The sequence below is a fragment of the Orcinus orca genome, chromosome 6 (assembly GCF_937001465.1).
Source record: "Orcinus orca chromosome 6, mOrcOrc1.1, whole genome shotgun sequence".
Lineage (NCBI taxonomy): Eukaryota > Metazoa > Chordata > Mammalia > Artiodactyla > Delphinidae > Orcinus > Orcinus orca.
In genome coordinates, this window is record NC_064564.1 from 107670009 (window position 1) to 108531238 (window position 861230).

The 861230-nt window shown below is 49.3% G+C and overlaps 10 protein-coding genes, 4 long non-coding RNA genes and 1 pseudogene across 57 annotated transcripts in view; 7 read left to right on the forward strand and 8 right to left on the reverse strand.

Annotated features, from left to right (window-relative positions):
• The window catches only part of GGTA1 (glycoprotein alpha-galactosyltransferase 1 (inactive)), a 65904-nt gene extending 36530 nt beyond the window's left edge, over positions 1 to 29374 (reverse strand). For 2 of the 5 annotated variants that reach the window (XR_004483017.2, XM_033427278.2), the window contains exon 1: positions 29031 to 29312. The gene's annotated coding sequence lies outside the window, so the exon portion shown is untranslated. Of the gene's footprint in view, positions 1 to 29030 lie in introns of all 5 variants that reach the window. The other 3 variants (XM_004269263.2, XM_004269264.3, XM_033427284.2) reach the window with 3 other exon arrangements.
• An 820-nt stretch (positions 29375 to 30194) lies between these two features.
• Positions 30195 to 54436, reverse strand: LOC125964597 (uncharacterized). 3 transcript variants are annotated; one of them, XR_007477749.1, is made up of 4 exons: positions 54086 to 54436; positions 53686 to 53861; positions 48122 to 48297; positions 46624 to 47101 (listed from the first exon to the last, which is right to left on the reverse strand). It is a non-coding gene; the product is annotated as an uncharacterized LOC125964597 (long non-coding RNA). The 3 variants fall into 3 exon arrangements; XR_007477750.1 differs by lacking the exon at positions 46624 to 47101 and adding an exon at positions 30195 to 30559 and having other exon boundaries at positions 53686 to 54436; XR_007477748.1 differs by having other exon boundaries at positions 53686 to 54435.
• Positions 54437 to 65813: 11377 nt separating this feature from the next.
• Positions 65814 to 66285, forward strand: LOC101287381 (60S ribosomal protein L30-like). Its single transcript, XM_033427524.2, has one exon. The coding sequence runs from the start codon at positions 65876 to 65878 to the stop codon at positions 66221 to 66223; it is 348 nt and encodes a 115-aa protein (XP_033283415.1). The 5' UTR covers positions 65814 to 65875; the 3' UTR covers positions 66224 to 66285.
• A 26350-nt stretch (positions 66286 to 92635) lies between these two features.
• Positions 92636 to 96025, reverse strand: LOC125964598 (uncharacterized). Its single transcript, XR_007477751.1, has 4 exons — positions 95888 to 96025; positions 95667 to 95800; positions 95313 to 95481; positions 92636 to 93748 (listed from the first exon to the last, which is right to left on the reverse strand). It is a non-coding gene; the product is annotated as an uncharacterized LOC125964598 (long non-coding RNA).
• On the forward strand, positions 95908 to 289635 carry DAB2IP (DAB2 interacting protein). Of its 19 annotated transcripts, XM_033427269.2 has the most exons (17): positions 162908 to 163338; positions 186504 to 186607; positions 206757 to 206911; positions 261259 to 261412; positions 263124 to 263222; positions 264109 to 264663; positions 267734 to 267875; positions 267965 to 268109; positions 270817 to 271053; positions 272732 to 272933; positions 274797 to 274975; positions 277032 to 277899; positions 278534 to 278686; positions 280859 to 281055; positions 285749 to 285836; positions 286682 to 286752; positions 287849 to 289635. In XM_033427269.2, exons 1-17 carry the CDS (start codon positions 163218 to 163220, stop codon positions 287856 to 287858), a joined length of 3480 nt encoding a protein of 1159 aa, XP_033283160.1. In that variant the 5' UTR covers positions 162908 to 163217; the 3' UTR covers positions 287859 to 289635. The 19 variants fall into 19 exon arrangements, with proteins under 19 accessions (XP_049566719.1, XP_033283157.1, XP_049566721.1 ...); XM_049710762.1 differs by lacking the exon at positions 162908 to 163338 and adding an exon at positions 95908 to 96044 and having other exon boundaries at positions 286682 to 289635; XM_033427266.2 differs by lacking the exon at positions 162908 to 163338 and adding an exon at positions 119950 to 120258 and having other exon boundaries at positions 286682 to 289635.
• On the reverse strand, positions 288377 to 566123 carry TTLL11 (tubulin tyrosine ligase like 11). Of its 9 annotated transcripts, none has more exons than XM_033427259.2 (10): positions 565514 to 566122; positions 515468 to 515564; positions 508731 to 508864; positions 468235 to 468810; positions 456607 to 456702; positions 455746 to 455861; positions 362151 to 362402; positions 354683 to 354789; positions 303317 to 303443; positions 288377 to 300501 (listed from the first exon to the last, which is right to left on the reverse strand). In XM_033427259.2, the coding sequence occupies exons 1-10, from the start codon at positions 565940 to 565942 to the stop codon at positions 300165 to 300167; spliced, it is 2271 nt and encodes a 756-aa protein (XP_033283150.1). In that variant the 5' UTR covers positions 565943 to 566122; the 3' UTR covers positions 288377 to 300164. The 9 variants fall into 9 exon arrangements, with proteins under 9 accessions (XP_033283150.1, XP_033283149.1, XP_033283155.1 ...); XM_033427258.2 differs by having other exon boundaries at positions 288377 to 300504; XM_033427264.2 differs by lacking the exon at positions 468235 to 468810 and having other exon boundaries at positions 288377 to 300504; positions 565514 to 566123.
• On the forward strand, positions 292996 to 293880 carry LOC101276588 (40S ribosomal protein S4, X isoform-like; annotated as a pseudogene).
• On the forward strand, positions 468821 to 470651 carry LOC125964599 (uncharacterized). The gene is made up of 3 exons (XR_007477752.1): positions 468821 to 469502; positions 469835 to 470064; positions 470402 to 470651. It is a non-coding gene; the product is annotated as an uncharacterized LOC125964599 (long non-coding RNA).
• A 40891-nt stretch (positions 566124 to 607014) lies between the features above and the next one.
• NDUFA8 (NADH:ubiquinone oxidoreductase subunit A8) lies at positions 607015 to 621687 on the reverse strand. Its single transcript, XM_004269259.3, has 4 exons — positions 621510 to 621687; positions 615473 to 615636; positions 611316 to 611481; positions 607015 to 607333 (listed from the first exon to the last, which is right to left on the reverse strand). Exons 1-4 carry the CDS (start codon positions 621660 to 621662, stop codon positions 607196 to 607198), a joined length of 621 nt encoding a protein of 206 aa, XP_004269307.1. The 5' UTR covers positions 621663 to 621687; the 3' UTR covers positions 607015 to 607195.
• A 116-nt stretch (positions 621688 to 621803) lies between these two features.
• Positions 621804 to 655260, forward strand: MORN5 (MORN repeat containing 5). 2 transcript variants are annotated; one of them, XM_004269258.2, is made up of 5 exons: positions 621804 to 621901; positions 625568 to 625715; positions 627340 to 627451; positions 631428 to 631559; positions 655059 to 655260. In XM_004269258.2, exons 1-5 carry the CDS (start codon positions 621855 to 621857, stop codon positions 655136 to 655138), a joined length of 519 nt encoding a protein of 172 aa, XP_004269306.1. In that variant the 5' UTR covers positions 621804 to 621854; the 3' UTR covers positions 655139 to 655260. The 2 variants fall into 2 exon arrangements, with proteins under 2 accessions (XP_004269306.1, XP_012388304.1); XM_012532850.3 differs by lacking the exon at positions 627340 to 627451.
• Positions 655261 to 657512: 2252 nt separating this feature from the next.
• On the reverse strand, positions 657513 to 682433 carry LHX6 (LIM homeobox 6). 2 transcript variants are annotated; one of them, XM_049711440.1, is made up of 10 exons: positions 682175 to 682433; positions 680954 to 681025; positions 680380 to 680562; positions 679903 to 680024; positions 670802 to 671022; positions 668542 to 668642; positions 668230 to 668325; positions 667838 to 668012; positions 663957 to 664052; positions 657513 to 659774 (listed from the first exon to the last, which is right to left on the reverse strand). In XM_049711440.1, the coding sequence occupies exons 1-10, from the start codon at positions 682256 to 682258 to the stop codon at positions 659695 to 659697; spliced, it is 1230 nt and encodes a 409-aa protein (XP_049567397.1). In that variant the 5' UTR covers positions 682259 to 682433; the 3' UTR covers positions 657513 to 659694. The 2 variants fall into 2 exon arrangements, with proteins under 2 accessions (XP_049567397.1, XP_004269303.1); XM_004269255.3 differs by having other exon boundaries at positions 663949 to 664052; positions 682175 to 682432.
• Positions 682434 to 692558: 10125 nt separating this feature from the next.
• Positions 692559 to 714051, reverse strand: RBM18 (RNA binding motif protein 18). Of its 2 annotated transcripts, none has more exons than XM_004269254.3 (6): positions 713911 to 714051; positions 711110 to 711238; positions 703937 to 704063; positions 700518 to 700604; positions 698744 to 698829; positions 692559 to 694604 (listed from the first exon to the last, which is right to left on the reverse strand). In XM_004269254.3, the coding sequence occupies exons 2-6, from the start codon at positions 711220 to 711222 to the stop codon at positions 694445 to 694447; spliced, it is 573 nt and encodes a 190-aa protein (XP_004269302.1). In that variant the 5' UTR covers positions 711223 to 711238; positions 713911 to 714051; the 3' UTR covers positions 692559 to 694444. The 2 variants fall into 2 exon arrangements, with proteins under 2 accessions (XP_004269302.1, XP_033283144.1); XM_033427253.2 differs by having other exon boundaries at positions 703937 to 704110.
• On the forward strand, positions 713998 to 769957 carry MRRF (mitochondrial ribosome recycling factor). Of its 5 annotated transcripts, none has more exons than XR_007478100.1 (7): positions 713998 to 714133; positions 718897 to 719108; positions 725963 to 726118; positions 730304 to 730422; positions 730907 to 731067; positions 737557 to 737648; positions 769381 to 769957. XR_007478100.1 is itself a non-coding variant. In XM_004269253.4 (7 exons), the coding sequence occupies exons 2-7, from the start codon at positions 718925 to 718927 to the stop codon at positions 769456 to 769458; spliced, it is 789 nt and encodes a 262-aa protein (XP_004269301.1). In that variant the 5' UTR covers positions 713998 to 714133; positions 718897 to 718924; the 3' UTR covers positions 769459 to 769957. The 5 variants fall into 5 exon arrangements, 3 of the variants coding, with proteins under 3 accessions (XP_004269301.1, XP_033283143.1, XP_033283142.1); XR_007478099.1 differs by lacking the exon at positions 769381 to 769957 and adding an exon at positions 759683 to 759823; XM_004269253.4 differs by lacking the exon at positions 730907 to 731067 and adding an exon at positions 759683 to 759842.
• Positions 769958 to 799146: 29189 nt separating this feature from the next.
• LOC117201074 (uncharacterized) lies at positions 799147 to 800278 on the reverse strand. The gene is made up of 2 exons (XR_004483013.2): positions 800088 to 800278; positions 799147 to 799524 (listed from the first exon to the last, which is right to left on the reverse strand). It is a non-coding gene; the product is annotated as an uncharacterized LOC117201074 (long non-coding RNA).
• A 4732-nt stretch (positions 800279 to 805010) lies between these two features.
• On the forward strand, positions 805011 to 828475 carry PTGS1 (prostaglandin-endoperoxide synthase 1). Of its 5 annotated transcripts, none has more exons than XM_049711436.1 (11): positions 805011 to 805112; positions 807324 to 807413; positions 807828 to 807885; positions 813879 to 813995; positions 814894 to 815037; positions 816400 to 816581; positions 816693 to 816776; positions 818525 to 818771; positions 820851 to 821137; positions 825728 to 825875; positions 827344 to 828475. In XM_049711436.1, exons 1-11 carry the CDS (start codon positions 805026 to 805028, stop codon positions 827697 to 827699), a joined length of 1800 nt encoding a protein of 599 aa, XP_049567393.1. In that variant the 5' UTR covers positions 805011 to 805025; the 3' UTR covers positions 827700 to 828475. The 5 variants fall into 5 exon arrangements, with proteins under 5 accessions (XP_049567393.1, XP_004269299.1, XP_012388315.1 ...); XM_004269251.3 differs by lacking the exons at positions 805011 to 805112; positions 807828 to 807885 and adding exons at positions 807137 to 807231; positions 814425 to 814565; XM_012532861.3 differs by lacking the exons at positions 805011 to 805112; positions 807828 to 807885 and adding an exon at positions 807210 to 807231.
• The last annotated feature ends 32755 nt before the right edge of the window (positions 828476 to 861230 follow it).

Sequence of the window (861230 nt, forward strand, 5' to 3'; positions counted from 1 at the left end):
CCTGAATCTGGGGGTACAGCTGTGGATCGGGCTCTTATAGAAATCTGACCAGGGGAATCTCAGAAGCCTTCATGGAGGAGGTGATGTGACTGGACCTTTTCAGGTGGGCTTCTCCTGCCTCCCAGCGACCTGGCATGTCTGTCTGCACAGGCCTTCACCCCTCTCTTCCTTCTCACTAAAGACAGGCTGGCAGGCAGCCCCGCCCTTCAGGATTTGTAAATCCTCTTCTGCTCAGGCCCGGTCCCCCCAGGAGGTCCTGTGGGGGTCATCTTATGAACCAACCAGCTTTGGCTTTTGGAGGCAGGGGCCAGGATGCCACAGAACCTCCAGGCCACTCAGGAGCCCTTCTGAACCCTCCCAAAGGAGGCCCCAAACACACCGGTGAAAGAAAAGAGGAAATGGGGCACAATTCTGGCCCCAAAACAGAGAAACTCAGCCAAGCAAAGAGAAGGGAAACCAGTTTTTTGAGAGAGGGGACTCCGAGGCTGGCAGAGCCACAGAGGACTTTCTCCCAACCTGGCTCACTGCAAGGCCGGGGTGAGGACTCACGCAACCGTGAAGATAAGGAGGCTAGGCAGGCCTGCCCCACTCAGCCCAGCCCAGCCCAGCCCCAGAAGCATTTCTTTCCAAAGAGCCTGCGGAAGGGGTTGGATTGCAGTGAAGAAAATGTTTTAAAAATTGAAGTCAAGACCAATAATACAACCAGATAAAAGAAAGCCCAAGAAAGTGTTTTCTAAATCCAGTGACCTGCTTCCACAGGCCATGTGGCTCCAGGCACATCCTTTTCCCCATCTGGGCCTCACACCCCATGTGGGCGCTAACCAAACCTGAAGCAGCACTTCCCCAGGATCCCTATGGCTCCTTGGAGGGGACCCACGTGGGCTCGGTGGCTGTGAAGATCCTGTTCTCACTTGCTCTGCAAATCTGGCTGATGAATATGCAGCCTTCAGGGCTCAACATCACCTCCTCTGCGATCTGCTTCCCGGCTGGAGCTGATTCTCTCTCCCAAATTCCCACTGCCCTTGTGCAGCCTACTTGGAGCACAGGTTGCTGTGCAAGTGTCCATCTCGCCCTCGGCGTGCAAGCTCTCAAGGGCAGCAGGGAGCTCTGCTTTAACTCAAGGTCCCTGGTGGTCCTCATACAGGGTCCAGTACAGATGCGGTCCTGAGGATCGGTGGATGGACGGACAGATGGATGGTATATTGGCTTGCTAGGGCTTCCGTAAGAAAGTACCACAAACTGGGTGGCTTAACACAACAGAAGTTTATTCTCTCACAATTCTGGAGGCCAGAAGTCCAAAGTCAAGGTGTTGGCAGAGCTGGTTCCCTCTGAAGGTCATGAGAGAGAACCCAACATGCCTCTCTCCTAGCTTCTGGTGGTTGCCAGCAACCCTTGGCGTGTTCCTTGTGACAGCATAACCCAACGCTCTACAGCGCCACACAGTGTTCTCCGTGTGTGTGTCTGTGTCGAAGTTTCCCTCTTCTTACAAGGACACCAGTCACTGGATTGGAGCCCACCCAAATCCAGTGTGACCTCATCTTAGCTTGAGTCATCTGCAAAGAATCTATTTCCAAAAAAACTCATATTCATAGGCACTGGGAGTTAGGACTTGAACATATCTTTTTGGTAGACACAATTCTACCCACTAGAGACAGTTATCCAAATAGCTATTGGTTGGGAGCCTGTAAACACTCGCAGAACCACCTGCATACAATTACAGAGCTGAAAGCCAAAGGGTGGAGGCAGGTGGGGACGTGGAGGTGGTCTTGAGAGAGAGGAAAGTGGATGGAATCCTTAGAGCATCTCTATTTGATCAGGATTGTAGGAAGAAGAGAAACGCCTCCCTGAGACAGGCTCTGTGGGATGCCCAGTAGAGATGCTGCAGGTCAGCCAACATTCAGTTCTGGGCAACACAGAGATGTGAGTGGATAAGATCACCCTAGGAGGGGAAAGATGTGAAAGAAGAGGGGGCCCCCGGGGGGCAGCTGGCATCAAAAACCCATGGAAGCTTGGAGTCGGGTACCAGATTGCAGTGCGTCGAGGAAAGCACCTCAGGCGAGGAAGTGACGTCAGTGAGTGCAAGGACCTCTTGCCAGCAACTTGCCTTGGGAGGGGTTGGAGAGAGGGTCCAGTTAGAGAAGCCATGGAGAAAAAGGGCAATACTCCTGAGTACACTGCTGACGACGGGAAACCCCTGATGAGACAGAGCCATGGAGAGGAGGGTTTGCAGGTTCAGAGGAGGGAAAGGACAGGTGCTGAAGAGCTGTGGAGGAAGAGCTGAAGGCTGTGGAGGAAGACTTCAGGGAGGAGGGAGGTGGGGATGCCACCAAGACAGGCAGAAGGCGCTTCCCCTTGTGCAAAAAGTGAGGAGACAGGGGCTTCCCTGGGGGCGCGATGCGGGGGACGCGGGTTCGAGCCCCGGTCCGGGAGGATCCCACGTGCCGCGGAGCGGCTGCGCCCGTGAGCCATGGCCGCTGAGCCTGCGCGTCCGGAGCCTGTGCTCCGCGGCGGGAGGGGCCACAGCAGCGAGAGGCCCGCGTACCGCGCGCGCACACACACAAAAAAGAATGCTGGGATTAGCCCCATCTGAATTCTCAGCTCAACTCCGCCCGATGACACTCCTCTGGCTGCCTCTGGCCTCACTTGCCCCCGGAAGAGGGAAGGCTGTGGAGGGAGGGTCGTGTTCCGGGGGCAAGGGTGCTGGGGCCTGAGAATCCCAAGGAGTGGGATTGCCAGGCAAACGAGGGGTGGCAACAGACAGAGGTCCTGTCCCCCGCTGTGCCTCCAACTCTGAGCAACTCCCTGTGTGTGCCTCGCTGTTTCCCACCCCCCCTCCCCAATCAGATGAAAAGGTGGGGCTGGTGTCTCGGACTCTGCATCGCATGCCAGCTCTGGGGGCTCACGGCACCCCTCATGCCCAGCCACACGCTCTCAGCGAATAACGCCCCCAGAGGAGCAGTTGGTGCGTTCAGAGCATGTGACGAGGCTCCAGAAACCAGAGTCAGAGGGGAGATGACAGCCTTTGGGTGGAGGGAGGGCACTCTGGGGAGGGAGCCGGTGGCCCGAGGCAACAGCCATGCTGAATCCAACGCTCTATCTGGTTCCCATCAGAACAGCTGAGCTCCTTCCCCCTCAGCCAAAATGCGAGGCCCTGGAACCAGCAAGGGGCCGTTTCATGTGGGAAGAAGTGGAAGTTTTCAGGGACCTCTGCCTGTTTCCTGTTCTCCCTCCTAGAAGGAGATCCCCCCCCCCTCAAGGGGCCAGCTCCCAGTCACAGCCTGTTGACCCCGTTTGCTCCCCTGGCTGGCCGACAGCACAGTCTTCCAGGTGACACGAACAGTGACATAAACAAGTCACTCTCATCCAAAGGCGTTCAAGTCCCTCAGGCTTTTACGCCAGTGGTAATCTGTCAGCTCTCCTCTCCGGGTGTCCTGCTGGCCCAGCCCCTCTCTCAAAGGTGGCCACACCATTTACAGCATCCATGCCTGAAGCCTTCCAGTGAGGGGGAGTTTACCACCCACCCGAGCAGTCTGGTTCATCTCTGGACTTTTCTGATTGTAAGACACATCTTTTCAGTGTGGAACTGAGCTCTGCTTCCCAGGATGTTATTATTAATAATAAGGACTGCCTTTCATTTACATACACCATCTCATTTAATCCTTTCTACAATCACTAATGAGCCCTCCATTCCCCAGGCAGGGAATCTGAGGCTCAGAGGTTGAGTAACACAGACCAGCAGATATAGCAGAACCCATAAGTTCTACCTGTCCGTGTAGCCTTGCCTTTCCCATTCACCCTAACGGCCCCTCAGAGATAGGACCCTTGACTCTTTCCTCTCCAAGCAAAACATCATCTTCCCTGGCACACTTCAGGAAAGCCGTACCCACAAGCATTTATTCCATCAGTAAACACTTGGAGGACATTTACTCAGTCCTGGGACTGCTGGGACTGGGGTGCGCACAGAATGAATCACATCCACTGCCTGCGCTTGTCAAGCCCAAGTCTGCTGAGAGGGACACGTGTGCCCACAAACGCCAAGTGCTCTCTGCGGACCTCAGCTACTGCCATTGTGTTAACCAGGCTGGTGCGGGCAGAGCCAGGGCTGCACGGGTGTCCCCTGGTGGGCGTCACTGCTCCTCTCTACCCCTCGTCTTGTTCTCCTGTTCTGTTTTGCCATCCTCCTGTTTTTGACATCTGGGCTTTGCCTTTTCACAGCAACCCTTCCTGGTGTGGGTAGTTTCTCAGGGCCTGTGAAACCAAGGCGCTTTCCCTGACACTTCTGATTCATGCTTGTCGTGGATCAGTTTGCAGGTCAATGTTTTAGGGCCCCCTTTCACTCTCAAAGGTGTGTAGGTCTGGGGGATAAATCATAGGGTCACTCTATGTAAAAACTGTTCAATAAAATAAAGAGGCTTCAGCGAAGTCCCCTCGGACCCTCTAGGATGCAGAGCTTGTGTTTACTACCAACCAGTGCCTCAGGATACCGGCTTCAGCCGCCAGACTCTTTTCTGAGGCCGCTTGTGGCACAAGAGGTGACACAAGCCCAGTCCCTCCAGACGCATCTCCGCCCCCACCCCCAACTTGTCCCCCTTAGCGCCTACGGCTGAGATCATCTCAGCTCACCCTGCTTCCCCTGTGTAGGCTAGGAGGTATTAAGAGCCTAAGAATTTACTGAAAAATCCTGAGGTTGTTTTTGTCTCGGGCTTCTTTTTTTTCCCCTCCACTAGATTTTTTTCTTGTAATAAGTTGAGCGTAAAAGGCCTTCCAAGAAATAATCTCTAATGATGACGTTCTAGGAACCTAGAGTGGGAAGCTAAAAAACAACAGCAACAGCTACAAAACCAAAAAACCACCTCTTAATGGAGCCCACAATGGAGATGACTTTTTCTCTGCCTGTTCTTGGGATGAGCCAGTCCTGAGTTCAAATTCCAGCCCCGCTCCCTACTTTCTTGCTGTGTGGCCCTGGAAATGTCACTTCACATTCTGAGCCTTGGTTTACTCATCTGTAAAACAGGGATAATAATTCCTTACTCCTTGAGTTGTTGAAAGGATGAACAATAACATCTGTAAAGTTCCTGGTACCTCATAGGCACTTAGGAAAAGGCAACTTGTATTATTATCACCGGTTCCTAAGAGACAAGCACTGTCCCTACCTCATCATAGCAGCAGGAGGCCGTACAGCATAGAGGTCAGAGCCTGCACTTGAGTGAGCCCGGCCTGGGCATTGACTAAGTGTGTGGCCTTGGGTAAGTCACTTGACCTCCTGGGACTTGATTTCTCTCCTCTGTAAAATGAGAATAACAATGTCTCTCTTAGACCATCTTAAATGAGATAGTGCACATCAAGTGCTTGGCATAAGGCCTTATGTTGGAGCAAGTGCCCAATAGACGGCAGCTACTCAATTCCTAATGATGATTATTCCAGAACTCTCCACCTCACAGGCTCCAGCACTGCCTGCTCTGTGTCAAACAACGACTTGTCCTCACGTCCTAAAAACAACCAGCTCTTCCTTTGCACGGGGTGTTCAGGAGGCCTCCTGCTTGCTGGAGCCTCTGATATAGCCTGTGAGGCAGGATGGGTCCCTGCATGCAGAGGGAGTCTGGTGACTTGCCCAAGGTGGGAAGCTGGGTTTGGGTAGAGCCCAGAATTTCTTCAACCTCCTCCTGTCCCAAAGGAAGTCTGCAAATCACTGATTCAGAGCTGAAGGGAATGATGTGTTCGTTTGTTCATTCATTCATTAAGCAAATATTTATTTAATGTCAACATTGGCACCTACCAAGTGCTAGGCACTGTCCGGGCTGCTAGGTCAACAAGGATTAGCCAATACGGCCTCCCTCTCACCGAGCTCAGTGTAGTGGGAAGTGGAGCCCAGAATCCAACTCTCATGCTACCACATACATCCTGCAACCGAGGTGAGTGTCCTGTGACAGCAATGAGTCACCCCCTTACTCTAGGCTCCACGGACTTCTGGCGGACTCAGAGAGCAATCTCACCTGCCTCTTCGCCCATGTGGCTACAGGAACACCCCCGCCACCCAGGGTCACTCTCCTTTCAGGCCTGGCCTCAGTCTTCTGAGCAGCTTCATTTTATAGATGAGAAAGCTGAGGCACCAAGGCAGGGAAATGACTTATCCAGGGCCACTCAGCAATGACGTGAGGAGGCTGGGGCTAGTAGCCAGGTGTCCGGCATCTCTCCAGGACGAGGACGAGAAGCCTCTTAACTACAGCACAGGAAATCAAGAACTCAGGGAAGGGGCTGAGGGCTGCAGTTGGTAGTCTTCTCCCAGAGTTTCCTTATTTATGCCCAAGAAAACCCCAAAAGCCTCTGCCAGGGAGGGCCATGTCTCTGTCCTTCCCTCCCCCTTCTACCCTCACTGCCCTTGAATGATTTTGGATGCCACGATGGGACACAGAAATGCAACTGGGAAAAGGTGAGCATCGTGTGTGGGCTGGAGACAAGTGAGGCATCCAATTCAGAAAGAACGTCCCTCTCATAAACATCAAATAGCTCAGAAATGGAGGGAGAACGCCTAAGTATGTGCCACGCTTACAAAACGTCATATGGGGCTGGGACGAAGAATGTGGCTTGCGAACCCCAGTTCAATACCATCGCCTCTGCCTTCCCTGTGCGTTTAGCACCTGGAGCTCCCAGCAGGTATCACCTGCCCTCGTCAGGGCTGCTGCCTTCTTCACTGAACTTCTGCTTTTCATTCCCCCAGAGAGGCCGGCAGCTGCATGTGCCTTTCTGTTCTGCTTAGCACTTGGGGCTAAGAGGTGCCTTTAGGGTTTTTTCTCTCTGGGTGTGGTTTCCTAGCACTCACCAAGGACAGCCTACAGCCCACTCTGTCTGTGCCACGTGCCTGGTTATCTCCGCTTGCAGAGTTGACCTAGCACACAAAAAAGGAGTGGCCCACCTGGGGTATTCGTTAATGCTGTTCTACTAAATAGTCCCTGCTCTCCACCTTCATGGTAGGCTTTCGTTTCCTGGTCCCCTTGTGGTTGAGTAGGGCCATGTGACTAGTCCGATCAATAAGATATGAGATGGCCCAAGCATTTAATTGCCAGGGGAAGACCCTCTAGGGCTCTCTTTCTCAGTGCCATGAAGTACATTCAAGGAGGTAACTGCTCCATCAGCCTGATTCCTTGAATGAGGAACACAGCCCCAGGCTGACCCAAGATGCCCATATTAACTAGAGTAAGAAATAATACACCTTTAGGGAATTCCCTGGCGGTCCTGTGGTTAGAACTCTGTGCTCTCACTGCTGAGGGCCCAGGTTCAATCTCTGGTTGGGGAACTAAGATCCCACAAGCTGAGAGGCACAGCAAAAAAAAAAAAAAAAAAAGACAAACCACCTTTATGGGTTTGACCCCTAAGATTCAAGGGTTGTTTGTTACTGCAGCATACCATACTCCATCCTGACTAATACACTGCCCATCTCACACAGAATACGATATTCTCTAGATATTAATCTGCCCTCTTCCCTATAAAAATCTTTACCCTCCTCTTCAATGAGAGCCTTGCATAAACAAAGGAAAATGAAGTGGAGGCAAGAGCATCTCTCCAGTGTCCTGCAGAAATTTTTTCCTCCTTAGGTTTCAAAGATGGCTGAAGATTCAGCTACATTTGAAAGGAATGAGAAGGAAGTTCAGCGTGTTATCTTCTGTGGCTTCCCTTTCCTATGAGATAGGAAGTTAGGTCACTCATGAGAACGTCTTGCAGGCTTGCAACGTGACAGCCACCCAGGTTAGGAGCAGATGCCTTGGGCACAGGGAGAGGACACTGACCAGGAATGAGGACACAGTGCCAAGCAGCTCTGCAACCCTGCTGGGGCTGTAACCGAGCCAGCCACGCCAGCCCAAGGACAGTGGTAGGGATGGCAACTGGCTGGATTCCTCCCCAGTTAGGGACTGTCTGGCCGGGGTAGGCGGCAGTGAGGGTGGCTAGAAAGACAAGGAGGGGGTGTGGTTTCAAGGCAATGAAGGATGTGTGCTTTAACTGGCTGATCATGGGAGGGAAGGAGGTGGCGCTCACAGCAACCCTGTAGATTCTACTGGTATTCCCATTTTACAGGGGGGGTAACCAAGGCTCAGAAAGATGATATCTCTTGCTCAAGCTAAGGATCAGAGCCATAACTAATCCAAGTCTGGCTGACACAAAAGCTTAGCCACCACCCAGTGCTCTTTCAGCCGGAAGACATTTCACTCCCTCTGAGCTCCCCTTAGCCCCTTATCAGGCTTCTTTTCTGCACCTTTACTTCTACCTTTAATTACTTACATATAATTACATATATCCCAGTCCAGACTGTGAGTTCCTGAAGAGCAGGAATCTGTACCTTATGTAATAATAATAATAACAACAGCAACAAAGCAGGAACAGCAGCATAATGCTACTACTTCTTGAATACTGAGCTGGGTTCTAAGCACTTTACACTCATTATTCAATTCTCACTGAGCTCTCTGAGAGGTAGGTACCGGAATCATCCTCATTTTACAGATGAGGAAGCATCTCAGTTCGGTTGAGCTGAAATTCAATCCCTAATATTAATATTGGGTTGGCCAAAAAGTTCGTATGGGTTTTCCGTAAGACGGTATGGAAAAACTTTTTGGCCAACCCAATATTTTAGTAACTATAATTCAATCTGAGTCATTCTCTCTATAATCCTATTCATTTTATTTTTCACATTTAAAACATTCCCAGAAGGAGTCTATAGGCTCCCCCAGATGCCAAAGGAGTCCATAAAGGAGCACAATAAAGGTTAAGGACCCCTGCAGAGGCAGATGCCAGGGTTCCAGAGGCTGGGTTCTGTCCCGCATTGTCCTATAAAACCCAGAGTTCCTGGCTGGGATGGGGTAAGGAACCCTATACCATCTTCATGCAACAGTGGGGAGTGAATAAGTGTTGCTTTATCCCATCCCCACAGCATAAATACATAAATAACATAACTACTTTGATTTCAGCAGTGTGAGCCCATGTACAACATTCATCATAATAAACAAGGCACCTGTTTCCCCAATTAAAAAAAACACTATTTTTAGCATCCCGCGTGCTAATTAGAAAAGCATCAGTTGTTGATCACAAATTAGGACAACAGGAGGGCTTTGTAGCAGCCACCTCTGGACAGAATGCTGGCTGGCCCTACCCCCAGACAGTCCCTATTAGATTTGCTTTCATAGCTTCTGAGCGCTGGCTTGGTCCAAGCAGCACTCACATAATATCCCATACAGTATATGTTGAAGTTTTATACTTTATAAAACTTTTTGAAACTAGAATTTACTTAATTCCAGGCATCCAAACATGTACACTTGAATCAGAAGCAAGGCAGAGAGCTCTCTGGATTTCCGAAAACCGGGGCTATTATAGGAGTCAGGGATAAGGTAGTGGGGCCAGTGCTGTCTGCCCAGAGCAGATGGCTAGTTGCCCTCCTGGCCAGCTGGCCAGGGCTGAGTGCTGGGCCTCAGGACACCCGGGCGGCAGTCTGGCACTGCCCCCATGGGCTGTATGACCTTCCATAAATTGCAGGCTGTATCTGGGCCTCGGTTTTCTTATCCTCCAAATATGGGGCTGTACTAGATCCAAGTCCAGCCAATAAACAATAACAAAGCACCCACTCTATGCCTGGTACTGTGGGGAACGCAGAGATTATACAGACTCCCTAAGGAGCTGACATTCTAGTCAGGGAGCCAGGCCTGGAAGCAATTAACTATTATGCACAAGAGAAAGATTTAAGTGTGAGTGGCTGAGAGGGGATGGAGGCCCCGTGTTGTGTTCTGGGGCCAAAGAGGAAGGACTAAGCCATGGTGCACGGGCTGTGTAGCAAGGCTTCAAAGAAGAAGAGGCTACATTTGAACTGGGCCTCAGAGGGTGAGTAGGAGTCTGGTGGGTGGGGAAGGGCACTTGGGTCGAAGAGCCAGCATCTGCAAACGCAGGGGCTGGAAGGGGAAGACCCCCAGTGGAGCCCAGTGTGGACTGTGGAGCTGGGTTTCCAGTCCTGGTCTCTCCATACATCTACTGCTTTGGAGTCTGGAAGGAACAGTCCTGGGAACCTGTTTTTTTTGGTTTGTTTTGTTTTGTTTTTTGCGGTACACAGGCCTCTCACGGCTGTGGCCTCTCCTGTTGCGGAGCACAGGCTCCGGACGCGCAGGTTCAGTGGCCATGGCTCACGGGCCCAGCCACTCCGCGGCACGTGGGATCTTCCCGGACCAGGGCACGAACCTGTGTCCCCTACATCGGCAGACGGACTCTCAACCACTGCACCACCAGGGAAGCCCCCAGAACCTGTATTTTTAACAAGCTCCCTAAGTGATACGGACATGCATGCAGCAGGTGTTAAGGGTTGAGAAAAAATATGAATGAATGAATGAAAAAATGAACTTGACCTCAGCCAAGTCCCTTCCTCTCTCAAGATGCCTACCCTTTGTTAAAATAAAGGTGCTGGATCAGCCTGGTGGTTTTCAAACTGTTCCAAAAAAACCCCAGAATCTCCCCAAGTCCCTCAGAGACACAGAGAGGAGCTGGAGAGGCTGAGAGAACAGACTCTGAGCCCCACCCACCCTTCTCTAGGCCATCTCTCCTTTTATCTCTTGGCTGTTTTGTTTGTAGTAAAGGTTCCTTGGCTTCAAAGAACTTTTAAAACCACTGAATTGGATGATCCCCAAGAATCCCCCAAGGAGAAATTAAAAAATTTCCTGAGGGCAGCAACTTCTCTTTGGTGAGTATTTCTTGAACAAGTACGAACAGAACATAAGGCTGTTTATCAGAAGCAAGTTATCTATTTTATCATTGTATTTTAAAATCTTTTGCTGTGGCCCAGAAATCAATGAGTGGAGAGAAAGGAAATGTGGTACGACAACACAGTGGAATATTATGCAACCTTTAAAAAACGTTGTTGAGGAATAGTTGATACAATGGAAAATGAAGTAAGAAAATCAGATACAAAATTGCACAGAGACTATGATTTACACTATGGATATTATACATCAGAATTACTGGACATGTAGGGCAGCTCCTCAAAAAATTAAACACAGAGTTACCATATGGCTCAGCAGTCCTACTTCTGGTTATATGCCCAAAAGAACTGCAAGCAGGGACTCAGAGAGACACCTGTATACCCCAATTTCAAGCAGCATTATTCACAATAGCCAAAAGGATGGAAACGACTCAAATGTCCATCCATGAGCGAATGGATAAACAAATGTGGTCTAGACACACAGTGGAATGTTATTTGGCCTTAAAAAGGGATGAAATTCTGACACATGCTTCAACACGGACAAAACTTGAAAACATTATGCTAAGTGAAGTAAGCCAGACACAAAAGGACAGATATTGTACGATTTTACTTAGATGAGGTACCTAGAGTAGTCGAATTCATAGAGACAGAAAGTAGAATAGCGGTTACCAGGGGCTGCAAGGAGTGGGAATTGGGAAATTATTTGCTTAATTGGTTTGAGATGATGGAAAAGTTCTGGAGATGGACACTGGTGATGGTTGTCCAACTTGTAAATGTACTTAGTGCTACTGAATTGTACCCTCAAAAAGTGTTCAAATGGTTTATGTTCTATTTTACCACGAAAACAAAACCCAGCTTCACGTGGTAAAAGCGGTGAATTCTGTGCAATGAGATTGTGGCAAAGTGATCACTTTATTCTTTCCACTTCTCTGCATTTTTCAAATGTTCTACAATGAGAATACGTTGTTTTTAAAACCAGACAAAAAGCGGGAGCTTCCCTGGCAGTCCAGTGGTTAAGACTCCACGCTTAAAAAAAAAAAAAAAAAGACGCTTCCACTGCAGGGGGGACGGGTTCGATCCCTGGCGGAACCCTGCCCGGGGTACTAAGATCCTGCATGCTGAGCGGTGTGGACCCCATAAAAAACCAAAAACAAAAAAAGCAAAGCCAGATGAAGAACGATTTAATTACATCAAACTAGTGGTTCTCTGGTACTTTCCCAAGATGCATTGTTGTCTTTTATGCAAATGTAAGCAATACTTTCTGTACTTAATAAAAGCAGCCAAGTTCAAGGATGCCATCTGAAGAATACACCAAGCTGCTCAGTCAAAATAAACTACAGGCAGAGCAGGCCCCCTTTCTAAGGCTAGTTGTTCTTGTCTATATTTAAATAAATTTCAAATAAAAAAGGAACCAAAACAAATCCTCTAACGAGCCTCCCAAGAAGCTGTCTAGCTTGGAAAAGCTCAAAGGCAAACTGAAGAGAGAAAGAAAAATGGGGAACAGCTGGTGTTTTTTTAGGACATTAACTCACTGCAGCTGGGAAAGTGACTTTGTCAGTGAATTTCTATCCCTTCTGCTTCTGGAAAACGTTCTCGCGTAGAATGAATTCAGAATCCAGGAGAGCCTCACCATCTGCATTCACTGCAAATCCACTTCCTCCAGCACCTCTCACCCCAGATAAACGTCGAACAAAGATAGAAAGATATTGGTTTGAAGGGCAGCCAATGTGTCTGCCGGCCAGGGTGCCCTCTGCCCTAGGTCACGCGGGTCCACCTTCCTGGGGCCTGGCCCTCTGCTCCCGGCTGGCTCAAGGGCAGACAGACCAGAAGGTAGCCTCCAAGATGAGCAGGCTGGGGCTACCCCTGGAGTGGCCCTTCCCTGGCTATGTGACCTTAGGCAGTGTCCTTTAGAGATTCCGTGTCCTTCCCTAGCCAGTGGGCAGAAGGGCACCCACCTTGCAGGGCTGCTGGGAGGGTTAAACAGTGCTGCTTGTGTGGAGTGTCTACTGAGATGCTGGATGCATAACAGGTGCTCCCAAGGTTCCTCCTTTATTTCCTATAAGTTCACTGTCCAAGACACATATGTGTCTTGGTGGGGCATTGGTCCCATGTGTGATTAATGCTGACTGGTGGATTATAGGATTACAGTCAAATGATGGGGTGGAGAGAGGCTCCTTCAGACCTGGGGCCCAGGGCCAGCCCTGGAGGAGACACGGGAGGGGAACCAGCAGTCCCGCTGTCCTGGGTCTCCCTCCCACACTGACTGGCCAGCACGGAGCCCTTTCACAAGAAGTCTGTGTGGGATCCATAGAGCAGGTAGGTGGGCTCCGTATTACAAATGGAGAAACAGGGGCTCAAAGAGGCTAACTGTCTTAGTCAAGGTCCCACAGTTCGTAAACAGCCAGTCTGAGGGTTTTCTAAAATTCCCTTGGCGTGAAGGCAGAGGGGGGTGGGTCCCAGTACTTTCAGCTCTGCCACTGACTCACTTGTTTAGTTAGTTGTTTATCTTCTCTTTCCTTTAAAAAAGTTTTAAGGAACTTGGGGGTGGGGGAAGAGAAAGATTCTCTGGGGCACTAAGCTAGATGGGTCTCCAATCTCTGGGCTTCGGTTTTTTCATTTATAAAATGAGGCACTTCCTGCCTCGGGACCTTTGCACGTGCTCTTCCCTCTGCCTGGGACACCTTTTCCCACCCCCCTCACACCCGTCTACCCCCTCCCTCCGTGTCCTTTAGGTCTCAGCTCCAACGTCACTTCCTAAGGGAAGAGTCTTATTCTCCTTGTAGCTTCCTGTTCTTTTCCTTGAGGGCAGTGATCAGTCTTTGGACATATATGCATGATTATTTGATTAATGTCCACCTCCCCACCAGATGGAAAGTTCCTTGCTAATCAGCATCAGGCTGAGAGGTGGCATTCAATGGTATTTGTTGTACATTGATTCAAGAAACGAGTTCTTCTCAGGGCTCTGCCAGCAGCCAGCTCTAGGATCTTAAGAAAGTGCTCTAAAAAGAGGGGACATATGTATTATATATGTATAGCTGAGTCACTTTGCTGTACAGCAGAAACACAACATCGTAAATCAACTATAATCCAATAAAAATTAATTTAAAAAATTATATTTGATTGCCCAAAAAGTTCATTCGTGTTTTTCTGTAAGATGTTATGGAAAAACCCAAACGAACCTTTTGGCCAACCCAATAGTTTCTTAAGTGGCCCAAATTTTCAACAATAAAGTAATTATTAAATATATTATGAAAACATTTGTACAATAAAGCATTACACAGTTAAAAAAAAAAAAAAAGAAAGTACTCTTCCATCCCCGCCCACCTCCACCCCAGTCTCAGGTTCTCACCTATGCAACCTGGAGAGGTGAACTGGGGCACCGACTAAATAGATCTCTGCCAGCTCAGCTCACACATTCTATGATTGCATTGTCTCCAAAAGAAAAAACAAACCAAACCCCAAAAAGCAAAAGCCAGGGTGATTCCAGCATCCTCTATGACCTAGGCCAGGTTCTTACATCTGGGGGGTCTCAGTGTCCCTATCTACAAAATGAAGCGTTTAGGCAAAATCTTCCAGCTCTTTCCACCTCCAACTATTCTAATTCCCGAAAGGAAGGCCCCGCCCTCCCCTTGCCCTTCACCATGGACTCTACCTCAATCCAGGCTCACAAACAGGAAATGTGACATCTAGGAGCGGATGGGCCGCTTGTTTCTCTACAGCATGGGGGGCTGGCGGGGGAGCAAAGAGTCTGAACTTTTCCAACTAATGCCGGGACTCCATGCCCAAGACCTTTCTCAAGCAGTGCAGGCAGAGGGCGCTGCTGGGGTCTGGCTGGGCCTCCCATGCCCTTCCCGCCCCCACGTAACCACAGGGGGCCCCCCGCAGCACAGAACCAGCAGATGAGCCGTCTTGGCGATGTTACCTTGTAACTGTTACTCTGATGCTTGACCCAAGGTGGTAAAACCTCAGGACAGAGCCGAAGGTGGCGTGTAGGACTCCTGGGCTCCAGCGCAGGCCCTGTGTGACCTTAGGGAAGCCCCCACCCCTCTCTGGGCCTGGGTTTCCCCATCCATTGGAGTGAGAGGGTTGGATTGAGGGCTACGCCAGCTCCCTGCTTGCTCTGACATCTTCTTTATGAAGGCAGTACGCGGCCCTGATGAAGGGTCCCATCATCTCACCCGTATCTGAGTCCCAGATCTCTCCCCTACCATGTGGCCCTGGGAAACAGCTAAACCTTTCTGTGCTTCCTTGCCTCATTTATAAAAAACAGGTTTCTGGGTGATGAAAAGGCAGGGCTCCTGTAAAGCTACTAGAACAGCGTCTGGAGTAAGTGCCCAGTAAGCGTGAGTTGTTCCTGTTTGATGATATCTCTGGTTTCTGAATCACTCCTCTTCCCAGTTTGCTGACTGTAGAAGGGCAGGCAGAACCCAGGCAGCCCTACTTGCCCGGCAGTGGCAGTCCACGCCCAAGCCCCATCCCTCAGGGAAAGCAAATCTGAATCTCAGTGTGGGCCAAACACCATAGGAAAAGGGACCTATGCAGGGAAAGGCGGAAAAACCTACGATGCTGCCCCAAAGCAGATGGACTGGGGGCATCGGCTGCTCCCTGGGGCTGCTGGGCACCAGAGAAGGCCTCCAGCTGCACTGAGTCAGTAGTAGAGGGAGGGTCCCGGACCATCTCCACCTTGCCCTGGAGGGGGACGACCTTGTGGAGGAGGGCAATGAGATGCAGAAGAAGATGCGGATTGGGTTTATCTGTTCCTACTTCTGCCTGGAACCTCCCAGGGAAGAGGAGGCTGGATTCAGTCATCTCAGCCTCGAGAAGGGATGAGGATGACTCCCTCGGACAGCGCTGGTGGCCTCTCCCCTGGGAGAGGTGTGGGCCTCACCATCTCCCTCCACTCCTCAGGGACCCGGGGAGGGTCCTGAGCCCCGCCTGGCTCAGTGTTCTCACCTGCAAAGGGAGGAGACTCCAACACCTGTTTCCACCAGCTGCTGTGAGTCTCAAAGCGGGGCTGCGGACAGATGCTGTTTGTTCCTCCACGAGGAGGGACAGAAATTGAGAGGAATTCGCGTTTACGGTATTTTACCAAAGGACCGGTCCACGGGAGACCAGAAAGAAAGGAAGAAGGAAAGGATCGGTCTTTTACCTCACTGTCCTAAGATGCAAAGCATGATGCAGGAGACACGTAGGGTCCCTGTCCTGCCTCCCTCCTAGGGCTGCCCCCACTTGGCTCCAGTGGGCTCTGTGTTCCAGGTGGAGCTGTGGGCGCCCATCCTGCTGGAACGACTCACCTAGGAAGACTTCCCTCCTTCACCCTAGAGCATTTCACCCAGCTGCAAATGCCACAGGCCTCAAAATATCTGCTGCCCCTGAACAGGCAGGGCCTGGCGCTCTCTCTGCACAGCTGGATGGGGCCAGTCACGGCAGCTCAAGGGAAGCCATGCTGCACTCAGTGTTGAAAGCTGTCCTCGGAGGAAAAGAATAAAACCGACGGTCCTAACAACCAGTGCACTGGCTTTTACCCCGGAGGATGCTCAGTTGAGAATCCCTGTTTGGCTGCACTGTGGGGAAGGGACGCCTTTGTCAGGTACAGAGACTTTTTATACCTGAAGGGAACCCTAGGGGTCTCTGCTCAAACTCTTTTCTTTTACAGATGAAGAGGCTCAAGGAAACATGCACCCTTTGGGGATTAACATATACACACTGCTGTATGTAAAACAGATAACTGACAAGGACCGCTGAATAGCACAGGGAACTATACGCAATATCTTTCAACAATTTATAAGGAAAAAAGAACATGTGTGTGTGTGTGTGTATATATATATATATATATATCTGAATCACTTTGCTGTACACCTGAAACTAACACAATTGTAAATCAACTATACTTCAATTAAAAAAAAAGAAAGATGCACTTCATAGCAGAGGTAGGATTTGAACCCTCGAAGGGTCCTAGCCCTGTCTCTGCTCGTGCAGTTGATCCATGGTTATTGAGGGTCAACTACATGCACGCAGTGTTCTAAGCACTGGGGATTTGGCAACAAACCACCCAGGAAAGTCTTCTGTTCTCACAGAGCTCACATTCTAGTTGGTAAACAAATATACAAAATCAATAATTATAATTAACAAGTCATTAAAGACATAATTTCAGGTGGGGAAAAGGGTAATAAAGCCAATAAAAAGGCTGGCATGTTAGAGACTGCCTGAGGGTAGGGGAAGCTGCTGTTTGGGGGGATGGCCTATTTTCACTGGGTCCTCTGGAGTCCCCAAGGACCTCCCAAGCCAGTAGCATCCTGGAGCTGGCTCATGCTGGCTTGCAAGAGCCAGTTGTTAAATTTTCAGGAACTTGGCGAGCAAGTTGTTAAACACAGCCATTATTAAAAATTAAATTCTATAAACTCACAACTAAGTGAATTACAATAAGATAAAAGGTAATCATCAGGGGCTTCCCTGGTGGCACAGTGGTTGAGAGTCCGCCTGCCAATGCAGGGGACGCAGGCTCGTGCCCTGGTCCGGGAGGATCCCACATGCCGTGGAGCGGCTGGGCCCGTGAGCCATGGCCGCTGAGCCTGCGTGTCTGGAGCCTGTGCTCCACAACGTGAGAGGCCACGACAGTGAGAGGCCCGCGTACCACAAAAAAAAAAAAAAAAAAAAAAAAAGGTAATCATCAAAATTCATCACTTCCTAAATCAGAAAGACAAATACCGTATGCTAACACATATATATGGAATCTAAGAAAAAAAAATGTCATGAAGAACCTAGGGGTAAGACAGGAATAAAGACACAGACCTACTAGGGAATGGACTTGAGGATATGGGGAGGGGGAAGGGTGAGCTGTGACAAAGCGAGAGAGTGGCATGGACATATATACACTACCAAAGGTAAAATAGATAGCTAGTGGGAAGCAGCCAGCATAGCACAGGGAGATCAGCTCGGTGCTTTGTGACCACCTAGAGGGATGGGATAGGGAGGGTGGGAGGGAGGGAGACGCAAGAGGGAAGAGATATGGGAACATATGTATATGTATAACTGATTCACTTTGTTATAAAGCAGAAACTAACACACCATTGTAAAGCAATTCTACTCCAATAAAGATGTAAAAAAAACAACAACAAAAAACCTTATCACGTCCTAATTGTTTTACTACATGCTATACCCTTGAGGTTATTTATGTCTGCTGTATCTAGACACAGTGGAAAATACTCTACAGCAGCATGCTCCCAGCTCCTCCAGTAGTCGCTAGAAACTGGTCACAGTGGAAATATCTATACTATGGGAATTGGCAAATACCATGTATCAGGGCTTTCTTTTTTTTTTTTTTTTGGCCTGGCCGTGTGGCTTGCAGGGATCAAACCTGTGCCCCCTGCAGTGGAAGCGTAGACTCCTAACCACTCCACCACCAGGGAAGTCCCTGGGCTTTCATTTTTCAACTGGTCATGAAACATTTACCAGCATACCATGGCCTCCAGCTCTAATCCAGGCCTTCTGTGTTTGTGGGAGTCTGTTTTTCTGGGGAGAGTGTATGGTGGTGCAGCCCAACCCTCCTGGGGCTGTGTGTGAGGGCGGTGGCTACAGTCCTGTGGCCATGAACTTCCCTCTTCCTTTTTTAAGGCTTCCACAGCGAGGAAGCGAGTCTGGGAGGTCTAAACAGATCTGTCAATTCCTGCAAAAGAACTGCTCTCTTCAACAGTATTTAACAAGGGTCTGTAAGATGGTGATGCATTCATTCCTCTGGTTTATTTTTGATAAGTTAAATCCTATCCTAAGTATACTGGGGAGGTAAAAATTTAAAGGAACACCCTGCAGAGAATCTGTTTGTGTAAAAGTGTGCGGTCACTTCTGAATTCCTCTAGATTTTCGTACGTTGGGTTTCTTCTTTCAAGAACATAACTCTTCTGATAACGGCGGAGTGACGTTACTATTACTTCTACCAATAATAATGATAACAAGCACCATGTCAGGCACTAGACACACAGGTTCTCTCTTAAATCCACGCCAACCCATTTACACATGAGAATGTTGAGGTTCAGGGGTTCGATAACTTGACTAAGGCCAGGCTGCCCCTCTGGAAGTTCCCCAGAACACTTTTCCCTCCCATAGCTGTGGTCCTGTGACTCTCCTTAGACCTGTAGGATTCTGTGACACTACTGGACCCCCTATCTCTGGTGACTTTGGAGGATTTTGTGACTTCTCAGCGTCAGGAACCCTCTTCCACCACCAGAGCAGAACGAACCGAACACTCCCCCTGGTCATTCATCTGTACCTGGAATGCAGGAGAGTGACCCAGGCCTGGTCAGCTTTGCATCATAAGGAAGTAGCGCTAAGGTTCCGATGCCAGTGAAATGTTACAGCAGCTCCAGTGGCAGCAAAAGCTACAATTAGCTCCTGTTGGGAGAGCCTAACTGTGTGGTCTGTTGTCCAACCTCTACTGGTTCTGCGCAACTTGCTTTTCCAGCTTCCCCAGGGATACTGTGAGCAACAACAAAAAATGCTTCCAATGCGTGCCTCCTCTGCCCCGGTGAGCCGTAAGCTCCCTCGGCTGCTTGCAGCCAGGACTCCTGCCCGGCACCTCTTCTCAGGTGCTTCTTAGTATACCAGCCGCAAACATTTACTAAGCCTTTTCATGCCAGGGAATGAATTCCTAAGCACTCAATTTGCACATGAGAATATTAATTCCCCCTTCCTCTGCACAGCTCTGGTTAACATATGAAAATAAGAGTTTGCAATAAAAATACCAATCTAGGGCTTCCCTGGTGGCGCAGTGGTTGAGAATCTGCCTGCCAATGCAGGGGACACGGGTTCGAGCCCTGGTCTGGGAAGATCCCACATGCCACGGAGCAACTAGTCCCGTGAGCCACAATTACTGAGCCTGCGCATCTGGAGCCTGTGCTCCGCAACAAGAGAGGCCGCGATAGTGAGAGGCCCGCGCACCGCGATGAGGAGTGGCCCCCACTTGCCGCAACTAGAGAAAGCCCTCGCACAGAAACGAAGAGCCAACACAGCCATAAATAAATAAATACAATTAAAAAAAAAAGGCAAAATTCCAAAAAATAAAACAATACCAATCTACAAACAACCATCGATCAACCGAGAGCAAATCCAGACCCAGTCCCTGCTCTCCGGGAGCCATATTCCCCTTAGAGAAAACCCCGCCCTTGATTTTGCAAAGTGTCTTGTCGTTCCCCACAGATGCCAGGCAAGTTCCTCTCGGAGACAGCTGGCCGGCCGCTTGAGGACTCGTGGTTTCCCTGACGGAGGAGAAAGGACAGCTGCGCTTCTGCCTGCAGATGCTACCAAACACAACCTCACCCCGCTGGGCAGCTGACCCATTGCCCCAGGCTCGCTCCCTCCTCGGTGTCGCTCCAGACACCAGGGCCATCTGGATTCTGGAACGGCCATGGGGAAGATCAGGATGATTGCTTCTCAGAGCCTCCTCCCTGTGCCTGAAATACTCTTCCCTCTTCAGCCTCTAACCCCTGCAGGCTGCAGTTTGAAGGTCACTTCCTCAGGGAAGCCCTTCCTGACTACTTGCCCCGACAGCTACAGGCCCCTGTGACCCTCCACCCCGTATTTCTCCTTCTTGGCTCTCTCTGTGCACTTGGCTGTTGAATGACTGTCTCCCAGGCTAAATTCTACCTCTGCACGGGCAGGGATGGTACCTCTCTATTCACTGCTAATCTCAGGTGTCTAGCAGGGCACGTAGCAGATGCTCAATAAATTCTGGATGCTTTAACAATGAGTCAGTGAAGTTCTGGCAGCTCAGTGAATGTTGAATGAATATGTGACTCAAAGCATGAGTCTTGGCAAGAGGTGTAACTTTTAGAACCAGTTCCTGGTACCCAAACTCACAAATGGGGGCTCAAAACTTGATCCCTCTGCCCAAAGCAGCTGCTTCTCCCTTGCACATTTTTAGTTTGAATGTTCACTTCCTGTTGGTGTGGACTTGCCTGCGTTTTGTTTAACAGCAGATATTGCTCAGAGAGAAGTCGGCCAGATCATAGCCTTGTATCGTTTTGTTGACAGAGAAGCTGAGGCTCCGACAGCTCCTGCTGCCGGCAGCACCAGCTTCAGTGGGGCGAGACGAGCTCACCTTCAGCCCAAAGCTCCTTTTAGTGTCCCTCCCACCCCCCATATGGGGCCAAGTCCAGGGCACGTGAAGCAAGTCTACAGAAGATAAGAACACCCAGACTGGGAAGGAGTTTGAAACTTTTATTAAGAACTTAATATAAGTCCCTTAATCATAAGGGACTTCCCTGGTGGTCCAGACTCCGCGCTCCCAATGGAGGGGGCCCGGGTTCGATCCCTGGTCGGGGAACTAGATCCCACACACATGCCGCAGCTAAGAGTTCGCACGCCGCAACTAAGAGTCTGCATGCCACAACTAAAACCCAGCACAGCCAAATAAATAAATAAATAAAACTAATTACAAGACCTTACCTCTGTCTCTCCAACCTCTTCCAGCTGCTACTTTTCACTCTCTCTGGCTAATTCTGGGCTGAGCCAGGCAGGAGCCCTCAGCTGGGCTGGGCATGGATCTGTGCCCCAGCACCCTGGCCCCCCTTCAGAATCACCTTCACTCCCCCTGCCCGCAGCCCACCAGAGTCTCCAAGCCAAATTAGGTGTGGAGTCAAGGCTGGGCTTTCATGCCTCAGTTCTGCCACTTCGTTCTTGAGAGACTTTGGCCAAAAGATCAAAACTCTAAGCCTCAGTTTCCCCACATGCAAAATGGGGGGAATAATTCCTGCTTTGCCGACATCACAGGGCTTCTGTGAGCCTCTAGCAAGGTGGATATACGATCTCACTTGTCTAACTGTCCACTAGTGTAGGGACCTCTGGTAAGAACAACTCTACAGTACTTTTCCGTTCCCTCCAGGCTCTTGCGATCAACCCATAGCCAGCCGACCTCTTCCAGGGCCCAATCCTCTATCCATCCTCTCAGCCATGCAACCCTCTTGACCACATCCTTCTAGAAATCCTTTCCCCCTCTGCCTTCCCGGATGTGCTCCTTCTGTCTCAGATCACTCACTCTCCAGTTAGGACCTGGCCCAAGCAGCAGCTCCACGCTTTCGCCTGCCCTTCACATCTGCCCACCACACACGGCCTGAGACAGGCACTGCAGGAAAGACAGGCCCTACACCAGCTCCCTGGAGAACGCCTGGGTGCGGTTTCCCCTGGGACACAAAACGTAAGCACACTGCCTCGGGTCTCCACCCTGCTGCCCTCGCCACCTCTCCTTTAGAGACTCTGTTTGGCAATAAGGGCAGAGCCCAAGTCCTGGCAAGAGCCACAGCCTGACCGTAGGCAGCTGAGGTCTGTGGCCTCCACGCCAGCGTTGAGACAAGGTGAGCAGATTAGTTCCTTGGCTGGAGATTTCGATGACATATTTTTACTTCCCCTTTTTAGAACTGCAAGGACTTTACTTATTTATTTAGATTTTTTTGATGTGGACCATTTTCAAAATCTTTATTGAATCTGTTACAATATTGCTTCTTTTTTTTTTTTTCTTCTTATTGCTTCTGTTTTATGTTTTGGTTTTTTGGCCGTGAGGCATGTGGAATCTTAGCTCCCCGACCAGGGATCGAACCCGCACCCCCTGCATTGGAAGGCAAAGTCTTAACTACTGGACTGCCAGGGAAGTTCCTGCAAGGACTTTTATAAATAATTGAGTTAAGTAGACTAAATGATGACCCCTTTGCCTTCAGTCCACAGTCCAAATGTACTTTTTTTTTTTTTTTTTTTTTTGCGGTACGCGGGCCTCTCACTGTTGTGGCCTCTCCTGTTGCGGAGCACAGGCTCCGGATGCGCAGGCTCAGCGGCCATGGCTCACGGGCCCAGCCGCTCCGCGGCATGTGGGTTCCTCCCGGACCGGGGCACGAACCCGTGTCCCCTGCATTGGCAGGCGGACTCTCAACCACTGCGCCACCAGGGAAGCCCTGTACATTACTTTTTGTTTTCCCAGACTGGACTACATGGCCTCCGTCTCGCAGGACTGAGGGTGAAGCTTTTATCAGCAGATCTTTCAGCCCAGGCTGAGAGGGGAGGTATTTCGCCCCAGGTCTGACAGGCATTAGGGTGCAAACTCAGGCAGTGGGCCTCCAGAGGCCACTCTTAGGCAGCAGCGTGGGTCAGGTAAAGAGCACTGTGGTCATGTGCACAGTGTGCTCCAGCAGCTTATAGTCGAGGAGGGGAGGAATGATGACATGCGACAGAATGTATCTGGGGTGTGTACTGCAGGATGCCCAGAGACCTGGCGGGAGGAAAGGGAATGCCTAGTTCATGGGGGGCAGGATGAAGAGACTGCCATCTCAGAGAGGGTGATGGTTAAGCTGGGTCTTGAAGGATGAGTGGGATTCTGTGAGTAGGTTTGTGGGGCTCTTGAAGGATGAGTAGGAGTCTGTGAGTGGGCTTGCAGGGGAGGCGGGGAGGGTGTTCTAAGCAGAGGGAGCAGCATGGGGAAAAGCCCAGAGCGGGTTTCAGGAATTGCAGTCATTCCCTCAGGTTGGAGCAGAAGTTCCAAGGGGTGGGGTGGTGAGGGATGAGAATTTCAAAGACCTTGGATGTCACCTAAAGGGACATGTGCTTTATCCTGAGAGCAGAGGGGAGCCTTGGAAAGATGGAAAATGCCAATCAATTTGGTGTCTAGAAAGAGGACTTGGGCTGCAGGGAGAGGGTGTGCGGGAGGGTGCGAGTCTGGAGCAGAGAACAGGGAGCACACAGCAGCAGGGTCCGGGTTGAAAGAGCTGCACACCAACTCAGCAGGGGCAGCTGGGTCAGGGGTGGGGGCGGGGGTGATGATGCCTAGATGGAGGGATATAGAGACTTGAAAGGCCATTGCCATGCTTCAGGAAAGGGGAACAATGGTACCAAAGAGCAGTGTGATGGGGATTAGTTTGGAGAGACAAAGATAGGTGGGGACCTGTGTGAAGGAGTTTCTAACAAATATATGTGGATTGCTGTTCCCAAGTATCCACTCCAGGCCAATAGGTAGAGGACATATATCTCTGTCCCACTGACTTTGGACTTGGTCATATGACTGGCTTTGACCAAAGGAATATGGGTAGAAGTGATCATGAGCCAGTTCAGAGACTTTAAGAAGCATCACATCATCTCTTTCTTCCTCCAGCTCTCACCATAAAATAACATGTAACAGGTAGAAGCAGCAGCTTCAGCCTGGGTCCTGGGAGGAGAAGATACAGGGAGCAGATATGCCGGCTGGCTGGCACCCAGAGCAGATCTACAAAACCATGCAGTTGCAACTGCCCTCCAGCTGACGTGTAGTGTGAGTAATAAATAAACCTTTGTGGTCATAAACTACGTGTTGCGGGGGGGGTGTTTGTTATGCAGCAAAAGCTAACTGATATACACTATATATATGAGATGAGACGGAAGCAGGTGGTGAAGAACCTCACACGTCATGATTAGGAGTTGTCCACATGGAGAGTCAACAGAGAATTTTGTAGTTGATGAAGCTTCTCCATCTTTTTTCAAAGCCAACCCTCCCCACTCCCTCCTACTCCTCCCAGCACCTTGCTGTATTGGCCATTCCTTCCCTCTCCTGGACTAAATCCTTCCCCTGAGCCTATATCTCACTTATCTTTTCCATCCTAAAGTCCTTTTCTTCACCCTGTCTTCCTCCAACTATAGCTCAATCCCTCCTCTGACTTTCTCAAACAAACTTCTTCAAAGAGTTGACTCTACTCACCATCTCCAGTTCTTTCTCTCTCACCTACCAGCAATCTAGCTTACCTGCCCTCCACTCCACCAAAACCACTCGCAGTATATTTCAGTAATCTCCTAATTGCCCAGTGCAACCCAGTCTTTCTCTTCCTTGACTGCTCCACACCATTTAGCTTGGAACTAAATTCAGTATCTCCCTGCCCAACCTCAGGCATTCCTCTTTCCATATTCTTTCAGCTAGTGGCACCATCCAATGACCCACGACAAAAAGCCAACAGGAGATAATGAATTCGGTTCTGGATTTGTCCAGTCTGCAGTGCCTTTGAGACATCCAAGAAGAGATACCCAAAGGGCAGTTAAACACGTGACTTGGGGGGCTTCCCTGGTGGCGCAGTGGTTGAGAGTCCGTCTGCCGATGCAGGGGACACAGGTTCGTGCCCCGGTCCGGGAGGATCCCACATGCCGCGGAGCGGCTGGGCCCGTGAGCCATGGCCGCTGGGCCTGCGCGTCCGGAGCCTGTGCTCCGCAACGGGAGAGACCACAACAGTGAGAGGCCCGCATACCGCAAAAAAAACCCCAAAAAAAAACAAGAAAAACATGTGACTTGGGAGCCTACAACAGAGATCTGAACTGGAGGTAAAGATGATTGCTATACAGGTAGCATTTAAAGCCATGAGCATGAGTCAGCTTGTGTATTTATAGAGCACAAGGACCAGATCTTTAAATCTCAGTTGATATATAGAGAGCTCTCCCGAGCTCGTAAATTCCTATTCCTAAGGTCACAATTCCAGCCACCATTTGGTTCCTTCCCTCTGGAGTCATGGCTCACAGTGGCCTCCACACCACCATCTTGTTTCATATTCTTTGCCCCGATCATGTTGTGTTCCTCAAGAACTCTTATAATTCCATCATAAATACAAAAGGTATAGGGGCTTCCCTGGTCGCGCAGCGGTTGAGAGTCCGCCTGCCGATGAAAGGGACACGGGTTCGTGCCCCAGTCTGGGAGAATCCCACATGCCGTGGAGCGGCTGGGCCCGTGAGCCATGGCCGCTGGGCCTGTGCGTCCGGAGCCTGTGCTCCACAACGGGAGAGACCACAACAGTGAGAGGCCAGTGTACTGCAAAAAAAAAACCCCAAAAAACAGAAGGTATAAGACACCATTATCCAGGCACTAAAATGGCTAAAATAAAAAAGACAGGGCTTCCCTGGTGGCGCAGTGGTTGAGAGTCCGCCTGCTGATGCAGGGAACATGGGTTCGTGCCCCGGTCTGGGAAGATCCCACATGCCGCGGAGCGGCTGGGCCTGTGAGCCATGGCCCCTGAGCCTGTGCGTCCGGAGCCTGTGCTCCGCAACGGGAGAGGCCACAACAGTGAGAGGCCCGTGTACTGCAAAAAAAAAAAAGTTTAAAAAAAATTTAAAAGACAGACAATACCAAATATTGTCAAGGATGTGGAATAATTATGTCGTATACATCGCTGTGGGGATGTAAAATGGTATACTCTATGACCCAACGATTTCACTTCTAAGTGATAACAAATGACCACAAAAGATTTCTACCAGAAATAATAGTCCAGGGACTTCCCTGGTGGCACAGTGGTTAAGAATCCATCTGCCAATGCAGGGGACACGGGTTCGATCCCTGGTCCGGGAAGATCCCACATGCTGCGGAGCAACTAAGCCTGTGCGCTACGACTACTGAGCCCGCGTGTCTAGAGCCCATGCTCCGCAACAAGAGAAGACACTGCAGTGAGAAGCCTGTGTACCTCAATGAAGAGTAGTCCCTGCTCGGCAAAACTAGAGAAAGCCTGCACGCAGCAACAAAGACCCAATGCAGCCAAAAATAAAAAAGAAAGAAAGACTAGCCCAGATTGGAAATAACCCAAATATTCATCAACAGGAGAATAAATACGCAAACGATGGTATATCCATAAAATGGAATACGACTCAGCACTGAAAAGGAACAAACTACTCATATACACAATAACACAGGTGAATTTAACAAACATCACCTTGAGTGAAATAAGCCAGATGTGAAAGAGACACACAGTACGATTCCATTTATGTGAGGTCCAGGAGCAGGCAAAATTATTCAATGGTGAGGAAGATCAGGAAATGGTTGCTTGGAAGGGCAGAAGGAAAATTCATTGGAAATGGGAACTTTCTAAGATGATGCAAACATTTCATATCTCATTTTGGGTGGTGGTTACATAGGTGCAAACAGCTTTCAAAACTTGTTGAACCCAATACTTAGCATCTGTGGATTTTATCATATGGAAATTATACTTCAGTTAAAAATTAGGAAAAGAAAATAATTCTAAAGTGTCTAGAAAATAAAAGCTAAAATAAAGACAATGTACAGGGCAGAAAACACATTCAGTTCAAATATATCAATAATTATATTTACGCTGTGAATGCACCTATATTAATGTCCAGCCTCCCCCTTAACCCAGCCCCCCTCTCGGCCATTCTCCCCTCACCCTTGCCCCCATCTCAATGACATCTGTCCATTAGCTGCTCTCTAGCCATCATGAGAGATGATGTAATGCAAAGGGCAGAAGCCTTAGAGCCAGACAGAGCTGCTTTCAAATCCCGGCTGCAATTTAGGAGTTGAGTGCCCACGAGCGAGTTACTTGACCTCTCTGCACCTTCATTTCCCCAACTATAAAGGAGGTCGATGATACCTGTTGGGCTGGGCTAAGAAAGGGGCAGTGTGCTGACTAGTTTCTGGGGAACCTAATTCTTTTGACCTCAGCCTGTGAAACCAACTTGCATGTGAAAGGCCCACTGAAGGCCTGGAAAAGCTCAGAGGATGAGACTCCTGGGCTTCTTCTCCCTCAAGGGTAGGGAGGCGGCCCTGGGGCCCTGGAGTTAGGGTCTAGGCTGGTTGGTGCTCAGAGGTGAGCCGGTGGCTCAGGGCCACCAGGGCCAGGAAAAGGCATTGCTGACCTAGGACTAAGGAGACAGGTTTCCTGGCTAGGCCTGGCGACTGGCGGATCTTGCCCAAATCACTGTGCGCACCTCTAGATTTAGTTTCTCCACCAAAGATGGCCAGATCAGACTGGATCTGAAGAATCTGATACCAAAAACAGCCTCTGGGGTTTCCTAATATATAGAAGAGGCAAAGGCAGAACTGAACCGGTTCTGCCTGAAAGAGGGAAGGTAAGGACCAGAGCCCTGCCGCCTAGGCTCCCCTCCCCCACCATGGTGCCCCTTGAGCGAGGACCCTAGGCTTCTCAGGGGCAGAGTTTGCAATCTCCCTGACCAGGTAAACCCTAGGGACTTTTTCAGCTCTGTCTTATTCAGTCATTGCGTACCTGTTACATGTAACAATAACTGGGAATCTGCACCTGCTCCCCAGCCTGGTAGGGGAGGCAAGGTACACCCAGAATTAACTCCGAGCAAGGTAAAAAGTGCTGAGTTTAGCCAAAGAAGCGCAGAAGTACAACAGACCATCCACATCCTTCCCCTACGTACACACGCACGCCCACACACACGCACATACACAGCCCCTTGGCACTTGGCATTTCTTTACTCACTGCAGTATCTCTATTTCGTAGTTACGGAAACTGAGGCTCTCCCTGGGAAAGGGTTTCCCAGCTAGCAGGCAGCGAGGCCAGGGCTCCCCCCACCCTCACCCCGTACTTCCTGCCCCCTGAGACCCACCTATTTCTAAGTAAATGAAGGAGGCAGCAAGGCCTGCTCAGCGGCCAGAAGGAGCGCAAACGACAAGCAGAGCTACAAACGCAGCCGCCGGGGTCTCGGGTCTCTCCTGGGGGAGGAGCGAGCTCGCCGACAGCCTCCGCGCCTCCCTCCCTCCCTCCCTGGCCCGCGGGAAGATTGGGGAATCTCAAGTCGCTCTGCTTTCTCTCTTCGCGCGCTGACATTTTTTTCCACTTTACTGTTTCTTGGACGCCTTTCAAGAGTTTGTGCAATCACTCTGTTTAGCTGTTTTTCTGCCATTTTCAAACGCGGAGTGGTGTCCCTTTGAGTGGGAACGTGGTGGTCTGAAGACCTGAAGGGCTTCGCCTCCCATCACCCCGATGCAGCAGGCCTGGTAGCTGCCAAAGTTACAACGTTTGAAACTTTCCCGGTGCTGGGTGTTGGGTTGCTCCTCGGCTCTCTGAGCTCCCCGACCTCTCCCGCTCCGTGCCCCGGCTCTCGGGGGTTCCTGCGCCCCTCACTTCACCCTCCCAGGCTCCCCCTTCCCGGAGGCATCCTCTTCCCATCTGGTCCTGGGCGATGGAGCCCTTCCCCCACCCTGCTCCATACACGGGGGCAGAACCCTCTCTCCTTTCGAGACTTCCTCGGTGGTCCAGCTCCGCGCCCCCTGAGCCTGCCCTCTCCCGCCTCCACCTCGCGAACCCCGTGGGAAGCCCACCCCGCGGCCCTTCTGGCCCGAGTCTGGAAGGCTGGGCAGAGGCGGGGACAGAAACGGGGTCGGAGTAGGGTGCAGTGGTAGCGACAAGAACAAAAGCGGGGACACAGGCAGGGCAGCAACAGGGCAGGGCCAGCGCGGTGGCCCGTCCTCTCCCCGCGCCGCCCTCACTCGGCGCCCGCCGCCCAGGGCCGGGCCGGGCTCGGCTCGCGGCCTCTGGGGGCTCGGGCGGCGCCCCGCGGGACCCACCTGATCCGCAGAAGCTGGGCGCGCTCGGGGCTGACCTGCGCCTCGGCTCCCGGCCCCGGCGTCGTCCTCGGCTGCCCGAACAGTCGGCGCGCTGCCTCTGCCCGAGCCCGGCGGGGCGTGCCGGGGCGGGGTGTGCCGCCTGCGCTCGGGCCGGCCGGCCGCCGGGCGCTCCTCCGGGGCGGCGGGCAGCGCGCGGCGGGCAGGGGCGCGAGGAAGCGGGCGGGCGCTGGGCAGCGGGCGGCGCGCTCCCCGCTCGGCCCGGCCCGCGGCTGTTTGTGCAGAGAGGGTCCCGCCCCGGACACGGCGGCTGGGAGGCCCGGCGCGCGAGTGCACGACTGCCGGTGTGCGTGTGTGTCTGGTGGCGGGGAGGCGCAGGGGGTGTTTGTTTCATTTTCACTCAGGCAGAAAAAAGCCTGAAACCAGCAAAAAAAGAAAAGAAAATCCCTGGTGACGGTGGCTGGGCCTCTTTGCCTTCCCGGGCCTGCACGTGGTGGGGGAGGGGTGGGGGAGGGGTGGCGGGGACCCGGAGCATCGGAGGGTGGGGTGGGGTCTGTCTCCCCTTACCGCAGGAAGGGGCCCCGGTGCCCTGGCGCCCCGCCAAACACGGGGGGAAGCGGAGAGCCTGGGAGGTCTGATCTACCATTTGTTTCCTGGGGAAGGAAGGGCGCAGAGGTAGACAGCGACAGGCCTGCGGGCTGGAGCTGCTCTCGCTGGAGCCCCCCCACCCCCTCGCCAAGTTCTGAGCTCCCCCCGACCCAAGTCCTCCAAGTCCTGAGCTCCCGACTGGAGGGGCTGGTCACTGGGCACCTAGCGCGGCCCCTGCCCGGGTTTGTTCGCAGACTTAGTGGTCTTTGGGCCCAGAGTTTCTCAAACAGAACTCTATACACGCCCTGGGGTTCTCTACTAGAATTACTTTAGAAGGGAACTAAAGAAAAAAAAAAATCTATTTCAGAGTTTGTGCTTCTGTGGCCTGTATGACAACCATTCACTTTGGTGGGTTGATGCAGGTACATCCGGCTCATTTAGTCCTACACTGGTAACCACGACGGTCACCTCACTTCTTGGGCTCCCAGACCATCTATTTTGCTGGTGCAAAACTCAACATTTTCTTTTGCCAGGATCATCTGCCATTGAACTTCAATTTCAGAGACTAAGAAATTAGCTTCTCAAGTATTTTAATGCATTGGAACTATAATTTGACACCATGAAAATGGCACAGAGCCTGGGTGTGGTGTATAATTTTAATTGTTTCGTGCTAATGAGAAAAGAACAGAGGCCTGATTGAATACTTGAAGGGTACACAGAGGCTGCAGGGGGCCAGGTGAGGTCTTGGAGCTTGGGAGAACAAAGTTTCCTGATGGGCGCAGTGGAGTAATCAGTGGGAGAATTGAATCATCAACCCCACACAGTGGGGTCGGAAGGAGGAGTTCCATGGCAATCAGTACAATAAATACTTTGCAAAAGCATAAAATGCTCCATGATTGTCTTTGGAGAAGTCACTTGTAATAGTTCATTCGTGGTGAGTATCACTGTAAATATACAATGAGTGATGTCATACCAAGTGTATTATTTCCCAATTTTCATTATTGCATTTGAGAATGCATTGTTTAAATTGCTCAACCCATCAAACTGGATAATAAATGAGTTTGTTTGTTTTTTTTTTAAAGGAAACTATGACAGTAATTCTAATCCTAAAGATGCTACCAGAAAACTACTAGAGCTAATCAATGAATTTGGTAAAGTAGCAGGATACAAAATTAATGCACAGAAATCTCTTGCATTCCTGTACACTAATGATGAAAAATCTGAAAGAGAAATTAAGGAAACACACCCATTTACCACTGCAACAAAAAGAATAAAATACCTAGGAATAAACCTACCTAAGGAGACAAAAGACCCGTATGCAGAAAACTATAAGATACTGATGAAAGAAATTAAAGATGATACAAACAGATGGAGAGATATACCATGTTCTTGGATTGGAAGAATCAACATTGTGAAAATGACTATACTACCCAAAGCAATCTACAGATTCAATGCAATCCCTATGAAACTACCACTGGCATTTTTCACAGAACTAGAACAAAAAATTTCACAATTCATATGGAAACACAAAAGACCCCGAATAGCCAAAGCAATCTTGAAAAAGAAAAACGGAGCTGTAGGAATCAGGCTCCCTGACTTCACACTATACTACAAAGCTACAGTAATCAAGAGAGTTCGGTACTGACACAAAAACAGAAATATAGATCAATGGAACAGGATAGAAAGCCCAGAGATAAAACTATGCACATATGGTCAACTTATCTTTGATAAAGGAGGCAAGAATATACAGTGGAGAAAAGACAGCCTCTTCAATAAGCAGTGCTGGGAAAACTGGACAGCTACGTGTAAAAGAATGAAATTAGAACACTCCCTAACACCATGCACAAAAATAAACTCAAAATGGATTAAAGACCTAAATATAAGGCCAGACACTATAAGACTCTTAGAGGAAAACTTAGGCAGAACACTCTATGACATAAATCACAGCACGATCCTTTTTGACCCACCTCCTAGAGGAATGGAAATAAAAACCAAAATAAACAAATGGGACCTAATGAAACTTAAAATCTTTTGCACAGCAGAGGAAACCATAAACAAGACAAAAAGACAACCCTCAGAATGGGAGAAAATATTTGCCAACGAAGCAACTGACGAAGGTTTAATCTCCAAAATATACAAGCAGCTCATGCAGCTCAGTATCAAAAAAACAAACAACCCAATCCAAAAATGGGCAGAAGACATAAATAGACATTTCTCCGAAGAAGATATACAGGTTGCCAACAAACACATGAAAGGATGCTCAACATCACTGATCATTAGAGAAATGCAAATCAAAACTAAAATGAGGTATCACCTCACACTGGTCAGAATGGCCATCATCAAAAAATCTGCAAACTATAAATGCTGGAGATGGTGTGGAGAAAAGGGAACCTTCTTGCACTGTTGTGGGAATGTATATTGATACAGCCACTATGGAGAACAGTTTGAGGTTCCTTAGAAAACTAACAATAGAACTACCATATGACCCAGCAATCCCACTATTGGGCATATACCCTGAGAAAAGCATAATTCAAAAAGAATCATGTACCTCAGTGTTCATTGGAGCTCTATTTACAATAGCCAGGACATGGAAGCAACCTAAGTGTCCATCGACAGACGAATGAATAAAGAAGATGTGGCACATATATACAATGGAATATTACTCAGCCATAAAAAGAATTGAAATTGAGATATTTGTAGTGAGGTGGATGGACCTAGAGACTGTCATACAGAGTGAAGTAAGTCAGAAAGAGAAAAACAAATACCATATGCTAACACATATATATGGAATCTAAAAAAAAAAAGGTTCTGAAGAACCTAGGACAGGAATAAAGATGCAGATGTAGAGAATGGACTTGAGGACACGGGGAGGGGGAAGGGTAAGCTGGGACGAAGTGAGAGAGTGGCATGGACATATATACACTACCAAATGTAAAATAGATAGCTAGTGGGAAGCAGCCGCATAGCACAGGGAGATCAGCTCCGTGCTTTGTGACCACCTAGAGGGGTGGGATAGGGAGGGTGGGAGGGAGATGCAAGAGGGAGGGGATATGGGGATATATGTATATGTATAGCTGATTCACTTTGTTATAGAGCAGAAGCTAACACACCATTGTAAAGCAATTATACTCCAATAAAGATGTTAAAAAAAAAAAAAGGCTGTAATTCCCCATGCTATACAATACATCCTTGTTCCTTAAAAAAAAAAACAAAAAAATTGTTCTGAAGAACCTAGGGGCAGGACAGGAATAAAGACACGGACATAGAGAATGGACTTGAGGACACGGGGAGGGGGAAGGGTAAGCTGGGAAGAGGTGAGAGAGTGGCATGGACATATATACACTACCAAGTGTAAAATAGATAGCTAGTGGGAAGCAGCCGCATAGCACAGGGAGATCAGCTCGGTGCTTCGTGACCACCTAGAGGGGTGGGATAGGGAGGGTGGGAGGGAGATGCAAGAGGGCGGGGATATGGGGATATATGTATACGTATAACTGATTCACTTTGTTATACAGCAGCAACTAACACAACAATGTAAAGCATTTATACTCCAATGAAGATGTTAAGAAAAAAAAAGATGACACAGGAGATGAGACATGTAAAAACATCACTCTGCTACCATTAAACTTGATGCAAGAGATTTGATTTCAGCAACACATCATCAGTCACATTAATTTAATGCTGTTAGTTTGGATTCTATTGGTTTTGAGGTTGTGTTTGTATCTACGTAGAAATTTTGTTTTGGTTTTATGGTTTGTTTATAGAGCTCTGAGCATGAGGACTTCCTGCTTAATTTCAGGTTTATACCTATTTCAGTAACAATAAAATAAAAATAATTTAAGTCAATACTATGGATCTGAAAGGGTTTTTTGTTGTTGCTGTTGTTGTTGTTTGGTCTTGTTTTGTTTTGGGAGGAGCTATATATAGTTCTCAAAATCTAACTGGCAATTCCAGTGACTGGATCGCTGAGCTGGCAAACAGCTTCAAGATTACATACGTTAGCTTTGGGATCAGGGCTTCTAGGTTTAAGGCCTTAGATGAGTCATTCTTCCCGCCTGAGACTCCTTTGCATCGTATACTGAACGGGAATAAGATGACTAGTTCATGGGAGGGGCAAAATCAAAATGGGACAACTGTTAGAGAAAAGGCTTTAGTGCCTACAGGATCATCACCGGAGTTCGAGGAGTTCACGGAGGCGAAGTGCGGGGCAGGTAAACACGGGTAGCTCTGATCACTTGCTAGGCTTTGCTCCAAGCGCCTCGAACACACCTGAGCTCACTTCATCCTCTGCACACCCTAATCACATCCCCATTTTCCAGGGAAGAAAGCCGAGGCAGAGGCAATTTAAGTAATTTCGTTCAACCTTCTCTCTAGGTATGACCAAAGTGCTCTGGGGCCAGAAGACCTTCCTCCCTTACCTCCTTCATTCTTTTAACAAATACTTATTGGGACCCTACTATCTGTCAGCCCCTGTTCTTCAAGCTGAGGACATCCAGGCAAACAAGCGAGACAGCATTATAGCCCTGGAGGAGTCTGCAGCCCAGACATTAAACCAAGGCCCACCCAATCAATGATTTCAGGACCATTGTGATCAGGGCTCTGAGGGATAAATACAGGGTGCACAGGACCCTGAGACCAGGAGAAGGAGGAGTTGGCTAGATGAAGACTTGAGGGAGAGTGACCCAAGCAGAGCCATGTGCAAAGGTCTCTAGGTGGGAGGAAAAAGAGCCATAAGTGTGTGCTGGAAAGCTTCAGCATCACTCTAACAGTGTAGGGTTGGTGCCAGGATGGATTATTGGACCACGGGGACAGAATAAGGAGCATAGAAAGAGACCCACACACATGTGGAAACTCAGTGTCGAGCAGAAGTGGGACGGCAGGTCAGCAGGGGAAGAACAGACTTCAGAAAGTGTTGCTGGACCCAAAAGAATTGGAAACAGGTGTGCAAACAAAAATTTGTACAGGAATGTTCATAGCATTGCTATTTACAGTAGCAGAAAAGTGGAAGCAACCCAAGTGTCCTTCAAGCAATGACTGGATAAATAAAACGTGGTACATCCATGCAATGGAGTATTATTCGGCATAAAAAGGAATGAAATACTGGTTCACACTACCACATGGATGAGCCTTGAAAACATTATGCTGAATGAAAGAAGCCAGACACAAAAGGCCTTGTATTGTAGGACTCAGTTTATAGGAGATACCCAAAAGAGGCAGACTCGCAGAGACAGAAGGCAAAGAAGAGGTTGCCGGGAGCTGGGGAGGGAGAGTGGGAGTGACCGCTGAATGGATACATGGTCTCCTCCTGGACTCTGGAACTAGATAGTAGTGAGGCTGGCACAACACGGTGAATGCATTCAATACCACTGACCTGTGCACGTAAGCATGGCTTACCCATTTAAATGTGAATTTTATGTTCTACAAATTTTATCACAATTTTAAAAAGTGTTTCTGAGCAACTGGCTATCCATACAAAAAGTAAAATAAAATCAGATTCCTAACACACACACACACACACACACACACACACACGTACACAGTGTGCTGACCTTAAAGAATAATATGGATACGTGACTATATTAAAATACAAAACATACAGGAAAGATACCACAATGAATGAATGGGCAAACCAGAGACTGGGAGAAGATGTTTGCAACGTAGAAAACAGAAAAGGATTGGTATCCAGAGTCTACAAGGAACCCCTGCAAATAAACAGGAAAAGACACATCTTCTTCTGCAATTTTCACACCTGGTTAAGGTCCTGAGTGAAATGCCACGGGGTCAGGGTTCCCAGGTGTCCCCTTCGTGTCACTTAACATCACTGTATGGACAGAACTTTCCATTTGGCTGCATCCGTCCCTGGCCACATCTATCCTGTGACATCGTACCCCCAGCACATACCTGGCACACAAGACACGTGTGATGGGCAGTGCTGACTGAGTGGAGAGATGGGTGCCCAGATAGACGAAGAACACTTCACTAGAGTCTTCGTACGCTGCCTCATCCACACGGTCAGCAAACCTCCCTGCTGTCACCCTGGCCTCCCCTCTTGCCAAGGTCCCTTTCTCCCTCAGATTCTCCGTGTCAGAAACACTGAGGTGAGGTGACCTCCGGCAGGCAGGGTTTGGAATGTGAATCCAGAAGGTTCTCGGTGGAAGGAAAATTGCCTCGTTGAGGTTTTTGTGGGGAAGAGCCTATCAGCGAGGGTGGTCTGGCGGGGAGGACCAGGGTCCGCAGAGTCTGGTGAGCCCTTCCCACAGGAATCCCGGCTCCAGGAAATGCGAAGCTTCCTCAGATCCAGAGACACCCAGGGCCCTGGCGCCCCAGGAGATGGCCAGTCCCAGCGCTCCGCTTACAGATGAGGAAATGAGATTCAGATGCGGGAGCGGCTGCCTCAAGATCACTAAGTAGAACTTTTCAGAGCTGGGTTTCATTCCTAATTCTCTCACGTGCTGCCCAGCCCCAGACAGGAGGGGAAACTCCCAGGGCTAGAGTGGGAAAACGTTTTAAAGCAGTTTCCAGAAGTGGTTGAGCTAGTCAGGAGAAGTAGGTGATTGAGCACAGAGGAGGAAGCGGGGATGCCGGACGGCAGCTGGGAGGAGAGCGGCTCGTGCAAAGGTCAGAGGACGGGACAGGCGAGGTCCACCCTGGGGGCCACGGGGCCACCAGCCTGGGGCTGAGGGCCTGAAGCAGAGGAGCTTGGAAGGGGAGGACCAGGGATTCGCCTTTACCCTTTCCTGAGAAGAGTGCCTCTGGAGTATCCCTGGGAAGGGAGGGTGGCATGATGGAGGTTGTCTCTGAAGGGATAGTCCCACCAGTGCTGTCACAGTCACTGAAAAATAAGGTCACAAGGGAAGGAAGGAGAAAGCAGGAGCCAGAAAGGAAAGAGGGAAGGAAAGAAGGAAGGAAGGAAGGGAGGAAGGAAGGGAGGAAGGAAGTTAGTTAAGGTAATCAGAATATGCCACCCTCAAGAATATGCCACTTCGGGGCTTCCCTGGTGGCGCAGTGGTTGAGAGTCCGCCTGCCGATGCAGGGGACACGGGTTCGTGCCCCAGTCCGGGAAGATCCCACATGCCGCGGAGCGGCTGGACCCGTGAGCCATGGCCGCTGAGCCTGCGCGTCCGGAGCCTGTGCTCCGCAAGGGAGAGGCCACAACAGTGAGAGGCCCGAGTACCGCCAAAAAAAAAAAAAAGAAAGAAAAAATAAATGCCACTTTGGCATAAAGATTATTTTGAGCTGAAGGCAAGTGAGAAGCAGCAGACACAGGAAAAACTCTCTGCCACCACCTCCCCCCTTATCTTTCTGTCTAAAAGCAGGGCATACATTTCCCTTCGTAAAGGTGACATGAATTCTCCTTGTGAGGTACCCCACCTCCCCACCTCCAACTCATACCAGGAGGAGGAGAACAACCTTTATCAGCAGAGATCAAGATGAGGCTGCATAAACAAACCTGATTTAAATTACCCTTATCTTCCATTAGCTTCCCCACCCTGGGTATATTTACCTTCCTGCAGTTTACCGCCCTTAGTAGCCCCAACTCCTTTCCCTTTTGTCTAGTCACTTCACCACCATTTATTGTCCTGTGTTAAAATGGTGGATAAGCCCCCCAAGTCTAACCACTTCTTTGGGTTTTCACTTTTTTTCCTGTGAAGCCCCCACACATGTAAAAATATTAGCATCAATGAAGGAACATATGCCTTTTTCTCCTGTTAATCTGTCTTTGTCAGTTTAATTTGCAGGCTGCACAAACAGCACATAAGAGGGTAAAGGAAAAGTGTTTTCCTCCCCTACTGAGGGAAGGAAGGGGGTGGGGGAGGAAGGAGGGAGGGAGCGAGGGAAGGAAAGAAAGGCTTTCTGACTTGGGACTGGCAACAGATAATTGCTTTCCTTCCAGTTTGACAATAAATAAGGTGGGAGGAATTGACAAGCCCAGGAGAGCAGAGGCTGACTTGGCTCCTTTCAGGCCCATCAGCTTCTCCATCCTTTATTGATCCAAGGAAATGCTATTAAAAATCATCATCTCCAGGAGAGGAAATATCCTTTTTACTTCGTTTTGTACTTGGAAGTCATTTGTTTTCTAATGATATTAAATTCCACCTCTGGCATTTATATACATCTAATTTCAAGAGGCAGAAACAGGGAGAAAGCCAAATACTTTAAGGCTCTTGGGTTCATTTTGGAAAACAGTTAGTGCTTCCAGGGCCAAAGAATTCTACCAGTTGAAATAAAATTTTACCTTTGCAACCAAAACTTATAAAGCTACATTCCACCAGTGTTAAAAGTGTGTTCCTCTCAACCTTCGAAAAAGATCAAAGAAATAATCCACTTGAGCGAAGGGCAGGGGGTGGGAGGACACTTTTACTGTAAACCCTTTTATACATCTGGATTGTTATTCCCTGAGAATGTCTTATCTATTTTTTAATTTTTTATTTTTTAATAGTTTTTTTATTAAGAAAAAAATTTTTTTATTTTTCTGGCACACCATGGCATGCAGGATCTTAGTTCCCCAACCAAAGATAGAACCCTTGCCCCCTGCAGTGGGAGCACAGATTCCTAACCGTTGGACTACCAGGGAATTCTCCTCTATTTTTAAAAATTAAGCACATAAATAAAATAAAAACACAACTTAAAGAAGCTAATGTCCTGGGTCTTCTCAACGGTTTGAATGTTATCTTCTGGGCATTAGAAATAAAATTTGTAGGGACATCCCTGATGGTCCAGTGGCTAAGACTCCGCATTCCCAATGCAGGGGGCCTGGGTTCGATCCCTGGTCGGGGAACTAGATCCCGCATGCTGCAACTAAGACCCAGGGCAGCCAAAATAAATTAAAAAATAAAATTTGTAGTAGAACAAGCCTGGGATCAGCTCAGGTTCAAGCTTTGTTCCTGCAATTCCACAAGCCTGGTGACCTTGAGGGGAAAAAAAAACCACTTAAACTTCCTGAGCCTCAGTTATCTTACCTATAAAATGGGGTAATTATCTCTACCTCCCAGGGGTATGTTAAGATAAAAAATGAGATAAAGTGTGCTCTTGCGAAAGAGGTTCGAAATATAATAAGGCATCAAAGAAATGTGAGCTCCTATCATCAATTATATAAAGTTTTTCTTTGAATTCTTGGATCACTAAACCCAGTGGGAATGAGGTCCCCCCACCCCACCCCCATCATGCTATTCCCTCTGCACCTTGTTAACCCCTCCTCACCCTGTAGATCTCAGCTCAGGCACAACCTGGCTACCTGGTCCCTCACCTCCCACCACGCTTCTTGGGCCCCCTAGGCTCCAGCCACATTCTCCCCTGTGCTGTCGCTCAAACAGGTCAAGTACAATCCAAACCAGGGCCTTTGCACCTGCTGTTCCCTCTGCCTGGGATGCTCCCCCGACCCATAGTCACTTCACTACTTATTGTAAGTGTGTATTTCTTAGATTTTTTTGTGTGTGTGGTACACGGGCCTCTCACTGTTGCAGCCTCTCCCGCAGCGGAGCACAGGCTCCGGATGCGCAGGCTCAGCGGCCATGGCCCACGGGCCCAGCCGCTCCGCGGCATGTGGGATCTTCCCGGACCGGGGCACGAACCCGCGTCCCCTGCATCGCAGGCGGACCCTCAACCACTGTGCCACCAGGGAAGCCCTTAGATTTTTTTTTAATTAAAAACCAAACACAAACCCTTCTTTAGCTAAAAAAGTTGATTAAAATCTGTGTCCATTTGTCTTTTGATCTATGGCTTGTCAAAGAAAGACGCACTGGGAACCTGGTTTGTTTTTCTGACTTGCAACCCTGTCAGGAGGTCGCTGCCCTGAGGCTCTGTGCCGGGTTCTGTGTGTCCCCATTAGGCAGCTTCCTAGTTCCTCCAGTGCTTCACCTTCTATATTACCATTCTTCATGCCCCCAGACTCACACACACCTGGAGGCATCCCACATGAATGTTCCACGCCACCCTACTTCTAGAGGCAGAAGTCATACCCAGGAGGACCCCAAGTTACCGGTGGCTGCCCCAGTAAAGAGAGAAACTCCTGAATTCTAACAAACCTGGGCCCCCATCTTGGCTTGACCATTACTAGCTGGGGTCTTTGATCAAGATGCAGCCCTTTTCAGGGCCTCGGTCTCTGTATTTGTGTAACGAGGAAGCCTCCCTCCCAGGATCCAATGAGATGAGGTATGTGAGGCACCTGGCAGTGTATGATGGCTGTGATGGTTATCAGGACACAGAGGAATGAACCTTAAATGGTGGAATGTCAGGAATTAGAAGGGGAAGATACAGGGGATGAGCATTCTTGGGTCATCTCAAATCATAACCGTAGGCAAAACCAAGGTACCCAAGAATCCAGTCCTGTGTCTCCTTTTGCACAGAAGGTGGGGGCATGACCTCCATTTTTTTTTCTGGCCGCGCTTTGCAGCACATGGGATCCTACCGGCGCCCCCTGCAGTGAAGCGCGGAGCCTTAACCCCTGGACCGCCAGGGAAGTCCCTCATTTTGAATGCTCACTATGGCAACTGGTCTCTCCCCACGCTGTACACTGCACTTGCTGGGGTCCTGGACAGAACTGAACGGCTGCCTTGACCGTGGATCAATTTTAGAGGACGTCAATGCTTTCGTCCAGACTGGAGTTGACTGTAACTGTGGCTTTCATCTTTCTGTAAAGTGGGACTCTCCATCTTGAAGAGTCCTGGCTTTGTTAAGTGTCAGCACTGGAACTCTCCCTGAAAGAGACTCTGCTGCTGCCTTACTGGGTGACCTGAGGAAGTCCCTTCCCCTGGACTCCAGATGCCCCGTCTGTACAGTGACCCCATGGGGTGGGGCGGTCTCCCCAGGCCCTCTCCGGTCTAGCGTCTGCCTACGGAGCATTTATGAGTCAAGGCAATACCTTCTCTGAATTTGCCAGCCATTATTACTAGTTAGGTGATCCTGAGCAAGTGATGTCACCTCTGTGCCTTAGCTGCCTCATCTGAAAATGTGGGTAATAATTTACTAAAGAGTGTAGAAGAGAGCCTGGCTTGAAGTAGATACTATATGTGAGTTGGTACCCTCATCACCACCACTAATACCATCATCATCATTATCACCAGCATCACTGCCATCACCATTATCACCATCACCAACATCATTATCACCATCACCGTTATCAACATCACCATCATCAACATCACCATTATCAACATCATCATCACCATCATCAGTGTCACCATTATCAACATCACCAACATCATTATCACCACCACCATCATCAACATCACCATCATCAACATCACCATTATCAACATCACCATCATCAACATCACCATCATCAGTGTCCCCATTATCAACATCACCATCATCACCACCATCATCTTCATCATCCAGCCTCATTAGACCGTTGGTTGGTATGCCTGGTGTGAGGAAAATTGCTCAGAACAGGATACAGAGACACCTGGGTACAAGCCCTTGCCTAAGCAAAGTTTCTGCGTCTTCCACAGCCTCAATCCTTTCTTCCTAAGGTGAGGGGATTGGGTCTGACAGTTGGGGCAAAAGGTGTACCCTGTGGCCAAAGATTAGATCCTTTTCTCGTCCTTCTAGTTTTCCAACCAAATTCTTCAAACTTTGGGTTCCAGGACAGATTTTACTTTTTTTTTTTTTTTTCCCCCAGGATGTCATCAGCATCTGGCCCTACCCTCAGCTAAAAGCAGTCAGGTTGATCTGAACAAAAAAGGGTTTGGCGAAGTGTCTACCAACAGACTAATGGATAAAGAAGATGTAGTGTGTGTGTGTGTGTGTGTGTGTGTGTGTGTGTGTGTGTGTGATGGAATATTACTCAGCCATAGAAAAGAATGAAATATTGTTATTTGTAGCAGCATAGATGGACCTAGAGATTGCCATACTGAGTGAAGTGGGCCAGATAGAGAAAGACAAGTATCATATGGTATCACTTATACATGGGCTCTAAAAAATGATACAAATGAATTTATTTACAGAACAGAAACAGACTCACAGACATAGAAAACAAACTTACAGTTACCAAAGGGGAGAGGGAGAGGGAGAGATAGATTAGGAGTTTAGGATTAACATATAAACACTACTATATATAAAATAGATAATCAACTAGGACCTGCTGTATAGCACAGGGAACTATATTCAATATCTTGTAATAACCTAAAATGCAAAAGAATCTGAAAAAAATGTATGTATAACTGAATCACTCTGCTGTACACCTGAAACTAACACAATATTGTAAATCAACTATACTTCAGTAAAAAAAAGAAAGAAAAAGTGTTGGAGCAACGCCAGAGAAGAAAGAAATCCAAGCCCACAGATTTTCAGATTGAATTTCTTATAACTGTAACAGGGTTGTAGCCACCCATCTCCTGAGTAAAACAGGAGACAAACTTTGGGAGAAGAAAGAAGGAGAGGAGGGATGAAAGGGGAAGGGAGAGCAGGAAAGGGAGAAAGGATGAGGGAGGGGGCGGCAGGAAGAGGCCACCAAGGCAAGACATCTCAAGAAACAACACCCCTTGTTATTTTCACTCACTGAGAAATCAAACTGTGTGTGGCCAATTATATCTCAATAAAGCTGGGGAAAAAAAAAAAAACCTGGCTGTGTGCCTGGAGAGCAGTTGTGTGTATTTGTTGTCTACGTGTGTGTGAGTGTGCATATATGTGTCTGCCTTTGAGACTGTGTGTATGCTTGAGTATGCATGCGTATGTGCACAGATACGTTTGAATGTGTGCCTGTGAGTCCATGTCTCCGCATGCCTAGACAGCGCCGGGCACACGTTAACTGCTCTCTGGTTCTGATCATTGAACAAATATGCACGAGAGTACATGTGTGACTCCTTGAGTGGCGCGCATGTGTGGCTGCGTGTGCGTTCCTGTATGTCCTTCTGAACGTGCCTGTTCGTGCCTGTGATGGAGGCGAGGCAGGGATGCATATTGGTGTCTGGATGTGTGTCTGCACGCATAAGTGTGTGGGTGCCTTTGAAGGGTGAGTGTGTGTTTCAGTGTGTGCGGCTGCAGGGCTGAGTGACAGGGAGTGTGTGCTTGTGTGCAGTCGTGAGCTTGCCTGCAAGGGTGGTGCCTGAGCAAGCGTCTTGGTGTACGGCTGTGCGTGCATGTGCACGCGTGTGTGCTGTGAGGGGGTGTGCACCTAGGCACCCACATGTACAGGGACCCCGGTAGCCCTGGGCTTGATTTCCCTCCCCCTCAGTCAGGAAATGCCTGTGGTTTGTACCATCAGTCGGTTCCCTTTTCATTTCAATGGGGGCTCAGGGTAGCCTCTTAGCAGCTCTCATTCACCTGCCTATTTGGACTCCTTTGTGGGAACCAGAAGGGCTGAGCTTGCAAGAGCTCCACTGAGACTGGTTGACACCCTGATGCTGAGAGTCTGGAGGAAACACCATGGCTCTTGCCCCAAGGAGGGAGCCCCTGTTGTGCCCCATCCCGTGGTGCTCCCAGATTCCCCTGCTGACCAGTCCCTCCCCCCGCCAGGGGAGCCTCAGCGTCCGGAGCAGGATTGAACAGGGCAAGAGGTTTGGAGGCAGACAACTGAGTTCAAGTTCAGCTTCCACCCATGGCTGAACTGGGAGGCTTTGGACAAGTCGCTGAAAGTCTCCAAGCTTCCACTTCCTTGGTGGCACAATGGGACACCTGACATCAAGGTTGACCCCTTCTGGTCCCAGTGACCATGAATATGTAGAGTGGAGGCTTCCGGAGCCCACCCAGATCTCCATCACACCCTCTGGTGCACCTGTCTCCAGCCTCCGTGAGTACTGGCTTCTAAAGTCTCAGCTGCCCTTTTCTTGTCCTCGGCCAAACGCAGGCTGCTTGCCTGGGAGGTCACATGCCCCTCAGAGCACCCAGCACCCAATGACTCCTGACTCCTATGAGCTACAGAAAGTTAGTCCTCTTGTCTCAAGATGCAACCAGCTCCACGATACAATTCACTCTCTAGAGGTCCCCAAAGGGAACAGGTTAAGATAATCACCAGTCAAGACCATACTCTTCCATCACTTTCTTTCTCTGCCCGACCTGTGTCCTTCAACCCCCTTTTCCTGAGAACACGCCCCTAACAAATCACTTTCACAAGAAGCCCTTCCCAGGCTCTGCGTCTAGGAAACCTAGCTGAGGACAGCATGAAAGCATTTTTACACACAATCACCCCAATGTTTGGGGCATGCTTGGTATCATCCTATTTTTAAGATGAGAAAATGAAAGTTGATGGAGGAAAAAATGAAATAATGGGGAAAAGCGCTTAGAGTGACATCCACAAATGTCTCTTGAGCCAGTTGTCAACGCGGGCCTCTCAGACAACAGCCAGCGTGCCGCTCCATCGCGGGTTCCCCAGCCCTCAAGTTTCTTGGGATCAAAGGGGACCTGAAAGCTCATCTGGGACATGCATATCATGCTTGACTCCTCTCTACACAAATGTTCTCTCTAGGCAAACGTCCAGTTGTATTTGAATGCTCCTGATGTTGGGGAGCTCACTCCCTCCAAAGCAGCATCTTCTGCTTTTAGAGGGTGCAACTATTCATCTCCTTTCCTTCATTCAGCAAACATTCTTTAAAAAAAAAAAAATTATTTATTTGGTTGTGCCGGGTCTTAGTTGCAGCAGGCTAGTTGTGGCACATGAGCTTCTTAGTTGTGAGAGGCAGGCTCCTTAGTTGCAGCTCACTGGCTCCTTAGTTGTGGCATGCATGTGGGATCTAGTTCCCTGACCAAGGGCCAAACCCGGGCCCCCTGCATTGGGAGCATGGAGTCTTAACCACTGCTACACCAGGGAAGTCTCTCAGCAAATATTCTTTAAGCACCTACTGTGTGCTGGGCACTATGCAAAGCACCGAGGATGCAGTGATGAGCTAAAGCCAGCTCCGTTCCCGTCCTCATGGAGCTTATGGACTGGCGGGAGAGAAAACCAAGGAGAAACAACTGCAGGGATAAACACTGCAACCCTACAAGGTGTGGGAACAGAGGTACAGGGTGTGAGAGAGGGTCCGGGGTGCCCTTGAGGGCTTCACAGTGGGGAAATCCAGATGTGCGTTGGGAGGACAGGGAATGCTTTCCTGAGGATGTGATGACCCAGCTGGTTTCTGAAGGATGAGTAGAAAGTAACAAGGGGATGAGAGAGGGAACAGTGTTAAAGAAGGAGGGAGCAGCATAGGCAGAGGCCAGTGGTGGGCAGGAAAGGAGAATGGCACACAAGTGGCCTGGAAGGGAGACAGTGAGGTGGGTCGGAAGGTGGGGGTGGTGTGTGGCCCTGAGAGCAGAGGAGGCCTGAGGGGTTTAGGCAGGGCCCTCCTCATTCAGATCATCAGTCTCATCTTCCAATTCTTCTCATGACAAAATGACTCCTTTCCACCTGGTTGAGACATCCCCTCTCCCACCGGGATTCCTCCACCTGCTCTGGCAGGCCCGTTGCAGGCTCTCCTCACTGCTGCTGCGTGACTCAGAGCACAGGCATCTCGAGATCTCAGAGAGACACACCTAGAAATGACTGTTGCCGCCATATGCTGCATCAAAAGCCAAGGTCTCTTCAACAGCCTGAAGGAGACCAGGGTGATGCGGGGCCTGGGAACGCAAAAGCAAGTTTCCGGGAGTCAGAAGAACCCGTCTGAGAAGCCGGGGGTTCTCCTCTTGGGCACCCTGTCTGTCTCTCCATGACCCACCTCCCATGTGAAAACATAGACACACAGAAGGCCTGGGTTTTCACTGACCCACCACGTGGCCTGCCCTGGCCGTCTCTGGGGGGAGGAGGACACGGCTGCTGAGGCCACGGGGGAAGGAGGCCCACTGGAGGCGAATGGAACCAGGAAGCCCCCCACATCAGCTCCACCTGGTCGGCTTTCTCCCACTGCCTGGGTGTTAAACACAGACTCCTGGGCTTCCCTGGTGGCGCAGTGGTTGAGAGTCCGCCTGCCGATGCAGGGGACGCGGGTTCGTGCCCCGGTCCAGGAAGATCCCACATGCCGCGGAGTGGCTGGGCCCGTGAGCCGTGGCCACTGAGCCTGCGCGTCCGGAGCCTGTGCTCCGCAACCGGAGAGGCCACAAGAGTGAGAGGCCTGCGTACCGCCAAAAAAAAAAGAAAAGACTTGGCAAAAATAATTTGAAAATCATAAACTCACTATAAAATGAAAACAGACCCCCCCCAAATGCATGCAATATACCTGACAAAGAAAGAAAGAACAAACAAAAACTCTAAGAGTAAAGGTAAAGGAAAGCCAATCTGCATGGTTTTATCATTTGAGATCTTTTACAACCTAGTTTTATAGAAAATTTTCATTTATTTTTACAGTCTCATTTGCAACTTTCACAGCAAATTCTCAACTCGCTTCTTGTGGCTTAACAACTTTTTTCCTTCTGATTTCTGGGAAATGTCACATAAGCGTTTACGTAAAGATTATATTTTCTTAGTAAGACAATGTAATAATTTTCATTGGGGAGATGGGCATTTTTTAAAGTGTAAATCTATCTATAATCTTTGACTCTCTCAAAGTTTATTTCTAATTAGGTTCCTAGCAGAGTAATTCCATTTGTCTCAAGCAAAATTTCGATAAAATTCTATCGTACCAAAAAAAAAAAAAGAAAAGAAAAGGGGGAACGGAGGTAGTGAATGGAATTAGAGTTGCTAATCAGCTGACCTTAAAAATAAAATGTAAAAATTCTGGACTGTCTGGGTGAGCCCAAGACAAGAATATTTAAAAGTGGAAGACAGCGGCAGAAGAGCAGCTGAGGAGGAAGCAGAGGTTGGGGTGATGAGATGCAAGGATTCAAACCCTCATCTCTGATCTGAGGGTGGAAAGAGGCCACAAGTCAAGGGATGCCGGCAACCTCTGGAACTGGAAAAGACAAGGAAACAGATTGTCCCCTAGCGCTTCTGGAAAGCAGCACAGTCTTGCCGACGCCTTGATCTTAACCCAGTGAGACCTGCATCACACATTGGCCATCAGGACCATAGGCTAATAGATGTGTGTGTTTTAAGCCAGTAAGTGTTTGGTAATTGTTTCAGCAGCAGTAGAAAACAAACCCACAAGAGCCCTGTGGAATACACCTCTCCAGCCCAGGCAGGGGAAGGATTGGTGAAAGAGGCCTCTGGTTTTGAAGAGTCACTGCTCTAGGGGCCCCGAATGGACATAGGCCTGTCCCAGGAGTACTTGCATCCTATAAGGGCAATGTCCACACCGGTGAATGCTGGTAGGTACCGTTCACGGCATTGCCCTGAAGATTTCAGAGACATGGTGGTGAAGAAACGAGGGCCCCAGCTTTTGAAGAGCTTCTAGGCAGGAGGAGAAAGAGATGTGAACAAGCCGGGAATCAAACCCCATTAAGACCCAGAACAATGAAGTCCTAACGGCAGAATATCAGGCAGTGGAGCTGAATGCGTGAGAGACCTCCCTGGTTTCGTCATCAACCACGTGGCCTCCTTGGGACAGGGCCATCCCTGGGCAGCTGGGCTTCCCTTCCCGGGGCTTGGATTCCCCACAGGTAGGGTGGGCTCCTCCCTCTTCCAGTCCTCTTCCTTCTGCCTGGAGACACAGGAGACAGATGTGACAGTCCCAACAGTTATTCATCCACAAATGTCTCCAAGCTCTTATAATGTGCTGACCCCCAGTCGGAGTTGTCACATACACATTTTCTTTTTTTTTTTTCTTTTTCTTGTAAAGCTAATTAGCCAGTTTTATTCTTTTTTCCCCCCTAAATATGTATGTATTTATTTATTTATCTGGTTGCACCGGGTCTTAGTTGTGGCACGCAAGCTCTTAGTCGCGGCATGCGACCTCTTAGTTGCGGCACGCGTGTGGGATCTAGTTCCCTGACCAAGGATCGAACCCAGGCCCCCTGCGTTGGGAGTGTGGCGTCTTAACCACTGTGCCACCAGTGAAGTCCCACACACATAGTTTTCAATGATCCCTCAAAACACCCTAAAGGAGTTCAGTGAAATGAGCTAGAGGCAGAGGACAAACATTGTATGATTCCACTTATATAAAGTACCCAGAGGAGTCAAATTCACAGAGGGGGAAAGTAGAATGGTGGTTACCAGGCGGTGACAGGAAGGGGGAATGAGAATTGTTATTTAATGGGTACAGAGTTTGGGATGATGAAAAAGTTCCAGAGATGGAGATGGTTGTACAACAGTGTGAATGTACTAATGTCAGTGAATTGTACACTTAAAAATGGCTAAAATGAAAAAAAAAAAGGCTAAAATGGTACATTAATGTTACATATATTTTACCACAATACAAAAATTTAAATACCCAAAGCAGAGACGATTCACCCCATTTTACAGATGAGGAAGCTGAGGCTCAAAGAGATTGATTGACTTGCCCAGTATCACACAGCTAGAGAATAGCAGAGTTGGGATTTGAACCCAGGTCTGACTCTAAATCCAGGGTCCTTTTCTCCTAATATCTTCCCTCTGTTCTTTCCAAAAGTCCTTCTGCTCTGAGGTAGACCCTGCACTAAGAACAGTGAAGAGGGTGGTAGAGAAATGAGGCGGAGGTGGTCTCAGAGGAGCATTTCTGAGGAAATGAGGAAAAGGCACTTACCTTTGCAGGTCAAAAAGAGGAGGCTGGCCTCTGGCCGTATCATCCCCACGCCCCACAACTTGGCTACTTCCCTGAGCTTCCCTTGATAATCCTTGCTTTCCGTGCCAACAGTGGAAGCAGGTGGCCCGGGAGACCAGTGAACCATAGAGAAGCTGTGGACACTCCTGTGCTCTCTGCTGCAATGGTAACGAGAGAGCGGTCAGGCAATCCTGCCACCCAGAGGGAGGGATCTGGATGGAGGGCACCCAGCATTACACAGCAAACCTGCAGAAGTTTTTAGAATTAGCACCCTCCCACCACGCAACTCTGGGCTGGGCTGTCACCCTCCATCAAAGTAGGATGTCCCAGAGTCAGAGGCTGGCACAGACAGACCATGTTGGATAGACAGGTTCTGACCCTGACCCAGAAGAGCCCAGAAAATAGAGGGACAGATGGCTGGAAAGCTGCTCTGATGACGGTAAGCAAAGTAGAAGACCAGGGGCCATCGGTGCTGGAAAGGGACAGAAAAAGCCATTGGATTGGTTATCTATTGTTGCTTAAAACTTATCCCAACATTTAGCAGCTTAAAATGACAAACATTAATTATCTCACAGTTTCTAGACTCAGAAAGCCAGGAGCAGCTTAACTGGTGCCTCTGGCTCAGATCTCTCTGGAGGCTGGAATCGAGGTGTTGGCTGGGGCTGCCATCCCTACTGGGAGAGTGATGGAAGCCACGGGTGTTTTGAGATCTAATCTCAGATGAACATCCATCACTTTTTCCATATTCTGGTCACTAGAAGAGAGTTCCTAGGTGCAGTTCACACTCAGAGGGAGGATTAATGAGGAAATGGATACTAGAAGTGGGAATTCTTGGGGGTCATCTTAGAGGCTGTCTGCTACAGCCATCTAATCGTTGCCGCTGAAATATTTCTTCGGGATGGTGCTGAGACGGGGTGTAAAGAGGGCAATGGGCTCAGCTTGCTGGGGGCAGCCATCTCGGAAAGGGGACAGGGCAGACCCGAGTGAGAGACGGGTGGCTGCAGAGGGGTGACGCTTGGGTGGACAGCAGTTCCCCCACTGAAACGCTTCCCTGGCACCCGCCGGGGCTCCTGCCATCTTACACCTTCACTGTATAGAGAAGGCAACTGACATGTCCAAGCTTGTTGGTGACAGAGTCAGGGAGAACCCAGAGCTCAGGGCCCTTGACCCACGTCTGGCTGGGACCTACAGAACAGCTCATACCTAAGTTGTCCTGTCCTGTGGACGAGAGCTAACACAGGCACCTGGAACATCCCCACCTCTGCCCCCTGAAGCTTCTGACAATGGGCATGTTGGCCTGAGCGATCTCTCAATCCAACCTCCTGCCTTCAGCTATTGGGACTGGCTCCCAGACATGGGGACAATATTAGAAATTGAGACAGTTTTGGACAAGCCCACTCCTAAGAGTTGTGGAGCTGGGCCAGAAATACCAGTGAAGGTCCCCAGCCCTCGCCCCTGCCCCTCTCCCTACCTATGACCCCATCCCTACCACGACAGGGGCCTTGCCTACCTGCACAGGCAACCTCAGTTGGTCTCAGCCGTGTCCACACCTGCTGCCTGCACAGCCACCACGGGCCGAGGCCTGTGCACGCTGGCACGTGGACTAGTGTCTTCTGCTCTCGGGGGACCACTGGGCAGAGAATTCCAGGGTTCCAGGTACCCAGGATATGGTTGCAAGAAAAGGACGATGCAAGCTCTGAGAGGGTGGGTCCCCTTGGCCTCAGAGACTCCTCACCCCACAGAGAGGGCACAGCTGGAGGAAGACCAGCACACAGTATGGACTCTGCCCAGGGTCTAAGAGCACCCCCCTGAAGGTCATTTAGCAATCCCCTCCCCTTGCCCCTTCCTCGCCGCTCTCTTCCTTTCCACCACCATGGTTTACAAGTTTCAAGCTGGGTTCACGTTTTCACCTTGCACAGCGTCCCCAGCCAGCCCTGTGGCCCCCTTCCTGCCAGCTCTGCCAGCCAGAGCTATGGTTCCTCAATTTCCTGCGTTTGCACAAGTGAGCAAAAGGGCATCCGCATACCCACGTGACACTGAATTGATGAAAAGGACTGGCAAAAGTAGAAGTTCTAGAACAAGTTGGACATTCAAGCTTTGTTTCTGTGCCACTGTCAATGTCAATGCCCAAGTGGAAAGAATTCTGTGTCTGAAACAATTCTTTAAAACCGTTACTACCAAAAAAACTACCAAACATGAAAGTACCAAAACAAAGTTTAATAATACATATACTAATTTTTGTGTAATTCTGCATATGTCCTTTGTTTTTGTTTTTTTTCTAATTTGTATTGCAAATGTTACACAGACGAAAACATACATCACATTATGAAGTCATGAAGCATTGCAAGGAAGCAAACGTCTGTCCTTCAACCACGTGCATTAGACCCTAGAAGCTGAAACAAAGTTTAATAATACATATACTAATTTTTGTGTAATTCTGCATATGTCCTTTGTTTTTGTTTTTTTTCTAATTTGTATTGCAAATGTTACACAGACGAAAACATACATCACATTATGAAGTCATGAAGCATTGCAAGGAAGCAAACGTCTGTCCTTCAACCACGTGCATTAGACCCTAGAAGCTGCTGATACTGTCAGTGCCACCTGTGTGCTCCCCCATCCCAGCCCCCGGCTTCCTCCCCACCCTCCGTAACCACTACCTAAAGTTGTGTTTCTGATACCTTTGCTTTTCAGAAATAGCTTTCCCACAGATGTGTCCATCCCTAAACAATATATCCTTTGGTTTTGCTTCATGTTGAAACTTTTATACACATGGTACCATGTTGTATATCTTCTGAGATTCTTCTTTCCCCTTTGATATTATGTTTCTAAGGCTTATCCATGCTGCTGTTTCCAGTTGTAATTCCTTCATATTCACTGCTTTATAATAGTCCATTGTGGGAACAGAAACTGGATACATAAATTACGTTTTCTTCTGTATCGTTTTTTTCCCTCCTTGGTATACGATTGATAAATCTTCTCTTGGGAAAACCTATGTGTATGTTCTTCCTCCCTTGTTCGGTGTTAAACTTATGTTGATACCGAGAATAATGTTTTAAATTTTATGAGACCCGGAGCTTGGGTCTGCGGGTCCTCAGCATTCCCATCATTCAGTCGTCCCACCTCTGCTAGAATCCTGTGGGGCCAGGTACCCACTGTAACCTGAAGGCATCTAGGCTCTCGAAACTTCTTCCTTGAGTTGAAGGAGAATCTGCCTCCCCATGGCTTTCTCTCATTGGTTCCAACTCCTCCCCATCCCCTGGGTGCTGTCGAATGACTGCACCTTCTATACCAAGAGAGCGATGGTTCTCCCCCACCCCTACCCCAACCTATGTATCTGCTTCCACTCCCCAGGCTCCACCAAATCCTGCCTCTTCCTCCCGCATCCAAGACGTCAGTTCCAGTTCTCTCCCCATCTGATTGCTATCCTTTCACCACCTCCGTCCTTATGTTAGTGTAACCCAATGTTCCCAGATCTGGCCAACTCTGGATATGAGCAATGTTCAACTAACAGTTAACCTTCAATTCTGCAAGTTGGAAACCTTCTACCTGCTCACACAGGAACTCCAGTCCCAAGGAGTGTGATACAGTCACTTAAGAGTTAGTCCTGGTAGGGCTTCCCTGGTGGTGCAGTGGTTAAGAATGTGCCTGCCAATGCAGGGAACATGGGTTCGAGCCCTGGTCCGAGAAGATCCCACATGCCGTGCAGCAACTAAGCCCGTGCACCACAACTACTGAGCCTGCGCTCTAGAGCCCACGTGCCACAACTACTGAGCCCATGTGCTGCAACTACTGAAGCCTGCACGCCTAGAGCCCGCACTCTGCAACAAGAGAAGCCACCGCAATGAGAAGCCCGCGCACTGCAACGAGGAGTAGCCCCCGCTCACCACAGCTAGAGAAAGCCCGCGTGCAGCAATGAAGACCCAATGCAGCTATAAATAAATAAATAATTTTTTTTTAAAAAAAGAGTTAGTCCTGGCTGCCACTCCACGTCACCGCCATGGCCAAGGCTCTCGGAAGTAGAAAGTGACTAATGCCGGTGGTGACACTGCCACTAACTGAGCAGAAGACATCATCTGACACAGCCACCCCTATCCTCTCCAGGGCTCCGCCACCACGATTCAGCCTGTAACACTGCCGCCCACACTCACAGACCTCAGAGTGCCACCACAGCTTGTCATGTGGCTGTAAAGGAGAAGGCTCTTTCCTCTCTGGGCTGCGCTCAGAGACCCACAGCAGGGCTGCTTGGGCCCTCGAGCGTTACAGAGTTTAGAGAGGCAGCTCCTACATTCCCCCCAGGACCACTAGGGTGAGGGCAGTTTCCAACAGCAGCCACTAATCCCCTGTGTCCCCCTCCCTGGCCTTGGGGCTGAGTCTGCTACACCACACCAGATCCCTTGCCCTTGCGCGCCTTGCCAGCCGGTCCCTCCCTCTTCCGCCCCGCTCTGCCACACATACCCGTACACGTCTGAACCTTGATTGTGAACACAGATATCCCTCCCAGGTTGCCCCTCTACCCCATGTAAATCAGTGGGTACAACAGCATGGCGCTGGGTGGAAGATGTTGCCTAAGTGGGCACACGTACTAAGGTGTCTGAATCCCAACTCTGATCAGTCAGGACCCCCAGGACACAGGGTTGATGGTCTCCCTGTCCCATCCCCTGTTAATAACCAGATTCACACACCCTTTTAGGTAAATGAAGACAAAGAAAAGAAAGACAATTTTTGAAACCTCTGTTTGTTAAGTATAAACCCCTAAGATTTTTTTTTGGTCTCCTTCTGATAAAGAAAGAACCAGCAGTTTTCAAGTTAATCCAAGAAGCAACTGCTCTTTACTCAACCCTGGAAGGGGAAGTACAGAAGAAATGCGGTCTAAGAAAGTCATACTCTAGCGGAGGAAATGCACTATCTTGCCAGCTCTCCTCCTGTTGTTCTGACCACTCTTTGCCTTGAAGTCCTTCTTCAAGTGAGAGAAATAACTCATATGTGCCTGTGAGCCCCTGGGGGGCAAGACCCATGTCTGACTCTCTCTGTTTCTCTCCCAGGACCCAGCCTGGGGCTTGGCTCATCATAAACATATAATCATAGGAACCAAGAATGTGAGGGAGGGGAAGAACATCTGGAATCCGGCCACATCACTTCCCTGCTCAAAACCCCCCCTCATGGCTCCTCATTAACGGCAGGAAAAATTGCAAGCCCCTTGCCCAGACATTCATGCCTTTCAGCTCCCGGGGCTCCAGCCCACCTCTCTATCCTCATTTCCCACCACTCCTGCTGCCCCCGTGTTGCCGGTTCTCCAGCTTCCAGTCACGCGGGACTCAGTGAATCAGTCTGGGTCCATTGGGTGAAGAACCACTAGGCGTGGGAGAGAATTGGGGTATCTTACAGGGAGCGATTGATGCGATTATGGGAGTGTAAGAGCGCATCAGTTGTTTACGCATAGCCGTGGTCACTGCACCTAGTGCAGCACCAGAGGCCAGCAGAGCAGGCACTAGAGAGGGAAAATCGTCAGGACCTGGGGAGAGCAAGGGCAAGCTGGTGCTTACGGGAAGGAACTGGAACCCACGCTGTCTCTCCTTGTGTCCGAACCTGTAGCTTCCGTCAAGGGGCTGACCGGCAGAAGTGGAGCCTTCATTGAAGAAATTGATCCAAGAGATGAAGAAGAAATGGAAGGGAAACAACAAGGTCCTACTGTAGAGCACAGACAACTGTATCCAATATCCTATGATAAACCGTGATGGAAAAGAATATATTAAAAAAGGATGTATATATATGTGTATAACTGAATCACTTTGCTGTATAGCAGTAATTAACACAACACTGTAAATCAACTATACTTCAATTTAAAAAAAAAAAAAAGAAGAAGAAAATTTTCACTCTATGTCCTGGTAGTAGTTTCTTAGCTAAATCACAAAAGTGACTCTGAGATAATCTGCTTTCAATTACCTCCTAAGAAAATAAATAAGAACCCTCCAAAAACCGAACCAAAAAACAAAAACAAAAAACAACAAGAAGAAGAAACTGAAGGAGAAAATCCAATGGGAGCTGAAGCAGGTGCGGACCTGGCTGCTACATCACACCAAAAAAAAAAAAGAGAGAGAAGGAGACCCTGTAGAGGCATGCCAGCATGCATGAGCTGCAACAGTGTCTGTCCTCATCATCTGACCATAAACACCACGGCCACTTCCAACATTCACTTCCACTTTCCAAACCTCATGCGGATTTTTCTTACGGCCAACCCCAACCCAGAGGTAATTCCAGAAACGTAGTTCCGGCTCAGCTGAATTTGACCAGACACACACTTCCCCAGCCTGTTTCCTCTGCTGAGAATGTTCTTCTGCATTCTCCTGCTGAGTAACTCCTACTTATCTATCAAGGCCCCACCCAAATGGCTCTCCATCCCTCAAGTGTCTCCTGTCACCCATGGGCCGACTTCATCCACCCCTCCTCGTGCCCCAGCGACACTGAGTACCAACCTCCATCAGACGCCTCACATCTATTCGATGCTCACGTGTGAGGCTGGATCTGTATGATCTCTGTGACCCAAGGGACTAGATGCTACTAAACATCATCTCGGTCAACCTTCACACCAACCCTTTGAAGCAAAATGCTTTTATTGTCTCTATTTTACAATAATGGAGGAAACTAAGACTCCAGGAAGAGCGGTCTCTTGCCCAGTGATGCACAGCTCATAAGGGGCAGAGGCAGGACTCAATCCTGGTCCATCTGACTCCAGAGACTGAAGTCTTAATCACTAAGCAATTCTTAAGGTAGAAAATATTAAAGGTGACCGTGGGGTGACCGACGTCCCGGTTTGCCTAGGACTGAGCGGGGGTTCTTGGAATGCTAGCTTTTCAGTTTGAAAACCGGGGTAAGTCCCAGGCAAACTGGGACGCCTTGGTTACCTTTGGCAAAGTGCTCTGTCTGTGTAAAGGTGGGAGAGGCACTGGGAAGCCAGGGAGGGGACATTCTGAAGCACTGAACCTATGCTACTCCCCAAGACCAGAAGAAGAAGAAAGTTTTTGGATTGGCTTTATTTGTCTAATTTCTTCCTTCCTCAGGAACTCAGCCCTCTGGGTTATTTGGAAAGCAATTTGGGGCCAGCAGAGCTCGGGGCTTGCTGGTTGCACATAGAATGGTGGTAGGAGGAAGTGTGAGGTCAGGGGTGGCAGGGAATCCTGTTTCCTTTCCTACAAAGTCCATCACAAGCCTGCAACCTGGGGTCGAAACTGGGAGCCACAGAGCCTGCAAAAGGCGGGGGAGTCTCTGGGCTAAAGAAGCATCAGCAGAGCCGATAGAGGTAGAATCCTGGCCTCCGAAACGTCAGTGCTGGGAGGAACGGCTCAGTCCAACCGGACTGGTTCAACTCTGGGAAGGGATGCAGCCAAGGTCACAGAGCAAACAGAAGAGCTGGAGCTGAGACCCAGGTTTCTAGGCTTCTGCCCCCAGGTGGGGACTTGGGCAGGAGAGAGCGGCCCAGCCCACCGCTGACTTCAGGCAAGCGGCTTCTCTGTGTCTGATGCTCACTTTCTTTATCTGTGAAATGGGGAGAACTTCCAGGTCAAATAAGAAACGTCAAGGCCTAGAACCGTGCAGAGCACCTAAGAAATGTCAGGGCCCTTCTTTAGCCACGCCTAGCCCGCAGCCTGCAGTCCTAGAGGCAAGTCTATTGGCCAAGTGGGGAGTCTATTACTTATCAGCTCTCTAATTAAGCAAGTTCTTTCCTTCTCTTGGTGTCAGACGTCAAGTTCATGAGGGGTTACTGGAAATGTGAACAAAGCTCTTATCTTAAGAGCTGGGAACTGTCTTTGGGGAAACTACCTTGATAAACATCTTGGAGAGATGCATGAGGCTGGGTGTGATAAGACACAACAGAAAGGCTTTGTTTGGGGTGGGAGTTCCTGAAAGGGAAAATAAAGGATGGGGTGGGGGAAGGGAGAGGAAGGGGCAAACAGAAGACCCAGCAAGATGGAGAAAGCCAGCCCCAAGGAGGGGGGACCAGCCAGACTTCCAGGTAAACAGGAGTGGCCGAAGGAGAGCTTTAGAATTGATGATGCTTCTCCACTCTTCCCCCGAAGTGGTTTGTAACACCATCCCCTCTCTACCTACAAATCATCAGTAACATCTGCCAGTCCCAGGAGTGCTTGATACAAAGAGTGTGTGTGTGTGTGTGTGTGTGTGTGTGTGTGTGTGTGTAACTCAGACAGAGCTAAGTTTCCTGTTTGAGGCAAGGCAGTACAAAACGGAGATCATATGCAAGGAAGAAAAAGCTAAGGGTCTGAGAAAGCTTGGCCTGGCAGAGACCGCTGGGTCCATGGACATCCACTCTCTCCTTTCCTGGGCTCACAGCTCGCTACATTCCCCAGCCTCCTCGAGGTTAGGTTTGGCCAAATGATGGCGTTGGAGCCGGTAGGATGTGATGAGTGCCACTTCCAGGCCTGGCCCCGAAAACCTCCCATCCCAGCCCCTCCCTGCTCATCCCCTTCCTGTGTGTGGGATGACCTTGGGGGCCCTGTGTTGACAGTGGCTGATCCATCATCAGCCTGGGCCCCATGTCCATCCCACCAACCTGGAACAAACCTCCTAGATCTTATCATGAGAGAAAAAAATAAACTTCCATTGTGTTAGGTCACTACATTCTGGGTCTAATGGCTAAAGAAGTTTAGCCTACTCAAAACAGTAAGCTTGCAGGAGGTGTAGAGCTCACCACAGTAGGGGTGAAGTTGCCGGCCCAGCACCCCAACTTTGGGAGGCTCACGGTGGCCTGAACCAGAGCCCGGGGAATATGGGGCAGCCCGAGTGGACAGACATGAGACCAGCACCCTAGCAGCGCCACGCAGCTGCGTTGGGAGCAGTGACAAGCCATCCAAAGCATCCCAGGACTTCCCCAGCAATTCCAGAGTGTGACACAGGGCTTCCTGTCAATGGAGGGTAAGAGGGGGTGCAGCTGGGTTTCACTAAATTTGAAGAAGGGAGATGGGATAGGATTTGCTGCCAGAGAGAGTGGAAGAGTCCATATTTGTTGTTGTTAGAAGGAGAGAGGGTACTGGTCCCCGGGGATGCCTGGGGGGATGGGGGCAGGCTGTCTCCACCGGCCCGAGCCAAGCACTTTCCTTTGTCCAGTTCTGCTCCAGGTGTGGCTCTCAGCATCCAGGGGCATCAGGAAACTCAGAGCCCTGACTCTCCCGTGAGCAAACCAGCTCCAGGCAAGCAGGAGGCCTTGGAGCAGGGCTCAGCTCCGACACCAGTGTCCTGGGGCTCCGGAGCAAGGACACAGAGGGGCGGGATGGCGAGGCAGAGCAAGAGTGGAAGGAAATGAGCTGCCTGCGTTCTGTGAAGGCTCAGGGTGACTTATTATGGGAAGATCTTGGCGGAGGTGGAGCCGGGGAGGTTGGGAACAGCATCGCCGAGACAACCAGAGGTTCAACTGTCCGCAAAGTCTATTCCTCTTGCAGATGGCCCATCTCTCCCACGTTGGAGCTTCAGAACGGCAAGAAAAGATATTAGAGGAGACAACCAGGGTTCTGTACGGAGAAGCTTAGAATGGAAAATCGTCATCTTTTCGGTGCCATAGTTCCTTGCCTTCCAGAGACCACAGACAGTATTCTCAGTGCCCTTCGCTCCCAGGCCCCATAGTTTTTCTGTCGCTGGAAGAACACAGACGCTGGAGTCAGGCCAGCCAGGGTTTGAGTCCCAGCTCTAGCACCTGCTAGCACTGCTTGAGCAAATCTCTTCAAGTCTCTGAGCCTCAGTTTCCCCATCTGTGAAATGGGGATTATAAAACTTGCCAGCTAGGGCTGCGGTGAGGAATCAACAGACATAAAATGTAAAGGAATTTGTCACAATCATCCTCACTGTGACTTAATGAGTTAGCATTTGCTCGATGCTGGGTCCTTTTCCTGACTTTTCGTATTCAGTCCTCACTATGACCCCTCTCGACAGATGAGAGAGGCAGAGCCCAGAGAGGCAGAGTGATTTTCCCAGGGTTGCTCAGCTTTAAGATGGCTGAGTCTGGCCTGGAACCCAGGTGGTCTGACCCCAGAGTCCAGGCTCTGGGCCCCTCCCTGCACTTGTGATTCAGAGCAGGCTGTGTATCAACGGTGCTCAAAGGGAGGCTGAGACATAAGTGGGAGCGTGGAGCAAGGAAGCATCATTCTGAGGAAGGTTCTTGGAGGCAGAGGGATTTGAGGGGAAATTTTCCCAAACAAAGCAGGATATCAGCAGGAGGGAAGGAGTGAAGGGGAGGCATGGCCAGGCAGCGGCTGCAGTGGAAGCAAAGTCGGGGAAGTGGAGACACACGAGGGGGGTCGGAGAACAAACCCATGTGGCTGCAGCTGAGGGCCCCAGGCAGAGAACTGAGCAGGGGCTTCGCCAGTGGAGCTGTTTCCTTACAGAAAGCAGTCATTTTTTCTCTCAGTCCCCTTCACAAACACATCAGACTATGAGCTCCGTGAGGGCGAGGACCAGGTGAGTCTCCTGCCCTGTTGCAGCCCCAGTGCCCAGACTGGCACCTGAACCATGCACCGTAGGCACTGGACAAACAGTTGCTGGATGAATGGAAAGGGGGAGGGTGTGTATTCTCATCCATCTCTCTCTCTTTCTCTCCTTTTTTTCTTTTTCCAGCAGCGCCATGTGTCTTGTGGAGATCTTAGTTCCCTGACCAGGGATTGAACCCGGGCCATGGCAGTGAAAGCGTTGAGTCCTAACCACTGGACCGCCAGGGAATTCCCGCATCCATCTCTTACTTTGTTAGAACCGCACCTGAATTATCATATAACCCCCTTTGCTCCTGCAAAGGAGGCATATTGTAACAGGGAGTGGGGGAGGGAGGTTAGGGAGCAAAATGGGTGGAACCAAGCCCCCCTGACAAGCATTTATCTCAGGATACTGACTCCAGGGAACAGAAACCACAGCCATGCCCTCTTCCCCACACCTGTTCACCCAGGATATTTTAGGAGATGAATCTCCATGGGTTTCTCAAATCTTGCAAGCAGAGACACTGACAACTGTTCTAGACTATCTTTTTTTTTTTTTTTTTTTTAAATTTATTTTTGGCTGTGTTGGGTCTTTGTTGCTGCGCACAGGCTTTCTCTAGTTGCGGTGAGCGGGGGCTACTCTTCATTGCGGTGCGCGGGCTTACTGCAGAGGCTTCTCTTGTTGCAGAGCACGGGCTCTAGGCACACGGGCTTCAGAAGTTGTGGCTCACGGGCTCCAGTAGTTGTGGCTCACGGGCTCTAGAGAGCAGGCTCAGTAGTTGCGGCGCTCGGGCTTAGTCACTCCGCAGCATGTGGGATCTTCCCGGACCAGGGCTCCAACCCATGTCCCCTGCATTGTCAGGCAGATTCTTAACCACTGCGCCACCAGGGAAGCCTTAGACTATCTTTTCAAGAATGTTTGTATAGCAAACAGCCTTGGAAGGTGGAGAGTCTTTCTCTCTGAATCGAAGGGCAGGCATGCTTACTGCCCACTATAAAAGCTTGGTGTTCATCTCTTGTATTACAACCCACTGCATATGAGGCATCCAGCTGGACCCATCTCTGTCATCCTCGTCTAGACTTGCCTAGTAAAATATAGGACACCCTTGTAAGTTTGAGTTTCAAATAAAAAATGACTACATTTTTTTTTTAATTAAAAAAAATTTTTTTTTTTCTTAGCCATGCTGTGAGGCTTGTGGGATCTTAGTTCCCTGACCAGGGATCAAACTCAGGCCCTCGGCAGTGAAAGCATGTAGTCCTAACCACTGGACCACCAGGGAATTCCCAATGAGCTACTTTTTTAGTATAGGTATGTCCCATGCAATATTTGAGACATACTAAAGAAAGGTATTGATCATTTATCTAAAATTCAAATTTAACCAGGTGCCCTCTGTTTATTTTTTAAATCAGGCAGCCTTTCCGCCGTGGGACCTGGGGGCCAGAGGAACTGGGGCAAATATCCTGATGTTTATGCCATCTGCCATGCCGTGAGTAATAAAGATCTTTGTCTCTGGCCCAAGGCTCTCGTGTTTTCTGCGGGCACCCTAGTTAGCTCACAAGTAGGGCAAAATCTCATACTTCTCCCAGTTCTTGATAGGTATCCCCAGCCTAAGCTTGAAATCTGGCCTAGAGTTGGCAGCTCACAGCATCTGTGGGATGAATAGTTGTCAATCCATAGGAATTAGTGCCAAGCACACAGAATTCCTCGGGGATTTAGAATGGGTTCCTGGTGGTGTAGCAACTTTACATTTCACTAATGCATTGTTGTTACCATGGTTACTATAACTCTACAGGACTGCATAGCTTCCAAAGAGCATTTGCACACATCATCTTGTTCGACTTCCCAATGACTTGCTGAAATATGCATGATCATTCTTACCTTAGGAATTAGAAAACTGAAGTTCAGGGTCAGGAAGTCCATTGCCCTGGCTTGCTGCCTGTTGTCCAGTGGTGATATGTTTCCCGAAGATGTCAATGCTGCCGTTACCACCATCAAGACCAAGCATACCATCCAGTTTGTGGACTGGTGCCCCACTGGCTTCAAAGTTGGCATTAATTACTAGCCTCTCACTGTGGTACCTGGTGGAGACCTGGCCAAAGTACAGCGAGCCGTGTGTGTGCCGAGCAACACCACAGCCATCGCTGAGGTCTGGGCTCACCTGGACCACAAGTTTGACCTGATGTATGCCAAGCGTGCTTTGTTCACTGGTACGTGGGTGGGGGCATGGAGGAAGGAGAGTGTTCTGAGGCCCGTGGGGATACGGCTGCCCTTGAGAAGGATTATGAGGGGGCTGGAGCCGATAGCGCTGAGGGAGAAGATGAGGGTGAAGGATATTAACCTGTCTGCTGCAATTTTACACTCTTGTCTTGGGACTGCTTATTTGTGTTCTGTGGAGCTGCCCATTGTGGCCCCATCTTGTCAATAAAAGTGAGATTTCTATTTTCAATGTCAAAAAAAAAAAGAAGTCCATTGCACAAGGACGCACAGCCAGTCATTAGCGTAGCTGGGATCACTCAACCAAAGAGGACTTATGAGACCTACTGTGTGCCTAGCACTGGCCTAAGCTCATCACACACTTTATCTAGGACTAGTCTGGTAATGTGGGCATAATTAAGACCCCAGAAGGGGTCTTCTAACACCCGAGTTCGCATGGCTGGGGAGTGGCAGAGTCAAAATGAGAACCCATTTCTGTTTAATGCCAAAGCTTGAGCAAAAAAGTACAGTAGATCATAGGGTATGGGGGGGGAGGGGCAGAGCCCCGCTTAGAACAGAAGTCTATGGAGTCATACCCTTTATAGCAGTTTCCTGATAGCCCCGTTCAGGCTGGGAGCTACAGCACTAAGCAGGGAACTGAGGCATCTCAGCCATACAGACTGGACAAGCTGAGCAACCATTCATACTGGAATTCAACAAATACTACAGTTTATTCCAGGACCCGTGGTCTGGTGGGCTGGGCCGTCTCAGGGACGGAATGGTGCTTCAAGCTGAGAGGGACACGAGGGGGACAATGATGTTTTCTGCACATCCTTGAGAAAAGTTGACTTTTGGGGGGAAAACACATTCCTACACCAGAGTTTCCCAATGTGTTTCCTGAAACGTTAGTTTCAAAAAAGAGGAAAAAGGAAATTCTATAGTGAAACAAGTTTGAGAAATGTCATAGCCCCTCTCTTTTTTTTAATAAATTTATTTATTTATTTATTTTATTTTTGGCTGCGTTGGGTCTTCGTTTCTGTGCGAGGGCTTTCCCCAGTTGCAGCGAGCGGGGGCCACTCTTCATCGCGGTGCGCGGGCCTCTCACTGTCACGGCCTCTTCCGTTGAGGAGCACAGGCTCCAGACGCGCACATAGCCCCTCTCTTCCTCTTGGATTTACAGTCTTCAGTATATGAAAGGCTCTGATAAGTCCTGTAGCAGAGGACTCTGTTCCATTTTATTTAATCTGGAATTTCCTGAAAAGACCTGATCGGGGCATTTCTCTCTTGTTTCTTTTCCAAATAATTTTTTCGGTACTAATTTTCATTAAGACCTTTTGAAAAATGCAGGAATTGCAAGAATTTGGAGGCCACAGCGTTTCTTAAAATTCTCCCTTTTCCTCATTTTCAGCAAAACTAAGCCTTCAGTTTTGGCTCAGGAAATGGAAGCAGGATTTCCGGGGCCTCTACCAGCATGGAGGCCAGCGGAGCAGCATTCTTAGTACTTCATGTACAATCTTTTTTTTTTTTTTTTAACAGATCTTTATTGGAGTCGAATTGCTTCCTTCTATATGAACAGAGCTGGGCAGCATTTATCATCAAAAAGAGGTGTGGGAAGCAGCCACATAGCACAGGGATATCAGCTCGGTGCTTTATGACCGCCTGGAGGGGTGGGATAGGGAGGGTGGGAGGGAGGGAGACGCAAGAGGGAAGAGATATGGGAACATATATATATGTATATATGTATAACTGATTCACTTTGTTATAAAGCACAAACTAACACACCATTGTAAAGCAATTATACCCCAATAAAGATGTTAAATAAAAAAAAAAAAGAGGTGTCCTGAGAGAGCCCCCTTAGCTCTGGGACCTTTGTGCATTTCCTGTACTGCCTTGCCAGGGGACATTGTCTAATAGTAGATACAAGTGAAACCCCATTTAGCACTTGCCTCTGAGCAGCTGCCTTGCAGCTGAGACCAAGCTCCCTCACCCCGTGCAGAAAGGGGATCGTCTGCCTCTTGAAGCAGCCACAGAAGCAACACTGACTGAGTGTTACACACAGGGCACCAGGCAGGTCCTGCTGCCCTCACCTACTCTCCTGACAGCTCTTCCAGGGCTGGAAGTCCTCACTGTCAGAGCCACATTTTGGTCCACGGATGCTTTCCAGGCTGCGAGCCTCTTTGTTCCTAAGAAGAAAGACGCTCTTGGGGCACATGGCCTCTGAAAACCCAGGGTGATGTTACTTAAGCTGTGACCCAAAGAATTAATACACGGGATGTGACGAATGTTGCAAGAACAAAACCAGTTGCGTGCTAACATAAGTCCAGGCAAGTCGACATCCCCTGTGGAAAATCACAGAGCCCAGTACAGACCTGAGTAGCCATGAAGGAGAAAGGCTTTGACTGGCCTGCGAGTAGAGCAGTCATTTATATTCACCAGGAATGGGAAATGCCCAGCATGGGAGATTTGGGCAACGATCTGTTAAGAACCAGGCTTACAGGAATGCACCACGGGGACAGGGAGAAAGGTGTGCCAAGTGCACGACCACGTGCACTCAGACGTCAGACAGCTAAGAGTTCAAGTCTTCCTCCCCAATTTAGAACGATGCAGCCTTAGGCAAGTTACTGAAACCTCCCTGGCTTCAAATTCCTCACCCCTAAAGTAGGAGTCATAACAGCTCCTCTCACAGGTGGTTTTTGTGAGGATTGAAGATGAGTGCACGAGGCAAGTGCTCAGTGAACAGCTGTAGCCGTCGTTACTGTGGTTGTTATTGTTTTTTTGTTATTGTTTATGGAGATGGAACAGAGGGGTAGCAAGAAGTGGGGGGGGGGGAATCATGAAAGGCGGGGAGGGAAAAGGCCAGAGACACAGGCAGACCTCGGAGATATTCGGGTTGGGTTCCAGATCATTGGAGCAAAGCCTGTATCGCGAAATAAAGTCAACGTTGCAATAAAGCGAGTCACACACATTTTTTGCTTTGCCAGCGCATATAAAAGTTATGTTTACACTATACCATATTCTATTACGTGTGCAATAGCATTATGTCTTTAAAAATGTGTACGTTAGTTAAAAAATAACTTATTGCTTAAAAATGCTAACCATCATCTGAGCCTTCAGAGAGTCATGGTAGTAACATCAGAGAACACTGATCACAGCTCGGTGCTTGGTGACCGCCTGGAGGGGTGGGATAGGGAGGGTGGGAGGGAGGGAGACGCAAGAGGGAAGAGATATGGGAACATATGTATATATATAACTGAGTCACTTTGTTATAAAGCAGAAACTAACACACCATTGTAAAGCAATTATACTCCAATAAAGATGTTAAAAAAAAAATCATGAAGAAGTTTGAAACTTTGGGAGAATCACCAAAATGTGACACAAAGACACGAAATGAGCAAGTGCTGTTAGAAAAATGGCACCGATAGACACACTTGATGCGGGGTTGCCACAAACCTTCAATTTGTTAAAAAAAAAAAAAAAGGAAAATCTGCGAAGCGCAATAAAACGAGATGTGCTTGTACATTTTGCTACCTTCATCACAGTGTGCTATAACATCAGAGCTGGAAGAGCCTTCCCTTGCCTACAAAGTTGTAATAACTGAAGTCCAGAAGCACGAAGAGACTTTCCCCAAATCATACAGTGTGTTAGTGTCAAGCCAAGAAATCATTCATTCCCCAAATATTCACTGAGCACCTACTCCACTATGCGGAGGCAATTGGCATAATTCAGGAAACATATGCAACACACACCAGAAATCTCAGGCTTGGAATTTACCTTATAGAAATATTTGCAAAATGTTTTCAAGATAAATGTTTTTTTTCTTTTTTTAACATCTTTATTGGAGTATAATTGCTTTACAATAGTGTGTTAGTTGCTGCTGTATAACAAAGTGAATCAGCTGTACGTATACATATATCCCCGACCTCTTGCGTCTCCCTCCCACCCTCCCTATACCACCCCTCTAGCTGGTCACAAAGCACCGAGCTGATCTCCCTGTGCTATGCGACTGCTTCCCACTAGCTATCTATTTTACATTTGGTAGTGTATATATGTCCATGCCACTCTCTTACTTCATCCCAGCTTACCCTTCCCCCTCCCCATGTCCTCAAGTCCATTCTCTATGTCTGTGTCTTTATTCCTGTCCTGCCCCTAGGTTCTTCAGAACCTTTTTTTTTTTTTGATTCCATATATATGTGTTAGCATATAGTATTTATTTTTCTCTTTCTGACTTACTTCACTCTGTATGACAGTCTCTAGGTCCATCCATCTCACAACAAATAACTCAATTTCGTTTCTCTTTATGGCTGAGTAATATTCCATTGTATATATGTGCCACATCTTCTTTATCCATTCATCTGTCAATGGACACTTAGGTTGCTTCCATGTCCTGGCTATTGTAAATAGTGCTGCAATGAACATTGTGGTACATGACTCTTTTTTTTTTTTTTAATGCGGTCCACGGGCCTCTCACTGTTGTGGCCTCTTCCGTTGCGGAGCACAGGCTCCGGACACACAGGCTCAGTGGCCATGGCTCACAGGTCCAGTCGCTCTGCGGCATGTGGGATCCTCCCAGACCGGGGCACAAACCCACGTCCCCTACATTGGCAGGCGGACTCTCAACCACTGCGCCACCAGGGAAGCCCCATGACTCTTTTTGAATTATGGTTTTCTCAGGGTATATGCCCAGTAGTGGGATTGCTGGGTCATATGGTAGTTCTATTTTCAGTATTTTGAGGAACCTCCATACTGTTCTCCATAGTGACTGTATCAATTTACATTCCCACCAGCAGTGCAAGAGGGTTCCCTTTTCTCCACACCCTCTCCAGCATTTATTGTTTGTAGATTTTTTGATGATGGCCATTCTGACTGGTGTGAGGTGATACCTCATTGTAGTTTTGATTTGCATTTCTCTAATGATTAGTGATGTTGAGCATCCTTTCATGTGTTTGTTGGCAATCTGTGTATCTTCTTGGGAGAAATGTCTATCAAGATAAATACGGCCTTTTCTTGCTCTCCGGCCATCTTGGCGGCTGCAGTGGGCTGGGGGTGTCCCGCACCTAAGGCAGGAAGATGGTGGCCGCAGAGAAGATGAAAGTGTCACTGGAGTCGATCAACTCTAGGCTTCAACTGGTTGTGAAAAGTGGAAAGTACGTGCTGGGGTACAAGCGGACTCTGAAAATAATCCGGCACGGCAAAGCGAAACTGGTCATCCTTGCCAACAACTGCCCAGCCTCGAGGAAATCTGAAATAGAGTATTATGCCATGTTGGTCAAAACTGGTGTCCATCACTACAGTGGCAATAATATTGAATTGGGCACAGCGTGTGGAAAATACTACAGAGTATGGACACTTGCTATCATTGATCCAGGTGATTCTGATATCATTAGAAGCATGCAGGAACAGGTTGGTGTAAAGTAACTCACGCACAATTTTTCTTTAATAAAACTGGCCGGAGCTTGTTTTAAAAAAAGAAAGATAAAGATGTTTTTCAAAGGGACATAATAAAATATGCATGTGTCTACTCATTTGAGCAGAAGGAATACAGTAAGAATAAACCAGAAGCTAATGGGTTTGGTTATCTGCAGGGGGTAGGTGTGAACAAGGCAGAAAGAAAGGGAAACGAAGACAGGGTGGAGAAGAGAAAGACCATTGGAATTTCTCTGACTTTTTGTGTAGCTCTGACTCATAGAGCTATGACAATATTTCACATACCCCAAAGCTGACTAAATAAATAGATGCAACCAGGATGCAGGGGGAACACCCAAAGTTATTCAAACAGTAACAGATGAACCCAACAGTACGACAAATGAATAACATCACCACACTGAAAGCAATAGGGAAGAAAACAACTAACTGAAGCAACTTTAGGGGACAATTGTTTTGACTGGCTCTAGACATTTACATTCCCACCAACAGTGCACAAGGGTTCCCTTTTCTCTACACCCTCACCAACACTTCTATTTTGTTGTTTTTTTGATAATAGCCATTCTGACAGATGTGAGGTGACATCTCATTGTGGTTTTGATTTTCACTTCCCGATGATTAGTGATCTCGAGCATCTTCTCATGTGCCTGTTGCCTATCTGTATGTCTTTTTTGGGAAAAATGTCTTTTCAGATCCTCTACCCATTATTTTATTTTATTTAGTATTTATTTATTTGGCTGCATTGGGTCTTAGTTGCAGCACATGGGATCTTTCGTTGCTATGCGCAGGCTTCTCTCTAGTTGTGGCACGTGGTCTCCAGGGCGCGTGGGCTCTGTAGGTTGCAGTACATGGGCTCTAGTTGAAGCGCGTGAGCTCAGTAGTTGTGACGCGCGGGCTTCCTTGCCCCGTGGCACATGGGATCTTAGTTCCCGGACCAGGGATCGAACCCACATCCCCTGCATTGGGATGCAGATTCTTAACCACTGGACCCCCAGGGAAGTCCCGGGTTGTTTGTTTTTTTTGATGTTGAGTTGTATGAGTTCTTTGTATATTTTAGATATTAAACCCTTATAAGATATATCATTTGCAAATATCTTCTCCCATTCAGTAGGCTGTGTTTTTGTTTTGTTGACAGTTTCCTTCAATGTACAAAAGCTTTTTAGTTTGATGTAGTATTTGTTCTTGTTCTGTGGAAGAATGCCTTTGGCATTTTGATAGGGATTGCATTGAATCTGTAGATTGCCTTCGGTAGTTTGGTCATGTAAACAATATTAATTCTTTCAATCCATGAGCACAATCTATCTTTCCATCTACTGTATTTGTGTCATCTTATAGTTTTCCAAGTACAAGTCCTTTATCTCCTTAGCTAGATTTATTCCTAGGTATTTTACTCTTTCTGATGCAATTATAAATGGGATTGTGTTCTTAATTTCTATTTCTGATAGTTTGTTATTAGTACATAGAAATGTAACAGATTTCTGTATATTAATTTTGTATCCTGCAACTTCATTGAATTCATTGTTGGTTCTAGTGGTCTTTTGGTGACATTTTAGGATTTTCTTTGTATAGTATCATGTCATCTGCAAATAGTGACAGTTTTATTTCTTTCTTTCCAATTTGAATTCCTTTTATTTCTCTTTCTTGTCTGATTGTGGTGGCTAGGACTTCCAACACTACGTTGAATAAAAGTGGCAAAGAGTTTTTTCTCTTTGCATTTCAATTTGGGATGTTTCTATTGACATATTTTCAAGCTCACTGCCTCTTTCTTTGGCCATGTCTAGTCTACTAATGAACCTATCAAAAACATTCTTCTTTTTTGTTAGTGGTTTTGATTTCTAGCACTTCCTTGTGATTCTTAGAGTTTCTACCTCTGCTTACATGATCTGTCTGTCCTTGCATGTTGTCTACTTTTTCCATTAACATTCCCTTAACATATTAATCATAGTTGTTTTAAATTCTTTATCTGACAATTCCAAGCTCTGTATCCTATCTGAGTCTTATTCTGATGCTTGCTTTGTCTCATCATACTATGTTTTTTCTTGTCTTTTAGCAGGGCTTGTAATGTTTTGTTGAAAGCTGGCCATGAGGTGTCTGGTACTAGGAACTGAGGTAATCAGGCTTAGGGTGAGGTTTTATGTTAACCTGGCTAAGAGCTGGGCTGTTAATGTTTGCTGCAGCTATAGGTGCCACAGGCTTCTGTTTCTTCTAGTTCCAGGCTGTTTTTTCTCCTATTGTCTTTGGGTTTCCCTAAGAATTCTTTCTTAAATAACTTCTTTGTCTTGCAGCTCTATAAACTCTAGTTATTATACCTGTTGACGTGTGTTATGGAGTTGGGGAGGGGAAGCATGCTATAGTCTTAAGATTAAATCCCAGCTGTTTCATTTTTGTAGTGGTTCTGAGTGCCTGTGCTGTGACCTTCTTAACTCCCCACCCACATGTGATACAGAAATCTGCCCTTTACCCAGATCAGATAAGACTATGGTTAAGCAGTTTTCCTTGGGGGCATACCTTTGTTAGAGACAAAGATCTGGGTGTGTTTGGAAACGGTTACCCTTCCTCTGCCCCCTCCGGAAGCAAGAGGAGATTTCTGTCCTGTCTTCAGGGTGAGAACCCGGTAGGCTCCTGGAGATAAAACCCACACACATTTTATCTAGGAGTTTTAAACTCTCAACCCAGTCCACACTGAGCCTCCAGCAATCCATCAATTACTGTCAGAAGCGTTTCTGCCCATCATGGCTCCAGAGGCTCCCCCAGGAGGCTAATCATGTTGTGGTTCTGTTTTGCCCTGTGAACTCAATTCTCTGATGGATCTAAGATTTGCAGTTTCTCCAGCTTGGTCTTCCTGTAAGGATGCAAATGATGCCTCTGAAGGTCTTTTTTCTTTTCTTTTCTTTTCTTTTAAAAACATTTATTTATTTGGCTGCACTAGTCTTCGTTGCAGCATGCGGTCTTCTATTTTTTGTTAATTAATTAATTTTATTTATTTTTGGCTGCGCTGGGTCTTCGTTGCTGTGCGCAGGCTTTCTCTAGTTGCAGTGATGCGATTGTGGTGCGCAGGCCTCTCATTGCGATGGCCTCTCCTGCTGCAGAGCACGGACTGTAGGGCGCATGGGCTTCAGCAGTTGTGGCACGCAGGCCCAGTAGCTGTGGCTCGCGGGCTCTAGAGCACAGGCTCAGTAGTTGTGGCACACGGGCTTAGTTGCTCCGCTGCATATGGGATCCTCCCGGACCAGGGCTTGAACCTGTGTCCCCTGCATTGGCAGGCGGATTCCCAACCACTGCGCCACCAGGGAAGCCCCATGCGGTCTTCTTAGTTGTGGCATGCAGACTCTTAGTTGTGGCATGCAGACTCTTAGTTGTGGCACGCGGGATCTAGTTTCCTGACTACAGGGATTGAACCTGGGCCCCCTGCACTGGGAGCGCGGAGTCTTAGCCGCACTGGACCACCAGGGAAGTCCTCTCCTGAGGTCTCCCCACATTGGAGTTGGAACTGAACGTCTGTGTGTATATATGTAATTTTTACAAAACACTTCATACATGTCATCCTGAACAGTTTTCGTTATTGTTATTTGCAAACTGACAGACTTCTGCCCTTGAGGCACTCACAGTTTGGAAGGGGGTGGCAGAGAGAGTCTGTCATTAATTTGGAAAATTCTCAGCCATTCTTACTTCCAAAATCTCTTCTCCTCCTTCAGGGATTTCCATTACACATGTGTTACACCTTTTGTAATTGTCCCACAGTTTTTGGATATTCTGTTCCCTTCTTTTTCCCATTCTTTTCTCTCTTTGCATGTTCAATTTGGGACATAAATAATGACATCAGTAAATAAATGATATAAATAGTGCGGAGCGCTGAGAAGTGCCCCAAGAATGTTTACAGGGGAAACTGCCCCATCGAGGCGGAGGCCGGCTCAGCATAGCCAGCACTGCAGCAACAACGGTTCAGCTGGGGTCTGAAGCATGCTCGGGAAGAGAAGAGGGACAGAGAGGAAGGACAGAGGGGGACAAACGTGAGGAGGGAGGAGGCCCCGGCTTTTCCAGCTCTCCCTCCCCAATGCCTTGTCCTCTGTCCTTTACTACCTCCTTATTATTATTATTTTAATAAATTTATGTATTTATTTATTTTCATTTATTTATTTTTGGCTGCACTGGGTCTTCGTTGCTGCACGCGGGCTTTCTCTAGTTGCGGCGAGCAGGGGTTACTCTTCGTTGTGGTGCGCGGGCTTCTCATTGTGGTGTCTTCTCTTGTGGAGCACAGGCTCTAGGCACGCGGGCTTCAGTAGTTGCAGCACGCAGGCTCAGTAGCTGTGGTGCACGGGCTTAGTTGTTCCGCGGCATGTGGGATCTTCCCGGACCAGGGCTCGAACCCGTGTCCCCTGCCTCGGCAGGCGGATTCTTAACCACTGCGCCACCAGGGAAGCCCTACTACCTCCTTGTTTAGTCATCCTCACCTTCAGCTTGCTTCCTCAGCTGTCCTGCGCTCACCTGGGCTGCTGATTCACAGTGGAGATGCTGTCTCCTCCGTGTGGAGCCAGTGCGGGGGTGGAGAGTGGGGTCTGACTACTCTCTTCCTCTCTTCTCTGACCAAAGCCCCTCGAGACCAATTAGTGATGCCCAGTCAGTGATGCTGGGAGTAGAAAGCTACCAGGAGAGCTCTGGTCCCCGGGGTTCTGCCACCACCAGCCTTGAGCAAGGCAGGTGAAGTTCAGAGCAGCACCCTGTTTGCTGCTGCGTGTTCTTGCGTGTGTTAAGCACTCTTCTTTGATAGCATATCTTGTGAGATAAGCATTTTTATCCCCACTTTACAGACAAGAAAATGAGGTGCGGGGAGGGGGTGTGTGTGTGTGCTCATTTGGCCCATCTCCAGGCAGCTAGAAAGATACAGGGCTGGGATTCAAACCCAATGTCCTAACTTTAAGTCTGAGCTCCCTCCCTTTTACCCCCATCAGGGCTGGGCATGCCCAGTGTGAGAGGAGCCGTGCTCTCTGTGGCCTCAGCTGCCAGCATCTGCCCCCAGATGCACAGGCAGATGCTGTGGGGATATCATGGCAGGCTCGTTGGAAACTTGGCTTGGAGCCTCCATTGTCTCAGCAGCTTGTAATCTGGCCCTGGGCAGGGGGCTACGGGTGGAGGCCACTTTTCATGGGAACTCAAGCAAGGAGACAGTGTGAACCATCAGACTGGGACCCAGGCCAAGAGACCAGAAAGAAAGCTGGGGTCTTGGCCAACACTCCAGGCCCACGGGAGCCTCCAGCTGGGCGGAGCCAAGCGGGCTGGGCCAGATGTGGGCGGGGAAATCGGCAGAGCTGCTGGCGGCTCTTTGTCTGCAGGGGAGAGAGAAAAAGAGCAAACTGATGGGACAAACCAGCTGACAAAGTGCTGCCATCCAGGGAAATAGGGGCCTCTGGTCACCCAGGGAAGGAACCCAGTCCATTAGGAGGGAGCACAGAGGCTTCTTGGGGGAGGGGACCCCAGTGATGAGCAGAGGTTGGTCAGGACAAGAAGGGAACATGGCCTTTCTGGTTGGGGGAGCAGCAGGTAAGAAGAGCCTCTTAATGAGGAAATGTCTGACCCAGCTGGGCAGTTCAAGGTCAAACAGTTCAGTCTGTCCCGAATGTCAGATGTGAAATACAGCGTAGCAAGAAATGAGGTTGAGGTTGGGGTGTGGAAAGGGTACAGATGCCAGGTGTTACATGGGATACACGTACACTTGAAAAAAAAAAAAAAAGATTGTTTATCTGAAATTCAAATGTAACTGGACATCCTGTATTTTTATACGCTGAATCTGGCAACTCCAGCCTTGGGGGCTGTTTGGACTTAATACCTAAGTCGTGGGGAGCCATTAGAGACTTTTCAGAAGGGGGATGATGTGGTGAACTTTGCATTTTAACAGGAGATGGTGGAATGCAGGGGGCAGGGAGATCAGTTAAGAGAAGCTTTAGGGATGAAGAGTGGGTGGGCAGAGAGGGGTTTATTAAAGAGGTAGAGTCAGTGGGCCTTGGTGAGCAATCGAGTGTGCAAATTGAGAAAACGGGAGAGGCAAGGACGACACCTTTAGTTCTGGGCAACTAAACAGATGATGGTGGCCTTTCCTAGGAAGTGAGGCATGTTTGGGAGGAGGGAGAAGCCAAGGCCAGCTTTCGACATGAGGACATCCAAGAAGAGAGGTCCAGGAGACGGCTGGTGATGGAGTCCAGGTGAGAGGCCAGGGCTGGAAGTCAGCACTTGGAAGAGAGCGGCTTTTGGAGCAAAACCACTGGGACCATGGGAATGGAAGAGGTGCTCGGGGAAAGCCTATGGGGTGAGAAGGAAAGGAGGCTGAGAAGAGAACCCTGAGACATAATAATTGTTTAGAGGAAGCAGAAGGAAGAGAAGCCAGCAAAGTAGATCTGCACAGAGGTTTGGAGAAACACAGGAAGGGTCTTCGTGACACCGTGTCCCCCCCCCCGCCCCCCCGCCGGAAGCTAAGGCAGGACAGAGATGAAAGAGAACAAATCTGAAAGTACCAAACATTACCAAGACATCAAGTCATGTGAGAACAGAAAGTGGTCCTATGGGTCTGGTCCTAGAGACCTGATGAGGGGTGTTTCAGGGGAGGGCTGGGGGCAGAACCAGGTGGGAAGGGATGAGGAGGGAGTGGGAGGTAGGACTTTGACTGAGAGCCACTTGGACATGGTATTGAGCCAAGCATCTGTCCCCTGTCCCTCCTCAGGCCCCACCAAACTGACAGTGAAGGGGAAAAGCAGGTATATACCAGCCCATGATGACAAAGAAGCTGGGAGAGGAGGCATGAGCAGAAAAGAAGATTTCAACAAACCTTTGGAAGATGGGATGCTAACAGAGAAGTAGCATGTAAATTCATGGCTACAACCTGACGTGCCCGCAGAGGAGAGGAGGGGGAACCAGCCAGTTGGTCCTGAACATCCCAGAGCCCCGGGTCATGGAGGGACCAGGTCTGGTGGGAAGCTTGGACATAGAACAGGTGTTCCTCAGGTCTTATAGGTATAGATGACTTCACCCACAGGCATAAGAATATTAGTTTCTTCGTGGAGGAACTGCAAAGGCTTGCAGATATCAGGCACAGCAGAGAATAAGACTGAGACAGGGATTAAGGGATATGCATCCTGAGTGATGGGACTTCTAGCCCTCTTCCCCTGTCCTGCTCCTAGAATGCCAACAGCCGGAAGTATTCCTTCATGCCCTACCCCCAAGCAAGCAACTGAAGGAATTTTCTCTGGAGCTATGAAGTCCCAAATGATGGGCCTCTGCTGCTGCTGATGAGGCCAGGACACCAGTAGGAGAAGGTTGATGCAACAGTCCGGGTAACAAGGGATGGGACCTGGGCCGGGGTATCCTCAGCGGGAAGAGGCGGGATGGATTCTGGAGGTATTTAGGAGGCAAACTTTGGGAGGGGAGGAGGTGGTGGGCTGACTTCTCGTGAGAGGGACTCGTGGGAATGGAGGGGCCATTTCCCAACACAGGAAGCATCTTCAGCAAGAAGGATCCTCAGGGGACAGCCCAAGGAAGGGAACTTCCGTCACAGGGGGCGTGTTGCAAGTTCTGCGGCAGAGAGGAGAACAGAGGAGGAAGCTAAGCTGCCACGAACTGAACTTGGTTGAGAAGCCTGACTCCCTGAGGCTGGCTGAGAGAGGCATCCTTCATCTTGGAGAGTGGGGAGTCAGAGTCAGCACTGTGGGTGTGGCAGTGGGCAACAGAAACCAAAGACTGATGCCCACCCAGGGTCAGCTGGGAGGACAGGGACTGTGCTGGAATCAGGTGGCCTCTTCTGTTGAAAATGACACAAAACCCAGACTACCTTAAACAAAAAAATGGCTTCCATCATGGATAGATCTGGCTTCAGGCATAAATGAATTCAGGACTCAAACGATGTCGCTGGCCCCTGCCTGCCTCACCTGGGTTGTCTCCGTTCTCCAGCTCCCTGGGCGTGACCCCCAGCAGCTCCCATCACCTCAACACCAAGTCCAATGGAAGGCACAGTGCTCTTCCTCTATATCTCAAATCAAAGCCCTGGGATTGAGATCTGTTGGTCCCGATGAGCCTGACATAGGGTCAATCCCTGAACTGATCGACATGGCGGGAATCATGGAAAGCACTGTTGGGCTTAGACTAGGTCACGGGTTTCACCCCCAAGACGGGAGATGGAGTTTGCTACTGTGAAACACGTGGGTAGGGGCACAGGGTCCCCCAAAGCCACATCAGGATACTATTGCCCCAAGCAAAGAGAGGATGCTGCACAGCAAAGGTAACTGATGTCTAGATCTGTCACCGGGTCCTGATGCTGGGCACCTCTGGACTCTGGGGACCCCTGATTTTAGACCCTCAATACATGTTGGTGGGCTGGCTGGCTGGCTGGAGAGATGGATGGATGAACAAGCCATCCTTCCAGCTTGCTGGGAGAATAAATTATTTCCTCCTCGGTGTCTCCCTCTTTATTTACCTTTACCACTCGCCTCGCGCAAAATCCTATCTTTGTTTCATTCATTGCAGTATCCCTAGTACCCAGCACAGGCCCTGGTACCCAGTAAGGGCTCAAAGAACATTTGAATGAATGAATGAATGAACTACAGGCAGAGCTCCCCCTTTGGCCACTTATCCTCTGAACCTCAGTTTCCCCATCTGCGGCCAGCGGGTGCTGCTCTGACCATGACAGAGTAGCCACGCCAGGCAGCCACATCATGTACAGTGGCTCGATGAACAGAACACCGAATGTGGACATCACCCATCCCAGCAGAAGCAGCCTCTCACGCTGATCACCAGCTTTGCATGACAGTCCTAGCCCTGGCATGGAAGCAGTTAACTGCCCTCCTAAAAGGCAGGAAAACTTCAGCTGCACCCCTCCCCCTCCCCTGCATTCCTGCCCTCCCCTGCTGGCCAGATGCAGAATCTAATTTTGCAGAGGCCAGAGGACTAATCCATTTAGCAGAAGTCATGGGGAAGGGAAGTGAGGAGTTAGTGACTGCCCCCAGGGTTAGTGATGGGAAATTAAGGTTTGGAACACGTTCAACTCTCGGCTGGAAAACTACTGAGAGATGAATCTTAGCCCTACATAAAGAAGGGTGTTGTCATAGCCAGAGCTGAACAGAGCAAGAAGGGGCACGCTCCTCAGGTGATGAGTCCCCCATCACTGGAAGCATTCAAGCAGACATAAGGCACCTAGGTAGAGGGGATGTTGTAAAGGGATTAAATAAGTGCTCCTTCCAGCCCCAGAGTCTTAGAATCCAATTCAGCACACAACGAGAGGGCATCATCTGGCTGCTGGTCACTGTCTAAGGGACTCTACCCTTGCTGACTCCCTTAATCCTCCCAACAACCCAGGGAGGAGGTTATCCATAGCCCTATTTTGTGAATAAGGAAACCAAGGCTCGGTGGGACCAAGTTGCTTGCCCCAGGTGACTTCACAAAAGGTAGCGATAGTGATGGGCAGCATTGGCTGGAACCAGATGTCAGGCTGAGCACCTTACATGCATTAATTCATTGGATTCTCGTAACTATTCTATGAGGTAGGTATTACCCTGCCCATTTTACAGATGAGGAAACTGAGGCTTGAAGAGGATAGGTGATTTGCTCAAGGTTAGAAAGTCTGTAAGCAGCAGTGTTTAGATGCCAGGTCTGAGGTCTGCCTGACATCAAAGTCCAGGCTCTTAACCAGAGCAGGAGCTGCCAACACAGATTTTCAGGCTCTGTCTGTTGTTCTTTCCACTGAAGATCGCTGCTGGGGCAGTGCAGGTTCCTGACAAAGTGCCCTTCCCGCTGGCTTCCCCTTCTGGGAGAAGAAGAGCCAGAGGACAAGGGGAAGTGGGAGAAGCTGCATCCATTCCTACCATCTCTTTCCACCCCTGGAATCTCATCACAGAAAGAGCAGCTACAACAGAAGGATCGACCCTGTCCGACAGAGGTCTGTCCTGCAGAGAGAGGGGCTCATGACATGGCGGGAGAAATGCAGTGGAGAGAGCATAGTCCTAGGTTGGGCCCCAGACCCTGGTCCGTGAAGGAGCAAAGCCACCCACTCCTCTAGGACAATAGGGGGAAGGAAGGTCCCAACATTTCCTGAGCACCTACTACGCACCAAGCACTGAGCACATTCAATCTAGTCTCTCCCCTACTCCTGACATTGACCTAGAATACTGACCTGACATTAATTAGCCCAGGAGGCCTGAGGATCATCCTAGCCTGGAGCTAATTAATGCATTAGATGTGGAAATTCCCTGGCGGTCCAGTGGTTAGGACGTCATGCTTCCACTGCAGGGGGCACGGGTTCGATCCCCGCTTGGGGAATTAAGATCCTGAAAGCCGTGCGGCACAGACAAACAAACAAAAAAGAGATAATGCAGTAGATGCTGTTGTTTCTCAGCTGCCTTCTACCCCAGCGCCTTCTCTCTACAGTCCCCAAGGTCTCCATCTGCGGCCACTGCCCACTTAATACCTGAGGATTCCCTCCCCAGCCCTGGTATGACGTTTGGGAGCACCTTACTGCCACCTGCTGGCTGATGCTGGAAGAACAAAGGGACAGGTTCAGGAGTCCCGCGGTCTGGTTGTAGGTGGGCTGGCTGGTTGATTTGCTCCCTGCCTTGCTGCAGAAAGGATTTCGGGGAGCTTCCAAGGGTGCGTAATATACAACCAGAGCAGAAAATTAGAGTGTGGAAAAAGAAGAAAGAAGCACAAGGATGGGAACACAAAAGAGGCAGAAATGAAGCTAAAATACTGACCATAAAGATTCACTATTGCGGAATAACACCAGAGACTCAGGAAATTTTGTAGATGGCTTTTATCATCTACTCAAGGCACAAAGAAGTGAGGGGAGCATCTTGCAGCCACGGCTGAGTGATCAATCATTTAGTTCTCACCCCATCAGCTTTACAGGTTCTTTACACATGGGTACAGTCCACGATTTCATGCACGGAACACACACACTCGTTGCATCTTTCCAGAAATCATGTTGGAATGCACAGGGCAGGGGGAGACCCTTATAATGTGGATTTGAGAAGTATTCAAGGTATATATTTTGAAAACAAGGAGAGTCACTGTAAACAGAGTAATTTATTCACATGAAAAAAGATTCAGATATACATTTTGAAAAGACAGTATTCTTTCAAAAAAAAACAAAAGGAGTGTAACTGAGAAGGTGTAAACATTAAGGGTATTTCTGTTAGGTGAGCTTTAACTTTTGGGATCCGAGGCACGGGGTTCTTTTGATGTGAGGGGCTGGGTTCCCTCATCACTATAGACTTGCTATGGAGGTCACAAAAAGGGAACTGTAGCCACTTGCACAATCCCCGGTCTGGGAATGAAGACGAACCAGTCTCTCAGGAGGAGAATGACTCTGGCACTATGATAGGAATAAGTTGCTCCCAGGTTGGGTGAGGGGTACCACGGGAAGAAGACAGAGCGAAGATGAGTGATGTCCTTGGTGGTGGCTTCCCCCATGAGCCACTTGACGGGGCATCACGCCGGATCAGAAGACAGGACAGATCTTCCGCTGGCGCCGAGACCACACTGACCTGCCCTGGCCCCTGGAGAGGTTTCGACTGTCAGGCAAGTTAGCTCCCCTCAGTAGGGTTTGATTACAGGCAGGCTGTGAGTACTTTGAGCTTGGGCTCCCTGTGGAAGCCTTGTTGCTGGTCTCTCCTCCAGGAGATTAAATCTCCCTCCTAAGCCCTTCAGCTTGTGAGAAAAACCGAGTCCCGCTCCCCTGCCTTTCAGCATCCCTGGCTCCAGGGCTCCTCCCTGGAGTGGATGCCTCTGGGGACCCTGCCTAGGTAGCCTTGCCCCCTGGATGCTGGGCCAGGCTCCACCGAGGGTCCCAGCCCTATAACCACTGAGTCACGTTCTTGGGTCCCGGGTCCCTTCCAGGCTGTGCGGAGGCCCCCTCTGTTTCCCTCTGGCTGAATTGGTTGAAACAAACAGATATTTCCTCAGACCAGCTCACAGAAAGGGAGGTTTATGACGCAAACACAGGAGGTGTGGCCAGGGAGTTGAGAATCTCTTGACACCCCAAGATCAACCAAATCAGGGCTCTTTGAGATGCAAATGACAAAAACCCCAAGCAAAAAAAAAAAAAAAAAGGAAGAGGAGGAGATAATTGGTTCAGAACTGACATCAGGTACATCTGGATCCAGAGACGCAAACACTGGCACTAAAACTCAGTCTTGTACCCCCATCTGCTTCCCTCCCGTCTGGCTCCGCTCTCAGGAAGGCGCCCCCTGATGGAATAAGGTGGTCGCAGCATGCCTGGCTCAAAGCCACCCTCTGGCATCCCAGGGAACAGAAAGTTTCTCTCTTCCCATCAGCTCTAACCATAGTTCTGAACAGCTTCAGGTCTCACTGGGCCAGTGTAAGTCACATGACCATCTCTGAACCAATCACCATGGCCAGTAGGAAAGGATTATACTGATTGGCTAGGTCTGGGCCTCCTGCCTACTTCTAACCAATCCAATCACTTCGACTGAAATTTTAGGAGCTCCTTAAGGAAAATGGGGGAGGTGGGGCTGTCTAATGGCCAAAAAAGAGAATGCTGGGCGAAGAGAGACATGTTCCATACAGGAAGCACAGTATCAGTGGCCTTCCAGGAGCTAGAGCCAGGGAGCTGGTGAGGGCTGAGGCAGGCCCTGCAGAGCTGTGGGCACCTTCCCTCCCCTTTCTGTGGCAGCCCCTCCGTCGATGATCTGGAGACCCAGGCCAACCCAGAGCTGGGCCACGTGGGCTCAGGGAGTCATTCAGGGTGGGTTTGAATCCCGGCTCTCTGCTTCTTAGCTGAGGGACATGGGACACTTTACTTCATCTGTCTGAATCTCAGTGTCCTGCCCTAGGAACCTGGGCCAATAGCAGGGCCAGCCTTTTGGATGGCACTGCCAGAGCTAAGGCACTAAGAATACTCAGCACAAGCTGCTGTGGAAAACCGGCTGGCGGCCCCTTAAAAAACATATAGAATCACCATATGACCCAGCAGTTACAGTCCTAGAGATATACCCCCAGCAATTGAAATCAGGGAGAGATATTTGTACACCAACGTTCATAGCAGCATCCTTCACAATAATCAAAAGGCGAAAACAACCCAAGTCCAACAAAAAATGGATGGACAAAACGTGCTATATCCAGACAATGGAATAGTATTCAGCCTCAATTAAAAAGGGCTGGAATTCTGACATATGACAACATGGATGAACCTTGGAAAAACTATGCTAAGTGAAATAGGCCAGACACAAGAGGACAAATATTGTATGATTCCACTTAAGTGAGGTACCTAGAATGGCGATAGAGACAGAAAGTAGAATAGAGGTCATCAGGGGTCAGGGGGCAGAAGAAATGAGGAGTTACTGTGGAATGGGAATAGAGCTTCTGCTTGGAATGATGAAAAAATTCTGGAAGTGGATAGTGGTTATAGTTGCACAACCCTGTGAATGTACTTAATGGCCCTGAATTTACACTTAAAAATGATTCAAATGGCCAATTAAAAATAAATTTTTAGAAAAGTTTTTTAAAAATCTTAAAAAGAAAAAATTCTTAGCACAGAACCTGATACACAGTAGACGCTCAAGAAGCAGTAGCTGCGATCAACATTCATAGCATTGTTCACGTTTCTTTAGCATCTGCTCCCACTGCAGTGTCTGTTTCCTGGGATGCAGAACTTTCGGTGCCCGAATCAGGAAAGTTCTTGGCAGCCAGAAGGGTTGGTCACCTCACCTTCTAACTCTCTCTTCCCTCTGTTGGTCAGTTCCAGAACTCAGGGGGACAGTCGGTTTGGTCCAAGCTCATCGTTTCAAGCCAGGTCACTAACAAACCCGCAGAGGATTTCCTTGGAGCCAGGGCTCACCCTTGATCACCTGGGGGGACCTCCCTTTGACGGCACCGTAGGTGAGGCAGACGTCAGAATGGTTCCCAGTTAAGACCCACCTGGGGAGGTTGACAGCCCCTGACCTGTGCCAACCTGACCATCAGACAACCAGTCTTGGAAGTTGGCACTGTTGAAAGCAGACCCCAGCCCAGGGCACCCTTTCTTAACCCAAGACCACGTTTCAGCCTGGTTACCGGTCTTTGCCCCCCACACTCCCTCATCCTGATACCACAGCCTTGCCCAGGAAGGACCCAGAGACCCTACCACCCTGTGCTCAGGGGTGGCAGCTGCTGTGGTGTGACTGGGTTCCTTCCCTTGGCCTCCCAGCTGCTCCGCATCAGTTTCAACAGCGACCCTGGGGCCTTCTGGGTGGGTGTTAACCATCTCCTGTAAACCTCACAACAGTCCTGGAAGGATGTTCCCAGGTGAGGAAACTGAGGCCCAGAGCTGCAAAGTCACTTTCTCAGGTTCATCCAGCTGGTCTGAGGCTGATCTGTCTGACTGCAGAGCATGTGTTTTTCCTGGCTTCCTGTCCCCCCAAAGTCACTCCCCCTCCAGAATTCAACCTTTCAGATTCCAGGCATCAGGGACAGGGCCTGGACCGCCTCTCCACCACAGCCCCTGCCCTGACCAGTGGGAATGGATATTTCTTTTTTGTTTGTTTGTTTTTATTTTACTTTTTAAAAAATTATTTTATATTGGAGTATAGTTGATTAAGAGTGTTGTGTTAGTTTCAGGTATACAGCAATGTGATTCAGTTATACATATCCATGTATCTCTTCTTTTTCAAGTTCTTTTCCCATTTACGTTCTTACACAATATTGAGCAGAGTTCCCTGCACTATACAGTGGGTCCTTGCTGGTTATCTATTTTAAATATAGTATGTATATGTCAATCCCAAACTCCCAGTTTATCCCTTCCCCCTCCCTTTCCCCTTTGGTAACCATAAGTTTGTTTTCCAAGTCTGCGAGCCTGTTTCTGTTTTGTAAATAAGTTCATTTGTATCATTTTTTAAAGATTCCGCATATAAGTGAAATCATATGTTATTGTCTTTCTCTGTCTGACTTACTTCACTTAGTATGATAAGCTCCAGGTCCATCTGGGAGTGGATATTTCTATAGCCTCCTTTTACTGGGCCTCCATCTCCCCCTGGGAAGGGAGGGGTAGCCTGGGTGGTCTCTAAGAGCCTCCTTGCAGGGGTGGGAGGGTGAGAGGGGCGAGGTGCAGGGCTTAGCTGGGCCCTGGGCAGGGAGAAAGGGAGGGGCTACATCAGGCAGGCTCTCCTGCCACCTTGGTCCCCTAACTCTGTTCTAAGAGCTTTCCCAACATCATTCCTTGGAATCCTCACAATGGCCCATGAGGTGGGCACCATTATTTACTCTCCCCATTTTGCAGATGAGAAAACGGAGGCTCAGAGAATATGATCAGATCGCCCCAGACTGCACACCTAGGATGTGCCGAAGCCAGCGTGAACTCAGCCTTCTCCAAAGCAAGTGTCTTAGCCCAGCCCTGCCCTCACACTCTTAGCCTCTGCCTCACGCTGCCCCCTCTCTGTGTCCCCCGCCCTCCAACCCCGCAACTCTAATCCTTAATGTTAAACCCAGAGACAAATGTCCAGGTCACTCAGACCAGCCCATCCCTTTCTCCTTCCACCAGGGGGAGTATGAGCTCCTTGCAAAGACCTCGAGGTGAAAAAGGAAGGGTCTAACATCTGAGGCCAAGTCAACCAGAAAGGTGGTGCATGCCAGGAGGGGTGGGATGAAGGTGGGGCGGGGGGTAGGAGCATGGCACTTGGGAGAAGGTCACCGGGCTTGAAGTCCCAACCCTGCCACTGCCTTGCAAGGCCCTCCCCTCTGCCAGCTGTTTCCCTGTCTATAAAATGGGAGGTGGAGTCCACAGAGCATGCTTCTCACCCTGTGATGTGCATGTGAATCACCTGGGCATCTTTTTTTTTTATATACATAAATTTATTTATTTATTTATTTTTGGCTGTGTTGGGTCTTCGTTGCTGTGCACAGGCTTTCTCTAGTTGCGGCAAGCGGGGGCTACTCTTCGTTGCAGTGCATGGGCTTCTCTTGTTGTGGAGCACGGGCTCTAGGCGCCCAGGCTTCAATAGTTGTGGCACATGGGCTCAGTAGTTGTGTCTCGTGGGCTCTAGAGCGCAGGCTCAGTAGTTGTGGCGCACGGGCTTAGTTGCGCTGTGGCATGTGGGATCTTCCCGGGCCAGGGCTTGAACCCGTGTCTCTTGCATTGCCAGGCAGATTCTTAACCACTGTGCCACCAGGGAAGCCCGTGGGCATCTTTTTACAAGGCAGATTCTGACTCAGTGGGTCTGGCGTGGGGCCTGGGAAGCTGCATGTCTAACAAACTCCCCCGGTCGGTGGTGCCCACGCTGCCGGTTCTTGGATGTACCTCTGAGAGACCTGCCAGCTCTGACAGCAGTTTGGTTTTGCGAGATGAGCAAGGAAGACTTGGCAGGGTTCCAAACCCTTCCGCAGAAGTGGCTGTTCTGTCCCTCATTCTTTTCATTCAACAAGCATTTTCTGGGCCTCTCTGTGTGCCAGGTCCCTGCCTGTGCTGGGGATGCGGAGATGGACAAGACTCAGTCCTGCACTTGAGGAACTCATGGACGCAAGACCCAGAGATTACAGCCCAGCAGGACCAGTGCAGGGGGAGAGGGAAGCCAGCGTGGGGCATTGTGGGACCAGAGGGGTCCCTGAGCAGACATGGGGGGCTGTTCAGGGAAGGCTTCCCAGGGGAGAAGACTCCTTTACCTACTCTTAATGAATCAGCAAGAGAGCGCCAGGCAAAAGTGAAGGTGGGGAAGGGAAAGGGTGTTCAGGCAGAGGAACTGGCCATGTGCAAAAGCCTGGAGAAGAGAGAGGCAGGCTTATTCACACACACACACACCCTTTGGAGGTGTAGATGTGGCTAAGAAACTGCATTCTAAAGAGATGAGAATCCTTATTCAGGGAACCTCCATGAGCTCCAACTGGAGTGGGTTGTTGTGAGATGGTTTCCATGGTAACTCTTTGCTTTCATCCCCCAAAGACGCAACAAGGATTGCTTCCAAGTCTCCTTCACATCCATGACAAAGGCTCCCCCAGCTGCCAGTCTCCAGTGTCCACTCTGCATCCCTTCCCCCACTCCTGGCTCTGAGCCCCCAGGTCTGGGAGAACGCAACCCCAGGGAGTGTCCTGTCGCACACAGGGCCCCCACCTACCCCCACCCTTGTCCGCTCCAGTGCCTGCGTGCTATTCCCCCTTGGCCCAGTGCTACCCCAGCAACTTTGGGAGGCAGTTCTGGTTGCCTTCTTTGGAGGTGACTGAAGCTCAGAGAGGAGCAGACTTTTACCAGGTTTGAATCTTTCCACCTGGGGCAGGGATGGGGAGGGAGGTACTGTCTACAAAAGGTCAAGGTACTCAGCCCCAGGTTGACTACCTTGAGTACCTTTGCCTGGCCTCTGCCCCGAGGCCAAAGCATCCGTTCGTCACTTCTGCGATGTTCCCGTAGATATTTGAAGTTTTAACTAATTTTTTATCTGCTTGTACCATCAATTACTGAAAGAGGGATTGTGAATTTGTCTGTTTCTCCTTTTAGTTCTTTTGGGTTTTGCTTTATACGTTTTGAGGTGACATGCAAATTTAGAATCGTTGTATCTGCCTGCTATAGTGAACATTTTTTTTCTGCTGTGAATAACTCTCTTTATCTTTAGCATTTTTTCCCCCTTGAACTATACTTTTGCTGATATTAATGTAGCTACGCAGGTTTACTTATGGTTACTATTTGCATGGCGTAACTATCCATCCTTTTACTCTTCTCGTTTCTGTATCTTTATATTGGACATCTTTCTCTTGTAAGCAGCATATGACTGGGGTTTTTTGTTTGTTTTTTTAATCCAATGTGTTAATGTTTGACTTTTAATGGGAGTATTTAATCTGCTTACATTTAATATAATTGCTGATCTATTCGGCTGTAGGTCTTCCATCTTACTCTTTGTTTTCTATTTGTCCCACTTTTTCTGTTACTTTTCTCTCTTGCCCTCTCTTGCCAACCTGAAGTTACATACACGGGGAAAAAATACCCTTTAAAAATGAAGGTGAGGGCTTCCCTGGTGGCACAGTGGTTGAGAGTCCGCCTGCCGATGCGGGGGACACGGGTTCATGCCCCGGTCCGGGAAGATCCCACATGCCGCGGAGCGGCTGGGCCCGTGAGCCATGGCCGCTGAGCCTGCGCGTCCGGAGCCTGTGCTCCGCAACGGGAGAGGCCACAACAGTGAGAGGCCCGCGTACCGCAAAAAAAAAAAAAAAAGAAACAGAAAATAGGTGAGACAAACAGAAATATATACATATATTTTTTCTGTAGGAAAAAAATCTAGAAGCTTATTTGCCAAAATGCAGTCAGTGGGTGTCTGCAAGCAAGGGGGTGCATGAATGCTGGGAGGAACTGTCAATTTCTGCCTTGTATGCAGTCTATGGAGTTTGCACATTTTTTTTCAGTAAGCATGTATTACTCAAATAATTACAATCACAAACAGGCCGCAAATATATTTCTATTCTGAAGAAATAAATTTTTTAAACGTAGTGAGAATGGGACCTGGTATGCCTTACAGCCTGGAAAGGCCGTTTAGGATGTGGGTTCCTTTCCTCTGCCCAGCGCTCCGCACCTGGAGCTGAGTGACCGACCTCCTGATGTCCTGACCCGCGTCGCCCACACGATGGCGCTGCGGGGCAGGTTCAGCTGCTCCCGGAAGGGGCGTGAGTAATGGTGGGAGGGAGTGGGCTGCCGTCGCGGTGGGGAAGGAGTGGCGCATCTTCGTGAACAGATTTATTTCTTCAGCATCCTGAGACAGGCTCACCACCTGGCGTCGGGAGCGCTCGCACGCCACGAACCAATCGCCCCGTAGGTGGCTCTGGAGCCTCTCAGCGCCAGCCGCCGGGCCATTATCCAAGCCGTGGTGCCGCCCAGCCAACCTCGCCGCGCTGAGTTCAATGCCCTCGGGTATCCCAGTGACCAGACCGGATTCCCAGGGCCTGTGGAGCTCTCAGAGGGCTCGGTAAATCATCGTTGGGACTTGTCTCCAGAGGTAGTGAGTCCTAGGTCCATGGAGGGGTGCAAGCGATGTTAACGCACCTCATCTATCAAGGGAGCTGCAAGAGGGTGGAGGAGGGTCTTGCCTTGGACGACTGATCCTGGGTCTCTCTGGGCTGAGGTTGGGTGTTTCTGGTCTCTGTCCCCAAATTCTCCCACATGTAAATCTGAGCAAGTCACCACCTGATTAAGACACGCGGTGGCTCCCCGTTGCCCTCAGGAGAAGGTCCACGCTCCTGAGCCTGCCTCCTGAGGTTCCTCACCACCACCACTACCTCTGTGCTCCATCACACTGAATCCTTTCTTTCTCTCCCACCCGCCGTGCACTCTCTCACCTCTGAGCCTTCTGCATGCTGTTCCCATTCACTCAAACACTTTTCCAAACCCTTTTTTCTTGGCTAACTCTGTCGCATCCTTCACACCTATAGTTTAAATGTTGCCTCCTCCTAGAAGCCCCTCTGACCCCTACGGGCCGCCAGGCCGCCCTCTCCCAATACCACACTTGACTCTAATCACATATTGATTGCTTGCGTCTCCCGCTGGATGGTGGGTCCCTGTGGCCTGTCTGCCTGGGTCATCCTTGCTTTCCCAGGGCCAGGATGTCACCTGCTCCGTAAATTATGGTTTCATGAAACAGTGTGAGCGTGCATCGAATGACGGGGGCCCCCTCTTTTTGAGGTCCCAAGGGGGCGTGGCAAAGGTGCTTTGTGGGCTGTGGATGGGATGGAGGTGGGAGGGACAAGGCAGTTACAACAGTCTGTCCAGAGGAACCACTGGGCTCCCCTTGGACTCCTGCTGCCCGGGGAAATAAGCCGCGATGGCTGGAGGCTGCCGGGTACCCTCCCCAGCACACAGAGGGCGCCGGGACACACGCTGACCTCAAGTAGCACCAGGAAAGGGGTGGATGTGTGGCTCAGCTCCACCCAGCTCTGCGCAGCATCCTTCCTCCACATGCGGTCACCTCCCAGACCCCAGTGTCCAGCCCACATGCCCCGCTGATGTTGGACATCTCGCTGAATGTCCTCAGCACCCTCAACTTCTCTGAATTCATCATCCTTCCCCAAGTTGCTTCTCCTCCTATTTCCCCATTCCCCAGGCTACCACCCACCGTCCTCCCTCTCCCACCCACTCTCTAATCACCAAAGCCTGGTCTCTAATCAAGACCCCACCATCTGCCTTGTCGACCTCTCTAGGGTCCTGTGAGGATAACACCCCCTCGCCATCTGCCCCCACCCCTCCCGCACCCCATATTACAGCCAGACTTATTTTCAGTTCCCCAAACAAGCTATGACTGTTCTCTCCTCCTGGCCTTGCTACCTGATGAACGAGTCATGTGTCCCTCAGGCTCCCGCTTAGACACTCCTTCCTCCAGGAAGCCTCCCTGGTCCAGTGCCCTTCCTTGGGGCTCCCATGGTAACCTGGGCTTCCCCCATTTCTTTTTTTAATTATTATTTATTTATTTATTTATTTTAACATCTTTATTGGGGTATAATTGCTTTACAATGGTGTGTTAGTTTCTGCTTTATAACAAAGTGAATCAGCTATACATATACATATGTTCCCATATCTCCTCCCTCTTGCGTCTCCCTCCCTCCCACCCTCCCTAACCCATTTCTGCCCAGGTCGCACCGTGTTGCCAAAGCCGGTAGTGCTGTGTCCCCAGCTCACTCGCTGTTCAGCATCACCTCAGGCCCTTGTGGCCCAAAGCCCTCCTTCCCTTGGCTCCCGGGTCCCCGCCCTCCTCCCCTCTCTGATCGCTGGCCGCTGCTTCTCAGTTCTCCTGACAGGTTCTTCCGCATCTCCCTGCCCTCTAATGCTGGGAGTGGGCCCCCAGACCTCTTTTCTAATCCATCTCCTCTCTCCCTTGGGGCTGGCATCAGGCTTTCAATCCCACTGCACGCTGCCAGCCCCGTGTTTCCGTCTCCAGCCTGGACCCGCCCCCGACTCCAGGCTCCGCCCCGTAAGCTGCCCCTCACCTCTCCACTGATGGCTAAGGCACGCCTCCAACTCACCTCGTTCAGATCAAGTTCTTGGTTCAGACTCCTTCCTCCACCTGCTCCTCTTCCATCGTACCCATTCTTCTGGTTCATGAGGCCAAAAATCTCGGTGTCGTCCTTCATTCCTTTTTATCAGTCCACATCCCATCCATGGGGCAAGCCCGTGGCTACCTTCAAGTACACCCCTCCCGAGCCCTGCCATCACCTCCACTCAACTGCCTTGTCCAAGACCTCTTGTGGGGTCAAGTTCGGTGGCCTCCTGACCCTGGTCCATGCTTTAGCCCTGGGCCTTTTCAGTCTATTCCCAACCCAGCAGCCAGCCCCGCTGCCCCAGACCTTCCACAGGCCCCTCCTCACTCAGAGTAACAGCCACGCCTTCCCCTGCCTACAAGACCTCCCAGAGCTGACCTGTTCTCCCACGACCCCAATGCTGGCCTCTCTGGCTATTCCCACCTCGGAGCCTTTGCACTGGCGGCTCCCTCTGCCTTTGACACTCCTACCCCCCATATCTGCACAGCTCCCTCCCTCATTGCTCTAGAGCCCCTCACTCTGCCTTATCTTCCTCAGTAGCCCTTATCATCACCCACCTATCCTGTCTGCTTCTGTGTTTATTATCTGTCTCCTCCACTAGAACGTAAATCCTGGAAAGCAGGGATTTTTTTCCTCTTGTGTTCCCTGCTGTATTCTCAGTATCTGGCATGGGTAGACCCTCTTTCACCAGACAGTGAAGACTAAGAAGGCAGGAATGTGATTGTATTCACCACCAATGCCAGAGCGCTCAAGCCATCATCAGTGTTCAACAAATACTGAAAGCATGGATGGATGGGTGGGTGGAAGCGTAGGTGGGTGGGTGGGTGGGTGGATGGAGGATGGGTAGGTGGGTGGATGGATGGGTGAATGATAGATGGGTGGATGGGTGGCTGAATGGGTGAGTGATGGATGGATGGATGGATGGATGGGTGATTAAGGGATGGATGGATGGATGGATGGATGGATGGATGGGTGGGTGGATGCATGAATGGGTAGATGGCTGTGTGGATAGGTGGATAGAGGGATGGACCAAGATGTTGATGTAGTATTGTCCTGGGTCTGACTCTGCAGGAAAAGGCAGGTCTGTCCACCTGGAGACATCTGAGCTCTAGAGTCATTCTGGAGCACCTGAGATGCTGAGGTCCCAGATCTTGACAGGCGCCTGTAGGACTTCCCCAAGCCCCAGAGAATGTGCAGTGCTTACTACCAGCAGTGAGGAGAAACTGCTCCAGTATGCCACACTAATCCAGATTTTAAGTTCTCATGCTCATAAAATAAAATAAAATTTTATTTTTTTTTAATTGAAGTATAGTTGATTTACCATGTTATGTTAGGTGTATGGCATAGTGATTCAGTTATACATATATATATGTATATTTTTCTTTTTCAGATTCTTTTCCGTTATAGGTTATTAAAAACTATTGAGTGTAGTTCCATGTGCTATACAGTAGGTCCTTGTTGTTTATCTATTTTATATATAGTAGTGTGTATATGTTAATCCAAAACTCCTAATTTATCCCCCCTCCCTTCCCGCTTTGGTAACCATAAGTTTGTTTTCTATGCCTGTGGGTCCATTTTGTATTTAAGTTCATTTGTATCATTTTTTTAGATTCCACATATAAGCGATATCATATGATATTTGTCTTTCTCTGTCTGTTCTCATGGCTTTTGACACAGCAATTCTGTTTCTGAAAGTGTCTCCAACAAAAATACTAGCATTGGTGCACAGAAATAGATGTGTGTGCTTGTAATCATGTAAAACAGGGGCCAGCCTGGATGTCCCTCAGCAGAGGCCCACTGGGTGATGGTAGCACAGCACACCACACAGGAATTGGTGGCCAGTACAAAAATCAAAGAGGATGGATGTGGTGAGATGGGAAGATTCAGGATTGAATTGCTAAGTGCCAAGAGCACGTCACAGAACATCATAGGATGAGCCATGTGTGGTGTGAATAAGCATATACTCTGTGTGTGTGTGTGTCCGTGTGTCCATGTGCGTAGGAAGGGGATTGGATTCACACTCCCCCACCTCCTCACCACGGTCATCCGTGGGGTACAGAGTGGGATTGGAGGGGAAGTTTCCTTATTAGTCTATATACGTCTGTATCGACTCTTAACAAGAAGCTTGTGTTCCTCTGTCACTGGACAGTTGACCCTATGAATGTTTTAGCGCTTGATCTAAACACACGTTTTTCTAGCTTCTCGATGGCAGGCGATGGTCTGATGGCAGCTGGGTTGGGTGGAGGGGGTGTTGACGGGTTAGTGGTGAGTTCATCAGCCAGGGTGGTGGGCGTGGGATCTATAATCAGGCTCTAATCAAAAAAAAAAAAAAAAAAAAGAGCCTCACCCTGGCATTCAAGGCCCTCTACCCGACTTTCAAGCCCAGTCTCCCAGCTTTCCCAAACCCGTACAGCAGGGGTTGACACACTACAGCCTGTGGGCCAAATCCAGCCCATCATCTGTTTTTGAACAGCCTGCGGGCTAAGAATGCTTTTTACATTTTTAAATGGCTGGGAAATAATCAAAAGCAGGGTACTATTTCACGACACAAGAAAATCCTATGAAATTCAAATTTCAGCGTCAACAAATAAAGTTGTGGTTGGAACATGGCCGCGCTCGTTCATTGATGTATTGTCCAGGGCTGAGCAGTTACGACGGAGGCTATGTGGCCCGCAAAGCCCAAAGTGTTGACCATCTGGTCCTTCACAGAAGTTTGCTAACTCCTGATACATGGCACCTTCTATCCCAAGCAAATCAGTCAGTTATGGGGTCCCACTACTTGGCCTTTGCTTCCTCAGGTCCCTCTACCCCACATGCTCTCTCTCTGTCCCTCCTCTTGTCTACCTGCTGGAAAACTAGCCATCCTAAAAGATGGTCTCCAACCCCCCCTGTGACCAGTGGGGCTGACCCATCCCCTCCTGGCTGGTGCCTTGGGCGTCCCTCCCTGCCCTCCCTCCCCCCATCCTAGTGGACCCTCCCGGGCAGGGACTCTGATTCATTTCTGTGTCTCCAGCGTTTGGCAGAGTCTCTGGCTGAAGTTTGCTGAATTGCATGACTACCATCACGCTGTGTTGGTAAAACACTTCCAGGCTTTTTGGGTTTTTTCCTGACTCACCACGAAACCTGAAAACTAGCCAGGAAGCATGAGGAGGGGTGCAGATCAGGTGTAGTGCAGAGGGCTGAGCTCATGTGAGGGGTCCTGATGGTCCCAGGGGCTTCCCCCAAGGCAGAGTCACTCTGTGACCACAGAGAAAAGAGCCAGGAGCAGCACAGGAAGACACAGCATGCCTCCATTGAGGAAGGACCTTGCTTGGAATCAGAGGCAACTGACTTCCTGGGAAGGAGGGAGTTCCCCGTTCTGAGAGGTAAGCAAGCAGAGTTTGGAGCAAGGATGTCATGGAGAAGATTCCTGCCCTGTTTGGGGCGGGCGGGGCGGGGGGCGATGAGCTGGATGAGCCTCCAACCTGGGGCTCTGGGAAGCCTGGGATTCTCTTGGGGCGATGACCAGGCACTTGGGCACCACCAAGGCCAAGGCCAATTTCTGGGGGCTAGGGGAGGAGGCAGATGGAGAGCATTATCCCTGCCAGCTGCTGAAGAGCCCCCTCACATCATGCCAGCCTGCCTCATCCCTGCTGCCGGAAGGCAGGGCGTGCCCATGTCTCCAGGGTCTCCCAGAACCCAAGGAAGGGCCCTGGGACCCAGCAGCCAGGATGTCCCACGTGGAGCCCCAGAGCTCATCACAAAATCGATGATGTCAGGAACTTTGAGGACCCCGGGCCACCAACCCTGCCATCCCCTTGGCCCTGGAAATGCCCTAACTGCCGGCATTTATTTAGAGCTTGCTTCCCTTCCTGGAAAGGTCTGAGGTTCTTTAATGATAATTCGGCTTCACATTTGCAGGATGAGAAGCCTACAGCGCATTGTGGTTGAGAGTCCGGGCCTTGGAATCCACTGTGTGACCACTGGGGGCAAGTGACTTAACCTTCCCAGCAGCGCCACGAAGGACTCAAATTTCGAATCCGGCCCAGCAGTGCGGTGCCAGGGCCACACAGTCTAGGCCTTGCTCCTGCCGCTTCCTGGCTGGGAGGTTATGAGCGTTTGCTTTCTCTGAGTCCTGCTGTCCCCAGGACGATGCAGTTAGGATCCCCTGGGAGGTAGGGCACGGGAACGCACGTGGAGGTGGGGCGTGGGGAGGGGGCTGCTGTCATCAGAAGGAGACCCTCCTTCCCCCGTGGGGCCAGTGACAGCGCCGGCCTGTAATGTGCCCTTGCCCCCTGCCGGCTAGCTCAGAACTTACTGAAAGGTATCAGCCCTCAGTTTCGCGGCCTTTGAGCCAAAAAAGCCAAGCGACCCTCACCTTAAACATAGGAGATGGTGAAGGACAGATGCTTGGAAGGGCCCAGGATGTAAGGTGGGACCACCGGGGAGCAGACCCAAGGCTGGTCTGTCAGTTCTCTCCCGCCTCCGAGCCTCCCTGTCACCTCTACCCAGCCATGCTCCTTTCCTCTTCGGCTGGGAGGCCCTGCTGGGTGCTACGGTGGCACCAGTAGGGCCTTCCCATCAGGCAGACAAGGTCTCAAACCCCAGCTCTGCCGCTTCTCACGGACTCAGTGTAGCCTCTCAGTTTTCCCATCTGTGAAATGGACTCAGAAAACTTCTGGGGAAAGTTGGTGCGAGAAGCAGACAGGGTACCAGGCTCACAGTACAGCCCAAGCCCACTCCCAAGTTGAAGACCCTCTGGTTTCCCTCCTGCCAGCTGGCCCTGGGGGTCCAGCCCTTAATGAGAAAGGAGAACCCAGTCCAAGCAGGTAAGCATGAAGACGCAGGACTGTCTGGACGTGAGAGGCCCTGGAACTCAGTGAGAGCTCCTGGGTGCTGTGCCAACGTATCAAGGCAGAGGCAGTAGGGGGAATAACAACTACGGCTAACACTCCTTCCACAGGTATTTCATTCCACATGCGTTTATTGGGGGTTTCATTCCACATGCGTTTATTGGGGGTCCGCTTCAGTTGGACCAGTTGGGGACCGTTCTGACGAGTGCTGGGGGTACAGCACTGAGCTTGCATGAAAGCAGGGGCTGGCAGATAACAGGCAAATAAATATATAATATCATGTCAGGTGATAGCTGTCCAAAGGGCCGGGAAGAAAACTAAAGCCAGGGGTGGGGTGAGGGGAGCAGCAGGGGGCATGATATCTCAGAGAGGTGGTCGGAGACCTGAACACAGAAGTGGGTGAAGATTTGGGGGACTCTCACTCCAAGCAGAGGAAATGGCCAGGCCCTGGGGTAAGAGTCTGAGAGGCAGTTCAAAGAAAAGGCCAATAGGTCTGGGGCGCGGGGGCGGGGTGGGGGGGGGTGGGGGGGGGAGGGAGATGAGATGAGGGGGCCCAGACCACGCAGGAGGGCCTGGAAGGCTGTGCTGAGGGCTGAGGGCTCTCGATTTTAGCTTTACGGCACGCTTCCTCTGGCCCTGTTCTAAGCTCTACCCATATTAGCTCACTAATTCTCCCAGCAGCCCTCCAGGGACTCTCCTTCTGATTACAGATGAGGAAACTGGGGCACTGAGAAGTAAAGTCACTTGCCAAGGGTCACCCAGCTGGTAAATGGGGAGCTGGGATTTGGACCCAGGCAGGCTTGTCTGTCCTCACCTGAGAAAGCAGCCAGGATGCTCCAAAGTGGACGCAAGCCCACGTTGGTCTGTGTTCTGGAGAGGAGCCCCATCACACTATAACTAGAAAAGGACCACAGTGCCTGTGTGCACATGGGCCCCCATAGCTCCTGGAATCCTGGAACTCCCAGAGCCCCTGGGGTCCCAGAGAGCTGGGGAAGTGGTGGTGGTGTAACTGGACCTGAACTCACCTGTTGACTGGTGGTCCAGGGGCCCGATCCACCACTCCCAGATGCCCCCCGCCCCGCTGCAGCCTGCCCTCCACACCCACTGAATCAGAGATCCAGGGAGCCTCGTGCCTGCAGCTGCCTGGGTAGGGCCTGACCTCCCTGTAATTAAGGCAGCGGGAGGCTGGGAGCTGGGATCTGTCATCCAAGGACGGGTGGTGAAGGGTGACAGAGGAGGGCCCACTCTGTCAGGCTGGGCCAACCACGTCAGCAGCCACTGGCTGCTCTGGGAGCAGCTGGGCAGCAGTGGGTCGCTGGGAAGGGGGCCAGGTGGGTATTTCCCTCCCTGCCACCCCTGGCCTGGGCCCTCCTGCCAGCCTCCTGGCTTATCTGTCTGTCTCCCATCTCCCTCCTCATTTTTTTTTTTTAAATTTATTTTTGGCCGTGTTGGGTCTTCGTTGCTGTGCACAGCCTTTCTCTAGTTGCGGCGAGCGGGGGCTACTCTTTCGTTGCGGTGCGCGGGCTTCTCACTGCGGTGGCTTTTCTTTGTTGCGGTGCATGGGCTCTAGCCGTGCGGGCTTCGGTAGTTGTGGCACATGGGCTCAGTAGTTGTGGCTTGCAGGCTCTAGAACGCAGGCTTAGTAGTTGTGGTGCACGGGCTTAGTTGCTCCGCAGCATGTGGGATCTTCCCGGACCAGGGCTCGAACCTGTGTCCCCTGCATTGGCAGGCGGATTCTTAACCACTGTGCCACCAGGGAAGTCCCCTCCTCATTTTTAAAAAATTTTTTTATTGAGAGATACTCGATTTTTTTTTTTTGGCTGCACCCCAAGGTATGCAGCATCTTAGTTTCCCCAACTGGTTATCGAACCTGTGCCCCTTACAGTGGAACCGCGTAATCCTAACCACTGGACCACCAGGGAATTCCCCCATCTCTGTCCTCTTGATGTCCCCTCTGCCTCAGCTGCAGATCCATGTCTTCAGAAATCTGGTCACGGAGGCTCAGCTTCTAATGTTCCAGTGATTTTGTGAGGAGCAGAAAGTTTTCTCCTGCTGTAAGTGCAGAGAGTTAAGGAGCATCCTGGGAAGGGGCCTTTGCAGGGATACCCAGGCATCCATTGGAATGCAGCCCATTCTCTGGAGTAGAGGGCTTCTGAGGCTGCCCGGAGCTCCCTGCACCAAAGCCACACTCCCAGGCCTTCACTCCAGGTGCTGTTGCCCCAGCCCCATCGGCTCATCTGCCCTGACCTCCTCCCAGCCGTCTGTCGTTCCCATTGCATGCTGCCTTCCTGCCTCCGTGCCTTTACCTGTGCCATTCCCTCTGCCTGGGATGCCTGCACCTACCCCTGCTCATCCATCCAGATCCTGCTCTTCTCTCTGTCCAGTTCAGTTGCCTCCTCCCCCAGGCAGCCTCCCCTGATTGGGCCCAAAAGATACACTCCCTCTCCTGCAAGCCCGGGGGCCCTGTTCTGTATTCTGGGTCTGATGTGGATTGAATTACTGCATCTTTGTCTTCCCCCAGCACTGCCCACCCCCCCATCCCCAGCACCAAGGGTGTGACCTCTGGGGTCCAGGCCTGGTCTGGAGGCCACTCACAAGCCTGGAACAAGTCACTTCCCCTCTCTAAGCAGTCTTGCCCTCATCTGCAAAACAGGACAGGCAGGGTTTCTGCCAGAGGGTCACTGAGGAGTGACTGAGACCATGTGGGAAATGCTCGGAATGGTGCCCGGCTCTGGTGGCCACTGAGTGAGCGGTACCCAGCGTTATCCTAGCTGTTCCTGCAGAGGCCACGTGTCCCTCTCCCCTGGGGACTTGACAGCCTCCCCAGTCCAGTCCTGCCCGAGCGTCCGCCCTCTTACACAGTAGCCAGAGAGGCCTTTCTAAAGAACAGCCGGGAATGTGTCACTCCCGTGGGTCAGCCCCTGGGTCAAACCTGAGAACCACACCCCCACGAGACCCTGCCTGACCCGCCACTGCTTCTCCCCACGGTTCTGTCTCTCTGCGCCACCTGTACCGTGACCGCAGCTCCAACCAGCCGGAACTTATTTGGGGGTCACTGAACACCCCAAGTACCCTCTCAATTCGAAGCTTCTGCGCAGGCCACTCCCTCCACCTGGCACACTCCCTCCTTTGTCACCTGGCTAGCTCCTACTCATCCATAAGGCCCCAGCTTAGGGGCCCATTCCTCCAGGAAGCCTTCCCTGACCACCTCCCCCATCCGGGTGAGCCAGCCCTTCTTTATGCTCCCACAGCACCTACCACACACACTGCGCTGCACTCACCTGTTTACCTGTGAGCTCCAAGATACCAGACACTGCCACTTGCTCCCCACTGCAAACCCAGCACCTGGCACGGTGTCTGGCGCCGAGTAGATGTTCCAGAAAAATTTTTAGTGTCTGACTGAATGGATGGATGAGTCAATTTCTGCATCCCCCACACCGCAGGAAATGTCTGTAGAACAGATTTGAGTGGGAGGTTCCAGCAAAGCCTGGGAGAAGCCCCTGGGGTTTGGGCGCTGGGCAGTGAACAGAGCGGACCCCGCATGCCCTCCCACGAGTGGGTCAGTCTCCCCACTTCCCACAGACGCCTGGGCCCCAGAGCCAGCTTCCAGATGCTCAGCCCAGGCTCAGCCTTACCTCTTAGCTTTTCCATCTGCACAGCGGGGCCAGATCCCCACAGCCAGCGTCGCAGGCAGCCAGGCCAATCGTCCCGGCGTCTTCCTATTTTAGACATCTCGCTGCCTCGGTCCCTTCTAATGTTTCCAGCCAGGCTGCGGGGGGAGGAAAAAGAGGTTACTGCTACTTTAAATGTACTGTATGAAGGCGAGGGCTGGAAAGGGGCCTGCTTGCAGGAATACCCAGTCATCTAGTTGGAAAAGCCGCCAGATGGAATACAAAAGGAGAAACCCAGACACTCATGGAGACAGCCTCGGTTCATAAATCAGGCGGGTCCAGGGGCTGGGGGCGCACACGCCATGGAGCCCGACTCCCTCCTGGACCAAGACGACTCCTTCGGTAAGACAAGCGCCGGCAAAGTGGCAGAGTTGGGGATTCAGCCGCTGCTCAGGCAGACTTTTCTCTGTTGGCTGCCGGAATCCGAGTTAAAGCGGGGAGGGAGATGGGCACTGCCTGGTCTCGGGACCTGGGGGTCATGGGTGCCGGGAATTATGGCACAGAGTTGAAGGGCTCCAGGAGCGGGGCCTGGGGCAGCCCCTTGGACCGGGCACTGGCAGGGTCGGGGGAGGGAGAGCGAGTTTCGGCGGCTTCTGTTTTGCTCCTGGACGAGAAGGAAAGGAAGTTTGCAGCCCCCCTGCCTGTCTGCCTCACTCGCTGTCCCCAGGCCTGCCGGGTGCCGTGGGGAGTTTGATTAGTTAGATCCTGCAGATAAATATAGATGGACCAGGCAACAGGAGCGCAGTCTGTAATTAAAGCCCAGCTGTAAGCACTCCCCGCCTTGCAGGGCCCCAGGGGCTGCCACCGGGGAGCTGCCCCTGACGCAGGCTCCCTGCGAAGCCCGGGCAGATTGTTAGGGAAAAGTTGCTTGGGACAGAGCAACTTGTCTGGAGCCCACAGCAGGGACGTGTAAGGCTCGGAATGGCTCAGCCGGGGCAGTTTCTGCAGGCTTGGGGCTCCAGGGGTGCAGGGAACTAAGACCCCATTGCTCAGCCCAGCCAGGCTGTGCACCTTTGGCTAGGACACCTGGGGCGCTCTGGCCATCTCTGTGTTGTGCAAAGGAGAGAGGCAGGAGGGCAGGAGGGACTGGGGGGGTGCCCTGGGGGACCAGCAGGTTTTAGGGCTCAGTAGGGAGAGGGCCCTTTTGGCCTCAGAGAGGAGGGCTAGTCAAGGGAGGCCTCACCCCAGCTTGGATCCGCCTTTTGGGGGCCCAGACCCTCCTGGGACCATGATCCCTGCTAAGAAAACTGTTTTCTTCTCCCTCTGGACCCCCAAGCCCCACCGCAGCCAGGCCTGGCCGCTGGGCACAGATTCAAGGCCAAATTACCTCCCTCCTGCCAGCTTCAGCTCTTTCCAGGGAGAGGGGCCCTTTGCCACGTTTGGAGCTGCACCCCTCGGGGGAGCTTGGCAGCCTGCTGGCCGGGCGTCTTTGGACGGTCGGGTGGCCAGTGGACGCACGCCGAGTGACCCCCACGTGCCAGGCTCTGTGTCAGGGTCAGGGATGCTGGAATAAAGAACTCAAGCCTAAGAAACAGTTTGTGTTTAGTGAATGTTGGGAGGAAGGAGAGAGAGGGAGGGGAGAAAAGGGAGACGGAGGCCCTGGCCCTGGAAGAGCTCCCAGCCTCCAATAGGAGACAGACAAATGATACTGGGTTCAGAGTGATGAGTTCCTGAGGGGGGGAGATGGGGGCAGACAGTCTGGGGTGTGCGACAGGCCTGCTGGTCTCCAGAGATGTTTACCTGAAGCTTGGCACGGGGACGCTACCCCACAGAGGGCACAGACCCTTGTCTGGGGGACCAACCCAGAGCCAAGCAAGGCTCCAGATCCCCTGGGGCTCCATCTCCCCACCTGGCACCCAGTGGTCTCTCGGGAACCCACAGTCCCAACCTGCTGTCCCCTGGGTTTGCTAGTGGCAGGCTTGGGGCACGGTAAGCCCAGGGGCCCCGGAAACGGAGGCTGCTTGCCCCCTAACTGAAGGGCCCATGCACCATCAGATCCTTGTCTTGCCCTGTGGCTGGCCTTCTGGAAGCTGGTCAGGCAGTGAGGAGCCTGGAAACTGAGAGGAAGAGGACAAGGGACAGGGGAGTGTTCCTTAGGAAAGGGGCAGGCAGGAATGGAGGAGAGCCCAGGAAGTCCTTGGGAATGTCCCCACGCTGAAGGGGCCATCCTGGAAAAGGGACAACTGTGGCCTCAGAGTCACTTCCTCTCTAAGCCCAGGTCCTGAATTTGTTCATCTAACAAATACTACTTTCAGGTCCTGGAATAAATTTTGTGGTTGGCGAGGTAAATCAAACCTTGTCTCTGCCTTTCTGACACTCCCAGGCTAGTCTGGGAGAGAGAGGTAAGTTCTCTCTGATGCGGAAGGCCAGGGCCCCGTGGAACCCCTAACCCCACATGTGGAGTCCAGGAAGGCTTCCCGGAGGAGGTGACTCCTCCACCGAAGAAGAGGATGACTCTCTCTTTTCTGAAACAATTTCTTCAGTTGGCTTCTGGGCTATAGGCCACTATCCTGATTTTCTCCCATCTATTCTCAGTCTCTTTTTCTGGTTCCTTCTCTTGGACCCCTCCCGCTACCTGTTAGTCACACGGTCCTATCACCAAGGTCAGCATCTTCCGCCTCCCTCCATGATCTTCTGTCTTCACCCCCTCACTCTATAGGCTCCAGCCACAGTGATCTGACCTTCCTCACACTCAGCAAGCTAGTTATCAGCCCAGGGCCTTCACACATGGGGTTTCCTTGCCTCTTCCTCTCAGTCTCCACTGAGCTAATTCCACCTCCTCCCAGTCTCCACTGAAAGCCACTCGCTCAGAGAAACTTTCCCTAGATCATGTTCCCCCAATGCATCAAATTAGATCCCACTCTTCGACTCTCTCTTCTCCTTTATAGGACCTGTTCCTAGTTGCACTACACATTATGGTATGTGTATGTGTTTAACCTCTGTATCCCCCACTAATCTCTAAGCTCCCTGACAGCCATTATCCCCAGAGCATAGCTCTCTGCCTGGCCTGTAGTAAGCGTCCAACAAATACTTGAGAATGAGTGAGTGGACGATTCGGTTGGCCTAGCCAAGGAGGTGAGGAAAGGCCTTCCAGGCAGAGAGAAGAGCAGGTGCAAAGGCACAGAGGCTGGAGAAACTTCCATTGAGGGTGAAGCTTCTGGTCAGGTGTTGGCAAGCTGAGCTCCTTAGGGGGCCCAGGGTTGGGAGAAGCACAGCTGGGCTTGGGGCTCTGGGCCCCCCTTCCCTGCTTCAAGCAGGGCAAGACTCCCTTCCGTCGGGTGGATATCCTGAGCTCTAATTCCGTTCATCAGGTGTTCAGGGGATGAAAGGAGTTTGGCTACGTCCCCAGCCACTGACACTGACGTTCTGGAGGCCTCCAGCACATTCAGGGCATCTTAGCAGACAGGGCTGAGTAGAGCCCCATAGGGGTCCTGAGATGAGGGACCCTTAGAGCAAGGCCAGCGAGGGCTCAGACCACAGCTGGGGGGAGTGGCAAACACAGGAGCAGGGCTTTCTTTTACACAACATTCACAGGCAGGAAGGCAAGGAGGAGGGAGCTTGGAGACTGTGCACTAACCCTAGCAGAGCCCTTCGTGGAGGGGCTTCAGTTTCCCCACGTGTAAGTAAATTGGGGCGAGGGCCAGACGAGATCTGACTGACCCCCTCTGGCATGGGCTCTTCAGAGCCGCACGGAAAGGCCAGCCCAGAGAATCACTTCCTTCCTGTGTGCCTGTGATTGCGAGGGAGGGGACAAGATGATCAACTGCTCGCTGACCTGACTCCCACTCGAGACCCTGAGATCCTTGTGAGTAGGGGCTGTGTCTTGTTTGCTGCTGTATCTCTAGGGTCCTGCACGGTGCCTGGCCCTGAGGAGATGCTCGATACACACTCATTGGATGAATGAATGAATGAGTGAATGGTGAGTGGCACCAGCTGGATCCCACCCTTAACTTACTCGTGCCCTTAGGCATCCTCCTCCTCCCTGGACTTCTGTTTCCTGAGCTGTCCGATGAGGGTACTGCACTCCACACCCCTGAATGCTCCAGCTCTGACCATCTAAGATTCTAAATCCGACTCAGCACTTGGCACCGTCTTCCCTCCCTGTGGCCTGAGGCTCAGCCCGGCTCCCTCAGCCATCGGGTGGCCTGTACCAAGTCCCTGCTCCTTGTTCAGACTCAGCTTCTTTGTCTGACAAATGGGCAGACTCAGTCCTGCCTGCCTGCTTCCCGGGTCGGCTGGGGTCTCCAGAGGAGTGATGAGATACAACTATGGCAGGCTGGACACCTGTTAGGGGGAGTTCATGATTCTTGGGTGAGGGAGTTGGGCCCAGACAGACGACCAGGATAAAAGCTCCGGAAGGGGCTGGTTGCTTTGCAAACCCTGGGGGCAGAACCGGCAGCTCAGAGCCTTCAGTTTCTTCCCATGATACCAGCACAGGACATGAGCTCCAGCTGGGGGCCCTGTAGGGAGGCAGATGAGGTGATTTTGTAAACTTCCAGGTGCTGCATGTAAAAGAACCAGTACTATTTACTGAGCACCTACTCCAGGCCAGGCCCCACACTCTGCCTACTTGAATCCTCAACAAACTTGCTAGGCTGCTGTTATAGCTCCATTTTCCAGATGAGGAAACTGAGGCTCAGGGAAAGTAAGTGACACCAAGACCTTACAGAGAGGTCAGTGATTTAACCCAGGTTGCGACAGAGCCCGGGGGCTTCATTTTGCTGCACTTTCCGAGAGCTGTCCCTGCACCAAAGCTGCCGCCTAAGATTCTGTCTTGCTAGGAGTGTCTGTTGGAGCAGTTCAGGAGACAAGCACGACAGGGCAGGAGCCACGACTGACAGTGATGTCATGTCAGCTGGGGACAGTGAGTGCAGAAGCCGCTGTAACGGGAGAGGGTCAGTCTAAAGAAAGGGCTATTTTGGGTTGGAAGCTGTCAGGGGGCCTGATGTCACCACTCCCTGGCCCTTCCCCCGTGAGAGGGGGAAGCTGAAGATGTCATAAGCGGCTTGCCTCAGCTGGTAACAAATAGAAAATAACCGTAGAAAAAATAACAAATAGAAAAAAACAGCAACTATTTGGCCGGCCATGTGCCTCACATTCATCATCTCGCTTCCCCTTTCCCCCACCCTGTAAGGCTGGTGTTGTCATTCTCATGTTCAAGATGAGGAAACAAGTTCAGAGAGGCTGGGTGACTCACCCAAAGTCACACAGGGAGCGAATGGCAGAGCTGAGGGTTATGTTGGTTTGTCCCATCTGGAGCCCAAGCTCTGAACCAGTGCCCACTAGGCCCTTCTCTGAGGCTGTGCTGTGTGGATGGATCAGGCCTCCGCTGCCTCCTCAGGGCCAAGAGCCTGGGGCCTCCTCTTCTCTCTGCTGCTGAGCTAACTCAACAGCAAATCTCAGTTTCCCCAGCTGTGAAATTGAGGTAATGGTGGACGCCCGGCCTACCTGGGGTGGGGAAGGGTTGCCAATTCCAGATTCCTTCCATCTTACTCTAGGACTTTGCTGTGGACCAGCTGGCTGGGCCTCTGGGGACGGAAGGAACAGGAAAGGCCACAGCCCCACTTTAGGTCAGTTCACAGGTGAAGGAATCAGGCCAGAGAGGCAGAGCAGGGACCCCACTTACTGAGCTCTTACTACGTGCCCAGCTGTGTGCTAAGTGTTCCACATGGAGTCGTGGGCTCTTCACAGAGGAAGGAATGGCCCCATTGCTCAGTTGAGACAGTTGAGGCTTAGAAGGGCCCAAGACCACAAGCTAGTGGGGCCACCCATGATTCAAACCCAGGACTCTCAGGCGCCTGCGCTTCTGCCCACCCTGGGCTGCCCCGTGGGTATCCTGACCCCCAGCCTTTCCCTGTGCCCAGGAGAGCCTCAGTCTTGCTGGCTGGCCTTGCCTGGGCCTCTGAACTTCCTCAGCTGGGCAGGTGGATGAGGGGTGGAGCCCCCAATTCTTGCCCCACGGGACTCTGGGATGAGGTGAAATCAGGGAGAAGAGTCAATAAAGAACAATGAGGCCGGACGGGGAGGGGCTTAAATCATGGATGTTCCCAAGCCAGAGCAGCTGGCTGCACAAGAAGGCCGGGGAGTGAGGCCTGGGGAAGATGGGAGGGTGGCCCCTGTGCTTGCAGTTGCCCCCAGCACAGCAGGAGGAAGCTCAAGGAGAGGGGCTCCTGGTGGGAGGAGGAGGGAGCAGCGAACTCAGGAAGAAAAGGCATTTCACCCTTGTCCTCCTGCACGGGCCTGGGCTTCCATCCTGCTGCATCTCCCCGGGGTCTGGGCCACATGTCTCTCTGCGCCTCTCATCGGAGGATTGGGGACAGCAGTAGCCACCTCCCAGATCATTTCTTCTTATATTGTCCTGGACGGTGGCTGCCTGGAGCCAGCCCCTCCCTCGAGGTTACCTCGTGGTACCTAGTTGCAGATCTTTGTTGAATCACTCAGCAGCAGGGACCGGTTCCCCTAAGCTTTCCTACCACCTGATGTATTTCCTGGCATGTTTAATCCCCATTTTATAGATGAAGAAACTGAGGCACAAGGAGGTGAGGTCACTAACCCAAATCTCAGTCCTGTGAGTGATGGGGCCTAACTCACACCCAGGCTCCTGGACCACTGCTCTGGTCCCCCTTATGCCAAGAAGGCTGGTGGGCCTTTTCCATGAGGCCCAGTGTGTCTCAGCACCTTCTCACTGGCTGGCCTCCCTGGGCAAACCACTGGGCACTCCGAGTCCAGCCCTTTGTTCCCGCTGCCCAGCTCGTTCCTTCTACTGGGTGGATGTGCCCTGGGCTGCTGACTACACCCCAGGCCTTTGGAAGCTAGAGCTATGTGCCTCCCAGAGGGGGTTCCTCCCAAGAGGTCACCTCAGAAGCCTGGGGAGACTGGAGCAAACAGAAAATGGCCCCAAGTGTGAGGAGATCCAAGGGAGAGGGTCTTTGGGGGTCCTCCTGCCCATCCCCCATTACACGATGAGAAGATGGGGACCTGAGAGAGGAGGAACCAGAACCACTCAAGGGCCATTCTAGTTCCTAACTGGTCCTGAGCTCTGCCCTGACTCTCCATCTCCCAGCCCCCACCTCAGGCCACGCCCCACCTTGGACCGCTAGACAGCTACCTTGCGCCTTCTTGGGGATCCCTGTCTTCGCCCATCCCCCAAACTCATCCTCTGTGTGCAGCTAAAGGGGCCACTCTCAGGCATCTTAAAGTCCCACAGGGCACCCCAATGCAGCAGGATAGAGTCTAAACTTGTTATCACGGTGTCAAGGCAGTCCACCATCTGACTCCTGGATGACACCTCTGCCCTTGTCTTCAGCACACCCCTTCTTTCTCTCTATCCCAGCACGACCAATTAATCTCTGTCTTGAATGTGCCATCCTCAACTTTGCACTTGGTAATCCCCCCTGCCTGGAATACTCTCCCATCTCAGCTCTCCCCACTACTCCTCCCCCACCCTGGCCACTCCTGCTCAGCCTGCAGTCTCAGCTTGGGTGTCACCTCCTCCAGGAAGCCTTCCCTAGCTACCTTTTTTGAGCTCCCAGGCACCCTGGGTTTCCAGCTAGCCTGCCACACGCCAATGAGTACAGTGCATTTGCTTCCCTGCCTGTCTTCACCTCTGGACTGTGAGCTGCTCCATGTGCCAGATTGAAAAGTTGGAGGCTGAGCGGGTGGGCTGAGGAAGAAGTCAGTGTGACCTGGTCTCTGGCCTGTGTGGCAGGACTGTTGGTGTCCACACTGAGAGGGGGACATGGGTGGAAGAGCATATTCTGGGTGAGAGGGGGAGTGATGTGCTGGGCTTGCTGTGTCTGAAGGGCCTGCAGGGCCATCGAGTGGTTTTCTGTAGAAGAGTCAGTGATGGTCATTCCAGATGTGACCTCCAGAGAGGCTCCAATTCCAGGGTGGAGGATGGAAGCATCTTAGACCTTCCCAGCTGCATCAGTACCATTCTCTTTCCTAGACTTTTTGAAACCTTTACTCACCTCCCCAGCCAAGGTCCTGCCACCTCCCCTAGGAAGCCAGCCCTGACCACTGGCTGAGGCCGCTCTATTCTCTCCTTGACTGTGCCCTCCTGGCCATTACCACCTCTAGCCCTAGGCCGTCTCACGGGCTATGCCTGGGAAGCCTTCGAGTTGGGGCCACACCCCTGTGTCTTCTGTAGACTCCACGAAGCCCCGCACAAGGATCCACATGCTGAGAAGATGCCCCTCCCCTGGATGGAGTCAGGTTCCACAGTCTCAGCCAGGGGATTCTGGGAAAACCAAGCAGAAGCCTAGAGAGGCTTCGGGTCAGATTGACACAGGCGAGCAGGGCGGGACGCAGACGCAGGGAGGGGTGCATTTCTGTCCAATCTGGAAGTGTCCGCCCGGATGGCTCGGTCCTCACAACCCCAGGCCTGAGGCACTCCAGCCGGTGACCTACATCGCAGCGCGCCTCTGTGCATGGGCATGTGTGTGTACGTGACACGAACTCGTGCTGAGGGCACGAGCGCCTCGCCAGTGGGATGGAGCGCCAGCAGGTGGGTCTCCATCCCGTCTGTGAGCGAGCTCGTGAGGGTGAGGGGTACCACAGACTCGGCACCAGAATGACGGAGGCTGTGCTCCGGAAGAGCCAGCTCAGGGGAACACAGGTCCTGAAATGGCTGGGGTGCCTGTCCCCTAGCCGCCAACCCGCCTCTGCCCAGGACTCTCTCTCCCTTGACCCAAATTTCAGATAAATGGCCTCCCCCGCCTTTACTAATGGTGGAATGTTCGGCATGGAGAACGAGGGCAGCGGAGGGAGGGGACCTGGAACACAGTGTGAGGTTGAACCGGGAGGTGGCCAGACAAGTCTGGAGGGAGGGTGGGCTCTGGCCTCCCGAAGCCCAGGCTGCCAAGTTCAGGGTCTGACTCGGGAGCCTCCTGGGGCTGTCCCAGGTCTGTCCCTGGTTTCCCTCCTGGTACCTGGTCTCCACACCCCTCCCCCACCGGCCTGCGAGGGACAGTAGAGACCCTTCTCTCCTGGTGAGACTGTCCTTGACCAAGCGTCTGTGCCAACTTCATGGCCTGGAAGCCAGGCGCCTAGGAGGGTTACGGCTCTGAGACCCTTCAGTCTTTCCTTTGGCCAGCTCTGTGGTGGGCCCAGTCGGGGTGTCTGTGCCCACCTTCTGGGGCTCCTCTCCCAGACTGGGCCGCCGACAGCTTGGGGGAATGGACGGTGCCCGCTGCTCGAGTATTGCTGAATCTCTGTCTCTGTCTCTCTGCCTCCCTCCCGCTGGGCCTGCCTGCTCCCGCCCTGCCCCCTCCCCTCCCGCAGAGCTCCCCCACACCCCATTCAGCTGCACAGACTTGGGGGCAGCGAGGGGAGTGAGGCTCCAGCTCCCGAAGGCTCTCCAGGCCCCTCCAGGTCCACTGGTGTTGGGGCTTCAGCTCTGCCTCCTTCCCTCAGCTCCCCGCTGAGGCCAGGTGGCTCTGGGGTCTGCATCCCCCGCCCTCCGCCTGCCTGGGGACCCCCCCCCCCGCCCCGCTCAGCCCCTCCACCGGCCGCTTCTCCTCCTTCAACGAGCCTGCCATTCCATCTCTTCCACATCTCACCCCCTCAGCGCACCCAGCCTCCCTGCTCCTTCACAGCCAAGCTCCCTCAGGGCAGCCCGGGTCCCTCACCGCCCACGTGCTCCTCGGCACCACCCCCTGCCCCAGACTGCTCTGGCCAAGGCCACCAGAGGAGCCCTGACTGCTGAATGCGGGAAGTCAGGCGCAGGCTCCCTGCTCTTCCAGGCTGAGAGGCCCTGGTGGGGTGGGCTGGGAGTGGGTGGCTCAGACCAGGGTCCCTGGACTGGCAGCCCACCTACATCAGATCCCTGCCACTTACCAGGGAGTATGTGGCTCTGGGAAAATTATGTAACTTCCCCCAGCCTCAGTTTTCCCGTCTGTGAGATGGGATGATTACGCTAGCCCTTGTCTCACAAGTTACTAGGAGGAGTAAACAGTTAATGCTTAAAAAACAGTCCTGAGACCCTTTCAGGCAGAGTTAACCCTCAGCTGACGTTGGTGGTTATTACTGTGATTATTATTATTGCATTTGTCATCGTTGGAATCTCTCACTACCGGCAAGCATATGACCCCCACGCCCCTCCCCCATCCTCGTCCCTTCTCACTCTTCCGGGCAGGCTGCTCTTCCTCCTCCTCTAGCCAAGCCACCCAGATGCCCAAGCACGACTCCCTCTCCTTCCACATCCCCCGCCCCTTCCTCACATCTGCGGTCTCCATCTCACTCCTGCCCACATGCGGCTTACTTCACACCCCACACCCCGGGCCGGCTGCCAGCCCCACCCTGGGCCTCCTGCCTCACCCTCTGCCTCCAGTCCCCACCCCAGACCAGGGGACTCTCTAACAAGTGCTCCCAGCACCCTCATCCTCCTGTGCTCCCCGTCACACCCGGGTGTCCCCCTGTCTTCGTGCCTCAGCACTTCTTGCTGATGCTTGTTGAATGGATGACCCGATGCGAGCAGTAAAGAGCTTCTCTGATCAATGCAACACACAGTGGGGATCAAAGAGCATTGGAAGCCTCCCCCAAGAGTCAGCTCGCTTGCCAGGGGTGTCCACTGCCCCCAGGAAGGGGGAGGGGACATGGTGTGATCTCAGTCATCCAGAGAGTTCTAACCCTCACCCCAGCCTCAGCCCTAGAGATTTGGATTCAGTTAGTCTAGAGGGGGACTGGGCATTGGAATATTAAATTCCTCCCCTCCCTTCCCCCCACCCCACCCCCACCAGGTGATTCTAAGGGACAGCCACTGGAATTGGGGGAGGAGGGTACTGGGGGGGTGGGGGGCCGGGGGGTCTTTTTTCCCTGCCTACGTTCACTTCTTTTAATTCATGTTGAGCACTTCCTCCAGGCTAGCTGTCTGCCAGGCACTGGAGGCCCAGGGAAGGACAAGGCTGGGTGTCTGTCCTCAGGGAAAAGCTCAGGACGGGGGCCCAAAGCTACAATGACAGCCCAGGGCAGGGAGGCCTGGGGGGTGGTGTGCAGGGGATGTGCTGAGCTTAAAGGTAACCAGGGCTTGGCCTGCAGAAGGAGGTAGTTAGCAGGCTGGGGATGGGTCTACTGGAAACTTGGAGTGATTCAGTGAGGCTGGACCCCAAAATCCAGATGGGAGGAGGTAGGGGAGGAGCCTGGAGAGCTTAGGGGTTCCAGGCTCAGGGGCTTGGTTTCCATCCTGCATCCAGGGAGCCATGAATAAGTCCAAGCAGGGGAGGGATGCAGTTGTGCTGTCTCCCCTGAATTCCTAAGACCCCAAACCACACCTCTACTCAACACAGTGCCCCTCCCCTGAGCCAGCTCAGCTAAGTCTGGGTGGCTGTCTACCTGGGGAGGTCACAGCCCCAGTAGGGGAAGCCTACAGGAGGGGGCTGGGAAGCTGGAAAGAGCGCATAGAGGGAGAGATGCCAAGAAGGCCGGAAGCCAAGAGGGCAGCAGCATTCCTGCGCCACTGCTCACCTGGGCCCGCCCAGCCTCTGGGTTTTTTGTTTGTTTGTTTGTTTGTTTTGCGGTACGCAGGCCTCTCACTGTCGTGGCCTCTCCTGTTGCGGAGCACAGGCTCCAGACGCACAGGCTCAGCAGCCATGGCTCACGGGCCCAGCCGCTCCGCGGCATGTGGGATCTTCCCGGACCGGGGCACGAACCCGTGTCCCCTGCATCGGCAGGCGGACTCCCAACCACTGCACCACCAGGGAAGCCCGCCTCTGGATTTTTGAACCTCCAGTTTCAGAGGTCTCCCTTCCCCAAGGTCCTCAGCAGCCCGAGCAGTGCAAGCTGAGCTTCTAGGGAGAAGTATGAGGGACACTCTGATCCTCTTCCTCTCGGCCCCAATAGTATATGGTTCTGAATCTGAGACTGGCCAGAGATGGGGGGCACCTTAATGAGGTAAACCAGCCAGACAGGGAACAAGGGGAGGGAAGGGAAAGTGCACAGCTCATAGAGCTTTCACTCATCTTACAGAGGGGGAAACTGAGGCAGAGCGACGTTTGGTAATTGGCCCCTGGTCACACTGCAAGGAAATGGTAGAGCAGGATTTGAACCCTGGTCTTGCTGGCTCCAAAGCCAGCGTGCATCCCACTCTGTGCCGCTGTCAGTCTGCACTGAGCATTCCAGGTTGCCTAGTCCTGCGCCAGGAAGAGGCGGGAAGGGCCTGGGTTCTCTGTTCACCTGGCCAGTTCATTGCATAGATGTGCGAACTGAGGGCCGAAGCTGGCAGTGGCTGAACAGGGAAGGGAGGAATTGGTATCAGGGAGTCAGAGATGGCTTCTGGGAGGGGGCAGCGGGGGCGGGTGCAGGCAGCAGGGGAGGGTCCCAACAGGTAGGAGCGGGTGGAGAGAAATGAGATTTAGATAAGTGGAGGGCAGCAGGGAGGGCGCCCCAGCAAGGGAAACAGCCTGAGCAAGGGTGCAGAGGTGGGAATGCGTGTCCCAAGTCTCCCAGCCTGAAACTTGGGGGTGACCGGCCTGAAGGAAGGCTGAGTCACGGCTGAGGACACAGAGTGAGGGGGCTGTTCCCTCAGGCGGGGTTTCTCAACCTTGGCACTACTGACATGTGGGGTGGATAACTCTGTCGTGGGGACCGACCGACCTGTGCGTCAGAGAGTGTTTAGCGGTATCCCTGCCTCTACCCACCAAATGCCAGTACCATATCCGCCCCCCACCCCCAGCCCAAGTCGTGACAACCAAAAACATCTCCAGACATTGCAAAATGTTCCCTGCGGGATAAAATTGCCCCCGATTAAGAACGACTGTCCCAGAGTAGGCAGGAGCCGAGAAACGGGAGGGACGGGGCCCAAAGCTGCAGTCAGAACTCGCCTGTCCTCCAGCCCCAGTTCCCAGCCTCTCACCGTCCGCGCCAAGCCTCATCCTTCAGCTGACCTGGGGCTCCCTGAGTGCCAGGAAAACCTCCACCAACGCGTTGCAGGGCTGAGAGCCGAGCGGAGTGGTGGAACAAAAGAGCTTGTGTTTCGGGATGAAACCTCCCCCTGCCCGCCCCGGTGTGGAGGAGGGGCCGTGATCCGGGCCAAGTGGGGCTGCTCGGCGGGGCAGGGGCTTGTCAGAGCCAGGATCTGGATAGAAGGTGCTGGGAGGGGAGGGGGTGGGGAAGCTACCCCACTTTAGCTCGGATTCACAAACAGGCCCTTTTCAGAGCCCCGCCCCCAAATCAAAGCCTCCCAGCTGGTGGGGATGGAGATCTGAACTCATCCCGACCCTTGGTCCTGGGGGTGAAGGGGTCAAGGGCTGCCCTCCTGGCTGGGGCCCAGGCCAGGGTCGGGACAGGCCAATGCCTCTCTTCCCTGCTGTCCACAGGCTGTGTCTCCGGGGGGGAGCCCGGCTGCGTGTTGAGGGAGGACAGGGGTGGGGAGGCGACAAGGGACAGGAAAGGAAGCCCCATTTCACCGTCTCCTTACCCCCAGCTGTGTGCAGCCAGAGGAGCTTCTAAAATGCATGTCCAGCCTCCCCATCTGGCCTGCTTAAACCTGCCACTGACTCCCCGTGACCCTCAGGATCAAGTCCACAGCCCTTGGACAGCGCTTCAAGGATACTATCTCACCCCACCTGCCACGGCTCCCAGCTCCACCTCTCTTCTGAGCCTGGAATGTCCGTCTTCTCCCCATCGGCAATGGCCCCCAAACTGGGCTAGCTCCTATTCATGCATTAGTGCCCCTTTGGTCACCACTGCCTCCAGGAAGCCTTCCTAGCTCCAGTGAGTGAGTGAGTGCCTGGGGCACTGGTGGCACCAATCCCTCCAGGATGCAGCTGTCTCTCTGTGTGTGAAGTCGGCCCATTCCCCCTGAAGCATCAGGCCTAGGACAGAAAACTGGTGACTAGTGAGCATTTGTTGAAAGAAGGAGGGAGTGGGGGAGGGATTAAAAAAAAAAACAAAAAAAACTATGCTTTTAGAAAAGGGAGAGGATGAGAGAGAAAACAAATGGGCAGAGCCTGGATGAGAGGAGTAGCCTGTCCTCTGGCCGATGTACCAGGACAGACTGACTCCACAGGCCTGTGGGGAGAAGCAGGGAACCTTTCTCTGCATTGAGACTCCTGGAAAACTTCCCCCAGGGCCAGGGGCTTGGGCACAGCCTGGCCTTGCTGACAGGCCCCTTTCAGATTTGTCCCCTGATGCCACCAACAAGGCAGGACAGGTGTTCAGGGGGTGGGGGGTCTGTCAGGAGGGCATTTTGCTGCCCACCCAGCATTTTGGGTATCACCCGCCATCAGGGGATCCCAGATTCCTTGGTTCTAAGAACCCCAAGAACCAAGACACTCTGTCCAGGCCAGTGGTTTTCCAGTTGGGTCAGAGGAGATGCCCAGAGGTTGACATATAGGAGAGACCGCCACATCCCCTAACACAGCTCTGCTTTCACTTGATGTAAACTCTGGGTTTACCTGAACTTTTTCATTTGAAATGACGGCTCTGTGGCTCAATCAGTTTACAAAGAACACTCCTCCTTCTTGAACAGATAAGAAGAGCAGGGCTTAGAGAGGAATGGGGTGGCAGAGCCATGTCAACCTCCTGGCCCTTCGCGCTGAACCGCAGGGCCCTCTCCTCAAAGCATAAACGTATGAATGAATGAGTAGGAATCTGGAAGTAGGCTTTGGTAACATGGGGTGACAGCAAAGGACACTTGATTTCTGGGGCGAGGAAGTGCCCCAAAGTGGGAAGGAAAGAGCAGAGCTGGGTGGCTGGTCGCTGTGCACTTACTGTAATTACATTATACCCAACCTGCTTTTGGAGCTGTTCAAAGACACCGTGACGTCCTGACTTTAGCCAGAGTAGCACCAGGTATAGAATCAGAATCTCAGGTTCAAGCCCCAGCTCTTGCCCTTACTGTGTTGACCTTGGCCAAATCAACCCCCTCTTGAGACTCAGTTTCTTCCTCAACAAAATGGGACTCACAACACCCCCATGCCAGAGTTGTTGTGAGGGGTAAAAAGGAGAGCACAGAGCAGGGGTTGAACAATTCCTGGCGGGCTCAGATTCTTCCTTGTACGTGAACTTGAGGAAGTTCACAGTCTAAGGTTCAAATCCCAGTTACGTCCCTTACTAGCGGGGGGACTTGAGGCAAGTTTCGTAACCTCTCTGCCTCAGCTTTCCCATCCATAGAATGGGAATAATAGTAGCACCTATCTGCCTCACGGGACGTAATGAGTTACTACGTGTAAAGCACCTAGAACAGGGCTGCCTAAGGGTTTGTTATCAATATTTGTACTCAAATAACAGCATAGGTCTTGCAGAGAGGTCCCAGAAATGGGATAAAAGAGCGAATGAGATAATGAATGCAAGGAAAATTCGGGTTCTCCCAGGGAATGCCTTGTGGTCCTAATTCAGACCTGTCCTCATCCATAAGTGATGTCTTCCAGTGGTTCCTCTTGGCTAGGAGCCACCCTCTCTCCCTGGCTCCCTATCTCTGGACCTCTCCCCGCATTTTTCTGCAAGCACGCAGAGGCAGGATTCCATTTCACCCCTAGATGACTTTGGGTGATAAAGAAGTACCTTCAGCCTCCTTGAATTGAATCTTCTCTCCAGAACGTAACAAACCTGGAAATTGGAATTGCCCTGGAGCGGATTATTCTGGGAGGGTACCTCCTGGCATTCAAATGAAATTAGATCAAGGGACCTCTGTTATTAGCAAAATAATTCCCTGCGATTACAGAATGCAGCCATGAATCCTGATGGCAGATGAACTTCAGGTGACTCACTTGAGGCAAATAACTGCAAAAATCACAGGCTCATCTAATCGCATCTCTGTAGCGTCACAGTCAGCTAATTATGCTAATGGCTATAGGAAATCACCTATTGTGGTCTGGGATTGGGAGGGCTTGAGACAGAAACATGTGTGGCGAATATTACCCGCTGTGAGCTGGGGAGGCTGGGCGCCATGCTTGGTTCCAAAACGGGTCCTTTCTTGGGGAGCTGGTTTGGTTCCTTGTCGACTGGGGGGGAAACCCATTATACAATCAGAATTGCAGTGGCTTCATTATTTATCTCTTTTCAGATCATCTTCATATGAGAAATTGACTTTGTCTAAGTTCCACTGGTGGGCATGATAATTCCAAGTTAAACAATGAAAGCTCAGGACCTTTGTGTCAATTCAATTCAGCAAATGTGCCTCTGGGCCCACGGGGTGCCTGGCACTGATCGAGACATGGGCAACATTCAAGAGTGTGTCTGGTGTCTTCTGAACATGGTCTCTTGTCCCGTCAGACACCTAAGAAAGGCAGTATTGTCCTCATTTCAGAGACAAGGAAACGGAAGCTCAGAGATGAGCAATGACTCACCCAAGGTGCTACTGCTACTGATCAAAGGAGATGACCACTTCCATTCACCCAGAGGGATCTGGGGGGCTTCCTGGAAGCATGGACATGGGGGAGGGAATTGTAGACAGAGGAAACAGCTGAGCAAAAATCCCAGCGGTGGGAGAGTAAAGGGCTGGGGGTGTTCAAGGATGGGAGATGAGGTTGGGAGAGTGGCTGAAGATCAGACAATAGAGGGCTTCAAATGACCAGTTGACCAGTTGACGGTTTGGACAATGGGGAACCACTGCAGGTGTTTGAGCAAGGGAGGGATAAGATGGAATCTGAGCAGTGCCTGGGCCACAGTATGGGGGACCCCTTAGTAGGCTGCTGGCAGGGAGGGGGCCAGAAGGGGATGAGGTAAATAACGTACAATTTTTTAGTATAAGTATGTCCCCGATATAGCATAGGACACAGACTAAAAAATTATTCATTGTTTATTTGAAAGTCACATTTAATTGGCTATCTTGTATTTCATCTGGCAATCCTACCCCAGCCTCCCACAGTATCCCCAGCTGGGTTCTGGGCACCAGCTGTTTCCTCTTCCTGGTATGACTTTCCCCACTGGGCACGCAGCCTGGCAAACTCCTATCCACCCTTTGAGGCCCTGCACTCCTGACTACTGCTGTGGCAACATTTATCTCACGCTACCATTGTTACTTTCTTAGGTAATTGTTCTACTACGTAGCTTTCCTCTCAGCAGCAAACCTTACTTCTGGCTGCATAAGTTAAGGCCAGGACTCTCTCTAGATCCTGACGCCCTCCCCACCCCAAATTGCCTCCAATTTCTGCTTCCGTCTCAGGAGGGGCCGGCCTCTCCGCTGCTCCTAAGACCTTGCCTGCTCCCTAGAGAGTGGCTTACCTCTCTCACTGACCGCTTCAAGGTCACACTCTCTCCTGGGTCATTCCCACCAGGCACAGGGTGGGTTCTCCAGGCAGCAGGAGAACGTATTGGGGTGCAAGAGGTCCACCAGGGCCTGCTGGACGGCTCGGCACCTATAGCAGGGCAGGGAAGGGCAGGGCAGGGAGCAGAAGAAGCTGAGCTGCACACAGTCTAAGTGCAGGTCTCAGCCCCCCTGTGTAGGGCCTGGGAAGGCGGAGCGCAGGTGTGGCCCTCTAGAGCTGTCCTGAGTGGTGTCAAGGGGCTGGGACTTTATGTCCTTGGGCCGACCGCCCACTAGGCAGGAGGAAAGGACACCCGGGAAGGGGGTGTCGCCTCCAGTATGGTGGCTTACTTCCGCAGAGGACACCCCCAAAGAGGGCTGACAGCTGGGGGCCATCTTGCAGCAGCCTTCCCACATCTGGGGAGTGAGTCCTCTATTCTGGAAGCGGGGATGTGGGCTGCAAATCACAGCGTCCAACCCCACCCCAACCCAAAGCATTCCCCTCAGGCGACCACCCAATCTCTCGTCTTCCTTCCAGCCAAGTCCCTCCGAAGAGCTGTCTGTCCCCCTTCCTCACTCACAGTCATCCCCCTCCTCTGACTGTGCGCTTCGTAGCCTCCAGTCTGTGCCCTTTAAACCCTGGAAAGGAAAGGAAAAAGAAAAAAAGGCATTTCCCCGGCGGTCCAGTGGTTAAGACTCCAAGCTTCCAACGTAGAGGGCGCGGGTTCGATCCCTGGTCGGGGAACTAAGATCCCACATGCCACATGGTGTGGCAAAAAGAAAAACAAACGAACCCATCTTCTTCTTCCAGATAAAGGGATTTTTGTAAAACTCAAGCTTTGGCTGTCCCTCCCTTACTTGAGACCTCCCAGGAGCTTGCCTGCAGTCCCCGCTCCTGGGCATGGCATTCGGGGCTCCTCCTGGCCCAGCTCCCTTTTCCTCCTGCCCCTGTCTCCCAGCTGCTTGATCGGAATCCCCGAGCACGCTGGGTTGGGCTGTTTCACGCTGTCACGCTTTGCAAGGGGCTGTTTCCTCCCCGCCTGGCTAACTTCTCTCTGCTCCTTCAAGACACACTCAGAAATCATCTCCTCGGATGACTTTCCTGGAGGTGCCCCTCTGGCCCACAAGGCTGGCATCAGGGACCCCAAAGCCACCCAGCAGCCTCCGTCAGGAGCGCACGGGGTTGGCGCCCAGGGGTGCTCCACGGGCCCCGGGCAGTGTCGTTCCTCATGTCTCCCTCTGCACACGTGAGCGGCCCACTGTTCTGTTTATCTGTGCCCCTAGCACCAAGTCCAGAGCCTGGCACAGAGGGAGTCCCAGTGACATGGACTCTGGCACTCAGGGAAGCCGAGGGCACCTGGCGGGGGGTAGGGGTGGTGGTAGTGTGAGAGAAACTATAAAGGCAGTATCGAAGCATCGGGGACTGATTAAAGTCAGGCTGGGCTGTGGCTCCTCAGAGAGGCCTGTCCTGGGAACCGGAGCATCGTCCTGCCCAGTGTAACTCACAGTGTCTGAGCGCAGCTGCATTCTCTCTGCGTAATTGATTCTCAGCCACCTCTGAGCTGGAAGTGAGGTTTACACGTTTTACTGTTTATCCTCCGTGACCCTCAGGGTCCTGCACACACTGGATCGGAGATTCACTCTGCTCCCTTCCCTCCCCCTCCTCTCATGTCACCCCTGCCCGGGGGGGCCTGTGGGCCTGGGTGTTCATTCTATGATACCTCAGTCGCTGTGGTTTTGAATCTCACTTCCATCATCGGGTGAGGGCCCGAAGAAGCGATTAAGTCATTGATTAGTTTGTACGACTATAAAACGGTGGTGTGGCCTTATAGGCTATAGAGCCCAGGATTTGCAGCCAAACAGACGCGGGTTTGAGGACAGGCTCTGTATTCGCATGCCCCGTGATGTTCTGCCAGTTGCTTAAACTCTCTGAGCATGCTCAGAGGTGGCTGTGAGTATTAAGCGAGAGAACACGCGAAGCACCTGGCAAAGCACCCCGCACTTGTGTACGTACCAATGTGCAGAGATGTAGAAACTTCTGGCAACGGACAGTGTCCAACAATGATGAACAGAGCCCAGCACTGGAGGTGTGCGAGCAGACTCGGCTTCGCTCATTCATTCGACAAACATACCTGGAGCACCTACTATGGGCTGAGGCCTTTGCTGGGGGTGGGGAGAGATACAACAATGAATGAAACTGGGCGTGATCCCTGTGCTCAGGGACGTCCAGACCTGGGAGGGCAACACGCTCATCCGGTGGTCACACAGTAAAGGTACAGTCGCCAACTTCAATAAACACCCTGGATGTGTAGCGTGCAAAACCCGAAAAGGCTTCCCTAAGGATGTGGCATTGAAGCTGCCAGGGGAAGAAGTAGCTGAGGCAAGGATGGGAGGGGACAGAGGAAAGTGGTCCAGAGAGGGGAGTCTCGTGTGGAAAGGCTGTGTAATGGGAAGGAGCGTTGCATATTTGGGGACCTGGAAGCTGGCTGGGGGGCTGAAGGCGGAGAGGGGAGAGGGGAGATGGCAAGGAAGGAGGCTGGAGGGGTGGGCAGGGGTCAGACCACCCAGGGTCTGGTAGGCCACATGAAGGTAACAAGAAACCACTGAAAGCTTTCCAGTAGGGGTAGACGGAATAGGATTCGATCTGAGCTTTGAAAACCCCACAAGGAGGAGACAGGGGGCAACGGGGAGAGGGCCAGGTGGATGCAGAGAGCCAGCTCAGTTCTTTATTGAAGTTCAGGCAAAAGATGACAGCCAGTGTCTGGACCAGCCTGGAAATAACCATTGGAGAATCACCAGCACAAGGACAGCAGTTGAAGCCATGGGTCTGGATGCAGTTGAAGTTGCCCACAGAGAGAGTCTGGAAGGATAAAAGGGATGCAGACAATCTCAAACTCCAGCTTTTGTAGCCCGATAGAGTAAAATGAGGTAGCCAAGGAGAGGGCAACGTGACCAAAGAACTAGGAGGAAAACTGGGAGAGGATGGTGAGATAGAAGGCACCAGAGATTTTCCAGGGGTGAAGTATGGCCAAGAAGCCAGGTGACATCAAGGTGCACGGGTGTCCTTTGGTGTTACCACCAAGGAGGTCATCAGTGACCTTCCTGAGAAGCACTGAGATGGCCGACCTTAAGCTGGATGGGATTCCTGCCTTGCATGCCCGTTTTCATGGGACAAAGCGCCAACAGTGGCTAACGTCCATGTCACCAGGATAACATTACATTGTCCAGTGCGATCTGGATCAAAGAGGATTGGCTCATTAGTTCAGAAAATCTCATCCGAACCCATGAAGCGCCCAGTATTGTTCTTTTCCGGTGACCACATAGCCCTGTCGACTTCGTATATCTGTTTGCTTGTACAACGTGTGACACCGGCCAACTCATCTTGCAGAGTCTGGACTATAAGCAATTTGCCAGCCTGTACTTTGCCTTGATGGAAGCTCCCGACAGTGGACATATGTGGGTTTTGCATACAGAGCGCAGACACATTTGGTAAATCACCTCGGACGCGTCCCTGGGGATGGTGCCACAGGGTCTGTCGCCCCTACAGATGGAAGTTGGCAAGGAAAAGACGGGTCCAGATTGGGATCCCTGGGCTACGTGTGAAAACAGATTGGAGGGGGCCAGAGTGAATGTGGGGGGACAGGGAGGAGGGTCTGTGGCCCTGAAGTGCTGTGCAGCCCCATACCCAGAGGTAGGACAAAGGACAGGAGGAAGGACCACGAGAAGCACCGACCCGGAGCACATTTCTGACTGTTCCAGAAGAGTCTGGGCTAGCCTCCAGGTGCATGCTTTTGTTCAGAACTGGACAACACCCCACCCTGGCATTTCTTTCACCAGCCGCACAACTTTCATAGTAACCCACTTGGGTTCCTTCCGCCCTCCCCTGAAATCATCTTCCTCTTGGTCAATATTCACATAATTGCTACCTGTTCCAAGAATGGGGCCATGCATTTTGCCTCTGTTATCTCACCGAATCCTTGCAAGACCCCCTGGCAATCAGCCCTGGTCACGTCCTGGTTGTGCAGACACAGAAACTGAGCTCAGAGGGATGTGACAGCACGCTCTAGGTCACACAGCTGGCCAGTGGCTCAGCCCAGATGTGAACCCAGGTCTCTCTGACCCAAAGGTCACATTACCTTGCAAGAACACTCCATGAAGACCAAGCAGCCAATCCATATAGCAGGATTGCTTTCCTTTTGAGAGTCTGACATGACCTCTTTTGTTTCTGAGTATCTGGATCCAGTTACCCGCTTTATTCATTCACCAAACCTTCCTGAGGCTGGGTGGTGGGGCTGCAGTGGTAGCTCAGACAAGGTTAGTGACCTGGAGGAGTTCACAGTCAGCTCGGGGAGGAGACGGATCGTACCCAGGTGCAACAATCCGCAATGTGATAAACAAGGATAGTGCGGTGGGCGGGTGCCGTGGGAACCCACTGCCTGGGAGAGTTGATGAAGACCTCACAGGGCCAGAGCTGGATCGTAATAGGAGAAACAGGTCTTGGTCCAGCAGAGCGGGTGAGGACTGGGCATTCCAGGAAGAGTGAACCGTTTATGAAGGCATGTCAGAGGTTGGGGGTTTGGGAGACCTGGTTGCATGACGGTGCTCTGGTGGGGGACTCTCACCTGGCTGGGACTAGGGTATGAAGGGCCCCAGTGGAGACTGGGGAGCAGGCTACTCGTGTTCTTAAGGTTTACTGAGAACCTCACCATGAGTCAGGCTTTGTGCTGAGCACTTCACAGATACGATGACTGCATCGTTCAAATAAGGACATTGACGTTCAGAGCAGGAGTGGATTTTATGGGACTTTATATTTTATACCATCATGCTTGCTCTGTACCCTTAAAAATGTTCTGAAAAGTCAAACACTTACGTACTTCCCACTCAGGTCAAGAAATAAAACCTTACCAATCTAAGGGAAACCCTTTCCCATCATCCTTCACATCTCCCTCTCCCCCCAGAAGTAAACAATTCCTGAATGGTGTATTTCTTTATCATTCCTCTAAGTTTCCTTACACTTTTACCACATATGTGCATTCCTAGCAATATAGGGTATCATTTTGTTTTGCATATTTTAGAAATCTACATGAATGATATCATACAATTTGATCTTCTGCAACTTACTCCCCATCCCCCCCACTAATGATTCATAAGGAATCTCTAGTCATTTTCACTGCAGTATAGATTTTCACTGCCCTATCCACAATTTGTTTATGCATTTCGTCCGCTGACAAACATTGAGGCTGTTTTAGATTCTTTACTAGGATAACGAGGTTGCAATGAGCAAGAAGTTCTCTAGACTTATCCCAGAAGCCAAGTCTCTGGGTCACTGGCGTGTGTGCGTCGTTTCTAGATGCTGTCAAATTGTCCTCCAGAGTGGCGGTACCATTTCTCCTCCACCAGCAGCGTATGAGCGTCCTCTGTGCTCTACACCTTCATCAGCACTTTCTGCCGTCCTCCCCTTTGCTTTTTGCCGATCTCACAGGTGTGAAATGCACTTTCCTCTGGCTTTATTTTGCATTTCCCTGAGTAAGAGTGAGGCTGAATCTCTTTTGATATGTTTATTGGACATTCATGTTTCCCCTTCTTGGAATTGACTGTTTATATTTTTTATTTCTTTTTTTAAATTTTTTTGCGGTACGCGGGCCTCTCACTGTCGTGGCCTCTCCCGTTGCAGAGCACAGGCTCCTGACGCGCAGGCTCAGCGGCCATGGCTCACGGGCCGGGCCCAGGCGCTCCGCGGCACATGGGATCTTCCCGGACCGGGGCACGAACCTGTGTCCCCTGCATCGGCAGGCGGACTCTCAACCACTGCGCCACCAGGGAAGCCCCCCTGTTCATATTTTTGATCCAGTTTTCTTTTGAAAATTGATTTGTAGATCTTTGTATGTTTGGGATATCATGTTCCAAATGTCTTCTTTTGATAAACAGGAGTTATGTTCTTTAATGAAATGTATCAGTCTTTTTCTTGATAGTTTGAGTCTTTAAGCTCAAAAGCCTTTTGTGTCTTTAAGAAACCTTTCCCTATTAAAAAGTTTTTGCATTTAAGTTTCTTTAATCCACCTGGAATTGATTTTGTTTTATGCGTGGTGTGAGGTAGAGATTCCATCTCATTTTTTTTCAACATGGACATCCAATTGCTCCATAAAAGAACATTTATAGAAAAGTCCACCCTTTCCCCAGTGGCCTGCAGCACCACCTCTGCCGCGTATGAAGTTTCCATATATGTGTGGGTCTATTTTTGCAGCCTCTGTTCTAGCCCATTGGCCTATTTATCTATCCTTGGGCTAATATACGGTCAAGTTGTACCTTTTTAGGCTCTTAGCACCTCCTTGAATTAGAAGAGCTAATGGCTTCCTGAGAGCATATCCGTGTCTTATTCATCCTTGTGTCCCTCTCATCACTCATTACATGAACATCCACGTCATGCTTTTGTTTGCAAAGACTTTCTCACACTCAGTCTCTTGGGCTCCCGAGACTCCCTTATGCAGAAGAGGAAATTGAGGCACAGAGGAGGTGAGATGATTTGCCAAGGTCACACAGACAGAAGGTGTTCTTGTAGCATTTCGAAGCCACCTTTCCGTCCATCCCATTTTGCCTAGGCTCTGAAGACCTCTACCTGATCCTCCAGCTTTTCTGGTGCAGAATTTTCACTTTTCCTTCCTTCTTTCAGCAAGTAGATCCTGAGTGAAGTGTGTGTGCCACATCCCACTTCTGGGGGCTCTTCCCAGTACTGGAGACCAGTAGGGAGAGTGGGACCTCGGGTGGGCATTTTGTGGGAAGTCTGAGGCCTGGGGTCAGGAGGAGGAAAACCCGCGGGTTTCAGAGTCCATCTAGAGAGCCCTGTCCTGGGCGTGCCCTTGGAACCCAGGAGCTGCCTTGAGAGGATGCCGGCTTCCCTCAGGAATTAGAGGCTTCCTCCCGCCCTCCCGCCTCCCGAGGCAGGAATGCGAAGGATCAGCTTTCAGCAGCGCTGCGGCTGCCGTTCCGGGGAGCTCCCAGTGCAGGCCTTTCATGAACTGTCGAATTAACTGGTTCTGTCCGTCCAACTGGGAGAGCAGCTCTTGCTAAAAATAGCGTCCTGCCCAGCACGACCTACGCTCGCCAGGAGCCGGCCGCGACAGTCCCACCCCACCGGGAGTCCCCACCCCGGGCCTGGCCCACGTCCCACCCCCGAAACCGAGACCGAGGCCGCGGGCACAGCGTGGTCCCCACAAGTGCCGCGGAGGGCGGAAGGCCCGCGGGCCGAGGAGCGGCCGAGGCCGTCCGGCATGGGAGCCCGCGGCGCGGCCTCCCGCGCGCTCGCTTGGGCCTCCCTGCCGCTGCTGGGGCTTCCCGCCGGCGCGCTCTGCGAGGACACGCTTTACTGCCGAGGTAAGGCCGCGCCGCAGCCGGCGCGCCTCTCGCTTTTCCCAGGCACTTGCTGGCGCCTCTTTCTCCTTCCCCACCCTGGGTCCGTGGCGGGGGGGCGGGGCCGAAGGAAGGTGAACGCAGGCGTCGGAACCCAAGCAGGGCTTGGGGAGAAGAGTCAGGCGCTCTCTGCAAGCTCATCTTTGGTTCGCAAGAAGTCGCAGTCTCGCCACCTCTTTTGAGAAGCCTTTGCCTGCCCTTGGCCTCAGTCTTCCTATCTGGATTATGGGACAGTAAAATCGTCCAGCTTTAATTTTGACTGTGACCCCAAGAGAAGTAGGGGAACCTGCTGAAACGGATCGCAAGCATTCTGGAGATGTTTGCCCGAACGCAGATGGGGTGGAGAATTTGTTGATGGAAGGGCTGGAGGTGCCCTCCCTGTGACGCCCCCCAGACCCCCCCCCCCCACCGCCGTCCTCTCCCGGAGCTCTGGACCTAGCATCAGCCCACGGCCCCCGCGGGTGGAGATCAAGGGGAGACGCACAGCAAAGTTTAAGAGGTCACCGGACGCGCGAAGATCCTTGCGGGAGAGGAGAGTGTGGAGTGGAAGAGGGGTGAGTCGCAGCCCACTCCTCAGTCTGGTATCTGCATAGTCCCTGGGCTAAAGCTGGGATTTTACCTTTGAAATCCCGGGAAAAGAGCGCAGTCCGGCCACACAGAGGGGCTCAGCAAGCTAGCTGAGCCGGGGAAGGGGAGTGGGCGTGTGGACCGGCCCAGATCCGGGGCAAAAGAGGGGACCAGGAGCCTGTGCCGTCAACCGAGGGGATCTGCGCTGCCCAGTCCGGCCGGCGCGGGTAGTAGTGGGGTCGACTGGCCAAACAGGTGCGCTCCCTCCCCTCCCCTCCCCGCCTCCTCTCTGTCCGGGCCCAGCGGGCGGAGCTGCGGGTGCCGGGGCCTGCGATTGGCGGGGCTGGGCTGGCAGAGTGGCCGGGGGAGCCCGGGAGCCCAAGCACCGCGGCGCAGGCGGAGGCGCGGAGCCGGCCAGAGCGCGCTACTGCGGGGTCCGCCGCCTGCCTGGCGGGGTCCAGCGCCTGCCTGGCCGGCTCCGCTCCGCTGCGCCTGGCTGGCGCTACTGAAACTTTCGTGCGCCCCGCGACCTCGCCGCCTCGTGACTCTGGCCCTGTGCTGCTCGGGCTCCGGTGCCTTTGGGATGGCAGAGCCCAGCGGCCAGGCTGGCGAGTAGAGGTAAGAGCTAGGCCCCCGCGAGTCCGTATGAGGGGGCCTCGGGGTCTTGCGGGGGTCCTAGAGGGATCCGGGGTTCGAGGGGACCTGGTGACCCTGATGGGTGGTATAGTGGTGCCTGACTGAGGAGTGGGCTGCGACTTTGCTTTACCCACCCCTCTTCTACCCTACAGCCCCCTATGCTGCGAGGATCTTTGCGTGGTGAGTTGACCCTTTAAACTTTCCTGGGCGCCTCTCTAGACAGCTGGGTCCTTGGGAGAGAACCGCGCGGTGTTACAAGGAAGGCAGCCCCAGCTGGGGCTCGCAGCCGGTGGGGGTTGGCTGGGGGCTTTCTGCAGCCTCCCAACCCTAACAATTCCAAGTTGTCTCCCCAAACCTCGGACCTTCCTCATCTACTCCTGGGGGTTGATGTTTGGGCAGCCACTCCTCTGTGGCCAGAGCCAGGCACCCCGGGGCACCCAAGTTTTGGGTGTTGTTTTGTTCGACCAGTAGCCACTCCTCAATTTTCAGGGGGGCGGGGTTATTGGAGTGAGATCTCTTTTCTGTTTCCTGGGCTGCCTGGAACCCTACCCTCCAGAAAACATCTTGAGCAAGCAGAGTGGGAACAGGGACCAAAGCCATCTAGGTGCCAGTCCCCAGCCTCGTAGGAACACCGTGGGCTTTTCTTGTTTCTGAACGGTCTATTCTCTTGAGCTGTCTGGCTTGAGTCATATGGAAACTGCGCCTCTCCTCTCCTGCCCTCTTTTGCTACTTAGGGGGGTAATTAATTTTGATTGAGGGTGGATAGGCAGGTAGCTTGTCACAGGTTTGTGGTATGAGGATCATCCTTTTTAATGATCATCTTTATTTCCCCTCAATGTCAAAGCCAAATGCCTTTCTGTTTTCTTGACCTAAGACGGTACACCTGAGAGTTAAAAGCATACCAAACACAGGCTTTGGAGCCCGGAAAAACCCAGCCCTGCTGTTCATTAGCTGTGTGTCCTTGGGCAGGTTTCCTAACCTCTCTGAGCTCAAAGTTCCCACCCCAGGGGGATGTGGTGAGGCTTTTGTGAGGTTAGGCATGGAAAGCATCTGGCTCATAGGACAACAGCCTTGGGCTGCCAGTCTGCATCCTGGAGCTTGGGCCTTTTTGCTGCCTGAGGGCCCCAGACCCTTTGTGACTCAGTTTCCTCTCCTCTCAAAAGTTGGTGTGGACCAGCCCCTCTTAACCAGCCTTTTTGAGAAAAGTAGACAGATGCACATACTCTCCAAGGCATGTGATTTCACTGGGTTTGTAAGCCTCCGATTTAAGACAGCCCCATCCATCCCCCTCCTTGTCATGAATTATTCGGAAGATATAAGGCCTTCTGTCTACCACTGATCTCTTCCCATCCCATTTGGATGCCTGGTGGTTACGGTTGCAAATATCAGGGGAGTGCAAGTGCGCTAATTAACCAGCATGATAGGGAGAGGGGCTGACCTGTAGAACCTGGCCAAAGTCACCTTCAAGATCATCGAGCTACCCCATCCCTATTCTTCCTTCCCCGAAGCTGCATCTCCACCTGGAGAGCATCTAATCTCTTTTGCTGGGATCCTTGAGTGGCAGCCCACTAGGCAGCTGGTTTCATGATTGGGCAACTCCAGTCTGTTAAAAAATTCTTCCTGTTTGGAGTAGAAATCTGTGTCCCTGTTACTTCTACCCACTGGTTCTAGTACAACCCTTCAGGCATCTCTCATTGGCTCAATTATTCACTGTGGTCCCCTGATGCCTGGCATTCTGTTCCTTCCCTGAGGCGTTCAACACACTGAACTGAGCCTGGCAATGATCACAGCACCATTTATTGAGTGTTTATTATATGCCAGGTCCTGTACTGAGAGCTTGTACAGATACTATTTCTGTGCAGCCTTAAGACAGCCCCATGAGGTGAAATCTTTTCTTATCCTCATTTTACATATGAAGAAACAGGTTTAGAGAGGTTAAGAGACCTACCCAAGGTCATACAACACATAAGGAGCTAGGCTGCATCCCAAAACTAGCATCTGCCTTTATCGTTACTTCTGTCCTGTGCTGGCATGCGTGTCCACTGTGCCCACACACTGTGTGTGTGTGTGTGTGTGTCTCAGTCTGTGGTGTTTGCTCGCAGTGCTTTTCTCACAATTACCTGGCGCCCCTATTAAAATGCAGATCTTTCGCCTCTACTCCAGACCTAGGAATCTGTACTTTTTAAAACTCCCCAGACCATTCTCACGCACAGCACAGTCTGAGAACCACAGCCCCAAGGCATGCTTAGGGAAAGAATGTGGCATGTGGGTTCCAGGAGATCTGAATTCAAGTCTTGTTTATTTATTGGCTGCTCTGGGTCTTTGTTGCTGTGCACAGACTTTCTCTAGTTGCGGTGAGCGGGAGCTACACTTCGTTGTGGTGCGTGGGCTTCTCATTGCGGTGGCTTCTCTTGTTGCAGAGCGTGGGCCCTAGAGCGCGTGGGCTTCAGTAGTTGTAGTACACTGGCTCAGTAGCTGTGGCTCACGGACTCTAGAACACAGGCTCAGTAGTTGTGGCACATGGGCTTAGTTGCTCGCGGCATGTGGGATCTTCCTAAACCAGACCTCGAACCCGTGTCCCCTGCATTGACAGGGGATTCTTAACCACTGTGCCACCAGGGAAGCCCTGCATTGGTGTTTTAAATCCAGTGGAAATGCATCCTCTCCCTGGAGGGCTGCTCTGCTGGTCTGTGGGCAGCTCTAGAGAAACAGCTGAGCTGCGGCTGGCTGGGTAGGGCTGGTGCCAGGAGGGGTGTGGGGTACGGGGATCGCCTGCACTGGCCTCGGCTGGGTCCCAGTCCCAACCTCCTAGCCCTGCTGTACACAGAGCACTTGTTTCACCTTTATCCTGTTTGATCTCCTGAAAGCACCGAGTTAGTAAACATCCATTCTACGGAAGAGGTCATTGGAGTCCAGGAAGCTACAGTGACACGTCCAAAGCTCTACCGTCTGGGTGCATGGGGGAGATGGTAAAGTCAGAACTTGAACCCAGGCCCCTTGACAATAAGCACAGGTCTTTTTCGCGCTGCCTCCCACACCTCATTGTTTTCTGCCCCACCTGGTCGTGGCTTTGGTGCCAGAGTCCTCGCCCGGATGCTGGAAGACCTGGGTTCTGACTGGGCCACCACTGGGCTGTGTGATCCTGGGCAGGGCTGGTCATCCCTTAAAACTAGTTTCCTTGTCTAGAAAGGGTGGGGGGTGTTTGGTTAGATCTCTGAGATTCCTTCCAACCTTGACGTACACAGGTTACCTTTTTCGTTTTTTTGCATTTCCGGGGGCAGGGCGTGGGGTTCCATGATGGACTCGGGGCATGGGTGAGTTGTTGGTGGGGTTGGAGAGCAGAGTGCTGCCCTGGGGCTGGTTAAGAAACCAGTTGGAAGGGCTTTTGTGAGCTCAGTGTCCGGGGCCCTTGGGGAGCTGGGGTGCAGTGGGGGGGCAGCAGGAGGGTGCCCGGGGCAGAGTGAGGTGGATTACTCTGAACACTGCAGGAGGGTGATGATGGGAATGACTGGGAGTGTGGATGGGAGCTGAGGGGGAGCTGGGGCCCCAGTAGAGCCCCTCTCTCAGCCCAGGACAACCCTGGCCGAGAGACCAAGAGAATGTCATAGTCTCTCATCTACCTCCTGAGCCACTGCATGTCTCTCCATGGGGCGTCCCCAGCCTTCCTTGAGTCCAACCCCTCCCAACTGGAGTCTGTGTCAGGACTGGGGGCTTCCAGTGGCCTGTTCTCCATGCCCAGGGCGGGCTCCCAGCAGCCTGGCTTCGTAAAGCAGGCCCTTGTCAACCGCGGCCTCTGCCAGCCACCTGCCCTCAGCTCCCCGTCCATCATGCCTCCTTTCCCCTCCCTGGGGGTGGGGCTCCCTGTCACCCTCCCACGGGATCAAACCCATGCTCTCTGGCCTGGCCATCAGGGCCCCAGGCCTCCTCCCACTTCCCTCCCTGCCTCTTCTCTCTCTGTTCTTCAAGCTCCAACTGTGACTCCTGTATGTTCTCTCTCAACCACTGCTTCATTGCCCAAATTCTAACTGCCCCTCCGGGACTGGCACAAATGTCACTTCTGCTAGTCTCATCGCTAAGGGGGAGACATCCCCCTGGGCGGTTCTGGTTTGTAGCTCTTACCAACTCCCTTGCTTCACACTTTGTCATCAGCTTGTCCATCTCCAGAGATGGATTCTGAACTTCTTGAGGGCAAGGCCTGGCTTTATCTCTCATCTCGGTGCCCACGGAGTGGGTGGGGCCTGGCGAGGGCCTTCCTTGGTCTAATAAACGCTCATAAAGCCTTGTAGAGTTGGACTGGCTTGTAATCGGGCTTGGTTTTTATGCTCCTGGCTCAGAGCTTTTTGCCTGCACCCCGCTTCCCCACGCAAACAGGTGGGGGTCCTGTCTGTCTGGGCTCTGGGTTAAGCTAGCTCCAGCCAAGGGATGCACGGAGGGATGGCTTTGGTTTTTGGAAAGACTTTCTGCCTCCTTTGGCTCATTCTTGCTATTTAAGAAAGTCTGTTCTGGCTTTGTGGCATCAAAGACAGAGAGGCCTGGAACCAGGTCTGAAAAGGGTACCTTGTCAGCTCCCCTGCCTGCAGGCTGTACTTCAGGTCTCAAAGCAGCGTAGCCAAGATTCATCTGATTCTCTAGAATTCAGAAGAGAGTTTGTAAAGTATTTACAAAGGGTCTGCAAGGTCATGCGGATTGTGTTGGGGGCCCAGAGACATGGCCCCAGAGGCACCCAGGGATTCCCTTGACTTTTCTAGGGATGCGCAGTTCTTTGCAGTCAGAATCTCCGGGGAAACTGTCTGTCCCTGCGTTCAGCGAGGGCTTTTGAACCAGGAAGAGGCTCTCCATCGTGATGGCTCCCCATTCAGAATGAGGCTCTTGTGTTGGGGTCATTTTCCCCGCTAGTATCATTTGCTGAGAGTGAACTCAGGCAGTAGCAGGTGGGCGAGGAGGGACCAAGGAGAACAGGCTTTAGTCAACACCCACACAGCTGGGCCAGGTGACCAGGGAGGAGCTCTCTATCCCCAAGGAGGGAGCTCCCATCTCCTTGTAGGTCACAGTGGCTGTTGAAGACCCATCTTGGAGTAAGGTTCAAGGAATGCTGGAGGGAGAGAAGTGAGATCGATGATAGTCTGGGTTTCGGTTCAGATGCTGCCCAAGTCCCTTGCCCGATTAGACGCTGGCAGGGGCCCTTGAAGTCCTGTCACCTCCCGTGCTGCCCTTGTTACTGAATGTCCTGCTCACTTTTGTTTTCTCAGTTTACCTGTCTCCGCCCCTGCCTCTGCCCCTGGACTGAGCATCTCAGCACAGGTGCCTCAGGGTTGGCTCCTCTGGGCCACCCTAGGTCGCACCTCCTCAGAGGGGGAGGGGAGGGAGCATGGAGGTAAATGAATAAGTAAAGGAGTGAATGGTCCTTCTCAGCATCTTTGATGACCCTGTCTGACTGTCACTGGCTGGAGAATATGTGACAGCTGAGTCCACCAGGAAATGGCTGTCTGACGGGAGCAGTGAGGACCCAGCCAGACATAATGGAAGCTGGCTCTGGATGGAGCCGCGGTCTCGGAGCCTTTCCCATCCATCAAAGCTGGCGCTGCTTCCGCGAGGAGAGAATTCCCAAAAGGCTCCGCTGGCCCCCTGATAGGGATCTGCAGGGTGTGTGAGGGATTTGCTTTTCAGCCAGGATGTGGGGAGTTAAAAATAGGCATCCTAATCCCTCGGGTCTGTGTCAGACTTGAGGCTGCTCAGGGCCCTTCGGCTCCATTATCTCACTCGAGTGGCTTGAGCCGCTGACGTGGGTGGAGGTCGGGCTGCCCATTTTATGAAGGAGCATGTGGCGGCATGCGCCCGATTTCTGCTGGAGGCTGTGCCTCTGTATTTGGTGGCAGAACCTAGGTCTGTTCCCTGGGCCCCTGCGAGGAGCCCAGTTAAAGTCTAAAGTCCACAGGCTACAGGAGGGAAGGGGGTTGATTGAAACAATAGCGGTAGATTACTAAGCGAAGCAGCAGCAAGGAAGACGCAGGCTGGATCAAGGCCCCAGGGCTTGGGGGGCTGTGGGAGGCTGTAAGTGCTGGAGCGGGAGTGTGTGGGGAGGTGGGGGTAGTGATGAGAGTGAAGCACAAAAGTACCATTGAGACCCCAAGTCGGACCCCTTGAATGTCATAATAAGGCGCGTGAACATGATACTATAGGCAACGGGGAGCCATTGAGGATTCCAGAGCACAGCAGTTAATGTTTTATCAAAAGTGCCGTGTGATGGCGTGCTCCCCCGGCTTTGCTATGGGTGTCTTTTTATGGTGTTTGGTAGAGCAGATTTTTTTTTGCCGGGGCGGGGTGGGGGGTGGGGCGGGGAAGGGCGGGGATTTTTTTTTTTTTTTTTTTGACTGTGCCACGCGGCATCTGGGATCTTAGTTCCCCAGACCGGGGATGGAATCCGTACCCCCTGCAATGGAAGCGTGGAGTCTTAACCACTGGACCACCAAGGAAGTCCCGGTAGGGCAGATTTTTATTTAAATCCTCAGAAGACACCCTGTCCCTCCCCACATCTCCTTCTGGAACCTGTACTGTAGAGGAGGGAGACTCTCATTTTCTGCTGCCTCTGGGTTCTGGAGCAAAGTCTATATCTGGGTTTCTCTGCTTCTTCCTGTTTCCAATCTAGGTTCTCCTGGTTGTCTGTCTATCTGTCCTTGCCGTGGTTGGAGGAATTAAAGGAGAGGGAGGAGGCGGTGGCTGAAGTTGAGGGAAGGCTCTTCTCTCCTGGCCTGATTCATTGAAACTTTTACAGGCTGCGCTAGTGCCTCCTTGCCCCTGGCAAGCTCCCAGACCACCAGGCTCTCCTTCCACACATTTTAGTGCCCTTTGTCCTCTAACCCATACCTTTATTAGCTCTTTGCTCTTTCCCCAGATAGGGGGAGACCCTGGTAGGCAGGATGGGAGATAAACCAGATCTCTCAGACCGTTGAAAATCTGTCGTCCGCCCATTTTAGAGTTGGGCAGACAGAGGCCTGGGTTTGCTGGGACTCAGACCCGATCTCCAGCCCTGTCTTGGGCTTTGGCTGCAACACTGTTGTGCTTTTCAGAGCCACTCTGCTTCTGAGCTCCAAGCGCAGGGATTCCCAGCTCTGTGTGAGTCCTGGTTCTGCAGCCTTGGCCCCTCCTGGGGCTGGGAGCCAGCAGCGCCAAGCCTGCGGGTTCCCGGCGAGGGCTCTTGGCGTTGGCGTAGTCACAGGGATGAGATCACTACTCACCTCGGGATGGGGGAGGATGCCAAGGTTTGGGAACTTTCACTCTGAGCCACTTGTCGATTGTGTGTGTGTGTGTGTGTGTGTGTGTGTGTGTGTGTCTGTATAAGGAAAACAAACCTGTGGGTTGGGACTTTGTACTTGGCCTGTGAACTGTGGACCTGGAAGCTGCTGGGCCATGACAAGCTCCTGGACTCTGCCGTCTCACCGATTCCAGGAGAGTGGCTCTGTGTCGAGACAGCTTGAACCTGGTTTTAGTGTTTGTTCCGTCTCATCCTGGCTCTGTGCAAGAGGCAGGACCTCCCTGGGCTGTAAAAATCATTCCTGGCAGCTCACACTTTCTGAGTACTTCCCATGAGCCAGGATCTGGGCTCAAGACTTTCCCAGGATCAGCCCCTTTGATTCTCACAACAGACCTGCGAGGTCCTGTTATCATCTCCATTTTGCAGATGAGGAAGCTGAGGCCCAGAGAGGAGGTCACCCAGCTTGGACAGGGCAGAGGTAGAGTTTGAATGAAAATCTTCCCCACTCCACAGCTCGAGGTGTCAGTCACTGTGCTTCTCTGCCTACCAGCTGCTGGGCTAATTCCTGTGGGATTGTGGAAGCATAAATACCAAGAAATTAGGTGTGATTAAGCAAGTAAGGAGCAGGAAAGGGGTGAATGAGGAATCCTAGATTGACATCATCCCCCATATTCCCCGTGCAGCACTGGCCACGAGCAGTCAGAGATGGGGAACAGAGGAGAGCAGGTACGGCTGTATCCAAGCTCCAGGAGGAAAGGGCACATTAAGCCATTCCTGGCCTGTCTCTTTCCAACCCCTGTAACTGTTGGCTTTTTTGATGTTAATTCCTTTCCTATCCTCCCCTGCCCACCCCCCCCCCCCCCCCCCCCCCCCCCCCCCCGCCTCCAGGAAGGTGCCTTTAAGGCAGGATGGTTGCTGGGGTCGTTTCCCTTTGAGTGGAGTGACGAATACTGTGTTGATTCAGATTTGGAACAGGGGTCTGTTGTTGGCTGCTGAATCCTGGGCTTGGGGTGGGAGGTGGGGAAAGAGGCAAGCAGCTTGTTCCCACCCCAGAGGGGCCTGGTATTTTGGAGAGGCTAAGGGTAGGGGCTAGTCTGGGGTCCATTAAACAGACCTGGATTGGAGTCCTAGCTGCTCCACCTACCAGCTCTGGGGCCTTGGACAAAGTTACCTCACTTCTCTGATCCTCAGTATTCTCATCTGTCAATTTGGAATAATAATAATCCTTATCTCCTAGGGTTGTTGTTAGGCTAAAACTAGACATGGAGCCAGAGAACACGGTACAATGTCTGTGCCTTGTAAACACGTAACAAATGCTAGTGATTTTGTTCTTACTTATCACTATTTGCATTATTGTTACTGAGGACCTTCTCAGTCAGCTTTACATTGGTCTTGGGATACTCTGGCCAATGCCCTTTCCAAACTTACTGCCTCTGGGAAGGCAGTTTTGGGTAGGAAAAGTCTGATATAAAGAGACTATATGAATTACTTATTTATTTTTTCTTGTAAAGATACAGGGTGACTCAAATCCACCAAACAAAAAGGTTTTTGAATGTGGGTTTTTCAGTGAGCTCCAGGGATGAATAGAGAAAAGGTATGATAGAGGAAGAGATTTCTTTAAGATGAGATTTCTTTAAGATGCTGGAAATGCACAGCATTCACATTACACTAGAGCTTGTTTTTGCTGGTTAAGTTGCTGAGGTGAGTGTATGTTGAAGCAGCCCTGCTGGGTGAAGGGGGTGGGTGGAGAGATTCAAACCAATGTGAGGTTCGGCTCCCCCCTCCCTCCTGTGAACCTCCGGGGTCCACTCCTAGGGAGAAAGCATGCCCAGTCTTGGAGAGGCCACAGGTTGGTGTGGGGAGGGTGACATATCAGGGGGGCTTCCTGGAGGAAGTGGTGCTGGAGGCAGCTGCCCTGGTTTCTGCAGACAGGATTGCAAAATCACTTCTCCCAAGCTTGCCTGGGTCTCTGTGGCAGCCCTGCAGCCCGGTCAGCTGGGAGGCCCCAAGCCTGGCAGTCAGGACACTTGGGGAGGAGGGGGGGTGATGTCCAATCCTAGCTCAGTTTCCCCCTTTAGACCTGTACATCCCTAGAGCCCCTTTATCTTGGGCACGCCATTAAAAAGGCAGGGGAAGGGTATGGATGAAGATTTGGGTTTGAAATCAGAGCTCAGTTTGTCACTTCCATCGTGTGCCCTCAGGCAAGTCATTTCACTGCCTGTGCCTCAGTTTTCCCATGTGTCATACGAGCATAATAGTGACCACGTCACCGAGTTGTTTTGAGGCGTCGGTGAGGTAATGCAGGTAAAGTGCTTATCACAGAGCTGGCTCCCGGTAAGCGCCTGTCATTAAAAACTGCTGCCTGCCTGCTGTTGTTTTTAGCTTGGGACACACCTCTTTGCCCTCGCCTCCCCTCCGCCAGAGATCCTGTTGTTGACATCCTCCTCACTAACTAGTGCAGGGATTTTAAGTATTTATATCCTTGCTGGAATTTCTCTTTGCATTGTCTAGTTAATTACCTAATTGAATGGAGGCAAACAATTTCACTTCCTTTCCTTTGCAAGCGCAGGAAATGGCCGGTGCCTTCTTTTCTGTGATTGAGATGATTATTGAAATATCTGATGATGAAGATGACCATGGCCTTTCTGCCTTGAGAGGTCTGCTCCCTCTTAGACTAGCTTAATGGGCCCCATAAATCAAGCTGCAGCCACGTGCTTGGGAAACATACATCTTGTTGAGGATGTTGATGGTTTGGCCGCTGTTTCTTTGGGTGCCAGCATGCTGTTTGGGCACCTTCTTGCCCGTTCCCGGAAGGATGGTTGATAAGACTTCTTTTTAAATATTCAGAACTAACGACCTGTGTACGTATTTGGGGAGGACTGGCCGATGGAGTATAAATCAAAACCAAGGCGTAGGGAGAAGGTGTCACATGGCAAGGAATCACTGACTCTAAACACGTTGCTGGTGTTGGTGGCGTTGCGTTCTGCCCTGCCCCTCGTGGCTCTGGGGCGGGGAAGTGCAGTGGTTAAGGGCATGGGTTCTTTTTCTTCTTTTGGCCGCACCTCGTGGCTTGCAGCATCTTAGTTCCCTCACCAGGGATTGAACCTGGGCCCCAGCAGGGAAAGCGCCGAGTCTTAACCACTGGACCGCCAGGGAATTCCCAAGGGCATGGGTTCTGAACTTGATGTCCTGGGGGCTTCCAGTCCTTGCCCTGCCACTCAGTAGCTGCATAAATTGGCATAGTCATTTAACTTGTCCTTGGCTCTGAAATGAGGGGGGTATAATAGATCCTGCTTCATAGGAATTGTGAGAATTGTTCTACACGTATGCCAGCACACGGTAAGTACTCATACAAGTAAGCCATTGTTTTTATTTAAGGATCTTAAAAAATCCCTTACTGTGTTCTTTACCCCAAGACCCTCCCCATTTGTTTTACCTCATTCTGTCCAGATAACAACCAGAACCAGCATGCCCAGGCTTCTCCCACCTCTGGGCTCCTGCTGGCCAGTCCCCTCTATTTGGAATGTCCCTGTCTTTGCCCTTCCTTGTTCCTTCAGAACTTATCTCAAGCACTGTGCCCTCCGTGAAATGTTCCTAGAGCTCCCACCCCACCAGCCAGTCCCCCTTAAATGCCTTATTATATCCTTGTTATGCCTTTTGTCTGCAACTATTGTTGGCCCAGGTATGTCCCATGGAATGGCAGTCTGGAGGATACTTTGTAAAAAAGGAGTTTTGGGAAAGGCTGCATACTTGATGCCCATTTGTACAGTACCAACCCACAGTGGCAATTTTAAAGGCTCTGAGAAGTTCTGCAATTCAGAAATCTGTCGAACTTTGTTTGCCCCAGAACTCTCCAAACCTCTGACCTTAGGACACTTTCTTCCTGGAATAACTATTGACAAAGCTTTGTGACCTTCTTGGGGGATGTGGTGTTGTAGACATCTATATAGTAGTTTGATGGTATCTCCCCATTTGACAGTCAAGGAAACCAAGTAACTGGCCCCAGGTAAACCTGTGTGTGTCTCCATCAACTCCTGGATCAAGTGGCAGGTCCTTTATGTGGGTGTTCAGGGCCAGGGGGCAAGGAAGGGCTGGCTGTGACCTGCTCTCAAAGAGCATTTGGCCTTGTTGAGGGAATGAGATGGACACATGAAACAGAGAGAGGTTAACTGCCAAATCATGCATCCCTGAGCCTGTGTGTAACAGGAGCCCTGGCGCAGTCTGCATCCCTGCCCAAGGAAGGACACGAGAGTCAAATGTCCTCTGTGAACCCAGCACTGTCCCCAGCGCCTGGGACCCCGGAACTCGGCCCCACCTGCCTCCCCCAGCGATCCCCATGGGTTCCGTGCCTCCACAGTGCTCTGGTCCCGCGGGGGCACAGCTGAGGGAGGGGAGAAGAGGCAGCAGAGAAGAGAAGAGCCTTCTGTTTATCAATGCACAGTCTCCCCTTCCTTTCTGGGGAAAAAATGCTCTCTTTCTGATTCCTCTTTTATTATGGGAAATTCTCAGGGGAGCAGTTACCTGACAGTGGGAATTATCTACTGTCTTTATTCTAGTGCCTGTCTGCCTAAATTCCTTCTTGGAGTAATTGCTTTTGGTGATTCAGAGCTGCTGAATATTGTTTTAGGAGAGGGTGCCGGTGCAGAGGCAGGGGGATGCCCACGAATGTGTTTTCAAGGGTGTTGTGGGCGGCCAGCGGCACTGCTGGTGGTGGTGAGGGTGGTGTGGTAGATGATACAGTTCTTGCCTTTGAATCGGTCCCCTCTCATACTGACAGTGCACGGGTGGCACGGGAGCTCACTTGACTGTGGAACTGGGACAGGTTTACTGTAGGAAAAAGAAGAGCTGAAAGGCAAGTGTCAGATCTGATGGGTTTGGTCAGCCCTCACCTTTGGCGTTTAGTCCTGGCCATTGGCCCCAGCCTGACCCTGACCCTGGCTGTTGTCATGTGGCCTCCCGGAGGGCCAGGGAGAAAGTGGCGACTCCTAGGAGAGCCTTGAAGGAGAGCAGCTGCTGTGAATCGGCCTGCCCGTCCCTCTGGGCAGCCTGAAGTGCTGGCCCTGGACCCTGCTGCCTGGGGCACTGCCGTCCCCTGGGAGGGGAGGGCAGGTCAGGGTGCCTGCTTAGTGGGATGCTGGGAAGGGCATGAAGGGAGGATCTCAGCGCGGGACTGGGAGGTTTACCTGCTCAGTGGATAAAAAGGCAAGTGTGGGCATTTCCTCCCAGAAACGGTCCCCAGCAAATGCCCGGAAAAGGCCCGATTTCAAATGAGTGAGTGTTCTAGACGCGGAAGGGAAAGCCTGGATTACAAGGTTCCTCAGGTTTCTCACCTGGAGCTTATATGGGCGGGGGCGGGGGGCAGCATGGTACAGGGGCTTCAGTGGAATCTCTCTACCCCCCCACCCCTCCCTCACCCAGGGAGAAGGAGGGTCCAGCCCCAGAGGTGGCCTGTCCTTTGTCTTAACCACTGCCCTCCCCCACTCCCTCCGTGAGACCTGGACACTGCAACTCCCTGCCTGGGGGTCACATGGCATTTTCCTCCCCATTTTACAGATGAGGAAGTCGAGGCCCAGGGTGATCTGTCCAAGTTCCCACCGGACTCCCAGTCTCCTGACTCCAGGTCCAGGACCCCTGGGGGCTGTAGTGGGGGGGTTGGGAGGCTTAGCGTCAGCCCATCGGAGGAGGGGATGAGCCCTTTAATGGGAGAGTGGTTTCTCTTGTTCCATCACCATCTTAGTTGGAGTTGGTTCTATGACTGGTTCCTTGAGTCTGTGTAACCATCTGTTAGACTGGGAAACTCCTGAAGGACAGGGACCCTTTGTCACCCTGGAATCACCCCTCAGTGCCCAGCTCGGTGTGTGTGTGTGTGTGGTCAGCTAGGGGTCTTTCAGGCATAAGAGGCAAAGATCCCATCAAACTGGCCAAAGTTAGAGGGGTGTTATGGGCTCACATATCCACAGAAGCCAAGGAAGTGCAATGGACCGTAACTGAATGAGCTAGGCCGTGATATCTGTTTCTCTCCTCTCACTCCACCCAGTTCTAAGCTCTGTTTCTTTACTGCAGTGAGAGTGGAGGAAGTGGGTCCCCAGGGAATATTGGGGCACTGGCCCCAGAAGAAGAGGGAGCAAACACAGGCAAAAACAACAGAAAGCCCAGAAACACGATGCACATGTCATGAATGGCTGGTAAATTCAATGGATTTTTGTAGACACTTTTTTTTTTTCCTCCAAAGAAGGAATTTACATTGGAGGCACATCATATCCTAGAACAAAACCAAGCAGACCCTGGGCCCTGAGAAGGATCCGAAGCCACAGCTTGGCTCAGCAGGAAAGAGCGGCATAATTGATTAGTGAAAGGGGTCTGCGCCTCGCTGGGAGAGGCAGGGTCTGCATGTGCTCTGAGGGCCCGGGTGCCATCCCTTGTTGGGTCTGGGTTTTGGTGTTATAGGTGCTTTTTTGTTTGTTTTTTTTTTTGGCGGTACGCGGGCCTCTCACTGTTGTGGCCTCTCCCGTTGCGGAGCACAGGCTCCGGACGCGCAGGCTCAGCGGCCATGGCTCACGGGCCCAGCCGTTCCGCGGCATGTGGAATCTTCCCAGACCGGGGCATGAACCCGCGTCCCCTGCATCGGCAGGCGGACTCTCAACCACTGCGCCACCAGGGAAGCCCTATAGGGGCTTTTAAGGTTTGAAAACAACTGGGTTGAAACTAAATAATGTCGAAAGACTCCTCCAAACTTCGAAAGACCAAATACATGTGCTTGGAAGCCATTTCTGGCCATACGTAATACTGTCCTACGGAACCGACAGGTAAATTGTAATGAGATAGGACATGATGAGGGGTGATGGTTGGAGGCTGTGCTTCCTGGCACTCTGAGGCTCCAGGGAGGCCTTCTTGTCCTCTGACTGTGGCATCAGTGAGCTGCACGGCTCCTGCCTGCAGGGGCACATACTTATTGAGCGCCTACCATCTGCCAGGCACTGTTTTAGTTTGAGTGCCTAGTGTTTGTCACTGTTTACCGGGTTGAGAACTGGTATGATTTTAGGAGCTCCTGTAAACCGCCTCTGGTGCCTGAAATTCCACCATTAGTGGTTGATTTCTTTGGGTTAAACATTGCCCTTACTAGCTTAGGTGCTAGGTACTAATGGGATACTGAATGTGTATCTCATTGATCTCTAAGCCCTATTTGGGTTGCAAGTTATTATTTGAAAGTGTGGAGACAGAGGAGTTAAACAGGGGACCCGGATAGGACATCGGGCTGGTGGTGGAAGTCAAGATTTGCACGTTGTACGTCACTGTGCCTACCCCACCCTGGGTGCTAAACTTAGCAACCGTCAAAGATTTTAGTCATCAAATCGTTTTTAGCGGTCATTGTTTTCCAAGTTTGGATCCTAGAGAACAAGAACTAAAGGTCCTTCCCACCTCTGGCCCCCCGCTGCAGCCTTCCAGGTCCTTCCGCTCAGATGGGCGGCTCCTACTGTGGCCGCCGCGGCTAGCTGCTAGAGGAAGTTGCCGGAGCCGCCCTCCCACTCTTCCCAGCTGGAAGAACCGTTGTCTGCCCCTACCTGGTCACCTTCTGGCCCCTAGGAACCCCTTCCTCAGTGACAATAGCCGCCACTGACCAGTCAGCAGACGCTGACCCTCCCCCCAACCCCGTACAGTGGTTACAAGTATGTGTGAGATCTGGAGTCCGACTGGGTTCAAGACCAGCTGGGTGACTATACCACTCTTTGCTGACTTTCCCATCTGTAAAATGGAATAACAGTACCATCCCCCAAAGGATTTATGCAGGTGTCATTGAGATAGATGATCACATCCCCAGTTCAAGACCTGGCACATGAAGGAAACTCTACATGGGATCTTTTTTTTTTTTTTTTCTCTTTGCCGCGCCATATGGCATGTGGGGTCTTAGTTCCCCGACCAGGGATCGAACCCGTCTTAACCACTGGACTGCCAGGGAAGTCCTGATACATGGGATCTTCGATGATTATAATATCATTACTGTTCGGGGCCTCAGCCAGCCTTCCCACGGTGGGTACCAGCCTCCAGCTGCCCGACTCTTGCCTTCCCAGACACTGCACCTCCTGGCCCTTTGCATGTAGATGCCTTCTGACCCTCGGAGGGTCCTACCCTGGCTACCCTCCTCTGACCTGGGAACCCCATTCACGCTCAGGGTGTCAGCTACCCCCGAACCTGGACTACTTCCAATCCCGACGGTAAGTCTCTCGCTCTAATCCTCCCTCCAGAGTTCCAGATGGAGAAGTGATTTTTACCAGATGTTCTGAAGGCACATCAACTGGTCTAACATGGAAATCCTGTTCCTTCCACTAAAACCACTTCCTCCCACCCCAACCACCCCTCCCCCAGCCCCGACTTCCTGCTTTCAGGTGAAGGCTGCGCTGGCCAGGCCACCCGGGCTGGGGAAGCCCTGCCTGGTGCCTCCCCTCCTTTCCCTCCTTCCTCCTTCGTGAAAGACCAGTAGTTCCCTTGGCCACTGGTTCCTACCTCCATCCCTGCCCCCACTGTCCACTAGGCGATGCCCCAGCCACTGCCTCCTGCTTCCCCCTGCACCCCACCTCCAGGGGACCTTTCTAAACCCAGGTCTGATGGACCAGAGTGCGAGGGGCCTCTGCTTCCCCGTCTCTCTGTTGGGAGGTAATATTTCCACTTCTCAGGGCCGGGGCTGCCAGTGGATTGAGCAGTGGTGTGAGTGAAAGCAAAACAGAGGTGGACGAACTAATAATTAACAGATGTCAATTGTTAATAGCTTCAAAGTACCACCAGGGCCCCAGCCCCACCCCCAGGCGGGAGGAAAGCTCACAGTCACTTGACCCCGTGGACGAGATTGATTCCCAGCCAGCTCGGGACAGGGTTGACTGAGAAAGTGACAGGTACCGTGGGGTGTGTGTGGGGAAGGGGGGCGGGGTAAGTCCCATTGCCAAGGCCCCTGGGCTTTGACTGACCGATTCCCAGGGGTCTTCTTGGGACGAAGCCAGTGGCTGCTGAACTAAAGAGGAAGATCAGATGGGTAATGGGGAAGAACCATGATCCGTCCGGAGTCCTGGTTCCCCAGTTTGATCCAGACCCAGGCTGCCGTCCTCTCTTCTGGGTGATTGCAGGATGCTTCTAATCGGACTCGCGCCTTTGTTTGCTCTCCTACAGTCTGTTCTTTACTTAGTCACTAGAGTGCGTGTGGTTTTTTTAAATTTAAGGTAGATTGGTTCAAGTCGCTGTCACTTCCCACCGCTCTGGGAGCCACGTGTAACCTGCCCTTGGCCCTGCCGTCTGGCTGGCCTGTCCCGGCTCACCTCCCCTTCCCCGTTCTCACCACTCTTCAGCCTCGCTGGTCTTTCCTTTGGTTTTGTCCACCTCTGGTCCCCTCTCCTCCTTGGAATGTCCCACTTCAGCTCTCACCTGAAATGACCTTCCTCCGGGACCATGTGTCTCATCGAGGGTGGCCCTTCCCGCGATCTGTTAGTCTCTGCCTCAATAGCGCGCATTACAGTCTTAACTTCCACGTGTGTATACGTGTGCGTGCGTGCGTGCGTGCGTATTGATAGTTTTTTTAATGCTTGTTTTCGTTTGTTTCACAGGACAGAAAGCCCAGGAGGACAGGCTCTCTGTCTGGCTTTTCGCCGTTAGCATTTGGCTGTTTCTGGTACATAGTAGGTCCTCAGTAAATATTTGTCAGATGAACGCATGGATGGGTAAATGGAGGCCTCAAGAGAGGCAGACCCTTGGCTAGGGTGACCAGCCGTCTCGATATGCCCAGGACTGGTGGCGGGGGGAGGGATTTCCCAGGACATGGGACTTTCAGTTTTAAAACCACTATAGTTGCAGGGAGACCAGGATGAACTGACACCCTGCCCCTGCCCAAGTGTCCATTCCTGGAGGACTGTGATTTTCGAGGTCCAGGTGCTTTTTAATGTTCACAGTCTTTAGAAGGAGTCCAGGCAGGTGCATTCCTAAGGACAGTGTGTGGGGGAGGGCACAGGGGCTGCCGGGCAGGTGGGATGCCACTCCCCACCTGGCTGCTCTCGGCCTCACCTGAGCTTCACGCTGTCCCTGTTAAGCTTGTGGCCACAGCTCCTCTCGCCCCGTCTTTGCAGAGGAGATTGACTTGACACGCCTGAGGTCAGCTCCAGATGGCCAGGCCAGGGGCCTTGTTCCAACAGCATGGCTGGACCCCACTAGGGCTGCCATAAAAAATACCACAGGGGGGGCTTCCCTGGTGGTGCAGTGGTTGAGAGTCTGCCTGCCAATGCAGGGGACACGGGTTCGTGCCCCGGTCCGGGAGGATCCCACATACTGCGGAGTGGCTGGGCCCGTGAGCCATGGCCACTGAGCCTGTGCGTCCGGAGCCTGTGCTCCACAACGGGAGAGGCCACAACAGTGAGAGGCCCGCGTACTGCAAAAAACAAAACACAGACGGGGTGGCTTAAACAATAGAAATTTATTTTCTCATCGTCTGGAAGCTAGAAGTCCGGGATCAAGGTGTCGGCAGGGATAGTTTCCTTTGAGGCCTGTTCTCCTTGGCTTGCAGGTCGCTACCCTCTTCCTGCCTGTTCACCTGGTTGTCCTCTGTACACGTGGGCCCCTGGAGTCCTTTTGTGTATCCAGTTTCTTCTTGTAAGGACACCAGTCAGATTGGACTATAGGCCCCACCTCGATGGCCTCGTTTTAACTTAATCACCTCTTTAAAGACTTTATTTCCAAACAGTTACATTCTGAGGTACTGGGGGTCGGGGCTTCAACGTGTGAATTTGAGGGGAACACATGTTGGCCCATAAGTCACCCTAGGCCTGAGTGACCACCTCCAAATATGACCTCGAGGGCGGTGGTGTCAGGCCAGTGGAGCTTCACCCAGGGCAAGAGGCCTCCTCTTCTTGGGGGCTGGAGGACCCCAAGGGTAGGTTGTCAGCCTTAAGGCTTGGAGTTTTCTTCACCTCCACACTGTTCGGCTTTTTCTATTCCTTCCACATTTGCAAATTCTCTCAAGAGAGAAACTGTTGGCGGTTCTCTCACCTGCCTGGGGCCAAACCAGGTTGGCTGGTTTTGTCTGAACTGTAGTCCCAGCCTGCAGCCTCAAAGCTTGGGGGTTCCCTCCTGGTGCAGCCAGCCCCCTGCTTACCTCAGAGCCCCATCCTCCCTGAAGCAGCTCTTCCAAGCCGAGTCCGTGGCTCCCTGCCCCTGTGCCCCAGCCCTAGCCAGCCTGCCTGGAGCCGGAGTCCTGTTCCTGGCGGCCCCAGGACTCGGTCAGCACCTGGCACACTGGAGGAATCACAGGGTTTGAGGAAAAGAGAAGGAAGGCACCTTAGGAGCGGTCTGGGGTGGCCGCTGAGAGCGCTGGAATAGACTGTCTACAGCCGAGTCCAGGCTGTACCGCTCACTAGGTGACCTTGGACAAGTCAGGTCACTTGTCTGAGCCCCGGTTTACTCCTCTGTAAAATGGGGAAGTGGTAATAACTACCTGCCGGGATTGCTGAGGAAGTGAAATGATAGGAGCTCATTTGAAGGATTTCACATGGTGCCAGCCATGTAGTAAGCGCCCCACGAATGTTAATTTCTGTCATTTGGGGACCTAGTGGGTTTGGAGAAGAGTGTGCCTCTGTAACAGGCCTTCCTGGGCGGCTCCGAGGCTTATCATTTCCTGCCCCACCAAGGGCATGGGTGGGGGCCGAGGGAGAGGGGGCCCCGGCTTTGCCACCCAGCCCCTCTGTGATGTGGCTGTGTCCCTCACCCCCTCTAGGCTTAACTGTCCCTGCTGGTCACGATAAGGATGAACCCTTGCAGGCTATGGCCCTTTCCCAGGTCCCTGGACAGCTCAGTAGCCATACAACACCCTGGGAGACGGGTACTGTTATATTTTCCCCCCTATTTTGCAGAGGAGGAAGCAGACGCTCAGAGAGGTGAAGTCGTTTGCTCTGGGTCACACAGCGGGTGGCTACAGAGGCAACTGGGCTGCCTCCAGAGTGGCTGGTCCCTGAGCCCCCTTGGTGCTGAGGTGTGGCTGTGGGCTCTGGGGCTGTTTGGGCTGACAGGATGGCAGGATCAAGGAGCGTTGGTTGTTTGGTTTTTTTGCCTTTTTTTCTTCTTTTTTCATTGTGGCTGCTCTGAATTCTGAGCTGTTGCTCCCTGAGGCTACTGGAGGCAGGCGGACTGGCCCAAATCCGGCATATGCAGCCCTATTTGATATGACCTGTGTGGTGTTTGTGTTAAAATGTGCACGAGTTGCTTACGTGTAATAGTCAGGAGGTTTTCAAAAATTAAAATCTGGTAGCTACTCTTGAATCAGATCATCCGGCCATTGTGGACCTGCTTTCCAGTAGCCTCGCTGTGGGCTGGGGCGTGAGTGCTCCTTTTTTTAAAATTAATTAATTAATTAATTAACTAATTAATTTTTGGCTGCGTTGGGTCTTTGTTGCTGCGTGCAGGCTTTCTCCAGTTGCGGCGAGCGGGGGCTACTCATTGCTATGCGCGGGCTTCTCATTGCGGTGGCTTCTCTTGTTGTGGAGCATGGGCTCTAGGCACGCGGGCTCAGTAGTTACAGCACATGGGCTCAGTAGCTGTGGCTCGCGGGCTCTAGAGCGCAGGCTCAGTTTAGTTGCTCCGTGGCATGTGGGATCTTTGCGGACCAGGGCTCGACCCCGTGTCCCCTGCACTGGCAGGCGGATTCTTAACCACTGTGCCAACGGGGAAGTCCCATGAGTACTTCTCTGAGTCTGGCTGGCCTGCTTCCCTCCTTCTCTTCCCTTCCTGGCTCCCACTGGCATTAGCCCTCGAGATGCCTGAGCTGGACAGGGCTGGGCAGGTATCGCGAGTGTGGCCCCGGGAGCCCCTCTGGGGAGCTCCCTGCTGCTAAGGGAAGGCAGAGTCATAATTCAAGGCAAAATGAGTGGCCCCGGAGAGATGTCCAGACAGTGGTTGGGGCTTTTGAGCTCCGTGCCAGGCACTGGCCAGCCCTGGAGGCTGCAAGGAGATATTGGGGACACAGACTGTCCTCAGAAAGTCTGCATCTCAGGGGGTGAAGGTGCCTGGAATGGGCTTTCAAGCAGGATGTTATTTGAACCTGCACAGTGAAAGCACAGGGGCGTTCTAGGCAGAGGGAGTAGTGTGAGCCGAAGTTCAGAGGTGGGACCTCAACAGGCCTCCCCAGTTTGAGCTTTAATTGGGCGGGTCCACCTTCCAGCCCCTCCCCACGTGGGAGCCAGGCCGGAGCTTAGGACTTGCTGGAGAGTGAGGAAGGGGTAGGGAGATTCAACTTGGAGCCGCCGTGACTTGGGAGGACAAAGTTCTGTGTGTTTTCAAATGTCTAAAGGCTTTTAATCTCTAATTCTCCTTTTAAAATGGACTTTATTTTTTAGAGCAGTTTGAGGTTCACAGCAAAATTGAGCGGGAAGTAGAGAGAGTTCCGTGTTCTCTGCTCCCCACACACACGACCTCCTCCGCTATCAACATCTCACACCAGGATCTGTTTTCTAATACATAAGAACAGCCTATTCCATGATTTAAAATAAAATCATTCCAGAAGGGTATAAAGTGTGAAAACTAAACCTCTCCCCTTGCTTGACCCCCCACTCAACACACACACACACACACACACACACACACACAAAAGCACGCTCCCCAGAGTAACCACTGTTTATTTTGGGAAGAGTACACAGGAACCTGTTTCCGTGCCTCCATGGATGTGTACATCCAGGGGCTTGTCCCACGTATCCTGCACCTTCACCCTGCAGCACCCCATGTCTGCACATGCATCTCTGCTTCCCGCTGCAAGAGGGCGGCACAGAATTCCATCTTCCGGAGGGGACCGTAATTGATTCCGCCAGGCCCCCCACGATGGACATGGATGTGGTTTTCAGGGTTTTTTTTCCTGCTGCAAACAGGGGTACGGAAACATCCTTGTACATCTGTTCTTGTGAGAGTTTATCTGAGGGATAGGATGGAGAAAGATTACATGAATTTAAAATGAATATTTTATGGATTTTAATTTTTGATACACTTTGCCAAGGCGCCCTCCGCAAAGGTTGGGGTCATTTATACTCCTGCCCATCATGGGTGAGAAGTGATGTGGTCACGAGCTTCTCCTGCATGAGCAGTGGGGCTGGGCTAGGGCTCCGGTAGAGTTTGGGTGGGCTTTATGGGGTGGGACCCAGCTGGAAGTGGGGGCCTTTGGAGTGCATTTTTCTCAGTGCTCTTTTGAGCTCTCATTTATGCATATGTATCCATGGAAGAAATCTATGATTCTGTTCAACAATTTAAAAAAAAAATCATCTATCATTCTGCAAATTGCTTTTTTCACTAAGATATTTTGGAGAGGTTTTCCTAGTTAGGACATGGACCTCTACCTCACTATTTCTATGTGCTGCATAGAACATTCTTCAGTCTAGGGTGAGATGGTTGATTTAGGCCCCCTCTGCAGGTGTCTGAGGACCCCTGGGGTGTTTCAGGGAGCATCCTTTGTGGACCGCATCAGGCTCAGGTGCCACTGTCGCTTCTGTCTAGAGAAAGTGGTTGTTGCTGGGAATGGCACAGATGTTTTTCCCGCTGTGAGCTCAGAGCAGAAGTCATGGTTCTTCCTTGGCCTTGAACTTGGGTCTGGCCCTTCTCTAGGTTCTTCTTGAGCAATGTGCGGGTCCAGGGCATCTGCTGACTTTGTTCCTTTGGCCCAGGGCTCCCCTCTGCTCAGGGAGTTGCTGCGAAGCCAATTCCTACTCCCCTTAGCCATCCTGGTTGACTGGTCATGTGGGCCCCCATTCCGGTGATCCTGGGGCAGCCACCCCCTGTCTGCGGATGAACAGACCTGCCTCTGGTGGGAGGTTGGCAGGAGCATAGAGCCAGGAGCTCACTCATTCATCTACCAGCATGACTTTCCTCATCCTTCCTCTTGGAAGAGCCCCTGTGGTGTGTCTGGGTCTGGCTGAGAGTATGGTGGTGCAAGTGATGAGGGAAAAGACTCATTTAGCCCCTACCCACAGGTGATACTAGTGGTCAATTCTGGTGGCTTCTGCTAAGGGCTGGGAGGACTGGAAGGCTTCTGGCTCTGCAATCAGGGGAGGCTTCCTGGAGGAGGTGGTATGGGGCCAGCAGGGCAGGGAGACAAGTGTCTGGTCTCTGAGGGAGCCCCTGGGCAGAGGCAGGAAAGGGAGGGAAGGGTGTGTGGAGGGGCCTGGCAAACCTCCTTAAGAGAGACTCTTTAGAGAGAATGGGGGGACCACTCGGAGGCTGGAGAGCTGATAAAGGGGTATTTGGAGCCAGACAGACTAGAGCTCAAACTCTGGCTCTGTCAGTTTCCAGTTGTGACTCCTTGTACCATCACTTAACCTCTCTGAGCCTTAGTTACCTTGCCTGTAAAATGGGATAATAATAGTGCCTCACTCAAGGGCTGGCAGTAGGGTCGTCTGAGCTCTTGCCTGGACAGTGGTTGGCACAGAGCTGCACAGGATAACTGGTATGGGGTAGCATGCAGGTGAATCAATCACCTGGGCATGGGATGATGACTAGAGCTGGCAGCGAGGTCTGGGTGAGGCCAGAGACTTCCCGAGTGGAGTCCCTAGGAATCGGTGATGGGCTCGTGCTAGTGAAGGCGACAGAGGTGACAGAGTTGACCCCCTTGCCTTCTCGGGTCCCACACCACCTTGGGGAGCATTGTTTGGGGGCCCTGTCTGCAAAAAGCAATCCATTCATGAGTCTTTGGTGGGTAGGTCAGGAGTCTTTGAGGGCAGGACCCAGGCTGAAAGATGGCCCTGGGAGATCCCAGGAGGAGAGGAGGTGACAGAGGGAGGGGAGGATTGACAGCAGCCCCCAGGCTTGGGGCTACACTCAGAAAATGTGGCCAGAGATGATCTCCGAGCAGCCATTGGGCGCGTTGTCATGGCGCCCTTTCTTCCCGGGTAATTAATGGTGCTTTCATCCCTATGGAGGTTGGTGGTGGGTACAGCAGTGTGGCTGGGCGGGCGCCAGGCAGATAGTCTGAGCCCACTCCAGCCTTCCTTGGCGATTTATCGCCTGTCAGCCCTGCTCTTTGGGGACATAAAACAAGTTCCCTGGGAGGCGGCCAGGGGCCCTGAGGCCCTGGGCTAGGCTGTCTGGGGCACAGCGGCTCCAAGAGGTCATTCTCCAGGAGCTCTGCCAAGCCTACCCCACTGAGGGGCTTCAGGATAAGCCAGAACAAGCAGACAGTGAGCACAGGGCTTGGTTCCTCCATGGTGATCTGACCATGCAGGTGGGTGGAGACGGAGCTCTGAAAACGTCAGGGACTCTCAGGACAGCGCACAGCCAGAATCGGGGCTCCAGGACGAACCTTGCTCTTTCCCCTTCAGCCCTTGCCTCTAAGCCATGGGTTCTTTTTTAACCAGGGACCCCAGGAGTCTCTGGGTGGAATCTGGAGTGTCCATGAACTTGGACAGGAAAAATAAAATCCCACCTTTTTTGCTAACCTCTAATTACAATTCCAAATTGTAATTCTTTCATTACAAATGTAGGTGGTGGACCACAGTGGCATTAACTGTTCTGTGATTTTGTAGAAATCATAGAAACACAGGAACTACCACGTCATAGTATAGTTTTGTGGGTATCTTGAATAATGCTTTTTTTCCTCCTACTTCAAAATTATAGTGGCTCTTAGAACGGTACCTTGTTATTTAAGGCATTAATAAAGAAGCAAACATACTGCTAATAATTTTAAATAATATTTTGATAATCATATTTCCATGTAATTGGTTTCCTTTGTAATCCTTGATATTTTATTTTATGCATTTAAAAACATTTTTCTGAGAAGGGGGTCTTAGGCCTTACCAGAGGCCATAGGAGTCCACGGCACCGGAAAAGGTGAAGGACTCGCAGGCTTGGGTACCCAGGCTGCTCTGACCTCCCCCCAACTCACTGGTCAAGGTGTCCTGTTGCCAAGGGGACTCGTCTGCACTGAACCAGCCTGCAACGTGTACCCAGCTCCTGTGCTGGGCCTTGCATGGGGGTGGGGTGGGGAAAGAGCCCCTGGTGAGGGAAGACCTTGCCCTCCAGGAGCTCCTGGGCTCCTTGGGGGTAGGGGGCGGGGAGCAAGACCTGCACCTAAACTGGCTGTACCAGGGGCCCAGGAGACCCTGTGCTGTCGGGGTTCAGAGGAGGGAGAAGTCACTTCTGCTGTGGGGCCTGATCCCGGGGTGGCTTTGTGGAGAAGGTGGTTTTGGACTTGAGCCTTGAGAATTTTGAAGTAAGAGACATGGGGAAAAGCCAGCAGGAGCCCAGGCATGGAGACCGCAAGCCTGGGTACGCGTGGCGAGCGTGGAGGAGGGAGATGGTGGGACAGAGAGCAGAGGGATGGTTTGGGGGCCCTGAATGCAAGGCAAGGAAGCTCGTGCCCATGCTGTCGGCCCAGGGAGCCTCGGTGAAGTTTTCAGTGGAGAGACATGGTCAGGTGTGCAGTCCAGGACAGTCCCTTTGGCTGCTGGTGGAGGGACGATGGGAGGGGATGGGGATGGGGGCCCATCTGTCAGTTTGGGGGCTGGGTGGCCAGTGAGGCGACTGGGCGGTCCTCTGATGGGGGATGTGGAGACCTGAACGGAGCCCAGACTGAGGGTCCTCATGGGGACAGAGCAGGGAGTCGTCCCCGCTGTGGGATGAGGGGAGTGGAAGGTCCCCGAGACCTCAGGCTCTAGAGTCTGAAGTCTAGAATCCTGGCTCTGTCGGTTATTAGCTGCGTGGCCTCGGCCACATCGATTACACCCTCTAAGGTTCATTTCCTCATCTGAGACTTGCGGTGATAATCCCACCGGCCTGGCAGGGTTGTTCTGAGCGTGAAATGTGTTTAAAACTCAGCACAGTGCCAGGCACAGAGGGAGTGGCGGGCATGCCGTCGCTATGACTTTTTATCAACCTCTTGGGGACCCGCTGGATGGGAGGGGCTGCAGGGAGAAATGAGGCAAAGTCTGAGGTTTCAGATCCTCACGGAGGCCGGGCCGGTGTGCCGGCATCTGAGAGACCAGGTCCATCCCCCAGCCTGGGCCTGGTGCCACCTTCCCTGTTGTTCCAAAGAGCTGGGGCAGCTGCCCCTTCTCCTGTCTTCACCTCCTCTGTCCAGCTGTCCCTCGGCAAGGCCTGCTCTGGCGCCTCAAGTGTAGTCTTTCAGGAAGGATCAAGCGCAAGTTGCGTTTATTTCTGACACCTCTGGTGGCATCTGACCAGAGTTCCTTCCGTCTGGGAGGTCCCAGTGTCGGGAAGATGTGGCAAAAGAGAGGGGTGCTCAGGGAGTGACGTTAGGAGCCCCTCTTTGTTTCCAAGTCCCGGAGCAGAAGTCTCTAGACCAGCATTCAGCTGGGAGCCCAGGGCCCCAGCCCTCCCACCCCCCACCCCAAGCAGGGATGCCCTGGGTAAAGCTGGCGAGGGAGGAAGACGGGGTCTTGGAACACGGGCCCTGCTCGCTCTGCGGCTGGGCCTTGGGGTCCTGGCATTCCATTCGCACCTTCCCACGCTCACCCTGGACCCTCACGGGGTCTCCCACTGCCCACATGGCTTCCCTCCCTCCCGGCTCGAGGGGGCCTAGCTTTCACCCCTCTGAGGGATTGCGCTGCTCCGGGCAGTGGGAGCCTGCTGATGCCGGAGAATAAGTTTGCCCCGTTTTGTAGAGCACGCGGAAGCATATTTGGGGGGAGGGGTTAATCTTCTTAATGAATCGTTCTCAGATTGTACGCTGTTAAAGCCCCGGAAAATTCATGAGCACGCTGGGAACAGAGACTTCATTGGGAAGGTTTGACATGAGCAACACAATAAACGCGGCTTCTAAATTGGGTCAGGGAAGCTTCCGAGGCCCAGGGAGAGGACGTTCCCACTCGCTTGGCCCTCCTCAGGCCTGTAGATTAATTATGCGCACAAACGGGGCCCTGTCCTCTCTTGTCAGAGCTGTGCCCACTGACCCACCCCCGCTCCCACCTTGGCCGCAGACGGAGTGGCTGGTGAGGCATTTCAGCCTCTGTGCTTTGTGAATCCTGTGTCTCCCCAGCAAGGTGGGTGTACATTTCAGCAAGAGAGATGTAGGTTAGATAGGGGAAGAACTTCCTGGCTGACCGCGGGGCGGTGTGAAATCCCGGAATGGGCTGCTCAGGGAACTCGAGGAGACTCTTTTCTTTAGGGCTTTTAAGACCCGGCAGGTTCTACGTCCCCGCCCCATTCTGCACTCTTGGGCCATTGCCCCATGACACCAGTGACCAGAACAGACATTGCTCTAGGCTCTGGTCTCAGGAACCAGCCTGGAAAGTGCCTCTTTCTGGGCCATCATGGGGGACTTACCGCCTGCCTGGCCTAAGAGGCCCAGTTAATTCCACACAGGGCCAGCATCCTCTTGGCCCGAGCCCTCGCCATGGTCAAACCACGTGGCATTTGGAAAAGGGAAGCCAAGTTAAGTCTCTCTGTGGTTCCCAGGCTGCCGCTAAACCTCAGTGGGTTCCCCCCCTTCCCCAACACAATCTACCTGTTGGAATCTTTCTCAAAGGCCTGGCCCAGATGCTACCTCCTCTGTGAAGCCTTCCTTGATTTCTCCCTGCCCTGTCAGTCAGAATTAGTTACTCCCTTCCTCATGCTTCCTCTGCCTTGGTTTCTTGTCGGTGGGTCCCTGTGGGAGGTCACGTGTCCCACCAGACTGTCGGCTCCCTGAGGACAGGGACTGTGTCGGAGCCCCCTTGGGCCCACACAGTGTCCCTCCCAGGACCGTGCCAGTACTTGCATGGGTTTTCGAATGCCAGCTCCTGGGATGTGTCCCCCATGCACCCCAGTGTGGGAGCTGAATGGCCTGGTTTCCCAATGTCAGTTGTGGGAATCTGGACTCTTGAACTGGGAGCAGATCGGAGACAGAAGGGGAAGCAGAAGAGAGTCCCTGGCTGGCCACAGCTGGGCCTGTCTTTACCCACTTGGTTCTGACATTTCACACTCTTTATTCCTTTTCCTCTGAGCCTGCTCAAATCCCTCTGATTCTGCAGGTCTTTGGAGGGAGGAGAAATGGCCTCAAGTGTACACACGAACCCCTCCCAGAGCCACCGTGGCCCCAGGCGTCCCCTTGCGCATGGAAACCAGCCCCATCCTAGCACAAGCCTGGGCAGGCGCAGCCTCTGTGAGCAGCTTGTAAGGGGTGACGTGTAGGTCTGAGGCTGGGCGGGCAGTGGGGGTGAAGTGCTCTGTCAGCACCAGGGAAAGGAGGGGGGCCCCGGGGGAAGGGGAGGAGGGGACCTTCCTCTGGGGAGAGCGCTTCTGGCGGGTATTACGGGGGAGCCTCCCAGCCCATGAGGGAAGGGTCCTGGTGGTCCAGCCTCAGGGGCGGGCGTGGAAAGGAAGCAGGTAGTGGAACAGGGGAAGGCGGTGGACAGCCTGCTCGGCTGGGGAGCCCCTTCGGGTGTTGCCTCCTGCCCAAGCCCTGCCCCCAGCACGTGGGCTCCCTGCTGACTGGGGCCTCAGAGGCCCCCTCAGCCAACCTGCCGCCGCTGCTGCTGCTGTGTGTGTGTGTGTGTGTGTGTGTGTGTGTCAGGGAAGCTGCTGGCCGTTGACTGTGGTGCGGACGCAGTACCTGCCTCAGGAGGTGGGCAGGTGAAGAGGGAGAGCCGCGAGAGCCGTGGGGTCAAGGAAGCCTCTGGGCTATTCATTGGACGGCACTAATTCAGTGTCTAAAAATAATCCTGGACTTGGTGCAACTCTTCAGAATTTTCCAAGCTCTTTCAGACCCACAAAACTCATTTCGGCCTCCAGCGGCCTGGGAGGAAGTGAATTCCATCCATGTTTGACCACAGGGAACATCAAGTTCTGGAGCAAACTTGTGAAGGGCCCGTAGCTAGCTGGGGGTGGACCCCAGCCTGAAGCCCCGGTCTCTCTGGCCGTAGGTTCAGCGCGGCCTCCTGTGGACCTGCTTGGAGATGGAGCCAGGGGGACATTGGCTTTGCTGTCCAGATGCCCTGCCTTGCAGGGCAGAAGGCTGCCTGGGAGAAGGGTTAGGATGGACACAGCGGAGGAGAGAAGCTCTGACTGACGGGCTGGGGGTGCTGGGAGGGCGGGGCCTTACTGGGGTGGGGGGTACTTTGGAGCCGGGCCCCGCGAAAGGAAGGGCGCGCCGAAGCAGCGTGGGGCCTGGGTGTGGAGGCCGTCCAAATGCGGGGCATCTGTGAGTGAAGACAAGACAGTGGGAAGCAGATTGAGGCCCAGCCAGCTTGCAGAGCCTCGACCGTGCGCCCTCAGCCTCCCCTGCAGAGCCGGGCTCGCCCTCTGAGCAGGAGAGCCACCTTTAAGGAAGCCCCCCGTGGAGGACCCTGTGGGCAGTCTCAGACCCCGAGGTCACGCGAGGGCAAACCGTGGCTGCACCAGCGCCCTGGCTGCACCCCAGGGGTCACCTCTCCCTTCCCAGCCCCGTCCCTCTCTGCTCTCTTTCTCCTGGCCAGACCTCCTGCCCCAACCCACTGTGATCCTCCCTTTAGCGGAAAGAAGAGAGGAACTTGCTTGTTAAGAGGGTGCAGTGACTGAGGAGAGGAAAACAATCAAAGGAAGAGAGGTGGTTGCCACAGAAACTCTCCAGTGGAAGCAGAAACTTCCAGGAGCAAGAGGGAGGAGGAAAGCAGACCTAGTAGCTGAGGGCTGGGGAAGGGGATGGCGGGGGCGGCCTGGCCCGGGCTAGCCTGGAGCGCCCCCCTGCCCAACACACCCCAGCCAGCCGGGCAGTGCCGCCCAGTTTCTCCCAAGTCTGGGTGGGAGGTGCCTGGTACCAGAGTGACGTAAGCATCTTGTGGCCTGAGAAGGAGCCTGTGTTGTGTGGCCACATCCCTGCATGGTTCAGAGCTGCCGGTTACACTTTGCCTAGAGGAGCCCAAGGGTTTTCTGCAGGTCTTTGCATGATGTCTCATGCCACTGTCCTAACATGCAAAAGTGACGTGGCCCAGGACCGGACAGTTTACAAGGCACCTTCCCACGTGTTGCCTCATGCAAGTCCCGTGACAGTCCTGGGAGGACGGTATTCCTATCCTACAGATGGGGGAGATGAGGCCCAGAGAGGTTAAGGGACTTTGTCCCAGTCACACAGCTGAGGACGCCCAGGGGTAGAATCACACCCCCTGAGCTGTTGGACCTTACGGCCCTGAGCTCTCCCTGCCTCTCTGCCGCTTTGTGTTTTTGGTGGGTAGCTCTGGCTGGAGCTGTGTGCTCCCTGGAGCCTCTAGACCCTTCTCATCCCTCACTCCAGGAGCAATTCCTCCGGGGCACTGCCATTTTCTTCCCGAATAATCCCAGGGAAGTTGCTTCTTTCTGAGGCTTGATTTCCCCATCCATAAGATAGGCATAATAGTACCTTCTGCTTCTAAAGTTTGTTGTGGGTGAGACAGTTCAAGTCAAGCCCTGGGTACAGCGCCAGCACAGAGGCTACCCTCAGAAATCTCCACTGGCCGCGTCTGAACCTGGCAAGCACGCAGTGGGGTAGGCAAGGCTGGGCTGCAGTCTCCCTGTATTTTAGAGAAGTTTCTTCATGTGTGAAGCGGGTCTGATGGGTTCCTGTCTTGCCTGGGGAGTCGGAGAGGGAGATTAAGATCATGGCTGTGGAGCTTCTGGAAACCACTGAGGCTGGTTGAGGGAAGCACCAGTCTCCTACTCAGCCCTAAAACTGGCCACTAGGGTCCCAGTGGGCCCCGGACATCTGAGCCTTCATTCTCGCTGCCAAGCTTCCCTGCCACAGGGGAGGAGGGAGGGGGGAGGAGTTGGGGCCCTGCCCAGTTAGCCCTGAGTGTGAGGCTCAGACCTGCTCAAGGTTTGGGTCTGAAAAGGAGCCCCTGGAATCCCTGGCGGCCTTGTGGGCCCGCTCCCGCATCGGAGCCAAGCCTTCGATTTCTCCAGGGAGAGGCCTGGCGAGCCAAATGCATTATTAAATGGCAGAAAGGCAGCGCGCTGCACGTGAAAGATAATGGGGGAAATTTATTGAATGGGCTATAAATCACAGAATGAAAACGCAAAACCTACTGGGGAGGAGAATTAAGTCCTGAGCTGTGACTTGTTTGGGGCGGGGCCGGAGGCCATGTGTCCCCATTTTGCTGTGAGCCCTGGAGCGTCATGGTATACTGAGGCCCAGAGGTCTGGGGGCTCCAACGCCGATGACGCCCTCCCCCTCCCCTTGATTGACAATGACCATGTGTCAGAGCCGGCCGGGGCACTGGGGTCATGACGGTGAGCCAGGCAGACGGGACCTGACCCTCGGGGGAGCAATGTGCCAGGAGAGACAGATGTGAGATGACTCATCAAAAAATAGATGTCATGGCACAATGCGATGGGCTCCCTGGAGGAAAGGTGCAGGGGCCCGGAGAAAATGACTCAGGAAGCAGCGAGTTTGGAGAGGGAAGGGGGATGCGTTCTCTGGAAGGGAAGAGTGAGTCCCGACTCTGAGTAGACCAGGTGGCTCAGGACAGCCAGGATGGGGGCAGGGGGGCAGGGGGAGCCATGGGAGGGGTGAATGAGCCAGACAGAGTGTCCAAAGGCCAGGAAGGCCAAGGTGGCTGGGAGAGAGGGCAGCTTTGAAAATGCTCACTCGGGCTGCTTTGTGGAAAATAGACTCAGGAGGGCCAGAGAGGATCTGGGGGGACCAGTTAGGGGCTGTGGGAGTCCCCAAAGCTAGAGGTGGCAGTGACCTGGATGCAGGTAGTGACGGTGAAGAGGAGAGAGGTGGACAGACTCAAGCTAGAATTTGGAGCTAGCAATAACCCACTTCACAGTGGGGCTGGGAGCTGGGGAAGCCTGCCCCCTGTCCTGTGTCCTGGGAGTGGGAACGGTAGGAGCAAAGCCACGAAGGAGAGAAGTGGTGGGAGGCCGGGACCCGTGCGGCTGAGGAGGGGTAGGTGTAGGGAGTGCTGAGAGGTGAGGTCGGGGAGGGGCCTGGGGCAGCACCCACTGACCATGCTGCCCCCCCACCCCCCGCCCGCTGGGACTGGAAGCCAAGGCCCTGGCCTTACTGCTACAGTCACCTTTTTTTACAAATGGCTCTGTCTTCTTGGTGTCTGAAAAGGGGCTAGCAGGTGAATTACCTGAGGACAGGTAAGGGGAGACCATTTGTGGCAGCACAGGGTCATCATCAAGGGCCAAGCTGCATGAGATCGAGTCCTGGCAGTTTTCTATGCCTGTAAAATGGGAGAGTAACAATGTCCACCTCTTAGGATTGGGATAAAGACTTGCTGAATTAATATGGCCCGGCAGAGAGTAAGTGACTATAATGGGGTTAATAACTGTGTCCTGTGTGACCTTAGGCAAGCCTCTCCCCTCTCTGGGCCTCGGTTTCTCCAGGCCGGTCTTTGCAGACACTTTGCGCGAAGGCTCTCTGATCTCATTATGCCGGCAGTATCCAGCTCCTGAAGACGGCCAAGCTGGCAGTGATGCCTCTGATGGGACTGCGTCCCTTCCAGCCTGTAAGAAGACACCAGGCCTATCGGGGCTGTAAGGGGATATTTTAATCAGCCCAGGACCCGGCAAGGTCAGAGGGCACAGAGACCAGGACAAAGGGGGCCAGTCAGGGCTGCTGCCTGGCCTGAACTGACCTTCTGGGCCCCAGAATCTAGACCGCGTTTGGGGGGCCCAGAGAGGGAGGTGGAAGCGGGGAGTTTCATCATGGGATGGGGCCAAACTAGCCTCTTTTCTGAACCTCAGTTTGCCCATCTGTACTGTGAGACTGGGAACCCCTGCCTGCTTGCCACACACAGGTGCTGAGAAAGGCAAGAGGCTGCAGTTGTAAAAGGCTGGTAACCCTGTCAGGGGCTAGACTCCCAGAAGCCTCCATGTAGAGCCGGGGGCCCTGAGAGAGAGCAGTATGTAGGCCAGTGTGGGCCCAACCACTGCTGGTTAAAATGCAGATTCCTGGGTTCTTCCCAGGCCAGCTAAACCAGACTCTCCCTGGTGGGCCTGGGCATCTGCATTTTAACATGCTCCTCAGGGGACTGAAGTGGCTTGAAGTCTGAGAACTGAGGTTCTGCTCCACCCGCTTTGCACCGCTGGGAACAGGGCAGAGAGGGGGTGGGCAAGACTTGTCTAAGTCACTCAGCAGACTGGGACCCTGTGCCAGGCCACTCTGGGGTCCTCGGGGGGGCGCATCCCCAGAGCCTTGGGAGTCCTAGGCTGGGCCTCCTCATGGTCGGTCCTGCCAGGGCCAAGAAGGCTTTTTCCCAGAGCTCTGCAGACCGGCAGGGGGCAGCACCGGCCAGCATCTCCCGAGGGCTCCAGGCTGCTCTGTGGGCCTGGCCCGGTAGGGCGTGGAAGGAGCCCACCAAAGGGCTTGAGTGGGAAGGCAGGTCTGTACATGCACAGGAGGCCGTGTAAGGGGGTAGGTACGAGAGACGGGGCGCCAGGAGGACACAAGAAACATGAAGTCAGAGAGAGCAGGCCCAGAAAATTCTGAAGCTGCCTTGCAGTTTCCTGGGGCAGGGGCTACAGGGCAAGAGAAGGCCGAGGTGTCAGAGGGGCTGTGTTAAGGACTCTGTAACCCAGGCTGCTTCCCTAGGGCCCTCAGTGGGACTGGGATCAACGCAGGGCCCCTTCCCATGTCCTCTGGGCTTTCTAATAAAGGCCAGCCAGAGGTCACCGCCCCCCGCCAAGCCCTGGCATTTTAGCCAGCAGGGATGTGGGGTGGGGCTGAAGCCCAGACTCTGGCGCCAGCTCTCCTGCTGGCTCCTCCTTACTTGTCCCTGTAACAGCTTCATTTGCTGCTGGAAACTGAGGGAGTAGCTGGGGGTGTCTGGGTTACCCTGGGCAAGTCATAAGCCCTCTGAGCCATGAGTAGACAGTAGGATGACCACTAGATTCCTAAAGGTCTCCTGCAAGTCCTAGTTGTGGGAAGGCATCTTCACTTTCAGACTTTCTGAGGACAGGGGGCCAGTTCAGTAGTGAGCTCCCTGTCACCCAGGGTATGCCAGATGAGGCTGGATGAATTTCGCCTTCTCTTAGGCCTTTGCCTGTGGTCCTGGACCATCCCCGCTCCACACTTTGCTAATCATTAATTACCAGGAGAGCCCCACCTGGGGAAAGGGGCAAGTCCCTAACCATAGGGGGAACAGGGGCTGATTTCCAGGATGACCTTGAACTTGTTTTCCTTGGCCCCAAACTTTCAGCTACTTCCTGTTTGAGCAGGCACAAAAATTCTAGGGCCCCAGCCCTTCCTCCTCCCCCGTGGTGGAATTTCCAGACAAAATGGTGTTCCTACGGTGGGGGCAGGGCTGGCATTGTTCTCACTCTCAAGGGGAGTTGAGGGGTGACAGGTTGCAGAAGCTACATTTAATTCTCACCTACAAGCCTCAGGATGCCAGCTATGGGCTGGGTGGGATCTCCAGGAAAAGCCAGTAAGTGCGAGAACCATGGCACTGGCATAGCCTGCCCCTCCTCTAACACCTGCTGTGGCTCCCATGTGTGTTTCAGACTGGGCATAGAAGCTCTGAGTGTCAGTGCCCAGGGGTCCTGAAAGACCACCCAGGCAACTCCATTTTCTAGGAGGGGAAGCTGGGCCTATGAACAGGAGGGGACTTGCTCAAAGGCACACAGCAAAGCAAAGGCATTTATTCATCCATTCATTTCTTCTGCGCCAGCTCTTGCATAGAGTCAGGACTTACATCCTGACCTCCCGACCAGCCCCAGGCTGCTGCTTGAAAGTAAACTGTAGCTCGTTGTCCACATGTCACATGGAGGAAACCCAGGCCCAGAGAGGTGAAGTCCCTTGCCCCTGGTTCCCTTCTTTAAAAAAGAAGGGGGGGGGCTTCCCTGGTGGCGCAGTGGTTGAGAGTCCGCCTACCGATGCAGGGTACATGGGTTCGTGCCCTGGTCCGGGAAGATCCCACATGCCACGGAGCGGCTGGGCCCGTGAGCCATGGCCGCTGAGCCTGCGCGTCCAGAGCCTGTGCTCCGCAACGGGAGGGGCCACAACAGTGAGAGGCCCGCGTACCGCAAAAAAAAAAAAAAAAAAAGAAGGGGGGCTTTGAGCCCAGCTCCCTTCATTCACCTCATTCATCAAATGTTTATTGAGTGCTGCTGTGCACACTAGGGACATGCCTGGGACAGGACTAACAAGGCCCCTGCCCTCATTAAAGTTTGGGGGAAGACAATTAGTGAACAGCAGAATGCACAGATAAGATAGTTTCAGGAAGCGATAAGTAGAAGAAAATAAAACAGGGCAGTGGGATAGGGTGTGGGGATTGGGGCAGAGGTACGTGAGATAAGGTGGCCAGGGAGGCCTCAGAGGATGTGATATTTGAGCTGAGGCCTGAATGGAAGGAAGGAGCTGACATCTGAAGGTCTGGGGTAAGTGTGTGAGGTAGAAGAACAGAATATGCAAAGGCCCTGAGGTGGGGCCATGTGTGTCACCTTCAAGGATTAGAAGGGTATCCAGTCTCATCTATAACCATCTTAGCCAGTGGTTCCTCAAGAAACCTGCGAGGAAACTCTGAATGCTCTCACTGTAGTTCATGGGCATCTAGCCTAGCCCCACCCCTGCAGGCCTGCCTCATGGAGCCAGCCTCTCCTTTCAGTTGCAGAGTGAGGATCAGAGAGGGCTGTGACTTATTCAAAGTCACGCAGCCACACAGCAGCAGAGCTAGGCCTGGAGCCCTGATCCTCTGCCTCCTTGGCCAGGGTTCCCTCATTACCACTTTACTTCTCCCCTTTGGAGGGGCTGTCTGGGCCTCACCCCTACTTGGATCTATCTCCCCATCTCTTCTCCCTGATCTCACCCTTACATACCCCATATAGCCTGCTCCCCAGTCCCTCTCCTCATCCTCTGTTCCAGCCTCACAGTTTTATATGCTGCCCCCAGTATATGCCTTGCTGGTTTCCATCTTTGGGTCTTTGCTCATGCTGCCTGTTCCTCCTCTGCTCTCTACTCAGTCAACTCCTACTTAGCCTTCTAGCTCAGTACCAATGACTCTTCCTCCAGGCAGTCTTCCAGGATTTCTCCCTCCTCCAAATTCCCTCAGTGCTGACTCCAGATCAGATGGACTCAGCCACTTTTCCCAAACACTGCCACTATCTCTCCCAGTCAGTCTTACTGAGAGCCTGCTCTGGGCCAGTAACTGTGCTGACCAGCTCTGGCTGTTCTGCTCTCAAGGAGCCCACAGATTCGTGAGGAAATAAATAGGCTGGAGGGGGCAGATGTGAGCCAGTTTGTCCACAAGGCTTTGACTCACTATGCTATCTGACCTTCCACAACCTTACAAAGTGTAAGTATCATCATGCCCACTCCATAGTTGAGGAAACAAGAGGCACAGAGAGGTAAAGGTAGTAAGCTGAGGTCACGCAGCCAAGAAGTGCTGATTCCTCATTCCAAATCCCATACTCTTTCAGCTCCCTGCCAAGATGGAAGCTTCCTAGGAGCTGGCTACTGGGCTGGTTCATCTGTCCTCTTCAGTGGAATCTGTAGGGGTGGAGCGAGACCCCTCCCCCCAGAACCCAGGCCAGTGCCAACCACGAAGTGGTTCACAGATGACCAGGAAGGTCTGCCTGGGAAGGGAGGGGGCTCTCTGACCTCACCCTGGGACCATATGCCACCCCCTCCTGTCGCCCAGTGGGTGTGGAGCTGTCTGGCCCCATCAGCTGGAAGGGGAGGAAGGAGGCTGGAGACCTGGAGCCTCGGCCCCAGGCTGGGCTGGGAGAAAGAGGAGCTGTGGGCCCACCTGGAGCTTGGCAGTGTTTCTGGGTCAGGGCAGGAGAGGAAGTACGCAGAGAGAGTCGCTCCAGGCCAGGCCATCTGGGCTGAAATGCCGGCTGCTAGGGTGGGGGTAAGAAGGGGGGTCTGGGGCTCAGCCTGGAGAGTGGATCCCTGCCTCTCCCAGCCACAGGATTGGAGCCCTGAGCTTTGGGGCAGTGGGAGTGGAAGGCAGGGCACCTGTGGCCAGAACGCATCAGGCATCTGGGAGGGGTGGTCCAGGTAACTGAGAGGGAAAGGGGGTCTTGGCATCTCTTTCAGTCCCGAGGTGGACTGACCCCCAACTCTCATGTGTGACCTCGGGGGAGTCCCTCCCTCCCGTGGCCTCACTGCCCCATCTGCGGGGAGTGTTGTTGCTCCACCCTGACTGCTGGGGTGGGAGGGGCAATCAGACCCCCCATGTTTGGAGAATTGATGCCAGACCCCGGCTTGCGATGAATTAGGCGGGCTCCTCTGGCCAAGTGGCTGTCCTATAGGGCCCCAGCTTCCATCACCTGCTCTGAAGTTTCCTTCTAAACCTGACCTTCCAGGATTTTAATGACGGGCTGTTGTCATGTATGAGGGAGATATATCTTCTTCTCTGGGCTTCTGGAGGGCAGGAGGTGGTGGTTTGGGACTGGAGGAAGTTTCTAGATCCTGATGGGATCCATGGAGGTGAGTTGGGCACAGATAACTCGTCTTTATTTAACATGTGAAACCTCAGGCCCAGAGATGGCAAGGGCTTTCTTTGAGTTACGCAGTGCCCAAAGAAACAATGACCCCACCCACTGGCCTTCCACCCTATTAGAGCCCTGCCTCTCCCGAGGGTTCACCCTTAGCCCAGTTTCGGGTGACTTGATTTCAAAAAAACACTCGCATTCCCCGAGGCTCTGTCTGTGTGTGTTCCAATGTCCACGCCTGATTGCTTCGCTAGTTCTGCCTGTGTTAAGAGGGGCAGGGCCCGCTAAGCCCGGGATCATCGCCGCCCTGAGTGGGCCATTTTCTGTGAAGGATGTCATTAAATTTGTTGATGGCTTTAGGAAGTCCAGGGGCTGGTGGGGGTGGTGGACACCTAGTTGGGCCTCGAGCACTCGAGCTTGACCTCTCGGGCTTGTCTCCACCTTCCGCCATGTCGGAGATCCCCCGCTCCAGCCCGCCCCATCTGAATGAAGGTCCTATACGTGGTCCAACCTCATTCCCGGACGAACAGTGGACACAGGAAGCCGTCATTGCCTGCCAGACAGGCCACCTCCCATGGCAGAGGCCCATGACCTTAACCGTGAATGTCCCGCAGCACTCCCACCCACACCCTGCCCAGGGCTCCAGCGACTCAAAGCTTGAGACCAGCCTGGGAGGCGGATGTGTGCAGGACTGCCTAGCTGGGGACTTCCCCTGGTCGCCACTGCCCAGCCTCGTCCCGACAGGAAACCTGACAGGTCTGAGCCCTCCAGACACCCATTGTGTGGAGCCTGGTGGGCTCCGGTGTTTCCCCTGTCAGGACTCCTTCCCTTCTCGCCTCCTCCTGTTCCTTGTCAAAACTGGCTTTTAAGGGAAGTTCCAGGCTGTTGCCCCTCCTCCATCTCTGCATTAAGTCCTGCTCAGTCTTAAGACCTTTGCTCTTTCCAGCCTGCCTGAGTTCAAATCCTGACTCCTAGTGCAAGCAGTGTGACCTTAGGGAAATTACTTACCCTCTCTGTGCCCCCAATATTTTCTGTAAAATGAAGGTGGTGACCATCTGCCTCATACGTTAAATGAGATAATGTGCATAGATAATGCAGACAGTAAATCCTGAACACAGTTTATTGCTATTAAATCCAAACTTCACCCTCTGACAGCCTTTTCGAGGCCAAACTTATAACCTTCCTATGTTAGAGGTCTTGGACTCTGTGGTCCCCTCCAGGCGTGAGCATCTCTCCTCCCTGAGTGGAGTCATGTGTTAGATAATGTTCATTATTGCTGTTGTTTTCCTCCTGCACAACAATGGCCCTTCTGGAAAGGTCAGGCCCTTCTGCTTCGCGCGAAGCTGAAGAAATGGGTGATCTGACTTTACACTGGAGGAAACACTGTCCTGGATGGGCAATTTACGGCTTTTCAAGGGTAATTCTGACTATATGCTTTTTTTGCTCCTTCCTCACTGACTGTAAACCTAACAGATGTGAGACTGCACCGGGCTGGTCCCCTCCCTGCATCTGACCCCTCCTGACCCAGCCCTGGCCTGGCCTCCGGTTTACCTGGACTTCCAGCCCAACAGGGTGTAATTCTCCTCCAGACCTCGAAGCCAATGGTCCTCTGCCTGCAGGGAAATTCTTTGGGTCCATCCCTCTCTGGTCTTCTCCTGTGTCCTCATCGTTCAAATCTAACTGGTCGTGTGTGGCAGGGATGGGGGGTGGCTCTGTTGGGGGCTAAGGCTTCTTTAAAGAGGTGATGTTTGAGCTGGGTCCTGAGGGGTAAGGGGTTCACCAGGTGGGTGCAGAGGAAAAGCGTCATGGCAGCCATCTGGCCATCAGGGCAGAGGCTGGAGGCTTAGGGGGCTGAGAGCAGATAGATCAGGGTGCATGGAGTGGGCTGGCTGCTTTGTGACAGAATTTGGTCCTTTTCGGTATTCTGGGAGTTCACCTTTGGGGGCTTTTGAGGGACACTGAAGGTGGTGGTGGGGTCGGGTGGGATCTGATTTAGCTAGTCCCCAGCCCCCTGCCTGGTACTTGCTAAACAGGCATATTTCCAGGCCCCATCCAGACCCACCGAATCAAGAGTCTTGGAGGAACCCCAGAAATAGGCACGTTTAATGAGCTGGGGCCATTTGAAGGCTGAGGGGCATGGAGGTAGGGGAGGTGGGAGCTGGGCCTATTCAGGAGACCCTCTGGAGGCAAAACTGAGGTGGGAGAACAAGACCACTGATGGGACTACCCTCCCTGCAGGGCCCGGGGTTCACAGGTCAGCAGCGCCTGGCCCTTGAAGGGGTCTGTTGCAGGAAGTGGTCGGGGTGGGGTGGGGGACATTTTCAGGTGCCCCTCCTCCAGCCGAGGCAGTCTCCAGAAGGGGGGCTGCTTCTGTTTGAAGGGAGGAGGCCACAGGGGCAGCGGGAGGAGGTGGGTGGCTTGCTCCACAGCGGGATTGATTCCAGATGCTCTGCTGGGTGTGCAGGGAGCAGCCTTTGTCTGCCTGCCCATCCCAGGGGTCCTGGACCTCCTCTCCTACCTCCCACCCTGTCCCTTTCCTACTCAGTCCTCCAGCTGGTACCGTGGAGATGTTCAGCTTGGGTGATTGGCAATGCCCACCCCATCCAAAGGCCAGAAATGCAAAAGCTTCTTCCTCTTCATTAGCTGACCCTCCCTCCACAAGGCAGATAGGTTAGGGAGTCTGTAACTTCTTGTAGGCGGGGAAACTGAGGCACAGAGAACGACTTGAGAATCCCAAGCATAAACAGAGTCTATGCCAGGCCTCTGGAAGCCAACTGTGTTTACAGGTGAGGTGCTGAGGTCCTGGCTGCTTTCCCTTCCCTCTACACACACTCACCTAAATCTGCTAGTTGGGGGCCTCAGGCCAAGACCACTTGTCCCAGCCTTAATCAGCTCGATCACTTGATCAGTGTCTCGTCTCCTTCATGGAAGGCTAGGACCTGGCCAATCAGGGAGTTCCTGCTTTGGGGAGGAAACTGGGCCACGTGAAGTCCAGGCCCTGGGAACAGGATTCGTGTCCCCACCCTGAGCTGGACTTCCTGGGAGTCCTCCTCCCCCCAAAACTGGTGGGCCTGGCTTCAGAGGTTATTCTTTCTGGAAGTGCCAAGGTGTGGGTAGGTGGCTGCGGGAGCCCCAGCTGAACGGGGAGGCTCTGAACTGGGTTCCTGTGTTCTGGAGGAGGCTCGCTAAGAGGGCCCACAGGTTGCCTCTGGATGGAGGAATTGGGTACTACTTTTCCCAGGGGCCTCTGCACTTGTAAAAGGGCCTCCTGGTGATGTCTGCTACTGAAAATGAGCTAGAGCAGTGCTTAACCCAAAGGAGGCTAATGGGGTCCTTGCAGGCCCTGTGGTTTTCCATCTTCCCCAGGGATTGGCCAGAGCTCTGGGGAGAGGGGCCAGGGGAGTTGATAGCTTCTGACAACCCAGACTGGGTTTGGAGGAGCAATACCCCTCCTGCCCCTCCTCCCTAGTCCTGGGAAGGCGCCTGGCTTCCAGCTGTGATCCAGGCTTCTGACCTGGGGGCCCTCCCCTCTGGCTGAGGGAGCAAGGGAGGGGGGTCCCCTTTGTGAGGTGCAAAACCTGGTCTGGATTCTTGCCGACTGCCCCGCCCCCTCCAGGGCAGCACCTTTTCAGCTGTGCTGGAGGAGGACATCCAGACTCCCTCAGGACCCACACGTGACTCTCCCACCAACACATCCTTAAGACTACTTGTCAGAGCCCTGGCTAAGACCCTTTGCCTCTGCCGCTGAGGCAAGTCAGACCTCCTGTCAGGGCCTCAGTTTCCCCTTCTGTACTTGAAGGGATGGAACTGAGGCAGGTGGTTGTCAGAATAATTTAAAAAATAAATGCCGCTGCAGAGGCTGGCGGGTAGAGAGAGATACCGCAGCCAATGGCCAGGGTGGTCAGGGAAGGCTGGAGGAGGTGGGCTCTAGAGCAACAGACTTTGGCCAGGCAGAGAACAGTCAGTAGGAGGCCAGTCCCTGCTGGGAGTAGAGTAAAGAGGAGTGAGAAGTAGGGGGGCGGGGGAGTGGAGGTGAGGCTGGGAGGTAGTTTGATTGAGGATACATCGCTGGAGTCTCAAATACCAAAGAAGATTCTCTGGACTTGGGGCTTTTGGACTCTGGGAGCCATGGATGGTTCTTGAGCTGGGGTGGGGGGGGTGCATGACTCGGAGAAAGCTTTCAGCAGGATGCAATAGAGGGAGCTGGCACCCTACCTTCTCTAGCCTCGGTTTCCTCTCCCTACAGTGGGGAGAGTACTGTCCTGCCCGCAGCCCTGCTAGAACTGCTGTAAATGCCCAGCGGGAGGGAGACCTCACAGCATCTGAGGTGTTTCATTTGGAGGAGGGTTTAGATCAAAAGGGCAGAAAGTTCTGATTTGGCGAAGACCTGAGGGATACATAGGTGTTCACTATGTTCTCTCTACTTTTTCTGGGCTTGAAATATACACCCTAATTGTAAATATATAAAAGTAACGTGCGTATCAAACGGGACGATTTTTAAAGCACAGGCGAGTATCCTGCGTGAAAGAGAAGTCTTTCTACCTGCCGGGGCGGGGGGCGTGCTGGACGGTGTGTTTGCGGATCCACACGCAGCCCAGTGAGCTTGGGGCGGAAACCGGCCTCATTCGGACCCTAATCGAGGGTTCCCGGTTCGGAAGCACGGTGCCCTCCTGGTCGCCTTGCCTGCGCCCTGCCCAGTGCCAGGGAGCGCCCACACGCGGGTGTGCACTGTCTAGACCCGCCGGCGGGGTGGGACGCCGCGTGCGCCCGGAGCTCGGGCTCTCAGGCGCGGGGCGGAGGGCGGTGGCCGTCCTGGGGACCTGCCTGGGGTCCCGGGCACTCCGGCCCGCCTGGCCTGGCCGACTCCAGGCCGGGATTTCTCCCGCACTGACTTTCCGGGCCCGTGCCAGTCCGGCCTCCCGGTCCCCGGCCCCCGCGGCGGGGCCGGCTGCTCCGGGGAGGGCGGGAGGAGGAGGAGGAGTTTGCGCGACTTTGTGGGGCAGCCTCGGCCTCGGCGGCGGCCGCAGCGGCACGCGGGAGAACGCGAGGACGCCCGCCGGGCCGGCCGGAGCGGGCGATGGGGCCCGTGTGAGCGCGCCCAGGCCCGGCCCGGTGCCCGGCGGGCGGCAGCATGTCCGCGGGCGGCGCCAGGAAGAGCACCGGGAGGCCCTCCTACTACTACCGGCTGCTGAGGCGGCCCCGGCTGCAGCGACAGAGGAGCCGCTCCCGCAGCCGGACCCGGCCCGCCAGGGGTAGGCGCCACCCCGACCCCTGAGCCCTGACCCCAGGCCCTCCCTAGCGCCGGATCACCGCCTGATGCCCCGGGATGCCCGCGACCCTGGGTCCTCCTGCCGTCTATTTACCCCGGACCCTCTCAGCCGCCCCCTCTGGTTGCCCGGAACTGTGTCTGCTTGTTTCCCACACTCCCCCAGCTTCTCCTCAGCCTCCACCCTGGTGGGGAAACTGAGGCTCCGGTGTCTCCTCTTGCCAAGGGCAGGCAAAGGGGAGATCGCAGTTCAGCTTCTTTCTTCCCCCTCTCACTTTTGACCACCGTGCCTCAGTTTACTCAGCAGCGGGGGCATCATCACCCTGAGCGACCTGGCTTTCCTCCCCTTGCCTGCACTGCCCTGGCCTCTCAGCTTACCTCCCCCCAACTCCCTCTTCGCTCCTCTGGGACTTAAGTGGACTCCCCCGCCTCTTGGGTGGAGGGGCACGTGGGTGGACCTCAGGGGGTCCTATCCCGGGGTCCTTGGCTCCACCGGAGTGGTGGCGGGTAACATCTGTCCAGGACGTCTCTGAGTGGGTGGGCGCCACCTCCTTTGAAATGAGTTTCTCTCTTTTCAAGGCCAGGAGGCAGGACCCGGAGGGGGAGGTGCGAGCAGCATTTTCTTTTTCCAGTAACAGGATCCACAGCTGGAAAGGCGTGTGATCCAGGGGGCTGGGTGGGGGCCGGGACTTCCTTCCATGGCTGGGTAGGAGGTGGGGGGAGGCCCCCTGGAAGGAGGAGGGCTTCGAAGGGGCCCTGGGGAGGCTGGAGTCCCTGGCAAAGGCTCAGGCCCACTGACGCGCCCGTGGGTGGGAGGGAGGAGGGGGCTTGGGAGTACCTAGTGGGCACCTGGGCTGAGTTTACACCATCAGGTTATCTTTGGAATCTGGAAGGCTGGCCCGGTGCCCAGCCTGACCCAGAGGGGTTTGAGCAAATCTGTGCTTGGAATCTGGTCAAATACCCCTCCGGGCACTGGTTGTGTGGCCTGGGGCCTGTAGTTGCCCCTGAACCTCAGTTTTCTCGTCAGTATGGGGATAAGTGAGGCAGGCAGGCAGTATACGTTCATTTGCTTCTCCCAGAATGGGGAAGACTTTTCCCACAGTCAGGGCTGAACAACAATGTACAGGGCTTCCTCAGGAAGTGGTGAGTTCCTGGAGTAGTGAGTTCCCTGTTCGTGGGAGGGTTCAAGCTGAGGTTGGGAATGCACACATGTGTGTGCTGGGAGTTCAGTCTTTAAGGGTCTCCCAAGGCCTATGATCTCCTCCCCCTTGCCTTCCTTGAAAAGGCCTCTGGCTACTGCCTCCCTCCAGGCTTGGCCTGGGCGATCAGAGATCTGGGCTCAAGCACTGTGACTTTGGGCAAGTCTTTTCCCTTTTCTGAGTCTCAGTTTCTTGAGCTGTAAAAGGGGGCTAGTAGTATTGATACATGGAAGATTCCGTGAGGAAATGGGTTCAGGCTGTGAGAAATGGGAGCTGTACAGATGGCCAGTTAAGCTCAGGTCACCATGAGTCCTCCGGTACTCACCCCACCCCTGCTCGATGCCCTGTGTGACCTTCCCTTCGCTCTTCACCTCAGCCCAGCTCCATCCCTGCGGGCACAGAGAGGACCCGAAGTCCCCCTCCTGCTCAGCTCACTGGGCCAGAGACAATCAATACACGTCTGGCCATTGCCTGAGCCCCAGCTCCCAGGCTCGCCTGTGCAGGAGTCACTGCTTTGTGTCCCAGCCTCAAAGGAGCACCCAGCCTGCAGGGAGGGGGGAGGAGACTGTCCCTGAACAGAAGTTACATCTGGGGAAATCAGGGAGAGCTTCACAGAGTAGGTGACATTTGGACTGGGCTCACCAGATGGGTAGAGTTTCCTTTGGCAGAGGGAGTGGTTGAATCAGATCTGAGTTCAAGCCCCCGCTCTGCACAAAGGCACCCTTTGGCCAGTTACCTCTCCAAGCCTCAGTGGCCTTGTCTGGTAAATGGGGGTGGTGATGGCAGGGTTGTTTAAAGACTGAGAGCAAAGGCATGGAAAGGTGCAAGCCCGCGCTGCCTGGGACTTGGGCCACAGTTAGGTGTGAGCTATGGATGTCCTTACTCTGGACAGAGCAGCAGCTGTGCAAAGACAGGGAGTTGGAAAACCTCTTGGGTGTGTGGGCAGAGTTCATCCCGGGGTGGCAGAGGGCCTGGATTGGTGGAAGGGAATAGCGAGGAGCAGTAGTTTGGGCCTGATAAAGGCCCTTGAGTGATGGGGAGTCATGGGTGGGGGCTGGGAGCTGCCTGGCAGGGTGAGAGGTGGAGGTACCCGGGTTGGGGGCAGCTAGAGCATCACTGACCTTCCTCCACTAAACTCCCAGATCCCTGACTCTGCCTCCAGGGCTGCCCCTCCTCCTGAGGGCAGCACACCCCCACCCCCCAGGTGGTAACTCATGCTGGGGGAGCCTTCTGACCTCACGCCTCAGTCTCCCCATCTGCAGTGGGGCTTGGTCCCATGAGGGTGACATCATCAGATCCCCGAGGAGGTGGTGGTACCCAGCATCCCAGCCCTGATTGGGCCCTTGCTCCACACCCATTCTGGCCTCTGCCACAAGCAGGGAAGGACAATGACCGAGAACGCAGGCGTGTGTTTGTTCAGAAACAGGAAAGTGCAAGGAAGAATTGGCTGGTGGTGGGGACGCGCAGCTGGCCCAGCCAGGGAGAGGGTTGTGACCAGACTGCCACCTCTCTGAGGAAGCTCCCTGCCCACCGCCCCTACTGTCCCTCTGGAGTGGTGGGAGGGGGCTCGCTGCAGACTCGAGACTAAGCCTGTCCCTGGTGGGGCCGCCAGTGAGGGACAGTGTCTGCAGTCCCCCAGGTGTGACCAAAGCAGGGCAGTAAGCAAGCCTCTTCCCTTCTCTGCGCCCTGCGTTCTCCATCTGAAGAACGGGCCGAGCGAATCTGTTGTTGGTAGAGGGGGGCACGAAGTTTGACGATGGCCAGAGGCAGGGTGGGAACAGTGACGTTTGCATGGCAAGCGTCATCTGGCCATTTTGCGTCGCGCCTTGTGCCCCTGGGTCCGCTTGAAGGCTGGGCGTGGCCCATGAATTCGAGGGGGTCCTCACCGGCCAGGGTACCTCCCCACCTGCCCCCACCAAGGTCAAGAAAAGCTTTGTCTGTCTGTCTGACCTACTTGTACCCCCAGGGCTGCTGGGGAAATAGAAGTTTTCTTCTTGCCCTGGATGAAGTCCACCCATTCATTCAACTAGCAAACACGTCTTGAGCACCTACTCTGTGCTGGGCATAGGGGCACCTGGGGATGAATTGCATAGGCTCCCAGCTCTTGGCAAGCCCCCAGTTGGTTGGGGAGGCTGGCTTGCTGAGCTGCCCTGGGGCACAGAGCCCTTTTGGGGGTACCGGGCAGTGGTTAGTGGGAAACGGACTCTAGTCCCAGCTCGATCATGAGCTGGTTATGCGATTCTGGCACATCCCAGGGCCTCAGTTTCCCCATCTGTCAATTGGGGCTAATCCTGTCCTGCTGCCTCCCATGTTGGGAGACCTCTTGGAATGCCCATCCCTGTACTCAGGGGAGGTTTTGATTCTTTTCTTCGTGTTTTCATCTGAGTTTTTCCTGGGGTCCAGGCACATGCCAGGCCCTGCCTGGGCGCTGCAGACTTGGCCTGTGTTTTCTCCTTAGATGGTCAGTTCCTTCTCCACGCCCACACATACCCCATTGCGTGGCCCTGTGTCGTGGCTGCTGTGTGGTCCCACTCCCCTCCACCTGGGTGTCTTTCCTTCCGAGGTATGCTGGAGTCTGTGTGAGGGGCCTCAGGAGGGGCTCCCAGGAGCGCTCCAGCATCCCCTGAGGAATGTCCTGGGCAGGAGGTGCCCAGGAGGACGAGGACTGACCTCCTGAGGTGGGGGTCACCTCCCAGGACTTTGAAGTTGGCAGCTAAGTGATCTAACCCCTGACGTCCAGGGGGGGGGGCACTGAGGCACAGAGGGGCCACCTTCACAGAGCGGGGTATGGAACCCAGGGCTTCTGGCCCCCAGGAAGAGAGCAACATGGTTGGGGAGGGTGCTGATTTGCCATGGCTGCTTCCTAACTGGGAGCGATGGCTAGGGAGGGGCCTGGGTGCCACCATAGGGAAGGGTGGGCGCTGGGACCTCTCCATGGGGACCCTGGCTTTAGGGAGACCCGCTGAGAGGCCCCTGGGCAGCATCTTGGGGCCCCAGGGGCTGGACAAGCCTGAGAACAGCCCTGAGGGTGGGGGCTGGTTGTACCTTGTGGGCCCCCCGGTCTTTAAATGTCCTTCCAAGAGCCCAAGGCTGAGACCTCTGAAATTGTACATATACTTTTTTCTGCCTTGTTTCCTCCTCTGTTCCTGCTGAGACACCATCTCTCCTTTGGGGATTGGCTCCAGCTTCTCCAGGCCTTTACATAACTCAGGTAGTGGACCTTCACTCCTTCGCACGACGTGTAATAAAGTTCAGATGACTTCTGTTTGCCGAATGCCTGCTCAGTGTTGGCAGTGAGCTTCACTCTGTATTTGCCTGATTTAATGCTCACAACAATGCTGGAGATGGATACTGGCATAATTCTCATTTTAGAGGTGAGGAAACTGTGTCCCAGAGAGTGGGAGCCTTGTCCAACGTCACGCAGCTAAGGAACGGTGGAGCCCAGCTCTGCCCTGCTCCACATCCTGGGCTTGTGAACGCACCACCTCGCTATTCCGCGGGCAGGCGGATCCTTCTGAGGTTAGGCCTTGCCTTTGATAAGGCCACCTCCTCCTTCTATCTGATTTGCACAGTCAGCAGCTCTACGAGTGTTCACAGCCATCCGCTTCCACAATCCTGAACGTAATTCAGGAGGGAGGCAGGGGAATGACCCCACTGGCATCTGAGGTGGGGAGGGTCCATCCTGCTTGTTGAGCCCTCTGTCTGCCTGGGATGACTCAGGCCATCCCTCAGGCCCGGGCTCTCCCCCGGCCCCCACCCTTGTATCCTGCTCCCATTCATGCCTACCAGCCATGTCCTCCTTTCCCTGGGCAGGTCACAGGTCTTACAGACTCAGCCCTGTTTTTCCACCAAGTTCCTTTGTGCTGAGGGTTCAGCATCCCGTGTTGTGAGGTCCCTGGAGACCAGCAGACAGCTTGAGGCCCACTTCCCAGAGCTGTGTAGGTCCTTGAGGGAGGCCGGAGGCCCAAGTTCACCGGCTGGAATGTCAGCTTCTTGGTCTTTGTGTTTCTGGCGCATCCTCGTCCCCTTTAATAACAAGGAAGGTAACCGCTTCCTTTTACCCAGCTGACTGTGTGCCAGGCCCTGTGTCAAGAGCTTCACCTGACTATCTCGTATCTCCTTTTACCTTTCCAACCCTCCTAGGAGGTAGGGGGCATTACCATCCCTTCCCTTTGCCAGGTGAGGAAACTGAGCTCAGGGTGTGGAGGAAGAGGCAAGGTTCAACCCGAGGCCACCGTACTCGCAAGCTCACGCTTAGAAGCGCGCTTCCAAGGGTCAGGTCTGGAGCTCTGATTCCTGGGCGCTCTTTCTCTGCCCTGTTGCGTTCTGTGCTTCCTGAAACCTGGTGGCACAGGGACAGGCCCGGAGCCTGCTTTGCTCAGCTGCTGATGGGGGGAGGTTGGAGGGATTGACCTGTGTGGCCCTGGGAGCTAACTGTTCCCCTTGACAATTGGAGAAACTGAAGCCCAGAGAACCAAGGCCACTTGCCCGAGGTATGTAAAGACGTTAAGGAGAGATCCAGGTCTGGAATCCACAGCCCTTTGCATCCTATTTTGGTGTTGATTTTGGTTGTTGCTTTTCCTAATGTTAGCCCCGATGGGGACACTGAGGCAGCTGGGCTCCTTGCAGGGTCTTCTTGGCGGGAGGGAATAGGGGTTGAATTCCTGTGTAACTTGATACAAATGTGGTCACATCCCCGACCGCTTACGTGTTTTGCTTCGAAATGACACGCAGCCTCTTGACTATTTTTAAAAGAAAAGCAATGGCTGTGATATTTCCCCTGCACCTTCCTCTCGAGGCCACTTGGTTAAATGTCAGGAAAGGGAGAGTATTTCCTGGTCAGGAATGTTAGGAGCTTGCTGGGAGCTGAAGTTTTGTTTTCTGTTAAGTAGGTGTTTGGGGAATCGGTTCCCAGCCCTCCTCCGCCCCCCACCTGCCGTTCACTGGGAAGGTTGTGTTTGACAGTTGCTGGGAGGAGGGATTTGAGAGGGAACAGCCGAGATGCCCGCGCGTGGAGTGGCAGGGTAGTTATTTTTAGCCATCCCGATCCTGTAGAGACATTTCAGCATTTGTTCAATATTTAATTATCCATCTGAAATTGGCCCATGTGGCCTTGAGTTTGGAAGTGGCTGTCTGTGCTGTGATTTCCTCTGATTGCATAAATAAGGAAGGGAGGGGAAGCGCAATAGCCCTCCAAATAATACTAATAAAAAAATGAAAAGAGTAGACTCAGTACTCAGAAAAGACAGGCTTGGTTTCACAGTCTAGACAGACCACCTGTACGTTAGTAGGAAAGATGAGCCCGTGAGGGTGCCTAGCACGCCCTTGGAAATGCAGCCCTGCTTGGTCTGTGACTCTCAGACTCCACAGCTGCCTGGGTTTTATCGGGGATGGGTTTCCCCCCCTCCACCAGGTTCCTGTGTTGACCTTGACAGCTGCCAGGTACCTGAGAGGAGGTTTGGGGATTTTGCTTTCGGAAGTCTTGTTAGCTTTTATTTCCCTCCTCTCTTCTCCCCGACAGACAGGATAGCACTGTCGGCATCTGGGCTGTGTTACTTCTTTTTTCTTGGCCCTTAGGGGTGATGTGTTGACATGGCTGTGAAATGGAAAAGGCAGAGCACAGGGAGGACGATGTGGCTGCTGTGAGGCTCAGCCCGCTCTCCTAAAGCCTCCGGTGGATGAGGGAGCAGAGGGGAGGGGAAGAGAGTGGGGCTAGAGGGAGCCAGGCAGCCAGGGATGGGGCTCCTTTTGGTGTCCTGCTTGGCTTGGGGACCGTAGAACTTGGGTTTAAAGGTTGGAAACCAATAAATTGGCCATCTGGGATAGTCTTCTGGAAAAGCGGTTTTCTATCCATTTATCCCTCTATCCTGGGGACTGAGTTTGGGTCAGGTGTGTGGCCAGGGCGGGAGTCCTTCTGACTGCACCATAAATGCTGGTGACCTCAGGCAAGTCACTAAACATCTCTGGGCTCAGAAGCACTTTGAACAAGTAGATGTGAAACAACATAGGGTATCATTATAGGCGGGGTGAGTTGTCATTATCTGTTCATCCAAAGCCTGAGGGGTTAATTGCAGCTCTATTAGGGCTGATCTAGAAATAAAATGTGATGCTTGTGGGGATCGGAGCCATCCAGATGGCTCCTTGGCATTCCCGTCCCCCAGAGGCTGCTACAAGTGTCACTTGTACTTGTTCAGAGCAGCAGAGCTTTAGTGAGCCACCTACTGTTTGCAAGCCCTGTGCCAGGGGCTGCCGTGGAGGATACAGTCAGCCCCCACCCGCAGGGAGCCGGGCTTATGGGGAAGGTAGTCCCGTAAGCGGGTTGGCAGATGGTGTGGCTGGAAGGGTTAGCAGGGCCTTGGATGGCGAGCGACGAGGTTGGAACTCCCCCTGGCAGGCCACACGGAACCAAAGGGAGGATTTTGAAAATAGCAGTCATTATAATAGCACCGACTTCCACTTTCTGAGCACTTAACACAGTGTAGGCGCCCTTCTAAGTCCTTTGCGTGCATCATTTCATTAAGTCCTCATTCTCGCAGATAATTGTATCAGCTCCATTTTGCAGATGAGAAAACTGAGGCTCAGACTGGTTAATTGACCTCCTCAACGTCACCCAGCTACTGAGGGGCAGAGTTCAGGATGTTTCATTCTCACTGTACTTACCAGAACTGCAATTTAGGAAAATGATTTTAAGCAACCAGAAAGCTAGACTGATGTGGTCCGGGGAGCAGAGAGAGTGGGTATCAGTGATCACAGGTGACTGTGTTGGCCATCCTGTTGCAAGAGGCAGTGGGTTTGAGCAGGGAGAGAGAGAGGTCAGGGGTCGTCCTCACAGCGAGAGGGGTGGGAGCTGGTGATGGGATAGGCCCAGGCAAGTGGGGAGGGTTTGGGGTGAGGGGGCAGCAGAGCTGTGGGCATGGCTGACAGGCCTGCTCTGACTCTTGATGCTGCAGGGGCGGGAGGGGGGCACCAGACTGGGCAGGGGGTGCCTTTGGGGAGTAGCTTCAGGAAAGTGGTAGAAAGGTACTAGAGGCTGCAGGAGGTCAAATGGTTGAGGGGTGAGGGTGGCGGGCAGAACTGGACATTGCTGGAGAAGCTGGGTGGCTATGGAGGTCTGAGGGAAGCCTGGGTTTCCCATGAACTGTCTGTGTGGTCACTGTTCCCCCTGGTGTCTAGGGAGCTGTTCAGAGCTACATGTTAGCAGCAAGCAGGTTGGGGCCCTGAGGGCCCTTCCGCGGCATCAGCGTCAGCCTCTGAGCCCTCCTGGGACAGGACCTTGGGCTTCAGAAAACCAGGGGTGCAGCCCTCCGGTCCCACCCGCAGAGGGAGAGCCATCTGCAGAGGGAGGGGCCAGTTTAAGGAGTGGGGAGCAGGGGTGCTGGGCGCTGGGGCAGCCCTTCATGGGGATGTTGTGGAAGAGGCTCCTGGGTCACTGGTGGTCCCCAGGGGAGACCACCCGCTATGGGCCAAATCACTCCATCTCCTCTTTTTTTTTAAAGAATATAATGTTTATGTTAGTGTTTTTCCCCTTCTCCCCCAACCCCTAGGATTACAAAAGTAATAAAGTAATAAATATCCATTATTGCAAGAGAAGAAAATACAAAATAACCTTTAATTCTAGCCCCCAGTGATAAGCTCTGGGAGCATCTGGAAGGTGATTTCCAGGCTTCTTCCCTTCTTGAAGTTTTTGAAAATTCTAAAATATTTGAAAGTATAAAAAGTGTAGAAAATGACATTACAGACACCCAGGTACTCACCTCTCAGATTTAGCAAACGTTAACATTGCCATGACTGCTTCTCTTTTCTTCATTTTTTCTTTTTCTTTTTCTTAGAAATAAAATGATTCAGGTACAGCAGGGGGTCGGCAAAGTACAGCTCACAGGCCAAATCCCACCTGTTTTCATATAGCCCACCGCCTGTTTTTGTATGACCTGCGAGCTAAGAATAGCATTTACATTTTTCAAGGGTTGAAACAAAAATCAAAAGAGGAATAATGTTTTATAACGTGAAAATGATGGGAAATTCAAATTTTCCGTGTCTATAAGTAAAGTTTTTGGAACACAGCCCCACTTATTCATATTGTCTGTGGCTGTTTACATGTTACCTTGACAGGGTTCAGTAGTTGAGACAAACCTAGAATATTTGCTCTCTGGCCCTTTATGAAAAAAATGTGCTGACCCCTGAGATATAGCTAAAGCCTCCTACGCTCTCCCTGGGGATAACCAGCCTCCTGAAGGCGGTGCATGTCCTGCCCACGTGTGCTCTTACTACATTTGCAAATGCTTCAAAATGTGTAGTATTGCATTGTGGGTTTCAAAAATGGGTACAGGGAAATGGCACACGGTGGAGAAGAGCAAACGCATGTCTCCACGCTAGGACCTCCTTATATCCTGAATTCCAGCAGCACAGATAAATGGCAGCTCTCTGCCGGGCCTGGAATAGGCCCTGGGGCTACAGAGTCACAGGAGAAAACTCAGGAGGAAAAATGGAGAAGGTCACACTTGAGGCTAAATTTCCTAGAAATCCTCAGAAAGCAAAGGAGCAAAAAGGGACTCAGGGACTAGAGAACGCTTCAGGCCAGGTAATTAATCCTTGGAGTGACCGGGAAACCCAGACTTTTGGGAAGGCTGGGGATTCTTTGAAAGTGAGGTGTATGTCAGGATGAGGAATAGGAAGTATGGATGGTCAAAGGCAATTGTTTGTTTTTTAAAGATTTTAAAAAATTTTTGGCTGCATTGGGTCTTCGTTGCTGCGCATGGGCTTTCTCTAGTTGCGGCGAGCGGGGGCTGCTCGTTGTTGCGGTGCGCGGGCTTCTCATTGCGGTGGCTTCTCTTCGCTGCGGAGCATGGGCTCTAGGCGTGCGGGCTCAGTAGTTGTGGCTCGCGGGGTCTAGAGCGCAGGCTCAGTAGCTGTGGTGCACGGGCTTAGTTGCTCCGCGGCATGTGGGATCTTACCAGACCAGGGCTCGAACCCGTGTCCCCTGCATCAGCAGGCGGATTCTTAACGACTGCGCCACCAGGAAAGTCCCAAAGGCAATTGTTAAGGGACTCAAGTAGAGGGGCTTAGAGAAGAGCTGGTGACAGTGTCTATAGATGCTGAAAGTTTGCAACACTTACACTGGACTGTTATTCATGAGGCCAACCAGGGACTAAGGGGTGAACACTAGTGCTGTCCTTTTGGGAGGCCCTACCCAGAATCCTGAGACATAGCTGGGAGGCATGTCTTCTCAGCGCTTCCCTCCCACCTTCTGAGAACCAGGAGCCTGACCCCTCCACGTCCCCTCTGAGGCGTTCTTGTGCCCCACCAAATGCTCTATGTTGAGGATTCCCAGGGTGGGGAGGTGCCCTGGACCCCAGCCCTCCACAGTCATTTCCATGCCTCTCTCCCAGCAGACCCCACCCCCGAAACAGTGGGCAACCTCCATTGACTCTGAACCATGTCCTGAACTTAAAGACAGCTTGAACTCTGATCCTGATTCCTTTTGAGAAATAGCAGGTTATCGCAGTTCCATAGGTTCAAAACTTCTCCCTTCCCCACACCCAACATCAGGGGACCAAAACATGCAGTCGAATGAGGCATCCCTTATCCCTTTCTGCCGTGTAGCGGGGCTGGGATGGCACCTGGAGATGTAGAGAGAGGCCAAGGGCAGGGAGGACACTCAGCCTTCCGGGGGACTTGGGACCTGTTGTCCTCTCACTTATCTCTCCATGGAGGTGCTTCCCATCCTGGGGCAGCCCTTCGATTCAGAGCTCGCCAGGCTCGAATCCTGCCTTCTGTGTTTCTTCGCCGAGTGGTTGTGGTCCTTTCAGTTGATGTTTCTGAACTTCAGTTTCTTCCTGTTAAAGTTGGAGCTGATGTTTCCTACTTTAGGAGTCAGCGTGAGGATATATATACACATACCGTGCCGTCCCTGTCTCTCTTAGATCTGTTTCTCCACATTTCCTGGTGGTCCATTTTATTACATACAAATATCCAGTTGTTCTGCTGCTAAATTTGTTGAAAAAATGATCTTTTCCACCACCAATTTATCTTCGTACTTTTTTCGAAAAATCGATCGACCACATATATGTGGGACTATTTCTGGACTCTTTATTCTGTTCCATTGATCTATATGTCTATCCTTTTGCTAATATCACGCAATCTTGATTACTTTAGTTGCATTTCAAGACTATAAAGTATGTCTTGAAACCAAGTAATATAAATCCCCCAACCTGTTTCTGCTTTCTCCAGATTGGTTGGCTCTTTTAGATCCTTTGCTTTGCCATCTAAATGTAAAATTGAGCCTGCCAGTGTCTTTCAAACACCTGTAGGATTTTGACTAGAATTGCATTGAATCTATAGATCAGTTTGGGGAGAAATGCCATCTTTACAAGACAGTCTTCCCAATCCTTCAAAGTGGTGTATCTTTCTGTTTATTTAGATTTTCTTTAATGTCTCTCAGCAATATTTTTAAAGTTATTAGCCTTGTACTTTTTGTTAAATTTATTCCTAAGTATTTTTGATACTCTTTGTTAATAACTATGAAGGGTGGAGATTTTAGCCTACTTGCTGACTAGCAACCTAGCCTGGTAGAGTTTCCCGGGTGCCGGCAGAAGACACGAGACTCGTGGGTCAGAGACAAAGGACACTATGACTCATGGCCGGTAGCATGAACTTCATGTTTGCATCAATTTTCTTTCCCTCCAAGTTCCTAGGGCAGTCACAGGTGTTTTTGTAGAACGTAAAACAATCTGCTCTTTTGTTTTGTCAAATTATAGCTTCATGTTCCTTATAGGACCTAATGTACAATCTATGCGTCCACTGTTCCTCAAGCTAAAAATTACACAAAGAGCTGAAATTCAGTTTGCTTTAGTATTAAATCATTAAATTAGAAACTTGGAGATTATTTATTTATTTATTGAAGTATAGTTGATTTACAATGTTCTGTTAGTTTCTGCTGTACAGCAAAGTGATTCAGTTATACATATATATTTATTTTTTTCATATTCTTTTCCATTATGGTTTATTGCAGGATATTGAACTTAGTTCCCTGTGCTGTACAGTAGGACCTTGTTATTTAGAGATAATTTAAAATTTGAATTCCAAGCTGTCAAATACAGAAAGGTAAAGAGAGTTTTAAAGTTATATATAAAAAATCAGTATGTACACACTTAAAACTTTATGCCTATTTTAAGTTGTTGGAAAACTATAAGACTGTTGTATAGCCACGTTGTTCTAATTGAATAGTATCCTTGTTTCTGAGGAAAACAGAGCAACTTCTACACAGTCTATTATGCTTTTATAAACTGTTTAAAGGTACTTTTCTATTGTCATTTTTAAAAATAAAGTGCTAATTCCAGCTCTCACACCAAAAAAAAAAATAATAATATACTTTTTGAACAAACACTAAGTCCTGAGGTGGAATTTTGGGGTAAAAAGAAATCATTTATATTTTCTGAATGAAATGAAAAATAGAGTGAATTAAGTTCTATACCTGAATATTTAGGGTTTGATAATCATGATTCTCTCTGGAGTGCTGTTGTTGGAGCTTATATACCCTAAAGAAGTTTTAATAATGTATTTAGTATCTGTACTGAGGATAAATGCACAGCTTGTGGAGTGACTATCCAAAGAGAAATATTCTCTATGTACAGATGTGAAAACATCTGTAAACTACATTATAAACTAACCAAGAAAGGTACCATATACTTTCGTGGTTTTCAAACCCTTTTACATATGTTGATTGATAACAAGTGCATTGTAGAGAAAGAAAGAAGTTTACATTAGGTAGGGTCATGAATATTATGTTTCCAAAAGGAAGCTTTTCTCCTTTTAAGGCAGCCATCGATTTGGAAAAGGGACCTTGGGAGTCCACAGTCCTGGGTCAGCCAATGGTGTGATGTCACTACCCCTCCATTTTTACTAGAATAAGTTGAACCTTGATCAGTGGGTGTATTGGCTTCCTATTGCTACTGGAACAAACTACTGCAAATTTCGTGTCTTAGAACACACAGACTTATCTTACAGTTCTCAGGGTCAGAAGTCTGAAATCAGTTTCTCTGGGTTACAGCCAAGGTGTCGGCAGGACTGCATTCTCCCTGGGGGCTCTAGGGGAGAATCGGTTTCCTTGGCTCCTGCAGCTTCTAGAAGCTGCCTTGACCCATGACCCCACCTCACTCCCACCTCTGCTTCCATCACCACATCGCCTTCCCTGTCTTCTCTCATGCTCCTGTCTCTCTCTTATAAGGACTCTTGTGATTACATTGGGCCCTTCCAGGTAATCTAAAATAATCTCCCCATCTCGAGATCATTAATCACGTCTTTGAAGTCCCTTTTGACATTGAAGTTAACATATTCATGGGTTCTAGGATCAGGATGGGCTCTTTGGGGGCCATTATTCCGCCTACCACAGGCAGGTAAGGTTTAATAACCTCTAAGAAACATGTCTCCTCCTTCTTCCAAAGATGGATGGGGGACTTCCCTGGTGGCGCAGTGGTAAAGAATCTGCCTGCCGACGCAGGGGACATGGGTTCGAGCCCTGGTCCGAGAAGATCCCACATGCCGTGGAGCAACTAAGTGCGTGCTCCACAACTACTGAGCCTGCACGCCACAACTACTGAGCCCACGTGCCACAACTACTGAAGCCCACCCGACTAGAGCCTGTGCTCTGCAACAAGAGAAGCCACGGCAATGAGAAGTCCGTGCACCGCAACGAAGAGTAGCCCCCGCCCGCCGCAACTAGAGAAAGCCCACGCGCAGCACCAAAGACCCAATGCAGCCAAAAATAAATAAATAAAATAAAAAATAAAGATGGATGGCCAAAGTCTGAACTGGAAAAAGTGTGTGTAGGAGACCTACCAACATATCAGTGCACTGTTTTGGCAAACTCACTCTTCATTTGGCTAACTGTTAAGAGCAGATAAGAACAGTACAGATGTGCTTCACACACACACACACGCACACACAGATACACAGTGGCATCAGCTGGACGGCCCTGTCTGAAAAGTTCTAACACTCTGAAGGTTCCTTGACCTGCTGCCATGTTGATCTTACCTTTGGCTCTTCCGGCAGTGCATCCGGCCACTCCTGCAGTAGGCGGGGAGGGGAAGTTGGGACATCAGTTCATTGGCAGCTTTACGCTTGGGGAATTTCGTTCCCTCACCCACGAGTTTGTTTCTAAATCTAATTTTTGGACTTTCCTGATCCACTTTCTCTAACTGGTCATTTGGGCCGCTGTTGATTTCAACGTCATTTGTTTTGTTTTCTGATTTTGTTTTTTCTCTTGCTTCTTTTCCTTTTTCCTATTCAGACGTATTCAGAGGGTACAATTTGGCACTGAATCATCATACCACCTACTTCTATTTTAATTTTACTATTAGTTTTTGGAAGGCTGAATTATTCTTCATTCAGCAAGTGGTACGGGTCCTACCCGTAGCCCATCCTATTCTCCAAAGAGTATCTCTGATACCAAGTTTTTGAGTACTGTTTATGATATTTTTCTATGTAAGTGCACACACATACAAACAGAAAGTAAAACATATTAGTTTAATCATGTAGACAGCAAATGCATTTCATTCTAAAGAGCCCATGGTAAGCCTTTGCAGCCTATTTCTGTGCCTCTTGCCTCTAGATTGCTGGCCATTCTCTCTACTCAGGGAACCCTGGATATGAATACATTTCTGCAGTTAGTTTCTCGGGATGGAAAATCTCAATTGTTTACACACAGATATGATTCCATGTATTTCAAATAGGCTATTTATTAACTTTTCATTCTGAAATGTTTACAGATATGTAGGCAGTTGCAAAACCAGTACAGAGAGGCTTCCGTGCATCCTTCACCCAGTTTCCCCTGATAGTTACATCTCATGTAACCAGTACAATGCCCTCCAGCCAAAGACCCACCAGGAACACACCTCCAGCTGAACAAGTTGGGTTTATTACTTATGGCAGTGATAGAGAACACACACTGTGGGGAGCCACGGGACATCTCAGAGTGTGGTAGAGAGAACCTACTCTAGGATTTGGGCTTTGGTTGGGTGATTTGGGGGACGTCTAAGGAAGTGGGGTTCACTCTTGGTTGGCTGCTCTCAGAAAGCAGGGGCAATTCTGTGATGGGGTGTCTCAAATCTTATCTCCAGGGAGAAGAGGCAGCACAAGGATAAAGCTGTCTTCGGTAAAGAAGCAGCAGACACTCATTTTCGCCAAGGTGGGGAGATTTGTGGTATTTTGTGGGTGGCGCAGTGACCTGGCTTTTGTCAGCGGCTTAGACAAAACGATAAAGTGGACTTGTTTTGCCTCATTTTATCATGGTAGCCTTGTCTGAGGTTGGTATCCTGTGAGGTTGTTTATGTCCAAAAGGAGAATAACATGGCAGAGCTGTGAATGCCAGGTCAGCTTCTGGATGTCAGTGTCTGCTTTCCTCCTTCCTCTCTCATCTTTTGTGCACATCGGTCCGATGCGTGTGTATAACTCTGTGCCATTTCAGCACATGTGTAAATTCGTGTAACCACCACTGCAATCAAGACACAAGACTATTCTGTCACCATAAAGATCTCCCTCTTGTGCTGCCCTTTTATGGTTACACCCACCTACCTGCCCCCCCACCATCCCTAACTCCTGGCAACCACCAATTGGTTTTGCATCTCTATGACTTTACCGCTTTGAGAATGCCATATAAATGGGGTCATGCACCATGTGACCTTGTGACCTTGCCTTTTGCACCAAGCGTGTTGCCCTGGAGATCATCCAAGTTGTTGTGTATTTCAATAGTGCATTCCTTTTTCTTTGCAGAGTAGTATTCCATGGCATGTGTATTAGTTTCCTATTGCTGCCATAGCAAGTTAAAACTTAGCAGCTTTGGACTTCCCTGGTGGCGCAGCGGTTAAAAATCCGCCTGTCAATGCAGGGGACATAGGTTCGATCCCTGGACCGGGAAGATCCCACACACCACGGAGCAACTAAGCCCGTGCACCACAACTACTGAGCCTGCCTGCCACAGTTACTGAAGCCTGCGTGCCTAGAGCCCATGCTCTGCAACAAGAGAAACCACCGCAGTGAGAAGCCAGTGCAGCACAACAAAGAGTAGACCCCGCTCGGCGCAACTAGAGAAAGCCTGCACGCAGCAACAAAGACTCAATGCAGCCAAAAATAAGTAAATTAAAACGAAAACAAAAGAAAAAAAACTTAGCTTTAACAACACAGATTTGTCATCTTACAGTTCTGTAGGTCAGAAGTCTGGTGTGGGTCTTGAGGGACTAAGATCAAAGTATTAGTAGGCTGCATTGCTTTCTGAAGGCTCTCGGGAAAACTCCATTTCATTGCCCATTCCTTGTTGGCAGAATTCAGCTCCCTGTGGTTGTAGGACTGAGGTTCCTATCTTCTTGCTGGCTGTCAGCTGAGGGATGTTCCCAGTTTCTAAATAGAGGTCACCCACGTTTCTTGGCTCGTGACCCCATTCTTCCATCATTCCTCTCATGCTTAGAATCTCTGTTGTCTCTTCTTGCATCATTGAATCCCTCAGAGCCATCCTTTTGCTTTCCTCTTGCACATTTAAGATTATCCCCACCTGGAAATCCAGGATACACTTGCATCTCAAAGTCCTTAACCTTAATCACATTTGCAGAGTTTCTTTTACCATATAAAATATCTTCGCAGGTTCTGGGAATTAGGGTAGACTTCTTTGGAGGGAACATTATTCTGCCTCACACACTGTGGATGTACCACGGTTTAACCATTCACCTACTGAAGGACGTTTTGGTTATTTCCAGTTTTTGGCTATTACAAATAAAGCTGTTGTGAACATTCTTGTTAAAAAAAAAAAAGTATAAGTGGATTGCACTCTGTTTCCTTTTGCAATGTACTTTTTTCACTCAACCTTTTATTTCTGAGTTTGATTCATGCTGATCTTATAGAACTGGGTCCTTTGTAGGGGTCCGTGGACATTGCCCCCTGGAGTCCTACCCTATTCCACCGAATGACTGCCCCAAGGAGTCATCCACTGGGGCATCCATTCCCCTGTTGGTGGACATTTAGGTTGCTTCCCACATTCTGCTACTACAAACAGTGCTGCAGTTGACGTCTCTGTGCAGATCTCCATGTGCAAGTCTGAAGCATTTTTCTAGACTGGACATGTAGGAGGGGAATTTCCTGTCTTAGAGTGTGTGTGTGTGTGTGTGTGTGTGTGTGTGTGTGTGTGTGTGTGTGTGTCAGTGTGTCAGTTTCAACTAGCTCTTTTCTAATTGTTCTCAAATTCTTTTCTTTCCACCAGCTTTCCCACATCCCTGTCAACATTTGGGGTCATTGTTCTTTTTCATTTTTGCCTCCCTGAAAGGTGTGAAATGACATCTGGTAGTCTTAATTTGCATCTTCCTGATCACTGTTGAGGTCCTGCACACACATCCACCCCTGCCTTGCACCTCCTCTTTCTATAGAACTGACTTCTTTTCTCCTGCTGCCAGTATCAGAGGTTGCCGCCTCGACCTGTTTTTAACCAGTAAGATCTGGGCGGTGCAACCCGACAACTGAAATTTGGTGTCTTGTCTGAAATTACAGGATGTTCCTCAGGCCTCCGTGTTTCCATGGGAACAAGTAACAGTCATCCTTCATGATTAGGAGGTATCCATGGCAACCAAGCCAGCAGCATTTGAATGAAACCAATTTTATTTATTTTTTTGCAAACACATGAAGGTTAAAATGCGTTTCTCTGACTATGGCTTCCAAGAATAGGAAGGCAGCCTGGTCTGCCTGGTGAAACAGAGACTCTTGACCTCCTGCTGGAAAGGGGATGCAGGATCAGCTGGTCCTATGACCTAATTTTGTAGACTGGCAGCCCGAGAGGTCATGTGGAGGTCACACAGTGAGTCTGAGCCGAGGGAAGACGCCTGAACCAGTGCTCCGAGGTCTGGAGGAGACTCGGAGGTCGGCCGGTTCGCCCTTCCTGGGGTCTGTCCCTGGGGATGCCACCTTCATCCTGCAAGATGTTAGCAAACTCACTCAACTTCTCTGGGGTCCTGCTAGTACCAGTTGTATTGCTTAGAGCTCGGTGCGGGGCATGAGCCCAAGCATCCCAGTGTCTGCTTCCTCAAATTAGAAAAGACTTGCTACTAAGTCAAAGGCCAAAGGCAGCTGTGTTTTTAGAGGCAGAGATAGAACTCAGGGGGTCAGCTTTCCGTCTTCTTTGCCTTTGTGAAATAAAGAGCGGTTTTCTTTTTCCATTTCCTTTATTTTAGGTGGTGGGGCATAGAGACAGTCACTGCTCTTACTTCCTGACTCACTGGATTGATGATAAGTCATGAGCTGGGGGATGGAAAGGGGCTGGCCTGGAGTCACACAGCAGAGTCAAGGTTAAGTCGAGTCTCTTGGTCCCAGCCTGGTGTTCCGCCCCCTACCCCATGCTCCAGGCATCCTCTGCCTTCTCTGAGCCCCTCTAAGTGTGGGTTTGTGGGGAACAGTTTCAGCATATACTCTTGCTTCTTACCTGGGGGAACTTTAGAGGAAGTCACTTTTCCCTCTTAGAACCTCAATTTACTCATCTGGAAAATGGAGCCTCCCCATAGCTGTCTAAGTTGTGAGGTGGGGATGATATTTGAATGTGTCTCAATGCGGGCAGTATTGCCCCTAAGTGGACAAAAAAAATTGATTCTAGGAAGGGGAGGTGAAAAAGTCTCACTCTTTTTCTGTGTAAAGCCTGATATACATATAGGACAAAAAGATACTTACTGTATATCTATGGTTTTAGAATTTTGTTGAGGGGAAACTAGGAAATGAAAAAGACTCCTTAGGGGGAATGAATAAAAGGTAGAGAAACACTGGTCCGTACCCCGGGGAACCATGTGGTTATTATTACTAACTTTGTGTTTGGAGCTTGTGTTGGCTGCTGGCTTCTAGGGGGAGCTGTTTGGCATGTAGGGTCAGAAGGGAGCCTGACCGAGCCCAGACTCTGCCCCTGTGGTTCAGTGTGATCCCCAGGCATGTCACAGCTTCCCATCCATATGTAAAGGGGGTCCCGCCAGCTCCGTGAGTGGGGCCTGGTTCTCAGGCAGCCAAGATCCCGCCTGGTGGATCCGTGGGGGTCCGGCAGGAAGCAGTTGGCACTTACACGAGGATGATTTGAGGTGTGGGCGGGTGTGGGGAGCCATGAAGAGGAGTGCAGGACCCCAGAGCTACTGGCAGCTGGGGCTGGTCCCCCGAGGCTGGTAGGAGGGGAGGGGAGCGTGGCTGCTGGGAGGCGAGAGCGCAGGAGACCTGATGGCAGTCCGTGGTAGTCGGGAGCTTTGGTGGAGAGAGGCAGCTGACCCAGGCGACTCTCCTCCCTCCCCTGATCTCCTGCCAGGGCTCCCCACTGGCCAAACCCCATGGAAGCCGGAGGACCCAGAAGCCGGGTTGGTGGTCTACACCCTGGGGCAGGAGGCGGGGTGGAGAAGGATGGAGAATGGAACTGGGGCTAAGCGGAAGCTGTCCGGAAAGGTGCCTAGATTCCTCTTCCTCTGGCGTGCAGGAGGAAGAGTGGACTCCTACCCCAGCCATCCTGCCCTGCAGCCCCCTTGCTGGGTTTCTGCCTTCTGATGCAGATAGTGTAGCCTGGGCTTTTTTTTTTTTTTTAATCTTGAGTTTATTTGAGCAAAAATCGATTTGAATTGTGCAGTGCTAAACTGGAAGTGGTTAGAGATGCTCCCCAGGGTGTCTGAATTGAAGTTTACGGCTACTTTGGGAGCACCCACGAGGGTCTTTGCTATTTATCTACTGGGTTAGGAGCTAGTGGATAAGTTCCTTTCCTCTAGTCTCAGCTTCCTCATCTATAAAATGGTGGTTGGACCACGCAGCCTCTGAGCGCCTCTTGCTCAGACCCAGCAGGCAATGGCTGTGATCTGTACAGGCTGAGGGAACATCAGTCTTTTTTATTTTTTAAAAATTATTTATTTATTATTTTTGGCTGTGTTGGGTCTTCGTTTCTGTGCGGGGCTTTCTCTAGTTGCGCGAGCGGGGGCCTCTCACTGTCGCGGCCTCTCTTGTTGCAGAGCACAGGCTCCAGACGCGCAGGCTCAGTAGTTGTGGTGCAAGGGCTTAGTTGCTCCGCGGCATGTGGGATCTTCCCAGACCAGGGCTCGAACCCATGTCCGCTGCACTGGCAGGCGGATTCTCAACCACTGCGCCACCAGGGAAGCCCTGGAACATCAGTCTTTTTTTTTTTTTTTGGGCGGTACGCGGGCCTCTCACTGTTGTGGCCTTTCCCGTTGCGGAGCACAGGCTCCGGACACGTAGGCTCCGGATGCGCAGGCTCCGGACGCGCAGGCTCAGCGGCCACGGCTCACGGGCCCAGCCGCTCCGCGGCACGTGGGATCTTCCCGGACCGGGGCACGAACCCGTGTCCCCTGCATCGGCAGGCGGACTCTCAACCACTGCGCCACCAGGGAAGCCCGGAACATCAGTCTTGATCTTAGAGAAGAAGCAGGCTCGCTGGGCTCCTTGTGTCCTGCCAGGTGCCTCCGTGTGTCTCTTGCCTAGAGGTGTGAGGGCACACCTGCCCAGGAGGGGGCAGTGAAGCTGTGGCCAGGTGTGTGTGTGTGTCAGGGAGACGGGGTAGTTCCTGAGAGGCCTCTGGAGGCTGAGGGCAGTGTCGCACACGTGGGTGGGACACAGTGGTTAGTTGGAGGACCCCCAGGTGGAGGTGACGGGGGGTACTGGGGGTGGGGGCGAGATGAAGGCAGACTGGGGGGTGCAGGAAGAGATTTCCTGGGGAAATCTCCAAAAAGAGTGGGTCTTCCCTATTGTGTGACTAGCAGACACCGTAGAGGGGGAGCGGAGTGAGGAAGGCTCTGAGTAGGAAGCGCCACGAGGGAAGCAGAGAGGCCCTAAGACAGGGCAGTCACTGGGCTGAAGAGGAAGCTTTTCTAGAAGAGGTGGCCCCAGGGCTGCCTGGTAGGCCTGAACCCATCCCCTCCGGTGGCCCACTTCCTCCAGTCCCAAAGTGGCTTTGCCTGCTTGCCCACCGGCCAGGGCTCAGCACTGGCCTGCCCTAGTGGGATGAGGGGCTCAGCTCTGTCCTTCCACACTTATGAGGACCCCTGTGCAAGCCGGCTGCACGGAGAGAATGGACCGGAAAGTGTAGCGCGGCCCCCCAGTAGCCCGATCTGCCTTCTGGGAAAACCTGCTCCTCGTCTGTCCTGTGTGTGTGCACGTGTCCACACATCCACTCGTGCACGTGTATCTGGGGATGGATCCGAGTCAGTACGCATTCGAGTGTCTACATGGAGGCAAGCGTGTGTGTGTTCTGGGTGTGCGCCTCTGACTCTGCACCCCGGTGTGTTCGCAGGTACCAGGGAAATCTCCACCCCGTCCTTTTTCCCGTCCTTTTTCTTCTTCTGAGTCAACAGGTCTTTCCCAAGCACCCGACACACACCAGCCTCCGTGCAGGGCGCTGGGGGTGTGGAGATGCAGCCGGCTTAGGCGTGGGCATTAGGAGTTCCACCGTCAAGCAGCGGACACACACACACACACACACACACACACACACACACACACACACACACACTGTGCAAAGTGAGAGCGTAGATAGGCTACTCCACCGTCAAGCAGAGGACACACACACACACGCGCGCGCACACACTGTGCAAAATGAGAGCGTAGGTAGGCTACCCTGGCCTGGCCTTTGCTACAGGAGCCCTGAGGGGCTGAGAGCTGGGGGCGGAGGAGGTTACCAAGGGTTTCCTGCAGGGCGTGCTGGATGGGTCAGGCTGGGACCAGCAGGAAGGGGGGCTTCTGTGGGAGCCACAGCCCAAGCACTAGAAAAGAGGCAGCCAGTGCCGAGCCCGGCGTCAGGGAACCGGGGGAAAGCGGCCAGTGGACTGACCGGGCTGTTTAAGTGGGCGTGCTCAGGCTGTGGCTAAGAGTTTAGAATGAGCGGTCGCCATTTAAAAATCAGAATGTTTCATATTAAACGCCCCCCCACCCCAGATTTCCAGGTCCTCCTGAACCGCGGGAAGCTTTGGCTGCACTGAGCCCCCCGTTGCTGTGCTGAAATAATCAGCTGGAGCCGAGCAGCTGGCCGCTGCTCCCCTTTCCTCCATTACCTGCCTGGCCCTGGCACTATTCTCAAGTTTAAAGCCTCAGGAAGAGACAGTTCCAACTGGAAGCTAGAAATCATAGAGTCTCGTGTTTGAAGGGACTGCTTGTATACCTCCAGTAACAGGGAGCTCATTGTCACACATCACAAGATGTACGCCTTGAAGTGCGGGTTTTAAGAGACCTTTTTTTTAAAAAAAGTTGTAAATATATACGAAATATATACATGAAATTTACCATTTTAATCATTTTTAAGTGTACAACTCAGTGGTATTATGTACATTTACAAAGTTGTGCGACTATCACCACTGTCCATTTCTAAATCTTTCCCATCAGTCCAAATAGAAACCCTGTACAATCAAGCAATAACTCCCCAAGCTCCCCTGTCCCCAGCCCCTGGTAACCTTTCTGTCTCTATGAATTTGCCTGTTCTGGGTATTTCGTACAAGTGGAATTATACAATATTTGTCCTTTTGTGTCTGGCTTTTGTCACTCAGCATGTTTTCAAGGTTCATCCAGATTGCAGCATGTATCAGAACTTTCATTCTTTTAATGATGGGATTACCTTCCATTGTATGCGGCTACCACACTGTGTTTATCCATTCCTCTTGTTGATGGACACTTGGGTTGCTTCTACCTTTTCGGCTATTTTGAATAATGTTGCCATGGACATTTGCATACAAGTATTTCTCTGTGTCCCTGTTTTCAGTTCTTTGGGGTATAGGAGTGGAATTGCTGGGTCATGTGGCCACTCTGTCTTTAACTTTTTGGGGAACCGCTATCTGTTTTCCACAATGGTTGGACCATTTTATGGGGACCAGTTGTGTGTCGTCCTGGCCTGGACGGGAATGACAGGAGGGCCTGACTGGGTGGCTTAGATTGTCCACGCTCACCCTCTCTCTCCCTCTGTTGACAGAGTCGCCCCAAGAAAGGCCGGGCTCCCGGCGCAGCCTGCCGGGCAGCCTCTCAGAGAAGAGCCCCAGCATGGAGGCTTCAGCTGCTACGCCGTTCCGGGTCACGGTAACTATCTCTGCGTCACCATCGCCACCTGGCCTGGGGTGCTGCTCTGCGACCCCGCGGCCCCCATTCCTGGAGCCTCACGGACCGGGAGAGCATCCAGCCTCCCTTGTTCTAGGTATCCGATCGCTCAGCTGCTCCCCTCTCTGTGGCTCAGCCCCATCCCAGGGGGCCACGTGGGGGCCCCTTCTTGCGAGGGAGGGGCCAGACAGAGGACAGACAGCTCTGCAGGCCATGGGGCCCAGAGCTGAGCTGGCCTGGGAAGAAAGAGGCTAGTGTTAGGTCGGATAAACGCACCCTCACGTGTGCGCACACATGCCACGCTTCCTTAGAATGCACCCTTTTTGTTTCCACATTTTAATGCCTCTCATATTACAGCCCGTGGTGTGTCATAATTTAATTGCTGTGTCTTCTTTCTTGGTGGCACATAAAATAATGCTGTATCTTACAACTGATGATGTCTTAGAATCAGCAAAGGACAGTATATATATCTTAGCTACTGATTATTACTAGTCCCACCAGCACACATTCTTTTATTTCAAACCTAAATGACTTAATGGAAACAGAATCCAGTGAGCCTTAATATCTGACTCTCTGTGTTCTCCTGTGTCCCCACCATCCTTCCACGCACCTGCAGTTCTACGTCCCTTTACTGCCCCCATGCGCATGTTACCAAGTGCCCCTCTGTCCATGCTCTGCCAGCTGCTGGAGAAGTGGACATGTTCCCTTCCCCTGGGAGCTCACAGTCTGTAGGGGAGGGGGCTATTTGATCATTCGTTCATCCATTCATTCATTCAACCATTTTTTATGGCGAGCCTGCTGTGTGCCAGGTACCATTCTTTGCACTGGGGCTAAGTGGGAGGAGCTGGCCAAGAGAGTACCAGGTGGATGAAGCCCTTGACACTATGGGCTGACATTCTTGTGTAGGAGCTATGTGCCGTGAAGGAGAAAAGTAGACTGATAGGGAAAACCAGGAGAGCTTCCTTGCGGTGGTGTGGTTGAGAAGTGATAGTTGAGCTGGAGTCCAAGGGATAAAGAGCTAGCCCTCTGGGGCTCCGGGGAAAGAAGGGTTTTTTTGGGTTTTTTTTTTTTGTGGTATGCAGGCCTCTCACTGCTGTGGCCTCTCCCGCTGCGGAGCACAGGCTCTGGACGCGCAGGCTCAGCGGCCATGACTCACGGGCCCAGCCGCTCCGCGGCATGTGGGATCTTCCCGGACCGGGGCACGAACCCGTGTCCCCTGCATCGGCAGGCGGACTCCCAACCACTGCGCCACCTGGGAAGCCCGGAAAGAAGGTTTTGATGGAGGGAACAGAGAGGGCACAGGCTTGGCTGTTGCCATACAGTGTGACATGGGGGTTCCAGGTGAGGTGAGAGTGGGCTGGGAAAAGTGCTCCCTGGGAACATCTTTGAGCTGGGTCTTGAAGGGTTCCTTAGGAATTGGGCAGGCAGCGACAGAGAGGGAGTTCCAGGTAAGGGGAACAGCAGCTGCAAAAACATGGAGGCTGGCATGGAAGCACACTAGAAATTGATGTGTGTGGAATGGTGAAACGCTTGGTGGGACTGGACGTGAGGGGTCTGGAGGTCAGGGTAGGAGGTGAGGCTGGGAAGATGGGCCAGGTCCGGGTCAGGTGGCGCCTCAAGTCCTCAGCTAAGGGGACAGGGCTTTCCCCAGGGCCACTGATTCTCCTGCTTTTTGTGTGTCATAAAAATGCTCTCAAAATAAGAACCTTGGGTCCCCTCAAGATTTCAGTGCAGTGGGCCAGGGGCAGAGCCTGGATATCTGCATTTTTAACAAGCTCGTGAAAGAGGTAGTCCTGAGCCCTAGGCTCTGGGTCAGATCAGCCTCCAGGCAGTGAGAAGGAGAAGGACACCTGTGCTGAGGAAGGATTCCTGATCACCTCCCTGGGTGAGACCAGGGCCCTTGGGAGATGGTCTCCAGCTGTGGGGAGGATCAGGAGGCTGGCACCTGAGAGACCCTGATCGAATTAGCTGGCGCAGAGGCCAAGTCCTGCCCTTCCTGGACCCCCAGGGCCACAGGCACCAGGGCTGAGCCTTCAGGATGCCTTAGGGAACGATGACTAATCATAAGGTAGCCCCCTGTACTATGTTCACGGTCTTACCTATTCGATCTCTTTTAAACCTTGAGACAACCCTGAAACTGATACTTTTATCACCCCATTTTACAGATGAGAAAACTGAGGCCCAGGGAGGTGAAGTCCCTCACCCGAGCTCCAAGTGCTCATAATGATGGAGCCAAGATTTGGACTCAGGTCTCCCTGACCTGAGCGTGTGGCACCCCTAGCGCAGGAGCATGCTGCACCCCTCTGGCTGGACTGGAACCAGAGGAGGGGGACCCTTCCCCCACACCCTCCCAGAACCCCCTCAGCATCACTTTTTACCCGCTTCCCTTTCTTTTGCTGCTCTAATAGGTGTACCATCACACCTTGAGGTTGCTATAATTTGCAGTTCTTTAATTGCCAGCTAGGCTTGGCTTTTTTTCTGTAGTGTCGTCTTCACTATGTTTCCTGGTATGGAAACCACCTGTGGCTCAGAGCCAGAGCCAGAGCCAGCCTTCTGAGCCACCAGGCCCCCGACTCACAGTCCCGTGAGATTAGGGTCTGCAGGATGGAAAGTGTGTTCAGCCGTCATTATATCCACTTCTCACAGCAACCCTGAGGGAGGTACCATTAGTGTCTACCAGTCACAGATGAGGGAACTGAGGCTCAGAGAGGTGAAGTTATTTGCCTGGTGTCACACAGCTCTTGAGTGACAGAGCCTGGCATGGATACTAGGATGGCCGGACATTTATTTTTTGTGTCCTTTTGCTCGGCACCTTGTCCTTTTCTGTGTGCGGCAGTTAAGGAAAGGGGCGTGAGTCGAATTTCTATCCTGGGCCGGTGCTCAGAGCTGGGGGGGACTAGGGAGCTCAGAGGTGGGGATCTGGGTTCAAATCCCGGCTCTTGCATGACCTGTGTGACCTCGTTAGTCGCTCAACCTGTCTGAGCCATGTGTGCTCATCAGTAAAGGGCACGGAATGACTGCCCTTCCTTGAAGGACTTGGTGGACCTCTGTGTGTACACGCCAGCCCAGGTCTGACCCATGGTAGATGCTTACCCCATGAAATCCACCATTATCACCTGAATTGCATTTCCTCTTTTGGCTCCAGGACAGTAAAGATCTGGGGAGGGTCGGGGTGGAGGGCGAGGACCAGGTGCTTGGGGGAAGGTCAGATGTGCGCCTGACCTGGGCCTTAGGGACAGGCTTGACACGGACCCTGTGCAGGACCAGGAGCACACCCTCTCCCCTGCAGCCTGAACTTGCACTTGCCCCCGTGTGCTCCTACGAGCCAGATCCTCACGCGCTCGCTGACTGCTGCTCTGTGTACCCCCTGAAGGAACGCAGGGAACATGGTTTTGCCTGGAGGAGGCAGGGGAGATGTCACAGGATGTACTTGAATAACTGTCGTCTTCGCCTCCATTTCAAACCAGGGTGATGAGATGTCACCACCTCTTACAGCGGTGCCCCTTGGCAGTGATGTAGTTTAATGGAGAATCCCCGTCGGGGTCTGTAGGACTCACTCTATCCACCTCCTTCATGCAGACTGAGGCCCAGGAGGGGCCAGACTTGACCAGGTCGCCACTCAGCTGGGAGGGCTTCTGAGTCTGGGCTGTTTGCACCCTCACATGCGGCCTTTACCCCTTTTGTGAGTCAGCCTGGGACCGCAGTCACCCCACAGGGCATCGGGCTCAGTGCTGCTCCCACCTCTGCCTCTTGGAGACCATGGGACCCTGGGAGAGCCTCAGTTTACCCTTCTGTAAAAGGGGGGCAGTGACTTCGAGTTTTGAGCATACAGTAGGTGCTTAAACACTTTGATGCGGTTTAAGGGAATGAGCCATAAAGTCCACAGACCTGGGGCTGAGCCTCATGCCAGCTTTGTGACCTGGACAAGATATGGAAACTTTTGCCTACCTGGCACAACTTCCTTCTACCTACAGGTGGAGTTGGGGGTGGGGGAGTGGTTCCTCGGGGCCACTGGGTGCTAGCAGGCCTAGTGGGTGCACCCTGAAAGCTGTGGGGGGCCCTGGATGAGGGCAGGATGGGGAAGGAGCTGGGAGCAGGCGACCAAAGGGACCTCCCGCCCATCTCCGGCCTTCAGCTCTTGGGCTCCAAAGAGATGGCGAGGCTGAGATTCGAGCCCATGTCTGTCTTCTCTGCAGCCAGCAGGGAATCCTGGAAGCGAGAGAGGGTCAGAGGTAGGGGAGGCAGGCAGGCAGCGAGCTGGGGGCCTGGATCTGCACAGACTGTCAGGCTGGGTCCAGGGGCTCTGCATGGACCCATCCCTCTTCTTGAAGCCCAGGGACCCTTAGCAGCAGCAGGCTGCCCCCTCTCACCTGCCACCCCGTGTTCGAGGAATTCACAGTCTGATTTGGGAGTTAAGGAGATGGTGACTGTTACAGGTCCCCTCAGCCCGCTGCCCTCCCCAGACCCAACCTCCCCTGGTGTGGGCTTCCTCCCTCCTTCCTCTGCTCCTGGCCCCTCCCATCGACCTTGAGGAGAGCTGTCAGGGTCTGGGTGTGGGAGGTGGCAGAGGCTCTGGGAAACTTGACAGCCAATTGATTCTTCCTCAGGAAGTTGAAAGTGAAGAGTTGTGTTTGAAGGTTTAGCTGAAATTAGGTCTCAGGGCTATTTTTTGCGAGTTGGAGAAGGAGAAGTGTCAGGGAGGGGAAGGCCCAGGGGGCTGGTGGATGCTGCAGATAAACTCAGTACCAGTTGATTGCAGATGCTTCTAGAAGCGGGTCTCAGTTCCTTTCAACCACCCACTTTTACTGGATGCTCAATTGTGTGCACCCTAGGTGGTCCTGAAGCTGTGACGGAGGTGTGCCTGGGGTGCTGTGAGAACCCAGAACAAGGGACAGTTACCTCTCACTGGCGAGGGTAGGGAAAAATTCCTAGAGGAGGATCTTTGGGGCTGGGCTTTGAGGGATGTGTAGGAGTTTGTCAGGAACAAAGGGAGAAGAGTATTCCAGTTAGAGTGGGATCTAACAAAATAGGAACAAGCCAATGGCCCTGTGTGATTAGATATGATGTTGAATGAGTTGAAGACATGATGGAGAGGAGCCTAGACAGAAAAGTGAGTGGGTGGGTGAGGCCTTTGGGCTTTCCGCTACAGGACATAGGAGTCAGAGGGGATGATGAGTGAGAGTGGAGTGGGCAGGAGATCTCTGGGATGTGGACCATAGGTTTCCCCAGCTGCTCACCCCTCTTCCTGCTCCTGTGGCTTCCCCAAACCCTCCCCACATTTCAGCTGTCTTTCTTTCTCTCTCACATACACAGAAACAGGTACATGACCACAACATGCAGGACTGTGGGTGACCGCCTCAACACCACTGTGGAAAGGCTGTTGGAAATTAACTGGTCTAAACCTTCCTTCTCCAGAGGAGGGACTGAGGCTCAGAGAGGGCAGGGTCCTTTCCCAAGGTCACACAGCATGTCCAGAGCAGGGCCTGGAATTGAGCCCAGGTCTCTCCATTGCTGTCCTGTGCTCCTTATGCCTTGCTCCCTCCTGCCCTCATTTCCCTGCAGCTGAGTCCTTCTCCCCACCCCCATCATGCTTCCTGGGAGGAGGGGACTGAAGGGAATGGACATGTGTGGGTCCAACTACCCACAGAGGCCCCTGATGTCTCATCAGCACACTGCCACCTCCTGGTCTGCCTCTCTGCCCCCATTAGTAGCCCTTGTCGGCTAAGGGGACTCCTGTTGGGCATGGGGATGGTGGACAGAAAAGCTGGTCAGACTTCCAGATCACATGAGCCTGCTCTGTCACTGCACAGATGGGGAAACTGAGGCCCAGAGAAGGTAGGTTTGCCTGGAATACCTGCTGGGCCTCCCTCTACCACTCCAGGCTTCTACGGCCCATCCCAAATGCACATTTACATGGGACACATCTATGTCTGTGGCCCACAGACTGGTGGAGAGATGTCAGTCGTGCAGTGTGGCAGACTGGCAGGCAGGAGTGCTGGACCTCAGATTGGGTGCCCTGCTGGACCCCAGATTGGATGCCCCAGTTTCCTCCTCGTAGTACCAGGAATTTGCCTGTGAGGCCGATGTCCCTTGCTCTGTTGAGCCTCCTGAGCCGGAGTCTCCTGGCCCAGTGTCTGGCCATTTTTCTGCAGATGAGAGGGTTGGTGGGGAGAGCTTGCCCCGGACCCTCAGCCCTCCTCCTCACCTGCCTTTCGTGGAGCCTAATTGTTATTAAACTGTTTAAACCCAAAAGGCAAATTACTATCATTTTGGTCTGTGTCCATTTGGTCTGTGTCTGCCTTCTGTGGGGAGAGGCCCCCTTTCCCGCAGCAGGAAAGTAGGAGATGGGAACATTGTCGCAGACAGCCCAGGGTGGTCAGGGCTGGCCAGAACGGTCTGCAGGGCGGGAGCATGGGGCCAGGGGCTATTTGGCGCCTCCTGAGTTGAGGCCAGGCCAGCCTCTGAGGCCTGGGACTGAGGGCAGGCTGTGGTATTTGGTAGGGTTGGGAGGCTGCCTGCCCCATTAATAAACATGAAGGTGGTTTCATCAGCTTAGTTTTACAGATTAGGAAAGCAAGGCTCAGGGAGAAGGAACTGGCCCGGGGTCCCCCAGCCGGTGAGCGGCAGAGGTGGAAGTCAAGCTCTGGTCTACGAGTCCTATTGTGGGTGTGAACTAACTTACTTTCCTCCCTCGCTTCTCTGCCTGCCTTTTTTCTTTCTTTTAGTACATTTTTAATCAGCACCAACTATGTTTCGGGGCCTATGTGGGGCACTGACACAAATAGCATTAAAACGTAGGTTCTACCTGCAAAAATACGGCGGGTTTAGCTGGGCCTTGACAAAGTCATTTCCAGGCAGGTAAGGGGAAAGAACAGGCAGCCAGGACAGCCCCTGTGAAGGCCAGGAGATGGGAAATGGCATGAGTGACAGGAGACCCATGGCAGCATGTAGAGCAAACGGGATCGGAGCCTGAATTAGCAGGGGTATGGAGTCCCCAGAGAGGGAGCTGAGGGTGGGCCAGAGCTGGCCGGAGCAGAACTGGAGTGCAGTGTGTCCTTCAGAGCAGCAGACCTGACCCGGCTGGGAGAGTCTGGAGCTCCTTAAGTGGGCAGAGACCAGGACCAGGGTGGGGGATGAGGGATGGAGAGCAAGCGAACTGCTTTTCTCAAGCAGGTTGTCGGGACCCTGTCCCCGCCCTCAACGTCTGAGCTTAGAATGTCTTTGTAGGTGTCCGTGAGGGCGGTGGTGGAGGGAGGAACCAATTCAAGGAGACCTGGAATCTCCTGCCTCGTTTCGGGAGATGCCAGCTTGGCTCGAGCAGCTTGGGTGGGAGGATGGAGGGGGGAGCAAGGACAGCCTCTGCACCCTCAACCACCCGTCTCTGCCCCCCGTGTCCTGCAGAGGTACCTCTAGGACACCCCTATAAGGCCCTGCACTCAAGCCTGTTGGGCGGCAAGGAGTTGGATAAACTAGTCCCCACTAAGGTGTCAGTGGCTGACTCCCTGATCCCTGTGTCATAGGTTCCTTGCACGAAAGGAACCTTATCCGTTGGAAGTTGGAGTCACGGTGGAATGTCGGGCTCTGTGACTGGCAGGTGGGATACTGTTTGGGGGTCTTTCTTCCTCTTTTCACACCTCCCTGGGTCCTGGGGATACAGTACTGGCTCTTCTCATAGGTCTGCCTGGGATGGGGCAGGATTTGAATCTTAGCCCCGTGGCTCCCCTCTGTGGGATCCCTCAGGCAAGGTCCTCAACTCTGAGCCTCTCTTTTTCCCATCTGTAAATGGGCACAGGAGTCCCTCGCTCACAGGGCGGCTGTGAGGGCTCAGTGCCTGGCATTCAGCCAGTGTTCACGCCCTGTCCCTCTTTCTGGTGGACAGGGCTCACCCTACCCCACCCTTTCCCCAGAGCCTCGGGTCCTCCCTACCGCACCCCTCCTCCTGCTGCCGCAAATGACATTGCCCCGGACAGAGCGTCTAGGGCTTGGCTCTGACACCGGGCTCTGATACCAGAAGGCCTAGATGGGGTGAAGGGATCCCTAAGAGACCAGAGACCAAGTTCCCAGGTGGTGAGTACAGATGGAGGTTGGAGGTGTCCGTGCAGGGTGGTTTCTGCCCAGGTGGGGGCAGCAGAGGGCAGCAAGTGACTGCCTGGGCGGCAGCTCCCAGAGGAGAGTGGAGATCCCAGGGGTTTGCGTGCCCCCCACCCCGACCTTGGGGCCATGGGGGTCCAGCTACACAGGCTGCAGAGCCCACTGCCGGGCAGAGGCAACAGCTCACATCAGGAGCGCCTGTAGGCCGCTGGGCTGAGCCGACTGGGCGGGGTTGACCAGGGAGCTGGGGGACCTCTGAAAGGGGACCCTCATCAGGGACATGGAGGGGGGCAAGATATGGAGCCGAGGCAGCCTTCCAGCAGGAGGAAGGGGGTTGAGGGGCCCCGTGTGTAGGCTGGCACTGTCTCTGCACCGCGGTCGCCAGGCTGGACCAATAGACCCTCCATCACGGTTGTCCTCTGACGAAGTCCGGCTGACCTGGGTTCGAATCCAGGCTCTGCCAGCTCCTTGCTGTCTGCATGAGGGCACAAGGAGGCAGGGGTGGGGCAGTCATAAAACCTGTTTTACACAGTCCGCTGGGTCAGGCCCTCTCCTGAGCCCTCACTGGGTAGCATCTCATGATACCATGAGGCAGATAACACAAATCCCACTTTGTTTAAAGTGAAGAAACCAAGGCAGACGGAGAGTGAAGAACTTGCTGCAGCTCACTCAGCTCGAGAGCCTAGATAGTGAACGTCTCACAGAGCCTGGCCCACGACACGCAGCTCAGTCTCTGCCGGCCAGTGTTGTTATTCTTTCCATTTTATAGATGAGAACACTGAGGCCCTGAGAGGGGAGGTTGTTCCAGGCCACACAGCCAATCGGGGACAGAGCTGGCACTCCGCCTCATCTTGTTCTGCCCCTGCCTTCAGCTGGCCTGGCCCTCACAGGTCAGAAGCTGCCTGTGCAGGGCAGACACCCTGCGTGGGAGGGACCTGCTCCCCTCTTCCCACCCCACCCTGTGTGGCCCCTGTAGGCCTTCCCCTCTCCTGGGGGCCCCAGGAAACTGGGTGTGAGGGGCAGGGCTCAGAGGCCTTTGTTCCCACCCCACCCCCATATGAAAATGCAGTGATTGCCTCTATCACATCCAGTGGCATTTGGGTTGGATCGCAGACATAATTATATCCGAATCTTCGGGTGGGAATTGTTTCCAAAGCCAGGAGGCCCTCTTTGGAGGCGGCAGCAATGGCATCTGTTTCCGACACAAGGCCCTGCATGGGGATGAGTAACTTTTCCCATGGAATTGCTTAAAGACCATCTAAAATGAGCCATGATTGTTACTGCCCCACTCCGGTGCCTTCAATGGCTGCCAGGGAGTGGAATCCAGCTCCCCTGCTGGCATCGAGGCCCCCAGGCCTGTCCTGGCATCCGTATAGGCTGGTCCTTCTGCCCACACTTCCTCCCCATTTCCGTTCCTCGAGAGCTCCTTCCCTCCCCTGTGCTCTGCCACAGACGCCTGCAGACTTCCCCTCCCCACAGGCTCCGGAACTTAGACGCTGTGACTTAACCGGACGTGGTGACTTTCTCAAGGTGACTGTTTCTGATTTCTCTGAGCCCCAGGCACTGGGGCAGGGCCTCACCTGTCGCAGGCACCCGAGGGGTTTGTGGGGTGAAGGTATGTGAGAGACGCAGGGAGTGAATACATCCAGTGAGTGAGGGCGGGGTGAGGAGAGGCGGTGTGTTTCCATCTCCTTCCTCTTGAGAGCCCACTGCATCTCTGAGGCGGAGTGGGCACCCCCGTGGGAGGAGGTCAGCACAAGTCACCCAGACCACCGCTGTCTTGCCTTGAAATTGACCTTGCCTCCACCCCATGATCCCTCAGGGGCAGGACGCCCAGGTGAGCCTGGCTTGCAGACGGTAAATCAACCCAGGAGGAGAAATAGCCTATAAAATCCTCTCGCCAAACGGTGCGTTTTGTATCCTGCAGTGAAAAGGGCTTTTAAGAGCACTGCTCACTCAGGTGGATTTATAGAGCTGCCGCCCACCTCTCCCCTCTCCCTGCCGCTAGCGTTCACTGGTCTCTGGGGCTGGAGCACCCTGGGGTCCTGGTGTTCCCTGGTGGCTCCTGGTCCAGGGAGAGATGGGATAGCACCTCTTCCCTGCCTTGATGCTCTGGGGCTATCCCCGCCCAGCTAAGTGCCTGGGAGGGCAGGGTGGCGCAGTCTGACCCAGCAGAAGCTCCCTGTGGCCCAGCACAGGGCCTGAAGTCCCACCGTTAGCACCCTTCCTTCAGGCAAGCTTTTGTCTCCAGAAGGTCCCCTTGTTGTCACCGGCAAATGGGTCACCAAGGAGGGGAAGGATGGCATGCCCAAGCTGGAAAGGGAGTTAGAGATCATCTAGACCAATCCTCTCATTGTACGGATGGGGAAACTGAGTCACAGAGAGGCTAAGGTGCTTGCTCACAGCCTCATAGTGCAGTAGTGGAATTATGGAAGGTCTTGGGCTCTGGTGCCGACCACCTGGGTTGAACCCAGCTCTGCCACTTCCTGGCTGTGTGGCCTTGTGCAAGTAGCTTAATGTCTCTGAACCTCCATTTTCTCCTCTGCACATTGGGTTCTGAGAATTAAACAAGGAAAGTCATGTAAAGCTCTAATCCAGTGCCTGAAGCTTAGACAGAGCTTAATAAATACATCTGGCCTGCTCTTATTAACGCGTTGGAATAGTTCTCATTATTGTTAATAGCAGAGCTAGGTTTTGAACCCAGATTTCTTGAGTCTACGCATGGTTTTCTTGCCACTCCTGCCAGGCAGCCTCTGGTGAGAGCGTTCACTCACGCAGAGTGCACAGAGCATAGGACAGGGTTGTTCTGATGGGGGATAAGCAGTGACTCACCCTGGGAAGACTGGCCTGGTGCCGGGGCCTCAGTGACAGGGCCTGGAGGGAGGCAGAAGGAGACAGTAAGAGCCTGCTGCAGGGGTGTGGCTCCCTGATGGAGTTGGTTTTCCCCCAGCCATGTGGCCCTCATGCTGGACTCCCTGCCCCGAGGTCAGGACTGGCTGAGGGCTTAAAGAGCTGATGAAGTGTGTGTGCCCATCCTGACCTCTGGGGTGGGCTTCCGAGGTAAGGCAAGCATTGGCCAGCCAGAGGATTGATGGGAGTGAGTCACTCCCTGGCTGCTCTGGGTTATCACATCCCTGCTCGAGACCTTAGGAATGAGTGTCTGATTTCTGTTAACTGATGCCACTCAGTCCTGGGCACTGGCAGGTACCAGGAGCGTCTCTCTGTTGTCCTCATTTCCCCCTCCCACCTTCACGCCCCCACCTGCTTCCCAACTGCGTGACCCCTCCTCCCTCCTCTAGACTCTCAGGGTTTCTAATGGGCCCCCTTGACCTGGGTGTCCTCTGCTTTGGGGAGGGGGTTGTATGTCCCGTGTCATGAGCCTGGGCTCGGGTGTGTAACTTGGAGGTCGGTGGGACCTGTGATCACTCCGGGGCCCTCCAGGTCAGCCAGACCCGCTGCTGTCCTACTCTTCAATCTTTGCCTGTGCTGTGATTCTGCCTGGAATATCCCTGTACGGCTGCCCTGCCCCACATGATCTCAGCAAGCCCACCTGCTGCCTCACCTTCAGTGTTTCTATTATGCCTTCAAAAGCTGCCTCCTCCAGCAAGTCCACCCAGATTGACCCCAAGTGGAATCCCTTAAAAGGCCTCCCAGAGCACATTCTCTGCCTTTCTCCTTTTTCTTTTTTCTTTGTTTATTCATTTAGGAAGTATTTACGGAATGCCTGCCAGGTGTCCAGCACTGGAGACCCAGGCCGCAATGGCCCCCACAGTCCTGTGGGGGAGGAAGGCATGAAACAAATGCATGTACAACTACAACTGTGATAGGTCTGCAGGGAGATATGGCCCAATCCGAGGGCATCTGGGAGGCCCCTGAGGAGAAGACTGAAGAGAGACTAAAGGGTGTGCAGGGCCGGCCGGGCAAAGGGGGACTCTGTTCTAGGCAGCGGCAGTAGCCTGGGCCAAGGCCCTGTGGCAGGAGGAGCTGGCAGTTCCAAAAGTGCCGCTGAAGCCACTGGGGCTGGAGCCCAGGAGGGAGATCATGAGGGGCCTTAGGCCTCGCCAAGGAGCTAGGCCTTCATCCCAGGAGCCCAGGGGTGGAGCTGGTCCACGGCAGGGTCTCGTCTGGTTTTCCAAGTGTCCCTCTGGATGCTCTCGGAGAACGAACAGGGAAGGGTGACAGGGTTGGGGACAGCCAAAGCAGCGAGGCGGCTCCCACAGGTGCCTCGGAACGGCCTGGGCCGCCTCTCCAGCTGGACCACGGGACCCCTGAAGGCAGAGAACTAGCGCTTCTTGGGGCTCAGCACATGGCGAGGCTCAGGAAACACGCCCTGCGTGAGCCACTGACCAGCCCCCTTCTCCATCACAGGAGCTTTGGGTCCTAGAAGTTGCTTCTGTAAGCTGCTGCCTTCTGTTTCCTCCTGGCTAATGGCTGGGCCGTCCCCTGGTGACCGAGCAAAGTCTGAGCAATAAAAACAATGACGATGACAGTGATGATGACAGTAGCTAATATTTTTACTGTGTGCCGGGAAATAGGCTCAGTTCTTTCCATGCATGATCTCACTGACTCGTTACAATAGTCTGTGAGGTAGCTACTGTAGTCCCCGTTCTATAGAAGAGGAAACAGGCTCGGACAGTTAGGGCACTGGCCTAAGGCCCACAGTCATTAAGTGGTGGAACCCTCTACTACCTTGCCTCTTGGGGGAGGGGGAAGAAAGGTATTTGCATCTTACCCAGGGATTCCTAGACGTCAAGGTAATCCTAGGACCTAAAGAGGTGTGTCAAATGGTGGTGTTTCAGGTGCGGTGATGGGCAGAAGGAGAGATGTTCGGGGCAGGGGTCTCCAGTTCTGGGTAGGGGTGAGGCCCTGCAGAGCAACCTGCCAGGCCTCAAGGCACCCAGAAACCACACATTTAGGGAGCTGTGAAGACAGTTTTCAGGGTGTGAGAGAAGCAAGTATGTCGTCCTCAGAGATTGGCACAAAGTGAGGCCCTGCCTGCGGAGCAGGTGAAATTGTGGCGGCAGCAACATGGAGCCGTTTTCTCCGCCGCGGCCCAAGATGTGGGCGTGTGGCTCTTTGAGCTTACCCGGCCACTCTCCCTTCCTGCCGTGGCTGTGAACGTGAGCGCATGTGGGCCGGTGTGTCTGGCCTGGGTGTCAGCGTAACTCTGTGAGTACCTGATGACCGTTGAATATATGTGTAAATCTGTGAGCCTGTCTCAGTATATTTGTATGTTTATCTGTGGGTTTCATGGTTGTGTATGTGTGTATTTGTGTGTACGCTGGTCAGTGTGCACCTGTGTGTTTAGGTGTGTGTATCTGGTGGTGCTAGGGAGACCTGTTATGTTTATACACGCATTTCTTTGTGGCCATGTCCCTCCCCGACATGTGCCCCATCCATGTCCTTGAACCTGGGTGTGTTTCTCTCCCTGGGTACTTCTCCATGTGAATATGTGTGGGTGTAGCTATCCGGGCAATATTTTAATGCAAGAGTGATCCTCGAGTGTCAGGCTCCAGCCCCCTCCCGGTCCTCACGGCCAGTGAATTGGTTCTCTTTGTGTGATCTGAGGAGTCCGGCTACCTTCTCTGGGTAAGGTGGAGTGTGGAGGTCTTATGTTCAAAGGAGCACCGTCATGGGCTTAGTGAGGGTTCTGTGCACTTAGGGTGGCCTGTGAGTAGGTGGCCACTGGGAAGGCACCAACTTGATCCTGGCTTAAAATTCCTCCCACCTTTCACCTGTCACAGTGTCTGACATTCCACCGTTACTGAGTTATTTCCCAACTGGGACCCGCTTTGGTGGTGCGTAGCTCCCAGGGGAGGAGGCCAGGGAGGCCTGGCAGCTTGCTGAGGGTAGAGCCCCAGGATAGGGGAAGAGGGCAGGAGGAGTTGTGCATCTGAAGGACTCGAGCAAAGCCACAGAAATTGCTGGTACTGTTAGTGCCATACGTGGGAGAGCCCAGCTGTGAAAGGCAGCTGCTCTAGCTTTAGAGAATCATCAAATACTAGCACTGGAAAGGAGCTTGGTGATCACCCAACCCAGGCCCTCAGAGTACAGATGGGAAGACTGAGGCCTGGAAAGAGGAAACATGGGGAGCCTGGGAGGTTCTGGAAGCATTCTGGCATTGCAAAGAGCACCGGGCAAGGAGAAAGGGGACCTAGGTTCTGCCATGGGTCTGCCCCTGCCCTGCTCAGTGACTCTGGGGAAGTCCCCCTGCCCTCTGGGCCTCGGGTGCCTTATCTGTATCATGTGGGCATTGGCCTGGCTGCCGGCTCTGGGCACTCCCAGCTCTCATGCTGCTATCTTAGAATAACATAGGACTCCTCACCATCTCCAGCCCCTTCCTGGAGCCTCTGCCAGGGTGGAGTGAGGTGTCCCTACCAGCCTGCCAAGGTGTCAGGTCTTCCTGCCAGCCTCTGAGCCCGGCAGATCTCCTCTCCTGGGGCTGAGAGAGGCGGTGATATCTGGATGGGATCTTCCCCTCCCTTTCCTGTTTATTTAGGTGTGCTTTTGGCATTTGCACAGAGCCTCAGAAAGAAATTGAGAGACATCCCTGTTAAAAGAGCCTCCTTCTTTGAAGGGGATCTGTTTGGGTGCAGGCCTTAGAAACGGCCACAGAGGAGAAGCTGGTCCGGGGCCGAGGGAGGGCCATGGGGTTCTGCCTTCACCCTGAGCACTGTCGCAGGTCAGGCCCACCCACCCGTCTGCAGTGACCCAGAGTTGGTTTGTTAAAAGGGAGAAGGTGATGAAAGCAGAATTGAGGGTGCAGAACCAAACAGATGATGGAGTCGGGGCTGGTAGAGCACCTACTATGTGCCATGCCTGGTGCCGAGTGCTTTACACTCAGGTGAGGAGGTGGTCTCACTCAGGTGAGACCAGTGGTGACACGTGACTCCCAGGTGCCCAAGTGGTGTTGCTGGAATACAAGCCCATGGCCCCCCAAATGCTGCCTCCTGGATGGGGAGTGATGCATACGTGAGGATGGGACTGGGCAAGTCTCCCCTCCCTGAGCCACCAGGTCCTCACCTGTGAGCCCCAGGTGACAGCCCTGCACTCAGGGAGAAGCCCACCTTCCCTTCTTTCTTCTCTCCCCCAGGCCCAGCATGGTACCTGGGGCATGGGGAGGAGGGGCTGAACAGTCACTTCCGTTCTGGCCTTTGACACGTGTGTGTGTGTGTGTGTGTGTGTGTGTGTGTGTGTGTGTGTGTGTGTGTGTGTGTGTGTGTGTGTGGCGTGTGTGCATGTGTAAGAGGATCCCTGCCCTGCCTGCTCAGGGGCTAGAACTCTCCTGGTTACAGTCCCAGCTCTACCACCTAACAGCTCTGCCACTCTCAGCAAGTAGCTTACATTCTCTGAGCCTCTGTCTCCCCACTTGAAAACCCCAAACATCTTTCTGAAGCACATGTCCTCACGAGGATTCCTGATAAGAGGCATCGGGTCCTCCTAGGCATCCCCTCTGCGCGGGCTCCGGATGTGTTCCGTGAGTGCCCCGGGCAGAGCGACCTGGCAGAGCAGGAGCCTGGAAATTGGTAATTTATCAGCATCGTCATCACATGGAATGGATTGAAATGGTGAATGGAGAAATCACGAGTCTGGAATTCTGAAAGGCCTTTGAGAAAGCTTCCCAGCACTTCCTGGAGAAGTAGCACTGAGGCCGGGGTCAGCGTGGGGGCAGAGAATAGGGATGGGGGAGCAGCCGACAACTCGGGTCCTGCAAGCCAGAGACCCCATGGGCCTCTGTCCTCCGCTCGGGACTTTTCTTGCACTTTGGTCATTGACATGGATGGAAGCCCAAGGGGCTTGGACCATTGACATGGATTAGCTGGGAGGGAGGACATCTGCACGGGCAGTGAGCTGTCACGGACGTGGGCAGAGGCTACAAGGGCTGTCCACACCCTGTCACCAAAGGGCTGGGGGTGGTGACACCAGGCAGCAGCCTCGTGCAAAAGTCCCTGGGGCCTTAGTTGACCTAAGCACAGTGGCACAGCTGCCTGAGAAGCGCAGGGGAATGGGGCTGTGTTAGCAGAGACACAGCGCGCCATCTGGGGAGGGGGCAGGCTTGTTCCCCGCGGACTGTGCAGGCGCCTTGCTGAGCTTTAGCCATCAGACCCGGCGCCAGTGAATGAAAGCGGAGGCCTCCACCTGTGCGGCTCCACCCGCCCGAGCACTTTGAACCTCCGGAGTCTCTGGGAGGTTGCTTTAGAAGAGAAGTGCTTGTTTAAAAGAGTTCAAAACTACCAAACCGAGTGATATTCTGTGGCTCCAGGATAATTTTTGCAAGCACATTCATTCATTCACTAGGCATGACACCAGCCCTGTCCCCACCGCCACTTTGCTTTCAAGCTCCTCCGAGAGCCCAGACAGACTCCCACCTGTGGTGGTCACATACCTCCTTGGGGCAAAAATTGGTGGCTATATCAGAGCCAACCTCGGTAATAATAATAATAAAGCTGGCAACTACTGTGTTTAGTTGCTTAGTATTTACCGTTTTACTGGGGATAGCCTACCTCATTTAATCCTTCCCACAACCCTATAGAGAAGGTATCATCCTTAACCCATTTTACAGATAGGGACACTGAGGCTCAGAGAGGTCCAGTAATTTTCCCACAGTTTATCTGAACTAAGATTTGAACACAAGCAGTGTGAGAGGACTTCAGCTGGCCTGAGGAGTGTGATCAGCTGGGCTGGAGTATGTAGTCAGGGCCTCCTGGAGAAGGTGGATAAAGTCAGGCCCTGGGGGTGTGGAAGGGGAGGGGATCCAGGGCTTTGTCTGTCCTACTTAATCCTCACTGCAGCCCCCACCCAGTTCACAGAGAGGTGAGGGACCTTGCCTACCGTCTCACCGCCAGGGGTCTATGGAGCTGGATTTGAGCCCCATTTGTTTGCCTCTGGCTCCCAGCTCTCAGCCACTGGGCTGTCAGTGGGGTCCATGGCAGTGAGCCTCGAGAGCCCTGTTTTACTGAAAGAAGGGACGTGATTTGCCCACTGCCCCTCACTAAAGGTCGACTTGGGTCTAGAACAAGATTTTCTGACTTGAAGGCCAGTCATTCCCTCTTCCTGAGTTCAGGGCTGCAGCTGCCTCCAGAAATCATGTCCTGGGACCTGCCTGTGAAGGGACAGGAGAAAAGGCTCGTCTCCCTTCATCCAGGGCTGGGCGAGGAGCCACCCTTGTCCCTTTACCCCAAGAAGGAGGTCAGTAAGCAAGCTGTGAGGCTAAGCAGGGCAGGGAACTGGAGTCTGGGGTCTTTGATTAACCTTGCCGTGTGACCTTGGGAAAGACCTTCCCCTGTCTGGGCATTATTCACCCTTGTAATACAGTCTTTTGGATCTGAGTCCCCTTCCAGCTGTGGCTTTCTGGGATAATGAGCGTTTGTTAAGCCTGCCATATGTAGAGCCCTGAGCTGGGTCCTCTGGGGGACATAAGGTCCTCCATGGTGGATATGTGTGGTGAGGTGGGGGACAGGTGAGCTCCCTGTCCTTTTGTTATTCTGTACACTGCTCACTTCATAGTGTTCATGTCAGTCTTGGTCACTATGCCTAGCACATGGTAGGCTCTTGACAAACGGTGAATGAATGATATTATAGAGAGTTTGAGTCCCCAAGGTCATGGTCAGTTTGGGGAGGTGCATTCAGAGTAGGCTTCAAGGATGCTTACAGGTAATGCTTATCAGAGGAGCATTAAGTGTAGCCTTGATGGTGGGGGTGGGGAAGACGAAGGGATACCGTCCCACTCAACCTCTTAGAAGGAAGAAAACTTTTTTTTTTAAACTCAGGATTAGGATAAAGCTGTCCATATTGCTACATAATGAGCTCCGTAAATTGTGAAACCTGCTTTGTGGTTCTTTGTACCACAAGAGTGTAAAAAATTGTGAAATTTTAATCAGTGTAGAAAATAAAAACCAATAAAAAGTACAAGCCCATTGGGGGAACTTGCTTGACAACCACACCTGCGAGAGAAGAACCCATCCAAGTTAGCCAGGCGCATCCCTCCTCCCCCAACAGCTGCCAAGAGGCCAAGGTTGGGAGAGCCCAGAGCTTATTCAGGGGTGCAGGTCCCTGCCTTCATGCTGTGTCTCCCAGAGAGCCTGCTGTCCCCCTGGCCCACCACCATTTGTGGTCCCTCTGCATTAGGCCTCGTCCTGTCTGTGGGTCACCACGCTGGAAGAGGGTCCCTCCTGTAGTCCCTAACCCCTAAGAGATAATTGTTAAACTGCAACTGATTAGAGTAATACCAAGCTGTAGAGGTGAGAGGCATTTGGATTCCACTGCCTGGGAAGGCCTGAAGAAGGGCCTTGAAGGATGTGCAGAATTCTGACAGGTGGCCACAGGGATAAGCCTTCTATGGATGGGAGAGATTGAGGGGGAGGAAAAAGTAGGGGCAGAAAGATGGGAAAAGGGAAAGCTTGAAGAGGGTGGGCAGAAGAGGGGGGTCCTATGGGAAAAGCTCTGACATTAGGCAGGTCTGAGAGCTGTGTGTCCTTGGGTGAGTCATTTCACCTCTCTGAGCAAGGTTTCTTCATTTGCAGAAAGGGATGTTTTTCTGTCATTTCTGTTTGTGTGGGTGACATGAGATGATGGGTACAACCAACATTTGCTCTCATCAGTCTTGGGTGCCAGGGCCATAGAGATGGACATGGACTACAGCAAATGTCCAACTCTCCCCCCAGAGCAGAGAGGGCCACCAAGCCTACCCTTTATTGTGTGACGGATGAAATGTGGTGTTCAGATTGTGAACGACATTAACTCTAAAATGAGTTAATATCTCATTCCCTTCTATCCTTATATCACCTGGAATTGAGGCTGGGGTGGGTGAGTCCCCAGAATCCCTCTCCGACAACTCCACCCACAGGGAATCACTCTTCCTGCAGTTTTCTTCTCCCTCCAACTGCCTGAGGGTACCAAGTCCAGAACACCCCAGGCTGTGGCCCCTTGAGCCCCCAAATCTACCCCAGGGTAGACTGGTTCAACCTGCTGTACTGAACGCTGTCTCCTCCCTGTCTCTTCCATTAGACCCGGAGCTCTGGGGGCTGGACTCAGCTTAGGTTCCGGTCTCAGAGCCCAGCGCAGTCTGATAGATGCATGAATGGCCTAATGGGGAGGCCCCGCTGAGGTCTGTCATACTCCTCCTGGGAGTGGACCCCTACCCGCCATGGGTCATGAATGGGCCAGCAGGCAGCAGTCTCTCTAGGGAAGATCCAGCCTTCCCTCAGACCTGGCTCCAAATCTTGAAGCACGCAGTGGGGGTACTCGGCAAACCCTTCAGCCCCTCGGCCTCTCCTTGAGCTAGATACTAGGTCACCCTGCCCCCAAGGTGGTTGCCCCTGCTGGGGTACAACGGTTCCAGGCAAAGGGCTCCACCCCGAGGGCCTGTGACAGTCACCTGCGAAAGGAAAGACGCACAGTTTAGGGGTCCAGGGTACTACCAGGAGCTGCGCTAGCCGGTCATTCCCCAGACGACCGGACGCCTGCTCGCAGAGCCTTAGTTTCCCCCATCTGTACTACCCGGGCTGAGAACATCGACCTCGCGGGTGGAGGAAGGCGCTTTGGCAATCCAGGACCGGGAGGGGGGCGTGGACTCCTCCAGGTGGGTGGCGGTGTGTGACCTTGTTACTGTAGGAGTTGAGGAGGCTGCTGCCGCGGAGGCCCCCCGAGGGTCCCCGCCCCTCTGCAGCCCCGCCCCTCAGCCCCCGGGGGCTTCCCCGCCCCCGCGCCCGGGGGGCTCGGGCGTCCTCGGTAGCGGCCGGCGCGCCTCGGCTCGGCGTCGCCATGGCAACAGCGGCTTAGGGGGCGGGGGCGACGTGGCTGGCTGGCTGGCTGGCTGGCGGCGCGGGGTGGGCTGGGCCGCGCTGCGCGGGCCGGGCCGTCGGCGCTCGGTCGGCGGGCGGGCGGCGCGGGCCGCGAGGTGCAGGGGCCAGCCCGAGCCCGCGCCCGCCCTCGGCCGCACGGCCGCCCGAGCCAGGGCGCGGGTTCCGCGCGGGTCCCGGGCCCGCCGCCGCCGCGCTAACCCCGCCTCCCTTCCCCCCTCTTGTCGCCCCGCGCGCAGGGCTTCCTCAGCCGCCGCCTCAAGGGCTCCATCAAGCGCACCAAGAGCCAGCCCAAGCTGGACCGCAACCACAGCTTCCGCCACATCCTGCCGGGGTTCCGGAGCGCCGCCGCCGCCGCCGCCGCCGCCTCCGCCTCCGCCGCGGACAATGAGAGGTGAGCCCGCCGCCGCCGCCGGCCCGGCCTCCGCGCGCCGCCGCCCCGGGATGCGCCCCGGAGGGCGCGGGGACAAAGCGAGAGCCGGGCTGGGGCGCGCCGAAAGCGCGAGGGCACCCCACGCCGCCCTCCGGCAACTTGTGGGGCCATCTCGGACGGGGGCGGGGCGCGACGGGAGGACCCTTCTCACTCCCCCAGGGGTGAGGACAGGGTGCCCGAGCCTCGGGGCGAGGCCGGGAGGGAAGTGCCCTCGCCGAGAAGTCCTGCCTCGCCTCGCCGAGGTGCGCATTGTTTCCCGGGCGGTGCAGTGCCCGGAGCTGGGGACAGAAGTGGCGCCTCCACCCCAGGATCCATCCCCTGCCTCTGGAGCCCTTGAGTGTCCGATACAAAAGGCATTTCGGCTGGGTTTTGCGGAAACCCAGCGGTGACGAAAAGGGTGAACATCTGGAGGGGAGGAACAGGGGGCTGGGCCGCTTAGGGGGCACATCTGCTGTAAGTAGGGCGCGTGCTCCGCTGGGGGCTGGGGTGAGCAGAGCGGGCAGTGCCTGAGGCCAAGGAATAAGGGCCTCATCCTTTCCAGCCCTGGGCAGCTGCTTCCCTCCCTCACCTCTCCACTCCCAGGGGTGTCTCCTATTCCCTGTTTCCTTTTCCTGGGCAAGCCAGGAGCAGGTGTGGAAATTCCAAGGGGAGGTGGCTTGTGGGGCAGAGGAGGAGAGAGAGGAGGTGGCTCAGCCCGCCAGGAGTCGCTGGCAAGGAGCCGGCTTCACCTCGCAAGGGCAAGCCCTCCTGTCCGCTTGCGGGGACACCTGGCAGACACAGCTTCTTGGGGCCCAGGTCCCCCCCTCCTTGAGCCGTGCCAGCCCCAGCACCTTTCTGCTTGGGCACAGCATGGTGGTGGATTCTGGTGCCAGTTAGAACGTGTTCCTGCTCAGCTAAGTGGGGGTGAAAGAAAGAACGGGCAGGCAGCAAGGAACCTTTTCGGCATTCAGCCCCAGCATCTCAGGCCCCTGGCATCTGCCTTCCTTCATAGGGCTGTGCCCCCGTGTATGATTGGTGAGTTGGCACTCCCTGTGAGGGAGGCACAGGTAGAATGAAAATCTCTCTCCCCTCCCCCTTGGTTCCAGCAGGCAGAGGAGTACAAGTTATAGCCCAACTCCTGCCCAAGGTTGAGTGACTGTTTAACTGACCCCTAGCATCTTCCCGAAGAGTACTCTTTCCACTCTCCAGGAGAATTACTAGACCTTTAATTTTCATCAGCCCGGAGCTGCTCTCTCTAATGCATCCTCCCCGCTGCCTGCAGCTGGTTTGCTGCCCCAGCTGCCAAGCCCAGCCCGAGGCAGGACCCTCAGCCTTTTTCTGATGGCCGTGGTGCCCCAGGGGACCAGGCGTGCCCTGGCAGGAAGATTTAGCCAGGCCAGAGCTCAGCGCTGGGTGCAGCCACTGCGTCTTTGAAAATCTCGGTTCCCATCTTTGTTATTGTCTGGGCGGCAGGCCACCCGGTTTGCTGCCTTCCTCCGTCCGCCCGGCCCCTTCCTCTGGCTTTCTTCCCCAGGAACATGCCCTTCTCTGCGCTTTCCTTGGTGGGGGTCAGGACCCTCTGCACCCGCATTCAGGGCCTCGTGTACGTACCCAGTTTTGTGTGCATGTGTGGGTGTCTGGGGAACAGGAGAGACGGCAGGCGGTCCGGCCTCTGAGTGTGCCTGCCCTCCTGGGAGCAGACAGCGTGCATGCCATGTTTACCTCCCTCCAGCCGGAAGCCTGCACGGAGATGCCGGCGAGCGCTCGGCTGGCAGCCCTGGCCGGAGGTCAGGGCCTGGCTGAGATGACCTGGAGCAGGTCCTGCCCAGCTTGGCCTCAGGTCAGCTTTGCCACATGCCGGAGGGGCACGGATGGGGTTGGGTAGGGAGTAAGACTACAAGTCTGTTTCTAGAAGCGGTGGTAAATGGTAGCGGTTGGAGCAGAACGTCACTGACAGTGGTGTGGAATTGTCTTATTAATTTTCGATAAACAAAATCTGGCTTGGTGGCTTCTCTGGCCCAGGAAGGGAGCCCAGACTTCCCACGGACAGGCAGAGAGACTGAGTTTGAAGCCCTCCTGTCCAGCCTTGGAGCGGCAGCGGGCTTGACTCGGACTGGGGTCTCCTGGTGTGCTGCTTCGCCGACAAGTAGATTTAGCGGCTGCTGGTGGGATGGCTGGGCAGGTGTTTCTCTGGGGCAGTCCCTGGATTCGCCCTGTTTGGAGTTGAGTGAGTCAAGCCAGCTCTGGCGACCCCCACCCCCACCCCCCAAGCTCACGGTCAACGCTGGGTGAGTGGAGAGGCGCCTCTCCCCGCTCTGCCGTGGGGTGGTGGTGCTGCTGAAGGCTGGGAAGACAGAACGGCTGCCTTTGGCTTGGCTCATGGGACCCCGCTGGGCTGCCGTGCCTCTCCCTGGGAAGGGGGCAAGTGCAGAGACAGCGGCCTCACTGAGGAGATGGGCACGGGAAGGGGGCTGGGGGCCTCTAGGGTGGCAGATGTGAGCCCCCGTGGCCGCCTCATGGGGAGAAGGAGCACAGGGAACTCGGGGGCGGCCACTTGGGTTCTGACTCTGGATGAATCTGTCTGCTTTATGGCTGCTGAAGCGGCTTTGTTGCGTGCTCTCTGTGCTGGGGACGTTATTTTCTTTTTGCGCTGGGATTCTCTCATCTGGGAGCTTTTTTTTGTGTGTGTGCCGGGACTCTCTCCTCTGGATTCTCTCATCCAGTTAGCTCCGTTCTGGGATCTTTCAGCTCCTTGGGAAAGGAGTCTGCCCCAGGTGTGGAGACGCTGAAGTTGGCTGATGCGGGGAGAGGGCTGATGCCTGGTGGTGAGGCTGGGGTCAAGCCAGCCAGGGCTTGGTGGGCACAACTGGGCTCTGGGGTCCCCGAGGGCCACAGGACAGGTTTGAGCCTTTGTACTTACTTCCCTGAAAACAGCCTGGGGGAGGTTCCCAGTCGGTCTCCAAGATCACTGGACCCCTCAACGCTCATTTCTCCTTTGGAGGTTTTGGAAATAAGCACCAAGGACAGGTAATCATTTCCCGTGGATAACAGAAATGAATGCCGCTCGGAGGCTTTCCAGGTGAAAGGTGTGCTGGCAAAAGCACTTTTGTTTTGCAGGCTGGAAATGTTCCTGCTTCATTTACAAGACGGTATTAATGTTGGTAAAAGCGATCTCGGATGTGGTGCTTCTGCCTTCCCAGAAGATAATTTCCAAGTCACTCATTTATTTATTAATGTCGCTGAGTATCTAGGAGGGTCAGCTGGCAATACTGTGCTTTCCTCATTTTTTTTCTCGCTCATACTGTATCTGGGTGACTCTGGCCCTCCACACAGGCGGGCAACCCAGGTGCAGTTACCCAAGGCTGATATGTGTGGAGTGAGAGATTGATTTCCCTTACAGGGAGTATGTGTGTTGCCTGGAGTTCCCACACCTGAAAGTTACTAATGGTAGGATTCCAGGCAGTGTAAGACTAGGGAGGGAGATAATTTCGAAGTGGAGGGAGGGGGCTTTCAGGGACCCTCACCTGGCCCTGAGTAGGCAGGAATCAATTCTCCCCCTTTGGGTGAGGCATTCCTTGGTGGGAGGAGAGGAAGCTTGATGAGGAACAGGAAAAAATGGAAGACAGAATCTGTTTTCTGTTGACAGTAGGTGCAGGAAGGGCTGGGCACTCAGGCCTGGGTTTTCTCCGCTCTCTCCCTCCCCTGCTGTAGACAGGGAGAGCCTGGTCCTTCTCTGCCTTCCCTTGGGTGATGTTGAGATGATTGGGCATCTTAGTCTCTGCGAATAATGGGAAGTATGTGATCTTTGGATCTGAAGCCAGGCATTCCTGGGGCAAGTCACTTAACCTTTCTGAGCCTCAGTTTGCACATTGGCAAAATGGGTCTGATGATAATAGTGTCGTTGGAAATGATATTAATATATTCAGCATGTGTTTAATAGAAAATGTCTGTCCTGTTCAGTACTGTTTCCTTCGCAACTCACACTGGGTCTTAAATGTTTCTTAAGTGTTTCTAAAATTTTATTAAATAAGTTATAACACGCGAGAGCGGTTAGACAGGTGTGTTTTAGGTTTTCAGTAAGTGGTAGTTAATATTGGGGGCGAACAGGCCCCTCATCTTGGTAAGCCCCAGTTTTCTCATCTGCAGTGTGGGAATAATAACACGCAATCATGCGGTGTTATTTTGAGTTCGAGAAATAATACTCGATGTTGCTGTCCCTCGTAAGGTGAAAGGGGCTGCACAGAGGATCATTACTACTTTGAACGCAAGAAATAGCCAAGTGGAATGACCCTGGTTCTTGTCTACACCTGGGAAAGCAAACCTCTACTATATGTGTTTTAAAAATTGACTTGTAAAGTTTACTGTTCCATCTGATGTTCAGGCCTTACTTGTTTTTAGTAATTTAGGCATTTAGGTTATGTCTAGTTTTTCTTTATTAAAAATGGTGCTGGTATTTAATCCTTGAGTATGCATCATTTATCTACATCTGTGATTGATTTCATGAGGTAAAGTCCTAGAATTACTAGGTCGAAGAATATGAAGTTTCAGGTTTTTGATAAAAATGCCTCCCATGGAGAGCCTGTAGTCATTTACACCCCCCAGTGATTTTTGAGGGTGCTCACCTGTTTCCTTAGACCTTTAACAACATTGGGTGTCGTCATTAACACAGTCTTCGTCATTTGTATAGGCAGAAAAATGGTATTTCTTTGTTGTTTGCATTTCTTGCTTGTTAGTGATTGAACGCTGTTTTCCTGAGTTTAAGGGCCAGTAGTGCTGCTGCTTTTGAGTCTTGTCTGTTCATGTCCTTTGCCTTCTGAACGTTCTGGCAAGTCCCTTGCAGGAGTCTTAGTTGCCCTGTTTGGCCTTCCTCAGCTCTGAGAGGCCTCATGTAGGTGGATCTTTGTTAAATGGGTCTCTGTCTTCCAAGCGATATGGCCGGGAATTCATTAATTACCTGCAAGGAATGCTTCCCAACTCCCCCCTCCCCTGCTCTCCTCTCCATAAGGGAATCAGATTTAATTCTTAATCCGATAATTAGCATAAGGAGGCCTGGCATTTACACAGCACCTTGAAAGGTCTTTCACCATGCAGAATAGGTAGGTGGTGAAGGGACTGTTAGACTCAGGGAAACTGAGGCACATGGTCAAAGGCGTGGTGGTGGGACCCTTACAGAAGCCAGGCCTCATGACCACGTCCCGACCCAGCTGCAGCATTGTACTTGGATCCCCATGGGCACCTTTGGGGCAGGGCTGACTGGAGCCCCACTAACGAGCACATGATTCTGAGCCTCATCTCCAGAGGGAGGGGAAAGCCACAGAACATGACCCAGACTTGGAGAAGAACCAATTTATTTTTGCTTTCTCATTTTTATCGCCCTCCTTTTAGATCTGCAGCTCCCTCGTGTATCTTCCAGAGATCTGAGCTGGGCAATATTTTTAGGAACGGTGGAAATTAGCTAGTGAGAATGTGATCAGCCCCAGCCTGGGGTTTTAAAAGCTAGAGAAGCCTTTCTTTGTACAAGTGTCTGTAGGCATGTGTACCTCCACGAGTGCGTGGTTTTGTGTGTCTTACAGGTACACACCTGCCCTCGTGAAGGTGTGTGCGCGTCGTATGTTAAGTGTCCTTGTGCATCTGAGGTGAATAATCGCACGTAAAGCGTTTGGAACAGGGCCTGGCGCTTCATGTAGGGCTGTACCACATGAAGTGGCTGTATTTGTAGGTCGAATATGGACATACGGTTCATTCTAAGCGCTCTATGAGTGCTGGCTACCGTTCTTACTGTGTCTGTTTTCTTATGTGTACGTGTCTACCGGCATGTGCGTGTGTGTTTACATACATCCTGTTTCGCCGTGTGCGTGGCATGTTCTGTGTGTGCGCTCTCACATGTGCGCATCTGTGTGCGTGTGTGCAGTTGCTGTCTGGGCGTGTGGCCACCGAGCTGGCCAGTTTTGTGAACAAACCGCCTGCCTTCTTGGGATGAGCCTCCCAGGGCTCAGCATATCCCCGGACCATCAGCACAGCCACCCTCTGAATGCCCTCGTGCCTGTAGGTGCCTGCAGAGCGCAGGCCTGGGTGCCAGGCCTGAGGGGTGCTGTGGGTGAGGCCTTTCGCATTCTCCCAGAGTAACCCTGCTTATTTCCAGGTCCCATGTCTGAGGATATGCAAATTGACTCTTTAATGGAATTCCTTTGCAAAATATTACTTGAACCAGAAAGTTAATTACCAGGCTCTAATTAATGGCTATTTGAGAGGGCCACAGAAGCGAGCTGGAGATCATAGGGAGACCGAAAAGGCAGGAAGGAAAACACCCAGCTCCCACGGCTGGCGTGTGACTCCTTCGCAGGTGGCAGGGCCCACTTAGCTCCTCCCCCACCCGCCCTCCTGGGTGCCTTGGTGCCGGTGAGTGGAAAAACGCCCCTTGCTAATGCTGGGTCTCCTGGCCGACAGTCCATCCGCCTGCGCCTGCCTGCAAGGGGTGGCTTGGGCCGCATTCCCAGCCTGGGTGGGGTATGCGAGTGGCCGCGGAGAGCACGCCCGGATTGGCGTGAGGCTGTACCACTCCTACCCCCACCCTCTGACGCCCCAGAGCAGCCGGGCGACATGCCTGAGGCCTGGGCTATGGACAGGACAGTCACCAGCCACTCTACAGTGAAACTAACCCCTTTGCTTCCCCTCTAGTGGCCCTTGGGCTGCTGCCTATGGGACCCCTCCTCCCAATTCCAGAGTTTGAGGCAGCTTCTCAGAGGACCCGCTCTCCACCAGGGGCGTGCTCTCCCTCATGATCACGGTGCTCAGTGTGGAGTCACCTGTGATCCTGCCCACCCCCCTCAGAGGACAGGCTGAAAGCCCAGAGGAGATGACTGTGATGGGAATGATGCGGAAGTTGCCCCTCCCAGCTGGGGGCACCAGGAAGGGTGGCCTGTGTTACCGTGTTACCGTCCCCTCCTGGGACAGAGGGAATCTCCGTGCTCTGTGGGTGGGCACACAGCATCTCACACATCCTGGGGGGCACAGCCTGGGCGGCCCCCCGGGTCCTGCGTACAGGCCACAGCACAGGCCCCAGCGCGTGCACATGTAAGAACCTTCCTTGGCAACTGGAAGCCAGGTCCCTGTGGAAGCCACCAGTTGTGCACCAGAGGTCCCCTCTGAGCCAGGCGGGTGGTGCGGTGAGGACCCAGGGGAAGGAGAGGGAGGCGGGATCCCGCCTGCAGGGTCCCTGGCAGCCTATCTGGGAATACTTTGTGCGTTCCTGGGGAAGGTAAGAGGTCACCCCAAGGTTGGAGGTCAAGCCTGATCCTGGGGGTGTGCCAAGAATAGGGCGTTCCCCAGATACCCCCACTTGCATCCGCTCAGGAAGCCTGCGTGCACCTGACCCCTGGGGTTGTCCCCTTGAAGGCCGCGGCTGATGGCGGCCTGGGGCGGGCTGCTGGGAGGCCCGAACGCAGCACTTTGTGCTTTGGGGAGGCACTGGGGGTCTGCCTGGTGATTAACTGCCAGGAGGGGAGGGGCCAGAGGGCAGCCTCCAGGACGTCTTTGCATTCTCCCAAAGGCGCCTGAGCAGGGCTTTGTCGCCCCACCTCCTGCCGCTCCTCCTGCTGCCACTTGTACCTGGACTGCCACAGGCCAGGCTGGAGCGCAGGAACCTGCCTCCTGGGCCTGCTGCACTGCTAACTCGGAAGAGCCACAAGTCTGTCTCCCCGTCTCTCCGGGGGGGTTGGCGGGCCAGGAATTGGCCCAGATAGAAGGTTGGGTTTGCACTTTTCCCCACAGCAGGCGCTCTGAGGGGTGAGTTACTGCTTGTCACGGTGATCTGCTGCCTCCCTTTTCTGGTGGGCAGCCCCCATAGGGGAGCTGAGGGTTCCCGGCTGGCTCTGGCCAGGGCCCAGTTAACCCCGGGACGGTCGCCTGCCTCGGCTAGCCCTGACCTTTCTTTCTCCCAGCCCTTGTTTGCAGGGCCTGGTTGTAAAAGAGCACTTCGGGTAGAAATACAGATGCCGCCGTGGTAGCACAGGCTCTAATTTGATGCGACATTGTCCTGGGGAGTTTTCGTACTGAGGGCAGTGAGTTAGTGCAGCATCTCCCTGTGCCCACTGACTAAGGGGAAGTTAATTTCATGCTGTCTTGTTGACATTCGCAGTGGAAGCTTCCTGTTGCAGCTGCAGACTGTTAGCCTGTGAAGGATGTGTGCGCCCAGCAATTACTGTTTCCTGGCTGGGGAGGAAATTGATTAATAGGTTGTTCACAGCCCCACCCCTCTACTCCTATTACCCTTCTTTCCCCCTTTCCATCTTCCCCAGATTTCATCAGGAAACTCAGTCCCAGAATTGGCTCTGATAAAACCCCACTCTTGTCTTGGAAGCTGAAGGCCTGGCCCCTGAGCAGGACTGACCAGCCCACCCCAGGCAGGACCCCTGATAAAATGTAGATTCTTGGGCCCCACCCTAGACCTTCAGAATTAGACTCTGGTGGAGTAATCATGTTTCCCCAAAGTGTGAGAACCACTGCCCAAAGTCTGTTCCTTTTGCAGAGGGCAGGACCGTGTCCCAGATGTATGCCCGCAGCTTGCCTAGGCACTGCTATGTTCTTATTGATTCCTCATAGTAAGAGGGTTTTTTGTTTCTCATTTCACAGATGTAGAAACTGAAACTCCAAGAGGGGAACATGACTGGCCCAAAGTCACACTGGGGGGAACCCCATGCCTAGGCGATCCATTCCCTGGTTGAGGCCTAGAATCTTCCCATTAGCATGCCGTGCCCTTTCTTACTAAGGTTGTGATGTCTTTTGAACTAACCTTCCCCCTCCTACAGGAGTGCCAGGAGCACCCCCCACCTGTGCTTGCCCAGGGCTCCCCGCTGTTAAAAGCACTTTCACACTGGTGCTCTAGATCTCCTAAGGGCGCCTGGAGCAATTAGGGCATTTATGACTATGGTCTGCGTTCTCCAGGCAAGATGGGGGAGGCTCAGAGAGGTGAAGGGGCAGAGTTGGAGTTGGGACTTGTCTCCTAGCTCCAGGTCCAGTGCTTGGCCCACCTGAGCCACTGAGGCCCGTTCCTCTTGCCGACTTCCCAGTTACAGGTGGTTCAGAGAGGTGTAGTCACTCCTCTCTGGGGTCACCAGGATCAAGTGAGTGGCAGTAATGTGATTCAAGCCCAGGTCCACTGAGTCAAAGCCCATAGGACAGGACTAGCCAATGTTTCAGGCCTGGACCAGGTGCCCTTGGCCCCCACCTGGGAGTGGAGCTCTTTAAGCACAGCCTGGAGAGTCTCGGCTCAGGGATGAGAGTGGCTGTCTGTGCAGAGGTCCCTGGGAGAGGCCAGGTGGCCTAGGCTGTACCCCCAACGGAGGAGGCCAGATGCCCGCTGAGATTGGGAGAGAAAGATGGGGGAGGGTGGGGCAGGGGAAATCTGGGCCTGTGGGCCATGGAGCTGGAATTTGAACCCATGACTGCCTTCCAGCCCCATCCCCTGCTCTGCCAGCTGCCGGGAGGTCAGCAGGTGTGCTGGAGTCAGCCACCCGGAGCTCGACTGACTGCTTCTCTTTGAGCCTCAGTTTCTCCATCTCAACAAAGCAAAACAAAGACTAATATCTCAGTGCCCAGAACTCTGGGATTCCTGGAGGGGAGGTACCTAGCACAGGGTAGCGTCCTGTCTTTCCCGGCCTTTGCTGCACCGCCTTCAGGTCGTGAAGTCCCTGGAGGTGACGTGGGATGGAGCCATGGTAGCAGGTGGGACAGGATGCCTTTCGTCTCTGCACTCTTCATGGCGAGCTTCTCTGAGTGCTGCGATATCACCACCACCCACCAGCCCCTACCCTGCGTGGCCACCTTTGATGGGCCGGGCTCCTTTCCTGCATTTTCTCACGTCGTCCTTACACCAGCACTCTGAACGATATTACTCTCCTCATTTTTACAGAGAGGAAAATTGAGGCCCAGAGAGACTGAGCCACTTGCCCAAGGCACACGGCTCGTAGGTAGGATCCAAACCCAGGTGGACTGGCTCTATTATCTAAGGCCCTGCCATCAACCCCTATTCTCGTGGTCTCTGTTTTCCAGATGACCTGCTCAGTCAGTAGTATCATCACTAACCTACCTGCCGTTTACGGAGCATCTGCTGTGTGCCAGGCACTGTGCACCGTCTGTACGTCATCGCTAATCCTCTTGACTGCCCTTGTTTTATCCTCCCTCCATTTTACAGGTGCTGAAACTGGCCTCAGGGGTAAAATCACTTATCGGGGATTACCCTTGTGATGGATTGAGAATCTAGGTCTCTTTGGACTCAAAGCCAAGGCCCTCTCCAGTATGATAGTTAACATGATGGACAGATCCTGTGGGCCAGGCCTGCTCTCAGCCCTTCACAGAGAGGAACTCACTCCATCCTCACAACAGCCCGCGTGCTGCACTCTGTTGTTATCCCTGGTTTTCAACCAGGAAATGTGAATTGCACAGCTGGAATGGCAGAGGTGGGATTCGAGCTCAAGGAGCCTGGCTCCCAAGTCTGTGCTGTTAACTACTGCTCAGTGCTGCCCTCTCCCTGTTTTACAGATGAGAAACGGAGGCTCCGACAGGTAAAAGCCACTTGTCCCTATCCGACAGTAGGTGGGTGGCATAGACGGGATTTGCACCTAGATGTTTCCAGAGTGTTTTACTGTCTCCCACATGAAAGAACATGACAGCCACCAGAGGGGGCTGGGGGAGCGTCCCGGGGCCACCCCGAGCTCTGAAGGAGGCTACTATGGGTGCTGAAGTCCTGAGGGGGTGTGGGGGTGTGTGGCAGTGGAGGCGGGCCTATCCTCCTGGTCTCAGTGGCTGGGGTCCCCAGGCTGTGAGGGTAGGGCCGGCTCGGGGCCTGCCCCCGCATTGGCAGTTACTCAGTGATTACAAGTGTCCTCCTCCTTGAGCCCCTACCTCTCTTGTCCTCCTGCCAGAGCTAATGAACCGTGGCTGCATTTGGATCTGTTGACTTATGATCTTGGGTGAGGTGGGGTCGGTGGCAGAGGTCACGGGTGGGCTCACCAGCCTTCCTCCCCAGGTCAGCACGTCGAGGTCACTCGCATCACTGCCCAGGTGGATGAAGGGAAAGCAGTGATGATGGCGGGCAGGGCACGTGTGGGTAGACAGGTGAGTCTGGCGCCGAGACCTCCGGCTAGACTGGCTGAGGGGGTTGCTGATCGTGCAGTCAGGCTCCCAGCCGACCCCGCCCTCTGTGGACCTGAGATGGTGCTGGGCACCTGCACAGTTGCCAGGCCTTGGGGAGGGGGTGGCGGCAGGGCCACGGGCGGGCCTTCTGACCGCCCTGCCAGCCTGCCCGAGGCGGTCGTGTCTAGCTGCCCTGCGCGCGTGAAGTTCACATTTTTGATGATGGCTGTTTATGAGGGTAGTGAAAACCTGCACCGCGGGATTTCAGAGTCAAGGGGTGATGGACCTGGCAGGGGATTTTGTGAGCAATCTGTCCAGAGTTTATCAAACTTGGTTCCTGGTTCCTGGAGGTGAGACTAGATGTTCTCCGCAGGTGGCATGGGCATCCTCACTCTAGGCCCTGAGAGGTCCTGCAGGAAAGAAACCAGTTTCACCTTGTTTAATCCAGGGTTTCCTGTCCCCCACCCCGAGAGCAGTAGTATTCCGCAGAGCATTCTTGGGTAAACGCTAATCTGAGTTGTTACCTCTCCTTAGAAGCGTACTTTTAAAGAGGGAACTTTGGAAGTATTCCATGCCTTTAGGGCCTACAGGAGCAAGCCTTGAATGATGGCATTGCTGGCCTAGCAGTAGCTTTGGGGGTATTTTCTTTTTTTGGAAAAGGCATCCCCAGGTTTTCAGAATCTTTCCTCAAAGCAGCTCCTAGCTCTTCTGTGTGTGGGATGGGGCCTTGCTCTGGTCAGAGCCCTCTGTGGGCCCAGAACGTGGGGGGTTTCTTCCGCCTTTCACGGACTGGGTGGCTCCCTTCTTGTACTCAGCCGCTTGGGCTCTGGGCACCCCCTCCCCCCAGACTCCTGCAGAAGACAGCAGTTGGGCAGAGGCTGCCCACTGATTTGCATAATTGCACTGTACCCTGAATAATTAATAGAGCTCTGTCCTTGCTGGGAGCAAAGTCTGCACCATCATGGATGGGTTTGCCGGAGCTCTTCCAGGGAGCCCGTGGTTCCGGGATTCGTCGGCCCTGCCTGGCGTGGAGCCCCCCAGAGAGAGGACGGGCACTGGGGTGGAGGGGGTATGTCCATGCAGCGCCACAGCGGCACTGTGGGCGGGGCCGGGCGTGCCTGCCGCCTTCTTCCAGGATCCACAGATGGGGTCTGGACACACAGGGGATCTGGGATTCTGCAGGCTCCCGCTTCCTGTGGCCCCGCAAACTCTTCCACTCTGAAATATGGTCAACGCTTGTGGAGTCTTAGCCCCGCTTTCAGGTAGCCGGGACGAGGCCCTGCTGACCCAGAGGGTAAGGGCAGTCATGGTGAATTTTCAGGCAAGAGCAGGGAAGGGGGAGGCATTTGTGCTTGAGGCCTTTCTTCTTCTTCAATTCCTCCAAGTTTCTTGGCTTGTTAAGGTCAGGGATAGCCTGGGAGTGACTCCTGTTTGAGGGTTCTAAGTCCCTTTTTACGTTGTTTCGTTGAAGTGAATTTTCTCTCTGGGCAAATGGATTTGTCTCCCTGTCATGCTAGAGAGGGAGGTTGAGGACTGGGTCTGCTCCTGACTTGTACTTGACATTGGGAAGGGTCCTATAGCCTTTCCAATGAGGGTTGTACTCGAAAGGCCTTGCTTTCTTTCCTATGTCCCCTGGTCATTGTCCAAAGCGCCCGTAGGAGAATTTCTCAGGCCCGGTTCCATGGAACACCACATCCTTGCAGATGTTAACGGGCATTTGTGATGAGGGGATTCCATAGTCCAACAAACAGGTCAGGGAAGCAAAGCAAGTAAATTTCTTCAGTGCTTGACTCCTGGGAGCCTTTGCTATGCTAATGTGCATCTGGGTATACAGGAGGTATATAGGATACTCTGCTTCCCATAACCATGGACAATCCAGGGTCTGCTTGCACATTGCCAGTAATGGGGAGATGCCATCCCGTTGCTGGGCAGTGCCAGCTCTTAGAAACCTTCCCTTTTGTTGAGCTTCGCTAGCCAACATTTATGTAGCGCTTTATTTATTTATTTTTTAATAAATCTGTTTATTTATTTTTGGCTGCGTTGGGTCTTCGTTGCTGCGAGCGGGGGCTACTCTTCATTGCAGTGCACGGGCTTCCCATTGTGGTGGCCTCTCTTGTTGCGGAGCACGGACTCTAGGCGCGCGGGCTTCAGTAGTTGCAGCACGTGGGCTCAGTAGTTGTGGCTCACGGGCTCTGGAGCACAGGCTCAGTAGTTGTGGTGCACAGGCTTAGTTGCTCTGTGGCATGTGGGATCTTCCCGGACCAGGGATTCAACCTGTTTCCCTGCATTGGCGGGCGGATTCTTAACCGCTGTGCCACCAGGTAAGTCCCTATGTAGCACTTTATCATTTACTGCTTGGCCCTCGTAACAGCTAAGGAGGTGTCAGAGCAGCCGTTATTCCTTTTACAGATAAGGCAACTGAGGCTCAGAGAAGGTCATTATTCCACCCAAAGCCACATAGATGGTGGCAGAGCTGGTATTTAAACCCATGTCTGATAGCTGGACCTTCAGCTCTTTCCCTTGGCCATCAAGAAGCTGGTTTGCTCCCTGGGTTAGGCTAGCGTTGGTCCCTAGGAACTTGGGCACCTGTTGCCCCTACAGCCCCCATCCCAGCTTGCCTCGAGTGAGTTTCTGGGAGCAGGAGGTAGGAGGAAAGCTAAGCTCTTGTTTGATAGGATCCTCTCAGCAGTGGGGCCTGGTTTGGGAGCCATTCGCAGATATCATAGATGCTCCGCTCATCAAACCATTCCTGACTCTCTTTTCTTCTGCCCTCTCTTTTTACAGGCAGGGGATGTTTGAAGTGCCCCACCAGCTGGGCAGGCACTTGCCTGGGCTGGTGGTGGTGGCCAGGGGGTGGAGGAGGAGGAGGGCAGGGGGTCCTGCCATTATGTCTTTCTCCGGGCCTTTCCAAGAGCCGATGGCCAGGGGCAGCCTGGGGTGGACCTGTTTACAGCGGGCAGGCTTGGAGGCTGCGCTGAGGCTGAGGTGTGCAACCTCAAGACCTAGGCCAACTGTTTCATGTCTCAGGAGTCTCCTTGGGTCACACTATGGCAAGGACTGCATTGCCCCCAATGTCACATCCCCCATGTCCCATGGAGAGCAAGCCACACAAGGGCGCCCTGATGAACAGAGTTGTGCCCTGCCGACACACAGACCTAGGTCTGGATCCGGCTCCCTAACTTCCTCTGTGATCTAGGACAAGTCACCTAATCTCTGAACCTCTGTTTCGTCATCTTTAAAATGGGTGTGATAATGGTGCCTGCCTCCTAGGGTTCTGAGGTCTCCATGGGGTCATGTATGTCACATGATAATTTCATCGTGTCATCTCATGTACACACACTCTCACACACATGCGCACACCATGCTTTTGAGCTTCTGTTGGGGACCCCAGAATCCTGCCAGCAGATTCGGCTCAGCCCCCCTCAGGTTTACCCCATCAGGTAGCGGGAGACAGCCTGAAGACAGGCATAGGGAGACATTTGTGCGGACACTTCTCCCACTTAGAAAATCAATATTCTGTGGTCTGCCTAATTGCTCTGTTGCTGCTAAATGAGTCATTATGGAGGGAAAATAGCAAATGCATTGTGAAATTAATGGGAGAAAATAGTTGGCAAATGACTTGGTTTGCTTTTGAAACTCCAAGAGGGCGTTACTACGAGAAATCTGAGAGCCACGTAGGGCCCAGTCCCAGGAAGCAGCTGGTGGTGGTGTGAGGCTCCAGAGGTGCCGGATGGTGTGAGAGGGCCCGTCCAGGGCAGGGCGCTGACGGGAGTATCGGAGGGGCTGGAAGTGGGCGTTTCTGAGTGGTCAAGGCTGGAGCCAGGGACGAGACAGGGAGCTCTGATGGCCTGGTGCTGGGGAGAGTGGATACCGTTCAGTTAGGGCCCGCCGTGTGCCAGGCTCGGGGGAGCAGGCAAAACCAGCCCCGGCCCCTCCTGCCGTGAAACTGCCCCACAGGTCAGTGTGTGATTGCAGTGGAAGCGTGTGTCCTGAAGGCACCGAGAGCCCGGAACTGGAGGGTTTGATCCGTCAGGGTGGTGGGGATGGCATCCCCGAGGAGGAGAGGGGTGGGCTGAGCTCGCAGGGAAGAGCCTTCTGGGCAGACGGAAGAGCTTGTGCAGATCCAGTGGGTCTGGGAGCGAGGGGGCTAAAAGAGGGCCTCCCAGCAGTCCTAGGAAACAGACATTTTCTCATTTGCAAGTGAGGAATCTGAAGCTGAAGATGGTTAAGAGACCAACACAAGGTCATAGAGCCGTTAAATGGCTGAGTCTGGACTTAGACCTGGGCCTCTGTAACTCCCCAGGGTTTTAGGAAGTGGCAGCAGCAGATAGGGAGAGACCACACATGCCTTGTGGGCTCTGGGAAGGGGGCTTTGGGAGGCATCAGCGGCCACCTTACCTTCTCTTGGCTCCTGGATACCGCTGAGCATCATGGTGCCAGGCAGAAAGATTCCAGAGCCCCACCTAGGAGAGTCCGAGTCACAGACCTAGGACTGGCCCCAGAATCTGTAGTCATGGTGGTGTTTCAGGGTCACCGTGGCAGCTCTGACCCTGGGTACCGAGGAGCCTTGACCTGGCTCCACCTGCTTCACGTCTGCCTGGGCCCAGGTTGGCCTGAGTCTGCCACCGTGGAGGGACACGGTGATTCTGAGACCCACTCAAGTATTGAGACGTCCAGCTAGCAGCTCTGGATTCTTCCCTCTCTGGAAGGGTCCCACGCCTCTGGGGGACGTTGGTGGCGAGGGTGCTGGGTTGTCACGCTGTAGGATAACCTTGGGGCTGGATGTACCACTGCCTGTTCCAGCTTGGGGAGCCGGTGGGCGGGAGACTCAGACGAAGCTCAGTCTGGGGTGCGTGCCTACTGCTGTTGGCTGAGAGCCAGTTCAGCCCAAACTCAGCTCGGATTGGCTCTTCCCTGCCCTCTCCAAATTTAAACTGCAGCCCCCCTGGCGAGAGGCTGAGTGTTTATTTGGTCTGGTTGAAGAGCCCCAGCCAGGGCTCTCTGTCCTGCTCAGATCCCACTTCCAAAAGAAGTCTGCTGAGTTCTTCAGCTAAACAGCAGGGCATCTACTGCGGGGTTCCGGCTAGGCCCGGGGCTGGCCCTGAAGGTATGGAGGGGATCCAGCAGCCCAGTGTGCTGCCAGGGGGAGACACCAGTGGCTTCCTGGGGTCGGTGCCTCGAGATCTCCTTTCTGATATTGCTCCTGCTTCTCAGGGAGCCAGTCCCTCCCGCAGAGAGAAAGCCAGGCAGACCAGACCCACTCCTGGTGGTGTTTCGGGGTCACCGTGATGGCCCTGACCCTGGGTACCAAATCTTGGATCTCCTTGTAGGCAGTCCCTGTCCCTCCACGGTGGCAGACTCAGGCCAACCCAGGCCCAGGCCGCTGTGAAGCAGAAGGAGCCAGGTCAAAGCTTGTCCCATCCTTTTCTCCTGCCTGGGCCATGGATGGATTCCAGACCTTAGCTCCCTCGACTTCTGCCCCACCTTGGGCACCATGGGCGCCTGTTTGTTTTCACGGTGCTCTGTTATTTGCAGGGAGCCAGCGGGCTGACCTCTGAGCTTGCTTCCGTGGCTCCCACCGTGGTCTTTGGCCCATGTGGGGAACCCAGGGGATCAACAGCCAGCCTGGTGTTTCATCAAGCACACATTTCCGATTGGCCATCCCTGCTGTCTCTCTCTCCTAAGTCCAGGTGGCCGCTTAGCCAGCGGTAAATCTCTGTAGCCTTTAATGGTTGGCAGTGGGTGGGACTCTGTCTCTTTTGCCCCCAGCGACTACCAGGAAGAGAGTTTCAGTGAAGGTGAGTCGCATACTGTGCCCCGCCCTAAGCACACACATTTCAGCCGGCTCTCATCTCAGAAGGACAGCCCCATGGCCTCTCGTGAGCCCCCCGCTTTGTCCTTCTGCCCTGGAGAAGCACCTTGCACCTGAGTTTCACTCCCCAGTGATGCCAGTGTTCCCGTGGCAGGAACTGCCAACTTTCTCATTGGCCTGGGGGCCAGGGTCTTCCACTGAGTGGTGGGACTCGGGGGCAAACAGGGTTCTGGACCGCAAGAGGCTGCCTGTGAAGGGCTGGTTTGCTGAGCTTGCCTGTATCTCAGAGCAGGTACAGACAGCATGGCCATGCCCTGTGGGCTTCTTAGAAGTGGTCACATTTGAAGCCACTCATCACACTAGGGGAAAAACACTTCTAAATGAGAGGAACACTGCATCCATCTGGTGCGGTTGTACAGAAAACCATTTAATGGGCTTGTTGTAGCTCCTCCTGGCACGTCGGAGTCCTGATTAGGGGCCCTGCGAGTCTGCCCTGGGGTAGATTCACTGAAGTTTCACTCGTGTGTTTGTCACACATCAGTCATCCCCCTGAATGTACTCTAGCATGGCCGACATCCTGCTTCGCAGCACGCTGGGCGCGCAGAACTGACCGGCACATTGCCTCTCCAGCGCGGTCCTCCTCCCCATGCAGAGTTATTCTGATCCCGCCAGTGGCAGCCATGCTAAATGCTGCGAGGAGGCCTGGTGAGCAGCCGGGCAGGGTCCCGCCTTCCCCGTACTGCTCCCGCTCAGCTCCACCCCCGCCATCACCTTCCTTCTCTACCCTTCCCCTCCAGGCCCGTGGGTCACCTGCTGCTGCAGGGTCCTCAGTGGAGGGGCAGGGACCACTTAGTGGTGAGCGTCCTACAAGATGGCCCCGGGTTGTTGAAACTCCTGGCCCAGAAGCCTCAAGCCCCCAGCCCTGGTCCTGTTTAGGACTGTTGTGACAAAGGGCTTGTCTCCATCATGTGAGGGCGTGCCCACGCCTTCTGTCTTGATGGCTTTCCATGCCGGTGGCCCTCCCTCCGGGGCCCCTGACATTTTGTGCTGAGGCTTTGGAAGGGCCAGGCACTGGATGGGGAGCCCCTGGCTGGCCGAGCTGGTGGCCCAGGAGAGAGCAGCTGGTTCTCAATCACTCTGCCTGTGAAGGCAGACTCTCCGGGCTGCCCTGGCAACAGCTCGGAGCCAGCCTGTCGGGGTGGCCGCTGACAGGCGCGGCTTCTGACTGGCTGCAGCTCCCAGCTCCTCCCCCGCTCCGCAGCTCGCTCACTCATTAGCAGCAGCTCCCTGCATCCTTGAGGCCGATGGTGCAAAGGAAGTGCATGGCTGGGGTCCTCGGACTCTGTGTGGCTCGCGCGCCTCCACGTGTGGGTGGGTCACCCTCAAGGGGCTTCACCAACAACCCTGGCCTGGGTTGGGTGCCATTCAGGAGCAGGCTGCAAGGAAGACAGAGCCCGACTTTGAGGTCTTAACAAGCCTTTCGGGAGTCCCCAGACCCTCATCCTCCCTGCATCCCCACTGGTCACCCCTGTTGACTCAGACGTGGCGGGCGGATGCCTGGGTTCGCATCCCAGCTCCACCACTCCACAGTACTGTGACTTTGGGGAACTTGCTTAACTCTGTGAAACAGAGATATTAGCAATTCCTATCTCGAAGGTGGTTGAGAGGAATAAATGAGACTTGTAGCTAAATGCTGAGCCAAGCGCCTTGAGACATGTGGAGTAGCAGTGAGATACATTCGCCATCACTGTGTCATGGTTTCCGTCTCATGTTCCCTTGGTCTGGAATCCTCCTCTACCCCCTGCTCTTTCTTACTTTGGTCCTGTCTTTCAAGCCTTAGCTGCTTCTGCCTGAAGCCTGCCCTGATCCCCTTCCCCCAGGCCCAGGTGGACCTCCCTTTGCTCCGCGTCCTCTGTGCTTCGTTATTGGGTCTGCTCCCCCCAGTTGCAAGCGAGGCCTCTTGAGGACGCTGCCTGGGGTCTCTTGAACTGTACTTGTCCTGTCCTCCCGCGGAGAACAAGGCTGAGTCTAGCTCCTTCCCAGCCTTCCACAACCTTGGGGTGAACCTGGAGATGCTCTCCCCACCCCCAGATAGAGCCTGTGAGCGAGCTCATTCTGGGGGCTTAGAATGAGACGTCTCAGAGATCCCTTCACAGGCAGGGAAGCTGACGCCAGGAGTGAGGAAGGAGTGCACCCAGGGGCAAGCACGGAGTTGGAGGCTTTGACCCCTTCTCTCTGCACTTCTCCGCCAGGGGCTGGACAGGAGTTGGGTCTGTTCTCAAGGAATCAGGGAGGGCTTCATTGAAGTGGCAGGAGCTGAGGCTTGAAAGAGGACGCGTTCATCAGATGTCAAAGAGGGGAGAAGGGCAGTTGGGCAGCCGCTTGAGTGAGCCCAGTGCTCAAGGCCTAGAACCTTCGTGTCCTCCTGGGACCTGGGGCTGCCCTGGGAGGTGGGAAGGGCTTGGAGCATTAGGGGAGTGGGAAGCAGTTCAGCAGAGCAGAAGCAGCAGGGAAGGAGAGGAGGAGACAGAGAGGTGAGCTGGGCGGGAGCTGGGTCCTGGCCGTGGGCGCGCGTGCGTGTGTTGTGGGGTGTGGATTAGGCGGAGGATGGGCGTGAGGATGAGCATTCCGTCTGCACCAGGTGCTTTGTCTCGTAATGCTCACAGGGACCTGAGAGATGGGGAGACTGTGCTGAGAGGTTTGGTGAACTTGACCCAGGTTTCACGGGCTGGTAAGGGGCACAGCCATAATGGGGACCTCAGGCGCTGCGACTCTCCAGGCTCTGATGAGCGCTGCCTTTTGGGGATGGGGCGGCATCACCTCTCTGGGGGTGGGGCCCATGAGTCGGTATTATTTTAACCACTCCCCTAGCAGGTGTTGGGGGCCACTGAGAGAGTGTACGTAAAAGGCATGGCACGGGGTCTGGCCCACGTAGGTACTGTGTCACCGTTAGTTCCCTGGCACACGTGTCCGGGTGCGCACGGCACTGATGTGTGCATGCACACGGGAGAATTGGGTTGCTCACCACACCTGGCAGCTCTGTTTAAGCTAGGCTGTTGGGAAGTGGGTAGAGTGCCAGGCAGCCTAGAGCTGGGCCGCCCTCAACTTTGGTCTGCGGCCTGGCAGCCACGAGGTGGCGCTCTTGTAAGACCTGGGTCTCTCACCCCACCTCAGGGAGACCGGGACCCCGCCCCCGTGGGTCTCCCGGCATCCCGATCCTTAGTTCCTGGCAGTTTTCATGGCATGACAGTTGTCTGCGGGCCCCATTGAAGGGTAGCCTTCCCATGCACAGGCAGGCCTTCGTCCTGGGCCCAGGTACCTTGCATGCACCCTGGAACGGTGCAGGGGCCCAATAAACGTCTGCACCACGAACGATGCCTTGAGCACCGACTTCGTGCTGGGTGCTGTGCCGGGCGCTGGGATAATGAACTTCGGCATGGCACCTTGTGATTCATAAGCTCCTCTGGGTCCCATCAGGAGGGCAGTTGTTTGGGATCAGGTATTTATTTCCCCGTTTTCCAAATGAGGAAACCAGAGCTCAGAGAGAGGAAGTAGGTAGCCTGAGGTCACAGCATCAGCCAGCGAGGGGCAGAGCTCGGACGAGCCCATCCTCCTGGTGGGTGCCCGCTCCCCAGGCTGGGAGCACACTCTGGGGGCCGTCAGCTGTTCCCCTCCCATCAGCCTCTATCGAGCATGGCACTGTGGATCAGAGAGGGTGCTCCCAAGCCGGCAGGGAAGCCAGGCCCACAGAGATGCCGTTTCCCGGGAAGCAGGGCCCCAGGGGACACGGCCAGTGCCTGGCTGGCTCTCACTGCTCCCCCCCGCCGCCGCCACCCCCAGCAGGAGCAAGACCGTCCTTTGCCACTGCTGAGGACCTGGTTGTTGGGGACAGTGACTGTGTTTGGGGTAAGTCAGAGGCAGGAGAACAAAGAGAGCACTTGCTGCCAATGTGACTCTGACCTTGAAAACCCAGAAAAAGGGAAGAGCTGGCTACCTGCTTCAAAGGGGGGCAGGCCTCCTGCAGGCGGGCATCGAGGACGCCTGGCTTTGTTAGTTCCTGCTGCCGAATTTCTCCTTTTCAGTTTAATAAAAGTCCTGGGGATCAGTGTCTGTGGGCCAGCTTGGAATCCTGCCACTTTGATTGAAGGCGGGGAGATGCTAGGAGCTCTACTCTTCCTTTGGCTGGGTTCTAGAAGACACGGCTTCTGAAGCAAAGATCAGATATTGATGTGAGGATCTTGTTGCAGCCCCAGTGTCCCACTGCAGGTGTGCCCAGCTGTGGGAGGGGGACCCAGGACCGAGGAGCACCGTTCTGTCCTAGCTTGGGTCTCGCAGGGAGGCCGACAGCAGTCAGGGGGTCCGGGCAGGGTGAGGCCGTTCATGATTCCATGCACAGTAAGCAAGCCCCTACTGTGTGCCTCCAGGTGCTGGGCACGTCCCTGGGAGATGTGTGGTGGGCCCTGCCCCTGTCCTGCAGGCTGCCGCGCAGGAACCCCCGGCTGAGGCTGGTGCAGATGTGGTGGATGCCAGCAGTCTGGAGCGGGTGTGTCCTGCTAAGGAGGCAGCAGCCCCTGCGCCATGGCACTGGGCCTTTGGACTTATAAGAAAAGCCAGAAGTCTAGAGGGTTTTGGGTAACATTTTGAAATTTCACATCTTTAAATGTTGGCAGTTGATTCAAAACTTAAAAATGTCAAACACTGTGTGGGCTAAACAAAACATGAGTGTCGACCAAGTATTCTTTAGTTAGAAATCTTTATCCTAAAGGTTGGATAAAATCCAGATGGGCAGTGGGGAGTAGGCATGGCCTCCTGGGGGGGAAGCCACCTGGGCAGAGGTGTGGCTGCAGGAATCTGCAGGACCATTTTTTAGGACCGTTGGGACTGGAGCAGAGGGGACTGGAGCGGCAGGACGGATGGGGCCACGCGCGGTTGTGGAAGCCCGGCATGCCTGGCTGAGGGCTGCCCTGGACGAGCAGATACATGGCGGGCCTGACCCGGGCTACCGTGAGCCTGCTCAGCTGTGTCGCCTGCCTCTGGCCCGGTGCTTCTGCCCGGCACTGTCACAGCGAATGAGAGGCTTTGGTCAGGGAAGAAAGGTCATAAGTATTTTAGAGAAAGCCCTGGGACACAGGGTATCCTGACCTTTAGCAAAGGTGTAACTACACAGCTTTTGGGGGGCTGCCCATCTGCCTGTGTGTCCGTGAGGCTGTGACCTCCCCCAGTCCTTTGCATTTGTTCTCCTGCTGGCTCTGCAGCTCCTTCGGGCACAGGAAGGTCTAAACGTCCCGAAGGGGGCTCACCCCCCCCCGCCCCCTGCAGGGGTCCTGCATTCTTCTGAGAGTTTGAACTGCTCTGGCCAAAGCCTATCTGGGTGTCTTCCTGTTCAAGCGTAACTTTTCTGTTTCTCCCCCCTGTCGGCCACTCCCCCCATATCCATTTTTGAGTTTCTTTCCAACTGCTCACCAGCCATTCGTCCAGCAAGCTCTCATCGAGCACCTGCTGTGTGCAGGGCCAGAGACACACGCATGATGGAAGCCCACCGTGGCCGGGGGCTGAGGGAGTAGCCGGACATGGACAGTGGCAGGGTCCACCCCCGGGGCCTGTGCTAAGGCGAGCAAGGCAGCAGAGGGGGTGGGGCGGTCAGGGACGAGGGGCGGTGACCCTGCGATCCCCACACGTGTGTGTCTGAAGCGGGGGGGGTTGGTGGCCAGTGTCCAGCCCTCCCACCTCCCAGCCTGGCTCTGTCCCCTCTGGGCGTGCAGGGCGGCTGCCGGCAGCTGGCTTGGGCGAGGCCCGCACGGAAGAAAAGAGGTGTGAGGCAGGCACGTGCCTTCCAGAGGAACAGGTGCCAGCGCGTGCCAGGTTCCTCGCCAAATGCCTTCTCATTCACTTCACTTTACTTTAAAGTCTTCTTTTTAACGTAAAGGTGGTTAAAAACACAGGCGCAGAGTACCAAATTCTAGCCATCATGGAGGAGTGTGAAGCAAAAGTGCCCTCTCTCCTTCCACACCACTGCCACCCCAGACCCCTCTCCCAAACCACTGCTGACCGTGGCTCGCGGGGCTTTTTCTGTGGCTTATAAAACGTTATCGATGTCTCTGTGCTTGAGAGCGTGCTGTAGAGCTTATCAGTCTTACCACCTTGGCCGGTAGAGAGGGGAGCGGAGGAAGACTGGCTGCTCCCCAGGTTCCCGCAGACCTCCTCCCTCCCAGCTCACTCCCTTCGTCCCATCCCTGTCCCCACAGCTCTGGGGGCAGCGTGGCTCTCCTGGTGGCTCCACGGTGGGGAGGGGAGAGGGATGGTCGTTTCCTAGCAGCTTTGCCCAAACTCAGAGGTGGTGGGTGAGAGACGGAAGGAGGCCTGCTGGCTGGCTGACTCCAGGCTTCTCTTGCAGACAGGACTCCCCAGGGGACCTTTGGGATTGAGTTTTCTGTTTTTGCTCACCTGTGCCCGGCCCTGGGGACAGGGACAGGAGTCAGCTGTGGTAACAGCCTGGGGTGGAGAGGTGCGTGCATGTCTCTTCCTGGGGCTCTCTTGGGCTGGGCAGGCCACCGTGCAGAGGCCCTGGAGCCCGGCCCTCAGGGAGTGTTTGCCTGGGCTCAGAAAGCTCCTAAGATTCCAGGGTGCTTTCTCAGCCCTAGAACCTCACGTGGAGGGGCCTGAAGTACCTCCCTCTCAGCAAGTGAGAACGTAGACAGGAAAGAACTCAGAAACCTGTGACATGCAAACATGGGCGCTGTTGTTGTGCGGAGTCTAGTGTTTTCCCCAGGGGAGGCCCGTGTGGATTGGGACGCAGCCTGTGAGGACGGGCCCTGGGTGGGGCGGGGGAGGGCAAGAGTGCTGGCCCCGCCTGTCATTGCTCTGGAGACCTCAAGCAAGGAGCTTGGTCACCCGTAAAACGGGGTGAGGAGCCCTGCCCGCCCCACAGGGCTCTGCTGGGGTCTGCCTGACAGCCCCTCAGCTTTGGGACCAGCGGAACCCTGGCCAGTGTGAGGGGTGACGAGGGTGTTGATGGTGACGAGGCCAGGGACAAGAGGAACGAACACTGAGGATTCACTTTGTGACAGGCACGTGCCGAGCGCCTCACATACCGCCACCAAGTCCAGGCCTCTGTCACCTCCCACCTGGACCTGAGGCCGACCCCTAGGCTGGTCTCCACCTCTGACCTCGCTCCCCTTCAGTCTGCCGTCCGCCAGCGCAGTCTTTAAACAGTACACCCCGCGGGCGCCTCGCCCTTCCCCTGGCCCCGCATGGGCAGCTCCTGCCTGCCTTGCTGATCTTACCTCCCGCCTCGTCCCCGCCCTGCACCCCTGCAGGCCCCCAGCCCTGGATCTTTGCTGTTGTTCCCTCTCCCTGGGTCACTCTTTGCCCAGATGTCTGTGACCTGCCCCACTTCATCCAGCCACACTGTCAAACCCAGCCGCCTCCTCCCCTCTAGCCTGGACCCTCCCCTCCTGTGAGTTCCCTCTTAGTACTTGAGTTCCCCTGATACGATCGTACACATTTGTGTGATTCTCCCACGCTAGGCTGTAGGCCCCAGGGGAGCAGGGCATTGCTGTCCTGTTCCCCAGTGTGTCTCCAGCCCTTAGAACAGGGCCTGACACAAGGTTGGTGAATGAACAAATCAACACGTTTCATTTAATCTTACTCCGTGACCTAGGTGCTTTGCTATTTGCCTTTTATAGATGAGGAAGATAAGCTCAGAGAGGTGGACTGACTAGCTCACGGTCACACAGCTGCAGCAAGAGACTTGGGCTTGTTGAAACTCCTGGCCCGGAAGCCTCAAGCCCCCAGCCCTGGCTCCTGTTTGGGACTGTTGCCCAGTGTCTGTAGCCCAGAGCCCTGTCTTAGCCAGTAGAAGCTCCCACCTCCTCAGAATCTAGTCAGGCGTGCCCGCAGGAGAGGACAGAATTGTGAGGGGCCAAAAAGGGGGCGTATGGGAAGACCCCCGGAAGAGATGAGGGGTGGAGCCGAGGAGGGAGTGAGAAAAGGAACTGGAGGGTCTGAGAGGGCCCGGGGGCAGGTTGGGGACTTCAGTGCAGGTCAGGACAGGGCGCCCCAGCCAGGGAGTCCCTGAGGAGAGCGCCGTGGGGCACCACAGCTCCCAGGACCAGTGTGTGGCCCAAGTCCAGGCTCCCTGTGCTGGCTCTGGTTCCTGGCATGATCTCTGCTTCCAAGAGGAGCTCAGGCCTGGCGCGGCTTCCCAGGGTAGAGAAACACACGGTGAGACAGAGACAGAGAGACAGAGAGAGAGAGAGAGAGAGAGAGGGTCTGTGTGTGTGTGTGTGTGTGTGTGTCCAGCCTTGCTGTTTGCGTTGTCGTCATGTCTTCTTAATCAGCCTGTTTCTGGGAGCAATGACTTCATCTCCTGTGATTCTCAACACAGCCATTGTGCAGCGTCCGTGGAAAGATTGGGCCTGGCACCGTCCATATTCCCCTAATGAATGGGGTTGGGAGAGCCGGCTGGTGGGCGCTGGCCTGACCTGATCGGGGGGCTTGTGGTCAGGTCTGCCTCCAAAAGACTCCCCTTTCAGTGGTCACCCTTCGATCTGGGCTCATGGACCCTGGCCCACCCAGTGCAGCAAATTCTAGGAGCCTGGGCACACACTGCGCTGCGGGCAGGGCAGTCACACCCAGTCTCTGCCCTCAGGGACGCCTGCTGGAGGAGGAGGTGAACAGACCCTACTGCAGAGGGACTGTGGGTGGACAGGGAAGGGAGTGAGAGCCCCCCTGGGGCTCAGGGACGCTCCTCAGAGCTGGTGGTTGGGCCACAGGGCGGAAGTGAAGGCTGGTGGCGGGCTTCCTTGGGGAGAGGAGGGAAGGGCTTGCTGGTGGGCCTGGCGGCATGTGTCGCTGGCCACGTGGGGTGTGCGTCGGCCTGGGGGGTGGCAGGGGATAGAGTGGAAGACGGCGGGAAGGCAGGACTCGATCCTGGAGGTGCCTGGGAGCAGGAAGGATTTGAAGAGGAGCCGGGGCCTGATTCCGAGGCAGCTCCCTGCTTGTGGGAGGGGGCCTGGAAGGAGGAGGAACAAGCTGGCGGTTGAGGGCCTGGCCCCCTTTTGCCTTTCTCTTCAAGGGGGAGGGGCTCCTTGCCCCCTCCCCCATACTGCCAGGAGCCCCAGCCCCTACCCCGCCAGGAGGCAGTGAGGGCGGGGCCTTAGGGGGGTCTCTGAAGAATGTTGTCTGGGCTTGGGCAGCTGAACCTCAGTCCCCGAAGCCCATCCCCACTGCAGGCTCATTTACAAGCTTGTCTGGAGGCAGGGCGAGGGGTTGAATGACCCCTGGCAGGATGTAGTGCTGTGAGTGGGAATACACTGTGTCACACTCCCAGCCAGGACATGGAGGTGGGGGGACCCCCGCCAGCTCCCCATCTGGGGGTTCCCCGGGCCCCACCATATGGAACAGGCCCCTGAGTGAGACTGCCTGCCTGAGTCCAGCTCCAGAGCCTTGAGCACGTTGCTTAACTTGTCCGAACTTCACTCTGCATCTCTGTTAATGGGACACTCGTTGTACCTGCTTCCCAGGGTATGTGTGAGGGTTATTGGTTTTTAAGGGGAAGGGCTTAGCAGAGTGTCCACACGTCGGAGGTGCCCAGTCTGCTTAGCTGTGGCAGAGGTGGCCGTGGGGTAGGGGCCGGGGGAGGGCGATTATGTTCACCGTCATTATCAAGGCTCCCTTAGGTTCCTAAGAGCCACAGGTGGGGAGTTGGGAGGGGTGATGGGAGAGCCAGCAGGTGGAGGTGGGAAGAGCCTGGTTGAAGGAGCAGAGAAGTGTGGGTCCTAGTCTTCACCGCTCCCAGACCTCAGGCAAGTCACTCATCTCTCCCAGCCTCAATTTCAGGGGCCAAGGAAGGAAGGAATGAGAAAAGGCATTATGGTGGCCTGAGCCGGCAGGGGCATGTGAGGGGCTAACACATCTGTTAAGACTTATATTTTCATTTCTTTCAATATTGAGGGTCAAGTAACTGCCTGCCTCTTGAGCGGACATCCAGCAGGGAAATGCTTTGAAAGGGGCCCTTCCCAAGCTGAGGATGGTCCGCTCTCTCCCTTGCCCTAAGCACCACCCATCTTCCTTCATACGCCTTCACTGTCCCAGCTGTTCGGCATTGTCTTTTGTGGTAAGAAAACAGTTCAGCTTAGCAAACATTTCCTGAGCATCTTTTGTCTTCTTGGGTCTGTGTTGGACCCAGGGGATACAGGCATGGTTAAGATACTGACGGAACTATTAAGAGGGAGGATGATTGTTGAATTGTCTTGTGTGTAAAGATCTCAATGTAAAAGCAGCCTTCCTGGGGCCAGAGGCTCTGGGTTCTAGGCTCTTCTCCTTTCTGCCTGTGGGACTGTGGGCAAATGACAGTAAGTCCCCTACATACGAAAGAGTGCCGTTCCGAGAGCGTGTTCGCAAGTCCAATTTGTTCGTAAGTCCAGCAGTTAGCCTAGGTACTCAACTAACACAATCGGCTATATAGTACTGTACTGTAATAGGTTTATAATACTTTTCACACAAGTAATACATAAAAAACAAACACAAAAAATGAAAACATATTTAGTCTTAACAGTACAGTAGCTTGAGAAGTACAGTAGTACCAGCTACATCACTGCTGCCTTTACACTTGCTTCCGGACATCCTGGGCTTGAAATAAAGATACTGTAGTACTATACGCTATACAGTACTGTACACAAAAGCACAACCACTTGTAGAGGATGCATGCACGTGACAGTGTACTCCAGACACATGCACTAACTTATGTGATTGGACATGCAAATGCATGTTCAAATCTTTGAAAGTTTGCACCTCGAAGGTTCGTATGTAGGGGACATACAGGACCTCTGAGCCTCCGGTTTTTCAATTCAGAACCTGGGTCAGTCTCTGATGGTCCCTCTCAGTAAGAAGGCTCTGCAATCACTTTTGGATTATTAACTTACTGTGTCCTCTCCAGGGAGATTCGAAGTACAGTTTCAAGGCAGAGCCAGAAGAACAGACTCCAGAGGTGGTAGACTGGCCTGACCCAAGTTTGAATCCAGTTCTGCAACTTAATATTTATGTAACATTGGGCAAATTACACTGTAAATCTCTTTGGGACTGGGTTTTCTCAGATGTAAAATGGGTATGATGATATGCCTGCTATGCTATGTCCCGGCTCTTAGGGAACTCAGCAGTCATATTAAAGCTGCTATGAATCTCTTCTCCCCCAATACAGTGCCTGCTCCATGCCAAACACACCCCCAAGCCCCCTCTCCCCAGCTCCGCATATCGGAGGGGAGCCAGTTAGTGGAGGTCTTCAGCTGACCGAGGAGCCTGAGGATGGGCCCCCAGAAACAATTCCAGGTGGGGCGCGGGCCTCCACAGAGAGCCCCCCCACCCCCCCACAGTGGGCAGCAGGGGTCAAATGGTTTTAAACCTCCTTGATTTGTATATATACTAGTTTGGCATTCTGTCTTGCTTTATTAAAAAGATGTTTGCTAATGAAATTAATAGTGTAAACAAGATTTGGGGAGGGCAGGCGGCCAGGGGAGGGGATTATTCAGCACACTTCAAAGGACACCCAGCTCCAGCATCTCAGCCACGCCATTTGCATATGTAATGATCGTGCTAATTAGAGGTGGCCTCATCTGTTAACAACAGGTTTGCCAAGCTGTGCTACATTATTGTAATCACCCAGTCAGAATTCTCTGGCATGCTTTTCACTAAAGATAACAAGAACGATAATAATAATGCCTCTCATTTTTTGCCCCCTTGCTACGTGCGGGGCATCCTACCAGGCACTTGACAGTCATCATCTCATTTAATCTTCACCACAGCTCTGTGTCCCAGAGATTCTTATCTCCTGTGTATAGAGGATGAAACTGAGGTACAGAGAGGTTAGGTAACTTCCCTGGGCGCACACAGCCACGAGCTGGCAGTGGGGGAAGAGACCCGAGGTCTCGCTAACTCTCGCGCTTCTTCCACCCCGCGGCACTCCTTCTCTGGGGAGACTTGACACACAGCCTCACTCTATCTCTTTCTCATTTGGTCCTCTCAGAAACGCCCCCGTTTCTGCTGAAGAGGAAGCTGAGACCCTAACAGGTTATTGAGGGCTGTTCAGGAGGCGAACCCAGGATCTCTAACTTCTAGGGTAAAGCCAGCCCCGCGTCCCCACCTACCTGCCCACAGTGTGTGTGTGTGGGGGGGCGGGGGACACGGGGAAGCGGCCCCTCAGCCTCCCCTGAGGTCTTGAGAGGATGGTGTCCCTCGCCTCTCCCACTCAAGCAGGGCTGGGCTTGGCCTCACTGCCAAAGAAAATTATGAGACAGTAAACAGATGGGAGGACACCAGCATGTCCTAACTGGCTTTACACATGTTGTCACTAAGTCAGAGGTTGCACATGGGTGGCTCGTGGCCATGTGTAGCCCACAGGCAGGTTTCATTTGGTCTGGGAGGGTGAAAGGTGTTTTTTGGTGCTTTTAAAAAAAAATCAGTTCCCCATATTTAAGCACTCCCAAAACATTCACCTTCAACATTCACCAGAAAATTCTGGATTTCTGGCTTTTCTTGAACAAACAGATGTGGCAGCGTTGTGACTGTATTCCTGCAGGGCAGAGAACCAGCCTCTGCAGTTCATCTCAGACTCCTTTTACTCCCCAGAAGGCCTTCGAGTTTGCTTAGCCTGCACTAGCTCTTCCCAGTGATCCTGGGAGGGCTGTGTGGGGGGATAGGGTTCGCATTCTAGAGATGACGAGCCTGGGATCCGAGTGGGCCACTCCACAAGGCTGTTGTCAGCTAGGCCTTAAACCTCCATCCTCACCGTCCACCTTGTGTGGTTTTCACTCTACCTCGCTGCCTCCCAGCCATGTCCAACTCCACTGTCTGCCAAGGCAAGAAGGAAACCTTTCACAGGCCTAATGACTCAAAAATAACCAACCGTGAGCCCAGGGAAGTGTTCCTGTCTCCCCCTCTCCTTTTCTACCCTCCCCGAGACCAGAGGGGACATGGGAAGCCTATTCATTTAAACTCAATTATTTTCTGGAAGACAGAATGGAACTGAATTGGGTCAGCGGCTATATTTGCTGTGCTCAGCTCTTTCCCCTGCGACAGCAGCACCCACTGGCTGTGTTGCTGGGCTCCGTGCCACCAGGCTCACCAGTTAGAACTCCGTTATTGGTGGCCGTTCCTTGACTCTGAAGGAGGGGAGCCCCCTCTGCTCGTTCACCCAACAGGCTGCAGGAGCGGGGTCTAGAATCACATGGCTACCACCTTCCAAACCTAGGCTGCCCAACTGCAGTCTGCAGTGGAGGCGATTCTGACAGTGGAGTGCCTTACAGATGAGCAAACAGACACCCAGAGAAATGAAGTGCTTGCTGGAAAGGCAGGCCTTGAGCCAGACACGACAGGGACCTTACGACACGACAGGGACCTTACGAGCCGACAGGGACCTTACTAGTCGTGTTACTGGGAGCAGAGTACTTGACTGCTCTGCACTTCTGTCTCCCTGTCTTGTAAATGAGGCAAAGAACTTGACACACCTCCTGGGGCCAGGCAGTCACGATGTAAACGTGACACAGTGTGCCAGGGTCCTGCCCCCAGTTAACCCATCTGTCCACACTCCTTCCCTTGCACGGTGTGCCAGGGACAGAGCTTGGTGGGGGTCCCAGATCTCAGGAGGAGGCTCTACTGGGATGCCCTCCTCTCCGTGAAGCCTTTCCCAATTCCTTACCCCCAAACCGGAACTGTTCCTGCCGTCATTTTAGGTCCTCTGTTGGGCCAGGCCCTGCTCTGGATACTTTCGCAGCTTCCTCGGGGCCCACGGCCTGGTAAGTGTGTTTTTGTTTGGCGCTAATGGCTGTACTCACCCCTCCCCCACCGGACTGCCAACTTCTTGAGGGCAGAGACCACGTGTCTTGTTGATCTGCCTGTGTCCTGGTGTCACTCCCTGTCTAGGTGTGTGGCCTTGGACTGGATGTTTAACCTTGGTGGCCTGTTTTCCCATCTGTAAAATGGGAATAGTGATGCCTCCCTCCGACGCACATCACGGAGCGGAGGCCAGTAGTGTCAGACACGGCAGTGCTGCAACAGATTCTCAGAAAACATGTGGAGAAAATCAAATCAGACGCTTGCGCTCCACTCCCTAGAAGCAGGGAACCTCTAAGAGCGGGGCTCTGGGGGATCGTGGGAAGGGTCGTAAGCGCCGTCTTGTTGCAGAATTGCTGTCTGCTTACATGGAGAAGTGCGGACAGGGCGGTGGCCTGTGGGCCTCGCCTCACTCCCTCCATCTTCTCTGCTGCTCCGGCCTCACGGTTATTCCAGTTCCCAGTGGTGGAGCTGGGATGAGTTAGGAACCCAAGGTCCCAGTGCCTGGCGTTGTACCTCCCCTTTTGGCAGCGATAGAGCCTGGAGGTGGGGCAGGGCCTCCCCCCTGCATCCCCATCGCCAGTTCCAGGGGTTGGGGCAGGGTTAAGGGGATGGTTCAGGGAGGTTTGTATTCCCTGACCTTTCAGAGTTGTGACTTCAGGGGTCGTGTGTGACCTTGGCCTGGTGTAGACCTGGTGGGGTGGTGGCTGTGGCGACAGGGCTTGGGGCCTGGGCAGTAGGTGGCCCAGCCAGAGACACAGAAGCCGGGCTCTGGTGGGAGCTCAGGGAGTAGCCCTGGAGTCTCTGGGGAGAGGCTTAGGGATGAGGGGGTCTTGATCACAAACTGACCCAGCGTCCTGTGCAGCCAGGGCAGCAGTCACAGGCTCGAGAACCGGAACTGTCCCCTCCCCTCGCCCCTTGATAGCGCTCACGTCCTGGAACACCACGCGGGTTGTTGCCCAGGACTTGGCACCGTGACAACCAAGAAAGAGAAGTGCTGACCGCGTCTCATTGCCTGTTGAGTAAATTTACTCTGTGTTTTTCCCAGGAGGCGTCACATGGGTAGGAATTTACTCCCCCTAAATGCTTTGATGGAAACATTACGGTTTTTGAGTGAACGTGTGTCAACGTCGCCGTGGGGGGGAAAGCTTCTAGGATTCTCTGCCAGCTGAAGTCATTACCACAAGACAGTGGTTGGGGGCCTGGCAGATGGGGTAGATGCAGCCAGGCTGGTGCGGGGAGGCAGCCAGAGGGCCAGAGCCCAGCCGGCCTACGGGGGGGGGGGGGGTCTGAGCAGGTGGAGAGGGGGAGGGAGTTGGGAGGCTGCAGGCTGACAATGTACATTAACACCCTCCCAACCCGCCCCCCACCCATGGCACAAAACAAAGGGAGTGGGGAACTTGAGGGGTGGGGACGGAGAACAGAGGCTCTGGAATGGTGAGCGCTGGCAGCTCAGGCCAGTAAGTCAGGCTGCGGCCAGATTCCTGAGGGGCCTGGAATTGCAGCTCCTACCGGAAACTAGCTGTTGTGACCTCGAGCAACTTTTCCAACCTCTCTGTGCTTCAGCTTCATTTTAGTAAAATATGCCTGTGGATACCCACAGCTTATGGCTCTTTGGAAGATTAAGAAGGTAATATATGTAAAATACCTAGCACTGGGCCTGGCACATAGCAGGTGCCAGGACACATTTGTTGCTTGTTGGTGATGATAAAACCACACAAGCATAGATGTGTTCACATAAATTAACAGCTGGGGCACATTGAAACCGCTACCCAGAGTTGGTCCTCCGTCTAATACCAAGTTTGTTTCTCAGCTTCAGCTGAGTACAGCAGTGGTCTCTTCAAAAGCCCTTGTCCACGAACAGCCAGGGCCTGGGGCTGACTGTCCTCTGCGGGGCATCCCTCTCCGGTCTTGTGCCTGCTTCTGGCCTGCAGACTCACCTGGATGGAGGCAGTGGGTTACAGCAGCGCCCTCCTCTGGCTGAGGCAGTTCTGGGAAGGCCACAAAGGGCCTCTGTCCTCTACACAGCCTCTGGAAAGGAGAGTGCTGTGGTCACAAGAAAGGTCCTCCCTCCCAGGATGCATCTCTCTCCCCGAGGGGATATACAAGCATTGCCTGGAAGTGCTCCTTGACAGTCTTGGGACTGGCTCCCTTGTACCCCAGGAAATGGGAAGCTCCTTGAGGAAGGTAGGTTCTAGAGTCTCCCACAGGGCCTGGCCCAGTTGGTGAGACACCTTCAGATCTGAAAGGTCATGAGACGTCTGGGCTCTGAGCTTTTGGGAGAAGAGGTCCATCACACATTTACTGAGTCCTAGGACTTGAAGAACCAGAGATGAATAGACCCCAAGGAGGGCCTGACAGGACAGGCAGCAGGACCCAGGAGAAAGGGAGGGAGGACTGGGAATTCAGGAAGAGAGGGAGAGATCACATACTTCCTGGGCCTGGGGACACTGGGAAAGGCTTCCCTGAGGTGGGGCAGTTAAGCTGGGCCTTGAAAGGTGAATGAGAATTGGAGATGGGTGCAGGAGGGGAGGTCAGTGGGAGCAGAGGCATAGCCATGAGAGGGGGCAGGGATGCCTGGGGAAGAGCTGAAGAGGGCCTGTGGCTGGCTGGTGGGGGTGTGTGTGAAGGTGAGGAGTGTGCAGTGGGTGGGTGGGGCCTAATGATTCGGGAGACCTGGTCACTGGGGGCACTGGAACCAGGAGTCACGGGGTCAGTTTCTGAAATTCCAAGGACGCTCACTGTGTTCTCACTCCCTTTCACATATTATTCAAGATGGCTCTGAAAGCAGCTTGCAAGAGGTTATGCAGTCCCCTGAGCTGAGGCTAGAAGGGTAAGGAGGAAGCACCTTATTCAAGGTCAAATAGCTGGTTAGTACATCTTCTGAACCCCAGATAACAGGCTCGTTTCTTTTTAGCTTGTGACCCCCCTCCTGTGACAGCTGTCATGCAGAGGGAGAGGTCCTGTCACAGGGGCCTATTTTGTTATAGAAAGATATTAGAACTGTGTGGATCAACCAGTGGGGGTGGCTTCCTGCCTGGGGGAAATCTGGGAAGGCTCCCTGGAGGAGGGGGTATTAGAATTAGAGGAAGATAAGAGGGGACCAGTAAATAGGTACAAACGGCTGTCTGGGGCGAGGCACATCTATTGTACTTTCAGATGTGGCTGGGCCAACTTGTGCAAGTGATTGAGCTTCTCTAGACTTGATTTCTTCATTTGTAAAGTGGTTACAGTATCTGCCTTACCTGTTTATTGCTATTATTGAGTTCAAGTGGGAGGCCTGCTTGGGGCCTGCGCCCTGGAGGAGTGCTCGGAGATGGGCTCTGTCCCCTCCATCTCAGGTGCCTTGGATGCTCTGGGAGCCAAAGGGGCTTCTGCCCTAGGGCCTCCCTTGGTGACTATGGCCTCACCTCTCCCCTGTTTTGAAATTTTATTAAGATATTGGATAGACCCAGATGAAGCTGCGAGGGGAAACCTCACCTCGGAAGGAAGGGAACCACCACCATAAGTGCACCTCTGGCTAAGAGTTCTCTGGGCTTTGGGGGTGTGAGCAGATGCAGATGGAGGGGGGGCAGGTTTTGTTGGATTACCTGTGGTCAGGTTCACCTGTGCTCAGAACAGAGCTGAGCCCAAGGAAGGACACAGCAGGGGATGGAGTGAGTTACTTCCCAGGTTGGGGGCTGCTGTGGGGTTACAGTCAGACCTCTTCCTCAGCCCTGCAGGTGCCCCAGCCAGAGTGCTGCCTACCTGCACACAGTAGGTGCCTCACAGTCTGGCACTTAATAGGAGCTCAGTTGTTGCTGAGGGTCTGGAGCAGGCTGAAATTACCATGGGCTGAACTGGGGCTTGTGAGCCTCTGGTGTAGAGGCTATGGGTAGGCAGGACCCCAGGCAGGGGCGCTGTTCTCCCACCGGCCTGTTTATCCATATTTACATGGAGGGATTGGATTCCATAATCCAGTTGCACCAGAAAGTTATGCAGCAGCCACTCTACTTTGATTAGCCCCTCCAGGTGGTGGCTGTTAAGGGAGGTGTGTGATTCCCTGTGTGTGGTAGAGGCTCAATACTTGGAAAACATTGCTGTGGCTTTTCAAGAAGGATGGCAAAGCGGGTAACCCCAAGCGAAAATGTCAGGGTGGCTGGGTGTGCCTTTCCCAGAGGGATTTTCAGTTCAGTAAGGGCCCTGTCAGGGTGACCCAAGGATGAACCCCCCAGGCCAGCGGGTGGGGCAGCATTTGGGCTCCTGGGTCTGACTGCCCCTGTCGTCCTGTAGCATTCACAAACCTGCGCAGCTCACCCCCTTGTCTCTTCCCTCCGGCACTTAACCCTCCCCCTCTGTCCTGCTGGCCCAGCCCCGGATACAAGAGAACAACCGCCCAGAGAGGGAGCTTGAACCCATTCCCAAAAGGTCTAGCTCCAAGGAGTCGGTGCAGAGAGTCGGGAGCCCCGTTTGAGTGGGTGACCGTAGTAGGCAAATCCCCGGCTTTGTCTACACCTCCGTTTCTGTTCGCATTTTTTAAATGTCCGAATGGAAGTGCGGGAGAGGGAGGGTACTGGCCCTCGGGGTGGGTGGGGGCGGTGGGAGCCTCGGGACTGCTGCTCTGAGCCCGACGAACTCCGGCGGGTCCTCCGCGGGCGGTGGGGAGTGGGCCGGGCCTCGTCCCCGCCCGCGTCCGGAGCACACCGGCGGGTTGGGGCGGAAAGCGGTTGCAGCTGGGGGCAGCTGGCCGCGGAATGTCCCCTGCCGCCGGGCCTGGGAAGGCAGAGCCAGCGGCTTGGGGTGGGGTGGGGGCGGGGCTTCGGGGGGCGGAGTCAGCCGCTTCCGGCCTGGAGCGTGAGGGGCGTGGCGCCGCGGGGTCGGAGCCTGGAACGCTCCAGGAGCCGGATGCGGGAGAGTTGGTTTTGGCGCGCCCCCGAGTCTTTCGGTCACCCCAGCTCGCACTTAGCTTTGGCCGGCCTGTCTCAGGCCAGCCATAAGGACACTAGTATTCGATCAGGACATCTGTTAGTGCCTACTTTGTGCCAGGCACTGGCCCGAGGTGTGCCGGGCCTACCAGGTGAACAGGCCCGGACGTTCTCCAGGTGGGAGGAGGAGGGGGCTGAAGCTTTCAGATCAGTACCATGAGGAAAGTGAAGTTGAGTGGTAACTTGGGGTGGCGGTGGAAGTTACTCCTTTGGTTAGAACGACCTCTACTAGGACGCGCGCGACAATTGATCTGAGAGCAGAATGAGAGAGAGGAGAAACCAGCCTGGCCTAGAGCCAGGGCCAAGCAGAGGGAACTGCAAGTGCAAAGGCCCGGAGGCGGGACTCGGGCGGCTTATGACCCTGGGCGGAGTCAGCGCTTTGGGGAGGAGCCTGAGATTCCTCTGCGAGCCTTGTTCCAGCCTTCCGGACCGGTAGCTCGGTCCCAGGGCCCGCACCCCGCCCAGGTGCCTTTGGCGGGCGACCTGCTCGTGGTTGGAAGTGCGTCTTTCTAGACTTCTTGGACCTGGAGTTTGTGCCATGTGATTACCTGTATGGAAGACTGTAATTTTCCGCTTGTTCCGTGGAGGACCCGGAAACCTCTAGAGTTGTCACCGATGTGTTTTTTTAAGTCGTTTCTGAAATTTCAACTTGGAAGACAGAGTCAGCACGTGCTTTGCGGGAAGGGGAAACCTGCCTGGTCACACCTCTTAGATGCTGGCCTGGACTGAGAGATCCCCCGATCTGGCCAGGAGAGGCACCTGGGTGCCCGCCATTCTCAGGAATGGGCCTCTGTGGCCTCGGACTCCTCGGTGATAACCTCGGCAAGATCCTGGGCCGGGCCGGAGGAGCTGCTCTGTGGAGACCCGGCCGTCCTCGAAAGCCAGATCTGGCTCCCAGGCCCCTGGTGCCCAGACCAGGGTCAGCCCAGAGGCCTATCCCACCGCCAAGGTCTGTGGGTGGCTCTGCCTGGGGAAGGGGGTGCAGGAAACTTCTTGCCCTGTGGGTGGGCACCTCGATGGCTGTGGGTGGAGGCTGGAGGGTGTGGAGCTGTTTCTCCAAGGGGGCCCAGCCCTGGGAGCCCACCCACTCTCCGGCCAGGGCCTTGTTGAGGCCCCACAGCCCCTCCTGAGCAGCCTGGTTTTCACGCTGGCCTCGGGGGAAGAATGGGAGACCCCCACCGGCTTGGAAGGAAGGGGGAAAGTGGGGGCCGGGTTGCTTAACTGGCTCCTCCCTCCTGGGAACCAGGCCCAGCCCTCCCGGGAGCTTCAAGTCTTCGGGATCCGGGTGGAGAGAAGCCCAGTGAGCGGAGGACCAAGGAGGTGGAAGCAGGCAGGCAAAGCTGTGGGGAAGGAGATCTAGGCCCAGGGAGGTGGTGGGGTTGGCAAGGTGGGCTGTGAGGAGGGGCCTTTGACCCCAAGCTGAGGAGCCAGCGAGGGCCCTCGGGCTACTGTCCGCTTAGCCTGGGCCTCCCAGCGCAGGTGAGGAGCAGGGTGAAGCCGCGGGGGCTCCTAGCCGCTGCCTCTTGGAGACAGATTTAATAATCCTAGGCTGTCTCTCTGACGGTTAGTATTGCAGGAGGGAAGCTTTAATCCCAAAACTTTTATTGATCCAGACACTAATAAAAAGTAAAGGGTTTTTTGGAGCCAGGTTTTTTTCTTGTTTTCTACTCGACCAAAGAACATCAGAGCTCTAAAACACAAATTTGTTTTCCTGCCTCTCCCTAGGTTTGGGAGGCGGGGTGGGGCTTGGCCGTGTTCAGATTCACCTCTCTAGGAGCCCTCCCTGACCGCGCATGCCTGCAGTCATGCCTCTTCTCCACGGTTAACCAGCTGCCACTGTGCATCTAGTCTGTCCCCTAGGAGGGTTGGGGTGTCACAGAAGCCTTCCTGCTCACCTGAGACCCCGGGGTAGTGAGAGGCGTCTGCCTTAAGGCAGCGAAGGCGTGGCTCGTGACTTCTTGTGTCTTTCTGGGTTTGGTTCTCTTGCTGACCTGTTCTTTGTTTCTTTGTTGTTACATGTTTATTTCATAAATACTTACTGAGTTGTTGCCAGACCCTCCCTTAGGATGCAGAAAGACAACAAAGCTTCCCTTCTGGCAGGAGAGACAGGCAATCAGAAGTGAGTGGAGAAACACATCAGTAATTCCAGATGGGGTGATATCAGTCAGGATTTTTGTCTGCTTTGTTCAGCACCTGGATTCCCAGTGCCTAAAATAGTGTCTGGCTCACTGTTTGCACTTAATAAATATTTGCTGGCTGAACGAACAAGATGATGTGAAGGAAACAGCCAAGTGTTTCAGTGGGGAGTAATGGGGGTGGGGCAGGACCTGTTGTAGCGGGGCGGGGGCGGTCTGGGGGAGGACTGAGCTCCACCGGCCTCCTGAAGCCACCCTTTACGAGAAGGGGGTGGAACTAGAGCTCCTGACTGAGGGAGCAGTGAGTGCAAAGTCCCCGAGGGCAGGAAAGCAGTGGCTTCCAGTTGGGGGATGGGGATTGCCAGATGAGATCAGAGGGTAGGCCAGTACTCTCCGGACCTCTTTCCCTGGGGAGGCGTTCGGATTTATTCAAATTGCTGTAGGGAGTCACTGGAGGGTTTTTAGCCCAGGAGTTAAATAATCTGATTTGCCTTTCTAAAGGGTCCCTGTGACTCCTGGGTGGGGAGGCGGGGTAAGGCCGGTGAAGAGGCGTGCACAGGTGTGAGAGATTTTAGAGGCGGTAGCGGTAGGATTTGCCGATGGATCGGGTTCTGGAGGCCAAGGAAAGGGAGGGTGGCTGGCTTCTGAGACTCCTGGCTTAAGCGGCTGAGACGAAGCTCCGCTTTGGACATTTCAGACTTGAGGTTCTGTGAGGCGTCAGCATTTAGATATGTGAGTCTGGAGCGCAGAGGAGGGGAGAGCTGGGATAGAAACTTTGGAGTCTTGAGCCCTGGAGGTGTTTAAAGCTAAGGCGTGGATGCGATCACCAAAGGAGAGTGTTTTACTGAAGGAGAGTGCACCCACGTCAGAGCCTGAGAAACTCCAGCACCTGGTGGAAAGGTGGTGCGGTACTGGGAAAGCAGGGCAGTGGTCTGGGAGGGAGGGGAGGCACCTCAGAGGAGGTGGTGTCCTGGGTTTCAGGGAGGGAACTAGCTGTCCTGTTGAGTACGGAGAGGACAGGAACTGTGGTTGGCTTTGGTCACACGAAGACCTTTGGGAGGAGCACTGGGGTCAGGCCAGGTGTGTTGAGTAGAAAGGAAGTGAGTAGAAGAGGAGGCGGCAGGGCCTGAGAAGCGCAGGGCGAGCGGCCCGTCCGGGAAGCCGAGGAGGGTCAGGTGAGGGCTCACACGTCCCGGGTCCTGGTCCCCGTGCACCAGCAGTGGGCCCCTGCCTTGGGCCTGCATCAGGAGCCTCTGAGCGGAATCCCTAGAGATGAGGGCTGGATTGGGCGCCCCCGCCCCCCGCAGTGGTCTTCAGTAGCTCTCTGAGCTCTGTCTCCCTCTCTCCTTGGAGGGCTCGCTTTCCGCTCTTGCAGTCACCCAGCCCTGTGCTCCCCACTCCCTGCCCCATCTCTCTGAGTCCGGGGCGCCTAAGGAAGAGCACTGTGCACCTGGCTTTCCTCAGAGGGCCCTTCCGCCCTTCCCAGAGCTGAGACCGGGACTTGGTCTGCACCGGTGGCTTTGCTCTGGAAGGTTCCTTGGTGTGTTTGGCCTCCAGAGAAGTCCGAGGTCTATTTCAGAATATTTGGGTAGCTGGGACCTTGACCTCCCCGCAGTGCTTGGCTGTGTGGTGGGGTTGGGGTGCGGGCTAGAATGTGTTTGGCTTATTGGGGAGACAGTGTAGGGTTGGGGACAGCCTAAGCTCTAATGCTCCTGTTGAATGAGTGACACCCAGATATTTGAGTCTTTGGGTTCCCCAGTGGTTTTGTTAAATGCTTTCTCTGCACCTGGTTAACCAGTGTTTTTACACCTGTTATCTTCCGAGGATAGTGTATTTCCTCATTTTGTACCTGAAGAAACTGAGCTTCAGGAAAGTGGAAGAACTTGCCCAAAATCCCACAGTTGCTAAGGAACACAACTAGAATTGCCACTCAGCCCCGCAGACCTCCCAATCACGCCACTCCTGACTGACTGATTAACCCTATAGATGAGGAGGTGATGGTGGGTGTAAGGGGCCTGGTCCCCCACTGCCCCTCAGGAATAGTGGCCATGTGCTCTGCTGGGGCTGCAAGGCATGCCTGCTGCCTCCTAGCCCCTGTTTCCTCTAGTGCTCGTCTCTCCCCTTCCCCCCTCCCCCTCCCCCAGCACACACACCAGTTGCTTTAGGCTCCAGGAAGATGGAAAGAGGCAGACCTTGAACTTGATCAAGCTCTGGGGACTCTTGGGGCCCAGGGAGCCCACAGCTTCTGGGAGGCTCTTTATGCCGCAGGGCTTGCACGGCTGCTAAACTTGCCAATATGGAAAGCCAGCTCAGCTGCAGCAAGTCCCCTGGGAGACACCTGAGGAGGCGGGGGCCCGCCCCTCACTAGGGAGTGGGGAGACTGAGGTCCAGAGCTGCCTGGGTGGGGCTGGGCTCTACCTAGAGACGTGATGCCTTATGCTGCCTCCTGACAGGCCATGTGGTTTTGCGCCCTTGCACCCTCTCCCTACCCAGCAGACCCCAGTTAGCCTGGGGGGTGGGGTGGGCCAGAGTCAGGCTGTTTTTATGTTGCAAAGAATTCAGGCTACAGCCCAGCCTTTCTCAGCCTTTATGGCCTTATGACCTGGATGCTTCTGGAGGACGGTGGGCATCTGGGACATGCTAGAGGGCGGTCTTGCCTGGTAGTCACTGAGGGTCCCAGTTGGACCCCCTCTTTACAGAAATAAACTGCGGCCCAGAGAAAGATGTGACTTTCCCAGGGTCACTACCCAGGAAGCTAGTTTCCCACTTTGTGTCTCCCAGCATATCCTGGGGCAGCGTCCTTCATCGTAGCTAAACCTGCCGGTCTTTATTAAGTGCTCACTGGAAGCCAGGCTTTGTTCTGTAACTCATTGACTCCTCACAGCAAGCCCGTGAGGCTGAGTACTATTATTATTGCAGAGGGCGAAACAGTCCCAGAGAGGTGACATGACTTGTCCAAGAACAAAAGGTCGCAAGTGGCACAGTCCAGATTTGAACAGTCTGGCTTCAGAGCTCATGTTCTTAACCACCAGGCTACACGGCTTCAGACTTACTTGACTGCCAGGCTCCAAAGAAGCGTACTGAGGGTGGTAAACCCTTGGATGACCTGGCCCCTGCAGAGTTAGGTCTGAGGACTCCGCCTGGCCTTGGCCTTTCTGATAGGATGGCTGTACAGCACCTATGGGCTGCCCAACCACTCCTGGTGCCCGGAAATGACCCATCTTTCTTGCAGGGCTTGCTAGCCCAGGTACTGAGGCCCAGGCCGTCACTCTCTCCTTTCCTCTCCCCTGCCCACCCTTGGAGCCTAGGGGCCCCAGGAGAGCCCCCATCCCTGCAGCCCTGCCTCTTCCCTTCCTTTGGACCTTGGTCTGCTTGCCCGAACCCTGAGGTTGGAAGGACGGCTCCCTTACCTGCCCCCTCTGACTGTAGAGCCTGTTTGGGAAGGGACGAGGGCCTGGCTGTTGGATGCCCCACCCCTGCAGGGGCTGCGGACCCCCTCTTTTCTCCTCCCTCTCCTTGACTTTCCTGTGCCTCATGATTTCCAATCTTCTCATCTGTGAGAAGGGGGAAAGAGTAGAACCCACCTCACAAGGTTTTGAGGCCTAGACTGAAAGCCCAGTGTTTGGGCACCTGCGACAAATGATTCCTCCTCCTCGCCTGCGTGTTTGAAGGCAAGATGCTAGTCGATATGGAACGGGAGGGGCCTCTGGAGGGAGCAGGTGGGAGAAGAATCCTGGCTTTGGCTGACCTCACGTGGCTGGGCCCTGGCTGGGCCGCTCTGTGCCATCCTGGGCGAGTCAGGAGCCTCTGCCCGCCGCATCTTCCTCCTCCGTAAGATGAGTCCAGCTGCTGCCTGTCTTGTGGTGTGGTTGTGAGGAGTAATGAGACGCTGCTGTGAAGTGCTGAGTGCTGTGCCGGCCCGTTGTGAGTGCTTAAAAACTCTGCCCTTCCCACTCTTATTCTTGAGATGTAGCCTCCTTGTTTTGGGGGTTCTTCAGATGAAATTCGGATTTTTACTGTCATGCATTTTGTCTAAAATCTTCCCAAGGCCTCTAATCTGATCATGACTTTTGAGGGATTTTTGGGTTTTTGCTGTCTTGTTTCCTGTACAGAAAAAGGGAGGTGTGTCTTTAAGTCCCCAGCAACCCAAGTGGGACACTGGCCCTTTAAAAGCACATTACGGAGAGTTGGAACTTAGCCTTTGTTTGACTAGCTATGATCAGTCCCAGCGGACAGGGCTGGAATGGTATGTCTAGGACCAGAGCAGGGCCGGACTGGCTGGGCCCGGTGGGGGACAGCGGGCAGCGGGGTGGCTGGCCTGGGCCTGGAGAGCCTGGTGGCCGCGCTGAGGGATGGTGAGTGACCTGATGGCCTGAGCGGAGGTTGGGGTGAGGGAGGCCAGGAAAGAAGGCAGGAGGGAGGCTGCCAGTCTCGGCCCCTGACCAGCCTCCTGGGCCCAGGGAGAACTGAGGCGGGTGGGAGCGGCCGGTCAGAGAGGATGCCCAGTTTCGGGAGGGACTCAGTCATTCCCCAGCTATGGTGCCTCTGCCTCTCTGTGGACGTCCACCACCGGCCCAGAATGTGGAAGCAATTAGAATGGCCCGACAAAAAGCGAGAAACCGAGGAGTGGTGTTGCTGTTTTTAGTGTTTGAAAGAGAGGAAACCCAGTATCGGTGGCTCCTTTCCACGAGCAGGCCTGGTGGTCTCTGTGGCTGCACCGAGAACCGAACGGGGAAATGAGCTTGGCCTTTGCTCCGAGTCGCCGAGCCCGGGGCTGCCCTGGGTGGGGCTGCGCTGGGGTTTGGGGGTCGTGTCATCCCTGCCCCAGCCCCGGGTCTCAGCTGGACTATTCTGTTTCCCTCCTTCTCCCTGCCTCTGTCTGTTCCCTGATCCGTTGGCCTGCAGGCCGGCGGTGTGTCTGAGCCTGGGGTATGTTTTGCTCCAGCTTAAATGTTTGAAACGGTTGTCCGGAGCCAGGCCCCTGTGATGCGGCAGTCTCTACTGGGGAAGTACCCCATCATAAGAGAAGTCGGGGGTTTGGCTTGTCACACACTGTCCTGTGGAGGGGTTGTGAGGGGAAAATGAGCCGCTGCTGTGAACTGCCAGCCCTGCGCCTGGCTTCTTACAAGTCTCCGTGTCCCTTAGTCCTGCCCACGTTCACTACCACTGCTGGGGTGCTGCCGGTGGATCAGACTCCTACAGCTATGTGTCCTCACCATTTTCCAGACAGGTGACACGGGAGGTGACAAAGGCAGGGCTCAGTGGAGTTCTGGTGACCCACGATTTTTTTACTTGAAAGTTGGTGCATTTAATCACACAATCTCTGTAGGTTTGGTGAAAGCCTGAGGCGTTGACAGGCAGTGAAAAGAATTTGGAGTTGGAGCCCAGATGCCAGGCCTCCAGCCCTGCCCCGGTGCCTGTGACCTGTGACCTTGGGCAAGCTGCTGGACCTCCCTCCCTGAGCCTCCACTTCGCAGGGGTGGAGTGCTTAGGGGAAACCCTGGAGGAAGGTGTCGGTTCTTCTGGGGTGGGGGGCAGCACGGAGGGGTGGTCTTTGAGCTGGGCATTGATGGATAAGGCACACTTGCTGCTGGGCACGTTCTGAGTGTATGTGCACAGCCCAGTGTGGCTGGGTTGGGACGCACCTTGGAGGCTGTATTTAAGGCGTTGCTGGTTGGAATCCTGTGGGCCGGTGGCAAATGACAGGCAGGGCTAGCTTATCCTAGAGTCAGTGGGGGAGGGGGTGGGAGGGAAGCGGGTGGGCTCTTGGAGTCGGTGGGGGGGGGGCGGGAAGAGGGTGGGCTCTTGGAGTCGGGCACACTCTCTGGCCTTGGGAAGCTCCTCACGGCTTCAGGGCATGTTTCCTTAACTGTAGTTGGGCGGCTGGGCCACATGAGCAATGGAGTCCGCTAAATGCGGAGCCAGGGCTTCCCTGGTGGCGCAGTGGTTGAGAGTCCGCCTGCCGATACAGGGGACACGGGTTCGTGTCCCGGTCCGGGAAGATCCCACATGCCGCGGAGCGGCTGGGCCCGTGAAGATCCCACATGCCGCGGAGCGGCTGGGCCCGTGAGCCATGGCCGCTGAGCCTGCGCGTCCGGAGCCTGTGCTCCGCAACAGGAGAGGCCACAACAGTGGGAGGCCCGCGTACGGCAAAAAAAAACAAGAAAAACCCGCGGAGCCAGGGCCTGCCTGGTGCACGTGCCAGGTGTGTGGGCTGTCGTGGGTGAGGCGGGAGCTGGAGAGCCATGGATGGGTCACTAGGAGCAGGAGGAACTCGGCAGCCACGCCCTGCTTTTGACAAGCGTTTTTGCCTCTGCTGGTGGCCTGGGAGCCTGTGGCTTATTGTCAGCACCGCCCCCGCTCCTGCTTTGTGCTGCTGTTGAGCACTCCTGGCTGTCTCCTGTGAGTTTCAGTCTGGGAAGCAGAGCTCTGATGCCCTGCTGGGACTCCCAGACACCAGGCTTTGAGAGGATGGGGAGCTGGGGTCCCAAGGCCCCCAGGCTTAGCGCTGGCATGCTGGAGGCACTCAGTAACTATATACTGGGGCGCTGGATTAACTCAAACCAGGCGGGGTGGGTGTTCGCATGTCAGACCTCCATCAGGCTCTGGGAGGAGGGCAGCGCAGCCCACTTGTAAGGTGAGAAAACTGAGGTGCAGGAGAGACCAACCTGAGGTCTGTGCTCCCTTGGCCCATGCTCCTTCCCCTTCGTGTCTTTGCCTTGTCTCCCTGAGGCCACAGAGCCCCCCTGTCCTAAGTGGTGGCGGGACAGGAGATGGGCATTGCTGCTAGAACCTAGGGTGCCCGTCTCTCCTTAAATGGGGACGTGGAGGTGCCTACTTAAAGGAGAAGTGCTGCAAGGTGGGAAGGGGCAGAATGCCCAGGGTAAGGCAGGGCTCCCTGCGTGTCAGGTTACACCTGTAGCACCAAAGGTGATGTCTTCCCCATTTTACAGATAAGGAAACTGAGACGTGCAGGTTATTTAATTTGACCAAAGTCACAGAACTTTATGTTCACGTGTGTTTGTTTTTAAGGAAGGAGGCCTCACCACATTAGACCAGTCATCAACCAGCATGGTGCCAGGGGCTGGGGCTGTGTTGACACGTGGCTAGTCCTTGGTTGAGGTAGGAAGCTTAATGCCCAGGGATGGGGGAAGGACAGTCCCCAGATCGCCTTGTCACCCTAACGTGAACGACTTGCACAGCACCAGAAGACCACCTGGCACGGCACCTGGGTCTGGGATGGAGGGGTAAGAGGGGAGAAGATGACATTCTTTGGAGGGGTCTGCTGAGCCTAGGAGGGCTTCCTGGAGGTGGAGAGCTGGGAGGAATTAGATAAGCAAGAGGGAAGTTGCTTCCTTGGGGAATGGAAGCCTTGGTTTTCAGTTTGTTCTTTGTTTTCATTTCATCATCCTTCCCCACTTGGGTCATGGGTCCCCAGGGCCTGAGGCAGCTGTTGGTATTTATGGTCCTGGGTGGAGGTGGGGGAGCGAGTCAGAAGCTAGTCCCACACTCGGCGGTGTGATCTGTGGGACCAAGGGGACGCACGGGCCGTGTTCACACATGTGAGGAGGAGACTGGCACAGACTGAGCTCGCAGGGAAGGGACAGCACGGCCGGGGCCTCGGTGGTTCTCCAGAGTCTTCCTAGTGGAGGAGCTGAGTGCCAGGCCGTGGGCCAGATGGAGCTGCTGCTGTGCTCCTGCCTGGGGGTGCTTTACTTGGGGGAGCTGAGGGGACCTTAGGGTTTGGGGTGTCATTCTCCTTCATCTTCCTGAGCGGCCGGGCTGGGCTCGGCGGTTTCTCCTGGCGACCAGGAAGGGACGGAGAGCTGTTCCCGCTCAGCAGCAGCAGGAGCACTTGGCCCTCAACTCGCTTTCGATTTGCCCAAATCTCATCCTATTCAATGAATGTTCCTCAAATTCTCTTCTTTTAAAATTCAGGGCACTTTGCTCTTCTGCTGAGGTTTATGAATGTTTAAAAACTCCTTTGTGGTCCCCAAAGTCATTTGACAAGTCTGACAGCTATTGATTAAAAACCGGAAATTATTCAGGCTGCGGGATAACTTGGGGGAATAGATGGAAAGTTTTTTGTTTCTTCTCTCTCTGTGTGCCCCTTGCCCTCCCCTCTCCCCCCAAAAAAGATGTAGGGATGTGGGGAGGTAAATGTGTCCCTGAATGTTCTTTGAAAACTCCCTTAGGCTGCAGAATTATACTGGAAAGGGGGGGATGGGGGACGGTCAGGATGCTGAGGGGCGCCTCTCCAGCTCAGGGGCCAGAAGCAGCCCCCTCATGTCCCTGGCCTCTCCCCACGTCAGCAACAGGCAGCAAGGAGGTTTTGCTGACGGGATTCTGGGTGTATGGTCCTTTATGTTAATGGGGAGTTGACATGTTGGGGGTTCCGTCACAGTCTCTGAAGTAGCTCAGCAGGTGAGAAAGCAGCAGCTGTCGCAGTGTCGATTGTTCAGCATATTCGGGGCACCCCTGGAGCCAGGCCTCGGGCTGTGCTGTAGCCGTGGCACGTGAGGAGACATCCCATCCTCCTGTCTTGGTTGCCGGCATGTGGACTCTCCTTTTCCAACTCAGCCCTGCGGTGTCGGGAAGGCACAGGCTCCCAGGGATAGGGTGAGGCAGGAGACCGGGCACCTCCCAGCCCAGGGCTCAGTGTGAGTGTGCGGATGGGCTCACACTGGTTCTAGTGACTGCTGGGATCTGCCCCTCTGCCTTGGACTGAGAGAGCCCTGGGCCGAGACGGACCAGGCCTCTAGGCCCTGTCATCCCAGGAAGCCTTCCCAGGCAGGGCGGCCAGCCTCCCTGCCTTTTAAGGACAGGCTCTGTCTCCCCAGGGTCCTGGGAGCCACCAGGCAGCTGCATTCTTCTCCCCTCCCCTGGGACCCCAGCGGGGCCAGGAGTGAGCGCTGGCCTCAGCAGCCGGTTCCCAGGCCAGCAGGGCAAGGCCGGGCCTGGGGAAGAGACGGCTCCGCTGGATGTTCTGGGGGAGCGGGGGGGGGCTCTCTGCCTTGTCTGTGTCGTGCTGCTTGATTCTCAGGAGCTCAGCGCCCTCCCCCTGACTGTGCCCCGGGACCTGGCTTCTTCTGCTGTGGGCACAGCTCCCTGGATCAGCCTGGCTGTGACAGGTGGAAACATGGTTGGCATGTTCTGACCGACTCCAGAGTCCACGGGTTCTGCCAGCCCTCAAGTGGGCACCTCCTCCGTGGAGAACAACCTTGTCCAGGATTTCTGCCCCGTCCAGGCCTGGTTGTGGCTGTAGGCAGTGGCGTGAGACCACACAGGCGTGCAGGTGAGAGGCCAGGTCTCGGGGTCACAGGCCGAAGGGCTGAAGTGGGCCCTCAGCAGGGTCTCCTGCCCACCCACAGAACCCTCTTTCTTCCTTTCACTTCAAGAAATTAGGGGCTTTTTATTGCGTTTTTGTTTTTAGGGGGGGCTTTTTGGAGGCATCCCAGAGCATTTGGCTAGATGTAGTTTGTTTGCAGATGGGGAAACTGAGGCCTGGAGAAGGTAAGAGATTTGAGTGGTCAGGGGAAAGGAACAGAGAATGGCCTGCAAAATCCCTGTCTCGTTACCCCAAACATCAGGAGTGTCATCTCCCCTACAAACGTCAGCCTTGATGCCGGTGTGTAATCCTTAATCGGCCTTGTTCACAGCTGTGTCCGCGCTCCTACAGTGGTGTCTGGCATGAGGCAGTGACTAGAGCAGACAAAAGAGGATGGGGACCGGCATGAGTGACTGGTGTGGTCGCTGGCGTTGACCCCTGTTCCCCCGAGCACCTCCTTGCCTTGTCTCAGTTGACACTCTCAGGAGCCCTGGGAGGAAGGCATGTCAGTTCTCCCTGCTTAGAGATGGGGAAACTGAGTCCTAGAGAATGGCACGAGTTAAAAGTACTCATGGTTGTGTGTTTTATAGGGAATGGAGACTAGATTTGCTCCTACAGCCGGGCACCCTTGGTGCTAGGGCCTGCTGCCCTCCCGCCTGTTCCCAGCGGCATGTGTGTGGGCTGCGTGTTTATCCCTGGGGCTTAACTCCGCTGCCTGCCTGCCTGTTATGCCAGCAGCCCCCAAGCAGCGCGGGCAACGCCTCCTCGACATGTCTAAAAGAGAGCTCCCAGCTCCTGCTTGCATGCCTCCAGAGACAGAGTGCCCGCTCCTCTAAAACCAAACCAGGCTGGCCCATTTGGGGACAGTGTGACTGAGCTGGAATTGGCCTCTCCTGGTCCCAGCCCTGCCCTCTGGGGGCGGGCACGGCAGCTCCCTCTGCCCCTTGAGGTTTGGAAGGAGATTCTGAGCCTCTTACCTTCCAGGCTATCCAATCCCACTCTCAACTCTCCCCACCCGTAGCTGGGAACATCCTCCCCGTGTCATATAGAGCTTTTTAATTATCACAAGTTTTATTTTCAGGTCTCCTCCCTCCTTGAAATAACAGGGAATTTGCTAAACTTTTGTGTCACTAACCTTTTAAGAGAAAAAAGGACGGAGTTGAAAAACAGCTCAGGGGTTGGCTGGAAGGCTATCAGATAAGGCTGTGGCCCAGGAGCCAGGACAATGTCCCGTTGTTCCTGCCCCCCGCCCTCACAGTGGGCTGCTCTTGGTGCCTGGCTATATCTCCAACAGCGGCTCCGCCCGTGCCTGTGGCGTGCCCACATTTCCCGGGCTCCTGGGCCCTGGGCACGGCTGCCCGACCCCAGCCAGCCCCGCGGCTCTTCCACCCGACCTGGAGCGAAGCGGGTCACGGCAAGCAGGTCAGCTGGCTGTGGCCTGCGTGGCCGCCTGTGGGCAGAGGGGAAGGCGAGGCTTGGGCGGACAGCGTTAGGCTTGGAGTCTGCTGAACGGGGTTCCAGTCCCCCTTGGCCACTTGCTGCCTGTGTGATCTTGGGCACGACACCTGGCCTTCTGAGGTGCGGTACCTCATTCCTGATGGGTTCTCATGAGAACTGGGTAAGGAGACAGGTGGGAAAGTGGTGTGGAGTGGGGCTCAGCCACCCGGCCCGGGTGTGAGCACTTGTCTGTCTGGAGAGACCAGGGACAGTGTGATGGTGGCAGCATTCGGACTGGGCTTTGAACGCTGACAGAAAAGGCTGTTGTCGGGCAGAGAGTGGAGGGAAGGGTGGGACGGGTTCAGGAAACAGCCTGGGCAGAGGTCCCCCCAGAGGGAGGGAGTTCCTGCTGGCCTGGGACCCGCTGGCGAGGAGAGTCTAGGTCCTTTGCCAGGGTGTGGTGTGGCAGGGTTGGAGTTTCGGGGAGGGCTCAACCCCAGGGTGAAGCACTGAGACTTGATTCTCCGTAGGCTGTGAGGGGAGCGCCGAGGGCAGGAGTGACATCATGTTGGGCAGAGGGGCCCATCTGGTGCGAGGGCACTGCCCCCCAGGCCCTGGCCAAGACCTCTCAGAGGCAGAGGAGGTCAGGGCAGGCCTCCCTCCCCTGTGGCCTTGGCTCTCCTGTCTGTGACCTGAGAATTGTGGCACCACCCCCCCTCCCAGGAAGTGTGAGGATTCCATGGCATGGAGGACGCAGATAAAGGCCACCTGGACAGCTGGTCCAGGTCAGGAAGGGGGACTGCAGGGGACATGGGGCCTCTAGTGACTGGGGGGCTGTTGAAGGTCTAGAGCATCAGCTGGGTCTGGGACGGTCTCGGGAGGATGCGGCTGTGGTGGAGGGTGCAGCCACAGAGGGTTGGATGAGCCCCTGACCTTGGGAGACATGGAGGGAGCGCCCCATACCTGGACAGATCAAGAGCAGGGGTGTTTCTTGGAGATTCTGGGCAAGCACCAGGGTGCTGCTCTTGGGAACTGGCCATGAGCAGGCGGCTGCCCCGAAGGCCGGCGCTTTCTCCCACTAACAGCGTCTGAGGGACCAGGGAGGATTGTCCTCATCCCAGCTGACCTCCTCCCCCTCCCCCAGGCTTAGCTGACCTCAGCTCCTGCGGTGTTGGGGCTTTGATCCAGGAACTCTGAATCTTAGCGCTGATCCAGACCCAGCCCTCCCCACGAGGAGCCCCCTTCCTGGTAAGGAGACAGCTCTGTGACAGGCCTTCCCAGCACAGCCTAATGAACGTTAGGGTTTGGGGTCGCTCTCTGCCCTGGGAGTCTGAGAAGGCTTCCTGGAAGAAGGGGCTCTGATGCTGGGTATTGAAGGTTGGATAGGACAAGGGGATTTCTAGGTGGAGGGAACTGCCTGTGCCTGGAGACCTGCCTGAGGGAATCATGACCCCTGGGGAAGAGGAGCCCAGGGTGAGGTGGGACAGGCAGATGCACCCTGGCCAGCAGGGCTGCAGCTGAGCCCATGTGGTCTTGATGGGAAACCCCCTCTTCATGACTCCATCGCCTGGGGGAATGCCTCTCCCCGCAGACCCTCTCTCCAGCACTTCCGTGTGTGCGTGTTACCATTTATTGCTATTTGAGACAGAGTCCTTCTTTCTCTTTCAGATGAGGAAAGGGCCCCTGGGGGGGTTGGGGCGCGAACAGGGGTCACTTCAGGAGGAAGCTGAGACCCTGAGCCGGTCACCTGCCTTCCCTGAAGCAGGCCTTGCAGGGGTCCGGGGGGCGTCCTCCTCTCAGCCTTGTGAGGATTCAGCCACGTGCTGTGTGTGCTCTTTCCTGCGGGCACAGCCCAGGGCGAGCCTGGCCCAGGTAAGGAGGGCCAGGCGCGTGGAGCCCACAGCACTGCCGTGAGACCTGGTTCTGTGGCCTCTCTGACCCAATGTGGTGTCCCTGGCAGGGTTGTGAGGAGGAGCTCAGACCTGGGCTGTGGGGATAACCTGCGCGAGCAGAGGTCCCCGCGACGGATTTTGTCTTCCTGGGTGCCATCTCGCCAAAGACCGAGGCTCTGGTCCCCAGATGCCGCAGGAGGTCCCCAGCGGGGCCGTCACAGACTGAGCTGAGCACTGGGCGAGGCCACACAGTGGGTGTGTTGGGCCAGCTTCTCTTCCCACCCCAGCCTCGGGGCAGCAGAGGCCCTGCATACGATGGCGATGGCGTCAGAGCACAGACCTCCACACCACAGAGGGCAGCCATGAGCGGGACTCCCAGACCAACCTGTGTCCTCCTTCCAGCAGGGGGCCTCGGGCAGATGCAGGGACTGCTGCTCCCTGAGCCCATCTTACCTTTCTGTGAAATGGGTAGATGAGTGTTCCTGGCAGAGTTGTGTGCAGTTGAAAGTGACCAGCTGGGTGCCCTGGCCAGGTGGAGGTGGGCGCCCACCAAGCTTCCTGGGTAGGGGCACCGTGCCTGCTCGCCGCCCTCTTGGAGCATGGCCTGGGACGGGCTTCTGGCCCAGCCTGGGAAGGCAGGAGCTGGAGGTGAGAAAGGAAGTGCCCAACAATGCTGGCTGCAGCAGAGGCGGGCCGGGTCGAGGCCTGCCGTGGGTGATTGATGGGGCAGGAGTCCCTGCGGTGGAGTTTTAGGGGGTGCTGTGCTGTGGGCCTGCGACAGGGCTGGCTGACTTCCTGGAGGAGGTGGATCTTAGGCTGTGAGGTGGGCCTGCTGGGTCCAGTGACCAAGTGACCATTTTCCCTCCCTGAGCCCGTCATCTATCTTATCAGTCACTGCCACAGGAGCAGTCCCCTCTGCCAGGAGGTCCCACCCTGCAGGGTCACAGCAGACCAGCTCCCCTCTGGGCCCAGAGCTGCACGTCAGGGCCTGATGAATAGGTGCCCCTTTCTCTCCCCCACGAGCCTTGTGGGGAGCTGGGGGCAGGTGGACTCCAGGCTGAGCGAGAAGGATATGCGTCTGCCTGTGAGTCAGAGAGCAGAGGCCCACTAGCCCTGCCCCATCATAGGGCAGTGGTCAGAGCCTGGCCCTCAACTCCACTCCCAGAAGCACCTGGGAGATCTAGGAGTAGCCACTGGGCCTCCCTGGACACCCACCCCCCCGCCCCCCCGCAGTGAGCTTGGGCTGCAGGGGTGGGTGCGGCCCCTGCTTCAGGTCCTCCCACTTAGAGAATCCCTGGGGAGGTGGGGAGGGTCAGGGCTGCCCAGCTGCGGCCAGAATGCCTTAGCCATGAGCTTCCCGTAGTCCTCCATTCTGTCAGGAACCTTCCCAGTGAGGCCTGGGCCAGTTGGGGCCTGCTTGTGGGCAGGATGGTGGGGAAGGAAGAGGAGGGTTCTGCAGCCACAGGTTCCGGGGTTTGGCTGCTTTGGGGTCTGGCCTGGGCCCGCTGGGCTCCTGGGCTGTGGAGCGAAGGCCCCTCTCCCTGGGCAGGCCCTGTCTGCTGAGTGTGCCTCTCTCTCCTCTCCCCAGCCGGCTCGTTCAGGTGCCCCAGGCAGGAGGCGGTGCCGCAGCCTGCCAGCTCCTCCCTATGTAGAATACTTCCTGGGTGCCCGCTCCACCCGCCCCAGCTCCCAGCATCTTACCTGGCAGGGCTTTCCGGGCTGGGCCAGAAAGCAGCCTGATCTTGATCAGTGGGCTGGGTTTTCAGCCCTGGACAGCGGGCCTGGGGGCTCTGGGTCTCAGCCCTTCCGAGGTGGGTGATTTCCCCGGCAACTGAGGCAGGGCATCCCTTGCACTGAGGTATGGAGGGAGGCCCAGGGTGGAATCTCAACAGAGTGGATGGCAGACCCAGCCACCACATTGGTCAGTGCCGTGATGGGAAGGAGGCTGGGCCGTGCGAGCAGGACGTGGAGGGTTAGTCACCGGGAGAAGCCTGTCAGCACCTGGCGTGGCAGCAGCAGTGCGTGTGTGCGGTGTGGTCTCCCAGAGAGGGTTCTGGAGGAGCAGAGGCACCACAGCTGTGCATGCCAGTGGCCTTGGGCCTCGAGTGCGTCCTGGGGAGGTTTGGCTGGGTTCTAACCTGACTTTAGCCTGCCTCACAGCTGCCCTCTGGTCCGCTCCCCTGGGAGCGTTCAGGAGTCCTGCCTGAGGGCATTGACTCGGCTCCAGGGATCTGAGCCCTGCTCTGCGCCAGCTTCATGCTGGGCATGGGGGAGCAGCTGGGGGAGCCCAACTGGGTCTCCTGGGTTGGGCTGTGAGGTCCCCAAGAGCTGGGGTCCCAGTTCCAGCCCTGATTCCCATGCAGTGCCTAGCACAGGACAGCGTGTCAGGGAGGGCTGTTGCCATGGAGAAGTATAAGGGCTAGAGGGTGGCCTCTGTCAGCCTGTGAAGCCCTCTGGGCAGGGTCTGTTCGGCTCATCTCTGGATTCCTGGGTCCACTCGTGGTGGACCTCAGGCCCTCTTACCACAGGTGGTTATGGAAATGGGTTACGGGGTGTATGTGCCCTACAGGGAGGTCAGTTGTGGTCCTGCCAGGCCTCACTGACCTGAGAGAGGGTCTTTGGCGAGACAGGGAGAGATGATGGCCTGAGCCTTGGACCTGGAGGCCAGGAGCTGAGAGGCAGAGGGTGTTGGGGGAAGGAGGTCTGGGTGAGCTAAGGCCAGGGTTTGGACTGTGGACGTGAGTAGGGGCGAGGCCTGCCCAGCCTCTCCCGGGGTGGTCTTTGCAAGCCTGGCTGGTCCTCTGGCTTTTCCCGTGCCCCGGCTGTGGGAGGGGGCCAAGTGGGGCACTGCTGTGTGTCCTGTTGACTCTGGAAAGGGACGTTTGCCTTTCTGAGGTGGACTCTACCGAGCACCGGAGCAGATGCCGTCTAAGGCGCCTTCCACGTGAAGTGCCGAGGAAACTGAGGCTCAGAGAGGGGAAGTGACTTGCCTAGGGCCACGTGGTAGGTGAGCAGCGGGCCCAGGTCCAAGACCAGGTCTGTCAGAGCCAGTCCTGGTCCAGGTTCCATTTGGGCATCAGGTGGAGTGAACTACCTGTGCTCTTTGTGCCTGTGCTGGACCCACTGACACTGGCCTGACCCCCGAACCCCAGCCTGTGGACCCTGTCTGAGTCTCAGCTCTTGGGCACCGTGCAGAGATGGCTGCATCCCTTCTGTTTTGAGCCTCACGGTCTGTAAGAAAGGAGCAGCAGAGTTCCCGGTGCTCCTGCATTGCCTGGGGCCAGTGGGCGGAGTGGGATGGTGTACGAGAAAGGGTTCTGTCGGCAGTGATGTCCTGGACAAATGTTGGAACAGGGCAACTGCTTCTGTTTTGGATGGGGACTGGAGCAGAGGGGAGGGGATGGGATGGGGAAGGCACCAGACCCCCAGAAGGCTGCCTGGGTCGGGTCCGCTCTTCTCTGTGGGTCTCGGGCTGCTGAGAAGCCAGGTCCAGCCCTACCCTGCACCCAGTGCTGACTTTCAACTCCTTACCTCCCCGCCGGCCACCCCCCCACCCCGCCACTTAGAGGCTGAGCCCTTTACCCAGAGTCCTGCCTTGGGGCAAAGGGACTGGCTGGTCTCTGTGACTCCAGCACCATGATGTCGCCTCCCCCCAACTCTGCCTTATGACAGAAAGGACCGTGGGAGTTGAGGGGAGTGATTGCCTCCAAATGGGGGGTTCTGGGCAGGCTTCCTGGAGGAGAAGGGAAGGGAGGGGACAGGGCAGGCCTGACCTGACGCACCCTGCTGCCCTCCCCCCAGGTCCCATCTGATGCCGAGGCTGAAGGAGTCTCGCTCGCACGAGTCCCTGCTCAGCCCCAGCAGCGCGGTGGAGGCGCTGGACCTCAGCATGGAGGAGGAGGTGGTCATCAAGCCAGTGCACAGCAGCATCCTGGGCCAGGACTACTGCTTCGAGGTGGGTCCTGCCGCAGGGGCGGGGCGGGTACTGGTGTCCTCTTCCCGCGAGGCCAGGTCTCCTCCAGACGCCCGCCTGGAGTGCTGCATGGCCTCTGCAGGGGCCAGGCTCTTTGGGACAGCGGCCAGGATCTGTCATAGCTCTTGCCTCCCAAGAGACCAAGTGGAGCTGGGAGACGGGGGCTTCATTCCTGCTCTGTGGCCTCCTTGGAGACAGACCAGCACTGTCCCCCATGCTGGGAAGTGCAAGAGGTCCAAGTGGGTGGAAGGGAGTTCAAGGCGTATGTGGAATGGCTCAAGCCCCAGAGCTGGTCTCGAGGCCTGCTCACCCCTCCTGCAAAACCACTCCAGTGCATTGTAGGGCAGTGGGGAGTGTCCCCTCTTCTGGCCCTGTCCCTGCCTCTGCGTGGTGAAAGCCAGAATCTTTCCTGCCCCGGCGTTCTGTGACCCAAGGTTTGAGAGCAGAGGGTCAGCCACCCGACCTGACAGGGCTGTTACCGAGGATCACCTGTCCAGTGCTTCCCTGTAGATGGGGAATCTGAGGCCCAGTGAGGGCAAGACGATGTCAAAGGTCAGCCTACAAGCCTGAGGCCAAGCCAGAGCCAGGGTAACTAATGTCGCAGGTGTTGCTGGGAGTTCCTAATTGCTTCTCTAATTATTCATGTTCTCTTCCCACCTCTGTTTCTGGGAAGCTTCCCACCCCCAACAGTCTTGCATAATTAGAGCTTTCTGACAGAGGCACGACCCTGGGACTAATAGGGCAACCTCCCGGCACCCCCAGCTCCAGGGGAAGAGGAGGGTGGTGCCTGGCATCTGTTCTAGCCCTGTGCCCACTGGGTGCCGTTTCTGGTTCAGGACTCCTGGCCCAGCTGGGCTCCTTCTGGCCTCCGACTTCTCTGCCTGGGGCGGGCTGAAGATGATGCCTGCCCACTGGTCCACAGCAGGGGGTGCTGTGGCTTCTGAGGCCCGTGAATGGCTAGATAAGGCGTCTGGTTCCCTGGTAGAGACCTCGGCGTGCTGGGGACAGCGGTAACAGGGCAGGAACAGCTAGGGCTGGGCTTGCTCACCCGGAGGAGACCAGAAGATGGGCGAGTCAGACAGGGAGGGGAGGGTAAGGGTTCCAGGCAGGACCCCAGGGCCCAGCACACCCAGACAGCCCAGTTCTCAGTGCTCTAGTCTGGCCCCAAGTAGGTTAGCCTTCTGTGACCGCCATTGCTGTCACTGTCACTTGGCAAGAGAAGCGTCATCAGCAGGTGTCCGCTGAGGACCAAGGTGACCCTCGTGCCAACCCGTGGTTGTCTGCTAGGTGCCTGTGGCTCCACCGCTAGAGGGAGACTTGGGTGAAGCCTTGCTCTCTGACTCATGCGGGGGCCCGTGCCCTCTGCCTCCCACCATCTCCAGGAGAACGAGGTTGGACTCAGAAAGATGCTTTCCTGTGGTCAGAGGGCACCGAGGCAGGGGTGAGGAGCCAGGACCAGGCACCAGCTGGCACGGGGCTGGGCCACCCTCCTGTCACTGTCTTGCTCTGGGACCACAGGTCTCGGTGCACCACCCGCAAATGAGAAATATGGGGGTCGTTGTTCTGCCTCCTGCCTGGGGCTGAGGTGCGGTCAGACCTGGCAGCCGAAACTCCCCCAAGTCCTGGAGGTCCTCCATCACGCCGCCTTGCTGCCTTCCGCTCCCCGTGACGCTGTCCTGCCCGTCCCCCACAGGTGACGACGTCGTCGGGAAGCAAGTGCTTCTCCTGCCGGTCAGCGGCCGAGCGGGATAAGTGGATGGAGAACCTGCGGCGAGCAGTGCATCCCAACAAGGTGGGCCTGTGTCCGCTGTCCCCAGAGCATGGGGGGTGGAGGCTAGACTCAGAGCAGAGCACAGACGCTGACGTGAGGGAGAAGGCGGAGGGGTCTCTGGTGTGGCCTGGGCTTGGGGGTGCAGGTAGCCTGCGTGTAGGCAGGGCCCAAGTGGGCCGTAGTGCTGGGCTCTGAAAGAGGCTGACCCGTGCTGGGGGCCTCAGCCTTCGAAGCTGCACACTGAAGACGCTGGGCCAGAGAACTGAGCACTGGGGTTTTGGGTGCTGGTGTCCATCTGCCTGGAGCTCTTGACCCTCTCCCCCGCCGGCCGAATCCTGCTCATCCCTTCGAGTCCAGCTTCGCTTTCTGTTCCCTCCTCCAGGCGAGCGCCGCCGGCCCAGGCTGGTGCCCTCCTGTGTTCCTACTGCCCCCAGGCTTCTCCCAGAAGGTTCCTGGGACCCTGACTGTCATCGCTTGCTTCTGTGTCTGCCTCCCTGGCCAGCTTGGCCTGGGCTGAGTCCTGGTCGCCATGACATTACTAAGGAAGGGCCTTAGTGATGGTCTTACCTCTAAGTGACTTTGCAGACCAGCAAACTACAGGGGAGCCAATAAGCGGCTGCCGTGTACCAGGCATTGTGCTAGCTTCTTGCTCTGTACTTGGTTTTAATTCCCAAGGGAATAAAAAAAGGGAGTTGAGGCTTAGATGGTCACTTGCCCATGGTCAGTGAGCTAGGGCGAGGTAGAGCAGAGATCCAGCCCCATAGCCCCACAGCCGTCAGACTCCAGAGCTGTCCCTCGCCCGGGGCCCGGTCCCTCCAGGCTCCAAGAGCTCTTCCCCGCTACGGGCTGGGCGATGGGCAGGCGGCTGGGCCCCCAGTCACCGCGGCCCCCCTGTGCGTGTGTGCAGGACAACAGCCGGCGCGTGGAGCACATCCTGAAGCTGTGGGTGATCGAGGCCAAGGACCTGCCTGCCAAGAAGAAGTACCTGTGCGAGCTGTGCCTGGACGACGTGCTGTACGCACGCACCACGGGCAAGCTCAAGACTGACAACGTCTTTTGGGGCGAGCACTTCGAGTTCCACAACCTGCCGCCCCTGCGCACCGTCACCGTCCACCTGTACCGCGAGACAGACAAGAAGAAGAAGAAGGAACGCAACAGCTACCTGGGCCTGGTGAGCCTGCCCGCCGCCTCCGTGGCCGGGCGGCAGTTCGTGGAGAAGTGGTACCCGGTGGTGACGCCCAACCCCAAGAGCGGCAAGGGCCCCGGGCCCATGATCCGCATCAAGGCGCGCTACCAGACCATCACCATCCTGCCCATGGAGATGTACAAGGAGTTTGCTGAGCACATCACCAACCACTACCTGGGGCTCTGCGCCGCCCTCGAGCCCATCCTCAGCGCCAAGACCAAGGAGGAGATGGCATCGGCCCTGGTGCACATCCTGCAGAGCACGGGCAAGGTGAAGGTAGGTGTGTGGGCCTCAGGCGGGACCCCACCTCATGTTGCCCCGTGGGAGGCTGGGTGACGTGCTGGATTACCTACCGGTCCCCATGTCCACGTCATGGATTTCAGCTCTGGTGGAGGCACTGGTCACAGCCAGGTGAGTTTCTGAAACCCAAGAGATGCATCGTGGAGGGTGGGGACTTCGTGCTCCTTCGCCGTGGTTGGAGCTGATCACAGAGGCGGGGATGGAGCCCCTGGACCGGAGCACACCTTGCAGTGAGGAAATGGGTTTAGGGACTTCACCCACTGCCCCAGAGGGCTGGCCCCTCCCTGAGGCTCGAGGCGAGCAGGCCACGAGGCCCACCTCTGCCGGCACACAGGTCCCAGCGACCCAGACACACACGTCCAGTGAGGTGTTGAGTTTGGGACACATCCCAACAGGTGACCGTCAGGGTGCAGGCCGCTGTCCGAGCCCCAGACTCCCCCGTCACTCCCAATTCACACACATGGGACACAGTCACTATTGCAGCTGTCTGTTTGACAGGCAGCCTGCCACAGCTACAGCCGTCCCCAGCTCCAGAGTCTCCAGGAGCAGAGCTCATCTAAAGCCCTCCAGCAGGCCCTACTTCAGGGCCGGGGCAGGGCCCCTCTCGAGGCCTTTCACCTGCCTCCCCCTGCCAGACCACACCTCAGCCCCACCCACCTGGCTTTGGAGACAGGTAGGCTCCTTCTGGAAGGCTCCACACGCCTACCTGCCCATCGCAGTGGAGTGTGGTTCTGTGGGCCTCGAGGGCACACCTCCCCCTCTCCACCCTGCCCCCTCCCTTGGATGCAGTGGAGAAGGGCTGGACGTGGGGTCCATCCACACTGCAGAGGCCATGTGTGCTGGCCCCGGGAGCTGGGCCTCTGCCCTCTGGATGTGGTGTGGTTTGTGGCCTGTGGTGGGGGTGAGGGACTGCCCTGGTCAAGGTCCTGAGCCCTCAGCCTGGGCTTGGGGAAGACACGGGCGGGGCCGGGCCTCAGGTCCGCAGGCAGAGCCCAGGGCACGTGCTCCATCGGGGCCCTTATCCTCTATCTGTTCCCGGAAGGCCCTGGCCTCCTTCGGGCCCTTCAGAGCCCCTGCCTGTTGGGCTCATGGTGTGGGACCAACGCAGGAACAGGGAGGGGCGCTTTCCCGGCATGGGCCCCTTGGGGTCCGGCACTCGGTTCCTCCGCCTTGTTGGACCACCTTCCCCTGCCCCCAGCCTCCGACCTGCCTGGGCAAGGCTGCATGTGGGACCGTCTCTTAATTTCTTGCTTAGCAGTGGGAAGGGGGCTAGAAACTAAGTGAATGGAAGCCGTGCCTCCAGGGGGAGTTCCGGGGAGGCAGCAGGGCTGCAGCAGCATCCTCTCTGTCTCTGTGTCTGTTCTTCCAGTACGTGGCCCCCGAGGGCTGGGCTGGCCTGGGAGTCTGACTCCGACCTGAAGGGACCTTTGCTCATACTCACAGCTGAGACAGAAGAATCAGGGTGCTTATTGTGGAAGGAGGTGGAAGCCAGGGCTGCAGCCTCCCAGTGGGCCCTTAGGTGGGGAGAGCAGTAGGTGGAAGGATAGGAAGTAACTCGGGCTGCTGGCGTGACGTTTGTCCGAACTCTGACCTCTTGGGCACTGATGGGTGCGATGCCTCTCGAGAGCACGTGACGAGGGCCCTGCAGTCCCGGGGGAGGGCTATGTGAGGGGGCACCTGGCACGTTCTCCTTGCCGTCCCCCCTCCCCTCAGTGCGAGGGGAGGAACGGGGCCTGGAAACAAGAGACTCGGGCCCAGTGTGGCCCAGGTAGCTGTGTGGCCTTGGACAGGTCCCTGTCCTGTTCTGTGCCTCTTCCCCCTCGTTGGGTCCTAGCTCTAAGCAGAGCCCCTCCTCTTCCCCACCTGGGCCTCGCGCCTGCTCTAGGAGTTCAGGAAGCCCTGTGGGCAAGAGCAGAGCAGTACACGCAGTACTTACCTCTGCTGTCGTGTGTTCAGAGAGGGGGCCCTGGAGGTCCCTGTGGTCAGGAAGGGGTCCTCAGGCTGTGTGGTCCCCGGAGAGGCCAACTGCCACTTCCCCCCAGCCCCTCCTGTCTCTCCATTGGCCGGCCAGCCAGGTCTCCGGGACCCAGAGTTCGGTTCTGTATTTCAAGGGCCACTTGTGATTCCAGAGGGGCCCAGAGTTGTGCCCGTCGGAGTGAGGAATTTCCAGAGCTCCAGAAGCCCTGGCCCGCACTGGCCAGTGCAGCCTCTGTGCAGGGCGGCCCCTGGCCCGACTGCCACCCTCCTCCGGGTCTCCGACTTCCTGCCTCCTGCCTGCCCTCCCCCCCATCCCCCAAGTCACAAGGCTGGCCGTGGGCGTGAGGAGGCGCAGGCTCCAGGGAGGAGTTTCCACCTGGGTGATGCAGCAGGTTCATCGTGCAGCCTCCCTGCAGTCAGGAGGGAAGGCGTGGGCTCAGGCTCCCTCCTGGGGTCTGCCCGTGAAGCCGCGCCTGGGGCTGAGAGGCTGGTGGGCCGCCTTCCCGCCCAGGCCGAGGTCGGTGCTCTCTCCATCTGAGCACTGGCTCGCTGCCTTCCAGGGCAGCCGGACTGCCTCTGCCTCTCTCTCGTCCTTGCCTGTGAGGCTGCACAGGACGAGCCCATGTCTGGTGTGGGAGACCCCGTCAGAGTAATGGGTGGACAGTGGCAGCTGCTTGTGCGAGGGGCAGAGGGCAGCCCATCTGTCCTCTTCGACACTGATGGCGCTGGGTGGGGGAGTTCTGCTCCCGTCACCCCACCAGGCCTGGGCAGGGCTGAGCAGGGATTTGAGTTCTGCGGGTCCGGCTGTGATACGGGGGCCCATGGCTCCATGCAGCATGCTCTTGCATCCCTGATCCGGTGCCCAGCTCTGATGTGGCCATGGCTAGACGTCCCCCCTCATCAGGCTGCCCTGCCCTCACTCCCAGGCAGCCCCCACCAGTGGGTACCAGTAGCTTGGCAATGGAGCAGCCTCGAGGAGCAGGGGCTCCTGGCCAGGGTGTGGGTCTGGAACCCTAGGGTCCTACCTGCCGAGTCTGCTCAGGTCCACTCTCCTCACCTGGCTCCACAGGACTTCCTGACAGACCTGATGATGTCGGAGGTGGACCGCTGTGGAGACGAGCACCTCATCTTCCGGGAGAACACGCTGGCCACCAAGGCCATCGAGGAGTACCTCAAGCTGGTGGGCCAGAAGTACCTGCAGGACGCACTGGGTAGGGTGTGTGGGCCGGCCGGGGGCGGAGGGCAGAGGCGGGGCAAGCTCGCCAGGTCCTCACTGCCCCCTCCTGCCCTCTGGCCGCAGGGGAGTTCATCAAAGCGCTGTATGAATCGGATGAGAACTGTGAAGTGGACCCGAGCAAGTGCTCAGCCGCTGACCTCCCCGAGCACCAGGGCAACCTCAAGATGTGCTGCGAGCTGGCCTTCTGCAAGATCATCAACTCCTACTGGTCAGTGCTGCCTCCGCGCCCTTCTCGGCCTCAGCTGCCCAGGGCCCCCCACCCCTGCGTCTCCCCTGTCCTTCTGCGTCCTTCTGTGCAGGTGCCTACGGAGTGCTGGGCTTTGTTCCCTCCGGACAGCTCTGTGAGGGGCTCTCGTCCATCTTCCCCGACTCACGAACGGGAGAGCTGAGGTTTAGTAAGGAGAGGAGAGGGGACACGCCCGCACCTCACACGGCTTCAGGGTGGGGCTCTGGGATTGGAAGCCACCCTCTGCCTGGCCCCGCTGAGTCTCGCTGGGCTGCCAGGCCCCCGTCCTGGTCCTTTCTGGGCTGTCAGACGTAAGCAGTGTTCCAGAGCGTACAGGCAGGACGTGGTTTGTGCAGTGGTGAGGACCGGACCTGGCAGCCCATCGCACATGCTTAACAGCGGGCACCAGCTGGTGCTGTTGTAGGTGCTGGGGCTGCCCAGGGAGCCAGACTGACAAGGCCCTGCTCGGGCACCCGCCTGGGGTGGGCGGATGGCTTCACCTGGGACTCCGCACCTGTCCGTAGGAGCTGGTGCTCACTTCACAGGCTGTGATCAGGCCCAGCAGGGGCCTGTGTGGGTGCCTGGACACCAGGTGTGGGCCTCCTGCTGGGGCTGTAGAGGACAAAGGAGGTGGATTGGGCCTTAACTGGGACAGAGGTCCGCGGGCTCCTGGCAGCCCCAGAAAGGAGCAGAGGTGTGCTGAGCCGGCCGCTCATACAGGACCGCGGTCAGGGCCAGAATCAGTCCCGGGGCCGCTGAGGAGTGCTAGCCTAGCTCCAAGGCTAGCGTCCCAGGCATGGATGTCTGGTGGCGGCTGACCTGGTGCCGAGTACAGCCTCGTCACTGTCCAGGGGACCGTGCCGCCAGCCCCAAGCAGTGGGTATGTTTTCACACTGGAGGAGCTGCCAAGGTTTCCTCCTCGGTCACTGCTGCAGCTCAGGACCTGCATCCCGTCCCCATCCAGGTCGCTCTCCTGACCCCGTTCCCACCCCCTGACCCCCAGCCATACCTCCCTCCTTTCTTTGATCATGTTCTTTCCCGGCCTGGCCTGTATCTGGCTCCCCTCTGCAGCCCTCCTTCAGGTCACCGCATATGGTCGGCTCCCCTCTCCTGGGCACCCTCGCTCACAGCCCCGCTCCCATCAGAGTGCCTGATTGTGCCTGTGTCCAAGTCCGTTTCCTGCACACACCCTGAAGCGCCCTGGGGGCAGGCAGATTCACCAGCTCGGGCTGGGCATACAGGAGGGCCCGGGAATGTTTTGCTGCTCCCGAAGGACAGGCAGAGGCGGGCCTGCTAGGTGAGCGACAGCTTTGGATCTGGGCAGAGGGAGTGGCCAGAGCCAGTGGGGTGGGCGCCTCCGGCCCAGGGCCCTCTGGCCCAGGGCTACACAGGGTGCTCACCTGGGGCCAGCCTGGCCTCTTGGGCTGAGCTGAAAATGAACCCTGGCACCAGGGGAAGAGGGGCAGCCAGAGAGCCTGAGCTCTGGAACACACTTCCCACCCTTGGGCTAGGCTGTGTTTTCACCCTCTGCCCGCCTGTTCCCAGGGCGGACCGGGTGTGGGACACAGGGAAACATAACCACAGACAATGATTTTCTGTTTCCTCTTTCTGGCGTTTGCAGAGGCCCAGAAGCACCTCTCCGTTCTGAACAAGGCTGTCGATAGATGTTATCACTCAGCGCCTGCCCCCTGCCCAGTCCTGTGCCTGGTACTTCAGAGGCCAGGACTAAAGGTCACCTGCCCTCACTTCCTCTCTAGCCACGTCCTTGTTGGTTTAGCCACATTCACTGCCAGAGTCTGCCGGGCTGGGTGCTGGGCTTGTTGGGCAGAAGCTTTTCAAGCTGATCGAAGCCTCTTAAAGTCTTGGGGGGGTCCCAGCCTTAAGATGGCTCTGTGAGCTCGGCAGGGCAGGCCTTGTTCTTAGTGTGAGAGTGAGGACACCGAAGCCCAGGGAGGGCCAGGCCCTGGGTCAGAGCACCCTGAGCTAGTGACAGAGCCAGGTGGACTCTGGCTTCAGGGAGCGCCCATCTTCTAGGGTGAAAAGATAGGAAGGCCACTTAAAGCTTGGCCTGGTGGGGCCTCCCTGTGGTGGGGGGGGGGACGCCCAGAGGAGATAGCCCCCAGCCAGGTGCCGGGAACGTAGCCTACACTCACTGGGTCCGCCTGGGGAGGCCACTGCCTCCATTTCCCTCCCCACTGAGAAAGTAGGGAGCCGTGTCCTCACCCTGTGGTTAGGATCCAGCCATCTTCTTGATCACCCCGAGCTCTGCTGAAAACCTCTAACTCTATAAAGTTATTTGCGTGAAGGGAGTAAGTCTCAAAAGGCAGGGATGGGAACCAAGGAGTGGTGGTCTGTTCCTCCTGTGTTTTCCTCACTCTCCCCTAGACCCTGATGCCTGCCGTGTGGGCAGGGGGGTGAAGCCCTCTGGGAGCTCGCCCTCACTGCCGGCTCCCCCGTGCCTGTGTCCCACCCCACTCAACCCCTCGGGGAGAGATCCACCTGACTGCGGCCCGGGCGGCCCTGCTCCTGTGCCTGCCCTGTGCTCTTCCTGTGCCGGCTCACACAGCCCTCATGGTGGAGCAGGGCTGGAACTCGGTTCCATTGGACCCAGAACCAGGTCCCTGCTCTGCCCCCTCCGGTCCTGGCGCCCTGCCTGACGGCCGGCCCCCCCTCGTGTGTCCCGGCACAGTGTCTTCCCGCGGGAGCTGAAGGAGGTGTTCGCCTCGTGGCGGCAAGAGTGCAGCAGCCGTGGCCGGCCGGACATCAGCGAGCGGCTCATCAGCGCCTCCCTGTTCCTGCGCTTCCTCTGCCCGGCCATCATGTCGCCCTCACTCTTCAACCTGCTGCAGGAGTACCCCGATGACCGCACCGCCCGCACACTCACCCTCATCGCCAAGGTCACCCAGAACCTGGCCAACTTCGCCAAGTGAGTGCCATGTCCCCCGACGGCAGGGTCCGCGCCAGAGCTGGGCCGTGCGGCAGGCCAGTCCCTGCTGTCCTGAGTCCTTCCCCGCACCCCAGCTCCCCTACTGAACGTACATGCCGCTGTGGTATGTTTCCGTGTAATTTTCAAAGGGGAGAAGACAAGGTATTTTTTCCTTCTGCTGCTTTTTTTTTTTTTGGCGGTACGCGGGCCTCTCACTGTCGTGGCCTCTCCCGTTGCGGAGCACAGGCTCCGAACGCGCAGGCTCAGCGGCCATGGCTCACGGGCCCAGCCGCTCCGCGGCATGTGGGATCTTCCCGGACCGGGGCACGAACCCGTGTCCCCTGCATCGGCAGGCGGACTCTCAACCACTGCGCCACCAGGGAAGCCCCCTTCTGCTTCTTTGAATGAACATTTTATCATAAGGATTCTCCCATGTACTTACCATTCATACGCTTGGTTTTGAAATGAGTGACTAATATGCCTTTGAGGGACAAGGGCCTGTGTCTCCTGAAGCCGACCCCTGTGGTTGGGCACCCGGCTTGCTTCAGATTGTCCTTATCTAAGGCTGCCAAGGACGTCTTTGCTAGTGAAGCACTTCAGTGTTCTTGCTGTACCTTAGAGGGAGTGGGTGGAAACGGAAGGGCTGGGTCATCAAGGCGCTCTCAGGAGGTGTGGATGGAGCCCCCCTCTGGGCCTCCTGTGGGCCCGGCCTGCCTTCCGGGAGACAGCCCTACAGCAGGGGAGAGAGCGGGTGGACGTGGGCACGCGGGCTCGCAGGAGGGCCCTGCGCTACTTGGGAGAGGAGAGAGGGAGGCTTCCTAGAAGACGTTCTCCCCCAACTGCGTGTCAGGACGAAGGGCAGCCGGGGCAGACAGGCCAGGGAGGGACCAGGCACTGTGCAGTCCCTGAGTCAGCAAGTACCAGGCTGGGGGAGGTGGGAGATGAGACCCAAGAGGAAAGCAGGGGATTTTGAAGGCCAGGCAGGTCCTTGGAGCGAGGGAGAGAGCGAGAGTCCTGCAGAGTTCAGCCTGACAGCACTGGGGCCAGGGGGTGGAGGGGGCGGGACTGGCAGGCGAGAGGCTGGGAGGAGAGCAAAATTACGCTTCTGGTAACAGCAAAGGGATGGAAGTATTGGGCCCGGGAGGTGACAATGCTGGAGGCACTGCTGCGAGGTCACGGGGTGATTAGAAGGTAAGGTCAGCAGCCTGGCCAGCGGTGGGGGAGGCACGGGGGGAGCTGACCACGGCCGGGCTCCTCGTGCAGCTCTCTGCTGGGTGGTGGCGTCTCCCCTTGGGGCAGGGAGCCCCGGAGGAGGGCACAGGTTCGGGGTGCCGGAGATGACCGCAGACCTGGCCAAGCTGAGGACGAAGGGGGAGGTGCCCGTGGCGGAATGTGTCTGAAAGCTCAGCAGAGAGACCTGGCCGGGCATGGATTGAGAGTCGCCTACGCACCAGGCCATTGCCGTTTGGGGGAAAAGAGGAAGCAGATTGTGACTGCCAGTGAATGGGGAGTGAGGGCCACGGAACCTTCCAGGTCCTGTGAGAAAAGGCCCAGAAAGCGTCTCTAGCCTTAGCCATGAGGGCCCTGAGCCAGAGTGGATTGGCTGGCTGGGGAGTAAGTGGCGAAGGGGGGCTCCTGGGCGGGGCCCAGGGCACTCACCCCGTCTGCTCGGCTCCAGGTTTGGCAGCAAGGAGGAGTACATGTCGTTCATGAACCAGTTCCTGGAGCACGAGTGGACCAACATGCAGCGCTTCCTGCTGGAGATCTCCAACCCCGAGACCATCTCCAACACGGCCGGCTTCGAGGGCTACATCGACCTGGGCCGCGAGCTCTCCAGCCTGCACTCGCTGCTCTGGGAGGCCGTCAGCCAGCTGGAGCAGGTGCCTGTGCACCGGGCCGCAATGGGCGGAGGGCGGGCCGAAGGCCACCAGAGCTGCTTCGGGCCGCTCCAGCTCCCAGAGTAGCCAGGGGCTCAGAGGGTTCGCCTGTGCGGTGCAGATCAGCGGCCCTGCCGGGCGCCGGAGCCCGAGGGTCCAGCCCAGGCCCTGTCAGCGCTGGGGATCTCGGGGCCCACTTCCTCGGTGGGGAGCACCGTGTTCCCGCGGCAGCCCCTGCCCGGGGAGCCCGCTCTGTGCTGGGGCTTCGGCTGTGGCTTTGAGTGGACGGAGTCCACTGCTGAGGGTGTGCTCCCTGCCTCCGACAAGTGTGATCAGGGTTAGCTGCTTCTCTGAAAATGTCCTTGCTGTGGGTTTTAAGGCCACCGATATGAAAAAGAAGACTGAAGATGCCACACCTCCACGTGTCAGGCAGGAAGTTGCAAACCTTTCCAGAATTGCCCTTGGCCATCAGTTGAAATGGTTATTCCCTAGACATCTCTGACATTGCTGCAGCCACCGTGGCCTGGGTTCCACTGTCCCAAGCAGCCCCAGCTCGCACAGTGATCGGGTTCTTGGCAGCAAGGGCTGGGCCTGCCAGGATCCACTTCCAGAACATCTGCTTTCCAGGGCTCTGTGGGACCATCTTACAAAAGTAGCTACTGCTGAACCGGGACTGGAAGGCCTTCTCACTCCTGTCCCGTCCCTCAGGGTGACCACCTAGGGCGCTCTGGTGTGTAGCCTTCTAGATACATCTGTGCATGTGTTAAGTACACACACAGGCAAAGTCCTTTCCCTTTTTGTTAAAGTGAGAACTTTGCGTGCAGTGCCGCATGCGTTTCTCACTCCTCCGTCATCGGCATCTTTTCACGACAGTACGTGCCACACCGCCACTGTGACCTTTCTAATGTCACAGACTGTCCTGTCATGTGACTGCACCATTTAGTTTACTGGACGCTCAGATTAGGCCCAGCTTTTAACTACAAACATGCTGTTGCAGTCATTTCTGCTCCTTTACGTCCGTTGCCCTTTGGCTCCGAGAGACCCAGGAGGGAGAAATGGAAATGAGGGCCAAGGGCTTCTCTCCCTCCACTGCTGCCAACACCATTCAGTCTACGGCCACCACCTAACTGAGCGCCTGTGCCCTGCCACCGTCTTCCATGTCGGCGCAGCCAGGCGGGAGCTACAGACGCTGCAGCAGGATTGAAAGCCGAGCTGTCTGCCGCTCCCGTCTCTTCTCTGTTGGCTACACGAGTTTCCACACTTTTTGCACAAAGCCCTAGATGGAAGCCGGGGCATGAGCCAGGGGAAGGCAGCGTCCCGTCCCCAGCCCGGAACGCTTAGCACCGTCGGGTAAACCAGGATAGCGAGGTTTAGCCAGCCCAGGTGCCACTGTCTGCCTGACAGGCGTGTGGTGGTGCCTGCCTGGTGCCTGGGCCGTTGCCCCTGGGGCTCAGGTGTCAGAGTGGGTCAGGGCCCAGCCCACCCGGTGGAGTAGATGACATGGGAGGGAGCCATCCCCGAGCCAAGCCTCGCAGGTGGGGAGGGTCCGGGATTCTGTGTGGCCTGTCCTCTCGGGGGGGGAACTGAGGTAGGACAGACTGGGGTGAAAGGCTTGGACTAGGTTAGCGTTTCTCCCTGTGGGCCTCGCACCCTGTCCCAGAAATATGTGGGGAGCTGGTAAAAACGTCATTTGCGATTTCTGGGCTCCCTACCGCGTCCCAGACCTGCCGGATCTGACCTGCATGGGAGGGCGGGCCTGCATTTCTGACTGGCTCCTTAGAAGTTTTGAACACAGTGGCTACAGCGCACTTGGCCTCCACAGGCAGCCCCAGTGGGTCACACCTGCCTCTTGCTGTGTTTTTGCAGAGCATCGTATCCAAACTGGGGCCTCTGCCTCGAATCCTGAGGGACGTGCACACGGCACTGAGTGCCCCAGGCAGTGGGCAGCTTGCGGGAACCAACGACTTGGCCTCTACGCCCGGCTCTGGCAGCAGCAGCATCTCAGCGGGGCTGCAGAAGATGGTGATCGAGAACGACGTCTCCGGGTAAGAGCCGCCGGGCATGCTGGGTGCTGCGGGGTGCCTGTTCAGACAAGGCGCAGCCACCTGCAGTCTCATGTGGGGTGGACGATACCTACGCTGGCGTTTATAAAACAAGCTGAATGAGACTCGGGTGTGTTTTTCAGGCCCTAAGTAGTGAAGTTCTGTTTGGGAAAAATCAGGAAAGGCTTCTTGGAGGAGGTAGTGCTATAGTTTGGAGCTTAGGAAAAAGTAATACCTCCCTTGGTGGAAAAGGCGTTCTAGGCAGAGGGACTAGCACAGACAAAGGCCTGGAGAAAGACAACCCATCTTTTGTTGAAGAACAATTACTGGTCCCAAACACTTCCACATCACTGGGTTGTATGTGTTACCTGGTATTTCCTGGACCTGAATCAGAATCTCCAGAAGTGACGCTCCAGGGTGTGTGTTTTCAGGAGGAGCTCAGGTGACTGTAAGGCTTAGAGACTGGGAGCCTGGGAAACTAGAGAGGTGCTGAGGCCCAGCTCTTGCTCTGAGCCCCCAGCCCTGGGACAAGTGCCCAGTAAATAAAACAACAGTGGAGGGGGAGGCAGAGTGTTCTCTGAGTGATGACATCAAAGTGAGGACCTTGGCGTTTACAGTGAACTATTTATGGCACGGTTGTACACTCGCCTCCTCCACCAGGGCCATCTTGGACCAGCTGGTGAGGATGAGGCTGGAGCAGCAGAGTTGGGAGCTCTCTGGTTCTGAAATGGTGGCAGCAGCAGGCTTTTAGCAGGCGAGGGTGTTGAGATCAAGGACCTGGGGATGTGGTGCGAGGGACTGGAGACCCAGGGGGAGGCGGGAGATGCAGAGACCTTGATGCCCCTTCTCAGGTCCCTCTAAGTCTTGAGGGGCCGTTCATACAATCTTCCAAGTGAGGCAAAGCAGAGATTCAGGTGGGGAACACACCTTAGCCGAGTGGTGGCTCGAGAGGTGTCCGGGCACATGGGTTCTCAGGAGACCTGACCTGGGCGTGTGGAAGGACGGCCCAGGCCCATGGCTGGTCTGGGTTTCTCCCGGCTCCACCTGCTGCCCTTGTCCACTTCCTCTCGGCCCACAAGTGCTGTGGCCCTGAGTGGCCGCTGCCTGCCCTGCCTAAGTCCCATCACCTGGGACTTGGCACTTGCTCAGCATCCCAGGCTAAGCCAACTCCTTTCTAAGCCCATGTTGAACCCCCAAGTTCTTGCTGCCTCTAGCCCACTCAGAGCCCTGTTCACCCCCGCATTCTTCCCTCCAAAGCCCACCTGGCTTTGTGCCTCCTTCCAAGGAGTCGGCTTCCAGGGAGGGGCCAGGGAGAGTCTGGGAGTCCGGGATGGGGGTGAGGGTATGGCCTGCCACGGCAGGTGCAGGCCCTCCCCGCCTGAGTCACGCCCGGAGGAGCCGCCTCTGATTCCTTGCTTCTGCCGGAAGCACCAGCCCCCGCCTGCCAGTCAGACGGGTGGCAGCAGGAGGCTGCAGGTGGAGGCTTCTCTCAGCACAGGCCCCCACCTGGTTACCAGTGTGACTAGGAGCAGAGGGAAGAGGCAGAGGGAGCCCCCGTGGCTTTGAAGCCCTAGTTCTCGGTGCAGGACCCTGGGATAGCAGAGAGCCACTGCGTCGTGGGCTTGGATTTAGTCAGAGGGCTTTTCCAGAACACTTCAGGCCCCAGAACCTACTGTCCCAAGATGCAGCTGAGCAGGGAAAGGGCCTGCCAGGCCGCCTGGCCTGACCCTGGGAGCGCGGGTCCCTAGTGCAGAGGTTCCGTGCTGGAGCAGCCGTCAGCCCCTCGCCCTCGTGCTGGCTTCTGCCAGGGTCAGCTGCCCGGGCTGTGGTTTGGTTTTGCAGCTGCGCCACTGGGCCCCGGGACTCTCCCACTCTCACTACCCCCACACCTCCTCCCCTCCCCTGCCTTCCCTCTTCTCCCCTCCCCTTCCCCCCACCCTGGCTCAGGCCGCCGGGTGGGCGGCAGGTTGGCGGGGGCTCTCGGTTGGGACCCGCCTTGGCCGCATTCACAGTTCTTCTCTTCCCCCTTCTTTCCCTGTGTGTGCTTGTCTCCCTGCAGTCTGATAGATTTCACCCGGTTACCGTCTCCAACCCCCGAAAACAAGGACTTGTTTTTTGTCACAAGGTCCTCCGGGGTCCAGCCCTCACCTGCCCGCAGCTCGAGTTACTCGGAAGCCAACGAGCCTGATCTTCAGATGGCCAACGGTGGCAAGAGCCTGTCCATGGTGGACCTCCAGGACGCCCGCACGCTGGACGGGGAGGCGGGCTCCCCGGCGGGCCCCGACGCCCTCGCCGTCGACGGGCAGGCACCTGCAGCTCAGCTGGTGGCCGGGTGGCCGGCCCGGGTGGCCCCAGTGAGCCTGGCAGGGCTGGCCACGGTGCGGCGGGCAGGCCAGACGCCGAGCACAGCGGGCACCTCGGAGGGCGCGCCGGGCCGGCCCCAGCTGTTGGCGCCGCTCTCCTTCCAGAACCCTGTGTACCAGATGGCGGCCGGCCTGCCGCTGTCTCCCCGTGGCCTTGGCGACTCTGGCTCCGAGGGCCACAGCTCCTTGAGCTCCCACAGCAACAGCGAGGAGCTGGCAGCTGCCGCCAAGCTGGGAAGCTTCAGCAGCACCGCCGGGGAGCTGGCGCGGCGCCAGGTGTCGCTGACTGAGAAGGGTGGGCAGCCCCTGGGGCCGCGGCAGAACAGCGCCGGCCCCCAGCGGAGGATCGACCAGCCGCCGCCCCCACCCCCGCCGCCGCCTCCCGCGCCCCGCGGCCGGACGCCACCCACCCTGCTGAGCACCCTGCAGTACCCGCGGCCCTCGAGCGGGACCCTGGCGTCGGCCTCGCCCGACTGGGCTGGCCCCGGAGCCCGGCTGCGGCAACAGTCCTCCTCCTCCAAGGGCGACAGCCCCGAGCTGAAGCCTCGTGCGGTGCACAAGCAGGTCAGTACTGCCGGCGCCGGGGGCGGCCTGAACCCGTGTTGCGCTGCTCCTCCTGGCCGTGTCATCGCCACCTGCACCCGCTGCCATCCCATGCTGAACGATGCCCCACTCGTCCCCATCCCCCCAGCCTGTGCACCCCCCGGCCCCTCCCCCGGCCCCACCGGCTCCTGCCTGCGTCCTGTGGACCAGGGACACTGCGGCCCGGGGGTCCCTCTGCCAGTTTCCTCAGAGACAGCTGGGGTCAAGGAGGAAGAGGGAGGGGTCCGTCCATGTCCAGCTCCAAGCCTGTTAAAGCCCAACCCAGGGTAGGGGTTGACGTGGCCCCCAGGCCCCCTCCTGCTCTGAGATGGCCTCCAGGGCTGTACACGCAGTAGGGTAACAGATGTGCTGTGGGCCGGACACTGACCTGCCGGGCCAGGTCCACTCGCTCTCGCTTGGGCGGCAGAGAGCCACGCTCAGGAGGCCACCCGGGCTCCCGACTCTGCTTCAGGCCACCTGGAGTTGCCTGGGCCGGGGGCTGCTTCAGACGTGCCCAGTCAGCTAAAGATTCCCTCTGAGCCACTTGTCCCTGGGGCTCACCCAAGGCCACCCCCCACCCCTCTCTCCAGCCCCTCACAGCTGTGTTTCATCGCAGGGCCCTTCACCCGTGAGCCCCAATGCCCTGGACCGCACGGCCGCCTGGCTCTTGACCATGAACGCGCAGTTGTTAGAAGACGAGGGCCTGGGCCCAGACCCCCCCCACAGGGATAGGCTCAGGAGTAAGGAAGAGCTCAGCCAAGCAGAAAAGGTAAAGCTGGACCCTGGCAGCTCGGGGCAGGGCGGGCTGCCTCCCCGAGGTGGCTGGCAGAATTCTCTCCCCTCGAGCCCTGAATTCCCACACATGGCCAGTCCCCTCTCAACCCCTGGTCCCACGTGAGGACAGCCGTCAGTGGAATTTGGAGGATTTAGCTTAAACCTGAGGTTTCCTACATGGGCTGCATGTGAGACCCACCCAGGAATCGTATTGAATCCAGACCCCAGGAGGCACCTTCCCTAAGTGACTGGGCAGCCGAGCTTCTGAGCATCTGGGACTTGAGAATCCAGGACCTGGGGGGTCAGGGGTGCCTGAGAGGTGCATGGAGACCCTTGGGGGGAGCCTCACGCATGAAGAGGCAGAGGCACGGGTCCTGGCGACAGCAGGGAGGCACCCCGGCCAGGCCCCTCCGCTCTGGGTTTGTGCCTGCCCACGGCCTGGCTTTCCCCCAGTCCCCGTCTCCACCAGGGTCTGGGAGAGAGAGCCAGGGAGGGGTGATGTCAGATTGCTACCGAAATGTTTTCTTCTTTCCAGGGGAAAAATATTGGTCCTAAAACATCCAAATCCCACCCCCAACGTACATCTAGTATTTGGGTGAGCAGTGGGGTGCTTCCGTTCTCCACGATTCTTTTAGTTATTGTGGCAGCTGCCCTGGATCCATGGCCGATTCCCATCTCCTCCTGGAGGCCAAAGCCCAGGTTGACACAGGACCAGTGCAAGGCCCCCCAGAACAGCAGCCACTTCCCCCACTCACCGTGGGTGCCCTCGCCCCTCTCGGCCCCAGGAAAGCCTGTAGCAGCCTCTCGGGCGAGGGCACGCAGGGCGGGGTGTCCGCTCTCCCTCCCGCTGGCCTGGGGTCAGATCCACGTCCATGCTGCATTCCGCCGCCTCCACCATCCCCTTGGTCCACTGCATCCACCTGCTTTCACCATTATTGCGTGAACGGGACCAGGGGACATGGGGCACAGTGCTCCAAGAGCCAGAGTTTGGCTGGGGAGCAAGGAGGGCCAGCTTCACCCCAGGCTCCTTGCGTGAGTCTGGGGCCAGGCTCTGCGCTTTTCTGAGACTACCTACCTTCCCATCTGTGAATTACAAGGAGTGCCTGAACGATTTCAAGGGTCAGGCTGCAGCTGGAGTGTTCTCTTTCCTCGTGCCTTGGCCCAGTGAGCTGCTGTTTCTCTCTTTCTTTGCCATTAACCCTCGCAGGCAAATCCTGGAGTTCCCTTGAGCTCCTTGAATACCTGGTCCTGCCTCTGTCAGGGAGGGCCCTCCCGACCCCACTCTGACCAGCCGTGCAGGAGACCTAGGATGGGGCTGTTTCTCCCAGAGCTGGGCTCTCCTCTGGGGCCAGCTTTGCTTCAGGAGTTACATTTGCTGCCTCCTGGCCTCTGGGCAGTCCTTTGCTGATGAGTGAATTGGCTCCCGATGCCCGAGACTCAAGGAGAGGCCCTTCCTGCCTTCCCCATTCCCTGTATTCTCACAGCACCCGGCGCCCAACCTCTCCAGCCCCTTGATTCGGGTGTTGACCCTGCCTCGCTCTCTGTTCAGCTCGCACAGCCTCCCAGCTCACTGCTTCTCTCGCCGCTTTATACATCCCTCCTCCTCCCTGAAGGCCGAGAGTGCTGGGCTGAGTCAGATCCAGAAAGCCCTAGACCACTGCCTTTAATCTCTTCCCCTGACTTCCTATGCGACTTGCCACGGCTTCAGGGTCAAATCGAGTCTGGGAGGCTAGGATCTCACCGCATCAGTCACTGTGCTCCCCATGTGATTGGGTCATTTGCCTTCTGGGTCTCAGCGTCCCCTCCTGTGGAGCCCCTGTCTCTCAGAGCACTGTCATCTCCTTAATGTACCCAAGAGGTTTATAACTTTTTTTTATTATGAAAAGCTCAAGACCTTTACTTCTGAGGTCTGGTTTGAGTCTTCATCTGCCTCCTAGCTGTAGGTTGGGCTGGCGGGTGGGAGAGCCCCGGACGGGGGCCAGGCATCGAGTGTCACTGGCCCCCTCTCCCTGGGCGTCTCCCCGCTGTGGGAAGAGGACTGAGATAGATGGTGATGGGCCCTGAGGCATTCCGAGCCGGGCTGCCTCCCATCCTGTGCCCCTGCCCGGGCTCACGAGGCTGTGCTCTCTGTCCTGGGTGCTGTGCCCGTGGCGCGCCGCCCTCCTAGCAGGACCTGGCAGTGCTGCAGGACAAGCTGCGAATGTCCACCAAGAAGCTGGAGGAGTATGAGACCCTGTTCAAGTGCCAGGAGGAGACCACCCAGAAGCTGGTGCTGGAGTATCAGGCGCGGCTGGAGGAGGGCGAGGAGCGGCTGCGGCGGCAGCAGGAGGACAAGGACATCCAGATGAAGGGCATCATCAGCAGGTGAGCGCGGCCGCCTGTTCCTGCTCTGCGCCCGCTTCTGGCCCCACGCGCACGGAGGAGCGGACCTGTCCGCTGCCGTCCAGGAGGCCCGGGATCCGAGGGCGGGGCTGCTCAGCCGCAGGGTGAGCCGAGTGTGGAGAGAGAAGAGTGTCCGAGGCGGTGGGGACAGTGGCACAGGCCCGGAGGCGGGAGGTAGCCCGGAGTGTGGGGGGCCCACACGGTGCAGTGTGTGTCGATGGCGGAAGGTGAGGTTGGCCAAGGCAGCCGCAGAGGGCCTGGGCTCCCTGTAGGGAGTCATGTTTCCTTGCTGCGCACTCACAGGGGAGTTCAGAAGCTGGATGCAGGTGCCAGGAAAGACAGTGAGGGTCCATTCCGGGGCAGGAAAAGGAATGAATGTCAGTTACATGCAGTGGGTGAGGGTGGGAGGGAAGAAGTAGCCAGAATGAGCCCCGGATTTTTACCAAGAGCATCCAGGTGTGTCATGGTGCCAGTTACCGAGATGGGGACCTTTGGAAGAAGAGCAGTTTGGATGGGGCGGGAGAGAGATGATGCCAGTTTTGGATATGTTGAGTTTAAGGTGCCTGTGGGTTATGCAGGAAGATTTCCAGGTGGACCATTGACTAATGCTGACTCTCATCCTTATTGGTGGCTTACCTTTATTTCTGTGTTGATTCCCTTCTCTCTCCCACTCTGCCCACGGATAAAGTGGATACACCCTCCTGCATGTCTGCAAGCGGGGAATATAGTCAAGGTGTAGCATTCAGACCAGCCCACAGGGTCCCAGTCATGGAGTTTACTTCCTTATGACAGTACTACCAAGTGCAAGAGGAGACCGTGTGGACTTACAGCTTGTTTGTTCACATGGTACAAGAGCCTGTCATCAGGATAGATTCAGCAGGTGTGCAGTAACCGGGATGTTCCCCCACCTGGCCTCATGCTCTGTCCACTGTAAAGATCCTTCCTTAATTCCTCCTGTTCAGACCACCTGTTTCTCTGCTTCTAATTATTGCCTGCTTGATTTACCTGTGGGTTTCTTCTTTATAAAATGGTTAGCATGAGCAGAGGGCCTATAACCAGGGTGACTGGAAACCCCCTGTTGACTGAACTTCCAGCTCTGCTCTTGGCTCACCTCATGTGTGTGGTTCCAAGAAAGGAAACACTTTTCATTTAACCACATTCTCATCTTATCTATTCTCTGAGAGGTGCACGCTCTCCTGAATTCAGTCACACATTTATTTCTACTAGCCAAGCCTGGTATTTCCTCCCTGCTGTACACATCAATTAAGTCAATTTGGTTGACAGTGTTGTTCACGTCTTCTATATTCTTACTGGTTTTTCTCTGTACTTGTTTTCTATCAATTATTGAGAAAAGGATAATGAAGTTTCTAATCCTAATTACAGATTTATCTGTTTCTCTTTTCATTTCTATTGGTTTTCACTTTATGTTCACTGAAGCTCTATTCTTAGACACATACACATTTAGGCTAGTTATGTGCTGTTGACGAAGTGATCTCTTTATCATTATAAAATCATCTTCTTTATCCCTTGTAATATTCCTTGCTCTGAAATCTACCTTGTTTGATATTAGGATAGCTGCCCTAACTTTCTTTTGATTGGTATTAGCCTGGTATATCCTTTTTCATCCTATTTATACTTTTAACCCAATTATGTCCCTCATTATAAAGTGAGTTTCCGTTACAGACACCTTATTGTTCTTGCTTTTTATCTAATCTGACAGTTTTCTGCCTTTTAATTGGAATGTTTAGACTATTTACATTTAATGTAATTGTCAATATAATTACATTTAAACTTATTATCTTGCTACTTGTTTTCTATTTGTACCATCTGTTTTGTTCCTTTTCCTGCCCCCTTTTAGATTGAGTATTTTTTACGGTTCCACTTTATCTCCTTTATTGGCATATTAGCTGTATCTTGTTGTCACTTCAGGGCAGGGGTTAGAAACCTTCTGTAAAGGGGCAGATAATAAGTGTTTAGACTTTGCAGGCCACATGGTGTCTATCGCAACTATGTAACTAATATGCTAAAACTCCGCTGTTGTAGCAGAAGCATGTGCGTGGTGTGGCTGTTCACGGAAACTAGCAGTGGACCCAGTTTTTCCCTTACCCAGGCTGTGATCACAGGGACTCTGATCGTACCTTTTTCTTCTGGCTGATTTACAGTTTTTTTCTTTCTCATCCATTGCCAGCAACGTGATTATGAAGTGCCTTGACATGTTTTCTGCATGGGTTTGTTGCGCTCTTGGATCTGTGGGTGTGGGGTTCTGCCTCCTTAGTCTGTTTTCTGGGACTTTAATTGCATATACATTAGGCTGCTTTACGTTGTCCCACATCTTACTGATGCTCTGCTGTTTCCCTTTTTTCATCTTTTTCCTGTGTTTTATTTTAGATTGTTGCAGTGTCTTCAAGTTCACGAATCGTTTCTTCTTAAGCGTCTAATCTGCCGTTAATCCTATCCAGTATTTTTTCATTTCGGGTGTCGTATTTTTGCCCCTAAGTTTTCAGTTTTCTTTAAATCCCATCCATTTCTTTTCTCATCATGCTTACGCGTTCCTCTGTTTTCTTGAACGTGTAGAATATATTTATAACAGCTGTATTAACGTCCTCGTCTACTAATTCTATCATCTGACATCTTCTGAGTCTGTTTTTATTGCTTTTCCTCCTGGTCACGTGTTGGTTTTGTTTTCCTGCTTCTCTGCGTGCTTGATGATTTGGGGTTGGATGCCAGACACTGTGATTTTCACGTAGCTGTTGGATGCGTTGTGTTCCTCTCAGTATCTGGGGGCTTTGCTCTGGGACACAGTGACGTTGGAAGGATCGGTTTGATTCTTTGGAGGCTCACTTTTCAACTTCGTTGGGGCGGGTCCTGGACAGGCTTTAGCCTAGGCCTGATCTGGCTTCACTGTCGAGGACTTTCCTGCTGGGGATTCTACGTGATGCCTCCTGTGTTAGTGTGCTTTTCCACACTGCCTAGAGGGATCATGAGCTATTCCTGGGGTGGTTTTGGGTATTCCTTTCCAATGGCTCTTGCCCCAGCCCGGCTATTTTCTCACAAGCGTGCAGAGCAGTCCTCAGCCAGAGCCCCACGGGGACCCCTCAGGAGATAGGTAGAGTCCTCTCTGCATTTTCTCCTCTCTGGCACTGCCCCCCAAAAGCTTGGCTCCCCCACCCTTCCATCCTCCCAGGGTCTCCTTGACTCCACGTGACCCCTTCCCTCCGTTGCTTGCCGGGACACTGCCAGCAGTGGGTGGGGCTCGCTTCGTGTGTTCCCTTCTCTTAGGGGTCACCGTACTGCACTGCACTGCCTGCTTTTCAGTGTCTGGAAACCTTTGTTTTCATATATTTTGTCCAGTTTTCTAGTTTGGTTTTTTCTTAGGGCAGGAGGTTAAATCCAGTGCCTGTTTGTTATTCCACCATAGCTGGGAGCAGAAGTCTCTCCCCCTTCCTCCATTCCTCCCACTCCTGCTTCTCACAGGCTTTGCTCAGTGACGTACCTACCTATGACAAGGAACTTCCCCTCTTGGCGTGAGCCCACACCCCTTCCTCCTCAACCCCTGATCCCATTGGCTTTTCACGACAGCCCTCTGTGGTACCTGCCCCAGCACATTGACCTCCCTGTGCATCTGCTGTGAAATGGACGAAGTGCTCGCCTGGGGGCTAGATGCTCTGCTGCTCTGGAGAAGTTGTGCGGGTAGAGACGGAAATAAAGCAGTAGGTGAACTCCTCTGAGAAGAGTGTAGAGCAGGAAGAGTGGCCGCGGAGGCAGAGCCCTGTGGAGCCCTGACAGCCTAGGGGCAGACAGGACAAGGCCTCTGCAGAGCAGTGGCCTGGGAGCTAGGATGCAAAGCCAGAGAGCATGGGGTCTGAAAGCTGAAGGAAGAGAGTAGGAAGGTGGGAGTGATCAGCAGTGACTGACAGGTACGTGGGAGACAAGCAGGCTGAGACCTGAAAGGGTCTCGGGGAAGGAGCAGCTGGCCACAGGCCCCCGCTGGCCCTAGTTCCGAGCTTCTGTGGATCGTGGTCCTCACGTCTTCCCTGCTCATTACCCAGGCGGCAGGCCTTGCTTGTCCTTCAGCTGTCCAGTTCAGTGCGTCCACCCCCACCCCCACCCCCAAGACAGCCAGCCGCTGCCTGTTCTCTGTCCCCATGGCCCACAAGCTGCCCACTGCAGAGCGTGGTTACCTTCTCCCTGCCTGTGTCCCTACTGCCTTGCGACCTCGAGTGCCCGGCACAGCCTCAGTGAATACGGGGCGGGTGGAGAAAGCTCTAGAGCCTCGCAGGGCCTGTGTTTCCCACTCAAACCACACGTCTCATGATGTTACACCACCTGCCTGGCTCTGGGGTGTGGTGAGGATCTAACACCCACTCCCACCCCTGTGGCTCCTGGAAGAACACCAGGAAAGGGCAGCCCCAGGGACTTCTGGGGATTTGGGAACAGAATCTGGGGCAGGTGAAGCATAAGGAAGGAGCAGGCTCAGCCTGTGTCAGTTGTCGGGGGCCAGCTGGAGGGTCTGTGTCCCAGGCAAGTGTGGGAGGTGAGTCTATGGCCCAAGGAGGGGCTCTCCTAGTATGCCCCCTCTGTGCAGGGGTGATGGTTTGTTCCCATCAGGCCCCACACTCACCTCCTCACTTGCACCCTCAAATGCCAGCCTGACTGTCCTTGTCTCTGGTAACAGGTTGATGTCAGTGGAGGAGGAGCTGAAGAAGGACCACGCGGAGATGCAAGCAGCTGTAGACTCCAAACAGAAGATCATTGATGCCCAGGTGTGGGGCTCTGGCCTTTTGGTCAGCCACGGGTGTTAAAGGACCTGGGATAAGGAGGGGGTGACTTTGGTTTCTTCACATCCTCAGTCATACCCCACTGCAGAAGCTAAGGAGGATAGGAGATCAGGATCTCTGCTCCAAGAAGTCAGACTTGAGGGTCTCGGTGGACCACAAGCTCACTAGGACAGGCTATGAAAAGGGCGGGGCAACTCCTCCCCTGCAGGGGCAGCTTGGTGGGTATTGCCTTTCACCAGGGTTCCTGACCAAAGAGTGGAAACTGTTGGGAGGGGCATGGGAAAGGCTGGGGGTGACAGCAGGCTTGGGAGAGAGGGAGCAAAGGAGCTCTTGTTCAGAGCTGTGGCTTCCCAACTGCATTGAGAGGGGAGACAGTTAAGAGACTGGCCTCCAGTGTCCTTCACCCGGGTCTGCGCCCTTTTCCTCTCCAGGTCCAGGGCTTGCTCAGTCTGGAAACTGCACAGGCTGACTGGTAGCTGTGGCCTCTGTGTTGTACACACCAGTGCACACACACGTGAACAAGCTTGTGCCCGACACTGCTGGGGCTGCTCCCTTTGGGTGAGAAGCAGGTGATGAGGTAGAGACATGAGGAAGGCGGGCGCAAGGAGGCGTTGGTCCATGATGGCAAGACCGCCTCCTCCCCAGCAGGACCACTGCCGCCTCGGTGCCTTTCCCATCCTTCACACGTGGTATCTCCAGGCCCCCTGCCTTCCCCCTCCCAGCGCTTCTTGTAGGTGGACACAGCTCCAGGGAGATCCCTTTCCGGCACGGACCCCCTTTGGCCCAGGAGGCCATTCCGCGACCCCAGCTGATGCCCTGTTTGCCCACAGGAGAAGCGCATCGCCTCACTGGATGCTGCCAACGCCCGCCTCATGAGCGCCCTGACACAGCTGAAAGAGAGGTACAGCATGCAAGCCCGTAACGGCATCTCCCCCACCAACCCCACCAAATTGCAGATTACTGAGAACGGCGAGTTCAGAAACAGCAGCAGTTGTTAACCTGCCCGAGGAGGGAGGACCATGGTGGCCCAGGGCAGGGTCTCGGCCTGGGGAGGAGCGGCCCCAGCGCAGGGGCAAGAGGCCGAGGCTTGGCGCCTCCCTCCAGCCGCGGTCCAGGAGGCGGCCGCAGAGGGAGCCGCGAGAGACTGACGCAGCGCGCCGGGGCACAGCGGCCCGCTCCCCGAGAAGCGCGTTCGGTGCAGGCCCGAGAGACTGCGGGCTGGGGAGCAGGCACAGGGGCTGCGCAATGTTTGTCGGGTGTTGAATCTGGTGTGCGTCACCTTTCCTCCTTGACCTGGCTGAGTGCATGTACCCCCAACCCCTCCCCAGGGAGGGAGCTGCCCGGAGAGCTGGAGGGTCGGAGAGCCAGGGGCCTACTCTCGTGGCTTCCCCTCCCCAGGACTGCCAGGCAGCCAGGCCCTGCCCTGTGGGACCTGCCCCTCAGTTCCAGGAGCCGACGGGGCGGTCAGCAGACGGGGGGGGGGGGGGGACGGGGGGGAGGATGGAGCTGCCGGAGCGCCGGGTCCCCCGCCTATCTCCACCCCGAGCACCTGTCCCTGCATGCGCGGGGACCCTTCCCGGCTGTGAGGAACCGAGGAGTCACCTGCCCCCAGACCCTCCGCCTTCCCGCTCCCGCCCTCCGTCCTCCCCTCCCTAACTTGTTCTGTCAGGTGGACCCAGCGAGGACCGCAGCTCTCTTCTGGGCCCTTGCGCCCGTGGGAAGATCCAGGACCTCCCTCACTTGCCACGTGGGCCCAGGCTGATGCTCTGGGGCTCCCCGAAGACAAAGACCTGGGCAGAGCTGGCCCAGGCGGCACTGCGCGGTGCCGGCCCCTCTCCCGGAGCTAGTGTACCCGGGCACGGTGGCCCTGCAGGGAGTGGCCGGCAGGTGCTCCCCCTGAGAGACAGGCTGAGCTTTCCTGATGGATGGTTAAAGAAAAGTCTAGCGCCCGCAGGCCCTGAGAAGGTGGATAACTGTGATTTTTTTTCCTTTCACAGTATGCATTAGAAACAAAAGCCCGCTTGCTCGCTTGCTGGAACACAGGGGCCTTTTAAATTGAGCGTGCGCACTGCATGGGAAATAGCGGCCCTGGAGGATGTTAGACTTGCTCCCTCTCCAAGACAGCAGCAGCCTGCACCCGCCCCGTGTGTGCGGCGGCCTCTGCCTCAGCCCTCCCAGGCCCAGCCGAGGACCAGGCGCTGCAGACAGGGAGGTGCTCACCCGCGGCTGGGGCCGGTTTTCCTCAGCTCTAGGCTGTTCTGTAGCTTATCGGCCCTCCCCGCCCCCCCTTGCGGGACATAGGTGGGCAGGAGCGTGGGTCTCTCTCGTCCCTCCCTGTTCCCACCCCTGGCCCTGGGGAATCTCAGGCAGGAGCTGGGGCGTTCACCCCGCAGCCAGGAGCCGCCCCGTCTGCCTCAGCCGTGCGAAGCTGGGGAGACCCCTTCCTGTTGCTGGGGCTGGAGACGCTCCACCAGGGCCCAGGTTGCCCCGGCGGGGGGCTCGGACCACACTGCGCCCCGTCCTGGGGTGAAACCAGTTAGCCCAGAGACCCGCTTGTGGGGAGAGGGCAGGACCCCCAAGGGTCACAGACCTCAGGAAGGCAGGTCATGGGGGCGGAGGCCTTGCCTCACTCCTCTGGCCACACAGGCAGGGCCTGGCCCCGTGAAGTCCTCCTCTGGTTCCCTCTCACCCCCCCGCCCCCGGCCCCGCCGATGCCTCATTGAGCAACCTCGGACTGAGCGCCTCTTAGCAATACAGGGGGGAGGTTCCCAGGGCCTGGACAGCCGGGCTCAGGAGGCCAGCGGTGGCCGGTGCTGGCGGCCCCTGGCCTGGGTTGGGAGCTCTCAGGCCGAGAGCCTTATTTACTTAGTGCAAAAACTGTAAAAGTGTACAGACTCTTCCCAGATTTTTATCTGAATTGCAAGTCTGACGATTTTTGTAAATGTTCTTGGTGTTTGACTGTAATGTAACTATTTCACCTAATGGTTGTACATAGTCCTTTAGTCCTGGTGCTGCCGAGGGCTGCCCGGGACCGCTGCTCTCCGACGGTTTTTATTTTATTTTTAATCTAGAGAACAGTGCTGGGCAGGAGGCAGAGGTTGTGGATTTGGGTGATGGGTTTTTCCCTGCCCGTGGCATTTTATCTGTCGGCTGTGCAGCGTGCTCTCTGGCTGGTGGGGACGTGTGACCTGCCTGGGTCACACTGAACCCGCGTCCCTGAGAGAGGAGGAAGGAAGGCATTCCCTGCTCGGGGAGACCCAGGCCCAGCCCTGCTGGGGAAGGCTCTCCCCTCCCCTCTCCTGCCAACACAGGGAGGCCTGACATTTTGCTTAACTTTTATGTTTAGGGTGAAGGAAACGGTCAAACTTCCTGTAAGTGGAGACTCTTTCCGCCCGCCCCGAATGGGGGTGGGGAACCAGGGCCAGAGCTCCAGGCACCCCCCCCCCTCCACACCCCGCAGAGCATCTGCCCCAGGGTACACCTCTCCCCCTCCCGCCCCGGCCGTCTGCGGAAGGCAGACCGTCCAGGGAAACGGCCCCTCTTTTCTACACATTCCCCCAAGCCGCCCCCAGCCCCCATTCCACCTCCCTGCCCCGCCTTTTGTAAGTATGTGAAAAGGAAAAAATGCAAATGTTGGCGTCTTGGCTGGAGCGCCTCCCTCCAGTTGTGACTCTAACTATGTAATAATGTACAGAGAAAGTTGTTGGTGTTCTAAGACTGTGTGGCTGTGCAATTTCTGTACATTTGCAATTAGAAATATTAAAGATTTATTTAGCTATTTTAAGCCTGACTCGCCTCTCCATTCAGCTGTGTCTCAGGAGCTTTTCCAGGAGTGACTCCTGCATCGTGGCCTGATACTGTTCGTTACCAGCACTCGGTTCACCCTGGTGGCAGTTGTGGTCGGGGAGACCCTGCATGATCTGGGATTGCCCGTCCTCTTCCGGGCTGGGGTCTCTCCCTCCCCCTCGCTCTGACAAGCGTGGACTTTCTAGGCTCCCAGAGCTTGGCCCCTGCATTTCCCTACAGCAGACACCAGCTCCTGCCAGACTCTGCTTCCCCAGCCCCTGAAATCCTACTCCAGGAGGGAAGGAGGTGGTCCAGGGCCACCAGCAGATCATGGCTGAGCTAGACTTAAACCCAAGCCTCTGATACCTGAGAAGCCCTAACTCATGGCCCAGACCCACCTGCAAGGCTGAACCCAGGGCCTCTGTTGGGAACAAGCCAGCGCCTGAGCCCCTTCAGTTGCACCCTGCACAGGGGACAGGTGAGCACTGCAGGAAAAAAAAAACAAACCCATTTCAGACCGTGCCCTTGTGGGTTCCCGTCTCCCCTCTCAGCAAGGACTCCCTGCCCTGTTCGCCACCGTGGTTCAGCCAAACCCGTACTCTTCTCGGACCTCCCAGCCAGACGCTCTCCCTGCTCCAAGAGCCAGCCCCCTAGCCCACTGCGGGAAGACGGCGGCGGTGACCCTCGACCCCACCCCGGCTCACCGCCAGCCAGGCGCCCCAGCTCTCACCTTGCTTCCTTCCCCAAAGCAGCCACAGGAGAGGAGAGGACCCCCATTCCTTCCCGAGGCAGCCCCTGGCCGCCCCTTGCTTTCATCACTCCTAACTCTTTAGGCCCTGCCCCTCCTTCTCACAGCATTTAAAATACCAGGTCTCCACCTGCTCTCCAGGCTGGGTTTTCTACACTTCAGACAACCTTTTTTAAAGCGTACTTACTGCCTGCAGGGACTTGCCATCTCCGCCTCCGGCCTCCCGCCCTTTCCCCAGCCCTCTGTAGCCTGGCTTGCCTTTCCCACCTCCACTGCCTCATTGCCAAACCCGTGGGCCACCTCAGTGCTTCCGCACCACTGACCCTGGTTCCCAAACTGGTCCCTCTGCTGAGGTGATGCCCTGTAAACATAGAATTCAAGGAAACAGCAATGACTGGAACAGAAAAATCATTTCATGTTGACAGGCATTTGTAATGAAGGTACAAAACCCATGAACTTCCATATGTGGATTAAGGAGCATCAAGTAGAAAGCAAAAACCGCTGGAAATGCAAAAGAAAAAAATCGACAAAAATACAGTTGCGTCTGAGACTAACACCTCACCGTTATTAGCTTATGATAGATCAAGGAGGCAATAAGAACCCAGAGGGTTTTAATAATTAATAAGGTTTAATAAGCAGGGATACATCAAGCTCTTACCCTAGAGAGAACACACCTTCTTTCACGTATACTTAGAACATCACCCAAAGCTGACTGCATGTGTCGAGAAATGAAAAGCTGAAAAAGCTGGCCAAAGAAACAGTTTGGGGGCTTCCCTGGTGGCACAGTGGTTGAGAGTCTGCCTGCCGATGCAGGGGACACGGGTTCGTGCCCCGGTCCAGGAAGATCCCACATGCCGCGGAGCGGCTGGGCCCGTGAGCCATGGCCGCTGAGCCTGCGCGTCCGGAGCCTGTGCTCTGCAACGGGAGAGGCCACAACAGTGAGAGGCCCGCGTACCGCAAAAAAAAAAAAAGTTTGGCCCACATTCTGTACTTTGAAGCAATAAAACTAGAGATCACTAGAAGACATTTACTTAGTTTTTCTTCTATCAGAAAGTTTAAAAAATAAATATTACATCAGTAGGATTAGGTTTTTAAAAGAAATAATCTTCCAGTTAAACAAGGTATACTGATGACATGCATTTATCTCGTTTCCTTTTCAAGCACCACCGTACTGACAGGACTGAAAAGATGATCACTCATAAGGGCAGAATTAATGTAGGAGGAGATATCAGCATGTAAGAGAATTCGAAAAGCTTTGGCAGATGGAGGTTGATGAAAGAGCATTGACTAAATTAGCAGAGGGCGCGATGAACCGGAAGTGAGCTGATCAAACTTAGACCTAGTCAAACTTACAAGCTTTTGTACAGCAAAGGAAACCATAAACAAAATGACAAGACAACCTATGGACTGGGAGAAAATATTTGCAAATGATGCAACTGGCAAGGGCTTAATTTCCAAAATATACAACCAGCCCATACAACTCAATACAATAAAACAAACAACCCAATCGAAAAATGGGCAAAAGACCCGAATAGATATTTCTCCAAAGAAGACATACAGACGGGCCAACAGGCACATGCAAAGATGCTCAACATCACTCATCATTAGAGAAATGAAAATCAAAACTACAGTGAGCGACCACCTAACACTGGTCAGAAGAGCCATCATGAATGGATAAAGATGTGGTACACGTATGATCCAGCAATCCCACTACTGGGCATATACCCAGAGAAAACCATAATTCAAAAAGACACATGCACCCCAATGTTCATTGCAGCACTATTTACAATAGCCAGGTCATGGAAGCAACCTAAATGCCCATCGACAGACGAATGGATAAAGAAGTTTTGGTACATATATACAATGGGATATTACTCAGCCATAAAAAGGAATGAAATTGGGTCATTTGTTGAGATGTGGGTGGATCTAGAGACTGTCATACAGAGTGAAGTAAGTCAGAAAGAGAAAAATATCGTTTATTAACGCATGTATGTGGAACCTAGAAAAATGGTACAGATGAACTGGTTTGCAGGGCAGAAGTTGAGACACAGATGTAGAGAACAAACATATGGACACCAAGGGGGGAAAGCCGCGGGGGTGTGGGGATGGTGGTGTGATGAATTGGGCGATTGGGATTGACATGTATACACTGATGTGTGTAAAATTGATGACTAATAAGAACCTGTTGTATAAAAAAATAAAATTAAAAAATTAAACTAAAAAAAAAGATGTGGTACGTATATACGATGGAATACTACTCAGCCATACAGAATGAAATAATGCCATTTGCAGCAACTGTATGGACCTAGAGATTATCATACTATGTGAAGTATGTCAGAGAGAGAAAGACAAATACCATATATCACTTTCATGTGGAATCTAAAATATGACACAGAATGAACTTATCTACAAAACAGAAACAGACTCACAGACATAGAGAACAGACTTGTGGTTGCCAAGGGGGAGGGTGGGGTGGGAGAGGGATAGATTGGGAGTTTGGGGTAGGGATGCAAACTATTTTATACAGAATGGATAAACAACAAGGTCCTACTGCATAGCACAGGGAACTCTATTCAATATCCTGTGATAAACCACAATGGAGCACTTTTCATGCCTAGCGCAGCCATGGCTTGTGGTCCCAAGAAGCACCTGGAGCGCGTAGCAGCTCCAAAGCATTGGACGCTGGATAAACCAACTGGTGGGTTTGCTCCTCGTCCATCTACCGGTCCCCACGAGCTGAGGGAATGTCTCCCACTAATTATTTTCCTAAGAAACAGACTTAAGTATGCCCTAACAGGAGATGAACTAAAGAAAATCTTCATGCAGCATTTCATTAAGATTGATGGGAAGGTCTGCACTGATATAACCTACCCTGCTGGTTTTATGGACGTCATCAGCATTGACAAGACGAGAGAATTTTTGTCTGATCTATGACACCAAGGATCGCTTTGCTGCTCATCATATTACACCTGAGGAGGCGAAGTATAAGTTGTGCAAAATGAGAAAGATCTTTGTGGGGACAAAAGGAATCCCTCATCTGGTGAACCATGATGCTCTCACCATTGGCTACACTGATCCCCTCATCAAGGTGAATGACACCATTCAGATTGATTTGGAGACTGGCAAGATTACTGATTTCATCAAATTTGACACTGGTAACCTGTGCATGGTGACTGGAGGTGCTAACTGGGAAGAATTGGTGTGATCACCAACAGGGAGAGACATCCTGGTTCTTTTGATGTAGTTCATGTGAAAGATGCCAATGGCAACAGCTTTGCCACTGGGCTCTCCAACATTTTCGTTATTGGCAAAGGCAACAAACCGTGGATCTCTCTTCCCCATGGAAAGGGTATCCACCTTACCAGTGCTGAGGAGAGAGACAAGAGACTGGCGGCCAAACAGAGCGGTGGATAAAATGATCTCTAGGCAACACGAACGGAAGTCTTTGTACTTAATTAAAGACAATACTGCATTAAAAAACCACAATGGAAAAGAATATGAAAAAGAATGTATATATATGTATATATACATGTTTGTATGTATAACTGAATCACTTTGCTGTACAGTAGAAATTAATACAAATTGTAAATCAAATGTAATTCAATAAAATAAATTTTAAAAAAAAGAAAATGGGAGAGGAAAGAAATCTAGAAGCTCAATCCAGGATATCTAACATCCAACTATTGGGAATTCCTAAAGGAGGGAAAAGAAAAGGAAAGGGGAAAGTGATCAAAGGAATCATAAAAGCATATTTTCCAGAGTTGAAGGAAGAACTCAAGTGTTCAGGATGAAAGAACCCAGCACAATGGATGGAAAAAGAGCCCCTCCAGGGCACAGTGTCATAATTCCCAAACATACCAGAGCTGTGTGGATCCGTGCTGGCGTTAGCCAGGAGCCCAGGGGAAGGAAGCAGTGGCTGAGTACATGGGCCTAAGTGAGGAGATAGGAACCATGGCTCTGGAGAGCAGAGAGTCTGGTGTTCCTGAAAGTTCCTGGTGGAGAGTCTCAGCGAGAGATCCCGGTAAGAAATGGTCAGGTTACATTGAGACTAATCAGGGCGATCATGTGCTGTTCTCTGGCTACAGTCAAGACTAGTTAATGCCCTACAGGGCTGTAAAACCACAAGCAATGGGGGCGCCCAAAATCCACAAGTGAACACGTAATACACACACTATGTACACACATACGTAGTGAATGGCAAGTCGAATAAAGATGTATTCCCCAGGTGATAGAACAATCCTGGGGTGGTCCTCTTAACAATATTCCAGTGGGACACTGGGATGACAAGTTGGGATGACAAGCTGGCCTCCTTCTGCCTTAATTCCAAGTTTGGGTGATTTTTCTGAACACCCCTTGACAATGCAAAGCACAAAGCTTCAATGACCTGGCAGCAATGTGAGTGACTGAAGCAGGCCCACATCAGGGGACACTCAGACCCAGTGTTGAGAGACAACAGGGAGAGGTGGGGACTGGGGAGAACAGGAGAGCACACACTCTTTCTCCAGGTGTGGCTCCTCCTTGGCATCAGGGACCATTGCCATGGATTTACATACCATCCATTCTCTGCTCACCGATTCCCACACTTTTATACCCAGCTCCACTGCTCCCTGAGCCCTTCACAGGGCATATGTCCACTTGGCATCAGGTTTGATATGACCCCAAAACCTGTTCCTCCCTTCGTTTTCTAACCCACCAAAATGGCTCTGCCATTCTCCCCGTTGCTCGAGCCAAGAGCCAAATGTGACTCCCTGATTCTTGTCCATTAAAAAGAATGGATAACAGCACAGGAAACTGTAAACAAAATGAAAAGACAACCTATGAAATGGGAGAAAATACTTACAAACGATGCAACTGACAAGGGATTAATTTCCAAAATATACATACAAACACCTCATACAACTCAATAATAAAAAAAAAAACCCAATCAAAAAATGGGCAAAAGACCTAAATAGGCATTTCTCCAAAGAAGACATACAGACGGCCAACAGACACATGAAAAGATGCTCAACATCACTAATTATTAGAGAAATGCAAATCAAAACTACGAGATATCACCTCATACTGGTCAGAATGGCTATCATCAAAAATGTCTACAGGGCTTCCCTGGTGGTGCAGTAGTTGAGAATCTGCCTGCCAGTGCAGGGGGCACGGGTTCGAGCCCTGGTTTGGGAAGATCCCACATGCCGCGGAGCAACTAGGCCCGTGAGCCACAACTACTGAGCCTGCGCATCTGGAGCCTGTGCTCCGTAACAAGAGAGGCCGCGATAGTGGGAGGCCCGCGCACCGCGATGAAGAGTGGCCCCCGCTTGCCGCAACTAGAGAAAGCCCTCGCACAGAAATGAAGACCCAACACAGCCAAAAATAAATTTTTTAAAAAAATGTCTACAAATAATAAATGCTGGAGAGGGTGTGGAGCAAAGGGAACCCTCCTACACTGTTGGTGGGAATGTAAATTGGTGCAGCCACTATGGAGAACAGTATGGAGGTTCCTTAAAGAACTAAAAATGGAACTACCATATGACCCAGCAATCCCACTACTGGGCATATATACAGAAAAGGCGAAAATTCTAATTTGACAAGATACATGCACCCAATGTTCATAGCAGCACTGTTTACAATAGCCAAGACATGGAAGCAACCTAAATGCCCATAAACATATGAATGGTTAAAGAAGATGTGGTATATATACACAATGTACTATCACTCAGCCGTGAAAAACAACGAAATAATGCTATTTGCAGCAACATGCATGGACCTAGAGATTATCATACTAAGTGAAGTAAGTCAGATAAAGACAAATATATGATATGATTTTTATGTGGAATCTAAGAAAATGATACAAATGAACTCATTTACAGAACAGAAATAGACTCACAGATACTGAAAACTAACTATGGTTACCAAAGGGGAAAGGGGAGTGGGGGAGGGATAAATGAGGAGTTTGGGATTAGCAGATACACACTACTATATATAAAATAGATAAGCAACAAGGACCTACTGTATAGCACAGGGAACTATATTCTATAACTTGTAATAATCTATGACGGAAAAGAATCTGAAAAAGAAATTATACAAATAAATGAATATTATATATATGTATATATATTTTATATGTATGACTGAATCACTTTGCTGTACACCTGAAACTAACACAACACTGTAAATCAGCTACAAAAATTTTTTAAAAAGAAAAGATACATGCACCCCAATGTTCATAGCAGCACTATTGACAAAAACCAAGACATGGGAGCCACCTAAGTGGACACCTAAGTGTCCATCAATGGATGAATGGATAAAGATGATACATATATATATATATATATATATATTTACTGAATAGCATAGGCAACTGTCTTGAATATCTTGTAATAACCAATGATGGAAAAGAATCTGAAAAAGAATGTATACATATTGTATATACACACACACATACATATAACTGAATCACTTTCTGTACACCTAAAATTAACAGTATTGTAAATCAATTATAGTTCAATTTTAAAAATCATATTAAAAAAGGATGAATAGATTTGGAATGATGGTCATCATATATTATGTATGAAAGGCAAGCAGTAGATTGGTATACCCATTCCTTTAAAGAAAATTAAATAAATTACATCACATATAATAAGTTACATAGAAGAACTATGTGGAAGCAAACATATACTATTAATAGTAACTTCCTCAAAGGAATGGTGCTCAGCAGGGTGGAAGGGAGGACTTGCATGTTCTACTTTATATTCCTGTTATTGTTTGAATATTTTACGACCAGCTTTTATTTTGATATGGAGCTGTTTAAGAATAAATAAAACATATCCATATAATAAAACACTACACAGCCATTACATCTGTAGAAGAAGAATAAGTGACATTGAAAGATGTTAATAATACATTAGGTATAAAAGCTGATAACAGAATCATATGTCCAGAAGGATTCTGGCTTAGTTTTTAAAAAATCTATTTGCAAAAAGAGGTCTGGATTAGGAGATAGTAGTGTATGTAAGAGCCAGAGCTTGGGCATAAGGGAGACCTGGGTTTCAGCCTTAAGGGCTGTTGATTTGCCTATGATCTTAGGTAAATTGGGAAAGTCCTCTCAGTCTCAATTTCCTTAACTGTAAAGTAGGGATAACAGTATCTACACTATAGAGAGGTATTCTGTAAGGATTTGCTGAAATAATGCTTGTCACCCCTAAACTTAGCACTTAGTTACTGACACATAATAGATAAATGCTACCTGCTCTGGGAGCAATAATGATTATTCTAATAAAATCTTCAAATAATAATTATTACGGATATATACCAAGGTGTTAACAAAACACTGACCTAGAGATAATAAATGGCTTTTTATTCCCCCCTCCCATCTCTGTGCTTAATCAGTATTTTCTAAGTTTCTTTTTTCTGACCATACTTTTGCTTTTGTAATAAAAACATATTTGAAAAATAGAATATTTCAAGTCAATAGCCAACATTATCCTTAAAACATAACAGACATTCCCAATGAGGTAAGAAATGACTTAGATGCAGGACTCTGCTGCGTTTCAAGGCAAAAAGGCAGGAAAGAAACTAACTAAACTATTGAGACAGAAAAGACAAAAGTTAGGGTCATCTTCTTAGAATTTCCCTGGGAATCAACCAAAAAACGCTCCTGGTTCAGTAAAGTGGCTGAATACACAATAAATATACAAAATTGAAACTGCTTTCCCAGACACCCATTGGTAGCTATTAACAGAGTGGGCCTGTGGGTAGCAGGAGAGGCAGGTGGACAGGGGACCTCAAATCTGGACAACCTGGTGAGGCTGTACACACAGTGTGGATGGTGACCAGCCCCCAAGCCAGGGAAAGAGCCAGTCTCCAGAACATACCCCACAGTGCACCCAAGCCCCGATCTTATTCTCGTGAACAGTACAATTATACTGCACTGTTACTGAATTTGTATTAAAACAGTCGTGTATTCAACATCAATGTTGAACATTTACTGCTATTTTTGTGACTTATGCCACAGCCCTTTACTCCTAAATACTGCAGTGAATATTTACTAAGATTAGAGATATTCTCTTACATAATCACAGTATAGTTACCCACCTCAATTTAACCCTATTACAGACTTTTCTCTCATCTAATATTCACATTCCAACATCCTCAGTAGAACCAGTAACATCCTTTTATACTATTTTTTCCCTCCAGCACAGGATCTAGTCTGGGGTCAGATTGCATTCGGCTGTCGTGTCTCTTTAGCCTCGTTTAATCTGGAACATTTCTATGACTGTTCTTTATCTTTTTTTTTTTTTTTTTTTTTTTTGTGTTACGCGGGCCTCTCACTGCTGTGGCCTCTCCCGTTGCGGAGCACAGGCTCCGGGCGCGCAGGCTCAGCGGCCATGGCTCACGGGCCCAGCCGCTCCGCGACATGTGGGATCTTCCCGGACCGGGGCACGAACCCGTGTCCCCTGCATCGGCAGGCGGACTCTCAACCACTGCGCCACCAGGGAAGCCCTGTTCTTTATCTTTTATGACATTGACATTGGACGAATACGACCAACCATTCCTCCCCCAACCCCCACCCACCCTTTTAAATAAAAATAGTTTTGCATTTGTCTGATGTTTCCTTGTGACTAGTTTCTAGTTATTCATTCTTGGCCAAAATACTGCAGAGAGCATATATTGAGTCCTTCTTAGAGTAATACATCCGGAGGCACATGACACCTGTCTATCCCTCCCTGGTGATGTTAATTTTGATCACCCGATCAGGGTGTGGTCCGATCTCTCCACTGTATAATTACTGGGGTTTGTTTTATGGTCTTGCTTGCAACTAATATGCAGTCTGTGGGGAGACAGTCTGACATCATACAAATATCCTGCTCATTGCCAAAACGTCCCCCTAGATTTAGCAACCCTTAATGATTCTTGAGTGATCCAGTCTTTACTAGGATGGTTGCAAAGGATGGCTTTCCAGTTCTAGCATTTCTTCCACTTCACTGGTTGACTCAGAATTTTACTGTAGCAAAGGTCCTCCATTCTTCCTATGTATTTGCTTATCTGTTATCAGTGTGGGCTCGTAAATGTCTGTTTTTATGGGCTTATAATTCATTACTCTACTTGATTGTTTTGGTGCTCAAACACTCCCAGATTTGGCCACTGGGAGCCCCTCCAAGCCAGTGCCTGTGTCCTGTGACACACCCTCGATGTGGTTTTTGAACATTCCCTTACTTTCTAGCCTCACGAGATGTCCCAGGCTCATCATGTACCTACCCTGCCCCAGCTCTGGGATTAGTCATTTCTCTGAGGAACTCTGGGGAATGGAATTACAGACCAAGAGCTGAGAGCTGCTAGAATATCCTTCCTTCTTGACCTTTTCAGCAGACAGAGCTAGGAAATAAATGTAGAGTGTGTGTGTGTGTATACAAATATACATTCAGGACTTCCCTGGTGGCACAATGGTTAAGAATCCACCTGCCAGTGCAGGGTTCGGTTCCTGATCGGGGAAGATCCCATATGCCGCAGAGCAACCAAGCCCACGCGCCACAACTACTGAGCCTGCGCTCTAGAGCCTGCCGGCCAGAACTACTAAGTGCGCATGCTGCAACTGCTGAGGCCAGCATGCCTAGAGCCCATGCTCTGCAACAAGAGAAGCCCGCACACCACAACGAAGAGTAACCCCCACTCGCCGCAACTAGAGAAAGCCCTCGCGCAGCAGCAAAGACCCAATGCAGCCAAACAACAACAACAACAAAAATACATTCAAACACATATACATGTGCACGTATATATACACATTTTAGAAATCATGAGTTTGCATCTATATCTCCAAATCCATGGAGTCTGAAGTTTAACAAGTGTTCTGAGTGACGCCTGCGATCAGAGGAGGGGGAGGGGGAGCTGCTCCCGGACCCCTGCCCCCAGTGGGAGGGGGTGCGGGCACAGCCTGTATGGAGGAACGGACAAGCATGCCAACCTGGACGGCAAATTCCTTCCTGGACTGTTGTCTCCACTGGCAGTGAGTCTTGCTTTGCTCTCCATGGTCCACCGAGCCTTAGCGTACCAGTCTGCAGAAGTCTCTCCGTAGGGCCTGAATGATGCTGAAGTAACTCAAATGATGCTTCTTCAACAAATGGGAGCGTGCTGCTAAGAAGAAGGAGGGACTTTGAAAAGAAAAACTTGGGATTAAAGCATATCACTGCTAAGAGCAAAAAACAGAACACGTGTGCTTAGAAGTCAAAGTCGTGGTCCATGCTAGAACTTCGGCTTGAAGAATTATCTAAGAGTATTGCAAAAGACAAATAATTGGAAATCTGGAGAAATAAACAATCATACTAGCAGAAAAGCAGGCAAAGGATATGAAATGGCAAGTCACAAAGAAGCAATACAAATGGACAGTAAATAGGGGAGAATATGCCCATTCGAACTAGTAATTCAAGAAAAGCAAATGAGGACAGCAATGAAAATATGCTTTTGGTCTAACAGTGTTTAGGTAATAGAAACAAAAAAGGAAACAACCTAAGTAGAGAAAAATATATAAAATATATTGAGAAAATGTAAGCGCTGTGATTCTGCTGCATCAGGTATCACATCAGATTGTCAAGGTGAATTTGTTTTGTTATTAGGCTGTAGGGTCCAAGTTTATTCAACTTTGTACACTTAGCACCTAACGATGCTCGGCACAAAGTAGGTTCATAAAGGGAAAGGTCATATTTCTTGACCACAGAGCAATAAAAGTAGGAATTAATCACAAAAGTTTATCTGCCTCTTGGAAATTCAAAATGCATGTAGAAGCATGTGTGCAAATGTATGTGTGTGTGTGTAGGTGTGAGAGCCAGGGACACTAGGTGTGATGGGTGTGGCGTGGGTCCGTGTGGGTAGATATCGCCTACACGTTGGGATGGGATGTGTGTGTTTGAGCGTGGTTCTGTCCAGGTGGTCTGTATATCGGTGTGCATACGTGCTGGGCTGCACCCCACGGGCCTGCAAGCCTTGCAGTTGTCCAGCCTCAAGACCAAAGAAAGAGCCTGGAAACAGCCACGGAGACATCAGTGGTTTATTGGACAGGTGATCTTACACGTCCAAAACAAAGGGTCCTGGAGCAACACTCCACGGTGTACAGCAGACGGCAGGTACGACACGGCAGCCATTTCGGCTACTCAGGGGAGAAGGAGGCTGCCATTTACAGGGGAATTGACGTCAGGTTGGCTCATCAGTCACCAGGGAAACCGCGGCTGGGGCCCATCCCTCACCGCCCCTCTGGTTAATAACCATCACCATCACGAGGGCAGTTGTTTCCCTTTAAGAAACTAGCAGGTGGAGCCGTTCTGGCCTAAGGACTAGAACAATTACTAGCTGGGGAAGGGGGTAAAGATGCTCAGGTGATAGCGTGTAGGAGAAGCAGGGCCTGGTCGAGCAGGGGACGTACAGAGAGCAAGAGGGCCGCCATCTTGAGTGGCCTGACCACACACTGCCCGCTACGTCCCCTGCGCGACCCTTAGCATCTGGCTCGCCCCTCTTCCGCAATATCCCTGGGGTCAGGTATGCAGAGGGGCACTGCAACCAGATACCACACGTGCGATACAGACACAGCACCTAACCAGTATCAAGGGTAAGGCACTTATCCGGTCAATTTTTCATGGGAGTCCAGAGCAGGACGACAACGGCATCTCGCTGGAGACCCAACAGTCAGACTCCTTTTGCAGTGAGGCAGCCGTTGTTGCCCAGTCCGTAACCGGATGCCTTCCGCCCAGACTAGGGACCTAAGATGCTTAACAGGCGCGGTACAAGGGATATCGCGACCACTGAGCAAAATACGAGCGGTGACAGCATGCTGGGCTAGCACCACCCCCGCCTGCGGTTATCACCCTGGCCTGCAGTGCCATGCCACGGAGCAGGCACATGGCAATCGACCGCAGGGCTAATGCAACGCTGCTTTCTCCAGCAGGCAAAATCTGTCCTATTCCCCACGGGGCAGGGAACCCAAATCACCAGGGACTACCTGCCAGCCCCAGGGCCATCTTATAACGCGCCCCCCGGGGCAGATCGCACGGCAAGGGCAGAAGTGAGTTATTGTCCTGGCCCATAGCTGTCGCCGGCCCTTTGGTGGTCGAGAGCCGTAGTTGGATGGGGACTAGTAGGCACTGGGACGACGGCTCCTGGGATGCTCAGTGATAGTTCCGGGCTTGCGTTAGCCTGCTGATCCACAGCTGAGGGCAGGTTCCCATCCCTATATGGTTAACTGGCCCAGCAGCCTTTCAGTTCGGCCGGCGGCTCTGGGGCTGGAGGGCGGGTGAAAACGGCAGCGTGTGGCATTCTTAGCGGCCCATTCCTCAACTTCAGGGCGGGTCCCTTGGTCACCAGTGATATTCATAGGGGTCCCATATGTCACACACAGCTGTTCTAGACCCCCCAGTGGTGGGTTTTGCATTGCTCAACAACGTGGGTAGGCCTTTTGTAATGGCTTCCACCTGTTACGACACACCGTAGGCTGCACGTAGCTCTGCCCCTCCCGCAGCTGGGACCAGGAGCACCAGGGTACCTAGTATTTTGCCATTGCCCCAGGCCTCAACCACTCCTTTCCAGGTAACTGGCCACAGGCCTGTCTCTGAGTTAATATCCCTAAAGGCCGTGTCTGTAGCTGTTTAGGGGTGGAGGGTGTGGGTATCTCGTCTTACCCAACCAGAGAACGCCTAAGTATTTGATAGCTAAGCCAGGTCTGTACATTTCGTCTGTACCCACCAGCCATCCCCGTGCAGTCAGATGAGCCGGGAGCACGGGGCTGCTACTCTTAAACTGGAGAGCGAGGTTAACAGAGCATCGTCAGTGTAGTGGAAGATAAGGGCATCTCTCACAGCGGTCAGCCGTCGCAGGGCCCCAAGTGCAGGGGACGGCCCCCGCACCCCGCCCCTCCCCGATCACCACACAGTTTGCGGTTCCCCCCCCACCCCGTCCTTACCTTCCAACATCTCGGCGTTCACAGGAGTTTCCTCGGCTTCCTCGGCTTCCTGGCCAACAGCAGTTGGGCTGCACCCCGCAGGCCTGCAAGTCTTGTAGTTGTCCAGCCATGAGACCGAAGAAAGAGCCTGGCAACAGCCAGAGACATCGATGGTTAATCGGATAAAGTGTCTTGCACGTTCGAACCAGAGGGAGCAACACCCCACCGTGGGCAGCAGACGGGACACGGCAGCCATCTTGGCTACTTGAGGGAGAAGGAGGCTGCCGTTTATAGCGCAATTGACGTCAGGTTGGCTCATCAGTCACCAGGGAAACCAGCAGCTGGGGCCCGGCCCGCACGCATTTCGAGTTAACGACCATCTAGCCTAAGGACTAGAACAATCTCTAGCTGGGGAAGGGGGTGATGATGCTCATGTGACAGGGTGTAGGAGAAGCAGGGCCTGGTCGAGCAGGGGATCTACAGAGCAAGAGAGCCGCCATCTTGAGTGTCCTCACCATATAGTGATGTGTCCCAGTTTAGTTTGTACAGGGCGGTGGTCAGGGTGCGTGACACGTGCCGAAGGCAGAAGCTCAGGCCCGTGGGGTCCCAGGAGGTAGGGCGGAGGCAGATGCCTCGTGCCGTGGCCAGGCTGTGGGCGTCAGCAGCCGAGTCCCTGGCTGGCCTGTCCATAGGTCCTGCTGCAGCTGTGGCCAAGGGCCAGGGCACACAGGGGCGGGGGTGGGGGAGCAGGGAGACACAGGATGAGGGCTGGGGGGGCTGCGGGGGTGGGCAGGAGGCCAGCGCAATGCCTCCAGACCATCTCTCTGCAAGCAGCACTCACAGTCAGCCCCCAGCACTGGTCCCTGCCCCGCTACCATCTCCCTTCCAGCTCATCCCCTCTTCCTTTCAAGCTATAGACAGGGAGTGAGTTCAAGGTCCTCCCACTCCCACTGGAGGTTTGGGGAAACAGTCCTGGCAAGAGGAGGGGGGCAACGTGTTCACTATAGGAAATGCGCAGGACGATTGCCTCCTAATAACTCAGCGCAGATTTCCGAGCAGCACGGCGTCTCACGGGCTCCGCGGGCCGTGGAATTCAATATGATATGCTTCAGCCTGTCAGCTAATGGGCTGCTGCTGGAGGCCACGTGATCCAACCTTCCCGGGGATGTTAAATGATGCTGAAAAGTGGCCCAGATTTATCTAGCGGCGCAGTGTGTGTCCCTGCCTGTGGGCGTGTAGGGAAATGACAAGTTATGAAAACAGGTCTTTGTGAGCAAGGTGGGCGGGGACAGGGTTTTCAGGGCTGCCCCGTGCCGGGGTCGTCGCCAGCTCACCCAGGTGACACACTGCTCCACGACATAGAGCATCAGTTTCCCCACCTGTTAAATCCATTATTTAATTACTATCCCCTCTCTAACCTGTCATTCATTCCCAGAACATTCCACCTACTATGTACTGAGTTGTGTGCTAGGTGCTGCCAGGGCTGCCAGTGGGATGGACAAGGCCCTGCCGTCCTGGAGGGAGGGGAGAGGGCATTAAATAACCGTCATGAGGAAAGCCATCAATTCTCACGGCCCTTTATCACCGGGGCCGCCGCCAGCTTCCTGTCGCCGGGATCCCTGCACACCGTCCCACTCCGTGATCCACCCTCCAATCCTAAGCTCAGTTATCTGTCAAACCACAGCCCCGACCACAGTGTCCTCTGAACACTCTCCAGTGGCAAGGAGGACATCTTCAGGGTGGCCTGCACTGCCTGCAGGGCTGGCCCTCTGCCAGCCTCCCCTGCCCCACGCCGTCCTCGTTCTCTGAGCCGGATCTGTGCGCAGGGCCTCCCTCCGTGCTGCCTCCTCTCTGCTCTTAGTTAACCCCCGTCCATCTCGCAGCATCAGGTGGGCAGGGCCATGTCTGGTTTTGCTCATATCCCCACCTCCCCAGGGCTGGCACGGTGCTGGCAGGAAAGGGAGAGGGGTGAGCCAGCTGAGCAGGCCTTAGCCAGGTCACAGGGTCCCCGGCAGAGGTACGGACCCCCCACAGGGCACAGGGCACGGGAATCCAGAGGGCCCACAGGAGCCAGGCAGGGAAGTGCAGCTGTGAGGATCGTTATCTGACTCACGTGTTTAAAGGTCCCCAGGATGCAGGCGAAGGACTGATGGCAGCTGAGCAGTGGAGGTGGGTGGCGCGGCAGGAAGTCCTGCAGGCGCCCCGGGGGGACGGCGCGGGGCTGGGGAGCCGTGGGTACCTTCCCCGCTGGGGGAGGGATGGAGGGCTGGCCCAGATGGGGGCTGCCAGCGAGGGTTTGGGGTTTAGGAGGAAGGCGCTGCTTTAGAGCCTACATCCCACTGGCCCCTACCGACCAGGAAGGGCCCCTGGGCCCCCGCTCCCCTGTGCAAGCCCCATGGCAACGGTGTTTGTGCCCACTGAGTCCTCTTGCAATGCCCCGCCCTGGGGAATTTAGGGGAGGGAGAATAACCTGCTCCCTGAAGGGCTTTCATTTATAATCTGGGAAGAGCCATAGACTTACTAAATAAAACGGCCTCAGTACAGACTTGTAGGGTCTACTATAATTACCTGGGAAGAGCCAGTCTGCTGAACTTTTTTTTAATTTGCATTTTTCAAAGTGTTTAATGGAGATTTATACAAAAAAAACAGCCTATCGGGTAAATGCATAACTTTACATTAGGCTGAGAAGGCTGAGGGGATACTGGGTCTTCACCCCTCACTCCTCACCTGCACTGGCTTCAGCAGTCAGGAGGCCACCTTCACAGACTAGCAGATACAGAGACCAAACTAGTGGTTACCAGTGGGTGGGTGATGGGGAGGGGAGGGGGCGGGGGCAATCCAGGGGGAGGGGATTAAGAGGTACAAACTATGATGTATAAAATAACCTCCAAGGATATATTGTACAACACAGGGAATACAGCTAACATCTTACAATAACTATAAATGAGTATAACCTTTAAAAATTGCGAATCACTATATCGTACACCTGTAACTTATATATCAGTAATATTGTACATCAACTATACTGCCTCAGTTTAAAAAGTTCTTTTAAAAATAAAAGAAGGCTGCCTTCGCTCATTCCCTCATTTATTCATTCCACACACATTTCCCGAGCACCTCCTCTGACCGGGGGTGGGATCCAGGAGTGAATGCACACAGCCCTCCCCTAGAGAGAGAATCACCTTGCAGTGGGTTAAAGGGACACACAAAGGCTGGGGTGGGGGGACCCAAGCCAGCCCGTGAAAGTGGGGTCAGCTTTGCAGAGGAGGAAGCTTACCAGGCCACAGGGGAGGGGTCGCATCTGGGGCGGAAGGAAGAGTCTGGATGTAGCCCGGGAGGAATGGAAGAGATGGGGCATTGAGGAATGGTCGAAAGTGTGCTGAGTCCTGAGCTAAGGTTCACCGGAGAAAGAGGCAGCCTCTCGGCGGGCTGCCCCGCTGTCCACCTCCAGGGGATGCCCCCAAGGTCCTTCCCTGGGTGTCACTGCCCCCTGCACAGTGCACAACCCTCACGGCTGCATGTGGTGGGCCTTTTGTTGGGGCTGGGAGAAAGCTGGGCCCCAAATGGGCAGGTCCCCCAAACCAAGTGGGGAGTCTGAGCTGGATCCAGGTGGCAGGAAGCCGTTTTGTGTCTTTCGGGAGGAGGGTGACATGATCAAGAGTGGCATTTCGGAAAGACCACTCTGGCAGCCTGTGGAGAATTTGTTGAGGTAGAGAGACAGTTGGCTGCCAAAAAATGGCCCGTATAGAACACATATTTTGCCAAAAGATATGACAAAAGCCTAATTCTTTTCATCTGCAAAGTGATGCTGCAAATCAACAAGAAAAAGACCAGTCGAAAAATGGGCAAAGAACACGAGCAGCCAGTTTGTAGGAAAGGAAATACTCATGACTTTGAAACACAGAAGAAAGCTTCTCAACCTCATTTGTAAGAGAAACAAATGAAATCTGTAATGAGATGCTGCCATGTTTTTTTCACCCACCGATGGCAAAGGTTAGCGTTTTGATAACGAGCCTCGTTGGGGAGGATGGGGGAGCTGGCCCTCTCACACAATGTTGGTGGGACTGAAAATCGGTGTGGCCTCTTGGGAGGGCAATTTGGCAATATTGACTGCAATTTAAAGTGCATATACCCTTTGACCTAGTAATTCGACCTGTAGGATGTACTCATACGTGTGCATAAAGATGTGTGTACAAGAACAATCCCTGCGGCACTTTATGTAGTAACAGAAAACCGGAAACAAACTAAATGCATCGATTGGGGGCCATTTAAGTAAACGAAAATATTCTAAGTCATTATAGTGTATCGCATAATGGCATGACAATGGTGCCATTAAAAATCTGAGGCCAGGGCTTCCCTGGTGGCGCAGTGGTTGAGAGTCTGCCTGCCGATGCAGGGGACGCGGGTTCGTGCCCCGGTCTGGGAGGATCCCACGTGCCACGGAGCGGCTGGGCCCGTGAGCCATGGCCGCTGAGCCTGCGCGTCCAGAGCCTGTGCTCCGCAACGGGAGAGGCCACAACAGTGAGAGGCCCGCGTACCGCAAAAAAAAAAAAAAAAATCTGAGGTCAGCTGACATGAACATATCACGCAACAACCTCCCAGAAACAGTGTTAAGTGAAAAGTAGAGTGCCGGTTGGTGGACACACACAGATGTAAGAATTCATGTATGTGTACAGACTGTCTTTGAAAGGAACACACAAAACCCAGAAACTATAGCTGCCTCTGGGGACAGACTGGAGAATTGAAGCACAGGGGTGAAAGGGAGATTTCTTGTCACTGTACATCTTTTTGAGCTGTTTTTATTTGTTTTAGTCATTATATATGTGCATTAATATCATATGGGCATTTATATATGTATCTCCACTGCATAATTTTAAAAAATTATTGCAGCCACTATAGAGAACATTATGGAGGTTCCTTAAGAAACTAAAATAGAGTTACCATATGATCCAACAATCCTAACTCTTGGGCATATATTGGGAGAAAACTCTAATTTGAAAAGTTGCATGCATCCCAATGTTCACAGCAGCACTATTTCCAAGAGCCAAGACAAAGGAGCAACGTAAATGCCCATCGACGGACGAATGGATAAAGAAGATGTGGTACCTGTATACAATGGAATATTACTCGGCCATAAAAAAGAATGGAATAATGCCATTTGCAGCAACATGGATGGACCTAGAGATTATCATACTAAGTGAAGTAAGTCAGACACAGAAAGACAAATATCACTTATATGTGGAATCTAAAAAAATGGTACAAATGAACTTATTTTCAAAACAGAAATAGACTCACAGACAGAAAACAAACTTATGGTTACCAAAGGGGAAAAGGTGGGGGGAAGGGATAAATTAGGAGTTTGGGATTAACAGATACACACGACAATCTATAAAATAAACAAGGACCTACTGTAGAGCACAGGGAACAATATTCTATATCTTATAATAACATGTAATGGAAAAGAATCTGAAAAAGAATAGATATATTTGTGTATATGTATGTGTGTGTGTGTGTGTGTGTGTGTGTATAACTGAATCACTTTGCTGTGCACCTGAAACTAACACAACATTAAAAAAAAGAAGAAGAAGAAAATTACAGCAACCACAAGAAGCCCAGGTGGCTGAGTGTCATTCCCATGCAGCGGAGGCTCATTTTTACCATGTCCTCGGGGAATGAATTTCCATGAACGTGAATTTTCCAGATACATTATAAGAATCAAAACTCTTTAAAAGCTTTTTTTTCAATAAAGGAAACCCCTGTAAAACGTATAATATCCTTCCATATTTTATCAAGAGTGTGGAATGTGTGCGAACGTTTCCTGACTAGGAAGCCAAGGGCGCTTTGCCCCTGCACTCAGGGCCCCCGTCGGCTGTAAGGAGGCTCCTGTCCCTCCCCAGTCCGTCAGGTGCCACTTGACACACAGCGTGTGAGCACAGAGAAAGGGCTGAAACAAGAGTGTCATTTCTGGACCGGGAGCCCGGGTCGGGGTTGACGTTCTGGATGTTGTGACGCTGGTGGCTCCCACAGGGGTGGCTGGAGTCCTGGGATGTTTTGACCTTGCAGTAACGGGGGCAGCTGCTTCCCTCTCCCTGCTGTCCACGGCAGAGTCTCTCTGGTGGCCTGTGGGCTGGCGGAGGGCAGGCTACTGCGGCCTTAGGCAAGGTGAGAATCTTCTCCAGACCTAAGTTTCCCCAGCTGTGAAAGGGTAGTGATATCACCCAATGGCTAGGGTGACTCTGGGGCCTGGGACAAAGCTGGTCCTCCACACATGGACACCGTTTTCACCACCGGCCACCCTTGCCCACACTGCCCGACACACTCCTGTCCCAGTTATGGGAACCTGGCCTCCTAGGTTCCCCACCACCGCCATCACTTTGCTGCCCAGCCGAGCAATTCCCAAGGCCTCCTGTTCTGTAAACCTGGCTGGGTTGGGGTGCCTTCCAGGAAGCAGAGAACGGCGAGGCCTTTTTTATTACATGCCAGGGCTTTTCAGAGAAGTGTTTGCCGATGTGGTGCTACTCAAGGTCTCCCCAGAGCCTCCCACTTCCACATGTTCTCAGCTGCCTCTGTTGGTGGGACTCACCCGCCCTTCCAAGAGGGGCCCATCGCGGCAGCACAGAGGAGAACCATCTGGAGTGAGATCCCGTCTCCACGAGGCCGGGATCCCAAATTGGCTTTGGCATTTCTAAGCCAAGTCACTTCATCTCAGTTTTGAACCTCAGTTTCCTCATCTGTAAAATGGGGAGATAGTAAGAGTGTCCATTTCCCGAGCACGCTTCTCAGACTAAATGAACACAGGCAATGTGCCTGGCACGGTGTGGCCGTTGTATGTGCTCAGGGAATGTGAATGAGGAATGTGGTTACATTCAGATCACCCTGCGCTGTGACACGGCTTCCACCAGCTACCGGAGGAGCCCTGATGCCATTCGATTCCCCGCACTGAGGCTGCTTTGTGCAGGGCCGACCTCCTCAGCAGACCTATAGCTAGAGCTGGCGTGGCCAGACCACCTGTCTCTAGGCCTGAAGACACCAGCGCCTTGGGCTGTGTGCTCTGCTCCCGCCTGGGAAGGGCACACACTCTGTCGGGGCTCCTCATCTATTCTCCACTCCTGGCCCCGATCCTCAAGGGGAAACTGCAGTGACCTGCTTTGGACTGGGCTTTCCAGGGGATGGGAAGGCTCCCGAAGGAGCTTGGAGCTGGGCTGCAGCCAAGCCACAGAGCCTAGGACTGGAGTTCTTAGTGGGAAGACACAAGATATTCCCAGAATCCCCTGACTCTGGAGTCTTAGGAAACCCATGTGGCCCCCATCACATTGTGCTTCTCAAGTGGAGAGTATGTGGTGGGGGTGAGATGCTCTGTGCAGCTGTAAGATAAACACAGTCACTTTCTTGGAGCAGAAATTTTATTTGAAGATTGAAGCATTTTTATAGTAAAACAAATATGAATTGAGGCAAAAAGGTAACATGTGTCCACCAAGTCCCATTTCATTGTTTCGACCTGGATGTACAGGAAGAACACATTTCCCAGTATCCCCTGCACTCAGGTTGGAGCCAGGTGACCAGATTCTGGCCAAGGGCATGTGGGTGGAGGTGAAGTCACCTCTCCCTGAACAACCCACTCCTGCAGTCCTCCAGTCTTCTCTTCCTTTTGGAGGCAACTGGGAAGCCGTTCTTGAGGAGAAAGAGGCCAGGCAGGAAGCAGCCGGGACCCTGCATGGAGGAGTGTCATCCTGGAGAGCCCCCTGACCCTGTCAGATTTGCACAGGCAAGAAGCAAACCACAGGGGTGTCCAGCTGCTGTGATTGGGGGGTTTAGCTCAGCATCACATAAGTCAGCATCCTGACTAAAATATGGCCATAATATGGAGCCCAAAGCAATATGTACAGGACCTTAAAGCTAAGACATGAGCCTTCAATAAGCGGCTGCTTGCAGCTGGCGTCAGGGCCATGCCCACAGACTTCTGACCTGCCAGTCTGGGCTGTATTTTTCTCCAGCACCGTCAGTGATAGACCCAGTGACCCACTGATGCCACGGCCACTGGCCCTGGAAATGGCTCGAAGCACAGCTATGTCAGCGCCTGGGGAGGAGCTATTGAGGTTGAGTGTCTGAGCAGATCACATGGCTCCTGCCTGATGACTGAGGCCAAGTGAGAAATGAGCCCAGCACCGGCCTCTGAGGTCCCCACAACCATTCTATGGGGGGTGCGAGAGGACGGTCCAGCTCCTGCCTCGGGCCCTGGGGTGAACCCGCCCTGACGGGTCACTGTTGCCAGCACGATGCACATCTTCCAGGAGCCATGGCTGGGCTCAGGCGGTGGTGGGAGGAGGCTGTTCTGGTCATGACTTCAAACAAGTTACTTCTCCCAGGGCCCCACTTTTGCCACAGGTAGAAAATTGGAAGTGATGATGATGATGATGGCGTTTGAAGCTATTTCCTTACATGCAACCGCAATATATAAGACAGAACAACAACCAAAACAACAGAAAAGGAAGAAAGAAACAAACAAAAACGGAACAGCCGAGCTGCTCTTGGGCACCATGGAATCTAGTTGAAAACCCTGAACTACAGGCTGGCCCTGGCTTCTGCTCTTCAGATTCCTTCGCTGAGGAGGTCTGAGCTCACATCCCTAACTTGCTGGGCATTTGGGCAGGGCCCTTGCCCTCTCTGGGCTTCCAGTGTCCCATGTGTGAGATTGACAGGTTGGAAATGCTCTGGCCGTGGATAGAATGTTATAACAAAGCGCATTACTTAGAGACAAAGCTGGAGCTGCTTGGGTTAAAAACAGAGTGCGGTCTGAGCCCTGAGGGGCACCACCAGATGCCCAGGGCTTCTGTGGGAGGCAGCTGCATGGAAAGACCCCTGGAAGGTATGCCTGGCCCGGTTGCCACGGGCCAAGGCAGTGCTAATGTCCCAGGCTGCTGGAGCAGCCTCCCCACCTGGTGGGGGGACCGTGGGTGACAAACCTGGGTTTCTTCAGCAGGGAGCAGGGTGGCAGCTCTTACTGCACGGCCAAGCCATGACCTGCGGGCACAGGAGTCTAAGACCAAGAGGCTGGCACAGAGTTGGAGCACAGAGAATGTGTAGGATCTGAATGTTTCACAAAATGGAGAATCCGAGGGGTCCAAAGAACAAAGGCGTTCCCAGGGGTGACAGAGCCTGCCTGAGTGGCCCCCCACTGTGGAGGGGCTGTGGGAAACGACGCCTCTCTGATGCCATTGGGTGGTGGTTTCCAAGGGGCAGGGATCCCATTTATTTATAACTCAAGGCCATCTGCCTTTCTCTTTCCACCGGCTGGTCCACAGGCTGAGAAATGTTCAGAGCAGACATAGGCTACCCCCAAAGGGTCAAGGGCAGGGCTGGCGCCAGGACAGGGCCACCAGGTGTGTCAGCAGCACCAGGTGGCCTCTTTGGAGCAGCTCGAACCACTAAGTTCTCCAGGGAGCTGCCCTGCCCTGAGCCTCCCCATGGGGGCCGAGCTTGCAACACACCCCTACCCAGCCTGGCGCTGTGGGCAGCGGCTGCCGCCCACACAAAGCTGGAAGGAGCCAGTTTCTCCTCGAGGGCAGGCGTGCCGCCAGACTCTCTACGACGTGGCCAGGCTCTAGGGGCACGTCACTCCCTCCCTCAGGGAGACTCTCCCCAGTGGATCAAGGGCTGGGGGCTTTTCCAAACTCCTTCCTCCATCTCCCCCAGGATCTCACAGGTTCCCTGAGGCAATATTTAGCTCCCCAGCCAGACATTAACCATTAGAGGAGAAAAAAATTGGAAGGATCCCCTTTCTCCCCAGCTGACCCCAAATGAACAAGCCCTGTCAACCCTGCTGGATTTGCTGTCGCTAATTATCACGCAGAAGAAATCGTCGGTACTTTGCAGTACTTTGCAGCCGTTTCTACGTGGGGCCTGCGTGCAGAGACACTCAGCTCTGTTTTATTATTGCATTTTACGAAGTTACCAAGACAACTGAGGCCAGGTAACAGAACCTTGACTTTATGCGCCATGAAAATTTAATAAAGAATTTTTAAAGGCTTTTAAGAAGCAGAAGCTGCAGTCCAGCAGCGGCAGGGAGGAGGGACAAGCACGTGGGGCCGCCCACCAGACCTGGAGGAGCCTGGCCTGTCAGGGCCATCCACGTGGGCGGGAGTGATCTGTGGCATCTGTCTAGTTCAAGCATATCGAGACCGGTCCTTTCCTCAAAGGACATCTATTAAGACGCTTCCTGGTGCCAGGCTCTTTACATTGGTTACGACCCATCTCCACTGTGCAGGAGAGGAAGAGGGAAGGGGGTGCAATCACCGGTCCATGGCCATGGTCACATAGCTGGAGAGCAACAGGCCCGGACTAAGACACTCGCTCTTCCCACAGCGCTCAGGGCCTCTGCTGGGATTCTCATTTTCCCCGTTCTGATGCAAGAAGTTCTGAAGGGAGATGCTCCTGCTGACTCTTTTCATCCCCCAGCTCCTTGCCTTGCTTCTGCAGCCTGGGAGGGGGCTGGAGGGACATGGTGAGGGGTGGGCAATGTCCCTGTGGCCCCAAACTACCGCCTTAGCAAATGCCTTCGTGTCGGAGGAAATGTTCTGCTTGTGAGCCTCCTGGTGAGCGTGTTATGTTACCCCAGGGCTGCAAAGACCCTCTCCTCTGCTCTCTAAATAAGGCTCAGAAGCAATTTTGCCATTTTATGCCAAAGCTCAATGGTGCTCAGTGTGTGTGTGTGTGTGTGTGTGTATGCACACATGCATGTATAAGCAGTATGCTGTGTGGTTTTCCTAGTTATAGAAAAATCAGGACTTCCGGTTACTAGAGATGGAGGTAATTGAATATGTTGCCTGTTCTGCAAAGCTCCTTTGCCCCGGAACAGGAAAAAAAAAAAAATTGAACATATTTCATGAGGGAGAAATTCATATACCGTATGGGAAAATCTCTCCCCTATCTGTCAAACTCAGTAGGAGATTGGCAAAAATACCAGTCAGGGTGAGTTTGCCTCGCTTGGAGAGAAGGACAGCTCTCAGCCACTGAGCGAGATCTCATCATTTCTGAGTTTTGAGGGAAGGGGCTCAAATGCCAGCCAGTTAAGCCAGTTCTCAAGGCTGGGACCGAAGAGTTTAGGGCATTCATCCAGAAATGAAAAAAAATTAAGCTATTTTGGAGTAATATTCTGCCAATCACAAGGCAAATTCCAGGTGTCAGAGGAGCAGCGGAAAGCATTTTTCACCCCGTGAATGTCTTCAACTACGTGAGGATGAAGCGGGGAGGAGAGGGAGGGGAGCTGACTGTTCTGGCTTCATTTGTCCTGATGGATTAGAACATTCCAGGAGGAACCTTTTCCCTTCATCCCTTTACACTTTGCAGGAAACCAGAAGCCAGTCTGAAGATAACTCGGCATCCCGGCAGCATTTGGGTTTACAAAATGCTTTCACGTGTATTATGCTTTCCATCTCTTGTCTTCTGTTCTCAGAGACAAAGTGAGAGAGGAGCTGTCACCCCCGGTGCAGCTCAGGAACCCGGAGCCCATAGAGCTCAGTGCGAAAGAGCAGGTGGGACTGCCCCAAGCTAAGCCCCAGAACCCCAGGACCCCCTGAGCCAGCACCCAGCCTCTCTCAGATGTGGGTTTCTGCGTCTGTGAAATGGGGCCAAAACCCTCTCCTTGGTGGGCTGTAGGAGCATTGAGGTGCCGTCACGAGAGCGGTTATCGGGCCGAGAAAGGAGCAAGGCGTTGGGGGCTGGGCTCTGCCTTTCACCAGCTGGGAGGCCTTGGGAAAGTCACCTGACCTCCTGGGCATCAGTGCCCCCAGCTATGAAAAGAGGGTGATGAGAATCCTCATCCTTTGTGGGGTCGCTGGGAGGATGGAGATAAAAGTACTTTGCAAACTGTGAAGCGTCCAACAGATGGTACGCTCACGTGGGAAGGGGAGTGGATTCTAGAAAGGGACGGAACACCATTCCAATGTCTAGGCTCGTCCCCAACCTGGTCCTGCTCACCCTGACTGACTACATTCACATCAGGATTATCTGCTCTGAACTAACCTACCCCCCACAGATGCTGCGGGGCTGGAGAGACAGGCTGGATGCCCGATGGAGGAGCCGTGGCGGGTGTGATCCAGCCCGGTGGCCCTTAGTCTCCCAGACGGGGTTGCCCATGGGGGACGCAGCCCAGAGCAGAGCCCGGGCACGAAGGAACACGGAGAGACTGCCCAGGGTCAGAGGAGCCACTGTCTGCTGGGGTCCCGGGACACCCACACATTCACAAACTAAACCGCCAGGGCATCCGCAGGGGGCTGGGGAGAAGCAGTGTTGCAGCTCAGGCTTCTCGCCCGGGCCCCCTGGACAGTCCCAGCACCTGCAGGGCCCCAGCTCGGTGGGTGCCCGAGGGGCCAGCGTGAATCCAGCACCTGCCTGACCGTGAGAGAACTCACTGCTTGGTGGGAACGAACGCCACGACACCACAGCACAAGTGTGATAACAAAGGACTTTCCAGGTTCTCACAAGTAGAAGGAGGGGGAGGCTCACTGTTGGGGGGATGGCAGTGGGGACACTTGAGCTGGGCCTTGAAAGATCAGTAAGCTTCCACTGGACAGAGGGAGGGACCAGCAGAGGGGACAGCAAAGGTGGGACAGCACCGAGCAGATCCGGGCCCCGTGGCCCTCCCAAGGGGGTGGGAACCGGCACATTCTCTCCCGAGTGGTAGCAACGGACACAAAGGGCCTGTTGGGAGCACAGAGGCTGCTCCTGAGCGCTGGGGGCTGAGCGTGGATTTCGGGTGGAAAGGCAGGAGGGGACTGGATCACGAGGGGACCTGAATGCCGGGTCGGGGGCTTGGGCTTTAACTGGGAGGAGAGAGGGTTGACTGGACTGGGGGATTGTGCAGTCACCTCTGTGCTTCTCAGAGTCCTCCCTGGGCTGAAAGGGACAGAAGATGGTTGAGGGGTTTAAGAGGCAGAAGACTGATGCAGTGCAGCTGAGAGATGATGGGGTCTGAGCTGGGAGAGTGGATGGAGGACATACAGGAGGGACCCAGGAGTTTGGGGACGGAGGCGCCTGTCTCCAGGGGGCCCTGCCCCGCACATGGGGAGGGGCCTGTTGGGACCAGCGGCGCCAACAGACTCACCGAATCCAAATCGCCTTTACAGGCCCCGTTCTGACCAGGCTGTGGGGACAGAACTCCTGACCGTAACAGCAGAGAAGCCAAGCACATCCCCTGGGAGGCAGGAAGGAGGGGAGCAGGTAAGGCCAGCACTGAAGGGGGAAGGATGCTTTCCGGGTACACCAGAAGGGGCACGGCAGGCACGGCGAGAAAGGATTGAGGCGGGCAGTGGCCCAGGGATGCACGCAGCCCAAGCTGGAACAGACAGAGCTGATCTCATCCGTTCACTGAAGCCACTCTGGGGGCCGGCCCTGCAGGGGCTCAGCCAGTGAATAGTGACAGCGTCGGTGTGGCTGGACTGTGTGGGAACACCAGAAGGAGGGGCAGGAAGGGCAGGAGAGGGTGGGGAGACGAGGCTGGGATGGAGCCCGAGGGCCCTTCTCAGGGCTGGGCTGACCCCATGGGCAGAGCTCAGGGACCCAGATCCCCACGGAGCACCTCTCTTCCAGGAGGAAGGAAACACCTGCTTTTGCAATCACTTCAATTACACCCTACAAAACGAGCAGCAATTACCAAAGGGGATAAACACAGTGGGACTTCCTATTAGGCACGAGGCGGTGGGGGAAGTCTCCTATCACTCACTCGAATAACGGAGCAGCCTCTTCATTCTTCCTGTTCAAAGACATTGAGCAAATAGGGCCCGCTCTGTCACTGACTGGCCTTCTATAAAACGGCAGCCTTGTCTCCCCAGTGCTCACCGAGGGCCGTGGGGCTTCTCAGGCCCTGTCTGCCCTGGAGGGACTCCTTCTAGACAGTGACCCTGGGGGGCCACCCAGCAACCTGCCTCCAGATGACACACAAGGGGTGGGGCGAGAACGGTCCTCATCCTGGGAGCTGATGTTCACATATCACCTCAAACAATGTGGCTGGAATTCAGCCTGTCGATACATTTTTTTTTTCTAAAATATTCAGTGTGCTTGGTTGGTCTGGGACCTGATGACTGCACCCCGTTTTGGCAAGTGAAGGCTTTCTGGAAATCAACTTCAAGAAATGGTATAGGGCTTCCCTGGTGGCGCACTGGTTGGGAGTCCGCCTGCCGATGCAGGGGACGCGGGTTCGTGCCCCGGTCCGGGAAGATCCCACATGCCACGGAGCGGCTGGGCCCGTGGGCCATGGCCGCTGAGCCTGCGCATCCGGAGCCTGTGCTCCGCAACGGGAGAGGCCACGACAGTGAGAGGCTCGTGTACCACACACACAAAAAATAAATAAATAAGAGAAAAGCGGGAGAAGGAAGATGTCTGTGCTGGTCTAGGACACACCTCTGCCACCAATGACTTTCTCCCTGGCCCTACATTTGTGAGCATTTTCTGAGCCCTACTGTGTGCCAGGCACCGTGCTAATCAATGCCTTCAAAGACCCTTCATCCTCCTCACTCAGAGCCTGATGGTCATCTAAATCCAGGGCCCCCAGGGTCCTATAACGAGGACCCTCTGGAAAGGGCCACATTAACCCGAAATCCAACAACACTCTGGATAGCTTGGCCGTTCGAGGGCAGTCTCTTGTCTGCCTGTGGTCAGCAGGCCCTGGACCCTGACTTGCCTGGGGCCATTTTCCAAAATGCTACCTTTGGCTGCCTCTGAAGCTTCCCCTCTGAGCGGGGGCCACCTGGGGACACGGATGCAGACAGGGAAAGGGTCTCATGGATGGGAGGGCACGGCTCCCCCTTGCCCGGCTTCTGACGTCAAGCTCCCGCTCGCTCTGGCCCTTACGCAGGTCTTACTTTCCTTCCCTCTGAAGCCCTCTCCTCCCCTCCAGGGCACCCTGCGCACTCTGGGCACACTTGATGACCACCCCACCCATGGAGAGCTTCAATCAGAGGCCACGGGACTGGGGGGACGCCTGCTTTGGGGTCAAGGTCAAACAAAATGATCTCAGAGGCTCCCGCCAGCTCTGAGACTTCAGCAGCCTTCCTCAGTTACCTCTCAGTTAATCATATCTTAATGAATAACACATGGGACACTGCAGCAACAGGCAAGCTCATGAAATCAACGAGGTCGGTCTGTTAACCGCACCCACATAGCACATGATTGCGGTGGGTGAGTCCCGCAGGCCTGCTGGGTATTTCCACTTCATTTTCACAGAATGGGTGGTAGGAAGTCCACATGATGTCCCTGGGCTCTAACCGTATTCTCTTCGGGGCCTCAGCAGACCCCAGTCCCGGCTGCCTCAAGTTCTTTCTTCTCTGCAGCTCTCCGTCTTGGGGTTGTTGGTGCCCCCTTCCCCAAACACAGCAGTTTTATCCCCGGCGGTGGCTTCCCATGAGCCCAGAATAGAAGAGGCCATCTGTCACGTTTTGGGTATCATATGTCCGCTGATGGCTCGCAAGCAGGTGGGCCACCAAGAGGTGCTGGGAGGAGGGCGGTTGAGAATCAGGCAGCCTCTGGAAGTGCAGAACATGGAGACGATTAGGGGGAATCTCAGGTGGGAATTCTCAGCATCCTGCCATCTCTCCCCCGGCAGGAAGCCTGGGGGTCTCTTGGGCTCGGAAGGGCTCAATCTTCTTCTGGGAGGACAGAGCGGCCCTCAGGACAGAGCGTGTCTGGAATGGGAGAGCTTGAGGGCACTGTTTGTGCAGGGCGGGGGATGGCCCTCAGCCAGCGGGGCTGCGGGGGTGGCCTCCTGCGAGGTGCCACTGTGAGGGGGTCGGCCCCCCGATGTGGCGCTCCGGCCACACACCAGGCGCTTCTCGTCCAGCAGGGACAGGTGGTATTCACACAGGTCAATCAGCGAGGCCACCTGCTCGTGCAGGGGCAGCATCTTGAACTTCCTCTGGGCCAGGTAAAAGAAAGCCTCCACGAAGGCCTGCAGACACATCCCTGTGGGTGAGAGACTGGGATTAGTGGTGTGTGTGTGTGTGTGTGTGCGCGCGCGCGCGTGCAGAGGTGACTGGGGTTAGTGGGGTGTGTGTGTGTGCGCGCGCGCAGAGGTGACTGGAGTTAGTGGTGTGTGTGTGTGTGTGCGCGCGCGCACGCGTGCAGAGGTGACTGGGGTTAGTGGTGTGTGTGTGTGTGTGCGCGCGCGCGCGTGCAGAGGTGACTGGGGTTAGTGGTGTGTGTGTGTGTGTGCGCGCGCGTGCAGAGGTGACTGGGGTTAGTGGTGTGTGTGTGTGTGTGTGTGTGTGCGCGCGCGTGCACACGCGTGCAGCGGTGGCTCGGCACGCTGCCCTGGGAAGACCCGACTCCAACCACCAGGCTCTCTCCCCGCCGCTGTCTCATTCTGGAAACGACACGGGGCTGACTCACAGTGCCTGCCATGCGAAAGTCTAGCTGGGTGTTTGCAACCACTTGCAGATTCAACCCTTAAGCCACCCTGTGAAGAAGGTTCGATGAACCCTGTTTTACAGATGGGGAAATTGAGTCTCAGAGAAGTGGAGAGACCTGGGCAAAGCCCAGTGGGTACACAGCGGTGGGGCTGGGACTTACACCTAGCCCAAAGCCTTATCCCTCTGCACCACCATCAGATGTTCCCATTAAAACCCATCGCACTGCTTTAATAATAAGGGAAAGGGGTATGAAGATGAGCCCAATCTGATGGCAATGTTCTATATCCTCATAGGGGTGTCAGTTACGTGAGTGTGTGCATTTGTCAGAATCCACAAATTATATTACCTTAAGATTGGTGCCTTTTGCTACATGCAAATTTGACCTCAAAAAGTAAAATATACCTGACCCCTTCTCTACCCAAAACTGTATTCCGGAAGGTATTAATAAGAGTCCCCATTATGCCCCTGGAATGTTCTTCTCCTGCTTTGCCTCATAAACTCCTACTCATCCTTGGGATCTCAGCTGAAAATCACTTACTCAGCTAAACCTCCCCTGAGCCCCAGATTACATCCAGCTCCCGGGAGAGGCTTCTGGCACTTTTCTCTGTCGCACCTTGGGTGGCTCGTTCAGGGCTTATTGTGTGGTGCTTTAACAATCTCTATCTTCCGTCTGGACTGCGGGTTCCAGCTCACCTCAGTCCCCCTGGTGCCAGGTCCCCAGCAGGCGCTCAGTACAGAGGGACAGACTACACGAGTGAATGAATGCATGAATGAGTCGGTGCTAGGTGCTTCACAGACACGCCTTTTCGAGGTCATTATTATGATGCCTCATTTTACAGATGAGGAAACTAACCATCAGAGATGTCGAGTAACTTCCCTAAGGTCACAGAGCCAGAGAATTGTGGCCTGGAAATTCAAACGCTGACTCCCAATGCTTTTAGCTATGTTGTGCTACATGAAAGGTTCTGAGTCTTCCCAATGTCGTCGTTAAAATGAACCCTGTGATCCACATTCATGGGATTCCATGGCCTTCTTGGGGAAGGCGGCTCTAAGGCATACCAAATGCCACACGGTATTCTGGATGAGGCCAGTCCCCACTCCACTAATCCACACCTTCCCAGGGGCCTTGTTTCCCAGCTCAGACGTGCTAGCTGGCTGCTCTGTCACTGCAGGCAGAAGCCTGGCCTGGAGTTTGTAAATACTGGACATGGACCTTGGGATCTGAGAGATCTTTTTGCGTCGGAAACTTGAGCTGAGCAAAGTTGTTTTTTCTTAATCTTCTTCTAAGTCCATCAAAGCTTTTTTGCTTGGCTTCTCTTGACTCCAGACGTTCTGCACGTCCCCTGCTTGGTCTTGACAGGCGTTGATAAAGAGGACAGTAACCCTTTTAATGTAAACAGAGGGCTGGTGCGGACAGAGACACAGGGGAATGGAGGCCTCAGTCTACAATCAGGAGACAGACGTTTCCTAACCACCGACTCTGGGCCAGGGCTCTCCTAGGCTGTGCGTCCACGTGTGTGTGTGTGTGTGTGTTACAGTCGGTGGGAGGATCTGGTACACACAGGGTGAAGAGGCCAGGATCTAAAGCCCGAGAAACCCAGTGCAGTCCCAGCCCCCAGCTTCCCAACCGCGTGATCTCAAGAGCACTGCTACTCCAAGTGTGCTCGACCGACGGGTGCCGAGTCCAGGAGCTGCGTGTCCCTGGGCCCTGACAAGCTAAGGAGCTCTGGCTAGAATGGAAATCGCCCTCCTCATCGATCACATTGCTTAGTTCAGCTGGCAGTTCTCTGTAGCAAGTCCTTCTCTTTGTAAAGGAAGCCACACGCATTTACATTCTGGCTCGAGTCTCTTATCCAGGACTGTGAAGAACAGTTCGTGACTGCAAGCATCAGGAGCTCTGCGGTCCACACCCCCTTCCCCAGCTTTAATGTCACCACGATCTTGTCAAAATGCAGATTCTGGGGTGGGGCCCGAGACCCTGCATTTCTGACAAGCTTCCCAGTGGTACCCAGGCTGCTGGTCTACACTCTGAATAGTGAGAATTGAGCACCTTTCTCAACGAACACTCGTTTCCTTCCCTTAATTGGAGGCAGGCTGTGATTAGAGTTATAACGCACCGAAAAAATACAATGAAGACCTTTTCTGGAGGAAAAAACATGGCTAAATATCACCTGGAAGAAGACATTCTAAAATGAGAAATGGGATTTAACGTGTTATACTTGGTTTTCTTTTTGCTTGTCTACATTTTCTGATTTTCTATAGTAAACGTGTGCAATTAAAAAATATGCAATGGGAAATTCTAGAGTAGAAAGAGGTGATGCGGGGCAGCTGCTTTGAATTATGAACCCTTTGCTACTATTTGAATTTGAAGTCATTACTTTGAAAAAATACAATGCAAGCTTTCTGCATATGTGTTCTACTTTAATAAAAGTTATATATCTGTATATTATATATATGTATGTTATATATATACGTATATATGTATATTATATATATTTATGTTACATATATACGTATATATATGTATATTATATATGTATGTTACATATATACGTATATATGTATATTATATATATGTATGTTACATATATACGTATATATATGTATATTATATATGTGTATGTTATATATATACGTATATATGTATATTATATATGTGTATGTTACATATATACGTATATATGTATATTATATATATGTATGTTACATATATACGTATATATGTATGTTATATATATATACGTATATATGTATATTATATATATGTATGTTATATATATGTATATATGTATATTATATATATGTATGTTATATATATGTATATATGTATATTATATATGTATGTTACATATATACGTATATATATGTATATTATATATATGTATGTTACATATATACGTATATATATGTATATTATATATATACGTATATATATTATATATATGTATGTTATATATATACGTGTATATATATATATATATATATATATATATATATGTGGGGATGAAGGGGAATGGACATTACTGACTCGTGTATGTGGGGATGAAGGGGAATGGACATTACTGACTCGTGCGTGGGTCCCGTACACTGCGCCTGGTGCTCTGATCCTCACTACAACTCCCATTGTGCAGATGAAACTGAGGCCCAGAGAGATGAAATAACTTGCCCTCAGGTCACACACTGGTAAGTGGCAGGGCTGGGGTTTGAACCCTGGCCTCAGGCACCGCTGATTCTGCTGAGAGTCCCCTGGAGGGCTTGTTGGAATACAGACTGCGGCCTCACCCCCAGAGTTCCTAGTTCTGAAGGTCTGAGGTGCGGCCTGAAAACCTGCACTTCGAACACGTCCCCAGGTGGTAACGAGGCTGCTGGTCAGGACCCCACTTGGAGAACCCGTCCCAGCCCCGCCTCCTCCCACTGCTGAGTTCAGTCTGTTCTTTCTCCACTGCCAAAGACCATCTGCAAAAAGGGGCCTGCTTGCAAAAGGGCCTGCCCCCGAACTGCGAGAAGCTTGACTTTGGGATAAAAATGCCTTTTAAGACACTCTGATTGAAAGCAGACTCAATCAGTTATTTTTAAAAGACTAATGATGGAGCTGGAAAAGCATGAACTTGTTGCAACTTTGCATTACGTCCTCTCTTGGTTTCTGAGGAACCGCACATCCCTGGTTTCTTCCAGCGTCATCACTTAACCGCTAAGGGGGGCAGAGCTCCGTTGCCCTCTGCGAGGCCCTGCCCTTCTCTGTCTGTACTGATGGAGTCTAGACCTGAAAGGTTCTAGCGGGCCAGGCCACCAGGGCCCTGCAGACCAAGGTGGGACTTTGAATTTCCTGCTGAGAAAGACGGGTGGCCACTGGGAAGTTTCGAAGTGACACGGTCAAGGTGGCTGCCGCATTGACGGTGGCAGGGGCACATGAGAAAGAAAGCGGGGAGACCCATTAGGGGGCTAACTGTGCTGGTCCAGGCGAGAGCTGACAGTGGCTCAGATCAGACGGCAGTGGTGGAGGTGGTGAGGGATGATGAGGTTCTGAATAGAGTCTGGGGGTCATGCCTGTGGCTCTGTGGGCTGCCGATGGGGTGGATGTGGGTGTGAGGGTGAGTCAGGAGCCCTCATGAAAAAGGGACTCTAACAGCAGGCTGAGGGACTGGCCTTCCTCTCAAGGCCCGTGGTTTTCAAACATTTTATGCACAAAATTGCCTGGGGACCTTGCCAGAAATGCAGGTTCCTGTTCCCGTCCCCTGGGGATTGTCTGTTGGTGATGAGGCCCTAGCTACTGCACTTGTAACTGCAGCTCTGGGGATTCGACCCACGAGGGTGCTCAGGAAGCTTGGGAATGAACACTCCCTCTTAGCCACCTCTCGAAGGGCTCTTGAGGAGACAGTGCAGTAAAGAAGTTAAGAGCATGGCCTTTGAGAAACATAGCACTGGGCAATCAAGAACCTTTGCGGGGGTTTCCCTGGTGGCGCAGTGGTTGAGAGTCCGCCTGCCGATGCAGGGGACACGGGTTCATGCTCCAGTCCGGGAAGATCCTACTTGCCGCGGAGCGGCTAGGCCCGTGAGCCGTGGCCGCTGAGCCTGCTCGTCCGGAGCCTGTGCTCCGCAACGGGAGAGGCCACAACAGTGAGAGGCCCGTGTACCGCAAAAAAAAAAGGACCTTTGGGGATGCACAGAACAAGCTTTCTCCTCTGCAATCCCACTGTCCACCTCTCTCCCCCATCTTCATCTGCTTGGGCTGCCAAGTACCATAACAAAACACCATAGCCAGGGTGGCTCAAACGACAGCTCTCACAGCTCTGGAGGCAGGAAGTCCAAGATCAGAGTGCCAGCGTGGTTCAGTTCTGGTGAGGGCTCTCTTCCTGGCTTGCAGACAGCTGCCTTCTTGCTGTGCCTTCATATGGCAGAGAGAGAGAGCCAGCTCTCTGGTGTTTCTTCTTATAAGGACACCAGTCCTATTGGATCAGGGCCCCACCCTTATGGCCTCATTTAACCTTAATTACTTCCTCAGAGGCCCCATCTCCAAATACAGTCAAACTGAGGGTTAGGGTTCCAACATATGAATTGGGATTTAGTCCACAGCACCCTGGTCCATAGCTTGGTTCTGCTGCAGTGCACCCAGTACTTGGGATGCTCACCTGCCATTTACCAAGTCTCTGAGATGACTTGAGCTATTTAGGAAAGGTGTAAGAGACCCTATCCCTCTTCCCTGCTCCTCCACCAGCCCTACCAGAACACCCCTCACAGCTCTGATGCAGAGTTGGAAGCGTCTCTTTGGTAACATTGCTTCAGTGACCCATTACAGTAAAAGGGATGAAAGGAAACAGTAGCACTTCATATTCATTGAGCCCTCATTACGTGCAAGCCCTGGGCTAAGGGATGCCTTTGTTATTTAACTGAATGAATCTCTCAGAAATCTCAGGAACCAAGTGTTACCATCAATCCCGTTTCATATTCAAGAGACTTGTCAAAGTCATATAGCTGGTAAGGTGGCTGACCTAGGACCATCCATAACTTCTTTACTCTGCTGCTGCTTCAAGAGCCTTCAAAGAGATGGCCAAGTCAGGGTGTTACTTCCAGTCACTTAGAAGGAAGAAACGATGCTGCCTTGCAGTGAATGAGGGAGGCCCCCCTCCCATCTCTGCTGGATGTCAACAAGAAGGTGCAGTCCCCTCTGCCAGGCTCTGCAAACAGGCTTTCCCCACCTGCCCCCTGTGCCTGAAGATAAGCGGCTGAGTGTTTTTTGAAACTTCATTTGAGCTGATGGATCTCACTTGAGAAAGCTGCCTTCGAAACATTCCAGTGTAGCCATCCACGTGGCTCTCACGGAGGCTGCCACCTGCATATTGGGAATGCAGCCCCTGACAGACCGTGGCCTCATTCTGTCAATCAGCCTGGTGAGGGTGGGCCCACGGGCTCCTGGCCACAAGCCCGCTCCCCTCCATGCCCGGGGAGGGGACCTTGCACGCAGGACTTAATGACAGTACTGGTGGCTGCTCTCCGGTAATCCCACCATCTACTCTGGGGCTTACGGGTGGAAACGAGAATAACACCTTCCGTGTGCAGAGAGAGCACTTGCCAATTTCCAAAGAATATCTGTTATCTCGTCTGGTTCTCGGAGTAACGTTCAGAAGAGGACGTTATTACAAGGATTCCCCACTTATAGTTGAGACCCAGAAAGGCGGAGTGGTTTGTCAAGGTCCCCCCAAGTGGACGAGGCAGCATTTAAACCCTACCTGACTCTCAAACCCACAGTTCTCTTTCCGACACTGCGTTCTTTCTTAACATCTGACATTTATGTATTATTTTATAGTTTATAGAGCACGTTTGCACATATGATATAATTAAATCCAAATCATTGTCGACAGCCAGGGATATTACCCCAGACTGAATATGAGATTTTTTTTTTTTCCTCTCAAAAATACCTGTGCTTCCTTGCTAGTAATTCTATTTCAAAAATTGGTGTGCCGGGCTAGGACAGCGACTCGCCGATTCCTTCTCTCGGCCTAACCTTTAATCTCTTTCTCATTACTCAGCTGGAATAGATGTTTCTTCCTCATAGGGAAATTTTAAGCACATAAGTGTACAAGATTCCTGTCTGGAATCGTTGATAGGAAATCAAGTTGAGTGACCTTGACCCGAATTAGTTTAGTGGCTCCTATCTGTGAAGTGGAATGTTCCCCACAAGCGCTATGTGACGGCTGCACCAACTCTGAGGTGCTTAATCACAAGGATCTGTTTTCTCTCCGTTTTGGGGATGCCTTGCAGCCTGTTACTGATCTGCGGCTGCACGGTCCCCGAAGGCATTACCACGGTCCCTCCAGGCCTGGGGCTGGGGTCTCAAAGGGCTCCACTGCGGGAGATGAAACCTGGGCAGTTCCTGTGAGATGGCTTTTGGCTCTGTAGAGTAGTGACTGATGGGCTGGTCTCAGTTCCAGCTCCGCCGCGTACTAGCTGTCGAGTCTTTCGGGAGCCGTTTCGCCTCTGGAGGGCTTGGTTTATTCATCTGTAAAGAGTGGCTTTTACAAGGCACCACCCAGAAAAAGCCCAATACAGTGCTTAAAAAATACCAGTCATCTCCCCACTTTGATGTCTGCCCTCTCACTTCCCGCTGCCTGGAGTGCTATCATAACTCTGGTTTCATTTTCTTCTTTTATTGCAATAGCTGACAGCGTGTCTCCACACTAGGCTGTTGTGAGGCTGGGGAGTCTTCGCCCCCATCTCCAGCCATCACAGAGCAGGCTTTCAAAAAGCGTTTGTGGAAATCAATGAACCGATTGACTGGGATTACAGGGGGGAAAATCCTGCAAAGGGGGGTTAGAGGACCTGGATTCTCACGTGGTCTGTGCCCTCCGCACAGCGTGGCTTTGAGCCAGTCACTCCCCCTCTCCGGGCCTCACTTTCCCCTTCTGTAAAATGGGCAGAGGACTGGACTGTTTCTCAGGATTCCAGAAGCATTAGGAGGGATGGTGGCTTCTGAATGTTTTAAAAATGATACTAATTAGAATCACAAACTACATTTATTGAGGATGCTCTGCCCGCCAGGACTCACACTGCATTTTCCCCAAACGCGCAACCCAGAGAGGCTGGTACTGCTAATGTTCACACTGTGCAGACAAGAGAAGTGACTTGCCACTTGTCCAAGGTCACACTTCCCATGCCCAAGGTTGCACCGTTGGGAGTGGTGGCGCTGGGCCCCCCACTGCTGCTCGACACCACCTCTCCCCAAACCAGATGGAAACCTTTCAAGGCCCACCCTTTAAGGGACAGAAGGGATGGCCTTTCTCCTGCCGCTCCCCATGGCTGGGGAACAGAAGTTGCACATGCACAGTCATTGTGTCTAAACATTACAGCAACAAGTCACCATCACCTTTGTCCTTGGCTAGATGGAAAAATGACTAAGTGTCAGGAATGAACCATAAATAGGCCTTAGAGAAAAACCATTGCCCCCAGATGCCCGCGGCACCCAAATAACAAACATAACCAAAGATGAAAGCAGCTATTCCATCGTTTCATTAATCACAGGTCATGCCACTGGCCGGTGCAGAGTGGCTGGCAGGTCCCGCTCCAGTCCCAGCCAGTGTCACCCCTGATTCCACCATGACAAGGATGCAAGCCCCCGAGTCACCGTCTGGGGAGACAGGCTACAGGGCTGGTGACCACTTCCTGCACCTCCTTGGTGCTATTCCGACATTTCTTGTGGGATTAATGGCTCCAACGGACCTCCTGAGGTTCAACACTCAACCCTCAGCAAGTGGTCACAATCTCTCGCTTGGAAAGGACTTCAGAGGTCACACAATCCAGGCCCTTACAGGATCATAACACCCCTCAGTAAGAAGAAGTAATAAGAGTAGTTGGCACACGGCACACACGCTGTATGTAGCAGGCACCGCAGTGAGCTCTTTCTAAGGTGCCTCTCACCTCATCCTCGAAACAGGTGCATTTCTGACCCCCATTTCACCCTTTGGTTTTTCACCTGTGTTTAGGGACGTAGCGAAGCTTTGCTTTTGTCTTGGGCTGTTTATTAGTTGGACACTACAGGCTTCTGGGGTGCAGGGAGGTAAAGACATTCACCCGGAGCCCCACAGACTGGAGGTGGCGGTGGGGATGCGAGCCCAGCTCTGTGAATCTGCCCTCCCGGCCCCAGGTTCACTCGGAGAGGCAGGGAAGGAGCCACAGGTCACAGGTCAGCAGAAACAGCATGGTTTCTGGCACTGTCTCTGGCTTCCGGTAGTTTCCCCATGAGGTGCTGAGCTAAGCGTGCCCGCCCTGACATTGCTGATGACGGTCATCTAGCCCCTCACGTGGCCACTTCCAGTGACGGGGGTCTCATCACCTCCCCAGGAGGCCCATTCTCACTGCGTGCTCTCTGCCTCTGAGCTGAAATATGCAAAACTTCCCCACTGACCCCACTTTTCCAGAGAGCAAACCTAACTCTTCTTCCCCACGAGGGCCTTGCTCTGAGAGGATCTGCAAGGCGGCAACCAGAGCAATTCACTTCCACAGACTTTTGCTGACCACCCAGCAGGTGGATACAGGGTCCAGCAAGCCCTCATCCCTCATCTGATGGTAGGGAGGGAGGAGTGGGGAGGAGAGAGAGGGGGTGGAACCGGGAGGAGGTAGGGTTAGAAGGCAAAGGAAGCAGCAGCTGATTGCCTGGGAGAGGCAGGACTGTGGCAGAGCCTAAGGGAAGAGCAGGAGGTGGGCTGGCATCAGTGTCCAGTGCCCCCAAGATCATCAGGGTCTCGCCTTCTCCTGAATCGCGCTCCCTGGCCAGCAAATGCACCCGGTCTTGCATTAAAAGGCTGCCTCGACATCGCGTACGTGAGTGACCTTTCTATCTCTGCTTCTTGCCAGCCAAACTGCCCAAAGGGATGGTGGCCCAGGCACTGTCTCCACGGCCTCCCGCCTGGCATCTCAGGGGGCTGTTCCCCTACCTCGCCACCAAGCTGCTCTCATCAAATGGCTGGCCGCCTCCCCTTCCCCTCTTCTTAGCTGGCTCTCTGCATTTGTCCACGTGGAAGCTCCCTCCTTGAATACTCTCTCCCCAGCTTTTCTCGATCTCTCTAGGAACTCCCGGCTCAGGCTCGCCAGTCCTCTGCTGGCTCTGCTCTGCTCTCCTGGGTCTTGCAGTCCTGCAGGGCTCTCCACCTGGGCTCAGCTTCCCCCTCTCCTTGTCATTCACTCCCTAGGCTTTAAATATTCTCTGTGAATCAATGCCTTCGAATCACTCTTTCCAGGCCCCACTGCTTTTTTGCCACTGGGGTGTCTCATTAGCATCTCAAAGAGCCTGTTAGAAATGGATCTCCGGGTCTTCCTTTCCTGATTCTGCTTCCCTGATGTCCTAACCATTTAAATAAATGACGTCTCCACCCTCCTAGTTGCTCCTGCCAGAAGTCTGAGAGCCACTGTTGAAACTCCTCTCCCACAGTCCCTGCCTCCCCACAACACCCCCAGAACTTTACACCCTGCACCCACCCCCACCATCCCCCCAACCCCCGAGCCTGCAAGGCCATAGCTCCCCTGGACCCCCATGCAGCCTCCCACTGGTCTCCCCACTTCCAACGCCGCATCCAGAATGACCTTTTAGAAACACGAGTCAAGCCGCGCACTCCCCTGCTTTAAGCTCTTCAGAACAAACCTACATCCTTGACGTGCTGTGAGCACGCAGTGAGATCCAGGTAAGATCCAGCCCCTGCCTGCCTCTGCGGCTGGGCTGCCCCTCGAGCCGGCGGACCCCCCGCTCTGCTGCAACACCCTTTCCCTCAGCCTCTCCCTGGTTGCCACTTAGATCTCGGCTCCAGTGTTACTTTTCCTGACAGACCTCCCTGACCCACCTCCTAATATATATTAGGTCTTCTCTGCTAACCTTCTTAAAACTTAGTCATCTTGGGGCTTCCCTGGTGGCACAGTGATTGAGAATCTGCCTGCTAATGCAGGGGACACGGGTTCAAGCCCTGGTCTGGGAAGATCCCACATGACGAGGAGCAACTAGGCCCGTGAGCCACAACTACTGAGCCTGCGCGTCTGGAGCCTGTGATCCGCAACAAGAGAGGCCGCGACAGTGAGAGGCACGCGCACCGCGATGAAGAGTGGCCCCCGCTCGCCGCAACTAGAGAAAGCCCTCGCACAGAAACGAAGACCCAACACAGCCAAAAAAAAAAAAAATTAATTAATTAATTAAAAAAAACAAAATCAAACAAAAAACTTAGTCATCTTATTTCCTAGAACTCATCACATTTAATTACGTGTTCATTTCTGTATTTCTGAGTTTAATGTCTGCCTGCTACCGTGCTGTCCGCGGCATGGGGCCTGGGGGGAGGTCTATCCTACTGGTCACTGCACCTGCTGTCACCACCCGGGCCTGGCAGGTGGCAGGTGCTCACAGGCCATTCGTTGACTAACTGAATGAAATCTATAGGCATAAGGGTACGGAAGCCACGGATGAATGGATAAAGAAGAGGTGGTGTATATATTTACAATGGAATATTACTCAGCCATGAAAAAGTGAAATTTTGCCTTTTGCAGCAACATGGATGGACTTGGAGGGCACTATGCTACGTGAAATAAGTCAGACCGAGGAAGACAAATACTTCATGACATCACTTATATGGGGAATCTAAACACTACATCAAATGAGTGAACACAGCACAACAAAAAAGGAGCAGGCTCACAGATACAGAGAACAAACTAGTGGTCACCAGTGGGGGCGGGGCGGGGAGGCAATACAGGGATGGGGGAGTAGAGGTACAAACCATTGGGTGTAAGATAGGCTCGAGGGTGGATTGTACAACATGGGGAACACACCCAGTTTTGAAATAACTGTAAATGAAAAGTAATCTTTAAAATTGTAAAAATTGTTTAATTTAAAATTTTTAATTAAAAAAGGAAAAGAAAAGAAATCTATAGGCGTAGCGCATGATACACAGTAGGTGTTTGGTAAATGTCAGTCTTCTCCTCCCTTCCCACTGTTTGGGTCATTGATGTTAAGAGCATGCTTTTAGCATCCACTTACGGCAGAAGGAACCCAGGCTTTACATCACACGTGTATAAGGTCAAATCCACGGGCTGCCTCTTACGTGGTGCTAGGTGACCTCGGCTCATTCACTTCACTTCCGGGAGCCTCACTTTCTACCTACCCTGTGTGGCTCTTAGATGGGTTCAGTGAGAGAATTTAGATGTAAGGGGCCTGGCCTGGCACACGGAAGAAACCCCATAAATCTGAATTTTTTTCTTTCCTTCTTCCTCCCTCCCTTCCTCCCTCCCTCCCTCCCTCCCTCCCTCCTTCCCTCCTTCCCTCCCTCCCTCCTTTCTCTCTCTCTCTCTCTCTCTCTCTTTCTTTCCTGTTTTTGGCCGCACCTTGCACCTTGTGGGATCTTAGTTCCCCCACCGGAGATTGAACCCGGGCCACAGCAGTGAAAGTGCTGAGTCCTAACCACTGGACCACCAGGCAATTCCCAAGAGCTTCTTTCTTTACTACCTTTAGGTAATCAGAGAGGCCATCCCTGGCAGATAAACAGTCTGCTGCCCTGGAGGGCAGAGGCTCAGAATCTTTATCCCATTGTAGTTGTTCTTTGTTTCCAGAAAATAGGCAATTTGGGGGAAGTTAGGCTGCCCTAACTCCCCCACCAAATGCAGCCCTCTTCCCTGCTCCCCATCCTTGCCCTCCAGTTAACTGGCTGTACCTTCTAGAAGTCCAGAGTCAGGAGCCTTGGGGGTGGGGGTGGGGTGCCTGTCCTCAAGAGGAGGCCCCTCTGAGGAGCTCTGAGAAGCCGGCCTGTCACTTGGAGAGGTGATGGGAGGCAGATGAGTGTCAAAAAAAAGACAGAGAAGTGGGTTTCAACTTGACTTATATTAAGAATGTCACTTTAGAGCACAAATGAGAGAGAAGAGAAATGCTCTTTTATGTGGGAGTTTATTTTTGTCACTTTGTCAGAGAGAAATTGCAGCCCTGAGGGCACTGGAGCTGCACAGAATTACCCAAAACATTAACATGCAAATTGCCTTCTTTAGAGAAGGTAATTTTATTAGTGCACGAAAATATTTCTGTCACTGTACTCACGCTTGGGAACGGTGCCGTTTGGGGGCCAGTTGGGGCCACCGCAAATGGAGAATTAGGGAGAGTCCTGAACTTGGTTAGGATTCTATCACCTCCTCTTCTTGAGACCATGCCTAGGACACGCTGCAGTGTTGCAGCTGGTTACCCTGGGTGTACCTAGTGTAGATGGCAAGTGACTTGTTCAAGATCATAAAGCATCCATGGCAGAAGAGGTAGGGCTGAGGTCGTGTGCCCTGTGTTTTAGGTAACCAGGTGGTCAACAGGGGATCATTAGGGGTCTTGGAAGTGGCCACTCTGAGAATAAGAAGCGGTGACATTCCATCCAAGCCCTCATTCATTCACTCACTCACTCATTCGTTCACCAAGGTTTCACTGTGCTAGGCCCTGGGCCCCAGATATGAATCAGGCACGGGCATCAGCATCCCCAGGGGCAGGTGGGAAGGGGACACAGACAGACACAAACACTTATAATCCAGTAAGGTAAGACCTGCTGGGGGGTGTGCCTAGAACCAACAACACAGAAGAGAGTGTGACTGGCAGGGCGAGGGGCCTGGAAGCTTCATGAGGGAGGGTCTTGCATGTGGGCATTGCCCAGGCAGTCAGGGAAGGGGGTTACAGGCAGGGAGGTAAGCACGGAAGGAAGCACGTTGGTCTGGTCCATGCGGAGTAGCGTGTGTCGCTGCTGCACAGGGTGTGTGGGAGGAGAGCGGGTCTGGCATGGGGGGCCGGGGTTGCAGAGGATGGAGAGGAGGTTGGCCGGGCCCATCTCACAGGCTAAAGAGCTCAGATTTTATCCTGCAGGTGGCAAGCATCCCTGCCAGGCCTGTTCAGAACAGAACCACGTTCCCTTGAGACTTCAGGAGGGAGGGGGTTCCCCAGGCCCTGGAGTGCCAAAATGACAGAAGGTTGCGTGAGGCTGAGCTTATATAAGGCTTGCTCCTCCTCCAGACGTGATCAGCGGGGAAGTGTGGGCGGAGACAACCACCTGCTACCAAGAAGAAAGCACCTCAGTCATGTAAGGTCTCAGCGAACACTTTGGGAGCGCACCTTTCCCAAGAGGCTGCTATCCCTCACCCTGAGTTGATTGGCAGCTACATCATATGACCGTGGTGGGGCTCGGGTAAGTGCTTCCACCGCCCCAGGAGCTGTCTTTTAGGAAAGCTGCAGGGAAAATTGGCCATTTCAAGCACACAGAGAGCTATTGTGGAGATTCTGAGCCGGCACACTCCACCTCAGGGTTTCTCAACCTTGACGCTCTTCAGATTTGGGGCCAGAAAATTCTATGTTGGCGGAGCGGGGAGTGTCCTATGCATTACAGGATGTTTAAAGCATCCCTGACCTCTACCCACTAGATGCCAATAGCAACAACCCTCTTTCCTTCCCCAGTTGTGACAACAAAAAACGTCTCCAGGCATGCCCAAATGTCCCCAGGGGAAAGTGGGGTGGGGGGTGGGGGATCACCTCCAGTTGAGAACCACTGGTCTATCCAGACCTCAGGGAAGACTGATGGCGGTCAAGGATGCCTGACCACTAGAAGTCTCCTAAGTCTGGCGGTGAGATGCAGAGCACCCCGAGGGCATGGCATCTGCCTTCTCCCCTCTCCCACGGGGCAAAGGATGGAGCAGAGTGCAGGTTTTATCATGTGACTGTGCACTGACTATTTCAAGAAGAAATGTGTCTAAATTACTCCTAGAAAGACCTAAGAAAGGGAGCAAAGTGAGGAGGTAGAAAGCCAATGGACAGCAGCAAGTTCAGGGTCTCAGTGTTCCTCATCTGTAAAGCAAGGGGGTTGAATAGATGATCTCTAAGCCCTCTCTAGTTTTAAAGGCTCTGATTCCACGCCAGTAAGATGAGCACACCTTAAAGGATGCTACCAGTGAATACTGAGCAGAGATGATAGGCTCTGGGCTGGATAAGGTTTCGTCTTGGGTTACTTTTCTTGCTTAGAGACAGAGAACTGATTAAGTGGCTCATGAGGCTGTCACCTCGCTCTCAGGTTACATGATTAAGCCCAGATTTCCCCAGGAATTCCACGGAAAATCTCTGAAAGGGCCTGTATGGTAAATACTTCTGGAATGCTTGTCATTGGTACAGTTTCTCAAAGACCGTTGGAGTCTGAAGACAGAATTTTGGCTCCACCACCCATCAGCTGGGTGACCCTGGGCACATTACTTAACTTCTCTGAGCTTCATCTCTCTTCTCTGTAACCAGGTGGGTGTGAAAAGTGCAAATGCGTAAAGAGGACTTCCAGTTTCAGCTCTGACACATAAAGAGCTTGGAAGTCATCACTCCCATCCTCACAATAAGAAAAAAAGATGAGCAAACTGGAAATCGATGTTTTTTCTGACATCCGTCAGAGAAATAAGGTCACAGGGCAAACTGTCACCCTAAAAACTGGACAGACAAGTGAATATGGAGAATCACAGCTGAGATCAGCTTACTGGGAGCAGAAGTTGCTAGAGCCAGTAACTGGTAGGAACACTTAATTGGCGATTCAAGAATTGCTGGAGGCTGACTATGGACTAGACTGAGAGTTAGAAATTCCTGGGGGCTCAGTTTTAGGGGGTCCCCCACACTTTACCTCCAGAACCCAACCAGGTTCTTAAGGTGACTATAGGAGAAAAATCCCTCTTGCTTCAGGCAGGGATGAGGGGAAGGTAATCATTTTGAAATATGCCCAGACTGTTCTCCATAACAAAGGCCTGCCCTCAAGGGGAACTGCTTTACCAGAGGCTTATCTGACCTGAGGGAAGGGCAATTAGACAACTCCAGCCTCTCTTTTCCTGGAAAGACAACTCCAGGCTCTCTCTTCCTTCTTTCTCACATAAGGAAAGAAAAAAAAAAGGCTAAGAAACACTTCTGAACATCACAGTCCAAGTACTCAAGCCCACTGAGAAACTGAAATTTAACCATAAGATTATCAAATGCTTTCTCTCCCCAGCAAATTACCACCACATCAACAGGGCTCCAATATTACAACAGTGGATACAACCGAGAGGTGCAAAACAATTTAAGAAGGATTGTTTAAGGAAACCCAAAGACAATTGGGGGTTGAAAATAAAACCAAGGAAACTGAAGCCTCTGGTACCTACAGCTGCAGCAAACATTAAATACAGCCCAGCTCCCAGCCAGGTTAACATAAAACCTCACGCTTAAAGCCTGATTGCCTCAGTTCTTAGTACCTGATATATCATGTCCAGCTTTCAACCCAAAATTACAACAGCTGCTAAAAGATGAGAAAAAACCATGGTCTGAAGAGACAAAGTAAGCATCAAAATCAGACTCAGATATGAAACAGATGTTGGAATTATCTGACAGAGAATTAAAAATAATGATGATTAATATATTAAGGGCTCTGACGGAAAAAGTAGGCAACATTCAAGAACAGATGGGCAATGTAAGGAGAGAGATGGATACTCTAAGAAAGAATCAAAAGGAAATGCTAGAAATTAAAAACACCAGCACCGAAATGAAGAAAGCTCTCAATGGGCTCAGAAATAGACTAGACATAGCTAAGGAAAGAATCAGTAAGCCTGAAGATACGTCAATAGAAATGTCACAAACTTGAAACTGAGCAGGACCCTGTGGGGCCCCTGGGCATGGAAGCATTTCTGTCCCCTGTTTCTTGTTTGTAGGGAATAGACTCCATGACCTTCCCTGAGTCCCAAAGGGCAGATTCAAACAGTTGTTAATCAGGGAAGGGAGGGGATGCAGAGACAAGGGAGGAGCAGGAGGAAACAATAGTGTAGCCTTGGGGCAGGGTCCTCATTCTGCCTCAAGGGATACACATAAAAATATATTTAAGCTCTTCTGCAGAACTAAAACCCCCACCAAATGGAAGATGCTAACTATTTGATGAAGTTTTCTTCAGAGAGGATCAGGAGACCACCTGAGGCCAGATTAAAGGAATACAGGCCCTGCACACACACACATCCTTATCAGCAATGCTGCCCTTGAACTATTGCTATAAAACTCCTCACCAAATTCCCCGGGGGTTGGGACACACAGTTTTTCAGGGCAAAAGCCCACTGTATCTCCCTTTGCCTGGCAAAACAATAAAGCTATTCTTTTCTACTTCATCCAAAACTCTGTCTCCAAGATTTGGTTCAGCACCAGTGCACAGAGGTCGAGCTTTCAGCACCAAACTGAAATGAGAAGAGAAAAACGAATGAAAAAAAAAACCAAAAAACCTGAGGGACTTCTCTTGTGGCACAGTGGTTAAGAATCTGCCTGCCAATGCAGGGCACACGGGTTCAAGCCCTGGTCTGGGAAGATCCCACATGCCACGGAGCAACAAAGCCTGTGCTCCACAACTACTGAGCCTGTGCTCTAAAGCCCACGAGCCACAACTAGAGCCCGTGTGCCACAACTACTGAAGCCCGCATGCCTAGAGCCTGTGCTCTGCAGCAAGAGAAGCCACCACAATGAGAAGCCCACGCACTGCAATGAAGAGTAGCCCCCACCCACCACAACTAGAGAAAGCCCGCGCACAGCAATGAGGACCCCATACAGCCAAAAATAAATAAATAACAAATAAATAAAATAAAATTAAAAAACAAAAAAAACCCTGAATGTCCAGGAACAGTGTCTTTGGACAACCTAGAAGAAATGGATAAATTCATAGAAACAAACAACCTACCAAGACTTAGTCAAGATGAAATAGATAATCTGAACAGACCAATTACTAGTAGGGAGACTGAATCAGTAATCAAAAACCTTCCAACAAACAAAAGTCCAGGACCAGATGGCTTCACAGGCAAATTCTATCAAACATTCAGGGAGAGCTAACACCTTCTCAAACCCTTCCAAAAAACAGGAGATGAGGGAACTCTTCCAAACTCATTTTATGAGGCCAGCATTATCCTGATACCAAAATCAGACAAGGATGCCACAAGAAAAAAAAAGTATAGGCCAATACCCCTGATGAACATAGATGCAAAAATCCTCAACAAAATATTAGCAAACTGAATTCAACAATACATTAAAAGGATCATACACTATGATCAAGTGAGATTTATTCCAGGAATACAAAGGATGGCTCACCATCTGCAAATCAGTCAATGTTGTATACCACATTAATAAAATGAAGGATAAAAATCATATGATTATCTCAATAGATGCAGAAAAAGCATTTGACAAAGTGCAACATCCATTTATGATAAAAGAAACTCTCAACAAATCAGGTATAGAGAGAAGATACCTCAACAGAATAAAGGTCATATATGACAAGCCCTCAGCTAACATCATACTCAATGGTGAGAAGCTGAAAGCTTTTTCTCTAAGGCCAGGACCAAGACAAAGATGTCCACTCTTACCAATTTAATTCAACATAGTATTGGAAGTCCTATCCAGAGCAATTAGGCAAGAAAAAGAAATAAAAGGAATCAAAATTGGAAAGGAAAAAGTAAGATTGTCACTATTTGCAGATGATATGAAATTATATATGGAAAACCCTAAAGACTCCATCAAAAAACTGCTAGAACTAATAAACGAATTCAGTTAAGTTACAGGATACAAAATCAATACACAACAATCTGTTGCTTTCTATACACTAATAACAAACTATCAGAAAGAGAAATTAAGAAAACAATCCCATTTACAATTGCATCAAAAAGAATAAAATACTCAGGAATAAATTTAACCAAGGAGTTGAAAGATCTGTATGTTGAAAACTGTAAGGTATCAGTGAAAGAAATTGAAGACAAATGAATGCAAAAATATTCTGTACTCATGGATTGGAATAATTAATATTGTTAAAATGTCCATACTATTCAAAGCAATATACAGATTCAATGCAATCTGTATCAAAATTCCGATGACATTTTCCACAGAAATAGAACAAACAATCCTAAAATTTGTATGGAACCAAAAAAGACTCTAAATAGCCAAAGCAATCTTGAGAAAGAAGAACAAAGCTGTGGGCATCACACTTCCTGATTTCAAACTATATTACAAAGCTATAGTAGTGAAAACTTTATGGTGTTGCGATAAAAACAGACACATAGATCAATGGAACAGAAGAGGGAGTCCAGAAATAAACCCATGCATATATGGTCAATTAATTTACAACAAAAGAGTAGAGAATATACAATGGGGAAAGGACAGTTTCTTCAAGAAATGGTGTTGGGAAAATTGGACAGCCACATGCAAAAGAATGAAACTGGACCACCATCTAACACCATACACAAAAATTAACTCAAAATGAACTAAAGACTCGAAACTAAGACCTGAAACCATTAAACTCCTAGAAGAAAACATAGGCAGTAAGCTCCTTGATATAGGTCTTGGCTATAGCTTTTTAATCTGACACCAAAAGCAGAAATGAACATCAAATTAAAAAGTTTCCTTTGCACAGCAAAGGAAACCACCAACAAAATGAAAAGGCAACCTACTGAATGGGAGAAGATAACTTCAAATTATATATCTGGTAAGGGGCTAATATTCAAAACATATAAAGAACTCATACAACTCAATGGCAAAAAATTCCAAACAATCTGATTTAAAAATGGGCAGAAGATCTGAATAGACATTTGTCCAAAGAAGCCAACAGGTATCCGAAAAGATGTGCAACATCATTAATCATCAGGGAAATGCAAATCAAAACCACAATGAGACAGCACCTCATGCCTATTAGAATGGCTATTGTCAAATATATAAGAAATAATGAGTGTTGGCAAGAATATGGAGAAAAGGGAATCCTTGTGCCCTGTTGGTGGGAATGTAAAATGGTGCAGCTATCGTGGAAAACAGTATGGAGGCTCCATAAAAGATTAAAAATAGAACTATAATATGATCCAGCAATTCCACTTCTGGGTGTTTATCTGAAGAAAATGAAAACATTAACTTGAAAAGATATATGCACTCCCATGTTCATTACAGCATTATTTACAATAGCCGAGATATGGACACAACCTAAGTGTCCTCTGATGGATGACTGGATAAAGACATTGTAATATGACTATTATTCAGCAATAAAAGAGAATGAAATTGTACCATTTGCAACAACATGGATGGAGCTCAAGGGCATTATGCTAAGTGAAATAAGACAGAACAGAGAAAGACAAATACTGTGCATCTCTCTTATAGATGGAATCTAAAACAAAAAACAAATTAAAAAAACCAACCCAAGTTCATAGATAACAGAGAACAAATTGGTGGTTGCCAAAGGTGGGGGGGTTGGTGCGGGAGAAATGGGTGAACTGTTTTTGTTTTTTAGTATAGATAAATTGAATTTTTAAAAAAAGAATAAAGTAAAGGAGAATGTCTTGGAACAGTGGGACAATACAAAAGGCTTGAAATACAATGGGAATACCAGAAGGAGAGAAAAGAAAGGAACAGAAGAGATACTTGAAGTAATAATGGCTGAGAATTTTCCAAAAGTAATGAGACATCCAAACCACAGATCCAAGAAGCTCAGAGAATGACAAGCAGGAGAAATACCAAAAAATTAACACCTATACATATCATATTCAAACTGCAGAAAACCAGAGACAGAGAAAACCTTGACAGATGCCAGAGGGGAAAAACACCTTACCTATAGAGGAATAAGAAAAAAATTACATCAGCATCTCATCAGAAACCATGCAAGAAGAGAGAGGAGTGAAATATCTTAAACGTTGAAAGAAAAATCCCGTAAACCTAGAATTCTGTATCCAGAGAAATTATCCTTCAAAGGTGAAGGAGAAATACTTTCTCAAACAAAAACTGAAGGAATTTGTTGTCCATAGACTTGCCTTGCAAGCAATGTTCAAAGAAGCTCTTCAGAGAGAAAGAAAATGATCTAGGTCAGAAACTCAGGTCTACATAAAGAAAAGAAGAGCATCAGAAAAGGAATAAATGAAGGTAAAATAAATCTTTTTTATTTTTCTTATTCTTAACTGATCTAACAGATAACTGTTCAAAGTAATAACAGCAACAATGTGTTGGGTGATTATAGCTTAGGAATAAGTAAAATGAGTAACAGCAAAGTTATTAGGGAAGGGGGGAGGAATTGGGAGTACTCTTTTACAAGGAACTTGCACTCTCTGGGAAGTTGTATAGCACTATTTGAAAAATGGGTTTATTAGCAGAAAAAGTACACTGCAAACTCTAGGACAACCACTGATTTTCTTTTTTGCGGTACGCGGGCCTCCCACTGTTGTGGCCTCTCCCGTTGCGGAGCACAGGCTCCGGACGCGCAGGCTCAGTGGCCATGGCTCACGGGCCTAGCTGCTCTGCGGCATGTGGGATTTTCCCGGACCGGGGCACGAACCCGTGTGCCCTGCATCGGCAGGCGGACTCAACCACTGCGCCACCAGGGAAGCCCTAACCACTGATTTTTAAAGAAGAAGTATAACTGATATATTAAGAGAGAAAATGAAATCTTATAAAATGCTCAATTAAAACCAGAGAAGGCAGAAAAAGAGGGGAAGATAAAAAAGAAACAAAGAACAAGGGAAATAAATGGAAAGCAGTTACTAACATGGTAAATAGTAATCCAGCTATAGCAATAATCACTTTAAATGTGAATGGTTTAAATATATTAATTAAAAGACAGAGATTGTTAGAGTGGATTTAAAAAAGCAAAATCCAACTATATGTTGTTTACAAGAAACCCTCTTTAAACGTAAAGGCATAGATAAAAAGTAAAGAGATGGAGAAAGATATATCATGCTAACACTAACTAAAAAAAAAAAAAGCTGGAGTAGCTATATTAATTTCAGACAACGCAGACTGCAGAACAAAGAAAACTATCAGGGATAAAGGTGGGCATTATTTAATGATAAAGGGGTCAATTCTCCAAGAAGACAACAATCCTTATCATGTATGTAGCTAAAAACAGAGTGTCAAAATATGTGAGGTAAAACAGATAGAACTGCAAGGGGAAATAGACAAATCCACTATTATAGTTGGAGATTTCAACACCCCTCTATCAGTAATTGACAGATCCAGCAGGCAGAAAATTGGTAAGGATATAGTTTAACTGAACAGCACCATCAATCAACTGGATCTAATTGACATGTATAAAATACCTTATTCAACAAGAGCAGAGTACACATTATTTTCAGTTCACACAGAACATTTACCAAGATAGACTATATTCTCAGCCATAAAACATAACCTAACAAATTTAAAAGAATAGAAACCATACAAAGTATGCTCTCATACCACAATGAAATTAAACTAAAGATCAATAACAGAAAGACAGCTGAAAATTCTCCACATATTTGGAGATTAAATAGCACATGTCTAAACAATACATGGGTCAAAAAATAAGTCTCAAGAGAAATTTAAAAATATTTTTAACTAAGTGAAAATGAAAATAGAACGTACTGAATTTTGCGGGAGGCAGTGAAAGTAGTGTTTAGAGGGACATTTAGAGCCTTGAATGCATATATTAAACAAAATGAAAGGTCTTAAATCAATTATCTAAACTCCCATCTTAGGAAACTAGAAAAAGAAGAGCAAATTAAATCCAGAGTAAGCAGAAGAAAAGAAATAACAAAAACTAGAGCACAAATCAATGAAATTAAAAACAGGAAAGCAATAAAGAAAATCAATTAAGCCAAAAGCTGGTTCTATAAAAAGATCAATGAAACTGATAAACCTCTAGCCAGGCTAAGCAAGAAAAAAAGAGAGAAGATTACTAGACTACTAATTAGTAATTAAAATTACTAATATCAGAAATGAAAGAGGGTTATCACTACTGATCCCATAGACATTAAAAGGATAATAAAGGAATATTATGAATAATTTTGTGTCCACAAATTTGATAACTTAGATGAAATGGACCAATTTCTCTTTTTTTATTTTTTAATTTTGTTTTCAATTTCTCTTTTTTAAAAATTAATTAATTAATTTACTTTTGGCTGTGTTGGGTCTTCATTGCTGCGTGTGGGCTTTCTCTAAGTTGTGGCGAGTGGGGGCTGCTCTTTGTTGCGGTGCATGGGCTTCTCATTGCAGTGGCTTCTCTCGTTGGGGAGCATGGGCTCTAGGCATGTGGGCTCAGTAGTTGTGGCTCGCAGGCTCTAGAGCACAGGCTCAGTAGTTGTGGCACACGGGCTTGGTTGCTCCGCGGCATGTGGGATCTTCCCAGACCAGGGCTCGAACCCATGTCCCCTGCATTGGCAGGTGGATTCTTAACCACTGTGCCACCAGGGAAATCCTGGACCAATTTCTTGAAAGACACAATTCAACAAAACTCACACAAAGAGAAACAGTTAATCTGAATAGGCTTATATCTATTAAAGAAATTAAATTAATAACCTTCTAAAAAAGTAAACACTAGGCCCTGATGGTTTCACTGATAAATTCTACTAAACATTTAAGAAAGAAATGATACCAATTCTCTACAATCTCTTACAGAATACAGAAGCAGAGGGAATATGTTCTAACTCATTTTATGAGGTCAACATTACCCCAATACTAGATAACGGCATTACTAGAAAGGTAAAACTATGGACCAATATCTCTCATAAACATAGATGCAAAAATCCTCAACAAAATATTAGCAAGTGGAATCCAATAATGTATAAGAAGAATTATTCACCACAACCAATGAGATTTATTCCAGATACACAAGGCTGCCTCAACATTCAAAAATCACTTAATGTAATCTATCACATCAACAGGCTAAAGAAGAAAAATCATATGATCATGTCAATAGGTGCAGGAAAGGCATTTGACAAAATCCAACACTCATTCATGATAAAAAAGAAAAAAAAAACACCCCCTAAAACTCTATGCAAGCTAGCAACAGAGGGGAACTTTGTCCATTTGATGAAGAATAGCCACAAAAACCCTACAGCTAACTTCATATTTAATGCTAAGAAAATAGGTGCTTTCCACCTAATATTGGAAACAGGACAAGGATGTCCCCTCTCACCACTCCTGTTCAACATTGCACTGGGAGTCTTAGTTAATTCAATAAGACAAGACAAAACAAGACAAGAAGAGAATAGAAAAGGTATACCAAAAGATTGGAAAGGTAGAAATAAAACTGCCTTTATTCTCAAATGACACGGCTGTCAATGTAGAAAATCCCAATAAATTGACAAACTTCTGGAACTAAGTGATTATAGTGACATTGTAGGGTACAAGGTTATTATATAATAGTCAACTGCTTTCCTATATTCCAGCAATGAACACTTGGAATTTTAAATTAAAAACACAACACCATTTATATTAGCACCCAAGTAAAATAAAATAAAATACTTAGGTATAGATATAGTGGAACATATGGAAGATACATATGAAGAAAACTAAGAAACCTGAATGACAAAAATAAAAGATCTAAATAAATGGAGAGATATTTCATGTTCATGGACAGGAAGACTCAATATTGTTTAGATGGTAGTTCTTCCCAACTCAATCTATAGATTCAACACAATCCAAATTAAAATCCCAGCAAGTTATTTGGTGAATATTTGACCAGCTGATTCTAAAATTTATATGGGAAAGGCAAAAGACCAGAATAGCCAACACAATCCTAAAGAAGAAGAACATAGAGGACTGACACTACCCAACTTCAAAACTTACTATAGTTACACTAATCAAAACAACACAGTATTAGTGAAAGAACAGACAACTAGATCAATGGAACAGAATACAGAGCCCAGAAATAGACTCACACAAATATAATCAACTGATCTTTGACAAAGGAACAAAGGAAATTCAATGGAGAAAGGACAGTCTTTTCAACAAATGGTGTTGGAACAAGTGGACATCCATATTTAAAAGAAAAAAAAAAAGAATCTAGACACAGACCTTGCACCTTTCACAAAAATTAACTCAAAATGGATCATGGACATAAATGTAAAATGTAAAACTATACAAGTTTTAGAAGATAACAGGAGAAAATCTAGGGGACCTTGGATTTGGCTATGAAGTTTTAGACACAACACCAAAAGCAAAATCCCTGAAAGAAAAAGTTGATGTTAGACCTTATTAAAATTAAAAATTTCTGCTCTGTACAGACACTGTTAAGAGAATGAAAAGATAAGCCACATAAACTGTGAGAAAATATTTGCAAAAGACATACTTGATAAAAGACTTGTATCCAAAATATACAAAGAACTCTTAAAACTCAACAATAAGAAAAAAAATTGGGCAAAGATCTGGACATCTCATCAAAGAAGATATACAAATGGCAAATAAGCATATGAAAAGATGCTCGACATCGTATGCCTTTAGGAAATTTCAAATTAAAACAATGTGGTATACCACTACACACCTATTACAATGGCTAAATTAAAAAAACTGACAATACTAAGTGTTGTCAAGGATGTGGAGCAACAGGAACTCTCATTCGTTGCTGGTGGGAATGTGAAATGGTACAGCCATTTTGAAAGACAGTTTGGCAGTTTCTTAAAAAGCTAAATGTAGTCTTACCATATGATCCAGCAATCACATCCCTAGGTATTTGCCCATTTTGAAAACGTATGTCCACAAAAAAAAAAACTGCACACAAATGTTTATAGCAGCTTTATTCATAACTGTCAAAAATTGTACGCAACAAAAATGTCCTTAAATAGGTGAATGGATTAACCAACCATGGCATATCTGTTCAATGGACTTTTACTCACAGATAAAAAGAAATGTGCTCTCAAGCCACAAAAAGCCATGGAGGACCTTTAAATGCACATTGCTAAGTGAAAGAAGCCAGTACTGAGAAGGCTACATACTGTACAATTCCAACGATATGACATTCAGAAAAAAGCAAAACTATGAAGAGAGTAAAAAGATCAGTGGATGCCAGGGATTCAGGGTGGGAGAGGATGAATAGGTGGGACACAGGGGATTTTTAGGGCAGTGAAAACATTCTGTATAGTATAGTACTGTACTGGATACATTACATTATGCAGTTGTCAAAACACATAGGATGTACGACACAGAGTGAACTTTAAACTATGGACTTTAATTAATAATAATATATTAATATTTGTTTATTAACTAACAAATGTATACTAATGCAACATACTATAGAGGAAAGAGTATGTGTTTGGGGAGTATATGGGAATTCTCTGTACTATCTGCTCAATTTTTCTGTAAATCTAAAACTGTTTCAAAGGGGTTTCCCTGGTGGCTCAGTGGTTAAGAATCCACTGCTAATGCAGGGGACATGGGTTCGAGCCCTGGTCCGGGAAGATCCCACATGCTGCAGAAGAAGTAAGCCCGTGAGCCACAACTACTGAGCCTGCGCTCTAGAGTCCGCGAGCCACAACTACTGAGCCCACGTGCCACAACTACTGAAGCCCGCACACCTAGAGCCTGTGCTCTGCAACAAGGCCCCGCTCACCACAACTAGAGAAAGCCCACATGCAACAGTGAAGACCCAACACAGCCCAAAATAAATAAATAAATAAATTTATTAAAAAAAAATTTTCCAAAAAAATTGTCTATTAATTTTTAAAAATCCATAAATGTAGCTCATATTTGTGTCAATCACCAGCAGTCACATTAAGGGGCAGCACGTTGGAGAAGATTTAGTTAGGAGACGTGGGTCCTCGTCCAAGCACTGCTGTTTACTAGCGAGGTGCCCCCAACCAGTCTAATTCTCATTTCCTCAACTCTAAATAGTGGTGCTGTGAGGAGTGTCAAATGCAGAGCTTTGTAGCAGTAAAGGCTGTGTGACCCTGTATCCTGCCTCCTTGGTAGTAGAGGAGCAGATGCGGGGAGGGGCTGCGGAGGATGCGTCTGTCATTGGTCACGTCTCCCCGATGGTCTTACCAAACACAGCTCCGCCCACCTTATGGATGCCTCAGCCTGGGGATATTTGGGGATTGGCAGTAGTCCTTCCATCTTTACTCATCAGTGTCGTCACTTCCTGAGGCTGCACAAGATGGAGGCTAGAGACCGGTTCCTGCTCTGTCCCTGACCCCTCTTTACCACTCTGAGCCTCGGTTTCCTCCTCCCTGAGTGGGGTCGTGGGAACAAGACCACGCTCAGGGCGAGTGTGAGCTTTCAGTGCACAAGTGGATTGGAAGACTTTTGTAATCTGAAAGCACGCACACATGTCAAGAATGACAATGGCGGTTAAAACAAAGCAAAAGGAGAGCCGGGGGTACACTTACTAACTAAAGCCTTACAACAACCCAAGGTGGATGGCACTGGCCTGTTTTAAAGGAAACTGTGGCTCTTGGAGCTGAAGCGCCCCCACCCCCGACTCTGGGCTCCAAGATGGGAGGTGCAAGGAACCAGACTCAGCCTGGCTGACTCGCTGGTTCATGGCTCATGCTTTTCCCACAACTTCCATCCTGCTGCCGCTGTCCCTGCAAGATCTGGGATGAAGAAAAGGAAATAGCTGCATAAAAAAATTCATCTCACTTTTTTCCTTTTGTCTCTTTTTTGGGGCATAGGACCAGACAACGGCGGAGATCCTGTTCCCATGCCCTGGAGGTGATGGACAGGAAGGTGACGATCAGGCGCTCCAATGAAGGGGCTGTGGCGGTGATCACACGTCTCCAGGCGACACTCCCCGAGGGGACATTCATTACAGAAGGTGCAGCCTGCACGGCAGCAGCCCCAGATAAGCGTCTGCGCGGGAAGGGCGAGCTGGCATTTCTGTTGGCTCGCTTGCTTTTATTAAAAATAATTCTGACACTGACTATTTTGTAAGCGTGTAGGCACACATCCAGGGAGGCCCATCTGACTTTGAGATAATTTCAAGGCTGAAGAACATCGCTCGTGCCAGACACGGTGCGAGGCACCGCGTGAAACCCGCCTCCTGTACCGAGGAGGGAGGGGGCCATCCATGTATATGTATAAGTGAGGCTTCGCTAAACCTTCCAAGTAAAAATACTTTTAAATATTTCAGTACGTTGTTAACCACATACATTTCAGTTGGGGCTCATTCCAGCTGAGGAAAGTAGAGGAGGCAGATGATTTGCATAAGTCGACTGAGGAAATTTGGTGAGAGACAGTAACGAGACTCAGACACCCACAGATGTCAGCCGATCGTCAGGGTCCCGTCCCTCGTCCATCCCGCACACGTTTGCTGAGCACCTACTATGTGCCAGGCACAGAGCTAGGCTTCGTTAAGGCAGGAACGGCTTGGCGTCATGGAGGTTAGTCTAGCTCAAGGGGCGGATGCCACACGCTCGTTCCACAGTGTTCACTTCGCACTGTGATCGGTGCTGCCGAGGAGCGGCGCTGGATGCTGCTGGAGCCTGTGGGAAGGGGGAGCTGGCCCAGCCTGAGGGCGGCGCCTTGCGAGGAGGGCCTGGGCAGGGGTGTGTGAGGGGTGAGGGCTTCGGACAGAGGCAAGTGGCCCCGATGGAGGTCCTCCGAAGTGGCCGGCCACCTTGGCTGGAACGAGTGAGCGTGGGGCTAGTGACCGGAGGGGTGGCTGCACAGGGGGAAGGGTTCTCACTCGCTCCCCTGGAGCTGTAGTCGTGAGACCAGTGACTGCAGGCGGCTGATGGTGGACCCCGGGTTGAGAGGTGATGCAGGAGGAGGGCTGGAGGCCACCGCAGCCAGCCAAAGGCAGGAGCACCCACAGTGTGAGAGCAGACGTGCAGAGGAGAGGGGACAGCTGGTCTTTGGAGACCGTGGCACACGTGGAGAGAAACTGGCCCTGACTCTCCAGGCCCGGCAGCCGTGAAGCTGGAGTGCTGCATTTCTTGCTAAAGGTCCCCAGCTTCACAGTATCCACCCCCCACCCCTACTTTCCTTGAGTTGGACACATGGGTTCCGCTTCCCAGCCAACCCTCCAACAGTGCTGTGTAGGACAAAGGGGCAGGGCAGTGAGGATGGGCAGCCAGGCCAAAGGTGGGTGAGGGCCATCTTGGAGGGAAAGGAGGGGAGGCCCTGGCACTCTGTCGGCTCCGAGGGAAGGCCCGCTGCCACCACATCCCATCCCTCCCACAGGCTGCGAGTGTCTCCAGGCAGGCGTTTCTTCCTGTCTGTTCCCAGCACCTGCAGAGCACCTGGCACGAGTAGGTGCCCAGAAAGCATGTCCCGGGAGAGGGGTGCAGTCAGAGCCAGGTGATATCAATAGAAGCAGCCCCTTCTTACTGAGCATTTCCTACTCAGACCCTGCTCTGAGCACTTTCTGCTTTGTCCCATTTCAGCCGTATCAATGTTCTTATGAAGTGGGCGCCGTTATTATCTCCCCTTTTCAGAAGATGAATGTGAGGCTCAGAGGAAGTTACATAACCTGCGGAGACGACACAGCTTGCAATTTACCGGTCTCAGATTTGAAGCCAGGTTTGTCTGATCCCAGAGCCCGTGGCTTTGGTTATACTGCCAGTCAAACCGAGGCAGCCCCACGAAGGCGGGCATGTAGCTCAGGAGCTCTTCAAGCAGTGGAAGAAATGTTTCTCATTTTGGTCAAAGAGCCTACAGCACATAGGAGACATTACACTATGCCACTCTGATTTTTCCTCTGCAAGCAAGGTGTGGGCCGAACACGCATACGTGGGTGTCGCGTGTGTGCTCACGTGGGTGGGAAAGACTCTCCGGTCCATTTTCTTTCTTGCTTTGCAATCACGTTTCCATTGCTTACTGGGAGGACCTCTAGTTTATATTTTAAAACAGCAAAAAATCTGGCTGCGAAGTGAGCAAAGCTGTCCTGAAGCCCCGAGCTGTCGGTTGTGGGTTAGACGGACCAGACACCAGATGCTGGGCTCAAGTGTTCCCTTTTCAAGTGAAATGTTTGTCTCTCACAGATGATGCCAGTGATACTGCCTTTTTTTTTTTTTTTTTTGCGGTACGCGGGCCTCTCACTGTTGTGGCCTCTCCCTCCCGTTGCGGAGCACAGGCTCCGGACGCGCAGGCTCAGCGGCCATGGCGGACCGGGGCACGAACCCGTGTCCCCTGCATCGGCAGGCAGACTCTCAACCACTGCGCCACCAGGGAAGCCCGATACTGCCTTTTATTGCCTAATCTTGATGCTGTCCTAGTCTCTCGCCACAGAGGAGTGAATTCCACTCTGGGAAGAGTAGAAAGCAAAGTCTCAATGATAAGGAGGTGTTCATGAGTGCAATTTACATAACTGCCTCTTCACTGACAACTGTGTTTCTTCGTTTGGTTCTGGGCAATGAGAGGGCTACTACACCCCAAGTTTGCTGATACCACAAACAGATTTCTGTGCTCTGCTAGAAATTCTTTTTTAGATTTTTTTTTTAGATTTCTGTGCTCTGCTAGAAATTCTAGAATTGGAAACTGAAATCTTTTTTTTTTTAAATGACAATTGACAATTAACACTGGCCTGCTGCAGAGTGTGAGACTGCGTATTACGAAATTCCACCACGCTCCTAAGTAGTCATTGGCATTTTAAGAGAGGAAGACAGTCTATTTAGAGAGCGATGGGCATGGGATGCAGCTGAGGACTCCTCAGGTGGCAAATGGGCTGGTTTGGGGGAGAGCCACGTGCTAAACGCGTGTGATCGCCGAGTCCCAGCTTTTGCTTTGGGTCACGAGAGTGTGGGGATGCTTATTCCATTATTAAAAGTAACGAATTCAAAAAGCTAACTGAGTAGAGCAGGCTATGCATGGACCAGGATGGAGTGTCTCCCGAGCCAGGATTATGATTAACCCAGTTCTGTGCACCTGAGGTCCAGTTTAAAAAAGCAATCAATAACGAGCCTATTTCAAAGGGTGGTCTGAGATTTAGATTTCATAATATGTATGCTTCTTCTTACTGTTTTTTTTTTCCTCTCTAGTCTTTTTAAACACCACTTTTTCTTCTCCATTTCAATAGCAGGGTCTCCTCGTGCAGGTCAAATGAAGGTTCATAAGGGCCTTGAGCATCGGGAATCTGGTTAACCCCCTTGGTGGGTACCGAAGTCTCATTAGGGCAGAAGGAAGGTCTGGGCTGGCTTCCAGAAAGGAAAGGTGCGTCAGCACTTGGACACACTGGGGTTTGGGTCAGGGTGATGGTCTTATTCAAATGGGCTGCCATTTTACACTGGACAACAGGAAAGCAGAGGGAGACCCCTATAGACCACCGCTCGTATAAGCCATGGTTCTCACACTCAGAAGGCCCTGCTTTGGGGATAGGGGACATTTTTTATATTGGCGTTCGTCTGCTCACCGAACATTCACTGGGCACCAGGTGAGAGGCTTTTGCGTGCTCTGGTCGATGTGCCGGGCCCTCAGGGATACAAAACGCGCAGCAAGCGCCTTTTCTGGGTCGCCCACCACGCTAAGTGCTTTGCTTGTGCTCTCTCCTCACCCGCACGGCTCCCTCCTTTGTTGCTTCCCCCATGGGAGCTCTGGCCACCCCGTTACAACTTTCAACTGCGCGTGCTTTTCATTTGTGTGGCTGGAGATGCTGGGTGTAACGGAAGGGCCAAGGATGAGCTCTGAAAGCAGGCCGTTCTTGGTTCAGATCCCGGGCTCCCCACTGTAAGACTTGACACGCTTGCTTAAGTTCACCCCTTTGAGCCTCAGCTTTCTCATCTGTCAAATGGGAATAGCCAGCCTTATCTCACAGGGCTGCATGAGACTTAAATGAAGCAATTCATAACAAGCATCTTTGATTTCTGTCCCATAGTCAATGTTCAGTACATAATCTCTATTATTTTTTTTTCCTTGAGAATAGGGTCTGTAAAATAATTTCTTTTCATTCCAGTAGGGCCCAATACCTGGTAACACATTCATTACCCGTCTGTTGAATGAATGAATGAGTGAATGCACGAGTGAGTGCGTGCCCTTTGAGACTGAGAGCGCATGTTCTGCCCCTCTTCTGACTTCTTTCTCGCCAGCCCCACAGCAGCTCTAGGGCAGGAAAAGCTGCCCCAGCTCACATGGATCCACACCTCCGACCAGGCCTTTACTTCTTCTGACATCCAGCAGCTTCCTGAATGGTCCTGAGCACGCGGCTGGCTTCAGAAACTCCTTCTCCTTGAGAATCAGAGGTGCTCGAGCAGGCTTCTCAGGAGGCATCTGGGCCCCGGCCTGCACCAGCTAAGACAGCAGTGGCCCCTGCGCCCACGGGCACAGACGGCCTTCTCATTCCTGGCTTTAATGCCCAGCCCTCACTGCCTGTACGACCCCCCACCCTGGACGCTATTATTTCCTTTCAGGAGTGATGGAAACAGGAGAACAGGAGTATAAGCTCCAAGGAGGAAGGGAGACAGGTGCGTGGACGAGGCACCAACTCCCACTGCAGTTCTGCCTTCCTTGTGCTCTGTGAATTGACCTTTCACCTCCCTGCCTCACAAGCCCCCATCCCCTCCGCATCACTCAGATGAACAAGCCCTGCTCGGTGTGGCCCTGGATTGGGGACAGCGTCCTGGGCCAGGAGGTAGGAGGCTTGAGTGCAAATCCAGCTTCTGCTACTCACTGGCTGTGGGATTTCAGACAAGTCACTTTTGCTCTTGGAAACCTCAGAATCTGCTCTGTAAAATGGGATCTGATCACCCACCTCGAAGGTCTGGTGTGAGAATTAGCAGTGATATTTGCACATCGGAGGTGATCTCAAAATTGCAGTTACTACTAAGGACTGTTATTTCACACACTCAGGGGCTGAGGCAGGGCGGAAAGGCCTGGAAGACCCCAGCCCCAGATTTGCGCATCTGTATGTTCTAAAAATAAGTATTTTTCTCATCTCCTTAGCTTGCTCAGCAGACAGAGAGACGCTGCAGACCCCAGAAAACCTCACCCGAGCCTGTACTGTGGGCAGCCCCTGTGGATTCCGCTGCTGGGGAGCAATTTAAGAGGCAAACAAAACATGAAAAGCTACTCAGAATTAACAATGGGGCCAGATGGTAATGCTAGTTTGAAGCAATAAAACATGATAAGTAGCTTCCTGCTGCTATTCCTGATCAACTTCAATATTTAATAATTCCACTGCCACCCCTGCCCCCTCATGGGGCCCCCTCCACAGGCTCCCGCAACGACGCCCCGCATTCGGCTCACAGAGCAAACACGTCTTCACTTTCTGAAGGCGTCAGCAGAAAGCAGGCGGCTCAACTGTCACATAAGCACCCTCCGTCCTGGAGATGATAATTCATCTGCCTACTTCTAAGAGGTTCCATCTCCAGCCTCTCCTGGTTGCCAGGGAAGGATGGAAGGCAGCTCCGACGGCGGAGATGTGATAGGAGCTCTCGCCTTGTCGAATCAGTGAGTATTAGCAGCCCCTGAGTTTTGCTTTTGAATTTAAGAAAGGGGAGCAGTAGGGAGCTGGGCGGTCACCTTGCTCTGGGACCAATAGCAGGAGGAAGCAACCGGAAGGGGAGGGTGGCAGCTTGGCGTTAAAGCCTTACCCACCAGCCGTGCCTCTGAGCCTCAATTTCCTTCTCCGTGTGAAAGAGATCATCGTGTCTACCTCTGGGAGGACTCTAGCCCATGCTGCACGTGTCAAGTGCCGGGCAGTGTGCTCAGCATGTAGGAAACACCCAAGACTGGCAGCTGGAAGCCTCATTATCAAACGTGAAACCACTTAGCAGACGATGCCCAAGTCCCGGCAGCCGCAGGAAGGGCTGCTGGTCCCTGTGGGCAGGGAGCTCTAGCCCAGGGCAGAGCCGGGGTGCGGGGCAGGATCTGGCGGGGAGCACCCTGCTCAGGATTCTCCCCAAGGGGAGCCCACTGATAAGATGAACTGTCCACGAGGGCCCCACAGGCTTTCAGACCCTCCGGCACAGGGCACCCCGGACAGCTGGTGCTGCTGGCGCCCTTTACGGAGGAGGAAACGGGCAGGACGAGGTGAAACGGCTTCTCGCGCTTACATCGTAGGAAGTGGCATTGTCAGTTCTAAGCTGGGTCTCCCAACCCCCCCGATTTCAGGTCCTCGCCACCCTATCGCAGGAGGAAACTGCTCCCTGAGGCGCCCCCTCTTTGTGTGTCCTTTTTGCAGGGAGGCAGCCGAGTGGAGGGTGGCCCCCTTGAGATGCAGTTTACTTGGCTGTGAAATGCGAACGTTCATACCTACTGCACTGGTTCACAGCAGAGACGTTTAATGAGGGAATATGCATGAGAGCCCGCTGTAATTTTGTGATGAGCTGAACAAATGTCAGGTATGGTTATTATTATGGCTTTTTAGAAAAACCCCCTCTGGGAGGAAAAGATCAGAAATTCATCCACCGAAGGCGGATTCTTCTTACCGAATCCTTCACCGGCCCCACGTGATCTAGGGGGTCAAGATCAAGCTCTTTCACGTGGCGTTCAAGGCCTCGACAGCTCCTGCAACCCCGTCCCTGCCTCTTCTCCTTTCCCTCCTTGCTGCAGACCCTCCAGGCTACTTGGGGTGACCTGAGCCTTTCACGTGTGTCTCTGCCTAGACCAGGGAAACAGCCCTGAAGGAGGGGGCGTGTGCCACCCTGTCCCTCAGCTGATCCCACTCAGCTTCTGCAGGAAGTCTTCCTTGGGCCCCCCTTGCTCAGGAACTCCTCTGCTGAGCCTCCTGACAGCCTCTCTGTGCTTCCCTCCATCCTAGCACGCATCACACTAGCTACTGCTATGTTCTCATCTGCCTCCCAACTCTAGAGCCAGTTCCTCCTGGGCCTGAACCAAGTGCTGTTCACTCCAGTCTATCCGGGGCCTGGCCCCGCTTATGCCCTGGAAATGTGTGGCGAGGGATGAACCTACCAATGAATAAGTGACTGTTTCCAACATAAATGGAATCAAAGCTTTAGGCAAAGGATTCCAGCAGTGGAATTAGGATTTGGGTGGGCACAGCCTTGGGAGCAGAAGTCAGGACGGTGCTCCTGAATTCAAACTCAGTTCCATCCCTCCAGTGAGGTCTAGAGCTGATAGTGTAAGGAAGCCTCCCAGGACAGACCCTACCCCTCCACCGCCCCCCCCCCCCCCCGCCCGCCCCCCGTCCTCCATCTGCTTTTTGTTTGTAGAAAAACTTTAGCTTCCTAGGCCTTCCCCAAGTTCCAAAGAAGAAATTTAATCAAAGAAGTGAGAAAATGCAGAAACAAAGGAAAACAGTCAAGCAAAACAAAATAATAATAGTTTAGTCATTAAACAAAGTCAAGGACCTTTGTTTCCTCCTCAAGGGCTATAGATAACATTCCGAGCCACATCCTTTGAGCTGTTTTGCAGATACTGAAACCCCCGCCAGGTGGAAGAAGTTAACTGCATGCTGCCCACAAGCACGTAGACCCCAGACGGGCTGGAACCAGAAGGTTGATGATGTTGACTCCCAATGACCTCACCACCAACCAATCAGAAGAATGTCCACGAGCTGATCACACACCCCGCGACACCTCTCCCTCACCTTGCTTTTAAAAACCTTTCCCTGAAAGCCACTGGGGAGCTCGGGCCTTCTGAGCTGCCTGGACTCCTTGCTTGGCCCTGCAATAAATGCTGCCCTTTCCTTCACCACAACTCCGAGTCAGCAGGTTGGCTTTACCACACGCAGGCGAACAGACCCAAGTTTGGTTTGGTAACAATAGGATGACCTTCCTCCTTCCCCCACCTTGACCCTTAACAAGAAGCAACAGATAATGTACCACCCATCCCTCTCTGTCCTCCCACAGGACACGGCAGAGGCCAGTCATCAGGTACCTGAATCCCGCTGGTCCACGGTCATGGAGTTCCATCTCCTCGTGATGTCAATGTAGAGGATGTCCACGGCAGCCATGGACAAGCTGCTGCTACTGAGCTTGCAGTTCCTGCAGAAGACAGGAAAGGACACGTCACTGCCAGATCCGACCCGTCCTGTCCTGTCTGGCTTCTGTGCCTTTGCCCGGGCTGTGCTCCCCGCCTGGAAGGCCCTCCCTCCCCACAGCTGGAACTAGTGAAGGGTGAATGGCAGGGAACCATGGGAGAGGAGGCTGAAAATGGAAGAGCTGAGGTCAGATCCTGTGGGTTCCTGTAATGTGCTTCATTAGGGCTCCAAAGGGCTGGGAGGAGGAGGGACTTTAGGATGGCAAGTCTTGAGTTGAACCTGGCTCTACCACTTAGAAGCAGATGGCTCTGATTAAACTATTTCCCCTTCTTGAGCCTCAGTTTCCTGACCTATAAAACAGGCAGTCTTGATTACAGTCACTGTGGTCTGCAAAGGTGGGCAGGCGCGCTGAAAAGAGCATGATTTGGGCCTCGGACAGACCAGGACTGAAATCCTGGCCCTGCTGCTTTTTCTAGCTAGTATGGCTGTGGACCATTTACTTAAATCTTCGGTGCCTCTATTTGCTGGTCTCTTAAATGAAGATAATAACACCCGCCCACACGGCTGTTGTGAAGAGGAGACGAGGCGGGGCATCCCAAGGCCCTGGCACCTGGTTGGGCCACGACAACTGTTGGTTCCCTTCCCGATCTCTCTCTACTTGCCCTCTTGCTCTCGGAGCTGCGACCACCTAGGCCCCTTCAGAGGCTGCCTGAGGCTGACCTTTCAGTGAAGGCCCTGTCCATTCTGGAGGACTGGGGCTTGCTAGTCAGAGCGTCTGGATGAAAGAATTTAGGCTCTCTGTTCAGAATGCAGGCAGCCCTCAGCTGGTCCAGAGGCACTTCCCTCCTGAACCAGATCATGCCGGGGAGGCGAGTCCCACGACAGGCTGGATTTGCCCTGGGAACCCCGAAAGCTAGACCTCGGGACCAGCTGTCTGGCTGAACTACACTGCATGCTGCTTTCAACTTTCCAAGTGTGTCCACATCTGTCGCCCCAGCCATGATAAAGTGGTTCTTTGGTTTCCCATTTGTCATCATCCCTTGCGTGAATAGCTCCCTTAGGAACCCGAGAAGTCGGGGGTTGATTGGCAAGCAGGATTTGGGCATCCCAGAGGCCCCTCTCCAAACCCATGCACACCCCTGACATGTGCCCACGTGTGCCCAGCACGGTGCCTGGACGAGGCTGGTGCTCCTTATATGACAGCATCCTCCCTCCCTCCCTCCCTTCTTTCCTTTCTTCCCAGCCTGTATTCCTCAGGCCATCAATTCACATCCTGCTTCCTCCTGGGCTCTGGCTCTGTATTTCAATCACAAGTCGCAGTGGCAGACTTCAAAGCACATCAGCACACAGTCACTGAGCCTCAGTGACAACATGTCAGCGGATGCAGAGCTTTTCATGTCACCCGTCACTGAGATGGCTATCTCCATTGGGTCCTGCTGGGGACCCGCTCCAGTCTCTCCCAAGGTATATTCTAACAGCCTGCACTGTTCATTTCCAAAGCTTCGTTAGGAGTGGCTACGGGTTTTCTCTCATTATCGTATCCATGTCCTCTGGACCACTTGCTCCCCACAGGACAGGAGCGCTACCTGGCTTGCTCTGTGGGTTAATGGAGTATAAAAAGGGAAACCAAACTGACCACTGGTATATAGTTATTTTTTTCCTGACAGGTAGAAATTAGAAGTGTCAAACCTTTAGTAGGAGTCATAATTTACCAAAGAGGATTCTCCATTTATCCCTTTTCCCAAAGTAACTTTCCCTCCCTAGTGATACCTGCAAACACAGTCGATGGTAACATTTGCTGCTGGGGCAGGGGAAGGAGGGGTCTGTGCTGGCTGCCGTAGACAGGAAATGCTTTAGAAGAAGTTTGATCCTGTGGGCACTTCCTGGGCACCATCTGTATGCCAGGCCCTTTCCTGCCCATGAGCTCTCTGGATCTTTATAACCACTTTATGAGGGAGGTGTTCTTAGGCCCACTTCAATGACGGGTAAGCTGAGACTCAAGAGAAGGGACAATGGCTTGCCCAAGATCACACGCTGGGATTCACATCCAGGCCTCCCCTGGAGGATAGAGTAGTGGACTTGGGAACTTTGGGGAGCAATGGGGAGGTGGCCCAGCCCAGAGCTTCAGGAAGAGCCCAAGATTCAAGAGACAAAGTCTCAGGTAACCCAGAAAGTCTGGAGAGAGGCCCTGTTGGGAAGCTTTGGGATATAAGGCTGGGGGGTAAGACAACCAGGGTCACTTGGAGACAGGTTTTCCTAGGTTTATCCCCGTGGTCACCAAACATTCTTAATGCGCTCAAACAGGGAATGTCTCCAAGGGTTAAGATTTTGGAATGAACTTTTCATCCATCCGCCCACTCAGTATAGAATTTGTTTTGTGTGCACTATGTGTAAGTGGTATTCTGGGCCCAGTGAGTGACGCTGGGATCCGGATCAGTCTTGCATACGGCTCTCCGAGGGTAGAAATGATCTCAGAATCTGGGGTAAAAACATGAGGCCTTGGTAGCTCTTAATCGTTTGAACAGTTTCCCCTTATGCTCTGGGATGCAGTTCTTCAAATGACTGACGAGTGATAGGATAAATTCTTCAGTGGAAGAGAAATCCAAGAAATATGGTAACATGAGAAGCCAGAAAGATTCCGCAGAAAGGACAGGCTAGAAACGTACATGGAAAAAATGAGCTTTGGAGTCAAAGGCACACGAGTTTGCATCTTGACTCTGCTATGTGACCTTGAGCAGGTCACTGACATTCTCTGCAATCTAAATTTCCTTATTTGTATGAGGATAAGGCGACTCGCCATATAAAGCTATTTTAAGGACTAGCTCGGTGCCTGGCACATATGACAGCTCCCAGCCTTCCTCCATGATGCAGAACCAGTTTAAAGAAAGGTTTTGTTTTGTTTTCAGAATCAAAAGAATATGGGCACAGAGGATGGAGAGAATCACAAATCATTCAAGTTCATTAGGAGCCTAAGATTAGAGAGATTTGAAATTATCATCCCCATTTCCTCTCAACAACTAGTGACATCTCATGGGAAATTTAGAAACCAACTTTTTCCACTCCATAAAATCCTATTTATAGAATTTCTTTTGTGTTCATCCTTCTCTGTGAAAGAAAAGAAGCTTATTTTTCCTGGAGAGGTTTCTGTAAGGTGAAAACTAACAAATAATCAATATTTGTTTAAAAAAGAAAAAAAAAAAACCCACTCTCTAAACATCTGCCGGGGGGAGGGAAAGACAACTTTGGTTTATAATGTTTCTATTTTTAAAGGCTATTGATATCCCAGGCATAAAAATCTCGTGATATTACTGGAAAGAGATCATCACAGAACAGGGGAATTTTCAAAGTCACTGAGGAGTTAATGACAGAGGAGGAGGCAGGGCCCCTGACACTTCCATTCCAGGACATTCTAACGCTCCATGCTGCCTCTCAGAGAATAACACCCCACAGCTACCCATTATGAAGCATATTAATATCTCCTTATGAGAAAAGGGAGTGGAAGGAGGAAAAAAAGGAAAAAGAGAAAACCGTTCTCTAATTTAGAAGGAGACCAGGATTAGAAACCACAAAGGACACGAGTGGGGATATCCAAGCGGAATGGCCCAGCGTGAAGCAAACACTCGAGGTGTGGAGAAGCTGCCTCCCATTTTCTAGAAATAAACCCCGGTTCTGGCAAACCGTTTAATCTTCAGGCTGTGGAAATGGAAAATGCAGCGTGTGCCAGTTGATGTCAAGTTCTGATGTAGGATATGTTCAGAAAACGGGTTCTTAGTGAATTACATAGAAATCCTCCCAAATTAGGGATCCGATGGAAGGAAAATAACAAAAATGCATTTCCCTCGAGAAAGCTGCCACACTGAAGAAGCAGATAATTTGTTTCTCAGAGAAAGAGATGTCTCCACACCTCAGCAATTATTATGAATTTAAAAAAAAGAGAAAAGAGGTGCTTAATTCATGGTAATACGTGCTACTGTTATATGCCTCCTGAGGAAATGACACGACAAGCTGGTTAGATAGAGTTAATTCTAGACGAGAGGATGACAGTTCATTATTTCTCATTTCTTGGTGGAAAAGAAAAATAGAATATGGCCAGACTGGCATTAGCATAATTCACTCCTAAAACTGCTGATCTATGCAGCACGTTATGAGAGATGGTCACTGAAAATCAATTCAATCGGAATGTTTATTATTTTGTTCCCTCCAGTTCTCTTCAAGGAACTTTGAGAGAAAGAGTGGGTAGGACAGTCGAAAGTCAAGTTCAACTTCTGCCGTTTGCGTGGGAGCTCAGAAGGGAGGGTCTCTAGCCAGCAAATATGTCTCTGGCACAGTGCCCCAGAGAAGGGCACTTGGTTTGATTTAACACATGGCATAAATATTATTAACTCATAATGAAGCGAAATTTAAACTGAAGTGGAAAGCAGAGAGAGAATAGTTGTTAGCAAGAGAAAACACGTGCTGTTAAATTTAGCTGGTGAGACGGAACACACTCAGATATAAATCTGAAAGCAGAGAAGATCATCTTTTACAACAAAGTTGCTGTTCGGATGTCTTGGTACATTTGAAAAGGAGAAATCTATTAACAGTTGTGCAATGTTTTCTCCATTTCTTCCTGCATCCTTCATTACTCAGGACACTTGCTGGGTGGGCACAGAGGGAGGGGTGAGGGGCTCACAGTCTGGGTCCTTCTGCTCCGGCTGCCTCTTCCCTACCTGAAGACATTGTCACTTGTCACGGTCACCATCGCTCCCACTAACAGTACTCGGCCACAGGTTGGGAATGACGGCTGCAGGACCTAATAGTCGCTAATGTCACAAAGGTGGGTTTTTCATGCAAACACTCTTAATTATAGAGAACAAAGGGGTGGAAAAATCATAAACCCTCTCACACAGAGACAGATTTGTAGCAATATTTTTCACATCATCCAGTTTCAGTCTGAGTGCATTTTAAGAATCTTCTTTGCTAGAACCACTCTCAATTCTTTTCAGGAATTTTCTTTTCAAGATTGTATATGAACATACCAGTCCTCTTAATATGTACCTCAGCCTCTCACACCAGAGGTAACACACCGGTGGACGCTATGGGCCGCCATGCTTTGATTGAACCCAGAATTATTTTCTGAATCGCCAACATTCAGTATATACATGCATTGATATTTTACATAAAAATCAATATTTCTAGCTTCTCTTGAAAAATCAAAAGCCTTGGTAATACTAGCCCGGCAACAACCTTTCTTTTTGCCACAGCCCCACCCCCCCTCATCCTTCTAGACCCCACCCACTGGTTTGCTTATCCTTCCTGCCTGCACCCTCCCCCCACCCCATCCTCAGGCAACTGAGATTGTGATTCTTGTGACATGTAACTTTTTTTCAAATCTCTCCCTCTCTCTTACATTTTAGTAGAATTGTATTAGGAGTTAAAAGGAAGCATCTGACCAATGTCTTTTGCTCTTCCTTCCTTCTTCCTTTTTCCTGCCTGGAACTTGACCATGATGGCTGGATTTTGAGCAGCCATCTTGTGACCATAAGGCAACCCTGAAGCTTGAAGCACATGCTCAGGGTGGGTAAGCACAAAGACAGAAACTGGGGAGTTGATCACCTTGTGGGGTCATTAACCAGCCCTCGAAGCCCCACTGCCAAATTTCCTGTTATATGAGAAAAAAATTAATTTTACTCTTTAAACCATTTATAGATGGGTATCTATTCCTACAAGTCAAATGCAATTCTTAAATGAGTCAGAGGGTATCACGTTAGGTAGTTTTCTCAGGGAAATAACATGTGCCTGTTGACTTTCTTGAAAATTCCCTCTGCCTCATGGAAATAATAACAAAAGACTCCCATTTCACAAACAGCTCCCGTAAACTAGGCAGTGGGCCAGATCCTTTATGATATATTACGTCCCAACCTCATAACACTCCTGCAAGGTGGGAGAGATTATTCCCATTTTACAGATGAGGGAACTGAGACTCAGAGAAGATAAGGAATTTGCCCAAAGCCACACAGCTGTTAAGTAATGTGCTTGGCTCTGAAGCCAAACCCCAAAGCTTGTGCTCTTTCCATGGGGTTTTCTTTTCCCCTGAAACTAACACAAAGCCCCTCTCAAAATCACTGTGTAAATATGACCTCAGGTTTGCTGAGATGGCAAAAATTCCTGCTGATACTTCTTCATGCCATTCTATCAGGAGTATCAGAGCGCTAGAGTTAGAATTTATAAAATTCATTTAGAGAAAAGCATATGACAAATGGTTTCCAATTCAAGACTTCTAATTATTTGCTTTCATGAAAAAAACTACGAACAGGGTGACTTTGTGTTGCCAGATAGAAATATTAAAACCAATGATGAGAAAAACAATAGCAACATGGGCTGCTGGCTGGTAGTTCCTCTGAGGTGTATAACATACAATCCTAGGGTATTGATAGTTTCATCTCCATTTTATAGGACCACTGAGGTTCAGAGACTGTCATTAACTTGCCCAAGGTCACACAGCTAGTAAGTGCTCCTGTACTGCCCCAAAGTATCCCAGAGGGTAGAGGCAAGTTAATGAATAATCTTGGGAGATTAAGTGGCAATGGTTTATTTCACAGGCTGTGGCAAAAACACAATTTCTTTGTCTCATGTTTTATCTTTAAAATTCATGCAAATTTTGTATTATACTCTATAATATAACCACATTATTTTTTTTATTTTTTTTTTTTTGGTACGCGGGCCTCTCACTGTTGTGGCCTCTCCCATTGCGGAGCACAGGCTCCAGATGTGCAGGCTCAGTGGCCATGGCTCACGGGCCCAGCCGCTCCGCGGCATGTGGGATCTTCCTTGACCGGGGCACGAACCCGCGTCCCCTGCATCGGCAGGCGGACTCGCAACCACTGCGCCACCAGGGAAGCCCAACACATTATTTTTATATTAGAACAAATGTATTAAATTATTTATCAACTGAATTATTCAACTTTTCTCTCCTGGAATTGACACTTTGGAAGATGTGGCTTGTGTCTCTGCTGTGGCTTCATAAAAGCTCAGCACTTAGCCACGTACCACTGGGAGAACGTCACCCCAGTTTTAGAAGCACGAGGTCTGAGTCCAAGGGGCAATTATTCATATATGAATAAGGACCCAGCTCAGGGTAGCGCAGAACTGTTTTCTAACCACAAACATAATGTTGTGAATACTGTCACATCCGTAACATTCATTAATTCATTCAACAAACAAGAGTCTACTATGTGCCAGGCCCAGTGCCAGCTGCTGGGCCAATCCAACCCCAAGTGGGGCCGTGATCTGGCATCACAGATTCTCCCAGGCGCAGTCAGAGAGACGGGACCAGCCAGATGTGGGGCTGGTCTCCACCCTGCCAGAGGAGCTGGTCTCACTGACCTTATGAAGGTACGAAAGCCTGTTGGTCCCAACTTCATTGTCCCCTTGATACCCAGGAACCGGATAAACAGGTTTGCCATCCTGTCCACCAGGCGCAGGTGGTTGAACTGCTTTGCATACTTGGGGAACACCTGCTTGAGGCAGATGGAGGGCAGGTGGGCTTCGGGATGGGCGCTGCCTGCCGAGGCACTGGCCAGATCGCTCTCAGAAGGCTCTTCCTTTGAGGCTAACGGCTTCCCAAGCTGCTGAGACCTGCAGCACACAAGGAGTTAATGATAGAACCAACATTTAGAGCGGGCTTTACAGCACGCAGATTGCTTTCCCTTGCAAACTCTCCTTTCCTTTAGATTTATAGCAACCTGCAGGGGGGGTGTATTATTACTATTCTTAATGTACAGACCAGAGAACTGACCTCAAAGAAGTGACCTGCCCAAGCTCACATGGCTAGGGCGTGGCAAAGCCAGAACTTGAACCCAGGACAGAGCCGGGACCAGAGACTTACACTTCCTCCGTTCTACCATCCTGGCTTCCCAATATGGACAATTTCCTTTTCCGTACTCATGACTGAAGAGAATACTCTATTATGAAGCAGTCTGGGTTTGATTTCAAACTCCTACTTATGGGTAGTAATTGAATAATTAAGAAATATAAAAATCTCATTGAGGGCTGGCAAGAAGCCACAGACAGTTCAGTGAACCATGTGCAAAGATACAGCAGTCACCCAATTCTAGGAACAGGCACAACAGGAGTTTGTAGCTTAACTATTTTCTTATTTGGAACTCGTACCAAAAAATGATCGTACTGTTGTCATTCCTGTCTGGATATTCTCTTCGGAAATTATCCTGATACTCGAGAAAGTTCACAGCCACTAACTCTCAGATATGCACCTCCAGCTGGAATGTTCTTCTCACCTCCAGACACACAGATCCAGCTATCACCTGTTCACCCTCCAGGGTGACCTGCGGGAACCTCACACCGACATGAGCATTTCCCCTCACCCCAAATCCACACTCCCTGTCTCCTCGAATGTCACCACCATCTGTCAGTGACCCAAGCAGGAAACATCTGCATGTTTCCAACCCCTCCTCTCCCTCTGTCTCCACAGCATCCTTAATGTTCCCTGGAACCCACTCCACTCTCCCCCTGCCCTGGCCTTGTCTGCTCTCTCCTGGACTCTAACAATGGGGTCTCCCGCCTCCGGCCTTTCCCATCCACAGATCCATCCTCCACATGGCACCTGAGGTGCCCTTTTAAAGCAGACCCGGCTGGGATGTGCACTTCCTACAGTTCTTTGTGGTTCCTGAGTGCCTACATGATCAAGTCCATACTCCTCCCTCTGGCACGCAAGGCCCTGCCTGATACCCTCTCTGCCCTCCTTATTTCTTGTCATTGCCTTAGACACACTGTACCCTTCAAGGCCTTGACCTCTGCTGCTGCCCCAGTCACGGCCTGGCCTGGACATAGAGACCCATGCTTGCTGGACGCCCAGCCCCCTTCCACACTCAGGCCTGTCTCTGCACCTGCAGCTCACCTTGCTTTCCCGTCTCTTGTCCTGCCCATAGCGGATGAGGGGCCAGGCGTAACCCTTTCCACCTGTGTGTCCATTCCAGAGACAGAACCCTTGTAATAGGGAACAACAAATCTGACTCCACATTGAATCTGTTACTTTTACTTTAACCTTTGTGTTCTCTTGCTTTTGCTACAAGTTAATCACTAAAGGGATGTTGCCTGTAAGCCTAAATGATACATAATGGCTGTCTCTGGGTACCCTGCCTCCCATGTGATGAGTGTTAAGGTAAAATACCTTTGTTTAGCTCACAGGAAACCTCCTGACTAGGCCCACCTGTGAATGGCTGCAGGAAGGAAGAAATTAACACATCCCCTCTGGAGTCTGACGTAACCAGGACTTTACCTCCTCCCCTTTTAGTATAAAAGCAGCCTGAATTCTAACTCCAGGAAGACGGTTCTTTGGGACGCTAGGCCACCATCTTCTCAGTCTGCTGATTTTCTGAATAAAGGCGCTATTCCTTGCCCCAACAACTTGTCTCTCTAGTTATTGTCCTGTCGTGCAGCGAGCAGTACGAGCTTGGACTTGGTAACACCCTGAGCGTGGTGTGAACGGCCAGTAAGTACTGCCCAGCTGGCTAAGAGATCCAGGAAGAGAAGAGCCACATCCCATGGTGCTGAGCTCAATACCAAGGCCGTTTTCTACTCTTTTCTTTTCTTTATTAAATGGTCTCGTCCCCAGAGCTCCCACTTCCAAGCACACCGTCAGTCACCAAGCTGGGCTGTCTTGGGACCTTCATACCTGCTTGCCTCAGCCCTTGAAGACTTTCCCAGCCCTGGCTGCCTGGCACATTTCTGTTCCACTTTCAGAACCAGCTCAGCTGTTCCCTTGACCGTGCTGAAGACTGTCTTTCATGTCCCACTCCTGCCCCTTGGATTTCTTCAATCGTCTCATCAACAGCGCTGCACTTGCTTACACGCCAATCCCTCTCACTGTTTTGTGAGCTCATTGAAGGCAAGGACCACATCTTATTCAACTCTATTTCCACAGGACCTGGCACGTATTAGGTTCTTCGGAAATGTTTCATTGAATTTGTTGAATTGGGAAAGTTTGCTTTTAATAGCAAGGTGAGCTTCAAATAAAACATCAAGGTTATGATGCTTTGTACCCACCCCATAAGCTCGTTTAAACGGGAAAGAGGTTCGAGAGAGAAACAGCATACTTGACGGCCCTACCAAAATGGTCTTTTCTTTATGCTGGTCCAAGGAGCCAGCCTCCAAGAAAGAGAACCCCCTTGTGTGAATAAAAGGTCCTGTAAGTTCTGTTCATGGTTCCTTCTAAGTGGGTCTCAAAGCGAGGACAGGCAGAACCAGAGAAGCGCAAAGGAAAACCTCTTCTAAAGTTCAACAATGTGGATGGTTCCGGGGAAACAAATGCTCCCTCCTACAAAGAGGAGGGACCTTATTCCTCCGGAGAAGCACTGCATTCCCAGGGGGAGTGGGATGGAGTGGGTGCAACTTCCCTTCAGCTAAACTGGTTTTATCATCACCTCCTTGAATTTAAGACTGTAAATAAAAGTCAGGTGGTTACACTTCAGATGAAATAAAATGTTTTCACATTAAGGTTATAGGAAGAAAGATGAGAAAAAAAGCAGCACGGTTACTGGAAATTAGCTCTTAAATTCCTGGATAAGTGGCAATCACTAACTTCAAAAGCGCTCATTAAGTTTTTGTTAAAGAAAAGATTTGGAAATACACAGTTTGAATACACTCCATGACAAAGAAAAGGGCTGAGAACTCTTCAATCAACAGAACAGTCCCACTTTCAGGATCTCATTTGCTCTTCACAAAACATGTGCAGTACACTGTTATTTTTATACCCCTCTTCCAGACAGAGAAACTGAGGCGCAACAAGGCGAAGCAGCTCTTTGCCCTGGCTGGACTGGAATTACACATCAGTTCTCCTAACCAGGGCTGTTTCCATCATGCTGCCCTATTATTCCGAAGCACATCATGGTTCACATTGGGGGCTACCAAATCCAAAGGACTGTTATTTATTTTTTGTTTTTAAATAGTTTTTTAAAAATTATAATAGTAATTCACGGTCTTTGTAAGTACTCTGAGAACTGTATAAAGGAATCAGAATCATTTGTAATCCCACAATTCAGGGATCAACACTACGAATGTTTTGATTTTTTTATCTATGTTTGTAAGTTAGGATCACATCATGGGTAGTTTAAATCCTTTTTTCTTACACTTTACATTATATCATAAGTGTCTTCCCGTTTTCATGAGCATACTCTCTCATGGACAGATAATATTCCATATTATGCCTAAACCATAATTTAATTGGCCGCTCCCTGTCAGTCAGATATTGTCTACATGGCTCGTCTTTGACTAAATAGAGTCTGGGAGCCAGTCCCCTAAGCCACGTGCTCCCTCCCAGAAATATAACATGTTAACAGCTAGCAGCAGCCTCGGAGATCATTCTGTCCAACGATGTCATCTATTTTCTTTTATTGTGGTCTACTGTACGTAACATAAAATTCACCATTTTAAAGCATGCAATGCACAATGTCGTGTAACCACCACCTCTATCTAGCTCCTAACCTTTCCACAATGATGTCATTTTAGAGAAGAAATGACTCCCAGGTAGATAGGACATGAGCACCAGTGGGTCATCTGACTGGCAGATAATCCAAGGGGGTGGCCGTAGCTTGGGTTACCTGATGAGGGGGACCTCACCACCTCCAGGGCACCTCTCAGGCTGGGAAGGTTTTCTGCATGGCACGTCAGAGGCTGGTCTCTCTCTGGTGTCCATAGCCCACATCCCAACCCACCCTCAGAGCCTCACAGGATGGGTTTGTCTTCTCTTCTCCGTGACAGCCTCTCACCTTTCTTACTGAATCCCAATTAATAACCTCAGGATGAAAAGGGCCCTCAAAGCCACAGATATTTTCATGGACTCAAAACCACAAATTCAGGCAGAAGTGGTTTTACTCAACTGGAAGAAGGCAGTAAAGATATGGCTGATATATAAGAGGAAATAAAACAAGGAGAAATGGTTATTCTGCTGGAGATAATTCCAATGATCACACTGAGATCCAAGTTATCACAAATACTGTAAAATCCTGTTTTTACCTAATAGCATTTTAATGGAAAAGTCAGACTTATGAAATAGAAGTGACTGGTAAAGAAAATATAAATCAAGCTTATTTGGGGTCCTTTGGGGTATTTTTTCTTAAACTGAATTTGGTGTGTCCTTGATTCATTAAAATAGGGGAAAGAATCCTGGAATGTTTCATCTATTCTTGTCTTTCAAATAAAATGGAATTTTGTCTTATTAAAACTCTTGTGAAAAACCACCTACCACTATTTTGCCTGGAAAGCCTACTGTTAAGAATCACTACTATTTATCAGGGACCCACTCTGTGTCAAGCAGCTTACTATCTATATATGATCTCACTGGTTTCTCAAAACAACACTACAAGGTAGGCAGAAACTAGTCCCATTTTAAAAATTAGGAACCTGAGGCCCAGAGAACCTTAATACTTGCCCAATGTCACAAATCAATGGTGGAATCAGAATTTGTACTCCAGACTGTCTCACTACACACCCAAGGCTTAGCTCACTATGTAGTTCTTGTGCCAATTTGATTTAAATCAAACCAAAGACTTTTCTTCTGATGTACAAACTGTATATGTATATATTCTTGGGAGTTAACAAAATAGGAAGGTAGATACAGCAAGTTCCAGTTTCAGAGAAGGTGCTTGAATTCTCTCAGAGAAATCATTCCCATTTTTAGTGAAGCATCCCTTCAATAATTTATTCGTTCATGAACCGTTTCTCAAGCACTTACCTGTCCCAGGGGCCTGGGCTACACAGGTGGGGTATACACAGTCCTAGCTACCCAGAAGCACATGACCCGGTGGGGGGAAGACTAGACCCATCCATAAACAATGACTGAGCCAGGTGGGAGTGGCCAGGTGAGCACCCAGAGATGGGACCTGGAGTACATGGAAGTAGGTCGGCTTGCTGGGTCTTAGTCGTGTACGTGAAGGGGAGCAGGTACGAATATGACCAGGAAGCCAGCTTGGGTCTGGGTCTTATAGGATCTTGAGTATCAGACAAGGGAGCTTGGACGTGGCAGTGTAGGAGATGACAAGGTTGTGGTCGATCTGGGGGAAAGGAGTGGCAAAATCAGACGTTCAGAGAAGATGGATGAATCTGTCAGCAGTGTGTATCCTGGATCGAGGGAGGAGTGGACGATGTTAGGAAGCTACTAGAACACTCAAGCTCAGGGCTTCTGAAAGCGTGGTCCCTGGTCCAGCAGCAGCAGCATCACCTGAGGCCTTGTTAGAGAAGCACACTCTTGGCCCGACCCCAGACCTACGGCCTCAGAAGCTCTGCCTTAGCGAGCCCTGTGGGGGATTCTGATGCGGGCTGAAGTCTAAGAATCACTGGTCTCGGTGAAAGGGAGCGAAGGCCCTGGATCATGTTCCCGGGCAATCCTGTGGCTTGACAGGAGAGCCTGGTGGGCAGCGGGAAGGCCCTGGCAAAGGGAGGGAGGTAGGCAGGCTCCTTTCCCCGCCGTTTGGCCAAGACATGTCCCCCCCCAGCCCCTTGGGGGTTTCAAAGGCACATTGGCATTCCGGAAGAAACGGCCAACAATGCCCCAAAGAAGTCCCTTAAGTCAGCCCAGCAGCTAATTTAAAGAGCTGGAGGATAAAGTCACTAAAAATAAACATAACTACCATGTAGCCCGGCTCTGTCATTTGATAAATCTCTTCCATCACAGGGGCCCCATTTGCTTGATGGCAATGCTATATTGTTTGAAGAGAAGGTGATAGACGGGTGAGGCATGTGTTTCCAAAGTGATGAAGAAAGGGATTTAGTGAGGCATCTGGCTGATGCTCTAGTCCCTGTAAGACCTAGATCCATGCTGGGTCTATTCCCACTGGCTCCCCTTCGTGCAATGTTCCTATGAACGCTCACCTGGCCGCTTCTACCTCCCTCAATCACTTTCTTCCATAGCACAGTGTCACATCAACAATAAAACACAATGGTGATGATATTGATTATGTGCCAGGAACTGCCATCTTAAAACATTTAGTCTTGATAAAATCCTACAAAGCAGGCATTATCATTATTCCCATTTTACAGATGTGGAAACCAAGGCACAAAGATACAAATTAATAGGTTGTAGACCCAGGACAGAGAGCCAGGCAGGCAGGTGCCAGTGTCCTTGTTTCTAACCACTGCACTACGGCTTCTTCTATACATGAGGAGTTATCATGTATAACTAAACAAGGCAGGTGCCTTGTTTCTAACCACTGCACTATGGCTTCTTCTATACATGAGGAGTTATCGGGCATTAAATATCTGAGAGTCAGGTCGGTTACTCGTAACATCTCATTTGACCCTGGCAATGATCCTTATGAGTTAGGTATAATAAGTGGCTCCATTCTGCTGCTGACAAATGAGCTTCAGAGAGGTTAGGCTACTTTCCAAAGGTCACTCAGCTATTAAATGGCTGAGTGAGGATTTGAACAAGGATCTGCTTGAGTTCAAAGCCCAGGCCCTTTCCACTCTATCATGTTACAACTCAGTGTAGTTACGAAACTTCTCTGAACTCATTTTCTCCTCCTTTTCAATGGGAGAGGAGTCTCCTCCTACTTACGAGGGAGAGCGGTTGGGAGGGCACTTAGTCTAAGCCCAGCACAAAACTGCTGCATTCTTTAGGATCAAAAACACAGCCTACGTGTAGAGCATCCAGACGATTCTGCTGGGTCGGGGGGGAGTTGTAACTGACCTCAGTGTGACGATATATCTGGATGGGGCTGTTCCATTTCCACTGCCCAACAAATCAATCTCTGTTTCACAGTTTCAGGCCCACACGATCACTGAGGCACTGCGTGTCGCATGTGTGGGAATTAATGGAGGCCCCCAATGGCGGCAGCAGCAGACTCGGTCTCTGCCCCCGCCTGGGATGAATTCCCGGAGCCACCAGGCTGGATATGCCGCACGAGCATCTACCCATCGGGCCGGGCAACGAATTAACAAAAGAACAAGCATACAGACCTAGTCTAAGGCCCCCTTTCCCGCAGACCCAGAACTCAGGCGATTTCCGAGCCGGAAGTGCCTTTAGGGGTCATGTGGCCCGGCCCTCTCCGAGCCGGAAGTGCCTTTAGGGGTCATGTGGCCCGGCCCTCTCATCTTCCAGATGAACGAACCGGCAGCTCGTTTAACCAAGACCTCCCAAAGGGATTCTTTTCCCACAGGGCTCTCTGCTCTGCCCCTCTGCCCGGAGTGAGTATCTTCGCCCTGGTCCCTCTTGCTTTCTTTGTCTCTGGGCACGGGCAGTAAGAGACAGTGAAATGTACTGTCACTCAGGCAGGGGAGGGTGGGAGGAGATGCTGCCAGACAGCTCCTCCCCACAGGCGCCGGCCTGGGGAACCCGGGCGTGGGCTCTGGGGTTAGTCCAGAGCCACCGCTGGAATCCCAGCTCTGTATTCTTCAGCTGAGTGACCTCAGGCAAGTCATATAACCTCAAAGCTTCAGTATCCTCTTATATAAAGTGGGAATAATAATGGTACCTAAACTATAGGACTGATGTAATTACAGAGAAAATGGATACGTGGTACTTAGCACGGTGCCCCAATTCCTGTTAGCCACTTTGGTTATAATCACCAGCATCTTCCTCTCCCATGTGTCATCATCTCGAGGGGCTCACTGTCTTGTCCCCAGCTTCAGTGGGAGAGATCGGCACACACCTCCGGGAACTCAGGAGAATACAGGCTTTCTTTAACCACTTTTTGGCATTCTGCCCCACCCCCAGCCCACGTGACTAGACACTGTATTGTTCTCTTGCTCCTTCCACTGCCTGTGGGCCATCTGGGGAATCTCACAGCAGGCCGCCCGGGGTCAAGACTGCACCTACCCTCTTGTCCGAACCTAAACAAATCCCCTAAATAAGTGAGTCTCATTATCTCGGGCCTCCCTGGATAACTGACCCTTATCTGAGACCCTGGTTCTCTACTGAGGATTACTGATGTCACAGAATCGTGCACAGAGAGGGATATCTGCTGCGCCCCACATAAAACAAAAGTTAAACTGAGGAGTAGAAAGGGCCTAGCGATCATCTCGTCTCATTTTCCTTCTGAAATAACACTGGGACGTCAAAGCAGAGCCACTTGCTTGAGGGGAGGCATCAAGGGAAAGATGGTGGTAGCAAGGGCAGGCCCAGTTCTGACTTCCTGTTCAGAACCTTGAAAACAGAAAGAAAAAAACAAAAAAACCCGACACCACTATTGAGCTAAAACACCAGAGTGGCCAAAATTCTGATTCTGAATGAGGAGCTTCAGACGCATCCGACCACGCTGGCCGGCATGGAGGAGGAATCTTTTTGCCCGAAGGGCTGCAGAGTCCCTGTTTAAACCCACCAAGTAGCTGGCCACTGTCCTTCTGTGGATGACTGGGCTCGTGCTTAGTTTTTCGCTGGATCCTGGAGGAACGGTTTTCAAATGACAAGCCTGGCCTGCACGGGCTGCCCGAGGCCCGCTGGACAGGGCCTCACCCTCGGCCAGAGAGCGCGGGGCCCGGCGGGTCTGGTCGCTGCCTGCTTTGCCTGCCTTGTGGTCTACGTTCCACATTCCTCCCTCTTTTTTATAAATGCTCTTTCCCAAAGTCTCCACTTGAAAAACACTCGTCCTTCAAATCTGAGATTCTGTATCACCTTTTCCAAAAAGCTTCCCATAGCTTCCCGAGTTCAATCAACCATGCTTTTCTATATAACATTCCAGGCTTTGTACGTCATCATCATTGCCGTCACCATTATTTTTTTCTTCAGAGTCGTTGTCACAATTATACCTATATGGTTATTTGTATTTGTGCAATTGTCTGTTTGATGCCTGTTTCTCTCACTGGACTGGAAGCCTGGAAGGGTGACACCTCTCTTGTTTGTTTATGACGATAACCCCTACACAGTTCCTGGCACTGTTCAGAATAATCGGTAGTGAAAATAGTCATTGTTTCAGTGAGTTCCCGTGTCCATTCTATCAATTAGACACAATGATTGACTCCAGTTGACATCTGAGGATGCTGAAGCTTTGAGAAGTTAAGTCAGCTGCGTCAGGGATAAGACTGGGCCTGGAATCCAGTGGCCTCACTCCAGAGGTCACATTTTTAACCCCTACGCTGCCACAGCCCTCCTTCTGGTTGCCAGAATGAATCTTTCTTCCACGTTTTTCTCTCCCAGTTACTGGGAATATACTGTCAACACTTGGGGAGAACAAAGACTTCCTAGGAGCGACAGCAAGACACTGTCTGTGTGACGGTTGTAATTAGTGGTTGGATTAGCCTCTGTTTCACCACCTCCAAAATTAGCAGAAAAGGCCAACTTGAGCTTGCGTTGTACAGTTCTGCTAATGAAGGGATCCTTTTAATTACATCCTCAGAGCCTATCCACAACAAAAAGCATTTTAATGCTTGAACACAGTTCTGCACCAAAGTATAGGGCTGCATGAATCCAGACAGTAAGTGGGGAAACCCATGCACAGAAGTCATCCTTCACCTAGACTGTAATTCTTTTTGGCATTCAATTTCATCCAAACCCCAGTTCCTCTTCTATGGTAATCCTAATTCCCTTCTGTATACTGTGCACCCAGTGAACCCTTAGTCAGGGATTCAGTAGGCATATCCTGGTCAAATATACTCCTTCCTCCAGACTTCAGATGAAATCTGCTCGCTTTGTGAATTTCACTTGTCACTGATTCGCAGGGCGGCAGCTGGCCAATCCCTGCCGCGTGGGTGTTGAATGCAAAACAATTCTCACTGGACTCTGTCCCAGGGGCTCGTGGCATTTGCACCCGACTTTGCAAGGTGATTCTGTGGGTGTCATTCTGCATGACATTTTCACTAATGTGAGTGAGGACTCATGAGGTTGATCCCCCAGGCCTCTCTCGGGCCAGGCTGCCTGACTTTGAATTTGCAGTGGGTCAGGGAAAGGGAGTAATTCTTATTGAGCCTCCTCTGGGCTAGGAGCTCTCCCGTGTACTGATTACCCTGCTTAAGCCACGCTGAGACCTTAAGGTGGAGATACTAACATATATCCCAGAGCCATGCTTGGGTTGGAATCCTTGCCCTGTCCATAACTAGCTGATGACCTTGGGAAAGTGTCTTAATCTGCTCGTGCCTTGGTGTCTTCATCTGTATCATGGGGACGATAATTCTACCTACATCGTAGCACTGTTGTGACGATCAAATGGGCTAATGTATGTAGAGCACTTAGAATCGTACCCAGCATGCCCTAAGCACTCAAGAAGCGATAGCTCTTGTCCCTCAGACGAAGCTGAGCTCAGGTAAAATAAAGTACGTACTCAAGGTCACGCACCCCCTACACGGCGACCTGGGTCTGTCTGACTCGCAAGAGTCTGTTCTCTCCAGGCTTCCTGCATGAGGCTGGGCAGTGCCCGGGGTGGGGGTGGGGGGTTCTCTGCTGGCCCTCCGCTAGGAGACTGTAATCACAGCCCTCCCCAGGTGGGGCACGACCTAGAGAAAGTCCCTCTGTGCTGATCCCCTCCTGGCCTCAGGATGAGTGGCTGGCTTCTGTTTTTACTGCTCCGAACACACCGCTCTCTCAAAGGTTACCACCGACCTCCTCGTTGCCACGGACCTCCTTGATCTTCCCCTAATTCGGCTTCTTCATAGCATCCGATGCAGTCAGCCACTCTTTTTCTGAAACTCTCCTTCTATGCCCCTGCATTCTCCTGGTGTCTTTCCATCCTCTGCTTTTCCTCCTCTGAGGACCCTTCGTGGTAGACGGTGTGCTGAGCCTCTGCCCTTGGCCCGCCTCCTGCCCTACACAGTCTCCCTGGGCGACCTCAGTTACACATGGAGATGCTTCAGGGGTGCATGCTGTGCCTGGGTGCTTGTGTTCCACTCACCCCTTCTCACCAATAGCCAGGCCCCAATCCTACTCATCCTGCAAAGCTCACTTCAAATGCCAGCTGGCCCTGAGCCTTCCCTGATCCCTCCTACCCAAAATACCCTCTTCTGGATTCCCCACAGCACTTCATTTGCACCTCTCTTGTGAAATGTGTCATCTTCTGAACTTATATTATGGCTATTTAAGTCTGCGGCTTCTTTCTCCCAGAGACTGTGAGTCTGCCAAAGATAGCATCCATGTTCGTTCCCCTCATAGTACTCTACATCTAATAGGTGATGCAAAAAGCAAACAGACAAAAGACACGCAGATAAATGACTGTGTAAGAACAGTATTCTTTAAGACAAATGACATGAAGAATTTGCTGTAATTTTGCCTGAAGAAAATGGGCAGGGTGACCTCTGGGTGTCATTTTCAGCTTGAGGTTCTATAAAGCCATTTTTAGGGTAATAATACAATAATAATTTATGGTAATAAGAATAATAGTCAGGACTTCCCTGGTGGCACAGTGGTTAAGAATCTGCCTGCCAATGCAGGGGACACGGGTTTGAGCCCTGGTCTGGGAAGATCCCACGTGCTGGGGAGCAACTAAGCCCGTGAGCCACAACTACTGAGCCCACGTGCCACAACTACAGAAAGGAAAGAAAGAAAGAAAGAAAGAAGGAAGGAAGGAAGGAAGGAAGGAAGGAAGAAAGGAAGGAAGAATAGTTGGCAAGTTTAAAAAAAAAAAGAATAATAGTCCTTCTGGTTCCACTCCTTACTAAGGGTATGGCTTTGGGAAAGTGGCTCTATCACTTAGCCTCCGTTTCTGTTCTGGAAAATGGAGATGGACAATAGAACCCCGATCGCAGAGGTATGGAGGGATTCAATGGGAGGACATAAAACAAGGGGCTAGCATCCTGGCCAGAGCTTAGTAAGTGAGAAAGCAATGGTAGCGGTTATCATTCATTCGATGTGTATTTATCGAACACCCCCCTCAAAAATCATGCACATGGGGTCAGAGCAAGCCCAGCCTCCTCCAGGAAGATTTAACTGCCCCCTCCAACCCACAACACTTTTTTCCTCCAAGAACTTTGGTCCTAACAAAATTAGATTTTAAAAAATGTGGCTAATAAATTAGGCATGCATATTAGAAATCAGGTCCAGAGAGAAAGTCTAACTTTTTTCTTTATGCAATTTGAATTCCCCCAGCATAGAGTTGTTGTCAAAATCCATTAAAGTATTTAATTTATCTTGTCATTGCCTAATTCCCCAAGCAGGCATCCAGACAGTTTACAGTGGCGTTTCTCACAGAAGTATTAAATGTTTAGTTATCGTGGTACGTTTTTTAGACGATGTCTCCCTGATGGCTCTAGAGACTCCGGAGAGCTCGTGTAAGTTCAAGTACAAGGTTAAGGCGGGGTGGCAGAATGGCAAGAGTTGTAGGGATTATGCAGCAAGCAGGTCTGGGTTTGAGCTCCGACACGGTCACTTGCCAGCTGAGTGACCTTGGGGAAGGTACTTAACCTCTCTGAGCATCAGTTTCCTCATTTGCAAAACGTGACAATAATACCAATGCACAGGGTTGCAGTGAGCACTAAGTGTAATACTGCATATAGAGAAGCTCGTATAATGCCAGACAAATTACTGGTCCTTGATAAAAGGCAGCTGAAAAATTCCAGCGATTTGGAGACACACAGCCTGGGGTCTAGAGGCCACGGTGCCCACCCACCACCCCTCCCCGAGGAGCAGGGTGCTTATCATGTCATAATGGCCAGAACCACCATGTCCTGATGCTTTCTCCTTTCACAGTGGTCTCTCCAGATGCCCATTCAAATAAATTAATCTCCCCATGTGACCACCTCACCTGGTGGGAGTGAAAGGTTTCCATGCCAACGGGAAGGTGGTGGGGCACCCCTTCCCCAAGAAAGAAAACAAAAGAGTCTGTCACTTAGTTTCCCTGAAACTAAGAGCTGAAGTCAGAGCTGGTCTCTTCCTTGGTCGTCATGGCAACGTTGAGTGACCTACCCCGTCGCAGCAGAAGCGCTCCACAAGGCTCGTGAGAGAAGTGCTCTGCTTGCTTTTCCAAAAAACAAAAACCGTGGCGAAAGCTTCCACCCCTCGCCAGGGAATGGAGAAATTCCAGTTTTTATTATATGGTTCATTTGGTGACGATGAATAGAGTCCACCATCAAGGCCACTTCAAACCTGGTGAACGAGCAGTTACTGCTTCCTCAGCCACAACACAGAGGTAGGAAGGGTGCCCTTGTGCCTCTCCTGTCGTGCTCAGGATCTGGGGAGACGTGGCTGAGGCCCATACCTGATGCCCCTTGCTACCGTTTGGTGCACAGTCTCTGCAGCAATTTCCCATCCATGATCTAATGCAACCTGAGCAACAGCTTGGGGAGAAAAAAGCGGCGCGCCCACTTTGCTGGCCGGAAAATGGGGTGCTGTGACCATGAACCAAAGCGTGTGAACACAACGTTCATTTTCCCTTTTCTAGTTCGCCCTCTGCCCTCCACCCCCTCCCCCGCACCGGCAAAAGGCTTAATCTCTGACAGCACTTGAACTTGCCAAACATGTTCAATTCTTTCCTTCACTCTTAAGCTCTGTGTAGCTTTTAAAAGTCACCTTCTAAGTCCAACGCCTGCCAGTTAGATCTACCCAGATATCCCCCTGGCCCCCAAGCTCAAGACAATTTATTCCCAGTCCATCTCCCACCTCCCCACCCCCAACCAGCTTCTTGCTGTTTCCATGTTGTTACTGGCAACTTCATCCTCCCAGTGAACCAAGCTCAAAACCCTAAAGTCAGCTGTGGCTTCCTCCTCTTCCTCACCCTGGTTTCTGGGGACCTGAACAGAAGCCCCCCCCCAACACACACTGTTCTTTTTCCATTCAGAGGCTCGGATTCAAATATTTGGAGGGGTCCTACAGGTGGAAGCATGGAGCACGGTGGTTACTGGCAGAGGCTATGGGATCAGGGTCCTGGGACCTTGCTGATCTCCTCCTCTCATTTGATCCTCTCATTGGATCCCCCCGCACCGCAGCAATCTTTTGAGGTCCTTGTTATTCTTAATATGATTCCCATTTTCCACACGTCACACTTTCCGTATGAGACACGAGAGTGGTCACATAATTTGCGCAAGGTCATCTGGATCAGCTAGACTCACTCGTAACCAACACGCAAAGCTCCTTCTCACCCAGATGTAGGTTTCTTAAGTGCAGGGGCCTGTCTCATAGCGTCTGGGTGGCGAAGACCTGACCGAGGGCCCCCTCAGAGCCAGCCAGCAGGGTCTACTCCCCAACGCGACCCTTTCTCGCTGTGTGGGCTTCAGGAAACAACCAGATAATAGCTAGAGGTCTATAGCGAGCTGAATGGTGGCCCTAAACCCCTCGAATCTGTCAATGTGACCTTATTTGGAAAAGGGTTTTTGCAGATGTAATCAAGTTAAGAATCTCAAGATTATCCTGGGGACTTCCCTGGAGGCGCAGTGGTTGAGAATCCGCCTGCCAATGCAGGGGACACGGGTTTGATCCCTGGTCAGGGAAGATCCCACATGCTGGGGAGCAACTAAGCCCGTGCGCCACAGCTACTGAGCCCCCGTGCCACAACTACTGAAGCCCGTGCGCCCTAGAGCCCGTGCTCCGCAACAAGAGAAGCCACCGCAATGAGAAGCCCGTGCACCACAACGAAGAGTAGCCCCCCGCTCGCCGCAACAAGATTATCCTGGATTTAGAGTAGGCCCTAAACCTAGTGGCAGGTATCCTCAGAAGAGAAAGTCAGAGGGAGACCTGACACAGACACACACACAGAAGACGCTACGTGAAGACAAAGGCAGAGGTTGGAGTGATGCTGCCACAAACCAAGAAACACCACCAGAACCTGGAAAGAGCAAGAAAAGATTCCTAAAGCCTTAGGAGGGAGCACAGCCGTGCTGGCACCTTGGGATTTTAGACTTCTGGCCTCCAGAACTGTGAGAGAGTACATTTCTGTTGTTTTAAGCCACTACGTGTGTGGTAACTTGTTACAGCAGCCCTAGGAAACCAAGACAAGCTCTCAGTTTCCTCATCTCTGAAATGGGTAACCTCAGAGAGTTACTGCAAAGTAATATACCTGAAAGCAATTAGAATAGTGGCTGGTTCATAGTAGGCCCTCGATAAATGTTAGTTGGACCAAATGACATATTCTGAGTCATTATGTTGGAAACTTCTCCCCAGGTCACACCTGGCTGGCTGCCTCTGTCTACAATAATATCAAGCTTGTAAAATGTTTAACTTTAGAACCCAAGAGCCAGAAAGAGGAGCCACGGGGAGCCTCTCCTCTGGCCCAGGTGCAGGGGATGGACAGGAAGCCGGCAGGGATGTCTGTGCCCTTGTGGGGCCAGTAACCCAGCGCTGGCCCATCTCCAGCTCTGATGAGCCTGTCATGGCAGGTTTTACAAAACATCTGTTTCAGGAACAAGCCTGTTGTTTCAGGTGAGCTCTAGAGATAATAGTATGTTTTTCCTATACACAGTCATGACGTGTTCACTGAAGCTGAATATTTCTAAATGTGACCAATTGCTTTTTTTTTTTTAACATCTTTGTTGGAGTGTAATTGCTTTACAATGGTGTGTTAGTTTCTGCTTTATAACAAACTGAATCAGCTATACGTATACATATATCCCCATATCCCCTCCCTCTTGCATCTCCCTCCCACCCTCCCTATCCCACCCCTCTAGGTGGTCACAAAGCACCGAGCTGATCTCCCTGTGCTATGTGGCTGCTTCCCACTAGCTATCTACTTTACGTTTGGTAGTGTATATATGTCCATGCCACTCTCTCACTTCGTAAATGTGACCAATTCCTTAAGTGGCAGAAGCCCATCAAACGCTTCAAGAACATAGATTGCACGTGGGCGGCCCGAGCGGTGTCCTCTGCTTCTCCAGACCTGAAGCCACATTTGCTCTGGCTTGTAGGGAAGTGGTCGGGGGTAGAGGGGGGTAGGAGGTAGCGAGTGCTCAGAAACTGGTCCCTCTAAAAGTTATGCTGAATTCTGCAAGGGATTCAGGTCCCTTGACTTCATGCGTATGGATGGCAGCCGTGGCTGAACGATAACCTGCCATCTATCTTCCCCCCACCCCGCCCGCCCCGTTAATCGACTTCGGTTTGCTACTGAGAATTTGACTAGGAAACGCTTTGCCGGTGCACATACCAATGATTCTCAGGCCCTGAACACGGCTTGGCCGGATTTGACTCCATTCTGGCCTGAGATAAGAACGCACGGGTGCAGCGTCCCATGTGAAATGAGCAGACCCTGCCGTGGCAGGAGATCGAGAGAGGACCAGAGGGCAGACCGGCAATTCGGAAAGTGCCGGGACGCAGCCCTACAGGTGAAGGGCAACGTGGGCCATGAAGCAGGCTCCCCAAGATGCTCCAGGCAGGAAGCTCCCCGACAGCAGACACACAAGTTGTCCACAAGCCATGCCCAGCTCCCAGTTAGCTCAGAGCCTCCCCGGCTGTGGAATCTCCTGTCCTAATCCTTGCAGCCTTAGCCTCCAGTTCCGGCTCCGGGTCTCTGCGTCCCAGGCTTCGCTTGGCCCCAGCATCCTCCCCTTCCTCGCCAACATGCCGCTGGGGTCCCGGCACCCATGAGCTCAAGCCCATCCTGGCTGACTGCTAAGCTCCCAAGGCCAGGTCTGTCTAGCACCGAAGGCAGTGACTCTGGTCCAACTTCCCCTGAATATCCTGCGGGCTGCTCCCAGAGAGAGCATTGGGGCAACGGAATCAACGCATTTAGAAAGGAAATAGCTTCAAGTCAGGGACTGGCAAGTTCGAGGTCCTCATTCTGTACAAAAGACTTAGTTCTGGATATGGGAAGTGATTTGTCCAAGTTTTCCTGGCACTTGGGTTTTGGGGGTCAGGAAGAACCCAGGTTTCCTAACTGCTGGTACAGTTTGCTGTGATAGTATCCCTTGGCTCTTCCTGTGGCCAGTGTTAGCTCTCTGCAGCCGGGCCCCCCATCTTTCTCACTGCTGGCTCTCCGGCAGCAGCTTGGGGCCAGGCCCACAGCAGGCGCCCAGTTACTTAGACTTGGCCGAATGGTTCTCCTTTGTAAGACAAATCAGACACTATGCGTTAGTGAAGCCAACACAAAGGTGTAATCTCAGGATTCTGCGAACACCTCAGCTACCAGAGGGGAGGTGCTGTTTCTACCTATAAAACGGTGCGGAAGTAGAGAAGAATGTTAAGTTTACTAGTCATGTCACTCTGTTAATTTTTTCCTTGCATAAACTGTGATCTCATGTCCGCACAGTAACAGCTGCTGTTTATCACAGGCTATGACATCCAGGTGTGATTTAGTGTCGCCCTCCTCCCGGCCAGGTAGGAACTATCAGCCCCTTTTTATAGGTGGAAACTGAGGCTCAGGCAGGTTAAGTCGTTTGCACAAGGTCACCCAGCTCACGGGACTTCCCCGGCAGGGCAGTGGTGAAGACTTCATGGTCCCACTGCAGGGGGCTCGGGTTCGATCCCTGGTCGGGGAACTAAGATCCCACATGCTGTGCGGCGTGGCCAAAATAGTAAGAAGTTAAAAAACAAAAGGTCATACAGCTCACAAGTGCCGAACCATGGATTCCAGTCTGTGCTGTTACCAGTCAGGGCGTTCTGACATAAGAACAGTAATAATATGTAATGAGATGTAATGAGAATTTTCTCTCTGCCAGGCCTGTGATGCGTATGAACTCATCTAGTCCTCACAACACTATGTTTTTCCTCTCCTGAGGACAAACAGGCTCAGAGATGCAAGGAACTTTCCCATGTGATCCCAGCCAGCCTAGAAGATGGGGAACAGCTACAGGCAGAGAGCTCAGGATAAGGGGCAAGGGTGTGAGAGGCAAAGGTGTGGGCTGGACTTCCTAGTTGTGTGATTTGGGGCAAAATGCTTAAAAAAAAATTTACAAACATTTTCATAAAATTTATGTAAACATAAAACGTACCATTTTAACCATTTTTATGGATACAGTGCCATTAAGTACATTCATACTGTTGTGTAAACATCACCACTGTCCATCTCCAGAAATGGGTAATAAAACTCTGTGCCCATTAAACACTGACGCCCCATTGCCCCCAGCCCCTGGCAACCACCATCCTACTTTCTGTCTCTATGAATCTGACTCCACTAGGGACCTCATATTAGTGGAATCGGACAGTATCTGCCCTTTTGTGTCTGCCTTATTTCACTTAGCGCCATGTCCTCAAGATCTCTCCGCGTCGTGGCTTGTGTCAGAATTTCCTTCCTTCTAAAGGCTGAATGATATTCCGCTGCGTGTATCGACCACATGCGGTTTACCCATTCATCAGTGGATGCCTGGGTGCTTCCACTTTCCGGCTGTTGTGAATTGTGCTGCTATGAACATGGGTGTGCGTGGTGTACGTGGGCAACTTACTTTGAAGCTCATCTTTTGGGGTCTCCTACCCCAACCCTGAGCCTCTAGCTTTGTCCCCGACTCAGAGGAGAGAATCACCACCCACTCGGTGCCTGGGACAGAAGCCAGAGAGAGGAGATCAGTTCTCCCTCACCTCCCCATTGAGTAGCCAAACCTTGTCCCTCTGCCACCTCGGTTCGCCCACTCTTTCCAACCCCACTGCTATGCCCTGCAAGCCAAGCTGCCATCACCTGTGACCCGTTGGTGGGTCCCCTGAATTCCATCAGCCCCTTCGCCGGTCTCCTTGCTTCCAACCTTCCCTTCCAACACATCCTCCGTGTCACAGCCAAACTGCAGATCCGAGCGTGTCCCCCTGAGACCCTGAGCCTGTCCCTGGCTCTCTCCTTCCTTTCCTTCAAGTGCTTGTGACAACGGCCCCTTCTCAGACAGGCCTTCCCTGACCACCCTGCTTAAAGCTGTAACCCACGCTTCCCCAGCGCCCCAAGTCCCTTCCTTGCTTCATTCTCCTCCATAGCGCTTATCACCATTTACCGGAATAGACACTTTACTCATTTATTTTGTTTACTGCCCACCTCCTCTCCTCTCGTCCCGCCCACCCCAATAAACTATGTCAGTTTCTCGAAGGCAGGGATTTTTCATGGTTTGCTCACTAGTGACTCCTCAGTCCTGGCACAGAGTAGGTGCTCAACGAATATGGGCCGAGCGCGTGAAGGAACTGGCCCCTCTCTGACCCCAATGGCTGGTCCCTCTCTGCTTACAGGATAGAGTTTACCACCACCACCCCACCCCTGCCCAGCCTGGTCAAGTCCTGTTGTGCTCTGGCTGTGTCCTGCTCCAGCCCACGCCCTACCATATTCCCATGTAAACTAAAGCCAGACTACACTGCTCACCATGTCCTCCTGCTGTCCACTAGCCCAGGGCCTTTTCACGTGCTGTTGCCTCTGCTGGGAATGCCATCCCCCCGCCCACCCTTCACCATGCTTCACGACACCCTACTTCTACCTCTGCTGAAGCCCTTTTCACACTCTACTATAATCGCCCATTTACCTGTCTGTGGCTGTTTCTAAACCGCCTGCCCCATCAGGGTAGGATCATCTTGTTCTCTCTCGACTCGAACTGCCGTGCCCTGAACACGCGGTAGGTGCACAGAAAACACCTAGCGAGGAAAGGGAGCCAACCTCTGGAGACTCAGCTGCTTCACCTGTGAAATTGGGCAAGGCCACCCACAGGTGCCCGAGGATTAGAGATAACGTCCGTTACCGTAACACCTGTCACAGTGCCTGGCACACAGTGGGCATTTAATCCCTGGCAGCTCCGTCTCAGCACAAGGGTGGTAAGGATTTGTGCAGGATCTGCTGTGGCCATTGTTCTCGGAGCCCCCAGCAGAAGTTCTGCCATCATTTGTCACCTCTGGGCGCCACACCCATAAATGTCAGCCCCAGAGAGAACTCCTGTCCTCTCCTGCCTCACCCATCACATTTTGGCAGCTGGTCCACTGAGCAGAGATGAGCTCCAAGTCCACTTTCTTGTGATTATAAAATGCATTTATAATCAGCATGTCATGGAACTGAGAACTTCCAGGAACCTCAGGAACCAACTGTGCCCATCTCTCATTTTATGCCTGAGGACACAGGTTCAGAGAGGTTGACCGATGTGCCCACAGTCACACAGCTAGTTAGGGATTTCGCTTTCTATTTCCTCAAGGCAGAATTTTATTTCTCTCTGGTTGAACCTAGTGGACCCTGAGGAATTTGACTGTTTAGTCCAACACTCTCGCTTGGGCTAAATCCTGATCATTTTCATCACTATACTAATAATTGAAGACAGAGGGACATGCTCTTAACTTTCATAATCTTCCAACTAGAAGCATCAAGTTAGTTTTAGATGCTGGGCAATCTTTTTCACCAAGGACCTTCTCTGCTATCCAAACAGAAGAAATAGATGTGACTCTTGACCCTCTCACTCTTGCTGTCCCCCTGGACAAATGACCTGCCATCAACAGAGGGATGGCAACGTCCTGCCACAGACACTGCTGCTCTCCTTTGACGAGCCCCTCCGTGGACAGTCCCGTGGAGACTCTGGGCTCCCCTTGGTCACGGGCACAGGGGCTCTGGGCCTGGGCTGTTTGGGTGGAGGGATGCAGCCGCGGCAAGAGCGTGGAGCCCAGAGCCCAGGGTGTCGGCAGAAGGATCGGGGAGACAAGCGAAGGGTGGCCCCAGCTGAAAGTGAACCCAGAACTTCCCTTCACTGTGAGGCATCAGCCGACACCAACAGACTAATTCACAACCTCTGGTCCCAGAGGAACTCATTATTCCTAATTATCATTATTAAGCATGATGACTAATTAGTAAAAAATAGCTAACATTTACCGGGTGCCAACTTATGCCTGGTACTTAAGGCACATTATTTCTTTTTTACTATTTTACACTTCCTAGTTTACTTTCTATTTTTCTAATTATAAAGTCACTATATGTTCATGGAAAAACTATTTAAAGATACGGAAAAGCAGAGAAAGGGAAAAAAAAAATCACCCTTTGTTTCACCACCCACATAGAGCCAGCCACTGCTAACATGTAGGTGTTTTCTTTCCAGGATTTCTCCTCTGTCTGTCTGTCTCTCTATCCATCTCCATGTGTACGCGCACTTGTGCGTGTGTGTGGTATATAAGGTTTAACATAGCTGTCATCATACTTTTACAAAAAATTAGTTTTAACTATCACAAGGATCCTATGAGTTGGGTACTCTTATCTCCTTTTGACAGACAAGGACCCCAAGACTTAGAGAGGATAAAGAATTTGTCCAAAGTCACACAGCAGATAAACGGCAAGAGAGGTGTTCAGATCAAGTCTCTCTCTGTCGTCAAAACCTGTCTTTTCCCCACTCTGCCCTGTTGCTTCCCACTCGTGAAGGGAGAAGCCGGGATAGTTTTGATTCCATCTCGACTCCTGCTACCCCACTCCTCTGCCGGTGCCCACTGGACCACACTCTACTGGTTGACGCAGGTCACTCCAGCTACGTCCTGACTACGGAAAGCTTCGAAAGCCGAAGCTTCAATGAAGACATTCTGTCAGAAACTGGAGGGAATCTGTGTTTTCTGTCCATCTAGATATCTGGAAAGCTGAAATCAGAAAGCATAATGAACTAGTTTTTGGAAGCTGTTTTGCATGAGACAAATACAGGTAACTTCTACAGAGCGGCTGCCAGCGGTCCCAGAAGGCCTCCCCTGGCCCGGCCTGCAAACACCCGTGGGCAGAGAACGGTGAGGACCTGGAGTCCACGTTTGCACAAATGGTTTGAACAAAACCGTACGTACTAAACGTCCTTAAGTTGGCACCAAGCAGGTCAGCACGTGGAACGTCCTATGTGCACCGGGCACAGGGGATCTAAGATCAACAAGGCAGGGTGTCTGCCTGCACGGAGCTCACATCTGGTGCAGGGGGAGAGTTCCCAAAGTGTGCAGTCAGTGCTGAGACACAGACACAGAAACCTTTTTTGCTCCCAGAACCTCAAGGGCAGATTCCTAAAGTCTTTAAGATGGGAGAATTCACGGTGGAGAAGAAAAGTCAGGGGGACCACAGGCGGGAACAAACTGATTAAAGGCCTTTACGAAAGTCCTCTGTTCATCAAAAGAAAACAATAAAGAGAGAGGACTAAATAATGTATCTTATGTTAAGTTTCTATGTCTTAAATTTAGGAACAAGAAGTTGTCACTCTTTGCTCCCTGGACAATTTTCGTGTGAGAGATCTTTCTCCCTCACATTTTGAACAAGATGCCTGGAATCTGTTAGGCTTTGCTGCAAAGCAGTGTATACAAGGAGCCTGATGTGTGTGTGTGTGTGTGTGTGTGTGTGTGTGTGTGTGTGTGTGTGTGTGTGCATGTGTGTGTGGGCGAGTGTGTTCCACCACCTAACGCTTCAGTCACCTCCAACTGAATAACCAGGAGTTGTTGAATTCTGCCTTCTGGATCCTACCAGAGTCACAGGAAGCTGTGAACGTGAAATGCCTGCAATGTTCCTGCCTTGGGTGAGGTGCTCAGATGCAGAGAAATTTTCCAACACGCCTCCCTCACACTCCTGCCTGTTACTAGCACTGGGGGCTTCAGTCCCACTTCCTAACTCCAGGCCGAGGAGCCCACCCCCTCGCCCCCTCACCCAGGCACCCTCTTGACATATGTGAGGGTGTCCACAGCCCCCGCACTGTCCCTCAGCACCCTTTTCTCCGTCACAGCCGTAGCAGCCACTGTCCCACATCACCTTCCTCCTTTTCCTTGTCCTTCTTTGCTTCCAGCCCTCATCCGGGAAGATCCCACATGCCGTGAAGCAACCAAGCCCGTGCGCCACAACTACTGAGCGTGCGTGCCACAACTACTGAGCCTGCGCTCCAGAGCCCACGAGCCACAACTACTGAGCCCAGCCCCCCCGCCCTCTTTTTCTAATGATTCCCGAAAGGAGTGACTCACACATCTCATCTGTGGGGAGGGAAATGGTTGCATAGAAGGGTATGTGGAGGGGAAAGACGCAGGTGCCTGGACTTCCGTGAGGAGGTCAGAAGGGCCTGCAAGGGTTACTGCGCAGACCACGGCACGGCAGGAGCACGAGGCCCCTCTTCTGCCCGTTGGGAGAGGGAGAAACACCTGAGTTGGGTTCAAATCCCAACTCTGCCACTTAGATGCTGTGTGACTTTGGGCAAGTCACTTAGCTCTTCTGATCCTCTGTTTTCTCACCCTTAAAATATAGATATCTTCCTTGGAAGGTTGCTGTAAAGATTAAGTGATATTATATATAAATGTATACGTATATATAAAATACGAGATTATGTATATATTTAATTTTTATAAAATGTTATAAAACACTCATTTTGTACACACACGTACACACACACACACAAACCAGGTATAAACAGTGGCTGGCTTAGGGCAATCCCCAACTTCTCTGGGCTGGCCGTGTCTAGACTTCCCAAATCTCTCACGAAGCACAGATGCCATGGTGTACTTGGAAGGATTAGGTAAATGTAAAGTATTTAAAGAAAATACTGAGGAGCATTTTCTCTTCTCTGCTTTGAATGAAATCACATCCATCCCGTCACTTAACAGTGAGGGGTCTGCAGGTTTCTCCAGCACGGCTCAGGGATACCAAATCCAACGGCGTAAAACACACAGCCCAACTTAGCTTCACACACGAAGTCTAAAAATGAAATACGAATTGCTTGAATTCCCACATGCATGGCGGAGCTCTCTTTGGAAACAACATTTTCTCTTTGGAGAAGATACTAACAACTAAGAATATTTCCACATTTCATAAAGATCATCAAAGGGACATCTACAACTGCTCGCCTCTTATATATTATTATGCGTTTGATAAACTGCTCAACTAGGCACACCAGCCAGCCCCTCACAGCTAGAGTCCCAGAGTCCTGAGGCTCCACCGGCCAGCTCAGCCCTGTCCAGCCTTGAGCCAGGCCTGGCCCAGCACTTGGACCCTCAGTCCCCTGGGCCCCAGTGTTTTTCTTTCTGCAGTAAGCCTGGACTTTTCATGCTTAAGCAGAACTTCAAACTCTAGCAGCTACTGGCCCCGTCCTCAGGGAGGAGGTCAGTTTCATTTGCTAGTTTCCCACTAGATGGATGCCCTGACCTTTATCCCTGCCCATTTGACAGGGCCCCCTGCCAAGCCCTTGCCTGCTTCCTCCACCAGGGCAGCAGGCGCCATTGTCCACACTCCTTCGTGCTATCTGGGTCCAGCTATGAATGACCTGAGCTCATGAAAGCAGGAGGTCGTTACGCTTGGTTGCCAGTGCCTGACCTTCCACGCTCCTCTGGCCATCATGGGCCTGTAGCCGTGGACCCAAACGAATCCAAGTTTGGTTGGTCATGCTCTTTCATTCGAAAAGCTCTGCTAACTCTCTGTATCATGGGCCCCCAACCTCAGAATATGCTGGCCTCTGATGTATGTTCCTACCCAGGGGTCCACCTTGTTGGGGTTCTCTCTAACCTTGCTGGTTTTAATGTTGTAATACCATATCTCTTTGTAAAAGACACGAAAAATGTAGAAATATGTGGGTAAGAGAACAAAACTCTCACACATAATCTCACTATCCAGAAATGATCACTTTTAATATTTTGGTAAACTCCCTTCCCGTCCTCTTCTATGAATATAATTTTTTCACATAGTTGAAATCCTACTATACATACAGCTTTGTAGCCTCCTTTTACATCTAACGTTTTATTGTAAGCATTTTGCTGTGTCATCAAAATTATTTATAGATGTCTTGAACCACTGCATGACTATCCCTCAAGCTAACAGATATTTAGATTGTTTCTCATTTTTTACTACTTGGAAGAACATAGTTACACAATGAATTTTTCTTATAATTTTGGATTATATCTTCAGTGTAAAGACCCAGAAGTGAAATTTGCGAGTCAACAGGTATTAACATTTTTAAGGCCCTTGATATATAATCTGGCTTTAGTCTATGACCTTGTAAGTTGCTGAAGAATAAATTCATAGTCACCAATGCAAAGTTTTTTATCTAATAATCTTTTGTTGGCCCTGAAATTAACTACTGAGATCACAATAAAATAGGGTGACACATTTTTCTATTAATTTCAACACAAATATGGGTTTACAAACATTTCACATAGGAGTATGTGAAACTAGAAGTGATGAGATGAAGCAATATTTTCAAGTGACCCACAGTCACTTTCCCAATAATAGGAAATAGTCATTGAGATTTGTATCTCTAATTATTTTTTAGACTCTTCTTCTCAAAGCTATGAACCTGGGTCTGAGTCAGCACCCTAAACAACCAAAATTGGAAAGAGTGAACTCTATTTTTGAGTTTCCTGTGTAGATTATGAACTTGGGATGTCAGCTGTTCAGAATCCATTTATGTAATAAATTTTTCTTAATATCTGTCTTCCCCATGAACCCTCCCCGGATTCCTCCAAGCAGAATTAATCACGCTTCCTACCCTAGCTCATCACCAGTGCCTCATTTAACACTTACTTGGGTCTTTTTGTGTTTGAGTCATTTGTCAAGTCTCCCACTAGGCTGGGAGCTCCTAGAAGGCAAAAGCTGGTGTGGTTCCCAAGACTTAGCATAGAAATCAACTCATAACAGGATAAGGATTGAGGTTCAACTTGCTAGTAAGCACGTGGGTTGGGCGTCGTTAGGAATCTGGTGTATAGGACAGATCCAAAAGGGAAAGTGGAAGGAGGTCGAGTGCCGGCCCACAGGCTGTCCTCAGAGCAATGGTCAGAAGAAGAGAGTACTTCTTCTAAAATGTCCATGGTTCCAAAATGAAAGAAAAATTCACTGGTTATTTTACAGATATTTATGGAGTACGTTCCAGATAGTAGGATTGTGCTAGGTGATGGGATCCAGAGAGAAATAAGAAGTTCTTTCTGTCTTCCCAGAGCTCACGGCGAAACAACAACAAATAGAGGTTTCAGTGGTCTTATTATACAGTTATCCACAGATGAGGGAAAGTACGCCTGCAAAACCAGGACAGGACAGGAGATAGTCTGGTCTTCCATTAACCAGAGACCACCACCTTTAGTCAGTTTTCTACAGATCATTCAAGATTCCCTCCAGCAATCACCACGAGTCAGCCCTGGCCACATCTAGATCATCTGCTCACTCATTTCCATTTGGAAGTAACCTTCCAAGGATTAAGTCAGACCTTTGAAACCTGCTAAATCTTACTGCAAATTTCTCTATGGACTCTCAGACATACCCTGGTTCGCCATGAAAAATTTATTAACTTCTAACCAAATGGATATTTGAAAATATGTTCTACCCAATTGGGATAAAATGTCAAAGGCCTAGGGATAAAGATCGATTAAGAAAAAGCAGGGAGTGGTGGAGAGTTTGGGAGTGAGACAGCCGGGGATAAAGTCCTCACTTTGCCGATTGTTAATCCTATGACACTGGTAAGTTACTTAACCTGCCTGAGGTTCCGTATTCTCATCTGTAGAACAAGGATACTGAGACCTACCTCCTAAGGGAGAAAGAAGGAGAAGAAGAGGGAGAACAAAGAAAAGGGCCGTCTGTGCAGACTAGACACGGATGCCTAGTACCCAAGCATAGGGCACGTGGGCTGCTTGAGAGAAGGCAGGAGAAGACGTCTTCTGGTGGGTGGAAGGGTGAGCAGGGGACCAGGCATCCGATGACTCAGATCCCCAGACTAGCATGAGTCCCAGGGAATTCCATTCCCCTGTAACGACCTCAGTTTTCCCATCCGTAAAATCCGCAGGCTGGAACAGATGACCTCATGGCCCCTCCGAGTTGTGACATTTTATCAGACCTTTTGTTTCTCTTTTCTAAAACGTGTGAGGCAGGGACAGTTACCCAGTTAAGAGTGGTACCAACGCAGACAGACATCATAACGGCACTCACTCGGGCTTTCACGGGTCCAGGTTAGAAACTGCCAGCCTAGCTCAATGAGCAGAATTTATACTTGTGAAAGACCCCGCCATGTGCTGGTGTTTCACGAGCAAAGAAGAGAGATCCATCTCCCACTTTGACGGTACCATGCTGGGAATTCACAAAATACTGACGTAACTAATAAAGTCATTTTTCATGTCAATGGTGGTTTTCCCTACTTTCTCTACATTTGTCTGTTCATCCAGTCACCAATTCCTTCAAGTAGTCACAACGCCTATCATGAGGACCCGACAAGCAGAGAAGTTGCTTGTCCCCTAGGAGCTGGGGTTCCAGGCTTTTCTCCTTGGCTTGTAGACAGCTGTCTACTCCCTGGGTCCTCACATCATTTTCTCTCTTTGTGTGTGCCTGTGTGCAAATTTCCTCTCCTTATAAGGAGGCCAGTCATACTGGATTAGGGCCACCTTAATGACCTCATTTTAACTTGATTATCTCTGTAATGTCCCTATGCCCTATTGTCCAAATAAGGTCGTATTTTGAGTTACTGGTGGTTAGGATTTCAACACACACATTTGGGGGGGGGGGGTGACAAAATTCAGCCCACGGCAGGCAAGCATCTTATTCATTCATTCATTCATTGGTTTTCTTGTTCATTCATTCTTCTAACCCTATTCAAGTACGTCACATGTGCCAGGCATTGATCCAGGTAGTAGATACAAAGCTGAACGAGGGAGTCTTAGCCACGGAGGACCTCGCGTTGCGTCCATGTGTCATAAGTGTGGATCGAGAGGTGCGCACAGGGACAAAGGGGCACTCCGATACCCTGGGAGCTCAGGGCAGGTTCCTGAGGCTCCCACAAGGTAGCTGAGAGGTGGAAGACTTGGGTAGAGCCTTCAAGGTGGCGGGTAGGAAGAGAGGAAAGCCTGGATTCCACCCAAAGGAAGCTGCATGTGTAAACAAACAGAGCCCAATCCTGGAACTTGAGTGATGGGGATGGAGCGGGGAAAGAGGGGAGATTCGGGGTAAGGGCTGATGCGGCCTAATTACCATGAGAACACCAGGCAGTAGAGAAATCTCCCCGTCAGAACTCAGGCACCCAAACCCCTTCTCTAGCTACTCTGAACACTACCAAGAACTAGAAGGCAGGTGAGAAGCCCTCTGAGGAGCCAGACTCAAGATCTCAAAGGTCATGCCCTGAAGTTTATGTCTGTAAGTGAAAGGAGGGCCTCTTGGCGCCTCGCTCCACACCTGTGTAGTCTTACTTGACCCATACTTCTACCAAAGTTGGCAATCTGATTTTCAGACCATCACACAGCACCTTTCAGCCAGCAAATTAGAAGGGATGAGATAGGGCCCACGACCATGCAATCTGCAGTACATGAAGTGACAGCTGCCAGCCTGAAGACAGAGGAGGAAGTAGAAAAACTCTCCAAAGCTGAGGCGAGAATCATAGGACTCTTCAGGGGAACCAGTGCATCACGGAACAATCTGAAACCAGTTTGCAGAATCATCATTCAGTAAAACGTCAAATTCACCGAAAGGTATTTAAGAAGCCAAGGTTCCCAATAAAACAGAAAGGGTTTGGTGCCTAAAGGATTAAACACAAGACCAATCAGAAAATAAAGGAATCAAAGCCTCATTTCCCCAAGGGTCTCCAACAGCCCAGGTTTCACTGTAGCGACAAGGGCCAGCTTCAGCTGAACTGTAAGTGCTCAGGGACTTTAAGAGTTTCTGACTTCAGAAGACACTTCAGCCAAATCTTCATTTTGGGTCCCAGAAAATGAGGCCCAGTGGGGGGAAGGGACTTGCCCAGAACCACCCAATAAGGAGCAGAGCCAGAGCTGGAACGCGATTCTCTTGACCTTGTCTCCTGGGGACTCAAGGAGGCCCCCCCTGGGATGAGACGGTTTGGGGCAGTTCTGCAGAAGCAGAACCAGTGATGTTTCCAAAGGACAAGAGATGTCTGGGAGCCGAGGAGAAGGGAAAGGGGCATGTTAGGCTCTGGAGTCAGGAGGACTGCTAAAGACACCCGAACAATCCCTTCTGGGACTCCACGCACTGGTTTCCACCCACTACCTCACTGGATCCTCAAAGCGAGGCTGGAAGGTAGGCAGGGCAGAAATCACTACTCAACTTACAGACAAGTAAACTGAGGCCCAGAGGGGATAACTAGTTGGTCCACACAATACAGTGTCAAGTGCAGGACCAGGACGTAGAACTGTGGTCTCCTACCCTCCGCAGACACTGAACGCTAGCAGTTTAAAGAAGTCCCAGAAATAGGTCTCTGGGAAAACAAGTCTGCTCTGTGCACATGACCTTGGGTAAGTCTCATACTCTGACACTCTCTCGGGAGGCACATCTGATACCATCTAGCTATCACTTGGGCCAAAGTATGTTACTTATCTGCTGTGAGCAGCGTGGCTTGATTTCACGTACTCTTCCACAAAACAGTCCTTTAACATTCTGCCGCTGCAATAACCGTCCCCGTATTTTGTGCAGTGCTTTAGAAACTTTGCAATTCCTTCACAGCTTCCTTGTCAGTTGAGTCTAACAGCTTGGAAAACAGTGCACCAGCATTACGGCTTCAAACCGAACACTGATTCTAGCCCAGGACAGCGGCGGTTTTCTTTAGAACACATTTATCATTAAAACAAAGGGCTGTGGGTTTGGAGAGAAAGTGATGTTTTGAGCTGTAGGGACAGTTGAAAATGCTTGGGGAAACTTTTTTTTTTTTAAGATAATGCTTGCTTCGTAAGTAGGTACAAGTTCAATGGGTTTTTTTCCCCCTGTAAATTAACATTTTTTAGATTACAGAGGAAAGAGCCCAGATATCTTTAATAGTCTCAAATATAATTACTGTTTTGACTAATAAGTCATTTTTGCAATACTCAAAAGGCAAATCACCAAAGGTAACTATGAGGTTTGCATTTCTTTGTATTTTTAAAGGGCATATGCTGGGTTGTTTTTTCTTTTCCTTTTTTTTTTTTTTTTAAGGAGAGTGCTCTGTTATTATTATTTTTTTCTAATTACCATTTCTTATTTATTTATTTATGGTTGCGTTGGGTCTTCGTTGCTGTGCATGGGCATTCTCTAGTTGCAGCGAGCGGGGGCTACTCTTCATTGCGGTGCGCAGGCTTCTCATTGTGGTGGCTTCTCTTGTTGTGGAGCACGGGCTCTAGGTGCGCAGGCTTCAGTAGTTGTGGTGCGCAGGCTCAGCAGTTGTGGTTAGCGGGCTCTAGAGCACAAGCTCAGTAGTTGTGGCGCACGGGCTTAGTTGTTCCGCGTCATGCGAGATCTTCCCGACCAGGGCTCAAACCCGTGTCCACTGTATTGACAGGCAGATTCTTAACCACTGCGCCACTAGGGAAGTCCTCATATGCTGGGTTTTGTTCAGTGAGAGTCAGTGGTAATCATACAGACATTTTTTAATGGATGGGGAGACTGGTTTTTCAACATTGGTGCAGGTTCTAATTGGTGTACAGCTCTTTTTAACAATAACGATGATGATCACACACCCATATGTGAATAAACTCTGAGACTTTGCCAAGTATGTTCAACCCCTGTTCTATCCCTGGTCCTCAGAGCAGCACTGCGAGAGAGGCAGGACAAAGATGGTCAGATGGGGCATCTGAGCATTTACTCAGCAAACGTCTGAAGAAAACATAGCGCCCCTCCTCCCAGGAGGCTCATGTGAGGTCGTAGGCAGGAAGGTAGCCCAGGGATTGGGGTCCCGCTGCCTGGGCCTCCTCTTGCAGTGCATTTTCGGCGCTACCACCTGCTTCCGCTCCAATCTGCAACTCCATTAAAATCAACAGTGGGACTTCCTTTTGGAAGAGACACTTTCTGGTCTGAATGTTTGACGACCCTCGGTGGGGTGGTGGCCACCACGTGGTCCCTGCTGGGCCTCCGTGGCCCAGCTGAGGAGTATCCAGGGCACTTCAAATCAAGGTCTTCAGAGGATGCCCCACATCAAGAAACACTCCATCCTCATGACTCGCCCTCCCCTCTCCTCCTCCCCTTCTAACAAAGCACTCTGTCTATAAGCCTCCAACCTCCTATGAAATGCCTCTGCGCGCCTCTCTGCCTTTGCATAAGCCATCCCTTCTGCTCAGAATGCCCCTCTCTGCACATATACCGTGCCAGGCTCTCTAGGTCATTAAAACTTAGCAGATGTCACTTTCTCCAGAGTATGCCACTCCCTTCTGTGTCACCTCTGTACCCTGTTGGACTTGTCACCCTAAGTTGTGACTCTCCTGTTTCTCTGTCTCGATCCCCTCTTGGGTCTGTGAGCATCCTAAGAGTGTTGGTTGTATTTCTACATCCTCAGCACTTTGTCTCGAATCTGGCCCACAGCAGATGTTCCACAACTATTTCTTAAACGTATGAATAATACGAAGCATTCGGCCGTACCCGGGATGTGATGAGTTCTATGCACTAAGGGTATCTCCAACCGTCACAATGATCCTAGGAAGCGGGCATTATTCACCTCATTTTACAGATTAGGAACCTGAGGCTCGGAGGAAATGTAAGACTTGCGCAAGATCAGAGTCAGAAAAAAAGAACCAGGATCTGAAGGCAGGTTTGTATGCCTCTGACGTTCGCTCTACAACACCACGCTGACCCTGCCGGGTTTCCCCCACAGGGGTCTCTCCTGCAAAGTCTGCTAGGGAAGGCAGTGACCCTGGCCACTGTCCCCATTCTCCACCCCAGACAAACAGAGGCCAAGCCAAGGAGGGTTCCCTTTCCGGTCTCCAGGTGACTCATTCTTTTTCTCTTTTTAAAAATAAATTTATTTATTTTATTTATTTATTTGTGGCTGCGTTGGGTCTTCGTTACTGAGAGCGGGCTTTCTCCAGTTGCAGCAAGCGGGGGCTGCTCTTCGTCGTGGTGCGTAGGCTTCTCATGGCTGTGGCTTCTCTTGTTGCGGAGCACGAGCTCTAGGCGTGCAGGCTTCAGTAGTTGTGGCGCATGGGCTCAGTAACTGTGGCTCATGGGCTCCAGAGAGCAGGCTCAGTAGTTGTGGTGCACGGGCTTAGTTGCTCCGCGGCATGCGGGATCTTCCCGGACTAGGGCTCAAACCCAGGTCGCCTGCGTTGGCAGGCGGATTCTTAACCACTGAGCCACCAGGGAAGCCCCTGGGTGACTCACTGTTGATGCCTCTCTTGCTGTTTGCTCTCTCCTAGGGGCACTTTCTACAGTCTGGATCTGAACAACAAGATGTGAAGCACCTTGCTCCTAGTCATCTCGACTCCGGGTTTCATTTTTTTGGGATCAGTCTGTCTGCTTCTGAAAATGGTCAAAGACCAGATCTTACTGAGCTTAATTATATCTTTAAAATGTACGGATCCAGCCGTTGGTGAAAAGAAGACGAGGAGGCAAAGTGAAATTACATAGTACATCACTGTCCCCAGCCCATTCATCTCTGCCACACTGTCAGTGTAAAAATGTACAGCAAAGATTATCTCTTTGAAGGGGTTCAGGTCCTAGAAAATACAAGCTAAATTTTAAATAGAATTTTAACTTTAATGAAAGCTGCAGGGAATGCTGTTTATGTTGCTTATCTTTCATACCTGGTGATTAAGTTAATTTATGCTTAATGGAAAAGGATATTTCTAATCCCCAGACAGGCTCAACATCTGTCTAGGACTGTGTTTTTGGAAACCTTCAGCTGCCTGTGATGGATGTAAAGAAACCAGGATGCTACTCAACTGACACCTGAAGGCCGTGGGTAGGGAGGACCAGGGACCTTATGTCTCTGCCCAGTGCTTGTGTTGAAATAAAATCAAAGTCCTAAGCATTTCACTCTGTCAGCCCTTAAAAATCCTGCCTCCTGCTCTTTGGTGTTATTCCCTGGACAGGCCTGGGGAAAGACAGCTGGGCTGTGCGGCTCCGGATGGCTTCGTGCTCTGTTAAAACGAGCAATGCTGGGTCATGGAAGCAACCTAAATGTCCATCCACAGACGAATGGATAAAGAAGATGTGGCACATATACACAATGGAATATCACTCAGCCATAAAAAGCAATGAAATTGTGTCATTTGTAGAGATGTGGATGGACCTAGAGACTGTCATACAGAAAGTTAAGTCAGAAAGAGAAAAACAAATATCGTATATTAACACATGTATGTGGAATCTAGAAAAATGGCACAGATGAACCTGTCTGCAAGGCAGAAATAGGGACACAGACATAGAGAACAAACATATGGACACCAATGGGGGAAAGGTGGGGTGGGATGAATTAGGAGATTGGGATTGACATATACACACTAATATGTATAAAATATTAGATAACTAATGAATACCTGCTGTATAGCACAGGGGACTCTACTCAGTGCTCTGTGGTGACCTAAATAGGAAGGAAATCCAAAAAAGAGGGGATACGTGTATACATATAACTGATTCACTTCGCTGTACAGCAGAAACTAACACAACACTGTAAAACAACTATACCCCAATTAAAAAAAACTAGCAGTGCTAGAGCCCCTCGTCCACCTCCATGCCCAGGCTTTGCATGCACTGTCTCACTTAAAACTCTACATCAGGGCTTCCCTGGTGGCGCAGTGGTTGAGAGTCCGCCTGCCGATGCAGGGGACACGGGTTCGTGTCCCGGTCTGGGAGGATCTCACATGCTGCAGAGCGGCTGGGCCCGTGAGCCATGGCCGCTGAGCCTGTGCGTCCGGAGCCTGTGCTCCGCAATGGGAGAGGCCACAACAGTGAGAGGCCCACGTACCACAAAAGAAAAAAAAACAAAAAAACTCTACATCAATCCTGAAGGTGGCAACTATTATCCCCACTTTGCATTTGAGGAAACTAAAGCTCAAAAAGGTGATGTACTCACCTGGGGGACACAGGTTGTAAGGGATGAAGGTAGCATTTGATCCTAAGACAGGCTGCTCTTGTTCTTTCCCTGACAGTACATATAGGGCAGGAGTTGGCAAACTATGGCCCTTGGGTCAAAAACCAACCTGCCATCTGTTTTTGTTGTTTTCTTTTATATTTGATTATTTATTTATTTGGTTGCACTGGGTCTTAGATGCGGCAGGCAGGCTCCTTAGTTGTGGCATGCATGTGGGATCTAGTTCCCTGACCAGGGATCAAACCCAGGCCCCCTGCACTGGGAGCATGGAGTCTTAGCCACTGCGCCACCAGGGAGGTCCTGCCATCTGTTTTTGTAAATAGTTTTATTGGAATACAGCCACATCTATTCATTAATGTATTATCTATGGCCAAATTACCTAGATGAGACAGAACCAGTATGGTCAGCAGAGCCTGAAATATTTTCTATCAGGCCCTTTACAGCACCAGTTTGCCAACCCCCAGAATAGGGCCTAGACCATCACAAGGAAATTCCCCGAGCACCTACTACCTGCAAGGCCTGGGGCAGGGCGTGGAATCAAAGTTGAAGAGGACACAGACTGTGGCTTCAGGGAGCTTAGCTTACAGGCAGGACCTTCAGATAAAATGGTAAGCCCATGTGTTTACTATCTCAGCAGCCCTCCACCTGCCCAGTAATAGAGCCAGAGTCCACCCTGCTCCGGCCCTCCCAGCACATCACTCAGGTATTCCAGAGAGCTTCCCATGAAGACCTCAGGAGCACCCGTGACCAGGGCCAAGCCCTCATCATCATGCACAGACTCCTGCACTTCCTCCCCGGCACAGGCTCCCAAGGGGCCATTTCCACTGCCCACAAGGCTGCTGGGAGGGACCTCGCTTCCAGGCTGGGCTGTCACGTGAGCGCTGAGCTGGAGGTCTGGTTCTTGATGCTCCCTAAGCTTCCAGGCCTCCTGTGGGGAGATGGGGAAGGGACTAGGGGAGATCCTGTAGTCCCCTTTGTGCCAAATGTCACACTGGTCCTCTCACCCAGATTCATCAGCTTCTGCCTCTCACTCCCTTCACCCCTCACCCTCACAGCTGCTTAAAACCAGTGCAAGGGACCCAGAACAGGAACAGACGCTGTTTCTTCTCCATTCCCACCCCACTATGCTGCTCTTCACGTGACCAAGACTTCTCTCCTGTGACAGACTGGATGGACACTGGTGGCCATTGGGAGAGGGAGCCGCTGGACAATGATTCTATGCAGGCAATTCCTGGACATGAGATTAAGTGTTCACCCATGTGATGGGTTAAATGAGAAAATAAATGAGGTGTGTGTGTATGTGTGAATGTGTGAGCGTGTGTGTCCATTCTTTTATGAAATCATGCCGATGGTATTAAGTTAAACCATATGAAATTGCAAATATTAGACTATTTTGACATACAGAAATGTCCATTTCCAGTCTCAGAGACCTCTGGGACAACATTAAAAGCACCAACATTCGAATTACAGGGGTCCCAGAAGAAGAAGAGAAAAAGAAAAGGGACTGAGAAAATATTTGAAGAGATTATAGTTGAAAACTTCCCTAATATGGGAAAGGAAATAGTCAATCAAGTCCAGGAAGCACAGAGAGTCCCATACAGGATAAATCCAAGGAGAAACACGCCAAGACACATATTAATCAAACTATCAAAAATTAAATACAAAGAAAAAATATTAAAAGCAGTAAGGGAAAAGCAACAAATAACATGCAAGGGAATCCCCATAAGGTTAACAGATGATCTTTCAGCAGAAACTCTGCAAGCCAGAAGGGAGTGGCAGGACATATGTAAAGTGATGAAAGGGAAAAACCTACAGCCAAGATTACTCTACCCAGCATGGATCTCATTCAGATTTGACGGACAGATTAAAACCTTTATAGACAAGCAAAAGTTAAGAGAATTCAGCACCACCAAACCAGCTTTATAACAAATGCTAAAGGAACTTCTCTAGGCAAGCAACACAAGAGAAGGAAAAGACCTACAATTACAAACCCAAAACAATTAAGAAAATGGTAATAGGAACATACATATTGATAATTACCTTAAATGTAAATGGGTTAAATGCTCCAACCAAAAGACATAGACTGGCTGAATGGATACAAAAACAAGACCCATATATATGCTGCCTACAAGAGACCCACTTCAGACCTAGGGACACATACAGACTGAAAGCGAGGGGATGGAAAAGATTTTCCATGCAAATGGAAATCAAAAGAAAGCTGGAGTGGCAATTCTCATACCAGACAGAATAGACTTTAATATAAAGACTATTACAAGAGACAAAGAAGGACGCTACATAATGATCAAGGGATCAATCCAAGAAGAAGATATAACAATTGTAAATATTTATGCACCCAACATAGGAGCACCTCAATACATAAGGCAAAAGCTAACAACCATAAAAGAGGAAATCAACAGTAACACAATCATAGTAGGGGACTTAAACACCCCACTTTCACCAATGGAGAGATCATCCAAAATGAAAATAAATAAGGAAACACAAGCTTTAAATGACACATTAAACAAGATGGACTTAATTGATATTTATAGGACATTCCATCCAAAAACAACAGAATACACTTTCTTCTCAAGTGCTCATGGAATATTCTCCAGGATAGATCATATATTGGGTCACAAATCAAGCCTTGGTAAGTATAAGAAAACTGAAATCATATCAAGTATCTTTTCTGACCACAACGCTATGAGACTAGATATCAATTACAGGAAAAAATCTGTAAAAAATACAAACATATGGAGGCTAAACAATATACTACTTAATAACCAAGAGATCACTGAAGAAATCAAAGAGGAAATCAAAAAATACCTAGAAACAAATGACAATGAAAACACGACGACCCAAAACCTATGGGATGCAGCAAAAGCAGTTCTAAGAGGGAAGTTTAGAGCAATACAATCCTACCGCAAGAAACCAGAAAAATCTCAAATAAACATCCTAACCTTAACCTAAAGCAATTAGACAATGAAGAACAAAGAAACCCCAAAGTTAGCAGAAGGAAAGAAATCATAAAGATCAGATCAGAAATAAATGAAAAAGAAATCAAGGAAATGATAGTAAAGATCAATAAAACTAAAAGCTGGTTCTTTGAGAAGATAAACAAAATTGATAAACCATTAGCCATTGACTCAAATCAACAGAATTAGAAATGAAATAGGAGAAGTAACAACTGACACTGCAGAAATACAAAGGATCATGAGAAATTACTAAAAACAACTATATGCCAATAAAATGGACAACCTGGAAGAAATGGACAAATTCTTAGAAGAGCACAACCTTCCGAGACTGAACCAGGAAGAAACAGAAAATATAAACAGACCAATCACAAGCACTGAACTTGAAACTGTGATTAAAAATCTTCCAACAAACAAAAGCCCAGGACAAGATGGCTTCACAGGCAAATTCTATCAAACATTTAGAGAAGAGCTAACACCCATCCTTCTCAAACTCTTCCAAAATATAGCAGAGGGAGGAACACTCCCAAACTCATTCTATGAGGCCACCATTACCTTGATACTAAAACCAGACAAAGATGTCACAAAGAAAGAAAACTCAGGCCAATATCACTGATGAACACAGATGAAAAAAACCTCAACAAAATACTAGCAAACAGAATCCAACAGCACATTAAAAGGATCATACATTATGATCAAGTGGGGTTTATCCCAGGAATACAAGGATTCTTCAATATACGCAAATCAATCAATGTGATACACCAAACTGAAGAATAAAAACCACATGATCATCTCAATAGATGCAGAAAAAGCTTTCGACAAAATTCAACACCCATTTATGATAAAAAACCCTCCAGAAAGTAGGTGTAGAGGGAACTTACCTCAACATGATAAAGGCCATATGTGACAAACCCACAGCAAACATCGTTCTCAATGGTGAAAAACTGTAACCATTTCCACTAAGATCAGGAACAAGACAAGGTTTCCCACTCTCACCACTATTATCCAACATAGTTTTGGAAGTTTCAGCCACAGCAATCAGAGAAGAAAAAGAAATAAAAGGAATCCAAATCAGAAAAGAAGAAGTAAAACTGTCACTCTTTGCAGATGACATGATAGTATACATAGACAATCCTAAAGATGCTACCAGAAAACTACTAGAGCTAATCAATGAATTTGGTAAAGTAGCAGGATACAAAATTAATGCACAGAAATCTCTTGCATTCCTATACATTAATGATGAAAAATCTGAAAGAGAAATTAAGGAAACACTCCCATTTACCACTGCAACAAAAAGAATAAAACACCTAGAAATAAACCTACCTAAGGAGACAAAAGACCTGTATGTAGAAAACTATAAGACACTGATGAAAGAAATTAAAGATGACACAAACAAATGGAGAGATATACCATGTTCCTGGAATGGAAAAATCAACATTGTGAAAATGACTATACTACCCAAAGCAATCTACAGATTCAATGCAATCCCTATCAAACTACCAATGGCATTTTTCACAGAACTAGAACAAAAAATCTCACAATTTGTGTGGAAACACAAAAGACCCCGAATAGCCAAAGCAATCTTGAGAAAGAAAAACGGAGCTGGAGGAATCAGGCTCCCTGACTTCAGACTATACTACAAAGTTACAGTCATCAAGACAGTATGGTACTGGCACAAAGACACAAATACTGATCAATGGAACAGGATAGAAAGCCCAGAGATAAACCCACACACATATGGTCACCTTATCTTTGATAAAGGAGGCAAGAATATACAATGGAGAAAAGACAGCCTCTTCAGTACGTGGTGCTGGGGAAACTGGACAGCTACATGTAAAAGAATGAAATTAGAACACTCCCTAACACCATACACAAAAATAAACTCAAAATGGATTAAAGACCGAAATGTAAGGCCGGACACCATCAAACTCTTAGAGGAAACATAGGCAGAACACTCTATGACATAAATCACAGCAAGATCCTTTTTGACCCACCTCCTAGAGAAAGCAAAATAAAAACAAAAATAAACAAATGGGACCTAATGAAACTTAAAAGCTTTTGTATAGCAAAAGATATCATAAACAAGACGAAAAGACAACCCTCAGAATGGGAGAAAATATTTGCAAACAAAGCAATTGACAAAGGATTACTCTCCAAAATATACAAGCAGCTCATGCAGCTCAATATCAAAAAAACAACAACCCAATCCAAAAATGGGCAAGAAGACCTAAATAGACATTTCTCCAAAGAAGATATGCAGATTGCCAACAAACACATGAAAGGATGCTCAACATCACTAATCATTAGAGAAATGCAAATCAAAACTACAATGAGGTATCACCTCACACCAGTCAGAATGGCCATCATCAAAAAATGTACGAACAGTAAATGCTGGAGAGGGTGTGGAGTAAAGGGAACCCTCTTGCACTGTTGGTGGGAATGTAAACTGATACAGCCACTATGGAGAACAGTATGGAGGTTCCTTAAAAAACTAAAAATAGAACTACCATATGACCTAGCAATTCCACTACTGGGCATATACCCTGAGAAAACTGTAATTCAAAAAGAGTCATGTACCACAATGTTCATTGCAGCATTATTTACAATAGTCAGGACATGGAAACAACCTAAGTGACCATAGACAGATGAATGGATAAAGAAGATGTGGCACATATATACAATGGAATATTACTCAGCCATAAAAAGAATGCAATTGATTTATTTGTAGTGAGGTGGATGGACCTAGAGTCATTCATACAGAGTGAAGTAAGTCAGAAAGAGAAAAACAAATACCGTATGCTAACACATATATATGGAATCTAAAAAAAAAAAAAAAAAATGGTTCTGAAGAACCTAGGGGCAGGATAGGAATAAAGACTCAGACATAGAGAATGGATCTGAGGACACGGGGAGGGGCAAGGGTTAGCTGGGACTGAGTGAGAGAGTGGCATGGACATATATACACTACAAAATGTAAAACAGATAGCTAGTGGGAAGCAGCCGCATAGCACAGGGAGATCAGCTCGGTGCTTTGTGACCACCTAGAAGGGTGGGATAGGGAGGGTGGGAGGGAGACGCAAGAGGGAGGAGATATAGGGATGTATGTATATGTATAACTTATTCACTTTGTTATACAGCGGCAACTAACACACCATTGTAAAGCAATTATACTCTAATAAAGGTGTTAAAAAAAATGTCCATTTCACATGGTTCAAGCTAAAGATTGGCACTTAATTTTCTTTTTAATGTCCTTACCTGGAAAAAGAAAATGTTGGCTATTTTCTTTACGTTGTCTCCACAATCTGTTTTTTTTTAAATTTTATTGGTTTATAAAGTCTGATAGCTTGGAAGTTACTAACCTTATACCAGCAGCAGCTGGTCCCAAAACACCCTCATAAAATTTGGCAGTAGCTATCAAAGTTTAAAAATTACATATTCTTTGACATAGAAATTTCAGTTCTAGCAATCTATCCTATAGAAATTTTGTTATTTGTAGACAAAGACATAAACACACACACACACACACAAGGGGGTTCCTGGCAGCACTGTTTGAAATGTGGAAAAGTGGAAATAATTTAAGTCCCCATAATCAGGGAATTGGTCATAAAAAGTATGTTAAGCCCCCAAACTGGAATATCACTCAGGCCATAGAAACGATATCTAGATGTGGATTTACTGATACTAAAGATGTTTTCACTATATTGACAGGTAAAAAGAACAAGTCATAGAATGACACGTGCATATTATAATACATAGCCTGATTCCACTTTTATAAAAATTGCAATAACAAAATGAATTTAAATGGAGGTTAAATACCACATTAAAAAGTTTGGAAGGATAAAAGCAAATTGATTCCAGTGGTCATCACTGGAAAGTAGGGTTGGGATTGAGGGAAAAGCTGAACGGGAAGATTTGCCTTTTCAAGTTATGCACTGCACATATTGTTTAAGTTATTTACAAGGAAAAATTATTACTTTTATAATTTTTAAAACACAGAAATAAAGAAAAATAAAAGCCTGGATAGACAGTGGTTATACAAAACAGAATGAAGAGGGAAATACAGAAAACAGAAAACTTCATTTTGATTCTGGGGGTCAGGGAAGGATTTTGGAGGAAATGCCTTCTGAGCTGAGTCTGAAAAGATGGCCAGAAATAAGAAGGGAAGAAATGGCATCCCAGCTGAAGGAATCATGAGCTCATGTGAGCCCAGAAGACGGCTAACTGTGTTAGAATTTGATTTGTAACTGATGACAGTCAGACAGTTGGAAAAATTGTTAGGAAACTTAATCACCAGTTAAGATTCTTATTACTTTATTTGGACAAACCTAATTTCTCACCAGGTAAATATCTCTTACTTGGAACCTAGGCAGATTTATTTTGGGGTTGGGAAGCTCTTGCAGACATGATTGATGGCCCATCCAAGATCCATTTCCTCCCTTCCCTTTTCCTAACAGAACTCACATTCTGTTTAGGTAGCCATGCTCTTCTTCAAGGCCATGTGCTTCAGAGGAGGCTGAGCCCAGGCGGGTCCATTCCCCTTGTCAATATTGGTTGAAGCTTGGGACAGTGACCCAATTCTGGCTAATAGGATGTGATGAGAAATCTACTGGGGGGGCTTCTGAGAAAGGTTTCTTCACTCTTTAAAGACACATGAATAGGCGTAGTCCCCTTTCCTGTCTTGAGATGCTGCTGTTTGGGGATATGATACCTGAGACAGCTGCGGCCATCCTGAGACTAGGAGGGGAACAAACCCGAGGACAAAGCCACCGGGCTGCAGATGGATGAACAAAAGGATGGAAAGCCCCTGGGTGTTCAGTACCCATGAAAGCCCCATGCTAACCAACTTCAGAGCGACTTTAGCTTTTGACATCTTTTCATGGAAAGTAGTACATTTCCTTGTTACTTCTGCCAAATGAAGCTGGGTTTTCAGTTGCCTGTAGCCAAAAGCATTCCAGCAAATTCTAAAAGGTTCTTTCCAGGGACAGGATTCAACCACACATTTATTCAAACAAATACTTTCTCTTGTGTGCCAGAAGTCAATTTTAACTGAAATAAATACACTCACCTTTAAAATCTCCTAGAAGTGAAGGTTGTACAACGGTGCGAATATACTTAACAACACTGAACTGTATACTTGAAAAATCGTTAAAATGGCAAATTTTGTGTTATGTATGTTTTACCACAATAAAAAAAGAAAGAAAGAAAAGCAATCCACAGAACCTGGTGAAGCAAGCCTGAGTCAGGGGCAAGAATGAGTATAATCTCTAAACCTTACATTTCTCATTGCTCTATGGGAGATAAATGGCACTTAAAAAATCCACTAAAATTAAGTTCTGCCCATGTAATGGAATAATATGAGGCCATTAAAAAGATACGCAAACACTTGTGTTTTGGGCCGTGACAGAGTGATAGCAAACTCACACTCCTGTCCTAGACAACTATGAAACGAGGCACATTTTTTGAGGAAGTGTTTTGAGACATGGGACAGCAGGCAGTACAGGCCTGTGGTCTTTGAACAAAGGGAAACATGAGGTGAGGCCCAGGTACCCAGTCTTCAGCCTGTAGGCACTTTATAAACCACGGGCCAGAGATGTAGAGAGCACCCCTCTGAGCTGCTGAAGCAGAGATCAGCATCCGGGGAGCTGAGGTGTCTGGGGAGGAACGAGTCTTTGTATGGGATGGGGGCAGGGGTGCTCCGAGCATCCTCGGTTGAGGGCTGAACGTGCAGGGTGCAACTCCGCGAGGCCTAACAGAGCGGTTGCTGCAGGGAAGGGCCCTGCACACGGGTCACAGAGTGATGGGAAATACCAGGGTGGAGGTGGGGAAAGTCTACGCCACTAGAAATATGCTCCGCGAGAGCAGCAATTATCCTCTGTTTTCATGCTTGATGTATCCCCAGATTCCAAAACGACGCATGCACGTGGGAGATGCTTAATATTTATTTGTTGAAAGAATGAATGACTGAACAAATGGTGCCACCCAAGCCGGGCCTGGGGCAGATGGCATTGAGGACAATATAGATGCTCTCAGGGAGCTCAGCTGGGGGAGGGACCTGGCCCTCAGGCTCCAGGGCCGAGCCACTTGGGAGTGGAGGGGCATCATTTGGCATAATTTAAAAAACACATTCATTCATTCACTCATTTAACTTGATTTCTTCTATTACCCATCTTGTTCCCAAAAAGGACACGAAATAATAGCCCAACACTGGAAATAACCTGTCGATGTAGAAACAGATTGTGGTACATTCACATAATATAATCCCTTACAATAATAAGAATGAATGAATTCCTGCTACATGCAACAACACAGATGAATATCACCAATGTAATGCTGAGAGAAGCCAGAGACCAAAGAATTTATATTGTCCCACTGTATTTATATGTAAAGTTCAAAGACAGGCAAAAAGGACATAGGGGGTGAGAAATCAGGATGGCCGTTACCTATGGGGAGGCGGCAGTGGGTAGTGACTGGGAGGGGCCTGTCCGGGAAGGCTCAGGTTCTGGCAATGCTCCATGTCTCATCCTGGATTTGGTTACCCCAATGTGTTTACTTTACGATAATTCATTGAGCAGTACGTTTATAAATGATGGACTTTTTCCTCTATAAATGGTATGTGTCAATAAAAATTGTGTCGATTAAACTGAAATATTTTACAAAGATCAGATGTTAGACCAAATGATGGAGAAAAAGGGGGGCTAATTTAATGCATTATAAATTTAAGAGTATCCATTTTTGTGTTTCTTAATAAAATCAATATTAGACAACGTTAAAGATGGCAATTCTAACTTCAGGAGTTTCATCTCTTTGAAATACTTTAAAACATTGTGGGTTTTTAAATTGTATGAAAATACACATAACATCTACCATCTTAACCGTTTTTAAGTGTACAGTCCAGTGGTACGAAGTACATTCACATTGTTGTGCGGCCAACACCACCATCCATCCCCATAACTCTTTTCCTTTTGTAAATCTGAAATTCTACACCCTATTCCTCCCAACCCCCTGGCAACCGCCATTCTACTTTCTGTCTGAGATTTGGACGACTCTAAGTACCTCCTATAAGTGGAATCAGACAGTGTTTGTCCTTTTGTGACTGGCTTATTTCACTCAGCATAATGTCCTCAAGTTGCATTCCTGTTGTAGCGTACTGCAGAATCTCCTTCCTTCTTAAGGTTGAATAATATTCCATTGTAGGAATATACCACATTTTGGTAATCTATTCATCGGTTGATGGACACGTGGGTTGCTTCATCCCTTTGAAATACTTTAAAATATTGGTTTTAGAAAAAAAGAAACACATACATGTTTTTTTTAAAAAAGACTATGGGGCTTCCCTGGTGGCGCAGTGGTTGAGAGTCCGCCTGCCGATACAGGGGACACGGGTTCGTGCCCCGGTCCGGGAAGATCCCACATGCCGCGGAGCGGCTGGGCCCGTGAGCCATGGCCGCTGAGCCTGCGCGTCTGGAGTCTGTGCTCTGCAACGGGAGAGGCCACAACAGTGAGAGGCCTGCGTACCGCAAAATAAATAAATAACAAAAAAGACTATGGAGTGACTTACAGGGATAGATGACAGACAGGTGGATAGATAGATAAAATGCTTTCTTTTTGTTTTTTTATAAATTTATTTATTTTAATTTTTGGCTGTGTTGGGTCTTCGCTGCTGTGCTCAGGCTTTCTCTAGTTGCAGCAAGCAGGGGCTACTCTTTGTTGCGGTGCGCGGGCTTCTCATTGCGGTGGCTTCTCTTGTTGCGGAGCACGGGCTCTAGGTGCACAGGCTTCAGTAGTTGTGGCACGTGGGCTCAGCAGTTGTGGTTCGTGGGCTCTAGAGCGTAGGCTCAGTAGCTGTGGCCCAAGGGCGTAGTTGCTCCACAGCATGTGGGATCTTCCCAGACCAGGGATCGAACCCATGTCCCCTGCATTGGCAGGCGGATTCTTAACCACTGCGCCACGAGGGAAGCCCTAAAATGCTTTCTTTAAATAGGGATCGACATGTAAATAGGGGTAGATGAAGAGCCTGGGTAGCATCAAAAGATAAGGTTAAGGATGAAGTAAGCACAGAGAGACACAGGCTTCCAGGGTCTGCACAGGTGCTGGCAGGAGTGGGGTAGTCACAAATTTGGCCCCAAGCTTCCTGATAGCCAAAGGAAAGAGGGACACAGAAAAGCTGAAACACGCACTTTGACAACAGATGTTACAATACAGAAGACATACCAGTTGCTCAAGGAAAAGCCCAGCTTTTCCTGGAACTGATGCTGGAGAGCAATTTCTCCCGTGGTGAGACAGCAAGTGATGTAGGGCGTGATGTCCTCAACAACATCCCAACAATAACACAAATGGTGATATCAACGATAACATTACCAGCTGACACCTCAATACTATTGAACTATGTGCCAAGCGCTGTTTTAGGTCCTTTACACATACAACGTAAATTTAAAATCAACGCTTCTTGGACTTCCCTGGCGGTCCAGTGGTAAAGAATCCGCCTTCCAATACAGGGGACGCAGGTTCGATCCCTGGTCGGGGAACTAAGATCCCACATGCTGAGGGGCAACTAAACCCGCGGTCCACAACTACTGAGCCCACGTATAAATATATAATAATAAACAAAGTAACAATAAATAAAATCAATGCTTCTTGTAAAGTCTCTCACCGCAGGTCAGGTACCAAAGCAGAGTCAAGAAAGGCAGGTGGAACGATGGTATACAAGAGTGAAGTCTTCTGATGGTTTGGCTTGGTCCACTGATCTAGACCCATGTCCTTCTAGTGAACTATTAGGGACGTCCCTAGGTAGCAAATCACTGGGATGTAGGCAGCCTATTTTGCAAATTTGGACCCAAGCTATTTTCTTCCGTAGTCAATCAAACCAAAGGGTAGGGTTGAAATCCTTTTCTTAAGTTGATGTATCTAAGAAGACTTGTACTTGAAGAGATGGCCACCCCATCTCAACAGGAGTGGGCCGAGGGAGGATCTGTGGCCAAGGCCAAGATTTCCCTCTGGAAACTGTTGTGGGTCTGCTGTGACACAAAGACCAGTAGCTAAGATTATAGCCCCCGTGTTTATGCCACCAAAACAGAACCATGGTCATTTCAGGCTCATGCATGATATGAATGTAAGCAGCCCCATCATAGGAGAGGAACTGTTCTCAAAGGAGGAAACCCTCACCCAATACAAAGGGCCCAGGACCCCTTTCCTGGGGAAGGTAAGGAGAACAGGACATCCAGTTAATATGTGAACTGCCTGTAAGGCATGCTCACGCTTTTGATTTACTTTGATTTCTGCCAACAAATTTCTCATAATCTTAAAATGTTATCTCTTTGTTGTTACACAAGGGATAAATTAAGAGAGGCTAATTTGTTTTCAGTTGTTTACTCATCCAAATATCTGCTGAGCAGGAAGAGGGAGCTCCTAGTGGAAGACCCTTGCTGGTTGTATGCAAAAAAAAAAAAAAAAAAGTTAAATCAGATATACTTCTTTCCTTCAGGGAATTGAGTCTAATTCACTGGTTCCTTCTTTCATTGACTCAACAAAACATTCAGTTCACACCTTTTTTTGTGCCAAGATCTATTTATATCACAAGGCACGTTGGATCACGCGCTGGGTTGAGGCATCACCGGTATCCTAAGGGCACTTGGGTATGAAGGAGTAATTAATCCAGGTAGGGAAGAGAGGGGATTATCAGAGAGAGCTTCAAGGAAGAGGTGACATCAGAGCCAGACCTTGAAGGATCAGTAAGATTTGTTTTACAAAAGAGCTCGCCATAGGATTCCTCTAAGTAACATTTTTTTTTCCTAGTGTCTTTCTATTACCCCTGGACTGACTTACACACCCTTTCAGAAGCACAGCTGTTGTGTAAATTAAACCTCAGTAATCCCTCCCCAGGTTTGAGTCCCCCTTAGGAGGAATTCCAGCACCTGCTGATTTATTTCTGTGTACTTTTTCAGCACCTTGAGAATTTCAGCTTTAGTCATCGAATTGGGAGGCACTCCGAGTGGGGATGGTGAGACAAAGAGGGAACAGGGGATCAAAAATAGAGAGTGGGAGCGAAGCAGATGGACGAGAAGGGTAGAGAGTCCTGCAGCAAAGCCTGGGGCCAGGTAAAGGGAGTAATCCTAAACTTTAGATGTTCAGGGCTGCCTCCTCAGCTGGAAGGAAGGAGAGCTGAGAAATGGATAAGAGGGGCTGATGGTCTGCCCTGGAGAGCCGTCTCTGAGCTCACGGAGGAACCCAGGGTAGCCGGACACCCTCACACACTAAGCCCTTTTTGTCTGTGTTTCCAGGATTCTGAGATAACACCTTTAAGGAGCTTAGCAAGCACCCTGGCAGACAGTCCGTGCTCTCTAGACTGCAGCTGCTGCTGAGGGTAACCGGCTGAGTGGAAACAGCTGTGTATTTATACTGACCGGGGTAATGCTAATCCTTAGGAAATATCCTTCAGACCAGCGTTTCTTGCAAGATCCCTGAGTACTCCTCAAGGATTTTACCCTTCTGTTTTCATTTTATTGAAACTCTTTTTAAAAAATGTAAAACGAGTATGTTGCTGTCCCCCAGTTTCCTTTGTGTGCACTTAACGCTAGTTATCTGTAGCCTTGGAGCCAAGTAATCACCTCAACTGTTGAGTTTTTCACGTGGCCTTTCTCACTGGAGTTCCTGAAAGTATTCTTGGGGCCTGGGAGTCCTCAAGTTTGCAAAATGCTACATTCGACCAGTAACCACCTTGGAAGCAAGCTAGCCTAGGGCCAGTGGACATTTCAGTTCCCCTGGAGTTAGCAGAAAGACCTTGTATGCTAACTGCAAGTTTGTGACTTTCCCTATCACTACCACAGGTGATGGCAGGGGCTGCCAGAGGGTTTCCAGAAATTAGTGCCCCAAACAGGTACCCATTGCTGTGTATTTGTCAAGTAGGGTCTGTAATCACCTCTGCCTGGTCACATCCAAATAAGGGTTTTCAGGATTCGGGGCAAAGGGTTAATATCTGTGCTGAGTGCGTATGTGTGTGTGTTTGTGTCAAACCTCAAAATCCCAATGGCTAAATGGACAAGAGATATAGGCAGATAATTTTCCAAGTACCATAAAATAAAATATAAACAGTAAACATAAAGTTACCTGGAAACACGTTCATACTCATTAACCGAAGACATGTATATTTAATGACCTTCTGCACCCTAAATCGGCAACTAGTTGTATAAAGGCAGCACCTAATGCTTTGCAGGGGAGGGGGCACACACAGGCATGAATGGTGGCAAAGATAGTGGTGACAGCCCTTCGGAAAAGCAAAATCTCGCACTTTGCAGCAAGATCTTTAAAGATAAGCATTCCCTTGGACCCAGTCATTCCAGAGCTGGGTTTTATTCAGAGCAGAATAAAGTTGACCACCACATAAGCGTCCAGTGATAGGGGAAATGGAGGTACAACTTCCCCCTGGAATAGAATCTAGTCACTAAGAATGATCAGGAGGATGGCATAGTGATGTGAAGGAAAGCTCAGGCCATACCGTCACTTAAAAATCGGCAGAGGGGGCTTCCCTGGTGGCACAGCGGTTAAGAATCCGCCTGCCAATGCAAGGGACACGGGTTCACGCCCGGAAAGATCCCACATGCCGCAGAGCAACTAAGCCCGTGCGCCACAACTACTGAGCCTGCGCTCTAGACCATGCACCTAGAGCCCTTGCTCCACAATGAGAAGCCACTGCAATGAGAAGCCCGCGCACTGCAATGAAGAGTAGCCCCCGCTCACCGCAACTAGAGAAAAGCCTGCGCACAGCAACGAAGACCCAAAGCGGCCAAAAATAAATAAATAAAATAACTTTTTTTTTTTTTAAAGGAAGAGTTCAGAGAGCTTGTACATGACAAGAAGATATTAAAGGCTTACCCGTGAGTCGACAGAGTCTAGAGAAGCAGTAACTTTGTTGGTAGAAGTTGGGGTTGGAGGTGGGGTTTTTTGTTTTTTCATTTTTTTCAAAATTTTGTTTTTAGCGTTACTTTAGCTACTCGGGGCTCAACCTGGTCTGTCTGGCTCCAGCTGGAGCTTTCTTTCCGGGGTCACACAGCCTCCCTTAGCTCTTGGGAAGTGACACTCTCGTTTTGGTCCTTAAGTGAGAGAATTCCTCCTTCAGTGGCATTTGCTTTCGTGCTAGAGTAGCGACTGGTTTTGCACAAAGTCTTCCCAGACAACTCTAACCCTAACCCTAACCCTAACCCAGCTGGGGTTGGCATCCACCTCTCCGGCTCCCAGTACTGGACACAGGGCCTGGCACGTAGCAGGTGCTCAGCACCTAGCGACGTCATTGGATTGGACCCTAGAATGTTTCCTCCCTTCCCAGCTCCATAATGGTGCTGATTTCCAAGGCGGGGCAGGGAGGGGGGCAGAGACCAAGCTGTGGTTTTTTTCTCCATTTCCTGAGTTCCCTGAGCGTTGTTTGCTGGCTTGTTTGTTTTCATCATAATGTAAATTCAGAGTTAGAAGATGCTGAGAAGCAGCCTTTCAGAGGAAAATGAAAAAGCCTTGGCAAATCAAGACACGGGGCTGGGGGGACAGGTGAGGGTTCTACAGAGGAGGACAAGAAGTTTGAAAATTAAACAGAAGACGGCAGGTGGAGGGAATAGCTTTGGGGAGAGCCCTGATGGGAAGGCAGGAGTCAGAGTGAAATTGGGCGCTTCCAGAAAGAGGAAACAACAGGCCTAGGCAATTTCCCGCCGAAATACCTGTGGGGATAACAGCCTTTTTTTTTTTTTTTTTCTTTTTTAACCTGGGCAAAATCATCAAGCCCAGCTACTTTTATCATCTAAAATTCGTTCTGGAGATTTCCTCCAACTCTCCCTGAGACTGTCATGTGTTACAAGGGGCGGAGCGCTCACCAAAGTGTCTGAAAGCAGGTGTGGAGGCTCAATATGGTGAAACAAATGGCAAAATATTGATTTTGTTTCTTTTCGACCTGTTTTAATCCAACTGTATTGGATCCTGTCTTATGATAAGAATTCTCTCTCATTATGATGAGAAGACCAGGCTCGGCTGCAGGAGAGGCGCAGCGAGACCTGGGTGGTTGGCTTATCTCTGAAAGCCTCTTTTTTCTGCATCTCTAATATATCCAGCAGAATTTCAGTTCCAATCTTCTACCGTGGCATTTCTGAAGGAAAGACCGAAGAATGTGACAAAAGAGGCTGCGTGGTTTTCCCCCAAGGCTGGAGCTTACAAAAAGCTATATTTTTAACCCAGAGAAAGTGACTCTGTCATTCCGTGCAGGTTGGCCGCTTGGAGCCCAGGGGCTCAGCCCCGGGGCCCGGGCTCCCAGGCCAGGTGGGCGGGCCTCCCACAGCCCACCTCTCTGCCAGCCTCACCGGCCTCCTGGCTGCCCTGTCTGCCTCATCCCGACAATCCTCACCGTGTTCTGGACACGCCAGGTGTGTTCGTGACTCAGAGCCTCTGCTCTGCCCTCCCCTCTGCCTGGGCCACCCTCTTCTCTTCCTCTCGTAAACACCTACTCATACTTCAAATTCAAGGGATGCCTCCTCTGGGAAGCCCTCCGGACACTCCCAGGCAGAGCAAGCTGCTTGCTCCCTAGGTGCCCAGAGCTTCCTGTACCAAGACTCTTCGGGGGCTCCCTGGCTGCCTCTGGGCCAGACCATGTGGGCCGCAGCCGCAGGCTCTGGTCTTCTGAATCTGTGCACAGAGCCGAGTCCAGGGCCTGGAGCAGCATCTGCTCAGGGCAGGGCGGGCTTGTGGAACGAATGAATTCCCCGCTCCCCTCCTCCAACCCCGTCCTTTGCTGAAGATCGTCACCCATTACGGGGAGGGAGCCTGGCATCCAGGGCCTCTAATCTCCGGATGAAAGGCACGGGCCGCTCTTCAGAAGATAAAGCATTCATCTTTCCTTCCCATTTTTCTTGTGCCACGGGAGCTCTGAGAATCCTGTCATATCAATCTCTCAGGTTCTGCGTTCCTCTCAAAAAGATACCAGTTTACCCATGTGAAGGCTCTGAGGTGATTTTGTCTCTTGAGGGTTTTTTTAATCTTTAGAACCATAAGGGGATCCTGACACACACTTTGAAGTTCCCCTTCACACACGCCTGCCAGGAAGTAGCCACGATTTTTTAGATGTGAAGCAGCTTCAGAGGGGCCCAGGTCTGGGGTCCACTGCCAGGAACGGCCCTGTGCTGCCCCCCGTCCCATTTCCAGCAGAAGGCGTGGGGCAGAGAGAGCCAGATGCTTCGAAACTCTCACTGCTGTCCACGTGCTCTCTCCACTGGGTCCCTCGGTCTCTGCTGGCCTACCTGTGGTTTAGAATCTGAAAACAACGCCTCCCTTCTCCTGTTCAGTGCCATCCAGTTTACTAAGGAAATACTATGTTTATTGATTCCTTTCATTCTCAGCATCACCCCACGGTGGGAACAATAGCCAGCATCTACTCTGTGTCAGCTGGGTACCAGGTGCCAGGCTAAGGATGTCACAGAAAGGAGTTTCCCCCCACCTCAAGCCCTCTGAGGGGGCATCCATCACCTGTCACACAGGCCAGGAATCTGATGCTCGGGGCCAGGGGAGAAGCAGCGTATGTCCCATCTCAGAGCTGGTCGGTGGACGGTGACCCCTGCCCAGTCACCCTGCGGCCTGGCATCTCCCCCCAGTGGCTCTTTCTCCTCCAGGCTGGAGTGCTAGCTCTGGGATCAGACAGACTAGGTTCTGGGTCCTACCAGTGTAGCTGGATTAAGGCACACCGCAGCATGTCCCAGAGCCTCAGTCGCCTCACCCATCGGATGGAGAAAACAGTAGTGCCTCGCCCTAGAGCACTGTGGTAGAAATTAACTGAACTAGTGCTTGGAGAGCTCGCAGCAGTGTCTGACACAGAGCATATGCTCTGTGTGTCTATTTATGCAGATAGATAGCCAGATAGACACTGGATAGATAGACAGATAGATAATAGGTAGGTAATAGGTAGATAAATAGATAATATATAGATGATAGATAATAAATAGATAGATGGTAGACAATAGATATTTTTATTGTCATTTTTATTGTCACTCTTTACACCTCCCCCTGGAATTTGACCTTCACAGGGACAATTTTTGCTCAGCAAATGTCAGCACCATGATCCTCTACAAACTGCCTCTCCCTGAACTCTGACGCAACCCTTTAGATCATTAGGTCTCAGAAAAGCATTGATGGAGCTCCTGCTAAGGGCCAGGCACAGCACTGGAGTCGTATGAGGTCCCTTCCTTGCCCCCAGGAAGTTCACTGTCTGCGGGTGAAAAGGATATGTAGACCAATAATTTGGGGGCAAAAATAGTGTTACAAGAGCACAGAAAATGGACAATTTTTGAAGCTAAGAGAAGGCAGGGAAGACTTCTGCGGGCTATGGTCGTGAATAGGACCTTGATGGAAGTTGAGGAGTCAGCTGGGCAGAGCTGACTCCAGTGTTGCAGGAGTGCTCTGAAGACGAGGAAGAGCAGCGGCAGCGCTGGGTCGCCATTTACCAGCATCTGGTACTACAGTCGGGGTGACTGGGAGGTGGTGGGAGGTCACGTGGAGAAGGTGGCAAGACCTGGTCACGGAGGCTCTTGTATATCCCGTGGAACTGGGTTTGGATCTCACTGTGGTGGCCGATAACCCTCAAGACTTTGGTGTGCTTAAGAAATCACCCAAGGAGCTTCTTAAAATGCATGTTTCTAGCCTCAAACCAAGAGACTTTGATATTATCGAATATGTAGCCAGGCGATTTCAGTGGGGATGCTCCAGGGGCCACAATCTTCAAGGATCACAGTAGATGATCAAGAACCACGGAAGGGGGGTGGGTAGAGAGGGGCACGGGATACATGGTGTCTGTGATTTAGAAAGATCGATAATTCTGTTCCAGAAACACTCTCAATCAACCGCTCCCTGGTAAGGACTATAACTTCCAGAAAATGCGATGCTACTTCTTTGCAGTCATGGTAGATGCTCTTTAAAACTTTTATTCCATTTTATATATACATACAACATACATTTGTCACACTAGTATAAAATGACTCATGTCTTTTCATTTGGACAAAAAAAAAAAAATCTTTAGCCTACTAGAGACAATCTCTGTGATTTCTTTTTTGCGGTACGCAGGCCTCTCACTGTTGTGGCCTCTCCCATTGCGGAGCACAGGCTCCGGACGCGCAGGCTCAGCGGCCATGGCTCACGGGCCCAGCTGCTCCGCGGCATGTGGGATCTTCCCGGACCGGGGCACGAGCCCGTGTCCCCTGCATCGGCAGGCGGACTCTCAACCACTGTGCCACCAGGGAAGCCCCAACCTCTGTGATTTTTCAGTAGAACATGCACTTTCAGACAATTTCAACTATCGAAACATAGCCTCCAAACATGAAGCGAGCCCCAGAGGGCCCAGAACTGCAGAGAGTTTCCATAAAATTCAATCATTTTGTTTTAGGAGAGCCAGGGGCATTCGTAGCTTCCCTCCTGGCCAAGGAGTGCGTGTGGAAGATGTGATGGGGGAGGACCGCACAGAAAGTTCAAATCAGACACTGGTGCTACCAAGCAGAGAGGTTTATGGTGCTACAAGCTCATTCACTCACTCCTTTAACAGTTGATTAGTGGGTTCTCTGAGCTCGTCCTGTGCAATACAGACAAGGTCTCAGGGCAACAATTCATTAGAATGAGACAGACAGGAAGAAGGTGCTCTGGACAGGAAGCACAAGGCAGGCTCTGAGCACCCACACTGTGCTCCTCTCCAGCTGTGTGACTGGGACTCTGCTCCTTAAGGCATTTGCTGAATAAGGGGGTGGGCTTGGGCAGTAAGGTCCTACGGTTTCAGTTCAAAATGATGAACCTAATTCATCAAGAAAATATTTAATATCTACTGTAGTTAAGAAAACAAATGTGTATAAGCCTTTGAAAAGATTTCAAATTTTCTGGGACTAAACCGTTGAATTTTGGAGATTAGTGACATGTGTACCTGTCCTTTGAAACAAATTCACTTACAAGGACTATTGCATTCCCCAGATGAGAGAAACGGGAAGGCAGGAAATAAGAAATCACAGAATTGGAGCTCTAGAAGAGTTCCTGATCTAATTCCATCAGCTGAGAAAACTGAGGTTCAGGGAAACCAACTCTGACCACACAGTAAGTTCAAGGCAAAAGAGAAGTGAGCAGAGGTCCCAGCTGGACCAGGATGAAACTCCACGGTGCACCATGTCACTGTGATTTCCAGATTGTGGGGTAAAACGTGCAGTAGCAGTACCTGGGCTCAAGGGGCGAGAGAAAAGCGTTCAGATCTTCAAGATCCTTCGCCCCTAGGAGCTCTTTTACTCAAATAGTTTGAGGACTTAAGAAAATAGCCCAAAGTGATAATCTGGGGGAAGTACAGACACAAATTGGTTCATTTTCTCAGTTACAGGATTATAAAACTATGTTCCACATCTCATCTCAAGACATGCCACTCAAAGATAAAGTTTACAGGTGGTGAGATTAAACTCAAGCCCACATCAATCAGCAGCAGAGAACACTTGTCCTCAAGGACCCCCTGCTGAAGAGAGAGGAAGTGGCCGACCAGGGCCAGCCAGCTGGCCGTCAGTGGCAGAATCTTGGGCCAAGGATCAGAAGGGCCAGGGCTCCTAACTTCCCGGGTCGCTGCTGTCACAACCCTGCTCATGGGTTAGAGGCATACTGAGATGTGGACGCCTCAGCCCGCAAGGCCCCAGGCCACTTACCCCAGCGTGGACATGGCCAAGACGTGCCAGGGAGTGGAAAGGACAACTATATGAGGCGGACAAGGGCTCAGCCTGTGCCCCCTCGAGTGGGCTCCGGCCAGCAACTCGCCTCTATCCCCTCATGGGTAAATTCAGAATGAATACCACCTCTGCACCCTGCAAGGTGGCGTGCGGATAAAAGGAGACGGGTGCGTATAAACAAGCAGCACGGCGTCCGGTGTACAGTGAACAGCAGGGAGCAAGTCAGAGCCTGACTGTGTTGTCGGCAAGCCTAGGTTCAAGTCCCAGGTCTGTCGTTCAGTCAGGTGGTCCTGGCAGTCACTACGTTTCTCTCTGCTTTGATCTTTTTTTTTTAAGTTATTTATTTGTTTGTTTATGGCTGCATTGGGTCTTCATTGCTGTGTGCAAGCTCTCCCTAGTTGTGGCGAGTGGGGGCTGTTCTTTGTTGCGGTATGCGGGCTTCTCATTGTGGTGGCTTCTCTTGTTGCGGAGCACAGGCTCTAGGCACGTGGGCTTCAGCAGTTGTGGTGCATGGGCTCAGTAGCTGTGGCTCGCGGGCTCCAGAACGCAGGCTCAGTAGTTGTGGTGTGTGGGCTTAGTTACTCCGCGGCACGTGGGATCTTCCCGGATCGGGGATTGAACCCGTGTCCCCTGCATTGGCAGGCGGATTCTTAACCACTAAGCCACCAGGGAAGTCCCTCTGCTTTGATCTTTGCATCTTTAAACTGGAGCTGTTACGCTATCCACACCTCACAGGGCAGTTGTGAGGATAAATTTATATATAAATGCCCATCTCCTAGCACAGACTCTAGCACATAGCAAGTGCTCATTTAATGTTTTCAGTGGATGACAGCCATCAACATTAAAAGTGTTATAATCCCTCGCTGCCTTTCTTCCAAGTAACTGAATTTGTACTCAGCTTTACACAGTCAGGAGACGGGAGGCACTCAAAGAGGGAAGCCCAGCCAGTGGGTTGGAATCCATCTAATTGCTGGTTTCACTTTATTCTACCATTAATTGGTAACACAGCAAGGTTCAAAGACCTAATGATTAGTCTTAGCTTTCCCTGTTGGGTGAGGCCGGCTATCTTCCCACTCCACCTGGCTCAGCCTTTCACGAAGAAACCGCCTGAGCAGCAGCTGTCCCATTTGTCAAACGCTGAGAGCACTCGGTAATGATCTAATGCGCTGGGGGCAGAGAGCACATGCTAATAGCACCAGGCCGCCAATGTCCTCGGAGACCCTCGCGGGCATGCAAACCTCTCCCAATAGACACGGAGGAAGCTAAGTGGCTGAAAGGTTAAAATTAGCTGCTCTCTTACTAGACTTCTTGTTGGAGGAGGAGTCATAGGTTCTCAAGTTTCACGCTCCCACACCATCCCACCCCTGCCTTTCCAGCCTATAATATTCAATCCGCCACTTCAGATAGAACTAAAACATCCGTGAACTGTAAACAATTTGGCAAACGTTGGAAATAGGCCTCGAAACACGGCAGAGGATCCTCTTAGAGGGCCTTGTCCCGTTGGACTAGGCCACCTCTCCCATGCCTCGGTCCAGCTGCCCGTTTTCCAGAGGGTTCCACTGGCGCCACCGCACTCTCAGCACAGAAATTCTGGGGCCAGTCCTGGCTCCTCTCTTGCCATCCCCCTGTGCAGCTTTTCTCAGTGATGTCTGCACACTCGGAGGGCCTCCCGTTCTCTCCTTTCTTACAGCCTGTGTCCTGCACGTTGAGTCGTAGGGTCTAGTGCGCTGGATATTCATTTGTCTCCACTACAACCCTGTGAGTTCCTGACCTTCATATTCTCCTCATCTGCCTCCACCCTGGCCCAGGAGGATGGTAGCAAAGGGCTTGGCCCAAGGTGTACGTATAAAAAATATATAGATACACATATGTAATGAGGTTGACCCTTGAACAACTTGGGGGCTAGGGGTGCCCACACTCCCAGCAGTGGAAAATCCACGTATGACTTATAGTTAGTCCTCCATACACTAGGTTCCTACACATCCCCAGATTCAACCACCATGGATCCTGTAGTACTGCAGAATTTACTATTGAAAAAAATCTACCTCTAAGTGGACCCTCGCAGTTCAAGCCCACGTGGTTCAGGGTCAGCTGAATGAATATCATTCTATATTGCACCTAGTGTTTTCAGAGATTTAAATATTTGGTTTCCAAAGACACTGTACTCTTCTTTGGAAACACGGGCTTGTTTTCTCCTGCACCTGTGTCCCTCCTCAGTTGCAAGCACAGCCGGGGAGGGCACCAGGTTCTCAGGATGCATTTGGATGACAGTCTTAGGGCAGGATGAGCTTTAGTGAACATCCAGCCCGTTCATTTCACAAATGGGAAAACCAGGTCCCGGGAGGAGAAGAGGCCCCGCATCATTAGCCTCCAGAAGCCTCATTCCCAGACCTTCCTCACCGACAGCACCGATAGCCTAGGCTGTTACAAAGGCTTCCTTAGCAGTTCAAAAAGAAAAGCTTGTCAAACCTTTCAGAGCAGGACGGCAGGCTGATAGATCTAGATAACCCACTTTTTTTTCCTTGCAAAGAAAAATCGAATAATAAGGCTAATTCCCTCTGATCCTGAAGATAGGTGAGGTCTGAGTTTACACTTCAAGGGGTTGGAGCTCAGAGAAAAGATGATGTACCATTAAAATGGGAACTTTGGCAGGTACAAAAAAATAAGCATATACTTCAGGGATTTGGAACTACAAGAGGCAGGAAAATCGGCCTCATTAATGACAAAATGCAGATGCTTTTCTTCCTGAGTTGAAAAAAACCACAGAGTAAATTACACCGGAGCGTGTAAAGAAGGATGTGAGAACCCTCTTAAAAATGTATGAAATCTCAGGGAAAAGATTGATCAGTTGGCTCCCTTAGCATTGAAATGTCAGTTAGTTTTTCCTCTCTTTTGTATCAGACAGGTGGTGATTACTGGAATACAACAGACAACTGAGGAGGTGGTACTTTTAAAATAGGTACAAAGGGGAAATGACAAAGGAGGGACATAACCAGAATTTAAGTCTGAAGGCAAGAGGAAAAGAACACAGACGAAATATATTAACATGGAGCCTATGGGAGGGAGGGAATCAGAATGGATACGATGGCTACAGGGAAAGAGAAGGCCTTCCTGAGCTGTGATGGTAAGAGTGAGTAGAGGTTAATAAGAGAATATTGGAGAATAGGGAACAGATACATTTTAGGCAAAAGGAAGTGAATGTGCAAAGGCCCCGGAGGCAGAAGGGAGTCAGGCTGGAGGAACTGATGAAATGATGGGAAGAAGATAGTTTGGAGAGAGCTCAGGGGATATTAGCAATGATGTAAGGAGAGGCTAGAGATCTGGATCTCTAGATCTAGGGTCTAGATCGGTGGGTCTCAAATTCTCGGATCTCAGGAGTCCTTTATCTATCAATTTACCATAATAGAAATTAAAACAGACAACTTTAAAACCTATTCATTTAAAAATAGCAATTAGTAAACTCACTACATGTTAATGCTAATAACATTTTTTTGTGAAAAATATTTTTTCCAAAACATCACCAAAAACATAGTGAAGGAGTAGCATTGCGTTAACGTTTTTTGCAAATCTCTTCAATGTCTGGCTTAATGAAAGATAGTTGGATTCTCCTATCTGTGTCTACAGCGTCTGCTGTGATATGTTTGGGGTTGAAGTATATGAAGGGAACCTGGCACACACCAAAATCTTGTCAAGTGGCGCTTTCTTAAAGGTCAGCCGCAATGTGGAAGGCAAAGCCAGATCAATGAATTTTTCATACCATGTCAGGAAAACCTATTGATCTATCCTACGCTGCCAGTGGATCTTCTGCTTATGCAGAGTTTTACACCACCATGCGTTGGACATTTGGAGAATACTGGTTTATACAGACCTTCCAAATATTGTGCACTCATTATATGAAACCAGAAAATTGCCTTCCTTAATAGTGCCACTGATCTCACCAGAAAAAAAAAATCTTTAAATACTGCAAAGCTGTTAAGCTCATGGTGGCAGATACAAGTTTTCTAAAATTCTAATTTTTTGCATAAACATTCTAATTTTATCATTGGCGGCCAATGCTGTTGGTTGTTTTCCTTGAAATGAGAAACTCACTTCTTTTAGTTTCAAGAACATGTCTGCCAAATGCCCAAATCTGAATAACTGTAGTTTGTCTGCCGATCGTTCCTTCAATGAAAAATGATCGTTCCTTCCAATCATTCCACGACACCAGGGGTTAGTTCAGCTTGTAACCCAAACAATCACACACAGCAGAATTGCTTTAAGCTGACTTGCCATCTTGCCACATGGAATATTAAAAAGAAGCATACTCAAGGGCTGAGATATAATTAAATTCATAATGTGTACTGTTTCATCAAGGACTTTCTTAAGTGATCCTGGTTTTTTTGTTCATTTGCTTTAAACTGTGAGCAAGTAGGAGGCAGTGGAGAACACACTGACAAATATAGTTCAGTGCCACTGTCTTCAGTAGTGCTAAGGAACCAGCAGTTTTACTCGCCACTGCTTTTACACCATCACTGCAAAAGTCAACACGATGAAAAGCAAAGAATATCTTGGTATTATGATGAAGATAATAGTTCTGACCCTGCGGGTATCCTGAAAAGACCCTGGAGAACCCTGAGGCTCCCAGGACCTTCTTTGAGAAGCACTAGTCTAGACTAGGTCACGCAGAGCCTTGGCAGGCATTTAAAATGGTTTTATCTGTAGCCCATGAGAAAATGAAAAGCCGTGGGAAGGGTTTTAAGCAGGAGCCTAAACCAGTTAGAGTTGAGTTTTGAAAGGATCACTTGGGCTGAATAACATGGATGGAGAAAAGATCGGGTGAGGGGAAAATAAGTTATGAGACTCTGAGAGTTAGCCAAACTAGAGAGAATGGTGACTTGGATGAGAATTAAGGGCTCTCTAGGAGGCGAACTCAAGAAGACTCATTGAGAGTTCATGGGAAACGCATGGTTTCTGGCTTAGGTACCTGGATGAACTGAGAGAAGCGCTCAAAGAAATCAAGGCTGTAATGCACAGAGTATGGTGCCTGGCTCCCAGGGAGAGCTGGGTGAGAACCAGCTGCCCACACCTGGACAGAGCACCAAGTCTCCAAAAGTCTCCAGGTACACTGACCCATACTGGCTATTCTGAGAAAAGCGGCCTCAGGTAGTAACTTGTATAATTGGTGACTGGCTGAGACTGAGTGAATTACCATACAAAAGTAGAGAACAAACGTATGGACACCAAGTGGCAAAAACAGGGGTGTGGTGGGGGGAGTGGGATGAAGTGGGAGATTGGGATTGACATATATACACTGTGATATGTAAAAAATAGATGGCTAATAACCTGCTGTATAAAAGATAAATTAAATTAAATTAAAAAAAGAACAATATGAAATAACTCTTAAAATTGAGGGGGAAAAAAGACGAGAGATATGATAGAGAAATGAAAAAAATTATGGAAAACAATATAAAATGATTTTAGAAAGGCCTTAAACATATGAGATAATGTTCAAGTTCACTCAGAATAGTTAAATACAAATGAAACTACACTGAGATCCATTTCTCAACTATTAGAGCATCAAAACTCAAGATCAGCTGGCAATACGCTATGTTCCCCAAAGCTTGGGATAATAGGTGCTCTCATACATTGTTAGTGGGACTGTAATCTGATGGAATCCTTGAGGAGGGCAATTTGGCATTATGTGGCAAAACTATCTGCAGATCTATCTCTGAGCAAGCAACTGCACTTTTAGAAGGTTAAATTTATCGTATTTAGGTTAATGGTGTATGGTAAACTTTGTACTATCCTTTGATATAAAAATAAACCTCAACAAGTCTAAAACAAGTTAACAAACAGAAAAATAAAATAAAATAAAATGCCAGTAGTTATTAGTTTGGATTAAGCTACAGAAATTTATTTACTTTTGTGAATAGGTAAAGTAAGCATAGAAAGATGTTTTTAAATGGTGATTCTAAAATTACTGGAGAAGATATATCCTCTAAATATTTTGATTAAAGCCTCTTTGAAGTCTTTAAAAAAAATAAATAAAAATAAATTTAAAAATTAAGAAAACCCAAAAAACAAAAGATACCTGCACAAAGGATGGTTTGGCCAACGCAGTTAGACCCTCCCTGCTTGAAGAACCAAAGGTAAGAGGCTGGAGAGCAGCCCAACCATCAAAGGCTCACAAGAGGATATATAATCCAGACCATTAGTATTAGTTGGGTTGTAGATAGAGAGACGACAAGATTCTACTTTTCTCCTGCCTTCCGAGGCCCAGGTGCTGCGTTTCTAAGGACCCCAGCTCCCGCACGTGCCAGTAAGTAAGGGGTCCCATCAGCCCCAAGTCCTCTGAGACTTGAAGCCAAGCCGCCCTCACACAGGTCTGACAGGCAGGCTCTGGCTCCCCCCTTTCCTTCCCAGAGCAGGCTCATTGTAGAAACGTGGAAAATACAAAAAAACTTAAAGAAAAAATTAAAATTATCTATAACCTTACATACAGATGACTTAAGGCTCATCACTCTTAGTGTGTTTCCTTCCCATACATTCTACGTATGTACACCATACATTTTAAAATGAATTGGCACGATATGCAAATACTTTTGAAATATTTACATCATCCTATAGGCTTTTTATAACACAGCAGTAACACCTAATATTATCATTAAGTGAAATTTGCAATCCTGTCTCTGCTCCCTCCTCTTCAGACACGCTAGGCTGTTCCTCTGGGTCTTCTGTATGATTTTAAATTCCTGTAACAACACCTCTATATGCCAATAAGAATTTGGGTTTAAACCATTCCAGAGAATGTCATTCCCTTCCATCTGCATGGTGTTTTACATTTATCAAAGCTCTTTTACATATATTAATAAAAAATCAACATTTTAATAATATTCTACTCAATATTTCCACATGCTCCTATAACATCTGTCAAATAGTAATAATAATCTATCTCATTAAGCAATTGTGCGGATCAAATGGGAAAGTGGACATGGATAATAAAACGATGACAGCTCTTTTTGGTTGGCTCTCACTATATGCCAGATGCTGTGCTCTGGGCTGTATAGCACACGCCTTCCGATGCGCTCTATGAAGTAGATGCTATTATTAGCTCACTTCAATAGAAGAAGTTAACTGGGTGCTTTAAAATGTTAAGCAACTTGCTAATAGTACACAGTTAGTACTTGATGGAGCCAGAATTTTAATCCAGATCCATCAGACTCCAAATCCTGGGCTCTTGGATCCCTGCTGGGCAAGGGATTTGCAAACAGTGAGCACGAATCATGTGACAAATTCCTGGAGTCCAGGGACTCAGCCTTTCCCCACCCTACTCTACTGGCATTTAGTAGTTGCTTAATAAATGGAAGCCAATGGAAGCAAAAGACAGACTCAGCGTGAAAAGCATGAAGAGATGGCCCTCCCTGAAAAAAAAGACAAGGCAAACCACAAGATCCTGAAACAAGTATGTTTCAAATAATTAAAATTTCAAACAAAGGAAACCAAACCAGAAGGGAAGAAAAATGATTAGGAAAGAAAAAAATAATAAATTTAATGAAAGAACCAAAGAGAGTATCTGGGAACAAATCCAGTAAAGATGAAAAAACAACATATCACTCATTACCAGTGATTACTGTCGGCTTGCAAGGATGGTGTAAAATAACCTGATAAAAGATGTCTACCAAAACCCACAGCTGACATCATATTCAGTGGTGAAATGTTAGAAGCATTCCTTTTAAAATCAGAAGCAAGACAAGCCTTCCATAATCGTTAGAGCAAAAAGACGTTTAAAGAGAAATAAAAAGTATTAGGACTAGAAAGGAATTAGAATAAAACCACCATTCTTAGCAAACAAATAATAAGACCAATAAATTCTTCTACATAAAATGAAAAACTTCTGTTTATGAAAAGGCAAAGTAAAATAACGTAAAAGACACATTACAGCTTGAGTGAGCATAAGTATAACCCATATAACCATCAAGGGGTTTTAATCCAAACTAAATAAAGCATTTCTACAAATCAGTAAGAAAACAGAAATGGCAAAGAATATGAATAGGTAATTCATAGAGGAAGCAATGCAAATGACCCCAAATCTATGCAAAGACCATCAATCTCATTAATGATCACAGGGATACAAATTGAAACAATATGACACCATTTAATATGTATTAGATCAGCAAACGTTAATAAGTTTAATAACCAAGTGTTGGCGAGAATGTTGGAAATGGGGCAGAAGATCTAAATAGACATTTCTCCAAAGAAGACATACAGATGGCCAAAAAGCACATGAAAAGATGCTCAACATCATTAATTAGCAGAGAAATGCAAATCAAAACTACAATGAGGTACCACCTCACACCGGTCAGAATGGCCATCATCAAAAAGTCTACAAACAGTAAATGCTGGAGAGGGTTCAGAGAAAAGGGAACCCTCTTGCACTGTTGGTGGGAATGTAAATTGGGGCAGCCACTATGGAGAACAGTATGGAGGTTCCTTAAGAAACTGAAAATAGAACTATCATATGACCCAGCAATCCCACTCCTGGGCAAATATACAGAGAAAACCATAATCCGAAAACATACATGCACCCCAGTGTTCATTGCAGCACTATTTACAATAGCCAACACGTGGAAGCAACCTAAATGTCCATCAACAGAGGAATGGATAAAGAAGATGTGGTACATATATACAGTGGAATATTACTCAGCCATAAAAAAGAACCAAATAATGCCAGTTGCCGCAACATGGATGATGATCATACTAAGTGAAGTCGGACAGAGAAAGACAAATACCGTATGATATCACTCGTATGTGGAATCTAATCTTAAAAAACGATACAAATGAACTTATTTATAAAACAGAAACAGACTTAACAGATAACAAAAACAAACCTATGGTTACCAAAGGGGAAACTTGGAGGGGAGGGATAAATCAGGAGCTTGGGATGAACATACACACACTACTATACATAAGATAAATAATCAACAAGGATCTACCACATAGCACAGGGAACTCTACTCAATATTCTGTGATAACCTGTATGAGAAAAGAATCTTGAAAAAAGAATGAATACATGTATATGTATAACTGAATCAATTTGCTGTACACCCGAAACTAACACAACATTGTAATCAGCTACACTCCGATAAAATGAAAATTTAAGAAAAAGAATGTTGGAAATGGAAATAGTCCTACAAACTGGGCGGGGGTGTAAGTTAGTGCCATCACTTTGGGGAGTAATTTGTCAATATTCATTCTTTTAATGAATGCTTATTGACCATTTACCAGGTACTGCTGTAGGTACTGATACAAGGGATATAGCAGCAAGCCGAACAGGTAAAGTCTGATGTTAGAAAATGACCAGCAACAAAGAAGGTGCCTTTTTCCACTTCTAGGCGCCAACCTCTGAGAAACTCTTGCACGTGTGCAGGGCTGTTCACTGCAGCACTGCTTGTAACAGCAAAGATGAGAAGCAACCTGTCTTCTCCTTAGTAAGAATAAAGTAACAAGAAAGTGACAGATAAGCTGTGGTTTATTAAATGAGATATCATGGAGCAGCTGAACCATATGGATCCAGCATAGATCCAAAGTCATCATATTGGACAAATATCAGAAACGTAATGTTGAACAAAGAGGCTAGTTGCTAAAGCATACAAGTAGAATATCATGTATATAAAAATTGATAGATAACATAACCATACTTATGTACTGTTTACAAATACATACATGCATTGTGAAAGTAAAAAAACACAGTGGTTCCTGGGGCCAGGGATGAAGGGGAGGAGAAGGGATGCCGTATCTGTAAATGATTTCTTTTTTTAAAAAAGAGAGATCCGAAGTAGATAAGACAGCATTGTTCACATCTGCAGAATCTTGGGAGTGCATAAATATCTACTGTTTTCTGAATGCTTAAAATATTTCATAATAAAAAAAAATTTTCTTAGTTTCGTAACAGAAAAGACAAGACCAATCTCCAGCCCTAGGCCCAGCCCCTGGGTGTCCCCCGCTTCTCTTCTCGGACCAGCCCAGCCTGTGCTGCTGGTCAGACCCCGCCGCAGACGTGGTGACAGCTCTGAAAAGCAGTTCATCAGAGCAGGCTCTACTTTCACTCAGCACAGGGGAGGATGAGGGAGCAGTGGGCAGAGGGAGGCAGGGGCGTGAGCTGGTGGGGACGAGAGGTGAGTGCATCTCTTTCACTACCTGAGAAGGTAATTCATCTAGAAGGGACACTGGCCTTCCCTCCTGTACCCTTCCAAGCAGGCTGGCTTGCCTCCCTTCCTTACTGGGACCTGACAACCCGGCTCATTCTCAGGTTTTCAATGATGACACAGGACAAGTACTTAATCCAGTCTCAAAGCCCAGATTACCAGCGAAGAGCTTGTAACAGCTATGTTAGATTTTCCGAATATGTGTTTGATTGATGGTCATAAATCCTATTTCTAAATTCCATGAAATTGTATGCTCAATCCCCCTCTGTTCCCCATCTCTCCCTCCTTTGGAGTTCTACCCATCTGTGATCCATGACCTCCTCTCTCTTGCCTGATTTATCCCTCTCCACGTGCCCACACCCCATCAGCCACGATAGGAGAGGTAAATGCTTTCTCCAAACAGTCCCCAGGGTCAGTGCCTGATTCAGATCTCCTTGGCTCTCCCTGGACCACTGCGACACTCTCCTAGCTGGCCTCTGCTTAGATTGGCATCCTCCCCTTTTCTCCCTGACATCCTTCGAGGCCCCGGTCAAATGTCAGCTTCTCTGGAGATGCTTCCCGACTCCCCTGGCACAGGGAGACACTTTCCCCTCTGAGCTCTGACAGCAGCTTGGACTATCATCCCTTATCACCTTGAGTTGATTTCATTGTTTCCAGGCTACCTCCACCTGCAGATCCCAAGCTGCCTGAGATCTTACTCCTCTCTGGATACCCTTTGTGTCACCACAAGGTATGAAACAGGCTCCAATAAAATATCAATATTTGATGATTCCTTCTTCTTCTATTTCATATAAACTGGAAATATAATTTTAATTAGATGACTAACTTCTTAAAACACGATTCACCATCGAACCCAGAAATGTTGGCGAAAGGTAACAGGAAAGCTGGAAGCTCCCCAGAAGCCCAATTATGGCAGGAGCAGGCTATATTTGGGAGCCAATTAATCTCACAATGTTGAAAATTAATGCATTTCAGATTCTGACATTCACACTCATTTTTCTGCATTAAAACATTTTTACTGTGCTGAGCCTGTCATTATCTTACTCGTGTGCTCAGAAGAGCTCTCGTGAAAGGGGGACCACAGGATTGCCAGATACAAACGGTGGCTTACTCCTTACCTTCTAAAATTGCAGTGGATTTTGAGAAACTTTCAAGTCACATCCATCACAAAAGTGAGCCCTGGATACCAGAACATGCCTTTGCACCGGCTTCTGCAAGAAATGGAGGTAGAGGCTGCTTTTTCCCCTCTCCTCTCCTCTCATGCTCACCACGCTCTGCCTGGCGGATCTCATCTTCCGCAATGGCCCCAACTACCCCCGATGCACTGATGGCCATGAAATCGGGAGTGACAATGACAAGGACGACAACAGCCAACATTTACTGAGCGCTGACAGCGTGCCAGGCGCCCTGCTAATTTCATATGTGTGTATCTCTCATACAATCCTCTCAATCTGTAGTGTAGGCGCTGCTAATGCCCCCATTTTAAACACAGAGGAAACTGAGGCTGAGTACCTCGTCCTGGCCACTCAGCTGACTGAGTGGAATTTGCACACCTGTGGTCTGGCTTCCCAGCCCGTGTTAAAATGCCTCTCGTCACGGGCTTCCCTGGTGGCGCAGTGGTTGGGGGTCTGCCTGCCGATGCAGGGGACACGGGTTCGTGCCCCGGTCCGGGAAGATCCCACATGCCGCGGAGCGGCTGGGCCCGTGAGCCATGGCCGCTGAGCCTGCGCGTCCGGAGCCTGTGCTCCGCAATGGGAGAGGCCACAACAGTGAAAGGCCCACGTACCGCAAAAAAAAAAAAAAAAAAAAAAAAGCCTCTCGTCACACCTCTCCAAAAGCCTCTAGACTTGTTCGAACTGCAAGTCCCCCAGGTAACTTAAAGTCAACCTGTCCCAACTAACACAACATTGCAAATCAACTATACTCCAATAAAAAGTTTTTGAAAAATAAAAATACAAATTGAACCAAAAACTAAACTAAAAGTCAACCTGTTCCAAACTGGACTTCTTTCCTTCCCCTGAAATCTATTCTCCCGGCTGCATTCCTGACCTCAATTAATCATTTCACTCTCAACCTCGGCAAGAGTGAGTCCTCCAACTTCATACTCAGATCCCAGTGACCCCGCCCCGGTCTGCTGAGTCGAGCCAGGCAGGGTCTCTGGTTGATTCCCCTCTCTCCAGCTCCACTGCCAAACGGCTTGGGTCAGGGCGCTCATTTCTCATCTGTCGACTGGCCCCACAGCCTTCTAGCCCTCACTGTCCAGTACATCATGAGGACTGTCCCCCAGGAGATATTTGTGCAATACAGGTCGGCGACCCCATCTTCCCAGGCTCCACCCCAGCGGCTCAGGCCAAAACCCGGAGCATCCTTGATTCCTCTCTCCCTCCCTCCTCCACCGTAGCCAGCAGGAATCCTGTCAGCCCTGCCTCCAAAAATGCTCCGGCCTGTCCTGGGCTGCTTCCAACCCTCCTTTCCAAATTCACCTCCTGCCAACTTCCCACCCCGCCCATGTTCCAGATCTCTGTTTTGCCCGAACACAGTTCGTGCTCTCATACTTCATGCCTTTGCACAGCGGCTCCCTCTGCCTGCTACCTCCTCTTTCTCTGCCTGACGAGCTCCTCTCCTTCTGCAAGACCCAGTCTAGTGCTCTCTCCTTCGAGAAGGTGCCTCCGAGGACCCCCAGCATCTGAACTGTTCGTGTTCCCACAGCCTTTCATGCCTGTGCTACAGAACACAGGATGGATCACGGTAGGCCCTTGGCATTGGCAGTCCTGAAGGCCTGGCAGGTAAGGTCGTGTGAGATCGGGAGATGAGAATCCCGATCACACGACTGTCACCAAGATGAAATGAGATGACGTAGGGAAAGCACCTTGCATAACCTTGAATCCCCCTTTCCCCGAGGCAGGTGTGAATCAGCAAGTCACAACTAGTGAATGGGTCCAGCTGACCAATTGGTTCATTTCTCTCTAAATGTAGTCAATTTAAGGATTCACAAATGTCTCTGGAAATGTTCCTCGTGACCATCAAGGGCCAAGTGTATTATAAGTATCTGTGCATCCTTCTCTCCTTTCTCAAAGACAGGGATGGAGCCGCCTAGCTTTCCTTCTTAGGTACACAGATGGTAACAGACACTAAGTTAAAGGTTTGCTGAATTCATAAATGAAATAAGACCTCTGTGCATTGATTCCATGAGCACAGGGAAGTCTCAGCACTCCCCTCAAACACACAACTCACCTACTTGTTGATGCCCAAATTATTTTACCAGGAGGCAAACACCTTTTCCTTTACAATAAAAGGTAACTTACGCCTCAGCAAAATGACAAATGGCTGCATTTCACAGATCTCCATATTGCCCAAGAATAGTCAAGACTGTAAATGTTAAACCCACAAATGCCCAGAAGCCAGAGTTTGAATCCATTTGTTGAAACATCTGTCTCCCCCCGTGCACAGAGAGCACCTCAGAGAAAGGACCACGTCTCTGCCCCCATCGCTATCCCATTACCATGCTCAGTGGCACGATAGCATTTTTTCCCTCCTTTTTCTTTGTGTGCTTATTGAATGTCTGCCCCTCCTTTGGAAAGCAAACTCCATGAGAGAGGACCCCGTGGGGCTGTTTCTCAGCTCTGGCCCCTCCCCTAGAAAAGCATCCGGCACACAGGAGGTTTCCAGAAAATGTTGGTTGAATAAATGAATGAATGACTCCATAATCCCGCCCATCTCTTTTTTCATGTCTGATCAAAGAATAAAAAATCTATCCTTAGACTATAAAAATGTAAACAGCTAACAGTGAGAGATTAAAAAAAAAACAAACAAGTTAATGGGATGCTTCGAAATTCTGAGTCAAAAGTGACTCTATGCAATTACCATTTTCCTGGAAGGAGGAACAAACTCTGACCAAATTAATGAAATGATAAATACAGCCTAGGAAGGCTGGTTACACCGTGAATAATCACTGAAGAACTAAACTCTTGCCCGTGGGGTAGTTTTAGAATTTGGAACTTCACTGCTATAGTAGGGAAATAATGAATTTGTTCCTTTAAATGAACCCAAATGGAATGACAAGAGTCCAGGGGAAGTATCAGTGGTATTTAATTTACATCTGTACTATATTTTTCAGCTACATTTAAAAAATTATTCTCATTATTTTCCAGATGCTATGGGACTAAAATATACATTCCTATGTCATAAAAGATGGTCAGTGAAACACAGGCAAGTGGATATCAACATCACAGAGAAGAGGTTATAGCAAAGAACATGGCCAAGGGCCAGCCTAGGGCTGAGGTTGACCCATTCTGGCTGTGTGACCTTGGGTAGTGACTCAGCTCTTGGAGACCAGAATTTCCTCTTCTGGGAAAACAGTGTCTGCAGAGATCCTGTGAGAATTCAACAAGACAATAATATTTGCAGAGCACCCAGCTCCGCCCCTGGTGCCACAAATAGTAATAGTTAACACGTAACAGTAACAACAACAATCTGACAACAATCTCAGAAAAATGTGGCAGCAAAGAACCAGATATGCTTGTGTTCAGGGTGAAAAAAAAATTACCATCAGGGTTTCCTCATTGAAAAACTAGTAATGTTAGCAGCCCGACCTGGAGACCTGTGGTTTAACAAGCAACTAATTAGAAACCGTTGCTCCCTAAACTCTGAGCGACACCTGCTTTTACTAGTGCGCACACTAGTAGATGGGAATCAGGTTCAAGGGCAGTCACTGGCCATGCTCTCTCTGGAAAATGCAGCTGAAAACAAACCCCAGATGATCTCTTTTAATAAACTCTTCTCTGAAAAATACTCAAGTTAATAAGAGGAACGAAGGAGGTCTTCTGAGGTCCCAGGAGTTAATTCCACCCTGCATCAGCCCATCCCTGCCCGTTTGGACTGTGAAAATCATGAAAGAAATAATTAAAGGTAAATTATGCAAGTGGAGAAAGGGCAGGAACACAAGATGGGGACGCAGCGGTGGCAGGGGGACCGCTCTGAAGGATGAGTGATTTTAGCTGATCTGTTCAATGGGCCAACCATGAATGCCTCTCATGACTGCCCCTCCCCTGATGTGTCTGCAGGGTCTTCCCCTCTGCCCACAGGGCAAATCAAAACCTCCTTGGCCTGGCATTCAAGGCCCTTTATAATCCAACCACTGCCAACCATTCTACCTCATCCCCTCTGCTTCCTATACATCCCGCCCCCTCCATCCCTATCAAACTATACTTACAATTTTCCCAAACTCACCCTGAGTATAATGTTTCCATTTAGGGTAAAATTGGAGAGGAAATTATTTTAAAAGTCAACGTCTAAGTCCTTTACAGAAAGTAGTCCACGATTAACACTGTGATGAGCAAGTCCTGTCATGGGAATTGATCTCCCTGTGGAATTTCTAGAAATTATAACAACATTCCACTTACTGGCTCCCCCAGACATTCTGGTTTAATTGGTCTGAGGTGGGGCCCAGGCACAGGTAAGTTCCCCAGCCAAGCTTGAGAACCACTGTTTCAGGTGTTTGCCCAAGTGCCCGCCAGCCTGCTGTGGTCACCACGTCACCGTCTTGGTCCCCAGAGCACTGGAGTTTGGGACCCGTGACCTATGCCACCTTGTCGAGTGCTCACCATTGCCCTGGGTTGGTCATTTTCACCTCAGTTCATATGAAGAAACTCGGGTTTGGCAGCCTGTCCCGGGTAACCCAGCTGTCAACTGGGAAAAATCAGGATGAAAGCCAGGTCCTCCCAGGTCTGAGGTCTGTGTCCTCACTCCCTGCCATGCGGCCCCCTGCAGTGGGGAGCTCAGATCTCAGGAATCTTCCAAGCTGGTTGTCACAAACCATCGTCAGCTTGAAACGAGTAATAGTAGGAATACTTATACCATGGAAATAGGCAAACGCCAACACTGGGAGTCTTGTTCCATTCTGGTTTTTGAGAGCCAGTTCACGGCACCCCTCAATTCCAAAGCACCAAGAAAAGAGGGGGAAAAAAATGTGAAATTATGTTCTTTTGATTTCAGGAAGCGAGCGTTTTGTAAGGATTTCAAATCCAAACAGTTAAAATTGAAAACGTTTTTGAGTTTGAAGAGACAAACCTCAAGTGTGTGGAAAACATCCATCTGGAATTTTTATTCAGACGCCACCTGGGTACTGATGCATTCTGCACGCTGCTATGCGCTGGGCGCCCTGGACTCAGGGGCAGTGGAAGGAAAATTTAAGCGGAACCAGGCATCTGAAGGTGCTCCCTGTCTCCGCCAGTGACGGCGCAACAGGAAACGTTCTCTGAAACGAGCCATCCATCCAGCAGCCCTGTTTCTGCCTCAGCTGCTGGGTGTGCGGACTTCCAATATTGGAACGCTGGATTGGAGGCTCCTACTAAGGAATAACGGGAGGGGTCAACAGAAGTTACCTGCCCCCGCGGGGTCTCCTGCCACCACGGCTGAGCTCAGCTGCACGTGCTCCCCACCGAACAAAGATGCGCGGCATTTTCCCCTCACAGCGTGTTCCTCTATCAGCACTGCTCAATAGCTATAAAGCCTCATTATGCTAATACGATGCTTGTAGAGGATGAAGGAGATTGTAAGTTGAAAAGGAATAAAGGAAGCTCCTGTTCGCTGAGTGCCTGCTTTTGCAGCCAGGCACTGAGCTAGTCCAGACATTTATGTCTGGACTAGAACAGACATTTATGGAACGACGATCATGTGTCAAGTCCTATCCCACGTAATTATTTAATCCTTAGGTAAAAGAAAAGTGTAGCGATAAAGTATTTTCTCCTTTTTTTTTTTTTTTTCCCCGCTGTACGCGGGCCTCTCACCGTTGTGGCCTCTCCCGTTGCGGAGCACAGGCTCCGGACGTGCAGGCTCAGCAGCCATGCCTCACGGGCCCAGCCGCTCCGCGGCATGTGGGATCTTCCCGGACCGGGGCACGAACCCGCGTCCCCTGCCTCGGCAAGCGGACTCTCAACCACTGCGCCACCAGGGAAGCCCAATAAAGTATTTTTAATTAAGGTATATGCATTGTTTTTAAAGACATAATGCTATTGCACACTTAACAGACTACAGTATAATGTAAAGGTAACTTTTATATGCACTGGGAAACCAAAACATTTGTGTGACTCACTTTATTGCGATATTCACTTTATTTTGGTGGTCTGGAACCAAACCTGCAATATCTCCAAGGTCTACCTGTGCTGAGAAAAGAAAATACTTCTGGCAAGAAGGGAACTGTCGCTGACTTAAATTCTGGTCTTTGTTTATTTAGTATCTGCCCCCAAACTGTGCACCTGAGTATTCCACTGATGGAGAAAATGGTTTTATGTCTGTTTCTATAATTCGGCAAGTTATAGTAATTATATACGGTAGCAACTGATCATCCAGGGATGTCTACCGTGTCTGAGAAATCGAACAGTCACTTGATGACAGTGATGCTATGCCACTCTCTGAGCCCTGCCATTGCCTGGCACTGGACTAAACAAGCATTTAACAATGATCCTGAACTGCATGAGGTAGGTATCCTCCTGGTTTACAGATACAGAAACTGAGGCTTGAAGGGCAACGTGCCCAAAGTCGTAGAGCCAGGAAGAGGCAGCACCACCACCGCCCCTCACAATCATGCTCAGCATTGCAGAATCCGCACCCCTGGGGCTGCCACATCCTTTGGAGTGGGTTCGACCATTCCCGAGTGGGTGACACGGCAGGACCACCCAGGAGTCAGTGGGGCACTGCTTTCTGAGTCCCCCACTGCCTGCAGGAAGTTAGTGCAGACAACATGGTACAGAAGCAAGAGTGGGACCTAATCATGCAAGCTGAGGGCTGTCTGGGGTCCAAATGGACACATGCCCAGCCCGGTCATAGGGCTAAACGTCTGTCACGGAGAGGGTAGCTGTCCCAGAAATGTGGAATCTCACAGGCGAGAATGACGCACAGGCCAGCTAGGCTAGCCTCCCATCCAATGCCACCATCACCATTACAGTCCTGAGTTGGATACTGTGCCTTCTGGGGCCATCTCACAAGACTGTGCTTAGGATTAAATGAGATTTATGTAGCGTGCGTAGCCCAACGATGACCACATAGGTAGCAGTAATTAACATATTTAATCTCTCCTTCATTCATTCACTCAACACATTTTAAGCTGGTGCCTACTATGTACTAGGCTTTAAGGACAAGATGCCGATTCAAGTTCCAGGGCCGCTTTTAGGGGGGAAATAATTTGTACATGAATGAATTCAATCAACACACATTTCACCATTAGGAGACGAGTAAGACATGTTCACCAGTAACTGCCGTGAAGCCACAGGAGCATAGCTAACACTTTGCACAGTGTTTCACAGCTCATCGGGCGCTTTCACACTTGTCATCGGATCACTGCACATAACGGAGATTCAGACGAGGCAAGGGACCTGCCTGGGGTCACACAGCAAGTGTACAGGTTTAGTTCCAATCTGGGTCTCTGCCACCAAAGCCTAGACCCTCTCCTCTACATCCTGTCTTACTTGGCTCTGCGTGGGCCCTTCCGCGACAGAGAGCAGGGTCCCGAGCAGCCCTGTTCCACTTTAGAAAACCCTGATTATTAGAAAGCTTTTGCTATGGTTTATCCAAGGTCTAGCCTCCTGGTACATTCTGTCAGTCTTAGCTCTTCCCTCCGGAGCCCTACTGAATAAATGCGCTCCCCCGCTGAAAGGACGTTCCCACGAGTCAGGATGGTCACCAGACTTCCCCAAGCCTCCTGTGCCCCAGGCTGCGTGGCTTCCCGAACTGACAAAGCTGTAGACCCTTCCCCGGCCTGATCTCCACCCTTTCCCATCCAGCCAACCTCTTCTCAGCCTATGCCCTGTGCTGTTGCTGTCACCAAACGGTGCTGGAATCATATGTGCAGGTGTCCTTCCTGGCCCCACCGCCCCGGGAGCTCCCAAGGCCCCGAGCTGGTCCGTACTGATAACCACACCGGCTGCTCTCCCTGAGGGTCCCCGGGCACCAGCCACTGTTGCCCACATCACTCAGCCACGTGAGATGGGAGCTATTGTTTCATTCCCACCCCTGGGCCTGGCAAAGGGTAGTGGCGCATAAATTCTTTTAGAATTGAATGAAACACAATGATTCATCCTCACACCTGGCGCCGGAGGGTTTGCTTTCTCCACCAGAGCAGAGGAAAGGACCTGCCCCGAGGACAGAGGGTGCGACATGGGCCTTCCAGACAGCACGCTCCCCACAACGGTCCTCACGCGCTCCCTGGTCCGGGGAGAAAAACAAATGCTATTTCAACAAAACCAGAAATGAGGCTGAGCTAGATCTTAGCAATAATAGTTGCCAGGAAAAGGAGGGCACCCTGCTGGCCCCTGCCCAGCGTCCGTGACGCGGAAGCGGCAAGGGCCTCTCCAAAGCCTCCTTCCAGGTTTCAGGTTGTCACCAAGGGATCCGAGGAAGAGACCATGGGCTCTGGAATGAGCCACACCTGCTCCAAATCCCGACTCTGCCCAAGTCGGTGGGCAAACGGAGTACCCGTAAAGCGCAGATAATAAAAACCTCCTAGAGTTATAGTCAAAAGTAAGCAAGAAAGTAGCTGGCCAGGTAACACTCAATAAATGTGATGCGGATGATGATGACAGAGGAGGACAGAGAAGGACAAAGAAGGAGGCAGGGTGAAACTACAACAGTCTCCCCGACTCTCCCTGGTTTTTTCCCGTGTGCACTTCAAGGGCTCGAAGCAAAAGGGAGCTGTCCCTCGAAGCCTGACGGCGGAATATGGGCTTGAGAGCACTCCAGGCCTGTGTCAAATTCCCACTAACGATTTTTCAGCATAAATTAAAAGGAGTGAATACTTTCTAATGGCTGCTACAGAATTACATGACGGCTTCCAGGAGGATCCACAGAAATAGCTGAAATCAGAGGGATGGTCATTCTGCTGCACGGAAGCTTCTCGTTAATTTAATTTCTCCTTTCTTTCTGGCTTGTGGGCCTGCTTTGTAAGAGCTGAGTGAAAAGAGATGCATAACAAGCCACCCGGTACCCCAGCCTATTTCAATCAGCCTAAATCGGGAGCACTAAGAGTGTTGCATAGCAAGTGGGATTCAGTGTTACACTAACACCACCACCATCAGCGATAATACTTTTTTATATCTATATATAATTGTATAATTTACACAGGACGGTTAAGCCTTCTCTTTTGACTTTCTATTTTTTCCTGAGCACTTATCATGTACCTGGCGTTCTAGTGCCTTGTCTGGCTTAACGTTCACAATGACCTGGCATCACTCCTATTTGACAGGTGAGGTTGAGCCAGGTGGAGGAATTCATCTAGGATCACACAGGCTGTCCGTGGAAACTAGGGTTGGAAACCTGGGTCTGTCAGACTCCAAAGTTTGTTCTTTTCACCCCTGCTCCTCTGCTTTCTGTGAGGTCAATGTGATTGTTTTTATTTGGGGGGGGGGGGGCTGGGGAGGCACTGTTTTCCCACACCTGGTGTTTCCTTCCATGTGACAGGAGTGACTTAGGGTAATACTTTCGGCCTCTCGCTGCCCCACCCTTGCTCTTCTCTCCTGAGGAAATTAAATGCCTCGTATTTGGAAGGAGAAACCGGGTGGAAGCAGCTCAGTCCTTCCTCCCTTCTTCTCGGGAGAGCGGTTCTGCTGCTCTCACCAGGGGCTGGGGCTGGCTCCCCAATCCTGTACGAGTCTCACTCTGGATTCAGCCATCAGGAGGCTCACTTGCCCACGGACATGAGACACATTCTCAGCATCACCTCTTCCATGATGAAGGTGATATTTCGGCCCTTACGCTCTTTACTCCTCTGTCTTATTCTCAATTAATTCAGAATTTAGGTAGAGAGGAGGCTGCTGATTGGGCCTCCTTCAAGGGTTCTCATGATTGTGATTCTCATTTTACAGATAAAGCCTGGAGAAACACTGAGCTCTTTCCTAAAGAAAAGACAGCATGAATGTCAGCACGTATGCGATAAACAGCCCAAAACATTATTTGCTGTATGAATGTAATTCCTTTGCTTCAGATTAGGACCCCATAGTTTAAGGAAGAGAAAAATGGGAGAATGGGGTGACACCACCAAAAATAACTCAAATGTGAAACAAACCGAAAGAGAAAACCCAACCTCAAATGACAACACCATAAATCAAGAAAATGCCGTGCCCCTACCAATTCTGAGATAATACATAAAGCAATTTGAATGTCACGAAGGGCCTGGAATAGAGAATTAACCAAAGCATTTCTCATGACCATCATCAAAAAGTCTACAAATAATAAATGCTGGAGAGGGTGTGGAGAAAAGGGAACCCTCCTACACTGTTGGTGGGGATGTAAACTGGTGCAGCCACTATGGAGAACAGTATGGAGATTCCTTAAAAAACTAAAAATAGAGTTACCATATGGTCCAGCAATCCCACTCCTGGGCATATACCCAGAAAAGACAAAAACTCGAATTTGAAAAGATACATGTACCCCAGTGTTCATAGCAGCACTGTTTACAATAGCCAAGACATGGAAGCAATCTAAATGCCCATTGACACATGGATGGATAAAGAAGTTGTGGTACATGTATACAATGGAATACTACTCAGCCATAAAAGAGAATGAAATAATGCCATTTGCAGCAACATGGATAGACCTGGAGATTATCACACTAAGGGAAGTAAGTCAGATAGAGAAGGAAAAATACCATATGGTATCACTTATATGTGGAATCTAAAAAAATGAATTTAAGTACAAAACAGAAATAGACTCACAGACTTTGAAAACAAACTTATGGTTACCAAAGGGGAAAGGGGCAGGGGAGGGATAAATTAGGAGTTTGGGATTAACAGATACACACTACTACATGTAAAACAGAAAACCAACAAGAACCTACTGTATAGAGCAGGGAACTATATTCAGGATCTTGTAATAACCTATAATGGAAAAGAATCTGATAAATAATAAGTATACGTATAGCTGAATCACTTTGCTGTACACTTGCAACCAACACAACATCGTAATTAAACCATACTTCAATACAAATAAAAATCCAAAGCATTTCTCAACTACTAAGGAGTCAAGAATCAGTTTATGGAGACCTGCCTCCAAAAAAAAAAAAAGAAAAAGAAAAAGCCAACAATAAACCTTATGTGGGGAATAACCAAGCTCAAAAACTGAGCACACTTTTTGGAGCCATCTATAATTTGGAACTCATCCAGAGATTTACCTGCTGCCAGAATTCTACCCAAATAACAAGCCTGGGACTTATTACTGTTATTGTCAATAACTGAGACAACAGAATGTTGGAACAGAAAGGGTCCTCAGCAGTCAAGCCCAAGACCCTCGGTGAAGGAACGAAGACAGGCCAGGTGACAGAGCTGTGTGGAGGAGCCACGCTGAATTACCTTGGCGTCCACAGGCTCCACGAGGAGAAGCGAGTCAACATCAGAGCCAAACTAGGACCCAGGTCTCCCACTCCAGCGTGCCTTCCCTTTCTCATGTTTTGTGGCCCGCAGTGATACTTGTATGTCCACCTTTCCGATGCCATGCATTCACACTGTTGTGCTATCACAGGCCACGTCAACAGGCTTCTGAGACCAGAGGAAAAGTTGCCCACAAACAACTGGCAGATTTAAGATTTAAACCATGGGAGACACTGGGCCACTTCTACAATAACTCAGCACAGAGATGAGCACCATTCTACCGCCTGATTATAAGCACTGGTTCCCCAATTTCAAAGATGCTAGAACTGAACTTGGGCAAAGAATAAATGCAGAGCCAGGTACTGTTACCCTCACGAAGCACCCAGATTATAACAGCAACAAAAAATGGCCTTCGGCATCAGAAGTACTTTTAGAAACACAATGCTGTTCCTCTTCTTCAAACTAATTAACGTTCGTAACCAGGACTAAAGTGTCTCTCTCTTTCTTTTTTTTTTTGTGGTACTTGGGCCTCTCACTGTTGTGGCCCCTCCTGTTGCGGAGAACAGGCTCTGGACATGCAGGCTCAGCAGCCACGGCTCACGGGCCCAGCCGCTCCACAGCACATGGGATCCTCCCGGACCGGGGCACGAACCCGCATCCCCCGCATCGGCAGGCGGACTCCCAACCACTGTGCCACCAAGGAAGCCCTAAAGTGTCTCTTCTGAATGCAGTGGAAAAGCAAATCATTCTGGTTGGAAGCAAGTAGCTGGATGGTGAGAGACTGTCAAAAAACACATTTAGTGTTTTCTGACAGTCCCCAGATAATAAACACAGCTTCCAGTTAAGCCACCCTCAGATATCTGGCACCTAATACCTAGTGGTTTAAAAGCAACTGGTAAGATGGGCAGAGTCTAAGGGTTTTTAAAGGATGAAATCTCCCTTTTTCTATATCCCTCTTTTTAAAGGGAATAAATCACATGCACTTAGAGAAGCGCAGCATTCTCACACCACAGAGATTCTAGAGATGAACCACGGCCCAGAGAAGTGTGGGGACTTGCCCAAGGTCAAGCTCAGAGTGAGGCCCAGGACCTTGACCACCAGCCCAGGTCATCTCCCACGGTCAGAGCTGCCCTTCCATGGGAAGACTGTTCTTATTTAAGGTTCCCAAACCCGTGCACAGCAAAGAGGAGAAGTTCCTGAAAATCTATGGAACCCACTTTCATTTTGAGGCACAAATTGAACAAATGTTTTGCATCAGGGATTATCTTGATTAAACTATTTATGTGAGCACCGTTGATCTACCTCAGTCTTGCTAAAGTTCATTAGGCTGTCCATTTACTTATATAAATTCCTGTTGGCTCAAATATCTTAAAAAGTAAAACACATGTAACTCGCATGGTGGAAAACTGTGTTTTTAATCTATATGCACCTGTAAGAATTATAATAATCATAATGTTAATACCATTTATTGAATGCCTACGTGCTCAGCACTGTGATAGGCACTTTATAGAATAACAACAATAAGGATAATTATAAAATAACTATCACTTATTGAATACCTAACATGTCCAGTCATTATGCTATGTGTTTAAGTACTTTAATTCATTTAATGATCACAGTCATCCTGTTAAGTAGTCATTGCTATTATTTCACATTTTATAGATGAAGAAATTGAGACTTTGAGAAGTGACTGCGCTACATTTCACAGAGCAAGAGAAGACTCAGGATTCAAACCCAGGCCCACTGGATTCCTGAATCCTTTGTCTTTTCCACTATACGACGCTGCATACGCTTTATAGAAAGTATTGCTTCAAGTGCTATTTCCAGCAAGGACATTTATAGATGCAAGGACATTTATAGATCCAAGGACAAACGAAATGATGCTAAGACAACCTGTTCCCTATAAAAGTCTCAGACTTCATGATTTGGAACAAAGTAACTCTGCTACCAAATTCCCTGAAGAAAAATCGAGCTCACGGCTTCGGGGCCATCGGATAAGGCTGAAAGGCTGGGATATGAAGTGGTTCCCAACTACAGCGAAATTTGGGAGCGAAACACAATTTGTCTGTTGCTCCATTTTAAGATATTCATGAGGCAAGGAAGCATTCCCATTTTTAATAATTAAATGGCTAAAATCTGCAACCTGATAAATTTACTGCTCATGAACGATGCATTCCTAGAAGGGCCTAAGTTCGAATTAGCAGCCCCACAAGCTGTCACGTTACAGTGCAAAACCAAACCAATGAGACAGAAATGTTGCTGTTGCCTAGAGAAGAAATTTTCCCCACCACTTGTTCTCTTGTAGAGAAAGGCTGAGTCAAAATTCAGAAATCATCTAGGACTTTGCCTGCAAACGAGCTGGAAGAGAATGAAGAGAAGAAAAGAATAATGCAACATTTTCCCTCAGGAGAAGCATTGTTTTAAAAGGGTGTGATTTTGCCTTAAAGCTTAGATTTTACAATCATTTAATATTTTACTTGTCTTGAGAAACCCGCACAGAAAGGCAGGGAAGGGAAACAGATTAATAAAAACATGCATTTATGAAGTGGCCCTGTTTGGCTTTCTCAGTCCTGTCATAGCATGCAATGTACGTGACACCTATGAGTAGAGTTATGTTAAGTTGGGGGCTCCTGTCTCTGTGTTATTGGCAAATTACCTCCAGTGGCTGCCTTCACCAGGGGCATGTCCATCTCTTTTGTATAAGGAAGAGTCCTACTGACTGCTCCACCCCCATGGTGCCAAACCCCAGCAGGGGCTGAGGGGCCACTGCACTGAGTCCTCAAGTGGTTCGGGACAGACCCAAGACCTGGGACTGGCAGGCAAGTGGTTCGTAAAGTGTCGTGTTGGGCCTGGACCAGCAGCGTTGATATTACCTGGCACCCTGCTAGAAATGCAAATGAATCAGAAACTCTGGGGCTGGGACTCAGCCATCTGGGCCTTAACAAACTCCCCAGGTGATTCAGATGCCCATGCCTTGCAGGGGTGGATGGAGTCAGGGATGGGAAGAGGAGGCGGGCTGGCAGGAAGTTGGGACCTCCATGTGTTCTCTTTCTCAAGCCCCACAAATGTTAGAGACAGGCCTGCACGCAAACTGGTGACGATTAAGCCAGACAACAGACGTCATGCACCTCTGGGACTCCAGAGGTACTTGTAGAATGAGTGTGCCCAGAGATCTGCTTTGGCCCCTATTGGATCCTCACAACGAACCTGCACCAGCATCCCTGTGCAGATGAGGGAACTGGGACTCAGGTGACCTGTCCAAGGTCACGCGACCAGGCACTGAACCCGGGTCTGTTTGATCCCAGAGCTGGTGCTCCTTCCCTACATGCAGCCATTTAGTCTTGGCTTGAATACTTCCAGCTACGTGGAACTCACTACTTACTACTACTACGAGTCAACCATTATCATTTCAGGCAAAGTAAGGTGGTGGTGATTTTCTTTTTCCTTCCTTTACTTGAGCTTAAATCTCTCTGCAAATTGCAGCCATGTTTCCTTGTTCTGCCCATTGGGGCCTGCAGAGAGTTTATCCCCTCTCCACATAACCACCTTTCAAGCCAAATGGTAATGCCATCCCCTGGGCTCTTTTATTCTCTTTCACTCTCTCCTCCCGGCAGAAGGTGTCCAGAACTACTTCCTAATCAGGCTTCTGAGGACAGATCCCAGTCTCGATCCCTTACGGCACCTAAAGAAGTCATGATGTGCAGAAATACGACCTATCTGAGGCCTTGGCTGGTAGATTTGCACAAACAGACAAACATTCCCATCACTGGCAACCTCTTGTCATGTGTAGAGTCCAAGAACCCCAAGCCTGTGGAATGTCCCATTGTTTCTGAGTCTTGGTTTCCTTGCCTGTAAAATGGGGTAATGACTCGTACCCTGCCTACTTTGCATGCACCACTGGCTCTGAAACGACTCTGTGAGCTGCAGAGCACTGAACAGGTGTGGAGGTGACAATGGCATTGATAACCAGTAGAAGGGGAGGCTGACTGGGGAAGCCCCGTGAAGCAGGTGCTGCAGAGAGGTCCTCCCTGCCTGCCCTCCCCCGAGCTTACTTCCTCCATCACCCTTCCCGCCAGGGCATGGGGCCAAGTGCTCGCGAAGGACACCAAGGCACATGCACGGCTCCAAAAGCCGGAAAGTAAATTAAGACGGCATGATGATTTCTAAAAGATGCCTTAAAGACAGGATGTTTCTGTGCCCAGCAACTGAGCCAGCAAGCAGGGCGGAGCTCTGTGAGCCGGATGCCGGGAACGGAGTTAAAGAAGGTCAGAAAGACCGGCAGAGTCAGGATCTGAACCCAGACCTCCTGCCCCGGCTCACCCCACTTCACCACAGCTGCCATTGAAATCACTTGACAGACAACTGTCGGGTGTGCCCATGTGGACATGCCAGTCTACTCTAGGGAACAGCTATCCCCATAACGGCCCCACCCCCTCGTAAGGCCCCAGTCCACTTACCCAGCTACCTAGCAGACAGTATACCTGGAGGTCTCATGACCCTGCATCACGTCCCCCCAAAGCTGCTACGTCCCCAGGGCTCCCTGGCACCCCCCAGTTGCTAAACCAGCCCCTTTCTTGACCCCTCCTTCACCCTCACCTCTCATATCCAACACATCCCCAAGTCCTATCCACCCATCCTCCTAAATGCCTTTTTTTTTTTTTTGGCTGCATTGGGTCTTCGTTGCTGCACGCGGGCTTTCTCTAGTTGTGGCGAGCGGGGCTACTCTTTATTGCGGTGCGCGGGCTTCTCATTGCAGTGGTTTCTCTTGTTGCAGAGCACAGGCTCTAGGTGTGCAGGCTCAGTAGTTGTGGCTCGCAGGATCTAGAGCGCAGGCTCAGTAGTTGTGGTGCACAGGTTTAGTTGCTCCGCGGCATGTGGGATCTTCCCGGACCAGGGCTCAAACCCGTGTCCCCTGCATTGGCAGGCGGATTCTTAACCACTGTGCCACCAGGGAAGTCCCTAAATGCCTCTTGAATACAACATTTCTCTCCACCTACCACTGCCACCTAATCCACACAGCCACCATCTCTCTCACACCTCTTAGCTGCCTCCGCATCGTCCCTGGCAGTTTGGTTTTCACGCTGCAGCCAAAGTGATCTTTTGAAAACATAAATCTCATCATGTCACCCTGCTATTTAAAACTTTTCCATGGTTGGGATTAACAGATGCACACTACCATATATAAAACAGATAACAACAAGGATTTACTGTATAGCACAGGGAACTATATTCAGTATCTTTGTAATAAACTATAATGGAAAAGAATCCAAAAAAAGGATATAGATATATACGTATACGTATGTATAACCGAATCACTTCGCTGTACCACTGAAACTAACACAATATTGTAAATCAACTACACTTCAATAAAAAAAAAAAGTTGTCCATTGCTTTTAGGATGAAAAGCAAAATGCCTGGACTAAGCCATTAGATCCTGCAGCCCCTGGCCCTGTCTCCTGACACCCTCCCTGCTTACGCACTATAATCTTGCCACCTGGGACTTCTTTGTTTTACCTGTAAATGTCTGGTACACCACGCATATAGAAGAGTGTATAAAACAGGTGCATACATTTAAAGAATAATTCTAATACTTATGCCTCCACCACCTGGGTTAACAGAACACAGCCAGGATCTCAACCGCCCACCTGTGCCCCTCGCCGCACCCTCTCTCCAGCCCCATCCGGAAGTAAACATCTTAAACTCTCTGATCATTCTTCCTTGCTTTTGTAGGGTTACGTCTCTATAAAACAAAGTTTAGTTTTGCCTGTCGTGAGTTGGAACCATACTGTAGATATTCTTTCATGATTTGCTTCTTTTCCTCAACTTGAATATCAATGCACAGAGGTACGTTATTCACGCATTTCCCATTGACACAGAGTCTTCCCGTGAGTGAATACCCAGGATTAGTGCATTTTTCTGTTGGTGGACAGTTAGATTGTCTCCAGCTTGTAGCTTGTATGAACAACCCGGCTGGAGTTCTTTCTGTGCTTTGAGAGCCCCGGGCTCCTCTGTCTTGCCTTCAGGCCCTCAAGGGACTCATTTTCTCTGCTGAGGCCTCTCTCACTGCCTCCGTCCTGCTCACCTTGCTGAGCTGGTGCTACCACGGCACCCTGCACCCCACAGAGATGTACGGTCATCCCTGACCCAGCCCAGGACCCACACATAAGCCCATCCACGCGTGTGTGCACGAGTTCATTCATGCATATGTTAGCAGCTTCTGGTGCTGCAGAGACCTGGACAGTCTGGAGGAAGAAAGAGAGCCTCTCCAATCAAACGAAGGCTCCACGGCGACAGGGAGTGCACACACTGAGCAGCCAGCTCCCCACTGATTCTCTCGCTGTGATGTGAGCACCTAGCGGAGGATGAGCTTGGGGGCGGATCCTACCACTCTGAACCTTCAAATTCCACCTTCTTCCCCCCCTCACATTAGCCTCTGTGATGAAAGCTGCAAAGGGCTCTTCTGCTGCTAAAAAGTAAATGGAAAAAATGGAAATTGAATAAAAAGGAAAGGAAAGAAAGCAGCTGGAGAATATTGCCCACCATTTGGTGTGATAACCAGGGGCTTTCAAGTGATTACTAAAACCAGCTTTGATTTTGAGCTTTCATTTCTTTTAATCTAGCAGATAATTAGAGGGAGATCAAATGCATCCTGACACTATGGAGAACAGTATGGAGGTTCCTTAAAAAACTAAAAATAGAACTACCATATGACCCAGCAATCCCGCTACTGGGCATATACCCTGAGAAAACCATAATTCAAAGAGAGTCATGTACCCCAATGTTCATTGCAGCTCTATTTACAATAGCCAGGACATGGAAGCAACCTAAGTGTCCATCGACAGATGAATGGATAAAGAAGATGTGGCACATATATACAATGGAATATTACTCAGCCATAAAAAGAAGCGAAATTGAGTTATTTGTAGTGAGGTGGATGGACCTAGAGTCTGTCATACAGAGTGAAGTAAGTCAGAAAGAGAATAACAAATACCGTATGCTAACACATACATATGGAATCCAAAAAAAAAAAAAGGTTCTGAAGAACCTAGGGGCAGGACAGGAATAGAGACGCAGACGTAGAGAATGGATCTGAGGACACAGGGAGGGGGAAGAGTAAGCTGGGACGAAGTGAGAGAGTGGCATGGACATATATACACTACCAAATGTAAAATAGATAGCTAGTGGGAAGCAGCCGCATAGCACAGGGAGATCAGCTCAGTGTTTTGTGTCCACCTAGAGGCGTGGGAGGGAGACACAAGAGGGTGGGGATGTGGGGATATATGTATACATATAGCTGATTCACTTTGCTGTACAGCAGAAACTAACACAACACTGTAAAGCAATTATACTCCAATAAAGATGTTAAAAAAAAAATCCATCCTGGCAGGCAAAGATCAACCTGTCGCTGTTGGAGATCAATTCCCACTTACTTTACCACCTCCTCCTTCACACATTTTTTTCCTTAAAACAAAACAAACAAACAAAAAAACCTCCCCAGGTTACATATATTGTTTGACTTGTTTAAATACTACATTCATATTGGACATTTCCCACAACAGATACTCCCTTAGGAATAAGCAGCATTTTCTCTCCTTCCAAATTAAGAACATCTCATTGCTTTGCAGATTTAAAAACATCCAACTGCAAACTCCCTTTTATGGATGAAGAAGCCAAAGTACAGAGAGGGGAGGAAACTCTGTACCACTTACAGCTGTAAGTGGCAGCACCAGGATTCACCCCAAAGCATTCGACTCCAGGGCCCCTACGCTCACCGTTCTGCTGTCCCTCCTGTGCATTAAAAACACATGTGCATCTCCAGTCCTGCTTCCTCATGGGCTCTCTCTAGCCTAAGACAGACTTCTAAATAGCACACAGAGCTTTAAGCACAAGATGCTGGAAATCAACTAAACATTCACCAATACGGAGGCAGAGTCCCAGCCACTGATGAAAATGATGTTTACAGAACTGTTAATAAGAAGGGAAATTACTGTCGCATAAAATGGAGAAAAATAAAAACAGCATACAAAAATTATACAGATCGTATGGCCTCAACTATAAAACAAGATAGACAGCAGAAAACGATACCATTTTTATGAACTAAAAAGTTAATAATGATTAGCTCTGGGGGCTTGAATTTGAGGGAGATTTTTATTTCATGCTACACAGTTTTCAGTATTTTCCATTTTTTTCTACAATGAGCACATATCACTTTTATAATAAGAAAAAATTTAATAAGAAGCATGTAGCAGAGAAGCAGGATCTGTCCTCTCCAGCCCCAAGTGCCATTTTGGAAGCATGATTGGCGGTCCTCCCCCACCCTGTCTAACCCCTTGGCCCGGCTTCCTGCCTCCATCCTTCCTCCCCCAAGCTTATTTCTATCTTCCTCACTGAACCAAGCCCAAGCAAGTGACGGCCCCACCTCCTTCAGGAAGGCTGCCTTGACCACTCCAGGCCAGCCACTAGTTGAATCATAGGAAACTGCCACTCTTGTAAGTCAAATTAAAAAAAAGATCGAATATCAGTAATTTCCTATGATTCCACCTCATCCTTGGCTCAGCCTGCCTTCTTCTGAACTTCTAGCATGTTCCCAGTCTGGGACTCACGATTGCATACAAATAATTTTCTGTCTGGTTCTGTTCTGTCTTGCGGCACGTATAGATCTTGCTTTAAGCTGGCGTTCTCTGCACACTGGCTTACATTTTATTCATTACAGTGTTGAAGATTACTGAATATGAATTGGCCACCTAGCTGGCCACAGAGCCCTCACAGGAGATGATCAATCACTCATAAGCACCCACTCGTGTTCAGTGATTGAAGCTAAAGGGATGAGTCCCTGCCTTAAAGTTTGGGCAAAGGCATGAACCCAACCCGATAAGGTAATGCCTTGTGTGCGCACGTCTCCTTAGTGCGCTAAATACCTTCTCATCCACTCTCTCAAGGCAAGAGCTAGACACACCTGGCTTTAAATCCCAGTCTGTTGCTTATAACTGGTGTGGTCTTGGGCCTGTCACTCAACCTCTCCAGGCCTCAGTATCCTCCTCTTAAAACAGAAGTAGTGATAGCACCTAGTGCATATGGCTGTTATGAGGACAAAATGGGGATAAAGGTAAACACCACCGTGCCATACACAGTAAGCACTCAACAAACAGTCCCTTGTGAAAGAGGCAGAGCAGCTACTATCATTCCCTTTTCTTCTCTTGTTTTGTTTGTTTGAGGTTGTTTGCTTTTGTTTTGTTTTTTTTTCCGATGAGGAAACTGGGCTCAGGGAAGTATACTGACTTATCTGAGGCCCAGTAGAACTGGTATCAAAACCTTGATCCTAAGCCCAGACCGCAATGCCTCCTTCCAAAAAGCTAACAACGCCTCATTTAAAAGCACATGAACAGTTAAGGCTCACTGGAGCAACTCATGAGGAAATTTCCAAACACATTTGCTCCCCCATCACTACCTGGAATAACTCTGGAAGGGCCCACGCAGAATTCCGCTCTGCCGTTTCCCCAAAATGCCGACTGACTGGCCATATGCTCACCTCAGTTCCCATCTGCTCTGCACCCTGGTGAGAGGGCGAACCGGCCTGCCTGCCGGCGGAGGGGCCCTGCTCCAGTGTAATGGTCCCTGAAACGACACTCTCACGTCAGCTCAGGATATCCGCCTTCCCCATAAGTCTAAGAAATGGTTCCTGCTCAACAAACTGCATGCAGAAGAGGCTTTTACTGGTTACTTCTGACTTAACGCTTAAACGTTTTCGAATGGAAGAGAGCTGTCTGGTTTTATTTCATGCACATAAAATAACGCGTGTACCTTTAGTCACTTCCTGTCTGTTCTTACGTGAAAATGCACACATTTTTCTAGTTTGCTGACTGGCATCTGAAATGTGAAGCCTTTCCGGGTACGGCGGGTATGATGTATCCCGAAGCCGCGACACCCCAACCCCAGGCAAATCGCTTTCGCTCCGTGGAGCCTCTAATGATAATAGGGCTGTTGGGTTCTTCACTTTTGGAAAATATGATGAAATTTCTGACCTTCTCTCCAGGAAAAATACACACAGACATAAGATTTTGTGTCATTTCAGGGATCACAGACAGCCCGAAGGCCTTCATGTTTTCAACTCAGGTTGAAGACAAGCTTTGATTTACTCTAGGCCACCCACCTCTGGCCTCTGGGTCTTCATCTACGTCCCCATTGGCACCTTCTCTCCAATAATCTACTTCATGCACCTGTCTCACCAGCTGACTCATCTCCTCACGTTTCCCCAACAGAGCCCCGTGCCTTTGTGTCCTCCACCAGGGGAATCCTTCCATCCATTTGCCTGTTCCGAATATTACTCATCCTTTAAACCTCAGGCCCAGTGCCACTCCTCCTTGTCAGTTTTTTGGGTTTTTTTTTTTTAACTCTTCTTATCAGGGAATAATCTTTCCCTTGTTACTTTGTCTTTACGTCCAGGGCATCTTGTACTTTCTACCCCGTAGATATTATGTGTGGGTCTTGCCTCCATTACTGGCCTGTGAGCTAATTCACTTCTGTAGTCTTCTCCCTGGCACACAGTAAGTGCTTAATAAATGCTCTAAATAATCAGTATCTGTAATGCTGGCATGGTGTAAAATGAAACCCAAATGAATATGCAAATATTCATCTCTCTGTGACCCAGACTCCTTCCTGATTTATGTGAAATCTTCAGAGGTGCCTGGGGTCAGGGTGTGCTCATCTGTAGCGTTTTGCCACAAAGAAATCATGAGGGGTCAACAAAGCCCCAGAATTTCAACAAAATGTCAGCTGTGCACACGTGGATGGGCCATTCCATCCACGGGGTCGGATGATTCTCCTGAAAGAATGCCTGTTTCCAGAAGAATACTCCAGAAAGTAAGAAAGATAATGTTCTACATTCACAGAGGCATGTTTAGTCTAGATAGTTTAGGAACCCCTCTTCTCTGTCGTTGAGGGTATTTCACTAGGACATAACTGCCAATTTAAGGGGCAGAGATCTGGGCTTGGAGACCTCTAATTAATGTGTTTTTGATATTCTTCCTCAGGACAGGACAGAGTTACATTCCTTGGTCAAACTATAAGCCCCCAGCGGTGAAACCCAACCACTGGGAGATTTCTTGATCTCTGTTCTCTTAGAATGTTTTGCCTTTATCCTAGATTCTATGTAGAATCAACCTAATTTGAGGATTCACCTAATGTACTGGTTCTGAACAGGGCACAAGATCCAAGGGATACACTTGGAGTCAAGGTCAGAGTGAAGCCTGAGCTCCCAGTGAAGCCTTCAGAGGACAAATGTCTCTGAATTAGGGCCAAAGCTGTCCCAGCAGGCTGACTCCATCCTTCACATAAACCTGGTTGTCATGGCGGTAGGAGGGAAGGGAAACTGGGAGAGGACCATGGACTGGTGCTGTGGGAAAAGGGGCTTCTGTGCTTTACATAAGTCATGTTCCAAGTGTACACTTTTGAATAAGAGGCAAGCAGTCTAGCCCCCAGCTCCCAGGCCCTGCGTGGCATCAAGAACATCCTCTCAGATTACTCCAAGCCTGTCCCTGGCTTTATTTATATTACTCCGGGTCCTAAAGGGTTATGATTCCTGAGAAAGGAAGGTGGTTACCAGAAACATCTACAGGAAGAGGAGCAAAATACTAGTAAAATGGCTCCCCCGGGGGTAAACCGACCTTCCAAAAACTAATCAATTGATGGAATAATCACCTCATTTTTAAAATAACTGAGGAATGCAATTTATTCACTTCTGCTTCTGATAGAAGTGTTTACAAGGAAAGGCTTGGGCTCCCCAAATACCTTGAGAATAGAGGAAATTTTCCGTTGATTTCCCTGATTTCCTCCTTCAGCAAATGACCCACCTTCTTCATTTTAGTTTTGTCTTGTACGATTCAGACGGACAGAATCATTACGTACACAACTCAGATAGGCTGCTTCAGGAGCTGGTGACTTATGTTTCACCATCAGCGTAACTTTAAAGCAGCCTGATGGACCACATGGTGACCCCAAGAACTAGCATTTGTCTAATCCTCTCAGATGTCCTGAGGGTCTCTCATATGTGTCATTTCACATGATGCCCGTGACAGTCCAGCCAAGGAGATCCCTTGATCCCCATTTCAAAGATGAGATCAGAGAATAAAGCGACTTGGCCAAGCTCATAGTGCAATGATCAGAGATGAAGGACTTCAACCCAGACCTGTCTGATGCCAAGTCCAGCGCCCTGTCAGGACACACGCTTCTCCTCTGCCCGGGATGCTTGGGAGGGACGTTCTTGAACCAGAGAGCTGACTGGCATGATGGTTTCTAAGGTCCCTTCCAATACTAACAGTCTGTGCTTCTATCAATAAAATGAGGGGGCTGGATTAAACCAGAGGTTTTAGAAACTTCTTGTAGCAGAAAAGATCCCTTCCTCTCAAAGGAAATCTCTAGAATGCCAAAACATAACATAGGTCATCCCAGCTCCCCTCTGGCTGAAAAGAAATGACTTCCACCCAAATGTCCATCAGGTGACAAATGGATAATAAAATGTGGTATGTCCATAGAATGGAATATTAGTTGGCCATCAAAAAGGAACAAAATATTGATACATGCTACCCCATGGGTGACCCTCAAAAACATGGTAAGTGAAAGAAGACAGACACAAAAAACTCCACTTACATGAAGAATCCAGGATATGGAGATCCAGAGACAGAAAGCAGGCTGGTGGAGGCGGGGATGGGGAATGATTGCTTAATGGATACAGGGCTTCCGTCTGGGGTAACAAAACGTTTTGGAGCTAGAAAGCGGTGATGGTTGCACAACATTATGAATGTACTAGATGCCACTTTTATATGGCTGATTTTATATTGTGTGAATTTCACCTCCATAGGTGTGTGTAGAGATAGATGATGGTTCTAGAATCCTCCCCTTTTAGCCTCCCCCTTCCCCTGTCCCTGCAGTGCCTCCAAAGAACCCTGGTATGTAAATCAATAGAGTCAGCAGATATTACAAAAAGTCATCAGAGTTCAAAACAGCTCTCATATGACAGCTATTTTATTCCTTCAGGGGCCAAGTGTATTTTCTCTTAACCCAACAAATAAATTTGCCTGGGCCGGTGACATCATGCTACTTGGAAACAAAACTTTCCACTGGCAGCCAGCTCCACTGTCAAGTCTAGTCCACAGTGATCTAACAGCTTTGGTTTTAGGATATGTCATTGGTTTTAAACTCGAAAGTCTGCTTTAAGTATACCAGAAAAGATCATGGCAACCAAGCGTTACCTTTTGTTTGTTCAGATTCTAGTAGATAATTTTATTGTTAGCAGTAAACCAAGCGTTATTAAGTCCCTACTATATAGTAAAAGTCTTTCACATTGTTTCATTTAAATGTCATTATTTCCATTTTATAGAAAAGGATACTGGGGCTCAGAATAGCTCTGTACGTCCGCAAGGTCAGGATTTGAATCTCAGTCTCTTCAGCTCAAGAGAAAGTTCTATCAACTACGGCAAGATGGGTCTCAGCAGGGTTGCGAGTTCCTCTCACCATGGAAGGCATGAGGACTGCTTTCAGTCCCACCAAAGAACTGACCCCAGCCTACCTGCCCTTCCGGGGTGTGTGAAGATGCATGACACACGGACACACGTGTCTGGTGCCCTTCCAAGGCCCCCCTCTGCACCTTCCCCGAGCAGTTTAGAGATATGAGGAGTTCAGGACATCTATCGACCTTTTTTCTTTAGTCTGTGCAGGAAAAGTGAAAGCCCACTTCAACAGTCTTGCTGACAAAGCGTACTCAGGAAAGAACTGATGAAGGACACATCAGACCCTCTTTTGCTAAGGAGTTGAAGGGGAAGGCTAGGATACCATTTGTTTATAACTGTTTACGTTGGATCCTATTCAAACACAAGAAACTCCAGCTTCTAAAGTTAACTGCCAGCCTAGAAGTCCATGTGACATCACTTCCTGCAGTTGGAGTGACCTGGACCCAGACTGGAACACACAATTCAGCACTACAACACTGTGCGTTATCTGTGGGCACAAATATGGTACTTTTCCAAGTTATACTGAAACATTTCTACATAAAAGAGTTGAGAATAATTTCAGCCTTTTTGTATGGTAAAGCTATTAAAATGATAATAATAATTCTTTACATAAAAATTCACTTTACAGATTACAAAATTCTTTCATGGACAATCATTGCTGGTTTTTTTTTTTAAAAAATGGTATAATTAAGGAAAAATATCAGTAAATGACATTTAGCTATTAACATACACCCTCCTATTGTAGGTAAGGAAAGGATGAGGTGGAAGCGTTTTTCTATTAAAATTGAAGTCAGGTTCTTGAAGCTCTAACTGTTCCTGATTACCAATAAAAAAACAAACAAAGTCGATGCTTTTTAAATTAAAAATGAGGTGCTGCTACTTATGACTTGATAAGTCGTACAATGCCTTTCCCATCCTTCCCAATGGTCCTGGGTCCATTTAAATTGCTTTTAAGTTTTAGATCTGCAGCTCATGTGGATCATACCGAATGCCAGGTGTTGGTGAAGAAAAACAACTAGAACCAGATAAAGAAAGTTAATCATGTGTTGAGGCCACCTAATGTGAAAAATACAGTAGTACCCTTACCTCTCTTCCTGGTTTTGGTGGCAGAGGTTAAGAAAGCTCAGGCCACATAATGGCCTTCGAACTTGTTCCCACCAAAGGAATCAGAAGGCTCATGTGTCAAGGTCATCTTTAAAAGTATGCCCCTGGGCCACACTGGCGTGGAAAGCCACCAGAATCTCCCCGCAGTGCAATACGGTCTCTCAAGACCTAACCTCTACTGGGGAGATCAATGACCATTAGAGAGTAGATTTTTGAGAAATGAGTTATATCACAATGAATCTGACCAAACTGCAATTAATCCACTGCTTTTCCTTAGGGATGGCTAAAAACAGCAGCTGCATGCGTGTATGCGTAGACCCATTACCCAGCTGCCACGGGCTGCTCTGAGGATTCTGCAGACCTGACATGCCACCACTTTGAAGCCCTAGTCGGTGGAGGCAGGATCGGCCCACGTGAATGACAGGTGAGCGTCCTCAGCGAGTCTTGCTGGCAATGGATCTGTGCCTCACACAGCAAAGAAGGCGCTGGAAGAGAACTGGGCCGAGCAGGCAGCATCCAGCCTGACTCAGAATATGCCAAATGCTCCTTCCGAGTGACGTTTCCCGTAGGGCAGTGGCTCTCAACCTTGGCCGCATGATAGAATCACCTAGGGAACCTCAACTATTTCTGTGGCCAGGCCTCCAGCCCAGGCTAATTAAAAGCATCTCTAGATGTGTGGGTGCTTGCACTGGTATTTATGAAAGCTCTCCAGATGGTTCTAATGTGCGGCCAAGGGGAGAAGCGCTACTGCAGGGTGATTCGAACAATGTGTGGGCTTGAGCCCAGCTGGTGAGGGGCTGCAGTAGAGGAACCTGCAAAACACCACTTGCTTAGGGAAGTCAGCGTTCCTCACGTTCGTGAACCATAGCTGACAAGTGCTTTACTTGTCTGGGAGCGTTTGAGTCAATCTGATATGTCGGGGGTACCAGGAGCGCTGTTGGGATCGCTTGTCTTTGATTTTTCTGCCTAAAAGAGGCACAATGATATTCACTCAACACTTACTTTGTGAAAGCCAGGAATTTGGTAACAAAACAAAGCAAACAAAATACCCAAGTGAAATGTCATTCATTTCAGGGGTGATTCCATGGAGGGAGGGGCAGGGCACATACTGCCATCAATATGCCAGTGTAACATCCACTGGGTGGGTAGGATGGAGAAGAATTATAACTGTTGTAAATATTACAGAACTGCCACAAGTTCAATAATTGGTTCTGCAGGTTTTGAAACAAAAAGCTTATACTGTAAGAATGCAAACATCATGAAGAAAATTAAAAGGAAGCGATCCTTACCACGTCCAAGTTACCTGTGGCCCTCTCCTCCGGCATTTTGTACTCTCTCCCTGTGCTTGAGGATTTCACAGAGAAGCACCAGGTGGGCAATGGTGAGTGAGGGGAAATGCTATCACTGGGGGAGAGTGGGTTTTTAGAGAAGACTTTCCAGACTCAGATAACCGTCGGCTAGAAATTCATCCACTGAACCCCAAGTGTTGGATTCATGTTGTAGGTCTCCATCACCTGACTTCGAGTCACTATATCTGGAGGCTGATACTCATAGATGAAACTACGATTTATTAGACTGCTTAAGGTATAAACCTCACTCCCAGTGTTAACATGTTTTAAGAACTTAACTTACCTGCTTAGGACACAGGAAGCAGAGTTGATAGAAATAAATGATATAAAAAATACTTACTGGCTCTCTCTTTTCTTCTTAAATGGGTCCATGAGACGCAGTGTGTCTCTGATGACGGCCACTTTCACTTCTTCGTCGACAAGGCTGGGGACATTCTCAAACACCCCTGGAGAGAGCTTGAAGGGTAAGGATTCCATGTTACAGTGGAGAGAGTGATTCAGCACCAACTGACCACCAGCACAAGCCCCAGTGGTTGTACTGTTAGAATTCTCTAAAGGCCCCCTTTAGTCTACCTGAAAAATGTCAGTTTCCTTTAACAAATCAACAAAATACATGAAGGGGAAAAACAGCGCTATGTGTTTCTCATTATCAAAATGATACGTGCTCGTTGTAGAAAAACTGGAAAGATGGCAGAGAGGAAGAAAATTAAAAGAATCCATATAGTCCCCACAAAACCCAGTATTAATCGTTGCTGTATTTCTTTCCAGTCTTTTTTATGCATTCTTAAGTGGCGGGGGGAGCGGGGGGGAGAAAAAGAAAACCACTGTTAAATGTACTATTTATCTTAGTGATTCAAGCATGTCGACATGGCTAAATCATATTCGTAGAATTTCAATTAGTTCATCTCCTGAGGCTAACTAATTAGTTCATGTCAAAACTGATGGAAAGGCTCAGCTGCTTCTACATTTGCAGATCGTAAGAAGTGGAGAATGGCATGCTGGGAAGTTACCACAGGTCGGGTGGAGCTTATATTAATAGATGATGTTCAGAGCTCAACAAAATTGAAATCATGTAGGCCTGAACAGAACTTTGCTGGGCAAATCTGAGAATGTCGAATCTCATTTAGCCAAGGGAGCAACAGGAGAGTGGGAACATTCGGTTGGATGGTAATATATTCAATGAGACACTCAAAATACTCACTTCTTGCTCGTGTTCGATTCTCATGCTGGGGTTTGCATTTACTTCAAGTAGTATAGGCTTCAGATTTTTCATGAGAAGAATGTCAAAGCCTAAAATCTGGGGCAGTATAAACATAATTCAGAATTACTCCCTTTAGCTGCAGTGTCTTTGCAGGAATCGAGTATGGTATTAGGGGAATCAAGGTGAAAATTAATTCCAACCCCACCCCCAGCCTGGGCCTTGACCCTGGCTTCTCTCGTCCACAGGCCCTCTTCCTCTGGATGTGCTTGTCAGGCCAAATGGACAGCAGAAAATTTTATAGGGGCCTTGGTAATGGGATGAGGTCCCATGGTTCACTTCAGCACCATCGGTGTCGTCTGAAGCGCGGTGGTAAGATGATGACCTCTTTCTTCTTTAACAGGTTTTTTATTATGTTAAGGATCAGTAGTAGTCCATCAGTTTCTCCCTCTCCTTCTGTTCTCCTCTATTAAGTTGCTTCTTAGCTATATCTCTACAAAACCCAAGGCTATCTTTCTTAACCTCGGGTATATATCAGCATCACTTAAGGACCCCTTTCAAAACCACTGCCCGCCCCCAGCCCACACCTATGAGTCAGAAACTTCCAGAGTGGAACGCAGGCAAATGTATTTTAAATAACAAATCCCCTGGGTAATTCTGATAGACCCTCCTAAGAGGAAGGGAATATTTATTAGGCGCCCACTAGGCACCAATTATGATAAAATGCACCAATTATTCAGAATCACGTTTAATCCTCATGCCTGCGTAGTTGAAGAAGGGATCGTGCTCTCCATTTCACAGAACCAGAAACTGAGTCTCGGAGAGGCCAGCGGATTTCCTGAGACTGCCTCTCTAGTAAATCACAGAGCTGGACTTCACACCCAAGCAGAACCGGCTACACAGTTTGTGGGACCCGGTGCAAGATGAAAATGCAGGGTCTGTTGTTCAAAAAGTATGAACCATTTCATGACGGTGAAACAGAACATGAAACCAAGCGTGGAGGCCTTTGGAGTGTGGGACGCTGAGTGCACAGCCCACACGCCCATGCGGCCAGCCTGCATCCAACGCTAAGTCCAGCATCACTGGCCAGCCGCCTGCTCTTGAATCTGGCCGGCTGCTGCCTCAGGGGAGGCTTTGTCTTCTGGCCCCTTTCAGCTCCTCACAGGCCCCACGATCAGGGTAACCCACCCTGGGCATCTCATGGCCGCTGCTTGAAACAACCCTTTATTGCGATAACATCTCCTCACCCTTGAGACTGCAGGTACTAATTGGATTCAGACGGACTCTAAGGACACCAGCTTCTTGGGAGGACTCTCATTATGTCTCTAGGAGGTGACAAGGTAGAAAGCTCCCAAAGTTCCCAAAACTAACGTGGAGAATAAAGGAAAGAAAAAAGATATAGCTGCATCTCCTCCTCTGTGGACTCAAGAAGAAAAGATGAGGGAAAATCCATTTACTTGTCTATACAGAATATGCACTAGTTAAATGATAATTATTAAACTGTAGCTTCATCCTTATTAACGAAATCAGAGCCCGGATGACCATTTCGGCGGCGGGGGGGGGGGGGGCGTAATTCAAGATGAGGTTAGTCTTCAGTAAAGGGCAATAAGGATGAAAAGTTGGGAAAAGTCATCCTCACTCTATTTTTCTTTCCCTGGTCATAAGAAGAAAGGAATGGAAATGCAGTAGAAAATGTTACATGTATTATAGATCCGCTTAATAATATATGACAAGTGGATATGAGTGATGAGGCCTTTAAGAGACTCTGGTGACATCAACAGTCTAACTTCAGACCTGGCCTGAGACACGTGATGCTGATGAGGCTACAGAGAACGGAGGGCTGCAGTTTATCATCCTGAGTCATAGACGCTTACTTTCCGCTACATTAGAAGTTTGGACTTGTACTTTCTCAGCCTGGGGGACTCTTCTCAGCTCAGTGCACAGTGGTTTTATGCATTCACAGCTATAGGGAAGCTAGAGAAGGGGAGTGGCAAAACCTTATCAGCCACAGGGACCTGCACACAGCAGTAGCATCGTATTTTCCAGAACCTAAACTTTGGTGCAGGTCGTTGAACGTGTTGGGTCTTGTACAGGAATGCTTTGGAGCCAGATTTGGGCTTCAATCCCAGCTTGGTCTCTCACACTAGCTGGACAGCTCTAAGCCCCAGTTTCCTCATCTATAAAATGGGAATAGGAATAGTACTTACCTTAGTTCATTCATTCGTAAAATACTGACTGCCTCCTATGTCCCAGAAACTATTCTAGCTTCTGGAAATAAAGGAGTGGACTGGACATAGTCCCTGCCCTTATGGAGCTTACACTCTAGTCGGGGAGACAGGAGCAAATAAATTTAATGTGATGTAAAATGTCTTGCACAGTACCTGACGCATAGTAAGTATTTAATGAAAGTCATCTTTATATTTTTTCACAAGTTCAAGGAAATGTGGAGCACCAATGGATCTCAAGAAGCAGAATCACAGAACCAGGAGGAGGGGTGCTATTATCATAAGATCCCAGAATATCAGAGCTGGTGGAATATCAGGAATTTATTTGGTTCAGAGTTTTTCAAAATGAGGTCCTTTTTTGGGAAGCACTGGGGAGGCCGGATCATACCAACTTTTACCTTTTTGTACATCCTGGGGTTCCCAGGGGAAAAACATATATATATATTTAAAAAACTACTAAGTTAGTCTAGCACCCAATTTGCAGACTAGAAACCTGCAGCTCAGAAATGGGAAAACCTCCCTCCAGTTTGGTGGCAGAGTAGGAAATGTCAAATGGAGAAAGAGGACTTTTCGATTATGTGATACTCTCCACCCCTCCAAGTAATTCAGTCAGCAATTATGTGTTGCTACTGGAGGGGTGCCCTGGGGATTTAACGATATCTGTCCTTCATCCCTTACCTCTAGAGGCTCCCAAAGCAAGTTGGGGAGAAAAGGCCCTGAGCCATGAATTGTAAACTCATGCAAAGGCTCCAAACTACATTTCAATGAGAGGGGATTCCCTCCTGAGCCCCAGAACTACATATCCATCTGCACCCAGAGTATTCCCAACTGGGAGGTCCCAGACTCCTCAAATTCAACATATCCAAACTCACTATCTGTGGTCAGCAGCTTCTAAGATGGTCCCAATGATACCATCTCCTGGTATTCATACCCTTGTGTAATCCCCTCTCTTTGAGTGTGGGCTGCACTTAGTGACTTGTTTCTAACAAACAAAATAGGGCAGAAATGATGGCATATCACTTCCAGTATTAGGTTATGAAAAGACTGTGGCTTGCATCTTGGGATGCATTCTCTTATTCTCTCATTTGCTCACTCTGAGGGAAGCCAGCTGCCATGTTGTAACCTGTCCTATGGAGAGGCTGAGATGGCAAGGAACTGATGTCCCAGCCAACAGCCACGTGAGTGAGCTGGGGAGGGGATCTTTCTCCAGTAGCCTTGACATGACTGCAGTCTGGACAACATCATAACGGTAGCCTGTGAGGGACTTTGTGCCAGCAGCAGTCAGCCAACATTTCTCCTTCCTCCTTTACACCTAGCTGCTCACCAACTCTGTACATTCTACCTTCTAAAGAGATTTCGAGATCTGGCCCATCCCTTGCTGCTCCTAGTCTAGATCAAGCCTGCACCATCTTTCACCTGGACTACTTTAATACCTTCCCCATTAGTTTCCCTGCTCTCAAACTCGCCCCTCTAACTGACCTGGCACAAGGGGATGCCAGAGTAATTTTTATAAAGGCAAATAAAATATTAGCACTCATCTGCCTAAAAATCCCTGCTTACAGAAGGAAGTCCAAGTTCCAGAACATGTCCTGCAAATTCCTCTATGACCAGAGTCTGTCTCAGACTCTAGCTTTATTTTCTTGCACTCACTGCTGCACATCTTGGGCTCTAATTGTGCTAAACTATTGGTAGCTCTAGGATGCTTTACTGCTCTCTTTGTGCTTTTCTACTTAAAAGACAACTTTATTTATCAAATATTTACTGAGCACCTACCAAACCCTAGGTACTATTCTAGGCACTGGGGATCAAACAGCAAATAAGACAAGGTATGTTTTAACTCCTGCCCTCTTAGAGCTTACATTCTAGGAGAGAGACCACAAGCAAGTGAATAATTAAAACAACGTAAGAACATAGAGTGTGATACAGTGGATGGAGGGGAGAGTCTGGTGGTCAGGGAAGGCCTTTCTAAGAAGGTGACATTTGTCATCCCATTTTCTTCCGGTTTGCACAGTTTCTGATGAGAACTTGTTGGTTATTCTTTGTTCCTCTAAACATAATTTGTCTCTCTAGCTGCTTTTAAGATTTTCTTATCATCACTGATTTGATTATGATAAGCCTTGGTGTGTGTGTGCACATGTTTGTGTGTGTGGCCATTTCTTCAAATAGTCTCCTGTATCTTCCTTGTCTCTTCTGCTCAGGGAACTCCAATTACACATATGTTAGACCATCGATATTGTACCATAGGTAACTCAGGGTCTGTTCATTTATTTTTCCTGTCACTTTGCTCTCTCTGTTTCATTTTGAATAAATTCTATTGCTATGTCTTCAAGTTCCCTGATCATTTCTTCTACAGAATCTAATCTGCTATTAATCCTGTCCAGTGAAATTTTCATTACAGATATTTTCTTCCATTTGGTTCCTAGAAGTTCCATTTTGTTCTTTTTTAATAGCTCCATTTCTCTCTACATTAAGCTCATATTTTCCTGTAAATTTTTGTACATAGTTGTAATAGCTGTTTTAACATCTTTTTCCTACTAGTTTCATTATTTCTAATATTTATGGGTCTGTTTCTATTGATTTTCTCTTTAGGTATGGGTTGCCTTTTCCTGCCTTGTGGAATATCTAGTGGGTTTTTATTGGAAGCTGGACATTTAATGCTCAGTGTCTGGATTTTGCCTTCTTTTAAAAAGTGCTAGGTTTTTAGACAGTCAATTATTTGCAGATTATTTTGATACCTTCAAGGCCTATTATTCAAGCTTTACTAGGTTGGGCCTAGAGTAACCTTCATTCCAGGGAAGCTTCAGTCCATTAAGGCAGAACTTCTCTGGAGTCTCCATTGAATGTGTCCAGTAACCACCAAGCACTCTCCACCCTGACTTTGGAGCTTGAACACCTCCCTGCTCTGTGTGAGCTCTGTAAGTAGTTCAGCTTCTCAGTTCCCTGGTCATTCTTTGCGCAGCTCTGTGGATTAACCTTCCACATATGAATGGCCCAGCACTTGGCAAAGATGCACAGGGATCCCACGCAGGTTCCTGGAGCTCTTTTCCTGGTTGGGTCCCTACCTTTCAGAATTCTGCCCACAGAATCCTAACCACGTCGGCATTCCTGAACTTTGATCTCCATTTCCTCAATTCACTGATATCACAAGGCTCTGTTTAGGTGCCCCCCCCCTTGCCCATCTTCTGGAGATTGCCTCCAGACAGAAAGCTGAGGCAACCGGAGACACATCTTGGCTTTTTCCCCCATTTCCTCGGGGATCACAATGCATAACTAAGTGTTGTCCAAAATCTGAAAACACTTATTTCATCCATTTTGTGTGTTATTCTAGTTGTTTTTCTAAAGAAGGCTAAGTCCAGTCTTTGTTACTCCATCATGACCAGAAGCAAAAGACTTGGCAGGTGACGTATGAACAGGGACTGAATGAAGTGAGCAAATGAGTTATTTGAAGAGCTGAGGAAGAGCCTTCCAGGCAGGAGGAATGGCAAGAACAAAGGCCACTTCTGATAAACAGCAAGGAGTGAGCAAGAGGGAGATAGGAGATGAGGTCAGATAGAATGACAGGGGACATATCATGCAGCATCTTGTAGGCCATGGTAAGGAGCCAGGATTTTAAGTGCAATGAGAAAGCCACTGGAGAGTTTACACAGGGAAGTAATTTGATCTGACATGTTTTAAAAGAATGACTTTGGCTACAGTGAGAATAATAGGCTACAAGCAGCAAGGGTGGGAAAAGGAACACCAATTAGGAGGCTACTGCAGTGATCCAAGTACAAGGTGATGGCTGTCTAGACTGGGATGGCAGCAGGGGAGCTGGTTAGAAGTGGTTACATTTAGGATGCATTTTAAAGTATATCTGCAAGAGTTGCTTATGGATTAAATGTGGGAAGGAGGAGAAAAGAAGAAATATTAAAACTGGGGGGCCGGGGGGGGCAGGGCTTAGTCTGAGTAACTGAATGCTATTCCTTTACTGAAATAGGAAAGACAGTGGGAGAGTAAGTTTGGAAGGGAAATCAAGAGTTTGATTTTGGACACGTCAAGTGTGAGATGCCCACCAGAAATCCAAGTAGAAAAGTAAAGTGGGCAGTTGGATAGACCAGTGTGGAACTCAAGCAGAAGTCAAGACAGGAGATACAAATACAGGAGTGACCAGCACATAGCTGGTACTTAAAGCCATGGGGCTAGAAGAGATCATTTAGAGAGCGACTGTAGACACGAGGAGAGGAGCTGGGATCGCATCACTGGCAGGCGCAGAAGAAGGGGCTGAGGAGGCGCACCCGAGAGAGGAGGGACACCAGGAGGGTGTGGTGTCACTCACTGTTCTCTGCTTGGCAAATTCTCTCCATGCCTTAAGCTCCAGCTGGAGCATCTCCTCTCCGGGAAGCCTTCCTTGACTGGGTTAACTGGCAAAGTTAACTGCTCCCTTTTCTGTGCTCTCCCTGCATCCTGTACCTGCCCCCTTACAGCATTTATTACTCCCATGTGGCAGTCTCCCCACTACACAGTGCACCTCTTAGGGACAGACTGCATCTTATCCAGAACCACATGGCCCACAGCTAGCTCAGGGCTTGTCTCAGTGGGTGACCAGCAAATGCGGCTAGAAGAAGAAAAAAGCTTAAATGTCAGAAGTGGTCAAGGAAGGCTTTACAGAGAAGGTGGGATTTGAGCACCATCTTGTCAGCACTGAATTTCAAAAAGGAGGGAGAAGAGGAGAGAGCGTGGCAGCCAAGACAGAACAAACAGGCAGAACTGGGGGAAACACCAATGACGTCCAGGAGACAGGAATCATTTTGTTCGGTGGGTTCGCGGGCCTCAGGGAGGACGGGGAAGCGAGGCTGGGGCCAGGCTGGGAGGCAACCAGTGCCAGGACTTGTTTCTCAAACTGTGGTCCTTGGAATACCGGCATTCCATTAAGTTGGAAATGTGAATATTTCATGGTTTCCCCGTAAGTTCAAGGCATTTCTTCACAGACCAGTTTGAGAACGATTGTTGTTACAGATAACAAGCAATGTAATAATAATATCATTCATTAAGGGATTCCTACCTGCTGGAATTCCACACAGCTTTCTCTCATCCAGTCTCACAACAACTGTGAGGCCGGTCCAAATACAATATTATCTCTCTTTGCAGATAAGGAAACTGAGGCAGAGAAAGGTTAACTTGCCAAGCTCTCCAGCTAGAGTTGCTGGAAGGAGGAGCTGGGGTTAGCTCAAGCCCGGGACATCCGAGAACGAAACCCGAGCCGGAGCGTGAGCCCCAGGCTGCTCCTTTGCCTCCTTCCCGTGGGGTGTCTGGGGCTGACGGGGAGGGAGGAGATCAAAAGCGCAAAGAAGGAAAAGGAGAAGCACCTCAGCCTTTAGGGAAGGTGCCTCCTCCCGACACTGAAGGGAAAGGATCGCGGCCAAGGAGAGAAGTGGACCCGGAGCTAGAGGAAGATAGTAACCAAGCGATGAAATTGGGAAAGAATGTCCATGAAAGCTGAGCTAGAAACCTTTCCTCTGTGCGTGCATTTCTGCCACATGAATCATCTACGCCCAGACGGACCTGGCTCTTTAAGCCAGGCTCACAGAGCTGTCCTCAAGAAGACTGACAGGGGGATATCTTGCTGGGGCTGCCTGGGCAATGACAGGGGGACGGGCCAGAATGACAGGGCAGCCACGTTCCTAGGCAACCGATTACAGGAAACCTGCCCACAGCCTGGCTGCGCCAGCCCCTGCTCTGGGCCATCACGATTTCCCAAGTAGTTATTGCGGCTGTGATTGGAAAGGGGTCACGGTCACATGTTTAAGATAAATGTAATTTTCTTGGCTTTGAGTGTATGTCCGGGAATGCTACGATACGGGCCAGGCCCAGGCTACAAGCAAAACGGGCGTCCATGACAAAGAAATAGTTCATTATGTATGCACAGAACATCAGAGTTCACAAAGCACTTCATCATCTTTATCTTGTGTGAGTCACACAACAACTCTGTGAGGCAGGTGAGGAAACTGAGGCACAGAGAAGTGACTAAAATAAATGAACACAGAAAGGCAATGGCAGACCATATGTTGTCCCTACATCTTTGGGTTCCAAGTCAGTTCAGGTGCTTGAGACCCAAACTACCAAGTGTTTTAACAAGTGATAAGACTAAAGAAAGCAAGAGAGGAATCCAAGGAGAAAAAGATACTACTTTCTCAATCACTATGAATCTGAAATATACGATAGAACAGATTTTAAACATCTAACGCTTTATACCTTCGCCTTCATTACTTCACACTCCTCCAAAGAAGGCAGGTAGGGAAGTGAGTGTAGGGGATTCACAGAGAAAGCAACAGGCTCAGGGTGGTGAAGAAACGTGCCCGAGGTCCCACCGCTGGGAAGAGGATGAGATCCTCCCGGAGGGTTACTTCCGGCCCTGTGCTCCTCTCCTGACCCCAGGCCTGGCAGCACGTAGTGTGGTCAGGCAGTGGAAAATGGCCACAGGGCCGTGGTTCCATTTGCTAGATGTGATCTGTCCAAACCACTGGCTCCCTCCCTGTCTGCCCTCCAGTTGGGCCCCTGGTTCCACCCCATGGCCGCCGCATGCCGCCTGTCCACAGCAAGACCAGCAGCAAAACCACCGCCCTGGCCCTCCACCCTGCACCCTCGCTGTGCCAGGGCTCTGTGGCTTGGCCACGCATGCCGGCCCACATGATACTCCTGGAATAGCTGTCACTGTCGAACAGATGTGACCACACAGTCCCCCGGGATGACCCCTGGGTGCCTCCAAGTTGCAACTCTCTCCTTCGCCCTAACCTTCTGATGGCTCAAGCCAGGACTTGTTTTCTCTGGTCCTGCCTCTAAGCTCTGCCCACTTCCCCTTTCTAAGGCCCTAAGCCTCTTACCTGATGGCTGAGCTAGACACCCTGCCTGGGAACAAGAACCTGGAGCCAAGTGCCTAAGGACAGACCTCTGGGTGACAATTAGCCCTTCCTGGAACTGATCACTGCCTCAATTCCCCCTGCAAAGGCTTCTGCCAGCCTGCCTGAAAATCCCGCTGACGGGTGTCCAGCCGCCCGGGTCACCTCTCTGGATCTGGGGCCGCACCTTGGGACCAGCCTCCTCTTCTCCTGCTGAAGGAACACCCCACCCATCAGAGACGCTGCCCCACTGCCTCCCCTCCCTTCCACGCTACCCGTTTCTCTCCTGCCACAGTCTTAGGTAAAGGACCAGAAACAACTCAAATGTTCATTGACGGAAGGACTGATGAACGCAGTGCGCGTATTTACAATGGAAGACCCAGCAGTGCAGATGAAAGAGCACCAACGACCCACCTCAACACAGAGCGGGAGAGAAGGTTGCAGAAGACTATGGACTTGACCGTAGTATTTTTATAAAGCTCAAAAACAAGCCAAGCAAAATAACATACTGCCTAGGGACACATTCACGTATAATAAAAGGATTTTTTGAAGCAAGGAAATGATAAACCTAAAATTCAGGACCATGATTACCTCGGGGTGAGAAATGGGATGGGGGAGAAGCACAGTAATTGGGGCTCTTGGGTTGGGGGATGGGCTGGGGATGATGATTGGTGGCTTTGCTTTGTAGCTTACATACGTGTTCCATGTATTCTTTCTTATACACTAACTGCTACAAAATAACTTTAAAGATTGGATGGAGAGGGTCCCAGAGGTGTTCCTTCGTACCGTCTGTTCCCTACTCCGATTTATCTGGTGGCAGGAAACTGTGTGCCTAGCAAGGGCCTGGACTCCGAGTCCCCCGCCACAACCTTCATGGCCAAAGGATCTGGAAGAATGCGCCACCTCCATTCCCATCTCCTCCCCGACCGCACACTGGCTTCGTCCTCTACCATCGCCCTGTCCCATCACCCCACGGGTCAGTAAGTGCAATGGACACTTTCCGTTCGGGTCTGACACGACATCTCAGCAGTGTTTGCCATGGCTGACCCCCGCGTGCTTCTTCTCCAAGCATTTAGGCTGCTTCCTCTCCTGACATCCCTTCTATGGCTCAAGCCACTTCTTCTTGGCCTCCTTTGCTGCCCCCCTTCCCCCTGCCTGTCCCTTACTTGAATGGCAGTGCTCATGGGGGTCTTCCTGGCCTCTTCTCACCCTGTAGCCGCTCAGGGCTCAGTGCCCATCCGAACGCTGATGTTCCCAATCTCTCTCCTGCCCAGATCTCTCTCTCCCGAACTCCAGGCCCAGATGCCCAATGTCCACCCAACCTCCCCACCTGGATGTCACGCAGGTCCTTCAAAGGCAAGTTCAAGTCCAACTCCTGCCCCCACTGCCACTACAAGCTGGTCCCCCATCGGTGGCTTCTCTCCATCCACCCAAGCGCCTAAGCCTGGGAGTTGGTCTGGGTTCTCCCCACGCCCCCCCTGCCACCATCTCTCCTCTGCCCCCCAGCCCCAGCCAATCACCAAGTCTGGCCATTCTACCTCTTCAAAGGCTCTCAAATCTATTCTCTCCAACTCCACCAAGCCCTTCCCAATCCAAGCCAGCATCCTCTCTTGCTCGTAGGAAAGCAGTCGGCTCACCAGTTCCCCCCTCCACCCCGCTCCCAGTCTCCCCACAATCCACTCTCCACCCTGCGGCCAGTTGGTTCTTTGCAACACACAAACCTGAGTGCATCGGTGCCGGGCTAGCACCCTCCTGTGGCCCCTACTGCCCGTAGCTTTCCAGGACATACCTCCTACCTATCTCTTCCACCTTATCTTCCTCATCTCCCTCCATATCTCTGCCTCAAACCCCACCCTCCAGCCATACTCACCTCTAGGGCTGCAAACATCTCTCCCCTAGGATGCTTCGTCTCCCCAGCCCTATCCAGCCTCACCTGCTCCATCTAACTCTTACTCCAGGTTCTTAACTGCTGCTACTTCTGGGAAGTCTTCCCAGCCACCCTCATTCCCACTCAGAAAACGTTAGACGGTCCCCCAATCTCACAGCGCCTGGTACACTTCCTACTCTATTCTAGCACTTGTGACACTTTATACGAATTGCTTTTTAACTTATTTGTCTCCCACGATAGCAGACTCTCTGCATCAGCCAGCAGGGACCTGACTTACTGCCTTGAACAGTGCCTGGCCCCTACTAAGCAGGTGGTAAAAACTGCTAGAAGAAAGAATGAACAAATGAACGGGAGGCACTGCGTTTTCCATACATCTCGTTTGACTCTTACAAGCGTCCTTTAAGGGAGGTACTCCTGGTTCCATTTTACAGGTAGGAAAATGGAAGTAACTTGCTCCAGATTACACAGCCAGCAAAGAGAAAGCAGGAAGTTGGACCCCGGTTTCACACCAAAGCCCGTGGCAGCAACAACCCCTCCATCCCTCTGGCCGTCCCACCCCATCCCTCATCCCACACGAGGCCAGGGAGCCCTCCGAAGGCCCCATCAAGGTCAAGAATTCAGGCTGGAAATTGGCGACGGTTACCTGGAAGCACGTGGGCCCCGGCCTCCCTGCGGGGATATCCGACTGGTAGAACACTCTGAGCTCTGGAGTCAGGGCAATGACAGTCTTAATCACCAAGGAGATGATATCAGACCAGACCTTCTTGATGTCAACACCCTTGGAAGACAACCTACAAAGAATGCTAGAGAAAGTCCTTTTGCTGCCTGTGCTGGTACTGTCCGAATGGACAAAATTACCGCTATGGATGTTCAATGAATAGTTGGTCAAATGCATAAAGATGTGGTGCAGGTTTCTGGGGTGAGGCTCCTGGTAGGGCTCTGTGCAAAACCGCGAGAGTCCGTCTTTGGCTATATAAATCTCTAAGGGCTCTAAGGACTTCAGTAGGACATACAGACGGATATCAAACTTGAGCTTGTCGATAAGGAGAGGTTTGCAGACGTACTCCTGGACCACCGCCGGCCTGCTCTGGAGGGTCCCTGCCAGGCGGATGTCACTGGGGTCTTTAATGAGGTAGATTCCGTCACCCTGACAACCACTATCAGGTTTCACAATAAAAGTGGGCTTCCAGGAGGGGTCCCCATCTTTCACCATTCGAACCTGGGGGGAGAAAAAGGATGGTTAGCACTGTATTCTTGTCCTCCCTGGTCCCTCGAGACACAGCAGGACCTCGTCAAATGTTCGGTGAATGAGTGAAAAAAACAGGCCCCACTTATGTGAGGACTCACTCAACACCTACCAGGGAGGTAAAAACTGTACTAGGCACTGAGACAGTGACCTAAAAACTGCCCCAGATCTTGTCCCCCACAGTCCAGCGGATTTTCAGTCACAGGACCTGGGTATGAATGCCAGGTCTTTGCCGGTTATTAGCTCTTACCCTGAGCGAGTCATCTAACCGATGACGGTATAGTGATGGTGATGATGATAGCCTAGCACTATCTATCATGCCGACCATGTGTGGCGACTACAAGAGGCACTTTACATAAGTTATTTCCTCTAACTCTCACAGAACATACGGCTGTTCCCTTTTCATGGCACAGGAAACCGAGACGGTACCGTACTTGTGAAGAGCACAGGCCTGGGAGTCAGACTGCCTGGGCTCATATCCTGGCCCTGCTACTTACTGTGTGACCTTGGGCAAGTTACTTATCTGTGCCTCCCTCATCTGTAAAATAGGAGAAAGATTGCTCTGAGGCTTAAATGAGACGATAAATGCAAAGGGCGAAGCCCACAGGACCTGACACATGAAAGGCGGCCATAAAGCCTGGCTGGTGCTATTTTTCAAAGATGAAGTAAGTTGCCGGTAGACTGAGGGGCAGAACTGGGACTGGAATCGAGATCGAGGGCTCTGAAGTGCTTGCGCCCCCCTCTGTACTTCCATGTCTCAGTTTCCTCGTTTTAAAAATGGGGATATAAAAATCTTTCCTCCCTGGGTCATCGTAAAGAGGAAATCGACTGAAATGTGCACAGGGCGGAACACAACACTACACAGAAGGGCGGCACGGGAGCTGTTAGTTTACCGTCTATATCTCTCATTAAGTTCATCATGACTCAGCCAGTCCTTTAATCTGTTGAGACCTTTTGAAACCGGATTCCGTCATCCTGAGATTTGCTCTCCTCCTAGCTCCAGGTCAGCAGGACACCCACCTTTAATCTGTTGAGACCTTTTGAAACCGGATTCTGTCATCCTAAGAGTTGCTCTCCTCCTAGCTCCAGGGCAGCAGGACACCCACAGAATTACCCTGGGCACTCGACCAGTGCAGCTAAGTCTGGATCTGCGGGTCTGCATCACTCAACACACACCCAGTTGCCCCAGACGCTTATCCTGGGGGACGAGCTGGAGGAAATTTAAAGGTGAAGTTGAAAGAGGGAGCGGCTCTCTCTGCTGCTTCTGGTATGAAAGAGCCCCTGAACAAGCTTTCCTTCCTTTCTGAACCCTAACTCAGAGCGGTGCCGGCTTGCCCCAGAGCTGGACTCGACCGGATACGCACCTTTGCTGCGTAAGCCCAACCCAGGACAACTGTGTTCTGGGTTTTCCTTATCTCTCTGGCCAGCCTATATTTCTAAGTGAAGCTTTTGCCAATTCCTTGGGCACTATCAGTTACTCCGGGCTTGTAAAAGATCTTTAACAATGGAGAAACACTTAAAGCTTTAATAATGGTCCACACCAACTGTTTCCCCTTGTCAGCAGGATTCGAGAATGGAACTTCACGGGAGATCAATGCCAGCCTCCCAGGGCCCTCCACGGAGCCTTCTTTGCGCCAGTGACCTTGATGCTTGTGTAGTTATTTAATATTCACCCGAAGCAGTCATACGTTTGGCCCTTTACAGTAAACAGAAACGTACTGGAGAAATGGTAGTTATGGATCAGGAAGTAAAAAACGTCAGGTTTGCACTAATGGGTAATTTTTCCCTCCGGAAAGCTTTTGCTATGCTGAAGATACTAACAGTTCAATATATTATTGGCTGCAGTATTTTCTCCTTTGAATTCAGTGCATATGCCTTAAATAAATTAAACTACATGGTCAATAGTCTCTGTCATTCGTTGCATTACTGAATATTTTTTCTGCTCTTTGCCAGAGGAGAGCCATACAAATCAAGGTTATTAATACTCATAGAATCACTGAATTTTTAGAACTGGAAGGATCCTCAGAGATCAATGGTATCTAATCCTTAATAATTCAAACAGGGAAGCTGAGGCTCAGAGAGGTGACATAACTTGCCTTGGGCTCCCTAGCTGGCTAGTGGGAAGGTTAGCATGAGAACTGGAGTCTTTTTGACCTCACGGCAGGTCCTCTGTGCCATCTTTACCTCTGCTGAGGTAAAATGAAAGGTTTCTTTTCCCTGAATACTAGAGGAAAGATTCTCTTAATATAGCAGACAGTATCTGAGCTCTGGCCTCACTCTGCACAGTTTGGTCCCGGAGCATGGCCTTCTTGGAACTGTAACTGTAGATCCTGAGTTGGCCAGGCCTGCCCCAACTCCAGATCCTCTGTCTGGGTTCCTGGCTTGGTCTACTACAGGCACCATTTATGGGAAAACTTCACAGCTGTTCTGCATGTGGTTCCCAAAGCCACCAGACCCTTCGGCAACTTCTATTTTCAAAAGAGAAAAAAAAAATTCCAGAATTCACATTCACTTTCCTCTGAGGTTTTACTCAAGGGTGACCCCTCCTCATGGGCCAGAATCTATATAACTAGGCCCCAGCCCCAGAAATTCGGATTTTCTAGATCTGGGATGAGACCTGGGCATGTGTATTTGGGAAAAAGCAGGACAGGTAATTCTGACGTTCACTCCGTTTGAGAATCGCTGGACGAGCGTGAATTAAATAGAAATACAATCTGGGCCCAACACACTGAATGAAGTTTTACGCCTTAATGTTAGCCTGAATGTGAGGAAGACTTGCAATTGGGTTACAGCTGATGGTACCGCCAGTTTCACCCAAACATACGCTTGGATGTGAAATTCATCATCTTGTAACTATATGCACAGATAGCTGAGAGAGAGGCAAAGAGGATGCAGTGACCTGATTGCCAGGCACTCATCGGCCCTGTTGAAAATTTTTATGTCTTTTACTGCCCTCTAGTGGATATTTAAGAAATGTGACTGGGAAAGACCCCCATTCAAAATTCGACTCTTCTTAGCAGTAAGATACTCTATTAAGATGTTAAAGTATGATATTTGTCTTTCTCTGTCTGACTTATACGTGGAATCTAAAAAAAAGCTACAAATGAACTTATCTACAAAATAGAGATAGAGTTACAGATGTAGAAAACAAACTTATGGTTACCAGGGGGTAAGGGGGTGGGGAGGGATAAATTGGGAGATTGGGATTGACATATACACACTACTATATATAAAACAGATAACTAATAAGGATCTACTGTGTAGCACAGGGAAATCTACTCAATACTCTGTAATGACCTATATGGGGAAAGAATCTAAAAAAAGAGTTGAGATATAGATAGATAGATAGATAGATAGATAGATAGATGTAACTGATTCACTTTGCTGTACACCTGAAACTAACACAACATTGTAAATCAGCTATACTCCAACAAAAATTTTTTTTAAAGAAGATGTTAAAATAGTCTTAAGGAAGCACCACCACAAAAAGTTCCCTCTGTATTACTGTTAAGGTAAGCTCATACTTTGAATAAACTCATCTCCAAAATGCCATGGTTGGCCAAGGTCACACTCAGTTCTTATGCTGTCTGTCCCTTAAATATATTTCAAGCGTTCTCCCTAATACACAGATTGGGCTACCTGTTAAAATTCTCTCTCAGTCTGTATAAAACTTTTATAATCATGGGCAACATGAGTATAAAATCCTGTAAGTATATACCACATAAAATTAGCAACTTTTATATTCTTCACTGTGTGTTTTTTAGTATTTTCCAAACTTACCATTAGGAAAAAAAAATACAAGTGGCAACAGTAGGTAGCAGCAAGTATCTCTAATTATATTTTCATAAGGAATAGCTTTTGGCGAACAAATATTTGAACGCCCATGTTCATTGCAGCATTGCTGACAACAGCCAAAAGGTGGGAGAAACCCAAATGTCAACTGACAGATGAATGGATAAACAAAATGTGGTACATACATACAATTGAGTATTATTCAGCTATAAACAGGAAGGAAATTCTGACATACGCTACCATGAAACTTGAAAACATTACGCTAAGTGAAAGAGCCATCACACAAAAGGACAGATACTATATGGTTCCACTTGTATGAGGTACCTACAGTAGTCAACTTCCTAGAGACAGAAAGTGGAATGGTGGTTACCAAAGACTGGGAGTAGGGAGGAATGGGGAGTGAGTGTGTGATGGGTAGAGCTTCAGTCTGGGAAGATGGAAGAAGTTCCGGAGACGGATGATGGCTATGGTTGTACAACAAAATGAATGTACTTAATACTACTGAACTGTACACTTAAAAATGGTAAAGATGGTAAATTTTACGTTATGCATATTTTACCACTGTAAGTTTTTTAAAAATTTAATTGAAAAAAAAAAGGAATAGCTTTAGGTGAGTTCGAAAGAATTCTGAAGTGAAAACCAGAAAAATCTGGATTCTAGTCCCAATTTAGTCAGGTAATTTCTGACTGTGCGACTGTGAGAAAGTCACCTAACCTCCTGGGCTTTGTTGGACTCACCTATACAATAAAGGGGGTCACACTGAGGTCCCTGGCTTCTGCCAGCGAACAGGTTCTGAACAATGATTTATCTTGACATCACCACAGTGGACGGCTGTGTTACAAACACGCAAGTGACACTGGTCAGCAGAGGGCTGATACTGGGCTGCTGGGATCAGTGCACTGGGATGCTGTACACGAATAGGAGCTCTGCATGGGAGATTCATGAGGCACTTGAGGAAGTCAGCTGGGCATCTGGGAGAAGCAAGCTAAAACATTTCAGGAGAGAAATTCAGCCACCGAATACCAAGCCACAAAACATTATTAGCAGCGAGGGGCGGGTAAGAGGACAATTGCTGAAGAAATACCATGTCTGCAATACCAGGGAAGTCAAAGCCAGTTAGAGCAGTCCTCTGTCACACAGGTGGATTTGCATCCAATCTTAGCAACTGAGACCCTTGGTGTCACGGGCACAGGGAGCAGATCTTCGGCAAAAACAAGCCTCTGGTAGACAAGCAGATGTCACAAAGTACATGCTGGACAGGGGGCAGGGGGCAGCCCCTTCCAGCCTCAGCCAAGGCAGCCTCGCACCTGGTGCAGGCAAATTCCTACTCCCCGTGTGCCAGGCGATTTCTGAGGCAGGCGAGAAGGAGGCGCTCTACAGTCAGGTTTCCGAGGGCCAGGCAGGAAGGGGCAGGGTGGGAGATGGACAGGTGAGGCGGGAAGGAAGAACAGGTAATGTGCTGCCGGGGTGCGGTTTTGCGAAGGCAGGAGAGAGCCACATACGTTCTGATGGCTGGAGAACAGCCAGAGAGTGGAGTGGGAAGCACCCTGGAAATCCCACTCGGGAGATTTACAGAGGCCAGATCACCACAGCAAAAACAACAACTTTAGTGCACACGAACGGGGACTTCCTATGGGTCAGGTGCTGTTCTAAGTATTATCTCATTTAACCCTCTACAACTCTATTTTACAGATAAGGAAACAGAGGCCCAGAGAGGTTAAGTAACTTGCCAAAGGTCACACAGCCTAAAGGATGTGGAACCAGGTTTTGAATGCAGGCACTCAGTTTCCTGAGCCCATGTCTAGAATGAATGCGGGATGTGTGTGAAGTAGGGCAATGGAAGAAGATCAAGCTTGGGGAGGAGGCAGGGCCTGATAGGAAGGGTCTTGAATATCATTTTAGGGGAGTTTGGACAATGTCTCGAAGTGATGGTGAGCCCCTGAAGGGTTCTGAGAACTTAATTACACAATTTGATGTGTTCCGGAGAAACATCCCTCTGGCTGGACTGGAGTGGGTAGACATGGTGGGCAGAGAGGACGAGCCTGAATGGACGCCGGCAGGGGGGGTAGGAGGAAGGAGAGAGGTCTGGTGTGGTCAGGCCCCCAGATGATGGAGGAAGCCTCCGTGATGGACCCGGTTACACAGGGAAAGTACGGAGAGGGAGAGATGAACCTGGGAACGAATGCAAGGCGGGAATGGGCAGAAAAGTTTCCCAGACACCTTGTGTTTGTACTTGATCTGTAGGCAACCAGTGGATTTTCAACCAGTGGGGGACACGGCACCCACATCACTCTGGCGTCCGAGAGGAGGACGGTTTGGCAGGGAGGAGACTAGTTGCAGGAAGATACAGGGCCATCCAAGGCCCGAGGGCCTGAGCTGGGCAGTGGCGCCAGGGCTGGGATGCAGAAATGGTAGAGGTGGATTCGGGGGCAGCTGGTGGCTGGATGGAGGTGAAGGGGAAAGAGAGGGTTGTCAGCAGGGTGGGGGGGATGGTACCGTTTACAGATTTAGGGGACACAGGAAGAGGAGCGGGTCTGGGGTTGGGGGGAGGGGGGAGATGAGCAGCTCACCTCATTGACTACTAATTGAGCACCTGTAGCCACTGAAATGTGCACCTCCTCCCTCAAGACGCTCACTGTTCATCGGAACAGGACTGTGTGGTCCAATCACTCATATAGATGGTTAATGTTGATAACGGCGACTCTCCCCGTGTTAGCAAAAATAACAACCGCTGTCTGGCAGGCCTGAGACGCCGAGATTCAACTCAGACGTGGATATGGTGAACTGAAGGAAGAGTAGCCAAAGAAAACCCTCAGGCCAGTGGTTAGCAGGGGAGCTATGGGCCCCTGGGAGTAACTATCACTGCACCTGTCAAACACTCCCCCACTCCCTGGCTTTCCAAGAGGTCCAATTAAGAAAACCTAAATGGTAAAACAAAACAAACAACCACCACCAAAAAAGCCTGTTTGTTTTATCACTGATGAGTGTCCTGGATTTACTTGAACAGTTTAAAAGAAATAACGTTAATGATGCCCAAGGAAGTACAGCTCATCACTCAGGGGCAACTCCTTGGCAGTGTGGCTTAAAAGGCCCTCCTTCCTTGTCCCGCCCCAGCTCAGGTGTATCTCAGCAGCCTCATTTCCTGCCCCTCCCGCCCACCCCTCTGCACAACTCAGCCCCAAAGGCCCAGCTCAAAGATTCCCACTGAGAACCCTTTCCTAGCCCATAACCCTCCAGAATGGCCCCTCGAGTCTGTCCTCTGTGCTCCTGTGGCTGTGACATCTTAACCCGTCCGTGGCAAACATCCCCATCACACTGTAATGTGACTGCGTGTGTGTCTTTAGGTCTACAGCTATGGTGTATTATAGTTGCACCTTTAAGTATATTGTGGGAGCTAAGACTCCGAAGCCCAGCGCTGCTGCCCTTTACTAGCTGTGGAACCCTCGACAGTTTTCTGACCTCTCTGTGCCTCGGTTTGCTCGGCTGGAAAATGGGAGTAAGAGCAGTGCCTCTGCCGTGGGGTTGCTGTGAGGATTACACGAGTTAAAGAATGTGACTTGCCAGGGCTAACATATGGTGGGGCTATTATTATTATTCATTGTTATTATCTCTCTCCCATTTGACTCTGAGCTCCTTGACGATAAAGACCAAGCCTTATTTTACTCACTATTCCCAGAAAAGCGGGTGCCCAATAAACATTTTCTGAAATGAAATTATTAGGAAGCTTGATTACTATGGCATTTATGAACCCCAGGGACATTAGTTAGTACATACCTAACTAATGATTGCCAGATAAACGAACCTCTCCTGTAGAAACAAAATTAATGAGAAAGAGGAAAGGGAAAAACGACCATTTGTAGAATCCATGTTCTGTGTTCTGTGCTTTACAGCCATGAGCTACCGAATCTTCACAACAACCCTGCAAGGAAATAGAGGCTCAGAGAGGTGGAGTCCCAGGGCCGACGTCACACAGCTAACAAGCATAAAGTTATCATTTGAAACCAAGTTGGTCAGAGTCTAAAGTCTGAGATCTTTCCATAACAACCATGTTCTTTGGGAAAACTCCAAGCAGTTGAACTTCTGTTTAATAGGTAGAATGAGGAAAGAGAGAGTCGTGGGAAAGCAAAGTGACAGGCCAGATGACAGGGCTCAACTCGCCTTTGCTGGGGCCCCCAGGGTTAGAAGAGGGCTTCTCTACAGCCCCAGAGCTGCCTTGTGCCTTCACACCCAGCCTGCACGCCAGGAACCATCACACACACACACACACACACACTTCACAAACAAACTGGAGACTTGCCCAGGGCCACACTGCTACTGGCAGAAGCAGTCCTAAAACATAAAATCTCTAGATTTCCAACCCCAAGTTCTTTCTACACTAATGGATTCGGGATTCGGCATCTGAAGAGGTCTTTCGGAGAGTCCTTGGGAGTAAGTCCTCTCTCGAAGTAACATCACCTTTGTTTGGTGTTATAATAAATTTCACTGCTTTCCAGAGAAATCACCTTACTTAATCCTCGAATCTCCATTCTGGGGTGAATGAGGAAACTGAGGCCCAGAGTGTAAAGTCAGAAGCCTGCAGTCACCCAGCTAGAAGGCAGAACCAAAGCAGCAGCCCTGGGCTCACCTGTCCTTTCTTTTGAAGGTGGTCTCCGATCTACCTGGAAGGCAGACACGGCATCGCTGGGCTGCTAGGGAGGCCGGCGCTTCTGATGATGAGAGAGGAGCCTCTCCACCAGCTTTGCCCCGAACCCAGCCTGTTGTCAACGTAAAGTAATGAATGGATCCCACTTTTAGTGAACAGCAACTTTATGTGGGCCATAGTCTATCCATCATTCGTGAGCAATCAGAAAGCCACTCTGGATAGAACACACCTGGGACTATAAACCCTGCTTCATAGGAAGGAGCCCGTCATTTCATGAAACTGCCCATTTTCCTCTCAGGTCTGCCCTCAACACCGACCCCTTATTGCTGGAGCTGAGTGAGGAGAGTGGGAACACGAGGAGAGCCGGCTCACTGCTGCCCCCCCCCCCCACTCCCCAACTCCCTCTCATCCCCGAACACGTGGGCTCCAACCAGGCCGGCTGAGGACGAGCCTGAAGCTGCAGCCTACAGGCCTTGGGGATCCCTGAGCACTCGGGGGCCCCCAGGCTGCAGCTGCCCTTCACCTCCACCAGGTCCCTGTGCTTGAGTGTCTGTGGGGGGCAGCAGAACCGGGGCAAGGGGTTCCAGTCTCCTAGACACGGCCTAGCTGGACGACCCTGGCCAAGCTACTTAACCTGTCTGCATTCAGTGTCCTTATCTGTGAAACTGGAAGAATAGGGCCTGCTTCCTATGGGTACCGTGAGGATTAACTAATGTCTTCCATTTGTACTTAACACGGTATCAGTCTTTATTATTTCACTTTACTTCATTTTTATTATTCTGCCTCGGTTCCCTGATCATCCTCCGGATTCCGCACTGAGGCTCATCCCGACCTGCTTGGCTGGAGTCTGAACGCCTGCCTGCACTGGCCACAGCGCTGCCCTTGGTCACCGGGCCTGTCTCTGGCCCTCAGCTGTCGGCTGGTCCCCTTGGATGGCAGCCTCACATTTCTGTGCTCCTGTGTGGGTCACCCCAGCAGAGTCCCTGGCATCACCAGCTTCACACCCCCACCCCCTTCCTCTCTTCCCCACAGTTTCCTACTGAGATTCCAGAGGGCATCCCAGCTGATCCCACCTGGAACACACAACACTCGACTGCTGAGTAAGCCTCCTTCCAGCTAAACACATTTCTCCAATACTGAGGGCTTCCTGCGAATGAACGGGCTAAATGCACACACCTCCAAATACATACGACCACGTTATAACCAAAAGCGCCTCAGACCACCAGCCCTAGCTTCATCCTGCTTCCCAACACCACAGTCCTTATGTCTGTCCCTGGCATTCTTGCCACACTTTACATTGAACTTTAAAAAAAGACAGGAAGATCAACGTCTTATTTTGCAACACTCAGACCAGGTGTCCTCCCCCACCCCCCTAGATGTTCTTTAGGCTAAAACAGCATCGCTGTTTGCAGTATTGATGAGCGCGAAGGGTCGGGCTAGGCGTGTCAGGATGTATCCACGAGACCCAGTCCTACAGGATGGGTAACAGCATTTTCACTTTTCTACTTTGTAACCAGAGGTTTCCCCCCACCCTCCGAGACCCTATAAAAAAGAAGCTGAGTTAACTGCTGACTCCTCAAGGACAGGGAAGATGACTTCCGCATGTCTAGACTTCCCTGCCCGGTCCTGTCCCCACCTAGCAGGGAACCCGGAGGGTGTGAGACTCAGCAAACGCTGGTTGGAACCCGACTCACCGTCTCACTTTGTTCAATTGTTGTTGTGTTTGGTCCGGGATCACAGGAAACATGACTTCAAATGCTAATCTTGGGTGATTTCATCTGAGCCTGGGGACCTCAGTCCCATACGCCCTGGATGTAGCTGACTCCCTGTTTTCTGTCTCTGGCACACACTTCTCTCTTGGGCTCCAGTCCCATGTAACTAGACATCTACAGAGGCACCACAAATTCCACGTGGCCAGTACTAATCCATTGTCTCTCTCCTCACATCTACTCCTCCTGCGCTCCCTGCATCAGTAAACAGTACCATGTCCCCAAGCCACAAATCTGGGAGTCACCCTAGTTTCTACCTTCCCCCACATCACCCACCCGCACCCAGTCCCCCAATTCTGACATTTCTCCTTCTTTACACATTGTACCGACCTCAACTCCTCTCGTGTTCCTCAACTATTAATACTGGAAGAGCTTCCTAGTCACCTGAAGCACTGCAATCCAGGCTCTGTGCTGGCCAGTCCCATGTATGCTTTCCAATCCTCACAAGCAACCCTATGAGGTAGGCATTAAAGGATGAGTCAGACGAAATTGCTATTTTTATAGGTCAAAAACAGCCATAGGGATATGAGCAATTTCATATGGTCCAACCTAATACTGTTATCGCCACCCTATCACAGGTGAGGAAACTGGGACTTAAAGGGTAAGTTACTTCCCCAAGGCCAGACAGGTTGTACCGTAGGGGGCCAGAATCTGAACCCAGGTGTGGGTTCAAAACCCCAAAGGCTATACTTTTTCTGCTAAACCATATCATCTCTCAGGGTTCATGTACCAGTTCTAAGAGGAAAGCTCACCACTTAACATTTTAAAATGTAACTAATAATAATATAGAATAACTACCATTAATGTGCACCTACTATATGCCTTACATTCATTACTTTACTTAATCCCCACAGCTATGCTCTGAGAAATCTACTGATATTGATTTTTCTTTCCTATTTTTTTTTTATTTTAAAAGATGTTTTTACTATGTGTTCTTGGGCAAAGCACCTAAGTTCTCTGCCTCAGTTTCCTCATGGATATGATGGGGATAATATACCTACCTCACAGGGGATATCTTGAGGACTGAATGAGTTCATGCAGCAGTTCCCAACCTTTTTGGTAATAGGGACCGTTTTCGTGGAAGACAATTTTTCCACGGACCAGGGTTCGGGGAGGTGCTTTCGGGATGATTCAAGCACATTACATTTATTGTGCACTTTATTTCTATTTTATTACATTGTAATGCATAATGAAATAATTATACAACTCACCATAATGCAGAATCAGTGGGAGCCCTGAGCTTGTTTTCACTTGCCACTCACTGATAGGGTTTTTTGTTTTTTTTTTTAACATCTTTATTGGAGTATAATTGCTTTACAATGGTGTGTTAGTTTCTGCTTTATAACAAAGTGAATCAGTTATACATATACATATGTTCCCATGTCTCCTCTCTCTTGCATCTCCTTCCCACCCTCCCTATCCCACCCCTCTAGGTGGTCACAAAGCACCGAGCTGATCTCCCTGTGCTATGCGGCTGCTTCCCACTAGCTATCTACCTTACATTTGGTAGTGTATATATGTCCATGCCACTCTCTCGCTTTGTCCCAGCTTACCCTTCCCCCTCCCCATATCCTCAAGTCCATTCTCTAGTAGGTCTGTGTCTTTATTCCCGTCTTATCCCTAGGTTCTTCATGACATTTTTTTTTTCTTAGATTCCATATATATGTGTTAGCATACGGTATTTGTCTTTCTCTTTCTGACTTACTTCACTCTGTATGACAGACTCTAGGTCCATCCACCTCACTGCAAATAACTCAATTTCGTTTCTTTTTATGGCTGAGTAATATTCCATTGTATATATGTGCCACATCTTCTTTACCCATTCATCCAATGATGGACACTTAGGTTGTTTCCATCTCCTGGCTACTGTAAATAGAGCTGCAATGAACATTTTGGTACATGACTCTTTTTGAATTATGGTTTTCTCAGGGTATATGCCCAGTAGTGGGATTGCTAGGTCCTATGGTAGTTCTATTTTTCATTTTTTAAGGAACCTCCATACTGTTCTCCATAGTGGCTGTATCAATTTACATTCCCACCAACAGTGCAAGAGGGTTTCCTTTTCTCCACACCCTCGCCAGCATTTGTTTGTAGTTTTGACGACGGCCATTCTGACTGGTGTGAGGTAGTAGTTTTGTACAACCTCATTGCAGTTTTGATTTGCATTTCTCTAATGATAGTGATGTTGAGCATTCTTTCCTGTGTTTGTTGGCAATCTGTATATCTTCTTTGGAGAAATGTCTATTTAGGTCTTCTGCCCATTTTTTGATTGGGTTGTTTTTTTGATATTGAGCTGCATGAGCCGCTTGTAAATTTTGGAGATTAGTCCTTTGTCAGTTGCTTCATTTGCAAATATTTTCTCCCATTCTGAGGGTTGTCTTTTCGTCTTATTTATGGTTTCCTTTGCTGTGCAAAAGTTTTTAAGTTTCATTAGGTCCCATTTGTTTATTTTTGTTTTTATTTCCATTTCTCTAGGAGGTGGGTCAAAAAGGATCTTGCTGTGATTTATGTCATAGAGTGTTCTGCTTATGTTTTCCTCTAAGAGTTTGAAGGTGTCTGGCCTTACATTTAGGTCTCTAACCCATTTTGAGTTTATTTTTGTGTATGGTGTTACGGAGTGTTCTAATTTCATTCTTTTACATGTAGCTGCCCAGTTTTCCCAGCACCACTTATTGAAGAGGCTGTCTTTCCTCCACGGTATATTCTTGCCTCCTTTATCAAAAATAAGGTGACCATATGTGCATGGGTTTATCTCTGGGCTTTCTATCCTGTTCCATTGATCTACATTTCTGTTTCTGTGCCAGTACCATACTGTCTTGATGACTGTAGCTTTGTAGTATAGTCTGAAGTCAGGGAGCCTGATTCCTCCAGCTCCATTTTTCTTCCTCAAGATTGCTTTGGCTATTCAGGGTCTTTCGTGTTTCCATGCAAATTGTGAAATTTTTTGTTCTAGTTCTGTGAAAAATGCCAGTGGTATTTTGATAGGGATTGCATTGAGTCTGTAGATTGCTTTGGGTAGTATAGTCATTTTCATAATGTTGATTCTTCCAATCCAAGAACATGGTATATCTCTCCATCTATTTGTATCATCTTTAAACTAATAGGGTTTTTTTGTTTTTTTGTTTTTTGTTTTTTGCGGTACGTGGGCCTCTCACTGTTGTGGCCTCTCCCGTTGCGGAGCACAGGCTCCGGACGTGCAGGCTCAGTGGCCATGGCTCACGGGCCTGGCCACTCCATGGCATATGGGATCTTCCCGGACCAGGACACAAACCCGTGTCCCCTGCATTGGCAGGCAGACTCTCAACCACTGCGCCACCAGGGAAGCCCTGATAGGGTGTTAATATGAGTCTTCAAGCAGTTGATTTATTATGGTCTCTGTGCAGTCAAACCTCTCTGCTAATGATAATCTGTATTTGCAGCCACTCCCCAGTGCTAGCATCACCACCTCAGCTCTTCCCTCGCATGTGCAGTTCACAGTAGGGTCCACGCTCCTATGAGAATCTAGTGCTGCCGCTGATCTGCCAGGAGGGGGAGCTCAGGCAGTAATGTGAGTGATGGGGAGTGGCTGTTAATACTGATGAAGCTTCGCTTGCTCGCCTGCCCCCCACTCACCTCCTGCTGTGTGGCCCAGTTCCTAACAGACCACAGACCGGTAACGGTCCTTGGCCTGGGGGTTGGGGACCCCTGACTTCATGTATGTAAAGGTCTCTTAAAATATGGTGCTGGGCATATATTAAGCGCTACATAAGTGTTCACTCTTATTATCTTTTTTGGGGGGTAGGGACTACCAGGTTTTCAGTTTATTAGCTATCACTTCTTAGTTAAACATAAGTTATATATTTATAAGCTTTTTAAAAATTAAAATATAATCACATATAACGTTATATTAGCTTCAGGTGTACAACATAATGATTTGATATTTGTATATATTGCAAGATGATCACTGCAATAAGTCTAGCTAACATCTTCCACCTTACATAGTTAATTTTTTTTTCCCCTTGGGATGAGAACTTTTAAGATCAACTCTCTCAGCAACTTCTAAATATACAATACGGTATTATTAACCGCAGTCACCATACTGTACCTTATATCCCCGAGACTTATTTATTTTATAAGTGGAAGCTTGTACCTTTTGACCATCTTCACCCATTTCGCCCCCAATATTTTTATTTTTTGCTTTATCCTTTAGTATCTTCTGTGTACGTGCACGCTATTGTTTTTAATACTGTTACAAATAAGAGGTTCCGAGAAGTCAGGTGACCTGTGAATCACACAGCTGGAAGTGATGAGTCAAAATGCCAGGAAGGCAGGAAGGGTCAACAGCAAGATAGGAGGAGGCAGGGAAGTCTGAGGTGACTCCGGGGACCAGGGGCATGAACCTGGGCACTCGCTGCCCTAAGTCCCAATGGCATGGAACGTCGCCGGGTCCGCCGGCTCAAGCTGGCCAGGCGGGCATGGACAGCACTGCGTTGCTGACGCTGCGGGGTGACAGTTCTGATCTCTGCCACAAGGGCACTGGGTGGAAACCGACAAACCAAGACACTAGTCTCCTCTGAGAATGTAGCCAGGCAGCCAAGTGTCTATCCAGGAAGCCCTGATCATTTACACCAGGAGAGTGAGAACGAGATCTCCTGCAAGCCCCAGGATTTCAACTGCTGGTTTAAATTTCAAGGAGAAGCAGGAAGGTGTTGACATGTAAGGAATTACTTTTACATGGCTTTGATCACCATGCAGCTCTGTGGCATTCTAAGTGGTTGGAAGGCAGCTGGGCTGAGTTTTACAAAGGAACTCCCACTGTGCCCTGAAGGCCAGCTCTGTAAGCCACTCTTCCTTAAATAAACAGTATGTTTCCCTCCCAGCTTTATTTCAATGGTAGCAGGTGGCCACTGGACAACAGGACTTTTGGCTAAGCTCGTGGAGGGCTCACAGGCAATGCTGGCCTAGTGTCCCCTTCCTGACCCCGGTGGTCACCTGTAAGGAAACGTCCCTGCTTCCTCAATAAACCAGAGAGGGGCGGTGAAGGCCGTCTCTCTGTGTGCGAACAGGCTGCCCGACTGTTCCCCCCAAATCCACCTTCCCTTTGGGGTTATCTCACGAGGCACTGTCCCCACCACAATAGACTTAGGACAGGAGGGGAGTTTGATTCCCTTTAATGCTCTGAACCAAGCATGGGCTCCAACTCTACTCAGTTCCCTGAAGCCCAGATGCGCCCAGGCTCTAAAAGACTTTATTAATGACTCAGAGAGGGCAGAAGGGAAATAAACAGAGAGATGAGCTACTAGCTCATTCTGTTTACAGACACTCTCATCCCAGCACGACAGGGCTCTTCCACGTGCCCTCAGATGGCAGAAGACAGTGTTTTCCCATGACCTAGGAGCACAGCCAGATTCCCCAGAGGCTTGGCCAACAGATCCCCTGATGTTGATGTTGGAAAGACCAGCCTCTCCAGGGGATGCCTCACCTATGACCCATAAAGTCATGATAGCTATGCTACAACCTCGACAGAACAGCATTTCAGGATCTCAGGATACAATCCCACAAACTAAACAGTCCACAGAGATATGTCTAAGAAATAGTAGGGTTTGTAACACTACAGCATAAATATCTTCATCCACCAAATGAAGATCAGAATAAACCTCTCTAGTCCAGCCTTTCCCAGATGTGCATGGCCAGGGAACACTTTAAAAATAATAACGCACTGAAGCAGCTCACATATACTCAGATTAATAATGTGGACTGACTGTAATTTCAATGTATAAGATACGGTGATATGGTGACATTAGTCAACGGTGATATGAGTCAATATACATATTATAACATTAAACATACAACAGTTAATCTGAGACCATTTACTTTTTTGCCTTCAACTTGAATCCAAATAGACATGATCTCTTTCTTAGTGTTTTGCCCGTATCGTTTTGAAAGCATCCCATGGTTATCTAACAAAGGTCAAGTGCAGCAGAGGTAAGTCTGAGTGTCTTTACTCTGATAAGTTATTTTATTCCGAGCTTTAAGCCCTGTCTAAATATCTAGAAGCTGCTTCAAACACGTCACACGCTGGGAAGGAAAAGAACAAGAGAAAGAAATGATCATTTCTTGAGCATCCGGTGCCAGGTGCTGTGCTGCGTCCTTATTTAATCCTCTATCTGTGTTCATCAGCCAACAGCCCTACGGGGCAGTCACTGTCTGAATTTTGTAGAGGCTGTACAAATAATTCAAGGCCACAGGTGTCGCTATGGATGGTATCACTGCAAGTGAGGCCAGCTTCAGAACCCAAGCTTCTCCACTAGATCACTTTGGAAAAAGAAACGGGATCATTTAGCCTCACCCCGTGTGTCACTACTTGTGTAGTATTTGCCTTCCTACCACACTAAAAGCTATGCAAGTACAAGAACTATGTCAGGTGTGTTTATCACAATAACCTCAGTGCCAAGTTCAATGCCACAGACTGAGAGCTCAGGAGACATGGATACAATTTTGAAATTTTGGAAAGGCTGTCCCAGGGTCTACAGGGAACACACATGTTCCACGGGACCAAGAGAGGCAAACTGCATCCAGCAGGGGCAAGGAAGGAAGGATGAGATACACGCAGAAAGGTCTCCGCTCAGGAATATTTTAAAATTTAGAGCAGTCTCAAGGTGGAATGAACCGCCTAGAAAAATATTAAATTGCCCATTTCTGAAGATGATCACGTGTCCAGGTGCAGAGGGGATTCACCCAGAGGGGTGTGGCCTGGATGCTCTCTCAGGTCCTTTCCAATCCCTATGGTTCTTTGGTACCAACTTCAACTCTAGGCCTAATCAGTGTCTCTGACTCACTCTGTGACTTGGCTAAGTCTCTTTCCCTCTCTGGGCCTCAGTTTCCTCATCTGTACAATGGAGGTGTCTGTCTGCTTAGGGCTACCAGCATTCTTTCTACACACTCTCTGATGAAGAGATGATGAAGTGATGAAGGGTTACGACGAGACTGCCAGAAGGATGCGGCTGTGCTCTCAGAGGGCACAGACCTTCCTCCCTCCTTCCGACACCCTCCCTGCGTGCTTGCTCTGACGGCCCAAGGCGGTGACTGAGGTTGCTTCCCCACCCAGGCAGGGGAACAGATGAGGGTCATCCTCATTCTGAAAGTAAGGTGGGAATCAGGGAAACTGTCATGTTAGACGTGATTCTGGAAAGTGTTAACTATTAAACACCTTCGAGCAATATAACAGGATTTGTGTTTGTTAAGTAAGAGAGAGGAAAATATGTCTGTTCCACACAGATGCACCCATGGTTCTCAGTGAGGCTGGTACTGCCATCTAGGGAGGGTTTGGGGAATTTCTGGGAGAGTGTTTGCTTATCACAGTGAATGGAGGGTACTGCTAGCATTTGGTGGGCAGGGGCAGCCCAACTGTAGTGCACTGGGCAGTCGTGAAGTGAAAGACCTATTTATAGCGAACATGAAGATAGCCCAGAACCCAACTCTATGTCACATGCAAACAAAAAGAATTTTCCACATGATTTAAATGGAACATCAGAATTTTCCAGGGATGCAACAATCATGTAAACGGAGGGAAAATTATACTTTGCCCTTTTTTTCCTGGAATTTTGTCAAGAGTTGTTCAATATTTCAGAAGCGTCATATGACTGATGACATGGTGGTTTATGGTACCTGAGTCACCCATACAACATGCAGTGATTCCATATGAAAAATATCTGGAAATGTCAGAAATAAAGAAATATATATACGTGTATATACACATTTATATATATATTTATATATATATATATATATAGAGAGAGAGAGAGAGAGAGAGAGAGAGAGAGAGAGAGAGGAGGGGGGAGAGAGAGAGAGACCCCATAATGTTTAATCAAATCATCTTACTTTTCTTATATCCAAATTTCTTCATTACAGGTAGGTGCAAGCATTCAACCACTGCGTTACATCTTTTAGTGTAACAGTACCAAAGTATTTACTTATTGAAACATATAACATACAGAACTTTTCTTTATTTTCTCCTTCAGAGAATTATTTGGGTGGATTTGTTTGTCTGTTTGTTTGCTATGTGTGTAGGTTGATTGTATTTCATTTCAGGATAGTAAAGATAATGTCACAAAATATTTTTTATAAAAGGAGAAGGACACTGGAATGCCAACCCTGTAGAATGAGCACACGTAGCGCCACCAAAAGAAACTAGGGCTTCCTGGAGATCTGGAGGATTCTGAGGCCACGGCAGGGAGAATTCAAGAAAAGCCTGGGCCCCTGGCTTTGCTTGTTTACAGACCCCGTTGGGGCGGGTGTCAGCGCTGGCTCAGGGGAGCTGGGCGAGGAAGAGGGGCACAGCTCACACTCTTCCTAGCCTTTCCAAACCAAAGTTCTTTGCCATTCCTACCAGCCCAGCCTTGCTGCTGATTTTTTTTCCTTTCTTGGGTATTTGCACTATTCGTGGAGCAGGTTTTTCTATGCGGGAGCCACTTTTTTTGGTACAGGGGTAAGCTGGGGTTTTTCAGGGAGCCCTACTTGGTGTCTCCTTCCTTATTTTCTTTTCTCAATCTATGCAAGCGGCTCTGGCCGCCATCATCTCCTGAGAGGCCAGAGGGCTGCCACCCCAGCTCCTGGGGCCGGGGGTAACGCCTCCTAGAGGGAGGGCACACTAGTTCTCTGGCGTGGCCTGAGGCATGGGTGCGTGTGGGCAGGGGTAGGTGCGGGGGAGAGATGGCGAGGACTATTATCCTTTGGAGCCTGTTAAGGAGGGTGGGCCTAGGGGTTGGCAAGTGCCACTTCTGGCAGGTTTGGAAATTTCCAAATAAATCTTTGTTTATTGGTGGAGCCCAGACAAAAAAAAAAAAAAAAAGAAAAGAAAAGCCTGGAACATCTTGCTGGGGCAGAAGTAAGAGAGTGTTCAAAAGAGTCCCAGGGACTGCTAACAGGACACGGGCCTCCACTGGCCAAATCTTGGGTACTTTGAACATTGAAATAAATAATGATAGTAAAGGATTGTAATCCATCGAATCAGATAAGAATCCCCCAGTCTACACTAACAGGCATGCATACAGAGATAAATAATGAGAAGGCAGAAGAAACTCAACTAACAAGGGCAGAAGGAACGATGGTATTAGATAATCACCATTTGGCAACCATCACAATAACTGATTCAAGCAGGAATCATTAACAGAGGTTAAAACTAGAGGGTGAAAGTCTGAGGAGTAACGGCATAGTAGGTAGTCTTCAAGCATCTTCCCACAAGATACTTATATTAATTAGAAAGGGGAAAATGGTAATTCTTCAGTGGAAATCTGGCAGACACCGCCTTAACCAAATAATTAAAGTGAACATCACCAGTAATAAGACACACTGACATCATGTGCCCCCAGAGACGATATCCCTGTGAAAAACAAAGCACTGCTTCTGCACTGTTCCTGCCAAACACGCATACCCCGAATCTAATCGTGACGAAGACCCAGACAAACCCAAATTGAGGGGCAGTCTACTCAGTAACTAGCCTGTACTCGTCAAAAATGCCTACGTCATGAAACACACACAGAGACAAAGAAGCTTTTCCAGCTTCCAGGGGACTAAACAGGCATGACAATTAGATGGAGTGTGTGATGTGGGACTTTCTGGTGCTATACGTTACTGGGACGATGGTCCAAATCTGCATAAATTCTGGACGCGACTAGACTAGACGATAGTGTCGGATTAACGTTAATTTCACAATGTTGATAATTACGCTGTGGTTATGAAAGGAAATGCTCTTTTCTTTAGGAAAGGCACACAGAAGCGTTTAGGGATAAAGGAGTATCATATATGCAACTTACTCTCAGAAAGGAGAGGGAGAGAGAGAGAGAGAAAGTAAAGGCGGAAAAATGTTGAGATTTGGGGTTGAGTGAAGGATGTATAGAAATTCTTTGTATTATTCTTATGAATTTTCAGTAAGTATGAAATTTTATCAAATTAAAACGTTAAAAGAAAATAGAAGGGGGACACTAGGTCCAAGAGGATGGAGAAACACTGCTGTTAGATCCACCCCAGCCAAAGAAATCCTTGTATCTTACTCTTCTAATGCTCCTAGGAAACATATGGGGTCAATTTCAGAAGGAGGGGAGAAGCAGGGCTGTATGTTTGGGTGACAGGAAAGGACAAGAGAATGATTTCATTAACAAGGCCGGAGAATTCAATTACGACCCCTTTCTAAATCCGAATCTCTACTTTGCTTCTCCTTTCATTAGGTCTCCTCCAAGGAGCGATTATACAGAAAGGAAGTTGAGCAAAAGAATAGGAGCGATCTTTTTTCATTTCTTTGGAGATGAGGAAAGAAGGTACAGACAGGCAAGAGCAATTTTCATAATTTCTCTTTGAAAAAGGCACCGAAGTCAAAATTGGCTCCACCATTTTCCTGTAGAAAATTAGACATCTCAACTCAAGTGACTGAGGCGACATCACCAAGAACTTTTGCAGAAGGAGATGAAAGGACAGAAATTGAAGGGTGAAAGATGACCTTTTACTCGCTTTGGGAAGCAGGGTTTTCTTGACCTTTAGAATAGCCTCCCAGAAAAATGTTTACCTCTTTCACTTTTTTTTTCTTTCTATAAAGCGTGCCATTAGAGGGAAAAAAGCGCATTAAAGCAATGGCCCTCTAATTATCACATTCATCTCAAAATTCCACATAATAGGAAATCAGTACTGCAAAGGAGCAAGATTAACACAGCTGTGATTCAAAACACTAAATGTATTTGGGGCCCAACTGAAGTTTAGAAAATTAAACAATAGAGCATCTACTCTTAAAAAGTATTAATGCATAGGGCTGTCTTGGGAGCGAGGAGGGGTGGTGGGGAATCGAAGGGGAAAAACAGGTTAAGTCAGGCTGAAATGCCATTCAGCCAAAGAGAAGTCTTAGCTTTTTTCCTCTCCTAAATGATCTATCATCAAATAATGAGACAATTAGTCTCAAGACTAGATTTTTATTAAAAATTAAAATAAGTCCATTTCCACATTTCCCATAAGCCAGAAACACCCAGAATGCTCTGTCTAAGCATTCTTAGCTCCAGCTTAAATTTCCATCTTAAGACGGCCAAACCTTTTTCATTGTTCATTCGTATCAGACAAAGGCCTGCAGGTCCTCTCTGTGCTGCACACCGGGCAGATGGAGATGAATGTGACCAGGTTCCAGCTTCCCGGGGCCCCCAGTCTAACAGGGACAGCAGTGTGCTTCTCATAGCATCACTATGGTGCTACCGATAAGGAAACCGAGGCTCAGAGTGACTGACTTGCCCAAGGTACATATTGAGAGATTGATGAAGGAAGGGTTTTAACCTAGTTCTATACTGACCCCAAACCTTTGCCTCACTCTCTCCCAGCCAGGAACACTGATAGAAAATGCTGTGTTTGGGGGTTCTATAATTGAGAGAGTATAGAATTGGGGTCCCTGGGTCAGGGCGGCAGGAGAGCGGGACAGGGAGGGGGAGAGGAGTTGTCAAAAAAGATCTTCACAGATTTGTTGACATCAGCTCTAACACAGGGACACTCAGTAAGCGTTTGTCAAGTGGGGCTTCCCTGGTGGCGCAGTGGTTGAGAGTCCGCCTGCCGATGCAGGGGACGTGGGTTCGTGCCCTGGTTCGGGAGGATCCCACATGCCACGGAGTGGCTGGGCCCGTGAGCCATGGCCACTGAGCCTGCGTGTCCGGGGCCTGTGCTCCGCTACGGGAGAGGCCACGACAGTGAGAGGCCCGCCTACCGCAAAAAAAATAATAAATTAAAAAAAAAAAAAACAGCAGTTTGTCAAGTGGACAAACTTAGGGAGGGAATCCTCGGCAAAAGAAACAGTCAAGAGGTGCAAGAGCCTGGGCAAACGTGGATCTTTCCGAATGCGCTCTGGAGGGAACCAACAGCAAGGATGTCTTGGCTTGGCCAACATTTGCCCACAGCACAGGACGACTCGGGAAGGAAGGTGCAGACACAGCTTCAGTCAGCCTCCTGGGACGGGGTGGGTGCAGGTGAGGAGACTGTCACTGCCCTGGGTGCCGGGCCTCAGGCAGCCTTGAAGGGCAGGTCCAGATGCAGCTGTAGGGCAGCCTTCATTACCAGCACTTCCCCACGCCCCAGGCTATGCTGACCCGGCATTAGCAACATGATTGATTACATAAGGCCCTTTGTGCTCCACCTGAAACCTTGGCAGCAAAAATTTGTGCAGAATGTTAACTCCCGCGGGGAGTTTATGGAAGTCCAGGAAAGCCAACTCACAGAATCACAAAAGATTAGAACTGGAAGGGACCTGGTGATGCTCTACAATCTTTTCCTCTTGCAGAGGAAGCACTGAAGCCTCGGGGCGAGGGGACAGATGACTTGGCCAGGTTCCCAGAGCCAGAGGCGGTACCAGGACATAACACCAAAAGCACAAGTAACAAAAGCAAAAATCAACAAGTGGAAATATACCAAACTAAAAAGCTTCTGCACAGCAAAAGAAATAATAAAATGAAGAGGCAGCCTATGAAATGGGAGAAGACATTTGCAAACCATATATCAGATAAGGGGTGAACATCCAAATTATATAAGGAACTCACAGAACTCAATAGCAAAAAAAAAAATTCCGATTTTAAAATGGGCAGAGGACTTGAAAAGACATTTTTCCGAACAAAGGACATACGAATGGCCAACAGGGATAGAAGAAGAGGCTCAATATCACTAATCATCAAGGAAACGCAAATCGAAACCACAATGAGATACCACCTCACAACCATTAGTGAGAATGTAAATTGATACAGTCACTATGGAAAATAGTACAGAGGTTCCTCAAAAAATTAAGAATAGAACTACCATATGATCCAGCTATTCCACTCCTGGGTATATATCTGAATAAATTAAAATCAGTATCTTGAAGGGTTATCTGCATCCCCATGTTCACTGCAGCATTATTCACAATAACCAACAGGTGGAAACCACCTTAGTGTCCATCAATGGATGAATGGATATAGAAAATGTGGCGTGTATATATCCAAGTGAGAGTTTTCTACACACACACACACACACACACACACAGAGAGGAATATTATTCAGACACAGGAAAGAAGGAAATCCTGCCATTTCCAACAACATGGATTGACCTCGAGGGCATTATGTTAAGTGAAATAAAACAAATACTGTATTCTCTCACTTGCTAGTGAGAGAGACAAGTATTGGATGATGTCGCATATATGTGGAACCTAAAAGAAAGTCGAACTTATAGAAACAGAGGGTAGAATGATGGTTGCCAGGGGCTGGGGGAAATGGGCAGATGTTGGTCAAAAGGTACAAACTTCCAGTTATAGGATGAGTAAGTTCTGGGGAGCTAATGTACAGAGTGGTGACTACGGTTAACAATACTGTATTATATACCTGCAAATTGCTGAGAGAGCAGATGTTAAATGTTCTCACTGCAAAAAAAAATTGTAACTATGTGAGGTGACAGATCTAATACCTAACCTTACTGTGGCTATCACTTCATAATACATACATGGATCAAATCATCGTGCTGTACAGTTAAACTGACCCAATGTCATAGTCAATTACATCCCAATAAAGCTGGAGGGGGGAAGAAAAATCAACAGGGGGAGCCAGGACTTGAACCCAGATGTCCTGACTCTGGCCCAGTCTCATTCCACATTAACTGATTGCATAGGAGCTTTTCCTGATGCTTTCCATCACCCATCTTCCCCATCGTGTATTACTCTGATTCCCACAGCACTTGTGCTTAATTCCATCGCAGCCTGTATCAGCTCATACCATCGATCTCCTTTGCTAAGCAGGGCCCTCCCTTTTAAGCAGAGACCCCCATCTTTCGTCTTTGACTCTCCAGTCCACCAGTGCTGGACACATAAAAAAGACTCAGTAAATGTCTGCTGGCATTAAAGGAAGTTATGGCAGAGTCAGAAGACATGGGTCTTAGTCCTGGCGACATGGACCTATAAGCCATGTAACTCTGGGCAAGTTACTTAACCCCCTGAATCTCAGCTCTCTCATCTGTAAGGTGATGAATAAGAACATGATGCAGTGGGAAGAAAATGGGATCTTGACCCAAAAAATGTCTGAATGAATGAATGAATCAGTGAGTGATCACCCTTCTATACCAGAAACTCCATGAGGGCAAGGATACATCTAACTTGCTTTGTATCCCAGCACACTTAGCAGGTCTCAGAAAATGTGTGAACGAAACCAAGTCAGAGATCTAAATGTGCTAGCAGTTGTAGAGTCATGTCATAATCATGGGCAAGTACCTTCAATTCGGGATCTCTATTGTCTCATCTGTAAATTGGAGGTAATGATACCTCCCCAAATTGAGTGAGAAGCAAAAAAAGGTCATGTCTATCAGAAGCACTTGGTAAACTGCAAAGCACTGCACAGATGCCAGTTGTCCCTTGGGCTATTTAAAAGGACTTCCTGATGAACAGGACCTAAGGATGCTTGTCCAGAGAGGAGCAGCATCTTGAGTTTCAGACGGTATCAGTTTTCCAATAAACAAACTGAGCTGTTAAGAGAGGGGCCCGAGAACAGCATGACATATCTAAGCAGGAGGTGAAGTTCTATTTGGGGCAACAAAGGAAGTAAAACTTGAAGCAGATGGGGAGGTGAAGCCATGGCTCCTACAGAGTCTTTGCCAGCGGCCCTGAATCATCTGCCTTCTTCTGACAGCTGGAGTCCCCTCGCTTCCGTCTTTTACTAGTTATTCACAGCCCTGGGCCAGTGCTTCAGCCTCTCAGGATGCCGTGCTGCACCGGCAGGAGGCGTTCTGGCTTCTGCATGGGCTCCTGAGCTTGCTGAGGAAGCCTGAGAGCTCTGGGTGGCGGTGGGGGTGGGGTTTGGGGCATCACAGGGAAAGGCTGGCGGCCGACCACCCGGCGCTGTCCCTGGCTGGCATTGCTTCGGTGAGTTCCTCACGGCTCAACTCTGGCCCGCACTCCTGTAAAGCGACAGGCTGGGTCCTGCTGATACCCTTGGCCGCAGAGAAGCTGACTTTTGATGACTAAACTCACAAGAGACGAAGTTTTTAAACCATAGCATCTGCGTACTAATCTGCAATTCAACTGAGCAAATATACTTGAGTTCCAGCTATGCACAGGCCCTGTGATAGGCACCAGCAATACAAAGGTAAATAAGATGAACCCAGTCACTCGCTGCCCTTGTGGTACTTAGAGCAGGAAAGAAAGATAATTAGACGTGTAGTCACTAAGCAGTGTGACAGGCGAAAGTACCATAAAGAGAGGAAAACGAGGTACCCCCTCAGGCACGGGGGGCAGAGGAGGCTTTATAAAGTAAAAGGTAAGCAGCATTCTGAAGCACTGGCAAAGTAGGTCAGGTGAAAGAAGGCAGCCTTGCAAGTGGGAGCAAGTGCCCCAGGCAAAGGGAGAGGCGTGTACAAAGCAGAGGTGGCAGAGGCTGGGGTGCCGCTGAGTGCCTACAAAAGTTGACTATGGAAGGAGACCAGAGCAAGAGGCCGGAAATGGTACGAGCTGAGGCCGCAGAGGTCAGAGGGGCTCTACAAGGGGCGTGCAGAGGTCCAAACCTCACACTCTGGATAAACCATCAGGTGGTCCGAAGCCAGCCATATCAGCATCTTGTGTATATGAAGGAAAGTGATTCAAATAATCTACTCACCAGAAGGTTCTTTGACAAGCGTGGAATCAGGACAAGGAATATAAGCTCCACGTTGCAGGTTTTCTTTCTGCCTTGACTCTGACCCACTTAGAACTCCACATTTTCCGAGTTCCTAAACCCAGTGGAGAACATTGTTCTCTGGGGTTTTTTGCAAATAACGCATTTCATTCAGCCTTGAGGAGCTGAATCAATAAAAGCTAACTGAAGATGAAGCCGGAGAGGAAAATGGAAGGACCCCATGCTTTCTGGTTCCCTCCAAGAAACTGCAAACCATTATGGACCAAGTTTTGGGCTTGATTTGCTGAAAAATTCTTCTGCTACAAAATGCAAACTCCTTCACCATAATAAATACTGTTGTGATAACAAGACTGTACTTTTCTCAAATACCCAGATGGAAGACCATATGCAAAATAAACTCTAAGGAATTTTTTTTATGGCCATCTGCGAAAATTGGAAAGAAAGCCAACAGCCTCCTCTAGACTTCACAAAAATTTCCACTGAGAATCCTGCTTGCTTCTGCCTAGCGCCACCTGCTGACTGTATTTGGGTACCAGTTTTGCAAATGGATGGGGGGTAGGGATGTGGATCTCCCCCTTTCTTGAACAAAGTAAATTTAATCCTAATTGATGGAAGAAATAAAATACCCACATATTGTCAGGTTTTAGAATGTTTTACAGCTACTCACACCTCTTCCTGTTGTTGGCCGGAATCCCAGAGCACCACCCCCCCAAAACACACACCTCTGAGCGCTCACTGCCAAGGCACTGGGAAGACATCGTTTAACCTCACTATTAAGTGTGCTGTTATTGAAGCCTCGTGTCTGGCTTTACACGTCACAAATGGAAATGCACATATCCTTTAATACAGCCATTCTATTTTGAGATTTCTATCTGAAGGAAATGCTGGCACAGGTGTATAAAGACACCTGTACGAGGGTGTTCCCTACGGCGTTATTTGTTGAACCAAAAAAATATGAGAATTACCTAAATGTTCATCAATAGGGGAATGCTTTTGAAAGTTATGGTGCATTCATACAGTGGAATACTATGCAGCAGTGACGTAAGTGAGGAATAAGTGACAGGGCCGGGGGTCTCCAGCAAACAGCTACGGTGGGGTCTCATAGTCTTATTCTGCCTATGCCAGACCCTGAATCAGCGGATTCCAAATTAGTGCTCTTTTAGAAACAGAGAAATCCCCCTTTATATTAGAGAACGCTCCAGTTCTAAGAACCTTCAGCTTCTCCCAAGCAAAACAACCAAAAAATGGACAAAATACAGTAAGTCCCCTACATACAAACCTTCAAGTTGCGAACTTTCTAAGATGAGAACATGCGTTCACATGTCCAATCACATAAGTTAGTTCACGTGTCTGGCGTACATTGTCACGTGCGTGCCTCCTCTACAAGTGGTTGTGCTTTTGTGTACTTTACTGTACAGTACGGTATAGGGTACAGTAGTACAGTATCTTTATTTCAAGCCCAGGATGTCCGAAAGCAAGGGTAAAAGCCGCGGTAACGTAGCTGGTACTGCTAAGAAGCGCCAAGCGATAACGATGGAAACAAAAGTGAAAATAATTGGGAGGGTGGAGCAAGGCGAAAAGACGGTAGACGTCGCTTGTTCTTACAACATGAATTGTTCAACCATCAGCATGAATCTAAAGAACGAGGACAAGATCATGGAACATGTGAAGTCTGCTGTGCTGATGATGTCAACAATAATATCAAAGAGGCAAGGAAAACGGATGGAGGAGATGGAGAAACTTCTCAGTGTGCAGATGCAGGACCAGCATCAGCGTCGAGTCTCACCCAGCTTAATGCTGATTCAAGGGAAAGCGAAAAGCCTTTATGAAGACCTGAAGAAGAAACATGGCAAAGAATCAGAGGGCGCATCTTTTAATGCCTTCCATGGCTGGTTTCATTGGTTCAAGGCTAGAGCCAACCTTCACAACGTAAAAGTAATGGAGAGGCAGCGAGTGCAGACATGGTAGCTGCCCAGGATGAGGAGTCCAAAGAGATTTTTAGCAACTTGGTGATCCTCAGCAAGAAGCTGGAGCCAGATCTGCAAGAGGACGACTTCACTGAACTTGCTGTGCAACACGAGGAGCTTACTAATGAAGACCTGATGGAATTGGAGGCCCAGAGAAAGGACGAAGAGAGACAAGAGGAAGAAGAAGTAACTGAAGAACTGAAGAGATTCACGACTCAGGAAATGGCAAGGGGGTTTTCTTTATGTGAGGAGGCACTGTTAGTTTTTGAGGCACAGGACCCCAACGTAGAACAGTACACAAAGGTTGCAGCGGCTGTTCAGAATGCAATCCAGTGCCACCGTGTCATCTATGACGAGAAAAAAAGAGCTACTACCCAGACATCACTGGATCTTTTTATCAAGAGGGTAGATAGATTTGAATCCAGCAAGGAACCAGAACCTGTGCCATCAGCGTCAGGCGTGAGTGAAACTGCAGCCTGCCCTCCATCTCCTATGGCTGATGGTCCTTCAGCTCTACCATCTCCCACCTCCTCTCCCTCCTCCAGTCAGTAACTCTTCTTGCCTGTTCACTCGATGCCAGCCCCTGTATGCCAGCTGTTGTACTGTACTACTGTACTTTTCAGGATACTATACTGTAAGATTAAAAATGTTTTTTGTGTGTTTTTTATGTATTATTTTGTGAAAAGTATTATAAACCTATTACAGTACAGTATTATATAGCCTATTGTGTTAGTTGGGTACCTAGGCTAACTTTGTTGGACTTAACAAACAAATTGGACTTACGAATGTGCTCTTGGAATGGAACTTGTTTGTATGTAGGGGACTTACTGTATATTAAACACTGGTTTTCAAGGCACTGGACATCGAGCAACAAAGAACAGTGATTCCTGAGAGATGGGAATCAAATGATGTGAGCTCTGTGATTGTCTCAGTTTACTGTCTTGTGGGAGAGTCCAGGCTGTAGCACAGAGAGGCAGAACTCCGGTGGAGCCCAGTAGACAATCTGAGTTGAGGAAATGAAACTATGAGTCAAGGGAGACTAAGATAGCCAGAGTTCTCAGGGAAGAGTCCTGGAGAGACTTTTGCACAAAGAGAGAACTCTGGAGATCCACAGAGAGTCTCCCTTGCATATTTAGCTGAGTACAGATCAGTGCATGCTCGTGAGGAAACCACCTGATGCCAAGGAAAGAGCCACCCAAAAGGACTGGAGGCAACAGTGCCTGGAGCCACACAGAACCTGGAATAGTGTCTGTTCTCACCAAGAGACGGGTAAACACCATTATGCACAGAGCATTAGGAAGAGTACATATACAATCCTTGACTCAGGAGTGATGAATAACTAGCCTTAGATGGAGCACTACTCCAGTCCTGCCTAGCAAACTTTGAAAACAAGACCCCAAACCTATTTCCATGGAACTTAACTGGATCCCACAGCAAAGTTCAAGGATATATATAGGAACACAAAAATACCCAACATCTAAATAAAGTAAGATTCACCAAGTCTGGCATCCAGCTAAAAATGACCAGGCATGAAAAGAGGCAAGGAAACGTGAGCCATAATGAAGAGAAAAACCAATCAATCAAAACCAACCCCGAATGGACACAAAATTAGAATTAGCAGACAATGACATTAAAACGGTTGTTATAATGCATTTCATACATTAAAAAAGCTAAGTAAAACTATGGAAGGTATTTTAAGAGACCCAGATCTAGCTTCTAGAAATAAAAACTACAATGTGTGAGATGAAAAGTAGACTAAATGGGATTAGACAGCAGATTAGACATTAAAGAAGAAAAAAAAGTGAACATGAAGACAAAAACAACAGAAACTTTAAAATGAAACAAAATTAAAAAAAAATGAACAGAGCATCAGTGAACTGTGAACTGTGGGACACTTTCAAGTGACCTAATATATGTGTCATTGGTGTCCCCCAAATGAGAGGAGGTGGGATGGACAGAAAAATACCTGAAGAAATCATGGACAAATATTTTTCAAATTTTATGAAAATTATAAGCCCACAAATCTAAAAGCTCAATGACCCCCAGACATGAAAAACATAGACAAAATTACGCCAAAACACATCACAATCAAATTATTCAAGAACAGTAATAAAGAGAAAATATTAAAAGCAGCCGGAGAGAAAGGACATGTTATATACAGAAGATCAAAGATAACGGCTACAACAGACTTGCTGTCAGAAACAATACAAGCAAGAAGACAGAGGAGTAACAGACTAAAAGATTTGAAAGAAAAAAAATATATCAACCTAGAATTGTATACCTAGATAAAATGTCTTTCAAAACCAAAGGCAAAATAAACTTTAATAAATACAAACATTGAAAGAATTCATCACCAAAAGACCCTTAACACAAGCTAAAGGAAACTCTTTAGGCTAAAGAAAAATTACACAAAACAGAAATGTGAATCTACACAAAGTAATAAAAACCACTGGAAACGGTAACCACATGAGTACATATATGATTTTTTTCTTCTTGTTATTTAAATCTCTTTAAAATACAATAGAGTGAGGAGATTGGTTCAAGATGGCAGAGTAGAAGGACGTGCTCTCACTTCCTCTTGCGAGAACAACAGAATCACAACTAACTGCTGAACAGTCATCGGCAGGAAGACACTGGAACTCACCAAAAAAGACACCCCACATCCAAAGACAAAGGAGAAACCACAGTGAGGCGGTAGGAGGGGCGCAATCACAATAAAATCAAATCCCATAACTGCTGGGTGGGTGACTCACGAACTGGAGAATACTTATACCACAGAAGTCCAACCACTGGAGTGAAGGTTCTGAGCCCCACGTCAGGCTTCCCAACCTGGGGGTCCAACAACGGGAGGAGGAATTCCAAGAGAATCAGACTTTGAAGGCTAGTGGGATTTGAATGCAGGACTTCGAAAGGACTGGGGGAAACAGAGACTCCACTCTTGGAGGGCACACACAAACAGTGTGCGCATCGGGACCCAGGGGAAGGAGCAGTGACCCCATAGGAGACTGAACCAGACCTAACTGCTAGTGTTGGAGGGTCTCCTGCAGAGGTGGGGGGTGGCTCTGCCTCACCATGAGGACAAGGACACTGGCAGCAGAAGTTCTGGGAAGTACTCCTTGGCGTGAGCCCTCCCAGAGTCAGTCATTAGCCCCATCAAAGAGCCCCGGTAGGGTTCAGTGTTGGGTCCCCTCAGGCCAAACAACCAACAGGGAGGGAACCCAGCCCCACCCATCAGCAGTCAAGTGGATTAAAGTTTTACTGAGCTCTGCCCACCAGAGCACAAGTCCCTCCCATCAGGAAACTTGCACAAGTTAGCCTCATAGCTAGATAGCTTCATCCACCAGAGGGCAGACAGCAGAAGCAAAAAGAACTACAATCCTGCAGCCTGTGGAACAAAAACCACATTCACAGAAAGACACACAAGATGAAAAGGCAGAGGGCTATGTACCAGATGAAGGACCAAGATAAAACCCCAGAAAAACAACTAAATGAAGTGGAAATAGGCAAGCTTCCAGAAAAAACATTCAGAATAATGATAGTGAAGATGATCCAGGACCTCGGAAAAATAATAAAGGCAAAGATGGAGAAGATGCAAGAAATGTTTAACAAAGACCTAGAAGAATTAAAGAACAAACAGAGATGAACAATACACTAACTGAAATGAAAAATACACTAGAAGGAATCAAGAGCAGAATAACTGAGGCAGAAGAATGGATAAGTGATCTGGAAGACAGAATGGTGGAATTCACTGCTGCGGAACACAATAGGGAAAAAAGAATGAAAAGAAATGAAGACAACCTAAGAGACCTCTGGGACAACATTAAACTCAACAACATTAGCATTATAGGGGTCCCAGAAGGAGATGAGAGAGAGAGAAAGGACCCGAGAATATATTTGAAGAGATTATAGTCGAAAACTTCCCTAACGTGGGAAAGGAAATAGCCACTGGAGTCCAGGAAGCGCAGCGAGTCCCATACAGGAAAAACCCAAGGAGAAACACCCTGAGACACATAGTAATCAAATTAGAAAAAATCAAAGACAAAGAAAAATTACTGAAAGCAGCAACAGAAAAATGACAAATAACATACAAGCGAACTCCCATAAGTTTAACAGCTGATTTCTCAGGAGAAACTCTACAGGCCAGAAGGGAGTGGTATGATATACTTAAAGTGATGAACGGGAAGAACCAACCAAGATTGGTTGGTAATCTACAAGATTGGTTGTAGAGTAATCTACAACCAAGATTACTCTACCCAGCAAGGATCTCGTTCAGATTCCATGGAGAAATCAAAAGCTTTGCAGACCAGCAAAAGCTAAGAGAATTCAGCACCACCAAACCAGCTCTACAACAAATGCTAAAGGAACTTCTCTAAGTGGGAAACACAAGACAAGAAAAGGACCTACAAAAACAAACCCAAAACAATTAAGAAAATGTCACAGGAACATACGTATCAATAATAACCTTAAACGTGAATGGATTAAATGCTCCAACCAAAAGACACAGGCTTGCTGAATGGATACAAAAACAAGACCCATCTATATGCTGTCTACAAGAGACCCAATTCAGACATAGGGACACATACAGACTGAAAGTGAGGGGATGGAAAAAGATATTCCATGCAAATGGAAATCAAAAGAAAGCTGGAGTGGCAATTCTCATACCAGACAGAATAGACTTTAAAATAAAGAGTAATACAAGAGACAAAGAAGGACGCTACATAATGATCAAGGGATCAATCCAAGAAGAAGATATAACAATTATAAATATATATGCAGGCAACAAGGAGCACCTCAATACATAAGGCAACTGCTAACAGCTATAAAAGAGGAAATCGACAATAACACAATAATAGTGGGGACTTTAACACCTCACTTACACCAATGGACAGATCATCCAAAATGAAAATAAATAAGGAAACAGAAGCTTTAAAGATAGATTTAATTGATATTTATAGGACATTCCATCCAAAAACAGCAGATTACATTTTCTTCTCAAGTGCGCACGGAACATTCTCCAGGGTAGATCACATCTTGGGTCATAAATCAAGCCTCAGTAAATTTAAGAAAATTGAAATCATATCAAGCATCTTTTCTAACCACAATGCTTTGAGATTAGAAATGAATTACAGGGGAAAAACGTAAAAAACACAAACACATGGAAGCTAAACAATACATTACTAAATAACCAAGAGATCACTGAAGAAATCAAAGAGGAAATCAAAAAACACCTAGAGACAAATGACAATGAAAACACGACAATCCAAAACCTATGGGATGCAGCAAAAGCAGTTCTAAGAGGGAAGTTTATAGCTATACAAGCCTACCTCAAGAAACAAGAAATATCTCAAACAGCCTAACCTTACACCTAAAGGAACTAGAGAAATAAGAACAAACAAAACCCAAAGTTAGCAGAAAGAAAGAAATCATAAAGATCAGAGCAGAAATAAATGAAATAGAAACAAAGAAAACAATAGGAAAGATCAATAAAACTAAAAGCTGGTTCTTTGAGAAGATAAACGAAATTGATAAACCACTAGCCACACTCATCAAGAAAAAGAGGGAGAGGACTCAAATCAATAAAATTAGAAATGAAAAAGGAAAAGTTACAACAGACACTGCAGAAACACAAAGCATCCTAAGAGATTACTGCAAGCAACTGTATGCCAATAAAATGGACAACCTGGAAGAAATGGACAAATTCTTAGAAAGGTATAACCTTCCAAGACTGATCCAGGAAGGAATAGAAAATATGAACAGACCAATCACAAGTAATGAAATTGAAACTGTGATTAAAAATCTTCCAACAAACAAAAGTCCAGGACCAGATGGCTTCACAGGCGAATTCTATCAAACATTTAGAGAAGAGCTAACACCCATCCTTCTCAAACTCTTCAAAAAAATTGCGGAGGAAGGAACACTCCCAAACTCATTCTATGAGGCCACCATCACCCTGATACCAAAACCAGACAAAGAAACTACAAAAAAAGAAAATTACAGACCAATATCGCTGACAAATAAAGATGCAAAAATTCTCAACAAAATACTAGCAAACAGAATCAAACAGCACATTAAAAGGATCATACACCATGATCAAGTGGGATTTATCCCAAGGATGGAATTTTTCAATATACGCAAATCAATCAATATGATACACCATATTAACAAACTGAAGAATAAAACCCATATGATCATCTCAACAGATGCAGAAAAAGCTTTTGACAAAATTCAACGCCCGTTTATGATAAAACTCTCCAGAAAGTGGGCATAGGGGGAACCTACCTAACATAATAAAGGCCATATATGACAAACCCACAGCAAACATCATTCTCAATGGTGAAAAACTGAAAGCATTTCCTCTAAGATCAGGAACAAGGCAAGGATGTCCACTCTCACCACTATCATTCAACATAGTTTTGGAAGTTTTAGCCACAGCACTCAGAGAAGAAAAAGAAAAAAAAGGAATACAAATTGGAAAAGAAGTAAAGCTGTCACTGTTTGCAGGTGACATGATACTATACATAGAGAATCCTAAAGATGCCACCAGAAAACTGCTAGAGCTAATCAATGAATCTGGTGAAGTTGCAGGATACAAAATTAATGCACAGAAATCTCTTGCATTCCTATACACTAATGATGAAAAATCTGAAAGAGAAATTAAGGAAACACTCACATTTACCACTGCAACAAGAAGAATAAAATACCTAGGAATAAACCTACCTAGGGAGACCAAAGACCTGTATGAAGAAAACTATAAGACACTGATGAAAGAAATCAAAGATGATACCAACAGATGGGGAGATATACCACGTTCTTGGATTGGAAGAATCAATATTGTGAAAATGACTATACTACCCAAAGCAATCTACAGATTCAATGCAATCCTTATCAAGTTACCAATGGCATTTTTTACAGAACTAGAACAAAAATCTTAAAATTTGTATGGAGACACAAAAGACCCTGAATAGACAAAGCAGTCTTGAGGGAAAAAAAAAACGGAGCTGGAGGAATCAGACTCCCTGACTTCAGACTATACTACAAAGCTACAGTAATCAAGACTATATGGTACTGGCACAAAAACAGAAACATAGATCCATGTAACAAGACAGAAAGCCCAGAGATAAACCCACGCACCTATGGTCAACTAATCTATGACAAAGGAGGCAAGGATATACAATGGAGAAAAGACAGCCTCTTCAATAAGTGGTGTTGGGAAAACTGAACAGCTATATGTAAAAGAATGAAATTAGAACACTCCCTAACACCATACACAAAAATAAACTCAAAATGGATTAGAGGCCTAAATGTAAGACCGGACACTATAAAACTCTTAGAGGAAAACATAGGAAGAACACTCCTTGACATAAATCACAGCAAGATCTTTTTTGATCCACCTCCTAGAGTAATGGAAATAAAAAGAAAAATAAACAAATGAGACCTAATGAAACTTCAAAGCTTTTGCACAGCAAAGGAAACCATAAACAAGACGAAAAGACAACCCTCAGAATGGGAGAAAATATTTGCAAATGAATCAACGGACAAAGGATTAATCTCCAAAATATATAAACAGCCCATGCAGCTCAATATTAAAAAACAAACAACCCAATGCAAAAATGGGCAGAAGACCTAAATAGACATTTCTCCAAAGAAGACATACAGATGGCCAAGAAGCACATGAAAAGCTGCTCAACATCACTAATTATTAGAGAAATGCAAATCAAAACTACAATGAGGTATCACCTCACACCAGTCAGAATGGGCATCATCAAAAAATCTACAAACAATAAATGCTGGAGAGGGTGTGGAGAAAAGGGAACCCTCTTGCACTGTTGGTGGGAATGTAAATTGATACAGCCACTACGGAGAACAGTATGGAGGTTTCTTAGAAAACTAAAAATAGAATTAGCATAAGATCCAGCAATCCCACTACTGGGCATATACCCAGAGAAAACCATAATTCAAAAAGACACATGCACCCCAATGTTCATTGCAGCACTATTTACAATAGCCAGGTCATGGAAAAAACCTAAATGCCCATTGACAGATGAATGGGTAAAGAAGATGTGGTACATATATACAATGGAATATTACTCAGCCATAAAAAGGAACGAAATTGGGTCATTTGTGGAGACATGGATGGATCTGGAGACTGTCATACAGAGTGAAGTTAGTCAGAAAGAGAAAAACAAACATTGTACATTAACGCATATACGTGGAACCTAGAAAAATAGTACAGATGAACCGGTTTGCCGGGCAGAAGTTGAGACACAGATGTAGAGAACAAACGTATGGACACCAAGGGGGGAAAGCGGTGGGGGCGCGGGGGTGGTGGTGTGATGAATTGGGCGATTGGGATTGACTTGTATACACTGATGTGTATAAAATGGATGACTAATAAGAACCTGCTGTATAAAAAAATAAATAAAATAAAATTCAAAAAACATAAAAATAAATAAATAAATAAAATTCACAAGGCAGATCAAAAGACTATAATGGCCAAGACAACTTGGAAAAAGGAGTACAAAGTTGGAGGACTTTCACTACATGATTTCAAGACTCCTTATAAAGCTGTAATAACAAAGACAGTGAGGTATTGGCATAAACATTGACAAATATACCAATAGAATAGAGTAGAGAATTCAGAAATACACCCAACACATGTTTGAGCAACTGTTTTCAACATAAGTGCAAAGGCAATGGGGGGAAAGGTTAGTATTCTCATCAAACATTTCTGAAGCTATTTGATATCTCATGTAAAACAAACAAACAAGAAAAAGTGAATCCATACCTCACATTATATTAAAAAACTAACTCAAAACAAATCATAGACCTAGACTTAAAACTATAAACTTGGAGACGAAAACATAAGAGAACATCTTTGTGAACTTGGGTTAGGTAAAGATTCCTGATATATGACACCAAAAGCACGATCCATATAAAAACAAATCAATTAACTGATCCATCAGAATTTAGAACTTGCTCTTCAAAAGATACTGTTGAAAGGATGAAAAGACAAGGCACAAACTGGGAGAAAATATTTGCAGTTGGTATATCTGATGAATACTTGTGTTCAAAATATATAAAGAACTCTCAAACTCAACAATAAAAATAACTCAATTTTTTAAATGAGTGAAAGATGTGAATAGACATTTCATCAAAGAATATATTTGGATGGCAAATAAGCACATAAACAGACGCTCAACACCATTTTTAAAAAATAAATTTATTTATTTATTTTTGGCTGCATTGGGTCTCCATTACTGTGTGTGGGCTTTCTCTAGTTGCAGTTCGTTGCGGTGCGCAGGCTTCTCATTGTGGTGGCTTCTCTTGTTGCGGAACACGGGCTCTAGGCATGCTGGCTTCAGTAGCTGTGGCACGCGGGCTTCAGTAGTTGTGGTGCACAGGCTTAGTTGCTCCGCGGCATGTGGGATCTTCCCGGCCCAGGGCTCGAACCCGTGTCCCCTGCACTGGCAGGCAGATTCTCAACCACTGCGCCACCAGGGAAGCCCAACATCATTAATAATTAGGAAAATACAAATTAAAACCAATGAGAAACCACCACACACCTGTCAGAATGGCTAAAATTAAAAAGACTGACTGTTACCAAGAGTCGGCAAGGATGTGGAAGAACCAGAATGGTCATAGTTGCTGATGGGAATACAAAATGGCACAACCCACTTTGGAAAACGATTGGTACTTTCTTTAAAATTAAATGGACACCTACTATATGATCCAGACATTCTATTCCTATGCATTTACTCAAGAGAAATGAAACCATATGTTCACACAAAGACTTATACATGAATGTTCATATTATCTTTATTTGTAACAGCTAAACACTGGAATCAATCCAAATGTCCAGCAGCAATTGACGGTATAAGCAAACTGTGGTAAATACATTTAATGGAACACTCCTTAGTAATAAGAAGGAATGAATTATTTATGAAACAATACGGATGAATCTCAAAACATGTTGAGTGGAAGAAGCCAGACCCCTCCCACCCCCAACACACGCAGAAAAGTATCTGCTATATGATTCCGTTTATATAAAATTCTAGAAAGTGCAAACTAATTTTGACTGAAAACACATCCACGGTTGCCTGGCAGTGGAAGGTAGAGGGCAGGGAGGAGAGGGACAAAAGGATTATAAATGGACGTGAGGAAACATTGCGGGTGATGGATATGTCCATTATCTTCATGGTGATGATGGTTTCATGGGTTTTTATATACATATCAAAACATAGCAAGCTGCAAAGTTTAAATATTTGCAGTTTAACTGTACCTTAGTTAAAACTGTTTTTTAAAAAATTATGAGACAAATAAGCTATCTGCATAGTCTCAAAGTATCTCCCCATAAGATACTTAATGATTACAAAGGGAAAAGTAGTAACTTTATAGTCGAGAAACCTAGCAGATACTACCTTCACTAAGGGATCAATCTTAACATCACCAGAATTAAGACATCTTGCCATCATGTATCTCTCCTGATATGCTGCACTGAGAAGGTCACAGCATCACTTTTGTGGTATTCTACCAAAAATGTGTAATCTGAATTTAATCATGAGAAAAATCAGACAGAACCAAGTTGAGTGACACTCTTAAGGAAATAACGGGTCAGTATTCTTCAAAAGAATCAAGGTCATGAAAGACAAAGGCAGACTGAGGAACTGTTACAGCTCAGAGGAGACCAAATAAGGAGAAATAAAAACGAAAGGCAATGAGGGAATATGGGGTGGATGCTGTACCAGAAAAAGGTCATAAGTAGGACAACAGGAAAAATGCAAACAAGGTGTGTAGATTATTTAGTAAGACTATATCAATGTTAATTTCCCAGTTTCAGTAATTATACAAGATGTTAATATTAAGAGAAGCTAGATGAAGGGTGTATGACCTGCATATGAATAGTCATGGCAGCTTTATTTATAATAACCTCAAACTGGAAATAACCCAGTTGCCCATCCTTTGGTGAATGGATAAATAAGTTAGGGTATATTCATAATGGAACACTATTCAGCAATAAAAATACAAACTACTGACACAACAAACATGGATGAAGCTCAAAAACATAATTCTCAAAAAAAAAAAAGACTCAAGAGAGTACATACTGTATGATTCCATTTATATGAATTTCTTCAACAGGCAGAACTAATCTATAATGAGAATGCAGATCAGCTGTTGCCTGGGCTGGGGGTTGTGAGGCATGATGGCAAAAAGGCACAGAGGAACTTCTGGGGATGATAGCAATGCTCTTCTAACTTATCTGATTTTGACGACACAGTCGGTATCTATCTCATTTAAACTCAGTCTTGCAGAATACTTAAATAAAGAGTTGTAGAAATGGGACAGAAAGTTATTCCACGTAGCGACAGTGGTGTGAGCAAAGCCACAGAAGTGGGAGATTGAGTATAGGGACCAGCCGATCGTTTATTTTTTTTTTAATTAACTGTGCACATAATTTGCATACAACAAAATGCACCCATTTCAAGTCGATAATTCGAAGAATTTTAAGAAATGTATACAGACCCATGTGACTACCATTCCATAGAGAGCTTCCTTTTCAAAATTACCACTTGAAGCTGTTTTTGCTTACTGTTTGGATATGGAATGGGTCATTTGAAAATTGATTCTGGAACAAATTTAAAGCAGGACACTTAGAAGGTTTCCCCCTCAGTTTGTCAGACCTACTCAGTGGTCTTGAATGAGAGCCCAACCTCCCACATTTCACGCCACGAGACGCCAGGGAGACCACACTTCTGGGATTCACCCTAACAGCCCCAGTCCGCGTGTGGACTCAACACTCTGCTCCAGGTCTGACTCCCTGGCTCTGCAGACGCCCTGACCCCATGATCTAGCTCCTGACACCATCCTCAGGCCTGTCTCCTGGTGTCAGGACCCACTTCTTCAGTTTACCTGCCTGTCATCCTACCCGTTCAACTCTGCAAGCTGCCTTGATCGCGGCAACACCTGCTGTGTCCTGTTAAGGCACCCCCTAAACCAGTCTCAGCTTCCTGGGGACCCCTTGCCCCAGCTCCCAGCACACAGGACCCAGGACCAAGTTGCAACCATCATAGAATTCAAGGGTCATGGGGACGGAGTGCCACCTACCTGAGCCACAAAGAGCTGGAACTCGTCAGGCAGAATCCATGAGCGAGGGTAGAAGTTGTACTCCTCAGGAAAGAGATTCTGCATGATTCTTACTGCTCTGCTCAGAGTAATTTTACGCACCATCTCCGTCATGCCTGGGGAGAAGAGAAGTTGTGAGGTTTTAACAACAGTGGGCCACTAGCTATAAAACAGCCATAAGTGGGGACTTTTAAAACCACCCACCCGACATATTCACTTTTTCAGACAGGATTTTAAAAAAAGGTCTGAGTGGTTCCCCACAGCAGTGATTCATGGTTTGGAAAGACCTAGCAAATTAATGAAAAACTTGAGGGAATAGATGGATATTTTTTCTCATAAAAATGAAGCATCAATTTAAAAGAATGAGTTTCCACCTAGTTTATTATTCCACTCTTTGTCAGCCCCCTAGATAACAAATAAAGAGAAGAATTTATATCTTGCACTTGAAACTTAATATCCACTCTAATTCTAGGCCACCACACATACCTCTGGGATTCCTTCCATTTTATACCCCAGAGAATATTAACTAGTGGACTCTGGTTACATTATGAGAAGCTTAATTAAGTTGCTTTGTTTTAATCTTTCATGAGTATTAAAGATATAAAACAGAAAAATACACACCTTTCAGCAGAACATCTGTCTCCTTGAAATAAGGACACGAAGTGGAGAGGTTAGCACAGCGTAATTTATAGTTTAAGGGGAAAAAATGGAATCTGTAGGAGTTCTTTAGTTATGAGTACTGAAACTGACATTGATCATATCTCATTAATTTGCCCAGAGGGGATGGAAATGTCTCACTTATGAAACATTTTAAAAGAATGGTAGTTTTTTTCCTTGTCACATCTTTAGAAATGCTGACAAGAAAAGAAACGGAGTATATATCTTAGCAAATTTTAGGCAAATAGGTAAAAATTATTTAAAATTTTAGTATGCTTATTTCTTAAGGCAAATATCACTGCTCAAAAAAATGGAGACTAAAAATGGCCTTCACCCTGAAAGGGGCCACACAGTTCCATCAATAACTAGAAATTTGCTAGCAAAGTCATTTTTAATAGAAAGTACAAAGTTCCAAGTCAGCCTGGCAGGTCCAAATTACTGCATTGCAAATGGGCAAAGTCAGAATGCATGAGGTTTCTCTAAACTACGTTCAGGAAGCAAAGGGTGAACACTGAGAATGAAGGCTTTAATAACCTACTTCTTGCTTCCCTCAGCATATTAAAAAGAGCAATAAAAATCTAAAAGATGGCAACTTCAAGATGTCAGTGCCTAGGTTGTTAGTTCTTGTTTAGAAGGAGATAGAGAAGATTAAAAAAGAAATAAAGGAGCTTTAAAGGCACTAATAAACTGTGCTCTAACACGGCTTCTCTGATATTAGAGGAAACTCACTGAGGACACTTTTCTGAACTTCCCAAGAAATCAGTATGAGTCCAAAAATTAGAGCTATTTCCTTTTATTCCCCCATGAGATTAGAATTTTTGAGTTACAAACACTGGAGCTGAACGCAAAGTACACGAAATTCCAACTTCTTTGGAAATGTTTTAGTTGTATTTCACATTTTAGTTATAGTATTAAACTAAAAACCTGCTTAACTGAGTGCAACACAGCACCTTACAGCAAATACGTGATGCTCCCTGGCCAAACAGTGCTGTGGTATTGTCCGAGTTTTAACGGCCATGTGACAGGAGAAGGTTTGCTTTCAGAAATCCCTCGGCGGGTCAGAAGGACTCACATAACACACACAGGAGTGCTGTGAGTACAGGAGTGTGGTTCGAATGCTCCAGAGAAGCTTTGTGAAAACCAATGTCCAGCAAATGGAGTAAGTATTCATTTTAAATCTGCAGTGGCTCCTTTTGTCATGCGGGTCACCAGCCCCCATGCCGGCTAACAGATCCGTTTCTGAGTTTACATCTGCGTCTGTCTCCAGATAGTTCTCTACAAAACCCAGCCAACTTAAGAAGCATCCCTTCAAGCCACTGGCTACCTTTCCCACGGGCTGTAGACGGCTCACCCCGAACCCTGCCTCAATGCCTGTCTCTGGAAGGCAGCAGTGTCAACCTCCCTCAATCCACTTTTACTGACACCTTTGTTCCTCCGCCATCTTTAAGCTGCAGGGGAAGCATCTCTGAGCCCTCACGAGCCCCCATGTGGTGGCTGCAAGCATCCCTGCCTCTGGCAGGGGCTCAGAGAGAGATGCGCGCTCTGTCATCTCTCAGTAAGATGCGGACAAGAGTAGCTGCTCCAGGGCATATGCTTCCAGAGCAAATCTGTAAAGAGGGAGGTCACTGTCAGGCCATGCTGGCTCCAGACTCTGTCTACCTTCTCCAAGCAGCTGCAGCACGTGACCCCTCCCTGCGACCCCTGCCCGAGGCTCTGGGACCCATTCTGACCTGAGGTAGAAGCTCTAGGTCCAACCATTAGCTCCCCTTTGGGGAGCCTGGACCCTTTCTTTGTAGTCCAGTTAGATAAGGAGGATTTTAATTACTTCTCTGAGGCTCTGTTGCCTGTCCCCAAAGTTTGGTCACCGGTCCTTAGCTCCTGGTGCCTGAGTGGCTGCCTCATCGACGCCTTTGCCCTGCAGTCTCCGATGTTCCTCCTCTGTTCCCCCTAAGCCTCCCCTGCAAGGGCTGGAGTCCTCGTGTGACTTGAGCCCACTGGCTGGGCTCCTGCTATACTAACAGGTTCTTTTGAGGCTGACTGTCTGCCTGCACTTCTCAAGAAGGTCTGTTCCTAGATGTCCCTGTTGTGGCCGTTCCCCTGTCGGTTGGGGAAAGCCCCTAACTCAGCCTGCAGCTTCTCACCCAAGAGCTTGCCTCCTGCCACTGCTTCTGGGCCTGGGTTCTTCTGTCTGCCTCGCTGGAGTCCCAGGGCCTCGGGTGGTCTCGGCCCATTGGTGTTACACAGGAGTCTGCTCCACAGGCTTGCCCACACAGGCCTACTTAGCCCAACTTAAGACAAAACAAAACAAATCAAACACACAATCTGAGCTATGTTGGGAGTGCTATTCAACCCAAGTATCATTTATAACAATAATTCTTGGCAAAAACACATTAAAACCACCAAACAACAAGCAAACATTGATACTTTCAGATCCTGGATACTGCAGTGGCCTCTTAGCTGTTTCCTCTCTCAGCCTTTCCACCCCAAACCCCCGACCTGCACCCCTGCCTCCAATGCATTCCCTCTGGCAGATCTTTCCAAACTGCAGGCTGGGCCACGTCACTCTCTAGCTTAGAAATTTCTCAGTGGCTCCCGGTGAAGTTTGGGCCCTGCCTTTCACCTCTCCACCGCCCTATCAAACTTGACCCTTTCTAACTAGCATGGGCCACGTGCCCTTTGCTGAACGAGCAACGTGCAAAGCTTTCCATGCCTTTGCACCCCATCTGCTCCCTTGATTTGCAAGGGGGACAGGCCCATCCATCCCTGGAGGCTCAGTTCACATTCAATCCTCTTTTCCAGGATCTCTTGCCCTGCCTGCCCCCCCAAGCAAATCTGGGTTAGGTCACGTGCCCTTGTTCCAAATTCGCACAGCATCCCTCTGGCATGGTGCTTATTTTGTATTTGACTTCTCTCTTTACGTGCTTTTCTCCTTGTTTTTGTATCCCTAGCCCAGACCAGTGCTTGGCAGATGGCTGTCCCCAGAGATCCCTCCCTGGAGCCCCCTCCTCCTCAGACAAAGTCCCCTCCTCAGGGTGGGCTCTCAGGCACCACCCGCCACGTGGTGCCGTACATCTCAGGCCCGGAAACTCAGCAAAAAAACTGTTGCTTGCAAAGCTGAGAATTGATGGTTCTAGGCTTTCTTAAGGCAAAGACATATCTAAATCAGATTATTTTTAGTGAAAGTCTTAATTCATCAGTTAAGATATAATAACATATCTTGAAGGAAATTGCCCATAGAAAAGTGGCTAAAATCTAACGTGCTGACACGAACAAAATAAATTACTTCCATATGCGTATCCAAAAGTTTTCAGTTTATTCAGCATGTGAAGTGTTTATCCTTGCCTGGCACGTCCACTAGAACTTGCTCTAAGTAATACACAGTGCATACAAAATGCATCTTCAGAACAATGGGATATATCACAGACAGAAGATAAGCGTGGACACCAACGGGAGCCAAAGGACAGACCATTCTGGAATCACCCCATCGCTAAGGATTGGTGTCTTTCACAGGGCAGAGTGTGGCGGCCCTGGCCCACTGCCTACAGGCCTGCTTTGTCATTGGAGCTAATTAATTGCTGTTAGTAAAGTGGAAAATTGTACGTACCTGTCACTGGCACATGGAACGTGAGATGGGGCAAATGTGCTTCTTTAGAATGAATATTCTTATATCACCTTTAACGAAACTAGCCCTTTGAGTGTATTTTTTTCTGTATTTCTATTTGCGTCCCAAATGTAGAGCTATAGCGACTCCTTCCTTCCTACTCTCGGCCACCAGATGAGGCGTGAGCAAATAGGGAACATGTCAGTGAAGCCTCATTTGATAATTCATGTCTTGGGAACTCTGTCCATATTCAAAGAGTTGTTCTCTTCCAAATTATGGTCTCCCAATATCCCAATAAGTTCTTTTAGTGGCATCAAACGTCATCTTTTATGAGCAGCAAGACAGAGAAAATAATAGCTATCCCATTAAACTGTGCAAGGACCCTGGCTGCCAAGAGTCCTCCTTATTCTCTGACAAAACACTTTCTCCTCTAAGAATCAATCTGACCTTGGGTTAATTTTCTAGCTCTGTTCCCCAGGAAACCAATAAAGGGAGAAAGTTAGCTGTGTGACTAGACAACAAAGCATATGGTTAAAATGATCCCTTATTGGCATCTTGCATAAATACCTGGTAGGGAGCCACAGCTCCGGGCTTTCCTGAGTGTAGTGAACCTTGTAACTGAGCATGACCCTGGTGGGGACCCTGGAAGCTGTGCTGTGGAGGAGCTATGTGAGCGATTGGCTCCTACAGGGTTTCTAAGTCAAGGGAGACCCACATCCACCAATGTGGATCTTGTCTCTTTGCACCTGAGCTTTCACTTACGGAGCCAAAGACTAGCTCTGGAACCCTTGCCATGACGCCACTGAGAAGAAATGTCTGACACTGACTGACTGGCAAGCTGTGTTTCCTGTCCTGTATCCTTGTAAGTAAAGCTGAGCCAGGTGGCCCGTGGTGGTCTGTTTGCTTAGTTGAAAAACCCGCTAGTGGACATGGCATAACTTGCCCATGTATAACGTATGGCTATTGGGTTTTGTGAGAGGTATTTTCTTAAAGATGTGGCATGGAATTCCAAAAAAAAAGAATAAGTTGATCCTCCTCTTAAAAATAAGCATAAATGAAACAACTAGAGAAAAGAACTACACTCTGGCTGCAACTACGTAAACATACATAAACATGGGTTAGGTTTGGGAGAAATTCTAGAAATATTCACCTTGTGGTTTTGTTCAATGAGGATGGGATTCATGGTGGTGTGCTTTTTAAAAATGATATATTATTGTATCCTATATGGTTTGTGCCCGTTATGTTAAAACTTCTGAAAATAAGTGGGACCCCTTTGGCTGGCATCATACCCAGATGAACCAAATGTCCCCTTCTCCCTACACATGCCCACTTAACTTAACCAGCCTCTTCACTTAGCCATTCAAAATAATGAATATAATCATGGCAGAAGAGGGCGGTAGAGATTAATAGTAAAACGGAAAGGTATACGATAGGGCGGAGGCTGGGAGTGGCGTGAAGGGGCATCTCGGAGTGTTGGCTGTGACACCTGTGTGGCACCGAGCCCCCCTTGCAGTCTCACTAGACAATAGTCTCACTAGACGATGCCTTCAGGTTAAAGGCAGAGGCTGTCCGCAGCTCCTGTTCCCAGTGTGGAGACTGGTGTATTTCGATTTTAAAATGGTACCTGCAAATACGATACTTAAAGAAAATGGAAGCTGCGAACCCCATTTCTGTGATACTGTCCCAGAATTTTAGTACTTCTGTTTTCCGTCTCCTGCATATTAAATAGAAATTGAAATGGTCTATTTTATTTTATTTATTTGTTTGTTTATTATTTTAGTGCAACATGCAGCTTTTATTAATGTTAGACTAACTCTGTAGGGGAAACGGTTCATTTTATTGCTTTAAGGTCCTGCTTTCTCCTTTCCCTCCAATGGGCATAAAACTAGGGCTGCCTCCGATTCGCCATCAGTAGGTGAGACAGCAGTTACGGAGGGCCTCGGTGTGCCTGGAAGGACTGCAGGAGCCGTGGGAACATCCAGAAGTGTAGGAGGCGCGGCCCCTCCCAGGACCTCACGGTCTACCTGGGCAAGCCGCACACGTAGACGTATTCAGAGTCCACGTTCACTGAGTCATTGAAATGTTCCAGAAGCTATGGTGAGTGCAAATGGACTATTTTTTTTTTTTTTTTTTTTTCCTTTTGAGAATATAGTCCCCTCATGACGCTCCCATATTATATCTGAAATCCGAAAAGTGAAAGTCATGTTCTTCCGCCGGTGGAATTAGACCGGAAGAGCCTGTCTTTTTACGTTTTGGAACCTCCAGTCTTAAAACCCTTGGTGAGTTAAGTCCTGATCACCTTGCCTCCCAAGGTCACGGCACTGAGGCAGCGTGTAGGCAGCCATTCCCAATTAAGAGCCCTCCAGTTTGATGTCTAAACACTGTTATGTTTTTGTCGAAGAGCGTACCCTGAGGCTCAGCCCTGGAAACGTTTTTAAATGTCAACAATAACAGTGGATACCTGGAAACTTGTTCACTAGACCGGAGAATATGTCACTGTCGTGAAATGAAACTCCATGCCAGTAGATGTCACAAGGCAAGCGTCGGCCAAATGGGAACTAGAAGAAAGAGGGGAAATGTGATGAATGACGGGAACAAGAAGCGCAGCTCCGGCACCGAGGGTCTCTTCTGTACAAACTCCCAGCGGCCTGGCACACATCACATGATTTAATGCTCATAATAAGCATGTGAAGTTGCTGACCTTCTTTCCCATGTTGCAAGGGAAGAAACAGATTAAGACAGGCTAAGTAACTGTCTCAGGGTCACAACCACTGAGAGGCAGAGTTCTGATTCTGCGTGGCGGGCACTGTACTAGTGACCTTACAGGCACCCTTTTGTTAGAATCCTCATAACCATCCTAGAAAGCATGATGCCCACTTCACTGATGAGAAAACTGGGGCTGAGAGGGGTAATGTAACATGCCCAAGGCTGCACAGAGCTGGAAATGGGAAAAGTCAGGAACTGAATGCAGGGCTGAATTCCAAACCATACTTCTCTTTATCTGAAGACCACAACATTCAAACCAGTCCCCCCAGAACGAGCTTTCACAATCTCTTTCTATCTCTTTCTCTCTCTTCCTCTGTCTCTTACACACACACACACACACACACACACACACACACACACACACACACACAGTCCACAAGGGCAGGATATATTCCCCAGTGCCTAAAATGGTTCCTGGCATTCAACAAAGACTTTTTGAATGAATGAATGAACAAACCAGGAATGGTCCTCTGACTCACGATGAGATAACCAGGTTCTCTCTTCCAGGAATATGGAAATCAGAGATGCCCGGCAGCCTCTGCTGGCCCTTGCACTGGAAGTGATCAAAAGCCAGAGCCCGGCAGCTGTGCTTGGCCGTGTGCACAGCCTGACAGAGAAGCAAAGGCAGCCAGTCTGCTGAGAGAGGAGAAAGGAGCAGGTGCAGAGAGAAAAGCAGAGATGAGGCCATGTGGCCCTGGCAACACAGACTGAGTGGCCTCAGTTCCCAGGGCTTCTAGGTCCTCGGCCCAGACCCTTCTGAGCCCGGCTGTCCCTTCTGTCCTTGGATCCTGTAAGGCAGCCTCATACCCATAGAATGCATCTCCTTTGCACAAACTATAGGGTTTCAATTACTTGCAACCAGAAAACCCCTCGCTGAGACCAAAGGGCCTGCTCTTTCTACTACATCTTGCTGCCTCTCAACAAGTTCTGCACTTACACAATGTATTTTTAAAATGCGTAACTCAGATGACCCTCCTTAAGGGAAAAGAGTGAGGACACGTTATTTCATGTTTAGAACCTGCTTGTTAAAAGTCCAAATGAAGAGAAATGTCAACACATTAAACAAAATCATCCAATTTTCCCGTCCTAAGACTACAGTTAATCAGAATTTTTATCTGCTCCAAGTTGAGAGGGCTAAGTTCCAGTGAGAGAACACAGCATTAGCAATGAAATGGTGGTGACTCAATGCTTTCCAACGATTCCAAATTAAAATGAAGGCAAACAGACTCAAGGCCTTTAAATCATTCACATTATCTCAAAACTGTGCCAAAGTGAGACATATAGTACACACTCTATTAGCATTAACAACTTCCATCTATTAAGTGCTAATATAGAGGAGGGAAAAATAACTTAACCAGGGAGGTTCCTCTAAAAAGCATACTATCCAAGCAAAGTTTACTAAGATCCAAGTGGCTTTGCTGTCCACACTGCAGGAGCAACACGTGCTCCAGGTCAGTGGATTACTGAGGACTCCTTATCACCCTTATGATCTCCTTTCAGTTCTTGGCACTTTAATGATTCCTAAATCAACCTTTCATTCAGAGCCCTTAGCTCATTCAGTTTTGAGAAACTATCTTTTTCTAAATCAATTTATTCGGTAATTTCTTTGTGCCAGGCACTGTGCTAGGTACCGAGAACACAGAGAAACACAATTTTAAGTAGGTCCCAGGACTTCATAATCCCACGTCTTTTTAAGATCTTTTTAAAAACTGCTTAAACAGCTAACATCATGCTCAATGGTGAAAAACTGAAAGCTTTTCCTCTAATATCAGGAATGAGACAGGGCTACTCACTTTTGCCACTTCTGTGCAACACAGTATTAGAAGTTCTAGCCAGAGCAATAGGCAAGAAAAAGAAGTAAGGAGCATCCAAATTGGAAAGGAGGAAGTAAAATGATGTTTGCAGATGACATGATCTTATATGTAGAAAATCCTAAAGATCACACACACACACACACAACCACACAAACTGTTAGAAATAATAAATGAATTCAGCAAAATTGCTGGATACAAAATCAATACAAAAAAATCAGTTATTTTTCTATATATTGACCATGAACAGTCCAAAAAGGAAATTAAGAAAACAATTCAATTTACAATAGCATCAAAAAGAATAAAATACTTAGGAATTAACCAAGGAGGCAAAGACCTGTACACTGAAAATTACAAAATGATGCCGAAAGAAATGAAAGACACACATAAATGGAAAGATATCTCATGTTCAAGGATTGGATTTCCTATTATTAAGATGTCAACACTACTCAAAGTGATATATAGAGTCAACGCAATCCCTACCAAAATTCCAGTGACCATTTTCTTTTTTCTTGCAGAAATAGAAAAATCCATCCTAAAATTCATATGGAATATCAAGGGATCCCAAATAGCCAAAACAATCTTGGAAATGTCACACTTCCTGATGCCAAAACGTATAACAAAGCTATAGTAATCAAAACAGTGCATAAGATAACAATGAGATACCACTACACACCTTAGAATGGCCAAAATCCAAAACACTAACAACACCAAGGGCTGAAGAGGATGTGGAGCAACAGGAACTCTTCGTCCGTTGCTGGTGGGATGCAAAATGGTGCAGCAACTTTGGAAGGCAGTTTGGCGGTTTCTTACAAAACTAAACACACTCTTACCATATGATCCAGCAATTGTGCTCCTTGGCATTTACTCAAATTAGTTAAAAACGTATGTCCACAAAAAATCCTCCACGCAAATGTTTATAGCAGCTTTATCCATAACTGCCAAGACTTGGAGGCAACCAAGATGTCCTTCAGTAAGTGAATGAATAAATAAACTGTGGAACAGCCAGACAATGCAATTTTATTCAGCACTAAAAAGAAATGATCAAGCCACGAAAAGACATGGAGAAATCTTAAATGCGTATTATTAAGTGAAAGAAGCCCATCTGAAAAGGCTACATACTGTATGATTCCAATTATATGACATTCTGGAAAAGGCAAAACTACAGAGACAGTACAAGGATCAGTGGTTGCCAGGGGTTAGGAGAGGGGGAGGAATAAATAGGTAAAGCACAGGCGATTTTTAGGGGAGTGAAACTACTCTACATGATACCATAATGGTGAATACATGTCATTATACATTTGTCTAAACCCATAGAATGTACACCACCAAAAGTGAACACTAATGAACTATGAACTTTGGGTGATAAGAATCTGCAATGTAGGTTCATTGATTTTAACAAATGTACCATTTTAGTGTACTGTTTTTTTGATAGTGCATATGTGAGGGTAGTGATTATAAAGGAAAAATATCTCTGTTCCTTCTGCTCTATTTTGCTGTGAACTTAAAGCATCTCTAAATCAAAAATGATAAAAATAACTTTTAAAAAACAGTATGGTACTGACGTAAAGACAGACATATAGACCAATGGAATAAGATAGAGAACCCAGAAATAAACTCTCACATATATGGTCAAATGATTTTTCAACAAGGATAACAAGACTATTCAATGGGGGAAAGACAGTCTTTTCAACAATTGGTGTTGGGAAAGTTGGACATCCACATACAAAAAGTTGAAGTTGGACCCTTACCTTACACCATATACAAAAATTAACTCAAAGTGGGTCAAAGACCTAATCATAAAAGCTAAAACTATGAAACCCTTAGAAGAAAATATAGGGGATAATTTTCATGACATTGGACTTGGCAATGATCTCTTGGATATGACAACAAAAGCACAGACAACAAAAGAAAAAAATAAATAAATTGAACTTCATCAGAATTAAAATTTTTGCATCAAAGGACACTGTCAACAGAATAAAAAGGCAACCCATGGAATGGGAGAAAACATTTGAAAATCATAAATCTGATAAGGGATTAATATTCTGAATATATTTTAAAAACTACAACTCAACAAAAACAACCCAGTTAAAAAATGGGCAAAAGGGGCTTCCCTGGTGGCGCAGTGGTTGAGAGTCCGCCTGCCGATGCAGGGAACACGGGTTCGCGCCCTGGTCCAGGAGGATCCCACGTGCCACGGAGCGGCTGGGCCTGTGAGCCATGGCCGCTGAGCCTGCGCGTCCGGAGCCTGTGCTCCGCAACGGGAGAGGCCACAGCAGTGAGAGGCCCGCGTACTGCAAAAAAAAAAAAAAAAAGGGCAAAGGACTTAAATAGACATTTCTGCAAAGAAGATATACAGATGGCTAATAACCACATGAAAAGATGCTCAACATCACTAATTATTAGGAAAATGCAAATCAAAACCACTTCACACCCATTAGGAAGACTATTATAAAAATAATAATAAAAAGGAAATAACAAGTGCTGATGAGGATGTAGAGAAATTGGAACCCTTGCCCATTGGTAATGTTAAAAACCACTGCGGAAAACAAAAATTATCACATGATCCAGCGATTCCTCTTCTGGATATATACCCCAAAGAACTGAAATCAGGGATTCAAACAGATGTTGGTACACAAATGTCCACGGCAGCATTGTTCACAAGAGCCAAAAAGTAGAAACAGCCCAAGTGTCCACTGATTATCCATCAATAGGTAAAGAAAACGTGGAGTATACACACACTGTACTATCACTCAGCCTTAAGACGGAATGAAGTTTTAACACCCACGACAACATAGATGAACCCTGAAGACATTATGCTAAGTCAAGTAAGCCAAACACAAAAGGACAAATGTTGTATGATTCCATTTCTGTGAGGTAACTGGAGTAGTCAAATTCACAAAGACAAAGTAGAAGGGTGGTTTCCAGCGGCTGCGGGGAGGGAAGATGGGGAGTTATTGTTTAACGTGTACAGGGTTTCAGTTTGAGAAGATGAAAATGTTCTGGAGATGGATGGTGGTGACGGTGGCACAGCAACGTGTATTTAACGCCACTGAACTGTACACTTAAAGACAGTTAAGATGGTGAATTTTATGTTATGTATATTTTACAGTAAAACAACAGCGACGACAAAACTCTCTGCTTACACCCCGCCCCCCAGGCTAAGGGGCCACTCACGGCTCTATTCTGAGCTCTCTGGAGCCTGGAATGCTGCGTGGATTTTCACGGGGCAATTGAAAATTGGCAAGTGCTTCTAAGATTCCCCAGTCCCCATTTTTCTCAAGTTCACCACCATCCTCCCAGTTACCTGGGTTCTAAGTCTTGGAATCATCTTTCCTTTTCTCTTCTTCAAACCCTTTTGGAAAAAGCACTGGATTTGGGGTCAGAAGACCTGAGAGTTCTAGACTTGTCTCTGTTCACTTACTATCTATGAGAGCTTAAGTAACCAGGACCTCTGTGTCCTTGGTACACGGAGATGAGGAAACCACCGGGTAGTAACAGTGACCAAACAAGATAATGGAAATGAAAGTGCTTTGTATGCGCCACAGAACAATACAAATCTGAGTTCAACATTAAGTGTGAGGAACCTACTTAGTGGCACAGTGTGTCTCAGGTGCCAAAGACACATGGGAACACGTCTGTCTTCATGGAGCACACAGTCCATGGGCAGAAAGGGTTGAGTCCAAGTCACACCAGTGTATCACTACAAAGCCCGGTGAGGGCTGTGAGATGAGGCCCAGAGAGCAAGGAGAGTCCAGGGGACTGAGCACATCCGGGAAGTCAGAGAAGGGCCCCCTGAGTCAGGAGACCACGTGTCCACCAGCCCCGGGCAGCTCCAGCCGATGCCTGTTGTGCCGGTGTCAACATTAATTGTGCCAATGTATCCCAGTTTGGGCAACAAATTAAACGGTCACTTCACTCCTGGGAAAGGGCTATTAGAGCCGAGGTTGGAAGGAAGATCAGGTACAGGGTGAGGAGGAAGAGTGTTCCAGGCAGAGAGAACAAGCGTGTGAAAGCCCAGACACAGCACTTAGCGGGGCCCACTGGAAACCCTGCAGGAAGGTCAAGGCGGCTGGAACACAGCAGATGAGAGGAAAGGAGTGTGAGACGGGACTGAAGACTGAGGCAGAGGCCGCCCACGCGGGCCTGTACCCCAGTGCCCCGTGGAACAGTAGGTCGGTCCTGGGGGAAGAGGATGACTCGCTGGGCAGACTGAGTAAGAGGGACCAGAGAGAGAGTGCGAGCACGAGCCCTAACAGGCAAGGGGAACAGTGTGAATGTGGCTGGGAGGTCAAGCAAGATGGGAACTTAGACGTGATGACATGGAGAGCTTCGGAGCCACTGCAGTCCTCAGTGATCACCTTGCTGATCCCTTCAGCACGTCGTACCATGCTTATACTTTGCCTGCACTGTTAAGTATTTCATGTGTAGCCCTTATGTCCCTCATAACACTACAAATTTCCAGGACCACAACAACTGGACATACTGTCTCAGGTCCCCAGTGATGTCTAACCAGGCATCCAGTGGGCTTCAGGCCCAAGGAAAATGAGAAGCAGAATCCTGAGAACCCTTCTGATGCCCTCTTCCTCCCCAGTATCCCACTGGTCAGCAAGTCCTCTGGGTTATCTCATTTATTTTTAAGTTTCCTCTCCTTCCTTAATCTCCAGTGCCTTAATTCGGGGCCTCCCTTCTCACTGGGATGAGGACCACACCAGCCTCCTGCTCAACCCTCCCCCTCCCCGCACCCGCAAAGTCTCCCCTTCCTGTCTACTCAACACCCAGAGGGATGTTTTTTTAAAGCTCTGACCATGTTACTCTTTCGCTTACAACTCTTCCCACATCAAAGCTCCAAGCCTGGTCTCAAAGACACTTCCCAAACTCCCCTCTGCCACCCCGTCTGCTTCAGGTTGGGCCATGGACACCTCGGGCACTTGCACTGTTACTGCCAGACTACTTTTGACATCAAGCGTACAGCACTTTTCTGTTTTGTGGCCTGGGTTTCTGCATGCCATTCCTTTCGCCTGGGATCTTCTGACTCAGCTGGACCATCCATGAAGCTGTCTCACCAGCTCTCCCTTCTCTGGGGCCTCCATCACTTACACCCTTCACAGGTCATTCAGCAGCAGCTCGTCTGTCAGTCTGTCTGCTTTCCCACTCGTGGACTCTTTGAAAATGAAGACACCTTCCTAAACTTGTGTATCTCTAACACCAAGCCAGAGACTTTATTTTTAACCTTTGTGAGGTCAAGAATCACTTTGAGATCCTCTCCAGGAAAACACACATACGCACAAAATTTTCCATGTGATTTTAGGAGAATTCAAAGACTCCCTGAAGCCCCTAGTTGTTCACAGACGCCATTGTTAGCAACACCTGCAGCATGTTTCATGAATGAACACTTGAATAAATGGACCTGTGAACAGCAGCTACTCAAATACACTTTCATCACCATCATCATCAAAGTTAGCATTTAGGCGATGCTTATTTCCATGTCTATGTTAAACTCTTTATATATATTACCTCATTTAATCCTCACAACAACCTCATGAGAAGGGGTTTCCTATTAACCTACTTACAGATGAAGAAACCAAAGTTTGGAGAGATTAAATAACTCTCCCAAGGACACAGAGCTGGTAGGGGCAGAGTCAGGAGCAAATCCATGTCTGTCTGTTCCCAAGGCCCAGGCTCTTAACCACTGCACACAACTGGTCTTGAACTGATCACTACGGTGGTCATTTGTCACTCATGGACTATAGTAACTAACCTACCCTGCACCCCACATGCCACCATCTGTGCCACAAAGGAAGTTCCTCCCCTAGTGCATATAGCTGTGTGGACCCAAAATCCTTTTCCCTCTGGCCCAGAAGGACTAAAAAAAAAGAAGAAAACCTTGCAAAATAGCCAAGTTCTAATGAGAACTTGAGCATACGTCCTTTGAGCACATTCGTGCTTGAGGAACCGATATGCTGGTCACTCTTCTAACGGCTCAAAGAGCAAGTTCAAACCCTCCCGAGGGACTTTTGTAAAATGCAATTTCACAGTGAATGCTGATGAAAGCACAATTCACGTTTCTATACTTTGGGAACGATTTTCTTCATAATGCTTCTTCGTGAACAGAAAACCTTTCAAGTGATTGGGCATAAAAGTGGCAAATAAGCTTTGATATGGGCAAACATATGTGTAAAGCTTCTTCGGGGGGAGATGACCCAAACTACTGCTTTAAAATGAGGGGCCCCAAACACTCAGGGGAGGGGGACACAAGGAAGGTGTAGCAGCCAGAGCAACACTCTTGGACTAGGAAGACCCTGGCTGAAGCCCCTCAGCCACCACACCCCTCGCAGAGACCCTGACACGCTGACCTTGCCCCGCTAAGCCTCAGCAGCTCATCTACGATGGAGGAAAATGGCCACAGTAAAACGTGTCTACCTCCCTGGGCCGTTATGTAGACTGAGGTAATGCCTGGGAAAGCACTTTGTCAACAGCCAGTTGCTGTTATATGGGATAGTTGTTATTTTTAATGTCCAAGGAAATCACCCCAATGAGTAACTTCAATAAAAAAAGATGCCAACCAAATATCAAGCATCAGTAGGACAGCTCCTGAATAAGAACACCAGCACCACGGTGGGCCTGTGCTTGGGAAACCTTCCACGATGCCCTTAAGCAGAGCTAATAGATTTCTCTGCACTTTGTGGATGCCTGTGGTCCAGCCGCTGCCTTGTAGGGTGTTTATGTTTACATGACTGCCTCCCCACCCAACAGAATGCTTCAGGGTAGAGATATTCTACTCTTCTTTCTACCCTCTCCCCAACCTACCCACTGGTGGGAAGCAGTCTCTAAGATGGTCTCCACTGATCCCTGCCTCCTGGAATTCATACCCTGTGTAGTCTCCTCCCGCACCGTCACAGGCTTGATCTATGTGACCAGTAGCAACAGCAGAAGTAAGGGAATGTCACTTCCGAAGCGCATCTTTATACAAAGACTGTGCCCTCCTCTCTCTCTCGATCTCTGTCTCTCTGTCTCTCTCTCCTATTCTTCTCTTTCTCATTATCACTCACTTTGAGGAAGTCCAGGGAGAGGTAAGAAATCAAAGCCTCCTGCCAGGGCTTCCCTGGTGGCGCAGTGGTTAAGAATCCGCCTGCCAGCGCAGAGGACAATGGTTCGAGCCCTGGTCTGGGAAGATCCCACATGCCTCAGAGCAACTAAGCCCGTGTGCCACAACTACTAAGCCTGCGCTCTAGAGCCCACTGGCCACAACTACTGGAGCCCGTGCTCCGCAACAAGAGAGGCCACTGCAGTGAGAAGCCCGCACTCCACAACGAAGAGTAGCCCCCACTGACTGCAACTAGAGAAAGCCCGCACGCAGCAACGAAAACCCAAAACGCAGCCCAAAAAAAGCCTCCTGCCAACAGCCATGTGAGCGAGCTAATTGGATCCTTCAGCCTCAGTCAAGTCTTCAGAGACTACGGTTCTGGCTGACAGCTTGATTACAGCTTCATGAGAGGCTCTGAGCCAGAACCCCTTTAAGCCACTCTCAGATTCCTAACCCTCAGAAACTGTGTGACATAGATGTGTGTTATTGTAAGATGCTGAATTGGGGGAACTTTGTTACGCAGCAATAGATAATGAATACAACATTCCAGTTTTAGAACAGGGTCCAAGAGAAAGGAAGCATTTGGAGAATGAAGTAATTTAAGACTCGTATAACCTTACAATGAATACTTACTGTTTATTGAGCACTTAATTATGTGCCAGGTATCTTACAGATATGCCTCCATTTTGACATGAAAAAATACAATCCCATTGCTACTAAGTGGCAAACCCAGAATCCGAAGCCATGTTGGTCTATTTCCAAAGATTGTGCTCTTTCAACTCCACTATGCTGGATGGATGGATAGATGGATTAATCTATGAAAAACAACTGAGCACATACATCTATTAAAAAATGAGTTGTGATTAACACTTCAAGGAAGAATGGAGCACAGAAGGGTCCAAAGAAGGCCAGTTAAGACAATGAAAGGACTGAGCAATTGCCCTTCAAGGATGGACTGAAAATTTAGCACTCTTTTCTTCAATCGAGAAAGCAAGCCGATGGTGAAAATTCTGGTGGAAACCCACCAAATCCTGAAGGGTGTGCCCAGATGGAACACGGTTCTATTTGCCAAGTATGAGCGTATCAAAAGAAGGGGAGCCCCTTTTGAGCCTGAGAGAGGGAGACCAGCTCAGTCCTCTTCTCTGCTGCTCACATCCCAGCTAACAGCATCGCTCTCCTCCCAGACAGACGACAAGAGACCCAACTGAGGGGCCACGGGGAGATTCCAGGCTCCCTCCTGCCAGTGGAAAATGTGGCTGATGAGAAAAGGCCTCCCCGTGCTGGTGAGGGACCTGCCAGCTTCCTGATGGCAGCATCTTTGGATGGGGCTGCAGGGAAAGCCCACACGTGGGGCAACTCCAAGCCTGTTTCCTCAGTGGGAACAATCATGGCAATGTGATTGGGTTATTAGATGGATTAATAATGTGTTTAGCACTGTGCCTGGCACACAATGCCTGGCACACAGTAGGTGTTTTTAAAAAGCTAGTTTCCTTCTTTTCTTCCATCCTTTCCCATCACCCTTTCCCATACCTATTGGCTGGGAAGATATTACCCAAAGGAGCTGGTGGACAGGGGTGTTCTCTAGGACTAGCCCAAGGTTAAACGTGCATACGTTAGCTCGGAGCATTTAGAGCCATGCAGGCCTTCCTGTGTGTGCATCTAACTCTAGCGAAAGCCTGTACATGCACAAAAGCTCCTTGACTCGAGTTCAGGAACCTGGATTCAAATCTCAGGCCTGGTAACTACCAAGGGCCTTAGGTTCATCACCTGGGAGAGGACTAGCAAACCCTCCCTCACAGGAGGTGTGGTAAAGACGAAAAACAACCCCGTAAGTGAAAGGATGCTTGTGAACAGCCTGGCACATAGTAGGAGCTAAATTAATCCAGTTTAGAATATTGAGAGCGGGCTGCTTAGATGGTTCGTCACCTAATTAAGTCCCCTGGTGAGAAGGGCAGAGAGGAAGAGTCCCCAGTCTTCCCCGATGGTAGAGAAAGCAGAGGCTGGCCCTGCACAAATCCGCTTCTTGAAAAACAACAGTGAATCAGACATAGCTCCAGGAATGCGGGAGCCAGCCTGCGGGTAGAGGCAGGTCGGTAACAGATAAACACGTTCTGTGTGACAAAGTGCTGTGTCAGAGCCCAGAAGGAGCAACTGCCCCTGCTCCAGGTGAGGGAAGTTTAACCAAGGAGGGTCCATTTGAGCTGGGTGTGAAGTTGTTGTTGTTGCCAGGCAGAGATGAAGAGAAAGAGAAGTGCGTGCCAGGGAGGGCGTCTGGGAGAGCGCAGAGTGCCCGCAGCCCAGGGTCAGTAGAGAGACAGAGCTGGAGAGGTCCACACGGCCCAACTGATCGTGAGGGGCTCACAGGGCAGGCTGAGGAGCTTGAACTCGATTCTACAGGTGGAAGAGAGCCCAGGAAGTGCTCAAGCAGGGCTGTGCAGACCCTGCTAGGAGGGAGAACGGAGGGGAGGTGGAGAGAGACTGAGGGCAGCCAGACCCGAGAGGGAGCCAAGGCTGGGAGAAAGGGGATGGGGTGGGGGGATGACCCAGCCGAGAGAAAAAGGATGCTCTGGAAGTAGGCGTGGGGGAAGGCACGGGGGAGTGAGAGCACGTCAGCGTTTCTAAGAGGGAGAACTGCTCTGACAGCCCCTGCACTTTGAAGGAGACCCGTGTCCTGTGCCCGCGTGGGCTGACATTCCTGTCTCACCCACTCCGCGCTCCTGGTTGTTGGAGACTCTGACTGGGGAGGATCCCGCAGGGATAACTAGCACTCTGGGGAGACTTCTACTTTAAAGAGGCGCCGTCTGGCTCCAGTGGGTTTCCGGGGAAGACGATAATTACTCATCCTCTAATAGAGCCAATAAATACAGCACGGGGATAAGTAATTAACAACCTTCTGCTGGGAAGCAGCAATTCTTGTGATCTATGAAGTTTCTTTTCCTGTTCACTTCTTTGTTACTGCAAATATGATACTCCCGGTAAGCGTGCCATGTGTTGTTCGCTGAGTTAATCACCAAAGCATGTTGTATTTTTTATTAAATCCATTCATTATAATTGACTCACATGAATTAAAGCTGGAGGAGCTGCAGTGAGGGCTGTCGTCCACCTTTGCTTCTGCTTCTGATCATAATACTTTTAATGAGATCAAAATGGTTACCATGGGGCTTCCCTGGTGGCGCAGTGGTTGAGAGTCCGCCTGCCGATGCAGGGGACACGGGTTCGTGCCCCGGTCTGAGAAGATCCCACATGGCGCGGAGCGGCTAGGCCCGTGAGCCATGGCCGCTGAGCCTGTGCGTCCGGAGCCTGTGCTCCGCAACGGGAGAGGCCACAACAGTGAGAGGCCCGCGTACCGCAAAAAAAAAAAAATGGTTACCAAACAACTTAACCACAGAAAAAAGGCCCATGTTAGCAGGAGGAGACGACAACCTTGCCCCTTTCATAACTTCCTTGCCCCATAGCAACCTCCTCCAGTTATTTATTCTGGTGTCTGATTTCCCACCCATAAAGAACCTTTATTAGTGGTAATTATATTAGGCAAAGGAAAAAGAAAAACTTCACAAATTTCTAAAGTGATTTACTTCTTGGCTTGCAGTTTTAATTAAAATTCCAGTTTATTTAGCAAATAGCTCTGAAAAGATCAGATACCAATTTAGCATGATTTTCTTTTTCCACTTTCCAATTCAAAAGGGTGACACAAACAACAAAATAACCACCTCCGTCCCATCATAATTCAGCCGATGGAAAAGAGCTCCCACAACAATTATAAATTAACTCCATTATGCTTTGCAAAATTCTCCATAGTACTCTCCCTGCTCGCTACTCCTTCACTGAGAGTAAATGGTATCAATTCACCACCAGGCCTCAGACTACCCAATCTCTTCCACGTCAAAACTTCAAATGTGTTTATTAACTGGAATGGAAACAAAGCAAATCAGGTCGGCTGATTCGAGCAGCACATTCCAGCAGCACTTCCTCCCACCCGGGATACCAAACTTTTCCCAAAGTTGCTTCTGACAGCTCTTAGGGCTGCTCATCCCCAGTTGACCAGCTACCCAGGCCAGTTCAATACTTTCCACAGTGGCAACTCCCACCAGAAAGCTGGTCTAAAGGCACCATGTCTAGCTGAAATATCAATTCATTCAACAAACAAGCAAGTCATGCCTTTGAGCCGGGTGACACACTCAGGGGATGCTGAGAGGTGCCACATTATGGGAGCAGAGGGTTAGTGGTAGGAGACCAAGTTGGAGAGTGAAAACAAGAAGACAAAGGATGCAGTCCTTACCTTCTGGGAGCTCGTAGTGCAGCGGCTGAGTCCGACCCATGAACAGATCATTGTAATGCCTACAGCCACATCTTACACAGCATCTACGATATGTGTCAGAGCTAAGCCCCTTCCTCACACTGTCACTTTTAATCTCCACACAACCTGGTGAATAGCAGTGTATCCCCATTTCACAGAGCAGGCAACTGAGGCTCAGAGAGCTGACTCTTGGTGAGAAAGAGAGCAGTTGCCAGACTAGACAGGGAAAGGACTTCCCACGGGAGGAAGCAACAGCATATGCAAAGACCTAGCAAAGAGCAGCCGGTAGCCTGGAGATCCAGTCCTCCTGTCTGTGGACACCAGCTTGCTGAGCTGCCTTGGGCATTACTGGATCTCTTGGGCCTGTTTCCCTGTTTGCCACATACAGGGTATTTCCTATTCTGTAAATCTACAAGGGCCTGCTCTTCTTTTCCAACAACTGACTATGACTTGGGCTAACCTTAAAGCACCCACTGCTGTCTTAATAATGTACCCAAGGGACAAAGAAGTGTCCCAGAGGACTTACTTGCCCCCTAAACTCATTTGTTCCTCCTGACCCACAAAACCAGCCTGTAAACTCCCAGAGACATGCCACTGCCCTGAGAGCCTTGAGTCGTACCATCACATGTTACTAAGAAGAATTAATATAATTGTACCGATAATTTCTATAATAATAAAAATTGTAACTACTGTTTACTGAATTTATATTATGTGCTGCATACTTTATGTGTGCTATCTCAATTCACCCTCACAACAGCACTCTCAAATAGGTAGACATACTGCCATTCCATTTTACAGAAGAGGAAACTGAGGCTCAGAGCAATTAGATAACTCAGTCTCTGGGAGTGCATCCAATAAGTGATAGAGCAAGGACAGAATCCAGCCCCGTTAAGTCTTCAGTCCCCAGAGAACTAAGCCTGGAAGAAATGAATAAGGTTCCTTTAACAAGCATAAGTTTCCAGTGACAAGGAGGTGTATATGAAGGCTGCTGTGTGCAGGGAAGGTGCAGGGGAGGGGCCGGAGTCAGAGAGTTGGCCCCGCTAGGAGCTCTCCATAGTGCTGAAATGCCTCTGCTAAAGTACTCTGACTCACAGCACCTTCCACCTGGGCACCCCTGCTTGTCCTAACCCTCACCTCCTGGTTTCAGTGCCCGGTAGGGCACTGATGGAATAGAGTGAATGAAAGTGGGAGCACACCTGGGAGAGAAACAGCTAACTTTTAGAAGTAGGGAGCTTGAACGGATGATGGTACATCTAATTGGAACTATCCTACAAGGGATTAGAAATACAGGAGTGGGAATGGAGAGAAGTCAAAGCAGGAGGTGCAAATTCGTGAGTCACAAAAGAGAGAACTGAAGAAAGACTGAGTGCGTTTTTGGAGTGGTTGCTGAGAAAGAAAAGCAAAGGTCCAGGAGCAGAGAGGGAAGAGGACTCTTCCTAGCAGTCCTGGACAGTGGGTACCAGGAACAAATAACTAAACTCTCCAACCCCGAAACTGCACTGAAATGTGTTCAGAGAGGGCAGAATTGTGTTGCCTGTAGGTTTGAATCTGTGAATAAATAATCACCACCACTCCTCACTCCTCCCCCATACGCCCTAAAAAAGAAAGAGGGAATGACAAAGTAGTAAAGGGAAAAAGAGAAAATAGCCTGCCATATGGTCACATGATTCAAGTTAATCAAGGTAATACCCACTTTTTTTTTTTAACAAGTTCCAATGAGTTTCACTGTAGGGTTTTTTTTTCCTTTTCTTTCTTTTTTTTTTTTTGGCTGCGTTGGGTCTTCGTTACTAGGCACGGGCTTTCTCTAGTTGCGGCGAGCGGGGGCCACTCTTCGTTGAGGTGCGCGGGCTTCTCATTGCGGTGGCTTCTCTTGTTGCAGAGCACGGGCTCTTGGCGTGCGGGCTTCAGTAGTTGCAGCACGCAGGCTCAGTAGTTGCGGCACGTGGGCCCTAGAGCGTGCAGGCTTCAGTAGTTATAGCTTGCGGGCTCTAGAGCGCAGGCTCAGAAGTTGTGGCACATGGGCTTAGTTGCTCCGCAGGCATGTGGGATCTTCCCGGACCAGGGATCAAACCCGTGTCCCCTGCATTGGCAGGCGGATTCTTAACCACTGTGTCACCACGGAAGTCCCATACCCACTCTTACCTGAAGTAAAATGGCTCCTTATAAATTTGAGAGGTCACACAGAAAGACCCTGAGCCTCTCTTTGGCCTTTCAGACCACTGATCCTAAAGGCTTGCACGATGGGATATTTATAAGCACATCTCTCCCCCTACTGGCAAAAGAGATACTAGAAAAGCACATTTGTCCTACGGCTCCATCCTCACTTCTACCCTCCTACACACCTTACATAAGAATAGTTATCCTCTTTTATTAACTTAGTCTTTCATTCAAGTATCAGTGCAACTTATGCATCAACTCGATGTCAGGCACTGGGAATTCAGATAAGAACAAGGCACAGCCTCTGTCCTTGGAAGTTATAAATAAATCACAGTGCAAAGTGGCAAATGCTCCAGCAGATGAGGGTCGAAGGGCTATGAGAGCATGAAGCAGGGTGTGAATTATCCTCCTGGGGAGAAAGCTGTGGTTTGGTAAAAACTTAAAAGATGAGCTGGAACTTGCCAAGCCCAGAAGCCAGGAAGGTAGTCTAGGCTGGAGGAGCCCTGTGTGCAAAGGCATGGGAGCATGAGGGAGCACGCTTAGAAGTCTCTCCAGGGCAAGAAAAACATCTTAATTATCTCTGAATTCCAGGTGCCTAGCCCAGTGCCTGGAAAGGAGTGGCACATAATAGATGCTGGAGGAACGGATGGCATGTAGTCCAGTGAGGAGGAATAAAGCATGACTGTGGGAAGGGGAATTGAATGGAACCAGAATCTATAAACCTCAAAATGAATCTTGATGTGAAACTGCTCAGCATACAGCAGGTGCGTGCAGACTTTGGTCATTCATTTCTCCAGCCCAAGGCTTGATAATAATCAACATGTCTGTCTCTCCATAGGTGTGGGAAAGGACCTGCAAGCCCTCAACATGGGCCAGTTCAAGAGTGATGGGCTAGTTCACAGCTAGAGGCCACCTTACTGCTTAGAATTTTAAAAGGAATTATCAGCAATAACAATCTAAATGTGATGGGAGATGGGGGGATATATGAGGATCCTTTATCAAATTTTGGAATCTCCTTCTGTCTCTTATGTTGAGCTGTATTGTCAAGCTACAAATCTCACTTTTCACAGCTCAACACAGCCAGTAGCTGTGGCAAAAAGTCCTGCTTTCACTAGCTCCTTGAGATGAGAGCTGTTATTCCTCTTCTTAAGTATTTAAGCCACACCTTTTAATTTACTTAATGAACTCAGAACAGATTGATGGCCCAGCTCAGTTGGCAATGACAGCTGGTATTTCCCTGATGACCAGATAATTAGGCAACTGCATTAAGTATATGTCACCCTGATCAAATGACAAGGTTTATTAAGACAAAGCCAGCCTACTCACAGCTTTCAGTCAGCTTCCACAGAGCACAGGTTTTTAAGCACTCTGGTATCAGTTTAAGCACCTCTCTATTTTCACAGTGTTATAAATCTGGTGCTTTCCCAGTGCACCCTGAAGAAATTGGGCCAGTAAAATTAGCTTTGGAAAAAATCTGTATCCTATTGCGAATAATGATTAGTAGAAATATTGTAGGATTAAGAATCAAGAGACCAAGATTCTAATTAGAATTCATTCATTCATCCACTCAACAAACATTAATTTAGTGCCTATTATATGCTAGCTACTGGGCTAAGTGCTTGGATATAACGAAACCGCCACCACCACATGCACTGAGCATTTTCTGTGTCCAGGCACAGTTCTACAGTTCACAAAGTTATTTAACACGCCTTACAACCCTGGAGCTTTGTACTGTTATCACACCCATTTTACAGATGAGGAGAATATGCAACAGAGAAGTAAAATAATTTGCCTCCATTTTCAACCTCATGAGTGGCAGGGCCAGGGACCAACCCAGCCAGTCCGACTCCACAGACGAGTAAGATATAGTTCCAGCCTTAGAGAAGTTCAGAGTTTCTTGGAGGGATACACAGACATGTGCACTCAATGGATCTATGAGCCAGGGGAAAACTTTTCACCTCCCTTACTAGTTTTTTATTGCTGCACAAAAAAATGAACACAAACCTAGTGACTTCAGACCACAGCCATTTATTAGCTCAGAGTTCTGTAGGTCAGAGGTCCACCGTGGCTTGGCTGGGTCCTCTGCTCAGGTCATCACAGGCTGAAATCAAGGTGTGGCCAGGGTTGTGGTTCTTGTCTTGGCTCAGGGCCTTCTTCCACGCTGACTGGAAGAGTTCATCTCCTTGCCACTGGAGGACTGAGGTCCTCATTCTCCTTCTAGCTGTCAGCCGGGAACCACACTCAGCATCTGGAAACGGCCACAGTCCTTTGCCATAGTGACCCCCATAGGCAGCTCAGAATGTGGTGTTCACTTTCTTCCAGACTAGCCGGATCGCATCTGTCGGACTTCTTCTGCCGCCAGCCGGAGAAAACTGTCTTGAAAGAGCTCGCCTAATTGGGTCAGGCCCACTGAGGGACATCTCCCTTTTGCAGCATAATGTCGCATAATCATGGGAGTGATATCTCATCATATACACAGGTCCCACCCACACTCAAAGGGCAGAGGATTATACACGTGGGAAGGGCCTTGGGGGTTATTTTAGGATTCTGTCTTTCACACTGTCTGAGTTTCACTTTCCTAGTCTGAGGCTAGAATAGATGATAACAGTACTAACTACTACTTGTATCAATAGTATAATGATTTACAGTTAATAAAGACGTCTTCACATATATTATCCTATTTGAGCCTTACAATCCAGAGGTTGTAACCTTGCTCGGGGAGCAAGGTTAGTCTCGCTGTCTGTTGGGAAGAGGGATCCGAAGGTTAGAGGAGTTAACCTTCTCCCTGCCGCGCTGTTAGGGCCTCGGAGAGCAAAGACTTAGCGCAGTCTTCCAATTCCAGCATCTGGGCTCGCTCCTCTAGCCCTTGCTGCCATGTGAGAGGACTGGATACAACTGAAGTGGAAAGAACACAAGCTTTGGAGTCAGACGGACCTGGGTTCAAATTCAAGTTCTGCCCCTTAGGAACTCTGGGGTCTTGGGCAAGTCTCTTCTTTTTTCTAGGCATCCTCATCTTTAAAGCGGGGGGAGTTGGTCTCCAAGGGCTCTTTCAGCCTCAAATCAGGACAAAACTGCTTCAACTGCACAGTGGAAGATTATTAGCTCCATGGTTCTGTTCTCTTGGTTGAGGGAGAACCTCTAACTCATCCAGGTATCCCTGTGGTTTGGGTGAAGATCTCCATTTTATTATTTTCCTAGGGCCACCATGGCTTAAAACAACAGAAATTTATACTCTTACAGTCCTGGTGGCCAGAAGTCCATAAACAAGGCACTGGCAGTGTTGGTCCCTGCGGAGGGCGCTGAGAGAGAAGCTGTACCATGCCTCTCTCCCTCTCCTGGTGGATGCAGGCAACGCTTGGTGTTCCTTGGCTTGCAGACGTGTCATTCCAATCCCTGCCTCTGTCTTCACGTGGGCTTCACTCTGTGTGTCTCTGTGTCTTTTCCTTTTCTGTTTCTTATAAGGATGCTCATCACTGAATTTAGGCCCCATTAATCCGAGATCATCTCATCTCAAGATACTTAATTTAATTAGATTTTCAAAGACTCTATTTCCAAATAAGTCATATTCACAGATACCAGTTTGGACCTGGACATATCTTTTGGGGAGTGGGGAGACACAGTTCAACCCACGTCATAAATTGCTTTATGCATCCCACCATTGATGGAACATAGGTGCTTTCCAATTTTTCCTTATTACAAAGAACACTGCAGTAAACATTCTCATTGCATCTCTTTGTGCACATGAACAAGAATTTCTCTAGAAGCGGAATTGTCTGGATCACAGAGTACACACATTTTCAACTCAGCTACCTGCTGCTAAATATGTTTGCCAGTCTAATCAATGGGAAATGGTATCTCATCATTGTGTTAATTTGCATCTTCATGATTATACTAGTGAAACTGAATTTTTTTTCAAATATTTATTGGACTTTGGGTTTCCTCTTTGACTACCTCTCTAAAAAAACTCTAAAGTGGTTCTCTATCAGGATTATCCAGGACCTTCTCAAAAGAGTTGTTGATTTAACAGAGGTGGGCTGGGACCTAGAAATCTGCATGCTGAAAAGCTTGCCAGGAAACTGAAGCCCAGCCCCAGGGAAGGACCACTGTATTAAATGTAGTAACCAGTCTTACTGGCACTTGGTTGTTATACCTTAAGAGTCCACTGGGGGGCGCTATCTCATAAAAACCTTGATACTGTATTGATTAAAGGGTGCTGTTGGAGGGATGCTAACCACATGGGGGCTCCTTTATGAAAGCCCTCTGGGGAAATTTCTCCCAGCTCTCAGTGTTAGGAAAAGCTGCACTTCTCTTCAACAACCTCTTTTATTTTATCTTACGGGCACCATGACTTAAAATTTCGGACATTTTTTCCCTTGGTAACCAGAAAGTTCTGTGAACTAAAACTTTGATGTTGTCCCATCATTAAAACTGCAAGATCTTTAGATCATGCATTTCTAGATGCTAACTATTCCCTGATTTCATCTTATTATACCACTTTTATTGTTTTATTGTTCCTTTGCCTTGATTTTCTTCACCTAAATTTTTTTTTAAATTTATAACAATGTATAAGTACTTCTATAACAATGTATAAGTACTTTTGAAAGCTACTTATATGCTTTTAGGGACTAAGATAGGCATAAACACATTAAAATAATTTTAAATTTTACCTTGTGAGAATTAAGTGAATTAAATAAAATTTAATAAATTTAATAAAATTAAATAAATTTAATAAGCATTAAATAAAACTCACATTTATGTGAGTTAAGGCCCTTCTTTCAAAACTGACCTGTTTTCAAGATTCATCAATGATAATATCAGTTCTACTGTTGATATTTAAGTAGAAAAAATACTTCAAAGATAAACTATTCACAAAATAAGTGAAAATGATTAACACTAGAAAATGGTAGCCATTCAAAGCTATAGCCATTCAGGTGCAGAAAAGACAAGATTGGGTTTTATAATACAATACCATTCATTTCTTTTCTTTTTTTTTTAATTTTTAAGAATGTTTTGGCCACGCCGTGCAGCATGTGGGATCTCAGTTCCCTGACCAGGGATCGAACCCGTGCCCCCTGCGTCGGGAGCGCTGAGTCTTAACCACTGGACCGCCAGGGAAGTCCTGTTTCTAAATGACTGTCACTGAGTTTTTAAATTATTATTAATATTAATACTTTATAATATTACTATTATTTAAGACCACCTATATCTAGTTTAGTGGCTTTAAAAGTTAAATTAATTTTCAAAAACTTTCATTTTTCACAGAACTAGAACAAAAAATTTCACAATTTGTATGGAAACACAAAAGACCCCGAATAGCCAAAGCAATCTTGAGAACGAAAAAAGGAGCTGGAGGAATCAGGCTCCCTGACTTCAGACTATACTACAAAGCTACAGTAATCAAGACAGTATGGTACTGGCACAAAAACAGAAAGATAGATCAATGGAACAGGATAGAAAGCCCAGAGATAAACCCACGCACATATGGACACCTTATCTTTGATAAAGGTGGCAGGAATGTACAGTGGAGAAAGGACAGCCTCTTCAATAAATGGTGCTGGGAAAACTGGACAGATACATGTAAAAGTATGAGATTAGATCACTCCCTAACACCACATACAAAAATAAGCTCAAAATGGATTAAAGAGCTAAATGTAAGGCCAGAAACTATCAAACTCTTAGAGGAAAACATAGGCAGAACACTCTATGACATAAATCACAGCAAGATCCTTTCTGACCACCTCCTAGAGTAATGGAAATAAAAACAAAAATAAACAAATGGGACCTAATGAAACTTAAAAGCTTTTGCACAGCAAAGGAAACCATAAACAAGACCAAAAGACAACCCTCAGAATGGGAGAAAATATTTGCAAATGAAACAACTGACAGAGGATTAATCTCCAAAATTTACAAGCAGCTCATGCAGCTCAATAACAAACAAACAACCCAATCCAAAAATGGGCAGAAGACCTAAATAGACATTTCTCCAAAGAAGATATACAGATTGCCAACAAACACATGAAAGAATGCTCAACATCATTAATCATTAGAGAAATGCAAATCAAAACTACAATGAGATATCATCTCACACCAGTCAGAATGGCCATCATCAAAAAATCTAGAAACAATAAATGCTGGAGAGGGTGTGGAGAAAAGGGAACACTCTTGCACTGCTGGTGGGAATGTGAATTGGTTCAGCCACTATGGAGAACAGTATGGAGGTTCCTTAAAAAACTACAAATAGAACTACCATATGACCCAGCAATCCCACTACTGGGCATATACCCTGAGAAAACCAAAATTCAAAAAGAGTCATGTATCAAAATGTTCATTGCACCTCTATTTACAATAGCCCAGAGATGGAAACAACCTAAGTGCCCATCATCGGATGAATGGATAAAGAAGGTGTGGGACATATATACAATGGAATATTACTCAGCCATAAAAAGAAAGAAAATTGAGCTATTTGTAATGAGGTGGATAGACCTAGAGTCTGTCATACACAGTGAAGTAAGTCAGAAAGAAAAAGACAAATACCGTATGCTAACACATATATATGGAATTTAAGAAGAAAAAAAAAATATCATGAAGAACCTACGGGTAAGACAGGAATAAAGACACAGGCCTACTGGAGAACGGACTTGAGGATATGGGGAGGGGGAAGGGTGAGCTGTGACAGGGCGAGAGAGAGTCATGGACATATACACACTAACAAACGTAAGGTAGATAGCTAGTGGGAAGCAGCCGCATGTCACAGGGATATCGGCTCGGTGCTTTGTGACCGCCCGGAGGGGTGGGATAGGGAGGATGGGAGGGAAGGAGACGCAAGAGGGAAGAGATATGGGAACATATGTATATGTATAACTGATTCACTTTGTTATAAAGCAGAAACTAACACGCCATTGTAAAGCAATTATACCCCAATAAAGATGTTAAAAAAAATTTTAAGACACTTTTAACTTCTTGTGGCTCTTCTATTTTTTTAAACAACAGGAAAGCATGCTAATGCTTACTTCCCTGTTACTCCAATTCCTCCAGCAAGCTCCTCTGCACTGAGTAGGATACCAACTAGTTCATCCCAGCTTTTCCAGGATTGTCCTGATTTTAAAACTCAAAGTCCAGCGCCCCTGGAACCCCCTTACTCCCAGGCAAACTGGAACAGTTGGTCATCCTAGCACTGGGGCAGCTTCCATTTGCCAATGTGTGGAAGAAGGCCTTAATAGCAAGCCCTTCTCCTGTACTTTATATCTGAAAGGCAGCCATACATCTGAAAATTATTCCTAACTGGGAGGGAAAAAAATAAAACTCTGAACGTGGTTCACCTAATAACATCAGCCTGGATTTCACAGCCAAAGGATTAGAAGAAATCTTCACAAGTCAGTGTTCTTATTCTCTTCTAAAGAATTCCAGGAAAAGAGATTCCATAAAGCTACCTTTGAAACCCATTCTACCACCCATGATCTTTTTAAAATATTCATTCAATCTACAATCATATTTTCATTCTCAGCACTGAACTGAATAAAGAAAGCTTAAAGATATGCTACCCACAGGAAATCAAGTAAAATTATTAGAGACCTCAAAACAGGTCACCAGAACAAAGTTAAAAGTCTGATGGAAGAGCCTTTGGACTTGGTGGGGAAAGAAGACTAAATGCTAAAACCTTAAGAATAAGAATACTAGAAACTTTTTAGAATAGAGTGTCAAGCAAACAGCTTTAAAGCCTTGGTTATAATCTATTCTATTCAGTACAGTAATCCTAAGTGGGTTCTCCAAAGGAAGGCAAAAACTAACATTTATGAGATGCCTACTGTATGCCAGTTGCTCTCATGCTCACTATTTCATTTTAATCTCCCAATACCCCGATGGATAGATCATATTCTTCCATTTTTACAGAAGAGGAAAGCAAAGCTCAGAGGTCATTCATACCACCCTATGCTAAGTGTTGGGTATGCAACAATAAACATGAGAGTCATAATAATAAAATGACAAATATTAAACATAATATTCACAAGTAATAAACATGAGAGTCACGGTTCTTGCTTTCATGAACCTTAGAGTCTAGTGGGGAATGCCAGACACCTAAAAATGATTACAAAGATAATTATGAGTGACCCAGTATGGGGGGAATCTGGGCATGTGCTGGAGAGCTGAAAAATAAGAGGACAAATGGGCATCACCAAAAAAATCTACAAACAACAAATGCTGGAGAGGGTGTGGAGAAAAGGGAACCCTCCTGCACTGTTGGTGGGAATGTAAATTGGTACAGCCACTATGGAGAACAGTATGGAGATTCCTCAAAAAATGAAAAACAGAACTATCATATGATCCTGCAATCCCACTCCTAGGCATATATCCAGAGAAAACCATAATTCAAACAGTTACATGCACCTCAATGTTCATGGCAGCACCATTTACAATAGCCAAGACATGGAAGCAACCTAAATGTCCATCAACAGAGGAATAGATAAAGAAGATGTGGTCCATATATACAATGGAATATTACTCAGCCATAAAAAAGAATGAAATAATGCCATTTTCAGAGACACAGATGGACCTAGATATTGTCATACTGAGTGAAGTAAGTCAAAGATAAATATATAATATCAGTTATGTGTGGAATCTAAAAAAATGGTACAAATGAACTTATTTACAAAACAGAAACAGAGTCATAGGTGCAGAAAACAAACTTATGGAAAGGGGGGGAGGGATAAAGTGGCACATTGGGATTGACATATACACACTACTATATATAAAACAGATAACTAATAAGGACCTACTCAATACTCTGTAATGACCTATATGGGAAAAGAACCTAAAAAAGGGTGGATATACGTATATGTATAACTGATTCACTTTGCTGTACAGCAGAAACTAACACAACATTGTAAATCAACTATACTCCAATAAAAATTAAATTATAAATAAATAAACAAAATGTGTAGATCAAAAAAAAAAAAAAAGAATAAGAGGACAAAGGAGTCGAGAAGAGGTGGGCAGAGAAAGGGAAACAATTTCCTGTTTCCAGGCAGAGGAAGTGGCAGCGGACATTTCGAGCTGGGAACATTCAGTTATGTGCCCGAGATAACACAATTTATCAGTGGTCAGATTGGGGTTTTGATTCCTGTGCTTTCTGACTCCAGAATTCCTGTTCCTTCTACTGTAATACAATGTGACCAGCTGTGCTTCAAATCTAAAGGGGACAGCCCACAGGGAGGACCTGATTCCCAGTGCTGGTATCAGTGCTTCCCAAGCTAGTCTGATCAGAAGAATCGGCCCAAGGGGGCTTGTTAAAAAAAATAAAGATTCCCTAGGTCCTACCCCTACCGGGAAATCAAAGTTTAACAAATGCCCCAGTGCTTCTTATGACCAGACAAGTTTGGGATATGCTGAGTTCAGACTTTGGAAAACCTAAAACCCTACACGCTGGGAGTTTACTTAACTGCAATCTCCTGGACATTTTCTTTTCTTTTCTTTATTTATTTATGGCTGCGTTGGGTCTTCGTTGCTGTGCGCAGGCTTCCTCTAGTTGCGGCGAGCGGGGACTACTCTTCGTTGCAGTGCACAGGCATCTCATTGCGGTGGCTTCTCTTGTTGCGGAGCACGGGCTCTAGGCACGCGGGCTTCAGTAGTTGCAGCACACAGGCTCAGTAGTTGTGGCTCTCAGGCTATAGAGCGCAGGCTCAGTAGTTGTGGCGCACAGGCTTAGTTGCTCCGCGGCATGGGGGATCTTCCCGGACCAGGGCTCGAACCTGTGCCCCCTGAATTGGCAGGCGGATTCTTAACCACTGCACCACCAGGGGAGTCCCTCCTGGACATTTTTAAGAACTGGGTGGAGCTCCTTGAAGTAATTTAGCCTTTCAAGAAGCAAAGGAATGGACAAAAAATAAATAAAAACCCTCTAGAGATCAATCAGTTAGCCAGTCACATAAAACTGGTCCCTCTCTCTTCCGGATTTTCTGTGGATTTTCACCGTCTCTCATTCTGGATTTAAGTAATGTCTTCTCAGTATAGATTTTGTGACTGCGGTCAAAACAAGACCCATTCCCACACCAGAAGCCTCAGTAACATTCTGCTAATTTGGAGTCATCATTAATTAAGGAGTTGAATAGAGTAACTGAAGCAACAAGATAATAAGAAACTACAAGCCTTGGCTTTCATTCGGGAGAGGTTATGGATTTAGAATCCAAACACTTGGGTTCAAGTCCCAGGCCTACCACTTACTAGATGAAACACGGACAAGTTAATGAAGCTCTCTGAGCTTCATTTTACCCAACTGCATGGGGCTAATAACACCCTCTCTGTGGAGTTATTCCGAGGAATGTGTGAGATAATGGAGGTGGTGGTCTGACTCGATCAGCCCCTTAAATGTTTGTTAATAAATAATAAAACAAGGGTGGATTTATAGCCCAACAAGAGAAGGACTGTACTAATATGGAAACAACAGGTAATAAAGATATACTAAATTAATAAAATAGAGATTCACAGGCACAAGGCACTAATTCTAAGCTATGTTGGAAAAACGGGGCGCCCCAGTATATGCAGATTGAATTCTAACGTGGTTCTCTGCATGTTCTAAAAAGTGGGGGTGGGAGGGAGCTTTGAGGTGCTAATTTTGTTTATAGGCAATAGATTTCCTGGGAGCTGGGAGAACTGAACCAAGGTTCCAAAAACAAGAGCAGACTTCAGGGTGAGGTGACACCAGCTCGAAGGCTGGAGAACGAAGGGAGCAAAGTGGTGGCGATGGGGGTTGTGGGTCATTAATAATAATAATGCCATGCAAATGCCATTTGCAGCAACATGGATGGATCTAGAGATTATCATACTAAGTGAAGTAAGTCAGACAGAGAAAGACAGGTATCACAGGATGTCACTTGTATGTGGAATCTAAAATACGATACAAATGAACTTATTCACAAATCAGAAACAGACTCACAGACATAGAAAACAAACTTATGGTTACCAAAGGGGAAAGGGGGTGGGAGAGGGATAAATTAGGAGTTTGGGATTAGCAGGTACAAAATACTAAATATAGATAAACAACAAGGTCCTACTGTATACCACAGGGAACTATATTCAATATCCTGTAATAAACCATAATGGAAAAGAATATGAAAAAGTATATATATAACTGAATCACTTTGCTGTATACCAAAAACACAATATTGTAAATCAACTATACTTCAGTAAAAATTAAAAATAAATAAATAATAATGCCATGCAGTTTAGAAAGTGCTTTAAATAACTTTCCTTTGCTAAGAGACAGAAAACACAGTAAGAAGACAAGCTGGATAAAGGGTGTGGGGAGGACACCAGGGAAGGACACAAATCACAGAGCCAGAGTCCAGGGTCATGCAGAGAGCAATCTTGCCTTAGAACTGAGGGTAGAAACAATTCAAAGGTGGAAACCAGCAGAGCCGACAGTGGACAATGGACCATCACCCGAGAGTTGCCTGATTAATGAGGTAAGTTCTAAGCATGTCAGATACCGAACTTGGGGCCATAACAGACCCTCTTTCTCTACTAAGCTCAGCAAGGCCACAGCATCTTTAAGAGGCACTGCTAATCAGCAGATGTTTATGCAACAGGTCAAACTTCTTTGCCATTCAGGAAAGTTCTGAATTTCCTAATTAGGAAGGAGAGGTCCACAGAGCGGTACAGTCATCAAGACTTGAGCTCACATCTTGGTTCTGCGTGACCTTGGGCGAGTTACCTAACATCTGTGAACCTATCCCTTTCTTTGTCTGGAAAACAGAGATAATATTTTTCACCTCAAAGCTCTGTAAGCATTAAATAAGGCCATCTATGAGAAAGTATCAAACACAGAGAAAGCACTCCACAGTGTTTGCTTCTCAGCCACAAAAACAAACAGACAAAACAAAGTGGACTTTGTTTCTACTGTGGTGAATCTAACTTCTCTAACAAGTGTGGGGTTCAGAAAGCTGGTTGACAATTCGTTTTTGTGGGAAAATACATTCTGAAGCTAAGAGCCGATTTGCACCGGTTTATAAATCGGCCAAATATTCCTGCTGCAAAATCTGGAATCCAAGGCGCCACGGGAAGAGGGACCAGAGGTCTGTATTAGTAAAGCTTTTAAAAATAAAGAAACAATGTATTTTATCTCACCTTCTCATGACAAGCGAGGTCTCTAATTCCTAATCTTTCTTTCCACAATAGTTACCCAAGTGAAAAACCTTCCAGATTTTAAATCCTATTTTTGAAGAGAATTAAATGCAACGTACGAATCCTAGACTTTCATCCTACAGCTGTTCTCACACAAGGGCACAAAGACATATTGACATATACCAGGATATGTATATATCAAAGACATACTGATATATACCAGGATATGGTGGCAACAGCCTCCTAAACAGCTAAATGAGTGTCAGTGTGGCACGAACTTAAGTAAATGATGGGTCACTCCTACTACAGAATGTTATGCAGCCATAAAAAAAAAAAAAAAAGATGCAGTAAATCAATATATACTGATATGAAGCAATAGCTAAGTTATTTTGTTAAATAAAAGGTGTAGAACAGAGTGTATCATATGAAAGCATTAGGTAAATAAAAAAGGCTGTTTGTACACATATGCTTGTGTTTGCAAATCTCTGGAAACATGTCAAGAAACTGCTAATGGTGGTTGTTTCTGAGGAAGGGAAATGAAGGTGCGATGAGTGAAAGACATATTTTTCTGTGTTTATACTTTCATACTATGCAGATTTTTTGCCATGTGCATATAATTAAATTTTTAGTCAATCAATAAAACTGAGATACATGGTAATAACGACCAGAGTTATACTAATCACAATGAATTGGACACATTTTATGTACCACTGGGGCTTTCCTTACATTCTCTCTCAATCATCCTCTAAGGTGGGGTTACTCTCCCCCATTACTCAGCTGAGGAGACTGAGGCTCAAAGTTTGGACGGGTTAAGTGACTCATCCAGACCCTCACAGCTAGCAAAGAGCGGACCTGGATTTGAACCAGGAGTTTTGACAAACTCCACATCCTTTTTCTACACAGCACTGTGGCAGAGACTGCGGGAAGTTCACCAAAATCCAGTTCCTCTCCTTCCTGGACACAACGCTAGTCTCCCTGGCAGCGACAAAGACTCTCTCCTTGACCGAACTTCCATCAGGCTCCTCTGAACCCTCTTCCCAACTAGGCCTCCACCTTTGGGCTTCCGTGTTCATCACTGTATCGCAGTTTTAGCAAGAATCCTGCTAAAGGGAGTTTAGCAAGAATGCGCCACCCCTGATATCTGATCTCCCTCAATATCTAATCAAATTCCTTGGCTACCAATCCCCACTTGTCCCGACTGTATTTGGAATGGAGCCCAGTTGCATACTGAAGACTCTTTTCCCTAATTGCAATAGTTCTCCAAGAAAATCTGTTTTTACCACGACTGTCCAGCTCTGGTTTCCTCTGACAGTTAAGTGTGACACGTGCCCCAGTTCCACCCACTGGGATGTGAGCAGAAGCGACATGTGTGCTCCCCCTCGCTCTTTCCTCTCCTGGGACCTGGCTGTTGATGCAGAGACCCCACGGGGTGGCAGGGCCACAGGCTGGAGAATCCTGAGTCTCCAAATGTCACCCCACCAAACTGAATAACCACCCAGGTGTTACAAGGGCGAGAAATAGGCTGCCATTCTGTCGAGCTCCTACGTATTTGGGTCTGCTTGTCACAACAGTTTAGCCTAGTCTAACAAAAACACACGGCGAATAAAGAAAACCAAGGCCAAGAACAAGCCAAGTGCTTTGGGCTTTGAGAGCACGGCGTGTCCACAGCCATCACTGAGCAGCTACAAGTGTCAGGCGCTGATCTAGGGGCTGGGGATCCAGAGATGACTAGGACAGTCCCTGTCTGTGCAGTGGGGAGACCCCCCGAGTATTTGAGTCAAAGCCAGAGACACTGCAAAGCAAAGGGCACATGCCAAGTGTTCACTGGTGTTGGGACAGAAGACAGGGGAGGCTGGCGATGGGAAGGGTGGGTAGAGGCAAGAGCCCCCTACAGGACAACCCCACAGAAGGCCTGGCAGCATGACCTCCAGATAAAAGCAGATTTTCCTGCCAAGAGACAGAAGGACAGAAACAAGACAGACATAGGAATGGACTCACGTACTCTGTCTCTCTGCCCCTCTGCAGCTGAGGCCAAGGCTGGCACACTCATGCTCTTCCAGGCTGGGCTCTAGAGAAACACACACACACACACACACACACACACACACACACACACACACACACCCCCACTATCTCTGTCCTCAAACTGCTCAGGGTTCAGCATCCATAAACAAATCGTTCCCCCCCATGAAAATCAATCTGTACAGAGGGACATACCAAGGGCTCTGAGGACACAGAAGAAGCAGCAGCTGCTTCTGCGGGGAGGGTGAGGCCTAACGGTGGAGCTCGGAATTGACTGGACATTGAAGTGGGGCTCCATGTCCAGCCAGCAGGGAGTGGGGGGGACAAAAGCTATTCCAGGCCGAGAGATCAGTGAGAGCAAAGGGTGGTGGCATCCAACTGACTGGGGCTGTTGGGATGGAGTAGTACTGGGCGTGGGATGCGGGGAGAAGGCCTGGCCAGGGCGAGGTCACGGGGTAGCAGAGGGAGAGAACAAGGGCCTTAAAGGCTCTGCCGGGGTGTGAGTGGGGATTATGAACGCGAGAACATCGACCCCGCGGCCCATCATCCCTCCAGAGGCACCTCAGCCCTTCGTCTCTTGCACAGGATGCCATCATCCATTTAAATGTGACACCCTGAGGAGGGATCACAAGGAAGTTTCCGTCAACTTGCTCATTACTAATCAGCAAAGATCTCGGGATGGATTCAAATCTATCTTCCAGGAGGGCCAGACAAGCAGAGGAGAGGGAAGGACGGACAAAAGGGAGAGCAGTGGGAGGGTGGTGCAAAGGCAGCAAGAACCCGCCAGCCTCCCCCGGCCGTGTCTGCCAGGGCCAGGGGCAAACAGACGAGCTCCCGACTTCGGGCAGCGCAGGTCTACACGGGCCCAGGCTGCCGACCTCCACACCATTCATCCTTTGCACAAAAGTGAATCACGGCTTGTCTGGTGGAGAGAAGCCTGCCCGGGGAGGCAGGTGCAATGGGAGGAGCGGGCATGGTGAGGTCAGACCAGGGCTGAGATTCCAGTGCCACCTACGAGTGGCCGACGTCCCCGGCACTCCAGGTCCTCCCCTACAAAAGGCACGGCACCGTCTCTACGTGGGGCTGCCACAGGCACTAAGCAAGAAAACCAATGCGGAAGCTTCTAACCGGTGCCTGGCCCCGGGCGGACCCTGGATGATGCTCGTCCCCTTCCCTTTGTCCTTAGGAGGAGAGCTGGGCATGTGAATTGCCTCTTTATTCTTTTATCTCAACGTGGTCTGAATTTGATTCTACTCTGCGTCTTCCTCCTCAATGAGGTTGAAATATATCATTGGTTACTTAATGGCCCATCAAGCAATGAGGCCTTTATTAAATAGCGTGGTACCCAGGCTCTGAAGATGTGAGCAGCCCACAGATCTCTCCCCACTGCTTTGGTGAAGACAGCCTTCGGCTTCCCCCTGGGCCTCCGTCTCTCTGCGCACACACGTGCGCGCGCGCGCGCGCGCGCGCGCACACACACACACACACACACACACACACACACACCTGTTTAAATCCCTCCCGTGGCTCCCCAGCTCCCAGTATGCAGTTAGGACCTTTACGACTGGGCTCTCAGGTCACAGCATCCCTCGCTCTCCTCTCTTCAAATCCTGTATTCCAGCCGGAGGGAATGTTTGCAGTCCCCAGTGTTGTAGCTCACCACCATGCTGCCGTGCCTGCTGGCCCTGTCTGAATACTTGTCCTGACGCCACACCCCGAAACCTTGCTCAACCCCCTCTGCCTTCCACACTTGGCTCAGAGGCCCCCACCAGCTCTGAATCGGAGCCGGCTGCGCCCACGCCCCCTTTAACACTGCCCTTCCTCCACTGGGCCATAGTGGCCAGAGAGACCCACGGGGTGTCATTTCTTTGCTCGCCCAGGGCGCAGCAGAGTCCATGGCACAAAATAAGCGTTCAGGAAATGTTCGAGGAATGAATGAAAAAATCATCTCAGCCAATATCTGTCAGAAGCTTATTATACAGTATTCCAGGCATTGTGCACTGGAGTGCGAGGGGCCAATAATAAACAAGACAGATATGGCCCTTGAGCTGAATCTGAAATCTGGTAGGAAAGAAAAGTTAACAAGCCATAAAATAAAGCTGATTCATGCTGTGAGAGCAGAGACCTGAAGACAGAAGACTTCGGCAGGAGGAGAGAGCAACACAGTCCATCTAAAAATAGAAACACCTCACCAATCTGGAACTCAGCTATCTCACTTCTCCAGGATGCAGCAGGAACCCAGAAAGAAGGCTTACAGGCTTCCAACAGCCGAAATATGTCCAAAAGACCATGCACCTTACTCACCTGAGTGCCTCTCACACGCACCGGCATTTGCCATACCTCCCGGTTGGCCTGCTTCCCTCTGGCCCCCAGCACACTTCATGCACACTTCTAATAGAACTCTTGGCATTGCGCGTTGGAATCATCAGCTATCTCTGCGCCCCCAAGACTGGGCCTCCCAAGGCCACCACGTGTCGCTTTTAAGTCATGCACAAGGATGCAGTGATGCCGTGCACATGCAGGCATCTTTAATACCTGGAATATTTTTCATATTTTATATTTTACTCTACAACAAATGTATTATTCATGATAACAAATATTAGTTGTAATATTTACATATTATTGTAATGAAAGTACTTGTTGATTTAAACCAGGAATTCAGAAATATCCTGGCTTGGTAAATAAACATCATCAGATGATTTTGTTTGGGCCATTTTATATTTATGATGAGAATTTTCTGGCATGTGGTAGTCAAGTGTCTCATTTTAACAGGACAATATATATTGTTCCCCTTTGACAAACCAGATTATCAAAAGACTTTGCTGATCTAATACAATCTAAAATAGACTGTATTTCTAAATAAGATCTACTTTTCCATCTGAAGTATAACTGGTGACTACTTTCAGCTGTTTAATTTTTTTTTTTGGCCACACTGCACCACATGCAGGATCTTAGTTCCCCGACCAGGGATGGAACCCAGGCCTCCTGCAGTGGAAGCATGGAGTCCTAATCACTGGACCACCAGGCAATGCCCTACTTCCCACTTTTAAAAAAATCCTTCATTGGTATTAGTGCACTAGTTAAATCTGAAGTTTCATATTGTAGTTCAATCATCTGATGTTTGTCTACTGTGCCAGAGTATTTCTGAATTCTAAGTTTAAGTCAGTAAGTACTTCATTAGGATACCACGTAAATATTATGTAACAACTAATATTCATTTGTCCTTAATAATCCATTTGCTGTAACAAATTTGTCGTTGAAATGGAAATAATGTATTGACTAATTTAATATCTTTTTCCTTAAGGAGGGGACACCTTTTTCTAACTCACACAAAAGGACAGTATGGGCCAGGAGTGATCCTGGTTCAAGCACAGGGACGGTGTCTGATTGTGTCTTTATTGCCAGTGCCTTGCATGGGGCTTGGGGCTCAGGAAACATTCAACATATATTTGTTTTGTTTGTTTGTTGTTGTTTTTTGCAGTACGCGGGCCTCTCACTGTTGTGGCCTCTCCCGCTGCGGAGCACAGCCTCCGGCCCAGCCGCTCCGAGGCATGTGGGATCCTCCCGGACCGGGGCACGAACCCGTGTCCCCTGCATCGGCAGGCGGACTCCCAACCACTGCGCCACCAGGGAAGCCCCAACATATATTTGTTTAAATGAAGATCTTCAAGGCCTCAGAATTTAAAATCATATATGTATGCTTTACTTCACTGTACTTTCTAGAAATACTTCTACACATTCTAATGGAACAGTAATGCATACGCTCTTAGAACAGTCCTAAGCGGCCAGCTGAAGCTTATTAAACTGTCACCCAGCAGGGACCATTTGCCTCTCCATTTGTTCCTTAGACACAGAACACTTTTTCCCAATAAGAATGTCTTAGGAGTCAGAAGGTTTCACAGTTATAACATACCATTAGAGGGACATCTTTGCAACCTGCCTAGAGAAAAAGCCCAGTAAGATGGTAAGGCTTTACGTAGGTAGTTTCAAATAGAATCTGAGATTCCGTAAGAAAGGAACAAGTGTAGAGGCTAAAGAAAGCTATGCTATCATGGAAAGTAAACCTGGCCGAAACCTAAGGCTTGCAGGGGCTGACAAACAGCTGGCTCTCTATTTCTGGCTTGAGCTTCGCAATGCCAGAGATAGGATGAGTTCACTGCCTGGAATGCCTTTATGTCATTTCCCTTTAAAGAAAACGGTCACAAAAAAACAGCGCTAGAACCATTACTGATTACACAGTTCAATTCAATTAACATTTGCTGAATGCCTTCTCTGTGCCAGGCATGAAGGACTCAAAGATGAATAAGACAAGCTCCTTGCCACTCTGAATACCTTATAGTTTAGGGGAAGAGACAGACCATCTCAATCAATAACCTTCTCCACCCAGCACCATGCTGTCCCAGGCAGCACCGTCTCTCCCCTGGGGTCTACAATAGCATCCAAACTTGCCTCTGCCTCCCTGCTGGAACTCTAATCTATTCTCTGTAGGGCAGCTGGGGTGAACTTTTTAAAAGGTAAGTGTAATTATCTTTTTCCGTGTACACAGGCAATGGTCTAACCTCTGCATGTGGTCTGGCCCCTGAATGTCTGCCGGCAAGGCAAGCATCACATTGGAAACTCCCATATCAAGCCAGACCATCTGCAAAGCCATATCCTCAGAGGGTGAACTAGAAGAAAATCTGCCTTGTCTTGGCCGTGGCTCAGGAAGGGGAAGGAGAAGGAGAGGAGTCTCCTCCCTCAGAGCACCGTCATAACACCTTCTTGACGCAAGCCTGGAGTCAGAATTCAGCTACGCCAATAACCTAAAAAGCCTAAGACCTAAACTTTAGTTTTAAGTGTTCTGGGGTAGTAGAGCCCTCTGAAGCATCTGCAAAAGATGAAAATCCTCCCTTTAAGCCCAAACCTCAAAGAATTATCAGAGATTAAAGTTGCAGGGAACACGAGCTCACTACCAAAAAAAGGTCCAACAAACACCTAACTCATTACTCCAGGAAGAGAGAAGAGAAAGACTGGGTGACCGATAATACTGAAAGAGAAAATAGATGAGAATTTTCCAGAATTAGTAAAAGATAAAAAACCTCAGAGACAAGAATCTCAGCAAATCCCAAGCAGAACAAATAAAAAGAAATCCTCACCTAGGGAGTCATAATGACTGAAGACATCTAAGACAAAGAAAGGATTTTAGAGGCGGCCAGAAAGAAGAACACACTTTACGAGCAAAAGAAAAAAGCAGACTGAGAGCTGACTTCTCAACAGCAAAAATGGAAGTGAGCCAACAGTGGCATATCTTCAAAGGGCTGAGATCATAAAACTACCAACTTAGCAATGTATGTGCAGCAACACTATCTCTCAAGAGTGAGGGAAAAACGAAGGTAATTTTGGACAAATAAAAACTGATAGCCTATTACAAATAGTCCCTTACTAAAGGAACTTCTAAAAGATTACTCCAGGAGAAAGAAAATGATCTCAGAAGGAAGGTCTGAGTCATAAAATAGAATAATGAACAAAGAAAATGGTAAACATGTGGGTAAACCTAAAATACACCGAGACTATGTAAAATAAAAATAAGGTCTAAGTTGTGAAGTTAAAAAAAACAGGATAAAGTAAGATAGAAGTAAAATATTGGACAACAAAAGCACATAAGTCAGGAGGGATGCAACCACAATGAAAGCATCCTAAGATCCTTGTCTTGTTAAGAGGAGAGTGAAGATACTAACTTTAGACTTTGCAAAATTATATACATATTACATTTTCTAAGATAACCAGTAGAAGAATAAAAACAAAATGTATAACTTCCAGACTAGTACAGGGTGAAATGGAAAAAGAAAAAACTCAATGTAAAATGATATGAAATCCATAATCATACAGGGAAATGTAAATATACCTCTTCAAGTAATGAATAGATCAGACAAAAATATTAGGACTACAAAATCTGTGGAGTGCAATCCACAAGTTAATCTAATGTACATATGTAAAATATTGCATTCAGTAACTAGAGAATACACACTTTTTTCAAGCACACATAGAACATGACCATGTATTAGGCTACAAAGCAAAAAAAAAAGGAAAACAAAATGAAGATGGAGGGCATGAGGAAGGGAGGAAAGAATTAAAAAAGGAAGAACATCCTTTAACCACACTGCAGTTAAGTTAGAAATTAATAATAAGTAGAAATAACCTCATATGTTTAGAAACTCTAAAAAGCCACAGTTCAAATAACCCATGGGTCAAAGAAAAAATTTTCATGAAAATTTAAAATACATAGAACTAAAAGGTGACTTTTTTAATGCTACATAGTAAAACTTGTGGGTGCAGCTAAAGCAGTATCTAGAGACAAGTTTGTAGTCTTGAATGCTTTTATTAGAAAAGATGATAGGCTAAGCATCCAACCTAATGTCAGAAAAAGAACAGAATAAACCTCAAAAAGTTGAAGAAAAGAAGAGCAGAAAGCCATGAAATAGAAAACAAAGATACAATGGAGATGGATCAATAAGCCAAAAGTTGCTTCTTTGGAAAAACTAATCAAATTGAGATCCTTGAAGAATGTGTAAGTTAGCCAAAGAAAGGAAGGGGACATTCTAAGTAAGGAGAAGGAAAAATATGAACAAAGGTAAAGAGGAATGGCACAGCACGAAGGTTCAAGATAACCACATGCAGTGCGATGTTGGCAGTAGATAAAGTTCAAGGCATGGAATATGTGAAGTGAGTCTAGAGAAGCTTAGGGCCAAATGTTAATTTAAAAATATTCAACCGTACCAGGTATTTATAGGCTAAGTACTTTACATGATTATACCTTTTTATTCTGGCAACAAACAACTCCATGAGGTATGACTGTATTATGCCTATTCTATAGATAAAGAAACTGAGGCTCAGAGTAAAATTTTCCCAGTGTTATACAATGTGTTGTTTCAAAACCATATCTGTGTGGCTCCAAAGCCCATACTTTCAACTGCCATATGCTGCACTGCATCACTGCAGGGCTTCATATGGAGCCTCCATAATAAGCCCTAACTTTATTCTTCAGGCAAATGTTTGAATTTCCACCCCCACCAAAAAAAGAACTCCCTCTTTATGATGAAAGTTTGGAGTGCTGTTACAGCTGCCACTACCTTATGCCACCAGGGAAAGATTCTGTTAGACACAGGTGTCCAAGGAGCCCATGTACCACTGACAGGCAATCTGGCAACACAGAATTAACATGCAGAATTAACAGGGGCCCTTGATTGATTTAAGTTCCTGAAACATATTTCCAGTTACTACCCAGGAGATAAGTACTGTTCAATGATGAGAACTGGATAAGCATATGGTATTTTTTCAACAGATTTATTGAAGTATAATTCACAGACCATACAATTCACCCATTTAAATTGTACAATTCCACATTCTTTAGTATAGTCACAGAGTTGGGCAACCATCAACACAATTGATTTAAGGACATTTTTATCACCCCAAAAAGAAATCCTAACTAACAGTCACTCCCCACTTCTCCCATCAAAAGCCTCCCTCACCCCCAGCTCTAGGCAGCCACTAATATACTTTGTGTCTTTATAGATTTTCCTATTCTCGACAGTTCATATAAATGGACTCACATAACACATGGTCCTTTGTGCCTGGCTTCTTTCACGTAACACGCTTCTAAGGCTCATCCATGTTGTAGCATGTACCAGCATTTCATTCCTTTTTATGGCCAAATACTATTCCACTGTATGGATAGTCCACATTTTATTTATCCTTCAGCTGATAGGCCTTTGGTTGTTCCCACTTTTTGTCTATTGTGAATAATGATGCTATAAACATTAGTGTACAAGTTTTTGTGTAGACCTATGTTTTCAGTTCTCTTGGGTGTATAACTAGGAGTGAATTGCTGGCATGGGGTAATTCTGCGTTTAGCATTTTGAGGAACTGCCAAACTGTTTTCCAAATGGCTGCACCATTTTACTTTCCCACCAGTACGAAGGTTCCAATTTCTCCACATTCTCACCAACACTTACATTATCTGTCTTTTTTATTATAGACATCCTAGTGGGTACAAAGTGGTATTTCAGTGTGGTTCTGATATTCACTTCCCTATTGGCTAATGATGGCATATGACATTTGAACACAGCTCTTAATGTATCCTTTTTTCATACGAGATATTTCTGACAAAAACCTAAGAAATAACCTATTGAGACTTCCAGCAGTTTCTTTGCTCAACTGTACATAAAATGTTTAAGTCTTAGCTCATCTATAGAAGAACAGGGATGGGGTAAGGAATCAGATGCAGGGAGAGGGTCGACGATGGGGAGAAACTCAAACATGTCCACTGAATACATTATTTGAAAATTCAAAAGTGGCTTACATTTTGATATGGCTATCAAATGTAATGTAGATGTAATGACTACACCAAAATAGCCATGTCAAAATGCCCTGCTCTGAGCTAGGCACTGATTATTAGAATTAGATTTGGTAAAGACAGAGAGAAGATTCATTTATTTCACTCTCTTCCCCAATATTTGTCATTATATTCTTCAAAAGCAAGCACTTACAGGAACCCTCATACACTGTTGCATATTAACTGCTACAACTTTTTTGGAAAGCAATTTGGCAATACATTCCAAAGCCCTAAAATGTATATGCCCTTTAACCTAATTATTTCATTTCTGGAAAGTTGTCTTAAATCAATGTGAAATATAGGGAAAAAAGTAAACCAAAAATTTTTTTCATAGATGAATCAATCTAAACATTCAATAATATGAAAATAAATAATGAAAAATATTTCACTGAGATATATTGCAGTAATTAAAATGACATTTATGAAAAATTTGTATAGTGTGAAAAATGTTTAAATTATAATGTGGGCATTAATGTTAATATAACAAAATTATATCAGCTTTGTAAAATATAAAAATGTATGCCTAGAAGAAATACTGAAATGAAATCCTTCAAAATAAAGTCATTGCAATACTGAATCATTATGATGTACACCTGAAATTAATATTGTAAATCAACTACACTTCAACTTAAAAATAAAATACACTGATTAAAAAAAAAAAGAGAATCCCACCACTGCAAAACAAGCACTATAAATATTTAGGAGTTTGAATTGTTTTTTAGTTACTAATAATAACGTTTCATTGTTTAATTGGGTTTTTAATTAAATATTAAAACCTTTAAAAAAACAGTCATTGCATCTCAGTGGTGGGATTAAAAATGGGTTTTTCTATTTTTTATAAAATTTTAATATTTTAAACAATGTACAATGATTATTATTTTTTTAATAGGTGTGTTTATTTATTTATTTATTTATTTATTTATTTATGGCTGCGTTGGGTCTTCGTTGCTGCACGCGGGGTTTCTGTGGTTGCGGTGAACGGGGACTACTCTTCTATGCGGTGCGCCGGCTTCTCATTGCGGTGGCTTCTCTTGTTGTGGAGCACGGGCTCTAGGCGCACGGGCTCAGTAGTTGTGGCACGTGGGCTCAGTAGTTGTGGCACGCAGGCCCAGTAGTTGTGGCTCACGGGCTTTAGAGCGCAGGCTCAGTAGTTGTGGCGCATGGACTTAGTTGCTCCATGGCGTGTGGGATCTTCCCGGACCAGGGATCGAACCTGTGTCCCCTGCATTGGCAGGCGGATTCTTAACCACTGCGCCACCAGGGAAGTCCCCAAGGATTATTTACATAAGTGATAAATGTGGTTTTAAATAAAACTAACGGCCAGGCTCAAAGCCCAGTCCTGCACTGAATGCCTTCAGTAAACACTAATTTTCAGTGGTCTTATTTCTAAGGGCCAGGAAATCATACTCTACTTAGAGAAAACAGTATGATCCACTGTAACAAGACCTGGCCTGAGAGCCAGGACACCACCCTCGAGTTCTGAGCTGTGTTTCACTTAACACCTTTGAATGGTGGGAAAGTTGAAACAGACCACATACTTAGTGCATTCTGACTTTGGAATACAGGTTACATATGTTATTAAAATGGGACACCAAGCGTACAAAACAAGTATCACGATGCCCCGTGTGACAGAACAAATAGTGGTGGGGATTCATACCCAAATCTAACTCCACACCACACTGACATCTGTAAAACAGAAATAACAAGGTCTACCATGCTTACTGCACAACGTAAAAGTCAACTTAGATAAATATATGTGACAGTTCCACATAAAATATCTAGTTCCTGGAAATGTAAGACTCTAAGGCCCTCCACACTGCCTCTTAATTCTCCAGGAGTTTAATATTACCTGAAGTCAGAATTGCATGTTTCTTCTGCCCTCTTAAGCTAAGTCAATAATAAATAAAGATTGCTTTTAGTAAGTAGCAAGAAAAAAAATGTTTTAAATTATAATAATGTAGATTATGCAAGGCAAATGATTATTAGATGTTTAAATATCAACAGGGGGAAAAGATTTACAACACAAATGAGACAAAAAGTAACTACTCATAATATTTACAAACCAATAAGAAAAACATAAACAAACAAAATGCAAACATAAACAACCCAAAAGATAAATGAACAAAAAGACATTTAGGCATCTCACAGATGAAACAGTACAAATGACTAAAAATCGTATACAAAAAGCCAAACCCGTAGGGGCTTCCCTGGTGGCGCAGGTGTTGAGAGTCCGCCTGCCGATGCAGGGGACACGGGTTCGAGCCCCGGTCCGGGAGGATCCCGCATACCGCGGAGCGGCTGGGCCCGTGAGCCATGGCCGCTGAGCCTGCGCGTCCGGAGCCTGTGCTCCGCAACGGGAGAGGCCACAACAGTGAGAAGCCTGCGTACCGCAAAAATAAAAGCCAAACCCTGATGACAATTACAAAAATGTAAATTAAAAGCACATATTTTTACCTATCAGTTTGGCAAAGATTTAGAAGATTAATAGTACACAGCATTGGAAAGGATATGCATGGATGAGCACTTTCAAACACTGCTGGCGCAAACTTGACAGTAGCTATCAAAATACAAAGTACACGTATCCTCTGACCCAACAATTCCTAGGAATTTATCCTACAGAAGCATTTGTACACAGTGATGTTTACTGCACCATTCTTTGTAACAGCAAACAAAAAATATGGAAACACATCCGTCAATACGTTTTATGGTGGTATATCCATCGAATGGACTCTTTGGTTGTTATTAAAATGAAATGAATCCGTATGTACTAACAGAGAAAGATGTCCATGAGGTATTGCTAAAGAAAAACTTGCCAAATACCATATATATTGTACAATGTCAGCATTTAAAATAAAATGAAAATTGTTTCTATTTCTATTTCTATACTATATATGTATCTCTTGCATCTCTACATATGATGTGTAGTTGGTGGTCATTAGTGGGATGTTTTGATTCTCCTCTTTACACTCCCATGGTAGGACTGCATGCCCCAGCCCCTCTGAAGTTCACCATGCTATGTATCTTGCTTCGACAAATGAAATGTGAGCAGAATCACCTCGGGGTAGAAGGCTTAAAAGCCATCGCAGAATGTTTCACGTTCCCTTCCTCTCCGTGACTCACTGAAGCAGGTGCTGCGCTGGAAGCCTGGGTCTCTGAATAACCAAGATGGCGGGAGCCCTTTCTCGCCCCACTCCCACGCCAAATATCATCTACCCCCTAGGTGGGAGCAAGAAAGAAACTTTTGTTGTAGCAAGCCACTGATAGTTTGTGGTTGTCTGATACTCCAGCACAATTTAGTGGTCCTGATACATAGAGGAATAAGAAGAAAAAAAAAATCTGGAAAGATACATACCAAACTGCAATCTTGGGGTTACCCTAAGAGAAGAATGAGAATGGGAGAGGGGAAGGGCAGGAAATGGGGGTCAGTGGGACTTTGGGGTTTTATTTTACATATTTGGGAATTGTATAAATTTTCATAAGCACATATTGTTTTTGGAATTTGAACAAAAGTTATTTGCAAATAATCTAAGATGTCCAGAAATTTTTACATTGTTGCTTTTTAAAATTCCAATAACCACAGTTCTGACACAAACAAAATCCCCCTGTGACCATAACGAACAAAATATGAAAACTGGCCTTTGTAAGAGTTGTAGGCAGAGAGACTGAAGGGCTTCTTTGAAAAGTAACACTATACTTAGGGATGACAGCACGCGAGACAAACCGCCCTATTCTTCCAGCTCCAATAAGGATGCGAAGGTTTTTCTCAGATGACATAGAAGCAGATGGGGGAACAGAAGGAGCTGTCAGCAATGCCTGCCAGGACTTAGGGAGCACTTATAAAAACTACTAAATAAGGGCTTCCCTGGTGGCGCAGTGGTTGAGAGTCCGCCTGCCGATGCAGGGGACACGGGTTCGTGCCCCGGTCCGGGAAGATCCCACATGCCGCGGAGCGGCTGGGCCCGTGAGCCATGGCCGCTGAGCCTGCAAGTCCGGAGGCTGTGCTCCGCAGCGGGAGAGGCCACAGCAGTGAGAAGCCCGCGTACCGCAAAAAACAAACAAACAAAAAAATTACTAGAAAACGGTTTCAAAACACCCAGAGAAACAAACATGTACACAAATGGCAGCCGAGGCAGCTGTTAAGGCAGGGCCCGATGTGAGGTGATGCGGAAGGAGAGATGTTAGTCCATCTGGAAGAGAGAAACAAGACCATCGTTCTCTCTGACAAAACCACAGCCTTCGTGGCGGGATCTCAGGGAGTGACTGCGCTGCGGAGGAGCAGCCATGTGGGAAGCGGGGGCTCCAAACTGATTAAAGCAACAGCAAGGTTATTTGCCTGTTCACACCAATCAATTTTCTATTATAAAACTGAATTAAGATGTCATAGAAATTCATCGGAGGGAAAGCCAAACCAACAGGTATTCGTACTTTAAAGCACCGGGCACTTCAAACGTTTTCAGAATTAATCCTCACAAGCCTACCATGTTTTTATGCTCATTCTTAGAGATGAGGCACCTTTGGCTCAGAGAGGTAAAGGAACTTGTCCAGGGTCACAGAGCCAAGATTCAAACCCATGCCTGGCGTGGACTTTGCAGGGTCAGTGGGGAGGGCTGCTTAGGGATGAAAGTAAGGAGTCAGCCCAGGGAATCTGCTTCTCGTCTATATAGCTAACGGATACATTCACATCAACAACCTCCTTATTTGTTTTATGAACACAAAAGTTAAGTACTGATGTCACCTGAAGAGCTAAAATAAGTTTCCCATGGTGACATATATAGTTAATATACCAGAGTATGATGAGACAGGCACCAGGTCCAGAATAGAGGCTTTAAAAAATTCAATTAAGGGGCTTCCCTGGTGGCACAGTGGTTAAGAATCCACCTGCCAATGCAGGGGACGCAGGTTGGATCCCTGGTCCAGGAAGATCCCACATGCTAGGGAGCAACTAAGCCCATGCGCCACAACTACTGAGCCTGCGCTCTACAGCCCGAGAGCCACAACTACTGAGCCCACGTGCCACAACTACTAAAGCTCGCGTGCCTACAGCCCATGCTCCGCAACAAGAGAAGCCACGGCAATAAGAAGCCCGCGCACCGCCACGAAGAGTAGCCCCTGCTGGCCACAACTAGATAAAGCCTGCGCACAGCAATGAAGGCCCGATGCAGCCAAAAATAAATTTAAAAATAAAATAAATTTAAAATAATTCAGTTAAACTCGTGAAACCTTGAAAGTATAATTGATTTTAAAAGAAAAGAACTTTAAATCAGTGTTATTTAAAAAATTTTAAACCTAAGCTACATCACGTTGACATTCATGCAAAAAATGTAACTGTAACTCTCCATTATCCTGCAGAGGTCTCTGGGTGCTTTTGTTATCTGCTGTATCCCAAGAACCCAAATATAGCCCGGCACAAAGCAGGCCTCAAAGTATTGGTTAAATGATTCAAATGAGCCGGTCATGTCTATTTAACCAGTAACCTATATATGCAGATGAAATTCTATACTAGTTGTTCTCTAGTTTAAAAAAATATATAGATCAAATAACCAATGTCTATAGTTATCCAACAGAAGGAAAAGTAACCTTAACTGAATACAGACCATGTGCAAAGCACTGGGTTAAGGCAATTTACATACATCCCCTCATTTAATCTCACAAGAATTCTGCAAGAGGCATCACTAGCCCACCGATACAGACGAAGAGTCGACGCTCAGAGTGGTTCTGTGTGCGGTACCCAACTGGCTTGGTCACACAAGTAATCAGTGGCAAGGATTTTTAACTCATCTGTCTGAATTCAAAGTCCACGCTGGCTCCGGAACACAATACTTTCACTCTAGAGAAGCCACTTAAAGGAGTAGCCAATTACCTTTACGCTATGTTCTTTTCAAGGAACAGATTTAAAAGAAAAAGAACATGTGTGACTGAATTTTTGCACTCAACTGCTGCCGACACAAAAGCAAACTGGAGAACGCTAAGAAAATCGAGGCTATTTACAGCAGACGGCCTGTTTGCATAACACAGAGAACTGCTCTAACAATGTTAACACCTTAAAAACCCATATTTTGATTTGTCGTAGTTATAGAACTCGAATATGAGCTCCTGGAATTTACTGTCTTTTAAAGGACTCTAAGGCATTAGTGTGGATTCTTGAAGCTATTACATATATCGTATAAGAGTGGCAGTGAATTGTGACTTTTATGGTGTGACAAGCTTAACTTGCAAAGGAAAAATTCTAGTGGACTAGGCGTTAAAATAACGTGTCTATTGAAGGCGAACATTTGATGGAGTAGGCTATAAACCGTCCCTAAAGGTAATGCTGTTTTCAAAAAATGGAAAGTAAATCTCGAGATGACTATCATTAAAATAAGAAAGGGAGGAATGTTAAACTACACAATTCTTCATTTTCTAATCTGCCTTCTTCCCCAAAGAGTCTGAGACACAGCAGTTCATGCAGCAGGCTCACATCCTGCAGAGGAGCAAGGCCACTCGGCAAGTCAAATGCACCAGAATCTCTTCTCCCTCGTGGGCAGCGATGAGATAGGATTTGCAAGGTGCAGACACCAAATGCTCCCTCTGCCAGGCAGGATATGTTTCAATGTGTTTTACTTTAAGTCCTGTTTGCAATGTCACCCTCCTGGTTCTAAGTGACACCACTGCCATTTCAGAGTTATGAGTCAGATGAGGAATTGGAGGGCTAAGAAGTGGAGGATGATAAAACATACTGAAAAGTGGGCTTGGGAACAAGACAGACTGTTTGAACCCTGACCCTCCCACTTACTTGCTGTGCCCAATTCAGTTTCTTCAATTGTTATCTGGGAATAATGAAAATAGAGTAACTCCTTGCAGGGTGGATTTTAGCAAAGGATTAGCAAAGAAGACAGTATAGGATTGCATACTGGCTACAAGCACAGGCCCTGGATGGCTCGGCCCCTTGTTACCTGTGTGAACTTGGGCTCACCCCTGAACTAACCTCCTCTCAATCTCAGTTTCCTCATCTGTAAATTGGAAATGATAAGGGGATCCACTTCAGAGGGTTGCTGCGAGGATTAAATAAAATAATCCATAATAAACATTTTACACAAGTTTTAATGAGTATAAAGCACGTAGAACGATGCCTAGCACATAATACGGTATTTCATAAACAGTAACTAACATAGTACAAGTTATAAATAGGATGACAGCATAAGTATATATATACGTTCTGAAGAAAGGCTGGATACATTTCAGAAAACAGCACTTGATTTGGACACTCTCAGACAAAGAGTTCACACTGTAATAGATCTTGGGATGGGGCTTATGCCAACTGTTATCAACAAAGGTCCCTCTATCAAATCTCTCAGTGCCCTCGTTCGCGTCAGCTGGTGTCCATGGTACCACTGCGCACAAATACACAACCGACATCTCCAAGGAGGGCAGCTCACAACAACAGCGGCATCTATCCTCCATGGTGTCTTTTCCCTAAGGTTTTCTCTAATGAGGGTGTCAGAACTGCAAAAAGAATATACAGGAGAGGGGGAGAGAGGCTCACACGATTGGAAGAGGACCATACAATTCCGTAAATATTTACTGAACATCTACTATGAGCCAGGAACCATCCCTCTTCACGTTGCAACTTCACGGTGACTCTGTAAACATGATTTTGCTCTTCTAGAATAAACTTTCGTCTTACCTACAAGTTTACAGAGCTAACATTTGTGAACTGTCCTTTGAGAAACAAATTTAGCATGGTGGGCACCATTGCATTAGACCTGACTGGAGTTACAACTGACAACTGAATCATTTCAGAGAGTTGGTGTGGGGCCCTTGAGACTGACAGAGTGGGCAAGGGAAGCTCGGTCTATATATGGCAAGAATCTGAGATTATATTCAGCCAGAAGTGCAAGCCTCTCAGCATGGCCTTCGACGTCCTCCAACCTGGCTCCTTCTTCATCTCTCTCTGCTCTCCACACACTCTCTAAGCCACCATCACCCCATCCTGCATATAAAACCGGGTCTCCCTGCCTTTGCTCCTATTCTGTATGGAATGCCATCTACCCACTCAACTCCCAGGCTGGACTGCAATCTTCTGTATGCATGTCTATCCCTGGAGGGCAAGGAGGGACTTGTCATGTCTATGCCACCCCTGACCCAGGGTCCGCCAGTATCAGCCAGTGGGGAGCAGTGGGAAGGGCACAGAATGGGAGGCTGGTTTCAAGTGGAAACCTGTTTCAAATGCTAGCTCTGCCCCTTACCAGCTGTCGGACCTTGAATACGTTAACTTCTGTGTACTTCGATTTCCTCCTGCGTAAAATGGAGACAAAAGGGCATTTACTTTATTGGTTGTTGGGAGAATCAACTCCTTGGCTATAATGTAAAGCACTTAGAAGAGTGCCTGGCACGGGGGAAGAGCTGTGGAAGGCTTCATCACAGTTGCTGTTCAGTATCATTGTTATCGTTACTGTCATTAAGTGTGTGCAGAAAAGAGAAAAGTGCAGAAAGAAGGGAGATTGTGCCCTGCAGCTGAGCAAACGTCTGAACTCCCACGCTGGCTCAGCGCTGTCCTGCTGAATAGCCCGATGGTGGAGCCCCTCACCACTCACTCGCAAAAGGAGACACAGAGCTTTCACACTGGTTGGTGCTCGTAACCTTATTTCTTGCCTGGGCTGCTGCCCAACCCCTGCCAAAGCCAGCCAGCTAGGGACTCCCAAATCCTGCAGTGACAGCACAGCATGACATACAAGGGACACTGCAGCTCAGTTCCTTGCAACCCAGCCCCCAGCAGACTTCCTGCTCCTAGAATATCAGTGCTGAGCGCTAGAGGTGACCTTTTCCAACAGCACCCCTGTAACAGATGGGGAAACTGAGGCCTGGGGAGGCTGTGCTTACATTTTGTTAGTACCCAGTTTACATATATGTTAATTGTCATGCAGCCAATTTTGTGGTAGGTACTAAGAATACCATGACCATTGTTTAAAGCTGGAAGGAACTTCAAAGTTTACCCAGTCTGGCACTTTTCAAACTCCACATTCTATGGTGTCAAGATGAGATGTGAGCTCTGTTGCAAGTCATTTATTCATTCATTTATGGATCACCCGCCATCTGCTGGGCATCAGGGACACAAGTCAGACAACACTCCTGTCCTCGGGACCTCACAGACGAATAGGGAAGCGGGACTATGTAAATAATTACATGTCTAATAGTAAAGTCTTGTTGTGAGTGAATTATGTTTTAAAATATACTAGAATGAGCATCTCCACTTACATGCCAACATGCTTTCTGAGCAGAACATGCAGGACTGGGGCTGGAGGAGGCAGTTACAGGTAGCGCCCTGTAAACTGCTCACCCCACCGGGTTCACCTGTGCAAGGGCCACACACAGACTCACATTACCATTATGTGGCTACAGCGGTAAGGAGACTGGGAACCACCGACCCAACCCCATTTGACAGACAGGCAAACTGAGGCCTAAAGAATTTAACTCACTTGCCAAAGTAGCACAGCAGATAAACAGAAGACGCTTAAGATTCTGTAGTGGCTCATGCAGGCTTCCAAAAAAATCCACATTCCACAGTGTAGCACATGATCTGACCCCTGCTCACCCCTCCTGCCCCCTCTCTCACCATTCTGCCCCCCACTCTATGACTCAGCCCTACTGAACTACCTGTGAAGCCCCAAATGCACCTCTGCTTGGTCCATCCCACTCCCTCGGCCAGGGAGCCAAAGTCGACGACCCCTAAATAATGCCAACTCATTCTCAGCACTCAGAACTCAGCTCAGGGCTCTCTCCTCCAGCACCTGGCCCTGACATGGCCCCCCTCTATCTCCTATAGCATGTATGCCTTTACAAAGAGAGAGAAACGCTCATTCCATAAGGTGTTCATCCAATCAACACCTCTATGTGCCGAGCACCTGAGGATATGGCAGTAAATAAAATAAAGGCCCCTGCCCTCATGGAGCTTACATTCTACTGAGGGAAACAGACAATAAACAATACAAAATATAATGTCACTAGAGTTCAGTGCTATGAAAAAAAAAATAAAGACGAGTGGAGGGATATTGGGGGAAGGCCTCTTCAAGGAAGTGGCATTTGATCAGCGATCTGAAGTAACAGAGTAAGCCATGCCAACAGCTGGGAAAAGAGCATTTCAAGAAGCAGTAGCAAAGGCCCTGTAACTACTGCAATGATTTCTTTACTTGTGTCTTACCTCCTACTGAACCTGGAGGTCCTTGAAGGCAAGGGTTACATCTTAAGCATCTTTGATTCGCAGGGCCCAGTATCCACAGTGGACACTATGGACACTTACGGAATGAGTGAATGAAGTTGGCCCAGCACGTGTGATTGCTGATTTCTGAGTCCGTGTGGCTCCATCACTTGAGATCTGGCCAGTTTTGCGTCTCTCTCCTCCCCAGGGCTAAGCTAAGCACAGGCTTGGGCCAATCAGCCTTCTTTAATTCTGTGGCCTGGTCTCAGTTCCTGGATCCTCCCTTCATTAGGACTATAGTACTCACAGGCTCTCCAGGTTTATATTGTTCTGGTGCTCATATCTCTGGTCTGGACCTGGGACCCTGTCCCGAAACCCAGACACCTAGTACTGGGAGCCTCCCTCACTTTCTCCAGGTTTCATAGGCATCAAAGTCCTCCCCTGAACCCCAAGCCCCAAGGCTGGGGGGCCCTGACCCCTGGAATCAGACTTCGCAATGGCTAACACCTCCCTACTTGGAAGTCTGCCCTGCCTGATTCTTGACTGCCCTCCAAACCACACGACCCCTTCTGTTGCGATATCAACCCTCTGACCTCATCAATCCTTTCTGTGGCCACCTCTCTGCATGTTCCAACTTCATTAAACCATTCCTGAACTTCTACTATAACTAAGACCCAGGGCTAAGGACCTGCGTCCTCATGTTGCCTGCTACAGATCCTATACCATCAGCAGACCATCTGGGTCCAAGCCTCCAGATTCGACTACCCCAAACCACAATCCTGACACTCCCAAAAGCACATTAAATAACCTTAGGTGCTGCAAATAAAGTCAAATGGCTTTATCCACTCCGCCAACTGCAACAGATATCTCTGGATGTCACTGGTGCTTCATCCCAGCCCCCACCGGGTCTAAAATGAGTTCAGGGACAAATAACCCACTCCTTCATTCACCCTTTCACCCACCACTTCCTGACACCTGCTATAAGCCAAGCCTTGAAACATAAAACACAGTGCCTACACTGATGACAATGATGCTAATGGTGATGTGATGGTGATAGTGATGGTGGAAGAGAGAAAGGAGTAGTGGTAAGGTTAGTTACCATTTATTGCACACTTGGGCTATACTACAATAAGCGGCGAGTCTTCTAATACTAAGAAAACTATGAGATAGGTTTTATTAGCCTCACTTTACAGAGAAGAAAATAGGCTGAAGAGGTGAAGCAACTTGCTCAAGGTCACAGAGCTAAGTGGCAGGGTGCTGAGACCCTAGTCTGCCTGCCTCCAAAGTACAAACGGTTCAACCGCCCCAAGGGTCACCCAGTAAATGCTAAACAAATATAACTTAAGGAAGAAGTGAAAGACAGAGAGAGGATCCAGGCCTCCGGGGACTCAAAAACTGGTGGAGGGAGCAGACATATAAACAAATATCTACCATGTGGGAAGGCCAGCGCTGATGGCTGGAGACCATGGAGCTGGAGCGGAGCTGCAGGGGCGCTAGAGGAGGGAGTGGCTAACTTGACCTGGAGGGGTCTAGAGCCGTCTTGAGGAAGTGACTTGGGGGCTAGGCTTTGAAGGATGAGCAGTTTGCGGCTGACAAGCGTGGCGCACAGCAGGAGCTCGGCCCTCAGACCTGGCCTGGGCCGTCCGTCTCCTCTGAGGTCGTCCAGTCCACCCCCCTGTGCCCACGCGGCCGGGCCGGGCCTCACCTCCTTCCACTTGAGCTGGCGAATGCTTATCTTCAGGGCGTCCAGGGAGGTCCTGGCCTTGGAGCTGTCCACGGTGACAGGCCGCGGAGAGCAGTACTCCTCGGACCGGTCCGAGCTCCGCTTGCAGCTACGGTTCTTGCTCCTGGACTTCCCGTGCGGGTAGAGGCCCTGCGCCGACACCGGCTTCGCCTGGTACATGGGCAGCGTGGACGGCGGCCGCGGTGGGGCGCGGGCGTCGCCCTCCTCGGCCGCGCGGGGCTGCGCCGGGGTCGGCTCCTTGGGCTGCTCCTCCCCCGCCTTGCCCTCCGGCTCCCCGGCTGCGCCCGGGTCCACGCGGACCTGTTCCTTCGCCGCATGCGCTTTGGCCGCGGCCACGGCCTCCGCCTCCCACCAGGCCGCCAGCTCTCTCTCGGGTCTGCCTCGCAGCATGGTGCTCAGGGCCGGTGCCAGCGCCAGTGCTGCCGCCGCCGCCGCCGCTCCGCCGCCCCGGCCCGCGACCAAACTGCCGCCGCTGCCGCAGCTGCCACTCGCTCCCAGCCCGAGCCAGTTGCCATGATTTCTCAGGCTCCGGTTGACAAGGGCAGTCGCCGACTCGGGACGGGGCGCGGGAAGGGACAATCGCCGACCCAGCCCCGGCTACCTCATAGGCGAGGGTGCTCACGTGACCGTGCCTGTCGCAGAGGAGGCGGCCATCTTGGAAGAGGGCGGAAGCGGCCTCTGCCCGCCCAGCCGGACAACCCGCTGGCGTTCTGAGCCCGCGGAACTTGGAGGGGAGAGGTTGGAGCTTGAGGGCAGAAAGCCGTTAGGCGCTTGCGGGGCTCGTGAGCCCAGGGGCTGGGCCGGAGAGGCAACAATTTCAAACACGAAGCCCACTTTCTCCCACCCCGTACACACTCACTGGGATAACTCCCGGTCTGTTGGAGGAGGCACAGCCTCACCCGTTCTAGGCAGCTCCACCATCAGGAAGCACCTCAGTCTGATGATGGACATGACAAGTCCAAACTCTCAAGGATTAGCTCCCCGTTTGAGGAAATCCCTTTCTGGTCCTGGGAGAGCCCCAGACTGAGAGGGGAGACACGTTTCCCTGTTCTCAGGGAGCTCCCAATGGCATAGGGAGGCCGTGGAGAAGCCTGCAGATTCGCGGTTGAGGACATTAACCAACGCTTTTCATATTGTCATTTTAAAAATTATGGTAAGATACACATAACATAAAATGTATCATTTTAACCATTTTTAGGTATAGCCTTCAATGGCGTTAATACATTCGCATTGTTGTGCAACCATCACCACCATTCATTCGTCTCCTGAACTTTTCCATCTTCTCAAACTGAAACTGTACCCATTAAACTCTTAACTCCCGTCCGCCCTCCCCCAGCCCGTGAACTACCCGTTCTCCTTTCTGTCTATATGAATTGGATTATTACCTCATAGAAGTGGAATCATACAATATTTGTCCCTTTGTGTCTAGCTTATTCACTCAGCCTAATGCCTTCATGGTTCATCCATGTTGTAGCATTATCAGAATTTCATTCCTTTGTAGGGCAGAATAGCGTTCCATGGTGTGAATGGACCACATTGTATCAGTTCATCTGACAATGGACATTTAGGTTGTTTCCACCTGTTGGCTATTGCGAATGATGGTGCTATGAACATGAGCACACAAATACCTATTTGAGTCCCCGCTCTCCATTCTTTTGGGTTGCCATGTATTTTTAAAGCCAACCCAAGGAGAGGGCTTTCCCTTATCACCTTAGGGAACCATATTTGTTCTTTCGGGGAATGGGGGTGGGAGGATAGAGCACCCCACACTGAGGACAGTAGCTGTGACAGCCCACAGTGGTGAACTTTGCCACACTCTGCAGATGAAATAATGATACAAGAGAGGAAAACGAGAGGAATCACAAGGCAGTATGCAGTTAAGTGTCAAATGAGGCAAAGAGTAAGAAGAAAAATTAGGAGTTCCACGAATGGAGGATTTACTGTAAATTATAAAGCTAGATAAAACTTCATATAAGAGATAGAATATAAACTGAGTCTTCAAGATGGAGTAAGAATCAGCTAGATAGAAAGTAGGTGGGGGAACTTCCCTGATGGCTCAGTGGTTAAGAATCTGCCTGCCAATGCAGGGGACATGGGTTTGAGCCCTGGTCCGGGAAGATCCCACATGCCGCGGAGCAACTAAGGCCATGCGCCACAGCTACTGAGCCTGCTCTTTAGAGCCTGCGAGCCACAACTGTGGAGCCTGTGCTCCACAGCTACTGAAGCCCGTGCGCCTAGAGCCAGTGCTCCGCAACAAGAGAAGCCACCGCAATGAGAAGCCCGCGCACCGCAACGAAGAGTAGCCCCCACTCGCCACAACTAGAGAAAGCCTGCGTGCAGCAACAAAAACCCGACGCAGCCAAAAATAAATAAATAAATTTATTTTTAAAAAAAAAAAAGAAAGAAAGTAGGTGGGGTGGTCATTCCAGAGGCTGTGGGCACGGCAGCGTGTACAGTCATGCAGTTGACCCATGGGGCCTGAAAGGGGCTGAAATCCAACTTGTACTCTGCCTGCCTAGCCTCACCCATTGAGGCTTTGTCCACCAGAAAGGAGCACCTTTGCTGATTGGTTCAAAGGCTCCCAGGGCTGAAGGAAGCCCTGTACTGAGAGGGAGGTGAGGAAAAGGTACAGTACAAGTAAATTTAAGAAGGGGATAAATTATGGTGATCAGCTTGAAATGTATAGAAATATCAAACCACTAAGTTGTGTACCAGGAACTAACATAGTGTTGTAATTCAATTATATTTCAAAAACAAACAAACAAATTCATAGAAAAAGAGGACAGATTCGTGGTTACCAGAGGTGGGACGAGGGGAAAGGTAAAGGGTTTGGCGGAGGGGAAATTGGATGAAGGCAGTCAAAAGATAACAAACTTCCAGTTATAAGATAAATAAGTACTACGGATGTAACGTTGAACGTGACACATATAATTAACACCGCTGTATGTTATATATGAAAGTTGTTAAGAGGGTAAATCCTGAGTTCTCATCACAAGAAAAAAATTTTTTTCTATTTCTTTAATTTTGTACCTATATAGGGTGATGGACGTTCAGTAAACTTACTGTGATCAACACTTTGTGGTGTATGTAAATCGGATCATTACGTTGTACACACCTTAAACTTATACACGGCTTATGTAAATTATATCTCAGTAAAACTGGAAGAAAAAAATAAAATTTATTAGTCCTGTAAAAAAGGGGGGATAATCATAGGCTTTTCTAGCAGACTAGACCGGTGGAAACACAAGCCTTAGAGGAAGGGTGAGCAGGAGGCGAGGCCCATTGGAGCTCCCTGTCAGGTCTTCGAATGCTGTGCTGACCTCTGACTTCTCAGGAAATTCTAACGTGTGCTGGTGGAAAATCCAACCCCACATGGGACTCCTCACAGGGGAGCTTAGTTACGGCTGTTGCGGAGCAAAGAGCAGGTGAGAATCAGGGACCAGGACCACCTCCCAAAATACACAAATGTATAAAGAAGTAGGTCTCTCCTTTTCCTTCACACACTCACCACAGCTTATAGTCAGAGTTTTACTTGTTTGTTTACTTATAACGGTCTGTCTCACCAGAGTCCAAGTGCCAAAAGTAAGGAGTGTCCTGTTCTAGTTGACCATATCCCAACACCCAGTCAGTGCCTGGTAGACAGTAGGCATTCAATAACCATTTCTTGAATGAATGAATTTGCTAATGATGAATAAACAAACGAATGAATAAATGAGCAAGCGAATGAATGAATGAATGAACGAATTAAAAATTAAACTCAGATATTCAATAATAAGAAAATACATATGCAAATTATAGCAAATGTCAATGACAGCTTTAGCCGCTTAGGATAAACAGTATCCTGGTGATATAACATTAGCGAACTGGTGCAAGCATCGTAATCACAACGCTTAAAGACTGTTCTGCATAAACAGGACCTGGAAGAAGATAGAGACAAATGAGAACAGCTGTGGTGCTGGAGACATGCGATCTTGGTTGAAATTTTCCCTCTTGGTTTTGGCAAACTGTATCGACCTGGAGGCTCTTCCTACCTTTGGACCCAGAAATTCATCCCATTTCTAGAGGTTTCTGCTACGATCAGAAAGGCAGACTAAGCTTTCCGTGGTAACCTAATATCAGTCAGAAACCTCTCTGTCCCAGGCACTGTACTAAGCATTTTGCATACGTTGTGTCATTTAAGCTTCTCAGCGGCCCTGGGATAAATCCCGTTATTCGCCACACTTTACAGATGGTGAAGGAAATCGCCGCTCAGAGAAGAGAAGTCACTTGCTGGAGTCGCACAGTTTGTAAAGGCAAAGACAGGATTCAGACTCAGGGTGATCTGACACTAGCACCCAGCTCCCAACACCCACACTACCCCTCACACCAAGCCCTTTGTTCACAGAAATAAGCCACGTATGTTTAAACATAACTGAGTCCATATATATGTATATGTATTTATACCTAAATATATGTACACACTAATTCTCAGCATATGTGGATTACATGAAAATTACATGCAGAGAAAATCTCTGGGTTCAAATATGCCAGTATATTAATAGTGGTTACTCTGGATGATGGAATTGAGAGAGACTATTTTCCTTTAAACTTTTCTGTATTTTCCCAAGTTTCTACAATGACCATGCATTGTTTTGATAACTGGAAAAATGTAATTTTTAAATAAAAAATGTTTCTTGATTGTTGTTTTGTCACTTTTATAGCAAGTCCATTTCCGGGGAAAGGGACAGGAAGGGACAGGGGACAGGGGTGTGGGCAGCTTTTACTCCCGTTGGTAGGTTCTGCCCTGTTAGCATCAGAGGCTGCCACCAGGTGGCGCATGAGGTCCGGTTTTTGAAGCGGCTGAAGGAGGATGAGGGGCAGGGGAGGTCCCATGGCAACAAGCATCTGAATAACACCCAGCAGCTCCCACCCCGCTCTACTTGCAACCACACACACTTTTGCACCTCGTACGCGTTTGCCAATGTTGCTCGCTCTGCCTGGTGCATCCTCTCACTGGCCCCGTCTGCTAAGTGAGCTGTTTATTCTTAAGGCTCAGATCCAAAATCTCCTCTCCTTAGACAAGGTGTGATAGAGCTCCTGGGAGCACTGGAGTCCCTGGAGTGAGCATTCTTAATGAGTGAGCAAAAGGCTTCATGTGCAGTTCTGGGCCAACTGTTTCTCAAATAGGTGGTATCTTTTTGAATGACAATAATAGCCATTCTTCACTGAGCACACCTGTATGTCAAGCCCTGTTGCTATTCTAGCATTTTAATTCTCCCAAGCAACTCTCCAGGGAGAAAAGTACAATCTTCCCCACATGGCTGGGTTGGAGTTTGTGTTCTTCTTTGTGACCTCAGGCACGTCTTATAATTCCTCTGGCCTCTAGTTTCCTCATCTGAAAAGTGGGGTGAAAATAGGGGCTTCCCTGGTGGGGCAGGTGTTGAGAGTCCGCCTGCCGATGCAGGGGACACGGGTTCGTGCCCCGGTCCGGGAAGATCCCACATGCCGTGGAGCGGCTGGGCCCGTGAGCCATGGCCGCTGAGCCTGCGCGTCCGGAGCCTGTGCTCCGCAACGGGAGAGGCCACAACAGTGAGAGGCCCGCATACCGCAAAAAAAAAAAAAAAAAAAGTGGGGTGAAAATAGGACCTATCTCAGAGTGCAGTTGTAAAAACTGAGTTGAAATAGAGTTCCTGCACGTAGTGGTCTATGAGTGTTGATGATCATTACGGTTCCCATTTTAGAGGTGAGGGAACTGAAGCTGAGACAACAGTCACATAGTGAGTAAGTGACAGAGCTGAAGTCCAAAGTTCAGCGCATCCAGCGCTAAGCCCGAGTTCTTTGCATTCCGCCATTCTATCATGCTGTCACCTCCTGGTAGGTCCTAACCCACTGAGAGGCCCTGGCCTGGCCTTGTGCCCTCTGGGCTTCCATTTGCCCCATGCCAAGTGAGGAGGTTGGCCAGGATGCTCATAAAAAGTATGACATTTTAATAAATTGGTGAAGAAGATGGTGTGGAAATGCTGAGTCTTGGGGTCCCGGCTCCATGCACCATGCATCTGTGCCATCAGCCTGAAACCTAGAGAATGGACTTCCTGCTTCCCTTGCTGGACTCTCATGTCAGCCCCCTGGAGAAGAGGAGATTCTATCTGCAGGTAATAGAATAACGGCCAGGTTTGTGCAGCTCTAAGCTGGAAATAACATAACTGACAACATGATGCCATCTTGCATTCTTCAAGTGCTCGGTGCAGGCAGAAAATAAACACCACATTTCAAATTACTTTTCCTTAAAGGTCAAGAGAAATTGAAAGCCATTGCACTCTTCTAACAACAGGCTTCTCTTTTGGAGAGCCGTCAGGGTTTTAAAATATTTTATAAAGCAATCATCTGTATGCAATCCAGATGCCTCACCCCAGTCAGGAAGCGGGGCCTGTTGAAGTGTATCACTGGAGTTCTACTAGGAAAAAAAAAAAACAACACTACCAAGAATTCCATCTTAACCCAACTTTGGAAAGCAATGTTTTAAAAAAGATGAAAGAAAAGAAAGAAAGAAAGTAAATAAGAAAGAATGGAGGGAGGGAGGGAAGGAGGGAAGGAAGGAAAGAAGGAAGGAAGGAAGGAAGGGAAGAAGGAAGGGAGTGATGGAGGGAGGGAAGAAGGAAGGAGTGTGGGAGGGAGGAAGGAAGGAGTGTGGGAGAGAGGAAGGGGAAAAATAAATCCCTGATGTTCCCAAATGGCCTAATGTGAGAAGAAATCCTTCTCCTGGCTGGTTTAGGGGTGAATTAAGGGAGGGGATTTCCTTCTGTTTTTGGAGCCTGGCTCCTCCATTTCCCCCACCCCTCCATAACCAATTAACCACCAAGACCCATATTGACTTCCATGGAATTTATCAAATGGATGTTGAAAGAGCTTGAAAGATGTTTTGCCGTTTTCCAAAAAGGCTGGTTATGAGAGCTAGACAAGTGATTGCAGCAGCCCTGTGGTCTCTTGTGTTGAACCTGAGTGTAGGTATCAGTCAGCATAGGCTATGTTATGCTGCAGTAACAAACATTCCCCAAATCTCAGTGACTTAACAGAAAAGTCTATTTCTCACTCACCACATATCCAGGGCAGGGGCTCTGGACATAGTAGTCACTCAAGGTCATAGTCTATCAGAAGCTCCATTCTACCATGTGCTTCTATGACCACGATGGGTGGGAAGAAAGGGGACATGGTGACGTACACACTGGCTTTTAAAGCTTCACTTGAAAGTGATGCATGACAGTTCTGCTCGTACACATTGACCAGAGTAAGCATAACATCAGAGTCAGAGAAGACAGGCGGCCCTCCCATGTGATAAGGGAGGACAGCTGGAAATGTTTAGTGAACTGTCTCATGAGAACCACCTCAGATAGGGACCAGGATGATGAGCCCCAGGTCCCAGAACCACACTTTAAAGGACAGTGTGTGAAACTCAGGTAGCTCAGTGGCCTCCAGGGACTTCAAGTGAGGGCAGATAAAGTGCCCAGGTACATGCTAGGCACTCAATAAATAAAGAATAACGGATGATGATGGAAGAATAAACATGGGATGCTGGAAGGGATCTTAAAGGTCATTTAGTCTAAGTCCCTGAATCAGAAATGGGGAAAGAGAAAGTGAAATGAGGAAGGGGCAGATGGGGAGTGGAGAGGCAGGGGGAAGATTCTTCTCACCTGCCCTCTCCAAGCAGCAAAGCCCTCCATTGAGGGGAACCCCCTTCTCTTCTCCATCCTGGTAGTAAACAAAGAGTATCATTCCATTTTCTACTGGCTTTAGTGACAGGTGTCCCACGGGAGGGGGCTGTTCTCAAAGACCCAGGCTCCCAAGGGTAAGGGAGATGCTCCACACGGAGGTTGGGCCTGGGTGTCTCCCTGACGGCCTCACCTGCAAACCAAGCCTAGGTGAATGGGACAGGCCCCAACTCTGGCCAAGCCTTAGATTCAAAGCAAGAGGATCAGAAGCCACTTCAAACTGTCTTCGACTAACTCAGCTTGCCTTGAACTGACAGGTAGAGAGCGTTCTCGGTTGTACTCAGGGCCATTTCTACAAAAGGAAGCATGACCGTGGTGGACAGTTACATGGATGACCCCAGTGAAGCAGCCCAAGTAATGGACATATGACCTGCTCTGGCCAATGAAATGTTAGAAAGGGTGATGTGACCCCTAAGAGCGTCTTACACACTAGGACTGGTCACCTGGAGTGGTCCTCGATGGAAGCCAGAGCCATGCTGTCAAGATGCCCTGTAGAGAGATGAGAGGCCACATGGAGAGGCCGCCAAGGATGAGAAGCCCCAGCGCCAGCTGCGCTCCCAGCTGAATGCAGCCACCGAGTGACCTCAGCTACACTGCACGGGGCAGAAGAACTTCTTTGCAGAGCCTGGTCAACCCTCAGATCAGGAAAAACAATAAATTGCCATTATTTTAAGCAATTTTGCTTTAGGGTCATTTATCATGTATCAGCGAATAGCTGGAAGAGTGACCTTCTCGTGGTCAAGTCAATGTACAGGATGCCTGCTCAGGTACCTGGACTTGGCTGCCTTTGTGCCTCAGGTTTCACTGACACTGAGAAACTTCCTTCACTCCTTCCTTCCACACACAGATGAATAAAACAAGGTCCTGGGGATGCAGCCCGTGCGTTGAAGGGCCAGGCGCATCCACATGTAACAGCAGAGTTTGAAGTGCTGTACAAGGGAGGCACGCAAGGTGGTCACGTTGAGCCTTTTCGCCAGGATGAACTTTATTTATTTAACATTTTTATTGTAGTATAATTGCTTTACAAGGGTGTGTTAGTTTCTGCTTTATAACAAAGTGGATCCGTTTTACATATACATGTATCCCCATATCTCTTCCCTTTTGTGTCTCCCTCCCTCCCACCCTTCTAGCTGTCACAAAGCACCGAGCTGATTTCCCTGTGCTATGCGACTGCTTCCCACTAGCTATCTATTTTACATTTGGTAGTATATATATGTCCATATATACACTACCACTCTCTCACTTTGTCCCAGCTTACCCATCCCCTTCCCCGTGTCCTCAAGTCCATTCTCTAGTAGGTCTGTGTCTTTATTCCCATCTTGCCCCTAGGTTCTTCATGACCTTTTTTTTTTTTAGATTCCATATATATGTGTTAGCATATGGTATTTGTTTTTCTCTTTCTGACTTACTTCACTCTGTATGACAGCCTCTAGGTCCATCCACCTCACTAAAAATAACTCAATTTCGTTTCCTTTTATGGCTGAGTAATATTCCATTGTATATATGTGCCACATCTTCTTTATCCATTCATCTGTCGATGGACACTTAGGTTGCCTCCATGTCCTGGCTATTGTCAATAGAGCTGCAATGAACATTGTGGTACATGACTCTTTTTGAGTTATGGTTTTCTCAGGGTATGTGTCCAGTAGTGGGATTGCTGGGTCCGGCTTCTGAAGCAGGTAGTTCACCAGGCAGATAGGGTGGAGTCTGGGACGACTTCCGGCCAGAGGGCTCGGCATGTGCAAGGATAAAAGCATGGAACAGCCTGGCGCTGTCGGCTGCCTACGCACACCATGTGACGGCTGGAACATCTCCATATACAGCACAGTGTGGGGAGAGGGCGCTGGGGAGGTGGACGTGGCCAGCTGTTCAGGGTCTCGTGAGCCAGGAGGCGGGAGTGAACACCATCCTGCACTCAGTGGCGGGTGGAAGACACTGAGGGTTTGGAACCAGAGCAGGATGGGGTTGGGCTGACGTGGCCCACGCGTCACTTTGGCTGCTGAGTGGAGAATGGATTCGAGGGAGAGAGTCTGTGGGCAGCTGGCAAGACCCCAACCTGTTCATTCATTCAGGGAATTTTCACTGAACACCTACTACATACCAGGCACTGTTCCGAGTGTTGGCATAGTTTGGAACTGTGGGGACAGAGAGAAGGGGGCGGACCTAGAGATGTCTGTAAGGAAACTGGGGAGGTGAGTGAGAAAGCAAATGGGGGTGATTCCCAGGCTGTCCCCAGGCTGCCCGACTCAGGGATGGAGGCGTCATTCACTAAGATGGGCCAGAAACGGAATCGGGCTTGGGGGACGACAGCGAGTCGGTCTGGGACGGGTTAAGTGTGGGCTGTCAGGGGGGCCAGCCGAGAAGTCTCCCAGACTAAATCTCCACTTACGTCACGACAACGTTAGGCCTGCACGTCGGGGTGGCCAAGTATTGTCCCTGCCTTCAACTTTTCCTGGTCTGTGTTTCTTCCCCCGGTGGAGCCCTTTGGTGGTGGGGGTGAGAGAGGGGACCCCAGGGGCCGCGGGGGTGTGCGCTGGTGGGCTGGGAAAGCCCGTGGGAGACGGGATGGGAGGAGAGGGGAAGGCAGGTGTGGCTGAGGAGTCTGGAGGAGGTGGGGGGACTTCAACACTGGCTGCCGGCCTCCAAAGGGACGCCGAGGGGCAGGGGACAGACGCATCTTCTAGCCTCAGTTTTCTGCCTGTAAAATGGGACTGAGAAAATTGTTGAGGATTAACCCAGATAATCCAGGTAGCATTCTTACCAAGAGGCCAGAACCAAGATAACCATTCACTGAGTGAGTAACCTATGTGCTTTCACTCACTTTTATTAGATCGTGAGACCCCAGAAGCAGAGTTAAGGCCCAAGAATAGAGACTTGCCGGAGCCCTCTTCAGCTCCAGGCCAGGGAGAATCTGAAAGAGCCAGGAGGGAGGGGAGGGGGGGCCAGGGCTGGGGGAAGGCTGAGGGCAGAGGGGAGAAGCCCCTCCCCACCGACTCCTACAGACAGGGTCAGCTCTGCACCACCCGCCCCCGTCTTGATGTCCACGGACACGGCGCACTGTGCCCCCCAAGCACCGCCCCACGCGGCCCCCTGTGCCTGGCAAGCCTTCTCTCTTCCTCCTGTTGGGGAGGGGTTGGCTCGGGAGGGGCAGAGGGGAGAGGGGCTTGGCTGGGGGCTCAGACAACTCCTCTCGCCCACACCGGCCCCCAGAGATCACAGTTCAGGTCTCATGGGATGCGTCCAGCAGTGTCTGCCTGTGGGAATCCCATCAGTCCTTCAAGGCTGAGCTTCAAGTCTGCCACCTCCAGAAAGCCCACCCTGCCTGCACGTCCTCTTTGTCTGCACCCACTAAGTCAGAAGGGTGCACCCTCATCTCCTCTTCTGCCCTGATCTCAGGCTTATTCCTGGCGGGGCAGCCTCCCCTGGAGAGGCTGTGAGCTCCTGAGAGCAGACCCGTGTCTGAGTCACAGCGACAGGTGACGTTTGTGAGCACCTCTCACATGCCAGGTGCTGCGCAAACTACGTGACTGACTTGCTCTACGTCACTGAATCTTCCCTCGAGCCCTGGGAGGTGGGCACTGAGACCATCCCCGTTTTGCCAATAGGAAAGCTAAGCTACTTACTTGACAAGTGTCTCAGAGCCAGTCACGGGAGCAGCTGGGACCTCCGTGCAGGCCCGTGTGACACGGCAGCAGGGACCTTACCCACCTCACCCTCCAAAAATAAAGAGTGGGCAGGGCCGGGGCAGCCGTTCCAGGCTCCGCCTAGTGCCATCTCCCTGCAGCCTGCTCTGCCGACGCCAGCTCTGCCCCACCTGCTATCCCGGGCTTCAGACTCATTTTCAGAAGGACCCTGGCCAACACTGCCCCTCCCTCCCAAGATCAGGGCGTGAACTGGGCTTCCTCTGAGCTGAGGCCCTCGATGGCCAGGGCTGGGGGTCTCATCCAGGACCCATCAGACCTGGATGGTGGTGGCCTCGGTGGCTGGCAAGGCTGCACCCCAGACCCACGTCCACGCCCAGCTGCCCCTGCCCTGGGGCTGCCGCCTGCTTCCAGTCCTCAGGTGGCTTCTGAGCAAGGACTGTTGAGGACCCCGAGCTCACGTGGCCACCCCCGCGTCCGCAGGAGCACCTCAGGGTGGCCACGCGCCCTGGGCCATCTGGCCCCATCCCCCGCCTCGTCATCCTCACTCTGCTCCAGCCCCCCGTGAAGGCCGCAGCCCCTCCCACGTGCCGAGCTCTTTCTCTCACCTCAAGGGCTTGACACACCTAGTTTCCTCCTCAGGCCAAATCCACTCGTCTCCAGGCCTCTTCACAGAAGCCCCCTCCTCGGGGCAGCCGCCCCTGAGCACCAGAGTGGCTCCCACCCTGGCCCTCTCGTCGTCCTAGTCACACTTGACGTTGCAGTTTTTTCCTCCCCCCTTTTTTTAAACTTACACATTTTATTTATTTAGTTTTGGCTGCACTGGGTCTCCGCCGCTGCGCGCGGGGGTCGCTCTTCGCCGAGGCGCGCAGGCCTCTCACCGCGGTGGCCTCTCCTGTCGCGGATCGTGGGCTCTAGGCGCACAGGCCCCAGCAGTTGTGGTGCGCGGGCTCAGCAGCTGCGGCTCGCGGGCTCTAGAGTGCAGGCTTAGTAGCCGTGGCGGACGGGCCCAGCCGCTCGGTGGCATGTGAGATCCTCCCGGAACAGGGCTCGAACCCCTATCCCCTGCATTGGCAGGCGGACTCCAAACTGCATCACCAGGGAAGCCCTTGACCTTGCATTTTAATGTCAGCCTCTCTCCGAGGTGTGTGAGCAGGCTCCTGGGAACAGGGCCCTGTGTCACACCCTCCGAGCCCAGCGCGGTGCCTGGTACACTGCAAACCCCACAGAGCTGAGGACAGGAAGGATTTCCAGGACACCGGGGAGGGAGGGTGGGGTCAGTCTGAAATGACGGCCAGGAAAAGCTGCCCGCAGGACTGGCATCTAAGCTCACACCCAGGTGGGCAAGGTGGGAAGGGTGTTCCTGGAGGAGGGAGCTGCCTGGGCAAAGGGCAGAGACCCCGTTCTCATCCCCAGCAGACAGATGGGGGGCCTGCAGCCGGCCTGGGTTGCACAACCTGCCCGGGCTCACGCAGTTAGCAGCGGAGCCTGAGTTCAAATTCAGTTGGTCTGATGCCACTGGCCACATCTGCCACCACTCCTGCCACCTGGCCCACCCCAAGCCCTCCTCTGGCTGGAGTCCACAGGAATAACTCAGCAGAAAGAGCCCCACCCAGAAAAACCCAATACCCCAGACTGAGCCCCGGACCACAGCTGCCACAGAAGCAGGGAGAAGGGAAGCCCCAGGCCTGGCAAGAGGATTGGGGCCCCCGGATTGGGGCCAAGTCTGTGCCACCACAGGCCTGGGCTACACCATCACAGCTGTTATCCCCAGAGCCTCAGTTCCTTCATCTGTTAAGTGGGAACAACCGTGCCTACCTTGACTAGTTCTTACCAAATGAGGAAATGTCAATAAAACACAAAGCGTCCTGCAAATGTGACTTAGTGGCATATTAATATTTGTATTATGCTGACCGTCGGGGATACCCTGGGTTCCTGACTCCCACTTCATGTGCTACTCGTATGGTCAGGGCCAGGTCAGATTTGGCAGGGAGGATGCAGTTCCTCTTGGCGGCAGCAGCCCTGGGCCAGGGGCCACCCTGGGGCCCACGTAGGAGCAGGGCTCAGACTCCACCACCCGACCTGTCCTTCCCACCCAGGGATGCTGGCCCATCACCGGCACTCAGCTTTCCAGGTGTCCGTCATTCTCGGCTTTTGTTTCCGTTCTTTCATTCAGTAAGCTGTGCTGACTCCCTACTGCATGCTGGGCTTGAAGCCGGGGTCGCAAGCTGAGCAGACTCTCTGGGCCCCACCCCCCACCCCGTGCTCTGGAGCTCACAGGCTAGTGGGGGAGAGAGAACACGGGAGACAGAGGGGCCGCACTGTGATGCCCTGGGTGGGGGGGGCACTAGCTGCGTTACCAGCGTGTACAGGCCACAGTCCAACCTTTCTGCTGATCTCGCGTGGCCCTCGTCCACCCTTCTCTTTCTCCACCGGCAGCTATGACTTGGGGCTCCGTCTGGAGTTTGGAGCTGTGAAGGGGAGAGCTGCCAGTCTGGCTCTTGGGCCTATACCTCCAGCCTGACTCTACCAATCTTCTGGCCCCTCTGCATCCCCAGCCCCGCCCCACTAGCACTCAGGCTGCTCCTACAAGACAGCCTCCAGGTGTTGGGCCTGCAGGAATCCCGTTAGAACAACCTCGGGGGAGCTGGGTTCCCTTCAGTCAACATTTACAGCCACAGGAGAGGTGAGTACTGAGAGCTGGTGAAAAGCAAACTTTGATTTTAGCCAATGGGAGGGCAGAATCACTACTATCCCCAGTTTACAGATGAGAAGCCTGAGGTTCTAGTCACTCATCCATTCATTCATTCATTCCATGATGAATGCATGAATGCATCGTGCACCAGGTATGGGGACGCACTGGTGCCCACGCAGTCAGGGCCACTGCCCTAGAGGAGCCCTGGGACACCGGATGAGTCACTCCTAGTGGGATGAGGAGGGTAGATGAGGGGAGGGGTCAGAGGAGTCTGAACAAGGAAGCAACAGAGAAGCTGAGACCTGGAGGAGGAGGACTGGGAGGTATACAGGCAGCTCAGGGCTTCCCGGTGGCGCAGTGGTTGAGAGTCCGCCTGCCGACGCAGGGGACGCGGGTTTGTGCCCCGGTCTGGGAAGATCCCACATGCCGCGGAGCGGCTGGGCCCGTGAGCCATGGCCACTGAGCCTGCGTGTCCGGAGCCTGTGCTCCACAATGGGAGAGGCCGCAACAGTGAGACGCCCACATACCGCAAAAAAAAAAAAAAAAAAAAAGGCAGGTCAGAGAAACAGCTCAAGTTAGTATTTGCCCCATTACGAGTCAGAGCCATGACTAGACCCACTGGACTCCACTTCCAGTGCTCTTCCCACACATCACGCTGCCGTACCGACTGCCCACATGGCCAGGTCCTGCCTTGGGCACTGGAGAGAAGGACTGTGCCATGAATATTACAGTGTGGGCTGCTATGGGAGCCCAGAGGAGGGAGTTTGTCTTGGAGGAGCGGGAAAGGCCCAGGAGGGCTTCCTAGAGGAGGTGACGTGTAAGCTGGATCTTAGAAGGTGGGTAGGAGTTTGCCAGCCAGAGGAGGGCTGTCCATGCAGAAGGTGGAGAGTGTGCAAAGGCTCAGAGATGAAAACGTAATGAGCATTATGAGGGCCTCACCGGGGAGAAGGTGAGTGAAGGAAGGGGGTATGTCAGGCAGGGGACATCTGTCAATCCCTGTGGCTTCATCATGTCAAGGAAGAACCCTGAAGAGACCTGAGAAAACCAGTCAGAAGGAGGCAAAGCTGGAATTGAGAAGGGGAGCGAGGCGCCAGCGCCAGGGCTGCCGTGCGGGGAGGCGGCCAGCTGCCAGCAATCCAGGCGCTCCTCCGTTTATCCCCCAGGCTCTCTCGGGAGCTGATTAGCAATTGTTCCTCCAGCTTCTTAAGAGGCCAGGGGACTGCGGGGAGGGAGGGAGGGGTGCCTGGGGAACTGCCAGGCTTCCACAGAAGGATCCAGATGAAACTTGGGAGGCAGAGGAGACCCCCTCTGAACCCATCTCTGCCCCCTCCATGCTCCCTTCCTTTTCCAACCAAACCTGGGAGAAGGAGGAGGAAGAAAATTTCTAAAAATACTGAGACAAACTGAAGCACATTCTGAGGCACAGGCGTTTTAAAACCACAGAGTTGGAGGATGAAGGGGGCAGTGGGAAAAAAATCCTTGGATCATTGCAGGTAGATCTGAATTTTATCTCAGGGCATACTTCCTGTGTGACCTCGAGCCAGCAGCCTAACCTCTCTGAGCCTCAGGTTCCTGGTAAAGTGGTTCAGAGGGCTTGGGGAGGCGATGCTGGCACAGTGGCCGGCAAACAGTAGGTGCTCAGTAAATGCACGATGGAGGAGATTTGGGGAACTCAATGGCTATCTCCATCTTCAAATCTCAGCGGGGCCATCCTGGAGCACAGAGAGCCCTGATGGGGAAGAGCTGTATAAAGAGGGAGGAGCTGGCTCAGCTCTACAGAGAGGAGAGGGCAGCCTCCACCACCCCGCAACACACTCACAGGCAAAGGCCCTGGCACGGTCTTGACCTGCGCATCCTGGGCGTGGTTCACATCTCAGCTGGGGTAGCGATGCAACAGCAGGCAATTCTCCTCTGCCTCTCTCTGCTGGGGTTCCCTTTCCATCCCCGTTTCCATCTCCCTGCCCACTCTTTTGCTGTGTCCCCATGCCCTGCCCCCTCCCACATCCCTCTGCATCCATGTGTACGTCTCTCTCTGTCTCTGCATGTTTTGCAATGGTCCTATCTACTTATCTCTCTCTTGCTCTGTGTCTCTCTGTGTGTCTGTATCTGTCTTTTTTCTGCCTCAGACTCTGTTTCTCTCTCATTCTTCCTCTTTCATTTTTTGTCACCTGTTCCACCAAAAACAGAGACTGCCTGAGCTAAAGGATTGAAAAATCACTACTTTCTCCGACATGTTCCACTCCCGTAGTCCTGGCCCTGGTGGCGTCTCTGGTGTTGGGTAGAGGGTGGACACCCACCCCTACCCCTCCGCTGTGGAGGCCTGGCCTGGGGAAGAACAGAGGCCACGCCCTCCTGGATAAGACTGTTTCCTGCGTGGCTACCATGTGCCTGATACCCTGTGAACTCCTAGTAGTGCAGTTGGGTTATGAAGTCCTATGAACTTGAACTCAGTTCCCCTCTTCCCACCCCTGCCCTGGGTCCCCCGCCTCCTTTCAGATAAGCCCACACCTGCTCCCTGGAACCGAGGGCCTTCTGCGGCTCTGGCCTCCCCAGCTGCCTGTCCTCCGAAGGGCTCCCAACAGTCCCCAGACCGGCTCTCCCCTCTCCTGACTCTCGCCTTGGCCTTTTCTCTCTTCCAATTGGCTTTCCTGCTTCCGGGCCACTTCTTGTCCCTCAAAGCCCAGCTCCAGTGGCCTCTCCTCAGCAAAACATGGGTCATCCTTGGCTCTGTGCTCCGCAAAGTCTGGCCATCCTTCTGCATGACCCTAGTCTCTCTGCCTTGTTTCCTGGTCTGTCTCCTGGGAGCTCCTCGTTTCTGGGGCTGCACAGAGAGGCTCAGTGCCAGGCAGATGAGCCCACCAGGTCCTGCAGGGGTCTGTCTGCAGCCCCCCACCCCCTGCCAGCCAGCCCAGGATGGAGGTTTCGTGCCAGTTCCCTGGGGCATCTCGCCCAGACTCCCTGAGGAGCGAAGTCATCTTCTCCCTGGCAGCTGCCCAGCTCTGGGACTCCAGAGCTGCTACTCGGCCAGCAGCAATCCCAGCCTCTTCAGAGCCACCCCCAGAGGCCCTACAGAGGCCTTGTACGGGTGGGTCTGCAGGCAAGATACCACTCTTGTTGTGCAAAGCATCGCCCTTCAAATGATCAGGTTGGAGGTGCAGGTTGGAGTGGCTGGGGTTTGCTGAGAGTGGGGTCCGCCCATGCATCACGTGAGCCTTGCTTCCTGGTGCAAGGGGCAGGGGCTGTCGGGGGAAGGCTGGGGCTGGGAGGCCTCAATCCTGGGACCCAGTCCTGCCTCTGCTCCTGACATTGGGCTGCGTGACCTTCTTCTTTTGGAGCCAACTTGTTGCTCAGGACTCACAGATGGGACACCCTGAGGGGCAGCAGAGCGCGGTAGTCATGGCTACCTTGCACCACCCCCTCCCCAGCCGGCTTGGGCTCAGACCCTGATTGTGTCACTTCTTAGTGGAGTTAGTCAGGCTAAGGCTTCTCAACCTCAGCACTCTTGACCTTCGCGGGGGGGGGGGGGGGGGGGCGGGTAGTTCTGTGTCGCGGGGACGGCATTTAGCAGCATCCCTGTAGCACCCTCTGAGACGTGACAACCACAAATGTCTCCAAATATTGACAAATGTCCCTCAAGGGTAAAAGGACCCCCGGTTGAGAACCACTGCCCTAGACAAGTCCCTTAGTTTTCTTTGTTCTCAGTTTCCCCATCGGAAAAATGGGAATGAATAGTGATCAGGAGAAAAGCTAACTTGCAGTAAGTGCTCGCTGAATATGTTCCAAGTTACTCTGTGTTTTAGGTTTTAATTAATTGAATCCTCACCGCAGCCTTAAGGGTGGGTGTTATTCTCCCCATCTTACAGGGAAGGAAATAAAGACATTCAGAAGTTGAGTAACACCCCAAGGTCCTACAGCTACGAAGTGGCAGATTCAAGGACGTCTGCTTGGCTTAAAACCCTAGGCTTGAGGGAGGGGATATATGTATACGTACAGCTGATTCACTTCATTGTACAGCAGACACTTAACACAACATTGTAAAGCAATTATACTCCGATTAAAAAAAAAACAATAAAACAAAACACCCTAGGCTTGTAACCAGCAGGGCGATTTAAGGGTGAATGAGGCAATGCCTGGAAAGTGCTTTGCACCGTGTCTGGAATTGTCTAAGGGCTCAGTTAACGCTATCATTGTCCCTGATGAGCCTCTCCAGCCCAAACGCTGGCCTGCAGTATCTCCAGCTGATTGTGAGGCAGCTAACAGTTACTGAGTCGCTACTCTATGCCGAGTTATCGCACTTCATCCTGTGAGACAGAACATTCTCTCTCCAGGTTGCAGAGGGGAAATGGGGACTCAGAGAGGGGCAGGGCCTGGCCTGGAGTCACGCTGCCAGGTGCAGGGTGGCCCGCCATAGCGTGGCCCTTGGCTGGACCCAGGATGCCCGGTGACAGGCTCTCCCTGCCTCGGCCAGAACTGTCGGGAGGAAGGAGGTGGGCAGGGTGGCACTGCTGTTGGGGAGGTAGCCAAAGGTGTGTGTCCACCCCTCCCTTTGTGTTAAACCAAACTTTCCAGTCTGTACAGTATTGAAAAACAGCTGTGACTAGTTAGCAACATTTAGAAACGTTAAAAGTGTTGAGATTTCACGTTAAAATCTGTATTTACTGCTTTCCTCTGAAAATTTGTAAGAGATAGTTCACCTGTACAGGTGATAAGAGCAGGATCTGTGAAGTCAGACTATGTGGAATCCAATCTCAGCTCTGCCACTAACTTGCTGTGTGTCCTTGGCTGAATTACTTAACCTCCCTGTGCTGTGGTTTCTTCATCTTTATAATGGGGATAATAATAGTGCTTGCCTCAGGATTGTCATGAAGACTACATGAGAAAATGCTTACAGATCACTTCTTTAGAACCACCCTAGGAATTCCCTGGTTCCTAAGACTTGGCGCTTTCACTGCTGGGGCCCAAGTTAGAGCCCTGGTGGGGGAACTAAGATGCCACAAGCCATGTGGTGTGGCAAAAAAAAAAAAAAAAAAAGAACAGCAGGACTCCCCTGGCAGCGCAGTGGTTAAGAATCCGCCTACCAATGCAGAGGACACGGGTTCGAGCCCTGGTCCAGGAAGATCCCACATGCCGCAGAGCAACTAAGCCCGTGTGTCAGAACTACTGAGCCTGCGCTCTAGAGCCTTTGAGCCACAACTACTGAGCCCACGTGCCACACGTACTGAAGCCCGTGCGTCTAGAGCCCGCGCTCCGCAGCAAAGAGAAGCCACCGCAATGAGAAGCCCGTGCACCACAACAGAGTAGCCCCCGCTAGCCGCAACTAGAGAAAGCCCACGCGCAGCAACGAAGACCCAACGCAGTGAAAAATAAATAAATAAAAGAACAGCCATAGACACAAAAGAAGCATTCAAAATGTTAGCTATTACTGTTTTTATCATTGTTTGCTAATGTTAGTATCAGGCAATACTGACCCCATATTCTCCCTCACACACGGTAGCAGAAACAGTCACAGCTGAGTTATGCCGCCCTTTAGATGGGGTGTGGGCTCTTCCGTTATCCACAGCTCCTGGCACCACAAACCCCAGGCTGAGGCCCTTAAAAGGGCAACACTGTATAGGGGCCTGACTCCTGGTTGCCAAGAGACTTTGGGTGGTCACTCTGTCTGTCTGGGCCACAGTTCCCTCTTTTATAAACAGAAGCACAGAACCTTGAAAACTGAAAGAAGCCAGACACAGAAGGCCACACGTCATATGGTCCCCTTGGAGTGAAATGTCCTGGGAAGGCAAATCCATAGAAGACAGTTAGATGAGTGACTGCCAAGGGCTGGGGGAAGGGGAGTGACTGTTATGGACAGAGGGTTTCTCACGGGGTGATGAAAATGTTCTGAAACTAGACAGTGATGGTTGCACAACTCTGTGGATACACTAAAAAGCACTGAACTGTGTACTTTAAAATGGTGAGTTTTATGGTAGGTGAATTCTATCTCAATTTTTAAAATTCCCAAATGGGAGTGCCAGTACTCACCTGGTACAAGGTTTGATGGGATCAAATGAGAAATGGGCTGCAAAGCGCCACCCCAAAGTGGGTTCCCAGAGAAGGGACATGCCAAGCACGCTGGCCACAGCTAGCTTGGCCCCCTTCTTGGAACTGGGGAAGCTTCTGGTCTTTTGCCTGGGTTTCTTCCCTCCTAGAACTCTCTGTGGCCAGGATCTGGCTGGACTCCTTGTACCTCTGGGGGCCAAGGCCAAGGCCAGGGCTGGCTCTGGTCAAGGACTATGTTTAGGGCAGGACTGGATGGCTTCCCTGCAGGTCACAGCTGCCCTAGTGTCCCGAGGAGGCCCCACTCCATGGTGAACTCAGGCACCCCCTAATGGCTCCTGCCCTCACTGCACTGGGGCTGGGGCTGTTCATTTCCTGCATGGGAGCCTGGGACCTCACAAGCTTACCCCAGGGCATGGCCTGGCCCTTCTCATATCCCCCATCTCTCTGCAGAGGCCAGAGTTGCCAAGGGATGAGGGCTCGGCCCTAATGCTGCATGACCCCATCCACAGGTCTGGAGGCCCCAGCTCAGCCTCAGCCCCTGGGTACCTGACCAGCTCAGGCCCAGCTCCCACCAGGCCTGGTGGCTGCCAGGTGTAGGTCACGCTTTGTACCTCCTCCGCCTCCTCCAGAATCTTCTACGTGTGCCATGACTCTCTGGACCTGAAGGCATTTGTCTACATCACCCAAGATGGCGTCCAAGACATCCTCCATCGCCATGTCTTCCAGCCCAAGAAAAAGGTGAAGCTCCCTCCCCCAGGTTTTTACAGACCTACCAATGTCCACACTTTCATGTTCACTGATCTAGGCCTGTGTGCGTGTCTGCACACGCACGCGTGTGGCCAAGCGATTTACACTTGCTTCCACCTGAGGGGCTGTGCTCATGCCTCCCCGCCCCCACGTCGGTACACATGGTCTGTTCTGTGTGTGCGGAGCCCACGGCACAGCAGTGAGGACCGGCACCCACCGCGCCTGGAGGACCAGGCAGTGACCCACCATGGATGGAACAGATGCCCAAAGACACAACTCCAGCACCACCATCACCAGCAAGGCCAGCGTTGCCCCCAGACTCCAGGGACCCCAGATCCTGGAGGGCCCAGATAAACTGTTGGCTTCAGCTCCCTCAAGGTACTCAAGGCTGCCCCCGCAGGTGTGCAGGGACAGGTGGGAGGCTGCGCACGGGCGGGTGATGTATCAGAATAGGGATAAGGAGGTACTTCTGGTCTGAATAGTCTCTAGCTCACACCCCTCCTACCTGAGCCTACCCCAGCACCTGCCTCTCTCCTCTCTTTGGGGCTCCCGCCGTGGCCCCAGCCCTGCAGGTCTGGTTCCAGCAGCAGCAGATGCAGAAGGCTGAGGTTTGGGTGAGAGTGGCTAGTGGGCACATGAGCTGGGTGGGTGCGTGCCATCCCGCTGGCTCAGGCCTGACTGGCCGCGGCCCCTGAGATGCAGTTCCTTGAGGCTCAGCTAGGCACCAAGACAGTGGCCTGCAGGGAGGCCCACGCTCGTGGGTCTTTGCTATGCCGACCTTGCACACACTCTCGTGGCTCGGTCAGGCCAGCACTCTGTGTCCCGCTCACATTCTGGTAATGCCCAACCGCCCCACTTTGCAGGGAAAGAAACTGAGACCCAGGGAGCCCAAGATCACCCCGCAGGATCTGGAAATGCTGTCCTTAGACGCAGAATGCTGGGCCAAGGCATGACCTGTTCTCATGCTGCCCCCTCGTGGTCATAGGAGGGACTGCCGCCAGGCGTTCAGCCACTCAGCTACCCCCTGCAACGGGTCCATAGATGTATTGGTCTACTCTTCTCCCTCCCAGGCCAGCTCCCCTCAACCCCTGCCCTGGGGTACCATCCACGCCCTACTTCTCAGTGTGGAGGAGCTTCAAGGTGAAAGGGCCCTCGAGTTTCCCCATCCCAGGCTGGCTCCCTTGGGCAGGGACCCCTGGAGGGGCGACCAGCTCTTTGTTGCTGAGTGAGCGTTGCACCTGTGCCCACGTGACGGCCCTGCTGCCATGTCCGGGGCACGTCCTCAGTCCTCACCCCCTTGCCTTCTCTGATCACACTCTTTCTTGAATTCTCTCTCCTTGGCCCTGATGAAGAGAGACCCTCCTGCTCTTTCCCCCACCTCCCAGACTCTTCCCTCTCAGATCTTGTGGGCCTCTTGCTCCCCTCTGTCCCTGATGTTCCCTGAGCCTCCGACCTCCCAGCTCTTGCCTGGACTTGGAGCTGGATCACTTAGCAGGCAGGCAGGTAGGCAGATGGCCTCAGGGTGCCGTCAGACCAGCAGCGCCATAAAAGGAAGACCAGGAGGAAAATGTCTGTTTCTATGAACCCATCCATCTGGTGATGATGACAATTTTATAATACATGTAAGTGTTATGTTGTACAATTTACCATCCTTCTTTTTGACTAACGAACGGAGGTAGGGTGATGGCCCCGTCTGGGTGACCTCATCTATTTGTTACTTTAAACCAGCTGTCAATAACCTTCCAATTCCTAGGATGTCACCAGACCTGATTCCAACTGCCTCCTGGATATCTTCCCCAAATGTCACCTGGGCTCTCGGGCTCCCCAGATCCCAATCGTTCTCATCACCTCTCCCCTAACCCACCGCCCAGCACTGATAACCACCAAGGTGACTCCACCATCACGCTCACCTCCTCCGGCTCTCTCCCACCATGGCCAATCCCTCACCAAAACCCATTGATTCAGTCTCCTTAACAGCTCTGGAATCGCATCCTTCTCACCACCCCACTGCCGCCCCTGCCCTGGCCCAGGCCATCGCTGCACCTCCCAGCTGGCTCTCCCACCCCCAGTCTCTTCTCGTTAGCTGGCTCTCACATGCCCATCTGATCGTGTCGCTTCCTTGTCTGAGCCTGTCCCCAGATCCCTGATACCCCCCAAATAAAGTCCATGCTCCTAAGACTGGCCTTGAAGGTCCCCAAGAGGTGGCCTTGCCACCCCCTGTGACTTCATGTCCCACCACCCGTGATCTCACATTGCTGCTCCGGGTGCTGAGAAGTTCTCAAAGTTTAATGGCTACTGAATAACTGAATGGGAGGGTGTTCAGACTGGGTGAGGGTGGGAAAAGGCTGGACATGTCATCCCAAGCTGGTGATGACTTCCAAAGTTGTCCACTCTGCCACTAGGGCCACCGTAAGGCCACCAATCTGCAGGTGGCTCCAGCTCAGCTTGTATACCTCCCACAATGGGGAACTCCCTCCCTCTTGCCATCACTGGACAGGCCCTATGTTAGCAAGTTCTGCTCCTGGATAGGGGTGGGGAACCAGACCTGAAAAAAACCCTCATCCTCAGGGACACTTAAGTGCTTTTTCCTCCCTGGGAGTCCCAGTACCTTGGGTCTGGGTGCCCCCGATTATGGCTCAGCTGTGGCTCTAGGAAGCCGATCTGGGCCTGACAGAGAGATTATCAGAATGGCCACCAGAGGGCGGTGCTACCCCATACACGGCCCCTGGGACTAGTCTATCTCCGTGTGTCAGATGGTGTGGGTTTTTCAGGGAGTGTGTGTGCGCGTGTGGGGTGTGTGTGTGTGTGTGTCTGTGTGTGAGTGAGTGTGTTACTTTGTGTGTCTCTGAGGGGGTTGTTTGTCTAGGCCAGTTTGTATGCGGTTGTCCATTTTTGCTCACATCTGGGTCCCCCAATTCCCACCCCAGAAAAGAGCATGTTTGTCACTCCAGGGGCCCCAGGAAAGGACAGCAAGGAGCACAGCCTCACCCTGTGCAGTCCTCACCCTCTGAAAAGCCCCCGCCACCATCACCATCATCATGAGACTCACTGGCCACACCTGGGCCTCAGGCACTTGTCAACAAGGGCAATGACACTAGTCAGTGAGAAGGGTAAACGTGCCTGTGGCTGGCTTGAGGCCCAGGGCTCTGAGACACAGCGGATCCTGGCCTGTGGGGCCCATGTGGGCCCAGAGCTCCCCAGGCCCTCCCTCCTAGCCTCACATCCACTCCTGCCCGCTAACACCCTACAAGGATGAGTGACTATATGTCCATATTACAGAGGAGGTATGTTAGTTTGGTCGGCCCTGAACTGGGCACTAGGGTACCAGGAAGACTCAGCCCCGGTCCCCAGGCCTCACAAGTCAGGCACCTGGAGAATGACATATGAGTACCCCTGCCCACTGCTATAACAGAGGGACATGCCTGGAAACGAGGGTACCCAGGGGAGGAAGCTGTCCCGTTGCCTAGGGTGGCGGGGAGAAGGAAGACTTCTTAGGACCATACTTGGGATGGGTCTTGGAGGACAAGACAGTGTGTCAGCAAGAGAACAGCATGTGCAAAGGCACTGAGGTGTGACAGCAGAGCCTGGCTGGGCTAGGTGCCTGGACTGCAGATTGCGTGCAGGTGATACTCTGGGGGAAGCACGCAGCACAGAGACGAACCTTCCTCCCAAGCAGGCCCGTTTTGGAGACTGACCAAGCCAGCCCATCCTCAAAGCCAAGGCCGAGTGGGCTCCACTTCATACCTCCAGGGCCTCCACAGAGCAGACAGGTCCCCCTAACTGCCCCCATTGTTCCCAAGGACCCAGGAACCCTGGGAATTTCTGCAGCTGAAGGGGGAAGAGTGACAGGGCTGAAAAAAGTCCATGGGATTCGCGCACACGGAGCTAGAGGCTTAGACAGAGTCCAAGAAAGTGTGTCGGGCGCACGGCGAAGGAAGAGAGAAGAGAGGCAGAGACTCAGGGAGAGAGAAATAGAGATGGGAAGAGAGAAGAGGAGAGACTGAGAGACGGGGAGACAGAGGAAGGCAGGGAGAGGACAGAGAGAGGGGTGCAAGGAGGAGGGGGCAGGGCGAACTTTCTGGGCCTCCCTCCTCGTGCCTCCGGGGCGGGCGCGCGTGGCCGGCAATCAGGCCGGCAGGAGGCAGGTGGTCGGGGCAGACAATGGCGCGGAGGAGTGCGGAACCTGGGACTAAATTTGGCGCCGCCTTTGCAGGGCGCGGGGCCGCCCGTTCATCTCGATGCAAAGGAGACACGAAATGAATATGCAGCGCGGGCTGTAATTGGGCCGCCGTGGCCGCCGCCGCCGCCGCCGCACTATAATTTTCCAAACAGGATCTTGCAATCAGGGCCTTATTCATTAGCGCATAAACAATTTTGTTTCTCGGCACTCGAGCCTGTCAATCACGCGGAGAGGGAACATCTTGGCCGGAGGCGCGGGCCCCCGCACGCACTCCCACGCGCGCCCCCTCGAGCGGCACCACGTGGCTTTGTGCCCGGAGGCCCTAGGGTGCTGGAGTTGGAGGGCACGGAGCCCAGTGCGGAGTCCCCGGCCCGGCAGATTGGGGAGTGGGCGGCCAGGGAGAGCATGGGTTTGGGGAGCCCATCGCCCCGGGTTCGAATCCTGTCCTCCCAGCCTCTGCTTGCTCCCCTGGGGAGGCGCTAACTGTACCCCGCACAACAAGATGGGGCGTCAGTTGAGAGAAAGGATGCCTAGTGCTTTGGATGCTGAGGCTGGAGGTGCTGGGGAGTGCCGAGGGAGGGGCCGCTGAGCTCCTTTTTTTAAAAAGGGGATCAGGGGCCCACAGAAGGCTCCTTATCGTCCCAGGCCCCACCCAGAGTGGGCTCCTGTGACACTGTGTGTCTGAGGATTCAAAGCGCTTCTCCAAAGAGCTGGCCACCGCCCTGGGCTCACCCACAACGGGGCCTGCGTGCCTGTATGAACTTGCATGCGCCTGCGTTTGCGGGCCCCAGGGCACGCGGGATTCTGCAAGTCAGCGTGTGACTGTACGGGCTTCGCGCCTGTGTGGTTGGGTCTGTGTGTGTGTGTATGAGCGTGTGTGTACAGGTCCATCCGCAGATACACCTGCATGAGTGCGACGGGCTGTGATCGTGTACGTGGTTGCTTGGCTCCCTGTGAGACCGTGGAGCTGAGTGTGTCTGCCCAGCGATGGCTAAGTGACAGGGACTGAGTGTGGCTGTGTGGCTGAGGGGAGGCTGTGTGTGTAGAGCTGTGTGACACTTGTGTGTGTGTGTGTGTCTGTCTGTGGATGGGCCCTTTGGGGCCGGGTGACCTGGCAGGATAGTGTGTGGGGGTGGCCCAAGCACAGGGTGGGGTCTCTTTCTTTCAGGACAGATGACAACTTCTGTCTGTCCCCTCCTCCCTGGCCACCCCTCCATCAGCTCCACTTCCCCTGCACAGTGGGCCAGGGTGCCCAGACCGGGGAGAAGGCAGCTTCTGCCTTCCTGGAAGCCCCTGTGGAACTGGGGGTTCACCTGCTCAGCCCCCAATGCCTCCCTCAGGCAGTTCTGAGACTCAGCCTCTGCTGCTCCCTCCACCGGGAGAACCCCAAGGCCTCCAGAATTTCAGGTCCAAAGCGCTAATCAGCTCAGCTTTACATAGGTAACGGCATGTCGGAGCTGGACAGACGCATCGCATTGATGGAGAAACAGAGACCCGGGACAGGAAATGGAAAAGAGACAGCAGGCCGCAGAGATGTCCCACCCGCCACTCGCCACTCCACCCCCACCCCCTCCTCTTCTGCACACAAAGAATCTGAGGATGTGCCGGCAGCCAACTGACAGGCCATCAGTCTGCGTAGACACCCTCTTCACAGCTCTAGACCCGGCACCCGGATACCACCCCACCCACTGGTCACCCCCGCGCCAGGCCAGGAAGGGAGGCGGCCGGGGAAGGGGCAGCGGGGAAGGCACGAAGTCAGGAAGCCCGGAGGAACAGTCTTCAACCTGCGGATCCGGCCGCACCCTCCCTGCAGCCTCCCTGCTCCTGTGTGTCTTGCTGCAGGGCTGACCCCAGTCCGCGGGGACCTGGGCTCTCCGTGAGGCAGCTGCCGTGAGCGGCTCCCGGGGACAGCCAATGGGCACCTCGGTGTGCTGGGCAGTGGCCAGAGGCAGTGGCTTTGAATGAGGAGGCCAAGGTTTAAAGTCCAGCCCTGCGGCTTCCTGGCTGGGAGACCTCGGGCAACGCGCCAAGCCTTCCTGTGCCTCGGTTTCCTCATCTCTAAAGAAGAGCTATTTAACCTCCTCGGCATCCACCTGGTACCTGGTGCTCAGTAAATGACAGGGTGAAGGAGCGCGCAGAGGAGAAGACCCCTTGGACCAGACTCATCCCCGGAGTCCCCATGCCGGACTCATTTCAGAGCTTTCACTTGTGGAACCCCTGCCAGGCCCCCAGCTGCTGGAGGCAACCCAGTCAGGGTGTCTAAGCGAAACTCAAACGCACTGGTCTTTCTTGAAAAACCATCCCTTTCAAAGCCCTGGTGACCATTATTTGGGACCATGTGTTTTCAGGGCCATTGTGTGGTCTCATCCTGGAGGACAGGCTACTCTGCTCGTGTATGGAGGCAGAACCCAAAGACACTTGAGGGTCAAAGTCTCTTCCCCAAGGTCACCAGCTGGTAAAGGAGGAGTCCAGCCTTGAACCCACTAAGAGCAATGCTTGTCCATCCCTGCTGCTGCCTGGGTACGAGATGGGCCTTCAGGCTGGGGACATCCAGGCTGGCCCCAGCCCAGCCTCTGGAGCCAGCAGGTCAGCAGTGGTCACCAGTCACTATCACTTTGGCCAGGTTGCTGGACAAAGTATGACCCAGAAAGAAGACGGCCTGAATGCAGGTTCATCAGGAAATTCTGGTTCCAAGGTCCAGGGCATCAGAGCTCAGGTGGTTGGGGGAGAGGGATCAAGGAGGAGGGAGAGGAAGCACATCTCCAGGGAGGTGTAGAGCCCAGAGGCCTGGGTTTCCTTGGGGAAGTCCCTCTGTAGACACCACCTATACCTCCACCTCCTCCCCGCTGGGTCTTGACTTGCATCTATGACTTGCATCAAGGTGACCCATGCAACACGGGTCCAGGGGAAAGGGCTCGGAGGGTTCCTAGCTTACTACTCCATGCCCGCCTCACTCATTCTAGCCTGGCACCTAGCCCAGTGCCTCACATATAGTAAGTGCTCAATAAAATTCTGTCACGTGAGCCAGTGAGTGAGAAGGGCTGAACCCAAAGAAAGCAACAGAAAAAGGCTGGGAAGGGCTTCCCTGGTGGCGCAGTGGTTGAGAGTCTGCCTGCCGATGCAGGGGACACGGGTTCGTGCCCCGGTCCAGGAAGATCCCACATGCCGCGGAGCAGCTAGGCCCGTGAGCCATGGCCGCTGAGCCTGCACGTCCGGAGCCTGTGCTCCGCAACGGGAGAGGCCACAACAGTGAGAGGCCCGTGTACCGCAAAAAAAAAAAAAAAGAAAAAGGCTGGGCATTGACCTCTGTGGTTCCCTCCTCCCCGCCCTAGCCCCAATCAGCTGGTGTCCCCTGAGGTGCCTCTACAGACTCAGCCCCACCCAGAACCTCACTTCCAGTGGGTGGGCTCCAGGACCCAGAGCTGTGCTGTCCAAGGCAGTCGCCACTGGCCACGTATGGCTACTGAGCTCTTGACAAGTGGCTAGTCCAAACTGCGGTGCGCTGTCAGTGTGGAACACACACCGGTTTTCAAAGACTTTATACCAGAAAAGAACATCAAATATCTCATGAATATTTTTTATATTGAAAACTTGTTGAAATGATAATATTGTGGAAATATTGAAACAACTTCACCTTTTCCTTTGGGAACGTGTTATTAGAACATTTAAAGTGACATACGTGGCCCACACATGTGGCCTGTGTTGTATTTCTGTTGCGAAGCAGTGGTCTGGAAGAGGCTGCAGGTCCCAGCCCCAGAGGAGTCAGGGGCAGACCCCAGACGTTCAGTTACTGTGACCCTAAGTCTCCCAGGGCTCTCGGGCCAGTGCATAGCATGTGGGATCTACCTCAGTTTCCCCATCTGGTGCTCCAGTTTTTTGTGGCCCCAGCATCCTGCATCCCATGTGGAATCATGCCACGGTCTCATTCCTGAGCTAGAACAGCACTTGCATGGGCCACACCCACCAACTCAGAAGGGGCCTCAGGTATACGGCTACCAACTGACCAACTCAACCTTAACCCAGCCAACCCTTTTAGCTTTTACATCTCTCTGAGTTCTTATACTTCTCTCCATCCCTCTGCCACTCCTCCTGTCCAGATCCCCATTCATGCATTCATTCATTCAGCCAGTGTTTACTGAGCATCTATGTACCAGGCGCTTTTCTTGGTGCTCGATATACATCAGTGAACAAAGTGGATAAACCCCTCTGCTCTTGGGAGCTGACACCCTAGTGGGAAGATGGACAGTAAAGAACAGACATTGTAAATAAGTAAATGGTATGTGTTAGAAAGTATAAATGCTAATTTAAAAAAGAGTCATGGAAGGAGGATCAGCCTCCACATTGCTCTCCCTGGCTTTCTTCTTGCCCCTTGACTCATCCTCCATGGGCTGCTGGAGGGATCTCAGGCCCAACCGTGCTACTTTCTGGCTGCCGAGCCCTCTCTGGCTCCCCAGTACCTCCAGGTGAAGGTCCAAGCTCCCTAACAGGCATGCAAAGCCCCACGTGGCCTGCCAACCTCATCCTCCCCCAGCCGCTCACTGGCGTGCTCTCTAGAGCCTCCCTGTCGTTCCCTCTGCCAAGAGATCCTTCCCAGATTTCTCTGTTCCTCTGCTCGTTCTCATCACTAGAGGCTCCACTCACTGCCAGGAAGGTTTGCAGTCAGCCACACGTGGGTCTCGGCATCCTAGGCCCGTGCGTGTGCTACGGCTACACGCCTGCTGCCATGGCTCACGTGCATGTGTGGAATCTATGTGAGCAGACATGCCACATGCTCATGTGTCCTCCCCCTCAGAGAGGCCCAGCGGGGTCAGGGGCTTCCCAGGTATGTCTCGACTTCCCAAAGCCTCAGCGCGAACAAGCCCTGCAATTCAGGAAGTCGCCATGGCAACCGACGGGCCCTCGTGCCATCTTCTGCAATCAGTGCTGGGACCTGGCCGCCCGCTGGGCTTCCTGGAGATTTGTTCCCTATGATGGGAGGCTGGGGAGGGGGCTCCTAACCTGCCTTCCTCTCTTCTCCTGTCCTCCCCTCCCCCACCCCCAGGGTGGCAGGGCTGCCAGGACGGGACAGAGAGGATTTGAGAAAGGGCTCCCCTGAACTGGAAGCAGGGACTGGAATTCTGGTCTCAAATAAGCCACTGGTCCCTTATGTGATCCTTCCTTTCTTTACACCTCTGTCACTTCATCCGTGAGATGCCTCCCTTACAGGGTCTCTGTGGGGTTTGGGGCAATAATATGGCACATGTTAGGTGCTCAACTAATGCTGTTATCAAAATTAAAGGTCTAAAACAACCCCTCGCCTTTCAAGGTGCTTCCTATCTGTTGGTTCACAGCAGCCCCTGAGGAGGGTTTTTAATGTCTGTTTCACAGAAGAGGAGCCTGAGGTCAGAGTGGTGGAGCGGAGGGCCAAAGTCACCAGGCTCAGCTGGATGGGGCAGGTCAGGAATGCTGGGGATTCCCAGCAGAAAGGCTCTCTGGGAGGGATGGGGCCCGGGACCATCCTTTCTCTGCCAGCACAAACAGGTGACCCTGCCTTACCTCTACTTCCTGACAAGAGCCCGGCTCTCATCTCCTGGGCTGCTGCCGGGGAGTAAAGCGAGGCCTCTCCGATCCCAGAACCCTGCTCAGTGGACAGAACCCTGAGGCAGGAGGCCTGGGTTCCAGTGCTGACTGGCCCTGTGACCTCAGAAGAGAGGGAGTCTCTTGTCATCTCTGGGCCTCATTTAACAGGTGCTCTAGATTGTAAGATGAACTAGATTACCCCAAGGGCACGTCCCACTCATACAGCCTGTGGTTTCCATTCTATAGCAAGACGAGCTCAAGGGACCTTGCAACCCTGGGCAACACTGACCAGTGAGTTTGCCAAATGCCAGGCACAGACCTCCCTGACCAACCGAGGGGCCTGGCTTCACACACCCTCCAGGAAAGTCAGGCAACAGAACAGCGTCTTTGTCCTCCCAGCTCCACCAGGGCCTCGAGTTTCTTAATTAGGAGGCTGCAGTGTCTGTTGCTCCATTTCACTCCAATTCCTGCCAGAGAAGTCACTGAAGTGAGGGAAAAGGCACCACGTGCTTGCCCCATGCCCCTTTTACGCCCATGACCCCGTTTTATTCCCACAACCACTCTGCAAAGTAGGTCTTACTGCGTGCATTTCACAGGTGAGGCGACAGAGGCTCAGAGAGGTGGAGTGACTTACTCAAGGTCACACAGCCAGGAAGTAGCAGAACTGGCATTTGAACCCAGGCCCGTCTGATTCCAGAGCCCAGTAGAAAGACCATCCTCGATGTCCACTCTACTCGGCTGCCTCGTCCCTCTCTCAGTGACAGCTCTGCTCCCTAGAACTCCTCTTCCTCCTCTTTCTGGGGCCCCTGGTGCTGCCCACAGCACCCCTTCCTCCTCATCCAGGCAGGAAAGATGCTTAGACTCAGAATTCCAGAGCATCAGGGATGAAAGAGCCCTTTGAGGTGAACCACACCCTACCTGACCAGTTCTGCCTCCATACGATGGGGAAACTGAGGCCCTGTGAGGCAGAGCCAGGCCTGGACCCAGAATTAAAGGCACAGACTCCTATCCCGCAGGGGGTGTGGTGGAAGATGTCCCGTCCAGCAGGACTCAGGGGCATTGGTGGAGCTCTGGGGATGCCGCCTAAGGCAGGCGGGTCTGCTGGTCGGGGCTTGAAGGGTTTGGATTTGGATTAGCAGAGAGCGGAGGGAGCCTGCCCGACACGAGGGTGGGGGCTGGGCGTCCTGGCTGAGCTGAGGGGTCAGGCAGCCTTGGCCAGGCTCCCACCTCCAGCCCCAGGGCCAGCGCACGAGGTGGAGCTGAAACATTCAAGCAGCTTCCTCTCCTTTGTTGGGAGTGATGTCGCCCATTTCCTGGATGTCCAAGAACCGGCTTCAAACAATAGCGCTGTCAGGAAGCCAGGAAGGGGCTGCTGCCCTGTGCCTGGTCCTGCCCCATCCCTCCCCACCTCCTGAGACCTGGCCGGGCCATCCTTTATGCTTATCTCTGGGAGTCTTATGCCTCACTCTGTCACCAGCCGGCTGTGTTTCTTGGGGCCAGTCACCTAACTTCTCTGGGCCTCAGCTCCCCATCTAAAACTTGGGGATCCGATGCTCACCCAGCAGAACTAGCACACAGATCAGACGAGGTAGTAACGATGGTAGTAGGAGCTGCAGTAGCAGCGAATACACTGTACCGAGACAGTACTGCAGGAGGTGCTCGGTACTTAGTAGGCATTTGAAAATGTGACTTTGGCTCTGAATCCCGGACACGGTCAACTCACATTCTTCAAGCCTACTGAGTGCCAAGCATTTCCGTGTGCCTTATCTGGGTACCACGTGTGAAGACCTACAGTTTTGGAGTCAGACAAAATTACGTTTAAATCCCAGTTCTGCCAATGATGGGCTGTGTGACCTGGGACAACATCGTGGCCTTTCTGAGCTCCAGTTTCTTCTGAAATAAAGGAAAATAGGAATAAACAAATAAAGTAAATAGCAATAACAAGAATCCCTATTTTGTGGCATCAAATGAGGAATAAATAGGCCAACAGATGTCAAGCATTGGGCACAGTGCCTGGCAGAGTAGACAGACACCCAGTAGACGTTAGCTCCTGTTCCCACTGTTGCCACCATGGGCCTCCCCATCTCTTCCTGTGTTCGCTCACATTGCTGCCCCTGCCTACGAGCCCTTCCTCTCTGCCGTCCACACCTCCGGCTCTGCACAACTCTTTAGCATCCAGTTGCCACCCCACAGGTAGTCCAGGGCGGGGACATCAGAAGTCTAGGCTCCAGCCTAACTTTGCCCTGAGCTCTTCCCTTCTGCAGGCCTCAGTTTCCCCATCTGTAAGGTAAAGGGAAATTGGTCTCTAAGCTCCTCCCGATTCTGATGCTCTGGGAGGTGGCCCAGCATCCCAGCTCCATTCCCGGCACTGGACCTGACACTGAGTTGGAGCCCAGACCTGGCGTCCCCCGTTCACCAGCAGGCTGGACTCCTCCGCAGGAGATGAAAGCCACACAACTGGTTCAAGCTGTCTGCAGGCCTGGGCGCTGGGTGGGTGCTTCTGTCCAGGAACATGGCTTTTTCATTAGCGTCATCGTCCGCCCATTAGCCCAAAGCTGACTCACAGGGAACGCGGCGCAGGGGGCTGGTTTCAGTGGGCGCTGTGTTCCCTCAGCCCTCCTCCTCCTGTTCTAGGAAACCTCAGCTCCACTGCCTGTCCAGCTTGCCCCACAGCCCACGGCCGGGTGCACCTGTCAACTTGAGAGGGTCACGTTCACTGCGCACCGACATGGCGCCAGGGGAAGCACAGTCATCTTGTCACCCAACCAACAAAACCACCCCAGAAGAGAAGCACTGTTGTCATCCGCAGTTCTCGGAGAAGTGATGTGTGCCTCTCTGTCCCACTAGGAGTGAACCATCTCGCTAGTCACCAGACTCTAGAGCAGCCTTTGGGATCCTGTTTGTCAAGTAAGCGTAGAGCAGTGTGGCCTTGGGCAAGTCACTTCCCTCTGCATTTTCTCTCCTGTCCCTAGTCAGACCTCCATTTCCCATCGTCCGATTCACCAAGCTGACAGCTCAGAGTGGAGGAGGGCAAAGACTCCGGGTTCTGGAGCCCATCAGGCCCAGGTTGTAATTCTGCTTCTGTCAGAGATAAAATAGCAATCTTCCTGGGCCAATGGAGAGCCTCTTCATCTTTTTACTGGCTGCCAGGACTGCAATGTGGGGGTCTACTGCATCTCATTCAACTGCTCTGCTACTACTGATGTAGGCCGTTCCTCTCTCTCTGTCCATTTCTACAAGCAATGCCATAGTGAACATCCTTGCATACATCTTACAATACTTGAATCAACACTTCTGTAGTATGAATGTTTACAGGTGTGGAATAGTACACACACTTTATATTTTGATCCTCCAAGCATAATATATCAATGTACCAGTTTATACTCCTACGGGATCAGTAGGACAGTACCCATCTCCTCACATCTGGATCAATTCTTTTTTTTTTTTTAATTCTTATTTTATTTTATTTTATTTATTTATTTATGGTGGAGTTGGGTCTTTGTTGCTGGGTGTGGGCTTTCTCTAGTTGCGGCGAGCGGGGGCTACTCTTTGTTGTGGTGTGCCGGCTTCTCATTGCGGTGGCTTCTCTTGTTGCCGAGCACGGGCTCTAGACATGCGGGCTTCAGTAGTTGTGGCTCACCGGCTCTAGAGCGCAGGCTCAGTAGTTGCGGCACACAGGCTTAGGTGCTCCGCAGCATATGGGATCTTCCCGGACCAGGGATCAAACCCATGTCCCCTGCAGTGGCAGGCGGATTCTTAACCACTGTGCCACCAGGGAAGCCCTGGGTCAATTCTTGACATCATCAACCTTTTACATTTTTGCTAATAAAATGGCATCTCACTGTGGCTTTAATGTGCATTGTTCTGCCTATTAGGGAGGTTAAACATCTTTTCACAGTTGATTGGCCATTCTGATGTTTTCTTCTGCAAACTGCCTGTTCACGAATTTTGCAGAGGTTTCTATTAGGGTGTCTGTCTCCCAACCACTCTTTGACTCCGTGCTCCCTGTTTATCCCAGTCCTGCCCTTTTGGCATCCGATGCTCAGGTCCCCTCTCGTACTCCAAGTGCTGCTGTCTATTTCCACAGGTGAGCTGTGCCCCCAGGCCCTCCACGCAGCCAGCCTCCGTGTCAGCCAGCCTGAACCCACGACGGCAGAGGGCTTCAGACTGGGCTTGGCCCAATCAGAAGGCGGTTCAAGTAGAAGATGATCTCCAAAGGTTTCCTCCTTTAACTTTTAAGACCAAAGCCTTCTTTTTTTTTTTTTTAATAAATTTATTTATTTATGGCTGCGTTGGGTCTTCGTTGCTGCGCGCAGCCTTTCTCTAGTTGTGGTGAGCGGGGGCTACTCTTCGTTGCGGTGCGCGGGCTTCTCTTGTTGCGAAGCATGGGCTCTACACACTTGGGCTTCAGTAGTTGTGGCTCACGGGCTTAGGTGCTCCGCAGCATGTGGGATCTTCCCAGACCAGGGATCGAAGCCGTGCCCCCTGCATTGGCAGGCGGATTCTTAACCACTGCGCCACCAGGGAAGTCCCAAGATCAAAGCCTTCTTAATCATCCTCTGAACAAACTCAGCCTCAATTAACAAGAAAGCTACATGAAACAATTTCGAAGTGGATGACAAAACCCCGGAATATCTTCTGTATTGTGTCCTTCAAAAGGCAGAGTGGGTGATCTATTTAAAACCAAGGCCTGAAATGCCCTTCTCATTTTAATGATATGTCCAGAATGAACTGCCCAGGGGATTACATCTACCTCAAGAAAATCACCAAAACGCCACCATCTCCCCCAACAAATTGGCTAGTGGAGAAACTGCGTTTTATGTAATTCTTGGTATGGAAAAGAGCCCAGATACCATCTTAGTCTGTGACTTCATTTTATATCTAAAGAAACTGGCTCAGAGGGGCAAGTGTTTTGCCAAGATCACACAGCAAGGTCAGAGGTAGCACGGGAGCGGCACCGCAGGCACCTCCTCCAACTAGCTTGCTGCCCATCACACTGAGAGGGAAGAAAAGAGGCCAAGGGATTTTCTTGAAAGTTCTTTGGTTTGAGGTCACCACTGGGAAGCTCAGCTTCTTGGAACCCAGCAACATAAAGGTACTGCATGTTCCACAGACAATAAAACACACATAAAGCCTGTACATCAGACTACTGTCACATCACGTAATACCCTAGTTTCAGACGGCAAGTGAAAGAAACATTATCATCATTTTCTTTTTAGCTTCAACTCTTCCACCAGAGCAGCAGAATTGATTAAAACACGGCTTCCAGAAAGGGCATCCTGCTTAATTTGCTTTCAACCCTCAAATTAAAGGAATACCGGCACGCAATTATCATTCTTCTTACCATAGCCTAACCTGACCTTTTATGGATCTTCCTCCCTTTAGTTCACAGACGGCACTTTTTACTGCCACTGTGACGGGGATTGCTGGGCTCTTTTTGAAAAATAAAAACAAAAAAACAGAGCATTCCCTTCTTTCTCCAGTGGCGCTAATCATCGTGGCAGAACCCTGAGCCTCTCTTGGAATACAGAATGCCCTCCTGTTTACTCTACATAGAGGGGTACACGGTTAAGGAGTAACTAGGCTACTCCCTTTCGGAGAGGCCAATAGCTGTGCACCATTCATTCAGCAATCAGGCACTGACGATCTGCCAGGAGATTTGCCTGAAGGGGTAGCTGCGGTGTTAAACAAGATGGACTTCTCGCTCCCAAAGAGCACAGCAGCTGAGGTGCAGGAGATGAGCCCGAACACAGAGGGAGATGTGAGTCACTCTGGAGGGACCTGAGGGATGCTTCCCCAAGGAGGCACGTTTGAGCTGTGTCTTGAGGGAAAGGTGCACCGAGGAGAGGTGGAGGAGGACCCTGGGGCAGAGCACACAGCAGGAGGAAAGGCGCAAGATGTCTGAGAAGGCGCGGATCCAGTGTGTGGCAGGGACGATGGTGGGAGACGAAGCTGGAGAGCTCTGAGTCAGACTCTGGAATGACCGGCTGTCACACTGAGGAGTGTGGACTTTCCGCAGCAGACTGTGGAGACACTGAGGACAGGGACTGTCCCCGGCATGTTAAAGGTTGAGGTAGGAAGCTGCAACTGCATTGCGCTGGTACCCACAAAACCACACTCCGGGCAGACTGTTCCTGAAGCACACAGAGCCCTGTCCTGCCTCAGGGGTTCGCTCCTGTGGTTCCCTGAGGCTGGGACACGCTTCCATCAGCCTCTAACTGGCTGTTCCTTGAGGGGGAAGCTCAAATGCCACTTCCTCTGAGAGACCCTCCTGGCCTCTCTTTCTAAGTATATCCTCACCCCCCAGCTATCCGTTTTCACACTGACCCTTCACACTGTTTACCTGTTTATTGCCTCCCCCCTGGAATGGAAGCCCCATGACAGCAGGGCCCGTCTGTCTTGCTCATCATTCCTGCCTAGAATGGTAAGTAGCACGAAGCAAGACGTCAAATATTTGCCAAATGAATTAAAGAATTAATGAATGTATTTCCAGGGTTCTAGCTGCAACTATACCCCTTCCCTCCCATTGAAGAAAGTATGGTTGAGCATAAGTGAGCAGGTGCGATATTATTGATTACAATATCTGTATGCCCATGCCACACCGCACACCAGTGAAACCGGAAGATCTGGGGGTGGGATCTGAACATCAGTATTTAAAGGTCTCCAGGTGATTCCAATGTACATCCAAGGGTAAGATTCAATGACTCTGAAGAATAAGCGTGTGGCCTTGGAACCAGACAACCCACATGTGTTTCTCAGATCTACCACCCAGATCTACTCCTCAGAAGAAGTCTGGGGTCCCCTCTCCCTCATCTCTTGACTCTGTTCTAATTTATTTTTGTTAAGCAAATACATTTATGAATTTTAGTATCTTAGTAAAATTACCCGTGACACATGTGACAAATGCTCAAGACACAAAGAGATGTCACAACCCCGAACAGAGACTTCCTATGTGGTAGAAGCAACTGGTATATTTAAAGCCAAAGTATGCCCTGATCCATTTCAGAGCGTAAGAGTACATCTTTGATTATTCCAAAAAGCATTTCAGCTAGGACCTGATACCTACAAAGGTGGCAGTTTAATCTCAAAGATTTACTCCTGGGCTTCCCTGGTGGCGCAGTGGTGGAGAGTCCACCTGCCCATGCAGGGGACACGGGTTCGTGACCCGGTCCGGGAAGATCCCACATGCCGCGGAGCGGCTGGGCCCGTGAGCCATGGCCGCTGAGCCTGTGCGTCCGGAGCCTGTGCTCCGCAACGGGAGAGGCCACAACAGTGAGAGGCCCGCGTACCGCAAAAAAAAAAGAAAAAGATTTACTCCTATCTCTACATAATTAATGTGTTGGTTTGTTGCTCTATAGCAAGGAGGGGGGTTGGAAGTTCTTCAGAAAGATAAACGTGGGGTATAGTTTAATCATTTTCTGATGTCTTCCATGTACTGGGCACTAGAATATAGACATATAAATAAGACAGAAGGCCAGATCTTACAGTACGAAGACCAGGGGAAACAAGATAACACCCAGTGCCATGACAGGCTTTACTCAAATAGAGTGCTGTGACAATTGCTACCATTTGCCAACACTGTACAAAGCATTTCATGTGTAAACCTCATTAAATCCTCAGAGCCATCCCAGGATGTAGGTACTATCATTGTTCCCCCCATTTTACAGATGAGGAAAAGAAAGTACAGAAAGGTTAAGTAACTCGCCTGGGGTCACACAGCTATGAAACAACAGAGCCTGGATTCAGATCCAGACAGCCCAACTCCAGAGTCCTTGTGCTTAACCCTCATGCCATACTGTGTCATGGGAACAAAGGGGCAGGAAAGAGCACTTGTGGCTGTAGGAAGGGACGTTTCCTGGGGAAGACAGCATTAGTGTTTGCCTTGAGAGATGGGTCGACTTTCAAGAGGCAGAGATGGGGGCAGGATTGTTTCCCAGCAAGTGGATGGTGGCGGCATTAGTGAAGATTTGGAAGTTGGAAAACACTCTTGAGGGATGGCATTTGGGCGACTGTAGGGTCTGTGACAAGGAGTCAGATAGTGGTACAGGAAATGGGCCAGGCTAAGGGCAGATTACAGCGTGTCAGGATGCCGGTAAGGATCTGGGCTTTAGTTAATAGCCATTCAGGAGCCACTGAAGGTTTTCGAGTGGCAGAGGCACGGCAGCAAGTTGGGGCGTGGTCTGGACGGCGAGATGGCGGTGGGAGACCAGTTAGGCAGTGGTGTTGATAATCCAAGCAAGGGGAACAAAACCAGGCCAGGACAGTGACAGTTGAGATAAAAGAGGAAGTAACAGACGTGAAAGGTTATAGAAGGAACTCAACAGGACTTGCTGTGGGACTGGAACACGGAGAGCAGTGCGCGGGAGTCATGGGAGCATCTCATGTTTTGACACTGGAAGGATGGAGACGCCATTCCCTCCGATAGGGAAGACAGGAACAGGCTTGGCAGAGGAAAGGGGGCAGATAACTTTCCTTTGGGAATGTGAGGAGTCAGCCTCATTATTCTTAAGCCAAACCAGCAGGAAGACTTTCTATTATTTGACGCCCTGCTCAGAGATTCTTCGCACCGACTGCTTTCAAATTGTGCTGTGACCTTTTTACCTACTGAAATTGTGAACCCGTCTGGGGTGAGAGATTTTAGGAATTCTGTCTTTACTTAAGACTCTTCAGTCCTAGAAGGCTATGATGTGGTGTGATTCCATCAAGAACACAGGAAAGCCAAAGTGAATTTCTTCGTTCAAGGAATTCAAAGCAAGGAGGAGGCAAGGCAAGAACTTCTGTCCAACTTGGGCAAAAGTTAAAACATCCTAGAGTCGAATTTGAAGCCATTAACAGTTCAAGACTTGTTGCTCTGATTCTAAAGAAGTGAATTAACTTCCAGGGAGGGCCTGGCGCTAGACACTGCAGCCAGATAGATTAATCATAGATCCTGCGCTCAGATACGGTGGTTTATTCCCTCATTACCCAAAGTGTGGTCCCTGGACCAGCAACATCAGCACCAACAACTTACTAGAAATCTCAGATGTCACTCCAGACCTATCGAATTAGAATCTTCATTTAATAAGACCTCAGGTGATGTATATGCGTCGGAACAGAGGAAGACTAAGGGCTTTGGAATCAGGCGTATCTGGGTTTAAATCTCAGCCACTTACCTACTAGCACTTAACCTCTTGGACCTGCTTCAATCAACCAGGGGCCCTAGACCTTGGTTTCCACCTTAGAGCTTTCAAAACCTCCACGGCCTGGCCATAGTGCAGACAAATTACATCAGAATCTCTCCGGGGTAGGATCCCAACATCAGTATTTCAGGGCCTCCCAGTAATTCCAACGTGCAGACAAGGCTGAGAACCACTGATGACTTTGAAGGACAAGGATGCGGCCATTGGAACCAGACGATTTTCATTTGTATCCCACATCCACTATTTCATATAGGAAGAAGGAATGGGGCTTCTTAACCTCTCCCTAGGCGTTAGCTCCTCCACCTGTGAAATGACATATCAGAAACTCTTTCAAAGGGCTCTGAGCATTGAAGGAGTTGACACATGTAAAGCACTGGGCACAAGGCACAGGGCTCAATGAATATTTGTTATTACTGATGCAAGTCCCAGCTTCCTTTGCAGAAAGAACCTAGGAAGCAACACATAGTCTGAGGTTATCATAAGAACAAATCTGCAGGCCTGCTTGTACTTTCCCCACCAGGGATGACTTCCAATGACTGGGCCCGCAAGGGGTTAACGGGTGTTGCCTTAGCTGTTTTAAAAATTTAAGAATCTGTTCTTTTTCTTCTGAAATTGGAGAATAAGGCAACGGTGGCTGGCAAGCTTTTGCAGACGAGTAAGGTTTAGCCAAAATGCTCCCAAATGAGGGGTCAGAACTGGGTGGGGGGCAAGGCGCATCTTCCAATGCTTTGTGTTCTGTCCTAACACTTTGGGCAACAGACTAATGCCTCACTGCAATCTCCCCACTTCGAGTATCTAGGAGTTGGAAAGGCCTTTATAAAGACTCCATACAACTCTGCTTTCCAGGGCTCTGCAAATGGGAAAGCAAGGCCCAGGGAGCTGAGACTTACGCAGGGTCATATGCAATATAAGGCCACGACCAGAAGGTGTAAAGTGACCCCCAGTCAGATGGAGAGGAAATAGCCTAGTAGTGAAAAAGGAATTGAATGAAAGGGAAAAGAAAGACATAACAGTGCTTTGAACCAAAGAGCTTTATAAATACTTGTGGCTTTAACCTGCCCAGGAGGTAGATAAGCACGTTCCCTTTAGTTTGTCCTCAAATTCAACCTCTCACAAGAGGTTAAGAAACACACCCAAGGCTGGAACTGACACTCAGACCTCCCGACTTCCTGGCTTTGGAGCTGGGAGCTCAGCCTCCAACTCCCTTGTCTATCAGGAAAAACATCTGGGTTATAATGCTTGAGGATGGGATATCAAGGGGAAGTGGTGGAAGTTTGGTTCTTTAAGGAACTTTGAGCGCGACTGCAGAAGACCACGCCAGGAGCCCCGCCCACGGCCTGAGTCACGAGGCTCGTGTTTCTGTACTTCTCCTATCCTGGATGCTTCCCTTGTGCGACCTTCAGGGAACTCTGTTTGTCAGAGAGGTTGGATGGGAAGAAAGAAAGTTGAGACTTCAAAATGTGTGAACCCACACTGGCCCCGAGGCGCCGTCGCAGGCAACAAAGGCTTTCCTTTACACAGCCATTTGTCTGTGATCCCACACGGCTCCCCTGCCACGCTGGCAAATGCCTACTTGAAGCAAAGAGAAAGGAACAGGCAGGACCACAAGCAGAAAAAGCAAGGGGAAGTCATCTTTAAAGGCCAAAAGGTTATATAAAACATAATAAAATACAACTGTTTCCTTTAAAATTTTTAATGGGCAGGAAACGGTATAGAATAACTGCCAAGTCACATAAATTAATGTTTTTGTGAATGTTTGTGATTCTGGAAAGAGCCCTCTATCGGTTGACGAAACTACAGGAGAGTTTTCATCACCGCTGCCTGGGTGCATGACTGGGTGTGGGCCACGGACCCATCTTCACATGGTCCAGAAAAAGAGGCGGCTGCCATGTCTGGCGGGCTTCAGATCTCCTTCCGTCTCAGGGCTGGGCTCTGGCCTTGCTCTTGAGTCATAGGGATTCTCTGGTAAAGGCCGATCTGTTTTCACTTTGGTGACCTGCAGCGGGTAAAAGAGGAGAAGCAGAGCTGAGGGGCAGGTGGAGAAGCTGTGAGCATGAACCCACCTCCTGGGGTCTCCTCTCCGCCCTGGCTGCCTCAGTCACTCCCCATCCATAGAGCCCTAGCAAATCACACTTACCCTGAATAAACATCGAAGAAGGCCTACTTTGTGTCATTCCACATGGAAGAAGTTAGGGGTACGGAAGAGAGCACGATTCACACTGTCCTCAGTGAAGGAGTCAGCCCGGAAAAGCACCCAGGCCTTCCTAAGCGGGTCACGGTGACCGAGAGACGAATGAGCGCTAGGACAGCAAGGCCTCCTCCACACGGCCACGGTCCTCGGCCTGGCTCTGAGGGGGCAACGTTTACTTTCCTCTTGAAGGGTGAGCAGGAGCCAACCAGGAAGATTGGAGAGGAAAAGACCTTCCAGGAAGCCCACAGTGCACACCGAGACAGGGGCGCGGCCTTGGGGCAGCCGAAGCACGGGCCGCGCGCAGAGCGCAGGGAGAGGCGGCCCCTCACCAAGCACGTCCTGTTGTTAGACGTGACGCCAAGCGCGTTACTCCAGTTCACTCTCACACTCCTCGGAGGTCAACCTGCAGGTTCACTGGGACCCCCCCAGCTAACGGTGGATGGACCTGAAGTGAGATCTGCCTGCTCCGAAGCCCGTGCTCTCAAAGAATGCTCGACACTGAGATATGGAAGCCAGGTGATGAACGACACACAAAGATGCTTGAATTTTAACCCAAGGGCAACAGGTGCCACTGGAGCAGGGAAGTAACTTACTCACATCTGCAGGCCAGGCCGGAAGGAGCAGAAGCTAGACGGGGGCGCTGAGCCAATGGGCCAGGCGAGAGAGGGAGCCAACTGGGGTCCCGGGGAGAGAGGAGGATGGCGTTTTACACCCACTGAAACCCACAGAAGTCTCCATCAGAAACCCAGCAGAAATTGTTCTCATTTTAAAGGTGAGGAAACAGGCCCAGAGAGGCAGAAAGACAGAAGGCCGTGGTTATCAGTAGTCTTGTTATCTGGTGGCCTCCTAAGCCACTCCACATACTGTGACCAGATCAGTCTTCCCAGATGTACAAATTCAAACACCATCTATTGTGAACAGAGCTTTCATGGACACAATCACATAATTCTTATTATAACCACCCTCTGAGGCATAATTGTCTCGAGTTCACGGAAGAGGAGCAGAGATGGCTGGCTTGTCTAAGATCAAGACACAGCAAATGTCAGGAGTTGGAGCTGGAACCCCAGTCTTCTGACTACAAGTCCAGAATAGTTTTTTATTTGCTTTTAAAACAGTTTTCTCATCTCTCTGCTATAATTAGAGATCACTAATGGTTCCTTACTGCTTGACAGAGTATTCCAAATGCCTCCAGCTGGCATCTGAAGCTCCTTTAAGGAATTCAAGATGTCTATGCAATAAATCTAGAAAAAATAAAAGGACCCCTTTAAAGGACAAATTACTGGGGAAAGGACAATAAAGCAACTTCCTCTTCTGCACCACACTCAAAACAGAAAAGGAGCAGAAGCATGTGGTCAAACTAATTACTAGGTGAATGACCTTGGGCACCTGACTTAACCTTCAATTTCCTATCTGTAAAACGGAGCTAGTAGTAGCTCCTAGGGTTATTAGAGTAATATACATGAAGCACCTGATGTATGGAACAGGTGCTCCATTAATTATTTTCAATATTAATATTATTAGGACAATGGAATTATGGGTGAGAGAGAGCAATCCTGCCTAGGAGAGCCAGAAACTTCAAAGACAGACCTGACACCTGAGCTGAGACTGGACGAGTGAGTATGAATTCACTGGGGGCAAACAGGAGGGAAGGGCAAGCCAGTGGAACCAGAATGCACAAGTGAATGACGCTAAAATGGAGGCTTTGTGCAGCCAATTATGACCGTTCTTAGAAAGAGACCGAATACTGAACTTAGGTATAACTAAAGCTGAGAATCCTCTTAAAGAAATACACTTTTGAAGAGAGTTCAGATAACAGTACGTTTTCCTTTTATAGGTTTTTAAAAATGTTATTATGAAGATTCAGGAATAAAAGTGCTTTCTTAACAACATGATTCGTAAATTCTCCTTTCGTGAGACAGAAATGAGAAACGGTAGTTTTCTCGATTCTATGTAAAAGTTCCACCACTTTCCAGCTTAGAATTACCAACTATTGAAAATAATCTGTTCATCTGGAATTAAAATATACACACTACTATATATATAAAATAAATAACCAACAAGGACCTACTGTATAGCACAAGGAACTATACTCAGTATCTTGTAATAACCTATAATGAAGTGAATGTAAAAAATATATATATATATGTGTATATATATACACATATATATATCTGTGAATCACTTTACTGTACACCTGAAAGTAACACAACATTGTAAATCAACTATATTTCAATAATTTTTTTTTTTTTTTTTTGCGGTACGTGGGCCTCTCCCTGTTGTGGCCTCTCCCGTTGTGGAGCACAGGCTCCAGACGCGCAGGCTCAGCGGCCATGGCTCACGGGCCTAGCCGCTCCTCGGCACGCGGGATCTCCCAGACCGGGGCACGAACCTGTGTCCCCTGCATTGGCAGGCGGACTCTCAACCACTGCGCCACCAGGGAAGCCCAATAAAAATTTATTTTAAATAAAAATAAATAAAATAATTTGTTTGGTGCAGCAAAGAAGATATCCGATGTAAAGATATGCCAGATACACACACAAAAAAATTGCTTAACCATTCCTCTACTTATGGCAACAAGCTTAAGAACCAACTATCCACAGATGCCACACACAAAGGGAGGGAACGAGCATTAACTGTGGACCTATGTGCCAGGTGCTATGCTGGGGATTCACACAGGCTCCGTAGCTTAATCCTCACAGAAAAACAGGGATTAAGACTGGTCCCATCTTATAAATGGGGTAGGATAGGAAATGTTAAGAAATTTGCTCAAGGACCCACAGCAATTACGTCAGGAAACTACCATTCAAATCCACTCTCAGTCTCCATTCAAACCAGAGTTCTTCCCTCCATGCCTTGCTACTATGCTTCCCAGAGGGCATGGAGGGTGACAGTGCTTAAGAAGCCAGGGATGGGTCAGATCACAAAGGGCTGTGGCATGTCAGGATATGGAGGGGATGCTTTGTTTTGCAAGCAAATAGGAGTCCCCTTGAAAAGTTGTTTTTTTTTTTTAAAGGAAAGTGATATTTGACTTATTTTCCACACAGATCACGCCTATAGTGATCCATCCTCCCCTCCCAGAAATGCATGTAGCCCAGTTAAGAACTCCTGTCCAGGAAGTGGGGGACAGTGAGAGGATTCAAAACAATACTCCAGGAGATGCTACAGGAATTGAGGACTGGATAAAGGAAGAAAGAGTGCAAAGTGAAGAAAAAAGACATTCAGGTTTCTCCCTCTGAGGGTTCAACAGATGGTGGTGTCACAACTGAGACAGGAAATATGGGAGAAAGAACAGAAAAACAAGCTTTTTAAACTATAGGCATTACTTTTTTTTTTTTTTTTAATCTCAGGTATGTTCCTGAAAAATGTGGCATCACCTCAAACCTATTTCCCCACAATAAACTCAATGTTTTCAACTGACGGTGCCCCTAACATCTTGTTTATCCTCATCTACTCCCTTCTGTTCTTGAGTTAGCTAATTAATCCAAAACTAATCTGCACATGCTGGGCGAGCTATTTAAAGGAACACTTCTATTAAATAAACTCCCTCTGGACTGTGTATAACCACTCCCTAATGAAGCTGACTGGTCAGTCTGGATTTCTCACATCAGATCTGTACTCACAGAAGACCCATTCCGGACCACCCCCTGCCTTTCCCCACCCTTAGCGAGTGTGTGTGTGAGAGAGAGAGAGAGAGAGAGAGAGAGAGAGAGAGAGAGAGAGAGAGAGAGAGAGGGAGGGAGGGAGGGAGGGAGGGAGGGAGGGAGAGAGCAGCAGGAAACTGTGTTACCTTTGACAGCTCCCCCAGGTCGGGTCGCACCCAGCCCAGTTTGTCCAACACACACTCGTCAAACTTCGCCTGCTGTTTGCGACACCGACGAAATAACTGCAAGCCGGAGTAATCGATGCAGGTCCAGTATTCTGTAAAAGGCTCCGAACAGTGCTGCTTTATCTGCCTGGAAAAGAGGGCTTGATCAGGGGCAGCTCTTTGCAAAACGATGAAAAACAAAAAAGTGGGGAAAAATTTGGTGCAGACCTCATACACACAGCCTTGCTTTTTGAAAGGTACGGGAGTACGCTTACCTCACTTACAAGACCACTTGGAGAGCCTCAGGCTGAGAAACAATATGTAAAAAAAGATTTCTGAGGAATAAGACCTAATTTCTTTGTGTAGCAAAAACAAATGAATAGAAATGTCAAAAGACTGTGGTCTAAGGCGTATATATTTCACTTAGAACTCCTCACTTGGGACCTATTTATTCTTCTTAGATCCAATCTAAAGATTACCCACTTCGCAAATTTAGAAGAGAAGGAGGCGCACTCAGAGATGGGCATGCTGACAGAAGTCAGAGGTGACAGACATTGACAAAGGAGGAGACACGACTATAAAAAGCAAATTCACAAACTAACAAGGATCTTCTGATCCTGGGGTCGATCAGCATAGAGGCAACCTGCCCTACACGCCTCCAAAGCTCAAAAGACTTCATTCTATTCAGGCACTGAACAAAAACAGAGATTAATCCTTGTCATTAGGAAGAAAGTTAAATTATATTTGCTCTCTGTTAAGAAGCAACATAGCATATAATTCATTTTGTGGTAACCAGAAATGGCTGAAGAAAAACTAACTTTTGTGTATAAAAGGGATAAGCCTCCATTATTTTGCGAAATTCCCCTTCTCTCACCATTCAGCTTTGCTAGTAATCAAATAAATGCAAAGTCAAACGAGAATAAAATACTGTTATTTTATGTTAAAGCCATATTTGAGGCAGTGGAAGAAGTGTGGAGCACCTCCTTCCCCCGGTGGAATAATAATGAAGTATTTGCTTGTCACACTCCAAGAATCTAGCTACACTCAACACAGGAATCGTATTTAACACGTCTCGGGAAGAACCTCGGAGGTGGCCGAAGGAAATACGTAAAGAAAAACTGGCTTTCCATTCCTGCTCGGTTCCCCTCCTGGGAGGCAACCAAGGGGCACCAGTTTCTTATTACCTTGGCAGGTATTTTTTTTTGCGGTACGCGGGCCTCTCACTGTTGTGACCTCTCCCGTTGCGGAGCACAGGCTCCGGACGGACACGCAGGCTCAGCGGCCATGGTTCACGGGCCCAGCCGCTCCGCGGCATGTGGGATCTTCCCAGACTGGGGCACGAACCCGCGTCCCCTGCAACGGCAGGTGGACTCTCCACCACTGCGCCACCAGGGAAGCCCCCTTTGCAGGTATTTTGAGTATAGCCTTGGGGGTGATGGGATGTGTTAAGAGGAAGGAAGAAGGAATGTCAAAGCCTCGGGAGCTTTTCTGGGTTACCTCTAGCCTCAACGACCTGCATTTCTACGGTACACAAAACTGCACCCCCCTAGCTTCGACTTAAGAATCGCGATGGTGGTGAGCAACCGTGTCCAGTTGGAGTTTTGGACTCCTCCAATATGCTGCAGCGGAAGAAAGGCTGCAAACCATCACTCTGGTACTTAGGTCTATGTTCTGGGCTCTGTTACCCTGGCACCCACACTAATAGACAATTACCTACTAGTGCTTACAGCAAGCTAGTTCAGCACCTCAGGAGCTTGTGAAATCCAAACATTTCCCACTTAAACATGCTCCCTCTGAGTCAAAGGAAAAATACTTTGCCAAAGTTCTCTTCGAAAATAAAAAAATTTTAAAGGAACACACATTCCACCTTATTAGCAATCAAATCAATGCAAATTCAAGCAAGAGTAAAACACCACTTTGTACCTATCAAGTATTTAAATAATATGCAATGCTGGAGACGGATACCAGGATACAGGCTGAGGACAGCATAAACTGACCCAACTTCCAACTGTAATTCAAGAGCCATAAATCATGTTCAAAGCCTTTTAAAGAATAATCTCACTGCTGGGAAATTTATGCCAAGGAATTAATTATAAAATGAAAATGATCTCTACACAAATGTAATCACTGCAGATTTATCCAAAACAATCAATAATGATGTTTAATAACAAAATTATGGCTGGTTTATCTACTGATGGAATATTACACAGCCATGAAAAATGATGATCATGAAGACAGAGCAACTTGAAAGAATGTTTCCAATAGTTTCAAGTGAAAAAATGAATTTTCAAATGTACACACACCATGACTTTAAGCACAAAAATATCTCTACGTGTGGACAAAGACAGCAGAAGCAAGAAAGAAGGAAAGCAGCTATTGTGTGAAGCAATTTTTTTTTCCTCTAGCGTCATTGTAAGGTTTTGCCTAGCCAGCAGTCATTCTCTATTCTTCTGGAACATCCTTCAAATTTTCCTTTGGGGAACAACCCCTCCCTATCGCTCGGCAATGTGATTTAGATGAATCTAAGTCTACTCCCCACTTTAGGCCTGACCACTCACAGCATTTTATCTCCTGAAACACAACTGATTCAAAGATATGCACATGAAGTTGACCAGCCAGGCCAATGAGACTCAGTCCAGGGACCACTGCTCATGCTACTGGGTGGCACTCTTTGTCTGGGTCTGCTAAGCAAGGAGCACAGCAGCTTGGACTGGCTGGTGGCCATTGCTGCTAAAGCAAGGAGAGGGTCTCTTTGAAAATGAATTTGACAGAGAAAGCAGGACTAAGAAACTGGCGGTGGGGGATAAGAGGTGAAGCCAAAAGATACCAAGTAGGTGTGAAATTATTTAAGCCCTTGAATCCAGTCCTGCCAGTCCTATTTCTGGACTTTACAGTGACATGAGCCAATTCCCTCTGAGTTGAGTTTCTGTCCTTTTTAATAGAGTTCTGACTAATGTGGTTAAAACATTTTTCCACAATTATAATTTGGATTTTTTTTACTTATATCAAGTACAGTGGCCTACCTCAACACTTGACTCTGAACACCTTTCCTTTCCATCATAACTGTGTGTTCTGTAGTAATGATAATGATAACAATCTAGTAAATGCCTATAAGCAAGCCCTGTGCTAAGCTGTTTTTATGTGCCTTTTCAAATTTCTCACAACAATCTTATGATAGGTATTACTCTACAATTTGGAAGTTGGGGTTCATGGAGATTAAAGAACTTGCCACTATTTACAATAGCCAAGACATGGAAGTGACCTAAATGTCCATTGACAGAGGAATGAATAAGGAAGATGTGGTCTACACACACACACACACACACACACACACACACACACACACACACACAATAGAATAGTACTCAGCCATAAAAAAGAATAAACTAATGCCATTTGCAGCTACATGGATGGACCTAGAGATTATCATACTGAGTAAGTCAGGAAGAGAAAGACAAATACCATATGATATCACTTATATGTAGAATCTAAAATATGACACAAATGAGCTTATCTACAAAATAGAAACAGACTCACAGATATAGAGAACCAACTTATAGTTGCCAAGCGGGATGGGGGAGGGAAAGATTGGGAGTTTGGGATTAGCAGATGCAAACTATTATATATAGAATGTATAAACAACAAGGTCCTACTGTATAGCACAGGGAACTATATTTAATATCATGTGATAAACCATAATGGAAAAGAATATGAAAAAGAATATATATGTGTATAACTGAATCACTTTGCTGTACAGCAGAAATTAACACATTGTAATTTTATTTATTTATTTATTTATTTAGGCCACATGGCATGTGGGATCTTAGCTTCCCGACCAGGGATGGAACTCATGCCCCCTGCATTGGAAGCATGGAGTCTTAACCCCTGGACCGCCAGGGAAGTCCCAACACAACACTGTATATCAACTATACTTTAAAAAAAAAAAAAAGTGCCAAGTAATAAAGAACAAAAAGAACTCTCCTTTATTGTGTGCTCTACTTTGGTCTAGGTGACTGCAAAGCCTTCCATTCCCTACTAAAATTAGTAAACTTATCCTTCCATTTAATTAGCTGGATGTTCACCGAGATACATATACCTTGATGTTGCAACCAGCGGGCACTGACGTGAAAAGATCTTACCTAAAGAAGTCCAGGGCACACTGGTTGACAAGCTTGCTTTCCTCTAAACACCGCCTCGGGTCCTTCTCTTCCCACCGGCAGAGCATGAACTCCTTGTTGGGCTTATCGCACTGAGCTCCGTAGTGATGGGCCGCAGCTTTCAGCACAGAAGAACTGACTTTCACCTGGGGAGAGGAACAGAGGAGAAGGACCAGATTTGTACCAGGACACCACTTCTTTAACCTCACCTCATGCTGGTCAAGATAGAGGGAACATGAAGGTAGCCCTGTTCTGACTTTGCCAAGAACACTAAAGACAGGGGACTCTGTAATAATCCCTTATGATCTATGGTGCTTCAGAGATCACAGAGCTCTTTCACATGTATGATTTTCCACACCTTCGTAATAATCTCATCAGGCTGATATTACCATCCCCATCCCCATTTTAGACATAAGGAAATGGCAGCCCGAATGGAATCCTTAGATCTTTATGAGAGAGAAAGTGGAGCTCTGAAGGAAGATGGAGGCTTCTGGGATGTACGGGGAGGAACCAACCCTGAGGAGCACTGACAAGTCTCCTCTCCAGGAATAAAAGTAACAGTGGAGGATATATAAGATTCCCAGAAGATGACAGACTCACAGAAGATTAGAGACTGGAAGGGATGAGTAAGAGCATCTAGCTTAGCAAGTTATTATTAATAATAAAGAACCAAATCTGTGAACTTTTTAAAATTATAGAGTATATCCAAGGCAGCCATCCCTACGACAGTGTCAGTCTCACTCACTTGCACCCCAGCACATTTTCTTGAGAAGCACAGTGTAGCTACAGCCAGCTCACGGTACAGTCCAGAGCCTGTCTAGCAGCTGCTGCAGCAGGGGTCCTGCTAGCCTCTTTTCTGTACCACCTCTTCCTGTGCCGATACCACAATGTTTGAATTACTGTTCGTTGTCTGGGAAGACCATCCTCCTCACTATTCATCCTTTTCAAAACCGTTCTGGCTGTTCTTACAGATGAACACCCTTGCTCCAATAATTCCCATTGGAATTGTACTAAGTCTAGTTATACAACAAATTAGAAAGGAAAGGGCACCGTTACACTATTGGGTCTCTGCTCACATTTTATCTCAGCCTTTCCCTAATCATCTTAGATAAGCTAGCACCAGTGGTCACTCTATCTGTGACCACTGGAACGTAAGCTCCAAGAGGGTAGGCATTTTGGGTTTTTTTGTTTGTTTGTTTGTTTTTTCGGTACGCGGGCCTCTCACTGTTGTGGCCTCTCGCGTTGCGGAGCTCCGGACGCGCAGGCTCAGCGGCCATGGCTCACGGGCCCAGCCGCTCCGCGGCATGTGGGATCTTCCCGGACCGGGGCATGAACCCGTGTCCCCTGCATCGGCAGGCGGACTCTCAACCACTGCGCCACCAGGGAAGCCCTGGCATTTTGTTTTTAACAGAGGTCGACTACTGTAAAGATGTCCGTTCTCCCTAAGTTAAACTAATTAAGGTGGTGTTTACCATGGTCCCCCAAGCACCCAAAACAGCACCCCAGCACAAGTAGCTGTCAAGCACTCACTCTGTGCCAGCAGCAGGGGAGGTAACAGTTACAAGAGAGTTAAGAATACATGAATGATGCCTTCTCATCCAGAACACAGTATGTCTCTCCATTTATTTAGCTCATTCTCACTTTCTTTGGTCAAAATTACAGTTTCCTTCATACAGGAAACTTGCATATTTCTTGTTTATTCCTCAGTATTCTCACATTTTGGATACTATCTAAATGGGACATTTTTCCCTTAGATTTTCAAGTTGCTTACTGCTTGTTTTTACACTGTATCTTCTCTGTAACCATAGTCTACTGAACTCTTGTCAGTTCTAATAGGAAACTCAAGAGGATTAAGAGAAAAGCTTCCATTTACAAATAAAAACTGCCTCCTTTCCTCTCTGACACTTATATCTTTTCTTCCTTCTTCTTCTCTTTCCCTGTGTTAATGCTCTGACCAAAACTTCCCAGGATGATACAGACAAACTGCAATGGCAGTAGGCGTCCTTGCCTTGTTCTAAACTTTAAAGCAGTTTGGTATGATATTGGCTGTTGGTGTCTGGGATATACTTGTTGGACGTTCCTCATTAGGGAAGTTTCTTTCTAACCATAAATGGCTTTGTTGCACTGTTGTTTCCTCCACCAGGAAAGACTGAAATTTTCAGGTTTCTTTTTCATTAATCTATAAATGTAATGTAGAGTATTAACAGATTTTCTAAAACTGACCCATTGTACCTAGAATACAATCTAGTTTGTCCTAGTGCATTATGCCTTAAGATACCCCTGGATTTGATCTGCAAATATGTATTAAGAACTTTTACATGAGAATAATTTTATAATTATTATTTTTATAACAATAAAAATTTTATAATTTCATTTTTCAGGAATTTCACACAGCTTAGGTTAAATTATTAATATTTTTAATAAGATAAAAGGCAAGGAAAGATGAAGAGATAATTCATCTACACACTATAGGAAGAGAAGAATAAAGTTATGACTATGACTACTACTATTACAACTGTTCCAATTATCAAAGCAAAGGTAAATTTAGGATGTAAGTGAAATTTGCCATGACAATTCTAATATGCTCATTTAAAAATCTGTAAAAGTTTGTATTCGAGTTTTTGATAATAGTTTACTTACGCTAATTGAGTGGTACACGTTTGCTTTGCTATATTACCTGTGAAGAGCTGGGAGACTGAAAGATCAAGACGCAAACTTTTTTTAAAGCTTAATATACTTAAAAAATTAAGTTAGCTGCATTTATTTCCTTGTCAAATGTCTTAAAACATCTTTAAATGGCTGATTTAATTACTCCGATGCCTTCACAGCTATCACGCCCCCAAAAGCCTATGGCTTTCTTTGCTTTACTTCCCCACAAGTGTAGAGGTCTTATTCCAATCTAGGTTATGCCCATGTTGTTGAGCACATAAAACACGCGCCCTGTCACAGGGAAATCAAGGCTGAGAACCACTCACTTAATTTATTTCCTAAGGAAAAGGAGCAATGTGCTCGAGATGGCGCAGCAAGTCAGTGGCAAGTGCAGAACTAGCACCAGAAAGTGTGACCTCCAATCAGGCCTCTCCCCATTGCATCACTGAGGAGGCAAAGAACTTCAGATGTCACTACCACCCCTCACCTGCTTCTTCACTAATACTGACAAGTTCCAACAGAAGCCACAGCCTTTCACAGCTGCTTACTGTGAATACCCTCTCAGATTCATTCAGCTCCCTTTGTCTCAAAGAACACAGAATTTCAATGCCCTTCCTCATCTGTCCTCATAACAGCCTCACTGCACAGCAGGTTTAGATGGTCTGCAGGTGCGGAAACAGAGGCAGAAAAAGTCCCACGATCTACGAGCAGTCTTCTAGTCCTGTTCTCTCTTCCTTAAACCAGATCTGCACCTTTTTTTTTTGTAGTACTTAATTTATACTAGGTTTTGTATTTTGCTTAATTTATGTAAAATGGGGGATGATAGTACTTAGTTGATAGAACTGTTGTCAGGGTTAACACACATTAAAAGATACGAAGAACAGTGCCTAGCACATAGAAGCACATCATAAATATTGGCCATTATTTTTACTCAAAATCGTTAATGTGTACAAGGATTTTCCTGCCCAAAGCTTCTGACTATTTTTCCATAGGCATGTGTCATATAACTCGAAGGTCAATGAGGTCCAAAATGGGTTTAACTTGCTTCTCAAACCCACTCCTTCTGGCTTCCCCAGTTCTGTCAAGTTGCAAATCTGACACCGATTCCTCAACCTTTGCTGCCTGTGATATCTAAGTCATTGCTAAGTCGGATCAATTCTAGATAAATGCATTCTTTCCTCTCTGTAAGCACAGTCACCAATCATGCTGGGGTCAATAATATCTTCCTCAGTTATTGGTTTCCTGCTTTTCTTATTCCTCTCTTCCAACCATTCTTCACAGAGCTGCTGTCCTAAAAGACAATTCTTATTTTACTCTGTTATTAAAACAAATTAGCAACAAAACCCTTGAAGGATTCAGGCTTAACAGCAGAATAAGGCCTAAGTTTCTACTTAAGTATTCAAACCCTTTGGATCCCAACTATCCTTCCGGCCTTCTCACCCACCAGACTTTAAAAAGGTACTGGCTGTCCTCTAGGACACTGAACTCACTTTCCTGGAACCCATTTTTGGCCTCACCTGCTTACCTTTGCTCAGATCCTGCTTTGTTTAGAAAGTTCTTCTCTCCATCTCTGCCTGTAAATGCCATTCTTCAAATGGCATTTAGCCAAGTCTTACATTATACCCAAGAAGTGCTTTCTCTGTTCCCTTCATAGCCTCAGAGAACTTACAAATAAAATAACTGTGTCTGCAAATGGGAAAAGTGACTCATCAAGGTAACCGAATAGTTAGGCCTAGAATTTAGATACAACTTCAAATCCTACCCTCTTTTCTTAAACCATGTCTGCCCCTCTTCTGTAGCATTTAATCATACTTGGTTTTGTAGTTTAGCTATTTATGTAATTATCTGCTCCTCAATTCAACTGTGGGAACTCTAAAGGCAAATTTATTCCAGAAATAGAACACGTGCAAGAACAGAACCTCGGATGGCTGCTGAACCAAATTAAAGCGCCAGTGAAAAACACAGCAGCTCAAAGTCTTAACCCAGCTTCACAGTCGGGCAAGAACAAACTGTCTGTTGGCAGTACCCACACGTCCCCACCCCCAACTTTTGGTACATGTCACTTTATTATAATAGTTAAAATAATATAATAATAGTTGCCATTCTCACAGGCATATAAGATGAAGTGAAATAATGCAGGTAAAACACTTAACACAGGGCCTGGGATATAATTTTTGGCATGTAATTTTTCATCTTCCCCTCCCTCTCCTCCAGTGTAGCCTCGTTATCCAGTCCTGTCCTGGCACTTTTTTTGCCTTAAAATCTTCCACCTCTCCCCACCACCTCACTTACAGGATGAAGTCCAAACTGCTCAGTCTGGCCTTGTGAAAGTCGCTTCCAGCCCTGCCTCAGCCCAAGGTACCTCTCCCGGCTCAGCAACTGTTGCTTTCCACCAACAAGAGTCATGTCAAAAAGCAAAACACATAATACAGAAGGTTCTGCTAAGCCTTCTCGCTCTTTTGAGCTTTTGCCCATAATATGGTAGTTTAAAAGCATGGGTTTTAAAATCAGACCTGGGTTCACATGCCAGCTTTACCATGTGACCTTGGGCAAGTCACTTCTCTCAGGACCTGTTTCCTTATCTGTAACATGGAGAGATCGATTATACCCTTCCTTACAGTGTTGCTGGAAGGACCCTAGGAATTAATGTCTGTAATTAGCAACCTGCCTGACATCTAGAAAAGGCCTGATCATGTCTGCTGTAATTAGTATTATCGGTCTTCACTTCTCATAGCACTAACTACACTGTACTGTAATTGCCTCTTTATGTTTCTGTCTCCCTATTAGATTATAAACTCTATGAGGACAGGGACTCTCTCTCTCATTTTCCAGTGTATGGGTAATTATTCAAATGAGAGCTCTTGAATAAATGAATGCTTTAAATGTCCTATTACCAAACACTTTCCCAGGTTGTTAGCAAACTGACTCTCCAATATCATCTCCTTTTTCTGCGGCTTCCTAGCTCCACTCCAATGCACTCTGCACCGACGATGCTACTTTAAGGTGACTCTCTCTCCCTCGACTGGAGCACCCGGGGTTGTACACTCACTTCGCAAGGAGGTTTGAGTATTAAGTGACATGAAGTAAGTAAAGTGACCCTGGTTGGTGCTTGATAAAAAGTACTATTATTCACGTAAAGGAGACGCAGGTTGCTGCGGGGAAGGGGAGGAGAGTTCTCGAGCTACTTAGGGATGGGTCTCCCCGAGCTGACCAGGAGGCCTCCGAGGGTCAACCTGTGTAAGTGTTGGGGGCATGGGGTGGGGATGGGGGATCCGGGGCCCAGGGTCCGCGGAGTGCAAGCAGGGCTGGGCCCAGGCCCGGGAAGCTGTAGCCCTGTGCCCCGCTTGCCTATCCTCCGGACGAGCCTCACCTCCTGCACTTTCAGGTCCTCCAGAGTGGGCAGCTCCACTATCCCGGGCATGACGGCGGTAGCCCCGACCCCGAGGAGGTGCCCGCTGCCGCGTCGCCCACGTCTCCTTGAACTCCCCTTCCGACTGCCGTGGGCCACGTAGCGTCTGCGCATGCGCAGCGGCGGCACGCAGGCGCACTGCTCTGCCCAACAGCGAGCCACGGAGCATGCGCAGAGCCAGGAAGTTCCGCGGACCCTGGGGGTGGGGCTTCGCCTCGGTTCCGCCTATCCCTTCTGGTTGTCATAGTGAGGCGGGATACACCGAGATTCTGGTCTCCCAACCGCTGGAAGCTAGAGGCAGGCGCCATGGAGTACACGGGGAGCCAATATATCGGGGAATTTGTAGATGGGAGGTAAGGACCTCGTTTGATTCACTATGTCTTGAACATCCGTGACTGGGAAAAGCCGGCGGTCTTTTTGCCTCTGCAAAGGACTTTGTACCAGATACGTTCACAAACTTTATGCCTTTTAAACTTCAGGACAACCCTTTCAGATAGGCACGTTTATTCCCATTTTACAGTTCAGGAAAATGAGATCCAGAGAAGTGAAGTAACTTGCTCAAGGACGCATATCTAATAAACAGCAGAGCTGAGATACATCCATTCCATGTATACCCGTATATATGTGTGTTTGCTAAATGCCAGTCTTAGATATAGGGATAAGAATATTAAAAATGTCAAGATTCTTGCTCTTGTGAAGCGTGTCGTCTAGTTGGTATACTGCCAACAAACAGATAAATGAGAAGATAATTTCAGATAGTGGCTTTGCTTGAATATTTCCCTCCTCGTAGCAACCCTATGAGATAGATATAATCATCCCCATTATACGGATGGGAAAAGTGAGGCACAAGGTAATTATATAATGTGCTCAAAGTCACCTAGTTGGCATTTGACAGAGCAGAGATGAAAACCAGATCTGACTTCAGAGCCCATGTGCTTTCTACTATAGACCCCTGCTGCTGAGCCCCTGTAGAGGATGCATCTAGTTGGAGCAGTCCTGGAAGACTTCATGGAGGAGACAATATTTGAAATGGGCCCTGAAGGTTGAGTAGGATCTAGGTGGGTGGAGATGCAAGGTGAAGAATGCTTCCAGGCAAAGGGAACAGCATGAGCAATAGCTCAGAGGGCTTATAAGGGAAAGAGCAGGCAGTTCAGTTTGGGTGGAGTGTAGAATGTGCCTGGAGGAGAGTGGGAGCCCAAGCTAGACAGGGGGGCTGTGCTCTTACTTAGAGAGATTTGAATACCATGCACAATTCTGTGGGTGGGAAGAGCCACTGTTAGACCCTTGGTAGTGCTGGGCATTAGGAAATCTAATTTATTTCATCTCTGTATCCCTCCTCATAGTACATCTGTCTAGCACACACTCAGTTAATGTTAGCCACATGAATGAATAAGAGAATGAATGAATGAATAATATTTGAGATATGGTCATCATATCCTTGTTAAGGATTGATGTCTTCATTATAAAGTAGCTCTCTTTGTTCTTTCTAATTTACTTTGAATTTAAAATGAAGGCATTTCAGGACTTCCCTGGTGGTCCAGTGGTTAAGACTCCGCACTCCCATGCAGGGGGCGTGGGTTCGATCCCTGGTGGGGCAACTAAGATCCCACTTGCTGCATGGTATGGCCAAAAAAATACATATAAAAAATGAAGGCTTTTCACCTTGAATGAATAAAAGAAAAAACGGAAGGGAAGGAGAGGGAGAGGAGGAAGGGAAGGATGGAAAGAGGGACGGAAGGAAGCAGAGCGGAGGTGGGGAGATCAGGTCAGAGCCCATTGCCACTGTCTCGGTAAGAGGCACCAGGTCTCTGGGCCAAGGCAGAGGCAGTGGGGCTGCAGGAAAGAGAAAAATTTAGAAGTTGGGCGATTTCATTGCCAGGAGTTGGCAACTGATTGGCTCCTGGTCCCACTCAGAGACTGCTTCCAATCCCAGCCCAGAGCCCACCTCCAGGCTTTGAACTTGGAAGATTCGGCTGCTTTGGGGGCGGAGAGGATGAGTTCTATTTGGGGTGGGCTGGAGATGTCTGTAGGTGGTCTGAATAATAGTGTCCAAGTTGCAGTAAAAAAAAATAATAAGAGGGGAGATGCCAAATCTCAGAGAAGGGCTTAGATGGAGACTATGTTTAGAAATGACAGATGTGATCCCAAGCAAAGAGGTAGAGGAAAGAAGAAGAGGAGGGACTTCCCTGGTGGCCCAGTGGTAAAGAATCGCCTTACAACGCAGGGGACGTGGGTTCAATTCCTGGTCAGGGAACTAAGATCCCACGTGCCGCGGGGCAACTAAGCCCGCGTGCCACAACTACTGAGCTGCACGCCTCAACTAGAGAGCCTGCGCGGTACAAACTACAGAGCCCACGCACTCTGGAACCGGGTGCCACAACTACAGAGCCCACGCGCCCTGGAGCCCGCACACCGCAACTAGAGAGAAGCCCGCACGCTAGTAACGAAAGATCTCGCATGCCTCAACGAAGATCCCACGTGCCACAACTAAGACCCAATGCAGCCAAAAAAAAATTTTAAAGAAATAAAAAAGAAGAAGAGGAGTTCTCTTTCCTTCTGTGTCTTGCAGCAAAGTAAAAGCAAAATAGTTTTTAAGCTCTTCTATACGTCAGGCATTCTATGATAGCTTCATAGCCATTAGCGCAACAACTTGGCAGGGGTGTCATCATTATCCCTATTTTACAGATGAGGAACTCAGGCTTAGAAAGGTGGAGGTCACACAAGGTCACACGGGCATGGAGAGGAGGAGCCAGGTCTGGACTCCAGGCCTGCCTGGCTCAGAAGCTGTGACTTAACCACAGCGCTCTCCTGCTTGGGGCCTCTGTCACAGCGGCAACTTCTGTCATCCACTCAGGAAGTCCACTGGCCCTTCTGTTTCCTTCGTTCCTTACTTAGTAGATGCTCACGAGCACCTATTTAAAAAAACATAATTCTAGGAGCTGAGGATACCAAGGTCTTCCTCTCAAGAAGCTTTGATTAAATAGGGGAGATGAGGTATGTAATTACGATGCAACGCAGAAAGTACAAGGCGTCCAACGGAGGTACAAACAAAACCACAAAGAAGTTCAGAGTTAGGAGAGGTAAATTCCAGCTAGTGGGGAAGAAGGGAGAAGGAATGAAGGAATGAATGAAAGCATATTTCTTAAGCACTCACTATATGTCAGGCCCTTTACTAGGAAAACTGTTACCAGCATCTGGGTTAATCTTGGGCATTAATCTCAGCCATTTCACACGTGAAGTAAGTGGTCCAGCTGGTTCCCTGCCCCGTGCTCAGGTGGGGGCCTGTCTTCTACATGGCACTGACCACGCATGATATAACTGCTAAACTGTGTCCCCCACTGAACTGTGAGCTCCCCGAGGACAAGGACTGCATCTACCTTGGTCACTGTTGTGTCTGTAGTATTGTATCCAACAGACTAGACTCAGCAAGGCACCTGGAATATAGCAGGTGTTCTGTAAATATTTCTTGGAAAAAAGGAAGGAACAAAGGAAGGAGGGAAAACAGAGAGATTTAGGAAAGTCTCCAAGATGATACATCTAGAGCATGGTGAAGTAGGATTCGAATTCCTGTTTCCTATCTAAATTTCACACTTTTCCCAGTTTCCTACTTACGGCGCAATGGGCAGGGGTAGGCTGGTTGTGGGGGACGGGGAAGACCCAGCATCAGCTACCAGGAAACCTGGCCCCCATCTCTGCTTCACAGTGCTTACTGTGTGGCTTTGGACGCATTGTTCCCCTCTCTGGGCCTCCCAAGGGGGGCTTCCAGGGGCAGTGTAAACTCCAGGACAGTCCCTACCTGAGAGAGAGGGAGAACAAATAGACCAAACCCTGCATCCCCTTGGACACACAGCCCCTCTTACTTTTGAGCTTTGAGGGAAACAAACATTTTGTTTCTGAACAGAATATTGCTGGGACAGTAATGTCCAAGGACCCTGAGGTTCCTGCTGGCTCTCCTGCACCCGCCAGCTCTGATCCTCCAGCTGCCATGAGGGCTCAGTGACTTCCCTTTGTCCTTACAGGATGGAGGGTGAAGCCGAATACATCCTCCCTACCGAAACAAAGTATGTTGGGGAAATGAAGGACGGCATGTTTCATGGCCAAGGAACCTTGTACTTCCCCGGTGGGAGCCGATATGATGCCATTTGGGAGAAAGGATTGGTTGTAAAGGTAATCAGCTGGGGAGGGAGTCTGCAGAGGGGAAAGCCTCGGACAGGAAGAGCCCCCCTGACACGCACCCTGCCCTCCCCCTCTGCTGCCCTTTTCTCCCTCCTCTTGATCTTCAGGGCTCTGGAATCCTCTCCCTCTGGATCCAGAAGGGCTCCTGGACAGGCTGTGATGAATTTGAATCCTATTATGCCACCAACTGTGTGACCTTGGGCCCATGACCTCCCCTTTCTGAGACTCATGTTTCTTGTCTATAAACTGGAACAATGGTTGTATTAGTATCATATTGCTGCTGTAACAAATTACTATAAACTCAGTGCCTTCAAACAACAGAAACTTATTATCTTATGGTTCTGGACAGCAGAAGTCTACAATAGGTCAGCAGTGCTGCATTCCTTCCGGAGGCTCTGTGGGAGGATCCACGTCCTTGCCTTTTCCAGCTTCTAGAAGTTGCCTGCATTCCTTGGCTCGTGGCCATGCATCCCTCTGACCTTCACTTCCATCATCACATCTCCTCTCCCTCTGCTTTTATCATCACCTCGTCTTCTCTCACTCTGACCCTCTTGCCTCCCTCTTATAAGGACCCCTGTGATTACACTGGGCCCACCTAGATAATCCAGGATAATCTCCCCCCTTCAAGGTCCTTGACTTCATCACATCTTCAAAGTCCCTTTTGCCATGTAAAGTGAACACATTCATAGGTTCGATGATTAGACGTGGACATCTTTGGGGGACCATGATTCCACTGGCCATGAGAGTACTAGGCATCTCCTAGGATGATTATGAGAATAAATGAGGCAATATATGTGAGCACTCTGCTCAGTACCTGGCACACAGTAGGCACTCAATAAATGTTAACTCCACCATTACTATCATGATAAATCATCTAAGTCAGTTCTTAGCCTGGAATTTGTGGGCTACAAGTAGAATTCAGGGAGTCAATGAAATCTCCCAATTTATATACAAAAGCTTCTGTGTACATGTGACTATAATTTCTCCAGAGAAAGGATCTGTAACTTTCGTGGGATTATGGGTGTGTACAGGGGCTGGCTCATGACCTAAAAAAAGGTTAAGAAACACTCCTCACTTTACAGCTTGGAGAATCTAAGCCCCAGGAAGGGGATGTGACTTACCCAAGGTCACCCAGTGAATTAATAGTATTGGAATTTCCACCCATGTTTCCTGATGCCCAGGCCAATGCGATGTCTACATCCTGAGGCTTCCTTTAGCACTAAGGCAGCAAAAGCTGAATGTACGTGTTTGGACAAAGAGCCATGACTGAGGGCTCTGAACTTTCAAGCCGTGATAATAATAAAAGAATAATAGTAAACGTTTATTGACTGTTTACTATATGCCAGCCCTATGTCAAATGCTTTTCATGTACTATCTCACCGACTTTCATTGAATCAACCCTATTAAATATACAGCATTGCATATTTTGAGTTGCATATTTTGGGTGCCAGGACTTCATAACCACTCCTCCTGATCACCGCAGCTGTGATAGCTGTGATACTTATCACTTCTTTTCCACGGCAATGAAAAAGCCACCCCTTCCCTTGACTTTCGTCCTTCTTGGCAAGTGGGCTGTGGGCTCCTCAGACCTGTGCGTGTGCTCCTTACCTTCCAGGGCACATACACCTTCTCAGACGGGCTGCAGTATGACGCTGAGCACTGGCATTACTGTGACACCTACGATCGGAGGTTTTACACTGAGATCTGCTATGGCTTGAAGCCTGCAGGTACCCAGGCGCCCTTCTTTCCCTTCACACCCAAACGGAGAGGAAGGTGAAAAACGGTTCTAAATAACTGGGCTGTGGCGCCACTGAAGTAACCCACCCAAAGGGGAGGAGTACGGAGCAGGGTCACAGAACGCAGAAGCGCCAGGTTCTAGAATCAGAGAGTCCAGTCCTCAAATCTCAGCTCGCCTGTACCAGCCGGGGACCAAGGGCCGTGCCGCCACCTTTCTGTGCCTCAGTTTTTCCCCTGCAAAATGGGACAATAGCATCATTTACCCCACGTGTCTCATAAATAAGATCACTCGTGTAAAGTGTTTACAGCAGTGTCTTGCACGCGCAGTAGGTGCACAGTACATCTCAGCTGCTGTCATTCATCAGATCAGCTGTAGCACCAACGTGGGCCAGCACCAGTGGAGCGTGTGCTCTGTGTATCGGGTGCTGGGTGAGGCCCTCTATGATCCCTGTCTCATAGAATCTCCAGATGGCCCTGCCATGTCTGCCTTCCTAGTCCCATGTCACAGAGGAGGAAGCTGAGTCCACGTAGTCCAAACATGTTTCCAGTGGCAGAGCTCCCACGGGAGCCCATGTCTTCCTCTCTGAGGTCCCCTGCCTCACGCTATATCCCTGCAAAGATCGAGTTCCGTCACAGAGGGCGACAGCGGGGCTACAGTCTGGATTCTAGCAGCTTAAGGGGCTCATCCTGTGTTTCTGAGACTCGGGTGAGGTCAGCTGAACCTCAAAAGGCTAGATTTCGGCACAGCCCAGACGACATATCCAAATGTGGGAAAATGATGTTGCAAACTGTAAAAAAAAAAAAAAAATCCTACCATGAGATAATGTGGTGTAGTTGACAGAGCAGAGAGCTGGAAGGTCAGGGTTGGAGTCCTAACATTCCCACTCAGTAGCTGGATGAGCCTGGGCAGCTCAACCTCCCTGAGGACAGAAACCTCCAGAAGGCGCTCAGGGTCGGAGTCAGTCAGTGCAAAGCCTGGCTTTGTGACCTGGATCAGAGAGCTGACCAGGTGAGACTCCTTCTCTCCCTTTGCTTTCCTGACACCTCACTCTCCCACTTTCTTTCTATCCCGTCTCCTTTGCAGCTTCTCCTCCCCTTGATTATTAATTTTGGGGTTCCCCACGGCTCTCTGGCTTAGACCCTCTTCTGTCATCATTCTGTGCCTTCTCCCTACAAGGTGATTTCACTTTTAAGCCTTCATTTAATTGAAATCAAATTGAAATCAAAATCCCTGAGTCTCAGATTCCTGCATCCAGCTTCCCCAACACCTACGTTTGGTTGTCCCTCAATCTGCACTGAGTTCATTACCTTCCTCACCAGCCCCCTCTCCCCCAAGGATTGCTCCCCCAGAGACTGTCACTCCCCCCCACGCCCAGCCGAGATAAGCCTAATCCCGCCTCCTCATACCTCCGTGTGCAATCCATCACCTAGTCCTACGGATTCTGCCTCTAAAGTATATCCATTTGTTCATTAAACAAATATTTACCAAGCACCGCCACGTGCCAAGTTGAGTTTCTTCATCCTCTCTGCCGCTGCCCTATTCCAGACCTCCATCCTCTGCCCTTCTTTACCTAATCTCCTATGATCCACGCTTGACCCCCTCTGGGCCATTCTCCACTCTGTGGTCACTTTCATCTTTGAAAACCATGAATCTGATTGCCACCAGCCCTCCAGTGCCGCCCCGCTACCCTGAAGATAAGGTTCCACACTCTTAGAATGACCAGCGTGCTCTGGCTCTTGCGAGGTCCCCAGCCTCATCCCTCGCTCCCTACCCTTCTCGGATGTTCTCTCTGCTCCTCCAAGAAAAGCTCTTGCCTTTCCCTCTGCCTGGAATGCTCTAACCCTCTCACTTCACCCAAATAACTCCTTCCCACCCTTCAGGTCTTAGCTTAATGCCCCTTTCCTGGGACCCTTCCCTGAATTCCCAGACTAGGCAAGGGCTCCCCACGAGAAATCACAGCAGCCACGATCCACTCCCCCAGCTCTGTCATGAGTGTCTCTCATGAGGAGCTGACTGTGAGCTCCTTGAGAGCAAAGGCTCTGTGTGTCCCCAGTGCTTAGCACATTGCCTGGCACGTAGGAGGTGCTCGATAAAGAGTTATTATCAAACAGGGACAATAATATTGACGTCACAGTAGGAGGTGATGGGTGCACTCTGGGTAGTTACAGCAATGCTGTTCAAAGACGTTCCCTGAGCACCTGCTCTGTGGCAGACATTGGCTGGGCCCTGGGGGACCGAGAGCTTCGAGGACACAGTCTCTGCCTCCACATAGCTGGCAGTCTGGATGCCACTGGAGAACCTTGTAAATGGCTCCCCCTGGCTTAGCGATGACTTTGTCGTGAGCTCTTCACCCCAGCTGAGGCCTGCAGGCAAAGAGCTCCTGGCCTCAGGCCCTCAGCTCCCACACAGCTTAGGTTTTGCCAAAGCTGCGTGAGGCAGCGCACAGCCTTCCCGCGGCCACGCCTTCTCCTCCCGCGGCTCCTGACTCAGCAGCCTTATCCCAAGTACGCACTTCCTTCCCAAGTCCCTCGGCACTCTGCTCACCTCTCCAAAAGCCCCCTCGCACTCTGCTCACCTCTCCAAAAGCCCCCCTCAGCCTCGGCGGCAGGCATTGTTAGGGCCGGGGGCAGGGCATCCATGAGACGGGCTTTGGCAGGAGGCTTCGGGGAGAGAACTGGCTGTAAAGCGCTTGGCGTGGAGTGTAACCACCAGCCGATAGTGTACGTGCTTATCATCGTCAGCCAACCTCAGAGCCCCGCTGTGTGCGGGACCCTGAGCTGTGAGTGTGTGCTGCGCTCGGCAGGCATCCAGCCCTCAGTCCGGAGGACAGGGAATTACAGACCCACTCATAGAAGAAAACCAAGAAGTTACTTATTCCAACCTTATCTCCTTTCCTCAGGCCTCAGCGTCCAAGAGAGACAACACACAGGGGTTATGACCTTAAAGGTACACCGACTCCTGGTGGTTCCAACGTCCCCGGTTCTGGGAGGCGGTGCCCAGACCCTCGCCTCCCCTGATATCAGCAGCTTAACGTATAGGCTACAGAGCTCAGTATCTAACCTTGGGCAAGTTATTTGACCTCTCTGAGCCTCAGTTTTCTTATCTGTAAAATGGGACCACAGGGTTGCTCTGAGGAGTAAGCGAAATAGTAGGAGTCAAGTACTTAGCACAATGCCTGGCAGCTGTTTTTGTAGCTTGGGTCAGGGTTCTTCATCACCTGATCCTTGCCCCCGTGACCCATTTCTTTCCTGCTGTTTTCCTTACACACACCCTGTTCCACAAGGCTTCCTGAGCGAGGCATGAAGGCTCATATCTTGTGGCCTTTGCTCACACCTTGAATGCCATTCCTCTCCCAGACATGCCTTTCTAGCTATGTGGCCGACTCTGACACATCCTCAGGGTCTCTCTGATTCCAGAACCTGTGCCCTTTTCATGGTGTCCCTAGAAATAGAGGATGGGGTCAAGGGAAGAAGATAGGGGGCTGTCCATGTCTAATCATTGAACCTATGAATGTGTTCACTTTACATGGCAAAAGGGACTTTGCAGATGTGATTAAGTCAAGGACCTTGAAGTGGGGAGATTATCCTGGATCATCTAGGTGGGCCCAGTGTAATCACAGGGGTCGTTATAAGAGGGAGGCAAGAGGGTCAGAGTGAGAGAAGACGAGGTGATGATAAAAGCAGAGGGAGAGGAGATGTGATGATGGAAGTGAAGGTCAGAGGGATGCATGGCCACGAGCCAAGGAATGCAAGCAACTTAGTTTCCCAGAACCTACTCATGGAGCCATTTTCAGGAAGTTCCTCTGGGGCCCTGTTTGTGGTGCTTTTGCTGTGTACCCTGATAGGGAGTGTGTGGTCTAGAAATGGGGCCGGATTGTCACATGAGCAACCAGCCAAAAGTGGACTTTAGGTTGGGACTGGGTTTGACCTTGGTGGTGAGTTAATGATCCATGATATCCTTTCAAGGTATCTCTCGACTCACCAATATGGACCCGCCCAGAAAAATCCCTCCAGGCTGTTATGACTGCGGAGATGGCTTCTATAACCCAACCACGAGGATTGTCAAGGACTATAAGAATCGCTTTCTGAGAAATGCAGGTATGTGGCACATGTTTTCTCTTCTCTCATCACACGTAGGTTTGGTCTATGGCCATACCACCCTGAACGTGTCCAGTCTCGTCTGATCACATGTAGGTCTGTGCACACACATGCATGCATTTAGCGAGAAAGAAGCTTTTGCCAATCATTGATTGTCCAAAAATTGACGAAAATTGATTGTCTGAATGTTTCACTCTTTGGAATTCTCATGGCTGACAAGTCTATACATAGTCACAGAGTAGGGCAGAGGACATTAATGGTCTAACTGTGACAGCACATAAGTGTAGCATGGAAAGGATTCAAGTACTTATCTTTGCATGCTTCCCTGCAGCTAGTAAGTGCCTGCTGTATGCTAGACGCTCTGCTTGGTCTGGGCACCAAAGCTAGCCACAAACCCCTTCCTCGTGGAGCTTACGTTTGGCAAATAGCAGACAAGTACTATGAACGGTTAATTGCATCATGGAATAAGCATAATGAAAGGGAAAAACATGGCCCTAAATGGTGGTGGGGGATAGTGGAGATGGGAATGGGGTCCCAGAGAGGTGGGAGTGTTGCTGTGGGAGCACAAAGAAGTGCTATCTAATCCAGAACTGGAAATTCCGAGAAGGATTCAAGAAGGAAATAGCTAACCTGAGACCCAAAAAATGATGCGGAGTTGACCCTAAGGTGTGGGGACAGGTTTTTCAGCCAGAGGAACCAGCACAGGTAAAGGCCTGGAAAGTGAGTGATGCCATGTGGTCCAAGATGACTGCTGGCCCCTCAGCCTGGGGAGTACCTTGGAAGATCCAGAACCTCAGTTTGGTGAGTGAACACAAGCTGATCAGACTGAGAAGGACTGACTTACAGTGACCAAACTTGCAAGAGGTCAATGTACAAATAAGAACAAGAACATTTTCCTTTAACACCGTGATTCCTAACCCTTCTCTCTTCTACAGCCATAGTCCCACTAGGAATAACCAAAACTATGGACCCTCTTCGTAGGAAAATGCCCACATATGCACACACACAAATATATATGTGTACACACACACACACACACATGCATTTTGCATATAGTCTTAAGGGGTTGATGGTTCCCCTAAAGACCCAGGTCAAGAAACCCTACTGTGTAATGAGAAAGAAACTTCCAGGTAGACCAGAAGGCCTGGGTTGGCTGCTGAGGGTTTCCACTCCCTGTAGGGAAATTTACTCAGTAATTCAATGATGATCAGAAAGTTGTGTCGTGGTGCTGGAATAAGCGCAAAGGGAATCATCAGCTGATGTCGTGGCTGAATCCTGGAGCTGAGATACCCCTCGCCCACTGGGTGCTGCTGGGGGGACATGGCAAATGCTTGTATTCCAAGTCCTTGGCACTTTTCTCTGACTTCTCATCTTCCATTAACAGAATGTACTATATAGAACACTAGTTCTGCTGGATATAAATAGGCTCCCATGAAGTTTCTTGATCAAATCAACTAAGGAGATGCTGAGTTAGTAATACTAAACAGTTTTACTTACTGAAGGGCTTCTCAGGACCTTTTAGGTGCTGGTATACTTTGTAGTTTTCCTTCCCAGCACTTTTTCAACTGTAATTAAATACTCACTTGTGTAATGAATTGCTTACTGTCTGCCTCTCCCACTAAATGGTAAGGTCCCTGAGAGCAGGGACTCTGTCTTGTCTCCACTTGTACCTGTCCAGTGTCCAGTCAGAAAAACAAAGAATTTAATATCAGGAAATTGGTTAAGTAAGTATTGGAGAGCTGAAAAATCAGAAGGAAGACATTGAGGTGACAGAGGAAGTAACTGCGGGAAGCAACTACCCCCTCAAAACTGGGGCGGGGGGGAGCAAGAGATTGGGTTATTAGAATGTAGATCGATAGAGGCCCCCCCAACCAGGAGCTGCATCCCAGACTTGTGAGGAGGGGGCACTGCCCAGGAGGGCCTCTGGAGAGAGAGCACAATGACGCTGATTCTAGGAGTGTGGGGAAAGCTGGAAACTGGAAGTGAAAGGCCACTGCTGAGACACCGACCAGAGCAGCAAGCAAAACAGGAAGGAGCGTGTCCCCTCCCCCTCTGTCTGCCTTGGAGCACCTGACTGGAGGCCAGCTGGCAAAGGAGAAGTATCCTCCACGTGGTCCCAGTCCCAGCATCGCCAAGCAGAGTGCAGAAAGGTGGGTTTGGAGTTGAGCGTCAGTAGCTTCATAACTGGCCCCATCAACTGCCTTTTGCTGCTCAGCATCCAAACACACTCTTCTCTGCTGCAGAGATAACGCATTTATGCTCTTTTGTATTACAAGTCGCAACTATCCTTCCTACTAATACAAAGATGCTCTCACCACCTCCTCGGAGAAGGGAGACCTTAAACCCAGTAGACATCGCATCCATCTTTGAGTGATGTTATCCCTTGACAGTCCTGCCTAATCTACAACCTCCACGCCACTGCCAAGAATCTTCCTATAAAATATTAAGGGGAAAAGAGGAAAGAAGAGAAAAAAAAATAGTTAATAAAAGCAAATATGTAGATAGATAAATGATATAGATACCGTTATACATAAACATACAAGCAAGGAAGAAACACTATCATTGATACAGTCCTCTTTCTATAACTGGTCACAAGGCTGTAGTTAATACTTATAAATTCCTTTTTCTATTATAAATTCCGTGTTCCATTTGCCTTCTGCTCACATTTCAGTTGGTCTGGTTTTTTAACAGGTAGGGCAACCCGAACCTTCATTCTTGAGGGGTCTGAATCCTTACTGGTCCTGCCTTTTTTGGTTGTTTCGTTGCTTGGTTTAGTTTTGCATTCATTTTTACTATTGGCAGTGGAAGTACTAAGAAGTGACTTAGAGAACCCCCTTGGGTTCCATACAGCGTCTCCCTTCCCCAGTAACAGCAACCCAGTTTCCACCTGGCAGTCGAGATCCCTCACTCCAGCCAGCAATGTATTCCCCTACTTCGCCTGTTGTTTCAGTGGCATAAGGTGCGAAAATGGCTAGGTGGCTGTTTCCACTTCCAGTTCAATCGAACCATTGTGGTGTCACTTGGTGGGACCATTTCTCCTTGAGAACTAAGGCCTCTGAACCAGTAAAGTTCAAAGTTACAGGAGAAAGGAAGCAAATTTTTTTCTTAAAAACAGGCACACTTCTGTAGCTCCAGCAGCAAGCACAGACCCAGGCACATATTAGGCGCTCATTAACTGTATATGAAAAAAATAAATTAAGGAATGAGTGTGGACTGTGAATCTCTACCAGAGAGATATAGTTACATCATTTCCTAAAATTATTTGACCATAAAATTAGTTGGGAGATGGGGCAGCAGGGAGAATTTTTATGGCACTAGTGTTTTGGGGAATTCTGTGTTAGCATAATCTTTCTTCAGTTGTTGTACAATACAACTGATGCATTTTCAGTTTTCTACATTTGAATTGTATTCCAGTCTTGCCTCACTGAGAGGACATGCTGGTCCTGTGCAGGTCCACAGACTAGTGGAGAAGACAGATACAGAAAAATATAATCACAATATCATGTGATGTGGGCCCTGGTGGGGGGAAGCCCTGGAGAATGGTGGGGGGGGATGGGGAGGGGGAATTGATCACCTGTCCGGGGTAGAGGGTGTCAGTCAGGAAAAAGGTCCCAGAAATGATAGGTCTTTTTTTTGGCCGCGCCACATGGCATGTGGGATCTTAGTTCCCCGACTAGGGATCAAACCCATGCCCCCTGCAGTGGAAGTGCAGAGTCCTAACCACTGGACCACCAGAGAATTCCCTAAGTGATGGGTCTTAAAGGATGAGTAGGGGTTTCATAAACAGGCTCGTTGGGTAAGGGCGTTCCAGGCACAGGGAACAGCATGGGCAAAGACACAGAGGCATGAATATGCATGGTGTGACTGGGGAATCAGAAATTGTGGTTCCCAGAATCCTGTGGGCAAAAGCCATGCTTGATGATAAACTTTAAAATGCATCATGGGAATGCACAGAGGATTTTAGGGCAGTGAAAATACTATGGATGATATTATGATGACGGATACATGTTATTATACATCTGTCCAAACCCATAGAATATACAACACGAAGAGTGAACCCTAATGTCAACTAAGGCCTTTGGGTGATTATGACGTGTCCATGTAGGTTCATTAATGGTAACAAATGTACCATCTGGTGGGAGATGTTCATAATGGGGGAGACCGTGCATGTGTGGGGCAGGGAATATACAGGCAATCTCTGTACCTACCTCTCAATTTTATTGTGAACCTAAAACTGCTCTAAAAAGTTAAGTCTTTTAAAAAACTGCATCGGGGAAGGGAAGGCCATTCTTAGAAGGGCAGACACTGATTATTGTTTGGGCGACAAATATTTATTGACCAGTTGCTATGGGTCGGGCTCTGTGTTAGGCATGAAGGTGACAGTGGCATCCTAGAGGCTCTCAGGCAGCAAGAGCAAGTGACAGTGAAATGGATCGTGACAGTTCAGAGTTGCTGCAAAAGAACCTCGTGCGGATCCCAAAGCCTGGAGGCCAGCAGGCCAGGGAGGTTTTCTGGGAAAAGCAAGATCTAATGTGAAACCTAAATCAGGGCAGGCAAGTGCATCAGGGTTGGGAAGAGTGTTAAAGGCAGAGGGAACAGGATGTGCAAAGGATTAGAGATGGGGGAGAGCGCTGCACATCTAAGAGGCTACAGGGCGCTCAGGAGCGTGAGACACCAATACGTCAGGGGAAAAAGCAGGAGAGGAGGCCCAAGAGGGCCGGAGGAAAGATCACAGGTGCCTTTTCACCTGAGGGCCGTGGGGGAGTAAGGGAGGGTTTTCGGCGAGTGGAATAGTAACTGATTTGTCCATTAGAAAGATTTCTCTTGTTACATTAGACAAGAGGCCAAAGGATAGGAAATGGGAGATCCTTCCAGCAAGATGGCAAGAGAGGGGCATCTGCAGGGCCACGGTCCCCAGGTTCCAGGCTGCCTGGTGGCTGGCCCTGGGCCAGTGCCTTCCCTCTCTGGGCCCCTTTCTCTCCATCTGCAAAATGAGATGGTTGAACTGGATGATTTCTAGGCCACTTCTAACCTTAAGAGCCTATGATGGAGGAGGAAGGGTATTTTGGTCCTGATACTATAGGGCAGATCAAGTTCGGAGTGTCCTGAAAACCACTAAAAAGGGGTCTCTGTTAGTAGCCACCTCGTCATTACCCTTGACTCATCTCACCCTGCCAGGGACTGATGTGGCCTTCTGTCCATCTTCTGTTTTCCCCCGGGGCCCTTTCTCCCCTGCATCCCAATCTGCCCCGTAAACGGTGCTTCCTGTCGGCATCCTGGAGGCTCAGGACTGCTGGCTGCGTGGGCCCGAGGCGGGTGACTGAGGCCATCCCAGAGTAAACGCAGTGGCCTAAGCCACTGCTATTATGAGGCACGTGCCACCTGGGTGGGTCAGAGCCGGGAATGCTGCTTTATAGGAGGTCACAGGCTGGGGCACCAGCAGAAGGGTCGCCTTTCGCTCGGAACTGCCTCTGCCCCTCACCCACCTTGGGCTGGCTTCCTTTCCCCCCGGGCAGAGAGAAAGCCCTGGACGGCTAAGCTACAAATTGCTAGGCTGTGAGCACGCTTGACAGATCCAGGTTTGCTAGACTTGGGTTTCCAAGTGTGCCTTTCTTAACTGGAAAGGACAGTACGTACTGCCGGATCATTGCGAGAGTTGAAATCCATCCGTCCGCTCATCCAGAAGCCTTTGAGTGCCTGCAGTGCGCTAGGCTTTGGGGAGCAGGGCAGGCAAGAATCCTCTCAAACTGTGGCTCTCAAACCGTTGGACCTTGGCTGGTATCAGGAATGATTTACATCATGACCCAGAACACACACAGACTCACACTCACGTATGTATTCTTACATGAGATGTGCTATGATAGTTTCTATTCAGTTTTTTGTTGTTGTTTTTTTTTTTGTATTACATGCAGCATGTGGGATCTTAGTTCCCTAACCAGGGATCGAACCCGCACCCCCTGCATTGGAACCGCGGAGTCTCAACCACTGGACACCCAGAGAAGTCCATATTTTCTATTCCGTTTTTTAAAATGATGGTTGCTATGCACTAAATTGATTTCACAGCCTTCTTAAGGGTCAGGACCATTGTTCTAGGCAGCCTTCCCTGACCAACCCCTCCCTCCCCGCCCCCCGGCCTCCCTCCATCCTGTCTGTGTGAGATGTCCCTCCTCTGTGCTCCCACAAGCCTCACAGCACTTAGCTCATGACATTGAAGAATCTCTATTTGCCTGTCTTCCCCACTAGACTGAGAGCTTCTTGAGGGCGGGGACCGTGTGTCTGTGTCTGATTCAGCCCTGGGTGTTCTGCACCTCACACGGGTCCCACAAGTTGGAGGTGATTCATCGTATGTGAAAGAAAAGCAGGCAGGCGGGCAGAGGACCTGCCTACAAGTCCCTCAGATTCTTCAACAAATTATACAAAATTCAGTCCCCGGCACATAATAGACAACTTATTTTCAATAATAAGTATAAGCCATTATATTTCTCTGCACCTCCAAGTTTGTAAAGCTTAAGCATTAGAGATCTCAAACCAGTGGCTCTCGAGCCAGAATTTTTGTTTGGCTGGCCCCATGTTTGAAATGGCATGGGTTTGGGCACCAACAGGGGGCAAGCACTGCCCAGGTTCCCACCACTCCCTGCTGTCTGACCCCCATTAGCACCTGTCATTGTTTGTCCCGGCGGGGGGGGCGGGGATCACGCCATGCCGCACCTTGCAGGATCTTAGTTCCCCAACCAGAGATTGAACCCCGGCCCACGCAGTGAAAGCACCGAGTCCTAACCACTGGACCGCCAGGGAATTCCCAGCATCTGTCATTTCTTTAAGGTACGCCCCTTAAAGCCTTTGAGCTTATGACCCCTGCATCTCCTGGGACTCTACATGCATCCTGTGAGCTGGGAATGGGTGTGTCCTGAGATTAGGAATCCAGGTCAGGGAGTGATGAACAACAGACTGGTGATGGTGAAGCTGGAATTCTAACCCACTCCCATCTTCCTACAAGTCCTGTGGTCTTTCCACTCCACTCTGATGCTGCCTCTGTTGGGACCATAAAACCATAAAAGACAGCAACTCAGTGTAGGCAATATTGCAATTAATACAGCAGACACAAAACAAAACAGAGACTGGTTAGGAGCTCCCTCCCGCAGGAGGCTTGAGAGCGGGAAGAGGTCAGAGAGACAGCGTGGTGTGGTGGAGAAATGCCCAGGACCTAGAATACACACATCCGGCTGTCCTCTGGTCCCGGATCCACCACTGGCCAGCTAGGTGGCCATGGGTAGCTTACTTCTTGTCTCCTCTTGGAGCCTGTTTCCTCATCTGTAAAATGAGCGTTATAGTAGTACTTAATCTGGAGGAATTGTGGTTAGAAAAGATGGAGTTAAGTAAGCAAAGTACATAGCACAGCACCCAGCTCAAGGCACGTGTCCGGTGATCGGTAGTTGAGGCTGTTATCACTGTACTGATTACTGACTCAGGCTGGGGGAGAGAGAGGAGAGTAAGCCCTGGGATTTGTTAAGATTTCTCTAGGTGTTTGAGAGAGGGGAAGGCTCTGAGGGGACATGTGATTGGACGTGCTAGGTCTCTCTGCCTCCTCAGGGTTTTGCTGGGGAAATGAAATCCTGCTGAAACTCCGGGGTCTGGAGACTTGATTACGGGGTTCAGAGTGCCAGTCTACCTTTCACCCCCCTGTCTCTTCCCACCCCATGGTCCAGCCCAAGCAGACTAGCTGCCCTCCATCGATCAACATGGCTCTATCCTCACATCGTATGTTCCCCCGCTGCTGAGAATGCCCCTCCCCCTCTCTCCCCCCCATCACAGTCCTCATCTCTCCATGCTCAGCACACAACAGAAGGCCATGGTTCACCTGCAAGCCCGGAAGAATGGTATGGAGCTTCACCTGCCCATCCATAGCTCAGGGTCACGAAGCTGGGGAGGCTCCTTACCAGACCCTCGCTAAGTGCCTTACCTGCTGATCTCTGCTCTTCCCAGCATCCCAAGTGGGGAATTTTCAGGAGCCAGAGTTTGCAATGAGAAGATCTGGACTCAAATAGGTTAATAACTTGCTCCCAGTCACACAGCTGGCAACAGAGTCGAGTGGAACCCAACTCTGCCCAAACCCTCTTCTTTTCCTTCTTCTTGCCAACTTTGTGTCCTAGCTTATTCTTTCTTTTTGTATATAGTTTTGAATTCATTTATTTATTTTTGGCTACGACTCTGCGTCGCGGTGCGCGGGCTTCTCATCGCGGTGGCTCCTGTTGTTGCAGAGCACGGGCTCTAGGCGCGCGGGCTTCAGTAGCTGTGGCACATGGGCTCAGTAGTCATGGCTCGTGGGCTCTAGAGTGCAGGCTCAGTAGTTGTGGCACACGGGCTCAGTACTTGTGGCTCACGGGCTCTAGAGCTCAGGCTCAGTAGCTGTGGTGCACGGGCTTAGTTGCTCCGCGGCATGTGGGATCTTCCCGGACCAGGGCTCGAACCTGTGTCCCCTGCATCAGCAGGCGGATTCTTAACCACTGCGCTACCAGGGAAGTCCCTGTCCTAGCTTATTCTTTACTCGGCATCTCCGCTCCCAGACAGGGCTGTGTCTCATTCACAGGTGCTCCTGCACCAAGCGCAGTTCCTGGTACCAGCGGGGGAGCTCAGTGATGCTCTAAATGAATGAAAATGTCCATTTGAGAGTCTTGAGACAGGAACACCACAGCCCCCAAATGAGATGCTACCTTTTTTATAAAGGGTCCTTTACAGACTGTGGGCCAGTAGGGAAGCATTGGAAGACATTTGGGATAGTTACCTTTAACATAGTGGGAAATTGGGAGATTAACTCTAACCCTTAGCCCTCCTACTCTCCCCTTTCGTTCCTCTCAGGAGGGATGCGCCTGAGCCGTGCTGGCAGTGTGTACATCTCTTGGAGTAGCTGTTGCTTGCCTCAACGTTACTATCAGGAATCATTTGCAAAATAACTGCACCACTAAGCCTTCCTCCCTCCCCGCAATTAATGACACCCCATGCGCGTGTCTCAGATGAAAGGCACATTATTAATATTCAAAGGAAAAAACGCTCGTAACCATTTTAACATATACAACTAACAATGAACTAAATTTGCTTTGTGGAAGACAGAGAGTGAGCATCCCAAATTAGTTTATGTAAAAGCTGAAATTCCTCCCCGAAAGGTCTCAGTACCATCCTCAAAGAATATCCTGATCATCAGAAATGCTGTCAAGATTCCCGCCAACATTATCCCCTTTGTTGTCTGAAATGTCGAATCAAGCACATCTGGCAAATGTCCTAGAGCTCACAAATCTTTCAAACAGCGTATAATTCCCAACGGTTAGAGAGAACGCCACCGCTTAATCGTGCTCCTCTTCAAAATAGCACCAACTTTCCTTCAATCAGAAACAATGGCTTGGGCTTCTTAAAAATATCGCATACCAGTGATTATTTGCAGAGAGGGCCCCTTTGCGTTTGAACCTGTAGGTTTCAGACAGAATTTAAAATCAAGATCACGAGCCTTGTTTGAATGTATGCTCGGGTAAATGGACGATGGGAAGAAGCAGGGGTGTGAATCGGGGTCCAAAGAGTGACCTGGCCTGGGTGATTCGGAGTCTTTTGGAGGTGACAGCTGGCTCCACCAGGAGAGGATGAAGATGATAGGGGGGTGGGGTGACAGGTGGCACTGACTGAGCCTTAACCCTGCACCGGACACTCAACTACAGGGGAGGGGTGTATTCGCATGATCCCTGTTTGACAAATGAGGAAACTGAGGCTTGGTGAAGTTAAAGAATTTCCCCAGAAAATTTGGCAGGAACTGGGATTCACACTTGGGCTCATCTGCCTCCAGAGATTTGCCTCTTTCCACTTTGCCCAGCCAACTCCAAGACTGTCTGTCCACAGAGGCCTGGGCATGGAGGTCCCAGACATTGGTGTTTATCTGCTCCCCACCCAACTTTACAAAGCTGCATGGTGAGCAGCTAGAAGTGAAAGACCCCTTGGCCTTCTAAAGCTTTTCTGGTATTATTTAAACAGTTGAAAACTAAAAACATCCCAAATGTCCAGCAGGAGGGAACTCATTCAATAATATATGATATAGCCTCGGGAATTCCCTGGCGGTCCAGTGGTTAGGACTCAGTGCTTTCACTGCCGTGGGCCCGGGTTCGATCCCTGGTCGGGGAACTAAGGTCCTGCGAGCTGCGTGGTGCGGCCAAGTAAAAGATAATATATGATATAGGCTTACAATAAAATACAATGCAGCCATTAAAATGGCAGTGAAGGAATGGACCTATTGATATACAAAGGTAGCCGTAGTTTATTTCAGGTGAGAAAGCAGGGTAATAATAATAACCACCATTTACTGAGTGCTTTCTATGTTCCAGGCGCTGGTTTGAGCACTTTACATAATTTATTTTCTTTTATCTAGGAAAAGTTGTCTTTATTATTTCCATTTTATAGATGATGAAACTGAGGTGAGGTGAAATGCTTTGCCCAAAGTTACCCGGGTAATAGGTGGCAGGGCTGGAATTTGAATCCAGGTCTAGCTGACTCAGAGGTAAAGATGACATTTGAGCTGGTTCTGAATGAGAAGCTGGAGTTTATTAGTGAAAGAAAGAAAGAACCAAGGGCCTTCCTTGTGGCCCAGAGACATAAAAATATCCAAGGAGTGTAAGATGGCAGTAGTGGTTCTTTTTCCCTAGATAGTTCTCTGCCCACTTTATTGCTCAAATACTGGCCAAGGAACACGAGTCTTTCAATGCCACCAACAAACCAAGACTCTTCTCATCTTGAAGCCTCTGCCTCCACCTGACAGGTGAGAAAGCTGAGACCCAGAGAGGGAGGATGACGTGCCGGACCCCACACAGCCTGTCTGTGTTAGGGCCGGGGCAGGACCCACCTTCCCACCGCCAGCCAGGGCTCCTTCGGCAAACCCAGGCTGCCCCCCACCCTGCTTCCCCCGTGGTTTCTGCAAAATGGCCGAGCAAGTCTCCTGCCCCGCCCCCTCCCGCTGTCATCTCTCCTCAAGACAAAAGGCAATTTACCCAAATGTTATAATCACCTGGAGGCTGGCACGCAGGGCCATGCCTGCCATATCTGCGGTACTGTTAGCAGCACCATAATGAAGGCTTTGTGGAGGGATAATATCACACTTGTAACTGCCAAAGAAAATGCCCACACGGATCACAGATCCCGGCATCTGCTTTAAGCAAAAGGGGTATGAAGGGAATTATAGTATCAAATGCCTTTACTGTGCCAGGGACTCGCCACATCCCAGCCCCCTGAGGAATGCATCATTATCCCTATTTGGCAGATGGGGAAACTGAGCCTCAGAGAACTTACTGACAGGAGCAGTTACTAAAGGGAGGAATCGGGACTTGAACCCAGGCATCTCTGACACCAGAGGCCACACTGTGAACTGATAGGAACTTCTCTGAGGGTCTGGCAAAGCTGTGGACCTTCTTCTCCCCAGAGACATACACCAGAAGCCACCCCCCTCCCCTACAGAGGGTGGGATCGGCCCGTCAAGGCCCTTTTGCTCTAGGAATGACAGCCTGCCCTGCCTTGTGCCCCTCCCTGACCTGCGGGAACCGCCCCCTGCCTGACTCTTTTCCCAGTTCCAATTCCAAAGGCCCTGGAAATTCCCTTTCCAGCCATTGTGCCCACAGGACTCTGACAGCAATACATCCCCCACCCCCCACAGCAGCCTCCTGGAAGCATCCAAAGGATACAGCTTCCCCCTCCGTGGCTGGAGTCCACCCGAGCCAGCACCCCGTGGTTTGTTTCGTCTCCTTTAATAGAAGTGGATGCGAGGCCAGCACCCAGGGGGCAGGAGCCTCATCTCGCTTCCTCAGCCCACACGCTGGAACCCAGGGCAGCTGGCTGAGAGCCCTGCTCAACCTCAGGTCCAGGAGAGGCAGGCAGGCTTACAGGCCGGCCCCAGGGACTCTGCCAGATCTGCCTTCAGACCCTGGCTCTGCCATTGGCCGGCTGTGTGATCTCAAGCTAGTCTCTTAACTTCTCTGAGCTTCGGTTTCCTCATCTGACAAGTGGGGGTGGAACTATGACCTTCCTTCCAGGATTGTGGTGAGTGTTATTGAGATGATGCAGGGGATGCAGTGAGAGCAGTGCCCAGCCCATGAGGAGCTTAAGGCCTGTCACAGATAACAGTTGGGATTATTTTATATCCCAGGGACTAGTGCTGGTTGAGATGCAGGGGCCTCCTTAACTCCATGCCCCAAAGGGAGGAGCCAGAGTGACCTTGGCAAGCTGCCCTCTGGCCTCCTCCCACCTGCTTTTAATGCCAATTTCAAAACTGGGCTGGAGGCGGGCAGTCCCCTGATCTCTCTAGCCTGCCTTTGGCACTGTTCTGGATGTGTTCCCATCATCCTCAGCATTTCTTATTCATCTGGAGCCTCAGACCCTCTAGGATCCCTCCAGACGCGGGCCCTCACTGATCCCCTGCGGATACCAGGGTCTCACCTGGGGCCATCTCAGTGCCTGCCACCTCCCCAAACCAGTGCAGGGTCGGGGGTGGGGAGAGATGCATAAACAGTCACAGGACCCGGGATGGGCACTCTCTGGACGGAAGCCTAGAGCCTAAGTGTTCAAAAGGCTGCAGAGAACCTGCAGAGAACCTGCCCCTCAAAATATAGGTCAGAAAGTAACATAACAGAAACCATTAAAAAAGTACATGGAAGGAAGTCCAAAATAAGTCTATATTCTCCATGATGTTTATATTAATGTTTAATGTGGAATATCAGATTTGAGATTCTTTTTTTAAAAATAAATTTATTTTATTTATTTATTTGTGACTGGGTTGGGTCTTCGTTGCTGCGCACGGGCTTTCTCTAGTTCCAGTGAGCAGGGGCTACTCTTCATTGCAGTGCGCGGGCTTCTCATTGCGGTGGCTTCTCTTGTTACGGAGCATGGGCTCTGGGCACGTGGGTTCAGTAGTCGTGGGTCACGAGCTCCAGAGTACAGGCTCAGTAGTTGTGGCGCATAGGCTTAGTTGCTCTGCGGCACGTGGGATCTTCCCGGACCAGGGATCGAACCCGTGTCCCCTGCATTGGCAGGCGGATTCTTAACCACTGCTCCACCAGGGAAGTCCCAGATATGAGATTCTTTCTCCAAAAAACCGGGAGTGCCCTGCTTTGCTGGTGCCAGGAGTCAGAAGCACAGTGTGCTGGGGGAGCACAGAGAAAACGGTGTGTCCCAAGTCAAGTTGATGTTCTGGAAAAGGTGGTGTTTGGCTAGGCTTTAAAGTTTGAGAGGTGGATTTTGCTGCCTGGAAAGGAAGGGAAAACATGAGCAGAGGCACAGAGATGCAGGGGCCTGGGTACTCAAGATGGAGCACCTGAGACCCACTACTGTGTTGGGAGACAGAGGAGTAGTCAAGGAAGGCCTCCCTTAGGCAGTGATGGACAGAGTAGGCTTTGATGGGTGTGTAGGAGTGTGTCTGAGCTGGGCATTCAAAGCAGAGGGACACAGTGTGGGCTGGAGAGAGGCTTGAATGTCAGGTTAGGGAGCTTAGCTTCAATCCTTCAGACAGTAAAGACGTAGTAGTTGCAGAAAGATTTTTCAGGGAAGTCTGTAGTGGCTGAGGGCTGCAGCTCTGGAGATAGACTTGGCTATGAACCTGTACCCCCTTATTAGCTGAGTGAGCTGGGACATATAACTCCATCTCTCTGAGCCTCAGAGCCCTCCCCTGTGAAACGGGATAATAACACTGACTTTGGGGCTTCCCTGGTGGTGCAGTGGTTGGGAGTCCGTCTGCCAGTGCAGGGGACACGGGTCTGAGCCCTGGTCCGGGAGGACCCCACGTGCCGCGGAGCAACTGAGCCCAAGCGCCACAACTGCTGAGCCTGCGCTCTAGAGTCCGTGTGCCATGACTGCTGAAGCCCGCGCGCCTAGAGCCCATGCTCCTCAACAAGAGAGGCCACTGCAACAGGAGGCCCCCCACTCGACACAACTAAGGAAGGCCCACGTGTAGCAGTGGAGAACCCAGCCAAAAATTAATTAATTAATTAATTTTTAAAAAAAATCTTTAAAAAATAATAACACTGACTTTGCAAGATTGCTGTGAGGATTAAGTGAGTTCTAGTCTGAGTTCCGTAGGTCCTTAACATCCTAACATCCCTCCTGGCCATCCCCACTGTCCCAGCCTTAATTCTGCCCCCAGCATCTGCCACCTGGAGGACAGGCCCAAGTGCCAGGCCCGTCCCTGTCAGTCCATTGTCCACACGCAGCTGGAGAGCAGGGGCAGAAGGGAGCAGAGGGTCAGAGCAAGGGCCGACCGAGTGACCTTGGCCTCAGCACTTGGCTTCCCAGCGCTGCCTGTGTACAGCGGCCAGGCATCACAGACATCTTTAGTGAACACAAATGCAATTATGACTGCTTGAAAAATAAAAGTGGGAATCAGGGAAACAAGAAGAATAGCAATATAGATGGTGTTGGTGACTTTGCACCCTCCCCTACTTAGCACACACCTGCTCTGGAGTGAGTGTGGGAGATGTGAATCAGTTGGTCTGCGTCCCTGTGCACCTCCTGTTGTGTGAGCACCTTGCCACACACAGGCTGATGCTAGTATTTAAGGATGTGTATTTTTTTTTTTTTACCAGTAGGGCCCATAAACACAGGCCAGCTATGCATCTGGACCTCAACAGCAGGAATAACTCTCTGTCCCAATAGTGTCAGAATCCCAATAGTACGACACTTAGTGAGACGTCCTTCTCCAGTCTGGGGCTTTCCTAAGAGATTCCCAAAGGTCATTATGACCGTGGGCACTTTTCCCTTTACCCACCAACTGGAGCATCTGCAATGCCACCTGAGACACCAACTGTGCACGTAACAAAGGTGGTATGAGAATTGCATGAGATCAGGCATGGAAAGTACATGCATGTGCCCGGCACATGGACCTGATCCCAGCTCACCATGTTCGTTGCCCAGACTCACCCTCGCCCGGTCACAGCCCGATCCAGCCCTAGGTCTGACCTCGAAGGTCTCAACCCAATGGTTTCAACATATTAAAACAGAATGTAGCCACGCTCCCATATTAAATGTAATTTTTTGCTGTTAAAACTTCGAAAGGATTTTTCAGACTTTGCTTGGTAGATGGTGTGACTGCAAGACTTTAACAATTGGCTGTGATTTCTTGAGAGCCATGTACACACTGGAGAATTCTTGACAAATGAGGAAACCAAGCCTACGAATTGATTTCAAGTGTAATAACATTGTTTTGATTTCTAAATTTAATAATTAATTCAGGCTTTATGCATTAATTATAACATTTATTAATTTCAGTGTTGCAGTTTCTCTTTCTGTGTTTCAGAGTCAGTCATTTTTTCCCATGTCTCTTACAGTGGAATAGGCCTTGACGAGCTTGTGGGTGCTGGGCCCTGCCCCTCTAGTTCCCCGTGGGTGAAGCAGCCTGGCCTCACCACACCCACCCCTACCCCCTGGAGACCTCCACCCACCCAGCCCAGAAGATGCTCCTTTACAGGGAAAGCAAGAGCAGCCCCGGGCCTCCCTTCCTGCCCGATGGTGGGCTCTGCCTGGGCAGCCACCTGTCAGTCAATATTGGCGACGCTGTGGCCTTGGCCTCTGGCCACACCTCTGCCAGCAAAGTTCAAAGCCTCTTTGCAGGAGTTGGGACAGGGATGGCCCGGCATTGGGTGCCGCTCTCACCCCTGCATTTGCACAGAGGGTGTGGCCGGGCTTTGGGGACTGCACCTGCCCACAGCCTGGGGTGCCAGGTTTGCCATGCACCTCTCGCCCCAGCCACAGTTCACACAGGAGCCGTCTGAGAGCCCGCTGGCCTTGACCCCAGGAAGAGAGGGCAGCCCTCACGGCAGAGCTCCTGCCCTGGAGCCTGGCGTGGCCTGGCGTTCTGGGTGCGCGCCGGGCTGTCACTGCAAGCTGCACGCCTCCTCCCTTGACATCTGATCACACACGCACAGACTCAGACGCTCACACACCGCCTGCCACTCACCCAGCCACACACCGCGTGTCACACGCAGGCTGAGGGTCCCCATACGGGCGCACTCTCTCTTCACCCTGCGCCTCAGACAGAGCCACTTACACACTCACGGCACACCGATGCACACTTGCACACATTCACGCTCACACTTGGGTAGATTCCCACACTTCGACGGAAACACGCCCACTTGTGCCCGTGCACACACAGCCTCATCAAGTGTGACCTTCACACCAGCACTCTGTGCCCTTCCCCTCCCCGCTGCTGGAATGAGGTGGGGAGACGGTTCGCACCCCAAGCCTTGGTTTCCTTGTCCTGACTGGGGCCAATGCCTTTTACTCACTGAGAAGAGGACGGACGTGCCCCCTTTCCACAGAGCCCTGTGCTTCCCGGGTGCTCGGCCAGTGTGACCCTCATCCCCTCTCCCGAGGCTGGACACCTTGACTCACCTGGTCTCCTCCCTTTCCCTGTCCCCACCCAAGGCTCCCGCACACCAGGTGGGCGCTGCAGGTGTGCTTGGCCCAAAGGCGTGCCATGAGCTAGCGACATCTGGCCTGCGGGTGCCTGATGACCTGAATCAGCCCGTTTGCCCTCTCTGTGCTCGCCTGCCCCAAGCTGCCCCTCGCTCTGAACAAAAGCACTAGTTGAGCTGCGGCTCTTGATCCTTGTGTAAAGATCTCCACCTCCCCAGCGCCTCCCTCCGCCCCCGCAGGGAACCAGAAGTTCCAGGGCTGCTGAGTTCCTTAAGAACACCCCCTTGAAGGTACCCAGTTTGGGAATTAAAGGCCCATCGAAATGATGATCCGAGCTCACACTTCCTGGGTACCCACCTAGGGCCGTTCAGCCCCGCCAGTCCCCAGTCTGCCCTCTGCCGGAGGTCTGGTTAAACCCACTAGACAGACAAGGAGCCGGCTCAGAGAGGGGCAGTGACTTGTCCAAGATCACCCAGCAAGATGGCGGCAGGGCTCACAAAGGACCCTGAACTCCCTCCAGCCTATGCTGTGCAGTCGCAGGGGCCCTTAAGTCCCATCTTGCAAAGACAGCTTCTGGCTTTCTTTGGTTTGGGGCATTTCCTGCGCCCCAGGCACTGTGCTAAGCACTTTTCGGGAATGACCTCAGTTGATCCTCCCAGGAAACCTTCCAGGCAGGCACCTCCGCAGATGAGGAAATGACAACCAGAGAGGTGCGAGGCCATCTGCCCAAGGTCTCTGAGCTAGTGGCGGCCGAGCTCCAAAGCTCGCGCCCTTAACAACTGCGCCACACCGCCTCCCTGCCAGCCATCAGGGGAGCCAACGTTGTGTTGCATGTGCCGTCCGACTTTCAGGACTCCTCTTCCGCCAGCACTGCACCGACCTGCAGGCTGCACGAATGACACTCTCCGTGACCTGGGCCCTGCTTGGTGACCTGTGCGGGCCTGCCCCTCCCACCCTCACCGTGGGGCCCCAGGCCAGCCAGGGCTTTGAGCTTCCGGAGCGTGGCTCGCGCCCAGGTGTGAGCCCAGACAACCCATTCTCCCCATGTGGTGGGGCTGCTCGGTCCTTGGCCTCGAGACAGGAAAGGAAACAGCGGCCGTTGGCCTTGGCGCCGCCCTTGGCCTTGGCGCCGCCCTTGGCCTTGGCCCCGCCCTTGGCATGTCTGCTTTGCCCTCTCAGCTCCGTTGGCTGAGGGTGGGGAAGAAATTCTTCCCCCTTTTTCTAAATCCCACAGAGCAAACTTATTACTTTTATGTCCCCAAAGTTACATTTCTTTATTCATTCATCCATATTAAATAAGTATATTTAATATACTTATTAAATACTTTTCAAGTGCTGGATCTGCGCCGGGCTCTGAAGAGTGAATTGATCATGGTGACCATGACCATGACCTCAGCCTGGGTCAGGGAAGGTGACATCCAGGCAGGGCCCATGGTGGCAGAGGACGGCCAGGGGGACACACATTCATCAGGTGCCTGAAGCTGGGGCTGTGATAGGCCTGAAAGGAAACCATGATCATGCAGGCAGCCCTGCGTCCTGACCACACCATCTTTAATGCGCTGTGTATTTCTACTTCTTTGACAGAAATCCTAGAAAAACTCATCTATGTTACATTGGGTTGTTTGTGTTGAAAGAATTAATGTGTCAAACGTACATGTTTAAAATATATTGCAGTTGTTATACTCATGTTTAGGTCTTTCTTCACTTTTATATTCACTAAGGTCCAGAACTGGGAAGTGCCCTGGGCCTCTCTTGAGCTCTGAGAGGCCCTGCACCTGATGAACCAGGTCCTGAAAGGAAGGGTGTCCCCCGCTCCCTGGAGCAGCTTGTACAAAGGCACAGGGGCACTGAACACATGCCTGTGGGCGACTGTGTTACGTCAGGGTAGCTGCATTTCACAGCCGGGGAGGGAGGCAGGCTGGAAAGTTCTTAAGGTCCAGGCGAAGGAGTGGGGAGCCTTCACAGGGAAAGCTTCTCAGTTGGGTGGCCTGTGGTCAGATTCGGGGTCTCTCTTGCTGCAAGTTCCTTTTCTTCTCTGTAAGAAGCCCAGCTCTCCTAGTGATTGGTGAGATTCCTTGGGGGCAGCAGGGGAGGGGATGCAGGGAGCAGCGAGGTCACTTCCAAAGCTTGAGAACCAGAATAAAGAAACCTCTGTGCCCCAAGAGCAGATAGATTGAGCCACAGAGTGCCTGGGTCAACCCTCTGGGTCTCAGTCCCCTCTGTCCCCCAGGACCAGGCACAGGGCTGGCCACAGGATTGAGCTTGTTGACTTAATCGTTCATCCATTCATTCAACAGATGTGGGCTAAGCACTCCTGTGTGCCAGACACTGGTCTGATGATGCCACAGTGAAGAAGCAGACAAGGCCCTGGTTTCATTGGAGCTTGTAGTGTGGATGGGGAGACAGACAACATGTAAATAAACAAGAAAATTGCAGCAAGAGGCATACGCCCTGAAGGAGATAAAATGAACACCGGATATCAGGGATCACTGAGAAGTGACATTTGAGATGAGACATGAATGCCAAGAAATAGGTGTCAGGAATGTTTGTTGATAGCAATCAAAGACAAATCAGAAGGCAACAGACTTATTCCAGACTTCAACTGGCAAAGCAGTTGTTGGTTGCCTACGGCACGCTGGGTCCAGTGGTCAACAGGCAGACATAGTCTCTGCATTAAGTTTACAGCCCAGTGGGAGAGAAAACTATGTAAGGAAATCTGCAAGTAAGTGTAGGCTCATAAATTTTTTTATTGAATGAAAGATTCTTTAAGTTCTATAGTGCTTTACAATTTTCAAGTTTCATACATATGATTTCATATAATCCCATAATAACCCCTTTCCCCACCCCCACCCCTGTATGGCCCCCTCCTCCCTTCCCTCTCCCCACTGGTAACCACTAGTTTGTTCTCCATATTTGTGTAGAATCATAAATTGTGAAGTGCAGGGCCCAGGACAGAGGAAAGGGCGTGAAGGACTTTATTTTGGATGGTTGGGTATGTGAAAAGGTTTCCACTCCTCTTGGAGAACATGATAATCTCACCTTTTACAGAGCACACTGGATTTTCAGGCATTTTTAAAAATAAACATTTTATTTTAGTACAATTTCAGATATACAGAATTATTGAAAAGATAGTACAGAGAGTTCCCACTATACCCCACATCCAGTGTCCCTATTATTAACATCTTATATTGTACCATGCATCTGTCACAATTAATGAACTAATATCAATACATTTTTATTAACTAAATAAAAATAACTAAAGTCCATACTTCATTCCGATTTCCTCCATCTTTCCTTAATGTCTCTTTTCTGTTCCAGGATCCCACCCATGACACCACATTACATTTAGTTGTCACTTCACCTTAGGATCCTCTTGGCTGTGAGAGTTTCTCAGACTTTCCTTGTTTTTGATGACACTTTTGAGGAGTACTGGGCAAGTGTTTTGTAAAATGTCCTTTGATTGGAATTTGTCTGATGGTTTTCACATGATTTGACTGGGGTTGTGGGTTTGGGGGAGGAAGACCACAGAGGTAAGGGCCATTTTCATCATATCAAGGCTATACACTATCCACAGGGCTTATCACTGCTGATGTTGACCTTGATCACTTGGATGAGGTGTGTTTGTCAGGTTTCTCCATTGAAAAGTTACTCTTTTTTTGGTTCTTTACCCCCTTCCTATACTGTCTTTTTTACGAGGAAATCCCTATGCAGCCCACATCTAAGGAATAGGGAGTTATGCCCCAACTCCTTGACGGCAGACTACCCACATAAATTGTTTGGAATTCTTCTGCGCAGGAGATCTGTCTATTCTCCAACTTTTATGCATTTTTACCAATATTTTTTTACTTTTTAGAAATTCAAGAACCCTATTGGTGTTTCTAGGAACCTAGAAACATTTTGCTTCATTTACTAAAATGCATGAAATTACCAAGGCAATAAATTAGAGGGTAGGAAAAAAGCCAATGATTATTTTTATTTTCTATTGCAGATACACATTAATGAAAGATTTGGGAAATAACAAAAACAGAAGAACCTCTGTAGCCCCACTGCTCAGAGCTGACCATGATTCACGTTCAATTTATTATTTTTAATTTTTCTTCTGTGCACAATTTTTACACAGATTATACTGTCTATGGAATTTTGTTTCTTACCTCCTTCCATCTTTTTTTTTTTGCTTATTATAATATCAGAAACATTCCTCCTATGTTGCTATACAGACTTCCTAACCATATTTTTTCAGTGGCTGCTAAATTCTCATGTGGCACATGGTGTCTCCCACCCGCCCCCCAAACTTAGCAGTATGCCTGGCACATAGTCAGTGTTTAGAAATTATTTGTTAAATGAATGAATATACAACAAAGTAATCATCCTCTTATTTTTAGAAGCATAGGTTATTTCAGTTTTCTTGATTCTAAATAGTACCGAGACAAACAGATTATTCCCATAACATCCCAGGGTGGAATTACTGGGCCAGTGGGGGCCAAAAGTTTTCAAGATAAATGCACCAAACCAGAAATCTCCCTCCCCTTCCTCTGAACCACCGGCAATTGTGCCAAGGGTAATAATTTACAATTGATTAAAGAGTTTGCGGGGTGTTTTTTTCCCCATCTTTTTTCCCCCTCCTCTCCCCCTCTCGTCCTGCCGAAAAAGGGGGAAAATTATCCTAGAAGGTGAAGATGTTCTCAGACAATCATATTAACATATTCCAACAATCGCAATTTGCAAAATAGTAATCACAACTGCCGGGATCTGGGAGGCATTAATCAAAGCTGCAGGTTTAATTCCATTTTAAATATTGATGAAATGTGCTTGGGCAGTCTCACCCTGGCGTGGCAGGGACAGGGGAGCCGCCTCGCGGCACAGAGGAGGTGGAGGGGAGGGTTGGGGAGCAGCTGCTGGGAGGGGAGGCATCTGTCATTCAAATTGGTGACTGAGCGGCCAGGTAGAGAGTGAAAGGGGTAGTGAAGAGGGCTGTTAAGTCCATTGCTGTCAATTTGTAACCATCAGGGAGGGGCCTGAGGACTGGTTCAGCACAATAAACCCAGTTGGTCTGGTTTCAGGGTTACCACTGAAGAGGTTGCAGCTGCACTGATTCGAATAGCCCGGAGACTTCAGAACTGTAATTATCAACCAGGCTGCTCTCGGTGTGGCAAAAGGGGGCTTCACCAGCACTTAACTCCTTGTGTGCCGCCGCTCTCCCCGCCCACCATCCCCCCCCACCCCCCGGGGTTGACATCCAGGTGCGGATTCCCCCGCAGCCTCCTCGGGGAAACTGAGGCCCACCGGCTGCTGAGGGCAGTCCTCAAAGGCCAGAGCGTGCAGGCAGAGAGCCTTTCTCCTGAGGTCACAGACAAAGAACTAATGGGGGTGGTTACGGAGGAGGCCGGCTCTGTGGGGCAGCCTCGCCTTCTGGCACCGTCGGGCCTGCCCTGGGGTGAAAAGTCAGGCTTTGGGGTCTGATGAGCCTTGGCTTAAATTCCGCTGGCCGTGGACACGAGGTAAGGCTCGTCCTCTGTAAAGTGGAGGTAATCTTTCGTACCCTACTGGGCTCTCACAAAAAACTCAGATCGACGTTTGTAAATTACAGAGCACACAGTAGGGTGACAATAGCCTTGTCTCCCTGGGCCGGGGAGTGGTGCTGTCACAGAAGAGGAAAGGGCTCCTGGCAGGCGCCTCTGGTTTGGAGGGTAGGATATCTCAGGCCCTCTGCGTTTCAGCTCTCAAGGAGTGTCTTTTATGTCTAGCTTCTGCCATTTGGCACCCAAGGAGGATGAGTAATTCCATACTCCCACCTCTCGGGAGGGAGACACTGAGCTAGGCAGGGGGTGAGGGTAGGAATCAAGAGACTCTGGTGCTGCGCCCTGAGGACAGCTGCTCGAGGGCAGGGGTTTGGGCCGGGGCTCTTTATCCCCAGGAAGAGGGAAGGCAGGAACGAGGGAAGGACCGCAGGCAGGCATTGCGGCGCTGGGGAAAAAAACATGGGCTTCGCTGGGAGTCTTGGGGAATGAAGTCTGTGCACGGCTCCGTAACCCTCCTCCTGGAATATAATCCCAGAGAAATTCTCCCACGTATCCAAGAAGGGCTGGACCCAAGAACGTTTGTCCCAGCGTCATTCCCGGTCACCGGAGGTGGAGGCAACCTGCGTGCCCACCCCTGGGAGGATGGGTAGTACAACATGACGGAAGCCCACCATGGAATACTAGGCAGCAGTCAGGAGCAAAGAACTAGATGTCCGCGTCGCAACAAGAATAGATCTTGAAAATGTAGTGTTGAGTGAAAAACGTGAGGCACGATGAAATTCACAGCACGATGCCATCTATGTAAATTGAAACCACATTCGCACACAAAACAACAGTACACATTTTACAGAGCTACGTGCATTTTTAGGGGTATATATCCCGCCATTGGAGTGGGTCTCTGTCGTGGTGGGGGGAGGGGCTGGGTGTGGCTTTGGAGGATAAAGGGGAAAAATGAAAATAGAGTCAGCCCTCAGAGGGGCCTGGCACAGAGAGTGTGCTGTGGACTAAGGGATGTGTCCCACTCAACTCTCTCTCTCTGAGGTTTAAAAACAGCACAGGCCTTGTACTCAGACAGCCCCGGGGCTCAAGTTCTGGGCTCTCCCACGTACCAACACTGTGGCTGTGGACTAGCGACTCATCCTCTGAGCCTGTTAGTCCGTCCACAGAAAGGTGGGCTTGCCGCCATCGGGTGGTCATGAGGATTAAGTTAAGGGAGATAAATGCATGTGGGCCTACAGGACCCCCAGATCCTCCTCTCCTCTCCCCACCGAAAGGACCTGGGCAAACGGAGGGTGTCAGCCCCCTGGGAAACCACAGGTTCTCTGAAGCGTCCAGAATGGAAAGCCCAGAAAAGAAACGAAGGCCTCGACCGGCTGTCCCGGGGGTGACGTTGGTGGATGTCACACTGGGCACGGGCCCAGCTCAGAGCGGCCCATCCATGTTGTGCCTGGCTCCGTCAGCAAGGTCCACCTCCAACATGCACCCCAGCCCCAAGACCCCGCCTGGGGGCTCCTGGCGCAGGGCATAACCGCCTCTCCCTCTTCCTCTCTTGCAGATGATGACGAGCACGAGTGGATCATCCGGACGTGTCGGAAGGGCTGGGACGAGACCATGGGTCCTAAGCCCAAGCCGTGAGCGCTAAGCCCCCTCGGTCACAAGCTTCCTTCTGTGCCCCTGGCATTGGCTGGCCCGGGGAGCAGGCTGTAGTTTTAGAACCTGGCTTTTGACTCGGGAATAAAAGCTTTCTGCCATCAGTGGCCCTAAGTGTACTTTCCTTAGACTATTTCTTGGAGCGGGACCCTCACTCCACCTGCATCACAATCACCTGGGCAAAATTGTGAACTAGCTCTTCCTGGGCCCCACCCTAGTACCTGCGAATCAGAATCGCTGAGACTGGGGTCTAGCAGTTTGCATTCTCAGGTATTTCTTACGCATATGGAAGTTTGAGAGCCATCAACTTATAATGACAGACAAATGTAATTGAATGAGCAACTCATGTGTGCGGGCAGTGTGGTTATGTTATCTCAGCTCCACACAACAGCCTTGTAAGAAAGGGCTTAGCATTACCTTTTAGAGATGGGAAGTCTGAGGTTCAGAGAAACTAAGTGACCTGCCCTAGGTCACACGGCATTTGAATCCGAGTCTTCCTGAAGGTAAAGCCCAGCTGTTTTTTGTTTGTTTGTTTACTACAAGCTGCCTGCCTTACCAGTCTTGATTTCACAGGGCAGTAGGACAGGATGACTGTGCCCAGGCTCACAGCTGCTATCTTCCTGTAAGCCCAGAAACGATTACCCAGGACTGCCTCTTCCTCTCGGAAGCGTCCCTATCTGAGCCTCCTACCCTAAGCACGGAATCGGTGGGGTGCCACAGACAGAACGCAGCTTCGGCATCGTACACACCTGGGTGTGAATCCCAGCTCCATCACAGGGTATCACACAACCTCGGGCAAGTCACTTCACTTCTCTGAGCTTCAGTCTCCTCATTTGTAAAATGTATGATGATGCTTAAACCCACAGGGTAGCTATGTGGATTGAATGAAACAATACAATAAAGGAGCTGGCTCTTAGCAGGTATTCAATACCGCTTGCTGTAAAAACTAATCCGTTAGCTGTGCATACAGAGTAATCATTCCTCAGAATCACCCCCAGGGATCTCACGTGTCAGCTGAAAACCAGCAGAGGAAGTGGTACCACGTTCCAGGGCTGTACCTGGGCCACAAGCAGCCTGGATCACCTGGATCTTCACATAGCTTTCCCTCCTTAGAGGCTGCGAACCCTGCAGCCCCCCGCTCCTTGTCCCCTGGCTCACCAAGGGCTGCTCAGGAGAGGGAGTCGGGCCTGGGAGGGCTTTGCCAAGGTCGCAAGGGCAGGAAGCTAGCCTTTGATCTAGGGCCCCATGAGCGGCCTGCTGGGACAGAGCCAGGAGTCAAGGGAGACCTGGGCCCGCTCAGCTGCGCCACAGAGGGATGGGGGATCACCTTTCCCCGCCAAGGCAACAGTCACTCACCTCAGTAGAATGACAGGACTGATGTCCACTGGGGGTTTCCAAACTGTGTTTTGAAAATAAAGTATATTCATGTAAAGGAACACACACACACAAACTTCCTTTTCAAAGATACACATATATCTAAATGTCTAAATAAGAAATGGATGGGAAGAGTGGAGGGGCAGGGACAAGGATGGGGTCAAGGATGGAGAATGCAACAACTAACCGGGGGGCCCTGCAGGGGCGATGGCCACGTACACCCTGAGCTGAGGCTTCGGAGTGACTCTGTGCGGGGCCACGGGGTGGGGCTGGGGCGCCGGGGAAGCCCCTGCGCCAGGCAGAGCCATTCCACTCTCTTCCTGGTGGGCTCTGGTTTGCACAAAAGGTTCTGCTGCTACAAGAACATCTGGTGGCTGGCAGAAGGATGCGCTCTCCCACTCCCCAGATTACAGGGTGGCTCTGGAACCCGAGGAGGCCAGTATGAGACCCAGACTCATGTGGAAGCTGGAGCCCTGTGGCCCTGTCTCCCATCGCATATTCCCTTTCACTTCGCAGTATCAGATTCTCCCCCATCTCCCACTCAGGCTCCTCTGTGCCTCCCTCCCTGGTCCCCCAGCATCTCCTCCATTGAACTTATTTCCGTGAACCTCTCATCTAAGGGTACAGCTCAAACGCCCCCCTCCGTCTCGACAGCACGTCGGAGGGATCCGTCTGTCTCCAGCATTTGCTGGGCTGAGAGCCCCCCTTGGACCCTTTTGAGGCTGCAGGGCTGGCACGGGGCCCAGCAGAGCGCGGTCAGGAGTGGGACGGAGGACAGCAGCCAGCCTGATTTCCTACACAGCTCAGATTAGAGAAGAAACCCACCACCATGCCTTTACAACGCTCAGTTTCCTAGCTGGGAAACAGAACCAGTCTTAGAAGGGGTTTCACTGTCTAGCAGCCCAGATATTCTAGGGGCCAGGCCTGAGCCTGAGCCCTTAATCAGAGAGCAGGAAAGAAATGGAATTCCATCGTGCTCCGGATGTCAGTGCCAGCACTTCTACTTGCATTAACTTTATTTATTACACAAATAAGACATTTACAAAGCACAACATGAAAGGTATGTAACAAAACAGACATTGGTTTTACAAAAAAGTGCTTACAATTTTTTTCCGTGTGTGTGTGTGTTTTCCTCCTTTTGTTTTGTATTTAAATAAATAGTCTTGATGGCCTGTATGTTCCCAGGCTGTTCTAACAGGCTAGTGGAGACGTGTCTGAACCGCAGCATGCTACGACCGTGTGATCCACGCAAGGAACAGACCCTGGGGGGAGGCTCAAGGCAGAGTGGGTACTGGGTGACCCTGGGCATGGCTCGGCTGGCCACTGACCACGTCAAAGGAAAGATTAGAGCTCCCCAGTCACCAGGAACTGGGCCCAAGCTGCTCCGGTTAACATCAGCTCCAAGGGTAGGGCCAGGCACACTCTACTCACCAGGTGAGTTCTGAACCAAGCTGCACTGATCACATTCTGAGGGGTGTCTTTCCTTTGCCCTGAGTCAGCTGGAACTGTCTTTGAAAGGGAAAAGCAGCAAGCTCCCTTCTTGGGCTGCACCCGGGCCCAGCCCTCCTCCAGGTCCCAGAGTAAGAAGAGCATATCGTTTTTCACGTTAAGTGCCAACTTCAAGCATGTGGATTCCGAACCCTTATCCAGACTCGGCGAGATAGAGAGTGCTGCGATCGATTAGCGATGTCTGCCATGGGTGAAACGGGGGCAGCAGACACCTAGGTACCATGAACTTGCTTTCCCTGTCCTAGAGTCTCCTTCCGAAAGCAACGTATCATGTTAATCAAAGCAGGAAGGAGGACTTGGGCTGAAACATGCTTACTAGCAGCCTCTAGTGGGAAATGCATCAGGACACCCAAGTCATTCTAAAATTACAGGATTAGCCTGGGACAAACGGGGTCCCCTGAAAACATAAATCATGGTCTTGTGTAGGCCAAGCCCTTTTGTTTGGAGTGGAAGAGCTGCAGCGGGACAGGGTGGATGTGAGCACAGCTGTGTCTGGCCTGCGTTCTCAGGAGTGAGTGGGACTGGCTCTGGGCAGGGTTGGTGGGGAAGCCCAGAAGTGCTAGCTAGAATCCTGGGGTGCTACCACCTAGGCAGCAGGCACCCTCTCTCTACTGAGCCAGGGGCTGAGCCAGGGCCTGCCCCGCCTGGTAGCACCCCAGAAGTACACTCACCTAGGCAGCAGGCACCCTCTTTCTACTCAGAGGTGGGTCTAGAATGAAAGCTCTGCCCTTTCCCTGGGCTCTGTTCCCCAGCTCCCCCATGAGAGGTCCCCCCAAAGAAGACGTGGCCCAAGCACCCCCATCAGGAGTCAAGTAGCCAACAAGGGTCCCCAACTCTAACTTGTCCAAGCGTTCAGAAATGTCACCACACAGATCAAACACCACCTCTGCTATGTCTCCTGCACATATGCTGGATAACTAGGTGAAAGCAGGGTCCCCGACACACACCCCGAGTTTCCTCTGTCCTCTCCTTAAAATGGCTAGTACTTCTCCCAGCCCAGTGTGCCGCATCCTTCTCCTGGGCCTCCAAACCCATGGGGGTCCTTGCCCCGCCCCCTCCCCCCGGCCCCCGCTTTTCCCCCTGCCTCTTGGTCTGGGCAGGCCTCCATCTGTGCCCTATTGGGCCTCTCAGGGTTGGTCAGTGTCTCTTCTCTCTCTGAATTAACTTGACATAACCAGACAGATGGAAATGATAAAATTAGAACATAGCTTTCCTTTGGGGACATCCCACAAACACTGTAGAGTTTTCCAAACAAAAGCAACAGAGTGGATAACATTGGGGGTTGTCCGCTATTCAGAATTCAGAGATGGTTCCAAGGAAGTAGTAAATAAAGGCCAATATGGGAGGAAAGAAAACCTGTAAATTGGAAGGCTGTTGGCGTCGTGCGATTCAATTCGGCCTTTTGCTATTGTAATCAGCTTAAGTTGAAGACGACTCCTGTCTAAATGGGAAACACAGGCTGTTGTTTTCACCCCGGCTCCAAATTTCAGGGAGCTCTGCCTTCAGGGAGGAGGGCTCCGCGGTGCTCCTGGCGGGTTCTGGTTCTCGGCAGGAGAGGGGAAGGCCAGGCCCAGGGGCCCAGCTGGTGGTGGGCAGGATGGCGGATGAGGGGTGGAGCAGAGCGGGTGGATCCCTGGCAGCGGCTCGGACTCCGGATTTCAGCGGCTGAGGGGCAGCTGCCGGGCGCCCATGCTCAGATGCGGAAGTGCCGGCAGCGTTAGTACTGAAAAAGGATGACCTGCAAGAGGAGGGTGTGGGAGGGGGCTGAGCCAGGGCCTGCCCCGCCTGGTAGCGCCCCAGAAGTCCTCGAAGGCATGGAGAAGGAGGCGGGCCCAGGGCCCACATCTAGGTTCAAATCCTGGCGCAGACACTTACTTGCTGCGGGGCCCTGGGCAACTCACTCCCCCTCTCTGAGCCCGTTTCCTCATCTGTAAAATGGGGATGACACCACCTCTCTCTCAGAATGGGGAGGATCTGGTGAAATCCAAGAGCAGCAGCAAGTGTCTCCTGGGCACTGTACCCGGCACTGGGTACAGTGCACACTTGCATGATTTCACAGAAGCCGCACCTCAGCCCCACGAGGGTGTCCCACCACCATCTCCTCTTTACAGGGGAGGCTGCTGAGGCTGGGGAGGTGAAAATCAGTGAGCCCGCAATCACACAGCCAGGAAGAGGTGGACCCAGCACTGCAACCCAGGCCTAGGGTCTAGAACAAGCTCTCTTCATTAGACCCACTGCCTCTTCCTCTCCAGGCCACCCTGACATTTACCCGCGGTGCCTACCAAGCACCAGGCAACAGGCCAAGCCCTTCATGCAGCCAAGCACCTCGACAGGCAGGTGGCTCAGACACGCCAGGTGCCCGACACACAGTGGGTGTGTTCCCAGGTCTCAAAGAGAAAAGGTGGCTGAGCTGGGGTCCGGTCTGCCTGACTCCAGAGCCCACATCACACGGCCTCGCCCACTCACCCCACCTCCGGCCGTGCTCCCCTCCGGTCTCTGGGATGTCTGCCTGACTTTGGACTCTTCCGAACAGAAGCTCTCTCAAGAGGGGTGACTCTGAAAGACGCTTCCCCTCCATAAGCCTCAGTCTCTCCATCTGATCGATGACGGCCGGGCCCTGATTTCTAAGAGCCTTCCAAGCTCTGAACTGTGGGATCTGGGCCCATGACCGGGAATAAATGTGGTCCTGGGGCTTCCCTGGTGGCGCAGTGGTTGAGAGTCTGCCTGCCGATGCAGGGGACATGGGTTCGTGCCCCGGTCTGGGAGGATCCCACGTGCCACGGAGCGGCTGGGCCCGTGAGCCATGGCCGCTGAGCCTGCGCGTCCGGAGCCTGTGCTCCGCAACGGGAGAGGCTACAGCAGTGAGAGGCCCGCGTACCAAAAAAAAAAAAAAAATGTGGTCCTGGAAGCTCACAGGCAGGTGTGGCCAAATGATGATGTGGTGGAGGCGGAGGGTGCTACCCCAGATGCCCACAGCGCTGTTCTCCCGGCCAGGCCAGTGCTGGTCTTGATGAGTGGGTTCAGGGGGCTGCCCTAGGGGGCCCTGAGTCTCCTCCTCGCTAGGCTGGCTCAGGCCCGGAGGGACTTGGGAGAAAGCCCATGCCGTTCTGCACTGACTGGCCGTACACACAGCCCGCCAGGCTGGCAAGATGTGGACAGAAAAGGTCCCTGGCCGCTGGCAGGAAGGTCTGGCAGTGAGAGGGCGGAAGGTCATGGAGGAGGCGGAGACATTTTTCTGCAGAGCCGCTGGACACGAAGTTGGGGATATGGCCCAGCAAGAGAAAAACTCTGGCTCAGCAGCCAAACCCAGGGGCCAGAAAACTTCCACGACCAAAGCTGCCAGACCCCAGACCGGCTCATCCTTCAGGCTGAACCAGACATAACCACAGGCTTAGCTGAGAAACCAGGAGACGAGGGCTCGCCTCCAAGAGCTGAGCCCAGCCCTAATCTGTTGCAAGGCTCCCCTCTCCCCTCCAGATAATAGCTGCTCCCAGGCCCCTTGCTTGAAGGTGCAAGGCCTTCATTATGTGACCCCCTGTCAGCTCCCACCCCACCCAAGGCCTCAGCCGCACTAAACCCCCCACCATCCCTCAAATCCAGGTCCCTCCAAGCCTCCTTGCCTCGCACGGGCTCCTCGTGTCCCCTGCTTCTTCCCAAGAGCTGGCCACTCCCTCTTCTGAATCCTCGAAGGCCACGTGCATCCCTCACCGCAACTGCCCCGTCAAGCTGGAATGTGGCTGCCTGCCTCCTGCTCTAAGCCACCCACCCTCTCCCTGAGGACAGGGACCACGCCAGCTCGCCTCTGCAGTCCCGGTGCCAGGTCTGACAGGACAAACTCTCTCCCACAGGACGGGGGCAGCTCCGAGGCAGGCAGTCCTAGGATGGAGGCCAGCTGTACCCACGCTCACTGTGTGACCCTGGGCAAGCTGCTGCTCTGACTGAGACCCAGTTTCTGCACTTATGAAATGGCATCAACCATAGTCATCCTCCTAGGGAGACAGTGAAGGGCGAGGTCAGAGAGCGCGCTGTGTAAACTGTAAAGTGCGGCACAGAAGGAGGTCACTACCGAACCAGGCGGACTTCAGAGTCTGACAGACGTGCTGCATCCCCGGACAAATTCTGTCACCTCTCTGAGCCTCTGTTTCCTCATCTTTACCGTGACGATGCCATCCTCATATCCACAGGGTGACTGGGTGGCATCAGACAACACGTGTGAAGTGCTTCAACCAAAAGCAGCCCTTCCTGTATGACTATCTCGGAGGGGACGTTCCTGGGGCGTGCTCACCCGCCACTGGGGTCTGCGGGATGTGGGGCTGAAGATGTACTACCATTTACTTATAAACCTACTGGTCTTACTGGGCTGTCCGTACCTCCGCACCATCTACTTTCCCCACGGTACCCAGCACAGAGCCCAGCACAGAGCCTAGCACACAGTAGGTGTTTAATTAGGAGGCAGAGTAAGAGGGGCTGTCCTGGAGGAGTAGTCCCACCCCTGTCTGCCTGCCAAAATCACTGGGGCTGGGTATTACACCCGCAGATCCCGGGGTCCTGTCCCAGAACTCCCCACCAGCTCTCTAGGGGCGAGGCTGGGGAATCTGCATCTCTACACGCTGCCCAAATGATGCTGCGGCACATGAAGACTGCACTCAGCCCGAAGGCCTGGCCCTGCCTCCCTGGCCCAGCACACCCAATGACTCCCGGGGCTCCCTGCCTCTCCGAGGACCACTATAGTGATGCTTCTAAAAGAGGCCTCCAGGGCCCACCACGCTCCACACGCCTTCACCTGGCAGCCCAAGGCCCCCGCCTCTCACTCTGTTTCCTCCCAAGCCTGTGTGCCAGCAGCACTGAATTGCTCTGGGTTGCCTGAGAGCCGTGGCGGCTCATGCCTTCCCGGCTGAACTCTGAGGTTCAGACGTGCCTGCGTCCAGGAAGCCTTCCTGTGTCTCTCCCGAGCTGCGCCCCACCCCCCAGCTCCCTTGGCCTCTGCGTCACAGTTTGATCACCCTTTGGTGTAACTGTTGGCCTCCTCGAGGGCAGGGACTATGCCTTCCTCATCTCTGTGCTCCTGGCAACTGACTCGGGGCTCGCGGGCACAGTCAGTACATAGTGAATGTCGGCTGAATGAGTGAACGCATCAAGGCACAAGTTCTCATTCAGGCTCTGTGACCTTGAGCCACCTGGGCCTCAATTTTCCCGTCTCTAAAATGAGAGGGTGTCTGAGAGCTGTGGCTTTCAAGGCTCGCTGGGAAGTGTCTGGGAGCTGAGCCGGAGGTGAGGGCCCTACTCACTCCGCAGTTTCACCCAGAGCAGCTCCACCCCCTTTCATCTGCATCTTGTGTTATGGAAAAGAGTAAACAAACGGGTTCCCGGGCTTAAAACAAAGCTTTCAAGCCACTGGACTGGGCGATGTCCGAGCACCGTTCTGAGTGTCCAGTCCTAATGCTTGAGACAACTAGAGATCGGGTTCCACAAAGGAGGCCTTACCAGTTGACCACGGTCACTGGCTGGCCTGCTGTCCCCGGGCCCCACCAGCTCGGGATATTCACTCCCAACAGACAGGAATACAAAGGAGGAAGTAGGAGAAACCCGTGAGATGGTGGGAGGCGGGGTGGTGTGTGATATAAGCCCTCCTCGGGACCGCCAAGTTTGAGCAAAGTAACTAAATTCACAAATCTGAAAAAGAGAAGGCCAGCCATGGGCGGGCGCGCTGCGAGGAGGCTGGCCACGCGCACTGAACACACTGGCGCCTGCTTGAGGGACTACTACCTCAGGGGCACAGTGGGGGCCTGAGTGTCTGGGCAGAGGGTCTGCCACAAAGTGGCATGGTGCCTGCTCAGCGATGAGAATCCTGCCAGGAAGCCGTTCCTGGCAAGGTGGCTCTGACCCACCCAACCCAACCCAGCTCCGTTTACCTTCTCACCCCGGTTGGAGAGTGGCCCATCCATATCGGCTTTGAGGTGGACGGGGGGCGCGGTGTAAGGCAGCCGGCAGTGCACCTGCCCACACTGTACCTGACCTGTGGACGAAAGGATGCCTTGGAGCCCATCCCCCAGCCTCCATGCAGGATCCCACCAGCCCCAGGCTCGGTAGGCTGGAGCCCTGGGGCCAGTTTCACCTCTGCCACTTACCAGCTGGGTGGTCCTGGGCAAAATTTCAATAGGGTACCATTTTTCTACGTGAAATTCTTTATGAGCTATAAAGTGTTACACGATAACTGTCTAGCTCACTGATAAATAAACTCACAAATGAGTATGGACAGGCACCCCTATGTTCATAGCAGCACTATTCACAATAGCCAAGACATGGAAACTACCTAAATGTCCATCGACAGATGAATGGGTAAAGAAGATGTGGTACACATATACAATGGAATACTACTCAGCCATAAAAAAGAACGAAATAATGCCATTTGCAGCAACATGGATGGGCCTAGAGATTATCATACTAAGTAAAGTAAGTCAGAAAGAGAAAGACAAATACCATAGGATATCACTTATATGTGGAATCTAAAATATCACACAAATGAACTTTTGTGCAACAGAAACACATTCATAGACATTGAGAACGGACTTGTGGTTGCCAAGGGGGGCTGGGTGGGAGAGAGGTGGAGTGGGAATTTGGGGTTAGCAGATGCTAACTATTATATATAGAATGGATAAACAGCAAGGTCCTACTGTATAGCACAGGGAATTGTATTCAACGTTCTCTGACAAATCATAATGGAAAACAATATAAAAAAAAGAATGTGTGTATGTATATATATATATACATACACACATATATATGTATATATATATACACACATATATATGTATATATATACACATATATATATAACTGAATCACTTTGCTGTACAGCAGAAATTAACACAACATTGTGAATCAACATTGAAATTAAAAAAGTAAAAAAAGAAAAAGAAACGGATATGTACAGAACACCTCCTACACGCAAGGCTGTACCCCATCCATTAGAATCCTCCCTTGGTGCACTGTACCTTCTTATCTCCCAAGAATCACCAAGGCTTTACCCCCACACCCTAGAGGACTCTGCACTCATATGTCACCTTCTTTATGATGCTCTCCCTGACCATCCATTTACAATTGCAACCTAACACCAACCCTACCCTCCCTGTCATCCTTCTCAGCTTTATTTTTCTTCTTTAGCACTTACCATCATCTGACTTACTGTATATTTTTATTTTTTATTTGATATTATGTCTTTGCCAGCTGTAATGCAAGCTCCAATGAGGGCAGGAATTTTTGTCTGTTTTCTAGATTCTAGATCTTTGTAGATTTCCAGGATCTAGAATGAGGCATGGCATCTAATTTGTTGAATGGGTCTCTGTACAACATCTAAAATGGCGGTGGCGGGGGTGGGGGGAGTCCATCCTTATGTCTGACCCAAATCTCTCATGCTTCAGCCTCTTTACCACTACAGTGGAGAAGTCTATGGCCTTGCTCTTCTCTGCACTTCATCCTCTTTGGTCAGAGGCGAAAGAGCTCTGTACAGAGACTTACAATTGATATGTAACTTAGGACAAGTCACTGTTCCTTTCTGAGCCCCAGTTCCCTCGTTTGTAGAATACGGTGGTTGTATAAGATGGGGGATTCTTAACCTGGGGGGTTTTAGGGGTCCACAAACAGCCTGAGATTACATGGGAAACTGTGTGTGTGTGCACATTTCTGGAATCTGATTCCAAAGCTTTTTTTATCATATTCCAAGTTTGAAGGAACTTAGGAACCTGTGAATTTAGTAAACGGCGAAGAAGAGTGCTAGGGTGACCTTCAGTCATGCAGCAAGAGGCAGCAGGTCCAAACACCCTTGATGCCTCCTGCCCTGAGCTGGGTTCGCCTTAAGGGGAAAAGGAAAGGTTACCTCAGCCCCTTCTCTAGGTGTCCAAGACAGTTCTAGACTTGGCCGACAAACTGTGTGGGCAGAGTCCTGGCACAGCTCCGAAGGCCATGGCCCCACTCTCCACGGGGCCACCTAGATCCATTACCAACTCCACAGCAAGTGCCGGCTGGTGGCCCAGACTCCTGGTACCTAGAGAGCCCCTGGTCCTTGGCTCCTTTAACAGATGAACTAGATCAACAATGGGCTCTCTGCAGCCTCAACATGTCATTGTTTCAAAAAGAAAGGGGGAAAAAAGTCCCTCCTACTAAGCAGATGGTTCAGAAATGGAACAGAACAAAGAGACACTGTTTCCAACTGACAGCCTAGCGCGGTGAGCAGGGCTCTACACTCTCAGCTCCACCAACCAGAGCCACTGCCACCACCACAAGGGCAGCTAGTACTCATCCAGCACTTACTAAATGCTGAGGACGTTAAGTCAATGATCTCATGTGATGCTCGCAACACTGCTTTGAGATACGTATTCTTTCCGTTTTTTTAAAGGGCTTGGATTCTTACTGTCCTCATTTTTTACAGATGAGGAAACTGGAATTCAGGGATGCTAAGAAGCTTACCCAATGTCACACAGCTAGTAAGTGACAGGGACGGGATCCGAAGCCCCACAGTCTGATGCTAAAGCCCACATTCAATCATTAAGGAACCTGGCTCCCACTAACTTACTGTTGGCCCTTGGTTTCCTCATCTGTACAATGGGATGGTGATGTTTAGAAACATGTGGTAGGACAGTGCCTGGCACATGGCAGGGACTCAGGACACAGCTGTGCTCTCCCTGACCTCCCTTCTCTTTCCCTTGGAGCCGGAGAGGGAGGGTTTGAGTTTGTGGGTATGTTGTCATCACTGCTATATTTCTGGTCATGCCCAGCTTTGAGGAAACAATCAATAGAAACAACCTCAAAGGGAAAGAAAATCTGTGATAAGCACCTGCTCAACGGCAGATTCACTGAATGTCCATCCCCCAGAAATGCACAAGCCTACTCTCTCTCTTTCCCCCAGGTTCCTGCTCGAAGGTCACTCCACCACAACCTGCCACCCCCTCTCCACCACAGTGCTCAGTCCCCACTGACATGCCTGCCCTCCATCCTTTATTCGTTTATTCTCTCTCCCCCCTCTCCCGTCCTGCAGCGTGAGCCTTGGGAGCACACAGGCTTTGGTCTGTTGTGTTTTCAGTTGTATCCCAGAAGGCACTCAAAAAATATTAACTGAACACATGAGTGGATCCTCATAACCCTGTGAAGTAGGCATTATTAATGTCCCAGTTTACAGATGAGGAAACTGAGGTTCAAAGAGGTCAGGTGAATTGCCCACGGCCTCACAACCTTGGGTACTCCTGCCACCCTGGCTTTCTTCTGCAACCCCAAACGCACCCATGCCACGCTTTCTGCCTACATTCGGTTCCTCTGCTGCCTGCACCCCTATTTCCCCACTCCTTGTGTCTCACTAATTCCTACCTATCCTTCTGGTCTCAGCCCACTGATAGGCAACATCTCCAGACACTCCCAGCCAGCATCTTGACTACAGGAATCACCATAATTAACACCACACGCTCATCTATCTCGTACTGTTCCATGTCTCTCCCACCAGAACCCAGGCTCCCCAGGACAGGCCTTTAGCCATCTTGTTCTCTCCCTAGTCCCCGGGGTCTGCCACCGAGTGGATGTTTGGAAAGTATCAATATTTTTTGAACGGCTTAATGGCTTGCCTCTACTAAGGGTCGAGCTCCTCTAAGGCAGAGCCGGGGCACTTAACTCCTCTCCACAACCACTAGGTCCGAGGGACTGCGGAACCCTCGTCTGCACGCACGAGGCTCCCCATGCCTCCGCCGCCCACGAGCGCTCATCTACACCCCCCTCTCCCACAGGCCGGGCGACCAGCCTGTGGCGGTCACTTACTCTCAATGTAGCCGTGCAGGGTGACCATGCGAGCCCGCTCGGGGCTGCTGAACGGGGAGTAGTGGATGTCGTCGGACAGGGCGGAGGGGAGGCGGGACGGCGGCGCCCCGGAGGGCGGCACGGGATGCTGTGGTGTGTGCTTTTTATGACGCGCCCGGCAGTTTTGAAACCACACCTGGAACGACAGCCTCAGCAGCCTCAGCCTCGCGGAAGAGAGTCGGACGCACCGCCGGGGGACCCCAGGAGGGACTGCCTCGTCGCCAACTCAGGAAGGGCGGCCACGTGCGCCCCGAACCCGCAGCTCCGCAGCCCAGCTACGCGCTCGAGGGCCCACCCCCAAGGTCCCTAGGCCCCGCCCCAGACCCGAAGGCCCCGCCCACCCCCGGCCCCACCTGGATGACCCTTCGGCTGAGGCCCGTCATGTCCGCAAGCTTCTGCAGCGTCTGCGCGTCGGGGTTGTTGTCCTGCGCGAACTGCGCCTGCATAACCTGCCAGGCGCCGCGGGGCGGTGAGGCACGAGCCCGCCGAGGTCGCCAAGGCCCCGGCCCAATCAGAGGCTCCGGCCCGGAGGCCACGCCCCAGACAGCTACAGCCCCTCCCCGCCACCCGCGGGTCGGGCAGAGGGGCGGAGTCAGGAGGCCCGTTCAGCCCCGCCCACTCCGAGGCCCGGCCCACACCCGGCCACTCGCGGCCCGCCAAGGTACCTGCAACTGCTCGGCGGTGAAGGACGTCCGCGCGCGCTTGGCCGGCTTGGGCTGACTGTCCTGTTCCGAGGGCACTGCCCCCTCCAGCGTGAGACCGTTCCCTGAGGGCGACAGAAGTGGCTGACCACGCGTCCCCATCTCTTCTAGTGGCAGCCTGGAAAGGACGGGGGTGGGGGGAGCTGGTCCCTGGAAGTGTCGGGAGCGGAGTGGGCTGGGAGGGGGGATCCCAGGGTCCTAGTCCCTGAGCTCAGTCTTTGGGGAAGGGGCTTCCACTTCTGAGCGTCTGCTCAGTACCAGACGCTTCTCTTTCGGTGTGCCCTTTATGTCTCACAGCCCTGAGCACGGGCGACATTATCCTCGTGTTACAGCGGAGGAAACTGAGGTTCAGAGAGAAGAAAATCCCAGCTCTGGACCTTTCGACTGGTATTCTGACAGCTGGCTGACTCTAGCGCCCCAAATTGGGCTCCCTCCTTGATAAACTGGGGAAACCAAGGGCTGGCGGAGATGGGAAGCAGGCAGGTTACAGAACTGTGATCCTAATTTTGTAAAAACGGATGGGAGCAAAAAAGGTTGGAAGGATATACACCAAAGTGTTCGCAGGAGGGAGTGCAATTATGAAGACTCTACTTTCAATGTTTCTGCAACTTTTGAAGTTTTTTCAACAATCACGTGTCTCATCACCTTATTTCTCTAAGGTTTAACTTTGTTAACTGGAGTATACGTTAGTTATTCTCTTTCCATTTACATTACTTTTATAATCACACTAAATGTATTCCCATTGGTTTTTAGTACCTCATTTTTTGCAATGCAAAGGTAATAAGATGCTCCTTGCCAAAACCTCAGAAAATTCAGATAAGCACAAAGAAGAAAATAAAAATCTCCAGGAATTCCACCACTGTTCATAATTTTTTTAATTAGGAAAAACACTAAACAAACACTCCAACATACAGACATAGAACGAAATCTGGGAAGACAGACACTAAAATATGAGGGGTGGTGGCATTCGAAGTGGTCTTTATTTTCTTCTTTTTGCTTAACCATCTTTTCTTAATTTTCTATAATGGGCATGTGTGTGTTTAAGATTAAAAAGTAAACCAGTAGCCAAAACTGAGGGCTGGTCAGTAAAGGAGTCCTGAGGCCATAAGCCTTCAGGTTCCCTGCGTGGTAGGAGTCTGGAGGCAGGCCTGACTGAGAGCTGGAGTGTAATTGGCAAGGTTGTGACTAGGGGTAGTCCTGGTTGGTCCAGGTATGGAAGGAGCCTGGAGTCACTCCTGAGCCATGGTGTGGGGGAACCTCTAACTCCTGGGCTTCCATCCCAGCTCCACAACTGACTTGCCCAGTTACTTGCAGGCAACTTCAGAGCACCCCAGCTTCACTTGCTCCCCACCTAGACCCACTCAGCCCTGATCCTGGCTGGAGAAAGTGATGGCTCTGCTGTGGCCATGGCCAAGAACACTCTGGGGACGTCCAGACTAGTTCCTCCTCAGAGGCACTGGGGATGGGGCAGACACTTGATGACTCAGCCCCCATGATCCCAGGAAGACCTGGACCCTGTCCCTGAGCCTAAGTGTCTTGGGAAATCACAGTATCAGAGCCAGAAGAGATTTAGGGATCTTTCTAGTCCAATATCCATCTTGAAACTAGGGAGACTGAGGCCCAGAGAGAAAAGGAAACTTTGTATGTCAGCACAACACGCCAGAAGCAAACCTGAAGCTTGGGTCTCCAGACTCAAAGGCCTCTCTCCTTACAGTCCAGGATGAAAACCCCACCCCCAAATCCCTGGCCTGTAGCTGCTGCGGTGGGAGTTGGGAGAAGAGGGTCACTTCATCTCTCGCAGACGGGCCCAAGCCTGGTTCCAGGAAACTGGAGGGGATGAGCCTCCAGGCCAACCAGAGCTGTCCAAAGGTGGAGTAGGCTGCCCCATTATGAGAATCATCTCTAGGGTTCACTGAGCGCCTCTCGGCTTCACAGCACATCGGCTCATCTAGCTTTGAGGTGTCCTACCATCAGCCCCATTTTACAGATTAGGAAACATAATTTGCAAGGACCGGCTGTGACTTCCAACTTTCAAACAAATGGTGGAGCCAGAAGCGGCCAGATCTGTGTGCAGCCCCACTCCCATGCTGCCTGCAGGTGATAAAGGGGGCAACTGGCTCTAGCGAAGTGTGGGTAGTCCCTGGGGTGCTGGGGGGGGTGGTCAGAGAAGGCTGGGGAGCTGAGGGGCGGCCAGTTTCGGGGCGGGGCGGGGCGGGTTGGGTACCGTTCTCGGCGGCCCTCTTGAGATTCTCAATCATGGTGTCGTAGTGGATGCGGCAGAGCACCTTCTCCTCGACCAGGCCAAACTCCTCGCCCGTGGACAGCTGGCGCTTGCACGAGAAGCAAGCGAAGCAGGCCAGGTGGTAGGCATTGCCGCGTGCCCGCCGGACCCAATCGCTGGCGTAGATCTGTCGGCCGCACCTTGCGCACTTGGTCCCAAATCGGCTGAAGGACACGGGGTGGGGGTGGGGGGCGAAGGGGAGGGGGTGGCGAGGCTCAGACAGGCCATCCAAATCCTAGTGGCCCGGCCGTGCCCAGGTTCCTGAGGAACTTCACGCGTGCATTTCCCTTTGCCTGGATTCACCACCCCCTGCAGCCAAGTCCCACCTAGAAGGCAAGCTGGTAGGTGGTTTTTATTTTCTTCCAGGTGCTTTTCTGAGTTTTCCAAATTTTCTTCAATGATCACTTAACATTTGTATATAGTACTAACCTGCTCATTAAAATATAAGTGTTAGGGAAAATTTAATAGTAGTAATAATATAGGCAGATTTATGAGCACTTAACCACTTGCCCAGCAAGATTCTAAGTGTTTTATGCTGATCGTCCCAAGCAATCTTCATTTTGCAGATGAGGAAAACGGGGACCAGAGAGGTAAAGTAACTTGCACAAGGTCACACAGCTTACAAGGAGAGAACTCCTAGCCAGTATGACTCCAGAGGTGAATAAACTGTAACCCAGCTGTAGAGAAGCTCAGAGTTTCTTGGAAGCATAGACAGATATGCCCTTACTAGCTTTGTGACCCTGGGCACGTTGTTTAACCTCTCTGAGTTCTCATTTTCCTTGCCCTGAGCTGAACTAGGTGACAACAGCAGCTACGGCTATTTGTTTAATGCTTTGTAGTCTATTAAGTAACCAGCTAGTCCCAGACTCTGGATTCCTGTGTCATTCTAACAAGACAAAAAAGCCCAGATCAAATGCCCCACTCTCCCTTAAGCCTTCCTTGATTCTGCTTCTTCCCCTTCTCCCTCCCCCTTTGTGGTGTGGCTATTTGGGTGTGGCTGCCTCCACCACCAGACTGGGAGCCCCTCCAGGAAGCAGCAGTCTGATTTGCCCTGTCCCAGAAGTCAGCCCAAGGCCTGTCCCCAGAGCACCAGGGAGAATTTGTTCTTGAAGTGAATGACTCACTCTGTGACCCTGTCCGGACCCTCTGAGCCTCAGTTTCCACTGTTTCAGGGAATGGTGCTTTCACCCATCCAGCCTCTCAAGCTTAGACACCTAAATCATACACTCCTCCCTCTCCTCCATCCCCCATCCAACCAATCATCAGGCGCTGCTGGTTCCCTTTCCTAAGTATCTCTGGGACCCATCTCCTCCTCGCCACCGCCACCACCACCCTCCTAAACCAGGCTCCCACCATGCGCCCCTCGCTGCCAGTCTCCACACCCATCCTCCACGTAGTGGCTACAGGGAAGTTTCCAGCAGGCACACTTTACCCTGTCCGCTGCCCTGCTTAAAATCCTCTGGTGGCTCCACTCTACCCTCAGGATCTGGTCCAAGATCCTTGGGAGTTTACAAAGCTCAACAGACCACATCCTCTCTGGCTCCTCTCCTCCCTAACCTTCCCCAAGATCCCTCACCCTACACTCAAGCATGAGCCCCAGTCAGCTACAGTGGAAGGTTGGTTCCAGGTCTTATGGCCCCCTCTGAAGCACTTTCCCACCCCAGGCCTTCGCACAGGCTGTTCCCTCTTCCCACCCTCCCCCTACACCCCCAGTCCCACGGCTCCCAGCACCACCTTCTCAGCAATGATCACACTGGTTTGTAAATGTCAGGTTTCTTGGCTCTCCCTTCCACCCCTGGTATTCCTGGGAAAGGAGCTAGAAGATTTGCCTCTGTGTCCCCAGAGGCACATTTCCACCCAAAAGAGCACTCGGAAATGCCTTTGAGTGCGTGGAGGAACCAGCCCAGCAAATGCGCCCTGGTTACAGCCTCGCCTGCCTTGGCAAATGCAAGCAACTGCCGGTTGAATAAACGGTCTCGGGTTGAACTGAGTGCAGCAGAGCGGAGGCCTCTGCCAGCCCCGGCTCTAGAAGTACCCCCAGTGCCATGCCGCTCTGTCAGACAAGGAGCCCTAGGGGACCCTGTCGGCGGGCGGCGCGGTTCGCTCAGGCAGCGCTGCGCACCTTTGCGGGTTCGGTCAATTGCCTCCCAAACAGAAGTGGTTCCCGACCCCGGAAATTCGGCTTCCCCGGCACAGCCCGCCGTCTCCGTTCCCAATCTCTCAGTAAAAAGGAGAGGAAACCGCTTTGCCCACCGGAGCCTCCTCCCGCCGAGGGGCCGACCCCAAATTCCGAGGTCCGGCTCAGGATTGGGAGAACTTCCAGGCCTCTGAAGGGAGGAAGAAGGGCCAGCCGGGTGCAGAACCCTCGCTGCGCTCCAGCGTCCTGGGGCGCAACTCTTTAATTGCATCCCCCTCGCCGCAACCACGTGAAATGGGGACTCTGGCACCCAATTTGCACACGTGGAATCGGAGGTTCAGGGTGGACAAGTGACTTCGCCAAGACCACACGGAGTGTGGGGCAGGGGTTGAGGTCCCCTCCGAAGTGCAAAAAGAACCCCTAGAACCTGCGAAAGCAGCCGGACGGGAGATGCGTAGAGTTGAATCCCGGTGTATGAAAAGGAAAGGGGCCTGGTCTGACCGAGTCGCAATCCCCACTCCGGGCCTTGGGACCTGGAAACTCCCGCGCGCAAGGCATTGGAACCCTCAGGGTCCGGTAAGCTGGGAGTGCGTTCCCAGGGAGTTGAAAGGGCCGGGAGGCGAAGGTCCGGGCCCTCAGAGGCCGGCAGGAGCCGTTGCGTCTCCAGCCTGTCGTGTTCCGGGATCAGTGCGCTGAGCCAGAGTGTAACATCTCGGATCCTGGCGCTTGGCTCTGCGGGATGCCTCGTTCTCGGCCAAGACGCATCCAAGACTTCCCGCGCATCCCTGATCTTCCCGCTCCACGAGCCCCGACGCCCGGGCGCGTTCTGCGCCTACGCTGGCGGCTCACAGTGCCCTCATCCCCTTGCTCTGAGGCGGGAGCCGCTAGCGACCTGTCAGCAACTTTCTCACCCTCCGCGTGTCACCCTAAATGCCAGGAGCTGTCCCCAGCTCTAGGAGCTCCCTGCGCTCGCCGTGTCTCCGCCCAGTCAACGAAATCATCCTCCCGCTGGATCCTTGGATGGAGTTAGGGGGTCGTTTTGCAGTTTTCGGGCCGCTCCTGAAGCGTGTCCCCCACCCGGGGAAGGGGTCAGTGGCACAAACAAGGGGCACGAGGAGGCTTACAGATCCAGGCTCTGACAAACCGACAGACTCCTTCCCAGGCGGGCTGCGAGGCCCGAGCCGCCGGATTCCGGAAGCAGCGAAATCGGCGGCGGAGACAACGAAACTTCAAGAAAGGGGTGTTCGGGAGCTGCGAAGGGAGCGCCAAAGCGATTAGGGGGCGCGGCCATCGCCCGCCACCCCCAGTCTTGTGCGCGCCCCTCCCTGGGTCCCCGCGCGCGCCACGGGGCAAAGGCTCAAAGCACAGAGGCGCTTTGAGGATGGAGAGATGTTGGACGGAGGCTGCGCATCCTGGTAACTGCTGGAAGGAGCGGAGTGGGCCACGCGCACCGCCTTGCCCAATCTCCCCGGAGCAGGGAACGGAGACATCTGGGTGCTAGTGGCTCCGCAGAGGGAGCTGTGCGCCACTGACCAAGTCAGGCTCGCTCCCCCGGCCTACCTCTCCTGGATACCGAGTAAGAGCTCGGAAGTCATTGGTTGGGCGAATGAGCCTCAACGAAAGAGCCCATCGGAATTTCACTGCGACCCCTGCCCATTACTAAGCTACCCCTTTTCTGCATGAGGAAACCGAAGCTCAGAGTGGGAAGGGCAATGTTAATTAAGAAGCTAGGGAGCCAAGGCGGTGCCACTCAAACCAGGCTTCCCTTGTTTTGTGTTCGGGACGCTCGCTTGAGGGCCTTAGAGCGAGTCTATGAAGCAAACTGGGGGGATCAGAGGTGGAGTCCTTCCTATTCCTTCTGCTCCTCCCCTTCCCGGCAAACCATTCGGAGAAGCAGCCAGAAACAACAGAACCAGCAACTAAGAGGTTAAAACGGCCCACTCCTCGGAGGTCCCAGCGCAAGGCCCCTCCCCGAACGCCTCTCTCAGCTCCCCCAACATCTGTCCCCCAACAGCTGGCGGACACTGGGCTGCTCTCTGCCGCGGTGGGGGGCGGCTTCCCAGCTCTGAACCTCCCGGGGTACCCTAGCTCCGGGGGAGGGGGTGGGGTTCTCCCGCTGGAGTCCGAGGTCTGAGCGTGGGTTCGGGGCAGAAGGAGGGAAAGAAGGCTGCGGGCTTGTCCTAAGTGTCTCGTGCCAAGCTGGGGACAGCAGTAGGTAGGGCCCCTCCCAGGCCCAGCCCGGGGCACTCTCTGAACCCCACCCGCATAAACACAAGGAGAAGCAGTTAACCCGTTACTCCCCACTCGCATGGTCAGGAGGCAAGAGGGCTAGAGACCCTGGTGACCCGATCCTGGCAAAGTTGCTCCAGTCACTGGGACTCTGAGGTCACTTCACTCCAGCCCTAGTACTCCCAGGGCCCACCATGGAGAGTCACACAGCACAGCAGGTGCTCCCTGTGGGAGCCCTAGGGCCACGGGGGGTGGGGGTGGGGGGAGGTGGCCTTTGCCATTGCATGGGCCCCACCTTGCACAGGGTGTCTGCTGACATGTCTCGGCTATAAAAGAAAAGTATTGAGTATCTAGACCCAGGAATGGTGAGTCAGGCAGCCCCGGGGCTTATCGCAGTTCTGCCGCTTATTAGCTGTGTGACCTCACCACTCAGGGCCTCAGTTTCCCCTCCTATAATGTAGGGATTATGACAGTAGCCTACTCACAGGGGGAATCTGAGGAGTCAATGACATAAAACAATGAGATGTAAAGGGTTAACACAGCTCCTGGCTTAGAGAAGAGCTCCGTAAGGTCTCCTGACAGTGTCCTCGTCCCTGTCTGGTCCCTTCTTCCACTCTCTCGCTGGTGGGACCCGGGGCACAGCACTTTCCACTCTCTCAGGACATCACCTCCCCCACTCTACAATAGGCAAGACGCTTCAGGAGGCCAGGAGCTTGAAGGGCACTGCAGACCAGTCCGTGCCTGCCTTTGGGGGGCGGCAGCCACAGGTTGGTGGGCAGGAGGAAGCTGTCTGGGGTTTTGATTGCTGAGGGCAGTGGAGACATGAATGCCCCAGAAAGGAACGCTATTTTACCCCCAGGACTTTTTTTTTTTTCACTTCTTGGAAGAAAATAAAAAACAGTCTTAAACCCAAAAAAGTGAAGAAATTAAAAGCAATACACATTTTCTTGGTGGTAGTTTTTTTTTTTTTTTTTTCTGCTAGGACTCAGGGGGTTAGGGGAGGTGGGAATCTGGTTGAAGCCACAAAGGCTGGTGAGGTCCCTCTTTGGATGGCAAATGGAGAAACTGAGGCAGAGAGGTCCAGCGACCTCACACTGAGGACACACAGCCAGTGGAAAACCAATCCCTTCCAACAATGCAAAGCCAGGAGCAGCATTGGACCCCTGGACCACCTCCCCACCCAGGCTCTGCAGCCTCCTGCCCCGATGAGCTTGGAGTGCCTTCCTAACTTCTAGCTTCCTGAGTCCCCAACGCTGCCAGCTCTGCCAAAGGAGATGGAAGAGGGGTCTACAGGCCAGTGTCAAGGAGGAGCAAGATAGGGGATAGAACTGAGAGGAAACGTTTCCCTGGGGAATAAGACCAGAGCCAGAGGACCTCGGAAGCTACCAGTGCCCCCTCCAGGGGGTCTTGGCCACTTCCTCCCTCCCTGCATCCTGTCCAGAGATCTTGGCCTCTCTTTGGGGTGAGCGCTCCAGTCCACTTCCCATCAGACTCTCGACCTTGGGCTTCAGGAAACAGAGGGCTAGAGGATCTGAGCGCTCAGCCCTTCCCTGAGCCCCAGCTCTAGAGAGGGGCTCTGTCTCCCGTGCTCCCATTCCTGCTCTCTCCAGGAGGGGCTCCTTCACAGCAGCCGCCCAGAGCCTGGGCTGCCACGCGGGGCACTCAGTAGTCCCCGCCTGGCGCTCCGCCTGCTTTTTTCTCTCCCTTTCTGTGGGTTTTATTACTTTTGTTACAGGTGGGGCTGCCAGGGATGAGTTATGCCTGCAGGGAGACCTGGCTGGGGGAGAAATGATCAGAAGAGCCACAATTCTTCTCTCATCCCAAGGAATGTGAGCTTTTATTCTCTCCATTTTCTTAACCAAAAATCTGTTTTAGTTTTGCTTTGGGGGCTCTTGTCACTGCTGGAAAAGGATTAGCGTTCAGAACCTGCAGCCCAGAAATGGCCCATCCCCATCCTGGCTCCCCAGACTGCCTGAGGAAATGCCATTAGGGGATTATGTCTGGAATCCTGTCACCAATGGTGACAGTGGTGACATCCGTAGCACCTACACTTTAGGGAGCCTCTGCTGAGCCTTCCTCCTTTCACTGGCCTCCTTGGCAGCCCAGAGAGATAACCCTGGTAGGAGGACACTGAGGACAGAAAGATGCAGGGATTTGCCCAAGGTCACACAGTGATCAGGGCTGGCCTGGTGGAGCCTGGTCTCTGTGTCTCCACAACAGCTGGACATCCCATTCCCCACCCCACCGCAGTGGGAAGGGGGACTCCACAGCCGGTGAGGTGCTGAACAGTGAGATCAGGATCTGAGTTTTGACTAAGCCTTGAAGGTCTAGGAAAGCACGTCAACCATGGGGGCTTGGTCCAGCCTGGACATGAGCTGGGGCTGGAGCTGCAGCAAGGACATGTGGCTCACAGGGTGGCAGGTCTGTCCCCACCAGGAGAGCAAGGAGAGGGGGCCAGGCCTGCCTTACTCTACGAGAAGAGGCCTGCTGGGTTTCCCAGGCCTCAGCCATGTCCCTGGATAGCTGATGAACCCAAGGAGCCCTGAAAGAGTAGCTGGCTTGTTTTTCTTTTTCTTTTCTTTTTTTTTTACCAACTGGAGTCAGGCCTAGAGTAGGGCACTGGCTACACAGGGACCCTAACCTCCCTCTCCTGCCCTGGCCAGCTAAGTGTCAGATGGGACAGTGGAGGGGAGACATCACACTCTGGTTACACACCACACAATGATAAGCCCGCTCTCACATACACACACACACCACAGCCCACATCCACATCCACAAATCCACATTCACCTCACACCGTTGAGCCCCCAATGCCTGGGTTAAGGCTGTAAGCAGAAATGCCCCCTCAGAGGAGGGCTGTGTGGCGGTATGGGGAATGAAGGGATTTCAGAACCCTCACCTGCTCACCTCCAGATCCCAGTCCAGATGTGAACTTGTCCTGACCACCTTGCACAACACATACACACACACACACGTGCACACGCGCACACACACACGGTCCCGACATTCACACAGCCACACACTCTCTACACTCACACATAAACTAAAAGACAAATGCTTGTTGTAAAGGAACACCTACGCTGTCCACACACCCCTCACCCTGCTCAGTGACACATTCCCCCAGCGCCACTGCACAGATCCGGACAAGACAGACACACAAGCATCCTTGAGTCCCATGAGTCCCAGGCCACCTGGCAGAGCCGCCCCTCCCCATGCATACCCCAGCTGCACTGCCACTCACAGCCATGCACCAGGAAGAGTCCGTTTTTTCGAACCAGGCTTCCTAAGGTTTCCTTAGAGTACCCCAGCCCCCAATGCTGCTAGCTTCTTCCTAGATTCAAGGTCCTCTCTTTCCAAGTTCCCAGAGACTCAATGCCGGGGAAGGGGGCGGCACTGCCTTCTACTGCATCCCCTGACTCAGGGGATCTTTCTGGGGCTGGGGTCTTCCCAGGGAGACTGAAGCCATGACGTCTCCCGAGGCAAGGATGGGAAGGATGTCGGCGGACTGGGGAAGGGGGTGGTGGTGGTTATAGGGGAGTAGCTTTCTCCACTTCCTGAGAAAGCCCTTGGGAACAGGCGTGCGGCCCAGGAACCAATCTCACTCTGCTCTCTTTGGACTCCGTAGGCCCGCTGGACGGGCTTCAGGCCTGCTTCACGCTTCCCACCGGGATCGAGCCGGCAGCCGCTGCTCCTCTGACCTCGCAGTGACCTCGACCCCGTGACCGGGTCAGGCCCGAGCTGCGCGGTGAGAAGCCAAGCGCAAGCGACGGAGAAGCGGCGGGAGGACTAGCCGGGCTGCTGTTGAGGGCTGAGCGGCGGGGACGCGGCACCGCGGCACAGAGAGCGCAGCCCAGGGTGATCCTACTCGGGGCCCTGGCTACGACGCCCGACTCCCCCTTCCTGTGCCGGCGGCCCAAAGTCAGAGCCTAGACCCCAGAGAGGCTGAAGCCGGGGCCCGAAACGACGACGGAGCTGGGACTGGAACAGGCACCTGGGATGCAGGCAGAACCCAGACTCGAAACACTATACTCGAGCGATGCCGGGGTCTGAGTTGAGGCGGAGCCGGAGACCGAGGTCGGGAGTTAGATCGATGAGCTTGAATATGGGTTCGGATCCGAGACCGATGCGAGGCTAGTGCTTGGGGACGGACCAGACTCGAATCCAGCCTCGAACCCGGCCGGGGTAAAAGCCGAGACCAGAGCCAGGGCAAGAGTCTGGAGCCCAGCTCAGGGTCCTGCCCGGGAGAGACGCCGGCTTGGCTGGAGTAGGAGTAGGGTTGGAACCCAGAGCCGGAGCGCACCGGAGATGCAGCCAGGTCGGCTGGGATACGAGCGGATCGGGGCAAGACGGGGACATCAGAGCTCGACCAACGCGCTGGAAGTCGGAACTTGAGCCTGAGACTCGGGCAGGATCCGAGACCGAGCCAGAGACGCGACCAAACCCGAGTGGGCCACAGCAACCGGAGGCGGATCAGCGGCCCGAACCTGTGCTGGCACCCGCGCTCGGCCTGGAGCTCCTGGTTCGTGGCGCTGAGAGCCGGTGGGCTGGGCCCTCGCGGCGCGCCAGAGCATTCGGGACACGGGGGCTCCGGAGCCAGAGACAGCGCGTCGCAAAGGCGGCCTCCGCGCGCCGGTGGCCTGCCTGCGGCGACATTGCTGGCCCAGCGGCCGCAGCCTACCTGAAGTAGTCCATCTTGCAGAAGATTTCCTTGTTCTTGATGTAGCAGCTGTTCTGCTGCCTCAGCGACGTGCGACACACGGAGCACTCGAGGCACCGCACGTGCCAGATGAGGTTGTTGACCTGGGGAGGGGGTGGAGATGGGGGGCGGCTCAGTGCGGGCCTCTTTTCACGCCCGGCCCCAGCCTCCCCGGCCCCATTTGCAGACAGATACGCCAGAGCTCTGAAGGTTCATGGGACTTCCACCAGTTTTCTTCTGTAACACAGACTCAGGGAGGTAGAAATCAACTCTGCCCATTTTTCAGACAGGAACCCGGGAACGCAGAGAGACGCTACGATTTGCCCGAAGCCACGCAGTCAGGCAGGGATGAGCCAGGTTTCGAATTTAGTGGACCTGGCGCCGGCGTCGTTTCCCTACAGTCCTCTGGGTTGCAACCCACACCCCGCCAACACACACAACACTCCGCCCCTGTCTCACCTTGAGCAGATATCGGTCCAGGATCTCGAGGCCGCAGCTGGAGCAGATGTTCTTGCCGGCAGACGGCACGGAGGAGGCGGCAGAGGGCGGTGAGCAGACAGATGGCGTGCTGGGCGTACAGGGAGAGGCCCGACCCTCGTCCTTGTCCAGAGGGCCTGCCAGGGCCTCAGCGTCCGACTGAGCCTGCAGTGGGGAAAGAGGGAGAGCCGCGCTCTGAGCTGAGGGCTAAGCCAGGTGCCCAGCGTTGCTGCTGCCTCGGAGACAAATCTGGGGCCTCAGCGAACCAACTAACAACGAAATGCCCCCGAAACGACAAGCCGCGGGCTACAGGACAGGAATGGAAGGGCCTACTGGAGAGGACAGGACGGCTCGAACTTTTAGCACGCGCTTCCTAGGTGCCAGGAGCGGTCAAAGCTCACATTCCCGGCCAGAAAACCGAGGCTCAGAGAGGGGCGGCGCCCTCCGGCAGTCCCCCAGCGCACGGGCAGCTGTTCGGGGCCGGAAAGCCGGGTCAGCTCCCCAGGGCCCGGCCGCCGGGAGACCGGGGACCGAAAGCAGGGCCGAACGAACTCACCATGGCGGGCGGCGCGGTCCCTTCAAGGCAGCGGGTGGTCGCTTTGCAGCCGGACCCTGGCTGGGCCATCACCTGGGGGAGGGGGGAGGGAACGCAGGCGGCGGCGGCTGCAGAACTGGCTCCGCGCAGCCTGAGCCCAGCGCCTCCCCGCGCCTGTTATATAAACCGGCGCGGAACAATGAGTCCTAACTTTGTAGTGGGCATTTAAAGCCCTTCCCCACAAAAGCGGTGTCTCTCTAATGAAGCAATTTGAATTTGGATTGGATTTTTTCCCTCTCTCTCCCCCTCTCCCTGCACTTAACCCGTGGCTCTTGAAGTAATCGCTTAGTTCCCTTGCAATACAAGCCTCTGAGGGGGAAAAAAAACACGCGCACACATACAAACTACCTGCAATTAGAAATTGTCGTGAATGCCCAAGATAAGAGGTAGCCAGAGTGTCAATTCCAACTGTCAATCAGTGAGATCCATCAGGCCGCCCAAAGAATTGCAAATTTGATTTTTTAATGGTAGTAATTAAAAATCGAATTTTTTCTCCCTCCACCCACCCCCTTCCTCGCTCCCTTCTCCTCCTCTCGACACAAAATGCAAAAAGGAGAAAAGAGAGAAAGAAAGAAAAGAAAGAGATGGGGGGTGGGCGCTTGAGGAAAATAAAACCGGGAGCGTTGGGAGCACCAGCCCGTCCACCCCGCGCGCGCGGCGAAATCGGTGCGGCGATACCGACTCGGATTCAGGCGCCTTTCGCGGGCCAGTCGGAGGGAAACCCAGAGCAAAACAGGGGCTAGATCGGGGCCGAAACGGGACCAAAAAGAGAAAACGGAGACGTCCAAGAAGGGGAAAAAGCACCCTCCAGCCCCTCGGAGCGCCCGGGACCGGCCCCGCGCCGAGATTCTCAGCCTTGCGCCCGAACAACCCCCGGCGCATTGGCGCTATCAGCGCCTATTCAGACGGACAATACCCGCCTCGCCTCCTCTTGATTCGCCTGTGTCTTTGCTAAATCGCTTTTTGAGAAATTCCATCAAAATTTGCATAATGTGTTCCCGCTTTCCGCGACCCCCCCTCGCGCTCCTGCATGCTCACACACTCACATACACACACTCCCAAGCGCACCCCGGCACCCCTCCGCTCTGCGGCCGCCCGCCACCCGGCCCGGCCCGGCTGGGTCTCGGCCCCTGTCCGACCCCGGTCCGGACAACTCACCCACTCGCTCTCTCGCTCGCTCACCTGGTCGGTGGCGGGGCCGCCCTCGGCCGGCAGCCGGCAGCCCTCGGGCAGCGCCGGGGCGGCGTTCTCATGCTTCCAGTACATGGGCCGGGGAGCGGCGGGCTCAGCGGACGCGCAGCGCGGAGAGCCGCGCCAAGGGGGGCCACGGCCGCAGCGGGAGCAAAGGCTGAAGCAGGAGCTGGAGGAGAGCGGAGGCGCCGGCCCCGCCGCCCCGGGCCCGGTCCCAGCCGCAGCCTCCGCCCCCGCCCCGAGCCCCGGCCGGTACGCAGCCCTGGCCTCCCTGGCTGCCTCCGCCGCGCTCTCGGAAGAAGGTCCCGACAAACTTGGAGAGGCCCCCGCCCCCTCCTTCTTCTCCTCCTCTCCCTCCTCCTCTCCCTCCTCCTCTCCCTCCTCCTCTCCCTCCTCCTCGTCCTCCTCCCCCTCCAGCTGCGGCGGCGGCTGCCCTGCCGCTGGAGCCCCGCTCGGTTCAAGATGAGTCATGCGTGACCAATCCCCTCCCCGCCAAGGGAGAGCGAGACACAGCGAGGCAGCGACCCAGAGACACACACAGACATATAGACACACAGAAACTCAGAGTTGCTGACGGAGAGACTCAGAGACACGCTGACATACAAAGGCACCCTCAGGCACACACGCACCCAGCTCTCACCACCGCCCCTCCCTCAAGGGGCACCCACAGACCTCAGGCACAGCCCCACTTACTGGTACAAGAGGGATGCATGGTCACACACCTCGGGCCGAGCTGGGTTTCATATAAAGTCACACATTATACTCCGTTGATGCAATCCATGCCTCCTACGTTTGTGTACATCTGATGCAAATGATGACCTGTTCGCATCATTTACAGGAGCACAAGACATCTACACATACTCACACACCTGCGCAGCTGCCTCTGCTCCATAACAACTAAAGAGCACACCAGTTCCTCAGGGCCTGGGCTACATCCCATCCTAAATGGGATTGGGCTGGGTTGGGGGGGTGCTCCCCTGAATTCTCCAGGGAGGGATTGCCTGGGACACCCCCTTCTTTGCAGAATTTGCTGAGCTATCCAGTCTAATGCCATCTCACCTTCTCTAGGGTTCTACTGATAGTGAGAGAGGTGGGGAAAGCAAGGAGGCCCAGGCATTTAGATAGGAGAGACACAGCCGCCAAAGACTCAGGCACAAAAGCCTCAAACTCAAAGACCAGGCCTTACACACACTAACATACTACACACACGCACAAGTGGACACTCACAGCCTCAATGCCCTTCCCACACAAACTGAGCTTAGGGAGACATGTAAATATACGTCATCTTCTGAAAACAAACACGCACACTTAGATCTGGCCCTACAGACACTACACACCCCACCTCCACCAAGTCGCACATACCACCTCCTCCCTAACTGCCCTCATTTACAAATGTAAACACCCCACACAACTATTCTTACATGTGTACACACATCCATAGTTAAGAGAGCACAGACTCCCATGGAGCTCCAAACCCATGGAAAACCCCGTGTCCTCGACTCAAACACCCTCAGATATACACACATATCCCTACAGATGGCAAGGTAACCATTTATAGTCAGAAACAGCCTACACACCTCTGCAAACAGAGGATTCCCAGTAGTCACGGCTTCAGTCATGCACACACATAGGCACATCCTAACAGACACAGGCAGACAAGGGTATCTTCCCTCCAGTGTAATACTAAAGACTCACACCTGCATCCTCGAAAGAGACAAATATCTGTTTTTTTACAGACACCAAGGTACACAGAAATGGCCCAGCCTCAGCCAATGGCATTTCCCACCCGCTGCATTTCCAGCCATTTATTGCTCTCAGATACAGACATTCAGAGTGAAAAGTTTCTCTTGGGACCCTAATCTTTTTTTTAGTATATAAATTTATTTATTTTATTTATTTATTTTTGACTGCGTTGGGTCTTCATTGCTGCACACCAGCTTTCTCTAGTTGCGGCGAGCGGGGGCTACTCATGGTGGTGGCTTCTCTTGTTATGGAGCATGGGCTCTAGGCACGCCTGAGGCATGGTAGTTGTGGCGTGAGAGCTCAATAACTGTGTCTTGCGGGCTCTAGAGCGCAGGCTCAGTAGTTGTGGCACACAGGCTTAGCTGCTCCGGGGCATGTGGGATCTTCCCAGGCCAGGGATCGAACCTGTGTCCCCTGCATTGGCTGGTGGATTCTTAACCACTGTGCCGCCAGGGAAGTCCCTGGACCCTAATCTTTTCTACTAAGAGCACAGTTGCAATGTGAAAGCTGGTGCATATGCAAACACATACACACACATACACACGCACCCTCATACATCCACGTGACCACAGACGAACAACATCCTCTTCCTCAAATATCTTTTTTGAACATAATGAACCCAGCAGCCACTCCTTGGAACTTTACTCCAGGACAGGCTTCACATTTTACAATCATGACTTTATTATCTTTTTCACAATAACCCAATGAGGTAGTGTCTCTTCTTGTACCCATTTTACTGATGAAGAAACTGAGGTTCAGAGAGATCATGTGATACATCCAAGATGGTGCCACATGGCTAATAATTGTCAGGTCCAAGAGCTCAAAACCAGATTCATCTGACACCAGAGTGTATGCTCTTGATTTCTAGCCTACATACATGACCATGTCCACTCTATGCATACACACAGACACACGTGTGCCCCCCCCCCACAGACACATTTTCCATATTATCCGTCAAAAGACCTGGATATGACTCCTGGCCTCATCATTTAAGGACTAAGCTTGTTTTGTCATCTTCAAAATGGAAATAATGGTCGGGCGACTTTATCTCCTTGTTCTCCTCCCCTCTGGGTAGCTGGGGGAAGCGGGAGGTCATTGAACATTATATGAAGCTGCACATATGTCAGATGTGTGAGTGCAGAAAGACTCCAGGAAAGAAGAGGCCATGAGGATGGTACTGGCTTTGCAGGCAAGAGGTGCGGAGGAGGCTTGAGCTAAAACGAAAGGGCAGATGAAATATGGGTGCATTCATGGGAGAGAAGAAAGTATTCCAGGTAGAGAGATGACGGCCAAGATTCAGAGGCTGGACAAACAAGCTGTTGTTGTCCTATGAGAAAGAACGTGAAGGATTCGCTCCCTAAGTGGTGGTGGTGGTAATGATAATAATAATAATAATAATAAAACTACTGTTTATTGAGCACTTACGTGCCAAGCACTGTTTTACATGCATTATCCTCTTGACCTCTTGCAATAACTCTGCATGGAGGTTATATTATTATATTTATTTCATAGTAGAGGAAACAAGCTTACAGAAGCCTCATTTCAAGCTCTAGCACTCAGACCCCAGAACCCAAACTCTTACCTACTATGCAATTCTGCTCCTGAATTCTGATATGGCACTCAGAAAGTCAAAACTAGAATAACAGGCATTAAACTCAGTAGGGAAGCACAAATACCCTGGAGTCGGACTGCCATGGTGCCAGTCTTGACATTGCCCCTTACTACCTGGAGGACCCTGGACAAGTTATTCAGCCACTCTTCAGCCTCAGTCTTCTCATCTGTAAAGTGGGAATGATAGCAGAGTGCACTTGTTATGCTTGTGAAAATTAAGCAAATGATTCATGTAGAAGGGCTCAGAACCGTGCGTAGCACACAGAAAGCAACCAATAAATATTAGCCATTGTTACTATGGACTGGCTGCCTTTTCCAGTTGTTATTCTAGTAGGTGCCACATCAAAGAAAATTCTTATGGAGGAAGGCAGGGCATAAGTCAACCAAAGAATCAAATATTCTCCTGAATAACTGCAGAACCATTATTCCAACCCAGGGCTTGCCTGACTTCAAAGAGGACAGAAGTGAAATTGATCTGAAAGAGAAATCTCTTCCAGCAACTCCTGACTCCAGCAGGAAAGAGAGTCCGGATAGGAGTGACCTTGGAAAAATCAGGATTAGCAAATTCAGTACATTCTATCAGAATCCTGGGGTTCTTCCTATGGGAGACGGCGGGCAGGTCACTTAGCTTCTCTGAGCCTCAGTTTCCTTACTTGCAAAAAGGGAGTAACAGTACTTACCTCTCAGGATTGTGGTAACAATTAGCCGTATATTAAAAACTAATATTTTAAAAGTGTTGCCTCTACTTCTGGCACAGTATAAGCACCTTCCGTGTATAACGCCATCAGTAGTCCACATATATAATGTCATCAGCATCCTACATGTACAACGTCCTGAGCGCCCTGCATGTGTAATGTCTTCTGGTTCTCACCTCAGTCTTTCTCCTGGTCATTAAATAGGATGCGGTCATCCCATCCCCTGGGGTGAGTTTTGCAATCCTCCTCCACCTGAGTCACAGTCCAAGATTTGGGTTTAAAAAGAGGCTTCATTAGTAACTGGTGAATTCTGTGGGAGCGCCCCCAGCAGCGGTTCCGCCCCACCGGGGAGTAATTCTAGGAAGGTAATGTGAGCTGGGGGAGGCTGGAGACCCAACTTCACATTTATTTACTGTGACAGCTAAATTGGTGAGCACGGGGGGACATCAGATGAAAGCCATTTCAGAGTAAATACTAAATACAATATTTAAACGTACAGGTTGTGACAAATGGGAGGAGGTGACAGGAGAAGACACGGGCAGCGCTCCCCTCCCTGGCTCAGGACCCAGTCCTCACCTGTCACCTTCCTGAGCACTTCCTGTTTGAGTAGAGGAAAGAGCACAGGATGCAGTACGGACCACATGACCCTAGGCAAGCAATTGACCTCTCCTGGCCTCGGCGTCCTCATCGGTAAAATGTGTGTGTGTTATTTGAATCAGATGATGGTGGAAGTGATGGAGAGACCACTAGCCTTGGAGTCAGATAGACCTGAGGTCAAATCCCAGCCGAGTCACTTCCTGGCTGGGTGAACTTGGACTAGTCACTTATCAGCTTCCTAAACTATGGGGATAATAACCTCAGAGGTTACATGAGATAATCAGTGTGCGAGGGCTTTTAGACTTCAAAGTATATTGCAAATGTGAGCAGCTGTGATCACAAAGTTGTTCAGTCCTCTTTCAGTTCTGATGTCCACTGTGTAAATTCAAGTCAGCAGACATTTATGAAGCACTGACTCTGCGCCAGGCTCCAGACGAAGCACAGGGAACAGTACACCATGAGGAGCCCCGTCTACAGGGCGAGAAGAGAGCCAGCATTTGCAGTGTAGCAGGACAGGTGCTACACAGTGGGGAGCACAGGTGCTAGAGAAGCAAGGAGGAGGGGCATTGAAACTGGCTCATGGGGTAGGGATTAGAAAAGTCGTCCTAGAGGGGGTGACCTTTCAGTGCAGTCCTAAGGGATGAGTAAGTCTGAGGCAGGCTAGGACTGGGAGGGGTTGGATCAGGATGGAGGGTGGGTGCCCAGTCAGTGGTTTGCTGGGGCAATGTTGGGAGATGAGCTTGGGGAGGTGGCTAGGAGCCAGATCGGGGAGGGCTGAGCGCTGAGCGGAGTAGCTGGGATTCCTCTTGAAAGCTATGGGTCTACGAGTCAACAGTTCTACAGGAAGCAGCATCCTGTCCCTGCAGACGCAGCATGGTGCAGTGGTTAGGGAATCTGGGTTTGGAGCCGGGTCGCCTGAGTTAACACCTGAGTCTATTACACACTGGCTGCAGGACCTAAGGTGGGTGACAAACTCCATGAGCCCGAGTTTCCTCAACCACAAAATAGGCCTTAACAGAGAACCGATCTACAAGTGCTGTGATGATTCCAAGAGAGCAAGAGGAATCTCTGAGTTGAGAGGTTGGCACTGGCCTGGCATCCAGTAAGCACTCAGTCACCGAGTGCCATAGTCATTGTAAGAAGAGGGTGTAATGGGGCACAGGAGGCTCTAGCTAACTGGGGTGTCCTCAAGGGGCTAGATGTCCCCTCCTCAGAGAATTCTGCCCTGGACACACTGTTTGAAATGAATCTCTCTTATTAATCTTTTTCCAGCAGAGGGTAGATGAGGCTTAAGAGTAGGCTAGCCTGGGATAAGTCTTGTATAGCCTGCTAAGGCATTTCAACTTCAAAATATCAACTGTGAAGGGCCATGGTCAAACTGTGGCCTTGGAAAGATGACTTAAGCAGTGGCTTGAGGATAGATTGGAAGGGGATGAGTCCTTCCCTGAGTCCTGAAGATACTGCAATAATCTAAGGGAGAGGTGATGGGGCAGCTTCAGGGACAAGGATGGAAAAAGGGCATATAATGCAAAGTTAATTATTATATGTCACTTTATTATGTTATATATGATCATATATTATATACATTTATAACTATACATATAACAATAACACATCCAGTTTCCTAATCTTTATATATTTAAGCTGTATATGATATTCCATAGGATCATATATAAAATATTGATGTAATATATGATTCTATATAACATCATATATAATTTTAATATATAAAGTTGACTATTTAGGAGACTGGATTTTGGGAGTGAGGGAAAGGAAAATGTCAAAGAAAACTCACAGGTTTCTAATTTTTAATTTATTTTTAATAAACATTATGTTGTTCCCAAACACAAGGAACACAGGAGTAATTGGGGAGCGGCAAGGGGGAGTAACGAGCTCGGTTTTGGTTCGGGTACCAGGGGAATATTCAGGTGGAGGTGCCCAGGAGTGAACTGGACAGATAGGTCTGTAGCTCAGAAGAGAGGCTGGGACTAGCTCAGAAGAGAGAAAGGAACTTCAGAGACGTCAGTGCAGGGATGGCAGTTGAAGTCGAAGGAGTTGAAAATTTCCAGCATCCAGGATTAACTCCACATACAGAAGAGAGTTGACTGGTGTGCTTTCCGAGTTCACGGGGAAGCAGCTTGTCCCCAAGGCTCGTCTATTTTCAGTGAGAATCATTTTTTAAATTATAAATAAATAAATCTCTATATAGATAGAGTGATGAGTCCTAAAGCAGGACCAGGCACTTAAAAAGCAGAAAGGCAATGAACTTCCTTGGAGGGGGTGTGAGGATGGGTAGGGAGGTGTCTGATAGACAAGTGGGGTCGAGGTGCACGGAAGAGACTTTGCAGGTAGAAGGAACATCTTGTACAAGGACACGGGGAACTGGGAAGTTGCATGGTGTTGGGGTGTACAATTCTCTGGTTAGGGGGAGAATGTACATTGGGGCACACTGCAGAAGGCCTCATACTCCTGGCTTATCCTGTGGGTAGAGGTATTCAGAAGTCTCTTAACTCCTCTTATGATTAGCTCTCGTGATCACTTCATTGGGCTTTGTTCTCCCTCTGACACTCTTCTTAAACCTTTTTGCCTGGCTAGTGTTTAAACACCCTTCAGCGCTCAGCTCACCTGCTGCTTCCCCTGGGAAGTCATCTCTGCCCTCACCTCCCTTTCTGGCTTGGTTAAGGGCCCACCTTCTGCGCTCCTGCAGCTCCCAAATCTTCCCTTTATCAAGGCACATGATAGTGCACAGGGACCATGCCTCCTCATCTTAACACCTTCCACGCCTGCCATGTGTAGATGTTTGAGGAATGAACCACTTTCCTTTTGCTGAGGTCGCTGGCCAGAATTTTTGAATGGGGAGAGGCCTGTTTTCAGCGAAGGTAAACTTAATTTTGTTTTTTAAGGTTAAATTTTAGATTCTATTTCTACCTTAGAAAGGTCACAGGGCATATCAAAAATAAAATGCCATTCTGTATAGTCAGAAATCCTCGCCAAGTAAGACCGAAAGCAGAGGAAGGAAGATGCAGCCCCGTGTCCTGGGAGAAATTCTGAGAGGTCTGTTTTTTTTTAACTTGGGATTCAAGTCTCTCTCCAGAGACCATTAAGGAGAGCCTGCCTGAGAACGAAACTAACCCGGAGGAAAACACAATCAAGAGACAGACAGATTCCTGACCGTATCATTCGAACACCTGGTCTTTTTAGTTCCCTGAGCCAATAAATTTCCTACCAGAAGGTAGCTGGGGTAGGGTTTTTGTCACTTGAACTGAGTCCTGACTAACCTGCTTGCACAGCTGGGGCTAGAACACCAAAGCTCTTTGCGTCTTGTTTCCTCCTGCACAGCGAGGGAATTTAGCCTGCACTTGTATAGTTTTTTTCAGTAGTGATGCTACTAGACTTGGACAGCCAGTTAGGGGGCCAGAGATGTGATAAGGAACTGACACCATTCTCCCGCCTCTGTGCTGCTTTTATTCTCTGCTTTTAACACCGGAACTGTTGACACTGCAAAGGTTTAGAAAGACATTTCCACAAATGGAATATACTTTAGAGCAGCGGTTGGCAAATATTTTCCATGAAGGGCCAGATGGTAAATATTTCAGGCTCTGCGAGCCATACAGTCTTTGTTGCACTAAACTCTGTAACTGTAGTGGGAAAATAGCCATGGACAATATGTAAATGAATGGACATGGCTATGTTCCAATACAACTTGTGGATACTGAAATTCAAAATTCATCTAATTTTCCTATGTCACAGAATAGTATGCTTGACTTTTTCCTCAACCATTTAAAAACGTAAAACCCATTCTTAGCTCTGTGGGCTGTATGAAGAGGACACAGGCCAGTTTGCTGATGCAACGAACACCGGACTAGGATTCGACCTAACGTTCTTCCGTTAACTACACGATCCTGGCCAAGTCACTTTGTCTCTCTGGGTTTGTGTTTTTTCCATCTGGACGGTGAGGGGGCTACCTGGGATGGCCTTTCAAGGTCCTTCAGTTCTCAAGTACCACGATTCTGATTTTTCATCAACAAATATTTATTAAGCCTCTATGCATACCTAGCATTGTTTCCAATGTTGGGGACACAGCAGTGAAGAGAATCCTGCTTCCATAGAACTTACATTCTAACGGAAAAAAGAAAAAGAGAGAAAATGAGTTTATATATGACGTTGGGTAGTGATAAGGCCTATTTAGAAAATAAAGAAGGAGAAAAGGATTAGGAAGTGACAGGGCTGTGATTTTAGAAAGGGAGGTCAAGTAGCCTCTTGGACATTGACCTTTTTTTTTTATTTTTTTTAACATCTTTATTGAGGTATAATTGCTTTACAATGGTGTGTTAGTTTCTGCTTTGTAACAAAGTGAATCAGTTATACATATACATATGTTCCCATATGTCTTCCCTCTTGCGTTGGACATTGACCTTTGAATGGAGACTTGAACAAATGAGGGAGTGTGGGCTCTGTGAGCAGCCAATGCCAAGGCCTCGTGGTAGGAGCTCCCTGTATCCAAAGAATAGCAAGGCCAGTGTGGCTGGAGCACAGTGAACAAAAGGGATAAATAGGCTGTAGGGTCAGGCAGGTTGTCAGCGACAGGTCATTTAGGGCCTATGGATTTAGGTCTTTGGATTTTATTCTAGGTATGATGGAAAGCCCTTGAGAAGGGAATGGCACACTCAGATTTAGAAAGGATAGCTTTGGCTACTGTGGAGGCAGGGAGATAATTAGGAAGGTACTGCAACAGCCCAGGCAAGAGATGACAATGGTTTGAACAAAAATGGTAGTGCTGAAACGTGGTGAAAGTGCTTGGATTCAAGATTTTTTGTTTGTTTTTTCAAGATGTATTTTGAAAGCAGACTTGGCAGGATTTGTTGGAGGACTGGGTAGGAGGAGCAGAAGAGAAAAAGAGAAATCAGGGATAAATATGATGGAGTCAAATCATATTTTAGGAACATAATGATTACATAAAGGAAATATTTAACATTAACTTGTAAGGTAAGAATTAATCCTATTATTTTATATGGTAGTACTAAAAAATCACAGATGTACTCGGTGATTTAGAAATTAACTGTACATACCTTAATAGACAAGGGACAGCTCTAGAATATATGGTTTTAAAAACTTTGGCTGTTGATTTTTGATATGCTTTGAAAAATCTTTCCTCATGTGATTCTTTTCCCTAATACTGAGATGCCAATTATAGAAAATCAACTGGGTAGGGTTACAGTTTGCATTTGATAAAATAGGAGCTGAGATTAAGAAGGTAGTTCCCTCAGTTCTTCACTCTTGTATAAATCAAAATTGTGACTTAACTTTAGCAAAACAGTAAACCGATAAATAATTTTAAAGTACAGGTAACTTCATAGCAGTTGACCAATTAACACTTATATTTTAGAAGCGTTTTACCAAACCGCTTTCAGCATATTTATGACACACACATTTATTCTTTTGAAACCCCTACTTTGAAAGAGGGCCTAAGCACATTATCATACTTCAGGGGACTTCCATTAACAACTTCTTTTCAAATAGATTTATAGTGAGAACAGCTAGTCTCTTTACTCATCTCTAACAGAAGTAGGCAGGCAGAAAAGGTGGACAGAACTGCCTCTGAGGTCTGAGAAGGCACTTAGAAACAGCACCCCGCCTGGACACGCCGGCCCACGTCCTGAGGGGAAACCAGCCTCTCCGAGAGCCGTGGTCTTCACTGCAGGAGACGGACAAGAGAAGACAACCGCAGACACCGTCTTGCATTTATTCACACAGAGGAATAAGAATTGGTACAAATAACAAACATTGCTTTAAATACAAATAAATAGCTCTGGTTTCTAAAGGAAACAACTCTAGATAATTCAAAGTTAAGTATTTTCTAAGTTCCTATTAAAAATAGAAGACTATTTTGCATTAATTAAGTCCTACTCCACCATAACTCTCTGAGGACTTAAGGATAAAATGGTGAATTCTATGCTCTCAGAAGTCACCAGAAAAATGGGAGATAATGCTCCTTCCTCCCTGACCTATCCCCCAAGTGGAAAGAGAGTTACTCGCATCTTAGACTGAGCTCATAAACACAGGAAGTATTTAACATTTAAAGATATCTGAAAAGCTTTACCTTGGGAAAGGTGATAAGAATTTCTCTGAACCGGTTCTGTGAATTCTGAAACCTCACTATGCTGAAGTTTTGGTTCAAGTGTCTTAAATTCATTTATGCTCATAGGAAGACTTAAGTTCCTATAATGAAAGCTTCCTCTTGCTAGGAAAAATGACGGTAAACAGTCTGTACTCACTAAGAGTGGCACGTTGGGTAACAAAATGATTTACCTGGTAAAGAAGCAATGGTGCTGCCCAATGAAACAGTCTGTCAACTTTGCACCAAAATGACCAACCAACACTGCTGACAGAAACACACTCCCAAATCTGTTGATTTCTTTTTCTTTCTCTACTGTTATATTTAAAATGTTCACAGAGGCAAAAAATATCTAGGGAGAAGTAGGTTCTAAAAATGAAGAATCGTTTTAAAGTCATGCAGTCTTTCAAGCCTTTAAAAACCACATAAAACATGAGGTCATTACAATCTCGGCGCCAGAGCAGTGCCTGCTCCATTGACTTTCTGTGTCCACTGCATGTCCCCACCTCACCCCACATAAGAGAATTTGATTTCTTCTACTCAGACCTCTACACAATTATTAATAAATAACATGTTTGTTAGAGATCAATATAGCAATGTTTAAGTTTTCAAAGAAATTTTGCTTTTCTATTTAGATTGACCATGATACAATTCCAAATAGAACATCCTCATGCTATTAAAAACAATCTCATGCAATAAATGCAATTTTAAAAGTCCCATATTAATAATGACATTTGGTATTATAGAGGCAGGATTATTCAGATTCTTAAAAAATGATCCCAGTAGAAAAACTGGATTTCCAAACAGAACTTCCATTGTGGTATAAAATGCTAAATTTCATTCTACAGTTTTGTCAATGCAAACAATTTTTTAAGATACACACCATGTTTTCCTAGTTGGGATTTTGAAACAATAGGCATAATTCTTAAACATATTACCACAACATTTGCTCAAAGAAACAGCTCTTTTTGCCAAGAACCTTTTCTTTTAGTCCAGTTGGAGGGATTTCCATAGAGAATTCTGGAACAGCAGTTCTGAACACGATTCAAAAATCTCTCACTTCCCTCCCTGTCTTTTACTTCTTCTTTATGTTGTAAAGACACTTGAGTACAGGAAAATGTTTTGTTTGTTTTTTTTAAGACGGATATTAATAACTTAAGTTTCCTGATTTAAATAGTAACATTTTTTACGTTTGCCTTTCTCTCTGGCACACTATATACTGTTTCTGGAGTTACAAATCCAAACAAACCAGCCAACTAGAGCATCCCAGTGTTCAAATCACAGTTTTGGATACAATCCTATTTATTCTGGATGATGCTCAATTCCACACATACTTCAGGGAAGAAACATCCATAAGAACATCCAAAGACGTTATGTTACCAAACTCTAACATGTGACTGTGCTCTGTCGGATAGTACCATTCACAGCTACAAGCACAAAGGCAGAGGATTTCAGGTGTGGACACCAATTTGCTTTTGCTGTTATGGTAATTCATAACCATCATCTTCGAGATTTCCAAGCTGTTCTAGAATAAGGAGTAGTCCTTTTTTTATCTGGTGGCTTGAAGTAGGAATAAACAGGTGCTGCTGGATACTCTGCGTCAGGGTTTTCTGCCATCATTTTCAGCTTTGCTTCAATGGCTTTTATCTTTGCAGTGACACTGGAAAAAGGACAGCAGAGGATCAGAGTGGGTACGTTCAGAGAATACCTGTGTCTTTCATCTTCTTTGTGCCTCTTAAGCATATCAGAGTAGCAACAAGATACTCAAACACAAACATGCAAGCATTTCACAGAAAACACATATAAAAACAATTAATGTTCTCATTTTAGGAAAGAGATCAAGTCTGGTCCATCTATTAAGTTTTCTCTGTAAGACACTGTTAGAAGTACTTTGCATATTGCTACATTTAAACCTCAGACACCAACACTGATCAGCACCTTAGTGTCTGTAGATAGTAGGCACTCAAAAATAATTTGTGTAGGAATTCAAAGCAGAGTCTGGAAGAGATGTGTACACTCATGCTCATGGTAGCATTGTTTTTTTCATGGTAGCATTATTCACAATAAACTGTGGAAGCAACCCAAGTGTCCATCGAAGTATGGATGGAAAAGCAAAATATGGTATATACATATGCTACAAGGTGGATGAACCTGGAGGACATTACGCTAAGTTAAACAAACGTTAAAAAGTTAAATACTGTTTGATTCCATTTACATGAGGTACTTAAGTGAGTAGCCAAAATCACAGAGACACAAAGTGGAATGGTGGTTGCCAGGCGCTTGGGTGAGGTGGGAATGGGGAGTTAATGTTTAATGGGTGTAGAGCTTCAGTTTTACAAGAGGAAAAGAATTATGGAGACAGATGGTGGTGCTGGTTGTAAATTATGAATGTATTTAATACCGTTGAACTATACACTTAAAAATGGTTAAGATGGTAAATGCTATATTATGCGTATTTTACCACAATTAGAAAAAATGGAAGAAATGATTCACGTACGTTATATTCTTCACTTTACAGATAAAGAAAACAAGGCATAGAAAGGTTAACTTAGCTAGTGTTATACCGCTAGTGAGTGGCAGAGTTGAGATTTGAATACAATTGGACTCCAGAGCTATACTATGAGCTATATTATACTGTACCACCTTCTGAATCACTAAATAATAATGGGAAAAAAAATCCTGGAACTCCTACAAAGTCCCTGTTTACTGACAAATGTGTGTTTAGGCTATCATTTAGAGTGCTTACAATGAGCCAGGCAGTGGTCCAGCATTTTACTTATATTGTTTCTAATCCTTGCAACAATATTGCCAAGGGTTTTGATGCACATTTTACAGATAAACAAATGCACAGAGGTAGGGATTCACCCAAGGTTCACACAGCTAAGAAATTGTGGAGCCAGGATTCAAGCCCAGTTTATCATCAAAGTCCTTGTTTTTTCCTCTCCATTAGGTTGGGAGCTGAGTAGCCATGTATTAGAGAGAAGGGGTGAGGAGACACTGCAGAAGTTGTGAGGAATTCCCTTCTGATCAAGGTCACTGCTATCCCTGGACCAGAATGCAAAGCACTTAGGCAGAGTATTTTTTGGCCCACGACTCCCTTTATTTTCCATTCTGATGCTGTCAATGGTCTACAGTCCGGGACAGAAACTTGGGAGGGAATGTGCACATGGCCTTTTAGAGATCCTCAAAAGGCATACATCTGCACATACTCATGATTTTACACTGGCAACGTAAAATTAAAAAACTAAATTGCAATAAAAAAGAACCCTGGGGGCTTCCCTGGTGGCGCAGTGGTTGAGAATCTGCCTGCCAATGCAAGGGACACGGGTTCGAGGCCTGGTCTGGGAAGATCCCGCATGCCGCGGAGCAACTAGTCCCGTGAGCCACAACTACTGAGCCTGCGCGTCTGGAGCCTGTGCTCCGCAACAAGAGAGGCCGCGATAGTGAGAGGCCCGCGCACCGTGATGAAGAGTGGCCCCCACTTGCCGCAACTAGAGAAAGCCCTCGCACAGAAACGAAGACCCCAAACGAAGACCCTAGTCTAAATAAATAAATAAATTTAAAAAAAAAAAAAAAAAAAGAACCCTGGGCTTCCCTGGTGGCGCAGTGGTTGAGAGTCCGCCTGCCGATGCAGGGGACACGGGTTCATGCCCCGGTCCGGGAAGATCCCACGTGCCTCGGAGCAGCTAGGCCCATGAGCCATGGCCGCTGAGCCTGCGCGTCCGTAGCCTGTGCTCTGCAACGGGAGAGGCCACAACAGTGAGAGGCCCGCGTACCGCAAAAAAAAAAAAAAAAAAGAACTCTGAGGTCTCACTGAGATGCATTCCAGCACCTTTTTCCATTAATGGAAAATTAACAGCCAGCCATTCATTCTGTATGAGTCACAGGGAAAACAACCTTCTCTAATTAGGCATAGATGTTAATCGAAAGATGTAAACTGAGGTTCTCTGGATTAAAAAATAAATGGAAAACACCAGGCTAGATTATCTAGTAAAGAGAGCAAACAGTGAAAATAAGAAACTAAAGACATGTTCACTGTACCATGGAGATCACCAAGCATAAATGCAGTCGTCCCTTCCTAACAGGAGTTAGATTTATGAAAACCTCCATGAAACCAATCTGTGATCAAGGAGGTTTAATCTCGTGGGGAAAATAGGATAGCCGAAATAAGTTCCCAGTGAATCTACAGAAGTCATTGGTTAGGGAAAAAAAAAAAAAAAATTGGGAGTATAAAATAAAGCAGCACAAAATTAAGAAATATCAATGATATTAGACAAATTGGTAACTATAAAATTAATTTTAATTTACCAATTTTATCGCTCCTGAAAACATTTCAGGATCACCTTCCCCTGCAGTTTAATGAGATGCCTGTACATCTGTTTTGTTTTGTTTATAGGAAAGGTTTTTTTTTCCCTGTCTGGCCCTCTGTCCAAATAGGCATCACTTTCCTGACTTCATGACACTGTTGATTTCCTTTTTTTTTTTCCTTTTCTTTTTTTCGCAGTGCGCGGGCCTCTCACTGTTGTGGCCTCTCCCGTTGCGGAGCACAGGCTCCGGATGCGCAGGCTCAGCGGCCATGGCTCACGGGCGCAGCCGCTCTGTGGCATGTGGGATCTTCCCGGACCAGGGCATGAGCCCGTGTCCCCTGCATCGGCAGGCGGACTCTCAACCACTGCGCCACCAGGGAAGCCCTTTTTTTCATTTTTATTGGAGTATAATTGATCTACAATATTGTGTTACTTTCAGGTGTACAGCAAAGTGAATCTGTTATACAAATATATATATATATCCACTCTTTTTTCGATTCTTTCCCCATATAGACATGTTGATTTCTGATCCTTATGGAACACTGATGATCTTTCACCTATCTTCTTCCCCGCCCCTGGAACAGGCTTTAGAACAGTAGTCCTGCATTTACAGCCTGGAGTTTCTTTAAAGCAGTAATTAAAAGACTGAATGTTTAAGTCCAGTAAACCTGTCTTTGAATCTGGACTCTGCTATTTGCTACCTGCGTGATCTTGGCCAAGATATTTTACCTCTCTAAACTTCAGTTTCCTCATTTGTAAAATGAGTACAACTGTACTTTTACCAGAATTTTTATAATTCAATGACATACGGCATGTAAAGTGTTTAGCACAGAGCCTGCTTCATAGTGAGCTCAATAAATCCTGGCTTTTGTTATTGTTAACATTTCTCCCTAGGCTACGATGCAAAGTAAACCCCTCTACTTCTGCTCACCCATCTACTTAACTTCCGCTTTCTCTACTCAACCCTCAATTCCTTCTGTTTTGAATTAACTCCAAGGAAGGAAATGATAATTTGTACTTACTAGAACCAAAACTGTTATATTTGCTGAAATCGTAGATAAAATTAAAGTGCTACAAACCCGAATTCTGTATAAAGGAACTCATAGCTGGGGAGGAATTCGTGTATGATGACAAATGCTGAAGATAATCAAGGTCTTATTAAAATGCCTGTTTTTATGGCAAGGACTGAATCTGCTTTACCTTTGCATTCCCAGTGCCAAGTATAATGGCAGGTACATGGTAAGTACACCCAGCCTCTTTTGAGTGTATGAATTCTGTAAATGGCTGGTACACACTCTTAGGCGTATGGGAGGAGGTGAAATGTATACATTCTGGAGACTAACTGAACACACTTCTCAGCGTGTCAAGTTAGTAGATTCTACTCTAAATTAAGAGTCCGAAGGTTTACTAGAACCGGAATGAAGGTTAGAATGAAGAGATGGCTCAAGCTCTTGCATACCTGCTTGCGTCTTCCTGTAGTGCACCTTCTTACCTTAGGTTAGACTGAGTGGGCTCAGTGCTTGAGGATGGCTCAAGACTAATCGGAAGGACCTTATCATTCTTGTTATGATCGTATCTCTGCAAGTAAGAAAAAGGCAAATTACCTCACCTGGGCAGAAACCAGCCCTCTACTGCAGTGCATGTGTTCAGAAATCCTAATACCATCAGTGTATCGTTAGATTATTTTTCGACAATCTTAGGACTGCTTTATGTTTAGAATTAATGTAGACGTCCAGACAGTTTTGGCCTAAAAGTTATAAACTGAGAAATTTAGAAGAGGCTTCCCATCTAGCCATCAGTCCTCCTTATTTGGTAGGGAAAGAATTTCAGCCTTTAAATTCGCAGATGGTACAGACACACAGCAGGATTGCCCTCTCACATTCTTATTCTGTCATACATCACCTCTTACAATATTTATTTTGCTTTATTCCAAGCACTTTAAAATTTTCCTAGATTTTTGCAAAGTACCAACCATAACATTCAACTCTTAACAGATCTAAGTGGAGAAGAAAAGTAGTAACAGCTTTCAGCCACTGATATAGAAAACATTCTCCAGGAAGAGTAGTTTATTTGATGTCAGATAATTATATACTTCTTTTAAAAGGTAAATACAATATTAAAGAGCAATCAGGAGCCTCTGGTCAAAAAGATGTGTAGAAGACAACTGCAGGGCACAGAGATTCTCAAATGAAAGACAGAACGAAGGATGATTTATTTCTCTTGCATGTCTTTTCAATGAGATGCAGAATGAGAAAATGACAGCCAGTCTGGCAAATGAGACTTGATTTTCTTTTGAGTAAAAAAGCATTTGGTAATTCTCTTTGCTGCTTCTATTTTTAAGGCAATGGGTCCTAGAAATTGAGAAGGCTCTGTGGTTACCTGGAATACTCATAAAGATCCAAAGTGTCTGAGCTCCGTTCTTCAGCTTGGACACTGAACTCAAATGTTCTATTTCTGTGACTCTTTACTGGGAAGCTTGTTGCGTACAGTCTCTGATCAAAACTCATGCTCATTTAGCTAAAGACTAAGGCTCCAAATCTAGCTGTCACAAATCTTTTTGCAGACAGGTCTGTAAAGACCACACTGCAGGAGGAATAGAATCAACTTTGGGGATTGCTCCAGTGCACATACTTCACCTGCGCTGGCTGTAACAGAAGACTGTTCTTTTTTTTTTTTTTTTTTTAAAAGTGGTTGTAGATTTTCCCAAGAGAACAAGTAGGAGATGAACATGGCAGTTCACCACTGCCTGGGCCTTGGAGTCAATACAGACACTGCAAAGTCCCACAAATAACTCTTAAAATCTCTGGAGTAAGGAAATGTCAGTGCTTTAAGCACTCTTACAAACTACCCATTTCGCAAGCATTTAGAATAAACAATTCAAACTCTCCAAAGAACTGAGAGGCTGGGAAGAGTCTAACAACGCCTAAAGCAACTAATTTTAAAAATAAATACATTTTTTCCTCCAAAGTACAACCCCCACCAAAAAAATGATAGAGGTCTGAGTATATGTATCAGTCACATGGAAGAATCAATCAAAAACAGAATCTGTGGGTATGCGGAGAGAAACGACGAAGGAACTTAATCCCTCCTGAGATGTTTCTCAAAAGAAAAATCTGGCAACACACATGGTAAATACAAGTAGGAGACCAGAGTATGGCTGTTCCAGATGTGCAGAGGCTTGGATGCAAACGGGCAAGTGGACAACTGTCTTTCGGAAGATTCATTTAGGATGAGCTGATGCTGTCTTTCTAGTCTGTTAGACTCACCTTCACTTGCGCGTGTGCCCATCGCACCACCAGCTTCTTAGACAGAGCCAGCTTGCCATTGAGACACTGGATGGCTTGTTCTGCTTCCTGTTCAGGAAAGGGATTAATGTTAGTCAAAGATTCAAATGCCTCACTAGCTTTGATGGCTGAATTTCTAACTGTTTTGTTAAACAAGTGGCAAGGGTTTACAAGAAAAAAAAAAAGGCAGAATAGTAAAAAGGGTATGAGTTTTTGTAATCTCAGTCAAACAAAAATTCAAATCTTGGCTCTGCCACTTACTGGCAGCGTAATATTTAGCAGGTCAGTTAATCTCTCTGGATATTATCTTTTTCACCTGTAAAATATGGACATTGCTTGTTCCTCAGTGGTCGTGAGGAGTCAAAGAGCGCATGTAGAGCATGGAGCATAGGGTAAGCACTCAACCAACGTCAGATTATTAGCTGACCGTTGTGTGGCCTATTGGGTGATATCTTTCTACATACTTCTGTTAGTTAGAGTAGCACCTACTATGTCAAGAAATTGTACTCCGCCAGGGACTCTGAAACTATATCCTGGACTAGGGCTTATACTCCCTGAATCCAAAGTGAGAAACAGTAATGGCTTCAAAGGATATGGGAGTGAAGGAAACCAGGCCGGAAAAAGCAGGAGTCAGTCAAAGAGACTACGAGCAAGGTATCTCTGTGGGCCAATCTCTGCACCTGGTTTTCAGAGCCAGAACTTCCCTGACCCTGTCCCCATCAGATATAGGAGCAACGAGGTTGAAAGGAATTCCTGAGGCTGGGTAATAGGCACTCTAGGACATTCCCAGGAAGCCTGGCTGTACTTTTCCATCCTGCCAAGCCTTCTCTGCTCCATTTGTATCCATGAGGCATTCGGCCAAGTGTAACCCACGTTTACTGGGAGTGAAGAAGCCCTTAAGGAACAGGAAGAGGAACAAGGAGAGTCCGAGGCTCAGTGTAGGACATTCCAGTATGGTTTTCCCAGTGACTCTCTTATTCCTCTGGATCCTGCCGGTATGACATTCAACAAATATCTGAGTACCTACTACGTGTCAAGTATTCATCACTGGCATCCTTGCCTCACTATGGCACGCAAAGTTAGAAGGACAGATGAGACATTTTATTCTTAAGTTTCACTTAGTGAATTAGAATTTACATGACACTCTCCATTAATTCTGTAGCATCAACAGTCATAAGGTGCCAGCAGGTGATAAATGTTTGAAAAAAGAATTTCCCGTCTCTGTAACTTGTTTCAAAATTCATGTATCCAACATTATTAAATGCCAAATGTGTTTTCATATAAACCCTCACCTATTCTCCCAACTTCCTAAAAGGTAAGGAGGGTGTGTGTTTTTAATCCCCATTTTTAGATGAAAACTGAGGTCAAAATAAGTTAAAGAGACTCGCTTAAAGTTAATAAATGGAAGAGTCAGAAATAACAGGCTTTGTGACTTCAAGTTTAGTGTTTTTAAACCAGCATCTGGGGCTTCCCTGGTGGTGCAGTGGTTGAGAGTCCGCCTGCCAATGCAGGGGACACGGGTTCGTGCCCTGGTCCAGGAAGATCCCACAAGCCGCGGAGCGGCTAGGCCCGTGAGCCATGGCCACTGAGCCTGTGCGTCCGGAGCCTGTGCTCCGCAACAGGAGAGGCCACAGCAGTGAGAGGCCCACGTACCACAAAAAAAAAAAAAAACCCAGCACCTGTCCTCAACATGACCATTGATTTTAGTTCTCTATAAAAATCCTCAACGTGCTCTATCATTAGGAAAGAACAAAGTACTTTAAACTGCTAACTATATAGAGCACATTTTCAGTTCCCTCAAAACAAACCTTGAACAATTAGAACAATAATGAATCACGTACTGCCTATCACATTTGCAAAAATTAGGGGAAATTAAAAAAAAAAATTCCCAGCACTGGTAAGGACAAATGACACTCTCAGACAGTTTCAGAACATACTGACACATCACTTCTTGAAGGCAATTTGGCAGTCATATTACGAAAAAAAATTGTGGCCTTTGTTGACACCACTCCATTTCCATGAATATAGTAAATATGTACATAGAGCTAAAGAGATGTTCACTGCACTGCTGACACGTGTGGAGATTAGTTAAGTAAATTACCATACGTTCACAGAATATTATGCAGTCATCAAAGGTGACACTGGTTAGTTTTTAAACTGAGGTCTAAATAATAAAATTATAGATATAGATCAGTGAATTTTTACATATATCTACAGCTACACCAGTGAAACCACAATATGATACAGAATGTTATCTTTTTTTTTTCTTTTTTTGCGGTACGCGGGCCTCTCACTGTTGTGGCCTCTCCCGTTGCGGAGCACAGGCTCCGGACGCGCAGGCTCAGCGGCCATGGCTCACGGCACAAGCCCGTGTCCCCTGCATCGGCAGGCGGACTCTCAACCACTGCGCCACCAGGGAAGCCCCAGAATGTTATCTTGATGTGTATTAGATGACAGAAAAAATTTTAATTTTCTTTCAGTGGTAAATAGGATATATGATTCTGTTTGTGTGTTATAAGCTGCACATGTTTTTTTTAAAAATTGTGTACATGTGTTTGTGTGCGTATGTGTGTATGAATGTGAAGAAAGAAGAAGGGACTACAAAGATATACAACTAAATATTAAAAAACTGATTATTTCTGGGTTTTAGGCTAATAAATGAAATTACTTATCTATATTTTCATCTGTAAGAAACAGGTATCACTTTTACAGTAAGAAAAACATACAAATACAATTATTATTAATAAAACTATAACTAGGCAATGTTCTCACACATGACTAATAAAGTTATAGAGCTATAAGCAGTGTTTCCATATTTAATAACATTCAAATTCAATTCCTTTATCAATGCATGTCCCCTCCAAGGACTAAATTTTAATACGGATACATGGATACATCATGGTTGAAGCTGGAGGTTCTCTTTCTCTGTATATATTCAAATTTGTCCACATTTATTCTGAGACATTGAGAAGAAGGATACATTTTTAAGAAATAAAAATAAAAGAGAGTTTGTGGGCGGCTCACCACAGAGAGGGAGGGCTTCTGCACCACGGGGCAAAACTACTGAAAGAAAAGGAGGCTTTGTTGGCCAGCCACTAAAGGAACAAACAAAAGAGAACAGGGAGGGGCATGTCCATGTGCTTAATGTGGGCATCCCAAAGCATCTGGTCAGAAAAGTAGGTCAGCTGCCTGAGACTGCCAGCCTGGGGAGGGTAGACCTTGAAAGCTGTTCACTAATTCAGTTGTTTACCGAGGATCTCCTTTAGGACTCAGAGCACAGCACACAGAGATGAATCAGACATGGCTCCTGCCCACAAGGAACTGCTACTCTAGTAGTCAAGAGGGATGCACAGATAATTATGAGAGTGTAAGTACTGGGAGAGGGGGAGAAGTTCAATTACCTGCTTAGTTTCAAAGTTAACGAAACAGTACCCTCGAGGCTGTCCCTCCAAAGCACCTGACTTGTGGAAGAGGAAGTCGAACTGCTTCACCGTGCCAAACTTCTGCAGGAGCTTGAGGAGGTGGTATCTATGGAGAAAGAACAGCCCCTGAGACACTCTGGGAATTTGGTCAGCCTGCGAGATAAAAGCAGGAGATAATTTACCCCAGGGATAAAATCTCACATCACTGCCCCCTGCCTTCCTCCAAACTGCCGTGTTAGTTTATTTGGCAAACAGAGTTGTTTGCCTCTATTTGGAATGGGGACTAGAATTGTCATGGCTATGCGTCTGTCCAACACAAAAATACCAAACAAAAAAACCACACCTAACAAACAGCTGTCTGGCCCACAAGCACCATTTGTTTTTCTTTTGGAGAATAGCTCAAAAATTGTGTCGATTTATTTATTTTCAATTTCTTGGCAATGAAATAGTATTTGTGAATAACTACAACTCCATCAGAAACACACACTCACACTCCAAATGCAAAGGCCAACCCTACCTCAAAAATAAACAAAGTAACACATATACATTCACACAAACAACAAAACAATCTTGGAGGACTTCCCCGTCAGCGTTCATAGTTAATCATTAGCCCCAAATTGCACTTGAGACAAATTCTGCCAAAAGCCAAACCACAGCTAGTGGCACTTCCATAAGTGCTTGAGAGTTTCCATCCCTGACGTGACCGAATGACAGGACAATGTGGAACCGCAACGTGATGGAGGCTGGTCTCACACAGGCAGGGGAACCTGGCCGGTCCTATAAATCATCCCACTGCGGTAACTGCCCAACCTCAGTTCCTTCAATACGATTTATGCTCTGGTGTGGCTGAATAAAGAATCTAGCTGGCCAAGGAGGGCATTTACTACTGGCAGGAGGTTTACCCCAAGCTCTTTCTTGCCACTCTGCCCCTCACCCTCTTCTTGGATTCCTTTCTCTAAAACTTACTTGGTTTCTATAGAGCTTTTAAGTTATTCAAACAGATGTGGCCTTAACAGGTTGCTGTGGCCAATCTCAATTCCGACTTCCTGTCATCTGATGTAAGGGTGAGACAAACCAACAGCTCTCCCGTTTCCTTTTCCTTTGGCCTTCCTCCTGGCATCCTCCACGCTATTCAAATGGAGTCAAGGCTTTCTCTAAACAATGCTGTCCCTGTGATACTAAAAAGGTATCAGCCCACATGCTAAATCTGTTATTACTGGGAATTCTACCCCACAGGGAGTCAGTAAAGCTGTCTTTACAGCCACATTCATATTCACATTGTTTTCTAGGAGAAAACTCATCAAGATTTTATTCTTGAGTAAGAATCTCCTTTGGGAGGCAGAAAGATATGAAATGGATCATAAGCTACACTAAATTTGAGACAATGCACATCAACAAGCAAGCCCATTATCCTGGATCAGGTCCTGACACAGTGGAGCAAGGAAGACATAACACAGGTCTTTTACTGGGGCAGGGGGCAAGGATCCCAAGGCATACAGTGGATATTAATCTGGTCTTTAGATCTGTTTTGAAGGAGGAAACAACCATAACCCTCTAGTTTCCAAACTCTCAATTCCTATCACGATACCTCAACTGCTGGTGAGAATGAATGAGGTGATTCTTCAGGGGAAAGGAAGACACCTGAAGTGCAAATTTCTGGTTTTACTTGGTTTTCTGAATATGCTTACAGCAAGGGTGGGTCTCTCAAGTGCGCAGATGGGCTAGAAGAATCTCTCTCAGCGTCTTTAATTCACAGCTGCATCTTCCACTTACTATACACATTCAAACCTCAACACTGCACCAGTTGCCATAAATGGTGGGTCAAATCTTTTTTTAAAAAAACAACCTAAGGGCTACTGTGGGCCGGTCATCTTTTCATTAACTCCATTCTGCTTAATAGCAGGAAGGTAAGGCGATCGGCATTTCCTAGGAAATGAATTTTAATTTACTCAGGGAAAAAAAAAAAAAAACTCCAACAGATTATTCTTTGAAAAGCTAACAAATGCGTTCTGCCCGAGAAGTGCGACCTTAAGATTCCAGGAACATCTGCTTAGGTCCGTGTCTTTCAACTTCTCCAGGATTTCTTTCCTTGTTTGATAATTTCTTGAAATTATCGGAACACCGAAACAAAAGGAATGAAATGTTTACTATTTTGCTTCCTGGAGATGGAGACTGCAAGCTCTGATAGTGAAAAAAGCCTGGAGAATCTTGCTTTCACATCTGCAAGCACTTTCATCTGCTGCTGAAGTATGGGAGAGCTCGCTACTCATCAGAGCCTTGCTTCACTTAATGAAATGTGGGCCCTGCAGCCTTCGGGAGCCGGAGAATTAGTACACCAGTCCCATACATATTTCTGCAACATAATTAGTGTTTTCTGTAATGGGTCTTTAAAATGGCCTTCCTGCCTAATGGCACAGAGGGAATTAGTCTATATGAATTAGATTAGGTTAAGATAGACACCTACAAATGTGTCAAGAATTGTAGTATTAGGCACTTGACTATCCAAATGAATACAACTAAGTCTCTGTCTTCAAAGACCTGACATTCTGGTTCGAGGACAGAGAGATGTAATCAAACAATTTTAAAAGTGTGAAGCTTGCACACAGAGGTATGTACGTGAGCACACAGATGAAGAGGACCAGCTGTGCAGGGAAGGCGGTTAGTGAATACCCTGTGTAAAGACATAAAGGTGAAAAAGACTGAGCCAACGGCAGACAGTGGGGGCTCTTATACAGTAAGTGAAGAGGCTAAAAGGCAGGCAGGGGACAGGTTGGGAAAGATGTGTGCAGGAGGGAATTTTAATGTGATGCTGTAGGTACTGGGAAGCCAACGAAATGACATTTAAGATTCTTTTTAATGCACAATTTGTTTTAGAGAAAATTTTTTTCATAAATTTACAGAAATTATTATGTGGTGGGTCTTTATGTTCTATGCCTTATATGTTTTTAAATGGTCTTACTTTGTTTCAAATTTAAATAAGTAAATAGTAAAGGCTGTTTTATGCAAACCAAAGCATGAGAAGCAGCACAGGTCATGGAGGAAAAACAAGGAATGGGCTGAGAGAGAAGCAGGCGTGTCTTCAGGTGGAAACACTCTGTTCTTACATGCTCATGCGTTTATAATCCCTTGAGCTTAGCTCTGAAAGTCTACATCCGAAGGACATTTCCACCCAGGTGGCTCTCCATTGCTTTTAAGTTTACTTAATAACGCCAGGCCTGACCTCCTCCTCTCCACAAACTATGCCTCTTTCCAGCTATTCCGCTGGCTGGTGTGGACATGATTCTTTTCCATTTCTCAGGCAAGAAACATCAGGATCATCTTTAGCTCTCCGCTCCTCTTCAGTCACCTTCTTCATCTCGCAGACTCCACCCAGTGGTCTCCAAGTTCACTGTCTCTATCTAGGTGATATTAATGGCAGGTCCGCAGCTAATCTTCATCTTCAGTCTTTGCCCCTCCTATTCATCCTTAATACTGATGTCTGATTTTCCTACTAAAACATCACTTTCATGATGTTGGTCTCCCACCAAACACTCACGAATCTCTTCTACGTGAAATTCAAACTTGTCTGAATAAATTTTATAGATCCTGTCTTAATCTGATAGCATTCTCTCTCTCCAACTACTATTTTCATTATCGTTTAGTATTCAACCTCCCTTTTAGTCAAAAAGGTCTTCCCGATATTCGACTCATCCATAACAATACTTCTTTTTTTTTTTTTTTTTTTTTTTGCGGTACGCAGGCCTCTCACTGTTGCGGCCTCTCCCATTGCGGAGCACAGGCTCCGGACGCGCAGGCTCAGCGGCCATGGCTCACGGGCCCAGCTGCTCTGCGGCATGTGGGATCTTCCCAGACCGGGGCACGAACCCATGTCCCCTGCATCGGCAGGTGGACTCTCAACCACTGTGCCACCAGGGAAGCCCAACAATACTTCTTATTCCTACTTATGTTCCTTTATTTATGATTCACCCTCCATCCAGAATGTTCTTTCTTTTAGAATTTCTACCGGCTTTGTTCTCTCTCATACTTCTCCTTATACATAACGCAGTGGCTATTAATTTGGCTTTCTATACAGCACATTTAATATTTAAAAAAGAAAGCAGTGTTAACCCTCTCAGAAGAAACCATGGTATAGAAAATAGATGTCTAAAGACATTAATTTTTTCAGCTTCTCTATTGAAGGCACTAGTAATAATATTTAAAGTTGTTTTTACTCTTACAGTTAGACTGGGTCCCATAACATTTAAAGGAAGTCCTCACAATGAAAAATTTAGAATAGAATACTTTAGGTTATGACTGTCCAGTTACATGGACTGTTAGAATATTTGTGCAAAGAGCCCTATGTTAGGTGCCAGGAACTTAGTCCTATCATTAACTACTTAAGTGAACTGAGTCAACTCCCTTTACCTTTCTTTACTTATAAAGTAGGGAAGTGTTGTCTGTTCTACCTGCCTCACGAGACTGTTGCAAGCTTAAATAAGAGGAACTAAAGAAATATTAGAGCTAGAAGACATTTCCAGAGCATTTAGTTGAACAGTCTCACTTTATAGGTAAGAATTATGAGGTACAATATAGTTGAGAGGAATCCAAATATAGTCGAAAGAACATAGGCTTGGAATCTGCTACCTCCATAAATAAGAGTATATCATCATTCCCTTAAATCCAGATCTCTAAGATCTATTTAGTTATACAGATATTCCTGGCATGTAACATGGTCCTAAAATGGTCAGTATTGCAACTACAAACTGAACAGAGTATCAGGGTGCTAGACAGTCGGTCAGCAATGCGTATTCTGTTGAGAAGAGGCTGATGGACATCCTACTATAACTTGAACACAACTCAGATTAGTAACAGGCACACACGCACGTAAGATGAATAGAATTATTATAAAATAAACTTTGAAAAACTGAGTGGAAAAGGTTTTTTTCTTTAAAAAACTTCTGTCAAGAGTCATTAGAACTTTAGAGATTTGGATTCAAATAATATTTTCTGAGATTAGACTACAAGCTGGGTACCACATGTTCACACAAGTTTCATCATGCAGCCCTTCAATGTTTGGGAATGACTGCATTTTAATAATTAGCCTAGGTCCATCATTACCTACATCTTGAAAGGAACAGGATCTAGAAGTTTATGTACTTCAAAAACTTGGAAGAAAATCACATATTTCTACAAGATGAGACCTACCTTACTATAATGTTAGGTTTCTTTGCTGTAATTAAGTAAATTAAATGAAGTAACACTATGCATTTCATGCTAACCATAAGCTACAACTGGTAGTTATGTCATTAAGAAGAAATTTAATAAATCAGTTTGTTTATCGAGAAAATATTTTAAGATAAGGAATCCATATATGAAATACAGTAGAAATGATCTCTGGTAATACAGAGGTGGGAAGTCACAGGTGGAGCCAGCAAGGCCCTGATCTGTAGTCTAGTACTGGATGTCCACCTTTGTCCTGATATGAGAAGAGCAGAGATACCAGTGGGAGAGTTTTTGATTCAATGTTCCTGTTAATGCTCTAACTAAAGAAAACATCTACATACTCCCACTTATGACATAAACTGAGGTGGCAGATGCCCATTTGAACCTTCCTGTCAAGCAGCGGGATACAATTATAACAAGAATATCATTACAGGGAACCCCAGCTAAAACAATGAACATTGTTTCCACACTCCAGATTTCCATTCAGACAAGAAGAGGTGGGAATGGAAACCACTCTTGGAAGCATCCTCTCACAGCCTGGGTTATAGATGATGGAAACAGCTTCTCTGTTTAATTCCCTCATTAACTGAGAGCTTGGGCAGGTTCACACATTCATCCTCAAAGCCATAAGTCATAAAGAGAGCCAAAATAAATGCACAGTCTATATTTAAGGGCCCTCGTGATCAAGGTAACATAATTAGGGGGCAACACACCTTAAATACCATCATAATTTCTAGAGCGACCCAACAGTGTCTACACTTAGCCAATTTGAGCTTGAGCAGGTTTAAGGAACTGAACATTCTGTCATGATCCTGATATGTTAGTTTACATCTCTTTCCTCTCTCATAATCCCAACCCTGTTATACACCTCCTCTAAGCAGATTCCCTTGTTTCCTCTCTCCTTGCTTTTAACACTATTCCACAGGGAGTAACTTCTAGGACTGAGGCTGTAACCCATGCTTGCTTCAAGCGTTGACCCCAAATGGCTCAATCCACCCACGCTTGGCTATCCTGCCACCAACCACCACCTGCCCCTACCGAACGACTGGGGGAAGGAAAAACCTCTCAATTCTCTCTGCTAAGAAATTTCACTCCACTATAATATCCACAAAGGAAAGAGTGGGGAGTCAAGACAATTCAATTAGCTTTGTCACCATGGACAAGGCACTTCTATCTCTTGGGCTTCAGTTTCCTCTGCTGTAGGATAAAACAGCTGGAATATGTCAGAGTCTTTCAAGGGTGCTCCACGAGTCCTATAAGTGATTGCCAAAGAAAGGGTGACTGCGGCCCAAAGGCACTGGGTACACCCAGTCCTCCCTTTAATCAGAGCAACTCTGAGCTTTTATTTTATATCTAGGTTCTGTACTTTAATAAGACAAGGCTCCTCAGATTTAGAACTTTGAAAATTGCCTAGCATAGCACTTGGCACAGAGTAGGCACTCAAATCATTTAATGAATGAATGAAAACCAAAGTGACTGGGGAATCTCTAAGATTCCTTCTGACTTTCCTTGGTTCCATGGCTGCTTAACATGAATTAGAGTCAAGTGGTACCTCTCTGCCTTTTTGTGAAAATACTGATACTTCTTCTGTTTGTTCCTTCATTTTGGGGAATGAAAGTATGCCCATGGCTGGTTTTAGGAAATAATTTCCTAGTCACTGGGTACAAGGATTCGAAATAGTTGAAAATTAGGAGAACATCTTAGGCAAGCAGGAAAAACAAGTAATATATGGTTTAAAGGGCATCCAAGTCTGTGTCTATGCAGTAGAAGAGTCCAAATGTAAGAAAAATGACAAGATGACACGCTAAAACAACATATTCCCTTCAAAGATAATTAAAACATAAATAAAAGGGCCAAAATATAGCCTATATCCCTTGAAAATTCTTCTGAACATCCTCACCACAAGCATCCCAATTTTGTAGGTAATGAATTAAAATATATTAGACTCACTCTGTGATTTTGGGGTCCAGGTTGCCAATCCATAACCGGTGCCCTTCCTGTAGGGAACCCTCTGAAAGGATGGATGCATTCTCCAGGGGAAGAGTTTTGGTTTCTGCTTCCATCAATCTCTACGAAATACTAAAGGAAATGTGAATATTCAGACAGGAAAGGAGCAACATGTTGTGAACATGAGACTTCAAATTCAATTCAACAAACATTTATTCAAGGAGGGCATGCCCTGGGCAGTCCTTCAAAGGCTTCAGTTATTCCACAAACAGGGCCCCAGCACCAGTTCCCTTGGGACAGCTCCTCCGACAGCCAGAGAGCAAAAGCTTCCATTTAAGGTGAAAGGGGTGTGGTTCTGTGTGTAGAAACTAGTTTTTCTCTTCTGAAGCCAGAGGCTGACTGGGCAGGAGGCCAAAGTCGCTACTACTACATGATACTCCAGTTCAACAACCGTCACCCAAAATAAGCCTTGGAAACCACCAGAAAGTGAGTCTTAATGACACTTAAGGGTATGGGTGGGGAAGAACAATAGTAAGTAATCAATTAGCTATTATCATGTCTAATATTTTGGGAGACACTGGGAAGAAGAGACTAACTTGCTCCGTAGTTATTCCAGTTCCATTATTTACTAGTTCTGTAACGGTGGGCAAGTTACTTAACCACTCTGTGTCTCAGTTTCCTCATTTGTAAAATAGGGGTAATAAAGAGCTATGCAGATTCACTGAGTTAATACACCAAAAACATTAAGAACAATAAATGCATGGCACCTAAGAAGCATTCAATTAATTTTAGCTTAAACTATTACCGACTTAGTTCCTGAAACGTCTCATATCACAGCCACAAAAGGAGGATGAGGGTTACGATGGAGACAGTAATGTAAAGACCAAAAACCTTGCGGTCAGAAGGCCTGGTTTCAAATTTTGGCATTTCCATTGGAAGTCACTTCACTCTTAGCTTCAGTCTCCTCACCTCTACATAATAAACCTTGCCCTGCTTATAACTTAGAGTTGCTGAGAAGACCAAAAATGACACAACAGATGTAAAATAAAGCTTTAATGTATGATGTGGTAGAGGAAGAAAAATAAAGGGGCTGGGAAGATGGCAGGCTGTGACAGACTTCATAACTCCCTGCTAGAGAAAACATGTCCTGTAAAACCAGAAGTGCCTCCGAGATCAGTGTTGCAGGAACTGCGTCTTAATAACAACAGCTGATATACTGAACACTGCCATTACCTCTTATTCAACTCAGCACAGCTTATACAGGCTAGCACATAGCAGCCCCTAAGGTAATTGTTTGTTCAATGTGTTTATCTACCTCCACACATGAGGGTATTTTTCTTCCTCTCTCATTCACATGTTCAATCTGTTCCATAATGTGGGACAAGCAACTAATAACTGCTAAGCCCCGGACTATGTGCTGAAAATAGAGAGATGAACGAGCCATAGCTCTTGCTCCTACTTCCTGGGAGAAAGGTAAAACAGGCATAAGTAGAATCCCAGGTGTGGAAACTGGAGAGGCGAAATATTTTGTCCTTTCCTTCTACTTACAGATCATTCATTCAAAACATTTTTATAGAGCCTCTATTTTCCAGGCAGTGTCTAGGTACTGGGGACAGAGCAGTGAACAAGCAAGGTCTCTGCCCTATGCATGCTTATATTTGGAAGAGGGGCAGGACAAGACAAAAGGAAAATAAATAATCAAGGTGTAATTTGTGATAAGTGCCGCAAACACAGTTAAGCAAGGGGATTTGACAAAGTCTAGGGATGGGCTACTTTAGAATTAGTGGAAAGGGAAGACCTATAGGAGATGACATTTGAGATGAGACTTGAATGATAAAACCTTCTGATACTAATACCAACAGGAAATAGTATCACACGAGGGAACCATTTTTAGTGGGAAGAGTGCAGGATATGGGGCCAAAAGAGAGGCACTCAAATCCTGGCTTTTGCACCCAGTTATTTTGTGACTTTAGAAAATCATGGCTGCCCCTTAAGTGTCCCCTCCTCAGAAAAGCTTTCCCTAATAGAGCAGAGCATCTTGTTAGTCTCTATGACAGCCACCTTTTTCTTTCCACATAATACCAGCTCAATGTATCACATGCTATTTTATCTTCTGTTTCCCTCACTAGAATGTAAGTTACTGGAGGACAGGGCCTTACCTATTTTGATGATTCTATTCCCGGCACTTAGTACCCTGCCTAGCTCCTGGCTGGTACTCAGTATTTACTGAATGAATGAATGAAACAAGCCACTTCCCCACTCGGAGCCTCAGTTTCTTCCTCCTTCCTACAAAGGGCATAATTATCCCTATCTCAAGGGTTGTTATGATGCTTAAATATGACAATACACGTGACAGCTCGGCACAGCACTTTTTGAGGAACGGTAAAGTGTGGTAAGTGATCAAGATGCCATATGACAATCAAAATCCTTTGGGTTCGCAATGGCGACAACCTCTTATATTCACAGAATTCACAAAACGCTCCCGCCCACCCCCCCTCCCCCGCTGAGCTACAACGACCCTGGAAGCCTCAAACAGTCATTTGGGGAAACTGAGGAGCAGAGAAGCAGGCTCTTGTTCCTAAAAGCTAACGGTAACGGTGGGGTCAAGCCTGGAATCCGGGCTTCCCGATCCCTGGCCGCGAATTCCCAGATGCGATGGGTCATTACTCGGATTGTTATTTCCGGGCCAGCAGCGGGACAATCCGGGGCGGGGCCTGAGAAGCCGTCTCTCTAGGGCAGCCTCCTCTGGGAGCCCCTCGCGGGGCCGGCGCTAAGATGCAGAGGCGCGTCGCGGCCGGACTCACCTCGTCACCTCGGCGTAGTCCCCTCGGCTCATGCCCCCAAAGCAAAGCCCCGACTCCACGGTCAGACAACCCTCTAGACGCGTCCACCTCAGCGCCGCCAGCTGCCAGGCCACCCGTGACGCACTACGCCTGCGCCGCCGCCCCGCCCCGTGACGTCACGACGCCCGCGCCGCCGCCGTCGCTGCGGTCGTGCGAGTCTTCCTAGTAGACTGGGCGCTAGCTGGTGAGTGGCCTCGGCACGGCCTCGAGGCGCGCGCGGGGCCCGGGTGCCAGAGATCTCTACTCAAGGACCTCTGGGGGACTGAACACCCGGACGCGTTCCATTCGAATCCGGCTTGACCTTTACGGCTGGGGGCGGGACCTGCTGATCTGAGCGAGTCTGGGGGCGGGGCTCATCTCATCAGCTAGGAACTTCCAGGGTGGGAGGCGGGGCTTACTAAATAGGGACAGCTACTTAGTAACTTGCCACCTGGCTGGAGCATTTAATTTTCATAACCATCTTTTGGGGGTAGGGTTTTTTTTAATAGAGTTAAGTCCAGACCCTTTATTTATTTATTAATTTTGGCCGCGTGGCATGTGGGATCTTAGTTCCCCAACCAAGTATCGAACCCACGCCCCTTACTCCTAGGGGAGTAGGTATTTTTAATCCCCCATGCTGGAGAAAGGGAAGCTCAGAGAAATAACTTCATCGGGTCACGTGGCTAGTGAGTGAGGGCGCCCAAATTCCAAAGCCTCAACTTTTAACCATTACTCTGTGCGGCCCAGTGGCAAAACAGTTGTCATTTGAATAGCCCGTCTATATTTACAAAGTGCTTCTGCAGCTCTTATCTTATTCGATCGTCCTGATAACCCTGATAAATATTATTGTTATCTACAGATGAAATTGAGGCCCAGAGATTTTGACCTATCGAAGGTCACATACCTAGGAAGTGCTGGAACCAGCACTCTTTCCCAGGTCTTCTCTAAGTTTGATGCCTTTTTCCTGTCACCCCACTCTCGCATTCTCAGAATCTTGGAGAGCTTTATAGTTAGAAAGAATGAAAACCTAGTCTGACCCTTCGTTTTATAGTTGAGGAAAGAAAACCTAGGTAGAAGAAATGACTTGATACAAGTCTCAGGTCATCAGCAGAGCTTACACAAGTGCTTTTTGAATACAGGGTAGTTATGAATCTAAAAAGGATGGCTGACAGGGAATGATGAGATAGGAATATTGGAATCCAGCCCTCCTAGCTCTTAGGCAAAAGCTCTTTCTCCACTTGTTAAAGTGTCTCATCCTTCCTTTGCCTGTGCCAGGGACATGATCCTGCATAGAGTCAGATACTGTAAATGCCTTCACATGGCACTGAATTTAGAGAACATGCCCTATTATCTCTAAGTGAAAAATCTGGCAAACCAAGAGATAATGGAAGCAGTGGGAAGTAGAGCCTAGGACCTACTGTCTGAGGCTTAGATTTCAGTTCTGGTGCCGGCATTGTGACCTTGAGGAAGGACTTAATCTTTATAGACTTTCGCTCATGGATTCTTCACATTTATTCAGTGTCTCCTATGTTCAGAACTGTGGTAGGGACTGGGGATGCAGCCGTGAACAAGACAACCATAGATTAGTCCTTTTACTGCTTATAGTCTTATGGAGGGAATTAGACAATAATCAAATAACTACACCAATATTAACTGGTATTGTTAAAGTAGGTGCTATGAAAAAGTACAGGGCGCTATGAAAGTGGGCTATAGGACGTTTGACCTATTGGGCTAGAGGAGATAGCCAAGGAAGGCATCCTCTGAGGAAGTGATGCTTAAGCTGAAATCTGAAAGAAAAGTGTGAGGTAGTTCATTAAAGAGGTGAGGGAAGATCATTCCAAGTAGATTCAACAGTATTTTTGAAGACCCTGGAGCAGGAAGAATATTCAAGGAAATGAAAGATCAATTTGCTTATTTGTAAAATGTGGGTGATTATCACAACCCTGGTTACTGTGAGAACCAGGTAACACATGAAAGTATTTTATATACAACAAGGACCTGCGTGTGTGCACACCCACATTTATAAAAGTCTACATATCATAAGCTAATATACAGCTGGATTGGTAGGGGTTGCTGGGACAGTGGATAAACCAGGACTTTGTGTTCCTCATCTATTTCTTTACAAAATTAAAGTGCACCTTCTATGGAAAAACAGGAAAATTCAAGTTTTGAGAACCTCGACTTTGGATAAAGAATATGTGCTTCAAGTAGTTTTAAAAAATGTTTCAACAGTTGGAAAAATAATGCCAGTAATTATACTGCCTTATGTACACAATCTAGGATAGTGTTTAAGAGCATAGACTCTGGAACAAAAGTGCCTGAAATAAAATCTTGGGCAAATTATTTATCTTGTGCCTCTGTTTCTTTATCCGTAAGATGAGTATAATAAAAAGTACATATATCCTAGGTTATCATGAAGCTCAAATGAGTTAATATATGCAATATATCATTTAGAATTGTTTTTGGCACATAGTTATAACTATATGATTATAAGCTATTGTTTCATTATTGTTATAATTACCTTTTCAAAGGCTCATTAATATCACCATGAGAAAGATGCAGTGGAAACTGTAGCTCAGAGAGGCTGATGATCTCCCTAAGGTCACACAGCTAGTAAATGGGCAAACTGAGATTCCAGTTCAAGACCGTATCCAAAGGTCAGATATTTCCTGCTGCATTTTTTTTTCTGAGTGTAGGTTCATTTTGTTGTATAATACTTGGGCTCCCATAATGGTTCCTTTCCTAGACCTTACTTCTCTGCTGAACTGAGTGTTAATATGCATGTTCTTAAGGTAAAGGGTCCAAGGGATTGCCTTTATTGACCTTCCACTTTGAAGTTTCCTGACTTCTGTGCAATTAAAATCTACGCCTTAAGCATTTCAGCAGTGTGGTTTATTTATAGAGTCGTCTTCCGGTTCACGTGTACTGGGTCTGCTTTTGGGTGAGTTTTCTGTCAAAGGTTGTTTATTTCTAACCCATTTTGATTTCCTGTTGCTTTGTGGATTGGTATTATGACCTGCGACAGGAACACCAGGAAACCTGTCTTAATGAAACAGCCAGATTGAGACCCTGTAGATTAAAAAAAACAACTATATTATACAGCCATATTTGGATATAAGTGTGGGTTAGGCATTAGCTGTATTAGGCAAAAACTTACATATAGAAACCTCACTTAGAGGCACATTTCTGTGAACAGTTTTGCTGCTACAGGGCGGAACTATTAGCTCCATGCCCTTGGTCAGTGACAGTCTCTTTGAGCCTCAGCTTCTACGTCTGTAAAAAGGAGATTATTATACTCTCTTTGTGGCATTTTTGAGAGGATTAAATGAATAATATGGGTAAAGCAGGAAGCCCAGGCCTGACCTCCATTAATAGTAGGTGTTAATAATGTGAAAGGGGAAAAACTTTTTATTTTTTTATCTAGCTCTGTCTTTACTGACGTCCACACACTGTTCACTGACATCTAGCATCTCTTGCTATTAAAAATTCCATCGGGAGAAGTTATTTGCCTTTGTGCAACTCATTTGCTTTTCTTTAAAAAAATAGTGATAGTGATAGCCAGCTTTTATTAAACAGGTACTATATTCCCGGCATGCTACTAGGTTTTTAATATGTATTCACTATCTCATTTTACTTTAAGAACAGGATTATTTTTTTCATTTTGCAAATGGGGGACGTGATGCCCAGTAAGTGGAATGAATTGCCCAAAGTTGAAATTTATATCTAGATGTGACTGACTCTAGGCTTCCTTGTACTTTAGTAATGACATGTATGATTTCTTTGTTGTGTCTGACCCTGGCATGGAAGTCTTTGAAAGGAAAGGTGACAACTGTCAGTAGGTACCCTTCTGGGAAACTCCTGTCTGCTAGAGACTGTGCCAAGTGTTTTACTTACATTAACCTATTTATTCTTCCCAAATCTAGGAAATAACTATAATTATCTCCATTTTACAGTTGAGGAAATCAAGGTGCGGAAAGGTTCAGGGGCATTTAGTCAGTGGTGGAGATGGGATTGGATTCCAAGTCTTATGGCTGCAAAACCCATGCTCTTATTCAGTCTGTTATACTGCATCAAAATTTTAGGATGAGAGTTTTAATTTTTTTAATGAGGTATGGGGCTGTTTTTCAAAGACGGTAGCTTCCAGGTATTTGCTGCTAATCGTGCTTAATTTTTAGCTGAGTAATAATAGCCAGATTCCTGGCAGAAGCTATTAATGCTACATTTGCCAGTAAGCTAGAGCTGTGTTCTATCCCAGAGGTAGCTGTAGGCTCTAGCATCTCTTCCACGGTCAAAGCCCTCAGAAGTATAATGTGTAACTTGTGTTAACACCAAGGAGGGTGGCATTTCCCAGAGCTTTAGTTCTATAACATGGAAGACCTCAAACCTCAGCCATGCTTCAGACTCACAGTAAAGTGCATTCTAATTGGTAATCGGTGCATAAGGAACCAAAGAAAATTTTAATTAAATGCTGTTGTGTGAATTTTCCAGTCATTTTATGCCTGTTGAAATGATTTTATTTAGTTTAAAGTCTTCTTCCAGTGCTCTGCCCTTCCTCTTTATAGTATAACTTTATCAAGATTTTGTGCCTTTTCTCCTAGAAGGGTTTAATTACCATCATTAAGGATTTAGTCTGCTCTACATTTACTTAACTCTGTTCCCTGTGTGCTAAGGGGCATTTGCTGTAGTGGAAAGAGCATGGCGATTTGGAGTCCTGCAGACTGTGAGCAAGTTACTTAAATCTCCATGAGCCTCAGTTTCTTCATAGTATAAAATGGGGCTAATCATATTAAGTTGTACAGATGTTGGGAGGAGGATTAGAGATAACGTATTTAAGTTCCCTAGCACATACTCAAAACTGATTGACAGACTCTGCTGAGAGGATTTACTTGCTAACTGGTACAGATTATTTTCTGAAGTTGTAATAGGGTCTGTTTTACTTTGATCTCCTTTTTGTCTTGTTCTTTTTAGTGGGTGTTCACAAGAATTGTCTTCAGTCATGGCCTTGGGTTTAAGGTGCTCCCGCTTGGTCCACCCTGCCTTTTGCAACTTCCTTGCAGCCTTGACCAGACCTGTTTCAGAAGTTACGCTGAAGACAGTGAGTGGAAGACAGAATGACCACGGGCAATACCTGGCCTATCCAGCTGTACCAATCCGTCATTTCGCTACCAAGAAAGCCAAAGGTAGAGGCATGACCTCCTCACCCCTGTCTTATATTTAGCCCTTGAATTATCATAGCTGGAAGGGATCTCAGAGATGTTCTGAATTTCTCCCCATGCCTCATGAGGAAACGGTATCTCAGGTGGTTCAGTTGATTAGCTTAAAAGGTCACAGTGACAGAGTTGGTATTAGAACCTGTTTTGTCATTGCCATGCCGCCTCTTTTGTTATTATGGCTCAGAAAATGCTTAATTTCTTTTAGATTTAGAATTAGAGGTATAAGTGCCAAGCAAATCAGAATACTTGTGGCAGGGATCAACCTGCCTTCTTCTTATAGGAAGATCTGCGTTGGAAATAATATTAAAAGCAGAAGGTTGTTGGGTGAGGAGATATTAGAGCCGTGGATTTAGATGGATGATCTTAATGGCTTGTGTCATCCAAGAATGAGACCTTGATACAACTCAGGTCTCAGCTTAAATGTCGCTTCCTCAGGGAAGCCTTCCCTGACCTCTTAGGCTGGGTCAGGTCCCTTGTTACATGCATTTGTGCACACTGTTACTTTACCTTTGATGTACTTAAGCACAGCACTCATTAATTAGTTAGTTATTGTTTGTTATGTCTTCCATACTGGACCCTGTGAGGTCTATGTCTTTCTTGTTTAGCAACTAACAGGGCCTGACACATAGTATGTATCAAAAAATTTTGCTGAAGGAATGGATGAGTGACAGAAAATTGTCAAGCAGACCTGCTATTTGCAGTGGTGGGTCAGGGATTCCACTCCTAAGGATGGTGCTTGAAATACCCTACTGAATATTTTTCCCACTGCTTTTCTTTTATGGTTTCATGCAGACCTTTTCCTTTTCTGTTAATAGGAAAATTAACAAGTTGCCAAAAGAGCTTTAATGCATAGAAGCCTTATATTCAGTTAATAACTTTGATCTATAGGTTGCATTATATTTTTTTAAATTCACATACATTTAATAATTTAATTTGATCCTTATAATTATCCATTGAAGGAATTGTAATTATCCAGTGAAGAAATTCTTCTAATTATCTAGTGAAGCACAGATCTCACCATTTTGCAAATGAGGAAATTGAGGTCCATATGTAAGACATTTGCCCATGATCATATCGAGTTAGTGGCAGAACTGGAATCCAGGTCTCCTGATGTCCACAGCATTGCAGTATTCAAGTGCACTAGACGTTAGCTGCAGCGTGTAAGCAGCATCTTTTCATATTTCATTGGCTATTCAGTTTTTGTCTTCTTTGATTGCCTCCTAAAAAGTTGGTTGACTTTTTCCTTTAGATTTATTGGATTCTTTCTATATTAGGAATGCTAATCCTTTGTTGATTGTATATGTTGCAAGTATCTACTTTGCCTTTTTACTTTATGATGTCTTTCATTGAACATAAGTTTCAATGTAGTCATATTTTTCAGTTCTTTCTTTTATCATTTGTGCTTTTTCTGTCTTATTTAACAAACCCTCAGCTATCTGAAAGTCCTAAAGCTATTCTGTATTTTCTTCTAAATCTTTTAAAGGTTTTTACTTTCCACATTGGGTTTTTAATCCATATGGAATTTATTTCTGAATATGATGTGAGGTAGGGAATCTATTTTATTTCTTTTTAAAATGGATAATAAGTGTGTCAACCTCACTTATTGAGTAGCCCTTCTTTACTCCCAGATTTGTAATGCTTCCTCTGTCATATGTCCGGTTTCTTTGTAGGTGTGATTTATATCTGAGTTCTTGATGTGTTGAACTACTCATCTCTCCCTGCACTAAATTCCTTAATGCCTGAATCACAAGTCTTGAATCTAGTGGTACAAATCTTTCCCTTCAGAACACGCTAGCTTTTTCTTTTTCTTCTTCTTGGCCTTTTGCTCTTCTCTATGCAACTTGTATTGTCAGGTTTTCTCCATAAAGATCTTGCACAGTTCTTTAATCAGGTTTATTTCTAGGCTATCATCATTTTTGTCACTTTTGTATATGATGTTTTTTAAAGTAAATTTTTGAGTGATGTACACAGAAAAGTGCATACATACATTGTAAGTGTATGGCTCAGTGAATTTTCACAAAGTGAACACAACCATGTAACCATCACCCAGATTAAGATATAGAACGTCACTTGTACTCTGGAAGCTTCCCTCATGTCCTTTTAAGTTGTCACCCTTCAAAAGACAGGCCCCTCTCTTGACTTTACCACCACAGATTTGTTTTGCCCTTTTTGAACTCAAGATGTATTCTTTCATGCCTGGCTTCCTTTGATAGCAATCTACATGTGAGATTTGTCCATGTTGTTGCCTGTAGTAGTTGTTGGTACATTTTTATTTCTTTATAGTACCCCAGTGAATGCGTATACCACGATTTATGTGTGTTTTCTATAGTTGATGGATATTTGAATTGCTTCCAGTTTTGAGCTAAAATAAATAATGCTGCTATGAACATGCATTTTGATGCCCATGTGTATGCCTTTCTGTTGGGTGTATACCAAGAGGAGGATTGCTGAGCCTTCGGTTATGCATATATTAAGTTTCAGTTCAGTTTCAGAACGTACAGTTCTCCAAAGTAGTCATGTCAGGTTACACTCCTTCCCAGAGCGTTTTAGCTTTCTATTTGCTAAATACCCACTGTATGCTTGTGGACACTTGGTATGATCAGCCTTTTTAATTTTAGCCATTCTGATGGGTGTGCATTTATATCTCATTATGGTTTTAATTTATATTTCATTGATGAATAATGATGGTGAGCACCTTTTATTTGCTTATTGGTTATTTGGATATCCTCTTTCCAGTCTTTTGCCCATTTAAAAAAATTGACTTGTAAGAATTTTAATGTATTCTAAAGATAAGACTTCTGCATATATATATGTATTGCTGATAATAATTGCCTTTTCACAGTGTTTTTTTAATGAACAGAAGTTCTTAATTTTAATGTAGACCAGTTTATCAATCTTTATCGAGTAGTGCTCTTTTTTTCCTTTTTAAGAAATTTTCCCCTACCTTAAGGTCATAAATATATTCTGTGTTATTTTATACAAGATTCATTGTTTTAAGTTTATATCTTTTTAAAAATTGTGTTTTCTATTTGGTTGCTGGTGAATAGGAATACTTTTTTTTTTTTTTTTTTGGCCGCACCATACAGCTTTCAGGGTCTCAGTTCCCTGACCAGGGATTGAACCCAGGCCATGGCAGTGAAAGCCCAGAATCCTAACCACTAGGCCACCAGGGAACTCCCCGATTTTCTCTTTGTTCTTGAGTTAGTTTTAGTAAATTATATGTTTATAGGAAGTTCTTGGCATAAAGTTGTCCATAATAGTCTCTTAAGATTATTAAAATCTCTACTGTTTTGGTGACTGTGTCCCCTTTTTCTTTCTTAGTATTATTTATTTGTGTCTACTTCCCTTTTTAAAAAAAATTAATTAATTAATTTATTTTTGGCTGACTTGCATCTTCGTTGCTGCACGCGGGCTTTCTCTAGTTGCATCAAGTGGGGGCTACTCTTCCTTGCGGTGCGTGGGCTTCTCATTACTGTGGCTTCACTTGTTGTGGAGCATGAGCTCTAGGTGTGCGGGCTTCAGTAGTTGTGGCCCGTGGGCTCAGTAGTTGTGGCTTGCGGGCTCTAGAGCACAGGCTCAGTAGTTGTGGTGCATAGGCTTAGTTGCTCTGCAGCATGTGGGATCTTCCCAGACCAGGGATCGAACCCATGTCCCCTGCATTGGCAGGCAGATTCTTAACCACTGCGCCACCAGGGAAGTCCCTACTTCCCTTTTTTAATCAATTATTTTTGACAGAAGTTTGTCAATTTTATACACCTTTTTAGAAAAAGAGCTTTTAATTTTTTTGATCTCTCTTTTTTAAAACTTTATTGAGTTCTGTTCTATATCGTTTACTTCCTCCCATGTTCTTGTTCTTTTTATATCCTTTGAGCTGGACAGTTAGTTCATTAATTTTCGACTTCTTTTCTTGTAAGCATTTAAGACTGTAAATTTATAAACACAACTTTAGGTACTTCCTACAAGTTTTTGTTGTGTAGTATTTTTATTATTGTCATTTTAAATATTTAAAAATTCCACTGTGCATTTTTCTTCAGTCCATAAGTAGTTTTGAAGCTCAGAATTGTTATATCTTTCTGGTGAATTTTTTCTGTTTTTATGAAGTGCTCCTCATTGTTTCTAATAATGCATTTTGTTGTAAAATCAATTTTGTCTTAATATAACTACACCAGCCTTCTTTTGATTAATATTTGCTAGGGTTATAATTTTCTCATGCCCGTACATTAAACTTTCTGTGAGCTTATATTTTTGTAAAATCTCTTGTATATATTATATACGACTAGATTAAAAAAAATCTTACTGAGAGTCTCTAACTTTTAACTGGTTCTTTGGTCTGGGTACTTGTATTTCTATTATTTTGTACTACCTCTTTATTGAGGTTTTCTTTGTTTCTTCTTTTCTCCTTTCTATTGAATTAATCAAGTTTCTTTATTCTTTTTTCATCTCTGCTGATTTGGAAGGTATACATTCTATTTCTTATTGTTTTGGTGGTTACTTTTAATTTCTTTTCTATGTTTTTATAAAAATAAAGCACCTAGGGCTTCCCTGGTAGCGCAGTGGTTGAGGGTCCGCCTGCTGATGCAGGGGACGCAGGTTCGTGCCCCGGTCCGGGAAGATCCCACATGCCGCGGAGTGGCTGGGCCAGTGAGCCGTGGCCGCTGAGCCTGCGCGTCCGGAGCCTGTGCTCCGCAACGGGAGAGGCCACAACAGTGAGAGGCCCACGTACCGCAAAAAAAAAATAAAATAAAAAGTAAAGCACCTATGGAAAAGTGCAGCTATCATAAGAAAATAATAATAAGCTTGATAATTTTCACTTATATAATTTTTACTTATGTAATCAGCACCCAAACCAAAAACCAGAGCATTCCCAGCATGTCAAAAGTGCCCTTTTAAAAAATAATAATAATAAATAAATAAATAAATAAATAGAAGTGCCCTTTTGCTCCCTTTTAGTAACTTACCGCTTTCTACCCTTTGCAGGTAACTATTATTCTAACTACTAATGATATAGTTTTATCTGTTATACTGTTTAGTGTATGTTATTGTACCTGGATTTTGCACTGTACAGTCTGGATTCTTGTGTCTAGCCACTTTGCTTAACATCATGTTTGTGAGACTCATTTAAATTCTTCTTTGTAGTTGTAGATCTTTTCTTCTTATGGTTGTATAGTATTTCATTCATAAAGAATATTTATCCATTCTAATATTGATGGGCATAACTTAAAATTTTTAACATGCATACTTGGTTTAACACTAAAGTTGAAGATACTATTTCCATTGTTTCTAGCTTCTGTTGTTGCTCTTGGAAATTATTTCTAGCTTCTATTGTCGCTATTATTCTAAATTTTGATCCTTTATGGATAATTTGTCTTTTCTCTGGCTGTTTTCACAATCTCTTTGTCCTTGGTTTTCTGCATTCACAAAATGTCTAGGTGTGAATTTACCTAGAATTTTATTATCCTGTTTGGAACTTGTGTTTCTAAATCTGAAGATTCACCCCTTTCATCAGTTCTGACAATTCTAAGCCATTAGCCCGTTAACTTAAGACCAGTGAGATTTCAAGCAAGATGGTGATACAAGCAAATAAATGTTCAAAAAAAAAAAATCACTCTGCTGCTAACTGGTTGGTTACTTTGGGCAAAACATTTAAATGGCTTGTGCCTCAAATTTCTCATCTGTAAAACGGGGACAATAATAATCTCTGTTCTTCCTAAGTCAGAGAGCTGCTTTGAATATCTAAAAGCAGAATGTACTTGAAATTGCATTGCAAATTGTAATATGGTATATAAATAGCTCAGGATCTAGCTCACTGTAGATGTTCAATAAAATTTGTTGTGAATGATCTCAATCAATATTTGTTGAATTCTTAATAAATAAACTAGTGTAGGATAATATTATTTAAATATTTTTATTCTTTTTCTCCTTCCCACACCCTCCTTAAAGAAATGCAAGACTATTTGTAATACTCACGGGAGTGATCTATGTATGCATATACACATTATAGATGCATATGAAAAATCGCTATGATGGTTTAGATATAAATTAGAATTTTATTCAGTTCCCAGTATTGTTGCTTTCTAAAATATAAGCCATTGTCACTACTACCGGCGGTGTTTAATGTTGCTAAGCTACTGTTGTTTTTTTTGTCTGTACCAGCCATCAGATACTTTGCATATCCTTGTCTTAGGATTCATTTTTAAATGAATTAATATATTTTATGTATCTCCAATTACATTTTATGAAGACAATTTAATGGAAAGTTCATGGGTTTAAAATTAGGCACATCTGGGACCAAACCTTGTCTTTACTATTTCATGACCTTGTGACATTAGGCAAAGTCACTCTACCTTTCTCACCTTCTGTTTATTTTTCTGAAAAATAAGGAATTCATTCACTTATGGAGTGTCTGCCATGTGGATAGTGCTCTTTTAGGTATTTGAATTACTTAATTTGTGTCCTTGCAGCAACCTGGCAGTATAGATATTATTCCTGTTTCATAGGAAAGGAACCTGGTATCAGAGAAGTAGAGTAACTTGCTCAAGGTCATAAAGGTCGTATGCATTATAGCGCATATTTTCACCTGGGTGTCTCATTATAAAACCTGTGCCTTCACTAATATCTGAGAAAGTGGTTTGTGTGATGCTGGGTCCCAGGTTGACAGTAAGTGTAGGCTCTTTTTTAGGGCCTACACTTAGTGACAATGTTCTGTAATTTTCTAGCACTTGGCTTTTTTCCCTGCACATAGTAGGTACTTCTTAACTCATTGTTTATTGTCTCTGTTTATGCTGCTGTTTTTTTTTATTCATTGAATGTTGACTTTCTAGCCAAAGGGAAAGGACAGTCCCAAACCAGAATGAATCTTAACACTGCCTTGGTTGAGGATATAATCAGCTTGGAAGAGGTGGATGAAGAAATGAAGTCGGTGATAGAAGCGCTCAAGGATAATTTCAATAAGACTGTCAATATAAGGACCTCACCAGGTTAGTGACTGAACCTGTGTTTTGGAGAGGGGCGTAGTGGCAAAAACATCGCTTTGGCAGAGCTGGGTTTTAGTCCTAGCTTTATCGCTTACTAATGGGTGACCGTGGGCAGTTACTTCTGTGGTTTTCAGTTTCCTTGTCTAATTCCTACCTTCTAGCTTTGGGATGGGTAAATAAATGAGGTAACATGTGCAGTCGTTCTAGCACAGTGCCCAGCACATATTAACACTACATTTATCCATTTAGCAAATACTTGCCTGCTATGAACTAGGCGTTGTGCTGGTATAAAGTGAACAAAATAGGTATGGTCTTTGCTCTCATGGAATAATACTCTCAAAAAATGGAAATTTTATTATTGCTGTACTCTCTACACTTGTAGGTATTTAGTTTCATAGTAACTGACATCTTTGGTCTGATTTTTCCTATTTGGCCGTTCTTATCGCTTACTGGGAACCAACTGGCTGCAGACCTGCCCACCTGAGGCATTTCTGTACCCCTGAGCTTGACCAGGAAGATTCCGTTTGGGTTAATAACTTCCTGAAAGTGGCTTTCCTAAGTGGGAAATGTCAGAACTGTCTAGGAGAACTGTTTGCAGATGTGATGGAAGAAGTGAGTTGTCAGCTAATGGTGCAGGCAGGCAGGAAAAATCCAATTGCTGTTAAATTGGCCTTTTGGAAATTGTCATCATCCTAGAGTCAAGCCCGGGACCCCCTCGGAAAGTATCTGTGGGAGCTTGCACTGCTCCCACTCACATCTTGCTTGGGGTAGTTCACAAGGAAACTAGAAAGTATTTCATGAACTTGTTCTTAAGAAAACCAAGTGAAAAGTATACGGCTTCATTTATAAACACCAGCAGAAACATACAGAGTTCAGAGACGAGATCCAGTGTGAAACCAGAAGACCATTCCGTCATTTGTCAGCCCTGGACTGGGGCATTTCTGCCTTTGCTGACAGTAGAGCGTGCCATTCAATCTCTCCCAACTGTTTATTTTAAACTTGCTTATTATTTTAGGTATGAAGCTGATAAAGTGCTTTGTCTCCCCTGTGCTTTCTGGCCTGTTAACATTCTGCAGCCGAAACCAGAGAGCAGTTTGAGAGGAGCTCAGGGAGAAATGTGATACTTAAAATTAGCCAGCAAGCTCCACTCTTGTTGAACTTAAAAAGATGATGGGCCTGGAAAGAGGTTGGGAGTGTAATTTGTTAAATGTTAACCTCTGCGAAAATGAGGGGCAGGAATGAGGCTGAGGGAGATTCTCGCTGGGGACAGATTGAGGGAAAAGGATTTGATGCATTATGTCGATACGGATTTAGGGAATGGGAACCACCACAACTGCGTACTGAAAAGCCCATGTTGGGACTTCTGTGGCAAAGGATCTTATGGCAAATCAGGAAGGCTGAATTAAGATCCGTTTTCAGAAGGCCTCCCATTGGTATTTCCTCTTTGCTTCTTTCTCTTCAGGGTTATGTCTGTGCAATGTTCTGTGTAGAAATTTGGGCCATGAAGAGACTTGGGTGAAACAGGCTAAATAGACTGGCTAAAGACTTAGCCAGTCTTTTATTTTATTTTATTTTTTTGCCAGATTCTTCCATACCATCTTTCATTACTATCTGAACCAGCAGGCACTTTTCCTCTTACACGTCCATCTACCAGCAGTTTCTGTCTCCAAGATAGTTGATTGCTTTTAATAGTTGTCTAGGGCTTCCCTGGTGGCGCAGTGGTTGAGAGTCCGCCTGCTGTTGCAGGGGACACGGGTTCGTGCCCCGGTCCGGGAAGATCCCACATGCCGCGGAGCGGCTGGGCCCGTGAGCCATGGCTGCTGAGCCTGCGCGTCCGGAACCTGTGCTCTGCAACGGGAGAGGCCACAACAGTGAGAGGCCCGCGTACCGCCAAAAAAAAAAAAAAAAAGTTGTCTAGAATACAGATTTATTTCTTTGTTCATTCTTGTCCTCTCATTCATTCATCCATCCATCCGTACATTCATTTATTCATCAAAGCATTATTGAGCACTTATTCTGTGCTGATTAATAGGTGCTGTAGATACAGAGAGAAAAGACATTGTCCCCACCTTCCAAGAGCCTAGATCCTAATGTGAAGGGATAGACAAGTAAACCAACATGTGTAAAACCATATAGCAAAGCAGAGTGATGAAGACCATGGCTTTGGAGTTGATCAGACCTGGGTTTGAATTCAGCTCCATTGTTAAGAGCTCTTGTGACCTTGGACAAGTTATACTCTGTGCCTCAGTTTCCACATCTGTAAAATGGTGGCACTGTCTCATAGGGTTATTGTGATAATGAAAGCAAATAAATTACAGAAAGCATTTAGCACTATGTCTTGCCATGGGAAGTGTTCAGTAAATATTGGTTGCCATTATTGTAGAAGTGTGCATAGGATCCTCGGGAGCTCATAAAGGCTTTGTAATCCAGCCTAGGAGGTCAGACAGGATTTCTGAGATTAGATACAATCATAGCTGAGTGTTAAGGAGTGAGCAGGAGTTAGCTGAGCAGAGAAGGGCATCCTCAGTAGAAGGATCCTGAGGCAAGAGAGAACAGGCTGTATTAGAGAAATTGTAAGTAGGTTAGTTTGGTTAAAATATAGGAGAAAGTTGAAAAGTAATAATAATAGCATTTATTGGGCGCTTACATATGCCAGGACACAATTATAAGTGCTTTCCATAAACTCTTTCATTTAACCCTCATAACAACTCTGTGAGAGAAGTATGATTTTAATGCCCCATTTAGAAATCAGGAAACAGACGCCCAAAAGGTTGAAGGGACCTTCCTAAGGTCACACAGTCAGGAAGTGGCAGGGTTGGTATTTGAACCCAGGTCACTGGTTTTCAGAATCATGGACTTTTCCAGATTGAAGCCAGTGGTGTCAACAGCCTTCTATCTTGTGATGGTGAATTGAGTACTGTGCTTCAAATCGGATCTTTGGGCCATGGTATGGTACTGCATTATTCTAACAACAATTTGCTGGGACAACTCCCAATTTGTTTAAAATACTGACCTCCAGCCCCCGACCCTTTACTCTTTGTGTATCAGAATGAGCCATCTGTGAGTGGTTCTTAAAGTGAATGGTAATGTTTCCTTTTAGTTTTCATTTGCATAGGAAATCAGGGAGTTTGAATAACACCCCTTTTCCATCTGTAACTATATACTTGCCTTCTTGACAAGAAAATTTTGCCCAGGGTTTTCCATAATTCAGATAGAGACAAAGATCAGATCCAGGATAACAGTGAAGTGGTAATAGTCGGTGGGGTTTTTTTGTTTGTTTTATGTTTTTTGTTTGTTTTTCTTCCTAAAGGGAATCTAAGTGCCAAAATCAAGGTGGTGTCAGGGAGCAGTTCCAAACCTGGCTGCACGTCAGAATCATGTGGTGATCTTTAAAAAAACTACAAGCTCCCCCAAATCACAGGCTCCCAAGCCCCTGCAGAATCAGGCTGTCTGGGGGTGGGGCCGAGGAATCTACGTGAAAAAGCTCCCTGGGGATTCTGACGCACAACCAAATTTGAATTCCACTGATAAGGGAAAGAGCCTTGATTAGAATTGGGAGTAAGCACACCTGGGTTGGAGCTTGGCTCTTCCTCCTTTTCCTTTCGTTAGCTCTGTGATTTGGCCCATTTAACCTCCCCAAGTCTCTTTCTCTGGTGTCAAGTGGAGACAGTGTTACAGACGAGTTGTGAAAACTAAAAGGCCTAATAAGTGGTAACTATTTTTATGTTTATTTTTTGGTGCCTATGGTGTACTTGCTTGTTTATATTTAGTTATAATCCTCACTTTAATCCTGTATTTTTTAATTGAGCTGGAAACCGAGGTACCGAGAACATGACTAACTTGCCTGAGGTTTCATGTTAGTAAATGGCAGTGTTGCTGGAGGGGTGACCAGCTCTTTCCAGTCTCAGCTCTCAAAGTCATGTGTCACAGGAAACCGCTCAGGGCCAGGCAGACCAGGACTGTTGGCTACCCTGGTGCTGGTAAGCAGTTGCAACCTAGTTTTGTCAACATTTCAAAGCTCTTTCCATCACGTGGCACCACGGCTCCTGTGGAAGCCCCTTGAACCATCTTTGCCACATTAGTAAGGGATCCCTAAACATTAGTTGAATCTGAATTGATAGAGACTTAGATGTGGGGCTACTAAAGTCCTTCTGAATTCGAAGACCCTTTATTTCATTTTTCTTTTAGGATCCCTTGATCATATCACTGTGGTAACTGCTGATGGGAAACTTGCTCTAAACCAGATTGGCCAGATCTCCATGAAGTCGCCACAGCTGATTTTGGTGAATATGGCCAGCTTCCCAGAGGTAAGGTGGCCTTGCTAAAGGGGTCCCTCTCCATGGTCTCTTTTGGAATGCAGGAGGCTGAGTCGAGTCAGGAGAACGTGTTCCCTCTAGTTTGGGATGAACCAAGAGAGAAGGCATAATAATGGGAATTTCAGGATAAGAAAAGCTCTCTTCCTGTTTGTAAATTCCTTTTCTGTTTAACTCAAACACTGTAGAGGCCAGGCAAGTAATTTGAATACTGACACGGGCCCCATCTAAGACAAACGGTAGTGGCAGTGCAGTGATGGAAGGGCCGGGATAAACTAGCTCCCGTGCCCTGTCTGAAGGGAGCAGCCTTTGCCCAGCTATTGCTGATCCTTCCCGGGCAGAAATGCAGGCCTGGTCATTAGATATTACCAGGCGTTAAGGTGTTTGTTTACAGAAGAAGCCAGTAACCCCAATTTTTATGTAAGATCTTTGTTAAATGTTGATAACTAATGCCCTTTTTTGTGTGTTTTGTTTTAAGACTATGACAAAACCTAATGGGCCACGTTTGCTCTGTGGGCCACCAGTCTGTGACTTTTGCATTAGTATTTGGAGCAGACCTTCCAGGAATTCACATTCCATTCAAACTGGACTGAACATTGCAGAATATTGCACAGAGCACAGTGCTTCCAAGGCTGGAAGGTGGGTTGCATTAGATCATTGCAACCTGGAGGCTATGATTTTAAGTCCGGTTGAGGAAGGTAAATGGGTTTTTCCTCATTGGTCCAGTAAGAATTGACCTGGGTTAGGAATCCTTGAGGACCTGGAATCTGGTCCCACCTGTCCCGCCAGCTGGCTGTTTGACCTTGTGTAGGTTGTGTCACTTTCTGGGTCTCCCATTTCCTCACCGGTTAATATGAGGTAAAGGAATCTGAAGTCTCTCCCTATTCCGATGGTCTGTTTCAGTAGTTCTAGCCCAAAGACAGAGACCAAAGTTGAAACTGCTGGATTTGACAAACTGGGTTAGAGATATGAGTAAGAGAAAGCCCTTGCTATGAGCAGGCTGTTTCAAATCGGAGGGCTCTTGTAGCTGATGTGCTAGGCACATTTGTGAGGGGTATTACTCACTCCTCCACCAATCTATTCTCTATACTGCAGCCTGAGCGAACTTGTAAAGATGTCTATTGGATTATGTCATTCCCAGGCACCGAGTTTATCAGTGGCTTCAAGTAATCTTTAAATAAAAGATGACTGTGGCCTAGAAGGCTTTGCATGAAATGGCCTCTGCCTGTCTCTGCAGATTCTTCAGTCTTGTGCCACTGTCACCCTTGCACACGGCTCTAGCCGCACTAGCCTTTCAATTCCTCAGACCCTTTGCGTCCTCAGGGCCTTTGCATATGCTCTTTCCTTTGCTTGGGACACTCTTGTCTGGCTAATTGCTACTCATGTTTTGGATCAGAGCTTACATATTACTTTCTCAGGGAAGTCTTCCCTAATCTACCCAATCCCAATTATTCCTCCACATTTACCACTTTTATACAGCCCAGTTCTTTTTCTTCATTGTACTTGTCATTATCAATAGTTATACAGTTTTTTACATCTTAATTTTCCAGCTCACTTTCACTAGACTGTAAGCTTGGAATGTAAGAATCATATCTAACTTGCTCTGACTTACGCCTAACACTGTGCCTGACACATGGATGCACTCAGTAAATTTTCCTCAAATGGATGAATACTTGTCATTAGGTTGATGGAAGGGAGACACTCATTCCTGGTGTTACCGAGGAACAGAGTAATGGACAAAAAGGGAACTGTCAGCTCTTTCCCTTTCTGGCCCCTCTGAACCACTGAGGCCTCTCTGCCTTGTTCGTCTAATCCCACAGGCACTGCGGGCCAATTTAGGGAATAGCCTCCTAATTACACAGTTTGAAGACCTCATCAGGCAGATTGCTTTTCAGAGCCAGCCACTTCTGTTATTAAATAGCAAATGGCATTCACAGAAGAAGCACCTGATTGGCCACCAGAGCATCTTATGAGGCAGGAGGAGGTATTAACAGCTTAATTTTTTCTTAGGAAGTTGGAGTATATCTTCATTTTTCAAGCAAAGCATCTTTGCCATTTCTCCAAGTTGAAATTCTGTGGGTTTTGAAAAAAAAACATTTACAGTCATCTCACTAGAGAGGTTCTTTACAAGGACAGAGTGAGGAAGTGTGAGTTACATTGTCTTTTGAATTCCTTTATCTCATCTGGTGTATATATTAAACAAATAGCTCTAACTAAACATTTCCTTCCTCCAGTTTAGAAGCTGTCCATGCAGTACCCAGGTTTATAGCTTCAAAATGCTGAGCTAATCCTCACTGTGTTTATATAATTCCTTTCTGTTTTATATGCGGTTGGCTTTCTTTTCAAACCTGAGCATTTCTGTGTCATGCCCTAGAGACATGATGCAGATTTACATGCAGAATCTTTTCAGATACATCAAGGACAGAAAACTGCGTTGCATTTGTTAAGCATGTGTCCTGCTTGATAAATGATGCAGTTGCTGCCTTCCATAAACTTGCCTGCAGCTAGAGTTAATGATTGGAAAAAAAGAAGAGAGTAAAAAAACCACAGCATGATTTGAACAAGGCAAATGAAAAAAAAATTCTGCAGGCTCCATTATTGCTCTTGTGGCAGTAAGAAAGCAAATGTGTGGTGAGCGTCTACGGTGTGACCAGGCACTGCTTTCTCATGTTTTGCTTCATGTGATCAACACGGATACTCTTTATTTTATTATTATTATTATTGTTATCTTTATCATTAAAAAGTGTTTTTATTTATTTAATTAATTAATTTTTTTACATCTTTACTGGAGTATAATTGCTTTACAATGGTGTGTTAGTTTCTGCTTTATAACAAAGTGAATCAGCTATACTTATACATATATTCCCATATCTCTTCCCTCTTGCGTCTCCCTCCCTCCTACCCTCCCTATCCCACCCCTCTAGGTGGTCACCAAGCACCGAGCTGATCTCCCTGTGCTATGCAGCTGCTTCCCACTAGCTATCTATTTTACATTTGGTAGTGTATATATGTCCATGCCACTCTCTCACTTTGTCCCAGCTTACCCTTCCCCTTCCCTGTGTCCTCAGGTCCATTCTCTAGTAGGTCTGCGTCTTTATTCCTGTCCTGCCCCTAGGTTCTTCATGACCATTTTTTTTTTTTTTAGATTCCATATATATGTGTTAGCATACGGTATTTGTTTTTCTCTTTCTGACTTACTTCACTCTGTATGACAGCCTCTAGGTCCATCCACCTCACTACAAATAACTCAATTTCGTTTCCTTTTATGGCTGAGTAATATTCCATTGTATATATGTGCCACATCTTCTTTATCCATTCATCTGTTGATGGACACTTAAGTTGCTTCCATGTCCTGGCTGTTGTAAATAGAGCTGCAGTTAACATTGTGGTACATGACTCTTTTTGAATTATGGTTTTCTCAGGGTATATGCCCAGTAGTGGGATTGCTGGATCATATGGTAATTCTATTTTTAGTTTTTTAAGGAACCTCCTTACTGTTCTCCATAACGTCTGTATCAATTTACATTCCCACCAACAGTGCAAGAGGGTTCCCTTTTCTCCACACCCTCTCCAGCATTTATTGTTTGTAGATTTTTTGAGGATGGCCATTCTGACTGGTGTGAGATGATATCTCATTGCAGTTTTGATTTGCATTTCTCTAATGATTAATGATGTTGAGCATTCTTTCATGTGTTTATTGGCAATCTGTATATCTTCTTTGGAGAAATGTCTATTTAGGTCTTCTGCCCATTTTTGGATTGGGTTCTTTGTCTTTTTGATATTGAGCTGCATGAGCTGCTTGTAAATTTTGGAGATTAATCCTTTGTCAGTTGCTTCATTTGCAAATATTTTCTCCCATTCTGAGGGTTGTCTTTCCATCTTGTTTATGGTTTCCTTTGCTGTGCAAAAGCTTTTACGGATACTCTTTAAAATTAAAGTTTATTCCATTTTATAGATGAGGGAACTGAGGCTCAGAGAAGTAGAATCTCTTCTGCAGGTTCACGCTGCTGTGGTAAAGCCAAGATTTGAGCATGGGTCTGTTGGACTCTAAAGGCTGTGCTCCTTTCACCATCCATTCGTTAATTCCACAAATATTTTTTTAGTCCCTGCAAGTCAGCTGTTGACTGGAACCCAGATTGTCAAGGATTTGTTCACCTGTCTACAAAAGTTTCATCATCTTTTGTGCTGTAGCGTAGACATGCACATAGACGCGAATGAGTTAGATTTATTAGTTTAAGAACAGTAATAGCAGACATTGCTAATTGATTGCAGCACGCTTGCCTGCCTGACCCCAGGTGGGGTCTGTGATCTTTCTCGACCCAGTACTCCAAGCAGCTGCAACCAGTGAGTCAGTGTTATCACTGGAGGGCAGCCTACTGGTGGGCATCCCTTCAAAGAGGGGGTGAAAGCTAGGAGAGGGAAATGCGATAGAAATATGTGCCTTTTTGTCTGAACCACTAGTAGTTCAGAAGTCATGTTGGGAAAATGACTATAATTCCCTGAGTTTCTGTATCCTTCCATATCAAACTAAAATATACATGTTTAGAGTATTTTAGAACTACCTCTTTTAGTAGATACCTTTGCAAATGAAACCTCTCTTGGTTCACATTTTTTCTGCATGTGAAAGGACACAGAACATGTATAAAATAGTATAAAATAAGGGGTTTTTTGTGTGTGGGGGGGTTATAAACATGAAGTAAAAGTAAGGAGATGAGTTTTTCTAGCAGGTCTGAGTCAGTGCATTAATATACTTACTCAACAAGCTTTTACTGAGCACTTAGCACACACTAGGCCCTGAGCCTTGGACTGGGAATATGTAAATACTGAGACATAGTTCCTGCCCAGCTTGGAAGCAGCAGTGGGTACTCCCTTGCTTGCCTGGGAAGGCTGTGTGGCAACACTTGGGTCAGAGTGTGAAAGGAGGGTGGTGGTGGTGGGATGATCCAGCTGAGTTATCAGTCAGTCAGTGAGAAGCTTCAGAAAAGGAAGGTTAGGAGTCTGGAAATCAGGCCGCTCCTTCCAAGTGGTCATTCTCCTTTTATTGGGAACTTTAGAAATCTGTGTTTCATTTTATATGGAAGATGGCAGTTTTCTTGCAGAGGAAAATTTCATTTCTTCATCCAGCTCTTTTATTTACCTTGGCCATCCCCTTTATACACCAGACCTAGTTCCAAATTCTTTTTGGCTATTAGAAAAAAATCAAATTCCCTGTGCCACAATTACTGAATACGTTGAGCTAGGGGATCTGGAAGGTAACGGAGACAAAGTAACATCACTGGATGGAGTGGTCACTGGAAGCATGATGAGCGAGGTCTTCACTCCCTTGCTCTTGATTTTCAGGGATTGTATCTCTGTATGAGGTATGTGACCTTTACCAGCAGGTCTCTGCATTCGTAAGGAAGGGACTGTACCCGGTTATGTCCAAGGTCCCTTCTAGCTCCAGTAGTCTATGGTCAGAGGTACATTTTAAGAATTTATAGTTTTAAGCAGTGGACACACTGTTAAATTCTGTAGCCCGAGGGGATGATCTGTCTGCATGTGGAATGCCGGTTTGTCTTTTTGACCTTATGATAACATGTCATGTCCCTGTAGAATTCAGGTCATTCAAAAATGAAATGGATGAGGTTTTTAGGCACTCCCTTAAAAAACAAAACAAAACCTGGGAAAGTAAAATAGGTGTGCAACACACCCCATTTATTTAAACCAGAAAGTCTAGGGAGGAGCTCAAGGCTGGGAATTGGCTCTGTGAATCCAAGCAATGTGGATTGGCTCTGGTCAAACCTAAAATTCTTTTGAAAATGTCAGAGGCCTTGTTTTCATGAATTCCACATTGTCATGCCCGTGAAATTATCTGTCTTCCACACTGCTTTCTTTTATGCTTTAGGATTGCAAGCCAGGTGTGGTTATAATGTTGCTTGAGGTGAGATGAGGCACTTGGGGAAATCAGCGTACCAGTGTGCCACCTGGCACGTTAGAGAGCAAGGCTGTGTCAGAAGAGACCCTGGAGGATGTCAGGACAACAGTGCATCAGGGAATAATATTCAGTATTCTGAAATAAGCCATAATGGAAAAGAATATGAAAATGTATGACTGAATCACTTTGCTGTACAGCAGAAGTTAACACAACATTGTAAAACAACTATACTTCAATAAAATAAATTTAAAAGAAAAAAAAAAGAGGGACTTCCCTGGCGGTGCGATGGTTAAGACTCTGCGCTTCCACTGCAGGGGGCATGGGTTTGATCCCTGTTCGGAGAAGTGAGATCCTGCATCCCGCATGCCTCGTGGTGCAGTCACAAAAAAAAAAAAAAAAAGACAGCAGTGCATCAGCTAAGTGATGATATCAGCTCGTCGTTATTTGGGGGTTTTGTGCGTTCTTCATTTATTGAATACGTTTATATAATAGCGCCCCTTACCTGGGTGTTACAGGCACCCAGGTACAGAACAAGATGCGTGGCTCATGTTACCTCATTTAATCCTCTTTGAGGTACAGTACCGCAGGGTCTCAGATTACAGCATGGAGGCTCAGAGAAGTCAAGCTTGTTGCCCAGGGTCACATGGTTAGCAGAGCTGGGATTTGAGCTGAGATCTTTCACGCTACCTTTCTTGGTGCACACACCAGCAGAGATTCATTGCTCATGACAAAACATGAGTGAGGTTGGTGTGAGCATAGAAGCGAATGAGTTAAATTTATTTACTCATTTCAAATCGGCACTGGTATATTTTGAGTGTAAAATGTCAACTGGAATTTTTAATGTATAAAATCTTTCAGCTGTCTTTACACCAGTCTTTGCACAGATCAGCCCTCCTCCCTTGAGGATTTATTGTGGTTTTGATTTGTGTTGCCTCAAACCATTGAAATCTTTTCAAAGAAGCAGAGCTGTTTTCTTTTTCTTTTTTCTTGCTCTTTGCTTTTTCCCTCCCGCAGTACACTAGTACCAGGAGTGGACATAGTTTGCTATTCAGCTTGATCAAAGCACTCTACACCAATGTAACTTCCTGATCTTACTGGTAACAGAACTAAATGTTTCCATGTTCTGCCAAGATGGGTTGCCAGTTATCGATGGAGGGCTTGCATCTGGTAATAATTATTTACTAATTCTGTTTACCTTTTGATCTGGTTTTCAGTGTACAGCTGCAGCTATCAAGGCTATAAGAGAAAGTGGAATGAATCTGAACCCAGAAGTGGAAGAGACGCTAATTCGGGTACCCATTCCCAAGTACGTCTGGCTGAAATTCACATATTTTGACGTAATGGGGCAGTTGTCTTTGGAAGGAAACCAACACTCCATGATCCTGTTAGACTCATAGGGTACTTTACCTGTACGTCTCATCTTGGCAGACTCCAGCATCTTTTGAGATCCGGTTTACTTATTCAGATGCAGCAGTGAATCTGACAAAGTTCTTGTCCTCATGTATTTTACATTCTGATTGGGAAGATAGGACACATAGAGAAAGTCATTCCAAATAATGAAATGCTGTGAGGAAAGAAAAGGCAATGTGATCCAGTAGAGGGTGCCCTGATGAGAGTGATGGTGGCAGGGACAGCTTTAGCTGGGGAGGACTCTAAGGGAAGTCACATTTTTACTGACAGTTGAATAATGAGGAAGAGCCAGCCTAGGGGAAGAGCTTTCCAGGCAGAGTGAACAGATAGCCCAAAGGCCCGGAGTCCGAAAGATTCCCGACACTTGTAATCTCTAACCCAAGTTCCTTGAAGAGTCATTTTCCCATTAATCCTCACTTGTTGAAGAATTTTAGGCATAAGAACAGAATATTGTTAATTACGTAAATATATAGAACTTAGAGTTTCAAATGCATAAAATGTATGTTTATTTTTAAATTTAAAAAGAAATGATAAGACCTTAGTATATTTGATGAAGAGAAAGCCCTTGTGTCTGAAACTCAGTGAGGGAGGGAAAGAGTGGAGCTGGGGGTGATGGGCTGGTGAGAGGAGGTGCTTCAGGCGTTACAGGCCGTGGTGAGGGGTGTGGGCTGTGCTCTCATTGTAGTGGGAAGCCATTGGAAGCACTTAAGCAGAGGAGTGATATGATCTGATGTTGACTTTTCGGAGGTCTCTCTGGCTGCCAATTAACAAGTGGAATGTAGGGAGACAGGGCAGACGCAGGGCGCACAGTCGGGAGGCCACTGCAGTAGTCCAGGTGAGATATAAATCTTCTCAGATTCCATAGCAGGCAGAATCAGTTTCTCCTTCTGTAATTTCATTTCTGAGTTGTTTCCAAACCCCTGTTCCTACACAGTGCCTCACATCTAGCAAGTCTCAAATAAGTGTTGAATTCATTCATTCAGTCACTCAACAAATATTTATTAAGCACTAACTACATGCCAGGCCCTTTCCTAGTTGTTGAGATAGTGCAGTAAACAAACAACAAGAAGTCCCCATCCTCCCAGGGCTTTCTTTATTGTCGAGTAGGCACAGTAAAAAGAAAAACAAATAAATATGTAATGTAATGTCAGGTGATGATAAGGACTATGAAGAAAAATCAGCAGGCTAAGGGGATAGAGAGAGTTGGGGGTTTTATTGTAGGCAGGAAGGTTCAGGAAGGAAGTGATGTTGGAGCAGAGACCTAAGTGAAATGAATGAATGAAGCTTCCAAATAACTAGAAGAGAAGTGGAGTGTGACACTTGTTGAGTCATTGTGTGCCACACATCATCCTGTATTCCTTTATATAGATTGCCTCATTTGTCACGCAATCTCTGTGAAGTAGGTTTTTCCCCAGGTGTGGAAATTTAGGCTCAGAGAGGTAAAGTAATATCTCTGAGGTCACACAGCTTATGCTGAAGCTGAGACCTAAACCCAGGTTTAGTTGATTCTAACGCCTCATGATGTACCCATGCTAGCAACAAGAATTAATACCAACACTGAGAGTCCAGGAACTTTCCCACTGAACTTGTTTCTTGCTTTATGGCCAGAAAATGGCCTCCTTATTCCATTGTGTACTCGGTACTCTGTAAGTCAGAATCAACACTCTGCTTTGAAATCATGTTAATTGGGAGCAATATAACCTAGTGTTTAAGAAGCAAATAAACCTAAGTTCAAGTCCAGTACCTGTTTGCTTGGTTAGTTCATTGATTTGCTTGGCAAATTTTCTACAGATGTGTAATGTTCCAGCCTCTGTGCTGGGCGCTGGGGACGTACGTGGACCTGATGTTTGCCTTTGTGGAATTCAAGGCTGTGCCGGGCCCCTTGTTTATATTACCGGCAGCTTACTTGCGGAGTTTACTCTTACCCATAGTTTATAGATGAAAATATTGAAATTCAGAGAAGTTAAGAGACTTGCTGAAGATCACGTGGCCAGTTAGTAGCAGTCAGGATTTGAATCCTGAGTTTTTCTGTTACCAAGTCCAGGCTCTTTCTCCTGCACTCTCTATATAGATGGGTAATTCTGGAAAGTGCCAAGTGTACTCATGGACATCAGAAGCAAGACTTGCAAGTGGAATGGCTAGTAGTCAGCAGCTTTATCTTTTCCTTCTTGCTCTCCTGTCTGTGAAATCTTGGAAAAGCCACTTAACCTCCCTGAGCCTTGGGTTCCTGATGCACAGGATGGAGGGGTTGTTCTCAGTGGTCTGCCAGGTCCCTTCTGGAGCTCCAGAATGCTGTGATGCTGTGAATTTATGCCACTAAATGCTCGTTGCTGACTTGGATTCTTCTTAGAGTGGCCCATTGTAGATCATATGTTTCTTTCAAAGAGCTCGTTGATATAATGTGCACCTCTGCAGCCCCACACGAGTTAATGATTGCCCTTGTGCATTGTATATAAGTTTGAAAGATCAGTGCGTTTAACTTGAATTTCCAAAGACACGGGGATCTGTTACATTATATTTTGCATTATTTTATGTTGGTTAATGGGCGTAATCCAAGAGAAAGTTGACGGACCAAAACCGTCTGCTCCTGCAAACCTCATTTTTTATATACTTTCTTTCCTTTGACAAGGTGGTAAGGTCATGAGGCCCCTCACTGAATTATACGTTTGGTAGTTTTCCAGATAAAAAATGAATGATCTGTTCTTTATTATGGAGGCTGTGTCATGTGAGAGGATAAAGGCTGATTTAGATGTAAAGGGGACCAAGGTTTTTATTTGGTTTTGGCAGTAACTTCCATCTGACTCTGGGCACGTCACCCTAACAGCTTGCTGCCTTCTAGCTCCTTATTTGTAAAATAAATGAAATAACACATAATGATAGCTAGAGCTTTGGTGAGATTAGCAGAGAAAATAGGTTAAGTAGCGTGATCTCCTTAGAGGAAAGAAACTATATAAATGTAAGATACTAATATTATTTCAGTAGACATAAATTTTTCCATATATACATAATTTTACTTTAGGAGAAAAGGAAGGAGTGAGGACGGGGACTGATATGTTGAGTACCTACTACGTGCCAGGAACTGTTAGGTGCTTGACATATACAGGAAAAGTGGAAAAGTCTAACGGTTAAATTTGTGCCTTGTATCACAAAAGCATGAAACTGAGTTCTGACTCTTCTGCTTTTTAGCTGTGTGACAATGGCAACTGTCTCTACCTCTCTGAATCTCAGAGAGCTCGTCTGTAAAATATTTATGGGACTGGCCTTATATAGTTATTGGGAGATTTCAGTGAGATAATGAGCACAAAGCTTTTGATGTTTAGCAAGCACCCAGTTAATGCTAGCCAATGTTCCTTCGTTCCTTTTCATAAATAGATAGGCGCATCCCTCCCTTCAAAGGATGGGGAAACTGAGATTCCAAGAGGTGAGGCATTGGCTCCAGGTCACACAGCTGGTAATTGGCAAAGCTGCAAGGAGGAAAATAACACACTAAAGCTTATGGTGGGAGTTTGGGAGGTGGGAGGGAATCAGAAGCATAAATTCCCATGATCAGTTTCTGATGCTAAAATTTCAAGTTTAGTTCTATAAAAATTTACCTTTCCTGGGCTTCCCTGGTGGCGCAATGGTTGAGAATCTGCCTGCTAATGCAGGGGACACGGGTTCGAGCCCTGGTCTGGGAGGATCCCACATGCCGCGGAGCAACTGGGCCCGTGAGCCACAACTACTGAGCCTGCGCGTCTGGAGCCTGTGCTCCGCAACAAGAGAGGCCGAGATAGTGAGAGGCCCGCGCACCGCGATGAAGAGTGGCCCCCACTTGCCACAACTAGAGAAAGCCCTCGCACAGAAACGAAGACCCAACACAGCAAAAATAAATAAATTAATTAATAAACTCCTACCCCCAACATCTTAAAAAAAAAAAAATTTACCTTCCCTGGTTGATTGTGATTCTTCCTCTGCCTGAGGATAGTCTGCAAGTTTGCTTTTTTGCCTTCACTCTGGATGCTGCCCAGAGCTAAGTTGTATTTTCAGTTGCAACAGATCTCACCTGGTACCTCACCCTCATCACACTCCTCTGATTCTTATATTCTTATTTAAATGAGTCTACTGAGTACGTGACTCTTCCTATAATCTGCCTCTGATCATTTTGGGAGGTAGGCGGAGAATAAATCCTAAAGCCATAACAGGTCAAACTTGGAGCCTGGGTGGTGCATATCACCAAGCCTTCTTTTCAGAGCCTCTGCGAATCCAGCTGTGTGTGTGGCTGTGTGCAAGTTTTTCTCCTGGCTGTCCTCAGTAAAATGACATTGGACCTTACAGGCTCTGGGTTACATTCGTCCGCAGTGACACTGTCTATAGCTTTTGTTTTCTTCTCTGGCCAGTGTTCTTCCGTTTAGAGCTGTCTGTCAACTGGACGGATTCTTTGAACATTCCTGTTAATCAAGATTCACTGAAATAGTTTCTTCTATTTTTCTTTCTTATTTATGTAATCAAGTTCTGGGTCCTATTTATAAACCACCTGCACTACAGGTGTAATGCCTGGAGGTACTGTGCTGAATGCTTGAGGGTTTCTCCCTGAATTCTCACACCACCGCTCTGAAGTTGGGAGACTGCTCTTGTGCCCACTTGCCTAACGGAAGACCTAAAGCTCCCAGGAGTCAGTGCCCGCTGTCATAGGGCTACCAAGGGGCAGAAGCACGACGGAACTCAGGTCTTATTTACTGCCTTTTTCGCTGTTCTTTTCTCCGGATAGCAGCTTTTTCTGGTATATCAGTCTTCCACTTCTTAATCAGGGACCCTGAAACGTCTTGAGCAGTTTATTTTGATCAGAGGCCCCACCCCATTCACATCTTCATTATGCCCCCAAACAAACAAATACTCCCTTACTTAACTGTTTTACCAAATATTGATGAGAAAACCACACGAAGTAGAATGAGGGTGCTTTGGTTTGAGAACACTGAGTTCATGTCTGGCTTTAAAGAAAGCTGTAAGGAATCATGATTTCACCGAAGAAATGAAAGTGCTGAAGATTGACTCATTCCCCCCGCGAAGCTACATCCTTCCTGGATTGTCCTCCTCTTTCATTATTTCTTGTCAGTCTGCGTTGGTTTTACTTTAAGTAGGATTAAATAAACAAGCACCTCCATCCGGTTCTCCATAGGGCACTACTTTTAGCACCGTGATTTTCCAGATTTTTTTTCTGTGCAACTTCAGACGTGTAAATCTCCTTCTCCATCTTTCTTATAATGGTATGGGATTATATTACACGCAGTCTTATGCAGTTGCTTTTCTTTCCTTTTTTTAAAAACTTATTTATTTATTTATTTTTGGCTGTGTTGGGTCTTCGTTGCTGCACGCAGGCTTTCTTCTAGTTACAGTGAACGGGGGTTACTCTTCGTTGTGGTGCATGGGCTTCTCATTGCAGTGGCTTCTCTTGTTGCGGAGCATGGGCTCTAAGCGCCTGGGCTTCAGTATTTGCGGCACGTGGGCTCAGCAGTTGTGGCTCGCGGGCTCTAGAGCGCAGGCTCAGTAGTTGTGGCGCACGGGCTTAGTTGCTCCACGGCATGTGGGGTCTTCGCGGACCAGGGCTCAAACCCGTGTCCCCTGCATTGGCAGGCAGATTCTTAACCACAGTGCCACCAGGGAAGTCCTTGCAGTTCCTTTTTTTAACTTAATGTGTCATTGCTCTCTCTGAGGAGAGTTCTTCCTTACTCTTTTTAAGGGATACGTAGTGCTTGCGTGTTACGTATAACATTAAATCGTTCTCAGTTGTTGAATATCTTGGTCATTTAAAATTTTTTCTCTTTTACTAACAGTGTCATAATGATCTCCTAAGGATCTTCCTGTTCTTCTGCTGGGAGTGGGAAGTGGTAGAGGCGGGACCGTAACTGGGGAAGAAGTGAATGGAATGTGGGGGGCCTTGGTGTAGCTTTTGTTCCTTGATTGTCTCAGTGCTTGTTTGCACCAGTGTGCTGCATACTGAGCTTCTTGGAGACATGGACACTTCAGGGCCAGACAACCATCCGCAACACACCCGAGTGACCCCTCCAGTGGTCCTCAGAGCCAAACTTGACGTCACTCTCTTAGGAAACCCCACTGATATTTGAAGGGCCTTCCTGGCTCACTGCATGGCAATAATAATATTAAGCAAAGTGACTACTTACTGAGTGCAAACTATATTCTAGGCCTTATGCTATATTATTTAAGTCATTCTGTTATTCCCTATTTTTTATACATGAGCTAAGTAAGCCTGAGAGAGGTTAAATAACTTGTTCAAGTTCATTAAGCTAATAAGGATAGAGTTGTGCAGGATTTAAATATGGGTCTGCTTGACATCAAAGTCTATTCTTAACGTCTGTGGACCTCTGAGAGCACTTTTTCTTTTTGTAATAAGGGGCAGTAATTGGTATTTTAAAATTTAATTGTATACCAACCCAAAGCGTGTGGAGCATAAATGGCCAAAGCTCAAATCAGGATGCATAACCTGAAGGAAGTTTATGGGCCACTTTCTGGTGTGAGAAGCACTCTGGAATATAAAGTATTTTTTTTTAACTTTATTGAGGTATAACTTACATACAAAAAATGAACCCATTTCAAGTGTACATGATGATGAATTTTGACAGATATAGGTCAAATATATATCTTGACTGTAACCACCATCTCAGTCACGATATAGACCAGTTCGGTCGTCCTGAAAGTTCCCCATGACCCTTTGCAAGTCCTCTGGCCCCAGGTGACCACCTAACTGCGTTTATGAGAATATAAAGTTTTTATGCTGAAATGTGAAACTTCTAGGGTATTTGTAAATTTATTCAGCAGGTATTTATTAGCACCTACTATGTGTCAGGCATAGTTCTAGACATGGAGGACACAGCAGTGAATAAGCTAGACAAAGCCTCTGCCTTTGTGGAACTTCTACTGGGGAAATGGACAGTAGCACACACAGGCAGTGTGTGTGTCGGCTGGCCATATTTTTCTCTCTGTGGAGAAAAATAAGGCAGTGGAAAAAAATAAAGGATGTCATAGATGGGGCTAGTGAGTTGGTGCAGTTTTAAGTAGTGTGTTCATGGCAGGCTTCGGGGGAAGGTGATAACTGAGCAGAGAACTGAGGACATGAGAGAGCAGACTAGGCTTGTATTCAGCACTAAGGCAGAGGAAGCAGCAAGTGCAGAAGCCCTGAGGTGAGAGTCCACCTAGGGTGTTCAGGGAATAGTGAGAGCACTCGTGTGTCTGTAGCAGAACAAGGGAGGGGAGAGAAATAGGAGATGAGGCCAGAGTGAAATGGAGAGGCCAATACCATGTAAAGTCTTTCTATTAGTCAGTGTTCTCCAGAGAAAACGAACCAACAGGATATATATATCTCCATACACCCACACACGTGTATACATACATATATGTAGATAGATGTATGTATGTATGTGTGTGTGTGTGAAGAGATTTATTATAAAGAATTGGCTCATGTGAATATGGAGGCTGACAAGTCCCAAGATCTGCCATCTTGGGAGACAAACTGGGGACTCAGGAGAGCTGATGGTGTGGGTCTGATCTGAGCCTGCAGTGCCTGAGAACCAGGAGAACTGATGGTGTAGGTCCAGTCCAAAGGCCAGGAGGCTTGAGACCCAGGAAGTGCCGATGTTTCAGTTTGAGTCGAAGGCAGGGAAAAACCATTGTTCCAGCTTGAAGGCAGTCAGGCAGGAGGAATTCCTTCTTATTCAGGGGAATTCCCTATAATTTTTGTTTTAATGCAGGCCTTCAACTGATTGAACGAGGCCCACCCATATCAGGGAGGGCAGTCTGCTTTACTCAGTCTATTGATTTAAATGTTCAACTCATCCAAAAACACCCTCATAGAAACACCCAGAATAATGTTTTATCAAATATCTGGGCACACTTGTGACATATAAAATTAACCATCATAGTCCTAATAGACCCTTTATAAGGATTTTGGCTTCTACTTGGAGTGAAATGTGAAGTCACTGGAGGATTTTGAGCTAGGGAGGGATATGATCTGATTTAGGTTTTGAAAGGGTCATTCTGCCTGCTATTTTGAGAATTATACTGTAGGAAGGCGAGGGTGAAAGCAGGGACTGGTTAGGAGCTATTGTAGTAATCTAGATATGGTGCCTGGACTAGTGTGGTAATGGTGTTGGTTAGAAGTGGTCAAGATTCTGGGTACATTTTAAAGGAAAAACTGCCAGGATTTGCTGACAGATTGGTTGTAAATTTAGGAAGAAGGAACTCAAAGATGACTTCAAGGTTTTTTGGCCTGAGCAACTGGAAGGATGGCGTTGCCATTTACTGAGCTAGGGCAGATGTGGGAGGACAGGCTGGGTGTGAGGGAAGAGCAGGTTTTGTCCATATTTATTCTGAGATTCTACTAGACATCCAAGTGGAGAGGTCAAGTAGGCTGCTAGGTATGTAAGTTTAGAGTTCTGGTGACAGGTGTGGGCTCAAGAGAGAAATCTGGGAAGCATGAACATGTAGAAGAAGCCGTGAAATTAGATGAGATTATTTTAGAGAGTAAATACCGATAATGAAAAGAAGGGTTTGGGAACTGAGCCTTGGACAGTCCACATCAAGGTTTATGGGTTAGGGTGATAAGGAGGAACCAGCAAGACAGACTGAGAATAAGTGGCCAGAGAACTAGGAGAGTGTGGCGTCCTGGAAACAAAGGAATTGTTTTAAAGGGGAAGGACTCATCAGCTACACCAGATATCGCTGATGGGTCAAGGAGGAGAAGGTCTAAGAATTGATCATTGGATTTAGCAACATGATTTATTTATCAGTTAATCTCTGGGTATAAAGGAAAGCACAAAGGCTTTGGGGTTAGACAGACCTAGGTTCACATCCCTGTTCTCTCATTCTCTGGGTATATCAGCTTGGGTCCTCTGAAAACAGATGCCAGGACAGAATTAGATGTGCAAGAGATTTATGGGCAGAAAGGCCTGTGAAAGAGACAGTGTGCAGGTCTGCCACTGGTGAAGAAAGGAAAAGAGGAGGATGGGGTAGAAGACACCTCACACTGCAGTGCATTTCTGAGAAGGTCAGCCGGGCTGATGGTGCGTTCCTGAGCGAAGATTGCCCGTCAAAGGAGTCCCTGTGCCACGGGTGGCCATTGGCTGACAGTGGCCTGGGGAATGTGCTCACTGTAGTGACCTTGGGCAAGTCATTAACTTTTGGAAGCTTCAGCCTCCTTATCTGTAAAATGGGCGTTATTTCTATGATTTTTTTTGAAGAATAATGGGATATTATATGTGATACTCCTAGTGTGAGGCCTGGTGTGTCATAAACTTTAATTCCTTTTTCTTACAGTATTTGTTATTATCTAATTCTCCTGGTTAAGGAGTTCTTGGAAACATTCTTTTTCTGATTATTTGGGAGTAAAACCAACGATATTTTCTTTCTGTTTGCTGACTGCTCTTTCAGTCCTTAACACACTCTTTCCCTCTTTTCCTCACTAACCCCCTCCCCCAGCCCCATGTTCATTTTTTTTTCCTGTCTTTTCCTCCATTTTTAGGGGTGGGAGGACTTGAGTCATTATGTTGTAATTATCTTGGAATTTAAGTTGCTCAGGAACACTGTAGTTTGTTTGTTAATGAGTACTTGGTTTGTTCTTTGAATATGAATTGTGGTGACCAAGACCTCCTGGAAGGTATATCCCAAAGAAGCAAATCCGCTGACTAGTCCTGCCTGTGGTGTGAGATTTGCGTAGTATTTCTGGAAAGGCCAAGGGACCGTGGCTCTTCTCACCCTCAGCCCAGTGTCAGCAGTTCAGCTTGACACTGAACTGCTCCCCAAGGCCTCACAATTGTGGGATAATTGCCATCATTGGCTCCCACTTTTCCTTCAGGCGTTGTTAGTGATCATAGACCTTATGCCTAGGCCAGGCTCCTGCCCTCACACTTTGTTCCAAGGTGACAACATGGAGGAGAATTCTCCTTGGGGTCGGACTAGGCAGTTTCACCAGATTACAGTTAAAAGCCCTGGGTTGTGGTTCTCCTAGGCTGGATTCTCTTTCACAGGTATATTTTCGTAGCACAGGCTGATGTATGGTCTCTCATGGATGATGACCAGGTTTTTCTAGGGCGAGCAGCTGGTACGGCAGGGTGTAGGGTCCCCAGGCTGACTTAAACAGGGAGGGGTAGCTGCTGTGCAGCCAGGGAGAGCTGGAATTGACACCTGGAGGAGCCAGGCTTACAGTCAGAACAACTTGAATAAGAGAACCAATGAAATGAGTTGTGTGACCTTAGGCTAGTTACTTCAACGCTCTGAGTCTCGGTTTCCTCATCTGTAAAATGCGGTAGTAGCAATATTTGCTTTTCTGAAAAGTTATTGGGAGAAACTCTTGTGGAGGATAAAGGGGAGAGGGAGCGGCAGTAGACAAGGAGAGGCTTTAGACCGTGATGCAGGTCTGATACCAGTGAAGAAAGGAAAGAAATTCACTGAATGAGAAATAGTGTTATTTTTAAAGTCTTCCTTATCAAGTTAACTGTTGTTGCTGAGTGTTCCCATGACCTCTTCTGCATGGTGATTGTTAACTGTTATGGGGAAGCAGTCACTGCCATCCCACAGGTGAGAAGATGGAGACATGCTGCCTGCCATCAAGCTTTCCACTTAGGAGACAAGTACTGTTCAATGACGAGAACCAGATGGGCATATGGCATCTTTCAGTAGCTTTATTGAGATATAATTCACCCATTTAAAGTGTATAATACAAAGGGTTTTAGTATATTCAGAGTTGTGCAACCATCACCACGTTCAGTTTTAGGACATTTTTCATCACCCCACAAAGACATCCTGAAGCTACTAGCAGTCACTCAGCACTCCACCCCAAGTCACCCTCCTAGGGATTGCCCGAGGCAACTACTAGTCTGCTTTCTGTCTCTGTAGATTTCCCTACTAACACTTCGTATGAATGGGATCGCACAGTATGTGGTCTTTTGTGACTGGCTTTTTTCACTTAGCATAATATTTCCAAGGATCATCCATGTTGTAGCCTGTGTCAGTACCTCATTCTGTTTTATTGCCACATAATATTGCGTTGTGTGGATATGCCACATTTTCTTTATCCTTTCATAAGCTGATGAATATTTGAGTTGTTTCCACTTTTTGGCTATTACGTATAATGCTGCTGTGAACATGCTTTCGGTTCTCTTGGGTATAGACATACAAGTGGAATTGCTGGGTCATGTGATAAGTCTGACTTTCTGAGGATCTGCCAAACTTTTTCACAGGGACCACACATTTTACATTCCTACCAGTAATATTTAAGGATTCTAATTTCCCCATCTCCTTGCCAGTACTTATTGTTGTTACTGTTATTGTTATTATTATTACCATGCTAGTGGGTATGAAGTGGTATCTCATTGTAGTTTTGACTTGCATTTCCCTAATGTTAATGATGTTGAGTATCTTTTCATGTGCTTGTTTTGCCACTTGTACATCTTTAGAAAAATGTCTATTCAGGTCCTTCACGCAGTTTTTAAATTGGGTTGTTTGTACTTTTGTTGCCGAGGTGTAGGAGATCTTTATATGTTCTGGATACTAGATTCTTATCAGATATATGATTTTCATCTCTTTAATTATAAAAATAATACACATTTATTGCAAAAATTCAAATCCTACAGAAAAATAAAAAGTTATTTTATTGTTCCCCAAATATTCTTCCCAGAAGTAACTGTTGGTAAGTTTAATATATATCCTTCCAGATTTGAAAAGATGCATACACACCACATACACACACACACACACACACACACACACACACACACCCCTACATATTTAGTTTACATAAACGGGATTAAGTATCTGCAGTGCCACAACTTGCTTTTTTTGCCTTAACAGAATCTTCTGTACATCTTTTCATGGCGATCTCATTGTTTTTGTGCCTGCAGAGAAGTACCGTTTTGAGATGGGTATAATACAGATGAGGAAACTGGGGTTCAGAAAGTTAAGTACTTTGTTCAGAGTCACAGATTAGTAAGCAGAGGAGTCATTATTCAAATTGAATCTGTTTCCAAAGCCCATGTTCCTGCCACACTATCACACTGCTTTACAGGCTGCTGACCTGGAGCCTCCCTCCTTCTAGCTCGGTGGCCTCTTTGTCTAGCTGCTGTATTGCTTTGTGGATCTCGTACCAGGGATGGTGTGTATAAGGTGCACATTCTAGGAAATACCGATAGTACCCTTTTCTTCCATAAGTCGCATACATATAAACCTTTAGTGATGGTGAAAGAAAAAAAAATCAGAGGAGACCGCCTAATGACCTCATTTGGGCTGGGGCAGCCACCAGCTGCATTTGAGCAACTGTAGCTGCTTTTCCAGCCCTTTTCATGCCCGCTGCCTGTTCGCCATCGCTGCTTTCCAGGGCCGTTCATTCATTCATTCTGCTGGAGGACTTCCAGCACGGTACGTTGTTTCTCTCGACTTCCAAGCCTGGCGAGCCTCCCTGCAGTTTTAGGATGGCTGCTTTCTCTTCACCCAGCCTGTGGCTTTTTAGGAGAGCTTCCTACTATTCAGGTCCCAAGTGTGTGGAATGGGGGCCCCCTCCCTGCACAGATGTTCTGTTTGAAACACACAAGAAAGTGCAATCAGGAAGCAAGAGCGGAGCGTGGGCTGCGGAGAAAGTTGCCATCAACACCTGTGCAGAAGCTGCGCCCAAAAGGACAGACTCCTCCTCCCCCCGCCCCTCTTCTGTTGTCACCCTTTGTGTCCTGCACCTACTTACAGAACCTGGCAGTTGGCCGCTGGAGATCAGCTCACTGTTCTACTGCCCACCTGTAGGGACTCGCTTTCTCCTTTCTCCCCGCTGTGCTTAGACTTGTAGGGGAGCTGGCGGAGTAGCAGTGAACGGTGTGTCTAAGCAGGCCTTAGTGAACGAGCAGTGCTCTCCACGCCACTGCAGCTAGTAAGATTAGCTGCTTAGATTTGTCTAGCACCAGCAGGGAGACCTGGAATTCACGAATCAGGCTGCACTGGGCTCAGATCCCAGGTCTACCAGGAACTTGTGTGGCCTTGGGCAGGTTACTTGATCTGTCTGAGCCTCCCTTTCCTAATCTGCAAACACCAGGTAATAAGACCACTAATGTCATAGGAATGATGTGAAGGTTCACTCAGCTAATGCACAAAGTGTGCGTCATCTCAGAGCTTGGCATGTGGGAACAGCTCTGCAAATGTTAGTCATTGTTCTTCTGATTGAAGGGGAGCAGATGGCACTGGGGCTAGAGGACTAGGCAGTTATCCGTGGGTCCTTGCTGCGATCATAATGTTTCCTCCTTCTCTCCCTATCTTGCTTTATTTTCTTCATAGCACTTATGTGTCGGTTTATAGGCTTACGTGTACTCTTTCTCTCCTTCACTAGAATGTGACTAGGCCAGTTTATTTATCTCTTGTTAAAATAAAATACAGTGTGTGTTTGTGAAACAACAAAAAAGAATGTGAGTAGGTGGAGCGTCGTCAGTTTGGTTCATTGCTGTATCCCTAGACCCTGAAACAGGAGCTAGCGCGTAGTAAGGACAGTAATGCAGTCAGTGTGCCCACTGCTGCTCCAGCTGCTATTTGTATACTAACTGCTATATTCATAACAATCTTTTGAGGTAGGTATGTCATTACCCCTATTTACAGATGAAGACGCTGAGTCACAGGGGAGGGGAGTTCTTTGTGCCCAGTGTTACACGGTTAGTAAGGGGAAGGACAGGCGTCTTTCTCAGAGCCTGGGCCTGTAGCCACTCTGCTCTGCTCTCTCTCTCTAGTGGGAGACTTCACTATTATTTTTATTACTGATCTGATTGACAGCTTTTAAAATAGTCAGTACCTACACATGCAGAATTCTTTAACTATCATCTGTCATTCGCTGTTAACACTAACTGTGGAAGAAGAAAGGTAACATTTTTATTACTTCCCCCACCCCCATTTACAGGTGAGCAAACAATAACAGATAGTGTTTCTTGAGCAGGTCACCATGACCGGCACATTTAGTAACTCTTTTAATCCTTACAACAATCCCATTAACTTAGTGGTGTTATACACATTTGACAGATGGGAACACTGAGGCATAGAGGCAAAAGTACTTGCCCAGGGCCATACGTCTAAGCAATGATAGATCTGGGCCTCAAACCCTGGCAGTCTAGCTTCAGAGACTGTTCTCCTAAACACTTCAGTAAACACCCTTCTTTGTGATCTAGGGAGGAAAAGTTAATTGTCCACAGTTACCCAGCCTCTAAGTGGCAGAGCTGGGAGTGGAAGTCAAGTCTACCTTGACCGCCAAACCTGTGCTCTTTGTCCTGTACACGAGAGCTGAGGTAAGAGTTACCTCCACATATCCCTGGACTTGAGTTTCCAGCCTTCTGTGGTGACAGGGAAGGAGAACGTGAGTGACTTCATCAAGGTCACCCAGCTGGGAATGTGGAGCTGTGACCCCTGACCTCAACCTCGTCTCTCTTTCCATCATGCTGGGCTGTATTTCAGGATGGCATGTCTGGTTTAGCCAGGCCTCAGTCACAGGACAGGCCTTTGAAAGCAGGTGCCCACTTGTGTCCCCAGAGAAAACCGAAGGTACTGCTGATGGTAGAAGTCCTTCCAAAGTGTGTGTGTGATTTCCTTTGGGCTAGAAGGACATCTCGTGTCTTTATGAGACATGTAAGACAGGCTGGTGAGCTGGGGGGGTGGGGTAGGGTGGGATCGGGGGCTGGTGAGGAAAGAGGGGAGGGAGAATTGTGTCCCTAGGAGCATAGGAAGTCTGGCTGGGCTACACAAACAAAAACATTTCCTTCGGGGCCAGCGGCCCCAAGGCATTGGGCAGCGCCCACCAGCAAACAATAAAGCAGGGCATGTGTCTGCTGCTGATTGCAGGCCGATGCACTGTTGGCGGGGAGTCTCCCAGCAGCCCATTGCGGAGGCGGGCAGCAGGCTTTCTCTTGGTGGAGCTGTCAGAGATGCGCTTCCACAGGCTGTTTGTTCCCTGGAAGTGGGGCACCCTTCTCCCTCAGCCTCCTGCCTCCCGTGGCCCCCATGCCCGCCCTCGCTCTTCCCGTTCTGCCCCTCGCTGCCCACCAGCCACTCAGTAGCCTAAGTTCCTAGTGACTGAATCCTTTTTGACTGCCTTCTCCCCGAACGCTCGCATCCTGTCGTCCCCCAGCCTTGGAGATTCTGTAGTAAGGAAAGCGGCCACCCCGTATTGGGCTGCTGCAGTGCATACACACTGGCCATGTGCCAAGCCCTTGCCACCATCATTTCATTGAATCCTTGCTTCCGCCCTCTTGGTAATATTCTTCTATTTTACACATGAGGAGACTGAGTCAGAAGAAGTTGAACAGCGCGCTCACGGGTCTGAAGCTAACAAGTGGCAGAGCAGAATGCCAGCTTAGGTCTTCCTGGCTCTAACATGTGTCCTTTCTACCTTTTTAAGTCCCCTTTAAGTGACCAAAGATCCTTTTGAAGTCTGACATATTATACTGGGCAGGCCAAAAAGTTCGTTTGGGTTTTTCTGTAAGATGTTAACGAAAACCCAACCAAACTTTTTGGCCAGCCCAGTAACTGGTTTTTACTGCAGTTGCCACGCTGAGCGTAGCTTCCTCTGATGGACACCTGATGAATGGCTTTGCACATGTCCCGTTCTCGTTGAAACCATAGGAAGTATCATTTCAGTTGGGGGGACTCTCTGCTTCGTGAGTTACCAGAGGGGCATGCCCCTCGGCTTATTGTTCATGGGAACATGCTCAAGGAATTTTTCAGGAAGCCCCCATCCAGGATGTTACTGGAAGACTCGCCTGATGGAGTTTGTACAAACAAAGTGTGACCCTCCCAGCTCAGCCAAAACCCCTGCCTTATGCGGGGAGGCTCTCTGACCCTGGCGGAAAAGACTACTGTCTTCATCATCCAGCCGAGAAGCCACTACAGGCTAGGCCCTGAGCTCCCCATCCGCGGGCCTAGAGGCTTCTGGGCAGACTTTCGCCATATCCTTAGATCTGGTTTGTACATTGGTTTCTGCACAAAATACAAGTCTGATCACGTTTCCTCTGCCTCACTCAGACGTCTGTGATATTCCATGTTGTTCTTAGAAACAATCTACTAAGTCTTTTTCTCTCCTTCTTTTCTTTTTATTGTGGTGAGATATACATTAAAAATCTACCATTTCAGTTATTTTTGTTTTTGTTTTTGTTTTTTTTTCGGTACACCGGCCTCTCACCGCTGTGGCCTCTCCCGTTGCGGAGCACAGGCTCCGGACACGCAGGTTCAGCGGCCATGGCTCTCGGGCCCAGCCGCTCCGCGGCATGTGGGATCTTCCCGGACCGGGGCACAAACCCGTGTCCCCTGCATCGGCAGGTGGACTCTCAACCACTGCGCCACCAGGGAATAACTGCGCCCTCAGTTATTTTTAAATGTACAGTTCAGTGGTATTAAGTACATTCACATTGTTGTGCAGCCAATCTCCAGAACTCTTTTCGTCTTGCAAAACAGTAACTCTGTGGCCATTAAACAACAACTTCCCATTCCCCGATCCCCCAGGTCCGGGGTAATCGCTATTTTACTTTCCGTCTCCATGAATTTGACTATACCAGGTACGTCACATAAGCAGAATCCTATAATATTTGTCCTTTGGATTCTAGCTGATTTCACTTAGCATAATCTTTTCAAGGTCTATCCATGGTGTAGCGTGCACCAGAACTTCCTGCCTTTTTAGGCGGAATCGTAGTCCACTGTGTGTACCTACCCCATTTATGTGTCCATTCATCCATCAGTGGATCTGCTAAGCCTGAATACGGCATTGAAGGGCCTGCCTACTAGTCTCGCCCTTGCCAGCCCTGCCGGCCTCCTCACTGGGCACAGTCTTTCTCTGCTTTCTGTGCTCCAGCCACACTGCCTTTCTTCAGTTCCCCCAGAACTTTACCTGGAAAAAGGCCTTTGTTTTACACGGGCCATTCCTTCTAGTGGGAATGATCTTCCCTAGCTTCTCCACTCTTCTTCATCTTAACCTGAATATCCCTTAACTTAAATATATTCACACTTTCTTCTGGAGTCCCACAGGAGAGCTTGCTCAGCCTCCTTTCCCCTGCTTATTTTCATAGAGCTCAACATGTCTTTATTATGCTTCCTACCACTGTAACTTATTGATTAATTGTGCATGTGTTTTATGACTGCCTTCCATGCCAGACTGTAAACTCACTCTGACATAGTGGCTGGAATGCAGTAGGTGCCCAGTAAATAGCTGCTGAATGAAACTACAAACTAAGCGAATGAATTCATACCAGAAAGAGAAAAAGTCATGTCTATATGCTGGGAACATTTGGATTTTTAAATGTACACAAGATGCTAAATTACTAGTCAGATCTCAAAAAGTCATATTGCTGGAGCACAGATTGTTTGCCCTGTCATCTCTCTGTTGATAAAAACTTCCATGAATAAACTGTTCATTATTTGAAGATGCCTCATAGTTGCCAAAACATAAACAACAATAGCAGCAAAGGCAGCTTACATTTTCTGATTGTTTCTATCAGGCTTTGTACTGTGTACTTTCCATATATCATCTCACCTAATCCTCACAAGGTCTCTGAAAGGTGGATGCTGGGGCTTTTGTTTGTTTATTTTCAATTTCTATTTCCAGATGAAAGGACCAAGGCACAGAGAGTTTAAATCACTTGCTTGAGGTCACTCAGCCAGTAAGTGGCAGGTGCAGAAGTGGAGGGGCATCAGGGTAGGATGGAGTACCATCCCCTCCCCTAGTGCCCTTCCCCTCATTAACGGAAAGAGCTTTTTATCCATTTTATAAATGGGGCCTCTGCCTTGCTTTTCTTTGAAGCCAGGGTTTTGTGGCTAAAGAAGAATTTGAAAACTCCAGGTCCACAGAACAAATTTGACCCTGATGCACCTCTTTCAGGCTCATGCCTTCCTGCCATTACATCTCCCACTGTGCTTCTGCCTGGAGTGCCCTTTCCTTTCTTCTGCAGCTGATGAGTTACTGTGCGTCTCTGGGGCATTTTCCAAACCTTGAGACAGAATGAGCTGTACTCTCTGCATGCTCCTCCTGCAGAAGGCCTGTCCATCCGTCCTAGCAGCAGTCGTGCTCTTCCTAAGTAGAGGTTGACAAGTTTGTCTACCCTGCTGGACTGAGCCTCTGGAGAAGTTGGACCAGGCCCGCCTCGTCTCTGGTGCTCCTCAGCCCAGCCCGGGATCTGGCAGGGAACCCCGGGGCCTCAGCCAGTGCTTGATGAGTGAATGCATGCCAAGTGCAGAGCCGGTGCTCAGAACCAACCGGCTGAGCCCAGAGCCTGGAATACAGCTAGCCTGTACTCACAGAACCCCGTGAATGCGAGATGGAGACGATCAGATGTATTAATCACTGGTTTGGAAAGGAATTAAAATATTTCCATAATATAGTATGTTTCTTTTCTAAAACAGATGTGCCTTCGTTGTTTCATGAGGAAGTAATTAAGTGTGTTTGATTAAAACATTCATAAACACGATCAGATTTATTCAAGGCTACTATATGCTGCTATCTTTATTGTTGGTACTTTATATAATGTTGTGTGTGCATCTCCCAATCACCCTGTAAGGTGTTTCTATTATCTTCATTTTAGAGATGAAGAAACTGGGGCTGAGAGAGATTAATTAGCTTGCCCAAGGATAGTCAGCTTCTGAGTGATAGATACAGGAATAAAATGTCTGTCTTGACTTCAGAACCAGTGCCTTTCCATCATCCTGACTGCTTCTGATCTTGTAATTTGGATACGTTCAGCTCAACACCCGGAACCACCATGCAGAGACGCCTCTCTTCTTCTCAGCCCTTCCTGTGCCTGGTGTCCCCTCCCCCTCCTCCCCCCCCCCGCCCCCGCCCCCCGCCACTGCACTCCCCTCTCCATTTCCTTAGAATATTACCTCTGTATTTGCATCCTGAAACTGAAATATTTTTGTCAGTGTCAATAACTGAATACTATTATATATGGAAACTGGTGTTAATAGTGTAGTAAGGTCACATTTATATTAATAGATATAAAAAATACACTTTATTAAGGCCAAATTACATATATTATGAATTTGTTTTCTTTATATAGCCATTTATTCTTAAGGGTTTTCTGAGTCCCAGTTTATGTATTTTTGAATGTGTGATTTTTTTTTCTCCATGTTAAATATAACAATGTAGTGAAAAAGAAGTTGGTTAGATAATTTTTTTATTTTATTAAAGATTGTCTAAAAAGCAGGCTACCTATTTCAAGTTACATATGAAATATAAGATTGAAATACTTCTCTGTAGAGAAGTTAAAAGGTTTCTTACAGACTTAGATGCATTTATTTTCTGCCCCTCCTAGTATTTCAGCAGGATTAAGTTTTTTGAATCAGTGGATCAAGTTTTAATTTTCCTGTTCCTTCCTTATACTGACATATGCTTTGGCAGAACAAAAAAGAGACCTAAACATGTCAGCATGATTTTTGTTCAATGAATTAAAAACCATAAAAGTAACAAGATCTGATCCAAATCCCTAAACTCCTGACATGGTGGTTTTGTCCTTTTCAGTCCCAAGATTCATATTACTGACTTTGAAAAAAGCTTTGTGCCTGGAAGCAGAAGTTACGGCAGCAGCACGTAATTTATTTGAAATAGATTGCAAGGGGTAGGCAGCATGGAGTAGTGGGAAGAATACAGGCTACAAAATTCTGGATTTGAATCCCAGTTCTGTCACTCAAGCCCATCTGTGTACCTCAATTTCCTCACTGGAAAATGGGGGTTTTAGAATCTAGTTTGATAAGTTGTGAGGTTCAGCGAGGTAAAGTACTCATCTGGCATTGAGGGGCTCCGTAATGGTAGTCATCAGGATTATTTTTATTTTGAGAATGTTTTTAAGAATTTGAGAATTCTGAGAATTCAAATAGCTGGATCCAGAAGGATTTATTTATCACATAGTCGTCCACTTTGTCCTCAGAGCTTATTCTTTCCCAAAATTCTTTAATTTTTTTTCTCATCCTATCAGGAAAAAAATACCAGGTAAATGCCACTAAATCTTTAACACCTGTTTGCCACTGTTTCGCACGGAACATATACCCAGAACTTGGGATTATCCTTTCTAAACCGAAACCACGTAGATTTGAGGATCAAGAACCACATGCCAGTGATCTGCAATTCAGGACCCAGGAGGCAGAGGAATTTTTTCATACTAAGAGCATTGGCTTTTGAGACAGGCCAGCCTAGGTTTGACTTTGTGTAAGATAACCAAACTTCTTTGGACCTTATTTTCTTCATCCATGAAATGGAGTTCATGATCTTACAGGACCCTCTGTGATACAGCTCTCCAGCCTCTTTTCTTGTTACTCCCTTCTCTGTTATCTGTGCTCCAGTCAGTTCCCCACATGAACATGATCTCGTTGTAACTTAAAGCCTTTGTACGATGCTCTTTCTTCCTCCTGGAGATCCCTACCTGTATTGGCAACTTTGCCCTCATTCTTTAGATCCTTGTGGTGTATTAGTCAGGATAGGATGGGCAGTGCTCTAGTAACAAGCAACCCCCAAATCTCCATGGCTAAAACAACAGAAATTTATTTCTTGCTCATGATGCATGGGGCACTGTTCATCATAGTCTCTCTGGGGCCTAAGCTGATGGAAGCTCCCTCCCAACTTGCACTGCGGCCAACAGAAACAAATGTGGTGCAGTGCACGCTGGCTTATAAACCTTCTGCCCTGAGGCGACACCCATTCTGCTCACATCTCACTGGCCAGAGCAAGTTGCACAGCCACACCAAACTTCAGAGGGGATGGGGAAGTGCATTCCCACTGGAAGGAATAAAAACCAGAATATTAGGGAACAAACCTAATGACTACCATGCTTAGATATTATTTCCTCAGGAAAGTCTTCCCTCCCCAAACTGACCCCTCCCCAAACTCAGACACGCTCTATTGTAAAGTTCTGTTTACTTAGCTCTCTCCCTAGCTAAGCTCCCTCAGAACAGGACAGAGGTCTGTCACCTTCATCGTAGCACACTCTGTGCAACCAGAACTCTGACAGGTAGTAGGCACTCAGTGCGTACACGACCAAGAAATGAAGGCAGGACGAACATGCTAGACTACTTTGCTGGCTTGTTGTGATGATTAAATGTGAAATAGGAATAATAACTGCTTCATACAGTTGTTGTAAGGGTCAACTTACAAAAACTTATAAAGTGCCTGTCGCAGGTGTTTATAATAGCCCTTCAGTGTGCTCATTGTTATTATGATGAGGATATTAACAGTAAAAATAACTGACATTAAGCATTTTTAATGTGCCAGACACTCTCATGGGTACTTTAAGGAAGTTAACTGGTGCAGTGGTTCTCACATGTTGTGTCTGGGTCAGTGTTGAGGTGATTCACAAGTAATTTGCTATAATAATAGTTAAGATTCTGAAGGTTGCTGCTTATTTGTTTTGGGTGATTTAGAGGTATAGAGATGGTGCTATTTCTGTAGCTTCATCATCCATTAGCACTGCTTTCTTTAGCTGGAGACAAAGGGGTGGGATTATAGCTAATAGTTGCTTCCTTTTATTGAGCACTTAAAATGTGCCAAGGTCAGTGCTAAACAATATACACGCATCATCGCATAATCAATCTTCACACCACCCATTTAAGTCAGGTACTGACTATCCCCATTGTACAGATGGGAACTCTGAGGAGGGGAAGTCAGCTATGCATCTGGTAAGGGGCATGGCCAAGATTTGACTTCAGGCCTGCCTAGACTCCCTGGCTCATGCGTTTAAGCAACACTCTTCTTACTGGCTGTTCTCAGCTATCTCACCAGGAACTCTCCTTGACCTTGAGCATCCCCATGGGCGTGTGTCAGGAACGTGAAAGACCCTCCACCTGCAGAGAGTAAAGTTACAAACTGCTGAGCTAGTGGGCAAAGTGATGTTGAATTCTTGGCTGGCTGTTAACGTGTGGGATGATTTTGTTGAATGTTCTTTTGTCTTTTATCAGAGTAACCAGGGAGCACAGGGAAATGCTGGTGAAACTGGCTAAACAGAACACCAACAAGGCCAAAGACTCTTTACGGAAGGTTCGTACCAACGCAATGAATAAGCTGAAGAAATCGAAGGATAAGGCCTCGGAGGACACCATTAGGCTCATAGAGAAACAGGTACTGTTGCCAACAGATGTAGTGCTTATGTATCTGACCCAGAAGATCGCGTGTTCATGCCTGAAGTGAGGAGAATGAAAATGGAATACTCCTAGTTCTTTCACTGATGTGATCGGTATTGGCTGAGTCTCTGTTCTGGACCTGGCCCTTCACTGGACCCTGGGAATAAGGAGGAGGAGAGGTAGCTGCTGACCTTCCACTGTGTTCCAGGCTCTAAGCTGAATGCTTTACAGCACTTCATTTATCCTCATCACTACAAAGCTGTGAGGTGGGTGGTGAGGAAACTGAGGTCCACAGAAGGTAGATAACTTGCCCAAGGTCACACTGCTGGTAACTGGCAGCAGTGGGATCCAAAGCCAGCAGACTGATCTCAGAGGCTGTACTCTGATGGTCTCCTGTCTATGCTTGGCTGTCTGGGTGTGGAGAACTGGGGACTTGGCACTGTTCTTAGTGTGCTGAGCAGTGGCACTTCAACAGGTCTTAAAGGAGCTACTGGAGTGAAATAGTGAGAGGCGAGGGGGAAATGTCGAACAGCATATGTAAAGGTATGGTGTTGGAAAAGAACACCATTCAGTTAGATAACCGAGGCTTGGACCCGGGATGACACTGGGAATGGACAGAGAAGACACAGTGGCCAATTCATAGCAGGTCTTGTATACCAGAGTGAGGAGTCTGAACTTTAACACGTCCAGAGGTTCGCACATTGGCTCTGCATCTTTATCAGTCATCCGTGGCCACAAGAATGCCATGTAGCAAAGTACCTCAAAACTCAGTGACTTATATATCAAGCATTATTTCTTATTCTTGTTTCCGTGGGTCAGCTGGGATGTAGCTGTTCTAGGCTGGGCTCAGTGTACTTGCCTTCAGATCTTGGATGGGGCTCAAGTCTGCTGTACACCTCTCCAATCTTCTGGAGTCAACAAGCTTCCCAGGGCATCTTTTCATGGCAATGGCAGATGCCAAGAGCCCAGCTCCTCAAGTACATTTTAAGCACCTGCTCTTGTCACAACCCACAGGCCAAGCAGATCTTACGGGCCAAGCCCAGCACCACTGGGGCAGGGAAGTATATATGTTCATGGAGGTCTGGGGGAAGGAATGAATACTTGTTGAACAATAATCTAATCTAGTCTATCATCACAGCATTCCAGTCACTTGAGGAGCTAATAAAAATATGTATATCCTCCCCTCCCCTCCCCCTCCACTCCCAGAGACTGAGTCAGTGAGTCTGGGGTGGGGCCTAGGGGTATGCATTTTAAAATGCTCCCCAGGTAATTCTGAAACAGGAGCTCCCTTGAACGATTATTTTTTCAGACAGTGGGGCCTCACACTTGTGTTCAAAAGATGACTGCGGTGGCTGGGTGGAAAACGGATGGTAAAGGGCAAGAACGGAGGCCCGGAGGCTGTTGCAGAAATCCAACCAGGAAATGATGGTGGCCTGAACTTGAGTGGTACCAGTGGAATTAAGATGGGAAGATGAATTTACCAGTCTTGAGGAGATAGAATTTTTAATGTTTAGCATAATATAAAGGGCTTTCCCAAAGCCTCCTCGTCCACAATAAAAGCATTATCTTAGGAAGATTGAACAGGAGTGTGGGCAGGATGGGGAGTAAAAAGGGAAGATGCAGGAGGCTAGGAGAGCCGTTAGGGGCTCATCAGGAGAAGGCCGTAAACTGGCTAACTAGTCCCTTCTCGTAGACTCGCACTTAGAATGCCAGTCGTCGACCAGGCCCAGCAGTCACCCGGGGAGAATTTTAGATGGATGCCCGGCCCGCTCCTGCATTTTCTGATTCAGTAGTTCTGCCTAGGAATGTGCATTTTTAAAGAACTCCCAGATATGCGAAAGCAGACAGGAAGGGTGGTGACCTGGAAGCATTGCAGCATACCCCTGTAATGGCACCGGTGTTAGAAAGAGGTGGTTCCGCACTTGATGTCTTATAACCTTGGAGAAGTTACTTGACTCCTTGGAGTCTGTTTCCTCTGTACAAAGGGATTCGTAATTCCTCCCTTGAAGGGTTGCCCTGGGATGCTAGAAGCACCATTAGAGTAGGTGACACCAGCCCCTCGGAGCACCCTTCCTGACCTCTTTGTTCCCTCCTCTTTGCCTGCATTAGCTCACAGAGGTTCAGAGACTAGCCCGGCCTTTTCTGAGCATGGCCCAGGCCTTGGAAGAGTCTAGCTGGGGCAGCTCCTTGTCTGTCTCCCAGAGGATTCCGTCGCTGCAGTTGACACTTGGCCTTTGTGTTGCTTCCTGGTGGTGAGCCTGTGGACCTCTGGGGCCTGTCAGGCACTCCTCACTCAGCAAGTCTGGGCATCTGCCTCAGGGACCAGAGCCCACGCTCCTTGAAAAAAGAAAGAATGATCAGATATCCAGCAACCTCCTTTTTCTTTTTTTTGTAATCTGTCTTCTTGTACTTTTAAAAAAATTATCGAGGTAACGTTGATTTATAATACTATATGTTTCATGTATACAACATTATATTTCGACTTCTGTACACACTACAGTGTGGTCACCACCAAAAGTTTAGTTTCCACCCATCACCATACAGTTGACCCCCTTTACCCATTTTGTCCTCCTCCCACCCCGCTTCCCTCTGGTTACTACTAAATCCATTCTCTTTATCTGTGTGCGTGTTGTTGTTTTGTTTGATTTGTTCACTGATTTTGTTTTTTGGGTTTTTAGTTTTATTATTTTTTTACACCAGCACTCTTTTTTTTTCTCTTTAAATTTATTTATTTTTATTTTTGGCTGCGTTGGGTCTTCGCTGCTGCGCGCGGGCTTTTCTTTACCTGCGGCGATTGGGGGCTCCTGTTCATTGCGGTGTGCAGGCCTCTCATTGGGTGGCCTCTCCAGTTGTGGAGAACGGGCTCTAGGCACGCGGGCTTCAGTAGTTGTGGCTTGTGGGTCCCAGAGTGCAGGCGCAGTAGTTGTGGTGCACGGGCTCAGTTGTTCTGCGGCCTGTGGGATCCTCCCGGACCAGGGCTCAAACCCGTGTCCCCTGCATTGGCAGGCGGATTTCTAACCACTGCACCACTAGGGAAGCCCCTATACCAGCACTCTTGATAAAACCTACTTGACAAAGATCTCGCTCAAAGCCTTCACTCATTAGCACCTGCCTTTTCACCTTCCTCTTCAGATTAGATTTTTTATTCCGTGCTTATTACTGTTGATTATTATTATTTTCCAAAATGAAAACAACTTTATTAGTTTTTTTCTTATACTAAACTAATAGATGTTTAGTGTATATTAAAAAATTAAGGGCTTCCCTGGGGGCGCAGTGGTTGAGAGTCCGCCTGTCGATGCAGGGGACGCGGGTTCGTGCCCTGGTCCGGGAAGATCCCACATGCCGCGGAGCAGCTAGGCCCGTGAGCCATGGCCACTGGGCCTGCGCGTCCGGAGCCTGTTCTCCGCAATGGGAGAGGCCACAAAAAAAAAAAAAATTAAGAAGAAAGTAATTGGAATCTCATCACCCAGAGATTACCCTTGTTAACATTTTCTTGCAGGCCTTCAAGTTATCTCTGTAAACACATATGTAATATTACAAGAAAAAGGATCATACTATATATATTACATGATATATCCAGTGCAATAATCTTTATTATTTAAGATATTATCACTTAACTATTAGTTCTTACCATTGTTCTTAATAACTTTATTTACTGTCATATGGTTAAAAGTTTGCACGAGAAAATACTCAGTTGGGACTTCCTGGGGGTCCGTGGTTAGGACTCGACACTTTCACTTATAGGTTCCGGGTTCGATCCCTGGTCGAGGAACTAAGATCCTGCAAGCCATGTAGTGTGGCCAAGAAAGGAAGGGAAGAGGGAGGGAGGGAGGCAGGGAGGGAGGGAGGGAGGGAGGGAGGAAGGAAGGAAGGGAGGGAGGAAGGAAGGAAGGAGGGAGGGAGGGAGGGAGGAAATACTATTTCTGTTTTGTGCCTAACCTTTATGGATTTTTTTTCTCCACATATCTGAGTAAAGCCACTGTAATGATGGTCATTCTTATTCTTTCATTCAGATAAGTGTTTTCTTCATCCCACACTGAAGGGATATGTGAAACAATGTTAACATTTTTGGTAATGCCTTCAAATGGGGATCATTTTGTTTAACTTCTTACAGAAAAGCTTGAGTAAAGTAAATATTAATTGTCCTTTTGCACACTTCATTTTGTTCTTTTTCCCCAACAGAAGGCACCGATCTGGAGTTTCGGGTGTGATTTTTTTTGTTTTTATTTTTTATTTATTTTTTTTAAATAAGCAAGGCAGGGGCTGATTGTTGCTGATTGTTGCTTTATCAAAAAGTTTTTGTAAATGTATTTGTTTACTTTGTTTCTGAGCCGTGTAGGCTCATTGTAGAAAATGTAGAGAATTCAGAAGACTGTTCTTAAAAATGGAGAAAAATTCACCCCATAGTCCCACATTTGGGGATGTTTCTCCTTCCCCCTTCCCCTTTTTTAACTACATAGTTTTTAACGTGATTGAAAACTTATAGTTTGCGTACAGTTTTGTATCCAGCTTTTTGTTTTCTGTTGAGCATTGACTATTAGCAATAGAAGTCTTTGTAAACAGCCTCATTCTGATGGTTGCAAAATAGTCCCTCTTGTGGTTATACCATAATTCACTTTCATAAGCCCTCTTGTTGAACATTTAGTTTGTTTAAACATTTTTTGTTATAAATAAGGTTGCAGTGAATATTTTTATAGATAAATCTTTGTTGAAATGACTTCCCTAGGGTAGAGTCTCGTGTGTGGAATTATGGCATAAAGGGGATGCGTATTTTTAAGGTTCTTGATACGTGCTGTCTAAATCACTTGCAGGGTGTTTAGAATATGTATATTTTAAAAATTTTTTGCCTTTCTAATCCCTAACATTTGAACCTAGAATTTTTTTTTTTTTTTTTTTTTTTTTTTTGTGGTATGCGGGCCTCTCACTGTTGTGGCCTCTCCCATTGCGGAGCACAGGTTCCGGACGCGCAGGCTAAGTGGCCATGGCTCACGGGCCCAGCCGCTCCACGGCATGTGGGATCTTCGCGGACCGGGGCACGAACCCGCGTCCCCTGCATCGGCAGGCGGACTCTCAACCACTGCGCCACCAGGGAAGCCCCTGAACCTAGAATTTTTAATGTGAACTTAAAATGTTGCTCATCTTAGAAGTATTGTTTTTACTTCCACACTCCGCAGAAAATATTTATTCTTTCTATAAATCCATAAACCTTTCTAGAGGATAATGTAGTGTATACCAAAACCCATACAATTTCTGATTCATTGACTTAGGGATGTATTTAAAATAAGTTATCAAGGGCTTCCCTGGTGGCGCAGTGGTTGAGAGTCTGCCTGCCGATGCAGGGGACACGGGTTTGTGCCCCAGTCTGGGAAGATCCCACATGCTGCGGAGCGGCTGGGCCCGTGAGCCATGACCGCTGAGCCTGCGCGTCCGGACCCTGTGCTCCGCAACGGGAGAGGCCACAACAGTGAGAGGCCCGCGTACCGCAAAAAAATAAAAATAAAAAATAAATAAAATAAGTTATCAAGAATCTTATCTACAGCAGTGTCCATTGATGTATTATGTATAATAGAAAACTGGAAACTGTCTAAATTTCTCATAGTAGGAAAATAGCTTGTTTTACATCCATTCACTGGAATCTCTATATATAGACAGTTATACTTTACAGATGCAGTAAATGCTTTTGGAATGTATTTTCTTTAAGGTAGGTTACACTATAATCCATTTTTATAATGAAAAAGTATCATGTATGTGAAAAAGTTGGCAGCTTATTTACTTTAAAATGTTAATGGTGGTCATTTGGATTATGAACAATTGTAATTTTATTCTTTGTGAAATTTTCTTTTTTTTTTAATTTCCAAAATTCTTTTGAGTCAGATTTTTTTAAACTGTATTATAAAAGTGTTTCATCTTTGGTATATAAGAATAAAAGGATTCAGTCGTAGGTCCTATTCCTGCAGTCACGTCTGATCCCCACCTCTCCTCTACAACCTTCCCAACCCCCAGCCCAGGCCAGCTCTGCTTCAGAAGGACCAGGGTCTTCCCACTTGGGACTCTGACATCTGTCAGCCTGCTGTTTCACCTTCACTTTAGTTTGCTATAAATGGGTCTGCTGAACATTAAAGCGCTTGGCAGAAACCACCAGTAAATCTGGCCAAGATCCTTTCCCTGCCGCTTTTTTCTGAGAAACAGAGCCGCTCTGAAGTGAAGCTGGGTGCTAGTGGGGCTGAAGGGCTCCTAGCAGACTATGCAGGCAGGCAGGCAGGAAGGCTGGACTGAGTGAGGCAGTGGGTGGGAGCAGCACCCACCGGCACTGTGGGCGTTCTGAGCTTTGCTACCCAGGCCTGCCCCAGGGGTGTACTGTGTGCTCTCACCCGTCTCCCTTTTCTGTCTCTGCCTTTCATTTTCCTGAACATATAAGGAGCCAACGTGATGATGATGATGATCATGACCATGACAGTGACGATGATGTTGATGATGACGTTATCATCTTTATGAGGCAGCATGTTGTAATGGAAAGGGCTCTTGCTCTGAAGTCAGACTAGGCTGGATTCGAATTCTAGCTCTTTCACTTCTCAGCTGTTAAGGTCAGCAAACGGCTTCACCTTTCTGGGCCCGTTTCCTCATCTGTAAAGTGGGAGAAGTAATGCCTATCTCACAGGATTGGTAAGAGGACCAAATGACGCAACACACTTTAAAGTAGCCAGTATGGTTGCCGGTCTTCAGTAATTGCCCTCTTTGCCATCCTACTCCTCTCTCTCTCAACCTTATGGCTTTGAATATGGGAACGGGATTAACTGTTTTAATGAGTCTAGCACAGCCTCCCTTGAATGAGGAAGGACTAGGCCAGGTTCTGTGGGCTCCGCAAAGGGAGTAGCAGCATTAAACTGGCAATCAGGGGTAGGTGAGTTCTTGGCTCTGTCATACCACTGACTTTTTATGTGATCTTGGGCAGGTTAGTTAACATCTTATGCCTTCGTCTACTCCTCTGTAAAATGGGGATAATACCTGCCCCACCTGCCTTATAGTATAGGTATGTAACATTGTTGGATTTGAATGAAGTAACAGAGGACAAAACATTTCTGCATAGTGTGAACTACTGTGCAACTGTCAGGTGAAATCATTAATATTCACAGTATATTAAAGGGAGATAATAATAGTATTTCATACATTTTGAGGATTATGTGAAATAATGCATGTAAAGTTTTTAGCCCAGTGTTGGGCTCCTAGTAAATAGATGCTGTTGTTGGTATCCTTGTTGTTGTTAATCATCGTTATTTTAAGATGGAAAAGATGAACTTGCAGGTGGACTGTCCCAAGGGCACTTTGTGCCTATAATATGGCAGAGAGTTAGTAAATATTTTCATCAATTGATTAATTTGAAAAGAAGTCAGAAAGTGATAGTAAAAATCAGAGTAACACAAGCAACATTTGCATAGCAAATAACCAGTTTAAACGTACTTGTATATTCATGATTTTGTTTAACCCTCACAGTTACTTTCTGAGGAAGGGAGTAGCATCCCCATTTGAGAGATGAGGAAACTGAGACTCAAAGTGGGAACTTGCACATTGTCACCCCACTGAGAATTTAACCCATGACACATGTTATCAGATTGTTCCTGTAGGTACTCTTCCTCCCCCCAGTCCCAGTCTCTGGCCCCAAACACCATTTTTCCAGAGGAGGCTTGCAGCCCTCGTTCCTGGCCATCCCAGGCTGCCACCCTGCAGGTGCTGAAGTGCTGCTGGGCACCACGCCACACCCCATGCAAGGCGGCTGCTCGGGGTGGGGGCACAAGAAGCCTGCCAAGGGTTTGTGTCGGCTGAGTGAGGAGGCCCAAGCGGCTGTTTCAAGCTGGTCCTGTTCCGGAGTGCCCAAGAGCCCCAGTGGAAAGCCTTGTCCTCCCCACTCCAAAATATGCAGCTGCCGCTATGGCAAGAACCTGGCTGTGTCCCTGCCTGCAACCAATTGCTCCAAATCCTTTCCAGTGCATTTATTTCCCAGTTCCTGGCCAGGGCCTGTGGTCTGCAAATAAAGATGTCACACAGCCGCTGTGCGGCTGAGCACACAGATCCTGGGCACCACGCAGCCCCCTTCAAAGCTTCCTGCCTGAGGCTTCCTGCCTGAGGTCCCTTTAGACATGAGAGGGAGGCTGCAACACTCACTAAATTCTGTACTGTGTTTTGTTTTTCATTCTTTGAGGGAGTATATGTTTATTGCAGAAAATGTGGAGAATATAGAAAAGCACAGAAAACAAATAATGATTCATTTAGCAAATATTTCCTGAGCACTTGCTATGTACTAAGTTTTATGCTAAATGTGACAGATACCGACATGAATAATACATTTCCTGTCTTCCCATCACTAAGAGATAATCACTATTAACATTTTGACACATTTTCTTTTAGTTTAAAAAATACGTGTATTTTTAACATATTTGAGATCATTTCTACTATGTATATACCCATTTCATATTCTGCTTTTTCTTTAATTCAAGGGTAACATGAGCATGTTTCCATGATATTATAAATAATATCTTGAAACATTATTTCTTTTTCTCTGATTACAAAAGCAATCCAGGCTTGTTATAAAACAGACATTTCAGAACTATATACTGGAATGTTATTTATATTTATACCCTCTCCATGAGAAATAGACAGTCTTAACCCTTTTTAACAGCTGTATGTATTCAATTACATGTGCTGTCATTTTAAATTTTCTGATTTATGATTATAAGCTTTGGTATATATCTTTGCATATAGAACTTAAGAACATTTTCTCGGATTCCATTTATGTGGTAATTTCCCAGTTGAGAGAGTTTGGGGTTAAAAAATGGTAATAAGAACATTTGCATCAATTTGAATTCCTATCGGTGATATGTGAGTTTATCCATTTCACCATAGCTCTGGCATTGAATATTATAATTAAAAACCACAACATCAAATTTTGTTAACTATGGTAACTCAATTATGTCTTGTTTTAATTTGCACTTCTTCAGTGTCTATTGAATTTTCCATGTTTGTTAACCAGAGGTACTTCAGCTTTTTTCAGTACTTTTTTTCTGCTTGTCTCTTGGGATCTTAATATTCTCCTTATTAATTGGTATGAAGGCTTTATATAGCAGAGTGTCTGAGGTGTAGGAAATTCTAGATGTTCATTAAGGGACAGATAAGACTGGCTTCTCTGTACTCTGTAATAATAGTTAACTATTTGGGGCTGTGCAGTCAGACTACCTGGGATTAAAGTCTGTCATTGCTGCGTTCTAGCTGTGTATCCTGAACAAGTGATTTTAACTGCCTCAGTTTCCTCCTCTGTGAAATGGGAATGATAATACCATCTCATGGTATCTATTTCTTGCCGTTAGGAGTCACTAAGAGTACGTATACAAAGTTCTCTAGTAGAGTGCCTGGCTGGGATGCAATTCATGTGAGCTTTTGTCACCATTATTATTTCCCAGATAACCTTTCATAGTTCTGGAATATTTCTTCCCCTCCCCTTCTCAGCCCCAGTTATCAGGTTGTCTCATTTTGTGTTTCTGCAGATCAGCCAAATGGCCGACGACACAGCTGCAGAGCTGGACAGACATCTGGCCGTGAAAACCAAAGAACTCCTTGGATGAAAATCCCCCAGGGGCCAGCAGTGCTCCCAAGCCCAGTTTCTAGTGGGTCCCATGGGTGGCAAATTGGCACCTCTCTACCCCATCCACACGGAAGGCTGCCCCCATGCACTTGTCAGTCCTTGGAAGGCCCAGCCTTCCAGTGGGACACTGTTGATTCCCTTCCTCCTGTCCCCTGTCCACCCCATCTGCTCTGGACCTCCTGGCCTGGGTGGCCCTCAGAGAGTCTCTGTTGCTGACAGAGGGCCTTTCTTCGGGCCATTTGCCTTGACTGTGACATCACCGAGCTGTCAGGACCATTGGCAGGCTTGGCACTGCCTGCGCCTCACCTTGGTAGCCTCCTTTTCAAACAATTAGTCAGGCCCTGTCCCCACCTTTGAACTCTGCTTGGGCCAATGTGGGCCTTCACCTGTGCCTGGATACCTTTGCTAGAGGCCCATTTTCTAACCAAACAATAAAATCTAAATAAATTGATTGGAAAGAATAACAACCGCAAAGGAAAGGATGGACTCAGTCTGAATTAATGATCTCTGAGTACCTATGTGTAAGCATCCAGAGCAGTGCTTTTGCCTCCGAGTCATCACACGTGCTCTTTTCTCTGCCTGGACCATTCTCCCACTCCTCACATGGCTGGTCCTGTTCATCCTTGGCTCTCAGCTTGGACAGCACTTCCTTGAGGAAGTCTTCGTTTCTTCCCCCAACCTAGGACGCCTGTTATTGGCTCTTCTAGCACTGTCCACTGCTTTTATCTGAACCTTAATTGTTCTTTTTGGTAATTAGTCTGTATATTTTTAGTTTCCTTAGAAATTAGCATAGTGCCTGGAACATAGTAGGCATTCAAATGTACTGTGAATGAATTGCACATAGTAGCTACTCAACAAATGCTGCCTTCTTTTCCTTTCTTTCTGGTCTTAACAGGGTTATTCTCTCATTTTCTACTCTTTCCTTTGTCCTCAACATTTACTTGGTAATGAGATCCCTGTCCCCAGAGCCTACCTGTTATTGATGGACAAGTGGTTTATTGTGGCTCATCTTTGGGTACTAGGTTAAGTTAGGTTTTCCCCCCAGTCATTTTTTTTCCTTTGTTCTTTTGTTCATTCATGCATTCATAATATAGCCATCATGAGCTAGATACAGTTCTAGGTAATATTTTTAATCTTCACAGTAAACTCACAAGATGCGTATTATCTCCATTTTACAAATAGGAAAACTAAGACTTGACAATATTAGATAACTTGCCCAAAGTGTTAGAGGGTTTCATTATTCATTGTCAGTCTCATTCTACAGAGAGGGGAGAGCTCAGAGAGGTTAAGATTTTTTGCTTGGGGTTACACAGCTAGCAACTGGCAGACCTGGGAGTCACATTGAGGCCTGATCTCAATTGTGCTCCTCCCACTTCGTCCTGCTGCTGTCCCAAACGGTGAGCACCAACTTTGTGCCAGGTACTGTGCTCTGTGCTGGGAATACAAAGATGGGTGAGATGTGACCCCTGTCTTTGAGAGGTGCGTGGTCACTGGCCTGAGCTGCTGTCTATGATGTCTCGGGTGGAAGGTGGGAAGTTTATTCCAGTTCTGCCAGATGTCTGCCTTTAGAAAGGAACCCACTCTGGCAGCAGCAGGGCCTGGCTGCCTCCCTTCGAAGCAGCATCCAAGTTATCATTGCTGTTTGACTCCTCTCAGATTCTGTCCTGTGCGAGAGGTAATAGGGTTGCACTTCTCCCTCTGCTTGTACTGGCAGAGCAGCTGCAGGACAGCCAGCGGGATTCAAGGTCAGAATTAGGTCAGAGATGAAAGAAGCGAACCATAATCTCCTGCCCCGCTTACCTGTCCTCAGTCCAACCCCATTCACCAGCCCTGAGCAGCCATCACACGATCGGAAGTCAGCTGGGGGAGGGACAGGGATAGAAATAGCAATCAAGGAGCCTTTTTTGGAGTAAGCCACATGGCAGGGGCTTTGCAGCAGTCTTTTGTGAGTGGCCGAAATCCCCCAATCACTGCAAATGTGCTTCTCAAAGATGCAGGATTTTTTAATAAACAGAGGAAATGATAAATTATGTTGTAACTCCACTCCAAAGGCATTTGGTTCTTAACAGCCAAATCCTCTGTAGTCTTTAAATAAACAAAAACTTATTTGGTGAACAGACCGGGGAGGGGGGGTAGGGGTGTGGGAGGAGGCGGGAATGAAAGATTTTCTGTACTTGGGTTCCACATGTCAACAATTTCTCTCCTGTGTGTATGTTGGCCAAAGCCGTATATCATGATAAATGAATAAAGGAAAACCTGGAGCCCAGGGCAGTCAGACAGCTCAGCAAATGGCTTTCAGCTGATTGCTCTATTTCAGTTGACATTTATCAGAGAGTTTCTCTGCTACTCTGTGTGTCAGGCCTGCAGTGGTGGCAGGGACAAGAGTGAGACTACCTGTTTGGATGTACTGAGGAATGAGTAATGCTGGAGCAATTCATTCTCCCTCCTTCAGTCTCTCTCTTTCAAAAAGAAAAGCTGGGTATGGAAATTCTCACACTTGCCAGAAGAATTAACCACCTCCTCTATTCAGTTCAACGGCTTTCAAAGTCCCACGAAAAATACAGGCCAAAGAGAATTTGAGAACTTTTTTTTTCTGTTTATTTTTTTCTTCTTTCTTCTACGTGTGTGTGTGTTAAAATTACAAAAGAAAGGTATGTGAGAAGTTAAAAGAGACACTTATCACAAGTCCTGAATCGTACTCCCTTTAACAATTAGATGTATATGCTTCCAGACCTTTCTCTATGCATGTATAATTTTTAAAAAACAAGGATGGGAACTATTCTGTTCCTGTTTTGAAGCTTGCTGGTTTTTTTCCCAGCATATCATGGCCATCTCATAGCCATGTGTGAACAAGTAGATAAAATTCATCCTTTTTCATTGTAATACAGTATTCCTACGGTATTCCACAATAAGAATGTACTGTAACTTATTTTACTATCACTCATATGATATTTAAAAAAATCATTTCACATGCACTGGAAGATGTTTCTACTTAAAAAAAAAAAAAATTTTTTTTTTTTGAGAAAAAAGAACCCCTAGTCTAAGTTTATCTCTTTGGTAAGTTCTGCTCTTTATCTCTTTGGTAGATTCTAGTCAGCCGCAGACTAATGTATATTAAGTGTCTCTGTGGACCAGGTACCATGCTGAACACTTTACATGCAATTACTACATTTAAACTTCCGAACAATCCTAGTTGGTGTAGGTATTACTCCTATCTGTGTTTACGTATTGGAAAACTGAGGTTCAGAAAGGGTATTTAACTTGCCCAAGTCACACAGGTAGTAAGTGCCAAAGTGAAGTTTGAGACTCAGATCTGACTTCAAAGTGGGCTCCTTGATCAGGGTGCTTCAGTTTGTAACTCTTCACTGAGTGCCTACTCAGAACGCACCCAGCACACTTGTGGGCCCTGAAGGTGATATAAGAGAAGCAGAAAGCTCGCTTTGATAAAACAGACAGCTCTTTCTACTAAAGGACTGCATGTAAAACAGTACAGTGGCTGGCACATAGTAAACAATGAAGAAATGGTAGCTCTTATGGAGCCAGTAAAGATTACATATTTATACCTCCCCTGTTTGACAGACTCCTCTAGAACGTGTCATAGAACCAGGGAGAGAGCGGAAAGATCACCCAGCAGTGAATAATGATAATAACAACAATAATAGTATTGACAGCCTCAGTAACTAATGTTGGCTAGGTGCTTTTTCATTTTCAAAGTTCTTCTACATCCTTTATCCCATAGAAACCATTGGACGAAGCTTTGCAGTTTCTTTTGCTCTAATAATCGTCAGTTTTCATGATGTGTATGAAAAGGTGTATTCTCTATTTTGGTGAGGGAGTACAAGTTTTGTTACATCTACAGGAAATGTATTTTATAGATTATGTTGTTCGGATTTTCTGTATTTTTACTGATTTTTTGACCCCGGATGAGACTTGGGCTGAAAGTGGTATGTTTTAGCCTTCTGCTAACGAGCATCTCTATTTCTTCTTACATTTCCTGTAATTTCTGCTCTGTGAAAGCGCTGGTGTGTTGTGGTGCTGCAGAGATAGTCTGACTCTTATCTTCTTCGCCCCATTCAGTGCCAGGAGTCTGAGTTCTGTCTTGTCATATATCAAGATCACAGCCCTTGCTCTCCTTTTGTTTAAGTTTGCTTGGTGTATCTTTCCCATTCCTTTCTTTTTAGCCTTTTTGAGTCAGTATTTCAGGTGTATTTCTTTTGTAGAGTTGGGTTTTGTTCTATGAACCATTCTAAAACTCCTTTCTTATTTTTATCTTTATTTTTAATTGTTGTAAAATACACATTACATAAAATTTGCCAGTTTTAACCGTTTAAAGTATACAGTTAAGAGTGTTAAGTACATTCACATTGTTGTGCAACCAATTTCCAGAACTCTTTTCACCTTGTAGAACTGAAGCTCTGAACCCATTAAACAACTCGCATTCCTCCCCCAGCCCCTGGCAACCACCATTCTACCTTCTGGCTCTATGAATTTAACTGCTGTAAGTACCTCATATAAATGGAATCACACAGTATTTGTCTTGTTGTGACTGGCGTATTTCACTTAGCATAATGTTGTAGCGTGTGTCAGAATATACTTCCTTTTTTTTTTTTACTTTTTTTTTTTTTTTTTGTGGTACGCAGGCCTCTCACTGTTGCAGCCTCTCCCATTGCGGAGCACAGGCTCCGGACGCGCAGGCTCACCGGCCATGGCTCACGGGCCCAGCCGCTCCGCGGCATGTGGGATCTTCCCAAGCCGGGGCACGAACCCGTCTCCCCTGCATCGGCAGGCGGACTCTCAACCACTGCGCCACCAGGGAAGCCCCTATCCTTCCTTTTTAATGTTGAAAAATGTTCTATTGTCTGTATGTATGAGACTCCTTTCAATAGGTGACTTCAACCCGTTTATATTTATTGATAATACTGATATGTTTAGTAGAACCCATTTACTCTTTCTTTCTGTGCAATATTAACACTAGGTGACTTTGTGGGGGGTTTTTGCTTTTTTTTTAAATTTAATTTAGTTTTTTTAATATATATACAGCAGGTTCCTATATTAGTTATCTATTTTATACATATTAGCATTAGGTTGAGAAGGGTTGCTTCTGCAGAGAGGAAGTTACTTTTTGTTGAATGAATAAATGAGTGATGATCCTTGTCTCTTATATTCCTTTCTTCTGGTCTCTGTTTTTTGGGTTTTATTTTTAATTTATTTTTGGCTGCGTTGGGTCTTTGTTTCTGCTCGCAGTCTTTCTCTAATTGTGGCGAATGGGAGCTGCTCTTCGTTGCGGTGTGCAGGCTTCTCATTGCGGTGGCCTCTCTTGTTGTGAAGCACGGGCTCTAGGTGCGTGGGCTTCAGTAGTTGTGGCACGCGGGCACAGTAGTTGGTGGCTTGCGGGCTCTAGAGCGCAGGCTCAGTAGTTGTGGTGCACGGGCTTAGTTGCTCCGCGGCATGTGGGATCTTCCCGAACAAGGGCTCCAGCGGGTGTCCCCTGCATTGGCAGGCGGATTCTTTAACCACTGTGCCACCAGGGAAGTCCCTAGTCTCTGTTTTAATCCATCCTGTGCTGTTAGGTTAGATCAACCTGAAACATAGCCTTTATGATGTCACTCTTTTACCCCAGAACCTTCCATGGCTCCCCATTGCCTGCTGAATTATGTCCAAACTCTTCTCCCTGGCATTCAGTAACTTCTGCAGTCTCTCTCTTTAGCTGTGATACACCTCCCACGACTACTCTATTAATACAGCTAGTGCCTACGCTGAATGGAATTATTAGCTTTTCTAACATTTTGTGCTGCTTTCTTTCACCTCCATGTCTTTTCTTGGGCTCTTTTCTTTGCCTGGTGTGTGCTCCTTTAAATCCCTGCGCAACCCAGTAGGCAAAATTTCTAACCTTTAAAGGCCTTGGTCCCGCATCCTTCCTTGCACCAACCTATCCATTTCTTTATTCCTCCTCTTCCTGCCACCTGCGTATGCGTATTGAGCATCTCCACTTGGATGGGCCTCATGCACCCGAACTCCGCCGGCCCTGCTTGGATTGCACGTGCCCCCCAGGCTTGCTCCCTGTCCTGCGTTTCCTTGGAATGGCATCACCTCCACCCAGGTGCCGAGCCGGGACATCAGGAGCCACCTGTGCTCCCCCTCCCTCACCCCCTCATCCAGTAAGTCACCAGGTCCTGTCAGTTCTGGCTGCAAAGTGCTCTGCTTTCCTTTCTGGGTGCACCCTTGAGTGGTGTGAACCACCCTTGAGTGGTGCGACCCCGGCAACAGATGTGGCACGTATCCCAAGTGGGCCTTGCTGGGGTGTCTGGCCCTGCCTCTGAGGCAGAGCACCACTGGCACTAGGTGAGCCTTGTGTAAGTCCCCTGAAAGGAAGCCCCCTGATTTTTAACCTTCGTTCCCCTGACTAGCACAGTGCTGGGCGCAGAGCAGGTGTTAAGGAAATGTTTGTCCGATTGTAATGGGCCTGCCAGGCCTTGAATACAAATGAAGTCAGTTTGTATCAGTAACCCAAAGTTTCTCTGTAATTACTCTCACCTGCTTGCTGAGACCTCCAGCCTCGCCTCGGGAGTTTCTGGGCATCTCCTAACGGCTTCCTCCCAAGCGTCCAGGATCCCCGGCACCCACCATACTCCTCTCCCACCCAGGCTACCCTTGCTGGCGCCTGCGGCCACGAACGCCACCTGAGCGGGCTCGCCTGTGCTCCTACTGGGAGTGTCAGCTTCGGTGACAAGAGTGTTGGCTCCTGGGCTTGGGATGCCTGAGCATGTTAGATGGGATCTCTGAAGAAAGGCGGAGACGTTTCCTTCCCTAATCCCAGGCTGCCCTCGGGATCAGCTGAAATCACCCCCTCTTTGCTCTTAAGAATAACAAGTCCTGGACTTTTGCTATGTATTAGGCAACTCTAGAGATTATTAGTTTGCTCATTTTAGAAATGAGGAAACATGAAGCACAGAGAGGTTAAGTTACTTGTTCAGAGACACACAGACCAGAGGAAGACTTAGAACACAGGGAGTCTGGTGTCTGCCCACCTCCATACATTATTTTAAGTAAGAGACCAGAGGAGCTAGAAAGGACCTTGTGAGGTGCTGAAGTGGCCAGTGAGAGCTCGTGGGCTGTCCCAGTTTTGCCCTTTCCACCATCAGTAAAGGTCCTGCCACTTCCCTATGGGTAGCAAGGAAGGGCTTGGACAAGATCAGTGGTTTCCACCTCAGCCAGAGAACCGCTGCTGCTCCCTGACAACATTTACACCCATTTGAGGCAAAATAAGTAAGACAAAGGCAATGTAGCAAATGTTTCCATAAAGTTAAATTTATTTAACTTAAAGGACTATTCTGTATTCTTTATTTTATTTTATTTTATTGTGGTATGCGGGCCTCTCACCGCTGCGGCCTCTTCCGCTGCGGCCTCTTCCGCTGCGGAGCACAGGCTCCGGACGCGCAGGCCCAGCGGCCATGGCTCACGGGCCTAGCCGCTCCGTGGCATGTGGGATCCTCCCGGACCGGGGCACGAACCCGCGTCCCCCACACATCGGCAGGCGGACTCCCAACCGCTGCACCACCAGGGAAGCCCCTATTCTGTATTTTTACATCTTGCTCTTCCTACTTTTGTTTTTGGTGTTAAAATATTCTTTCTGTAATGGAATGGTAAGAAGTTGGTAATACTAAGAAGAAAAAAAAATCCTCGCTTAGAAAACTCAACAGTTGGTCACCTTCTGTTGGTCCCCTCCATTTTTTTTTTTTAACTGTACCGATGCATGAATCCCAAAATCTGGGAGCTGTGGGACCTCCCGCCTACTCCTAGAGCTGACACCCCCGAGGCTGTCATCCCAGGGAAGCCAGAGCTGTAACCTCGGAGAGAAGCGAGGGAGGGAGGCGGTTTGGCCTTTGTGGGTGTCAGGGACCCAGTGGGTGAGCAAGCAGTGGCGGTGAGGCAGGGGTTGGAACAGGACAATAGTCAATCAGCAGGGTTCAGAGACCCTCCAGGGAGGACGGGTGAGCAGGGAGAGGTGAGTCAGAGAGAGGAGAGAGGGAGACAGAGACAGACAGGGAGAGACAGAGAGATGCACGCAGGGCTAGAGGGAGGGAGGGAGAGGGGCAGAATCAGAGAGAGACAAAGACACGCACGCCCGCATGCACCCCTGCACGTGTACAAGCACAGGGATCAGCAGGTAGAGACTGACAGAAACAGCAACAGATGGTGACAATGAGACCATTAACAAGTATTCCTAAAGAGAGACACTGGATAAGCAGAGACAGACACACAGAGGGAGCTAGAGGAGTACACACAAAGAGAGAAGGTGACAGAAAGCCAGGGAGAGAAACACAGAGAGATGGTTTAAAAAAATAAAAAGGAAAGAAAGAAAAGAAAAATGGAAAGAGACACACACCTAGACACGGGCTAAGCAAGGCAGGCAGAGACAGAGAGCGGGAGAGAGTGAGCCAGGCGGGTGGCTTTGCCGTGCGGGGCTCCCGGGTTTGCAGCGCAGGGTGTGGGTGGAGGAAGAGGCAGCACCAGCCGGGCCAGGGCTGCAGGGACCAGATAAGGGCGCCTGCCAAAAGAAAGCAGGGGAAGGAAAGACGTTTATGAATCCCCGGGGGAGAAAGCCAGGGAGGCTGCCCCAGGCCCGGGAGAACAATGGGTACTTGACTTCAGTGGGTCATTAATGAGACAACTAATGGAAAGAGTAACAGAGGCCTCCCCAGGGAGGACTTGGAGAGTGGATAAGTGGAATTATTGTGAAGGCCGTGCGGGTGGTTCTAAGGGGGGGCCTGTCCCCACAATCCCAGATGTCCAGCATGCCAACTGCAGATTCCTGGCCTGAGGCATGGGACCTCCCCCAGCTCCCCCCTCAAGGGCCCTGTGCTCCCACACCCTGGACCCCTGCCAGCCCCCAGATGGGCCCCAGCCTCCCTATCCCATGCTTTTGCTGCTGTTGCTCCGTCTATCTCGAGTGTTATCCCTTGATTATCTGCATCCGTGGAAACCCTACCCATTCCAGGGATAAGTAAATGCGGTGCATCCACCCAATGCAATGATGAGTCAGGGCCGTATGTTTCAATAAGAACAGGGCTCCCGAAACATATTCTAAGGGGCAGCGGAAAAAGCAAACGGAGTCATATAAAAAGTGTGACACCACTTATGTAAATTAGAATGACTGGAACACAAAGCAGTTCTTTTTTAAACTATGCCTGTCTTTATTTTGCATTATAAAATTGTCTTTTTAAAGGGAGGGTTGTGAAGGTATACTTTCCAAATTCATAATGGTAGATTGCTACTGGGCGGTGGGGGGATGACTTAAAGGATACCTAATGTCATCTCACATATATAAATATAGCTGAGAACTTGACAGTGTGGTAACTTGGAGTTGTGAAAATAGAAGTGGTTGTTACCTTCTTTTCTGTCTTTTTTTTTTTCCTATACTTAAAAAAAATTTTTTTGATAGAGACAGAGACATCCTGGCCATCCTACAGACACCTCCTACAGGAAGCCTTCCAGGAACTCACCTCCCAATCAGATGTGGTCTCCCTTTGCCCCGGTGCCAAACTCTCAAGGCTCACAGCACTTTCCCTCTTGTGTTTCCCTTTGTGACTGTGTTTCCCATGGACTGTCTTCTGCACCGGGCTCCCGTCAGCACAAGGCTGGCGCAGAGGTAGTGCCCAGGGATGCCTGTGAGACTGAACCTCATTCTCCCTCCCACCGCTATAGGAGGCAGCCCACCAAGCTCTGCTCACATCTTAGACCCAACACACAATTGGTGTTGGTGGGGGGGGGGGGGTCCTGAAAGTCAAAACATGGCTTCCAGAGTGGGGATCTAGGGAGGAGAGCAGCTGCCATTCAAAAATGTTCCCGGAGGAAGGAGGAGGTCTCGTTTACTGTGACCAGAAAATCTTCCCACCCTGGTCAGCTGACTGTGGCACCATTGCTAACAGAGCCTCAAGCTAGAGTCCCAGCAGAGTCCCCCCTGCATCCCCAGTGGGACATAAAGGCATTTGGCTCCTTCTACCCAAATCTACCCACTAAGCCCCCGAATTCGACCCAGTGAATCCCAGTTGCTGGTAAAATGGAGCCATTGTGGAGGTGGCAGGAAGGCCCAGTCCTGGCCCACCCACCCGGGCAGACATGGGCCCATCCATCACAGCAGCGCCGTTTACTGAGCGATTCCTCTATTCCGAGCTACATTATCTAATTTAATTCTCACAGTAACCCCTGTTTTACAGGAGAGACCTTAGAAAGGCTGACTTGCTCAAGGTCACAGGATGGCAGTAAGGGTTAGAGCTGGGACTCCAGTCTCAGGTCTGGGTGGCGGGGCTCCTTACTTCTAGGCAGCTCCCTCATTGTACAAAAGGGGATACTGAGGCCCAGAGAGGGAAGAACTCATGCATTAACAGCATAAGTGAGTGCCAGAGCTGGGACTTGATCCCAGATTTCCCGACCGCTTACCTGCCCACCTGCCCCAGGCTGCCCAGTGGAGTCTACCATATAGCAGGATTTCTTTTTAATTTACTTATTGATTGATTGATTTTTGGATGTGTTGGGTCTTCGTTTCTGTGCGAGGTCTTTCTCTAGTTGCAGCGAGCAGGGGCCACTCTTCATCGCGGTGCGCGGGCCTCTCACTGTCGTGGCCTCTCTTGTTGCAGAGCACAGGCTCCAGATGCGCAGGCTCAGTAGTTGTGGCTCACAGGCCTAGTTGCTCCGCGGCACGTGGGATCTTCCCAGACCAGGGCTCGAACCCATGTCCCCTGCATTGGCAGGCAGATTCTCAATCACTGCGCCACCAGGGAAGCCCTATGGCAGGATTTTTAATCCACTGGGCTTGGCAGTGTCATTATGCCTTCATGGGACATAAAACTGTAGGGTTTGGGGAGGAGGGAGGGACCTTGGAGATCATCTTGTTTGATTCCCTCTTTGTCGTGATAAGGAATTTAAGGCCGAAGGAAGGCAAGTGACCACAGGGCCTCTTTGATGTCAGGAAGTCCAGGCCAAAGAAACCAGCCTCCTGACCCACGGAGTCCCTTGGGTTCTCGAACATATTGACCCCAACTTTAAAGCCCATTTTAATAATCGGCACCTTGGTAGCCAAACCCGGAGCAGATTGGAAAGTATAAACTAGAATGTGGAGGAGAGCATCGTCCACACCGAGATATCTGTTAAATGCTGAATGAATGAATGAATGAACGGCTGCCAGGCTGATTTCTGCCTCCCACCTGGTTTTCCTTCCTCTGTCAGATTAATCATCTTAAACCAGCCTTTGCCATGCCCTGCTCAAGAGCTGGATAGCTCCCCATCGCCTGGATAACTGAATCACCTCCTTCGTTCCTTCATTACGGTGGAGGCCCCTCCGACCTGTTGTCCATATGGTGAACTGTTCAAAATGCAAATCGTGCTGCTCCCCTTCACAGCTCCCTATACCCTCCAGACAAAAGCCCCAGATTCTCACCCCCAGGTCTTAACTGCAAGGTTTGACTTGGACCGTCTTTCCAATCCCACCTCACAGCAGGCTCTCCCTTCCTCTGGCTCCAGCTGGCTCTGGCTGTGACTTCTCTCAGGTGCCCACACGTGCCTGTCGCTTCAGGGACACGCCATTCCCCCTGCCTGGGGCACTCCAGACCCTGCCCCACCTGGCTCACTCCTATACATCCTTTAGCTCTCAACCTAATGTCACCGCTTCCAGACAGCCTTCCCTGACCTCCCCAGATGGGATTCATACCCTCCGTTGGCGGTTCCCCACAGCCAGTCGTCTGTCCCCAGCACTGCACCATCCCATTTGATTATATATAACATCTTCAATGCCTGTATTCTGCCCAGACTGTGAGCTCCAAGTGGGCAGGGTCTGTCTTATTCACCTGCATGGGCTTAGTGCCAGAACAAAGCCTGGCACATGCTGTGTCCTCAATAAGTATTTGATGAATGATTGAAAAAGTAGGTTTGGCTCTTTGTTGAAACTGATTTATTCATTCAACAAATATTTATTGAGCATCTACTACGTGTCAAGCATGGTTCTCCACACCCCACAGTGGTGAATAAACCACCACAAAGTCCCTGCCCTCATGGAGCTTACAGTCTACTTGGAAGAGGCAGACATTAGAGAGATAAAGAAGTAACACAAGGCCAGGCATAAGTGCTATGAAGGGGAATAAAGCAGGGGTAAGGGAAAAGCACTCAGCGTGTAGGTTTGGTGGGAGGTTGCCAGTTTCGATGGGGTAGTCAGGGAATGCTGCATGGAGGAGGTGACATTTCAGTGATGAGCCAGGGCTCCTGAGAAACACAGAGCCTCTGCCTCCCTTGGGCAGGCTGGGCCCTAGGTGTGTCCAGGCATGACAGTCCCAGATCCCCAAACCCTCCCTGCCTCCCAAGGGCAGAAGCAAAAGGAACCCAGAAGAGGACTTTGGCCAAGGTTTTGAGGCGGGTGTGGAAGCCCAGAGCTGCTCTTCACAACAGCCATGATTGGGCTCCTTCTGCGTGGCGAGAGGTGGCGATTGCTTTGTGCACCAAGGACTCGGCTGATTGTGGCCGGGCGATTGACACCCACAGACCGCGGCCGCCTGGGTTTACCGCGCACGCCAGCCCCGCGGCGGGCCGTGCGCAACGCGGCAGCCCAATCTCGCCTCCTATATTCAGAGTTGATTAGACGCTATTTCTGCCTGGATTTTCAGAAGGCTCAAGAGCTTTTTTAATCACTACAGTGGCTCATTACGGTTTTGCAGTGACACTCATGTCCTTCAGTTCTCTTCTCAGATTAGATTCTATAGTCAGATGAATATTGGATGATTTCATTACATACAAATGCAATCAACAGTTTTGCATAAATTTCTTCTCTTTTCTCGAGTTTCAATTGACCCCAGCACCCATGGTGGCAGGCACGATCCACATGCAAATGAGCTGGGTTTGCAGCCGTGGAGAGGGGCCTGCAGGAGGCGGGCACTCACACCAGCCCGGGAGGGAGCCGGGATGGCTCAGGTTCGGGAAAGGGGCCTGGGGGGAGGGGATGCCGCCGCGGCCAAGGCGGGGCACCCCCTTCGGATGATGTTCCTGCAGGTAAACTGAGGCACGGGGATGCTCAGAGCCGGGCAAAGAATGGAATGTGGAGTTTCAGGCCCGGCGTCTGGGCGGGGAGGCGTGCCCTCAGGATGCTTGGGGCGGTGTCTACTTGACAACTGGTGAGGACATGTTTCAATATTTTTACAACTGGCAGGACCTTAACGGTGCATTCCAGCTGAATGTTAGCTCTGACCCGACGAAGGCTGCTGCTTTTGCTGGTAGTAGTAGTAGTAGGAGTAGGAGTAGTCGTATCATCATCATCATCATCATTTCTCCTGGAGGGCTTGAGCTATTGCCCTGCGGGCGATCAGCAAAAGTCTAAAAAAGGCACACAGGAAACTTGGGAGCCTGGGGCAGCTGCCCTTGCCTCACTTCCATGATTTCTCTCCTTCTCTTTTGGGTGAAGGGGCAGGATAGTCTCAGAATTGGGCCTGGGCAGGCTCCCAGTCTCCCTTGTCTGGTGATGGAATCCTGTGGACGCGTCTGGCAGCCTGTGCTTGCTCTCCCCTGGGGCTGAGGAGCTCCCTGCCTGCAGCGAGCCTGGTCCAGCTTTCTCAGCTCCTTGCTGACCAGGTGAACCTGACCCCGTACCCTGGGCCCACAGCCCACCTCTGCTCCCTCCTCCCTCTGATCCGTGACACCCCCTGAGGTCTACAGTGCGGACTGTGCTCTGCTGAGTCACCTTTTCTAGGGCTGGGCTTCTCAACTCCTGCAGCGTCTCCTCCCAGGAGGTAGCCTCCAGCCTCCTACCAGGTCTGTCCTCCAGATGCTCCTGGTGGCTGTCAGGGTTCATAGTCCAGGCCTGGACTCAACACCAGGCATGAGGCTGGAGGGTAACGTGGGGATTAAGCTCTGTGTGTGGTCAGGGGACCCAGGGCCAACAGCTGTGCACCTCTCAGGGAGCGGGCTGGGAGTAGGGGAGAACCAGGAAGGGAAAAGGATGCTCGGGCCTGAGGGTCGGCCAGGACAGGGGTCTGTGCATCTCAAACCTCACTTCCTTCAGGTAGGTTCTTTATTCAAAGCTCCCATGTACACAGACATGGCACAGACAGCGTAGGATCAGGGACCCAGAGAGAGGCATGTGGATACACAAGTGGTCGGGTTCCCATCCCATCAGGGATGTGACCCAAGCTTCAGTCTTCATCATGGACATGATGGAACCTTGAAGTAGATAGAGCCAGAGCCACACCCGTGGGCATGGATGGGACACATCTGTGCTACCACAGCCCCAGGCTCAGGCCCTTGCCTATCACTGCCCTCCGCTCTCCAGAGTGGGGTTAGAGAGATCCAGGAGTCTGAACAGAAGCAGGGGAGCCCTGTAGTGCTCCCATGTTGCTGGTGGGTCCACTGAGGTCCAGAGAGGGGAAGGTCAGGCAAAGAGCCACACAGCATGAAGCTAGAGCCTCCTGACACGGTCTGAGGCTGCTTCCCGGCTCCCCCTGGCTGCCCCTGAGGACTGTTCCCTTGCCATTCTGTCCTTCTGTGTACAGTCACGAAGGGCCCTTCTTCCCCAGCTGAATGGATCCACCCCTCACTGCCTGTGTGTCCGCCGTCTGCTGCTTTTCAGTCTCCCCAGGCTCTTCTTTCTGTTTGCATCTCTGTGTGCATTTTTTTCCCTGTCTCTCTCTGTCTTCATCCTTGAGCCTGTCTCTATGTCCCTTCCTCCCCTTTCTCTCTCTGCCCCCATCCCTCTTCCCATCTCTCTACATCTGACTGCCGGGTCCCTTCGCCAGGCCACATCTGCTCCTTGCTCTCAGCTGCTGTGTGACCAGAGCTGGCCTCTGTCTGGGGTTGGAAGATCTGAGACCCCCTGGGCTGTCCCCCTTAGATCTGTGGTCCCTGGAAGGAGGAGCCTGGGGGAGGGGGTTGGTTTCTGAACTCTTTGGGGCCTTCCTGCAGTGGCCAGCACTGGGCCATTCATTTTCTCTCCCAGGCAAGGACAGCAGGAAAGCAGCCATCTCTCTTTCATCACAGAGCTATTCTCACGCCAGCCTGGGAGAGGGGGCTGGGAGGTGGGCGTGGCAGTGTTGAAGAGGGCTCCCATTGATTCCGCAGTCAGGTGGGGGTCGTCCCATCCAGGCCCCCAGCCTTCAGCTGCCATCTCTGGTGGAAGCTCCATGACTACCCATCTTCCCTCCAGGTCCTCCTGGCAGAATGCACCTGGTCCACCAACCCAGTGGAAATCCGGTGTGCACCCACCTCGCTACCTTTTCCTGCTCACCTCTGTCTCACCCAGGCACAGAGGAGCGCTTTCCTCTGATGGACCTGCTTTCTGACTCTGTGCCTCGGTACATGCAGGGCAGAGAGTAAAAGGCTGGGCTCCAGAGGCTGGCAGGTCGGTGCCAAATCCCAGCTCTGCCGCTTGCCAGATGGGTTGTCTCAGGCAAGCGACTTAACCTCTCTGAGTCCAGTATCTTCCTCCGTAAAATGCAGATAACACTCCTTCCCTTGCAAGGCTGTCATGAGGACTGATAATTTATGTGAAAGTACCTGGTCCAGAGCTGGGCACAAAGTAGACAAGTGTTAAGCATTTGTTGTGGAAAAACGAATGTGTAAATAACAAATGAATAGTAGAACTGAGACCTGTATAAGTGGGGTGTGTGGAGGGAATGCCAGGTGTCAGGAATGGCACAGGCAAGGGCATGGAGGTAAGAGGTCTTGGAGAGGGACCAGGGAGCCATGAGTGCTCAGTACGGATGCAAAGTCCAAAATCCCACAGGGAAGTGTCAGGTAGCAGGGATGGGAGTGGTCAGAGGATAAGGAACTTGCTGAGAGTCAGTGATGTACCAGGTAGCTAAGAGTAACTGTAGCAGCAGCCGTCAGGAGTAGAGGCCCTGCGCTGAAGCATTTACAAGCATTAGCTCATTTAATCTTCACAACACCCCTGTGAAGGAGATGCCATTATTATTCCCACTTTACAGATGAGGAAATTGAGACCTGGAGAAGTGACTTTCCTGGGTCACACAGCTAATAATTGTCCCTGCCAGGATTTTTTTTTTTCAATACTCCTTGCTATGAACTGAACTGGGTGCCCTGAAAATTCATATGTTGAAGGCCTAACTTTCTTTTTTTTTTTTAATGTTTATTTATTTATTTTCTTATTAGTCATCCATTTTATACACATCAGTATATACATGTCAATCGCAACCTCCCAATTCATCACCCCCGCCCCCGCCGCCGCTTTTCCCCCTTGGTGTCCATACGTTTTTTCTCTACTTCTGTGTCCCACCCAGTTTCTGCCCTGCAAACCGGTTCATCTGTACCATTTTAAGTTTCCACATATATGCGTTAATATACGATATTTGTTTTTCTCTTTCTGACTTACTTCACTCTGTATGACAGTCTCTAGGTCCATCCACCTCGCTACAAATAACTCAATTTTGTTTCTTTTTATGGCTGAGTAATATTCCATTGTATATATATGCCACGTCTTCTTTATCCATTCATCCGATGATGGACACTTAGGTTGCTTCCATGTCCTGGCTATTGTAAATAGAGCTGCAATGAACATTGTGGTACATGACTCTTTTTGAATTATGGTTTTCTCAGGATATATGCCCCGTAGTGGGATTGCTGGGTCGTATGGTAGTTCTATTTTTAGTTTTTTAAGGAACCTCCATACTGTTCTCCATAGTGGCTGTATCAAGTCCCCGCCAGGATTTGAAATGTGGCTTAGTCTGCCTCCGCAGCTGGTCCCTAGGCCCCTTCCAAAGGAAGGACTGCCCCCCACAATCTCTCGCCTGGTGAGGCCAGGTGAATAAAAAGGCTTAAAAACACGTTTGGTTAGTGAAGGAGAGTAAAGAAGGCATAATCGGAGGGCCCAGATATCCAGAAAACAGATGCTTGGTGCCAGTGAATCAGGGAAGACTTCCTGGAGGGAGCTGAGCACGGAGGCAAGAGTCATGGGCCAGAAGTGAGGCTGAGGCGGCCCTGCTGGGGGTGTGGGCGTGCTGACACAGGGGTGACACTAGAGCACAGGGGCTCTGCTCCCGGACAGCGGGGGGCTCTTGACCCGGATCTGCTTTCTACTGGAGTCCGTGTCCTTGGTCCCCCCTGGCCCGGCTGGGGCCTCCTCTTGCTAGTCCCAAGAGAGTGGGAAGGGCAGGTTTCTGACTACTCCAGACCCGAGCCCCATTCCCGGCTCTGCTACCCTCTTGTTGCAGGGCCTTGGCCGAGCTGCCTCCCCTTTCTGATCCTTACTTTCTCCACCTGTGAAATGGGACTAACTGTGCCCGCAAGCTGGGTGCAGCTGCAGGTCATAGACACGGGCATAGCTAGCACAGGGCCAGGTTTAGAGGAAGTGCTGAGCCATGTCAGCTCCTGACCCCCTCCCCAGGGCCCCCAACCCCTAGAGCAGCCCCAGACCCCCAATTCAGAGCATCAAAAGCCAAAAGACAGGGTGTGTGCTGCTGTGGTCAAACTCTGAAGCCAGACTGCCTGCCTCTTTCTTGCTAGGTGCTCTAACCTAGTTCTGTAGTTTCCTCATCTGTAAAATAAAGATTATACCAGAAGCCCAGAAGCCCTTATCTAAAACCTGTGAAGTTGGAGGGTTTCAAAGCTTTTCTGATTGTAAAGTCTATTACAGAACACACCCCATATACCGTACAACCTCCCCATGGGGTCTGGGGCATTTCTTATAATGAAATTTATTCACATTTTTTTTTCAACAAAATGTGTGAATATTCATACCAGGTAGTGAAATGAAGACCAAAATAGTTTCTCCTTAGTTCAGGTCACCAAACCTATGTAAAATCTTTTGATCACTGAAGGTTGTAGGATGTCAACCTTGTGGAGAAGGGATTGTGGGCCTGGAGTATTTGCGTCACGGGGCTGACGTGTGGATAAGATCAGTTACTACACACAAGGTGTTCAGAACCACGCCTGGCACACATGAGCGCTCACACATGCTGTACAGTGGGTCCCTCCCCTGCTCCAAACCCTCCCATGGCTCCCATGTCCTCAGGGTAAAGGGCAAGCAATTTCGAGGGAGGCCCTCTGTGACTGGAGCCCTAACTCCAGCCTCAGGGCAGACCCCGCATACCCTAAACTGTAGCTTCATCAGCTTTTTACAGTTCCTCGTACACACCGGGCTCTCCCTCTCTGCAGGCTGTTGCACTTGCTGTACCTTCTGCCTGAAACGCCCCCCTTCCGAACACCCTTTCTTAATTGTTTCATCCTATAAGTCTTGCAGCCTCACCTAAGCAGAAGTCACATGACAGGAGAACTGCCGGTCTCCTCCGCTGGCTGTGATCTCTGGGAAAGCAGTGGCCCTGTGTACATTCTTCTCTGGCATCCAGTTTGTGTGAATGAATGAACCTCCTCACCCATCAATGGCGTTGCCACTAACTCGGGGACTGAATACGTGCTTGCTGAATGAATGAATGAGACACAGCTCTGGAGGGAGGATCCCACCCCCATACGTACCCCAGGAGAAGATTCTTGGAATGTTCTTCCCCTCCCCCACCCATCCAGGTTTCTTAAATGATTTTTTTAAAAGGGACCCAATCCATGCTGGGGGCCAGCAGGGCCCCCAGGATCGAAGGGCTGGCGGGGAGGCGGCTTCAGTACATTAGGCAGAAACCACTTGTCCGGGGTTGGTAGAGGCCTCTGGAGCCCAGGGAGCAGGGGGCGGGGGGAAGGGGCCTCCAGCGCTCTGGACAATTGCTGTAAAATAAACTCCATAATCAGGTAAATGCGTTCGTGCAGGGGATGGTTCCCGTGCAGCTGCAGGCATCCCCCCAGGCCCCGGAGGGGACCTGTCTAATCTCAGGGTAATGAAAACATGGGTCCAATTATGGTGGAGGGCCGAGGCCCGAGCCGTGGACGGAGTGGGGAGCTGGGCCCCTGGCAGCGGAATTAGAACATTTAAGCTGTCAGGCCGAATCCGGGAAAGGCCTGATTACCTGGCCCGAGAAGGGGCCGCTTTGGTTTGGTGTCGACTATAATTTCCTGGCCACCAGCCGTGAAGCCAGGGGCCACCTTTTCTCCTCTGCGATGGGGGTCCAGGCCCTGTATCTCTGGCCTCCACCCCTCCAGACCCACTTAGAGACCTTAGGCTGGCCTGGGTCTCCCAAGCTGCCTGTGCGGGGCAGAAAGAGGAACAGGTACATGAGTGACACGTGCTGGGTGTGTGTAATACCTGGACACAGGTTAAGGAGGGTGTGTACACTGGCCATGTGTGAATGACACATGCGCAGGAAGTGGCTAGGGAACAGGTAGTGTGGATATCCTGGTTCTGTGTAAATGATGCCTGTGTCTGTGTGGATTACGTGCAGCTGATCCAGCACCGAGGTGTGTGGGTGACTCAGGAACGTGGGCTGTATGTACAGGGTACCCGTGTGGACATGTGCACATAGCAGGGCTGTGGCTACACAGGTTATATGTGGTGTGCGTTCACAGTTGTATAAGTGCCACAAGAGCAGGGATCAAATTTGCCTTGCTGATTGCTGGACGCTTAGCACCTAGCTGGGTGCCTGGCTGGGTGGATAGGTGTTGATTATATAAATGCTGAATGAATTCACATCTGTGTGATAGGTACATGGGCGATGTGTGATGCATGTGTTAAAAGTAGGAGCAGATGGAGTCTGAATGGTGTGTGTGCCTGCTGTGTGTGTTACTTGTCCCCATTGTGTGATACGGGGGCAGGAGTGGTGGAATGCTTTGAGGGCCTGAACTTGAACTGTGTGGCCACACAGACCTGTGCTCCAGGCCTGCCTCCTCCACTTACAGGTTGTGTGATCTCAGTCAATTCGCTGAACCTCTCTGAGCCTGACTTTTCTCATCTGTAAAATGGATAATAACAATAAACACAGCAGACTTTCACTGAGCACTTACTATGTGCCTGGTACGGTACTGTTATTTTCATGCATTATTCTCTTACTGACGTTTCACAATAACCCTAAAAGTAAGTACTACTAGTGCCCCCATTTTACAGATGGGGAAACTGAAGCTCTCAGAGGTTAAATAATGGTGAAGCCAGGATTCAAACCCAGGCAATCTGACTGCAGTGTGAGCTTTTAACTGCTGGGTTAAACAGATAGTACCTATTTCGTACGGTTGTCCTAAGATAATCCGAGTAAAGCACCTAGCACTGTATCTGGCACATAGTAAGTATCCTGTAAATATTATTACTATTATTTGCACATGGTACATGTGTATTGGATGTATAAACAGGTACAAGGCAATATATGGGAAATGTGCATACAATATATTTGTGTGGGAGAGACTTGTGGGAGAGACTTGTATAGGTGTGTTTGTGACAGGGGATAGTATAGGCATCCGTTTACGCAAGGTTTATGATACATGTACTCGGGTATATGCTTATGTGATATATTTTACATAATGAACACGACATAAATAAATGTGTTATGACTTATGATATTGACAAGTGGCTTATGAAATTAGAAAAATTACATACTTGAGGTGTGTGATATATATGAGCCTGTACGTGAACACCGGACCCTCTATTTGGGGGTTGAAGAATATATGTAGAATGGTGTAATGATGGTTATTTGGGGCCAGGCATGGTGGTAGGTGTGTACATGTGCACACAGCACAGCACATTTGTGTGTGCAGGGAGGTGATACATACAGATACACATGTAGTAGACATGTATACTGTAGAGACACAATGTGATCTTGTATGTGCACATGTATGTGAAGTGCTTACACATGGGGTATATATAGGCTCATCGATGTAAACAGTGCGTGTGTGTGCAATGCACAGACTTGGGCGTATACTGCATAGCCTTTTGAGAGGTATACATTTGTTTGTGATTCATGTTCTGTGCATCTTTGCTCAAATGTCGTCTCCTTGGTGAAATATCTATAACCATCCTATTTAAAACAGACCCTATTTCCCATGCCAGTCCCTTCTTTATTTTCTCCAAAAAAGTCTCACTTTTAAATACACAATGTGATTCAGTGATGTGTGATGTTCACTGCTTTTTCCCTCGCTGAAGCCTTAGCTGCAGGAGGCCGAGGGCTTCTCTGGGTTTTGCTCACTGCTGAATTCCGGCGCCTAGCACAGGGCCAGGCGGGCTGGAGACCCGCGGGCGTTGGAGACCCGCGGCGCAGCTCCGTGGGGGCCTGTGCAGGATGGAGTGCACAGCACGGCCGGGTACCTTTGCGGACCCACGGGAGCCTCGTGCTCTGCGCGCTTGGAAGGGGCAGACACCCACCAGCTGCCGCTGGGCCAGCGCCGGGCCGCCTCCGCCCCTGCCCACGGCCCCTCCCCGGCCCCCGCCGTATCCCGGGGCGCGACCCGCCGTACCGGCGCGGCCGGCGGGGCTCCGGCCCACTTCCCGGCGGTCGCGGGGCGGGGAGCGGGCGCGGGGCCGCGGCGGGCCGGGCGGCAGGAAGCGGCGCATTGTTCGCGGGCCGCGGCCCTGGGCAGGGAGTTCCCGGCCCCGCGCGGACATAAAAGGAGAAAGCAGCGCCCGCCGAGTAGCCGGCCGGCCAGCGGTCCGGGCGGCCGGAGGAAGCGCGGCCCCGAGCTCCGCTGACCCCGGCATCCGCTCCGGGGAACGCGCCCCACCCCTGCGGCCCGCCAACCCCGGGTTCGAATCCCGGCTCGCCGCCGCCTCCCGAGCCTGCGTTTCCTCCCGTGTGAATGAAAACAAGCCCCTGGAAGCCCACCACCGTGAACACCCCAGGCGCTCCCTGCATCCCGCCCGCTACCCCTCCAGTTTGCTTGTCCCACTAAAAACCTAGCCGCGTGCCGCAGTCCCTCGAGAAGAAAAGGTACGCGGTGAAATCCGGGCTGCACGGGGAATGTTTTACCTGCTAAAGAACACCCACCAGTGTAGCTTGAGCAACACCCATTTGTGCAAAAGGCGCTGCCCATGACAAAGGCCCGAAAAGACCCTCTTCAGGATGGAACTTGGGTTGGCTCTGTTACTGATGGGGAAACTGAGGCCTGGAGGGGAAAGACTCCCTCAGGATCATTACAGAGACAGTATCCAGCAGCCTTTTTACAAATAAAGGGTCTTTCTCCTAGTGCTTACCAGTACGGCCGTTTTTGTGATTGTCGTTGATTGTAAGATTGATGAAATGAACAGAGTTACTGGTGTGTGTCTTTTCAAAGCGGCTCTCCCCTTGCTACTCATTTGATCCTCCCATCCCCTCTGGAGGTGGGCAGAAGTAAACCGCAGCGCAGAGAGGTGAAGTGTCTTGCACAAGCAGGTTGGGGGAGGGGGAGAGGGGCTTGTCCCTGGTCTGTTTTAGGAGATGTTAATCCCTACAACTCTGGCACCATACTCTTGGGTGGGGATGTTTTTGCGGAGGGGCTAAGATCTAATCAGGGCAGAAAAAGTAAGGGATTAGCAACCCCACCCCGTTCCAGCCCAGCCCACCGCAGCCCACAGCACCGAGTTTTACCCTCCAGGCCTGGATAGTCCTCTTGCCTCTTTGAAGGAAAAGGTGAAATCTTCATTTCAACAAGGGCCCAGAGAGGTTAAGTGACTTGCACCGGGTCACACAGCAAAATGGCTATGATGCAGAGGCCTTTCACTCACAGCCAGACCTCTCTTTCTGAGGAGAACCCTCTCCCTGAGTCCTGAAATTTTGGAAACCTGTCCTGGGGTGCCTTCACCCTCTGGGCCAGGAGATTCTGATTATGAAGAAACGGCCTTCCCTCCACCCCTGCCCCCGCCCAGCCCGGGAATCCTACACCGGGGGTAATTGAGATCAGATGCGGCTGTGACCCACGGAATGCTCCCCAGGAACCTGGAAGCATTTATTGTCTGGAAGAGAGTCCAGGACCCACTCTAGGCCGCCCTCCCTCCCTCACTGCCTCCTCCCCAGGCGGCTGAAGGTGGATAGAGGCCCCGAGGAGCCTCTGGTGCTGCCTGGGGGTTAGTGCAGCCGGCCTTGATGAATACGACTGCTGAAAGCGCCTTCCTGGCTTCCTCCTTCCTGGGGATACGGTTACAGGGGGCCAGACTTCCTGCCCAGCCGGCCCAACTTGCAAGTGTGGATCTGCAGGCTCTCCAGGCCAGCAACTCCACAACTCCACCCCCTCACCCCAAGCAGGGGCACCGACAGGCCCCATCTCATTCAGAGCTCAGCTCAAATGTCACCTCCTCAAGGAGGCCCTCCCTGACCACCCTATATGAACTAGCCCACTTACTGGAAGTCTCCCCCTGTCACTCTGTTGAATTTTCTTCATATCACTTATCTCTAGCTGGTGGGGTCATATGTTTTCTTATAATAATGTTTGTTTCCTCCCCCGCCTCCCCCCCACCAGAATGTGAGCCCGGTGAAGGCAGGGACTTTCTCTGGTTCACTGTGGCATCCTGGGGCCGAGAACTCTGCCTGGGACATAGCAGGCGCTCAGTAAATAAAAGCAATGAATTGAACCCCTGCCGTTGGCCTCTGAGCTTGGAACTTGACCTTGAATCTCTGCTCTGAGCTGGTTTGTCTGTGTCTTAATCTCACTTCTCTGGTACAAAACTCCAGCTTCTGATGCTCACTCTCCTGCCTGCACTGACTGCCTCTACCTCCCATCTGGGAGCTCCCAGCTGACCTCTGACCTCACATCTCTGATCCCTCTTCTTTGCTCTCCCCTCCCCAGCCTCTGCTGTGTGACATGGGGCAAGTCTCTTGCCTTTCCTGAGCCAGCAGGATTCTTCTTCAAACAAAAGCTTACATAGGAGCCCAGAATGTGAGACATAAAAAGGTGAAAGGCAGGAAGGGGACCTGATCCCTGTGTTCCTGGCTTTTGTCATGTGCCCTCCTGTTGTCCCCAACCAACTTTGCAGTTCCCTACAGCTTTGAAGAACCCTGTAGTTTGAAAACCCCAGATTCAATGATCTCTCAGTCTCTTTTAGCTTCATAATTCCACAATGCTGTTACTTAGATGTCTGTCCGGTCTTCAGCGTTCACTTAGTCATTTATTTATCCATTCATCAAACATGAATGGGCCACAGTGGGTGCCAGGATTTGTACTCATCTCTGCTCTCCAGTGTCTGGTGTCCAACTTCTGGTCCCCTTCCCTCATTCAACAAGCAGTCTGGGAGCCCATTTCACGTGCCAGGGCCGTGACACCTTAGAGGATTTGGGCAGGGTGTCTGCCGACCAATACGATACCTTCATGTGACCTTGGAAAAGACACTCCCTTCTGGGCGCATGCAGCCTTGCTGGACCCCAGCTGGACGACAGAAAGTGCCCTTGAGTGAAGGAAAAGGTGACTGTCTTCTTGGCAGACAGAGCCCCGCATTTGGGCACAGGCTGGCTGGATTTCAGACCCCTCGCATCACGTACAAACTTCACAGGTGGCTCCGTGGATGTGTGACCTGTGCTTGGTTTAATGCTCTACTCTAAGTGTTGTGAAATTTTAGAAAATTTGTGAACAAAGGGCCCACTATTTCATTTTGCACTGGGCCCTGCAAATTACATAGCTAACCTTGATCCTCCACACAGTAGGATCACACAGAATGGGGGAGGGGAGGGGAGTGAAAGAAGGCACTGGAGAGAGAGGGAGTGAAGGGCCTCGAATGCCAGGTTGGGGGGCCTGGACTATCCTCTGTGTGGCTTGGGAGGGTCCCCAACCTCTACTCCAACTAGAGTAGGTCTGTATAAATCTGTTCTCTGTTTTGTACATGGGGTGGATGAGGAACGCTTAGGATTTTGTTTGTAAAGAGAAGATGTTGCCTCTACAGATATGTTTGGAAGCCATAGCTATTAGGGTTAGAAGCCAGAGGAGGAGTTAGAAGTCCCTCTGCCAGCTTCTGGATCCCTTGAAGGGCTTGCACTCTTTACAGGCAAGAAACCTGAGCCTTAGAGAGGGGCAGGTGTGGGTCACAGGCAATATTAGAACCCAGGATTCCTGCCTCCTAGATCAGGGCTCTCTTGAGGCTGTACCTGCAGGAACTTGGGTTCAGAACCCCCTGGATGAGGCCCCTGGCCCATTTTGCCAGGTCTTGCCAGTGGGTCTGCATCCCCAGCAGAGAAGTTCCCTTTTTCCTCTGCTACACAGCCTTCCCGGAAAAAGGCGGCCTCTGCTACCACCTGGTGGCAACTCTGGGGTAGGGGCGGGTGTCCCTTTGGCTCTGGAGCTAGCCGCAGTCCTGGTCCAGACAAGGGACCCTGTGTTATAAGGAAGGGACGGCCCTGTTCTGGGTCATCAACCCCTTCAGGACTCTAGGACCATTAGTAGTGGTATGGCCCACCCCAGATCTGTTCTTCCTCTGTTCTCCCCTGTCTCGGGGACTTAGCACCCTAATTGTCTAATCCAGAAGCCTGGGAGTTACCCTCAGCTCTCCCTGCTCTATTATGCCCTAAATTCAGTCTGTCCCCAAATCCTGTCAAGTCTACCTTCTAGGTAGATCCGGAACATGTCCATTGCTCTCCATTCCCAGGCCCACGGCTCAGGTCCAGCCACCATCTTCCTCACCTGGTCTGTTGCAGTGGCCTCACGTATGTTTTCTTCTCTCACTCGGACCTGTCTGCATCCACTCTCCACGCTGCGTCCAGAGGGACCCTGCCAAAACCCACAGCTACACACGTCGCTCCCTGCTTAAAGCCAGCAATGGTTCCCCGTTGACCCCAGGACAAAGTTCAGCCTCTTTACCGGGGAACCCTCTCAGGGAACTGTCTCCTGTCAGCCCCCCTCTGATGCCCCTCTGGCTCTCCCAGTTGGGCCTGGCTGCCTGCTCTCAAATCTCACCTGCCTCTCATTTTCCAATGGTGCAACCTTTGTCAGGTGACTTAATTCAGTTTCCCAATCTGTAAAACAGCCTTGATGGTGATGGTCCCTACCTCAGAGGGTTATCGTGAGGAGTCAGTGAATGAAGCTGCAGTAAGTTGGGGCCAACTACAAGGTCAGAGGTCATAGTCTGCACACAAACTGCCTCACTTCTGACACCAACGCAAGTTCAGGAGGTGCCCGAGCTCGGGGTTCTGAGCACCAGGGCACTCCTGGGGTTGGGGCAATTCACGTGGGGACTGACCTGCCTGAATTTGGCCTCTTGTGCGGATGGGGTGAGCTAGGAGCCCATAACGAACTCCACCCCGAGAGCCTGCTGGGGAAGGAGCTGGGTCTAAGGACCAGGAGCCCCGGGTTCTGGCTGCTTCTCTGCCATGTGTCTTCGGGCAAACTGCTTCCCCCTCTGGGCCGCAGTCTCCTGATCTGTTCAGTGGAGGGTTGGGCCCTTTCTACAGAGAGGCAGGAAGTGGAGGCTTCAGGGAGGAGGGTGGAGGGTACCAGAGGTCAGGTCAGAGCCAGTCCTGGTGGTGTCTGTCCATGTGCCTAGAAACTCATTCCTCCCCCACGCCTCCCCTTCTCAGCTTCTCTCTGCCCACACAGACCACAGACTTCTCTTCTCCTTTCTATTTTCAGACAACCTAGAATTCTGAGGAAGACTGGCCAGTGCCTGCCCAGGAACTCTGAGCTGCTAAGGGAGCATCTCAGAGCAGTTAGAGGTACAGCCAGCCATGGCTGAGGAGGAGAGAACTGGGGCCTCGCTTCTGGGCTGGAGCAGGGCCGTCTGCCTGGCTGGGCCTCGCTTGCTTCCTGCTGGAGCCTGGACTGACCAGGAGGCTGATGGGGGGCGCGGCCAGAGAGGAATGCAGTCCTGGCGCTGGGCCTGTAGGCTCACCCTGACGGAGACCAGGACGGTCTTGGGGGGCTGTGCCTGGCTGGGCTGGGAGCCTGTGGCCAAGGGCCTAATGGCTGGATTCTGGATTCAGTCGGGCTAAAACCCCAGCCCTGACCCTCACAGGCTGTGGCTGTCTTGCAGGAGGCCAAAGCCTGGCTTCCTCCTCTCCCCTGGGCCCATGAAGCCTTCCCCGTTGTGCTCTCAGAATTGTGCTTTTGTGCCATGTTGGGTCCCGACCTCAAGAGGTGGGAAAGGTCGGGGTCAGTGGTGAATGACCCTCACTAGAGGGGCAACCCGGTTGCCTCTTGTCTCCTTTCTAGCCCTCCCTACCCCCCCAGGGAATACACTTTACTAAGAGAGAGACAGACAGACTGACAGACAGGGAGACACTGCTCTGAGATGCTGTGGGAAGGCACGTAATTCTCTTGGTCTTGGAGATGGCTTCTGGGGTAGGTGGTACTGTCCTCCCACCCACCTCCCAGCCAGTCTGGTCCCCCACCTTCCTCCTCTAGGTTCAGAGTCTGGGGTCTCCAGCTCAGGAGGGCCTCACTCTCACTCTGCTAACTCTGAATGATCTTGAGCAAGCCCCCTGCAGCCTCCGGGGCTCAGTTTCCCCATCCATAAAATGGGACGATTGGCCTAAATTCCCTTCTAACTCTAGGGTGTGTGGTTCTGATTTCTTTCCTTCTGAGGAAAGAAGTTTTACCTCATGCATGGGAAGCTTCAGGCCCGACTCAGCAGCCTGAGTGGTTCCCAGGCAGCCTGGGGTGACTATGGTTCGGGAAGAGGCAGAGGGGATGGAGGGAGAAACAACTCCCCAGCTACAGCTTAGTACATGAAGCAGCTTGTACCAGAAATACAAACAGAGACAGGAGAGTCAGCAAGAGGAAGGCTAGCAACACAAGATGGTAAAAGAGGAAGACAGCGTCCAAGATAGAGATGATGAGACAGGGCCACCCACACAGAGAGATAATGACAGAGAGAGACAGAGATACAGAGACGAAGACTGAGCGATAAGGCAGGAAAAGGAAGGCAGGGCCATAAAGGAGTGGAAAGAGAGCTCGGTGGATGGGGCAGAAAGCCAGTGACAGAGCCTCTGCTCCCTGGGGGTCAAGCCAGATCCTACTTTTGCCTGCAAGGTGCCCAGGTCTGGTGGTCCCTCTTCTGCCCATCAAATTTCTTCTGGGGCCGGGACCCTCCCTGCTGCCCAATCTAAATGTCCTCACCTCCCTGGGGGCAGGGTGTGCAGGGCTGAGAGCCCACACAGGCTTGAGGTCTCTGAGGATTCATGGCCTCGGGGTTTCATGAAAGGGGAGGGGTAAGTGGTGGGGAGTCAGAAATGAAGGTTATTATCTGTAGGGGGATGTGGTTAGCACAGGGAGAAAAGCAAGGAGGTAGATAGTCCAAAGGAAACTTTTCCCATCTTCTTTTAGATCAGGTATTAATTCAGTGTCTCACTATTTAGGGAAGGATAGGGAATCTGCCAATGGGGGAGGATTGGGAAGCAAGTATTTAGTGTCGGACAGAATGAGGAGATGCAAAAGGAGAAGAATCGAGCTGGGTAGGGAAGTTGAGTTGAGTTGTGTTGAGTTGGGTTGAGTGTGTTGAGTTTGGTTTGGGTGGAGTAGAGTTGTGTTATGTCACGCTGGGGTGGGTTGGGTTGAATAAAATTTAGTTTGGTTGGATTGAATAGAGCTGGATTTGGGTTTGGCTGAGTGGACCTGAGCTGAGCTGATGTTCCTTGAATTGAATTTAGTAGAGTTAAACCGAGTTGGGTTGTGTTGAGATGGGTTGGTTTGGGCTGAGTGGAGTGGAGCGGAGTTTGGTTGAATTGGGTTGGGTTGGATTTGGGTGGATTGGGTGGAAATAAGTTGAGCTGTGTTGAGTTGAATTTAGGAGAGTTGAGGTGGGTCAAGCTGAATTAGGTTGGGTTGGTCTGGATAAGAAAGTTAAAGGTTCCAAGTGGACAGGAGTAAGGAGGATTCCAGATCCAGCATAATGTAAGTTTTGCTGCCAGGGAAGAAAGGTGAAGTGAGAGACCAACAAGGAGAGGCCTGGTGAAGGGAAGTAACTGAGATGTGGTCCATCCCAGTGTTTCTCCAGCTTTCTACCGCTCTACGCTTCCACCGCTATGGAGGTTCACTAAAGTTGTGACTTGAATCTTGGCATGGAAAGAACGGAATCTCATTGCATATATGTATGTGCCCAAGTGTGTGTGTGTATCCCCAGCAGTACCCCATTCTCTGTCTTCTGTTCCTCTGAGGCTCACCCCATTATCTGAGACCTCCTTGAGAGCAGAAGTCTCCAGCAGCCCATCTGGAGGTTGGCCAAGATGCCATCTCATGAGAGTCTGTAGGATGGATGGAGTGAATTTGAAAGGAATCACAGAGCAGTGAGGTCACTCCTGTGTGCTGGGTGCTAGATACCCTGGGAGACACCCAGTTCCTGTCCTGAGGGTTTAGATTTGGGGCTTCTGGGGTGTCCTCAGAGCCAGTGTTCCTCTCCTCAGAGAGTGGGAGGCTGTGGGCAGGCAGTTGGCCAGTCCTCACTCACCACCCAATTCTTTCTTGTGATCCTGCAGTCCTGGCTGCATGGCTGGGCCTCCTCGCTCCCCAACCCCTTGGTGAGTCACACACACACACCCCCCCACACACACAGAGCATGGGCAGCCCCATGAGAGAGCCCCAGGTTGGATAGACGAGAAAGTGGTTCTTCACAGCTGCGGGGGCAGGTCGGCCCCCGCCTGTCCAGGCCCTCTGAGAGCCTTCACGCGTTCACTCATGGCTTAAAGGTGTGTATTTGCAGGGGGTGGAAAATGCAGAGAAGCCAGAGTGTGAAATTCTGGAGCCATAGCTGGACAACTGGAAGACCCTAGCCAAGCGGCCTCACCTCTTAAGTGAGTTTCCGCATCTGTAAAATGTGCATAACCTTCCTTTATAGAGTAAGGGAGACAGTCAAATGAGGTAACAAATATGAAAGTATTTGCAGACTGTATACTCCTGATTGGGTGTGTGTGTGTATAAGAGATAGTCATTCATTTATTAGCTCATTTATTTAAGAAACAGTGATATAGAGCTCATTAAGCCTCGGGCAATGTCCTAAGCATTTTATAAGAATTAACTTGTTGAATCCTTATAACAACCCTCTGAAGATGGTGCTGGTGTTCTCCCCATCTTACAGATGTGGAAACTGAGGCACAGAAGGGTTAAGTGACTTGCTCGACACCATACAGCTAGTAAGTGGTAGAGCTGGGATTCGTACCTAGTCCTCTTTGACTCCAGAATGTTTCATTTGTTCATTCATCAAACACTTATTAAGTGCTTTCTCTGTGTCAGGCCCTGAGTCCACAGAAGAGCGCCAGGCTCGGTCAGCGTGGTGTTCTGGTTCTCATCCAGAGGCAGATGTAGCCTCCTAGAGGGAGCGCAGGAGGTTAGAAATGCATGGAGCAATTTTTGGTTGATGCCGTGACTGAGCTTACCATTAGCCGGCTAAACTTCCTGCCCTGTGTGGGGAAATCTTACACAAAATGTCAATAGTGCCCTGTTGAGAAACACTCAAGAAAGCAGTACTGGCTTTGGAGTCATTCCAGACCTGGACTGAGTCCCAGCCCTGACATTCCAAGACTTTGTGACTTGGACAAGTCGCTTCACCTCTGCGAGCCTCAACTCTGAAAAACGTGGTCTGCGAAGTGCCCAGAGGTATCTGGCAAGCCTTGGTTGTTCAACAAACATGAACATCCTTTCCTGCTCAAGCAAACACCAGGAAGTAGGGGGAGAAGCAGCTTTGGATTCCAGCATCCCTCCAAACCCTTCTCCCTCCCTCTCCGGGCGGCTCTGAAGCCTGCCAGGCTCCGGAAAGGCAGGGGACCTCTCACCCCCATAGCCCTTCCCTCTTCTCTCCATCCAGGCTCACGGCCAAAGGCAAGAGAGCCTCCCTTCCTACCAGCCCTGAGGTTTCAGGCAAAAGTCATTTACCTCTCTGAGCCTTGGCTTCCTCGTTTGTCACATGGGGAAGCGGAATGCTGGTGGACGTCAGTTGCCTCTGCCTGGCCTGCATCCCTTCCCTCTTCTTTTGTATCCAGTTTGCTGTTGGGGGAACATCCCTCTCTCATTCTCAGTTCATGTGGGCGCATGGTCTAGGACTGGCCAGTTAGAATCAGGATATTCCGTCCTCCTGCTCACAGCCTTTGGTTCAGGGATGGGCACGTGAGCTAAGCCGAAGCAATCAGAAGTGTCCAGGAAAGAGATCCTCTTTTCCTATGGGATCAGAGTGTTAGGACCGTGTAAGTTTGGAGCTGCCCAAGTGCTTGGGGAGCACCTGCCTGAGAGTGAAGCCAATAAGAAGGGAAAAAAAGATCAAAGAGAGAGAGACAGAGAGTCACACAGACAGAGACAGACCGAGACAGAGAGGCGGGGAGCCTGACACCTGGATGCAGCCATACCTGTCCCCAGTTTTTCAGCTTGGGAGCCAACTCTTCTCCTTCTTTTGCCAAAAGCAGTTGGAATTGATTTTGTTGTCAGGTTGTCATAGAGACAACCCTGGCTTATTCAGGGGCTAAAACACCTACGTCAGAAGGTTTCTGTGTGGATCAAAAGAGAAGATGATGTAAGTGAAAATGTTTTTCTAAGCTGTGTATGGCTGAATGATGGTAAGTTATTCCTGAGGTGCTAAAGCAGGAGCACACATTCCACGTGAGTGATGAGTCAGTCCAGTTCTATCCGAAAGGCTCCAGAAAATGGACTTCTAAGGCTCTTGCCTGAGAACTGAAGAGTTGGTTGGAAGTGGGAATTCTTGCCCCCTGCGTTTTCAGTTCATTGGGTGCAGAGCTTCAGAGGATGAGATGTCCTTGCGTTGGGGCACCACTGTTTCATGGGTGACTTGTTCCAAGGTTGGTCACGAGAGGCCATAGGACACAGAGGAAAGAGCCTGGCCGGTTTGGGCAAGCCCCTGCCTTGCTCTGACCCTCCGAGTCTGACACTGAGTGGTGCTGGGTTGGACCTTGTCTCAGGGAGTGCCTGTCTCTGACCTGCTGTGGTTCTGCAATTCTCAGACCCTCTTCTGGGCCAAGCAAGGCCTGCTCACCTCTGGAGTCAGCAGCACATACCTGTTCTTGGGTTCTCTGGAGAAGCCACACATCAGAAACCACAGCCCACACCAGAAAGAGACTCTTCTGAGTCTGGCAGACACAGCTGGCCCCATCTCCATTCCCAACTCCCTATCCCTCCCTGCTTAATCTCCAAAACTCAATTTCCCAATCTCCTTTGCGGGCAGGCGAGGTCACATGACACAGTTCTGGTGAAAGAGATGCGGTTGGAACTCAGCTGGGGCTGCCTCTGCCCTTTCTATCCTTTCCTGCCTGGAACACAGGCTGGCGGACACAACGCATTCTGAGAGTGAACAGAAAGATGGAAAGAGCCTGGCCTCCTGACGGCATTCTCCAGCAGCCAAAGGGCCTGGGCGGTTTACCTCTGGCCTGTCGTTCCAGAACAAGAATCCTCTTCCTTTTTTTTTTTTTTTGTTTAAGCTGCCATATTTGGGACTTTGCTATGGGTAGGCAAATGCATTCCTAGTACGCTAAGCTAGCACCTGCCTGCAGCCATTCTCTCTTAACTTCTTTTTGGTGTCCAGAACAAGTTTTTTTCACATCTAGGACCACACTGACTGAATCAAATTAATTATTAATTAATATTAATTATTTAATACTACTACTACTACTAATTCCACCAGTAAGCATCATTTACCAAGTATCTCCCGAGTGCCAGAGATTGAGTTGAGTGGTTTTATCTTCACAATGGTCCCAGGGAATAGATATTATTATGGTCCTCATTTCCAGATGAGGAAACTGAACCTCAGAGATGACTATGACTGGCCGCAATATTGAATATGGAAGCTGGGCTCCAAATCCAGTGCCTCCTGACTCCGAGACCCCTGTTCCCCTCCTTCAGCACCCCTAATTCAACAGGCTTATTTAGTAAGTTGGGAAACTGAGGTCCAGGAGGGAGAAGAGTGACTTGCCCAAGGACCACACCTTCGGGGCCTCCATTCCAGGGCTCTTTCTATGACGTCCTGCTGCTCAGGGAAAGAGGAGACTTGAAGGCCAGGCTAAGGGCTGGGGACCGTGGGAGCTATTGATGGTTCTCAGCAGAGTTAGGAGAGTATGCCACTACCAAAGGAGGACCATGGAAACAGCTCCCCTTCAACTGTGGTGGAGGAGGAGGGGGACACAGGGACTGATATTTTCTCGCCCCAGCAACCCCCGGAGCATTTATCGTCCCTTCACAAGACAGTGGTTCTTCCCCAGCTCCTCCAGCTCTTCAGTCACAGGCGTCTGGGCCCCCAGATCCCAGGAGCTGATGTCTGATCCTCAAAGATTACTCAGATGGCTTGGGATCCAAGAGAGCCAGGGATGGAGTGCAGCAGGGAGTTACGCTGTAGACTTGACATCAAACAGACCAGAGCTCTGATTCCAGCTCTGCCATCTGCTAGCCCGTGGCCTTTAGCGGTCAGTTTTCCTGTTTACAAAAACGGAGACAAGAAGAGAATCTATCTCATGGAGCTGTTATAAGTTATAAAGGAGACGTTGCACCAAAACCCCTTAGCATGTGCTCTTCACCGCACAGTCTAGGGAAATCTTTGTGTCTCAGTTTCCTCTTTTGCGTAATGGGGATAATGCTTAATACTTTCCTTTTGGAGCTGTTGTGAGGATTTCAATGTGAGATGTGAAAACATTTTGTGATTCTAGGTGCTTAGCTTCTCAGCTGAATTATGCTGCTTAAATTGGACCCCCTAGCCTCCCCCATCTCTGTCCCATCCAACGCCCCACACCGCCACCCCCAACAGTGCATTTCTGTTTCCTCCTTTTTTAAAAAAAAAATTATTTATTTTGGCTGCATTGGGTCTTCATTGCTGCGCACGGGCTTTCTCTAGTTGCGGCGAGTGGGGGCTACTCTTCGTTGGGGTGCGCAGGCTTCTCACTGCAGTGGCTTCTCTTGTGGCTGAACACCGGCTCTAGGCGTGCGGGCTCGGTAGTTGTGGCTCGCGGGCTCTAGAGTGCAGGCTCAGTAGTTGTGGTGCACGGGCTTAGTTGCTCCGCGGCATGTGGGATCTTCCCGGACCAGGGCTGAAACCCGTGTCCCCTGCATTAGCAGGCGGATTCTTAACCACCGCGCCACCAGGGAAGTCCCATTTCTTCTTAACTAACTCCAAACACTGGCTAGCTCTGCTGGGGCTTAGGTTATGTGGTACCTGGTATTTCAGAATAAAGGGACTGGGCCTTGAAACCTATCCCTTACTAGTTGTGCAACCTTGGATAAGTCATGTCAGCTCTCTGGGCCTCACTTTCTTTCTCTGTAAAATGGAGGTGATAATACTGTGTAGGGCTGTTGAGAAAATTACATGTGATAGTGCATGTGAAATACACAGCACGCTGCCTGGCCCGCAGTAGGTACTCGAAATATTAACCATCATTATTATTACCACCAATGCCCAACCTCAGCCTGGCACTGAGGAGGTAAAGAAGAGGACGTGAACTTTGCATGAAACCCTCCTGCTCAGATAGGGAATGTTAGGGAGAGCAGATAAAGAATTAACATTGAGTTCCTACTGGAGGTTGGTCATGCCTATAATCTTGCTCAGAGTCATGCACGTAATCTTATTTTGTCCTCACAGTAACTCTTACGAGAATGGAATTATGAACTCCATTTTACAGATGGGGAAACTGAGACCCAAGAAGGGCAGTTGGCTACCTAAGGTCACACTGAAAACTGGTCAGAAATGGGGAGGGGAATTTGAAGAGATGTTGGGCTGATTCCAGAGCTTTCCTGTCTGGCTGTGAAGCTGCCTCCAGAGGTGGGGCTGGGTGGGGCTGGGCCCCCGAGTGATTCAGGTAAGAGTCATCTCCGGATTTCCAAATAGTGGGTGGGACACAGCAGGGGTGAGAGCATTCCAGGAGCTTTAAAATCCAACTCCCCGGGTAGAGTTGCCAGGAGAGCATGTGATTGGGGTGGAGCCCAGGGTGGGGGGGTGTGCAGAGGGAAACCCCACCCCATGTCAGGGGGATTGGGTGGCGGGAGCAGGGTGTAGGGAAGGGGGTCCTGGCCACCTTAGCTGGGAGGGGCTCAGGGCCTGGGGTGGAGCTGGGCCTGTGAGGGTGTTGAGGGTGCTGGCCAAGGGCCCAGCTGGGAAGGTCAGGGAAACTGAGGCAGAGTACTGACACTTTTTGTAGTTGTCACAGCAGATGGATGGGGGTGGCAGTCACCTTGATGAGGCTGGCCCTGGACCCTTACTCACTCATAGAAGGTCTATATTTTTTCACGAATTCAATCACTCATACAGGCACTCATTCACTTCTTTATTCAATGAACCAACATTTGCTGGGTGCCTTCTACATGCCAGACCTTGCACTCTGCCCTGGGGATATGTGACTGACCAAGATTCTTGCAGCCTAATTAAGGGAGAGCGAGGGACCACACAATCCAGCATGCTGCCCGCTGTGACCAGGGGTGACATAGGAGTTTCCTCAGAGGACAGAAAGAGGAAGAGGTGTGTCAGAGGATGCTTCCCTGGGGACGCAGAGCCGGGCCTTGAGCAATGAATGGACGTTCACCATTCTGAGGGTTAGGAAAACTCCCTGGATATGGAAGCTATAGGCTTTGGAGTAAACGGACAGGGAAAGTGACCCTATGCTATGGCCTTTCCCAGGGCTGGGGCAAGGGCTGGCCTGGACCCCTCTCTGTGTATCTAGCTGCATGCAGACCCTGCCACTGAGAGAGACCAAACACAGTGAGTCCAAATTTTTTTTTTTTTTTGCGGTACGCAGGCCTGTCACTGTTGTGGCCTCTCCTGTTGCGGAGCACAGGCTCCGGACGCGCAGGCTCAGCGGCCATGGCTCGCGGGCCCAGCCGCTCCGCGGCATGTGGGATCTTCCCGAACCGGGGCACGAACCCGTGTCCCCTGCATCGGCAGGCGGACTCTCAACCACTGCGCCACGAGGGAAGCCCGTGAGTCCAAATTCGAATGCCGCCTACCCCAGCCTGCGCCCCATCCCTCGTTCCCTCCCTGCATATTATTGCCAGCATCAAGCCAGGAACCTAGGTGCCCTCCTGAACACCTCTTTTTCCCTGAAGCTCTAGTGCCAATCGGTCACCAGGCTCTTGCCACCATTTCTCTTGTCTTCCCCTCCCCCATGCCCCCTCTTGGTGCGGTCCTGTCCCTGGGGGGCTGCACAGGCACCCTGTCTACCATCTTGCCTCTGGCCTCTCCTTCACTGCATCCTTTGCGAGATCTCCAGCACTGGTCACAGAGCCTGGCCACAGTGAGGGCTCAATCCCTCCATGCCTGTTCTCAGAAACCATCTGATTTGATCTTTACATTGTTCAAATGGGAAAGCAGAAGTCCAGAGAGGTGCAGACACTTGTCTGAGGTCAAACCGCGGGAGAGACTTGAACTTGGTCCTTCTGACTTGCAGGCTCTTTTTCTCAGTGCCAGGGCCACACAGGTGCTGTTCCTTTGAGTTCAGGAGAGTGGCTTGGGAGTGAGCAGTCAGCAGGAGGTACAGGCCTGGGAAATGCCTGGGCTCAGGGTCTGAAGGGAGGGAGGACCTGGGAGTGAAGATGGGGCCTCATCCAAACTCTTCTTTTTTCATCACCAGAAATCCCCCTTTAGTCTGGGTAACTGGACCCCCGAATCTCACCCTGCCCCCATCCCTCTGGCTGATATCCATGCCTTATGTCTCCTCGCCCTGCCTGGGTAGTCACCGGGGGCTCTGGATCTGGGTGGTGGGTCAGACTTCCCCAGCACCCCAGGGCCCCAGGCCCTCCACTTGCTCCACTCCCGCCCGCATCTGCCCTGGCTTGCTCTGTCTCCTTGGGGCAGCTGGCTTTTGTCCCAGTGGAGCATGTGAACAGCTAGGGTGGGGCCGTAGGAGGGGATCCCCAGTAGGCCTCACTTCTCCCAACTCACACGGTTCCCATTCTGTACCCAGGAATGTCTGGGAGCCCACATACGGACCTCTGAGCCCTCCTGCCTGCCCTTCCACTCTCTGGGGCCCACAGGATGGCTGGGTGTGGGGGGGAAACTGAGGGAGAAAATCGGTGGATGTGGGGACCAGGAGACCCTGTGTGACCCAGGGCGCATCCCCCTTCGAAGATCAGTTTCCCCAGCTACAAAAAAAGAGGAGCTGAGTGCTGGGATTCTAGAAAGTAGGCAGATAGATGTGAGTCCAGCTGGAGCTTCCACCCTGGCCACCCTGGAACCTGAGTCAGGAGATCTTTGAAAAGAATGCCTCCTGATGACAGATCACCTACTCTATGCTAGGCACCGCCTCAGGGAGTTTGTGGGCATTACCTTACGGAATCTTACAACAGTTCTCTGGGATGGGTCTTATTAGCATCCACGCCTTATAGAAGAGAATACTGAGGACCAGAGAGGTTAAGTACCAGGTCCAAGGAGACACAGCTAGTAAGCTGTAGAGGCTGGATTTGAATTAGGTCTCCTGGACTTGGAGTCTGTGCTCGTCATTCTGGCAGTAGAGACTCAGGCAGAGACGCGGGACCTTAGAGGGCAGAGCCCAGCCCTTGGCGGAAGCCCATCCTCCCTGTTGGATCTGAGGGTAGTGGGTTTCCCACCCCGGAGACTGTGTGCAGGCCCGCCTGGACTGCTCCTTTTCCATCCTCCTTCCGCTTGGGGGTAGCGGTGGGGGTGGGGGGAGGCTATGTGGTTCTGAGCGGACGTTTCTAGGCTGAGATACCAGCCGTTCTGCCCTGAAGCCCTGGGGGCCCTCAGCATGGCACACCATATCCGGGCCTCAGTTTCTTATCAACCAAATGGACACACTTCTGGTGCTACTGGGTTTTAAAGGCTCCGGTGTCTCACGGATCTCGGGTGAAAAACCACCTTAGTGTCCGTCATAGAATAATTAATAAAATATCTTGGCTGGAGCGGGAGCAGAGGAAGTAAGTGGGCGGAGGCCGAGGTGACAGCTGGCTAGAGAGGTGGAGCCAGGGAATGGGTGGGGAGGGGCGGGCCAGGCGGGCGAGAGCTCCGGGGCACAGTTAGAGACGCACCCAAGGAGCAGGCAGTCCGCATCCCGCATCCATCAACCGCCCTGCACCATGAGCCGTAAGTCCGGCCCTGGTGGCCCCAGAATCCCCTTTGCCTCCTGGTGGAGCCTTGAATGCCAGGCTCAGCCCTTCATCTCTCTCCCTCTGCAGGGCGGAGTGTCTCGCTTCGGTTCCCGCTGCTTCTGCTGCTGCTGCCGCCATCCCCCGTCCTGCCAGCGGCCCCCGGGGCACCCGCGCCGGGTAGGCGGCCCCTTTCCTGCCCCCGAGCAGCCCCAAGTCCTGCGTCCCTGGCCTGGCCCCCACCCGCCTCTTCCCTCCGGCCGGCCCAGCTTCCCCTTTTCGGCTCGCGGTGCCTGGGAGTGGGGAGGGGGCTGAGTCTGTCGGTGGGATGGGGGCTCTCTGCAGACCCCCGGGGTGTGTGGCTTTGGCTAGGACGCCACTGGGTTCTTTTCGGGGGGGAAAGGGCAGACTGGGATCTCGGGCCGGCTTTGGGAAAAGGGACAGCCTCTCTCCAGGCCCTCACCTGTTCTGGGCCCCCAGCTCAAGCTGAGCCCAAGCTCATCCCCAACAATCCCGCTGTTTCCCCTGCGGGCCACTTTCGGAGGAAGCAGCAGGCTCCAGGGGAAGGCGGGCTGGCGGGTTCTCTTTCTCCAGCCTCTAACTTTCTGGTACCCTTCCGGATTCCCAGCCCCAGTGGAGAAGATCTCCCTCGGTGAGGACCCGGGGTACACCAGCCATTCCGGAGAGAGTGGAGGTGGAAATACACTTACGGGGCTGGGTTGCTTCCCCTGAGGTTTAAATCCTCACCTGTGAGGTCCCCACTGGGCGGATGAGTTAACTGAGGCTCAGGTGGGGGCTATAACCCTCTCAAGCTCACACAGTGCATGGTGGGCTCAGGGCTGGAAGCTGGATCTACCTGACTCCAGGCATTTTTCAGGGTCTTTCCTCAGAGTCCTCCCTGCCCTTCTCACCCCCTGCCAATGGACCCTGGTTTCATCACCCCAAAGAAGATGGGGAAAGTCAGGTCCTGTAAAATTCACACCTTCCTCCCCCTCCACCATGCATGTACCAGGTTCCAGGTGAAGGACTGCAGTTCCTCCTTCGGACGGCCTCCCTCCCCCAGCTTACTGCTTGTGTGTGTGCGTGCGTGTGTGTGTGTGTGTGTGTGTGTGTCTGTGTCTGTGTCTGTGCAGGGTCTGGACAGAGCTTCCTTCATCACATAGCTGTGTGAGCTCTGTGTCTCCATTTCCCATCTGCAAAATGTGGTCAACAGAGGATGGTGGGGAGGGGATCTGATCCTTCTGTTGTGATGCTCAGAGGAGAGAGAAAGGGTACCTATGTGAACTGGGAATCAGACCAGGTTTCCTGGAGGAGAGGGTTTGAGAGGATGGCATTTGGGGAGTCAAGGAAAGGATGGAGGATGCTGGGCACGAGCAAAGGTCTAGTTTGTGGGAAGAAGAGGAGGAAGACCCACGTGGCCAGCACTTTACAGTTTACAAAACCAGGCTGTGGGCACCTCTGTTGTTGGTGCTCACAACAGCCCTGCCAGGGAGATGTTAGTCCCATTCTACAGAAGGGAACTCTGAGGCCCAGAGGGGTGAGCCCATTTGTCTGACACCCCAGTAGCAGAGCCGAGGCTGACTAGGCTGACCCAGTGGCCCCTTTTGTTAGTCCCTGGATCAGCCCAGCACTTCCTCTGAAGCCCCATTCAGCCCCATCCAGGCCCCCAGGGTACCCAGGGCTCACCCTGCCTGTCCTCCTGTGTCTGTTCACCAGTACTTAGTGAGCCATGGTCTGTGCCATTTTGCTTTTAGCCTTTTCTACTTATCTTTATATTGTGTTTAAACAGAATTGTTTTCTTCACTCCACAAACATCCCCAGGGGGTTGCTTTATGCCAGTCTTTGGCTGCAGCCTGGAGACAGAGCTGGGAGGAGCTCGCAGTCTGGTGGAGGAGATAGAAATGCCCACAGACTGTCATCCAAGGGGGTCAGGGCCATGACTGAGGGAAGCACAGGGGTGTGTGGGGCTCGTCCCTTACATGTGAAGAATTTCGGGAGGCTTCTTGGAGGTGGTGACGTTTGACCGGGACCCCGAAGGAGGTGGTGAGTTGGTGGAAATCCTGTGAGGTTTTACTATGAAACTCTGGAAGGGGTCTTCCTGGCAGAAGCAAGGGCATGAGCTGAAGCCTAAAGGTCTGAACTGTGGGAGTGGAAGGGCGCACAGGGAGCAGTAGGACAGAGGCAGCTGCTGGTGGACACGGGCCTTTAGATGCAGAATGAGGAGAGGGACTGGGGCCTCAGGGTAACTGGGAACAGAAGAGTGAGATTGGGCGGATGACTTGGAGGTGAGGCTGGAGGCTGGGGAACCGTTAAGGAGGCCGCTGCAAGGGTCAGGGAAAGAGCGGAGGAGCAGCTGGGTTTTGGGGCAGAAGGTTTGAGCTGCCTTCCCGTTTCCACGCCTCTGGGTGAACTGAGGTCCAAGATGCCTGGATATTCAGGGGAGGCGTCTACCCTGGAAAGCCAAAGCCTGTGTTTTGTCCCCAGAGCAGCAGCAAAAGCTGATTCCCCCAGGAGACAAGGGCTGCAAGCTTACGTGGGGGCAGGTGGCGGGAGGGAATGTTGCTTCTGCCTCTCTTGTGACGGACAAGGTGGAGTCCGGCTTGGAGGACAGGGATGTGCCAGGGCTTCCTTAATGCTCAAGTTCATCCCCTCCAGTTCCTGGACTGGGCTTAGTGCTCTCTCTTTGGCTAGGGATAGGGCATGACCTGGCAACCGGAGCTCCATGCCAGGCAGAGGGGCCTGAGGCCAGCTAACTCTGGAACGTGGGGCAGGAACCCCGCCTGTGCCAAACCTTCCTGCTGACTGCAGCCTCCTATCTGCAGCACCAGAGGAGTCTGTGGGCTGGGAGAGGACTTCCTCTTCCAGCCATCGGGGCCCGCTGCGGTGGTGCCTGGCGGCTGGCCGCTGACCTGGTAGGGTGTAGGGCCTGGGGCCCAGGTCTGGCTGGTCAGGGCCCCCTTTTTTTTTTTTTCTCTTTGGCTGCCAAGCTCCTGGAGCTTCTCTAAATATTATTCTTAGGGAATTTCAGTCCAGCCTCCTTCTTTAACGGGCCCTCTTGCTGCCTGGTGCTTCCAAGTCCTGACGACTTGGTGTTCCCTCACTGTGCCTGGAGCCCTGACTCCTGGACTGGGGGACATTTCCTTGCCAGATCCTCAGAAAGTTCTGGAGCCGGGAAGTCCTAAACAGTTCCTCATCGGTGGGAATGTGTGCAGTGTGGGCTTGCTGGTCAACCCCACCACCTCTGGGCTGGCTTGAAGATGCAGTGAGAGCAAGCTGCAGGGTTCTCTGCTGATGGGGCTAGGGAATCCTACTGATGCAAATAACCCAGATATTTGGAGATAGATTGGCTTCGCCCAGAGTTGAGAAGAGAAGGGGAGGCAGAGAGGGAGGTTTTTCCTTAGAGCCTGTCTGTTCCCTCCCCTTCCTGGAAAACGCTGAAAAATAAGGCCCAGAGGGTACAGGGTACTTGCCCAAGGACACACAACCAATAAAGAGTAGTCACTCTCCCATAAAGCTTCACCCAGCACCTGCTTGGTGCCTCGCCCTGTGCTGGGTGTGGGAACTCAAGGCACTTTAGACTCTGTGTCTGCATCTCCCTAGTTCTCTTTCTTGATGTTTTATTATACAGGGTGTCCTCCGCTGGGCACATGAAAGCATGTGGGATTTAAGTTAGACTGAAGGAAGGCCTTCCTTTGTGAATAGTTCCCAGAGCTCTGGTCGCGGTAGGGGATGGCGCTCCCTCTGGGGTCCTGGTTTCATGTCCACCTTGAAGGAAAGGTGACAAACCTATCTCACCTGGGGTCGTCCCCAGCCTGTGGGACAAAGTGACTCTCCCTCTGCATCCCTTCCCCAAATCCAGGCCTGGGCACCTCCAGGAGGAGGAAGGGCAGGGAAGAGAAGGGAGTTCATCTTGGCTCTGCAGCTTTGAAGCAGTGGGGCCTGGGCGAGTCTCCTCATCTGTGGCAGGGTTGGGGCGGGCGGGGGGGCGGTGGCAGGGGTAGGGGGAGTCTCACCCACCCACCAGGGAGTGCTGAGCAGATAAACGAGGTAGATATGCAAGGTTGGAGGGTCAGCCAGAGCCCTGGCTTCCCGGCCCATTGTGAAGCATCGTGACCGTCCAGCTGTGGTTAGGCTCCCCTCCCCGGGGAAGGGCGGGAAGCAGCACCTAGTCTCCTCTCTGCCCATCCTGACATCATGGGGCCGCCAGCGGCAGCTGCTATCCTTGCTGGGAAGAACTTTCCCTGCCCTGGGGCCGCCGGTGTTTATGGAAAGATCGCGGAAGAGGAGGGAGGGAAAGTTGGGCAGCAGGTCTGGGAGGGAGGGACCTCTGCCCGCGCCCAGCACACAGACTCTCCTGACAGGAGACGGAGAGGGATGCGGGCAGGAACTTCTGCGTCTGGGGACACAGTTCTACTGCCTGCTGAAGCCCTCAAGCCAGACTTCAGAGCCAGCTGCGGGGGTGCTGGGGAGATCAGGGAGTCCCTCTGGCCAAGCCTGGGCTGGCTGGTCTCCTCGCTGCAGTTTAAATTCCGCAAACATTGAAGCTCTGGCCATCGCATCTGGATTCCCTGGGTGGCTGGATCTCTCCAGGACATGGGTTGAGCCCCAGCTGTGTGCACGGCCTCTGTGAGGGAGGAGAAAGTCAGGGAAAGCCCTTTTCCTTGGAGGCTTGTGGTGGAGCAGAGCAGGTCGAGCTGGAACGTGGAGCAGGGCCGAGAGAGCGCGGCGGAGTGTGGACACTTAGGGGGCGGCTTTCTGGTGCATGCGCAGTGGGCAGGGTCAGGTAGATCTGGAGGGAATTTACGAGGGCAGAGCCGCAGCCTGGGTCAAGGAGGGAGCAGAGCAGAGCTTTCAGCTTTGGGGTCGCGGGATGGGCTGCCACAGAACAAACTGAGTTCCTTTTGGGATCCCTACTGGGGGAGGGATGGGGAGACAGCCCAGAGAAGGGCCGCGCCTCAGCCCCTGTGCCCGCTGAGTGGTAGGGCGACCCGTTTGTGACAGAGGGCCTGGTGCGCCAGGGTCGGGAGCTGGGCAGTGTGGCACCGCGGGAGCTCCTGGGCAGAACAGCAGAGTGTCCTGAGCAGGAGGGATCGATGAGATCCCAGGTCCCTGAGCCGCTGCACGGCTGAGCCTGAGCTCCCTGGCGTTTCTGGGCCTGTGGCCCCTGCCAGGCCCCTGCCCTGGGCCCCACCTGCCGGTCCGCCTGCGTTGGTCTGATAAGGCCTTTTTGTTCAGACTTCTTCCCTTTTTATACCCTGCAAGGGTCCCAGAGGTGCTATTGTGGGGCTGTGGGGAGTTGCCAGGGCCTAAGCAAGACTATTTGCATGATTCTGCGATGTGAGGGGCCCTAAACCAGAGGGTCCTGCCCTGTGACCATGGCAGGTGGTCAGCCTGCGGCGGCGTCTCAGCCTCCCACCTCCCGTTGCTATCCTCTCGACCTCCTGTAATCAGATGCACAAAGAATCAGAGTTCCCTGTAACGTTGGCTCTGAGCCCAGTTAAGGAAGTGTGTTTGCGGGAGGGACCTGGTGTTTCTGTGGAAGGCCAGGGAAGGAGCTGCTGCCAGGAGCCAGGCGCCCTGGGTCTGCAGGAGGCCTGGCTCTGTTTCTTGGTCTTGGCCAAGTCGCCACCTCTTCCCAAGCCTCGGTGTCCCTCACTGAGCTGTGAACGAGCACTGAGGGAGCTCCAAGGAGACTCTGACCTTGCTGTTGGAGAATCATTGAAGCTGTGGTTGGGGAGATCTGGGTTAGACACAAGGAGGGACTTCCTGCAGGGGCGGTGGTTCTCCAGGGGGTTGGTGGGGGTGATGCTAGAGCTCCACTCACCCTCTGGAGAGAGTTTTCCGGCCACATCTCTCCTGTTCTCGTGGTGCCTGACCTCCCTCAAGATCCTAGAGCCCATACTCCACCCTGATGTGAGCTGGGGCTGGGTCTATCAGGACGGGAGCTGAGACTCCCCTCAAACCCATTCTCTGTCTTCTGGGTTCTGGGAAACGTCTTTCCTTGGACCTGACGGCTGAGTGTCTGGGGGTGGGGTGGAAGTGAAGGGATGGGCAGTTGGTCTGGTGCCACTTGCTGGGTGACCCATCTGGGTTTCCCCTTATTTGGCCTCAGTCACCCCACCCCATCTGCCTATAACTGGACGTTGTGATACCTGCTCTTCCTTCCCTTCTGCAAAAATAAAGGAATGGTAGGTCCTGATGCCCAGAGGTTGGGGGCTGGTCTGAGAACCCCTATCCTTTTCCCTTTACTGAACCCCACAAACTCTGCCCTTGGTGCTGAGCTCTGACTTGGCAGAAAGTGAATGCTCTAGAAAAGCCGGTGGCTGCAGTGTCTTATCAGCTGTTTCCTAGCCTTTGATGTCACAACCTGGGGCCTGGACTCTTCTCCTGCCCCACTTTGGTGACAGCAGGGAGGGAGGGGGGGACTTCCCCTGGTGGCCTGATGTGGGGAAGACTGGAAACCCAGAGCAAGGTCTGGAAACGGAAGGGCCAGGAGCTTTCTGTTCATAGCTGTGGGGACAGAGAGGACCCTTGGGGAACACAGGAGTCCAGTGAGTTAGGAGAGAGCTGTGACTGGACTCCATGCCTCTGGTCCCAACGAGAGGCCGCCCTGGAGTGGTCTCTGATCTCTGTCTCTCCCCACAGTGAACCCCTGTTGTTACTATCCATGCCAGCACCAGGGTATCTGTGTCCGCTTCGGCTTTGACCGCTACCAGTGCGACTGCACCCGCACGGGCTATTCCGGCCCCAACTGCACCATCCGTGAGCTGGGCCTCCAGCCCCAATCCTTCTCCCCTGGGCTCGTCCTCCAAGACCCCCATTTCCTACCCTCGCCTCCGCCCGTGGCCCTGTTCTCTTTTCTTGCCTCCTTTGACCTCTGACACTGCCCCTGACCTGGCTCCAGCCCAAGCCCTCACTCCTGGCACAACCCACTCCCCGCTTCCGGGCTCTGTAGTGAGTTTTCACTGCCCAGCTCCGGCCTTACTGACCTCAGTCCCTGGTCCTGTCTCCTGTCCTCAGGTCTGGTTCTGGTTCTGTCACGTGCCATCACTCCCAAGGTTCCATCCTTACCCCTGCCCCAGAGGTTCTACCCTGTTCCATCCTGGCCCTCGTCCCCCGTTCCCATCTTCCTCTGGCTGCTTCTGGTCCTGCCAGGAGGGCCTGACTGAACGGCTCCCACTGCCCTCACAGCTGAGCTATGGACCTGGCTCCGGACTACTTTGCGGCCCAGCCCCTCTTTCCTCCACTTCCTGCTGACGCATGGCCGCTGGTTCTGGGAGTTTGTCAATGCCACCTACATCCGGGACATGCTCATGCGTCTGGTACTCATAGGTGGGTGGGGGCGGGGCCCTCCTAATCTAGGGGAGCAAGAAATCCTGCCACTTCCTGGAATTCTTGGCATATGATAAGGGCAGGGGTTGGGGGCGGGGGGCTTCTAGGGTGCCAAATGAAAAAAGAACAACCCAAGGAATTCCCTGGCCGTCCAGTGGGTAGAACTCCGTGCTTTCACTGCTGAGGTGCAGGTTCAATCCCTGGTCGGGGAAGTAAAATTTTGGCCGCATGGGGGGACCAAAAATAGAACAACCCAAGAAGAGGCGGGGAAGGGGGTGTGTAACTGGGGGCAGGAACCCCTTGTCACTATTATTTTCGCCCTCTGTAGCGCGTTCCAACCTCATCCCCAGCCCCCCCACCTACAATGCAGCGCATGACTACATCAGCTGGGAATCCTTCTCCAACGTGAGCTACTATACGCGTGTTCTGCCCTCTGTGCCCCAAGACTGTCCCACGCCCATGGGGACCAAAGGTAATGGCGATGGGGTGAGGGGGCTGGGCCTGGGCTGTGTCACAGGAGATGCTTAGTTCTTCTGTTTGGGAAAAAACAAGCAGAAGAGCAGTTACTGACCCATTTCACAGATGGGTGGACCAAGGCAAGACATATGCATATCCAGAACCAGGGATGAGGACAGGAAGAGGTTGTGGAGGGGTCTTGTCTGAGGTCAGCGGCAGAGTCAGACTAGTGCTTCCATATTTCCAGGGTGCCTCTTTGCCTGAACCTTGTCTACTAGATGGGTGGGATCCTGCTGGGCTGGGGGTGACTTTAAAGTTGAAATGGAGGAAGGAAAGAATAGTGAGCTCTTTACTGGGTGCTAACTCTGAGTTTGGGTCTTTACTAATGTAAACAGTCTTATGTGCTTCATCGGCGCAGTTTACACATAAAGTCAAATTTTTTCTTTAGTTGTTCAAGACCCCCACTTGGTCTCGTTGGCAGGGGTCTTCTTCCCAGGACCTTCTTCCTTATCCGCTCCTGTGATTGTCTTCAGACAGGAGGGTTTACTCAGTTTAGAGCCATCAATTCAGTTTCAAGTACACAAAGGACAATACAGTCACATTCCTTAGGTATCACCTGTGGCTGCTTTCCTGCCGTATCAGCCAAGCTGAGCCGATGCGACAGAGACCACCTGTTGGCAGAGCCTAAGATACTGACTATCTGGACTTGTACAGAAAAAGTTTGCTGACCCTTGGTTTAAAAGATTCCATCTCACCAGTTTTCTGCCGGTTACATTGGCACTCCTCAAATCCACTGCATAAAATAGATATCATTTGCCCTATATTATAGAAGAAGAAATTCTTCTATAATTTCTTATAGGGTCAGAAAGATGGGATGACTTCTCCATGTTCACACAGTTAGTAAATGGCGTAACCCATTTCAGACACAGGCTACCTTGCTCCACGGCTGGGGAGTCCAAGCTCTTCTGTTTGTGTGTTTTCTCTTTCTTTTTCAGGGGGAGGAGGGTTAACTTGTACAAAGTAGCAAACACACACACAAAAGTTGAGAGAAAAGTATAAGGAAGTCCTCTGTATCCCTCTCTGGGTTTCAAGATTTGTCCACAATTTGCCAATGTTATTTCATCTATCCCCTCTCACCTTACTTTTTATGGAGTTTTTAAAAACAGATTCCAGATATCATGCCATTTCACCCATAAATGCTTCTAGAGTCTTTTGGTAGAGAAGGTGCAAGGGGCCATCAGGTGGGAGGGAGGTGGTCCTGCGGAGGCCACTCTGGGCTTCCTGCGTGGACCAGTTCGATCTGGCGAGCCTGGAAGGCCCTGAGGCAGGAGGATCCAGACCGGAAGCAGCTACTGCTCTTTCCCACCTCCCCAACCAGGGAAGAAGCAGTTGCCCGACGCCGAGCTCCTGAGCCGTCACTTCCTGCTTAGGAGGAAGTTCATCCCTGACCCCCAAGGCAGCAACCTCATGTTTGCCTTCTTTGCGCAACACTTCACACATCAGTTCTTCAAAACTTCTGGCAAGATGGGTCCTGGCTTCACCAAGGCTTTGGGCCATGGGGTGAGTACCTGGCAGGGGCTCAGGACTTCTCTGGGCTGCACTTGGCACATGGAGGCTGTTACAGGTGGGGCAGGACCCAGAGGTCTGAGTGGACCCTCTCTCTGTCTTCAGGTCGACCTTGGCCACATTTATGGAGACAATCTGGAACGTCAGTATCACCTGCGGCTCTTTAAGGATGGGAAACTCAAGTACCAGGTAGCACTGGGTCTTGGGATGGGGCGTTGGGAAGAACCTTCCGTGGTCTTCCCTGGCAGAAGCTGTTGGTGGGGGCCTCCAGGGTGTCCTGAGATGGCCGGCTGCAGAAGCTGGAGGTGTGTGGTCGGAGGAGAGACAGCAAACCCTGGGAAAGGGTGCCAGGCAAGAGATGCAGACAAGGAGCAGACGTAGCCTCTCATGTTCTCCTGGGAGGTGGGTTTTGGGGCTCCACAGGAGATGACCATTTCCAGCCTGCATTTATTCATTTAATTATTCTACAATATTAATTGGGCACTATGATGTGCCTGGCACAGGGGAGCAGTGGCCGTGAGAGTTATGGGCCCTACCCTCGAGCTCCTCAGGGACCACAGACACAAACAGTAGGGTGCTAGTTCCATGAGGACTTTTCGTCTGAACTCGCACTGTTCAGTGTTGCTAGAGCCACATAGGTAATTATCTCATGCACTTCTCATATCCGCTGCATGAAATAGGTATCATTTGCCCTATTTCATTGCTGTGAGCCACATCTAAGTTATCTGGATTTTTCTAGTGGCCACATTAAAAAAGGTAAAAAGCAACAGGCAACATTGATTTTAATAATATATTTTTAACTTAACCCAATATATCCAGAATCTTATCATTTCAACATGTAATCAACACAAAAATTGTCAATAAACTATCTCACTGTTTGTGCTAAATCTTCAAAATCTGACCTGTATCTTACACTTACAGCACATCTCAATTTGGGTGCCAGATTTTCGTTGGAGATTCTGATCTGCATTTAGATTTCATAAAATTTACAGTTGAGAAAGTAGATTCACATGCCCGAGTTGTTCTAAGCATAACGACTTCCCAATAGCTGAGGTATCTGTTTTAAAATTTAAATCTAAAGAAAATAAAATTAAAAATCCAGTTCCTCATTCACACCGACCACGTTTCTAGACCTTAGTAGCTGCACGTAGCTAGTGGCTACCATACTGGACCATGCAAATCTAAACAAACAAAAACCAAGACAGAAAGTTCATTGCTGAATCTTTTGGGCTAAGAACAGTATCTAGTATATGGTAGGTCCTCGGTGGACATTTATTGAGTGAATGACGACACTGCCATATAATTAATTACACTTGTGATAGCTGCCACCAGGGAGAAGCCACGAGAGTGTGCAGAGGATGGGGAAGGCTTCCTTAGGAAGTACGAATAAACCGAGAGTTGCATGAATGATGATGAGAAGTTAGGGAGGCCAAGAAGGGCACAGGACAGGCCAGGTTATCAGGCATCAAGGCTGGAGAGGGGAAGTCAGCTTGAGTGAATTCAAGGGAGGAAAATGAGGGAGATGCTGCTGGACACCTGAGTGATTCCCGATGAGCGAGGGTCGCGTTAAGGATTTCTGATTTCTGCCAAGAGCCGAGAGAGGACTTGGAAGGGTTTTAAGCCAGGGTGTGATGCTCGATTTGGGTGTTTTAAAGGATTGCTCTGGCTGCAGAGCCGAGAACGGACTGTCTGGGGGGATGGAGCTACTCACGAGGGGAGTCAGGGTGGAAGATGAGGGTGGGTTGGAAGAGGGTGGCGGCAGAGGGGAGAGAGAAAGGGACTCACTTTAGGAGGTAGAATCCACAGGCCTTGGTCAGGGAGGCCGGGCGGCCACCCTGCGTGTTACGGGCAGCTGTCAGTAGGAGTGGAAGGCTGTCAGCTGCGCAGGTGCAGGCACCCGGCCCCTCACCAGGTTACCAGGTGGCCCCATCCTGCAGGTGCTGGACGGAGAGATGTACCCGCCATCGGTGGAAGAGGCGCCCGTGCTGATGCACTACCCCCGGGGCATCCCGCCCCAGAGCCAGATGGCAGTGGGCCAGGAGGTGTTCGGGCTGCTTCCGGGGCTCATGCTCTATGCCACACTCTGGTTGCGTGAGCACAACCGAGTGTGTGACCTGCTGAAGGCTGAGCACCCCACCTGGGGCGATGAGCAGCTCTTCCAGACGGCCCGCCTCATCCTCATCGGTGAGGACTCCAAGCCAGCCTTGTCCTGGAAGGTCACGCCCTCTGTCCTGAGAAGCGGAGTGGAGGGTTTGGGGACAGAGAGATTCGAATTCTGAACAGGGTCCTTCCCCTGTGTGAGCCTCACTTTCCAAATCTATACATTGGGAATAATGATGGCGGTAAGGATTTGTTGAGATGATGAACGGGAAAGTACTTAGCACATAGTAGGCCTTCAGAAAACGGAGGGCTGCGGTAGCTGATTATTAGCTGGGTGACTAGCAGCAAATCTGATTAGCCACCCCAAATCTCAGTTTCCCCATCATCCCAGGAGCACTCAGGGACATCCTCAGCAAATACCCCAGCTTGCCTGGGCTTCGGGAATCTTTATGTTTCCTGCCCTGCATGCATCTGCCTTCCTGGAGGTTGGTAGCTTCTGGGTGCCTCAGGGACAAGCTATTTTTGTGTCCCCTACAGGGGTGAGCCTGCAGCCTAAAATGTCAGATGGTCTTTGGCCTGGGAGCTTGGCCCCCGACACCCCTGTCCAGACCATATTCACTCTGTGTCACCAGTGAGCCTCTGCCCCCGTCTCAGCATCACTGGGCGTGACTGTTCCCAATTCTAGTGCCTGATTCATTGGTGCCTGGAAGAGCCATGCACTGGGGTTAGGAACGGCCTAAAGAACGAGAAGGGGCTGGTTCAGAAGTCCCAGTATTTTTTTTTTTTCTTAACATCTTTATTGGAGTATAATTGCTTTACAATGGAGAAGTCCCAGTATTATAGAGACTTTGATCAGAGAGGGCAAGTCTGTGTCTGCAGGCTGCCCAGCATACTGACTGGTGACGAAGCTGTGGCCAGAGGCGGGACTCCTAGGGCCCTGCACCTCCAGTGCTTCATTCAACCCTCCCCGACAGCCTTATGACCCAGATAGGATTACCCTTTGTTGTGAAGATTAAGAGGCAGAGAGGGTAAGTGAATTCTCCAAGGCCATTCAGTGCAGAGAGACTTGAACCAGGTCTGGCTGCCACCAGAGTTTAGGCTGCTTCCACCGCATCTTGAGGGGAGTGCTTTCCTGAGTGGGGACGGGGTGTGAGCCTTAATCTACTCTTTTGTGACGTGTGCGTATGGGCAGGGGATTCTCCCCTCACACCTCCACGTAGTGTTCCCACTTCTACACGTATTGACCCTCCGTGTTATGCCAGGCCCTGTACCAAGCGGTTCAGAGGCATTCATTGTCTACTCCTCTCAGGAACCCTGTGACTATTGTTATACTGGTATGATTCTAGTACACATTTTACAGATAAGGAGAGTGAGCTTCAGAGAGAGTAAGTAGCACAGCCCCAGCTCGGGTGGCTAGAAAGGGTGAAGCCAAGATTTAAACCCAGGTCTGCTGATTGCAGTTCCAGTGGCTCCAGGTCAATTTGCTACAAGTCAATTTGTCTAGTGGTTAGTTGGCCAAAATATCGGTTTCTTCTGATATCTCGCTGACCAGTTTTCATTGTGTTATGGATGTTCCTTTCGTGTCTTCCCTGGCTCTTTGCTCTGTAGCTTGTTCCTGAGGCGGCAGAGGAATTTGATACACAGGAAGACAAGAGGGTTATATTTGGGACAAGATTCACTTATGTCTCCAGTGTCCCTTGTTTGCTGCTGCAGCTCTTAGAATGGTCTCTTGGGAGCTCCCCTCACCCCCGTCATCTTAGGCACGCTGAGATTCCCTCACTAAGTTCATCTCTACGTGCCCACCTTTTGTGGTGTCTCCAGCCTCTTTTAATGGGCTGTGGGAAGGTGGCCACCAGAGGGTCACAAAACCCATCCTCAGATACTTCCTTTGCGTGTCCTGCTCAGCCCGGCCTGTGACCTCCCCAGGGAACATGGGACTAGCAGGTGGCTCCTGTCTTGGGACATCAATGCGGCCTGAGACAGAAAGTTCCACTTTCACGCCCTGTGACAAAAAGGCAAAGTGAAAGTGGCCAAATAAAATCAAACAACCATTACAATGATAAGGAGGCCAAACCAGGCCCTTTGCATGAACTGGCCCACTTCCCAAGCCTGGTGGCTAAGTCCCTGTGCTCTGTTGACCCCATTCCCCATCCTTCGTCCCAGGGGAGACCATCAAGATTGTGATCGAGGAGTACGTGCAGCAGCTGAGTGGCTACTTCCTGCAGCTCAAGTTTGACCCAGAGCTGCTGTTAGGCACCCACTTCCAGTACCGTAACCGAATTGCCATGGAGTTCAATCACCTCTACCACTGGCACCCGCTCATGCCCGACTCCTTCCGGGTGGGCCCCCAGAACTACAGCTATGAGCAGTTCCTGTTCAACACCTCCATGCTGGTGGACTACGGGGTCGAGGCCCTGGTGGACGCCTTCTCTCGCCAGCCCGCGGGCCAGGTGAGCCTCAGAGGAGCGCTGGGGAGGGCCGCTGGGCTCTGGGATCCAAACCCCAGTTTTCTGTGAAAGGGGGAGAGTGTCACCCCTACTGAGAGGTCGTGATCATTCCTTCATTCATTCTGTCGTTCTTTCGTTCATTCAACGATACCAGGCATTGCTGCAGGTGCTGGGGATACAGAGGTGAACCAGGTCAATGTGATTCTTGGGTCCTTGTATTTTTGGTGCGTACACCCTAGAAAGGAACGACAGTCATGTGACAGCTAACATCGTTTGAGCACTTACTACATGTTAGGCACTGTACCAAGGGCTTTTCTGATGTTTTCAGAATTATAAGAGCATGTTAAGAACCACAATATAGAAAGCCCACCATGCTCTGGGAACTCAGAGAGGGGCTTCTGGCCCAGAGTTGGGGATTGTGGATAAGGAAGTGATGTTTGAGCAGAGATCCCAACAATGGATAGGGGTCTCCCAGGGCAAGAGGTAGCGTTCGTGGCCCGGGATCTCTGTGTTCCAGATGGAGGGGACAGCATGGCAAGGGCCCAGAGGTCAGAGGGCATGGCAATTTGAGGACCAGGAAGACATTCAGGGTATGGCAATATATGCAAAAGTGCCTGCACATAGTAGGTCTTTATTACATTAGAGGCCTCTGTTATGGGCTGAATTGCCCCCTGCCCCAAATTCCCATGTTGAAGTCCTAACCTCCAAAACCTCAGAATGTGACTGTATTTGGAGCTAGGGTCTTTAAAGAGTTAATTAAGGTAAATGGGGTCATTGGGTGAGCCCTACTATGACTGGCGTCCTTATAAGAAGAGGAGATTAGGATACAGATGTGCATAGAGGAAAAACATAGGGGAAAGTTGGCCATCTCTAAGCCAGGGAGAGAGGCCTCAGAATGAAACCAACCCTGCCCACACCTTGATCTTGGACTTCCAGCCTTCAAAACTGTGAGGAAATAAATTTCTGCTGTTTAAGCCACCTAGGCACTTTGGTATGGCAGCCGTAGCAAAATAATACAGCCTTTCCCTCTGGAATTTCTAACTAATTTCCTCCGAAATCTTCCCTTCCCCATGTTTGGAGGCTACCATCTCCTTCCCTAGCTCCCCTCAGCCCTACCATGAAGTTGTGGCACCATATGGATTTAGGTTTCCCCCTGGTAATTTGACTGCACTTAGCATATGCTGCCGCCAACGGGCAGCTGCTGGCTGGTTTACGGCCTCTGTTCTTCGTGGGGACACAGACATGAACAGAGACAATAACTCGTGTGCGGGGCTTCATGGTTTCCAAAGAATTTTCAAGCAATGTCCCTGGTGACGTGTGTGAAAAGCCCTGGTGTTTCCCGGTACCAGGCAGAAGGGTCACAGAAGTGTGTGGATTCTCAGGATATCAAAGAGCGTGTGAGAAGTGATAAGACAGGGCCTCCCCTGATAACCCCCACCCTGGTTCCATCTCGGGGTCACCGTGTGACCAGTGACAACTGCTCTGTATCTTCATCTCAGTTATTTCACCACGGGCTTATCTCACAGCATATCAGACTGGTGCCTCTACCTTCCTCACTGTTGCGCATGAAGAAACAGAGGATTAGCCTAAGTCGTTTGCCTACAGTCCCTGTATTTGTTTCCTAGGGCTGCAAAAGGAACACAAACCAGGGGGTTTTCAGCAGCAGACATTTATTCTTTTTCTTTTTTCTTTTTTTGGAAGTTCAAAATATCACCTCTATTACTGATAAAGCTGATTCTAGAAAACCTAAAGCAGGCTTTTTAATAATAAACCCCCAAACAGACAAACTCGGCTACCAAGATGTGGAAGCATGGAAACAAGGAAGGTCTCTCCCAACATCCTCCCGTCCCCCCAGAACAAGGAGTATGAGAGAAAACATACTCCCTGGTGTCAACTGAATTCAAGAGCGGTAGAGAGGACAGCTTGAACAACGCATGCCTAGTTACTGTGCTCCAACTCACCGATAATACTAAGTTACTCCTCGTCTTCTAATAAGGAGGGAGGGGGAGAGGTTGGCAAAAGATGCTAAGAGTGTTAGGCTACTGGGGTTTCCTCCATAGACAAAGAAACATCCAGAAAAGGAAAGAAATATTCCCACCTTACACCTGAGAAGTATCACCTTTTATTCATTTATTCATTGATCCGTCCAAGCACCCATTAAACGTTTACTACACATTACTAACATCTAGGCCGTGAAAAAGATCGATCCTCAAACATTTCTCTAGAAAGCCCTTGTAGTTAACTCCCCCAGATGGTATTAATACCAATCAGAAATTTATTGTTGCACAGTTCTGGAGGCTAGAAGTCCAAAAGCAAGGTGTCGGCAGGGCCGTCCTCTTGCTGAAGGCTCCAGGGGAGAATCTGTTCCCTCCCTTTCTCTCATCTCTGGTGATGGCTGACAGTCCCTGGGGTACCTTGGCTTGCAGAAGCATCACTCCAGCATGGTGCTCTCCCTGTGTCTCTCTTTCCTCTTTATCAGGACGCCAGTCATTGGATCTGGGGCCACCCTAGTGGAGTATGACCTTGATTACATGTATTTGCAAATAAGGTCACATTCACAGGTGCTGGGGGTTAGGACTCCAACACGGATACAGGCAAGTCAATCCACAATGGCCCCACAGCTTGTAAATGGTTCAGCTGAGATTGGCACCAGCCCCCTCTGGCTTTGCCCCGGGGTGTACAACTTCACCCAACTATGCTTTTCCTCTTTCTCACCCAATTGTCCTTGTTCTGCCCAAACAGAACTCTTTCTTTAGCATTAGCATTAGCAGTTCACCCTGAGCAATAGATCTTTCTTTAGATGTATGCTCCTTTTTTTTTTTTTGACAATTCTTTTGCATTAAGAATATCTTTTTAAACTTTTTATTTTATATTGGAGTAGAGACGATTGACAATGTTGTGATAGTTTCAGGGGTACAGCACAGTGATTCAGTTATACATATACATGTATCTATTCTTTTTCAAATGCTTTTCCCATTCAGGTTGTTACATACTATTGAGCAGAGTTCCCTGTGCTGTACAGTAGTAGACCTATGCTCCTTAACAGTTATGAATCCGATTTTTTTTTTCTGGAGCCTTATTTTTTTTTTGGCTGTGCTGTGTGGCTTGTGAGATCTTAGTTCCCCGACCAGGGATTGAACCCGCGCCCTTGGCAGTGAAGGCTCAGAGTCCTAACCACTGGGCTACCAGGGAATTCCCTCTGGAGCCTTCATCTCACCAGGTTACTTGGGCTTTGAACCCTATTTCCCTCCCTTCACAGGATATATTACGCCACCGCCTTGGTCTTAAAGTAAAACTACAAGTTTAGTTAAACTAAATGTGTCTATATATTACACTTTTCATAGCAAGATTTTAGTTCCCTCCCTGCTAGCTCACAACAATTCCTCTCCCAGGAGGCTTGGCAGAAAGAAAGAGAAACAGATATAATCACCTGTCTCTGTGTGTAGCTTTATCTGGTCTGAATGGAGTGACTTGATACTCTGTGTTCCTACCTTCTAGCTCAGTTTCTCTTTTCTAGTGGTGGCCGGTTACTAGCGGTTCACTTTTTTTTTTTAATTTGTTTATTTACTTACTTTTGGCTGTGTTGGGTCTTTGTTGCTGCGCGCGGGCTTTATCTAGTTGAGACGAGTGGGGGCTACTCTTCGTTGTGCTGCGCAGGCTTCTTTTTGCGGTGGCTTCTCTTGTTGTGCAGCACGGGCTCTAGGCACATGGGCTTCAGTAGCTGTGGCACGTGGGCTCAGCAGTTGTGGCTTGCGGGCTCTAAAGCGCAGGCTCAGTAGTTGTGGCGCAAGGGTTTAGCTGCTCCGCGGCATGTGGGATCTTCCCGGACCAGGGCTCGAACCCACGTCCCCTGCATTGGCAGGCGGATTCTTAACCACTGTGCCACCAGGGAAGTCCCTGGGGCTCACTTTTTAATACTAGATGCTCAGTAAATTTTATTTAATCTCAGTTCTGTGATATAGAGAATGGAAAGCAATAGAAATAGGTTCCTTAGCAGAATCCATTAAAAGATTAAACGTCTTTGTTCTATGATAAAAACTGATTTGGAGAGTGACAGACACATGTCAGTTCTGCCAGGTAGAGTTTAAAAAATATCCTAGGAAAGCCATAAAGTTTTGGCCCCTCAAATTAACATTTGTTCATCCGTCTGTCTCCATCACTTGAAAGCTCAGAAATCTTTCTGCCTTTTATTTCCAGATCTGAAATGCCAGTCCCCTCTGCTTGAGTTCTGGACTGTGGCTGTGCTGGCCATCTCCTCTGCAGAGTCCTAGTTGCTGAACCTAATAGTTCCAGAACCTTCCTTAACAGAATGTTGTGGGTTCTCACCTAAATTCAAAGGGCTGGGGAACAGTGTGTCTGGTGAGCGACTAGAGAAGTCCTCCTGGCCCACTCCACACTCTAAAGATGAGGAAGCTGAGCCTCAGAGGGGGTCCCTGAGAAAGCACGGCAGTGCAGACCTAGGGCCGGGTTGCCAGCCTGGTGGCCGCTAGGCTGAGCCATCCTTTCTGCTCAGAAAGGACTCCTGACCTGAATTTCTTCTCCAGGACAATGTGGCCTGGCTCTCAGACCACAGCTGCGTTTATCTCTTGGCAGATCGGCGGGGGTAGGAACACAGACCACCATGTCCTATACGTGGCTGTGGAAGTCATCAAGGAATCGAGAGAGTTGCGGCTGCAGCCCTTCAATGAGTACCGCAAGAGGTTTGGCATGAAGCCCTACACCTCTTTCCAGGAGCTCACAGGTGAGCAGCTGTTTCCCGGCCACGGCTGCTGCCCTCGAGGGGCTAGAGCTGAAGTGAAGGAGACATTGAGGAAACAGAACGGGGTGATCCGTATGGCCAGCACTGTGACGGTGGGATTTGAGGGGTGTGGGAGCACGGTGCCAGGGGTGGCGAGGGATGGCAGATGACTCTGCTTGGGGAGGGAAGGTGGCTTCTCAGCTGGGTTTGAAGGATAAAAAGGGATTTTCCGTGACTTCCCTGGCGGTCCAGTGGTTAAGACTCTGCACTTCCACTGCAGGAGGCACAGACATGGCACAGCCAAAAAAGAAAAAAAAAGGGATTTTCCAGGTGAAGGATAGAGGGAGGAACAGAAAGTACAAAGGCACAGGGGTTAAAAAGAATGAGCCTAAAAAAAAAGAAGAAAAAAAGGGAGCCTATTCAGAACAGTCCTAGGTGTGGCTGGGTGGAGGTTAGTGATAGGGGGCTGGCTCAGATTGTGTGGAATCTTGGATTCTACGCTAAGACTTTGGGTTTTATTCTGTCTAGTCATTCCTAAGTCCCATTTATGGGCAGCTACCTGAGAATCACTTAGAAAACTAATTAAAAATACCAAATCTGAGATGGCTCTTCCAGAGATTCTGATTCAGTAGACCTAGGTGGTACCCAAGAATCTGTATGTATGTATATATATATATATATGTATGTATATATATATATATCTCCATACATATATGTATGTGTATGTATATGTAAGTGTATATATATATATATAAAAAACACAAATTGTATAATATATATATAATAAATATATGTAACATATATGTCTATATGTCATATATATATATATATTTGTTGTTCAAGATCCCCAGTTGTTGGGCAGCCAAGTTTGGGGACCCCTGTCCCAGACAATGGGGGTGCCACTGAAAGGTTTTGACCAGGGTGTGACATGACACCTGACTGTGTACTGGTACCCTGTGGAGGGTGGACTTGAGGAGACAGGTAGGGACACTCCATGTCTGTCTCCCATGACAGTCCAGAGAGACAGGAAGAACATTGTCGCTAAGTCTCTCTGTGATCTTGGACAAATGACATTGCATCTCTGAGCTCCAGTAGAGCGCAGGGTCTTGGACCAGGATAAGGCCCCTTGAAACCTGCCTGTGAAGGAAACAAGATAGGTAGCTTCTGCCTGGTGTAATGATCAGGTAATTAGGGCACAGAGAAGTGGGGTGAGTTGCCCGAGGTCACACGCTGTGTGGTGGCAGATCCAGGCCCTTGACTCCATCTGCAGTAGCAAATTCCTTCCCTAGATGCAGCCCTGGAGCAGGGTCGCTCAGCCGGGCCAGATCTTAGGGCATGTGCTCATCTGCTCAAGGTGCTCTTCTGAAGTCCATTCTCCTCCCCAGAAAAAGGTGGGCCTAGAAGATTCCCTGCCCAGATGAACCGTAATGGGTGGCATCATGATTCTGACTTTGGCTTCTCCCCCTTGTAGGAGAGAAGGAGATGGCCGCTGACTTGGAGGAGCTGTATGGGGACATCGATGCCTTGGAGTTCTACCCAGGGCTGCTGCTTGAGAAGTGCTCTCCAAACTCCATCTTTGGGGAGAGTATGATAGAAATTGGGGCTCCTTTTTCCCTTAAGGGCCTCTTAGGGAATCCTATCTGTTCTCCAGAGTACTGGAAATCGAGCACATTTGGCGGTGAGATGGGTTTCAACCTTGTCAAGACGGCCACGCTGAGGAAGCTGGTTTGCCTCAACACCAAGACTTGTCCCTACGTCTCCTTCCACGTGCCGGACCCCCGCCAGGAGGACGGGCCTGGAGTGGGGCGGCCATCCACAGAGCTCTGAGGGGCCAGGGCGGCAGCATTCTGGAGGGTAGAGCTTACTGCTCATCATTCCAGAATGCTGAGGCCAGGGTTGATAATCTTCAATGTTGGGTTTCTGATTTGGTGTTGAGAGCATCAGGGTGGACGTTTAGAACTCTGGGTCTCTCACCACGATCTGGAACACTGTGGTCTTGTTTGTCCATCTAGAATGCTGAATTCCTGGTGAGCCATCTAGAAAGTGAGGAGTGGTTCTCCTTCGGAATGCCAGAACACTGGTTTCCCGGTTGATCACCTAGAATGTCAGATTTCTGGCTGATCCAGAATACAGGCATTCTAAAACATGGGACTCCTGATGGAATCATCTAGAAAGTTAAGGGGTTCTTATTTTGCATTCTAGAATTCTGGGTGGTCCTCCGGAGTGTTGACTTTCTGATTGGTTATTCAGAATGTGGTGTTCCTGGTTGCTGATCCAGAACAGTAGCTGGTGTGCTATAGATCTGTCCTGTCCTGAATGTCTGGAGCATTGATGATTCATTTTCCTGTTCAGTGAGACATCCACAGAGCAGGGGAATCTAATGTCTAATGAGAATGCATTGCCTGAATCTGTGCCTGCACAGAGGAGGCAAGGAGGTGGGGTGTTCTGCCTGGGACCCCAACTGAGACCCTGGTCTGAGGCTATAGAGAGAACAGGTGGCTTTTTCCAGGCCATTGACTGGAAGCCACCAGAGCTCTGTCTTTGTCCAGATCTTGACTCACGGCAGCTGTTTTTCATGAAGTTAATAAAGTTCTTTTTCCAAATTGCCTGCTATGCTTTTGATACCATCCCCAGAAGCAGAGGTAACACGGAAGTGACCTTTCTCCTAGCCACAGGCTAGATGTGCTGGAGGTTTGCAGCAGGAGACTTTCCACTGGGATCCCTGGGCCTGTCATGGTCTAGATCTTTCACCGCTGATGTTTCATTCCCCCCTCCCCACCGCCGATCCTGTGGGTTAGGAATTGCTTTTTCCAGGCTGCTCTCCTAAAATGCACAACTCCCCAGCCCCAGGAAATGTAGTGTTCAGTTCCCACCATCTGATTAAAACAACTTCCTCCCTTACTGAGCATACAACAGAGATGAAGGGCATCTGGGGCGGAGAGCATTTACTCTGTGCCAATTTTACACATTTCATTCTCGTTTATTTTCAACCCAACAGTGTGAAATAGGTGGTAAATCCACGTTTCAAAACCAAGGATACCGAGACTCGGGGCGGTTAAGTGACGTGCTCCACACGTGCCAGAGCCAGGTTAGGACCCAGGTCTGGCTGAATCTAGAGCTGTGCTCTTTCCTCCATCCAGCATCCTCTTGCTTCCTGGTTTCACTCACTTCCAGGCCTAATGTTGCTTGTCCGGCTCAGGGTCAAAGGCGGAGGTGGGCTGTAGCCTCCGCCTTCCTTGCAGGCTATTTGTTCAGTCACAAATATTTATATTCCTAGCTGCCTACTACATGCCAGTTACTGTCATATGCTTGGGGCTACAGCAGGGAGCGATCAAGACCGATAAGGCTGCACAACAGATCGTTGTAGTTTATTTCATACACTGTACAGCATGGGGAATGTAGCCAATATTTTATAATAACTTCAAATATAGTATAATCTATAAAATTATGAATCAGTATGTTGTACACCCGAAACGAATATTGTAAATCAACTATACCTCAATAAAAAAAAAATCTTCAATGGAGTTCAAACTCAAAAAAGACAGATGGGCTTCTGCTCACATGGAGCTCACATTCCAGTAGGGGTAGAGCAGACAATAAAGAAGAAAACAATGAAAGGAGAGAAACTCAGGTAAGTGTGATCTCCCTTCTAATTCATGCTGCTCTGTCCTCCCCTGCTTGACTGCAGAGCCCTGAAACACTTTGCTCAGCCACACAGATCCCAATAGCCAGCTACGAGAGAGGAGAGGACAGAGGGATAAGGTAAGAGATTGGGAAAGGTTCTTTATGCTCCCATAAAGAGTTCCTTAAGTGACTCTAGGCTTAGAGTTCCTTGTGAAGAACCATGGCACAGAAACAGCGGGGGAACTTGGGGTCCAGGCTGAGGGTCCCTGGCTGTGTCTACTGTCTTATGGTCCAGAAAGCCCTTGTTTCTCCTTAGTTGGCTGGGGACTACTTCCATCATTCCTTCCTGGCCCTGTTGAATTCAGAGAATGCAATCCCTTCTTGCTCCCCTAACTGTGCTGATGTGGAGGGATCCTTCCAGTGACAGAAGTGGGTATGGCGTGGCTGTGTCTTGTCCTTGCTGGACCAGTCTCTATTTCCTCTCTTCTGCTAATATGCCGACTTTGCTGAGAATCCTTCCCTCTCTTGTTAATTTTAGTCTTAGTGGTCCCATCAGCGGCCCTTTCCTGGCCAAAAGGTGGGCCTGTGAATCAATCCTGGCCAATTAAACACCCTCTTCTTTTTTTTTTTTTTTTTTGGACAACTTTATTGGAGTATAATTGCTTTATAATGGTGTGTTAGTTTCTGCTGTCTAACAAAGTGAATCAGTTATACATATACATATATCCCCATATCTCTTCCCTCTTGCATCTCCCTCCCTCCGACCCTCCCTATCCCACCCCTCTAGGTGGTCACCAAGCACCGAGCTGATCCCTGTACTATGCGAATGCTTCCCACTACCTATCTGTTTTATGTTTGGTAGCGTATATATGTCCATGCCACTCTCTCACTTTGTCCCAGCTTACCCTTCCCCCTCCCCGTGTCCTCAAGTCCATTCTCTAGTGGTCTGCATCTTTATTCTCGTCTTGCCCCTAGGTTCTTCATGACCACTTTTTTTTTTTTAGATTCCATATATATGTGTTAGCATACAGTATTTGTTTTTCTCTTTCTGACTTACTTCACTCTGTATGACAGACTCTAGGTTTCTTTTTATGGCTGAGTAATATTCCATTGTATATATATGCCACATCTTCTTTATCCATTCATCTGTTGATGGACACTTAGGTTGCTTCCATGTCCTAGCTATTGTAAACAGAGCTGCAATGAACATTGTGGTACATGACTCGTTTTGAATTATGGTTTTCTCTGGGTATATGCCCAGTAGTGGGATTGCTGGATGTTATGCTAATTCTATTTTTGGTTTTCTAAGAAACCTCCATACTGTTCTCCATAGTGGCTGTATCAATTTACATTCCCACCAACAGTGCAAGAGGGTTCCCTTTACTCCACACCCTCTCCAGCATTTGTTGTTTGTAGATTTTCTGATGATGCCCATTCTAACTGGTGTGAGGTGATACCTCACTGTAGTTTTGATTTGCATTTCTCTAATAATTAGTGATGTTGAGCAGCTTTTCATGTGTGTGTTGGCAATCTGTATATGTTCTTTGGAGAAATGTCTGTTTAGGTCTTCTGCCCATTTTTGGATTGGGTTGTTTGTTTTCTTGATATTGAGCTGCATGAGCTGCTTGCAAATTTTGGAGATTAACCCTTTGTCAATTGCTTCACTTGCTAATATTTTCTCCCATTCTGAGGGTTGTCTTTTCGTCTTGTTTATCGTTTCCTTTGCTGTGCAAAAGCTTTTAAGTTTCATTAGGTCCCATTTGTTTATTTTTGTTTTTATTTCCATTTCTCTAGGAGGTGGGTCAAAAAGGATCTTGCTGTGATTTATGTCATAGAGTGTTCTGCCTATGTTTTCCTCTAGGAGTTTTATAGTGTCTGACCTTACATTTAGGTCTTTAATCCATTTTGAGTTTATTTTTGTGTATGGTGTTAGGGAGTGTTCTAATTTCATTCTTTTACATGTAGCTGTCCAGTTTTCCCCGAACGACTTATTGAAGAGGCAGTCTTTTCTCCATTGTATATTCTTGCCTCCTTTATCAAAGATAAGGTGACCATATGTGCATGGGTTTATCTCTGGGCTTTCTATCCTGTTCCATTGATCTATCTTTCTGTTTTTGTGCCAGTACCATACTGTCTTGATTACTATAGCTTTGTAGTATAGTCAGAAGTCAGGGAGTCTGATTCCTCCAGCTCCGTTTTTCTTTCTCAAGACTGCTTTGGCTATTCGGGGTCTTCTGCCTTTCTATACAAATTGTGAAATTTTTTGTTCTAATTCTGTGAAAAATGCCAGTGGTAGTTTGATAGGGATTGCATTGAATCTGTAGATTGCTTTGGGTAGTAGAGTCACTTTAACAATGTTGATTCTTCCAATCCAATGGTATATCTCTCCATCTGTTGGTATGATCTTTAATTTCTTCCATCAGTGTCTTATAGTTTTCTGCATACAGGTCTTTTGTCTCCCTAGGTAGGTTTATTCCTAGGTATTTTATTCTTTTTGTTGCAATGGTAAATGGGAGTGTTTTCTTAATTTCACTTTCAGATTTTTCATCGTTAGTGTATAGGAATGCCAGAGATTTCTGTGCATTAATTTTGCATCCTGCTACTTTACCACATTCATTGATTAGCTCTAGTAGTTTTCTGGTGGCATCTTTAGGATTCTCTATGTATGGTATCATGTCATCTGCGAACAGTGACAGTTTTACTTCTTCTTTTCTGATTTGGATTCCTTTTATTTCTTTTTCTTCTCTGATTGCTGTGGCTAAAACTTCCAAAACTATGTTGAGTAGTAGTGGTGAGAGTGGGCAACCTTGTCTTGTTCCTGATCTTAGTGGAAATGGTTTCAGTTTTTCACCGTTGAGGACGTTGTTGGCTGTGGGTTTGTCATATATGGCCTTTATTATGTTGAGGAAAGTTACCTCTATGCCTACTTTCTGGAGGGTTTTTATCATAAATGGATGTTGAATTTTGTCAAAAGCTTTCTCTGCATCTATTGAGATGATCATATGGTTTTTCTCCTTCAATTTGTTAATATGGTTAAACACCCTCTTCTTATACACTGCTCCCCGAGTAGAGTTGCATGGAGATTGAGATGACTGACTCTGATTTATCCCCACAGCTGGGCTCTGAAAACACTGTCCATTAGCTCTAGCTTCCAAGATCACCAGGGAAACCTGGATTCCTGACCTTCTTAATCAAGACTTTAACTCTTACTTCCATCCTGGAGGGATGCTCCATGAATTCCCCTGTCACTTAAATTGGTCAGATTTGGGGGTCTGCTGCTTGCCACCAAACCTTAACAGCAGCTGACCTGGGGTGACAGACGCAGTAGGATGGCTCTGGAAGGAATTTGAATCAGCAGAGACACAATCAGTTTAGAGATTTAGAAAGAGTACCCTCGGGTAGGGTGGATGACAGAGTAGAGCAGGAAGATCTGGAGGGTGGCAGAACAGTGATGAGGCTGTGGCTGTGGTCCAGGTGAGAGAGGATAGCAGCTGGGTGCCAGGTGAAGGGCTGTGGGGATGGGGGGATGGGATAGATTCTAGAGATAGTCTCCTCTTGAATGCAGGTTCCTAGATTAGGTGGACTTTGTTTTGTATGGACAACTGTGTGTGAAACTTTCGTACATAGAAACTATGTCAAATGTGCCATGAAGGCTTCTTCAGAGTGAAGCATCTTAATGCTCATTTCTGGAATTTGGTGGGTGTGATGGTTCATTTTCTGGGTCAGCTTGGCTGGGCTACAGTTATTTAATCAAACACTAATCTGGGTGTGGCTGTGAAGGTATTTTGCAAACATGGTTAACACTGCAGTCAGCTGACTTTTAGAAAAGGAGATAACCCTTGATAATGTGGCTGTGCCTCATCTAATCAGTTGAAAGGCCTTAAGAACAAAGACTGAGGTTTCCGAGAGAAGAAGAAATTTTTTTTTTAATCTTAAAAATAGTAGTATAGTTGACTTGCAATGTTATGTTAGTTTCAGGTGTACAGCAAAGTGATTCAGTTATATATATACATACCTATATATATTCTTTTTCAGATTCTTTTCCATTATAGGTTATTACAAGATATTGAATATAGCTCCCTGTGCTATACAGTCGGCCCTAGTTGTTTATCTGTTTTATATATAGTAGTGTGTATCAGCTAATCCCAAACTCCTAAATTCTGCTTCAAGACTACAGTATCAACGCCTACCTGAGTTTCCAGCCTGCCGGCCAGCCCCATTAATTTCACACTCTCCAGCCCTGACAATCGTGGGAGCGAACACCTAAAACTAAGACTATTTATATCTTTATCTATATCTATCTCCCCCATATACATATGTGCGTACATAAACACATGTCCTATTGTGCTAAGAGCCCTGAGTGGATCACCCACTGTATCAGTCAGGGTTCTCCAGAGAAACAGAATAGGTTCCTCTAGCCCATTTCAGCAAGAAGGAATTTATTAAAGGACATTGTGTAGCTCATGGAAACACTGGCTGGACCAGAGAATCAGGCTCAGAGGCTTCACGCCCAGGAACAGCAGCTATTGCTCCAGTGAGGTGTCTCTGCTGCAGCCATCAGACACAGGCGTCTCAGATTGCACCTCGGCTAAAAAAACCCCATCACTGCTGCCCCTGAAAGCCGGCAGCTTCTACAGCCACGCTTGCCAGAAAATGGATTCATTCTGCATAGTGCCTGCTTGCCCAGTTTTCTCTACTTAGAAATTGAAGTCACTTTTTTTTTTAAATTTATTTTTGGCTGCATTGGGTCTTCATTGCTGCATGTAGGCTTTCTCTAGTTGCGGCAAACAGAGGCTACTCTTCTCTGTGGTGCTCAGGCTGCTCATTGCTGTGGCTTCTCTTGTTGCAGAGCACGGGCTCTAGGCGCGCGGACTTCAGTAGTTGTGGCATGCGGGCTTCAGTAGTTGTGGCTCGCAGGCTCTAGAGTGCAGGCTCAGTAGTTGTGGTACACGGGCTTAGTTGCTCCGCGGCATGTGGGATCTTCCCGGACCAGGGCTTGAACCCGTGTCCCCTGCATTGGCAGGTGGACTCTGAACCACTGCGCCACCAGGGAAGTCCTGAAGTCACTTTTATTCCATGTCTGATGCATAGAGCCTAGCTCACACGCCTGCACTCCAGCTCCAAGAGAGGGTGGGTAAGTAAGCTTTCTGGCTTGTACCTTGGGGAGGAGGGACCCATAATGTGTGGGATATTCTCCATACACGCACGGGAAGCGTGTTCAAAAGGGCTGGGAAGCAGGGACAGTCCACCTCGGTGGATCTGAGTTTTTAGTTCTGTTTTGCCCCTGAGGGCCCTAGCCCTAGAACTCTGCAAAGAACATCACAATGGCACAACTGTTGACCTGGCAGCATCTCAATATAACTGCAAGCAAAGAACTTAACAAGTGAAATTATGGAAGTACAGAAGAGCAGAGATATGGCACACAGTATACAGAATACTGCTATGATACAGAATGTACTTTTTTGTGTCTGGCTTTTTTGTTCACCATGTCTGCTGACATCCATGTTGCTGTGTGTATCAGCTGTTTTATATTCTTTATTGCTGTGTAAATATTTAATGTGTACCCCACTTGACTTATGTAGTCAATTGTCCGTGGACATTTGGGTTGTTTCTTTTCTTTTTTCTTCTTTTTTTTTTGACTACTGTGAATAAAGCTGCCTCTAGGGCTGATTTTAACCCTTACACAAGGGCTCTCTTTAAAAAATGTCATTTTTTAAACACATATATTACAGGAAATGGTTCCTGTTCTCTATTTAAAATCCCCTGCTGTTCCTTCTTTTGCTTTATGGCCTGATGGAAAGAGAGAATGGATTCATGAGTGTGACTTGCACCATTAGAGAAGGGGAAAGGGAATAAATAAGTATTTATTAAGAGCCGACTCTGTGGCATGTACTTTACCTATTTCATGAACTCTTACCAACAGCCTATGCGTAGATTTTCCTGTTTCATAAACAAGGAAACTAAGATGCAGAAAAATCAGGTTACTTGTCCAGAGTGGTACAGCTAGAAAGTCATGGGAGGCAACAGTGAAATTCCAATGTGTGGTCAATTTCCATCACATGCCCCAAGGCTCAAGACCTCCATAACCAGGATCCCAGCAGGGAAGGTGGGGAGGATGGAGGGTGCTGTGATGTGGTGGGCGTTGGTGATGGTAATATACTTCCAGATGATTCTGTTAATAAGCCTTGGATGGAGACCTGTGCACCCTATCGGGCTGCCTCTTGGTCATTCATTTCCTCTTTAGATGAGTGACGTTTTCTTTCTTCTCCCCCTGACTCACATTTCCCAGGATTGCTATCTCCTTTCTGATCTGTAACTTGCCCTCTGCACACCATGATAATATTCACTGAAAACTGGTTCCCTGAAGACTGAAAAGCTGTGCCCACGTATCTCCCATCTGCTGCTGACTTCCCTCCTCCCCACCTCTGGCCACATTGGCTGAAGCTCCAACCCCTCCCTCCTCCCTCCCCCCACTACAGGGATACCCAAGTGCCTGCTCTTGTCTTGGTGCTCAGTTCTTGCCTCTGTAGGAGGGACTCAGGACAGATCCTGGTTTCTACTTCCTCCCCTCTCACTCTATGAGGTGGAGAAGGGTGTCGGTGGGAGGGGGGGGCGGGGGGGGTGTCGGGCAGTGGTTTTTTTTTTTTAAACATTGAGCTGACCACTTTAACCGTTTCAAATTGTACTACTGAGTGGCATTTAGCACGTTCACAATGTTGTGCAATATTTACCTCCAGAACATTTTCATCTTTCCAAAAGAAACCCTGTACCCATTAAGTAGTCACTCTCCATTCCCTACTCTTCTGCCCCACCCCGCCCTGACAAATGTTAATCAGCTTCCTGTTTTGTTTTGTTTTTTTAAATACAGCAGGTTTTTATTAGTTATCTATTTCATACATATTAGTGTATACATGTCAATCCCAATCTCCCAATTCATCCCACCCCCACCCCCTCCGCTTTCCCTCCTTGGTGTCCGTACGTTTGTTCTCTACATCCGTGTCTCTATTTCTGCCTTGCAAATCTGCTCCCTGTTTGACAGTGTTTTGTGCACTCACTACATGCCTGGCATTGTGCTAATCCCATCATACACAATATCTTATTAATTATCATGAAAGCAGCTCTGTGAAATTGGGGTTCTTCCTTGCGTTTCCAGATGAAATGATGGAGGCTCAGAAAGAAGAGATTTCTGTGAGGTCATAAAGCCTGTGAATGGCAGAACCAGGACCAGAACCCACAGCCAAGTGCTGTGTCCAACCCCTGCTAACTGATGACCAAGGTCTGAGGCCTTTCCTCTGACGAACGTGGCATAGGTTTGAGTGACGCCTAAACCCATATTCTTTGCATTCTGAAGGTCAGCGGTCACAAAAAATGCAGTAAGCACATGTTCAAATAAATGACTTATGCTTTAGGAATTTTCCAGGATCTGGGTTGCTTGCTTAAGGGAAGCAGCTCGGTGGCAAGATCCCAGATAATGTGACCCAAGACGTTATTGGCTGCCTTTGCAAATCTTGGGACAGCGCACAAGGCAGCAGAAGAAGAAGAAATGGAGGGACTCCAAATGTGCCCCAGGCTGAGGGGTTCCATGAAGGGAAAGGCTCTAACAAGTGCCTGAGCCCTAGTTCTTGTCTGTTGGTCACTTAGGAATCTCTCTTCAAGAGCTTGGGCTCCTGGTTCCCAGGACAACGTAGATTGACTTCTCCTGTGGTTCCGGAAATGGAAGAAGAAATTGCAATCTCCTTGTGCACAGAAAGAATGGGGGTCTTTATTAGATTTAACAAAAAAGTTATAATTGACATGTAATCAACATTTTCCTGGCCTCTGTGCTGTTAAGGCAGATACTTTTTGGGTTTTTTTGGTTCTTTTTAAATAAATTTATTTATTTATTTATTTAGGCTGTATTGGGTCTTCATTTCTGTGTGGGGGCTTCCTCTAGTTGCAGCGAGCGGGGGCCACTCTTCATCGCGGTGCGTGGGCCTCTCATTGTCGCGGCCTCTCGTGTTGCGGAACACAAGCTCCAGACGCGCAGGCTCAGTAGCTGTGGCTCACGGGCGCAGTTGCTCCGCGGCGTGTGGGATCTTCCCAGACCAGGGCTCGAACCCGTGTCCCCTGCATTGGCAGGCAGATTCTCAACCACTGCGCCACCAGGGAAGCCCAGGCAGATACTTTTTGGATACTCATACCTATATCCTACGAAACATATTAAAATGCATTCATATACCACATCTAATATAATTTACATAAGTATAGTTTGCATATATGGGTTTTAATTGACTGGTTAACATATTACATTTTATAGACATTTAAGCATTTATAATTTCAATTTTACCATTTTATTTTAGCATTTTGGACCATACATTATTTTTTCTAAGTCGCAACTAAAATTCCATAAGCCCTTCAAGTCAGGCACTGTGCCCACGGGTTACTGACTACCCTGGTTTGTGGGCCTCTCTGGATAATCCTGCATCGACATCGTCGGGTAACATTCTTCCCACTGGTCTGAATCTGACCATCCTTATCATTCAGCCAGGCAGAGGGGTCCCTTTTCTCCACATCCTTGATGATACTTGTTTCTTGTCTTTTTGATCGTAGGCATTCTGACAGGCATGAGGTGATATCTCTTTGTGGTTTTGATTTGCACTTCCCTGCTGATTAGTGAGGTTGAGCGATCTTTTCATATGCCTGTTGGCCATCGGTATGCCTTCTTTGGAAAAATGGCTATTCATGTCCTTTGCCCATTTTTCTGAACTTCATATGAATGGCATCATATTATATGTACTCTTTTGTTTCTTGTTTTCTTTGCTCAGTGTAATGTCTTATAAGATTCCCCATGTTGTTGTGTTTATCAGTAGCTTGTTCTTTTAAAATCCTGGGTAGCATTCCACTATGTAAATACACAGCAGTTTGTTTATCCTTTTATTTGTTGATGAACATTCAGATTGTTTTTAGTTTGGGCTATTATGAACACAACTATTATGAACATTTGATACAAGTCATTTGTGGATATATGGCTTCATTCCTTTTAGATAAATATTTGGAATAGAATTTCTGAATCATATGATAAATACATGTTCACCTTTATAAGAAATGGCTAAATAGTTTTCCAAAGTGGTTGTACTTTGTTGCACTCCCATCAGCAAAGTATGAGAGCTCTCGTGGCTGTACATTTCTGGCAACACTTGGTTATTTTAAGTCATCTTAATTCCAGCCATTCTGGGGACTTCACGGGTGGCGCAGTTGTTAGGAATCCACCTGCCAGTGCAGGGGACACGGGTTCGAGAAGATCCCACATGCCACGGAGCAATTAAGCCCATGTGCCACGACTACTGAGCCCACTAGCCACAGCTGATGAAGCCCGTGCACTCTAGAGCCTGTGCTGCACCATAAGAGAAGCCACCGCAATGAGAAGCCTGCAAACCTCAACGAAGAGTAGCTCCTACTCACCACAACTAGAGAACACCCGTGCGCAACAATGAACATCCAGTGCAGCCAAAAGTAAAAATGAATAAATAAATAAAATAAATTCTAGCCAATCTCCTGGTGGGTATTAATTAAAACTGTGGTTTTAATTTTCATTTTCCTGATGACTAATGATGTTGAGGATGGTTGGTCATTTGCATATCTTCTTTTACGATGCGTCTGGCCAAATCTTTTACCCACTTTTTATTAGGTTGTTTGTCTTCTAATGACAAGCTATAGGTGTTGCAAATATTTTCCCCTCATCTGTGGTTTGCCTTTTCATTTTCTTAATATAATTTTGAAGCACATATTTTAAAACATTTGGATAAAATCCAACTTACCATTTTTTCCCCTTATGGTTAGTGTTTATTTTTTTCCTAGCCAAGAAATTTTGCTTACTGCAAAGTCACAAAGATATTCTCCAATTTTTTTTCTAGAAGCCTTATAGATTTTGTCGAAATTCCATTTTAACTAATTTTTGTGTATCATGTGAGGGTCAAGGTTTATTTTTTGCATTTAGACATATGGTTGCTCCAGCAACATTTGTTGAATAAACTATTCTTTCCCCTACTGAATTGCACTAGTTAAGCCACTGCATGTGTGTGGGTCTATTTCTGGACTCTGCTATGTTTCACTGATTTATTTAACCTTATGACAAGACCACACTGGCTTGTAGTTTTTAGTAAGTCTTGAAATTGTTTAGTGCAAGTTCTCCAACTTTGTTTTTCTTTTTAAGATTATTTTTTGCTTTTTCTAGGTCCTTTCCATTTCCATCCGAATCTTAGAATCACCTTGTCCACGTCTATAAAAACACCTGCTAGGCTTTTGACAGGGACGGTGTTGAATCTACAGATCAAGTTGGGAAGAACTGACATCTTAATGTTGAGCCTTGCAATTCAGGATCTTGCTGGAGTTCTTCATTTATTTTGATCTTCTTTAATTTCTCTCACACTGTTTTGTAGTTTTCAGTGTGCAGGTCTTGCATGATTTTGTTAAATTCATTCAGAAGTATTTAAAGCTTTTGGATGTTCTAGTAAATAGAATTGTTTTTTAATTTGGCTTGGATTTTCTTCCTATGCATATATGTTTTATTCATGATAAAGGTGATACTACAGAGTAGTGGTAAGAAGACAGTATTTTTTATAAGTGATACTGGGGCAAACATACAATTGTATATTCATATGGAAAAAATGAAACTTTTCCCCTACCTTACACCACATACAAACAATAAACCCAGGTAGATTGTAGATCTAACCAGGACAGGTAAATCAATACAGCTTTGAATTAGAAAAGCTATCTTAAATATAATATCAAAAACATTAACCACAATACACATATACAATGGAATATTACTCAGCCATATAAAGGAATGAAATTGGGTCATTTGTAGAGACGTGGATGGACCTAGAGACTGTCATACAGAGTGAAGTAAGTCAGAAAGAGAAAAACAAATATTGTATGTTAACGCATATATGGGGAATCTAGAAAAATGGTACAGATGAACTGGTTTGCATGGCAGAAATAGAGACACAGATGTAGAGAACAGACGTATGGACACCAAAGGGGTAAAGCCGGGCAGTGGGGGTGATGGTGGTGGGATGAATTGGGAGATTGGGATTGACATGTATACACTAATATGTATAAAATAGATAAGTAATAAGAACCTGCTGTATAAAAAATAAATAAAGATTTAAAAAAACATTAACCACAAAATAAGGATTGATGAATTGGACTGCACTAAAATTCAGAATTTCTGTCTGTCAAACGACACCATTAAGAGAATGAAAAGGTATGGCTTGATTTTTTTTTCCTAGTATATAGCAATACAATTGATTTTTGGATCCTATAATCTTGCTAAATTCACATATTGGTTTTAGGAGATATTTTTGCAGATTCCTTAGGCCTTTCCATGTAGCTAATAGTGTTATCCTCACAGAGAAACAATTTTACTTCTTCCTTTTCAATATATTTGCCTTTTACTTCTAGAACTTCTAGTTCTAGAAGTTTACTAGAACTAGAAGTTCTAGTACAATATTTACTAGAACTTCTAGTACAATATTTAGTAGAGTTGGCAAATGATGGCATCCTTCCCTTGTTCCCATCTTAGAGTGATGGCATTTAGTCTTTTACCTTTTTTTTAAAATTTTTTTTGCGGTACGCGGGCCTCTCACTGTTGCGGCCTCTCCCGTTGCGGAGCACAGGCTCCGGACGTGCAGGCTCAGCGGCCATGGCTCACGGGCCCAGCCGCTCCGCGGCATGTGGGATCCTCCCGGACCGGGGCACGAACCTGCGTCCCCTGCATCGGCAGGCGGACTCTCAACCATTGCGCCACCAGGGAAGCCCAGGGATTTCACATTCTTAATCATGCAACTTCCATAACAGGATCTCTGCTGATAGTTTATGGTTGTATCTTATTTTTAGATTGCTCCTTTTACCTTTTTGTGAAATTATTCTTTACTCCTATTATGTTGCCATATATAATATCTTGAGTGAAATGACTATTGCAACGTTAGCTTTCTTTTGTTTATAATTTGATTAAATGCTGTTATTGGATAGGCCTTCACTAACTAACTTAATAAAACAGTATTCCCAGTTTAAAAAAAAAAAAGGAAATTGAAGTTAGATGTGTTAAGTGCTTTCGTCAAGATCACGCAGCCCAGAAGGGCCAGAGCCTGGATCCCAATCAGGATGGTTTGAAACACAAAATGCTTTCGTAAAGCTTCAAAAGTTTATGCCAGAAAGAAATGTGCAGGGGTGTTGTTTTTCACTGTGGAATTTTCCACCGTAACATCTTTATTCCAGTGATGACAGGCTTGCAAAATCAATGTTACATGTAGTCTCTTACCATAAGTGCTAGACATAGGACCTCTCTCAAGCCTTGCGTGGACTGGAAGATGTGTATCTGTGGAGCTGTGTATCTGTGGCAGGGCAGAGGGAAATATTCAGGATATAGAGACAGAAGATGTGGGTTCAAATCTTGGCTCCACTAACTGTTCACAATGTGTCTTTGGCAAAATCCCTTCACAGCTCTGAGTTTCACTTTCCACGTCCGTAAGACAAAATAAAACCTGCTCGCAAGAGAAAAGCAAGGAACATGGGTGTGAAACCCGTTTGGAAACCACAAACACAATACGTCAGCAGGATGACTGGGAAATGTTTGATAAAGAAGAAACTAGCAGCAGGGGAGGGAGAGGCGGAGCTAGACTCAATGCAGAGAAGGGAAAGGACTTTGGCTATGAAAACAGGCGGCTAAAGCTAGAAGCATGGTGGGTAGGTGTTGCTGGAATCAATGATTTTCCCATTTTATATAGATTTTCCATTCTATATAGTACCCATCATGTGGGCTTTGTGTCTTCAAGGATCTCCATGGGTTTTCCTCCTAAATATCTCTTGAACCCTGAAATTCTTTTCCTCTCCCCCGCCAGCACGCTGTTGAAAGCCATCATTTCCCACCTAGATTATTGCCGTGTCATCAAAATGATATACATGGTTCCTATGTCTCCTCTTGACGCAGTCCCCTCCACCATCATTCTCTGCCCTGCAGCCACAATGATCTTTTAACAATAAAAATTTGATCACCTAACTTTTTAGGTTAAAGTCTGTGTTTGTCTCCTAGGGCTGATGTAACAAAGTACCACAAACCGGTGGCTTAAAACAATGAAAATGCATTTTCTCACAGTTCTGGAGGCTAGAAATTCAAAATCGAGTGGTTGGCAGGGTTGGTTCCTTCTGGAGACTCTGAGGGAGCTTTTGCTCCAGATCTCTTGCCTCGCTTCTGGTGGCTGCGGGCAATCCCTGGTGCTCCTTGGCTTGAAGATGCATCACGTCAGTCTCTGTCTTTGTCTCCATAGGGCCATCTTTCCTCCGTGTCTTCACACAGCCTTCTCCTCTCTGTGTCTGTGTCCAAATTTCTCTCTTTTTAGAAAGGTACCAGCCTTTGGGTGCCTGACTCCAGTATAACCTCATCTTAACTCGATTACAAAGACCCTACTGTCAAATTAGGTCATGTTCTGAAGTTTTGGGTGAATATAAATTTGGGGGAGAGGCTACTCAATCCAGCACAAAGCCTCCCTTCATTTAATATGTATTGCGTTCCTATTCCCCTCCAGCCTCATCTCACGCCTCTTTTCCCCAAGGGCTTCCTCCTATTCCTCAAATGTGTTAAGATCCTTCCTACATTGGCCTTTTATGGTCCTTGCCCAGCACGCTTTTCCTCTCTATCTTCCTTTGGATAGCAGCTCAGCCAATACACCCTGTTTTATGCTCCCATGGCATTCCTTTCCCTCCCTCTGTGGCACTTATCACAGTCTGTAATTATTCATCTATTAACGTGATTGATGTTTGCCTTCTTCTTGACCTAATACACAGGAAGCTGTTTCCTTTCCCTCACCATTCTATCCCCAGAGCTTAGTGCGGTGTCTGGCACATCGTGAGTGGTCAAGAAATGTTTGTGGGGACTTCTGTGGTGGCGCAGTGGTTAAGAATCCGCCTGCCCCTACAGGGAACACGGGTTCGAGCCCTGGTCCGGGAAGATCCCACATGCCGCGGAGCAACTAAGACCGTGCGCCACAGCTACTGAGCCTGAGCTCTAGAGCTCTCGAGTCACAACTACTGAGCCCACGTGCCACACCTACTGAGGCCCGCGCGCCTAGAGGCCGTGCTCGGCAACAAGAGAAGCCACCACAGTGAGAAGCCCGCGCACCACGATAAAGAGTAGCCCCCGCTCGCCGCAGCTAGAGAAAGCGCGCGTGCAGCAACGAAGACCCAACGCAGCCAAAAAAAAAAAGAAATGTTTGTGGAGGAAATGAAGTCATTCCTGGCATTGATGAGGCTGGGGGTACCTCAAGATAAAAGTCAGAATTGGGTGTTAAGATGATAGAGGTGACAATGATATGTATCCCCAAGTTGCCTGTCTGTGTAGAACTTGTGCCTGTGATTCTTGATGGGGTGGTTGACTAGACTTGGCTCTGGCCACGTGTTTACCTGAGCTACAAACCTGGACCAGACACTGCCCTTGATTCCTCATTTTCTCTCGTTTCCCACACGCAACCTATGATCACATCCTGGGGATGCTGCCTGTCAGCGTCTCTGGGCCTCTGCCATCACTGCCCAGACAGAGACCTTTATCATCTCCTGCCTCCAAGATAGCCTCCTTGCAGCCATTCTTGTCCCTTTTCAATTTCTTCTCAACACTGTAAGCAGATCAATTATTCTAAAATGCAAATTTAGATAAGTCGCTATATTAGTTTGCTGGGGTTACTGTAACAAAGTACCACGCCTTGAGTGGCATAAACAATGGAAGTTTATTTTCTCCCGGTTCTGGAGGCTAGAAGTCAGCAATCAAAGTGTCGGCAGGGTTAGTTCCTTCTGAGGGCTGTGAGGGAAGGGTCTGCTCCATGCCTCTCTACTTGGCTTGTAGATGGTGGTCTTTTCCCTGTGTCCCTTCCCATCCTCTTCCATTTTGCACATGTGTTTGTGTCCAAATTTCCCCTTTTAATGAGGATGCCAGTCATGTTGGATTAGGACCCACCCTGACGACCTCATTTTAACTTGATTACCTCTGTAAAGACCCTATCTCCGAATAAGGTCACATTCTGAGGCCTGGGGACAAGGGCTCCAATATATCTTTTTTTGGGGGGACACAGTTCAACCCATTAACAGTCACTTTCTGCTGCATAAGCCTCCCCATTACCCACAAACTAAAGGGCAACTCCTTCCTAAGCTTACTGAGCATCCTATGGCTTGGCTCCTGCTGGGCTGTGCATCTCATCTCCTGCTTCCCTCCCTGTTCTCTTTCATGCCAGCATTTTTTCCTTCTTCTTGCCTTGGGGACTTGCTGTTTCATCTGTTTGAAATGCTCATTCCCCCTGTTTGTTAGCTCTGGTGGTTGGCGGTCACTCAGAATAGACACGCCATCCTTTCAGAAGCCTGGCCTGTCCTTTCTCCACCAGTTCCGGATCAGGCACCCCTTTGGCACACATAACACAGAACTGAATCTCAGTACTTGCAAGGCTGTCTTCCCCACTTGAGCTGTGCAAGGATGTGGACTGCGTCTGGATCTTTCCTACACCACCCAACCTGGCACGATGCCTGGAACAGAAAAGTCCCCTGATAAATATTTGAAAAAGGGAAGAATGCCTGGATGATTTTGAACAGATGTAAGGAAGAATTGCAGTGGACATCAAGGCGCTGTCTTAAGAGCAGCATCCCATGTCATTCACCACGTGTGGGTGGGGCAGAGTCCACGCAGGAAGAGCACGAGCCTTCTCTCCTGGAAGGCGCTTTTTGATTTCTCATTGCTTCAACTTTAAAACAGACACAGAGGGGCTCTGAGCTGAAGAAACCCTTAGAGATCATGTAGTCGAATTCCCTCATCTTAAAGGAGGGGGAAATTGAGGCCTGGTGGGTGGAAGGACCTTATTATCATGGCATTTTTATTGTTTGAGCCAAGACTGGAACCCAGGCATCTTGGCCTCTCACTGAAGCGAGGTTATGCCTTGCCTTTTGCAGAGGCTGAGAACATGGTCTCTGGCCCACTTTCTAGGTACGGGGTCCTGTCTTCACCAGGGAAGTGGTCAAGGCCAAGTTACTTAACCTCTCTGGGGACACCGTTTCTCCACCCATAAAGTGGGCTAACAAGCCAAAGTGTTGATAGTGATAAAGGACAACTCTACGTTATGTAGAGGTGAGATTGCTTCACGCAGGAAGTGTTTCCTCTTTATCTAGTTTCTCTCCAAAACGAGAATGAGGAAGTTCAATGGAGGGTCCCTTTGCTGATCTGACCTCCTTTATATCACCTCTTTCTTATCATGGCATGATATTATTGCCGTTTAAACAAAACTCAGTGATGGTGAGTTTTGATGAACACCAGAGCAATAGATTTTATTACACTTTTCTTAGTGATTAGTGTTTTAATAATACAAAAATGTATGTCCCCTTTTTAAAAATTCAGATATTACAAATATGCACAAACTGAAAAGCACACATTATTTCCTTCTTCTCCAGTTCTTTCCTAGAATTAACTATTTTAAATGGGAGGTTTTCTTTCTGGGTATGTAATCTCACCAGATTCACAAACATATATACTTGTCTATATACACATTCATATATATATATATATGTTTACCTTAACAGGCTTACTCCTAAACATTTTGCCCTTTATTCATAATGGCTTTTCAGGTCAGTGATAGAGATATAGAGATATACCTCATTATTTGTAACTATTACATGTTATTTCTTTCTATGGAAAAATTGCACCATTATTTATCTAATTCCCTATTGATGGACATTTAGATTGTTTCTAATTTTTCTAATTTTTTACTATTACAAACAATGCTGCAATCAGTGAGTGTCTGTATACAGGTAGCTTTATACAGCTCATATAGTATTACTATAGGCATGAATCCAAGAAATACAAACAATGGGACATAAGGAGTGATCAGAAATTTTCAATCATGCAGCTTCTCACATAAAGACCAGGTAGGTTTTCTCTAGGGGGTGCTTATTAAAATACAGATTCACCGGCCTCACATAAGACCTACTGAGTAACACCTCCAGAAATAATGTAGGAGAATAGTAAATGATAAAATATTAATATATAAAATAAAGTCTAAAATCACGGAGTGAATAATAGAGAATAAAGGATGAAACAAAAGTAACGGAATAAAGTCCTTGTCTGGAGCACAGGATGACACTTTACTTCCCAGAGCAGCCCAATATGTCTCTGTCTGGTTCTGGAAGCTCCTAGTTATATCTGCCTTCAATGTTCACATATGAGTTTTAACTCTCTCCTCAAAAGCTACCGAGAATAGTTCTAAGTACATACAATAAATCTTTCCCTGGGAAGCAGACAGATCTGAATGGTGACAATCGGGGAATCCCTAAGGGGAATTGAAGCTAAGCGAGGGGACAAGAGGAGCCAGTGCCTGTGAGGCACACATACCAGATGACCAGGGTAGAGACCCAGAGGCAACTCAGCCCCGTGCACACTGGACTGATCATCGGGGCAGTTGTGTGCTGAGCTACTAGGTCACTTGGCTAAGCAGGGCTAAGCCTTGGGCTTTTATTCACTACAGAGCCCGGAACATTCTGCTGTCAAAGATATGGAAGAAGGAAGAGGCATGATCCCCGCATAACTGTTGGACCAGACATATTCCTCGTTTGGTGGAAGTTTCAGTTTTATAAGAGTCTCATCTTGTCACTGTCTCTGTCTCTCTGCTTCTCTCTTTTTCTAAATCATTGCAGTGACTTTCAAAAAGCCAGTTCATCACAGAAATTTCATTGAAATCAGAAGGATATTAAGGGAATCAAAAGTCACCACTCAGGGCTTCCCTGGTGGTGCAGTGGTTGAGGGTCCGCCTGCCGATGCAAGGGACGCGGGTTCGTGCCCCGATCCGGGAGGATCCCACGTGCCGCGGAGCGGCTGGGCCTGTGAGCCATGGCCGCTGAGCCTGCGCGTCAGGAGCCTGTGCTCCGCAGCGGGAGAGGCCGCAGCGGTGAGAGGCCCGCGTACCGTAAAAAAAAAAAAAAAAAATCAACCAGAGAGAAAGGAAAGATTACGAACAAAGGAAAGATAATTAGGCTCTCTGACAGAAGATTTCTCAGCAACAAAAACTCTAGAAAAGAAGAAAATATCTTCTAAGTGCTGAGAGAAAATACTGAACCCAAATTTTATAGCCCTTTAAACTACCCAAAAATAAAAACGTTTTGACATAGGCAATTCTCTCTTCCATGGAATGTCATCTCATCACCTCAGGGCCCAAATTCAACCCCACAAGCTAACTGGTGAAAGGCTACTCATCTTGAGGGCTCAGTCAAGTTTCATTTCCGTTTCAAGTTTTCATTGAATCCCTGCACAGTTTATCACTAGACAACTTTTCACTCTTCAATTCACTTTGTAACTGCTGTTTTTACCTGTCTCCCAAAGTAGACTGTTAGGACACTTGAATATGTATGTTTATGTGTATACACACACAGATGTATATATCCATACACACGTATGTACGTATATACACATATATACATATACTAATCATTGGCTTCTTTATACCTAGCATAGAGCCTGGCAATTAGCGAGTAGATACTATTTGTTAAATAAATGAAACAGATTTTCTATTAAAGGGCAATAGGCCTTTAAGTTAATAGCAAAGCTTTTGGGGTCAGACTTACATGGAATGTAACTCCATTTCTGCCACTTATTAGCTATGTGATATTAGACAAGTTATGTTTTCTCATCTGTCAAATAGTAATAAAATAGTATCTACCTCAAAAGGTAGTGAAGATTTAAGGAGAAAAATCTCCTGCCAAAACAGTGATTTTGGAAGAAACTGAAACTTGTGGAAGCAAAGCAGGAAGCAACTTTTTTCATGTCACTGCTTTGAAAAATCTGTATTAAGTCCTAAAAACCCCAATTCAATTGAATATCAAAACTTTACATCTCAAGTAATTTAAACTTTTCTTCCTTTCCCAAGACGAATACTCTTATTTATAAACCTGTATTAAGGAAGGAGGGATGTGGCTGACTTCATTACTGCAGCATCTTATCCATCCTACCTCCAAGTTGTCTCTGGCTACTGCAGTGTCAAAGAAAAAAGGAAAGGAAAGGTAAGGTCTCATTGAGTGGTACCATTGGTACAGATTGCAGATACAGCATCTTTCCCTCGGAGCATCACATGAGCCCACAGGTGATGATTGCCGCATTCTTCCCGGATTCCCAGACAAGACTAATTCAAACACTGGCTGGTCACTTAGATCCCTCCTTCAGGACAGGCATCTGACTGTACCCCTCTAGACTTCGTCTTCTAAGATTGCCTCACCCTAACAAGAAGACTTCTTGGGTGGAGTGCCTTTCAAGATGACACAGCTCATGCATCCTCCTTGGATCCAGTTAGCCCAAGGAAAAACCCATGCATCTTATTCCAACAAATTCTGGAAATACAGCCTTCTCAAACTGTTCTCCATGCACTGGCGAGAACTGCACCTGGACCCTCCTCAAATGTTCATTAAGGCCTTAAATAATGTTTTTAGTTGCATTTTAGTTTCCAAACTTGTTTCTTAAACTATTTTTTCATTATTGATTTCTAAGGTAATAACATTGTGGCCAGATAATTACACCTCTATGAGATCAGTTCTCTGAAGCTTTCTGAGACTCACTTTGTGGCCTAACATGTGGCTAAATGGACCTGTGGAATACAGAAAGTGACAGCCCCAAAGCAAACTGACAATTTTTAGAATTGAGATGGCATTCTTGGCGAATGAGGATGTATTATTCACTTAAATATTGTACCATAACTATATACAGATATTTTAACTTGTGATATACTCATATTACAAAGTAGTTGAAAGCAGAACCCCATGCATCAATAAGCTTAAGTCTTCAAGACATCATGTTAACTGAAAACTGCCGGTTCAGGATGTTAGAAAAGTACGACAGATGAAATTTTAAGACATGAATATACTGTATGATTTTTGTAAAGCAGATATAATATATATTAGGACTACTTTATTTAGGACAGTGGGTACCTTCTTTGGGGAAGGAGGAAGGATAAAGAATAGGCTAGAGAAGTAGTTTGGATTTTAATTGTATGAGTAGCAGTTTATTTTTCCAAAATAAGCATTGAAACAAAAAGGGCAAATGTTAAGTTTTGTTAAAGTTGACTATTACATATATGTGTTTCATTGTCTTGGTCTCTATATCTACATTATGAAAATTTCCTATTAAAAACATAAACAGGGCTTCCCTGGTGGCGCAGTGGTTGAGAGTCCACCTGCCGTTGCAGGGGACACGAGTTCGTGCCCCGGTCCGGGAAGATCCCACGTGCCGCGGAGCGGCTGGGCCCGTGAGCCATGGCCGCTGAGCCTGCGCGTCCGGAGCCTGTGCTCTGCAATGGGAGAGGCCACAGCAGTGAGAGGCCCGCGTACCGCAAAAAAAAATAATAAAATAATAAAATAAAAAATAAATAAATGCTCTGCAGTCTATAGCTCTGGGTTCTAATCCTGGTTCTCCACTGACAACAAGGAACTCATTTAGGCACCCTGCCTTCAATTTCTCATCCATAATATGGGGATGATAATGGTACCTATTTCATAAGATTGCTCTGAAGATTAATTTGTGTATTATTCCCATAAAGTACTCAGCCCAGCCCAGGGACATAGTACGCTCTGAATAAATGAGAGCTATTATGATAATTAGCTCAAAACATAGCACACAGAACATCGCAGACATTTAAAAAAAAAAAAAAAAACATAAACAGTAAAGGCAAGGGTAACTACTGAAATATAAGAGCATTTTCTTATATTTTCTTTATTCTTTCATAAGGCTAAGCACACCTTTCTAGCTCAAATAGTTAATTCAATCAGCATCAGGACGTTCAAGGCATTATATCATGGAGAATCCAAAATTAGGTCACATTTACCTTAGAATGGGAAGAACCAGAGATTTAGCTTCAAAACAATTTTCCAAAACCTTATGGAAAAAAGAAAGATGTCACAATACATGTGCACTATAACTGTCAGACCTACAAGAAACCAATGAACCAAGAAGTTTCCCTAAATTGTTTTTCCCTAATCTCAGGTATATCCCATGTTTCTAATTACTGTTCCTATTTCTCTCTCACTCTAGTAAGTTCTATAGTGAGTTTCTGATGGAAGCTCTTTCTTTGGGGGCTGATTCTAGAGATCTAGAGCCAGAAAAATATTTTAGACAGGACTCTGGAATAGGAGGGAGAAATCTTCAGCAAGACTGTAAAAGACAAAGGTGGAGGATCCATAATTGCCTGTGTTCCTCCAGCCTCAGGAGCCCGGGACTGGATTAATCAAAATCCTTGGTTTATGCTACGTTTTCTTCGTTGGTCTGAGCATCACCTTCTTGCTTGCTCCTTTGGCTTTGAATATGATTATAAACAATCATTAACTTACTGTTCAACACAGAAACTAGAACTTTGATTATAATTCATACCTACTTCTATGAACATTCTCCATCACCTCTCCCCGTCACTCCTTGCCTAAGGTAACCAACCTTCTGAATCTCGGGGTAGTCATTCTCTTTCCTTTGTTAATATATATTAATATTTGATATGTATCTGCTATTGGTATTCCAAGAAGAATATTAAGTTGAAGATGACACGAAATTTATAAAAGGATAACAAATTTTAAGTAATTTGTGGTGACCTGATTTTATGCCTCAATATTATATTACTTAGATGCACTGATACTATTGGTGATAGCTGTTGTTCATTTATTTTTCATTGCTATATAATAGCCTTTTGTGTGGATACGCCACAATGTATTTATCCATTCTCTGTGATGCGTCTTTGGGCTGTCTACTTATGTCTGCTCCACAGAGTATGGACATAAGTTTATATTTCTGTGCTCCAAGTTACTCTTTTACATGGGCAAGTGTCTTGACTTGTCTGAGCCTCAGATTCCCCCACCACAGAATAGACTTAGAAACTACTTTTGCAGAGTTGTTAGAAGAATACAATAAAATGCCAATTAGTGTTTTAAAAAATATAATTCATATCTTATACTCTATCAACTATTTGCTCCACTTCATACACTTAGTATAATTAAATATAGTTTACTTATAAAATAATCAATTCAAAGTTTTGCTTCCAAGGTTACCAACGAACAGTCTTCACCATTTGCAGTGGTATGTAACAATGTTGGTAGTTTTAACAATAGTAGTAGTAATAAGTAACATTTTTGGAGCCCTTGCTATAGGCCAAACACAGTACAAAGCACTCTGCATGTGTGATTTTATTAAACCTGTATTTTATTAAATACTATTTTATTCTCATTTTACAGATGAGGAAACTGAGGCACAGAGAAATTAAGAAACTTGCTTTAATACTGCACAGCTAGTCAATGGCAGAGCTAGAATTCTAACACAGAGACTTGGCCATCATTATGACTTTCTCTCAACCCTTCTTAATTTTCCTTCTCTAATGACGGCATTATTAACCACTATCCCCCACATTCTTGACATTTGGTTTTTTTCTAATCTCCTTAATGCTGCAAAATTATGAATTTCTTCTTCCTTCTCTCAGTGGTTAGCTCTTTTCTATCTACAGTTTTTCTCTTCTTCTCCCTTCTCCTTCACCATGCAAGGTCCCCAAGAGCAAACATGAAAAACCTATTTAGTTCTAAAGCCTCACTGACCAACTTAATACTGATTATTCATAAATCCGTATCTCCAAACCTTGCTGACTGCTACAATAAAGGGCTGAAGGATCCATGCTATAGTTCTGGTAAAAAATGAAGTACATAGTGAAGCAGAGTATATAGGGAGGGTTAATAATATAGACGAAGGACCCAGAAAGAATAATGAGGATTGGAAGAGAAAAAGAGACACAAGGACCATCAACAGAAAAGCAGGAAAGGCGGTGGAGTATGGAGCAGGGAAGAAAATGTAGATCTAATTACTACAAATCAGTCACAATGGAGATTTTTGATAATTTATAAAAGCAACTGCAAAGACTACTTTTCTCACAAAGCACAACTGTTACTTTGAATAGTGATGGGCAACTGTAATCTGTGCCTCTGGAAATATATGAGAGGAGAGAGAAGAGAAGGGTTAGGTTTTAAAAAATTTATCTGAATACCTGAATCTGCCTATGGTTCCCAGGAAATAATTTTGGCTAGATCAAGGGCAGAAGGTAATCACATGATCCAGTAGATTATTTATTGTCCACTTATTGATTGATTTATCTGTTCTACAAATATTTCTTTTCTATAATGGGACATTAAGACACACTACACAAAGACTCTGCCATGAAGAAACCACAGTATGGAAAGAAAGGAAGATCAACATTGGATGAAAAGCAGCATGATAAGTGATGCAACAAATATAAGCAAAGGGGCTGGTGGAACTTATTTGGAGCAGGCCCCATCTCAGCCTTAGGTGAGGTCAAGGATGGGCTGAGGTCATGAAGAGATTTCCAGGTGATAACAAAATCACAGCAGGGTGTAACACATAAAAACTCTTCTAGTTGATACCAAAACTGCCCTCTGTTTTACTTAGAGAACAGCTGGCATTCTGAATGAAGTGAATGTGATATAACTGTCTGTGTGCCTGTGTGTATGTGTATGTGTGTGTGTGTGTGTGTGTGTGTGTGTGCATATGTGTGTATGTTGATTATAAGCTGCATGTATGTGACAAAAATTCAGAAAATAATTACTGGAAAGCAGAATTTACTCTCAAATGGTAGTTTCTTCTAAACTTTCATTCTGGACATTCCATATTTCTAAAAATAATTGTGTGGTTTCCATGAAGAGATGATTGAATGGAACGCTGAGCAGAGACATAGAAATGAAGACACAGTGGAGAAAAGAATAAATGGGAAGGGATAACAAAGAAAGAATGCAAAGTGGTGGGAATGAGAGAATGGAAATGTAGGATGGAAAGAGAGTACAGAGTGAATGGATGAATGGAAAGAAAATAAGGAAATAAGAGGAAGAACTTTTGAAATGAGAAGAGGAGCATAATTGAAGATGGAAAACTTAATGACTGGGGCAGAGATAATGAGCAGAAATAAAGATTTGGGGGAGAAAGGAGGAAGGCATGTGAATGATGACTAGGAGAAAGGTGGGAATGTAGAAAGGGAAGAAGGGGGGCTTCCCTGGTGGCCCAGTGGTTGAGAGTCCGCCTGCCAATGCAGGGGACACGGGTTCGTGCCCCAGTCCGGGAAGATCCCACATGCCGTGGAGAGGCTGGGCCTGTGAGCCATGGCCTCTGAGCCTGCGCGCCCGGAGCCTGTGCTCTGCAACGGGAGAGGCCACAACAGTGAGAGGCCCGCGTACTGCAAAAAAAAAAAAAAAAAAAAAGGGAAAGGGAAGAAGGAGAGCAGAATGGGGGGTCATGATATGGTGTAAATGAAAAATAACTGGTCAGGTGTGAAAAATGGAACATCAGAGTAGGAACAGAAAGGAGGGCTGGTGAGAGAGATTGTTAGGGTGAGGAAAGAGAGGGGAATGGCTGTGAGGACCTAAAGGAGAAAGGATGATGTTAAACAGGATGGATCCAGAGTGAGAGACAGGTTATTGATCAAGAAAGATAAAAATTGGTCAGGGGGAAACAAGATGTAGAATGAAGTCTAGTTTCCCTACCCACACACTCACCTGGCAAGAAAGGACTTCTCTGACCCTGGACTTTGTGACTCCAGCCTTCTGTCAGATTTCAGGGATCTGGCCATGGTGCTGAAGGACAAATCAGTGCATGGGGCTGGAAGTCAGGACTAGGGAGTCGAGGTGAGATTTAGAGATTGTGGGGTCCCTGAGATCTTTCCTCTAGAGCCACATGGGGGAAGTCAGGTACAATGCCTGCCACTGCAGGAGCAAGAAAGTGTGGACATACTCTCAAGGGAAGTTTAAATGCACCTCAAGTCCCTGGCAACAACTTCATGCTGCTGATACTGATAGGATGGGAGACTACTTCATCAATGCCCAGACCTCACAAACGGCAGACACTTCTGTCTCATTACCCAAATCATTCACTCGGTCATCACTTTATTTTCTTCCTGTGGAATAATAAGCATGATCTAATGGCCCAACATATAGCTCTGGAGCCAAATAAAAGTAAATATAATGCTGAGATCTACCACTTACAAATTCTGTGAATTTGGCATTTAACATCTCTGAGCTCTAGTCTATTTTTTTCTAGTCTGTTTATGTATAAAGTGCTAATAACACCGAATTTTTAAATAAATGATTGCTTTAAGGATTAGAATGTTATATATAAAGTTCTGATTATAGTGACTGGAGAAGAGGTGGTTGATGACGTTGTTCATTGACCAAGATGACAAGGGGACACATTTCTCCAGGACAGAAATGGCTCTGAGGTATATGCGAGGGTAGTGATGACAAAATACTAGTTAATATATGTTGTGTGTTGACTGTGTGACAGACACCATGCTAAGTGTTACATGCTTTGTTCATTTTGTGCTCACAATAGCACTTTGGGGTTAGTACTTTGAAAGGCAGAATAGCTTAGTGTTTAGGCTAATAGACTGGGAAGTTATAACCCCACCTCCACCGCTCACCAACTATGTGATCTTGGGCAAAAATCTTAACCTATATGCACCTCAGTTTTCTCATTGGTAAATAGGGGTAATAACAGTTCATACCTATAAATGAGATTTGTAAAATGCTTAAAATAGGCCTTATACATAGGAAAAAGCACACAAGAATTGCTATTCCTGTTGAAATATTTCAAAAGTAGATCACTGAGGTTCTCCACACTCTTAATTTAACAAAGATTCAGAGCTGGACTTGAATTTAAAATCCCCAATATTAATGCCACCACTAAATGATTTAGTTTCATTTAAACAACATCATATGTCTTTTAATTAGTGTTCTTATTTGAAATGTGTCTACAACACTGGCTAAGTATTACATGCTTATAGGGATGCCATGTAGTAAAAGGCTCAAATAATAATTGTTCTTGTTGCTGCCACCATTACTGCTACAATCACTGTGGGTATTACACAACCAAAGTGAATTCAGGTTTTTCAGATGTTGGTAGGATGCACTTTGAAAAGCTCAATTCCTCTATTTGACTATGTGCTCCTGGAGGGAAGAGGCTGTGGTTAATTAACCTCTGTATCCAGTGCCTAGCATGGTGTCTGGCACAAAGCAAGCACTCAAGAAAGAGTGGCTGGATAAATGGCCAACGAGTGACAATCCTTCTCTCATTCAGCCTAATTCCTTACCCAATGAAATGTCCTAGCTTGCATATCATTCTCCCTTTACTCCACAGCCTCTCCAGCATTTGTTGTTTGTAGATTTTCTGATGATGCCCATTCTAACTGGTGTGAGGTGATACCTCACTGTAGTTTTGATTTGCATTTCTCTAATAATTAGTGATGTTGAGCAGCTTTTCATGTGCTTCTTGGCCATCTGTATGTCTTCTTTGGAGAAACGTCTATTTACGTCTTCTGCACATTTTTGCATTGGGTTGTTTATTTTTTAAATATTGAGCTGCATGAGCTGTTTATATATTTTGGAGATTAATCCTTTGTCTGTTGCTTCATTTGCAAATAGTTTCTCCCATTCTGAGGGTTGTCTTTTCGTCTTATCGTTTCCTTTGCTGTGCAAAACCTTTGAAGTTTCATTAGGTCCCATTTGTTTATTTTTGTTTTTATTTCCATTACTCTAGGAGGTGGGTCAAAAAAGATCTTGCTGTGATTTATGTCAAAGAATGTTCTTCCTATGTTTTGCTCTAAGAGTTTTATAGTGTCCGGTCTTACATTTAGGCCTCTAATCCATTTTGAGTTTATTTTTGTGTATGGTGTTAGGGAGTGTTCCAATTTCATTCTTTTACATGTAGCTGTCCAGTTTTCCCAGCACCACTTACTGAAGAGACTGTCTTTTCTCCATTGTATATCCTTGCCTCCTTTGTCATAGATTAGTTGACCATAGGTGTGTGGGTTTATCTCTGGGCTTTCTATCTTGTTCCATTGATCTATGTTTCTGTTTTTGTGCCAGTACTATATTGTCTTGATTACTGTAGCTTTGTAGTATAGTCTGAAGTCAGGGAGTCTGATTCTTCCAGGTCTGTTTTTTTCCCTCAAGACTGCTTTGGCTATTCTGGGTCTTTTGTGTCTCCATACAAATTTTAAGATTTTTTTGTCCTAGTTTCGTAAAAACTGCCATTAGTGATTTGATAGGGATTGCATTGAATCTGTAGATTGCCTTGGGTAGTATAGTCATTTTCACAGTATTGATTCTTCCAATCCAAGAACATGATATATCTCTCCAACTGTTGGTATCATCTTTACTTTCTTTCATCAATGTCTTATAGTTTTCTTTTTCTTTTTAAAATGATTCTTACATAGTTGTTTCTTTTTTTTAACATCTTTATTGGAGTATAATTGATTTACAATGGTGTGTTAGTTTCTGCTTTATAACAAAGTGAATCAGCTAAACATATACATATATCCCCATATATCTTCCCTCTTGCGTCTCCCTCCCTCCCACCCTCCCTATCCCACCCCTCTAGGTGGTCACAAAGCACCGAGCTGATCTCCCTGTGCTATGTGGCTGCTTCCCACTAGCTGTCTATTTTACGTTTGGTAGTGTATATATGTCCATGTCACTCTCTCACTTCATCCCAGCTTACCCTTCCCCCTCCCCGTGTCCTCAAGTCCATTCTCTACCTCTGCGTCTTTATTTCCGTCCTGCCCCTACGTTCTTCAGAATCTTTTTTTTTTTTTTTAGATTCCATATATATGTGTTAGCATACGGTATTTTTCTCTTTCTGTAAGTCCTTTTCATATTAAACATTTAAACTTTACATTTGCCTACTCACAGTGCAAACTTTCCTCAATCACATATTCGTCCTTCAGTTTTCTTATTGATTTTTTTGGACATAAAGGGGTTTTCAATTTACATATATGAAACCAATAAAAAAAAAATCCTGGGACTTCCCTGGCGGCCCAGTGGTTAGGACTCGGCACTTTCACTGCTGAAGGCTCAGGTTCAATCCCTGGTCGGGGAAATAAGATCCTGCAAGCCCTGAGGCATGGCACCAAAAAAAAAGAAAAAAATCCTCCTTGTGACTCTTCAGCCACTGTTATAATTGGAAAATGCTTCTCTATGTGGAGTTCATGCGAATAATAAATTGGTTTTTTTTCAGTATATGTTATTTTTTAATAACAGTATTATTGAGATATAGTTCATATACCATAAAATTCATTTTTAAAGTCTATAATTCAGTGGCTTTTAGTATGCAGTGTGTTATTTTTTTACTGAAACAATTTATTACTTTAGAATGATATTAAATATTGAAGCGGCTCTCTCCCTCACATCTCTCACCCTCTCCAAGAGGTTCCTCTCCATTTCCTGTCCCATAATTATTAAAAAATAGGATGCTGACTATGTCTGAGCCCTCACTCACTGATATATACCATACATATTTTCCCTCAGGGCCTTTCCTTTTAGTATTATTTTCCCCTATGTGGCACGTTCCTCTACTCCAGGCCCACCCAGGGTAAGGCTCATGTCATCTGCAAAAAGTATCCTCTCACACCAGTCCACTCTAATCACCTGGACATTATCTGTTTTTCTTGTGAGTGTCACTATCCCTTTATCTAGTCTTCCTATTCCTACCCTTCTAAGATCAAGAATGACGCAAAGATGGATACTCTTGCCACTTCTATTCAACATTGTACTAGAGGTTCCAGCCAGCACGATTAAGTAAGAAAAGGAAATAGGAGACAACCAGACTGTAAAGAAAGAAATAAAACTACCTCTACTTGCAAATGGCAGATGCTGTATACTTTTGAACTCCTAAAAAATCAACCAAAAAAACCCGTATTAGAAATAATAAACTATTTGAATTCAGTGCAATCCCTATCAAAATTTCAGCTATCTATTTTGCAGAAAATGATAAGCTGATACTAAAATTCACATGGAAATGCAAGGGAACCAGAATAACCAATATATTCTTGAAAAAGAAGAGCAAAGTCAGAAGACTCACACTTCCTGATTTCTAAACTTACAACAAGATCTGGAACCCATGCGCCACAACTACAGAGCCCACACGCCCTGGAGCCTGTGCCCCACAACTAGACAAGAGAAAAACCCACACGCCACAACTACAGAGAAGCCCACACACCACAACGAAGAGCCCACGCACCGCAATGAAAGATCCTGCATGCCTCAACGAAGATCCCACGTGCTGCAACTAAGACGTGATGCAGCCAAAAATAAATTAAATAAATAAAACTCACAACAAAACTGCAGTAATTAAGACAATGCTGTACTTCATATGAAAAGATGCTCAACATCACTAATCATCAGGGAATACAAATCAAAATCACAATGAGATCTCACCTCACACCTGTCAGAATGGCTGTCATCAAAAAGAACACAAATAACAAATGTTGGTGAGGATGTGGAGAAAAGGGAACCTCCTACACTGTTGGTGGAATGTAAATTGGTGCAGCCACTATGGAAAACAGTATGGAGGTTTCTCAAAAAACTGAAAATAGAACTACCATATGACCCAGCAATTCCACTTCTGGGTATATATACAAAAAAAACCAAAACCACTAATTTGAAAAGATACATGCACCCTAATGTTCATAGCAGCATTATTTACAATTGCCAAGATATGGAAGCAACCTAGTGTCCATCAACAGATGAATGGATAAAGATGTGGTATACACACACACACACACACACACACGATGGACTACTACTCAGCCATTAAAAAGAATGAAATTTTTCCATTTGCAGCAACATGGATGGACTTGGAGGGCCTTATGCTAAGTGAAATAAGTCAGACAGAGAAAGACAAATATCGTATGATGTCACTTATACGTGGAATCTAAACAATACAACAAACTAGTGAATATAACAAAAAGAAGCAGGGGCTTCCCTGGTGGCGCAGTGGTTAAGAATCCGCCTGTCAATGCAGGGGACACGGGTTCGATCCCTGGTCCAGGAAGATCCCACATGCCATGGAGCAAATAAGCCCGTGAACCACAACTACTGAAGCCCACTTGCCTAGACCCTGTGCTCCACAACAAGAGAAGTCACCGCAGTGAGAAGCTCAGGCACCACAACAAAGAACAGCCCCCGCTCACCTCAACTAGAGAAAGCCTGCGTGCAGCAACGAAGACCCAATGCAGCCTAAATAAATAAATAAAAGAAAGGAAGAAAGAAAGATAGAAGCAGACTCACAGATAAAAAGAACAAATTGGTGGTTACCAGTGGGGAGAGGGAAGGGGAGAAGGGGAGAGGGGCAAGATAAGGGTAGGGGATCAACAGGTACACATTATTAGGTACAAAATAAGCTACAAGGATATGTTGTACAACATGGGGAATATAGCTAATATTTTATAACTATAAATGGAGTATAACCTTTAAAAATTGTGAATCACTATAGTGTACACCTGTAACATATAATATTGTACAGCAACTATACTTCAATTAAGAAAAGGACAATGCCATTCTAGCATAAGGTTAGACATATAGATCAAAGGAATACAATTGAGGGTCAACAAATAAACCTTCACATTTATGGGCAAGTTGTTTTCAATAAGGCTGCCAGTACAATTCAATGTGGAAAGAATAGTGTTTTCAACAAATAGTTCTGGGTCAACTGGACACCCAAATGCAAAAGAATGAAGCTGAACCTTTACCTCACACATACAAAAAAATAACTCAATGTAAGAGCTAAAACTACAGAATGTTTAGAAGAAAGTGCGGGAATGAATCTTTGTGACCTTAGATTAGGCAATGGTTTCTTAGGTGTGACACCAAAAGCATAAGCAGTAGGAAAAAAAAAAGGATAAATGGAACTTTATCAAAATCACCAGGTTTTGTACTTCAAAAGATACCATCAGGAGAATGAATAGACAAACCACTGAAAGGTAGAAAATATATGCAAATCACATACTGATAAGATATTTGTATAAGAATATATAAAGGACTCTTACAATTCAACAATAAGAAGACTAATAACCCAATTTTAAAATGCACAAAGGATTTAAATAGACACTTCTCCAAATAAATGATACAAACGGCCAATTAGCACATGAAAAATATTCAGCATCATTACATGTCAGAGAAGTGCAAATCAAAACCACAAGGAGATACCACTTCACTTCCACTAGGATGGTTAAATCTTTTTTTTAATGGACAATATCAAAATGTTGGCAAGGCATGAGAGAAGGGTGAACCCTGCTGCGCTGGTAGTAAGATTGTAAAATAATGCAGCCACTTTGGAAAATGTTGGCAGTTTCTCAAAAACTTAAACACAGAGTTACCATATGACCCAGCAATTCCATTCCTAGGTATATAACTAAGAAAACATATGTCCACACAAAAGCCTGTACATGAACGTTCATAGTAGCATTATTCATAATAACCAAAGAACAGAAACAATCTGAAAATACATGTTTAACATTTTCTGTTAACTATAGCATCAGTTCAGGGTCTACGATAAACAAATACCAAAACATAATTAGATAGCAGAAAAAATATATTAGGGGAGATGATTGTGAAAGATAAAGGGGAATAGGAAGGTCACCCACACACAAGCCCCCCCCTACCCCCCACCTCACCCCTCACCCCCTGCTTATAGAAAGCATAGTTCAGCTGCCACAGAGGAGAGGGGCAGGAATCCCCTGAATAAGCAGGGGAATTACTTGTAAGGCTCGTCCTGGTGGTCACAAGTAGATCTCCACCCCGCACCAGTCAGGATCTTAAAAGCTTATACAGAGGCCTTCAGTGGGTTCAGACACCCATGCTATTCAGATGGTCCCAACAGCACAC

Excerpts from the sequence above, each read along its gene's own strand:
- MORN5 (XM_004269258.2), top strand. The coding sequence starts at position 621,855 with ATGGAGTACACGGGGAGCCAATATATCGGGGAATTTGTAGATGGGAG. Across the intron at positions 627,452-631,427 it reads CTATGGCTTGAAGCCTGCAG|GTATCTCTCGACTCACCAAT; the intron begins GTACCCAGGCGC and ends TATCCTTTCAAG. Across the intron at positions 631,560-655,058 it reads TCGCTTTCTGAGAAATGCAG|ATGATGACGAGCACGAGTGG; the intron begins GTATGTGGCACA and ends CCTCTCTTGCAG.
- LOC101287381 (XM_033427524.2), top strand. The coding sequence starts at position 65,876 with ATGGTGGCCGCAGAGAAGATGAAAGTGTCACTGGAGTCGATCAACTCT.
- DAB2IP (XM_033427265.2), top strand. The coding sequence starts at position 163,218 with ATGTCCGCGGGCGGCGCCAGGAAGAGCACCGGGAGGCCCTCCTACTAC. Across the intron at positions 272,934-274,796 it reads CCGTCAGCCAGCTGGAGCAG|AGCATCGTATCCAAACTGGG; the intron begins GTGCCTGTGCAC and ends GTGTTTTTGCAG. Across the intron at positions 277,900-278,533 it reads CTCGTGCGGTGCACAAGCAG|GGCCCTTCACCCGTGAGCCC; the intron begins GTCAGTACTGCC and ends GTTTCATCGCAG.
- LHX6 (XM_049711440.1), bottom strand. The coding sequence starts at position 682,258 with ATGTACTGGAAGCATGAGAACGCCGCCCCGGCGCTGCCCGAGGGCTGC. Across the intron at positions 671,023-679,902 it reads TGCAAGATGGACTACTTCAG|CCGATTTGGGACCAAGTGCG; the intron begins GTAGGCTGCGGC and ends CGTGTCCTTCAG. Across the intron at positions 664,053-667,837 it reads CCTGCACGGCTACATTGAGA|GTCAGGTACAGTGTGGGCAG; the intron begins GTAAGTGACCGC and ends TTTCGTCCACAG.
- RBM18 (XM_004269254.3), bottom strand. The coding sequence starts at position 711,222 with ATGGAAGCAGAAACCAAAACTCTTCCCCTGGAGAATGCATCCATCCTT. Across the intron at positions 698,830-700,517 it reads GGGCACACGCGCAAGTGAAG|AGATACGATCATAACAAGAA; the intron begins GTGAGTCTAACA and ends TCTTACTTGCAG. Across the intron at positions 694,605-698,743 it reads CCCACTCAGTCTAACCTAAG|TGTCACTGCAAAGATAAAAG; the intron begins GTAAGAAGGTGC and ends TCCTTTTTCCAG.
- TTLL11 (XM_033427258.2), bottom strand. The coding sequence starts at position 565,942 with ATGCTGCGAGGCAGACCCGAGAGAGAGCTGGCGGCCTGGTGGGAGGCG. Across the intron at positions 508,865-515,467 it reads TCTAGTGAACAAGTTTCCAG|GCATGACGGAGATGGTGCGT; the intron begins GTATCCACTGTT and ends TCTTCTCCCCAG. Across the intron at positions 468,811-508,730 it reads TCCAGCTCTTTGTGGCTCAG|GTTCGAATGGTGAAAGATGG; the intron begins GTAGGTGGCACT and ends TTCTCCCCCCAG.
- PTGS1 (XM_004269251.3), top strand. Across the intron at positions 813,996-814,424 it reads CGGCCCCAACTGCACCATCC|CTGAGCTATGGACCTGGCTC; the intron begins GTGAGCTGGGCC and ends CTGCCCTCACAG. Across the intron at positions 825,876-827,343 it reads CTCTTTCCAGGAGCTCACAG|GAGAGAAGGAGATGGCCGCT; the intron begins GTGAGCAGCTGT and ends TCCCCCTTGTAG.
- MRRF (XM_004269253.4), top strand. The coding sequence starts at position 718,925 with ATGGCCTTGGGTTTAAGGTGCTCCCGCTTGGTCCACCCTGCCTTTTGC. Across the intron at positions 719,109-725,962 it reads CGCTACCAAGAAAGCCAAAG|CCAAAGGGAAAGGACAGTCC; the intron begins GTAGAGGCATGA and ends TTGACTTTCTAG. Across the intron at positions 726,119-730,303 it reads CAATATAAGGACCTCACCAG|GATCCCTTGATCATATCACT; the intron begins GTTAGTGACTGA and ends TTTTTCTTTTAG.
- NDUFA8 (XM_004269259.3), bottom strand. The coding sequence starts at position 621,662 with ATGCGCAGACGCTACGTGGCCCACGGCAGTCGGAAGGGGAGTTCAAGG. Across the intron at positions 615,637-621,509 it reads AGGACCTGAAAGTGCAGGAG|GTGAAAGTCAGTTCTTCTGT; the intron begins GTGAGGCTCGTC and ends TCCTCTCCCCAG. Across the intron at positions 611,482-615,472 it reads TGTGCCCTGGACTTCTTTAG|GCAGATAAAGCAGCACTGTT; the intron begins GTAAGATCTTTT and ends CCTCTTTTCCAG.